The 1,056,684-nt window shown below is 39.7% G+C and overlaps 12 protein-coding genes, 2 long non-coding RNA genes and 1 pseudogene across 42 annotated transcripts; 6 read left to right on the top strand and 9 right to left on the bottom strand.

The window, feature by feature from the left end:
- Nucleotides 1-61,847: 61,847 nt before the first annotated feature.
- Nucleotides 61,848-62,018, top strand: LOC100446146 (COP9 signalosome complex subunit 9-like). The gene has a single exon (XM_054530672.1). It carries the CDS (start codon nucleotides 61,848-61,850, stop codon nucleotides 62,016-62,018), a length of 171 nt encoding a protein of 56 aa, XP_054386647.1.
- Nucleotides 62,019-69,194: 7,176 nt separating this feature from the next.
- On the top strand, nucleotides 69,195-85,609 carry GNPNAT1 (glucosamine-phosphate N-acetyltransferase 1). Of its 6 annotated transcripts, none has more exons than XM_063715151.1 (8): nucleotides 69,265-69,395; nucleotides 76,131-76,298; nucleotides 77,312-77,374; nucleotides 78,886-79,013; nucleotides 80,058-80,119; nucleotides 81,792-81,868; nucleotides 81,951-82,042; nucleotides 82,342-85,609. In XM_063715151.1, exons 2-8 carry the CDS (start codon nucleotides 76,145-76,147, stop codon nucleotides 82,399-82,401), a joined length of 636 nt encoding a protein of 211 aa, XP_063571221.1. In that variant the 5' UTR covers nucleotides 69,265-69,395; nucleotides 76,131-76,144; the 3' UTR covers nucleotides 82,402-85,609.
- Nucleotides 85,610-85,814: 205 nt separating this feature from the next.
- Nucleotides 85,815-129,602, bottom strand: STYX (serine/threonine/tyrosine interacting protein). Its single transcript, NM_001159848.1, is given in 11 exon segments — nucleotides 85,815-89,743; nucleotides 91,845-91,938; nucleotides 101,045-101,117; nucleotides 102,894-102,944; nucleotides 103,036-103,075; nucleotides 103,467-103,503; nucleotides 104,200-104,260; nucleotides 110,022-110,119; nucleotides 114,408-114,461; nucleotides 116,020-116,052; nucleotides 129,285-129,602. Coding segments are annotated over 11 exon segments (672 nt in total). The 5' UTR covers nucleotides 129,342-129,602; the 3' UTR covers nucleotides 85,815-89,669.
- Nucleotides 129,603-131,866: 2,264 nt separating this feature from the next.
- Nucleotides 131,867-152,797, bottom strand: PSMC6 (proteasome 26S subunit, ATPase 6). Its single transcript, XM_002824748.6, has 14 exons — nucleotides 152,571-152,797; nucleotides 151,491-151,570; nucleotides 151,357-151,396; nucleotides 151,067-151,119; nucleotides 148,711-148,778; nucleotides 148,357-148,471; nucleotides 145,902-145,989; nucleotides 141,747-141,808; nucleotides 141,541-141,664; nucleotides 140,854-140,915; nucleotides 138,928-139,048; nucleotides 138,719-138,799; nucleotides 135,861-135,932; nucleotides 131,867-132,360 (listed from the first exon to the last, which is right to left on the bottom strand). Exons 1-14 carry the CDS (start codon nucleotides 152,695-152,697, stop codon nucleotides 132,242-132,244), a joined length of 1,212 nt encoding a protein of 403 aa, XP_002824794.1. The 5' UTR covers nucleotides 152,698-152,797; the 3' UTR covers nucleotides 131,867-132,241.
- A 10,108-nt stretch (nucleotides 152,798-162,905) lies between these two features.
- On the top strand, nucleotides 162,906-221,662 carry ERO1A (endoplasmic reticulum oxidoreductase 1 alpha). Of its 3 annotated transcripts, XM_024231854.3 has the most exons (16): nucleotides 162,906-163,273; nucleotides 174,777-174,896; nucleotides 176,285-176,368; nucleotides 180,202-180,240; nucleotides 190,055-190,131; nucleotides 190,224-190,297; nucleotides 195,453-195,573; nucleotides 197,895-197,941; nucleotides 200,455-200,466; nucleotides 203,609-203,635; nucleotides 203,751-203,843; nucleotides 208,478-208,724; nucleotides 209,478-209,547; nucleotides 215,280-215,366; nucleotides 215,451-215,584; nucleotides 218,102-221,662. In XM_024231854.3, exons 1-16 carry the CDS (start codon nucleotides 163,160-163,162, stop codon nucleotides 218,160-218,162), a joined length of 1,407 nt encoding a protein of 468 aa, XP_024087622.1. In that variant the 5' UTR covers nucleotides 162,906-163,159; the 3' UTR covers nucleotides 218,163-221,662. The 3 variants fall into 3 exon arrangements, with proteins under 3 accessions (XP_024087622.1, XP_024087623.1, XP_054386646.1); XM_024231855.3 differs by lacking the exon at nucleotides 174,777-174,896; XM_054530671.2 differs by lacking the exon at nucleotides 200,455-200,466.
- Nucleotides 221,663-222,275: 613 nt separating this feature from the next.
- Nucleotides 222,276-306,609, bottom strand: GPR137C (G protein-coupled receptor 137C). 3 transcript variants are annotated; one of them, XM_063715848.1, is made up of 8 exons: nucleotides 305,854-306,195; nucleotides 271,093-271,190; nucleotides 261,056-261,099; nucleotides 259,031-259,259; nucleotides 227,662-227,811; nucleotides 226,316-226,441; nucleotides 226,022-226,140; nucleotides 222,276-225,048 (listed from the first exon to the last, which is right to left on the bottom strand). In XM_063715848.1, the coding sequence occupies exons 2-8, from the start codon at nucleotides 271,174-271,176 to the stop codon at nucleotides 224,871-224,873; spliced, it is 930 nt and encodes a 309-aa protein (XP_063571918.1). In that variant the 5' UTR covers nucleotides 271,177-271,190; nucleotides 305,854-306,195; the 3' UTR covers nucleotides 222,276-224,870. The 3 variants fall into 3 exon arrangements, with proteins under 3 accessions (XP_063571918.1, XP_024087490.1, XP_063571917.1); XM_024231722.3 differs by lacking the exon at nucleotides 271,093-271,190 and having other exon boundaries at nucleotides 305,854-306,609; XM_063715847.1 differs by lacking the exons at nucleotides 259,031-259,259; nucleotides 261,056-261,099; nucleotides 271,093-271,190 and having other exon boundaries at nucleotides 305,854-306,386.
- A 231-nt stretch (nucleotides 306,610-306,840) lies between these two features.
- TXNDC16 (thioredoxin domain containing 16) lies at nucleotides 306,841-766,852 on the top strand. Of its 6 annotated transcripts, XR_010137039.1 has the most exons (24): nucleotides 306,841-307,130; nucleotides 315,046-315,155; nucleotides 315,789-316,024; nucleotides 316,963-317,045; nucleotides 321,728-321,801; nucleotides 322,609-322,683; nucleotides 341,868-341,989; nucleotides 346,170-346,260; nucleotides 349,760-349,910; nucleotides 368,327-368,493; nucleotides 368,880-368,940; nucleotides 370,852-370,975; nucleotides 376,411-376,554; nucleotides 377,089-377,148; nucleotides 388,667-388,835; nucleotides 389,174-389,310; nucleotides 402,204-402,288; nucleotides 403,905-404,043; nucleotides 422,955-423,115; nucleotides 424,544-424,734; nucleotides 695,964-696,141; nucleotides 701,251-701,333; nucleotides 759,912-760,048; nucleotides 765,525-766,852. XR_010137039.1 is itself a non-coding variant. In XM_063715845.1 (21 exons), exons 3-21 carry the CDS (start codon nucleotides 315,865-315,867, stop codon nucleotides 431,614-431,616), a joined length of 2,460 nt encoding a protein of 819 aa, XP_063571915.1. In that variant the 5' UTR covers nucleotides 306,841-307,130; nucleotides 315,046-315,155; nucleotides 315,789-315,864; the 3' UTR covers nucleotides 431,617-433,356. The 6 variants fall into 6 exon arrangements, 5 of the variants coding, with proteins under 5 accessions (XP_063571915.1, XP_054386642.2, XP_054386643.2 ...); XM_063715845.1 differs by lacking the exons at nucleotides 695,964-696,141; nucleotides 701,251-701,333; nucleotides 759,912-760,048; nucleotides 765,525-766,852 and adding an exon at nucleotides 431,351-433,356; XM_054530667.2 differs by lacking the exons at nucleotides 695,964-696,141; nucleotides 701,251-701,333; nucleotides 759,912-760,048; nucleotides 765,525-766,852 and adding an exon at nucleotides 431,351-433,356 and having other exon boundaries at nucleotides 315,720-316,024.
- Nucleotides 437,042-471,775, top strand: LOC134760145 (uncharacterized). Its single transcript, XR_010137040.1, has 4 exons — nucleotides 437,042-437,668; nucleotides 447,203-447,372; nucleotides 453,396-453,438; nucleotides 471,468-471,775. It is a non-coding gene; the product is annotated as an uncharacterized LOC134760145 (long non-coding RNA).
- Nucleotides 558,504-573,572, bottom strand: PTGER2 (prostaglandin E receptor 2). The gene is made up of 2 exons (XM_002824743.6): nucleotides 571,750-573,572; nucleotides 558,504-559,889 (listed from the first exon to the last, which is right to left on the bottom strand). The coding sequence occupies exons 1-2, from the start codon at nucleotides 572,590-572,592 to the stop codon at nucleotides 559,656-559,658; spliced, it is 1,077 nt and encodes a 358-aa protein (XP_002824789.1). The 5' UTR covers nucleotides 572,593-573,572; the 3' UTR covers nucleotides 558,504-559,655.
- Nucleotides 597,472-600,014, bottom strand: LOC100443192 (pumilio homolog 3-like; annotated as a pseudogene).
- On the bottom strand, nucleotides 609,702-618,916 carry PTGDR (prostaglandin D2 receptor). The gene is made up of 2 exons (XM_002824742.3): nucleotides 618,023-618,916; nucleotides 609,702-611,941 (listed from the first exon to the last, which is right to left on the bottom strand). Exons 1-2 carry the CDS (start codon nucleotides 618,866-618,868, stop codon nucleotides 611,708-611,710), a joined length of 1,080 nt encoding a protein of 359 aa, XP_002824788.3. The 5' UTR covers nucleotides 618,869-618,916; the 3' UTR covers nucleotides 609,702-611,707.
- Nucleotides 689,348-695,507, bottom strand: LOC134759973 (uncharacterized). Its single transcript, XR_010136876.1, has 3 exons — nucleotides 695,439-695,507; nucleotides 693,546-693,717; nucleotides 689,348-689,833 (listed from the first exon to the last, which is right to left on the bottom strand). It is a non-coding gene; the product is annotated as an uncharacterized LOC134759973 (long non-coding RNA).
- A 52,593-nt stretch (nucleotides 766,853-819,445) lies between the features above and the next one.
- On the top strand, nucleotides 819,446-889,866 carry NID2 (nidogen 2). Of its 2 annotated transcripts, XM_002824740.6 has the most exons (22): nucleotides 819,446-820,473; nucleotides 821,170-821,475; nucleotides 828,367-828,599; nucleotides 834,377-834,678; nucleotides 834,760-835,119; nucleotides 845,784-845,933; nucleotides 846,351-846,596; nucleotides 847,838-848,038; nucleotides 855,898-856,128; nucleotides 864,964-865,107; nucleotides 865,801-865,929; nucleotides 867,307-867,450; nucleotides 874,484-874,603; nucleotides 875,361-875,594; nucleotides 879,353-879,574; nucleotides 880,191-880,360; nucleotides 882,938-883,067; nucleotides 883,573-883,744; nucleotides 886,643-886,800; nucleotides 887,959-888,082; nucleotides 888,770-888,882; nucleotides 889,154-889,866. In XM_002824740.6, exons 1-22 carry the CDS (start codon nucleotides 820,246-820,248, stop codon nucleotides 889,165-889,167), a joined length of 4,131 nt encoding a protein of 1,376 aa, XP_002824786.4. In that variant the 5' UTR covers nucleotides 819,446-820,245; the 3' UTR covers nucleotides 889,168-889,866. The 2 variants fall into 2 exon arrangements, with proteins under 2 accessions (XP_002824786.4, XP_063571914.1); XM_063715844.1 differs by having other exon boundaries at nucleotides 834,377-835,119.
- A 108-nt stretch (nucleotides 889,867-889,974) lies between these two features.
- Nucleotides 889,975-904,978, bottom strand: RTRAF (RNA transcription, translation and transport factor). The gene is given in 8 exon segments (NM_001132646.2): nucleotides 889,975-890,299; nucleotides 890,421-890,469; nucleotides 892,742-892,810; nucleotides 894,803-894,891; nucleotides 895,979-896,065; nucleotides 900,743-900,842; nucleotides 903,136-903,260; nucleotides 904,870-904,978. Coding segments are annotated over 8 exon segments (735 nt in total). The 5' UTR covers nucleotides 904,931-904,978; the 3' UTR covers nucleotides 889,975-890,144.
- A 19,829-nt stretch (nucleotides 904,979-924,807) lies between these two features.
- On the bottom strand, nucleotides 924,808-1,053,244 carry GNG2 (G protein subunit gamma 2). 14 transcript variants are annotated; one of them, XM_063715158.1, is made up of 6 exons: nucleotides 1,052,970-1,053,197; nucleotides 1,026,239-1,026,476; nucleotides 1,022,627-1,022,667; nucleotides 1,020,468-1,020,545; nucleotides 943,706-943,821; nucleotides 924,808-928,037 (listed from the first exon to the last, which is right to left on the bottom strand). In XM_063715158.1, exons 5-6 carry the CDS (start codon nucleotides 943,790-943,792, stop codon nucleotides 927,909-927,911), a joined length of 216 nt encoding a protein of 71 aa, XP_063571228.1. In that variant the 5' UTR covers nucleotides 943,793-943,821; nucleotides 1,020,468-1,020,545; nucleotides 1,022,627-1,022,667; nucleotides 1,026,239-1,026,476; nucleotides 1,052,970-1,053,197; the 3' UTR covers nucleotides 924,808-927,908.
- Between the last annotated feature and the right edge of the window lie 3,440 nt (nucleotides 1,053,245-1,056,684).

The raw sequence follows: 1,056,684 nt of genomic DNA, 5'->3' as shown, positions 1-1,056,684 counted from the left end.
ATAACAAAATTATTCTTGGTTTACAAAAAAAAAAATACATTTATGAATTTACTCCCAGTCATTACTGCTGTCATCATTCAAGACTCAGATGTCTAGTCCTTTACCCTTTGCATGTAATCAATTCCTGTTGATTTTCCCCTCACACAGCCTTGCATCTTTTCTCTTGTCATTGTGGTCACCATCATCCAAATTCAGTTCTTTGTCCTGTGCCTGCTGTAGTGTGGCACCATCTTAAGATAAGGCTGTGATGACATTCTCCATGGCTTTTCTTTGTACTATAAAGCCGTAACAGGCCTTGCTCCAAAATCTAAGAGCTCCTTTCCACTAAACGTTTTAAAATATACTCCCTTTCCTCATCTTTAGTAAGTGACTGCAAGTCACCAACTTACATAGTCAGCAACTCAAATGTCACTTACTAAAAGCCCCAAAACATGTTTGATTGAAACCACACCTATTCAAGTGCTTTCTAGTCCCATGGCCTCCACACAAGTGAGAGTAGCCTCCGTGCTGATTGCCACACCTCTGGTTTGCCCCACTGCCTTCCCAGTGATTTTGAGATTAATCCAGCCCCAACATAGTGCTGGCTGCATTTCAGCGCTAACGACTCCTTATTGTCTACAGGATAAAAACCAAAGTAAAGTGCTCAGAGGTTTTGTATGGTCTCCGAGCCCACATTTTCATCCTTATCTCCCAACAATCTGCATTCCAGTCCAGCTGGGCAGCTCACATTCTCCACTTTGCACTCATCCATCTATCATTCCCGAAGTCTGGAATGTCTTTAGTCCTGGACCTTCATCCAGTTTGTATCTGTCTACACCTCATCTGCCTAGCATTTTAGAAAAAGGTCAAGTGAGCCTGGGGCGGTGGCTCACACCTGTAATCCCAGCACTTTGGGAGGCCGAGGCGGGCGGATCCCGAGGTCAGGAGTTCAAGACCAGCCTGGCCAAGATGATGAAACACCATCTCTACTAGAAATACAAAAATTAGCTGGGCATGGTAGCACATGCTTGTAATCCCAGCCACTCGGGAGTCTGAGGCAGGAGAACTGCTTGAACCCGGGAGGTGGAGATTGCAGTGAGTTGAGATTGTGCCACTGCACTCCAGCCTGGGCAACAGAGCAACACTCCATCTCAAAAAAAAAAAAAAAAAAAAAGGCCAGGCGTGGTGGCTCACACCTGTAATCCCAACACTTTGGGAGGCCAAGGCAGGCAGATCATGAGGTCAAGAGATCAAGACCATCCTGGTCAATGTGATGAAACCCTGTCTCTACTAAAAATAGTAAAATTAGCCAGGCATGGTAGTGCACACCTGTAATCCCAGCTACTCAGGAGGCTGAGGCAGGAGCATCACTTGAAGATCTCGCCACTGCACTCCAGCCTGGGCGACAAAGTAAGACTCCATCTCAAAAAAAAAAAAAAAAAAAAAAAGACTCAAGTGCCCTTTCTTCCATAAACACTTTCAAGTTTCCTTGCAGCCAAAAACTCTCTTCCTCCTGAACTGCCATTAAATTTGGTCCTTCTGTGGAACTAAAGAGTAATCATCCTTATTATGGTTGAGTATATCATGTTGCCCCTAAGAAAGAATTATTACATCCTTGAGGACTGGATCTCAGTGCTATGGTTTCTACTTAGGATCAGTTACATATGGGTTTATTGAATATAATGATGGTTATTTTGGAAATAACCAAATTATTAACCAAACCAAATAACCAAAGGAATTATTATTAGAACTCCAAATTTTTGTAGCCTCAGTATAGTTTAATACAGAGCAAACTAACTTTTGGACACCAACTATGCAATAGGAAACATGCTAAGTACTCATATTCTCAAGGATTCATACAATTCAGCCTCTTCATTTTATAGATGAGGCTCGGGGAGGCCAATTGACCTGTTTAAAGTCACACATCTATGATTACTGCCAAGGCCAATCATATCCCTATCTAGTAGTAGTAAAAACAAACCTTTCATGAATTCTGAGAACACTATTAGTAGTGACCTCTCTAGAGAGAACATAGGTCTGTGAGAATACCAGCTGGGACTTCCAGAGACCTAGGTTCAGCTTTCTGCTCCATGTGACTCAAGCTCATGTGGACATGAAAGGACTGATGACAGGACCCCAACCTAGCTCCCATCCAATTCTTTCCCTTAAATCATCAGGTTAGAAACCTGCTGGAAGCCCCTGGCAGGGCGCAGTGGCTCAAGCCTGTAATCCCAGGACTTTGGGAGGCCGAGGCGGGCGGATCATGAGGTCAAGAGATCAAGACCATCCTGGCCAACATGGTGAAACCCCGTCTCTACTAAAAATACAAAAATTAGCCCCAACTACTCAGGAGGCTGAGGCAGGAGAATCGCTTGAATCCGGGAGGCGGAGGTTGCAGTGAACCGAGATTGTGCTGCCACTGCACTCCAGCCTGGGCGACAGAGTGAGACTCTGTCTCAAAAAAAAAGAAACCTGCTGGAAGCCCCTGATGCTGATGTAGTTAATCAGTAAGCTCAACTCAGTACAAATTATCTTTTACATACTTTGAACTTTCAAAGTCAGGGAGCTAGAGACATGAACTTTATCAAGGAAAAGCCACATGCCATGCTTGACCCTCTACTCTTACAGAGGCCAAAAAGCAAGTATGTCACAGACTATACTGTTATTCTGTATATTGTATTTTTACTTTTTTAAAAAAATGTTGAATCTTATTAAGATGCTTTTAAAGATCAGTTAGTGATGCAGTGAGATCATAATTTCTATTCCTTAAAACTAAGTTTTTTTGTTTTGGGCTTGTTTTTGAAAGTGTCACTCTCGCCCAGGCTGGAGTGCAGTGGTACAATCTCAGCTCACTGCAATCTCCGCCTCCTGGGTTCAAGCAATTGTCCTGCCTCAGCCTCCTGAGTACCCGAGATTACAGGCACCCACCACCACGCCTGGCTAATTTTTGTATTTTTAGTAGAGACAGGGTTTCGTCTTGTTGTCCAGGCTGATCTCGAACTCCTGACCTCAGGTGATCCTCCCTCTTCGGCCTCCCAAAGCACTGGGATTACAGGCATGAGCCACTGTGCACAGCCACCCTTATAACTAAGTTTGATAAAGGATACAGCTGTTTTATACTCATCACTTAAGACATGGTAATGTCTTCACTCATCACGTCAGTAATTCAGAAAGTCTGAGCACAGGGCTTTCTGAAATCCATCCCTTTGTGACATACTACATCACTGATACTGAATGGATAACCCTGCACAACTGCCATCTTCTCTCTCCTTAAGTCTAAAAACATAGACACTGAGTTAAAAATCCATCACTCACAAAATGTTTTTGTAGCTATTGCATCATCACCTCTTTTTGTCCTATAAATGGCAGAACAAAGGCAAGGATGAGTTAACTTGCTACATCGTTGCAGACCTAATGAACATGGTACAGTAAGTTGATCCAACTTTTACTCTGCTATTTCCAGTCATCTCTACAAAGTAAGATCAGGAAGAAGTTGTTTACTGGAGAGCTCTGTTCTCTTCAACAAATTAACTGTGTCTTTATCTGTTTGAACTGTTTCGGTCTGGCAGCTCAAGAATGAGGGAGGTGGCAGAGATAAGTGACAGGAAATGGGAAATTTGCGATCTGGGTAAAGGGAGTAAAATTCTCAGAGTGAATTGCAGAGCTACCCAGAACAGGAAGCAGTAGCCAAAAAGCCTTATCTGGTGACCTTATTTCCCACTGTGTTGATCCTCTCTTGTTTTCTCTGCTTTATTTAATAAACAGTACAAAGTTTCCCAGGCTGATTGTGTACATTAAAATTCCCTAAATAAACAGTCATCAGCATACACACACACTCTCAGTTGGGTTTCCCTTTTGATATTTGTTCATGGGCCTGCATATTACTAAAAATTACAAGCACTTAAAATAATTTGAGACCATTATTTCATGAGATCTAATTATAGTCTCGTGTGGCTTCACTGGCCAGGCATTATCTGTTTTACTGCTCAGGGAAGTGATCCAAGTTCAATGTTAATTAAATTTGTGATTAAAAACAGCACAGCCAACCAAACAAGTTTAAAATTGTATCTGTATTAATACGGTTTGCAGATACTGCATGATAAAGAGGAGGTATAAGCATAAAATTCTCATCTCAGATCTAAATTTTGTGACCTTTATGACAAGTAAGATTCAAGTGAACACGTTTACTGAGAAGCATATTTAAACAACCTTGTTTATGTCGTGCTGGCCTAATTATAAATCCAATTAGCCTTAGAAGGAACATTTGGAAAACAGAAGAGCGAGGGGCCAGGATAGCCAAAACGTTCCTTAACAATAGGTGAGGGGACTCGCCTTACCAGATAACTAGTATAAAGTATGTTGAAATGTAGCGTTGGCACAGAGATCAATAAAACAACCAGAGAATCCAAACAGAAACTCCAGAATACATATGCACACATACAGACACTTGGTTTCTGAGAGGTGGCCGTGCAGACTGGGACAAAACAAAAGGGCTTCCCAATGAATGGTGGTGGTGCTTATCTTTTTTTTTTTTTTTTTTTTTTTTTGAGACAGAGTCTCGCTCTGTCACCCAGGCTGGAGTCCAGTGGCGCGATCTCGGCTCACTGCAACCTCCGCCTCCTAGGTTCAAGCAATTCTCCTGCCTTAGCCTCCTGAGTAGCTGGGACTACAGGCACCCGCCACCACGCCCGGCTAATTTTTGTATTTTTAGTAGAGACGGGGTTTCACCGTGTTAGCCAGGATGGTCTCGATCTCCTGACCTCGTGATCTGCCCACCTCGGCCTCCCAAAGTGCTGGGATTACAGGGGTGAGCCACCGCGCCTTGCCCTGGTGCTTACCTTTATGAAACAAGAATTTGGACCACAACCTCATACCTGTATGTATAAGTCCAAATCAATTCCAAATGGGTCAAAGCCTTGGATGTGAACGGCAAAACCACACAACTTTTAAAAGATGACAGACCATTTATATGACATTGGGGAAAGATATTTTGTGTAGAGGCACAAATAGTACAAACTGATTACATTAATGAGAACTATGAAGCTGCTGTAGAGAGTAAAAGGCAAGTCCGATTGAGAGGATGTTTGCAACACATAATTGACAAAGGATTGGTATCCAGAAAATGAACCCGCACACAGATCAATCAAAGGAGAAATGGACAAAACATTTGGTATTTCACAAAAGAGGAAACCTGAAATGGCCAATAAATCTGTGAAAAACTGTTCAACTTCACTAGTATTCTGGAAAATTTGGGAGAAATAAATTTTAAAGACAATTACAGTTTCAGGTCTACCCATATTAGTAAAATATTTTAAATCTGACTATCAAGTATGGGATCATTGAAATACGTATTGGTGGTGGGAGTATAAATTGGAACAGAGCACTTCAGAAACACTTCAACATCATCTGGTAAAATTACAGATTTATCCTACCCCCATGAAATTCCACCGTGAGGTATACAAACACCCTGGGGAAACTCCTGCCCATACACACCAGGAGACAAGCACAAGAATATGCAAAGCGCACAACTTAGGAAGAAACTAGGAACAATCAAATGTCTCAACAGTAGACTAAACTATAACCCAGTCCTAAGATGGAATCAAAACAGCAGTGAATAAAATGCCAATACACAAAACAACATGGATGAATCTCAATCTGATGCTGAACCAAAACATCTAGATGCAGAAGATACATAATATAATTAAACTTTTTTATAGTCCAAGATTTTAAAATTTTTTCTATTGTGTAGAAAACTACTGTATTTTTAAAAGACTCTTGGAGGTTCTGAAACCTACTGCAAAACAGTGACACTAAAAGTTACTGCAGCCTAACGGACGTGAGTCTTGCTCTTGACAGCTGCCACTCTGCTTTTTTTTTTTTTTCTGAGACGGAGTCTCGCTCTGTCACCCATGCTGGAGTGCAGTGGCGCGATCTCCACTCACTGCAAGCTCCGCCTCCCGGGTTTACATCATTCTCCTGCCTCAGCCTCTGGAGTAGCTGGGACTACAGGCACCCGCCACCACGCCCAGCTAATCTTTTTGTATTTTTAGTAGAGACGGGGTTTCACTGTGTTAGCCAGGATGGTCTCGATCTCCTGACCTCGTGATCCACCCACCTTGGCCTCCCAAAGTGCCGGGATTACAGGCGTCAGCCACCACACCTGGCCCACTCTGCCCTTTTGATGTGCTTTCCTGAGCCTGGATGAGATCAGCACATGGCTCTGGCCTCTGCTGCCAAGTGAACCTCTAATTGGCTGACTGTTTAGCTGCCGTGGTTTAAGAATGGAGCTAATGAGCCCTGGATCAGGGGTTCAGTCCCCTTGTGGTCCAGTTGGCTTTGTTCTCTGTTTCATACTCACAGGCTGTACCACTATCCTGTAAATCCCATAAGAGAGAATAGACAAGAACAGGCCTATCAGCTCTATTAGAAAATCAACTCTGAGCTCAAAGATCTGGTCAGTATACAAATCACAGCATTGTGACTCATTGTATGAAAAGATCAACAGAAATGTTACTAAATGGCCCAAGTCATGGCTGAGAAGTCAAGGAGCTTACCAGACACCTTCTCTTGCAGCCTGGATTTTCCTGTACTCTAGACCCAGGCCTTCCATAAATGCTAACTTTATCAAATAGGAATTCTAAAAATGATGTTGACTCTCAAGAAATTATCCTACACTTTCATGATTTGAAAGTGCTTTATTGCCAGGCACGGGGGCTCACGCCTGTAATCCCAGCACTTTGGGAGGCCGAGGCGGGCGGATCATGAGGTCAGGAGTGCAAGACTAGCCTGACAAACACCATGAAACCCCATCTCTACTAAAAAAAAAAAACAAAAAAATTAGCCGGGCGTGGTGACGCATGCCTGTAATCCCAGCTACTGGGAGGCTGAGGCAGAAGAATCTCTTGAACCCAGGAGGCAGAGGTTGCAGTGAGCTGAGAACGCGCCACTGTACTCCAGCCTGGCAACAGAGCGAGACTCCGTCTCAAAAAAAAAAAAAGGAAAGAAAGTGCTTTATAGATGTATGAACATGAAGACAACAGTATAGGAAAGTTAGATAAAGACTATTGCTGTATAGCAAAGCAATCTTGAAAACACCTAGAATCTATTTTGTTTTGCTTTTAAAATGTCCCTGGTTTGGCCGGGTGTGGTGGCTCATGCCTGTAATCCCAGCACGCTGTGGGGGCAAGGCAGGTGGATCATGAGGTCAGGAGTTCAAGACCCATCTGGCCAACATAGCGAAACCCCTTCTCTACTAAAAACACACACACACAAAAATTAGCCGGGCGTGGTGGCAGGCGCCTGTAATCCTAGCTATTTGGGAGACTAAGGCAAGAGAATTGCTTGAACCTGGGAGGCAGACGTTGTGTTAAGCCAAGATTGCGCCACTGCACACCAGTGGAACTATGAGAACTATGAAGCTGCTATAGAGAGTAAAAGGCAAGTCTGTGTCTCAAAAAAAGACTCCGTCTCAAAAAAAAAAAAGTTCCTGGTTCATATAGAGTACCAGCAGAAGCAGTAATTACAGGTACGTAAAACCATTAGAAGGCTTAAAGATATACATATATATTCGGTAAAACTAGCTCAGGGCAGCTTCAGTGAAAATGGAAAAGGCAGAGTATCACAGACTAAAGGAGACACACCTGAGCTTTGTCTACAAGGGTTTATTTTGAATGAAAAGCCATAATTTTTACCAGCAGTGGCAATACCAGTTGATCTGTACCAAAGATGGGGAAAGGAAGCCCTAACTCTTCAAAAACAGCCTCAACAGGGAAGAAACTTACTTGCCAAGAGCAAATAGGTAGCTAATAGGAGGCTACTGTTGAGATCCTCCTTGTCACTTAGATTTGACTTTTGTTTCTAAACCTCATACACAAGGAGCAACTTTTTATAATCAGCCTAAATGTCTTCGTGGAAGGTTTATAATGCTTTAGTTTCAGGTATTCTCAAAAGAGCCTGTCTTGTCCTATGTGTCACGTTTCTTTCTGATTGGGCTTTAGTCTCTAGCTTCCATGCTCCAAGTACTCGCCATCTGGCAGTACTTTAGAAATTTCCTTTTACTTTCTCATAGATCCTGTTGAAAGCAACCACATAATGAAAAGTAAATGTCTTCTGCTTATTCTTAGCAGGAAGCCAGAACTAAGTTCCTTGCAAGGCCCCATTCCAGACCTTGCGGTACTATAGATGGCGCCTACACTGTGACCTTGACCTCTTTCACATGCCCAGAATTCCTCCTATGAAGATCTTTAAAGAGGGAACTGGACAGATGTTTTCTTTAATCTTCACTGGTTAAGACAAATCCATGCAATGTAGAACTTCTAGAGGGTTTTGTTGTTGTTGTTCTTTAGGCAAACAACATGAATGAACAATGTCTCCTCTACTTCCAAGAGCTGCTTGAGAGCAAATTATGTTGATCCTTAAAAACGATTTCTAAACCTGTAAGATTTGATTGTAAAACTTGCTCTTGAGGCCGGGAGCGGTGGCTACCGCCTGTAATCCCAGCACTTTGGGAGGCTGAGGTGGGTGGATCATGAGGTCAGGAGATCGAGACCAGCCTGACCAACACGGTGAAACCCCATCTCTTCTAAAAATACAAAAATTAGCCAGGCGTGGTAGCGTGCACCTGTAATCCCAGCTACTCAGGAGGCCGAGGCAAGAGAATCTCTTGAACCGGGGAGGTGGAGGTTGCAGCAAGCCAAGGTCATGCCACTGCACTCCAGTCTGGGCAACAGAGCAAGACTCCGTCTCAAAAAAAAAAAAAAAAAGAAAAGAAAAGAAAAGAGAAGAAAAGCTTGCTCTTAATTTATATCCTGAGAAATTAAGCTAAGAAGCTGTCTATATTCCATAAAAGCCTAGGGCATAGTCTTTTGCAATCTGTTAAGGCAACTATTTTTTAAAAGGTGGGGCAGAGGTTTTAATAGCTGTTTATTACGTAATTGAGTGATGTCTCTATATAAGAGGTCACAAATCACGGAGGCCAGTCAATTCATTTTGTTCCAAGAGATCTACAAATTCGGAGCCGTTCCTCAGCCTGTACTGACTCTGAGGAAGCAAGTAAAGCTGTTTGGTCAACATATTCTTTTGAGAAAGGGAAGAAACTTCCCTTGGAGAGCTGAAGACCACAGCAGGTTACTAAAGTTGAGTGGGGAGAGGTAGAAAGCAAGGGGCCATTATCCTTTTAACAAATTGGGTACTTTTAGTGTCCAGAAGGAAGAGAATACTATATTCAGTGAGGGAGGGCCCAGGGGTGAAAAGACTCTTGGAAGACAGCACACAAGAAGTTTGATACATGTCACAGGGCCAGCTGATTACGATAAGCTGCTGAGCGCATGATGGCAGGGATAAGTGTTCAGCAGGCAAAGAGAGGCCATGGGCCGCAGCGACCCGGCCCAGGAGAGAGGGAAGGAAGGCACAGGCACGAGGCAGGGAAGCAAAGTTCCAGGTCAGTGAGGAGCTCCACACCCTGACATGAACAAATGGTAGATGCTCAATAAATATTTGTGAAAACCTCCAAGAGGAATTTTTTAAAAAAAGAAATTGGAGAAAATCCACAAACGAAAAATAATGTAGCACATGTTTGAGTTATTCAAATGAAGCTAAACTTAGCCAACTATTTCCCAAGTGCAGATAGGAAAACCAGAACATGAGGGAGACCCTATCATTTAAAATCATCCTGAAGAAACACAGGAAAAATAATATGTGCCTGTGGCCAGGTGTGGTGGCTCGCACCTGTAATCGCAGAACTTTGGCAGGCTGAGGTGAGACGATTGCTTGAGCCCCGGAGTTTCAGACCAACTCTAGAAAGAAAGGAAAGAAAGGAAAGAAAGGAAAGAAAGGAAAGAAAGGAAGGAAGAAAGGAAGAAAGGAAGGAAGGAAGGAAGGAAGGAAGGAAGGAAGGAAGGAAGGAAGAAAGGAAGAAAGGAAGGAAGGAAGGAAGGAAGAAAGGAAGAAAGGAAGAAAGGAAGAAAGGAAGAAAGAAAGAAAGAATGAATTAGCCGGGTATGCCGGGTGCGGTGGCTCACGCCTGTAATCCCAGCACTTTGGGAGGCCAAGGCGGGCAGATTATGAGGTCAGGAGTTCGAGACCAGCCTGGCCAATATGGTGAAACCCTGTCACCCTGTCTCTACTAAAAATACAAAAATTAGCCGGGCGTGGTGGTGCTTGCCTGTAGTCCCAGCTACTTGGGAGGCTGAGGCAGAAGAATCGCTTAAACCCAGGAGGCAGAGGTTGCAGTGAGCTAAGATCGTGCCTCTGCACTCTAGCCTGGGCGACAGAGTGAGACTCCATCTCAAAAAAAAAAAAAAAAAAAAGAATTAGCCGGGTATGGTCGTGCACACCTGTAGTTCTAGCTACTTGGAAGGCTGGGGCAGGAGGATCACTTGAGTCCAGGACCTCAAGGCCACAGTGAGCCATGATTGCACCACTGCACTCCAGCCTGGGCGACAGAGGGAGACCCTATCTCTAAAATAAATATCAACATTTTAAAAATACATGCATGTGAAGCATCAATTGTAACCAAAATTAATTTAAATGCTCGTATTGTTTGTTCATTGGTTTTGAGATGGAGTCTCACTCTGTTGCCCAGGCTGGAGTGCAGTGGTATGATCTCAGCTCACTGCACCTCTGCCTCCCAGGTTCAAGTGATTCTCCTGCTTCAGCCTCCCAAGTGGCTGGGATTACAGGCATGTGCCACCAAGCCCAGCTAATTTTCATATTTTTAGTAGAGAGAGGGTTTCACCATATTGGTCAGGCTGGTCTCAAACTCCTGACCTCGGGTAATCCACCCGCCTCCACCTCCCAAAGTGCTGGGATTACAGGCATGAGCCACCACGTCCAGCTAAATGCTTGTATTTTTAAAAAGCAGTGGAGGAACAAAAATGAGAAAGCAACAAAAAAAGTTTTACAGAAGTCTAAGATAAAGTGGTATAACACACTGGAACTTCCCAAACAGGATGTCATGGAGAAGACCCGTGGGAAGCCCAATGTCCATTAAAGACACTACTTATATTTAGGATGAGGAGAGAGAGATGGGCCAGAAACAGACACCAGCATGTGAGCACATCCTCAGGGGAGGACAAAAGGGAAGGAACGAGATCACAGATAACCAGGAAGAGAGCTGAAGCGTGGGAATCTTTTTGTGACATGGCTAGGAGTGCACAGAGACCTTAGACCCGGAGCAGATGTGCTTAAATCTGCTTTTCTAAAACAAAATATGTTGTGGTGCTCAGAGCAACTTCTGTGAAGGGATTTGGAAAGACTGTGACCCTAAATAAATCGTCAAAGACAGCTCTTTCTGGTAAATTCCATCTAGGTCCTCTAGAGAAAAAAATGACACCAATAACCAACACTATGCAAAGCAAGAAAGAGACCAGCAGAGCCCTTCTCATCCCACAGGTCTGCACTCAAGACATCTTGAGGGGCCTTCCCTGACAACCCTCTCTAAAGAGTCCCCACAAGCGTCTTATTATGTCCTCAGTGTCTGTCTCCCAGCCTGAGAACTAGGAGGCCGCCCTCATCCACACATCCCCAGTGCCTAACAGGGCCTGGCATACAGAAGGTGCTTAAACCAGTTCCTTGACTGAAAGAAGAAAAGAACTCCAGCCAAAGGAATAGATCAGCCCATAACAATGTGAGAACACGGAAGTGAAAGTTGCTAATAAAAGAAACTCAGAACGGTATTCCAGGCCAGGGCTTGATGTGGTTATATGTTTAGTTTTTTTATTAGCTGGATATATTTATTTTTCCTTTTTCTACTATTTTTAGGTCTAAAATCTTAGCCTTCTCTATTACTAGCTGTTTTAAAGACAGGAAATAGAGCCAATTTAAATATTGACCCAATCGAAACAATTCAGAGATAGGTGCTCTCAAATTCAAAAGGCAAACAAGAAAAAAAAGTCAGGGTCATCTGCATTATCCCTTTACGTGCTATTTGTCAGGAATATGGAGGCAGTGTCATGGAGACAAAGTTCAGGAGTTAATTCTCAAGTTAAGTGTGAAAGTGAAGAGTCTACTGCAAGGGCAGGGCCCCTTTCTCATTTATGCTTACCCGAATCTCCTGCAGTATGACCCTATCATGCCAGTTCCCAAATATCAGTCACATTCAAAATAAACAGAAAAGGATTTTTCCAAAACCAAATAACAATAGTTTTTTGTGTTTTTTGTTTGTTTGTTTTTGTTTGTTTGTTTGTTTGAGACAGAGTGTTGCTCTATCACCCAGGCTGGAATGCAGTGGTATGATCTCAGCTCACTGCAACCTCCGCCTCCTGGGTTCAATCGATTCTCCTGCCTCAGCCTCCTGAGTAGCTGAGATTACAGGTGCCTGCCACCACACCTGGCTAATTTTTGTATTTTTATTAGAGACAGGAGTTCACCACGTTGGCCAGGCTGGTCTCGAACTCCTGACCTCAAGTGATCTGGCAGGCTCGCCCTTCCAAAGTGCTGAAATTACAAGCATGAGCCACCGCACCTGGCCAAAAATACATTTTTCTAAAGGTAATCTCTGCCCCACTTTCCTCCATGAGCAGTAATGAACACTTATTAAACAAGCAGTGGTGCATCAGGGGCTTGACAACGCACTTGACACCAGAGGCGTGTGATCTCACATGAACGCAACAAGCCTGAAGAGGGAACCAGACTACGGAGAAGTCAAGAAATTTTCTCAAAGCCACATAGCTGCAAAATGGCTCCAAAGCTTGTAATAGTACAATGTGTTCTGTCCCCTTTACATGGATAATTGAACATTGCCCAGGAAAGGTATAGGGATGGCAGCAAACCACGATCTATCCAATCAGTTGGTTTTTATATTTCATGAATGCTTTTAAAAACTTTTTATTATGAAAACATTCAAATATATGCAAAGTAAATGAACCAAGCCTGGCCTGTATAGATTTTTAAATCATCTTTTCAGCTCCTATTAGTGTATTAAAGACTGCTGGGATTATGCTTGAGATTGTACCGAATCTCTATTTTACTTTGGGGAGAAGTGACATTTTAATATTGAATGTTTCAATCCATGGGTATGGTATTTCTTTCCATTTATTGGAATCTTTAAAAGAAAAACTCTTATTAGAAATATCTTACTCCTAGGCCAGTTGCAGTGGCTCACACCTGTAATCCCAGCACTTTGGGAGGCCAAGGCAGGCAGATCATTTGAGGTCAGGAGTTCGAGATCAGCCTGGCCAACATGGTGAAACCCCGTCTCTCTACTAATAATACGAAAATTAGCTGGGCGTGGTGGCGCACGTCTGTAATTCCAGCTACTTGGGAGGCTGAGTCAGGAGAATTTTTTGAATCCGGGAGGCAGAGGTTGCAGTGAGCCGAGATCATGCCACTACACTCCAGCCTGGGCAACAGAGCCAGCTCCATCTTAACAAAAAAAAAAAGTAGATGCTGAATGAAAGGTAATGGAAAGTAGAAACTCCAGCTTCCTAGTGATAACACAGGGCAGCCTCTCTCATTCACTTCTTAAAGAGAGTTGTGTGATTTGTCAAAGAGAAAATCATTGGCTAGAGTGATTTATGATATCTCTTTTTTTTTTTTTTTTGAGACAGAGTCTCCCTCTGTCACCCAGGCTGGAGTGCAATGTCATGATTTCAGCTCACTGCAAACACCGCTTCCCAGGTTCAAGCAATTCTCCTGCCTCAGCCTCCCGGGTAGCTGGGATTACAGGTGCCCACTACCATGCCCGGCTAATTTTTGTATTTTTTAGTAGAGATGGGGTTTCACCATGTTGGTCAGGTTGGTCCTGAACTCCTGACCTCAGGTAATCCACCCGCCTCAGCCTCCCAAAGTGCTGGGATTACAGGCGTGAGCCACCGCACCCAGCCTGTGATATCTTGTATAGTTTCACACGTCAACTCTTGCAACTCTACAAAGACTAAGGAGAGAGAGATAATTAGTTCTGAAATAGAAAAGGGAAAATCCTTATCAGAAAACAAAAAGAGAATGGTTTTGGTACTTTTTATGAGATTAACATTCAGTAATGGTTAAGTTCTCCATGGCCAAATTAATTAGAATAAGGAGGCATTAATGAGACACATTTTGAATGTGATCCAGATACATCTTTCCCTTTGTGAATAAAAGGTGCTTTAGGGATAACTAAACCAAATTCTAAAACTACTTTTCTCTACTGTGTAGTAGAGATGATTTGGGCTAGAAGTTTACAGGATAAAAAGTCAGCCTTTAGTAATTTAAAAAACACCCTAATTCTTGAAATGTATGAATGGAACTATTAACATACCCAGTACTCTAGCCAGGTATGGTGGCTCACACATGTAATCCCAGCACTTTGGGAGGCTGAAAAGGAAGAATGGCTTGAGCCCAGGATTTTCAGACCAGCCTGGGCAACATGGCAAGACCTCATCTCAACAAAAAATATAAAAATATTAAATACATATTTTAATATTTAATATTTAAATAAATATTTAATATTTAAAATATATAAAATATAAAATATAAAAAATTGGCCAGGTGCGATGGCTCACACCTGTAATCCCAGAAGTTTGGGAGGCCAAGGTGGGTGGATCACTTGAGGTCAGGAGTTCAAGAACATCCTGGCCAACATGGTGAAACCCTGTCTCTACTAAAAATACAAAAATTAGCTGGGTGTGGTGGCTTGTGCCTGTAGTCCCAGCTACTCAAGAGGCTGAGGCAGGAGAATCACTTGAGCTTCCCAAAGTGCTGGGATTACAGGAGGCAGAGGCTGTAGTGAGCCAAGATCACACCACTGCACTCCAGCCTGGGCAACAGAGTGAGACTGTCTCAATCAATGAATAAAAATAAATTAGCTGGGCATGGTGGCATGTGCCTATAGTTCCAGCTATTTGGAAGGCTGAGGTGGGAGGATCTATTGAGCCTGGGAGGTCAAGGCTGCAGCGAGCTGTGACTGCCACTGCACTCCAGTGTCACCCACTGCACTCTGGGTGGCAGAGCAATACCTTGTCTCAAAACAAACAACAAGCTATCCAGTACTCACCAGAGGTATCCCAGCATCAATAATACACTCTACATTTTAAATATCTGGTATTTAAACAAGTGCAAGCAACTCAAATTAGAATCATTATAAAATGATGACAAACCCCACAAGGAGATCATTGTGTGTGTGAATGTGTTGGAGGTGGAGGTGAGGGTCACAGGAAGAAAATTCTCTAGTTAGAGGTTTTTCAGCACTACCATCTTTTCATTTTTCCTTCAAAGATGGACTGGCCAGACAATATCTGAAAGAAATGTTGCCAGGCCTGGGGAAGTGTCTGCTGCTCCAGGACAGCATTAGAATAAACAAAAGAGGGCCGGACCCCGTGCATGCACATCTCTGGATTACTTATGCTCACTACCAGGGCCTCTCCCTGGCACAGCTGTGAAGTAGGCAAAATTTATCTTTAGACTCTCCTACTTCCCCTTCTGGGTCTTGATCCTCTCTCCTCGTTCCATCTGAGGATACTCAATGCCTCGTGCTGTCCAGGGTAGCACCACACCCAGGGCACCCACATTCCTCCTTGGAAGGTGACCTTGTCCCCAAAGCAAAGTTTCTTCCTCTCCTTCTCCGCAACTCTCCACTAAAGTTAAAGTTAAAATTTCCCCCCTCAGCTAATTGCCTGGGAGGAAAGTAATGTAAATGAATTCATACCGGCATGTGAGTCACTAATATTCTTTATTCCTCCCATGTGTACTGGCATTTTAAAAGTTTGTTAAGACAGGGCCAGGCACGGTGGGTCACACTTGTAATCCCAGCACTTTAGGGGGCCAAGGCAGGTGGATCATGAGGTCAAGAGATTGAGACCATCCTGGCCAACATAGTGAAACCCCGTCTCTACTAAAAATACAAAAATTAGCTGGGTGTGGTGGTGGGCACCTGTAGTCCCAGCTACTCAGGAGGCTGAGGCAGGAGAATCGCTTGAACCTGAGAGGCAGAGGTTGCAGGGAGCCAAGATCATGCCACTGCACTCCAGCCTGAAGACAGACGAAGACTCTGTCTCAAAAACAAACAAAAAGTTTGTTAAGCTAAAGGAATGTTTCCTTTAGAAGGAAAACTCAATCTGTAGGATACCCAGCAAAGAAGATCTGGGGAGGCCTGAGTTTCCTCAAACCATCCAAAGGCCATGGAGCCAACAGAGTCATTCCCTAGACCAAGTCTCCTCACCCCTACTGCAGGCAAGTTCATGACCCACATTGACTCTTGGGCAAAGGGCTGCTGAAAAAACTGTGGCAAATGCACGGATTTTGAAAATGTATTAAAAAGTGAAATATAAATCTAAAAGGTTAGATTTAATTCTAACACTTTTCTTTTCTCAATGTCAAATAAAACAGAATGATTAACAAGGATATCAAGACCATTCAATGGAGAAAAGGACAATCTTTTTCAACAAATGGTGGTGGGAAAACTGGATATTCACATGCAAAAGAATGCAACTGGAGCCATACCTTACACCACATACAGAAATTAACTCAAAATGGATCAAAGACTCAAATGTAAGAGTGAAAACTATAAAACTCTTGGAAGAAAACATAGGAGTAGGCCGGGCACAGTGGCTCACACCTATAATCCCAGCACTTTTAGAGGCTGAGGCAGGAGGATTTCTTGAGGCCAGGAATTCAAGACCAGTGTGGGCAACATAGGAAGATACCATCGCTACAAAAGATAAAAAGTTAGCCAGGCACCGTGGCGGCAGGCACCTGTAGTCCTAGCTACTAGGGAGGCTGAGGGAGGAGAATGGCGTGAACCCGGGAGGCGGAGCTTGCAGTGAGCCAAGATTGCGCCACTGCACTCCAGCCTGGGTGACAGAGCGAGACTCCGCCTCAAAAAAAAAAAAAAAAAAAAAAGTTAGCCAGGCACAGTGATGCATACCTGTAGTCCCAGCTACTCAAGAGGCTGAGGCAGGAGAATTGCTGGAGCCCGGGAGATTGAGGCTGCAATGACCCCTGATCACACCACTGCCCTCCAGCCTGAGTGACAGAGCAAGACCCTATCTTGAAAAAAAAAAAAAAAAGACAAGAAAGAAAGAAAACACAGGAGTAAAACTTCATGCTATTATTGGATTTGGCAATAATTTCTTCGATATGGCACCAATAGCATGGGCAACAAAAGAGAAAAATAGCTAAATTGAACTTCATCAAAATGTAAACCTTTTAGGCCGGGCAAGGTGGCTCACGCCTGTAATCCCAGCACTTTGGGAGGCCGAGGCAGGTGGGTCACGAGGTCAGGAGATCGAGACAATCCTGGCTAACACGGTGAAACCCCGTCACTATTAAAAATACAATAAATTAGCCGGGCGAGGTGGCGGGCGCCTGTAGTCCCATCTACTCGGTAGGCTGAGGCAGGAGAATGACGTGAACCCCGGGGGCGGAGCCTGCAGTGAGCCAAGATCGCGCCACTGCACTCCAGCCTGGGCGACAGCGAGACTCCATCTCAAAAAAAAAAAAAAAAAAAAAAAAAATTAATCTTTTAAAGGAAACTATCAACACAGTAAAAAGGCAACCCACAGAATGAGAAAAAATATTTACAAATTGGCTGGGCATGGTGGCTGACACCTGTAATCCCAGCACTTTGGGAGGCCAAGGTAGGAGGATCACCGAGCCCAGGTGTTCAAGACCATCCTGGGTAACATAGTGAGACTTCATCTCTGTTAAAAAAAAAAAAAAAAAAAAAAAGTAAAAAAAGAAAATATTTGCAAATCATATATGATAAAGGATTAATAACCAGAATACATAAAGAACCCCTAGGATGGATATGGTGGCTTACACCTGTAATCTCAGCACTTTGGAGGCTAAGGTGGGGGGATCGCTTGAACTCAGGAGTTTGAGACCAGCCTGGGCAATATGGTGAAACCCCGCCTCTATATAAAATACAAAAATTAGCCAGGCATAGTGGCACTCGCCTGCAGTCCCAGCTACTCAGGAGGCGGAGGTAGGAGGATTGTTTGAGCCCAGGAGGTGGAGGTTGCAGTGAGCCAAGATTGCATCACTGCACTCCAGCCTGGGTGACAGAATGAGATGCTGTCTCAAAAATAAAACAAACTAAAATAAAATAAATTCTAACATATGCTACAATGTGGATGAATCCTGAACACATTATGCTAAATGAAATAAGCTAGTCACAAAAGGACAATTTATTATTATTATTATTATACTTTAAGTTCTAGGGTACATGTGCTCAACATGCAGGTTTGTTACATATGCATACACGTGCCATGTTGGTGTGCTGTACCCATTAACTCATCATTTACATTAGGTATTTCTCCTAATGCTATCCCTGCCCCCTCCCCCCACCCCACCCCACAACAGGCCCCTGTGTGTGATGTTCCCCGCCCTGTGTCCAAGTGTTGTCATTGTTCAATGCCCACCTATGAGTGAGAACATTCGGTGTTTGGTATTTTGTCCTTGTGATAGTTTGCTGAGAATGATGGTTTCCAGCTTCATCCATGTCCCTACAAAGGACATGAACTCATCAAAAGGACAAATACTATATGATTCCACTTATATGAGGTGCCTAGAGTAATCAAATTCTTAGAGTCAGAACCTAGAATGGTGGATACCAGGAACTGGTGAGGAGAGAATGAGGGGTTACTGTTTAAGGGGTAGAGAGTTTCAGTTTGGGGGGAAGGGAAAGTTCTAGAGATAGTGGTGAATGTGACTGTACTTAATGGCATTGAATTGTACACTCAGAAAGGGAGAAAATTGTAAATTTTATGTTTTGTATATTTTAACACACACATACACACACAAAACCTACATGAGCTTTTAAGATAATTATCTCACCCAAGATCAGGTTTATAATCTAAAATTCATTTTCAACTTTTTAATAGCTAAAACTAATACAAGTGATTTGATTAGTCCATTTTGACCCTAGAATATAAATCAAGACTTCCAAGTCTCTCTGGATCCAGTTTAACAGTAAATTGTTTGGCTGGGCTGGTAGAAGGCCTGGAAGCTCTGGCTGGCACCTGAAATAACTGGCCCAATGTCTGACCCTGCTGGCCCCAGCAGCACTGGTATCTACCCTTCAGAAGAGACATCATGGCCCTCACATAGAAGCTCTGTGTTTATTACCTCCCAAGCACAAGTATGAGAAAGGCTTTTCCCCCTCTCAGATTAACTGCACCAGGGCCTTCATTCTCCATTTCTGCAGTGGGCAATCATATTTAGTACATATGACAATAGCCTTCTCCTTCTCCAAGCTTTGGTCAGCCTCCGAGTCCTCTTCTCAACCAGGCCTGGACCTTGGCCCCTGTTGTTACCAGTTGAGGGTGTCCAGGCTCTTGCCATTTTGAAAAAAGAATTGGACAAAACGCACAAACAACACAAGGAAAGAATGAAGCAACAAAAGCACACGTTTAATGAAACAAAAGCACACTCCACAGGATGGGGGCTACCTGAGCAAGGGGCTCAAGGGCGGGTTACAGAATTCTGTGGGGTTTAAATACCCCCTAGAGGTTTCCCACTGGTTACTTGGTGTATGCCCTATGTAAATGAAGAGGCTGAAGTGAAGTTACAAAGTTATTTACTTCTCGTACCCCCATGCAAATGAAGAAGATGAAGTGAGGTTACAAAGTTATTTAGTTGGTGTACCTCCTATGCAAATGAAGAGGATGTTTCCTGTCCTAGCTGAAGTAGAGTTACAAAGATATTTACTTGGTCTTAGAAAGCTGGGGTTTTTCTGTTGGATTTAGCTCTAAGAAATCCTTAGGTTCCCTGCCCCAGACCCTATTCTCCTGCCTCACTGTCCTTGCCGGGTCTCCATAAACCCAGTTTTAGGAAGAATCCTGGAGAATCCCCACCCCTCAATATCTGATCAAATTCCTCATCCCCCATCTTTGACATGTAAGTCCTCGACCTGTCTTCAGCAAGAATCCTGTGTTATTACTTTAGCAAGAATCCCCTTATCCTTGAAATCTCTTAGTAATTTCCATTCACTGACCCCCTCACTCTGCTTGCTGGCCATAAAACCTCAGCTGTCTTGATTATATTCAGATTTGAGCTCAATCTCTCTGTTTCAAAGCTCTTACTACAATTCTCCTGAACAAAGTCTGCCTTTTTCTTTGAGACGGAGTCTTGCTGTGTCGCCCAGGCTGGAGTGCAGTGGCGTGATCTCCGCTCACTGCAAGCTCCGCCTCCTGGGTTCACGCCATTCTCCTGCTTCAGCCTCCCAAGTAGCTGGGACTACAGGTGCCCACCATCATGCCCAGCTAATTTTTTTGTATTTTTAGTAGAGACGGGGTTTCACTGTGTTAGCCAGGATGGTCTTGATCTCGTGACCTCGTGATCCGCCCACCTCGGCCTCCCAAAGTGCTGGGATTACAGGCATGAGCCACCGTGCCCAGCCTGCCTTACTATTTTAACAAGTGTGTCAGATTAGTTTTTTCTTTAATACACAGCAGGAACCTTGGAAGGCTTAAAAATATTGGCATTTCAAAAGCAATAGTCCTATGGGAATCATAGTTACTGGCAAAGTAACCAATAATTTATCTGATCATCTAATTGCATTCTGGTAAATAAAATCCAACAGTATTTGTCCATAGAGCCCACAGGTTCATCACCTTCTAAAAGCTAGAAAATTTAGTGATTATATCCAAGCCCCCTTGGGAGAATAGAAAAAAAATTATTCAGGCTGGGCACGATGACTCACACCTGTAATCCTAGCACTTTGGAAGCTGAGGCAGGCGGATCACCTGAGGTCAGGAGTTCGAGAGCAGCCTACCCAACATGGTGAAATCCCGTTTCTACTAAAAATACAAAAATTAGCTGGGCGTAGTGGCAGGCACCTGTAATCCCAGCTACTTGGGAGCCTGAAGCAAGAGAATCACTTGAACTGAAGAGGTGGAGGTTGCAGTGATCCGAAATTGCACCATTGCACTCCAGCCTGGGTGACACAGAGATATTCCGTCTCAATAAATAAAATCATTAATTAATTAAATCAGGGATTTAAAAAACAATGCCTAAGGATTGAAATCCTGTTGCAGGCAATCTAAACCCTACACCCATTTACTATCACCACCTGCCTACCCCACCCCAGACCCAGCACCCTTTCAACCCTCGCCCCGACGTACAGGCATACATGCTGCTCTTGTTAGACAGGTGAAGCGCAACAGTCCTCAGTTACCTGCATTTCCCTCCCACTCTGTAGGCTCCTTAGACATGTTCCTTGGTTTCTCAGGGCCGTGGCACCTGGCAGAGTCTGCAACCCACTCCGAGAAATTGGAGGGGGCTGCCATCACTGTCAGTGACGTGAGAGGCCATTGAGACACCGCCCTGTCTGTGCTTAAAAGAGAACACGCCCTGGTGGCTGGAGGGTGTCTGTCTGCATGACTCACTGGAGAAGCTGTCTCCTTGGGAGGAAGTGTGGAGCAGCCTCTCTAAATTTCATTTAGGTAAATTAAGGGGTGGAAAACCACTTGAAGTAGGAAGGCAAAGGCCAGAATTTATCCCTGGACATGCAACTGCTTTCTACATTTGGCCAGTGCAGATTCAGTCAGATGGAAACAATTTATTTCCTTCAAACCTTGAGAAAGAAGCACGCCTTTGTCCTCTGTCAAGGTGTCCGGGGAATCACGGGTGGCTCTCATTAATGAAAATAACTGCTTTGCATTCACATCACACCTAATCTCCTGTATGGTAAATAATGGAAAGTACTTTAGAAAAGTGCTTGGAAACCTCTTCTCTGCAGGTAGTATTAGCAGATCTCCCTTTGGCCCAAGGCCATTTGGGTTTCCAGGGAAGAGGCATTGATGGGATTAGGTAACCGGGCCATTTGTCTTCATTAACTTTATTGCTAACTTTCTGACTCTGGTTATAGGCCCCACAATTAGTTTGTTTCTAAGGGAGAATCGTATTTAGGTTTTTCAATGGCAATTGTTTTATTCATTAAGTTTTCTAAGTAACACAAAAAAGCTTTCTTTTTCACAAAAATAACATCTGCTACCTGGGGATTTCTGCCTGGTAATTAGCTAACTGGCAATCACCTAAATATGTATCCCCCTCATCAAATTCTAATATTTTTCCTGTTGTTTTTTTCTTTTTTTAAAAAAAACAACACTAAGCTGTTTTCATTGGCCAAAAGAAAATGCCTTTAGTTTTTTTTTAATGCCTAATAATTCGGAATTATCCTTAATCACGTTCTGTTCTGTTATCCAAAGACATATTTTCTAAAGTATGATGTGAACCATCTCTACATTCATCTGTAGCAAAAACATGCCAACACAATGAGTCAGCCAAAATGAAGATGTAATGTGATACACGATATGACTTCCATTTTTGGACCAAAGAGTTCCATGACAGCAATTTCAACTGGACTATAAAATATATTTCAACAAGCACATAAAAATGTATTTCAGATGCAAGACCCCTTTCCTTAGTTATCTGTATTACATCATGTGATCCTTTGTTTCCAATTAACTATTCAATGTTATCTGTCTTTATGCATCTAATGGATTTTCCCCCATCAAATGTTTTCAGATGAATAGTAATTTAATCAAATGTTTCCCTCTGTTAAAAAAAAAAAAAAAAAAAAAAAAAAAAAGCCAGAGCTTGTTATGGGCTAAATGTAGCTTAATTATATTTAGTTTTTTATAAAATACATTAGATAAGGCTTAAGAGAACATATTTTGGAAAAGCCTGTTGCCAGTGACTTCAATGTCTTCTCATTAATTTTTTAAAAACTGAAGCCCTTAGTTTTGTCTTATGGACTAATTAGCTGAAGAACAGATCTGGTTCTAATTCCCAAGTCCAGCTCTAATTCAGAATGAGCTCTTTAGTCACTAAACTTCAGACGAAAAGTCTGTCGTACCCACTGACTGTGCCCAAGGCAAAGAGGAAAACCTAGATGAGGAAAGCATAGTAGAGAACCATGGGGCCACGAGATTCATTTAGTCAGGCATCAGTAGGGTATATGTTTCATATCAAGGATCCTGTGCAATCCTAATGAAGTTCTAGTGGGGAAATTACATCTGATATTGATTTATCTTTGAGTCTGAGTTTTGTGAAAACTGCCTTTAACTGAACGATTTCCCTAGAAATTTTGCATCAAAATTGATGGCACCTGGAGCCGGGTGCGGGCGGCGGAGGTGCTCATGCCTGTAATCCCAGCACTTTGGGAGGCCGAGGTGGGTGGATCACCTGAGGTCAGGAGTTTGGGATCAGCCTGGCCAACACACAGAAACCCCGTCTCTACTAAAAACACAAAAATTAGCCGGCCGTGGTGGCGCGTGCCTGTAATCCCAGCTACTCGGGACGCTGAGGCAGGAGAATCACTTGAACCCGGGAGGCGGAGGTTGCGGTGAGCTGAGATTGTGCCATTGGACTCCAGCCTGGGCAAGAGCAAAACTCGGTCTCAAAAAAAAAAAAAAAAAAAAAATTGATGCCACCTATGTTACACAAGACAAGCGAAGGTTGTGGAAATGTTCCAGATTAGAAAGACATGGTAACTTGATCTTATACCAAATAAAGGGGGAAAAATGCTTTAAAGGGTAATATTAGACTAATAGATACTATTGGAATACAGATGATGTCAATGTTAAAATTACTTTAGTTGTTAACTGTATTGGATTAGCAAGAGACTATCCCTATTCTTAAGAAACACACACTGAAGCATTTAGAGGAAAAGAGTTGTAGTATACGCAACTGACTTTCAAATAATTCAGAAAAAGAAATATTATAAGTTGCATACATGAGTATGTGCACAATGATCAAGTTAATGGGTAAACTAGGTGAAGCTGGGTAGAATATACAGGTTTTCTTTGTATTATTCTTGCAACTTTTATGTAAAATTATTTCCAAATAAAAAGTAAAAAAATAAATTAATGACACTTAAGTATAGTCTGATTAGGAGACTTTAAGTACAGTGGTTGACTGGCTAAGTTATTTCTCCTTTAAGATCTGTCACTTTTTCAAATTGATAACTAGATAGTAGTTTCCTCAGAGGTTACTATAAAAATGATATAGCCCAGTGAAATATCTTACAGTCTTGTTATCCTTTATTGTAGATTTCTTTTTTTTTTTTTTTTTTTTTTGAGACAGAGTCTTGCTCTGTTGCCCAGGCTGGAGTGCAGTGGCGTGATCTCGGCTCACTGCAAGCTCTGCCTCCTGGCTTCACGCCATTCTCCTGCCTCAGCCTCCTGAGTAGCTGGGACTGCAGGCGCCCGCCTCCAAGCCCAGCTAATTTTTTTGTATTTTTTTAGTAGAGACAGGGTTTCACCGTGTTAGCCAGGATGGTCTCAATCTCCTGACCTCGTGATCCGCCCACCTCAGCCTCCCACAGTCCTGGGATTACAGGCGTGAGCCACCACGCCCGGCTACTGTAGATTTCTCATACCTCTTAGCCAGGTTTCTGGAGAGAAACAGAACCAATAGGGGAGATACACACACACACACACACACACACACACACAACCAATAGGGGAGATACACACACACACGTACACAGACTGACTTTAAGGAATTGACTCACGTGGTTGTGGGGGCTGGCAAGTCTGAAATCTGAAGAGCAGACCAGCAGGCTGGAAATGCAGACAAGAGAGGCTGTTGCAGTACAGAGAATTCATTCCACAGGGCAGCAGGCTGGAAGCTTGGGCAGGGTTTCCATGTTGCAGTCTTGAGAATTCCTTATACTTTAGGGAGTCTCAGTCTTTGCTCTCAAGGTTTTCAACTAATTGAATGAGGCCCACCCATATTGCAGAGGGTCATCTGCTGTACTCCCTGCCTATTGATTTAAATGTTAATCATCTAAAACATACTGTCACAGCAGCATCTTGACTGTGTTTCACCAAACAACTGGGCACTATAACTTAGCTGACACACAAAATTAACTATCAGACTATTGGAAACAGGGTATTCAGGATCAGAGTGATTTAAGCCCTTGTAGGAAAATGGCAATAAAACCTAGCATGCTCCCTGCCTTCAAGAAAAGGAAACCCTAGGGACAAGCCTGTACCAAGTACACACGAAATAACTATATGACAATTTTAAATGACAGAACGAAACCCTCAATGCCAAGGTGTGGAGCACAGGGATTCACAACAGGTGAGAAGGGTCGGGAAAGGGAGGGGGCTCAGACACAAACGAGTAGGCAAGATTTAAGGATAAGAAGGCTTCCTTTGGGGGATGGGGCCACGGGTTCTTCCAGATGAACTCAATCAGCCCTTTACTCTATTCTTTTTACTTACTTAAAGTATTAAACAAGCAAAGAAACATAACCCTCAGTAAGTAGCATTATGTTATAGGGTTTTATGCCCTACTAAATCAGCATCCTCAGTTCATAAATCCAGCAGATTTATAATGGAGCTTTCATACTATAAAGGACTACAGAATTGAGAGCCTGATTCATAATTTTCCGATTGTCTTAATTACTTAAATATGTAAAATTTTAGAAGCCTTTTGTTTGCCTTTAATAGGAATGTCATATAATTCAATTTTCTAATTCAGTATTTTTTACTTAATAAACGTTTTCAGACCTTTAAAACTTGTTATTTTATTACTTTGTTGTGGTTTTCTTAATTGAAAACTCAAGCATAATTTTAAGAGTCTAATCACTATATCTAATTACAAAAAAAGCTAAGTAGTGACATTATTTAACTTAAATACAACTTTTTAAAATAATGACTCACAGATGGACAGGAAGCTGCCGTTAGAACAGCTGGAGTTGAAAGATGCTCCTGCCATTACAGAAGCCCTCTTTAAAATCTCAGCTTAATCTGTGTTAACTTTCCAATTGTATTTGTCAATTCAATTTTAAAATACCAGGAAAATTTTGGAATCTAGGCCTTTGACTGCTTTTTTTCTTTTTCTTTTCCTTTTTTTTTAAATTTATTTATTTATTTTTGGTCAACAATAGCTCTTCCACAAGAAAAATTAAAAAAATATGTGACTCTACAGAAGACAAACACCCTTTAAAATCTGGAGCAACTTCACACAAGTCAATGGGAGTATTGAGAAGTCTTCTTAAATTACTTTTGCATCTACAAATAGAGAAAAACCTTGCACTACCCTGTGCCTTGCCCATATTAAGTATTTACTCATTCAACAATCATTTATTATATGCCTGTCTGGATTACTTTCATCACCTGACGCCGTTCTTCCTCATTTCTGTTACAGCCCCTTAAAATCAGGACTCTAGGGCCGGGCGCAATGGCTCACACCTGTAATCCCAGCATTTTGGGAATCCAAGGCAGGAGCATCACTTGAGCCCAGGAGTTCGAGACCAGCCTGGCCAACACACTGGTAACTTCCCCCTGCCAGCCCCATACCTCATCTCTACTAAGAAAAATAAAAATAAAAAAATTGGCTGGGCACGGTTGCTCACACCTGTAATCCCAGCACTTTGGGAGGCCAAGGCGGGCAGATCACCTGAGGTCAGGAGTTCAAGACCAGCCTGGCCAACATGGTGAAACCCCGTCTCTACTAAAATTACAAAAATTAGCTGGGCATGGTTACAGAAGCCTGTAATCCCAGCTACTCCAGAGGCTGAGGCAGGAGAATAGCTTGAACTCGGGAGGCAGAGGTTGCAGTGAGTAGAGATCATGCCATTGTACTCCAGCCAGGTAGACAAGAGTGAAACTCTCTCTCAAAAAAAAAAAAAAAAAAAATTAGCAGGTTATGGTGGTGTCCAACTGTGGTCTCAGTTACTTGGAAGCCTGAAGCAAAAGGCTCACTTGAGCCCAGGAGGTCAAAACTTGCAGGGAGCCATGATCATGCCAGTGCACTGCATCCTGGGTGACAGAGTGAGACACTGTCTCAAAAAATAATAATAATAAAATACAATTGCTTTCCGTGGTTCCCTATCACTGGCAAATTAAGTCTTTATATGTATATACATAAAAGATAATGTGTGTTGTGTGTCCATGTGATGTAAGCACTGGATTTCCAGAGAAGGCCCCTGAGGCCTTTTCAAGGCAGGATAGTATAGCATTTAGGTGCACAGACTATGGTGTTTGAATGCCTGAGTTCAAATCTCAAATTTATATCCCACCACACCCTCCCGCACCAGCTCCCCTGACAAATTCCGCCTCCCAGGCTTTCTGAACTGCTTATCTTTCTCTGAGTAAGCTATGTGAACACGTTGGTGCCCTTACCCTCGGCTCTGCATGCCTCTTACTCGATATTTTTCCTCTAACTCTTAGTGGTCCTTCTTTGAGCACCTCCCTAGAACCTCTTAGGCTGTGGAGAGCACCAGGACTCCCTCAAGCCAAGCACTTGCCGAACAGCTGCTTTTCTTCCCAAGACCACGAGGACAGGTGGCACTCCCTCCGGTAAGTGTTCCCTCCTTGGGCAGGTCTTCCCTGACATTTCCAGACAGAACCAGGGGCTCTTTCCCAGGTGATCTCTTGGAACCTCAAGCATATTTCTGTGTGTGTAGCAAGACTCTGTAATTATCTCTGTCTCCCAGTGACACTGAGAGGAACTTTGTCTTACTCCACTTAGTAGCTTCAAGCACAAACACAATTCTCAGAACACAGAGGGTGTCTGTGTTCAAATAGATAATTTGTCGAACAAATGGATACATATCTACAACATCTAAGAATGCTTTTAAAACACAGGAGAAGAGGAATCACAGAAAAATCAACCAAAAACGTCAAGTACATTGTAGATTTCCCTAGGCAAGCTCTGGCCAAAGAAGTTACACTATAATATTTATCTGAGATGTCTAGAATTCTGTTTTCTCATAATCTGCTTTTGTCTTCATCTCTAATTAAGCTAAATTTAAAATGATAAACTGGTAAGTTTATAATTTCACTATGTTTATAAACCATGAGTAGCTCTAAGAACTTTGAGAGAAAATAAAGCCTATTCACTGTTCACAATTTACAAGGCTAAGGCATAGAAAATTTCCCCTTTATTTAACACACTTTACAATATCTTGTTTAAAGGTGAATTATTTCACTATTAATGCCTTTAAATATAGTTACAAAACAAAGCACCCAGAGATAAACATAAGAAGTTTGCCTATAAACACACTGATGGCCAAAAATGGAATACAACTCAGTCCAAAGAAATCATTTTAAAAACAGCCACAAAGGAAATCTTAACCTGAAATCTATTCTTCAACAGCTACTCAAACGTAACAGACAAACTAAGTGACGACTTAGTGATTTACCATCAAAGCATGGTATGTTGATAATACTGGAATGAACAGAGACATAAAGATAGATGCTCATGGTATTAAAAGTAAATGCCCTTGGCTGCTGTCTGAGGCACTGTCACAGTCTACTAGTTCTTAAATCTGATTTTTGTTTTTTTGTTTTTTGTTTTTGAGACAGTGTCTCGCTCTGTCACCCAGCCTGGAGTGCAGTGGTGCAATCTCGGCTCACTGCAACCTCCGCCTCCCAGATTCAAGCAATTCTCCTGCCTCAGCCTCCTGAGTAGCTGGGACTGCAGGTGCGCACCACCACGCCTGGTTAATTTTTTGTATTTTTAGTAGAGATGAGTTTCAACATGTTAGCCAGGATGGTCTCGATCCCCTGACCTTGTGATCTGCCCGCCTCAGCCTCCCAAAGTGCTGGGATTACAGGCGTGAGCCAACCCGCCCGGCCTTAAATCTGTTTTTTTAAAGTCTCATGGTAGCCTCACCAACGTTTTTGTTTGAACTTTATCCTCTCTGCACTATGAATATTCCTGTTCTCCTTGGGTTGGATTTTCTCCACTTTTTGAAGAATGTCTTTATAATCTGCAGAAGCCTTCAAGAGCCAAAGTTAAGTATAGTAATGTTGGACTAGCTAGCAATGTGGTAGGTATATCTTTCTAGATGAAGAACCCTGTCTTGTGTCCCCTTGAATCACATCACGTAGGTAGCCATCTGTGTACTCTATCTACATTAAGGTAGGCCCCGGACAGGGAGGCATAGGGAGACAATGCAGGAATTTAGACACTATAGTTCTGCTAACAATTCCCTATACATGACTGCTGCACCCTTCCAGAGGTGTTTATGACTGAGACAAGACAGTATTTTAGGGGTTCAGTAGCAGTTTCTATGCCCCTAGATCTAACACTTAAGCAGTGTTTTCTCTGAGTAACTGTGTTAGTCTTTCAGCTGCTACCACAAAACACCATCAACTGGGTGGCTAATAAACAACAAACATTGATTTCTGTCAGTTCTGAAGGCTGGGAAGTCTAAGATCAAGGTGCTGGCAGATTCAGTATCTGCTGAAGGCCTGCTTTCTGGTTCATAGATGGCATTTTCTAGTTGTGGCCTCATATGGTGGAAGGAGTAAAATGAGTTCTCTGTGTCTCTTTTATTAGGGCACTAATCCCATTATAAGGGCAGCACTTTCATGACCTAATCACCTCCCAAAGGTCCCACCTCCTAATGCTATCACCTTGGGGATTAAGTTTTCAACATGTGAATTTGGGAGGGTGGGGCACAAACATTCAGACCCTATCACTAAGAAAACAGAAGCAAACAGTGGCTTCTAAACTGATGGGATCTGGGTGCAAGCTTGTAAGACAAGGGCCCAGGAAGTTCCTGTTGTAGACATCGTCATGAAGGGACACAGCAGAAAAGCATTTCAGAATCAGAAGGGATTTTTTTTTTTTTGACAGGGTCTCACTCTCTCACCCAGGCTGGAGTGCAGTGGCATGATGATGGCTCACTGCAGCCTCAATCTCCAGGGCTCAAGCGATCCTCCCACCTCAGCCTCCTGAGTAGCTGTGGCTACAGAGGCAATGCTACCACACCCAGCTAATTTTTAAATGTTTTGTAGTGATGGGGTTTCACTATGTTGCCTAGGTTGGTTTCGAATTCCTGGCCTTAAGTAATCCTTCCACTTTAGCCTCCCAAAGTGCTGGGATTACAGGCGTGAGCCACCATGCCTGGCCAGAAGGGATCTTAAACATATGGAAGTCATGTGACCCAGATTTTCCACTGCAAGCACAATTCCAAATATTCTTCCCCTCCATCAGACTATGAGCCATAGGTCACCTGGGCTACCATCTTAATTTAATTTTATTATTATTTTTTGAGATTTAGCCTCACTCTGTCACCCAGGCTGGAGTGCAGAGTGCAATGGCGTGATCTCAGCTCACTGCAACCTCTGCCTCCCAGGTTCAAGTGATTCTCCTGCCTCAGCCTCCTCCCGAGTAGCTGGGATTACAGGCGCACACCACCATGTCCAGCTAATTTTTGGGGTTTTTTGTTTGTTTTTGAGACAGAGTCTCAGTCTGTCGCCCAGGCTGGAGTGCAGTGGTGCGATCTCAGCTCAGTGCAAACTCTGTCACTTGGGTTCAAGCAATTCTCCTGCCTCAGCCTCCCGAGTAGCTGGGATTACAGGTGCCTGCCACCACACCTGGCTAATTTTTTTTTTTTTTTTTAAAGTAGAGACAGAGTTTCATCATCTTGGCCAGGCTGGTCTTGAACTCCTGACCTCGTGATCCACACGCTTCGGCCTCCCAAAGTGCTGGATTACAGACGTGAGCCACTGTGCCTGGCCAATTTTTGTATTTTTAGTGGAGACAGGGGTTCACCATGTTGGCCAGGCTGGTCTTGAACTTCTGACCTCAAGTGATCCACCCGCCTCAGCCTCCCAAAGTGCTGAGATTACAGGCGTAAGCCACTGCGCCCAGCCCCATCTTAATTTTATAGGCAAAGAAACTGAGCATAAATAATTTGCCATTGTGGAAATGTAGATGGTGAAAGAAAAATAAAACAAAAATTTTTTTTTAAATTGTCAAATATCACACAAGTAGTTAGTGCTAGATGGAAATGCTAAACTGTTACTTCCTAACTGTCCTTCTAACCAATCTCTAGGACACATGTGAAGGTCTCTTGCAGTGTAATTCTAGACTTTTTCACTATTTACACTGAATATGCATTTTATGATTTTCATCATTAAGAAGACAATCTGAATTTTAAAAGGAAGTTTCAGATGAACCAATATTTTCTCCTCCAAAAATGAATGAATGTTTTAAGTTTAGTATTGAGAGCTAGCAAGAGTCTAGTTTAAGTTGAGAGTCTTTTTAGTAACCGGTTTTAGGATAAACTAAGGAGAAGCTAACAAGACATCTGAATGTGTGAGCTTCACATTAGAACACTTGATGAGTTATAATGCATACAATTAAGTTGTAATAATTGAGTCAATAAAAAATCATAAAATAAGGCCAGGCACAGCGACTCATGCACTTAGGGAGGCCAGGGCGGGTGGGTTGCTTGAGTCCAGGAGTTTGAGACCAGCATGGGCAACATGGCAAAACCCCGCCTCTACAAAAATACAAAAATTAGCTGGGCGTGGCAGCACTCGCCTGTATTCCCAGCTCCTGGGGAGGCTGAAGTGAGAGGATCGCTTGAGCTGGGGAGACTGAGGATGCAGTGAGCTAAGATCGCACCACTGCACTCCAGCCTGGGGGACAGAGTAAGACCCTGGCTAAAAAAAAAAAAAAAAAAAAAAAAAATTCATAGAATAAAATGAATGAGGGAGAGGGAAAACCCTGAAGAAGAAAAGTGGATAATATATATATTCAGGGAGATTTTGTTTAGACATGATTATTCACTGCTGTCTAAAATAAACTTTAGATTTCAGGGTTTCGAAGTTTTCTAAATCATAATCAAAGAGTGAAAAGGGAAAGCCAGTGAGACATAATGATTCTGACTCTAGGAAATGAAGCTGTATGTAGCATTTCCTCCTCATTCTCACTGCCAGTCTAAAGGAGGAGAATGGGAAAGCTGAAAAACTCTCAGCCGCAGATGATCCAATGACAAGTTTCAGAATGACGGGTTTCAAAATCACTTCAAATGCTACTTATTTCATTTTAAAAATAACAGTTTTTCTGTCTATAAAGTACTATTTATACTTCATAGAAAACTTGAAAAATAAAAGAAAGTTGAAAGAAGTAATAACTCATACTCTTCATATTCAGATAACCTTTGTTAAAATTTGAATGTTTTTCATTCTTTTTCTCCAAATACTGTAATATTTTTATACAGCTGATACCATGTTAATAGATTTTAGTCTCCTCTCTAATTTACGATAGTATTATGAATATTTTCCTATGTCATTAAAATTATTTGCAAAAAGTTTGTAAATGGCTGTGAGATATCATAACCATACCCTAATTTATGTAATGATTTTCTTATTTACAAGTACCATATGTAATGATGTAGTCAATATCTTTGCACATAAGTTGTCCATATTTCTGTTTATTTCCTACAGAGAGCAGACTAGAAGTTGAACTACTACATCAGAGTTTGAAGAATTTAAGGTTCTTGATAACATCTGTCAGATTAACTTTCAGAATATTGTACTAATTTATGCTCCTACTGCCTGTGGGTGAAATGCCTGTCTTACCACTGACTCAGCATCTCTGAAAGATGATCACTTTATGGATGTTTTTGCTCATCTGAAAGGGACAAGGGGAGACCATGTTTCTATTTTAGTTTTTGATTCTTAGTGATTTTGAATAGATTTTCATGTAATTATTACCAATTTATATTTCCTTTTCAGCAAGTTATCTGTGTTCTTTAACCATTGGGAGTTCTTTGATAAAGTAATTTAGATGTACACATAATGATAGTCTATTATCTGTCATTACTATCTATTTTCATCTTAATCTGGAGAATTCTCTTTTAGAACTTTCTTTTTTTCTTTTTTCTTTTTTTTTTTTTTGAGACGGAGTCTCCCTCTGTTGCCCAGGCTGGAGTGCAGTGGCACGATCTCGGCTCACTGCAAGCTCTGCCTTCCGGGTTCATGCCATTCTCCTGCCTCAGCCTCCCGAGTGGCTGGGACTACAGGTTCCTGCCCCACACCCAGCTAATTTTTTTTGTATTTTTAGTAGATGGGGTTTCACCGTGTTAGCCAGGATGGCCTCGAGCTCCTGACCTGGTGATCCGCCCACCTTGGCCTCCCAAAGTGCTGGGATTACAGGCGTGAGCCACCGCAGCCGGCGTCTTTTAGAACTTTCTAAGAAAATTTCATAAATCAATAAAATAAAATTTTAAACTTGTCACAACTGTATAATACTGCTTGCAATAACTTTGGAATGACAGTACTTTTTGTAAAATGATTCGTACATTAAACACTTTACCGAAAAAAGGCTTTAGTCCTGGCTCTGCCTCAAACCAGAATTTTTATCTTAAAACAAAATTTCAATGAATCTTAGTTTATCTGTAAAATAAGATGGTTAATCTTTGAGTCCATCTAATTTAAAAACTAGGCAACTTGTGCTTAGAAAAAACAATATACAGCACCATCTAGAGGTAAAAAGGAATACTTTTGTACATTTTTCACTTATTAAAAATGATTTTTTAGCTTTAACAACACAATATTAAGTCAATATATTTTATACTTGCAGAAAGTGCCTGGGTAAATGTATGAGAATTGTAATAGGTCTATCACATTGGATAAAACTTCTAGAATGAATGTCATAGTTGTCAGGCCTCTGAGCCCAAGCTAAGCCATCATATCCACTGTGACCTGCACTTATATATCCAGATGGCCTGAAGCAACTGAAGATCCACAAAAGAAGTGAAAATAGCTTTAACTGATGACATTCCACCATTGTGATTTGTTTTTGCCCCACCCTAACTGATCAATGTACTTTGTAATCTCCCCCACCCTTAAGAAGGTTCTTTGTAATTCTCCCCACCCTTGAGAATGTACTTTGTGAGATCCACCCCTGGCCAGCAAAACATTGCTCCTAACTCCACTGCCTATCCCAAAACCTATAAGAACTAATGATAATCCCACCACCCTTTGCTGACTCTCTTTTCAGACCCAGCCCAACTGCACCCAGGTGAAATAAACAGCCTTGTTGCTCACACAAAGCCTGTTTGGTGGTCTCTTCACACGGATGCGCGTGACAATAGTAGCTGTAAGAATTCTTAGCTCCTATATGAATCTAGGTCATTTTTTTTCCCCTATCATGACTTTGTCTTTTTTTTTGAGACAGAGTTTCATTCTTGTTGCCCGGGCGGGAGTGCAATGGCGCGGTCTCGGCTCACTGCAACCTCTGCCTCCCAGATACAAGCGATTCTCCTACAGGCGCCTGTCACCATGCCCGACTAATTTTTGTATTTTTAGTAGAGACGGGGTTTCACTATGTTGGCCAGGCTGGTCTTGAACTCCTGACCTCAGGTGATCCACCCGCCTTGGCCTCCCAAAGTGCTGGGATTACAGGTGTGAGCCACCATGCCCAGCCTATCATGACTTTTTAGGGGATCAACTATTCTTTTTCGCATTCCTTAAGAAAATCAGTAACACTCTCTTTTAAGTCTGATACTAAGGATCAAAGATGTCTACCTAATATTGTGATATATTGTATATACAATATATATTGGGTACACTGGATGCATTCTTTACCCTGGGGGCTTTGTGGACTTGCTGAAACTATGGTCACAAAAACAGTTCCTCCATGGTTAGATACACAATGCCATTCTAGGCTTCACCTTCAGGGAAGGAATCCCTAAATTGGAAATGTGGCTAGCAACAGAAAATTCCAATGGTGGCACCCTGAATCTACTGGGACTTGAAGAAAAATGTAATCTCTGCAGAAGTGTGACATCTATAGCAAACTTCTGGTCATTGTTAACATCTGGATTATCACCACAGCTTTTTTTCCACACCAATGTTAGCGACGGCTTCCTCCTTATTACCACTTTTGGAACTGTGCTATTTTATTTTATATTTATTTATTTAGAAACGGAGTCACACTTTGTCACCCAGGCTAGAGTGCAATGGCTGATCTCAGCTTACTGCAACCTCCACCTCCCAGGGAACTGTGCTATTTTAACTTGTAGTTTCCAAATTGTTCTGAGCGTGTTCTTCAGCTTCATCATGTTTTGGCTTCCAATTAAATTGTAAACTCACCAAGTGAAACTGCATCTTCTAACTGTCCTGGCTCCACTGCCCACCACGCCCCCAGGTGTGCCATAATATGAACACTTACCTGGACTAGGTGGCATTGCCTTGCTAGGAATTATGAAATACAACTCTTCGCCAACACGAAGGTGAATGTGCAAGGTTAAATGGAGTTCAGGCAAATAAACATTCAATATTTGTTGTGACAAAGTTCATGAACAGTGTTGCCTCAGATCTAAGTTTACCCTTGAGTGGTGTAACTTAGATTTAAAAGAAAAACAACAAAATCCTTTCTGAATCTTCTTCCAATTTGTATGATCTCCAATTTCTAATTCATATTTTGGGAATAGATTCTCTCTGGGAAATTGCATAACTTTTTTTTTTTAAACAGGGAAGAGTAAAAACTATATTGTTTTATCCAAGTTTTTATTTTGAAAAATTTCAAACATCCTTAAAAGTTGGGAGAATAGAATAATGGGCACTCATAAACCCACCACCTTCATCTGGCTATTAGTAACAGTCTTCTTTATCTATTTTCATTTCTGAACCCATTGAAAGTAAGTCACAGATATCATGACACTTTTTTCCTAATATTCCCTGAAGCATCATTTAAGAACAAGGATATTCTCCTTCATAACCCCAATGTCATTATCAAACCTAAGAAAATCAACAGTAATGCCCTATCTCATATCCGGCTTAAATCGAAATGTCTGTAATTGTCCCAGTGATGTTCTTTATAGCTTTATTTATTTATTTTATGAGAGTGTCACTCTGTCACCCAGTTTTGAGTGCAGTGGCATGATCACAACTCACTGCAGTCTTGCCTCCTGGGCTCAATTGATCCTCCCGCCTCAGCCTCCTGAGCAGCTGGGACCACAGGTGTGTTCCACCATGCCTGGCTAATTTTTGTATTTTTTGTAGAGATGGGGTTTCACCACGTTGCCCAGGCTGGTCTCAAACTCCTACACTCAAGTGATCCTCCTGCCTTGGCCTCTCAAAGTGCTGGGATTACATATATGCGTGAGTCTTATTTTTTAAAATCAATGTTTAATCTAGATTTACACATCTCATATGGCTAGGCCATCTTTGAAACTCTCATTCATTGGGCACCTACCATGTCCCAAGCTACACAGGCCATCCTATTTATTTTCACAAAAAAAATTGAGATAGTTTTTGTTTTTACTTAAGATGGCAATAAAGTATCTACTTCTGAGTACTTTGATGTATTTTAGTTTTTTGTTGTTTGTCTTGTTTTGTTTTTGAGATGGAGTCTCGCTCTGTCACCCAGGCTGCAGTGCAGTGGCGTGATCTCAGCTCACTGCAACCTCCACCTCCTGGGTTTAAGCAATGCTCCTGCCTCAGCCTCCCAAGTAGCTAGGACTATAGGTGTGCACCACCACGACTGGCTATTTTTGAATTTTTAGTAGAGATGGGGTTTCACCATGTTGGCCAGGCTGGCCTTGAACTCCTGACCTCAGGTGATCCGCCAGCCTCAGGTGATCCACCAGCCTCAGCCTCCCAAAGTGCTGGGATTACAGGCATGAGCCAATGCGCCCAACAGTATTTTAGTTATTTACCATTACATTCACCGAGCTTATTAGCACAGAGCCTTGCACGTACATAGGCACTAATACATAGCTGTGGAATCAATGAAACTTCATGTGCTTTTCCATTCTGGTAGGAAAACTACAACAACAACAAAAAATGATGGTATATTACCTAATTTGTTGTAATGACACACCGAGGTAGCCTCTCATCCACACTCTCCTGCTTCTCTAGGAACTTAAGGGAAAAGTTTCAGAAACCTAACATTAGCTGCCTAAAGCAAACTGCTGCAGGATAACAATTAAAATTCATGCCAATTTTGCATCTGTTCAATATGTTTTGCTTTAATATTTAAAATGATTTTCAATTTAACATCAAGGAGGAAGAGTTTCCCATTTGTCTTGTTTGGTCAGAGGGTGTATCAGATTCAGACACTGAAATACATGGAGCCAATACCAAATATCAGATTTAGCATCCAGGCAATTTCTTTTTTCTTTTTCAGGTCACAAGATTTTGAGAACCCAGATTCAAATAAAGAAATAGGTATGGCCAGGTGCGGTGGCTCACGCCTGTAATCCCAGCACTTTGGGAGGCCGAGGTGGGCAGATCACAAGGTTAGTAGATCAAGACCATCCTGGCTAACACGGTGAAACCCCATCTCTATTAAAAATACAAAAAAAAAAAAAAAAAAAAAATTAGCCAGGCGTGGTGGTGGGTGCCTGTAGTCCCAGCTACTTGGGAGGCTGAGGCAGGAGAATGGTGTGAACCCAGGAGGCGGAGCTTGCAGTGAGCCGAGATCGTGCCACTGCACTCTAGCCTGGGCAACAGAGCGAGACTTCGTCTAAAAAAAAAAAAAAAAAAAAAAAGAAATATATACAAACAGCAATAACATTTTAATCTTTGTAAGTTATGATAGGCTAATCCCTAACACGATATACACAGATTTATTGCAGTAAAGGTGATAGAGTAAAGCAATTTCAGCCTAATTTTGGTATATTTCTTGACAAGTATTATCCGGTGGGAAGGTAAGTCATTTATGTCATTTGCTGGGCTAAAGTTTCTCTGATTTTTTGTCAGTCTCTTTTAGAATCTAGGAGACATATTTGTCAAAGAACTGTTAGGAAAGAAAGATGTCTAATAATTATTTTTACCATGACTACTATAATTTCGATGACATATAAGTGAAGAGTCTCAAATAACTCCTAGTTTCTATGATAAATATTAATTACAGCAATCTTGTACAGAAATGTATAGTATAGCCTTTCAGGTGTTAGCTGGATCTGCTAAATAAGCCAGCTTTGTAAGTCACCACCTGCATTTAAGGTAAGTAGTGAAGTCATTCACCTTATTCAGGTTTTTATATTTTTTTGTGATACATTTTCCATTCTCTATGAGGGAAAATAATCTAAACCTGAATTCAAAGGAACCGTCATTTCCTTCTGCTAAGCCAGCATACATCTATCCAAATGAACAATTTTCATTTTTTTGTGTGTCACTAGTTTGTATTAAATGGTTAGTATTGATCAGACTGAACATTTTTACCTTTTTCTTTTAAACCATCCCACTTCACATACTGAGAAAGTAAAAAGGCAAACTCTCTGGGGTGAAGTATTTTCGGGAAGGATGCAGGTTGACAAGTGCATTCAGAGTGTGCTGAAGCTTGGCCATTCCTGCAGTTTTGCCTAGCAGAAATTTGACCTTGGCCGGGCGCGGTGGCTCATGCCTGTAATCCCAGCACTTTGGGAAGCCGAGGCGGGCAGATCACGAGGTCAGGAGATCGAGACCATCCTGGCTAACACAGTGAAACCCCGTCTCTACTAAAAATACAAAAAATTAGCCGGGCGTGGTGGCGGGTGCCTGTAGTCCCAGCTACTCGGGAGGCTGAGGTAGGAGAATGGTGTGAACCTGGGAGGCGGAGTTTACAGTGAGCCAAGATCGCGCCACTGCACTCCAGCCTGGGCGACAGAGCAAGACTCTGCCTCAAAAAAAAAAAAAAAAAAAAAAGAAAAAGAAAGAAATTTGACCTCAGTTATGCAGATATACATACCTTTTTGCCAGTCAATGCTGTGCTCACTAAAATGATCTTTGTTAAGATTTTATCACCAGCAATAAAGTATTTTTCAAATTAACATGTCTTCAGAAATATTTTAACTGTAGAGAACAAAGACCAATAAAAGAATGAATTTCAGGCAAGGCGTGTTGGGTCATGCCTATAATCCCAGCACCTTGGGAGGCTGAGGCAGGCGGATCACCTGAGGTCAGGAGTTCAAGACCAGCCTGGCCAGCATGGTGAAACCCCACCTCTACTAAAAATACAAAAATTAGCCCGGTGTGCTGATGGGTGCCTGTAATCCCAGCTACTTGGGAGGCTAAGGCAGAATTGCTTGAACCCAGGAGGCGGAGGTTGCAGTGAGCAACCTCACGCCACTGCATTCCAGCCTGGGCAACAGAGAGAGACTCCATCTCAAAAAAAAAAAAAACAAATTTCATTAATAATCATACATTGTACTCAACACACAAAAAAACTACAGTATTTTGCTTTTAATAGACTAGAATTTAAATGTCATAAGAACAAGGACTTTGTCTATTTGCATCACTGCAAAATCCACAGTGCTAGCATGTAGTGGGGATTCAATAAATATTCACTGAATGGATATGTTAAATGTTTCAACTCTTGAGATAGCTATTAGGTGCTGAGAAGACAACGACCACGAGCAGACCACTTGATCTAGCAGTGCCACGAAGTGGGTGCTTTCTGATCCACAGAGCGATCACCTGAACCCCCAGCAATCAGGCAGAAAAAACACATGTGAAACTGAACCCAAGGGCGTGTGAAGGCATAGGCCAAAAAAGCAGGGGACTTCCACCCTTAGCCTGCATACTCTGCCACACTACCTCTCCCCTTTCAGGCTTCACCTACAGGCCTGTGGGGAGCTCCAGATGATATGGGCTGAGGCTAGAAAAAAATCCATACCTACTAGGGGGAGGGATCTGTCTTATCAGATATTAAGAATACCACGTTCTCACTTCTAAGTGGGAACTAAATGACGAGAACACATGGACACATAGAGGGGAACAACACACACCAGGCCTTCCCTGAGAGTGGTGGATAGGAAGAGGGAGAGGGTCAGAAAAAAATAACTAATTGGGTACTAGGTTTAGTACCTGGATGATGAAATAATCTGTATACCAACTCCCTGTGACACGAGTTTACCTATATAATAAACTGCACATGTACCGCTGAACCTAAAATAATAGTGAGAAAAATATAATAATGTTTTCAAAGTATTGTTTACATGTTGAAATAATATTGAATTACTTTCAAGCCGTGATAACTAAGACTACTTTCTGGTATAAGGATAGACAATAGGGCCGGACACGGTGGCTCACGCCTGTAATCCCAGCACTTTGAGAGGCCGAGGCGGGCAGATCACAAGGTCAGGAGATCGAGACCATCCTGGCTAACACGGAGAAACCCCATCTCTACTAAAAATACAAAAAAAAAAAAAAAATTAGCCAGGCCTGGTGGCAGGCGCCTGTAGTCCCAGCTACTCAAGAGGCTGAGGCAGGAGAATGGCATGGACCCAGCAGGCAGAGCTTGCAGTGAGCTGAGATCGTGCCACTGCACTCCAGCCTGGGCGACGGAGCTAGACTCCGTCTCAAAAAAAAAAAAATAAATAAAATAATAGATATTTAAAAAAATAGATAATAGACCAACAGAGCCAAGCAGATAGAGAATCAGGCTTATATTTACATAGCTATCTGATGTATGACAGATGGCATTACAGATCAGTGTGGAAAAGATGGATTAATCAATACATTCTATTGGGACAATGGCATATCCATATTGGGATACATTTAGATCTGCACCTCACACTTAAATACAAATTAATCCCAGGGAACCTAAGGCTATAACTATGAAAATAAACACTTTCAAACTCTTAGGAAGACACATTCCACAGTGAAAGTTGAAGACATTATGCTAAAAGAAAGAAGTCAGTCACAAAAGGAGAAATACTGTATGATTCCACTCATACGTGGTACCGGTAGTCAAACTCATAGAGACAGCAAGTAGAATGGTGCCAGGGGCCTGGGTTTTGGAGAAAATGGGGAGCTACTGCTTACTGGGTATAGAGTTGCAGTTGGGGGAAATGATGAAAACTCTACAGGTGAATGGTGATGATGGTTGCACAACATAGTGAATGTACTTAAGGCTACTGAAGTGCACGCTTTAACACGGTTAAAATGATAAATTCTATGTTTTGTATATTTTACCACAATTTTTAAAAAAACTCTTAGAAGACAATGTTACACTCAGCAACGGTACATTGTTATACAGACAGCATCTCCCACTGATAACTAAAAATACTTAATAGACATTAAAAATATTCTTTAAAACATAAAATAACTCACCGGAGGGTAAAATCACAGGCCAAAATCTAAGCGAAAGTGGGAACTCAGAGCAGATTGCAAGAGAAGATGTTCTGGTGCTTAGAGGCTTAGGGAGAATAAGAACACGTTTCTAAGAAATTGTAACTAAAACCTGAGCCTCACCTGGATGTTCTGCCCAAATTCACATCAGCTGATGATTCTTAAAGCCTGCAGCTACAGCGTTAAAGTGGTCTTGGGTTAGTAGACCTCTAAGCACCTGGTAGAAGTAAATATAAATACTCTTTGAAGGGATCCACCTTCATCTGAGGCCTCGCAAAATCCCCCATAAATAATTTTCTAGAGATAATGAACAGCTTACAGTTAAAAACAAAATAAAACAAAAACCAACCACACAAAAAACAAAGTGCATGAGGAAGAATCAGCAGAAACAAGACAGCAGAAAAGGACTCACAGAGATTATTAACAGAAGGAACAGTCTAGATAGTCCGAGATGCAGAAAGGAGGTAGCAAATAGGTGAATGTTGACTATATAAAATAAAAACAATGATTTATGGTGTAAAATTTGAAAAGACAGAATTAAAATACACTGCAACAATAATATAGATCAGGAGGAAGGTAAACGGAGTTAAAGTGTTCTAAGGTTCTTAGACCAAAGGTAAAAGTATTGCTTAGCTACAGAATTTGATAAGTTAACATGCATGTTGAAACTTCTAGTAACCACTAAAGAACAAAAACAGTGTGCTTATAAAATCCGAAGGGGAAAACATGTAATGATTATTCCAGAAACCTCAATCAATTCAAAAGAATTCAATAAAGAAGGGAAAAAGAAATTGAACAAATAGAAATCCTGGATGGCTTACTAAGCAAATTTTATCAAATATTCAAGAAATAAATAATTCCTAATTGTTTCAAGGGATAGCATAGCATGTTAGAGCAAAACTTACAAGAAAAGGAGAAAAGATAATTATCCACCAATCTCATCCGCAAACATAGATGTAAAAATCGTAAGCAAAATAATAGCAAATCAAATCAAGCAATGTATAAAAAAAGGAAAATATGATGTAACCAAGTTGGGTTTATTTTAGAAGCACAGATTGGCTTCACATTTTTAAAAACAACAATGTAATTTTTTTTACATTGTTTATGTAAATTTTTTACATTGTTAATGTAATTCACTACATTAACATATTGAAGTGAAAAATCATACAAGTATCTCAATACAGAAAAAAGCATTTAATAAAATTCAATATATATTTATGACTTCAAAAAATCTTAGGTAAAAAGAAATCGAATTTTTTTTTCTTTTGAGACAGGGTCTTTCTCTGTCACCCAGGTTGGAATATAGGGGCACGCTCTTGGTTCACTGCAGCCTCAATCTCCCAGGCTCAAGGAATCTTCCCACCTCAATCTCCCGAGTAGGGGGCACTACGGGAGCAGGCCACCACACCTGGCTAATTTTTTTTTTTTTTTTTTTTTTGTAGAGACAGGTTTGCCATGTGGCCTAGGCTGGTCTTGAACTCCTGAGCTCAAGCAATCCACCCACCTCCACTTCCCAAAATGCTGGGATTACAGGCCTAAGCCATTGTGCCTGGCCTGAAATAAATAGACTCTTACCCAATGAAATAGGGCAAGGAGGCCGGGCGCAGTGGCTCATGCCTGTAATCCCAGCACTTTGGGAGGCCGAGGCGGGTGGATCACGAGGTCAGGAGATTGAAACCATCCTGGCTAACACAGTGAAACCCCGTCTCTACTAAAAATACAAAAAAAAATTAGCCGGGTGTGGTGGCGGGTGCCTGTAGTCCCAGCAACTCAGGAGGCTGAGGCAGGAGAATGGCGTGAACCCAGGAGGCAGAGCTTGCAGTGAGAGGAGATCGCGCCACTGCACTTCAGCCTGGACAACAGAGCGAGACTCTGTCTCAAAAAAGAAAAAATAAAATTAATTAATTAATTAATTAAAAAAAAGAAATATGGCAAGAAAAAAATATGTAAGGATTGGAAATAAAGAAACAAAGCTATCATTATTCTAAAATGATATTTATAATCCAAAATAATACACTATCAACAAGGTTACTGGATAGAAAAATCAATATACAAAATTAAATTTTTCTTTATACTGGCAATTAGTAGGCAGAAAATAAAATTTTAGAATGATACAATTTCTAATGGCATAAAAGCATGAAGATGTGGAAATAAATCTAACACTAGCTGCGTAAGACATACATGGAGAGATCAAATAGGACCTAAATAAATATACAGGGGCTGGAAGCTTCCTATTGTAAAGATGCTGAGCTCCACTACTGACCATGAAGTAACTGGTACAGAACATCCTCTGCTACGGTAAACAACAAGAAAACTGGACCAAATATATGAAACAACTGTTTTCTCATACTGTGACAACAGGCAGGGAAAGACTGAACTTTAAGAGAGGGAAAACAAGATGAACCTTTCAATTGCCCCAGCTTCTTATCTAGGGACAACTTTGAGCTTAGAGGACAGGGAAGGAAAACCTAAACAAAGCGCAATGGTGTCATTAAATTAAGGAGATAGAGACTGGATCTTTGGGAGGTGAGGGAGCTGGAATCTGTAGGGTAAAGTACCAGAGAGGAGGAAGCTATACAGAGAAAGAGCTCCCAGAATTGACACAGGGGTCTTCTTAGGTCTCTGGCTGAATAACCAGTCTGCATATTCATAGAGTGAAACTCCACACACTGGGCAAGGAACAATTGCCAGAGGCTAGAAACTGAACAACTCTCAGAGCACAGAGGACTAAGAGGTGCTCAAATCCTACTGAGCCAGAGAGACCTCACTGAGCCTTAGGGCAATCAATAAAAACCCCAGAAGGATCAGGGCTTAAAATAAAAGCTAAACTAGCCCTACAGTAAAGGCTATTCTAGACACACTCTAACGAAGCTTAGAGGCAAATAAAAAAAAGATCTGATTTCATCTAAAGTCACTTCCACAGCTTGATCTTTTTAAAGTTCTTATACTTTTTTATTTATTTATTTTTTAAGACAGAGTTTTGCTCTTGTTGCCCAGGCTGGAGTGCAATGGCACGATCTCAGCTCACTGCAACCTCTGCCTCTCAGATTCAAGCAATTCTCCTGCCTCAGCCTCCCGAGCAGCTAGGGTTACAGGCACGCACCAACACGCCTGGCTAATTTTGTATTTTTAGTAGAGATGGGGTTTCTCCATGTTGGTTAGGCTGGTTTCGAACTCCCAACCTCAGGTGATCAGCCCGCTTCGGCCTTCCAAAGTGCTGGGATTACAGGCATGAGCCACTGCGCCTGGCCGTTCTTATACTTTTTATTTTCTTTATTGGATTCTATAATAATATACTCAATTACTTTCTATTGTCTTCCCTATGTTGTACCAACCTCCAAAACTAAATATAAAACAAGAGAACTATTTTGAAGGAAGAAGCATGTTTTATCATAAGCCATTATTGCTAATGTTTATGGGGGACAACTGTTTTACAGTAACAAAACAAGGTTTAACTGAATTATTTCAGTCTTCTTAAAAGATATAGCTCAAAACAATAATATAGAAAAGTTGAAAACAGTAAGGAAGAGAATAGCAGGCAAATACTCAACAAAAAAAGGTAGCATAGATCTATTAATATCAGAAAAAAGCAATATTTTAAGGCAAAAGCATTACTAGAGATAAAAAGGGTCACTAGATATGATAAAATAATCCAAATCCAAGAATGAGAGGAATTAGAGACAAATCTCACAATCACAATGAGAGATGTTAACATCTATTTCTTAGTGATAGGTCAAGCAGACAGAAAGATAAAATCAGCCGGGCAGGTGGCTCACGCCTGTAATCCTAGTGTTTTGGGAGGCCAAGGTGGGAGGATCAGTTGAACCCAGGAGTTTGAGGCTGCAGTGAGCTATGATCACGCCACTGTACTCCAGCCTGGGCGACAGAGTGAGACTCTGTCTTAAATACATATATACTTACATAATACATAAAATCAACAAGGATATAGAAAAACAATATTTTTTAAAGCCAATTCTTTCCAAATTGATCTGTAGATTCAGTGTAATTTTAATCAATCTCCAAAATTTCTGTTTTATTTTTGTGTAATTTGACAAGCTGTATCTCATAATATATCAATATATTACTATAATCTAAGACTAGAGGAACGATTATAGCAACATTGAAAAATTTTTTTTTTTTTTAATGCACTTCTTTTTTTTTTTTTAGTATTCATTCTTGGGAGTTTCTCGGAGAGGGGGATGTGGCAGGGTCATAGGATGATAGTGGAGAGAAGGTCAGGAGATAAACACATGAACAAAGGTCTCTGGTTTTCCTAGGCAGAGGTCCCTGTGGCCTTCTGCAGTGTTTGTGTCCCTGGGAACTTGAGATTAGGGAGTGGTGATGACTCTTAAAGAGCATGCTGCCTTCAAGCATCTGTTTAACAAAGCACATCTTGCACCGCCCTTAATCCATTTAACCCTGCGTTGACACAGCACATGTTTCAGAGAGCACGGGGCTGGGGGCAAGGCCGTAGATCAACAGCATCCCAAGGCAGAAGAATTTCTCCTAGTACAGAACAAAATGGAGTCTCCTATGCCCACCTCTTTCTACACAGACACAGCAACAATCTGATCTCTCCTTCCTTTCCCCACACTTCCTCACTTCTTTTCAACAAAACCGCCATCGTCCTCATGGATGGTCGCTGTCTCTTCGGAGCTGTTGGGTACACCTCCCAGACAGGGCGGCCGGGCAGAGGCGCTCCTCACTTCCCAGATGGGGCCGCTGGGCAGAGGCGCTCCTCACCTCCCAGGCGGTGCGGCCGGGCAGAGGCGCTCCTCACTTCCCAGATGGGGCGGCCGGGCAGAGGCGCTCCTCACTTCCCAGATGGGGCGGCCGGGCAGAGGCGCTCCTCACTTCCTCCCAGATGGGGTGGAGGCCAGGCAGAGGCGCTCCTCACCTCCCAGACGGGGCGGCCGGGCAGAGGTGCTCCTCATCTCCCAGACGGGGCAGCCGGGCAGAGGTGCTCCTCACTTCCTCCCAGACGGGGCGGCCGGGCAGAGGCGCTCCTCACCTCCCAGACGGGGCAGCCGGGCAGAGGCGCTCCTCACATCCCAGACGATGGGCGGCCGGGCAGAGGCGCTCCTCACTTCCTCCCAGACGGGGTGGCGGCCGGGCAGAGGCACTCCTCACCTCCAAGACGGGGCGGCCGGGCAGAGGCGCTCCTCACCTCCCAGATGGGGCGGCCGGGCAGAGGCGCTCCTCACTTCCCAGACGATGGGTGGCCGGGCATAGACTTTCCTCACTTCCTATACGGGATGGCGGACGGGCAGAGGCGCTCCTCACTTCCCAGATGGGGCGGCTGGGCAGAGGGGCTCCTCACATCCCAGACGATGGGCGGCCAGGCAGAGACGCTCCTCACTTCCTAGACATTGAAAATCTTAATATTGAAAATCCTCAGTAAGTTCAGTTAGAAAATGGAAGCTGACAGCATATAAAAAAAGATATACCCATTACCAGGATGGGTGTATCTCACAAATCCAAGATTAATATTAGAAACAAAACATGTGTCGGCCGGGCGCGATGGCTCATGCCTGTAATCCCAGCACTTTGGGAGGCCAAGGCAGGTGGATCACGAGGTCAGGAGGTCGAGACCATTCTGGCTAACACAGTGAAACCCCATCTCTACTAAAAATACAAAAAATTAGCTGGGCGCAGTGGTGGGCGCCTGTAGTCCCAGCTACTTGGGAGGTTGAGGCAGGAGAATGGCATGAACCCGGGAGGTGGAGCTTGCAGTGAGCCGAGATAGCGCCACTGTACTCCAGCCTGGGCAAAAGAGCAAGACTCCACCTCAAAAAAAAAAAAAAAAAGAAACAAAACGTGTCTCAGTCAATTTTCTGTTGCTATAGCTGAATACTACAGGTCGGGTAATTTATAAAGAATAAAGGTTTATTTAGCTTACAGTTCTAAAGACTGAGAAGTCCAAGAACATGGCATTGGCATCTGGTGAGGGCCTTCCTGACATGGCAGAAGGCAACACATGGTGAGACAGAGAATGCTTCTAGCTCAAGTCTCTCTTCTACTCCTTATAAGCCACTAATTCCATCATGGAGGCCCCACTCTGATGACTTCATCTAATCCTAATTACCTTCCAAAGGCCTCACCTCCAAATACAATCAACATATTAATTTGGGGTGTTTCCAACACATGAACTTTTGGGGGACACATGCAAACCTTAGCAACATGTTTGATAAAATCTAACACATTAGGATTAAAACAAGAAAAAAAACCTCCACAAATAAGGAATAGAAAAGACCTTTCTAACCAGATAAAGGTTATATACCAAAATACTTACCAGAGCTAACATCCTTATTGTTATTATTATTATTATCATTTTTATTATTATTTTGAGGCAAGATCTCACTCTGTGTCCCAGGCTAGAGTGCAGTGGCACAATCATGGCTTACTGCAGCCTTGAGTTCCCAGGCTCAAGCAATCTTCCTACCCCAGCACCCCCTAGTAGTCGGGGATACAATACAAGCATGCACCACCACATCCAACTAATTTTTAAATTTTTTGTAGAGACAGGGCCTCACTATGTTATCCAGGCTGGTCTCGAACTCCTGGGCTCAAGTGACCTTCCTACCTCAGCTTCCCAAAGTGCTGGAGTTACAGGCATGAGCCACCATGCCCAGCCTATATGTGTGTGTATATATATATGTATATATACATATACTTTTTTTTTGAGACAGTTTTACTCTTTCCCCTAGGCTGAAGTACAATAGTGAGATCTCAACTCACTGCAACATGCGCCCCCAGGGTTCAAGCGATTCTCTTGCCTCAGCCTCCTGAGTAGCTGGGATTATAGGCACCCGCCACCACACCTGGCTAATTTTTGTATTTTTAGTAGACAGGGTTTCGCCATGTTGGCCAGGCTCGTCTCGAACTTCTGACCTCAGGTGATCCATCTGCCTGGGCCTCCCAAGTGCTAGGATTACAGGCGTGAGCCACCATGCCCAGCCAATATATTTTTTAAAGCCAATTCTTCTCAAATTGATCTACAGATTCAATGTAATTTCAATCAAAATCCAAAGTTTTTGTTTCGTTTTTGTGAAAGTTGTCAAACTCTAACATTTGTATATAAGATCCAGAAACACACTTCTAAAGATGAACAAGATAGGGAGATTTACCTTACCAGATTACCTTATTAAAAAGCTATAGTGGCTGAGGCAGGCAGATCATGTGGTCAGGAGTTTGAGACTAGCCTGACCAATATGGTGAAACCCCATCTCTACTAAAAATACAAAAATTAGCCAGGCATGGTGGTGCACGCCTGTAGTCCCAGCTACTCAAGAGGCTGAGGCAGAAGAATTGCTTGAACCTGGGAGGCAGAGGTTGCAGTGAGCCGAAATTGCGCCACTCTGTCACATTCCAGCCTGGGTGATAGAGTGAGATTCCATCCCCCCCCACCCAAAAAAAAAAAAAAAAAAAAAAGCTATAGTAATTAAGGCAGTGTGGTATTGGTTCAGGGAAAGAAAAAATGGCCAAAGAGAATCACAAACCCAAACAGATCCTTACCTACTGGAAACTTGTTTTGTAACAGGCTTACTTTGTATATTAGTGGAAGAAAGAATGGACTTTAAAAAAAAGTGTTAATACAATTTAAAAGCATGACATTAGACCCCGACCTTCCACTGTGCACTAAAATAAATTCCAAATAGATGAAAGGCCTGAATGTGACAGTCAAACTAAAAAACTTTTAGAGAACCATATTGAAAAATATTTGATGGATTTGGAGTGAGAAAAGATTTATTTAAAAAAATCCAAAAAACATAAATTTTTAAAAAATGATAGCCCAAACAATCTTGAAAAAGAAGACCGAAGTTGGAGGACCTACACATTCCAATTTCACACCTGTAAAACAAGAAATGTATATGTTTTGGCCTTTGTCTCCAGTTTATGCTAATAAGATGACTTAGAGTGGAATCCCTAGATAACCTCAGGATGAGGCTGGCCACCAGAAACACCATGTGATTAGATTATTAGAAGGATGGAATTCAGCTCTAAACACCAACCTCAAGGAAATGGGAGAGTATTAGAGAGGGTACTGGAGATCAGGCCTTATAAAAACCCTCGGACAATGAGATTTGATTTTTGGGTTGGTGAAGGCATCCACAGTGCTGATAGAGTGGCCCACCTCATCTCCACTGGGATAGAAGCCCCTGTGCTCTGCCAGACACGGTGGCTCACGCCTGTAATCCCAGCACTTTGGGAGGCTGAGGAGGGCGAGGATCACCTGAGGTCAGGAGTTTGAGCGAGCCTGCCAACATGGCGAAACCCTGTCTCTACTAAAAATATAAAAATTAGCTGGGCGTGGTGGCGGGCGCCTGTAATCCCAGCTTCTCAGAAGGCTGAGGCAGGAGAATCGCTTGAACCCAGGAGCCAGAGGCTGCAGTGAGCCAAGATCATGCCACTGTACTCCAGCCTGGGTAACAAGAGCGAAACTCTGTCTCAAAGAAAAAAGAAACCTTTGTACTGGAGACACTTCCAGATCTTGCCCCATGTAACTCTTCATCTGGCTGTTCATCTGTGTCCTTTGTAATATTATTTTATTTTATTTTATTATCTTATTTCATTCTATTTTTGAGATCAAGTCTGGTGCGACCTTGGCTCACTGCAACCTTTGCTTCCCAGATTCAAGCAATTCTGCCTCACCCTCCCAAGCAACTGGGGCCACAGGTGTGAGCCACCACTCCCTGCTAACTTTTGTATTTTTAGTAGATAGTGTTTCACCATGTTGGCCAGGCTGGTCTCCAACCCCGGGCCTCAAGTGATCTGCCCATCTCGGCCTCCCAAAGTGCTGGGATTACAGGTATGAGCCACTGCTCCCAGCCTATAATATTCTTTATAATAAACCAAAAAACGCAAGTGAAGTGTTTCCCTAAGTTCTGTGAGCCATCCAAGCAAATTATTGAGCACAAGGAGGGGGCATTGTGGGAACCCTGATTTGTAGCCGGTAGGTCAGAAATGCAGGTCACAGCCTGGGACTTTCGAGTAGTGTCTGAAGTGGGGAGGTGGGGGGCAGTCCTGTGGCACTGAGCCCTTAACCTGTGGGATCTGACACTCTCTCCAAGTAGATAGCATGAGAATTAAATTAAATTCTAGGACACCCAGTTGGTGTCTGCTGAAGAATTCCTTGGTGTGGGGAAGAGCCCACACACGTCTGGTCACAGAAGTATGCTGCGAGCGTGTTGAGTAGAGAGGAAAAGTGGTCTCTTTTTCCTTTTACAAAACTATGGTAATAAAGACAGTGGTACTGGCACATAGATAAACATACAAATCAATGGAATAAAATGGAGAGTCCAGAAGTAAACCCTTGTATTTATGGTCAATTGATTTTCCAGAAGATTGCCAAAATAATTGAATGAGGAAAAAATTGTCTTTTCAACTATTGCTGGGACAACTGGGTATCCACATGCAAAAGATTGAAATTGAACACCTACCTCAACCATACATAAATAATTACTAGGAGTCCATTATATACCTAAATGTAAATACAACAACAAAAAAAACCCTAAAACTACTAGAAGGGAAACATAGAAGTAAATCTCACCAAAAGCACATGTGATGAAAATAGATTTGCTAAATTGGACTTCATTAAAATTAAAATCTTTTGTGCCACAAACTACACCATCAAGAAAATGAAAAGACAGTCCACAGAATGGGAGAAAGTATTATTCGAGGATGGCAAAGAAAGCCCTCTCATAAAGCAAAAGATGAGAATTTTGGGGAAAGCAAACCCCCATAACTTTTTTTTTTTTTTTTTTTTTTGAGACAGGGTCTCTCTCTGTCACCCATGCTGGGCACCATCTCAGCTCACTGCAACTTCCAACTTCCAGACTGAAGCAATTCTCCCACCTCAGCCTCCTGAGTAGCTAAAGGCATGTGCCACCATGCCTGGCTAATTTTTATATTTTTTTCGGTAGAGACGGGATTTCGCTATGTTGCCCAGGCTGGTCTCAAACTCCTGGGCTCAAGTGATTCTCCCGCCTCAGCCTCCCAAAGTGCTTAAAGGGATTACAGGTATGAGCCACCACTCCTGGCCAGCAAGCCCTCTTAATATTAAGGCCTAAAAGCACATGGGAAGGACACCAGTAGCATCTGCTATGCAGTCCCTGACTGTCTTCAGTGGGATTAGACAGATCCTAGTTTTAGCTTGTGTTTCTCCAGAAAGCAAAGTCTGAGGCAAAAGGCTTATATGCTATTACTTTACTAGGGAAAGCAGTTCCAAGAAACAGGGATAGGGAAAGGGTAGTGAAGCGAGGAAGAAAGGAGAACCAATATGAGATTGCATTATGGAGCTGGCCATCATTAAATGTCACTGATTGCTTGATCTCTTGGGATAGTTCTTAAGAAGCCTCAAAAAGCCCTGGGACTTACCTAAAGACTCAAAAAAATACCTGAATAAAAAAATTTTTGTAATGTTGCTTTTCCGCTGCATGTGTTAGTTGATATTTGTAAATTAAGACTCTCTGAGACCTCATTCATAACTCGAGGTCCCTTTAATCACCATCCAGCTCCTAATTGGTAGTAATGGATAGCAGGGATAATTGAAATCCACAGAATAATAGCTACCATTTAGTAAGCGCAAGGCAGTTTTATAAATGTCAAATCCTCACAAAGTAGCTTTTGTTATGCCATTTTATTAATGCCCAAAATGAGACTCAGCTAACTTAAGGAATGTGGCCAAGGTCACGGAAATAGTAAATAGCAGACCAGGTTTCAAACCCAGGTACTTTTTTTACCCCCAAAACAATGCTCTTTCTATTACACCATGATGCGTCTTAGGTGAAAGGATTGAGATTCCTAGATCTCCTCTTAGCCCATACTTTTTAATGTTGGATTTATTTTTAAAAATAGGTCATACAAACCAGTGGTTCAAAATTCAAGAAATATAAGAGTTTTCACTGAAAACTCCCTTTTTGCCCTGCCATTTGGTCAGTCACCCAGTGACTGCCACTAATACTGCCAGTTTCTTGGGTATCTTCCCAAAAATGTTTATGTTAAATATATTATTTTCCCCCTTTAACAGAAATATATATATAATATATTATATATATAGTATATCATATATAGCATATAATATATATACCATATTATACATAGTATATAATATATAGTATATTATATACCATATTGTACATAGTATACAATATATAGTACATTATATACCATATTGTACATAGTATATAATATATAGTACATTATATACCATATTGTACATAGTATATAATATATAGTACATTATATACCATATTGTACATAGTATATAATATATAGTATATTACATACCATATTATACATAGTATATAATATATAGTATATTACATACCATATTATACAGTATATAATATATAGTATATTATATACTATATTATACATAGTATATAATATATACACTATGTTTTATATATAGTATATAATATATACACTATATTTCATATTTAGTATATAATATATAGTATATACTATATATTATATACTATATTTAGTATATAATATATAGTATATAATATATACTATATATACCATATATAATGTAGTATGTAATATATACTATATATAATATAGTATATATTATATCTATATATATTACATATATATTATATATTATATATACTATATTATATATAATATTATTATATGTAGATATATTATATATATTATATATAATATTATTATATATAGATATATTATATATATTATATATAATATTATTATATATAGATATATTATATATATTATATATAATATTATTATATATAGATATATTATATATATTATATATAATATTATTATATTACTCGAATAATATATAATATATATTATATATATTATATATATTATATATATAATATATAATATATAATATATAAGAATATATATTATATATTATATATTATATATTATATATTATAGATTATATATTATATTATAGATTATATATTATAGATTATATATTATAGATTATATATTATATTATATATTTTATATTATATTATATATTATATACTATATATTATATATCATATTATCTATATATACTATATATAATATAGTCTATATATACTATATATACTATTTATATCTAATAGTATATATGTATTATATGTATACCATTCTTACCTTGTTTTTTGTTTTTCACTCCACAGTATATCCTACATAAAGCTTAGTCAATACTTTGAAATGTTCTCATCACTAAACCTTTTATTGTTAAGGAGTACAAAATAAATTGCATCAAAATTTATCCTTGTCCTACTTATTCACTGCTGAAAAAATAAACCAAAAGCAAAATGGCTGAGGATCAGGCAACAGGAAAGGGATGGAGAAGCACAAAATAACCACAGGCCGATCAGTGGCTCTACATCAAAAGGCTTTTCTTGTTTTTGTTCTTGGCCTATTTTGGCCCTACTTCATTCATAATTTTCAGGTGTGTTTCACAAAGCAATTGCTGTTACTCTTCCCTTCTACATTTTCTGTTCACATGCATGAGTGGAATGTGAGTGTCTATTTGTCCTTTTGGCAGCTTGGGCCATCTGACCCCAAAAATTCCAAGATGAGAAGACAGTGTTGTCAAAGTGAGTGGGAAACCTAGATCTTGTTCTTCTCCAGATTTCATAGTCCTGAAGTCTGTATCACACCATATAGCACTTGATTGCATTTAGTCCAATACTTTTCACTGGTTGTTTCTTTTTTTTTTTTTTCTTTTTCCGAGACCAAGTCTCGCTCTGTCGCCCAGGCTGGAGTGCAGTGGTCCGATCTTGGCTCACTGCAAGCTCCACCTTCCGGGTTCACGCCGTTCTCCTGCCTCAGTCTCCCGAGTAGCTGGGACTACAGGCACCCCCCACCACGCCCGGCTAATTTTTTCGTATTTTTAGTAGAGGCAGGGTTTCACTGTGTTAGCCAGAATGGTCTCGATCTCCTAACCTCATGATCTGCCCACCTCGGCCTCCCAAAGTGCTGGGATTACAGGCGTGAGCTATCGTGCCCGGCCTGGTTGTTTCTTTTGTGTAGTAAATTACAGTATAAAATTCTTGGCCGGGAGCAGAGGCTCATGCCTGTAATCCCAGCACTTTGGGAGGCCGAGTCAGGTGGATCACAAGGTCAGGAGTTCAAGACCAGCCTGGCCAATATGGTGAATCCTCATCTCTACTAAAGATACAAAAATTTAGCTGGGCATGGTGGCACCTGTAATCCCAGCTACTCGGGAGGCTGAGGCAGGAGAATCGCTTGAAGCCAGGAGGCGGAGGTTGCAGTGAGCCGAGATCGCGCCATTGCACTCCAGCCTGGGCGACAGGGCGAGACTCAGTCTTAAAATAATAGTAATAATAATAATAATAATGATAATAATTCTCGAGGACAGAGCCCACATCTCACAGCATGGCACTAAGTTGTAGTAGGTGCATATTAGTAAGTACTAGGGGATAGAAGATAAATTCAGTGATCCTGACAGTTCCTCCTGCATTGACAAAAGGCCAAGACAACTGGTGGGGTGTAGGGAGAGGTGAGGATAACAGTAGGCTGGAATCACAGGAAGTTTTCTTAGCATATATGTACTAGTCCGCCCACACTGCTCTGTCAACATCTCAGTTAGCGAAGGTGTGGGAGATATATATTCTGATAAAGCTCCCTAGGTGATTCTCATATTCTACCATCCTCACACTCCTGATTTATAATTACGGTTAGAAGAATGGAGAGATGCAAAGACAAGAGCAAATATCAAATATCCACTTCAGCTGGAAATTATTAAACAATTTTTCTAAAAAGAAGATAGGTCTTCCTTTTTCTTTTCTGCTTTCCTTTGTGCTTCTTGCCGTAGTAGTGGCAATAATACAAAGAAGGATATGCGTATCTCCATGTCTCAGATGGTAAAAAAGAAAGACAGAAGGAAAGAAAGAAAAGAAAGGGCACATTGTAATACTGAAAGCTGCCGATGACCATCCTCAAAGAGGCTCAGATGGCCTATTTTTGCAGATCCAGGTGTTCTTCTTGTTTGGTTGCAGTCGTTCTATATTCTTTTTCATATCTTCCTGAAAAATTCCCTCAGAAAGATCCCGGGTCCATAATGTTAATGTCCACTAGTACACTAATATTTTCTAATTTGGCAGTTCTTAAATTTGAACAAGCTTTTGAATAACCTGAAGGGCTTGTTAAAACACAAACTCCTAGAATCTACTCCTATGGTTTCTGATTCAGTAAGTGTGGGGTGGCTGGGTGCAGTGGCTCATGCCTGTAATCCCAGCACTTTGGGAAGCCGACGCAGGCAGATCACGAGGTCAGGAGATAGAGACCATCCTGGCTAACATGGTGAAACCCCATCTCAACCAAAAATACAAAAAATTTTAAGTGTGGGATGGAATCCAATAATTTATATTTCTAATAAATTCCCAGATGATGTGGATGCTGCCAGTCTCAGGACCACATTTGAGAACCACTGTTCTGCTTATTAGTAACTTCATACTTCCCATTGTAGATGGGAGGGAATATCCCAGGAACTAGGAAGGGTGATTGGGAATGCCAATCCCAATAGATGTTAATAGCAGAAGACTTTATATTTGTGTGGGGAGAATAAACGCTCTTTTAGAATGATCATGTTCAGAAGTTTCACCAGCATTTGGATGAGACTGCTATGTAGTACTAGTGAGATTCTTAAACTAAAATTTGTCTTCCCTGTTTGAGATTTCTCATTAAAAAAAAAAAGTGGAGAGAAATTTACAGCCCATGAAGATGTCCCTTTTCCCCAATCTAGCATGAAATATATTTTGGAGCCACCTACCTTGCTGTATCTTTATTTCTGTAACACTCTGAACCAATATCATCTCTCTCGGGGCATTAACATTGAAGTTAGCCAAGGTGAAAAACACTGGAACAAAAATGTAAATGTGTGTATTTATATATGACATATACTATCTATATACAGTGTTTATATATTTGAACATTGTGTATTATAATGTTAATATTAAACTGTGTCTACATAGATATAATTTTCTGGTTCACAATTTGCTCCTTTTTTTCTTTTTTTTTGAGATGAAGTCTCTCTCTGTCACCAGGCTAAAGTACAGTGGCATGATCTCGGCTCACTGCAACCTCTGCCTCGGGGGTTCAAGCGATTCTTCTGCCTCAGCCTCCCAAGTAGCTGGGACTACAGGCACGTGCCACCACGCCCCGCTGATTTTTGTATTTTTAGTAGAGACAAGGTTTCACCATATTGGCCAGGCTGGTCTCGAACTCCTGACCTTGTGATCTGCCCACCTTGGCCTCCCAAAGTGCTGGGATTACAGGCATCATGAGCCACTGCGCCTGGCCTGCTGCTTTTTTTTTTTTTTTTTTTTTTTTTTTGAGACAGAGTCTTGCACTGTCGCCTGTGCTGGAGTGCAGTGGTGCGATCTCAGCTCACTGCAACCTCCACCTCCCAGGTTCAAGTGATTCTCCTGCCTCAGCATCCCAAGTAGCTGGAATTACAGGCGCCCACCACCACACCCAGCTAATTTTTTTGTATTTTTAGTAGAGACGGGTTTTCACTATGTTGGCCAGGCTGGCCTCAAACTCCTAACCTTGTGATCCGCCGGCCTCGGCCTCCCAAAGTGCTGGGATTACTGGCATGAGCCACCGCACCCAGGCCCTGCTACTTTTTTTCTGTGTCTGATAATTTCTTATTGGATATCAGACATTAAATGTTACGTTGTTAAGTATTTAAATTTTGTTGTCTTTTTTCAGAGTTTTGAAGTTTATATTGGCCCACAGGTTAGTAGTACAGTCAGATTAGTTGCCAATCAACTTGATTGTTAGAAGGATTTTTTTTTTTTTTTTTTTTTTTTTTTTTTTTTTTTTTTTTTAGACAGGGTATCGCTCTGTTACCCAGACTGGAGTGCAGCGGAAGGATCATAGCTCACTGTAACTTTGAACTTCTGGGCTCAAGTGATCTCCCACCTCAACCTCCCTAGTAACTGGGACTACAGGCACATGCCATCACCCCTGGCTGACTTTTACTTTTTATTTTTTGTAGAGGGAGGATCTGGCTGTGTTGCCAGGTTGGTCTTGAACTCCTGGACTCACAGGATCCTCCTACCTCAGCCTCCCAAAACGCTAGGATTACAGGCGTGAGCCAGCTGCCTGGCTGATTTTATCTTTTTGTCTGCTTGACCTATCACTATAGAAACAGATGTTAACATCTCTCATTATGATTGTGGGATTTGTCTCTAATTCCTCTCATTCTTGGATATGGATTATTTTATCATATCTAGTGACCCTTTTTATCTTTAGTAATGCTTTTGCCTTAAAATATTGCTTTTTGGCCGGGCGCGGTGGCTCACGTCTGTAATCCCAGCACTTTGGGAGGCCAAGGCGGGCGGATCATGAGGTCAGGAGATCGAGACTATCCTGGCTAACATGGTGAAACCCCGTCTCTACTAAAAATACAAAAAATTAGCCGGGCGCGGTGGCGGGTGCCTGTAGTCCCAGCTACTCGGGAGGCTGAGGCAGGAGAATGGGTGAACCCGGGAGGCAGAGCTTGCAGCGAGCCGAAACTGCGCCACTGCAGTCTGGCCTGGGTGAAAGAGCGAGACTCCATCTCAAAAAAAAAAAAAAAAAAATTGCTTTTTTCTGATATTAATAGATCTATGCTATCTTTTTTTTGTTGAGTATTTGCCTGCTATTCTCTTCCTTACTGTTTTCAACTTTTCTGTATTATTGTTTTGAGCTGTACATTTTAAGAAGACTGAAAGAATTCAGTTAAACCTTGTTTTGTTACTGTAAAACAGGTGTCCCCCATAAACATTAGCAATATTAGCTTGTGATAAAATATGCTTTTTCCTTCAAAATAGTTTTCTTGTTTTATATTTAGTTTTGGAGGTTGGTACAACATAGGGAAGATAATAGAAAGTAGTTGAGTATATTATTAGAGAATCCAATAAAGAAAATAAAAAGTATAAGAACTTTAACAAGATCAAGCTGTGGAAGCGATCTTTAGATGAAATCAGATCCTAAGTGCGAGGCCAAAGGATAAGAGAAAAAAACAAGAAGTTTTGAAATCTATAGAAAAGAAAAGGCTCCAAAATGTGCAGTTTGAAGCTCCAACCACTACAACACCCAAGACCTGGTCTGAAAAGATCAGAAATGCCCATGAATAGGATTGGAAGAGACTATTGAAAGGAAAGAATCATCCAGAACTTATAAAGCAAGATTTAGTGAGCAAGCCATAAGTATGATTTTTATGAGAACCTGTGTTTGCACACATATATATGTGATTTGCACCCTGAGACTTTAGTACTCTCACTGGCTTATTGTGTATTCTATGTGATGATCAACTATGAATTACGATTCTCCTTCCCAAGCCTTCCCCTCCTTGAGTATTCCCTGTTTAAGTAAATGGCCTCCACCCATTAGCTTAAGCCAAAAATCTGAAAGTCATCCTTGATTCATTCATCCTTACCTCACAATCTACTGATCCTATTTCTTAAATATCTCATGAATCAGTCCATATTTTCCCCCTTCTCTGTCAATCCCCAATCCATTTCCTCCAGCTGCCTCCTAACTGGTTTACCCACATATATATTACAGTGTTTGTGCACCATCATCTCCTCCATTCTGTACATAGTGCCCAGAATGATCTTTTTAAAATGCAAGTGATCACGTCACTTCCCTGCTTAAATATATAAACCAAAAAGCAAAGAAACAAACAAAAAACTTAAATGGCTTTCCACTACCTTCAGTAGAAAGGCCAAATCCTTTATAAAGCCTCCAAGATCTGGATCCTGTCTCTCTACAATGTAGCCATGTTGGCTTTCCTTTCCACACTACTTCAAAATCAATTCAATGCTGGATCCTCTGCCTAAACTACTTTCCCCTCTTAGCCAACTATGAAGATTCTTAGACAACTCTTCTTCATTTTTCATGTTTTAGCTTTGATATCTCAGGCTGAAGTGGAGGATAGCCTGAGCCTGGGAGGTTGAGGCTGCAGTGAGCTGTACTCCAGGATGGGTGACAGAGCGAGACCCTGTCTCAAAACAAAGACAAACAAAAAACCCAAGAACAACACAACACAACACAAACAAAACAAAACAACACAAAACACAAAAAAGGTATTTTGTGTTTCCATTTTTCAGATGAGAAAATTGAGGTTCAGAGATGAAAACTACTGTTTATGGTCTCAAAGCAACTTGGGTGACCGTTAAATTATGATTATGCCATATGTTTTCTGTGTTTGACACTGAGGTATGGCCACTATTCTAAAACTGTTTTTATGATTAGATAAAGGCTATGCTTACATAGTCTGATACTAAAAAATAAATCATTCCAAATCCTAAAAATGTTGCCAACTGCATGTCAGCATAATGCTGTAACCCTTCCTTTCTAAGGTAACAACATTGTTCTCAAAATAGAGATTTTGCCTCATATCAAATAGATTACAATTAGGGTGAACTAAATTATGAAAGCCAAACTGAAAACAAAACACAGAGCTTTTTTTTATGTACCAGTCTTCCAAGTTATTCGTGTCATGAAAATGCAATTCTCCTTATGTCTGTAATTCTCTTTGCTTTGGCCGCAGTTCTTCCGACATAGCTTTCCAGCAATGTCATACATTTTCGTTTAAACATTATGTTCTAGTTGTGTGACTAACACTGACAAATTTGTCTGTGACAAGAGTTCTTCCTTACTACTTGAGCAGCTTGTCACCACTTCCCTTCAATGCAGGGTGGTTCTAAGTGAGTGGTCTTTTAGAGAAATTCCCAGTGGTGTCTGGAAGTGACCTCACAATCAAGTTAAATAAGGTTTAGGGAGTTGAGCAAACTGTTTGGACTGAATGAGGCTGATTTCATTTTTTGCTTCAATGACAATCATCTAATTGTTGAGACTCTTGGGCATCTTAAGCAAAAAATGTAGAATTTACTCAAAATGTTTATGCAGTGTAGCCTGTTTCTATGGCAACAGTAAGTAAATAAACTGAAAAAATAATTTATTTATTTTTTTGAGACTGAGTCTCACTCTGTCACCTAGGCTGGAGTGCAGTGGCACGATCCTGGCTCACTGCCACCTCTGCCTCCTGGGTTTAAGCAATTCTCATGCCTCAGCCTCCCAAGTAGCGGGAATTACAGGCGCACGCCACCACACCCAGCTAATTTTTGTATTTTTAGTAGAGATGCAGTTTCTCCATGTTGGCCAGGCTGGTCTCAAACTCCTGACTTCATGCGATCTGCCTGCCTTGACCTCTCAAAGTGCTGAGATTACAGGTTTGAGCCACTGTGCCTGGCCTGAAAGAATAAATTTAAGTGAAAGAATCATAAGTATGTGACTAAGAAAGGTTTATTTTCCAATTGTACCTTGCATCTGTCCAATTGCTTGAAAAAATATCCAAAGTATTTTTGAACCAACTTTTTTTTTTTGAGATAGGGTTTGCTCTGTTGCTCAGGCTGGAGTGCAGTAGTGTGATCAATCCCACCTCAGCCTCCTGAGTAGCTGGCACTACAGGCTTGTAGCACCATGCCTGGCTAATTTTGTTTTTTATTTTTTGTAGAGATGGAGCCTCACTGTATTATTGCCCAGACTGGTCTCAAACTCTTGAGACCTCAGCCTCTCAAAGTGCTGGGATTACAGGTGTAAGCCACACTGTTTGGCAGTACCAGCTCTTTAATGCTAAAAACTTTTTTTTTTTTAGACAGTCTCCCTCCGTCGCCCAGGTTGTAGTGCAGTGGTGCAATCTCAGCTCACTGCAACCTCTGCCTCCTGGGTTCAAGTGATTCTCCTGCCTCAGCCTCTTGAGTAGCTGGGACTACAGGCGCACGCCACAACTCCTGGCTAATTTTTGTATTTTTTTTTTTTTTTTTTTAAGTAGAGATGGGTTTCACCATGTTGGCCAGGATGGTCTCGATCTCCTGATCTCACGACCCGCCTGCCTTGGCCTCCCAAAGTGCTGGGATCACGCGTTAGCCACTGCTCCTGGCCCTAATGCTAAAAACTTTTAAATTGCTTGTGGATATATTTTCTGCAACCTGCTTTTTTACATCCTCAACATAGTAAAATGCAATAAGAATTAGAGACTGACATATTTAGTAAAGCCATCACTGTTTTACTTCTCAATTTACTATTTTTTAATAGATAATTTATTATATGTCCAATCACTTTGAAGGAAAGATACAAAGGGGGGAATAAAAAAGGATAAGACATGATTAAGAATTTAGCAAATAATTGGAAAGATGAAATTAGCATATGAGAAACAATGATACAGTAAAAACCAGCAATGTCTGGAGCCAGAGTTAAGGAAGGGGTGGAGAAACAAACAAGTTAAAACAGTATTTCTGAGGAGGTACACTGGTAAGATTTTTTTTTTCTTTTTCTTTTTTTTTTGTTTTTTTTTTTGAGATGGAGTCTCACTCTGTCCATCCAGGCTGGAGTTCAGTGGCGCAATCTCAGTTCACTGCAACCTCCGCCTCCTGGGTTCAAGTGATTCTCCTGCCTCAGCCTCCCAAGTAGCTGGGATTACAGGCGCCTGCCACCATGCCCGGCTAATTTTTTTTGTATTTTTAGTAGAGACGAGGTTTCAGCGTGTTGGCCAGGCTGGTCTCCAACTCCTGACCTCAAGTGATCCGCCCACTTCGACCTCCCTTTTACCAGGGCTACTTTTTGTTTTTAACTTTTTTCATGGAAAATTTCAGACATGTACAAAAATAGTAAAATGCATTTTCAGGCATCACCAGGCCACTCTGACAGTTTTATTTTCTTGGAATGCTCTTCCTCTAGACATAGTCACAAGGCTCACTTCCTCACACCTTTCAGAATTTAACTCAAATGACATTTCAGAGAGGTCTTCTCTGACTACTCTATTTAACACTGCACCTCAACACTCCTTCTGCCTCTTCCCTTTCCTATTTTTCACCATAACTTTGATTACCTAACATTTTATAATTTTTTACATTTTTTTTTCTGATCTGTTCACAATCTAATAAACTACATGAAGGCAAGGATTAACAAATGTTTTCTTCACTGATATGTCCTAGTACCTAGAACAATTCTTTATACATAGAAGGGCTTAACAGTCAATGAGTGAATGAATATTAATACAGGGAGTTGTTAAAAAGTAGAAAAATGGGAAGCGGCCCCGTGGCCGTAAGTGGGCCTAGAGCGCCGCAGCCCAAGATGAAGCTGGCGGTGGATAAGATGTTTCCCGAGGGCGCCGGGCCCTACATGGACCTGGATGAGGCGGGAGGCAGCACCAGGTTCTTGATGGACTTGGCAACTAATGAAAAGGCTGTTCATGTAGACTTTTTAAATGGTTTTGAAGATCTCTTTGACGATGATGACGTCTAGTGACATGCCGTCTCGCTGCAGGCGGGTCCAAGCCCTTGGTACAGAGCCGTGGTGTGAGCCTGCGCAGGGTAGTTTCAGGTGATTTTAAAGAACATGTGGAAATACCTTGAAATTAGGACCTGGTTAACCAAGAAAGACAAAATTGTACTTGACCACCTGGATGACGCTGTTAGTCTCTGAACGTCGCCAGGTTTTGTCTTCACTTAAATTAAAAGAAAGCAATGTCACATGCCAAAAAAAAAAAAAAAAATTACAACACAGTTTGGACAGTATTATACAATGCTAGGGAAAAAACATGTGGATTGTGACAGAGATTAAGCAGTCACCAAATATTCTCTACTCTGAATTTCCCTGCTAACTTGGTAGCTAGGCAGGGTTACAATTACTAACACGGCAAATAAATTGTGAGCGGAAGGGAAGGATGTCAGTTATGGGATGAGGCAGTAAAAGTTCCATATATGATTTTCCAGTCTCTTTTCACTATTCTGGTCGCTAAAGATGTCATGTATTTCAGATTTTGACCAGAATAGGGTAGAACTGCCATTAGCCTCCATCCCTGAGTGATCACGTGGAGAAAGTGCCCTAACAATTGGTGTAAGACAAGAAAAAAACTTGTTGTGTTAAGCCACAGAGATTTGGGAGGTTGTTTGTTATTGCAGACTTATTCTGACTATATGCAAATATATGTACACAAACTAGCATTTATTAAGCACGTACTATATGTCAGGCACAATGCTGAACACTTTACATATATTATTTTATTAAACCTTCATCAAACTCTGCAAGCCTGTACTATTATACTGACATGAGAAAACTGGGACAATGTGAGGACAAATCGTTTGTCCAAGGCTGTCAGCTAAATGGAAGGGCTGAAAATGAAACCCAGGCAGTCTGAAGAAACATCTATCAAGCTGTTAACAGTGGTTGCTATGGTTTGGCTCTGTGTCCCCACTCAAATCTCATCTCAAACTGCAACCCCCATGTGTTGAGGGAGGGACCTGGTGGGAGGTGATTGGATCATGAGGGCGGTTTCCCCCATGCTGTTCTTGTGATAGTGAGGGAGTTCTCACGAGAGCTGATGGTTTTGAAAGTGTTTGGCAGTTTCCCGTTTGTTCTGTCTCCCTCCTGCTGCCTTGTGAAGGTGTGCCTTGCTTCCTCTCACCTTCCACCATGACTGTAAGTTTCCTGAGGCCTCTCCAGCCATGTGGAACTGAATCAATTAAACCCTCTTTTGTTTATAAATTACCCAGTCTCAGGTAGTATCTTTATGGCAGTGTGAAAACGGACTAACACGGTGGTTATCTTTGAAGGCAGAAATATGGAGACTGATCACTCCTTGTTCTATATTTCTGTAATATTTCAAGGTTGTTATTTTTTTTTTCCAACCTCCACCTCCCAGGTTCAAGTGATTCTCCTGCCTCAGCGTCTTGAGTAGCTGGGACCACAGGTGTGTACCACCACACCTGGCTAATTTTTGTATTTTTTAGTAGAGACAGAGTTTCACCATGTTGGCCAGGCTGGACTCAAACTCCTGGCCTCAAGTGATCTGCCCACCTCGGCCTCTCAAAGTGCTGGGATTACAGGTGTGAGCCGTGCCAAGCTTTATTAAGTTCTTAAGTTCAAATGTCTATAAAGAAAAAAAGTGACATGGTTTGGCTCTGTGTCCTCACCCAAATCTCACCTTGAATTGTAATAATCCCCCCGTGTCATGGGAGGGACCCAGTGAGAGGTAACTGAATCATGGGGGTGGGTTTTCCTGTGCTGTTCTCGTGATAGTGAATAAGTCTCATGAGATCTGATAGGTTTTTTTTTTTTTTTGAGATGGTGTCTCACTGTGTCGCCCATGCTGGAGTAGAGTGGCATGATCTTGGCTCACTGCAACCTTCACCTCCTGGGTTCAAGTGATTATCCTGCCTCAGCCTCCTGAGTAGCTGGGATTACAGGCGTCCACCACCACACCTGGCTAATTTTTGTATTTTTAGTAGAGACAGGGTTTCTCCATGTTGGCCAGGCTGGTCTCAAACTCCTGAACTCAAGTGATTCACCCACCTCAGCCTCCCAAAGTGCTGGGATTACAGGCATGAGCCACCATCCCTGGCCAGTCTGATGGTTTCATACAGGGGAGTTTCCCTGCACATGCCCTCTTGCCTGCTGCCATGTAAGACATGACTTTGCTCCTTCTTTGCCTTCTGCCATGATTGTGAGGCCTGCCCAGCCATGGGGAACTAGGAGTCCATTAAACCTCTTTCTTTCTCTCTCTTTCTTTCTTTTTTTTGAGACAGAGTCTTGCTCTGTTGCCCAGGCTGGAGTGCAGTGGTGTGATCTCCTCTCACTGCAAGCTCTGCCTCCTGGGTCCACGCCATTCTCCTGCCTCAGCTCCCGAGTAGTTGGGACTACAGGCACCCGCCACCACGCCTGGCTAATTTTTTGTATTTTTAGTAGAGACAGGGTTTCACCGTGTAGCCAGGATGGTCTCGATCTCCTGATCTCATGATCAGCCCGCCTCGGCCTCCCAAAGTGCTGGGATTACAGGCATGAGCCACCTTGCCTAGCCCCTCTTTCTTTTTTTTGATGGAATTTCACTCTTGTTGCCCAGGCTGGAGTGCAATGGCATGATCCCAGCTCACTTTTTTTTTTTTTTTTGACGGAATTTCAGTCTTGTCGCCCAGACTGGAGTGCAATGGCATGATCCTGGCTCACTGCAACCTACATGTCCCAGGTTCAAGCAATTCTCCTGTCTCAGCCTCCCGAGTAGCTGAGATTACAGGCACCCACCACCACGCCCAGCGAATTTTTGTATTTTTTTAGTAGAGATGGGGTTTCACCATGTTGGCCAGGCTGGTCCTGAACTCCTGACCTCAGGTAATCCACCTGCCTCGGCCTCCCAAAGTGCTGGGATTACAGGCGTGAGCACCTCTTTTTCTTTATAAATCACCCAGTCTCAGGTATGTCTTTATTAGCAGAACAGACACACAGCCTCACTCATAAAAAAAAGAAAAATTATAGCTGGGTACAGTGGCTCATGCCTATCATCCCAGCAATTTGGGAGGCTGAGGTGGGCACATGATGGCTTGAACTCATGGCTGGTCATGAGTTCAAGACTAGCCTGAGCAATGTGGTGAAACCTCATCTTTAATAAAGATACAAAAAAATTAGCTGGGTGTGGTGCTGCACGCCTGTAGTCCCAGTTACTCGGGAGGCTGAGGTGGGAGGATTGCTTGAGCCCAGAAGGCAGAGGTTGCAGTGAGCTGAGATTGTGTAGCCATATTCCAGCCTGGGCAACAGAGTGAGAACTTGTTTCAAAAAGAAAAGGAAAATTGCTTGAGTTTCACTTGCATTATGGAAATAATAGTGCCCACCTTATGTCACAGGATTCATATGAGGATCAAATGAAATAATTTATAAACATGTTTAGAGAATGTCTTAGCCTATTTTCTGCTACGGTAATAGAATGCCCAAGACTGGGTAATTCATAATAAAAAGAAGCATATTTGGCTCACAGTTCTGGAGGCTGGGAAGTGCAAGAGCATGGTACCAGTATCTGTTGAGGGTCACCCCATGGCTGAAGGCATCACATGGAAGGAGTGGTGTAAGAGAAAGAAAGACAGGGAGGAGCTACAACTCATCCATTTTATCAGGAACCGACTCCCATGGTAACAGCATTAATCCATATTATATGAGGGAAGAGTTCTCATGACCTAATCACCCCTTAAGGGCCTCACCCTCTTAATACTGTACCATGGCAATTAAATCTCAATGTGAGTTTTGGAGGGGACATTAAAACCATAACAGAGAATTATAACTTTAAGACCATATTAAGTATGTACCATATTACCTCTTTTTTTTTTTTTTTGAGACAGAGTCTTGCTCTGTTGCCAGGCTGAAGTGCAGTGGCGCGATCTCGGCTCACTTAAACCTTCATCTCCTGGGTTCCAGTAATTCTCCTGCCTCAGCTTCCTGAGTAGCTGGGACTACAGGCGTGTGCTACTATGCCCAGCTAATTTTTGTATTTTTAGTAGAGACGGGATTTTACCATGTTGGCCAGGATGGTCTCGATCCCTTGACCTCATGATCCACTTACCTCAGCCTCCCAAAGTGCTGGAATGGTACAGGCGTGAGCCATCGTGCCCGGCCTGGCCTGTACCATATTTCATCCAATCTTAGACACATCCATTGTATGACACACTATTAATTTATATACCACTAAGAAAGAAACAATGTGGCTAATTTAAAATTATAATATCTTATCACTTGGAACTTGTAATACCTACTGAATACCTATAGTATAGTTGTTTCTATACTTAATTAGACATGGATTGTTATATCTAATTCCTGTGCAAACAATAAGAGGAAAATATAAATGAAATAAATTAGCTAAGGTATTCTTTTTGTGGGGGGCGGATGGAGTCTCGCTGTTGCCCAGGCTGGAGTGCAATGGCATGATCTCGGCTCACTGCAATCTCTGCCTCCCGGGTTTCAAGTGATTCTCCTGTCTCAGCCTCCCAAGTAGCTGGGACTACAAGCATGTGCCACCACACCAGCTAATTTTTGTATTTTTTCTGAGAGACAGGGTTTCACTATGTTGGCCAGGCCGGTCTTGAACTCCTGACCTCGTGATCTGCCTGCCTCTGCCTCCCAAAGTGCTGGGATTACAGGTGTTAGCCGCTGTGCCCGGCCAAGTTATTCTTAAACTTCTCATTCAGGCCAACGTTCCTGAATCACTTCTCAACTCAATCACTGACATCTATGTTTATCCACATAATAGCCTTATTTGTGCCAATGAGAATATTGTTGTTGGTCGGACGTGGTGGCTCATACCTGTAATCTCAGCACTTTGGGAGGCCGAGGTGGGTGGATCACAAGGTCAGGAGTTCAAGACCAGCCTGGCCAACATGGTGAAACCCCATCTCTATTAAAAATACAAAAATTAGCTGGGTGTGGTAGTGCGCACCTGCAATTCCAGCATTCAAGAGGCTGAGGCAGGAGAATTGCTTAATTGGAACCCAGGAGGTGGAGGCTGCAGTGAGCTGAGATCACGCCACTGCACTCCAGCCTGGGCTACAGAGTAAGACTCCCTCTCAAAAAAAAAAAGAATATTGGTGAATGCAGCATTTCTTCTAAGAATCTAGAAAAATAAATAAAAATCACCAAAGGACATACCAATGGTTCCATTAAACCAGAAGTTGAGACTGTCTCCTGGTTATCTTGGGCTGCTCATTGCCAAGAGAACCTACAGGCAAAGAAAGGGGTTAACTGTACTGGCTAGAGTGATTGACCTTATCTATTAAGGAGAAATTGGGTTCTTATGGCCCAATGCGGGTAAGGAGGAGTATATGTGGAATGTATGAGATCTCTGGGGGTACCTCTCACGAGTCTTGTGTTCTGTGATTTTAGAATTGCTTACGTTTCACTTTTTGCTAATTTATAAAACATAGAGCAGTTTGTTGTACAGGATAAATTCACTGAAAACATTTGACCAGAAGTCTGATAAGAAAAACGGGAAGGGCCATATGCTTAAGATTAGTGGTGTGTACGTAAGCATTTTTTAAAATTTTTGTTTGTTTTGAGACAGGGTCTTGTTCTGTGGCCCAGACTGGAGTGCAGTGATGCTATCATGGCTTACAGCAGCCTCTGCCTCCCGGGCTCAGGTTATCCTCCTACCTCAGCCTCCTGAGTAGATGGGACTACAGGCACATGCCACCATGCCTGCCTAATTTTCAGTATTTTTTTTTTTTTGTAGAGATAGGTTTCACCATGTTGCACAGACTGGTCTCAAACTCCTGGGCTCAAGAGATCCACTTGCCTAGGCCTCCCAAAATGTTGGAATTACAGGTGTGAGCCACTACGCCCAGCCATGAGTGTTTATTTTATTTGTGCCTTACATTTTTTTTTTTTTTTTAGAGACAGGGTCTTGCTCTATTGTCCAGGCTGGATTCAACCTCGTGGGCTCGAGTAATCCTCCTGCCTCAGCCTCTGGAGTAGCTGGGACTACGGATGCATACCACCACATCCTGCTCATGCCCTATATATTCTTTTGTATGTATGGGTGTAAAAACAGAGATGTGGATGCCATCAGCTCACTGATGTTTGAAGTTCTGAGAAAGCATAAATCAGTAAAGGAGTTAACTGAAATTTAAATCTCACAAATGAGCAAAAAATATGATTTCTGGTATATGATCTATGGGGTTCTTTGAATACTATTGCTTAAGAATAAAATACTTTGCGATTTCAATAAATTGAAAATTATGGTACAAGGCAAGGAAGGGAAGCTACTAGCTATGAGACTTTTGTAAATTATGTAACATCTCTGAACCTCTGTTTCCTCGTCTGTTAAAATAGGGACAAAGTGCTACTTAGGTAAGACACTTCAGAAATGGGGCTCTGAAAAAAGTTACTTTTCTTCTCCTAACGAAAGCTTTCTAAACCTTAGCACTCCAGACATTTCAGGCCAGGTAATTCTTTGTTGTGCGGCGCTGTCCTGCGCATTGTAAGGCGTGAAGCAGTATTCGCGGCCTCTACTCGCCTGTGCCCTCCACCATCTGTAGATTCCAATGGCATCTCACCCCAGTTGAGAGGCTGAAAATGATTCGTACATTGCCAAATGTCTCCTGGGAGGCAAAACTGCTGCAGTGGAGAACCAGTGTCCTAACTCCATGTTCATCCAATAAAGGGTTTGAGGGACTGAGAAATGAAACAATAGTCCCGAAGGAGTAGAATGCAGTGGCCCCAACTCCTAGTTTCATGAAGGCAGGAACTGTGACTCAGAGGCCTGGGGATGCGGAGCTCTGAACTGCCAGCTGGTAGGAAAAGTCCTAATTAATGGATTGAATCATGAAGGGAGGGCAACAAGGAACAAATGGACAGGGCCAGTGGCCGAGCCTTCGGTCTCAGGATCAAAGAGGCCCACACTGGTCACCACTTACGCTGCAGGGCTGAATGCTAGGTAGACGTATCTGCAGATAAACCGAGACGATGACGCGGTGGGAAAGGCCTTGGGGAGCGAGGAGGAGGAGCCGGGAGAGGCCAGCTTTGGTCCGGCGGCCACCGCCCCGGGCGCCGACGCGAGCCTCAGGCCCCGCCCCTCGCCCTCCTGGTCCCGCCCCCGCTCTCCGGGCCCCGCCCCTCGCTCTCCGGGCCTGGGCGGGTGGTGCCTTGGCCTCCGCCTCCGCCCGCCTGCGCGCGCCCTGCGTGAGGGGCAGAGGCGGGGTGGAGGCGTTGGCGCTGCCACGTCTGGGCCGCGGTTCGCAACTGTGGCGCGGGCGGTGGAGGAGGAGGTGGGGCTGGCGCTGAAGCCGGATCCGGATCCGGTGCTGTGCACACTGGTGGGGAAGAGTCCGACGCGCCTGGCTAGGAGCGCCGAACGCAGGGCCTCTACGGGTGAGGAGGGACCGGGGCCGGGGCGCAAGAGTGGAACCGTGTGTCCTGCGGGCTGGGGCGGGCCTGCCCTCAGGTTTATCTAACAGGTGTGTCTGGTGCCCCGGCCAGGCCCGCGGGGGTGTTGTGTGGAGGAGTCGGGCGTTAATCCTCGCCAGCTGGGTGCACATGGTGTGGAGCGCGGTTCCCAGGAAGTTGAACGCACGCGCGCCTGGAGCAGAGGTTAAGGATGATGGCCAGCGGTCCGGCCATACGCGGGTCTTGGCCTGGCAGGGCTGGAACTGGGACTGGGGTCGGAACTTCGCTCCCCAGACTTTGGCGTGGGAAATGAGACAGTTGGTCGCGCTCTCTGCAGCCATCGGTTTTGAATGGGCACGAACGTCCCAGGCCCCTTTCTCTTCTCCCATTCCCGGGCGCATCCCACGGTGGTCGGAGCCACTGAGGCAGCTGCTCCGAAGACCACCTCCGCACCGACTAGGTCGGCGCTTTCCCCAGGGTACAGAGGGTCATCTTTGTCTCTTTTTCCTAGGCTCCTACCCCTAGAAATACCGAGTAGTGTACTGTGATTTCTGTTGTAGGAGCTGATGTTTATGTAAGCCAAACTAATTTAAAATTTTCATACAAAATTGAACGGGCGATTATAGGATTCGTTTTGTTAGGATAATCCCTCATGAACGAATCCTAGAATGGATCTCAAGAAATTAATTTAGGCAGGATTTGCTAAATAGGGGAGAGAGCGCTAGCTGTATGGTATGATGATGTAAAGATTGGGGTCTGTTGAAGATGGTAATCGAGCTCAAGATGCGAAAACAAGAGGATTCTAGCCCCAGGTCACTTACTTGCTGTGTTACCTAAGGGGCAAGTCTTGGGAGTTCAGGTGCTGCAGCTTCCTCATCGGTAGACTGGGAATAACGCCTAGATTGTAAAGGTTAAACTAACAGAAAATACTTTTGAACATTCATGCAGTTACACAATTTAAAATATGGCCAGGTGTGTTAAACATCATTAACGAAATAGATTCAGAATGGATTCTTGTTATCGAAATTGTTACAAAATGAATATAAAGGAATCCGAAGTCCGCCCCTCCCCCATTCACCTTTACTTAGAAGGTGCCCCAGGAGCTCTTGAGAAATACATAGGCTGGTTTAGATTTGGCCTTAGATTGTGTTTTTAAAATTTGTAGATCGACTTTTAAAATCTTCATCTCCAGTGTCTATTACTTGTTGCTCTCCGTTGGTTGCTTCTAGCAGCAGCCTCTCTCCCCATTCCTATTCCAATCTGATACAGAGGCTCAGACGCCAAATAGTTGAAGTTTTGTTTAAAAAATATTCAATTGAGTGAAAAAATATTCAATTGATGTGATGACTAGTAAAAATGAATTTGGTGTATGCTTTCCGCGATATTGTGGCAGTTTGGGAATTTTTTTTTTTTTTTTTGTCCTTCTGGATTTTCTGAAATGTGACCTACAGGTAAGTCTTATTCGTTATTCATTCACTAGGCATTATTGGGCTAGGGTTAGGCTTAAACGGGTCTTCTAAACGCCTGCTAATTTAGCAATTAATCAGAAAAGGTTCTGAGGAATACTTAAGGGGGGTTAGTGTTTAAAGTTCATCTAAAAACTTTAAAGAACCTAATGATGAGATTCCGCTTCACACAACTGTGCAATTTTATTTGCAGAAATTTCCTAGTTTTGCAGTATCTGGGCACCTGAAGATGCTAAAAGATTATTTATATAAAATTACTTATTTAATTATGTTCTAAACCCCCTTGGAACCGGGTTTCAAGTCATATCTTGCTTCACCTTGCCCAGCACCTTAGTTGGGCACCAGCAGAATTTTACCGTTTGAGGATAGAGGGAGCTAAAGTGGGCCTTCAGTATGGCTCTGTTTTGTAGAATAGCTCATAAAAAAATTTTTGATGTTAATTTCTGATTGCCTGGTTAATAGATTCTTATTTCAATCTGGAATGCTTTGTTTAATGTATTTTGACTAGTCTGATTCCCATTTTCCAAATGTAGGTTCTAAGTGCTGCTTATGACTTAATTTTTAACCCTTGTACAACAGTAAGATAGGGAATTTATCTACTCTAGTGCATCTTCAGTGTAATGGTTAAGAGCAGAGTCTGAAAGTCATACTACCTAGCAGGACTGGCTACGTAATCTGTGGTAATCCAAATTAAAATGCAGCGTTCCTTGTTAAAAAATTAAGAACTTCAAAACAGTGGCAGCAGGGTATTAAACTAAGTGCAGGGCCCTGTGTAGCGGCACAGGTCAGCGGCTTCTGAAGCTGGCCCTGTTGCCTCATTTTCAATGCTCACTCTGTTCCTTATTGGCACTCTAACCTTGAGCAAGTTACTGTGCCTGCTTCCTTATCTGTAAAATTGGGATAATAATGATACATCGTTCATTGTATTTTTAACAGTTAACATATAGAAAGTTTTCAATAAGTGTTAGCCAATATTATTTAATTTTATGATCATTTGTGGAAAAGGACTGTCTCATTAAAGAAAAGTACAAGAAAATATTAGTATTTCCTGGTTAAAATTCATTATTTAAGGGCTTCATAATCCTAGTTGTTTTCCTGTATACTTCTTCCCTCTCATGAAAATTATTAACCCTATTTTTCATGTTTTCTAGACCACATTTTTATTGTAAACACAGACAACTTTATAGGAAAAAGGAATCTAGTTAAATGTGGTTAAGGTTGATTTAAATTCTCTTTTGAGTTTTCTTTGAACTTTGTATTTACAACTATATGTTTAATAGCATGACCAAAATGTTTAAATAGTGTGCTGCCTCAAGGAATTTACATTTTTAATACTGTACACATTTCACTTTATTAATACTTAGCCTGTTTATCTACATACCTGAAAAACAATGTTGCTACCTACCATTCAGATGAGATTACACACAAAAACCTGAAGGGTCCAATTTAGACAAAACACTAAAACATGTGGACTCAATTTCATCTATTAAAAACTTGTTTCGGCTGAGCATGCTGGTTCACGCTTGTAATTCCAGAACTTTGGGAGGCTGAGACTGGAGGATCACTTGAGGTCAGGAGTTCAAGACCAGCCTTTCCAACATGGCAAAGCCCCATCTCTACTAAAAATACAAAAATTAGCCAGGTGTGGTGGTATGAGCCTGTAGTCCCAACTACTCTGGAGGCTGATGTGGGAAGCTGAGGTAGGAGGATCACTTGAGCCCAGGAGTTCGAGGCTGCAGTGAGCTATGATTGTACCACTGCACTCCAGCCTGGGCAACAGAGTGAAACCCTGTCTCAAAACAGAATAAAACAAAACAAAAAACCTATTTTGAATGGCTATTAAACTTGTTAAATTTGAAATGACTGCTTGATCATCACAATTTATATATTTTCCTTAATATTGTTAGAACTAGGTATAGTGTGTGCAGCATAATTTGAATCATTTTGTGTGTGTGTGGCCAGGGGGACCTCTCAGCAGTCTACATTATAAACTACGTTATTCTTTTCTACCCAAGAATGCTAACTTTTGGTATAACATAAACATAAGAGCCTGTCATTCTTTTTGTAGTTCCTGTAACCAGCACAGTGCCTGATTCATGAATTAAAGATGAAAAAAATGAACAAGAATTTATAAACTTGAATTTTAAATTTATTGCTAACTAGCATATATCTTATTAAGTACTTGCAGTATTCCGGGCACTGCTAAGTGCATGATTGCATACAGTAATGCATTTAATTCTCCCAGTAATTTCATCTCCATTTTACAAATGAGGAAACTAGATTCTAAAAGCTTAATTACCTTAGTACGTATCACACAGTTGACATTTGAACACCAGGTATGAATCCAAAGCTCATGCTCTTTCTATGCCTAGGTTTAAATCCTGGCTCCACTAATTTTGTGACCTTGGGCAAGTTACTTAACATTTTCTCATCTGTTAAAATGTAGGTAATAACCACTCCTAACCTGTGGGATGGTTGAAATAAATGAATTAGTAAAGCTCTTTCAACAGTCTGGCACATAAGAAGTGCTGAGCAAGTGTTAACTTCTGTTGTTACATCACATCACACTACCTTCCCATAACTAGTATATTGCAGCATCGCTTATATAGTTACATAGGATTATACAGGCAGAAACTTATTATCCATCTTTAAGGAAAAGTTAAGAATATTTGCCCTAAAGCATACTGTGACTTATGAAATAAGGAACAACTGGGGGTTAGGTTATTGGGCAAATTGTTCTCTCATTAAAATATGGTTTCTTTAACTGGATATAGAAATAAGTTGGGGACTGCTTTTTTTGGATCTCTAATCCAAAAATCCAAAACACTCCAAAATTTGAAACTTTATTGAGGGCCAACATGATGCCACAAGTGGAAAATTCCACATCTCGTATCATGTACAAAAATTTTTCCATGCACAAAATTATTTAAAATATTGTGTAAAATATTTGTGCTATCTGTATAATGTGTATATGAAACACAAGTGAATTTTGACTTGGGTCCCATCCCCAAGATATCTCATTATGTATATGCAAATATCTCCAAATCTGGGAAAAAAAAAAAAATCCAAAACCTGAAACAATTCTGGTCCCAAGCATTTTGGATAAGGAATATGCAACTTTTAATTGTTGGGAAGCATCTGTTTCTTTTAGCAATTCTGTGCTGCACAGAAGCCCCCTGGCCCCAGTTTTATGCTTTGTATGATTTATTTTTCATCCTTTCTATCGTTACTTCTGTTACTTAGTCTCAGTTTTAAAACACTGCAACTAGTGAGAACCTGCTCATTTCTAAATGTTCAAGAAAGAGGGGGAAATATCATGATCACTTTTCAATAGCATGAAAAACACCAGCTATTTTTAAGCTGCTTAGATGCAACTGAGAAACTTACACTATACATTTTAATTTTAATTCAATTTAATTTTTTTGAGATGGAGTTTCACTCTTGTTGCCCAGGCTGGAACGCAATGGTGTGATCTCGGCTCACTGCAACCTCCACCTCCCGGGTTCAAGCGATTCTCCTGCCTCAGCCTCCCAAGTAGCTGGGATTACAGGTGGCCACCATCACACCCGGCTAATTTTGTATTTGTAGTAGAGACAGGGTTTCGCCATGTTGGTCAGGCTGGTCTCGACCTCCTGACCTCTGATGATCTACCTGCCTCTGCCTCTCAAAGTGCTGGGATTAAAGGCATGAGCCACCATGCCTGGCCCACACTACAGATTTTTAGAAAATCTGCTGTGAAAACAAAATCCTGCAGTGTATATCTAGCATAGCCAAGGTAAAGTATTTCTGAGAATGCCAAAAAAAAATTGAGCCTGTTCATCAATTTTCTTCTATTCATGGTTCATTGAAAAAAAAAAAAAGCTACATGTGGCCAGGCATGGTGGCTCACACCTGTAATCCCAGCACTTTGGGAGGCTGAGGCAGGTGAATCACCTGAGGTCAGGAATTTGAGACCAGACTGGCTGACATGGCGAAACCCCGTCTCTACTAAAAATACAAAAAAAATTAGCTGGGTGTGGTGGCAGGTGCCTGTAATCCCAGCTACTCAGAAGGCTGAGGCAGGAGAATCGCTTAAACCCGGGAGGCGGAGGTTGTGGTGAGCCAAGATCACATCATTGCACTCCAGCCTGGGCAATAAGAGCGAAACTCCATCTCAAAAAAAAAAAAAAAAAAAGGCTACATGGCCAGTAAGTTTTTTCTTTGAGAGGGAATTTCACTCTTATATTGCCCAGGCTGGAGTGCAATGGCGTAATCTCGACTCACCACAACCTCTGCCTCCCAGGTTCAAGCGATTCTCCTGCCTCAGCCTCCCGAGTAGCTGGGATTACAGGCATGCGCCACCACGCCCGACTAATTTTGTATTTTTAGTAGAGACGGGGTTTCTCCATGTTGGTTAGGCTGGTCTCGAACTCCCGACCTCAGGTGATCCGCCTGCCTCAGCCTCCCAAAGTGCTGGGATTACAGGCATGAGCCACCGCGCACGGCTGAAAGTTTTCTTTATTGGCAAGTAAGACTAAGAGATTACTTTTTTTTTTTAATTTCTTTTCCCCTTGCAATTTCCTGTTGAAACTGATGCCTTCTTGGCTCAATAATAAAATCCAAGAACATAATGTAAAAAATTTATGAGCCCATGAAAAGTCAGCTATTCATTTAGTAGCACCAACCCAGAGGAAAAACATGTTTTAAAAGACGTGATAATAGCCGGGCGCGGTGGCTCACGCCCGTAATCCCAGCACTTTGGGAGGCCGAGGCGGGCGGATCACCTGAGGTCGGGAGTTCGAGACCAGCCTGGCTAACATGGCGAAATCCCGTCTCTATTAAAAATACAAAAAAATTAGCCGGGCGTGGTGTCACATGCCTATAATCCCAGATACTCAGGAGGCTGAAAGAAGAGAATCACTTGAACCCAGCCAGGCACAGGTTACAGTGAGCCGGGATCATGCCACTGCACTCCAGCTTGGGCAACAGAGTGAGACTGTCTGAAAAAAAAAAGACCTGATAATAAATGGGATTTTATAGTTTAAAACTTACTAATTTAGTCACTTAGCCATTTTTTTATCTGATAGTAGGCATGATTTTTCTATTTATATGTAGTTGTGGAATTTAATGTTAGATTCAGGATAGGTTGCAGTAAAATATCTCGCATATCTGCTAAAGAATGCTTCTAATTGCATTAATTTATATTAACTTTCTCAACAATCATAATTTTTCTTCTATTAAATAAAGTGACTTAATATTCAAATTTTTATTTTAGACCTTACTAGAAAAATGAAACCTGATGAAACTCCTATGTTTGACCCAAGTCTACTCAAAGAAGTAGACTGGAGTCAGAATACAGCTACATTTTCTCCAGCCATTTCCCCAACACATCCTGGAGAAGGCTTGGTTTTGAGGCCTCTTTGTACTGCTGACTTAAATAGAGGTAATGTACAAAATCCTGTGTAAAATTAGAGTTAGCCTTCCATTTTTCTCTATAAACATTATGATGCAGATAATTTTTTTTTAATATTTGACTTTTGGACTATTTTTTGTATAATACTTAGTTTTTAGTGATGGACACTCAATACCAATGAGTGTGTGTCATGGCTACCAAATATTACTGTGAAATATTTAAAATGACTTAAATACAACATCACTCCTTCCTAATTAAGCCAAAAAGATTTCTCATAAACAAAAATTAAATTATCATGTATAATGACACATAAGGAGGGATCTTAAGAAGCTGGTTGGGGAATGAAGGCGGAAATAATTTTCCTTGGATAAGTTGAAAGGGTTTTTGTACAATTCTTTCTTTTTTAACATCTAAATTCTCCAAGTTAACTTCCTTAAACTTTGGTAATTAAAAGTCAACTTTGTCCTTTTCACAATTATCTCTTTGCTAGACAGCCTGAAGGGCCTAATTTTGGCCTAATTATTGAGTGTAGAAAAGTTAAAGATTTTCAAAATTCCAGGTGTACTGTTCACATCAATTTCAGGTAACACTAATGAAATTCACTAGAAATTACAATTTTAAAGAGTGTAATCTCAACAGTGTTACTTATACTTTAATTTACAAATATTGTATTTGGTCATATTGCACCTTTAAGTAAAACCAAATCACATATTTGGGAAAATTTGGCACCCTTTGCATTAAACTTAATGTAAAATATAATACATTGAAGAATGTATGTTCTGGGTCTATAAATACTGGATATTAAGGTCAGCACTATTTAAAACATCTTATGCAGGCAGAAGCACTGGTAAAACCTGTTATTTTTGTTATATGTAGTGATTATAGAAGAATAGGGTTCACTTTATTCTAATAATTAAAAGATGATTATAGAAAGTTCTGAAAAAATAATTGCCCGTAAAGCCCACCTGCTTAATATATTGCTTATTTTCATACTGTCTTCCTTTTGCTAGTCTCATAATTTGAAATCTGTTTTTCAAAACTAGGTTTTTTTAAGGTATTGGGTCAGCTAACAGAGACTGGAGTTGTCAGCCCTGAACAATTTATGAGTAAGTACTATAACCTCTTTTTCCTGAAATAAAGGGAAACATGATTTCATTTTTGTTTAGAGCTGTTCAGTGCCCACTTCTGTTTTTGTTCAAATAGCTGGAAATTATTCAAAGAACAAATTAGCCGTTTTCTTATTTAAATGTTTAATGTGGCTGAGTTGTTCTAGAATCCAAATGTACCAGTAACTTTGTTTTGCAAACTATCTGACTATTAGATAATTATTGTACCATAGGACCTAGGTGTTAGCTCTAGAGGTTTTTCGTTTTTTTATTTTGTAGTATTTCCCTTACTGTGGTTATTTACAGAAATTCATTACTGAATCAAAAAAGCAGGACCATATGCTTTAAATTTATTTTGGGGTTTATTTGTATTGAAGTTTAAGGTTAGCAGGCATCTTAAGAGTTAGTCCACTCGTACCCTGCCCCTCTTCTTTTAGACATAGGAGAAAATAGGAATTTAGAGAGATCCAGAGACTTGCCCAAGATCACACGTAGTTATTGCTACGGTGAGGAATAAAACCTTAATTCTGTCCAGTGCTCTACCACTGCTTTTTCCTGTTATAAAGGAAATGAAGTATTATTATCATTACTAAATATTTAGTAATATTTAATAGCTGAGGAATTACAATTCATTTCCTTATAATAGGGAATTTTGTATTGAATTCTATTTGACCCTCCTGAGAATGAGGACCATCATTCTGATTCTCATTGTTTATTTTCATTCACTGAATTTATTTCTTTTTCCCATTTTAGATCTCTATCTGGAATGAGACCATAGAAATTAACAATATGAGAGACTATTAGCCTCAATTTTTATTCCTGAATTTTTCTTTGCATGCACATGAATTAGATGAGAAACCATGTTATTTCAGCAATAGTACTGAAAATCCATTTGAGGGGAAGTATCTTTGCACCTATTTGCTATGTGACTTGGAAAAGTTACTTGGAAACAGATATGTTTTCACCTCCTTGCAAGGTGCTCTCAAAGCAAACAAGCAAGTCGTGTTATCACAAAACACTTTCCATCACAAAGGGAAAATTAAAATATATTTTGTAAAAATATTTTGAAAGCAAAAGACTAAAAATTCTAGAATTGAGCCATGTAAACATGCTCTTGTTAAAATGTGCAAAGGTTATATTTGAATATCTGTTGAGTATAAAAGTTAAAGAGATCTATTTAAAGTAAATGAAGAAATTGAAGTTTTCATTAGTCATGGAAGTGGCAACGTCAGCCATTTACTTGTATTTTTTTAAGTGTTGTTCATCTAAAATAGCTATATTAGTCTTTATTTTGCTAGCAGATATTTTGAATGTGTAGGTTATATTCCAATTGATACTAATTGCTGATATTTCAACTACTTGGTAATATTTTCTTTAGAAATGGAAGGTAAATTACTATGGTAAAACAGCTTTAAACATTTAGTAATTAAGTCAGCTAATCCTAGTATTTTTCTGGTTCCCCATAAAATTGAATGTCTACTATGTAACACTTTGTTATCCAATTTCCACAGAATCTTTTGAGCATATGAAGAAATCTGGGGATTATTATGTTACAGTTGTAGAAGATGTGACTCTAGGACAGATTGTTGCTACGGCAACTCTGATTATAGAACATAAATTCATCCATTCCTGTGCTAAGGTATGTGCTGCTTATAAGTAAAATGGATAGCTGTTTTCTAGCACAACTGACTTTGAGTTTCCATTAGACAAATCTGTTTTCTCATTGATTTTCAGTGCTTCTTAGAAATCCCTTTTCCCAGTGTGTTCTGAGAGCTTTAAGAAAGAAAATGTATAACAGTATGAATTGTATGCTAAAATTGTTCTGTAAGGTGGATCAATTTGGTATAGGCATAGAGAAACCAAACAATTTAGCAGTAATGCACAAAATCCCTAATGTTACTCTTTTAAAAAAACAACTTTGAATATACTACATTAGCATAAATTTCTGTTTCCACATGGTAATGGGTTCAGATTATTCTGTTCTAATTATGATACATCTAATGCATGTAGTGCCCTTTCATCCCTCAATAACTCACACAAAATAGTAAATAAAAAAAGAGGGAGAGAAAACCTTAATTCAGTGAGAATAAGGTAGGAACACTTGGGATGTGTTCTGTCACACTTAGGAATTTCGGTGGGGTTTCTATACTAGACATTAATTTTATTTGGATATCTAAAATAACTTGCTAGTAAGCAAGGAATAGAATGATGGATATATTTATGAAAAGGTTACATTTTGGTGATGTTGATCCTGATATTTGTTTAAAGACAATGGGGTGAGAAGGTTGGGGACATAGCCAAAACAAGTTTAGGTCACAAGTTGACTCATACTATTTCCTCTAATAAGTAAAAACATCTTTAAATTATTAACTTTTAATAGTAGTACTCTCATACTAGTAGGAAACAAACTTTTGGGCTAATCAGATTTGCCCCAGCTTCTCTGTCATATTTAAAAACAAAGGAAATGTTCAACTATTATAGAATATTCTATGATCTGTCCTTCTCATAAGTTGTAGAAATACATACTGAAACAGCCTTCGCTGTATAATATTTTTTGCATTTGGTTTCTGTTAAGTTCAAGTTTACAAAATATACTACTTATTATCAGTAAATTCTTACCAACTCGTTTTAGCTAAAAACAAAAGTAAATGCTTACTCCTTTAAACATTGTAAATATTTTCAGAGAGGAAGAGTAGAAGATGTTGTTGTTAGTGATGAATGCAGAGGAAAGCAGCTTGGCAAATTGTAAGTAGGCAGAAACAAGGTAACTCTGGATAAATTTTGTTCCAGTTTAGTTTCTTAACAAGATACTTGTTTGAAGTTCTTTTTGGCTTCATTAATTTTGAACTCATTCTCATTCCAATAGTTTAGGCTGAATTTCATGAAGAAATAAAGTATTACTATACATATTTTGCCTTAAAGTTTGAAAATTGGAAGCATACTTCTTTACAGACAGTAACATCTTTAAACTACTAACTTTTTATAGTAATACTCTCGTACTAGGAGATAAACTTTTGGGCTAATCAGATTTGCCCCAGCTTCTCTGTCATATTTAAAAATAAAGGAAATGTTCAGTTATTACAGAATATTCTATGATCTCTCATTCTCCTAAGTTGTGGAAACACATACTGAAACAGCCTTCACTGTATATACTTATCTAAATCATTTAAAATAAATATAAATAAGTGGTATTGATTTATTGCCATTTTGTAAGAACTTGTAGTTCTTATTTATTATAATTTTTAGTTTTTGAGACAAGGTCTGTTTTTGACAGCTCTGTCACCCAGGCTGAGGTGCAGTGGCTCAATCTCAGCTCACTGTAGCCTCAGCCTCCTGGGCTCAAACAATCCTCTTCAGCCTCCCAATTAGCTGGGACTACAGGTACATGCCACACCTGGCTAATTTTTAAAAATTTGTAGAGATGGGGCCTCATCATGTTGCTCAGGCTGGTCTCAAACAGTGTTCCTGCCTTGGCCTCCCAAAGTGCTGGGATTACAGGTGGGAGCCACTGTGCCTGGCCCAAGAACTTGCTTTTTAACATTAACTCTTCTGAGTTTTAAGGAATTAACAAATATTAAATACCTGCTTATGTACCAGATGCTATTTTAGGTATTTGGAATACCTCAGTGAACAAAACAGACCGATTTCTTGTGTTCTAGTCTATTTAATTTAATTTATGCTTTTTTTTTTTTTTTTTTTTTTTTAAAGAGATGGGGTCTCTTTCTGTTGCCCAGGCTGGAGTACAGTGGTACGATCACAGCTCACTGCAGCCTTGAATTCCTGGGGCTCAAGTGAGCCTCTCGCCTCAGCCTCCCAAGTAGCTGGGACTACAGGTGCACGCCACTGCACCCAGCTAATTTTTTGTAGAGATAGGGTTTTGCTATGTTGCCTTGGCTAGTCTCGAACTTCTGGACTCAAGTGATCCTTGGCCTCCTAAAGTGCTGGAATTACAGGCATGAGCCACTGCAACCAGCCAGTCATACTTCAGTCAAGGTCTTTTGTTTTTTAAAAATAGGATTTTTTAGTCTGTTCAAACATGGGCAGACCCTTCAACTTTGTATATCTTTTATAGTTTTTATCCTCTAAGGCACTTCGATCCACACTTTAATACTGGGTTTGGATTCATTAAGAAACTTTGTATAAATGTAGACTTGCTTTGTTTCCACTTCATATTAATTAGATCAATCTTGAGTTAATCTGATACACACCTTCACAAATATTAAAGTAGCTTTAAAAATGATTAAAGAGCAAAGCTATTATGTACTCATTTTATGTGGGAATGTTGACTGCTCCGAAGTTGTTTAAATATATTTAAATAAAGAATTTTTACAAAATAATTTTGGTCATTTTTTTTTTTAAAGGTTGAGTTTTTAGTGTTAACATGCATCTTAAAATTTGCTTTTCTTTTTTGAGACAGAGACTCACTCTGTTGCCCAGGCTGGAGTGCAGTGGCGCAATCACTACTCACCACAGTCTTGACCTCTCTGGGCTCAGGTGATCTTCCCCCCTCAGTCTCTGGAGTAGCTGCGACTTTAGGCATGTGCCATCATGCCCTACTAATTTTTATATTTTGTAGAGTTGGGGTTTTGCCATGTTGTCCAGACTGGTGTCAAACCCCTGGGTTCTAGCGATCACCTGCCTTGGCTTCCCAGAGTGCTAGGATTACAGGTATGAGTCCCTGCACCTGGCCTTAAATTTCATTTTTAAAGAGGGCTTAGGGTGAGTTTTGTATTTGTCCTGTTTATTAGTGAGCTGCAGATTACTAGATAAAAGTATATTTGACTCTAAGTAAAAATGCTTTGGTGATTTAAATGCTTATCAACTTACATGAATGCAATGGGAAAAGCCATAATCTAAACCTGTTTCTAAGGAAACTTAAGTTTTATAACATTAATTCATATTGTTACTAGAATCAATTTTTATTAATAAATGCTATCTCCTCACCCTACCCCCTTTTTAAATTTCAGGTTATTATCAACCCTTACTTTGCTAAGCAAGAAACTGAACTGTTACAAGATTACCCTTGAATGTCTACCACAAAATGTTGGTTTCTATAAAAAGTTTGGATATACTGTATCTGAAGAAAACTACATGTGTCGGAGGTTTCTAAAGTAAAAATCTTGTAAGAAAATTGTCAAAGGGGCTAATGCTACAAGGCTACACTCTTCCTAGAGTTGAAATATTTTGTTGCTGCAGCCAAGTGACCTCCATAAATACTGGACTGAAAAAACATTGTAATACTACAAGTATAATGACATTTAGAAGATTACTTTGGGCTGGTGGGACATGCTGTGAATTTAGATTACAAATGAATATTATAAAGGGGATGATTTTTAACCAAAGGAATATATTTTTAACTTGAATCTTTTCTTGCATTGTATTTTTCTAAAAGTTTGGCTTCCTTTCTTGGTAGTCAAGAGTATGGGTAATAAGGAGTTATATATCTGCTATCTGTGTTGCTCATTTAAAAAAAGCATACATTGAATAAGGCTGTTTATCACATGCATAAAATTAAATATTTTTGTTTCAAAGAAACATCTCAATACACTTAGGGGTGTATTGTTTCCCACATATTAAGTCAGGGTGGATAAATTAGTTATTACAACTAAACATAGTATAGTCCAACATTCGTTGATCCCAATACAGGCAAACAACCTGGTCAACCTTTTAAAGTAGAAGAAATGAAAATTACTTGACGAGATTAAAAGTAAAACAATTTAAATGTTTTACTAAAAGTTTATATAGTATAGTCTATGTAGATAAAAAGTACCACTTGTCTTTTCTGTGAATTATAACTATTCATTTGTTAAAAACACCGAAGAGCAATTATAGTGGGACATCTAAGGTCCTTTTTACACAGTGAATTAGCAAACCTCAGCCTATGTGTTTCTACCCTGATTTTTTTCATGGGTATCTGAAGCCTCTCTTCTAAGTTTTTTCAAAAATGGAGTATCACAAAATTGAGTGAAACACAATACTTAAAAATGTATTGTACTAGATTGCCAAATTCATAAAATGTTGATGGAAGCTTTACTTTTTGATGTGATTATAATGGCACTATTCTGGTCATTATCCTATTTTGATTTTATTTAATTTTTTAAAGTTGAAGAATTAAATACTTTAATGGTTCTAATCTTTCGCATTCCATGTTGCATTAAACCTGTTCATATGAGTAGTCTTCTGTTAGAATCACATCTGTGCTTTTCTTGAGTCTGCTGTTGAACTATTAGATTAAGTCATAATTCATAAAATTTTAGTTTAATGTGCTCTTTGTAAAATGAAATTGTAAAGAAAATACCAGTGTTTCTCATCTCATTGACTCACGCCACGTCATCTGGATTTTGGATTTCCCTTCATGCAGCCAGCTATAGATGGCTTTCCAAAACAACAGAAATCCTTCACCAATAGAGTGCACTACTTACCTGCTTATAGCCTATACAGACGAACTGATCTGTCCTTCGTGAAATGCAACAAAGCTAGTTCTGTCTTTTCAGAAGTCTTACAACCTTGGCAAAGCGTAGTTTTATCAGGTAAATTCTGGTAATTAAAAATGCATGTTTAAAAAATTAGCCTAGTAAGGCCGGGCACAGTGGCTCACGCCTGTAATCCCAGCACTTTAGGAGGCTAAGGTGGGCGGATCACAAGGTCAGGAGTTTGAGACCAGCCTGACCAAAATGGTGAAACCCTGTTTCTACTAAAAAAAAGAAAAATTAGCCAGGCGTGGTGGCACGCGCCTGTAATCCCAGCTACTCAAGAGGCTGAGGCGAGAGAATTGCTTGAACCCGGGAGGCAAAGGCTGCAGTGAGCTGAGATCACACCACTGCACTCCAGCCTGGCGACAGAGCAAGACTCTGTCTCAAAACAAAACAAAAAAAATTAGCCTATTTAAAGGCCAAACTAAATGCTTTATTACCTTTCTTACCACTGAACAATTTGAGGTAAAATCATTCACAAGGTTGGCACTTCAGTAAATCCCTTTAAATAGTGTTCCTAAGATATCTCTTAAATCCTCCCATAGGAAATAGAATTACAGGTAAGGTACGCCATACAAAAATTGTGTCATTGAGGACAATGGTGATCTGTAGTTTTAGTTGAGTATGTTTATAATTTTTGAAGCCATATGGTGAGTAAATGTAAATATGAAAAAAATGCTACATAAAACACTCTTAAACCTTTTTTTTAAAACTGCTCCTTGTGGAGCAGGACTACCCCATAGGCAGTGTACCCACAATAGATAGCCTTTTGTTGTTGTTGTTGTTGAGACAAGGTCTCGCTGTTGCCCAGGCTAGAGTGCAGGGGCACAATCACCACGCACTGCCGCCTCAATCTCCTGGGCTCAAATGATCCTTCCACCTCAGCCTCCCATGTGGCTGGGACTACAGGTGCATCCCACCACACCCAGCTAATTTAAAAAAAAATTTTTGTGGAGTCTGTGTTGCCCAGGCTGGTCTCTTAACTCCTAGGCTCAAGTGATCCTCCCGCCTCAGCCTCCCAAAGTGCTTGGATGACAGGTGCAAGCCACAGCACCTGGCCCACATTTTTTAAAGAGACAGTGTCCCACTCCATCACCCAGGCTGGAGTCCAGTGGTGTGATCATAGCTCACTGCATCCTCCAGTTCCTGGGTTCAAGCCATCCCTCCTGCCTCAGCCTCCCCAGTAGCTGGAACTACAGGTGTGTGCCATCACACCTGGCTTTAAATTTTTCTGTGGAGTCTCACTATATTGCCCAAGCTGGTCTCAAACTCCTGGGCTCAAGTGATCCTCTGCCTCAGTCTCCAGAGTATCTGGGATTACATATGTGGGCTACTGTGTCTGGCTGTTCACATTTTTGGGCACTATTTGCTTGTGAAAAGGTATAATGAAGTGGCAGTTACCATTTTTACTGTGTCTCATGTTTTGTATATTTTTGTTTCATCAACTAAGATGTACTGTAACATCTCTGAAATCTGGATATATTATGAATGGTTTGTCATAGTTTTGTTAGCAATACATTGCCTTTTAGTGGTGCCTAAAATAATGGTATAGTTGTGAGGTGATCTTAGATTTGATGAAGCACAGTATGCAGGTAGGCCTAATGGGGGAAGATGGTACTATAAAAGCAAGTTTTTTTTTTTTTTGTAATGACTGAAAGCTGTTCTATGGATGACCTACCCTTTCCTTTAAACACGATTCTCTCACTTCCAACTCCAAACTTGCTCAACTAATCCTTAAAAATAAACTTGAGCTGGAATTTAAGGCTTGCCTGGACTACAGACCATAATTTTGTGTGTGTGTGTGTAACCACAGTGTTTTAGAGTATACTCTTAAGTGCTTCTCAACATTCAATGTTCATCCACTCTTCTTAACTCCGAGTAAATTTGGGTTACTTTTACCCAGCAGATAACAATCTAAGTAAAGAAGTTTTGAGGTATAAGCAGCAGTATGAATGAGCTTTTCAATATTTTGGAGGTATAATGGCACAGCAGTTTTAATACAACCACCAATCTTCACAAAATAATTTTAATACTTTGTGCCTGGGCTAGCAGCATCTTGCACTGTGACATTCCTATACAGACATAAGCATTTTATCCAAGTACAAATGTTAAAAGCAGAGTAACTTAAGCAATTGTGTATACAAAGGTATACAGACACTGTAGGTTATTTTTCTTCTTGAATCATTTTTGCTGCATAGTAAATTGCAATTACATGTCAGTAGAATGTTACTGATCTATAGAATACACTTTAAACTGTGAGGTATGGCAGCTCCCTATGAGAGAGAGCTAACATGTAAACCTGAATATTTTGAGTGATTTTTGTTTTAGCTGCCACAGATGGGAAAGACAAAAAAAAAAAAAAAAAAATTCCAGCATTCAGAGACCCTAGAGACTTACTTTTCTAATCAATTAAAAAAAAAGTTTTTCAGTACTTCTCATCTATTTTCTAGCATTCCCTTATCGGAGCACTGTTGAACGAAGAAAGAAAATACTGAGGTGAAGCTATGTTTGTTATGGGATTATGGATTAAATCAGTTATTTAAAAAAAAAAAATCCGCCAGGTAACTGCTCATTTACTTTACATCAAGTTGAGATCTTGATACATATATCTATATATATATATATATATCTCAACTTTATAATTCAAGATTGCAGTTAAATATTTCTAATTCACTTGAATTACCATATTAATAAGACAATTAGAAACCTTATATTTTCTTAATACAGACATGCTTAACATTTTCTGACATTACTTCTAAACTCAGATGAAGCATAAAATCTCCCCAAAACTGCTCTAAAAGTTAAGTGGTTGAGTTGGTAGCAAAAGCTAAAGGTCACTGCTGTTTAAACATCTAATAGGTAAGAAATTAACATGAACCAATTAACTGAAATTAGAATAGTGCCATTCCATGTTTGAATATTTTCAATACTCAAGTTTCATATTTTCAAAATGGATAGTAATACAGTTTCCCTATGTTTTGATACAATTTCACTATAAATTATGGGCCCAGATTACACTTTTAATGTTGGAATTGGGTGGTCACTCATCTATTATTTAAATACTCTAGAAGATAAATCATGATTAGTTAAATTTATCATAGTTAACTATCACAAAACATCAGTGGTAATAAAGGAATCACAGAAATGGAATCAAATAGAATAAAGAATAGGAAGAGCTACCATAACTACTTAAACATTAGGTGGACAGACATGCAAGAAAAAACAAACTTGTAACGTTCTTATATGAAATAATAAACCTCATGGTTCGTCTACATTAATATTGTACTCAGCCAGGTGCAGTGGCTCATGCCTGTAATCCCAGCACTTTGGGAGGCCAAGGTGGGTGGATCACTTGAGGTCAGGAGTTTGAGACCAGCCTGGCCAACATGGTGAAACCCCATCTCTACTAAAACTACAAAAATTAGCCAGGCATGGTGGCATGTGCCTGTAACCCCAGCTAATTGGGAGGCTGAGACAGAAGAATCACTTGAACCCAGGAGGTGGAGGCTGCAGTGAGCCAAGATTGTGCCACTGCACTCCAGCCTGGGCGACATTAGAGACTCCGTCTCAAAAAAAAAAAAAAAAAAATTCTCTCTCTCTATATATATCTAGAGTACTCAAGATGATGACAGTCCCTTTTCCCAGTTTGTGAGAGACTATAATATACAGTACTGGGCAGGCACTTTAGTGACAACATAAAAATTACAGTGGATAGAAAATGTGGAAAATTACCAGCTACAAATTATCAGTAACAAAATCTGTTCTTTTGGCCAGACTACTAGAGAGGATATATGTATATTTATGAAACAAGTTTTTAAAACCTAAACTTACTATTATGAAGATTCTTTTAAGCAGAGTTTCTGCTAAATGAAGCATCATAGATTGTTATTACACTGTAAGAGATCTTTGCTGACCTGCCCAATAGTGATCTATATACAGGAAAGCTGTGTTATCTGGAACTTTTATCAACTGGAATTTTAGAAAACCCAATGCAAATCTTGACTCCACTAGACCACTGTACATCAAAGGACCTAATCACAAAGCAGAATACTGGACGACAATGAGATTAACAATATGCTGTTTTCACGGTGGTAAGATAAGAGAAGGGAAGGGGAGGGAAATCAGAAGAGGAATATCACCTGGGTCAATAGGAATTAACTCTTAATTAACAATTTTAATTAATCTCCACTCTCCCACTATGCTAGGTAAGAAAGCTTTTACTGTATTATCACATCATAGAGAGGAAAGCAAAGCAAGTAACTTGGTGTAATAGGTTACTTTGCATAGTACCTCTTGGTACCAAGGGAACATATAGAAATCATTCCCATTAGTAAAGCACCTCAAGAGAGGACTGAGAAAAGTTAGATACAAAGGAGTTTTGTTTGTGCTACCCTAAAGTCATCAACTATAAAAAGTTAAAAACACTCCTCTCTTCTCTTACATACTTAAAATAGCAAAAATGTTTTCTTAGAACTTTTATACACACAAACTAAAACAGAGAGAGCCAAAAATCCATAAAGTGACTTTACTAAAGCGAATTATGGGGCAGATCTGGACTAACTGAATGTCAAGAATGGATTAAAATGCTAATTTAAAATACACTAGAGTCTCCCACAAATCACCTTCCCCAAAGAAAAGTTTCTGTTTGAGCCGGAACAATCTCACAGAATCATTAAGACAACATAAAAGGAAAGAGTAAACATTCCATATTCCAAATAATTTACTAATGTTTTTTCCAGCCTCGTACTTTCAGTTTAAACTAATTTATGGTTTAAAAAGAAAAGAAATTTACACAAAAATGTTAAGAACTTTTCAGTGTTCTACATACTAATTTAGAGGTCATGAGGATTTAATTATTTTTTTAAAATGATGCAAGGCACTTTTATGGGGCTTCATTTAGAAAAAAATAATGCTACATTGGTTTATTAGATTCTATTTAGAATCATTTTGGACAAAGGAAAAAAGGGCTGGACAACTCTGAAAAGAACAAATACAACATTTGGCTTTTACCGCCAAAAAATGCAAAAAGGAAAGTCACTTGAAAATCTAACACTATTTTTGTGTTTAAGCACTTGGTACTATAAATCAAAACATTTTCCTTTTATCATTGAAACTGTAGTTTTTAAAATACAGAATAAACAAATTAGGAAAGTAATAAGAAAGGAAGCAATAATTAGATCATGTTAAAGTAAGGACAGCTAATTAGGATCATGATTTAAAGATTAATAATGGAACAAGAAGTATAAAAAATAAAATGGTAATTAAGCTATTAAGTTATACTAAAAAAGAAATGTGGCAGATTCCTGCATTTTGTTAATGTTTCTGTAAGAGGCTCCATCATAAAATTGAACTGTAAAATTATGTTAAAAATGTAATATATAGAACAGAAAAATGAATTTTTAGCAAACCTTAGCAAATTCTTTTGTTATAAATTACTCAAACTTTATAAACAATCCCCCCATACTTGCATTTTGTTTAAAGTAATAACTTTATATCATACAAATAAATTTCAAGTATGAAAAGTGCATTATTGCAATAATACCTCTTTGCAAGTCCAAAATTCTTGGTTTATAATAAAACTTGTAAAGTGTGTGTGTGTGCACGTGTGTGTTTTTAAAAAAAGGAGAAAAACCATCAGTGCCATCTATTGCAGAAGTCCAACATCTTAAAATGTTGCTCAACAAGTTGCAGAGAAGTATGTCTGGAAGCAACATGTAATTGAAAAAAAAACTACTTATGTTTTTACCATTTTACATTATAATTTTCTCTTGTATTTTCTCCTTCCCAAATAGAAATTCACACTCTATGATGTTGCTCTTCAGTCAGCCATTCTGTGCAGTCGCCACTTGCATGGTTCCAAAATCATCCTCTTCTTCATGTGTTCTCTTCAAACTGCCTAAAAGTTATTGCATGAAGATTAAAAGGGCACTAAAATAAATTCATGTTAAAATGTTACAATGAGTAAAATTTTGTTATTAAGTGATCATGTATACACTATGAAAATTCCACAACTGATATAGCAAAATTTAGTAAATTCCTTTGTGATAAATTACCTAAATATTGTAACTTTTTAATCTTCATGACAGGATATATTTTCCTTCTCAAGTATTATGTCTTAGGTATTGCATATAAAATAAATAATAATTTTTGAACTAGAGTGAAAACAGACCTTTTAAAGAGATAATACATAAATGTTTAGTTATCAAGTTAATTGTTTTTTAGGCACCATAAACATGTGACTTAGGGCATAAAATTTAGGAAATTAATCTTGTATTTGTATAATTTTTTGTAGATAATCTTTTTGCTTTCACAGAGGCTGTTATGAAGAGCAGCTGAAAATATTTTTCTACTGAAGCTATGGAAGTCTAGGCTGGGAGAAAGGAAGGCATGTAGCATATAAAGGGATTTTCTTTTATCTGTTCTTCACATCAGCATCTGCTAGTACAGAAATCTCCCACATAGAATCAAAGCTATCTCTGTATCCCCAAAAGTTATAGAAATTAGACTCTCAATGGAGGAAAACTTTAGGGAACAGTTAAACCAGCAGAGGGTCTGCTGTGTTTTCTGCCTAACAATGGCATGACCTTAAACTTATGCCCTACAAGACTGTTATATCAAGGTAATAATAATGTTAATTCAGAGGGCATATTCTAATATGAAGAATGTTTCACTATAAAATTCATAAAGATAAAAATATAGTATCAATACAACTGAATGAGATAAAATATCCTAGCCCTTAGGCTAAACCCAGATACTGTGATTAAGTTTCAGATGAAGTGCTGTGCTTCTATGAGAACTCCAAATAACTAGGGGTTAGAGGAAGAGTGCATTAATAATCATGTCTTCCTGAGGAGATGACATATGAACCAAGAATAGGGAGACTAAATGTGATGCATTTTAGGTAGGGAAAAGAAGACACACACAGGAAACCATCAGCAGTTGTTTCCTGAAATGCAGACATAAAGAGGAACAATGAGAGAAAGAAACCAAAAAATCAGAAGGGCATATGGCATTCTATAAATTTTGTAGGAATGAAGCCAAAGGAGGCTTTGGCAAAGGAAAAATATCAATATTAGAAATATCTTTCATGGGAATAAGTCTGGCCACAATGTACAGAACAGACCAAATAACAAGAGTTTGGAAAGGAGGCCAATCCGGACCTGAACTAGATTAAGGTCACTATTAAAAAAAGGAAGGCATGTTAACAATACGGACAAAACGGACCCTATAGGATGTGGAAAGCAATTATTAGATAGATGTGGCAAAGGAAAGGAAAAAGTCAGTGACAATTAGGAAGCTGAGCCTTGGGGATGAATATACAGTCATATTACTCACTATGGGCAGTGCAGTAGAGTGCAAAGAGTTCTATATTTGTGGATCAGATCACCTGTCCTCAATTTCCAGGTCAGTGCTAACTAAGTATATAAGCTGTTCTTACTACCTTATGTAACTGTTGGTTCAAAGGTTGAAGTGAACTGCGGGGTAGAAAAACTGGAAATAAATTAAAAATGCCTTGTGTGTTTTGTTGGGAGAGAAACAAAGGTGATAAACACAGGTAGCAAGGTCTTGGGAAAGGAAGATTTTGAGAGCACGCTTGGATTAACTTTGAAAATAAGGGGCTTAGGGTACTTCTGAAATAGCAACAGAGGGAGGAAAGGATGGAAATATTGATGGCAAGAGAAAAACAGCTCACATGAGCCATGCTACATGCTGTATTAACCACTCTCTACTTTTAATAAGATCACCTAAGCGTGTTTAGGGCCCCTTCTCCAGATTCTTATTATTTTAATCTTTACAACACGGATGTACTACTACTTAAAAGACTTAAGCTTATTATAGTACACGTTTATTCATTATAAAATGAATCCTTTTGGAATTAGCTCAATAGTTTAACAAGTTTTCTAAACAATTTAAAGTGTTCAGTGTAACTTGTAGCAAGTTCTCCACCTTTCATTATCTTTCTTCTCAAATTTCTCCAAAAAGAAAAAAATACTTACCTGTGGTACCAGAATGAACAGATAATGACCTTTCTATCTGGAGTGGTGACATCATCTGTATTGTTAATTTTGCTAGGTAGATGGCTTCATATTCCTAAAAAAAAAAAAAAAAAGTTAATTAACTTAATTATATATTTACATTCTTGGATACCCAAAATAGTGATAAACGTATACACTGTTGGTATTCTTCGTCTGTACTGAAAAATCTAGTGCCATATTATTTGAAGAGAAATGGAAGTTTAAAATTCCTGTCTCATAAATTCAGAACTACTGATAACTATAAATCAAGCCCGGCTAATAGCCTGTGCTAGGGTACTGCATGCTGAACTGCCAGTCAGTATGGCATTAACAATAATGATTTCTGACTTCATCTGTTTAAAAAAACCCCCCAAAACACCAAAAACCTAAATTGGCAATCTCAATAGTCCTCTGCTTCCAGTTATAGATAGAAGAATAAAGCCATTTTTGTTTCTCTTTTCTGAAAACAAGGAAAACATTTGATGAAACTAGGAAACATCCATTACCCTGAAAATGAGAAGAATGAGGGGAAAAGGAATTGATTACCAGCTAGGTCAGGATAGTGGTTACTTTACGGAGGGAGAAACAGATTTGTGCTTGAGAAGCGGCATGAAAAAGGCTTTTGGTGTCCTGGTAAACATTCTGTTTCTGTACTTCGGCAATAGTTACATGGATGTTTATTTACATTTTATGCATTTTCTATATTATAATTTCACAATAAAATTTTCAAAAAAAAATAGAACCATCCTAAGCTAGGCATAACAGATAACTCCTCTGTGGGCCAGAGTAGGTATAGTTCATAGCTCGCTAAAAAAGGTGACCTAAAATAAAACCAACAAGCCCTGGCATGGTATGACAAAGTCAGGAAATATGAATGGCCTATGGGAGAAGGTGGGACATATTAAGGAAAATGTGAACACCTACACCTGCCATTTTTTGCAAGCAGCAGGCTGTAAGTATGGTAAGGTGGAAGAGAAATTTGGTTCCATGTAGCCAAGCATCAGTTGATCTTGGATAGCTAAAAGTAAAGGCTAAATCAGCAATTCTAGCCTGGATATACATGAGAATCACCTGAGGCACTTTAAAACCTATATACCTAGGCCCCACTCTCACAGATTTTCATTTCATCGGCATGGGTAAGGATTCCCCAGGTGATTCTAACATGAATCAGTGTTTATCAATTTAAACAAAATAAACCTGTGATATAAGGCGCTCTGCTTCTTACTCACTGATTCGTGCCACCAAAGGAACCTGGGAAAATTCAAGCTGTCTGCCTTCCCCAACCACTCCTCTGGCCCCTTTCCCACAATTTTATTCTTGGGTAAATAGCTGATCTAAGACGAATACCTCCAGTTCAAAGATGACCAATAATCAAAAAGGAACCAGTTAGGTCTTACTCAAAGATTTTGCAAGAAAAAACAAAACAAAACAAAACAAAAACAGAAAAGCAAGAGTATAACCAAATGTCATAAAGAAAATGCCATAAAACTTATACCATGAAGCAGATGAAAACTATGAATAAATTAATCAAAGAAAATATGGCAGTTATGGGATTGAATGTTTGCATTCCCCTCAAAATTCATATGTTGAAGTCCAAACACTTAATGTGGGGACTTTGGCAGGTGATTAAGTTGGGATGAGGTCATGAGAGGACTGGCCCTATGATGAAATGAGTATCTTTTAAGAACTATGCTCTCACCTCAAACCACTTACACTTATTCCTCTACCTCGAATGCTTCTCCCCAAATACGTGCATCTCTTCAGGTCTTTGTTCAAATATCACTTTTTAGTAAGCCCATTTCTGACCACCCTTCTAAAAATACAATTCTTGTCCCACCCTCCTTACATGGCCTTATTTTTCTTGGATTCTTTACTTCTGGCCTACTACATTTTGTTTGTTGTCTGATTCTCCCACTAAATAAGTTTCATGAGGTCAAGGATTATTGTCTGTTTTGTTCTCTGCTTTACTGTCAGTGCCTAACTAAAACAATGCCAAATAAATATTTAGTGAAACAATGCAGCATGGGACATGGAAAACAAACATGAGAAAAATCAAGTGGAAAAAAAAAAGAACAAAGCTGAAAATAATTACAGAGAAAATAGCAAATAACAGAAAAAAGAGAACATAAACCATACCGGGGTAAGGAGTATACTAAAAAGAAAGAGAAACAGAACAACCAAAAGGGCAAAGACACAATAGAAGACAACTTTTCTGAAATAAGGGAAGGCTTGAATTTGCAAGTGGTAAGGGCACACTATGACTCAGAAAAAAACTGATGTAGAGCAATCAACAAGATACATCTTGGTAGGATATAGTGGCTCATGCCTGTAATCCCAGCACCTTGTGAGGCCAAGGTGGGAGGATCGCTTGAGCCCAGGAGTTTGAGACCAGCCTGGAAAATATGGCAAAACCCCATCTCTACCAAAAATTTTAAAAAACTAAGCCAGGTGTGCGGTCTCACGCCTGTAATCCCAGCACTTTGGGAGGCCGAGGCAGGCAGATCACCTGAGGTCAGGAGTTCCAGACCAGCCTGGCTTACATGGTGAAACCCAGTCTCTCTACAAAAAATACAAAAATTAGCTGAGTTTGTTGGCACATGCCTGTAATCCCAGCAACTTGGGAGACTGAGGCAGAAGAATTGCTTTAACCCAGAAGGCGGAGGTTGCAGTGAGCCAAGATCGTGCCATTGCATTCCAGCTTGGGCAACAGAGTGAGACTTTGTCTCAAACAACAACAACAAACAAAAAACTTAGCCAGGTGTGGTAGTGTGCACCCGTGGTCCCAGCTACTCAGGAAGCTAGGGTGGGAAGATCACTTGAGCCCAGGAGGTCAAGGCTACAGTGAACCATGACCGCGCCACTGCACTGTAGCCTGGGTGACAGTGCAAGACCCTTCTCAAAAAACAAAAACACAAAAAACCAGGATACACCTTGATAAAGCATCTTATGGTCATGTAGATGAGGGGTCCCCACTCCTGGACTGCAGACCCCAGAATCGGTCCATCGTCTGTCAGGAACCAGGCCACACAGCAGGAGGTGAGTGGCACTCCAGGGAGCATTACCACCTGAGCACCGCCTCCTGTCAGATCAACAGCAGCATTAGAGTCTCACAGGAGCGCAAACCCTATGGTAAACCTATCCCTCCCTATGGTATGCAAGGGATCTAGGTTGCACACTCCTTAACTAATGCCTGATGATCTGATATAGAACAGTTTTGTCCTGAAACCATCTCACCCGCCGCCCCATCCGTGGAAAAATTGTCTTCCATGAAACTGGTCCTTGGTGCGAAAAAGGTTGGAGACTGCTGATCTAGACAACCTTCTCCTGACACAACTCAATTCACCTAAGTGGGGAGTCTTAAAATTGGTCTGCCTTCAAACTTCTCTAAAACAATATTTAGGCCAGGCACGGTGGCTCACACCTGTAATCCCAACACTTTGGGAGGCCGAGGAGGGCAGATCACCAGAGGTCGGGAGTTTGAGACCAGCCTAGCTAACATAGTGAAATCCCATCTCTACTAAAAATATAAAATTAGCTGGGTGTGGTGGCATGTGCCTGTAATCCCAGCTACTCAGGAGGCTGAAGCGGAGAATCACTTGAACTTGGGAGGTGGAGGTTGTAGTGAGCTGAGATTGTACCACTGCACTCCAGCCTGGGCGACAGAGTGAGACTCCATCTCCAAAAAACAAAAAACAAACAAAAAATATTTAATATCAGGTCTGTGTACAAAATCATTAGGGAAAAAGTATTAAATACATATTTTATATCTAGCCACTGTCATTCAAATATAAGGGCAACAGAAAAATATTTTCCAACATGCAAAGGGATAGTTTCCATGGGAATATCGTTTCCATGAACTATTTTTAAAAATAATAAAGTCCAAGAGTTTAATAAAGACACTGGAACAGGTAAAAGGATTGGCTGAATCCTATTTAAATGTAGGATTAAGGGCTGGGTGCCATGGCTCACGCCTGTAATCCCAGCACTTCGGGAGGCCAAGGCGGGTGGATCACATGATCTCAGGAATTCGAGACCATCCTGGCCAACATGGCAAAACCCTGTCTCTACAAAAAATACAAAAATTAGCTGGATGTGGTGACATATGCCTGTAATCCCAGCTACTCGGGAGGCTGAGGTGTGTGAATTGCTTGAACCCAGGAGGCAAAGGTTGCAATGAACTGAGATCACACCACTGTACTCCAGCCTGGGCAAGAGAGCAAGGCTCTATCTCAAAAAAAAAAAAAAAAAGGAAAAGTAAATAAATAAAACCTTAAAAATTATGTAACAAACATAAACACACCAAAAAATTTTAAACTATAGCAGAAGGTTAAAAAAAGGATTCATTTAAAACAGAAAGCATAATATGAAACAATGATAGATAAGATTGTATCTGTCATTTTCAGTAAATGAAAGTGGGTTAAATTCACCTATTAGGAAACAGATAATGATACCAAATCTGATAGCAAAACTCAATCCTAGACTATATTGAGGAAAAGCATCTAAAATCAAGTGATTTAGAAAGCTTGAAGGAAAAGGAATGGGAAAACTCAAAAGGTAGCAAGCAAACAGAAAGAGTAGGATTCACAATATTAAACCAGGTTAATTGCAAGGTAAAATAACCGAAATTCATCCAGGCACAGTGGCTCACACCTGTAATCCCAGCACTTTGGGAGGCCGAGGTGGGAGGATCATGAGGTCAGGAGTTCGAGACCAGCCTGGCCAACATGGTGAAACCCCGTCTCTACTAAAAATACAAAAATTAGCCGGGCTTGGTGACGCATGCCTGTAATCCCAGCTACTTGGGAGGCTGAGGGAGGAGAATCGCTTGAACCCAGGAGGCAGAGGTTGCAGTGAGCCGAGACTGCACCACTGCACTCCAGCCTGGGCCACAGAGCAAGACTCTGTCTCAAAAAAAAAAAAAAAAAAAACAAAACACCCTGAAATTTAAACAGGGTACAACTAAAATAAAAACATAACTTGAATTTTTATGTACCAAATAGTAAGTACAGAAAAAAAACTTGCAGAACCAAAAAAGAGGAAATAAAGAAAAAATAAACACAATATAGTAAATAGATTTCAATTCACTGATTTCAGCCCAAGACAGATCAAGTGGACAAATACATTTAACTTTATCCCCTGAAAACAGAATGCACCTTCTTTTCAAATGCCCATAAAATTCATGAAAACAACTACATATTAAACCACAAAGAAAACATCAAAAAATACAAGTACTACAAAACATTCTCTGATTACACTAATAAAACTAAATATGAACAAAAATAAAAAATTTAAAACCCAGTCACCTATACAATAAAAAAACTCAACACATACTAGATAAAAAATAAAACCAAAACTGAAATCACAGAATATCAAGCTATAACATAAAAATAATGCAGATGAGAATCTGCAGCATGCGACTAACACAATGCAAAGAGGATAATTAATAGCGTTGAATTTTTGAAAGAATAAAAAGAAACCAAGTTTTCAACTCAGGAAATTCACAACAGCAGCAGCAAACAACGCTAAAGCAAAGTACCAAGCAAGCAGAAATTAGAATACAGAAAAACAACATGGACTAACCAGATGAAGAAAAAAAAAAATAGAACCAAAAGATATTAAAGTACAAGATATTATTTTCCTTAATTCTATGTAGAACTCTTATGAAATCAATGATTACACAGAAGATCATAAATACATCCAAAGTGACCTGAGGAGTATCAGAAAATCAAACCAGGCCAGGAGCAGTGGCTCACACCTGTAACCCCAGCACTTTGGGGGCCAAGGCGGGCGGATCACCTGAGGTTAGGAGTTTGAGACCAGCCTGGTCAATGTGGTGAAACTTCGTCTCTACTAAAAATACAAAAATTAGCCAGGCGTGGTGGCGGGCACCTGTAATCCCAGCTATTCTGGAGGCTGAGGCAGCAGAATCACTTGAACCCAGGCGGCAGAGGTTGCAGTGAGCTGAGATTGCACCACTGCAGTCCAGCCTGGGCAACAGAGCAGAAGCTCTGTTTTTTTGAGACAGAGACTCTGTCTCAAAAAAAAAGAAAGAAAGAAAGAAAAGAAAAGAAAAGAAAATCAAACCGATAGACCAAATGAAGAATGTTGTCTGAGTATTGGTCTACTGTCAAAATATATGAATGAATGAAATAATGAATAACTGAATTAGATAAAACATTATGGTCAGATATTTCACAGGTGCCATATACTAATGCATTAAGAGACAAGTAACTCCAATCTAATTTAAATTGATCCATGGCACAAAGAGAAATGGAAAGCTTCCACTAAAAAATGAGAACACTGTGATAGAGATAGTAAAACCAGAAAAGGATAGTACAGAAAAAAAAAAAAAAAAAAAAGACAAACCAATTTACTATTTAACTGATTCCAAAATCCTGAACAAAAAGATTAGCAAATACAATCCAGCAATACATTAACAGAACAGTCTATCATAACCAAGTGGGATCCATTGCTGGAACAAGAGGATGATTCAATATTAGGAAATCTAATCTAATGTGATCCAGTAACTCAAGTCACCATATTAACGGTTCAAAAACTAGAACTAGCCATTCTATAAGCACCTTAAAAAAGAAAACTTCAAATCTCTAAAGGATATATCAGAATTTGGTACAAAATAAAAATGATATTTCAAATCGGTAGGCTATAAATAGATTTCCATAATATAAAAAGAGCTCTTACAAACCGGTGAGAGGAACACCAACAAATGATCACAAAAATCTGATAAAACATTTTTGGGCCAGGAGTGGTGGCTCACGCCTGTAATTCCAGCACTTTGAGAGGCCAAGGTGAGTGGATCACCTGCAGTCAGGAGTTCAAGACCATCCTGGGCAACATGGCAAAACCCTATCTCTATATCTTTTTTTTCTTTTGTGACGAAGTCTTGCTCTTGTTCTGCAGGCTGGAGTGCAATGGTGCCATCTCGGCTCACTGCAACCTCCCCTCCCCGAGTTCAAGCGATTCTCCTGCCTCAGCCTCCCAAGTAGCTGGGATTACAGGCACCTGCCACCACGCCTGGCTAATTTTTGTAATTTTAGTAGAGACAGGTTTCACGATGTTGGCCAGGCTGGTCTCGAACTCCTGATATCAGGTGATCCACCCACCTCGGCCTCCCAAAGTGTTGGGATTACAGGCGTGAGCCACCACCCCTGGCCATCCCATCTCTATTAAAAATACAAAAATTAGCTGGGCGTGGTGGCACATGCCTGTAATCTCAGCTACTTGGGAGGCTGAGGCGGAGAATTGTTTGAACCTGGGAGGTGGAGGTTGCAGTGAACCGAGATGGTGCCATTGCACTCCAGCCTGGGTGACAGAGCAAGATTCCATCTCAAAAAAAAAAAAAAAAAAAAATCATTTTTGGCTACTGGTATTAATTAGGGTAGGAGGAAATAGGCAGTTGGAGGAAATAGGCACTCCTTGTTTCCTGGTGGTATAAGTTTATATTATTTCATCTTTTTTGGAGGCAATCTGGAAACATCTATCAAATTTCAAATGCACTGGAATCCACCAATTCCACTTCAGTTACCTTACAGGTATATTCACACAGATGTACCTATCAGGACATTTCCAATATTCTTTTTTTTGACATGGAGTTTCGTTCTTGTTGCCCAGGCTGGAGTGCAATGGCATGATCTCGGCTCACCACAACCTCCGCCTCCCAGGTTCAAGCGATTCTCCTGCCTCAGCCTCCTGAGTAGCTGGGATTACAGGCATGCATCACCACACCCAGCTAATTTTGTAGTTTTAGTAGAGAGGGGTTTTCCCCATGTTGGCCAGGCTGGTCTCAAACTCCTGACCTCAGGTGATCCACTCACCTTGGCCTCCCTAAGTGCTGGGATTACAGGCGTGAGCCACTGAGCCAGGCCAATCTTCTTAGACATATGCATACACTACTCTTTCAAATACAAAAATTAATTTTAAAAAAGAATGTTTTTACACATTTAAAAACAACTAAGAGCATAATTGGATTGTTTGTAACACAAAGGATAAATGTTTCAGGGGATGGATACTCTATTTTTCCAGGATGTGATTATTACACATTGCATGCCTGTATCAAAACATCTAACCTACTGTGTATCCACAAAAAAAAGAAAAGCTTAAAAAATAATTTAAAAAAATGAAAAAAACAATGTTTTCTACAACATGGTAAAAGGCAAAGAAACTTATAAAGTTAGAAGACAAACATTTTACATGAACAGGCTGAACACAGACGACACTGTTTCTCTTTTGAATGTAGTAAAAATTAAAAGTAAATTAAATATTAAAATAAAATTTAAAGCTTGGTAACTACAACAATATATTTTGTAATAAATATTCTTGATGTTGAAACATGAGCTTTATTCCTACATAATTGGATGTAATTAGCCAGAGCACATTCTGCAGCCTATGATTTTGCCTCTTGGAATAAACTGAATAACCTGGTCTAATCAGGTTAATTCACAGACTTATCATCTTTTTCAGTGCATCTGCCAGGCATCAACAAAATACGAAACAACATGGAAAAGATAAACATAGAATAGAAAAAGCTGTTATAGTTAGTATACTTAGAATCAAAACTGTCTTATGCTCTGTGTGATAAAAATGAACAAAAAAAAAAATCAAAGACATTTCTAACAGCAATTATTTTACCTTAGATTTGATAACGTGTCTTTAACCCTTTTTTCTTGGTAATGCCAGCCTTTAAGAAAAAAATTTTTTTTAAATTTTTTAGGGATGGGGTCTCACTCTGTGGGCCAGGCTGGAGTGCAAAGGCACAATCACTGTTCACTATAGCCTCAAACTCCTGGGCTTAAGCAATCCTCCCATCTCAGCCTCCTGAGTAGCTGGGACTACAGCCATGCACCACCATGACTGGCTAATTATTTTTTATTTTTTATTTTTTAGAGATTGGGTCTCACTTTGTTGCTCAGGCTGATCTCATACTTCTGGCCTCAAGCGATCCAAATGCCTTGTTCTCCCAAAGTGCTGGGATTATAGGTATGAGCCACCACACCCAGCCAAGAAAATACTTCTAAATAGAGATATAAACTTGAATAAAGGATCAAAGTAGTCAGATTATGGCAATTTTAAGTATTCACAAAGTAAACTGTACACCTAAATTACATGTACAAAAGATTTTATATCTTACTTCCGACTGCCTTAAAGAGGAAGAAAAGAGAAGTTACCTGAAGTTGATGGACAAATCCAGCATTAGGATTAATACAAAATCTTCTTTCTTGAACATAAGCAAAAGCATCTCTGAAAACAGAAAAAGAATATTAATGTGATAGCATTATTTAATGAATCAATCATAATCATACAACTTAGCAATAGAGAGGGGTAATGAGTTGTAATGGAAAAAGCATGATGAGATTAAATATCACAATTCCTTTGCTCACCAGCTATATGCTTACGGCAGGTTGCTCAACTTCTCTAAGCTCTATTTTGTCCATTGGTAAAATGAAGAGTATAATAACACCTACCTTGGGGAACGACTATGAATAGGAGGTAAGTGTAAAGTGGCCAGGTGCAGTGGCTCGTGCCTGTAACCCCAATCCTTTGAGAGGCCAACACAGGAGGACTGCTTGAAGCCAGGACTTTGAGACCAGCCTGGGGCAATGTAGTCACACCCCATCTCTACAAAAAACTTAAAAATTAGCCAGGCACAGTGATGTGGTATAGTCCTAGCTTCTTGAGAGACTGAGGTGGGAGGATTACTTGAGCCCTCAAGTCTGAGACTACAGTGAGCTATGATTGTGCCACTACACTCCAGCCTGAGAAACAGAGGAAGACCCTGTCTCTAAAATAAATATATAAAATGTAAGCATTTTGTGCATATAGTAGAAGTTCAAGCTCAAAATACTATCACTGGTTAAAGAGGTTTATTTACTTTTGTTGTTATGAGGCTTAAAGTGCCTATAATAGTACTGAGCTCATAGCAGACACCCAACAAATACAAGTTATTTCCAACATTAATGTTCTGACAAAATTCCAAATAATAAAAACAATATACAAAACATAAAGTCCATCAATACATGTTTAATCTTTTTTCAATTAAATATTTGTATTCTGGCCAGGTGCAGTGGCTCACCCCTGTAATACCAGCACCTTGGGAGGCTGAGGCAGGTGGATCACAAGGTCAAGAGATCGAGACCATCCTGGCCAACATGGTGAAACCCCATCTCTAATAAAAATACAAAAATTAGCCGGGCGTGGTGGTGGGCACCTGTAGTCTCAGCTACTAGGGAGGCTGAGGCAGGAGAATTGCTTGAATCTGGGAGGCGGAGGTTGCAGTGAGCCAAGATCGCGCCACTGCACTCCAGCCTGCCAATAGAGCGAGACTCCGTCTCAAAAAAAAAAAATAAATAAATAAATAAATAAATAAATATTTGTATTCAAATAATATTCCTTTAAGAATAGATATTTTTAAGCAAAGTTTTCCATTCTAATTTAAATATAAAAGGGGACTGAAATAGAAAGAGGTGTCAATGATTACTATAAGATTTCTAATTTGTAGAACAAGAAAAACTGAGAAAGGTAATACTGTACACTGGCCAGGCTTTTGCTTTGTCTTGGGGCAAGAAGCTCATTACCACCCCCTATCTTTTAAAAAATCTATATAGAATGCTTGGAAAAGATTATTTTTGATAAGACTACTCTGAATTGTAAATAGATGCTGCAAACAATTCCTAGGTAATTTTTCATCCAACTATTGTTAAAGGAGAACATGATAAATTAGCCTTTTAAATAAGGCAAGCACTAACATTTGTGGTCAAGAGTTTTTATACTCATACCAACCAGTTCCCTTGTGGTAGGTAAGTAGTTTTCCATAGGATTTCCATATTAGCCTATGCATATCTATACAAGTAGATAAATTAGGTTAAGACTAACCATGGAATAACGGCCTGCCTAATCAAACATGACTACATGAAAAATAATCAGGGGAATAAGAACTTCAAACTTCCAAAGCATTCCCATTAAGCTTCATTTTAATGAGAATTTAAACTGTGGCTAGGTTTTAGGGTATTTTCTTACCTGTACTTCATTCCAAATGTTTCCATAATGTATGCAATAACAAAGGCTGCACTGAAGAGGGGAAAATAATTTTAAAAACAACCAGAAAATACAACCCATTAATTAAATGTTATAGAAAGAAAGATTATTTCTAACTTCATACCTTCTGGAGATCCCTGCATTTCCATGCACAAGAACTTTTCCTGAAAAACATGAATTCGTTATTCTAATAGAAAAACACCTGAGTCAGCAGCTGAAATATACTGAAACCACAGTAAAGTAACTCCTTATATATTATAATCACTTGGATATTTATTTTCAAATCTTTACAATTTGTTATTATTAACTGTGTAGAGAACATAGCAGACTCTTATTAAAGAAACTGAAAGCTCACAGAGAATTTGAAAACAGTCTACAGGGATACTCCAGAAAGCCTATCCAAATGAAACAAGTAATTGGGAAAATACAAATTTGGGAGTAAGCTACTACATATAATTGTAACTTCCATATCCTGCATTTAAGACAAATAACAACTAAAAAATTAACAAATAATCAAAATATAAACATTAGTTAAGGAAAGGAAATATTATTTACCTCCCATTTGTAAGCTCCCATCAATAAATTCCTTAGTCTGGAGGCAAAAGATATGTGGATTAATGTAAGCATAAAATAAATGCATATAATGAAACAAAATGAAACCTATTGAAAACAATTTCCTAATTTATATGTATAAAAATTATTTCAATTCACAAATTTCCAAAATGCTACAAATACAACTATTACAAGTCCAAAAAAATTAAAGAAGCCAAAATTTAATTTGAATCTAATACATTCACAATATGATTCCTCAAATTCCTGAAGATCATAAAAAAATTTTCTACAAATTTATTTCTTTTAAAAACACAATCACATAATTTTCAGTCATAGCAAAGTAAAAGTAGTAAGCTTTACAAGCACAAATTAAAGGGGCTGGGCATGGTGGCTCACGCCTATAATCCCAGCACTTTGGGAGGCTGAGGCGGGCAGATCACCTGAGGTCGGGAATTTGAGACCAGCCTGATCAACATGGAGAAACCCCGTCTCTACTAAAAATACAAAATTAGCTGGGCATGGCGGCTTATGCCTGTAATCCCAGCCACTTGGGAGGCTGAGGCAGAAAAATCACTTGAACCCGGGAGGCAGAGGTTGTGGTGAGCCAAGATTGCGCCATTGCACTCCAGCCTGGGCAACAAGAGTGAAACTGTCTCAAAAAAAAAAAAAGAAGCACAACTAAGAAGTCAAATCATAAATAAATTTTAAATGATATTTAAAAAATACTGGTACCTACCATAGGGAAAAAACGTATTATATTTTCAACTGGATTATCTGCAATATCCAGGACTAAATATCTGAAAATAGAGTATTTTGTGATAAGCACACTTTAAGTAAAATACTTAATATATTTTTAAAAAATAACTCATTATTTCTTGGTAACCATGGCAAGAATGCAAAACAACTTTCAAAGTATCATATTCCCAAGAACTGTGTGGTAGATTTTACATTGCTTGAAGGCATTAAAACCTGAAACACTATGTTAACATCTCTGATATTTAAGTATTTAAAAAATCCATCAGGCTGGGCACAATGGCTCATGCCTGTAATCCCAGCATTTTGGGAGGCCAAGGTGGGAGGATCACTTGAGCCCAGGGATTCGAGACCAGCCTGAGCAACAGAGGGAGACTCCATCTCTACAGAATATTAAAAAATTAGCTGGGTGTGGTGGTGTGCACCTATAGTCCCAGCTACTAAGGGGGCTGAAGTAGAATTGTGCGAGCCTGGAAGTCAAGGACATAGTAAGCTGTGATTGGACCACTGCACTCCAGCCTGGGCAACAGAGCAAGATTCTTCTCTCGAAAATAAATACATATTTTATTGGCATATAATGAACCATCTGGTTAAAACAGAAAAATCACAAGCAGGAAGATACATTCCTCTAGATTAGAGTGGACCTAGAAATAAAGACAAAAGTACCTGTAATCGTTATGTTATTCTTTTATTTCTACCAATTTCTCTAAGACCAGAAGATTGTTCTCTAAGTGGTCCTGTGACCCCTGCTCATAAACCTACAGAGGACATTTCAGAGGAAGTCCAAAGTCTAAGAGAAGGAACAAATAAAAACGGAAGGTATGATCTATGGAACCATGAGTCAAACATTCACTGTTTGAACTAATCTTTAGTAAAGGAAAAAAAAAAAAACAAAAACAACTAGCTGAGAGAGCACCTATACTGAATTTTACACTTTACAAAATACTAAAAGTAAGGCATTTTAAATGTTAGCTTATTTTATTTTGTAAAAAACTTCCATTTCTAAGCATTTCTAAGACCACTGTTTATTAACACAACTATAGGTAATTAGCTAAGTTATTAAATTAGTTTTAAGAACAATTTTGCATTAAAAATTACAGTTCTTCAATGATCATTTAGGTGGTAACAACTTCAAAGAATTCAGGACTTTAATACAGAGAAGCTGAGGCTGAGCATGGTGGCTCACGCTTGTAATCCCAGCACTTTGGGAGGCCGAGGCAGGTGGATTACCTGAGGTCAGGAGTTCAAGACCAGCCTGGCCAACATGGTGAAACCCCATCTCTACTAAAAATATAAAAATTAGCCAGGCGTGGTGGCGCACACCTGTAATCCCAGCTACTCAGGAGGCTGAGGCAGGAGAATCACTTAAACCAGGGAGGCAGAGGTTGCAGTGGGCCGAAATTGTGCCACTGCACTCCAGCCTGGGTGAAAGAGCAAGACTCTGTCTCAAAAAAAAAAAAAAAAAAAGAAAACAAAAAACAAAAAACAAAAAAAAAACACAGCTGAACCTCAGGATCTGAGGAAAATCCAATATTTAACCTACAAGAATTTCGACAATGACTGTATCCTGAAATGATTGGGTATTCCAGTTACATAAAATAATGCTTCAGGGGAAAAATGTTAACTCAGAATGAAATTAAATATTTTAATGCATAACATTTTCAGTGTCAAGAACTGCTAGTAGAACTATCAATCTCTAAGAAGCTAGTATTGTAAAAGTTTAAGGAGAAATGGTTCTTCCATTAGGATAAAGAACCTGCACCAAACAACACTATAATTTAAAACAAAAAGTCTGCACACATTAGAAATGAATAGTATGATTTTTTGGCTTTTTGGTTTTTTCTTAAGATTAGTTTCACCTTATACAGTTTGATATTTTAAAATACAACATTCTCATTTTCTTTAATAATTCTACACGTATATACATAAATACACATACGCAACAGAGAACGATTTAAAAGGAAATATTCCAAATGTTAACAAGTGTTTTCTCTGAATTGTGGAATTGTAGATGATTTAAATATTTTTCTTGGTGTCATTCCATACCTTCCAAAGTACTTATAAAGAGTAAGTGTTTCATGGCCAGGTGTGGTGGCTCACGCCTGTAACCCCAGCACTTTGGGAGGCTGAGGTGGGTAGATCGCTTAAGCTCAGGAGTTCAAGAACAGCCTGGGCAACACAGCAAAACCCCATCTCTACAAAAAATAAAAAAAATTAGCCCGGTCCAGTGGTGTGCACCTGTGGTCCCAGCTACTTGGAAGGCTGAGGCAGGAAGATTGCTTGAGCCTGGGAGGTCAAGGCTACAATGAACAGAGATCACGCCAATGCAACCCAGGCTGGGCAGCAGAGAAAGATCCTGTCTTAAAAAAAAAAAAAAAAAAAAAAAGTATTTCTTTCATAATTATAAAAAATTCAGGCCAGGCGCAGTGGCTCACGCCTGTAATTCCAGCACTTTGGGAGGCCAAGGCAGGCGGATCATGAGGTCAGGAGATTGAGATCATTCTGGCTAACACAGTGAAACCCCGTCTCTACTAAAAATACAAAAATTAGCCAGGCATGGTGGCACACGCCTGTAATCTCTGCTACTCGGGAGGCTGAGGCAGGAGAATTGCCTGAATCTGGGAGGCAGAAGTTGCAGTGAGCCCTGCATTATAGCCTGGATGACAGAGCAAGACTCTGTCTCAAAAAAAAAAAAAAAAAAAATTCAGTGTTTTGGGATATTCCTTTTTAATAACTAGTTTTAATAAACTAAATACGGTGTAAAAAAAAGAAAAACACTACAAAAGTAAAGAGTCAGCCAGCCCTCCATATCCAAGAATTTCATACCTATGGATTCAACCGACGACAATCAAAAACATTAACAAAAAATAAGGTAAAATACAACACTAAAAATAATAAAAATAAAATCCAACACTATTCACACAGCATTTACACTGTACTAAGTATTAGAAGTAATCTAGAGATGATTTAATGTACATGAGAGAATGTGCACAGGTTATATGCAAATATTACACCAGTTTACATAAGGGACTTGAGCATCTGAGAATTTTGTTATCCATGGGGGTTCCTGGAGCCAATCCCCCACGGATACCAAGGGTACCATGAAAAATATGTCCCTCAGCTGAGCGTAGTGGCTCACGCCTGTAAATCCCAGTGCTTTGGGAGGCCGAGGCAGGCAGATCACGAGGTCAGGAGTTTGAGACCAGCCTGGCCAATATGGTGAAACCCCATCTGTACTAAAAATACAAAAATTAGGCCAGGTGCGGTGGCTCACGCCTGTAATCCTAGTGCTTTGGGAGGCTGAGGCGGGTGGATCAAGAGGTCAGGAGTTCAAGATCAGCCTGGCCAAGATGGTGAAACCCCATCTCTACTAAAAATACAAAAAAAATTATCCGGGAGTGGTGGTGGGCCCCTGTAATCTCAGCTACTTAGGAGGCTGACGCAGAGAACTGCTTAAACCTGGGAGGCGGAAGATGCAGTGAGCCGAGATCACGCCACTGCACTCCAGCCTGGGCAACAGAGTGAAACTCGTCCAAAAAAAAAAAAATTTGCTGGGTGTGGTGGCGCATGCCTGTAATCCCAGCTACTCAGGAGGCTGAGGCAGGAGAATCGCTTGAACCCAGGAGGCAGAGGTTGCAGTGAGCCAAGATCACACCACTGCACTCCAGCCTGGGTGACAGAGTGAGACTCCATCTCAAAAATAAAAATAAAAATAAAAATAAAAATAAAAACGAAAGAAAAATACGTCCCTCTACCATCACAGGCCCTGAATTTTCCTTCTTAGAAGCAATCGCTATGAAGTTTCTAGCCTGTTGGTCCAGAAATTTTCTATGCATATATTAAGAATAAATATATTGAATGTAATATATATATATTTACTCAACACATTGCGAATATATACATTGGTCCACACCCTGCTTTGTTCATATAATGCATTATCTTGGAGATCATATCAAATCCAAACACATACATATATTTCATTCTTTTTCATGGTTACACAGTATTCTATTATATGTTCACACAATGTATTTTAGAGTATGTATCTTGTATTTACAGATATTTATAGATTGGTTTCATTTTAAAAATAAAGCAGAGCATTAAATTTTTTTTTTTTTTTTTTTTTTTTGAGACAGAGTCTTGCTCTGTTGCCAGGCTGGAGTGCAGTGGGGCAATCTTGGCTCACTGAAACCTCTGCCTCCCAGGTTCAAGTGATTCCCCTGCCTTAGCCTCCTGAGTAGCTGGGACTACAAGCACGTGCCACCACGCCCAGATAATTTTTGTATTTTTAGTAGAGATGGGGTCTCACCGTGTTGGCCAGGACAGTCTCAATCTCTTGACCTCGTGATCCACCCTCCTCGGCCTCCCAAAGTACTGGGATTATAGGTGTAAGCCACCGCGCTATTTTTTTTTTTTTTTTTTTTTTGAGACAGTGTCTTGCTCTGTCGCCCAGGCTGGAGTGCAGTGGTGTGATCTCGGCTCACTGTAACCTCTGCCTCCCGGGTTCAAGCAATTCTCCTGCCTCAGTCTCCTGAGTTGCTGGGATTACAGGCATGTGCCACCACGCTCAGGTAATTTTTGTTTTAGTAGAGATGGGGTTTTGCCATGTTGGCCAGGCTGGTCTTGAACTCCTGACCTCAGGTTATCTGCCCACCTCGGCCTCCCAAAATGCTGGGATTACAGGCACGAGCCACCGCACTGGCCTAAAATATTTTTAACATATATACTTTTACATAGATATTGAAGGAAGAAGCTGCCTCCCAGGATAGGAGCAAGGTGGCTTGGGTTAAGAGGAGAAAAAGTAGAGTTACTTTCATTATATATGTTTACATAACCTTTCACTTTTGTACCAAGTGTAATATACTCTATTTTAAAAATGAAGTTAAAGAACATTAAAAACCATTACATGCTCAACTGAACTTACAAGATAAATAAGAACATCAAATGAGATACCATTTTTACTCCATTAGACTTTGAGAAATTAAAAATGTTTCATAATTCCATCTTGGAGAGATACCAAGGGAAGAGTCACTCTCACATACTTGATAGTGGGAATGTAAGCTGATACAACGCACTGGAAAACAATCTGCAACATCTATCAAAATTTAAAATGTTCATACTCTTATATCCAGTAATTCTACAAATTTGCCCTATCAATATGCTCACATATAAATTGAGTAATATGTACAATGATAGTCACTATCTGCTATACATATTAGTACAAGGCCAGAAACAATCTAAATGTCTAACAGACTAATTGAATAAATTTTAGTATAGCCATACAATGGATTACAATGCAACTTAAAAAGAATAAGCAGTTTGATATACATACCGATATAAACCAATCTCCAAAAAATATAAAGTAAAAAAGAAAGCCAATGTAAAAAAACAAAAGTTTATCTGTAAGACTATGCTCATAAATTTAACCTAACACTCGAAAACTACCCAATAAAGAGGTAACAGTAGATGCTGTTTCCCTATACCTATCCCCTAGATACTCAATTCCTTTATCCCTCAAGAGATAAAATAATGTACACTAAAACCTATTTTTCAGTATACATTATTTTTAAATTCTTTTTTTATTTTTACTTTCCCAGAAACTTCTTGACAATATACACTCTTTTGAACCTTTAGAATTCTGCATTATGGGCATAAATTATTTAAGTATTTTAAGTAAAATTTATTTTAAAAAACTAGGTACTATATGACCCATCTATACAAACTAGATATGTACAGAAACAACTGATGGTACAAAACCTGAAATGAAACTTCATTAAGTGTTTTACAAATCATAGCAATAATTCTTACCTAAATAACTGCTGAAAGTTTGGTTTAATAAAGTTTGCTTCAATATTTTGTCGTATGCATATTATATGGGTTATTCCATGTTTCTGTAGTATAGGTAGCTGTAAAAAAAAAAAAGCAGGGGGAGGACAGGGAAGATAAATATTTTAAAATATCAAACATCATCGTACTATATAACACAGACGTTTGAAAATACACAGAACCCACATCTCTGCTTAAGTCCAGGGGATTAAAGCTAATTTTATAATATACCTGAAGTGGGCAGCAAGATCTTTCAGTGATTCAAGATTAATACACTAATGTCCTCAAAAGGTTAACAGGGATATTTCATACCTATAATTTTAGAGCTTGATGGAACCTTTATGTAAGATGTTTGGCATAGCACCTGGGACACACAGCAAGTGTTTAATAAATGGTAGTTAATATATATTGACTGCAATCTTTATTCTTTAGAGAGGACTACTAAGACATAAAACAGTTACATTACCAAATACTTGGACATCACTGACCTAGTTAACAGCAGTACTGGAGCCCAAATCTCTAGACAACTACTTGCCTCTCCCGGTATACTTTAAGAGTCAGAATTAATTTACATACTTCACAGAATCTAATTAACCTTTCACCATTTAAAAATTTTCCTGAAGTTAAAAATGGCAACTTCAATGACAACTTATTATATTCAATACAGCTTGAGTATCCCTTATCTAAAATGCTGGTCCCAAGATAGGACCAGAAGTGTTTCAGATTTCAGATTTTGAAATATTTGCATATACATAATGAGTTGTCTTGGGGATGGTATCCAAGTTTAAACACAAAATTCATTTATGTTTCACACACACCATATATACTCTGAACGTAATTTCATACAGTCATTTGGTGCATGAAACAAAATTTTGACAGTGACCCATTACATGGGGTCAGGTGTGGAATTCACTTGTGCTGTCATGCTGACACTTAAAAAATTTCACTTTGGAGCATTTCAGATTTTTCAGATTAGGGATACTCAATCTGTAGTGCTTTTGGCTCCATACTTAAAGCAATTGAACATGACAATTCTAGAAATTACCAAATAATAAGTTTTCATTTGCTAGTGATAAGTTTAAGTGAGTTTACAGATGTTATTTTATTACCTAGAGCATTAAGTTCCATGACAGAAAAGATTTTTATTTGTTCACTGATATACAGTATGTGTAAAATGTATAATACAATTCACTTAAGTATCAAGTATGTATAACTAGTTAAGTTGTTCAATAATTACCTGTTCAATAAATGAACTAACAAGTCATGATGGCATGAGAATCAGATAACCTTGAATTTCTTGACACATTCAGTTTTAAATCCTATATATTTAATTCCCATTTTCTGCATTTCAAGTAGTACAAAACAGTAGCACTAATAATTCATGAGCAAAGTAAAAAAAAAATTTATATGTGTTATGAACTAAATGTTTGCATCACCTCAAATTCATATGTTGAAATCCTTACCCCCAAGATGTGATGGTGGAGTCTCTGGGAGATAATCAGTTTTAGATTGAGGTCATGAGGGTAGAAACCTCCATGACAGGATTGTGCTCTGTAAGAAGAGGCAAGAACTCGTTCTCTTGGCCGTGTGAGGATACAGCAAGAAGGGAGGGATCTGCAAGCCAGCAAGAGGGTCCTCACCAGAGCCGGACCATGACTGTGGACTTTCCAGCCTCCAGAACTCAGAGAAATAATCGTCTGTTGTTTAAGCCACCCTGTCTACGGTATTTTGTTTGAGCAGCCTGGGCTAAGACAATATAATTTGCAAGTTTTAAGTGTTAATTTCTGCAGCAAGTTTTATGTCAGCATAGATTAGAATTCAATTATCTTTGTATTTCTTGAGTATAACCTGAGTTAGGGAAAGTGAGATAGGCATTTGGTAAGATTAATAATTAACCAATGTTCTATACTGAGATTTGTGCCAATTTCCACAACAAATTCAACATTAAGTCCTTCGTGTTACACTTGATGCCTATGGAGTTTTCTTATCTACTTTATGAATGTGAGAAAGTACAAGATGATGCACATAATTATGTATAAATATGCTTAAACAAGTTTTGAAGGCCCATTAGACTACTACTAAGTAAAAATAAACTATCAAAATAGAGCCCTAACGTAACAGCGAATAGATTTTGTACTTTTCAAAGGCAGATCTGCAATTACTTTTGCACCAACCTAATATAAAGCAAATTATGACCTTACCTCACATTTAAAAACAGTAGAAAAACTTTAAAAAAACAAATAGTTTACTAGTTACAAAGGCCCTAAATTTGTCCCTTTTATTTAAACTGTATTTGAATTTAATAAAAAGATATACTTAAGTAAATGTGGCCAGGCATGGGGGTCATGCCTTTGGGAGGCCAAGGTAGGAGGATCACTTCAAGCCAGGAATTTGAGACTAGCCTGGGCAACATAGCCAGACTCCATCTCTACAAAAACTTTGAGAATTAAGTCAGGCATGGTGGTGTGTGCCTGTAGTCCTGGCTACTTGGGAGGCTAAGGCGGGAAGACAGCTTGAGCCCAGGAGTTTGAGGTTACAGTGAGCTATGAGAGCGCGCCACTGTACTCCAGCCTGGGTAACAGAGCGAGACCCCACTCCTCTCCCACAAAATAATAACAATAAATGAGTGTTTAAAAAGGAGTTTATCCATTTAGGTTTATCTCCATTATTATTTTTTGTTGTTGTTTTTAGATAATGGTATGAAAAGAAATATGGGCTATATTATGGTTACCTAGGGTGGGAAACAAACTGCCATAGAGGCTTTTCCTGTCTAATAAGACCATGGTGACATTTCAAGAAAAGAAGTTTTGAAGAACTAGACCTTTTTTTGTGTGTGTTTTTGTTTCATTTTGAGACAAAGTCTCACTCCATCAACCAGGCTGGAGTACAGTGGTGCCATGTTGGCTCACTGCAACTTCTACCTCCCAGGTTCAAGCAATTCTCGTGCCTCAGCCTCGCGAGTAGCTGGGATTACAGATGTGTACCACCATAACCAGCTAATTTTTGTATTTTTAGTAGAGACGGGGTTTTGCCATGTTGGCCAGGCTGGTCTCGAACTCCTGGCCTCATGTAATCCACCTGCCTCAGCCTCCCATTGAGGAGATAGACCTTTAAACAAATACTTTAATTTAATGTGATAAATACTGTGTGTATATTTATAAAGTACAGTAGGAATTTCAAAAATGTAAATTATCTAAAACCATCTGGAAGACTAGTACTTGGTGAATAGCAAATTATATGGACAATAACCTTGTTTACATCTGTCTTTTACAAAATAAATTACAGCTATGTCTATAGTTACCTGCCCTATCCTTTCCCTAGTACTTATTTTTACTAACTCCCTATCTTTCCAACTAAGCAAAAATCATCAAGATGACCAGGTTTACTCTTAGTCATGTATCAACCGTCAAAAAAACCTTCCAGTTTCAAAATCAATGACCTTTTAAAACCGGTTAAATTCCTAAGAGCATCAAATTAAATTATGGAGATATCAAACACAATTTAAGCATACTGACTTCTGAACAGGGAAAGTATTGGGGAAAGACATCTGTGATATGTTCCACGTTGTAACTCACAGAGAATTAGTAACACGGAATCTTTTAGAAGTGGCAAGAACATTGCTATATTTATTAAAATGAGATCTACCTATTTTAACTGCAACTGAGTAAGTCCATTAAAATTTGACTATGTAGAATATCTATACAGATTGAATATCCCTTATCTAAAATGCCGGGGACCAGAAATATTTCAGAGTTTGGATTTGTTTGTTTGTTTTGCCTATTTGCATTATACTTATAATTGAGCATCCCTAATCCAAAAATCCGAAATCCGAAATAGTCCAATGAGGATTTCCTTCGAGTGACATACTGGTGCTCAGAAAGTTTCAAATTTCAGATCAGGGATACCAACCAGCTCTCTAAAGTCTGGCTGGCAAAACAGAACTAAGGTGAATCACTTTCAGTTAACACACACAGTCTTACCCTTGATAAGGAAGGTTTAACTAAACATCGAAATTCCTTATTTTGGGCTTTAACTATATCTCATATTGTTCTGAAGCTATGATTAGCAATTACAGATGTCTAGTATTTTAGAGAGTAAATAAGTTATTAAAGGTCAGTTATTTGGTAAATCTTCCAAATATACAAATTTCATGAGGAAAAAACAAAACTCTGTGATTTGTGGTGAAACACTTGAGAACTACTGGTCTAGTAAAATAGGGAAAGAGGAAGGCACTCCAGAGTGACAATTACTGTTAACAGACAGTATTTGTGGATGCTCCCTAAAATAAAACTCTTTATTACTAAAAAACTTACCCAAGAAAAGTTGGTTAATAAAAGTCTCTCTTGATGAATCTAACAAAGTTCATACCTTGCTTTTCACAGCAGATGAATATGGGCCTAAGAACAATCCAGGTAAAATTTCCTAGAAAAAAAAAATTTGAGGTATTTACCATCAGCAATTTAAATCTATAAGACTATATAAATAAGACAAACCTTATTTGGCCAAATCAAAAGCAGCACAAGATACAACAAGATTGGAACTATTATCTATTTTTTTTAAATCTTTTTTTTTTTTCTTTAAAAAATAGAGACGAAGTCTCACTATGTTGCCCAGGCTGATAAGGAACTCCTGGGCTCAAGCGATCCTTCTGCCTCAGCCTCCCAAACGGCTGGAATTACAGATATGAACTCCTGTGCGCGACCTAAAACTATTATCTATAGTTAATAGAAGCAAATTATTACTGTAACATAAAAATTCCAGATTCAAATATTTGCCAGTTGACAAAATTTCAACAATTTAAATATGTACCTTCCAGATGCTGAATTCAAATTTATTCTATGTAAATTCAATATAGAAAGCTTTCAGTCTGGATATATTACACCCTAGATACTAACAGTAACTTTATAGTTCAGTTCTATAAGTCATAATTATTTGTAAATAAAACTGATTTCTCCCACCAGGCTTTTGTGGGCAGAAATTACATTTAGTCATCTTTGCATTCCTCATAGCACCAAGTAAAATGCCTCATAGGTACTCACATATTTTTTCAAAGTGAATTTTCATTAAGAGAGAAAAGTAACAGATTTTTAGAAGTCATGGGATTCCCAGGAACAAGATACTGCTTAATCCTGGGGCAAACAGACTTGACGGTAAATGGTATGAAATGCAAAAGAAAATGAACTGCTATGAGGGTTAGCTATCATTTAATTCACTCCAAACTGAAGGTATTCAATTTGATCTTCTAAAAGACTTAATTATGGAAGTTGATTAAAAATCTGACACAGAATGAACAATGCTTATTTGTTGTACAGTCAACTCTCCCTAACTTTTCTAGACAGAGAAAGCAAACTGCTTTCAAAAGGAATACAAAGAAAGTATCCAATTTTTCACGTGAGGAAAAAGAAAGTGACTCATTGGTCAGGCGTGGTGGCTCATGTCTGTAATCCCAACACTTTGGGAGACCGAAGTGGGTGTATCACCTGAGGTCGGTGGATCACCTGAGGTCAGGAGTGTGAGAGCAGCCTGACCAACATGGAGAAACCCCGTCTCTACTAAAAATACAAAATTAGCCAGGCGTGGTGGTGCATGCCTGTAATCCCAGCTACTCGGGAGGCTGAGGCAAGAGAATCGCTTGAACCCGGGAGGTGGAGGTTGCGGTGAGCCGAGATCTGTGCCATTGCACTCCAGCCTGGGCAACAAGAGTGAAACTCTGTTTCAAAAAAAAAAACAAACAAAAAAACAAACCAAGAGAAAGTGACTCATTAAGCACATACACCTACTACTACGTTCCTCTTTCTAATCTAATTTCTCATCTTTTTAAGATCCAAGATTAACCTTAAATATTTAAAATAAGTAATTATTTAAAATACATAATGATGAACCTACAGATCATGAATCAGCAGGTCTCAAATCCTATAAACTAAGGTTCTTATTATGATAATAACATGGGTTGGTTTGAACAAAGAAAAGGTTGCCATACCTGCATCTCTCGTCTCATAGGGTAGGTCCACTCCTGGGAAGGAAAACAGAAGAATAAAAGCAGATAACATTTAAAAAGTCACCCAATTAAAGGCTAAAGATGTGACATACAAGTATGTAGATTTTTTAAAGTTACATTATACTTTAAGAACATTTTATTACAATAGCAGACTTGGTTTCACAAACATCTGAAAATTGAAGTGACAAGAAACAAAGCTTAAAGCATTCTTTAAATAACTAGGCTTCCAGAATTATTATGTTACTTCATATAATGGATGAAATTACTCATTAAACTTAAGAATAGAATAGATATTCCAGAAGATTCTCCCAAAACTGATCTTCTAAGTCAGAGATGCCAATAGATTTTTTTTGTTTCTCATGTCAACTCTAATCAACTGACAGTAGATACCTAAAACATTGTGTGGGCCAAGACAGGAAGAAGAGTGTCTGATCCACAAATAATATCTGAAATGGATAAAAGAAGAATGCTATGTCATACGTACTTGCCATCTCTGATCTAAAATGCCAAATGCTTATCAAAGAGCCTTTCCTTCATCTCACTTGGGCCTAACATTCTTGTCTAGTTCAATTATTTTAACATATATCACAAAACATAAGAGACTTCATTTTGTCTTTGGAATGCAGACCAATATAAAGAAGCTGTAAAACAACACAAAATGTCAATGGTAAAAGATAAAAAATATTTTAAAAGTTAGAAAAAGAGAAAAGTAATTATAGTGAATTGAAATGAAGAATCGAAATAGACTAAAAGGCCAGGCTCTGTGGCTCATGCCTGTAATCCCAGCACTTTAGGATGCCAAGGCAGGAAGATTGCTTGAGCTCAGGAGTTTGAGACCAGCCTGGGAAACAGGGTGAAACCCCTTCTCTACTAAAAATACAAAAAAATTAGTTGGGCATGGTGGAGCCTGCCTGTAATCCCATCTACACAGGAGGCTGAGGTGGGAAGATCGCTTGAGCCTGGGAGGCAGAGGTTGCAATGAGCCGAGATCACCCCACCACTCCAACTTGAGTGACAGACTGAGACCCCGTCTAAAAAAAAAAATTATAGTACAGATAGTCCTCATTTGTCAGTGGGTTGATTGCATTCCAAAAGTTTCTAAGTTGGTTGCTTAAAACTCAGAATTATTACTAGTAATTAGGTTTCTGAAGTAGTTTGGAAAATACTTTTTTAACCTTTTATTTTGAAATAATTTTAGGATTATAGAAAAGTTGCAAAAATAGTACAAGGAATTCCATTTACCCTTCACCCAGATTCTCCAAGTCAGAAAAGTAATTTTTTTTTTTTTGAGACTGAGTCTTGCACTGTCGTCCAGGCTGGAGTGCAGTGGCACGATCTCGGCTCAATGCAAGCTCCGTCTCCCGGGTTCACGCCATTCTCCTGCCTTGGCCTCCCAAGTAACTGGGACTACAGGCGTCCACCACCACGCCAGAATTTTTTTGTGTGCTTTTAGTGGAGACGGGGTTTCACCGTGTTAGCCAAGATGGTCTCGATCTCCTGACCTCGTGATCTGCCTGCCTCGGCCTCCCAAAGTGCTGGGATTTCAGGAGTGAGCCACTGCCCCCGGCCCAGAAAAGTATTAACACAGAAGGTAGAAATGGTATACATCTATAATGAAAAGAGAGAATAATAATCCTACAATGAGAGACAGGTTTTTTTTTTTAACTAAGAGAAACAGAAAACATTTTTGTTTTTAATCTTGAAAACTGTTCTCAGCAATATAGTAGTAGACTATAAACCCCAAGTAACGACAGTTTAAAAAAATCAAAAAGCCGGGCGCGGTGGCTCACACCTGTAATCCCAGCACTTTGGGAGGCTGAGGCGGGTGGATCACCTGAGGTCAGGAGTTTGAGACCAGCCTGGCCAACATGGTGAAACTCTGTTTCTACTGAAAATACAAAAATTAGCCGGGCATGGTGGCGGGAGTCTGTAATCCCAGCTACTTGGGAGGCTGAGGCAGGAGAATCGCTTGAACCTGGAAGCGGAGGTTGCAGTGAGCTGAGATCGTGGCATTGCACTCTAGCCTGGTCAACAACAGTGAAACTCCATCTCAAAAAAAAAAAAACAAAAACAAAAACAAAAACAAAAACAAAAAAAACCCCAAAGATTCATAGCAATCAATCAGAAGGAGGCCAGTTATCACGAGCCAGCATAAGGAAGCCCCCTGTGTTTTAACACTATAAAGAAACTAACTTTGAAATGACCAGTCCACTTTGTTTCATTTCTGCTTTATTTAGCTAGATTTTGCCTATAAATTCAACTTCCTCTGCTCAGCACACTGAAATGCCTTTTCTAAATCTTTTGATGACACACTGCCTGATTTATGAACCACTAATAAAAGCCAGTTAGATTTTTAAGCTAAATTTGTTGTAATTTTGTCTTTTGACACAGGGTAGGCCTATGTTTGGCTTCACTAGATACTGCCAAAAGTTTTCCAAAACCACTGTACACTCCCACCAGCAATGTATGGGACTTCTAGTTGTTCTACATCTTCACTATGGCCTTATTTTAAGTGGAAATGTACTTGTAAACATAAGACAAAGTCTGTGATCTGCTCAAAGTCGAACTCAGATCAAGACCAAAAAGCTACAACTGCCAAAGGCAACATCCTCAGTGAAAGATAAACTAGGGAAGGAAATAAAAACAAAAACTCAATTCAGCCCACAGAAGTGAGTACTCTTGTCTTTCCTAGCTTTGGCTCTGAGTAGGTATTGGTAGTGGTAGAGCAGGGTCTTCCTAACCACAATATGGCATCCACTTAAGTTTGGGGTTAGAATTCAATTACTTTTGTGAGGCCAAGTGAGAATTTAATGTAAGTGGTCCTGGGTAGATTGCATCCCTGGATTCCTGGAAGAAGCAAATGCATATTCTCTAGAAAAACACACCTTAAACCTAGATCAGAAATAATTCACACAGATAAAGTCCCAACAAGCTCACAATCAAAAACTAATTTAAAAACAGGAAATAAGCCACCACAGGAAGCAGAAACAGCTGAGTTACACTTATAAAACTGCAGATATTATAAGCAATAACGAAAAATATAAAAAATTTAAAGAAATTAGAGCATCAAAATATGACCAAAGACTAAGAAATTGATTTTTAAAAACACAGAATATGTAGAAATAAGAAGTATAATTGAAATTAAAAATCAGTGAATAGGCCAAGTGCGGTGGCTTACGCCTGTAAATTACCAAGCACTTTGGGAGACTGAGGTAGGCGGATCACTTGAGCCCAGAAGTTAGAGACCAGCTTGGGCAACATAGTGAAACCCTGTCTCTACTAAAAATATAAAAATTAGCCAGGCATGGAGGTGGCACGCCTGTAGTCCCAGCTATCCGGGAGGCTGAGGCAGGAGTTGCTTGAATCTGGGAGGTAGAAGTTGCAGTGAGCCGAGATTGCACCACTGCACTCCAGCCTGGGTGACAGAGTGAGACTCCATCTCTCTCTCACACACACACACACGAAACTCAAAAGTAAAATCAAAAGATATCATTACATACCACTAGAATGGTTAAAGTTAAAAAAACTGACAACACCAAATGCTGGTGATGATGTGGAGCAACTGGGACTCTCATACATTGCTGGTGGGAATGTAAAATGAAATGGTAAACATACACCTACCCAATTATAATATCTAGCCATTCCACTCCTAGGCTTTACCAAAAAAAAATACATACATATATATATATAAAAACATATATCCACACAAAGACTTGTACATGAATATTTACAGCAGCTTTATTTATTGTAGTCTCAAAGAACTCAAATGTCTATGGTCTCTTCATACATAGGAATAGTACTCAGGGATAAAAGTCTATGAAGTACTCATAAACACAACAACATGGATGAATTTCATTGACATTATGCTCAGTGAAGAAAGCCACACACAAAAGAGTCCATTTGCATGATTCCATTTGTATCAAGTTCAAGAGCAAGGAAAACTAATCTATGTTGATAGAAATCTGGTTTCCTATTGTGGAATGGGAGAGGAAATGCCTGGAAATAGATGTAACCTCCTATGCTAATAGAATATTCTTGCATCTTGATGGGGTGGATTACATTAGTGTATGTTTATCAAAACTCGGTCGGGCGCGGTGGCTCACGCCTGTAATCCCAGCACTTTGGGAGGCCGAGGCGGGCAGATCACAAGGTCAGGAGATCGAGACCATCCTGGCTAACACGGTGAAACTCCGTCTCTACTAAAAAATACAAAAAAATTAGCTGGGCGTCGTGGCGGGCGCCTGTAGTCCCAGCTACTCGGGAGGCTGAGGCAGGAGAATGGCGTGAGCCCGGGAGGCGGAGCTTGCAGTGAGCCGAGATGGCGCCACTGCACTCCAGCCTGGGCGACAGAGCGAGACTCTGCCTCAAAAAAAAAAAAAAAAAACTCAATGAATTGTACACTTACTATTTGTACGTTACACTATATAAAGTTTCCCTTTATTAAAAAAGATCAACTAGACAAAAGACAGATTACATACAAAGGAAGGACAATCAGATGGACACTGACTTCTCAATTGCATGAACAGAAGCCAGAGGACACGAATAATTCATTCATAGTGGCAGAACAAAAATAACTGTTAATTAAGAATATATGCTCAGAAAAATATCTTTAAAGAAAAAAAGTTAAGATGTTCTTTGAAGAAGGGATACTATCATTGTCTATTTTAGTCATAGAGAACCTAAGTAACTTGATTTTGGATCCAGATAGTCTGAATCCAGAGTTCATTCTCTTAATCAATATACTATACAGTCTTTCAACATAAGAATGAACTTTACGGCAAACATATAGTTACAATTAAACAAATATTGGCTGCATAAAATAATGATTAATTTATGGATATTAACAGAATAGAAATAAAGCATGTAATTTCTAAGCCAGCAATGAGGGAAACGTAATTGTTTACTAGATACTTTCCTTTTTTTTTTTTTTTGAGACGGAGTCTCGCTCTGTCGCCCAGGCTGGAGTGCAATGCAGTGGCACGATCTCGGCTCACTGCAACCTCTGCTTCCCGGGTTCAAGCAATTATCTGCCTCAGCCTCCCGAGTAGCTGGGATCACAAGCACCCACCACCAAACCCGGCTAATTTTTGTATTTTTAGTAGTGGCCAGGCTGGTCTTGAACTCCTGACCTCATGATCCACCTGCCTCGGCCTCTCAAAGTGCTGGGATTACAGGCATAAGCCACCACGCCCGGCCTAGATTCTTTAACTTACCAATGTGTTATGGTAATCTTTTTATATACGATTTTTTTTAGCCAGGTATGGTAGCTCTCACCTGTAATCCCAGCCCTTTGGAAGGCTGGGGCAGGAGGATGGCTTGAGCCCGAGTTCAAGACCAGCCTGGGCAACATAGGGAGACCTCATCTCTATAAAAATTAAAAAATTAGCCAGGTGCGGTGGTGGTGCATGACTGAGGTCCTAGCTACTTGGGAGGCTGAGGCAGGAAGATCACTTGGGCTTGGGAGGTCGAGGCTGCAGTGAGTCATGATAGTGCCATTGCACTCCAGCTTGGGCAACAGAGACAGATCCTATCTCAAGGAAAAAAAAAAAAAAAAAAAGAAAGAAAGGAAAAAGAAAACAGTTTTTAAAGACTTTAGGCCAAAGACTCTTTTTAGTCATAGTACTCCTAATGATAAGCACAGTGCCTGACACAGAGTAAGCACAAAATAGATGCATTTCAGAGATCTACTGCACTAAATGCTATTGACTTTTTTCTTTTTAAAAGATTCTCAAGTAGTCTAACAGCCAGCCTTATCTTCCTGAAGCAACTTGTCAGAGCTGTGAGAAAGAAGAACATCAATTAAAGAAATGTGTACTTTTGAATTTATCTAAAGTGAAATCACTAAATTTTGTGTAATTAAAGAAAAAAAAAATAGGGCAACACATATCAAGGAATGGTGTACATATATTCTGGGAAATACTTGTATAAGGGAAGGAAGACTTTCCCTCTACCGTCAGGATTCGATAACAGTCTATGAAATAAATGGAGAAAAGGTATACAAATTTATTATGTGTAAGGGAGTATCACAGGAAAGAAAAGTGTATACCAAAAAAAAAAAAAACCAGTGATATTTTTAAAAAGTGTATACCAAAAACAAACAAACAAAATCCGTGATACTTAAAACCAGTCTATGAAATAAACTAAAAGGAGAAAAGGTATACAAATTTATTATGTGCATGGGGGTATCACAGGAAAGAAAAGTGTACACACACAAAAAAAACAGTGATATTTAGGAGTTTATATACCGTTTATATAGGATGGGGGTAGGGGTATACAGGCAATTCAGAAGAATAATTCTGGAGAAAGATAAATGGGCCCTTAGAATAATAATAGATGATACTTTGTTTCAGTTTGTCTGGGTGTAGTGCTGACTTTTACTTTCCTCTCCAGTGATAAGAGATAATCTTCCCTGGTTGATCAAACTCCCTAGGAGCAAATTGAGCTTCTTTTGGAGGATCTGTCCTTAGGTAGGTAACAGGAGTTCAGAGAAAGTCTTTCTTTGCATTTGCTACTTTGCAAGTACTTCCAACTTAAAGTAATCAATATACTAAGGTGTCATATTTTGGAGTGGCATTTCCTCAACACCTTCGTTTGGCAATATGCCAAAAGACACTCAAAACCACTGAAGTATCAATTTTATCAAAAAAATTATTTAGGGAGAAACAGTATTTTCACTGGTTACTAATTTAAACAATTTTTATATTAAAACAAACAGGCACATATGGGATAGAATGCAAAATTTACCTGAATCTTTTAGCAAAACAAGGGGCTTCAAAGAAATTTTGAGCTTTCCATAAGGTTATATGTAATACAACATGAAAGACTCTCTTGAGATATATATATGGAAGATATTATAAGGGGGGAAAAGCAAGCTGTATAGTAGGAGAGAATGAAAAATTATTCCTAGTCACAGGACAGATAAGAAGCCTTCTTCAGAGAACATCAGTAATTACTGCAATAGGTATGGATCCTTTGAAACCTAGAAAGCTTTCTCTCACAGAAAAGTTCATTTGGAACTATTCCTGGTGTTATCATCAGATGCTGATCTCAGAATCCACCTTCTTTGCTGCCCTAACCCAGATTACCACCTACAGAACAAACCTTAAACCTGCCTGCCGGCTGGGCGCAGTGGCTCACACCTGTAATCCCAGCACTTTGGGAGGCCGAGGCGGGCAGATCACAGGGTCAGGAGATCAAGACCATCCTGGCTAACACGGTGACACCCCGTCTCTACTAAAAATACAGAAAATTAGCCAGGCATGGTGGCGGGCGCCTGTAGTCCCAGCTACTCGGGAGGCTGAGGCAGGAGAACGGCGTGAACCCGGGAGGCGGAGCTTGCAGTGGGCCGAGATCCTGCCACGGCACTCCAACCTGTTAAAAAAAAAACAAAAAAACAAAACAAAAAAAAACCCTGCCTGTCTATGGATTCTACTAATGAAGATTTTAAGTCTGAATGCTCATAGTCTTCTTCTACCACATATCCATCTGTCTGAACACGTGTCTAATAAACAAGTCTTGCCGCTATCACACTTAATCTCAGCCTGTTCACACTACTCCTGAAATCTATCATTTTAGAGACCGTGGTATTAATGGAGGCATCTCCATATCACCACCAATGATCTATTTTAAGCTACTATTGTAATTAATTAGTAGAAATCAATTTCCCAAACCTTATGAGTAGCCAAGCAGTTCAACCACATTAACCAAACCAAGGTAAGCCAGATAAACCAAAATAACCCTCTATTGTGAAACACACCATGATTCTGAGAAAAATTAATTCACAATTGAAAATCTTTCAATCAACATGAGCTAGAAGGTACCACATGTTAAAACACCCTTCAGAATTATCTCCTTCCTTCCCATAAAAATGATCTATAAAACTGCATTGTGGATAGAAAACAAAGTTACAAAAATGTTCAAAGACCCTCAAATAAACACATCAATGAAGGATACAGACTGTAACCACTAGATAAAATAATTCTTATATGGATTGAAATATGACATACGAACTTTTACAAATACAGTAGTCCCCCCTTATCCACAGGGGATATGTTCATACGTTTGAGGATAGTGCCGAATCCTATATACACAATACTAAAATAGAATAGAAATTGTACATAGGCTGGAGGTGGGGGGCAACAGTTTGGGGAAGAAAAAAAACATGAGAATACCAGACTTGCACTGGGACATTCCACAAAACAGAAAAGTTAGTATTGCAGTTTCTCTCCTACAAAAAGTAGGTAAATCCCTCCAAAGTCCTTTTCCTTTAATTCCCACACCAAGCTTGATCTTTGCTTAAATCAAAGGAGAAAAGAAAATGTTTCACTCAAATAAAAAGAGAGGGTGGGCAGGGACTGGAGGTGCAGAAGAGTACTCAAGTAAGATATTTTCTAAACCAGCAATTTTTAAACCTGACTGCACATTAGAATCATCTAGCTTCATTCAGATAAATTAAACTACAATAGGTGCTGGTAGGGTCCAGGCATCAGTATTTTTAAAAAATTCCTTACTCTACAGTAAGGGTTAAAAAGCACCATTCTAAATAAAGGAGCTAGAAAAGGAATCCTCAGCCAGGTATGTTAAGTAATTCCTATCTTTGATCCTGTACTACAGGATTCACAAGAAAAATGGAAAGGGAAACATGGAAAGTTGCTCAACTGCAATGGAAATAAATATTTCATTTTCTATCACAAGAGAAGATAAAACATTAACTTTTAAATTATAAAACCAATAGCCCCAGCTATAACCAATTTGTTTAAAAATTGGTACTATCAGCTGCTCCTTCTTCCTAATATCTAAGCTCTCTTATGAAAGGTTCAGTCTAAATGGAAAATAGACAATGACCAAAAATTGTAAGTGTTACAAAGGTAAGTGTTAAAGTACCAAGTGCTATATAGTACCTGGGGAACTGAACCAGTCTAGAGGACGAGGAAAGGAGTTAGAGAAACTGGCAAACAGGAAAAGCTTCTCTGAAGAAATGTTGCCTAAAGTGGGATCTAACCCAAGGGTAAGCAGTTAATTAGGTGAGGGTAAGGAAGGTGCTGGCAGCCAAGGCAGGGGAAAATAGCAAACATAAAGACCCTGAGGGCGGGGGGTGGAAATTAAAGCATTCCAGGAACTGAGAGAAGATAAATATGGCTAGGGCTTACAGAGAAAGGAGGAAGAAGAGTAGCTCATAATGAGGTTAGAGAGGTATGCAGATGCCAGACCATACAGGACCCTGGAAATAATGTCAAGGGTTTAAACTTCATCTTCAAAGCAATGGAAATCCATGAAAAAGTTTTAAACAAAAAAAGTAACAATCTTTTCGCAAACTGACTGATCTATACTAAATTTTTGTTAGCACTGTCCTATACAAAGAATACCAATATTTCAAGAAACGTGAAAGTAATATTCTTGTAGAGGTGACAGAATCATCAAACTATCATAGCTTGATCACATTAACATTAAAAGCATTCACTGAACTCTCTGCTTGAATTCCGTTTTTATTAAATTTGGTCTGTAATTTGGCTTTCCAGGTAGTGCTCCCTAAGTCAAAGAAACAATGCTGGGTGATCACTCTAACTACTTAAGACCATTTGACACTTTACATTATCTCACTGGAGATCAGAAAATTAACAGTGCTTTATTAGTCAGTTTATTATGAATAACTATATGCTCCTATTTAATAGTTTATTTATATGGCCCCTATGTATAGTTTTATCAGCCCAGAAAGTACTCTCTACCTGTGGAAATGTTCCTATGGTTTTGATGGGAGGGCTACCAACAATAAACTTCACTCCTCTAGCCAAGGAATTAGGGATATGACCTAGATGGGGCCCCTCATTGTATCTGCCCGTTCCTGGCTACAGTGACTGATCCAAAGTGTGGGAACGTGACCTAAATTGGGCGATTCCTCTAGATTTCAAACACAGAAGCTGGAAGTGTTCAGTTTTATTCCTCAATAACCAAGCTCATAAAGGTGTGACCCCAGATGGCCAAGCTTCACATCTTGGAGAAGCCAGAGAGAAAGCAGAGACTCTGAGAGAAAGTAGAGATAAGAACTCACGAGAGACAAAGGCAGTTCTGATGCTTTATAATACCTGGGTTTGGTCAAATCCTTGAAACTAGCTGCACCACTACCCTTCTGGATTTAATTACTTTTTTTTTTTTTTTTTTTTTTTGAGATGGAGTCTCGCTCTGTCTCCCAGGCTGGAGTGCAGTGGCTAGATCTCGGCTCACTGCAAGCTCCGCCTCCCGGGTTCAAGCCATTCTCCTGCCTCAGCCTCCCAAGTAGCTGGGACTACAGGCGCCCGCCACCACACCTGGCTAATTTTTTTTTTGTATTTTTTTAGTAGAGACAGGGTTTTACCGTGTTAGCCAGGATGGTCTTGATCTCCTGACCTCGTGATCCGTCCGCCTCGGCCTCCCAAAGTGCTGGGATTACAGGCGTGAGCCACCGCGCCCGGCCAGATTTAATTACTTCTTCTTTTTCTTAAGTTCGTTTTTGTTGCTTGCAACCAAAAGATACCAAACATGCAATATTATGAAATATGGAATGAATTGGCTTTCAACAGACAATACTTGCATCATTATCCACTAGCTTTAAGCATTACCTCCGTCCTTGATACAATATGAAATACACGGTCTTTCTCTCCAGTTCCTGTCACTGTCCGCCTAAAACTCTTGGAATTTTCTAATAGGAGTGTCTTTGGTTATTTATGAGCCACTATTTTTAATCAAACCTGATTATGCTAATGAAGTGATTTAGGGTGGGGCCAGTCACCAGAAAGACCATGTGACAAGAGGGTTGAACTCTCAGCCTCACACACACACACACCTCAATGGGAGGGGATGGAGATGAAGTTCTATAAAAACCGTTGAATAAGATTTGTTGACCTTTCACTTGAGGTCTGGCGTTCCAGACCAGCATGGCCAACATGGTGAAACCCCGTCTCTACTAAAAGTACAAAAATTAGCCGGGCGTGGTGGCGTGCGCCTGTAATCCCAGCTACTCAGGGGGCTGAGGCAGGAGAATCTTTTGAACCTGGGAGGCGGAGGTTGCAGTGAGCGGAGATCGCACCACTGCATTCCAGCTGGGGCAACAAGAGTGAAAATCCGTCTCAAAAAATAAATAAATAAATAAATAAAAGCATACTCTTCATTCACATTATTGTATGTTAAGCATAAATTCATTTTTATAACTAGCCTAAATATGACCTCCTGTTTTCTAATTGTATATTGGCCGGGCGCGGTAGCTCACGCCTGTAATCCCTGCACTTTGGGAGGCCAAGCCAGGCGGATCACAAGGTCAGGAGTTTTAGACCATCCTGGCCAACACGGTGAAACCCCGTCTCTACTAAAAATACAAAAAAATTAGCCCGGTGTGGTAGCGGGTGTCTGCAGTCCCAGCTACTCGGGAGGCTGACGCGGGAGAATGGCGTGAACCCGGGAGGCAGAGCTTGCAGTGAGCCCAGATAGCGCCACTGCACTCCAGCCTGGGCGACAGAGCCAGACTCCCTCTCAAAAAAACAAAACAAAACAAAACAAAAACCTGGGCATGGTGGTGCGCGCCTGTAATCCCAGCTACTCAGGAGGCTTAGGCAGGAGAACTGCTTGAACTGGGACCCGAGGCAGAGGCTGCGGTGGGCCGAGATAGCGCCACTGCACTCCAGCCTGGGGCAACAAGAGTGAAACTCTGTCTCAAAAAAACAAAAAAAAACCAAGAGTATATTCTTGGGCCAGGTGCAGTGGCTCACACCTGTAATCCTAACACTTTTGGAGGACAAGGCGGGAGGATCTTGAGGCCAAGGGTTCGAGACCAGCCTGAGGAAAAACCCCATCGCTACAAAAAGAAAAAGAAAATAAAAATTAGCCCGGCATGGTCCCAGCTACTCCAGAGGCTGAGGTGAAGGGATGGCTTGAGCGTGGGAGTTCGAGACTGCAGTGAACAGAGATCGCACCACTGCACTCCATTTTGCAACAGTGATAGTCACAAAGTCTCTACTCTTAAAACAAATGTAATTGTCCAGCATCAATACCACAAGAGAGCCCTCCAAACAAAAATGTGAACCTAGGCCGGGCGCGGTGGCTCACACCTGCAATTCCAGCACTTTGGGAGGCCGAGGCGGGCGGATCACAAGGTCAGGAGATCGAGACCACCCTGGCCAAAATGGTGAAACCCGTCTCCCCTAAAAACACAAAAATTAGCTGGGCGTGGTGGTGCGCGCCTGTAGTTCCAGCTACTCAGGAGGCTGAGGCAGGAGAATCGCTTGAACCCGGAAGGCGGAGGTTGCAGTGAGTCGAGATCGCGCCACATTGCACTCCAGCCTGGCGACAGAGCAAGACTCCGTCTCAAAAAAAAAAAAAAAAAAAAAAAAAAAAAAGCGAACCTCAAATGAAGATATTCAATAGAATAAATATTCGGAATAAATTGAATGGTCTCCTAAAAATAGGGCTTTATTTTTCCCAACTACTTTAAAGGTATTTTTAACTAGCGATGTTAGATTTTCTTTCTTAATCCTACTGAAGTATAGCTGAGTATCTTCGTCTTGTTAATTTAGCCTCCAGAAAATTCTAATTTAGTAGTCTGCAATGCCGTAAAATGTTAAACTAGCAACAGATGAAAAAAAAATCCGAGTAGAAACAGCAGGCAGGGATCTAAGCCACAAATTAGAAACCAGGAGAAAAGGTATATAGAATTTTACTTTCAATATTAATTTTCCTCCAAAGGTCAAGATTTCTAATTAAGAGTTCTCAGATTCAGATGAGCTAACTTTGAGACACTTTATTGTGCGGGTCATAGCTTTGTCTAAAAACAAACAAAAAACTTGGGGAAACTTTTCGAAGGCGCGCTTCCAAACTTCAGGCGCCGAGTCTATTCCACATGTGGGGCCATGTGTCCCACAAGTGAATCGTTTACACCACAGATATTCCTCAAAAGGAGACTAAACCAACTTCGCTCTCTTGTTACTTTGACAATAAAAGAGGAACCTTACTCCAGGTCAGTCCTGGATGCCAAGCCTAGGGACTAAGGGATTGCTTTTCCTCTTCTCAAATGTAAGTACACCAGACCCTCCGCGGGGTCTGGAGAGGACGAGGAACTCAGTGGGGACTGGAGCCGACTGCTCGGCCTCAGAGGTCCCGGGACGCCCTCAGGAGGCAGGGCGCCCGCGCAGGTGGGGGCTAAGACGGTTGGGGACTGGGGTCGCCCCTCGGCCGGAGCCACAGGGAGAGGCCTGTGCGTGGCAGCCACGGGAGCGACTCACCTCGGCGTCTTCCTTGCACTGTGGAAGGGAAGGGAACTCCAGCTTCACGTCCTCCATGGTGCTGGCCCGCGGGCTGGTGGGTGGGGTGGGAGAGTGTTACACAGCCGGCCGACCCTAGGGCTGGCTGCGGCGGTGGAAGGAAGGAGGGCCGGCGGAGCGGAAGGCTGACAGGAAGGCAGCGGGCTTACAACTAACACACGCAGACTAGAGGGTCCCAGTGACTCCAGCGGCGGCGGCGGCGAAGACAGGGAAGAGGAGGGTCGGGCGTCTTACACCCGGCCGCCATGCCGCTGCCGTCTCCCTCCCCCAGAGTCTCCGCACCCCTCAGGCCGCCCAGGATCCAGCACAGGCACCAACCCAACAACCGTCTCCCCGCCTCCCTCCCGCCCCCTCCACCCGCGTCGCCTCAGCCAATCCCAGCCCACGCTCGCCTTCTGCCCGCCCTCCGCCGCCGCCAGGTGTCAGCGTGCCACCGCCCTGCTCCGCCCCTTCGCTAGAGCGCAGACGCTGGGGGGTGGGGGGGGCGGAGCCTCGGATGCTGCTAGGCCACAGCTCACCCGGCGTGGAGGAGGCGGGGCTGCGGTGGGACAGGACGAGTGAAGGTCCTGGGAAAGGCAGTGGGGCGGTCCGAGCCAGCTCCGCCCTTTCCAGATAGGACGTAGAGCCCTTCTTTAACATAAGAACAAACAGGCAAAACATGCTACCCACCAGACAGTGGCATCCGAAAGGAAAGCTATAGTTTCTCCTCTCTCAAAATTCTGCGCAATCTATGCTGAGTTTATAACCAAATGACTAATAAATGAAGAGTTCAATTTAAAATCACGTGGTGCCATACAGAAAATGAAACACCCATCACCTTTAAGCAAAGAATTAAACGGCTCAATTTAAAATTTTTTAAAGTATTTTAAGAGTACTTGAAAATACAACTCAGTTTAGATTACCTAGAAAATATCAAGAATGGCAACTAGAAAAAATCAGAAAAAGGAACTGATAGCTGACTCAGTAAATTGTATATAATACTGTAAAATTTCATCCATTAATTATTATATTTTGAAATAAAAATAATAAACCAGATGGCTTTCAATATCTTTTAAAAGGAGTTTGCCAGCCTGGGCAAAATAGTAAGACCCTCCTCTCTAAAAAACAATTTTTTTAAAATTCTCTGGGTGTGGTGGCGTATGCCTGTAAACCCACGGTGAAAAGATTTGGGCCGGGCGCGGCGGCTCACGCCTGTAATCCCAGCACTTTGGGAAGCTGAGGCGGGTGGATCACCTGAGGTCGGGAGTTCGAGACCAGCCTGACCAACATGGAGAAACCCCGTCTCTACTAAAAATACAAAAATTAGCTGGGTATGGTGGCGCATGCCAGTAATTGCAGCTACTTGGAAGGCTGAGGCAGGAGAACCGCTTAAACCCGGGAGGCGGAGGTTGCAGTGAGCCGAGATAGTGCCATTGGGGAGGTTGCAGTGAGCCGAGATAGTGCCATTGCACTACAGCCTGGGCAACAAGAGCGAAACTCCATCTCAAAAAAAAATCGAAAATAAAAAAAGAAAGAAAGAAAGGATTTGTACACCAAATTGATTCTTTAAAAAACAACCACTAGCACAAAGGTAAAAGGCAAGATAGTCACTCCTTAACTAAATGCAAATTATAAGTGAAAAGATCACATAGATATTTGACTTAAACCTCCCCCTACATTCTGTCACATAAAATGCACTGCCAACACATAGAAATAGAACTGTACAATAATTTATGAGATGGCTAACTTGAGCACTCCATTTTCTCTATCACTATTTTAACTGTTCATCTTCTAAAATTATAAAAAGGCACATAATATCCTGCTAGGAAGTTTTTAATTTGAAGAATTATTGTATAATTAGCGAGGTCACGTTTTTTGGTTCTTTAGTGTTTATGAAACTGAAGTTGTCTTTTTTCTTTTCACCAGCATCTTTAATAATTATTGATGCCCAATGATGATTCCTTTGTGTACTTTGTTATAGCTTTTATTGCCAGATGATATAAGAATCATGTATAGGTAATAGAAATCTTGTTTTGAACATTTCTGACACTCCTACATCCCCTACATCATACACTCTTAGCCAGGTATCCATAGATACCTAAAGAGTCCTTGGATGAGCTTGGGAAACAATAAATTTCCTGAAATTATAGTATATGCAAAATTGTATGTTAGAATTTTTCCTGGAAGAGGGTCCAGACCTTCACATCCTCAACAGGGACCTATCATCTTACATAAACCAAGAAAACCAAGTCACATATTAGCAAATATTATGTTGAATCATACTCTTTAAAAAGTTATGGATGTGCATGTATATTTTCAATTAACCAACAATGAGCTTAATCACAGTAGATGAAGAATATGTAAATACTTTCTGGAAGGAGGAGTACAGACATACCCACACATCCATGTTTTATTTAAGAAGATGATCTTATAAACACTAAGTATGTGTACTATTTTAAAATAATATTCAAAAATCCACAATCCATCTGGGTTACCAAATAGTTTACTTGCTAAAGAACCTAAAGGACCATAGTAAATATACTCTTAGAAAAGACAAGAATATATATGTAGAAGAACTGAATCAAACAGATTTTATTCAACTTTTTAGATGAGGAAAACAAATGATACAAAATAAGTCATAAGAAATGCTTTCTTATACCACTATCTCAAACCACTTTCAATATTTTACAAAATGCTCACACAGCAAATATGAAAAGCTTCAACACTCTCCCTTTGTAACTTGCTGCAATAAATGCAACTTTAACAAACATACAAATTTCTTCTGTATCTTAAAAGTTGAATTACTAATTTTTATGATGTTACTCATATTTTTATTCATATACTTTTAATGACATCATTGCCAATACATACATTATTTTAACTTTATTTTTACATTAAGCCAACATCTGTCATGCAGCCATCAAAAATCTTACAGTAAATTACACAGGTTTGTAGTCCAATTTAGACTCCAGCTTCTTAGAATCAGCCACTTTTCTGACTGCTTTCATGAAGTCTTCCTGTACTACAAAATCATGATCAGCACGAATTGCGAACATACCTGTGGAGAATAAAACAACATGACTGCTATATATCACATATGAATTATATGTTCATTATAAGAAAAACAATATAATTCTATGGAATAAATGTGAAGCTTAGATTTATTACTTCTGAGCCAGTAGTTCTAATTTGCTAAAAACCACTATCTTTTTTCAATTAAAATCCACAGGCCGGGTGCGGTGGCTCACGCCTGTAATCTCAACACTTTGGGAGGCCAAGGTGGGCAGATTGCGATGTCAAGAGATTAAGACCATACTGGCCAACATGGTGAAATCCCATCTCTACTAAAAATACACACACACACACACACACACAAAATTAGCTGGGCATGGTGGCGCGCGTCTGTAGTCCCAGCTACTCAGGAGGCTAAGGCAGGAGAATGGCCTGAACTCAGGAGGCGGAGGTTGCAGTGAGCTGAGATAGTGGCACTGCACTCCAGCCTGGCGACAGAGCGAGACTCCATCTCAAAAAAAAATCCATAGCGGTGTTGTGATTATTTTCTAAAACAAAAACAGGTAAGACAATTATATGAATATTTAACATCCGGTTCAAGGCCGGGCACAGTGGCTCACACCTGTAATCCCAACACTTTGAGAGGCCAAGGTAGACAGATCACCTGGGGTCAGGAGTTCGAGACCAGCCTGGCCAACATGGTAAAACCCCGTTTCTACTAAAAACAGAAAAATTAGCTGGGCGTAGTGGTGGGCGTCTGTAACCCCAGCTACTTGGGAGGCTGAGGCAGGAGAATCGCTTGAACCCGGGAGGCGGAGGTTGCAGTGAGCCAAGATCACACCACTGTACTCCAGTCTGGGTGACAAGAGTGAGGCTCCGTCTCAAAAAAATGAATAACATAAAATCAGGCTTAAATGGTCCCTGTATCTAATTGTAGCTCTTAATAAAAACAAGCATAAAAAACCGAAGCAAATCAAAATTACCAACACACACACATTTTAAGTGTAATTTAACTTGACAGGAAGCAATTTGCTGGAAGGCACACATTTATGGGGAAAAAAAAATCTTAAGTAAGTTTGATAGCCATTCTTTGTTAATAATCAAAAACGCTGAGAATAGGGAATCATATAGAAAGCCAACAGCGGGTTTTAGCAAAACTCAGGGTCATTATTCATGTGTTAAAATTTACCTAATTTATGTACAAATCGGTATTTTTATTTGATTCATATTTGAGTATCACAACTCAGTTTTTTCCTTCAACTTTTTGACAAGTACCTTCTCAAATAGTATTTGACAAAGGGGTAAAAGTTTCCTTGAATGCAGTTTTTTAAACATTAGTTGTGTCATGGATATGGGTCCCAGATTTTGAGATAATCCTAACTCATGATAAACTAAAGCAGATAAGGTTATTGCTATCTACTAATTAAATGAATTCTAATATTTCCATTGAGGATCTGCCTGTATTGAATTTTCACTTACATAAAATAAGCGAGTTAAAATAGAAGATTTCAAGGATTATTTCCTATCTTCTTTTCTAGATTTCTACATAAGGAAACAATCTATGTTGTCCTAGATTTCTACATAAGGAAACAATCTATGTTGTCCTAGAAACTGGGTGAAATGACTGATTTTTAAAAAATAACAAAGTTTCAAAACTTGCTTAGAAAGCTACAGTGAAACTAGGTAGGTTATTTTTGTAAACCTTGCACACATGGCTATTTTCCAAATCACTTTAGTGAATAAGTAAATCTGCACAAGAGATGCCTGGCCAGGCCTGGTAGCTTGTGCCTGTAATCCCAGCACTTTGAGAGGCCCAGGTGGGTGGATTACTCGGGCCCAGGAATTTGAGACCAGCCTGGACAACATGGTGAAACCCGTCTCTACAAAAAATACAAAAATTAGCTGGGTGTGGTGGCGCCCACCTATAGTCCCAGCTACTGGGAGATAAAGGAGAAATGATCAGGTTTGGGCTACAGGGAGCAGTGATCATGCCACTACACTCCAGCCTGGGCCAGAGTGAGACTCTGTCTCAAAAGAAAAAATAAAACAGAGATGTATTATAATCCAAAAGAGATAATGTCAGGACCTGAACAGGAAGGGCAACTATAGTTGAATCAAGTGTATTTTAACTTACAGAAAAATGTTAACAAAAAAGCCTTCAAGTCTAAAAAGAAGATAAGAATTTCAGTATGTTTCCAGATGTGAATGTCCCACCTAGTTAAAAAAAAAACTAAAATTTTAATCCACACAGAAGTTATAGCTCATTTGCAATAACTAAAGGTAAATTTGTAAGAATATGTAATGAAAAAAAGTGTATACTTTGATAGCAACAGCCTTTAAGTTCACTGCACAGCTTGCATTTGGATTACAATCTAACCAAAGCAATCTTCTGATAATAATTTGGTCTGGTTTACATTTTGGAAAGAGAATGTCATAAATTACTCTAACTTGTTCAAGCTATATGACAGTTTACCTCTAAATAGTTTAGTTTATTGATAAGGCTCTATGAGCATGATTTACCCTGATTTGTATTGACAGCATTTCTAGACATGAATGGAAGTATCTGACCTGCATATCTGATGCAGATACTGACTCACAGCATACCCAATACCCATGAAGATACCTGTACTGAGAAGCCCTCCCTGAGCACCTGCTTTAAACACTGTGTTGAATTTACTAAGGCTAAACATGATATGAAAAGCAAGAGGAAATCACATATTCTAATACTTAAGAAAATCTATAACCTATAAAGTCAGTAACTATACTGTAGAAGTTTATTTTTTCTATTTAAAGATTCTGTATGGAAGACAAAAACTAAATGATTCTAGGTAGGGTATTAAAGCTACTTGGTACTGGAAATAAAAATAGCATCACACAATTTTTACATACCATGTAGAAGTGAAAAAAATAGTATCACACAATCCACAGAAAATTATATTTAAATACTACATTTTACACAAATGGCATGATCACATAATTCATAAATCAATCTTTCAAAACACTGCTCATAGACTAGTATTAGACAACATACACGATTCATTTTGCAGCAGATACTTCTGGTGCTGGCCCATTCTAATTCCAGTCACAAGTGTGGTAGGCAATTCTGTAGCACCTCAGACTTACTTCAGGGGGCCAGTGTTCTATTACATGCCTCTCCTTCCACATTCTGCCCTAAGGCATGTAGAAGTGCAAAGGAGTTAACACTACCAAGGGCAAATCTCATCCAATGGGGGATGAGTACTGGTAAATAAATGTTCTAGTCTCCCAACTTTCAGCTGGGTGATCCTGGAAGGCATTCTGTATGTTTCTCTGAGATCTAACCTCCTCTTCCTATAGCACCTACCTCAATGGTGCACGCTCATATTAGCTTTCCCTCTTTCCATCTCACTTGCCCTGCTTCTCCTATTTCCTGGAATCAATTCCTAAAAGAACGGCATGAACCCAAATCCTTGCAAAGTCTATGCTCTGCTTTCGGACAAACTCAAAACAGTTTCACCAAATTTTAAAAATCAAAATCAATAGTAAAACTGTACTTTAAACCCTTACCTGCTTCAGTACAAACATTTCTCAGGTCTGCTCCATTAAAGCCATCTGAAAGCTTCACAATTGCTTCATAATCTGTTTAGAAAAAATACTGGAAATTAGTTTTAAAAATTAGACCTTTACTTGATTTATGCCCACATCGAAAATTTAAACTGAAGAGCTTACTTTGAGTTTGATCAGCTAGACATCAGCTCTGTTAACTTTCCACAATATTAATATCCAAAAACTAAGACTTCTGTTAAATAAACCAGCACCAAGCAGAATTAGACACACCCCTGAAACTTTAAAAACAGGAAATATCACCAAAATCTCAAAATATCTTAACCTATTTTTATACAGTGAAATAGCTATGCACATGTGAACTCCAGATACCTGTTAAGCTATGACTCTTATCAAAACTGTAATCAAATCTTTAATTTGAATAAACCCATAACACTCAAAACCAATTATAACAATGGAATTTACTGTTTACTTTAATCATATAAGCCAAATATAAAGTATAGCAAAACTGAAATGTAATCATACATAATTGTATCACATGGAATTTTTAAATGCTACAGCAGGCATTAGCTAGCTTCTCTGGTTTCTGTGCAAGATTCAAGTGGTGAAGTATCAGATCTATGGTAGCAGTAATACAGTGAGTTCTCCACTCACCCACATAACAGACATGAATCAAAGAGCTATAGGATTGGGGTAGCAGCAATGGATCTGATACAGAATAGGAAGAGAAATAAGACAGCACAGGCTACTACAGTTTGAATAACTTTGATGATGCACCGTTTGGTCAGGCAATATAGGGCATGTCATTCTCTATTTGAAATCATACAGATATTCATGAATTGTCTTTAATCAGGTTTAAGTTCATTGTAAGCTTCCTGAGAGCAAGAATTCCCAAGACTAGCACAGTATCTGGCATCTAGCAAGAGCTCAGTATTTGTGGAAGAAACCTATACATTGACATCCTTTGTTCAGTTTGGTCTTTCCAACTCAAAACTCTCTAACAGGGGCAATGAAGATAGTGAAAGTCAACAATCAGCTATTTGTCATTATTCTGGACCATTAACTTCTAAAGAGTTTTTAAGGCTGCCTGGAAATTATACTACATTTCCCTAGTCTGGAGGTCAGCAAACTTTTCTATGTAAAGGGCCAGAGAGTAAATACTGTGTGCTTTGCAAGCCATATGGTTTCTGTTGTAACTATTCAACTTAGCTATTCCAGTAGGAAAGCAGCCATAGACAACAGATAAATGGGCATGCTTGGGTTACAACAAAACTTTGTTTCCAAAAACACAGGGCAAGCCGAATTTGGCTCACAAGCCATGTTTTACTGGCCTGCACCCTAGTCCAATCCCTCACTTCCATAGATAATGACTTTATACCTTCTCCTCTGTCCTCAAATCTCTAAGAATACTTCCCTATCTTCATTCTGAATGTGCATTCTACTTCACTGAGAAAACAGAAGCATTCAGAGAAAAACACTTCTACAAGTTCCTGCACTATCTAAGAACCTGTCATCATAAGCCTCTTTGTACTCTGCCTTCCCCCCAGTCTCATAAAAGTACACATATATATAGGGCTAATCCCTCTTCAAGGGAAGAACATTGCCAATTTCTCTTTCTCCTAGGTCACTCCCAGTAGCATTATTAAAAAAAAAAAAAGAGGGGGGCTTGTAAACTCTTCCATCTTAAAGAAAACTCTGCCAAATCCTCATCGGCATTCCCCTTCTACTTCTTCTGTCCCCTCTGTAGAACTCTTAAAAGAAATGTCTAAACTCAATGCCTCTCCTCCCAATCTCTCTGAAACTCATCTGAAATAGGCTTTCACCTCCACCACTCCCAAGAAGCTACTTTTGACAAGATTACCAATGACCTCCACATAGTTAAATCCAAAGGTCTACTTTGAGAACTCTTTATCTGACCTATTGTCAGCATTTAACAGGAATCAATTTAAAACAAAACAAAACAAAACAAAACAAAACAAAAAAAACCAGGCTGGGTGCAGTGGCACAAGCCTGTTATCCCAGAACTTTGGGTGGCCGAGGTGGGCAGATTGCTTGAGCCCAGTAGTTCAAGATCAGCCTGGGCAACATGGTGAAACCCCATCCCTACAAAAAAACAAGACAGGGTTGGTGGTGTGTGCCTGTAGTCCCAGCTAATCAGGAGGCTGAGGTGTGAGGATCATCTGAGCTTGGGAGGCAGAAGTTGCAGTGAGCTGGGATCACACCACTGCACTCCAGCCTGGGCAAGAGTGAGACCCTGTCTCTAAAAAATAAATTACTTTGTTGGTAAGGCCTTCCCTGTGCTAATCCTCCCTGTCGTTTAAAAACATATCCTCATGCCTACTCCTGGCACTTCCCTAATTTCCTATCCCCCTTTTCTTTTTTTTTTTTCCCCCCTGAAACAGGGTCTTGCCAAACTGGAGTGCAGTCACATGATCATAGCTCCCTGCAACCTCAAACTCCTGGCCTCAAGCGGTCCTTCTGCCTCGGCCTCCCAAACCATTAGGATTACAGGAGTGAGCCACCATGCCTGCCCCCCACTTTCTTGCTTTATTTTTCTCCATAGCACTTATTATCATCTATTATACTTTGTTTTACTAACTATCTGTTTTTTTTCCTAACAAGAATGTAAGTTCTCTAATGGCAGAAATTTGTCTGTTTTGTTCCTTGCTATATTATCAGCCCTTACAAAACATTTACAATGGTTCCTAGCATATAGTAGATGCTCAATAACTATTTGCTGAATTTAAAACCACCACATTTGCTGAATTTAAAACCAGATTTAGGAAACTATCAGTAATTTCTAACAGTATTTTTCTTCATTTACCAAATGTAAATACAAATAAAATAGATGACTTCCTTACCTATTTCACCATGCTTTGTAATGGGACCTGCATGGATTTTCAGTATGTCTAATCTTGCTTGTTCATTTGGCAAATCAATATCTGAAAATAAAAAATTATTTTATAGTCCAGTTTTATCTTTTTTAAAATACAGTGGAAGGTGAAGTGAAGTATGGAAAAAGAAATGGGCACAAAGGGAAATGGACAGTAGGTAAAGAATCTTAACTCACGTATTTTTCTATCTAATCTTCCTGGACGCAGCAAAGCAGGATCCAGTGTATCTGGTCTGTTTGTAGCCATGATCATTTTAACTCTGTGCAGAGTATCAAATCCATCCATTTGATTCAGTAACTAAGAATATTAAGAATCAGATTTTACAAAACATTCTAACCATTAAAAAAATAGCACACACCTTTTATATGTCTAATGCCATGAAATGTATTGTCTACAGACAGATATATTCTATCTTCAGAATGGTCATTTGATAGAATTCTACTTTTTTCTCTCTCTTATATAAAGGGATATACTTTCTAGCCTCAAAGTTCTAAGCTAGATTATGTACCTTTTAATAGCTATGTATCTTTCTATAGCTACCAGGTAGTTTTAATAAATCTGAAGGCTTCCATCATGTCAAGAATTATGAAATTAAACTATGTGGATCTAATTTCCAATGTCCAAAATTTTATCAATTATTTTTTAAAATAAAAGCTAATAATAAAATCCAATATATAAAGTGCTTATGATATGTCAGACATAACATTTATATTAGGATAACTGGATACAAATATTTTTCTACAAATTTGATAATAAACCGAAATTTTTTTTTTTTTTTTTTTGAGACAGAGTTTCACTCTGTCACCCAGGCTGGAGTACTGTGGCCTGATCATCGCTCACTGCAACCTCCACCTCCTGGGCTCGACCAGTCCTCCCACCTCAACCTCCTGAGTAGCTGGGACTCCTTTTTTTTTTTTTTTTTTGAGACAGACTCTCGCTCTGTCACCCAGGCTGGAGTGCAATGGGGCGATCTCAGCCCACTGCAACCTCGCCTCCTGGGTTCAAGCAATTCTCCTGCCTCAGCCTCCTGAGTAACTGGGATTACAGGCACGCGCCACCACGCCCAGCTAATTTTTGTATCTTTAGTAGAGACGGTGTTTCGCCACGTTGGCCAGGCTGGTCTCAATGCCTAGACCTCATGATCTGCCCACCCGGGCCTCCCAAAGTGCTGGGATTATAGGCAGAAGCCACCACGCCTGGCCTATTTTTTCAAATAATTCTACTGTACACAGAAATACTGAAAGACATAAAAAATATTGTCCTCAATTTCTAAAGTTTTCTTGAATAAATGAAAAACCTTACTGCATTTAACAAACTCTCTAAAATATAGCTAGTCTGACAATGTGTTAGTTGATGATATATTAGTTACTTGAATAAAATTAGTATTTGTGTTATTTAAAAAATCTCAATTTAAGGTTTCTAAGAGATTTTATAATTTCCAAATGCTATGTTATCTTCTGAGCAGTTCTGTATAATTTATGAAAAAAGATTTTTCAAATACTTCTAAGGAGAAAGAATTTGACACTGCAATACCCATGCTACCTAGTTTCTATTTGAAGTGGAAAATGTATTTGGACTCTTGATATCACTTTCACAGAATTTGGAGTGGGGAAAGGTAAAACTGGGGGAAGGCTTTATGTGCATTCTTTCATTCTGTCATCTATCCTCTTCAATTATCAAAACTATTTTAGTTGCCTCAGTCTCAGCAATAAAGTGAGAGAAAAAAATAATTTTTAGAGCAGCTTCATATATAATTATAGCTCATTTATTGCCAACAGTCTTAATATGACCATTACAAAAAATGTCTTCATAAAACTACCGCAAGATCACATTCCTAAGAATTTAAATATATGAATGACTGATCTACTCAAAAAAACACAGAATAGTACAGGTATATACCAAATGGAATTTGGCAGATAGCCTTATTTACTAGTAGTCATTTTCTTAGAGTTTGTAATAGAGAAACATGTTTGTTCCTGACAATATTTTCAAATTTCATATTTCATTTAAAATGTTCTATATATTTTGACTATCAAATACGCAATGTTCAGTTCATTTAATAAACATTGGTTTCTTTATAAACCCCCTTTACCAAATATTACCTCCATTAATGTTCTCTGAATCTCTCTGTCAGCTGAAGTACCCTCAGAAAACCGACGACCACCTAAGATAGTAGATTTGGAAATTTATATGCATTACTCTTTTCCTCTACAACCATCATTTAAGAAAACAGAACATAACAGTCTGTGGCTTAAAACATTAAGATGAAAATTAAAGAGCAAGAATTATGCTGACAAAGTTAGACTTGATTTTGGTGTAACATTTCTCATTTTGTTAAAGTGAAAGGTTATTTATTGAGATGGAGTCTCGCTCTGTCACCAGGCTGGAGTGCAGTGGTGTGATCTCGGCTCACTGCAACCTACGCCTCCTGGGTTCAAGTGATTCTCATGCCTCAGCCTCCTCAGTAGCTGGGATTACAGGCACGTGCCACCACATCCAGCTAATTTTTGTATTTTTAGTAGAGACAGGGTTTCACCATGTTGGCCAGGATGGTCTCGATCTCCTGACCTTGTGATCTGCCCACCTTGGCCTCTCAAAGTGCTGGGATTACAGGCGTGAGCCACCGCGCCCGGCCATGAATGGTTATTTATTAAAATTGGTTAAAGTAACATCTGATTCATTGTGGTATCTACTTCATACAAGTCACAATTACAGATTAAGAGAGGGAAAAAGGTTCTTTTACATTTAAAAAAAAGTCCTAAAACTTTCAACAGGGGTGTTATTCTTACCAATAGCATCTATTTCATCCATAAAAATGATGCATGGTTGATGATCTCTAGCATAATTAAACATTTCTCTGATCAAACGAGCACTTTCACCAATGTACTTGTCTACAATAGAACTAGATACAACCTGATTAAAGGAAAAACAGTAAGGTAAATATAAGATAATTCAAGTAAAATTAAATTTAAGTACAAAATAATCTTCCCTTTACCTTTAAGAAATTGCAGTCCAGCTGGCTAGCAACGGCTCGTGCCAAGAGTGTTTTTCCCGTACCTAAGAATGACAAAAGAAGTCTTAATTAGATGGTAAGGTAGAAAAAAATTTGTTTTGAGACAGGCAATCACTCTGTCACCTAGGCTGGAGTGTGGCGAGATCACAGCTCACTGCAACCTTGACCTCCCAGACCCAAGCGATTTTCCCACCTCAGCCTCCCAAGTAGCTGGGATCACAGGCATGTGCCATCACGCACAGCTAAGTTTTTTGTTTGTCTGTTTTTCAGAGATGTGTTGCCCAGGCTGGTCTTGAACTCTTGGGCTCAAGTGATCCTGCCACTTCAGCCTCCCAAAGTGCTGGGATTACAGGCAGGAGCCACCGCACCCGGCCTATGTGAAACAAATTTTTAAAATCCTTTTAAGAACATAATCGTTTGGAAAGTAAATTTTTCAAAATGAAAGCTAAATCCTAAATAGAATTTTCATTTAAAATTCTAAAGTACTTGGCTGGGCGTGGTGGCTCACACCTGTAATCCCAGCATTTTGGGAGGCCGAGGCGGGCAGATCACGGGGTCAGGAAATCGAAACACAGTGAAACCCCGCCTCTACTAAAAATACAAAAAATTAGCCGAGTGTGGTGGCACGTGCCTGTAGTCCCAACTACTGGGGAGGCTGAGGCAGGAGAATCGCTTGAATCCGGGAGGTGGAGGTTGCAGTGAGCTTATAATCTCGCCACTGCACTCCAGCCTGGGTGACAGAGCAAGACTCTGTCTCAAAAAAAAAAAAAAAAAATTCCAAAGTACTTCTGCTGTCAACATTAAAATTTTAATCAAAATGTTATAATTTTTTAAATCTATTTTAAATTGACAAATAAATTGTATATTTATGGGTTAAATTATGATACATGTATATATTGAAGAATGATTAAATCAGGCAAATCAACATATCCATCACCTCACATGCTTAGCATTACTTTGTGGTTAGAACATTTAAAATCTACTTTTAGCAATTTTGAAATAGCTAATACATTATTAATTATAGTCACCATGCTATGCAATAAATCACCTAGAACTTATTCCTCCTGTCTAAGTGAACTTTATATCCTTTGACCAACATCTCCCCTATCCCCATACACCACCACAACTTCTGGTAACCACCATTCTACTCTTGGTTTCTACGAGTTCAATTTTTTAAGATTCCACATGAAAATGAGATTATGTGGTAACTGTCTTTCTGTGTCTGGCTTATTTCACTTAGTATAACATCCTCTATATTCATCCATATTGTCACAAATGACAAGGTTTCCTTTTTTAAGGCTGAATAGTATTCCAATGTGTGTATTTACCACATTTCTTTTTCTTTTTTTTTTGAGATGGAGTTTCACTTTTGTTGCCCAGGCTGGAGTGCAATGGCACGATCTCAGCTCACTGCAACCTCCGCTTCCCAGGTTCAAGTGATTCTCCTGCCTCCGCCTCCCGAGTAGCTGGGATTACAGGCATGAAATACTACACCCAGCTAATTTTGTATTTTCAGCAGAGACGGGGTTTCTCCATGTTGGTCAGGCTGGTCTCGAACTCCCGACCTCAGGTGATCCGCCCGCCTCGGCCTCCCAAAGTGCTGGCACTACAGGCGTGAGCCACTGCACCCGGCTACCACATTTTCTTTATCCATTCATCCATTGATGGGCAATTTTTAGGCTGTTTCTGTATCTTGTGAAATAATCATGGGAGTGCAGCTATCTCTGACACACTGATTTCAATTCCTTTAGATATAAACCCAGAAGTGGGATTGCTGAATCATATGGTAATTCTATTTTTAGTTTTTTGAGGAACCTCCATGTTTTCAAAAATGGCTGTGCTAATTTACATTCCCACCAACAGTGTACAAGGGTTCTTTCTCTTTTCTCTACATCTTGCAAACACTTTTGTCTTTTTTATAACAGCTAACTACTTACAACATGGACTATGACAGAAACTTCTGTTACATTAAAATACAGTCAGTCCTGCGCACTGACTGGATCTTTTACTTATGAATATTTTAATATCAAGCATTGATTATTTGGAAACTACTGGTTGAGTTATGCAAATCTTCCAAATGTTGACATTTTTCATTACACATTATAAAAAATTTTTGTTATTCTCACCACTTATCTCATCAGAAAAGTCTTTAAGTATTAATACATTAGAAAGCTGCCGTGGCTGGACATTGTGGCTCATGCCTGTAATCCCAGCACTTTGGGAGGCTGAGGTGGGTGGGCTGCCTGAGCCCAGGAATTCAAGACCAGCCTGGGCAACATGGCAAAACCCTGCCTCTACTAAAAACACAAAAATTAGCCTGGCATGGTGGCACACACCTGTAGCACCAGCTACTCAGGAGGCTGAGGTGGAAGAATCACCTGAGCCCAAGAGGCAGAAGTTGCAGCGAGCCAAGATGATCACGCCACTGCACTCCAGCCTGGGTAACAGAGTAAGACCTTATCAAAAAAAAAAAAAAAAAAAAAGAAAGAAAAGAAAAGAAAAAAAGAAAAAGCTGTCAACCACATAGTGCCAGATATATGTTTCTAAAAATTCTAATTTTCACTTGACAGTTCAAATTTTATCAATGTCAACAGATGGTGTCGGTTGTTTATCATGACAGGCTTAATTTGTTCGCTTTGGAAAAAATGTGCGCCAAATAACCAAAAACCAGTCTTGAGTAATCAATAACTAATAACCAATAACCAGTCTGATAACCACAGCATATCTGTAAATGGTCCATTCAAGCAAAAATAGTATTCCATAAAAAGCAATGAATTCAGCTGGCAACTTAAATAACTGCACAAGTGCTTTTCCTAAAGACAACTATCTTATTCAATATGCAGCAGCAGTACTTTATATTTATTTTCCATTTTATCACAAAGAACACAAAATATTACCCAAAGATGAATATTTAACAAAATTAATAATTTTTACTGTTTCACCAAGGACTTTAAAGTGAAACTGAGTTTTTTTTTTTTACACTGCAAGTATGTGGCAGTCAAGAACACAATGGCTACTAACTAGCACTGTTTCATGCCACTAATGCTGATTCACACTACAGTGCAAGTAATTTAATTTTACCCATGGTGCTCTTGCACCATCAGCACAAATGTCAACACAGTGAAAGAGCCAAACAACATTTTAGTTTTTTGTTTTGTGTCACTGTGGGGCTACATATGTCAAGCAGTATGCTACAGGTACATTTGCCTTATATAAAAAATTTTTTTTTTTTTTTTTTTTTTTTTGAGGAGTCTCACTCTGTCAGCCAGGCTGGAGTGCAGTAGGGCAATCTCGGCCCACTGCAACCTCTGCCTCCCAGGTTCAAGCAATTCTCCTGCCTCAGCTTCCCGAGTAGCTGGGATTACAGGTGCACGCCACCACGCCTGGCTCATTTTTGTATTTTTAGTAGAGACAGGGTTTCATCATGTTGGTTGACCAGGCTGCTCTCGAACTCCTGACCTCCGATGATCTGCCCGCCTCGGCCTCCCCAAGTGCTGGGATTACAGGTGCGAGCCACTGAGCCTGGCTTAACATTTTAGTATTATAAAGTAGTTTTGACCTTACAGATTCGATGAAAGCATCTCTGGGTCTGTGAACCACAATTTGAGGACTGCTGCACTAGAATCACATGGCCTGGTAAGATAAATGTACTGTGAGGCACAAATGCACTAAGCATGCCTCAAAGAACAGTAGACATAAATATCCTATCTCATTCTCACTCTGAATAGAGTAGAAGTTAGAACTGCCCACATCAAATTTCCATCTTATGGCCAGGCGTGGTGGTTTATGCCTGTAACCCCAACACTTTGGGAGGCCAAGGTGGGCAGATCGCTTGAGTCCAGGAGTTTGAGATAGCCTGAGCAACATGGCAAAATTGCTTCTCTACAAAACATACAAAAATTAACCAGACATGGTGATGCATGCCTGCAGTCCCAGCTACGTGGGAGACTGAGGTGGGAGAATCACTTGAGCCCGGAAGGCGGAGGTTGCAGTTAGCCCAGATCGTGCCATTGCACTACAGCCTGGGCAACAGAGTGAGACCGTGTCTCAAAAAAATAAAAATAAAAAAATTGTCTTTTTTTTAAATTCCTTAATTCATTTATCTTATTGGTGGAGTAGAAATAATTCAATACCAACCTGGTGGTCCATATAACAAACAGCCTTTTGGAGGTATTATTCCTACACGCTGAAATAACTCTGGGTTTGTAAGAGGTAATTCTATTACCTAGAAAAGAAGTTAAATCTTTCTTAAAAAGTTAGTCAAGATTTTTAATGTACTTTCAAATACTTTAAGTCAAATATCACCTTAGTTAGGTGTACACATCATAATTCTTAATAGACCTAGACTTCCATGCTAGGTAAAACCATTTATATTAAGAGGCTTTGCTTCAGGTAGATTTAAGATCTCTTAAATCTAAAAAAATTTTAAATAATGTTTTTTAAATAAACCACACACTTGATTGGGGTGATGGTTACACAGATATATAACTTGTCCAAACATATTTGAAATGTACACTTAAGAATCTACATTTTTTTAATGTAATTATACCTCAATGAAAAATTATACTACAAAAAAATCAGTTAAGTCAAAAGAACATATAAACAAAAAACACAACTCAAAAGATCTATACTAGTTTGCATTTGAAAATACAACACAAAATAATTCTAAAATGGTGGATGGATTTGACAACATACCAAAAGAAAAGGTATATACAATTTTTATCTGTTGGCATTTTGCCACGGCAGCTTTTAAAGAACAGTATGTTCTGCTCTTAAGAGTGATTCAAGGAAGAAAAGTGGAGACTAGAGAAATTGAAGATCTGAAAGTCCAATTTAAATTACTTATAGTACCAGTAACTTGAGAGAGAAATTTCTTTTTTTTTTTTTTTTTGAGACAGAGTCTGTTGCCCAGGCTGGAGTGCAATGGCGTGATCTTGGCTCATTGCAACCTCTGCCTCCCGGGTACAAGAGATTCTCCTGTCTCAGCCTCCTGAGTAGCTGGGACTACAGGTGCCACCACCACACCTGGCTAATTTTTGTATTTTTAGAAGAGAGGGGGTTTCACCGTATTGGCAGGCTGGTCTTGAACTCCTGACCTCAGATGATCCACCCACCTCAGCCTCCCAAAGTGCTGGGATTATAGGCGTGAGCCACCATGCCTTACCGAGAGAAATTTCTATTGAATAGTTGTGTTGGGCTAGGTGCGGTGGCTCACGCCTGTAAATCCCAACACTTTGGGAGGCCAAGGCTGGAGGATGGCTTGAGTTCAGGAGTTCGAAAACAGCCTGGACAACATGGTGAAACCCCATCTCTACAAAAATAAAAAAATTAGTCACATGTGGTGGCGCATGCCTTCAGCTACTTGGGAGGGTGAGGTGAGAGGATGACTTCAGCCTGGGAGGTAGAGGTTGCAGTGAGCTGAGACTGCACCACTGCATTCCAGCCTGGGCAAAAGAACCAGACCCTGTCTCAAAAGAAAAAAAAAAAAAGTTGTGTCCATATGTGCATAAAGCGTGACTGGGAAAAGCCAGAAGTGAGAGAAATCAATACTCTAAAGTGTAAAGTATCTGCAGACAGTAAAGGATACTGCATGTATACATGGGATTCTTTCTGCTCCTATGGCTAATGCAGCAAATCACTGTTGAAAGCAAGTTTTCACCGTTTTATGAAGCACTAGTTCTTCCTCTGTTGCCCTTTCATTAATACAGGTGAGAACTGCCTTTTTTTTTTCTACACTTAGACCAGTGATTCTTCAAGTATTGTCAAAGAAAAATTTGGTTTCATAATCACTTGGAATGCTTGCTTAAATGCTAATTCCTGTGCCTACCCCCAATCTAGTCCATCAAAACCACTCAGAACGCCTAGTAATGTGTATTTTTAATAAGAGTTCCAAAAAAATTAATGTACTGAAGTATGAGAACTGGCTTAAAGCTTAAATCAGATTGTGTAAGACATTCCGATTATTCCCATTAATTCCTAAATATTCACAGCCTAATTTAGGATAAAATCCATAGGACAATGTAATTTGCTTTACAGATAACAGTTAAGAAGCTGTCTGTGCTATGAAGTAAGGCAATCCTGATTTGATTCTTCACCTAAAAGCTTACAAGATTTAAGACAATCCTAAAGCCAGTGGTTTTCTTGAATGGCAGCAAACAGCTTTAACAAAATAAAATATTTAAGGAACCGGTACCCTACTCTTCTGTAAGAGTGGGAAGCTAGTATTAATGAGGTTATGGAAAAAACTCATCACACACATTATCCAAATATGCTCTGACCCAAGTAACTTATTATGATAATCGAAACCACAGGATATCAGATTACATCAATTACTCTTAGCTTTTTCTCCATTCCTTTGCCACAAAAAGAGCAGGATTTTTCTAACACCAAATTATCTCCAAATAAAAAAACAACAGTAATTTTTACAGCTAGAAATTCAGTGCTATTCTTCTTAGCAAGAATAGTAAATACATAATATTCTTAACTAACATTTGGACAAAAAGTACTTTTTCATCCTGTTTCTCCTGTTAAGAATCCTAAAACTAGTAGTATTTATTAGCTAAGTTCAGAGAATAAGGCACACAGTACCAACCTCTCTTAATTCCCGGATCTGTTCTGATAGCCCTCCAATCTCAGAATAAGAAACATTCCCAGGGTCCTCATGAGACATGTTATAAACCAGTGGATCCACCTCTCTTGGCAAATATCTAGAATAAAAAGGTATGTATTTTTCTTTTGAAAGATATATTTTCTCTTAGCCTACAGATAGCATATAAATAACTTGCTCATGCAAGCACCTGTAGCTGATCTCATAGATGTGCTTAATTAGAAACTAGTAAAAGGGAAAAAGTGCCAAAATATTCAGTGATCTCAAGAAGCATATATCTCAGATAAAAACCACCCTTTGTGAAAATAAAAGGTTAACTAAATAGAATAAGAAACCCACCTCATGATAGTTAGTGTAGTCATATCCAAAGCAACTCTCGTTCCTGGCTTCAGCTTACTTTTGTCAAGCTAGTTTTGTAAAACAAAAGATATTACATAAAGACTTAAAAAGGGAATAACACTCTAACGAGAGTTTAATATTTAGAAGCCAAACACTCATTTTTACCCTCCAGAGAGAACACAAATATGAGATTATAAACTCTATGCTAACAAAATGGCTTATAAAATAAGTAATTCAAAGTGATTTCCACCTGCTCCTTAAAAGCATGCCCCTTTGTGTAATCTCAGTGTAAAATGTGAAATGACTAACACGCAAAGCTTGAGGCGGCAATGGTACAGTGACTTTGGGAATTGCTACCAAAGCATTTATAGAAAAATCCCTTAGTGAACATTTTAGGGAAAGGAAAGGGAAGCATTTTAAAGGTGTGCTCATCAGATTTATTTTGAAATGTACAGCTTCTGAGAAGAATGTGTGTTAAATGCTCATGAGAGTAGAGAAAAATGCATGGTTTCCCCTTAGAGATTTTTATTAAAATGCTTTAAAGCCCCAAAACCCAGCAACCATCATTCATGCCTTTGCTACATGACAGGCACATGCTGAGCACATTACACATTAGGTTGAATCATACTAAATAATTTCTTGGCTTATCTGGCTAAAATTAGATAGAATCTACTAGATCTGCCTCACACTCAGGATGTTGTTATTTTTCAAAGATAAAGTTACTTTTTTTTTGAGATGGAGTGTGGAGTCTCACTCTGTCGCCCAGGCTGGAGTGCAGTGGCGCCATCTTGGCTCACGGCAACCTCTGCCTCCCCGGTTTAGGCAATTCTCCTACCTCAGCCTCGAGTAGCTGGCATTACAGGTGTGCGCCACCATGCCCGGCTAATTTTTTTTTGTATTTTTTAGTAAAGATGGGGTTTCACCATGTTGGTCAGGCTGGTCTCGAACTCCTGACCTCGTGATCTGCCCACCTCAGCCTCCCAAAGTGCTGAGATTACAGGCATGAGCCACCCCGCCAGACCCAAGTTACTTTTTAATAGTTTAAAAAACTGCGTGCCAATACAATTTCGGAATCATATAAATTACTGACCACTTGTCACAGGATTTTACAAAGAGCTTCAAATTTAGGAAGATAGGCAAAACACTAGGATTAATATAACAATTAAGGAAAAAACAGCTAAGAAGTGAGGTTACTTGAAAAAATAAGACGATAAATCAATATGAAGCTATTTCAATGTTTACATCTATAGGGAATACAGGCTGAGTATTCTTAATCTGAAAATCCAAAATGCTCCACAATGTGAAATTTTTTGAATGCTGACATGATGCTCAAAGAAAATGCTCATCGGAGCATTTCAAATTTTTGATTTTTTTAATTAGGGATGCTCAACCAGTACAACGCAAATATTCTAAAACCTGAAAAAAAAAAAGCCAAAATCTAAAACACATTTCTGGCTCAAGTATTTTGGATAAGGGATACTCAACTTATATATACTTTGGCTTTTCTAATGTTTTTTAGTTTTCAAATACAGTCTTGTCCCCATGCAACCTGAAATATCTTAGAAATGCCAACTTTCGGCATCCACAGAGCCCTGAAAGGGACATGAAAACCCCTTGTCAGTTTAGGTATCTAACATTTTGACTTATGTCAAATGTTTGAAAATGTCAACTGCTTATATACTAGGCAAAATCCTAATAGGGGATTTAGTTCCTGGATTAAATTCTCCCTTACAGCCATATTCTGTGAATGTTTTAAAACCTGAACCTGAAATGACAAACAGAGAAAACTCTTCCAATGAATTTAAAAGAATTCTCTAAGGACACTTCCTAAAGAATAATACATAAATTGATTTCAGACACTACTGAATGACTTGAGGTCATTTGTTGGCATCTTTGATAACTGTAAAATAAAATTTAGAATTATTTCAACTTGCCCTACCCTAATCTAAATGACCTCATACAAAATTAACTTAGGCCATGGTACAGTCCATAAGTAACAGTTCTGAATGTCTAAATATAAACACAGGTAACTGATGGTATCTAACACTTTTAAGTCCTCTTTAAAAATGACATTAAAATAAAATGTCTATTTTCCAGTTCTAAAATACTTTTATTTCTAAGTGGCTATTAATAGATCTGACTGAGACAATGTAATACAGTAGAAAGTACGGAATGCCAGGAGTCAAAGCCCATGATTTGAATTCAGGCTTTGTTAATAACTAGCTATGTCTGAACAAATCATCCTTGTGAGTTATGGGTATAAATGCCCCACCTGCTTGCCTCAAGAATTAGAGACAATAACTTACATGAAACTGCTTTGTCAATCATCAGGCACTATACAAATATAAAGTATTACCTGTCGACGACAACCCACAACATATCTTGGTCCATTGGTAGCTTTAACAATGACTAGAAGAAAAAACATAAAAGAACTAATTGAAAAATAGAAAGTAAAAAAATACATACCCACGTTGACAGAGGGTTTAGTTGTATTTCTGTCCTCCAAGAAGACATTAGTTGAAGGAAAACTTAAGTCTATGCAAAAATACTCTCTCTCTGCATTATTGTCATTAAAATAATAAGCATTTCAAAAGTGAGAGAGGTGGGCTGTTTCTTTACTAATTAATAAGCTAATTCATCACTCACATTTTTCTTCAGTTAACTGTTTAAGCACTTCACCCACAATCTAAGGAAGAAAATAAAAAGCATTACTTTTTGGCAACGGCTAAATAAAAAAGCAAATTACCATCACCCCCTATTCCCCAAACTCCATCACCTACCTGCCCAACACTTTGTAGGGCCTTCAGATCATTTTCAGACTTTTCATACTGCTTGGTAAGTTCTTTTAATTGTTCCCTTACTGAAATAATACAATTTGAACATTTTTAATTGAACAGTAATCTTAGTGTGTTTAAGTCGCTACGTCTCACTTTACTGTTTACGTAAGTCTATTTCACTTTACCTAAGTTTCACAGCCACTATTTCAAACCATAAAAGAAATAATGCTGTTTGTAATGAGTAGGTGGCATGTATAACAACAAAATGTTACAGAGAAAGCACCATATTTTTACTTTCTTGACCGGCAATACTTGTTTAAGCACATCTTAAGTTACAGTCTTAGAAGATATTGACACCCTGACACAGGATTTGCGACTACAAATCCGAATGATAATCAGTTAGACCCTTCCTCACCTCTTCACCTACCCACTTGGATTGTTCTCTGACATTCTACCCTAAATAAAGTCAACAAATGCAGTTCTCCACAGAATCATTTAATTATGGTTCTCCATTTAATTAAACTACTCATGCTTTTCAATGAAAATGCACTGAAAAAAAAGTTAAGCACTCAGGAGGTAAGGGAAATTTGTATGCCTGATACAGTACAACACGAAACACGACAAGACGATATGGGTTATTATGACAACTGGAACACTTCTCTCTTAAGCTCCGGGGCCGTCTTTCGACTCCAAGAACAAGCCGACTCCCTGGGTCTCATCTCTTGAGCTTACTTGACTCAAGCGCCTTCCCCTCTCCGAGTCCCGGGACTCCACCAACACTGCCCTTCCTGCACCCTAATCTGGGAAACATCCTCGGCCCACTTCTCCATTCCTCCTTTACTTCTTTTTCATTTCCACCTCAAGGCCGCCGATGTTCTGTCACCTGGGCTGGACTGGGCCATTTCTACACCCGAAGGAGTGCTGTTCCACAAGCTCAGGGCCGGATGACAAAGCGCCTTGTCCCTGGCCCTAGGCCTGGTCATCTCTAAGGCTCGGTTGCCGGGCTCGGCGAAAGGCTTCTACTTTGTCAGAGGCAGAAGCGAGTCGAGGCACTTGATTACATGGAAAGAAAGGTGCACTCACACTCCTTAAGACGGCCGTCGATCTCCTTGTGCTCAAGCAGCTTCTTGCGGTAGTCCTGAAGCGCCTTATCTCTAGGGTCCGCCATGATGAGAAGCCGTCTCTCATAGGGGATGCCGGGAATGGCCATGGCCGTCCGGGCGGGGGAAGGGGCGGGGCGAGGGACGAAACCCTGCCTGGAGGGGTGGGTTCGCCCATGAACCCGCCCCTTCCGGTGGGCCCCGCCTTTCTACTCCACTTCCACCTCTATGTCTCGGTTCACCTAGAGCGCCGGCATACACTGAAGGAGGCCTCCACCCATACCGTTTCTTGCAAGCCGAGATAGGTAAAGCAGGACTCAGATATCCCGGTCTTCCCCTGACAGGCCTCAGTATTAAGTCACTGCTGTCCCGGAAGTATAAAAGGCTCTGTAATAAACTGAGATGGAAGTGAAGTAGGAAATGTGTAATACCTCAAAAGAGTTCCGATGGCCTGTCGACACAACACAGATGGCCTTTGTTATAACACAGTACTGTCCAAGATCTCCACGTGCTGGAGAAGTAGACAGTTTTATTCATCCATTCAGTCAGTGAATGAGGTATTAAAGGTAGATCTGCTTATCATTTGGTGGGAAATAATAAAAACTTCAGTTTAACAAATACTATGAAGGAATTAAAACATGGTGAGAAGTATGGTGGGAAGAATTAATCTAGAACAGATATCTGAGATGAGGAGCCAGCCTTGCAACAACTGAAGAAAACCTAAACAAACAGTGCAAGTCCTGGAGTGGAATGGGGTGGGGGAGTGTGGGTAGAAAGCTTGGCTCACTTCCAGGAACAGAAAGGAGGCCAACGAGACCAGTAGGGGGTGGGTTGTAGAGATGTGGGGTACAAGATAAAGATGCTGAAGTAGGCTGAGGCAGGAACTTTGAAGTCTGATAGAACCTTCAGATTTATGTATGTATTTATTTATTTTTGAGATGGAGTCTCGCTCCTGCCGCACAGGCTGGAGCGGTGACGCGATCTCGGCTCACTGCGACCTCCACCTCCCAGGTTCAAGCAATTCTCCTTCCTCAGCCTCCGGAGTAGCTGGCATTACAGGTGTGCGCCACCACGCCAGGCCAGTTTTTGTATTTTTAGTAGAGACGGGGTTTCACCATGTTGGCAAGGCTGGTCTCGAACTCCTGACTTCAGGTGATCCACCCTCCTCAGCCTCCCAAAGTGCTAGGATTGCAGGTGTGAGCCACTGCACTTGGCCAGATTTTTTTTTTTGAGTCTGTGTCTCACTCTGTCACCCAGGCTGGAGTGTAGTGGTGCGATCTTGGCTCACTGCAACCTCTGCCTCCCCGGTTCAAGCGATTGTCATGCCTCACCCTCCTGAGAAGCTGGGATTACAGGCGCCCGCCACCACGCCGGGCTCATTTTTGTATTTTCAGTAGGGATGGGGTTTCACCATGTTGGCCAGGCTGGTCTCGAACTACTGACCTCAAGTGATCCACCTGCCTCAGCCTCCCAAAGTGTTGGGATTACAGGCGTTAGCCACAACGCCTGGCCAACTTTCAGATTTTTGTGATTTGGGGAAAATTACATACTCCCTCAATATCTCTGTAAAATGATCATAATAATTGCACTTATCTAATAGGTTTGTCATGAGTATTAAATAGGATAATGTGTCTAAACACAACATCTGCCACATAGCATGTACTCAATAATGTTCTTTTGAATAGATATTTATTTTAAGGGTAGTAATGACTCCAATTTTTGCAGTATAGGTCCTCATTGCTACACCTCTTGCTATCATTGTTCCTGGGGACAATTAATTGTTGTCCAAAAAAAATGAGTAAAATTCTCCAAATAGATTCCATTTGGTCTCACCTTATCCAATGGCCATGAATGTTTGAGTTTAAATATATATATCCTAAATATACAAATAAAGTACAAATTTTTGTAAATTAATGACCTAAAGTCACATAAAGGATGCCTTCAAATTTATTAGGAACAATTCTGATGGGTATTGTGTGAATATTCCATTCTATTTTTCTTTTTTCTTTTCTCTTTTTTTTTTTTTTTTGAGATGGAGTCTTGCTCTGTTGCCAGGCTGGAGTGCAGTGGCGCGATCTTGGCTCACTGCAACCTCCACCTCCCGAGTTCAAGTGATTCTCCTGCCTCAGCCTCCTGAGCAGCTGGGATTACAGGCGCGCACCACCATGCCCAGCTAATTTTTGTATTTTTAGTAGAGACAGGGTTTCACCATGTTGGTCAGGCTGGTCTCGATCTCCTGACCTCGTGATCCGCCCGCCTCGGCCTCCCAAAGTGCTGGGATTACAGGCATGAGCCACCGTGTTTGGCCAATTTTTCTAAATGTGACTGGGTTCTTGCAGTACACAATGAACAAGGAGGCTGTATTGGGCAGGGATAGTCCCTTCTGCCACTCAGTTGCAACTACTCTGGTCAAACTAGTCCACCCATACCAAAATATGTCACCTCTGACATCAAGAAGTAAAGAAGAGAGGACAAGGCAGAGAAAGAAAGCTCAGTTTGGCTCAATTTAAAATATTTATGAGCACATACTGATAGGTTATTTTAACATTAATCACATCAATATTTTAAACTCCCTTAACCCTTGTTCTTTTTCTTTTACCCATCTGGCAGCATTTCAACTTCAGATGAATCTTCTATTTTCCCCATGCCTACACTAGCCCTGTTACTTTTTTTTGTTTGTTTTTTGTTTTGAGCAGGAGTCTCGCTCTGTCGCCCAGGCTGGAGTGCAGTGGCGCGATCTTGGCTCGCTGCGATCTCTGCCTCCCGGGATCAAGGGATTCTTCTGCTTCAGCCTCCAGAGTAGCTGGGACTACAGGTATGCGCCACCACACTCAACTAATTTTTGTATTTTTGGTAGAGATGGGGTTTCACCATGTTGGTCAGGCTGGTCTTAAATTCCTGAGCTCAGGTGATCCACCTGCCTTAGCCTCCCAAAGTGCTGGGATTACAGGTGTGAGCCACCGCGCCTGGCTGTTACGTTTTTATACATGCCTACAAGACTGTATTCCTCTCCATCTGAAAACGTTGCTCAACTTGTAATTATATATTCTTAAATATGACTAAATGTTTAGAGTCTTTTCCCTGCAGTGGACTGTAACCCCTTGGAAAACAAGGACTGTGACTATTTATTTCCCCTGATTGGATCCCCAGTGTCTAGCACAGTGTCTGAAATAAAAGAGATACATGTATATTGAATGAATGAATATGTCAGGCACTAAGATAGGTAAGCAGAGTTATAAAGAGACTAAGAAATGTGACCAGTACTCAAGGAACTTAAAATATCATAAAGTGAAAACAGAAAAATACAAATGTGACCAAAAAATGAAAATTAGAACATATAGGGTGGAAGAGATTTAAGAAGGTAGGGCATATCTTAGTTTATTTTGGAGTCATTAAAAGTGATGTCATAACAAACGGTAATGAGATTGATGTAGACCTTCAAAAATCATGTAAGGATAGTTTCTCAATCTATTTTCCTATAACTTGGCACAGATGAGTGTGGTCATTTTAAAATATGTACACAAATTATTTGACACTTTCCACTTCAAGAGGTGGAGCATAATTCCCCTTCCTTGGACCTAGTGACTTGCTCTTGATAAAGTGGAAGTGACAGTGCGCAACGACGGAGACTAGATCACAAAAAGTGTTGAGCCTTCCTTTTGACTCTCCCTTGGATAACTCCCTGTGGGAGAGCCAGTTGTCATGGCATGAGGACACATCAACAGATCTATGGAGGGACCTACATAGCAAGGAACAGCCATCCAGGACCTTAAGGCCTCCTGCCAACAGCCATATGAGTGAGCAGTTCCTGGCAGAGATCCTCCGGCTCTAGGCAAGCCTTTAGATTACTGCAGCCCTAGTACTGATTGCAACACCATGAGAGACTGAGTCACACAACTCAGTTCAGCTGCTCCTGAATTGCTGGTCCTTAAAAGCCATGAGATGATAAATGTTTGTTGTTTGAAGCCATTTAGTTTTGGGGTAATTTGTTACACAGTGATCAATAACAAATACAACAGGAACAGATTTATTTTTAAGAGAAAAATTGGGAAACAGTATTAAATAGGCAAGTAGCAACTACTTTTGCTCCCACATTGGCCACAACACTCAAGTTTTTAGAAATTTTTCATCCTAAATGTCTACTTCCAAATACCTACGAAAATGCACTTAAATTAGGCCAGGCGCAGTGGCTGACACCTATAATCCCAGCACTTTGGGAGGCTGAGGCGGGTGGATCACAAGGTCAGGAGATCGAGACCATCCTGGCTAACACGGTGAAACCCCGTCTCTACTAAAAATACAAAAAATGAGCCGGGTGTAGTGGCTGGCGCCTGTAGTCCCAGCTACTCGGGAGGCTGAGGCAGGAGAATGGCGTGAACCCAGGAGGCGGAGCTTGCAGTGAGCCGAGATAGCGCCACTGCACTCCAGCCTGGGCGACAGAGCGAGACTCTGTCTCAAAAAAAAAAAATTTTTTTTTTGAGACGGATTCTCGCTGTTGTTGTCCAGGCTGGAGTGCAGGAAATCGAATTGAAGGAGGGAGGAATCAGCATTGTCAGAATGCAGCAGAGATTTCATGAAAACTGGTCATTGGGTTGGGCAATAGGAAGGCCATGTAAAGAGGAGTTTCAGGGGAGTAGAGCTGGAAACCACACTGCATCATGGGTTAAAATGTGAGTGGGAAGTTGAGGAGTGAATGAGAAGTGAAGTCAGTGACTGCATACAGCTTGCTTTCAGGAATTTGAGGTAAAGAAGGTGAAGATGTTACGTGTCATGTCTTCCCACTTCAGATGATTCTAAGCACCTTGAGACAAATGTCTAGTAATGTACCATGTGTGCAATCATATTCAGTAAATATTAATGACAGGAATGATTCTAATAAAAATATCAGCACTAAACCCATTAGGTTTTTACTTAGCCTTTCTTTGTACTAATTTATTTCCTTTAATTTTTTTTCTTCCAGTCTATTCAGTGACAGAAATTGTTTAGGTACTGAGAAGCTTCCCACAGAAATCCCCACATACCATTTTGAGACACTGGGCTCAAGCCATTTCCTGCTTTGGTCATTAAAAAAAAATAGTAGCTGTTATTTACACAGTAATCAGAATTCCATCAGGAAATGCTGTGTGCATTAAATCTAAGTCATGTTATTGTTATAATCACTAGTATTAGAAAAACAAGTTTGTGACCTTGTTCATCTCTAAAAAATTTAATGTTGTTTAGCAAAGTTGTAATGAATGGGAAGTTGGGCTTTCGGAAATCAAAGGTTGATCTATGAACCCTGTGGGTGCTCTTTAAATAGTTAATGAATGACTAATCAGTGATTTCATGGGCCCTAACACAGGTGAGATGATTGCCTGGGCAGGTATATTTGAAGAAGCAAACTCATGCAAAGGGAGTTTCCTTCTGGCCTGAAAGATTGTCACGGACACTTCAGTGATATTCACATCACACACATAAAACTGTATTTACTTATTCTAAAATCGCTTACAAATCTGAAAGAAAACATTATAATTATCTAGACAATAAAGTAAAAAAATGTGGATACTTTTTCTAAGTTTGCTAGAAATTTATTCTGGGAAAGAGTTTGAGTTCCATGGAAAATAATTTCTATCATGAGAACACTGACATTTTTAAGCTCCCCCAGGTTACAGGTCATTGCATTAGGGTAAAATGTTAAGCTGATTCATATTCAGATTGCTTCCTTCTATAATCATAGGCGTTATTCATTTCCCCTTTTCTTATTGTGTTTCTCATTTTTGATGGCCTAATCTTCATTTATTAGTACTGTGGCCAATGAAAGATTTTCATTTATTCCACGAACATGTACAAAGACAAGATCCTTGTTAAGGATCTCTGGGAGTCTCAGGGACATTTGAAACACAATCCCTGCTCAAGAAGTTTAAAGATGTTAAATTCAGTGAAGAAATATGAAGTAGAAAATATCATAAAAGATTATATACTAATGCTGAAATGAACATGGGAGTGCAGATATTTCTTTGACATACAAATTTTATTTTTATTTATTTATTTATTTTTTATTTTTATTTTTAAGACAGAGTCTTGCTCTGTCACCCAGGCTGGAGTACAATGGCATGATCTTGGCTCACTGCAACCTCTGCCTCCTAGGTTCTAGAAATTCTCTCACCTTAGCCTCCCGAGTAGCTGAGACTACAGGCACACACCACCATGCCTGGCTAATTTTTTGTATTTTTAGTGTAGATGGGGTTTCACCATGTTGGTCAGTCTGGTCTTGAACTCCTGACCTCAAATGATCTGCCTGCCTCAGCTTCCCAAAGTGCTGGGTCAGGCGTGAGCCACCATGCCCGGCCTGACATGCCAATTTTAATACCTTTGTATATACACCCAGAAGTGGGATTGCTGGATCATATGGTAATTCTATTTTTAGTTGTGTGTTTGTTTTTTTTTTGTTTGTTTTGTTTTGTGAGATGGAGTTTCACTCTGTTGCCCAGGCTGGAGTGCAGTGGCGCGATCTTGGTTCACTGTAACCTCTGTCTTCCAGGTGCAAGCAATTCTCCTGCCTTAGCCTCCAGAGTAGCTGGGACTACAGGCACGTGCCGCCATGCCCAACTAATTTTTGTATTTTTAGTAGAGATGGGGTTTCACCGTGTTAGCCAGGATGGTCTCCATCTCCTGACCTTGTGATCTGCCTGCCTCGGCCTCCCAAAGTGCTGGGATTACAGGTGTGAGCCACCGTGCCCGACCTATTTTTAGTTTTTTGAGGAACCTCCATACTATTTTTCAAAATGGCTGTACTAATTTACACTCCCACCAACAATGTACAAGTGTTTCCATTTTTCCACATCCTTTCCAGCACCTGTTATCATTCATCATTTTGGCAATAGCCATTCTAACAGGTGTAAGGTGACATCTCATTGTGTCTTTAATTTGCATTTCCCTGACGATTAGAGATATTAAGCATTTTTTTCATATACCTGTTGGCTATTTGTATGTCTTTTTTTGAAAACTAGCTGTTCAGATCCTTTGCTGCTTTTTAAAAATCAGACTATTTATTTTCATAATATTGATTTGTTCTTATACTCCTATGTTCATTTCTGCATTATTTACAATAGCCAAGATATAGGAACAACCTAAGTGTTCATCGACTGATGAATGGATAAAGAGAATCTGGTGTGTGTGTGTATATATATATATATATATATATACACACACATATATATGTGTGTGTGTGTATATATGTGTGTATATATGTGTATATATGTGTGTATATATATGTGTGTGTATATAGACACACACACACACACAATGGAATACTATACAGCGATAAAGATGGAAATTCTGTAATTTGTGACAATATGGATTAACCTAGAGGCCATGATACCAAGTGAAATAAGCCAGGCACAAGAAGACAATTACCACATAATCTCCCTTACATGTGGAATCTAAAAAAGTTTATCTCATAGAAACAGAGTAGAAAGGTAGTCACCAGAGGCTGGTGGGCAGGGAGGATGGGAAAAGGGAAGATGTTGGTCAAAGGGTGCAAAGTTTCAGTTAGACTGCAGGAATAAGTTTTAGCGATCTAATGCACTGCATGGTGACCACAGTTAATAAGAATTGCAAAATTGCTAAAAGAATAATTTTTAATGTTCTCATCAATGAAAAATGAAAAGTTGGTGAGGCAATGTATCTGTTAATAAGCTTTATTTAATCTTTCTACAATGTATGCATAGATCAAAACATCCCATTGTATCCTATAAATATACACAATTATTATTTGTCAATTAAATATTTTTTAAAAAGATTACATACTAAGTTCCATGGATGTCTCTCCAAGTGTAGGAACTGGACCTTATACATCTTTGTATCCCAAATGTCAAGCTCAGCTTGTCACAGAGTAAGTTTACTGAATTGAAATCATTGAGAGACTGGAACTGGGTTAGGAGGAAACCAGGAAGACGACTTAAGACAGGGAGAACATGACCTGGGTCTGGCCCTAAAAAGGGTAACTGGGGCCTGTATATAGGAATATGAAAAAGAGCTTTTGGCCAGGTGCGATGGCTCACGCCTGTAATCTCAGCACTTTGGGAGGCCAAGGCAGGCGAATCACGAGGTCAGGAGATTGAGACCATCCTGGCTAACATGGTGAAACCCCGTCTCTACTAAAAATACAAACAAATTAGCTGGGCGTGGTGGCACGCGCCTGTAGTCCCAGCTACTCAGGAGGCTGAGGCAGGAGAATCACTTGAACCCAGGAGCTGGATTTGCAGTGAGCCAAGATCGCGCCACTGCACTCCAGCCTGGTGACACAGTGAGAATCTATCTCAAAAAAAAAAAAAAAAGCTTTCAGGTTAGGTGGGAGATTGTATTAATATGTACATGTGACATGTTGTAGATACTAGAATTAGAGCTTCTCAGGTCCATCAGGATCTCAGATGGGTTGCCGACTTTTACTACATGTCTACTTGGTAGTGATAGGCAGAGCTCTAGGGTTTGCAGTAAAATACATGAGTTTAAGTCATTTGAACTGTTTCAACTTTTAATGTGCATGCAAGATGTCGGAACGCTGCCAGTTTCACCTAGAAACTATCTTCTTAGGCTTGGTGAAGTGGCTCACACCTGTAATCTCAGCACTTTGGGAGGCAGAGGCAGGCAGATCACTTAAGGTCAGGAGTTCGAGACCAGCCTGGCCAACATGGTGAAACCACGTCTACTAAAAATACAAAAGTTAGCTGGGTATGGTGGCGCAGGCTTGTAATCCCAGCTACTCTGGTGGCTGAGGTGTAAGAATCACTTGAACCCGGGAAGCAGAAGTTGCAGTGACCCGAGATTGTGCCACTGCACTCCACCCTGGGCGAGGAAGTGAGACTGTCTCAAAAAAAAAAGTATTCTTAAAAAAACAAACAAACAAAAAAACAAAAAGTAAGGCCAGGTGCGGTGGCTCATGCCTGCAATCCTAGCACTTTGGGAGGCTGAGATGGGTGGGTCACCTGAGCTTAGGAGTTAGAGACCAGCCTGGCCAACATGGCAAAACCCCTTCTCTACTGAAAATACAAAAATTAGCCGAGTGTGTGGTGGCTTACGCCTGTAATCCCAGCTACTGGGGAAGCTCAGGCAGGAGAATCGCTTGAACCTGGGAGGCAGAGATTGCAGTGAGCCGAGATCACGCCACTGCACTCCAGCCTGGGCGACAGAGCGAGACTCCGCCTCAAAAAAAAAAAAAAAAAAAAGTAATCTCAGCACTTTGGGAGGCTGAGGTGGGAGAATCGCTCTTGAGGAGTTTGAGACCAGCCTGGGCAACATGGTGAAACCTCGTTTCTACTAAAAATAAAATTAGCCAGGCGTGGTGGCGCACGCCTGTAGTTCATGCTACTCAGGAGGCTTAGGTGGGAGGATCGCTTGAGCCCTGGAGTTCGAGGCTGCAGTGAGCCGCGATCGCATCATTGCAGGCCAGCCTGGGTGACCCAGGGAGACCCTGTCTGGAAAAAAAAAAAAAGCGGATAGACTAGTCCCAACTCTGAATGTTAAAAGACCAGGACTGAGGATCAGAGGACCTCCAATCCTTGCTCACCTTACCTCACTTCTCTGGGCCTGTTTCTTCCTATGATATGAGCGGTGGCTTCCACCCTCGCTGTCGAACACAGTGGGCACTAGCCAGCCACATTTGACTATGAAACGGGTCTAGTTCGCATCAAATACACACTGGATTTCAAAGACAAAAAAAGTCAAATATCTTATGAATAAATTGAATATTGGTTATATTTTGAAATAATATTTTGCACATTCGCGGTTAAATAAAAATATTTTAAAAATAAAATGTACCTGCTATTTTTACTCTTTTGCTGTGGCTACTAAAAATATAAATGACATATGCCGCCCTGGTCTAGATGCTCTCTAATATCCCTTTCAGCTTTAAGACTCCGCCGGGAACACGGTGGACATGTAATTCGTATGATTTGATTGTCTCGCATTGAGATACAGAAGGATTGGCCGGGAGTGAGCGGGATGGAGCGGGATGGGGCGGGATGGGGCGGGATGGGGCGGGATGGGGCGGGATGGGGCGGGATGGGGCGGGGCGGGGCACCCCGGGCACACCCCGCCCCCACCCCGCAGGAAAACACAGGCCCTTCCGGCTTTTCCCTTTCGCTCTCGCTCTGGGAACGGGAAGGACCCCCACTCCCGCGCAGGGTCTGGGGTGTGCGCGCCGGGTTGCGTCTCCAGGCCTGGGGCGTCAGGGAGCCGGGGGCGGGGGCGGGCGCGGGGGCGGGCGCGGGGGCGGGCGCGGGCGCGGGCGCGGGCGCGGCGGACTGGGTGGGGCCGAGCCGGGAAGCTAGTCGGTGCGTCAGCCTCACGCGGCGGGAAGGAACCGGTCAGAGGCCCCGGGCTGCCGGCGCGGGCGCCGCGGCACGTCCACAGGCTGGGTCGCGAGGTGGCGATCGCTGAGAGGCGGGAGGGCCAAGGCGGGCCTGGGAGGCGGCCCGGAGGTGGGGCGCCGCTGGGGCCGGCCCGCACGGGCTTCATCTGAGGGCGCACGGCCCGCGACCGAGCGTGCGGACTGGACTCCCAAGCGTGGGGCGACAAGCTGCCGGAGCGGCAATGGGCCGCGGCTGGGGATTCTTGATTGGCCTCCTGGGCGCCGTGTGGCTGCTCCGCTCGGGCCACGGAGAGGAGCAGCCCCCGGAGACAGCGGCACAGAGGTGCTTCTGCCAGGTGAGCGATGTGCGCGCTGGTGGTGCGGGTCCCGGCGCCCTCCGCGGCGTGTTCTGTCCCGCAAGCCCTGGCGGGTGAGCGGCTGCGGGTGCGTCCTTGCATCTCTTCCCACCGGGAATGAGACTCCGGTGCTGCTGCCCGGTGGCCGGGACTGAGTCTGGCTTTGCGTGGACCGGGCCTCCATGGCAGCCTGGACGTCGCCGCGCCCTCCGGTGCTTCGGACCAGGAGAGGGGTTGGGTGCACGCGGTTGAGTGGGTTTATGTATCTTTGTTGGTCTTATCTGCCCGGGGAGAGTGTGCACAGTGCACAATGCACTGCCAGTATTTGCTATTTTCACAGAACCTGGATCTTTCTCACTTCTCTCTTGACCAGGAACTTGTGTACCCGGTGCCTGTGCTGCGTGCATTTCGCCAGCCTTTCTGGCTAAGACGTTTGTGGGCTGATCTCAGATCTCGATGTTAGGCGGAAGAATGGCTGCGTGCGGTTTTTCTGTGTGTAAGCCCAACTACCTGATGTCTTTGGGACTGCAGTTGCCCTCTGGTTTCTGGTCCTGTGTGCTCTTTTTCTCGAATGTAATGAGATTCTCTTATCGTGACACCCGTTAAGCTAGTATGAATTGGGAGGATGGTCCTTATTCTTCAGTGCACAAGTTTGATTACAAGCGGATTATGATCATTTCCTTCTGTAAGAGATGTGGTTCCTTGAGCAAAAAATTGAGAGAAACTTAACAGGTTTCCATTATCCTCAGTATCTAGTATTTCAGTGTGATTACTCTTGTCAAAGCCAGTTTTTGGTTGACTCTGTTGATGAAAATTACGTTTTATACAAAATTAAGGGTTAGTCATCCATGTTATTCCTAAGTGGATTTTGCTATTAATTTATCAGAAATACCATTTTATGTGTTTAGGGGCATGATACCATGTCAAAGGAAAGATGCGTTTAAATATTATGAAAGGTTTCTCTTTCACTGCTTTACATTCTTAGATTTTGTTGTTTTGCTGAGTGATTTGGGAGTTGAGGTGAGTGTTATCTAGGAAACTAAGGGAAGTTGAAAGAAAATTGCTACTTTACAACTGAGACATTGAAAAGTCCTTTACCTTCAATGTTTACAAACGACACACAATCAAGTACTTAAAAGGAAAAACGGTCATTTTTCTTCTGATTAGAAATATAACACAACACCGAGATTAAACATTTAAAAAATAAGATAGAAATAAGTGACTTTAAAATAAAATATTCTTTACGGAAAGATGTCCAATGTAACATTTTCAGCTACATTCTGGAGATTTGGATACTGGAATAAAAGTACATGTTGAACTCTACAACTTTTACTTTTTTTTTCCTTAATAACCTTTTTGGAGTTCTGCTTAAAATTGGAGAACTTTAAATTCTTTACATTTATTTTCTTTTTCTTCTAACTAGTGATTAAACTTTTCCTCTTTCACAATACCCTCAGATTCAAATACTTCCCTAACAGAAAATTCTGTTAAGCCCCTTTCTTTTTCTTTTAGAACGAGAGTGGCTATCTGTGTTTCTTTTCAGACTCAACGTTGAAAAATAGTAAATTGGGCTGGGTGTGGTGGCTCCAGCCTGTAATCCCAGCACTTTGGGAGGCTGAGGTGGGAGGATCTCTTGAGTCCAGGAGTTCAAGACCAGCATGGGCAACACAGTGAAACCCCGTCTCTACAAAAAAAATTAAAAAAAGAAAAAAGCTGGGTGTGATGGTGTGCGCCTGTGGTCTCGGCTACTTGGGGTACTGAGGTGGGAGGATGGCGTGAGCCCAGGAGTTCGAGACCAGCTTGGAGACCCGGTCTGTATTAGTCCGGGTTCTCTAGAGGGATAGAACCAATGGAATATATATATAAAGGGGAGTTTGTTAAGTATGAATTCACACGATCACAAGGTCCCGCAATAGGCTGTCCGCAGGCCGAGGAGCAAGGAGAGGCAGTCTGAGTTCCAAAACTGAAGAACTTGGAGTTTGGTATTTGAGGGCAGGAGGCATCCAGCATGGGAGAAAGATGTAGTCTAGAAGGCTAGGCCAGTCTCTCACGTTTTTCTGCCTGCTTATATTCTAGCCATGCTGGCAGGTGATTAGATGGTGCCTACCCAGATTAAGGGTGGGTCTGCCTTTCCCAGCCCACTGCTTCAGTGATTGAGGCTGCAGCGAGCCATGATTGCACCAGTGCACTCTAGCCTGTGTGACAAATTGAGAGACTGCCTCAAAATAATAATAATAATAAAAAAGTAAATTGAGGATCATATAGTTAAAAAAACAGTTTTAACAGAAATTTAGAATGGTCTACTTATTTCATGATTTGAGAGAGCCTAAGCAAAAAAAAAAAAAAAAAAAAATTGTCTACTTAACTAAGAACAGAGACTATCAATTCCAATTCTATAAATGAAACAATAGGGCCAGTAGTGGAAGGGATGAGGATGGGGGGAGAAGGGAGGAGAGGTGGCACTGATGAATACACATGCAGAGAAAAATAGAGGCAAGCGTATAGACAGACATACACAGAGAAACAGCATGAGAGGGAAAAGAAAAAAAATGGAGAAAGAACAGGGGAGATAAATGGTGCAAATCATTCATTCAACAAATGTAACCACTCTGCACGTTGACCAGAGTGTTTGGGACACAGAAATAACTATGGCATTATCCCTGCCCTGAAGAGCTATAGTTTAGTGAATAATGTTCATTGGGGATTCGTGGGAGGCACGGATCCTAAGCACTTAAGAAACAAGTTAGGAAATATTGCTAGAAACTAAGTTAAAAACTAAATTTTCACTAATGTTTGGAAATACAAGTTAAAATCTTCTCTGGTTCTGTTTACAATATCCAGTGAGCTGCACAGTCCCGTTGATTGTTTTGGTAATAGTTTTATCTTTTCTTCCTGTTGCCTGTCCCTCTTACCACATCTGCCTTGGGTTACCACATCCCCATCCATCATCACACTGTTGCATGGTGTCTGGCTTATAGTAGGGTTCAGTTCACAGAATGTCAGCTCTGATTTGAGCTAGAGCAGTGACCTTAGAAAGTCATTGAATTAAAATGTGTAGAGCTCTACAAGTAATCAGATTAAATTCATCAAGCATATGTTGAAACCTACTGTGAACAATTTTTGGGAGATCAAAAAATGAATTAAAAAAAAGGTGTGACACTTCCAAGAAAAGAGCCTGGTAAATAATTGGTGCTCAACAAGTCCTAGGGAAATTATAAGATGCAAGCACTATGCCAGCAGGAGTATATTTTAAAAATTATTCTGCTTAGCAAGCCATTTGCATGTTTTCTGGAACTGATCTTTCAGATTGGTTGATAGCTCCAACTGAGTCTTTGAATTTGGTCAGTTGCTACATATGCCTGTTAGTTGATATCAAATCCTGCTAAAACTATTTTCACTGTATGTTGTAAGTTCCTTTGATAATAGTGCTTAAGTGTTAGTTGCTCAAAATGAGTGATTAATTGCCTTAGACTTGTAAATCTGTATATGTAACCTCATATAAGAATTGTATGTACAACCTAGGCCAGGCATGGTGGCTCATGATGTTTGTAAACTCTTACTTGCTCATGATGTTTTATCAGTCTTAATATGGCTAGTGCTAGTAACACTCAGGATAGCTTATTTGAGCACGGTAGATCTCTTTCAGACTAATGAAAGGGGAGAGTAGCTCAGGGTCCAATAGAAATACTCCAAAAATGGATCTTTTTTAGCTTGGAACACATTTAGTAGATTTAACCTGTCAAGTATCTTGTTAGGTCAATGGAAACAATGGTTTTAGTTGTTAGCCGGGTGGCTGGGCTATGGGAGAGACACTTGCTGATATGTTGAGTGGTGGATGGAAATAAGCCCAGGATTAAAACTTAGTCAGAGGGATCTTTGAAACAGGTTACACTGGAGAGGTGTCCACTGACTCTATGTGTGTGCTGCATTCCAGGCCTTTCTGAATAAACTGTGGAAGAAATATTTTCCTGATGGTTGCCAGTCATTTGACAACAATTTAAAGTTTCGGCAAGACTGTGTCTTTAAAGCCAAAATGACCTGTAGCGTTCTAGGTCCTTAGAATGGTGCCTACTACCTGGTGTGGAATCTTTGGTATTTCCCTGCTTCCATTGACAGACTTGTCCCAGTGTACTTCTGTCAACAGATGAGTACTTTACATGTTTTTTTTATGGTCATAAAACACAGTAAAATTAAATACACCTGAAGTTCTTTGCCAAATAAAGCACACTTTGAACACATCGATTTATTTATGTATTTCTCTCCACTTTTATTGAGGTATGATTGACACATAAAAATTGCATATATTGGCTGGGTGTGGTGGCTCACGCCTGTAATTCCAGCACTTTGGGAGGCTGAGGCACGTTGATCACCTGAGGTTGGGGGTTCGAGACCAGCCTGACCAACATGAAGAAACCCCATCTCTACTAAAAATACAAAATTAGCTGGGCATGGTGGCACATGCCTGTAATTCCAGCTACTCAGGAGGCTGAGGCAGGAGAATTGCTTGAATCTGGGAGACAGAGGTTGCGGTGAGGTGAGATCACACCATCACACTCCAGTCTGGACGACAAGATCAAAACTGCGTGTCAAAAGAAAAAAAGATTCCATATATTTAAGGTGTACCACATAATGTTTTGATATATAAAAGGTCCTTATCCTTTTTTTTTTTTTGAGACAGAGTCTCGCTTTGTCACCCAGGCTGGAGTGCAGTGGCATGATCTTGGCTCACTGCAACCTCTGCCTCCTGGGTTCAGGTGATTCTCCTGCCTCAGCCTCCCAAGTAGCTGGGACTACAGGCACCCGCCACCTTGCCCTGTTGGCCAGGCTGATTTTGAACTCCTGACCTCAGGTGATCTGCCCTCCTCAGCCTCCCAAAGTGCTGGGATTATAGACATGAGCCACCGTGCCTGGCCCTTGCCCATTTTTTAATTGGGTTATTTGTTTTTTTGTTGTTGAGTTGTATGAGTTCCTTTTATATTTTGGATAATAACATGTTGTCAGACAGATGGTCTGCAAATATTTTCTCCCATTCTGTAGGTTGCCTTTTCATTTTGTTGCTTGTTTCTTTGTTACATAGAAACATTTTAGTTGCATGTAGTCCCACTTACTTATTTTTGCTTTTGTTGCTGGTCTTTTTGGTGTCACATAAAAAATCATTGCCAAGACTAATGTCATGGAGCTTTTCTCCTATGTTTTTTTCTAGGAGTCTTGGTGTTTCAGATCTAACGTTTAATTATTTAATCAGCTTTGAGTTGATTTTTGTGTGTGTTGTAAGATAAAGATCCAATTTCATTTTTTTGCACATGGATATCCAGTTTTCCCACCACCATTTATTGACGAGACTGTCCTTTCCCATTGTATGGTCTTGGTCAAAGATTAGTTGGCCAGATATGTGTGGGTTTATTTCTGGGCTTTCTATTGTTTTCCGTTGGTCTATGTATGTGTTTCTATGCTGATACAACACTGTTGTGATGACTGCAGCTTTGTAATATAATTTGAAATTACTAAGTATGCTGCTTCCAGGTTTGTTCTTGCAAAATTGCTGTAGCTACTTGGGGTCTTTTGCTGTTCTGTCCAAATTTTACAATTTTTTTTTCTATTTTTGTGAAAAATGCCATTGGAGTTTTGATAGAAATTGCATTGAATCTGTAGAACACTTTGGGTGGTATGGGCATTTTAACAATATTCTCTCAATTTATGAACATGGGATATCTTTGCATTTATTTGTGTAATCTTCAGTTTTTTTAATCACTGCTTTATAGTTTTCAGCATACTGATCGTTCCTCTCCTTGTTAAATTTATTCCTAAGTAGTTTATTCTTTTTCATTCTATTCTAAATAGAATTGTTTTCTTAATTTTTTTGGATAGTTCGTTGTTAGTGTATAGAAACACAATTGATTTTTGTATGTTGATTTTGTATCTTGCAATTTTACTGAATTTATTAGTTCTAATGGTTTTCTGGTGGAGTCTTTAGGATTTTCTATATATAAGATCATGTCATCTGCAAAAAGAGACAATTTTACTTATTTTTTATTTGGATACCTTTTATTTCACTTTCCTAATTCACACTTTGAGCATGTTTAAAAGGTATTTCATAAAAAATATATATGAGGGCCGGGCGCAGTGGCTCATGCCTGTAATCCCAGCACTTTGGGAGGCTGAGGCGGGTGGATCACCTGAGGTCAGGAGTTTGAGACCAGCCTGACCAACATGGTGAAACCCTGTGTCTGCTAAAATACAAAATTAGCCGGGCGTGGTGGCGGGCACCTGTAATCCCAGCTACTTGGGAGGCTGAGGCAGGAGAGTCTCTTGCACCTGGGAGGCAGAGGTTGCAGTGAGCTGAGATTGCACCATTGCACTCCAGCCTGGGCAATAAGAGTAAAACTCCATCTCAAAAAAAAGTATATGAAGAATATATTCTTATAATGCTTTGAGGGAAAAAATAAAATGGTAATGTATAATAAGACTAGAATATATTGGTATACAAGAAAACTTTAGAAAGTGTTGTTTTGTCTTTCATTGCAAATTAAAGGATGCCTCTAACACGAGAGTAGTGAACAAGTGGTACGTGGTAATTTTCTTTTATCCTGGCTTTTGCATTTGGTCAAATCAAACAGAGTCAACAGAGAAAGTAATTGAGGCTCCCTCCACAGCTAACTGTTGGTTATCTAGTTCTTTGTTCCATTGGGGCTACAGATGTCAAATTTTTGGGAAATTTTACTGCAAATTTGGCTGTATTTTTCTTATTCATTATGAAAATGCCATGTGCTGCTTTGGGAAGTAATACATGCTTCCCTTTCATTGGAAGCATTTAAGCAGAAGTACGGTAATAATAATAATTAACATGTACTGACAATTTACTTTGTACTATTTATCTTGGTATCAACTCTATGAGATGAAAACTATTACTATTTTCTATTAAGATGAGAAACCAAGGCCTGGAGAGGTTAAATAACTGGGATAAAGTGAAAAACTAATGACTGGCAGAGATGGGATTCAAACCTAAGGGGGTCTGATGTTAGAACATACACGCTAACTATTGTTACACGCTACCTGTTCCTTGAGGGATGTGAATGGAGGGATTTGCTGTTTTGCTTGGGAGATTGTAATAGAAAGCCTTCCAAGGCTCTCTAACTCTTAAAAGACTAGGACTTTTTTTTTTTTTTTTTGAGGCAAGGTCTTGCTCTGTCATTCAGGCTGTAGTACATTGGCATGATTATGGCTCACTGCAGCCTCAACCTCCCTGGCTCAAGCGATTCTCCCACCTTAGCCTCCTAAGTGGCTGGGACTACAGACGTGCACCCAATGCCTGGTTAGTTATTTTATTTTTTTGTAGAGATAGGGCCTCACTGTGTTGCCCAGGCTGGTCTCAGATTCCTGGGCTCAAGCAACCCTCCTGTCTTCACCTCTCAAAGTGCTGGAATTACAGGTGTGAGCCACCATGCTTGACCAAACGGCTAGAATTTTGAAGTGGTCCATGTTACTTGTCAGGCCTACCTTGGTCCTCCTATTTACCATTCCTCAACTGGGGCCTTCTTACCTCTGCTTATTAGATTGGCCCTCTACCAAAAGCTATCATTACTTGAAGCCTAGAGCAGTGAGCCTCAAACATTAGGATACTAACCTTTACAACACATTAGCATTTAAAAAAATTTAGATTCCTATGGTAGGTCAGAGTTCTGTTTTACTTTGGGATATAGCGTAGTAGTTGTTATTCTCCCCCTTACCTGCATTGTTCCATGTAGTAGTTATTTAGGCAGCCTTAGCACATCCTGAAACAACATCCAGTCCTCCCTGTTCCAGGTTGGCACCTGTCTTTGGTCTTAGTTGAGGTAATAGGATTTTGCTTTGTTTCCAGGATCCTGTTCTGTGTCTATTAACTGTGTTTTACCTTAGCCCTTTCCTGAGGCTCTATTCTTGTTTGTTTTTTGAGACAGGGTCTCACTCCCATTGCCCAGGCTGGAGTGCAGTGGTGCAATCTCAGCTCAGCACAGCTTCGACTTCCCAGGCTCAAGCCATCCTCCCACCTCAACCTCCTAAGCAGCTGGGACTGCAGGCGTATGCCACCATGCCTGGCTAATTTTTTTTTTGTAGTTTTAGTTGAGACAGGGTTTTACTGTGTTGCCCAGGCTGATCTGGGACTCCCGGGCTCAAGAGACCTACCAACCTTGGCCTCCCAAAGTGCCGATTACAGGTGTGAGCCACTGCCTAGCTGAGATTCTATTCTAGTAACATGCTTTGTTCTCTGGTTTCTAGAACTGGTCCTGCCACCATCTTTGCCAGACTCTCTCCTAGGGATCAGGTTGGCAGGCTTATCTGAGTTGTCAGATGGCATGGATTTCCGAGAATCTTCCTGTCTTTCCTTTACTGAGCTGTCTTCATCCATTGAAAGTCTTGCCACCCTTATTATACTCCCTTAGCAGCCCTGTTACCTGTGGTTGTAGTTAAGAATATCTCCTACTCCATATTTCAGGAAGGGGCAGAACATGTTTTTTTTTTTTTTTTTTTTTTGAGATGGAGTCTCACTCTGTCGCCCAGGCTGGAGTGCAGTGGTGTGATCTTGGCTCACTGCAATCTCTGCCTCCCCAGTTCAAGTGATTCTCCGGCCTCAGCCTCCTGAGTAGCTGGGACTACAGGCATGCGCCACCATGCCCAGCTAATTTTTGTATTTTTAGTGGAGACAGGGTTTCACCATGTTGGCCAGGATGGTCTCGATCTCTTGACCTTGTGATCCGCCCGCCTTGGCCACCCAAAGTGCTGGGATTACAGGCGTGAGCCACTGTGCCCGGCCAAGAACATTTTAAAATCTACCATTTATCCTGCCTTCTTTCCCTTTGAGGTCTCTTGGCTATATGCCACCTCTGCTCTGGAGGATTTTTGCATTTCTTTCTGGTTTGGGGCTTCTTAGAGCTTCCTTTGTAATTAGGATAGAGATAGGAAGAATGATAGACACAAAAGGTGTTTACCTTTGCTGCTTGCTTTACTTGCTATGTGTGTTTCTGCCTTCTGTGCTTGTGTACTCTGGGGCACTGAGCACACCATAGGTGACATGGTGTTAGATATGTTTAATGAGACAGTATGGTGCTGGTCTCCAGTGATGAGTGACAATGGACAACATTCATTCATTCACCCACCTCTTCCACAAATAATATTAATAATAATTTATTTGTGACAAGATCTCACTTTGTGGCCGAGGCTGGAGTGCAGTGCAGTGGTGCGATCTTGGTTCCCTTCACCCTCTGCGTTTTGGGTTCAAGCGATTCTCCTGCCTCAGGCACCCAAGTAGCTGGGACGACAGGCATGGGCCACCATGCCCAGCTAATTTTTATGTTTCTGGTAGAGATGGGGCTTCACCATGTTGGTCAGGCTGGTCTTCAACTCCTGACCTCAAGTGATCCTCCTGCCTCGGCCTCCCAGGGTGCTGGGATTACAGGCCACAAATAATTATTGAGCATCTACTGTGTGCTTTCTGGAAGTATATGATTTTTCACTCAAGGATTTTATACTCTAGTGGGCAGGAGTAAAATAGATAAATTCACTGCTGTGAGGTACAGTAATAGATAATAGTGTGTGGAGTGACTTGGGAGCAGCTGGGAGAGGGATTTAACCCAGCGGGTGGTAAGGAGTACTGGAAGGACAGCTTCCTGAAAAAGGTGATACTGAGCTGAGGCTTGAAGATATATTTTAACCTTAAAAATGAATTCCTCAGGGGGAAGAATGGATGCCTTGAAACTTGCTCTCAAGTTTTTCGTGTATTTCTTTTTGTAACTTAATGTCTCTACTTTGCATATGTCCCTTTGGCCTTTGCAGTCTCTATGTCTGTCATTCTTTGCATAATAATTCATATCAAAGGGGAGAAACAGCTATTTTTTGTCTCTAGAAGTTCTGCTCTTAAGGTTGAAAAGAAAGTTTGAAAAATCATATCATTTAGGTTAGAAGTACTTTGTGTTGTTGGTATCCAAAATTAGGACTCTGAGATTCTTGTGTATTCAGAGAATTTTTAGTAGGAAACAAGGACAAATTTGCATATGAAATGAAAATAGTTATTACATGACAAAATATGTAGATCTGATTTCTAGAAACTGAATTAGTCCAAAACAAGTAAAAGTAGGAAAAGCAGTAAAAAGTTCTTCTTGAATATTGCTGTTGTCATCCAAAGTATTCTTATTTCTTTTAGGTGAAAAATTTCCATTACTTTTTTGTGATATTCTCAAAAGAAAGTTTAGGATTCTACAGTATTCTAAAACACTGAATCTTAATTCAGTATTTCAATAGAGTATTATTGATTTGCTTCCTTATCAGTAGATTTTTAAATTATTTATTTCTAGGCTATAGATCTTCCTAAAATATAATCCAAAGTAGTTTAAAATGCAGATATCTAGACCAAAGTATAAAGATCTCTTTTCTGGAGCATGCTATATTTAACTTTTTTTTTTCTAGGTTTGTTTGTTTTTGTTTTTGGAATCATGATATATTTGTTTCTTAAAGCAATCTTTAATTCTATTAGATGTTTTTCTAGCTCAAATAAGCATCTAAGAATTTTAGTTTAATTTGGCGAGTAACACTGGTGAAAAAAAGAAAAAAAAGAATTCTAGTTTCATAATTGATAATATTTATTATCATTACCATTGTATCCTAGGATATGTGCATTTAGTAGCTTGATTTAGTACATACCATTAAGACATTAGCTTTAAACATTTGAAGAGCAGGATTGACTTTGAGGTCAGTTTGCTGTTTCATTGTTACTAATGATAAGTGGTTTCTAAGCACCATTCCAAACCTTTAAGAAATTGTTATAGCCCAATATTTGAGGATTGTTAGATCCTTATTGAAAGCTAAGGATGGGAATGCAGCTGTACCTCAGGAACGACAGTGGAAGTGGGAGCTGGAAGCCCCTCAGATATCCAAGTAGCATATACTCTATCTCCTACCTCTGTTTCTTTGTGTATCTTTTTTTTTCCCCCCAAGAATTCCGAGGACAATGAAGCTTTGTGTATCTTTTAAAACTTTTCCTCTCTCTGCCAACTGGCTCATGTGCTCCTCAGTTCACATGATGGAGTATTTGTTTACTGGTCTAGCCACAGGGAGACATCTTTCCCTGTTATTCTCAATTCTAGGATCCTGGAGAGGGGACCATGACCTGGTTTGAGTTAGATGCCTGCCCTTGGTCAGATCAACTATGGCCTGGAGGGCAGAGTTACAAAATAAATGGTTGCCAGAGGACCAACTCTGTGTGTGTGTGTGTGTGTGTGTGTGTGTGTGTGTGTGTGTGTGAGAGATGAGCTCTGCACACCTTACAGAAGTATCCACTCCATTCCTCGGTATATAGCGAGAGCAGCAGTATTACTAGATTATTGTCATACCCCATCTCAAGAAACTATGTGGGAGGAGGGAGGATAAGGACTAGTTGAGTAGGGGGCTGTTTCCTAACAACCATGTGAGGAAAAAGAACCCTGTTGCATTTAGGACATTTCAATTTAATATTTCATTTTCTTTGTAACAGGTTAGTGGTTACTTGGATGATTGTACCTGTGATGTTGAAACCATTGATAGATTTAATAACTACAGGCTTTTCCCAAGACTACAAAAACTTCTTGAAAGTGACTACTTTAGGTATTACAAGGTATTTTTAATTTTAATTTTTTATATACGAATACTTTAAATGGATAATTAGATTTTCTTAAGAATTACTGAGCTTCAAAATTGTAGTTGTTATTTAAAATTGATATAGGCTTTATTAAGAAAATTCAGTTCATAAGAGTGAACCATGTGATTCTGAAACCATCCATTGGATAATTTTAATAACTGAATTTTATACTCTAGAGTTAGAACCTAGTTGGTTAAATTGAAGTTAGGACAGAAATTATTATATATTGTTATCAAAATGGTGAGATAATTTTCTAAAACATCAGATTGGCTTCAATTAATTAAAATAATTAAATATTTTTTGTAGAATCATGACTTTATCCTGACCTATATTATTTTAAAAAATCACTTGTGCTGTTTTATCTTGAGATATCTATTAGAAGAGTTTAGAAAACCTGATCAATGGAGTATATAGTTGTAGTCAGAATTTACAGTTGTCTATCCTCTACCTGTTAATGCTTTCTTGTTTGAAAAGAATGTGAGTCGAGCTACTTTGGCTCCTAGTTGCCATTTGTTCAGGGTCTATTTAGTGGCAGTCTGTGTCTTTTTTTTTGAGACAGAATCTCCCTTTGTCACCCAGGCTGGAGTGCAGTGGTGTGATCTCTGCTCACTGCCAACTTCCGCCTCCTGGGTTCAGGCAATTCTCCTGCCTCAGCCTCCTGAGTAACTGGGATTACAGGCACCTGCCACCACACCTGGCTAATTTTTGTATTTTTAGTGGAGATGGGATTTTGCCATGCTGGCCAGGCTGGTCTTGAACTCCTGACCTCAGGTAATCCACCTGCCTTGGCCTCCCAAAGTGCTGGGATTACAGGCGTCAGCCACCATGCCCAGCCCAATCTGTGTCTTTTTTTCTTTTTCTTTTTTTTTTTTTTTGAGACAAAGTCTCGCACATATCATCTAGGCTGGAGTGTGGTGGCGCGACCTTGGCTCACTGCACCCTTCGACTCCTGGGTTCAAGCGATTCTCCTGCCTCAGCCTCCCGAGTAGCTGGGATTACAGGCACCTGCCACCATGCCTGGCTAATTTTTGTATTTTTAGTAGAGACAGGGTTTCGCCACGTTGGCCAGGCTGGTCTCAAACTCCTGACCTCAGGTAATCCGCGCCTCGGCCTCCCAAAGTGCTGGGATTACAGGCATGAGCCACCGTGCCCGGCCCAGTCTGTGTCTTTCTAACCAAGTCTACCAATTTACTTATACCAGCCTCACATTTATGCAGTTGTTATAAACTGGCAACAGATAGGTGGAAGAAATAATATATTTGCAACCAATAACATGACCAAGTTATAGCACCATAATTTGCAACTGTCAATTATAATCTTGGGATTCTGATTTTTATAATTTTTTTTCCATTATTATTTTACAGGTAAACCTGAAGAGGCCGTGTCCTTTCTGGAATGACATCAGCCTGTGTGGAAGAAGGGACTGTGCTGTCAAACCATGTCAATCTGTAAGAACCATGTATACATTTAAAAACTGTTACATGTTTTTTCTTCATTACAACTTTTTGTTTTGTTTTATTTAAGAATTTTTTTTGGAAAAAATGGAGATGAGGTTTCACTATGTTGCCCAGGTTGGTCTTGAATTTCTGGGCTCAAACAATCCATCTGCGTTAGCCTCCCAGAGTGGTGGGATTACAGATGTGAGCCACTGCACCTGGCCCATTACAACTTTTTAAAGGGGGCCAGTGTAACTAAAATAATCGTGCAGTCCTTAGTTTAAATATAACATTCAATATTTATATGTTAAAAACCCAAACTTATAAAACCTATTTTGAATTACACTGCCTTCATAATAATAGAATTAACATTTTGTGGTTAATATAATCCTTTGACTTATTAGGGAGATTGATAATAGTTCTTTTGGCTTGATATTTGTTTTTCCTCTTACATCTTTTCTGAACCAAGTTATATATATAGCATAATAAAATGAAATTAATCGAAGTATAAACAAAATTCCCCCCCTCTTTTTTCGGGTGTGTTTTTGCCTTGGATTTCCTGGGGTGTGAGTGGACAAAACACCTGGTTTTACTTAGGAATTTTTGGAGCATTAAAATTTGAAGTTTCCTACTGTGAAAATAGAATTTTAAAAATATTTTTGAATGACAATTTATTCCTTTAAGTACATATTTTTATTTTACTTTTAAAATAAAGTTGACCTTTTTTTTTTGACACGATGTCTCACCCTGTTGCCCAGGCTGGAGTGCAGTGGCACGATCTCAGGTGACTGCAACCTCCGCCTCCTGGGTTCAAGTGATTCTCCTGCCCCAGCCTCCCAAGTAGCTGGGATTACAGGTGTGTGCCATCACGCCCAGCTAATTTTGTATTTTTAGTAGAGATGGGGTTTCTCCATGTTGGTCCATGTTGGTCAGGCTGGTCTTGAACTGGTAACCTCGGTGATCTGCCCACCTCAGCCTCCCAAAATGCAGGGATTACAGGTGTGAGCCTCCGTGCCCAGTTTCGATTCCTTTTTAATGCTGAATAACATTCCACTGTATGCCTATACTATGTTTTGTTTATATAGTCACCTGTTGATGGACTTTTGGGTTATTTCTACTTTTTTGCTATTGTGAATAATGCTGCTATGCACAAATATTTATTTGAGTCCCTACTTTAGTTTTTTGGGGTATATACTTAGAAGTGGAATTGCTGGATCATGTGTTAGTTCCATTTGTTTTTTTCTGAGGATCTGCCATACTGTCTTCAACAGTGGCTGTACCGTTTTACATTCCTACCAGCAATGTACAAGAGTTCCAGTTTCTTCACATTCTTGACAATACTTTTACTTTCTATTCTTTTGGATAAAGTTATCCTAATAGGTGTGAAATGGTATTGTGGTTTTGGGTGGTTTAATTTTACATGTGTAAATATTGTTACACAGACTTATCTAGCATGTGGAATTAAGGCCAATGTCAAATACTATTTATGGGCATTTTACCATGAGAATGAGAAGCTTGTTTTTTGTTACATTAATCCTCATACAGATATGACTTATTGAAAATTAAAGGATTAATTTATGAAACACTTTGTTACTATTAAAGCATGAGCATATCATTAAAGTGATATTAACAGTGTAAACATTTTGTATTCTAAGTTTTGCGTTTGTAATTTAGTAGTAGAAAAAATTAGTTGGGGACATTTACCAATATCCTAATTATATGAATTAGTAAAAATGCTGAAATATGGTAAATGCTTAATAAAGGCGTTTAATTATACTTGTTCATTAAATGAGCTTTTTATTAATATTAGAAAATACAAATATTTTAGTTATTGCAAAGTCAAATCTCATCTTGAGATACCAATTATTTCTGATTATTATTGATGAAGTGTGGAACCAGGGGATGCCATTTGGAAAAGAAGATTGGAGGGAGCAGAAACCCTGAAAATACCGTAGCATAAAATAATAGCTTATTGATTCCATCAGTTGACAGACTGACGAATGAGATGTATTTCATTGTAAATCCAAGAGAAAACAACCAATTTTAGCATTTGAGAAAGTTAAATATGTATTTATTATTTGATTTGAATGTATTGAAGTGCTATAAAAGAATCAGGTGAAACTTATCAATTTGCACTGAAAAATTGAGTCAGGATCCAGTAATTTTAAGCTTCTGCAGAGCTGGGAAGAACTGAAAGGCAGAATGCCTTTCATGCCAATACTTTGTTTTTTTTGGTTGTTTGTTTGTGTTTTTTGCTTGTTTTTGAGACAGGGTCTCACTCTGTTGCCCAGCCTGGAGTGCAGTGGCATGATCTCGGCTCACTGCAACCTCTGCCTCCTGGGCCTAAGCAATCCTCTCACCTCAGCCTCGCGAATACCTGGGACTACAGGCGGACTACAGGCACACATCATGTCCAGCTAATTTTTTGTACTTTTGGTAGAGACAAGGTTTCACCGTGTTGTCCACTGGGGTCTTTAACTCCTGAGCTCAGATGATCCACCCGCCTTGACATCCCAAAGTGCTGGGATTATGGGCATAAGCTGCTGTACCTGGTAGCAATACTTGTTTTTTTCTTGAACTGATGTTATGATGGAGAAAAGCTTTTTTCTTTAAAAGATCATTGGAAGGTCAGGCGTGGTGGCTTATGCCTATAATCCCATCACTTTGGGAGGCCAAGGCAGGCAGATCACTTGAGGTCAGGAGTTTGAGGTCAGCTTGGCCAACATGGTGAAACCCTGTCTCTACTAAAAATACAAAAATGAGCTGGACATAGCAGGGTGCTACTCGGGAGGCTGAGGTACAAGAATCGTTTGAACCCAGGAGGCGGAGGTTGCAGTGAGCTGAGATCTGCCACTGCACTCCAGCCTGGGCAACAGAGTGAGACCCTATCTCAAAAAAAAAAAAATCACTGGAAGGTATTTATCCATCTAAAAATATTCTTAGTTTATAAATACAGATAATGTTAGCTTAGCAGAGAAATGCCACGATTAGATCAGAGTTAGAATGCTAACTGGCAGTATTGTGGGGAGTGTGGAATAGAAGATGAGGAGATGGGGAAGAGACTGGTAAAGTAACATAAATGTGTTAGTCCATTTTGCATTGCTATGAGGGAACACCTGAGACTGGGTAATTTATAAAGAAAAGAGGTTTATTTGGCTCACAGTTCTGCAGGGGGAAGAAGCATGGTGCCAGTGTCTGCTTGGCTTCTGGTGAGGCATAAAGCTTACAATCATGGCAGAAGGCAAAAAGGGAGCTGTCATATCACATGGCAAGAGAGAGCAAGAGAGCAGGGAGGTGTCAGGTATGGAGTGAACTAATAGATTAGTTCTAGATAATAGAACTTATTACTTCTAGATAATAGAACCAATAGATTAATTCATTACCTCAGAGATGGCACCAAGCCGTTCATGAGGGATCTCTCTCCATGACCCAAACCCCTAGGTTCCAAGAACCTAGAATATGTGGCCATCACAGAAAACAAAAACAATTCTACTAAGGACCACTGGAGTAATAGCAAAAGGACACAGGTGTCAGTATCAAGTCAGCACTCAGTGGATCTCCTAGTGGCCAAATATGGGACAATTTGAACGTCAAAAGGGATAATGGCTAAATGATTATTTTTACATTTCCTTCCTGTAATATACGTAATGTATGCTCAGCAATCCATAGAATAATTTGTTCTTGAATTTTTATTTACTTGTAAGCAATCATATATACCTATTCTGTTAAAAAATCCAACTTCAATAATTTGTTTTATGAATTTTTCTCATAAATCATAGAAATTTAAGATATGTTTTAAGGAGATAGAATAAATGCCATCTAAAAACATATTTTTTCTTTTTCAGGATGAAATTCCTGATGGAATTAAATCTGCGAGCTACAAGGTATGTACGTATACCTATTGATGTGTCCAGTATCTTAATGAAAAACTTGAAAAACCTGTTTCCCTTGTACCTACTATCCCATTTATCTGCTTCGAATGGTGAAACCCCTTGAGAGGTATTTATGCTGAATGGCTCTCTTTCTTTTTGTTTGTTTTTGTTTAACATTTTATTTTTTATGTATTTTATTTTATTTATTTTTTTGAGATGGAGTCTCGCTCTGTCGCCTGGGCTGGAGTGCAGTGGCGTGATCTCGGCTCACTGCAACCTCCGCCTCCCAGGTTCAAGCTATTTCCGTCTCAGCCTCCAGAGTAGCTGGGATTACAGGCACTCACCACCATGCCTGGCTAATTTTTGTATTTTTAGTAGAGACGGGTTTTCACCATGTTGGCCAGGCTGGTCTCGGACTCCTGACCTCAGGTAATCTGCCTGCTTTGGCCTCCCAAAGTGCTGGGATTACAGGCGTGAGCCACCGCGTCCAGCCTGTTTTAACGTTTTATTATAGAAAGTATCAAAGATAAATAAAAATAGAGGAAAAAAAATGTATCTGAAAGTCCATACTTTTTTCAGATTTCTTTTTTTTTTTTTCTTTTGAGACGGAGTTTTGCTCTTGTTGCCCAGGCTGGAGTGCAAAGGCGCGATCTCGGCTCACTGCAACCTCCGTCTCCCGGGTTCAAGTGATTCTCCTGCCTCAGCCTTCGTAGTAGCTGGGATTATAGGCATGCACCACCACGCCCAACTAATTTTTCTATTTTTAGTAGAGACGGGGTTTCTCCATGTTGGTCAGGCTGGTCTCGAATTGCCGACCTCAGGTGATCCGCCCGCCTTGGCCTCCCAAAGTGCTGGGATTATAGGTGTGAGCCACCGCATCTGGCCTGTTTAACATTTTATTATAGAAAATATCAAAGATAAATAAAAATAGAGGAAAAAATGTATCTGAAAGTCCATATGTTATTCAGATTTCTTTAATTTTTTTTTTTTTTTAAGATACAAGGTCTGGCTCTGTTCAGACTGGAGTGCAGTGGCATGATCATGGCTCACTGTAACCTTGAACTCCTGGGCTAAAGTGATTCTCTCCCTTCAGCTTTCTGAGTAGCTGAGAATGTAGGCACATGCCTCCATGCATAGATAATTTTAAGAAAAAAATTCTGTAGAGATAGGGTCTTGCCATGTTGCCCAGGGTAGAAACTCCTGACCAAGTGATCCTCCTGCCTCAGCCTCCCAAAGTGCTGGGATTACAGGCATGAGCCTCCACACCAGGCCAGATTTCTTTAATTTTTACCTAATATCCTTTATCTGTTCTAGGATCCCACCCAAGACACCATATTATATTTAGTAGTCATGTCTTCTTAGGCTTCTCTTAGCCGTAACAGTTTCCCAGTCTTTCTTTGTTTCTGATAAGGTGTTTTTGAGTAGTACTAGTCAGGTGCATTTTGTAGACTGTCCGTCAGGGGGGATTTATCAGATTTAGATTCATTTTTTTGATATATATATATTATATATAGGAGTTACTGTGTACTCACTATTGTGTTATATCAACATATAATGTCTGCTTTTCTCTTTTTTCTTGATGTTAAGATTGATCACTAGGTTCATTATACATTCATCTTAAAGCTCCCTAATAGCTTTTCACTGAAAAGTTTTAGCAGCCTTGATGATTATTACCTGGTTGTATTAGCCAAAGTGATTTTTTTTAAAACATGAGATTATCTGTCTTCTCTGTTTAAAATCCTCCTTTGTGCCCATTTCTCCTGAGAAAAGGCCAAAGCCCCTATAAAGCAACAAGAAGTAAATAGAGTGACCATATGCCAGGGTTTGCCTGGAACAGAACTGGTTTATACCTGTTGTCTTGACATCCTTTCTGATTTATCATTTTTTCTGAGTTTCTTGGTTTTAAATAAAATATTATTAGCAGTTGCATTAGAATAGGTTGGGATGGATTTGGTAGACAAATACTTTTTTTTTTTTTTTTTTTTGTAGATAGGGGGTTCTACCATGTTGCCCAGGCTGGTCTCGAACTCCTGGGCTCAAGCTGTTCACCCACCTCGGCCTCTCAAAGGGCTGGGATTACAGGCGTGAGCCACGACACTCAGCCAAATACTTTGTATTTCCATCTTCCTCTGTTGTGTTCTTATTTGGTATGTGTGTATGCTAAATAGAGTTCTGACTTTAATACAAAGATGACCAACAAGAACGTATCCTTCTTCTGATTTTCTAGATGCAAAGAAACTAAATCTTTGTCTCAAGCACAGTATACTAGGTGCTTGCTGATAAGATAATTATACTCAGACAAAAATGACTAGGGACAGCTGCCTCCTTACAGCCTTGGGAAGTATGGGGAAAGTGTTGGACACTGCTGCCGCTGTCAGTCTCTTGGACTTAGTAGCCATTTGTGCTGTGGCCTGCATCATACCCGTAATATTCCTAAGCTGCCAGTCTGCCTTTTGACTAGTTAATGGGAAACCTGTGAAATTGCATGGGAAATAAATAGAAGCTGAGCAATCCTACGTAGAGAGAATAGTCTTGCTGTAGTAGTTTTATCCTTTATTGATAAATTGATAACTGTGTAGTTATTTTATAGTTTGGTAATGCTCTTTTTATTTTGCAATGAATCCTTTTGGCTGAAAGGAAAAAGGAAGTGCATGTTTTATGAAAAGTAAAATATTGAATTTCCATTTCTCCTAATAGTTCATCATGATATGTAACTTGCACAAAAGATCATCATTCACTATTCCTAAAGGCCATAAAAATAACACTGGCCATATGAAAATCAAAACACAGAAATCTGCTGATAAAGCCTGAGTGTCTACTTTGCAACAAATTTGTAAAAAATGTCAGCTTTTAAAGGTTTAGCAAGGATGGACATGGTAGTTCATGCTTACAATCCCAGCACTTTGGGAGGCTGAGGCGGGAGGATCACTTGAGCCCAGGAGTTCGAGACCAGCCTGGGCAACATGGTGAAACCCTGTGTCTACAAAAAATACAGTTGTGGTGGCACATGCCTGTTCTCAAAATAGCAAAACCCCATCTCTACAAAAATTAGCCAGCCATGATGATGTGTGCCTGTAGTCCCAGCTGCCCAAGTGGCTGAGGTGGGAGGATCCCTTGAGTCTGGGAGGTCGAGGCTACAGAGAACTGTGATCTCACCACTGTACTCAGCCTGGGAGACAGAGTGAGAAAAAAAGGGGGTTTAGCAAATTGCGATTATTACTACTTATTTTAAGAAGACTGTGTCTAAAGATAACAGTTTAACATGTGCAGCTGCAGAGAGTACATTTACATATCATTCTGTGATATATGACTTTTCATTTAGACTAAATAACTGTTTTAAATTAATTTTTCCCATTATTTTATTATGAAAATTTAAAAATATAGCAGAGTTAAAGGAATTTTCCCATGAACATTCTTATACCCATAACCTAGATTCCACCACCGTTTTTTTTTTTTGAGACGGAGTTTTGCTCTTGTTGTCCACAGTCTGGAGTGCAATGGCGCGATCTTGGCTCACTGCAACCTCTGCCTCCTGGGTTCAAGCAATTCTCCTGCCTCAGCCTCCCGAGTAGCTGGGATTACAGGCATGCGCCACCACGCCCAGCTAATTTTGTATTTTTAGTAGAGACGGGGTTTCACCATGTTGGCCAGGCTGGTCTCGAACTCCTGACCTCAGGTGATCCGCCCACCTCGGCCTCCCAGAATGCTGGGATTACAGGTGTGAGCCACTGTGCCCGGCCTAGATTCCACCATTTTAATAAACTCTACCACACATCTGTTCATCTGTCCATCCTTGTAGCCATCCATTAGAACATCTTATTTTTTGGATGCATTTCAAAGTAAATTGCTGGCATCAGTATACCTCCTCCTAAATAAGTCATTAGTTAGATGGATCTACATAAGTAGAAGTATATCATTAACTAGAGTCCAGTATTTGTTTATATGTACTTTTAATAAAAGTATTACCATACAATGAAATGTGCAAATCTTAAGTGTGCATTTGCTGAATGTTGACAAATGCATATATACCTGTGTAACCTAGGCTTCTATTAAGAGATAGAATGTTAGCATTACCTTACAAAGTTTACTCACACCCATTCCATTCAAACCACACTCCTTCAGAGGCAACCACCATTTTGAACATTTTCCATCATAGATCCTAAACTAATTTTGCTCATTTTTAATTCCATGTTTTCTTGTACACACACAGAGTCAAAGAATGAATTATAGCTTTTCACTTGGTTCCAGTGGCAGAAGAACTTTGCGCATAGTTAAATGGTGTCATTATCAACTATTTCAAATAGAAAATAATTTCATTTAACAAATTGCTTGAAGCTGGGCACAGAGTGGCTCGTGCCTGTGTAATCCCAGTGCTTTTGGAGGCCGCCATGTGAGGATTGCTTGAGGCCTGGAGTTCAAGACCAGTCTGGGCAACATAGCGAGACCCCATCTCTACAAATAAAAACTAAAAAAAATTAGCCAAGTGTGGTGGTGCCTGCCCATAGTCCTAGCTACTCAGGAGGCTGAGACAGGAGGAGGCTGAGCCCAAATGTCCAGGTTACAGTGACCTATGATTACGTCACTGCACTCCAGCTTGGGAGACAGAGAAAAAAAAATTGTTCGATTTATTTCATTTAATCGATGGACTGAAAGTAAAACTTTTGGAAGTTCATTCTTTTGAAGGAAAACATTTATCACTATTGTGAATGCTAGTATAAATTCAGTTAAAGCTCAAAATTGAAGATAAAATATTTGTTTGTGGTAGTAGACATATAAATTTTTATAGAAGCAATGTTCTGGGTAAAAACCAGTGTCTTTAATAAATCAAGAAATCTATGAAACAGAAATGCATTTGTAATAAAAATATACAAATAATTCATAATTGTGTCCACACAAGCTGTGATATTTTACCAGTTAAGATAGAAGCGGTAATAAGCTGAGTGTGTGGCATGCACCTGTAGTCCTAGCTACTCAGGAGGCTGAGGTGGGAGGGTTGCTTGAGTCCTGGAGGTAGAGATTGCAGTGAGCCAAGACTGTGCCACTGCACTTAAGCCTGGGTGATAGAACCAGATCCTGTCTCAAAAAAAAAAAAAAAAAAAAAAAAAAAAGGAGTAATTGTTAAAATTAGTATGTGATTTATATCATACTAAGTTATGATTGTGAAATTTTTGAGATGAAGCTGATGGTGAAAAAATTTACTTTGGTATGGTTTTAGTATGATAGTACTTACTTTGCTGTCTATTATCAATCAGATTTTATAAATGTTTTAAGGCTTCGAAGAACTAGTTTGTAAAACAACCCAAGAGCTTCTCAGTAGTATTGATCAGTTTTTAATAAATGAACCCTCTAAGTTTTTATTGCAGTTTGTTCTAAATCAGTGAAAAATAAGTATCAATGAATGGAATTCATGAAGAAGAAACAAAGTTTAGCTGTTAAGGTTTAGCAAATTGCAATTATGACAAAGTGACTGGATGTGGTGGCTCTTGCCTGTAATCCCAGCACTTTTGGAGGCCAAGGCAGACAGACTGCTTGAGACCAGGAGTTCAACACCAGCCTGGGCAACATGGTGAAACCCTGTATCTACAAAAAATTTTAAAAATTAGCCATACATGGTAGTGTGCACCTGTAGTCCTAGCTACTGAGGAGACTGAGAGGGGAAGATTGCTTGAGCCTGGGAGGTTGAGGCTAGAGTGAGCTGTGGTCATGCCATTGCACTCCAGCCTGGGCGACAGAGCAAGACCCTTTCTCAAAGAAAAAAAAAATCATTATGACAAAGCTTGTAAACAAAGGCCTTTAAATTTATACCTACAAAAACTAGAGAGAAATCAAACACATTAAATGAGGAAAGTCCAAATGGTGTTTAATATGATTCAGAAATTGTATTCTGAAATGTTATAAATGTGTTTGGGAGTATCTCCATTTGTGGCAAGAATATCCTCTTGATAGAACTCTGCTTTGAATTGGATACATTTATATTCTGATCTGAGATGTAATGAAATTGAGGATTACAGTTTCGTAGTATCTAAGTTTGACCAAACTTTTTTTTTTTTTTTGGTCGGAGACAGGGTCTGTCTCTTGCCCAGGCTGGAATGCAGTGGTAAGATTATAGTTCACTGTAACCTCGAACTCCTGGGCTCAAGCAATCCTGCCACCTCAACCTCCTGAGTAGCTAGTATTATAGGCACGTGCCACCATGCCCAGCTGATTAAAATTTTTTTTTGTAGAGATGGGGTCTTGCTGTGTTACCTAGGCTGGTCTTTAACTCCTGGCCTCAAGCAAACTTTCCACTTTGGCCTTCCGAAGTGCTGGGATTTCAGGCATGAGCCGCCACACCTGGGCTTTAAATTTGTCAAAACATTTAAAATAATCAAAAAATAGAGACAACTTATTTGATGTTTTGTCTTAAAATATTTATTGTAGAAATGTACTTTAGGGTCAAAAGAATATAACGTGAAAATATTTGGGCTAAAATATTTCCACATATTTACCTAAAGAGAGAATGTTTTTTCTTTTTTTTTTTTTTTTGAGACGGAGTCTCACTCTGTCGCCCAGGCTGGAGTGCAGTGGCGCTATCTTGGCTCACAGCAAGCTCCGCCTCCTGGGTTCACGCCATTCTCCTGCCTCAGCCTCCGGAGTAGCTGGGACTACAGGCGCCCGCCACCACGCCTGGCTAATTTTTTGTATTTTTAGTAGAGACGGGGTTTCATCATGTTGGCCAGCCTGGTCTCAAACTCCTGACTTCAGGTGATCCACCTACCTCGGCCTCCCGCAGTGTCGGGATTATAGGCGTGAGCCACCATGCCCGGCCTGATTATGGGCAATTTTATGAAAAAAGTAATAAGAACGTATTGGAAAAAAGTACGTTCTTCAGAAAAATGCTAATGACATAGTATTGAGACAGATGTGACTAAGAAGCTGATTAAATTATTATTATTATTATTATTTTGAGACGGAGTCTTGCTCTGTTGCCCTGGCTGGAGTGCAGTGTCGGCTCACTGCAACCTCCGCCTCCCGGGTTCTAAGCGATTCTCCTTCCTCCGCCTCCAGAGTAGCTAGGACTACAGGCGACCACCACCACGCCCTGCTAATTTTGTGTATTTTTAGTGGAGATGGTGTTTCATCGTGTTAGCCAGGCTGGTCTCGATCTCCTGACCTCGTGATCTGGCCGACTCGGCCTCCCAAAATGCTGGGATTATAGGCGTGAGCCACCGGGCCTGGCCACTTATTTTCTTACATTGACCTCTGTGTCTGGTTCAACTCTTCATTAATGTGGCTTTATGATAGTTTAACATCAGATCAGATAGGTTATTTCTGCTTTTTCTTTTTCTTTTTTTGAGAAGGAGTCTTGCTCTGTGCCTAGCCTGGAGTACAGTTGCGCAATCTCGGCTCACTGCAAGCTCCGCCTCCTGGGTTCAAGCGATTCTCCTGCCTCCGCCTCCAGAGTAGCTGGGACTACAGGCGTCTGCCACCACGCCCGGCTAATTTTTTTTGTATTTTTAGTAGAGACGGGGTTTCACCGTGTTAGCTAGGATGGTTTCGATCTCCTGATCGCGTGATCCGCCCACCTCGGCCTCCCACAGTGCTGGGATTACAGGCGTGAGCCACCGTGCCTGGCTGAAGCTGATTAAATTATTAAGTAGCAACTAAGAATGGTTATTTTGTTCAGTTTATTTTTAAATATTCAGGTAATTGCAATAGTAAGATTTAAAAATTTTTGTTTTAATATACTTAGGTATATGTTATTTTTTAAACAATTTTGGTTCATTTTTGGTAGGTATTTTTACCTTTTTTTTTTTTTTTTTGATGGAGTCTTGCTCTATCGCCCAGGCTGGAATGCAGTGGCATGGGCTTACTCCAGCCTCCACCTCCCGGGTTCAAGTGATTCTCCTGCCTCAGACTTCCGAGAAGCTGGGACTGCAGGCGCATCCCACCATGCCCAGCTAATTTTTTTTTTGTATTTTTAGTAGAGACAGGGTTTCACCGTGTTAGCCAGGATGGTCTCGATCTCCTGACCTTGTGATCCACCCGCCTCGGCCTCCCAAGGTGCTGGGATTACAGGTGTGAACCACTGCGCCCAGCCAGTATTTTTAACTTTTTATTTTGATATAATTTCCAACTCACAGAAAAGTTGCAGTATTAATATAAAGACATTTTGTACACTCTGCATTCACTAAATTTTTATATTTTGCCTCATTTATTTTTTGTTTTATGTTTGTATGTGTATATATATATATATATCTACCCATACACATATATATATACCCATACACTTATATATATATATATATATGGAACATATATCCTTTTGTCCTTTAATACTTAATTATATATGAAATAATTTTATTTTTAAAAATAGTTTTTGAAGCAAGCTGTCTTATATGTTGTCTTACATGTTTATACCAATATAATGAAACTAAATTGTCACTCAATAAATAAATATTTCAGAAAACTATATCATTTTAGTTATTTTAGGTTTCATTTATTTTAGTGTCCTTGTCTGGAAAGTGGTTTGAATAGTTGTCCTAACAATAAGGCCAAAATAGGCACTCAGTAAATATTTGTTGAGTGATTGAATTCGTGGCCTCCCAGTGTTGTCCTTCACCTGTATGATGAACTGGTGTGTTATGAAATCCCATAAACCAACTTGCTTACCTTATGCCATGTACATGCCTAGTAGAATATATGTGTAAAGTGACTTGGACATTGAGAGGAAATATGATTGTTAAAGAATATATTTTAGAAACCTAAAAATGTTGGATTTTTTTTTTTCATTTTTGAGGTCGAGTTTCACTCTGTTGCCCAGGCTGGAGGGCAGTGGCACAGTCCTGGCTCACTGCGACCTCTGCCTCTCTGATTCAAGTGATTCTCCTGCCTTAGCCTCCTGAGTAGCTGGGATTACAGGCACGTGCCACCCCACCCCACTAATTTTTTTTTGTATTTTTAGTAGAGACGGGGTTTCACCATGTTGGTCAGGCTAGTCTTGAACTCCTGACCTGTGATCCGCCCACCTCGGCCTCCCAAAGTGCTGGGATTACAGAATATTTTTTCTATGACTGGGTAGGTTCCAGGGCATTCTTAGCATCATGGCATAGGATGGACTTTAGACACACATGATTTGGTCCAACTGCTTATTTTATGGAAGAGAAAACTGATGCCCACACTTAAGTCATTAGAAAAGTAGGGCAGTGCGTGTTGACCACTTGCTGCATGACTTCCTTATAACCTTGAAGATTGTATTAGTGTGCAGTGTAGTAATGAGTTATTAGAACTATATTCTTTATTTTGTGCACGATAGTAAATTGTGTTCCCCCCCCATAAAAAACAAGAGGCGAAGCGTTTTATTTTTTAGTTTCAGGAGGAATGTAAGAACTTAATTTTTTTCTTTTTAAGTTTTGAAGCCAAGATGAAGGTGCCAGCTATAAAAAGAGCCTCAGAGGCTGAGCGCAGTGGCTCATGCCTGTAATCCCAGCACTTTGTGAGGCCGAGGTGTGTGGATTGCCTGAGGTCAGGAGTTCGAGATCAGCCTGGCCAACATGGCAAAACCTGTCTCTACTAAAAATACAAAAATTAGCTGGGCGTGGTGACCCATGCCTGTAATCCCAGCTACTCAGGAGGCTGAGGCAGGAGAATTGCTTGAACCCAGGGGGTGGAGGTTGCAGAGTGCTGAAATCGCACTACTGCGCTCCAGCCTGGGCGACAGAGCGAGACTCCATCTCAAAAAAAAAATAAGATTAAAAAAAAAAAGAGCTTCAGATAACTTCTAAATTTTAAACAAGTTTTAAAAATGCAATAAGTTATAATCTATTTGTTCCCTTTTTCATTTTAGTATTCTGAAGAAGCCAATAATCTCATTGAAGAATGTGAACAAGCTGAACGACTTGGAGCAGTGGATGAATCTCTGAGGTTTGATTTTATTTTTCAGCAGTATTTCATGTTTCTTTATGTTACATACTAACTTAAAAAATAATGATGTTATTTTTTTTCTTTGTTTGAAGTGAGGAAACACAGAAGGCTGTTCTTCAGTGGACCAAGCATGATGATTCTTCAGATAACTTCTGTGAAGCTGATGGTATAATATTTTTGATAGTATGCATTATGTTTAAAATTATACCTAAGAAAAAAATTTTTTAAAATTATTTTAATCTGGGCATGGTAGTGTGCCTGTAGTCCCAGCTTTTCTGGAGTCTGAGGCAGGAGAATCACTGGAGCCCAGGTATTTGAATCCAGACTGGGCAACGTAGTAAGACCCGTCTCAGAAAAAAGTTATTAAAGAAAAACACTCAGACTAACAGTTTGGCGGTTCTTCAAAAACCTAAATGTAGAATTACCATATGACATAACAGTTCCTTTTCTAGGTATATACTCAAAAAAATTAAAGACAGGGACTCAAACGGATGGCAAAGCAATGTTCATTGTAGCCAAAAGGTGGTAACAACCCAATTGTCCAGCACTGTTTGAATGGATAAACAAAATGTGTTATATAAAACACACAATGGAATACTATTCAGCCAGAAAAAGGAATGAAGTTCTGATACATACTACAACATGGATGGACCTTGACAACATGCTAAGTGAAATAGGTCAGGCATCAAAGGACAAGTATAAATGATTTCACTTATATGAAGAGTAAACAATAGGCAAATTCATAGAGACAGAAAGTAGATTAAAGATTATCAGAGGTTGGGGTGGGTAGGCGTTATTGCTAAATGGTTACAGAGTTTCTGGAGGTGCTGGAAAAGTTCTGGCAACAGATAGTGGTGATGGTTTCACAACATTGTGAATATAATGAATCCCACTGAATTGTATACTTAAATGTGGTTAAACTGTAAATTTTATTATATCTATTTTATTACAGTTAAAAAAACTCAGTTTCTAGAAAAAATGTACCTCTTAAGTTTTGCAGTTCTATGTAGCTAGTAGTTTATATCATTTTGTATATACATTTTGTATAAATAGCTAAAATTTAGGGATTACAAAAACCTGCTTCAGTTATATTGCTGTTGGATTGTTATGTATTTTCCTTAATGATGGTCCGTGTTGCTTTTGGAGAAGTGAATATTGAACCGTTAGTTGAGTCTGTGATGTCTGAAGTTAAGCCAGAGTGCTGCTGCTGTTAAAAGCTAGGAGCCCCAGATTCATTAAAACTCTGATCATGGCATAGTGGTTCATGCCTGTAATCCCAGCTACTCAGGAGGCTGAGGCAGGAGAATCACTTGAACCCAGGAGGCAGAGGTTGCAGTGAGCTGAGATTGTGCCATTGCACTCCAACCTGGCGACAGAGCGAGACTCCGTCTCAAAAAAACAAAAAACAAACCAAAAAAACACCTCTGATCAAGATGTATAGATTTTCCAATTCTTCCTTTTTCTAGTATTTCCTTTTTCTAAGTTGAATTGTTAGCCTCTTAATTCGCTAAAAAAAATAAATCAAATTGAGCTTTGGTATTCTTCTGCGGCTCTTTTCTAGTGGACTAACGCTCTTTCAAAAATTAGTGAAAACGGGCCTGGCTTGTTGGCTTATGCCTGTAATCCCAGCACTTTGGGAGGCCAAGGCGGGAAGATTGCTGAGCCTAGCCTGGGCAACATGGCAAAACTCTGTCTCTACAAACAATACAAAAATTAGCCAGGCCTGGTGGTGTGTGCCAGTAGTCCCAGCTACTCGGGGGGTGGGAGGATTGCTTGATCCAAGGGGTTTGAGGCTGGAGTGAGCTCTGATTGCACCACTGTACTCCAAGCCTAGGACAGAGTGAGACCCTTTCTCAAAACAACACAACAAAAAATTAGTGAAAACAGTGATATAAATTCTTTTAATTATAAGCCAAAGATGCAACCTACAATCTCCATAAAAGAAGGTATTTTTAATTTTGTGGTTTCTTTTTGGGGAAAATTGCTTTCCTTAATGGAAACCATAGCCATGTTTTGGTATATACTTAGTTATAATTCCTTATTTCCAATTCTAAAATCTGAAAACTCTGAAAACTGAGCATTTCTCCGCCTGCATTTAGCACAGGCTCATTTAGTGTGAGTATTCATATGTTTCACTGTAGAAATATTTACATGTTTGAATAAAGATTGCTGCCCCAGGTCCAGCTGGAGTAATATGCAATATATGTTGCATGTACTGTATTACCTTTGTAAAATCTGGAAAGTTCATTCCAGCCAAGACACGCATCGTCCCAGGCATGTTGGATAAGGGGTATAGACCTATATCAAGTTTTGGACTAGTAAAGGAAGGGGACAAGATGTTCTCCTAACTCCCTTATTTTGCCATCTTTTCCACAAGGATTTTTTTTTTTTTTACCTTAAATATTGTTGTGAGATAAAACTAAATTTATAGTATGCAGCTATAATTTTTTTTAGTCCTCCAGTGTTAGAAAAAGGATGGTAATATTTTAACCTTCATTAACATCCTTTTGTGACTACAATGTGCAGCACCAAATGAGAATCAATGATTCGTTTCTTATATGGTAGAGTTTGGTGAATCACTTGCCCATTTGTATTAGTGTCTTCTGTTAAAAAAAGCTGAATATTTTAAAGTAAGCTTTAGCAGGAATAAATAATGGATGTAAATGGTATGTGAAATATAGAAAGTATTTTTAAAATCCTAATTGGAAATTTGAGCTTTTGTCAAAAACAGATTCTATTCAGTGATAGAAAACAGCACATCATATAGGTTTTGCAGAACGCATGTTTTCTGCTTCTAGGGCTGGATATTGGCATCTTCCTATAAGGGCCAAATGGGCTCTTAAATGTCTTTTCTTAGATTTTACAAAACATGTTTGACTAGTTTTCTATGAAAAAATTCAGATTCTATTCAGTGATAGGAACCAGCGCATCATAAAAATTCTTGGCACAAATATAATTATAGTATTATTTAATATGATTATAGTATTACTTTAAATATAATTGTATAATTATAATTATAATATTTATAGTATAATTATAAGATTTGTAATATTATATTAATATAGTAATATTTATTTTTTATAAGCTTGAAGAAGAATGAAGTATTTATAATAAGTAAAATTATGAGGCAACAAATGTTTATCTCTAGATAGAATATTTAAACATTTAATCATTTCTTGGTGGTTAGTTTTCTCAAAGTCCTGGATACTGACCATTGTTTATGTATTGTATTTTATTTCATTTTTATTTTTATTTTTTTTCCAAGTCAGAGTTTCACTCTTGTTGCCCAGGCTGGAGTGCAATGGTGCGATCTCAGCTCACTGTAACCTCTGTCTCCCGGGTTCAAGCGATTCTCCTGCTTCTGCCTCCCGAGTAGCTGGGATTACAGGCATGCACCACCATGCCTGGCTAATTTTGTATTTTTAGTAGAGATGGGGTTTCTCCATGTTGGTCAGGCTGGTCTCGAACTCCTGACTTCACGTGATCCACCCGCCTCAGCCTCCGAAAGTTCTGGGATTACAGGCGTCAGCCACCACACCTGGCCTGCTGTTTATATATTTTAAACATTAGGGTTTAAAAAATGAATTTATTATAATTTATATGTGGCAGTTGCCTTTAGTATTAATTGAAATGAACAGTTATCCATTCCTGAACTAGATGATTCCATGCTAATTTGTTTTTTAAGTCCTTATATTTTGTTTTTCTAGTTATTTTAATTGCCACTTCTGCATTGAACTCTGCTATTTTAAGATGCCATCATTGTACTGCTTCTAGAAGCAACTTTCCCCCTAATTTATGCTTCTAATATACTGTGAATTGGAGTAAAAAATAACCAAGCTTACGGTTTTTTTTTTGTTTTTGTATTTGTTTTTTAATAATAAAAATAGGTATAGTTGAGAGCTTGATGGACTCTCCTCTAAGCACTTTTGTGCTCATATTTTTGTCATTGACTTTGGTTGCATTGAGACCATTTTTGTCCACTTTTTCATTCTTTGTTGGCTCATACTGTTAAGCTTTATATATGAATAAAGTATTATTATAATACCAAATAATTTCCCAAAGCCACTGGAGGACTATGGCCCATCTTTTTTTAAGACACAGTCTCACTCTGTTGCCCAGGCTGGGGTGCCGTGGTGCAATCACGGCTCTCTGCAGCCTGGACCTCCTGGGCTCAAGTGACTCTCCCCCCTCAGCCTCCTGAGTAGCTGGGACCACAGGCACGTGCCATGATGCCTGGCTAATTTTTGTATTTTTTATTGATGCCTGGTGTTTCACCAGGTTGCCTGTGAATTTTAGAATGACTCCTGGGCTCAAGCAGTTTGCCCCCAGGCCTCCCAAAATGCTGGGATTACAGGCATGAACCATCGTGCCCACCCTGGGACCATCTTTTTTGTTTTGAAGTTATAACACATTATAAATGATAAATAAGTAACAGGGTCTGGATTCTAGCCTGGTTGTTCTGGCTCCAGAGCCCATGCTCTGACTGTTCTGTGATGTTGGATGTTTAGGTTGCTTCCAATTTTCCCTTTTATAAATAATGTTGACACAGAATCATGCTGCGTTGTAACTTTTGCTTTTGGCCAGATTGGTAGCTGATCCTGCTGGTGGTCATCTAAGAAGAAAGTATTTGGTAACAAGCAGTGTACGATACTAACACTCCTTCATTTACTGTAGTTATTGATGAACTGCTGTGGTTAATGTGGAGGGAAATGTATGTTATATTCTTTGTCTGAATAGCTTATGAGAATTGAATTACCATGTTTCTTTGATTCTAAAATTCACATATTCCTATTTTTATAATTGCTAAATCATAATGTTTTTATAGCCAGTGTGTACAATTAATGTGGCTGTGTGTGTTTCTCTCTCTTTTCCTTCCTTTCTTTTTTGAGATGGAGTCTCGCTCTGTCACCCAAGCTGGAGCACAGTGGCGCAATCTCGGCTCACTGCAACATCCGCCTCCCGGGTTCAAGTGATTCTCCTGTCGCAGCCTCTCGTGTAGCTGGGACTACAGGTGTGCACCACCACGCCCGGCTAATTTTTGTATTTTTACTGGAGACAGGGTTTCACCATGTTGGCCAGGCTGGCTTTGAACTCCTGACCTCAAGTGATCCGCCCACCTTGGCCTCCCAAAGTGCTGGGATTACAGGTGTGAGGCACCACACCTGGCCTCCTTCCTTTCTTTCTCCTGAAAAGTTGTTTTAAAATTCCTGACACGTTGTTATATTTGTGGTGCGTTAGAATCAATGGAATACAGTCTTGTGTAGTAGCTTTTTAAGGTAACTGAGGATAAGAAAGATTTAATAAGACATTTTATTTTACAGACATTCAGTCCCCTGAAGCTGAATATGTAGATTTGCTTCTTAATCCTGAGCGCTACACTGGTTACAAGGGACCAGATGCTTGGAAAATATGGAATGTCATCTATGAAGAAAACTGTTTTAAGTATGTGTCATTTTCATTTAGAAAAATTCCTGTAAGATGTGGTGATTTCTCTTTATAAACAAAATCATAATGATTTAATTCACTTTGTTAAAAGATGTATTTGTACAAAGAAACATGACTATTCATTAATCCAGCTTCCTTCTGGGGAAATATATAGACGTGAGTTTCCACAAATTTTTCCTTTTTTTTTTTAAGAGTTAGAGGAGTATTAGACCTTTATGGGAGTATTGTAGGCCCTTGACAAATGTTCCTTGGGTAGATTATAGGATCTCATTTTATAGATGAGGTAACCTAGAGCTGGAGAGGTTTACTTCATTTCCCAAGATCACACAGTGGCAGTGTAGAGAAAAGAATATACAACTCTTAATTCTCTTTTTGGTGCTCTGTACACCCCTTTCTGTGGCTTTAATTATTTTACAGTTAAATTGATTTCAGAGAACAATTATAATAGGTATCATTTTTGAGCACTCACTGTATTGTAGGCATTGTGGTAAGCATGTTATATACATTTTCTCCTTTAGTCGTTGCAATAACCCTGTGTTGCAGTCATCACTGTATTATAGACAGAGAAACTGAGACTTAGAGAGGTTAAATGATTTGTTTAGTGTCAAAGATCTAGTAAGTGAAAGAGCCCGCTTTGTACGGGGTAACCATTAGTCTGGAGGCAGTTGCTGATCACTGGGTGTCTGAGAAATGCTTCAGGTTACTCACATCTAAGCCTTGAGGCACTAAACTTTGTACTTACTGGTTTTTGGGAACAATGTATATGCGAGCACATTATGCTGTCTTAGAGATGGAGAGAGTTCTGGGAAAGTCTTTGGAGTTCCCAAATATGGGGATAATATTATATATTTCGCTTTTTATAAGTCAAATATAAGTATGAGATCAGTAATTGTGCTTACACCAATAAAATGTCAGACTGTGGTGTTTTTTTTTGACTTGAAGAATTTCTCCAGTTTGGAAAGTAGAGAGTTTTTATTAATTACTTTTTTCTGCCATGTATTTTATTTAAATTATCTTGACTATTATTAGAAATGTTTGATCTACTAACTTAAATATTTACTTTAAAGGTTTTTTTTTTGTTGTTGTTGTTTTTGTATTTTTTTTGAGACGGAGTCTCACTCTGTTGCCCAGGCTGGAGTGATGTCATCTCTGCTTACCACAACCTCTGCCTCCCAGGTTCAAGCGATTCTCCTGCCTCAGCCTCCTGAGTAGCTGGGACTACAGGCACGCGCCACTATACCTGGCTAATTTTTGTATTTTTAGTGGAGACGGGGTTTGGAGGTGGGGTTTCACCACGTTGGCCAGGCTGTTCTTGAACTCCTGACCTCAGGTGATCCACCCACCTTGGCCTCCCAAAGTGCTGGGATTACAGGGGTGAGCCACCATGCCCAAAGTGCTGGAATTACAGGCATGAGCCACCACGCCCAGCCCTGTTGTTGTTATTTTTAATGTGAATTAAGAATGACTCCGTCTCAAAAAAAAAAAAAAAAAAAAAAAAGAATCCATGAAGCATTTGTTAGATTTGTATTACTTTTGTAGTTATTTTCTTACTAATTTGTATCCTGATTCCCATAATTTCTAACAATATAAACAATGTATAAAGGGCTAAGTTAATTATATTGTGTATTTTAAAATATAGCTTACATATTCTGTTCTCAAATGACTCCAGTTTTGCAAATTTTTAAAATAGATGTTAAAACAATCCCTATAGTTTACTCTTAATACTAACGCATATTTATTTTGGGATTTAAAAGCACTTTAGTGACATAGTAACTCTCCAGAAAATTTCTATTTTTTCCTGCTGAACAAACAACTTTTATTTAAATTGTAACGAACTTAGCTACAGGGCAAATTGATGTGTCTAAAGATTACCTAAGTGGAAAATAATCTACACTATTTTTTTTCCATTTTTAAATTTTAATGCTTATATTGAATATTTTTTGCTTATTTGTCTTTCATTTAGGGGTACACTTTGTGCCATACACACACATATATACATAGATATGTATATATAATATATATAAAAACATAGTAGTGACTCCAAGAGAAGAGCTTGGCTGATGTTTTCTCTTCTTTTGTTTGAAGAAGTGATTAGGAAATGGCCTGCTGGCTGCTACAATGGGAAAAGATCAGGAACTATTATCGCTACAACAAATAGCCACCCTCCCTTAAAGCAATTAGAGGAAACTAAGTATTTTATAATCTCAATAAAACAATTTGATTTTGGATATTAAGCAGCTTTCTGAGATAATATCACTTAAATATAACATGATTGGTAACATATTTGTGTTTATATTTTTAATTCTTTTTACTTCTAGGCCACAGACAATTAAAAGACCTTTAAATCCTTTGGCTTCTGGTCAAGGTAAGTTACTTATTTGCATTGTTATATTATTTCTCAGCCAGGGAACTTTAATTCAAAGGAAGGGGAAGGCAAGATAAATGGCAGTAACAGTTGAGGTCATATAATCCACAGTCCCGTTTCCATAGAGTTATGCCTCACACTTGCAGAGATTGGTTGTTACATTATTTGTACTTAAGTAAAAAGTATGTTTTTTTTTTTTTTTTTGAGATGGAGTCTCACTCTATTGCCCAGGCTGGAGTGCAGTGGTGTGACTTCAGCTCACTGCAAACTCCGCCTCCCAGGTTCACACCATTCTCCTGCCTCAGCCTCCTGAGTAGCTGGGACTACAGGCACCCACCACCATGCCCGGCTAATTTTTTTGTATTTTTAGTAGAGATGGGGTTTCACTGTGTTAGCCAGGATGGTCTCGATCTCCTGACCTCGTGATCTACCTGCCTCAGCCTCTGAAAGAGCTGGGATCTCAGGCATGAGCCACTGCGCCCGGCCTACTAGTAAAAAGTATTTTTATAATGAAGTTCCTGGTATTAGATTATCAAAAAATAAAGATTAGGATATATATTTATTCTATATATTTTTGCAGACATAGTAAAGTGTCAGTTTTTTAAAAGTTTTACTCATCCCACAGATAAATAAATATCCCAAACTCTCAAATTTTTTGTAAAACTTGAAATTCTTGCAAATATTGGGCATTTGATTTCAACTTTACATGTCTTTATATCTTAATAACATTTTTAATATTCTATTTTCACTCAAGGTCTGGCTCAAATGCTGCTTTTTCCATAAAACTTTACCTGGTCCTTATAACCAGAAGTATTTCTCCCTCCTGATGAAGTAATCTGATGCACGCGTTTGTTTTTAATTCTTTGTTTTCCTCTTACGGCCTTTCCCACTGTGTAGCATTATTTTATTATTATTTATATATCTATTGATCTACCCTAGTACTCTGAACATATGGGTAACATTTCTCTGTTTTATCTCTCTATATAAATAATAGATGGAGTAGTTTGTTAGATACATGATCAGTGAAAATTGCTCTCTTCATTTAATGGTCTTGTCTACAATAGTGAAAGCCAGTTGTTCTTTCAGCAAATGATTATCCACCATTTACTACGTGCTCGGCACTGTCTAGATGCCAGAGGGGATATAAAATTAAAACTTACAAAAACCCTGCCCCATCTGTAATATGAAGAACGGTTTGTTGATTAAGCTATTTCAGTGTATGAGTTCAGACTTTTTCTTTAGAAATTATGTATCCTTATTCTCTTCAAATATGTGCTTACTGATAAAATCTTTAATGTGCTTTTAGCAAAAGTGTAAGGTTTTCATTTTTAAAATTTATTTGAAAGATGCTGATCTCAAATAGTTAATAAATATAAATTTCCTCCTAGAAGGGAATGAGATTGCATCATTCCCTAAATTCTGGCAGATTTCTCTTTCTTAGATTAGGAATGAAAAATCTTTAAATAAGGCTTTTGGGTTTATACAGAGTCACATGTGACTCAGTGGAAGCCATTGATTTAATATCAGATGAAATGCAAATTAATAGAAAAGAGGTGATCATTATGATCTCACATTATGATTTGATAAAGTAATTAAACACGTCACTTACCATAAAGATACATAGGAACAATTTAAATGTTTATCATTAGGGAGCTGGTTAAATGACTTATGGTATAGTCACATAGTAGAAAATAGCCATTATAAATGTTGCTGTAAATTTTTATTCATTTAAATCAAAAGGGACCAGTAACACAGTGAGGAAAAGCAGGTATCAAAACAATATGTATAATATATTTATAATTAATATATCTATAACAAAAAAGACATTCACTAAAATGTAAATAGTATTTATCTTTGAGCTGGGGAATTATTAATAATTTTTTATTTTGTCTGCTTCTTTAAAAACATATTTGCAATGATTATATATTTCTTTAATAAACCGATGGCATAAAAAAAGTGGGCAAAATTTTTGAAGACAAATTTTCAGTAGTAAATAAGCAGCTGCACACAAATTACTGTATTATGTATAATTTGAATCTTATAAATAGTCTGTGAAAATATTCCCGACTAAGGTTAAATATTATAAGGCCAGGCTGGAGATTTCAAAACAATAATAATAATATTTAACAGAAACTATATTATAGCTTTAGGATAAATAAATGTGGAAATGTCTCTGTCAGCCAAGTAAACTTAGGTCCTTAAGATATTGAAGAGTACTCTCAGGTGATGGATTAGTTTTTTCTCTCCTGTCAGGGTATATTAAATCTCACATGAGCTGAACCTCTTTATGTACAGTCATGGAGATAACACCATTTAGTCAAATCAGGCATAATTAATATCACCACCACATGGAGTTGCAGTCACGAGTGTCTCACTTTCAGATTTTACTTGTGTGAATGAACTGTTGGACTAAAACTAACCATTATTAAAGTCTTATTTTTATGAAAGTGTAGCATTATAAAAGGGGCACTGGAAGGAATTTATTTTAATAAACATTTTGTTTTGCTTTTCAGGGAAAAGTGAAGGTAAGTATAATTTCTTTATTATATATTACATATATGAATTTGTTTATACATTCAGATGTTTATTATAGCAAAGTTTATTTTTTTCTTCTCACCTCTAAACATCAGAAGAACTTGAGTTTTACTTATTTATCTGAAAGTCTGGAGGTACTAGCACAGATTAAGGGAAAGTGACTTTGTGTCTGGGTTCAGGCATTAGAAACAGCGTGCCTCAGCCTCTGATCATTCATTTGCACATTTTACCCCCCTGAATGTGGAAGCATGTCCACTCCCCGTCTTCCCCATTGCCTCAGGCCAGGGAAATGTCCTCTGTCTTTTACTGGTTGAACTCTAGGATCTGCTGGGTTTCATGTAGGAAGGTTCTGGGCATGATGAGTATTGATTTCAGAGCTGGCTTCTAAGGTTGATGCTGACTCATTGGATATAGGTGTCATTGCCAAGTCTAACTAATGCTAACAGTTTCAACATACATTAGGTTTACTTTGTGTTTTTGCTTTAAGGGTGAAATTGAAATGACATTTGTTATTCTTAAGACCATATGCTTAACAATATGAAAAGACTTAATGGTGCTTAGCTTTAGTCTATCTAGGTGAAATTACTGAAATGTGAAGTATCACTTTTCTTTCCCTCAAAATCTTCTATTTTCTGAACATAATTCTTAGGAATTGCTTTTGCATTATGTCTAAATAACAGAATACTAAAGTCTGATAACAATGCTATTTTATTATTGTGCTTTATATTATATTAACTGTAGTACCTAAATAAAATGCGGACTCAGAACTGTTTGGAAGAGGAATTGTTTAGCAGTGAGATGATTTTTCCAAAGATGCCTCGTATTTGCTACTGGTACATGTGATTCTATAATTTTCAGTTTTGAGTAACCTTATTTTACCTTGAGTATCAACCTAGTTCTATGCTATATTCTTAGCCACATTAGAGGAGGCTACTATGATTTTTCAGTTCTATTTGAAGACCTCTTATTATCAGAAAAAAGATCATTAACCTGTGGGAGCCATCCTTAGAGAAACTGTCTTATTACAAGTATTGATTTTGGCCAAATATCAAAGGGTTATTCCTGAGAGCTATCATATTAAGTGATTGTTTAGACCATAGTCAGGTCAACTTGAGAATAGGTACTTCAGGATTATAATATTGAACTCATTTCTTGGCTGGGCGTGGTGGCTCACTCCTGTAATCCCAGAACTTTGGAAGGCCAGGGCTGGCTGATCACTTGAGGCCAGGAGTTTGAGACCAGCCTGGCTAACCTGGTGAAACCCTGTCTCTACTGAAAATAGAAAAATTAGCTGGGTGTGATGGTGCACACCTGTGATCCCAGCTATGTGGGAGGCTGAGACGGGAGGATCACTTGAGCTCGGGAGGCGGAAGTTGCAGTGAGCTGAGGTGGAGCCACTGCCCTCCAGCCTGGGTAACAGAGCAAGACTCTGTCTTTTTTCTTTTTTTTTTTTTAAAAGGACACACACACACACACACACAAACACTGAACTGAAAATTTCACTGGAAGCCTAGGTCCTAAGCATTGTTATCCCCTAACTCCCTAATTCATGATCAAAAACTTGAAAAAAAGAACCCTGAAAATTTTTATAAGGAAATAAATTGCTTATAATCCCACCATCCCCAAATAATTAATAATAATAACTCTGTGCCAGGCACTTTTCTAAGCAATTTACAAATATGATTTTATTTAATTCTTTCACCAATCCTAGGGGTATTATTCCTGTTTCCATTTTATAGATGAAGAGAGGGTCAGCAACTTGACTAAAATAATATGATTTGTAAGTGGCAGAGTTAAGATTTACATCAGGTAGTTTGACTCCAGGAACCATACCCTTAGTTACTATCAGATACGCTTCTCTGCTAACATTTTGATATTTATGTTTTCTATATATAAGTAGTTTTGTCCAACACTTGTCAGCATTAAAGATGATCATATTTTTATCTTATTTGATAGGTAAAGTCATATATCTTTTGTTTTCATTTGCATTTTTTATTGCCCGTAAGACCAAACAATTTTGTCTGTTATTACCATATGTATTTTTTCCTTTGTGAATTTTTAAATTCATATTATTTACTTCTTTTTAAGGGGGGGCACTTTGGCATTTTTATTTAGTTTATGAGCTTTTTATATATTTAGGATCTAATCCCTGTGTCGTATTTGCAACATACATTTTACCGAGTTTGTTGTTTGCATTTTGCTTTTGTTTATGAAGTGTTCTGACAAATAGATGTTTTGAGTTTTTATATATTCCAATTTATTGCTTATTCTGTTTGCCATTCCTTCCATTATTTTTATGCTTGTTTGGTTCATTTTTAACATTACTGTAAGCAAGTTTAGTAGAAAACACTGTACAGTGTTTATCATCTCTGTAGCAAATGCATACATGAATCTTTACAGAGTTGTAATGATTATTTCTTATGCCTTTTGTATAATATTTCAAGTAAACATTTTTATGTATTGCCATGTTCTACATTCTTGCTATTTTCATAGTTGTATGTTATTTTACCATGTTAACTAGTTAGATAGTGTTTTATCAAGTTAATTTAGGCATTATCGTATTTGTAGAATTACTAGGCATTAAATATATTGACAATGATCTTATTAGGTCATAAGAATATAAGTGATATTTGGTGTTTATAACATTTTCCTGAATTACTCTTTTGAAATAGTGAATGGCATGTAATATTATCAGCTAAATACAAAATCGTACCCCTCCAATACTGTCTTATCATTTTAATTTTTTTCTAATTTAAAAAGCATGTAATGAATCCTTAATTTTCATGGCATGAATTATTATCAAGGCTAGGTATTTTCCCATTCTTGATTGATTTACTATTTAAATTCTGTGTTTTGACCTCATGTAAAACACTTTAACCAGAACGTTATGAGACTGGGTCAACCTAAGGCAATGCTAAAGCCTTTTAAAGACCAAGCAGCAGGCTGGTACTTAACTGAATCCATAACCTTTCTTCTTCCTTTCGAGAAATTGCAATTAAGACTTGGACTGTTAGGTTAAACAATCTTTACATTGCTGTTTGGTACAAATTTGCTATAATGCTTTAAAACTTTTGAAAACCTTATATTTTGGCATTTTTCCAATCTTATGACTTATTTTTCTTTTGATTTCAGAGAACACTTTTTACAGTTGGCTAGAAGGTAATTAGAAACTTTGAAATAAATTTCAGTGATGATTTTTTTTCTCATGAGATTAATTTTATGTCTACAAGTTTCACATATGAAATTTTATTTCTAAGTCACTGCTTTTTCTTAGGTCTCTGTGTAGAAAAAAGAGCATTCTACAGACTTATATCTGGCCTACATGCAAGCATTAATGTGCATTTGAGTGCAAGATATCTTTTACAAGGTATGTGACATTTACTTTTATTCAGTTTACTACTCTTAATTTTAGATATTCTTAAAATTTTCCTGGCATTTACCTGAATGGGAAAAGATTGACCTGATTGAATATTAGGCAGTAAAAATTCACTCTTAAATGATAGTAATCAGAAAGGTGGGAACTGTAGATACAACTGAACAGCTTAACATACTCTTAGCTCTCTTCACCTTCTTTTAAGAAGCTGCTCAAAATTGTCCATATCACTTTGGAAATATTCTTGTTTTCTTGTGGGAATTTAAATAGCTCCTAACAGCACAGTTTGCTATTTGATAGATATTATTGTATCAGAACCTTTTTATTTGTGTGCCTGTATCAGGCCTGGAGTTTAAATGGGTAAAAGCCTTTCCTGCTGCTGTTTATGCCTTAATACTGTTGAAAATGAGAGTGTGGTTGATTTTCATCAGTACCATATTTCTTCTGGAATTAAAGTATCACAACTCTGAGAAACAAAATATAGAAACTTCCATTTTATTCATTGATTGATTGCTTGATTGATTGAGACAGGGTCTCACTCTATTGCCCACTCTAGTGTGCGATGGCCAAAACTGGGGCTTAGCCTGGGAGGGCTCTTGGCTCTGCCCAGGAAAAAGTTTGAAGGCCAGCTGGTGGTGGCAGGGTACAGCAGCAGCAGAGGTACTGTTCCTCATGAAGGAGAGCTGCCCCATAGGCAGTGTGCCCAGAGAAGCAGCTTGGGGGCACTTCTGCAGCCATATTTATAGTCCACTTTTTATTATATGCAAATTATGAGGCAGATTATGCAGAAATTTCTAGGAAAAGGGTAGTAACTTCTGGGTCATTGCTATGGAAAGGGGTGGTAACTTCTGCATGTTGCCATGGGAATGAGAAACTGACATGGCAACCTGGTGGGTGTGCCTCATGGAAAGCTGCTTCAGCCCCTTCCCTGTTTTAGCTAGTTTTCAATTTGGTCCAGTGTCCTGAGTTCCACCTCCTGAGCCAAGTCCTACCTTCTACCTCATGACTACAGGAGCATGCCACCATGCCCAGCTAATTTTTTACAATATTTTTTGTAGAGACAAGGTTTGGCCATGTTGCCCAGGCTGGTCTTGAACTCCTGAGCTCAAGTGATTTGCCCATTTTGGCCTTCCAGAGTACTGGGATTATAGCCGTGAGCTACTATGCCTGGCTGTAAAGGGCGGTTTAAACTCATTAGTAATTTTACTGTTTTTTTTTTTTTTGAGACAGAGTCTTGTTCTGTCACCCAGGCTGGAGTGCAGTGGCATGATCTTGGCTCACTGCGACCTCTGCCTCCTGGGTTCAAGTGATTCTCCTGCCTCAGCCTCCCGAGTAGCTGGGACCACAGGCTCAGGCCACCACGCATGGCTAATTTTTTGTATTTTTAGTAGAGACAGGTTTTCACCATGTTGGCCAGGCTGGTCTCAAATTCCTGACCTCAGGTGATCCACCCGCCTTGGCCTCTCAAAGTGCTGGGATTACAGGCTTGAGCCACTGCGCCTGGCCTAAACTCATTAGTAATTTTAGATCATCATTTTCAAATTGTGTGTTTAGGTTTTATGAATATGTTTGTATTCAGAAGTTTGACTATTATTATTTTTTCATCTTTAAAAAAGGAAATTTTAGTATTTTCCATCACATGAATGAACTTGGAGGACATTATATTTGTCGAAATGAGCCAGACACAAAGATTATTATTTCATGATTTCACTTACAAAGGGATTCTAAAAAACTTAATCTTATTGAAGTAGAGAGTAAAGTGGTGGCCACCAGACACCAAGGTATTTAGGAGACAGGAGGGTTTGAAAAGATGTTGATCAAAAAATACATAATTATAGTTAATAGAATAAGTTCAAGAGATATTTTTGTACAGCGTAGTGACTATAGATCAAAATAATGTATTTGTAGTTTTGAAAAATGCTGACAATGTCACTTGCTCTTGCCACAGAAATGTTAACTATGTGGCCTAATTACCTAGAATTAAGCATTTGACAATGTATATATACTTCCAAATATTATGTTTTACAAAATAAATATACATTTATTGATTACAGATGGTAATGGTATGAAAGCCACTGAAAGGGCAGGCGTTGCTTATGGTCTTATGACTGGCCAGTTTGTGAACACAATAAACAAGTTTGCATTAAAAAAACCCAGAAAATTGTTTAATCTAAAAGTTGCCATGATCTTCAAAATTTTTCCAGAGAAAATGACCAAGAAGTTGACTACAGTTAGGTGACTAAGAATATAAACTGTAGACACCTTCACCCACTAAAAAAAAATCACATAAAATAAGAGTGAGAAATTCCTCTGAGTTGTAATATCAATATGGAAAAGAAATATTATTTCAGATTTCATATCCACAGAGATCATTTTATTATTTTGCAGACTTTAACATTCACAATTAAAAATAAAAGATTCTACACGGAAACGTTGTGCTGTAAGTGTATCATAGAACATGAAATTTAAAATTCTTCAGTTACCATTAACTCTCCTAATACTTTAATTTCTATGATATATTTTTTAGCAAATTTGATGTGTGTCACACTTTGTGTAAGAATTTTTTTTTTTTTTTTTTTTGAGACAGAGTCTTGCTCTGTCGCCCAGGCTGGAGTGCAGTGGCGCAATCTTGGCTCACTGCAACATCCGCCTCCTGGATTCAAGCAATTCTCCTGCCTCAGCCTCCTGAGTAGCTGGGATTACAGGCATGTGCCACCACGCCCAGCTGATTTTTGTATTTTTAGTAGAGACGGGGTTTCACCATGTTGGTAAGGCTGGTCTCAAACTCCTGACCTCGTGATCCACCTGCCTCGGCCTCCCAAAGTGCTGGGATTACAGGTGTGAGCCACCACTCCTGGCCTGTGTAAGAATTTAATAAGATTTTCCTTTTACAAACAGAGAAAAACAATGCTATGTTATTTAATCGTCTCACCTGTGGACAGGCTTGCCTTTTATCTTAATTAACTGATCTGAAAGTTATATTGATAAGCAAACTCTCTAGTTAAAACCAATTTTTGAGTGCATTAAATAAATACCAACTTTCTCATCAAAACCTACAAAGTACCATGTAAAATGACATGGCATGAAGACAACAGTGAGAAAACTGTAGCCATCACACAGAAAAAGGAGAAGGGCTGTGATGAATACACAGTTAGAAGACACATAATAGGACAAACAAAACTAAAGATAACTAGGAAATAAACAGAATTTCTCTTAAAATTCAGCAAGATTTAGCTTTGCAGCGTGGAAAAATGTTATCTCCACATGAAGAATCAATCTTATTTCTTCACTATTGATATTTTCCTTCTCTGACTTGAACTTACAAACTAATTGTAGCAGGAATATTTATGGCTTATCATGGAGCATCTGTTACACAGCAAGTACTGTGTGTTTGTTTGCTACATTTATATATAAAAAACATCCTCATGACTTCTGAAGCATCCCTAGTTCTTACCTGAACAAATTGGCTCAATAAATATATAAATTTACTTATGTCAATTATAATGAGAATAAAATAAGTAAAAAAAAATCCGGCTTATGTAGAATTCTTCAATTAAAAGAACAAATGGAATGTCCTAATTAAATAAAATATATACACAATTTTGGAAATACATCTAAAAATTGTTTTGTGTGCACTACTAAATTTTATAAAAATCATTCTTGTTAGTCATGACCAGCTCACATAATGAATATCTCATAAACTATAAAAGAAAAAATTATAAGAGACAAGAAAATTATAAGTCTAGCATGAGAACCAGGCAAAGAAAAACAGAAAATGTTCATGGGGAAATTCTGAATCATAAGTCAGAAGATTTTACAGTAATGAATTTAATAAAAAGCAGAGTATAGATTTGCTTTCAGCATTTTTGAGGTTTTCAGTTTTCTAGTAAATTTGTCACCTTATTAAGATACTTGTTTTGTTCCAATATTGCTCTATTCTTCTGAAAACAGATACAAACTCATGCTCACCCAAACACACTTACTCTATAATTTTCTTGCACCTAAGGTCTATTTTTAGAGTAATATATGTGCATAGCTAACTATGTAAATCAGAGCTAAAATTCTGTATGTTTGCAGGCAGAGAGACCACATGTTCAAAAAAAAAATGTAACAAATTTTTTTAAATGTTTAAGCAGAACTCAGAATTTTAAGACTCAGGATTTTATTTATATTTATAAATAATTTTTATTATACCCATAAAAATGACCCTATAATCAATAGCAACTTAATTATACATTTTAAAGTAACTAAAAGTGTAGAGTTGATAGAAACTTCATTTGCCCTGATGTGATTAATACATAAATTATATGCCTGTATCAAAAGATGCCATATATGGTATCAATATAAACAGATACTATGCACCTGCAAAAATTAAGAATGATTTTTATTATTAATAAGACTTGCTTTCTCAGTAAAACATTGAATTCATTTTAAGGATGGGTTCTAGAAAATAAAATATTAATATAAAACTATTAAAGGCTAAATTGTGAAAAACCATTTTCTTGGTTGTTATTATATAATTTAAAATGCAAAATGAATTTAACTTCTATAGGCATGAATAACCTAATATAATTAAAGTAAAAATTGTCAAATTCAGTTTTTAATATTTAATTCTTCTTCCTTCTTAGAGACCTGGTTAGAAAAGAAATGGGGACACAACATTACAGAATTTCAACAGCGATTTGATGGAATTTTGACTGAAGGAGAAGGTCCAAGAAGGCTTAAGAACTTGTATTTTCTCTACTTAATAGAACTAAGGGCTTTATCCAAAGTGTTACCATTCTTCGAGCGCCCAGATTTTCAACTCTTTACTGGAAATAAAATTCAGGATGAGGAAAACAAAATGTTACTTCTGGAAATACTTCATGAAATCAAGTAAATTATATATTAAAATTTATACATTAATAGAAGAGTGACAATGTACAAGATAAATTTTTTTTTTTTTTGAGACGGGGTCTCCCTCTGTTGCCCAGGCTGGAGTGCAGTGGCACGGTCATGGCTCACTGCAGCCTTGATCTCCTGGGCTCAAGCAGTCCTCCCATCTCATCCCAAGTAGCTGGGACTATATGTGCAAACCACCACACCAGGCTAATTTTTGTATTTTTTGTAGAGATGGGGTTTCGCCATGTTGTCCAGGCTGGTCTCGAACTCCTGGGCTCAAGTGATCCACCCAACTTGGCCTCCCAAAGTGCTGGGATTACAGGTGCAAGCCACCGTGTTCTGCCTGAAATTTTTAATATTCATTTAGAGAAAGGAAAACTATTTAGAACATAATTAAAAGTTAATTTTGCTTGTAGGTCTTTTCAGATTGAATTTTGCTTTTGTTTTTATTTTGATTTGGGTACTGAGAGGCACACATTTTTAGTTTTAAGAGCCATTCTTTTAGTATTTGATAATGTATTATTTTCATGTTTATTTGAACAAATTGGATTTGGGGTCAAATTTCTGTATTATGCAGTTAGAATTGAGATTTGAGGTTTGAGGATAAGAATTTGTTTTGGGGCATTGGAGTGTTGGTTTTACTATGTTTTCTCCTCTTTATTTATCACGACCAGTAAAATGTTGTATTAGCAGGACTTTTAATGTTTATAACACGTGAAAATGAATATTCTCTGTTTTAAAATGCAGGTCATTTCCTTTGCATTTTGATGAGAATTCATTTTTTGCTGGGGATAAAAAAGAAGCACACAAACTAAAGGTAATTATTTTATACTTAATTGTTAGATACAAACTGATTAACACTTATGCAGATATGAATATAAACCCATATATAGTATTCATAGAAGTAGAGAGTAGGCCAGATGCAGTGGCTCAGGCCTGTAATCCCAGCACTTTGGGAGGCTGAGGTGGGAGGATTGCTTGAGCCCTGGAGTTCAAGACCAGCTTGGGCAACATCGTGTGAAACCCTGTCTTTAATTAAAAAAAAAAAAAAAAAAAAGTAGAGAGTGGAATGATGGTTACCACAGGCTGAGGGTGGGGCGTGGATGGGGAAAAAGGAGATGTTGATCCGTGGGTACAAAGTTTCAGTTAGGGAGAATAAGATTTAGTGATCTACTGCGCAGAATGGTAACTATGGTAATAATGCATTGTATATTGCAAAATTGCCGAAAGTATAGATTTTAAGGTTTCCACTATACAAAAAATGATTAAGTATGTGAGGTGATGGATTTGTTAATTAGCCTGATTTAATCACTTCATATTGTAAATATACATTAAAACATCACATTGTATCCATAAACATATACAGTTTTTGTCAATTAAAAAAATAAACACATGTATATATACTTAACAGTATATCTTGATATACATCTTGAAATTAAGAAAAAATCAGAGTCATAATCTTTCTTTTCCTCAAAAAAATCAAGACCAAAGGCAGGTGCCACTTAAAGTCTATTTTGCATTATATTCAAAGTAACACTGATATCTGTATATTGCTGTACACTTTCTAGATGCCTTTCACATTGATGATCTCATATAATAAATAGAGGTAATAAAGGAAATGGATCCAATGCATGAGTAGCAAAAGTAGTCTGTCTTTTGCTGAAGAGAATTCTGAAGATGATATTGTTTAATTAAAAGATCTTCATTAGTGGGAGAAGGCACCGTGTGATGTTTTGTCATTCATCTTTTTTTATTGTTATTGAGAAGGGATCTCACTCTATCACCCAGGCTGGAGTGCAGTGATACAATCATGGCTCATTGCTACCTTGAAATTCTGTGCTCAAGCGATCCTCCTGCCTCAGCTTTCTGAGTAGCTTGAGTAGCTGGGACCACAGGCACGTACCACCATGCCTGTCTAATTTTTTTTTTTTTTTTTTTTAGTAGAGACAGGGTTTTGCTATGTTGCCCAGGCTGGTTTCAAACTCCTGGGCTCAAGTGGTCCTCCCACCTCAGCCTTCCAAAGTGCTGGGATTACAGGCGTGAGCCATTGCACCCCCTGCTGTTCATCTTATTCACTGGGAATTAAAGACAGTTATGAATACCAGTGTGCAGTTGGGGAAAGAACAGATTCTATACCCCACAGAATGGGGTCTGGTTATTGCCTTGCCTCTTAATAGGGTCTGACCTCAGGCAAGACCATCTCTGAGTACGTATTTGCCTCATAATACTATAAATATCAAACATTACCAGGAAGATTTATTACACACTCATTATGTGCACAGCACGATTTTTTGTCATTAAAAGGAAAGAGAGCTTCCACCCTCAAGGGATTTCCAGAGGGAGTCAGGTAAAATTATATTTCTCTTCTCTCTTACAAAGTTCCACTGGTAAGTAAAGGCAGGTGGACCTCCGTACTACTGGGTTTGATCTGATTTTATATATACATATATACATATATATATATATATACACACACACATGAAATTATATATATGTACATATGAATCATATATGTATATATCAGAGAATCTTTGTAGAGTAATATTATTGAGTAGTTTTTTTTTTTTTTTAAGTAAGTTTAAAATTAGTACCTCTTGCTTGGATGTCATCTGGTCATAGAAAAATAGTGAAAATAAAGTTAGTACCTCTTACTGAACAGGTATTGAAACACAAGATAGAGAATATTGTTAAGATATGGTAACAATTAACAATACTTTGGGCTTTGTCTTAATAAAGATACTAGATATAGATAGATACTAGATATGGTAGATACGTATAGGTAGATTTCTATACAAATATGTCTGATTTCATACATATTGTATATATATTTTTGTTTTTTTAAGAGATGAGGTCTTATTTTGTCACCAGAGTTGAAGTGCAGAGGCATAATCGTAGCTCACTGCAGCCTGGAACTCCTGGATTCAAGCCATCTTCCCACCTCAGCCTCCTGAGTAGCTAGGACTACAGGCTGGCACCACTATGCCCTGCTAACTTTTAAAATTTTTTTGTTGAGTTGGGGTCTCACTATGTTGCCCAGGCTGGTCTTGAACTCTTGGCCTCAAGCAATCTGCCTGTCTTGGGCTCTGAAAGTGCTGGGAGTACAGGTGTGAGCCACTACCATACACAGCCTGATTTCATCAAAATATTTACAAAAATTTTCCTTTGCTTTTCATTCTTTCTGTAATGAAAGAACCTGATTTTATGCACTCAGTTTTTTTGCTGTTAGATAATACTTATTCTTGACTTCCCATCTACCTCCTACTTGAAGCATTCTTGCTACAAATACATACCTCAGTGCTTATATAATCTGCCTAAACAGCTTCCAGGAACTAGAAAGTGAGGGGGAAGATGCTGTAATAAGACTTCTTTTTTTCCTACTATTTTCAATATGTTCCTTTTTTTTTTTTTATTGGAAAGTGTTCTGGCATCAGCTCTTTTTAAATCGTGCAGATTAGAAAGATTTCTCACATTGTTTTAATTTGATCAGAACTCGGAAACACCTTTAATGTCCTATGAAGTTTAGGTAGAGTCTTGATGTAACAGAATTTTTCTGAATCTTTTACAGGAAAGATGTAAAAAACAAAACATGCTACTATCAAAGATTTACTTTTTTAAAAAGTAGTTTCTGGTAAACATGGATTTGAACAGTCATATTTATAAATTAATTTAAAAAATCTCATCTTGTTTCCTTAGTACCCTATCAATGTATGGTTAGAAATAGAGGACTTGTATGAAGGAGAATTATTTAGCATTCAATTCAAATAGAATACAATCTCATTTGAAGACTTGTAAAGTATTTGAGAATTTGGGCAGGAATTGGTCAGTTGGTTTCACTGAATATAAATCACAGCATGCTTGATCATTCTATTGACTGGTTGTAATTTAAAGTGATGACCTAAAACTGTATGTTTAAACAAGGAAAATCTGTAAGTGATTTAGGTACTGGTTATTTTAAGGACCATACATTTTTCTAACCTGAGATAATTAGGGGATATACTCAGGTTATTGTACATAATTGTTATTTGTTAAGTCACAAGGATTTTCTCCTGTGAAATCCTTACTAATTTTTACTAATTTGATCTAGTAAATTTCTAGCCTATTAATTTGGTCCTAGCATATTAAGTTCACTTAAGCAGAAGATGCATGCTATTTGATGTGCTTGGTTTTAATTTTACAGTGTTTATTTGGCTATTGTAAGCAGCCATGCCTGCTCTCTGTACATGTCATACAAAGACTTACTCAAGACCTGTCACATTCAAGTATTTGAATTAACGTAGAATGAAACATTGAAATTAGCGTCTACAAAAGCAAGCACAGTCTTTTAGAACAGAGGCTTCCAACTCTCACAAGTATGAGTCTCTTATACTCAGGAACTTTCAAGGCCTCTTCTCTGTCTCTACAAGAGACAGAGTATTTTTAGTATCTGTTAATTTTGAAAATATGATTGCCAAAAAGCCACCATGCATTTAGTAACACTTTGAAAGTAAAAGTTGTGTTTTATTGATCATAACATTTCTATCTATTTGGAAATTTATAGTGCATACATGTGAGCTATTTATTCTGTGGTATACGGTCTTGTCTCTATGTGGATTCTGTAGATCCTCATAATAACCATTAAGTCTTCTAGAAGTCAACAGCTCATAGGATGGGAACATGTTCTTTAGGGTAACTTTCTTACTCTGTTATTATTGTTAAAAGTGTGATTTTTCTTTAAGTTTTGGTCAGTGCTCTAGTTTAACCTAAAATCAGATCACAGAATCTTTGTAGAGTAATATTACTGGTTAGTTTTTTTTAAGTAGGTTTAAAATTAGTACCTGTTGCTTGCATGTCATGTGGTCATAAAAATAAAAAAATAGTACCTCTTACTGGACAGGTACTGAAACTAAGATAGAGAATACTATTAAGATACGGTAAAAATGAACAATTTGGGCTTTGTCTTAATTAATAAAGATATTACATCTTAGATCCTATTAAAACTTTTTTTCATGTTACAGCTGTTTGAAAGTCACAAACTGAATAAAGCATGTTGGGAAAGTCTGTCTCCAGAGCAAATTGAGGTTTCCTTTGAATAGTGGATTCCAATAATTGATTTATTCCTATTTTAGATTTGTGGTCCTGCCTTCATCTGGTTGAGCCTAGTGTGTGGTTTATCACATTAGAAAAAGAGAAATACTGTGTGCTGCCTAAATTATAGGCCAATTTGTATAATGGATGTTCTATCTGAGATGTATGTCAAATTTCCTGCTAAGAATACTGTAAGCTTGAGATTCCCCTCTTAGTCCGGTACAGGAGTCTCTTGGAGGATCAATTGGTAATTTCCATTGAAGGAAAAGAAGGATGTGTTCTTGGCTTCCCTTCTTTTTTCCCTATTCCTTAAGGACATATACTATGTTTAGATTAGCTGGATGCATGTCTCCCTATTATAAATGATATAATATTCTAGGGTTCATGGATGTATACATATGTATTAAAAGCATAAAAACAAAAAGGGAACAATGCCAAATTCAATATAGTAGTAGAGGGTGGGATATGGGACTTGAGAGATAACATGAGGGGCTTCGATTGTACTTGTGACAAATTTTTCTAAAACTTGGTAGTGGGTAGATGGCGTTCACTATATTTTATATATTTTTGCATGTTAATAGTAATAGTAATGTTAATACTAACAAAGGAAGACCTGATTGTTTTACCTTATTCATACCAGAAAGAAGGGCTGTGGTTGAACTATTATGAAACCAAAGGGCCGGGCACGGTGGCTGACGCCTGTAATCCCAGCACTTTGGGAGGCCAAGGCGGGCGGATCACGAGGTCAGGAGATCGAGACCATCCTGGCTAACATGGTGAAACCCTGGCTCTACTAAAAAAAAAAAAATTAGCCGGGCGTGGTGGCAGGTGCCTGTAGTCCCAGCTACTCAGGAGGCTGAGGCAGGAGAATGGTGTGAACCCAAGAGGCAGAGCTTGCAGTGAGCGAGATCCCCCCACTGCACTCCAGCTTGGGTGACAGGGCGATACTCCCTCTCAAAAAAAAAAAAAAAGAAACCAAAGGATTTTTTTTTCCTTTCCATTCTTGCCTTCTTCTCTCATTCCCTCCCTCCATTCCTTCTGGTAAATGATGCTCTCTAACCCTGTCTCACCCTCCTTTCTCCACCTATTGACATATAGTTAATCACCTACAATGGACACCTTGACAAAGTTATTTTGTATATTTTTGCAGATAGTTTAGCTTTGGAGTCAGACAGGCCTGGTTTCTAAGTTTTTTGTTTACTAGATGTGGGAGTTTAGGCAAGTTACCTAAACACTCTGAATCTTGTTTTTTACATTCATTAGGTCTAGATTATAACAATATCTACCTTTGGATTTGTGGTGAAGATTAAATGAGATTGTATATGTAAGGATCTGGTATGTAGAATCAATGAATATTAGTGCTGTTCTCATGTTTGGTATCCCATAGTACCTTGCACAGTGTTAGGCACATAGAACGTGCTTAGAAAATACTTACTAATTGACTGTATGTTACATCTTAATAAAATTTTGTTAAATTGTTTTCAGGAGGACTTTCGACTGCATTTTAGAAATATTTCAAGAATTATGGATTGTGTTGGTTGTTTTAAATGTCGTCTGTGGGGAAAGCTTCAGGTAAGCAAATCTAGTCATTCCTATTTCTCATTTACCCTTTGCATGAATAATTTTCTAATTTTTCTTTTTTTATTTCTGTTATAGACTCAGGGTTTGGGCACTGCTCTGAAGATCTTGTTTTCTGAGAAATTGATAGCAAATATGCCAGAAAGTGGACCTAGTTATGAATTCCATCTAACCAGACAAGAAATAGTATCATTATTCAACGCATTTGGAAGGTTAGTTTGAATGTACTGAAATGCTTCTGGTAGCCAAGTAAGTCTAAAGCAACATATATGCTTTCAGAAAAAACTGGGTAAGGAATATCCTTTTTATTTAATTTGTTTATTTATTTTTGAGACGGAGTTGTGGTCTGTAGCCCAGGCTGGAGTGCAGTGGTGTGATCTCGGCTCACTGCGACCTCCGCCTTCTGGGTTCAAGCGATTCTCCCAACTTAGCCTCCCAAGTAGCTGGGATTACAGGTGTGTGACACCACGCCTGGCTAATTTATGTGTGTGTGTGTGTGTGTGTATGTGTGTGTGTGTGTGTGTGTGTATTTTTAGTAGAAACATGGTTTCACCATGTTGGCCAGGCTGGTCTTGAACTTCTGACCTCAGGTGATCTGCCTGGCTCCACCTCCCGAAGTGCTGGATTACAGGCGTGAGCCACTGTGCCCAGCCAAGAATATTTTTTTTGAAGAAATCATTTCATTACAGAATTATGGGATATTATGAAATACCTCAAGTATGTAGACATATACAATTAGTACATGATGGTCTTTATTTTCATCTGTTGACTTTTATAATCATAATTAGGGCCGGGCACGGTGGCTCATGCCTGTAATCCTAGCACTTTGGGAAGCCGAGGTGGGTGGATCACTTGAGGCCAGGGGTTCGAGACCAGCCTGGCCAACTCTACTAAAATTACAAAAAATTAGCCAGGCATGGTGGAGCATGCCTGTGGTCCCAGCTACTCGGGAGGCTGAGGCAGAAGGATCGCTTGAACCCGGGAGGCAGAGGTTGCAGTGAGCCGAGATCATACCACTGCACTCCAGCCAGGGCGACAGAGCAAGATAACATCTCAAAAAAAAAAAAAAAGTGTGTATATGTATATATAAAATCATAATTATAATTACTCACTGAATTTTAATATTCATCTTATTGAATTTGTACATTAAAAATTGCTTAAAAGCAGTTTTTTTTCCTATCCAATTATTTTTGTGATAGTGGTAGAAAAATCATGCTGTTTAACATAGGTGTACATGTAAATGTCTTTGTGAACTCACCATTATATAAAAAGGTTAATAATTCTTTTTAAAATAATTATTTCCTATCAAAATGATTAAAGAAAAGCATGAAATAAGGAACTTACATTAAAATATTTAAGTATGGATGCCTTTCGTTCTGGCCTATCATGCAAGAAATGCTGAGATTTATAAAAATTAACACTTTTTAAAAGACTATATTTCCTCATTTAAAAAATATTACAATTTTGGGCTTGAAATAATTGACCTTCAAAATTGTGTCTCTAGCATCCAGGGGCTAGATAGTTAATATTTCATTGATTATTCTGTTTTTTTCATGATTGAGAGCAGAGCTAAGTGCACTTAAAATAAGGAACAAAGTTTACTTTACAAAAATTAGTGAAAACAGCGTAGTCATACATTTAATACTCTTACTCTTTATAGGCCAATAGCATTGATTCTTTCTACATTTACTAAATATGGTATATTTTAAGTATTCATATACTTAACGCATTTAAAAAGTTATATTTCTGTGTTTATATACTTTATACTTTCGTACTTTAATATTAAGCATACGAATACTTTTATGAATACTTGTACCTATATTGTATTATTTGTATACTTACGTTTTATACCAAATACTATACACTTTAATATTAAGTAAGGGAGTATACTTATGAATGCTTAAAATATAGAAGTATTTTAATATTTATGTATCTCATACTTATGTATTTGATTGACCAACGTGATCTCAGCTTACGGAAACCTCTGCCTCCCAGGCTCAATAGATTCTCCCATCTTAAGTCTCCTGAGTAGCTGTGATACAGGCACACGCCACCATGCCTGGTTAATTTTCTTATTTTTTGTAGAGAGAAGGTTTTGCCACATTGCGCTTGCTGGTCTCAAACTCCTGGACTCAAGTGGTCTGCTCGCCTTGGCCTCCCAAAGTGCTGGGATTACAGACATGAGCTACTGCACCTGGCTATTTTAGTTATTTAAAAGAATTTGGTTTTTTAGAGAGAGGATCTGGCTATGTTGCCCAGGCTAGAGGGCAGTGGCATGATCATAGCTCACTGTAACCTTGAACTCCTGGGCTCAAGCAGTTCTACCTCGGGTTTCCAAGTAGCTACGACTACATGGCACACACAGCCATGTCTGGCAATTTTTAATTTTTTTTTGTAGAGACCAGGTCTCCGTGTGTTCTCAAATTCCTGGCCTCAAGCAGTTCTCCCGTCTTGGCCTCCAAAAATACTGGGATTACAGGAGTGAATCACTGCACCTGGCATATGTATTTAAATACTTTTAAAATAACTAATTTCTAGACATTAATATCTTAGTTTTACCATGTCGAATTAAGAACTAAAATATATTAAAATCCATTAAATGGTTTATGCACCTTAAATTTATTGAAATAAATTACTTTAAAAATGTTGTTTTAAAATGCAAGGTGAATAACTTTTACAGATAAAATTTATCTAAGATGGTTTCTGAGTGAAATATTTTTTGGTTACAGAATTTCTACAAGTGTGAAAGAATTAGAAAACTTCAGGAACTTGTTACAGAATATTCATTAAAGAAAACAAGCTGATATGTGCCTGTTCTGGACAATGGAGGCCAAAGAGTGGAATTTCATTCAAAGGCATAATAGCAATGACAGTCTTAAGCCAAACATTTTATATAAAATTGCTTTTGTAAAGGAGAATTATATTGTTTTAAGTAAACACATTTTTAAAAAATTGTGTTAAGTCTATGTATAATACTACTGTGAGTAAAAGTAATACTTTAATAATGTGGTACAAATTTTAAAGTTAAATATTGAATAAAAGGAGGATTATCAAATTCATATATGATAAAAGTGAATGTTCTAAGTCTCTCAAACTAGCATTTTGTGTAATAATATGTAATATAAATAAAACTATGGTAAATGTGACAAGCATTTAATAGGAAAATGCTAAGGAGGCCTCATGAATGACCCATAATTACCAACGTAGAATTTTTCAATACATTTAGGGTTGCTGAATTTAGCAAATAAAAATAAAGATTGCCCAGTTAGATTTGAATTTCAGATAAAACAATTAGTTTTTTAATATGTTACATGGAATATTTGGAAAATACTTATACTAAAAAATTATTTGTTTGAAATTCAAATTTAACTGGGAGTCTTGTATTTTATCTGGCAATCCTAAAATACATTGGTATGAAACAAATCACTTTTAGAAGTATATTGCTATTTTGATTGGGTTGTTTTTGTGTGTAGAAACATACAATAACAACTCAAAGGCACAGGAGATTTCTAAACATTGTGAAAAGTTGAATAGATTATATATTTATTCTCATAATACTTTCACTAATACTAAATAAAATTTGGGGAACACTTTTTATTTTTATATAATTTCCAATTTACAGAAAAGTTTCAAAAATAGTACCAAGAGCTCTCTTACCCAGATTCACTAATTGTTCATATGTGCTTTATCTTTCATGCTTTCTCTGTACACACACACACACACAAATTTTTCCTCAATCATTTGAAAGTCAGTTACAGGCATCATGCCCCTTTAACCCTAAATACTTCAGTGTGTAATACTGAATAATTGCTAAAAATGATTTTCTCAGAAAAAAAAACTCCCACAATTCTGGAACTATAATATTGTAAGCCTTAGAATAAATAATAATTTCAAGTTCCAATCTAAAGTTCTTTTTGAGGTTTGTTGCCCGTTTTATGCTTGATGTGTATAGTACTAGGGTAGGCTATTTATTTTATTAAAATTTTTTTTAGAGACAAGGTTTTGCTGTGTTGCCCAAGCTGGAACTTGAACGACTGGGCTGAAGTGATCTTCCCACCTCAGCCTCCCAAGTAGCTGGGAATACAGGTGTCTGCCACCATACCCAGTTTCCTTTTTGTTTTTTATACACAAAGTTCATTTCCTTTGTCTCCCTAAAACTGAACTGTAATTTTGGGAGGCTTTCACTAGTGGAAGCTCTTCATTTATAAAGCTATTTGAAGGGGTTTAGGAATTTATATCACATGGTAATTGTAGAGAAAAAGAAGCTATATACCTCAAAATCATGTGCCCTCTTTACATATGTCTTATCAGGTATAACATGTTGAAATGTCACATTATTAGTAAAGTGGGGTTTATTTATATAGTGGTTAAGAAATGTCAGTTTACACTGCTGTATACTTTTTCTTCTGTGTCCCTAAGGCCTCATACAGTGCCAAGCACATACTTGGTATCCAATAAATATTTGTTGGATGAATGTATGCATATGTATTCAGTATATTTTAAATGAATAATCACAGAACTAAGTTCAATACTTTGTCCTATTTTCCTCTGTCACTTCATTTTTCTCTAAGGCAGGAAAGGAAAGACATTAACCCATTAATTAAGTCAATCCTCTTGGAGACTCAAAAGACTATGAAGTGATCACTGTATATAAAATATAAAATACAGTGTGGGTTCAAATGGCCATTTTGTGTGTGTCCCTCTCTCTCATCTTATGCTTCCCTTCCTTTTTTTTTTTGGAGACGGAGTCTTGCTCTGTCGCCCAGGCTGGAGTGCAGTGGCACGATCTCGGCTCACTGCAAGCTCTGCCTCCCAGGTTCACGCCATTCTCCTGCCTCAGCCCCGAGTAGCTGGGACTACAGGCGCCCGCCACCACGCCCGGCTAAATTTTTTTTGTGTGTGTGTTATTAGAGGCAGTGTTTCACCGTGTTAGCCAGGATGGTCTCGATCTCCTGACCTCGTGATCCGCCCACCTTGGCCTCCCAAAGTGCTGGGATTACAGGCGTGAGCCACTGAGCCTGGCCTCTTTTTTTTTAACCGCCAATCTTTTTGAAGGAATATTCTTACCTCTACTTTGTCACCTTCCACTGGCTCCTTAACTAAAATCTGCCATTTGGCTCTGTAGTTAACAGTCCCTTCCTGTGAAGTCTAAAATCTTAATTCTAAATCCACAGTTTAATTCACAAGCTATTACTTGACTTTTTTTCTGTAATTGAGATTTTTGACAACCCCTACTTTAAAGATTTATTCCCTTGATTTCTTACATTTTGCTCACTCCTGAACCACCCCCCCGCCCCCTTTTTTTGCCTTTTCATTTATTCCTTTAATGTTATTCCTCAGACCTCCATTTTTTTTTTCTCTTAATCATAACACCACTTCTCACGCTTGGGTAATTTCAATTCAGCAGTTCCTAAATCCTTATCTTTAGCCAAACTCTTCAATCCATCTGCCTGTTGCACTTTACTTGGTTGTCCCAGAGACACCTGTGTGTGTCTTAAAACATTCACTCTGCAAAACCTACTCTAATGCCTGCGTCCCTTACTTTGGTTAATTTTAGAACCATTATATTCTAAGTTTTCTAGGCTCATTCCTCTCCTCCACCTTCCCCTATCATTTAGTGTTTAAGTTTTACTGATTTTATCTCCACCTCTCTGATATATCACTCTTTCATCTTCATTGCTATTATTAATACCTACAGTACTAACCTGCCTCCTATACCTAGCTGGTCTCCTCTCTGTTGCTCAATGTTACCACAGCAGGCTTTCTAGAAGCACTATGACAGTGTTACTCCCTAATACCCTTCAGTGACTTCAGGAACTTTCAGGAGAAAGCCAAACTTCTCTGTTTGGTGTACAAGGTCTTCTGATGTGTGATGTGTTTCCTCCACTGAATGTTCTGGTGAAACAGACTTATAGTTCTTCAGAAGCCACATTTGGCCAGGCCTCCCGCCTTGGTAAATGCTGTACTCTTAGCATCAAGTGTGCTAGTCATCCTTCCCCACTTGGAAAATTCCTATGCATCTTGCAGGCCTGACATAAGCATTTCCTCTGTGAAACCTCCTTTGCTTCACTCAAGGAGAGTCATCTAACTTCCACTTTCGTGTCACCACTGTAATTACAACCTACCTCTATTGTATGTCACTTAAATTGTACTGTATTATTTTTCAAAGGTCTTCTTTACTAGAATGTGAGCTCTTTAAGGGCAGGAAAAGGAACCTTTTTATTTTTTGCATCTCCATAGCATAGTTTTTGGCATATGAATGTTTAATAAATGTTTGTTGAATAAATTGATTTTAAAGTGACATCTTTATTATATTAGAGGTCCTACATATATTCCAAATACTTTCACTCCCTTCACTTTACAGCAAGGGTCAGTAGAGTCCCAAGGATTTGTACACTTTAGGGGGTCAATAAAGCTGAAATTGTATTCAAGATTTGGTGTGGTTTTTGGTGGGTCATGAAAGGGGTCTATTCTGGGAAAAAAAGGAACTTCTTTCATGGGAAAAGGCAGCATCATTGAGGAATTTCTTGAATAATCAAATAATACCTTCCTAGGATTATAAGGTAGATAAATGGATTCTTGTTTAAGATTCTAAAGGGAAGGGGAGAACTGTTATAAATTATTTCATACAACAATTTTTCTTAGCTTAATGTTTGAATAAATAAAAATGTACTATCTAATAACGTATTGGCATTTTAAACTGCATGGCACTTCATGTCAAACTGGTGTATATTAAGCGATATGACATCCAGATGTAAGTAATTATGAGATCACTAAAGGCAAACTATCATTTGTAACTCCTGTTTTTTTTTTTTTTTTTGTGGTAGCACTATGTTCTTATCCTTATATGATAGAAACTCATTATAGTCCATTATAAGAGATGAAGAAAACCAGAACTCTAAATAAAAGCACAAACACTTTTATTTTTAATAGTAGTGTTTTGTTACAATTTAGTGAAACAACAAATAAATACATTCATTGGCCACAGCTATACTTTTACAACCAGTTTGAAACTGATTATATAGCTGAGAAACACTGTTAAACAATAAAAAAGGCAGCTATGCATAAAAAAGCCACTTTAGCTATAAATTACATTTTCCATAAAACTACAACCAACTACAATGAGTGGTAAAAGTTTCAAAATTAATGGCCACCCAAGTGAAATGATGAAAACAAATACTGCTAATCACTATAGAATTACACACTTAAGTAATGAAATTCACTTTTTAATGAACAAAAATGAAGGTTTGATATTGTCATCATGTGCTTCAGTGCAGGATGAAGAGGGAATCGGTAGCCCTTTGATTTTATAAACAACTCCTTTCAAGACCAAACTTAAAGTGCTCCTAGTGCTTTGGAATTTTTAAGCAAAGATTGGGCCAGAGTGTATCTTTATTTGTCTTTGGTGATGTGTTAGATGTGTATAAGGAGACAAATGCAAGAATTTGGGTACCCTAGTCAATGATAAGAATAAACTTACAAACCTTAAATTTGGAACAGTCAACTAATGCAGCAGAAAGAACCAAGTTATTTTATCTGAAAAATTTTTAAAAAGTAATCTTCGTTAGTTTGGTCAAATAGGAACATTATCAAGGGGAGCCTTACTAGAAAAACTTTATCACCTTGAACCCCAAGGATTAACAAAGACAACATATCTTTTCAGACAGCTCTAGATGATTAGATACCTAACATTATTAGCAAAATAAACAGTTGGCATTCTGAGAAGAAATCTAACAACTGAAGTTGTAATAAAAGTACGCTTTTGTCACTTAATACCACAGGTAACTTTTTATACTATACATTTTTAAATATTTGGTTACAATGAGAGAACTTATAAACAAACCCAAAATAACATAAGTAAGTATACGCTTCTGATTGAATACAAAGTAATTTTGTATCATAAAAAGAAGAAATTTATTTGTCTGTGTACTGGCCTCCCAAAAGATCTAAAGCATTAACAATTTCAATTTTTCCTTAGGGTTTCAACCTAGTGTTATACTTTTGTGAAGTTATTGTATCAGTTGTTAAAAAGTTGAAGTACATTTTAAGTAAGAGAGGAAATAACATTCTAATCAAAGTATAAAACAGAAAAAGATAGTCGTATTAGTTCCAGTTCTGAAGAAATAGATAGCAGACAATTGTAGTTTGTCTTTGAGCATGTTGTGACAACTTCCTAATGTTGCTTGTTCCCTTGGCTTCTTGAGGTATTCAGCATCTACTTCTTTCCATATAGACACTGGTACAAAGTGCATTTTAAAATTCTGTATTAGCCTACCATTTTCTTTTTTTTTTTTAGATTTGGGATAGGACATTTAAGACAGCTTTAATGTAATTCTAAAAGTACTCCAATATTGTTAACCTGTGGTTTTATACTTACCTAGTTTGAACATTTACTTAAGTTTGCTCATTTAGTCTAATGCTGGAATTAATTTGAATTCAATTTAATTTGGCTTTTCCCATATACAAGATATAAAAATGTGAAAATCATAGGAGGAATTATATGTCTCACAAAGTATTGCACTTGAGTTCACTGCAATAATGTATCATGATTTCATTTACCTGAGGACAATCCTGATTCACTAGGTAAGACCAGCTATATCATGCTTCAGAGAAATCAAATGCTTTTGAAAATATATTTATGTTTTAATTTAGAATTATACATTTTGTGAATAATTCTTAAATGCATCTCTAAACTTGTTTAGTCCCAAGAAGTTTCTACCAAAATCTCCCTATGCAAAAGTCACTATTGCTTTCTTCAAGAATCATGCTTAAACTACTACATATATCTCAATTACACAAAATAATCAACTGACCAATTCTACTCAAAATAGCCACACAATTTTCACTGGTATATTTTCCTCTTGAAATTATTGTGGCTCTCCAAAGAACACTGCGGGCCATAACTAATGGATTACTACTATTATTTGTTTAAAATGAATTTCAGTCGCTATTTTAAAATCATGCTTAAAAGAACTGTCTTCAATGATTACACATTTTCAGTAGATTTTTATAAAGAATGATACATTTTTATGTCTTAACTGTGCACTGTTCACACTATAAAATTTTTATTAAGATTTCTGTATAGAGCATACCAATGAATATACAGGCTTTGATTTTCATAGGAAAATTGCCTTCCAGTTTGGTGTACAATACAGTATTCCAGTGTGAACATTGGCATATGACTTTGGGGACTGCAGTGACTCAGAACAAAGATAAAAGTGCACATATGCATTTGATGTTCCGAAGTCAGGATTTTTGGAGCATCAAGTGCCTTATGATCTAATCTCTCTTTTCTCCTACTCCAAACTTTCCATTTTACTTCATTTTACTATGAAGAGGTCAAAAATAATAGCTGTGTTGTTTACCAAACACACTCACACTTCCAGATTTTGTTTTCAGTTGCAACAGATAATGGAATGTTTATGTAGATGGAATTTAAACACATTGAATATACACATTTATGAAAAACAACTCAAGAATCATGACTTGGTGATGCTGTCAGTTTTGTGGTGTCACATATAAGCTATGATGATTGTTCAAATCTAAATTACTACAAGTAAAGAGCAAAGGAGCAGTATCTGTCACAGGTCCATTCAGGTGGGGAGTGACTGTGTAACTGCTGCTGCCACACCCAGTCATGGTGCCATACCAGCCCAAACTTTGCGAATTTGGTAAACTGCAACAAAAAAAGGCAAGCCATAGGACTATGATCAGGATATAAGAAGTCACATTTGAATTTTTAGCATTTTCAATGAATTTTGTAATAAAGTTAGCACTCAAATACATTGAAATATGTTCTTTGTCAAATAACATAATGCCTTTCTACAAATTTAATGATTTTTATCTAATATCCTGGATTCTATATCGCAGTATGTTACAAAAGAATGAATAAATGCCACTCAGAACTGGTAGAACTTCATCGTCAGATGATAACAATGTAGTCCTTATGTACTCGGCTCTATTCTAAGACATGTATGTATGTATGTATGTATGTATGTATGCAGACACACATATACATTCATTTAATCCTCACAACAAACCTCTGAAATAGGTTCTATTATCCCTATCTTACAGATGAAAAACAGGTTCAAAAAACTGAGGTTATGTAACTTGTCCAGATGAAGTTAGGATTATAGAAAATGTCATATCAAGCTGAAGCCATTAAGCTTTTCTCTTTGCCCGAATCACAGTCAATAGTGTGCTAGTTATGGACTTGAAATGGTTTTGTAACAAGGAGGGCATGGGAAGACTTCCTACGGCAATTAAGCTTCCCAAGAGTTTTATCTAGGGTTTCTCTGGATTTTGGCCAGCACTAAAGATATGGAAACAGACACATAATCATTATAATAGTATTTCTTCCTTGTGCATCACCCCCACACAAACAGCTCTGAACCAACAAGTTATTCTGAAATGAAATGGTACCATTTTAGCCCAAAGGCACACAGGCTTTGAGTCAAATGGTAGTTCCTGATAATGCAGGTTCCACCCTGGGTTTAACATCTACTGCTTTAAACTCCAGTATTGCCGATCTTATTTATTGACATATTACCACCAAATCACCTTTTTTTCATATTTTGGTTAAAGCTTAGATTTGTTTTTTTCAATCAATTTCAATAGTAATTCAGGCTAAGTGGCTTTGTTACATCTACCTTCCTTCTCTTGAACTTCCCAGTCTTGGCAGGTCATCATCACTATCATAGCGTCTTGGATTGTCGAAAAAGTAAGCTCTGGAACTATAACTGTGACTATTTATCATGCCAGCAGGTGCCTGTGAACAAAGTATTAGATAGCATATGAAGATTTTACTTTTCCACTAAGAAAGGAGGCAAGAATCTATTATAATTTTTAGTCTTAACCTTTGCAAGAAATAGAAAGTCAATATAAATATTCCATAATTTTTAAAAATAGGAGAACAAGCATTGGGGAATATTATGATATCATACCAAATTCTGGTTTAATCTCTGTGCCCGGAAAAACAGTACCACCGACCATGCTGGCACATGTTCCCACAGAAAGAGGACCATTCCAAATACTATATACTCTTCTCCACTTATATCTTCTACATGAGCCTGTAAACAGAGTATGGCAGAGAATTTTTACATCTGTTTATTGTATAAGCAATCACCTCCACAGTTAACTTGTTTCAAGTCAGGTAAGATAAAATATATCAACTACAAGCACATAAACTGTAAAACTTTCTATAGTTTGTGGTTTCTCATGAAATGACACTTATCCTTTAAATGACATAAAATGCTCTGAAGTTACAAAGAATAAAAAGCAGTTAATTTTTTCAGTGTATCAGTTTATGACAATTTTAATATATGGATAATAAAGAGTGATCTCCTATTTAGGCCCCATAATCTAAAGAGAGTGACTTTTAAAGACATTACTGTTCCAGCTGCTCCATAGGCAAAATAACAGCACTTACCCTAATTACACCTGTAGAAAAACGTAACATATTAAGTCACTCAGCCCAGCTCTACTTAAAATATGCTTTTGGACCTAAACTACATATTAAATTTGTTTCTGTTCTATCAGATGTTGGAAGAGGGAAATGGAAAAAGGAGTGAAGAGAATCTGCTACAAGGAACCACATGTGAAAATTCCTTCCCTTTAGAAAGGTAAATGAAAAATAGTATTCCCGGAGCCCTTAAATTCAGTACAAAGCTAAATTACTATAAAGATATGACACAAAGCTATGTCAAAATGTACGTTTAGGAAGCATATGGAAATGCTAGGAAGTTAAATATGCATAGTTAGAGTACTGGGAATTATGATAGCAAATACCTGGACACCCAAGGAACTACGAATGCTCTCCCATTATCAAGACTGACAAAGCCAGATTTTTATGAAAGCCATTATTTAAACATCTAAACCTGAACCAAATATTAAGAGTATATGTAGTTCTTGGGTAGGGGAGAGTTACTTTCCTCCTAACAAAGACCATATTCACTGGCTAATAATAGGGAATTCATTTATCTAGAAATATTTAAACACCATCATTAACAAAAATAAGTAAAATTAGCATATGACCGAGAGGCTTGTGGCACTATTATTATTTACCAAAAAAGAGAGAGAAAATACTCCTTTGAGAGAAGTTCTCTGTGAAGAATGATTTCAAATGTCACAGGTATATAAAGATTTTTAAACACAAAGCTTTAAGTATGATTACTGACAGTAGACAGAGATTCCATACATGTGTTTGTAAGTCAAACACCACAGTGTTCTCCTAGATGAGGGTAAGTTAATTATCACATTGTTAGACTGGCAATACTTGGTAGGTATTTACCTTATCTGAAAGATTATCCCAGCCATAATTAAATGGACTTTCTAATGTATCCTGAGATATGGTGACCACCACCAAATTATAACAAGCTCTGGAAGAGTAGAGAAGAATGACTACAGAGCCCACGACGACAGTCTGGCACAGAGACATACCCTAAAATAAATAAAAATCATCATCTTTAGTATTCTACACGTTTGTCACGACAAGCTATTCATGTACATACAATATGGTCACCTCTTGCAATGCACTCCTACAAAGCACTGAGTACCTGTTGAAATAAACTCTCGATTATCTTGCTTTTCAATTCCTATTCCTAGAACTGCTTGTGTTTAATATGTGTAATTTTTTTTTTTTTTTGCCAACTTGCCAAATAGCAGCTGGAGAAAGATTTTGTTCTGCCAAGGTTGCCTTGTAATATATGAATAAACAAGTTGGCAAAAGATCAGAACTTTAACTGATGTTAATCAAAGAGGTAGTTTAGACATAATGAGAAAAGAATGGAAAATAGAAGCATTAGTCCGTTTGATACACTTAATTTCTGATACAAAATTAGAATAGAAATAGAGTTCCTATGCTACTTGCTTTCATTCTTTTAGATTCTATTAGAGAGTGCTTGTTAGTCCCCTATTGATGCCACAGTGTTGATGGCAAATGTTCTGGGCACCCATATGTACTTTCAAATCCTTAAAATTTTAAGACTATGGCTTTCACCATTTCCCTCAACATAAAAAGCCCTTCCAACTTAGTGGTTCTCAACTGGAGCGTGTATATTGGAGAAGGGTGTGGTAGTCACCTTTTGCAGAGATTCTTAACCTGGGGTCTATATTTCCATACAACCCATTTTCTTTGCAATCCTATGTATTTTATTTTATGCATTAAAAAAATTACTCTGTGACATCCTTGCCAAAGGGTTCCATTGCACAGAAACACCCAGTATAGTGTTTTGGAAGTTTGTGTTTGGTTGTCACAATGATTAAGGGGCAATTATGGCATTTAGTGCACAAGGTCCAGGGATGCTAGATGACTTGCAAGTCACAGGAGAATCCTCCACCTAAGCTAACTGTCCTCTGGCCTTGATAACTTTCTAATGTCCTCCTGGACAGTCATGAAGATGAAACACCTGTTTATAATTATCTGAGTCAGAACCTAATTCCGTTTTGAATATAAACGAAGTATATGTTTGCATAGTTTAAATAGAGGCCCAAATTTCCACAAACACATAGAATGTGTAAATTGAAGGAAATTTGTACTTTGTTTTCTTCAGAATTTTATCAGTTGTTCAAATATTTCAGAAAATCATGACATTGACAGCAATACTGCTTGTGGTATACAAGTGACCAATGCAACACACCTGTAATAGTCTGCATTTACAGCTGCTGCATTCATGGTTTCTGTGTCTAAACACAAATATCTATTACATCATGCTCTAAAAGTAACATGTTGAAATATTTATTAATTGCTCTCCTTTTATTTCCTCTTTATGTTACAATTAAGGCAATTACACTGAATTTTATGTGTGGTAGGTAGGTTAAAAATCCATTAATTTCAGGATAGAAACAGGTAATTAAAAATGTTTGTTATTAGAACTGCACTGGATCTTGTGGGGCTCTTGCGGGGTTGAGAACCATTATTATAACTGACTTCCTCAGAACAACTCATTTTAGAGGTATATGAAAAGAAAGAACTAAAAGATAAAAGATACCCTGAAAGATGTTGGGATAGTAACAGAGCACCTTTTTTGAGCTAACACACTACCATCACAAAAAGTATGTGTGAAAATAAAACTGACAAAACTTAAAAATTAAGGCTAAAATTTTCTACAATAGGCTATTTTATTTTGGTGAATCCAAAAAAAGTTGTTAATAAAAAAGTTAATCTAAACCAATCCAGATCCAATTTTAGAAGTAATGTATTATTAAAGAAAAGTAAGGAAACAAGAACAAGAAAACAGAATGCTGTAAGAATTACCATCCTCAAAAATAAGTGCAAAAGTTTATATGCACTGCTTTGGGAAATGAGACAACTGTCAGAAACATGCTATAATACAGAGAAACTCTGTTTAAATTTGTAAATACTATAGAAGCTTTTAAAAAAAGATTGTGAGAAAAGAGCAAAGAATCAATAATGCCGAATTAATACAACAAACAAAACAACCTCTAGTCAAATTACATACATAAAACAATGAAAGACACCCATTGATTTGGAAAACAAAAGATTCACCCCACAAAATACAGGATTACAAAATGAAAAATAAGTATCCAGCGACATGGAAAGTGTTATCAAAAGTTGAAGAAAACCTTCCTAAAATAGAGTCAGAACAAGCAATTCAACTCAGGAGAAATTCTCAAGGAATGATTTTCCTTTCCCTGTCTCTGACACCTACATACCACTTTTAAAGAAATCCCACACTTGATAAGTGAAAAAGAGTTACACCTCATTCCTAAACACCTCAGTATCCATAACACTGGAGTTCAATAGTGTTTACAGATACTTTTAGAATGCAGATATGCAGACACCTTACTAGTCATTGAGTTCTGACAAATGTATACACACATGTAACCCAAATCTCCACCAAAATATAGAACATCATCATTCCAGAAACTTCCCTCACACCTCTTCCCCATCAACCAAACCCAAAACACAAATGCTCCCCTGCTTTGGTTTTTACAACTTAGTTCTACCTGCTCTAGAAGTTCATGTAAGTGGCACCATAGAATATGAACTCTTGTATGTTTCATTCACTCTGCAGAATGTTTTTGAGATTCATCCTTGTTTTTGGATGTAGCTATCAGGAGTTAGTTGTTTTTATTGCTGAGAGGATAATTACAGTGACCAACTCTTCCTGATTTGCTTAGGGGTTTTCTGGTTTTAGCACCTGAAGTCCCACATCCTGGAAAACTGAGACCCAGGAAAATTGAGAAAGTAAATCACACTAATTCCACTTTCTGATTATATGAGTTTGTTTATATGACAGTTAGATAGAGTCTTTGAATATTTTTGTACAAATAGTTTTGTGGGTATGTTTTCACCTCTTTTGGGTAACTACCTAAGAGCGGAATTGCTGGGTTATATGGTGGTCGTAAGTTCAGCTGTGTAAGAAATTGACAAATCTTTTCCCAAAATGGATGTACTATTTTATACTTCCAACAAAGTGTCAGTTTCAGTTTTTCCACCAAACTGTCCAATTCTAGGCCTCATTTGGGACTGTCAATCTTTTTAGCCATGCTGGAAGATGTGTAGTGGTGTCTCATTTTGGTTTTAATTTGCATTTCCCAGATGACTAATAATATTGTGTTATTGGCCATTTGTATATCTTCTTTGTGAAGAATCTATTCAAATCTTTTGACCACTTCCAAATTGGGTTGTCTTATTAAATCAATGAGTTGTAGGAGATCTTTATATATGCTGACAATCAACTCTTGTCAGATATACGTATTGCAAACATTTTCTTTAAGTCTGTGGCCTGCCTTTGCATTTTCTCAGTCTTGCCTTTGATAAGAATTTTAACTTCTTTTTTATTTTTGAGACAGTCTCCCTCTGTCATCCAGGCTGGAGTGCAGTGGTGCAATCTTGGCCCACTGCAGCCTCTGCCTACTGGGTTCAAGTGATTCTCCTGCCTCAGCCTCCCAAGTAGCTGGGATTACAGGTGCCTGCCTACACACCTGGCAAATTTTTGTATTTTTAGTAGAGACGGAGTTTTACCATGTTGGCCAGGCCGGTCTTGAACTCCTGACCTCAAGCGATCTGACCACCTTGGCCTCCCAAAGTGCTGGGATTACACGCATGAGCCACCATGCCCAGCCTGATGAGAAATTTTAAATTTTAATTAATTCTAATTTATCAACTTATTTTTTTCATGGTTATTTTTTATTGCCCCTCTAAGAAATCTGCTGCAACTACCCTGTTTTCTTTTGGAAGCTTTTCACTTGTTTCATTTACATTTAGGTCTATGTTCCATTTTGAATTAATTTTTGTGTATGGTATGAAATGGAGTTGGAGGTTCATTTTATTCCATATGGATAGCGAGTTGCTTCAGCACCACTAGTTTAAAAAATTCCTTGTGGTATTGGATTGCTTTACCATCTTTGTCAAAAATCAATAAACCACATTAAGTGTAGATTGATTTCTAAGCTCTTATTCTGTTCTACTAATCTGTCTTTCTCATGTCAGTAGCACACTGTCTTAATTATTGTAGCTTTATACTAAGTTTCAACATAATGTAGTATGAATCCCTTTCATTTTCAGGGTTACTTTCTGCACTGTTCAACACAATAGCCACTAGCCACATGAGAGTATTTACATTTAAATTAAACTAAAAGTTCCTAACAGTTCTTGTTGCTCTAGACACTTTTTAAGTCACATTTGGCTAGCTATCATACTGAACGGTACAGCTACAGAATATTTTCATTAACACAGAAAATTCTATAGGAAAGCACTACTTTATTTTTTATTTTTAATACACATATATTTTTTGAGACGGAGTCTTGCTCTGTCGCCAGGCTGGAGTACAGTGGTGTGATCTTGGCTCATTGCAACCTCCACCTTCCAGGTTCAAGCGATTATCTTGCCTCAGGATCCTGAGTAGCTGGGATTACAGGCACGTGCCACCACGACCAGCTAATTTTTGTATTTTTAGTAGAGATGGGGTTTCATCATGTTGGCCAGGATGGTCTCGATCTCCTGACCTTGTGATCCACCCACCTCAGCCTCCCAAAGTGCTGGAATTACAGACGTGAGCCACCGCACTGCCCAGCCAGCACTACTTGAAATATTTAGATCATCTACGTTGTTGTACAAATTTTGGAATCAACTTGTCTTCTTTTTAAACCACTTTATTGAGGTATGATTGACATGTGAAAAGCTGTATAACCACTTGGTGAGTTTGCCAACCTGTCAATTTCAATTTTTAAATTTTTACTTATCTTTGAGACAGGATTTCACTCTGTCACCGAGACTGAAGTGCTTTGGTGTGATCACAGCTCACTGCAGCCTTGACTTCCTGGGCTCAAGGGATCCTCCTACCTCAGCTCCCCAGTTAGCTAGGACTACAGGTGCACACCACATCTGGCTAATTCTAAAATTTTTTGTAGAAATAGCATCTCACTACATTGTCAAGGCTGGTCTTGAACTCCTAGGCCAAAGTGATCCTCCCAACAAGGCCTCCCAAAGTGCTGGGATTACAGGTGTAAGCCATCACGTCCAGCTCAATTTCCTTTTTTTAAAAAAAGCATGGTAAAATTATTATTTGGTTTGCATTGAATTTACAGATTCATTAGGGCAGAATTGCCATCTTAATGATACTGCATCTTCCAATCCACGAACATGGTATATCTCTTCACTAATTTTAGGTCTTCTTTGGTTTTTCTTAGCAGTATTTTGTAGTTTTCAGTATACAGATATTGCTTGCTTTTTGGAAAATTTATTCCTAAATATCTTTTTTTTGAGCTACTATTGTAAATGGTGTTGTTCATTTAAATTTTATTTTCCAATTGATTATTCTTGTTATATATAAAAATACAATGTGTTTGTATTTTGACCTATTCTGAGAACTTGCTAAATTCATTTATTCTAGTTGTTTAGTAGATGCCTTAAGATGTTCTCCTTAAACAATTGTTATCTGCAATTAGAGACAGTTTTACTTCTTAATTCCCATTGTTTATCTTTTGTATCTTTTTCTTGTCTTATTGGAATATTGAATAAAAATGGTGAGAGCTGACATCCTTGCTTTGTTGCCAATCTTAGGGGGAGAACATTCAATATTTAAGTATGACATTAATTTTAGGTTTCTAATAGATGTCTTTTATGATATTGAAGTACTTTCCTTTTCTTCTACTATTAGCTAAGAGTTTTTTTTTTTTTTTAAATCATGAAGGGTACCAAATTTAGTCAAATGCCTTTTCATTGTTTATTGAAATGATTATGTGGTTTTTCTCTTTTGTTTTAATGTAGTGAATGACAGTGATTCTCGCTGCATTCCTAGGATAAACATCTCTTGGACACAATAAATTATGCTTTTTATATGTTGATTAGATTTTATCTCTAAGTATTAGGGACACTAGTCTGTAAGTGTTAACGTACAGCCATCTGTCAGTACCCATGGATTGGTCCCAAGACCCCCTGTGGATACCAAAGTCCACAGATATTCAAGTCCCTTACATAAAATGGTATAGTTTTACATATAATGTGCACATCCTACTGTATACATTAAATCATCTCTAGATTATTTATAATACCGAATACTGTGAAAAATGATATGTAAATAGTTGTTATTCTGTATTGTTTTTTAAGTTGTATTATTTTTATTGTTGTATTGTTACTTTGTATTTATTTAATATTTTCAATTCAAGGTTGGTTGAATCCATGGATGTAGGACCTGTGAATACAGAGGGCTGCCACTCTATCTTTGTCAAGCTTTGGCATCAGGTAATGCTGGTCTCATAAAACCTGGTCTAAGAAGTGTTCTTCTGGCTGGGAGCAGTGGCTCACGCCTGTAATCCCAGCACTTTGGGAGGCCGAGGCAGGTGGATCACAAGGTCAGGAGATCAAGACCATCCTGGATAACACGGTGAAAACCTGTCTCTACTAAAAATACAAAAAATTAGCCGGGCGTGGTGGCAGGCACCTGTAGTCCCAGCTGCTTGGGAGGCTGAGGCAGGAGAATGATGTGAACCCGGGAGGCGGAGCCTGCAGTGAGCCGAGATCACACCACTGCACTCCAACCTGGTGACAGAGCAAGACTCCGTCACAAAAAAAGAAAAAAAAAAAAGACGTGTTCTTCCCTCCTCTATTTTCTTTTCTTTTTCTTTTTTTTTTTTGGGATGGAGTCTCACTCTGTCACCCAGGCTGGAGTGCAGTGGTGCAATCTTGGCTCACTGCAACCTCCACCTCCTGGGTTCAAGCGATTCTCCTGCCTCAGTCTCCCAAGTAGATGCGACTACAGGTGTGCGCCACCACGCCCAGCTAATTTTTGCATTTTTAGTAGAGATGGGGTTTCACCATATTGGTCAGGCTGGTCTTGAACTCCTGACCTTGTGATCCGCCCGCCTTGGCTTCCCAAAGCCCTGGGATTACAGGTGTGAGCCACCGTGTCCAGCCCCCTCCTCTATTTTCTAAGAGTTTGTATACTATTGGTGTTGTTTCTTCTTTAAATATTTGATGAATTAACCAGTGAAATCATCTGGATCTGCAGTTTTGAGAAATTTCTGATAATAACTTTAATTTCTTTAATAAATATGGGTCTACTTAGATTACAAAATCTAAAATACAATTTCATCTATCAATTTATAGTTGTATATTTAAAAGAATTTGTCCATTTCATCTCAGTTCTCAAATTTACCAGCAAAGTGTTGTTCATATATTCTCTTGTCTTTTAATATCTATAAGATGTTTAGTGATAGTCCCTTTTTCATTCATAACACTGGCCATTTGTATTTTCACTGTTTTCTTTTCCTGTAGATCAAATTGATGTATTCAAGAATCAACTTTTGGCTTTAATTTCTCCATTTTTTGTTTCCTATTTCATTGATTGCTATTTTTATCTTTATTATTTGTTTGTTTGTTTGTTTTTTTTTTTGAGACAGCATATGGCTCTGTTGCGTTGGATGGAGTGCAGTGGCATGATCTCGGCTCACTGCAACCTCTGCCTCCCAGGCTCCAGCTATCCTCCCACTTCAGCCTCCTGAGCAGCTGGGACTACAGGTGCATACCACCACACCCGGCTAATTTTTGTATTTTTTGTAGAGATGAGGTTTCATCATATTGCTCAGGCTGGTCTCAAACTCCTGAGTTCAAACTGTCTGTCTGCCTTGGCCTCCCAAAGCCACCATGCCTGGCCTATTTCAGTTCTATTACTTACTTTGGGCTTACTTTTTCCTACTCCACACACTCCCACTACCATTTCTAAGGCAGAAACTTGAGTCACTCATTTTATATCCTTATTTTCTAATATAGTATTTAAATCTGTGCTTTTCCCTTCAAATACAATTTTTACTGCATTCCACAAATTTTGATATATTTTATTTCATTATCCTTCAGTTTGAAATCTTTTCTAATTTCCCTTCTTTCTTTTTTTTTTTTTACCCATGGGTTATTTAGAATTGTGCTCACACCTACATGGAAACACAAGCATATGTATACCATGAAGATTTATTTTACAATATTTAAGAATTTTCTTCAAAAACTTTAAAAAATTTAATTAGAAATAAAAGTGATTTTAGAATATTTTACTTTAAAATAAAAAATTATATATATTTTCATATTTAAGAATGGATATTAGCTTAGAAATGGGGGAATTATTGCTTAGTGGATACAGAATTTCAGTATGGGATGAGAAAAACATTCTGAAAATGAACAGTAGTGACAGCTGCACAACAATATGAATGTACTTAATGATAATGAACTATACTTGACACTGACTACATTTAATAATGGTTAAAATGCTAAATTTTGTGTTATATATTTTAGCACAATAATCTTTCCCAACATCCAACTTCCCTGTTTACCTCTAAGATGCTGAGAAAGATGAAAGTGATAGACAGTTCTCTGACTCAATGAAGAGAGGAATCTATGTCAAATGAACTGGGTGAAACTATAAATAAGGAAAAAATATTACGAAAATATCATGAAAAAATATTATGAAGCCTCTTTCAGTAAGCTTTATAAATGTTAATAATTTACCTTATTGTGTCTTCTGTAACAGAACATTTTTGAATAGTTTCATGGTCCAAGTTAAGCTGCAGCATCACTTTGAGACCAATCATTCAGAGTTTAAAGCAAAAGGAATTGAAATTTTAGATGTAGGTATCATGAATGCTTTAAACACCAAATATTGTTTTTATAACTTTCCAGACTAGAAAGGAAATGGCCACTCACTGAAGCATTTTAAAGGCTAAGTTATTATATTGCATTGGCCAATAAAGTACACAATAGCTTAGAAACTAGTATAGCCTTATATAATTGACATTGCTGAATGCCTGCTGGATGGCAAGTTTATAAAAGAACCATGGAATTGCCATTTCCAATTATACAGAAATTCACTGATTTAAGGATTTAACTGAAAATGTAAAGATTAATTTAATGTTTTGTCTACAAACACATTTTTGTCTTACAAATGAATGAATGTACAGATGTGGCAGGGCTTATTTTGTTGTATTTATATGGTGTCAGCACCAACTAATCATCCAAGAAAATACTCTTTTATGTCAACGCCTGATAGGAAACACAAGTGGTACCAAAATAATCAAAGTGTTGAATAACCTTTCTGATTGTTTATCCTGGGCCAACTGTGTTGATATATTCACTATCTGTGCTAAACCAATTGTGTGTAAAATTATTGGGCCTTAGCACAAATCAAGACAGTGGAAATGAACTGTACTGGCAGTGACTGTATTCTTCACCACTATGCACTTGTACTTAAAAAAAGAAAGTCAGTTTCACTGAAGAATATCTTTGGTGAAGCAGTGAAAATATAATTTATATTAAATATAAACCCTAGAATACATGTGTATTTAACATTCTATGTGATGAGATGTGCCCTTAAAGTAATTCTGCTCCATACTCAAGTACAGCAGCTGTATTGAGGAAAAGCACTTACGTGATTGACTTGTTAGTGGATCTAACCACTTTTTTTCATAGAACACCATTTTTTACCTGACAGACAACTCTGGCAGACAAACAATGGTTATTTGGACTTGGCTACTGGGCATATTTTTTTTCAAAAATAAATAAAATGAGTGTATCACTTCAATGAAAACATCTGGCAGCATTTATTTCCAATGATAAAATGTAAGCTTTTAAGTGAAAATTGTAATTTTTAGAAACTTGTACACACTTGTACTGTAAGATTAACAGCTTCTTAAAACTAAAAGACTTTTCTAATGAGATGGTCTGATAATTAACACATGCTTTTGAATATTGTCTAATGAAATGTATCAACATTTTGAAGATCTAGGACCATTCTTTTCCAAATGATTAATGCATGATGTTACAAAATGATTCAAATGCAAGACTGACCAATGGAGAGTACAAAAAGTTCACCAATATGGTTTTATATTCCACATGGCAACTAACCTTTAAGAAACCTCCACTTCTGAGTTTTGGTGTAGTATTAAAGAAGATATCCACAATTATCTGACAAGTCTATTAAAATTCTCCTCCATTTCCAACTATATATATGTGTGAGGATGGATTTTCTTCATATGCTTCAACCTAAACAACATATCACAATAGATTGAATGCAGAAGCAGACATAAAAATCTAGCTGTCTTCTATTAAGTCAGATATTAAAGAGATTTGCAAAATGTAAAACAATGCCAATCTTCTCACTATTCTTTTGTTTTATAAAAAAATTTTTTATAAAACATGTTATTTGTTAGAATGTAATGGATTTATTTTAAATAAATTAATAAATGGATATTTTTATAATCTCTTAATTTTTTATTTATAGTATGGTTTGTATTAATAGATACAATATACACAAACAAAAGCTCTCTGGCATCCTCAATAATTTTTAGGAGTGTGACTGGGTCTTGAGGCCAAAAAATTTGAGAACCATTGCTCTAGGGATTATAATATATATCCTTAACTTCTCACAGTCTAGATAGTAGTTAATATCATATCATTTGATATAAATGTTAGAACTTTGCAACTGTATAGATACATTTACACCCTCTCCTTTATGCTATGGTTGTTATATATAATACATAGAGAATTATATATTACATCTACATATGTAAACCTCACAATATTACGTGATTTTTGTTTTGCATAATCATATTTTAAAGAAGTTAAAAATCATATTTACCCACATATTTACTATTTCTCATGTTCTTCATTCCTTCTTGAAGAGCTGAAATTCAAGCTGGTTTTATTTCTTTTCAGTCTGTAGAATTTTCTCGGCATTTCTTACAGTGTTAGGTATGCTGGTAACTAATCCCCTTAGTTTTCTTTTTTCTGGAAATGTTTTTATTTCTCCACTGTTCTTTAATAATATCTTCACTGGATTTGTATTTCAGAGTTGACAGCTTTTTTCTTTTGGCATTTAAAAAATACCATTTCCGTGTCTTCTGGCCTTCATTATTTCTGATGAGAAGTGAGTGATCATTTACACTGATGTCCCTTTATGTAATTCTGTAATTTATTTTTCTCTGTTTTCAAGATTTTCTTATTCTTTTTAGTTTGGAGCACTTTAACTGTAATGACCCTAGACAAAATTTTCTTCATATTTATCCTGATTGGGTCTGCTAAGCTTGAAAGACATAAATTTATAATTTATGTCTTTCACCAAAATTGGAAAGTTTAGGTCATTATTTTTTCAAATATTTTTTCCAACTTCATTTTCTTCCTCTTTCCCTTTGGGGATTATAATTACACATAATTAGACTCCTGAGCTTCTGTCTGTTTTATTATAGTCGTTCTCCACTTTCCTCTGTTCTTTAGATTGCATACTTTTTATTGATTTATCTTTAAGTGAACTGACTCTTCCTTCATCTCCAATATGCTGCTGTTAAGCACAACTAGTGACATTTATTTTAAATACTATATTTTTAAATTCTAGAATTTCCATTTGGTTCTTTTTTTAATAGTTTTTATTTCTCTTGAGATTTCCTATTTATTTATCCAAGTGTATTTTCCTTCAAGCCCTTGAGCATATTATACATGCTTTGTCTGATAAATCCAAAATCTAGGTTATCTTGGTGATGGTGGGGTTGTCTTCATTGCCTTTTGAGTTTTGGTTTTTGCTCTTGAGTATATATTTCCTGTTTCTTCATATATGTGTAACTTTGACCTGGACATTGTGAGTGACATATTTTAGAGTCTGGATTCTGCTATTTTCTTCTGAAAGATGTTGATTTTTAATTATTTTAGCAAACAATTAACTTGGCTGAACTGAAATCCCAAACTCTGTCTCCCATACATTGGTCAGCTGAAATCTCAGTTAAATTTCTTTATCCTTAACTGTGCTGTTTGGAGCCTGTCTTTCACATGTGTAGTTCAGGTACCAGATAAAATTTTGACAGACTTTATAATAAGAGTATGGGGCTTCTTCTATCTGGTATCTTCTTCCTGAGATTTCCTACTCACTTTACATCTGCAGTAGTGACTACAATTTTATCTTCTGATTTTTCAAGCCAGTAAAACAGTGGATTTCTCTTCCAGTTTTGGCTGCCCCATGGATGGGACCTTCTCTCAGGCTAGAAGCTGTAAAAAACAGGAAACTCACTCAGTGTCATTTTCTTCTTCTAAGTGGTTGTTCTCCATTGCCTTCAGTGCTTTTTTACACTTTGTCCAGAATTTATGATTGCTATCTGTGGAAAGCTGGTCCATTAGGAGCAATCTTAGCCATTACCAGACATAGAACCGTGCATGTATTTTTTTTCAAATAATCTTACAAATACTATTTCCATTTTGAAATTAAAATGCCAACCTCAGCATTAAAAACAAGAAAACAAAGTAGAATTAATAAATTTAAAAACATGTCTTGATAATTATAAAGCCTACACAGTTTCACAAACAGTTTCATGCTGCTAAGTCACAATGAAACTCAATCTCTGGCTCCTATGACCCTGACATTATGGAGTGGATGGCTTTTACTGGGTGGGCTATCTGGCCATGGAAAAATTAAAAAATTCTGAAAATGCTAGCTCATAGAGTAAAAGAGTCTAGAAGCAGGGTAAAAACTACTTAGGCTTAGGAGAAGATAGGAGATATAAACCTAAGTGTAAGCAAGGATCTTTCAAATGAGACAAGGTATGGTGGGTCAGCTCAGCAACAGAATAGGAAATAAGACTTGGAGTACAACAACTGCAGTAGCTAGGGCAGCAAACTAAAGAAGCTCTATAGCTTAAGAGGGATAAAGTAAATCCCAGTAACTCAAGGGAGAAATTATAATATTAGGATATTAAATATTAAAATATTAGGAAGGTGGCAATCATATCTATTACAGGGGATAATGCAGTCTGTATTTTTCTACCATCACTCTCTCCAAATTCTAGTTAAGTGGTATTTCAAGGTGCTGGAAGAGAGATATTAATAATATTTTAGCCTGTTTCTTTAATTATGGCCTAAGTTACCATAAACCATTGCATTAGCTGTATAGAATTAGTTGCCTTGTATGAAAGATAAGAAATATTTGATTGAATGTTACTGTGTCTCTGAAAAAGGCTGATGCTGTCTCCCATCCCAATATGTTAAATAGTAAGGATCAAGGATTGAGTGAACACAGAAAGGTTTATACAGTAATTAAAACTGTTAGAAATACAGGAGGAAGTGAGAAAATGTATTATTTGCAAATGGCTTATTGGGCTGGCAGACAAGCTGATGTTGAGTACCAATGATTCCTTTTACACCCTTATCCAGATATAAAATTGTACATGTCCCTGGCCAGATATATAAGCCTAAAAGCTTACTTTTATTCCTACCCATTCTTTGATTGGCCTTTCATACAAAGAATCCCAACTTGCTATCTCAGGGACTAAGCATCTACCTGGTTTGAACCTTTTTATGCTGATGAGTTATTCTGTCCTTTACAAGTAATACGTCTTCTATATTCTTATAACTGTTCTTATTTTTTCTGAAATGGAAAATAATGTTAGAATAAAAATAATTCTATTAGCATGCGTTTTAATGTTAAGTTATAATTCTGATAAAAAGTAAGCATATTTACTTCATTGATTTATAATTCTGATAAAAAGTTATAATTCTGATAAAAAGTAAATGTGCCCTAGAAATTCTACAAATGAAGGCAAAGCAAACAGCAACAAAAAAACTTAATGAGAGAGAAAAAGACAAATACTGACAATCATGGTAATAAATGGAAACTATCTGAGTTACCCTATAAAAAGGGGTGCTCATTCATAATTAAACTCCATAAAACTTTGCCTAAGTTAGTGAGGCACACTTAAAATGTCAGCAATAGACAAAAAGTTAAAAGACAGTATCCAGTCTATCATGTCAATGCAAACAAAAGAAAACTGAGATTGGAGTAAAAGATGAGATTTCAGAACAAAAATCCCCACCAAAAAGGCTATTTCATATTTGTTCCAAAAATTTCTAAGAAAAACTACTTAAGTAGTAGATAAAATGTAATCTATCAGACAGGTCAACTCTTATCAAAAAGTAGAGTAGGATATAAATCATGTAGAGTCAAGCAAATTTAAAATATTCAAAAGGGGAATCCTGTTCTTCAGTAATTCTTATTCTTTTTTTTTCAGTGACTGTTCCTTTTGAGATTTGATCATTATATAAGACCCCTCTCCAGTCAAATTTTGCCAACATTTTCAGGTGTTCAGGAACTCTGTGAAGTTACATTACCATCCCCTAATTACATTAATACCATAATAAATAACATTTATAAGCAATTTTTTAGTGGTAGGCAATATACCAAGCATTTTATGTATTTTTAAATCTAATCCTTACAACAACCTTATAAGGTATGGACAGCTCTTATCCTCATAGCAACCCATGAGAGCACTATCATTATCTCCATTTTGCAGATCAGGAAAGTGAAGCTTAAGGATGCTGCAATTTGACTAAGGTCACACAGCCAATAAACAGTAGAGCTGGGATTTACATCCTTATCTCTCTGATCCTAAATTTCCATCTTTTTGTTTGTTTGTTTGTTTGAGACGGAGTCTCGCTCTGTTGCCCAGGCTGGAGTGCGGTGGTGCAATCTTGGCTCACTGCAAACTCCACCTCCTGGGTTCAAGCAATTCTCCTGCCTCAGCCTCCCAAGTAGCTGGTATTACAGGTGTGTGCCACCACGCCCAGCTGACTTTTGTATTTTTAGTAGAGACAGGGTTTCACCATGTTGGCTAGGCTGGTCTTGAACTCCTGACCTCAAGTGATCCACCTGCCTTGGCCTCCTAAGGTGCTGGGATTACAGGCATGAGCCCCCGTGCCCGGCCAGTTTCCATCTTTTAATCACTTAATACACTCTCTCTAAGGCCTTTCCATATTAATTTCAAATTGATATACCTGACAAAAGAAATATAAAGTATATTTGATTCTATTTTTTATTTATACCACTCTCACTGCACAAGAGAATTTGAAGCAATTACAGAGATATACAGAAAATAAAAATAAATATGGAAATGTATGTGTGTGTGTGTGTGAGGGAATGGTGGGTAAGAAAGTGAGATGAAACTAGAGGTAGAGCCAGTACCAAAAATAGATATCATAAGATCATCATGATTGACAGAGGTGAGCCACATATTTGCCTCTGAACATAGCAGCCAGAGGAAAGAAGGATTTAACCAATACCAGTTTTTAGGTACTGAATCTGAGCAAAATATCTTTTCTGGAGACACTGTATAGACAATATCCTCAACAACATTATACAATTATGGCTTTAAAATAAACTTTCCTTACAAGAAATTTTACAAATATGTTGATGTAGGCCAAAGTATGGTGTCAAAGTGGGGGTCAGAAAAGACGACTCTACCCAGGATACAATGCAGTCTTGGTACAAAACTTCAATGATCTGGATTGGGCTAAGCATAAAATGGAATAGGTGGGTAAATGGACTGCACATCCTTCAGGTCATCTTTCTGGCAACTAAACTTCTGAATTTAACAGTTGAGAGTTTATTTTCTCTAACAAGAACCTGGAATACAGAAATTCTATATTATTTAGTAGGTCAGATTCCATGCATGGACAATCAAGCAAAGAGTAAAATTTATAATTTCATGTGGAAGACAAGGAACCTAACATGGCTGTGTGCAGTGCCTCACGCCTGTAATCACAGTACTTTGGGAGGCTGAGGCAGGCGGATCACATGAGGCCAGGAATTTGAGACAAGCCTGGCCAACATGGTGAAACCCATCTGTACTAAAAATACAAAAATTAGCCTGGGCGTGGTGGCTCATGCCTGTAATTCCAGCTACTCGGGGGGATAACACATGAGAATCCCTCGAACCCAGGAGGCAGAGGTTGCAGTGAGCTGAGATTGGGCCACCGAACTCCAGCCTAGGTGACAGGGCAAGACCCTGTCTCAAAACAAACAAATAAACAAACAAAAAAGAGAACATATGTGTGAATTTTAGGCTTTTTTTTCCAAGGTGAGCTGAAGGAAGACCTATAACTGGAGATAATTTCCAACTCATACTGATGTGTAAATATGCAATGTTTGAGACAGGGCTGAAATCCAAACAGAAATTTTCTTTATTTTTGTTAAATAATGGCTGTTGCTACAATATTACAAGATTATGGAAAGGTGCCAAGGCAGTACTTGAGAAAACATATTGCTCTAAATACCTGTATTAGTTTACAAAAAATGAATTAAATGTCTATACAAGGACATTGACATGGAAGAAAGTAGCAACCTTAAATATGTGAGAAAATAAGAAAATGAGAGTAGAAATAAACTATTCAAATTTACAATAACTAGTATTTAAAAAGCAAGTGAGAGTGCTATATTGAAAAAGAATCAAATCACAGCACTGTTTCAGTTGCTTAATAAATACAAATTAAAAAATAGCAGGATACAAAAATCAACATTTACAAATCAGTAGCATTTCTACATGCCAACAGTGAACAATGTGAAAAAGAAATCAAACCAGTAATCTCATTTATAATAGCCACAAATAAAATTAAATATCTAGACATTAAGTCAACCAAAGAAGTGAAAGATCTCTACAATGAAAACTATAAAACACTGATTAAAGGAACTGAAGAGGACACCAAATAAATGGAAAGATACTTCATGTTCATGGATTGGAAGAATCAATATTGTTAAAATGTCCATACTACCCAAAGCAATCTACAGATTCAATGCAATGCCTATTAAAATGCCAATGAGATTCTTCACAGAAATGACAAAAAAAAAAAACGCCTAAAATTTATATGGAACCACAAAAGACCCAGAATAGCCAAAGACATCCTAAGCAAAAAGAACAAAACTCGAGCAAGCATATTACTTGACTTCAAATTATACTACAGAGCTTTAGTAACCTAAACAGCATGGTACTGACATAAAAACAGACACATAAACCAGTAGAACAGAATAGAGAACCCAGAAACCAATCCACACACCTATAGTGAACTCATTTTTGACAAAGGTGCCAAGAACATACACTGGGGAAAAGGTAGTTTCTTCAATAAATGGTGCTCGGAAAACTGGATACACATATGCAGAAGAATTAAACTGTACCTTTATCTCTTGCCACATGCAAAAATTAAATCAAAATGAATTAAACACTTAAATCTAAGACCTCAAATTATGAAACTACTACAAGAAAGTATTGGGGAAACTCTCCAAGACATTGGTCTGGGCAAAAGTTTCTTGAGTAGCACTCCACAAGCACAAGCAACCAAAGCAAAAATGGATGGATTGGATCATATCAAGTTAAAAAGCTTCTGTGCAGCAAAGGAAACAGTTAAGAAAGTGAAGAGACAACCCACAGAATGGAAGAAAATATTTGCAAACTACTCATCTGACAAGGGATTAATAACCAGAATATGTGAGGAACTCAAACTCTATAGGAAAAAAGATTTAATAATCTGATTTAAAAATGGGCAGCTGGGCATGGTGGTTCATGCCTGTAATCTCAATGCTTTGGGAGGTTGAGTCAGAAGGATAGCTTAAGACCAAGAGTTCGAGGCCAGCCTGGATAACATAGCGAGACCCTGTCTCTACAAAATATAAAAAATTAGTCGGGCATGGTGGCACATGCCTGTAGTCCCAGCCACTCAGGAAGCTGAGGCAGGAGGATCACCTGGGCCCAGGAGGTTGAGGCTGCAGTGAGCTGTGATTGCACCACTGCACTCTAGCCTAGTCAACAGAGTGTCCCTGTTTCAAAAAAAGGAAAATAAAATAAAAATGGTCAAAAGCTTTGAAAAGATATTTCTCAAAAGAAGACTTATGAATGGCGAACAAGAATATGAAAAAGTGCTCATGGCTCACACCTGTAATCCCAGCAATTTGGAAGGCCGAGCTGGGCAGATTGCTTGAGCTCAGGAGTTTGAGACCAGCCTGGGCGACATGGCGAAACCCTATCTCTACAAAAAGGACAAAAATTAGCCAGGTGTGGTGGTGCATGCCTGTGGTACCAGCTAATTGGGAGGCTGAAGTGGGAGGACTGATTGAGCCCAGGAGGTTGAGGCTGCGGGAAGCTGAGATCATGCCACTGTACTCCAGCCTGCGGTGACGGAGTGGGACTCTGTCTCAAAAAAAAAAAAAAAAGAAAAAAAGAAAAAGTGCTCAACATCATTTATCATCAGAGAAATACAAATCAAAACTATAATGAGGTATCATCTCATCCCAGTGAAATGGGCTTTCATTCAAAAACAGGCAATAACAAACACTGGCAAGGTTGTGAGGAAAAGGGAACCCTTGGACACTGTTGGTGGGAATGTAAATTAGTACAACCACTACGGAGAATGATTTGGAGGCTCCTCAAAAAACTAAAAACAGAGCTACCGTACAATCCAGCAATCCCACTGCTGGGTATATACCCAAAAGAAAGGAAATCAGTATATCAAAGAGATATCTGCACTCCCATGTCTGTTGCAGCCAGCACTGTCCAAACAGCCAAGATTTGCAAGCAACCTAAGTGTCCATCAACACATGAATGGATAAAGAAATGTGGTACTTATACACAATGGAGTACTATTCAGCCATAAGAAAGAATGAGATCCTGTAATCTGCAACAACATGGAACTGGAGATCATCATGTTAAATAAAATATGCCAGGCACAGAAACACAAACATTGCATGTTCTCACTTATTTGTTGGAGCTAAAAATCAGAACAATTGAACTCATGGAGATAGAGAGTAGAAGGATGGTTACCAGAGGCTGGGAAGGATAGTGGAGGGGTTGGGGAGAAGTGGGGATGGTTAATGGGTACAAAAAGTAGTTAGCAAGAATGAATAAGACCTAGTTGATAGCACAACAGGGTGACTATGGATAATAATTTGTGTATTCTAAAATAACTAAAGGGTATAATTGAATTGTTTGTAACACAAAGGATAAATGCTTGAGGGGATGGATATTGCATTTTCCATAATGTAATTATTATGCTTCTCATGCCTGTATCAGAAATATCTTTTTTTTTTTTTTTTGAGGCGGAGTCTCACTCTGTTCCCCAGGCTGGAGGTGCAGTGGCGTGATCTCAGCTCACTGCAAGCTCCGCCTCCTGGGTTCACACCGTTCTCCTGCCTCAGCCTCCCCATTAGCGGGACTACAGGCACCCGCCACCATACCAGGCTAATTTTTCGTATTTTTAGTAGAGACAGGGTTTCACCGTGTTAGCCAGGATGGTCTTGATCTCTGGACCTCGTGATCCGCCCACCTTGGCCTCCCAAGGTGCTGGGATTACAGGCGTGAGCCACTGAGCCTGGCTCAAAAATATCTTATATAACCCATACATATATACCTTATAATCACCCACAAAAATTAAAAATAAAAAAATTTCCAAGAATTAAAAAAAAAAAAAAATAATGGGCTGAGTACCATGGCTCATGCTTGTAATCCCAGTACTTTGGAAGGCCAAGAGGAGAGGATCATCTGAGGCCAGGAGTTTGAGAGCAGCCTGGGCAACATAGCAAGACCTGTTCTCTCCAAAAAAAAAAAAAAAAAAAAGCTGAGTGTGGTGGTGAATGCTTGCAGTTCTAGCTACTTGGGAGGCTGAGGTAGGAGAATTACATAAGCCCAGGAGTTTGAGGTTACAGTAAGCTATAATTGCGCCACTACACTGCAGCCTGGGTGACACAGTGAGAATGTGTCCCTATTAAGAAAAAAAAGTAATGAAAATCATAACATAAAAGATACATGAGTGCTCTGTAAACTGAGGCTGGGGTAGACAGTTCTAGATGTAATTACTAAAACCTCTAACTCTTACTAAAAATAAAAAGCAAAACAAAACTGATTTTGAAGAAAATTAACATTATGGAGGCTCACATTCTGTTTTGAAAACCACTTAAAGGCCTATCAGTAGGATAAGAATTAATTTTGGTATATGATAAAATGTTATGCAGCCTTAAAAAGAATTTTTAATAGCATGAGAAAATCCTTTACTAGTACAAGGGGAAAAGCAGGGTATAAAATTATATTTACATTTACACTGAGTTCCAAATACAGTTAAGTGTCAGTGGTGACACTACTGCTGTTTAGAACATTAAAGAAATCATATTCTTTCATATTGCCAAGTTTTAATAATCAGAAAAAATACATTTTTAGTAAGGATAATATGGCTAACTGCCCATAAAACTATAAAACAGCCAAGTCTGGTAGAAATAAAACCAGTTAACAGAAAAATAACAGTGAAAAACAAAAGAAAACCAAAAAAGTTTACCAAAGAACAACATTCTGAAAATGGGTAATGATTTCAGGATTTTTCCAGGTTTTGTAAGAACAAGCCTATTCTATAAACTATGTCAAAATATGATGATGAAGATGATAGCAAGTCAACATTGATATTTTTAGTGCCAAGTAATATACTATGACTTCCTTGCAACACCACTATAGACATGATTACTATACTTTATCTTCAATTTAAAGGTGGACAGAGAGGTTAAAGTCATAGAGCTGATAAATGGCAGATCTCTGATTTAAATCCAGCAATATAACTCTAGACCTTGAGTTATTACTACTTTGTACTATGTAGTGTACAATTTATTTGAAATAAATACATTTATATCCTGAAACCTGAAAAGATACTAAAAAGTCAGAAAAAGTTGGTTAATTTTACTTCAAGTGTAGGTTTAATAACATTTTAAATAATATAATAATGAAAATACAAAAATTAAAAAAATAACAAAAAATAACAAAAGGAGGTTGTATCCTTAAAATTCAAGGAATATAACAAAAATCTAGTCAAACAATTTACTATATTTGTATAATAAATAGAAAAGGAAAACTGTAGCAATATAAAGTAATTAACAAGAATTTAATAAGATTAAATATCTATTCATAACTAGGTACACATAAGACTTACGAAGGCTATCATTCTTAAAAAAGATAACATTTTAATATAAACAGAAATCACACATGCCAAAGATATAAAGAATAAATTCCCAGATTCCACTCTACAAATCATTGAGAAATAGTTGATACATATAGAAATGTGAATAATTATCTACATGAATTATAAATGCATATCAATTAGATAAATCTAAATTAAAACTTTTAAGGCATATCAATGAAAAAACCAAAATAAATAAAATTTAGACCCAAATACTGATGGAGCAGAGGAAAGAAGGTATACTTTTATATTAATGATAGCATTATAAAATGATTTATTCTTTTGGAGAGTATTATGGCAAAATCCAATAAGAATTTATGTGAAATAATGTTATTAATAAGCAAACAAACATATCCATGTAAATTAAAACCTATATAAAAATACATACCTAAAAGATTATAAGTAAACACAGGGTGATGTAAATGGAGTCAATGCATGGTGGTTACTAGCAGACACCTATGGTCAGACTTGAGTTTGAATCCTGGTTCAACTATGTGAACTTGGGCATGTTTATTGGTTCAATTTGCTCTTGATACAACCCAGTTGTGAAGGCTTATTTGGTTACTAGAGTAAAGCTGCTCTGGCTAAGACTATATGCAAGCATAGAATATATTTATTCAACAAATATTTACTGAACATCTACTACAGTCGTCCCCTCCTTACCCATAGGGTATTTGTTCCAAAACCCTAAGGGGATACCTGAAACTATGGATAGTACCAAACCCCATATGTACTATTTTTTTTCTTATCCATACATACCTATAATAAAATTTAATTTATAAATCAGGCATAGTAAGAAATTAACAAAATAATAATAAAATGGAATAATTATAACAATGCTGTAATAAAAGGTATGTGAATGTGGTCATCTCTCTCTCAATATATTTTATTGTACTGTACTCACCTATTTTCAGACTGAGGTTGACTGCAGTAATTGAAATCGTGGAAAGGAAATCGCAGATAAGGGGAGACTACCCTTGTCTTCACTAAAATATGCCAGGCATTATTTTAGAAAAGGACTGAAAAACGAGTAAGACACATAAGAGAGCTCCTTTCCTGGTTTATACTTTAGCAGGGAGAAGCAGAAAATAACTATGCAAATAAATGAATAAATAATTTTGGCTACTGATAAATGCTGTGAAGATAACAAAAGAGGGTGACAGATGTAGTAATCAGAATGGGGGATAGTCTTATTTGGGTAGTGAAGAAGAGCAACTTTGAAAAAGCGACTGAGGCCTGAATGCAAAGAAGCCATCACATAGGTACCTGTAGAAAATGCAATTTAGGCAGAGGGAACAATATATACAATACAAAGGCTATATGGCTGGAATAAACTTAGTATATGTTTTGTGGTGAGAAGTTGGGCACAAAAAGCCAATGTGGCTAGAAAAGGAAGAGGAGAGTGATAGTGGTAGGGGAATCACAAAAATAGGCAAAGGCCAGGTCTTACATGCCATTGAAGTCATACTGCCTTTGCCTCTTAAGCTCCACCTACTCCTGTGTAAATACCTGCTGGGAGGCACACCCATCTGGGCCACTGGGACAGTTTTCTGGACTCGGGTCCCTGGCCAGCATTCCTACCCAGCCCCAGTACCTTCCTTGTGTCTTCCCCAGATCCATCTGGGCCAGAAATTGGCATCAACTTCTGAGCCCTCACAAGACATGGAGCAAGCCTAGGCTTAGAGCGTCCTCCAGTGCTGAGACAACTGCAGTGGACACAGGCTCAGGAAACACAAGACAGTCTGTTTAGGATCCCTGGAAGGCCCTTTGAAGAAGGCCAGGCATAAACAAAGCCAGACTGTGAAAACTAAAATAAAAATGTAACCCCTTGGTGTGTAGACACTGTCATACTTCCACAAGCATCAAGAACATTCAGAGAAATATGACCTCATCAAATGGATAAAATAAGGTGCCACTTACCCCAAAGTGATGGAGATGTGAGATCTCTCAAAGAATTTTAAATAGCTGTTTTAAGGAAGGTCAATGAACTTCAGGAAATCACAGAGACTCAATTGAGGAATATATCAAAGAAATTTAATGTAAAGATTGAAATAATAAAAACAATCAAACAAACTCGGGAGCTGAAAATACACTGAATGAAATGAAAGATGCAATAGGGAGCAACAGCAGCAGAATTGGTTAAACAGAACAATCAGTGAGCTTGAAAACAGACTAGCTGAAAATACACAGAGGAGAAAAAAGAAAAAAAAAGAAATGAAGAAAGCTTATGAATCTGTGGTTCAACATAAAAAAGCAAATATTTGGGGTGTTGGAGTTAGGTAGGGAACTGAGAAAGACAGGGGTAGAAAACTTATTTGAAGAAATAATAACAAAAAACTTTCCAAACCTGGAGAAAGATAGAAATATCCAGGTACAGGAAAGTCAAAGGTCACCAATCAGAGTCAGTCCAAGTAAAGATACTCTAAGACATATAATCAAACTCCCAAAGGTGAAAGACAAAGAGAAGATCCTGAAAGCAGCAAGAGCAAATATGCAAATAACATTTAGGAAAGATCCAATACACCTGGCAGCAGACTTCTCAGCAGAAACATTATGGGCCAGGAGTGGATGAGATGATATATTCAGAGTGCTGATGGAAAAAAAAAATGCCTTCTAAGAATACTCTATCTAGCAAAGCTATTATTTAGAAGTGAAAGAGAGATAGACTTTCACAAACAAAAACTGGGAATTTATCACCAGAGCTGTCCTACAATAAATGCTAAAGGGAATTTTTTTAAACCACAGGAAAAAGACTGTTAACATGATTGTTACACTAATATTATAACCATGATGCATAAACCACTTATATATTTACTAAGAAGACTAAAAGACAGAAGTATTAAAAATAACGACTACAATTTACCAAGAGACAGGCAATATAAAAATGCAAATTGTGACATCAAACGTTCAAAATGTGGGGAAGAGAATGGAGCTAATGTGTACAGTGTTCTTTGTTTCTTTTCTCTTCTTTTGCAATCAAAGTAAAGTTGTTATCAATCTTAAGCAACTTGTTGTAACTACAGAATATTTTTTGTAAGCCTCATGGTAACCACAAAGCAAAAATCTACAACAGATACACTAAAAATAAAAAGCAATAGATTAAAACATACTGCCAGAGAAAACTTAACCACAAAAGAAGACAGTAAAAAAGGAAGAAAGGAAGAGAGGAGTTAGAAAAGAAGCAAAAATGGCAGTAAATACTGACATATCAATAGTAACATTGAGTGTAAATGGATTAAACTGTCTAATTAAAAGATACAGAGTGGCTAAATGGATTAAAAAACATGATCTAACTATATGTTGCCTACAGGAAAATCACTTCACCTGTAAAGACACACATACACTGAAAGTGAGGGGACGGAAAAAGATATTCCATGCAAATGGAAACCAAAAAGGAGTAGGAAGAGCTATATTCATATCAGATAAAATAGACCGTTTCTTTTTCTTTTCCTTTTTTTTTTTTTTTTGAGACAGAGTCTCGCTCTGCTGCCCAGGCTAGAGTGCAGTAGTGTGATCTCAGCTCACTGCAACCTCCACCTCCTGTGCTCAGCGATTCTTGTGCCTCAGCCTCCCAAGCAGCTGGCATTACAGGCATGCGCCACCATGCCCAGTTAATTTTTGTATTTTTAGTACAGACGGGGTTTTGCCATGTTGGCCAGGCTGGTCTTGAACTCCTGAGCCAAGCCATCTGCCCACCTTGGCTTCCCAAAGTGCTGGGATTACAGGCATGAACCACTGCACTTGGCGAGATAAAATAGACTTTAAGTCAAAAATTGTAAAAAGACACAAACGTCATTATACAAAGGGGTCAGTCAACTGAGCAAGAAGACATGACAACAACAAATATATGCACATCCAACACCAAGAACACCCAAATATATGAAGCAAATATTAATATTAGCAAAGCTAAAGGGAGAGATAAACTGCATTACAGTAGCAGTAGGGGACTTCAACACCTCACTTTTAGCAATGGACAGATCATCCAGGTGGAAAATCAACAAACATTGGAGATAAATTATACTCTAAGCCAACTAGCCCTAACAGACATCCATAAAACATTTCATCCAACTGCTGCAGAATGCACATTTTTCTCATCAGTACCTAAAACATTCTCCAGAATAGACCATATGTTAGGCCAGAAAACAAGTCTCAACAAATTAATTAAGCAAAGTCAAATCATATCAATATCTTTTCTGGCTGCAACAGAGCAAGACTAGAAACAGTCTTGTTTCTTTTCTCTTCTTTTGCGATCAAAGTAAAGTTGTTATCAATCTTAAGCAACTCCTCAGTAACAGGAGGAACTTCTGAAACTGTAAAAATACATGGAAATTAAATAACATGTTCATGTAAAATAAAAAAGAAAAAGAAAAAGGAAACATTATAACAGATACCACAGAAATACAAGAAATCATTAGAGACTATTACGAACTACATGCCAACAAATTAGAAAAGCTGGAAGAAATGGGTAAGTTCTTGAACACATATAACCTACCATGATTGAATAATGAAGAAAACCTGAATACACCAATAATGAGTAACAATATTAAAACAATAATAAAGTCCCCCAACAAAGAAAAAGCACAGGACCTTATGGCCTCACAGCTAAATTCTACTGAAAGTTTAAAGAAGAACTAATACCAATTTTGCTCAAACAATTTCAAAAAATTGAAGAAGAGGGAATATTTCCAAACTCATTCTATGAGGCTAGCATTACACTGATACCAAAAACAGAAAAAGAGACAAACAACAAAAAACTCTACAGGCCAACATCTCTGATGAAAATAGATGCAAACATCCCTGACAAAATACTGGCAAACAGAATTCAACAACACATTGAAAAGATCATTTGCCATGATCAAGTTGATTCATCCCAGGGATGCAAGGAAGGTTCAATGTACACAAATCAACAAATGTGATATATCACAGCAACAGAATGAAGAATAAAAACCATATGTTCATTTCAATAGATGCTTAAAAAGCATTCAATAAAATTCAACATCCTTTCATGATAAAAGCCCTAAAAAAATAGGGTACAGAACATACCTCAGCAAGATAAAGTCTACATATGACAAATACACAACTAATACTATATTGAATGGGGAAAAATTGAGAGCCTTTCCACTAAAATCTGGAAGAACATAAGGATGCCCACTTTCACCACTTTTACACAACATAGTACTGGAAGTCTAAGCCAGAGCAATTAGGCAAGAGAAAGAAATAAAGGGCATCCAGACTAGAAAGGAAGAAGTCAAATTAATCCTCGTTACAGATTACATGATCTCATATTTTGAAAAACTTAAAGATTCCACAAAAAACTATTAGAACTGATAAATGATCAGTAAAATTGAAGGATACAAAATCAACATACAAAAATCAGTAGTGTTTCTATATGCTAACAGTGATCAATCTGAAAAAGAAATCAAGAAATCAATCTTATTTACAACAGCTACTAAAAAACACCTAGGAATAAATTAAACCTAAGAAGTAAAAGATCTTTATAATGAAAACCATGAAATAGTGAAGAAAGAAATTGAAGAGGACACAAAAAATGGAAAGAGATCCCATGCTTATTAATTGAAAGAATCAATATTGTGCAAATTTCTATACTACCCAAAGTGATCTACAGATTCAATGAAATATCTGTCAAAATAGCAATTACATTCTTAAAAGAAATAGAAGAAAAATCCTAAAATTATATGGAACCACAAAAGACCCTGAATAGCTAAAGCAATCCTGAATAAAAAGAATGAAGTTGGAAGCATCACAATATTTGATTTTAAGTTATACTGCAAAGCTATAGTATCCAAAACAGCATGGTACTGGCATAAAAACAGACACACAGACCGGTGGAATAGAACACAGAATTCAGAAATAAATCCACACACTTACAGCCAACTTATTTTTGACAAAGATGCCCAGAACATACACTGGGGGAAGTCACAATCTCAATAAATGGTGCTGGGAAAACTGGTTATCCATATGCAGAAGAATTAAACAGCCCCATTTCGGCTGCATGCGGTGGCTCATGCCTGTAATCCTGGCACTTTGGGAGGCCAAGGCAGGTGGATCACCTGAGATCAGGAGTTTAGGAGCAGCCTGGCCAACATGGCAAAACTCCATCTCTATTAAAAATACAAAAAAATTAGCCAGGCGTGGTGGTGAGCACCTGTAATTCCAGCTACCTGGGAGGCTGAGGCTGGAGAATCGCTTGAACCTGGGAAGTGGAGGTTGTAGTGAGCCAAGATCACAACACTGCACTACAATCTGGGTGACAGACAGAGCTAGACGCCGTCTCAGAAAAAAAAAAAAAAAGCCCCATCTCTCACCATCTACAAAAATGGATTTAAAACATAAATGTAAGACCTGAAACTATGAAAGTACTAGAAGAAAACATTGGGGAAATGCTCCAGGACCTTCATCTGGGCAAATATTTTTTGGGTAAGACCTCAAAAGCATAGGCAACCAAAGTAATAATAGACAAATGGGATTACATCAGGCTAAAAAGCTCCTGCACAGCAAAGGAAACAATTAACAAAGTGAAGTGACAACCTACAGAATGGGAGTAAATATTTACAAGTTATCCATTCAACAAGGGATTAATAACCAGAATATATAAGAAACTCAAACAGTCAATAGCAAAAAGATAGATAATCAAATTAAAAATGGGCAACATACCTGAATAGACATCTCTACAAAAGCAGACATACAAATGGCAAACAGTTAAATGAAAAAATTCAACATCAATCATCAGGGAAATGCAAATCAAAACCACAATGCATTATCATCTCACTATAGTTAGAATGGTTATTATCAAAAAGACAAAAAATCAAGTGCTGGCAGAGATGCAGAGAAAGGGGAATGCCTGTACACTGTTGATGGGAATGTAAAGTAGGACAACCGTTATGAAAAACAGTATGAGGCTGGGCGCAGTGGCTCCCATCTGTAATCCCAGCACTTTGCGAGGCCGAGGAGGGTGGATTGAGGTCAGGAGGTCGAGACCAGCCTGGCCAACATGGTGAAACCCCGTCTCTACTAATAACACAAAAAACATTTAGCCAGGCGTGGTGTCAGGCACCTGTAATCCCAGCTACTCGGGAGGCTGAGGCAGGAGAATTACTTGAACCTGGGAGGCAGAGGTTGCAGTGAGCCAAGAGTGCGCCACTGCACTCCAGCCTCAGCGAAAGAGCAAGACTCCATCTCAGAAACAAACAAACAACCCCAAAAAGCAGTATGGAGGTTCCTTGAGAAACTAAAAATAGAACTACCATATGATGCAGAAATGTCACTGCTGGGTAGATATCGAAGAGAAACGAAATTACTATGTCAAAGAGACAGGTGCACTCCCATATTTATGGTAGCACTATTCATAATAGTCAAGATATGGACTCAACCTAAGTGTCCATCAACAGATGAATGAATAAAAAAATGTGGTATATGTATATAATGGACTATTACATGGGCATAAAAAGAATGAAATCCTGTCATTTGAAACAACATTGATGGACCTGGAGTTCATTATGTTAAGTGAAATAAGCCAGGCACAGAAAGACAAATATACTGCATGTTCTCACTCACATGTGGGAGCTACAAAAGTGGATCTCATGGAGGTAGAGTAGAATAATGGTTACTAGAGGCTGGAAAAGGAAGAGTGGTAGGGGAGGATGAAGAGAAGTTGGTTGATGAGTACAAAAATACAGTTAGATAGAAGGAGTAAGTATTCGTTAGTACATTATGGAAATTATAGTTAACAACAATTTATTGTATGTTTCAAAATAACTGGAAAGAACTGTAATGTTCCAATACAAAAATATAAATGTTTGAGGTGATGATATCCCAATTACCCTGATTTGATTATTACATATTGTATACATGTAGCAAAATATCACATGTACCCCAAAAATATGTACAACTAAATATGACGTCAATTAAAAAATACAAAAAAATTAGATTGCACATACAAATGCCACTTTGTATAAACTGATAAGTGTCCCAAGAGAAATAAATAAAATTTTAAGATAATTCAGATAGTGAGTTATTTCTAAATTTTATTTTAGAGCTGGGGGAGAAGGGATCAAATTGAGTTCATAAGAAGGGGAAAGATTAAGTGAGGTCTTTAAAGTTAGATAAGACATGAACAATCAGATAGAGATGTGTGAGAGGAAAGCCATTCCTGGATAATAAAACAGCCTAAGAACATAGAGATAGAGGGCATACTGTGTTTTATTTGGAAATAAGGAAGGTAAGATTGGTTGAGACAAATTACAGAGGATCTTATTGTCACAGAACATGTAAAGGAAGGAAGAAAGAATGAAAAGAGGAAGACAGAAGACCAAAGTCTGAACTTTAAGGAAATGCTCTTAAAGACAACAAGAAACAGGGTCAGTTTGATAGTGAAAGAGTACCAAAGGTATTGAGAGAGAGAGAGAGACAGAGAGAGAGAAACAACCAAAAAAAAACCCCAGAAAGTGAAAGAGGTAGATGCTCAATAAACACTTGTTGACTGAATAAAAGGAATGACTATTATTGTACACTGTTATAGAAGTCAAAAGTCAAAAATGAGTCTAGTGATTATACAAGAACATGAAAGCAAGATGACATGCTCTTTGAATACAAAAAAGTTTATAATCTAGTTAGGAAGACTGGGAACTACTTAACATTACAATATTACACAAATCATCTAGTATGTCATCTACCTTTATAGGTGAACATGTCTGAACATGTATATCTGTAGTATTCCTAGATAATTCTGAATCCATGCAGCTTTTAAATGTAAAACTTTAAATAATAATAAATAAGTGAATACCTTTCATATGATAGTAAGGGAATGGTGTTCTAATAATTCTGGAGGATTTAGTAAATGAAATTTTCTTCTCAGATTGGTGACTTTTATTCAGAGTATTATCTATTTCAAAGCGAGTAAAAAACCAAACTTAGAAACACACTAGGTATCCAGAGAAGAAGCACTTGAAATTCAACATCTATTTATGCTTTATCCCTAGACAAGCAACAGGTATGAATTCTATAGTGATGTTATTATACTAAATAAAGATGCCATTGCTCCTACCTAAAGATTATGGACTGTAACAGTGACAGTATTATTCTTAACAGTCAAACCAAAGCCTGAATTAGCTAAAATATTTAAATGTTAGGAGCAAACTAGACTAGAAATTTAATAAAATAATTTTCCAGGTAAGATTAATAAGTTTGAAAGTCTGATTTTCTTTGTCTCTTCTCTCTCTCTCTCTCTCTCTCTATATATATATATATACACACACACACAAACATATCTCCCCCCCAGCATTCCACTGAAACATATTTAAAAAGTAAAATTAAAATCTCTGCCTACATTTAAAGGACAAGTTGATTACCATATATTTAATTATAGTACCTTACTTTACTAGGACTATATTAAGGATAATGACAATATAGAAGCCTAAAAATATTTCAGAGGACTGTTTTAACTGTCTAAGATACTATCTCAACTTATTATTAGTGAATAGGCAATGATGTCAAATTAAAGCAAGAAGGCAAGCTCTCCTATGGAAGTGATTGTAAAAATGTATTTATGTACATACCCATACCCCAATATCCACATATCTACCCCCTCACACCCAATGCCACACATAAACTGTGATGATCAATTTTCTACTCAATCACATGGTCAATCAACAATGGTAGAAACTTCCATGTTTCTTTGTTAATGGGCTACTATTTGGCTTCTGTTTGTTGATCCAAAGTATAAGGCAAGGGAGAAGCAAGGCATTTATAAATTTTGCTACACAATTAGTTGTTTCAAATATCATACAACCCTCATATTATTGGGTGAAGTAACATTTTCTAACCTTTATACAAATAAAAACCACTTTTACCTATATGACATCTTAACATTGCTAACCCTGCCACCCTTACTGGGCAAAATCTTAAGATGCTAGCATGGTTTTATATTATAGACTATTTTTAATCCATTCATATATATTCTGATTTATTTCATGTGATTAGCCTCCAATGCAGAATCACAGAAAATACAATATGCTTAGTATATTCTTTCTTCTTTTCTTTAAACCACTGTTTAGTAAGGACCAAATATTGAATAACTTTTAATTTCTAGTGATTATTCTTTCATGCTCAAAGTGTAACTGTCATTCAGGATATTTTTTAAAAAAGCAATATGCCTGTAGTCCCAGCTACTTGGGAGGTTGAGGCAGAGGATCACTTGATCCCAAAAGCTCAAGGCTGTACTGCACAATGATTGCATCTGTGAATAGCCACTGCACTCTAGCCTGACTAATATGGCGAGACCCTGTCTCAAATAAAATAAAATAAAATAGCAATATAAACTTTCCATTAAAATATGATTAGTAGGGTAAGAATTTGAAATTAGATTTTCAAGTGCCAATTTAAGAAATATTCTTACCTTTGATTCGAGGTAGACATTAGCTGATGACATTTTTGTAATTTTGCATATGTAACAAACTAAAGAGATGGCACAAAGAATAAACAGGCTATCATTAATTAATGCTCGAACAAACACAGTCCATTTCAACTGATTTTCTGGGACATCTCCATGAACTAGCATTGCACAAGTCAAGTTCACCACTAAAAAGAGCAGGCTTGCCATTATAAAGCCCAAATGCAGTAGAATTCTGAAAGAAAAAAAGTATATTAGATGGTTATGTAACTAATAAGAAATTAAATTTAATTCTGAATTAGTGTGTTATGTTAGGTACAAGAATTCCTTCAATTTGAAATGTTTATGAATGGCATAGATTTTTAAGCATTTATTCAGAAATAGTCTCAGGTTGACTTGAACTCAGTTTCTCCACCAGGAATAAGATAGGACTATTTTAACACTATTTCAAGTAATCCCAAATTTTTCATTTTTATAACTATTAAGCATATTTTCATTAACCTTTCCAATCCAAGAATTATCATGTTTTTACAATGTGCCTGAAAATTAATATACTGTATCTAAATTTATACTGATTAAATTTTAATTGATTAAAATATCAATTTTAAGAGTTAGGCCAGGCATGGTGGCTCATGCCTTAATCTCAGAACTTTGGGAGGCCGAGGCAGGCAGATCACTTGAGGCCAGGAGTTCGAGATCAGCCTGGCCAACATGGAGAAACCACATCTCTACTAAAAATACAAAAATTAGGTGGGTATGGCAGCACACGCCTGTAGTCCCAGCTATTCAGGAGGCTGAGGCACGAGAATCACTTGAATCCAGGAGGTGGAGGTTGCAGTGAGCCAAGACAGCGCCACTGCACTCCGGCATGGGTGAGAGTGCGAGACTGTATCAAAAAAAAAAAAAAAAAGGAAAAAAAATTTTAAGAGTTAAACAAAGTATGTTTTAAACAATATTCCTTATGAACTTCTGTTTATAGCAAAAAATGCTTTCAAACTTGACTAAAGAAGAACATAGGGACAGTACATGTAGAGTTTCAAGCACCCGTTAATACCTCATGTTCTTAAAAAGTTGCATATTTACTATGCATGAAGAGCAACTCTGCACATAAAATCCTTAATCTCTTCTCCCTAAGAAAATTTAGGCTACCTCATAAGAACTCTTCAGTTAAGGCTGCTATGTGTATCAAGTAGCAGTAACAACTATCTGCACGAACATAATACCAGTTCAAACACATTTATACTTCCAAATTAAATACATATGATGCTGAAATTTATCTGGCTTCCTGATATATTGGGTCATTTCAATAGTGGAAATCATAAAGTAGCTGCCTTTGGAAATGGTTTAAACGAGGTAAATTGAAGGTAACGTGCAATCTGTAACAAGCAAACAAAACTGCTTAGTGTACATGCAAAGCAAAAAGATTTTAGTTTTAAAAGGTTGTATTTTGAAGTTCTCTCAGATTAAATAATAAAAACAGTAATTACATAGTTTGAAACCCAAAAAGGATCTTGAAATTACCTACATATCCAGATAATTAGTTTTGAAACTAGTAGAGGGCACATGAGTTGCACAGTCAGCAAGTTAGTGGGAAAATTGGGTTGGAAACCCCAATCTCCTGACTCCACAGCTTAGCACTCCCGCTTTTGAGATTGATCAGTACTGAAATATTACCTATTTCATGGAACATTCTCACTCCAAACAGCATAATCTAACTTTGGCAAAAGTGGACCCTATGAAGTTAGATCTAACATTTGAAGCAGTGCAGGGACAGAGCAGCAAAAAAACAAAAAATTAGTCAGCTGTATGGCTGAAGGGAGAGAAATGTGGGCTACTCAATTTGATTCCTTTGAACCAATCTAACAACTTGGTTTTCTATAAAACCGTGAAGGTGCCCTCAACAACCACTCCCTTCTACCATGAGAAGTCTACTATGAAAAAAAATTAGATCTTTTAGATACTAAGCCTTAATATTAATGAATTAATGCTTTAGATCTTTTAGATAGAAATTTAGATACTCATAAAACTTACTTGTGTCTGTCAAGTTCAGTGGCACATCTGACTTTACATATAACCTATAAAGAGAATATAAAAAGAAAATTTTGAAAACGTGTAATATAGAATTCTTAAATATGTTCTGATTTTGTGTTTTAAAGTGCTACCACTATAAATAACATATAGTAAGCAAAGTACAAATGTTAACAGTTGAACTACCATAAACTAAGAGACAGGTTTCCAAAGGCTTAAAACAATAAATCAATAACTTTCTTTGTTATCAACATAAACCTACATTTCTATCTTTAAAGACTGAAACAGAATTAATTCAGTTTAAACATTTACTGTACTTTTATTATGAGGCAGACATTGTGCTGAATGGCTTGCCACCTATCCTAAACTTCATTATATTAGTCATGTTTTATTCTAAAATGGAACTTCTTGCTTAAATATGAATATGGCTGAGTATTCTCCAAAGACTATTTTCTTCAGTAATGAAATGAATTAGTAAAACGAAATGAGGTACCAAAAGTGAACACAAAGATAATGAGCATATATCATATTTAGTAAACTTTCTTCTTTTACAAAGCCTTACAAAAGGCAGGTGCTCAGATACTTGTTGAATAAAGTTAGGTGAGTAGGTAAACAAAATTTGAAATAAACATGGTATATTCTGCGAACATAGTATTACGGGTCTCAAGTCCTTACTGGTGAACTTTAAATTATTCTTTAGATAATGGGAAGATATTGAAAGTTTTTATACAGCTATTCCAAAATATGGAATTTCACTAATCTGACATTAGTGTACAGGCTACTACAGAGGAACTACAAAATAAAAGTAGAAAGACCAGTTACAGGACTATTGAAGTCCTAGAGTATGAAGTTTGGGGACCTGGAAAGAAAGAAGAAAGTACAATATGAAGAAAAATAGTGAAGGTACATGGTAACTCACTGATTTCATTTAAACATTTATCAAGTGCCTATTATATATCACACTCTATGAAAGGTGCCATGGATTCATAAACATGACCACGGTTTCTGCTCTCTATGAGCTCAGAGTATGAAAGAACAGAAAAACCATCTATTTTGATACATTGTGATATAAATGCAAAATATGCTATCACAAAATCTAGAAAGAGAAAAAGACTAATTCACTCCAAGAAAGGGTATGAGGTAAGGGGAAAAACTGTCTGGAGCGTCAGGGAGGACTTCTCTAATATTTGAGCGAACTTATGAAGAGTAAATTGGTGTTAGGCAGGTGAATCATCAGGCAAAGATAGATGCCTGAGCATCTACTCATACCTACTGTACAGCCATGTGTCACTTAATGACAGAGATATTTTCTGAGAAATGCATTGTTACAAATGCACCATTTGGAGATATAAAACGGGTCCCTTCCAAGATGGCCAAATAGGAAGAGCTCCAGTCTGCAGCACCTAGCAAGGTTGACGCAGAAGACAGGTGATTTCTGCATTTCCAACTGAGGTACCTGGTTCATCTCATTGGGACTGGTTGGACAGTGGGTGCAGCCCATGGAGGGTGAGCTGAAGCAGGGCAGGATGTCGCCTCACCTGGGAAGCACAAGGGGTTGGGGAATTTCCCTTTCCTAAGCAAGGGAAGCTGTGACAGACTGTACCTGGAGGAATGGTATACTCTTGTCCAAACACTGCACTTTTCCCACGGTCTTAGCAAGTGGCAGACCAGGAGATTCCCTCCTGTGCCTGGCTCAGTGGGTCCCACGCCCACAGGGCCTTGCTCAGTGCTAGCGCAGCAGTCTGAGATCGACCTGCAACATTGCAGCCTGGCAGGGGGAGAGGCATCCGCCATTGCTGAGGCTTGAATAGGTAAACAAACCAGCTGGGAAGCTCGAACTGGGCGGAGCCCACCGCAGCTCAGCAAGGCCTACTGCCTCTCTAGACGCCACCTCTGTGGGCAGGGCATAGCTGAACAAAAGGCAGCAGACAACTTCTGCATACTTAAACGTCCCTGTCTAACAGCTCGGAAGAGAGCAGTGATTCTCCCAGCACGGAGTTCGAGCTCTGAGAATGGACAGACTGCCTCCTCAAGTGGGTCCCTGACCCCTGTGTAGCCTGACTGGGAGACACCTCCCAGTAGGGGCCGACAGACACCTTATACAGGCGGGTGCCCCTCTGGGATGAAGCATCCAGAGGAAGGACCAGGCAGCAATATTTGTTATTCTGCAATATTTGCTGTTCTGCAGCTTCCCCTGGTGATACCCAGGCAAATAGGTTCTGAAGTGGACCTCCAGCAAACTCCAACAGACCTACAGCTGAGAGGCCTGACTGTTAGAAGGAAAACTAACAAACAGAAAGGAATAGCATCAACATCAACAAAAAGGACATCCACACCAAAACCCCATCTGTAGATCACCAACATCAAAGAGCAAAGGTAAATAAAACCACAAAAATGGGGCGAAACCAGAACACAAAAGCTGAAAATTCCAAAAACCAGAGTGCCTCTTCTCCTCCAAAGGACAGCAGATCCTCGCCAGCAATGGAACAAAACTGGATGGAGAATGAGTTTGACGAGTTGACAGAAGTAGGCTTCAGAAGGTCAGTAATCAAACTTCTCCAAGCTAAAGGAGCATGTTCTAACCCAATGCAAGAAAGCAAAAAACCCTGAAAAAAGGTCAGACGAATGGCTAACTAGAATAAACAGTGTAAAGAAGACCTTAAATGACCTGATGGAGCTGAAAACCACAGCATGAGAACTTCGTGATGCATGCACAAGCTTCAATAGCTGATTCAATCAAGTGGAAGAAAGGATATCAGTGATTCAAGATAAATTAATAAAACAGAGCGAGGAGACAAGATTAGAGAAAAAAGAGTAAAAAGAAATGAAAAAAGCCTCCAAGAAACATGGGACCATGTGAAAAGACCAAATCTACATTTGATTGGTGTACCTGAAAGTGATGGGGAGAATGGAACCAAGTTACAAAACACTCTTCAGGATACTATCCAGGAGAACTTCCCTAACCTAGCAAGGCAGGCCAACATTCAAATTCAGGAAATTCAGAGACCACCACAAAGATACTCTTCGAGAAGAGGAACCCCAAGACACATAATTGTCAGATTCACCAAGGTTGAAATGAAGGAAAAAATGTTAAGGGCAGCCAGAGAGAAAGGTCGGGTTACCCACAAAGGGAAGCCCATCAGACTAACAGCTGATCTCTCGGCAGAAACCCCACAAACCAGAAGAGAGTGGGGTTCAATATTCAACATTCTTAAAGAAAAGAATTTTCAACCCAGAATTTCATATCCAGACAAACTAAGCTTCATAAGCGAAGGAGAAATAAAATCCTTTGCAGACAAGCAAATGCTGAGAGATTTTGTCACCACTAGGCCTGCCTTACAAGAGCTCCTGAAGGAAGCACTAAACATGGAAAGAAACACCGGTACCAGCCACTGCAAAAACATGCCAAATTATAAAGATCATCGATGCTATGAAGTAACTGCATCAATTAATGGGCAAAATAACCAGCTAACATCACAATGACAGGATCAAATTCACACATAACAATATTAACCTTAAATGTAAATGGGCTAAATGCCCCCAGTTAAAAGACACAGACTGGCAAATTGGATAAAGAGTCAAGACCCATTAGTGTGCTGCATTCAGGAGACCCATCTCATGTGCAGAGACACACATAGGCTCAAAAAAAAGGGATGGAGGAAGATCTACCAAGCAAATGGAAAGCAAAAAAAAGCAGGGGTTGCAATCCTAGTCTGATAAAACAGACTTTAAACCAACAAAGATCAAAAGAGACAAAGAAGGCCATTACATAATGGTTAAGGGATCAATTCAACAAGAAGAGCTAACTATCCTAAATATATATGCACCCAATACAGAAGCAACCAGACTCATAAAGCAAGTCCTTAGAGATCGACAAAGAGACTTAGACTCCCAATAATGGGAGACTTTAACACCCCACTGTCAATATTAGCCAGATCAAAGAGACAGAAGGTTAACAAGGATATCCAGGACTTGAATTCAGCTCTGCACCAAGCAGACCTAATAGACATCTACAGAACTCTCCACCCCAAATCAACAGAATATACCTTTTTCTCAGCACCACATCACACTTATTCTAAAACTGACCACATAATTGGAAGTGAAACACTCCTGAACAAATGTAAAAGAACACAAATGACAACAAACTGTGTCTCAGACCACAGTGCAATCAATCTCAGGATTAAGAAACTCACTCAGAACTGCACAACTACATGGAAACTGAACAACCTGCTCCTGAATGACTACTGGGTAAACAATGAAATGAAGGCAGAAATAAAGATGTTCTTTGAAACCAATGAGAGCAAAGACACATCATACCAGAATCTCTGGGACACATTTAAAGCAGTGTGTAGAGGGAAATTTATAGCACTAAATTCCACAAGAGAAAGCAGGAAAGATCTAAAATTGACACCCTAACATCAAAATTAAAAGAACTAGAGAAGCAAGAGCAAACACATTCAAAAGCTAGCAGAAGGCAAGAAACAACTAAGATCAGAGCAGAACTGAGGGAGATAGATACATGAAAAACTCTTCAAAAAATCAATGAATCCAGGAGCTGGTTTTTTGAAAGATCAACAAAACAGAGAGACCGCTAGCAAGACTAATAAAGAAGAAAAGAGAGAAGAATCAAATAGATGCAACAAAAAATGATAAAGGGGATATCATCGCTGATCCCACAGAATTACAAACTACCATCAGAGAATACTATAAACACCTCTATGCAAATAAACTAGAAAATCCAGAAGAAATGGATAAATTCCTAGACACACACACCCTCCCAAGACTAAACCAGGAAGAAGTTGAATCTCTGAATAGATCAATAACAGGTTCTGAAATTGAGGCAATAATTAATAGCCTACTAACCAAAAAACGTCCAGGACCAGATGGATTCACAGCCGAATTCTACCAGAGGTACAAAGAGGAGCTGCTACCATTCCTTCTGAACTATTACAATCAATAGAAAAAGAGGGACTCCTCCCTAACTCATTTTATGGGGCCAGCATCATCCTGACACAAAGGCCTGGCAGAGACACAACAAAAAAGGAAAATTTTAGATCAATATCCCTAATAAACATCAATGTGAATCTTCTCAATAAAATACTGGCAAACTGAATCCAGCAGCACATCAAAAAGCTTATCCACCACAATCAACTTGGCTTCATCCCTGGGATGCAAGGCTGGTTTAACATATGGAAATCAATAAACATAATCCATTACATAAACAGAACCAATGACAAAAACCACATGATTATCTCAATAGATGCAGAAAAGGCTTTCGATTAAATTCAACAGCTCTTCATGCTAAAAACTCTCAATAAACTAGAAATTGATGCAACATATCTCAAAATAATAAGAGCTATTTATTACAAACCCACAGCCAGTATCATACTGAATGGGCAAAAACTAGAAGCACTCCCTTTGAAAATCGGTACAAGACAAGGATGCTCTCTCTCACCACTCCTATTCAACATAGTGTTGGAAATTCTGGCCAGGGCAATCAGGCAAGAGAAAGAAATAAAGGGTATTCAATCAGGAAAAGAGGAAGTCAAATTGTCCCTGTTTGCAGATGACATGATTGTATATTTAGAAAACCCCATCGTCTCAGCCCAAAATCTCCTTAAGCTGATAAGCAACTTCAGCAAAGTCTCAGGATACAAAATCAATGTGCAAAAATCACAAGCATTCCTATACACCAATAACAGACAAACAGGCAAATCATGAGTGAACTCCCATTCACAATTGTTACAAAGAGAATAAAATACCTAGGAATCCAACTTACAAGGGATGTGAAGGACCTCTTCAAGGAGAACTACAAACCACTGCTCAACGAAATCAAAGAGGACACAAACAAATGGAAGAACATTCCATGCTCATGCATAGGAAGAATCAGTATCGTGAAAATGGCCATACTGCCCAAGGTAATTTATAGATTCATTGCTATCCCCATCAAGCTACCAATGACTTTCTTCACCGAATTGGAAAAACTACTTTAAAGTTCATATGGAACCAAAAAAGAGCCCGCATAGCCAAGACAATCCTAGCAAAACAGCAAAAAGAACGAAGCTGGAGACATCACACTACCTGACTTCAAACAATACTATAAGGCTACAGTAACCAAACAGGATGGTACTGGTACCAAAACAGATATATAGACCAATGGAACAGAACAGAGGCCTCAGAAATAACACCCCACATCTACAACCATCTGACCTTTGACAAACCTGACAAAAACAAGCAATGGGAAAAGGATTCCCTATGTAATAAATGGTGCTGGGAAAACTGGCTAGCCAAATGTAGAAAGCTGAAACTGGATCCTTTCCTTACACCTTATACAAAAATTAATTCAAGACGCATTAAAGAATTAAATGTAAGACCTAAAGCCATAAAAACCCTAGAAGAAAACCTAGGCAATACCATTCAGGACATAGGCATGGGCAAAGACTTCATGACTAAAACACCAAAAGCAATGGCAACAAAAGCCAAAATAAACAAATGGGATCTAATTAAACTAAAGAGCTTCTGCATAGCAAAAGAAACTGTCATCAGAGTGAACAGGCAACCTACAAAATGGGAGAAAATTTTTATAATCTACCCATCTGACAAAGGGCTAATATCCAGAATCTACAAAGAACTTAAACAAATTTACAAGAAAAAACCAAAAAACACCATCAAAAAGTGGGCAAAGGATATGAACAGACACTTCTCAAAAGAAGACATTTATGCAGCCAACAGACACATGAAAAAATACTCATCATCACTGCTCATTAGAGAAATGCAAATCAAAACCACAATGAGATACCATCTCACACCAGTTAGAATGGTGATCATTAAAAAGTCAGGAAACAACAGATGCTGGAGAGGATGTGGAGAAATAGGAACGCTTTTACACTGTTGGTGGGAATATAAATTAGTTCAACCATTGTGGAAGACAGTGTGGCGATTCCTCAAGGATCTGGAACTAGAAATACACTTGGCCTAGCGATCCCATTACTGGGTGTATACCCAAAGGATTATAAACCATGCTACTATAAAGACAATGCACACGTATGTTTACTGCAGCACTATTCACAATAGTAAAGACTTGGAAGCAACCCAAATGTCCATCAATGATAGACTGGATTAAGAAAATGTGGCACATATACAACATGGAATACTATACAGCCATAAAAAAGAATGAGTTCCTGTCCTTTGCAGGGACATGGGTGAAGCTGGAAAATATCATTCTCAGCAGACTGTCACAAGGACCAAAAACCAAATACCGCATGTTCTCATGTATAGGTGGGAGTTGAACAATGAGAACACATGGACACAGGGCGGGGAACATCACACACTGGGGCCTATAAGGGGGTGGTGGCTGGGGAAGGGATAGCATTAGGAGAAATACCTAATGTAAATGTCGAGTTGATGGGTGCAGCAAACCAACATGGCACATGTATACCTATGTAACAAACCTGCACATTGTACACATGTATCCTAGAACTTTAAGTATAATAAAAAACAAAACAAACAACAAAAAAAGCACAATGTGTCAGTGTGTGAACATTACAGAGTATATTTACACAAACCTAGATGGTATAGCCTACTACATACCTAGGCCATATGGTATATAGCCTATGCTCCTAGGCTACAAACCTGTGCGGCATGTTACTGCTGTACCAAATGCTATGTGCAAGTATAACACGATGGTAAGTATTTGTGTATCTAAACATAGAAAACATACAGTAAAAACGTGGTATAAAAGATAAAAAATGGTGCACTTGTATAGGGCACTTAATATGAATGCAGCTTACAGGGCTGGAAGTTGCTCTGGGTGAGTCAGTGAGTGAGTGGTAAGTGAATGTGTAGGCCTAGGACATTACTGTACACTACTGTAGACTTTATAAACATTGTACATTTACGCTACACTAAATTTATTTTTAAAAATGAACAATAAATTAACTTCAGCTTACTATAACTTTTTAAATTTATACACTTTTTAAGTTTTTGACTCTTGTACTAACCCTTGGCTTAAAACACAAATACATCATACAGCTGTACAAAAATATTTTCTTTCTTCATATCCGTGTTCAATAAGCTTTTTTTCTATTGTAAAATGTTTTCATTTTTATTTTTTACTTTTTGAACTTTTTTCTTAAAAGCTAAGACATAAATACACCCATTAGCTTAGGCCTACACAGGGTCAGGACCATCTGTATCACTGTCTTCTAACTCCACATCTTGTGCCACTGGAAGGTGTTTAGATGCAATAACATGTATGGAGCTGTCATCTCCTATGATAACAATGCCTTCTTCTGGAATACTTCCTGAAGGACCTACATGAGGCTGTATTACAGTTAACTTTTTTTTAATAAGTAGAAAGGCATTCTAAAATAATAGTAAATACATAAACCAGTAACATAATCATTTATTATCCAGTGTTATATACTGTACATAATTGTATGTGCTACACTTTTATACCCCTGGCAGCACAGCTTTGTTTACACTAGCATCACCATAAACATGTGAGTAATGCATTGTGCTATGACGTTACAATGGCTATGATGTTAAAATGGCTGCAACATCACTAGGTTATAGGAATATTTCAGCTTCATTATAATCTTATGGGACCACTGTTGTATGTGGGGTGAGTTATTGACTGAAACGTTGTTATGTGGTGCCTGACTGTGTTTTGGTAACAGTACTACCATCTACCAGAGGCTGAATGTAATGAAGGAGTCTAAAATAGTATACTATTAGTCTCTAAACTGTATTACTTATATTAAGTCATAGATGCATCCACTTTTGCCATCTCCACTATCACAGTGGATTACAGCAACCTTTTAATTGATTACCTTCATTCTTAATTCCATCTACCTCTTCAGATAACTGTTCATCTGATCACTTTTTAAAATTCCCCCTCCATAAATGATTCATTTAATTTTTAAAAATTGTGGTAACATAGATAGAACATAAAAGTTAATCATTTTTTAGTGTATGGTTCAGTGGCATTAAGTACATACACAATGTTGTGCAACCATCACCTTAATCCATCTCCTGAATCTTTTCATCTTCCCAAACTGAAACTCTACACCCATTCATCAAACAACAACTCCCCATTCCCTCCTCCTCCAGGCTCTGGCAGCCATCTCTCTACTTTCTGTCCTTATGAATTTGACTACTATATGTACCTCATACAAGTAGATTCACACAATATTTGTCCTTTTGTGACTTTCATTTAGCATAATGTCTTCGAGGTTTATTTACACTGTAGCATGTGTCAGAATGTCCTTTCTTTCTAAGGCTGCATAATATTCCATTGCATGTGTATACCACTTTTTGCTTATCCATTCATCCATCAATGGACACTTAGGTAGCCTCTACCTTTTGGCTATTGTGAATGCTGCTGCTATGAACATCAACGTTCTATATATGATTTTCAAAAAATCATTTGAGAGAAAGTTGTTTGACACTCCTTTGCCCTAAGTACTTCAATGTATACTTCTCTAAAGATGAAAATTCTCCTATGTAACCACAGTATAATTACAAAAATCATAAAACTGAATATGTATACTATCATGTAATTTTCAGACCTTATTCATATTTTTCCAATCATTCCAATAAAGTCTTTTATGAAAAAAATCCAGGATTATGCATTATGTACATATTTCATGTGTATTTAGTCTCTTTTAATCTTCACTTCTTTCCTTTGTCTTTCATGATACTCACAGTTTTGAAGAATATAGAGACCAGTGATCTTATAGTGTTTCTTTATGATTAGATTTTGGATATGCATTTTGGTAGGATTACCACAGAAGTGATGATGTTGCATTCTCTTCAATGTATTATATCAGGAGGTTCATGATGTTGATTTGTCCAATTACTGTGATGTTAACTTTAATCACTCGGGCCAGGAGCGGTGGCTCACACCTGTAATCTAAGCACTTTGGGAGGCTGAGGCAGGTGGATCACCTGAGGTTAGGAGTTCGAGACCAGCCTGGCCAACACGGTGAAACCCCGTCTCTATTAAATAAAAAAAAGCAGCCGGGAGTGGTGGCACGCACCTGTAGTCCCAGATACTCGGGAGGCTGAGGACGGAGAATTGCTTGAACTCGGGTGGCAGAGGGTGCAGTGAGCCAAGATTGCATCACTGCTCTCCAGCCTGGGCAACAAGAGCAAAATTCTGTCTCAGAAACAAAACACAATAAAAAACTTTAATCAACTGGTTAAAGTGGTATTTATAGTGCTTTTCCACCATTTAGTTACTGTTTTCCCATTGTATTTAAAGAGTAATAGAGCAATATTTAGAGATGATGTAAATATCTTTTATTCTTCAAATCTCCTTGACTAGTTTGTAATATCTACCAATGATTCTTACCTGAATAAATTATTATGATGGAGGAACTTCTTTTAAAAAAGTACATCTGATCACACTATTCCAGAAAAATGTCCACACTCCTTTAATACATAAACGGTTTTTTATTGCCTAGGTCCACCTTCCCATCCTTGTATCCTTTTAGGCCTACCTTCAAACTTACAGTTTAGTCATTCTGAATTATTATTTCGTTTTACTTTTTACTGAAGGAGTCTCACTCTGTTACCCAGGCTGGAGTGCACTGCCACGATCTTGGCTCACTGCAACATCCACCTCCATGGTTCAAGCAATTCTCCTGCCTCAGCCTCTCGAGTAGCTGGAACTACAGGCATGTGCCACCATGCCCAGTTAATTTTTGTATTTTTAGTAGAAACAGGGTTTCACCAGGCTGGCCAGGCTGGTCTCGAGCTCCTGACCTCAGATGATCCGCCCGCCTCAGCCTCCCAAAGTACTGGGATTATAGGCATGAGCCACTGCACCTGGCCTGGTCATTCTGAATTATTTACAACTCTTCAAATAGGTGGTTCAATTTTATATCTCTGTGCCTTTGTACATATTTTTACTTTGCTTAGACTATGTTTTATGGCCATATAACAAATTCCAACTCATCCTTCCAGACATTACTAGAATGTCATTCTTTATATTGTTAGGTTAAGTGTCTCAGGGAGAGAGAAAACTCTTTTTATCCTTGCATTATTAATCATAATCTATATCATTTATTTACATATTTATTTCTCTCTTAAGAAAGACCATAACTTACTCAGATATAGCGCCCTAGTACCTACCATAATGCCTAGTTCACAGTAGGCTTTCAGACAGTGTTTGAATAAATGAGCAGTGAATTAAGGTCAAATAAAGTGCTTTCGTGTGGTGGTGGTGTGTGGGATAGTGTGGGAAACAGCAGAAGTTGAAGCTGGAGGCAAGCAGTCATCAAATCATGGAGGCTTTGTATAAAATGCTGAAGAATTGGGCTGGCTATAAACTCTGTAATATGATTCTATGTTTGAATGATTCCTTAAGTGACAGTGTAGAAAATGCATTACGGTGGGGCAAAGAATTCCAGTTAAAAGACTGTTGAACTTGAGCTGACTAAACTATATTCTCAGGTTTTGAATCTAAACAATTGATAGAATGAGGGCACCACTGACAAAAAACTTATAAGCCAGGTCACGAAATGTACTGTTATATTTAAAATGTATTACATCTAGCCAGAAATAAAGATAATAGGTGAGTTTTGGAATGTAAGAAGGAAATTACAGTCACCTATAGAGGTGACAGCTGAAACTCAGTAGAATACACTTAAGGGAAAAAGTGTAGAATGAGAGTCAACCTGTGATATGTTCACATTTAATAGTCAGAATTAGAAAGCACAAGAGTAAAGAAAAGGGAGATGGGCAGAGGAGAGAAACATAAGAATCAGACTAGTCATAGAAAACAGAAGAGTAGTTTAGAGTTAAAAGGAAGAAAGTAGAGCCATTGTTAAATTCTGCAAAACATCAGAAATGATTAAGAAAAGACCATTTAATTGAGTGACTGGTATGTCACTGGTACCTTGCAGAGAATAGTTTTCAGACTGACAGAGCAGAAGTGCAAGGAGTTGATAGGAAGTAAGACAACAGAAGCAGTGAGTATAGACTGAGAGATATCTGAAGCTAAGAGAAACCTGGGAAAATCTGTGTTGGAAGAGAATTCTCTATGAACGTCTCATGTTTTTGCATGGTCTGGATCTTCTGAGCAAAGGGGTTTGCATGACAAACATCCTTGAATGCAAGAGATGGTGTTTACTTTAAGGTCAGAAGGAATATTCCTGACTGGTATAATAAAGGTAGAGAACACTGCCCTCCCTGAGGACATTCCAGGATAGTAAAGTCTCCCTCTCTCTCCCTGGTGAAGATTTGCTTACACTCTAGAATAAATGTCTATCTCTGTCTCTCTTTTTATTTCAGGGTTTTCTCTCCTGTAGCATTCCCCACTGCATGCGCAGGTAACATCCTCTCCCAGCGTTGCCCTATGAATTTGGGGGCTTTGAGACTCACAGCAAAAAGACATTGCTTTTGTTGCTGCTTTAGCCATAAGTGATAAACGGTCTTTCACTCTGACTTGTGGGTCTTTTGTTTTCTTTTCTTTTCTTTTTTCTGAGACTGAGTCTCCCTCTGTTGCCCAGGTTGGAATGCAGTGGTGCGATCTCAGCTCACTGCAACCTCTGCCTCCCAGGTTCAAGCGATTCTCGTGCCTCAGCCTCCCAAGTAGCTGGGACTGCAGGCGCTTGCCACTATGCCTGGCTAATTTTTGTGTTTTTTAGTAGAGACAGGATTTCACCATGTTGACCAGGTTGGTCTCGAACTCCTGACCTCAAGTTATCCACCCGCCTTGGCCTCCCAAAGTGCTGGGATTACAGGCGTGAGCCACCGTACCTGGCCTCAGTCTTGCGTACATAAAACAATAGCAGGCTAATCTGTTAAATTTAAAGTAGGGTAAAAGATTCTTCATGGTTGAAGATTCAGCAATCTGTTGGTCAGAAATTGACTAAATAGAGGGCAAAGTAGAAGATGGAGAGTGGAGAGACAGAGAGAGAGAGAGAGCGAGCGAGTGAGAGCGAGAGTAAGAGAGAGTGAGTTAGTTTAATTGTTAGGAAGGCTCTAGACAGAAGAGGCATGTTAGTCCTGAAAAGGAAGACACTTTTGAGTCAAGAGGGAAGAAAAGAAAATTAAAGGAAAAGTTGGAGGTCTGCACAAAAAATTTAAAATAATTTGCAAAGCAGCCCTTTGTTATAATAAAAAATGTGGATATAGTATGGATTCTGATATTTTGATATAGAAAAGGATAAGAGAATTTGGCAGATGGATTCTATTTTTTTCTACGAAAGTAGGAGGCAAGGTCACTTCTTGTGAAAGATGTTAGATTTAAGCACTGGAATATGAAAAACATTTGGAACACATGAATAGAAAGGTTATAAAAGAATATATTGAGAAACAGCAAGGTCCAGTTAAAGTTGAGTAGTTGATAGTGGATATAATTAGCAAGGTTTTCTGATTTTAATATGGAAACAATCTAATAGAAAAAAAAAAAATGGGCCGGATCCAGTGGCTCATGCCTGAAATCCCAGCACTTTGGGAGGCTGAGGTAAGAGGATTTCTTGGGGCCAGTAGTTTGAGACCAACCTGGTCAGCATAGCAAGGCTCTGTCTCTGCAATCAATCAATCAGGACTATAACCACACCTATAGTCCTAGCTACTTGGGAGGCTGAGGCAGAGGATGGCTTCAGCCCAGGAGTTTGAAGCTGCAGTGAGTTATGATTGCGCTACTGCACTCCAGCCTGGGCAACAGAGTGAGATCCTGTGAAAGTTGTCAGAATCAAAGTGGAGTCACTTATGCCAAATCTTAACAAAAGGGAGTCAGGAGGCAAAAAAGGAGCAGTCTTATACACATTTCTATAATAAAAATGATTACAAGGATTCTCTGAAGACCACAACCATGCACAAAAGCCACCGTAACCTTACACGAAGAATACTTCCGTGAGGACATCTATCCAGCAACTGCCTGTTCAGCCTTGGAATGACACCACCCTTGTTATTAATCCTTGTGACGAGGGGTAACCATTTCAAAACAACTGTGTAACCTTTAGAATTTTGCCTTTAAAAGTTTCCCCTTGCCTCGACCTCCCCAAATATGCCCATGATCCAGCTTAGCACATATAACCTGGATTATAATCATTCTCATTCCTGAATAAACTTATTGTCTTTGGACAATCTCTGTTATTTTAGGTTGACACATTATAAAAAGTTCAAATAACTAGGATGCATTTTTTCATGTAGTAATTTAGAACTGGAAAATGTGGGCACTATTGTAGAGGAAGAACTCACTCTGGTGAATGAACAGGTTTGGCATGGCAAAAAGTCAAGGGATGAGGAATACTAGAATGGAGTGGGGGAGAACAGAAGAGATAAAGTGACTAAAAGTCAGGATGAGGGTAAAAAACAGATAAAAGAATAAACTCAATATATATAAGGGAAAAGAGAAGACATTGGTCAGAGAGAACAGCTCAGTTTTTAAGAGCTGATCCAAGGTGTGGTCATGCTACTGGGTGGCTCAAATAGAAATGAAGGGTTTTAGAGCTCTGAGAAACCACTGAATTGAGACATTAGATGGGTTATCAATAAGGGTTTTGAGAAAGATCATATATCACAGGAAACCAGGCAAGAAGGAAGAAAGTGCTGATTCATCCAGGAAGGTGGAAGTTATTATTACAGCCAATGATGATCTAATCAGATGGCACAGATTTCAGAGATGATGATGGTATAACATTAATAAGTAGTATTGGGAAGTATAAAATAGGCTGATCATTTTTCCCACAAAAGACATGAGATATCATCTGAGAAGAGCTAGATTTCAGTGAAGGCATTTAAAAGGATCATGTGAAGAAAAGAATCGGGACAGGGTGAGAGGGATAATCCATAAAATTACAGGTCATGGGATAATGGGTGTGACAGGGAGTTGAGCTGGATGAGAAAAAAAAATAAAGGTCAGCTACCATCCCAGATTTGCAGAACATGTTCCAATGCATTATATAAGTATAACCAGGTGCTTAAATCACATTTGGATTATAGTACGCTTAAACACAATTATCTGCTATTAATAGATTCCAAGTATATTATAGAATATAGCTAACAGGACATGATCATGAGTTAAAAAATTAGTAATATGAAAAAATATCAAGCAATTATATATCATTTGTTAAAATACTGAAATAATTTATGAAACAATAAACACATGTTTTATGTAGATTTTTTTGAAGTTCAGAATGGTAAATAATGTATCTAAATGACTTACTGATGTCAATTTATGTCAGATGGGCTGTATCTTTCCAGATCTTTCTTAATACCAGAAAAAACTGGATAAATGGGCCATTTATAAAAGAATATTATTCTTTCTATGAAAGTATAAAGAATTTTAAGGGTTAATGGCTATCAAATATTTTATATCATATAATCTACTTTTATCCCATAGACAGACTAGCAGATCCTTATTTAGAAAATATTAATTTAGGATATTTGAATTACTGAAGATTTAAAATAATGTTATTACTAGCACACTCAATTTTATTTTGTAATATTCAAGCCATATACAAGTGATTTGAAATGATTTTCTCATTTTATTATTTTTAATTATTTATTTATTTTTGGAGACAGACTTTCACTCTGTTGCCCAGGCTGGAGCGCACTGCCATGATCTCAGCTCACTGCAACACCCACTTCCCAGGTTCAAGCCATTCTCCTGCCTCAGCCTCCCAAGTAGCTGGGATAGATGCGCACCACCACACCCGGCTAATTTTTGTATTTTTATTAGAGACTGGGTTTCCCCATGTTGGCCAGGCTGGTCTCGAACTCCTTACCTCAGGTGATCTGCCCGCCTTGGCCTCCCAAAGTGCTGGGATTACAGGCATAAGCCACCATGCCCAGCCAGATACTTCCATTTTAAAATGCAGACTTATATGTCTCCTTTAGTGCTTCAAATAAAGGAAAGATGAGAGTATTGCAAATATATTGTTTGTGACTGTCACCTAATGTAATATTAATACAAGTATCCCAAGACTTGAGGAATACGCAATGATATGAAATGTTTATGTCCCCTGCAAATTCATGCTGAAATACTAACCCCCAATGTGATTAGTATTAGGAGGTGGGGGACTTTGGGACCTGTTAGGTCATGAGGATGCAGCCCTCATTAATGAGATTAGTATCCTTACAAGAGAGATTCCATAGATTCCTCACCTCTTACAACATGTGAGGACATAGTGGGAAGGCACTGTCTATGAACCAGAAAGTGGATCCTTATCAGACACTGAATCTACTGGCACCTTGGTCTGAAACTTCCCAGCCTCCAGAATGGTGAGAAATAAATTTCTGTTTTTTTATAAACTACCCAGTTTATGATATTTTATTACAGCAGCCTGAAGACTAAGCAGACTAAGACAAGAGGGTTACACTGGAGCTGTGTATTGTTTATTTTCACCTATGACATGTAGACCATGTTGCTTTGAAGATAGTAGGTACTGAAATACTTATAGAACAAATGCTTTTCTATGGAATTTATTTTTGTCAATTTAATTTTCCCTCTTTTGTTGATCTAAAATAGAAACTTTACTGGAGAGCATATCTAATATAAAATTTGAAATTGATGCAAAAATGAACTGTGGTAAACATAATCTCTTTCCATGGTGAAGAGTTAGGCATACATATCCAATTAAGTAGATGATTTTCACAGAAGCAGTTATCCAATTTCCACATCAATTGCTTAAGTTCCTATAGAGAGTAGTGCACCATTCCCAAGCTTACCATTGTTATTGCCTGCATATAAAATATGAAGCATTTAGCTATTTTAGCCATAAATTGAATAAATGCACTTTTCCTCAATGTTCACTTTTTCTTTTTTTTTGAGACGGAGTCTCTCTGTTGCCCAGGCTGGAGTGCAGTGGCGCGATCTCAGCTCACTGCAACCTCTGCCTACTGGGTTCAAACAATTCTCCTGCCTCAGACTCCTGAGTAGCTGGAATTACAGGCGTGCATCACCACGCCCAGCTATTTTTTTTTTTAGTAGAGAAGGCATCTCACCATGGTGGCCCGCCTGGTGTTGAACTCCTGACCTCAGGTGATCTGCCTGCCTTGGCCTCCCAAAGTGCTGGGATTACAAGCATGAGCCACTGCACCTGGCCAGATGTTCACTTTCAATGCCTATCAAATGGTTAAGAACTTTTTTTTTTTTTTTTTTTTGAGAAGAAGTCTCACTCTGTCACCCAGGCTGGAGTGCAGTGGCGCAATCTCGGCTCACTGCAACCTCTGCCTCCCGGGTTCAAGCAATTCTCCTGCCTCAGCCTCCTGAGTAGCTGAGATTACAGGAACCTGCCACCATGCCCGGCTAACTCTTTTGTACTTTTTAGTGGGGTTTCGCCATGTTGGCCAGGCTGGTCTCAAACTCCTGACTTCAGGTGATCCACCTGTCTCAGCCTCCCAAAGTGCTGGGATTACAGGTGTGAGCCACCACGCCTGGCCAATAACTTTTATCTACTAAATATATATATGTATATATTTTATCTACTGAGAAATATGTATTTATATATTTAATATATAAATATAAATATTATCTATTAAATATAAATAATATATAAATATAAATAAATATATTTAGTAGATATATATACTAAAAAACATATATATTTACAGCAGCCTATTCTTGTTTCTAGGATTCAATATCTTCTTGCATCTCTCTTAGGGTCTTAATACCCTAATGCTTAAAAAAATTTTTCATTGGCTAGGAGCGTTGGCTCATGCCTGTAATCCCAGCACTTTGGGAGGCCGAGGTGGGTGGATCGCCTGAGCTCAGGAGTTCGAGACCACCCAGGGCAACATGGTGAAACCCTATCTCTACTAAAAATACAAAAAAATTAACTGGGTGTGGTGGCGCACACCTCCAGTCCCAGCTACTTGGGAGGCTGAGGCAGGAGAATTGCTTGGCCCAGGGGCAAAGATTGCAGTGAGCCGAGATCATGCCACCGAACTCCAGCTTGGGCTACAGGGCGAGACTCTGTCTCAAAAAAAAAAAAAATTTTTTTTCTTTTAGTCTCTTCTCTCTGCTTAGTCTGATTTCTTCTAAGCTGCTTAAAAATGATATTATACAAATTGGGATGGTTTAATTTACAATCAAATGAATTTTGATAATTCAAATAAATAGCGAATATCCATATCTAATTTTGTTCCAACTTGAAATTCTACTAAAACAACAGTAAAGGAATTTTCATGAAAGGCATAAACCCATAAATCTGAGTAGAATAGGAAAGACTGCAATAACGAATGTTGGAAGCTAGAAAGCAGATGGGTGTATGTGCAGAAAAAGGCTAACATGGTAGGCTCAAGACTGCTATCCTTAGAAAGACTGCTTATAAAGTTGGCCTGTGGCTGGCATTTGGAAATCTGGCTTTCAGGAGGATTCCCACCATTCCTTAAATGATGAGTTGTGCTTCACTTTACCTAAAGCATTTGTGCAAATAATATAGTTTATACTGAATACCTGTTTTCTTTCTTGGAATCTTGACATTTGGTATTTGTTAGGTAGAGGGTACCTACACGGCCAGCTCGCAATAAAAAAAAAACTTGGGCACTGAGTTTCTAATGATCTTCTGTGGTAGACACCATTTCACATGTGTTGTTATACCTCATTGCTGAATGAGTTAAGCACATCCTGTGTAACTCCACTGGGAGAGGACTCTTGGAAGTGTGTGTCTGGTTTATTCTAGGCTTTACTCTACGTATCTTTTCCCTCTGATTTGACTCCACGTCCTTTCACTGTAATAAACTGTAACCATGAGTTTAACAATTGTGAGTCCTAGCAAATCAAGGCTGAAGGTGGCCTTAGGGACACCCAACACAATGTATGATTACCCAAGAAAGATGAATCCCAAGCTAGTAGTGAGAAGGGTTGAGAACAACGTGATTTCAGAATCTTCAAAAGGTACCAGGAGAATCAGGTACCAATCAGAGAGAACTGAGAAGTGGGGGTGGCTAAAACGGGTAGATAAAAGCTGTTTAAGAGCAGTTAAATCTCTCTTTCCCTAGTCCATACCCTGGGCAAATGCCTCTTCTTCATCCTGGCAGATATCTGGGTATTTATTCTCTGGAGAGGCCACCAAAAAGCCTTTGGTCTAAAGTATGAAAGTTAAATGCCAGGCACAGTTGATAGTTTAGCACCACACTGAAAATGGAGATGACTGGTATACACCAAGCATAGAGATTCTCCCCCACCCCAACCCTCTTCCCTGACTAGGTTCTCAAAAATGCTGGAATAGACCTTTACTCTTTGAAAGATTAGAATATTTTTTTCCTCTGAGGAATCTTAGCAGCCCAAGAAGAAAGATCTAAACATACTAGCAACGGGGGTTCTGTAACAAATAGTTCAGCCAGATCATCCTACAGCGAAGCTCAGAGCGTACATATCTCACCCATAAGCTCAGAGTTTCCATTCTTTTTTTTTTTTTTTTTTTTTTTGAGACGGAGTCTCGCTCTTGTTGCCCAGGCTAGAGTGCAGTGGCACGATCTCAGCTTACTGCAAACTCGGCCTCCTGGGTTCAAGCGATTCTCCAGCCTCAGCCTCCTGAGTAGCTGGGACTAAAGGCACGCGCCACCACGCCTGGCTAATTTTTCTATTTTTAGTAGAGACAGGGTTTTGCCACGCTGGCCAGACTGGTCTCGAACTCCTGATCTCAGGTGCTCAGGTGATCCGCCCACCTCAGCCTCTCAAAGTGCTGGGATTACAGGCGTGAGCCACCGCACCTGGCCTCCACTCTTAATTATGAGCAGAGAGCCAAGGATAACCAGATAGCTCAAAAGTCTTTAATAAAAGAGATCAAAGCAAATAAAAAAATACAGATTTAAAAACTAAAACAGGAAAACTATCCTTAATAAACTTAGAGTACATATTGAGCTATGAAACAAAAACATGATGTTAATAAAAAATTCAGAGAATAAAAAGGAGCTTATGGAAGGGAATTACAAACTCTAGTAGAAATTTTAAAAAGTCAAAAGACAGGCTGGAAATTGGGAAACTCCCCCAAAAAGCAGAGAAAGAAGACAGATGCAAAATAGGAGAGAAAAGAAAAGGATTCATTTAAAAGGTCTAACATCCAAACGTTAAGAGCTCCAGAAAGAGAAACAAATAAAGAAGGGGAGAAAATGAAGTTAAAAATACAAGAATGTCTCCCTAAACTAAAAAATACATGTTAGTAAGTTGAAGGGGCTTGTTCAATATCCAGCAAAATGGATAGAAAACAGATCCATTTGAAGATATATCAGTATGAAATTTCAGAACACTGGAATCAAAGAATAACCTATTATTTACAGAAAGGAAAAAACGAGTCACATATACATAATAAAAAATCAGAATTGTATAGAGATGCTCATAGTAGTCTCTGATAATCTTTGTATTTCTGTGCGTATCAGTTGTAATATTAGCTTTATTGCTTTTTTTTGAGACAGGGTCTCATTCTGTTATCCAGGTTGGAATGCGGTGGCACGATCTCAGTTCACTGCAGCCTCTGCCTCCCAGGTTCAAGCGATCCTCCCACCTCAGCCTCAGTAGCTGGGACTTACAGGTGCATGCCACCACGCCCAGCTAATTTTTTTTTTTTTTTTGGTAGAGATGGTGTTTTGCTATGTTGCCCAGGCTGGTCTCAAACTCCTGGGTTCAAGTGATCCGCCTGCCTCAGCCTCCCAAAGTGCTGGGATTACATGCTTGAGCCACCGCACCCTTAAATTTAAATTTACCTGATTTTAAAGATAAAATCAGATCTTTATAGTTTCTGATTGTTCTTATTTGAATCCTCTCTCCTTTTGTTTGCCTACCAATTTTGTTTATCTTTGCCAAGAATCAACTTTTCATTTCATTGATCCTGTGTGTGTGTGTGTGTGTGTGTGTGTGTGTGTGTGTGTGTGTGTGTGTGTGTGTGTGTGTGTGTGTGTGTTTGTATGTGTGCATGTTTGGTCTCAATTTCATTTAGTTCTGATCTCTTCTGCTAGCTTTGGGTTTTGTTTGTTCTTGTTTTTCTAGATCCTTGAGGTGTGACATTAGGTTGTTAATCTGAAATGTCTTTTTTATGTAGACATTTAACACTATAAACTTCCCCTTCAGCACTGCTTTTGCTGTATCCCAGAGGTTTTGGTATCTATTTTCACTCGTTTCAACAAATATTTTGATTCTGCTTTGATTTCACTGTTTACCCAAAGATCACTCAGGAGCAGATGTTTAATTTCCAGGTATCATTTTTTTTTTTTTTTTTGAGGAGTCTCACTCTGTCGCCCAGGCTGGAGTGCAGTGGCACGAATTTGGCTTATTGCAACCTCCGCCTCCTGGGTTCAAGTGATTCTTCTGCTTCAGCCTCCCGAGTAGAGTAGCTGGGACTACAGATGTGCACCACCACGCCTGGCTAGTTTTTGTATTTTTAGCAGATATGGGGTTTCCCCATACTGGCCAGGCTGGTCTCGAACTCCTGACTTCAAGTGATCCACCCGCCTCGGCCTCCCAAAGTGCTGGGATTACAGATGTGAGCCACTGAGCCCAGCCTATTTACATAGTATTGAGAGTTCCTGTTGTTACTGGTTTATATTTTTATTTCACTGTGGTCTGAGAAGATGCTTAATATGATTTCCATTTTTAAAAACTTATTGAGACTCGCCTTGTGGCCCAGCATATGGTCAATTTTTGAGAATGTTCCATGTGCAGGTAAGAAGAATGTGTATTCTGTGGTTGTAGGGTACAATGTTCTGTAAACGTCTATTAGGTTAATTTGGTCTGAAGTCCAATTTAAGTCCAGAGTTTCTTTGTTGACTTGCTGCCTCGATGATGTATATAGTGATGTAAGTGGAGTGAAGTCCTCCAGTATTATTACGTTGATCTCTATCTCTTTCAGTACAACTTTATGGAAAAACAATAAGATTTCTCAAATAACTAAAAATGGAACTATAATTCCATTCAGCAATTCCACTACTGGGTACATACCCAAAGGGAAAGAAATTCTTATATCAAAAAGACATCTTCACTCCTATATTTATCACAGCACTATTCATAATAGCAAAGATACAGAATCAACCTAAGTGTCTATCAATGGATGATTAGATTAAAATGTGGTATATATGGACCATGGAATGCTACTCAGCTATAACGAGTATGAAATTCTGTCAATTGCAACAACATTGATGGAATTTGAGGCCATTATCCTAAGTAAAATAACTCAGAAACAGAAAGTCAAATACTGATGTTCTCACTTATAAGTGGGAGTTAAACAAAGGGTACACATGTAGAATAGTCTGCCTGATAAGAGTGTCCTTATCTGGGGCCTTGGGCCATTTCAAATAGTTTATGCTAACAATGTGAGTTATGGTGCAGCCTTGGGCCACATAGTATCAGTTTGACTTCTGGAGAGGCTGGGGACTGAGTAAAGTCAGCCATGTGGATGCTGCATGCCTATATGACCAACCCCCAATAAAAACCCCGAACAACACAGCTCACGTGAACTTCTTAGTGAGAGACTAAGCTCTATCTGTAAGGCTCCACTAGAAGAAGATAACTGGGAGGTTGTCCCTGAAGTCTCCTGGACTAAGAGAAACCTTAGAAATTTAGTTCAGTAACTTAATTTTATGGATAACAAAGTTGAGCTTTAGAGATTAAAGCAGACTGTCCTGGAACACACACGGGAAATTGAATAGGATCAACCCAGATGTCCTGACTCCTAATTCAAGGCTCACAGGGATCCTGGTTTTGTTTGATATATTTGTACATTTGGATCTTTAGATGGTATAGCTTAATTCTCCCAATTCATAAATCTTCTAAGGTGACAAATACTGCTTTATTAATGTTCCACCTGTATGTCACAGCAACTAGTTATTAGTTGTTCAAGATCTGCAGAATTAACATGCCCAAGAAAATGTATTAAGAAATCAAATGATCTGTTCAGTAAAATGTAATAACTGAGCAGTTTAACATCTCCACTTTGTGTTGTTTTGTAGGTAACTTAAATGCCCGACTTAACTAAAAGTATTTTTTAAATTTCATTTTCATTTTTATTGAAACAGGGTCTTGTTCTGTCACTCAAGCTGGAATGTAGTGGCATGATCACAGCTCACTGAAGCCTCGGCCTCCTGGGCTCAAGCGATCCTCCAACCTCAGCCCCCTGAGTAGCTGGGACTACAGGTCCATGCTACCATGTAGAAGTATTTTTAAAAAGTATAAATAATTAAAATTTCCAGGAGTGAAATATTAAATTTATGGGTGAGAAGAAAAGTTTGTGAGCTTTTGTTACTAAAAATCTCTGTAAAATATAACTAATTACTATGAACTGTTCATTAGTTTACTATAAACATTTCATTGAAGATAATTTAATGTTTTTTAAGTTTAAGGAATATATTGAATTTATTCCTGAACAAAGTCTCATACAATATAGATTTAGACTCCCTAGAAAACTGATTTAAACTGCATTTGTGCTGAAACTATGCTGTCCTTTAAAAAGTTTTCCAACACTACTTCCCCCATTGTATATTACTGATTTTTCATAAAACCCTTCATGCTTTTTGAGCTAGGAAGACAGCAGAATTGCTTTTTGGAAAGACAGAGGCAGCACCAGATTCACCAGAGGAAATAGATCTAATAATGGTGGGGGAAAAAGGAGCAGAATGTATCAGAAGGAGCAACAGAATATCCCAGGGAAGAAAGAAGAAATGTTGCTTGCTTTAATCTGGATTTTTTTTTTAAATTATACTTTCAGTTCTGGGATACACGTGCAGAACGTGCAAGTTTGTTACATAAGTATACATGTGCCATGCTGGTTTGCTGCACCCATCAAGCTGTCATCTACATTAGGTATTTCTCCTAATGCTACCTCTCCGCTAGCTCCCCACCCACCGACAGGCCCCGGTATGTGATGGTCCCCACCCTGTATCCATGTGTTCTCATTGTTCAACTCCCACCTATGAGAATGTGCAGTATTTGGTTTTCATTCCTGTGTTAGTTTGCTGAGAATGATGGTTTCCAGCTTCATCCATGTGCCAGCAAAGGACATGAACTCATCCTTTTTTATGGCTGCGTAGTATTTCATGGTGTATATGTGCCACATTTTCTTTATCCAGTCTATCATTGATGGGCATTTGGGTTGGTTCCAAGTCTTTGCTAATGTGAACAGTGCCACAATAAACATATGTGTGCATGTGTCTTTATAGTAGAATGACTAATAATCCTTTGGGTATATATCTAGTAATGGGATTGCTAGGTCAAATGGTATTCCTGGTTCTAGATCCTTGAGGAATCACCACACTGTCTACCACAATGGTTGAACTAACTTACACTCCCACCAACAGCGTAAAAGTGTTCCTATTTCTCCACATGCTCTCCAGCATCTATTGTTTCCTAACTTTTTAATGACTGCCATTCTAACTGGCATGAGATGGTATCTCATTGTGGTTTTGATTTGCATTTCTCTAATGACCAGTGATGATGGACTTTTTTTCATATGTTTGTGGCCACATAAATGTCTTCTTTTGAGAAGTGTCTGTTCATATCCTTTGCCCACGTTTTGATGGGGTTGCCTTTTTCTTATAAATTTGTTTAAGTTCCTTGTAAATTCTGGATATTAGCCCTTTGTCAGATGGATAGATTGCAACAATTTCCTCTGATTCTGTAGGTTGCCTGTTTGCTCTGATGATAGTTCCTTTTGCTGTGCAGAAGTTCTTTAGTTTAATCAGATCCCATTTGTCAATTTTGGCTTTTGTTGCCATTGCTTTTGGTGTTTTGGTCATAAAGTCTTTGCCCATGCCTATGTCCTGAATGGTATTGCCTAGGTTTTCTTCTTGGGTTTTTATGGTTTTAGGTCTTACATTTTAGTCTTCAATCCATCGTGAGTTAATTTTTGTATAAGGTGAAAGGAAGGGGTCCAGTTTCAGTGTTCTGCATATGGCTAGCCAGTTTTCCCAACACCATTTATTAAATAGGGAATCCTTTCCCCATTGCTTGCTTTTGTCAGGTTTGTCAAAGATCAGATGGTTGTAAACGTGTGTTGTTATTTCTGAGGTCTCTGTTCCATTCCATTGGTCTATATATCTGTTTTGGTACAAGTACCATGCTGCTTTGGTTACTGTAGCCTTGTAGTACAGTTTGAAGTCAGGTAGCATGATGCCTTCAGCTGTGTTCTTTTTGCTTAGGATTGTCTTGGCTATACGGGTTCTTTTTTGGTTCCATATGAAATTTAAAATAGTTTGTTCTAATTCTGTGAAGAAAGTCAATGGTAGCTTGATGGGGATAGCACTGAATCTATATATTGCTTTGGGCATTATGGCCATTTTCATGATATTGATTCTTCTATCCATGAGCATGCAATGTTTTTCCATTTGTTTGTGTCCTCTCTTATTTCCTTGAGCAGTGGTTTGTAGTTCTCCTTGAAGAGGTCCTTCACATCCCTTGTAAGTTGTATTCCTAGGTATTTTATTCTCTTTGTAGCAATTATACGTGGGAGTTCTCTATTATTGGTGTATAGGAACGCTTGTGATTTTTGCACATTGATTTTGTATCCTGAGACTTTGCTGAAGTTGCTTGTCAGCTTAAGGAGATTTTGGGCTGACACAATGGGGTTTTGTAAGTATACAATCATGTCATCTGCAAACATATACAATTTGGCTTCCTCTCTTCCTATTTGAATGTCCTTTATTTTTCTCTCTTGGCTGATCGTCCTGGCCAGAACTTCCAATACTATGTTGACTAGGAGTGGAGAGAAAGGACATCCTTGTCTTGTGCCAGTTTTCAAAGGAAGTGCTTCCAGCTTTTGCCCAATCAGTATGCTATTGGCTGTTGGTTTGTCATAAATAGCTCTTACTGTTTTGAGAAGCATTCCAACAATACCTAGTTTATTGAGAATTTTTAGCTTGAAGGGGTGTTGAATTTTATCGAAGACCTTTTCTGCATCTATTGAGATAATTATGTGGTTTTGGTCATTGGTTCTGTTTATGTGATGAATTATGTTTATTGATTTGTGTATGTTGAACCAGCCTTGCATTCCAGGGATGAAGCCGAGTTGATTGTGGTGGATAAGCTTTTTGATGTGCTGCTGGATTTGGTTTGCCAGTATTTTATTGAGGATTTTCACATCGATGTTCATCAGGGATATTGGTCTGAAATTTTCCTTTTTTGTTGTGTCTCTGCCAGGTTTTGGTATCAGGATGATGCTGGCCTCATAAAATGAGTTAGGGAGCAGTCCTTCTTTTTCTATTGATTGAAATAGTTTTAGAAGGAATGGTACCAGCTCCTCTTTGTATGTCTGGTGAAGTTTGGCTGTGAAACCGTCTTGTCCTGGGCTTTTTTTGGTTGGTAGGCTATTAATTATTGCCTCAATTTCAGAAGTTGTTATTGGTCTACTCGGGGATTTGACTTCTTCCTGGTTTAGTCTTGGAAGGGTGTATGTGTCAAGGAATTTATCCATTTCTTCTGGATATTCTAGTTTATTTGTGTAGAGGTGTTTACAGTATTCTCTGATGGCAGTCAGTATTTCTATGGGATCGGTGATGATATCCCCTTTATTATTTCTTACTGTGTCTATTTGATTCCTCTTTCTTTTCTTCTTTATTAGTCTGGCTAGTGGTCTATCTATTTTGTTAATCTTTTCAGAAAACCAGCCCCCGGATTCATTGATTTTTTGAAGGTTTTTTCGTGTCTCTATCTCCTTCAATTCTGCTCTGATCTTAGTTTTTTCTTGTCTTCTGCTAGCTTTTGAATTTGTTTGCTCTTGCTTCTCTGGATCTTTTGTTATTAATATTTTTGAGATGGAGTCTCACACGACCCCCTGGAGTGCAATGGTGCAATCTCAGCTCACTGCAACCTCCACTTCCTGGGTTCAAGCAATTCTCCTGCCTCAGCCTCCCGAGTAGCCAGGATTACAGGTGCCTGCCACTGCACTCAGCTAATTGTTTATATTTTTAGTAGAGACAGGGTTTCACTATGTTGGCCAGGCTGGTCTCAAACTCCTGACCTCATGATCCACCTCCTTGGCCTCTCTCTAGTTCTTTTTAATTGTGACATTAGGGGGTCAATTTTAGATCTTTCCTGCTTTCTCCTGTGGGCATTTAGTGCTATAAATTTCCCTCTAAACACTGCTTTAGCTATGTCCCAGAGATTCTGGTATGATGTGTCTTTGTTCTCATTGGTTTCAAAGAACTTATTCATTTCTGCCTTTATTTTGTTATTTACCCAGTTGTCATTCAGGAGCAGTTTGTTCGGTTATCATGTAATTGTGCAGTTTTGAGTGAGTTTCTTAATCCTGAGTTCTAATTTGATTGCACTGTGGTCTGAGAGACTGTTTATGATTTCCGTTCTTTTGCATTTGCTGAGGAGTGTTTTAATTCCAATTATGTGGTCAATTTTAGAATAAGTGTGATGTGGTGCTGAGAAGAATGTATATTCCATTGATTTGGGGTGGGGAATTCTGTAGATGTCTATTAGGTCTGCTTGGTTCAGAACTGAGTTCAAGTCCTGAATATCCTTGTTAATTTTCTGTTCCGTTAATCTGTCTAATACGGACACTGGGGTGTTAAAGTCTCCCACTATTATTGTGTGGGAGTCTAAGTCTCTTTGTAGGTCTCTAAGAACTTGCTTTATGAATCTGGGTGTTCCTGTATTGGGTGCATATATATTTAGGTTAGCTCTTCTTGTTTAATTGATCCCTTTAGCGTTATGTAATGCCCTTGTCCTTTTTGATCTTTGTTGGTTTAAAGTCTGCTTTATCAGAGACTAGGATTGCAACCACTGCTTTTTTTTTTGCTTTCCATTTGCTTGGTAAATATTCCTCCATCCCTTTATTTTTAGCCTATATGTGTCTTTGCAGGTGAGATGGGTCTCCTGAATACAGGACATCAATGGGTCTTGACTCTATACCTAATTTGCCAGTCTGTGTCTTTTAATTGGGTAATTTAGCCCGTTTACATTTAAGGTTAATATTGCTATGTGTGAATGTGATCCTGTCATTATGTTAGCTGGTTATTTTGCCTGTTAGTCAATGCAGTTTCTTCATAGGGTCGATGGTCTTTACAATCTGGTGTTTTTGCAGTGGCTGGTACCTGTTGTTCCTTTCCATATTTAGTGCTTCCTTCAGAAGCTCTTGTAAGGCAGGCCTGGTGGTGATGAAATCTCTCAGCATTTGGTTGTCTGTAAAGGATTTTATTTCTCCTTCGCTTACAAAGCTTAGTTTGGCTGGATATGAAATTCTGGGTTGAAAATTCTTTTCTTCAAGAATGTTGGAATATTGGCCCCCACTCTCTTCTGGCTTATAGGGTTTCTGCAGAGAGATATGCTGTTAGTCTGATGGGCTTCCCTTTGTGGGTAACCCGACCTTTCTCTCTAGCTGCCCTTAACATTTTTTCCTTCGTTTCAACCTTGGTGAATCTGACGATTATGTGTCTTGCATTGCTCTTCTTGTGGAGTATCTTTGTGGTGTTCTCTGTATTTCCTGAATTTGAATATTGGCTGTCTTGCTAGATTAGGGACATTCTCCTGGATAATATCCTGAAGAGTGTTTTCCCACTTCAGGATAATATCCTAAAGAGTGTTTTCCCACTTCAGGATAATATCCTGAAGAATGTTTTCATTCTCCCCATCACTTTCAGGTACACCAATCAAACGTAAGTTTGGTCTTTTCACATAGTCCCATATTTCTTGGAGGCTTTGTTCATTCCTTTTCATTCTTTTTTCTCTAATCTTGTCTTCATGCTTTATTTCATTAAGTTGATCTTCAATCTCTGCTATCCTTTCTTCCGCTTGATAGATTTGACTATCGATACTTGTGTATGCTTCACGAAGTTCTCGTGCTGTTTTTCAGCTCCATCAGGTCATTTATGTTCTTCTCTAAACTGGTTATTCTGGCTACCAATTCCTCTAACCTTTTTTCGAGGTTCTTAGCTTCCTTGCATAGGGTTAGAACATGCTCCTTTAGCTTGGAGGAGTTTATTATCCATCTTCTGAAGCCTACTTCTGTCAATTTGTCAAACTCATTCTCCATCCAGTTTTGTTCCCTTGCTGGCGAGGAGTTGTGATCCTTTGGAGGAGAAGACGCATTGTGTTTTTTGGAATTTTCAGCCTTTCTGCACTGGTTTTTCCTCATCTTCATGGATTTACCTATCTTTGGTCTTTGACGCTGGTGCTCTTCAGATGGGGTTTTTGCATGGATGTCCTTTTTTGTTGATGTTGATGCTATTCCTTTCTGTTTGTTAGTTTTCCTTCTAACAGTCAGGCCCCTCTGGTGCAGGTCTGCTGGAGGTCCTCTCCAGACCCTGTTTGCCTGGGTATCACCAGCGGAGGCTGCCAAACAGCAAAGATTGCTGTCTGTACCTTCCTCTGGAAGCTTTGTCCCAGATGGGCACCCATCAGATGCCAGCCGGAGCTCTCCTGTTGGATAAGGTGTCTGTCGATCCTTGCTGGGAGGTATCTCCCAGTCAGGACGCAAAGTGGTCAGGGAACCAATTAAGGAGGCAGTCTGTCCCTTAGCAGAGCTCAAGCGCTGTGCTGGGAGATCTGCTGCTCTCTTAAGAGCCGGCAGGCAGGAATGTTTAAGTCTGCTGAAGCTGTGCCCACAGCCGCCCCTTCCCCCAGGTGCCCTGTCCCAGGGATATGGGAGTTTTCTCTATAAGCCCCTGACTGGGGCTGCTGCCTTTCTTTCAGAGATGCCCTGCCCAGAGAGGAGGAATCTAGAGAGGCAGTCTGGCTACAGTGGCTTTGCTGAGCTGCGGTTGGCTCCGCCCAGTTCTAACTTCCAGGTGGCTTTCTTTACACCCTGAGGGGAAAATCGCCTACTCTACTCAGTAATTGCAGACGCCCCCTCCCCCCACCAAGCTCCAGTGTCTCAGGTCTTGCTGTGCTGGTAGCAAGAATTTCAAGTTAGTGGATCTTAGCTTGCTGGGCTCCATGGGAGTGGGATCCGCTGAGCTAGACCACCTGGCTCCCTGGCTTCAGCCCCCTTTCCAGGGGAGTGAACGGTTCTGTTTCACTGGTGTTCCAGGTGCCACTGGGGTATGAAAAAAAACCCCTGCAGTTTGCTCAGCGTCCGCCCAAACAGCCAACTAGTTTTGTGCTTGAAACCCAGGGCCCTGGTGGTGTTGGCACCCAAGGGAATCTCCTGGTTTGCAGGTTGGGAAGACTGTGGAATAAGCATAGTATCTAAGCTGGAATGCACCATTTTTCAAGGCACAGTCCCTCATGGCTTTCCTTGGCTAGGGGAGGGAGTTCCCTGACCCCTTGTGCTTCCCGGGTGAGGTGACGCCCCACCCTGCTTCTGCTCACCCTCCGTGGGCTGCACCCACTGTCTAACCAGTCCTAATGAGATGAGCCAGGTACCTCAGTTGGAAATGCAGAAATCACCCACCTTCTGCGCTGATCTCCCTGGGATCTCCCTGGGAGCTGCAGACTGGAGCTGTTCCTATTTGGCCATCTTGCCAGCCACCTGGTAATTAATCTGGATTTCTTAAGAACAATCTCAGCCAGGCACAGTGGCTCACGCCTGTAATCCCAGCACTTTGGGACGCCCAGGCAGGCAGATCACGAGGTCAGAAGTTCAAGACCAGCCTGACCAACATGGTGAAACCCCGTCTCTACTAAAAATGCAAAAATTAGCTGGGCGTGGAGGCACGCACCTGTAATCCTAGCTACTTGGGAGGCTGGGGCAGATGAATTGCTTGAACCTGGGAAGCGGAGGTTGCACTGAACGGAGATCACGCCACTGCATAAGAGACTGGGTAACAGGGTGATTCTCCGTCTCAAAAAAAAAAAAAAAAAAAAAAAAAAAAAAAAAGAACAATCTGAATGTAAGCAGTGATGAACGCTGACCATAGCTTAAAACTGCTCATTCTAGAGTATGACAGAAAAAGCAGTGTAGTCAGAAGACCTGCCTTCCAATCCTTCTAATTTCTAATGTGGTTTAGGACAAATCCATGACCTAAAAGGTGAGAATACCTACAAACCTATCTTAATCATACAGTAAAGAAATAAAGGTATCGCAAATATTACCATAAATTAGAAAAAGTGTTTATCATATTGTCTAAAGTTTATATGTAAGAAAGCTGGCAGAGGAAAATTTTAATTTTAGAGATGCTCTTTTTTTTTCTAAAATAATAATAGCTACCATTTGAGTCTTATTATGTTCTACTACTCTTGGTATATTTAAAGTATTATTCTATTTAACTTCACAACCCCATGAGGTAGGTACAGATGGAGAAACTATGATACAGAGAAGTTACCCACTTAAGGTCACTTAGTAAGGGTCCAAGGAATGGGACTCCAGTGCCCAAGTTCTTAACTACCTAATACCTCCATATCCAGAGTTCTTTTCTGTCTTATTTTTTTTTTTCCAGACGGTATCTCAATTTGTCACCCAGGCTGGAGTGCAGTGGTGTGATCTTGGCTCACTGCAACCTCCACCTCCCGGGTTCCAGCGAGTCTCCTGCCACAGCCTCCCAAGTAGTTGAGATTACAGGCACACGCCACCATGCTCAGCTAATTTTTTGTATTTTTAGTAGAGTCAGGGTTTCACCATGTTGGCCAGGCTGGTCTCAAACTCCTGACCTCAGATGATCCACCTGCCTCAGGCTCCCAATGTGCTGGGATTACAGGCGTGAGCCACTGCACCTGGCCTGTATCCAGTGTTCTAATGGTATCCCTATAACATCCAGTTTACAAAATCTGGAAAATCTACCATCCATTTAAAAATGTAGGTGCCTTTAACAATGACTGATTCTAGCCTGTTAATTCATCTCTAAAAACATACTTACGTATAATGCTCCTAGCAGGTAATCATATCACTTTTTCTACTTTGGGCAAAAGGACTTCCTTCCTGCTACTGCCAAGTATATATGCTCTATTCTGACTTAAGTTACTGCTGCCAGTCCTGCTGTTTAATGTCCCATTCTTTTCAGGATAGATTTTTTTTAAAAAATGCCAGTTGGGCACTTAACAGCCTCAGCCCTCACATTGAACTTTCTCTTCCACAAAAGCTCTTGGAGAGAGAAAAAATACAAGGGGCTCCTGACCAATGAAACAACCTAAAATAGGGCTATAAAGGGATAAAAGTTTATATTCTCCTTAGAGTATATACTACACCACCTCAAACCAGCTCAAATGACTGGATCCTACATAGTAGCTGAGGAGAGTACAAATTTTTAAGAAAATATTTCTTAAGCTTTTTTATACTCTGAGAAGACTGAAGCTGGAAAAACAAATTGTAGAGTGTGATTAATATGCTAATGAAAATGGTAGCTGTAATTGAGTTTTTGTAAGACGAGAGAAGGTACAAATTTGAAATATTCTAGAAGGATGATGATCCCTGGGTCCTAAATAAATTTTGATCAGTTTTAACATGTTATGTACAACTCTGTTTAACTGGCATCTATATCTCAGAGACAGAATTCAGATACTGTATTAGATCACAGAACTAGGTACTAAGGAGTTTAAGCAAAAATTCTCAAATTCTGCATTGCTTTATTAGTATCAGCATAGTAGAATTCAAGGTATCTTAGATATCACTGAGACTAACCACTTTACAAATTATACAACTGGCCCAGAAAAATAATGATTTGCAAATATCCATTATTCAAATAAAGCAGAATTTGGACTAGAATTCTGGTTCCTAGATTTCTTGTTCAGGGCTATTCATGATGTACTATCTTAAGCATACCCCTTTACCAAAGTTAAAATAATAAGATTACAAGTACACTTAATTTTTAAAAGTTTGTCTTTATTTAAAACAAATTAGATGAAACGTTCCATGAAGTTAAGTTAGATTTTGATTTTGTTTGTGAAGGTGGAAAGAAGAAAATGCTTCTTTTAAATTCCCTTACTTTACCACTAATTTACTCCAAGTCATTAAGCACTGACCACATATATAACAGTGCTAGGTGTTGAAGGGTATGCAAAATTTCTTTTGAAATAAATGTAAAATAGTGGCTGATCTAAAGCAATACGTAGTATAGTGGGGCAAAGCAGACATAGATGGCATATCCAAAGATATATGGTACTTTCTATATATTTGGTCAGACTTAGAACACCGTAATTTTTCCATAAGGTATAAATTACTCAGAGTTCATTTTAACTAACTTTGATGCGTATTAAATATAATTAAAGCTTGGTATATGGAAATTATAAAGACAGGATTATATTTAGTTGTTTTATTCCTATGAGAAGGAGGAGGAAGAGGAGGAGAAGAAAATAGCCCATGGTTTCGGTTTAATCCACAAAAGTTTTGCTTAGCTTATTTGGTATTAGCCTACAGTATTTTTAACATACTTGAAAATCCTGTCATTATTTAAAAAGTAGATTTCTCATTTTAAGAAATCCAAATTTGTGATTTCTCTTGAAAAATCAGATGATTTGACAATGTAATCTCATAGCTGGAACTGAATTAGTGTGATTGTCCTCTTTAAACACGTGCTTTCCGATTCACCACAAACACCAACACTCCCTATTCTCTCTCTGAGGTTGTAGCATTCAGGTCCCTCTAGGCATCTGATTTTGGGACTTTTGTTTTAAAGCAAGCATTTTTTTTTTTGAAGGGAGGAGGTAGATAAGTGGGAAAAGAGAAGAAAGAAAAGGGTAGAGCAAATTCTGCTGTGAAATTATATATTCAGGGATTCCTCCCCACTATGCTATTTGGGATATGGTGAACAAGAACTTCATTCAATATTTACTGAACACTTAATACACATCAGATGTTAAAATAGGTACCAATACCTAATACAGCAAGAACAGACTTGGTCCTTATTCCTATAGTGCTTACCAATCTAGTAAGCTCACACAAAAAAGTCACACAAATATAAAATTCCAACTGTGCAAATGATATGAAGAAAGCAGCATAATGCTCTACTAGTCTATAATTTTGGAATCTAACTTGAGTAGTTGGATGAAGGCTTCCTTGAAGAAGCACTGTGCCCTGGAGTTGAGGGTTAACTAAGCAAAGGAGGAGGAAAGAACATTCTAAGTAGCAGGAAAATAATATGGAATGGCTCTGTGGCAGAACGAATATGGCAAGTACAGAGGACTAAAATAATGTTTAATGTGGCTGGAATCGTGAGGAATGAGGAGCATAGTTTAAGATTAGGCTGGAACCATGAAGTGACTTGCAGTATGCATAGAACTCTCTCTATTCTAATGAGCAACTAGATCCAATGGAGAAATCTAGGAGTGGGGCTTTTTTTTTTTTTTTTTTTTTTTTTGAGACGAAGTCTGTTGCCCAGGGTGGAGTGCAGTGATGCGATCTTGGCTCACTGCAACCTCTGCCTCCCAGGTTCAAGCAATTCTCCTGCCTCAGCCTCCCTAGTAGCTGGGACTAGAGGTGTGTGCCACCACACCCAGCTAATTTTTATATTTTTTAGTACAGATGGGGTTTCACCATATTGGCCAGGTTGGTCTCAAACTGCTGACCTCATGATCTGCCCACCTTGGCCTCCCAAAGTGCTGGGATTACAGGTGTGAGCCACCGTGCCTGGCCGGGTGGGGCTTTTATAATAGATTTTTGTTTGAAAAAACTCTGGCAACACTGTGGAGAATGGGCCTGTGGGGGCCAGGGTATATAGACACACCAATTAGAAGGCTAACTGCCATGGACTAGTCAATAGATGCTAGTAGCCTGGACCAGTCATTCTGAAGGGAAGAAGTGAATGGACTTAAGAGATGTTAGGAGGTAACAGGATTTGGTGATGCAGTGAATGTGTGGAATGAGGGAGAAAGCAATATTGAGAAGGACTCATATGTTTCTGAATTATATAAATAATTGGATAGCAATACTAGTCATGGAAATGGGGAACAAAAGAGGAGAACCAAGGTGTGTGTGTGTGTGTGTGTTTTTCAGTTGGGATCTTGCTCTGTAATCCAGGCTGGAGTACAGTGGTGCAAACATTGCTTACTGCAGCCTCAAACTCCTGGGCTCAAGTGATGCTGCCACCTCAGCCTCCCAAGTTGCTGGGATTACAGGCAGAACAACTGTGCCTGGTTCAAGAACCAGGTTTTGATGAATACAGATGTAGGGTGGGAAAGAAGGAAGAAAGATCATGTTGAATCTGAGTGCATCAGACACCATGAAGATGTCAAATCAGTGCAGAATCTACAGAGCCAGCTCAGAGTAGTATGGGTGAGTAAGGATCGGAGATAAGTGTGAGTCATCTGTTTTTAAGTGGCATGATGTCACGAAAGTGGATGTGATCACTTGGAAAGAAGAGGGGATTTAGGCTTAAGTGTTTAGAAATCTCAACCTCTCTGATGGCAAGACAGGCACATGAGCTTACAAAGAAGCTATCAAGGTAACAAAAAAATTAGGAGAATGTTATTCAATGTGCTAGCCAGTGATAAGGGGAAAGATATGGGGGGTCAATTGCTGCTGAGAAGTTAATTTGAACGAGGACTGAAAAATGTCTAATGAACTTGTTGACATGAAGGTCACTGTGAGCCATAGGCAACAACTATTTTGTAGACTGATGGGGGAAAGGCAGATTAGAGAAGCTGGAGAAGTGAGAAAATGGTGATATATTCATGGTCACCTCTGAAAGTCTGATTATGAAGAAAGGTATTAGGTAGCTTTTGGCTTTATCAAACCTCTTTGTTTTTTTCTATTTTATTACTCTTAAGATTCATCTCCTTTGGATTTATCCTGTTCTTTTTCTAACATAAATTAGATGATTAGCTTATTAAATTTGTTTTCTTCTAATGTAAATATTCAAGGTTCTAAATTTAGTTCTGCATGCTAACCTAGCTGCATAATTCAAGTTCTGATATATAGTATTTTTATTATCATATAGTATTTTTAAATGCCACTGGAATTTCTTCCTTTACCCATGTTGTTCATAACTGTTTTAAAAATCTCTAAATGAACCTTTATTAGTTGTTTTTTGTTTGTTGTTTTTTAAGAGACAGGGTCTCGATACATTGCCTAGGCCTGGACTCAATCTCCTGGGCTCAAGTGATCCTCCTGCCTCAGCCTCCTGAGTAGCTGAGACTATAGACATGTGCCACCATGCTCAGCTTCATAAGTTATTTTTGTTACTGAATTCTGGCTTGTTGTTTTAGGAGTGTGAGAATGTAGACTATGAAATCCCAGTTGTTCAAAATTTAATAATAGCTAACAATCAATAGTACTACCATGTCCCAAACATTTTATATGAAGTATATAATTTTCACAGTAATTCTATGAGGCAGATATTATTATTCTAATTTTTATAAGAAGGAAAATAGGCATAGAAAAGGTAAGTAATTTACTCAATTAACTTAACCAAGTTACACAGAGCTGATAAATGATGGAGCTGCATGTTGTACATTTCTTCCCTGCTTTGTTTTTTTCTATTTTATTACTCTTAAGATTCATCTCCTTTGGATTTATCCTGTTCTTTTTCTAACATAAATTAGATGATTAGCTTTCTAACAAATTAGATGATGGAGCTGCATGTTGTACATTTCTTCCCTGCTTCAGCTTTTATTCTCGGAGTAAATTGCAAAGCCCTGAAATTTTTAAAATCAACTTCATTGAAATATAATTTATGTACAATACACTGCATGCATTTAATGTGTACAATTCTGAGTTTTGAGAAAGCTGTACAACCTTTAAAACTATCACAATCAAATACAGAGTATCTCCCCACCCACTAAATTTCACCCTGCCCCCTTTTTGTAAGTCCTCCCTTCTGCTCCAGACCCTAGGAAACTAGTGATCTGCTTTTTGTGACCATAGGTTTGCACTTTCTAAAATTTAATATAAATGAAATGATACAGCGTGAGCTCATTTTTCCCTGGCTTCCTTCATTCAACATACTGATTTTGAGATTAATCCACATTGTTGTCAGTAGTTTGTTCCTTTGCTTTTACTACTGAGTAGTATTCCTTTGTATCGGTATATTTTGTTCATTCATTCATTTCTGATGAACATCTGGGTTAATTCTGGTGTTGAGTTTTTGTGAATAAAGCTATTATGTACATCCATGTTCAAGTTTTTATGGAACATATGCTTTCATTTCTCTTGGGTAAATATCTATAATGGCTAGATTTTTCTCCATAAGCTTTGTTTTGAGACAGGGTCTTGCTATGCTGCCCAGGCTGGTCTTGAGCTGCTAGGCTCAAGTGATCCTCCTGCCTCAGTTTCCTGAGTAGCTGGGAGTATAGGCCTGTGCCACCACGCCTGGCTTCTGTAACGGCTAGATTTTATGACAGGCTTATGTTTTTTTAACAACTGCTAAACTGTTTTCCAAAGTGGTTGTAAAACTTTACATTCCTATCATCAGTGTAGGAGTTCAAATTAATCCACATTTTGGCCAATAGTTGGTATGGTCAGTCTTTTAAATTTTAGTCCTGCTAATCAATGTGTAGTGGTAGTTCAATGTGAGTGTAATTTTTGTTTTCCTAATAACTAATAACCTTGGGCATCTCTTCATGTGTTTCTTGGCTATGCATATATCTTTTTTTGTGAAGTATCTGTTCAAATCCTTTGTTCATTTTTACTGGATTTTCTTATTATGAGTTCTTTATATGTTTTAGATAAACGTACTTTGCCAGATACATGTGCTGCAAATATTTCCTCCCAGTCTGTGGCTTGCCTCTTATTTATCTGTCTTGCAGAAAAAACAAAAGTTTTAAATTTTGATAAAGTTTCATTTGTCAATTTTGGTTCATGCCTTTTTGTTTACTACAAAACCTGTGCCTCCTCCAAGAAAACATCTTCTCCTGTCTTCTACAAATTTTAGCTTTTACAGTTAGGTCTATGATCTATGTCAAGTACATTCTATAGTGTGAGGTAAGAATCAATGTTCATTTTTCCCATATGAATATTCAATTATTTTGGAATTATTAGTTGACAAAATTTTCCCCCACTAAATTACCTTGGCACTTTTGGGGAAAAAAATCAGTTGACTATATATATGTGAGTCTAATTCTGGATTCTCTATCCTGCCCCATTGATCTATATGTCCATCTTTTCCCAGCATTACACTCTCTTGATTACTGTAGCTTTACAGTTACTCTTCAAGTAGTGTGATCCTTCAACTTTGTCCTTCTTTTACAAAATTGTTTCAGCTACACTAAGTCCCTCGTATGTCCACGCATATTTTAAAACCATCTTGGCAACAGCTACCAAAATATCCCGCAAAAATTTTAATAGGAATTGTATTGAATTTATAGGTCAAATTAAGGGAGAAATAACACCTTAAAAACAATGAGCTTTTCAGGGTATATTTTTCCACTCACTGAGGCCTCTTTAATTTCTCTCAATAATGTTTTGTAGTTTTCCTTGTAGAGGTCTTGCACATCCTTTATTTATTCCTAAGTATTTTAATTTTTTGACACTATTGCATGTAGAATTGTTGTTTTTGAAACAGGGTCTTGTTCTGTCACCCAAGTTGGAGTGCAGTGGTGCAACCTTGGCTCACTGCAGCCTCTATCTCCTGGACTCAAGTGATCCTCCCACCTCAGCCTCCCAAGTAGCTGGAATTACAGGCACATGCCACTGCACCTGGCTAATTTTTTATTTTTTTGTAGAGATGAGGTCTATGTTGCCCAGGCTGGTCACGAACTGCTGAGCTAAAGCGATCCTCCCAACTCGGCCTCCCAAAGTGCTGAGATTAAAGGCATGAGCTACCATGCCCTGCCAAGTGGAATTTTCATATTTCATTTTTCTAATTGTTTTCTGCTAGTATATAAAGTTATATCCTATAAGCTTAGTTATTACTTCCTGTAGCTATCTGTAGATTAGGATTTTTGACCTAAGAAATTGTGTCACCTACAAACAGAGACAATTTTACTTCTGTTTTTCTAATTTTCAAACCTTTTTCTTTCCCTTGCCTATTGCAATGGCTAAGACCTCCAGCACAACGTTGTGAAGTACTTTGTTCTTCTCCTAGGTAATATGCTGCCAATATTTAAGTATAATATCAGCTATAGGCTTTTTGAAGATGCTTTTTATTAGACTGAAAAAATTCCCTTTTCCCTCATTTACTAAAAGTTAATTTTAAAAAATCATCTATGATTGAATTTTGTCAAATTCTTCTTTCTGCATCTATTGAGATGATCATATGATTTTCTCCTTTACACTACACATATGGCTTTTATCACATTGATTTTTAAAGGTTTTGTTTTTGAGATGGAGTCTTGCTCTGTCGCCAGGCTAGAGTGCAGTGGTGTGATCTCGGCTAACGGCAACTTCCATCTCCCAGGTTCAAATGATTCTCCTGCCTTCTCTCTTCCCAGGTAGGTGGAACTACAAGCACGTGCCACCATGCTGGGCTAATTTTTTTATTTTTAGTAGAGACAGGGTTTCACCACGTTAGCCAGGAGGGTCTTGATCTCCGGACCTTGTATCTGCCTGCCTTGGCCTCCCAAAGTGCTGGGATTACAGGCGTGAGCCACTGCACCAGGTCAGTGTTTTGAAGTTTACTTTAAATATGTTTTCACAAAGCCCACCTTAGATATGTTGGGCTTTCTGGATCTGAAACTTGGATGTCTTTCATAAATTTGCGTAAACTCTTATTTTTCCTTTGAATAATTTCTCTATAATTCCAATTACACATATGTGGGACCTGCTCATTATATCCTCATTCTCTCTTCACCCATTGGTTGTATCTTCCATCTTTTATTTCTCTGGGCTATATCCTGAGTGATTTTTTTTCCTGAGATCTTCTAGTTCACTTATTTCTTTTTAACTGTGTTTAACCATCCATTTAATTTTTTCATTAAAAAATGATTTCCAATGTGCCAATTTTAAGTTTTACATTTCAACAGTGTTTAATTCATAAATAATTATTGTGTACTATGTATTTGATAATTCTGATATCTGCAATTCCCCAGTGTGATTTTTGATTCTGAACCCATGTTTTTTGGAATTTTATCTGTTAGAAGTCTGGGTTTAAAGTACATTCCTCCACAGATGCTTTGCATCTGCTTCTTACAGCTCCTTGAGGTTAATATCAAGCAAGGATAACTTTGTTTTCAAGTTAGATCTCCTGAAACCCCCCGGTCCGCTCCTCTCAATCACAGAACTGATGTGAATTTAGGCTTCAAACCTGTGCAAGAATGAGCTTATTTTGCATTCCCAGGGAAGACTTTTATTTACCAATTTGTACCCCCTATCTAGCTCTGAGGACCTGCTTATTTTCCTAGCTGATCCACTGAAGGTGTACACTTAAAGGATTCTGGCATTATGCTGGAGGGGATGAAGTCTTTTATAAGACCTCACTGCAAGGCACAGCCTGCAACGACACTTCCCTACACCCTCAACACACAAAATTAAAATCTGGGCAGTAGGCTAGCAGGAAGCAGCTGAAAACCACTCCTGCCCTACCCGCAAGACACACATTTGTGTGATATTTTATCATTCTGCCTTTGCTTTTTTTTTGGGGGGGGTAGTTTCTGGCCTTTTCTTGCCAGCCCAATCATGCATTGAAAAACACTGACAACTCTCTGCAGCATTTCTCTGAATCTCTGGTAGGCCAGATGACCCGGCTTCTACTTCTTTAAACCAGGAGTCATATGCAGTGGATGAAAGGTGAAGAAAGAGTTTACCAGACAGTGGAAAAGGTTTGAAACCATGTGAAAAACAGGAAAGCAAGTTAGAGAAGCACTAATAAAGAAGTGATGTATCCAGGAAAGTTCATGGTATAGAAAGAAATTACTTGATAAGACTTCATGGCACCTGAGCTATACAATAGTATCACAACTGATACATATTAGCCATTTAATTTTGGACAAATCACATCCCTTTCTACCTATTTCATGGGGGTTGTGAAGACAAATGTTACAAAGTGCTTTGAAAATACCAATTTCATAAAATATAAGGCATTATAATCATGTCTTTTGTTACAGGTATGTATCTGAAACTCTGGCTTCACAGATGATTTCAGGAGAAATAAGATCAAGATGGTGAAAAAATTTAGTAGATTCAGACAAACAGTTTATAGTCAGTTATGGATAAAAGTCAAACATTGAACTAAACCACTATTTCTGGTAAACAGTAACTGACTCAGGATATGAGACTCATCTTACAGACTTTTCTATTTTGTAGAATTTGTTGCAACTAAATTAGCAAAACCTTAATTAGTATGGGCCATTTGCCATGATATAAAAATAGTTTCATTAAACAAAACTCTATATTGTATGAAATCTTTTAGGCAGAAAATAGATTCCAGACAATACATAATTTACCTCAAATGTTCATCAAAATCAAGTTAACTCCCATATTTTAGATGACTAAATATTTTCTTAATTTTGACCTTTTTATAAACTGTCATTCAATAATATAATCACCATTGTTCTAGTTGTTAGAGATAAAAATATGTAAAATATTCCTTCTTATCCTCAAGGAATTTCTATTTTAGGTGGTAGAAGTGTGATTTCAACTTCTGTGGGAAATCAAAGAACAGAACAAAATCAACGAACCTGTAAGCTGACTTGCATGTTATTTGAAGTATTACCAGTATAAGAATATATCTACTGGTAGGGACAATAATAGCATCCATAAATGTAAGAATTAAGATTTTGAATTTAATTTTCCTGTCTGTTTTGGCACTGTGATTAAGTCACTGTACTTTATCCTGATTAAGCAATTGGCACTCCTAAGACCAAATTGAAAGAACTTCAATACGTTGAAGATGAACTCATTGATTTTGGCATGCATCACAACACTCCAAGATGGTATACCATCAACTCTCATTAAAAAAAAAAAAAAAGAAAAATTAGATTCAGGAGGTTCATGTGCAGGTTTCTTACATGGATATATTGTGTGATGCTGTCAACTCTCCTTTTAAGTCCTTCAATATGTTCTAATGGTAGATAGAATCAGTTTTATCAGACAGTCTGTTTTAAATATTGAAGTCTTCTCCGGTAAAAGTCCAGGAGTGTAAACCCTTCTCTGGAAAAGCTCTTGTCCTACTGATCCTGCCAGAAGTTCAATCTGTGTTTTTAGATTAGTGTACAAGGTGCTTTTTCTTTTTTTTTTCCCCCTCTCAACTATAGGCTTCCAGGAGGTTAAGTATGAGACACTGAGAAGCTTAACTGTTTAAGAAAGGGCTACTTTCCCTCATCTCAATTCGATTCAAGTGTAGACACCAAGAAAAAAAGAAAAAAGGGGTTGAGGCAATTCTTAACTTTTCAAAAACATGAGTTTTGGAATATCCACCAAAATGTATTCAAAGTAGTAGAGTTTGTTTTACTTTTTGTACTGATCCACGGTTCTTTATAACTAAGTCCTTAAAGCTACTCTTAGTGAGAATCAGAAAAAAACAAATGCTTTAAACAAGTGAAAAGTAATATGGAACTGGTATTTAATACGGCATACAGCAAAGACAGAGTGAGTTGGTAATCAAGACACACGACTATTCAAAACAGATATAGGGGCTTTTGGTTAAAAAATTAAACATCAGTTAAGTCTTATATTTATCACCACATAGGGTTTCTCTACCACTTTGCTATAATATGAAGAACTCAGTAGGAAAAACTTCATTAATTCAGAATGATCAATGGGAAGTATACTTGCAGTTATCTGGAACTGACATAAAAATTTGAACTCAAATACTCTCTTACATACAGGTTCCTGGAGATTTTCTCTAATGAAAAGAGAAATGATTTCTGGTTAAGATAACTCCTTTCAAACAGGCTTTCAATAAAATTGACAATTTGTTCTCTTAAGTACAACTGTGTCCTAAAATTGTTAATTTCATTATAAAAAGAAAGGATAGACAAACAACTCACACTCTTTTTAGCAGGCATTACAAAGGAAAAAAGCTTTATCCCACCTTCTTTCCAAATTATATTTTTTAGGTTAATAGAGTTTTATCGTTTTTAAAAAAGCACATTACACAAACATTTAAAAGGAAGACTTTTAGATTTTAAATTCTTCCTCCCTAGCTTGGAATATTAGCTCAAAGTCTGAAGACCCAATCTAGACACTCCATGCATTCTATGCTATATAAGCATACCTTCAGAATTTTGAGCTTAAATATATCTCCTTTTTTGTGATAGTGTTTAGCCACTTTGTGCTTACCTGGGGGAGCTACTGACTGGGAGAGGGTAAAAAGGGAAACTTCTGGGACATGGAAAATGCTTTATATCTGAATCTGGGTGGTGGTAACATGGGTGTATACAGATGTAAATTTCATTAGGTGTGCATTTAAGATTGTGGACTTTATGGTATATGTTATGCCTCAAGAAGTAAAAAGAGTGTTTACCCACTTTACGAAATGCCTACCAACTATTTTACAGTGAATCATTCATATTATTTTGTAAATCAAAATGCATAGGGAAAAAACAAGTCATCTGATGCTCCTGGCATAAAAATCGCTAGTCACTTTCAGGTAAACATCTGAAGCTGGAGTAAAAGCTTCAGCGTTGAGAAGTCACTAACGCACTATCTGAAATGGTGGCAGGAAGATTACAATGTATCAGTTTAAGTATAAAGGGTAGAAGTATTATAACAGCTTAAACGACAACTAGATTAGAACACCCTCAAATAAGTGACACGACTATGGCATCATTTGATTTGTGATAACCTATGCTTCTTATTTCCGCTTACTGGTTTGGATTTTTGTCATTGTATTGTTTGGACTTTCAAAGGATGGAGAAGGAAAATAATAAAAGTTAAATTAGTTTTGTTGTTTTCAACTCTTGTTTTTAGTGTGCTAAATAGCTTGACGTTATGACTGATTTTAAAATTACGCATTCTACTTCCTATTTATTAAAGGAGAAAAGAGTTGGTTTATGCAGGAAATATAAACACTTAATATATGTCTTTTTTTTTTTTTTACTTTTGCTTGGAACTACATTAATTCCATCACCTCCAAAAAAGCCTTTGAGAGGATTAGCTGCATAGGCCAATATTATTCTATACTAGTCTGTATTAAGCATATGATGTCACCTTGCTTCCTCCCCTCCTCAAGCTTTTCTTTTGGTGGGAAGGAGGACTTTTTTGGGGGAAATTCTTAAAATATTATGGCTTAAATACCACAAGCTGACACACGTGATTGACAACCTTACACTCCCAAACCTGTTTGAAATGGGTCAAATACCTAAGCGCTGCAGAACAATGCAATCCAACCAGCAATTCCCCATAAAAGAGAAAGGGGGTGTGATTAGGTTCCAGATATTAAGCAAGTTATTGCAAAAACAGTTTGGTGGTTTTGTTTCTGCAATAGGCACAGGTTGAGCTAGTATATTTTTTCTCTTAATTAGCTCCAAAAAAGACTATGCTAATAGGAGGTAGGATAAACCGCTAAAGCATGAAGCAACTGGGGCAAACATTAAGGGCTTTATGGAGGTCCTTATCCTGATCCTCAGCATTGGTTATTGATCATCAACCCTGCTGGGGAACTATCGAACGAAATTTGTGTGAGGCTTATCGAGCCACAGGAAAGGAGATGCAGGAGGGAATATAAGCTTCTAATAAAAGAAACGCAGCAACAATAGCAGAGGAACAGCTCTGCCTGGTGACGTAATGGCTGGCAGCAGTCCAGCTTCAGCAGAGCTGCTGCTACCTCAGCATCCAACCTCCCTCAACATAGTCCGGCTTCGGCAGAGCCACCGGGGCTGCTACTTCTTGCGATGCCACTTTGTTGGTGCCACCAACGCCTTACCTCGGAGGACCAGAACACCGAACAAAGGGTTCGTTCCGTTGCTGTTTTAAGTTGTCAGACACACACACTCTCACTCACTCACCCCCTAGCCCAGGACCCCTCAGTAATCAAGCCAATCAGCCACTTAAGTTTAAGGCGAAAACACTGGCTCACACTCCAGGTGTGCCTCAGTTTCCCCAGGCTGGTTTCCAGTCCGCCTCTCGCTGCCCACCCCCCGCCCCCGCTAGTCCTCAGCGGGAGTTGATCCTGGTGGCCCCGCGCACCCGCCCGGGCCCCGCATGCCGGCCCTCCCGCCTTACCTCCGCCAGGTAGAGGTTGAGGAGACAGAGCGTGGAGAACTGGAGACAGGAGGGGAAGCAGTAGAGCAGCCAGTGGGGGAAGAAGTGCAGGTGAGCGGGCGGCCGGAGCAAGGGCAGGGAGCCGCTGAGCGAGAAGGCGGCAGAGAAAAGGGTGGTCCTGAGCGCTGCCCACAGGAGACAGAGGAAGAGGCAGAGGCTCTGGTAACTCAGCCGCCGCTCGCGGTACAGGAGCAGCCGCCACAGCTGCAGGTAGGCAAAGGCGAACAGCGCGGCGTAGAGCAGGGCGTGCAAGACGCTCAGCGCCAACTGCACGGAGCCCGGCACCGCGGCGCCTGAGGCGGCAGCGACGGCGCCTCCGCCTCCGCCGCCCCCGCCGGGCGTGGAAGGCTCGCGGCCGGCTGCGGGGGCGGCAGCGGCCGCCGGACCCGGCACGGACACCCTCATGAGGGGGCTGGGGGCCGGGCGAGCGAGCGCGGGAAGGAAGGGGCTGGACTCGGAGCCGCCGTCGAAGGGGAGAAGGACTGCCCCCTTACCCCCCACCCACCCCAGCCTCTAACCCCAGGAAGCGCCGTGACGGGACCCGGAGTCCAGCGCAGAGCAGCCGCGGCTCCCCTCGACCCCGCCTCCTCTTTCCCCCCACCCCCCGGGGGTCTCGGCTCCTCCTGCTGCGGCTCGGCTCTGTAGCTGCAAAAAACAACTCTCGGCTGGAGACAATCAGCTGAGAAACCCCAGCATTTGAGGCGCTCGCTCCGCACTGTGGGCTCGCGCCGATTGGCCTAGGCAGGCACGCCCCCTGAGCGCCGCACTCGGAAGGCCACGGGCCGCAGGACCCGTCGCTCGAGGGCCCCGAGATCTGATTGGGTGCGTAATTTCCCTACTGTCTCCCTCCCCTTTACTTCCCACCCACGCTGCTGATTGGCCCTGCTACTGCACCGCCCGTTCGCGCCGGCGGGAGGACTCTGTAATCGTCTGTCACTCTCGCTCCGCCCACCGCGTTTCCCATTGGTTAGAGAGTGCCTCGCGTAGGGAGCACGAGGAGAAGGAGGAGCTTCGCAGGTTGTTTTTTGCCCAGGAGGCCGACTCCGCCGAGTCGGTGGCGGCCGGAGGCTGGGAGGGAGCAGTGTTACGCCTTCGCAGGTTGGCGAAGTGGTTTCAGGCTACCCGGCTAGTCTGGCACGGCCCCGCCTTCTGCCTCCTCCTCCGTCGCGTAGCGGCGGGAACTGTTGGCCGCGCGGCCTCGGGAACGGCCCAGGTCCCCGCCCGCAGGTCCCGGGCAGGTAGGTGACAGCGCCGGCCCTTCAGGCTGTGGGCTCTGCCTGCAGACCCGGGGATTCAGACGAAGCGGCTTTCTGTAGCCAGGGCTGCACTGCACAGCTCCGGAGTCTGACTTAGGACACCCGCCTCTGGGGCACCGAAGGGCCTCACCTGGAGCCTCCTGAGGGTATTTTGCCTTCTCTTTTCGCTGCATGAACGGCGGGAAACACCGGAGCCCTTTGTGGGTCGAGGGGGTGGAAAGGGGCGACGGGGAGAATCGGAGCTCTTAAGTGAAAGACCCCTCCCAAGGCCAAGGGAAATGTCTCTTAAGGAAGAGTAGTAGTAGTATCAGATGGATGTTGAAGCGATCTGTGAGCAGGGGGAAGCTGGTTCTTTCAAACGTAGAATTTGGGAAGATGCTCTGGGCTTAAGTTTTGGGAAAAAGGCAGAAACAGACTTGTAAGTATGATGATTGCCTGGAGAGGAAGTAGAATATTCTGTGCTGTTTAAATTCCACATGTATTGAAGCCTGGGACCTGTGTATGGTAGATGGTGGCGCTATTCCTGGGGCTGAGAGAGAAAATACATGCTATGTTACTGCTGTAAAGAAGCGAGGAATAATCAGATCGACTAACGTATATTGCTGGCGCATAGTTGTTGACTTTTTTTTTTTTTTCCTATTTGGGAATAAAATTAGCAAGTAGTGCAAAATTAAAAGGAAATAATTTGTTTTCTTTAGAATATACAGCATATTACGAATTCAGTATCCTTGTGAAAGACATTGCTACGTTTATTGGAGCAACAAAGACCCAGCTTTTCTTACCTCACCATCCTTTGTCCTATGCCTTTTTTTTTTTCCTTTTTTCATGCAGGGTCTCGCTCTGTCGCCCAGGCTGTAGTGACAGTTCACTGCAAACCTCCACCTCCTGGGCACAAGCAGTCCTCCCACCTCAGCCTCCCAAGTAGCTGGGACTACGGGCACTGGAGCTACCATGCCCGGCTGATTTTTTTTTTTTTTTTTTTGGTAGAGACGGGGTTTCACTGTATTGTCCAGGCTGGCCTTTGTCATATGCTTTGCCCAAGAAGAGTGTTGCTGTCTTTTTTCCTAGCTAAGTATTCCACAGGGAACTTTAAAGCCTGTTTTGTAGATTCTGGGACAGTCGTTTGTCCAGGTACCAGATGCTAGCGTGGTTTGATTCCTTATAGGTATGCTGACAAACTGTGGTAGATGTACAGGCCTGGCACTGTTATCTAGACGTCCCTCAGATGAAACGTTCAGCTGAGCAGGTAGAGAGTGCAGTGTATGAGAGGGTATGGCTTGCTCTAAGAAGTTAACAGGCCTAATCCAACATCTATGCTTTGGAGAAGGATTTATGTTTATTGGAACCTAAGAAGTTCGTCTCATGTATTTTTAGAGAATGTGGTCAGGGCGGTACACAATTATCTTCAAATAGGAGACAGGATGCTCATGACAGCAGTGATATAATTGATTTCAGTAATGTGCTTAAGTATTTAAATTAAGCATAAAATCAGAGTTGTGTGATTTTAGGCACTTGTCAAAATCAAGGGCGCCACATATTCTCTGCCATGGCCTATTTGCATCTTCCATAATCATTGAAGTGCACATTTCAAGTCATCAATAGACTTTAAAAGGGTTTTTCTTTTTCTCCTCTATTCTCTGCTCAAAGTGATGGTAAACATCTGGATAGTACCCATACTAATTTTAGGTCTTGGCCTGTGAGGCTTACCTGCCACCTGTGTCAGTAAGAGCAAGTCTGGATAGCCGCCTCCTTTCTCTTTTTTTGGAGATGGGAGTGTGTGTGTAGAGGTGGGGGGGTGAGGGTGCAGGTAGAGGATTTTCCTCCCAACTGCTTTGAAAAGGCTCTAAAGGAGAGAGATGTTGACTCCTTTTATTGCCTCCTTGGGTCTGAAATGTTAAACTGTGTTGAGATCTCATCAACATTTTATTTGAGGCTGGGTCAGTGAGCAGGTTCTGTTCTCCAGTAGCAGCATTAAACTGTAAGTAAGCTGACTTTAGACAGAATGTTCTTGTGGGAACTTTGTAAGCATTATATTCTCCATTTGTTGCAAAATATGAAGTGTGTCTTTTTCCTGAGTATGATGGCCGCAGATGTTGATACAATTTATTTAATAGTTACAGTTGTTAATTTCCTTCTTTTCTGAGAAGGAAAGCCATTAATTTTATGGTTAATCATAAGGGAATATTAGGCCTATAAAGGGGGAACTAACCAAGGGTTTCCTAGAAAAGCTTGGTGTCAGCTATTCTAAAATTTAAATGTGTCCAAATGCATAAAGATTTAATATTGGTGTTCTGAGAGGACAGATGACCCTAGCACAGTAGTCTTTCAAACATTTAAAAGCAGAACTGTTTGGGTCGGGCATGGTGGCTAATGCCTGTAATCCTAGCACTTTGGGAAGCCAAGGTGGGCAGATCACGAGGTCAGGAGATCAAGACCATCCTGGCTAACACAGTGAAACCCCGTCTCTACTAAAAATACAAAAAATTAGCTGGGTGTGGTGGCGGGCGCCTGTAGTCCCAGCTACTTGGGAGGCTGAGACAGGAGAATGGCATGAACCGGGGAGGCGGAGCTTGCAGTGAGTGGAGATCGTACCACTGCATTCCAGCCTGGGTGACAGAGTGAGACTCTGTCTCAAAAAAAAAATCAGAACTGTTTGTCAATTACTATTGCATACAGTACCCTATACCAAAATGGGATTGGTGGAGCTAACGAGGGCTACCAGCTGTTCTACCTGCCTAAGGAACACAAAGGCAAATCCTCATAACTGTCTCCTTACAAGAAGACTAGCGTTTTCTCTTGGAAGTGCTTCCTCCTTGATGTCTTTTGGAGCTTAATATTCAGTTGCTGAACAAAACACACTTTTGTCGCCTTTAGCATTTTATGTGCACGCTTTAGCCCTTTTTCTACTATTGTCTCACGGAGCCATTCTTACAGTGCTGTTACCCTCTTGTATTAGTCTTTAGTTACATGTCACTCATTCTTTCTATTATTTAAATGAGCTGTGCAAACACACTTCTTTAGAGTTTAGGGATGAGACAAAAGTTACATCTTATATGCCAACTCTGATCCATGCCAGCAGGACCATTATACTGAAGAATTGAGGGCCTCTTCCAGCCCAACGGATCAAAGTCTACATGTAGCTGGGAGGTGTATCTGTAGTATTGGGAAACATGCTATGGAAAACATTTACCTATTACTTTTCCCGTCTTTTAGTATTGGCATCTTTTGTGGTAATAGTCAATTGCATTTTAAAGAGTCATCTTCTTATGTTCAAGTCATAATCCCTTTACCCATTACTAAGACCAGGTATACTAATAGTGCTAGACTGGGTTATACTGTGGAAACAACCCCGAAACATTAGAAGTTTAAAATAATAGTTTATTTTATTTTTTTCCGAGACAGAGTTTCACTCTTGTTGCCCAGGCTGGAGTGCAATGGTGTGATCTCGGCTCACTGCGACCTCTGCCTCCTGGGTTTAAGTGATTCTCCTGCCTCAGCCTCCTGAGTAGCTGGGATTACAGGTACCTGCCACTATGCCCAGCTAATTTCTTGTATTTTTGGTAGAGACAGGTTTCATCATGTTGGCCAGGCTGGTCTCGAACTCCTGACCTCAGGTGATCCACCCGTCTTGGCCTCCCAAAGTGCTGGGATTACAGGTGTGAGCCACCGCGCCTGGCCTAATAGTGTTGGAGGCAGAAAGAATGAGGGTGGTGACCAACTCGGTATACCGCTGGAGGCTGTATGAGCAAACAGGAAACTTCTCATGAAGGCAGGTTGTTGGCGAATTGACAAACTGCGTCTGCCTCCCAGAAGGAATGCTAAGGCCAGTCACACCCCAGGCGCAGTGTTTCTTGTGATTATCTACAGGAACATCTGAAGCCTGTTAGCAATCATGTGAACCTGTGATAAATCAAGCAGCTGACCAACCGTTACCTGCTCCTCCCTGCTCTTGCTACCCAATAAATATGAAGGGTTGTGGAAGCTCAAGGCCCTTGCTCACTAGAAGCAAGGAGCCCCCGATGCCTTCTTTAAAACAGATTATTTTGTCTTTGTGTTCATTTCTGCATTCATTCCACCTTCATTCAGTCCCATAGTAACTGTAACATAATAGTTTATTTTACACTGGATCAGCTGGGAGCTTTCCCCTATGGTGTTCTCTTTCTGGGACTTGGGCTGACAGACAAGGCCTAATTTTGAGTGTTATCAGTCATCATGGCAGAAGGAAAGTGTGTTGTGGTTCATTGCACACGTATACTGACTCTTAAAAGCTTCCAGAAGTACATGTCACCTTGCACATTTCATTGGCCAAGTCATGGCCATACCTAACTCAAGGAAGTGAGATGTATAATTTTAACGTGCAGAGAACTAGAAACATTTGAACAGTCTCTCGTCAACAAATGCTTTCCTTTGTATATGTAGTTCTTCCTTGGCTTTTCCTGGTGGAGGTAATTCAAAATTACCATCTTCACTATGTGAAGCCTAAAGTTGAGGATCTCTGAGTAATGCCCAGCAGTGGTCATCTCTTTACTGGTCTAGATAGAAGTTATCTGTCTGCCACCCTCTGTAGAACACATAAGGCAGCGCTGGGAGAGATAACTGTAAGTGTTCCTGTTTAGAGAGAGGAAGAATGGAAAACACACACCAGACTCTAGATTGTGGCAATCTATAGTTGAAATCTCTCTAGGCAGATGTTGCTAGGGCTCTAGTTCTGTTCCCTGAGTTCTCTAGGCCAGTTGAAACAACAACAACGCTCTTATCTAACACAATAGAAATGAATTGCAGGAAAAGTGAAATAAAGAACATCAATTTACAAGCCCAATTTTAAAATTATTATTAGATTCAACAAACATAAAATTACTGTGTGAAATTGCTATAAAATGTTCTAAACATTTACACTCCATTTCTGTATTTATGTCATTATTTTAGACGAGTAACAAATACTTCTTACTCTGCACATGCCCTATAGCATAGTTCTCCGTGGTCCTTGGCTTTGCCCTGTGTGAGGGTCTTCCATTTTTGTTATTCTTGGCCACGTCTGAAATTGGCTTTGGAGCATATGGCCTCTGGCCTCTTTCTGTGGCTGAGCAGTTTTGTCAGTTTGCTTTGTGACCATGCACGGGTGGGGGCCTAAGGATTGTTTTAAGTTTTGAACATCTAGTCTTTTGGATGGCAGTTCCTCTCTGAGTATTTTTCTTTTAATACCTTGTTAAACACCACCAACAGCAACCATCACACAGTACTAATCTATCTTCCAACCTCTTCTTTTAGAGCTATAAGTAAGTTCATTAGCCACGGGAACCTAGGTACACATTCATTATAAGTTAATCAGGTACATGTCACCTCCAAATTACTGTAGTGACAGTTTTATCAAACTTGTTAATGTGGGTCACTTGCTTAGCTCCAGTGTCTGATAAATGTTTCCTTGAGTAGACCCAGAACAGTTTCTATGCTGCTTGGCCCCAGCCAGTGTTTTGGAGTTTTTGTTAAGGTGGCATCTCACTTCTAGTTTATATACAGCTTAAGAGAAAATAGTTTATGCTGCTATAATAACCCCTCCCATCTCAGTGACTTAAAACAACAAGGTTTATTTCTTCCTATGTCACGTGCTTATTACACATTAGCGGGGAGTTCTCTGTTATGCTCATGCTCACAGAATAGACACCATTTGGGCATTTCTCTTGACTGCAACAGAAGACTGTAAAGCCTGGCTTTATTAACACTAGCTGCCGAAACTGTTGCCTGAAAGAGACAGATGCCACTTTTGCTCACATTTTATTGGCCACAGTAAGTCATCTGGTGGTCGTAACTAACTCCCCCAGAGGTGGAGGATGGAGGGAGCTTAAGTGTAATTAGTAACTGCAAGGAGAACTAGAACTATAGTAATGAACTATCACACCAAGGTAACAAGGCCACATTTCTCCGAAGGTACTCATCACTTGGTTCTGATATCTAGATTTTTGTAGTATTACGTTTTTGTTTGTTTGTTTGTTTTGTTTTTAGACAGGGTCTTCCTCTTTCACCCAGGCTGGAGTGCAGTGGCATGATCATGGCTCACTGCAGCCTCAATCACGATCCTCCCGACTTAGCTTCCGTGGTAGCTGAGACTACAGGTGTGTGCCACCATGCATGGCAATTTTTTTTTCTTACTTTTTATAGAGACAGGGTCTCTATGTTGTCTAGGCTGCTCTTGAACTCCTGGGCTCAAGTGATCTTCCTGCCTCTGCCTCCCAAAGGGCTGGGATTATAAGCGTGAGCCACTGTGGCTGGCCAAGTATTGTTTTTCATTCCCTTTTCTAATTACTGGAGGTAAAAAAAAAAAAAGAAAAGTCACCAAGTACCTTTTGTATCTTTGTTTTCACTCTGCTCTTGCTGATATTCCCTTTCCACCCCCACATTCACTTGCCTTAGTTAAGATCTTTTTATGAGGACAGCATGTCTCTGAGCAAATGCATTTTATTTTCCATGCGTGTGAAATGTCCACTGTTCCATGGCCCTACAAGGTACATACATATCCTTCCCCTACTCCCTTTCCCCTCTTTCTTCTTCCTTAGAGCCGATTACTTTCAACTGCTCACTGTTTGTTTTGGCATTGACCGTCCTATTTTCAATAAACTTGGTTTTTGGTTTTGTGAAAGTTGAAAATTTAGTTCTCTTTCATTTATTTTCCCGCCCTAGCTGCATGTTTCCTTATTTTCTATCTTCCCTTTCTCTCAACAGTTGTTATGGTTTTGGTTAAATCATTATTCAGTATTTATTTCATTATGAAGACATAACTTCTCCTTCTATCTGACCCATGCAGTATTCTTTGCTTTAAGTAATTTTTAAAGTAATGAAATCTTACCATAGATGGAACAAACTACAGAGATTATTACTGAGTTCCTAACTCTAAACATGTGAGAACAATCACCAATGTCTCTAACCGATTAAAAGCACAGTACTTTCACATATATAATCTTCTTTGGCCAACGAGATAGGAAATATGGGAAAGTATTTAAGCATTGGTTGTATGGTTAGACCTTTGGTGCTACAAAATACATTCTAGGGGAAAAGAGTAATATGTTAATACTAATGTCCAATTTAGTGTTAAAATGGTTAAATTATAACCTGGAGGCCAGGAAAGGTGATATTCTATACGGAATCTTTCACCTGTGCTTTTCATGTTGTACAGTTTAATTAGGTTATAGTTATTTCATATATAGTAATGAATGTTATATAGTTATTCTCTTAGCCTCAGAAATGCATGCATTTTCTTCAGAATATGAAGAAAATAGTGGATGACCTATTTTAAAACATGCCTATTAATATAAAGTAGCTTTAAAATAGGCTGGTTTAAAATGGTTATAATGTATAATCAATTTTAATGTCAATGATACCCCTTAATTATGTCATTAAAATTGCATTTTTATATACCTCTTATAGTTCTTGCTTCTCATTTTACTTTGAGTTTTTGAACTCTTGACTCATTATTAAAAATCGATGGCAAATTTTTTCACTGTTTGATATATACTGTCTCTGAAGAACAGAATTATTAGGAAATAACCAATGAGTAATTACTTCATTATTTTTTTTCAGGAACACTGGCTTGATAGAGATATTACGTGCTTATTGATAATATTGAATGAGCAGAGTAAATACTCAATTTAATATGATTTTTCATACATTTCAAATTCTTTATTATTTTATTCTTTGCTGAAAAAGTCTACCTTTATCCTTATGAGTATATAGAAATAATCTCTTGCTGTTTTTTCCTATTGCCTATTTTGAGATAGTGAGCTTGCATTTGAAAGAGATGGGTCCTGTTTGAAATTTTAAAAATACTGAAACAAAATTTTCACCTACAGCTATGACTGTTTTTATATTATACTAATTTTTCTAAACTTTCTTCTTTTAAATGTAGATAACATAGATCATCAGTAGAAAACTTCTTGAAGTTGTTCAAGAAAAATTTGAAAGTAGCAAAATAGAAAACAAAGAGAATTAACAGCAGATACAGAGGACAGCATGGAAGTAAGTACGCCAAGAAAGAAGATAAGAGGAGGATATCTAGAACAAATTTGATTTCAGAACATAGAATCAAGTTAAAGTATGAGTTGAAAAAGATATTTAAATTTTTAAGCAGTATAGAGAAATCTAAGGGATAGGCATTACAAATTATTTATATTTAGAAGGAATGTTCTTCCATTGTTTTAATAGATTTCTTCTAGGGGATTTAAAGTAAAAGTAAACATATTAGGCATATTTTGGATGTCTCATTCCCATCTAAATGGTATTAAATAATTATTTGATTATTTCTTATAATCAACTATAGGTAAAGAAAAACAAAATGCCCAATTAAAAAATGGATTGGTTAATGTTTGAGAATTAATTTTAGAACCCTTGAAAATGAAAATTAGCTTAACATACTGTACTAAATTGAGCATTTTCTAGGTAGTTTTGATATCTTTTGCAAGTATCAAAAATCAATAGTATTTTCAAGTCAATGTTGTTATATATTGTCCCCCCTCAAATTTTTATGATATAGTAAAGTACTAGCAAAATCAAATGATGTGACTAATGACTTTCATTTTGTAGGTTTTACTACATTCATTCATTTAACAAATCCATTCAACAAACCCTCGTTGAATACCTTCTCTGTGCCAGGTGTTGTCTTAGGAAACAGTACACAGCAGTGAAAAAACAGACAAAATCTTCCGCTCAGATACAACTGCAGCTGATAATGTTTTCCGGCTTCGATGTCTTTAGAGTTGGGATCTCTTTTGTCATAATGTGCATTTTTTACATGCCAACAGTAAATTCTTTACCAGAACTGAGTCCTCAGAAATATTTTAGTACATTGCAACCAGGAAAAGCCTCTTTAGCTTATTTTTGTCAAGCTGGTAAGTATTTTTAAAATTCTAACATGATTCTTGTGATGTTTTTATTGCTATTTAATCAATAAGTTCAGTGGGAGATTTCTGTTAAGATTAAAAATATGTGCTATACAGCTGTTACTATAATATGTCTGACTGGGTTTGAATCCGGCCCCTGCCACTTAGTCTGTGGTGTGACCTTGGTTAAGTCCCTTAGCTTCTCTGTGTTTTTCTTTCATCATCTGTTCAGAAGAAATAGTACTTTATAAGTTTGTTGTGAGGATTAAATGATTTTACTTATATGCTGAGTTCATAGTAAATACTAGATAAGAGTTAGCTACTAACATAACATCTGAAAGAATACTTTCTCATGTTTTTAGCGTGTAACTATTTTAAGTTTTTTAAAACTTTTAATGTAATGCTTTAGGTTAATACCCTGCTTTAGCTGTATTGTTAATTATACTGAATTAACTAATATAACTATTGAGCATAACTAATAATTTTTTAAATAGTCAAATTCAAGTCTTCATGTCTTAAAAATACTATTCTTGGAATTAATAAGTGAAGTGAGTACACATTTCTTTTGGCTCCCTTATTATAATTGTGATTAGAAAATGGTACTTTAAAATCATTTTGAAAGTTTTTGTATGTGTACATGTGTGTTGTGTATATGGTATTAAACTTGGAGGAAGAATGCCAAATGTTAGGTTTAAACGAAACATTTATTATATTGTTTTAGGAAGTTTTTAAGGTCCATTTACAAAGTTAAAGTACATCATGATAAAAACAGAAATAAGAATAATGAGGCAATAGTAAAATAAAGGTGTGAAAATATGTAACGAGATATGTTTAGTTATTTGTTGTTGCATGCTAGTTGGACAAATGAATCTATTCTGTGTTTGCAGATTTTAAAATTCATTTTAAGGGGCAATTCATAAACATTCATGAAACATTTGTTATTTTAGATTCCCCAAGAACATCTGTATTTCTTGAAGAACTGAATGAGGCTGTTAGACCTCTGCAGGACTATGGAATTTCAGTTGCCAAGGTAGAAACATATTTATGTTACTAAAATATTAGTGACGAACATCTTACAACTTTATGGCTTAAGACTGAATATCTTAAAATACTTCCATTTCATATCTTTTTCCAAACTGGAAATGTATTTTTTTCATAAGAATAAACAGAAGCCCAGAAAGATAGTTTCAGGTTATTGCATAACATACTGCATATAGAGGGGACAAAAAGCTGTTTAAAAATTTTTAGCTTAGAATTTAACTTTATGTTATAAACCATTCTATTGGGCCCATGGTATCATTTTTCAAACCTATAGTTAGGTTTTTGTTCTGTTTTGTTTTGCCTAATGAATATTTCATAATAGGTAGCCACAATTCAGCTGTTTTTAAATTTTTTTAGCATAAACTGAAGTAACAAAATGGAGGTAACCAAATAATTTTTTTCTGTTCTAAGTCTTTATAATTGTTTATGTTTCACTTTTTCGCATTTATTTTTAGAACAAAGTTATAACAACTCAACATTACATATTTAATTTTTTTCACAAAAAATGTTCAAATTTGCCATAGAGTATTATAGAAAATTTCCACATGCATCATGGATTAGATAGATACGTAAGCCTTTCATTTAATTTAAACTTAGATTTTATACATCAGACAACTGAATGAGGGGTAACCCAGTGATACTAAATTCTTTCTGGTTAATGTCTACCTGACTTTCTGTGTACATTTTTTCTTAATTCATTAGCCTTCCTCTTCTAAGAGATGGCTATTGTCGCTCTTGGTCTCTGCAGCTAGAGTTCCTAGAGCAGACAGCATAGAAACATTAACTAACATTGGCTGTACACCTTTAAAAATATCTATTTTTTAAATGTGTCAATTCTGTACGTATAGAGATCTCAATTAACTTTGAACAACTGATCTCACTCTAGAATGATAATGGCAATCATCTCCAAGGATCTCTGAATAAAATTTTAAATTGAAACAGAGTAGTAGGTTGGTAGGAAACTTAAAAGGGATAATCATACTGTTTAGTAACTGGTAGACTGTCACTAATAACTGTGCATATAGTAACTTGAATAGAATGCTAAGGTCCATGCCCAAGCTGTTGCCCTTATGGACGAACATAACTGAAACTCCGGTTTTTTTTTTTTTTGAGACAGAGTTTCGCTCTTGTCGCCCAGGCTGGAGTGCAATGGCACAATCTCGGCTCACTGCAACCTCTGCCTCCCAGGTTCAAGCGATTCTCTTGCCTCAGCCTCCCCAGTAGCTAGGATTACAGGTATGCGCCACCATGCCTGGCTAATTTTTGTATTTTTAGTAGAGATGGGGTTTCACCATATTAGCCAGGCTGGTCTCGAACTCCTGACCTCAGGTGATCCACCCGCCTTGGCCTCCCAAAATTCTGGGATTACAGGCATGAGCCACTGTACCCAGCCTGAAACTCCTGATTTTACAGTGAGAATGCTGAGCTCTATCTAGAAAGGAGATAGTGGCAAATGAGATAAACCTTTGTTGAGTGCCTAGCTCAGTTCCCACCACCCAGTGCTGAGTAAATATTTGTGAGATTGAAATGGGCTTACCATATATAATCTTCTTTTGGATAGAAAGATGACTAAGCCCCTGTCCTTTTCTTTGGAGAGTTTGTATCCTAAATAAGGAGGATAAAACACATTCACAAGTCATTTTAATAACTAGCAGAACCTGATCATTGTAATAGGAGAGATACAAATAAAGTGCCATAGAAGTTTTTTTTCTTCTTTTTTTTGAGACCAAGTCTCGCTCTGTCACCCAGGCTGGAGTGCAGTGGCGCCATCTTGGCTCACTGCAACCTCTGCCTCCTGGGTTCAAGCAATTCACCTGTCGCAGCCTCCCGAGTAGCTGGGACTACAGGTGCACGCCACCATGCCTGGCTAATTTTTGTAGTTTTAGTAGAGATGGGATTTCACCATATTGGTCAGGCTAGTCTCAAACTCCTGACTTCAGGTGTTCCTCCTGCCTCAGCCTCCCAAAGTGCTAGGATTACAGGCATGAGCCACCGCACCTAGCCCATTGAAGTTTAAAGGAAAGAAAGCCCATATTTGATTTTTGAGGTGGAAAGTCACAGATGGTATTGGGAAAGATTTCACAAAAAGCAGCATTTAAGATTGTTTTCAGAAGATAGCAAGAGGCAGGATGAAGAAAATGCTAAAATATAAATGGGCTACGTATTCTAGTCAAGACAATGAATGTCAAGCTGGATACAGTAACCCAAGAAAGCTGTATGCTGTTTAGGGCTACATGTCTTGCCTTAAATATGTCCTTCCTTTTCTACCTGGTTACCACCTACTTGTTCCATAAGATTGAATTCAGAAATAGTGCCTTTCTCTGGGTTATCTCATGCACTTGAATATGTGAGCAATTATAGCATACAAATAAAAAAAAAAACGTAAAGTACAAAATTTGACCTGAAACAAGCTGTAATGTTTAATTCTCCTTCTTGTTTCCCTAACCAATGATATTTAGACATGCATTCAAAATAAAGGTTTCAGAAATCTTCAAAGTAAAGGAAGGAAAAAAAGATATACAAGTGATAACCAGAAGAAATCTAGTGTATCAAAGTAGATTTTAAACAAAAAGCTCTGTTATCCTTGACTTTTCTTTCTCTCATAAGTAATCCATCTACTACTTGGTTCTGCTATGAGAACTTTTCAAATCTGACTACTTCCTATACCTTCATTTTTACTTCTTCCTGCCATCTCTTCTCATTGGGGAAACCACAATAGCCTCCTAATCACTGGCCTTTCTTCCTTCACTTTGTCTCATGACAGACTCTTCTCCATATGTAGCCAGATGTGTCAGGATACATCACTACCATGTTGCGAAAGTCCTTTCATTCCAATTATGATCAAATAGAAACTTTTGAGTGTTGTGGACACTGGCTTTGTCTCTGATCTCATTTTCTGACCCTCCACTTTGTTCAGTTCGTTCTTAATAGATAGTGGTCATCTTTCTGTTATTTGAACCTGCTGGAGGTGCTGTTAACCACAGGGCCTTTGCAGATATTTTCCCCTCTGCTTAGAACTCATCTCTTTTACTTATTTGTATATTTTTATGCATTACTGCCTTTCTTCAGTTCTTTGTGCAAATGTCACCTTTTCAGAGAAGCCTTCCTTGATTACCTCTCTAAAATGCCCTATCACATGCTATTCCCTTACAATTTTTTTATTTATAGGACTTAACACTACATATTAATTAGTTTTTAACTTGTCTCTACCTTACATTGTTCTAAAGCTAAATATTTTTATTTGGAACTTACCTGTACCCAAAATGACTAGAACAGTGACTGACATGATAGATGTTCAAATGTATTTTGAATTGATGAATGAATGGACACATCTATTGTCATAATACCAACCATCCTTATGCTGTAACTTAAAAAAATTTTTTAAATTACATATATTAAAATTTACTTTTTGGTTATGGCTATACTCCGACTTTAATTCTGATTCTCTATTTCTCATTTCTTAGTGTCAGTTCCTGTTTTGTAGCCTTTTAAACAAATGTTGCTTCCCCAGTTCTTCTTCTTCTTCCTCAAATCCTATTAAAATTAAATTGAACAACAGGAAAACCCCCTCTTAAAAGAAACAAAAGCCTTACCAAATGCAAAACAAAATAACTATTCTTCTAGCCTTAGTTTTGGTTAGTTAACGTTGGTAGCTCTCCATTTGCCCCATCTAGAAATCGCTTCATTCTTTTTTTCTCTTTCCTCTCCTCCTCTATCTCAATCTGCATATACATGCTCAGTCTTCTCCCTAGTTTTATGTATTGTATTTGTAAAAAGCCTTTTGAATGTCTTCTGTCCTTTTTGGCTTTACTTCTCATCCAAGTCATCCATGACCTACACTAATGTGATATTCTTTTAAACTCTCCTTATCTTTGTGTTCTTTTGCCTTCTATTTATCTTCATGTTGTTGCCAAGATTGTTATTGTATATTTTTTTTCACTTAGAGTTCAGATTATAAGCTATCCAGGGCTGGTATGGCTGCTCTGACATCATCATTGACTTAGTTCATTGTTTTTGTTGTACCATTCTTAGCAAGTAGCTTCTTTAAAGATGCCTTATGGTCCGTGATTGCTGTTGGTACTCCAGCTGTCTTACCTATTTTTGGTCAAGAAGGAGTGAAAAGAGCAGAAGTATCAGTCAGCCCGCTTTTAAGAGCCTTTTAGGAGTTTCATCCCAGTGACTCCTCCAAACACCATTTAGCCATTGCAGGCTGTTGGGGAGGCTGGGAAAGCCTTTTAATGAAACACTTGCTTTTAGCAAAGTTCTGTTAGTAAACAAAAGGGAAGGATAGATTTTAGGTGGGAAACCAGCAGTATCTGCTATCTCTATGTTCCACCTGCTGAGATGCTTTCATCATCCCAAGTTAGCACTCACTTTTGTGCTTCCTGGCTATTGCTCATACTTTTTGTCTTGCCTTAAATGTGTCCTTCCTTTTCTACCTGGTTACCACATACTTGTTCCATGAGACTGAATTCAGAAATAGTGCCTTTCTCTGGGTTATCTCATGCACTTGAATATGTGAACAATTATAGCATACAAATCAGAAAAAAAAGTAAAGTATAAAATTTGACCTGCAACAAACTGTAATATTTAATTCTCCTTCTTGTTTCCCCAACCAAGAAACTTGACCTTTTGATATATATGCTAAAACTTAAGTATACTCTTTTAAAGGTTAATTGTGTCAAAGAAGAAATATCAAGATACTGTGGAAAAGAAAAGGATTTGATGAAAGCATATTTATTCAAGTAAGCTATTTTCCTGAGTGTGCTGGACAAATACAAAGCTATACTTCTAGAATATTCAAATATGTAAAATATCACTGAGCTAGAATAAAGTCATACGTAGGGGGGATCATGTAAATCTTAACCAAAAGTCCAAGTAATAGATTTGTTACCTAACCTCTCTGTACTTTAACTTCCTTATTTATAAAACAGAGAGTAATACCTACATCACAAGGTTGTTTTGTGAGGCTGTTGTGTAAACTCCTACAACAAATGCCTGGTAAGCAAGTGCTTACCAAATTTAATGTTCTGGGTAGATATGTCAGGTCCACATTTGGGTGTGAAATAAATGTACTTTATTTTTGAGAGATCTGCCAATCTCTCTGCACTTGGGTTTGATCTACCTGAGGTTTCTCAAATCCTTGGGATTTGGCCGAAGAAGTTGGGAGAGGTCCTGTTTCCTCAGGGACCTTCTGAAGACACTTCTTTTTCCTTCCTGCCTTCTTCCCAGCCCAATTTGGGGAATTTATGTGTGTGTGTGTGTGTGTGTGTTATTGTGAGTTGGGGAGACTGGTAGGAATCCTTGTTTGGACTCATATTTTTTTCTAGCCTTTTTGCCAGGTACAGAACCTAGGCTTTTCAAAGTTAATATATTTATTGAGAATGTATTATGTGCCAGGATGCTAGCAGGTATGTGGAGTATGTTGACAAGACACAGGCTGTAACATCAAAGACCATATAAGCTAATGTATTTGATAGACAAGTAAATTGAATTCTAAGGAAATATTTTTTGTGTTTTTAAATATTAATCTGTTTTTAAACTTTTTATAGGGGCAACATATTGCTCAGAGAATTCCCTACTGACACCTTGTTTGATGTGAATGCCATTGTCGCCCATGTTCTCTTGTAAGTACAGGGGCTACCCATTCATTTGTTTACTTGTTAGTTATCTGTTGATATCATTTTAAATAACCACAATTCATTAAAATATTTCAGGGTTTTAACATTATATTTGTAGGCAACAATTTAACACAAATTACTAATCTATCTTCCCACATCGAGGATCTAAAAATTTTTTTAATGGCAAAGGATACAGAAACATGGAGATAGTTTTATAAGAGTAGGAGATGACTCAACAAAACCACATTGAGTGAGGTCTAACTGGAGGAGTGAGGATTTTGCCAGGTATCTTAGTCTGTTCAGGCTGCTATAACAAAATACAGTAGACTGGGTGCTTATAAACAACAGAAATTTATTTTTCACAGTTATGGAATCTGGGAGGTCCAAGATCAAAGCACTGGCAGATTTGGTGTTGGGTGAGGGCCCCTGGTTTATAGCTGGTCATCTTTTCCCTGTGTCCTCACATGATGAAAGGGATAAAGGAGCTCTCTTGGGGTCTCTTTTATTAGAGCACTAATCTCATTCATGAGGGCTTTGCCCTTATAACCTCCTAATATCATCATATTGGCAGTTAGGATTTCAACATATGAATTTTGGGGAGATACAAACATTTAGACCATAGTACCAGGTAGGAAGCTCATCTTTGTTTTTTTTTTTGTTTTTGTTTTTTGTTTTGAGGTGGAGTCTTACTCTGTCTCCCAGGCTGGAGCACAGTGGCATGATATTGGCTTACTGCAACCTCCACCTCCCAGGCTCCTGAGTAGCTGGGACCTACAGGCATGCACCACTCATCTTTGTTATTCTCGCTGGCATTTTTAAAGTACCTGGCTTTCTTCTTATCCCAGCTGGGTTTCTTTCTGGATTCTCTAGCTCTGGGCTTGCTCAGTTAGTACAGAAAGAGTTTGTCCCAACACATACCTCAGTGTTTACTGAGAGAAAGTTTAAGTTTTCTGGCCTGGAATCTCCAGGCCTGGTATTTAGGTCTATCTGGGGTCCATTCTTGGAATCTTCCCCTGAATTAAGTCTGATAGTCTCTTTGGTAACAGAGCTAGAAAATATGACTTGTTAAGGACACAGGTTTACATGGACTTTTCTAATTTAATGTTATAAGCCTGTTGTCCACTAAGACCTTTGCTGACATTGGCTGTCTTTTTCTGCTTGGGTCTCCTCTTCCTCTCTTACCTACAAAAATTGGTAGTTTAACTCCTGGAAATTCAAAACTTACAGGTGAAAAGTTGTGCTTATCACTTTACAAATGTTCCAGTCCCAATAATATGTTAACAAAAGGCCTTTAGAAATTCCTGACAACCATGGGCCCTGATACTTGTAGACTAAGGAGCCAATCATAATGAGCGAAGATGGTCTTTTGAGGAAGGAATTCCTTGGAATCCCTTTCCTGGGACAGAGGGGTAGCTATCTTGATGGTGGGGGTTCTGTGAAGCTTAGCAAAAAGTCCAAGTAATAGATATGACATTTGTTCTCAGGAAGCTTACTAGTTAGCAGCTGTTTTTCCAGTGGACACCTGATGACTATCTTTGACCCAGAAATGGGGGTGAAGAAACAGAAAAAGAAGTCTTTTCATAAAGTATGAATCCAAATTTGACACCAAATCCTGGAGTGGCGTATCCACATTGAACAACTTGATGACAAGGTGGTTTTGAAACAGCTGGCCCTAGACATGGAGAGGACCGAGGACCCTGTTATCTAAACTGGTTACCCCGTGAGGCTCAGCTCATTCAGTCCTGCTTTAGTAGTGTCCTGTTCTTAGTGCTGTATTAATGCTAATTTATAGAACACGAATTCCACAAATAGATTTTTCCCCATGTTCCTGCTGTGTGCCAGACACTTGTTAGACATTGGCTATAAAAAACAGAATAGGATGTGGCTTCTGTTCTGTAGGAATTTAGTGTTGCACAGAGAAACAGAAAATATTATTATGTGATAAGTAAAATAGTAGAAGTATGTATGCATAAGGGCTAATGGATCCACAGAGAAGGGAATAGTTACTCATGTCTAGAATGAGGGTGAATATTTATTAAGTGGGCTTCCTGAAGGAAGTGGCAGTAGGGATGAATGTTAAAGGATAAGTGCTTGGTGAAGAAGGGGAAGGTGAGAAAAGCGAGAGGAACTTTGTGACAAAGACACAGAGCAGCCATGTTCAATACTTTTTTTGGCTTCCCTGGGCCACATCGGAAGAAGAATTGTCTTGGTCCACACATAAAGTACACTAATGATAGCCGACGAGCTTAAAAAAAAATTGCAAAAACATCTCATAATGTTTTAAGAAAGTTTACGAATTTGTGTTGGGCCATATTCAAAGCTGTCCTGGGCTGCATGCAGCCCATGAACCACAGGTTGGACAAGCTTGTCATAGAGGTTAGAAGTAGTTGGGAGAAGGTGGTGGTTTTGCCAGAGTATAAAATGTGAAGCAGGAGATAAGAGTAGAAAAGTAGACATGGGGTCAGAGGAAGGGAATTTTTGTTTTCCCTCTGTATAAGTTTAGGCTTTTGGGTAACCACTGAAAAGTGAAGAGTCCAGCTATAGGCCAAAATCCTTATGTGATCTTTCAGGCCTGATCATATGCAGTATTCCAAGGCTATGCCTGACAAACCTCACAGGGGGAAGCTGCCCTCACCATACCACACTTGGCACATAAGCAGTACATTGCAGTTTTCTAGAGAAAATTGAGGTCAAGGACATAGGCCTATTCCTCTCCTAATCCTTCGGGCCCCTATGCTTATGTGTGCATCTGCATTCCTAGCCCCGCTACCTCCATTTTGAGGCCTCCTTACCAGAGCCCTTGGCTAAGGTGCTTTTCTTATCTTTGAGTCAGGGCCTTTCCACTCTTACCCCAGACCCCTTTTGTTCCCTCAAGTCCATGGGTCCATAAAGAAGTGGGGCCTGTTGTTTGAGACTCCTTGGAATGAGATGATTCCTTGTGTCTGCACTGTATCCACCTGACCCTTGCCTGTGGTCATTCCAAGGGATGAAAAATTTAACATTGTTGAGCCAGCACCTCTCTTTTTTGCATCTTGTTTGCACTTTCCTAGTAAGTAAATGAAACCTTGATTATTACTTTTAGTTTGGCTTGTTGTTCTGATTGACCACATTAACACCTGATTGCCCAGCAAAGAGCTGTAGGCAGGCAAGTGATGTGATCAGATTAGTATTTGAGAGATCTTTCTGGTGGATGTGAGATATGTCTATGGGGTTTGAGCACATGTATAAACCATTCTGTGACCATTGCATAATCTAGGGAGGCAAAGTAGATACAGCAAAGCGGGGATTTTCTTTTTAATGCTTAGGAGGTGAAATTAGCTGGACTTGGTAATCGTTAATTTGGTAACAGTAGAACTACAAAAACTTGTTAATTCTTGATCTCTTCTTTCTTACCTCATGCTACCCAGATCTAGTCTGATCACCATCTGAAATAGGCAAGGAAGAAGAGCAAATTTACAGAATATGAGTCTACTGTAGCAAGTGGAAAGTCCATCATGCCTCAGTCAGGCATCTATAGGAGTTTGAGCCTTAGAGCAGTGTACATCCAGGTGTTGTCAACATATAGGTCAGCCAGGGAGCATCCTAGGGCAATACCACCAATTAAGAGAAGAAACTGAGAGAAAAAAAAAATGTCAAGGAAGTAGAATTCCAAAGAGGCAGTGTCCTCATTTTTGTTTAAAAATGTGAGAAAATGACTTATGTAATACAGTATTTTATAAAATTTCCCAGTAATGATATTTACAATGTTAAAGAACTATGCCAAACAGTATGCTGTCCCTTAGCTGTACCTTGCAAATTGCCATGAGGAACAACCTATCTTCTTACTTTTGGATGCTAAAACCATCAGTTTGAAATACCCAGTTCCTGGCTAGCAGTTTTTTTTTTCTCTGTTGTACTCTTACAGTTGCATACTACTCATAAAAATAGACTTGAACTGGCCGGGTGCGGTGGCTCACGCCTGTAATCTCAGCACTTTGGGAGGCCGAGGTGGGCAGATCACGAGGTCAGGAGATCGAGACCATCCTGGCTAACACAGTGAAACCCCGTCACTACTAAAAATACAAAAAATTAGCCGGGCGTGGTGGCGGGCGCCTGTAGTCCCAGCTACTTGGAAGGCTGAGGCAGGAGAATGGCGTGAACCCGGGAGGTGGAGCTTGCAGTGAGCCGAGATCGCGCCATTGCACTCCAACCTGGGTGACAGAGTGAGACTCCGTCTCAAAAAAAAAAAAAAAAAAAAAAGATTTGAACTGTTGCTTGACAACTTTTGTCCATTTTTAAATTATGTTTTAAACTTGATTTATTTTGAGATGGGGTCTTGCTGTATTCCCCAGGCTTGAGTGCATTGGCAATTCACAGGTGCAATTATATCACACTGTGGCCTCAAACTCCTAACCTGAAGGGATCCTCCCACCTCAGCCTCTGGAATAACTGGGAGTACAGGTGCACACCACCACACTCAGCTTAAACTTTATTTTTATTAGTTTCTAGGAGCTCTCCTTATATAAAGCACAAACTGTAAAACTTTTTTTTTTCAAGTTTTTCATTTGTCTTTTGAATTTCCCTATTGTGTTCTTCAAAAAATTATGTGGTCAAATTTATTTTTTCTTTTTTGACTTCTGGATTTTAAGTTGTACTACCTTTCCCTTATTCCATTGTTATAAATGAATTCACCCATTTTTGGGATTTTTAAGAAACAAAGTCAGACTATGAGCAGTTTTAGATGTACAGAAACTTGAAAAATTTACAGAAATTTGAGCAGATAGTACATAAAATTCGAGTATATCTCCTCCTTTATGTATAGTTTTCCCTATTATTAACATTTTGCATTAGTGTGGTACAGTTGTTACAATTGATGAACCAATATTGACATATTATTAACTAAAGTACATAGTTTACATTAAAGTTTCACTCTTTGTGTTCTACATTCTATAAGTTTTGACAAATGTATGACACATTTCTACCATTAGTGTCATACAGAATAGATTCACTGCCCCCAAAATGCTCTGTGCCTAACTGTTCATCCCTTCCTCTCTCCCCTACAAACCACTGATCTTTTTACTATCTTTGTAGTTTTTGTCTTTTCCAGATGTGATGTAGTTGGAATCATACAGCATGTAGCCTTTTCATCTTGGCTTCTTGCACTTAGTAATATGCATTTAAGGTTTCTGCATGTCTTTTCATGGCTTGATAGTTCATTTTTTTAATCACTGAATAATATTCCACTGAATGGATATACCACAGTTTAACCATTGACCTGCTGAAAGACATCTTGGTTGCCAAGTTTTGGCAATTATAAATGAAGTTGCTATTAACATCCATATATAGGTTTTTGTGTAGTCCTAAGTTTCCAACTCCTTTGGGTAAACATGAAAGGAGTGTGATTGCTGGACTGTGTGGTAAGATTATGTTTAGTTTTATAAAACATTGCTAGCTGCCTTCCAAAGTGGCTGTACCATTTCGCATTCCCACCAGCAATGAATGAAAGTTCCTGTTGTTCCACATCCTTGTCAGCATTTGGTGTTGTCAGTGTTCCATATTTTGGCTAGCATAATAGGTATATAGTGGTATCTCTTTGTTGTTTTAATTTGCATTTCCCTGATGACATATGATGTGGAGGATGTTTTCATATGCTTATTTGCCATCTGTCTATCTATCATGAGGTTAAGGTCTTTGGTTCATTTTTTAATTGGGTTGTTTGTTTTCGTGTTGAGTTTTGTATATTTTGGGTAACAGTGCTTTATCAGATATATTTTTCGCAAGTATTTTCCCCCACACCAGCCAGTTTGTGGCTTGTCTTTTCATTCTTTTGATTCTAGCAGTGTTTTAATGCTTTTTAAAAATATATGCCTGCGTACTTAAATTTATTACTGGAGATTTTATGTCTTTTTTTCTATTGTAAATGAATTTTTTCTTCTGTTATCTTCTAATACACAGAGACACACTGACGTATACAGACATATACTGATATGTTCTTATATAATATATATAAAAAAATATATCTTATCTATTATACAAGAGGTGTAACATATATACACATAATATACCTAGGTATTTTTTGTATATATGTATATACACACACACATATATATACTAGGTATTATATATAATATATTATTATATATAATATATTAATATATATTTAATTAATATATACATTTATATATAATATATAATAATATAATATATATACAATAATATATAATATACTATATATAATTTATATTATATATTATATATTAAATTTATATATAATATATAATATATTATACATATTTATATATAATATATAAAAATTATATATAATATATATAATATAAATATATAATATATAAATATATAACATAAATATATAAATATAAATATATATAAATACATATATAATATAAATATATAATATATAATATAAATATATATAAATATATAACTATCTATAATATAAATATATAATATATAAATATATACAATATAAATATATAATATATAATCTAATATATAAATATATAATATAAATATATAAATATATAATAAATATATAATATATGTAAATATATATAATATAAATATATATTATATATAGAATATATAAATATATAATATAAATATGTATAATATATAAATATATAATATATAATACATATAATATAAATATATATAACTGTATATTATATAAAAATGTATAATATATAACTGTATATTATATAAATATATAATATATAACTGTATATTATATAAATATATATAATATATAACTATATTATATATATAATATATAACCGTATATTATATATATAATATATAACATACGGTTATATATTTAATATATAACCATACGGTTATATATATAATATATAACCGTATATTATATATATAATATATAACCGTATATTATAGATATAATATATACTGTATATTATAGATATAATATATAATGTATATTATATAAATCTATAATCTATAATTTATAATATATATTATATAAATCTATAATCTACAATCTATTATATATTATATAAATATAAAATATATAAATATATATTATATAAATGTATAATATATTATATAATATAATATTTATATATTTGTATATGAATATAATATATCATATATAAATATATATTATATAATATATATTTATATAATATTATATATCATATATAAATAATATATAATATATATAATATATAAAGATATAATATATAATATATACATATAGTATATATAATATATAATATATACATATATAATATATAATATATACATATGTACATATATAATATATAATATATACATATATAATATATAATATATAATATATACATATATTATATATAATATATACATATATTATATATAATATATACATATATAATATATAAATATATAATATATAATATATAAATATATTATATATAATATAAATATATGAATATATATAATATATAATATATAAATATATAATATATAATATATAATATATAAATATATATAATATATAATATATAATATATATTATGTATAATATATAAATATATATTATATAAAAATATATAATATATATTTATAAATATATAATATATAAAAATATATATAATATATAATATAAATATATATTATATATAAAAATATATATAGTATATAATATAAATATATATTATATATAAAAATATATGATATATAATATAAATATGTTATATATAAAAGTATATATTATATATAATTATATTATATAAATATATAATATATAATATAAATATATATAATATATAAATATATAAATATATAATATATAATATAAATATATGAATATATTATATATAATATGAATATATAATATATTATATAAATTTATATTATATATTATATAAATATATATTTATATTATAGATATATATAAGTTTATATATATAAATATATAAATATGTATTATATAAATATATATAATATAAATATATATTTATATAAATGTATTATATATCTAATATATAAATATATAATATAAATATATATCTAATAAATATATATGATATAAATATATATCTAATATATAAATATATATAATATAAGTATATAATATATAAATATATATAAGTATATAATATATAAATATATATAATATAAGTATATAATATATAAATATATATAATATAAGTATATAATATATAAATATATATAATATAAGTATATGATATATAAATATATAATATAAATATATGATATATATAAATATATGTAATATAAATATATAATATATAAATGTAATAAATAAATTATATAAATAATTATAATATATCTAATTTATAAATTACATAAATATTAGATATATAATATATATCTATTATATTAGATATATAATATATTATATATGAGATATATAATATATATCTATTAGATATATAATATATATATGAGATATCTAATATAATATATATTAGATGTATAATATATATTATATTAGATATCTAATATAATATATATTAGATATATAATATATATCTGTTATATTAGATATCTAATATCTAATATATATATTAGATATATAGCTATATTAGATAGCTAATATATAATATATATATTGGATATATAATATATATCTATTATGTTAGATAGCTAATATATATATTAGATATCTAATACATATTAGATAGCTAATATATATATTAGCTATCTAATATATAATATATATTATATATAATATAATTAATATATTATATATAATGCCTATTATATATAATATATAATAGGTATCATATATTATATATAATGGATATTATATTATTATATATTATATATAATAGGTATCATATGTTACATAATAATATATATGTATCATATATTATATAGAATTGGTATTATATATAATAGGTATTATGTATAATATATATAATAGGCATTATATATAATAATATATAATAGGTATTTGTTTTTTCTTTTTATTATTATACTTAAAGTTTTAGGGTACATGTGCACAACGTGCAGGTTTGTTACGTATGTATACATGTGCCATGTTGGTGTGCTGCACCCATTAACTCGTCATTTAACATTAGGTATATCTCCTAATGCTATCCCTCCCCCCTCCTCCCACCCACCAACAGGCCCCAGTGTGTTCCCCTTCCTGTGTCCATGTGTTCTCATTGTTCAATTCCCACCTGGGAGTGAGAACTTGTGGTGTTTGGTTTTTTGTCCTTGCAATAGTTTGCTGAGAATGATGGTTTCCAGCTTCATCCATGTCCCTACAAAGGACATGAACTCATCATTTTTTATGGCTGCATAGTATTCCATGGTGTATATGTGCCACATTTTCTTAATCCAGTCTATCGTTGTTGCACATTTGGGTTGGTTCCAAGTCTTTGCTATATAATAGATATTGTATAGATAATATATATAATAGGTATTATATAGATAATATATATAATAGGTATTATATAGATAATATATATAATAGGTATTATATAGTTAATATATAATAGGTAATATATAGATAAAATATATAATAGGTATTATATAGATTATATAGAATAGGTATTATATAGATAATATATAGAATAGGTATTATAGACTATATATAAGAGGTATTATAGATTAATAGGTATTATAGATAATATATATAATAGGTATTATGTATATACACGCACACACATATATATATACACCTAGGTATCATATATATACCAGTATATGAAAGATTCACTTCTGCATACTAATTTTGTGTCTTTTGACCTTATGGATTTTTATTATAAATTGAAAAATGAACTAGTTACAACTATTATACTTATTAATAATAAACAAAATAGTATTTCACTTATAATAAGGATATTATTACTGTGACTTACTACTAAGCAATTTTTTTGTATTTATATTCTTGTCTTTTTTCTAAGATACTGTTATCTACTATTAGATATGTACATAAGAGCTGTGTATATATATATCATATATAATTCTTCTACATTTACATTTTATTAGTCAATAAACAGGCAAGTCAAAATTTCCTGGGATTGCCTCCATTTACAAAAATTCATTGACATACTTATTAAAATACATTAATTTTAACTAGTCAGTTATTTTTGTCCTAAATCCACTACTTAGCCTAATTCTTAATAAAGAGAAATATTTACAGATGTTTGGATTGTTCTCAAAATACTTGTTTATGAACTAAAATCCTGCATTAGAGAATATGTGTTACTTTATTTGGCTTGCTTTTTAAAAATGTATAACCCATGCTATTACTTTTATCCCAAAGCATTTGTGTTGTTCCTTACTTAGAATGTTTTGCTTGAGACCAGTGACCTACAGTTATACTTGGACTTTGCTACTTCGTCAACAGAAAAGATCATTGTTTTAGATAATTTGTTATTTTCAGAATATTGAATTGCAGAAAAAATTAAGTTAATAAAATCTGAGATAGAATAACAAGTGTAAACTTAGGGTGATCTTTATACTAATTGTTAATATTTGAAAGTATTTTTTGACCATTATTGTCAATTATGTACCTTTTTGGTAGGATATTTACAATATTGCTAAAACATCATTGATTTAAAATATAGCGACTTGTCAGTCTATTAAAATTTTCTCAGATTGATTTTGCAGGATATAGTAAGTGAAATAAATCAAATGGTTAGGGCATAGCATCATACTATTTACATAGGAGAGGGGGTGTTAAGCCCAAAACTCCAAAGAGTCTGAGTTGTTACCCTACTTGTGAGTCTGTGTAATATATCTATGTTATAGTCACATAGAAGACTTCTGAATTAGAGAATTGACCTTACGACAATAACAGCAGCCAGAGTAGCACGGTGGCGCTATCCTCATACCTAGTTCTCTACAGAATGACAAGGCAAGAGTCAGATGCTTATAACTATACATAGCAAGGTTTGAAGAAGGAGAACTTCAACATTATTAATCTCCGAGTTTATATAGGAGCTGGCACACTTACTCTTCCTCTCTGAAGAGAAAGTGCTTATCTTTTACTCTGGAATGTAAGAGCAGAAGAGGAAGGCCCCATCACTAAATATAAGCATTTGACTCTGGGGAAGAGAAGATAGTGTGTAGAAAAAACAAAAATCATTTTTCCTCTGCTCTCACAAAACATAGAATACTTCTGTGACCAGATGTTTGAGGAGTCTTCTCCACACACCAGCTCTGTAGCTGACATCAGCGGGGTGTCCTCTTATTCAATTCTGATGGTACTTACCTGAAGATAGTATCAGATCCTGCATGTGTTGAAGGCCAAGTCCCCATGACTGCCCCCTACCTGAGATGCCAGTCAGATAGGACAGAAGCTCCTATGCTTCTGTCTGAACAGCTATAAATTGGGGTTCTCATGGCTCCAACAAGCCCCTCATCGGGCTTGGCTGTTTCTCTAGAGTGGCTCACAGAACTCAGGGAAACAATTATTTACATTTATTGGTGTATTACAAAGAGTATCGCAAAGGATACAGATGAAAAGATGCATGGGGCAGGGCACATGGGAAGGGGCGTGGAGCTTCCATGCCCTCCCCTGGCATGCTGCCCTCCCCTGGCATGCCACCCTTCAGGAACTTCTGTGCATTTTGCTATCTGGAAGCTCGTCAAGCCCTGTCCCTTTGGGGTTTTATGGAGACTTTGTTATGTAGATATGATTGATTAAACCATTGGCCATTGGTGACCAACTAACCTTCAGCGCCTCACTCCTCCTCAGAGATTGAGGGTTAGAGCTGAAAGTCCTAACCCTCTAATCATGCCTTGGTCTTTTAGTGACCAGGCCTCATCCTGAAGCTATCTGCCAGCCATCAGTCAGCGCATTAGCATACACTAGACATCAGTTTGGTGGAGATTGTAAGGATATCAGGAGTTGCATGCCAGCAAACGGGGTTGGGGACCAAATACATATTTTACAATATCACAGATATGTTTTATTTCTCTTTGAATGGAAGCAGATGGCTCCTGGAGAAAAGGAAACAAGCCTAGAATGGGACTTCTCCATTTTTCTATCTTGCTAGATTTGATCTTCAGGAGACTTGGTCTGTGTAGGAGCACTGGGAGAGCCACACAGGATTTCCTTCTACAGGGGCACATGTAAATGCATATAGTATACATGTATATGGCGTATATATTACAAGGTTTCACAAAAACTGAACATATTGGTTGATAGGAATGATATGGGGAAGCTAGGGGTGGGGGATGAAGTAGACTCTAACTTTTTTGGTACTTTTTGTGTTTTGAACCCTGTAAAAGTATTACCACTTTGTGAAATAAATGACATTTAAATTAAAAATGAGAATTTGGATTTGTAGTCTAAAAATTCTTAACTCTGCCTTCTAAATATACAAAGTGAAAAGTGGTAGAATTGAGTAGTTCATTTACTATGTGAGGAAAATTTTACTTCCCAGCTTCTAGATGGGGTTAAGAATGGTAATACAGTTGGCCCTCCATATTCACAGGTTCTGCATCTGTGGATTCGACCACAAATGGATCAAAAATATTTGAAAAAGGCAATCAAATATAACAATACAACAGTAAAAAAAAATTTAAAATATAATATAACTACATAGCATTTACATTGTATTAGGTATGGTAAGTAAATAATTTAGAGATGATTTAAAGTATACAGGAAGATGTGCGTAGGTTATAGCAGATTCTCTGCCATTTTATATGGGACTTGAGCGTCCATGGGTTTTGGTATCCAAGAATCAATCCTGGATATCAATCCCCTGAGTATACTGAGAGATGATTGTATTTAGAAAAGGAAAGTAACAACAAATTTTTATTTTTATTTATTTATTATTATTATTATTATTATTATTTTGAGATGGAGTCTCACTCTGTCGCCCAGCCTGGAGTGCAGTGGTGCTATCTTGGCTCACTGCAACCTCCGCCTCCTGGGTTCAAGCAGTTCTCCTGCCTCAGCCTCTTGAGTAGCTGGGATTACAGGCATGTGCCACCACACCTGGCTAATTTTTTTTTTTTTTTGTATTTTTTGTAGAGACAGGGTTTTACCATGTTGGTTAGGCTGTTCTCAAACTCCTGACCTTGTGATCCACCCGCCTCGGCCTCCCAAAGTGTTGGGATTACAGGTGTGAGCCACCATGCCTGGCCCAACTAATTTTTATTGATTGAGAATACAAGCAATTTATATTTATTTTCCTTGTTCTTATGTGTTATACTTGCAGCCTCATGAGATTATTGTGATGATCAAAATAACACGTGAAAATAATGTGTTACGGATTTTGCCTAGTGCTCTAAAATGTTATTTATTTTTTATATATATAAATGCAGGAAGTTTTATTTATCGGTTAAGAAGAAAAAACAAATGTGAGTTCATGGTGTGGCAGTTGGTGGGGATATTTGCCATGAGGCAGCGGTTGCAATGAAAGGCCATTCTGTTTTTTTAGTTTCGCTCTTGTTGCCCAGGCTGGAGTGCAATGGCATGATTTCGGCCCTGTGCAACCCCCACCTCCTGGGTTCACACGATTCTCCTGCCTCAGCCTCACAAGTAGCTGGGATTACAGGCGCTTGCCACTATGCCCAGCTAATTTTTTTGTATTTTTAGTAGAGACAGGGTTTTACCATGTTGGCCAGGCTGGTCTCAAACTCCGGACCTCAGGTGATCCACCCGGTTCAGCCTCCCAAAGTGCTGGGATTACAGGAGTGAGCCACCACGCCCAGCCCATTCTTCTTTACCTGTACTCATTGTTGACTCCTAAGAATCCTCAGGCCAGGTGAGGTGGCTCACACTGTAATCCCAGCACTTTGGGAGCCTAAGGAAAGAGGATCACTTGAGGCCAGGAGTTCAAGACCAGCCTGGGCAATATAATGAGACCCCAGTCTCTACAAAAAGTTTTTAGAATTTAGCCAGGCATGGTGATGCGTGCCTGTCATCCTAGTTACTACTGAGGCTGAGACAGGATAATGGCTTGAGCCCAGAAGCTTAAGGCTGCAGTGAGCTATGATTTTGCCATTCAGCCTGTGTGACAGAGCAAGACCCTCAAAAAAATAAAAATAAAAAATCAAATGATGCAAAAGAAAAAAATCATCAAATGATGCAAAAAGAAAAGATAATCCAGTAAGAAACAGTGAAATCTCATTAACTCTTTATTAAGATATGGTACTACTTCTTGTGACAATACTGTATTTTGTCAGAAAATAGAAATTCCTGTCCCTTTATGTTAACATACTACTCATAACATGAACTTCAAGTATTAGAAGGATTATTTTTAACTGTCATAGTTTCTACTAATATTTTATTCTTTAACATATTATTGCAGAGCTTAAGGATTGAGTGTTTAGGCATTGTTACTGTAGAACCTCGGGGGAAAGTTACTTTTACAGCTGTCCTCCTCTAAAACTCCTGAACTGTGCCCATGCTGTTCTCTTCTGAATAGGCATTGAGCGATTGCTCATTCTTTTATCTGTATCAGATTTGTTCCTATACAATATTGTTCCTGTTCGATAATGACATACTTTTTACTGGGAAATTATAAGAAAAAATTGCTTTTCTTGGATATGAGTTCCTCACAGCTCTGTTAATTGGTATTAATGGTTATATCTCCAAACTGCAAATTTTTATAGAAAGTGCTTCTACCAGTACATATGTGGTACATGACATATATTAGGTGCTTAAATTTTGAATTTGTAGATGATGAATTTGGAAGTTTTACTTTTTGGTTGTTAAAAATGGGAAGATCAGAAATACTCTTAAATTTTAAGGTCGTAAAATTATTTCTAGTAGTAAGAATTTTATAAGACGCAAGCTATTAGGAGAATATATAATTAATGACAAAAGACTAAGAATGATATTTGTGAACTTTATTATTGTACTCTTAAGAGGTGGCTTCTACCTGTTTGGTTTGTTTTTAATCTGTGTTAATTTAGAAATACTTATTAAAAGACTTTGGGATATTTCTTTTTATATGTGAATCTGTCCAGTCATAATACACAGTAATTAATTTAGATAAAAGTAATTTATTTCTCTCTGTCTTTTTTTTCCTGGGGGTTTTGGTATGGTAAAACATTTGCATTTTCCTTTTTGTTGTGTTCTGAGAATTTGAATGATGACAGAAATGTAATACAAAAATTGTGTCTCAAAAAAGATTGAGTTGCTTGCTGCTCTAAAAGTAGGGTCAGGTAGACCCTTTGTTGTTTTTCTTTCTGACACCCACTCAATTCTTGGCCAAATATCTTATCTACCTAATAGTTACTGCAGGAAAATCTCAGGAAAAGCATGCCAAAGAAAACGAAGGCCTTTCTGGGACACGAAGAACCTAGTTAGAGCAGCCCCAGGCTGTTTTACCCCATCAATAGAGCAAGAAAATCCCAAGAGAGACTTTTCCTTTAACCCATTTTTGTCAGTATTTCTCCTCTTTGGAACTGGAGTAAGGGAGCACAGGCTGTGGAATGGATCCTCATATTCTGAAAATTAATATATTAAGGAATATATTAAAGTGAGGAAGCCATTGGGAAAAATCATAGGGATCATTACATTATGAATGTCATTAGTTTTGGTTATTATTATGTCATGGATAATGACTACTTAATGAGCTTTGGGACATTAGGCAGGGTAACCTCTTTAAGCCCCATGAACTTATCTTTAAAATGGGGTTAATGATAGTTCTGCTTTCAGATGGTTGCCATGAAAATTAAACAAGACAGAGTGCATTGCTGAGGGTTTTTAGTTATAAGCCCTAGAATCTGGGTCTGACTGGCTTAAGCAGAAAAGGATTTGGAGTGGATATAGGAAATCTCAGCCTTGCTAGAAGGGCTAGAGAACTGGATTCAAAGGTTAGACAGCTCTGGATACAGTGAAAATTATGACACAGAGTGGGTCTGAGGAGGACAGCTGCATTATTGCTGAGCATTGGATACTACAGCTTGCATTACCTGCATTGGGGCTGTGACTAACAATTGTCATTGCTACCTTTGAAGCCAGCTGTTACTGCCACTGCTTCTTGAAATAATTCTTTACTGTTCCTTGTTCTTGGTATCGCCTGCTCCTGCTTCAGAATCTCAGGCAAGTGATTCTTTGTCAGATAGTCATGCCTTGTAGCAACGAGCCTGGGAAAGCAAGGTTGATAATATCAGCTTTCACTTGGGCTCTGCCTACCTTGAAGACTTAGAAAACTGGACAAAGCAAAAGGGAGTGGGCAGCCCCCAAATTGATAAATTGCCACTATTTATAAAGTGCTTAGTACTATGCCTGGCATGTGGTAAGTACCTAATAAATATTTGCCAGTCTTTATTGCAAACAATGGTTGGGGAGGGTTGTATACTCAGACTTAATTTTTGAAGCAAACAGATTGGAGATAATAAAACAATAAAAGTCATGACTAGGTGAATGTAATTTCCAAGCTTAGAATTTACATGGTAGTCCAATTAGGTTAACTAGATTGTACCTCCCAACTGTTTTGAAGTAACTGAAGAGTGATTCTGGACTTGTTAGCCAAAATGTATAGGCAGCCAACAGCTCAGCTTGCCACTGAGACTCCATTGCCATTCTTTAGTTGCCACCTTTCCACATGGTTTCCCATTTTTATAAATGGTTGGTAATATAATTTAGAAAATCCTGGCCTTGGTGTCAGAAGCTCTACCAGCAACTAGAAGTATGATTTGGAGCAGGTTACTTAGTCTCTCAGATTGTTGCCTGTGTGTGAATATGTGTGTAATACTGTTCCAGAAGTATTGTTGAGAGGTTAAATGAAAACCTGAAAATACCTAGCACATAGTGAATACTGCTCAGTAAGTATTTCTTATAAAAACAAAACAAGAGTCCTGGGAATGATAGAAGATCGTTTTACATTTCTTTTAAAAAGTGGAAGAAATCTGTAATGAATGGGTAAATATTTAAGCCAGCATAATTTAGGGCAGCGCTTTCAGGGTGCCCACTGAGTGGAAATGTTTTTATAGTAATACTAAGGCATTATTTGGCTTTTTCACTTTCATTCCCTTATGAATTGGGGTTCTAGAGGCTACATGATGTGTGATGCCACAACAGATTGGATACAGGAGCAGAAATGAAAATCCAGCTGTCTTCTATTTAGTCCGATATTAAAGATATTTGCAAAAATGTAAAACAAGGCCAGGCGCAGTGGCTCACGCCTATAATCCCAGCACTTTGGGAGGCCGAGGCAGGCGGATCATGAGGTCAGGAGTTCGAGACCAGCCTGGCCAATATGGTGAAACTCCATCTCTACTAAAAATACAAAAAAAAAAAAAAAAAAAAAATAGCCAGGCGTGGGTGTGCGTGCCTGTAGTCCCAGCCACTCGGGAGGCTGAGGCAGAAGAATCACTTGAACCCAGGGTGGGGAGGTTGCAGTGAGCCAAAATTGTGCCACTGCGCTCTAGCCCAGGTGACAGAGCAAGACTCCGTCTCAAAAAAAAAGTAAAACACCATTCTTCTCACTAAGTTTTCCTTCGGTTTTGTAAATTTTAGTTATTTTTTTAAATAAAAAGTGTTTATGTTAACATGCAATGGTGTTTATTTTTAAAAGAGTTAATAAATATTTTAAAATTCCTATTTTAATTCCTATTTTGTCAACTATTGATAAACGTAACTTACATAAACAAAAGCTCCTTGAGGACCTCAATAATTTTAAAGGATATAAAAGTTTCCTGAGACCAAAAAGTTTGAGAACTGCTGTATTAGGAAAAACTTTATAGGAGGAAACGATGTTTGACTAATTTATTTGAAGTATTTGAGTGAACCTTTGTTTATTTAAGTATGTGGACCTGCAACATGAAAATTTTGAAAAGTTTTCAAAATTTTTTGAAGTTTAGCCTATCAAAAATACATACTTATGCACATGGGGATTAAGTGGAATGAGTTGTTAGGGGTAGAGAATTTATATAGAATAGACAACTTTATTTATTTTTATTTTTATTTTTATTTTATTTCATTTTTTTGAGACAGAATCTCACTGTGTCGCCCAGGCTGGAGTGCAGTGGCGCGATCTCGGCTCACTACAAACTCCTCCTCCCGGGTTCACGCCATTCTCCTGCCTCAGCCTCCCGAGTAGCTGGGACTACAAGTGCCCGCCACTGCGCCTAGCTAATTTTTTGTATTTTTAGTAGAGACGGGGTTTCACCGTGGTCTTGATCTCCTGACCTCGTGATCCGCCTGCCTCGGCCTCCCAAAGTGCTGGGATTACAGGCGTGAGCCACTGTGCCCGGCCAGAAGTAGACAGCTTTAAAAAAGGGATAATTTTGGGTGAATAAATATGATTAGTCAGTCTGATTTATACACTGAAAGGATGATTCGGAAGAATTAGGGTCAAGTGGAAAGATCACTGGACTAGGACTGAGAACACCTGTTCTGTATTCTGTCCCTGGCTTCCTGATTCAATAAATGCATTTTGAGTAAGCTCTTCAGTGTTTTGAACTTCCAGTTCTTCAAATAAAGAATGGGAGTAAATAATTCCTGCCCTACTTTTTCTTTCATTCATTCAATAAATATTTATTGAATATAGTGTACTAGGCTGTATTATAAGTTTTTACAGATATAGTGATAAAATATGCAAAATCCTTGCCTCAAGGGCATGAGAGTTTAATGAGAAAGGTAGAGATAAGTAAATATATAAATAATTATTAAGTTGTAATAAGTACTATAAAGGAATCAACTAGTGAAATGAGAGGAAAATGTTACAGGCTTACTTACACAGGACCAACAGAGAAGACTTCTCTGAGGCAACGATGTTTAATCTGAGATCATACTTATGAAATGGAGCAAAAGGAATAGCTTCCAGCAAAGAAAACTGTGTGCAGAGGCTCTGAGGTTTGCCTAGAATGTTGTAAACATGAGGAATGGTAGAACAAAATGAGGTTGAAGAGGCAGACAAGGTCTAGGTCTTGTCAGACCTTATAGGCCATGCAAAGAAGCCTGCTGTTTAGGTTTGTGAAGGGCTTAAATGTGTTCAAGGCTGAGAGATCTGTGTGGGATTATTTGACCAGACTAGGGTGTTAGTGAATACAGTTTTAATCTGTTGAGACCATTGTAATACAGAATGAACATCGTCTCACAACTGTCCCTGGTTGATGTTCTCAGAGACAGATTAATGATCTGGAGAGTGATTCTAATTTAGTATTATTAAAATGCTTACATTATTACTACTGAAAATTTATTCAATGGAGATATATTTCTCTTTTGGTTAGGTTCTTTAACAGAAGTGTAGTGTAACGAAATACATATCAGATTTTTCTACTAATTATATCTGTATTTATTTCAGTGCTCTTCTTTTTAATGAAGTGAAATATATTACCAACCTGGAAGACCTTCAGAACATAGAAAATGCTCTGAAAGGAAAAGCAAATATTATATTCTCATATGTAAGAGCCATTGGAATACCAGGTATTCTTTAACTTTTGCTTTAATCTTTGCTGTGCCTGTGTACTTATGTATGTTGAAGTACTTAAAATAGTGTATTTTCTGACTACAGTCGTAATATTTAAAATAAATCTGAAGCATCTTTACTATTACGCTGTTTTTCTTTAAATGGGCAGCATAATACAGTGGTTGAATAAGAACTCTCTAGGTTAGACTTTCTGCCATACTGATTACTTGTAGTGAGCCCTTGGACAAGTTACTTAACTTCAATTTCCTAGTGATTAAGATGGGGAAAATAAATTGTGCCTACCTGTTAGTGTAATTGTGAGAATCAAATGAACTTTAATGAATAATTAAAATAAATTATTTTAATTAAATATTTAAATGAATAATTAAATGGTTCCTGGAGTATAGTAAGTACTCTGAAAGTGTTAGCTATTTCTTTTTTATTTCCTTATAGCCCTCCTCTACCTGGTATAGTAGTTTCCAGTGTTCACTAAATAATGTTGACTAACTTAGATTGGAAGGAGCAAAGATAGAGTAAGGGAGAAAAATAGGAAGTTATTGCAATAAGTCAAGCAAGAGATGATGCTGGGTGGCTTGGACCAGGGTGATGGCAATGGAGGTGGCAATAAATTTGAATTTTAGCAGTGTTTGGGAAGTAAAGCTAACTGAGTTTGCTGATCTATTGGATATAGATTGAGAAATAGTGGAGACAAGGGTGGTTCTGGGGTTTCGGCCTGAGCTACTTGAAAGGTGAATTTGCTAGCAACTGAGGTTCAGAAGACTGGGAATAGATAGTTTGGAGAGGAAGCTCTTGGAATTCACTTTTTGACATCATACTTGTGAAATTCCCAATAGACATTCAAGTAGAGATATGAATATGGTAGTTGGGTATTACTAGACTGCATTTCATGTTGGGAGTATGGACTAGGGATGTAAATTTGAGAAATAAAGTTGTGAGACCAGAAGAGATCACTGAGTGAGTCTAGATGGAAAGGAGAAGACTGAACCTATTAGATACTTCAACATTTATGGATCAGTAAGGTAAGGATGAACCAGTAAAGGAGACAGAATGAATGTGGTAGAAGTGCCCAGTAAGCAAGGTAAAGATAGAGTTTTAAGGAAGAGAGCAGGAACAATTGTGTTAAATGATGCTGAAAGGTTGATTTAAGATCAGAAGTGCCAAGTGGCCATTATGCCTACCTAGCAGTATAGAAGTTACTGGTGACCTTGACAAGCACAGTTTCTGTAGAGTGGTAGGGGTTTAATGCCTGATAGGAGGGATATAAGACAGAATAGGTAGAGAGCAATTGAAGACTGAACACGGAGACTTGTTAGAAAAGTTTTGCTATTGGGAAGGAGAAAAATGGGGCACTGGCTGGAAGAATATATGGGGTTAGGAGAATAATTTTTTGAAAAGCATATTTGTATGTTAACGAGAAAGATCTGGTAGGAAAGGGGAAATGCCTCACACAGGAAAAAGAGGGGAGAGTTGGTGGAGCAAAGTTTTCGAGTAGGCAAGAGAGGATGGAGTCTAGCGAACAAGGGCAGGAGTTGTTCTTGGGTGGGAGCACATAAGGTTCATCTCTGGTAACCAGAGGGATGAGAAAATATGGACATCCATTCAGCCAAGTGGGTGGATAGATATGGTGCTAAGAGTTTATAAACTTTTTTTGTTGTTTTTTAATTGGTTGTTTGTTCTCAGTGAAATAGACACAAAATCATCAGCTAATTTGAGGGAAGAGTTGAGAGAGCTATTTCAGAGGCCTGGAAATAAAGAATGGTTGTTAGGCAGCAATAATAGTTAATATCAGCAATTTAAAGTGACACCATTAGCGTGGTGATGCTAGCTTGTTTTGGCTTCCCTCCCCCTCTCCCCAGCTATGTTTCTTTTTGCAGCTGTAAGTATTGAACAGGCTGAACACTGAGTTAACCTGGATTACATTTTTTAGCCTAAAAAACGGGGAGGGAAATTATTATAAAGATTGACCAGGGAATTTAAGCTTAATTAGAGGGAAAGAGAAGACCAGAGGGGGAGGACCTATGGATTTTAGGTCCCGATGGGTTAGAGTTGTGAGCTATACAGAGTGAGCTGGAGATGTGTGTTTGTGTGGGGGAGGAGGGAAATTATGGAGGGGATTGCATTAATTGGTGATTGCGAGGTGTAGAGTTAGTGGTTAAGATGTGATTGAAGAAGGATGACTGGAATAAAGAAGGCCAAGGCCTGAGAGGCTGGGATTTTGAAAGGATCATCTACCTGGATAATAATAAAATTCCCAAGGATTATGACAGGAGTAGTACTAGAGAGAGTGACAGTGTGACAGAAGCTAAATTCTTCATGGAATGACGGGAAATGATCCTGGCTGGGGTGTTTTGGGTGACTCCAAGGTGGGGTGGTGAGTGGAATGATCTGATGATATGCAGTTCAAGTGCTAGGAGAGTATGTGGGGGATGGGAAGATAATTGTCTGGAAATGACAGTGAGGAGAAAAGGGAAAATAAAACCTGAAAAGGAGGAATCATGAAAGAAATACTTCAAGAAAATTTCCCAGAACTGAAGGATTTGAGCTTCCAGATGGAAAGGACCCATTGAGTCCCAGCATAGTGGATGACCACAGAGCCACACTAAGATGTCCTATTTTGAAATTTTAGAATATTAGATGAAAAGACTACTCTAAAATCTTCCAGAGAGGAAAGAAGAGTTTGTAGTTCAAGGATTGAGAATGAGAATGGCATAGAACTTCTTAAATTGCTGTACTAGAAATGGAAGGAAATGGAGCAGTGTTTTCAGAATTCTCAGGGGAAATGGGAAATGACTAGAACCTAGAATTCTGTACCCAGCCAACTATAGTTAATTTTGAAAATAAAATTAAGACGCTTTCAGATGTGCAGGACTGCAAAAGTTGTCTATTCCATATGTCCTCTCTCAGGAAGGTGTTAGATAATGGGCACAAGGAAGCAATAAAGAAGACGATATTGGATAACAGGCAAAAAGGACCCAACACAAAAGAGGGAGTAAGAGAATCCTCAGGATGGCAGTTGTGCAGCAGGCTAGGTAGCAAGAGTTCATATTGGAGCAAATCAGAAGGCTCTGCAGAAATGTTTACCAGAAGATTGATTTGATAGTATACTTGATATATTTGAAGTATTGAGAGAGTTAGAAAATTGTGGAAGAGTTTAGGAAGAAATTAGAAAAAAAAACAAAATTTTTAAAAAGATAGTTATAACTATAGTGAAGAAGTTGCTCAAAAAGGGAAAGTGGCCATTCTGTACCATATGGCTTATCTGCAAATAGTATTTACTGAGTCAACAAATACTGGATATTGATCTAATAAAAGTTAGAACTATATTGGGAGAGTTGGGATGGGATATGTTTGCATTTGTGGAGCTGAGTTTCAGGAAAGAGATGATTTGTCATCTTCCACAGTAGGAAGTCAACAGATAATACTAAAACTCTTATTATATATATTAAGTTATATATGATACACACACACACACACACACACACACACACGTATGAAATCAAGAGTTGAGATAAAAGAAATAAGAGAAGAAGAAATGAAAGTGCTTGTCCCTTGGGAATTGGAAATGCAATAGAGGGTGGGGGAGTGGCTATTTTTCTTAATATGCCTTGTAAGATTATTGTTTTCTTCCAATGTAAGTTTGATTAAAAAAACTAACCCAGAAATAATATACACAGACAACATACACAAAACCTAACATGAAAGTTGTATGGTGGATTCATATTCTCTTCCCTACTGCTGGAAAGAAACTACCACAAGTTTGCTGTATATTATATGCCTTGTAAAATTATTGTTTTCTTTCAGTATAAGTTTGATTAAAAAAACTAACCCAGAAATAATATACACAGACACATACACAAATAAAACCTAACGTGAAAGTTGTATGGTGGATTCATATTCATACTAGAAAGAAACTACCACAAGTTTGTTGTATATTATATTCTCAAGTAAAAACTCATTTTCTACTCCCTCTGAATTCTTCTCTTACCTTGAATAGAATAGACTTTTTATAACTTCTTTTAACTGCCTGCATTTTCCCAACTAGTATCCCTGTGACGGATTTTTCTTTAAATATAGTAGAACATAAAGGAGTGTAGCATAATATTCAGAATAGAAGTTTACATAGAGTCACACAAACTATTTTTTCCTGTCTTCCAACTCCTTTTATCTCTTCTTCAGAGCACAGAGCCGTCATGGAAGCCGCTTTTGTGTATGGGACTACATACCAATTTGTCTTAACCACAGAAATTGCTCTTTTGGAAAGTATTGGGTATGTATAAAAAGCACATGTCAACAATTTAAAGGTTTTTTTTTTTTCTTCTTCACTTATTTCACATTACTTAGCATTTCCATTATGCTCCCACAGCATGGGCTTAGATAAAGGAACCATAGCAGATGTGAATATATAAATTAAACCTGAAATCCCCTTTATTACTGTAGTCTGCTGTATTACAGTCTTAAAATATACAGAAGCGATGTTAGACTAAGGTAACGAAGGCAGTGTGGATAAGCCACAAGATGTGAGTGGCCAAGCGGGATATCTTAGGAATGGATCTCCTGTGGTGATCAGATAGGGGGTAAAATAACAGCTTTCAAAATGAAGCTTCAGAAATTCTTTGTGAGACTCTTGTAAGTTACTTTGTCATAATAATCTTAAATGTATTTAGGTACAGTTTTTGAACAGAATGTTTGAATGTTTATTTTTCTTGTCTAGTTTATAATTTTAGGTAGAAGCCTACTTTCCACACTTTTTGGCTGGGCAACCTAGGGTTAAAGTTTTCTTTCTTTTTTGTTTGACTTCAAAATGCTCTTCAGGAAAATTAATCCAAAACAGGGCACGATGGTGATTGTATGACCTTTTAATGCCATCCAAGAGTTTTTAATGAGCCCACCTGCTGACCTCTCAGGAAACAGCAGCTATATGATATGCCACACACAAAAGTTTAAAGCCCAGATGTTTTACAGCTCTACATTTAGATGCTAGGGCATAGCAAACTGATAAGGTGAAATGACTTTTGAGGGAAGGAGAGTAGGCAGAGAAGAAAGTTTCTACAAAGAGAAGTTATGTTTTTATTGCTCTGTATGACATTGACCAGCATTCCTTTTTCCATTAGTCTCTCCTTATTGACCTGTCTCATTCTGCTGATTCTGTCTTTAATGAGTTAAATAAAATGGATGCATGCTCACTGTTTGTCTGTACTGCTGATTTCCCATCCTGGAATGGGTGAAGCCTTGTTATTCTCCATACCACAGTGATTGCATGCTAGCCCCACAGTTTCTCTGAGAGTTAGTTGTTTGTATTCTCTCATGTTACCAGCCTCTATATTTTTTAGTTAATGAATAATTGCAAATAATAGTGATATTAAAACATAAAGAGGTGGTTATTTATTGGCAAGGTATAGGTCCTATTATTTGCCTTACACATCCTGTTCAGTAAGTTATACATATATATATAATATATGTGTATATATACTGTATATATATATATATATATATATACACACACACACACAGAATATGTATATATATTCTGACCTAAGACTAAGGCATGGTATTGTTCTGTAAGATTTTTTTGCTTTTCCCATTTTTTAAATGGGAATTTAAAAATGCACAGTTATCTTCTTATCCTGTTTTTCATTTGCTTTTGAATATATGATGTATTGGGGAAGTTTGGAATATCATTTCTTCATGGGTAACAAGATGGTGATGAGTCATCCCTGGACCTGAGGTTACAGGGAAAGACTATGGATTCTGAATACAGTGGTGCTGTGATATCACTTCTGGATAAAGTAGTTGGCTATTTGGGTTATCTCCTAATAGGAGTGAGGTGAATACATTCTTTCTTTCACTTGTTGATTCTTTCATTCAGCAAATATTTATTGAATGCTTTCTATGTGATGTAGACTCTATTCTAGTTTCTGGCATTATAACATCAGTTAAGGCTAGTATATTGCTGCATCATATTGGATCTGAGTGTGTTTGAAATTATTTGTTAAGAAAAGCGTTTATGATAGGTAGTAAAAGAGATAGCATGCCACAGACTCCAGTACTTTCTGCTACTTCCCTATATTCCCTTCCTAAAGGATCTGTGGGCCAAGAAGGGTATTAGCCATGCCCCATACATGTCACAATCCGTTAAATCAGAGGTGGACACCTGACCTAGGGCCCGCCAATCCACTGGCTTACTTGAGCAAATGAGAGAGATGAGAGATCCTCTCTCCCAGGAACTTAGAACTGGACATGGAAAAACTGGATTATACAACATGGTAGCTGTTTTGCTCACAGGAATGTTTTGCCCACTTATAAGTAAAACAGAAAGGTGTCTTCCCAGATTGAATTCAGAGCTGAAAAGTGTTAATATGGCAAACGAAGGTCCCTGAACGCTTGCTGTTCAGGTCTCTACATTTATTCTCTGACTTTTCTCTGATCCAGTTATTTGAATTTTCCTTATATTCTGTGAGATTCTGTTATAAACTTCAAATAAGTTTCACTGTTTTTGTTTTCTGTTATCTGCAAGCAAATGATCCCTGATAAAATAATTTTCCAACATTCTTCTGTTGTTTCAGAGGCTGTGATATGGAGTCCAGCCTTAACTAAGACCTCCTGCACTCAATACTTTCCTTTCAGCAGTATGTGACTATTCAGGAATCTCCTCAACAAGTTATATGCTTTCATTGCATCTTAGCTTTTGTTTGAAATGCTCATTTGTCCTATCTTATTGGAGGGGGAATTCTCTCCCTTTTTGTTTTTTAAGCTCTGCGATAATCTCCGTTTTCTTCCCCTTCCTTCTCCTTCCTAATTTGAAGCAGAAAGAAATATTTCCTTGTTCCTTATAGTATTTTTGCATATTATAGCACTTACAAACTACATTTTAATTGTTTGACTAACTATATCTCTTTCAAGGATGTAATTGTTTTATTTACCTTTATCTGTTGTGTTCAGCACAGGGCTTAACCCATAGTAGGGATTAAGTAAATCTCTGAGTGACTATTTCTTTAACCATTGAATTGATTAGAAATTACTTTGTAATTAAATTTGAAATCAGTGAACCTTGTCAGCTCAGTTTAAATGTGTCTCAAGAATTAAAATAGCATTTAAAAAATAAAATTTTGTAGTATTTTGCCAAACCCTACTAATGCCATATGGATATTTCTAAAATTCTGTTTTAATTTTGGCAAACCTTATCTCCACTATAAGTTTATCTTTGAATTCTCATACTGAAGGGAATGTGAAAGCTCAAATTATAAGCCATATTTGCTGAGTTTTGTAATATTTCAGATACAAACTCACAAACTCCCACAAACTGTCACATGGTTTCTATTTTAGAATGTTTTGGCTGAGGTTTATTCAAAACAGCTTTGGGTTTAAATTAAATTTAGAAAATTTGCATTACAAAGCTTCATTTAGCATAGCTCTAGAAAAGCAACTATATTTGAAGATAATCTCATTGTCCGCAAGGTGACAGCCTTTTATGGAAGAAAGGTTATAGGCTTGCCTATAACCTATTATAATTTAGAAACTACCATATTAAAGAGTTCAGCAAAAAAAAATTGTTTATACAACTCATGTGGTTTGTTCAGATATTAAGGTTAGTTTTCTTTAATATCCTATATCTCCTTTTTTGCCCAAGTTCATTTAACTTTATACTTTTTCAGGCTTTTACCAATCAAAAGCATGAGACTTAAGACAAAATTTATTGTTACATCTTATTGGATGGTAGAAGGATCACATATTGAACTTCATTAAGTTAATTAATTTTTAATTTGTAGCTCTGAGGATGTGGAATATGCACATCTCTACTTTTTTCATTGTAAACTAGTCTTGGACTTGACCCAGCAATGTAGAAGAACACTAATGGAACAGCCATTGACTACACTGAACATTCACCTGTTTATTAAGACAATGAAAGCACCTCTGTTGGTATGTGTCTTATTTTATATTTTTATTTGCTTTCTACTGCCTGTATAATTGCAAAAGGTATGTGTCTTATTTTAACATAAAATTTATTAACTTTTGATTTATAGGTGCATGTTTTACTAGATGAATGACAGTTATAGCTTTTCCCTTTATTTTTATTTTGAGGGATTTAGGAATAATTATTAAAGGTAGAATAGAAGATAGACTGTCCATTAAATGACATTTTAATGCCTTCATATATTATTGCATTGAAATCCAAATAGAGCATTGTGTAAGTGAAAATATTCTGTGGTAGTAATAATGAACTCTGGGTCTTGGTGAGCACTCACAGATCACAAAGACCACATCATGGTTAAGAAAAGACCTCTTTTATGAATGCTTTGATCACTATTTTAAAAGTTGGTAGATATTAGAACCATAGGATTTCTGATGCTCCAGTTTCCTTGCCATTAGCCTGAAAGAATGTTGTAGAGACACTAGGTGATGGTGATCAGCAAACTGTTCTCTCCGAAAAGTTGAAGGGTTGTGCTGAGCATATGTAAAATCTTCAGTAGATATTCTCATTCAGTATGTCTTTTTTAAAATATAAAAATGGTGCATGTGTATTATAAGTAATCCAAACATTGCAGCCAAGTATGAAGGAAAAGTTGTTATTTATTTATTTATTTTTTTTTTATTATTATTATACTGTAAGTTTTAAGGTACATGTGCACAATGTGCAGGTTTATTACATATGTATACATGTGCCATGCTGGTGTGCTACACCCAATAACTCGCCATTTAGCATTAAGTGTATCTCCTAATGCTATCCCTCCCCCCTCCCGCTACCCCACAACAGTCCCCAGAGTGTGATGTTCCCCTTCCTGTGTCCATGTGTTCTCATTGTTCAATTCCCATCTATGAGTGAGAACATGCGGTGTTTGGTTTTTTGTCCTTGTGATAGTTTACTGAGAATGATGATTTCCAGTTTCATCCATGTCCCTACAAAGGACATGAACTCATCATTTTTTATGGCTGCATAGTATTCCATGGTGTATATGTGCCACATTTTCTTAATCCAGTCTATCGTTGTTGGACATTTGGGTTGGTTCCAAGTCTTTGCTATTGTGAATAGTGCCGCAATAAACATACATGTGCACGTGCCTTTATAGCAGCATGATTTATAGTCCTTTGGGTATATACCCAGTAATGGGATGGCTGGGTCAAGTGGTATTTCTAGTTCTAGATCCCTGAGGAATCACCACACAGACTTCCACAATGGTTGAACTAGTTTACAGTCCCACCAAGAATGTAAAAGTGTTCCTATTTCTCCACATCCTCTCCAGCACCTGTTGTTTCCTGACTTTTTAATGATGGCCATTCTAACTGGTGTGAGATGGTATCTCATTGTGGTTTTGATTTGCATTTCTCTGATGGCCAGTGATGATGAGCATTTTTTCATGTGTCTTTTGGCTGCATAAATGTCTTCTTTTGAGAAGTATCTGTTCATATCCTTTGCCCACTTTTTGATGTGGTTGTTTGTTTTTTTCTTGTAAATTTGTTTGAGTTCATTGTAGATTCTGGATATTAGCTCTTTGTCAGATGAGTAGGTTGCGAATATTTTCTCCCATTCTATAGGTTGCCTGTTCACTCTGGTGGTAGTTTCTTTTGCTGTGCAGAAGCTCTTGAGTTTAATTAGATCCCATTTGTCAATTTTGGCTTTTGTTGCCATTGCTTTTGGTGTCTTAGATATGAAGTCCTTGCCCATGCCTATGTCCTGAATGGTATTGCCTAGGTTTTCTTCTAGGGTTTTTATGGTTTCAGGTCTAACATTTAAGTCTTTAATCCATCTTGAATTAATTTTTGTATAAGGTATAAGGAAGGGATCCAGTTTCAGCTTTCTACTTATGGCTAGCCAGTTTTCCCAGCACCATTTATTAAATGGGGAATCCTTTCCCCATTTCTTGTTTTTGTCACGTTTGTCAAAGATCAGATAGTTATAAATATGCGGCATTATTTCTGAGGGTTCTGTTCTGTTCCATTGAACTATATCTCTGTTTTGGTACCAGTACCATACTGTTTTGGTTACTGTAGCCTTGTAGTATAGTTTGAAGTCAGGTAGCGTGATGCCTCCAGCTTTGTTCTTTTGGCTTAGGATTGACTTGGCGATGTGGGCTCTTTTTTCGTTCCATATCAAGTTTAAAGTAGTTTTTTCCAGTTCTGTGAAGAAAGTCATTGGTAGCTTGATGGGGTGGGCATTAAATCTATAAATGACATTGAGCAGTATGGCCATTTTCATGATATTGATTCTTCCCATGAGCATGGAATGTTCTTCCATTTGTTTGTATCCTCTTTTATTTCATTGAGAAGTAGTTTGTAGTTCTCCTTGAAGAGGTCCTTCACATCCCTTGTAAGTTGGATTCCTAAGTATTTTATTCTCTTTGAAGCAATTGTGAATGGGAGTTCACTCATGATTTGGCTCTCTGTTTGTTATTGGTGTATAAGAATGCTTGTGATTTTTGCACATTGATTTTTATCCTGAGACTTTGCTGAAGTTGCCTATCAGTTTAAGGAGATTTTGGGGTGAGATGATGGGGTTTTCTAGATATACAGTCATGTCATCTGCAAACAGGGACAATATGACTTCCTCTTTTCCTAATTGAATACCCTTTATTTCCTTCTCCTGCCTGATTGCCCTGGCCAGAACTTCCAACACTATGTTGAATAGCAGTGGTGAGAGAGGGCATCCCTGTCTTGTGCCAGTTTTCAAAGGGAATGCTTCCAGTTTTTGCCCATTCAGTATGATATTGGCTGTGGGTTTGTCATAGATAGCTCTTATTGTTTTGAGATACATCCTATCAATAGCTAATTTATTGAGAGTTTTTAGCATGAAGGGTTGTTGAATTTTGTCAAAGGCCTTTTCTGCATCTAGTGAGATTCATGTGTTGTTTGTCGTTGGTTCTGTTTATATGCTGGATTACGTTTATTGATTTGCGTATGTTGAACCAGCCTTGTATCCCAGGGATGAAGCCCACTTGATCATGGTGGATAAGCTTTTTGATGTGCTGCTGGATTCTCTTTGGAAGTATTTTATTGAGGATTTTTGCATCGATGTTTGTCAGGGATATTGGTCTAAAATTCTCTTTTTTTGTTGTGTCTCTGCCAGGCTTTGGTATCAGGATGATGCTGGCCTCATAAAATGAGTTAAGGAGGATTCCCTCTTTTTCTATTGATTGGAATAGTTTCAGCAGGAATGGTACCAGCTCCTCCTTGTACCTCTGGTAGAATTCGGCTATGAATCCATCTGGTCCTGGACTTTTTTTGTTTGGTAAGCTATTAATTATTGCCTCAATTTCAGAGCCTGTTATTGATCTATTCAGAGATTCAACTTCTTCCTGGTTTAGTCTTGGGAGAGTGTATGTGTCCAGGTATTTATCCATTTCTTCTAGATTTTCTAGTTTATTTGTGTAGAGGTGTTTATAGTATTCTCTGATGGTAGTTCGTATTTCTGTGTGATCAGTGGTGATATCCCCTTTATCATTTTTTATTGCGTCTATTTGATTCTTCTCTCTTTTCTTCTTTATTAGTCTTGCTGGCAGTCTACAATTTTGTTGATCCTTTCAAAAAACCAGCTCCTGGATTCATTAATTTTTTGAAGGGTTTTTTGTGTATCTATCTCCTTCAGTTCTGCTCTTATCTTAGTTATTTCTTGCCTTCTGCTAGCTTTTGAATGTGTTTGCTGTTGCTTCTCTAGTTCTTTTAATTGTGGTGTTAGGGTGTCAAATTTAGATCTTTGCTGCTTTCTCTTGTGGGCATTTAGTGCTATAAATTTCCCTTTACACAGTGTTCTGAATGTGTCCCAGAGATTCTGGTACGTTGTGTCTTTGTTCTCATTGGTTTCAGAGAACCTCTTTATTTCTGCCTTCATTTTGTTATGTACCCAGTAGTCATTCAGGAGCAGGTTGTTCAGTTTCCACGTAGTTGAACGGTTTTGAGTGAGTTTCTGAATCCTGAGTTCTAGTTTGATTGCACTGTGGTCTGAGAGACAGTTTGTTATAATTTGTGTTCTTTTACATTTGCTGAGAAGAGCTTTACTTCCAACTATGTGGTCAATTTTGGAATAGGTGTGGTGTGGTGCTGAACAGAATGTATATTCTGTTGATTTGGGGTGGAGAGTTCTGTAGATGTCTATTAGGTCTGCTTGGTGCAGAGCTGAGTTCAATTCCTGGATATCCTTGTTAACTTTCTGTCTTGATCTGTCTAATGTTGACAGTGGGGTGTTAAAATCTCCCATTATTATTGTGTGGGAGTGTGAGTCTCTTTGTAGGTCGCTAAGGACTTGCTTTATGAATCTGGGTGCTCCTGTATTGGGTGCATATATATTTAGGATAGTTAGCTCTTCTTTTTGAATGGATCCCTTTACCATTATGTAATGGCCTTCTTTGTCTCTTTTGATCTTTGTTGGTTTAAAGTCTGTTTGATCAGAGACTAGGATTGCAACCCCTGCCTTTTTTTGTTTTCCATTTGCTTGGTAGATCTTCCTCCATCCCTTTGTTTTGAGCCTATGTGTGTCTCTGCATGTGAGATGGGTTTCCTGAATACAGCACACTGATGGGTCTTGACTCTTTATCCAATTTGCCAGTCTGTGTCTTTTAATTGGAGCATTTAGCCCATTTACATTTAAGGTTAATATTGTTATGTGTGAATTTGATCCTGTCATTATGATGTTAGCTGGTTATTTTGCTCGTTAGTTGATGCAGTTTCTTCCTAGCCTCGATTATCTTTACAATTTGGAAAGTTTTTGCAGTGGCTGGTACCGGTTGCTTCTTTCCATGTTTAGTGCTTCCTTCAGGAGCTCTTTTAGGGCAGGCCTGGTGGTGACAAAATCTCTCAGCATTTGCTTGTCTGTAAAGTATTTTATTTCTGCTTCACTTATGAAGCTTAGTTTGGCTGGATATGAAATTCTGGGTTGAAAATTCTTTTCTTTAAGAATGTTGAATATTGGCCCCCACTCTCTTCTGGCTTGTAGAGTTTCTGCCGAGAGATCCACTGTTAGTCTGATGGGCTTCCCTTTGTGGGTAACCCGACCTTTCTCTCTGGCTGCCCTTAACATTTTTTCCTTCATTTCAACTTTGGTGAATCTGACAATTATGTGTCTTGGAGTTGCTCTTCTCGAGGAGTATCTCTGTGGTGTCCTCTGTATTTCCTGAATTTGAATGTTGGCTTGCCTTGCTAGATTGGGGAAGTTCTCCTGGATAATATCCTGCAGAGTGTTTTCCAACTTGGTTCCATTCTCCCCGTCACTTTCAGGTACACCAATCAGACGTAGATTTGGCCTTTTCACATAGTCCCACATTTATTGGAGGCTTTGTTCATTTCTTTTTATTCTTTTTTCTCTAAACTTCCCTTCTCGCTTCATTTCATTCATTTCATCTTCCATCACTGATACCCTTTCTTCCAGTTGGTCGCATTGGCTCCTGAGGCTTCTGCATTCTTCACGTAGTTCTCGAGCCTTGGCTTTCAGCTCCATCAGCTCCTTTAAGCAGTTCTCTGTATTGGTTATTCTCGTTATACATTCATCTAAAGTTTTTTCAAAGTTTTTAACTTCTTTGCCTTTGGTTTGAATTTCCTCCTGTAGCTCAGAGTAGTTTGATCGTCTGAAGCCTTCTTCTCTCAACTCGTCAAAGTCATTCTCCATCGAGCTTTGTTCCATCGCTGGTGAGGAACTGCATTCCTTTGGAGGAGGAGAGGCGCTCTGCTTTTTAGAGTTTCCAGTTTTTCTGCTCTGTTTTTTTCCCCATCTTTGTGGTTTTATCTACTTTTGGTCTTTGATGATGGTGTTGTACAGATGGGTTTTTGTTGTGGATGTCCTTTCTGTTTGTTAGTTTTCCTTCTAAGAGACAGGACCCTCAGCTGCAGGTCTGTTGGAGTTTGCTAGAGGTCCACTCCAGACTCTGTTTGCCTGGGTATCAGCAGGGGTGTCTGCAGAACCGCGGATTTTCATGATTTGCGAATGCTGCTGTCTGATCGTTCCTCTGGAAGTTTTGTCTCAGAGGAGTACCCGGCCGTGTTGAGGTGTCAGTCTGCCCCTACTGAGGGGTGCCTCCCAGTTAGTCTACTCGGGGGTCAGGGACCCACTTGAGAGGCAGTCTGTCCGTTCTCAGATCTCAAGCTGCGTCCTGGGAGAACCACTGCTCTCTTCAAAGCTGTCAGACAGGGACATTTAAGTCTGCAGAGGTTTTTGCTGTCTTTTGTTTGGCTATGTCCTGTCCCCAGAGCTGGAGTCTACAGAGGCAGGCAGGCCTCCTTGAGCTGAGATAGGCTCCACCCAGTTGGAGCTTCCTGGCTGCTTTGTTTACCTACTCAAGCCTTGGCAATGGCAGGTGCCCCTCCTCAAGCCTCCCTGCCACCTTGCAGTTTGATCTCAGACTGCTGTGCTAGCAATGAGTGAGGCTCCGTGGTCATAGGACCCTCCAAGCCCTCAGCTGTGGGATATAATCTCCTGGTGTGCCGTTTTCTAAGACCGTTGGAAAAGCTCAGTATTAGGGTGGGAGTGACCCGATTTTCCAGATTCTGTCTGTCACCCGTTTTCTTGGCTAGGAAAGGGAATTCCCTGACCCCTTGCACTTCCTGGGTGAGGCAATGCCTCGCCCTGCTTCGGGTCACGCTCGGTGTGCTGCACCCACTGTCCTGCACACACTGTCCAACAATCCCCAGTGAGATGAACCTGGTACCTCAGTTGGAGATGCAGAAATCATTCGTCTTCTGTGTCAGTCACACTGGGAGCCGTAGACTGGAGCTGTTCCCATTTGGCCATCTTGGCTCCACCCCCATGTAGTAGTAGTTTTGAAATTACAAAACCAAAACTTTGGAAACTTCATAATGACTTCAGTTAAGTGTGGTTTTACCTGAAAGCATAACATGGCAAAAAATTAAGGGCATCATTTATATTGTATTCTATAGGAACAACAGCCCCTTGAAATACACATTTTATAAAATACAATGTCAATGGTACTTTGTAGAGTTGTGCCGTGCAGGTGACCCTGCTCTAACCACTGTTCACCCAAAAGGAATATTAAATTGTTAATCAAAGTCTGGAGTAGGGTTTGCTTCAACACTTTCACAGAGTAATGCATAAGTGTTTTATTTGTTTGAACTTTTTTTTCCTAGACAACTAGGGAACTTGGATATAGGATTCAGGCAGAGGCTCCAGAAGCCCCAGTAGACACTGAAATAGGTAGGAATGACCAGTAGCATAAAGCCAAGAAAGATCTGAAAGGCTGAATTGAAGATCAGAGCCGAACTGGAAAGCTAAGCTGAGAATTCAAACCTCAATGTCAGCCCAGAAATACTTGGCAGAGAGAGGCCTAGAAGCACAGATTCGTGGACTTTAATAGACCAGAACAGATAAAATGAATGCAGAGTACAGAAAAGGAGACAAAGCCTTGAAAGATTCCTTGAGACTGTTGGAGGTGGCTAAGGTCTTACCCCAGTGGAATTAGGAAGATGTTAGAATCCTCAGCTGGTTTGGTCACTTTTATGTTTTAGTACTTTAAACATTTGACCATATCAGTATTTGAGGTTGTTTTTTGTTCTTAAATAATACATTTGAGGTTAAAAAAACTGAGTAATGCAAATACTTTTATAGGAAACACCTCTTAGACCAAATTTGTTATAACTGGGTTATACCCTTTGATGGTATAGTTAACTGGAATGAGATAGAGAGGTCCCAAAAAGTGGTACCTAAATTTGTTGACTTCTTACAGGTTCTTGTTAGTAGCTGACTTCATAGGACTTTGAATTCATGTTTCTTGCTTTATTCTTATTCTCTCATAGTACCAGTGAAGCTCATTCCCCCTGTTATCTTAGACATTAGTCTATATACAAGCCCTTGGGGTTTAATCATGGTTGGGTTTTGGTGTTTAGTAAGATGCTTTGCAAATTAGCCTGGGTTTCTGGGTTCAGGATCTGAAATAATTTGGTATGTTTACAAAGTCTTTTTATAAACTAATAAAAATGGAAAGTAGGATTCAGGCTTTTTTGTAAACTGCATTGTGTCTGATCATTGCAATTATATGTATTATTAGTTTACTTCTAAGCTATGAAAATAGACGCAGATTGCTTTTGTGCGTGTGTTTATTGCTTTTTTTTTCTTTTAGATAAACAGGGTACTCGACACCTAATTGTAGATATGTAACACAACTATGTCTTATACTCATGATGGGAGGTGTGTCATTTTGATCGTGTCAAACTGAAAATAAATCTTGAGCATAGAATTTTTAAGTGAATTTCAATCTTAAATAGATTAAGTAAGATTCTGCCAGATATGGAGTTGTTTTAGATGTATTATTAAGGTTCCCAACAGTGAACACAGATGGGAATATGGTTCAATTATCGTCCTGTTGGCAAATACCAAGGACATTTTAGAATGCTGATGATTTTCTCCATGATGGATTCAGTTTATATTTGTAGATAGAAGGAAAGCTTTTATCTGAATCCCAAGAAGAATTCTCAAGTGCAAATATCTAATAAAATGTTAAAAGATGGGTAAGTTTATACATTTTTAATAATTTCTGAAATTTTTACATTATTTTTTGTTTGTTCATCTAGCTGTCTGTCTCAGACAGATTCAAGACACTTGAATTAAATTAAACCTACTCTTTTATATAGGAAATTAGAAAGATGCTGTTATGATTTATTCATTTAGCTCCTATTTCTAGAGAACTTATGTGGCAGTGTGCAATATTGTACAGCATAGTGTTTCCTAACATGGTTGTTTTAGAGCCTTTTTTTCCATTGTTGTAAAAACCGCGTTAAGATTACCCTCATTACAATTTTAAAGTGTATAATACAGTATTAGCTGATGTACGTTGTTGCACAGCAAATCTCTGGAACTTTTTCATATTGCATGATTGAAACTCTGTACTCATTGAACACACAACTTCACATCTCCCCTCTACCTGACCGCAGTCCTTGACACCACCAGTCTACTTTCCATTTGTATGAGTTCGATTACTGTTGATACCACCTATACACTGAGTTATGCCATATTTGTTTTTGCAGTTGGCTTATTTCACTTAGAATAATGTCCTCAAGGTTCATCCATGTTGTAGTGTATGTCAGGATTTTATTCTTTTTTAAGGCTGAATAATATTCCATTGGACATGTATACTGCATTTTATTTATCCATTCATCCATTGATAGACGCTTAGGTTGCTTCAACCTCTTGGCTATGGTGAGTAATGCTGCAATGGACATGGGTATTCTCTGAGATCTTTTTTCTCATTCTTTTGAAAATATACCCAGAAGTGGGATTGCTGGATCATATGGTAGTTTCATTTTTAATTTTTGAAGAACCTCCATATACTCAGCCCTCTGTATCTGTGGATTCTGCATCCTTGGATTAAACGAACTGCAGATAAAAAATAATTAAAACCCAATAAAAATAAAAATATAACAATAAAAATGATACAAAATTAAATTATGGTATAACAACTATTTACATAGAATTTACATTGTATTTGATATTATAAATAATCTAGAGATGATTTTAAGGTATACAAGATGGAGTGTGTAGGTTATATGCAAATACTAAGACATTTTATATAAAGAACTTGAACATTTATGGATTTTGGTATTTAAGGGGTGTACAGAAACTGATTCCCTATGGATACTGAGGGATGACTGTACTGTTTTCATAGTGCCTGCACCATTTTACAATCTCACCAACAGTGCACAAGGGTTCAGTTCTTCATATCTTCACCAACATTTGTCATTCTTTTCTTCCTTCTTTTCTATCTGTTTTTTTTTTTTGATAGTGGCCATTTTAAAGGATATGAGATGATACCCCATGGTGGTTTCGAGTTTTATTTTCCTGATGATTAATGATGTTGAGCATAGTCTCATATGCTTGGCCATTTGTGTATCTTCTTTGGAAAAATGTCTATTCAAGTCTTTTGTCCATTTAAAAAATTGAGTTATTTGTTTTGTTATTGAATTATGGGGGTTCTCTATATGTTCTGTATGTTAACTCTATCTCATATATGGTTTGCATTTTCTCTCATTCTTTCAGTTGTCTTTTTACTCTATTAGAAGTTTTAGTTTGTCTATTTTTGCTTTTGTTGTTTGTGCTTTTGTTGTCATATCCAAGAAATTGTTGCCCATTTCAATGTCATGAAACTTTTCCCCCATGTTTTCTTTTAGGAGTTTTACTTTCAGGTCTTATGTTTAGGTATTTAATCCATTATGAGTTAATTTTTGTATATGCTGTAAGATAAGGGTCCATTTTCATTCTTTTGCATGTGGATATCCAGTTTTCCCAGCACCATCTATTGAAGAGACTGTCCTTTCTTTACTGAGTGGTTTTGACATCCTTGTCAAAGATCATTTGAACATATACATGAAGGTTTATTTGTGGGCTCTCTATTTTGTTCCATTGGTCTATGTGTCTGTTTTTATGCCAGTACTAGGCTATTTTGATTACTGTAGCTTTGTAATATATTTTGAAATCAGAAAGTGTGAGGCCTCTAGCTTTGTACTTCTTTCTCAAGATTGTCTGGGCTCTTTGAAATCCCTTGAGATTCCATATGAATTTTAGGATTCTTTTTCTATTTCTGCAAAAAATACCATTGGGATTTTAATAGGGATTGCATTGAATCTGTAGATTGCTTTGGGTAGTATAGACATTTTAATAATATTATTAAGTCTTCTAATCCATGAAAACAGAATGTCTTTCCATTTATTTATGTCTTTTAAATTTTCTTTCAGCAATGTTTTGTAGTTTTCAGTATAAGGGTCTTTTACCTCCTTTGTTAAATTTATTCCAAAGTATTTTATTCTTTTTCAATGCTATTTTAAATGGGATTATTTTCTTAATTTCATTTTTGGATTGTTCATTATTAGTGTATAGAAATGCAACAGATTTTTGTATGCTGATTTTGTATACTGCAAAATGGTTCTCATGGTTTTCTGGTGTATGTGTATGTGTGTGTGTGTGTGTGTGTCATCTTTAGGGTTTTGCACATATAAGATCCTATTACCTGTGAACAGAGATAATTTTACTTCTTGTTTTCCAATTTTGATGCATTTATTTGTTTTCCTTACCTAATTGCTGTGTCTAGGACTTTCAGTTCTATGTTGAATAAAAGTGTCAAGAGTGGGTATCCTTGACTCGTTCATGGTCTTAGAGGGAAAGTTCTCAGTTTTTTAACCATTGAATATAATATTGGCTGGGCTTTTCATTTATGGTCTTTAATATCTTGAGGTAATTTATTTCTATTCCTAGTTTTTTGTGAGTTTTTATCATGAAATTGTGTTGAATATTTTCAAATGCTTTTCCTGCATCAGTCGAAATGACCATGTGATTTTTGTCCTTTGTTCTGTCAATTTGGTATACAGTTTCTGTGTGTCAAAGCATCCTTGCATTGCAAGTATAAATCCCACTTGCTCATGATGAGTGATCCTTTTAATGTGCTGCTGAATTCAGTTTAGTAGGTTGTTTTTTTTTTTTTTTTTTTGAGACAGTCTTTCTCTGTCGCCCAGGCTGGAGTGCAGTGGCGCAATCTCGGCTCACTGCAACCTGTGCCTCCTGGGTTCAAGTGATTTTCCTGCTTCAGCCTTCTGAGTAGCTGGGATTACAGGTGCAAGTTGCCATGCTCTGGCTAATTTTTTGTATTTTAGTAGAGATGGGGTTTCACCATGTTGCCCAGGCTGGTCTCGAACTCCTGAGCTCAGGCAATCCGCCTGCCTCAGCCTCCCAAAGTGCTGGGATTACAGGCGTGAGCCACCGCTCCCAGCCCAGTTTGGCAGTTTTTGTTGAGGATTTTTGCCTTAATATTCATTAGGGATATTGCTCATACTGCTCTGTAGTTTCCTTTTCTTGCAGTATCTTTGACTTTAGTATTGGGATAATGCTGGCCTCATAAAATGAGTTTGGAAATATTCTCATCCTTCAAATTTTTGGAAGAGGTTAAGAAGGATTGGCATTAATTCTTTAAATGTTTAGTTGGATTTTCCAGTGAAGCCATCTGGTCCTGGACTTTTCTTTGTTGGGAGGTTTTTGGTTACTGATTTAATTTTCTTACTAGTTCTAGATCTGTTCAGATTTTCTATTTCTTAATGATTCAGTCTTGGTAGGTTGTATGTCTCTAAGAATTTATTTCTTCTAAGTTATCAAATTTATTGGCATACGATTGCTCATAATAGTCTTTCATAATCCTGTTTATTATATCATTTTTGAAAGTTAATTTTTAAGTAATTTTAGTTATTTAATAGTAATACATGAATTGTAGAAAAATATTGGTAGTTGTACCCCAATGCAAGAATGTTTCTGTCACTTTTGTATGTACTCTTATACTAATTTCTATTTATATTACATGTTTTATTTAGTTATAATTTTTATGATACTACCCTATGACTTTCTCTGCCTATCAAGGACGTTTGTGATTTTGTTTTTTGTCAAATGGAATGGATTATAACTTCATAATTATGGTGCGTGCAGTGGTTCCCGCCTATAATCCCAGCACTTTGGGAGGCTGAGGTGGGTGGATCACTTGAGGTCAGGAGTTTGAGACCAGCCTGAGCAAAATACGAAGACCCCTATCTCTACAAAAACATAAAAAATTAGCTGGGTACGATGGTATGCACCTGTAGTCCCAGCTACTTGGGAGGCTGAGGTGGTGGGAGGATCACCTGAGCCTGGGGAAGTCAAGGCTGTAGTGAGCTGTAATCATGCCACTGTACTCCAGCCAGGCAACAGAGTGAGACTCTGTCTCAAAAAAAAAAAAAAAAATCATAAAATCATAAAATTAAAAAAATCATAATTAGGAAACCCACAAGATTTTAAAATAATTATACCAACTTGTATGGTAAGAGACAGAAATAGCACAAAATGATATATGTACTTTATACCTCCAAATTTTTAGGGGCAGGAAAAGGCTAAGAAATCTACTCAGCTGCAATCACAGGCTTTTTTTTTAAAAAAAAAAAAAAAAAAAAAAAAAAAAAAAGACGAGTTGGAGGGCAGACCTAGGCCCAGACTTTGTAACCAAGAGTTTCAAGTTCAGGGAACAGGACTGAGCCCTAGTCAAGGAACTGGCAACATATGCCTGAATGGACCTCAGACTTGCTATAGACCAGTGACTTTCGTGTGCCTCCATTTTTCCCCGCTTCAACTAGGAGTGTATATAGTGGTTATACTATGCCTGTCCCATCATTGTCTGTTGCGTATGTATTGGGGAAAATGATCTGTCTCTTTTTTTTTTGTTTTGAGATGGAGTCTCGTGCTGTCTACCCAGACTGGAGTGCAGCGGAGCGATCTCGGCTCACTGCAAGCTCCACCTCCCAGGTTCAAGCCATTCTCCTGCCTCAGCCTCCCGAGTAGCTGGGACTACAGGTGCCTGCCACCACACCCAGCTAATTTTTTTGCATTTTTAGTAGAGATGGGGTTTCACCATGTTAGCCAGGATGGTCTCGATTTCCTGACCTCGTGATCCGCCCGCCTCAGCCTCCCAAAGTGCTGGGATTACAGGCGTGAGCCACCACACTGGCCGATCTGTCTCTTTAGTTCACAGGTCTTCAGATTGAGAGGAATAGTTTTCAAGGAGCTGTATGCAAAGGACTTACCTGCACCTGGAACTAAATGTAGATGATGTATTAAACTTTGCACAGGTCTCAATCAGAGCTTGATGGGATAAGGCTGTAAGAGTCTTGGAGAGAGGTGTGTATTTTACACATGGAAGGGATGAGTTGTTTTAGCCAGGGGGCAGACTACGGTTGCAGTAATCCCTCCCACATACAAAAGAGGTTCACTCCTTTCTCCAAGACTCACAAAGTCCAACAGTATGTCCCATCCCATAAGCTCCCCTTGTCATGTCACCCTATCACTGTGCCTGTGGGATGGTGGAGTCTATGACTTCTCTACCTGAACCTGGTTGGGCTTTTGTAACTGCCTTGACCAACAGAATGAGGCTAAGGTGATGATATATGACTTCATATATCATTAATGGCTATATTTCACAAAATGTCATGTGCCTCTGCCTTGCTCTCTTTATTTGCTCATTCTTGAAAACTCCCGCCTTGTTGTTAGACTAAGCAGCCTGAGGAGAAGCCCATAAAAAGGAGAATCAAGGCCCTTAGACCACAGCCCTGGCTGAGCTCCTAATAGTCAGCAACAGCTTATTAGCCATGTGTATGAGCCATCTGTAAAGTAGAATCTTCAGCCTCCGGTTGAAATAGCCTACTAATGCCACATTTAGCAGAGATGAGCTTACACATATTTGAGCAAAAGAAATGATTCTTGTCATTTTAACGTACCAGGTTTTAGGGTACTTTGCTACACAGTGATAGTTGCTCAAAGCACACTGCTCAAGTGATCTCATTTGTTTCTGTGGCATTAACTACACGGATTCTCAAATCTGAATTTTCAGGTCATATGTTTATTTGGATCTCCCACCCATATATCTAACTATTAATTAGATGTATCCCTCCTTAAGCACAACACATGTGACATTAAGGTATTGTCCTTCACCACCACTGGTTCTTTTTCTATTATTTTGGTTATCTTACTGTCCATTCATTGATGGCAGACATCTGGGAAAACATTCTTAATTCCTACATCTTCCTGCATGTAATTTTACATCTGAAATCTCATTTGAAAGCTGACAGAGTGATATTTTAAAAATATATATGTGATCATGAATTCATACAATTCATAAATGGCTTCACTTTACTTCCACAATAAAGCCCCATTTTCTTGGCAGGATATTCATGGCTTTCAATGATCTGGCCCCTTGCCAGATTTCTAGCCTTACTGACTATTCCTCCTTTTTGCTTTATAATACTGAATTACTAATAGTTCTCCTAATACACAAGGAAAAAAACCAGGCATTTTTACTCCTTCAGGGCATTCCACTCATCTAGATTTTTGGCAGAAATTAGTTGCTTGTGGTTTTAAGACCCAGGTTCCTGTTTTCTTGCTGGCTGTTAGACAGGGATTGTTCTCATTTCCTACAGGCTGCTCTCAAGCCCTTGCCACATGGCCCTCTCACAACATTGCAGCTTGCTCCTTCAAAGCCAGTGGGAGAATCTTACTAGAGTGTGTTACAACAGACTCCTATGTAATGTCACGTAACCAAAGGAATGGCTACCCATGGGTCCTACTGACACTCAGGGGAGGGGATTATACAAGATTTGTTCACTAGGAGGTAGGAATCTTGGGGGCTCTATTAAAAGTACTTAATAACTAAAGTTATTGTGTACTATCTATCTATCTATCTATCTATCTATCTATCTATCTATCTATCTATCTATTTCCTAAAAATTGCCAAAGAGAGTCCTATACTTACCTATGGTAGACAGACTTCTAAGATAACTCCCAAGATTCCTATCCCCTGGTGATAAGAATCACTTTGGGAGGCCAAGGTGGGTGGACTGGCTGAGTCCAGGAGTTCGAGACCAGCCTGGGCAACATGGCGAAACCGCATCTCTACAAAATATATAAAAATTAGCCGGGTGTGGTGATCCATGCCTGTAGTCCCAGCTATTTGGTGGAGGTTGAAGTGGGAGGGTTGCTTGAGGCTGGGAGACAGAGGTTACAATGAGCTGAGATCCTGCCACTGCACTCCAGCCTGGGTGAGAGAGCAAGACTCTATCTTGGAAAAAAAAAAAAGTTTAATTATTAGAAAGTTTGGGAGAATGCATCTTCCTTTGTATCTGCTTTTATCCACTCTATTGGTTATTCAGTGGGCTCTTTCAATCTGACAACTCATGTCCTTCAGTTGTGGGAAAATTTTGTGTTTATTTCAGTGATGATTTCTTCTATATTCTCCCTTCTCTTTTTCTGTGACTTGCATTATTTAGATGTTAGACCTCTTGAACTAGTCCTTCAATTTTATTACCTTTTTTCTCTATCTTCCATCTATTTCTGTTGTGCTTTCTGGGAGATTTATTTAACTTTATTTTTCAATTCTTTATGGATCCAGTGTCTTCCCATCTCCTTGAGGTTGTCTATGGTGGTTTCTGAACCTTTCTTCTTCCCATATAGTCTGTATTTTCTCTATGTTATTTATTTTTCTATGTGTTCTAGTCTCTGTCTTTCATGTTAGAGGCTTTCCTCAGGTGTTTGTTAATGCTTGGATATCTATTCACAATTTAGAATTTGAAACTAGAAGCTGATTGGAAATTCTAACATTGGTGGGACTTGGTGACTTTTAAATATGTGTGTGTGTGTATATATGTATATATACACATATATATATAATATAGAACAGTGACATGTGTTCACATTTTATTTCTTCTCTAGTCTTTTTAAAATTTTATTTAATTTTTTCTTTAAAAAGAATAGAGACAGGGTCACGCTTTGTAGCCCAGGCTGTTCTTGAACTCCTGAGCTCAAGTGGTCTTCCGTCTTGGCCTCCCAAAGTGCTGGGATTATAGGCATGAGCCATCGTGCCTGACCTTTTCATTAATCTTCTTAGTTTCTTACTATCACAATGGAATGATGAGAAAACAAAACAAAAACATCAGTCTTTGCAAGTCTCTGACAAAGAGCAGAGACTTCAAGGCAGTTGGGGTTGGGGGAGACTTGAGAGATGTGGCCAAAATAGTACTGACTCTCTTTGGCTGACTGGGCCGAGGAGGGTTGGGAAGGGGGAATGGTGAGAAGGTGGCATCATTGTAAGCTGTCCTAGATATTTCTGCCCCATGACTGGTAAGTGTCTGATCTGCACAGACCATCCCGTGGGATTTCTCAGTGCCTTCTGGCCACCTGGCCACATGACACCCCACCTCCTTACCTAGTTCAAATGTCCTAGGAACGCCAAGCAGTGCTCAGATGGACCCTGAAGCCAACTGTGCTGGGTGGCGGCAAAAGAGGAGCGTGGAGGAGAGGCAGAGGCAGGCAACAGTATTCCAGATTCTCACACATTCTCTGTTGTGAGAATTCAAGGAGTGTGGTTGAGTCTTGTCTGGGAGACATTTATGGTGGAAGGTGGAGAAGGTGCTGGTAGCAGTGGCAGAAGTCTGTGTCTCTTAGGCAGTAAGCAGACTGAAGAGGTTAGCAGGGCCTAGCCTAGAGCTCTATAAAGTAATTGGGCCTGGCCTGCTTTTTGGCGAATCCCAATGTCAGTATCTTTAGGCTTTTGGGGTTACTCAGTCCCCCAAAAAGGATACAAATTCCAATTGAGGACAAAGGCCTGGCTGCTGGCATTCTGGGAACTGAGTGGAAAGGGACCTGGGGTGAAGGGAACGTCTCACCATTTGGTTACTTAATCCCCCTGATTTCGGCTTGGTGTCCACACTTTCAGCTGTTCCTAGATTTCTGCTGGTGTAGGGAAGTGACAGTTGTTTAAACTCATAGAGTTGGGGAGGGGAGTCTAGGGATCTAACTACCTCTCAAAAGCTTTGACACATTCCTCCTTATTTTAGAGCCTTCCTGTCACTTCCCTTCCAACATTTCCTTCCCAGGTCCAGACATGCCTAACACTGACAGTTCCTGAGCAATTTTAGGATTCTGTAGTTAAAACTTAGTTTTCCCTCTAATGGCTTAGGGTTTTGCTTTGTAGGATCTCCTAAGTCAGTTACTATTCTGACTTCTAAAATTGTGCTACCTTTTCTCTTCCCTTCTTCACATACGTGTGTTTATCTCTTTTAAAAATCCCGCTGCTGTAGTTTTCCTGGGAGTTCTGGAGGGAGTGAAATTAGATGTGTGTATTTAATTTGCTACTTTAACTCAGATGTTCCTCATTGTTTTGTAAGTGTCATTATATGTTAAATTCTTAACGAAAAAGTTTATTCCTTAGTTATCTGTTCTATTTCCCTTGAAATATTTATCTGTATCAATTAGTCCCACACTGTTTTATTTATTGTTTTTGTTTATAATATGTTTATTCTTTATGATTGTAATTTTTGGTTTAACTTCTTATAAAATCTGTTAGTTTTATAATGCCTAAACTTATAGGGGGCCAGGCACGATGGCTCATGCCTGTAATCCCATCACTTTGGAAGGCCAAGGTGGGAGGATCACTTGAGCCCAGGAGTTCAAGACCTAGCCTGGGCAACACAGGGAGACCTCGTCTCTACAAAAAATTAAAAAAAAAAAAACCAAAACAAGCTAGGCATGGTGGTGTGCATCTGTGGTCCCAGCTACTTGGGAGGCTGAGGTGGGAGGATTGTTTGAGCCCAGAAGGCTAAGGCTACAATGAGCTGTGATTGTGCCATTCCACTCCAGCCTGACGAGCGAGCAAGATTCTGTCTCAAAAAAACAAACAGAACTATATAGGTGCATTGGGAGCATTAAATTCAGGAAATTAAGAGATCATTTCTGTTAGTGTTGGATTATTTTACAGACTTTTTAAAACTTGTGACTTTATTAATAAGAATTAGGAGAATTTAAATCCAAATGTTGGAATATTATTATCACACTTTTTTTTTTTTCAATGAAGACTGAAGTTGCTGAAGATCCTCAACAAGTTTCAACTGTCCATCTCCAACTGGGCTTACCACTGGTTTTTATTGTTAGCCAACAGGCTACTTATGAAGCTGATAGAAGAACTGCAGAATGGGTTGCTTGGCGTCTTCTGGGAAAAGCAGGAGTTTTACTCTTGTTAAGGTATCTTAAACATCGAATATTTATTATATTTAGCAAAATGCTAATAGTTTCCACATTTTAAAATATGGTAATTTAGTCACTTATAAGTAAACTCAAATCTCTAATAGATTCCAATATAGTTAGAACTAGTTGCTGAGCTAAAATCTGTACATTCATTTAAGGTTGATTAAAACTTAGAATTTTAAACCTTGCTAAATGAAGATGGAGATTAAGATGGAGACTAGAAAATCTGGTCTATGTTTATGTGTAAAATTTTTCAGTCACTAAATTGTAATTTTTTTTGTAATTTTTAGTATAAGAATGTAGTTCTATTTTCTATTGACGTCCTGGGTGACTATTATTCTTTAGATTAGCAACATAAAACATTTATTTCCATTTTGAAAAAGGGACTCTTTGGAAGTGAACATTCCTCAAGATGCTAATGTGGTCTTCAAAAGAGCAGAAAAGGTTAGTTGTTTTATGTATTGTTCTGCAGTACCTGTTTATTTAAAGAAAGCTAATATATGTGGTCTTTAATATATTTTTATTATAGAAAAATCTGTAAATTATAAATTGCTCCTATTCAAAAAAAATTGCTGTTAACGTTTTGATGTTTTTATCATGTGTCAGTCTGGTTTTTATCCTATGTTCACATATTTATATGTATTTTTTTAAATAAAACAAAATCAGGATTATGCTATATATCCTGCTTTTTGTTTAAAATAATATTGGGCAAGGCATGGTGGCTTATACCTGTAATCTAGCAGTTTGGGAGGCTGAGGCAGGTGGATTGCTTGAGTGCAGGAGTGCAAGACCAGCCTAGGCAACATCGGGAGACCCCATCTCTACAAAAAATTGGCTGGATGTGGTGGTGCATGCCTATAGTCCCAGTTACTCAGGAGGCTGAGGTGGGAGAATCACTTGAGCCCCAGAGGTTTGAGCTGCAGTGAGCCACGATTGTGCCACTGCACGTCCACCCTGGGTGACAGAGACAGACCCTGTCTCAAAAAAATAAACAAGATAAAACAGAATTCAAACCATAGCAGTGGTGAAAGACAGAATAGTGATTACTTTTGGGGGATGTTAATGACAGGAAGAGCAAGAAGATGGCCACTGGTTGTGCTGATGATGTTCTGTATCTTAATCTGTATGGTGGTTATACAAGTATGTCCACTTTGTAAAAATCCATCAAACTCTATACTTAAAATTTTTGTTCTTTTCTGTGTTAATGTTATACTTTAATTAAAAGGCTTACTACAAAAATTTCTGTGAATATTTGGAACAAATTAAGTTTGATTTTGATTACTTTTAAAGTTTATTATATTTCTGTAGAAATCAAAATTGCTTGTTTTGAATATAATGTTAAAAAAATGAAGATATGTGATAGCAAAGAACAAACATACTTAGAGCTCATAGCTTTATTCCAATATAGAGTTACAGTCAAGAATACTTTGCTAAAATAATCTAGTGGCCTAAAATTTCATATTTTAAAAGTGTAACAGTTGGGCATAGTGAAATAAATCTTCAGTAATATTTTTTAATATTAATTAAGTAATATTGATCTCAATAGAATTTGGTATTCTTAAAATAACTGGGAGCACATAGTAATTTAATGTTGTTTATAGCTAAACAGGAAATCGAACTTACTAGTGGAATTAATTTAGATGAAGTATTGTTTTGAATATTTCTGTGGAATGTCAGAATAATCAATTTTGACTTACTCTGTCTGCAGTAAAATTAGATATATTTCCATTTTATAAAGAGGTAGAACTTGCTATTATATGTGAAATGTTTTACAGACTTCAGTATAATGTGGTTGTGACAAGAAGCAAGTGAGGCTTTCAGCACCTTTTTTGCCACCTTTTTCAGTGTACCCATTGTCTTTATAGAAGGTATGCTTTGGATGCTTTTCTTTTCACAGTAATTTTGGAGTTAATTTCCTTTTTCATTTTGCTAAATTTTAGAATTGAAGTTCAAAGGCTTAGTTTTATTTTAGTGTCAAATAAGTAAAACTTGTTTTTTGTTTTTTTTTTTCAGAGTCTCACCCTGTCGCCCAGGCTGGAGTGCAGTGGCGCAATCTCGCCTCACTGCAACCTCTGCCTCCTGGGTTCAGACGATTCTCCTGTTTCAGCCTCCCAAGTGGCTGGAATTACAGGTGTGTGCCACCACGCCAGTCTAATTTTTGTATTTTTAGTAGAGATAGGGTTTCACCATGTTGGCCAGGCTGGTCTTGAACTACTGACCTCAGGTGATCCGCCCGCCTCGACCTCCCAAAGTGCTGGGATTACAGATGTGGGCCACCACACCTGGCCCAAGTAAAACATTTTTATATCAAAATACTTTGCTATATTCATTTTTTAAAAATTAATGTATTTCTAGGGAGTTCCAGTGGAATTTTTGGTATTACATGATGTTGATTTAATAATATCTCACGTGGAAAATAATATGCACATTGAGGAAATACAAGAAGATGAAGACAATGACATGGAAGGTCCAGATATAGGTAATGTGTTGTGATTCTCACCCCTTCCCCATCCTGCCCAGCACCCATAAAGTCAGTGAAATTTCCAATGAATTAACTTTCTCGAAGAATGTATTCAGATTCAAGACTCTGTAAAGAAACCTGGAGGAATTTATTTGGAACCACATTTTATCAAGTTGATTTATTGAAAAGATGTAAGGATGCTATATTTTGTTTAATGTATTAGCATTTACTGTTACATATCAGGCTTCAAACTTCCCACATCTGTGCCTTCATCTTCCATATCAGTTCTTTCAGCTGTTCTGGACTAGTCCATGTTTAAAAACTCTACTTAGAAACTACAACATGATAATTCATTATTACTATTTTTATTAGGAAATGGAGTTCTAATAAATATTGGTATATTTGTACTTGTAAATAAATCCAGTTGTTAATGGTATAAGGAGTAAATTTCAATAACATTTTAACACTTCTTTTAAACAGTTATTTCAGTTTTTAAAAAATGTATTGCTTACATTTATGAAGTATTGTATAGTTTTTAACTCTTTTTCCCACATATTATTTACTTTGATTATTATTCTCTGAGTTAGCTGATACCACTTTCATTTTATACATGAAGAGTCTGCATTTCCTGAGTTCAGTGATCTGCCCAAAGTCCCACAAGTGGCAGGTGGTGGGGACTGGGCTAGAACTTAAGCATCCTGAAATAAAATCTTATTTATTAGTGACAGTCAAGAATACTTCGCTAAAATAATCTAGTGGCCTAAAATTTGATATTTTTAAAGTGTAACAGTTGGGCAATAGTGAAATAATTATTCCTGATATATCTTTCATAACATCAATCCTCTTCTGTAATTATTCATTTACTTTTTTCTCTTCTCCACTATCCTATAAATATTTCTAAATCAAGGATTATGTCTTGTTCATTTTTGTATAACATATAGTAGATTCTTGAATGTTTTATATAGTACCATTATGAGCTCCAAGAAGGAAGCAATTTGCATATCATTTTCATGAGGTCCATGCATTGTGATCAAAATCTATATTATAAATTTAATAAGAGCTTTCACTCTTAGCAGTGACCAGTTTCTTGGTTTGAGCGGAGCTCTGGTTCTTTTCCGATATGCAGGGGTTAGAATTGCTTGTGTTCCTCTCTGGAGTTCTCAGTGGGCTTGTCATTACATAAGCAGACCTGTGTTCTGGTCTCTTGTTTCCTGCTTATTCCTGTAATGGTTCCTATATTTGAACCTTCAGAGTTAGAGGACTTGTCCCCAATCTCAGTTTATTTGATTCCTGTCTTCAGTGGGAGTTGCCTGTTTGAAGATTTCTTTGTGGCCACAGCCCCTATATTGTTTCCTGACTCTGTGGCCTTACTTACCCTCTGATGCTGCCTTCTCTTTCTGGTTTTTATTTTTATTTTTTTAATTGACCAATAATAATTATACCTATTTGTGGGGTACATAGTGATGTTTCAATACATATAATGTATAGTGATCAGGTCGGGGTAATTAGTGTATCCATCATTTCAAACATTTATCATTTCTTTGTGTTGGAAATGTTCAATAACCTCCAGCCTGTTTCTAGTATTTCTTTTGCAGCTTTGCCTTTTTTGTTTATTTTTCATCTTAACTTCCTATTATCAGTAATCCATATTGGCCCAGAATGTTGTATGGTGTTGTGCCTGTATCTAATTCTTCCCCCTCCCTTTGTATCACTCCCGTTTACAAAGGAAAACTGGATAAGGGTTAGGAAAGAATTTATTACCATCTGAGAATGTAAATCAGAGACAGGTGCACCCCAGAGAAAATCAGCAAAATGGAATCAGAATGAAAAAGACTAGATTCCACAAAAGGGCAATCTGAAAAAAGAAAAGAAGCATGTGTTCCAGCCTGGGCAACATGACGAAACCCCATCTCTACAAAAAATACAAAAATTAGCCAAGATGGTGGTATGTGCCTATAATCCCAGCTCCTTGGGAGGCTGAGGTGGGAGGATTGCTTGAGCCCAGGAGTTGGAGGTTGCAGTGAGCTGAGATCGTGCCTGTGCACTCCAACCTGGGCAACAGAGTGAGACCCTGTCTCAAAAAAAAAAAGAAAAAAAAGAAAAGAAAAAAAAAGCAGCATGTGTAACTGAAAATAGTGTGTATGTTATTAATGAATAGGTGGAAGGTAGAGCTGAGGAGTGACTAAATTTAGAAGTGATGGTAGCTTATTGGAATATAAGAAAAGAGGGAAAGGAGGAAAAAGAAACAGAAGACTGACAGGAAAATGAAAATATATGAATAATAAGAAAAAAATACAGTAAATAAGAAAATAGGTCTTTACTAATTTTGGTATTGAGAATGTAATTTTTTAGTGTCATGGAATTTGGTGCTTAAAAGTACCTTAAAGTTATATAGTGCAACTCTCATGCTTCACAAGAGTTGAACATTGAGGCCCAGAGAGTTATGTGATTGAGTAGAGTCGTACAGTTAGAAAATGGCTGAGGTTGTATTGAAATCCAGATCTAGAATTTTAATTTATTGTAGGTCATGTGTCTCCTAACAATGAGGATAGTTTCTGAGAAATGCATCATTAGGTGATTTCATTGAGCAAACATCATAAAGTTCACTTACACAAACCTACATGGTGTAGCCTATTACACACCTAGGGTGTATGGTATAGCCTATTGCTCCTAGGCCACAAACCTATACAGCATGTTACTGTACTGAATACTGTAGGTACCTATAACACAATGGTAGATATTTATGTATCTAAACATGTGTAAACATAGAAGAGGTACAATAAAAACATGGTATAAAAGATAAAAAATGGTACACTTGTATGGGGTACACATACCATGTATGGAGCTTGCAGGACTGGAAGTTGCTCTGGGTGAGTCAGTGAGTGAGTGTAAAGGCCTAGAACATTACATTATCGTAGATTTATAAATACTGTACACTTAGGCTGTACTAAATTTATAAATTTTTTTCAATAATTTGTCTTAGCTTTCTGTAACTTTTTTACTTTATACATTTTTACAATTTTTAAAAACATTTTGACTGTTTTGTAATAACATTAAAGCACAAACACATCGTACAGCTGTACAAAAATATTTTCTTTTTTTATATCCTTATTCTGTAAGCTTTTTTTCCATTTAAAACTTTTATGTTTTACGTTTTAAACTTTTCTCTAAAAATGAAAACACACATCAGCCTAGGCTTGTACAGGGTCAAGATCATCCATATTACTCTCTTCCACTTCCACATCTTGTCCCTTTGGAAGGTCTTCAGGGACAGTAACAAGCATGGAGCTGTCATTTCCTATGATAATAATACCTCCTTTTAGAACACCTCCTGAAGACCTACCTGAGGCTGTTTTACAGTGAACTTTTTATTTTATAAGTGAAAGGAGTACACTCTAATGATAAGAGTATAGTAAATATATAAACCAATAATCTAGTCCTTTGTTATCATTATCAAGTATTATTTACTGTACATAATTGTATGTGCTGTACTTTTTTTTTTTTTTTTGAGACAGAGTTTCACTTTTGTCGCCCAGGCTGGAGTGCAGCAGTGCGATCTCGGCTCACTGCAACCTCCACCTCCTGGGTTCAAGTGATTCTTCTGCCTCAGCCTCCCAGGTAGCTGGGATTACAAGCATCGCCACCATGCCCGGCTAATTTTTTGTATTTTTAGTAGAGACAGGGTTTCACCATGTTGGCCAGGCTGGCCTGGAACTCCTGACCTCAAGTGATCCGTCCACCTCGGCCCCCCAAAGTGCTGAGATTACAGGTGTGAGCCACTGTGCCTGGCCTCATGTGCTATATGACTCACAGTAGGTTTGTTTACACCAGCATCACCGCAAACATGTGAGTAATGTGTTGTGCTACAATGTTACAATGGCCACATCACCAGATGATAGGAATTTCTCAGCTCTATTATAATCTTAAGGGACTGCAGTTGTATATGTTGTCCATTGTTGACTGAAATATCATTATGTGGTGCGTGACTGTATTAGAAATTATGTATAAAACAATACTTTAGTTCTATGAATGTATTGTCTTCTCTCTCCCTTCTGTCTTTTTAATGTGTTGTTACAGAGAATTATGAACATACGGAGATAGAATAATAGAACAAATTCTTGTTATCCATTACTTGGCCCCAGCCATTATCAAACCATGGCTCATCCTGCCCCAATTACCCCCCACCTCTTACTGTTTTGTAGTAAATCCGAAACATGTAATTTCATCTATAAGTATTTCCCTGGGTTTCAGAAATATAAGGATTTTCCTTTTTAACATTAACATAATTAATACTATTATTACATCTAAAAAATTAACAATTCTTAATATCATCATATATCCAGTCAGTGTTTGAACTTCTGATTGCACCATGCTCTTACATGCCACTGTGCCTTTGCTCATGCCGTTCTCTTTGCTCTTTATGCCACCACTGCCTTTCTTCTCTGCCTACCTGAGTTTTCTTTTCCTTTTCATGTTCATGTTTTCATGTTCATAAAGAAGCTTTATCCTTTAATCAAGTTATATGCTCCATTTATGTTACCGTACAATCTCTACAAACTTCCAACAGAATATTTATGAATCCCAATGTATTTTTGAAGATACATGGATGGATGGATGGATGGATGGATGGATGGATGGATGGATGGATGGATGGATGGATGGATGAATCTATCATTCTGTTGATTGGTCTGTCTAAAGGAAGGGTTTTCACATATTCAGAATCCACTCATAACTTGATGCTTTTTGGATAAAATCCAGACTTCTTGGCTCATGTGACCTCTTATGATCTAGCCACTGCCTAGCCTAGAGTTTTCTCATGCTGTTTATTCCTTCAGCCCCATCTTGTCTTAGTCAAATTTGCCTTCCCTCAGCCTTGTATGTGCTCAACTCTTTTATGTCTCAGAGCTTTCGTACATGTTATTCTCTTTGTCTAAAACATTCTTTTCTTGATTCTCTACCTGGCAGACTTTGGGCTTCCCAATCTAAATAGCCCTGTTATAATCTCTCAGTGTATCCTTTACCTTTCTTCATAAATTGATCATGATTTATAATTATATATTTATTCGGTGATCAGTTTATCTGACTTTTCCATAGATAGAAGTTCCATGTGGTCAGGACTATGTCTGTTTTGTTTACCAGTTTTCCTAGTACCTGTCATAATGCTTGGCATATAGTAGAGGCAAAATAAACAAAACGGCACTATTAATATTCTTTGTAGAACAAGTTTTAATTTGAAATTGACTAAAACTTTCCAACTTCTAGGTCAGGAAGCATCTCAGAGTCAGTTAAGCAACTGGAAAGCTTTCTAAATATCATGCATCCTAACTATTAAGATAGGATGAATTCAAAAGTTTGTATAAAGTACTGAATTTTTATATGCTTCCTATGAGAAGAGCTTAAATAGTTTTCATTATACATCAATATTTAAATTAATTTCTTTTCCAACATTTTAGATGTTCAGGATGATGAAGTGGCAGAAACTGTTTTCAGAGATAGGAAGAGAAAATTACCTTTGGAACTGACAGTGGAACTAACAGAAGAAACATTTAATGCAACAGTGATGGCTTCTGACAGCATAGTACTCTTCTATGCTGGTTGTGAGTATGAGCCTTTAGAGGAGACTATTACATATTAGGACATTTAAAAACCCAGATTTAATTTTTGGCATTCCATGTATTGCATGTTGTAAAATGAAATTGCTTTCGTGTCTCTCAAGTAGTCTGTGTGCATTGAAGCATTTACTTCTGATTCTGGGATTGTGCAATTGATTTATATCTGATTTACAAATTAAAGGTGAATGATTAAACTAGATGTTCATTAACTTTGAAAAATTGTGACTCACACTAATGATTTTTAACATATTAACAGTTATTATAGATTTATAGTAAGTATATTGCTTTTATCTTCAAATCATAGCCATTTAGCTATATTCCTTGCAGTACAAGTGTGGAAAATCAGTTGCATTTGAAACTCTCTTAAGTGGTTGGACTATGTTGAGAAATGTATAGTAGAATATTTCTGATTAACAATAATTTTGGGAAACCTCATAAATCTGTATATTTGTTACATATCAGTGTGGTTGCTTTGGAGATACACATGTAATATCTGTTGAATTTTTAATTTTCATATAGGGCAAGCAGTATCCATGGCATTTTTGCAATCCTATATTGATGTGGCAGTTAAACTGAAAGGTAGTGTACTGTGCTATGCATGCTTATTATTCTGATTCTAAGCTGTAGCTATTTGTAAAACTATGTCATGCAAAAAATATAGAAAACCACATAAAATTTCAGGTTACTATGTTTGTGTCTCCAGGGTTAAGTTAATGAACCAGGAGTTTCAAGAGTGCTTAGAGCATTCACTTTGATTTGTCTTTATAGAACTGTCTTTAGTAGAAAGTAGAGAGCCTATGTATTAAGTATTTGTGGCTACACAGTTAATCCAACAACCTTTTTGGTTCAAGTCAGTCATTCAGCAAGCATTTATGAGTGCCTACTCTGTGCCAGTTACTCCAGTTAAATATTGGAAATAAAAATTTGGCCGATTCAAGACTCAGTCTCACGGTCTAATGAGAGATCAAAAATCCCTGTGTCCTTGAAACTATATAGTTTACTCCTCATGGATGGAATGCTTTTTAATATCCAGGATCTTTTTATGTTAACCATCCTGTGAAACCTTATTTAATAGTGGGCAAATAAAGATCCAAGGAATGGACTTTAACTGAAAATATCTGTGTTACCATCTCAGCAAAGACATAGGGAAAAATGAGGGAGGCCTGTTAGTAAGAGAGGTAATAATGGATTAGGTATGCTTGATGTAAGTTCCTTATGGTTAGGTAGTATGCCTTATATCAGCTTACTGGGCTTGGCATATTGCCTTACATTGCAGAATATCTGGTTTTTAATAATTGTTGGATAAATGAATAATAGAGTTTCATAAATTTTGTTTCATTTAATGGAAACTATGTACTGATGTACAACTTATTTATACATTGAAGCTTTTGAAAACTCAAGAAATTGATTCTAGACACTCAACCCTAAGTGTACCATTCCTTTTTTTAAATTTTTTTTTATTTCCATAGGTTATTGGGGAACAGGTGGTGTTTGGTTACATGAGTAAGTTCTTTGGTGGTGATTTGTGAGATATTGGTGCACTCATCACCTGAGCAGTATATACTGTGCTGCACCCAATTTGTGGCCTTTTATTCCTTACTCTATTCCCACCCTTTCCCCTTGAGTCTCCACAGTCCATTTTGTCTTTCTTATGCCTTTGCATCCTCATAGCTTAGCTCCCAAATATGAGTGAGAACATGTGATGGTTGGTTTTTCATTCCTGAGTTAAAATAATAGTCTCCAGTCTCATCCCGGTCACTGCAAATGCCGTTAATTCATTCCTTTTTATGGCTGAGTAGTATTCCATTATATGTATGTATATATACCACAGTGTCTTTGTCCACTTGTTGATTGATGAGCATTTGGGTTAGTTCCATGTTTTTTCAATTGCAATTGTGCTGCTATAAATGTGTGCAGTGACTTATTTTCCTCTGGGTAACCAGTAGTGGGATTGCTGGATCAAGTTCCTTTTAGTTCTTTAAGGAATCTCCACACTGTTTTCCGCAGTGGTTGTACTAGTTTACATTCCCACCAGCAGTGTAGAAGAGTTCCCTGTTCACCACATCCACGCCAACATCTATTATTTTTTTATTTTTTTGATTATGGCCATTCTTGCAGGAGTCAGGTGGTATCTCATTGTGTTTTTGAATTATATTTCCCTGATCATTAGTGATGTTGAGCATTTTTTCATGTTTATTGGCCATTTGTATATCTTCTTTTGTAATTGTCTCTATTCATGTCCTTAGCCTGCTTTTTGATGGGATTGTTTGTTTTTTTCTTGCTAATTTGTTTGAGTTCATTGTAGATTCTGGAGATTAGTTTTTTGCCAGACGTATAGATAGTGAAGATTTTCTCCCATTCTGTGAGTTGTCTGTTTACTCTGCTGGACCGTTCCTTTTGCTGTGCAAAAGCTCTTTAGTTTAATTAAGTCTCAGCTATTTATCTTGTTTTTATTGCATTTGCTTTTGGGTCCTTGGTCATGAAATTCTTGCTTAAGGCAATGTCTAGAAGGGTTTTTCCAATGTTGTCTTCTTTTTATTATAGAATTTTTATAGTTTCAGGTCTTGGATTTAAGTCTTTGCTCCATCTTGAGTTGATTTTGTATAAGGTGAGATGAGGATCCAGTTTCATTCTCCTGCATGTGGCTTGCCAATTATCTCAGCAACATTTGTTGAATAGGGTGTCTTTCCCCACTTTATATTTTTGTTTGCTTTGTTGAAGATCAATTGGCTGTAAGTATTAGGGTTTATTTCTGAGTTCTCTATTCTGTTCCATTGGTCTATGTGCCAGTTTTTATGCCAGTACCATGCTGTTTTGGTGACTCTGGCCTTATACTTTGAAATAGGTAATGTGATGCCTCCAGATGTGTTCTTTTTGCTTAGTCTTACTTTGGGTATGTGGGCTCTTTTTTGGTTCCATATGAATTTCAGGATTGTTTTTTCTAGTTCTGTGAAGAATGATGGTGGTATTTTGATGGGAATTGTGTTGAATTTATAGATTGCTTTTGGCAGTATGGTCATTTTCACAATACTGATTCTACCCATCCATGAACATGAGATGTGTTTCCATTTGTTTGTGTCATCCACGATTTCTTTCAGCAGTGTTTTGTAGTTTTCCCTGTAGAGGTCTTTCACCTCCTTGGTTAGGTATATTCCTGAGTATTTTTATTTTATTTTATTTTTTTTGCAGCTATTGTAAAAGGGGTTGAATTCTAGACTTGATTCTCAGCTTGGTCGCTGTTGGTGTATAGAAGAGCTATTGATTTGTGTACATTGATTCTGTATCTGGGTACTTTGCTGAATTATTTTATCACTTCTAGGAACTTTCTGGATGAGTCTTTAGGGTTTTCTAGATAAACAATCATATCATCAGCAAACAGCAACAGTTTGACTTCCTGTTTACCAGTTTAGATGCCTTTATTTCTTTCTCTTGTCTGATTGCTCTGGCTAGGACTTCCAGTATACTGTATTGAAGAGGAGTGGTGAGAGTGGGCATCCTTGTCTTGTTCCAGTTCTCAGAAGGAATACTTTCAACTTTTCCCCATGCAGTATTATGTTGGCTGTGGGTTTGTCATAGATGGCTTTTGTTACATTGAGGTATGTTTCTTGTATGCCAGTTTTGCTGAGAGTTTTAATCATAAAGGAATGCTGGATTTTGTCAAATGCTTTTTCTGCATCTATTGAGATGATTATGTGATTTTTGTTTTTGATTCCATTTATGTGGTGTATCACATTTATTGATTTGTGTATTTTAATCATCCCTGCATCCCTGGTATGAAACCCATGTGATCATGGTGGATTATCTTTTTGATATGTTGTTGGATTCAGTTAGCTAGTGTTTTGTTGAGGATTATAGCATCTATGTTCATCAGGGATATTGGTCTGTAGTTTTCTTTTTTGGTTATGTCTTTTCCTGGTTTTGGTATTAGGGTGATACTGGTGTCATAGAATTATTTAGCGAGGGTTCCCTTTTTCTCTATCTTGTGGAATAGTGTCAATAGGATTGGTACCAATTCTTCTTTGAATGTCTGGTAGGATTCTGCCGTGAATCTGTCTGGTCCTGGACTTTTTTTTTTGTTGGTAATTTTATTACCATTTCAATCTCACTGGTTGTTATTGCACTGTTCAGAGTAGCTAATTCTTCCTGATTTAAGCTGAGAAGGTTGTATCTTTCCAGGAATTTATCCATCTCCTCTAGGTTTTCCAGTTTATGTGCACAAAGGTGTTCTGAATGATCTTTTGTATTTCTGTGGTGTCAGTGTGATATCTCCCATTTCGTTTCTAATAGAGCTTATTTGGATTTCCTCTTTTCTTTTCTTGGTTAATCTTGCTAATGGTCTATCAGTTTTATTTTTCTTTGCAAAGAACCAGCTTTTTGTTTCATTTATCTTTTGTATTTTTTGTTGTTTCAATTTCATTTAGTTCTGCCCTGATCTTGGTTACTTCCTTTCTTCTGCTGGGTTCGGATTTGGTTTGTTCTTGTTTCTCTAGTTCCTTGAGGTGTGACCTTAGATTGTCTGTTTGTGCTCTTTCAGACTTTGATGTAAGCAGTTAGAGCTATGAACTTTCCTCTTAGCACTGCCTTTGTTATATCCCAGAGGTTTTGATAGGTTGTGTCACTATTGTCATTCAGTTTGGAGAATTTTTAAATTTCCATCATGATTTCATTTTTGACCCAACGATCATTCAGGAGCAAGTTATTTAATTTCCATGTATTTGCATGGTTTTGAAGGTTCCTTTTGAAGTTGATTTCCAGTTTTATTCCACTGTGGTCTGAGAAAGTACTTGATATAATTTCAATTTTCTTGAATTTATTGAGGCTTATTTTGTGGCCTCTATCATATGGTCTGTCTTGGAGAAAGTTCCATGTGCTGTTGAATAGAATGTATATTCTGTGGTTGTTGGGTAGAATGTTCTGTAAATACCTGTTAAGTCCATTTGTACCAGGGTATAGTTTAAAGCCGTTGTTTCTTTGTTGACCTTCTGTCTTGATGACCTGTCTAGTGCTGTCAGCGGAGTAGTGAAGTCTCCCACTATTATGATGTTGCTGTCTATCTCATTTCATAGGTCTGTTAGTAATTGTTTTATAAATTCAGGCACTCCAATGTTAGGTGCATATATATTTAGGATTGTGATATTTTCCTGTTGGACAAGGCCTTTTATCATTATATAATGACACCCTTTGTCTTTTTTATAACTGTTGTTGCTTTAAGGTTTGTTTTGTCTGATACAAGAACAGCTACCCCTGCTCACTTTTGGTGTCCATTTGCATGGAATGTCTTTTTCCATCCCTTTACCTTAAGTTTATGTGAGTCTTTATGTGTTAGGTGTGTCTCTTGAAGGTAGCAGATAGTTGGTTGGTGAATTCTTATCCATTTTGCAATTTTGTGTCTTTTAAGTGGAGCATTTAGGCCATTTACATTCAATGTTAGTATTGAGATGTGAGATACCATTCCATTCATCATGCTATTTGTTGCCTGTATACCATTTAAAAAAAAATTGTATTTGTTTTGTAGGTCCTGTGAGATTTATGCTTCAAAGAGGTTCTTTTTTGATGTGTTTCCAGGATTTGTTTCAAGATCTAGAGCTCCTTTTAGCAGTTCTTGTAGTGCTGGCTTGGTAGTGGCGAATTCTCTCAGCATTTGTTTGTCTGAAAAATACTGTATCTTTCATTCACTTAGGAAGCTTAGTTTTGCTGGGTACAAAATTCTTGGCTGATAATTGTTTCGTTTGAAGAGGCTGAAGATAAGGCCCCAATCGCTTCTAGCTTGTAGAGCTTCTGCTGAGAAATCTGCTGTTAGTCTGATAGGTTTTCCTTTATATGTTACCTGGTGTTTTTGCCTCACAGCTCTTAAGATTCTTTCCTTTGTCTTAACTTTAGATAACCTGATGACAATGTGCCTAGGCATTGATCTTTTTGTGATTAATTTCCTAGGTTTCTTTGGGCTTCTTGTACTTGGATGCCTAGTTCTCCAGCAAGGCTGGGGAAATTTTCCTTGGTTATTCCCCCAAATATATTTTCCAGATAGATTTCTCTTCTTAAAAACGCTGATTATTCAGGTTTGGTTGTTTAACATAATCCTAAATTCTTGGAGGCTTTGTTCATATTTTCTTATTTTTTCTTTGTCTTTGTTGCATTGGGTTAATTCGAAAACCTTGTTTTCAAGCTCTGAAATTCTTTCTTCTGCTTGTTTAATTCTATTGCTGAGACTTTCCAGAGCATTTTGCATTTCTATAAGTGCGTCTATTGTTTCCCGAAGGTTTGATTGATTTTTATTTATGCTATCTATTTCATTGAATATTTCTCCCTTTACTTCTTGTATAATTTTTTTTCAGTTTCCTTACATTGGGCTTTGCCTTTCTCTGGCACCTCCCTGATTAGCTTAATAACTAACCTTCTGAATTATTTTTTAGGTAGATCAGAGATTTCTTCTTGGTTGGGATCCATTGCTGGAGAGCTAGTGTGATTTTTTTGGGGGGGTGAGTTAAAGAATCTTGCTTTGTCATATTACCAGAGTTGGTTTTCTGGTTCCTTCTCATTTGGGTAGGCTCTGTCAGAGGGAAGGTCTAGGGCTCAAGGCTGTTGTTCAGTTCCTTTTGTCCCACAGAGTGTTCCCTTGATGTAGTACTCTTTCCCTTTTCCTAGGGATGTGGCTTCCTGAGAGCTGAGCTGTAGTGATTGTTATCCCTCTTCTGGATCTAGCCACCCAGCAAGTCTACCAGGCTCCAGGCTGGTACTTGGGGTTGTCTACACAGAGTCCTGTGATGTCAACCATCTGTGGGTCTCTCAGCCGTGGATACTGGCACCTGTTCCAGTGGAGGTGGTAGAAGGGCAAAATGGACTCTGTGAGGGTCCTTAGCTTTGGTTGATTAATGCACTATTTTTGTGCTGGTTTACCTCCTGGGAGGTGGCACTTTCAAGAGAGCATTGGCTTGAAAGTGCATTGGTATCGGGAGGAACAGGCAGTAGGCAGGATCCTGTAACTCCCAAGAGTATATGCACTTTGTCTTCAGTTACCAGGGTGGGTAGTGAAGGACCATTAGATGGGGGCAGAGCTAGGCGTATCTGAGCTCAGACTCTACTTGGGCAGGTCTTGCTGTGTCTGCTGTGGGGGATGAGGGTGAGGGTCCCAGGTCAATGGAGTTATGTTCCTAAGAGGATTATGGCTGTCTTTGCTGTGTCATGCAGGTTGTCAGGGAAGTGGAGGAAAGCTGGCAGTCACAGGCCTCACCCAGTTCCCACACAACCCAAAGGGCCAGTCTCACTTCCACTGTGCCCCCACTCAACAGGACCAAGTCTGTTTCCAGGCAGTGGGTGAACAGGGCTGAGAACCTGCCCCAGGCTACCTGCCTCCCAGCTGCAAAAATAAGTAGGGCTTTCTTTCTTCCCCCAACCTGTGGAATCTGCACGCTGGATTCATGCCCTCCCCCGAGTTCTGGCCAGGAGACTCTTCGATTGGTTCAAATTGTTACAAATCTCAGGGGGAGGTTTCCTTTTCCCTGTGGCCTTTTCTGAGTGCCTCTGGTAGCCCTCCTCAAGGACCCCTTGTGAGGTGAGGCACAAATGGCTTGGTAGGGGACCCAGCTAGTCCACAGGGATTGTCCTGCTGCTTCCTTTACCCCTGTATTTTGCTTTCGCTCAGCTCTCTAAATTGACTAAGCTCCAGATAAGGTCAGATTCTTCTCCTGTAATCTAGACCTTTAGGTTCCTCAGTGGGGGTATGTGTTCAGGGGTGGACGATCTGCCTTTCCCACTTCCACAGTTTGAGCACTCACAGTATTTGGGGTGTCTCCCAGGTCCTGCAGGTGCAATCACTTCCTTCAGAGGGTCTGTGGGTTCTTTTGGCTTTCCTAATGTATTGCTGCAGTTTTGGAGCAAAAGTTCATGATGTGAGCCGCCACACGCTGTTCTATCTGTCCCCATTCCTTTTATTTCCCAACCACATTTGATCTAACTTTTGACTATTACTGAGTGAAGGGATAATTAAGTCTGTAGACACTATGATCTGCAATTTTTTTTTTTGAGATGGAGTTTCACTCTTGTCGCCCAGGCTAGAGTGCAATGGCATGATCTCAGCTCACTGCAACCTCTGCCTCCTGAGTTCAAGTGATTCTCCTGCCTCAGCCTCCTGAGTAGTTAGGATTACAGGTGTGCACCACCGTGCTTGGCTAATTTTTGTATTTTTAGTAGAGACAGGGTCCAGGCTGGTCTCAAACTGCTGACCTCAGGTAATCCACCTGCCTCAGCCTCCCAAAGTGCTGGGAATATAGGCATAAGCCACTGTGCCCAGCCTCTAATCATTTTTTTAAAAAGCAGATCCTCTTACTTGCTTTCACATTTTCCTTTATGCAAGGTAAGTTGCAATCTATGGACAAATTTAAGTTTTCTTCTTTTAGATTCTCTAGCCTTATTGGCAAATAATTAGAAGAAAAGCAAAGGAGGAGAAAATATAAATCATAATGAAGTAGTGATTGGATAATGTTCCTCAAGAATATGATTAATTATCCCTCTCTCCACCCCATTTAATTAGACACCAGATGAAAATGGAAAAAGATTTCCTTGCATTCTTTTCTATTAATGACCAAATGAAGAGACTACCTGCCCCCTCAATGCAAGGGCTCAGAGTTGTATATGTTTGTAGAATAAAAAAGTAGATAAGCAACCCAGGACTTGTTTTCCTTTTCATTCACTATGTTCTTTATGAATAACAATTTTTTTTGGTAATCAGATATCAGATAAATGGACTATTTTGGAAGTTCAGGGAACTTAATGTAGAAATGCATTGCATAGGTAATTACAATGTTTTGTGTCTATGTTGAAGCCTATACTATAACTTTATAAATTAGGAAAATATTATAATACCTTCGGCATTTAGTCCTATCATCTGTCTTTCTGACAGATCTGACTTTGTGGGAAAAAGCCATTTGTTATCTCTTAGTCCAAGACAATGAAGAATTTTTTTTACTCTGTCACAAGGTGGCAGCAAATGTCAAAATTTTGTACTTACATAATACCTGTATCTAAGATAATCTGTTTTTTCTTTTAAATTAGGAACCTATTTGAAATTACTGCATTGATAAAGTATATGGGATGTAATACTATAGGCACCTTAGAATATTAGACTATTCCAACTGAAACATGAGTAAATCTTGGAACCATTTTACAGGAATGAAAATAAAACTTTTAAATTGATAACTTCAGTATAAGTAGTTATATAACTTTTAGTGATATATATCAGTATTACTTTTCTGGTTTTAAAGATAACATCAAAGTTTTCCATTTCAACTGTAGGGAAAAAGGAATAATCACAGTTTTAGCAGTAGTAGACATGCTGAGGATGCTTATTGAAAGGAAAGAACTGCAGCTGGAAGAGCACTATATTCCATACTTGGGTGGCAAAATAAATATATAACATGGCACTTTGTATAAACAAGCATCACCAGATGTTTATTGATGAAATCAAAGCAGCAGCGTTGTCTGGGGTATATACCTTGGGGTTCGTTGTCGCACACCAGGAAAATTTAGGACAGGGACACACACAAGTTGTTTAGGAGCAGAGGTTTAATAGAGGAGAGAAAGAGAAACAGCTTCCTCTATATAGCAAGGGGTCTCCAAGCGGAAAGGACTGGCTGGCAGCGAATGTGTGGAGTTTTATAGTCCAGTTTGAGAAGGTGGTGTCTGATTTACATAGGGCTCATAGATTGCTTCAGTCAGGTATGATGTTTACATAGTGGCATAGGGAAGTCTGGTCGCCCCACCTTAATCTTCTTATACAAATGGTCTTTCCAGTTGTCTGGGGCCATCTTGTCTGCTCCTTACAGCACACATGGCTGGCAGAAAAGGGAAGACAGAGCGGCCATCTTGGAAACGTCTAGTCCTTAGTTCCTGCCGGTAGGTGCACCCTTCCAGCTTGCAGGCTGCTCTTTGTTAGAAAAAGATTTGGGGCTGCTTTTCACTAAAAAGAAAAACCTTACCGAGGACTCCCATACCCTTGCTATCTGCCTAAGTGATTTCTTCTTAACTCCTATATCAAAATGATTAAAATAAAGGATAAGAGAACTTTGATAGGAAGTCACTTAGCAGGTCTGATTTGGGAAGAAATAAGGGTTTATATTTGTTTATATGCTCATACAAAATTCAAGTATTAATATCCTTTAATGTAAGAATTTAAAATTTGTGAAGAAATATCAGTGTACATTCTACACATTTTTACTGGGTACATACTGTGTAACAGACATTGTGCAAGGCAGTGGGATATAGTGGTGATAAAACAGACTAAGGCCGGGCGCGGTGGCTCACGCCTGTGATCCCAGCACTTTGGAAGGCAGAGGCAGGCAGATCACGAGGTCAGATCAGGACCATCCTAGGGCTAACATGGTGAAACCCCGTCTCTACTAAAGATACAAAAAATTAGCAGGGCATGGTGTCACGTGCCTGTCGTCCCAGCTACTCGGGATGCTGAGGCAGGAGAATCGCCTGAACCTGGGAGACGAAGGTTGCAGTGAGCCGAGATCACGCCACTGCACTCCAGCCTGGGCAACAAGAGCAAGACTCCATCTCAAATATTCAAAAGCAAAAAAAAAGACAGACTAAATCTTGCCTATATTATCAGATTGTTAACACTAAATCTAAAGTGATAAGTTATTACATCTATGAGAAGTAATCAAGAATCTTTGAAAATATACAAATTAATTTCAGTATTAAAAACATTTGGTGATAAAATATTAAAATATCACATTCGCAATTTAATCATATGATGAAGTAACATTTAGGCTATATCCTAAATTGATACACAAAGATTCCTTCTTTGATCTAGTATGATACTAAATTTTATCTTTTATTAGAATTTATTCTTTTGAGTTGTATGGTGCTTATTTTATTTAATGTTTGATCTCTTTCCACACAGTGATTTATAATATTTTAGAGAACTTTATTTTTTATTTTATTATAGAGCAAGTAGGAATTTCTGCTTGAGATTCTACTATGTGTTTTCTTGGGCTGAAAAGAAATTATAATGTTTAGACAGGATAGGTATCTGAAGTCCTGGATGAGTTTCACATATGTCATTTATTCGCATGCATATTTAAGGTACTGCAGGTGCTGGAAAATCAATGATAAATAAACAGACATAGTCCGTGCTCTCAAGGAGTTGTCTTGGTAGAGACAGACGTTAATCAGATAATGAATAGTATATAATTACATAAGGAGATAAGGAAAAGAGCGTGGTTCTATAATAGCATATATCAAGGGAACCTGATGTAGATCAGTGTGTCAGAGAAGGCTAGTCCTTGAAGTTGTACATGGTAAGAAAGATTTAACTCTGCAAAGGTTGGTGGGGGTAAGCTGGTACCAAAACAGATTTGAGTTTTGAAAAGATATCTCTAGCATTAGTGTACAGACACTGAATTCAAAGAGGTGAATTAGAAACCTATTGTAGTTATCCAGGAGAAATGACAACTTGAGTAGTGGCAGTAAAGAGAAATGGACAGTAATTAGAGATATTGAAAATTCAGGTGGTAAAATTGAAAGAACATGCTGATTAATCAATAGGCATGAAGGGCCTTGGGAATGGGGAGGTATGAAAGATGATGCTTTGTTTTTTGAGTTGCACAAGAGCAGCAACATTCACCAACAAACACAGAAAAGAAACCATATATGGTTTTAGACTTATTGAGTTTGAGGAGGTTTCCATTCAAAGGAAGACAGAGAAGGTAGTAAGGATATATGGGTCTGGAACTTCAAGGAGTTTGGGCCAAAGACATAAATTTAGGATTCATTAGATTGTCTATGGTTATTGAGGTTGTGTAGGACAGGAGTGAAGAAAAACAAGAGAAGGCAGCTTTAAGCTGAGCCTTGAGGGACCCTCAACTCTACTGGCTGAAGAGCCTGCAAAAGGGAACAAAAAGGAGAAGCTAGAAAGGAAGGGAAAAGGCCAACAGGGGATGGTGTTGCAAAGATCAAGGGAAGAGAGTGTTTAAGCAGGAGTGTTTCATGCTGAGAGGTTAAAATAAGAATGGGATAGAAAAATACTGAAAATCCTAAGCAAATGCATTTTCTACAATTAATAATTACAAATGTGCATTTTCCTTCTATTTAGGCACATCTGCTATGCTTCTTACTAGAATAAACTGTGCAGATTGGTCTGATGTATGTACTAAGCAAAATGTTACTGAATTTCCTATTGTAAAGATGTACAAGAAAGGCGAGAACCCAGTATCTTATGCTGGGATGTTAGGAACCGAAGATCTCCTAAAATTTATCCAGCTGTAAGTATTCAGCTTCCTTATAAGATCTCTAAATGTTTAGGTCTTTAGAAGTTCTAATTCTCAGACTTTGCTAACACTTAAAATAGGTTAAGGAGGATACTAGAATTGAGATCACAAAATGAATATTCATGAAAGTCTGTGTACATTTTGACACTTTTGGGGAGATAACAATTTTGTTTAATGAGTCTGATTTTCTTTAAGAATAATATTTAATTTTCTACATTTTGTAAGATATTATCCTATGTAATATATTGTTTGCTATGTTTAGTATGCTTTTTTTTTACAAACTGAAAATATCTTAAAAAATTAATTTGTAATATAGTTATATATTTATCCAGCAACAGGATTTCATATCCAGTGAATATAACATCGATCCAAGAAGCAGAAGAATATTTAAGTGGGGAATTATATAAAGACCTCATCTCCTATTCTAGTGTGTCAGTACTGGGACTATTTAGTCCAACCATGAAAACAGGTAAGCAGAGCTGAGCTTTTAAATTATACAGTAGAGTATATCATTGCTTGCTAGTTTTATTTTTTAAGAATATATTTTTAAATTATAGAGAATTTCAAAATTATGGAGAAGTTTGAAGAAAAATAAAATATTGTAAGCTAATTATTCAGAGATAGTGTTAAATTTTGATGTAATTTCTTCCATCTTTTTTCTGTGTACCTACAGATTGCACATTTATGTATGTTTAACATAATTGGGCTAAAACTGGATATCTAGGTTAGAATCTTGGGGTTTTTTTGTTTTGTTTTTTTGAGACAGAGTCTCGCTCTGTCACCAAGCTGGAGTGCAGTGGCGTGATCTCGGCTCACTGCAACCTCTGCCTCCTGGGTTCAAGTGATTCTCCTGCCTCAGCCTCCCGAGTAGCTGGGACTACAGGCGCATGCCACCATGTCCAGCTAATTTTTGTGTGTTTAGTAGAGATGGGGTTTCACCATGTTGGTCAGGATGGTCTCCATCTCTTGACCTCATGATCTGCCTGCCTTGGCCTCCCAAAGTGCTGGGGTGAGCCACCGCATCTAGCCAGAATCTTGTTTTTATTTAACATTACAATGATGTATTGATATTCTTCATGAACATTATGGCTGCATAATGTTTGGTGAATATATATATCAAAATGTATTTAAATTTGTTTTTTTTTTTTTTTTTTTTGAGACAAGATCTTGCTCTGCCACCTAGGCTGGAGTGCAATGGCATGATCTCGGCTCACTGCAACCTCCGCTTCCTGGGCTCAAGCAATCCTCCCACCTCAACCTCCTGAGTAGCTGGGACCACAGACATGTGCCACCATGCCTGGCTAATTTTTTGTGTTTTTGTAGAGACAGGATTTCACCATGTTGCCCAGGCTGGTCTTGAACTTCTGAGCTCAAGTGATCCACCCATCTTGGCCTGCCGAAGTGTTGGGATTACAGATGTGAGCAACCACACCTGGCCTTATTTAACTATTTATGAACAATATTTGTACTGTTTCCTTTTTTTTCCCTTCTGTATGTGAAGAATATTTTTGAGTCTTTGTATGGATTTTAGACCATATAATGAGTTTAGATTCCCAATAGAATAATGTATGTCTTCTGTAAATTGTAGGTTATATACATTACTCATGGTTTTTTTTTTTTTTTTTTTTTTTGAGACAGGGTCTCGCCCTATTGCCCAGATTGGAGTACGGTGACACAATCACAGCTCACTGCACATTCAACCTCCTGGGCTTAAGTGAGCCTCCCACCTCAGCCCCCTGAGTAGCTAGGATTATAGACATGTGCCACCATGCCCACTAATTTTTTAATTTTTCATAGAGACAAGGTCTCCCTATGTTGCCCAGGCTGGTCTCAAACTCCTGGGCTTGAGCAGTCTTCCTGCCCTGGCCTCCCAAAGTGCTGGTAGTATAGGCATGAGCCACCGTGCTTGCCCACTTACTTTTTAAAATGGAGTTTTACTGTTTGTCTAATGAATTGGTGTGAGACCTTTGTATATTAAGGATATTAAGCTTTTGTCATTTTGTTTCAGTTATTTTCCCTCAGTTTGTTCTTTGCTCTTTAGCTTTGTTTAATGATAATTTTGTATATCACAGTTTAAAATTTTTTTAATCTGTTGATTTTAAGATTTCTTCTATTGCTTTTAGCTATAAAAAACCCTATCATTTTTGTCACCTAATATTCACCTGTATTTTTTCTTGCTTTAATTTACAATATTTTCCTATTTTAATTTGTCTTGCTTTGTATATTTTTTCTTTTAAAAAAATTTTGATAACATACACATAACATAAAATTTACCATCTTACCCGTTTTTAAGTGTATGTTTTAGGAGTATTAAGTATATGCACATTGTTGTACAACTAATCTCCAGAACATTTTCATCTTGCAAAACTGAAACTCTATACCCATTAAACAACAGCTTATCATTTCATCCTTCTCCCAGGCCCTGGTAACCACCACTCTACTTTCTGTTTATATGAGTCTGGCTACTCTGTGTACCTCATACAGGTGGAATCATAAAGTATTTGTCTTTTTCTGACTGGCTTATTTCACTTAGCATAATGTCTTCAGGGTTCATCTATATTGTAGTATGTGTCAGAATTTCCTTCCAATTTTAGGCCGAATAGTATTCCATTGTATGTATATATCTTATTTTGTTTATCTGTTTATCCATTAATGAATTTTTGGGTTACTTCTACCTCTTGGCTGTTGTGAATAATGCTGTTGTGAACATGGGTATGGAAATATCTCTCTGGGACTCTGCTTTCAATTATTTTGAGTACATACTGAGAAGTGGAATTGCTGGGTCATATGGTAATTCTGTTTTTCATTTTTGAGGAACCGCAGTACTATTTTCCACCCTGGCTGCATCATTTTACATTCCTACCAACGGTGTACAAGGGTTCCAATGACTTTAACATCCTTGCCAATACTCGTTATTTTATTTTATTTTTTATGATAGCCGTCTTAATGGGCGTGGGGTGATATCTTGTTGTGGCTTTGATTTGCATTTCCCAAACGATTAGTGATGTTGAGCATCTTTTCATTATGCTTCTTGGTCATTTGTATATATTCTTTGGAGAAATGTCTGTAACTCCTTTGCCTATTTTTTAATTGGGTTATTTATATTTTTGTTGCAGAAATTCTTTATATATTCTGGGTATTATCCTTTATCAAAGATTTGATTTGTAAATATTTTGTCTCATTTCATAGGTTGCTTTTTTACTCTGTTGATTGTGATTTTTTTCCCTTTTTAAAAAGTTTTTAACCCTTTAGATATTTTATGGGATGAGTGTAGGTGCCAACTTAATTTTCTTTCTAATAGTTAACGTTTATCCTTTTTGTCTCCTCTGTATGTGCTTTCACCAGCACCATATTAAGTCCTTATCTACATGTGTGTGTGTAATATATATGTCTGTTTAATTGTTTTCTATTTTATTCACTTTACCTATTGATACTTAATCTATTAGTTTTATAATATGTGTTGAATATAGAGTCAAGTCTCTGATTTGTCTTTTTAAATATTTTCTTGTTTCTTTTTCTATTGACTCTTCTAGGTGAACATTAGTAATTTATACTTATTCTCTTAACTGATTTGGATATCTGCTGCTTGTTTTATGCTTCATTGCTGTTTCTTTAGTTTTTCTTTATTTTTTATTATTATTATTTTTTGAGATGGAGTCTTGCTCTGTCACCCAGGCTGGAGTGCAGTGGCGAGATCTCGGCTCACTGCAAGCTCCGCCTCCCGGGTTCACTCCATTCTGCTGCCTCAGCCTCCTGAGTAGCTGGGACTAGACTACAGGCGCCTGCCACCACGCCCGGCTAATTTTTTTGTATTTTTAGTAGAGACGGGGTTTCACCGCATTAGCCAGGATGGTCTCCATCTCCTGACCTCCTGATCCGCCCATCTCGGCCTCCCAAAGTGCTGGGATTACAGGCGTGAGGCAAGGCAGCCGGCCGTTTTTCTTTATTTTTTAAAATATGGTATCTGCTTCTTTTGCTTATATTTTCTCCAGGACTAGAGAAAATGTTCCCCAAAAACATATTTGAACCTATAAAGTTAAAGATCGTTTCAATGATTTGGACTCCCTCTTGTGGAAGATGCTTTTAATTTCTTTTTTTTTTTTTTTTTTTTGAGACAGAGTCTTGTTCTGTCATCCAGGTTGGAGTGCAGTGGTGTGATCTTGGCTCACTGCAACCTCTGCCTCCCAGGTTCATGCAGTTCTCCTGCCTCAGCCTCCCAAGTTGCTGGGACTACAGGCATGTGCCACCATGCCTGGCTAATTTTTGTATTTTTAGTAGAGATGGGGTTCTATGGTTTTTTTTTCTTTGTATGCCATGGTTTTATGTTATGGATTCATATTACTTTTATTGCTGAGCTTTTATTTATTTATTTAATTATTTATTGCATCATACGTAATAAAATGTTGGAAATTTTTGAAAGAAAATCCTTCATTCACTTTTCTAACATTTTATTATGAACTTTTTCAAGCATACAGCAAAGTTGAAAGAATTGTACAGTGAACACCCATATACTCACCACCTAGATTCTACCATTAACATTTAGTATTTGCTTTAGTACATACCTGTATATCTTTCTATTTATTAATTCATCTTATTTTTGATGCAATTCAAATTAATGTTTTTGCATTCAACTTTGATATGCTTATAACAATTGTTTTTATTTTGATAGTTTTACATGGCAGCATAAACTACAGTATTTTTTAAATATCACACCTTCTCTTTACTTAGACCCTTACTCTTTATTTATCTCTTGCTTCACAGGAATGTGTCTTTCAATAAGTTTTTAAGGAAGGGTACACATAGGATGTTTTTTCTGACTGATAGTATTTCTGGGAATGTTATTTGTTGCTTTTGCATCTAGGTGGCCTCTTGAGTCGGTAACAAAACCCTCAGTGTTTTCTTTTTTTTTTTTTTTTGAGATGGAGTCTTGCTCTGTCGCCCAGGCTGGAGTGCGGTGGCGCGATCTCGGCTCACTGAAAGCTCCGCCTCACAGGTTCACGCCATTCTCCTGCCTCAGTCTCCCGAGTAGCTGGGACTACAGGCGCCCGCCAACAAAGCCCGGCTGACTTTTTGTATTTTTAGCAGAGACGGGGTTTCACCATGTTAGCCAGGATGGTCTCGATCTCCTCACCTCGTGATCCACCCGCCTCGGCATCCCAAAGTGCTGGGATTGCAGGCGTGAGCCACCGCGCCTGGCCAATGTTTACTTCATTATACTAACTCTTACCATTTATCTAGGAAACTTCCCTCCTCCTTGTTTTTCCTTTCTTGAGATGGATTTCAAATTCTAAATGAAAGATTTTAAGAATATTTGTCTGAGAGGAGGACCCCACTGGTTTAGCATTATATTTGCACATAGTAGATACTATTAACTACATATTAAATTTTGCTTTCTACAAATTTACATCTAGCAATTTTTTTCTACTTTGTTTTCAGAATTGTAAAAAGTAAAAACCAAAGGAACTTACAAAAAATAAATAATAAGAATATTAATGTGTGCCCTGTGGCTTATCATCTTTGAAGGCAAAATCCTGGAGAGCATATCTTTATATTTTTTGTTTTTTTTTGAGACAGAGTCTTGCTCTGTCACCCAGGCTGGGGTGCAGTGGCACGATGTTGGCTCACTGCAACCTCCACCTCCCACGTTCATGCAGTTTTCATGCCTCAGCCTCCCAAGTACTGAGACCACAGGCATGTGCCATGCAGCAGCATGCCCAGCTAATTTTTTGTCTTTTTAGTAGAGACAGGGTTTCACTATGTTGGCCAGGCTGGTCTCAAACTCCTGGCCTGTAGTGATCTGCCCACCTCAGCCTCCCAAAGTGCTGAGATTATAGGCGTGAGCCACCGCACCTGGCCTTATAGAGAGCATAACCTTCTAATGAAAAAAAACTTTTTTATGAAAAATTGGGAAGTAAGTCTGTGTTTTACTCCTCCACCTTCCTTCCCTTTGAATGTTTTTGCCCCCACGATTGGCATTGTCCTGTCTGTACTTCAGGTGCCTGCTGCCGTAACCTTCTCATTTATTATTCACACTAGGCCTCCTTCCAAGAAGAATTTAAGTCTTCAGATCATAAAAAGCACAAATAGGATAAAATCATTGAAAACAATGTAAAAACTCAGCAATAAAACAGTAGGGGGTAATTATGTAGAAAGTCTGGAAAACACTGTCGTTTGTCATAAAACTTAGCCCTAAGCAATCTGGTAGTGACTAGAAACAAAAAGATGAAATTTTTGCCATCTATCATCATATGTAATAAATCGCAACACACAAGTTAGGATGCTGATTAATCCACAGAGAAAACTTTTTCCTAATTCAAATATTGAAAAGAATTTTTCATATTGTTTTTTACATTGGGAATCAACATAAGAAATGGTGTACTTGATCATATTTTTACACAAATAATGATAAAATGTACATATAGTCATCTCACAATAGAAGTCAAAAAAGAATGTTAAATTATTTAAAGGTAGTTCTGGTGTGCCAAAATGATGTAGCCTGGATATGATACTTCATTATTTGACTGGATTGATTGTTCCCAACATTGTCAGTTAGATATTTGTTCCTTTTTATTTCTTTTAGTTTGTTTTTGTTTTTTTGCAAACACTGATGTGTTAGTATAGCTGGACTATCAACATCTATTGAAGAGAGAATAAATAATGATAAAAATCTTATGAATTTATTAACATTTCTATATAAATTTGTTTTGTTAATAAAAGCTAACTCTTGTTAAATTTAGCCTAAAGCTGCCTCTGTATATATTTTAAGTTCAGACTAAAGGTTTCTCCATAAGTAGTGAACTGTAACCTAACTAGATGTATAAACAGACTATAACCCACTCTTATACCACTCACCAAGTTTTGGTCAATCAAAGGTGGCCAACTGTTCAGATCCTGTTCAAATAAGACAAATGCCAAGCTGTAACCAATCCAGCTATTTCTGCACCTCACTTCCTCTTACTGTCTGTAAATCCTTTCTGACTCCATGGTAGCACTGGGGTTGCCATGAACCTATTCTGGTTTGGGGGGGCTGCCCATCCGGCAAATGGTTCTTTGATCAGTTAAACTCTATTAAATTTAGTTAGTCTGAAGTTTTTCTTCTAACAGATGGTGTCAGAAATAGGACCTATAGTAGAACTTCCAGCGACCCCTGGAAGCATTGAGTGACCAAATGGTGTACCCACTGGGCCCATTGTGTCCATTGCTCTCTCGCAGCCACTGGGGATCGTGGGTAAGTTCTCTTTCAGACTTTGAAGCTCCACGGCTTTGTGTTCTGAGCTATCTGAGATTGTTTGAGCAGAATTTTTTTTTTTTTTTTTTTTTTTTATCTGAACTGGGTTTGGAAGTTGTTACAGAAATTGGACTGGGTCCAGGATCAAATTAGATCTGATAATTAACTGACTTAGATCTAGTTAAAGGCCTCAGATGTCCGAATCAGACAGAAACTGACAGTAAATGGCAATATTGTAGGTAGTATGAACTTCAGCTTTCAGAAATTTGCAGGGACTGTGTGTTCTATACCCTTTGTTTCTTTTTCTTGCACTAATAGATAGGAAAAAAGTCAATGACTAAGTTGTGAGGAAATCTGAGAGCCAAAGCCAAGATTCAACATAAAAATGAGATCCTTAATTTCTGAAGAACTGAGTACTCCACTTTCTGGCTACAACTACCTACAAACACTTACAAAAATGGCAAAATGTTACTAAAGATAATTTAAAGTTACAGTAGAACATTTCAAATGAAAAATGCTACACTTTAGAAGTACATTTAGAAATGAGGACTCTCTAATTAGGCTTATTCAGGGATGCCTGTTGGTGTGCAGAAGCTTCTGAAAAGATTTCAGTATTTTTATTGCCTGTTTTAAAAGACCCTTTATAACAGGTAGCCAGGGCCAGGCACAGTGGCTCATGCCTATAATCCCAGCACTTTGGGAGGCCGAGGCAGGCGGATCACTTGAGGTCTGGAGTTTTTAAGACCAGGCTGGGCAACATGGTGAAACCCTGTCTCTTCTAAAAATACAAAAATTAGCCAGGCATGGTGGCATGTGTCTGTAATTCTAGCTATTTGGGAGGCTGAGGCACAAGAATTGCTTCAACCCAGGAGGCGGAGATTGCAATGAGCCAAGATTGCGCCACTGCACTCCAGTCTGGATGATGGAGTGAGAGTCTGTCTAATCTCAGCTACTCAGGAAGCAGAGGTGGGAGGAATGTTTGAGGCTAAGAGTTCAAGACCAACCTAGGCTACATAGGAAGACTGTGTCTCTAAAAAAAAAATAAACAAAAATATAAAGAACTTGCTGACTATAGGTTTAAAAAAATAAAAGAGAAACCATTTAAAAGCCAGCAAATGAAAATTTTTTATAAAAGCCATAAAATCTGCTTCTGTCTGGATGTCTCTATGTCTATATGTGTTATATATGTGTGATATTTGGTAAATCTAGTTTCAAAGTTGTTAACAAAGTAAAATAAAAATGGCTTCAAGAGTGTAACTTAAATATAATACAGATATTTTTGCCTGGGTCTACTGGTTAGACAAGTTTATGCTGTCTTTACATGTTTTAAGGTCATAAAACTGCTAATTTTCTGTAATATTTTTGGCACTTGCTTGATTTGTCTGTGGGCTAAAGCTGGCTGTTGGGCTTCCCCAGAGCTTTGCACACATCTTACTATAAGCTGGTCTTTGGTTTTGAGCTTCAAGATTCTGGGGTCTGGACAGGTGGCCATGGTGAGGCCTTGGAGGCATGTCGTCAATGCTTAGGCCACCTGCTTCAGGGCCCCTTGTTCCTCTTTGCTTGGCGCAGATTTGCCTCATGGCCATGCTGGGAGTGGTCAGATCCTCCAGACATCCTCTTCACAGCTCTGTCTTCTGTCCTGACATCTGGTATGCAAATTTAGGACCCAAAAGAGCCCTGCCTTTTATAGGCATCAGGTGCCACATGGGTACTCAGGACTAAGGACAACTGAGAAAGACATTAAGGAGGGTACCTGTGTCATAATTTATTTTCCAATAATTAAAAATCTTTAAGTCATGTTAAATAATAATAAAATGTCTGAGTCATTCCTAAATAAGTTAAAATACTAAAATATTAATTATCAAATATATGTTTGTTTATGTACTTTGACATCTTATTTTTACATGATATAAAAAAGCTAACTATATTTAGATTTGTTAATAAAATGAAAATATCTTTCTAAAAATTATAAAATGATTTTCATCTACAAATATTGATATAAAACAGTTCAAAATTAATTTCTAGGTTTTTACTAGAAATTTGGGTTACTAAGAGTCAAAATTATAGTTAACATAATATAATTAAAACTACTAAATATAAGAGAATTCTAAATAAAGAGTCTATTAAAAAAGCAAGATATATTTTTGGTGAGGAAAGTTATAAAGGCATAAAAATGTGAGAAAAAAGAAGTTACTTAAAGATTGTTTCAAATTAAAAGAATAAAAAAGATATAGATAAAACTAAATAAATTGTAGAAAGTTAGAAAAGAAAACTTCAAAATTTTTATGAGATTACAAACAGTTTATTTTAAAATCTTGTGTGATTAAAAGATGACTGAAATGAGATTTGTATATAAGTTTTTATTAAAATCAGCTTCAGAATTGATAATACACTAATAAAAGAATACAAATTTAGTTTTCTCTTTTGCACATAAATTTCATGTAACACTAATAAGACACAATAAAACACTTCCATTCACGTTTTGAATAAACTCTCAAAAAAGGGAGAAAGAAGAGACATATTCTATCTTTATTAGGTCTTTTAATTGTTTTTAAAAACTGAGTCCTTTTTTAATCAACAAATAAAGGTCTTTGCTTTTTAAAACCTTTTAATTATCACTTTGGCTAAATAAATGATTTATTTTACAGTGACCTGTGATCTATTTTGGTAAGTGTTTTAAACTTTTGACATATTTAATAGGCTTCCCAAAATCAAGTTTAAAATTAAGTCCTTTTGACCTCAAAGTAACTTTCAAATGTTACACAGGGCCCCTGCAGCATCCAAAAGAGAGATAATGAACAGGTTAATTTATTATGTAAAATTACATGAAAAACATTGTCAAAAGATAATGTTCAACCTTCTTTGACTTTCATACGATTTTTAAAATAGTTTTTTTTCTAGTTCTATGAAAAATATCATTGGTAGTTTGATAGGAATAGCATTGAATCTGTAGATTGCTTTGGGCAGTATGGCCATTTTAATGATATTGTTTCTTCCCATTCATGAGCTTGGGATGTTTTTCTATTTGTTTGTGTTTTCTCTGATTTCTTTGAACAGTGTTTTATAATTCTCCTTGCAGAGATCTAATTTTTGCATTTTTAGTAGAGATGGGGTTTAGCCATGTTACCCAGGCTGGTCTCAAACTCCTGAGCTCACGTTATCCTGTCACCTCGGCCTCCCAAAGTGCTGAGATTACAGGAGTGAGCCACTGTGCCCATCCTGGATGCTCTTTTTTTCTTTCTCTTGCCTGATTTCTCCAGCTAGGACTTCCAAGACTATGTTGGATAAGAGTGGTGAAAGAGGGCATCCTTGTCTTGTGCCAGTTTTCAAGGGGATTACTTCCAACGTTTGCCCATTCAGTATGATGTTGACTGTGGGTTTGTCACAGATGGCTCTTATTGAGGTGTGTTTCTTCAGTTCCTAGTATATTGAGAGTTTTTAACATGAAGGGGTATTTTATTGAAGGCCTTTTCTACATCTACTGAGATAATCATGTGATTTTTGTCTTTAGTTCTGTTTATGAGATAAATCACATTTATTGTTTTGCATATGTTGAACTAACCTTGCATCCCAGAGATGAAGCCTACTTGATTGTGGTAGATTAGCTTTTTGATGTGCTACTGGATTTAGTTTGCATGTACTTTGTTGAGGATTTTCAATGTTGGTCAGGAATACTGTCCTGAAGTTTTCTTCTTTTGTTGTGTCTCTGCCAGGTTATGGTATCAGGATGATGCTGGCTTCATAGAATGAGCTGGGGAGGAGTCCCTCCTCCTTAATTTTTGGGAATAGTTTCAGTAGGAATGGTATCAGCTCTTCTTTGTACGTCTGGTAGAATTTGGCTGTGAATCCATCAGGTCCTGGGCTTTTTTTGGTTGGTAGGCTATTTATTACTGATTCAATTTCAGAACTTGTTATTGGTCTGTTCAGGGAATCAGTTTCTTCCTGTTTCAGTCTTGGTAGGGTGTATGTGTCCAGGAGTTTATCCATCTCTTTTAGGTTTTCTAGTTTGTATAATATAGGGGTTAGGAGTGCTTTTAGTTACTGGGGTTTTCTTGCTTCTCAGCTATCCCTGCTGACAGAGCTAAAAAACAGATGTATGTATATATGTGTGTCTATAAAAATAATTATTCAATAAGATGTGATAGTAGAAAAAATAATATTGCTAAATAGATGTTTATTTTATGCAATAAAATATATTTATAGTAGCTGAAAAGCTTTTTATGCATATTTTTATTTAGATAATTGAGTACTTTCTTGTATTTGAGGTTGCCATATATTTTGGCATATATACAGTTTTTACCAAGGAGGAGAATATGCCTGGTTTTGAATGTTCAGAGGAAAATATGTATTCTAGTTTAGTGGAAATGGATATGCATCTGAGATCTGCAGTCATATATTTTCCCATCCTGTGAGTCACTTAGGATTTACAAACACGTGGATTTACGAAGAGACTTTTCAAGAGACATATTCATAAGTAGAGAGTCTTTTGTATGAGGAAATTATATGGAAATAATGGTGTACTTTTCTATTGCTACTTACCTAAAATGAAAAGAAGCTGAAACAGATTCTGTTATGTCATTGCTTTAGATATAGTTTATCCATTGACTGGAATTTCACTCTGTTCACTCTTAGAAATGAACGTACAGACACACAGTCCTTTCTAATTTATAATCTTATGTGTCTTTTCTACTTTGATGTAGCATGGGCTAAAAAAATACTTTAATAAGTTTTCTCTCTCTCTCTCTCTCGTCTTTTTATTTTTTTTGAGACAGAGTCTCGCTCTGTGGCCCAGGCTGGCACGATCTCAGCTCGCTGCAACCTCCTTCTCCCAAATTCAAGCGATTCTCATGCCTCAGCCTCCTGAGTAGCTGGGACTACAGGCACATGCCACCATGCCCAGCTAATTTTTGTATTTTAGTAGAGATGGGGTTTCACCATGTTGACCAGGCTAATCTCAAACTCCTGTCCTCAAGTGATCCACCCACCTTGCCTCCCAAAGTGCTGGGATTACAGGCGTGAGCTACCGCACCTGGCCAGTTTTCTCATTAAATCTGTGATTGTAAATGAGCTCCCCATGCTGCCTGCTGAGCTACTCTAATAAGTTTGCTTTCCTACAGACAGTATTGCTCAATCTTAGGGAAAGTATGTACCCTTTTTAAAGAAAATAATCTTGTGGTTACCCAATGTTGACAATGTTGAATGCTTACATAGTGAATGTAGTGCTGACTCTGAGGTACAGATCTTTGGGTTCAGCATGCCTAGCCTAGTAGGTGCTATGGGACTTATTCTTCCATGGGTGTTTTTCTGTTTGACTGCTGTGAATCTTTCATGTATGAATTGAACCATCATTTGGCCTTCACTTGGCAAGAATTTGACCTATAAGTCCACCTCTGTGCTTTTCTCGTTAGTCTACAGTGATTTAATTCAGACTTGCTTCTTGGTTATAGGATAGTCATTATTAACAAGATCCACAGTATGCTATTATTTATGAAAATGTGTTCAGAAATTTGTAGAAATAACTTGTATTTTGAATATGTACATCCTAACAAATGAGAAAAGACAATACAAATTAATCAAAGTTCAAAACTAATGAAAACACATTAGAGAAAATGTAGGAATTGTTTTTTAAAAGACACAGAATCCCTTATACTTGCACAACCCTAACACAGACACTGTTAGAGGGCTAGAATTTTCAGTCTGCTATTTTTTATGCATATAGATACTTTTAGATTTTATGGTTATAATGTGCATATCATTTCACATACCTACTTTTCAGGCTACACATAAGACAGCTGTCTCCATTTACTCTGCCATAGGAGTAAATTAAAAGGCAAAAAGTATTTATTCAGTAATTATGATTAGAGTGCTATAAATCTTATGAATTACATTTAGAGTACATTTGTTTTGGAAGCCATGTTGCATTATATCAATTGACATTTCTTTAGTAATCCCATGTCATAAAGAGAATACAGATTTATTTTGGAACCACTAAATTATATAAGGCATCTGCACTTAAATATTATTTTTGTAATTAATTAATAATGAAATACTACCACCTATAAATCTCTTCATCAGTTGAATTGCATACATAATTATAAAGGTTTCAGATTTTTGTCTTCTCTATGTATTTATAGCAAAAGAAGATTTTAGTGAAGCAGGAAACTACCTAAAAGGATATGTTATCACTGGAATTTATTCTGAAGAAGATGTTTTGCTACTGTAAGTTTATTGCTCTTTTAATTTTAGGGAGGAAGAAATTATGCAAAATAATGTTATCTAATAATTGCTTATATTTACACAGCTGATGGAGGAAAATAAGGTAGCAATCTAAAGAATTTTTTTTATTTCCTTCTAGGAAATAAAGTACCTGGGAAGTACTTTAGATTCTTTTACTTTAGACGAAAGCCCCCATGGGGCAGTCTTGGATTCGTACTTCACCATCCTCCTATAAACATTTTCCTCTTTGGGTTCTATTACCTACAATGTGGTTCTTTGGAGTTATCGTAGTTTGGGATAAATTTTACTTTTTGAGCATCTGAGGTTTTATTTACCCCCTGGGTGGGTGAGTGGGTTTGTGTGTGTATAAAAATCACTGCTTTTTTAGCCTCTTAAATTACCTTATCTGTAGAAGATGGGACTTCTATGGGCTACCAAAATATTTTAGTTGCTATAGAATGAAGGACTGAACTGCAAATTTGGAGATTATTATTAATACATATCACATTCTCTATGGCCCATTTTCAGGTATAGGTGTACTTATTAGGCCCCAGTAGTTTGTCTTTCTTAGCTTCTGACGATAAATTCCTAATTGTGATTTCTAAGCTTAAATCTTTCGTCTTGAACACTGGTGACATATGCTCTTGGTGATCAGGCTTTTGTTCTATATGTGAAATCACTGATTTTCATCAAGTATATATTAAAGAAGGAAATATGAGGACTGTCCATCTGACAATGGCTAATCACCCACGATCTTCTACTCTGCTGTCATTGTGCATCTAGCCGTGGTCCAAAGAGCTAGACCAGTAGTTTTCAGAGTGTGTTTTGTTTATAACCAACTGGTCAACTAAGAGGTTCCTTTAAGTGATCTGAAAACTGGCCTCTCAACTAGTGCTTATGTTGTTGTAATGTCTATACTTTGTTCTGGCATGAATTAAGTTGTTATACATGACTACTTCACTAGTAATTTTACACAAAGCTTTCTTCTATTTAGATAATTTTCTTTTAGGTTTAGTTAGCGAAAGGGATTGTGGGAGGGTGGATTTGGGCTCTTGTTTCAGTGGAGAGAGTACAGACTATGTCAGGAACAGACTGTGTCAGGGACACCTCATTTGAAGTCTGTGTCTGCCATTTATCACTCTCTAAGTCCTATTTCTTCATCTGCAAAATGAGGTCATAATGGCCACTTTTGTTCTGAAAGTTAAATAAAAACATAATTGGAATACCTAGTATAGTGCCTGGCAGATTGTAGGTTTCTCATAAATGCCCATTTTCTTACTCAGCAGTGTGGTGAGCAAGTCCAGAAAGGTCGAGAACCATTCACTGTGTTCCAAATCTGATTTATTTTCTTGTTGAGTAAGTTGTATAGAAAAAAAATCTGGCTAGATTACTGCCTTGTTGCTTTTTAAAAATCTAGTTTGTTATAGATTATTACCTGTTGTTTTCTTTTAATGTAGGTTGTCATAGAAGGTAAGTTTGTCTAGAAATGGAGTTCATTTTTTTCCTTAGCAGTAGGACTTCCCATTTGCTGCCTCGCACTGTGACCTCCTAGCCTAGATTTTCATGTTTTTGACATGCTAGATTTTGATCATGAATTTTAATAATACCTTTCTCCATAGGTCAACCAAATATGTTGCAAGTCTTCCAGCCCTGCTGCTTGCCAGACACACAGAAGGCAAAATAGAGAGCGTCCCACTAGCTAGCACCCATGCACAAGACATAGTTCAAATAATAACAGATGCACTACTGGAAATGTTTGTGAGTATGTTTTATAATAAGGGTGATACTTGAAATAAAATCTAGATCAGTCAAAGATAGTATATGTTAATACACATTTTTCCATTTTTTGCTGGTACAGGGCATGGTGATTTGTGAGCTGAAGATTCACTGGATTGTTCTGTTTTATTGTTCAGTCATTATGCATACAGCATTTTGAGTCCACTGCTAAAAGTTTACATCTTGCTGAGACTAGTGTGGCCAAAGTTCAGTTCACGTGCTTAATCCAGGGTGAAACTTGTTATAAAGCGTGTGTATTCTGGAAGGTCAGCCTGCCCAGCTTCAAATCATTGGTTGATTTCTTACTGACATAGGTTAACTTCTCTGTTCTTCGGTTTCTGCATGCGTAAAATGTAGCTCATAGTAGCATCTGCTGCAGACAGTTATTGTGAGGACTGAATGAGACATGATTTGACAGTGCTTTGTGTATAATATTTAGTCCATGGTAAGCATCCAACAAATGTTAGTTACTATTCTTATTATTTATATGGGTTTTTTTGTTTTGTTTTTGAGATGGGTCTCACTCTGTTGCTGTGATCTCAGCTCTCTGCAACCTCTGCCTCCCGGGTTCAAGCAGTTCTCCTGCCTCAGCCTCCCAAGTAGCTGGGATTACAGGCGCTCACTACTACACCTGGCTTTTTTTTTTTTTTTTTTTTTTTTTGTATTTTTAGTAGACACAAGGTTTCACCATGTTGGCCAGGCTGGTCTCGAACTCCTGACCTCAAGTGATCCTCCTGCCTTGGCCTCCCAAAGTGCTGAGATTACAGGCATGAGCCACCGCACCTGGCCACATGAGGTATTTTGATACAAACATGCAATGCATAGTAGTCACATCAGGGTAAATAGGGTATCCATTACCTCAAGTGTTTACCCTTTGTGTTTCAAACAATCCAATTTACTTATTTAATTATTTTTAAATGAACAATTAAATTATTTTTTACTATATCACCCTGTCACACTGGCAAATACTAGGTCTTATTTATTCTTTCAAACTAGTTTTTGTACCCATTAACCATCCCTACTTCCCCACTCCCCATCATTTCCAGTTAAAAAGGCTTTTATCCAAAAGATAGGCAGTAACAAATGCTGGTGAGGATGTGGAGAAAAGAGACCTCTTATACACTCTTGGTGGGAATGTAAATTAGTACAACCAGAGGCTGTACTGAGTTTTGTATGTGGTGAAAGATAGCAGTCTAGTTTCATTCAGCATATGGATGTCCAGTTTTTTCAATAGTCCTCTTCCACTACCCTTCCCAGCTTCTGGTAACCATCCTTCCCTCTATCTCCATGAGTTCAATTGTTTTAAGTTTTAGCTCCCACACATAAGTGAGAACATGTGCTTTTTGTCTTTCTGTGCCTGGCTTATCTAATTTAACATAATGACCTCCAGTTCCATTCATGTTGTTGCAAATGACAGAATCTCATTCTTTTTTTTATGATGGAATAGTATTTCATTGTGTGTATGTACCATATTTTCTTTATTCATTCATCTGTTGATGGACCCGGAGGTTGCTTCCAAATCTTGGCTGTTGTGAATAGTGCTACAATAAATCTGCGAGTGCAGATATCTCTTTGGTATACTGATATTCTTTCTTTTGGGAATGTACTTAGGAGTGACATTGCTGAATAGTAAGATAGATCTATTTTTAGTTTTTTAAGGAACCTCCAAACTGTTCTCCATAGTGGTTGCACTAATTTACATTCCGACGGAGAGTGTACGAGGGGTCCCTTTTCTCCACATCCTCACCAGCATTTGTTATTGCCTTTTGGATAAAAGCCATTTTAACTGGAATGAAATAATACCTAATTGTAGTTTTGATTTGCATTTCTCTGATGATCAGTGATGTTGAGCACCTTTTCATGTACCTGTTTGCTGTTTGTATGTATTTTTTTGAGAAATGTCTATTCAGGTCTTTTGCTCATTTTTTAAATCAGATTTTTTCCTACAGAGTTGTATCAGTTCTTTATATATTCTGGTTATTAATCCCTTGTCAGATGGGTAGTTTGCAGATATTTTCTCCCATTCTGTGGGCTCTCTCTCCACTTTGTTGATTGTGTCCTTTGCTGTGCAGGACCATTTTGTCTTGATGTGATCCCATTTGTCATTTTTGCTGTGGTTGCCTGTGCCTGTGGGATAATATTGCTCAAGAAGTCTTCACCCAGTCTAGTGTCCTGTAGAGTTTCCCCAGTGTTTTCTTGTAGTAGTTTCATAGTTTAAGGTCTTAGATTTAAGTCTGGAATCCATTTTGAATTGATTTTTGTATATGATGAGAGATAGGGGTCTAGTTTCATTCTGCCTATGGATATCCAATTTTCCCAGCACCATTTATTGAAGAAATTCTTCTTTCCCCAATGTATGTTCTTGGAACCTTTGTCGAAAACGAATTCATTGTAGATGTATGGATTTATTTCTGCATTCTGTATTCTGTTCCATTGGTCTATGTGCCTGTTTTTATGCCAGTACCATGTCGCTTTGGTTACTATAGCTCTATAGTATAATTTGAAGTCAGGTAATGTGATTTCTCCAGTTTTGTTCTTTTTTGCTTAGGATAGCTTTGGCTATTCTGGGTCTTTTGTGAATCCATATAAATGTTAGAATTATTTTTTCTATTTCTGTGAAGAATGTCATTGGTATTTTGATAGGGCTTGCATTAAATCTGTAGTTATTTTGGGTATTAAGAATATTTTAACAACAGTGATTCTTCCAGTCCATCAGCATGTGACATCTTTCTATTTTTGTGTGTTCAGTTCAGTTTCTTACATCAATGTTTTATAGTTTTCATTGTAGAGATCTTTCACTTCTTTAGTTAATTCCTGGGTATTTAATTTTATTTGTGGCTATTGTAAATAGGATTACTTTCTTGATTTCTTTTTCAGATTGTTCACTGTTGGCATATAAAAATGCTGCTGATTTTTGTATTTTGATTTGTCTTGCAACTTTACTGAATTTGTTTTATCAGCTTGAATAGTTTTTCGATGGAGTCTTTAGGTTTTTCCAAATATAAGATTATATCATCTGCAAACAAAGATAAGTTGACTTCTTCCCTTCCAATTTGGATGCCCATTATTTCTTTGTCTTGTTTGATTGCTCTAGCTAGGACTTCCAGTACTATGTTGAATATTAGTCATGACAGTGGGTATCCTTGTCACGTTCCAGATCTTCGAGAAAAGACTTTATCCCCATTCAGAATGACACTAGCTGTGGCTATGGCATATATGGCTTTGTTATGTTGAGGTATATTCCTTCTGTACCCAGTTTTTTGAGGGTTTTTTTTATGAAGGGATGTTGAGTTTTATCAAATGCTATTCAGCATCAGTTGAAATGAGCTTATGGTTTTTGTCCTTTATTGTGTTGATATAATGTATCACATTGATTGATTTGGGTATGTTGAACCATCCTTGCATCCCTGGGGTAAATCATACATGGACATGATGAATGATCTTTTTAATGTATTGTTGAATTTGGTTTGCTGATATTTTGTTGAGGATTTTTGCATCAATTGATATTCATCAATGATATTGGCCTTTTGTTTTCTTGATGTGCCTTTGTCTGGTTTTTATACCAGGGTAATACTGGCTTTGTAGAATGAGTTTGGAATTACTCCTTTCTCCTCTATTTTCCAGGATAGTTTGAGTAGGATTAGTATTCGTGGTTTTTTTTTTTTTTTAATTTCAATAGGTTATTGGGGAACAAGTGGGATTTGGTTACATGGGTGAGTTCTTTAGTGGTGATTTCTGCACCCATCACCTGAGCAGTATGCACTGTACCCAATGTATAGTCTTTTATCCCATCGCCCTCCTTTTACCCTTCCCCTCAAGTCCCCAATGCCGATTATATCATTCTTATGCCTTTGTGTCCTCATAGCTTAGCTTACACTTATAAACATATGATGTTTGATTTCCCATTCTTGAGTTACTTTACTTAGAATAATGGTCTCCAGCTCCACCCAGGTTGCTTCGAATGCCATTATTTCATTCCTTTTATGGCTGAGTAATATTTCACAGTGTGTGTGTGTATGTATACATATATGTATATGTATGTGTGTGTGTGTGTGTGTGTGTGTATATATATATATATATATATAAAACGCATTTTCTTATCCACTTGTTGATTCATGGGCGTTTGGGCTGGTTCTGTATTTTTGCAATTGCAAATTGTGCTGCTATAAATGTGTGTGCACCAGTAGTGAGATTGCTTGATCAAATGGTAGATACACTTTTGGTTCTTTAAGGAATCTCCAACTGTTTTCCATAGTGGTTGTACTAGTTTACATTCCCACCAGCAGTGTAAAAGTGTTCCCTTTTCACCACATCCATGCCAACATCTATTATTTTTTTAAATTATGGCCATTCTTGCAGGAGTAAGGTGGAATTGCATTGCGGTTTTGATTTGTATTTCCCTGATAATTGGTATCAGTTCTTTAAATGTTTGGTAGAATTCAGCAGTGAAGCCATTGGGTCCCAAGCTTTGGCTTTTTTTTTTTTTTTTTTTTTTTTTCTTCCTGGAAGCCTTTGTATTATAGCTTCAATCTCCTTGTTTGTTATTGGTCCATTTAGGTTTTGAATTTCTTCATGGTTCAATCTTGGTTGGTTGTATGTGTCTAAGAATTTGTCCATTTCTTCTAAATTTTCCAATTTATTGGCATATAGTTGCTCATAGTAGCTAATAATGACCTTTTGAATTTCTGCTGTATCAATTGTAATGTCTCCTTTTTCATCTCTGATTTTATTTGGGTCCTCTCGCTTTGTTTCCTAGCTAGTCTGACTAAGGGTTTGTCAGTTTTGTTTAACTTTTCGGAAAACCACCTTCTTTCCCGGATGTTTTGTATTGTTCTCTTCATTTCAATTTCATTTATTTCTGCCCTGATCTTTATTATTTCTTTTCTTCTGCTAATTTTGGGTTTGGTTTGCTCTTGCTTTTCTACTTCTTTACGTGTATCATTGGGTTGTTTCTTTGAAGTTTTTCTACTTTTTGATGTAGGTGCTTAATGCTATAAACTTTCCTTTTAGTACTGCTTTCAGTGTATCCCATGGGTTTGGGTATGGTTTTTTTCCAAGAAATTTTAAAAATTCTTTTTTAATTTCTTCATTGACCCCACTGGTCATTCAGGAGCATATTGTTTAATTTCCATGTGTTTGTATAGTTTCCAAAATTGCTCATTATTGATTTCTAGTTTTATTCCATTGTGGTAAGAGAAAATGCTTGATATTATTTCAGGTTTTTGTTTTAAATGTTTTAAGACTTGTTTTATGACTTAACCTAAAGTCTATCCTTGACAATGATCCATATGCTCAGGAGAAGAATGTGTATCTGCAGCCATTGAATGAGATGTTCTGTAAGTATCTATTAGGCCCATTTTGTCTGTAGTGCAGATTAAGTCTGAGGTTTCTTTGCTGATTTCCTGTCAAGAAGATTTGTCCATTGCTGAAAGTGGGTTGTTGAAATCTTCAGCTGTTATTGTGTTGGAGTTTATCTCTATCTTTGGCCCTAATATTTGCTTTATATACCTGGGTGGTCCAGTGTTGGGTGCATATATATTTACAATTGTTATATCTTCTTGCTATATTGACCCCTTTATCATTATATAGTGACCTTATTTGTCTCTTCTTACAGTTTTTGTCTTGAAATCTATTTTGTCTGATATCAGAATAATGACTCCTGCTCTTTTTGGTTTCATTGGCATGGATTATCTTTTTCCGTCCTTTTATTTTCAGTCTTTGTGTATCATTATAGGTGAAGTGTGTTTCTTTTAGGCAACTGATCATGGGATCTTATTATTTTTTTTTAATCTCTTCAGCCATTCTGTGTCTTTTGATTGGAGAGTTTAGTCTGTTTATATTTAATGTTATTATTGATAAGTAAGGACTTACTCCTGCCATTTTGTTATGTGTTCTTTGGTTGTTTTGTGGTCTTCCTTCCTGTCGTCTTTTTAGTGAAGGTGATTTTCTCTGGTGATATGATTTAATTTTTTTTTAATTTTTTTGTGTGTATTTGTTTTGTTTTTTTGATTTGAAGCTACCATGATACTTGTAAATACTACCTTATAACTTGTTATTTTAAGCCAATAACAACACTGTTTGCATAAACAAGCAAAGGAAAACTAATAAAAACTCTACACTCTATCAAGTTAAACTCTAGTTTAACTTCATCTCCTGCTTTTTAACTTTTTATTGTTTCTATTTATAGCTTATTGTACCATCTGTGTCTTGAAAAATTGTTGTGGTTATTATTTTTGATTGGTCCATTGTTTAGTCTTTCTACTTAAGAGTAGTTTACACAGCACAGTTAAACATTATATTCTGTGTTTTACTGTGTACTTACCATTAGCAATAAGTTTTGTACTTTTAGATGAATTTTTATTGCTCATTAGTGTCCTTTTCTTCCTGATTGAAGCATTCTCTTTAGCATTTCTTGTAGGACAGGTCCAGTGTTGATGAAATTCCTCAGATTTTGTTTGTCTGGGAAAGTTTTTATTTCTCCTTCATATGTGAAGGATATTTTCACCACATATACTATTCTAGGGTAAAAGGTTTTTTTTTTAATTTAGCACTTTAAATATGTCATGTTATTGTCCTGTAAGGTGCCGCTGAAAAGTCAGCTGCTAGGTGTATTGGAGCTACATTATGTGTTATATTTCTTTTCTCTTGCTTTTAGGATCCTTTTTTTAAAATCCTTGACCTTTGGGAGTTTGATTATGCCTTGAGGTAATCTTCTTTGGGTTAAATCTGCATAGTGTTTTATAACCTTGTGCTTGGAAATTGATATCTTTTTCTAAGTTTGGGAAATTCTCTTACTATCTTTTGAATATACTCCATCCCTGTCTCTTTCTCTATCTCTTCTTTAAGGCCAGTAACTCTTAGATTTGTCCTTTTGAGGCTATTTTCTAGATCCTGTAGCCCTGCTTCATTGTTTTTTTTTTCTTTTTTCTTTTGTTTCCTCTGACTGTTTATGAATAGCCTGTCTTCAAGCTCACTAATTCTTTCTTCTGCTTGATCATTTCTGCTCTTAAAGGACTCTGATGTATTCTACAATATGTTAGTTGCATTTTTGAGCTCCAGAATTTCTGCTGGATTCTTATTAATTATTTCTGTTTCTTAAATTTATCTGGTAGAATTCTGAATTCCTTCCCTGTGTTATCTTGAATTTGAGTTTTCTCTAAGCAGCTCTTTTGATTTCTCTGTCTGAAAGGACACATAGCTCTGTTTCTCCAGGATTGGTCTCTGGTGTCTTATTTGGTTCATTTGGTGAGGTCATCTTTTCCAGGACACTGTTGATACTGTTGGATGTTTGTCTGTGTCTGGGCATTAAAGGTGTTCTCTTTTTTTTTTTTTTTTTTTTCTTTTATTATTATTATTATTATTATTCTTATTATACTTTAGGTTTTATGGTACATGTGCACAATGTGCAGGTAAGTTACATATGTATACATGTGCCATGCTGGTGCGCTGCACCCACCAACTCGTCATCTAGCATTAGGTATATCTCCCAATGCTATCCCTCCCCCCTCCCCCCACCCCACAACAGTCCCCAGAGTGTGATGTTCCCCTTCCTGTGTCCATGTGTTCTCATTGTTCAGTTCCCACCTATGAGTGAGAATATGCGGTGTTTGGTTTTTTGTTCTTGCGATAGTTTACTGAGAATGATGATTTCCAATTTCATCCATGTCCCTACAAAGGACGTGAACTCATCATTTTTTATGGCTGCATAGTATTCCATGGTGTATATGTGCCACATTTTCTTAATCCAGTCTATCAATGTTGGACATTTGGGTTGGTTCCAAGTCTTTGCTATTGTGAATAATGCCGCAATAAACATACGTGTGCATGTGTCTTTATAGCAGCATGATTTATAGTCCTTTGGGTATATACCCAGTAATGGGATGGCTGGGTCGAATGGAATTTCTAGTTCTAGATCCCTGAGGAATCGCCACACTGACTTCCACAAGGGTTGAACTAGTTTACAGTCCCACCAACAGTGTAAAAGTGTTCCTATTTCTCCACATCCTCTCCAGCACCTGTTGTTTCCTGACTTTTTAATGATTGCCATTCTAACTGGTGTGAGATGGTATCTCATTGTGGTTTTGATTTGCATTTCTCTGATAGCCAGTGATGGTGAGCATTTTTTCATGTGTTTTTTGGCTGCATCAATGTCTTCTTTTGAGAAGTGTCTGTTCATGTCCTTTGCCCACTTTTTGATGGGGTTGTTTGTTTTTTTCTTGTAAATTTGTTGGAGTTCATTGTAGATTCTGGATATTAGCCCTTTGTCAGATGAGTAGGTTGCGAAAATTTTCTCCCATTTTGTAGGTTGCCTGTTCACTCTGATGGTAGTTTCTTTTGCTGTGCAGAAGCTCTTGAGTTTAATTAGATCCCATTTGTCAATTTTGGCTTTTGTTGCCATTGCTTTTGGTGTTTTAGACATGAAGTCCTTGCCCATGCCTATGTCCTGAATGGTAATGCCTAGGTTTTCTTCTAGGGTTTTTATGGTTTTAGGTCTAACATTTAAGTCTTTAATCCATCTTGAATTGATTTTTGTATAAGGTGTAAGGAAGGGATCCAGTTTCAGCTTTCTACATATGGCTAGCCAGTTTTCCCAGCACCATTTATTAAATAGGGAATCCTTTCCCCATTTCTTGTTTTTGTCAGGTTTGTCAAAGATCAGATACTTGTAGATATGTGGCATTATTTCTGACGGCTCTGTTCTGTTCCATTGATCTATATCTCTGTTTTGGTACCAGTACCATGCTGTTTTGGTTACTGTAGCCTTGTAGTATAGTTTGAAGTCAGGTAGTGTGATGCCTCCAGCTTTGTTCTTTTGGCTTAGGATTGACTTGGCGATGCGGGCTCTTTTTTGGTTCCATATGAACTTTAAAGTAGTTTTTTCCAATTCTGTGAAGAAAGTCATTGGTAGTTTGATGGGGATGGCATTGAATCTGTAAATTACCTTGGGAAGGATGGCCATTTTCATGATATTGATTCTTCCTACCCATGAGCATGGAATGTTCTTCCATTTGTTTGTATCCTCTTTTATTTCCTTGAGCAGTGGTTTGTAGTTCTCCTTGAAGAGGTCTTTCACATCCCTTGTAAGTTGGATTCCTAAGTATTTTATTCTCTTTGAAGCAATTGTGAATGGGAGTTCACTCATGATTTGGCTCTCTGTTTGTCTGTTATTGATGTATAAGAATGCTTGTGATTTTTGCACATTGATTTTGTATCCTGAGACTTTGCTGAAGTTGCTTATCAGCTTAAGGAGATTTTGGGCTGAGACAATGGGGTTTTCTAGATATACTATCATGTCATCTGCAAACAGGGACAATTTGACTTCCTCTTTTCCTAATTGAATACCCTTGATTTCCTTCTCCTGCCTAATTGCCCTGGCCAGAACTTCCAACACTATGTTGAATAGAAGTGGTGAGAGAGGGCATCCCTGTCTTGTGCCAGTTTTCAAAGGGAATGCTTCCAGTTTTTGCCCATTCAGTACGATATTGGCTGTGGGTTTGTCATAAATAGCTCTTATTATTTTGAGATACGTCCCATCAATTCCTAATTTATTGAGAGTTTTTAGCATGAAGGGTTGTTGAATTTTGTCAAAGGCCTTTTCTGCATCTATTGAGATAATCATGTGGTTTTTGTCTTTCGTTCTGTTTATATGCTGGATTACATTTATTGATTTGCGTATATTGAACCAGCCTTGCATCCCAGGGATGAAGCCCACTTGATCATGGTGGATAAGCTTTTTGATGTGCTGCTGGATTCGATTTGCCAGTATTTTATTGAGGATTTTTGCATCAATGTTCATCAAGGATATTGGTCTAAAATTCTCTTTTTTTGTTGTGTCTCTGTCAGGCTTTGGTATCAGGATGATGCTGGCCTCATAAAATGAGTTAGGGAGGATTCCCTCTTTTTCTATTGATTGGAATAGTTTCAGAAGGAATGGTACCAGCTCCTCCTTGTACCTCTGGTAGAATTCGGCTGTGAATCCATCTGGACCTGGACTTTTTTTGGTTGGTAAGCTATTGATTATTGCCACAATTTCAGCTCCTGTTATTGGTCTATTCAGAGATTCAACTTCTTCCTGGTTTAGTCTTGGGAGGGTGTATGTGTTGAGGAATTTATCCATTTCTTCTAGATTTTCTAGTTTATTTGCACAGAGGTGTTTGTAATATTCTCTGATGGTAGTTTGTATTTCTGTGGGATCGGTGGTGATATCCCCTTTATCATTTTTTATTGCATCTATTTGATTCTTCTCTCTTTTTTTCTTTATTAATCTTGCTAGCGGTCTATCAATTTTGTTGATCCTTTCAAAAAACCAGCTCCTGGATTCATTTATTTTTTGAAGGGTTTTTTGTGTCTCTATTTCCTTCAGTTCTGCTCTGATTTTAGTTATTTCTTGCCTTCTGCTAGCTTTTGAATGTGTTTGCTCTTGCTTTTCTAGTTCTTTTAATTGTGATGTTAGGGTGTCAATTTTGGATCTTTCCTGCTTTCTCTTGTGGGCATTTAGTGCTATAAATTTCCCTCTACACACTGCTTTGAATGCATCCCAGAGATTCTGGTATGTTGTGTCTTGGTTCTCGTTGGTTTCAAAGAACATCTTTATTTCTGCCTTCATTTCGTTATGTACCCAGTAGTCATTCAGGAGCAGGTTGTTCAGTTTCCACGTAGTTGAGCGGTTTTGAGTGAGATTCTTAATCCTGAGTTCTAGCTTGATTGCACTGTGATCTGAGAGACAGTTTGTTACAATTTCTGTTCTTTTACATTTATTGAGGAGAGCTTTACTTCCAAGTATATGGTCAATTTTGGAATAGGTGTGGTGTGGTGCTGAAAAAAATGTATATTCTGTTGATTTGGGGTGGAGAGTTCTGTAGATGTCTATTAGGTCTGCTTGGTGCAGAGCTGAGTTCAATTCCTGGGTATCCTTGTTGACTTTCTGTCTCGTTGATCTGTCTAATGTTGATAGTGGGGTGTTAAAGTCTCCCATTATTAATGTGTGGGAGTCTAAGTCTCTTTGTAGGTCACTCAGGACTTGCTTTATGAATCTGGGTGCTCCTGTATTGGGTGCATATATATTTAGGATAGTTAGCTCTTCTTGTTGAATTAATCCCTTTACCATTATGTAATGGCCTTCTTTGTCTCTTTTGATCTTTGTTGGTTTAAAGTCTGTTTTATCAGAGACTAGGATTGCAACCCCTGCCTTTTTTTGTTTTCCATTTGCTTGGTAGATCTTCCTCCATCCTTTTATTTTGAGCCTATGTGTGTCTCTGCACGTGAGATGGGTTTCCTGAATACAGCACACTGATGGGTCTTGAGTCTTTATCCAGTTTGCCAGTCTGTGTCTTTTAATTGGAGCATTTAGTCCATTTACATTTAAAGTTAATATTGTTATGTGTGAATTTGATCCTGTCATTATGATGTTAGCTGGATATTTTTCTCGTTAGTTGATGCAGTCTCTTCCTAGTCTCGATGTTCTTTACATTTCGGTATGATTTTGCAGTGGCTGGTACCGGTTGTGCCTTTCCATGTTTAGCGCTTCCTTCAGGAGCTCTTTTAGGGCAGGCCTGGTGGTGACAAAATCTCTCAGCATTTGCTTGTCTGTAAAGTATTTTATTTCTCCTTCACTTATGAAGCTTAGTTTGGCAGGATATGAAATTCTGGGTTGAAAATCCTTTTCTTTAAGAATGTTGAATATTGGCCCCCACTCTCTTCTGGCTTGTAGGGTTTCTGCCGAGAGATCCGCTGTTAGTCTGATGGGCTTCCCTTTGATGGTAACCCGACCTTTCTCTCTGGCTGCCCTTAACATTTTTTCCTTCATTTCAACTTTGGTGAATCTGACAATTATGTGTCTTGGAGTTGCTCTTCTCGAGGAGTATCTTTGTGGCGTTCTCTGTATTTCCTGAATCTGAATGTTGGCCTGCCTTGCTAGATTGGGGAAGTTCTCCTGGATAATATCCTGCAGAGTGTTTTCCAACTTGGTTCCATTCTCCCCATCACTTTCAGGTACACCAATCAGACGTAGATTTGGTCTTTTCACATAGTCCCACATTTCTTGGAGGCTTTGCTCGTTTCTTTTTATTCTTTTTTCTCTAAACTTCCCTTCTCGCTTCATTTCATTCATTTCATCTTCCAGGGCTGATACCCTTTCTTCCATTTGATCGCATCGGCTCCTGAGGCTTCTGCATTCTTCACGTAGTTCTCGAGCCTTGGTTTTCAGCTCCATCAGCTCCTTTAAGCACTTCTCTGTATTGGTTATTCTAGTTATACATTCTTCTAAATTTTTTTCAAAGTTTTCAACTTCTTTGCCTTTGGTTTGAATATCCTCCCGTAGCTCGGAGTAATTTGATCGTCTGAAGCCTTCTTCTCTCAGCTCGTCAAAGTCATTCTCCGTCCAGCTTTGTTCCGTTGCTGGTGAGGAACTGCGTTCCTTTGGAGGAGGAGAGGTACTCTGGTTTTTAGAGTTTCCAGTTTTTCTGCTCTGTTTTTTCCCCATCTTTGTGGTTTTATCTACTTTTGGTCTTTGATGATGGTGATGTACAGATGGGTTTTTGGTGTGGATGTCCTTTCTGTTAGTTTTCCTTCTAACAGACAGAACCCTCAGCTGCAGGTCTGTTGGAGTACCTGTCCGGCCGTGTGAGGTGTCAGTCTGCCCCTGCTGGAGGGTGCCTCCCAGTTAGGCTGCTCGGGGGTCAGGGGTCAGGGACCCACTTGAGGAGGCAGTCAGCCCGTTCTCAGATCTTCAGCTGCGTGCTGGGAGAACCACTGCTCTCCTCACAGCTGTCAGACAGGGACATTTAAGTCTGCAGAGGTTACTGCTGTCTTTTTGTTTGTCTGTGCCCTGCCCCCAGAGGTGGAGCCTACAGAGGCAGGCAGGCCTCCTTGAGCTGTGGTGGGCTCCACCCAGTTCAAGCTTCCAGGCTGCTTTGTTTACCTAAGCGAGCCTGGGCAATGGCGGGCGCCCCTCCCCCAGCCTCGCTGCCGACTTGCTGTTTGATCTCAGACTGCTGTGCTAGCAATCAGCGAGACTCCGTGGGCGTAGGACCCTCTGAGCCAGGTGCGGGCTATACTCTCCTGGGGCACCGTTTCCTAAGCCCGTCGGAAAAGCACAGTATTCGGGTGGGAGTGGCCCGATTTTCCAGGTGCCGTCTGTCACCCCTGGAAGGGGAACTCCCTGACCCCTTGCACTTCCCGAGTGAGGCAATGCCTCGCCCCTGCTTCGGCTGGCGCACGGTGCGCTCACCCACTGACCTGCGCCCACTGTCTGGCACTCCCTAGTGAGATGAACACGGTACCTCAGATGGAAATGCAGAAATCACCCGTCTTCTGCGTCGCTCGCGCTGGGAGCTGTAGACCGGAGCTGTTCCTATTCGGCCATCTTGGCTCCTCCCCCTGTTCTCTTCTCTTACTTTCTCCCAAACAAATGGAGATGTTCTGAGCCACCTGGGGTTGGGGGTGGAGTGACGCAACCACCCTCAGGGGCCACCACCACTGGCACTGTGCTGTGTCAGACATGAAGCCAGCACAGTACTGGGTCTCTCCCAACACTTGCTGTAACCACTCCGTGGCTACTGCCCATGTTCACTTAAGGCCCTGGGGCTCTAAAATCAGAGGTGGCTAAGCCAGCTGGGCCTGTGTTCTTCCCTTTAGGATGGTGAGTTCCTCCAGGACCAGATAGAGGAGACTCACCCCATGGCCACTGCTACCACAGGCCCACAGGGAGTACTGGCAGGCTACTGCTCATGTTCCCTTAAGGCCCAAGGGCTCTTCCATCAGCTTGTGGTGAATGCTGTCTGGCCTGGGACTCATGCTTCAGGATAGTGGGCTTGCCTCTGGCCCAAGTAAAGTCCCGAAATGCCATCCAAGAGCCAACGCCTAGAATTGTGGCCCCCCAAAACCTGTTTGGTGTTCTACCCTTCTCTGGCAGAGCTGGTACCTATGGTGCAAGACAAAGTCCCCTTTACTTTTCCCTCTACTTTTCTCAAGCAGAAGGAGTCTCACCCCATAGCCACCACAGCTAAGAATGTGCTTAGTCTCACCTGAAGTCAGCAAGTCTCGGAGTCTCACTCAAGTCCTACAGTGTACTACCTAGGCCCAAGGGCTCTTCACTTAGCAGTTGATAAATGCTGCCAGGACTAGGTCTTTCCCATAGTGGCAGCAGTTTCCCTTCTGGCCCAGGGTGTATCTAGAAATGTCATCCGAGAGCTGGGACCTGGAAAGGGAGCTTCACAACTCTGACCAGGGCCCTGTCCTCCTGTGGCTGAGCTGGTATCCAAGATGCAAGACAAAGTCTTTCCTAGTCTTTCCTTTCCTCTCCTTAAGCAGAAGGAAGGGGTCTCTTTTGGAGCTACAAGCTGTGCAGCCTGGGATTAGGGGAGAGGTGGCGTCAGCACTCCCCTAGCTGTCCTGGCTGGTATCTCAGTAGGTCATGTGTGCCTATAGTCTACTGGCTCTGAGCCCAGTTCAGCCCTAGGACTCACCTAGGAGTTGCAGCCTTTGTTGCCTAGACTGCCTTTCAAGTTTATTTGGGCCCCAGCACACTCCAGACTGAGGTGACAAGTCTTGCTGTAATTCAAGTTCTGACTTCTAGGATGGGCAATTCTGCTCCGGCTAGAGATGGTTTAAATACACCCGCTGTGGGTGAGCATGCACTGAGTTCAGTCTGGTTTTGCCTGCTGTTATAACAGGGCAGCACTGAGTTCAATGCAGAGTCTCACAATTGCTGTGCTCTCCCTCTCCCAAACACACAGATTCTCTCTTCATGCAGTGTGGCCACTGCCAGGGGATGGGGGAAGGGTATCATTGATGATTCAAGACTGTTTTTTCTACCTCTTTAGTGCCTCTTTGAGCGATACAAAGTTAAAACCAGGTACTGTGAGTACTCACCTGATTTTTAGTTCTTATGAAGGTGCTTTTTTGTGTAGATAGTTGTTAAATTGCAGTAGTCATTGCAGGGGAAGAGGGGATGACTGGTAGAGTACTCTAGTCTGCCATCTTGCTTCACTGTCCTATTTGTACAGTTTTAGAACAAAATATTGTCTTATGAAAGGCTTTTTCTTATGTTGTACTTGTACAGTCATGCATCACTTAACAACAAGGATATCTTCTGAGAAATGCATCGATAGGTGATTTTATCATACAAAGTTTATATAGCATGTACTTATACAAATCTAGGTGGTATAGCCTACTACTTACCTACGCTGTAAGGTATAGCATATTGCTCCTAGGCTACAAACCTGTACAGCATGTTACTTTACTAAATACTGTAGGCTGTTGTAACAATGGTAAACATTTGTGTATCTAAACATAGAAAAGGTACAGTAAAAACATGGTATAATCTTATGGGACCACCATCTTACGTGTACTCCATTGTTGACTGAAACATCATGTGATGCATGACTGTATAATAGTGGATTCAAGGGCACAACAAATGTAACCTGTGTTACCTGATTTTAGTTGTTTGCTTTCATATTAAACATAGCTAGAATTTGTACTTTTCTACATTTCTGAAGTGACTCAAGGAGCACTTTTATTAGCTATAGATGCTAAATGAATATCCTGTTAGGTTTTTTGTCTTGATGATCTAAAGGACATTACATTTTGGGCTCAACTAAATGACTGCAGTCTTTATTAAGTCTTTTTGTGGTCTTGTTTCTGTCCTTTCCTCCTGTTAAAATTATAGGTTATAAATAATCAAATCATTGAGTTGATATGTTCATGATATATGTTTCTAAATTACTTATTAAAGTAACATTTATGTTATTAATGACATGTTATTAAGTAATTCCTTTAGCATATACATAGTGTAGTATTTTTGGAATTACTATAAGCCTTTATTTGGCTTTTTCAGGTAATACAGAAAGGATAAAGAAGAAAATTATAATCAACCGTAACTTTTCTACCCAAGTTTATGTTAGGAAACACATTTCCCCAAACCTAAATTCCGTATGTATCTATGTGCCTTTTTATATTAATGGTATTTCCATCAGGTACTATAGATACGCATTTTAATTTTTAACATCTGCATAATATTGTTTACTAATGTACCAAAATTTATTTAGCCCATTTCCTCTTGATGGTCATTTAAGCTGTCTTTAGTTTTCGTTTTATTTATAATTCAGGGAACTTCGTTTTAGGTAATCTTTGGGTGTATCTATGATTATGGATTTAGGTTAAATTTCTAGAATTTGAATTGGTTGTCCAAAGAGTAGGCCCACTTTTGAGGCTTCTGATAATTTTTGTATTTCCTGACAGAAGATTTGTATCATTTTACTCTTTTTATCTTGGCATATCTAGTGGATAAAAATTGGTCTCTAATTTTTTTAAAGATTATATTCATTAAACCTTAGAAACGTATGAGAAACTTAGTATCAAAATCTGTTTACAGTAACAACAAATGTAATATGCATTGTGACAGTGTTTGTTTCCAATGTTTTTATTTGTGGTGTTCAACTTAATACTGAACAGCTATAATAAAGATTAAATAGGCTTTAGAGAGACTTTAGTGCCTTCATCTGGATGAGGAAAGAGAGTTGATGACCAGAGGGTGAAGATTTTTTATTATGGTATGAAGTTTTTATTTTAATGAACCTGATGACAAATTGGTTGACACTCAGTATTAACCATTACACCTACCTTGTGTTTTTAGCTTGTTTAATTTCGAACCAATAAGTTTTCTTATTGTCATACATTAAATTTTTTATTTATTATAGCAGTCTGTATACTTACCTGTCTTCTCTTCTAAAGTATGAACTCTTTGAAGGCAAGGAAAGGATCTTATTTCTTTATAGATTCAGCACCCAGCATAACATCTTGAACTTTGTCCTCAATAAATGTTTGAATTGAGCAGTGGTAACTCTGTCTCACCTAATGTTTCTGCTTGTTCAATAAAAGATCTGTCAATATTTAGGAGAGGGATCTAACTCAACTAGAAGATTAAAGGATGAAAGCTAACACAAGAAGACAGCATAGGGGAATTTGGAGAAAAAGTGATCTAAGATTTAAACCATGAAAGCGGAAGGTGTAAGAAGGAGATTTTGAGTGTGAAAGAGAGATAATTAGAAGAAAAATGAGAATGGGCAAATGCAAGCTGCTTTGAGAACTGAATAGGGAAAGTTATATGCCAGAATTTGGCACTTCAGGATGAACTAGGACTATATTTAGAGGTGGTTGACACCATTAAAAACAAGTTCATCTGAATTTGTAGTGTGATCTAAAGGGGAAACTGGTGAGCAGAATGCCTGGATTATAGCATCACTCCTTCCCCCGCTTAGCTGTGGTGACTTAAGCAAGTTAGTCTCTGTGTTGGCTTCCCCATATGTCAGCTGGGGGTTATCTATCTGATACGGGATGATATATCTAGCTTGCAGGTGTGTCCAGAGGATGAAATAATGGACGTGGAACTAAAAATGGAAAATGGTAGAAGGTTTTATTATTCTATGTCATTGCTATTTTTAATCCTAAATATATTAGCATTGTTGTTGCACTTTCCAATTCTTGTTACTGACAGCTTAGACAAATTGTCTTCTACAAATACATTTTAAAATGGTTATTCTCTTTTATTTTTTTTCTTTCAATTCCCTCATTTCACAGATTTAAAAACTGGGGTACAGAGTGCTTTGCTCAAAGTTTTATTACTGTGACAATTCCATGAATCCAGAACCTGGGATTCTGACTTGTAATCAAGTGACTGTTTAAGTCTGCCCCATTACAGAAAGGTGTGAAAGAATAGAAAGAGAGAGAGGATAGACAGTCATTACTGCTAATATTAATATAATAGAATTTTAGGCCCTTCCTTGAGTTGGAGGTGAGTGGAGAAAGGAAGTATTTCTAAGATAAAAAAGAGTGCAGTGGCCAAGAGAAAGCTTCCTCTTTGTCCTCTGAAGGTTCCATGAAAATAACTGAAAAAAGGCAGATTAATAGGAGAAAGGCATACAAAATTTTATTTTAATGTGCATAGCATGGGTGAATTGCAGGGGAATGATTACCCCCTTATCTTGTTTTTGTTTTGTTTTTTTGGCTTTTTTTTGAGAGTCTCACTCTGTTGCCCAGGCTGAAGTGCTGTGGAACAATCTTGGCTCACTGCAACCTCCATCTCCTGGGTTCAAGCGATTGTCCTGCCTCACCCTCCAGAGTAGCTGGAATTACAGGCGGGCACCACCATACCCAGCTAATTTTTGTACTTTTAGTAGAGACAGGGTTTTGCCATGTTGGTGAGGCTGGTCTCGAACTCTTGACCTCAGGCGATCTGCCTGCGTCGGCCTCCCAAAGTGCTGGGATTACAGGCGTGAGCCATCACTCCCAGCCTCCTATCTTTTAATTAGTAATAAAAATGATAAAAGGATTAGATTTCTAATTTCATATTAAATTCTTTCAGTTATTTTAAACTCAAAAGAAATAAGACTGGTGTTTGGATTTGTTTTAGCATATTTTTGGTTATTTTCATTATGATTTTAACCATAATATTGGTGAAAGTAAAATTTTATATTTATTAAGTAATGATAGATGTTAAAGAAAATACTTTTTCAGCTTACAGTTTTCTTCAAAATTGTTATGTTAGAGGAAAAAATATAATAATTGTCATGTGTATATTGGTTAGTCTGGTCCAGACTTTAGCATAATAAATTATTAGAAGTGTTACATCTTGTAAAACAGGGGACTCCTTTAAATTAATTTATTCTCAAATTCTGTGTAGTTTTATTTTGAAAATAACTCATTCAGATGAGGTGGGATTGAATAAGAAGATTGAGATTCATAGTTATTAATATAGTAAAATCTCTACTTAAGTGAAAATGTGTTTGAATTACATTTTACAAACTAAAATTGACTGAGTGATTTGAATGTCTTGTGTTGTATGCGTTATCATCCCCAGTGCATTTTTTATTGTTGTTATTCCTTCTTTTTGACAGCCGGAAATCACTGTGGAAAATCTTCCCAGTTATTTCAGACTTCAGAAACCATTATTGATTTTGTTCAGTGATGGCAGTGTAAATCCTCAATATAAAAAAGCAATATTGACACTGGTAAAGCAGAAATACTTGGATTCATTTACTCCTTGCTGGTTAAATCTGTAAGTATGTTTTTATTTTTTAATATGTAAGAGGTAAAGAAAGTAATAATTATTACATTTTCATTAGGAAACAAAACTCTCTAACTCTTTGGAGTTAATTTTATGGAACCAAATATGTCATCATGATATTTTAGTAACAAAACTCCCCCAAACAAGGTCCAAGATGACCTTATTTTAGATTAAATTTTATTCTACAGTAAATTTTTAAAAGCAATAATTGTTCTGCTTTTTAAAAGGAATTGATGCCCATTGAGAAAAATTTGGCAAATACAGAATAGTAAACATTGTGATTTTTGGCCTTTTCCTTCAGTTCCTTTTTCTGTACTTCTATATTTTTAAAGTTCAGACAGATTTCAGTGCATTCATCAGCAATATTTCCTAGTATGTTTTCTAGATGTATGGATTGTGTTACATTTAATGTCTGTGAACAAAATTCACAAATAATATACTGCCACTTGTTCAGATTCATCAGATGAAAGACATATTTTATTCTTTAAACTCATTTGAAAAATAACAGAAATGGGGCAGTGTACATTTTTGCTGTGAAGAGTTTAACAGTGCATTCTACTGCTTGAGGCAACGTTTTCCCAGGCAATTATCATTATAGGTATCTAAGAATAAAATAGTATTTTTTTTTCTTTTATTATTATTATTATTATTATACTTTAGGTTTTATGGTACATGTGCGCAATGTGCAGGTAAGTTACATATGTATACATGTGCCATGCTGGTGCACTGCACCCACCAACTCGTCATCTAGCATTAGGTATATCTCCCAATGCTATCCCTCCCCCATCCCCCCACCCCACAACAGTCCCCGAAGTGTGATGTTCCCCTTCCTGTGTCCATGTGTTCTCATTGTTCAATTCTCAATAAAATAGTATTTTATAAAATGTAGAAAGTGTTACATTAGGAAAACTAAGTATCTTTAACTTAGAGTTTCCTTGTATGAGCATAATTATTTCTACTTCTTTAATTTGAAATTAATGCCTTTTTTCCTGAGAAAAGGCACAATTTTATGGAAAAGAAGTATTTATAAAAATAAGTATCTTGTTATCTTCTAGTCATGTAATCATTTAATTTTTGAGCTGATATATGATCAGATACTTGGCCAAATGTTGGAAGGAAACTATTGGTTGTGTCAAGCCTAAATTGACAAGCCTTTGGGCTATGCCTGCTTTTCATTAAAATTGTCATTGGCTGCTGCTTTTCTCCTAAGTGAAACAAAGTGCCCCATGTTAAAAAGAAACTTTTAAAGAATCCGGTTACTAATAACATGTCATAGACCTCTTGGTTTTTAGGACATCTTTTCATAAAGTGAACTTACTGGCATGATACTACTTAAAAGTTTAATGTTCTACAAATTACTATTTTCATTATTTTGTTGTAGAAAGAAACATTAATATGTTCAATTATTCTCTTTTGCAGAAAGAATACTCCAGTGGGGAGAGGAATCTTGCGGGCATATTTTGATCCTCTGCCTCCCCTTCCTCTACTTGTTTTGGTGAATCTGCATTCAGGTGGCCAAGTATTTGCATTTCCTTCAGACCAGGCTATAATTGAAGAAAACCTTGTATTGTGGCTGAAGAAATTAGAAGCAGGACTAGAAAATCATATCAGTAAGTTTTCTGTTTTGTTTAATACATGTAGTTCTGCATTTTGTTCCATAAATGTTAAACTCTAAATATAGCTAAAGAATGGTAGGATGAGTTATTAAAATGCTGGTAGCATCATCCATGTGGACAGTCTCTGACTGGGAGGCCAAAGGTGCAAGGCCTCAGTCAGTGATAGGCTCCCCTATGAAGGCCTGTTTCTTGAATTTTAATTCATTGAGTCCATGTTACTTGTATAGATCACCAGTGTATTCAAACATATGATTTTGGTAATTTATGCCATTAAAAAAGTTGTTACAGTGGGAACTTTGGCCTACCAAAGCATAAGTATTTCATCTATTTTTATAAAATTTAAAATTGTAGATTTCAGAAGATATTTCTTGTGCAGCTTTTTCCATGTGCACGCCAGCTTGTTTTCTTTTTATAACTGTAAGCAAATATGTGGTTTTATAGAAAATGAGGATATTTTACAAATAGTGCATTATTGTTATATAAAATTCTGGTTCTAAGTACAGGCATACCTCAGAGATATTGTGGGTTCAGTATGAGACCACCACAATAAAGCAAATATTGAAATAAAGCAAATCATACAAATTTTTTGGTTTCTAAGTATATATAAAAGTTATGTTTACACTATAGTGTAGTCTATTAAATATGCAATAGCATTATGTCTAAAAAATGTTTTTACCTTAATTTTAAAATATTGCTAAAAAATGCCAACAATTATCTGAGCTTTCAAGGAATTGTAACCTTTTGGCTGATGAAGGAGGGTCTTGTCTCTGTGTTGATGGCTGCTAACTGACGGGGTAGTTGCTGAAGTGCTGAAGTTTGGGCTGTGGCAATTTCTTACAATAAGACAACAATGAAGTTTGCAGCATTGATTGACCTTTCTTTTCACAAAAGATTTCTCTGTAGTATATGATGCTGTTTGATAGTATTTTATTCACAGTAGAACTTCTTTCAAAATTGGAATCAATCCTTTGAAACCCTGCTGCTGCTTTATCAACTAAGTTTATGGAATATTCTAAATCCATTGCTGTCATTTCAACAATGTTCATAGCATTTTCACCAGTAGTTTCCAACTCAAGAAACCGCTTTCCTTGCTTGTTCATGAGAAGCATCCGTTCAAGATTCATCATAAGATTGCAGCAATTTAGTTTCACCTTCAGGCACCACTTCTAATTCTAGTTCTCTTGCTATTTATACCCCATCTGCAGCTACTTTCTCCACTGAAGTCTTGAGCCCCACAAAGTGTACAAGGCTTCCTTTTCCTCTGCATCCTTGTCAGCATTTGTTATTGCTTTTGTTTGAGATAAAAGCCATTTTAACTGGGGTGAGGTGATATCTCATTGTAGGTTTGATTTGCTTTTCTCTGATGATCAGAGAAATATCTGTTTTCATAGACCTATTTTCCATTTGAATGTCTTCTTTTCAGTAGTGTCTATTCAGATCTTTTGCCAATTTTTAAATCAGATTATTAGTTTTTTTTTTTCCCATAGTAGTTTGAGCTCCTTATATTCTCTGGCTATTAATCCCTTGTCAGACAGGTAGTTTGCTAATATTTTATTCCATTCTGTGGGTTATCTCTTTACATTGTTGATTGTTTATTGTTTCCTTTGCTGTGAAGGTTTTTTTTTAACTTGATGTGATCCCATTTGTCCATTTTTGCTTTGGTTGCTTGTGCTTGTGGGGTATTTACAAATCTTTGCCCAGTCCAATGTCCTGGAGAGTTTCTATAATGTTTTTGTCTAATAATTTATTTTAGTAATTTAAGTTCTTACATTGAAGTCTTTAATATCTTTTGAGTTAAGAGTGAGATAAGGTCCAGTTTGTTTATTTTGTATCCTGCAACTTTACTAAATTGGTTGATTAGTTCTAACAGGTGTTTTTGTGGAGTCTTTAGGCGTTTTCTGTATATAAGATCATGCTACCTGCAAACAGGAATAATTTAACTTCCTTTCTGATTTGGACAGAGCCAGAATTTTGAACCACAAGAAAAGAGATCTTGGCCCAGAATCTATTATCCTGGCTTATAACATGCCATAATATCTACTTTTCTGAAAACATAGAAAAATTTATATTTGTAGTATGGATGTATATGTTAATTTATATTTGAGTCTTAACCATTTATACATCGTTGTGGCAACAATAGGCCTGTAGCTATAGTTTAAATAAGTAAACATGTAGCAACCTAGATTATTATAGTATATTGAACAAATAGTGTGAAATTTGATGTAACAAAAAATCTCCTAGGTACTATATAAGGATTTTATTAGATACTAGATGATCTATCCTAAAATAATATTTTGATACTGTTCCATGACAGAGTCCTGAAATAAGGTTTGTATGTGTGTGTATATATGTAAATATGTATGTATGTGTGTACGTATGTATATACACATACACTCTGGTATACAAATTCTCATTCAGTGTTATGTCAACCATCAGGTATAGTATGAATCTACCATTATGTATATTTGTATGTATTTCATCAGATACTTTAATTTATTTTAGGGTCAATCATTACACCAAACCCATCCTTCCTAAGTGGTCTGCTTCATTTCTGTCAAGTTAAGCAGTTTTAACAAACATATTATGCTTAAATATGGATGGTATTTTTATTGAAATATAATTAATATACCATAAAATTCACCCTTTTAGAGTATACAATTCAGTACTTTTTCATGAATTCTCAAGATCGTGCAACTACTACCATTGTTGAATTTCAGAACATTTTCATCACCCCAAAAAGAAACCCCATACCCATTAGCAGTCACTCTCAATTTTCTTCTCTATCCACCCTTTGGCACCCACTCATCTATTTTGTGGTTCTATGGATTTGCCTAATCTAGACATTTCATATAAATGGTATCATATAATATGTGGCTTCTTATGTCTGACTTCTTTCACTTATCATAAGGTTTTCAAGGATCAACCATGTTATAGCATGAACCAGTAGTTCATTCCTTTTTATGGATGAATAATATTCCACTGCAAGGATATGTAACATTTTGTTTATTCCTTAGTTGATGGACAGTTGGGTTGCCTTTACTTATGGCGATTATGAATAATGCTGCTATGAGCATACATGTATATGGTTTTGTGCCTGTCTTTATGCTAGTACTGCACTGTCTTGATTATTGTCGCTTTGTAGTAGATTTTAAAATTGGGAAATTTGATTACTCCAACTTCGTTTTTCATTTTCTTTTATTTCGTTATTTTTTTTGAGACAGGGTCTCACTCTGTCACCAAGGCTGGAGTGCAGGGGTGTGATCATCACACACTACAGCCCCGAACTCGTGGGCTCAAGGAACTCTCCTACCTCAGCCTTCCAAGTAGCTAGGACTACATGCATGCACCACCAAGCCTGGCTTCATTTTTTTGTTTTTGTCTTTGTTTTTGTTTTTGTAGAGACAGGGTCTCACTGTGTTGTCCAGGCTGGTCTTGAACTGTTGGCCTCAAGCAACCCTCCCTCCTCAGCCCCCTAAAGTGTTGGCATTAGAGGCATGAGCCACTGCACCTGGCCCTATTCTTTGTTTTCAAGACAATTTTGGCTATTCTGGGTTCCTTTAGATGGTATTTTTGTCTTAATTTTCTGAGGCAATTTATTGGTTTTAATATTTTCCTAGGAAATGGGACAGAATTAATTAAATTCAATATTTTGTTTAAGTGGATCTGGAAGGAGACCTTTCTGTAGTTATCACTCATCTTTGACTACTTCATTCTCACCACATGGTATAGGGATATTTTCAGCTGTAGCTCTTAAACTCCTCAGAAAGTCTGTGTTCACTTAACTGTCTGCGTTGCTATTTTATAGAATCAAATGAGTATTGTCATTTTGTAGCTGCAGTGACACAGAGTTCCCATGGACTGTAACTCAAGATTATGTGTAGCTACGGCTAGAATGTTTCTCAAACAGAATTACTTAAAAAAAAAAAAAAAAAAAAAGCAGACATGTTCAAAACATAGAAACCTGAGCTCCTGACCTAGCTTCCTTGATTACTATGTGGCTGTAGGCAAGTCATTCTTGGTTTCCTCCTCTACAACTATAAAATGAGTTTAATAGTTTCCACTCTGAATACATCACATAGTTATTAAAAAAATGTATGCAGAGGCACTTTGTAAAGTATAAACTCTAATGTATTATCATCACCTGTGTAAAGATCCTTTCCTGCAAGGAACATCCCTGAGGGCTTTGATTCTTCAGCACAAACCATTACCCAGAGGAAAGAATCAACGTTATACTTCTGAGTTTTCTGAGAGACTGGCGTGTCTTCTATTGCAATTTTGTTAATGTCTTTGCCAGCTCATTCTTTGCGGGTTTCCATCATTTCTGTGCATCACTGCTCCTATTCTTAAATTAATCCTGTAGCCTCTGCAGCAGGAAAAAGAAAACTGAACAGTCTCTGTGTATTGGATTCTGCCTTCTATGCTAGCAGGGCCTGCTCTCAGCATCTCTGGTAGATAGATCTTTGCCAACAGTGGTGTTCTGAGATGGGGTTGGGGTCGGATGAGTTGTAGGGACATTCTGGAAATAGCCTAAATCAGTAACATGGTGCCACTGGTGTCTGCCTCACCTTACTTATTGCATATCTTAATTTCTGTGAAACTGTGGCCACTGGCAATTCTTACTTGAGATTTACACTTAACTTTGGCCCAGTTCCCTGATCTTTGTATGCTTTGGTGTTCTCGTCTATAAAATTGTAAAGGTAAAATGAATAATGCATGTGTATAGTAAAGGCTGAATAAATGTTAATTAGTATTATTTATTGTCATTATTGATTTGATAAATAATGTATTTATTACCCATACATTATTACAGTTTTATTTGCAGTTGAAAACATTAAGATCTTTGTAGAGTTCCCTCAGCAAGTAATTAGCAAAATTGGGATGTTTCAGGCATTTTGTCATAGTCTCAGACTGCTAGGCTGCAGTGTTGACCTTAAAAAATAACTATTGTTAAATATAATATTTGCTACATGCTACACTTTAAACTGGACTCTTTGTTGTTGTTGAGACAGTGTCACACTCTCTCATCCAGGTTTGAGTGCAATGGTGTAATCACGGCTCATTGCAGCCTCAACCATCTGGGTTCAAGTGAACCTTCCGCCTCAACCTCCCGAGTAGCTGGAACTACAGGCACGTGCCACCATGCCCAGCTAATTTATTTTTATTTTTTGATTTTTTGTAGAGAAGGGCTACCACTATGTCGCCCAGGCTGGTCTTGAACTTCTGGGGCCAAGCTGTCCTCCCATCTTGGCTTCCCAAAGTGGTGGGATTACACATGTGAGGCACCATTCCCAGCCTAAACTGGACTCTTACAGATACTTTAATATACATTTATCTGCATATTGCAAACTACAAACAGTTATTCTTCTTACCTGTTCATTATGTTCAAGAAAATATGTCATCCGTTTGTCACTTTTGAACCTGCTAACCTGGCAACACCAATTTGAAACATCAGTTTCATGAGTAGCCTAAATTTATTGCCCTGCTGATGTACCAATTACCAGGATTTCATATAGTTGAGTATGAGTGAAGAAATTATATATCAATAAGCAAAGTACAGCTGTACTGCATGTGTACATATACAGATTTTTGTTTGAGCTTTACTCTAGGAAATTGCAATTTATATGTTTTTTCTAAGCTCTTAAAGATACTCAATTTATGAGAGATGCTCAAGTTTGTATCTTTCGAGCATTTATTATTATTTTTTAGCATGTAACAGTGCATAGATTCTTTCATTGGAATTTATTTTTAAAAGGTTTACTTTGTACATTTCCTTATATAGTTTATTTTTTAAAATAGTACCCTAAATGGGCCAACTAAATTCTGAAACTGTTTTGTAAACTGTCTAGTACATGGAAGAAAGTTAGCTAATTTATCTCTATGTTATCAGCCTTAATCAGTTTTCCTCTTTTAATAACCAATATTTTAAAATAATGTTAAGATTCATTGCCATGAAGCTCATCTAAGAGAAATTATTTAATCACTATGTATAGTACAGTTGATTCCACAGCAATTTTTAATTATTTCTTGTCTATAATTATTTTTGTAAAATGAACTTGTTTTCATAAAGTGCGTGGAAAAGATGTTAATCAAAAGCTTCAAGAACAGAAAATGCTTTAAAATGTAAGGAAACACTTGTATAAATAACTATATAATAAATAATTACATATGTTCCAAAATTTTTTTCTTGAATGATTTATAGAAATAGTTACATTTCTTTGGCAGTAGAGAGGGAAGCAGGCAACTTTTTCATTTAACGTTTTACATATGTGTATGTGATCTTGTTACACATATTTCTGTTTTTCAAAACCTCAACAAAGGTTAATTGGCATTGAGATTATGGACCTTTTCTCCCCTATTCATACTTATCTTTTTTAAAGAAAATAATAGCTTGTAAATGTAATCTAAAAATGAAAATGGCTAGTAGTGACAAATGTATCAAATTTCTTGTTGACAATGACAGTAAAAAAATTCCTAGCTTTGCTTAGATAAGTAAAACAAATAAAAGTTTCACTTCTACAAATATATTTTTCAAAATAAAACATTTTCTAGTATGTTGATGTGACGATTTATAGCTGTTAATCTTTAACCTTTGATTGTTTCTTCCTTCCAGCAATTTTACCTGCTCAGGAATGGAAACCTCCTCTTCCAGCTTATGATTTTCTAAGTATGATAGATGCCGCAACATCTCAACATGGCACTAGGAAAGTTCCCAAGTGTATGAAAGAAACAGATGTGCAGGAGAATGATAAGGAACAACATGAAGATAGATTGGCAGTCAGAAAAGAACCGATTGAAACTCTGAGAATAAAGCATTGGAATAGAAGTAATTGGTTTAAAGAAGCAGAAAAATCATTTAGGCATGATAAAGAGTTATGATGCTCAAAAGTGAACTAATTTTATAGGGCTGTGGTTTCCAAAAATTTTTTGGTATGATAGACTTAATTTATTTCCTTAAAGAATAATACTAAATCATTTCAAGTTTGCAGACTAGTGCCATCCAATAGAATTATAATATAAGTCACATGTTTTATTGAAAATTTTCTAGTAACTACAGTAAACAAAGTAAAAGTGAGCAGGGCAAAATAATTTTGATATTACTTTTCACCCAGTAGTATACCCAAAATAGCTAAATATAAAAATTATTAATGAGATATTTTACATCCTTTTTCGTACCAAGTCTTCAAAATGCAGTACATATTATATACTTACTGCATTTCTTACTTCCGAGTAGCCATATTTCAAGTGTTCATTGCTACATGTGGCCTGTGACTACTGTATTGGACAGTTCGGTACTAGACAAAAACTAGCATAATTAACTTAGTTCTAGCCATGATTTATATTTGGATTAAAATTAAAATATAACTCTAATCACAGTTAACTCCACAGTGCATTCATGCAGCTGGCAGTTATATTTGTTTTGTTGTAGTCATGATATTAAAAGCAGCGTTTGTCAACCTCAGGGGATATTTAGCAATTGTTGGGAGACATTTTTGATGTCATGACTAGGGCAGTTATTGACATTTAGTGAGTAGAGGCCAGGGATGCTGCTAAATAACCTGCATTGGACAGCGCCCCACAACAAAGAATTATCCTGCCCAAAATGTTAGTAGTGCCAAGGCTGAGTAACCTTGTGTTAGAAGTAACCTGTGGCAGACTAGGTTTCCAGAATTTCCTGGTTCTGCTCAAGTATCATGTTTGAAAAAATTTTGGCTATTAAAGATATGTATTAGATGGTCTTATCCTGATTATTACCTGGATACAACTTGATCTTTTCTAATATTTTCAGAAAGTGATGGGATAACCCTAGAAGAGGACTCAGAATGATATTTATATTTTAAGTGAGTCTTAAAACCTCCTCTTATTTCTAAAAGTTATATGGCTAAATTTCAGATTGAACAGGAATTCAGCATTCTGCCATCTCCTCATGGAAAGAGAGGCTCCCTCATCTGAAGCGTCTCTGAAATCTACCCTTGCAAGCTTCAGACAAATCAGTTGGTCTCCCTGAGCCACACGGCCTCATCTGTGAGGGAGGGAAAGATTAGCCAAAGAGTTAATTTTCATTCCAAATCACTTAGCTGTTAGACTGATCTGTTTGTAGCAGTTGTTTGTCTCATTTTTGCTCTGTGCATTTTTTGAGACATTTGTTGAGAATATTCTATTTGGTGCTCTACTGTATTTTTCCTTTTAATATCTACTTGATATCTTGTTCTTTAAATTTTCTTCACGTATGGTTTGCCTGATACAACTGATTTTTATAACTGAAATTTAAGGAATCAAACAGCTAAAACTCAATAAGTGCATATATTTCCTTATAACATAGACCCGTTGCTACTCTCAGCACCCTCTCCTCAATTTTTTTTTCTGTAGCATGTGATGCCTGATTAAACTCATTTTCATTTGCTTTTATTTCTAATATGGGAACAATGAGAGTGAACTCTAAATATAAGTTGTAGTAATAAAACATCATTAGCCTAATTATTAGAAAATGCTAAGTAAGTACCAGCACATAGAAACATGAAATTGCTTAGTCATTGTACCTTTGTCAGCAATTTTGACAGTCATTAATGTTTGTCATAATTTTAAATAAAGTATCTGGGTTTCAGAATACCTTCACAAGCCTTCTTTAGTCTCCTCTGTGCCCTCTCTTGGACCACTCTCCCTCTATCAGTTGGGTTTCTTTGGTTACAAGCAACAGAAATTCAAGTTTGGCTCACTTAAGCAAATTGAGAATATTGGATAATTCAGAGAAGAAAAAGTAAACTAGGCTTTGAAAGGATAGGAACTAAGTCTGTTCTGTGTAACAGGAACTAACAGCTCAGTGAAGAATCGGTTCCAACCGATTTACTATCTTTTGTGACTCAGGGAGTCCTGGGAAAGTTGGTTAGGGGACCACTAGGCACTTTAATTGACAGTCCTAACAGTACTTTATTTATTTATTTATTTATTTTTTTGAGATGGAGTCTTGCTGGGTCACCCAGGCTGGAGTGCAGTGGCATGCGATCTCGGCTCACTGCAGGCTCTGCCCTCCGGGTTCACGTCATTCTCCTGCCTCAGCCTCCTGAGTAGCTGGGACTACAGGCGCCCGCCACCTCGCCTGGCTAATTTTTTCTATTTTTAGTAGAGATGGGGTTTCACCGTGGTAGCCAGGATGGTCTCGATCTCCTGACCTTGTGATCCGCCCGCCTCGGCCTCCCAAAGTGCTGGGATTACAGGCGTGAGCCACTGCGCCCGGCCCTAACAGTACTTTCAAATGCAGAAGGGGTGAATCTCACAAAAGAAATCCAAATTCTGTTTACCAGAAAAAGAGAATGAATGCAGAGGAGGAAAAACAATGAAGAAATAGAAAACCCATGAATCCTCAAGACACTGCTTGCTGTTCTTCTACCATCCTCTGTATCCTTTTCAGGTCTTTCTGCTACCTCTTACCCATTTTTGAGAGCTCCAAAAGCCCTCTCTCTACCCTGAGTGGTTATAGCTTTCCTGTTTATTCTCCTGGTCCTCTAGTAGGGTTGGTCGCCAGTGCATATTTACATTTTGTATAACATTTCATCTCTCATGAGTCATATTATTTCACCCTGTCCTGCCTCACCTGTGCTAGAATGTAAATATCCTTGGTCCATTGTTTCCAGCCCTTGTGATGAAATATTTCACGAGCTGTTTTTCAAATTCCTAGAGTTCCTCACTTATGCCTATGCTTCTTTAAAAAGTAGTTAAAAATGTGTAAGGTGAACAATAAGAGTTTGCAAATCAGTGTCTATTTCAGTAATAAAAAGTAATTGGGTAGATACACCTTAGGATTTTCACTTCCACCTAAGATGTAGAAAACTGCAAGAGAATGTTACTCCTATCCTAACAACAAAAATTTATCAGTTTTCTTATATCCTTCAGAGAAAGTAGCCAAAGGAACTGAATTTCAAAGAGTGACAAGTCCCCTTCAAAGAGAAACAAGATATGTGAACTGTTTTGCCTTTATCAGAGAATAGGAGGCTGCCATTAAAGCAAGTGAGAATAAATTATAAAGAATTTAGAAGCACTCCTTGCAAGTTAGTTTGCCTCAGATTCCTGAATTGGAAACAAAGGACTTTATTACACCAGTAGCATTAGTCAGAGTGTCAGCATCCCCACAGTGTTATCAGAAGAGGCCCAGGTGATACCTGCACACAGAGTGGATTGCATAACAGAAGGAACCCTGAGTTTAGGGAGCCCTAATATGTTATAATGGATATTTAGCATGCATGCCCTTTGCTCTGGAGGAATAGATCTTTATTATGCTGGACAGTAATCAAACTTGTCCTTCTAGAGGGAGATACTGTCTAGGGAGATGATATCTCTATCGGTCTTTCCAGGCTGTTCTTTATATAAATATCCTTGAAAAGGTAGTCCAGAAGAAAGGCAGGCAGTACCTTTCCATGCAATCATGCAGAAATGTGAGAGACCTATGGAGAATTGTCTACTGACAGAAATCATTAAATGTTAAGGAATTCTTTAAAGGCCAACTGTGTAATCGATATCAGCTTAAAATAGGTCCCCTGACATGACAGAGGTTTACAATCACTTTCCACAAGCCTCCACTGCATGCTAATGAGAAAGACTGGGGCAAGAGACTGGTGAGAAGAGACCCCTCAGTGACACAGGCATGCATGAAATGATGGGCTGACAGGCGTGAAACACTGCCCACTTCCTCAGACCTTTCTCTTGTACAAAGCAAAGCCACTGGGGGAGAGATGGCAAACGTTCCTGCCCTAATGGCCCAGGCAGAGATCCACTGCTCTTGAAGGACATGTAAAAGCAGAAATCTTTTGCCCTTGAGAAAGGCAGAAAATCTTGTGGGCCCAGGATCCTGTGCCAATACCAAGCAGAGATCCACTCTTACTGGAAGTACAGAAAATCTCTCCTGTTCAAGAATTCCCCAAACTGATAAGTATATAATTCAAATTGCAATAATGCAATGAAGATGTAGAAGGAAGTGATAGAGAATGATTATTATTAGAGGACCACCTACTTAAGTACAGTGGTGAGGTGAGTCCTCCATAATGAGGTGATATTTGAGCTAAGACTTAAAAGGATGAGTTAGCCACCCTAGATGAGAATAAAGAGCATTCTGGATACAGGAATAGCATCTGGAAGACTCCGGAAAGATTTTGGCTTATTTGAAGAATGGAATAGAACCAATATGGCTGGAGTCTAATGGGCAAGGGGGGCAATAAAGAGATAAGGCTGGAGAGCTAGGAAGAGGCAGCATTATGCAGGGTTTTGGAAGACATGGATGGTAAGGAATTTATTTCAAGCACACCAAGAAGCAGGGGAGAAATATGATGGGATGCAAAACCTCAGAAGAATATTCTGGTTGCCACAAGGAGTGGTCATGGAGAGTTGAGGATGGATTTGAGCTGTATTTTGGAGGTTTGACCTATAGACCTTGCTGATGGATTGGATCTAGGTTTTGAGGGAGAAGGAAGAACTACAAATGACTCAAGTTTCTGATATTAGTAACTGAAAGAATGTGGTGCTATTTACTGAAATGAGGAATAGAGAAGCTGGGGTGGTGTTGGGGGTGGACAGAAAATCAAAAGTTTTATTTTGTCTACATTAAGAGTGAAAAACCTATTTGATTTCAAGTTGACAGTTGGATACTTCAGTATGGAGCTCAGTGGAGAGCTTTTCTTCATTGATTCGACAAATATTGTTTATTGTCTGCCAGGCACTGTTTTTGGCAATGAGAATAAAATAGCCCCTTTCTTCATGGAACTTACATTCTAGTGCAGGTGAGATGGAAAATAAGTAAATATACAGTTGATACACAGATGATAATGGCTGTGAAAAAAATAAGACAAAGGAGGGTAGGGAGGGGTATAGGAGATTTTAAAAATAAAGTATGGATAAGGAAAGCCTCACTGATAAGGTAAACTTGAATAAAACCTAAGAAGGAAATAAGGGAGCAAGCTTTCAGGTTATTTGTGATCAACCCTGTTACTTAAAACAATTTAGAATGCTAGATAATTTTTAAAAATTTTTAAAAATCTTTATTCAAAGGATTGAGGGGTTGACTGACAAGAGACCAAAAAACTACTGGGCCAAAATCTAAGTAAAAGCAGGAAACCAGAGAATTAAAGGATGTACTTCAAGTATTTTTTCCTAAAGCAATTGTCCATGTGAGCTGACTTACTCAGCTCTCATCTTTATATTTTAGTAAGTTATTTTGCTGGGGTTTTTTTCTTTCTTTCTTTTTTTTTTTTTTTTTTGAGATGGAGTTCTGCTCTTTCGCCCAGTCTGGAGTGCAGTGGCACAGTCTTGGCTCACTGCAACCTTCGCCTTCTGTTTTCAAGCAATTCTCCTGCCTCAGCCTCCTGAGTAGCTGGGATTACAGGCACCTGCCACCATGCCCAGCTAATTTTTGTATTTTTAGTAGAGATGGGGTTTCACCATGTTGGTCAGGCTGGTCTTGAATTCCTGACCTCGTGATCCGCCCGCCTCAGCCTCCCAAAGTGCTGGGATTACAGGAGTGAGCCACCACGCCTGGCATTTTGCTCTCTTTTACCAAAAACAAACGCAAAGAAAGAACAACAACAGAAAAATTCTTAAATACATTGATAGGCTGGAGAATTTTAATCTTTTTCACTTATCATTTAAATCCAAGTACATTTTATAACTTCTTTATACTAGCTGTCAACATGTAGGGCAATCTGTCTAAGCAGGGATGAATGACTTAAATAATCCTGGAGAATTTTCCCTTGAAGCCAAGCATGGGGTTGTTTAAATAAATTTCTTGTTTAAAATGAAAAACCAAAAATAAATATAAAAATAAAAACACGGTCAACTTTCTTTAGCTGCCAAGTATCTCCGTTGGCCTGAAGATGACAAAGGAGGGATTTTGTTGTGTAGAAAGTTCTGATTCCTCCCAGGAGCCCGTGAACCGCTTGTGCCTCAGGTGAGCAAGAATAGTCTCCCCACGCCCAGCTCTGTAAGGTGCCTGTGGTGAGATTTCCAAGTCCACCCTGGGGCCAGAACCGGTCCAGCCTGGCCCAGGAGGTGCGTGGAGTGTGGATGTGGGTGAGTGTCTGTCCCATACCCTGGCAAATGTCCCTAGCCCCAAACTTCAGCTTTGCCATGGGGACCAAAGTTAAAAGTCCAATCAGCATGGAAAGTTGGAACTCCATAGAGCCTGTGAGGTAAAGGTGAACTTAAAGAAATAGAAAAAACCTTCTCCATCTCTGCATAGTCAAATACTACAAAAGATGTTTTGATAGTGAGAAGCAAAAGGAAAACAAAAAGCCAAACCCTCTCTGAAAACTTGGAACTATATCTAAGTTTTGGATATACGTGGAGCCCTTGAGATTTGCAAACCAAATTGCCATAACCTATGTGGTCCAAAAACCCTCAAGTGATGATTAGTTTAAAATGGTCCCAAACAGGTCCTTGAACTAGAAACTTGGCAAAAACAAACACATTCTCTCTGGGGAAAGCCACCCACCTTCATAGCAGGCCTCCAAGTATTGACCAAGATAACTTTTTCAAGGGCAGTGATTTACACATAGTCAAAATTATGTAAGCACACAAGGAAAAACCAAGCATACTGAGAACTAGCAAGAATTAAAAGCAAAACAAATACTTCAGAAATTAACATTATTAGACATATTAATTGTGCTTACTATGTTTCAAGAAATAAAAGGCAAGCTTAAACATATCTTCAGGAAACAGGCCATCAAAAGACAACAGAACGAATTTAAGAAAGAAAGAAAATTTCTAGAAAAAAAAAAAAACAAAAACCATAACTAGGCCGGGAGCAGTGGCTTATGCCTGTAATCTCAGCACTTTGGGAGACTGAGGGGGAAGAATCACAAGGTCAGGAGTAAGAGACCAGCCTGGACAATATGGTGAAACCCCATCTCTACTAAAAACACAAAAAAATTAGCCAGGTGTGGTGGCGCATGCCTGTAATCCCAGCTACCAGGGAGGCTGAGGCAGGAGAGTTGCTTGAACCTGGGAGGTTGAGGTTGCAGTGAGTCAAGATCGCACCACTGTACTCCAGCCTGGGAGACAGAGCAAGACTCCATCTCAAAAAAAAAAAAAAAAAAAACAACAAAAACCATAACTAAAATATTTAAAGTAGACACAGCTGAAAAGGGAATTGGAAGATCATAAAAAATCACTCAGAATGTAACACAGAGAGACAAAAGATGAAAAATATGAAAAAGAAGCAAAACAAAAGAACAATTAACAGAATTTTCCAGAATGAAGAAAGACACCAATTCACAAATTCAGAAGCTTATAAATTCGATTAAATAAAAACAAATTTACCCTACACACACAGTGAATCTACAGAATACCAAAGGCAAAGAAACCTTAAAATGTGCTAGAAAAAAAAAGACATTGTATTCAAAGTAGTGTCAGACAACAACCGAGTCAGAAGCCAGTAGAATGATATATTCAATAAACAAAGAAAAATAATTGCTAACCTAGAATTTTATATCCAGTGAAAATATTTCTTTAAAAAAGAGTAAGATCAGGACATTTCAGAATAGCAAAAACAGAGTTGCTATCTGCAAAATAAGGAGATTCAGGATATATTTTTCATGTGGAAGGAAAATGACCCCAGATAGAAGGGAAAAGAGGCAAAAGGGAATGAGGAACAAAGTGGTAAGTACATGGGTAAATGTGAATGGGAATTGAGTGCATAAAACAATGTCTTGTGGAGTTTTAAAAAGTGAACAATGAGAGGGTGGAGCCAAGATGGCAGAATAGGAACAGCTCTGGTCTACAGCTCCCAGTGTGAGCAACGCAGAAGACAGGTGATTTCTGCATTTCCATCTGAGGTACTGGGTTCCTCTCACTAGGGAGTGCCAGACAGTGAGTGCAGGACAGTGGGTGCAGCACACCGTGCGCGAGCCGAAGCAGGGCGAGGCATTGCCTCACTCGGGAAGCGCAAGGGGTCAGGGAGTTCCCTTTCCTACTCAAAGAAAGGGGTGACAGATGGCACCTGGAAAATCGGGCCACTCCCACCCAAATACTGTGCTTTTCCAACGGGCTTAAAAAGCAGCAAACCAGGAGATTACATCCCACACCTGGCTCGGAGGGTCCTACACCCACAGAGTCTCGCTGATTGCTAGCACAGTAGTCTGAGATCAAACTGCCAGGTAGCAGTGAGGCTGGGGGAAGGGCGCCTGCCCAGGCTTGATTAGGTAAACAAAGCAGCCAGAAGCTTGAACTGGGTGGAGCCCACCACAGCTCAAGGACACCTGCCTGCCTCTGTAGGCTCCACCTCTGGGGACAGGGCACAGACAAACAAAAAGACAGCAGTAACCTCTGCAGACTTAATTGTCCCTGTCTGACAGCTTTGAAGAGAGTAGTGGTTCTCCCAGCACACAGCTGGAGATCTGAGAACGGGCAGACGGCCTCCTCTAGTGGGTCCCTGACCCCCGAGGAGACTTACTGGGAGGCACCCCCCAGTAGGGGCAGACTGACACCTCACGCGGCCGGGTACTCCTCTGAGACAAAACTTCCAGAGGAACAATCAGACAGCAGCATTTGCAGTTCACCAATATCCGCAGTTGTACAGCCACCGCTGTTCTGCAGCCACCACTGCTGATACCCAGGCAAACAGGGTCTGGAGTGGACCTCTAGCAACCTCCAACAGACCTGCAGCTGAGGGTCCTGTCTGTTAGAAGGAAAACCAACAAACAGAAAGGACATCCACACCAAAAACCCATCTGTACGTCACCATCATCAAAGACCAAAAGTAGATAAAACCACAAAGATGGGGAAAAAACAGAGCAGAAAAACTGAAAACTCTAAAAAGCAGAGCGCCTCTCCTCCTCCAAAGGAATGCAGCTCCTCGCCAGCAATGGAACAAAGCTGGACGGAGAATGACTTTGACAAGTTGAGAGAAGAAGGCTTCAGATAATCAAACTACTCCGAGCTACAGGAGGAAATTCAAACCAATGGCAAAGAAGTTAAAAACTTTGAAAAAAAATTAGACGAATAGATAACTAGAATAACCAATGCAGAGAAGTCCTTAAAGGAGCTGATGGAGCTGAAAGCCAAGGCTTGAGAACTACATGAAGAATGCAGAAGCCTCAGGAGCCGATGTGATCAACTGGAGGAAAGGGTATCAGTGATGGAAGACAAAATGAATGAAATGAAGCGAGAAGGGAGATTTAGAGAAAAAAGAATAAAAAGAAATGAGCAAGGCCTCCAGGAAATATGGGACTATGTGAAAAGACCAAATCTACATCTGATTGGTGTACCTGAAAGTGACGGGGAGAATGGAACCAAGTTGGAAAACACTCTGCAGGATATTATCCAGGAGAACTTCCCAATCTAGCAAGGCAGGCCAACATTCAGATTCAGGACATACAGAGAATGCCACAAAGATACTCCTCGAGAAGAGCAACTCCAAGACACATAACTGTCAGATTCACCAAAGTTGAAATGAAGGAAAAAATGTTAAGAGCAGCCAGAGAGAAGGGTTGGGTTTCCCACAAAGGGAAGCCCATCAGACCAACAGTGGATTTCTCAGCAGAAACTTTACAAGCCAGAAGAGAGTGGGGGCCAATATTCAACATTCTTAAAGAAAAGAATTTTCAACCCAGAATTTCATATCCAGCCAAACTAAGCTACATAAGTGAAGGAGACATAAAATACTTTACAGACAAGGAAATGCTGAGAGAATTTGTCACCACCAGGCCTGCCCTAAAAGAGCTCCTGGAGGAAGCACTAACCATGGAAAGGAACAACTTGTACCAGCCTCTGCAAAAACATGCCAAAATGTGAAGACCGTCAAGGCTAGGAAGAAACTGCATCAACTAACAAGCAAAATAACCAGCTAACATCATAATGACAGGATCAAATTCACACATAACATTATTAACTTTAAATGTAAATGGGCTAAATGCTCCAATTAAAAGACACAGACTGGCAAATTGGATAAAGAGTCAAGACCCATCAGTGTGCTGTATTCAGGAAACCCATCTCATGTGCAGAGACACACATAGGCTCAAAATAAAGGGATGGAGGAAGATCTACCAAGCAAATGGAAAACAAAAAAAGGCAGGGGTTGCAATCCTAGTCTCTGATAAAACAGACTTTAAACCAACACAGATCAAAAGAGACAAAGAAGGCCATTATGTAATGGTAAAGGTATCCATTCAAAAAGAAGAGCTAACTATCCTACATATATATGCACCCAATACAGGAGCACCCAGATTCATAAAGCAAGTCCTTAGCGACCCTACAAAGAGACTTAGACTCCCACACAATAATAATGGGAGACTTTAACACCCCACTGTCAACATTAGACAGATCAATGAGACAGAAAGTTAACAAGGATACCCAGGAATTGAACTCAGCTCTGCACCAAGCAGACCTAATAGACATCTACAGAACTCTTCACCCCAAATCAACAGAGTATACATTTTTTTCAGCACCACACCACACCTATTCCAAAATTGACCACATAGTTAGAAGTAAAGCACTCCTCAGCAAATGTAAAAGAACAGAAATTACAACAAACTGTCTCTCAGACCACAGTGCAATCGAACTAGAACTCAGGATTCAGAAGCTCACTCAAAAGCACTCAACTACATGGAAACTGAACAACCTGCTCCTGAATGACTACTGGGTACATAACGAAATGAAGGCAGAAATAAAGATGTTCTTTGAAACCAATGAGAACAAAAACACAACATACCAGAATCTAGGGGACACATTCAAAGCAGTGTGTGGAGGGAAATTTATAGCACTAAATGCCCACAAGAGAAAGCAGCAAAGATCCAAAATTGACACCCTAACATCACAATTAAAAGAACTAGAAAAGCAAGAGCAAACACATTCAAAAGCTAGCAGAAGGCAAAAATAACCAAAATCAGAGCAGAACTGAAAGAAATAGAGACACAAAAAACCCTTCAAAAAATTAATGAATCCAGGAGCTCTTTTTTTGAAAATATCAACAAAATTGATAGACCACTAGCAAGACTAATAAAGAAGAAAAGAGAGAAGAATAAAATAGATGCAATAAAAAATGACAAAGGGGATATCACCACCGATCCCACAGAAATACAAACTACCATCAGAGAATACTACAAACACCTCTACGCAAATAAACTAGAAAATCTAGAAGAAATGGATAAATTCCTCGACATATACACTCTCCCAAGACTAAACCAGGAAGATGTTGAATCTCTGAATAGACCAATAACAGGCTCTGAAATTGTGGCAATAATCAATAGCTTACCAACCAAAAAAAGTCCAGGAGCAGATGGATTCACAGCCGAATTCTACCAGAGGTACAAGGAGGAGCTGGTACCATTCCTTCTGAAACTATTCCAATCAATAGAAAAAGAGGGAATCCTCCCTAACTCATTTTATGAGGCCAGCATCATCCTGATACCAAAGCCTGGCAGAGACACAACAAAAAAGAGAATTTTACACCAATATCCTTGATGAACATTGATGCAAAAATCCTCGATAAAATACTGGCAAACTGAATCCAGCAGCACATCAAAAAGCTTATCCACCATGATCAAGTGGGCTTCATCCCTGGGATGCAAGGCTGGTTCAACATATGCAAATCAATAAATGTAATCCAGCATATAAACAGAACTAAAGGCAAAAACCACATGATTGTCTCAATAGATGCAGAAAAGGCCTTTGACAGAATTCAACAACCTTCATGCTAAAAACTCTCAATAAATTAGGTATTGATGGGACGTATCTCAAAATAATAAGAGCTATCTATAACAAACCCACAGCCAATATCATACTGAATGGGCAAAAACTGGAAGCATTCCCTTTGAAAACTGGCACAGGACAGGGATGCCCTCTCACACCACTCCTATTCAACATAGTGTTGGAAGTTCTGGCCAGGGCAATCAGGCAGGAGAAGGAAATAAAGGGTATTCAATTAGGAAAAGAGGAAGTCAAATTGTCCCTGTTTGCAGATGACATGATTGTATATCTAGAAAACCCCATCATCTCAGCCCAAAATCTCCTTAAGCTGAGAAGCAACTTCAGCAAAGTCTCAGGATACAAAATCAATGTGCAAAAATCACAAGCATTCTTATATACCAATAACAGACAAACAGAGAGCCAAATCATGAGTGAACTCCCATTCACAGTTGCTTCAAAGAGAATAAAATACCTAGGAATCCAACTAACAAGAGATGTGAAGGACCTCTTCAAGGAGAACTACAAACCACTGCTCAATGAAATAAAAGAGGATACAAACAAATGGAAGAACATTCCATGCTCATGGGTAGGAAGAATCAATATCATGAAAATGGCCATACTGCCCAAGGTAATTTATAGATTCAGTGCCATCCCCATCAAGCTACCAATGACTTTCTTCACAGAATTGGAAAAAACTACTTTAAAGTTCATATGGAACCAAAAAAGAGCCCGCGTCGCCATGTCAATCCTAAGCCAAAAGAACAAAGCTGGAGGCATCACGCTACCTGACTTCAAAGTATACTACAAGGCTACAGTAACCAAAACAGCATGATACTGGTACCAAAACAGACATATAGTTCAATGGAACAGAACAGAGCCCTCAGAAATAATGCCGCATATCTACAACCATCTGATCTTTGACAACCTGACAAAAACAAGCAATGGGGAAAGGATTCCCTATTTAATAAATGGTGTTGGGAAAACTGGCTAGCCATATGTAGAAAGCTGAAACTGGATCCCTTCCTTACACCTTATACAAAAATTAATTCAAGATGGATTAAAGACTTACATGTTAGACCTGAAACCATAAAAACCCTAGAAGAAAACCTAGGCAATACCATTCAGGACGTAGGCATGGGCAAGGACTTCATGTCTAAAACACCAAAAGCAATGTCAACAAAAGCCAAAATTGACAAATGGGATCTAATTAAACTCAAGAGCTTCTGCACAGCAAAAGAAACTACCATCAGAGTGAACAGGCAACGTACAAAATGGGAGAAAATTTTTGCAACCTACTCATCTGACAAACGGTTAATATCCAGAATCTACAATGAACTCAAACAAATTTACAAGAAAAAAACAACCCCAACAAAAAGTGGGCAAAGGATATGAACAGACACTTCTCAAAAGAAGACATTTATGCAGCCAAAAAATACATGAAAAAATGCTCATCATCACTGGCCATCAAAGAAATGCAAATCAAAACCACAATGAGATACCATCTCACACCAGTTAGAATGGTGATCATGAAAAAGTCAGGAAATAACAGGTGCTGGAGAGGATGTGGAGAAATAGGAACAGTTTTACACTATTGGTGGGACTGTAAACTAGTTCAACCATTGTGGAAGACAGTGTGGCGATTCCTCAGGGATCTAGAAGTAGAAATACCATTTGACCCAGCAATCCCATTACTGGGTATATACCCAAAGGAGTATAAATCATGCTGCTATAAAGACACATGCACACATATGTTTATTGCAGCACTATTCACAATAGCAAAGACTTGGAACCAACCTAAATGTCCAACAACGATAGACTGGATTAAGAAAATGTGGCACATATACACCATAGAATACTATGCAGCCATAAAAAATGATGAGTTCATGTCCTTTGTAGGGACATGGATGAAACTGGAAACCGTCATTCTCAGCAAACTATTGCAAGGACAAAAAACCAAACACCACATGTTCTCACTCATAGATGGGAATTGAACAATGAGAACACATGGACACAGGAAGGGGAACATCACACTCCGGGGACTGTTGTGGGGTGGGGGGAGGGGGGGAGGGATAGCATTAGGAGATATACCTAATGCTAAATGGCGAGTTAATGGGTGCAGCACACCAACATGGCACATGTATACATACGTAACAAACCTGCACATTGTGCACATGTACCCTAAAACTTTATAATAATAATAAAATTTAAAAAAAAGTGTACAATGAAAATAACATACCATGACAATATGTAAGCAGGAAAAGGAATCAATAGTTAATGCATTCTACATTACTTGGGAAAAGGATAGTTACTGATTAATTTTGGGTTTCAATAAGTATGCATTTTGTAATTTCTAGGGTATACATTGAGAATTGAAAATTTTCAAACTATGAGAGGAAAAAAAAAACTGTAGTTACAAGAAATGACCAGCCAAAAGAAGGCAGGAAAAGAAAATAAATGAAACATGGAACAGGTGGGATAAATAGCACAAAATAGGACAGCAATTTAATCTGAAATATCAGTAAATACATGCAAACATACTAAATGCTGCAATTAAAAGATTGTCAGGATTTTAAAAATCAACTACATGAAGTTTATAAGAGATATATATTAAACTTAAGTATACAGGAAGTTTAAAAGTAAAAGGATGGAAAAAATACATACCATGCAAACGAGAGAAAGCTGGTCAGATAGCCTTAATGTCAGAGAATATACATATTAAGTCAAAAGCATTATTAAAAAGATAGATTCTTCATAATGATAATTCAATTAATCAGTAAGTTATAACAGTTATAAATTTGTGATCACCTAATAACATGGTATCAAATTATATGAAGCAAAAAGTAATAGAAGTAGACAAATTCACCATCATATTAGATTTTTAAGTATGAAGTAATTAATAGAGCCAGCAGAAAAAAATAAGAGAAGTTGTCAAAGAGTTAAACAATGTCATAAATAAACTTGACCTAACTTCACCCAGTGATTGCGGAATACACATTCTTTCCAAACACACACAAGGCATTTATAAAAAGGAACATATACTGGGCTATAAAGCAAGTATTGATAACTGTTAAAGGATTAAAATCATGCACAACATGTTCTCTGAACACAGTGCAATTAATCTAGGAATCAATAACAGAATGATGCCTAGAGATACAGAGTTAAGGAGTTGGGTATGCAAGCTTGAGCTTGAGATAAAAATCTAGGCATTATATAACTTATGAATGGAAAAAATTGGAATTCAACCTTAGTCTCCTTCACATCCATTTAGTGGGATAATACCATGTAAAGCCTTTCCTGTCCATAACATCCTTCTGCATTGAAATTTAAAAAAAATATATAAAATACATTAAATAATACTAAAATGGCCTATGACTAGATTACTGAATAATCAGACAATTCAATCATCTCTCCCCTTAGAGTTAATATTCTTAACACTTTATGGTTGTAGGCTATAATTTCACATTCTCTTAAAATAAGCCTTTTTCTTTTACTAAGATTTATTAGTGGAAGCCTATCCAAGATTTAGTTTGGATAACCCAGGGTCAAGTCCTTACATAGGCCTCGAGAGCTATAAAAAAACAGATGCAGAATCTGGAGTCTTGTGAAATATTCCAGACCGGCTTCTTGACTTATAGTGGGCAAAATTGCACGTCAGTATTTTAATCAAATAAAGCACTCATTTCCTCTGACATTAAATGCAGTCTGGATTTTCTGTTTCTCAGGTGGATGTTTTATATAGTTATGAAGGCTATTTTTGAAGAATTAATTTTCCTCACATTTAAACTTGTTTTCTTATTAGAGATACAACCTAACCAGCTACCCAGTTCTTTGTGCCATGAAACTCCTTCAGAATGTCTGGTTTTTTGTACTGAGAGTGACTATTGCATCTAAATCACTTCTCCAAAGTTACCAGGAGAGGACTCTAAGGTCACACCGGCCCCAGATGGTCTTGACAAATGTGAACAGTGAGTAAGTCCCTATTTAAACATTGTAAGAAGGTAGGGTTATTCCTGTTTCTAAAGATACTTAAAGTCTGAGGGAAAAAGCTATTGGAGAATAGTTATCGGGGAATCTGCCCCAATATTCACGTAGGTTCTTTTCTATTTTCCTTAAGCATTGGCCAGCTGTAGAAATAAAGGGACAGAGTACAAAAGAGAGAAATTTTAAAGCTGGGTGTCCAGGGGAGACATCACATGTCAGTAGGTTCCATGATGCCCCACAAGCCGCAAAAACCAGCAAGTTTTTATTAGGGATTTTCAAAAGGGGAGGGAGTGTGCAAATAGGTGTGGGTCACAGACATCAAGTACTTTACAAGGTGATAGAATATGACAAGGCAAATGGAGGCAGGGCGAGATCACAGAACCACAGGACTGAGGCAAAATTAAAATTGCTAATGAAGTTTAGTTTCGGGCACCATTGTCATTGATACATCTTATCAGGAGACAGGGTTTTGAGATCAACTGGTCTGACCAAAATTTATTAGGTGGGAATTTCCTCTTCCTAATAAGCCTGGGAGCACTATGGGAGACTGGGGTCTATTTCACCCCTGCAGTCTCAACCATAAGAGACGGCCACACCCAGGGGGGCCAGTTCAGAGACCCACCCCCAGGTGCGCATTATCTTTCTCAGGGATGTTCGTTGCTGAGAAAAAGAATTCAGCGATATTTCTCCCATTTGCTTTTGAAAGAAGAGAAATATGGCTCTGTTCCGCCCGGCTCACTGGTGGTCAGAGTTTAAGGTTATCTCTCTTGTTTCCTAAACATTGCTGTTATCCTGTTCTTTTTTCAAGGTGCCCAGATTTCATATTGCTCAAACACACATGCTGTACAGTTTGTGCAGTTAACGCAATTATCATGTGGTCCTGAGGCAACATACATCCTCCTCAGCTGACAGGATTAAGAGATTAAAGTAAAGACAGGCATAGGAAATCACAAGGGTGTTGATTGGGGAAGTGATAAGTGTCCATGAAATCGTTACAATTTATGTTTAGAGATTGCAGTAAAGACAGGCATAAGAAATTATAAAAGTATTAATTTGGGGAACTAATAAATGTCCATGAAATCTTCGCAATCCACGTTCTTCTGCCATGGCTTCAGCCAGTCCCTCCGTTTGGAGTCCCTGACTTCCTGCAACAAACAGTTTTCTTAAAAACAGTGTAACAAAAGTAGCATTCAAAGAAACTCTCATGTCTGGTAAACAGAATTGAGAATACCTGCATATCCAGAAACATCTGGGAGATATAACCAGTATAGCACATTGGTGAGTGAATGGGCTTTGGATTTGTGCTAAAGAATCTTTGGACCTGACTCTTCCGATTATTAGCTGTGTGATATTGTAAAGTTACTTAAAATCTTACATCTTAGTTTCCTCAGTGGTGAAAATATTGCTTATCACATGGTATTGAGGGTTAAATGGGAGTATGCATAGTAAGCATTGGATATATGTCATCTTAAAGATTGGTTCATTTACTAGAAATTTTGTCCTATTAACAAAATAAAGTAATACATTCTCATAATAAAATTTAAACAATATAGAAATAAACAAACAAACAAAAGCAATACCTGGTCCCACTCCCTCCAACTCCAATTATGGAGATGTGGTAACTACCATTAACAATTTGGCTTCCGTTTGACCTTCTGAATATTTCACTTCTTATTTTTAGGAGTCAAAGATACTTAGGTTAGTCAATTGTCCCTCAACCTTTTCAACTAAGATCAAGTAAAGATACCATTAGAATATATTTTTAAATTTAACTTACTTATTTTCATATCTAGCATTAACAGTTTTTCTTTCACTTTGTGGTATTAAATATTTCATCCATATTCAGTGCTTACGCTGAAATCAAAAGGCGGAGGTTGTAGAAAAATCTGTCCCATTTGATCGTTAATGTAGTCAATAGTTGCTTTTTTGACTGGAGTTTTGTTCTTCAAATCTGAACTTAAAAATTAACATAATTATACCTAGAGTGTTTTTTGTTTGGCTGAACACAACGTCCCCTTGGTGTCCTGGAGTGCAGTGCTCGAGAGCACCATTCTGTACTGAGTAACAATCCACCAGATTTCCTGCCAAGGGATAACCCCTGTCCAATGTGTCTAAATATCACTTGTGGCTACTAGTGTCTGATACATATGACTGCAGGTATGAAAATTGTGTCGGTTCAGAATCCTTTAACAGCATGTAACAGATAATCTAACAGTAACTTAACATATCAGGTTTTATTTGGTTTTATTTTACTTAAGTGAAATATTTTACTTTATTTACATAAGAAGTCACCAGATATATAGCAGCTTCATGGTGGTAGCAATGTCCTAGGTTCTGTCTCTTTGCTTTGCTCTCCATAATGTAATGGCTTGTTTCCTCTCTTCTGCAAGATGCTTGTTGAAGTTCAAGCATCTAACATGTATAAGGCAGGAAGAAAGAGAGAGGTGGGTGCCTGATACCTCCATTTTATAAGAAGAACAAAGGCTTAATCAAAAGTTGCCTGAGAGATTCTGCTTGTGTATCACACTTGGGCCAGAGCTGGGCCATATAGCCACTCCCACCTGCAAAAGAGCTGGGAAGTAAGTCCTATATTTGGTTTGCAACCTCTATACTGGAAAACAGCAATGGAAAATGCTGTAACAAATCCACAGCCTCTGACACAAGAGGGAAAATGGAAAATAAGGGGATGGGCCATGATTATTCTGCCTTGTTCTTGGTGCTGGTTTGAAGATACGCCCCAGTAATAGCAGTAAGGATGATCTAGAAATTCTCCATTGAGAAGCTCAATGCCAAAAGGAGACCTGGGTCCCCAAATGTTACAGCTGTTAGGCACCAGCAACTTTGGTTCACACATAGCCACTTCCCCAGAGTGCAAATGTGCCCTGAATCTGGGTTGAAGCGGTTCCAGCATCTGCCATCTCTTGACTTGGGATTGCTGTTGCTCTTCTCTATCAGCTCAGTGCTGGGTCCATTTAACAATTCTAGTACCTTTCTACACTCAAGGTTTATTTTAGGGAGCCCCTTGTCCTTCCCTGCCCCTGAGCATTGTTCAGGGACACTCTGGCCCACTGAGAAGTTGTCCCAAAGCCCAGGGATCCTTGTCCAAATCACTTCACCCCTTCTTGGAATTGTGAATACCAAAGGGTATTAGAAAAGGGTATATAACCTTTTCTATAAGCAGAAGATCTTGGCTTACATTTGCTTAACGTATAAGAACAATTCAAATGACTCTTCAAAGAACAAGGACGATCACCCAAAGTGACTCCCTGTGTTGCCTACTTGCTTACCAGAGAAGTTGAGTTCAGCTTTTCCCGCTTAAAAGAAAAAAAATCTGGCTACACGAAAAATTAGAAAATATGCAGTTATTGCAGTATTGGCAAGTGGCATAATTGATTCTCTGAGATTTCATGCCACACATCTTTAGATCACATCATTCATTCATTTACATTCATTCCTTCAACCAACCCACATCTGTGATGCCTATTAAGTGCCAGCCCTGAGCTAAGTGCTGTGAACATAAAGTCAGATAAGGAATGGACCATTACCCACAGGACCTTAGCATCTAGTGTGTGGGAGAGACATGGAAATCACTTTTGCCTGTTGTTACAAGTGCTGAGGCAAAGGGTGGCCCAGGATTGTGGAGAATCCTGGAGGAGGAGCAGCTAAATTAGTCTGGGGGCCAGAAAACCTTCCTGGGGAGAGGATGCTTGAGCTGAATTTTGGAGTATGAGTAGAATTTACTAAAGCAATTTCCAGGGAGAGGAAAGAACCTGGGTGATGACATGGGGACCTCAAACAGCCTGGTGCATGCAGAAACAAGAGCACTAGTTCCATTTGGAGTGAAGAGTGTTTGAAGAAAAGACATCCAGGAGGCCAGAGAGGAACAGGAGCCAGATACAGCAAAGTGTTGTTGAACTAGTGAGCTTAAACTCTGAATTGTAGGTTATGAATTAGGGTTACAAGCCTATTCAGTTATTCCTCACCCATTCCCAAGAGTAAAAAAGTAAACTTCAACTGTTTCTATTTTGATGAAAGAGGAGAATTAAACATCTATGATAGATTACCTTAAACGCATGGTCTCCCTAAAATGATAATTATAATCATTTTAGATTAAAAGTCCCTTTCTACCAGCCCCTTTGCTTGCATTAACATAAGTAGATTAAGCCCTCTGGGGGATTAAAAATTGTAGGTGAATGTTTTATCCTGGAAATTACAATGAATCAGATACTCTCTAGGGCCAAAGTCATTTCCTGAAATAATTTTTCCAGACTATTAGAGTACAATTTATTCCCTTGCAATATAAATTGCACAAAATGGGAACTGAGTTAGTAAACCTCCCTTAGCATCTCAATTACTATGGTTCGAAACAACTTAGGTATGGGAAGGAGATAGACCAGTACCAATATTTGCACATCCATTTCTTTTCTTTAGTTTGGCTTCAAAGTCTTCCAGTGTTTCTCTGGTTTCCTAGAATACTGGGACTTTGAGAAGCAGATTCCCACAATAAAGTCTTAATGTAATTCAAGAAGTCAGAAAGAGTGAAATTATTTAGATGTTTGTTATTCTAAAGTCTTGTGAAAACATTTTGTCTTTCAGTTTTAAAACTCTTTTATGTGTTTTTAAAATTGTGTTCTGGTATACTCAGAGAGTTTATACTATGAGCATTTCAGAAGATAGTCAAGTATTGATATGTTTACATCACATCCTGTGTGTGATGGTTGCTGCAGAAATGATTGATAATAAGTTTATTTTACTCTAAACTTTACAAAAATATTGATTCATACTACCTTGTATTATATTCAGTTTCCCATTTATAAAGGCCTTTCCTATACATTGTTTAGTTTTCACAATATCATTATAAAATAGACTCAGTATTTTACAAGCTAGGAACAAAACCAAGAGGTTATGGCACATAGGGCTGGGCATGGTGGCTCACACCTATAATCCCAGCACTTTGGGGGGTCAAGGCAGAAGATTACTTGAGGTCTACTAAAAACACAAAATTTAGCTAGGCATGATGGCACGGGCCTGTAATCCCAGCCACTCAGGAGGCTGAGGCAGGAGAATCACTTGAACCTGGGAGGGGGAGGTTGTAGTGAGCCGAGATCGTGCCACTGCACTCCAGCCTGGGTGACAGAGCAGGATTCCATCTCAAAATAAATAAATAATAAATAAATAAATAAATAAGAAGTTACAGCACATAGGTCACAAACTAGAGTCTTCATTTGCATCATCTAGCAGAGCTTTTCATAAAACAGACCCTTGTATTTTTTTGTGTGCTTCACTCTCCTCCCCTCCGCTACCCCCTCCAAGATTCTGCTTTAACAGTTAAAAAGCTGCCCAGATAATGCTCATAGTGAACCTGCTGGGGAACCCCTGGTTAAAGGGATTTTTCTTTCTTTCTTTCTTTTTTTTGGGACGGAGTCTCACTCTGTCTCCAAGGCTGGAGTGCAATGGTACGATCTTGGCTCAAGGCAACCTCCCCCTCCCAGGTTCAAGCAATTCTCCTGCCTCAGCCTCCTGAGTAGCTGAGATTACAGGTGCCCACCACTATGCCTGGCTAGTTTTTGTATTTTTAGTAGAGACAAGGTTTCACCATGTTGGCCAGGCTGGTCTTGAAGTCCTGACCTCGTGATCCGCCCGCCTCGGCCTCCCAAAGTGCTGGGATTACAGGCGTGAGCCAGCACGCCCAGCCAGTTAAGAAGATTTTTCTGAAGCTCTTAAGGAGTAGAATCAGAACTTGAACCAGGCATGCAGACTGCAAGTCAAGGGTGTTTCCCATAGACCACAAGTAGGTAGGAGCAGTTGATGGGAGGTGAGGAGTAGGGGTAGAGGGATGGATGTTGATGGATGTGAATTAAAATCTTATAGCAATTTTCCTTTAAAAACAAATTTTTTTAAAAGCGAAGATGGAGTGACAGTCAAGATCAGAAATTTTCAGGTTGATAACATTTTATGGGATAATGTTAGTATGGATGTTCATGATGTGAGTGTAATCTTTTTGTTTCTAGGCATGAAAAGCAGGAAATGTAGGAGAACAAGACAGAGGAAATGGTAGGTTCATCTTTTGTATCTTTCAAGGAGACATGGTGAAAAAAAATCCATGATAAGCTGTAAATTTGAAGACAAATCATGAAAAAATAATTGCCATGAAACTGTAGTAAATTCACAGGTTTGTGGGGAAGAGATACTCCATGTTTTAGAAGATGAGTTATACTCAAGTCCCAAGAAGGAAGATCTGAGTGGTAGATGTTTCCATTTTTATATTACTAATGATGAAACTAAGGCTCAGAGAAGTAAAGGAGCTTGCCTAAGATGCTCTGAAAATATGTGGGAAAAACCATCAAACCATTATTATAATAAATGATCATAAATGATAGAATAAAGAAAAACCCAAATAAATCCCAGGACACTGTGAGAGAAGGCCTGGCAAATGCAACCTACAATCCATTTTGTGATATTGATGAACTATAACATTGATTTACCCTGTTTTTGTCACCAAAGGAAGCCACTGAGCCATGGTTATGAGATTTCTTCTTGGACATTTGAAACTGAGACTTTCCAAATTCTTATTTTTCAGAAGCTGATGAATTTCAGCCCTAGGCAGGATTTTTATAACACAAATTTAGGGGAGAATATATTTTAGATAATTTCTTTGTGCTGCCGTTTATCACCTGTTTGTTGAAGATTTGTGTTTTAGGTGATGCTGTTTTAAGTAGTACTGCAAACACTTTCTGCTTTTAAGTGTGTACAGCTCTCAGAATCTGAATTACATGGTATAGTGCTTTTGTAAAGTGTATGTTTTCAATGGTATAAGGGACTTTTAAAGTTTATTTTGATATTTTAAATCATCAGTCACCTGTGCATAGAATTGGTTGTTTTTCGCCTTTTCTGCGTTGTTACAAATATATCCCAGTCACTAGGCCGTAGTTGTCTAGGTTTTCACAAAGGTGTTTCTTTTCTCCATGTCTTTTCCAAAAGACTTTCCAAGCTCTAGGATTCAAGGCAGACCTCTCATACCTCTTAGATCTTACTTAAATCTGATTTGGGCTTCAGGGAAAACACTGAAGACACAACCAGTACCTGAAACTTTTTTTAGTCTTAGTGTTCTGATTTACCCTCAGTCACTTCCCCTAGCTTATGAAGGGAATTTCTGATAGAGTTCTTCATCTCTGATTTTTAAAATTTTGATCAAAATTCATTTTTCCTGAGAAAGCATTTTTGTATTTTAAACCCAAGAATTCACAATGGTATTTTTTCTTATAGGAATGCATGAAATGATTTGCCTTTCTAAAAGTAAATGTAAAACCTATAAACTATGTGACTATAGTTTCCCAAGTTTCTAGGAATCAACCCAAGTGCAATTATTATAAACATATAAGAAATCATGTCTACAATTGAAAATATAAAATTTAAAAATATATATTTGTTCGTAACAGAATCTATAATCAGCAATTTCTTTGTTTTCCTTGTCTTACTGTTCCTTCTCATAATTGTTGACAGACACGCATTGTAAAAAGAATGAAAGTTCAGTATTTGTGGGAAAGAATTTCAGAGTTATTTCTAGTAATTCCCTTGCTCCCTTAATGAGCTGGTATAAGATTTTTTTTTAATGTGTAGAAGACTTTATTTTGTTAACACTTGCTCTAATCCAACTTCATAAAGTGGAAGTTTTCTCTCTCCACTGATGCTATGGGAAATCTGAGAATTCAGGCTCTGTCCATTGCTGTTGGTCCACCCCCCTGAAAATGATCTTTAGCTTTTGGCCTACTAGAGAAAAATAATTATTTTTATGGCTCCGAAGTATCTTTTTAAAATAGAGATTTTTTTGATGATATCTTTCAACTCACCTTTTATGTTTTCTGATAATAATAAAATAATCCTGTGGGTAAATGCCCTTTTATACAGATGTGTGACAAGTAGTTGAACAGACAAAACTTCTAGTTGAAGAAATAATTTTGTACTTTTTTAAAATTAAGAATTACTTTTTTTTTTTTTTTTTTTGAGACAGAGTCTGGCTCTGTGCCCAGGCTGGAGTGCAATGGCACGATCTCGGCTCACTGCAACCTTGATCTCCCAGGTTCAAGCGATTCTCCTGCCTCAGCCTCCTGAGGAGCTGGGACTACAGGTGTGCGCCACCACACCCTGCTAATTTTTTTTTTTTTTGTATTTTTAGTAGAGACGGGGTTTCACCATTTTGGCCAGGATAGTTTCGATCTCTTGACCTCGTGATCCACCTGCCTCAGCCTCCCAAAGTGCATTACAGGCGTGAGCCGCTGCTCCTGGCCCAAGAATTACTTTTTAAATGAAAATCACAGATTCTTGTTTTATATTTTTGGATTTTCAAATCTTGATATCTTTTCAAGAAAGGCATAGTCTTGATAAATAATATCCAAAAATATATTAATATAAATACTATGTATGTTCGTGTAATTTCAGAGCTTCACTATATATACCCATATATGTATATGTGTATATATGTGTGCCTGTGTGTGCGTGTGTTTCTGGTACAAATTGATTTAATAAACTATTTGAAGAAAAAACTATCCCTGATTACCTAACTCATATTTTATCATATGAAATTTAGCACATTGTGTAGTTTGTTCTATTCTGTGTGTTTCTGAATTGTTTTAGTTGTCATTAGTGCTCTTTGATAGTTACCAAAAAAAAATAGTTGTAAATATTTGTAACATCAGGAATCTTGTTTCACCTTTGGTTTAATAGTCTAAAATTCTTTGATCCTGAATACAAAGAGAAGTCCCAGAACATTTAGGAAGGTTCATGGAAGGGTAATTGGAACCCAGGACTACATTCTATCTACACATGCACCTAGTAAGCTAGAGGCTGACTGCTGAAACTGCAGGTAGAGGTGGCTGTGTTAGAGGACCTGTGCTTGCCTATGCAGAGCTCCACTCCACAAATATCCTATATTTAAGGAGGGATTTTTTTACTTGGGGTCTGTAATACACGTAGGTAAAGTGGAGTGTACATGAACATGTATGCATTCTTCTGGGGGTTAGACCCATTTTTCTTTTTCTTTTGGGGGGGCGGATTGGAGGGGGATGGAGTCTAGCTCTGTCACCCAGGCTGGAGTGCAATGGCATGATCTTGGCTCTATGGAACCTCTGCCTCCCAGGTTCAAGTGATTCTCCTGCCTCAGCCTCACCAGCAGCTGGGATTACAGGCGTGCACCACCCAACGCAGCTAATTTTTTGTATTTTTAGTAGAGATGGGGTTTCACCATGTTGGCCAGGCTGGTCTTGAACTCCTGACCTCAAGTGATCTGCCTGCCTTGGCCTCCCAAGCACCCGGCCCTAGACCCATAACTTTCTTTAGGTTGTCAAAGAGTTTCATGACTGCAAAAGAGGCAGAAAAACTATTAAAGCTTACAAGATGACTGTATCCAATGAACTATTTCAGTTTTTCTAAATATCACTTAATAGCCTGAAGCATAAATTTATCATGATTCTCTTCCCTGCCTCTTAAAACCCAGGTGCCAGTCAACAAATTAAAGAAACTTTATTGACATGAATGGTACAGGCATATGACTAAAGCAGAGAAAGTACAATACGGTTTCATTTTATGAGAGTGACGTGTTCCTGAAGACTTGGCAGTATTCAAAACTTGCATATTTCATGTTTAATTGCTCCCATAGAACTGACAAAGATGTTTACTAGCAAAACTGGCCAAGACATACGCCAATAGCATAAACACAGTTGTTAATTCCCTCATCCCTCCTCCAACTTAAAATCATAATTCAAGATAAAAAATTATATTTACATAATTTCTAATTTTGTGCTGAAAGTGAAACTTTATTGATATTTTTAGTTCAGCCTTTTCAAGTGAATTAAAGTTTTCCACAGAACACTGAGTCAAAATGAAAATTAAACACATGCATACACACGCTACTGGGTATATATCCAAAGGAGATGAAATCACTGTGGTGAAGAGATACCTGTACTCCCATATTTATTTTAGCCCTATTCACGATATGCAAGATACAGAATCAATCTAAATGCCCAGCAATGAATAAATGGAGAAAGAAAAGATGGTAAATATACACAATGGAATACTCTTCAGCCATAAAAATAGGACGAAATCCTGACATTTGTGACATGGATGAACCTGGAAGACATTATGTTAAATGAAATAAGCCTGGCTGGGCGCAGCAGCTCACACTTGTAATCTCAGCACTTTGGGAAGCTGAGGCGGGTGGATCGCTTGAGGTCAGGAGTTTGTGACCACCCTGGCCAACACAGTGAAACCCTGCCTCTACTAAAAACATAAAAATTAGCCGGGCGTGGTGGTATGCATCTATAATCCCAGCTACCCAGGAGGCTGAGGCACGAGAATCGTTTGAACCTGGGAGGTGGAGGTTGCAGCAAGCCGAGATCACGCCACTGCACTCCAGACTGGGCGACAGAGTGAGACTCTGTCTCAAAAATAAATAAATAGGTAAAATAAGCCAGGTCCAGAAAGACAAATATTGCTTGGTCTCATTCACATGTGGGAGCTAAACAAGCTGATTTCATAGAAGTAGAGAGTATAATGGTAGTTACCAGAGACTAGGGTGGCTAGAGGGATAGGGTATAGGAAGATGTTGGTCAAAGGATACATAATTACAGTTAGATAGGAGGAGTAAATTTCAAGAGATCTATTGTATAGCAAGGTGACTATAGTTGATGGTATATTGTATTATTGAAAAACGTAAACAGTGGACGTTATGTGCTCTCATTACAAAAATGATAGCTATGTGAGTTAATGTATTTTAAACTAGCTAGAGTTGTTAACCATTCTACAATGTATATATACTTCAAAACATCATGTATACAGTGAAAACATACAATGTTATCTGTCAATTTTTTAAAATGGCCGCCCTGATCCAACAGATGAGGCCAAAATAAGAGTGGTACCAGCATACTAATGTGTGTAGTTCAGCTTGGGAGTGGGTTTAGAGGCGCCTGTTCTGAGACTTGGGCTGTGCAGTGTAAAAGTACACAACTTACATTCCGAAAACTTTCTGAGTGATTAAATAATGCATGAGTGAACTATACTGTATTGGTTATTCAGCCACTCCTTTCTGAATCTTTTTTTTATTTTTATTTTTATTTTTTTTTAGGTTAAAGAGCTAATAGTCTTTGAAAAAGAAGCATGAGCTCAGCTTTCAAAAGGCAAAAATTTTATTTTCATCATTTACATCCCTGGTAACAAGAACCAGCTGCTAGGAAATAGGTCCCAGTTATGTATGAAACTCCAATCTGCTAGAGTTTCATCCTCAATTTATCAACCTCAAATATTAATAGATCTTTAATGAAAATCTCTTCGTTTCTGGCAGAACTTTGGTGATGAATTTCTACTCTAGGATTCAATTTTGAGATAAGCCAAATTCACCAAAATTAGCCCTTTTTTACTCTGCTTGTGGCCCTTGCTCGACCTGTAGTTTTGGACATTAATCATTTCAAAGTAGCATCTTTTGATCACATTGGCACTACAAGATGCTTTTTTCATCTCTGGTCAGCAATTTTTTGAGCCTTTCTTATTTCTACATGAGCCAGGAAACTCAGCCCAAGCTGGGTTCAGCTACTATGTTAGCTAATTCTATGTGCCAACTGCTCTAGGTTATTGTGCCTAGTTGTTTGATCAAACACCAGTCTAGATGTTGCTGTGAAGGTATTTTTTTAGTTGTAACTAACATTTAAATGAGCAGACACTAAGTAAAGCAGATTAGCCACTATACTGTGAGTGGGTCTCATATAGTTAAAGGCCTTAAGAGAAAAGACTGAGTTCTCAAGGAGGAAGTTCTGACTCCAGTCTGGCTTGGGACTCAAGACGGCATCAATTCCTGATGGAATTTCTAACAGATTTCAGACTGCGAGCCCCACGATCACATGAGCCAATTCTTTAAAATATCTTTTTTTTTTTTTTTTTGAGACGGAGTCTCGCACTGTCACCCGGGCTGGAGTGCAACGGCGCGATGTCGGCTCACTGCAACCTCCGCCTCCTGGGTTCACGTGATTCTGCTGCCTCAGCCTCCTGAGTAGCTGGGATTACAGATGCACACCACCACACCTGGCTAATTTTTTTTTTTTTTTTGAGATGGAGTCTTGCTCTGTTGCCAGGCTGGAGTGCAATGGCGTGATCTCGGCTCACTGCAACCTCCATCTCCTGGGTTCAAGCGATTCTCCTGCCTCAGCCTCCCAAGTAGCTGGGACTACAGGCATGTGCCACCACGCCCGGCTAATTTTTTGTATTTTAGTAGAGATGGGGTTTCACCATGTTGGCCAGGATGGTCTTGATCTCCTGACCTCATGATCTGCCCACCACAGCCTCCCAAAGTGCTGGGATTACAGGTGTGAGCCACCGCACCCGGACAAAAAAAATCTTTATTTTATATATATAAATATTATATGTAAGTATATTCATATATAAAGATATTTAAGGGATACATTATATATATTTATTTAAGGAGTGAATACACACACACAAATCATACTGGTTCTGTTTCTCTGAAGAATCTGATACAACTCAGATCAGCCTTATTAGTGGAGTGGGATTATTCATGCCCGCTGGGAGCCAATTAGATCAATGATTCTAAAACAATGGGTGTGTGGAAGTGCATCAGGCACTGCTAATGGTGAGAAGGAAGGTGCTGACAGCTGGTACTCTGTTCCCCCTTCCTGAGCTTCAACCAGAGTGACTTGACTTCTGTTTGTTTCATATATTGGAGGGTGGTATAAATGGTACTTAAAAAAATTCCAGTGCCAAAAATAAAACTTACAGATTTATGGTTAAGATAGACCAATATCTCAAAGTTTAAGTATGTATGGTGTCTGCATGAAATTTTTTACAAAATAATTTTTCATTGATGATGAGGTCATATCTCAAAAAGGTCCAAATATATATTTTGTAGTCAATAAGATATTCCTATGATAAGGATTTTTTTCAGGACATATTCCATCCCAGTAGCTTGATGTTACACAGCTCTATAGTTTTATAAATATGTAGGAAAATATAATTTACTTTGTTTCCCAAATGCAAGTCCATCTTCTCAAGTGGCCTTTAGTTATGGCAGTAATCTCTAAAATCATGAAAGGCAGGGAAATATGTATTTGATGTCATGTTCCTGATTTATTTTTATAAGATTCATGAAAAGACTAAGCCAAGATGTGAACACAGGATCGGGGACTAGATGGATTCTCTTTTGGCTGTTACTACAACAGGAACTAAAACAGGAAGGAACTGTTACAGGAACTGTAGCAGGAAGGAAGAAAAATGTGCCTTGGAATTCATAAAATTCTGAAGTAATGGTGACAGGTGTGAAGTGGAATAAAAGCCTGGGGTGTTGTGGGCTGAGGTATTGACAGCGTTGGGATAGCCAAACTCAGTAGTGGGCCTAAAGGAATTTGATCTATCAGCTAGAACTAGCAGGTTCTGTGTCAGAATCTTCATCACCATTTAGAGGCACTGTTTGGTTAGAATTAATATGAGAGATTGCACGCTGTAATGGAAATGGCCTTCCACAAATGGCTGATAAGCTGGGACCTTACTGTCCAATATTGCCTGGCTCAGGAGACCATGAAGTTTTGAATATTTCTCTGAGCTAAAGGTCACCGGGTTGGCTTTGCTATAGATGGGGATGGGGATTTGGTGGACAAATAGGGACCTGAGCAGAGGCTTAAGATGCAAATCTGACCATGTCACTCTTCAAAGTTTCCCCTCCCACTACAAGATAGTCTAGGCCAGTGTTCCTCAAACCATAGTGTGCATGAAAATCACCTTTGAAAACATCAGTTGTTGGACCCTACCACCAGAGTTTCTGATCAGTACGTCCAGGATAAGGCATAAGAATGTACATGTCCAAGTTCCCAGGTGATGTCGATACTGTTGGTCCATGGACCACGCTTTTAGAACTACCAGTCTAGGCACTTTACCATCACACAAATGGATCTTTTCTGTTCATTTCATGCCGATCTCTTTAGTCTATATTTCCCACCTGCTGTCCTGTATATTATGATTCAGCAATGTGGAACTGCTTATAGTGCACTTGCGGCCACTATGCTGTTTCTTGCCACCCTGCCTATTCCGTTTATTTTACTAATTCTTACGTAACTTTAAAGACTTGGTTTGCATTGTTGCCCAGTACTCTCTCGTTTAATTGTCTCATTTCCCACTCCTCATCTGGGTCAGTTAGCCCTCCTGTAATACCCAGAGACTGCTCCAAACATATTTCTACATTACACTTATGACGATGCACTGGAGTGATCTGTTTATGTGGCTATTTCTTCTATGACACTGTGAATTCCTTGACACCAGGAGCACATCTTACTTTTTGCATGCACAATACATTCACACTGGAGGTGCTTGCAAAATTGGGAGACGGGGGTAGAGGGAGTAGGAGAGAGGAGGAGAGTGAACCTTGTGCCCCTGATTACTGAGGCCATCTCTCTGATACACAGGGAATGTGTGGATCTGGCTTAGAGTAGAGCTTCAGGCAGCCATCTGTCATTAAAAGAATTCTTTTAATTCTATCTGTTCAAGATCTTGTACAATCTACAGAATTTCAGAGCAAATCAAATAACACACTAGGGTTATATAGCAGTCAACCTTCTATTTCTTTCAGCTATGGTCATTTCCTTAGTGTGCAGACCTATAATGAGGGCTGCATATGAGTATTGTCACACTCTCTGGCAAGTTTCACCTTTAGCTTCCCCTCTGTTGAACAATGCATACACTTATTAAAATTTAGGGCAATTTTAGTAATTTATAATTGGATGAAATAGTTATTATTGCCTTAGCATATGCAGTTCACAACGACAATTAATTGCACAGTAAAATTTGCAAAGGAGATACTTTGATTCAGAGACTACTTTAAATCGTCAGTGCTTAGGCTTTTTGGTTTTCTCATTCCTTCTGTCCTCACTTTTTATTTTCCACCCATGGCTCCTTTTAGGATAAAATATTTTAGCCAGGAAAGAGCATAAAGATAATTCAGTCCTGATGCATAGGATAAATGATTTGTCTGGTCACACAGCTAGTCCGTAACGGAGGACTAGACTCCAGGACCCTGTCCTGAGCACTCCACCATGCTACCTTTTACCATCTGTTTAAGAAGCCCCACTTTGTATCATCAATTCTACTGTTCCTGAAGCAGAACAGTTAACAAGGCAAATTCAGTAATTTACGCCCTAAACTAGGAGAGAGTTAAAGTTGAAGGGTAAAATCCACATTGCAAAGAACCATACGGTCTATTAATACTAATAATATAATCATAGGTAACATTTGCTGAGGGTTTGCTATGTTGCAAGAACCACAGTAGGTGCTTTACATGGACTGTCTCAGTTGATCCTCACAACCACTGTATGAACGGGTCTGTTATCCCGTTTACAGATTAGAAACAGGCTTGTAGGCTAATGTGCCCTAAATCCACACTGGTAAAACCAAAATTAAAGCAGACGCGGTCTGTCTCCAGAGCTCATGCTCGTTTAACCACTACACTAATGGGAGAAAAAGCATGCAGACATTCAATCTGGTTGCAAAGTGACTGAAGGAAAACAGTTGCTACAAAACGCAAATAGTGAGACAAGGCATCTGTGGGCACCTTCTGCCTTACCTCACATTTGTAAAAATAAGTATACTGTATGGGACTGGAAGCTGTATGATTTAGCTTCTTGTTTTAATAATTTGTAAATAAATTATGTTAACTTAGGTTTGGAAGGAGCCACATTGTTTATTTAATCTAGCTTTACTAGATGAACTAATCCTTCCCTCTTCAAAATCCCTGATGCAGAGTGATGAAGTTTCTTCTTGAAAACAGCCAGTGAATAGAGGATTTGCCTTTTGAGACAGTCTACTCAGTGGTTTCTGGTTCTTTCATCTGGAATTAGAGCCCACTTTACCTGCCCCTTTTCCCTAGGTCCTGGCCTATCCCCTGAAGGGGAGTGTATTTGTCTGTTCTCTTGCTGCTAATAAAGACATACCAGAGACTGGGTAATTTATAAAGGAAAGAGGTTTAATGGACTCACAGTTCCACATGGCTGGGGAGGCCTCACAATCATGACTGAAGGCGAATGAGGAGCAAAGTCACGTCTTACATGGTGGCTGGCAAGGGAGTTTGTGCAGGGGAACTCCCGTGTATAAAACCACCAGATCTTGTGAGACTTATTCACTACCACGAGAGCGGTATGGGGAAGACCAACCCCATGATTCAATTATCTTTATCTGGCCCCACCCTTGACACATGGGGATTATGACAATTCTAGGTGAGATTTGGGCGGGGACACAGCCAAACCATGTCAGGGAGGGAGTACATCTACTGTCTCTGCCTGAAGGTAGCTGGAAAGGCTGGGAAGATTGTCTCCCAACCCCCCAGAATTTCCTCATCAGGTTACACATCCCCAGAACATCTTTCAACCCTCCGTTTTCCAGATCTCCCACCATGTTTTTATTTACTTTTCTTTTTTTATTTGAAACGATCATAAAACAGCACTACCGCCATTTAGTCACTTCTTCCAGGACATAGTCTAGTTTTTTTCTACAGTCTTCTCCAGAATCTAACATTTTATCTCATCATTGCTGAATGATATTAGACTTATTATTTCCTGTGTTCTGGGTATAATACTCCTATTAATACCAACTAAAGCCAAGATAGGTGAAAAGCAACCATACTTCTCCCCAACTAATTTTGCACTTGTAACTAACTATATACTCAGATCTATTGAACCAGAACTGCTTTGCAGCCCAGAATTTTCTATCCCAAGGCTAAATGTACAACTTTACAGTTAATATTGTTTAAATTATTATTTTTATAATTTATATATAATATTCTAGCTTGTCAGGATCATTTTGAATCTCTGGTGTGTTAATTATACATAATTTGTCTGTACAATATTTCTTCCATATTATTAATAGAAAATACTGCATCTGACAGGGCCTGTTACACTGTTAAGTGAACTTTTTTCAGAATTGGTAATCAATACTCTTTCAATGTATTATTCAACCAGTTGCAATGCCAGCTAAGCAGTAAGAAAAGTTAGCTCTCATCATTTTATCCATAAAAGTACCACAAGAAACTTTGTCAAATGTTTTATAAAAATCAAGACACAGTATATGTAAGATATTCTATTAGTTTATGAATTATTTTAAAATATGGTTACAAATGACTATTTTTAAAAATAATCAAGTTTTCAGTTTTCAGAACTATGGTGAGTGCTTCCTCCATGCTGGTTCCCATTGATTTCTAAATCCTCTCAAGGAGAATGGGCATTATCTCACACTACTAGACTGGTCCTCAAAATAGGTAGGTGAAGGAAGAAGGGCTTGGAAAGATTAAAAATGATAGCCTACAACTCTTAGAGAGATATAACCTGCAGGCCTGTTTTTCAGATGTGGAAACTAAAATTCAAAGAATTGAATTGACTTTGCTAAAGTCACCCAGGAAATGGATAACTGAGGATTCATATCTAGCTCTTCTGTCTCCAAGTTCATTTTTCACATTAACCTGTACATTCTCTTGATCTCAGTCCTCTACATTCAATTCCTGTGATGAGTTCCAGCTCTCTTAGGGTCATGAGCAAATCTCAAAATGGGGTAAATGCAGCCACAGACAGAAAAATGGAGCATCTTTATAAAGCATCACCTTTTATCTGAAGACAGATAGCATTCTTTTTTATTGACATAAAACAAAACACAAAGCTATCTTGGAGAGTAATGTAAAATTCACATTAAAGATGAAACATGAGATTTTAAAACTATCTTATGTATGTTTTGACCCTCTCTGGATTATACTATCAAGTCCTCAAGGCCTGTGGCTGAGCTAGCTATAGTAGTGGTGGCTCTGGTGTTTGAGGCAAGGGCATGCACAGGGTGCCCACAGAGCTGGGGTCTGGAGTGCATTTACACATGAAGCAGCTGCAGCTCCAGGGTCTGGGGCACATGCAGGGTTGGGAGGGTTGCCTTGGAAGGAAATAGGAAGTATAGCAGCAGCTCCTTCTCTTGGGAGGCTTCTGCAGTAGGATGGTGTTGGTTACCTTGGTGGTGAAATATGCCAGTGTCCTCCGGAGAACAGGACTGTGGCGATATCTACCATGTGACTGAGACTGGCAGCCCCCACCCTTCTTCTTTGTTCTTAGGCATCTCCAGATGTCTTGGATAGGCTGATCTCCCCAGTGATCCTTTCTGTGGGGTTATTCTTTTCCGTTTTGCTCTACTGCATTCTGCAGATTCTTAATTGGACCCTTAAGTCCTCTCAAAGCTATTTTCATTTATGGATATCTGCCTATTTGTTAGTTTTTGTGGGGAGATAGAGGTTGGCATCTCGGACTCCATCATCTGGCTGACTTCACTCTCCTGTACCATTTTGAACATAACTAACTTTGTACATTAACATTTATTCAACATTGAACACATTTATTGAGCACCTACTTTGTGTCAGGCATAGTACTAAGCTCTGGGGTTACCGTGGTAATTAAGACGGACACAGTTTTTGCCCTTATTGAACTAACATTCTAGAAAGACAAAAACAAACAAACAAAAACAACCAAAATGACAAAAAAACTGCAGGGTGTAATCAGTGCTATGAAGGCAATAATGGGCCTGAGATAGAGAATAAAGTTTGGGAGAGGTCAGATGGAAGAATGAAAATACTTTAGTTCACATGGTTTGATGTTGACTTTACTGCGGAGACATTTCACATGAAAATCGAAGAATGAATAGATAGGTGAAAGGTATGCGAGTACACTCCCCAAAAGAGAAGTAGCAGATATAGAGACCTTGAGGCAGGAAAGAACTTTGAGGGTTGAGACGATGAGAGAAGCCCAGTGTCATTGAAAAAAGGTGAATGAGTGAGTGGCAATGGCATCAGGCGAGGTGGATGAGGTGGACGGGGCTGGATTACACAGGGCCTTGGGAGTCATGGAAAAGAAGCTTAGATGTTATTCTAAGGACAATGAAAAGCCATTAAAGGATGTTAACCAGGGAAGTGGCAAGATCTGATTTACTGTCAAAGAAGGACACTCTCACCTTGGTGAGGAAAAGAGTTCCATGGAGGAACAAGGATAGAAGCAGAGGCCATTGGGAAATTACTACAGTTTTGCAGGTGAGAAATGATGGGCGTTTAGGCCAGGTTGGTAGTCAAGGCAGACAAAAATGGATGGACTGGGTTAAGTGCTAGTGGGATGAACATGGAGGGTGAGGGAAAGAGAGGATGAAGCTTAACTAAAGTTTTTGACTTGAGTCAAGTGTAATTGAATGTGGGATTGGGAAGTTGTTTGTGGTAGAAATTCTGTTTTGAACATGTTAGGTTTGAAATATTTGTAATCTATTCAAATAAAGATATCAGGTTGCCAGATGCCAAGCTTACTAGTGTAGAGCTCAGAGGAAAGGGTCCCAATTAGAAATATCATTTTGGGAGTCACCAGTATAATACAGAATCATAAGCAATATTTAAAACTCTGGGCATAGATGAGATCATGTAGAAAAGAATTCAAAGAGAAAGAGAAGTGTATCTCTGGAAGAAATCTCTGAGAAACATTGACATTTAGAGATTGGGTTGGGATGAGGAATCTTGCATGGAGCCTGAGAAACAAATGAACCTGAGAGGTGTGAGAAAAACCAGGAAGCTCCCAAGACAGAACAATGTTAAGTACTCAAAATTAGGACAAGTAACGTAATCTTTCTGTGCCTCCATTTCCTCATCTCTAGAAAATAGTTTATTAGTTTTTTATTGCTGCTGTGACAAATTACCACAAACTTAGTGGCTTTAATAAAAAAAAAATGCATGATCTTACATTTCTATAGCTCAGAAGTTGGAATTAGGCCTTTCTTACTGGGCTAAAATCAATGTGTCAGCAAGCCCATCTTCAAAGCTGGCAATGGAGAGTTGAGACATAATATTACTCCATTGTAACATGTTGCTTCCATTGTCACATCTCCTTCTGACTCTGACTCCTCTTTTACTTTTAAGGGTTCCTGTGGTTACACTGAGCTCACCTGGATAACCCAGGCTACTCTCCCTTTCCCAATATTAGCTTATTTGCAACCTTAATTCCACCTGCAGCTTAATTCTCCTTGTGGTGTCATATAACATGGTCACAGGTTTTGGAGATTAGGACATGGGCCTCTTTGGGGGCTATTATTCTGCCTGCCACAGATGGTAATAATATATATCTCATAGGATTGTTATGAGAACAAAATGAGTCAATACACAAAGTAATTATGCGTGTCATGCAGCAAATAGTCAATAAACATTGGCTACTATTATTACTCTGCTTTGTTTCTGCCTCAACCACTAGACAGCGAGTTTCTCAGACAAATGTGTTATCTTCATCTTTGTGGCACAGATTATAGATGTTCATGAAATATTCATTGAATGAATACATGGCACAGAGAATGTGGAAGAATGTTCAGTGAACAAATGAATGCAAATACATATGCCTCAAATAGAGTTACAGAAGCACTGTATTAACCTCATTTGATTTCATCTTTGCCAGAACCTTGTGAGGTAGACTGGCAGTCCTCCAAACCAGTTTCCCTTCTTGACTTCTCTATTTAAGTTCATGACTCCAACATTTACTCATATGTATAACCCCAGAGTTCTTTTATGATACTTATTGAATTACTTATACCCAGCTGACTTCCTGACCCATCTCTGGTTCTTTTTCTCCTTCATTCAATCAACACACATGAGCTTAGATTGTACTATCTGCCAGATAGAGGACTAGGCACCCTAAATACAAAGTTGAATTAGACATTAGTCTTAAAGAGTAGCCAAATTCTCAGCATTCTTCCTCAGTGATTAATGTCTCATAGATTTCTTTCCTACTTTCTCTTCCTCCACCAGCTGGTTCAGACCCTTAATACTTCTCCAGGCTTTTGTGGAGTCTGTTTCCACCCACTCTGCCTGTCTTTTACTAAAGCACAGTAATGATATACCCCAAATGTGCCTGGGATTTGCTTTCATGCTTTTGTTCATATTGTTTTCTCTACCTAGAATGTCTTCACTCTCTCACCCTGTGAAATCCCAAGCACTTATTCTTTTCAGCCCCATTTCCAACACACCTTTTCCCAGAAGCCCTTTGACCCTGGCAACAATGTTTTCTCTCTCTCTTCTTCTCTCCCTTAACATTATTTCCCTTTTGATTTCTTGCAGTAGCACCTTGTGTTATAAAGGTGTTTGTACATGCTGTTTCCCTCCATGAGGCTCTACATTTGTTCAGGGCAGTGACTGCATTTTATTGGAGATGCACAGGCTCTAGATTCTGTGTTTGCATCTAAGCTCTGCCACTTTCAAGCTCTGTGGCTGTGGACAAGCTACTCGATCTACGTTTCAGTACTCTTTTCTGCAAAACAGGATAAATAGTGTTACCTAATCAATCGAGTTATGGTGAGGATTTAGTGAATAAAATGCAAGGGCTAGCACATAGTAAGCACGCAATAGCATTTGTTGAAATTTGCACATCTGGATGATTGACAATTTGCTACTACTGTTTATTGTGGGGAGAACAGAGATCTAAATGTTAAATAACTCTCCCCAAATCAAGGAAGAACTAGGTTTAGAAGTTACATCATTTCAACATCACTTCCCAAATACCTGTCACTTACATGTTGGAAGAAATTTGTTTTATTTAAGAGTGTTTGGGCCAGGAGTGGTGGCTCATGCCTGTAATCCCAGCACTTTGGGAGGCCAAGGCAGGTGGATCACGAGGTCAGGAGTTCAAGACCAGCCTGGCCAACATGGTGCAACCCCGTTTAAAAATACAAAAATTAGCTGGGCATGGTTGTGGGCGCCTGTAATCCCAGTTACTTGGGAGGCTGAGGCAGGAGAATTGCTTGAACCTGGGAGGTGGAGTTTGCAGTGAGCTGAGATTGCACCACGGCACTCCAGCCTGGGCGACAGAGCAAGACTCCATCTAAGAAAGAAAGAAAGAAAAGAAAGAAAGAGTGTTTGGTCTTTTCCTTAAGTAGAAGCTCAGGGTCATGCTACCTAATTTTACATCCTCTGGTTTTAACATGTGAGAGTTAATTTGAGCAAAATTCACTGCTTGTATAAGTTTTCACATTCTTTATCACACCTGCCCCAACTCTCAGTTGTAAACTCCTTGACCCTAAACCTATGAGCTACTTGATAGCAAGGTAGCCATTTCTCTCAAGTAAAGAAGAAATTTCCATAGTACCTGGAGACCCTAAGCTATTCCAGGATGATCCATGACATTTTTCTCAGTTACCTTGCTCTCTTGCTTTGATTTGGGTCTTGCTAGGGGACTGGAATGTAAATCACCTAAGTGACTCAGATTGATACAAATATCTGTTATAAGATTTAAGGGAAAAATAAAATTATCCCAAGGATGTAGCTGACTGGGAGTTGTCAGAGGTACATCGGGACTTCAAGGTTTTGTTCAACTGTCATCTTCTTGGGGCAGAAACGAAAATGTCAGTAGTTTGAGAGTCCCTTTTTGCTTTAGGATAACCACAAATTGCAATCTTGTGGTGACATCAATTGTAGAAGTAGGACAGAGAAATGCTGGTAGCTTAAGAAGAGGTGAGATACCTGCAAACCCTGTTTGAATTCTGCACTCATCTGTTTTAAAGCAGGAAAATGATCACATCATTCTCTGGCTCAAAAATTTCAAATGGCTCTCCATTGTCAATAGGATCAAGCTAGAGTTTTTAGCCTAGTCTCTAAGGTCTGCCACAAATCAGCCTCAATTTACTTTTCTGGCTTTATGACTGCCCCAGCCTTGCCAGCAGCCACACTGCACTTTTCATCATTCTCTAAACAAATATATGTATCCTGTAGTCTTGCTAAGGCAATGCTAAGATGTAATTTTAAGGTGGGGGGGCAATAATAATATTAACTTCTAATCTCATGGGGTAGATAATAATAATAGTCACTATATACCAAACATTGTGCAAAAAATATCTTACACACATCAACTAATTTTAACCTAATCATAATCACTTTGACTAATTTTACTGTTAAAGAAATTTGGGTGTTGAGAAAACTGCCCAAGGTCATAGAGTTAGAAAATGGTGTAGCCAGTATTACAACACAAGACAGTCTGGCTTCTTGAGCACTGTGACATTGTGGAAAGACCTGTACTCTAGAGACGGATTGTTCTGCTAACATCTGGGCCTCCAGAAACGTTTACTGCCTCTGCTGGCTTCTGCCAGCTTTACAAGACTTTGCTGGTTAAACTTGAGCCTTGCAAAAGAGAAGATGGAGAAAATCTCCCTGAGAGCCGGTGTGCTCTTTATAGCCACAGTGTGCATTGTAATTTGATCATTTTCTGTTTTTGTCTAAAAACGACCAAACAAAGCTGAGAGTTGCTCTGTATCATCTCTCTTGCCGAGAACTCTTACTGAGTTAATAAGAGAAATGTTTATGCGAGTTGTATAATTCAAGCTTTCCATGAGAATGCACTGAATTAATGGGTAACAGCTGTGGGTAGTAGTAAAAACAACTTGGCCATACCTGAAGTGCCTTCATAGTTGGAGAGACTGGCCTGCAGTGGTTCTCTATCTTGGCTGCACAAATGACAAGTAGAGCTTTTGAGCAAGACCCCATGACTGGGCCCCGCCCCAGACCAGTTAAATTGTATTCTGGTGTGTATGTAAGTGGGGGTGGGTGGGCAGGCATTGGTAGTTTTTGAAAGCACCCTAGGTGATACTAATATGCAGTTAGGGTTAGAACTGCTAGGCTAGAGAAGAAAGGGCTGTGCTTATGTATTTGTTTATGGTGATCTGCAATCCTTAATAGTAATCTCAATCCCAAATTAACTTGAAACCTGAACAATACAGGTCTTTTTTTTAACTATCCAAAATATATCCTTAACATGTGAAGAATGGCAGGACTCTGAATGCATACATGAGCTACTGAAACACAAGACAGGTTAGATACGGGGCTGTCCCTTGGAATCTTGTTTTTCAAAGTTTGGTCCAAGGATTTGCATTATCAGCTTCAGCTGGGAGCTGGTTACAATGCAGAATGTCAGGCCCTCCCCCTCCGTCTACTGAAACAGAGTTTATATTTTAAGGAGATCTATACTTTCAAGTGTGAGAAGCACTGCCTTGGAGATCATCTCTTTCAGCGCCCTCATTTTATAAACGGGAGAAGAGGAAACAAGATACGAGTGAGATTATGGAACTCCCACCCAGAGACTGCACTAGAACACTGGGATCCTAGAGACCATGTCTGCTGATGCCAGGGCCTGCGACCTTTCCACTCCATTGCGCTGATAGGTCATAAAAATAAATTATGGTGAGTTTCTTTCCCTGAGTGAATTAAGATTATCTCCCTTTCGCATCAAGATTTTTCCAGGCTATGGGATGAAAAATGGAGCTTTAAATGATCAACTCATGTTTGATAAAGGGGAAAAAAACTCCTTGTATACTTTTAAAGTAGAATTGATACATAAAATTTAAATTCACCTTGTCATGAAAGAGAAAAATATAGAACTACTGTAAAAACATTTTTTTTTTTTTTTTGAGACAGAGCCTTGCTCTGTTGCCAGGCTGGAGTGCACGATCTCGGCTCACTGCAACCTCCCGGGTTCAAGCGATTCTCCTGCCTCAGCCTCCCAAGTAGTTGGCACTACAGGTGCCCACCACCATGGCCGGCTAATTTTTTGTATTTTGTATTTAGTAGAGATGGGGTTTCACCATGTTGGCCAGGATGGTGTTGATCCCTTGACCTCATGATCCACCCCCCTTGGCTTCCCAAAGTGCTGAGATTATGGGCATGAGCCACTGCACCCAGTCATAAAAACATTTTTAAGAAAGAAAAATGTGCTTTAAATATGAAGCTATACAATAGAATGATTTTCTTTGAACTATAGGGAATAAAAACAAATTTTACATAACAAAGATTGGGTTTCATTCCAATTAAAGTTTCCATTTCATTCCAATTAAAGTTTCCATTTCCATTCCATTCATCCAGTTATTTGTTGGGTAGAAATTTTTACCAGGGTACAAATTTTTGATGTGAAAAGATGTCATTGTTTATATCTCTCCATAACTGAAATTATTTTACTCTCAAGCACTAAATTCTGCCAGTGGTGTTGGAAGACTTACTATTACCTAATTATGATCACTTGATGAGCAATCTCTTTTGGACTAAATGCTAAGGCAAACACCAGGGTTCACCTCCTTGTTGAGGGGTGAAGGTGGGGAGGATAGTGAGGGTGCTTCCATAGCGTTTGGCACTGGGACAAGGCACAGCTGCCACATAATGTCCCGTGTACTAGCTGAGTGGCATTTGTCTGGTCCCTGACACTACAATATAACTGGTGTCTGTTGTCCATGTCTGCAGCTTAGCCTGCTGCTCTGAAGTCCATGTAACCTGCATCCACTTTGTCTCAACTGTCTTTTTGGCTCTGGAATCTCCCAAACTTACTCGGGGGCTCTTCCATTCTTTCCATGGCTTCATGCCTGGCCTAGAGGAGGGGAGTGCAAAGCACAGGCTTTTCTTAGAGACCCATTGCAGCTGACCTCTGGTCTCAGCATTTAGGAATCTCTCTTGCCTTCCTGTTGGTGGAATGCCTGTCCTTTTGGTAGGAATTGTTCTTACATAATCACACATTTCTTCTGTTCCACGATTCATGGTATAATCTGGTATCATGTTGTGGCTCCTGATATTTAAAAGGAATTTATATTTGGAAAATTTTAAAGACTTTTTTTTCCCTCCCAATGCCTGAATCTTACAACTGAATGAGGTCTCCCCAAGGGCTCAAAAGCCAGGAGCTGAAGGTGCTTCTTCCTTTCAGGCTGGATCACCCATGCCTCGAGAGCTGTGTACAAAGCCCCCAATACTACTTGGGTGGTAGATGGAAGAGTAAGGGCAAACACCTGGAAAATACATTTAAAAAACCCAAACACTACCCTGCCCAAATCCTGCCAATGAAGCCATATTTTAGGTCTAGTATGCTGTTTCTGAATTTCTACATATGAGAGGCAGGGAATTCAATTCTATAAACTTTTTTTGAGTACTCTGTGTAAGATACTTCATAAGGTCCCTGCCCACAGGTGGCACATTAGTTTCCAATAGGATGTAATAAATTACCACAAACTTGGTGGCTTAAAACAATGCAGATGTATTATCATAACAGTTCCAGAGATCAGAAGTACAAAATCAGTCTCACTGAGCTAAGATCAGAGTGTTGGCAAGCCTGTGATTCTTCTGGAGGCTCTATAGGAAGAATCTGTTTCCTTGACTTTTCCAGATTCTAGAAGCTGCCTGCATTCCTTGGCTCATGGCCTCATCCTCCATGTTCAAAGCCAGCAGTGTAGCATCTCCCCTCTCTGGCCTCTGCTTCCACCTTTATAGCTCCTCTCTCTTATAAAAACCATTGTTAAAGGACTAATATCCAGAATCTATAAGGAACTTAAATCAATAAGAAAAAAACCAACTTTATTAAAAACTGAGCAAAGGACATGAACAGACACTCCTCAAAGACATACATGTGGCCAACAAGCATATGGCAAAAAAGCTGAACATCACTAATGATCGGAGAAATGCAAATCAGAACCACAATGAGATACTATCTCACACCAGTCAGAATGGCTAACATGCAAAAATCAAAAAATAACATGTTGGCAAGGCTGTGGATAAAAGGGAACACTTATATACTGTTCGTAGGAATGTAAATTAGTTCAGTCCCTGTGGAAAGCAGTTTGGAGATTTTTCAAAGAACTAAAAATAGAACTACCATTCAATCCAGCAATCCCATTACTGGGTATACACCCAAATGGAAAACAAATGGTTCTACCCGAAAGACACCTGAACTTACATGTTTATCACAGCACTATTCACAATAGCAAAGACATGGAATCAACCTAGGTGCCCATCAACAGTGGACTGGATAAAGAAAATGTAGACGTTTACACCATGGAATACTACATAAAAAATACTACATAGCCATAAAAAAGATTAAAATCATGTTCTTTGCAGCAACATGGATGCAGCTGAAAGCCATCATCCTAAGTGAATTAATGCACAGACAACCAAATATTGCATGTTCTCACTTAGAATTGGGAGCTAAACTCTGGATACATGTAGACATAAAGATTGGAACAACAGAGACTGGGGACTCCAAATGGAAGGAGACAGGCAGGGAGGAAAGGGCTGAAAAACTTCCTATTGGGTACTATGGTTCACTATCTGGGTGACAGAATTAATAGAAGCCCAAACTACAGCATTACACAATATATCCTTGTAACAAGCTGCACATGTACCCTGTGAATCTAAAGAACAAATTAAAACTTAAAAGCAGAACCTTTGTGGTTATACTGAGCCTTCCTGGCTAATCCAGAATCATATCCCCACATCAAGATTCTCAATTTAATTACATCTGCAAAATCCCTTTTACCATGTAAGGTGGCATATTCACAGGTTGTGGGGATTAGCATGCAGACACCTTCGGTGGGGCAGGGAGGGAGTATTATTCACCACAAGGGTGCCAGGGGAGAGGACAAGGATGACAGATACATGGCTGGGAAATTTTCTGAGATATGAATTTATGTTTTTCTTCCTGTATTTTATTATTTATCTTCTCGCATTTAAGCAGGGAGCCAGGCTCTGACCTTGCCTCAGAGGGGGCAAAAGGCAGAAGTTCCTGACAAGACACTTCCCTTTCTGACTTTTGGTTTTTAAAGGCTAAAGTGCATGGAGGAAGTGGGCTGGGTGTCCTGGAGGGAGAGGGGAGAGGGAAGCATGGAGATGGGGTGGGGGTGGTGTTTCCCATCCTTGGGGGTGGGTGGGCGAACCTGGGAATTGTGTGGGAGCTCTTGCTCCCTGGAAGTGCCCTGGGGAGTGATGGGACCTCAAATCTTGACTTTTCCAAGATTTCAGTGTCCCCACACATAGCCCAGAATCGGCATAGCTGCTAAAACCCACACCCCATGGGGGTGTCCTGGTGACTGAGGCAGGTCCCTGGGGTCCTGGCCCTGCAGGGAAGGCTAAGGATGACTGAGAACAAAGTACACCCCAGGATGGTGGGATAGGGATTTGGAATAAAAATAAAATGGTTTGAGGAAAACAGGAAATTCAGTATTTCTTGCTAATATGGTTTGGCTGTGTCCCCACCCAAATCTCATCTTGAATTGTAACTCTCACAATTCCCGAGCCTCATGGGAGGAAGCCGGTAGGAGGTGATTGAATTACGGGGGTGGGTCTTTCCTGCGCTGTTCTCATGATAGTGAATAAGTCTCACGAGATCTGATGGTTTTAAAAACGGGGATTTCCCTGCACAAGCTGTCTTTTTGCCAGCCCCCCTTTGCTTAAGATGTGACTTGCTCCTCCTTGCCTTCTGCCATGATCGTGAGGCCTCCTCAGCTATGTGGAACTGTGAGTCCAGTTAAATCTCTTTCTTTTGTAAATTGCCCAGTCTCAGGTATGTCTTTATCAGCAGCGTGAAAACGGACTAATACACTTGCCCAACTGCCTAAACCGTAAATATAAAATTAAATAAGGGAATTGCTGTAAAAGCCGTATAACTAAGACAGTCGAGTATCTCACTACTCCCAGCTCTCACTCTAGTGTGATTTGCAGGGAAATGACAGGGGGCTACACTGCAGCATGCTAAGTCTAAGGGGCGGGTGCAGGTGGGGGAGGGGAGCACAGGACGCTGAGGGTACCGCATTCTAACTCCGAGGGTCAGGGAAGACTTGCTGGAAGAACTGACTTCGAAGCTGACTGGTAGATGTTCAACCCGGGTGACTGAGAAAATAGTGACAGAAAGAGGGTACATGTGCACAACGTGCAGGTTTGTTACATATGTATACATGTGCCATGTTGGTGTGCTGCACCCATTAACTCATCATTTACATTAGGTATATCTCCTAATGCTATCCCTCCCCCCTCCCCACACACCACAACAGTCCCCGGTGTGTGATGTTCCCCTTCCTGTGTCCATGTGTTCTCATTGTTCAATTCCCACCTATGAGTGAGAACATGCGGTGTTTGGTTTTTTGTCCTTGCGATAGTTTGCTGAGAATGATGGTTTCCAGCTTCATCCATATTAAACCACATAAAATGACATAGGTTTAATATGCTACATTAATCATCACAGTAGAAGAGTTCACCTAAAATCTGTTATTGAAAAGTTCGTGATAAGTAGACATTAACTCCCTAGTGTTCATTTAAGTATGAATTGACCACTCACAAATTGTATTTTAGATATAATATTTTTCATAACATATATTTTATTTGAAACAAAATATAAGGCACAGGATGTAGGTGTACAATGTAGGATTTCATAAGAAGGGAAGGGAACAATTTCAGAAAGCTTTAAACCCTACTTTTCCTTACAATTTCAGATGTGCTTTTGGTGCCTTCATTAAAGACTTTTGTAAACAAAAAAAAAAAAAAGAAAGAGGGAAGAGGGGAGGAGGAGCTTCCATATAAGAATGACAGCCCAGAGGTGAAATTGAGCATGTGCTCTGGTAGCCCAGCTGAGCTCCTTGACCTGGGAGCCTCTGACCTGGGAAGCTGTGCTCCTAGTCCCCCGAAGGAAGGGGCAGGCACATTTCATATTTCATTTTTCATATCTCCCCACTGCCCCCAGGGGAGTGCCTTTTAAATATTTTCATAGGTCTCTCTGCACTGGCCGTGGGTAGATATGAGGGGAAGATGTGGAGCTCAGTGGGTACCTTATTGAGTTGGGAAACTTTGGGGATAGCCTGGCCTGGGGCACATCTCTGAGATGAAATGTGTGCCTGGTGCTCAGAGGATAAGTTGCACTTGAATTCTAGGTTTTGACTCATTTTTTAGAGGTGCAAACTGAAGCTGTGAGAATCAATGGGCTCAATCAGGGAAAGTCGTAGTGGAATTAAGGAAGGGGATGGAGTTAGATTGGGTTAGATTGTAGACTAGTGGAGCTCAAAATGCAGCCCACACCCCAGATTTTTTTTTTTAAATCAAGAGGTGGTATAGTTTTCCAGGCCAGTGTTCACAACATCATTGAATATGGCCAAAGGAATAATACTCTAAGCACTAGAAAAACAAATCGTTCCTTATTACTTTGTTTCTGTTTGTTCCAGATTCTAACTTGGGATTACAGGAATTTATTTTCTCACAACCCCAGAAATAAAAGTACCCCCTTCCTGCCTCTCACTCCCAACCCCTCACTTACACTGGCCTGACTTTCACATGTTCCCCGGGTTGGGAAGGATGGGGCACGGGACTTCCTGGCATGGGCTGGGCGGGAAGGGGGTGCACAGGGGCTTCAGGAAGCATCTGTGGGGTTGGTGGGAAGGAAGAGCTAGCAGGAGTGTGAGGCAAAGGCTCCTGTATGCCCAGGTCAGTGCAGGGGAAGACAGCAGAATAGTTTCCCGGGGGTCTCATAGGACTGTGATTCTTAAGGAAAGGCTGGTGAGGGGAGGAAGAGGAGAGAAGAGAATAAAAAAGAGAGGTGGGGAGTGGGACTGAGCCAGTTATCTGATGTACACAGCATGGAATGGAATCCCACTGGCTACCAGTACCCTGGGGAGATGGAAGAACCTGGGGTCCATGAAAGATCTGGATGGTAGGGATAAGGAGATGTCCTAGCTCCTTTATGTGATTAGTCTTACAGATTATTGCCTGTGTTGCTGAGTGTTAGGGACTTAGCTATTCAACATGGGGTAGAAGTACTAGCCTATTGGTAAACTGTACCATTTATCAGCTTGTCTTGCATTGGTTCAAGGAGAAAAGCCATCTGAGATGGGAATCAGCCTGGGAAAAAAGTTGAAGAGTAGCTCAAAAAATTTTTAAAATACTTGAAAAATCAAACATAGTAGAAAGTTGGCACCTTCTAGGTTTCTGTATTAACCATGCTTTTTAGTCTAGGCAACCCTCTGATTAAGTAAAGGATAAATATTTATAAGTTAAATTTATAAATAAAAGATGGTAACATCCTCTGAATGCAGAATACCAAAAAAATCCACCATCTCTGATGGAAAAAGCCACTTCAACTTTTGTTGACTTAATCATGAGTCAATTCAATTATTAAGTTATTGGTTTCAAAGCATAAGTGAAACAAACAAATGTAAAAAATGTCTTATTCACTTCTAATTTGCAATCTAATTGGAAGATGGAATTTAAATGCAAGGAAGTTTAATAAATTTAAAATATTATAATATGCTAATTTATCATCATTAAGAAACCAGCTGGGCATGGTGGCTCACGCCTGGAGGCTGGGTGGATCATATGAACTCAGGAGTTCAAGACCAGCCTGAGCAACATGGCGGAACCCTGTCTCTACATACATACATACATACATACATACATACATATTAGCCAGGCATGGTGGTGTGTCCCTGTAGTCCCAGCTACATGAGAGGCTGAGGTGGGAGGATGACTTGAGCCTAGGAGGCAGAGGAGGTTGCAGTGAGCCAAAATCATGTTGCTGCACTCCAGCCTGGGTGACAAAGCCAAACCGTTTCTCAAAAAAAGAAAAAGAAAAGAAAAGAAAAGAAAAGAAACCTCCATGATGGGTGTTTCAAAGACCTTGGGAAGATGGGGCAGTCATTGGTATCACGGAATTCTGGGTGTTGTGTGCTGTGCATTCTTGAATAATACTGACCTGAAAATCTTTGTTCTTCCTTGAGAGAAACGGTATTTGTTTGCTATTGCTCACATTGCAAACTCAAATGGTAAGACAGAAGGTAGGCCATATTATTACCCAATTACAACAGAAAATTGTTTGATTTTCTTGGGCTTGTGCATATGGTGAACATTTGGGAATTACAGCCTTGCTGCTAGCAGAACATTTTAACTAAAGGCAGTAAAATGAGCACAGACTTTGGACTTTTAGCTAGATCATTCTATATACAGGCCATTTCTGCTTCATATTGAGAGATTTAGCTAGCAATCTTAGGAAATTATTATGAGAGTAAAGTTGACTCCAAAAGAAACTTAGAGAATGTGAATCTGTGTTCAAAGTTCAGCCAAAACAAAGAACTAGTTCCATGTCAGCATGAGTTGCCAATAACAATGTTATAAAAAATGTTTTCCGGCAGCTAACAGTCATTTTTTTTTTTTTTTTTTGCCTGCACTAAATAACTCAAACCATACTTAGTAAACAGAAATTCTGGAAGCAATTTCAAATAATGGGTCTCCATAGCATGCCACATAAAAATAGAAAGTTAAAGATTGAGAACTTACTCATGCAAAGGTCACTTAGAAGGTTTTCCACAATAATGGGATTTGAGTCAACAAGTATTCATTGAATGCCTATTATGTGGTCAGCTTTATGAGGGATGGTGGTGGATGGGAAGTGGGACTAATGAAGAATCATACCTAAGATGTGGTCCCTGACTTGGGGGAGCCTTCACTAATTTTGAGGAACAAGTCAGAAGCACATGAAAGGGCTAAATAACAATCTAAAGCAATGCAATGTTGACGTTATGTATTTCAATAAGAAGTGAAATACCTGCAAATGTGGTGGGTGGTCATGAATGAATGCAGTGAAGATTGGAGCAAGTTTTCCTGGGCTAGAGAAGGTGTGGAGTGAGAAATTAGAGAGAAAGGGCATTCCAGGAGGGTTTAGCAGGAAGCAAGAAGGACGGCAGGTTAGGGAGGTAGGATGGCACCGGAGTCATTTGCTGGCATTTGGAAGTCTTGTTTCCCTGCCTCACACTAACTTTACATATCTGTCTCTCTGCTTTGCACCCAACTCCATTTCTTTTTCTTTTTCTTTTCTTTTCTTTCTTTTCTTTTCTTTTTTTTTTTTTTTTTTTTTGAGACGTAGTCTTGCTCTGTTGCCCAGGCTGGAGTGCAATGGTGCGATCTTGGCTCACTGCAACCTCCACCTCCCGGGTTCAAGTGATTCTTCTGCCTCAGCCTACTGAGTAGCTGGGATTATAGGCCTACGCCACCACACCTGGCTAATTTTTGTATTTTTGGTAGAAACGGGGTTTCACCATGTTGGTCAGGCTGGTCGCGAACCCATCTCCATTTCTTAATACTGCCCGAACCATTTGCCTCTTACCACTGTGTTGCTCTTTTCTCCATCCAGACTTGTTTTTGTACTATATCAGGAGTTAGACAGCTTGGGTCTAACTCCTTGTGGGGAAGGGAGTGGCTGTTATTTGACAAATTGTGACTCTATGTTGTGATCCAGGCTTGTCTTAAAAATCAGACTACAAGAGTGAGTGCAACAATGATGTGAACATATGTCATGCCACCAAACTGTAAAATAAAAATGCATGTAATGGTAAATTTTGTGTGATGTCTCTTTTACCACAATTTAAAATAAAACCAAACACCATCTCCTTGACCTGAGTAAGGGAGTTTCCAGCTTTGTTGGAGAGGGTTATAGGCAGTATTAAAAAATATCAGTTCAGCAATTTGGAATATTTTCTTCCTCTCAAGGAGTCAACCATTATAAATAACTGTAGGTTCCATAATGAAAAATAAAAGGCAGAGAGAATTTTAGCCTTTAAAACATACTTTACCCACCTTTTACCACAGCACTTGCACTGTGAATTATATGTAATTTCTTTAGTCAGCTGACTTCTTGAATCACCCGTATTCCTTTAGATTGTTGTTGTGGTGGTGGTTCTTCTTTCTTCCTTCTTCCTTCCTTCTTTTCTTCTCTTCTTCTTCGTCTTCATCTTCTTCTTCTTCTTCTTCTTCTTCTTCTTCTTCTTCTTCTTCTTCTTCTTCTTCTTTTCTCCTTCGTCTTCACTACAGAACATGGCAGAGCAATCAAGGCTATTGCTATCTTTATTGTAGTTGCCTAGGTAGGCTATGCATGATCCCCAGGATGTACAGAATTGTACTAGGAGGGGAAAAATATATCACTGCTGGGGCACAATCCTGGCTCCTACACTTACCAGTTGGGTAAGTTATTTAACCTCTATGTGCCTTAGTTTTCTCATCTTTTTTTTGTTTTAAAGATTTTATTTTTATTTATTTATTATTTTTAAATTATTATACTTTAAGTTCTGGGATACATGTGCAGAACATGCAGGTTTGTTACTTAGTTATACACGTGCCATGATGATTTGCTGCACCCATCAACCCATCATCTACCTTAGGTATTTCTCCTAATGCTATCCCTCCTCTAGTCCCCCCACACCCCTACAGGCCCCAGTGTGTGATGTTCCCCTTCCTGTGTCCATGTGTTCTCATTGTTCAATTCCCACCTATGAGTGACAACATGCGGTGTTTGGTTTTCTGTCCTTGCGATAGTTTACTGAGAATCATGGTTTCCAGCTTCATCCATGTCCCTACAAAGGACATGAACTCATCATTTTTTTATGGCTGCACAGTATTCCATGGTGTATACGTGCCACATTTTCTTAATTCAGTCTATCATTGTTGGACATTTGGGTTGATTCCAAGTCTTTGCTATTGTGAATAGTGCTGCAATAAACATACGTGTGCATGTGTCTTTATAGCAGCATGATTTATAATCCTTTGCGTATATACCCAGTAATGGGATGGCTGGGTCAAATGGTATTTCTAGTTCTAGATCCCTGAGGAATGGCCACACTGTATTCCACAATGGTTGAACTAGTTGACAGTCCCACCAACAGTGTAAAAGTGTTCCTATTTCTCCACATCCTCTCCAGCACCTGTTGTTTCCTGACTTTTTAATGATCACCATTCTAACTGGTGTGAGATATCTCATTGTGGTTTTGATTTGCATTTCTCTGATGGCCAGTGATGATGAGCATTTTTTCATGTGTCTGTTGGCTGCATAAATGTCTTCTTTTGAGAAGTGTCTGTTCATATTCTTTGCCCACTTTTTGATGTGGTCGTTTGTTTTTTTCTTGTAAATTTGTTGGAGTTCATTGTAGATTCTGGATATTAGCCCTTTGTCAGATGAGTAGGTTGCAAAAATTTTCCCCCATTTTGTACGTTGCCTGTTCACTCTGATGGTAGTTTCTTTTGCTGTGCGGAAGCTCTTTAGTTTAATTAGATCCCATTTGTCAATTTTGGCTTTTGTTGCCATTGCTTTTGGTGTTTTAGACATGAAGTCCTTGCCCATGCCTATGTCCTGAATGGTATTGCCTAGATTTCTTCTAGGGTTTTTATGGTTTCAGGTCTAACATTTAAGTCTTTAATCCATCTTGAATTAATTTTTGTATAAGGTGTAAGGAAGGGATCCAGTTTCAGCTTTCTACATATGGCTAGCCAGTTTTCCCAACACCATTTATTAAATAGGGAATCCTTTCCCCATTGCTTGTTTTTGTCAGGTTTGTCAAAGATCAGATGGTTGTAGATATGCGGCATTATTTCTGAGGGTTCTGTTCTGTTCCATTGAACTATATCTCTGTTTTGGTACCAGTACCATGCTGTTTTGGTTACTGTAGCCTTGTAGTATAGTTTGAAGTCAGGTAGCGTGATGCCTCCAGCTTTGTTCTTTTGGCTTAGGATTGACATGGCGATGCGGGCTCTTTTTTGGTCCCATATGAACTTTAAAGTAGTTTTTTCCAATTTGGTAGAGAAAGTCATTGGTAGCTTGATGGCGATGGCATTCAATCTGTAAATTACCTTGGGCAGTATGGCCATTTTCATGATATTGATTCTTCCTACCCATGGGCATGGAATGTTCTTCCATTTGTTTGTATCCTCTTTTATTTCCTTGAGCAGTGGTTTGTAGCTCTCCTTGAAGAGGTCCTTCACATCCCTTGTAAGTTGGATTCCTAGGTATTTTATTCTCTTTGAAGCAATTGTGAATGGGAGTTCACTCATGATTTGGCTCTCTGTTTGTCTGTTATTGGTGTATAAGAATGCTTGTGATTTTTGCACATTGATTTTGTATCCTGAGACTTTGCTGAAGTTGCTTCTCAGCTTAAGGAGATTTTGGGCTGAGATGATGGGGTTTTCTAGATATACAGTCATGTCATCTGCAAACAGGGACAATTTGACTTCCTCTTTTCCTAATTGAATGCCCTTTATTTCCTTCTCCTGCCTGATTGCCCTGGCCAGAACTTCCAACACTATGTTGGATAGGAGTGGTGAGAGAGGGCACCCCTGTCTTGTGCCAGTTTTCAAAGGGAATGCTTCCAGTTTTTGCCCATTCAGTATGATATTGGCTGTGGTTTTGTCATAGATAGCTCTTATTATTTTGAGATACATCCCATCAATACCTAATTTATTGAGAGTTTTTAGCATGAAGGGTTGTTGAATTTTGTCAAAGGCCTTTTCTGCATCTATTGAGATAATCATGTGGTTTTTGTCTTTGGTTCTGTTTATATGCTGGATTACGTTTATTGATTTTCATATGCTGAATCAGCCTTGCATCCAAGGGATGAAGCCCACTTGATCATGGCGGATAAGCTTTTTGATGTGCTGCTGGATTCAGTTTGCCAGTATTTTATCGAGGATTTTTGCATCAATGTTCATCAAGGATATTGGTGTAAAATTCTCTTTTTTTGTTGTGTCTCTGCCCGGCTTTAGTATCAGGATGATGCTGGCCTCATAAAATGAGTTAGGGAGGATTCCCTCTTTTTCTATTGATTGGAATAGTTTCAGAAGGAATGGTACCAGCTCCTCCTTGTACCTCTGCTAGAATTCAGCTGTGAATCCATCTGGTCCTGGACTTTTTTTGGTTGGTAAGCTATTAATTATTGCCTCAATTTCACAGCCTGTTATTGGTCTATTCAGAGATTCAACTTCTTCCTGGTTTAGTCTAGGGAGAGTGTATGTGTCGAGGAATTTATCCATTTCTTGTAGATTTTCTAGTTTATTTGTGGAGAGGTGTTTGTAGTATTCTCTGATGGTAGTTTGTATTTCTGTGGGATCGGTGGTGATATCCCCTTTGTCATTTTTTATTGCATCTATTTGATTCTTCTCTCTCTTTTCTTCTTTATTAGTCTTGCTAGTGGTCTATCAATTTTGTTGATCTTTTCAAAAAACCAGCTCCTGGATTCATTAATTTTTTGAAGAGTTTTTTGTGTCTCTATTTCCTTCAGTTCTGCTCTGATTTTAGTTATTTCTTGCCTTCTGCTAGCTTTTGAATTTGTTTGCTCTTTCTTCTCTAGTTCTTTTAATTGTGATGTTAGGGTGTCAATTTTAGATCTTTCTTGCTTTCTCTTGTGGGCATTTAGTGCTATAAATTTCCCTCTATACACTTCTTTGAATGTGTCCCAGAGATTCTGGTATGTTGTGTCTTTGTTCTCATTGGTTTCAAAGAACATCTTTATTTCTGCCTTCATTTCGTTATGTACCCAGTAGTCATTCAGGAGCAGGTTGTTCAGTTTCCATGTAGTTGAGCAGTTTTGAGTGAGTTTCTGAATCCTGAGTTCTAGTTCGATTGCACTGTGGTCTGAGAGACAGTTTGTTGTAATTTCTGTTCTTTTACATTTGCTGAGGAGTGCTTTACTTCCAACTATGTGGTCAGTTTTGGAATCGGTGTGGTGTGGTGCTGAACAGAATGTATATTCTGTTGATTTGGGGTGGAGAGTTCTGTAGATGTCTATTAGGTCTGCTTGGTGCAGAGCTGAGTTCAATTCCTGGATATCCTTGTTAACTTTCTGTCTCGTTGATCTGTCTAATGTTGACAGTGTGGTGTTAAAGTCTCCCATTATTATTGTGTGGGAGTCTAAGTCTCTTTGTAGGTCATTAAGGACTTGCTTTATGAATCTGGGTGCTCCTGTATTGGGTGCAAATACATTTAAGATAGTTAGCTCTTCTTGTTGAATTGATCCCTTTACCATTATGTAATGGCCTTCTTTGTCTCTTTTGATCTGTGTTGGTTTAAAGTCTGTTTTATCAGAGACTAGGATTGCAACCCCTGCCTTTTTTTGTTTTCCATTTGCTTGGTGGATCTTCCTCCATCCCTTTATTTTGAGCCTATGTGTGTCTCTGCACGTGAGATGGGTTTCCTGAATACAGCACACTGATGGGTCTTGACTCTATCCAATTTGCCAGTCTGTGTCTTTTAATTGGAGCATTTAGCCCATTTACATTTAAGGTTAATATTGTTATGTTTGAATTTGATCCTGTCGTTATGATGTTAGCTGGTTATTTTGCTTGTTAGTTGATGCTGTTTCTTCCTAGCCTTGATGGTCTTTACAATTTGGAATGTTTTTGCAGTGGCTGGTACAAGTTGTTCCTTTCCATGTTTAGTGCTTCCTTCAGGAGTTCTTTTAGGGCAGGCCTGGTGGTGACAAAATCTCTCAGCACTTGCTTGTCTGTAAAGTATTTTATTTCTCTTTCACTTATAAAGCTTAGTTTGTCTGGATATGAAATTCTGGGTTGAAAATTCTTTTCTTTAAGAATGTTGAATATTGGTCCCCACTCTCTTCTGGCTTGTAGGTTTCTGCCAAGAGATCAGCTGTTAGTCTGATGGGCTTCCCTTTGTGGGTAACCCGACCTTTCTCTCTGGCTGCCCTTAACATTTTTTCCTTCATTTCAACTTTGGTGAATCTGACAATTATGTGTCTTGGAGTTGCTCTTCTCGAGGAGTATCTTTGTGGCGTTCTCTGTATTTCCTGGATTTGAATGTTGGCCTGCCTTGCTAGACTGGGGAAGTTCTCCTGGATAATATCCTGCAGAGTGTTTTCCAGCTTGGTTCCATTCTCCCCGTGACTTTCAGGTACACCAATCAGATGTAGATTTGGTCTTTTCACATAGTCCCCTATTTCTTGGAGGCTTTGTTCATTTCTTTTTATTCTTTTTTCTCTAAACTTCCCTTCTCGCTTCATTTCATTCATTTTGTCTTCCATCGCTGACACCCTTTCTTCCAGTTGATCGCATCGGCTTCTGAGGCTTGTGCATTCATCATGTAGTTCTGGTGCCATGGTTTTCAGCTCCATCAGGTCCTTTAAGGACTTCTCTGCATTGGTTATTCTAGTTAGCCATTCATCTAATTTTTTTTCAAGGTTTTTAACTTCTTTGCCATTGGTTTGGACTTCCTCCTTTAGCTCGGAGTAGTTTGATCGTCTGAAGCCTTCTTCTCTCAACTCGTCAAAGTCATTCTCCATCCAGCTTTGTTCCGTTGCTGGTGAGGAGCTGCGTTCCTTTGGAGGAGGAGAGGCGCTGTGATTTTTAGATTTTCCAGTTTTTCTGCTCTGTTTTTTCCCCATCTTTGTGGTTTTATCTACCTTTGGTCTTTGATGATGGTGACGTACAGATGGGTTTTTGGTGTGGGTGTCCTTTCTGTTTGTTAGTTTTCCTTCTAACAGTCAGGACCCTCAGCTGCAGGTCTGTTGGAGTTTGCTGGAGGTCCACTCCAGACCCTGTTTGCCTGGGTATCAGCAGTAGTGGCTGCAGAACAGTGGGTATTGGTGAACCACAAATGCTGCTGCCTGATTGTTCCTCTGGAAGTTTTGTCTCAGAGGAGTACCTGGCCATGTGAGGTGTCAGTCCGCCCCTATTGGGGGGTGCCTCCCAGTTAGGCTACTCAGGGGTCAGGGACCGTCTTGAGAAGGCAGTCTGCCCGTTCTCAGATCTCAAGCTGCGTGCTGGGAGAACCATTGCTCTCTTCAAAGCTGTCAGACAGGGACATTTAAGTCTGCAGAGGTTAATGCTGCCTTTTGTTTTTCTGTGCCCTGCCCCCAGAGGTGGAGTCTACAGAGGCAGGCAGGCCTCCTTGAGCTGTGTTGGGCTCCACCCAGTTGGAGCTTCCCGGCCACTTTGTTTACCTACTCAAGCCTAGGCAATGGCAGGCGCCCCTCCCCAAGCCTCACTGCCGCCTTGCAGTTTGATCTCAGACTGCTATGCTAGCAATGAGCGAGGCTCCGTGGGCGTAGGACCCTTGGAGCCAGGTGTTCATTATAATCTCCCGGTGTGCTGTTTGTTAAGCACATTGGAAAAGCTCAGTATTAGGGTGGGAGTGACCCGATTTTCCAGGTGCCATCTGTCACCCCTTTCTTTGACTAGGAAAGGGAATTCCCTGACCCCTTGTGCTTCCCGGGTGAGGCGATGCCTCACCCTGCTTTGGCTCACACACGGTGCGCTGCACCCACTGTCCTGCACCCACTGTCCAGCACTCCCCAGTGAGATGAACCCGGTACCTCAATTGGAAATGGAGAAATCACCCGTCTTCTGCGTCGCTCACGCTGGGAGCTGTAGACTGGAGCTGTTCCTATTTGTCCATCTTGGCTCCCGAATTTGATCTTGTCATTATGTTCCTAGCTGGTTATTTTGCCTACTAGTTGATGCAGTTTCTTCATAGTGTCAATGGTCTTTACAATTTGGTATGTTTTTGCAGTGGCTGGTACCAGTTTTTCCTTTCCACATTTAGTGCTTTCTTCAGGAGTTCTTGTAAGCAGGCCTGGTGGTGACAAAATCTCTCAGAATTTGCTTGTCTGTAAAGGATTTTATTTCTCCTTTGCTTGTGAAGCTTAGTTTGGCTGGATATGAAATTCTGGGTTGAAAATTCTTTTCTTTAAGAATGTTGAATATTGGCCCCCACTCTCTTCTGGCTTGTAGGGTTTCTGCAGAGAGATCTGCTGTTAGTCTGATGGGCTTCCCTTTGTGGGTAACCTGACCTTTCTCTCTGGCTGCTCTTAACATTTTTTCCCTTCATTTCTACCTTGGTGAATCTGACAATTATGTGTAGTCTCATATTTCTTAGAGGCTTTGTTCATTCCTTTTTAGTTTTTTTTTCTCTAATCTTGTCTTCATGCTTTATTTCATTAAGTTGATCTTCAATCTCTGATATCCTTTGTTCTGCTTGATCGATTCGACTATTGATACTTGTGTATGCTTCACGAAGTTCTTGTGCTGTGTTTTTCAGCTCCATCAGGTCATTTATCTTCTTCTCTAAACTGGCTATTCTAGTTAGCAATTCCGCTAACCTTTTATCAAGGTTCTTAGCTTCCTTGCATTGGGTTAGAACATGCCCCTTTAGCTCAGAGGGGTTTGTTATTACCCACCTTCTGAAGCCTACTGTCAATTCATCAAAGTCATTCTCCATCCATTTTGTTCCCTTGCTAGCGAGGGGTTATGATCCTTTGGAGGAGAAGAGGCATTCTGGTTTTTGGAGTTTTCAGCCTTTTTGTGCTGGTTTTTCCTCATCTTTGTGGATTAATCTACCTTCGGTCTTTGATGTTGGTGACCTTCAGATGGAGTTTCTGTGTGGATATCCTTTTAGTTGTATTGATGCTACTCTTTCTGTTTGTTAGTTTTCCTTCTAACAGTCAGGCCTCTCTGCTGCAGGTCTGCTGGAGTTTGCTGGAGGTCCACTCCAGACCCTGTTTGCTTGGGTATCACTAGCGGAGGCTGTAGAACAGCAAAGATTGCTGCCTGTTCCTTTCTCTGGAAGCTTCATCCCAGAGGGGCACCCACTGGATGCCAGCCGAAGCTCTCCTGTATGAGGTGTCTGTCAACCCCTGCTGGGAGGTGTCTCCCAGCCAGGAGGCATGTGGGTCAGGGACCCACTTGAGGAAGCAGTCTGTCCCTTAGCAGAGCTTAAGCACTGTGCTGAGAGATCCACTGCTCTCTTCAGAGCCAGCAGGCAGAACATTTAAGTCAGCTGAAGCTGTGCCCACAGCCACCCTTTCCCCTAGGTGCTCTTTCCCAGGGATATGGGAGTTTTCTCTATAAGCCCCTGACTGGGGCTGCTGCCTTTCTTTCAGAGATGCCCTGCCCAGAGAGGAGGATCTAGAGAGGCAATCTGGCTACAGTGTCTTTGTGGCACTGTGGTGGGCTCCGCCCAGTTCGAACTTCCCAGAGGCTTTGTTTATATTGTGAGGGGAAAACCACCTACTCAAGCTTCAGTAATGGCGGATGCCCCTCCCCCCACCAAGCTCGAGTGTCCCAGGTTGACTTCAGACTGCTGTTCTGGGAGCGAGAATTTCAAGTTAGTGGATCTTAGCTTGCTGGACTCCATGGCGGTGGGATCCACTGAACTAGACCACTTGACTTCCTGGCTTCAGTCCCCTTTCCAGGGGAATGAATGGTTCTGTCTCGCTGTCATTCCAGGTGTCACTGGGGTATGAAAAAAAAAAACAAAGAAAAAACCTCCTCCAGCTAGGTCGGTGTCTGCCCAAATGGCCACTCAGTTTTGTGCTTGAAACCCAGGGCCCTGGTGGTGTAGGCAGCCAAGGGAATCTCTTGGTCTGTGGGTTGCAAAGACTGTGGGAAAAGCATAGTATCTGGGCTGGAGTGCACTGTTCCTCATGGCACAGTCCTTCACAGCTTCCCTTGGGTAGGGGAGGGAGTTCCCCGACTCCTTGCATTTCCTGGTGAGGTGATGCCCCATCCTGCTTCTGCTCACCCTCCATGGGCTGCACCCACTGTCTAACCAATCCCAGTGAGATGAGCCAGATACCCTAGTTGGAAATGCAGAAGTCACCCACCTTCTGCATTGATCTCTTTGGAAGCTGCAGACCGGAGCTGTTCCTATTCGGCCGTCTTGCCAGCCACCCTTCTCATCTTTAAAGAGTTAATAATGATTAAATCAGTGAATTAATATAAAGTACTTAGAACAATGATTAGCACATAGTAAGCAATCAGTGTGTGTTAACTATAATGTTAGTGATCCCTTTATCAGTGTTGAGGATCTATCTCAAAATTTAAACCAGTGATATATGGTGGACTGTCTTAGTCCATTTATGTTACTATAAAGGAATACCTGAGGCTGGGTAATTTATAAAGAAAAGAGATTTATGTGTTTCATGGTTCTGCAGGCTGTACAAGAAGCTGGTGCCAGAATCTGCTTCTGGTGAGGGCTTCAGGCAGCTTCCACTCATGGCAGAAGGTGAAGTGGAGCTGGCATATGCAGAGATCACATGGTGAGAGTGCAAGCAAGAGATAGAGAAGGAAGTGCCAGGCTCCTTTTAACAGTCAGTTTTCACAGAAACTAATAAAGCAGAAACTCATTCATTCCCCCTCCCCCCATACCCAGGGTGGGGATTAATCTGTTCATGAGAGATCTACCCTCATGGCCCAAACACCTCCCATTAGGCCCTACCTCCAACATTAGGAATCAAATTTAAACACGGGGTTTGAGGGAACAAACAAGCAAACTGTAGCAGTGAACCATCTTTAGAGGCACTAATAATAATCCAGTGTCTGAACAGAAGAGGCTGAGAGTGAACATGGTAGCTTAACTGAATGTTATCTCTACCTAGTCTCTGCCAGTGCCAGCAACACCTCTACACACTGGCACTGCTCTGAGCCCCCACTACCTCTGAAAACACTTCTACAGGTGGTGATACCTGGGAGTGGAGGGCTAGGGAGGTTGGTTTTGTTTATGGCGAAAGAAGAAATACGAATGGAAATGGGATAACATGAAAACATCTTCCAAAATAGTTTAAGAAACTGATTTTATATATAAAAGACTTGGAATTAGGGAGCCATGTCCATAAACATGGAATTTAAGGTATGAGAGGAGAATGAAGAATCAAAGAAGAAGCAATCAAAGAGAAAGGAGACAAACCAGAGAAGGTGCCCTTATGGAAGCCATAAGAAAAACTGTAAGCAGAAGAAGAGATCCAGCTGAATACTTGATCCCTAACATCAGAACTTGGGATCTTCCACCTATAGTTTATCAAACATTTCTCACAAACCCTAAGAGTCTGTGACTCAGCCAACTCTTTCAGAAGGTTCTTGTGGTCTTACTCATCATTAGTAAACTCTCCTGCCCACTCACCCCCCTTCAGAACTAGAAAGTTGACCATTAACTTCAGATAGCCCCAGTTCATGCAATACCCAGCACTAGCCTTCTTCCTGCAACTAGTCTGTTTTCTTCTGCCTTCCCAAAGCAGAAGGAGGTCTCTAGCACAGTGGTTAGGAGCTGGGCCCTGGAGCCACACCAAAGCAGAAAGGCCAATTTAGTATATAGTCATAATGATTTCAAAATTACAGCCATGTATTTTGAACTCTTTGCATTTTGAAATGATGTCATCCTTGTTGCTTACTTGGTAGAATTTCAGTTTTCTCTCCTTTCTCAGCTCTGCTTTTCCAGTTGCATTTAATATGTGGTGAACTGATGTTTAGTTGCTGATTCATGATGGTCCCCTGACCAAGTCACTTGACCCTCTGTCCTAAGCTTTTTACCCAGGAAATTGCCAATTAATTTTTAATAAAATATCTCAGAATGATCCTGTAAAACAAACATATCCCAAGGACTTCTAAATCTATTTAAGACTCTCCTCCTTCCTCTCTGAGGCTGCCATATTTTTCCTTTCCCTAACTCGCCTTCTTACATCTTCTTAAATGTGGCCACATCCCAGGGCTCAAGTTGTGGCTCTCGGCTCATCTCTCTCATTATGGACTGAATGTTTGTTTCCTCCCTCTCCTCTCCTCCCCCAGAATTCATATGTTGAAGTCCTAATCTCCATTGTAATAGTATATGGGGGTGGGGTCTTTGGGCGTTAATTAGGTTTAGGTGAGGTCGTGAGGGTGGATCCCCCATGATGGGATTATTCCTCCTATAAGAAGAGGAGGAGATGTCAGAGCTCTCTCTCCCTCCACATGAGCACACACAAAAAAGAGGTCATATGAGCACACAGTGAAATTGTAGGACAGGAAGGAGGCTCTTACCAAGAACAGAATCTGGTGTAATTTGATCTTGGACTTCCCAGCCTCCAAAACTGTGAAAAATGAATTTGTTATTTTATTTGTTATTTAAGCCACCCAATCTATGGTATCTTGTTATAGCACCCTGTGCTAGGACATGTGTCATGGTATTCATTTACTTTGAGGCCTTTATCTATCTCCTCTATGCTGTTTTCTTCCAAATCTATATCTCTCCTCTTCTCACCTGAATTTTGTTCTAGATTTTTCATTGCCTCCATTTAAGTGTTGTGCTTTCAGTGCAAGCTGAACACATTCAGACACAACATGGTTCTGTCTACAAATCACTGAGACTCTTGTCTGACTTTTCCCTTTTCCTCACCGTTAGATATATTTAATTGACAAGCCCTAAAGATTTTGTTCACCCTTTTGGGAAGTATCATATTCTGCCTCTAAAATGGTCCTTATTAGATTATAATTCCCTTTTGGTTGTCAGCTTTTGAGGATAAGGACTACTATATCTTACCTTTAAATCCCTATTTAGCAGGCATGCAATAAATATTTGCATTTACTAGTTGCGTTACAAAGAGTATTTCATGCTTAAATACATTTGTAAAGCCCTAAGTCAAAGGTAATTGGAGTTCCTTATTCCTTATTAGACCATTAGTGGTTATCATTAATTCCTAAAAGAGCCTCACAGTATGCAAATCTATTCAAAATTACTTGATCTTAGGATCCATTTTTCATAGCACCAATCTGCATCTCCCTGAACAAAAAGTTCTTGAAACAAAGTTTGTGAAATGTTATGTTAGGATAATTGATTAATTATTCACATACAAAAATACAAAATACAAAAGTAAAATCCACACGGATTAAAATGTTACATATAAAATATAAATACAGAGATAAGGCAAGATGGCAGATAGGAGGCAGGATTAGCTTGCGCTCCTGCTTAGACAGAGCAGTGTGTGAAGACTCACATTGTGAACTTTTGCTCCAAGAACCACCACAGGAACATACCAGAAAAGCCGAGAGAATCCAAAGACCCTTTGAAGGAACTGGGTCACTGCTGCAGGTTCCCCGAAATGCTGAAAAGCTGAGTTTGCTTGCTTTCTTAGTGGAGAGGCTTCATGGTGTGGGGCAAGTTCTCAGCCCTGGTCACCAGCTGCCTGGAAATAGACTTGGTGCTGTTGAGGGGGAGCACGGTAGGAGTGAGATCAGACTTTTGGACTGTGGGCTGTGTGTGAGTGGGGTGAGGCCTGTGACTGCTGGCTTTCCCCCACTTCCCTGGCGACTTGTATGACTCAGCAGAGACAGCCATATTCCCCCTGGGAATATAACTCCCATTGGACTGGGCCACACCCCCATCCCCCACAGCAGCCACAGCAAGCCCTGCCCAAGGAAGGGCTGAGCTAAGACACACCTATCTCTGGAACTACCTGGTGGTCTTTCTCTGCCCACCCTGGTAGCTGAAGACAAAGGACATAATCTCTTGGGAGCTCTATTGCCCTACCCACTGCCCAAGAAATCTGAATACTTAACCAGGTGTCCCTAGGGCAAGTTTGCATCCTCCCTATAGGCCCATAGCTGATGTGCTCTTGAAAGTGTCACCTCCTGGCTGGAGGCCAACCAACACAAAACCAGTGCATGAAACAAAAACACAACCAAGGACCCTCACAGAGTCCACTTCACACCCCTGCTACCTCCACCAGAGCAAGTGCTGGTATCCACAGCTGCAAGACCTAAAGACAGATCACATCACAGGACTCTTTGCAGACATTCCCCAGTACCAGCTCATAGCTCTGCTGGGTGGCTAGACCCAGAACATCAAAAATGATCACTACGGTTTGGTTTATACCATTCCTAGGAGAAGGGGGAGAACACTACATCATGGGAGCACCCTATGGGACAAAAGAATCTGAACAGCAGCCCTTGAATCCCATATCTTCCCTCTAACATAATCTACCCAAATGAGAAGGAACCAGAAAAACAATTCTGGTAGTATGACAAAACAAGGTTCTTTAATACCCCCCAAAGTTCATACCAGCTCACCAGCAATGAATCCAAAGCAAGACGAAATATCTGAATTGCCAGAAAAAGAATTCAGAAGATTGATATTAAGCTAATCAAGGAGGCACCAGAGAAAGGTGAAGCCCAACTTAAAGAAATTTAAAAAAAGATGATATAGTTCATGAAAGGAAAATTATTCAGTGAAATAGATAGCATAAATAAAAAACAATCACAACTTCTGGAAATCAAGGAGACACTTAGATAAGTGCAAAATACACTGGAAAGTCTCAGGAGTAGCATTGAGCAAGCAGAAGAAAGAACTTCAGAGGTCAAAGACAAGGCTTTTGAGTTAATCCAATCCATTAAAGACAAAGAAAAAAGAATAATAAAAAAAGCCTCCAAGAAGTTTGGGACTATGTTAAACACCCAAACCTAAGAATAATTGGTATTCCTGAGGAAGAAGAAAAATTTTAAAGTTTGGAAAACATTTTTGAGGGAATAATTGAGGAAAAACTTCCTTGGCCTTGCTAGAGACCTAGACATCCAAATACAAGAAACTCAAAGAACACCTGGGAAATTCATCACAAAAACGTCATCACCTAGGCACACAGTCATCAGGTTATCTAAAGTCGAGACGAAGGAAAGAATCTTGAGAGCTGTGAGGCAAAAGCATCAGGTAATGTATAAAGGAAAACCTATCATATTAACAGCAGATTTCTCAGCAGAAACCTTACAAGCTAGAAGGGATCGGGGTCCTATTCTTTAGCCTCCCTAAACGAAACAATTATTAGCCAAGAATTTTGTATCCAGCAAAACTAAGCTTCATAAATGAAGGAAAGATACAGTCTTTTCCAGGCAACAAATGCTGAAAGAATTTGCCACTACCAAGTCAGCACTACAAGAACTGCTAAAGGGAGCTCTAGATCTTGAAACAAATCCTTGAAATACACCAAAGTAGAACCTCCTTAAAGCATAAATCTCACAGGACCTATATAACAATAACAAAATGAAAGAAAAAAACAAGGTATTCAGGCAACAAATAGCATGATGAATAGAACAGTACTTCATATCTCAATACCAACATTGAATGTAAATGCCCTAAATGCCCCACTTAAAAGATACAGAATTGCAGAATGGATAAGAATTCACCAACAAGTTTCTGCTGTCTTCAGGAAACTCACCTAACGCATAAGGACTCACATAAACTTAAGATAAAGGGGTGGAAAAAGACATTCCATGTAAATGGACACCAAAAGGAAGCAGGAGTCGCTACTCTTATATCAGACAAAACAAACTTTAAAGCAACAGCAGTTTAAAAAAGACAAAGAGAGACATTATATAATGATAAAAGGACTAGTCCAAAACGAAACTATCGCAATTCTAAATATATATGCACTTAACACTAGAGCTCTGAAATTTGTAAAACAATTACTACTAGACCTAAGAAATGAGATAGATTGCAACACAATAAAAGTAGGGGACTTTATTACTCCACTGACAGCACTAGACAGGTCACCAAGACAGAAAATCAACAAAGAAACAATGAACTTAAACTATACCTAGAGCAAATTGACCTAACAGATATTTACAGAACATTCTACCCAACAACTGCAGAACATTCTTCTCATCAGCATATGGAACATTCTCGAAGATAGACCATATCACGGGCCACAAAACAAGTCTCAGTAAATTTAAAAAAATCAAAATTATATCAAACACTCTCTCAGATCACAATGGAATAAAATTGGAAATCAATTCCAAAAGGAACCATCAAAACTATACAAAGATATTGAAATTAAATAACCTGCTCCTGAGTGATTGTTGGGTCAACAATGAAATCAAGATGGAAATTTAAAAATTCTTTGAACTGAATGATAATATTGATACAACCTATCAAAACCTCTGGGACACAGCAAGAGCAGTGCTAAGAGGAAGGTTCACAGCATTAAATGCCTACATCAAAAAGTCTGAAAGAGCACAAACAATCTAAAGTCACGCCTTATAGAACTGAAGAAACAAGAACAATCCAAACCCAAACCTAGCAGAAGAAAAGAAATTATGAAGATCAGAGCAGAACTAAATGAAATAGAAACAAACAAACAAACAAACCAAAAGATACATGAAACAAAAAGCTGGCTCTTTGCAAAGATAAATAAAATTGATAGACCATTAGTGAGATTAACCAAGAAAAGAAGTGAGAAGATCCAACTAAACTCAATTAGAAATGAAATGGGAGATATTACAACTGATACTACAGAAATACAAAAGATTATTCAAGACCACTATGAACACCTTTACATGCATAAACTAGAAAACATAAAGGACACAGATAAATTCCTGGAAATATACTAACCCTCCTGGATTCAGCCAGGAAGATGTAGAAACTCTGAACAGAACAATAACAAGCAGTGAGATTGAAATGGTAATTTAAAAATTGCCAACAAAAAAAAGTCCAGGACCAGACAGATTCACAGCTGAATTCTGTCAGACATTCAATGAAGAATTGGTACCAATCCTATTGACACTATTTCAAAATATGGAGAAAGAGGGAATCCTCTTAAATAATTCTATGAGCCAGTATCACCCTGATACCAAAACCAGGGAAGGACATAACAAAAAAAGAAAACTACAGGCCAATATCCCTGGTGAACATAGATGCAAAAATCCTCAACAAAATACTAGTGAACTGAAACTAACAGCACATCAAAAAGATAATCCTCCATGATCAAGTGCATTTCATACCAGCGATGCAGGGGTGGTTTAACATATGCAAGTCAATAAATGTGATACACCACATAAACAGAATTAAAAACAAGAATCACATCATCATCTCAATAGACATAGAAAAAGCATCCCTTTATGATTAAAACCCTCAGCAAAATCAGCATAGAAGGGACATACCTCAAGGTAATAAAAGCCATCTATGACAAACCCACAGCCAACATTATACTGAACAGGGAAAAGTTGAAAGCATTCCCCCTGAGTACTGGAACAAGATAAAGAGGCCCATTTTCACCACTTCTATTCAGCATAGTACTGGAAGTCCTAGTCAGAGCAATCAGACAAGAGAAAAAAAGGGGCATACAAATCAGTAAAGAGAAAGTCAAACTGTTCCTGTTTGCTGATGATAAGATCATATACCTAGAAAACCCTAAAGACTCACCCAAAAAGCTCCTAGAACTGGTAAATGAATTCAGCAAAGTGTCAGGATACAAAATTAATGTACGTAAATCAGTAGCTCTGCTATACACCAGCAGTGACCAAGCTGAGAATCAAATCAGAAACTCAACCCCTTTCACAGTAGCTGCCAAAAAATAAAGATACCTATGATATACCTAATCAAGGAGGTAAATGACCTCTACAAGGAAAACTACAAAACACTGCTGAAAGAAATCATGGATGACACAAACAAATGGAAACACCATCCCATGTTCATGAATGGGTAGAATCAATATTGTGAAAATGACCATACTGCCAAAGCAATCTACAAATGCAGTGCAATTCCCATCAAAATACCACCATCATTCTTCACAGAACTAGAAAAAAACAATCCTAAAATTCATATGGAACCAAAAAAAGAGCTCACATAGCTAAAGCAAGACTAAGCAAAAAGAACAGACCTGGATTCATCACGTTACCTGACTTCAAACTATACTATAAGGCCATAGTCACCAAAACAGCATGGTACTGGTATAAAAATAGGCACATAGACCAATGGAACAGAATAGAGAACTCAGAAATAAAACCAAATACTTACAGCCAACTGATCTTCAACAAAGCAAACAAAAACGTAAAGTGGGGAGAGGACACCCTATTCAACAAATGGTGCTGGGATAATTAGCAAGCCACATGTAGAAGACTAAAACTGGATCCTCATCTGTCTCCTTATGTAAAAACTGATGGATCAAAGACTTAAATCTAAGACCTGAAACCATAAATATTATAGAAGATAACATCGGAAAAACCCTTCTAGACATTGGCTTAGACAAACACTTCATGACCAAGAACCCAAAAGCAAATGCAACAAAAACAAAGATAAAGAGATGGGACTTAATTAAAAAGCTTCTACACGGCAAAATAAATAATCAGCAGAGTAAACAGACAACCTACAGAGAGGGAGAAAATCTTCACAATCTATACATCCAACAAAGGACTAATATCAAGAACCTACAAGGTACTCAAACAAATCATCAAGAAAAAAACAAACAATCCCATCAAAAAGTGGGCTAAGGACAAAAACAATTCTCAAAAGAAGATATATAAATGGCCAACAAACATATGAAAAAATGCTCAACATCGCTAATGATCAGGGAAATGCAAATCAAAACCACAATGTGATACCACTCCTGCAAGAATGGCCACAATAAAAAAATTAAAAAATAGTAGATGTTGGCATGAATGTGGCGAAAAGGGAACACTTTTACACTGTTGGTGGGCATGTAACTAGTACAACCACTATGGAAAACAGTATGGAGATTCCTTAAAGAACTAAAAGTAGGCTGGGCGCGATGGCACATGCCTGTAATCCCAGCACTTTGGGAGGCCGAGGCAGGCGGATCATTTGAGGTCAGGAGTTCAAGACAAATCTGGCCAATGTGGTGAAACTCCATCTCTACTAACAATACAAAAATTAGCCAGGCATGGTGACATGTGCCTGTAATTCCAGCAACTCAGGAGGCTGAGGCAGGAGAATTGCTTGAACTTGGGAGGCAGAGATTGCAGTGAGCTGAGATGGTGCCACTTCACTCCAGCCTAGGTGACAGAATGAGACTCCATCTCAAAAAAAAAAAAAAAAATGTGGATCTACCATTTGATCCAGCAATCCCACTACTGGGTATCTACCCAGAGGAAAAGAAGTCATTATATGAAAAAGACACTTGCACACGATGCCTGTTTATAGCAGCACAATTTACAACTGCAAAAAAACATGGAACCATCCCAAATGCCCATCAATCAACGAGTGGATAAAGAAAATGTGGTATATATATACAATGGAATACTACTCAGCCATAAAAAGGAACGAAATAATGGCATTCACAGCAACCTGGATGGAATTGGAGACTATTATTCTAAGTGAAATAACTGAAGAATGAAAAACTAAACATCACATGTTCTCATTAGTATGTGGGACATAAGCTATGAGGATGCAAAGGCTTAAGAATGATACAATGGACTTTGAAGACTCAGGGGAAAGGGTGGTGGGTGGCAAGGGATAAAAGACTACACACTGGGTATAGTGTACACTGCTTGGGCAATGGGTGCACAAAAATCTCATAAATCACCACTAAGGAACTTATTCATGTAAACAAACACTACCTGTTCCCCAAAAACCTATTGAAAAAAAAATTTTTTAAATACATACATACATATATGTGACTGCCAAAAAACTATAGGAAAATATAAGTGATTATTTCTCAATTTTGTTGTGGGAAAGTTTTTCTAAGCATAACGTGCATAGCAGACACCGTAAAAGATTAACATATTTGACTATATTCAGTGAAAAAATTTAATGTTTCTGTACATTATAAAAACTATAAAATTAAGTCAAACACCAGAAGGTAGAAAATTGTGATTAAGACATTTGAAATGTATATGCAAATAAAGAAATTATATCGTTATCCATGCAAGTAACTTAAAATATATGAAAAAAGATGAATATTCCAAAAAAAATGGGCAAAAGATAGAACAAGCAATTCACAAGAGAAGAAATAGCAGAGGTTAACATTTGGGAAAAAATTCTACCAGCTATGCACGTAGTGAAATACAAAGTAATATAAAAGATTTGATGAGAAGTAGGGGAAATAGACACTGTTGCATTGCTGCTGGAGTACCAAATTTGTATAATCATTTGTGAGTAATTTGGCAGTATTTATTGAAAGTTTTAAAAAGTGTGCTTCTCCTCTCACCCCACAATTCCATTTAAAGGAATTCATAGTAAGATAATATTCAGAAAAGTATTAAAAAATGAATGCACAAGGATGTTCATTATAATATTGCTTAAAGTAGTAAAAGATTAGAAACAGCCTAACTGTCCAATTCCAAGGTAGAATTTTTCAGGCTAAGTTTATTTCTGGATTAGGAATTAGTGGTAACCTGATTTTTTTCTTTGCACTATTTTTTGTGTTTTCATACTTTGAAATTCCAGCATGCATTATTTTTTAAATTAGAAGTAAGTGACTTTCAGTTCTTTTTAAAAGCAGGCAATTCACATATAATGTAACGTGCAAGTTTCTGGATGAGGGAATGGCATTTACTAGCTTGAATATCTGAAAACATCACTGTTTTCATATCTTAGTTCCCCTTTTAATTTTCATTTCCAATTCTTTCCCTTTTCCTAGTAAAACACAGAGGGAAGAGTCTTCTAGATGTGATTTTATAATTTCCCTACCACAAAATCATCCTTTTCCTTAAATAACCCACCCCTCCAATCTACCTCTATGTGAACCTCCTTTTTTGAATCTAGGGCTTTCTTGGTTCCCTTACCTCGAAGTCCCAGTCCACCAGGTAGAGAAGGACTCCTGAAAAGGGTCCAGAAGGAAGCCCCAAAGCCGTCCAGACCCTGCCAATTATAGTATTCTGTCTGTTACCTGTCTTGCTCTTGCTCTCCATTCATCCTCTAAGAATAAATGTCCTCTAAAACTCTGCATTTGGCTTTGTTCTTTTTGGTCCACGTTCCTGAAGGTAAATTTCATTAAAGCAGGGCACCTGTCACCATTGCATTCTTCATGCCTACAGAATAAAGAACAGAGTTCTTTACTGTTGACTACAGAGTAAGTCAACAACTGCCCCCTTTGTGAGAAAGGAATATATTTACTCTAACTCATTTGGCAAATGCACTTCCAAACCAAAGTGCCAAATATTGCTTAACTGGTAGCATAGCACATCTCTACTCAGCCTAAGGATCTCCTCCTGTGAGTTGTGGAAGGATAAAGATGTGTTTTCCGTTTGCCACAAGGTAACTGTTTTTCTGACAACCGGTTCATCCACATGAAAGATTTGCTGGATCATGCCTTAGCTTTTGTCATGATCACATTTTCTCTCCTTTATTCTCTGATCTTTCCTCAGATTATGGCTTTGACTCCTCCCTGTCCTGATTTCCTAAGGTTCTGACCTCAACCCTCCCCTCCACACTTTCTGCCCAGGAATCTCTTCTGCTGCCACACCTTCAAAGCTCACCTGCCAGCTAATACTGCCCAAAGCTATGTCTCCAGTCCACATGGCTTTTCAGGTTCCAATTCCATATGCCCAACCCACTGCTGAAAATCTACTCCGATCTGTCCCTCTGACACCTCAGATTCACTAAGCTATATCCAAAACCAACTAGCCATACCTTCCCCAACCACCAGAGCTTCCTGTTTCTCTAGCCAAACTGCCTTTCACTCGGCTTCAAACCTCAGTCACTTTTTCCCTCTTCTCCAAAAGTCCTCTTTACCTTCCACCCTCGGTCCAGCCAAACATTCCTCCCTCCATACCTTTTTTTTCCATCCATGCTTTCTTCTCTAGCGCTGCCATCTTCTCTCTTCTCCATGCTCATGCACAGAGCAGGTGTGGTGACCTCTTGACCTCTCCTCATCTCCCCACCTCTAATGCTTCCAACCCCTATAGCCTATTACTTGTAATGCAAATTTAGAATACGGCTCAACTGATGTTTTGGCCATTCTACAATCCCATCTTGAACTTCCTGTCTCTATGCTTTGGCAAATCCTCTTCTCTTGTATCTTTCTCTCTATGTAAGTACCACCTCCTCCTTAAGATATCACAGTCAGGTTCCTAATGAGGACTTTGTTTCAGATGACACTTAACCCACTCTCTTTTGTATTACTGTTTGTATTCATGTCTAATCTCTCCCACAGGATTAAAGGATTTGTCTTATACATCTGTATATACCCCACATCTCCTAGCACATATTAAGTACCTAAGATATACTTGCTTAACGAGGAAATGAATGAACACTTAGATCAAACAGCCAATTTATTATTCAGTCTTTCTGGACTCTGAGCAGAAATAACTTAGGAGTGGCCAATTGGCTGCATCATCAAAGTGAGCCTGTTTTGGCAAAAAGATGTCCACATACCACTACAGTTTCTCACTGTAATTTTTGTCTCTAATAAAGCAAAATACAGATTGTTCTAAGGTTTTAGTGGAGAGCACACCAGAAAAAAAGTTGCCACATGGCAATTCCCACAGGCAAACTTCCCTGCCTGTTGTGGTTATTTTTCATTGTCTCTGTGGTATGTCTTTTACATTCTTTCTGAAAATGAACCCTGCATTCCTTCCCTGGGCCCCACTGCCCACCAGCCACTAGAATGGGAAGGTAACAGGTAAGATCCAGTCTTGGGAGTCCACTGGCATGGTGAATACCCCAGGGCTGGGCACTGGGCCCAAGCCAAGCCAATCGAATCTTTCAGAGAGACTTTCTGTTGGAGCTGTCAGGGAGGTGGCTAAAAGGATATGATTCCGGAACTACCATGAGCCACACCTCTGCCTGGAAACCAGTGGCCTCCTTATTGCCAAAAAACCATTATTTTTATTTAGCAATCCAAATAATATTCACTTAGGCATCTTAAACTTTACATGTATAAGATGGACCTCTTTATCCCTCCAATGTTTTTCTCCCTCAGTCTTTCACATCCACATGAATGGCATCCCCTCCTACCTGACTCAAGCAAAGAATCTCAGTGTTACCTTTGGTTCCCCTTTTCCTTCATCTCCCATAGATAATCTATCAAGAAATTCTATCAGTTCTACTTCTACTTCACATCTGGCCCTTTCCTTATGTCTTCTGTCACCAACCAAGGCCCAGACATAGCCTCTGTCTGCTAAACCACTGGCGGTAGCGTTTTCCAGTCTCATTTCATACCAGTCTTCTACCTGCTCAGTAGGCTACAGCCACACTGGCCTTCCTTCTGTTGCTCTAATAACCTTTCGTGACTTCTGTACTTTTGCACTTGTTCTTTCTTCCTGGAACACTCTTTCATTGCTCTGCAAGAGTTCACCATCCTCAGGTCTCAGTTCAATATATCTTCCTTAAGAGGGCTCACCTGGCAGTCCTAGAGAAAGAGGCCTTCCCCAGTCCTTAGCTTCTCATTGCTTCATTTTGTTTATTTACTTTTTATGTTATGACAATGTATAATTATGGTGTTTAATTTGCTTACCTTGGCTTCCTCCTGTTGGAATGTAAGCTTCCCAATAATGAACTCTTTTCCTGGTCTTCTGCTGCATCTCCACATTCAGCAGGTTCAAGGCATAAATGTTTATGGAATAATTATAACAAACTAATTCCCTCTGCAATATTTTTACCCTTTTTTATTGAAACATCTTCCCTTTGGCATTTAAGACATAGTATTCTGTTACCTGTCTTGCTCTTCCTCTCCATTCCTCCTCTAAGAATAAATGTCCTCTAAAATTCTGCATTTGGCTTTGTTCTTTTTGGTCCATGTTCCTGAAGGTAAATTTCATGAAAGCAGGGCTCCTGTCACCATTGCATCCTTCATGTCTACAGAGTAAGAGTTCATTCAAGTTCATTGATCAATGAATGATTTCTTTCCTTTGGTACTCTATGGCTTCAACTTTTCATGCGTGTGATACACCTATTTCTTTATTCAGTCATGACTGATCTCCTGATTGTCTATCCTACACTTCCAATTCCTGTCAGATGCTTGCCCTTGGACTTCTTGAGGACACTTCCAAGTTGGTATATTCAAAGTATCTTGAACTCATCACCTTTCCTTTAAACATTCTTCCTCCTCAGTTCCTTTCTGAGTTCCAGGATCATTACCGATGATCATACGATCATCTTTCTAATCACCCATGGGATCCCACTTACTTCTTTTCCCACTTATTCCCCACAGTTGTTTGTTTGCCAACCCTACTTGCTCTCACCTCTCACCCATCCTCTTTCCTCTGGTCTTGCTGCTCCTGCCCTCATCAGCTCTCTACCTCTTGGCTTGATTCTCAGCCTTTATAGTTTCCAGCCTCCTTAATGTCCTCCCTCACTCAAGCTGATCCACTTCCAACCCTCAGAGCAGACCACTTTCAGACTTCTTCTATAGCATCCTCCTGCTGGAAAACATGACCTGTTCTCCAGAGCGAATATAACTAAATCAAGGTTGGAAATTTAGAATCCTTCATCTGCCCCCAAACTACCATTCTAACAGTACTTCCTCCTGCCTCCTTTTAACCTTTCTCATCTCTGGCAGTTCTGGATCATTCAGTGTTTCTTATGTCCATCTTGTGCTTTTCTTCTTTATTACATGTACTTACACAAGTCACTCTGACTTCTGTCTTCAACTGCTATAGATGTTTCAATTTCTTACGGCACTCGATTCTCCTTTGTACTACACAAGTTTGACTAGACTCTAATTATCTTATTGAATCATGAACTACTCTTTGAGCACAGGAACTATGTCTAATTCCTATTTTTAATTTCCATAGCTCCAAAATGGTGCTTTTTCCAGAGTAGATAGCCAGCACATATCTATTGAATGTTGAGATGCACTGTCAGAGAGTGTTTAGGGGCATGGGAAACTTAGATCCAAATTCCAGCTAACTTGAGAAAGTAATAAACTTCTCTAAGCCTTGGTTTCCTGCAAAATCGGAAGAATGATGCTTACCTCATATAACTACTGTGAGAATTAAGTGTGATCATGCTTATCATGCACTTAGTGCCTAATAACTCCTAATAAGCATTATTGTAAAATGAATCATCAGACCACTTTGTCCCTTTCCTGATCACATGAAAATATAAAATTTAAAGTACCCACTAAGCATAAACAGCTGCCTTCCTCTCCCCTATATCCCATCTAATCCACAGAACAAGTAAGAATTACAGTTGCTCTTCTCTTATTACACTTGGTTTCTATCTCATCTTCAAGTCACAGGGATGTAGAAGTAGAAAGTGTTCTGATAATACCCACCCACTGCCTTGTGTTCATGAAGACTGAGTAGATGGACTAGGCCAACATAGCAGGCCCTTGCAGCCGCCTTGCACCACCACCCTTTAGTCTCCCTGTTACTTTGCTTGGCAGGACTAAGCATGAGGAGGGTACCTGGTGTTGTTCAGAGTTTCCTGATTTCCTGACTTTGCTCCACTGTGGCCCTCCTGCTGTCCCTGCTATCATGTTTGACCCATTGATATTGTTGGTGAATGCCCGGGCCAGTTCCTCTCTGTTACTCCATTTGCTAGCCAAAAGCCTAGACTTTTCCATGCCTGTAGTGCAGGCAGCTCTCGACCAAAGACTTCAGGAAATTGAACTCCAAGCCAGACACCTGGGATCAGGAAACCACCTGATAGTCAATGCGGTGGCTGAGGGCTCAGGGGCTAGAAAATGTGATGGAAGAAGTCCAGCCCACATCTTCAGAAAAGGCTGTTTTCCTTAAAAGAGCTATCAGTAGTCAAGCCCCTTGAGACATGTACAGAAGGCTAAGAAAAAAGCAGAAGATTGAATTCCATGGTGTCCCAAGTTCCAGACAGGTCAAGATTAATGAGGACCAAGAGGAGGCTGTTTGGCTGGAATATTAGGAGGTTAGTGGATTCTGGGTGAGAAGTTTCAGTGGCGTAGTGAAGGCATAATTGTGCCTCTTCTTATGTCAGCTAGTCAACAAGTATTTATTGAGCACCAGTGATGGGCCAGCTACGGTACTATGCCTGGAGGCTTAGTAGAGAACAGAACAGACTTAGTACAAGACACTCAACAAAGAGGTATGGGAAAAGGCAGTACCAGCCCTGCCCTTGAGGAGTCTACCATTCCTCTGAGGAGTTAAGGCAAACACACATGAAAAGTTCAGTACAAATTATGTAATTCTACATCATGGGATATTTCAAATTTTATAACAGGCTATGATATATTCATAGAAATTCAGAGTTTAAAAGAAGTTTAATAATTTTCTTCTTCAATCCTCTTTTTATATGAGGAAACTGAAGCCATGGAAATACAGAAACCCAGTCAAGGCCACATAGCTATCCTCCCTTCCATTGTACAGTTTTTACTTGATATAATAACAGCTTTAGGGCATTATTGTCACAATCTAATGAGAAGTTTTCATGTATTGATAATTCCACCTTAACAAACACAAAATGTCATTAATGATCATCATGAGCACCATAGCAGCTATAAAAGTCAGTCCTAATTTCCACCTTCCCTAGCAAAAAAAGAATGATGTCCTAAGACAACAGCACTAGCCTATGAACAGTTCTGTTCCAGTAAGATGCATGTCCTAATCAGTTTGCACTTTTAAAAAGCTCTGAGATCCTTGGTTGGATGGAACAGTAGATGATATATTTGTAGGGTGGCTACTGCCTGGTTTGGTGATCTTTGATAGACTGAGAATGAGATGCTGTGCTTGGTCGCAGAGGAATTTAACCATTAGTTGCGTGACTTAACCAAAGAGCAATTCATTTTTGGCTTGCTTTGTAATTTCCAGGTTTCTCATACCCTAAGAAACACTGAGTAGCATACTGTGGGAATGAACTTAATTCAGTTTAGCTCCCCCTCTTTTGAAGAAAAAGCCATAAGGACAGCATGTGTCTGTTCTATTATTACCCAGTTGCCCGTGTCCATAATAGATGTTCGTGATTCATTGCTTATTGAGGAACCACTTATATGGAAGGTTGCCAAAGATCTGAAAATCCAAACAAAATGTCTTGCTCCCTGGTTTGGGGATCAGAACTGAATGGCTCATTTTCAAGTTGCTTAGGGCCACACACCAAGCTGTTGGATAGAAAAGTCCAGTGGGACTTAGGAGGCTGAGTCTAGGCCTGGGATTATGGAATGCCAGTCTTAGAGCCCTCACCCTGCCAAATTTTTCAGAGGAGAAGGCCCTCCTGGTGCCAGGCCCAGGAAGCAGGGATACAGGCGCTGTAACAGGTTTTGTGGAATGTTTTTAAGACATGGCAGACCAGAGAGCATCTATACCTTTCCACACCTGTCTTGAGATGCCACTGATCAACTTCATTCTGGAGCACTAGTCCCAGACAGTATTCCATGATATGTTAAGGGGTGCAAGTTTGGGAAATGCTAGCTTAAACAACATTAAACACGTTTCTTTACTGCAGGACTTCTATAAGCCTTTAATAGAGTCACATTAATTGTGATTCATTATGTATCTTCAATAGAATGTTGCTTTTTTCAAATTGACTTGACCAGGAGATCTCCCCTAACCTCAGCAGTAGTGAAACTATTAACATTTGAAGAATAATTAGTGAATTTTATGAAATTATAGCCTGGAAAAAAACCCAGGAAGCCTGATCTGGCTCCAAACCAGCTTTGATTTTAAGAGTCTCCAAAGGCCAGACTTTTTGATGGCCACTTCAGAGTGAATGGCAGGTCCTGCTCTTGGTTTTATTTGTCTTTTCCTCTGGATTTTGAGTCTGGCAGTGGGGTCTCAAATCCTAGAATAATTCTCTAAGGGATCCAGTCACTGAGGACTTTAGACCTCAGCCAACTTGTAGCTGACTGGCCCTCTTGGAGCTTTGCAAAATATGTGCTGTGGTCTAGCAAGCTTGTCCAACCCGCCTTATTTTGTTGCTATTCTGTTTTGTTTTGTTTTGCTTTAGGCTTTTAGCAGCCTGAAGCCATGGTTTTTAGTTCCTGTCTCTAGTCATAAGCAGTAAAATGGGATGAGGAAGGAGATTTATTGGCCTGACCAGAAACAGAAGCCAAGAACCCATGACTGTGTTCTTTCCATTGGACACTCCTACCCACGTGCTTCAGAGCACAAGCTCTGGAGCTCTGTAACTTGGACAAGTTACTTAATCTCTCTGTGTCTCAACTTCCTCATTTGTAAAATGAGGATATAATAGCATCTACCTCGGCTGGGTGCAGTGGCTTACGCCTGTAATCCCAGCACTTTGGGAGGCCAAGGAGGGTGGATCATTTAAGGTCAGGAGTTCGAGACCAGCCTGACCAACATGGTGAAACCCTGTCTTTACTAAAAACACAAAAATTAGTCTGGCATGGTGGTGCATACCTGTAATCCCGGCTACTGGGGAGGCTGGGGCAAGAGAATTGCTTGAACCCAGGAAAAGGAGGTTGCAGTGAGCTGAGATTGTGGCACTGCACTTCAGCCTGGGTGACAGAGTAAGACTCTGTCTCAAAAAACAAACAAACAAACAAACAAAAAAAACATAGCATCTACCTCATGAGGTTATGGAGGATTAGATAATAAATACAAGTAAAAGGACATAGAACAGTGTCTGGCACACAGTAAGTGCTAAAAACCATTAGCTATTATTGGATCTGGACTTAGATCTCTGAGGCTGCCCTGTAAATGGAGATGGTGGATGAGTACAACAGCATTTGCCCAAGCCAGTGGCTCTTAACTGGTGAGATTCAATTGAAGTGCAAATTGGCAATACAATATTCTCCCACCTACAGTCTTGCCCCTCAAAAGCTACCACATATACGTGTCATCTTTAGGGAGTGCCCCAAAATGTACACTATCTTCTCAGAAAAAGTAAATGTTTGTTTCCATCTGGTGAGATTAACAATATGAACATCTGGTTTACATGATTGTTTTTGGAGCTGTGCCTTTGCATTTTTGAAATGTTCAAGATGCACATATCTGCACAGGAATGAAAAGTTGCTATAAAGCTAAACAAGTTTATTTTATTTTATCACTACAGCCTCCAGAACTCATTTCTTCAATTTAATAGCTATTGGTCCTGAAGTGCAAACTGTGGGTTGCTTCCTTCTGATGCAGCTTAAACAGTACAATTCAGACTCAGAGAGAATCCAGGGTTTCTGGCCCATTCTGGAATGATACCAGGTCAGCTGAAGTTTACAGGATACCTATGAGTTCAGGGATGAAAAACAGACTCTATTGATTCCTACTGTGTTTGGCTAAAGTTTAGCTCTTTATTTATTTATTTGCCAGATAATACCATCTAATGGTGGTCTCAGTCAGGATAACCTGATTTGTTGTAACTAACTGAATTAAATCAACTCAATAAATTTGACATTTTAATGAGTTGACTAAAGCTGCATACCAGCTTTCACATCTCCCCTAAGCAAATGTGAATGAAAGTCATTGCATATCTCCTTTGTGGATGGGAAATAAGACACTGACAGAAAGGAAAAAAGGAAATCTAGCCATGAACAGTCATTAGAGAACTTCATCAATTCATAATTTGCACAAATCTTGGATTTACTTTGCTCCTTTTCTTTTCTCTCATGTCTTTCTAGAGGATGTATGATTTACAAGTAGAAATATTTTAAAATATTTGAATATGTTAATAAAGTCATATTTATTGGTTCAGAAGTTTAGATTTTACAGGTGAGCTGGGTGCTAGACTAGTGGTGCCATTTAAGTAGATATCCTTGAAGAGATCATAGGATAGCTAAAATATTAAGATTTTTGGTTTATAGCTAAAATTAGATAAACAGTGTAGTAACACTGGTTATTTTCTAAAGATCCAAAACTTGGATTGAGCAGTTCTTGTTATTATAAGATGAGAAAACTAATTAATGTATATACAGTTTGATAGAAAAATAGTCCTCGCATTATAAAAGATGGGAGGAAGGTATGATTCTAGGATTTCTCCAGAAGATCTAAGACTCGCTTTACTAGATAGTCTAAGATAAGGAGAGTATATACTAGCAAAAAAGAAACTTATAATGCAAGTTATTTGTGCTAGTAAATTATAATACCGAATATGGTCATTAACTGATTAACAAAATTATAATAAATCAATAAAGTAATGTAATTATATAAAGCAAAATACCCTACAGATAAATGTGTATTAGTTATTCCATAAGACGATATTGTCCATCAACAATCCTGCTGAATTTCTCCATCATCTCCAACTTCAAAGCAGTTTAAAGATATATTCTGCACCACAGGAGACCAGAGTCATATTTAGATAAAAAGGCAGGAACACAGGAATTCCCTTCCTGGTATAAATGTTAGAGAAACACTTGCACATGTTCACCTACAGTAGCATACAAGGATGTTTACTGCAGCAGTATGACCTCTAACATTTCAAAGTTTACAATTTTAAAATGCCTGCCAGTAGGAAAAATGGATTAATAGATTGTAGTATATTCTCATAATGGAGTATAACAAATAATTAAAGTGAAATAAACTCGATCTACATTTATGAATCTTGAAAAAACAGTATTTAGTGGCAAAACAATCTGTAAATTGATACTTTATAGTAAGATAAGACTTGGGTAATTTATTGTAAAACTTGTTTAAAGATGCACAAAAACCATACTATATATGTAGTTTCAGTTCTGAGTGGTAGGCAAGGTATGTTTGCATATTACTCTCTGTACTTCTCAATGTACTTAAAATATTTCATATTTTTTAAAAAAAATTAGCAATAGGTATAGTCTCTTTTAGACACACCACATTTGTTCCATCTGTAAAGGGTAAGGAAATAGAAAGTCATGTTTAACCTTGACTATTTCAGGAACAATACCAAGCCAAACTCTAGAGACAATTTCATATCTCCTTGGACAGAAGAGACAAAATGTGTTATTATTCCTCTGAGAGAAGTTTGCAATCTGGAGAGACTTCGAGTTAATACTCCTCCAGAGTATTACTTTGGGGAATTCAAGTAATGTACTGTTGTTTGTAAACAAACTGGAGTCTGACCTATCATCCAAGTTTCTGTGTGCTTGGGCGAGCCCTGCCTGATTTCCCTGGCTTAGCCCTTCCACAGCTTTCCCCAGCTGGACTTCAGCTCTTTCCCTCTACAAATGGAGTTCAGCTGATTCCAGGCAGGAAGTCCCTAACCTGCTTCTCTCCCTGCCCCACCTCTTGTGTCTGGTCGGGCTTCGTAAGGAGCCAGTGTTCCCGCTAGATTAACACATGGCAGGTCCTCTGTGTAGGTCCCTACAGATTCTGTGCCCTATTCTCACCTGACTGGCCCCTGGGGCCATCTGGAAGCTGCTCCAGCCCCTAACCTTTAAGTCCTCTCTTGCTACCAATAATTCAGCCACTTCCTGTTCATGAGATCCTAAGATTTTATTGCATTTGGGAGAACAATATATTTGTCTTGCATTTGGCTTGACCATCACTTCCCTGGCCAGGCCAGATCTCCTCTTATTAGATGCTCTCTTTACAGCCTGGACTTCTCCTTTAAGGTCTCATCACAACTGCAATTAAACAATTAATTTCATAACTAGTTTAATGTTTGCTTCCTCTGCTCTGATGTGGGCTCATGAGGGCCTGGACTATGTCTGCTTCTGTCATGAGAAGCAGCACCAGTCATAGCATGTATGTATTGATTAATGAATGAGTGAGTGAACGTAAAACTTTATGCACAGAAAAATCTCATATATCTATTTAAGAATAAAAGTGGAATATATTAAAATATAGTTTTTAGAAGGTATTTTTTTTTTTTTAAAGTTTTCAACATACATTCACTGGATGGACTATCGTAATGGGCTCTCTATGACAGTAACTATCCCCTAAACTTAATAGTGATTATTATTTGCCATATTTCATCTATTTTTCTCTGAAGCATTTAAAGCAATTCCTAGATGTCATGACATTTCATCCCCAAATACTTCAGTATCCAGCTCCAAGAAGAAAAAAAGCTCATTTTTCTAACTGTGTCTTAAAAAATTGACAATAATTTCCCCACCTAATATCGAATCCATTTTCAGTTTCCTTTTCCATGATCAGTTGCCTTTTTACAACTGTGGAAAGTACCCTTTTATAGTCGCTTAGATTTGGGATTAACTTTTTGGCAAGAATACTTTGTAGGTGATCCCATGTTCTTCAGATTGTATCACCTGAGGAGGCACACAATATCTAATTGTCCCATTGTTAGCGTGATCAGGATTATCAGTGTGTTCAGGGGTGACAGCCTGGTCTCTTCAATACAAAGTTTTCCTTTTCCCCTTAAAAACAACAAGTAATCAGTGCTTGGCATCCTGAAAATATCTAGTTCCCCTATTAACTTTTTTTCTAGGATTTTAGCATCTGTTGATGACTGTGGCCTGAATCAATTATTTCATCAGAGATCGTAAAATAGATGTTTCTGAATTTTATCATTTCTTCAGTACTTATCATCTGAAAGTAATGAGGCACTCTCTGACATCAATTAGGGCTAGCTGTGTGGATGCTTTGAAATATAATTTAGACAGACAAGTCACAATAAATGCCTAATTCTTTCCCTTTAATTATCATTATAGAAATAGAGAGCTTTTGCACAAGCTATTTCCAATGGACACAGAATTTTTTGGAGGGCTTTCTCTTTTTTGAGTATCATCATAAACTCTTGGATTTTTAAATATTTAATATGATTTCACTTACAGTCTGAATTCCTTCCCATTCTTGAGTTGATTGTGGAGAGCTCATTCAAGCCAGCTCCTTTGTCCTTTATATGTACAACTCTGCTTTAAAGCATTCATTACTCTCTGGCACAAAAAGATTTCTCAAGCTCATATTGTACATTTTCTTTTATTCTTTGCAAACCTAGAACTAGTCATTCCTCCAAGGAATCCTCTTTAGTGTCTTTTTTCCCTTCAGGTATCTAGAGACTAAGTTCTGTGTGTTGCAGGTGCTCATTGTTATTGAACTATTTAGTAGTCAGATGAAAAAATAATTTTTTTTGAGATGGAATCTTGCTGTGTCACCAGGCTGGAGTGCAGTGGCGCGATCTTGGCTCACCGCAACCTTCACCTCCCGGGTTCAAGTGAATCTCTTGCTTCAGCCTCCTGAGTAGCTGGGACTACAGGCACGTGCCACTACACCCAGCCAATTTTTGTATTTTTAGTAGAGACGGGGTTTCACCACGTTGGCCAGGATGGTCTTTATCTCTTGACCTCGTGATCTGCCCACCTCGACCTCCCAAAGTGTTGGGATTACAGGCATGAGCCACCGCATCCGGCTGCATAACCATTTTAATTAGTTTTTTATTTAACCTTCCAGTGTTTATATTTTGAAAATATAAGTATATATACATTCCGATAAATGCATTGTTAGGAGATGTCATCATAGTTTGAACATCATAGAGTGTATTCACACAAACCGAGATGATATAGCCTACTACACACTTCAGCAATATGGTATAGCCTATTGCTCCGAGGCTATAAACCTATACTACATGTTACTGTACTCAATACTGTAGGCAATTGTAACACAATGACAAGTATTTGTGTATCTAAACATATCTAAATGGCAAAGGTACAGTAAAAATATGACAGCTGTTCAGGGCAGCCCCATTATAACTTTATGAGGCCACCATTGTATATGGGTTCATTGTTGACCACAATGTTGTCATGAGGAACATGTATTTGTATTCCTCTTTCTTACCTAAAAAACAAGCATACTATTCATATTATTCAACACTTTGCCTTAAAAGTAATTTAATAATATATCCTGAGGATCATTCTATATCAATATATAGAGTACTATCTTAATATTTTTTATAGCTGCATAGATTCTACTATGTGGATGCATAAGAGTTTTTTTTAACCAGTATGCTATTGATGGATAGGCTATAAATGGGTCGATTCCAATCTTTTGCTGTAATAAATATTGTCACAATAAATAGTTTTGTGTGTGTGTGTGGGTATATATATATATAGATGTACATATTCCTTTGGGCTAGATTTCTAAAAGTGGGATGACTAGGTCAAGGGGTAATATATATATATATAAATTTATGTATATATATAAATTTATGTTTATATAAATAATTTATATACATTTATATATAAATATAATTTATGTATATATTTATATATAAATAAATAATTTATGTATCTCTATATACATATAATTTATGTATCTATGTATATATACATATAATTTATGTGTATATATAAATATATATAATTTATGTATATCTGTAAATAATTTATGTATATATTTATATATAAAATATGTAATTTATGTATATACTTATATAACGTACATTTTTCATGGAATTGATAAATTCCCCTCCATTGGGGTTTTACAATTATGCATTCCCACCAACAATGCATGAGTACTTGTTTCTCCACAGCCTGGGAACAGACGTAGATTTTGGATTTTTTTGTCATCTGTTGGTAGAGAAATAATAGCTCCTTAAATTTTGATTTTCATTTTTCTTAGTATGAATGAGGTTGAAGTTTTTTATATGTTAAAGACCATTTGCTTTTACTTTTCTATAAAGTATTCAGACATTTTTAAAGCTTTCTGTCAGGTTGTTGGTCTTTTTCTTCACAACTGTAGGAGCTCTTTATGTACCAGAGAGATTAACTCTATGATAAACACTGCAAATATTTTTCCAATTTGTCTTTTGTCTTTGCTTATGAGACTTTTTGCCATGTGAAAGCTTTTTAACTTTATTGAGTCTGGGTATCAAGTTCTAGGCAGGGGGTTTCTCCACTCTCAGGTTTTAAATAAATTAATCCGTGATTTATTTTAATACTAAAATGGTCTCATTTTGTACATTCAGATACCTGATTCACTTGGAATGTGTGATTCTGCTTGTATCTTTATTTAAATGTCTATTCATTTCAAATGTTTTTAATTAAAAATTTTGTTAATGAAAAAGAATGTGTTAAAACCCATCTTTTACCCACTGATTTAAAATGCCGCCTATCTCTTATTATATTTCCATATTTGGCTCTATCTTTATAATTTCTATTGTTCCATTGGTCTGCCTCTCATTCATGCCATAGTCTATTCAACCAGTACCACACAGCTGAACTACAGAGACTTCTATTACATATTTAAATAACAGATAGAGGCTAGCCTCTCCTCTTTACCCCTAACTCCCACCCCCAGCAATTGTTCATTCTTTTCAGGTCTCTCCTGGCTTTTCTTGCGTGTTTATTTATTTATTTTTAGCATGAAGTTTAGAATTAATTTGTCTAGCTCCAGAAAAGAAACTTGATGTTATTTTTTAATTACTAAGATTGCATTGCATTTATGAAATAACTTGAAACTGACATCTTTATCATGTTGAGTCTTCCTGTCTAAAACACAGTATGTCTTTCTATATGTTCCGGTTTACTTTATATACAATTTTTTAAAATAAAAAAGACTACCTTTTGTAATTTACTTTTTCATTTTTAAAATATATCTTGGAGATATTCTACCTCAATACATATAGATTTATCTCATTTTTAAATGCTATGAATTATTCCATTATATGAATGAACCACAATTTATTCAGTCTCCTTTTGGTGGACATTGTTTTGTTATTTTAAATATGCTATGATGAAAATTCCTAGACATACATGTGCAAGTATTTTTACAGAATAAATTCCTAAAAGAGGAGTTTGGGGGCCAAAGTCTATACACACATTCAAAGTTTTGATAGATAGTGCCTTCAAAGTATTGTAACATTTCCCACTTCAATGAAGGTTGAGTGAGAATGCCTGTTTTCTCACACACTCGCCAATGCTGTGCAGAATCAATGTTTACATAATCTTCATAACTTGATGCTTTGGTTACACTGGTACCAGTCCACCTTTACCCATCCCACTGAGCCTTCATGATGCCAGATGTGAGATGACTGAACAGAAGAAGCACACTTGTTCTGCCCTACCTAGGGACTTGTTTCATGATACTACATGGATTTGCCATGCCATTCATGTTTGGCTCAGTGGGACAAGGGTCAGCCAAGACCCTGTCTTAATTTGGGTCCCCCCAGAAACAAACTCTAAAGATTTGGGTACGAGTAATTTGGGGAGGGAAATGATCCCAGGAAATACCAATGGGGAACTGGAGAAGTAAGATGGGAGGGGAAGGCAGCCTCTAAAGGGTGTGTTATCGGGTTACTACTGTGTGCAGGCAGAGCTCAATCCCCCTGGGGAACCCTGGCATCCAGTGTAGAGCCGGCCTCAAAGTTATACCAACCGAGGAGTGAGGAAGTTAGGGTATTTATCTACCAACTACTCATCTTACATTGGACTGAGGATTACTCAGGGTCATGAACTCTGACACTTATGGCTTGACTTGTAGTGTGGCTAACTCCCTGACTAGGAAGAAAGCCGTAAAGTGGAGAGCCACAAGGGCTGGGAGTTTCTGATTAGGTGAATGCTGAGGGCATACGGATGGGACACCAACAAAAAAGAGAAAAGAGAACCCATCTGAAAAAATGACCATTCACAAATCTTTGGCTTCTGCTGTCTTCCTCACAGTATTACTCCCAAACTGTAGTTTTTCTACAAAAAGCACAAATCTAGAAATTATTCTAATTACTGGGAGTCCGTTGCTATTTTTTTGTTGTTGGATTTTTTTCTTGCTAGTTTATGTTTCAGACGTGAATAAACGTCCATGAAAAAAATCTGGTAGCATTCCATGTTGAGTCATAAACATGTAGTCAAATTCCAGTTTGTCCTGGGCTGTTAATCTGAGTTTCATTTCTCAATGACTTCCTCCCACAACTCCTTTGCTGTTCAGATAGTCAGCCCTATGGCTCTTTTCTCATCGAGTGTTTATGTCTTCTGTTCCTGCAGTCTTGAGGGGTTTTGTCTTCCTTTTATTCAGCTGTTGGGGGTGGTTTTTGGATAAGACCTGAGCAGGCTGAGTCCCCCTGAGTTCCATGGCCTCCAAAGCCAGTAGTGTGGAGTAAGACATAACATTGTGTGTATGCAATGGCTGTTGTCCAGTTTAGGGATATCACACAGTTGGCTGTATACTTAGTGACTTGCCACTGAATCACAGCCTCCTCCGAAGGTGGACTGAACTTGTAACTTTTGGGCTAGAAAGAGGTGGATAATTCATTATTCTAATCACCATGTCCCCATTAATCAGTTGTGTTTCTCAGATAGGAAACTGGGCTTAAGTGGAGGCTTACAGGTGAAGGAAATTTAAAGAAAGGAAATAAAAGGAAAGGGTCAAATTTTGTGTCTAAGAACTATTTTCTAAGATTGGTTCTTATTAGTATAGATTCCAAGACTTCTCAGCTAACTTGGGAAATGCAGGGAACTGGAAAAGATGGAAGCTGGGTAAGGTGACTGCAAAGAATTACTGGTCCTTTAGGGTTAGAGGGAGATTATTTTAGGATCAGAAATATGTACTTTGGAAATGTGCCTGTTTTTAGAGTTTTGATTTTCCATGATTATTTCTTATGTTGTCTCTTATTTAGTTAAGTTTTAAAAAATATCAAGCATAAACCACTACAAAATGAAAAGCAACACAAGTATATGCATTTATAAGTCTAAAAGAAAATATTAAATGGGTCAAAGGGAACTAGGGAATGAGGCAGGGAGGGGATAGGGAAGAGTGTTCATTCTTGAGTCAGAGCTTCAGTGGGAATCAACATGAGGAAAACCTTAGCAGACTCCCATTCTGGAATGACTTCCTGGGGACTTTTCTTTTTTGCTAAAATCTTGGAAGATCTGTGTTTTACTCATAAGGGAGGCTTTTTTGTGTTATGATTTACTTTGCTTTACTTAGCACATGTAATCCTAAAATTACATTTATAAACTGCTTAGTAAAACTAGAAAAGTTAGATACTTAAATTTCACTACACACACACACACACACACACACACACACACACACAGAGTGAGAGAGAGAGAAAGAGAGAGAAAGATGGGGTCTCTCCCTGTCACCCAAGCTGGAGTGCAGTGGCACAATCATGGCTCACTGCAGCCTTTACCTCCCAGCTTAAGCAATCCTCCCATCTCAGCCTCCGAGTAGCTAGGACTGTAGGCACATGGCACTATGCCTAGCTAATTTTTGTATTTTTTTATAGAGACAGAGTGTCACCACATTGCCTAGTCTGGTCTCGAACTCCTGGGCTGAAGCGATCCTTCTGCCTTGGCTTCCCAAATGCTGGCATTACAGGCATGAGCCACCGTGCGTGGCCTCACTTCATATATTATCAAGGCACTTCATAAGTTATTGTTTGTGTAAATCCAAGTTTTGATTTACTAAGTTTGCTAAAGAAGGTGGAAGATGATTACTCTTAAGTGTCTTTATTATCTAAAAATCTTAGTGATAGATTTTGACTTGTTTGCATCTTACTTTTTTTTCCTGGAATAAATTTGACTTTCTTGGTTTATTAAAAGAAATTCTGGCTTGTATAACTAGTTGTCAGGCCATGAAATGTGCAAAACCATGCATCTTATACCTTTTTATTTTTTTGTGTGACAGTTGCACTTTTGTTGTCCAGGCTGAAGTGTAATGGCGCGATCTTGGCTTACTGCAACCTCCGCCTCCTGGGTTCAAGTGATTCTCCTGCCTTAGCCTCCCAAGTAGCTGGGATTACAGCCATGCGCCACCACGCCCGGCTAATTTTTATATTTTTAGTACAGACAGGGTTTCTCCATGTTGGTCAGGCTGGTCTCGAACTCCTGACCTCAGGTGATCCACCCATCTCGGCCTCCCAAAGTGCTGGGATTACAGGCGAGAGCCACTGCACCTGACCTTTATACTCTTTTATTTGTGGGTTTGTGGGAAAAGACCTTGACAATAATATTATTAATGTATTAAAAACATTTCCCCAGGATGTTTGATTTTTAAAAATAATTTATAATCTAAAATCTGTAGTGTCTAGCTTTTATATAAAATGTGAGCTACAATGTTAACAATATTGCCAAATGGCTTACTTAATCATTCTCTGAAGAGACTTCCTTCTTTGCTCTTTCTACTCTACCTCTCTGCTCAAAAAATCCCAAATAGTAACCTCATTATATGTTATTATGATGATTTATAGGAATGATTTATAATGTGGATTACTCTTTTTCAAAAGGATCTGGAGGGACGGCTTTTTTTGTAGAAGTTTTTGAAAAGAGCCACTTAATAAATAATAAGCAATGTTTATGTTTTTTGCAAGTGTAGCAGTGGGGTGCAAGGAGAAAAAGAAGAGGACCATTAGAAGATGGGGATGGCTGTTTGTGTAAAGTTCTCATCTCTTGTGTTTTCAAGTCCTGAATGACAGGGATTATATCTGATGCATGTTTGGTTTCCTTGTGCAATGCTTTGAAGTGTCTCCCTTCCAGGAACACACAATTCAAGAGAAAAGTAAGATAAGTACACAAACAACTATAGTTATAAACAAATGAGCAATTGAGTTATTTGAAACGTTTTAGAGTCTATTTTAAAAAGAAACGCAGCTGTAGTATTGTCAAGTACACAGAGTAAATTGAATTCACTGCCAAGTATTATTAAATTTTAGTTACTGATGATGGCACAAGTTTTTGTTGAAATGTTAGACTTGTTTTGACCTTCAAATTGTGTTAAAAAGTTTTAACCAGTTTAAATTTGGGTGTATCAACATTTTAGTTTTCTGATAATTAGTTGGTTTGGGGCACACCTCACAGGAAAAGGAAGAACAGAGAGGTTTTACTCAGAATCAGACCACTGTGGTTGTTTTTCTCCCAGGGTGATACGTCTTTAGGGGTATAAAAGGGTTAAGGGAAAAATCGTAAAAGCACCACAGCACTTGCAGTCCCTGAGTTGCTTCACTGAATATAAAACTAAGAAATCTCCTGTTAGCCAATCAGTAATCTAAGTGTTGACAGCCCATTCAGTTTACTGACATTTATATAAAGCCCAGAGAGCTGAAGAAAATCAAATAAGATTTTAAAGCACTGGAAAGAATGACATAGTTAAAATATAAATGTCTTTCTTAAAAGTTGATCATTACTGGAGGGGAAAATATCACATCCCTGAGAGATGAAATGTTTCAGGTCAGTAATTGTGCTCTGTGGGTTGTACCTATCTGTAGCTGCATAGAAATGTACTGATGTGGCCCTGAGCATCTCATGGGCCCTCCAGGGTGGATGATGATGTCTTCCTGGGCCAGACGGCATCAGGGGAGAAAATCCACCCTGGGGGAAGATAAATGTTTTGTAATAAGTGTGAGCAATTGGCTGAAGGGAACAATTACTTTTATCTTTGCTACTGAGCCTCTGGATTCTGCCAAGTATATTTATGCTCCTTGGCAAAGACTGGATTTTAATTTCTTGGCAAAACACACACACAGACTTCTCTTTTACAATATCTAGTAAAAGATCCTACTTTGTAAACACTCATTCTACAGGGTTTAGAAGCTACAGTGTGGGGGATTAGATCACATGTGCCTCCTTAAATCTTCAGAGAGGAAAGAATTCTTTAGGAAGGGAAAACTTCAAGGCAGTTAAACAGAGGAGGTCTGCCTGGTGAGTTATTTAGTCTGGCTCCTCTCCTTTTAAGTGCTCTCACTGATTCTGAGAGACAGGTTGAGTTCTTGAGCCATACCCTCCAGCTCACCCTTCAGCTCCTCATGAATTCTGTGCCATCTTGGGCTTATCTTTGTTTCTAGCTGGTGTGAATGTGACGATGTAATTTCAGCACTATGAAGTCACTGAGAACACTGGAGCTAGCGGTTACTGAGGTTATTAAGTGCCACTCAGGGCAGAATTCCCTATTAAATTGAGCCAAGGATACAGGCATAAGTGAACTCCTGGCACAGGGCACTAAACAAAACTGACAGAAAGAAAACTTTGGGTTGCTGAAACCAATGGCCTTCTCTTGTGAGAAAATGCTCTGACATGGAAAAATGCTTTGCCTAGTGAGACAGATTGCCTCCTGCCTGTGGGCATGCTACTTAGGAGGAGCCGTATGATGCGATCCTAAGGTCCATGATCAGTGATTCTGAACAGCAACTGTTTTGTTCAAAGGTTTGTGATCTGGGACCCCGAACAGCAACTGTTTTGTTCAAAGGGAGAGGTGTTACGTAGCAAAATCATCAAGTTGATTTTTTTTCTAAGTGCTATGCATCTAGTGCATGGTAAAATGTGGCCTACCTACTCTCAGCTCCTGAGATTACAGACAGTCTCCTAAGGCAAATAGCCCTTAATTAAGGTTCTGGTACCACTAACAAGGATTTAAGTGTTCATAGTTTAAGCCCCCTTTTTATAATGAACAAAATGATTCTTTACACCCAGCCATACTAATTCTACAACTTCTAATCCTGAGCAAGGATGGCAAATTTGTGACACATATGAGATAGCTCTCCTTGTTTGGTGCCCTGGCAGACATTCATTCACTCATCATGACATTCCAATAAGTCTTCAGAATTCATGTCAACAGAGCACTCAGGCAGCTGTTGCCCAAAAGGCTGCTTACAGGAGTATAAGAGTGTGTCATGGCATCCAAGAGCAGAAATGCAGGAATGGCTTGCTACTGGAACTTTTCATTTTATTGGAACCTGTCATCACTGTTCCTCCTTGAGCTTTTATGGTAGGCAAATAATGACCCCCCGTCCCCAGCACACATAAGGTGTCCTAATTCCTGGAACTTGTAAAATGCTACTTTACATAGCAAAAGGGACCTTGCAATTAAATTAAATATCTTGAGATGGATAATTTATTTTGGATTATCCAGGTGAGCTCAGTGTAATCACAAGAGTCCTTAGAAGCAGGTAAGAAGGTCAGAGTCAGAGAAGATGTGACCAATGGAAGCAGAGTGGAGTGATGTAGCCATAAGCCAAGGAATTCAGGCAGCCTCAGATGGAAAAAGCAAGGAAATAGAATTTCTCCTATTGCCTCTGAAAGAATGCAAACGGCCGGCCAATTTTAGACTTCTGACTTACAGCACTGTAAGATCATACATCTGTATGTTTTAAGCCATTAAGTTTGTGGTAATTTGTTGCAGCAGCAACAGGAGATTATACAGCATTCATCTCCTTTGTTTCTCTTTACTGAATGGCTTTTTCTGCCCTTTAGTTCACAGAGCAAAACATGGCCTCCCCAGAATGCCCAAGCTTACACATGGCAGGGACTGTCACACACATAGATTCTGACTCAGCTTTCTCGTCTCCATTTCCAAATACCAGAAAGAGAATGTGCCCAGGACAGCTTGGGTCAGGGGTTTTCCCCTTGGTTGGCCAGCCAAACCCAAGGTGCAAGGCCATACCGCATCATGTTTCTTGTTTTTTGTGTGTGCGTGTGTGTGTGTACCCATAAATACTAATATCTTGGTTCTTGTCCTTCAGTATAAAGAATTGCTTTCTAGAGATTTATAGGTAATTGTTCATGTGCTGTTTACGTTACTGTTCTTATTGTGAGATTATATATTTTTCCAAAATCACAATGACCACACTTATTTTTTCATGTGCACAAACACAGTTTTCTTGATTGGGGAGTTATTAGAATCCTAATATTTTACTTCCATTTTTTTTTGTTTTATTTTTCTCATACCATCTTTTAAGAGCAAAAGATAGGGCATGCATCTTGATTCTTGGTTAGATAATGCAGTCCATAATCCATGTAATTATCTGGTGTTTGCACTATTCACAACAGATGCTAACTAGATACGACCTGTATGCTAAATAAATAGGATAAAGTCCCTGCGCACAAGGTTATATTCTAACAAAGGAGGCTGTGTTCTAGAAAATTTTGAATAATGAGATTTGGGAAAGGATTATACATTTTATTGTGTACTCTGCTTAAAAAATAAGTATGCTCTTCTTATGTCAGAACATGCTGTGAAAATAACAGTCACTAATCTTACCAAACAGAAATTCTATCTTAATGCCGTATTTACTGACATACAATATTTACAAATTTGCAGTGATTCTTAGGAAAAGAATTCCCTGCTTTATCTCCGGTGATACGGTTCAAAAAACCCAAGAATACTAAGTTAGGCTTCTGCAAGTTAGCCCTGCATTAGAAAGAAGTGTTTATTAGTTAAAAAAGTACCATGTAAATTAAGCATTCCTGTGTGCTGAGCAAGCAGGCAATGTGGACTCATACTTAGAGATCTGAACTGTGGAACCATGGAACTTCTTAGCCAACTTTGTCAGTAAGTTGTCATTTCCGTGTGGCTGTTTAAATGTTTAACACAGAATCTGCAGCCCAGAAAATCAACAGCAGATCATTTGTTAAATGAGTGAATGGTGGTAACATTTTCCTTTTGGTATTCTTCAGAAAACATGAACTGGTGTCAGGCAAGAGCCTCAAAAGCAAATGGGCTGGGGATCACTTTTTTCTCAGTTGTGATTAGAATAGCAAACGTAGTCTAAAAAACGATGATCCAACCTATAATATTATGGCTTATATCAGATTTAAGCCAATAAGCACATAACATGAACCCATGGACTATAAAAAATATTGGAGGGAGGAGCCAAGATGGCCGAATAGGAACAGCTCCGGTCTACAGCTCCCAGCGCGAGCGACGCAGAAGACGGGTGATTTCTGCATTTCCATCTGAGGTACCGTGTTCATCTCACTAGGGAGTGCCAGACAGTGGGCGCAGGTCAGTCGGTGAGCGCACCGTGCGCCAGCCGAAGCAGGGGCAAGGCATTGCCTCACTCGGGAAGCGCAAGGGGTCAGGGAGTTCCCTTTCCAGGGGTGACAAACGGCACCTGGAAAATCGGGCCACTCCCACCCGAATACTGTGCTTTTCCGACGGGCTTAGGAAACGGTGCCCCAGGAGAGTATAGCCCGCACCTGGCTCAGAGGGTCCTACGCCCACGGAGTCTCGCTGATTGCTAGCACAGCAGTCTGAGATCAAACAGCAAGTCGGCAGCGAGGCTGGGGGAGGGGCGCCCGCCATTGCCCAGGCTCGCTTAGGTAAACAAAGCAGCCTGGAAGCTTGAACTGGGTGGAGCCCACCACAGCTCAAGGAGGCCTGCCTGCCTCTGTAGGCTCCACCTCTGGGGGCAGGGCACAGACAAACAAAAAGACAGCAGTAACCTCTGCAGACTTAAATGTCCCTGTCTGACAGCTTTGAGGAGAGCAGTGGTTCTCCCAGCACGCAGCTGGAGATCTGAGAACGGGCTGACTGCCTCCTCAAGTGGGTCCCTGACCCCTGACCCCCGAGCAGCCTAACTGGGAGGCACCCCCCAGCAGGGGCAGACTGACACCTCACACGGCCGGCCAGGTACTCCAACAGACCTGCAGCTGAGGGTCCTGTCTGTTAGAAGGAAAACTAGCAGAAAGGACATCCACACCAAAAACCCATCTGTACATCACCATCATCAAAGACCAAAAGTAGATAAAACCACAAAGATGGGGAAAAAACAGAGCAGAAAAACTGGAAACTCTAAAATGCAGAGCACCTCTCCTCCTCCAAAGGAACGCAGTTCCTCACCAGCAACGGAACAAAGCTGGACGGAGAATGACTTTGACGAGCTGAGAGAAGAAGGCTTCAGACGATCAAATTACTCCGAGCTACGGGAGGATATTCAAACCAAAGGCAAAGAAGTTGAAAACTTTGAAAAAAATTTAGAAGAATGTATAACTAGAATAACCAATACAGAGAAGTGCTTAAAGGAGCTGATGGAGCTGAAAACCAAGGCTCGAGAACTACGTGAAGAATGCAGAAGCCTCAGGAGCCGATGCGATCAAATGGAAGAAAGGGTATCAGCCCTGGAAGATGAAATGAATGAAATGAAGCGGGAAGGGAAGTTTAAAGAAAAAAGAATAAAAAGAAATGAGCAGCCCTCTCCCTCTCCCTCTCCCTCTCCCTCTCCCTCTCCCTCTCCCTCTCCCTCTCCCTCTCCCTCTCCCTCTCCCTCTCCCTCTCCCCTTTCTTCAGTCTCCCTCTCCTTCTTTTTTCGGTCTCCCGCTGTTATCGAAGCTGGACTGTACTGCCATGATCTCGGCTCGCTGCAACCTCCCTGCCTCGGGCTCCTGTGAACTCTCCTGCCTCGGCCTGCCGCGTGCCTGGGATTGCAGGCGCACGCCGCCACGCCTGGATGGTTTTTGTATTTTTGGTGGAGACGGGGTTTCGCCGTGTTGACCGGGCCGGTCTCCAGCTCCTGGCCTCGAGTGATCTGCCTGCCTCGGCCTCCCGAGGTGCTGGGATTGCAGACGGAGTCTCGCTAACTCAACGCTCAATGGTGCTCAGGCTGGAGTGCAGTGGTGTGATCTCGGCTCGCTGCAACCTCCACCTACCAGCCTCCTGCCTTGGCCTCTTAAAGTGCTGGGATTACAGCCTCTGCCCCGCCGCCACCCCGTCTAGGAAGTGAGGAGCATCTCTGCCTGGCCGCCCATCGTCTGGGATGTGAGGAGCCCCTCTGCCTGGCCGCCCTATCTGGGAAGTGAGGAGCGCCTCTGCCCGGCCGCCCATCCTCTGGGATGTGAGGAGCGCCTCTGCCCGGCTGCCACGCCGTCTGGGAGGAAGTGAGGAGCGCCTCTGCCTGGCTGCCCCGTCTGGGAGATGAGGAGCACCTCTGCCCGGCCGCCCCGTCTGGGAGGTGAGGAGCGCCTCTGCCTGGCCGCCACCCCGTCTGGGAGGAAGTGAGGAGCACCTCTGCCCGGTTGTCCCATCTGGGAAGTGAGGAGCGCCTCTGCCTGGCCGCCACCCCATCTGGGAAGTGAGGAGCGCCTCTGCCTGGCTGCCAGCCCATATGGCAAGTGAGGAGCGCCTCTGCCCAGCCACCCCTTCTGGGAGGTGAGGAGCGCCTCTGCCCAGCCGCCCCGTCTGGGAGGTGAGGAGCGCCTCTGCCTGGCCACCACCCCGTCTGGGAGGAAGTGAGGAGCACCTCTGCCCAGCTGCCCCATCTGGGAAGTGAGGAGCGCCTCTGCCTGGCTGCCACCCCCTATGGGAAGTGAGGAGCGCCTCTGCCCGGCCGCCCACTCTGGGAAGTGAGGAGCGCCTCTGCCCGGCCGCCCACTCTGGGAGGTGAGGAGCGCCTCTGCCCGGCCGCCCCGTCTGGGAGGTGAGGAGCGCCTCTGCCTGGCCGCCACCCCGTCTGGGAGGAAGTGAGGAGCACCTCTGCCCAGCTGCCCCATCTGGGAAGTGAGGAGCGCCTCTGCCCGGCTGCCACCCCCTATGGGAAGTGAGGAGCGCCTCTGCCCGGCCGCCCACTCTGGGAAGTGAGGAGCGCCTCTGCCCGGCCGCCCACTCTGGGAGGTGAGGAGCGCCTCTGCCTGGCCACTCCATCTGGGAAGGGAGGAGTGCCTCTGCCCGGCCGCCCCGTCTGGGAGGTGAGGAGCACCTCTGCCCAGCCGCCACCCCGTCTGGGAGGAAGTGAGGAGCACCTCTGCCCGGCCGCCCCGTCTGGGAGGTGAGGAGCGCCTCTGCGCGGCCGCCCCCTCTGGGAGGTGAGGAGCACCTCTGCCCGGCCGCCACCCCGTCTGGGAGGAAGTGAGGAGCACCTCTGCCCGGCCGCCCCGTCTGGGAAGTGAGGAGCGCCTCTGCCTGGCCGCCACCCCGTCTGGGAGGAAGTGAGGAGCGCCTCTGCCCGGCTGCCCCATCTGGGAAGTGAGGAGCGCCTCTGCCCGGCTGCCACCCCGTATGGGAAGTGAGGAGCGCCTCTGCCCGGCCGCCCCGTCTGGGAGGTGAGGAGTGCCTCTGCCTGGCCACCCCGTCTGGGAAGTGAGGAGCGCCTCTGCCCGGCCACCCCGTCTGGGAAGTGAGGAGCGCCTCTGCCTGGCTGCCACCCCGTCTGGGAGGAAGTGAGGAGCGCCTCTGCCCGGCTGCCCCATCTGGGAAGTGAGGAGCGCCTCTGCCCGGCCGCCACCACATATGGGAAGTGAGGAGCACCTCTGCCTGACCACTCCGTCTGGGAGGTGAGGAGCGCCTCTGCCCGGCCGCCCCGTCTGGGAGGTGAGGAGTGCCTCGGCCCGGCCGTCACCCCGTCTGGGAGGAAGTGTGGAGCACCTCTGCCCGGCTGCCCCGTCTGGGAGATGAGGAGCACCTCTGCCCGGCCGCCCCGTCTGGGAGATGAGGAGCACCTCTGCCCGGCCGCCCCGTCTGGGAGATGAGGAGCACCTCTGCCCGGCTGCCCCATCTGGGAGATGAGGAGCACCTCTGCCCGGCCGCCCCGTCTGGGAGGTGAGGAGTGCCTCTGCCCGGCTGCCACCCCGTCTGGGAGGAAGTGAGGAGCACCTCTGCCCGGCCGCCCCCTCTGGGAAGTGAGGAGCGCCTCTGCCTGGCCGCCACCCCGTCTGGGAGGAAGTGAGGAGCGCCTCTGCCTGGCTGCCCCATCTGGGAAGGGAGGAGCGCCTCTGCCCAGCTGCCACACCATCTGGGAAGTGAGGAGCGCCTCTGCCCGGCCGCCCCCTCTGGGAAGTGAGGAGCGCCTCTGTTCGGCCGCCCGGTCTGGGAAGTGAGGAGCGCCTCTGCCCGGCCGCCCCATCTGGGAGGTGAGGAGCGCCTCTGCCCGGCTGCCACCCGGTCTGGGAGGAAGTGAGGAGCGCCTTTGCCCGGGTGGCCCCGTCTGGGAAGCGAGGAGCGCCTCTGCCCCGGCGGCCCCGTCTGGGAAGCCAGGAGCGCCTCTGCCCGGGCGGCCCCTTCTGGGAAGCGAGGAGCGCCTCTGCCCGGGCGGCCCCGTTGGGGAAGTGAGGAGCGCCTCTGCCCAGCCGCCCCGTCTGGGAGGAGAGGAGCGCCTCTGCCCGGGCGGCCCCGTCTGGGAAGCGAGGAGCGCCTCTGCCCGGCCGCCCTGTCTGGGACGTGAGGAGCGCCTCTGCCCGGCCGCCCTGTCTGGGAGGTGTACCCAACAGCTCCAAAGAGACAGCGACCATCGGGAGCGGGCCATGAGGACGATGGCGGTTTTGTTGCAGAGAAGGGGAGGAAGTGTGGGGAAAGGAAAGAGAGATCAGATTGTTGCTGTGTCTGTGTAGAAAGGGGTGGGCATAGGAGACTCCATTTTGTTCTGACTAGGAGAAATTCTTCTGCCTTGGGATGCTGTTGATCTATGGCCTTTCCCCCAGCCCCATGCTCTCTGAAACATATGCTGTGTCAACTCAGGGTTAAATGGATTAAGGGCGGTGCAAGATGTGCTTTGTTAAACAGATGCTTGAAGGCAGCATGCTCTTTAAGAGTCATCACCACTCCCTAATCTGAAGTACCCAGGGGCACAAACACTGCAGAAGGCCGCAGGGACCTCTGCCTAGGAAAACCAGAGACCTTTGTTCATGTGTTTATCTCCTGACCTTCTCTCCACTATTATCCTATGACCCTCCCATATCCCCCTCTCCGAGAAACACCCAAGAACGATCAATAAATACTTCATAAATTAAAAAAAAAAAAAAAAAAAACCTCAAACTATGAAGCTACTGCAAGAAAACATTGGGGAAACTCCCTAGGACTTTGGTCTGGGCAAAGATTTCTTGAGTAATACCCCAAAAGCACAGGCTTATGGGATCACATAAAGTTAAAAATCATCTACACAGCAAAGGAAAAAATCAAAGTGAAGAGACAATCCACAGAATAGAAGAAAATATTTGCAAACTACCCATCTGACAAGGAATTAATAATCAGAATATATAAGGAACTCAAACAACTCAATAGGGAAAAAATCTAATACTCCAATTTAAAAATGGGCAAAACATCTGAATAGACATCTCTCAAAAGACAACATACGAATAGCAAACAAGTATATAAAAAGATGTTCAACATTATTGATCATTAGAGAAATGCAAATGAACACTCAAATGCAATTGAGACATCTCAACCCAGTTATTTTATTCAAAAGACAGACAATAAGGGATGCTGGCAAAGATGTAGAGAAAAGGGAATACTTGTATACTGTTGATGGGAATGTAAATTAGCATAGCAGAACAGTATGGAGGTTCCTCAAAGAACTAAAAATAGAACTACCATATGATCCAGTAATCCCACTGCTAGGGATATACCCGAAAGAAAGGAAATCAGTATATCAAAGAGATGTCTGCATTCCCATGTTTATTGCAGCACTATTCACAATAGCCATGATTTGGGAGAAACCTACGTGTCCATCAACAGATGAATGAATAAAGAAAATGTGGTATGGATACACAACGGAGTATTATCAAGCCATAAAAAAGAATGAGATACTGTCATTTCCATCAACATGGATGGAACTGGAGGTCATTATGTTAAGTGAAATAATCCAGGCACAAAGACAAACTTTGCATGTTCTCATTCATTTGTGGAAGCTAAAAAGTAAAACAATTAAACTCATGAAGATACAGAGTAGAATGTGGTTACCAGAGGCTGGGAAGGGTAGTGAGGGTGAGGAGTGGAGATGGTTAATGTGTACAAAAATATAGTTAGGTATACAAAAATATAGTTAGATACAATGAATAAGAGCTTGTGTTTCTCAACACAACAGGGTGATTATGGTAAACAATAATTTATTGTACATTATTAAATAACTAAAAGGGTGTAATTGGAGTGTTTGTAACAAAAAGAAATGATAAATGCTTGAGGTCATGGATACCCCATTTACTCTAATGTGATTATTATGAATTATATGCCTGTATCAAAATATCTCATGTATCCCATAAATATATATACCTACTATGTGCCCATAAAAATTAAAAATAAAACAAAACAAAAATTCTAAAAAAAAAAAAAAAAAAAAAAAAAAAAAAAGAAATGAGCAAAGCCTCCAAGAAATGTGGGACTATGTGAAAAGACCAAATCTACGTCTGATTGGTGTACCTGAAAGTGACGGGGAGAATGGAAACAAGTTGGAAAACATTCTGCAGGATATTATCCAGGAGAACTTCCCCAATCTAGCAAGGCAGGCCAACATTCAGATTCAGGAAATACAGAGAACGCCACAGAGATACTCCTCGAGAAGAGCAACTCCAAGACACATAATTGTCAGATTCACCAAAGTTGAAATGAAGGAAAAAATGTTAAGGGCAGCCAGAGAGAAAGGTCGGGTTACCATCAAAGGGAAGCCCATCAGACTAACAGCGGATCTCTCGGCAGAAACCCTACAAGCCAGAAGAGAGTGGGGGCCAATATTCAACATTCTTAAAGAAAAGAATTTTCAACCCAGAATTTCATATCCTGCCAAACTAAGCTTCATAAGTGAAGGAGAAATAAAATACTTTACAGACAAGCAAATGCTAAGAGATTTTGTCACCACCAGGCCTGCCCTAAAAGAGCTCCTGAAGGAAGCGCTAAACATGGAAAGGCACAACCGGTACCAGCCACTGCAAAATCATACCGAATTGTAAAGACCATCGAGACTAGGAAGGGACTGCATCAACTAACGAGCAAAATAACCAGCTAACGTCATAATGACAGGATCAGATTCACACATAACAATATTAACTTTAAATGTAAATGGACTAAATGCTCCAATTAAAAGACACAGACTGGCAAATTGGATAAAGACTCAAGACCCATCAGTGTGCTGTATTCAGGAAACCCATCTCACGTGCAGAGACACACATAGGCTCAAAATAAAAGGATGGAGGAAGATCTACCAAGCAAATGGAAAACAAAAAAAGGCAGGGGTTGCAATCCTAGTCTCTGATAAAACAGACTTTAAACCAACAAAGATCAAAAGAGACAAAGAAGGCCATTACATAATGGTAAAGGGATTAATTCAACAAGAAGAGCTAACTATCCTAAATATATATGCACCCAATACAGGAGCACCCAGATTCATAAAGCAAGTCCTGAGTGACCTACAAAGAGACTTAGACTCCCAAACATTAATAATGGGAGACTTTAACACCCCACTGTCAACATTAGACAGATCAACGAGACAGAAAATCAACAAGGATACCCAGGAATTGAACTCAGCTCTGCACCAAGCAGACCTAATAGACATCTACAGAACTCTCCACCCCAAATCAACAGAATATACATTTTTTTCAGCACCACACCACACCTATTCCAAAATTGACCATATACTTGGAAGTAAAGCTCTCCTCAATAAATGTAAAAGAACAGAAATTATAACAAACTATCTCTCAGATCACAGTGCAATCAAGCTAGAACTCAGGATTAAGAATCTCACTCAAAACCGCTCAACTACATGGAAACTGAACAACCTGCTCCTGAATGACTACTGGGTACATAATGAAATGAAGGCAGAAATAAAGATGTTCTTTGAAACCAACGAGAACCAAGACACAACATACCAGAATCTCTGGGATGCATTCAAAGCAGTGTGTAGAGGGAAATTTATAGCACTAAATGCCCACAAGAGAAAGCAGGAAAGATCCAAAATTGACACCCTAACATCACAATTAAAAGAACTAGAAAAGCAAGAGCAAACACATTCAAAAGCTAGCAGAAGGCAAGAAATAACTAAAATCAGAGCAGAACTGAAGGAAATAGAGACACAAAAAACCCTTCAAAAAATAAATGAATCCAGGAGCTGGTTTTTTGAGAGGATCAACAAAATTGATAGACCACTAGCAAGATTAATAAAGAAAAAAAGAGAGAAGAATCAAATAGATGCAATAAAAAATGATAAAGGGGATATCACCACTGATCCCACAGAAATACAAACTACCATCAGAGAATATTACAAACACCTCTACGCAAATAAACTAGAAAATCTAGAAGAAATGGATAAATTCCTCAACACATACACCCTCCCAAGACTAAACCAGGAAGAAGTTGAATCTCTGAATAGACCAATAACAGGATCTGAAATTGTGGCAATAATCAATAGCTTACCAACCAAAAAAAGTCCAGGACCAGATGGGTTCACAGCCGAATTCTACCAGAGGTACAAGGAGGAGCTGGTACCATTCCTTCTGAAACTATTCCAATCAATAGAAAAAGAGGGAATCCTCCCTAACTCATTTTATGAGGCCAGCATCATCCTGATACCAAAGCCTGGCAGAGACACAACAAAAAAAGAGAATTTTAGACCAATATCCTTGATGAACATTGATGCAAAAATCCTCAATAAAATACTGGCAAACAGAATCCAGCAGCACATCAAAAAGCTTATCCACCATGATCAAGTGGGCTTCATCCCTGGGATGCAAGGCTGGTTCAATATACGCAAATCAATAAATGTAATCCAGCATATAAACAGAACCAAAGTCAAAAACCACATGATTATCTCAATAGATGCAGAAAAGGCCTTTGACAAAATTCAACAACCCTTCATGCTAAAAACTCTCAATAAATTAGGTATTGATGGGACGTATCTCAAAATAATAAGAGCTATTTATGACAAACCCACAGCCAATATCATACTGAATGGGCAAAAACTGGAAGCATTCCCTTTGAAAACTGGCACAAGACAGGGATGCCCTCTCTCACCACTTCTATTCAACATAGTGTTGGAAGTTCTGGCCAGGGCAATTAGGCAAGAGAAGGAAATCAAGGGTATTCAATTAGGAAAAGAGGAAGTCAAATTGTCCCTGTTTGCAGATGACATGATAGTATATCTAGAAAACCCCATTGTCTCAGCCCAAAATCTCCTTAAGCTGATAAGCAACTTCAGCAAAGTCTCAGGATACAAAATCAATGTACAAAAATCACAAGCATTCTTATACATCAATAACAGACAAACAGAGAGCCAAATCATGAGTGAACTCCCATTCACAATTGCTTCAAAGAGAATAAAATACCTAGGAATCCAACTTACAAGGGATGTGAAGGACCTCTTCAAGGAGAACTACAAACCACTGCTCAAGGAAATAAAAGAGGATACAAACAAATGGAAGAACATTCCATGCTCATGGGTAGGAAGAATCAATATCATGAAAATGGCCATCCTTCCCAAGGTAATTTACAGATTCAATGCCATCCCCATCAAGTTACCAATGACTTTCTTCACAGAATTGGAAAAAACTACTTAAAAGTTCATATGGAACCAAAAAAGAGCCCGCATCGCCAAGTCAATCCTAAGCCAAAAGAACAAAGCTGGAGGCATCACGCTACCTGACTTCAAACTATACTACAAGGCTACAGTAACCAAAACAGCATGGTACTGGTACCAAAACAGAGATATAGATCAATGGAACAGAACAGAGCCCTCAGAAATAACGCCACATATCTACAACTATCTGATCTTTGACAAACCTGAGAAAAACAAGCAATGGGGAAAGGATTCCCTATTTAATAAATGGTGCTGGGAAAACTGGCTAGCAATATGTAGAAAGCTGAAACTGGATCCCTTCCTTACACCTTATACAAAAATTAATTCAAGATGGATTAAAGACTTAAATGTTAGACCTAAAACCATAAAAACCCTAGAAGAAAACCTAGGCAATACCATTCAGGACATAGGCATGGGCAAGGACTTCATGTCTAAAACTCCAAAAGCAATGGCAACAAAAGCCAAAATTGACAAATGGGATCTAATTAAACTAAAGAGCTTCTGCACAGCAAAGGAAACTACCATCAGAGTGAACAGGCAACCTACAAAATGGGAGAAAATTTTTGCAACCTACTCATCTGACAAAGGGCTAGTATCCAGAATCTACAATGAACTCCAACAAATTTACAAGAAAAAAACAAACAACCCCATCAAAAAGTGGGCAAAGGACATGAACAGACACTTCTCAAAAGAAGACATTTATGCAGCCAAAAAACACATGAAAAAATGCTCACCATCACTGGCCATCAGAGAAATGCAAATCAAAACCACAATGAGATACCATCTCACACCAGTTAGAATGGCAATCATTAAAAAGTCAGGAAAGAACAGGTGCTGGAGAGGATGTGGAGAAATAGGAACACTTTGACACTGTTGGTGGGACTGTAAACTAGTTCAACCCTTGTGGAAGTCAGTGTGGCGATTCCTCAGGGATCTAGAACTAGAAATTCCATTTGACCCAGCCATCCCATTACTGGGTATATACCCAAAGGACTATAAATCATGCTGCTATAAAGACACATGCACACGTATGTTTATTGCGGCATTATTCACAATAGCAAAGACTTGGAAGCAACCCAAATGTCCAACAATGATAGACTGGATTAAGAAAATGTGGCACATATACACCATGGAATACTATGCAGCCATAAAAAATGATGAGTTCACGTCCTTTGTAGGGACATGGATGAAATTGGAAATCATCATTCTCAGTAAACTATCGCAAGAACAAAAAACCAAACACCGCATATTCTCACTCATAGGTGGGAATTGAACAATGAGAACACATGGACACAGGAAGGGGAACATCACACTTCGGGGACTGTTGTGGGGTGGGGGGAGGGGGGAGGGATAGCATTGGGAGATATACCTAATGCTAGATGACGAGTTGGTGGGTGCAGCGCACCAGCATGGCACATGTATACATATGTAACTTACCTGCACGTTGTGCACATGTACCATAGAGCCTAAAGTATAATAATAATAATAATAATAATAATAATAAAAAAAAAAAAAAGATATTGGATGAGCCAGAAGTGGGTAACAGTTTTTGTTCTGAATTTTGTTGCTTGGCTGGCTTCTACAGAGAAGCAACAGAAAGCGGCCTTAGTCGATTGTAGCGCACACTGTCCTGAGCAAATGTCCAAGTCTCTGGGCACTGCCCTATCCAGAGATCCCTGACTAGGGAGTGTCACCAAAGTTGTCATTATGAGGTCTCTTCAAATAAACCCAACTTGGCAACTTTCGGTGCATGAAATATCTTCCATTCTCTCTCTTTTTCTCTCTCTCACACATAAACGTTTAGTTAATTTTCTCACTGTAGCAAAATTTACACATTTATATACTTCATCTTTGCAGACTTGTGTCTTATTTCTCCACATTAATAGACTATTAGTTTTTTAATTCTAAAAAATTTCAGATTCACAGAAAGCATGGAAAGTATACAATAAAGGCATAGGTGCCCACTATTCAGAATTAACAAATATCAATAATGTGTTTTATTTGCTTCAGTTTTTTTTTTTTTTCTTAAAATAGATGGGGTCTTGCTCGGTCACCCAGGCTGGAGTGCAGTGACATGATCACAGCTCACTGCAGCCTCAACCTCCTGGGCTCAAGTGATCCTCCCACCCTGGCCTCCCAAAGTGCTGGGATTCCAGATGTTTGTTTGTTTGTTTGTTTGTTTTACTTTGTTTTTAAGAAATGAAAATAAGGGACAGCTCCTCTTCTGTGCCACCCTTACTCTATTCCTGTCCCTCCATCCCCAGAGACAGCTGTCATCAGGAAGTTACTGGGTATCTGTCCTTCTGAGTTTTTGTACCTTTACTACAGATGTCTGTATTCATAAAAATATTTGCTTCAGTTTATGTGTTTTTAAACTTTACACAAATATCTGTTTATTCTACAAGTGAGCTGAAACTTAACTTTTTAAACTCAACATTGTTTTTGAGTGTAAATGTAATATATGTGTAGCACATTTTATTTATGCATTCATCAGTTAATGAACATTTGGGTTGTTTCCACCTTTCTTATCCATAAGAAAGTATTTAGATCTAGTTTACCCATTCATTTTTAACTGATGTGTGATTCTTGTCTAATAGGATGCAAAATATGTTTTCATTTGCATTTTCTTAATTACTAATGAGGTTGAACATATTCTCATATTTGTTTTTCTTGGACATTTAGGTTCTTTCTTGTATAAATTGTCTGATCTTATCCTTGGCTCGTTTTTTCATTGTGTTGTTTGTATTTTCTTAAAGAGCTATAGACGTTCACTTTATACTCTTGTATGCTTTTGTGGCTACATGGGTGGCAGTGGTCTTTAAGAATTTGTGGTTTATCTTTTTTACATCATTTATGGTGTCTTTTAATGTGTAGGAGTATTACATTTTGATGTATGCAGTTTATCACCTGTGCTTTTTTATTGTGTTAAAATATGTATAGCATAAAATTTACCATTGGTGATATTTAGCGGTGCAACCATCATCACTCAAACTTCTCATCACTCAAAAAGGGAACCCATATCCATTAAGCAGTTACTCCGCATTTTCCTCCCACCTCTGATCTTGGAAACCACTAAGCTGTTAGCGCTATAAATTTGCTGACTCATGATATTTCATATAAATGGTTCCATACACTATATGGTCATTTTTGCCTGGCTTCTTTCGTTCAGTATAATGTTTTCAAGGTTCATCCATATTGTAGTGTGTATCAGTACTTCATTCCTTTTTATGGCTGAATAATATTGGGGTGTATGTGTATGTATATAATATGCATAATATGTGTATATAGAAAATATTTACACATAATATATTATGTGTATATGTAATATATATGTAGCACATTTTATTTATCCATTCATCAGTTAATGAACATTTGGGTTGTTTCCACCTTTCATAGTAGTCTGATAAAAGTTGGTTAAAAGTATCTGTTTGAGTCCCTGTTCAATTTTGGGGGGTATGGAATTGCTGGGTCATGTGGTAATTCTGTGTTTAGTTTTTAGAGAAACACCCAAAATGTCTTCTACAGCAGCTACACTATTTTGCATTTCCATCAGCAATTTATGAAAGTTCCAATATCTCCACAACTTTGCCAACACTAATTTTCCATTTAAAAAAGTGTTATCACAATTGCAGTGAATGTGAAGTGGTATCTCATTATGGTTTTGATTTACACTTCCCTAATGGCTTATGATATTGATCATCTTCTCATGTACCTGTTAGCCATTTGTATATCTTCTTTAGGGAAATGTCTGTTCAAGTCCTTGCTATTTTTAAATGAGTTGTTCATTTTTCCATTGATGAGTTATAAGTGCCCTTTATATATTCTGGATACTAGACCCTTACCAAATATATAATTTGCAAATATTTCTTCCATTCTATAGGTTGTCATTTTACTTTCTTGATAGTGTCCTCTCATGCACAAAAGTTTTTAATTTCTATGAAGTCCAACTTATCTGTTTTTTCTTTTGGTGCTTGTACTTTTGATGTTGTATCTAAGAAACCACTGGCAAATCCAAGGTCATGAAGATTTACTCTTATGTTATTCCTAAGATTTTTTTATGGTTTTAGCTCTTAGATTTAGGACTCTGACCTATTTTAATTTTTATCTAACTGGACTTTCTTATAGATTTATAGACATTCTTTCTGTATTTTCAATATTAATCATTTGGTTTTGGCTACATGGATGGCAAACATCTTTTAGAGTTTCTGGCTTGTCTTTTTATTTTATGCATGGTGTCTTTTATTGTGGAATAGTATTACATTTTTATGTATACAATTTATCATTTGTGCTTTGGGGGTCTTTATAGGAAATTTTTCTCTATTTAAGGTCGTAAAGTTATTTGCCAGTATTTTAATATTTTCCTCACCTTTATGTCTACACAATTTATCTGGAACTGATTTATATATACGATGAGTTAGGGAGCTAATTCTTTTTTCCTACGTGGACAACTAATGGTCTCAACAGTGTTTATTGGCTTTCCCTCCTAATTTGTAAAACTACCTGTGTTATATACCAAGTGCCCATATATGATAGCCCTTTTCTGGGTTCTGTTTACTTATGCCTCTTCCAAAACAACCTGATTTTAATTACAGGAGATTTATCACAAGTCTTACTATCTAGTGTGGCAAGGACCCTCTCCTGGTTCTTCTTCAAAATTATCTCCATGTGGCAGACAGAGTAATGACCTTCTTTCAAAGAGGTCCCATCCTAATCCCTAGAACCTTTCTGTTTTGCATGGCAAAAAGGACTTTTCAGATATAATTAAGTTAAAGATCTTGAGATGGAGAAATAATCCTGGATTATCCAGGCAGACCCAATGTAATCAGAAGGGTCTTTATGAGAAAAAGGGAGAAGTGTCAGAATCAGAGAAGAAGATATTATGATGGAATCAGAGGTCTGAGTGATGTGGCCATGAGCCAAGGAATGTAAGCAGCCTCTAAAAGCTGGAAAAGACTCCAGTTTTGTTCTTTTTGCATAGGATTGCTTTGGCTATTTGGCCTCTTTTTTGGTTCCATATGAATGTTAGGAGGTTTTTTTCTAATTCTATAAAAAATGATATTGGTATTTTGATAGGAATTGGCAGTATGGTTATTTTCACAATATTGATTCTTCCAGTCCATGAGCATGGGATATATTTCCATTTATTTGTGTCATCTGTGGTTTCTTTCAACAGTGTTTTGTAGTTCTCCTTGTAGAGATCTTTCACCTCCTTGGTTAAGTGTATTCCCAGGTATTTTACTTTTTTTGCAGCTTTTGTAAAAGGGATTGAGTTCTTGATTTGATTCTCAGCTTGGTCATTGTTGTGTATAGCACTGCTACTGATTTGTGTACATTGATTTTGTAACCTGTGATTTCACTGAATTCATTTATCAAATCTAGGAGTTTTTTTGGAGGAGTCTTTAGGATTTTCTATGTATATTATCATATAATTGGGAAACAGTGATAGTTTGATTTCCTCTTTTCCAATTTGCATGCCCTTTATTTCTTTCTCTTGCCTGATTGCTCTGGCTAGGACTTCCAGTACTATGCTGAATGGAAGTAGTGAAAGTGAGCATCCTTGTCTTGTTCCACTTCTCAGAGGGAATGCTTTTAACCCTTCTCCATTCAGCGTGACATTGGCTGTGGGTCTGTCATAGATGGCTTTCCTTCTATGCCTAGTTTCTTGAGGGTTTTTGTCATAAAGGGATGCTGCATACTATTGAATGCTTTTTCTACATCTATTGAGATAATCGTATGATGTTAGTTTTTAATTCTGTTCTGGAAAAGGTAAAGGGAAAGTCTCACCTTAAGCCTCTGGAAAGAACACAGTTTGGGCCAACACCTTGATGTTAGCCCTGTGGGTCTCATTGTGACCTCCTGCCCTTCGAAACACTGAGATGATAAACATTAAGTCACTAAATTTGTGGAAATTTGTTGCAGCAGCAATAGGAAACTAATATAGTTGGTCATTTTACTTGTCTGCATGGATTTAGAATAACTTTAAGTTACACACACACAAACACACACACACACAAATCCACAAAAAATCTTGATTGGAATTGCATGGATGTTGTAGATAAATTTGGTGGGAATTGATATCTGTACATTATTGGGTCTTCCATTCATGAAAGTAATATAACTGTACATTTGGTCAGTCTTCTATGCCTTTCAATAAAGTAGTGTAACTTTCTCCATAAAGATCTTTCATATCTTTTGATATATTTATTCCACTCTACTTTGTATTTTTTGCTGCTCATGGTATAAATTTTTAAAAATTATATTTTCTCATTTGTCATTGTGTGTAGGAACACTATAGGTTTTTCCAAGTTGATCTTTCTAGCAAACTTACTGAACTTAAAAAAAAATTATTCCAATCATTTGCTTAACAGTGGATTTTCCATGCAGACAATCATTATTTACAAACAATGTGTCTTCCTTTCTAACTCTCGTATGTGTTTCTGTTTCTTGTTTCACTTCATTGGTTAGGTTTCCAGGCCAATAGAATAAGGCATTTTCTAGGGTATTTCCTTCTTGTTCTGGTCAACTGGCTTTGTAGGTATATATGTGTGGGGTTTTTTTTTCTATTGTGAATAAAGAAACAATGCGTACTGTTCCAGGGATAGCCTGTCCAAATTATGAAACCTAGCCACTTCTTTTACTCTGTCAATTATATAAAGATCTTTCTAGAATGATCCCCCACCTTTTTACCATTTGTTTTCCTTGGCCTAAAAGACAGCCTTCTTGGGAAAGTGGGTAGACTCACCCTTACATGCCCTGTTTATGGCATGAAGCTAAAAATATCTTTGAAGGAAGCCAGAAGCCAAATAAATCTCAATGATAGGGTGATCTTTTTCTAGGATCTCTTTTATCAGCCTTGGATATCTAGGATAGTTATTTAGGATATCTTTTACTGGGCTCCCACCACTCCCTTGATAATGTGAGTGACCTTCAGAAGACTTGGTGCACTCACTTGGAACAGCACATGAACCTGGCGCAGGATTCAAAAAAGCTGAAGAAAGCAATCTAGCTCCTGTTGGAGATGCAGTGGGCCAGGCTGCTGTTCCATGGAGATCTGGGAGGAGATGGGGAGCTGGGGGCCAGCCATTGCCTTCCCATGCCAACAAGATGAGTCAGCAAATGTAACAATGTGCATGAGCCACAGTGTTACCTGACTTAACATCGCCCTTCAGAGCTTAAACATGGCTGAGGCTTTACTTCTGCCTTCTAATTCTGGCAAAAATTTTTCTTGTGGCCAACCTGAACCCAAAACCATGAAAAGAAGGGAGCTCTGGAAAACAGTTGTAGCTTAACTACATTGACACAATAAAAAGCCACCATGATTGTTGTCTTGCTAGATAGTCAGAAAGTATCTTATTATATATATCATATTGTCTTGTCTGTGTATACGGAATACCTGAACTCGGCCAAGTTTAAAAATTTTAATAAAGGTCTATTAATTAAGGCTACATTTGAAGAGTATTTCTTTTGTTCCAATATTGGACATTGTCCATTACATTTTCTAGAATGCCTCATAGTTAGCAGTTGAGTTTTTTTTCTCTTCTTATTGGGATTAGATAACAAATGTCTGTCATATCATCAACACAAAAGACAGGGAATGTGGTATTAAGGAAAGAGTAGTTTATTTTCATTTAGTTCATATATATAACTAGAAATACATAATTGTACATGATTATTGTGTTGCATAGGTGACTTACCATTGAAACTTTCCTGAAATCCTTTCCAGAAGTACATAGGATACAAAAAATACAACTGGGCCAGGCGCAGTGGCTCACGCCTGTAATCCCAGCACTTTGGGAGGCTGAGGCAGGCAGATCACTTGAGGCCAGGAGTTCAAGACCAGCCTGGCCAACATGGAGAAACCCCATCTCTACTAAAAATACAAAAAATAGCTGGGTGTGGTGGTGCATGCCTGTAATCCCAGCTACTCCAGAGGCTGAGGCACAAGAATCACTTGAATCTGGGAGGCAGAGGTTGCAGTGAGCCGAGGTCATGCCACTGCACTCCAGCCTGGGCAACAGGGTGAGGCTCCATCTCAGAAAAAAAGAAAAAAAATTGTATTTACACATGTGTACTTGATTTTCAAAGGACTTTCCAAAGATAAGTCTGAAGAAGAAGCCTTTCAATCAACACTTTCATTTCTGGAGAAGAATCCTCTCAGTGAACACTGTTATTTACTGATGTTTGGAAACGCAATATACAGTCATAATGACCACTTCACAATCAAAGCACAAGTTCTCTTCTGTGTGTATTTGCTGATTTTTCTTTTTTTAAAAATTATTATTATACTTTAGGTTTTAGGGTACATGTGCGCAATGTGCAGGTTAGTTACATATGTATACATGTGCCATACTGATGCACTGCACCCACTAACTCGTCATCTAGCATTAGGTATATCTCCCAGTGCTATCCCTCCCCCCTCCCCCCACCCCACAACAGTCCCCAGAGTGTGATGATCCCCTTCCTGTGTCCATGTGTTCTCATTGTTCAGTTCCCATCTATGAGTGAGAATATGCGGTGTTTGGTTTTTTGTTCTTGCGATAGTTTACTGAGAATGATGATTTCCAATTTCATCCATGTCCCTACAAAGGACATGAACTCATCATTTTTTATGGCTGCATAGTATTCCATGGTGTATATGTGCCACATTTTCTTAATCCAGTCTATCATTGTTGGACATTTGGGTTGCTTCCAAGTCTTTGCTATTGTGAATAATGCCGCAATAAACATACGTGTGCATGTGTCTTTATAGCAGCATGATTTATAGTCCTTTGGGTATATACCCAGTAGTGGGATGGCTGGGTCAAATGGAATTTCTAGTTCTAGATCCCTGAGGAATCGCCACACTGTATACCACAATGGTTGAACTAGTTTACAGTCCCACCAACAGTGTAAAAGTGTTCCTATTTCTCCACATCCTCTCCAGCACCTGTTGTTTCCTGACTTTTTAATGATTGCCATTCTAACTGGTGTGAGATGGTATCTCATTGTGGTTTTGATTTGCATTTCTCTGATGGCCAGTGATGGTGAGCATTTTTTCATGTGTGTTTTGGCTGCATAAATGTCTTCTTTTGAGAAGTGTCTGTTCATGTCCTTCGCCCACCTTTTGATGGGGTTGTTTTTTTTTTCTTGTAAATTTGTTTGAGTTCATTGTAGATTCTGGATATTAGCCCTTTGTCAGATGAGTAGGTTGTGAAAATTTTCTCCCATTTTGTAGGTTGCCTCTTCACTCTGATGGTAGTTTCTTTTGCTGTGCAGAAGCTCTTGAGTTTAATTAGATCCCATTTGTCAATTTTGGCTTTTGTTGCCATTGCTTTTGGTGTTTTAGACATGAAGTCCTTGCCCATGCCTATGTCCTGAATGGTAATGCCTAGGTTTTCTTCTAGGGTTTTTATGGTTTTAGGTCTAACGTTTAAGTCTTTAATCCATCTTGAATTGATTTTTGTATAAGGAGTAAGGAAGGGATCCAGTTTTAGCTTTCTACATATGGCTAGCCAGTTTTCCCAGCACCATTTATTAAATAGGGAATCCTTTCCCCATTGCTTGTTTTTCTCAGGTTTGTCAAAGATCAGATAGTTGTAGATATGCGGCATTATTTCTGAGGGCTCTGTTCTGTTCCATTGATCTCTATCTCTGTTTTGGTACTAGTACCATGCTGTTTTGGTTACTGTAGCCTTGTAGTATAGTTTGAAGTCAGGTAGCGTGATGCCTCCAGCTTTGTTCTTTTGGCTTAGGATTGACTTGGCGATGCGGGCTCTTTTTTGGTTCCATATGAACTTTTAAGTAGTTTTTTCCAATTCTGTGAAGAAAGTCATTGGTAGCTTGATGGGGATGGCATTGAATCTGTAAATTACCTTGGCAGTATGGCCATTTTCACGATATTGATTCTTCCTACCCATGAGCATGGAATGTTCTTCCATTTGTTTGTATCCTCTTTTATTTCCTTGAGCAGTGGTTTGTAGTTCTCCTTGAAGAGGTCCTTCACATCCCTTGTAAGTTGGATTCCTAGGTATTTTATTCTCTTTGAAGCAATTGTGAATGGGAGTTCACTCATGATTTGGCTCTCTGTTTGTCTGTTGTTGGTGTATAAGAATGCTTGTGATTTTTGTACATTGATTTTGTATCCTGAGACTTTGCTGAAGTTGCTTATCAGCTTAAGGAGATTTTGGGCTGAGACGATGGGGTTTTCTAGATATACAATCATGTCGTCTGCAAACAAGGACAATTTGACTTCCTCTTTTCCTAATTGAATACCCTTTATTTCCTTCTCCTGCCTAATTGCCCTGGCCAGAACTTCCAACACTATGTTGAATAGGAGTGGTGAGAGAGGGCATCCCTGTCTTGTGCCAGTTTTCAAAGGGAATGCTTCCAGTTTTTGCCCATTCAGTATGATATTGGCTGTGGGTTTGTCATAGATAGCGCTGATTTTTCTTTTGTTTAATTTTCAGCCAAAGCTAGATGCCCACATTGGTCATTATTCTTAGTTCAAAATTCTTTACTCGAAAGAAATATCTGAATGTAAAATAAGACTTTGGGATCAACATTTAAAGTGGAAGCCTACTAAAAAGTTTTTTAATCTAACATATCTGGCCGAGTTTATTATTTATGTCACTATTTGAGGTTTTATCTTGAATTCTTAGGAAACTCAAACTATAGCTTCTAGTTTTAGCCCCTGGGGTATTGTTTTTTGGCATACGAAATGCAAATGCTTATCAGATATCCTTTTATTTTGTTTTGCCTTGAGAAAATTTCATGTAAAATGATGTATTTAGATATAACACCATTATTTCTGAGATATCACTTATACTCTGAAAATCTTCATGAAATACTATATAATTTTGTGACTGACCAAACTGGGCTTCCTTGTTTAGAGTTCTTGCTGAGTTAAAAGTTGATAGAATGAGTTGACAGAGATATGCCTGACTAAATCAGTGTTGAGTTTTGTTTTGCTTTGTTTTTTTGCCATTTCTTAAAAGCTGGGTGCTGTTTGTAAGATTATCTGCAGAGGGAGAAATAATTAGTCTAAGGCTTATTTTTCTACCTGTATTTAATTTCTTTTACAGGCTTGGATCATGGTATACTTCCACAGGTATTGGGAGAGATGCATATTATATTATCATAATTAGAATCTCAGGATCTACAGTGGATATGGAATAGGGTAAATTTTTTTCAGAATATTATGAAGAAAACATTTTAAAGATATGTCTTCAGAGAATACACAGCTTCAGAGAAAATGCAGGGCCATTATATTAGTTTTACTTGCTCTGAACAGTTTTAGCAAAGGGTTGCAAACGTATTATTGATCACAATGTTGAATTCGTTTGATTTTCATTAAGGTCATGGTAGGAAGTGTAAGTCAGGAATACCTTCCTCAGAGACTTAAGAATGGTTAAGTGCATAGCAGCATAGGGAAATGGAGGTGCTGGAGGTGCTGCAGTCTGAGGGCAGCAGGAACCCAGGCATGGAGAGGGGAAACTGGAAGTACCTCAGCACTGAGGGGAGGCAGCATGTGTTGCCTGAAATGAGATGGGGAAGTGAGTGGACCCAGCCCACCCTTGTTTGACCACCAAGGGGCTTGGATCTTAACTCTGGGGATGATGGAAATCCAATGATGTGGGGAAACTGATGACTTTGGAATGAATTTGTTCCTAGACAACAGTCACAGGTTGGACTGCGAAGTCCTATAGTTGCAGTGTTACAGAGTGGGGTTCTGTTCCTAAAAACCTATTTCATGAGAAAAAACTCAGTCATGAAAATAAACAGGAAAGAAATAACACAGAAATGTATGGTTTTATAAGTGTGTGTTAAGAGCTTTGTAGTGAAGGCTGCTTTGGGGATTTTTTTTTTCTTTTTTGCGTGAACTGTATTGAAGTTGTCTTCTTTTCTATGTAAATTTCCCTGTAGCAAACATGGGAATATTTCATTTTTCCAAGGACCTTTGGCCTCAACTAAAAGTTAGGGTTATTTGCCCCTAAAGTGCTGGCTGACAGTTTGATTGATTGGTTGATTGATTCATGTATTTGTTTACTCAAACATATTTACCGAACACCTACTATATGAGGTATTGTTCTAATAGTAAAAAAAAAAAAAAAAAAAAGACAAAGGCCTTGGCATGATAAGAGACTTTTTTCTATGTGTAAAGAAAGACAATACACACACACACACACACAATGATGACACAGATACTATATTGCCGGCTAGTGAGTAGGGTGATAGAAAGAAAAATAAACAGACTGAGGGGAAGGGGAAGGAGAGTAATGAAAATATTTTATTGAGTGATTTATATTTTTTATATTTATATACCAGGGAAGACTTATCTGTGGAGGTGACATTGAGCAGAGACCTGAACAAAATGAGAGAGCCAGCAGTGAGACTTCCTGGGGGAAAATACACACATGAATGCCTCCAAATGTCTTTGGATGGATGGAGACAGGTGGGGCAGTCACTCCAGTCACTACTTCTTTGGGGATTTCTTGCTGTGAACACATCATAGGTTCAATCAGCTGCAATACCTCTGGCTTCAGTGGGCTCCTCAGGCTCTCCAGTCAACTTCAGACTTGTTGGTAACGTCTGTCAGTCATCAGGCAAACATAAATATGGTGATGATGTTGGGAGGGGTGGTGGGTGGGTGAGGGTGTTGGTATTGTTGTTGGTATTTGTAGTGCTGTTGTTGGTGGTGGTAGTTTTGTTGGTGGTGTTGGTGTTGGTATTGGTGTTGGTGTTAGTGCTGTTGATATTGGTAGTTTTTTGTTGTTAGTATTGGTAGTGCTTTGGTGGTACTCTTAGTATTAGTAGTGTTGGGGAGTATTGTTAGTATTGGTAGTGTTGTTGTTGTTAGTATTGGTGGTGTTGCTGTTGTGGTTAGTATTGGTGGTGTTGCTGTTGTGGTTAGTATTGGTAGTGTTATATTGGTAGCATTGATGGTGCTCTTGTTTGTATTGGTAGTGTTGGTGATGGTGTTAGTGTTAGTATTGTTGTTGTTAGTATTGGTTAGGTTGCTATTGTTAGTATTGGTAGTGTTGTTATATTGGTAGTAAGTCTAGTGTTGTCGTTGGTGCTGTTGTTAGTATTGGTAGTGTTGTTATATTGGTTGTGTTGTTGGTGCTGTTAGTATTTGTAGTGTTGTTATATTGGTTGTGTTGTTGGCGCTGTTGTTAGTATTGGTAGTGTTGCTATATTGGTTGTGTTGTTGGTGCTGTTGTTAGTATTTGTAGTGTTGTTATATTGGTTGTGTTGTTGGTGCTGTTGTTAGTATTGGTAGTGTTGTTATATTGGTTGTGTTGTTGGTGCTGTTGTTAGTATTGGTAATGTTATATTGGTTGTGTTGTTGGTGGTGCTGTTGTTAGTATTGGTAATGTTGTTATATTGGTTGTGTTGTTGGTGCTGTTGTTAGTATTGGTAGTGTTGTTATATTGGTTGTGTTGTTGGTGCTGTTGTTAGTATTGGTAATGTTATATTGGTTGTGTTGTTGATGCTGTTGTTAGTATTGGTAATGTTGTTGTATTGGTTGTGTTGTTGTTGGTGCTGTTGTTAGTATTGGTAATGTTGTTATATTGGTTGTGTTGTTGGTGCTGTTGTTAGTATTGGTAATGTTGTTATATTGGTTGTGTTGTTGGTGGTGCTGTTGTTAGTATTGGTAATGTTGTTATATTGGTTGTGTTGTTGTTGGTGCTGTTGTTAGTATTGGTAGTGTTGTTGTTGGTGGTGGTATGTGTGTGTGTAGGTCCCACATGATGAGAAAGGTTTGAGTAGCAGAGGATTGGAAATCAGTACACTATAAGTATGGGATCCTAAAAACATGATCAGATTCTCATTTTAAAATATCAATAATGATAATAATAACTGGCATTTTTAAAGCTCATACCATGTACCAGACATTGTTTTAAGCATTTCATATGCCTCCTGTGATTTTTTTGGTATGATTTTATCATCATTTGACTTTTTGCCGAAATCCTATGAGGTGGGCAGCTACTACCCTCATGATGAAAACACAGGCTTAGAAAGTCTAAGTAACTTATTCAAGGTTACACAACAGTGGCAGAGTTAGGATTTGAAATGAGGTCTGTCCAACTTCAAAGTTCAAATTTTATACCAACCACTGTGCTATTCTGCTTCCAAGGACAATGCCCCTCCACCAGGGTGGAGGATGGGCTGGGGAGGAGATTAGCACTAAGTAGATGAGGCAGTACTTCTGACTAATTTCCTGACAATCTGTTCCCTCCCCTGGGTATCCTGGTGCACAGTCTGCAGAGTAAACACAATCTTTCCATGCTTTTGAGCATAGATTTATGATTGACAGGAGAAGTGAGCAAACAGATTTCCTTATTGCTCTTATGGAAATGCATGGAAAGTTAAATGGAAATTTCATTATGGGAAAGGAGTTATGGAAATTCATCTTTAAGAATAATAAATCTCCATTTGTGAGATTCAAAACCTTGTTGCATCTGTGCAGGTTGAAGTGAGTAACAAGAAGGTTGAAGTGCAGCTATTCTGTAGTTAAGAATGAACTCATTATTCTGAGGAAGCTGCAAAAGCCCACAAATTCAAATAATCACAATGTGGGCTAGACCTCTGGTGGGTAGACTACTGTTTTCTTTTGCACAGAATCATTTTTTCATATGATAGCTAAAATTATCATTAACTTAATGCTGAAATAACTGCATTATTTTTCCAAAATAAGTCGTGTAAATTTAAATAACAGTTCACTGTTGTCAGTGTGTTTGGTTTATTTCCCTCTAATGGGAACAGAGTGATAAGTATATAAATTCCTTTCATGTCATATAAATGCTTAGCCTGACTTGTTGGTAAACAAGTTGGTAAGACAACCTCTCTTATAAAGAGCAGCTTTGGCTGGGCACAGTGGCTCATGTAATCCCAGCACTTTGGGAGGCTGAGGTGGGCAGATCAAGAGGTCAAGAGATCAAGACCATCCTGGCCAACATTGTGAAACCCCATCTCTCCTAAAAATACAAAAATTAGCTGGGCATGGTGGTGCGCACCTGTAGTCCCAGCTACTCGGGAAGCTGAGGCAAGAGAATTACTTCAACCCAGGAGGCGGAGATTGCACCAGGAGCTGGGATTGCACCACTGCACTCCAGCCTGGGCAACAGAGTGAGACTTTGTCTCTAAATAGATAGATAGATAGATAGATAGATAGATAGATAGATAGATAGATAGCAGTTTTGTGGACCACCTAATTCTCCAACCAGTAAGACAGCTATCATTGGCATTTAGTTTTGATATTCATTTCATATATGCATCTTCATTCACAACTCAAAAACAAAATATATGAGGAAAAATTAGAGTGATAGAAATTAGATTGATTTTAGTTTACATTGTTAATGTATCTCTATGTACGAACAGCATGGACCTTTTTTGGTTTGCTTTCTTTTGAAGGGAGTATGCCTACTGTTTTATTTTTTAATTGTTTGGAGTATCAAAACAATCATAAACTAACAGAAACATTAGGAGCACAGTACACATAACTTTTTTCCCCTGAATTATTTGAGATTAGGTTGTGGACATGGTGCATCATCATTCCTCAGTACCTCATTGTGTGTTTCCAAGGACATTTTCCTATATAACCACAATTTAATAACCACAATCGGGTAGTTTACACTGATGCATTACTACCGTCTATTCCTCAAGACCTATTAAGTGTTGCCAGTTGTCCCAATAATGCTCTTTATAGCAACAGAATCTAGTTCTGATTCCCCTGTTGCAGTTGATTGTCCTGTCCCATTAGTTTTCTTCAGTCTGGAATAGTTCATCACTCTTGTCTTGGCTTTCATGACTTTGACTCTTCTGAAGATTACAAACCAGTCATTTTGCAGAAATCCTTCAATTAGGGTTTGTCTGGTATTTCTCCATGATTAGGGTTAGGCTACTTCTTTCAGGTACTTCTTTGATAAGAAGAAATATCTCAGAAGTGACACTGCATTCTTAGTGCAGTTTGTCTTCTGGCTTACAATTTAATTGGTTCTGTCACTGATGATAGTTTACTTTGGTCTCCTGATTACATTAGGGTCTGTCAGGATTTCTTACTGTAAAGTGATTCTTTCCCTTTGGTTATTTTATGGTCAGGTGCTTTGAAACTTTATAAGTCGCCTGTTTCTCATTAAACTTTCATTTTTAAATTTGTTTTTATATGTGTGGAATCACTGTTTCCTATTTTTTTCAAGGGATCATAATCTATTATTATCATTATATATGTTGATGCTCAAATTGTCCCCAGTTTGGTCAGTGGGAATCCCCTTTCAAACTGGCTTCTGTGTTCTTGTGAGGTGGCTCTCTCATTCCTCGAGCACTTCCTTATAATTAAGATGTTCCAGGCTTGCTTTATACTTTCCCTGCCCCAGTTTTGAAGTCAGCCATTTCTCAGAGGATCCCTGGTTCCTTTCCGGGGAAAATGGTATTTAGAAATCAAGACCTATGAGCTAGGTGTGCTCATTGCTATTGGATGGGGAAGAGGTTGCTAATCCCAGCTATTCTCAGTGGAGAGAGCTAGAGGATAGACACACACACACACACACATACACACACACACACACTCACACACATTTACATATGAATTTATTTCCATATTTATCTCTATATATTGAAAAATATGAGCTAACACAATATCCCAATTCCAATCCAACACCACAGCATTCATTCTAGTTTTTTCCCTTTCATTTTTCTCTAACAGTGACTAAACTGTTTTTTGTTATTTTTAATGTATTTGTTTATTTGATAAATCCTTCTGTATGTAGCCAATCTCCCATCCCCAATATCTTCCTCTCCCCACACCTCCCTCTTCCTGCTCAAACTGTCAGTCCCCAGTCTGTGTCCCCAGCTCACCCCACGTGGAGGCCTTGCTCACCCTGCTTGGGTCCTGACAGCTCATGCTAGGCCATCCTACAAGTGCATGCCCGTCTCACCCTGCTCAGGTTCCTAAACCCCATCACTGGGCCATCCCCTTGCAAGGATGCCCCATCCTCTCAGTCAGGCTCTACCTCCCTAGAGCAGTTCACCCCACGTGGACAGCCTCCCCAGGCCCCTGGGCTCTGATTGTCCATGCAAGGCTGCTCCTGTGAATGGACACCCTCTCTGCTTCAATCTGTTCAGGCCCCACAACCCAATACCAGGGCATCCACTCCCTCTCTGTTTGGGTTCCAGTGCCCCACACCATGTCATACCCCCTGTGTGAATAACCTTCTTATCTGCTTTGGACTCTGATGCCCACTGTAGGCTGCCTTTCTGTGTGAACACTCTCCCCAGTCCACTAGGGCTCCACACTCTGCACAGCAGCACCCCCATCCCCACCCCACCTGAGCTTCAACAATCTGCTCCAGGCCCCTGTGTGGGCTCTCACACCCCCAGCTGCAGAAGCCTGCCTTAGTCTGCCCCACCCAAAGCGCTTCACATTGAGTTGTTCAGAGAGGAGGGGAGGAAAACAGGAGGAAGAGGAAGTCTTTCAGAGATTGACAGAGATTGTATCCTTGACATTAGCCATTCGTTCATTCAACAAATATTTATGAACACCTACTACATATCAGACATGATCCTAGATACTGCAAATATGGTGGTGATAGGCCAGGGCCATGCCAATGGGGTTTTCTTTCTGGGGGAATAGAGTCGGAAATAGAGGGCCATTATAGATCTCCATTATGTAGGGTCAGTAGAATGATCCCTGGCTTGAAATCAGAAAATAGTTTAATTGCACCAAAAGCAATGGCAACAAAAGCCAAAATTGACAAATGGGATCTAATTAAACTAAAGAGCTTCTGCACAGCAAAGGAAACTACCATCAGAGTGAACAGGCAACCTACAAAATGGGAGAAAATTTTCGCAACCTACTCATCTTACAAAGGGCTAATATCCAGAATCTACAATGAACTCCAACAAATTTACAAGAAAAAAACAAACAACCCCATCAAAAAGTGGGCGAAGGACATGAACAGACACTTCTCAAAAGAAGACATTTATGCAGCCAAAAAACACATGAAAAAATGCTCACCATCACTGGCCATCAGAGAAATGCAAATCAAAACCACAATGAGATACCATCTCACACCAGTTAGAATGGCAATCATTAAAAAGTCAGGAAACAACAGGTGCTGGAGAGGATGTGGAGAAATAGGAACACTTTTACACTGTTGGTGGGACTGTAAACTAGTTCAACCCTTGTGGAAGTCAGTGTGGCGATTCCTCAGGGATCTAGAACTAGAAATTCCATTTGACCCAGCCATCCCACTACTGGGTATATACCCAAAGGACTATAAATCATGCTGCTATAAAGACACATGCACACGTATGTTTATTGCGGCATTATTCACAATAGCAAAGACTTGGAACCAACCCAAATGTCCAACAATGATAGACTGGATTAAGAAAATGTGGCACATATAAACCATGGAATACTATGCAGCCATAAAAAATGATGAGTTCACGTCCTTTGTAGGGACATGGATGAAATTGGAAATCATCATTCTCAGTAAACTATCGCAAGAACAAAAAACCAAACACCGCATATTCTCACTCATAGGTGGGAATTGAACAATGAGAACACATGGACACAGGAAGGGGAACATCACACTTCGGGGACTGTTGTGGGGTGGGGGGAGGGGGGAGGGATAGCATTGGGAGATATACCTAATGCTAGATGACGAGTTGGTGGGTGCAGCACACCAGCATGGCACATGTATACATATGTAACTTACCTGCACGTTGCGCACATGTACCATAGAGCCTAAAGTATAATAATAATAATAATAATAATAATAATAATAATAAAAGAAAAAAAAATAGGATTACCACATGATCCTGCAATTCCACTTCTGGGTATTACCCATAAGAATTGAAAATAGGGTCTCAAAGAGATAGTTGTGTATCCATTTCATAACAGCATTATTCAAAATAGCTAAAAAAGAAAAGCAACCTATGTCCATGGATGGATGAATGAATAAGCAAAATGTGGCATATACATACAATGGAATATTCTTCAGCTTTAAAAACGAAGGAAATAGTGATACATGCTGCATGGGTGAAGGCTGAGGACATTATGCTAAATGAAATAAGCCGGTCGCAAAAAGACCAACGTTATATGATTCCACTTATATGAGGTACTTACAGAGTAGTCTAAATCATAGACACAGAAGTACAATGGTGGTTGCCAGGGAATGTGGGGAGAGGAGAATGGGGAGCTGTTTTTTAGTGGGTATAGATTTAGTTTTACAAGATGAAAAGAGTTACGAATGGTGATGATGGTTGCACAATGTTATGAATGTATTTAATATTACCAATTGTATACTTAAAAATAGTTAAGACGGTAAATTTTATGTTATGTGTATTTTACCACAATAAAAAAATTAGAAAAAAAGGCCAAGCCAGGTAGTGAAATCTCAGGACAAGACAGAGAGGAGGGGAATCTGGCATAAGCCTAGAGGTAGAGAAATCAGGGAGAACAGGCCAAGTCATGGATCCAAACCCAAGGGCAAGAGGCAGAGCCTGAAGAAATGCCTGAGATTTTCTCATGGTTCCTATGGTCAAAGGCAAGAGTATAGCCCGAGGACTTGTGGGTAATGCCCAGCTCAGGTGTAACATACATGTACAGTTGATGCTTGAACAACAGAAGTTTAAACTGTGTGGGTCCACTTATATGCAGATTTTCTCCTGCCTCTGCCACTCAGAGACAGTAGGATTAATCCCTCATCTTCCCCCTCCTCAGCCTACTCATCATGAAGAAGTTTATGATGATCCACTTCCACTTAATAAATATTAATATATTTTCTCTTCATTATGATTTTCTTAATAATATTTTATTTCTATAGCTTTATTGTAAGAATACAGTATATAATAAATATAACATACAAAAAAAAAAGAAAATAGTTTAATTGTTCTTTTTTGTTGTTTTTTGTTTGTTTGTTTTTTTGAGATGGAGTCTCGCTCTGTTGCCCAGGCTGGAGTACAGTGGCACAATCTCAGCTCACTGCAACCTCCACCTCCCGGGTTCAAGTGATTCTACTGCCTCAGCCTCATGAGTAGCTGGGATCACAGGTGTGTGCCACCAGGCCCAGCTAATTTTTTGTATTTTTAGTTGAGACAGGATTTCACCATGTTAGCCAGGATGGTCTCGATCTCCTGATCTCGTGATCCGCCCACCTCAGCCTCCCAAAGTGCTGGGATTACAGGCATGAGCCACTGTGCCTGGCCAGAAAATAGTTTAATTTTTTAACTTTCCCTTAAAAGCTGTGTGATCTTGAGCTATTTGCTTAATTTTGAATATGTTTTGTCATCTGTAGAATGGGGACAGTGCCTACCTTACACTGTTGTTTTGAAGACTAAATGAGATTTCCCACATTCAAAACATGGTATGGGATCATTTTCAAAATATCTTTAGAAGAATATACTTGTTAGAGTAGGTAGCTAGGCAGACATGCGCTGGACAGGAGAGTCCCCAACCCCAGGAATGTCAGGCAGCCATTAGGTGATAGTCAGCTGGTTGTTAAACTGTCTCTTTAAAATAATAATTGGTTGCAGCTGGTGCCAGGGAAAGGCTATGTCTCAATAGATAGAAAACACCTGAAAGTGGTGATCAGCACCTTCCCAATAAGATCTTGGGAGCTGGGTGAGCAGGCTTAAGCATGTGCACTAAGAGGCAAAATGGCAGAGTTTAACTGGTATATGACCCTCCTTTTGGAACACATGACTGATAAGGGAAAAGTGCCTCAAATGAGCATGCGCACAACTTTAGTAACCGCCTTGCGTGTGGCCCCTCCCAAGTGCTGGCCGGCCACTGTGCAAGCGGACAGCCCGCCCCAAGGGAAAAATCAAGGGACGAGAAACAGAAACCCTGGAACTATGTCAGTGTATAAAACCCCAAGTCAAGGGCCGAACAGCATGCTTGGATCTCTCAAGTCACCTGTTTGGCCCTCTTCCAAGTGTGCTTGACTTCCTTTTGTTCCTGCTTTATAACTTTTTAATAAACTTTCACTCCTGCTATAAAACTGCCTCAGTCTCTCCCTCTGCCTTATGCCCCTCAGCCGAATTCTTTCCTCCTAGGAAGCAAAAATTGAGTTGTTGCAGACCCATATGCCCTCACTACTGTTAACACACTGAGTAAATAAAAAATAGAAAAAGGCCTTGAAATGTATAAGATACAATTCTACGTGTATAGGACACTTGGCAAGTGTGAGATACCGTAACATTAGACATCAAAACAGGCAGCAATCTCTGTCCTTGGGACTCACATTCTACTCGGGGGTGACAGACCATGAGTATTATATATAAGTCAATCTTGAGGTATGTTTAAGGTCACTCATAGATAGAGGAGGTCAAAGGGAATGGGGAGGGCAGGGGCATATAGTTTAAGGAAGAGGGTTCAGTAATGGCCTTACTGAGGAGGCATCTCTGGGGCAAAATGTTGAAGAAGGTGAGGAAGTGGGTCAGGGCTGCCTGGATGAAGAGCATTTGTTGCAGGCAGAGATAACAGCCAGGGCAATGACCCTGAAATGGGAGCTTGCTGGGTGTGCTCCTGGCCCAGCACGGTGGCCGGTGTGGTTGGAGTCAATGAGCAGGGGGAGAGACAAGAGGCCTGGGTAATGGAAAGTTCACCTAGATGGAAGATTTCCCTGATTAGACGTCTGCATTCCAATCCCAGTGTCACGATTCTCATTTAACCTTTCAGTGGTTAGTTTAAAAATAAAGTTATCAGGCTTTTTTCCCCCATGTGACTTGTCTCTTAATTTGAAATTCGTGCTATGAAGGATTCCAGTTAGTAGCATTTTAATGTGCTCAAATAGAGAAATAAAGGAAAGTCCTTATTATTCAAAAAAGCCTTTAAAGTTGATAACATGATGATTTTGTTTCCCCACTTAATATTTCTTTGCAGCCATTGTAGTTCACTATAACTTCATTGAAAACACAGAAGAGGCCGGGCACAGTGGCTCACGCCTGTAATCCCAGCACTTTGGGAGGCCGAGGCAGGTGGATCGCGATGTCAGGAGATTGAGACCATCCTGGCTAACACGGTGAAACCCCGTCTCTACTAAAAACCAAAAAATTAGCTGGGCGTGGTGGCGGGCACCTGTAGTCCCAGCTACTTGGGAGGCTGAGGCAGGAGAATGGCGTGAACCCGGGAGGCGGAGCTTGCAGTGAGCCGAGATGGCACCACTGCACTCCAGCCTGGGTGACAGAGCGAGACTCTGTCTCAACAAAACAAAACAAAACAAACGAACGAAAAAAAAACACAGAAGAAATTTGTAGAAGACAGGAATCTGACTCTTCACCTTCCTTAGTTTTCCAGACTGGCATGTCATGGAAAGATGTGAACATCTGAAAGTGTTTCCTCTCAGAGTTGGTGTCCAGCTCCCCCATCACCATAATAGGTAGTCAAGAGAAGAAAGTCTCTAGTTTACAATTAGGCTTGCTCTTCTTTTATCGGAACGCCTACTCACACCAGAAAAATTTATTTTTACAGGTCAGAGAGTAGTACACCACAACATGCAGCCCACAGTGTTTTGGTTATCATACCTTTCATCCTGTGGGGAACATGAGGACATTTATTTTTAAAAACATAAAAAGTTAACATTGGGTTTTCAAAAGTCTAAGGCTTTTTGGCTTGTTCTCTGAACACTTCACAATGTGGACACACTGAGAAGCTCTGTAAGAGCTGAAAAAGCCTCCACTATGTCTTCAAAGATTTGCTTGTGCTGCTGTTGAATTGTTAAACATTTTATTTATCATGATCTATCAGGCACACTCTTAGGACTGAGATGAGTATTGCCAATTAACTCTAGTAAAAATGGGGTTTGATAACTAAAAACAGTGAGTTCCACTTCAACAGAACTGTTCTCTGGGGTAGGGCACTGGCATCTAGTTGCACATAATCTCAGGGCCAAAATTATTAACTCAAAAGACCAGGTTCAACTGACAAGCCCAAAGCTCCCTATCCCTAGTGTACACAGCCAATCCAAAAGCAAGAGATAAGAGACAAGAGAGAAACGATGGCTGTGTGGTTTCAGGGTGGCAAGATCAGCACCATAATCATAAGGGTATCTTATGAGGATGTCCCTAGTGACCAACTCACTTCACCCCTGCACACCCAGTTTTCCTCTATGTAAACTGGAATGCTGTTGCTTCTTCCATCTGTTGGAGGTTTTAAAGACACGACCTGGTTTCTAGATAGCTTTGTAATCCCGGGTTGCATTAATAGAAACATAATATCCAGATTAAGCCAGGAACTGACATATCAGCATTCAGTATTGGTAAGACTGGTTTAGAATTACTGGTGTTTGGTTCTGGCCCACTGTTTTTAGATGGGCACTGGTAACTTGGATAAGATCTGGAATAGGGCACCAAAATGGTGAGGTGTCATATGCCCCGTTGTCTTTCTGTCTCTCTTGTTCCTCTCTCTTTTTTTTTTTTTTTTTTTTTTTTCTGAGACAGAGTGTCGCTCTGTCGCCCAGGCTGGAGTGCAGTGGTGCGATCTCGACTCACTGCAAGCTCCGCCTCCCAGGTTCACGCCATTCTCCTGCCTCAGCCTCCCAAGTAGCTGGGACTACAGGCGCCCACCACCACACCCAGCTAATTTTTTGTATTTTTAGTAGAGACGGGGTTTCATCGTGTTAGCCAGGATGGTCTTGATTTCCTGGCCTCGTGATCCACCCGCCTCAGCCTCCCAAAGTGCTGGGATTAGAGGCGTGAGCCACCGCACCCGGCCTCCTCTCTCTTTTATACTTACTCATTCCTCTACATTCTCCCATGTGTACCAATCTTCATTGCATTCTATGAAATGCAAATTTGTCCCATTTGTGTATTATCATTTTTCATGACAGTTACTCAGAGTTAATAAATACATAACATCACCCCTAGCATCCACCACCACCACTGAGAATCAGAAATAAGAGTCAGGTGTGTGTAAAGAGGTCAGAGGGGCCACTAAGTGGGTATCTCAGATGATGCTAATCCCTATAACCTTATTAGGATTTATCATGTGCCGTGAAATACATGGATCACAGAATTAAACCACTAAAATTGACCTTAAATAGTACATACATTTCATAAGAAATAAAAATATATCATTCAAGAAAATATACTTAATTTTTTTTTGTATAGTAACACAAAAGCTGCCAGGAAAAAAAAAAAGTAATTTTCTGAAATAAGTAATGCCCAATACATGGCCTTGGCCCATGTATAAATTAAAATGTAGCTTTTGTGAATTGCTAAAATAATACTTCTTTCCATAGTGTGTATTTTAGGTCATCAAAATGACTTGTAAATTTAAAAATCAATTATAGTGCTGTTAGGTGATTGAGAGGAAAGCCACTGGAGTGAGTGTTTGATGAAGGCAGAAGAGAGGCATCAAATATTCAGGTTGTAACAGAGCAAGTAAGAGCAGGCATTGCAAGTCGACATGAAGGAATACTCATTTATAGAGAGGAATGCATCTCTCTCTATAACTGGCTTAAGTAGTGGCTCTTCCCAAGTTCCAAAAACCATTAGATTTGGCTTAAGCTAAGTGAAATAAACAAAACTCTGCCTAAGTGAGAGCTAATTGTCTTCCCTTGCCTTTCAAAGTCATCAAATTCTAAACTGGAATGTGTTGTTATTTCTTGGTTCAGATCAGAGCTGACCTGCCATCAGCATTAGGACAATCCCTCTCTCAAAGTGCACTGATGCTGAGGAGACAGAGATGCCAAAGTGTAACTGAATTACATGAGTGTGTAGTGATGTGAATCAGTTTTGCCCTCCCTCCTCAGGGTTCGAGGCCTCTGCAAGCGTCATGATTTGGAGTTGGAGTGGTTTCTAGAGTTTCGGTCTGGCTCTGGGTTGTCATGGGTCCAACTCACTTTGTGATGCAGGTCTTCTAGAGTCATCTTATACCTTCTAAGCAAACTCAGATCCCATTCAGATTTTTGGAGATTCAAGGCCACAATTTAGCACCAGAATTTTTCAGTTCTTTCTTGGAAAAGATGACCAGGGCCACACTGAACCATTTAGGAACAATTCAGCTCAGAGCAGAGAGCTTGGTCCATCCCATATCCAAACACCTAAACTTTGGGCTGGCATGCTGCAGGGAATCCCGACTATGGTTTCTTTCTCCCTTTTTATTCTGAATACTAGGGGCAAAGAATAAAGTCTAGATCTTCTTTTATCACAATTCAGTTCTTTAATATATCAGGCTAAGTAAATTCTGTTCTTTGATTTAACTTGATGATGAATCAGTAACTTAAACAGGTATGTCTGATGTGATAGGATTTTTAGAAAGGGAATATTTACATGTCTAATTTTAGTAATTTTTTTCTAAGCTACCTTTAAATTGCCATTAATAGGAGGTAATGACTATTACAGAGGATTTTTACTTTCAACTCCTTCTACATATATATTGGTGTAAATGAAATACCAGGATTTAGCTGTTCAGCACAGTACATGGAACAGGAGTACATGAGGAAACAAAGTTCTAGAAATATACCAGTGCTTAAATAAGTGGCTTAAATTCTTATACTTTGGGCTCCAGAGCGAATCATTTTGTTCCTGCTAGTGATATTATGTCCAATTTTGTGTTTTTGTTTTCAGTTCTCAGGCATTATTCTGGGATTTTAGGGGAGAGGTAAGGTGGGGTGAAAAATTGTAGTTGACATTTTCATCTGGAGAAAAACAAGTCATCTGATAAAAGGAATTAATCTTCTAGTTCAAAGCAACTTCAAAATTTTATGTTTAGGAATTACCCATGGGCCTAATTAGTCCCATTTAGAATAATTTCTTAACTTTAGAATGCCTGGTGGACAGGGAAGATTTATTTACATGTCTAGATTTTAGTTAAGTTAAATTTTGCCTGGCTTGTTTAAATTTGTAGAAAAGCAAACAACTTATTTATTCTTCTTAAGAGCTGATTTGACGTAGATTGTATCAAAATACACTGATGCCTAGATTGGTTTGAAATCATTCTGAGTGATCAGCTAGTTTGATAACTGCTTAAAGGAAATAGTTTTGGAAAAACAACTCAATAAGACTTTGGAGAAAAAAAGCATCTCTCTCTTTTTTTTTAAGGAGTGGCTATTCAATAATAACACTATGCAAAAAATAAGATGGTTCTACTATTTTAAAGATCATACTGGAAGGGTAAAAACTGGAGGAAAAAAATATCTTCTAATACCAAGTATTATAATGAATATTTTAAACTCTAATTTGCAACCGCACTTTAAAACCTGGCAACCACACTTTACGAATCTGCCAAATTAAATATAATTTTTCCACTTTGATCTCATTTAAAAGATACTATGTTTATATTAATAGCAAAATGTTATTTGAGGGAGTTCATAAAATACTATTCCATTTTCAAATTTTTGTTTTATAGTTTATTTTTGTAACATTTCAGATGAGTTTACACAGTAACTATGATGAAACAGTGCAAATTCACTGAAATATTTTGATGCTGAGTTTACATTTACATGCCAAACATTTAGAAATATATTAAGATATGACTCACTGCTACATGGTTTCCCATATAAGATGAGTCAAACCATGTTCCCTAAATAAAATATAGACAGATGAATTTTGGTACAACACAGTCATCTTATAAAGTGTATCTTACTCATGGCCCCAATATCAACATTAAAAGGGTTCCAGTATATCTGAAGAATGAACCAGATTTTTCAGTTTTTAAGCCTAATATTTGGCTTCATACATGGCCACGTATATCCTCCCCCAGAAATAGGATAAATAAAGAGTATTAATGAGAATTAACTGCCTTGAGACATTTCTATTATTTCTTGTTGGGAGAACCATTCCTAAAGTCTTCTTGATCACTATTAGCATATGGACATTATAAAATAAATAACCTGACAACTTGACCTGCAGTTCCTGGAGGATGAGTAAACAAAACTGATGTTAACTGACTGAGTCCACTCTTGTAAGAGTAATACTGTAGTGATGAGAGTACTCCCACATACACAAACGTCACAGTAAAAGGTGCCTATGATTTTCAACTTCATTGTTCAAATAAAGGGCTCGCTAAGTGATCACAAGACAGCAGGCTTGGTTGCTTCCACATATTGACTTCCTAGAGATTACATATGAAGTTTAATCTGGTCTGGCTGTACACTATATGTTTATAATGGTAGTAGCAAGATTAAAACAGAAAATACAGTCACTGTTTGGGGTTTCAAACAAATTGCAAAACCACATACTTTGTCATTCAACAGGAAAGCTTAAATCAAAAGGCAACTGGATCTTCAATGCAGCCGATTGTTCCTCCAAAGGCCAAGTACCATGCTCATTGAGGGTAGGTTTTGTAGCTCCTTCTGACACTTTACACGAAGTGCCTTGTCAGCACATCTGTAGCCTTGACCACAGCTTAAATGTTTGTATACTCCTTTTTATTAGGGCAGCTTCATTTTGTTTACACACAGTTTTCATTTCTCCAAGGAACAATTTCAAAATGATCTTCCAGATGCTATATAACTAAGAACTTTTAAACTACTGACCTCAAAGGTCAGCCTGTTTACTGGCATCTGACTGTGTAGAACAGGAAGTTTGTGCTGCATCTTGTGTTCTTAATGAAATCCGACAACAGAGGACTGAACGCATTAGTCTCAGAACAGGAGGCCTAAGGATGGCAAAGACCCAAGGGTCAATTATTGAATTAATTGATAAAAACCTAAGAGCTTGGAGGTCCCACTTTTCCTTTCGGGAAGAGGTTTCATTCATATATGCAAAAATCTGTAAGAAGCAAAGGGGAAAAATGATGTTAGTTTTACATCGTAGCAGTAGACAGGCTTAGATCCTATGTTATGTCTTGAGATTTAAAAGCAAAACCATGTTTTGTCTGTGGTAGTGGTGGGGAACGAAAGGTGGGAGGTGGGAATCTTACCTTTCTTCCTTATGTAAACTGTAACATAATGAATGTATTTTTTCCCCTTGAACTCAATGAAAGCATGTTTTCTGTGGAATGCAATTAACATTAACACCATGCACAATGTCCTGGTGTCATTGGGAGTGGAGAGAAATAAACTTTCTTATTAGAATCTTTTAATAATATAAATAATAATGATAATATTAGTAGCTCCAGTGTATCAATAACCTAACATATGTGTCATGAATTGTTCTGGGTACTAACCCCGCTTTATCTCTACTCCTTATAGAAACTCTGAAACTTAGAGATTGTCTCTTTTTAACAGATAGGGAAGTGAACTTCAGGAAAACGAATAACATGTTACATTTACTTCCAAATACTAAATCTAATGATCACAATTCAGTGAGACAGGGTCTGCAATGGAACACCCTGAGTGGGAGTATGAGTTCTGGCCATTGGACTGGGTTTGAATCCTAGCTCTGTATATAGTTTGGGACCAATGGCAAGATATTAATAATGAACCTTTGTGCCTCAGTTTCGACATCTTTAAAATGGGTGATAATAATAACATACCCACTTCATAGAGTTGCTGAAAGAATGATAGGAAGTGATATGTGTAAGCTACTTAGATCAGTGCTCACAACCTAAGTGCTCCACAGTGTTCATTGTTATTGTCTCCATTTTACAAATGCAGACACTGGGGTATTGAAAATTAGATAATTTGCTCAAGTACCCAGAGTTGGTTAGTGGCCAAATTAGGATGCAAATTCCAACTCTCCTGATGGCAGTGCAGTGCTCACTGTGTGCTACATGCAGGCCTGTATTAGAGCGAAGGCCTCAGAACAATGTCCTGAACACTGGAAAGCTGACACATCTTTACATGTGGACCAAACTGCTCTACCAGCTCTCAAACGATTTCTTAGATATTTAGGGAGCAACACAAATGTTTGGGCAGGTTGGAAGGAATGGAATAGTGCATCTTGATAAAGATCACACTTCTACAAAATTTACAGAAAAGAGGAAAACAAAGGGAGATCACACCTAGTCATTTAAAACCAGTGCTTTATAAGGCTCCAGGGTCTTTCTTACCAATGGCTTTAGACACCTAGCCCCTCTTTTCTTCACTCCCCTTCTGCAGAAGAAGGAGCAGCTTGTTTCCTTTCTCCGAGTACTTACTCTGCAGGCATCTGGCAACTGCATATACGAAGCAAATTGCAGAGAGCGCAAAGGGTAGTCATCTTCAGTTTGCTTATGTTAGGACAAGAGCAGGAAGGTTTGGCAGCCATAGGTGTTTATGCCGGAGAATCTTGGCATAGGGAATGGAGAAAAGATTTGGCAGATGAGTAAGGAAAAAGAACAATTGATGGTGGGTTTCCCAGATTATAGAGAGAAGAGGAAAGCTAGGTGAGGAGGTGCAATGGAGCAATAGTTTTCTTGTCAGTTAAACTATTTTGGATGAAAACTATACAGGCTGGTGTGTTAAAAGAGTGATTTGGAGGTAAGAAATTCAGGATAATGATGCACATAGGTCTACAGATTAAAACACATTAGTGACTACATATGCACACACATGTGTGCACGTGATGCATAACTGAGCACTCCTGTAGAAAGGGCCTGCAGCTGAGTTGATGAGCTAGTTTAGCCAGAGAACATATTCACACTGAATTGGCCAGCCGAGAAGTGCAGAAAAGGCATAGCCTCTGGTGTTGCAGCTTCACACATTAAGATGAGTCAGGTTTTCAGGGGAGAATAACCCACATCAGAGTTCCTGAATGTCTTTAGAGCGTGACAGAATAATGAGAAGTGAAAATTGATTGTAGAGGATGAAGCAATTCTGTACTGTTTCCTTTCCTTTTCATCTACTATGCTGGGTAATTTTGAGAATTGCTTAAAATTTGCACTTTGGAGGTGACCAATATTTTGTAGAAGACAGCTTTTTTTTTTTTTTTTGAGATGGAGTCTCACTCTGTTGCCCAGGATAGAGTGCAGTGGCGTGATCTCCGCTCACTGCAACCTCTGCCTCCTGGGTTCAAGTGATTCTCCTGCTGCAGCCTCCTGAGTAGCTGGGATTACAGGCACCCGCCATCACGCCTGGCTAATTTTTGTATTTTTAGTAGAGATGGGGTTTCACCATGTTGGACAGGCTGGTCTTGAACTCCTGACCTCAAGTGATCTGCCTGCCTTGGCCTCTCGAAGTGCTGGGATTACAGGTGTGAGCCACTGCGCCCAGCCAGTTCCTTCTTTTATACTTGGAGAAGAGACATACTTCAGTGACCCTCGAAATTCTTGATGTAAGGTTTGTCTTCTACATCCCCATTTTTTTCTTTTGGTTCTTGTCTTTTGCCTAGATTACTATATTTTTGATCTTATGGATACTGGGATTTAAAAAAATTGTGGTAAAATAAATATAACATAAAATTTACCATTTTGCCATTTTCAGCTATACATTAAATACATTTACATTGTGGTGCAATGATATTGTTTATATTTTCACTTTTCTGCATATTATGTTTTGACATCTTAAATTCTTCTTGGCTGGGAGAGAATGCCCCTCCAGGGCTAGCTAATTTGTAGAGATAGCAAAGAGTTAGGCTGGGAGCATGTCTTTGATATACAGACTAACCTATCCAGGGCCAGAACTCTTCTATTGAGGAAATATTTATTCCTCTGCTTTTATCATTCCAATGCCAGGTACCAGGCAACTAGGGACCACCCCTATAGCTTAGAGCCTGCTAAAATTATTCAACCTAACCAATCCTAGACTGTTTACCCTGCTCTGCCTTTCTTGTGGGAACTCCAATAAAGGCTTGGCCCAGGTCCTCCCCACTCTCCTTCCCCTCTGCCTCCTGACTGAAACTGATGCTTTTTCATGTGGCCCTGAGTGGTCCACCATGTCTGTGTTTTCCTGAACGTCTCCTGTGTCTCTTCTTCTGGATGCACTTGACTGCATCCACATAAAAGAACAAAGAACAGCAACCATCACTACCATCTCCAGAATTATTTTCATCATCCCAAATTGAAACTCTGTACCCATTAAACAATAACTGCCCATTCTCCTCTCCCTCCGGCCAGTCCTGAGTTTTTAGTTAAAGGATGTCACAAAGGATATAAGATAATTAATCAATAATATGTCAGTGATATTCGGCAATTCAGTTTCAGAGGTTGGGTAGAAGTTATCCATCTTTTTGTGTGCACTACCAATATATTTGCTATGAGAAAAATACCAAGTGCTAATCCCAACAAGTCAAGTGAATTTTAATTCCTCAGGTCAGGCTCTCTCTACAGGACTTTGTTAAGAAGGTAGAGCCTTGTTGTGACATTTACAAAGTGGCACAGATGAGAATTAGTGCTATTTTAGCATTGTCATGTATAGAAGCAGCCTTCCATAGAAAACTTCATTTTGGCACTGACCAGGTACTATTCTTTTGAGCTACTTTTCTATCTTTAATGCAATTACAAAGTGGGTTCAGAATTTTAGAGCAAATGAGGGCTTTATTTGGCTGATCATTGAAATCACCCGAGGAGCTTTAAAAATGGGTTGGGTGCAGTGGCTCACGCCTGTAATCCTAGCACTTTGGGAGGCCGAGGCAGGCAGGTCACCTGAGGTGAGAAGTTTGAGACCAGCCTGGCCAACATGGTGAAACTACATCTCTACTAAAAAATACAAAAATTACCCAGGCGTGTTGGTGGGCACCTGTAATCCCAGCTACTTGGGAGGCTGAGGGGAAGGACTGCTTGAACCTAGGAGGCGGAGGTTGTAGTGAGCCAAGATCACACCACTGCACTTCAGCCTGGGTAACAGAGTGAGACTCTGTCTCAAAATAAATAAATAAATAAATAAATACATACATACATACATGCATAAAAATATTCTGAGGCATTTCTCCCTTCCCCAGATGTTGCAGGAAGTCAGGGACCCTGAACAGAGGGACCGGCTGGAGCCGCGGCAGAGGAACATAAATTGTGAAGATTTCATGGACATTTATCAGTTCCCAAATAATAATCTTATAATTTCTTACGCCTGTCTTACTTTAATCTCTTAATCCTGTTATCTTCGTAAGCTGAGGATGTACATCACCTCAGGACCACTATGATATTCGTGTTAACTGTACAAATTGATTGTAAAACATATGTGTTTGAACAATATGAAATCAGTGCACCTTGAAAAAGAACAGAATAACAGCAATTTTCAGGGAACAAGGGAAGAAAACCATAAGGTCTGACTGGCTGCGGGGTCGGGCAAAATAGAGCCATATTTTTCTTTTTGCAGAGAGCCTATAAACTGACGTGCATGTAGGGAAGATATTGTTAAATTCTTTTCCTAGCAAGGAATATTAATAATTAATACTCTGGAGAAGGAATGCATTCCTGGGGGGAGGTCTATAAATCGCCGCTCTGGGAGTGTTTGTCTTATGTGGTTGAGATAAGGACTGAAATACGCCCTGGTCTCCTGCAGTACCCTCAGGCTTATTAGGGTGGGGAAAAAAACCCACCCTGGTAAATTTGAGGTCAGACTGGTTCTCTGCTCTCGAACCCTGTTTTCTGTTGTTTAAGATGTTTATCAAGACAATACGTGCACCACTGAACATAGACCCTTATCAGTAATTCTGCTTTTGCCCTTTGCCTTGTGATCTTTGCTTTTGCCCTTTGCCTTGTGATCTTTGTTGGACCCTTATCAAGAGTTTCTGATTTTGCCCTTGTCCTGTTTCCTCAGAAGCATGTGATCTTTGTTCTCCTTTTTCCTCTTTGAAGCATGTGATCTTTGTGACCTACTCCCTGCTTACACCCTCTCCCCTTTTGAAATCCTTACTAAAAACTTGCTGATTTTGCAGCTCAGGTGGGCATCACGGCCCTACAGATATGTGATGTCACCCACAGCAGCCCAGCGTTATAATTCCTCTCTTCGTACTCTTTCTCTTTATTTCTCAGCCAGACAACACTTATGGAAAATAGAAAGAACCTAAGTTGAAATATTGGGGGTGGGTTCCCCCAATACCCAGAGACTCCAACTTAATTAGTCTAGGCTGAGCCAAGGGTATCAAGGTTTGCAAAGTCCTCCAAGTAATTTTAATGTGCAGCCAGGGTGTGAGACATCCCTTTAGAACCTTATCTAAAACCTGGAATAGTTTAAAATTATTCATTTATCATACTTAAAAAAAAAAGGCTCACTTAGGTCAATCAAACAAATAACTTTGAGCTTTCAGAATTCATTTCCTGATCATTAATATATAATCTGATTTTCCTTTGGAAATGGAATCCCCTAGAGATAGCAGCTAACATTTATTAAACACCTACTGTGTGTTAGGCATGGTGCCAAGCAATTTATAAGGCATATTTTGTTTAATATTTACATAAACCTACAAAGTATTATTATTCCCATGTTAGAAGGAAATGAAGGTTTAGAAGATCAGTTACTTTGCATAGAATTACAGTCTGGGTAAGTAGAGAAAATGTGGAGTCAAACTGAATCCGTGGGACACCAAACTTGGCTTTTAGCCACTACACACTCTGCTGCCATCTATATAAAAAGCCTGTAATGTAAAGCTTAGCATGAAATTCACAAATGTCTGACCACATTATGGGTTTGGAGGAGATTTCTCTTCAAAGATGTCACAAAAGTTTATGGATATCATGGTTCCTGTTTATGGACTGAAAAACCATGGCTATTTCTAAGTAGCTACTTAGCTTTCTCTGGGACTTGTTTTTCCTCCACACTTTTCCACAGCTAAATTGCAAGCATAGATTGTTATATGTTTACCTGCCTTCTAAAAGACACTAAGGTGTCCTGACTATAGACTTTGCCTAATTCATTCTTTTAAAAAAAACGTTTTGGGGGGAGATTATTTTTCAGGTATATGATGCTTTAAAGAAATCCCTTTGCCCGAATCACAGGTGCTTTGTGGTAGAGGGAAACAGAAGGCTATTTTCCTTCAGTAGGAAAAACTGGATCCATGTGGCTCCAGGACTAGTGTCCTTTGTCTTGTGCTTCTCAGAACTGGAAACAAAAAAAGCAAATGCTAAGGTTCAGACCTCTGGGCCTATTTATTCCAAGATGGTGGCTCTTAACTCTTTGACAAACTGATGGACACTATGAACCATCTACCCACAACTCATACAAACATATAAACATAAACTCATATAAACGTTTTTGCAAATGATTTCAGGCAGAAAATCCATGCACTTTCCATGCAGCACAGGTTATGGACCCTGCTCTAGAGGAACTTTCAGCCTTTTCTAAATGTACTTATCCGATCCCTGGCCCTTTCCATCACATATATGTCCCAGCTGCAAGGTTCTTAGATTTAGTTTTCTGTTAGGGGCAGTTTTAGGCAGCAAAATAGTCTCAGAAAAATGGAGCTTGGTACACCTTGATAATATGAACTGAGGTACAACGGACTTGAGCTCAACATAAGGACAGGGAGTAGAGGGTCAGAAACTTCAAAACAGGACGGGAGAAGCCAACTGAGCAGATCGAGTTGCAGATGAACTGGGTCTTAAGCCTCTAGCTGGAAAGAGACCTATTGATTGCCTTCCTGAAACACAGTCTCACCATTTCTATTCTTTTTTTAAACTTAATACTGTGATTGGTTTTTGATATGCCAAAGAAGAAATATACCATCTCCAGAAGGTGTTTCTCTTTAAGCTGAGGACCTGGTCTAAACCATCTGAGATAGCAGTAAGGACCCACTTAACCAAAGGTGTGGACATAATGCACAGATTCTCTTTTGGGAAAAGAACTAAGGTTCTTTCTGTTTACATTTTTAAAACCAGTGTAATTATGTCTTTATTCAAATCAGCATTCATAATATCAAATGGCAAAGGAGAAAAGACGTCAAGTGAAAACACTCATATAGAGGAACTTTCTCTTAAAAGATCATGTGTATTAAAACTGTCTCATCGATCCCCAAACACATGGTTAATGATGCTTAAATGATAAAGGGCCTTCCAGTTGTTTATGGACATTAACTTAAACTATCACCAGGCAAAGTTCATTGTGGTTATATGTAGAGATGTCTGGAGTTCTTTTTCATTCCTACCAGAATTGTTATATTTTGCATGTATATAATCTACCAATGTCATATCATAACATACCCATTCATGTTATATTTTACATAATGAGTATCAGGAATGAACAGGAAACTCTAGTGCTGTTTACTGGAGTTTGTTTTGTATTGCCAAGATTAGATTTCCACTAATCAGATTTACCTAGAAGTTCCAACCCTAAAGAATTTCTAAAGATGGAGAACTTTTTAGTATGAGTCAATGGTTTACTCTTGAAATTTTAGAACTGAATAAAAATGCATAAGCACTTTATCCTCATGGCATGTGGAAAACAGTTTAAAATGGCCAGAAGCTGTCCACAATTAGAAAAGTGGCAAGAAAGGGGCTTGATATGAGTTGGATATGAAGACACAAACAGTATCTGAGGCAAGAATAGAGGTCTCATATATTTCCTGTGTTCTGTTCCATTTCAGGAAGAAAGTTTCTATTTATCTCTGTAAAATGATGGCAAAGCTGATTAACATAAGGAGGAATTTATTAATTTATACAATATCCCTTTAGTGAATAAACAGTTTGGAATATGTTGTTGATTCCATGCAGAATTTCATATTGGGCAGCCAAAATAATGTCATTTCCCAAACACCACATGGTTTTTGATCACTTAAGAGACGTTTTATTTGTTCTGATGAAAGATTTTATGTGAGGGATAATCTGATTATTTCTTAATTTAGACCAGCATTTACATTAGCCAATCTCCTAGAATCTGGGTCTCAGCCTTTTATTTCATAGGTCTGTGGAGAAAAGAAAGGGAACCACATAGTTGGCCCTGGCTCAGCTCCCTTGAGCTGACATGAAGACAAAGGTCTTTGCCATTTTATTTTTAAAGCTAACTAGTTGGAATTAAGAGGCAAAGTGGTCCAGATATTTTTAACATTCTCACAGCTCTTTTATGAAATCTTAGATTAATCTTTTCATCTGTTACCCCTGAAATGAGTACTTTCTCTTGGATAGTGTTGTGGTTAGGTTAATTGGCTCAGTGCTTAAACTGCCTAGCTTTGAGTCCCAGTTCCACCACCCATTAGCCGTGGGACACAGGACGAGTCATTTGCCTTGTCTGTATGATAGAAATCATCATACTATTTCCTACGGTGTTGTGAAGATAATGGGTTAATGCAAAAGTTAGCATTCAAAAGTCTTATTTTGTGGTCGATAATAATGACATATGAGGTTGAATTGGACTTCACTTGAAGGGACTGGGCCTTTAAAAAAAATTACAGTTTTACTTCCAAAATTTTGGAAACCCTAGACTGGCATCTTTGGAGGAAGCAGTAATTGCAACCTGCCCAAACCTTGGGACAATGCCTGACATTAGTAGTTCTAGGTTTCTGAATTCCCCCATTTCCCTCCTCTGTCCACTACTGGAGTACTGTGGAATAGACTGGTGTCCCACTGGGTACAGCGGTCCTCCTTGTTGCCACTGGTTTGGTCCACTTTTGAGGGACATAGAAAGCAGCTTGTTATCCTGAGGAAGGAGTGGGAAGAGATAGAGTAGATTGCTACTATTTTCTGGGATACAAGGAAGAAACTTACTTGGAATAGCTTATTAATAATTATTTTACATAACTAATATTTTGAATTGATAATATTTTAGATATATTGGGTTAAATAAAATATGTAATTCAATTAATTTTCTCTGTTTCTTTTTACTTTTTGTTGTATGACTACTAGAACATTTAAAATTCCGTTTGTGGCTTGCATTTGTGGTTCACACTGTATTTCTATCAGATCATGTGCACTCCGTTAGAGAAACAGAAACATTTCTGAAGGCAACCATAAACCTTTGCTTCTAGAGCCCCCTGTTAGGACATGTGGAAATGATTCCTGCTTCAGGTGGGAGACTGGTATAGGCCACTTCTGACCACAATTTTAGTGTGGGCCAAGTAGAATAAAAGGACTTGGAAGAAAAAGCAACCTCCCCTGGAGGCACATGCCAAGGATTCTGAACAGCAGAACGTATGAACCAAACAGTAGCCATGAGCTTGAATTTTCAGACAAGCCCTTCAAGAAATAACTTAAATCAAGACAGTACAGCATTTCATAAAGCTTAAAGTGCTATGTAAGTGAAAGATACTAGCAAATATTCCCAATAATCTATTGACAAAATAAAATCCATCAGTGGTCAATATAAATTTTCTTATTAAGAGGTGACGATGCTTCAAATTTCCATTTTGTGTATAGTTCATCTGAATATGGTGTCATGGTAGTTCCAAGAATGGAAGTCAGGGAGGCTGGCTTTCTGATTATGTTCACACTAGGATTTTCTCCGGCTCTTTGGGAACCTTTGCCATGAATATATGCAGAAGCAAAAGTAATTTGCTGATAGTGTCAATGCTTAGAGGTGGCTTGGGGGAGCTAAAGCCCCTTCATAGTCTCCATCTGGCCCCCCTAAGCCATAAAAAGGAAATTGAAATAAAAACACAGCTTCAAAGCAAAGCTCCTACTCCCTCAACACCTTTTAGCCAGATTTCTGTCGCTAAGCCCCTTCTATCTGGCAACTCTGGAGCAGCCCTTGGCCTAATATTAACTGAGGGACGGAAAACAATTTCTATATCTATATCTATATCCACACACATATATTTGAATTTACAAAAACATATGGCAACGATGGAGTTCTCATGGTAAAAGGCCAATTTACATAAAAACAGGGCAACCTGTTGGAAACCGCTACCTTTATTTAAAAAAAATACAGTTTATGCAATGGGTCAGTCATGGTCAAAGAGGAGAACTTTTTCCTCTTGCTTGTGTAGGAAAGAGACTAAAAATCATTTCACAAGTGTGTTATCACCCCAAACCCATTCCCAGGCTATTTAAGTAGCTGATAGTGGGAGATATTTTTATAAATATACTCACAAATGACAGATAAAACCCTAAGAACTGATTATCTTAATTCCCAACACCCTAAGACAGTCTTTCAGGAATAGTTTCTGATCCCCAAGCTGAATGCAAAGCTATTTAGTGGAACTTGAAATGCTTTCTTTCATAGATATATGTTCTGCATCCTAGTGCTGACCTTCAAAAGCTGATTTAGCTCCTAACATAATCAAAAGCTCCTACTAGTAAAATAAATCAAAAGCATATAAGCCATGTGGGTTTCTACATCACAGCGTTTCTGTTGCATAAACTCCCCTGCTCAGAGTGGTATGGGAGATGCAGCCTCCCACAGTCCGACTTCATTTTATAAGAGGGCGTCTTTGAATATTCCATCTCATTCCCTCAAAGTGTAACCAATTCAGAACAGTTTCTGCCCTGACAGAGGATGGGGTAGAAGGGTGAGGACAGTGGGGACCAGGGAGAAGAGAACATAGCTAAGAAAGGGAGTTAACTGGGCTGGGGAGGAGAGAATCATATTCAGACCTTTGGGACCCTGTGTCCCTTCCCATCCCTGAGGATGAGCACATGAAGATATAAGAAGCAGTAATGGAGGCAGGAGATAGGATAAAGTTACTTCTCCTCCAGCTTTTACAGGTCAGACCTGTTAATAGTAGGCACTGCCCATCTCTTTTCTTTTCTCCAAGATTGTGGCAGGTGGAAGTCACTATTAACTGCTTTGATGCTGTAGCATCAGTCTTGCTTTTCTGAAGATTGGGAAGTGGAGTTGCCACAACTCTCAATTCCTAGCCCCCGTAAGAGGCCAGCACATTCTTGGACATATTCCAGGCTCAGCTAAAAGGTTACACTTTAGGAGACTTGAACTCACAGCCTCATATCATTTAGCAGTTAGTTAGCATCGAATAACTGCTAAAGTTGCCCCAAATCAAGGCAGCACGATGCCGGGACTTGGTCTCTTGTCCTTCAGTTCCCCAGGTAGCCCCACTCTTCCCTTCCTGAGATGGACCAGCCATTCCTGCATGTGGCTTTGTGCTCATCAGGTGCATAACTGTAAGCTGAAGGACACCTGTGTGTATTTCTGACAGTGACATTAAGAGGGTGTTTTGCAAGATATTACAAATGCTTAGCAAGATGTTCCTCCAAGTATTTCCTCTAGTTGTCATTATGGTTTTATAAACTTTCATGGCCACAAAGAGTTCCATTCAAATATATAAATTGGGATACCTATAAACTAGATGTTTGTTGGACTTTTAGGACAAATAATAAATGCTCTAAACTTCTGCATCAGGGACCCTTCTCATCTGGGACCATTTTCAATGGCAGCTGGAATGCTATGGGTTGGGTACTACATTTTGCCCTGGCAGGAACAGAAGGCAAGCATGGAGAACTAGCACCAGTGGATGAGAGGTACAGGGCAGCAAACTGCAGCTCCAGGTCGTCAGGCTGGAACAGTGACAGCCATCCTAAGGTGGAAGCGGCTGCCTCTTTCTCAATTACTAAGCCAAGATAGGCAACAGTGAGAAAGGGACACTGCACAGGGCTAGGATGAGGAGATTGGCTGGCTTAGCTGAGGCCCAGGACTCCCTTTCGGACGGTCTGTATTATTGTATAAGAAACTCCAGCCTAGCAACACCCATAAGCCAGGATTGAGGGAGGAAGGAAGTGGGCTAAAGAGGAGGGGAAACTAGTGGGGAAGGCTACGGATCTTTACAAATTAGGACATATTTTTACAAGTTGCAAAAAAGTTTGTAGGGCGGTGGAAAGGGTGGAGGCGTCAGGGGAGAGCATGAGAAGGCTGAGCAGAGCCGGGCTGTGGAAATGTAGGGAGTGACTTACCGTGAAAGGCAAGGAGCAGACGGCGAAGGTGATGGTCATGATAGCCAGGAGAATCAGGTGGTCCGTCTCCTCCGCCATGGACACCCTTTCCCCTCTCCTGCGGGCCCCCGGGCCGCCCCGGCCACTGCCCAGGGAAGGTCCGCAGCGGCTTCTCCGGCTTCGGCGGTGCATGCGGATGAGGTTGAGAATGACACTGAAGTTGCAGGCGAGCACCGCGACGATGAGAAGCAGCAGCAGGGTGGCGTACAGCTGCAGGTAAGCGGTCCCCCCGTGCCGGATGAAGCACCAGGTCCCGGGGCAGTACTGGACGTACTGCCCGTAGTCCAGCAGCGGCAGCGAGCAGAAAAGCAGGGAGACTGCATAGATGACAGGCAGCACGGCCAGGCCGCCGGAGCGCGAGACGCGGCGCTGGTAGAAGTAGGGGTGCCCGATCGAGAGGTAGCGCTCCAGGGCCATGGCGAAGAGCATGAGCATCGTGGCCAGGCTGAAGAAGGTCATGGCGAAAGCGAAGTAGGTGCACGCGCGGCTCTCGGGCGCCAGTGCCACCAGGGTCTGGTTCCGCGCGTACGAAGCCAGTACCACTGGGCTGATGAGGCAGGTCCCGAGCAGGTCGGTGAACACCAGCTCGGTCACCAGCACGTGGAACAAGGAGAGGGAGCTCCTGCGGCCGGCGCTGCACCCCGCGTCCCCCCGCCAGCGGCGCGCCAGCAGCGCCAGTGCTATGAGGTTCCCCAGCACCCCGGCCGAGAACATGACGGAGCTGATGGCTGGGCTTTCGCCTGGGGGAAGCCACTGTCGCGTCTCGCAGTCCTCAGACCGGGAGTCATTGGAGGCACTGCCCATGGTGGGGTGCCTGGAAAAGAGATGCGCCCTCCTCTCCCGGTCTTTACCTGGGAGGAAGAGGGTCTGAGAGCCGGAGCGTTCCGAGACTCAGAGGAAAAAGGGGAGGGACCGAAATCCAGAGCCCCCTTCCCGCACCCAGCGCGCCGACGGCGGCTTGCCCTGGGTCTCCCTCCGCGCGCCGAGTGGCGGCTCGGCTGCTGCATCCGAGCGGCGCTCCAGGCTCCCGCGCCTACCCGCGCCGGCCAAGGCCGGGAGCCAGAGCCTAGGGGAGCCGTCGTCTCCGCCCCCGCACCGTCGGGGGGCGGGCCCAAGAGGGCTGGCCAGGCCTTGCAAGTGCGAGTGTCCCCGAGCTGCCGGGGAGGCAGGACGCGTCACACTCGCGGGGGGCGTTCCGAGTCCCTGGGGCGCGCCGGCGGGGATGGAGAGAAGGAGTCTGAGCACCCGCTGGGCGCGGCACTGGGCAGAGGCGCGCGTGTTGCCGGTGTACTGGAGCTGCCCGCGACCGGCGGGAGCGGCGTTTCTCGCTTCCTCGGGGTCCGGTACTCGAAGCGCACGGCAGTCTGACCTCGGCTGGGAAGGGTTAACCCCAGCAGAAGGCTGGGAGGGAGTGCAGGAGCACTTGCGGGGTCGGCGCAGAATGCACAGAAGATCGGGGCAACGAGCAAAGCAAAGCAACTCACCAAACAATGAAGTTAGGAGAACCCAATCCCGTGAAATGAGCGGAACAAGGGAATAACAGTGCAAAGGCAGCTTGAAGTAAGACCAGAATGTTTTGCTTTGTTTTTACTATTCCCAGGAAGATACACTAAGAGGTTGGGACAAAAATTGGGATGAAGTGTAAAGCAAGTGTGTCCATCCAAGGAACCAAACCACGCAATGCGCACCACCGAGCGGCCTGTTGCACTGCCGCTTTGATTCGGTTACTAGCATTTCACCTTTTCCTATGTCAACAGCATAACGGATAACCACTTGTTTAAGCAACCATTAAAAAAAAAAAAGAATGTTTCTTGTACAGAACTGTGTTTGTGGATACAACATGAAAACCATTGCACATCACTGTTCTGTCCTTAAGCTCAGCCTGGTAAGAAAATGTTGATATTTTGTTTAGCCGTTTTTCTTTACATGTTCTGTTAACCGCGTAGTATCCATCCAGAAAGACTTGTTCCTGGCAAAGTGTATTGGTAAGTGGCCAGTTTCAGACTGGAGCTGACAGTAATGGTTTCCTACCACATATTGTCATAATTGCAGAGTCGTGAAAATGGGCTGATATTTAACACAAAACAAAACAAAATCCAATTTGGCAGACAACATAGGTAATTGTGTTCTGCAAGAAGTCACATTCACTTGGGGAAGGGAGGCCAGCTGGGAAGTGAAGGGTCTGATCTGCCTAGGGAACCGGCAAAAAAGACAGTCATAACGTGGGAGGAAGCAAAGATTGCCTGCTGAAGAGCCTATCTTGCTACAGCCTGCTTACTCTCCATGAATATTTTTTGCCAAGTTTGATGATTCTGGCCTGGGGATTGGAATGTGGAGTGTGGGGGCGGGGGTGGTCCCACTAGGACAAGCATAATTTACTGGATCGCTTGCAAAGTTTACAGGCCTGTTTTCACATGTCAGCAGCCACTACTTCAATCCCTAAACTTGTCATGGCATGGATTCCTAGGAAAGAGGATCTTAACTCCTACAGTTTTTCTTTCAAGCTGTAAACTCCGCAGGTCAGTAACAACTTATCATCAACCTTTGCCATCCATCTCTGACTATTCCCCTACTCCAACTTTCCCGCATCTCACCCCAAGCAATGAGGAAACATCAAACTTAAATCAGAAGTATTTCTTAATAGGAAAACACTACGAGTGATTTATAGCATAATTCTGCACTGCAGTTTTACTATTAAATAAAGGATTTTAGATTCACTGAATTTGCACAGTGCTTATTTTCCAAATATTTTTATACCTTTTTAATTTTCATAAGGCCCCTCACAACAAAAACCTACTATTGAACCTTTCCTATGTATTTGTCTCTAGCTTTTCTTTGGATGGGTACCTGGTGGCAGGCCGGCCCCTGGTGTTTATGAATACCAGAGCAAGAGTGCAGTTGAAGATCCTCCCCCAGGCCCCTGCCCCCTTGTCTTCCTAACCCCTGACTCAGTCTTGCACCACAAGGAGTCTTGCACAGAAATATGTGGACAGTATAGTTCAATATGTGGACAGTATAGTTGTTGATAACCAAGCTCTCTCCCCAAAGCCACCTTGGTCCTGGGAATATGCATCTCAAACATGCAAATGACCCTTGATTGGATGGACCTAGGGAAGATGCCTGATCAAGCCCTGGAAGCGAGTTATGGGACCAACATTTGAGCAGGAAATTTCATGATCTCAGGTACCTGGAAGGTGGTCTAGAATGGAGGGGGAATGGGGTCTGGGTGAGTAGTGCCCTGAGGGTGTCTCACCTGTGGTAAGTAAGGTATGTGACAAGAGGAAGACTAGAGTGGGCCCTATAAATCTTGGGAGGCCAGTATCCTATTAATTACTGTGCTGCTCAGCATTGCTTGTTCAAATTACTCCTTTTAATTGCTTCCAGCATTTGGACAGAATACATACGTGTGTGTGTGTGTGTGTGTGTGTGTGTGTTTGTTTCAGCAGTTCTGCTGTGTTCCATGTTGCTAGATTGCTGAGTAGGAGAGTTGATAAGTTTGCTGTCACTACGTAGCAACTGGACCATGACGTTTGTTCCTTTAAGTGCAAGTCTAATCTTGCTTGTCAGTTACCCCCAGTTAATTTTGTGGTTTAAAAGCTACTTCTTCCCATTTCTAATTTTAGTGTCAGCATCTTGATACAGTTTCAGTTTACATAGAGCCTAGAGTTTCTTAACAGAAAACAGATTAACACCCTCAATTCTAGAATTGAGCCATAGAGCTTTGCTAATTGTTTAGTTCCTGTTTGTGGGGCCATTGTATGTGGGGAACACTATGTGATGGTTAATTTTATGTGTCGACTTGACTAGGCCATGGGATGCCCAGGTAGCCGGTTAAACATGATGGCGGGGTATGTCTGTGAAAGTGTTTCTGGAAGACATTAGTGTTTGAGTTGATGGACTGAGTAAAGTACATGCCCTCCTCAGTGTTGGTGAGCTTCATGCAATCCATTAGGGCTTGAATAGACTAAAAAAGTGGGGGAAAGTGAAATTCACTGTCTGCCTCACTGCATGAGTGGGGACATTGATCTCCTGCCACTGGCACTTATGGTTTTCAGGCCTTCAGACCAGGACTGGAATCTACACCACTGGCTCTTCAACTCAGACCTTCAAACTTTGTCACCAGCTTTACTGGGTCTCCAGCTTGTACATGACAGATTGTGGGACTTCTCAGCCTTCACAATTGCATGAGTTGATACTTTATAATAAATATCTTTATATATATCCATCCTACTGGCTGTTTCTCTGGCAAACCCTGACTAATACGCACTTCTTAAAGTCTAAAGTTCATAGTGTTCATTTATGTATCCATGAATTCAAAGGACTGTGGAAGGTGGGTTACTTCCTCTAGGTCATTCTTCAAGAGAAAGCAAAGATAAACATGAAGGAAAGGAGAATTGCTCGGGCAGAAAGCTAACATTAATTCTTGTTCATAGTTCTATTGATGTTACTTTCCTCGTTCAAAAGACGAGTTTAAATTTATATTTTATGATTCCTATGCATGCATAAATACATTTTTTTTTCAAATTGAGTCCTAAGAACACCATCTGTGTCCTGTGGTATTTGAGACAAGGTCTACACTTCACGGCAGGAAGCAGAAGCCACCAAGAAGAGACAGGATTTATTGGAAGTACACAGTGATAGTTCACTGCCCACTGGGGGTCTGTTTTTTTTCTCACTAAGAAGTTCAAAGGTTGTAGGGCTGGTTGAACTTCTAGGAGCCAGGCTGCTTCTTCCTCTAGCCCTGTGATTCCTAGTAATGCTGGCTTTGTGTCTCCATGCTCTCCCCATGTAGCTAGCAGCTGCTGCCTGTATCAGTCAGGATTCAACCAGAGAAACAGAGCCACTACGTGTGATTAAAAAAACATGGAATTTATTATTAGGCAGTAGACCTGCCTTGACCAGTATTGTAGCCATTAGCCACATCTGGCTATTTAAATTTAAATTTAAATTAATTAACATTAAATAAGAGTAACAACTTAGCTCCTCTACGGCACTGGGTACATTTCAAATGCTCAATAGCCACGTGTGACTTGTGGGTATCATATTGGGCAGCTCAGGTATAAAACATTTCCATCATCACAGAAAGTTCTACTGGACAGTGCTGCCCTAGACCTTGCAGGATGTGAGACCTGGTGGAGGAGTCCTGGCATGGCTGTTTGTTGTCTTCGGTTCTAGTGTTGAGTCTGAAGTCACTATAGGTCAGTCAGGATTTCAGTCAGGGTAGAAAGTTGGATATGGATGATAGCAAGAACAGACTGGAATCTGTGGAACAAACTGGAACTCATGAATGACTGAAGTCCTTTAGGACAGACCGGATCTGCGTGTGTCTCTCACTACCTCCGGCTTCAATAATACAGGTGTCCTGCAAAACATGCTGGCGCCCTTTACCGAGCTACAGATGCACTTGGCTTAGGACTTGAAGAAGCCATAGGAGGAGATCTGGTGGGAGCAGGAGGAACTGTGAGTCTTGCTGCCCCATGCCAGCAAGGTGAGGCAGCAGGTCAGCGACAATGTGTGAGAACTGCCAATGTTCCTCACGCCTTGTGTTGTCCTTCACAGCATAAAAACCATGGCTGCTGCTTGGCTGCTGCCTCCCAGATCTCATGCAATATTTCCCTTGTGGCCAATGCTAACCTGGAACTATGGGAGGATTCTGCATAACAGATGCTGCTTAGCTGGACCAACACAATACGAAGCCAGCATACTGTCCCACGGGTCTAGGCATCAAGTCTACATGGAAGCCAGGGGCAAAGGACAGACAGTGCCGGTGAGCTTGCTCTCTCTTGTGCCTGTTTCTTCCATCAGGAAAGCAAAAGGCTTTCTAGAACATCCAGATAAACTTCCCTCTGTCTTTTTAGCCGGAATTTGGTCAAATTGTCATCCCTTAACTCCAAAAAAGGCCTACAGAGGGGATGTTGGGTTTTTCCAGCCTCTTCTAGAATAGAATCAGGGAAGGGAGAGGGGCTGGGAATGGCTATTGAGTTAGTCACCCAAAGGGGCCTACTGCAGATCTGCCTGGTGCATTCCCCATCACTCCCCTACTGATAGCTAGAGAAGAAGCTCAAGAACGCCTATTCCAAATCCTTCATTTGCATGTGAAGAAATGGAGGCATTGAAAGGTTAAGTGGCTTACTCAAGGACACACAGAGTTAGTGCAATATATCTGGGAGTATGGTAGCCAAACCATCTTATTTGTGCTCCAGGTCAGTATATATTGCACATACTGCCCATTAAAAGCCAGAAAGAAGTACATGGCAAGATACTCATCCTCAGCACTAGAACTAAATCACTCAACAAAATTTAAGTCTTACTTTTTGTCTGATGGTAAAGATTGGTAAAGTTTGGAAAGATTACGCACACCCAGTATAATCAGACATAGAGAAATGGGTCCGTTGTTGGTGACAATATGAGTGCAATATTTATATGCATAAGGATTTGCATAGAACAGCATCTATAAGGATGTTCAACAAAATATTAATAGTAACTAAGTAGTACTTTCTTCTTTATACCTGTCTGTTTGGGTTGATTTTTCTGTAAGTATGTATTACCTTTATATTAGAATGCAAGGAAGCTGATTTTTGATTAGAAAAAAATTATCATCATTGGAGGACGTAGGCTTCCTACTTAGTAGAAGGCGGGGACTTAGATGTTAATGATTTAAATTCTCTTCCAGTTCTACTCTTTAATGAGTGGGCAGGTCATGCCAGCTGTTTGAAGCCAATCAAGAGGATTGGAGATACTATTCTTATGCTTTTCACAAGGGTTTTACAACTGTCATGCTTACTTGAAGACTGGAAATCATTACACATGATGCATCGTTTCTATCAAAATAATACCCTCCTTCACCTCAAACAACTACTTCGACATTAGATTATTGTCATCCCTGAATGTCATTGCTTAATCCAGTTCTGACACTAGCATTGCCAGGAAGTTCCTTTTTCCTAAAGGTGGTAACTAGTCCACCAAAATGTCAAAAAAAGAAAAGTAGTCAATAGAAACCGACTTCCAGATAGCCCAGATTTTGAATTTAATAAATATGTTCAAAGAATTAGAGAAATTGTCAATGGACAAGTAGGGAATCTCAGTAGAGAAATGGAAACTCTAAAAAGAACCCAATGGAAATTCCAGAATTAAAATTTACAGCAGGTTGGAGTTGGCAGAAGAGTGAACTTGATGACTAGTAATTTCTTTCCATGTCCTCATTACTTCTGCGTTCATGGGAGATATTCTCACTCTTTTCACACCGTGTAAGGCTTAGAGAACTATTGTTTTCTCCTGCTCACCCTGTTTATACCCAAGTGAGGCATAGGTTTTCTGTGATGTCAGATCCCTGAAACTTCTCTGAGATTTGGGAGTACAGGACCACTTTTTCAAGAAATCTCTGTGTTAACATCTAAGCTCTTCTTGTTCTCTTGAGCTTCACCCTCTGTCCTTCACAGGCTGAGGAACTAGATGGGGGAGAAGTGGTGAAACTTTGCTATTCTTCATTTTCTGTCATCTGGGCCTCCTCTAAGCCTAGGCTTTTGAAAGCCAAGAATTGATACCTGTGTTCTTCAAGGTCTGTTATATTGTTCTTTCTCTGAGGGAGTAAGCAGAGAACACCCTAGCTGCTGCTAAAACTGGGGAAAGCTCTGGAGTATCAGGAAGTACTGGGCAAAAAGTACAGAGGTTGATATGTCAAATTATTATTTGGCTACGTTTGCTTTCATGTAGGTGTGTATGTGTATCCAAGTTTCAGTGGAACTCACTACAACCTCACAGGATTGTTTGAGAAACAATTTGATAAAGTCTTTGCAAAACCCTGAGTCAATAAAAAGCGCTTTGCAAATGGATGCAAGAGCACAACAGTTCTCTTGTCCTCAGTCAGGAAATATCAGACAGGTAAATCTACAATACTCCTTATTAGCGCCAGGAGTTAGATCAAACAAGTTACCACACTCGTTTTAGGAAGGCAGATTACCTGTGACCCTAATTTCCTTTCTAAGATTGATAGAGGATAAAGAATGACATCTAATCATGAAAATTCTTTTCCTTAGGTTTGCTTTCAAGAACAGAACCAACTGTAAGGTAGAACAACACATATAACACCAAAAGCAAGGCTATGGTTATTTAATTTGTTCTTATAAAGTAACAACTCATTATAGAAAATTTAAAAACAATAGAAGGAAAAAAGTCACCCATGAATTGGCCTTCAGAAATGGTAACTCTTAACATTTTGATGAGTTTCCTTCCATTTTTCTTCTACGCATTGTTTTTCATAGTTATAACATTGCATATAAAATTTTATTTACTGCTTTTCAAAAACTTAACGTTATAATAACTTATATTACATGTATGTTTTAAAAGCTTTAAAAATATGTATGTCCTGAGACCCAGAAATTGCATTTCTAGAAATCTATCATATTGATTTCTACATTTACTGGGGATATATTTACTGAGGCAGCATGGATAGTTTTAAGAGCATGGGCTTTGGAGTCAGATTGCTGTGAAATGAAACTTTAGCTCTGTTCTTAAGCAAGTTACCTCACTTCTATGTGCCTCAATTTCCTCATCTGTAATATGGGGATAATAGCAGTACCTGTAATACTTCATAAGTTGCAGTTGAACCCAGGGCCTGGCCCATAGAAAGCATTCAGCGGGTGTCAGCTACTTTAATATTGAGCACTTATGATGTGCCTGGCCCTGAGGGACCATGCTGACATGGTCTGTGCCCTAATGAAGTTTATAATAATAGTGATGACAAAACCAGTTTATTAAGGGCTTGTTATATTCCTAAAACCGCTAAGGGCTTCATACGCATTATTTCATTCATCTTATTTATTTCTTTTTTTAGAGATAAAGTCTCTTTTGTCACCCAGGCTAGAGTGAAGTGGCACAATCATAGCTCACTGTAGCCTTGAACTTCTGGGCTCAAGCCATCCTCCCGCCTCAACCACCTGAGTAGCTGGGACTACAGATGTGCACCATCATGCCTCGCTAATTTTTTAGTTTTGTAGAGACAGGGTCTCACTATGTTGCCCAGGCTAGTCTCAAACTCCTGGCCTCAAGCAGTCCTCCTGCTTCAGCCTCCCAAAGTGTCATTAATCTTTATAACAATTCTATAGGAGGGGTCAGATATATCTCCATTTTACAGATGAGAAAACTGAGGCTGAAACAGTAACTATTTAAAGTTGTAAGTATAAAGAAGTTCCTTTCAGTATTATCTATAGTACATTAATCTTGGGAACTAGCCCAGCTGTCAGTCAAAAGGGAGTTGTACAAATATGTGTATCTGTTCAATGGAATATTATGCAACTACTTAAAAATATACCTCTGCATGTATTGACATGGGTAGTTGTCTACAATGTCGAATGGATGAAGTGAGTCATGAAACACTATGTATAATGTGGTTAATTTTTATAAAAATAAACACTTATACCAAGATATAGGGCTAGTGGACTTTTTTTTTTTCTTTTTTCTTTTGAGACGGAGTCTCGCTCTGTTGCCTAGGCTGGAGTGCAGTGGTGCGATCTCTGCTCACTGCAAGCTCCGCCTCCCGGGTTCACGCCATTCTCCTGCCTCAGCCTCCCGAGTAGCTGGGACTACAGGGGCCTGCCACCACGCCCGGCTAATTTTTTGTATTTTTTAGTAGAGATGGGGTTTCACCACGTTAGCCAGGATGGTCTCGATCCCCTGACCTCATGAGCCGCCTGCCTCGGCCTCCCAAAGTGCTGGGATTACAGGCATGAGCCACCGGGCCCGGACTTTTTATTGAAAAAAAGGTTCCAGTATATACTCCTCACTGTTATCTCTTTTCATAAACATTAAATTTACTTATTCAAATTCTACTTATTAAAGGATCAATGCTCAATGTTAAAACAATTATCATTTTAATAAATAATAAATATTTAATACCTAGTATATTAGTTACCTATTTCTGTATAACAGGCCACTTCAAAATGAATTGGTTTGAAGCCAAGTTATTTTACTGTTTTATGTTTAGTGGGTCAATTATGCTGGTCTGGACTCAGCTAGGAGGTTCTTGTGCTGGTCTTGTATGGACTCATTCTTGTGACTGCAGTCTTCTGGTGGCTTGACTGCGGATTGGTTTGTCTGGGAGTCCTCAGCTGGCAGGGCTTGTCTCATTTCCCAGCAGGTTAGCTTGGGCTGGCTCCTATGGTGGCATAATGTTCCAAAACGGCGAAAGTGGATGCTGTAAGGCCCAGATGCGGAAGTTTCACATCATCACTTCCACCACATTCTGCTAATCAACATAAGTCCCGGCCCGACTGGATAAAAGGAGGGGGAAACAGACTGTACCTCTTGATGGGAGCAGTGTGCATACAGCGATGAAGGAATGATTGCAGTCATTTTTGCAAACAATCTGCCATTCCTAGTATAAAATCAATACTTACCATAATTATTATATTTACACAATAGCTTTATTTTCTTTCACATGAAAACAAAAAGTATTAACCCACAGAGAATTTCACTCCTGGACCATTTATCATACTTTGAGTTTCTGACTCACTCTCTACTGTGAGAAAGTAGCTATCACTTGACATAATTGGAAAAAGGGCAAAAAAGGAGTCAGCTTATACCCTGGACGTTTGCCACTTCCATTTCTGTTACTTGCCCCCAGGATCCAATACATAGTATCACAATGGGAAATACCAAATCCCCACTCTCCCTTCTCGAGTTTCAACTGTTCCTTCTGTGTTTTCTCCAGTGTCCTCACATCAAATCCAGGAGAATTAGGAGGGCGGAGAGCACTGACTTCAGAAAGATAGCAGATGAAAATGTGATTCATTTTTATTATGTGAGGATGTAGAGACGTATTCTGTAATTTGACTTGATATCAAATATTGTCACAGAGGGTGTGTTTCGTTAATTATGTGCTAAAAGGGAAACTCTTCAAGGCTATTGCTGAGTTCTATGTTTTCTCCTTCCCATAGTCCTTATTGCCTTCTAACATACCATGTAATCTAGTTATTTATTGTTTTTTGTTTGTTAACTGTTTCCCCCTGCTGGGATATAAGTCTCCAGAGGGCAGGAATCTTTGTCATTGTAATTGATTGTTGTACCACAAGGATTAAAACAGTGCCTGGCATAGAGTAAGTGCTCAATACAGATGTGTTGAATGAATGAAGGAGGGAGTGGGAGACTTGGCCAGTGCTGCTGGAAGGTCTAATAAGATGAGTGCAGATAACTGGCCTTGACTTTTGTAGAATGTACCTACACTGGGACCCTGCTGAGAGAGCTCTTTTTTGTGGAATGGTGGGAATAAAAACCTGAATATAGAGGAGCTAAGGAAGAGAATGGGGGAGAAATAAAAGGTGAGAAAGTAAAGCTAGGAATGAAGACAACAATATGAGTGAGCTTGAAGAGCTTTGAGGGTGTTGAAAAATTTAGTGGTAGCTGGAGGGGCCATGAGGTCAAGAGAAGTTTGCTTTTTAAAATGGATAATAGCATATAGATGGAAATCATCCTAAAGGGAGGGAGAAAAAGATGATACAGAAGAGAAGAAGTGTACTTGCCAGTGCAGACACCTTGAGAACATGAGAGGGATTTTGGGCACAAGTAGAGGAGTGCCATGGAGAGCAGCAGGTGCCTTTCTTCCACTGAAGCAGGATGGAAGCCAGTGTATGTGGTCACAGGTGCGGTAGTGTGCTGGAGCTGGTAGTGCAGGATGAGGAGGTTGTGGGAGAAAAAAAGAGGGAATGTTGGTGATTTCAAGTAGAAAAGATGTGTATTACTTCCTGGAATAGAAAAGTGCATTCACTGGGAAAATGTGGTCATTAATATCTCAAAGAGGATAAAACGTAGTGGAACTTGGCATTTATAAAGGCAGCATGCCACACTTCCTTGTGAAGCTGGTTTCACATCCATTGTTTTAGATCTCAGTGGATGGCATCATTGCCCATGCAGTTGCCCAAGCTAGAAACCTGGAGTCATCCTTGACTCTTTCCTCTTCCTTGGCCTCTACATCTAAATAATCACCAAATCCCGTTGGTGATTATTTCTTATTTGTTTGTTTATTTATTCAGGGCCTCTCTCTATCACTCAGGCTGGAGTAGAGCGGCACGTTCACAGCTTACTGCAGCCTCGACCTCCTGGGCTTGAGCAATCCTCCTGCCTTGGCCTCCGATAGTGCTGGGATTATGGGCATGAGCCATGGCATCTTGCCCTTGTGACTACTTCTAAACACATTGAGAGCTGTTCACTTCTCTGTATACCCACTGCTACTTTCTTAGGTCTGGTTACTTAAATCACTGCAGGTTAGGTCCCTCACTGGATTTCCAGCCTGTAGTCCTATTCACGTCTGTGAAATACTCCATATTGTAGCCTGATCACCTGATCATTCCAAAAAGGAGATCTCATCATGATACTCCTCTGCAATGCCTATTCAATGTCTCTTGATCGCCTTCAGGTGAAAGTCTAAACTCTCCAACTTGGCATATAAGACTCTTCATGCCCTGGCTCCTGCCTACCTCTCCACGAGGCCATGTTGTTGTTGGAGAAGAGACAACAACAATAAAATTTTGAAAACTGATAAGAAAATGGACAACAAATCACTGAGTTGGCAAATAAGGATAGTTTTTATGCACGTGAATTGTAAACCTGAAAATTAAAAAGTGGAACTTTTTTATAGTAGACAAAACATACACAGATATATGGTATAAGAGTATTTCTAAATCAATGACAGAGAAGAACATTAACAAAAAATATTAAGCATAAATTGGGGACTGAGATAATGCCCAGAGGAAGGAATATTATCTGTAAAATCTAAGTTAAAAAAGTATGTCCAATGCAAAGGCCTATGATACAATGGACTTTGGGGACTGGGGGAAAGGGTGGGAGTGGGGTGAGGGACAAAAGACTACAACTGGATACAGTGTACACTGCTTGGGTGATGGGTGCACCAAAATCTCAGAAATCACCACTGAAGAACTTATTCATGTACAAAAATAAATAAGTAGACAAATACAAAAGAAATGTTACAAGTATTTTTAATGGAAAATAAAAATAAAAAGTATGTCCAAATTGGAAGCCCACCCTTACCCAAATTTGCAACAATTTGAATATCAAAAAGAATATTGATTTAATGAATTGAATCACACTAAATTTTAAAAATCCATGTTTCTATAGGGACACTAAAAAAAGAGAAAGCCAAAAAGAGAACTCGTAAGCCATCATTTGAGATGGCTTGACAATTGACTTCTTACTTTGACAATTGGTAATGAAAGAATTAAGCATTTATCTAACCTTTATGTAAGAAATGTATCTTAGAGTAACCAAATAGCTCCAACTGAAAGAGAAAGTTCTATTTTCAGAAGAATGCTTGCCAAGAATGTAGAAGAATGACAGAATTAGAAAATCAGCATTCTGTCACTCAATAAAAGGCTTAGACTATTACCCTAACCTAGGGATGAATCTTAGCAAGCAATTAATATTTATGTTCTCTAATATGATGAAGATGCAATGTGAAGTATACCACCATCTATGATAGATTTAAAAATTAACTTGAATTCATCGTATTTAGTTTTAACTTCAGATGTAAACTTCAGCAGTTGAGGAACAAGTTGAATGGCATGGTAAATGGCAAGCAGACAAAGTCAGGAATTAGGAAAACTGGCCTGGTTGGCTCTTCAACAAGTCAGAGTCATTAAAAAGAAGAAAGATAGGGCCGGGTGCAGTGGCTTATGCCTGTAAGCCCAGTACTTTGGGAGGCTGAGGTGGGTGGATTGCTTGAGCCCAGGAGTTTGAGACCACCCTGGGCAACATGGCAAAACCCTATCTCTATTTAAAAATACAAAAAATAGCTGGGCATTGTGGTGCCCACCTGTAGTACCAGCTACTTGGGAAGCTGAAGCAGGAGGATCGATTGAGTCCAGGAGGTTGAGGTTGCAGTGAGCTGTGATTACACCACAACACTCCAGCCTGGGTGATAGAGCAAGACTCTGTCACAAAACAAAAAAAAGGAGGAAGAAGAAGAGAAATCAGGCTTGATCAAGAGACTCAAAGGACATTTCAACCAGAAGCAATGCATGGTCCTGGATTGGGCTGTTGGTTGAACAAATTAACTATACGGGACACTTTGGGAATAAATTGTGGAAACTTGAATATGGACTAGATATTAGATAAGATGAAAATGTATTGACATGGAAAGCTGGAGAACCTTAAGTTAAATTAGCAGGGGTTTTGGGTTTTTGGAAGGTAACTTTCTACAATGCTCACATTCTTTTAAATAATAAAAAGTAATTACAATACTAAGTAGTAGTAGTAGTTTGAAAGTGCAAAGAAGATGGATGAAGATGTCCCGACAGGCAGGGAGTGAAGCTCACCACCTCCGTTTTGGGCAAGGACTCCACAGCGGGGATGGTCCTGCAGGATCCTGGCCTTTTATCTCATCTGTTAGACTACACCCAATAGAGGAAATGAGATTCCTGAGCAAGCCTTCCCCAAATAGAAAAGTTTTATGGGGCATTTCTACCTCTAGATTCCATGAGAAATAATTCATCTGCTGTTCTCTTACGACTTGTTATGTTATTTGAAAAGATGTTCATTGTTCAGGTCAGAAGAAAAAAGAGTTCTCAGGTTCCTATCATCCCCGTCTTTTATTGCCTTTTTTGTTGTCTGGGTGTATAAAGATGGAAGGAGAAATAAGTACTTGTGAAGAAGCTATGGTTGTTCATGTTGCTCTTGATTCCAAGTAGCTTTGTGGCAAAACTGGGTTACAGAAGGAAATTATGCACCTTAATTAGGGTTTTTGAAATTCAAATCGAACAAACTTGAGAACATTTAGAGTGGACTCAGAGCTAGAAAGTGGCTGACCCTGAGGACCGTCCAAAGCGAAACCCCATCTCCTTTTGCAACTGGCATAGCAAGAGACACACTGGATCGTTGATCAGATTTGCCCTGCCTGGGTAGGCACCTAGTCAAATTAACTAATACATCAAAGATACAAATTCTTTCCTTTCCTTTTCTTGGTGCTCTGTGGAACTCAACATTAATAGGATACCAACAACAAACAACAACAACCAAAAAAAAAAAAAAAATTAAATGGACTGATAGCACTTTTCTTTGGAAGTTTAAGGAAAAGTTATTAAACCATAATTCCATGTCAGTAATATTAGGACTTTGACATTAGCTTGCATCCTTGATTTTCTTTTCCTTTTCATCATTTTCCTCTCTACTGGGAACTTCAACTCAAAAAGATGATATACTCAATGCAAGAAAATTGATGTCACTTAAAAGCAGCTCTAATAATAGAAAATAAATTATTTATAGCTAGAGGGCGTCTTCTGTATCTAAGACTAGATTATCTACACCAGACTACACTACTGATAAACTGCAGTAGATTACTGTGTTTTCTTGCCCTTCTAAAATTCTTGACTATTGTGAAACAGATCGTTATGGTTATGAAGTATTTTAAGCACTTGTGCTCCCTCTAGAGGAGCAATATAAAAAAACTCAGGGCTGTCAGTGTTTGCCAAGATTTTGAGGTTAAATTTTGGTGTCATTTAAAGAAGAAAGAATTCATGTGGAAATAATTATCAAAATCTAATTTTGATTAACTATAATTTATAAATTATAAAAGTAGTAATTCTCCATAATCATACATTTTAATATTACTGTTTCTAAATTGAAATATGTCTTTCCACTTTTGTCTGCTATACAATACACATACAATGCTGCTTCCTGTTTTATTTTCTCATATTGTATTTTCTTTTTAATTTTTTAACTGTTTTTCGAGACAGGGTCTCATTCTGTCGCCCAGGATGGAGTACAGTGGTTCAATCTCCGCTCACTGCAACCTCTGCCTCCTGGGCTCAACCGATCCTCCCACCTCAGCCTCCTGAGTAGCTGAGACCACAGGTGCTTGCCACCATGCCTGGTTAATTTTTTGTATTTTTGATAGTGATGGGGTTTTTGCTATTGTTACCCAGGCTGGTCTTGACTCCTGGCCTCAAACAGTCTGCCCACCTCGGCCTCCCAAAGTGCTGGGATTATAGGCATGAGCCACCGCGCCTGGACTACTTCTTGTTTGTTTGTTTGTTTTTGAGACGGAGTCTCGCTCTGTCGCCCAGGCTGGAGTGCAGTGGCGCGATCTCGGCTCACTGCAACCTCTGCCTCCCGGGTTCAAGCTATTCTCCCACCTCAGCCTCCCAAGTAGCTGGGATCACAGGCGCCCACACGTAAAAATTTTAGTAGAGACGGGGTTTCACCATTTTGCCCAGCCTGGTCTCGAACTCCTGAGCTCAAGCAATCTGCCCACCTCGGCCTACCAAAGTGCTAGGATTGTAGGTGTGAACCACCGCACCCGGCCTTACTTCTTATATTTTCTGAGTAACATTCTAATTATCATATCTACTGAGTAAATTGTAGTAATTTCTCCTACTGCTGGACAGCTAGATTGTTTTTAATTATTCAAGAACAACTACATTGAACATTCATTTGCATGTAGCATTTTCATGTTTGGGGTCTGTTCCAAGGAGTGAATCTCAGCCTTGAAATTACTAAATCAGAGAATATGATCTTTTGGGGAAATGACAGTACATATTTCCACATTACTTCCTAACACAGTTGTGCTAATTTATAAATCATCAGCAATGTATGAAAATATTGATTTCAACACAGCATCCCAGCACTGGGTACTACTTTTTAAAAAATGTTTGGATAATTTAGTGGGCGAAAAAATGCCATTTCATGGCTTTAATTTGAACTTTTCTGACTTTTGGTGAGGTCAAACATTTTTCCAAGTTCATGAGTTTCATTTTCTCCTTTGAGAATTCTCTGTTCATGTTTTTTATGCATTTATCTTTGGGGACAATGCTTTCTTAGTTATGTGAGCTTTTACTATCATTACAAGTATAACTACCACTACCACCACTACTAATTAGCTATCATTTGTTGGTCAACCATAATGAGTAGAATATTATGCCAAAAGCTTTATGTATATTTATGCCTTGCCACAACCTGCAAGAAGGAAGGAAATTGAGGTTTAGAGAAGCTAAATGACTTATCCAAGGCCACATGGCCATAGACAAAATACTTTCTACTATCACCTCTGCTTCATATAAAGATATAATACAGCCATGTCCTGCATAAAGCCATTTCCGTCAACAACAGACTGCATATATGGTGGTGGTCATACAGTAAGCCAAAGTTAATTTATTATCAAAGAAAAAGCCCTATTTTTAAATAAAAATAAATTTAATGTAAGTGTACAGTGTTTATAAAGTCTACAGTGGTGTATAGTAATGTCCTAGGCCTTCACCTTCACTCACCACCCACTCACTGTCTCATCCAGAGCAACTTCCAGTCCTACAAGCTCCATTCATGGTAAGTGCCCCACACAGGTGAACCATTTTTTCCTTTAATACTATATTTTTACTGTACCTTTTCTATGTTTAGATATGTTAGATACACAAATACTTACCACTGTGTTACAATTGCCTACAGTTTTCAATATAGTAACATGCTGTACTGGTTTGTAGCCTAGGAGTAATAGGCCATACCATATAGCCTAGGTGTGCAAACCTGTACCATCTAGGTTTGTGTAAATACAGGGTATGATGTTCTCACTACAAACTGCCTAATCACACATTTCTCAGAATGTACCTCTTCATTAAGCAATATGTGACTGTATATTTTTATTAATATATAAAATATATTAACTCTTTGCAATATTTTTCCCAGGCCTGTCTGCCCTTTTATTTTATCTACTTTTTTTGACATAAAGAAGTAGCAAATACTAATGTAACTGTAACCTTTTCAAAGCCAAACACATCTTGGTTTTCATTATATTTCATAATGGCTATTTGCAGTAATAAAAAGATCAGACATGATTGGCTTTCTTTAAAAAAAAAATTAGGGTTTAGATGAATGTGCTCCAAATTGTCAAACAGTTATTCCTAAATCATATATTGACTAACTTTTGTCTTCCTCATTGATTTGTGAGGCATTCTTTGTTATTCATATACTAAGACCATATTTGGACTTAACCAGTTCATTGATCTAGGCTATTCTTTGTACACTTACCACCTTGTTTTAATTATCATATCATTGTAAGATGATTAAAACAGAATAAGACTCACCCTCTAACAACTATTTTTTGTCTGAATTTTCTTCCCTTTTTATTCTCTGAGTGAACTTTGAGATCATTTTGTCAAAGTAGGCAAAAACCCCCCAAAAACTGTTTTTCTTTTAAAGAAAGAACTCAAAGCAGCAGAGATTTTGATTGTGGTTACATTAGACCTACAAATTAATTTTGAACATTATTTTTATATCCAGTCTTCCTAATCAGGAAGAATCATCTGGTTACTTTTTCAAGTTTTATTTTATATTTCTTAATATAATTTGTATTTTTACTTCATGTTGTCACTACATGTCTTGTTAAGATTATTTCCAGGCATTACATATGTTTTAGTTGCTATTGCATATAGGACCTTTTGTTCGTTGGTTTGTATATGTTTCTGCTAGTATATAAACATATTAATTCCGTATTGTCATATTTATAAACTCTTATTTATTTTAATAGTTTATCAGATAATTCCTTTATATTTTATAGACATACAATATCAGTTTTAAATGATATATTTCTTCTTGTGTGTGTAGTAAAGAGTCACCACAGCAGACCTGAGACTGCTATTTTTAGAAAGGCCTGCTTGCAAGGTTGTGCATGGTTGGCATCTGGTAACCTGGATTTTGGGAGGGTTCCCACCATTTCTTACATGATAAGCGTGGTTTATTTTGTTGGGATTGCTTTCTGCACACAATATAGTTTATGCTGAACACCTGCTATTTGTCTAGGAATTTGAAATTTTGGTATGTGCCAGGCATAGGCTGCCTATACCACTAACTACCCCCAAAACCTTGGGCACTGAGTCTCTAGTGAGTATCCCTGGTGGGTAACACTTCATTCGTATTGTTACCTTGTTGCTGGAGAAGGAAGCACATCCGTGTGCCTCCAATGGGAGAAGCCTCTAGGAAGTCTGCATCTGGCTTCCTCCTGACTTCATTCCATGTGATTCTTCCCTTTGTTTTTTTTGCTTTGTATCCTTTCCCTGTAATCAACCGTAGCCATGAGTGCAACTGTATGCTGAGTCCTGCGAGTCCATCTAGAGAAGCCTCGAAACCAGGGGTGGTCTTGGGACCCTTGACGCAATTTGTAATGCTTATCTGTTCTGTGTGGTATTTTTGGTCAAGTCTAGGTATCAATATAGATGGAGCTGCTCTGGGTGACCAGATGGCGAAAAGTTGGACCCCTCCCGATGTGATGCTCTGCCATCTCCTCTCATGTGCCCTACTCTTGCGAGGCTCTGGGAAGTTGACTTTGAAAATTACTTCTCCCAGCCAGGCACAGTGGTTCATGCCTGTAATCCCAGCACTTTGGGAGTGCTAGGCTGATGGACTGCTTGAGCCCAGGAGTTTGAGACCAGCCTGGGCAACATGGTAAAACCCTGTCTTTATAAGAAATGTAAAAAATTAGCTGGGCATGGTGGCATGTGCCTGTAGTCCCAGCTACTCAGGAGACTGAGGTAGGAGGATCGTGTGAGGCCAGAAGTTTGAGGCTGTAGTGAGCTATGATCATGCCACTGCACTCCAGCCTGGGTGACAGAGAGAGACCCTGTTTCCAAAGAAGCAAGCAAAAACAAGAAGAAGAAAAGTATTTATTGCTATGATTTACCTCTAAATTATAGGATTGACTATATCTTGTACAGTTTTATGTGAACTGATCGATCTTGTTTCAACTTTTTACTAAATAATTTTAGTCATTTCATTTAAGAGATTCCCTGCCTATTTCCATAATTATTGACAGTCTGCAAACTTAAAGGAGTTATATTTTGGGTAATGTAGTCAGTAAACTATTCAGACTAATCCACCAGTTGAAAACAACTGAAAAATGCTGCAAAAATTGGAAAAGTCTGAAAAGCATGAGAAAGGTGATAAGATAGGATTTATCATGACAACATCTAAATGGCAATGAGAATCTAGAGGGAAAAGCAGGATGCAGAAGTTGCAGCTGGGTGGTGGTTCATGCCTATAATCCCAGCACTTTGGGAGGCTGAGGCAGGCAGATCACTTGGGCTCAGGAGTTCGAGACCAGCCTGGGCAACATGGTGAAACCCCATATCTACAAAAAATTAACTGGGTGTGGTGGCACGCACCTGTAGTCCTAGCTACTCAGGAGTCTGAGGTAGGAGGATAGCTTGAGCCCAGGAGGCGGAGGTCACAGTAGGCCAAGATCCTGCCACTGCATTCCAGCTTGGCAGACAGAGCCAGACCCTGTCTCAGAACACAGAAGTTGCTTTTGCCTCTGAGGACATATGCCAATGAAGGAAAGCTGGATTTTATTGTTTTTATTCTTTCAGGGTCTGCAAGTTCAGAAATTAAAGTTTATGTTCTGGCAAAGGTGGGGAGTCTAATAGGAAACCTTCCTCCATAAGGTTAGGACCCAAAAGCACTACTTCCTTAGGTCAGGAATTATCTAGAAGTAAACCTAAACCCACTTTTACCCTCTAACCCTCCAACACTCCCCCAGGAGATCTTAAGGGAAAAAAAAATTCTTTTGCGTTGAACAGTGCAGAGGAGGGAAAGTAAAGAAAAACCTGATCTCTGCAAAGTGACAAGCACGTGCTGGCAGTCTCTGTGAGTTTGTAACTCCAATTCACCTCATCCGGATGGTCCAAAAAACCCTGTGCCCCGAACTGGTTTAAAGAAGTCCTGGACTGACCCTAGGTGCCTGGAAAGTGCAAATCCCCTCTGGAGGAAGGCACCATCATTTTAGGCGTCAGAGAATCTCCAGAATACATGTTCTCATAATACCCAAGCTCACCAGAAAATAAGGTAACATCAGTCAGAATCAGCAGGAATAGACCTACAGTGACTTCAGGTATCCTTCATTATCTACATTTTCATTTTGAACTCCAGGAACCAAATAGATTTGGATGCATTAGGATTTCCACACTAGGCAAAATTTTGCCATGTAGTGTCACAAAGTCAAGAACCTAATAGATTCAGATAATGAAACTCTTGAAATTCAATAAGCAAAAGACAGACAACTGAATAGAAAAGTGGAGAAAAGACCTGGACAGATCCTTCACGGACAGGGATATGCAAAGGACAATAAACATAGGAAAAGGTGTGGATCAGGGATATGCACATTAAGGTCACAATGTGATGCCACTCGATACCCCCAGAATGGCTAAACCGAACTAGAAAGACAATAGGAAGTATTGACGAGCATGAGGATCAACTCGGCCTTTATACATTGCTGTGGAAGTATGAACTGACACAATCCACTTTGAATCCACTTTGGAAGACCCCTTGGCCATATTTACTAAGGGCAAAACTTATGACCTAGCAATTACATTCAGTTATATCCTTAATAGAAATGCATATGTATGTTCCCAAAAGATGTGTGAAAGTATGCTTATTACTTTATTTTTTTTTTTTGAGACAGAGTTTCGCTCTTGTTGCCCAGGCTGGAGTTCAGTAGTGCGATCTCAGCTCACTGCAACCTCTGCTTCCTGGGTTCAAGCTATTCTCCTGCCTCAGCCTCCTGAGTAGCTGGGATTACAGGCGCCTGCCACCACACCCAGCTAACTTTATTTTTTTGTGTATTTTTAGTAGAGATGGGGTTTCACCATGTTGGCCAGGCTGTTCTCAAACTCCTGACCTCAGATGATCCACCTGCCTTGGCCTCCCAAAGTGCTGGGATTACAGGCATGGGCCACCGCGCCCGGCTGCTTATTACTATTTGTAATAGGTTCAATTAGAAATAACTCAAATGTCCATCTGCAATAGATAGATTAATATATTGTGGTAAATTCATACAGTGGAATTCATACAGTAGAACACTACAGCAAAGAGAATAAACAAAATATCACTCTGAACAACACAGATGGATTTCACAAGCATACTGCTGAGTGAAAGAAAACAAGTACATACTGAATGATTCCATTTATATAAAGTTCAAAAGTGGACAAAATTCATGTATTAGAACTCAAGGTGGTTCCCTCTTGTGGGTGAAGTTAGTAGCTAAAAAAGGGATTTTGGAGGGGTTTGGGATTCTGTGGTTTTTTTTTTTTTTGGTAATCTGGGTATTGGTAACTTAGGTGTATTGCTTTGTGAAAATTCATTTCACTGTCTACTTATAATTTGTATATTTCTCTGTATGCATGTTATACTTCAGTAAAATTTTGAAACTTTTATAAAGAGACATTGAAAAGGACATAAATAAATGGAAAAGTATACAAAATTAATCAATAGATTTGGTGCAATTCCAGTGAAAATCCCAACAGGTTTTGGTGGAACTAAAGCACTAAGATTAAAAGGGCCCCCTTCAAAGAGAGCTAGGTGGAAGCATTAATGTACCTAAGACAACAGGCCAATGGAATAGAAACATACAAATATGGAAACTTCATATGTGACAGAGATGATATTTAAGATCAATGGGGAAAAGATAAACTTTTTGATAAATGATACTCGAAGAAGTGGTTATTTATATGGTGAAAATACAAAATTGGATATTTATATCACACCATACACCAAATAAATCATAGGTGGGTTAAAATTCAAGAGTGAAAGGCAAAACTATAAAGCTTTTATAAAGTAATATAGAAAAATATTTCATGATTTTAGGTTTAGAAGACATTTCTCAAATAAAACCTGAAAAGCTTAGCCATAAAAGAAAAGTTTAAGAAATTAGATTCTAATAAAAACAAATTTCTATTAATTAAAAGTCATCAAAAAGAGAGTGAAAAGACAGGTTACAGAATGGGAAAAGATTTTTCCAACACATAAAACTGACAAAGTAACAGTAATTAGGACATCTATAAATCAATATGAAAAACAAACATTATATTTTTTAAAAAGGCAAAAGACTTGAAAAGAAGCTTTATAAACTAGAACTTCCAAACAGCCAATAAATGTATGAGAAGGTGTGCAATATCATCATTATTAATATGAAAAATACATTAAAACCTCAATGAAATACCATTACAAACTTACCAAAATGGCTAAAACTAGAAATCTAACAATACAAGTGTTAGCAAAGATGTAGAGCAATGAAAACAATGCTGGTGTTAGTGTAAATTGGAAAACAATTTTTATAATATAATAAAAGGTGCACATATCCTATAACCCTGCAATTCCACTCCTAGATGTATACTTTAGAGATAGATACTCGTACACATGTCCAACACAAGACATAAGAACAGTTAAAACAGCATTGTTTATTTTTCTTTTCTTTTTTTGCCCCTTGAATCATAAAACAGCATTATTTCTAGTAGGCGAATCTAGAAATACCCCAAATGTCCATTGACAGCATGTGATATATTCATACCATGGAATACTATTTGGCCATGAAAATACAGGAACTCAACTACACATACAAAAAGTATGAATCTCACAAATGTATTATATGGTGAATATCATCAGATCTCCTTTTCCAAGCCATTGCCCCCAGCCCCTGTGAGTTATGGTTGCTAATGGCTCAGAGCTGGCCCCTTTTCTGGAAAATTGCCCTTGGCTCAAAGGTTACGCCCGGGAACACATGGGCCAAAATCTTAGTAACAGGCTATCACAAGTGTCTTGGTGGGACCAACAGTGTGGTGCTATTCAAGCTCCAGAGCCCCCCCTTGAGATCAGGCAGAGCTGAGGCCTCATCCTTGCCTTGATTCTGTCCCTGCCCTGTCCTGCTGCTTTCACCGCTTTTCTCCTGAAAGCAGGAGCTCCACAGGTCACATGCACCTGACTCTTTGTCCTAGACTGCATATGAGGAATCCAAGCTAAGACACATTACTAAGCTTGAGAAAAAGACACTAAATACATATATTATGATGCACACATGGGGGTAAGATAAAAAGCAAAGACATGATTTCTCAAAAGTTGGGACAGGGTTTACCTCGGTGAGAGGGAGGGACTGTGATCAGGGAAGGCACACAGGAGGCTTCTGGTACTGGCAATATTCCGTTTCTTTACCTGCACAATGTCTACATGGATATTTAATTTATAATTACTATTTAACTGCATATGCATGCTGTATACACAATTTAGTATGTATAATGCATACAAAAAGAACAAAAATTTCCATGTAATCAGAGAGACTTTTTGGTTTTAACTTAAATAAAAATGTATTTCCTAATCGAAGAAAATAAACTGTTAATTTCTGCTTTCTTATATTTATTGAGATTTTTCTTGTAGCCTAGTATATAATCAGAGCTTATAAATATTTCATGTATCATATTTGTCAACAAAATATGCTATGGATTCATATATAATGGGATGCCCATTAATTTAATTATAATTCAGTGAATTATATTAGTTATCTATGACTGCTGAAAAAATCACCCCAAAATGTAGCAGCATGAAACAACATTTTCTCACCTCACAATTTCTGTGGGTGAGGAATCTGGGTGCAGCTTAGCTGGGTCCCCTAGCTCAGGTCTCTCATAAGGCTGCAGTCAAGACATTGGCTGGGGTTGCAGTCGGCTCAAAGCTGTACTTGGAAGGAAGGATCCACTTCCGAGAACATTCATGTGGTTGTTGGAGGATTTGGTTCCTCCTGGGTTGTTGGACTAAGAGCTTCTATTCCTTGCTGGCTGTTGGCCAGTGGCCTCCCTCCATTTGCTGCCATATGAGCCTCTCCACAATACAGCTCACAGCATAGCAGCTGGTTTCCATTGGAGTGAGCAAGCAACCAAGGCTTATTTGTAACCTGATCTCAGGTGTAACTTTCCAGATGTTTTTCTGCTGTATTCCACACCTTAGAAGCAAGTCTGTAGGTGCAGATCATGCTTGCAGGGAAACAATTACCCAAGGGCATGGATACCTGGAGACCTGGAGACGGGGATCATTGGTAGCTCTTTTAGAAGCTGCCTATTACAGTGATACAACTCACCATCTGGCTTCTCTTGTGTTGTTTTGGAGAATCGTTCATCTTTATCAAAGAAATAGAATCCTGATGGTACTCATCCTGAATGGCAGTATACAGAGGCTTGCATGCATAAAGCAGTGTGATCACAAATCTACATTTCACAGTCAGAGATTCTGTCCTTATGATTTCCAATCTGGGGCTTGGGTTTGAAACACTGTTCATTTTCTCTGCCCACAGTACCGTTTTACATATGGCAGGTATCTTCCACTCAAGCCTCTTGTTGAACCTGTTTGAGCTGCTTTGAAGGATCATTCCTTGTCTTTCTTGAGTTGCCTTTAGCGCCACCAAAGAATTGTAGGTCTGTATGACAGCCTATGCTGAAACACAGTCCAGCATAAACATATTCTGCTTATTTTATAAAAATCCATCTGAGTTTTGCGTGATATAGAAACAAAAATATGAATATATTTAAACCAATGTCTTTTTGTCTATTTGATCTACCTTGATTGATGGTGGGGCATGAAAATCATCCATGACAATAGTGACATTTCGATTTCTCATGTTTCTAATGCTTTTTCTTTTGTACTTTCATTGCCATGTTATTTGGTCAAAGTAACTCCATGCTGTAAATTCACTATTGATTGTATCTTATAGCCATATATTGACTTTCATTTTAAAAACAATTTCATAAGTAGATTCTTATACAAAGAAGAAACATATATACAGAGCACCCAAATTACCAGTAAGGTGGACCCTAGCCTTTCTTTTCTGCATTGGGAAATAGAATGGGGAACAGGAAAAATGATTCCATCTTGCTCTTAATTCTTTTCCACCCATGAGCCCAATTTTTCAAGTAGAGTTTCTATTCCTTTGTTGGTGCCTTTGTTTTTTTCCCAATGTAGCAATCAAGCTTTTCAGTCCATCTTTGAGTTTGTTTGCAACTTCTTGATCACAACCTGGAGGAGGCTAGAAAGAATAATGGCACCTCGATTTACACTAGCCCAGGACTTCAGGTTCCTCATACCAACATGCTGTACAAATGATTTTGCAAAACAACCTTCTCTCCCATTTTAGTTCATCTTTTTATCTTGCTCTATTAACCACTTCAGAACTAGATGTCCTGGAGGATGTTCTGCAATGTGAAGCTCTCGTTCCTTGCCACTAGGTTGCAGTTCCGCTGCTGCCAAGCTGGCAATGGCATTCATGGCAGGCTGAACGTCTCCAGTGGCAGATCCCAGAATGTCAGATACCAACACACGTGGACTTATCTAGCACCACCTCTTGGGCATTTGCAGGAAGCTTAACAAAGCTGGAGAAATGGATTCTAGGAGCTCATATCTGCAGATTTGTGTACCTTTATTACTGTGTGCATTTCCATCTCCTTTTTGCAGAACTTCAATGATTTCTCATAGTAGATATACAGGATCTCTGGGGCTTAGTGAATACAACAGGACCTTCCTTTCATGTTTGTCATTTCCTGTGCTAGGCAATGAACTGATAATTCCTGATATGATTATTATCTGCTTCACAAGCTTAGTATCATCAATATAATCAAATGCTGCCAGGAAAGCCAAATCAGAGTACTGGCCATCAGTCACTTTTTCAACCTAAGTCTTCATTATTTGCACAGCCACCTTCCTGTCCTTGGGCATGCCATGCCACAGGCTCATGGCCACCCATGCCCTCGTGTGTGTGTGCCAGGTATACCACTGCTTTGTGGATGACTTCAATCATTTCTGATCTGAGTTTGGGGGGTGCATAGGTAAAAAAAAAAAGAAAAAAAAAGTCCAAGAATATGCACCAATGAATGCTTAATCACAGCTTCCTTTTAGGCCACTGGAGTTAGAATCCGTTTCATTTCATCCATAATAAGCTCTTAATTTTTCTGGCTGTACCTCTAATACTTTGTCTGGAGTTGGTGATCGACTGACTTGTAAAGGTGAAATGTGTTCCCATAGAACTCTTTCGTCAGCATGTTCCTCTGCTCCAAAGTGGCTTTGTCATTATATGTGTCCTACATGATGGCTGATGTTTCTGCCTGCCACGGCATCTTCCTCACGGGGCCTTTTAAACTTCTCATTATCTCTGCAATCTGTGGTTGACTTCCATACATGAGACATTTCTTTTTTTTTTTTTTTGGCTTAACATTTTATTCATTCAGCAAATGAATATATTTAGAAACAAATATTTATTGAATAAATGAGTTATATTTTCATGTTGCCTCATAACCTTTACATCTATCATCTTTAGCAGCTGCATAATGCTTCATTAAGAGGATGACATCATTTACTCAAGCAAGTGCCTTCTCAGTTTAGTAGTAGTAGTTGAAAGCTCAGGCATGAAGCCACAACTGAATTCAGATCCCAACTATGTAACTTACCAGCTATGTGACCTTGTGCAAGATACTTTCTTTTTTTTTTTTTTTTTAAATTATACTTTAAGTTCTAGGGTACATGTTCACAAAGTGAGACATTTCTTTAAAATATTTCTGGAGTATTTGGCTTTACTTAATTCAACCAAATTATCTCCCAATTCTTCAAAAGCCTGTTTTGACTGTTCTTCATTACCACACTGAATGTGACACTGGATCACATGAGTTGAATCATGTGCAAATGCAATTGTTTGTTTGTTTGTTTGTTTGAGACAGAGTCTTGCTCTGTCCCCTAGGCTGGAATGCAGTGGCACCATCTCAGCTCACTGCAGCCTCTGCCTCCCAGGCTCAAGGAGTCTCATGCCTCAGCCTCCTGAGTAGCTGGGATTACAGGAATGTGCCAACATGTCCAGCTAATAAATGCAATAGTTTTAATTTTCCCTTGAATCAACTTCTGCAAGTCATTCATTAACTTTACACTTTTTTCTTTGTCAGTCTTTTCTTCTTAAAGTCTTCCAAATCTGCTTTGCCCACACAACAGTGTCATAGTTACTTTTATCACTGAGTTGCCTGCTTTGCTTCAGTTCTTTCTTTTTCTTTTTGAAGTCATCCCATTTGGGTTTCTTGGCTGCTGATTCACAACTTTTGCCATCTGGCTGGAGTTTTCTCTTCTTGTTGAATTTATTTGCTGGCTGGAATTTGTTCCTTGGTGCTTTGTCCCATTGTTGCTTATTCTTCAACTGCTTCGCACCCTTTCCCCCGGTTTTGTGACACTTTTCTCAAAGTTCTTAGATGTGGTTTTAGATTCACCTTCCTTAGCAACTTTTCTTGGAAATGTCTTTGAAGAACCAGAATCACTGTGTTTATGAAATCAGTTTTATTTTTTTGTGATGCCTTTGTACTCTTTCTTGTGAATTGTTGTTTCCCCTTTGACTTCCACTGTAGCAACTTGCACACATGGGGCCGACCACATATTGACTTTTTAACCATAAAACTTACTGCCTTAAGTTCTGCTTAGCCTAATATTACTTTGTGTTCACATTTGAAGTATAAATCTTTGTTCCATTTTTATCTTTAGCTCTTTTAGCAGGGGGCTGTCATTTTTCTTTTGGATGTGCCAATTGTCAATCAAGGAAAATGACCAGGGCAAGTCCCATCCATTTTTGGAGGTTTATTTGCGAAAGTTAAGGACACACAACTGGGAAACAGGTCTATGCCTTTCTCTGAAGATGATTTTGAGGGCTTCAGTATTTAGAGGGGAAAGGGCAGGACATGGAGAAATACCCAATGTTCTTGTGAGAGGGGTAGGAGAAAATAGCCATTCCTGCCTTGGTCTGGCTCAGTGAATCTGCATTTTTACATAAGATTAATGTAGACAATAGGGCAGAGGAAACAATCAGATATGCATTTGTCCCAGGTGTGCAGAGGGATGACTTTGAGTTCTGTCCTATGTTCCCCGCACCTGGGAAGAAAAGCCATCAATTCACATTGGCATGATGCACTTTAACAGAAATGCTTTAGGGTGAAGATCTTGGGGCCCACAAGGAATTTCCTTGTGAGGGAGGTATGTAGCTTTTCATCTTTTAGCCATCTTATTTAGGAACCAAAATGGGAGGCAGGCTTACATGACCCAGTTCCCAGCTTGACTTTTCCTTTTGGCTTAGTGAGTTTGGGGTCCCAAGATTTATTTTCACATTCCCCCCATTTTTTCTTTAAAATCATTTGGAGAAAGCATTTTAGAAGGAAAATGTGTCTCTGGTCTCAGCTTGCTTTTTTCTTTTTCTTTTTTTTTTTTTTTGAGCTGGTCCTTCATTGCTGGGATGGTTTATTCCCAGAAATTCAGGTCCCACCTTGCTAAGAAGGCTCATTCTTAGCAGGTTGTGTCCCATGAAGATTAAAATAGGGGGAGGAAAGAAGGAAAAAGAAAATTTAAAATATAGGGACCTGGACCAGATATATAGCAACAAAAGGGAAAGCAAACCTGGAAGCTGGGTCAGGCTATGTTACTGCCTCCTCAATTAGAGCAACTCTTTGGGCAATCATTATTCTAGCCCTTTCAGTTGATGACTAATCTGGACATACCATAATAACATTGTAAGCAAAAACAGGACACAACACAAATTATTATTATTATTATTCCTATTAGAAGCAATAGCTTCTGCCACCAATTTCTCCAGGTCACAACACAATTTCTCTAGGTATCCACCCCATATCTCTTGTAGTGTTTGGCCATTGGTCCTTGGGGTGGTTTCTTCATTCCAAGCATAAAGGAGCATTTTGGCTGAGTTGGCCAAATGAAGGGATGAACCAGATAAACCCATACCAAATTTGCATTATCCCATTTTGAAAATGGGCTGTTGTTTGGGGCATGGTTGCCACCTTCTCTTTTAGTTGGGGGGATGCTAAAGTGAGAGTTGGTGAGGTGGTCCTTTCCCTTGAAAATCTTTTCCCATGTCCTTGCTCATAAGAGTGTTTTTAATGGGGAAATTATATATGTTTAGTCTTTTGTTATGCCAGCACTAAGGATACCAAACCATTTCTGTGATGTAATAAATTTTGGTATTCTAGCTAGTCTTGACCTTGGAAGGGAAATACCCACCATGGCAGGCTGGAGCCACTGGAAAGAGGCATGAGTCTGCATATCCAGCAGGCAACCTTTTATAATCTGTCTGCATAATCCTGAGCCCATTGTAGAAACAGGTTTGTCTTATGGGTAACAATGGTTGACAGTGGCAAGAAGGAGCAGAGACATAGGGTAAATAGAGCAAGGTTGTGAAATTCATTTTAACTACTAAAAGGACATTAAATCAGACAAGGCAAGTGTCCTGTTCTGCACAAGATAGCAGTTGCCGGTATCTCTAGGACAATAATTGTAATAGCTATCATACAATACACATAGGTGTTCTTTTGTATACAGGCCTGGTCCTGTGTCTTGGGTTTAAGCAGTCCACAACAGCTATGGTCTGCTCCTAGTCCTGGATTGCAGCTCGATGTTAATGAGCTGCAGGCGAACATCCTTGGTAGGAGTTACAGTCTACTCAGGAGGCTGTGCCTTTTTAAGATGAGAGGTGTAAATCCATGAGTTTATACCGTCTAATTTTTGCAGCACATGGATTAGTTAATAGTATTTGGTATGGCTCCTTCCATTGGGGTTGAAGGGAGTCCTTTATTAAATGTCTTTTCCAATAGACAAAGTCTTCAGGCTGCAGATCATAACCAGGAACTTGTCTTCAGGGAGTGGACTATGAAAGGAATTCTTTACCAAATCTTGGCTTTTGTAAAGATGACGAATGAGTCCCTTATAATATTGCAATATATCTCCCTTGAGAAAAGTTAGGTTGGTTATTTGGGTTCCCATACATGTGGGCCTTCCTGTTATAATTTCATAAGGGGATAGTTGATCTTTTCCAAGGTGGACCAGAGGGTAAGGAGCACCAGGGGAATGCTTTAGGCCAACGGAGGTGAAATCCATTTATGAACTTAGCCAATTGTGTTTTAATTATTCCATTGGTCCTTTCCACCAGCTCTGAGGACTGGGGATGGTAGGCACAATGGAAATGTTGAAATATGGGCCAAATTTCACAAATATTTTGAATAACTTGACCAGGAAAATGAGTTCTTCTATCACTGTAAAGTTCACAGTGGACTCCCCATAGTGGAATAATTTTTTCTAATAAAGTTTTCCAACTGCCATCACTGTTGCTTGCCTGCAGGGAAAAGCTTCAACCCAATGGGAAAACATGCAGACCATTACTAAGACATGTAACCTTGAGAGGATGGCAGCTGGATAAAATCAAGCTGCCATACCTCAAAAGGTCCAGCTGGAAGGGGAAAATGACCCTGGGCCTCATGGAGGAGCTTCCCTGGATGATACTTAGGACAAATAACACACTGAGAATAAACCTTTTGTGCCACTGTGGAAGATGGTTTCCAGTAACATTGTTTACACTAGGGTATACTTTTATCTGGATTCCATTGTGTCAGATTATTAACATATTCCTTAAGGGGCACCTGACATCCCATTGCAATAATGGTTTATTATTAAGTCCATACAATATTTTAGTTTCAGGAGACAGGTATTCCCCTGTCTGTTTCCAAGTGGATTTCTCTTTTGTTGGGGCTATACTCTAGGTTTCCTTCAACATGTTTTTAAGTGTTTCAGGCTTTATGATCATTTTTTTGGATTGGGGCTGGTGGCTTGAATGCTGCTTTTTTAGCTGTAGCAATAGCAAATTTGTTATCTCCACTTTTAGTGGTGTCCAATGTAGAGTGACCTGGGATTTTTACAATTGTCAAAAGTTTTGGTTGAGAATAGTTTCTAACAGCTCTGATAGTTGGTTGTCCATTTTTTATGGGTTGCCCTGAGGAGGTTAAATATCCTGTCTCCTTTCACATTCCAAAGTCATGAGCAACTCCAAATGCTTAGCAGGTGTCAGTGTATGTTCACAGCCTTGTCTTTTGCTAATTGACAAACTTGAGTCAGGGCAATCAATTTGGCCCCTTAAGCTGATTTGGCTTGAGGAAGAGGACCAGCTTCAATTACCTCTAGTAAAGCGACCACAGCATATCCTGCTCTAAAATTTCCATCCCCCCCTCTTAAATAAGACCCATCTGTATACCATTCTATCTCAGCATTATCCAGTGGCATCTCTTGTAAGTCTGTCCCGGGAGTGAGAAGTTGGTCAGTCATCAGAACAGTCATGAGGGGTTTTGTCAGAAGGACCAGGCAAGAGAGTGTAAGTTAATTATTTGGAGCATATTATCTCAGTCAAAATGTATAAAATAATCTAAAATTGATTCATTTGGGTTCTGGTGGCATTGCTGGATTTTATCCCAATCCACAACCCTTTGGAATATTGAAGAAATGATATTTAACAGAGCAGTTGCTCATTCCCACGCATCTTTGTGTCTGTGTTCTCGACTTCTGGGGGCTGGTTATTGTAGCTCTATTGTGCCTTCAAGGGTTAAGTCTGCTACAGGATCTGACCACTGTACTTTCTCCAGCCATTCCTTAGCTTTAGCTTCCGAGACCAACATGTGTGCCAGCTGTTAGAGGTCTGAATGGCCTGGGTCATAGGTTCTGATAATGAATTCAAATTCTTGGGCAAACCCAACTGGATCTTATGGGGCCCCAGAAATTCTTTATGCCCTGCAACTCAGCCTTTGACCAGCATTGGTAGACAATCACCGGGTTCCCCTACGTGTTACCGGTTGTTCCCAAAACAGGGTGATCATGAGAGATGGCCCTGCAGAGTCCCCCTTTTCCACATCTTCCAGATGAGAGGCTGCCACTGGCACTGTCCAGGGATTGTCAGGAGGTAGGGTCTTGGAAGTTAGACTCCCTACTGCCTTCTGTGGAGTGAGTGGCATACAAGGAGGGGAAGATGTTAAATTAGAACATGCAGGAGAAGGAAGGAACAGATCTGGTCTGGGAAGTTCAGAGAAGTCAGGGGTAAAGTGGGGGTGTAAGTGGAGGTGGGGAGGTGCCACAGGGAAGTAAGGGATTCTGGGGATTTCTTTAAGAGAGATAGAACTTTAGAGAGTCCTTGGTTAGCATTTCTAAGTTGTTTGTTGGCTTATTGTAAGGACATGAGGCGATCTTCCCCCCATTTGCTACTCTCTAGGTACCGTTGAAAGTAGCTCTCCCATTCTGGTTGTTTAGTTTTTGTGCCTGCGTTTTGCATCCTAGTTCACAGGTACACTAATTTGGGCATCTCAGAAGATCCCCATCTAGGCCTCTGTAGGTTAGAATCTGCCTTGGTTATAGTGGTCCACTTGATTAAATATTTGCATGACAATTCACCATAAGTGTTTTTGCATATACCTGGCCAGAGTTTCTAAGGGTGGAACTTTGTGTTCCACAGCTGTGGGGGTTTCAGCCAACTTAAAGGGCTCCTTCCACATAATTTAGAGTTTTCCTTCAGATTTGACCAAGTCAGAGGGTTTGTTGGATCCAAAGTGTGCTGTTTGGGGACCTAGCTTTTCAGGGCCGTTACTCCCTGAACCGGTATCGTGGCTACCTGGCACAGTGTGTCAGGGGCTCAAGGCGTGGGAGATCAGCTCCTTATTTGCACCTGCTAGCTGAGATTAGACCCTAAGTACGTTCTTCTGGGGGGAAATCCTACTCAGCCGTTGCACATCTTAGGGAGTGTTTCTTCCAGACGCCCTCATGTAATTCTCAGTTGCCTGAGAAAGGCTGAGAGGGGCGAGCTCTTATTTCTTTGGAGAGGAAAATTCCATACTTATAAGCTAGAGGGTTTAGAGTTGGCCAAATCCAATAAGAGAAGGACTGAATCATACAAAAAACACCTAACAAGACAGAAACAAATAAATAAGACATCTAAGCAAAACAAACAGCAATCACACAAATTATACAATTTCTGAGTGCTCTAAATGTAAGGAGAAATTAAGACCAGCTGGTTGTTAACAGTAACTTTAGTCATTAAAGAGAATTTGCAAGACAGATTCCCAACTCAGCTCCTTACCTAGTGATGAGGCTCTAGCTGAAGACTGTTCTCCACTGATGAAGAAGCAGACAAGCTTGCCTTCCTTGATGGAAGCAAGCAAAAACTCCCAGAAAAAAAAAAAAAAGAGGTGTTTTTTTTTTTAAACACCAAATTAAACCTCAGGGCCCCAACTTCCTGCAGGGAGGAGGTCCCAGACCTCAACAAATTGTCTTATTGGTTTGGGCTATAAAGAGCCCAAGCTGGTACCAATAGGAGAGTTGCTGCAGGCCAGGGCCACCTTCACTCAGGATCCCTCCGTGGTCAATCAAGGAAAACGACCCAGGAAAATCTCAATCATTTTTTGAGGTTTATTTGCCAAAGTTAAGGATACACGCCTGGGAGATAGGTCTATTCCTTTCCCCATAGATGATTTTGAGGGTTTCAATATCTAAAGGGCAAAGGGAAGGATATTGAGAAATACATAATTTTCATGTGAGAAGAGGGTAGGGGAAAACAGTCATTCATACCTTTGTCTGGCTCAGTGTATCTGCATTTTTACATATGTAGATAATGTAGACGATAGAGCAGAGGAAACAATCAGATACGCATTTGTCTCAGGTGGAAGGGATGACTGAGTTCTCTCCTGTGTCCCCACACCTGTGGAGAAAAGCTATCCATTCATGTTGCCATGATGCATTTTAACAGAAACACTTTAGGATAAAGGTCTTGGGGCCCCCAAAGAATTTCCTTGCGGACAAAATGTGAGGGAGGTATGTAGCTTTTCGTATTTTAGCCATCTTATTTAGGAACCAAAATGAGATGCAGGTTGGCGTGACCCAGTTCCCAGCTTGACGTTTCCGTTTGGTTTAGTGAGTTTGGGGTCCCAAGATTTATTTTACTTTCACACAATCATAATCAGTAAATCATTGTACTTTATCTTTTTCATCTAATTGGGAACTCTGGGTGTTTTTTAATTTGGGGGGAATAAAAAGTATTTTCTAAATTCGTTATGAATTGTGTGTCATGACAGTTATTGTTTCCATATTCTATTTTGTAGTGATAAGAAATTGATGCTGGCAAGCTACCAACTTTGTTTGCCCAGGTGTTTATACAATGCACCGCTAGACTAATCTTAAACATCAATTATCGCTGATTTGGGGCTTTATTGTTTTAAAATCTATAACTCATACTTTAGTACTTTGTAACATTTGCATTACACTGTATGATTTTTACCTTCTAGTTTGTCTTGTGTTTCCAATTAGACTCCAAGTGCTTACTCAGTTTAAGATCATCATAGGACCCTATACTTTTCCTAAAATATACTTTCATTTGAGCTTTGACTTGACTGTATTTTTATTGCTTTCCCCGGTTGAGGCACTTTAGTAGGAAAAAAAAAAGCTTATATCTTCTCCCTGTATTTTTAACCAGAGCATGATCGGTTCTAAACACATTCATTGCAAATATTTTTTTCTTTTTTTTATTTTATTATTATTATACTTTAAGTTTTAGGGTACATGTGCACAACATGCAGGTTTGTTATGATTGGACTTACTCCTGAGTTCGTGCAGTTTGTATAAAAATATCTGGAAGACTAGAATGTTCACCTCACTGTTATCAGGTGAGATCTGCTGATTCATTCCGCTGAATTTGGCTATTGTGAAACGGTAGGGAGAGGAAGCCTAATTATAGTACCACCCATCCTATGTGCTTAGCTTTCCTCCACCTAGAGTCTGGGAAAACCCAGACCAGCAATCCTAGCCTCACTGAAGAAAATAATTAAAGAGCAGGCCAGTCAACACTGTTCTAATAAGACAAAGTTGTTTTTACAATGTTAACATTGCCTAATTAACAAACTTTTTATGTTGTTAATTTCATCATGTATGAGTTGCTATTTCCTGGATAAAAATGGAAACATACATGTTAACTTACATAATGTCGATAACAGTGGGAAATAATATAGAGCAAAAATATTTTCTCCTACATGTACTATTTTCACCTTTGGTTGGCCTAAGAGAAAAATCCTTATACGGTGATATGAGAACATTCTTCATCAGATACAGAGGAATCTTTAACCAAGCCATACAGCAGCCTCTTATTGAATAGATGTACATTTTAGGACTATCATGAGAGAGAACATGTTTTATTCAATATATTTATAGTATATTTATAGCTCTTCTACAGTATATGTGTGAATTACTAGGAGAAATGAGAAAAAAATAGGTGACTATCTAGTCCTCAAGGATTTTAATGCCTGGAAAGAAAGATTAAATGTATAATATTTTCCTGAAAATATACAAAAAAGTCAAATTATGAAAGTTTAAAAATAGCTTTACGTATTTCAATGGAAATTTCTATCCTATAGAGAGTTAGAAAATATTCAATCCCTAATGAAAGCTCACTTTAAATATAATCTTTGACAATATTTTCATAAACAAAGGCTCTTTAGTTTATCTTCTTTCACAACAGCATCAGGCTTAGTGCCCAATTAAATGTCTGCAGGAGTCCAAAGAAATATCATTGCTGAGGGTAGTATCTTTACCTCCAAGTGAGCAAGACAGGTCTCATCACTGCTGTCAGTGATGAACTTGGGAATCAGTAATGGCTGCCAGTATTGAAAGATATATATTTTTTTCTTTTTTTTAAAATTTTATTATTATTATACTTTAAGTTTTAGGGTACATGTGCACAACGTGCAGGTTTGTTACATATGTATACATGTGCCATGTTGGTGTGCTGCACCCATTAACTCATCATTTAGCATTAGGTGTATCTCCTAATGCTATCCCTCCCCCCTCCGCCCACCCCACAACAGTCCCCGGTGTGTGATGTTCCCCTTCCTGTGTCCATGTATTCTCATTGTTCAATTCCCACCTATGAGTGAGAACATGCGGTGTTTGGTTTTTTGTCTTTGCGATAGTTTGCTGAGAATGATGGTTTCCAGTTTCATCCATGTCCCTACAAAGGACATGAACTCATCATTTTTTATGGCTGCATAGTATTCCATGGTGTATATGTGCCACATTTTCTTAATCCAGTCTATCATTGTTGGACATTTGGGTTGGTTCCAAGTCTTTGCTATTGTGAATAGTACCACTATAAACATACGTGTGCATGTGTCTTTATAGCAGCATGATTTATAGTCCTTTGGGTATATACCCAGTAATGGGATGGCTGGGTCAAATGGTATTTCTAGTTCTAGATCCCTGAGGAATCGCCACACTGACTTCCACAATGGTTGAACTAGTTTACAAAGCTGTAACTTTGCTGAGAACATTACAGATAAAAACACTGTGGAAGTTCAGGTGTGAGGGATTATCTGCAACTGAAAGGATCTGAGAATCAGAGGTCAGAGAAACATAGTCTATCACATATTTCCTTGTCTTTTTTTGGTATTTTTCTTTTCTTTTTGTTTTGTTTTGTGTAGAGCAGTGGTTCTCAAATATTAGCATGCATGCGAATCACCTGGAGGGCATGTTAAAGCCCAGATTGCTGGCCCCACCCAAGAGATTCTGATTCAACAGGTCTGACGTGGAGCTGGAGAATTTGCATTCGTAGTAAGTTTCAGGTGTTGCTGCTGCTGCTTGTCCATGACTACTGATTATTCTCTGCAAGAGAGTGCTAGAGTGGAATTACTGGAACAACAGAAAAGAACGCTTTAGGTTCTTGATACACTGTTGGGTTGCTATCAAGAAAGGATATACACATTTACGAACTCGTCAGGGGAACATGAATGTTCTTCTCTGAATAACCTCTGTTATTGAGAGTCATAGGTTTTTTGTTGTTGTTGTTTGTTGTTGATATACAATTTGATTTTATTTTTGCATTTCCTTGATTAGGCTGAATATTTTTCTACATTTATTAACCATATGTATTTTCTCTTATGTAAACTTTCTCTTTGTGTTCTTTTCAGTTTTCAATCAGAGTCAAAATTCCTACTCGTTTTCAATACTTGACTTTCAATGCATCTTCTTCCTGTGAAGTTCTCCTGACAACTCTACATGTGGTCCCTAGTTTGGGCCTCCTCTTCTAATAGTAAATGCGTACTCGCAATACTATGGAGAATTTCTATGCTGTATCCTAACTGTTTACACTCCTCTCTCCCCCAGTGGACAATAAGCAACTCATGAACCATTTTTATTCTTTTCTTCAGCGCCTAATCAACTGCTGGGCACAAGGTCTCTGTCAATTATTTAATGAATTAATGAATAAATCTATAAAGATTACTGAAGAGTTGGTTTTAACTCAACATGGACTTCATCCAGATGGTATATCTACATTTTGTATAAAACAAAAAGGAGCACTAAGTCCTTAGGTAAGTCTATGAAAGCTTGTTTAGAGTAATGTAAGTGTTAATTGGACAGTATATAAAAATTCACCCTATGAAACTGCTAGACAGTGAAATATTGCTGGCAACTGTCTGCTAAAAAGAAAACCAAGCCCTTTTCTTTCATTTAAAGAAAAGTAATTTCCTCTGCAAAATATTATAAAATTATATTTATTGATTCATCTGGGGCCTTTTCAAATTAACTGGACAATTATCATAACACACCTCTCCAAAAAAGAATACAAAAAACATGTTCTTCCTCTGACAATAAAACACACATGTACTTACACATTGAAGATACAAACAAAAGTTAAATTTCAAAAACAACTGTATTTTTTTCATCATGTTATACTGTCAAATCATACCTCTTGTATTCCTAATTTGGCTTTTTCACAGTTTTGCTATACCAAAAAATTACATAAAAAATTACCCAGCTTTATATTATCTCAGATACTGGAAAAAACATAAGTGAAACAAATGAGGTTGCTGCTAAGTTGGAAATAAATAAACATGAGTACTCTTATATTTGGAAGGGACTTCTGGCTGGAGGTCTTGAGACCATGCAAATGTAGCAGGCTTTGCACCTTGGAGTCCTGAGATTGTCGGATAAAAAGGAACTCCAGAGATGCTGAAACCCCTCTAACCTCCCCAGCTGTTCTTTTACCAAAGGTGAAAGCTCTTACCTGCAAGCTGGGTTTAGAGTCTCCACTTCAGTTGCAGCTGCGTTTCCTCCACTTTTCCCTTTCAGTCATCATATTGCTGACCCTTGAAAACTTTTAAATTACTATTAAAGTGCTCAGCTGTGCTCCTTTTCAGCTATATCCTGCTCCAGTTTTGAAGGTGTAATTTGAAGTAAAATCTTGGAACCTAAGATCTTACTGTCTCCACAGACAGCAGAATACGGCTGTAATAGCTAGCAGTTAAGGTAGATGTTAAGGCCATTGTTACTATCGTCAACTGAGGCTAAGTCCTGGGTGGGCTTTTTGCTGTGCCAAATGCCCCACTGTGCCACACAGTCAAACAGTAAACATGGCTCTACAGTAAGTCGCACACTGGTTTTCAAAGAAGCATAAATCCTTCCACCAAAGAATCCATTGATAGGATAACTCTTTTATAAAATGGAGGTTCTAAAAACTGAAAGAACATTTTGCAACCCACCCCCAACTTTTGATTCCTACTGACACCCTTGACTCAATACAAAAGAAACTGGACTTCAAAAGATAAAAATGAATTTTTGCTTCTTTGGGTTGTGGGCTATAGTCATATCTTGCTCTGTGTCTAGTTACAGCTTCAGGTCACCACATGAGGCAGCAAGTACTCCCCAATGGTGGCTGGGGAGGCCCCTCCAACCGCCTGACCTGGTCATATTTCCCACCTCACTTCTCTGAGGAACATCATAATTCAGGCTATGCTTAGATCAATTGGCAAAGAAATGAACTAAACATTGGCAATGATGATATAAAATCAATGAATCAGGTTTCACCAAAAAATGAATAGGGTAAGAAATTATGCTTTTTATGAATGCCCATCACATAATCGTAAACAGTGGTGTTTCTACTATATTGTAAAAGACCTATATGTCTCAAGGCCTCTCTAAAAAAAAATAGGGCCACCAAGCACAAATGTAGGGACAATTAATACCATTGCTTTTTAAGACTTTTAACATTGGTTACAATATGTAAAATTTTAGTTGCTGTTAATAAAAAAATGAAAATGCACTGAAGGGGTTCATGACTATAGAATGGTAACACATTGTTAAGATATCAAATACTTTTGAAAATACATATACATGCTTTTGTTATGGGAGGTAACTTTTAAGGATTTAAATTGTAAGTTGTTTTTTTTTTTTAATCATGGTTCTTTGACTGAAAATGTGACATATTCCTCAGCTTACCACAGAGTGAAAAACACTGTCACAGACTGGATTCCACGTTAGTGGAATTGCTGCACCAGTTCCTGTACGTAAGAGGTCTAATGAAAATCTTGTGAAAAAATATCCGAAATACTGGAGCTCTGAAAATGATAAAAATCCAAGGGTCCACAATTGAAATCACAGATAGAAATCGCAAGGCTTGGAGGTCTTCTGCTTCTTCAGAGGTCCTGTTTTTCTCCTTGACATCCTTAAATGCTCCATAGTAAGCGCGATACTGTTTTGAAGAAAAACATTCCATTATGATGTGGAAAGGTTAATGACAGCAATGGATTCACTTACTTCACCTAAGTTACTGTAAGAACATGACATCTTAGCTTGGAACACCCATTTTTGGTACATTTACAAGTAGCTAAGGCCACAGCAGCTGATGGGTACAAGTGGGGAGCTGGGAAGGTGGGGTGTGGCCAGACCTGGGAGGTGGGGCGGAAGCTGAGTACTTGTCTGAGACCCAGTCTGATTAAGTTCCTGAAGGCTATTCTACCTGCTGGGCTCAAGTTTCTAGGTCCCTGCCAGGCCACGAAGATCTGCTGAATCTTTTAGAAACAGGGTCAGCATGCTTTCATAAATACAGAATCTCTTTCTAGCTAGTGTCCTTGCACTTACTTTCTTCAGTTCTCCTTTCTTTCTTCTCCCTGCTTCCTAGCCTCTCCTATTCATTCTCTCAGAAATAAGTCACACCTGTGAAATGTCACATGATGGAGACACCAATAGAATGGAAGCTTTTAATCAATGTGAAGAGACAGGAAATATGATAATGAAAAGACCTGGGATGACTTGGAAAAAAATACTGTTCAACTCATGTAAATTGCTGTACTTATTTTTAGCACAAATTGTTACGTTTTCATGGTTGACATCGTTTTTTTTTTTTTTTCAATCTAGAAGGCAAAAACATGCACAAAAATATAAGGCTGCCTTACCCAGGTCCAACCAACTCCTCTTGTCTTCATCTTCCCTGAGGTCTCTGTAGCCTCCTTGGAGCCCTGTAAAATGCCTCAAACAACAGCTTTTCCTCCCATTCAGCCAACACTGATCTCTAGACCAGCACAACCATTGCTTTCCACTCTGCCTAAGGCTGGCCACTTTTTTCTTTTTTCCATTACATTCTCTATGCCTACAATTCTAAACACATATTAGGATAAATGGACTCTAATGGAACAGGAAGCGTGCAAACTCAACATTAGTAAGAAGGGATATGGATAAGAGACTGTACCCATTCGAGGCAATCAGAGAGCATCTCCTGGAGAAGATGCATTTTTCCCATAATAATTTCCTTACTGTTCTACTTTCTTCTCTATAGAGCATTTCAGCAGGCTCAGCCACTCCAACCTAGTGCACTTAGGAAGACACCTTACATTGGACTCAGATGTTTAATCTGGATGCCCTTGCCCATCTGAAGTCGGGCGGGGGCGGAGGGAATCTTAACAACTTCTCCATAACATAAATATTGTATTCGATTAATCTTGATGAAAAATTTGTTGGAGTATGATTTTTAAAATTCACTTTAATGCTGAACACTTAACTAGACTGAATTTTCAAATTTCCAGTTTGATACAATAGGAAGAAAGTGTAAGTGTACAGAATATGGCATGAGCTTCAGAGGCATTCTCTAAGGCATATAACATATTTTCAGGCTGGGCACGGTGGCTCACGCCTGTAATCCCAGCACTCTGGGAGGCCGAGGTGGGTGGATCATTTGAGGTCAGGAGTTCGAGACCAGCCTGGCCAACATGGTGAAACACCGTCTCTACTAAAAATACAAAAATCAGCTGGGCGTGGTGGTGGGTGCCTGTAATCCCAGCTACTCGGGAGGCTGAGGCAGGAGAATTGCTTGAACCCGGGAGGCTGAGATTGTAGTGAGCCTAGATTGTGACATTGCACTCCAGCCTGGGTGACAAGAGTGAAACACTGTCTCAAAAAACAAACAAAAAAAATATTTTCACCCAAATTATTTTTATCTTAGAAAACCGCAATGTCCTGGAGGTTGGTGGGGGAGCAGGGATGGATGAGAGAGGGTGTGCATGTATATATTAGGTGTTATGAGAGAGAGGTCTGTAAGCCAGGTAAAGATAAGTACAAGCTATTTAATCACTTGTCAGAATCCATGAAGTCAGAGATGAGAGAGCTCTCCTGTGTATGCCATTTTGGGGAGCAGAAAGAATAGGTGCAATGCTCCTTTCAAAGGAGGCTGTTGGAGGCCTGTAAGGGACAACAGGCAAGGGATGGGCCCAGGGAAAGGGTCTGAGGTAGATTTGAAGGGATAGAGCAGAGGGCAAGGTCTGTTGTGTTATACTGTGTGGACTGGATAGAAGAGGGCATCAGAAGCCAGAGAGGGCTGCCTGGCAGGGATGTCCAGGAGCTGGCAACAACATTATTTCAACGCCTCCCAAGTCCATCAGAGGGCGTTCTTCTCACACCAATTCTTTCTGGATATTGAGCACTTTTAAAAAATGCCCGTGTATTTTTTTTTTTTTTTTTAAGACAGAGTTTCACTTTGTCACCCAGGCTGGAGTGCAGTGGCACAATCAAGGCTCAATGCAGCCTTGACCTTCTGGGCCCAAGCAATTCTCCCACCTCAGCCAAGTAGCTGGGACTACAGGCACGTGTCACCACGCCTGGCTAATTATTTTAATTTTTTTTGTAGAGGCAGGGTCTCACTGTGTTGCCCAGGCTGGTCTCAAACTCCTGGGCTCAAACAATCCTCCTGATTTGGCCTCCCAAAATGCTAGGATTACAAGTGTGAGCCACCAGCCCCAATGAACAATACATTTCTAATACAAATCCAGTGACTTGAATGTCAAAATAACCTAATGGATTTGACATGGATAAACGCTGCATAGAAAATAAAATAATTTGTTTTAATTATGCTAGTATCATTCAGTTGTCTAGATCCCAACTAATCAAGCATTCTCAAATAGTTGGAACTATATTTTGCCACACTCCACTTTGAGGAGAAAGGGGCAAATAGAAAAAACACTCATGTAAAATGTTTTCTTTTTAAGTCAACTTAACCATATAGCTTATTTAAGTCACCCATGTCTCCCCCTTCAGATAAAGATACAATTGCTAGGTCCATTACTTAGAAGAGTGTAAAATCTCCAATACCTATTCAATGTGTCCAGTAGGTCAAAGCTACTGTCATTACAAACATGTGATTTGCCTTTTTCCCCTTCATTCTCTCACAAGTGTACAGTGAATTTTACGGAGGCTAGATAACAAATGATGACATCACTTTCACAAATAATAGAATATGTGGTTGTGTATCCTTGTGTTTTCTAGACCTTTTAAGGTAGTAGGTTGAGGGTACACACGTGAATTTTCAGACTGTTTTCAGTACTTTTGTGCTCTTAACAGGATTTTTCCACTTTACTTGCTATAATCTCTGTAACCTTACTGTCATCAAATCATTGTGAAATCCCCACGTTTTCCTTGTACATATGGAAAACACAAGAGGTATATTTTATCTTGTTTTGCAATCATATTTTTAGAATTTCTTAGTTTTATTTTCTAATACGAGAAATACTGATGATTTAATCCACATAAACAAAAGCTGTCTGGGTCATTAATAATTTTAAGAGTATAAAGTGGTCCTTAGACCAAAAAAAGTTTCAGAGCCACTGCCTTAGCATATAGCACTATCTCCTGAGAAGATAATAGTTCTTGATTTTTTTTCATGTCCAGCAGGCAACAATAATACATGGAAATTATATAGAGTAATAATAATGATGCTAATTATTGAGGCAAGACACTGGGCTAGGTGATGAATGTATATATTATGTATGTAATTTCAAATCTTCATAACTATCTTACAAAACAAGTATGGTTATAATCATTTTACAGGTGAGGAAACTGAGGTCAGAAAGGGTAAATTAGCTGCTACCATAGCTAGTAAGTGATGAAGCCTGATTCAAACCCGTGTCTGATGCTAAAGCCCTTATCCTCTCTAGAAAATGGTGGTTCTTGTGAAGAATGCTGTCAACATTAAATAGACTTGGAACTTTGCTAGTTTTTCAGAAAATCTTTTTCAACTCCATTATTTCCTTCAGTCCTCAGAATACCTGAGTTATCCAAGTCTCCTTAGAGACATGTCCAAAATACAATGTTCTTTCCACTGTGTGATGCTGCTTTCTGCACTGGTCTGACTAAAACATTCCAACTCAGGTCAAAATTTCCATGCATTTGGCTACTGTCTGCTTTGTCACAGCATAGATAAGTGAGGCCCCAACTTTACAATAGGAGCTCCTAAAAGATTTTATAAAGGACCAGATGGTAACTATTTTAGGTTTTATGGCCAAGAGACAAAATCATAAATATTTGATAGGTACTAATATAACATGGGAGAAAACACATTTCCACAATTTTTTGATGGAATTCAAAATGTATCAATAATTGAGTACAATTTTTTTTTTTTTAGATGGAGTCTTGCTCTGTTGCCCAGGCTGGAGTGCAGTGACACAGTCTTGGCTCACTGCAACCTCTGCCTCCCAGGTTCAAGCGATTCTCCTGCCTCAGCCTCCTGAGAAGCTGGGACTACAAGTGCATGCCACCACGCCCAGCTAATTTTTGTATTTTTAGAGACGGGGTTTCACCATTTTGGCCAGGATGGTCTCGATCTCTTGACCTCATGATCTGCCCGCCTTGGCCTCCCAAAGTGCTGCGATTACAGGCGTGAGCCACCGCGCCCGGCTGAGTACAATTTTTTTGTAATATGTATCTACTAAGGAGAAGAATAAAATGTTTTCTTGGAACAGTATTTTTCTTGAAATCGTATTTGGCTCAATTGAAGCTCAAAACTCTTGGGCCTCATCAAATTGATTGCAGAGATTCATTTGTAAGGATTATTCTTAACTCCAGGGAGATATAAAACAGTGGCCAGGAAAGATTTCGCCTGTGAGCCGTGGTTTGCCAACTCCTGTTTTAGAGTGCAATTCTACAAATGTGAACCCTGAATCTGAGCTTGCATATCACCTGGGAACTTGTTAAGAATGAAAATTCTTTAAAAATGTGTGAATTAGAAACTCTGGGGAATGGGGTCCAGCCATCTTGTTTTCTAGAAGCCTTGCTGGTGTTTCTGAGCTGGTGCTTCTGAAAACCACTGCTATATGTCATCTGTGCCTATATCTACATTTAGATAGATATAGATTTATGTATTTGTTTATTTATTTGGGGGGCATACTGTTCCCATCCCTGCATGCTGATGCCCCAGACTTCTTTTTCCGCAAGCAGTAAGGCCTTCATTTAAAGGAAAATCGCTTTGTATTTCCCTTTCATTCACCATTGAAAGTAATATCCAAAATTGCTACACTCTGAGGAGAAATTTAACAACTTTCCTATTCACAGAAGTCTCAGGATTTCGAGAACATGGGATTGGCAATGGAATTTCTGTAAGTATTGTTTTTGTTGAACAGGTACCTTGGGGGTGGGAGAAAGGAGAGGAGCAGCACTGAAAATGTTTCCTCAAGCCTCACCTACTCCCAGGTGTCTTGGCGGGGACTCCAGGAACAAATGCCTTCAAAACGAGGAGATAATTTCATTTCCATCGCCATCCTCATTATTAAATTGAAACCGGAGATAATGGCTTTCATGTCACCTCACTTGCCAAGGTACACTCAAAACCCGTCAAGCCAGGTTGTCAAAACGACACCAGCAGCTAAAACATACAAAGAGCCTCGGCCTCCATCGCCACAATCCCTGGAGGATGCAGCACCAGAAACAGCAGCCGTGGCGTCTCAAAGTTTACGCACGCGTTTTTCAAAATTAAAACTATGCATCTGCAAATCACTCTGGCTGGATTAAACCTCTTTTTCCCTTTCTATGCCAACACGGGGAGAAGATCGTCCTAGACGCCATTCGCCCATTTCTGATACCACTGAAGTCATGAGCAGGTCTAACAAAATAAAACATCACCCAGCCGTCGGGAAGTAGAGGACTCCTGTTGCCAAGGAGGAACTAAGTTCTGCTCCTCCTAAGGCGCAAAAATGACCTCGAGATCTCCCCAGAAGGAAGCAGAGAGGAGGGAGTTCTGCCACATGGAGAGGGTTTTGCTGGGCTAGGGAGACACCGCCGGGCTCAGTCTTTCCCTTCCTTTCTCGATCTTTCCCTCATTTTGCTCCGCAAACTGAGTTATATCTCGGGGCTGTGGAAGGAATCCAATTTGGGGAACTCAGCAGCAAACCTTCCTGGCCCAGGGCGCAGCTCGCCGGGCGCCGCGTCCATCCCGCTCCGCTCCACCCTTCCCGCTCCGCATCCGCGGCCGGACAGTCCCAGTGCCCTGCTGCCCCGGGGCCCCGGGACTCACAATTACGGGCAGAGAACACATAGTGAAGAGCACGGTCATCAGCGCCAGCAGCAGGAGGTGATCCAGCTCCTCCAGGGGCTGAGGGGACGCTTCCCTCCCGTCCGCGCGCGGCTCGGCAAGGTCCCTGGTGCAGGAGCGCGGGTGCCGCTGCAGCCGCCGGTGCATCGCATAGAGGTTGCGCATGGCGCCGAGGTTGCACAGCACGGTGGCGAGGACCAGCAGCGCCATGAGGCTGGAATAGAGCACAGAGTACCCCAGCACCGACAGCGAGCCCTCCTCGTGGACCATCTGGATAAAGCACCAGGTGCCGGGGCAGTACTGCACGAACTTCCCGAAGCCCATGAAAGGTAGCGCGCAGAAAGCCAGGGAGAAGGCGCTCACCACCGGGGCCACCAGTGCGCCCAGGCGCAGGGTGATGTGCCGCTGGTAGAAGAAGGGGTGCCCTAGGGAGAGCCAGCACTCCAGTGCCATGGCCAGGAGTTGCAGTGTCGAGGAGAGCCCAAAGAAAGACATGAAGAAGGCGAAGGCTTGGCACAAGGAGTTGTCCAATGCGGGCGCAAGCACCCGCAGACTCCGGTTCTGAGCGTAGGCAGCCAGCACCACTGGGCTTAGGAGGCACTTGCCCAGCAAGTCGGTGACCGTCAGGCCACACACCAGCACGTAGAAGACCGAGGGCAGCGGGCGCAGTGGACGCCGCGAGCACCACCCCAGCCCCGAGCGCGCCAGCAGCCCCAGGGCCAGCAGGTTGCCCAGGAGGCCGGTGGTGAAGAGCACCCAGCCCATCACGGCCGAGTTGCCTTTTTCCACAGAGGTGGTGTTCTGGCAGCGGTAGAAGGGCGACTTCATAGCGTGCGGGAGCAGAGGGCTGGAGTGAAGGCTGTGGAAGGGCGAGGGCCCCGGCGCCCGGGTGCTAAGGAGCCCCCGGCAGCTCCGCGCGCGGCTGGGGCGGAGAAGCTGCGCCACAGAAAAAGCTCCGAGGGCGGCGGGGTGTTCCCCACGGCAGGAACCTCCTATCTAAACTCGCGGGTCACACCCCTCTTTAAGAGGCGGGACGCTCTGCAGGGTGAACGCCTGGCGCTGGCATTGAGGAGCGCGGAGTAGGCCAGTGAAGAGCTCGGCCCTGACGCGCTGCGTTCTCAGTAGAGACAGACTCTGGTGCCGAGGAAGGGCAGGAGGAAAATAGCAAGAATTCCAAGCACCCAACACCAGTCCTTCTAGCGAGGCAAGAGAAATACTAACTAAAATGGAGGGGAAATTAAGCAGCAGCCACCTGGGAGGAGGGCAGTGGTGCTGGTGGTTGAACTGGGGTGGCCAAGAACTCGAAAGATGAGCGAAGAGGGGAGGCTGAGGAAGGGCTTCTACCTAGTTGTCTTGAATTAGCTAGTTAAGGAAGGGTAAAGATAACTCACGTTTGGAAAGCCGCTAAGCCTTAGCTCCTCTTCTCTACTAGATCAGCGCAATTTGGGGCATTCACGGTCATCTCCGTTGCATAGGCGAGGAAACTGAGGCCTTGGAAAGTTCAGTGATCTGCCCGTGGTGACAGAGCTACAGAAGTAGCAGAGCCGGACCTCTCACCCGATCTTCTATTTTGGAGTTCATCTGTCCTGTTCCCATGGCTCCTCCTCCAAAGAGGCTGTCCAGATTTCAGGGAAGTGGTTTGTGGGAAAGCCAAGAGCCAGTGTTGAGCCTGGGTACCATGAATCACATTGACTGTAGAGAGCTGGTGGGAAGGGCATGGTTAGCAGCACTGTTGCTGTCATCAGATAGGCCTGGGTTTGAGTCCAGGTTCTGTTCCTCACTGTGTGTGTGACCCTATGGGACTTGCTTAGCCTCTCAAGCAGTAACATCTATCTGGCCTGCTTGGCTCTTCTGAGGCATAGAAATAACACGTAAAGAGCAAGCACATAGAAAGTGCTCAATGCATGCAATCACCATGATTCTTATTTGATAGAAGGGTGTTTTGGTAGCTGATGTTTAACTGCAGTTTTTAGCATGGATTTTGAAATCACAAAATGGTAGATTTGGCATAGAGCTTTCTCACTCCTCTGATTTGTGGCTACTAGAAAAAATTTATTCCTGTTTGGGCTTTGACTTGGCTGCATCATAAAGGCAAGGGAGTTAATTGTGATAAGCGTGATTTTATATCTTTAACTAGCATTCGATGCCCTGTGAGAGAAATTGGCTTTGAGTGTGGAATCTCAGTGGGATGACTAAGGTTTTGTTATGTAAGTGGGTAGATTATGCCTTGGCTTGAAGGGGCTCATTTTTAGGCCTCATGCCTGTTCTGATGGACAGACTCAGGGAAAGAGCAAGACCCTTGGGATTTAGATGTGAAAGCCTGAAGGGCAGACAGAGAGGCTGCCTCCAGACTGAAAGTCTGGCCAGTAATTTGGGCCACAGGGTGGAAAAGAAGAATCTAAGCTTGGAATTAGATAGTTCTGAATTCCACCACTGGCTGTGTGACCGTGGGTTAGTTGTTCAACCTAATGGAATATGGGACTTATGCTGAACTTGTGGGGTTGTTGTGAGGTTGAGAAAACATGAAGTGCTTTGGCATAGTGTGATAATAATAATAAGAGCTAATATTTATTGGTCCTGATGCAGGTTGGACACTCTCTAAGCCTTTCACTTATATTGACTCAATAGAAGGCCTTGTATAGAGTTAGTTCCCTCGTCTTCTACCTACTCTCTCTCATTCCCATCTCTAGCCCCTAGCACATAAGAATGGGTTTAGAAGAGCCCCACTTGACTTAATGAAGTGAAAGGAAGAGCAGGCCCCATAACCAAAAGACATGAGAATTTGAGGAAAGCTGTGGTCTCCTCCATAGACAGACAGACAGACACATACACACAGGCACACACACACAGACACACACATACACACTTTACATCAATCTCAGGCTGTTCACCATTTCCTGAAGTCTCTCTATGGTACCCAGAGGAGACCCAATGGACACTAGCTTAAGAATCCTTCCTCTAAGAATATTGCATGGGTTGTTCTTCTGAAGCATACCTACTTCAATTCTTTGCAGCTTTATTTTCATGCTACGGTGGCTTACAACTCCGTATTTATCCTAGGAACCCTAATATTACAAATAACTTTTAAAGAAAACAACCCCAAAGTGTGACTGTTGGGCCAGCTATGGGTCCTTGATAAGGTTTACATATGTCATGCTTTAAGGTTGAAGGTTTTGAACAAGTGCAATTCAGGAAACCACACGTTTCCTCTCAGGCACTGTAGCTGGCCATTACGATGGGGTTTCCGGTTGCCTTTCCTGCTTGGTTTGCTGGTGTCCACCCTACCCTGTTCTCAGGCCTAACTTTGGAGTCTTCTTTCCCAGTTCCTGAGAAATCCTGTTTTGTAATTTCACCGTACAACCAAGAAAAGTATCATTTGTTCATGCGTCAAATATTTTTTGAGCTCCTACTCTGCCAAGCATGGGGGTGAGGGGAATGAAGCATGTGGGCACTGAGGGGCATACAGCAGATAAGGAAAGGCAAACATCATGTTGTGTGACCTCTGCAGGCTTATACATTTTTATATCAGCTTTCAGAGTAACCAGGCTAAGTACATTTTTTCCTTAAAAGGGAAACCTTTAATGAAAATATCTTAGGCTAAGTTAATGGTAAGATTACCTCCATTATCTACAGAGCTGTACCAGGCTGCTTAATTGGGTTATAGGACAAATCTTCTGAAAATACATGACATCATGTGGATGACTATTTTAAATATATAATTATATTATGGCAATATAAACATAAAAATCATAGATACTCATGGACAAGGCTCAGAAGCTGACATAGGCAAATGAAAACATTCACTTACACTTGAGAAGGGATGGCAGAAAAATATCTCTTTGGTTTCTGATATATTCAATATTGTATCTGTAATAATTATTTTAAAAGACTTTAAATGTAAAATAAGTGATATGGTTTGGTTCTGTCCCCACGCAAATCTCATCTTGAATTGTAGCTCTGATAATTCCCATGTGGTCATGGGAGGGAACCGATGAAATGCAATTGAATCATGGGGGCAGGTCTTTCCTGTGCTGTTCTGTGATAGTGAATAAGTCTCACAACATCTGATGGTTTTATAAAGGAGAGTTCCCCTACACAAGTTCTCTCTTGCCTGCTGCCATGTAAGACGTGACTGCTCCTCATCCGCCTTCTGCCATTATGGTGAGGCCTCCCCAGCCATGTGGAACTGTGAGTCAATTAGACCTCTTTCCTTTATAAATTACCCAGTCTCAGGTATGTCTTTATTAGCAGCATGAGAACAGACTAATACAACAAATGTATGTTTATGGTGGGGATTTAGGAAGGGGAAAAGAAGGAAAAAGGAACGTTTTTTTTTTTTCTGGATCCATTCTAACTATGCTTCTAAATCTTATCCATTGCTCACTTCTACTGAACTCCAAGTGATAGTTTGGGCTGGGGATTGTGAAGAGCAAGGAATGGAGAAGAGGGATGCTAACAAATGATAAACAAACTTAGCTCTCAAATTTGGAGCATGTTCTGCATGCTAGAGACCATGCTATATGTTTGTTCACATTCAGGACCTGGAGTGGTAGCATAGCAGTGTGGCCATGATGTGTTAGGTCCTGGGAGTCATACTGTGTGAACTTCAATCTCAGCTTTGCCCCTTGCTAGCTGTGTACCCTTGCATAATCTTCTAACCTTTCTAAACCTCAATCCCCTTGTCTGTAGAAAGGAGGGAAGGAGGGTGAAGGGGGATAATTGTACTGAACTCTTAGGGTAGTATCTGGGTTAAATAAAATAATCTGCATAGAACAATAGTTATCAATCTTGGCTGCACTTTGGAATCACCTGGAGAGCTTTAAACCTTTCTGATGCTTCAGCACCCCAAACTGATGATATCAGACTCTTTGGGGGTGCCCTCCAGGCTTCAGTATTTTTTTGAAGCTCCCCAGTTAATTCCTGTGTGCAGCTCAGGTGAGAATGTTAAGCACTGTGCTGTGGCATGCTCTGCGTGGCTCCGTAAGTGATGTTCATTAATGTTTTTATTCCTGCCAACTGCACTGCAGAAGTTTTCTTCATCTCTCTTTTCTTGGATAAGGAAAACGAGACTCAGAGAGGTTAATAACTTGCTTAAGTTCACACAACTAGTATGTGATGAGTCTAGAATGGCATCCAGGTCTTTTGGATTCCCCAAGCCTCTGCCTTGGAGAAAGAGAATTGCAGAGAAGACCAGAGAGTGAGAGAGAAAGGAGAGACCCTGCAACTTCCTCTATCTGCTCAGAAGTCAAGAGGCAGAACTACCACCAGGGACAGACAATGTGTCAGTGCCCTGTGTTTTTGAGGTCACACAATGTCTTGTGGTGGTCTGCCCAAATATTTTGGCATCTGTTTGCTATTTGCAGGTAGTTTAATAAAATCTTCATTTTTGTTTGATTCTTATTCCTGCTTTTCAGGCTTCCCCAACCTTTTGCCTAGCAAGAATTTCCATTTTGATCTTTGGCTTCTGTCCATGTGGAAATCAGGATCAGGATCTCTGTATGTGTAGGAATTTGAGAAAATACGCTTTCAAAAGATCAGCATGAATTTTTTGAAAACGTCTTTGGGTGATGACCTGAGAGTAAATAAATGGTGGTATAATCCATTTGTAACCTGATGACAGGTTGTGAGGGTTCACTGATTACTGAGCTTTTCTAGCAGCTTGCATAAGCTTCCAAGGGAAATCGTTGGCAGGTATGGCTGGTTTGGTTGCCTGAGAAAGGCAGACTCTGAGATGGAGATGAGGATAGGATATGTAGCATACTTATTAGGAAGTGCTTTTGAGATTAACACCTGTGAAAAAGAAGGAACAGAAACAGGATTGAGTAGAGAAATTGGGTTGTGACAGTTCCAGTGAAAGACCTTAACCAACCTGACTGGAAACTCAGAAGCTGACAAGGCCCCTCAAAGTTGTCTCACTTGAAGGTAAGGATACTAGGCTTTTGTATCCCTGAATGGGCCAGTGACTGGGGGCAGGTTGCCCTGGGGAAGGGCATAGAGCCTTGGGTGCTGCAGCTCTCTCAGCCAAGGCAATACATGGATGGGGCTGACGGCTGAGGACTGTGCCACAGCACGGGGAATAAGCCTTTCAGTGCTGAATGGGATCTGGGTGGCGCATTACGGTGTCCAGTACTGATGGCAGTGCTGCTGGGCATCTCAGCTGAGACTCAGAGGCTATGGGCCCTTAAGGCCTACTGTACCTGCCTCAGGTTTAAAGGACCCTCCCTGAACAGCTTTTTGGTGAGCCAGGGAAGTGAAGCCACTGCCCAGGCCGCAGCATTCCAATACTAATTTGTGTTTTACTCATACTGTTTGTGTTAGGTTGTTCTTATGTTGCTATAAAGAAATAACTTTCACAGTGACAGACAACATTAAACAATTTTTAAAAAGAAAAAAAACACCTGAGTCTGAGTAATTTATAAATAACTGAGGTTTTTTTTTAATTATTATACTTTAAGTTTTAGGGTACATGTGCACAATGTGCAGGTTTGTTACATATGTATACATGTGCCATGTTGGTGTGCTGCACCCATTAACTCGTCATTTAACATTAGGTATATCTCCTAATGCTACCCCTCCCCACTTCCCTCACCCCACAACAGTCCCCAGAGTGTGATGTTCCCCTTCCTGTGTCCATGTGTTCTTATTGTTCAATTCCCACCTATGAGTGAGAACATGTGGTGTCTGGTTTTTTGTCCTTGTGATAGTTTCCTGAGAATGATGGTTTCCAGCTTCATCCATGTCCCTACAAAGGACATGAGCTCATCATTTTTTATGGCTACATAGTATTCCATGGTGTATATGTGCCACAATTTCTTAATCCAGTCTATCATTGTTGGACATTTGGGTTGGTTCCAAGTCTTTGCTATTGTGAATAGTGCTGCAATAAACATACATGTGCATGTGTCTTTATAGCAGCATGATTTATAATCCTTTGGGTATATACCCAGTAATGGGATGGCTGGGTCAAATGGTATTTCTAGTTCTAGATCCCTGAGGAATCGCCACACTGACTTCCACAAGGGTTGAACTAGTTTACCATCCCACCAACAGTGTAAAAGTGTTCCTATTTCTCCACATCCTCTCCAGCACCTGTTGTTTCCTGACTTTTTAATGATCACCACTCTAACTGGTGTGAGATGGTATCTCATTGTGGTTTTGATTTGCATTTCTCTGATGGCCAGTGATGATGAGCATTTTTTCAATTGGCTCATAGTTCTGCAGGCTATACAGGAAGCATGGTGCTGACATCTGCTTGGCTTCTGGCGAGGCCTCAAGGAGCTTTTACTCATGGAGGAAGGTGAAGGGTGAGCAGGCATGTCACAGGGTAAGAGTGGGAGCAAGAGAGAGAGGCGGGGAGGGTGTCACACATGTTTAAACAACCAGACCTCATGAGAAGTTATTCGCTATCTTGAGGACAACACCAAGCAGATGGTGCTAAACCATTCATGAGGGATCTGCCCCCATGATCCATTCACCTCCCACCAGGCCCCACCTCCAACATCCGGGATTACATTCCAACATGAGGTTTGGTGCACACAAATATACAAACAATATCACTGTTTTTGATTTACCTTTTTCCCAGCATAGTCTTGAATTTTTATTTCATCTCTCTGATCACTCAGCAATCTTCAGATTCTTCCCAGAAATTCCTCACCCTCATTCCAAACCTACATTACCGAGTCCCTTGGATTCCCTCATATGCCCCAGGCATTGGCGGTATGACATTGTGTGTTTGTTTGCATGTTGGGTGTGAGTCTCTCAAGGGCAGGGGCGATGCCTTATTCAACTTTGTGCCCCTATGTCCCAGCACACACTGCTAGACACACAAAAGATTCTCAATAAATGTTTACTGAATGAATGAATAACGATAATACCTTCTACTATTTGTCCATGTCCTGAAAGACTATTTTTGAGTCTTAAACAATTTGGTATCTTATCTAAGAAGGAAAGGTATTCTTCTGTTCAACCACCAAGCAGAGAGCCCAGGTTAAATAAACACAAATTGTATGCAAATACAAGTCTAGGACTCAAAATTATTTTATATACCTGAATGTGGCTGTGGAGGAAGACATAAAGTAAACAATTGAAATTGACTTTTGAAATTGATTGTTTTTCTCTATGACATCAACTGGTGCAAATTTTTATGAAAGATAAATTATTTTAAAAACACGCTTTTTTAAAAAAGCAAGAAAGCTTTGAGAATAAACAATTGGAAGAGTTGGACACTTCCAACTTTGAGAATGATTATCGTTACTGTTAATAAAACTGGAGAGACAGGAGGAGAAAATTTCCTGGTACAAATGTTTCTATGATCAGCTTGAATTTAGATACAGATAAACTGTCTTCCTACTAGACAGAAATCTGAGCTGGATGAAGGATAATCTACAGGTATGACACTTTTAACCAATGGATCAAGAGTAGACAACAAACTTCATCTAAGGCTGTAAACATGGTAAGCAAATGCTGGGGAGAACTTTGATTTAGATTCTACAGAGTGATTTAAACTAACATGAGAGTTGTTGATCTGGGCAGTGAGACAACTGTGATCTCTGTATTTTATCAACATCATCTGTACTTTTTTGTACTTGGCAAAAAACATTATTGTGGACAATAACCAACATCAGTCAAATTTTGTAATTTTGCTTCTCTTTGGAAATTTTAAATTACAAATTTATGGACAACTTATTAATTTATTCCTTTATCTTGGTATTTACTTCTCAAACTTCACTTTTCATAGCTGTAAAAGCTCATGAGTGATTGTGATTGGGAACAGTTCTTATTAAGGAAAAGTGAAAATTAACTCGTGGAGTAACACAGCAATAAGAAGAAGAGAAGATGTTAAGAATAATACACTTGTTATGGTGGAGAGTGAAGAGGACACACTGATCTTTGGCTTTAGGGACTGATCGAGTGAGGGTTTCTGCCCTAGGATACACCCAGTCAGGAAGCAGTGACTGTGGTCTGTTCCAATCACGCCTGCAGATCTGGCCGGGCTAGAATCCGTTAGTTGAACGACTTAGCCATCTAGCAGAGACCAGCTGGTTTCTCACAAAATCCATTTCCTGTTCTTGAGCAGTCCCATAAGCTATATTTTTCTGCCTCCCTTGCAGTAATGTATCACATATAGCTGAGTTCTTTTCTCCCACATGCTGCTGTTCATCCCCTTTTCCCATCTGCCAGCTGGATGTGGAGGACTCTGAGGTCTTAGAAAATGATGAAGAAATATACGAAAGGACCCTGGACCCCAGAATGACCATGTGGAATGTTTACTGGTGACCAGGAATATACATTTTGAACATAGGTGAGCAAAAATATACTATTGTGTTATGCTGATGAGAATTTAGAATTTGTTACAGCAGTGGGCATTAAACCTAATGAATATAGGCATGTCAGCTTACATTTCATAAGACCATCTCTACTGCAAGAGAGGCTGGGGAATGTTGTCCTTCAGTTGGACAGATTACCATCTTGAATAAAATTGGAATTGTGTTGATAAGGAAGAAAGGGGGAATGGGTTATTTGGTGGTCAACCAGCAGTCTCTGCTACAGTATACAATAGTTCAGATTTTGCAGAGTGATCAAGGAAAATGAGAACTGAGAAAAGATCATTGAATCTGGCAACAAGGAGTCACTGATGACCTTTATGAGCACAGAGTAGGGTAATTATCAGATCACAGAAGATGGAGTGCATGGGTTATGTGTCACTGGAGGGAGCAATGTAATTTTGGTGTAAAAGAAATTAAAAGCTTGAGAAGCAGAGGGATAAAATCAATCTTTTAAAAATTGGTCAAAAGCTTCATATTTTGAGGGCTGACAAAGAAAAAAACAGTAGCGCTCCCATGGGACATCCAACATTGGAACTCTTGGTTCTTGGACCTTTGAATTCCAGAACTTTCTCCAGTTGCTCCCCACCCCCGCCCACCCATTATCCCTGGTTCTCAGGCCTTGGAACTTGGATCGAAATACACCAGTGGCTTTCCTCATTCTCCAGTGTGTCAGTATATTGGACTTCTCAGACTCCATGATTACAAAGGCAGAAACTCTCCACATGTCTTCCAGTAATGTTGACGTTTTTATCAGAATGTTGCAAGGAAACACCAATGGGTCACCTGGGATGACCTTCAATGACCTGAAGACATTTACTGAAGGAGCTGTGTTAAGTTTTTATAACATCTTCTATTGAGTAAAAGTGAAGAGCAGCTTTTTACTTGGTTGAAACCAGTTGAGAAAGAAATTCTATCAAATATCAAGTATGTGCACGAACTTTTAAAAAGACAACTTTATTGACCTATATTGAACTTCATAAGTTTTGCCTATTAACAATAAAGCTACTGTGAGCATTTTTGTGCAAGTCTTTACAGAAATATAAAGACATGTGCTTTCATTTCTTTTGGCTAAGCTAGGAGTGAAATGGTTGTGTCACATGTTAGGTGTATGTTTAACTCTCAGAAGAACTGCCAAACTGTTTTTAAAAGAAGTGGCTGTACCATGTGCATCAACTTTTGTTTGAGAAACTAAACAATTAATGTGTCATTTAGTTTTTCTTGGGTGAGTCTTGTGATTTGGTAGAGAGACTTGGCTGTATATAAATTACTGCTTTTTGATTATGGGGATATAGTTGTAATCTCTGAGCTTCAGTTTTCTAATCTGTGAAATGAAAGACCTACTGATGTGCTTTCTGAGCCAGACACTTTTTTAGATACTTGTGCACTTTATGTCCTTTGTGTTCTAGAAGCAAAAAGGCTGAACTGACAGTATATTGTGAAAGTACTTTGCTTTTCAAATAGACTTGTTTTAGATGAAAAAAAAAAAAAAAAAAGAAAGAAAAGGAAAACCAGTGGAAAAGGAGAGCATAAAGAGAAAGAGGAGATGATTGAGGGAGGAAGGCTCAAAGATGTTAGGATAGGACATGATATTAAAGAGATAAGGCTGGGCGCAGCGGCTCACTCCTATAATTCCAGCACTTTGGGAGGCCGAGGCGGGCAGATCACCTGAGGTCAGGAGTTCGAGACCAGCCTGGGCAACATGGTGAAACCCTGTCTCTACTAAAAATACAAAAAATTAGCTGGGTGTAGTGGCAGGCGCCTGTAATCCCGGCTACTCAGGAGGCTGAGACAGGAGAATTGCTTGAACCTGGGAGGCGGAGGTTGCAGTGAGCTGAGATTGCACCATTGCACTCCAGCCTGAGTGACAAGAGTGAAACTCCATCTCAACAAAAAAAAAAAAAAAAAAAAAAAGATAAGCCATAGAAAGAAAGTAAAGATCGTTTCCATATCTCCATGACAGGAGTTATGAATGTGAAAATGGTATATATAGAGACAGATGTTTTGAGGTGAAAAGTGACGTACAAAAGTGAGGTACATCATGTACCTTACTTTTTGGCTGATCCCAAATAGCCTCATTTGTTAATCCACCAGATATTACTGGAGATAGAGCTGTGAACATGGAAACATATGGTCCCTACCTTCATAAAAAGAGGAGAGTTGGTCACTGAACAGAAATGGCAAAGAAGAAGAGATGAGTTTGTCTTAAAAGTAAGGAATGTCAGGGATATGAAGAATTAGGAGAAGAATGGGGCAGCCAATGTGAGGAAGGCCCTTAGGCATCGTTAGGCGGTGTCAGAGTGGTGGTGATGGTGGTGGTGATGGCAGTTGGCCAAGAACAGCTGACAGTACAACTGCAGTGAGTATGAGTGTCCCTTAGCACAGTTCCTTTAACTTCTCGTGACCTCAAGGCAGGAATAGAAAAATAACCCTTGGGACAGACCAGGGGTTATGCTGCTCCTAATGCTACATGTAGTAGATTTTGGAATAGTGATCCACACTAGTGAAAATTCTACAGTCTATCATGGAATATTTAAAAGCCATTAGTTTTATTATTTTTATGAATGTTTAGGAGAATAAAAGCACCACTAACAGGAATAAATTACACTTTAGTGTTTATGTTAATTTTTATCATATCTGAGTTATTTCGAGCACAAATTAAGTGTACATTAAATAATTCTTCTTGAGCTGGATTTGGAAAAAGTCAATGATTTTAAATTGAATTCTTATTAATTACTATGGTAGAGACTAACTCCTTGCCAGACTAGTTTCTTCCTTTTCCTGGGCACGTAGCTTGATGACATTCCCTGGCCTCTCTGAAAGTTGAGTGTGGCCATGGACTGAGTCCTGGCCCGTGCATGTGGGTGAGACTGATGTGCACCGCTTAGACGCTCAGCCTGTGAAAAGCAGCCTTGCATAAGCCTCCAATTACTCTCTTCTTTTTCCTGCTGGCTAAATGCAGAGGAGGCCTCAGAGGTACAGGGATTAAAGAAGGCAGCATTCCTGATTTCCACATGGAAGGCTGCCGGCTGGAAACCCAGATGAACTCTCTAAGAGTACAAAGTAAAATTCTACTGGGCTAGGCTTCTGAGATAAATGGTTTGTTTGTTTTAGCAGCTAGCTAGCATTTCTTCCCCTGACTAATCAAGTTAGTAATCAGATGGAAAGTCAGATTACTTAATACTCATGCAGTTATCTAGTCTGAAATATAGCAAGCCCTTCTTCAACCTTGAATTTCTTTTCACAAAAATTAAGTACATACCCATTTACTTCTCAAAACCTTTCCAACAATTAGAAACTGTTGAATAATGTATATGTGGGTTGCAAGTCACCAGTACTGAAGATTAATGGGAAAGTAGTGAAGAGAAAAGGGAGGTGAAGTATATGAAAGCCTGGGAAAAGCCTTTGGGATGCAGCCAGGGGAAAGTAAGAGAACCTGAAGCAAAGTCTTCCTGGGTCTTGCACCTGTATTTCTGACACCATAGCGGGGAAATAGACAGCAGAGCTGCCTGAGCAGTAGTGTGTTGATGTCTGCTGGAAAGAAATTTGCCAGCGAATGCAAGTTTTTGAAATCCTAGGAGTGAGGACAGGGGTTTGAGAAATACCCCCGGGTGCCAACCTGGAGTTCTTTTTTTTTTTTTTTTTGAGGCAGAGTTTCGATCTTTCTGCCCAGGCTGGAGTGCAATGGTGCAATCTCGGTTCACTGCAACCTCTGCCTCCCGGATTCAAGCAATTCTCCTGCCTCAGTCTCCTGAGTAGCTGGGATTACAAGCATGTGCCACCATGCCAGGCTAATTTTTGTATTTTTAGTGGAGACGGGGTTTCACCATGTTGGCTGGGCTGGCCTCGAACTCCTGACCTCAGGTGATCCACCTGCCTTGGCCTCCCAAAGTGGTGGGATTACAGGCGTGAGCCACCGCGCCCAGCCTGGAGTTCTATACCTAGTGAAAATGTTCTTCCAGTAAAAGAAAACACAAGAACATTTTCCAGCAAATAAAAGCTAAAATAATTCTGTACCAGAAGATTCACACTGAGAGGAATACTAGCAGGAATTCCTCAGGCATAATGAAAATGATCCCAGACAGAAAAACAGAGATGCAGGAAAGAAAGAGTAAAAGTGAATAAATCCAAATGAATGTACACTCTACACAATGATAGTAATCATGTCTCGTGTAGTTTAAAAATATGTTAAACTAAAATGCATAACAACAGTAACACAAAAGGCTCTGGGTGGGGATAGGTAGTGAATGGAGTTAAGATGTTTTAAGGTTTTAGCATTGTCTAGGAGGTGATTAAAATATTAATATATGCAATGTAGTAATAAAGAATGCATGTTGTAATCTGTGGAGTAACTGCTAAGTAATAGTAAAAGAATACATAGTAATAAAGTAGAAAATGCAGTAACATATTTAGTAAATTCAAAAGAAGGAAAAACACAAAACAAGTGGGATCAATAAAAATAGTAAGATGGTAGATATATATACAAAGATATCATGAATACCATTAAATGTAAATGAACTAAAGTTATTACAGATTTGAAAAAAATTAAGCTGCTTCTCACTGGATAGAAGTACATACAAACCATGTAGTAGGTACAGTGAAACTAAGAAAAATTAGGAATCTATTTATGTGCATTTACAATGAGATTAAAAGCAAAGTATTCTTTGCAAACCACAAGTAAGTGAAGGCTCCCTCCTGCTCTTTTGTCTTTCCAAATGAGGTTTCCCAAGGTTTGAAACATCAGTCAGCAGTGAGGAGATGGGGGAATGGGAGGAAAAAAAAACAAAAAAAGGAAAAGAATTACAACTCTTTAAAAAATTGAATTCTAGAGCCTTTGTGAAAGACTTGTACTTAAAAATTTGCGTAGGAGATAGGTAGTTAATATTTGCAAGATAATGAGAAAAGAAAGTTATGAGTTAGCATATCAATTCAATTTTTTTTCTCCAGGAAAAATGCTGATAAAAAAAATCCCATAAAGTCAACTGCAAACATCTAAAAACAGAACTGGATCTGGTAGCATTTCACATGGGTATATAAAAAATATTTGTTTCTTCTAAAGAATGCAAACTACTCTAAAACTAGGAAGGCTTTTGAGTGTAGGCTCTGAGACTCATGGCTAGAGACCATTTAGGGGCAATCTTTACTGCAAGTTTCTCAAACTTGGACCCCCATATCCCCAAAGATGAACAAGTTCCATAAGAAGTTTTAATGTTATTCATTTAAATAATTTTAAACATATACATAAATCTCTTCTGGCTCATGTAGTCGATGTGACCTACTACTGTTCCCATGGGCTTCTCTTCACAATCACATTGGTGCCAAGGTCCTATGATGTCATGGCACAGTATAAGAATAAATGTTTGACCCTTGTTCCAACAAAAAAAAGCAGTGGGAGAATTGTTTTACCACATGGCACATTGTAGTGATGTAGACCCACAGAATCCAATAGAACCATTAAGGCAATAGTTAATCCCATACTCATATTATGAGTAGATGTATTTTGCAGATCTTATGTTTGTGTGTACCAACTTCACCACATCTCTCAGTGGTAAATGTAATAATGAAAGCTCAGTGAAGAATTCTTGTTAAATGTGTACTTTGGGGTCCACAATGAAAAAGATTGGGCCATGAAATAATGGATCTGTGGTTTAAAATGAGTTCATTGTAAAATGGAAACAACAACAACAATAATGACAATGATAGTTCATCATTTTCAAAACCAAGTTGTAACTGGGCTCCCTTCTCTATGGTCCAAATGAGAGCTTGAAGACAACAGTAGGAGAACCTTGAGTAAGGAACCATGAGTGTTTATGGCTGGGATTGTTTGGCTTAAGCAATCCTTGACCCTTGAGGGAAGAGCAACATCAGCTGTGGGAAACATCACCAGACTCTTTGGGTCCTTAGGAAATGAAGAAGCATGAGACCTTGCTAACATGGGAGAGCAAGAGAAAACCAGGGAGCAGAGAATAAGTTCCTCCTGAAAGCGCCTGCTATAAAACCTCACAGATTGCTAGGCAATATATGTAAACCGAGTCTCTATGAGCAGCACCAAGAGAAATAACAAACCCAAAGAGCCAAGCATCAGTGGAGAGGAAGAACTACTAAAACAGGCTCTAACACACCAGAGCCACGGAATGGGACTGCTTGTAATTTGAACTAACAAAAATAAATAATAAAAGCACTTAAGGCAATTCAAGTGTAGCTCAAAAAGATTTTCTGAAATTAAAAACATGAGTTTCAAACAAACACAACTTAGTAAATGAGTTGAAGGAGAAGCTGATTGCTTTGAGACTGACATGCTTTCTTTGCCTGTGTCTGGTTGTTTATTCAAAGGATCAGTTCCCTTTGAGTGTTATGGTTGGAATTGTTCATAGTTTCTTCCTGAACCTCATTATAACCTGAGGAATTTTGTTTTGGACCCTTTAGAGTCTGAGCTGACTAGAGGCTGGCTTGTAATCTCTACGAAGCTATCATGGTCTGAGGGAGTGAGTGGGGGCTGAAATCATGCCAATAACTCTGCTCCCTAAGCCATGATCCCCATGGTGAGCTGCATCTTCCCATAGAAAAGGGTGTGCTTTCACCTCACACAAGGTTGTGTGTATGGACTAGCAGATGCCTGGTTTTCACCTCTTCCCATTACTGCTGTTTTCAGGGAAAATGGAAATGGAAATGGGTAGATCTCTTATGGTAACCTCAAGCATTGCTTATGGCTTCCCAAAACTTATAGTTTTGAAATTCCAAGAAGCTTATAAGGCAAAGTAATTGAAAAGAGCAGCATCAGTCCATCAAAAAGACATGGGAGAGGTGTCATGATGAATAAAGTCTACTTTAATAATTTTGTTAAAAAAAAATCACTGTCCCAAGATGTTTAGATGTCTAAATAATTCAGAACAGGACTGAATGGCAAGTGTCAAGACAAAGAAGCCAGGATAGGGAGTAGGGGCTATCCAAAGAGTGACTTAGGCAAGTTTTCTCCAAAATTCCACATATATGTTCAGTAAACATTTATAAAGTTTCTTGGTTTCAAGATGATGAAAACAAAGAGAGTAGAAGATTTAGCAAATCATTAGAACCTCTGCTAAAGCTAAAAATAAGACTAAGACTAAGTCATCTAATGTGGTCCTGTAAGCTGGACCCCACAATAGACATAAACCTGTTTAAAATACTTTTTAACTTATTTAAATCACATTTTTAGTAGGTACTTAGGCCCCAAATTAACAGCAAAAAAATTAAAAATAAGTCTTGCAGTAAGTTTTGACTAAAAGAGGCACAACTTGATTTAACCCCAAACAACTTTGCAATTACATAATATTTTCCATGAATTAGCACATTAGGTTAAATGATATGATACAAAAAGAGAAAGGTGCTGATGCCTATATTGCATTTTTCAACAGTTTATTTTCAGGAGACATTTATAGGTAGCTTCCAGCATGTGTACTTGCACATTTGTTAAAGTTCCTATCCTTTTAGAGTAATTAGGAGTTTTCAATTAGACATACTTAAATATCACATATACTTTAAATATTCAATACGAATACTTAATTATGCTTTTTCTTTTTTTTAGACTGAGTCTCACTCTTACTCAGGCTGGAGTGCAGTGGCGTGATCTCAGCTCTCTGCAACCTCCATTTCCCAGGTCCAAGCTATTCTCGTGCCTCAGCCTCCTGAGTAGGTGGGACTACAGGTGTGCGGCACCATGCCCTGCTAATTTTTTTGTATTTTTAGTAGAGACGTGGTTTCACCATATTGTCTGGGCTGGTCTCAAACTCCTGATCTCAAGTGATCCACCTGCCTTGGCCTCCCAAAGTGCTGGGATTACAGGCATGAACCACCATGCCTGCGTCTTAATTATGCATTTTTAATTAGACATACTGAAATATGAAATATAGATTTTCATATAAATGAGAAAGGACATCTAACTGTGAAAACTGTCTCTCTCATAGTGTTTTGTTCTTCCTTAATGGATGTGCTGTATCTTGTTGCGATTTCTTGTTCTCTGCCCTGCTCCATCTCACCTGGATGTTCATTTCCCTTGTCTGTGGTGCAGGTGGCTGGTTCTGGAAAGCAGCACACACAAGGTGAGTGTGTTGCTTGGTGTGCTCTCCAGGGACTGGCATCACAGCTGAATAAAGAGAGGTGTGTGCCTGCTCCATTGGTTATACCAGGCCAGACCCAACACAACTTTTGTTGACTTTCTACAGGTTTTTGTGAATGATTACTACAATCCTTAAATCTCCACCTCCAGTTGAACCCACTACTTTCAGCACTGGCAATGGCTTCCTTCTTTATGGGAGATTTTGGTCATCAAAAGTAGACTTCTTCAGCCTGTGCCTCACGACCTCACAATACATCTTCACAGGCCCTCCCTTCCCTTCCCCTTGTCTTCCTTCCTCTCTGTGGTGCTCTGAGCCTTTCTCACGTCTTTGATAACTTTACCTCCCACCTCAAAAAGGACTTTGTCACTTCAGCTATCTTTTTTCTCTAACAATTTCCACTAACTTATCCTCTACATATAAATGAGCCCAAGTATCACTAGCCTGAAAAAAGAATTATAAGTTTATCCCTCTTTTCTCGCTACTGTCCTCTCTCTTCTTGATAAGGTGGTTTTCTGGTCACCACACCCCATTCTCCCACCCTCTCCCTGTTTAACCCTCTGGGGTTGGGCTTCTTTACCATTCCTTTGCTGAAAGTGCTCTCCAGAAGGTCTCCAGTAGCCAACTACTCATCCCTCAAAGGTTTTTCTATGTCCTGGGCCGTGGATTCTTGGAGAGATTTATGACTATAAACAACCTCTGCCTTCTTGAAACTATTTCCTCTCTTCATATCCGTGACTACTCAGTGCTTCCCTGGATCTGGGCCCCATGTTCACTCAATGCCCTGCCTTCTCTGGCCACACTGCACAGTGTATAACAGCTCTGAAATCACTTACTGTGTCCCAATCCTGGCTCAGCCACTTCCTATCTGGGCCATGTTAGACAAGTCACTTTATCCTGCTGTACCTTGGTTTCCTCACCTGTTAAATGGAAATGGAATGATATCTGCCCTTTGGGTTTTGTGAGGGTTCAATGGCATGATGAATGAACCCAAAGCACTTTGTGGGTTGCCAGGCTTGTAATAAGAGCTCAGAGTTGGCTACAAGTATTTTCTCCCTCTTCTTGTCTCTGATATATTGTCTTCCACCACACCTACACGTAGCTTCCTGGACTTTCTCTATGCTTTCCTGCCTTGCTGCTCTTGCTCACACCATTGCCCCTCCATCACTGTTCTATCCTTCCATCTTCACCTACACCTCACCTATCGTAATCCCTCTACATCTTCTTCTTCTTCTTCTTTTTTTGTTGTTGTTGTTGTTGAGGCAGGGTCTTGCTCTGTTACCCTGGCTGGAGTACAGTGGTGTGAGCACAGCTCACTGTGGCCTTGAAATACTGGACTCAAGCAATCCTCCCACCTCAGTCTCCCAAGTAGCTGGGACCACAGGCACGTGCCACTATGTCCAGCTAATTTTTAAAATTCCTTTTGTAGAGATGGGGTCTCACTAATGATGCCTAGGCTGGTGTCAAACTCCTGGGCTCAAACAATCCTCCTACCTTGGCCTCCAAAAGTGCTGGAATTGCTGGCCTGAGCCACTGCACTCGGCCTCTCCACTTAAGACCACACTTAAATGCCACCTTTTCCATGAAGCCCTCTCAGGTCACTCAAGCCAAAGGTGATTTTTTTCTCCAGTGAAGTCTCATAGTCTTTTTGCTCATTCTTCTGGCATATTCTGCATTGTGTTATAATTGTTTAATTTGATGATTTATCTTTCTTACAAGATTTAAGTTCCTTGATGGAAAAAAGAACAACTAGTAGGTGTTTAATAGTAGGTGGCCATTAATGCAGGAATATCGTGAAGGAAATTTAGGACCATGTGTGCTAATCCAGGGAGGAAAGCATTAGATTGGATTCAGTGGAAATGTCTTTACAAAGTATATAGTTGATCCCAAGAGAGTACCGAATAGAGTTGACTTAGAGAATTGTGAAACAAGATTATATGAGAAAAGCAAAAGAATGAGCACATGGATTTTTAAATGTTTTTAATGATTACAAAACACTGAGGGTAATATATAGGAAACTGAAGGTTATAATCTCAGAAAAACTATTTGACTTTAACATACACAGTAATGGAATGGGAAGCCCAGGGGATTTAGGAATTAACCAAGTACAAAAGATAAGTTTATGTGTCGAGTCCATGCTTGTTTCTGGAAGCTCAGGAAACAACCAAGAGAGAGTTTGGATTTGTCTCAATAGGAGAAGAGAAGGGAAGAGAGACGCTGGGACAGGTCCTGCACACAGTCAGTCTTCACTGAATATGAATGTATTAGTCCATTTGTGTTGCTATAAAGGAATACCTGGGGCTGGGTAATTTGTAAACAAAAGTTTATTTGGCTCATGGTTCTGCCAGCTGTGTAAGAAGCATGGCGCCAGCATCTGCTTCTTGTGAGGGTCTCAGACTGCTTCTATTCATGGTGGAAGACAAAAGGGAGTCCCTGTATCACAAAGGGAGAGAGGGAGCAAGAGAGAAGGCAAGGAGGTGCCAAGCTCTTTTCAACAATCAGCTCTCATGAAAGCTAGTAGAGAACTCACTAATTACATCAAACCATTCATGAGAACTCTGACTCTATGACCCAAACACCTCCCATTAGGCCCCACCTGCAATATTGGGGATCACATTTCAACACAAGATTTGGAGGAGACAAATGTCCATACTATATCAATGAGTGTACAAACAAGAAATGGATTTGTCAGGGTAAAATCTTCTGACTTGAAGTTACCGTATGCAACGAGAATAGATTGATCTTGATTATTTGCCTATATGGCTTTAACAGGGAGGAACTTTACTTTGCTAATATTTGTCACTGTTGCCTTTTTTTTTTTTTTTTTTGAGATGGAGTCTCACTCTGTCACCCAGGCTGGAGTGCAGTGGCGCAATCTCCGTTCACTGCAAGCTCTGCCTCTGGGTTCACGTCATTCTCCTGCCTCAATCTCCCGAGTAGCTGGGACCACAGGCGCCCGCCACCACGCCCGGCTAATTTTTTGTATTTTTAGCAGAGACAGGGTTTCACTGTGTTAGCCAGGATGGTCTCGATCTCCTGACTTCGTGATCCACCCACCTCAGCCTCCCAAAGTGCTGGGATCACAGGCGTGAGCCACCGCGCCTAGCCGCAAGTTTTCTTCTTAATGTTCTCTCATCTCCTGGATTCTGTCAAGATACCACCATAGCTTTTTTCCTACTTCTCTGGCCACCCTTTCTCAGCTTCTCTTCTTCAGTATTCCATTCTAGCAACTTGTCTTTTCTCATTTTGCTATCGGTATCCTTCCTATGCGACCCATCTCTACCCATGGTTTCAACCCTCCTCCAGATACTGATAACTCTGAAACATGCTTATGTGTTCCAGACACAGACACATTCAACCTTCTACCTGAAACTTTCAAGTTTCACTTGACATATGCTGACCAGATCTCAGTGTCAAGGTCATGAAAGACAAGTAAATACTAAAGAACTGTCACACATTGGAGAAGAGTAAGAAAAACTAACAAGTAAATGCAATATGAGACCTGGATAAAGTTCTGGAACAGAAAAAGAAAATGAATGGAACAATGGGTGAGATGTCAATAAGGTCTGCAGTTTAGCCAATAGTATTGTGAAGCTCACTGGTAAACTTGACAATAGACAGAAATTGGAGGTGCTAAGTATAGGCAACTTTTCGAGAAGTTTCTTTGCAAAGAACAGCTGACTAATGGGGTGTTAGCTGGCAGGGGAACTGAGATCAAAGAAAGGATTCTTGAGATGGGAAAGATAACAGCTTATTAGCGTGCTGTCAGGAATGATCCAGGAGGAGAAACAAATTGATGATGTAAGCATGAGACAGAAGCATCTCTGGAGTGACATCCTGAAGGAGCTGAGATACTGAAGGGGATACTGAAGGGGTCACTCTTCAGTCTTTACTTTAACTCCCTGCTCCTCCGAGGCCCAAGCTTCATTGAGTGTCAGTTAAGTTTAAGTTCTTGAAGGAGGACAAAACTTCCTACTCTTATTCAGAGAGTGTCGCATCTGCTCAGGCACTTACCATTCTGATTTTCAGTTCCCTCTATGTTTGGCATCTCAGGATTTCATTTTTTTTTCTGTGGTATCAATTATGGTCTTGAACTAATTTTTAAAACTTTTACCCATTTCATGTTTTTTTATGTGAAACCTTTTCTGGCTCTCTCAGTGTATGGTCTTACTGGAAATGGAATCTCCTAGAGTGATTTTCTTCAAATGCAAATCTGATTTGGTCATTTTCCTACTTAAATTTCTGTGGTGGTTTACGTTTACTGTAAGAATAACATCCAAGCTTCTTAAGATGACATATAAAATCTTTCTTTCCTGTCTGGGCTCTTAGCTGTCCACCTCTCCAGCCTTGGTGAACCCAGTAGCTCCTAGGACTCCCCATGCCCTCCAGGGGCTCCCCTTTGCACATGGTGCTGCCTGTGGAGAATCTTTCTGACACTCCTTATCACCGAGCCTGGATTAAATGCCTGTCTCATGTGCCCCCACAGCCCGTGCTTAGCTCTGGTCTAGATGTTCACACGGTGTTGTCACTGTCTGTTGAATTCCTGGTTTCCTCTGTAGAGTCAATTCCTGGTTGACACTTGATATGGTTAGGCTTTGTGTCCCCACTCAAATCTTATCTTGAATTATAACCCCCCGTAATCCCCAAGTGTCAAGGAAGAGCCCAGGTGGAGGTAGTTGGATCATGAGGGCAATTTTCCCCATGCTGTTTTTGTGATAGTGAGTGAGTTCTCACAAAATTTGATGGTTTTATTTTCTTTTTCTTTTTTCTTTTTTTTTTTTTTTGAAATGGAGTTTCGCTCTTGTTGCCCAGGCTGGACTGCGATGGCGTGATCTCAGGTCACCGCAACCTCTGCCTCCTGGGCTCAAGCAATTCCCAGCCTCAGCCTCCCGAGTAGCTGGGATCACAGGCATGTGCCACCATGCCTGGCTAATTTTGTATTTTTAGTAGAGTCTGGGTTTCTCTACATTGGTCAGGCTGGTCTCGAACTCCTGACCTCAGGTGATCTGCCTGCCTCGGCCTCCAAGAGTGCTGGGATTACAGGCGTGAGCCACCACCCCTGACCCCAAATTTGATGGTTTTCTAAGTGTTTGGTAGTTCCTCCTGCATTCATTCTGTCTCCAGACACCCTGTGAAGAAGGTGCCTGCCTTCTCTTCACCTTCCACCACGATCGTAAGTTTCCTGCGGTCTCCCCAGCAATACAGAACTGTGAGTCAATGAAACCTCTGTCCTTTATAAATTACCCAGTCTCAGGAAGTTCTTATAGCAGTGTGAGAACAGGCTAAAACAACTCTAAAACCCCAGGTGCTTCCATATGCTTGCCTTGGTACATATTTGTGTTGAGTGCAATAAGGTTTATGATATAGATCATATAAATTCTCAAAATAGATTTAAATCACTGGAGAGGAAAACGTATCTTATTTCTACAGAAACATATTTTATTGATTGCTACATCCTTTAATACATCATTGACACAACTCAGAGAAATATAGATCCTTAGAAGTTTAGATCTTGAAAGAATCTTAGAGATTACTTAATCTACCTCCTTTATTTCCTGGATAAGGAAATGTATCTTTCTTTGTAACAATTTATGCATCTACCAGCAGTGTACAAAAATGCCTATTTCTGCACACACTTTCTCACTAGCTCTGGGTATTTTCTGTGTTTTATAACACTAATAAGTGAAAGTGGACATATTTTTATATATTTCTTGGCAATTTATTTTCATTCTTTGTGAAATGTCTATTCATATATTTTCCCCAGTTTTGATTGAAATGTTGATATTTTTCATATTTATTTGTGAGTGCATTTTCTGAGAATATTAACCCTTTGTTTTTCACATACATTGCGAATGTTTCTCTAGGTTTGTATAACTTTCTTTATAGTGTCTTCCTTCATCTAAGTTGTCAAACAGGCCAGTTTTCCTCTATGGTGCCTGACCTTGATATCATTCTAAGAATGGCCTTATTTACTTTAAGATTATAAAACTGTTCTATATTTAATATAGTACTTTTTTTTTAATATTTCAGATTTTATTCCCCCTAAAAAAGGTTTAATGATACAAGAGAGTAATCTAACTTTACTTTTCCTCACATTTTTAGCTGACTGTTCCAATATGCCTTCTGTAATTGTTTTAAATAGTGCTGATACAAAATGAAGGCTCTAGCATATTTTCATAAAGAGTGTAGATTTGGGGGTCTGAGAGGTCTGGGTTTGAGTAACTCTGCCTCTGCATGCCTTGGTGAGGGTTCATGGAGACAGTTTAAGTACGGCATTGGCACCCAGGGGCATTGACTAGTTTCATGGTGTTGGGCACCATTATGATTTATTAGTAGTAATAGTATAAATGGATGTTTTTGGACTCTATTCTATTCTGTTGATCTATTCATCTATACCTGTGTCAGGACTATACTGCTTTAACTTCTTGCAGTTTGAGAGAATATTTTAATATGTAACGAAAGTTAAACAAGGAAGTTAAACAAACAGAGAAAAACACTTGCAATATATATGAAAAACAAAAGGTTAATATCTTTAGTTGGAAAATATACTTACAAATGCAAAATCCTCTCTGTGGACTTTAACATTTTGTAAATAATTTTTAATTTTGTATGCTGTAATGGTTTTCCTTACTCTTCTTTCCCAAGTCATTAGTTATACAAACATTTACATATGTTTTGGTATTTTATGATTTAGATAGGATTCAGAATGTAACCTTAATTCAGAAATTTGCAAAAGGGTTACAGAAAATGGATTCAATAAAGAAAAGATGAATGGTTTAATTGTAATTTGGATTAGCTTGAATTTCCTCATGAAGAAGAAATTAACTTATTATTTTCTGTTGCTACTGAGAACCAAATTAGGACATATGTTTAAATTGCAAAATGAGTTCCAGTCAGACAAAAACAAAGTTTTTTTGTTTTGTTTTATTCGATCTGAGTCTGACTAGGGAATGAAGAATGCTTCCAAAGAAAAGCATTGAACCCTGTTTTGAGATTGTGTCTTTTAATATCTGGCTTTCCCCACCTTCACCCCATGCTTGACTCTTGTCCTGTTGAGGGGAAGGGAACAAAACCCAGCTGATCATTTGCGGGATTTTTATCATTGCATGAACGTTAACCTTTAATGCAGTTTAACCTACATTTTGGGGACTTTCCACATGTCGGAACCAATGTACTGCCATCCTCATCAGACAGCCTTGCTTAAGCACAGTTTTGTACAATAATGTCCACCAATGAAAACCTTCGTTTCCTCTGTTTTAATCGGTTCCTCTTGCATTATGTTTGAATCATACTACTGAGTCATTATTTTTTCACATTCTATCTTAAAATATGGCTTTTTCCCCTTGTTTATTTTGCACATATATCATGGGATGGGGAGCAGCAGGAAATGATCCTTCACTGACCATTATCATTTAGTGCTCTGTGGTTTCTTTTGCTCCATGGTTGTTGTTTTTTTAAATTCACATTCTCACTAATTTTATTAACGTTCTTCCCACAGTAATACGCATTACTGATGCTGCTTTATGCTTGAGACAATGGCAAAATGTCACTCGGTGAGCTGAAAAGGGAAATAACGGAGACTTACAGCACTGCAGTTTCCAGAAAAGTTTTAATTTCCAGAAACATTGCTTTCAGTAAATATCAATCAATCAAATGTTTTCTCGTGGTATACTGGATGTTTTGTGAGATACAGAAGAAGTACTTATTTAGTTATTCATCCATCAAGTATTTATTGGGAGCCAACTGTGAGCCATATGACAGACGCTGAGGGTATACTGGACAAGAAACTAGACGAAGCTTTCTCTCTGGCAGAGAAGGTAGGCATCATTGTTATAAGTGCTATGAAGACAGGTATCAAATGAACTTATTTAATACACATTTCTTGACCACCTCCTGCTTTGTGAAAGCACTGAAGTTACATAAACTGGGAAGTAGATCAGCAGGGTTTCTGTGAGGAGTGACCAACTATAGGGGCTTTTTGTAAATTGGACCGCTCTCTCTTCTCCAAAAGCAAAAATAAATATTTTTCCATGTGAGGATGTTATGTTTTTTCTCTTTATTTGGTAATGAGCTCTCAAGACAGGATGTGGGTAAGGATAGCAAGCACCTGAGAAAGAAAGTTTGAGCTGCAATATATTTTATTTTCCTCTACCCCAATCAAATAACAATAGTCAAACACAATTTAAAATTTCCTTCTCCCTGAGACTGTCATCCTCACCTCCGGAATTCCTCTGGAAAATTTTTGCCTGGTTAATAATAATCTCTCTCTCTCTTTCTCTTTCTCTCTCTCTGTCACACACACACACACACACACACACACGAACGTTATTAATAATAATCTCTATCACACACACACACAGACACACACACACACAACACACACACAAACACAGCCTAGCTCTCTCACTTTGGCCTCATTCTTTTGCCTTCATGGGAACTTAAGCCAAGTTTAATAAGAGACTTATAGTGAGTTGGTGATGTCCCAGATTCTCATGCTTTCAGGAGAATGGCAGCCAGTAAGTGATATGACCTGATATTCCCAGGAAACCTGGGAATGTTTCCTTGTGATATGTTCCTGGGTTGGCCAAGCCACAGAGATTGGGTAGGAAAATGGCTGGCTGGCATGCAGGTACATAGGCGCACTCCTGACTACGTGGAATAGAGTAGGACTGTCTAACTTTAAAGTGCTTGTGAACCACATGGGGATCTTGTTAAAATACAGATTCTAATTCAGTAGGTTCCTGGAGTAGGCTCCAAGATTCTGCATTTCTTTTCTTTTTCTTTTCTTCTTCTTCTTTTTTTTTTTTTTTTGAGATCAGGTCTCACTCTGTTGCCCAGGCTGGAGTGCTGTGGTGCGATCTTGGCTCATTGCAACCTCCACCTCCCGGGTTCAAGTGATTCTCCTGCCTCAACCTCCCAAGTAGCTGGGATTACAGGTGTGTGCCACCATACCCAGCTAATTTTTGTATTTTTAGTAGAGACCATGGTGACCAGGCTGGTCTCTAACTCCTGACCTCAGGTGATCCACCTGCCTTGGCCTCCCAAATTGCTGGGGTTACAGGTGTGAGCTACCGCACTTGGCCAAGATGCAGTAGCTCATGCCTGCATCCCAGCACTTTGCACCCTGCATTTCTAACATAGGTGTGCATAGGTGCTCAATGCAGAGAAGAATGGCCTCTCCCTGACCCTCTCTTCCTACTTCTTCCCCATCACGGAATTTCAGAACTGTTGGTGGGGGAGTGGAATTGAACTTCTCTAGTTGCTCCTAAAACACTGGTCTACAGAATGACTACCTGGTGATCTCACCAGGGAGATCTTTAAAAAATCTAGATTCCCAGAGATTCTGATTCAGGAGTTCTGGGGGAAGTCCCAGTCATCTGTATTCATTCAAAGATCCCAGGCCAATTGGAGGAGCAAAAAACACTTTGAACCATTAATATCTTTCTTATTTTATAAATAAGGAAACAGGGTGGTTGCATGACCTGCCCAACCTGATCTAGTTGTGGTCATCAATACTAACACTTGGGGACCCTTTTCCAGCCCAATACCCTGCTATTTCCAATTTGACTACCCAGGGCAATTGCTTCCACTAAGAAAGGAAAGCAATTTCCTACCCCTGAATAAGTGATTCTTAAGTATAAAATAAATGTCAGGTTCAGTGCTGTTTAGTGGACCCAGAACATTTTCCTCTTGTTGGAAGCAAACATGAATAGATCTAAAGTGCAATTTGTTTCCATCCTACTCTAAAAGGAAGTTGGATGAAGTGTGCTATGGGAATGGAAATATTTCACATTTTATTCCTCTGGGAGATAATTTCATAATTTAAAAGGTCTTTGTTCTTGGGTGTTTTTCTGATAACCAATGAAAATATCAATGCTTTCAGATGGTTTCCATATAATCAACAATCCTTGAATTGACATATTGTATTCCTTTCTTCTTGGTACTTGAAGCGTTCCTATTTATTTTCATTTCACTTGCCATGGCTCATTTATTGGGCTGCCTGGTCTCTTAGACACTGAAACTTTGCACAAGTCTATATCTTCGTCTTCCCTCCTGAGCTGTGCCAATTCATGGAATGGAACTATGATTTGGATTTTTCCCATGGTCTGGGTAATTCCTGTTTCACTGTTTTTAGTTCCAAAAAGAATTTTGGAAAGAAGAAAATCTCCATTAATGTTAAATAAAAGTATATGCTGGTCTAGTCCCACATAAGCAAGCCTATAGAAAGGCTGAGAAAGGTATTATGGCTTTGGGAGGGGCTTCCTGCAGAATCTGCATCTTTAACCCTGAACTTCTCTCCATTTACAGGGAAGATATCTCAGCCCAGAAGCCTCTCCGCCCCCATCCTGCAGCCACACTGGGCTGCTCTGGCAATGAGACACTCTAGCCTATGGACACTGTTCTCATAAAGAGTTTCCTGGTAGATAGGAAACCTTACGACCGTCCAGGTCCATTCTGCCTGCATGCAGTAAATCAATCCCTGTGACACAGGTTTTGCAAAGAGAAAAGATTTGTTCACAAGGGCACCAAGCAAGGAGGCAGGAGAACAGCTCTCAAATTCACCTCCCCAAAGATAAAGCTTAAGGATACTGATGGGTTAGGGAAGTGGGATGATCTAAGCCTTGGGGAAATGTGATTGGTAGTAGGAAAAATTGAAGTAATGGATTCATTCTGCACAAGTGTGGTTGGGGTTTATGGCATTTCATAAGACACATGTACAGACAATGGTGGTGTTAGCATGATCTGAGGTTGGAGTTTTTGGACCTCTGACATCAAAGGCACCTCTTGGGCATACCCAGTTGAAAGGTCGGTGGTCTCAACTGGTTTCAACTGGACAGGAGCTGGCTCAGGTTTCTGAACAACAACTGAAGCGACCGCTATAGGTCGCTTGGTGACCTGTAAATGTGTTATCTGTAAAGTAGCCAGTGAAGGTTAAGTTTCAGTGTTCAGGCTGGGCGTGGTGGCTCGCACCTGCAACCCCAGCATTTTGGGAGGCCATGGTGGGAGGATTGCTTGAGACCAGCCTGGGCAACATAGTGGGACCTCATCTCTACAAAAAATAATTTTTGAAAATTAGCTGGGCATGATGGTGTGCACCTGTGGTCCCAGCTAGTCACGAGGCTGAGGTGGGAGGATTGCTTGAGCCCAGGAGTTCATGGGATCAAGCTATGATCATCATTGCACTCCAGCCCCGGTGACAGAGTTAAAAAAAAAAAGTTTTGGCATTTAGCAGTGAGGCTTTCAGCTACTGTGGCCTTCAGCTTCATGGAAAAGGGGGGAAAAATCCTAAAAAGCAATTAACCAATAGCAAGCAGGGCAGACCAACCTTATCAAATTAACCCCTTGGTTTCATGTTTGATTTGTTCGCATCCTATAAATGCTACCTCTACTGACAGAACAAACAAAGGAGGAGCCTTCTTGAAGTGTATTTTCTTTCTGGAGCAGTCTATTAAGCAAGTGGCCTGACACTAATTTTCTTTTTCTTTTTTCTTTTTTTTTTTTGAGATGGAGTTTCACTCTTGTTGCCCAGGCTGGAGTGCAATGGTGCAAGCTCAGCTCACTGCAACCTCTGCCTCATGGGTTCAAGTGATTCTCCTGCCTCAGCCTCCCAAGTAGCTGGGATTACAGGTGTGTGCCACCACGCCCGGCTAATTTTTGTATATTTAGTAGAGACAGGGTTTCACCATGTTGGCCAGGCTGCTCTCAAACTCCTGACCTCAGGTGATCCACCTGCCTCGGCCTCCTAAAGTGCTGGGATTACAGACGTGAGGCAGTGTGCCTGGCCAAGATTAATTTTCATTTAAAGACATGACAAACATGTTGGGAGCACTGGCTGTCAGCAGGTGTTTCTCTTATACAGTGGACTGAGCTCTGGACTAGGGTGAAAGAGCCAAGTGCTTGGTTCTACTCCCCTCTGCATGGTCAGATGCCCTAGGGAGCTTCAGGATTCCCAGCATTATAATGAAGGGAATGCCACCCTGACCATTTCAAACGAGAAGAGATATGTGAAAGCCCAGGATAAGCTGTAAACCTTGAAACAAATATATGATAGGATTATTAGCACCAAGATGATGTTCTGCATGTTATGGCTAATAATCAATCTTCTTCCTATTAGACTTTTGTAAGTGGTATAAAGGATGGTGTGGCAACTGTGTGGTTTCTTTGGAAATTCTCCTCTCAGATCTTCTACCATGGGAGCATTGTTAACTGAGGGTCTCAGTGCTGCCGTCTGAAATTCCTCACAGCATTAACCCCAGGCCATGCTTTCTAGGGCCTTAGTCCAGCCAATTGTAACTGTGGCAAGGATACTAAGACATGAGAAACATAGGATTCCTCTAAAGAGTGATTTTTGGCTCAAAGACTCATCAGTCATGCTGAAATTTTCCTAGAGCTGCACAACAGTGGAAGGCCTCCCTCCCTCCCTTCCTTCCCCCTCTCCTTCAGGGGCCTCAGAACTCACTGTGGTCTGATTGTTCTTCCCACCTCCTTAGGCTCCAGCTCCCTCCCCATTTTTTCTCATTGGTGTTGTGCTAACAAATCTCTTGCTTATCTTAATCTCCTTATAGCATCTGCTTCTTAGAGACCCAGATTCATGCAGACCATGAATCCACCTTCCTGTGAATGTGTCCAGCACCTGGAATTGTTAGCAGTGCGCATTCCCCTGAACCTGGAAGCTTCTTTGGCACGGGCTTCTTGGACTAGGTCAGTTCTCTGATTCTACTGAGTTCTTCGGCACATGAATAATTCCCTTGCAAGCATCCTGCTTTTTGACTCAGCATTCTCTGGCCACTGACTGCCAAAGAGAGTCACCTGCAGGGACAGAGGAAGTCACCTGCAGTCACTTGCAGAGACAGAGCCCAGCTGCCCATTCCAGGACCCTTGGACCCACTCTCGAATGTGCTCCCCAGCCTCTCCCTTGTTGCCACCACTTCTCTCTTTACTCCCTCATGCACAAAAACCTTCATTCCACTTCCTCCTCCAAATACACAGTAGCCCTTAATGTACCCTTAATAGCCCTCTATTAGAATGAATTAGGTTATGATAGAGGTTTTTTTTTTTTTTTTTTTAATGTCAGCGATTTAAAGTAACAAAGGTTTATGTCCTGCTCATTCCATTTCTAACATGGATTGGCAGGAGGGCTCTGCTCATCACAGGGACTTAGGATCACAGACTGGGGGAGGCTTTTCTCAGTACATGCTGTCCCGATGACCAAGAAAGGGAAGAGCAGGCTGGAGTTTTGAGTACCTGCAATTACATGCTTCCTTCCAGAAGTGACACATCAATTCTGCTCACATTTCATCAGCCAAAGCAAGTCACTTGGCCATGCCTAACTGCAAGGGGGTAGGGAAATAAAGGGAAGCAAATGGAACACATATGCAACCATCCCCTCAGAAAAGATGGCTCCAAAGGAGTCCCAGTTTTTAGCACATAAATGCTTCACCATCCCTAAAAGCCTGAGAGAGTTAAGTTCCCTGAGGACTGAGAAAAATATTTAAATCCACACAAGGGTTAAGCAAAACATAGCAAAGGGAGAAAGGTTAAGTTTTTCACATCCTGCTGCAGAGTTAACACTACAAATACTGGGCTTGGTTATGAGAACACAACCAGCAAAGCCATGGGGTTTGTGTAAGCTCTGTTGATGTCAGTAAAACATCACATCCCAGACTTGTATGTGGCAATAGGTCAGCTCCTCGCTCCCTGCCTTGACTGCACCTCTGCACCTGTTCAGGAATCCTGGAGGAGAAACAGGGACTCAGGCAGACAAGTGGTGATTCCAGCCACTGTGTCAGGGTATTTTTTCTTGCAAAAGTGGGCCCCGACTAAGCAGGACAATATACCTGTATATTGTGAAACTGACCCTTGAAATGCAATGAAGTCCTATTGTCAAAACAGCCTTAGAAGGATGGAAACATCATCTTGCTCAGTCCCTTTGTGACCTTCACTCTCAGAGAGGGGTGGAAAAGGACTCTCTTCTCTGGCCTTGGCTAAATGGCTCTCTTTCTAGAGCTTTTCTGTTTGGTCCACACTTTTCCTAGGATATGGGAGGTTTTTAAATGCTTTGGATTTAAAATACCAAATACAGTGTGGATTGAATTTCAGTTCTGTTCGGTACCTCAAACAGGCCAATTCAATAGAAAAATTAAGTCAAAAGAGTTTGTTATGTTTTGTAAGGCAAATGACCAACAAATGAACTACAATGTTCATTTTTCCAGTGGCTGTACAAAATTAATTTGCAGAAAATGAAAACATGTAAAATAGATGAATAAAGTTAAATAAAAGTCTTTCTGTTTAGGAGATAGGACAGTATAGACTAATTTTTAAACAAAGTAGTTTGAAATAGTAAAGTAAAATTCTATTTGCCTTAAAATAAGACTTGTGGTCTTAGACTTCACCTTTTCTGGGTGACCGCTGCAGTATAGCACCCTGGTTTCTCTAAGCTTAAAATAATTATTCAAAAAATATTATGTGCAGTCCTGAGCCAGGCTGTATTCTAGGCACCAGACAGCCAGCCACAGGAGCTACCTAGTATTTTGGCATGACTGACAGATGTAGGGTTCTAAAATGTGCTGATATGCCTTTTCTTGGTCACTGCTCATGAGGCAATAACCAAGTGTTCTTTGCTGCTCTGCAAAATGAGAACCCAGTTAGGCTTCTGTGCATGGCATGGAACAGTATATCCTCTGGGTGCTGTTTTACAGGCATACTTGCCAAGTTTTATTATGGAATGATAGTTTCTCCTTAATAGTTTTTATCCACCCTGGAATTACAAGGACAAGGCCCATGTTTGCCTAAGGAAGGACAAACAGGATTGATTTCAGTCTGTCAAAGTCTGTTGGTATAAAATATTGAGAGAACCTTTCTCAAAAGGCATTTGTAGAAGAGCATTAAATCATCACTAACACAGCATTTTACGGAGTTCAGAGCCCTCTCGTTCTGTCTTAGTCTAGGGAGAGTTTGGTTAAAGGATGTAAACAGGTGTTGACCCTGGTCTGTCTAAGGATCAGAATTAGAGGGAGATGCTTTGCTTCAACGTTATGGAAAATGCCCTTCTTTACATTCATATTAAGCAAAATTTCTATTATTAATTTATAGCATGGGTCCTAATTGGAATAGAATGAAGTTTTCCCAGACCTTACTCACAGATTGACTTTTTCAATATTGGGTGAAATTATTAATCTTCCCAGAGAGGATCAGCATATATAGAACTTGTTTTATCAAACTAGTTTGTCTCCAGGTGGGACTTTAGTGACACTATTACTAATCATGACCTTTAATCTGCCAAAATAAAATTCTAGCTGATTATCGAGTCGGGCAGATCACTTGAGGTCAGGAGATCGAGACCAGCCTTGCCAACATGGTGAAAACCCCTCTCTATTCAAAATACAAAAATTAGCCAGGCGTGATGGTACCTGTAATCTCAGCTACTCAGGAGGCCGAGGCAGGAGAATTGCTTGAACCCAGGACATGCAGGTTGCAGTGAGCCAAGACCATGCCACTGCATTCCAGCCTGGGTGACAGAGGGAGACTTCATCTTAAAAAAAAATCCAGCTGATTATCAAACACAAAAGTATAGATGATGGCTACAATTTACTTAACATCTACTTATATAGTTATATTCTTAGTACTTTACAGGCCTTATCTTGTTTAATTTACCAATCAACAGATGGTGTAATTGAGACCGGACTGGCATTTCTCAGCCTCCTTCACAGCTATATCTAGTCATTTGAATAAATTCTTGTCAATGAAAAGTAAACAGAAGCAATATATAGAACTTTTGAGATATCTCCAAAAAATGGAATGGTCAAGAATCATTTCTTACTCCCACAAATAATCTAGTGAAGATGCTGTTTCCAAAGAAATCTATCAACAATTCCAATCAAACATACTATATGGAACACAGATTTATATCTGCTCTCTCCCAAAACTCCACTATAATGATACTGAATAAATTAAACAAGCAAGTGGGAGTGAGGTACCATATGAGATCAGGCAGATGAAGTGAAAGACTGTATATTGAATTGGGAGATTCCTTCCTAGTCTCCTCTTCTTGGCTACAAAAAAAGTTGGCTGCCAGATTTATCACCTCAAGCCCCCACTTTCCCGTAATCCCACCAGCCAGGAGAAAATGACTGGCCTGTAAAAATATATTAACTTGAAAATAATTTAGCCTAGAATAAAATGAAAGGAAATGAGTAGATCACAAAGCATACATGTATGTAAAAAGAAACATAGATGGCCGGGCGCAGTGGCTCACACCTATAATCCCAGCACTTTGGGAGGCTGAGGCGGGCGGATTGCCTGAGCTCAGGAGTTCAAGACCAGCCTGGGAAACATGGTAAAACCCCGTCTCTACTAAAATACAAAAAATTAACCAGGCGTAGTGGTGTACGCCAGTAGTCCCAGCTACTTGGGAGGCTGAGGCAGGAGTATTGCTTGAACTCGGGAGGTGGAGGTTGCAGTGAGCTGACATCACGCCACTGCACTCCAGCCTGGGTGACAGAGTGAGACTCCATCTCTAAAAAAAAAAAAAAAAAAAAAAAAACAGAGAAATAAGAACTTGGTTGAAACAAGTACTTTAGAATCAGATATGAGTTATATGCCTCTTGTTAATGAGACATGGATAATTAAAGGATTCTTACATTTTATTATATCAAGGACACGATGGTTAAAACTTCTAAGCCAAACAGGTGAAGTTCTCTTTAAGTTTGGCTTTTTGTTTACACGTGCTCTGACCCTTGAAAATATAATTATACTTACTCTTAAATATTTGCTTACTAAGGGCAGAGAATCTCCAGACAAGTAACATCTAAATATAACAATTGTAATTTATAATCTTGAGACTTTGTATACTGCAGAAAATTCTATTTGGTAGAGATAGCTGTGTGTTCACTTGTGTTATAAACTTTATTCATCATGGGAAATTGAATTTTCTGTCTTGTTTTGTTATAATTAAGCCACTAATTATCACCATACTTGTTAAAAAGTTTTCAATGTTTACCATGTAAATTTCCTAGATATTTCCTCCTTGTAGTTGTGTAGGTGAAATATGAGATGGAGTTTATAAAATATTCACGTCTAAAATGCAACACAAAACTCATCTTGCATAGGTGCAAGAGAAAAGACTTATAAACACTGACACATGGTGATCCTCTGAAATAAAAGCAGCGTTCCCCCATGTCACCCTCCGGGGAAGCAGCCCCTCTCCTTTAGACAATCTCTGCCCAAGCACATAGAGATTCCAATCTCTCTTTTTTTCAATGCCTCACTCTTAAATATAATCAGTCATCCATGGGACATCCAGATATTTGAGAAAATCTTTCAACGTTTAAGATAGAGAATAAAATAATCAAGAAGAAACCTCCCGGAGAAAGCAGAGACAGTGAAACAGAAGAATACTTTAGATTAGAAGAGCAATGCTATCTATAATAAAATAATGGAGATGTTATATAAAGAGGGGTGTTCAGAAATAGCAAGAAAGAGGATACCATCAACTTTAAATGGGAAGTGGAGCAAGAAGACTTGATGGACAATAGGAGAGAAAAGAACAAATTAAAGATCAATCCAGCAGGCCTAATATTAGTCTAATAGGCACAAAAGTAATAGAGAACAGAAAAAATAGAGGGGAAAAAACTGTCAGGGAAAGAATGCAAGACAATTCTGCAGAACTTTAGGTTAGAAGTTTTCAAATCAAGAGCCCACTGAGTACTCAGCAACACGGCTAAAAAAACACCACACCAGAGCATATCATTATGAAATTTTAGATCACTAAGTATAAGGGTTAACTTTATTATATCAGATTTTGACTTCTTGACTTCAACACTGAAAATTAGGTGCAAATGAAGAAATGACTTCAGCATTCAGGGAAATACTGCCCAAACTATTGATCAAGAAGGTGTGCACAATAAAATGTCTTAGACACCCAATTTTTCAAAAACTTTACCTGCCATGCACCCTTTACAAGAAGATAGTAGAGGATGTGTCTCAAAAACACAAGGGGTTGAAAAGCAAAAAGAAGGCATAGGATACAAGAAAGAGGTGATCTGGCACAAGAAAACAGTAATGGAATTCCCAGAATGATGGGGGAAGAACACCCAGAAATCCTCTAGGGCAACTATGCCTGAAAGGAGCAAGATGACAAAAGTTGCAGGGAAAAATGTCTCAAGAGGCAAAGAAAGGATTCACAGTTGAGTCCTGCTGAAGGGTTTAATGATCATTGAATTAATGGGTACATATAAAAAAAAGAAAATGAAAAAAACAGGCAATTAACTCCAAGAAAAGTAAAGTGCTGTACAACAAAGGAAATTTAACCATAATAACTATAAATAGCACAATGAAAAGATTTTTTACTTGGTCATAAAATGCCCTATTTGATATAATCCAAACCTAAGCCAATTTGCTTTCATTATAAAGGGGGGTACCTGAGGGAGACTGTTATACAAAATAAGGCAATGTTCCTGTAATCCTGCTGGAAATAAAACTGTTTCTACTTGGGATCAAGTATGTTAGAACAGGTTGCTATATACTTCCTGAAGATTCTGTGAAGACACAGAAATGCACCTGAGGATGCTCAAGTAAAAAAGGTGTTTAAGGGATATGCACAGAATGCAAAGCAGGAAGCACCCCAGGCCTCATGGGAATGGAAAGTCCCCAGAGCACAACCTTCTCCTTCCTTCTCCTTCCCTTTCTGGTGTCTCCTATCTATGCATATCTCCTTTCTCCTCTCAATGCAAACTACTTCCTTGAGTCTTAGTTTCTGTTTAGACCCTGGCTTGATTGAGATTCTGACTTTCCTGATGCTGTCAGGGAGAAAATAAAGAAAATCAAGAGAAGCTCTAGATACTTTCTGAATAACAAGTAAAGACAAGCATAAGTTTAAGTTCCAGAATAATTCAGAGAAGCTGTACAGTGTAAGTTAGAAATCACAGTGCTAGTTTGTGTATTCCATTTTTAAGGGAGTGGCAGAGACTAATAATTATTCACCATTATCTACTGTCTCTTCTTTTGATAATCAAAACTCCACATTTTAGCAAGGCACATGACTGCCTAGCTAGAGACATTCACAGGCCTCAGCTGGAGCTGGACAGATGTGGCCATGTGACCTGGTTTTGGTCAATAGAATGTTAGCAGAAATTATGTGTCTACTTGCAAGTAATATCTTGCTTTCCATTGCCTCTATTGCTTCCCACATACCAGAATCCCTAGCTACTGTAACTTAGACTTGCTAATTTTTGAAGTTTATTTCTTTTAAACTCATAATCCACAGATTTCCCCTCTGTCCCTTTCTTTTCCTGACAATTTATCTGTTGAGGAACCCAGGCCCTTTGACATGTAGTTTCTCACAGTCTGGCTTTTGCAACTGCATGCTCACAGTGAAGCTTAGCCTGTTCCTCTGTCCTCTGGTATTTCCCATCCCTGGCAGCTGGATTTAGAGGATTGATCCAACTCAGATTCAAACCCCTTGATAGGCCAGAGGTGGTACTTTGTTTTCTCATCAGTAATCCTTCTAGTTGAGAATGCAAATTTGTTATTCAAAATTCACAAAATTAAATAAGTATAACAAATTTAAATACTTAAGCTTTTAAAGCAGAGGTCCCCAACACCCAGGCTGTGGACCCATCTCCTGTCAGATCAGTGGCAGCATTAGATTCTCATGGGAGCGCGACCCCTATTGTGAACTGTGCATGTGAGGGATCTAGGCTGGGTGCTCCTTATGAGAATCTAATGCCTGATTATCTGAGTCTGAGGTGAAATAGTTTCATCCTGAAACCATCCGTCTATGCTCCCCGTCCGTGGAAAAATTGTCTTCCATGAAACTGGTCCCTGGTGCCAAAAAGGTTGGGGACTGCTGTTTTAAAGGATGTGTTTTATAAATTCCTAATATTTGTTTTCCTGAAATTTTAGAACTTAATATTGCCCTAAAACTTTTGGGACACTATATTTATAAAGTGATGATACAATACCTCCTGGATTCATATTGGTACTTTGGATTCAAATTCAGCACTCTAGGGCTTTTACTCTCCTCATTTTGGTACTTCTGTATCTCCTTTGGTTTACATTCAAATTTCAGATTCCCAAGGAAAAAAGAGAATTACAATATCAATGTTTAGGTATTCTTAACCATAACATTAAATATGCATAATGAAAAGGACAGCAGATACACAATTTTGTGTAATCCACTCTTTGATTTAGAGATACAATTAATGAAATTAATATTGTATGGGTAAACTGTTTTAAGACTGTATATATGGAAATAAATTATTGTATGCCCCAATATCTTTGATTCAGCCTTGATTAAAATTATACTTAACATAGAGTGCAAATTGTTTTTAAACAGGAACTTGTAGGAAACCTCCAGGAAGCTGTTGATACAAGTGTCTTTGAGAGTCGAAAGCATTGAAAGTGCTGGATTAACAATTAGCCTTTATTTAGATAGATAAGGCAGATGGTGAGTAAATACTTCCAATATGATTTGCCGTAAAATGTAACTTAACTATATAATTACTCTGTTTTTTACTGTACGTTTGCGGCTTCAGCTTGTAACCAAACACAGGTGCAGTTGCTCACCACTTACAGAGTGCAATTAACAAGAGGGAGCTCTGGTAGAAAGACAGTGACTATTAGTGGAAACCAGGAAAGGGGAAGTTACCGGATTCTTGTTCAAAGCTTTGATTTTAGGGTGGGGGGAGGCAGGGGTTTAAAAAGGGAAAACTTGATAAGGAAGGCATGCAAGAATTGGGCTGAGTACAATGTGTGTCTAGTTCAGGTGGCTATCTTGGGTCCCAGTCCACCTGGATCGTGGGCCGGAGACACCTGGAGACACCTCAGCAACGGCCAAGTTATTGATTAGCCAGCTTGAAGTAGTCTCTGGAATTGTGTCACTGAGTCTCCAGGCTTGGCCTGTGTGTCTGAAGATTAGCCCCTGGAACTTTTAAGAAGGCACATAATTAGATACCAGTACACAGTTAAATAAATGTGAAGGGAGTGTCTGTGGGTGGGAAGGGGAGGGACGTGGAGTCTATTTTTTTTTTTTTTTGGTCTTGGGCTTCTTTTTTATTTTATTTTATTATTATTATACTTTAAGTTTTAGGGTACATGTGCACAATGTGCAGGTTAGTTACATATGTATACATGTGCCATGCTGGTGTGCTGCACCCATTAACTCGTCATTTAGCATGAGGTATACCTCCTAATGCTATCCCTCTCCCCTCCCCCCACCCCACAACAGTCCCCAGAGTGTGATGTTCCCCTTCCTGTGTCCACGTGTTCTCATTGTTCAATTCCCACCTATGAGTGGGAACATGCGGTGTTTGGTTTTTTGTCCTTGCAATAGTTTACTGAGAATGATGATTTCCAATTTCATCCATGTCCCTACAAAGGACATGAGCTCATCATTTTTTATGGCTGCATAGTATTCCATGGTGTATATGTGCCACATTTTCTTAATCCAGTCTATCATTGCTGGACATTTGGGTTGGTTCCAAGTCTTTGCTATTGTGAATAGTGCCGCAATAAACATACGTGTGCATGTGTCTTTATAGCAGCATGATTTATAGTCCTTGGGTATATACCCAGTAATGGGATGGCTGGGTCAAATGGTATTTCTAGTTCTAGATCCCTGAGGAATCACCACACTGACTTTCACAATGGTTGAACTAGTTTACCATCCCACCAACAGTGTAAAAGTGTTCCTATTTCTCCACATCCTCTCCAGCACCTGTTGTTTCCTGACTTTTTAATGATTGCCATTCTAACTGGTGTGAGATGGTATCTCATTGTGGTTTTGATTTGCATTTCTCTGATGGCCAGTGATGATGAGCATTTTTTCATGTGTTTTTTGGCTGCATAAATGTCTTCTTTTGAGAAGTGTCTGTTCATGTCCTTCGCCCACTTTTTGATGGGGTTGTTTGTTTTTTTCTTGTAAATTTGTTTGCGTTCATTGTAGATTCTGGATATTAGCCCTTTGTCAGATGAGTAGGTTGCGAAAATTTTCTCCTATTTTGTAGGTTGCCTGTTCACTCTGATGGTAGTTTCTTTTGCTGTGCAGAAGCTCTTTAGTTTAATTAGATCCCATTTGTCAATTTTGGCTTTTGTTGCCATTGCTTTTGGTGTTTTAGACATGAAGTCCTTGCCCATGTATATGTCCTGAATGGTAATGCCCAGGTTTTCTTCTAGGGTTTTTATGGTTTTAGGTCTAATGTTTAAGTCTTTAGTCCATCTTGAATTGATTTTTGTATAAGGTGTAAGTAAGGAAGGGATCCAGTTTTAGCTTTCTACATATGGCTAGCCAGTTTTCCCAGCACCATTTATTAAATAGGGAATCCTTTCCCCATTGCTTATTTTTCTCAGGTTTGTCAAAGATCAGATAGTTGTAGATATGCGGCGTTATTTCTGAGGGCTCTGTTCTGTTCCATTGATCTATATCTCTGTTTTGGTACCAGTACCAGTATCTATATCTCTTTTTTGGTTACTGTAGCCTTGTAGTATAGTTTGAAGTCAGGTAGCATGATGCCTCCAGCTTTGTTCTTTTGGCTTAGGATTGACTTGGCAATGCGGGCTCTTTTTTGGTTCCATATGAACTTTAAAGTAGTTTTTTCCAATTCTGTGAAGAAAGTCATTGGTCTATTTTAAGGCTAGGGTAAAAGGTTTCTGCAGTTTGCTTCAAGGTTCTATCTTGAAACCCAAGAGAGAAGCAAAAAAGATTTTTAATAAAGGTTTGAAGCTCAGCTGTCGAGTTTCAATTCCCTGTTCTCAAATTCCATTCCATTTCTATGAAAAGCAGCTACTTCCTGCTGAGAAGGGTGTAGTTGGGGAGTATTGGAATGGAATCTGTTGACTGGGAGCTGGAAATATTCTTGAGTCCCTGGATTCATAGTAGGGATTTATTGGAGCATTATGGTGTGAGGACATAGGATTTTTAGGGAAAGCGTGTCCTGCATTCCCATATAAAGTGTACAGCAGCAATAAAATCCATAGCAACCAAAGAGAGCAATGAGCAGAAGGCCAATTATACTGTGTAGGAGAGTCTTCCATGTGTTAGGAAGTTGACTAAACCATGCTGTCACAGGGTCTTGAGAGATAGCATCTATAGCATATATAATATCCAATAGAAATATGGGTATTTAAGGCCTGAATAGCTCAGGTTATATTGTGAGAAGAATCTGGTATCTATCTATATCTATATCTATATCTATATCTATATCTATATCTATATCTATCTATATTACACAGCCTTAATTAACGCACAAGTGTTGCCCTGGGCCATAGTTAGGATATCTAAAGCCATATGATTTAAAGACATTGTGGGATTAGACATAGGACTAGTTTGCCTATGTGTCTTGTAGGGCTGAGGATATGCTTTTGGAGTTATCCAGGAAATATGTACAGCATTTAGTCTTCATTATAGTTCATGGTCCCCACTATGAATTGAACCCAGATTTCTTGTGCGCATATGACATCAGGTTGGCTAAATATACATACTTAACAGGTTGTAGGAGGAACTATGAATATTTACAAAGATGGTCCTGACATATGTGTATTGAACAAATATGCGTGTATGACCCATGTTTATTTCGAGGTGGAGAATTTACATTTAAATATATTTATTACATTTAGGCCTTACGTATCAAAAGGTCTTTATAGGACATAAAACCATGTAAGTGTGCGCTTTCTGTAAACTAGCCCATGGTTTGTAGTCTTTCATTAGGGGAAAATTACTGAAATTAGTCTCTTGTCTAATTAAAGCTGTAGTTATGACTGGTGGCATAGAGGCCAGGAGTCAGTCAGTTGGCTTATCTTGAAGCCAGGTATTGTTTGGCTGCTAGAGAAAAACAAAAATCTTGAGGCATTTGAGACATAGTTTACTCTTTAAGTGTAGGAGTGAGTGACTTAACCCTTGCCTGGCATTGCTCTAGGTCCTGTTTATAATTTGGTATTTTATCCTTACAGGTTCTGTTTGATCAGTCTTATGAACTGTTTTAATGTTAATGCCGATCAGTTGTGCCTAAAATCCAAAAAGTTGGGGAAGTTATAGTGAGGCGTGTCCAACTCTCCCCTCTTCCCACGCCCTGCTTCCCATCATGGCCTTAAGTAGTTTTCCAGTTATTTGTGGGGATTGCTGGCTCCAAGTTATTTTTGTGACAAAATTGGAATCTGTTCCCATGGCTAAACTTTGTTTGCCCTGATAGGTAATCCAAGGAAAGCTGTGTACCAAAATTTGGGGTAAAGCGGTCTCTATGGCAGTTTTTTTCCTTCAGTTTCTAATGAGTTTTCAATGTTTATATTCTAGTTACACCATAAATAACGAGTTTTATCTCAGCACCAGCAGCTTAGTAACAGCAGATTTAAAGCAGGCAGAAAAGAAGAGAATATAGAGACCTTTCGAAGACTCTACTTAACTCTGTAGTGCAGGTTAACCATTTGAGCTCTACATTTCTCTTGTTGTAATTTGCCCATCGGTTTAAAATGTGCACATAAATGGGCCATAATATGTAAGCAGCTGGAATCCCAAAGAGGATGACAAAATCAGGGGCCAGAATGTTGGAAACTGCTTTTCCCCTGCCATGCTGGATCCCTGGATTGAGTAGGAAAAGAGAAAAAGAAAAGACAGGAATGGAGAGAAGAAAGGTCAAATTTTATAGGCGGGAAGGGGAAAGAGAAAGGAAGGAGGGGAGGCTTGTGAGCCTCCCAACCACCACACGGTACGGGGTCATGGAGAGCCTCAGCACCTCAGACCTACGCGGTGGTACCTATCTATATCTATATCTATATCTATATCTATATCTATATCTATATCTATATCTATATCTACATCTACATCTATATCTACATCTATATCTATATCTATATCTATATCTACATCTATATCTATCTATATTACACAGCCTTAATTAATGCACAAGTGTTGCCCTGGGTCAAAATTAACCAAACGGTGGGGAACAAATCCCTCCCACCTCCGCAAGTCACCAGTCAAGGTGAAGTGTTTCCAACCAGAGGGAGCTAAAGGTGCTTTTGGCCGAGAGGAATAAGGCTGTAGTTGGCTTCTGAGATAATCAGGAGGATGACGTTTGAACAAGGGGAAAGAGAGAGTGAGAGAGAAAGGGATCATTCAGGGCCCACATACAAAGGCCACACATTCATGCACCTTCAAGCAAATCACCAGTTAAGAGGCTGAGTACAGTCTCAAATCCCTTGCTTCAGTTTCAAGCCGGCCTCCCAGGCGAATAAGTCTGAACTGAGCAAAGCCCTAAGGGTGCCAAAAATACAAATAAACATAAATGCATAAAGTGCTCAAATGGTGTCATCAGCGGCCAAGTCTAAATAGAGCAGAGCCTCAGCGACACCCCAAAGGAGGCAGAGGGTGGTCGGGTGCACTCCAACAGACTCACCCAGTTCCAAGTGTCCAAAATTCCAAAATGTGTCGAGTTCTCTAAAGGTTACTCTCTTTGCACCAGCAAAGCATTGAAGGCAGCAGGCACCACAGCAGGAAGAGAAAGAGGATCCTCGAGACAAAAGCGTCTCGGCAGCTGCAGGGCAACTCCCTAACTCCCTAACGTTCCAGCCAAAGGGACACAGTAGCCACAGTAGCTGTAGTTCACAGGCGGCCCTGTGCCCTGCTGGACAGAAACTAGACTGGCAGGCCCAGGCTCTGGGAGCTCACAGTGCTTCCTGGAAGGGCCACCAAATTGTAACTGAATGCAGGTATGGATGCTCACCGCTTGCAGAGTCCAATTAACAAGAGCGAGGTCTAGCAGAAAGTGACTTTATTAATATTAACTGAAACTAGTAAATGGGAAGTGGCCAAATTCCCATCCAAAGCAACCATTTCAATTTTGTGGGGGAAGGTGGGGGTTTAAAAAGGGAAAACTTGATAAGGAAGGCATACAAGAATTAGGCTGAGTACAGTGTCAGAGTGTCATGTTCAGGTGACTATCTTGGGTCCCGCCCACCTGGATCATGGACTGCCATCTCAACAATGGCCAAGTTGTTAATTAGCCGCCTTGAAGTGGTCTCTGGAATTTTGTAGGTGGGTCTCCAGGCTTGGCCTGTGTGTCTCAAGATTAGCCCCTGGTACTTCTAAGAAGGCACGTAATTAGATACTGGTATACAGTTAGATAAATGTGAAGGGAGTATGGTGAGAAAGGGAGGGATGTGTAGTCTACTTTAAGGCTAAGAGAAAATGCTTCTGCAGTTTGCTTCAAGGTTATGTCTTGAAACCCCAAGAGAAAGGCAAAAAAAGTTGTAAAATGCATTTTGAAGCTAAATTGTCCGGTTACAATCTAAGTCTATTTACTCAGGAGGGCCAAGAGCTTCCCTTCAATATTGAAAGTTCGTATTAATAGTTCTAAAGACTGATGAGAAATAAATGTTTGTTAGCACTTGTGTTGGGATGTGTGCTGTAGAAAACAGGGTTTATTCACTGAGTTTATTCACTATGTTTGCCATATTAGATTGTTCTCAGTCACCGAACTATTATGACTAACCAGCTGATGGACTTCACTGATCTGTTAAATAAAAGTAAAAGACTGCAATGTACAAATTTTCAATTAAAACAAACTCTGCTTTCTGATATATACATCACATATCATCATTATGTGATATATAATATATATCATTATATATTAACTTTCAGATAACAGATGCTTCTGCTGTACATTAAATTTTATGTTGGATATTTAAGGGGTATAAAAAGATAAGTCACTCTATTTTATTTGCTAGTTTGCTATACAGATCTATCTTGAGTTGCCTGGCTTAGCTTCCATTTTAAATATTTTTACACTATTTTCTTTTTAAAAGTATAGAATTGGTGGATCAAAGAAATTGTCTTACAGATCTATTATAGTATTTACTACTCTCTGAAAATATGTGTAACTCTAATAATAATAAAATACAAAGAGAACATAGTGGAAAAGCTTAAAAAGGAAATAAGTTGGTGACCAATGAAACAATAGACTGAGCAAAACAGATAAAATGAGAAAGTTTCAATGGCAAAAATGTGACAAAAATGAAAGTGAAAGCTGTCACAGGTATGAAATTCACTATTTCAGTTTACCTGTGCACAAAGGTCAAGGGCTCATTATAGCGTTATAACTGGACTCCATTTAGGCCTTGCTAATGGCAGGAAACTTAGACTTGCTAATTTGATATAATGCAGTCCCTTTAGGTTTAAAAATGCTTTTATCTAATTGCTCTATTCATTTGGCAACTCTCCTATTTCCTCTTTTCCTTTCCTTCTCCTTGGGGGAGGCCTGAGGTTCCTGGGAAGTGTTCTGACACTGGGGCAGGAATGCCTGTGCAGGGGCTGGCCTCTGCCCCTGCGCCTCTCTCTTGAGCTTGGCCATGCACTGTGTCAACCTGCTGCCTTGCTGACATCTTCAGCTCCACATGGCTTATAGTCAGCTGGTCCACCGATGTTGCTTCCCCTTTGTCCCAATCATAGACTCTTTTCATCTGCAGGCTTCCCTGTGTCCTTTGTCAGAGCAAAGGACAATTCCAGAGGCTGTCCTGTGCCACCTGGCCGGTGTGGGCCTCTGTGGGCCTGCTGTCTGGTCCACTTGCCTGGACAGCACACTCAGCAGTGCTGGAGTATTGCTGAATCAGACTGGGCTTGGAGCTTCTGTGGGGCCTTTTCTTCATTTCCTCAAGGCCACAGCTGGGAAGGGAGGCACAGAGTTTCTCTGCTCTGCAGGCCCCCCAAACTCATCAGAAAGCTCCATCAACCCCACAACTTTGGGGTTCAACCTAAAGAGGAGAGTCCAGGTGCTGGACTCTTCTCATAAACTGTGCCTCTCAGCTCACATCCTTTTTGCATCCATCCCCTTTTCCAGCCATTGGTTGAATTCTTATCTTTGTTGTGGGGAGGGGGGGAAACAGCTTTGATATTACCACGCATCTCTCGCTGGAGTGACATAAATGACATTCTCTGGGGCCTCTGGGCTCTCAAAATTAAAACATAAACAAGGCACTTCCAGTTCTTGACAAGTAGACTAGCATGGGCTGCTGGCCTCCTTCTCCAGACCTATCCCTGGAGGGCCCAGAAAAAGGCAGAAGCGTATGGACCTATAAATAAGTAAAGAAATAAAGGGCACTTTGGGAGGCCGAGGCAGATGGGTCACTTGAGGTCAGGAGTTCGAGACCAGCCTAACTAACAAGGTGAAACCCTGTCTCTACTAAAAATACAAAAATTAGCCGGGTGTGGTAGTGCATGCCTATAATCCTAGTTACTCAAAAGGCTGGGGCAGGAGAATCTTGAACCCAGGAGACAGAGGATGCAGTGAGCCAAGATCTCATCACTGCATTGCATGCACTCCAGCCTGGGCCACAGAGTGAGACTCCATCTCAAAAAAAAGAAAAAAAAAAAAAAAAGAAAAGAAACAATGGAAAGGGGAAATTTGGGCAAGACCCTGTAGCTGAAAGAGGAATGTAGAGCCTGATATGCTGGGGGGCCAGGACTGACAGCCTGATAAGAAACAGGGAGATACCCATGGAATATAAAAAGCTCAATTTTTGCCAAACTAATAAATAACATTAATACCATAAACCTTGAATTAATAAATGTTGATACAATAAAAAACATTTTCTGTGGAATTTAATAATCTGACTCAAACTCACATGAAAGATCAAAGGGCCAAAAAGAGCCAGGAGTAATGTTAAAGATGAAAAAGCAAGGAGACAGGCCATATTAGATAACAGAATTGAAAATAAAGTTAAGTAATTCAACAGTGTGGTGTAAGTGCAGGGCTAGACAAACAGAACAATGGGACAGAGTAGAGAGTCCAGGAACAGGCTCATGCACATAAGAAAACATGCTCCAGAAATGGAAGAAGGCCAGGTACGGTGCCTCACGCCTGTAATCTCAACACTTTGGGAGGCTGAAGGGAGAAGATTGCTTAAGCCCAGGAGGTTGGGACCAGCCTGGGCAACAAGGCAAAACGCTGTCTCCACAAAAAATACCACAATTAGCCAGGCATGGCATCATGCCATGGCATATGCCTGTGATACCAGTTACTCAAGAGGCTGAGGTAGAAAGATCGCTTGAGCCTGGAAGATCAAGGCTGCAGTGAACCATGATAATGCCACTGCACTCCAGCCTGGGTGATAGAGTGAGACCCTGTCTTGGTTAAAGAAAAAAGAAAGAAAAAAGAAATAAATGAGATAGCAATACAGATCAGTGAGGGGAGGGTGGAATATTGATAAATAGGAAAATGGTGAACTACAAGGAGAAAAAGTGAAACTAGAGTTCCACATCCTACCATGCACAAAAATTGACCTACATGAATTGGAAATTGATGCCCAAAGCAAAATCTTTTTCCTTTTTTTTTTTTCTTGTTTTTTTTTTTTGAGATGGAGTCTCCCTCTACCACCTGGCTAGAGTGCAGTGGCATGGTCTCCGCTCACTGCAACCTCCACCTCCTGGGTTCAAGCAATTCTCTTGACTCAGCCTCCTGAGTAGCTGGGACTACAAGTGCACACCACCACACCCGGCTAATTTTTGTATTTTTTAATAGAGATGTGGCTTCACCATGTTGACCAGGCTGGTCTGGAACTCCTGACCTCAGGTGATCTGCCTGCCTTGGCCTCCCAAAGTGCTGAGATTACAGGCATGAGCCACCACACTTGGTCTTCTTCTTTCTTTTTCTTTTTCTTTTCTTTTTTTAAGAGAGAGGGTCTTAGGCCGGGCATGGTGGCTCACGCCTGTAATCCCAGCACTTTGGGAGGCTCAGGCGGGCAGATCACCTGAGGTCAGGAGTTCGTGACCAGCCTGGCCAACATGGTGAAAGCTCGTCTCTACTAAAAATACAAAAATTAGCCAGGCGTGGTGGTGGGTGCCTGTAATCCTAGCTACTTGGGAGGCTGAGGCAGGAATCACTTGAACCCAGGAGGTGGAGGTTGCAGTGAGCCGAGACTGTGCCACTACACTCCGGCCTGGGAAACAAGAGTGAAACTCTGTCTCAAAAAAAAAAAAAAAAAAAAAAAAAAAAAGAAAAAAAAAAAAAAAAAGAAAAGAAAAAGTAAGAGAGAGCATCTTGAGCTATTGCCCTTGCTGAAATGAAGTGGTACAATCATAGCTCACTGCAGCCTTGAACTCCTGGCTCCAGGGATCCTCCTGCCTCTGCCTTCTGCCTTCCAAGTAGCTGGGACTACAGGTAGGTACCACCACATCTGGCTAGTTTTTTATTTTTATTTTTGTAGAGACAGGGGTCTCACTATATTGGCCAGGCTTGGTCTTGAACTTCCCAAAGTGCAGGGATTGTAGGCATGAGCCACTGTGCCCTGCCCTTCAATTGATAGAAGGGACATTTAAAAGAATTTATGTTAGAGCATGAAAATAAGTTTTTTAAAAAGACAAAATAAGCCCGAACCATAAAGAAAATATTGGTAAATTTGACTACGTTAAAAAAAAAATTCTGTATTATAAAAGATAGGATGGGGGACATAATAAACCACAGACTGGAAGAAGGTGTTTACAGCGTAGGTGATGGACAAAGGATTAGTATTTAATATGTGCAGGATTCCTAAAAAGAAACAGAACCAAGTTGCAAAGGATATGGATAGGCAATTCATGGAGGAATAAGAGCTTAAACTCAAGAATAATTGCTATGGTTTGAATGTGTCCCCTCCAAAATTCAGGCATTGAAACTTACAATGTGATGGTATTAAGAAGTGGGGCCTTTGAGAGGTGATTAGGTGATTAGTGTGCCTCTCTTTATGAATGGAATTAGGGACCCTTACACAAGGCCTTGATGGACTTGCCCTTCTGTCTTCCACCATGTGAGGACACAGTGTTCCTCTGCTCCGGAGGATGTAGCAACAAGGTGCCACTCTGGGAGCACGGAATGTTCCTCAGCAGTCAGTCACACCTGCTGGCACCTTGATCTTGCGCTTTCCAGCCTCTAGAACTACAAGAAAATAAATTTTGGTTCTTTATAAATTACTCATTCTTAAATATTAGCAGCACAAACAAAGGCAGAAATAAAAAAATGCAAAAAAAAAAAACTTACAGTGAGGTAAAACTTTATGTCTATCATATTGGTTAAAGTTTAAGTCTGAAAACCCCAGTGGTGGGTCCTTATGAATCAACACTGTTGGGGCAGGAGTGGGTGTGGGGGGGTGCAAATTAGAATAATCACTTAGAACAATTTGGAAAAATTTGGTCAAGTTGAGAATGTGGATTTCCTCTGATGCTGCAATTTCACTTCAAGGTGTACACTCCCAGAAATTCTTGCACAGGTGCACAGGGAGCCATATACAGGATGCTCACTGCAGCATTCAACATTTGTAATGCTGAATACCTGGAAATCACATTGATGTCCATAAGGATGCATAAATTAATTGTGAAGTCTTTGTACTAATTTATTGATCATGTGATCTTGAGCTTAAACCCCAAATTTTTCTTCACTTGATGATGAGGATCACAATAATACCTAACTGATAAAAATATTTTTTGAGGATAACATGATTAAATACTAGAACAGTGTACAATACTGTAAAATGCCTAGAACAGTGTCAAGCACAAAATAAAATCCATTAACAGTGGTAACAACAGCAACAGCAGCAGTAGTAGAAGTAGTATACAACAGTACAATGAATATATCAACATGGCTGAATTGTACAAAATGTGAAAGAGAAGAAGAAAGTTGCAGGAGAATATATACAGTATAATACTATTTGTGTGAAGTTTAAAACCATCAATGCAGTACCATATAATGTCTATGGAAACATATGTATATTATAGAATTGTAGAAATATGCATGGGAATGATGAACACCAATTTCTGGATAATCTAAATCCATCTAAAATGGATTTTGAAGATGGAGACGGGGAAATAGGATCTAAGAGGGTAACGGAGGCTTCAGTAGTATCTATCATATTTTATTTTTAAGCTTGATTTTGTATGATATTTGCCATCTATATTGTTGTATGCCTGAAAACAATAAATTTTAAAGATATTACTTTGGCTGGGAACATATTTTATGTTTTTCATCTACTCCTTATCTATGCCTTCATTACACATTGGCTACTCCAAAAAATGATTAAATCTAGGAGGCCTTCATTTAAAATGTTCAAAGCAAACAAACAATCTCATTTCAAAAATTCATACAAAAATACTTCCATTTTGGTTTTTTTAGCACAGAAATAAGTTTCTTGAGAAAGTGGGGCTGTGCTGTGTGTTTTGTTTATTGTCTAGCATAGGACGGAAATTAAAAATACATTCACAAATTAGTTGGTGATTCACTTCTTTGGAATTTAAAAATAAATTTCCCACAAGATAATAATAATTACTATCTTTTGAGATAGGATCTTACTCTGTTGCCCAGGCTGGAGAGCAGTGGCACTAACATGGCTCACTGCAGCTTCAAATTCCTGGGCTCAAGAGATCCTCCCACCTCAGCCTCCTAAGTAACTGGGATCACAGGCGTATGCCACCACACTTGGCTAATTTTAAATTTTTTTGTAGAGATGGAGTCTCTCTGTGTTACCCAGGCTGGTCTCGAACTCCTGGGCTCAAGTGATTCTCCTATCTTGTCCTCCCAAAGTGCTAGGACTACAGATGTGAGCCACCATGTCCAGTCCATGAATAATTTAAAGAGAGTGACTAATTTCTCACCCTAACTCATAAAATCCTATCTAATCCATGTTGTTCTTCAAGTTGCAGGCAATTGTAACAAATGCAGAAAAACTTTTTTTTTTTTTTTTTTTTGGCTTGGTACTATTGTGATAACATAAGTCTCAATATAGGCATACTTTCATTGAAAAAGGAAAATTCTAAATTAGCTGGTGTTTTAAATTTCCCTGTCTTTCATAGTATTTAATAACCTCCTCTGTTTACAAATACACAATTCATCTTAATTCCAAATATGCCATAATTACATTTTTCTAAAATGGATTTTTTTCAGTGTTGGAAATTCTTAATTGAAAGCCTGCACCCCTAACTGATTTGTGAGAGCTCTAAAGAGAAGTATCAGGAAAGCTCCACCCCAGCTCAGTCCTACTTTCTTGGTTACTACCTGGTTCCCACTCACTTTCAGGGCCAGAAGCTGTCTGGTGAGAGAAAGGTGGACACCCCTACCTGGGTAAATAAAAGGTAGGGGTGGAGTGGGGACTGGGCAGAAGTGACAGAGATGGCACAAGTAAGGAGAAAAACAGGATTTCATCAAGAAGATCCAGGTGGAAACCAGGAAATGACAGGCTCTCAGGAAAAAGTAGCATGGAACAAAGTCAAGAGTGAACAGGAAAGCAATGAAGATCCAAAAGCAGGAAGAATTTAAGTTGTTCAAAACCAAGGCTATTGATTTGGGCTGGAGTTTCTGCTTAGGTGGGACCTGTGTGGCTGAGCTGGGGGCAAGAGCTTAAAGGAGTTACAGACAGGACACCTGGGAGGAATTTCCTTTGAACAAACCAAATCCCTTGTCTATCTGAAAACTGAAATCCATTTCTTCTCCCTCTTTTCTTCCTTTTCCATATTCTCCCTCCTTCTTTCTTTCCTCCTCCTTCTTTAATTTGGAAAAAAATTTTATGTATGTTCCACCATCCAGAATGAACAAATGTTATTCCATTACATTTGTTTCAAATATTTTTAATAAAAAATAAAGTATTAAAAACAGATTTGTACCCCTTCTCAGTCCCATACATCTCCTTCCCTTCCAAGCACATTCACTATCATGAATGTCATGTGTGTTCTTCTAGTTCGTGCTTTTTCTTTCCTTTGGTAATTTGACTATACATCTATCTGCCTATTGTTAAAGAAAAAAATATTAAATGATACTTGTTAAAGCATGGTAAGGAAGACTTTATTCAGGACCGTCATTATATGCATTGGTACCACAGCAATGGGATTTTGCAGTGGGGAAGAGAGATTGGGCTCAACTTTGAATTCAGCATGGGCAAGTGGGAATTTATAGCCAAGGAGCAGGGTGGGGATCAGTGGATGGAAAACTACTAAGAGAAAACATCAGGGGTAAGGGGGATTCTGTCTAAAGTGACCTAATAGGGTTCTTGCTGAAGATGGGCCAGAGTGATCAGACGTCACCTGGGAGATAGTGGAGGATGAACTCGGTCAGATATTGAGCATGGTTAGATATCAAGGGTGGGCATTCTTGCTAAACTGGCTTAGCAAGGTTCTTTGCTAAAACTGAATTTTGTAAAGAAGTGCACAGACGGGCTTATGAGAAGGTTCAGGAGACTGACTAAAGGTTGGCCAAACAAAGAATCTTTTTTACCGTAAACACTATAATATACTGTTTTGCGTGTCTTAAAGATAGATGTAAATATGTTACACCTTGCATATTGTTGAACAATTTGCCTTTGTCATGGAGCATACTTTTTAGCTCTAGCCATGTTGACTTATGCTGATAAAATTTGTTCCTCGTAAGTAGTGTAGTATTCCATCATACAACGTGCCACGTTTTTTCTTTTTTTTTTTTAATTATACTTTAAGTTCTAGGGTACGTGTGCACAACGTGCAGGTTTGTTACATATGTATACATGTGCCATGTTGGTGTCCTGCACCCATTAATTCGTCATTTACATTAGGTATATCTCCTAATGCTATCCCTCCCCTCTCCCCTCACCGCACAACAGGCCCCAGTGTGTGATGTTCCCCTTCCTGTGTCCATGTGTTCTCATTGTTCAATTCCCACCTATGAGTGAGAACATGCGGTGTTTGGTTTTTTGTCCTCGCAATAGTTTGCTGAGAATGATGTTGTCCAGCTTCATCCATGTCCCTACAAAGGACATGAACTCATCATTCTTTATGGCTGCATAGTATTCCATGGTGTATATGTGCCACATTTTCTTAATCCAGTCTATCATTGTTGGACATTTGGGTTGGTTCCAAGTCTTTGTTATTGTGAATAGTGCCGCAATAAACATACGTGTGCATGTGTCTTTATAGTAGCATGATTTATAATCCTTTGGGTATATACCCAGTAATGGGATGGCTGGGTCAAATGGTATTTCTAGTTCTAGATCCCTGAGGAATCACCACACCGACTTCCACAATGGTTGAACTAGTTTACAATCCCACCAACAGTGTAAAAGTGTTCCTATTTCTCCACATCCTCTCCAGCACCTGTTGTTTCCTGACTTTTTAATGATTGCCATTCTAACTGGTGTGAGATGGTATCTCATTGTGGTTTTGATTTGCATTTCTCTGATGGCCAGTGATGATGAGCATTTTTTCATGTGTCTATTGGCTACATAAATGTCTTCTTCTTTTGAGAAGTGTCTATTCATATCCTTCGCCCACTTGTAGATGGGGTTGTTTGTTTTTTTCTTGTAAATTTGTCTGAGTTCTTTGTAGATTCTGGATATTAGCCCTTTATCAGATGAGTAGATTGCACAAATTTTCTCCCATTCTGTAGGTTGCCTGTTCACTCTGATGGTAGTTTCTTTTGCTGTGCAGAAGCTCTTGAGTTTAATTAGATCCCATTTGTCAATTTTGGCTTTTGTTGCCATTGCTTTTGGTGTTTTAGACATGAAGTCCTTGCCCATGCCTATGTCCTGAATGGTATTGCCTAGGTTTTCTTCTAGGGTTTTTATGGTTTTAGGTCTAACATTTAAGTCTTTAATCCATCTTGAATTGATTTTTGTATAAGGTGTAAGGAAGGGATCCAGTTTCAGCTTTCTACATATGGCTAGCCAGTTTTCCCAGCACCATTTGTTAAATAGGGAATCCTTTCTCCATTTCTTGTTTTTGTCATGTTTGCGAAGGATCAGATGGTTGTAGATGTGTGGCATTATTTCTGAGGGCTCTGTTCTGTTCCATTGGTCTATATGTCTGTTTTGGTACCAGTACCATGCTGTTTTGGTTACTGTAGCCTTGTAGTATAGTTTGAAGTCAGGTAGTGTGATGCCTCCAGCTTTGTTCTTTTGGCTTAGGATTGACTTGGCGATGCGGGCTCTTTTTTGGTTCCATATGAACTTTAAAGTAGTTTTTTCCAATTCTGTAGAGAAAGTCATTGGTAGCTTGATGGGGATGGCATTGCATCTATAAATGCAGTATGGGCCATTTTACCCATGAGCATGGACTGTTCTTCCATTTCTTTGTATCTTCTTTGATTTCGTTGAGCAGTGGTTTGTAGTTCTCCTTGAAGAGGTCCTTCACATCCCTTGTAAGTTGGATTCCTAGGTATTTTATTCTCTTTGAAGCAGTTGTGAATGGGAGTTCACTCATGATTTGGCTCTCTGTTTGTTTGTTATTGGTGTATGAGAATGCTTGTGATTTTTGCACACTGATTTTGTATCCTGAGACTTTGCTGAAGTTGCTTATCAGCTTAAGGAGATTTTGGGCTGAGATGATGGGGTTTTCTAGTAATACAATCATGTCATCTGCAAACAGGGACAATTTGACTTCCTCTTTTCCTAATTGAATACCCTTTATTTCTTTCTCCTGCCTGATTGCCCTGGCTAGAACTTCCAACACTGTGTTGAATAGGAGAGGGTATTCCCTGTTCTATTGAGAGAGGGTATCCCTGTCTTGTGCCAGTTTTCAAAGGGAATGCTTCCAGTTTTTGCCCATTCAGTATGATATTGGCTGTGGGTTTGCCATAGATAGCGCTTATTATTTTCAGATACGTCCCATCAATACTGAATTTATTGAGAGTTTTTAGCATGAAGGGGTGTTGAATTTTGTCAAAGGCCTTTTCTGCATCTATTGAGATGATCATGTGGTTTTTGTCATTGGTTCTGTTTATATGCTAGATTACGTTTATTGATTTGCATATGTCGAACCAGCCTTGCATCCCAGGGATGAAGCCCACTTGATCATGGTGGATAAGCTTTTTGATGTGCTGCTGGATTCGGTTTGCCAGTATTTTATTGAGAATTTTTGCATCGATGATCATCAGGGATATTGGTTTAAAATTCTCTTTTTTTTTTTGGTTGTGTCTCTGCCAGGCTTTGGTATCAGGATGATGTTGGCCTCATAAAATGAGTTAGGGAGGATTCCCTCTTTTTCTATTGGTTGGAATACTTTCAGAAGGAATGGTACCAGCTCCTCCTTGTACCTCTGGTAGAATTGGGCTGTGAATCTGTCTGGTCCTGGACTTTTTTTGGTTGGTAAGCTATTAATTATTGCCTCAATTTCAGAGCCTGTTATTGGTCTATTCAGAGATTCAACTTCTTCCTCGTTTTGTCTTGGGAGGGTGTATGTGTCCAGGAATGTATCCATTTCTTCTAGATTTTCTAGTTTATTTGTGTAGAGGTGTTTATAGTATTCTCTGATGGTAGTTTGTATTTCTGTGTGATCAGTGGTGATATCCCCTTTATCATTTTTTATTGCAGCTATTTGATTCTTCTCTCTTTTATTCTTTATTAGTCTTCCTAGCAGTCTATCAATTTTGTTGATCTTTTCAAAAAACCAGCTCCTGGATTCATTGATTTTTTGAAGGGTTTTTTGTGTCTCTATCTCCTTCAGTTCTGCTCTGATCTTAGTTATTTCTTGCCTTCTGCTAGCTTTTGAATTTGTTTGCTCTTGCTTCTCTAGTTCTTTTAATTGTGATGTTAGGGTGTCAATTTTGGATCTTTCCTGCTTTCTCTTGTGGGCATTTAGTGCTATAAATTTCCCTCTACACACTGCTTTGAATGTGTCCCAGAGATTCTGGTATGTTGTGTCTTTGTTCTCGTTGGTTTCAAAGAACATCTTTATTTCTGCCTTCATTTCGTTATGTACTCAGTAGTCATTCAGGAGCAGGTTGTTCAGTTTCCATGTAGTTGAGTGGTTGTGAGTGAGTTTCTGAATCCTGAGTTCTAGTTTGATTGCACTGTGGTCTGAGAGACAGTTTGTTATAATTCCTGTTCTTTTACATTTGCTGAGGAGAGCTTTATTTCCAACTATGTGGTCAATTTTGGAATAAGTGTGGTGTGGTGCTGAGAAGAATGTATATTCTGTTGATTTGGGGTGGAGAGTTCTGTAGATGTCTATGAGGTCTGCTTGGTGCAGAGCTGAGTTCAATTCCTGGATATCCTTGTTAACTTTCTGTCTCGTTGATCTGTCTAATGTTGACAGTGGGGTGTTAAAGTCTCCCATTATTATTGTGTGGGAGTCTAAGTCTCTTTTTAGGTCTCTAAGGACTTGCTTTATGAATCTGGGTGCTCCTGTATTGAGTGCATATATATTTAGGATAGTTAGCTCTTCTTTTTGAATTGATGACTTTACCATTGTGTAATGGCCTTCTTTGTCTCTTTTGATCTTCGTTGGTTTAAAGTCTGTTTTATCAGAGACTAGGATTGCAACCCCTGCCTTTTTTTGTTTTCCATTTGCTTGCTAGATCTTCCTCCATCCCTTTATTTTGAGCCTATGTGTGTCTCTGCACGTGAGATGGGTTTCCTGAATACAGCACACTGATGGGTCTTGACTCTTTATCCAATTTACCATTCTGTGTCTCTTAATTGGCTCATTTAGCCCATTTACATTTAAGGTTAATATTGTTATGTGTGAGTTTGATCCTGTCATTATGATGTTAGTTGGTTATTTTGCTCATTAGTTGATGCAGTTTCTTCTTAGCATTGTTGGTCTTTACAATTTGGCATGTTTTTGCAGTGGCTGGTACCGGTTGTTCCTTTCCATGTTTATTACTTCCTTCAGGAGCTCTCGTAGGGCAGGCCTGGTGGTGGCAGAATCTCTCAGCATTTGCTTGTCTGTAAAGTATTTTATTTCTCCTTCACTTATGAAGCTTAGTTTGTCTGGATATGAAATTCTGGGTTGAAAATTCTTTTCTTTAAGAATGTTGAATATTGGTCCCCACTCTCTTCTGGCTTGTAGAGTTTCTGCCGAAAGACCAGGTGTTGGTCTGATGGGCTTCCCTTTGTGAGTAACCCGACCTTTCTCTCTGGCTGCCCTTAACATTTTTTCCTTCATTTCAACTTTGGTGAATCTGACAGTTATGTGTCTTGGAGTTGCTCTTCTCGAGGAGTATCTTTGTGGTGTTCTCTGTATTTCCTGAATTTGAATGTTGGCCTGCCTTGCTAGGTTGGGAAAGTTCTCCTGGATAATATCCTGCAGAGTGTTTTCCAACTTGATTCCATTTTCCCCGTCACTTTCAGGTACACCAATCAGACGTAGATTTGATCTTTTCACATAGTCCCCTATTTCTTGGAGGCTTTGTTCATTTCTTTTTATTCTTTTTTCTCTAAACTTCTCTTCTCACTTCATTTCATTCATTTGATCTTCCTTCACTGAAACCCTTTCTTCCAGTTGATTGAATCGGTTACTGAAGCTTGTGCATTCGTCACGTAGTTCTCATGCCGTGTTTTTCAGCTCCGTCAGGTCATTTAAGGACTTCTCTACATTGGTTATTCTAGTTAGCCATTCATCTAATCTTTTTTCAAGGTTTTTAACTTCTTTACCATGGGTTCGAACTTCCTCCTTTAGTTTGGAGAAGTTTGATCGTCTGAAGCCTTCTTCTCTCAACTCGTCAAAGTCATTCTCCATCCAGCTTTGTTCCATTGCTGGTGAGGAGCTGCGTTCCTTTGGAGGAGGAGAGGTGCTCTGATTTTTAGAATTTTCAGTTTTTCTGCTCTGTTATTTCCCCATCTTTGTGGTTTTATCTACCTTTGGTCTTTGACGATGGTGACATACAGATGGGGTTTTGGTGTGGATGTCCTTTCTGTTTGTTAGTTTTCCTTCTAACAGTCGGGACCCTCAGCTGCAGGTCTGTTGGAGTTTGCTTGAGGTCCACTCCTGACGCTGTTTGGCTGGGTATCAGCAGCGGAGGCTGTAGAACAGTGAATATTGGTGTACAGCAAATGTTGCTGCCTGATCGTTCTCTGGAAGTTTCGTCTCAGAAGTGTACCCGGCTGTGTGAGGTGTCAGTCTACCCCTACTCGGGGGGTGCCTCCCACTTAGGCTACTCAGGGGTCAGGGGACCCACTTGAGGAGGCAGTCTGTCCATTCTCAGATCTCAAGCTGATCCTGCTGGGAGAACTGCTACTGTCTTCCAAGCTGTCAGAGGTTTCTGCTGCCTTTTGTTCGGCTATGCCCTGCCCCCAGAGGTGGAGTCTACAGAGGCAGGCAGGCCTCTTTGAGCTGCTGTGGGCTCCACCCAGTTTGAACTTCCCGGCCACTTTGTTTACCTACTCAAGCCTCAGCAATGGCAGGCGTCCCTTCCCCAGCCTCGGTGCCACCTTGCAGTTTGAACTCAGACTGCAGTGCTAGCAATGAGCAAGGCTCTGTGGGCATAGGACCCTCTGAGCCAGGCACGGGATATAATCTCCTGGTGTGCTGTTTGCTAAGACTGTCAGAAATGTGCAGTATTAGGGTGGGAGTGACCCAATTTTCTAGGTGCTGTCTGTCACCCCTTTCCTTGGCTAGGAAAGGGAATTCCCTGACCCCCTGCACTTCCTGGGTGAGGCGATGCCTCACCCTGCTTTGGCTCACGCTCAGTGTGCTGCACCCACTGTCCTGCACCCACTGTCCGACAAACCCCAGTGAGACGAACCAGGTACCTCAGTTGGAAATGCAGGAATCATCCATCTTCTGCATCGCTCACGCTGGGAGCTGTAGACTGCAGCTGTTCCTATTCAGCCATCTTGGAACTCAGGAGCAACACACCACATTTTATGTATCCATTCCCTTCATGATGTGTATTGTGTTTTCAATTTTTTTTTTTGCCATTATAAGCAATGCTACATTTTGGAATTAATTTCTCCTTTAACAATGAAACAGATATTTCCAGAGCTAGAAAAATAATAAACTATAATTCTGATTTTTTGTGCAATCTATGATAAAGGACTAAAATGCCTCTAAATTTAAATTTAAATTGTGTATGAGTTAAATGTGTCTAGGTCTCACAAGTTTGTTAATTTTAGGTTAAGTTTGCTTATCTTGGTAGAATTCTCTACTACGTAAAAGTGTAGCTTTGAGAGCCAAACTGCTTGGGTTCAAATTTTGTCTCAGTCTCTGATTAACCGAGGCTCATTGGCCAGTTGGAAAATTCTTTCCCTTTCTAGTATGTAGCTAATGCATGAACTCAGGGCAGTCTTCATTGGCTATCAGCACCTTTGGACATTCTTCCAGTGTTTGGGCAAGAGAGTACCTATCTGAGTCCCTACTTCCTGCTAAGTAGCTGGGGAACAGATATGGACCCTGGGATCAGTCAATCATTTGCCAGAGCTGGAATTCTAAAGAAATGGAATCCATTCTGTCAAGGTTGGGGGAGGCTGTATCCTGCTTTCAGAGGCAGTGAAGCTGTAGGTCCCTAAGGTGGCATCCAGGCCCATTGTCCCTTATCAGTAGTCTTGGTGATGCAAGCAGCAGTGTCTATGGTGGTAGCATCAGTGGTGAGCTCTGCAGTGTGATTTTGGGCATGGTTCCCAGTGAGGTTGCCTCCAGATCCTGTTTCTCCAGCCTTTAGAGAATCTTTTTTTTTTTTTTTTGAGATGGAGTCTCACTGTCATCCAGGCTGGAGTGCAGTGGCGTGATCTCTGCTTGCTGCAGGCTCCGCCCCCTGGGTTCACACCATTCTCCTGCCTCAGCCTCCCAAGCAGCTGGGACTACAGGTGCCCGCCACATTGCCTGGCTAATTTCTTGCATTTTTAGTAGAGACGGGGTTTCACTGTGTTAGCCAGGATGGTCTTGATCTCCTGAACTCATGATGCACCTGCCTCGGCCTCCCAAAGTGTCCTTTAGAGAATCTTAAACTCCATTCATGAACTATTTTTCTATTTAAACCAATCACTTCTTTTCAGTTGTTTGCAACTAAGACCTCTTTCTAAAAGAGGTAAGATGTCACAGAACACTAGCTGGGTCCTCCCCTTCTGCCTCGTTCAGGCTTTTCCTTCTCATGATGCATTGGCTCTCTGGTGAGTGTGAGCTGGAAGAGTTCAAGTCTGAATTCACATGTCCCTACGAACCCCACTTTTTCTGATATTCATTTCCTGTGATGATGTCCACTGTGTTAGACTTTCCTTACTTCTTATTTCTTTAAGGAGCACCTATTTTTCCCTTCTGGCTTCTGTGACCCCTCCCAACCCCAGCCACTACACTAGACATGTCATGTATTATTTGAATCTCAATAGTCTAATTGTGGAGAGAGATGATTAGATTATTTTTCAGTAGGGTTTCTAGGCTCCAGAGAAATCAGAAGCAGTTAGATTCTTGTTTAACTCTATTTGAGCAACCCATGGTCTTTAAGGAGGCTTTTATTAGAGGCCACTGTGACCATGGAATCTAGAGTTTACTCATAGCCAGCCCTTTCCCTATGATCTCTAAGGGAGGTCAATGTACAGGAATAATAGTGAGAAAAGGAAAGTCTCATTCTAATTTTTGTTGTGGCTCAGACTCTCATCCCTATTTTAAGAGAGCCTGGTAAGGTGGGTTCTGCTTTATGGAGCCCTCCTTTTTCTGTAAGCCACTTAGACCATATGGCTTCAGACCAAGGAAGCTGTAAGCTCAGATTTCTTTCTCTCACTCATCAATTCCTCCTCCCCCATCCCCCTAACATGTCACCCAGGACACACCCTGATCTTAGAGCTCTAATTAGAGACTGACCTAACAGACACCTGTCAGGACCTGGCTGGAAGACACACAGAGGGACATGAGATGAATGTGCTTACCCTCAGTGTGGAGCTGACTGGGGCCACAACTGGGGTCTAGTCCTGGCCCAGCCAGGTGGAAGGAGGGACGAGAGGAAATAATATATTCCCTTGTATGTTGTAACAGATTCTGGCTTAGAACTCCGGCAAAGAAGAAAAAGGAGTTGAAAGAAAGAAAGCCCTATCTTTTTTTTTCTTAATTTAACTTTTATTTTAAGTTCAGGGGTACATGTGCAGGTTTGTTATATAGGTAAACTTATGTGATGTGGGTTTGTTGTACAGATTATTTCATCACCCAGGTATTAAGCCTTTTACCCATTAGTTATTTTTCCTGATCCTCTCCCTCCTCTCACCCTCCACCCTCCCATAGGCCCCAGTGTGTGTTATTCCCCTCTATGTGTCCATGTGTTCTCATCATTTAGCTCCCACTTATACGTGAGAACATGCTGTTTTCTGTTCCTGCATTAGTTTGCTAAGGATAATGGCCTCTAGCTCCATTCATGTTCTTGCAAAGGCCATGATCCCATTCTTTTTTATGGCTGCATAGTATTCCATGGTATATGTGTACCACATTTTCTTTATCCCGTCTACCATTGATGGAATTTAGGTTGATTCCATGTCTTTGCTATTGTGAATAGTGCTTCCATGAACATATGCGTGCGTGTGTCTTTATGATAGTATGATTTATATTCCTTTGGGTATATACCCAGTAATGAGATTGTTGCGTCAAATGTTATTTGTGATTTTAGGTCTTTGAGAAATCACCACACTTTTCCACAATGGTTGAACTAATTTACACTCCCACCCACATATTATTTGTTTCCATATTATAGTTTTCGCCATCTGGTAGATGTATAAGCATTCCTTTTCCTCCACAACCTCACCAGCATGTGTTATTTTTTTGCCTTTTTAGTAACAGCCATTCTGACTGGTGTGAGATGGTATCTCATTGTAGTTTTGATTCACATTTCTCTAATGATCAGTGATGCTGAGCATTTCTTCATATGCTTGTTGACTGCATATATGTCTTCTTTTGAAAAGTGTCTATTCATGTCCTGTGCCCACTTTTTAATGGGATTTTTTAAATTGTAAATTCTTTGAAGTTTCTTATAGATTCTGGATATTAAACCTTTGTCTGATGCATAGTTTGCAAAAATTTTCTCCCATTCTGTAAGTTGTCTGTTTACTCTGTTGACAGTTTCTTTTGCTGTGCAAAAGCTGTTAAATAAGATCCCATTTGTCAACTTTTTGCTTTTGTTGCAATGGCCTTTGGCATCTTTTCAGTGAAATCTTTGCTCATTCCTAGGCCCAGAATGAGAGGAAGTCAAATTATCTCTGTTTGCAGTTGACATGCTCCTACATCTAGACCCTTTTGGACCCATAGTCTTGGCCCAAAAGCTCCTTCAGCTTATAAACAACTTTAGCAAAGTCTGAGGATACAAAATCAATGTACAAAAATCGCTAGCATTTTTATACACCAGCAACAGTCAGCTGAGAGCCAAATCAGTAATGAATCCCATTCACAATTGCCACCAAAGAATAAAATACGTAAAACTTCGGTATTTCTAGGTGAAATATCTCTACAAGAAGAATTACAAAACACTGCTCAAAGAAATTAGAGATGACACAAACAAATGGAAAAACATTCCATGCTCATGGATAGCGGAGGCTTATCTTTAGAGCTTTTAAACCCTGTGGCTCTACCCACTAGAAAACTTGGTGCAAAATAAAAGAGAGAATCTCTGGGAGAAGAGAAGAGCTTTGTGAGCTTCCCCGTCCCCAGGCCAAATACACATGGAAGTTTTACCAACCTCGAGATGCTGATGGGACTGAGTCCCTGTTTCATCTCAAGCCTAGACACCTGCTACTATGGTGTCTAAATGTTAGCATTTAGATAGGAGCATGGAAGAACTGGTTATTAGCTATATCATGTTAAACATGTTAATATTTATGTTTATAAATTGCTCATCATAAAATCACAACAAACGAGGTAAAATCAGTCTAAAATATATGTTTTAAAAATCGCCACTTTATTTCATCCCAGAATCATGTTTTAAAGACTTGGAATATTTCCACTAGCTAGATTTCTCAGGTCTCTAAAATGTAAAGCATGAGACTCAAAATCCTAGCTTACGATCTGCTAGTAATTTATAGTTCTCTGGCTAGAGTAATTAAGTTGTCATGTAGTTATCAAAAATGATGTAAATTCTTGGCTATTACAGAAATCTTAAAATGATTTAAAAATAACCCTGGAGAAAAGCTTTTTTTAAAGCTTTACTAGTAGCGATGCTCCTTGCTTTTTGGAATGTCAGGACTCGCCTTGTGTTTTTCTGTTGTTTTCCAAGACTGAATCTATCTACAGTTTACTCTAAAGTTTTCGCCATCTGGTAGAACCATCTTCATCTTGATCTTGTCGATGACCATTGATAATTTTAATATTACTTTCCTATATTAACTGGAGTCTTCTTGTACTGAATGAACGTCTTTTAACTCAGCCAACTATGATGCAGTTGACTATTGTGAGGAGGCAGTTGGGGAGAGTCAGGAGCCCCAGACTAGGTTTCCCAAAAGGCAGGGAATGGGGCAAACAATGAATACAGTAACGTTTAAACCATTGTCTCCCTTCTAATAAAATGTGTTTTGAGGAATACTAGTGTCATGTGATTCTTCAGTTAAAAAAGTCTTATGGTCAGTTCAGTTTGTGTAAAACTTTGCATGATTTACCTGTCTTGGAGATGAATAATGCACATTAGCACATCTGAGAAATCCCCTAGTAAAATAACCTGGCTTAATGTTCTTTAACCCATAATTATTCAAATTTATTTGGCCCTAGGGGCACTTTTTCTTAGGTAATCCTATTCCACTAATGCTTTATGGAGATTGGGCTCCATGAAAATCATTTGGAGAAGAGTACTGACAGGCATTTGCCATCAAGGATCCAAGATGAAGTAACGTACAACAAAACAAAGACAAGCATAAGGCTAGAAAAGGTCAAAGCTCGTAGGAAGCTTTAAAAAAATGAAAAAGAATGGGAGGAGCCTAAGCTGATAGGTGAAGCATGAGCCTCTTGCAGGGGCAAGGAGCCTAGAGAGATGAAGAGACTGGGGTCACAGGAAACGGTTGCTCCGTGGAGTCTAGTAAGGACTCATATTTCCAGCAGCCAAGTGAGATAGCTGCTATTACTGCACCCATCTTACAAATAAGCAAATGGAGGCTTGAAGAGGTTAAGTTGCCCACTGTCACTTAGCTGGTTGGAGGCAGAGCTGGGGTTCAAGGTCAGGGGTGATTCCATAGCCAGTGCTCTTGCCACTGTGCCACACTGTCTTCTGGTGATTTTGTTTTCTAAATATATGTCCAAAATTTATTCTCCTTTCCATCCATCTCACAGTAGGAGTAGACGATGAGTCAAGTTTTCAGAGATGTTGAATTTTGAGGTTCACATGGGACCAGCTTCATTTCTTCTTTCCATGTAATTGTATGTATTTCCTTCTCTGCCCTGAATACTCTCAGGTCTCTGTTTCCCAACCCCCTTCTTTGCCTCTATCCCTTCCCTACATAGTGAACTCATTATAATCATCACATGTATACACATACACACATGCACACACACATACATTATATATGTACAAAATACATATATATCTTATACACATATATACATACATACAAATTTTACTGTGTGTATAGGGTATAAATGTCATATTTCCTTTGAACATACATAGATATATAAACATACATGTGCTATTCATCTGTGATGAAATTATTTGCAAAGCTCTCCCCCACCCATTTCATATCCCCTACCTGAAAGTCATAATTCTTGTGAATTTATGGTCAGATGCAAGGGAAATAATGTAGTGGCTGTAAATGGATGATAATGACTTTGGGTGGGGCTTCTGAACTCTTAACTGGAATTTTTGTTTTGTTGTCTTGCTGCTACCTTGGATTCCATTCTTTACAGTGTGAAGCTTTAGTAAAGTTCTATTAGCCTTCTGGAAGGGGTTAATTAGAAATGTAGACAAAGGAGAACTAGTCAATATAATTTATTTAGGGTTTTCAAAAGGCTCTTAATAAATTTCCAAAACCAATACTGTATTAAAAATATAATTATACATTGATGGAAATATTTTGTTACTAATAGAATCTTGGATTAAAAATAAACTCCAGCAGTTCATGGACATTTTTAACAGAGATAAGAACAAAAATTATACAAAATATATACAGGTATGTATAGGGTCTTGCTCTGTCAGCCAGGATGGAGTGCAGTGGTGTGATCACAGCTTATTGTAGCCTCCACCTTCTGAGCTAAAGCTATCCAAGTGGCTGAGACTATAGTCGTGTACCACCATACCCAGCTAATTTTTTTTTTTTTTTTTGAGACAGGGTCTCAATTTTTTACCCAGGGTGGAGTGCAGTGGCAAGATGTTGGCTCACTGCAGTCTCAACCTCCTGGATCAAGTGATCCTTCCACCTCAGCCTCCCAAGTAGCTGGGACTACAGTTGTGTACCACCACACCTGGCTAATTTTTATATTTTTTGTAGAGATGGGGTTTCACCATGTTGCCCAGCCTGGTCTCAAACTCCTGAGCTCAAGCAAACTGCCTGCCTTGACCTCCCAAAGTGTTAGGATTATGGGCATGTCAGCTAATTTTAAAATTTTTTTACAGACAGGCTTTCACTGTGTTGCACAGGCTGGTTTTGAACTCCTGAGCTCAAGGGATCCTACCACCTTGGCCTCCCAAAGTGCTGGGATTATAGGCATGAGCCACTGCACCTGGCCTGATCTTTTCATGTATAACGTACTTGTGCATACATAAAAGGGGAAAATATAAACTATCTAAATTGGTTAAATCATTAAGGTTTTCCCGAACCTTGACATTTAGAGTCCAACTCTTTGGGACCACTTTTCACTCACCAGTTGTTGATATGTCATATTTTACCACACAACATTATCCAGGATCAAGAGAACTGGTAATGCACTGCATCTTAAAAGAATGCTTACTGCTTTCCCCAGAATTTCTTTCAAGACACTTACACCCTTACACTTAGGCAAGTTTTGAAGTGCGTAAGTGGGTAATTATAGCTATATGATGATAGCCACAATCAGGAATTTTAAAATATCATGCTATTTTCAGAGATTGAGTCTTAGGATTGATGAAAAATATATCTGTTAGGAGAAAAATAATGTTGCTAAATTCATTTGTAAATTAAATGACTGGTTCCAGATTTAATTTAATTTTAAGTGACCACACTTTCTATTGTTCAATTTTAAGTCAAAACACACACACACATGCACACACATATATATTTATCAAACATGTACTATTTATCCTGTGCCACGGAGGTTTAGTGGAGAGGTTCAGGTATAGGTAAATAAAGAAGGTAAGGTTTGAATTGGACCCTACAGAATGAATGAGATTACACATTTTAGAGGTGGGATGTGACAGGTAGAAAAGGAAGCAGAGAGGAACAGTTGAGAAAATAAACTTCTGTGATGTTAATGACTACACAGTTGCAAATGAGATAAGAACCAGCCTTAGGTCAGAAACAGAAAAATTACACAAGAATAAATGCAACAAAAAACTTATGAACACAGAGTGATTCATTGAAGCCACCTATCCTCTAGCCAAAATGTCCAAACTGAAAAAAAGCTCTTAATCACAGGCAATAGAATGATTTTTTTTAAAAAAGGAATAGATGTTCCCCTTCCTGTGTCCAAGTGTTCTCATTGTTCAATTCCCACCTATGAGTGAGAACATGCGGTGTTTGGTTTTTTGTCCTTGTGATAGTTTGCTGAGAATGATGGTTTCCAGCTTCATCCATGTCCCTACAAAGGACATGAACTCATCATTTTTTATGGCTGCATAGTATTCCATAGTGTATGTGTGCCAAATTTTCTTAATCCAGTCTATCATTGTTGGACATTTGGCTTGGTTTCAAGTCTTTGCTATTGTGAATAGTGCCGCAATAAACATACATGTGCATGTGTCTTTATAGCAGCATGATTTATAATCCTTTGGGTATATACCCAGTAATGGGATAGCTGGGTCAAATGGTATTTCTAGTTCTAGATCCCTGAGGAATTGCCACACCAGCTTCCACAATGGTTGAACTAGTTTACAATCCCACCAACAGTGTAAAAGTGTTCCTATTTCTCCACATCCTCTCCAGCACCTGTTGTTTCCTGACTTTTTTTAATGATTGCCATTCTAGCTGGTGTGAGATGGTATCTCATTGTGGTTTTGATTTGCATTTCTCTGATGGCCCGTGATGATGAGCATTTTTTCATGCATCTTTTGGCTGCATAAATGTCTTCTTTTGAGAAGTGTCTGTTCATATCCTTCGCCCACTTGTAGATGGGGTTGTTTGTTTTTTTCTTGTAAATTTGTTGGAGTTCATTGTAGATTCTGGATATTAGCCCTTTGTCAGATGAGTAGATTGCAAACATTTTCTCCCATTTTGTAGGTTGCCTGTTCACTCTGATGGTAGTTTCTTTTGCTGTGCAGAAGCTCTTTAGTTTAATTAGATCCCATTTGTCAATTTTGGCTTTTGCTGCCATTGCTTACCGGGGCCTCTTGTGGGGTGGGGGGAGGGGGGAGGGATAGCATTAGGAGATATAGCTAATGTTAAATGACAAGTTAATGGGTGCAGCACACCAACATGGCACATGTATACATATGTAACTAACCTGCATGTTGTGCACATGTACCCTAAAACTTAAAGTATAACAAAAAAAATAAAAAAATAAAAAAAGGAATAGAAGCTATTGAGTGGAATATTGTGCAGAGATATAAAAATAAAAACTACAGTATAGTATTAGATTTAAAAGTGGGATATAAAATTACATAAACAGTATTATCACAACAATGAAATATTTGCAGAAACTCAGAAATATTTTCTTTCCAGATTTTCCTTAATACTATTCTTAAATTCTATTTTTAATAATTGGCTTGAAAGTACAGATGAGAAAGAGTGAAATCAGCAGGTTGGCTAGGAAAGGAAGAATGCTATCATAGGTAAATCAAAAGACTAAGATTATAAAAAGAGAAGAAATTACTATAAAAATATTATTTAGGTGTGAACATAAGTTTATATTTCTGCTCATTTAAGCATAATTTTCTAATAAGTTAGCCAAAGACAGCAGAAAAAGAGAAGCATAGTATAATAAAGATTTTATGAGTTAAATGTCATATATTAATATTCATAACCAGTTTTTTCTATATACAATCTAGTGAATGCCATAATTTTTTAAAGAAAAACATAAAATTAGAAAGCTAATAATGGTGACTATTGACTTATTGACTGCCTAAAACATCTGCATTTGGACTTTTTGAAGATATATTATGATTTTAGTATTGAAAATAGACTTCCCATATTATATATTACCGTGTCCAGTACTCTTTATTTCTTTCTGTAAATCCCAGTTTCTATCTGGTATCATTTTCTCTCATCTTGAACTTCCTTCAACCTTTCCTGCAGTGCAGATCTGCTGATAAGAAAATGTCTCTATTTCACCTTAATTTTTGGAGTGCATATTCATTGGATATGCAATTACAGGTTGATGAAGATTAGAAGGTCCTTCCCATCCCCTAGTGATTTAAAGATGTCATTTCATTGTCTTATATTCCCCCATATGTAACATATCTTTCTCTCTGGTTGTTTTTTTTTTTATTATTATACTTTAAGTTTTAGGGTACATGTGCACAACGTGCAGGTTAGTTACATATGTATACATCAATAGTTTTTAGCAGTGTAATTACAATGTGCCTTGATGTAGTTTTCTTTGTGATTATCCTTCTTGGTATTTGTTAAACTTCCTGGACCTGTGTGTTGATATTTTTCATTAAAAAAAAAAGGTTGGCATTATCTTTCCAAGTATTTTTTTGGCCCACCCTGTCCTGGAATCTCAATACACATATGCTATGCTACTTGATATTGTCCCAAAGAACAATGAGTTCTTGTTTTTTTAAAAAATAATGTTAATCAACTTTATGTTTTGGAGCAGTTTTAGGTTTCTGGAAAAATCAAATAGAAAGAACAGAGCATTCCCACATATCCCCACTTCCCATGCAAACAGTTTCCACTACTGTTAACATCTTGCATTACTGTGATACATTTGTTACAATTGCTGGCACAATGTTGACACATTATTTTTAACTAAACCTGGTAGTTTATATTAGGATTCACTCTGTGTTGTACATTCTATAGGTTTTGACAAATATATGATGACATGTATTCACAATTACAATATAATTCAGCATAGTTTTACCACTCTGTGAATCCCCTGTGCTCTGCCTATTCATCCCTCCCCACTACCCCCCTCTTAATACCTGGCAATCAATGGTCCTTTTACTGTTTTGCCTTTTCCAGAATGTCATATAGTTGGACTCATACAGTATGTAGCCTTTTCAGATCGACTTCTTTCATTTAGCAACATGAATTTAAGCTTCCTACTTGTCTTTTTTGTGGCTTGATAGCCCATTTCTCTTTATCATTAAATAATATTCCATTGTTTGGAGGTAACACAGTTTATCTTTTCACCTATTGAAGGGCATCTTTTTTGTTTCCAAGTTTTGGCAATTGTGAATAAAGATGCAATAAACATTAATGTGTAGGTTTTTCTGTGTACAAATGTTTTCAACTCCTTTGGGTAAATACCAAGGAGCACAATTACTGGCTAATAGTATAGGAGTATATTAGTCTGTTCTCATGCTGCTATAAAGAACTGCCTGAGACTGGGTAATTTATAAACGAAAGAGGTTTAATTGACTCATAGTTCTGCATGGCTGGGGAGGCCTCAGAAAACTTAGAATCATGTCAGAAGGGGAAGCAAATACATCCTTCTTCACATGGTGGCAGGAAGGAGAAGTGCTGAGCAAAGGGGAAAAGCCCCGTATAAAACCATGGCTCTCATGAGAACTCACTGTCATGAGAACAGCATGGGGGTAGTCACCCCCATGATTCAGTTACCTCCTATTGGGTCCCTCCCATGACATGTAGGGGTTATGGGAAGTAAAATTCATGATGAGTTTTGGATGGGGACACAGACAAACCATATCATTCTACTCTGACCCCTCCCAAATCTCATGTCCTCACATTTCAAAACACAATCATGCTTTTCCAAAATCCCCCAAAGTCTTAGTTCATTCCAGCATTAACCCAAAAGTCCAAGTCCAAAGTCTCATCTGAGACAAGGCAAGTCTCTTTCACCTAGGAGGAGCCTGTAAAATCGAAAGCAAGTTAGTTACTTCCTAGACAAAATGGGAGTACAGGAATTGGGTCAATATGCCCATTCCAAATGGGAGAAATTAGTCAAAGCAAAGGAGCTACAGGCCCCTGCAAGTCCAAAACCCAATAGGGCAGTCATTAAACCTTCAAGTTCCAAAATGATCTCCTTTGACTCCATGTCTCACATCCAGGTCACACTGAAGCAAGAGGTGGGCTCCCATGGCCTTGGATACCTCCACCCCTGTGGCTTTGCAGGGTACAGCCCTCCTCCTGGCTGCTTTCATGGCTGGTGTTGAGTGTCTGTGGCTTTTCCAGGTATACAGTGCAAGCTGTCAGTGGATCTACCATTCTGGGGTCTGAAGGACAGTGGCCCTCTTCTCACAGCTCCACTATGCAGTGCCCCCATGGGGACTCTGTGTGGGGGCGCCAAACCCATATTTCCCTTTGCCCTAGCAGAGGTTCTCCGTGAGGGCTCCTCCCCTGCAGAAAACTTCTGCCTGGACATCCAGGTGTTTCCATACATTCTCTGAAATCTAGGCAGAGGTTCCCCAACCTCAGTTCTTGCTTCTGTGCACTCAGAGGCCCAGCACCACATGCAAGCAGCCAAGGCTTGAGCTTGCACCCTCTGAAGCAATGGCTTGAGCTGTACCTTGGCCCCTTTTAGCCACGGCTGGAACTAAAGCAGCTGGGATGCAGGGCACCATGTCCTGAGGCTGCACAGAGCATGGGGGCCCATGAAACCATTTTTCCTTCCTAGGGATCCAGATCTGTGATGGGAGGGGCTGGAGTGAAGTTCTCTGACACCCCCCAGAGACATTTGCCCCATTGTCTTGATGATTAACATTTGGCTCCTTTTTACTTTTGCAAATTTCTACAGTGGGCTTGAATTTCTCCCCAGAAAATGGGCTTTTCTTTTTCATCACATCATCAGGCTGCAAATTTTCAAACTTATATGTTCTGCTTCCTCTTGAATGCTTTGCTGCTTAGAAGTTTTTCTGCTGTATACCCTAAATCATCTCTCTCAAGTTCAAAATTTCACAGATCTCTAGGACAGGGGCAAAATGCCGCCAGTCTCTTTCTTAAAGCAAAGCAAGTGTAATCTTTGCTCTAGTTCCCAAGAAGTTCCTCAACTCCATCTGCAACCACCTCAGGCTGGACTTAATTGTCAATATCACTGTCAGCATTTTGGTCAAAACCATTCAACAAGTCTCTAGGAAGGTCCAAATTTTCCCACATGTTCCTGTCTTCTGAGATCTCTAAGTCTCTAGGAAGTTCCAAACTTTCTCACATTTTCTTGTTGTCTTCTGAACCCTCCAAATTGTTTCAGCCTCTGCCTGTGACCCCATTCCAAAGTCACTTCCACATTTTAAGGTATCCTTATAGCAGTGCCTCACTCCCTCGGTACCAATTACTGTATTAGTCCATTCTCTTGCTGCTATAAAGAACTGCCTAAGACTAGTAAGTTATAAAGGAAAGAGGTTCAATTGACTCACAGTTCCACAGGGCTAGGAAGCCTCAGGAGACTTAGAATCATGGTGAAAGGAGAGGCAAAATGTTCTTCTTCACATGGTGGCAGGAAGGAGAAGTGTTGTGCAAAGGGGAAAAGCTGCTTATAAAACCATCAGATCTCATGAGAACTTGCTCACTATCGTAAGAACAACATGGGGGTAACCACCACCATGATTCAATTACCTCTCACTGGGTCCCTCTCACAACATGTGGGGATTATGGAAACTACAATTCAAGATGAGATTTGGGTAGGGACACAGCCAAACCATATCAAAGAGTATGTTTAGTTTGGTAAGAAACTTCCAAACATTCTTCCAAAGTTGCTGTGCAATTTGGCATTCCCATTAGTAATGAGTAAAAATTCCTGCTTTTGAGCCAGGTGCAGTGGCTCATACCTGTCTTCAGCACACTCAGGATATGTACAGTATATTTGTTACAAAATATATTTTTTATAAAAGCTTAAGAGAAATGAGGAGAATTCATCATTTATTTCTTGTGCTCTGTTTGTTTGGTGGTCTTCCAATTAGATAACCACCTTTTAGGAATCTGGAAGAGGAAGTTCTTGATTCAATGGGAGTCCTAATTAAATAACTCTCCATTGTCTTCTGATTCAAAGATGCTATAATGATTTAGCCTTGATGAATAATTGTACTAGTTAATCCTACTTCCATCCATCCTATTGCACAACATCTTCATCTGTAAACACTTGTCTTGTATATTAATACTCTTACCACTGCCAGGTTTGCTTTGAACCAAATTCAGCTGCTGTATCTTCCTTGCATCAACTCTCCCGAGGTCATGAAGCAGAGCAGCCTTCATGGGACCCTCAAGACTCCCAGCACAGTGGGATCAATCTCAGGGCAACCTCGTAAAACCTCCGTTTCCAGTAACTTGAGCTTCATTAGTCTGTCAGTCAGGCTCAATTATGCTTTACTCTGGGGCAATGACAATTAGTTCAGCCTTTACTAAATACAAAATTGAAGCAAAAACATACTGATGTCAGTGATGAGAAAGAAGATTTACTAACAGTTCCCAAATGAGCAAGGCAAATTATGAAATCTGCCATAGTCCCAAATTTCAGAGGTCTTCCAGTTCCTTTGTAGTTGGTGGCCCTGTGGAGAGATAGCCAATGCTGTTCATTTACCACTGGAGTCAAAGAAAAATAAAGCCATTATTCTCAGGAAAAGGCCTCACCATATCTAAACTAATTTTAGAAGGAATGCATAATATTTTTTCCTTCAAAGACATTTATGGCATTTACTATATATAAGTGTCAATATAGATAGCAATCTAGGTTTGAAATATAGCCACACATTGCTTGATGATGTTTCTGTTAGCAAGGAACTGTATGTATGGTGGTCATCCTGTAAGAAAATAATACCATATTTTTATTGTACCTTCTTTATGTTTATATATACAAATACTTACCATTGTGTTACCATTGGCTACAGTATTCAGTATGGCCACATGCTGTACAGGTTTGTAGCCTAATAATAACAATCAGCTTGAGAGAGAAAAGAAATTTTTATCTGAGGAATGTGAGCCCCTTTTAAATTATCAGGCCCAGAGAGACATTAAAATGTGACAGCAGTCTCATCTCACTCACGCTTTGAGCTAAATAATTACCTCTTGAAGCCACTTGCTATGTGGATGCTAGACTATCTGATGCTATCTAGACATAAAATGCCACATGTTGGAAGCTGAAACTCATACTCTGTAGTTCAACAATGTGTAGCAAGTTACTAATCAATGTTATTTCTGTAAACCAGTGAGAATTCCTGTCAAACAGTTTTCTATCAGCTCACTCCTTGTCCCCTTTTGCCTTTTAAAAACCAGCTTGTAAGGAGGGCTGAAATGAGTAATTCCCAGAGTTTCTGGCACTGCAGTCCTCAACCTTGGCCCAAATAAACTGTCAATATTAATTTTGCCTCAGTTTCCTTTTTTGTCATCAGGCTATACTGTATAACCTAGGGTGTATCAAGATGTACCATCCAGATTTGTGTAAGTATACTCTATGATGTTTGCACAATGAAGAAAATTGCTAATGATGCATTTCTCAGAATGTATCCATGTTGTTAAGTTATGCATGACTGTAGTTGTATCTTTTTTCCCTTAATTTGGAAAAAAATACCTTCTAAATTTTGAAACCCTTACCTAAAATCCCTTTATAGGCTCAAAATTCCCTTAATATTTACAATGAAGTGAATTATTTTCCCCTTTCTTTTGGAAAACAAATGAGATTAGCAAATTTTAACCATTAATTTTTTTAAAATTTGCTAACCACATGCAGATCTATGTGCACCTTTCCCAGAAAACAAATTATACAGATTGTAACAAGAAGGGAAAACCAAATGCTTGTGAAGTCCTTATGAGATAGGTTGCTTTTTCCTGATGTAGTTTTAGAGAATGCCTGCCCATTGAAGCCAGCCTCAAATGAGTTAGCTGATGGAGAGCAAATGTTATCTCTCTGACAAAACTTTCTCCAACCCACGTAAGCCATTCCCCAATCATAACTATTTGCTTGGTCTGTGTCCTGGTGCTTCATTTTTTATCTCTATTTTTAATCACAGTATTTAATGATATTTTTCCTTCACCAAAAATAAATGTGAGTTATGTAATATGTTGGGGTGCCCAGCACCTGGTCCACACTGGTGCAAACCCTAGTGTTTTTCAAAAGAACAAATGAATGGAGTGATATTTTGTCACCTTTGAAACTTTTTCTTATGGAAATGTTCAAACTTACACAAAAAATAGAGAAAGCAGTATAACAACCCCCATATTATGCAACAACTGACTTTATACTTCTCACACCCCACTAGATTATTTTAAGTAAAACCCAGATATATCATTTCTTTCATTAAGACACCAGTATATGTCTCAATGGAGAAAAGGGATCTCTTCTGTTTAATATAACCACAATGCTATTTTCCTAAAACTAAATATATGAAAACATATTCTTAATTTCCTCAATATCTATTAGACTTAATATCATCATTATTTACAAATTGTCTTATTAGTGTCTTTTTGTAATTGGTTGGTTTGAATCAGGATCCAAACAAGGTTCACACAGTGCATTTTGTTGTTAGAGTTCCTAAAATTTCTTTTAATCTGTAACAGTGCCCCCTGCAGGTCGTTTGTCCTGTAAACTCATCCTAATTCTGGATTTGTGATTTAGGTTCATAGATGGTGCCATGTAGTGCCTGTTGCATGGCAGTAGGAAAAACATAATGCATTGTCTTTGTCTTTGAGATGTTAAGATTGATCCGTAGATCTGAGAGTTATTAGGCTAATTTATTCATCATAGTGTTCCAAACCAACCTTTCACCTACTAAGTGGTAATGTTCATTATTTCATTAGGTATTATAAAAGGGTAATGTTTTAATTAGGAGTTATTAATGGGTAATATTTTAATCATTTTTAATTAATTCTTTCTGCATGTATTACTGGAATTTAGTCATAAAGGAAAGATAGAATAAATGCTTCTTCTATCCTTTTATTTATCACTTCGTATTAATGAGTTATTGCTCTAACAATTTCCAAAGGTGACCATCAAATTTTTTTGAGATGGAGTTTCGCTCTGTCACCCAGGCTGGAGTGCAGTGGTGTGATCTCAGCTCACTGCAACCTCTGCCTCCCGGGTTCAAGCGATTCTCTTGCCTCAGCCTCCCAAGTAGCTGGGATTACAGGCGTGCGCCACCATGCCCAGCTACCATCAATTTTAATATAAGTATGTGTGTATATATATATGTGTGTGTGTGTGCGTGTATGTGTGTATATATATATATACACACAAACATATACATACATAGAGATAGATAGGTCATCATAGACTTATGGATTCCAACATGATGCTTTTCAAATCTACCTCAAATTATTTTTTTGATGCTCAAATTGGGCCATTTTTAATCAGTAGGACACTTTTCAATTTGTCTTTACTATCCTTTGATTGTTTTCTTTCTTTCCAATGTGATAAGATGTTCCAGCTTCTTGCGCCTTTCTACCTCAGACTCAGAATCTGACATTTATCCAAAGAGTTCTGACTCCTTTTAGTGAGGAGTGATATTGACAGTGCTAATTGTTCTCATTTCAATGGGTTGATTGTTGCCTGTAGGCCTTTTCAGTGGACAGAGATGGGATAAAAATTATGACTTCATTTTCCTTTTGTTTTTTTTTTTTGAGATGGAGTCCTGCTCTGCCACCCAGGCTGGAGTGCAGCGGCACGATCTCGGCTCACTGCAACCTCCGCCTCCTGGGTTCAAGCAATTCTCTTGCCTCAGCCTCCCAAGTAGCTGGGACTATAGGCATGTGCCACCACGCCCGGCTAATTTTTTGTATTTTTAGTAGAGATGGGTTTTCACCATGTTAGCTAGGATAGTCTCAATCTCCTGACCTCGTGATCTGCCCCCCTCGGCCTCCCGAAGTGCTGGGATTACAGGTGTGAGCCACTGCTCCCAGCCCATTTTGCATTTTTAAATGGAAAAAAGGACCATGATTTGTCCAATGCCTTGGTCTTAGATGCTGCTGGGTGAAATTAATGGTTAAGATAAAGTGTTTGCTTTATACTTGATTATGCTAAACAAAAAAGATAAAGTGATCACTAAAGTACAAGAATATCTGAGATATTATGGGTTCAGTTCTAGACCACCACAATAAAGCAAATATTGCAATAAAATGAGTCACATGAAATTTCTGCTTTCTTAGTGCGTGTAAAAGTTATGTTGACACTATACTGTAGTCTATTAAGTGTGCAATAGTATTATATCTTAAACCAATGGACATACCTTAATTTAAAATATTTTATCACTAAAAAACACTAACAATCACCTGAGCCTTCGGTGAGTCATAATCTTCTTGCTGGTGGAGGGTTTTGCCTCCATGTTGATGGCTGCTGACTAATCAGGGTGCAACTCTCCCTTTCACGTGAATACTTAGAGGCCATTGTTGGGTTATTAATTGGCCTAACTGCAATATTCTTGTGTCTCAGAGACTAGGGAGGCTGGAGGAGAGAGAGAGAGAGATAGAATGGTTAGTCAGTGGGGAAGTCAGATCACACACATTTATCAATTAAGTTCAGGTGCAGTTTATGAGCCCCAACACATCTACAATAGTAAATCAAAGATAACTGATCACAGATCACCATAACAGAGATAATAAAAATGAAAAAGTTTGAAATTTTGTGAGAATTACCAATATGTGACACAGACTTACAAAGTGAGCACATGCTGTTGGAAAAAATGGCCCTGATAGACTTGCCCTGATAGTTCGTGCATAATTGCCACGAACCTTCCATTTGTAAAAAATCCAGTATCTGTGAAACACAATAAAACAAAGTATGCCTGTATACATTCAGTCATTTGGAAAGAAATCAGAGACCAGCAAATATCACAGAATAAGTGGAGTGAGATCTTATAAAATATAGATTAATTAGTGGTACTAAATAAGCCATTGCTAAAGTAAGAAGTAGGAAATTAGAAAATCTAAACAGACAGCAGTGTCCAGCATATGATATTAACTCACTAAATGATTAGAGTTTATGTTTTTTAGAAACTCATGTTAATTAACAATGAGACATATTCTCCAATAAATATTATCTTTGTAAGCTACTTGCATTTCTTCCCTTTTTCCTGGATAACAAGATCTAGGTTGGAACTCTTTAATATCTTGACCCTGGTAGAGTTTTCAAGTGGAAAGTGAAGCCTTATTTTGCACAAATGTTTGGTATGTGAGCATGCACAGTGTGAGGTGCAAAGCCTTCTTGATACTCAGATAAATAACAACTTTAGGTAGTTGCAACCAAAATACTAAACACATGTAATAAAAATACGCATGTACACATCTTATCTTCGACAGTCTGCATTATATCTCATGTTTTCCCTTAATGTGTGTGAGTACTTTTCATTTTAAAATATCTTTTTTACTTCCAAACGAGTAAAAGTATAATATCAAAGTCAAAGTTTCCTGCTTATTGACTCAACATTCGATTTGCTATTTCATCAGTCTAGAGATTACTCATGACATTAAAGATTTATTTTACTCTGACATTTGATACAGGAACTGAAACTGGATATTAAATCAATGTTAACAACTTTGAAAACACAAGTTCTCTGTAAAAAATTATTATTCTTATTTAGAAGTTGCCTCAACTTCCTGATAAATAACATTTTTAACGTGGTTAAAATCCAGATTTGAATTAATTCAACTACTGAAGGGGAATTCATGGAACTAACAAAAACTTAAAGCACTCAGAGCATTATAAAGTGAGTTTTCAAAAATAAATTAATAAACAAAACCACTTCCCAGACTCCTGAGTAGCTGATATGGGCTCCTCAGCAGAGTTGATGCTTCAGAGATAACTCTAAACAGTCCTTTTGCAATGCATAAGTGACTTTTATCTTAAAATGTTTAATTTATGGCCACGTGTGGTAGCTTACTCCTGTAATCCCGGCACCTTGGGAGGCTGAGAGGGGGAGGATTGCTTGGATCCAGGAGTTCAAGATCAGCCTGAGCAACATAGCAAGACCCTGTCCCTACAAAAAATTAAAAAATTAACTAAGTTTGGTCCAAGCTACTCAGGAGGCTGAGGCAGGAGTATTGCCCTAGCCTAGGTGTTGGAGGCTGCAGTAAGCTATGATTTCATCACTGCACTCTAGCCTAGGCAACAGAGAGAGACCTGATCTCAAAAATGTTTAAAAATTAACTAGGCATGGTGACACACACCTGTAGTCCCAGCTACTGAGGAGGTTGAGGAGAGAGGATTGTTCTAGCCCAGGTGCTGGAGGCTGCAGTGAGCTATTATTGCACCACTGCATTCCAGCCTAGGCAACAGAGCAAGACTCTGTCTCTACAAAAAAATTAAAAAATTAGTGGGCATAGTGGCACAAACCTGTGGTCTCAGCTACCCAGGAAGCTGAGTCAAGAGGATCACTCTAGCCCAGAAGTTGGAGGCTACAGTGATCTATGATTGCATCACTGCACTTCAGCCTAGGCAACAGAGTGAGATCCTGTCTTGAAAAAAAAGAAAGTTCATTTATCAAGGAATTGTGGGACGTACCAAGGTCAAATGTAAATCACAGAAAATGTCCAAAGTTAATCATTTTAATTCTTCTCTTAAGGCAGAAAGTTGTGCTATTTTTTTAAATAAAAATGCCAAGTACTTCTTATAATAAATGAACATCATGAAATGTGAAAAAATTAAAAGCTTAATAAAATGGTAAAAGGATTTTTCTCTCTGCTACTTTGCAGGCCAGGGACCCCCGGCCGGTGACACCATGCCTGGGCCTCGCTTGGCCATGCTACCTGCTGCAGGAGACGGCCCACTCATTTGGCCCACCCCAGTTGAGTCTGGCTTGCCCACTGCTTCCTGAGTTCTCTTCTAGCATCCAAGAAGAATGAGGATGCTGACAATCGAAGAGTATACAAGGTGAGAAGTTTTGTTGAGTGATGAAACAGCTTTCAGCAGGAAGGGGATGTGGGAGTGGTCCCCCTACCCAAAGGCAGGAAAAGTTCCCTAACATGGCTGAGCCTGGGGCTCTTATGGGCTCAGAATAGGGAGTGCATGCTGATTGGTTTGTGAGTACACAAAAACGATTAAAGGGAAGACACCACTCAAAGGTGGGCATGATAGTGTAGAAAACCAATTAGGAAAGTGTAGGTATATGTAAAATAGGTGAAGGGTGGGGATTGATCAGAGGAAAGTGCACCAAATGAGAAGACAGGTCCTCAATGTGGTCCAAGGATTTACCCAGGACTGTCTTCGGCTTGAAGGTGGGGTTTCCCTGGGGACATGCCCTTATCTGCCTAGACATTTGGCTGCCTCCTGCCTCTATCAAAAGGACAGTACTGTATCAAATATATGTTTGACAAAGGAAACTATTTTCTATAGTTGTGCTCTGTCTGGCTAGAAAACATAAATTCAGAAATAGACCAGTGAGCATCTTTAACATCCTTTACAGATGTCCCATGGTTATGAGCCACTTAGGCTCAAGTGAACTATCCAAGCAGCAAATGAACCTGGTAGCACAAAAGGCAGGCAGAAGATGTGGAGGATAGCTGAGCACAAGCCATGTTACATGTGTTTGCTGATAACTTCTCAGGTTTTTTTTTTTAACGTGTGCAACTGTATATTCTTAATCTGGTCCATTATGTAATGATACTGCTGTCTTGCCCTATAGTTAGATTTATACTGGTATTTTGATTTGTTTGTGGAAACTAAGAGCTAAAACACTTAGAAATTTAATTTGGCTCTCAGAATCTTTTGTACTCTCATACAAGCACAGCAGTGAAATGCAAAGCACAATTTAAGCATCACGGACATGACCGTTTGAATTACACCTCTGCTCAGGACTCACTAAGTTTAAGCAAGCACCTTGACCTGTCTAGGTATCTATGAAAGCAAAATAAAAACCCAATTCACTGTGCAAGAGGAAAAAGATTAAACTGAAAGCTGAGCCATGCAAGAAGCTGCCTTTCCTTTTGTTCTTAAGCAGATAGCTACAGATAAAAGGTTAAATATTTCCACAGGTAGCTACTCTATGCTCATAATCTTATGCAAAGTTCTGATTTACTGAGTGTGAGATGAATACATAGTTGACTGTTCTCCTACCTGCTCCTTTTATCTTGCAACATGTAGATGACCATACCTTCCATCTTTCCCCTTCAGCCTGCTTTCCCCCTTTAAATACTGAAGCCCTCAAAACCATCTTTGGAGAAAGGTGCAGACCACAGGTTGTTTCTGTGAATCAATGTTCTTTTCTTCTGGGCATGTCCTTAACCTTGGCAAAATAAACTTCTAAATTGACTGAGACCAGTCTCAGATACTTTTTGGTTTACTGATCTATAAAACTTGACATTAATTGTCTATCTTTACGTATCATCAACCTAGAAGAGATAACATGTGACAGTTATTTTAGCTTTTCAGAAAAAATGTGCTGGTTCAATATAAAGTTGAGCTAATATTAAATATTGCCCTCTTTACAGCCATGTCTGTAATTATGCAATATGTACTTTTCATCCAGATGCCTAAAAAATATCTAATTAAGTGAATTTATTAGTTTTTATCTCATAATAGTAAATTTACTGTGGCAAAGGAATACTTTTTAAAATTAGCTTTTCAGTATTTCATTAGTATTTTAAAACTTCTTTGACTTTTAAAAAATTAAATAATCCAAATATTATTAAAAGCAAAATGCAGGGGTTTTCCTGCTGCCCCTCTGAGTTTAGGAGCAGCTGTCCTGCTCCATGGTTGCCCCCTTGATGGAACTGGAAGTTGCCTGCCTGTCTTTTCTTTTTTCTTGCATTTCTTCTTCAGACTCTTCCTCTACTTAGCACATTCTGACTCCCTTCCACATCAGGGATAAATGCATACGGGGAAGGGAAAGTGGAGAAGGAGGGACCATGCAACTGATACAACTCCTCTCCCCATTCGTGGACAAGATCTTCACCATCCCCTCTCCACTCATAGAGACTCCCTGGTCTTTCCATTGTCTTCAGTCTCTCAAATCCCACCGTATTTGTGTTGTTTCCACTTTTTCTTGACAATTACAAATAAAGCTTCTATAAACATTTATGTACAGGTTATTGTGTGAACTAAGTCTTCATTTCTCTGGGATAAATGGCCAGGAGTGTAACTGTTGGGTTGTGTGATTGTTGCATGTTTGAATTTTAAAGGAAGGCTAGTCACGGTGGCTCATGCCTGTGATCCCAGCACTTTGCGAGGCTGAGATGGGAGGATTGCCTGAGATCAGGCATTTGAGACCATCCTGGTCAACATGATAAAACCTTGTCTCTACTAAAAATACAAAAATTAGCTGGGTGTGGTGGTGGTTGCCTGTGGTCCCGGCTACTTGGGAGGCTGAGGCAGGAGAGTCGCTTGAACCTGGGAGGCAGAGGTTGCAGTGAGGTGAGATTGCACCACTGCACTCCAGCCTGGGCAACAGTGCAAGACTCTGTCTCAAAAACAAATAAATAAGTAAAAATAAAATAAAATAAAATAAAATAAAATAAATTTAAAGGAAACTGCCAGATTGTTTTTTCCCAGAATGGCTGTAACATTTTGCATTTGTACAAGCAATTTCTCCACATCCTTTCCAGCATTTGGTGTTGTGACTAATTTTTGTTTTAGCCATTTTGAAAGACATGTAATGGTATCTCATTGTGGTTTTAATTTGCATCTCCCTCATGAGTAATGATCTGGAACATCTTTTCAGGTACTTACTTGCCATAAGCATATTTTCTTTAGTGAAATGTCTATTGCCTTAATACGGTTTGGATCTGTGTCCCACCAAATTTCGTGTCAGATTGTAATCCCCAGTGTTGGAGGTGGGGCCCTGTGTGAGGTGATTGAACCATGGGGGCGGTTTCTCATGATTTAATGCTATACCCCTTGGTGCTGTCATCATGATAGTGAGTGCTCATAAGATCTGGTTGTTTAAAAGTGTGTGGAACGTGCCCTCCTCCCTTTGTCCTGCTCCAGCCATGTGAAGTACCTCACTCCCCCTTTGCCTTCTGCCATAATTGGAAGCTTCCTGAAGCCTCCCTAGAAGCAGAAGCCACTAGGCTTCGTGTACAGCCTGCAGAACTGTGAGCCAATTAAACCTCTTTTCTTTATAAATTACCCAGTCTCAGGTATTTCTTTATAGCAGTCCCAGAATGGACTAACATGGCATGTAGATTGTTTGCTCTTTTAATGTTGAGTTTTGAGGATTCTTTATACACCCTAGATACTAGTCTTTGTCAGATGTGTGGTTTGTAAATATTTTTCCCAGTATGTGGCTTGTCTTTTCTTCATCTTACCAGGACTTTATGAAGCAAAAGCATTTAATTTTGATGAAGTTCAAATTTACCAATGTTTGTTTTTGTAGATTTTGTTTTCAGTGACAAGTCTAAGAGATCTTTGCCTAGCCCTAGTTCTCAAACATTTTCTCCTATAGTTTTGGAAAAGTTTAATAGTTTCATGTTAGCATTTAACTAACATGACCCATTTTGAGTTCACTTTTGCATGAGGTGTGAGGTTTAGGGCATTGTTTATTGTGTACCCATAGATGTACAATTGCTTCAGCATCATTTGTTTGCAAAGCCGTCTTTTCTCCATTGAGTTGATTTTTTTTATCTTTGTCAAAAATCAATTTGGGCATATTTGTATGGGTCTATTTCTGGGTTCCCTAACCTGTTCTACAGATCCGTGTGTCTAACCCTCCACTAATACCACACAGTCTTAATTCCTGTAGCTTTATAGTAAGTCTCAAAATCAGGTAGACTGATTTCTCCCATTTTATTCTTCCTTTTCAAAATCGTTTTAGCTATTCTAGTGTTTTGTTGTTTCCTATAAACCCAAAAATAATCTTACCTCTATCCATAAAATACTTGAGATTTTGATTGAAATTGCACTAAACTGGAATATCAATTTGGGAGAACTGAAATCTTTACTAGAGTGAGTCTTCTATTACATAAGCACAGAATGTCTCTTCATTTATTTAGATCTTCCTTGCTTTCTTCATCAGTATTATGTAGTTTTCAGTACACAAGTCCCATACATGTTTTGTTAGACTGACAACTAAGTTTTCCTCTTTTTTTGAATGATTATAAATGTTGGTGTATATGTTTGTTGATAATATATAGGAATATAATTTATTTTTGTGTATTTATCTTGTATACTACAACTTTACTGAATTCACTTATTAGCTTTAGGAGCTTTTTGGTAGCTTCCTTGAGATTTTCTGCCTATGTCATCTGCAAACATGGACAGTTTTATTTATTCCTCTCTGATCTGTACATTTTTGTTTCATTTTACTTTTTTGTCTTAATGCACTAAATAGGAAGCTCCAGCATAGTGTGGAATAAAAGTGGTGATAGTAGGCATCCTTGCCCAGTTCTTAGGGAAGAACTTAGGTGAAAAGCACTCAGCCTTTCACTACTAAGTATAATGATGTTAAGTTGTGGGTTTTTTGTAGACGTTCTTTATCAAGTTAAGGAAGCTCTCCTTTACTCCTATTTTTCTGAGAGACCTTTTCCCCTAAAGATCATGTATTTGTCAAATAATTTTTCTGCATCAATTGATACCTTGGTCCATTTTATGTTGCTATAAAAGAATACCTGAGGCTGGGTAATTTATTAAAAAAAGAGATTTATTTCACTCAATTCTGCAGGCTGGGAAGTTCAAGAGCATTGCACCACATCTGGCTGCCTTCTGGTGGGGGCTGTTTGCTGGGACAAAACATGGTAGAGAGGTGGAAAATCAAGCAGGCATGTGCCAAGTCATCACATGGTGAAGAGCAAGCAAGAGAGAGTCTAGGAAGCCAAACTCCCTTTGACAACAACCCACTCTCTGGAGAGTGAGAATTCATTCACTCCCATAGGAAAGCATTAATCTATTCATCAATCACCCACCTCAATGACCCAAACACCTTCCACTAGGCCCCACCTTCCAACACCACCACACTGGGGATCAAATTTCACAATGAGTTTTAGCAGAAACAAACCATATCCAAACTATAGCAACTGATATGAACGTGTGATGTTTTTTATTCCTTAGCCTGTTAATATGATGGATTTCACTGACTGAATTTCATACATTGAACCAGATTGCATCACTGGAAGAAACTCCACTTGGTTATGGTGATTATCTTTTCTATATATTATGTATTATGATCAGCTTGTTATATACTGCTAAATTTTGTTTGCTCATATTTTAAAAGAATTTTGCATTTATAATTGTATTAATCTGTTATCATGCTGCTAATAAAGACATACCAGAGACTAGGTAATTTATAGAAGAAAGAGGTTTAATGGACTCAGAGTTCCATATGGCTAGGGAGGCCTCACAATCATGGTGGAAGGTGAATGAGGAGCAAAGTTACATCTTACATAGCGGCACACAAGTGGACATGTGCAGTGGAACTCGCCTTTATAAAACCATCAGTTCTCATGAAACTTATTCACTATCACAAGAACAGCAAGGGAAAGACTCATCCCCATGATTTAATTACCTCCCATTAAGTCCCTCCTATGACACATGGGGATTATTAAAAATCAAGGTGAGATTTGGGTTGGGGCATGGAGCCAAACCATATCAATAATCATGAAGAATAATGGTCTCCAGCTGTACCTCTGGAGGCAACTTTCTTCCCGATAACTTCTTCTGGGTCTTCTCTATTATTTATTGCCAAGTCAAAAGATAAAACAATGAATAGAATTTATTTCACGAGACAGCCAATTCAAACTTCAAAATCCTGAGGTATGCATTGAGACTGATAGCATACTCAAATTCATATCTAAAGTAAAAATACAGTTATCATTTTGTATTATTGAAATTTATTTTGATAATCTTATGATGGCTTCTAAAACACATCAAATGGCTAATAAAAATTTACATAAATTCTCATTTTTGTGTTATGCTTGATTAATAAAGACACCAACAAATCTACCTAATATGGTTTGACTCTGTGTCCCCACCCAAATCTCACCTTGAATTGTAACTCCCTAGAGTTGAACTGGAACTTCCCAGAGACCTGTTGAATTGCTTTGACCAAAATGCTGATCGTGATATGGACAATAAGGTCCAGGCTGAGGTGGTCTCAGATAAAGATGAGAAACTTGTTAGGAACTGGAGTAAAGGTCACTCTTGTTATGCAAAGAGATCAGTGGCATTTTGCCCCTGCCCTAGAGATGTGTGGAACTTTGAATTTGAGAGAGATTGTTTAGGGTATCTGGTGGAAGAAATTTCTAAGTAGCAAAGTGTTCAAGATAAAGCAGAGCATAAAAGTTTGGAAAATTTGCAGCCTGACAATGTGATAGTAAAGAAAAAAACATTTTCTGGGAAGAAATTCAAGCCTGCTGCAGAAATTTGCATAAATAGCAAGGAGCTGAATGTTAATCACCAAGGCAGTGGAGAAATATCTCCAGGGTGTGTCAGAGACCTTTGCAGCAGCCCTTCCCATCACAGGCCTGGAGGCCTAGGTGGAAAGAATGGTTTTGTGGGCTGGGCCCAGGAACCCCTGCTGTGTGCAGCCTAGGGACTTGGTGGCCTGAGTCCCAGCCACTCCAGCTGTGGCTAAAAGGGGCCAAGGTACAGCTGGGGCCATGGCTTCAGTGGGTGCAAGGCCCAAGGCTTGGCAGCTTCCACATGGTGTTGAACCTGTGGGTGCATGGAAGTCAAAAACTGAGGTTTAGTAACCTCTGCCTAGATTTCAGAGGATGTATGGAAATGCCTGGATGTCCAGGCAGAAGTTTGCTGTGGGGACAGAGCCCTCATGGAGAACCTCTGCTAGGGCAGTGCAGAAGGGAAATGTGGGGTTGGAGCCCCCACACAGAGTCCCCACTGGGGCACTGCCTAGTGGAGCTGTGAGAAGAGGGCCACCATACTTTAGAGCCCAGAATAGTAGATCCACTGATAACTTGCACCATGGAAGTTATCCTGTACCTGGAAAAGCTGCAGACACTTAACGTGGGAAAGCAGCCAGGAAGGGGGGTGTACCCTGCAAAGCCACAGGGGTGGAGCTGCCAAAGGCCATGGGAGCCCACTTCTTGCATCAGCATGACCTGGATTTGAGACATGGAGTCAAAAGAGATCATTTTGAAGCTTTAAGATTTGAGTGCCCCGCTGGATTTCAGACTTGCATGAGGCCCTTCATTTTGCCAATTTCTCCCATTTGGAATGGCTGTATTTACCCAATGCTTGTACCACCTCATTGTGTCTAGGAAGTAACTAACATGCTTTTGATTTTACAGGCTTATAGGTGGAAGAGACTTGTCTTGTCTCAGATGAGACTTTGGACTATGGACTTTTCAGTTAATGCTGAAATGAGTTAAGACTTTGGGGAACTGTTGGGAAAGCATGATTGGTTTTGAAATGTGAGGACATGAGATTTGGAGGGGCCAGGGGCAGATTAATATGGTTTAGCTCTGTGTCCCCACCCAAATCTCACCTTGAATTGTAATAATCCCCATGTGTCATAGGAGGGACTTGGTGGGAGGTAATTGAATCATGGGGATGGGTTTTTTCTATGCTGTTCTCATGATAGCGAATGCATCTCATGAGATTTGATGATTTTATAAAGGGAAGTTCTTCTGCACATACCTGTTTGCCTGCTGCCATGTAAGACGTAACTTTGCTCTTCATTCACTGTAGTAGTCTGTTTTCATGCTGCTAATAAAGACATATCTGAGACAGGGAAGAAAAAGAGGTTTAATTGGACTTACAGTTCCACATGGCTGGGAAGGCCTCAGAATCATGGTGGGAGATGAAAGACACTTCTTACATGGCAGCAGCAAGATAAAATGGGGAAGAAGCAAAAGTGGAAAACCCTGATAAACCCATCAGATCTCGTGAGACTTGTTCACTATCACTAGAATGACACAGGAAAGACTGGCCCCCATGATTCAATTACCTGTTCTGGGGCCCTCCCACAACACGTGGGAATTCTTGGAGATACAATTCAAGTTGAGATTTGGGTGGGTACATAGCCAAACCATATCATTCACCTTCCAGCATGATTGTGGGGCCTCCCCAGCCATGTGGAACTGTTCCCAGACCAAACTGAGGGTCAAGCTGCTTATTCTCATGGCCCAATAATGAGATGCTGATGAAATGGGAAAGGGCAGAGTTTTTATTTCTGTAACAGGTTACAGAGAGAAGGCCCAGAAAATATCACCAGACCAACTCAAAATTAGTTTTCCAGAGATTATATACCTTCTAAGCTTTATGTCTACATGTAAGTGTGCATTCATCTGAAGACATAGTGATTAACTTCTTTTAATCTATAACTAAGATCTGAGTCCTGAAGACCTTCCTCTGGAGCCTCAGTAAATTCACTTAATCTAAATGGGTCCAGGTGCTGGGGTGATTACCCTTATCTTGTCTCCTGCTAAATCATGGAGGTTTGGGGAGTTCCTTCAGACCCGCAATAAACTTGTTTGCAGAGGCCTGGGAAGTGTCTTCAGACCCCCAATAAAACTTGTTTAATCCTAAACAGGTCCTGTTAAGAATTCTTTTGTTATCTTGTCATGCTTTAAGGCAGAGGAAAGGCCTAGGCAAAACTCTTGGTGGGCCTTTTTGTTACATTCCAGCCTTTGTATAAGGACACTGGCTCTTTTAGCTTTTAATATTTAATTTAACAACTCAGTCAGTACTGAAACAGTTGTTATGGTGGCTGCATTAATGAGACCTGGCTTGCCACAGAACTGTGAGCCCATTAAATCTCTTACCTTTACAAATTACACAGTCTTGGATATGTCTTTATTAGCAGTGTGAGAATAGACCAATACACTACCAATCCAATCTAACTCCAAACATGAGCGAAGAAAGCTAAGCAGATTTGGGATGTAGGGACATAGTTCCTTGTCAGGGCCAGTATTGGTAGGGCCAATACTGGTAGCTCAATGTCTCACCCCTACCCTTGCCACAACTGAGTTTCCAAAGCTTTTTTAAAGTTCAAGAATAACACAGAATAGAAAAGAATTATCACAGACCACACTTTCCACATAACCACCACCCAGGTCAAGAAATAGAACTTTAACAACAGCACCCTAGAAGCCTCCTCCCAGCTCCCTCCCATGCCCAGTTCCCATCCCTATTCCTATCTCTCCTCAATGGCAGAATAGCTCTTCCTGTCATTCTTTTCTGAGTAGAAAGTCTTGTATCTGATTGGAGCAGCCTGGGAAGGTGAGTTTCTGGCATTTACGCCATAGAGATGAAGATTTAAAATAATTCCTCAAGGATAGGAAGGGTTTTCACAGGTTTTGAACAGCTTTACAGTATCACAAACTGTTACCATGTTCTCCAATGGGCAAATAAGCATCTCAATCTTGTTAGGTTGAGCCAGGTGAAATTTTAATTTTTGTAGGTTAAAAGTGGCTGAGTATCAGCAGTTTCCTGTGGTTTAACCTAATAGAAAAGAGTGTCAGTTAAAGCACAGGAAATGGAAAAGCATCTGACAGAGATGAATAAGGAAGTGCTCAGGAAAGGTGTGAATGCTTGAAGCCAGCATCAGTTAGTAATGTGAGGCTTTGAACCTGTAAGTTACCTAGTTTATTACCTCCAGCCTCTCTCGTTGCTATATGAGAAGTTTGTGGAACTAAGACAAGTGGTCTCTGTGTGCATGTGTTTGTTGCTTAGTAAGCACTGCAAGGGAAGGAACACTGGGGGAATTTAAAGGAACTGGCTGTGAAACCTCAAGACAGGAAGGAAGCTTCGCAGCTTGGTAGGTGCCGGTAGAGAATTGTCCAAGCAAGACAGAGCTACAGCCTTGTTTGCATCCTGTTCTGAAGGCAGCAGGGTGGGTTGTACTACATTTTATAACACTTCTAAGTGGCTGTGGTTAAAATACACATCCTTAATGCAAGAAAATCACCAGGTGGCACAAAGACAGGCTATAATTACATTCAGGTCAACATTGCTTAATAGAGGAAAAATAGAAATGACCTAGATGTCCAATTATGAGAGACTTTTAATATAAATTATTTATGCATGTAATAGAGTGCTAAATAGTACCTAAAATAGTATTGTAGAAAAATATTTAATGACAAATAAAGCTGTTCAGGAAGCAGTAGTCTAATGATTAAAAGTATAGACTGCAGAGCCAAAATGCTATATTTGAGTCCTGGCTCTACTTACTAGCTGAGCTAAGGTGGGCAAGTTCCTCACTTGAGGTGTTAGAAGAGTTACTATAGGTAAAGCATGCAAAAGAGTTTCTGGAACATAAGAGGCACTGTGTATGTGTCAACTATTATGATGATTATTGTTGTTGACTGAATGTTTGTGTTCCCCCAAATTCATATATTGAAATCCTCCATCTGATGGTAGTAAGAGGTAACTAGGTCATAGGTAATTACCTCTGGGAGGTAATTAGGTCATAAGGATGGAGCCCTCATGAATAGGATTTGTGCCCCTAGAAGATGAGACAGAAGAGCTTGTTTTTCTCTGCCTTGTGAGGATACAACCAGAAGATGACCATCTGCAAATCAGGAAGCAGGCTTTCTCCAGACACCACATCTGCCAGTACCTTGAGCTTGGACTTCCAAGCCTCCAGAACTGTGAGAAATGAATGTTTATGGTTTAAGCCACTCAGTCTATGGTATATTTGTTATAGCAAGCCAAACTGACTAAAACAAGCATATTCTTAAGGAAATCAACAAGGTTTAAAAACATAGTATATACTAATTAATCACGTGTATTTACTTTTGCTCCCTTACAAAATCTCACTAAAAAGGCTGGGCATGGTGGCTCATACCTGTAATCTCAGCACTTTGGGAGTCCAAGGTGGGTGGATCACCTGAGGTCAGGAGTTCAAGACCAGTCTGGCCAACATGGTGAAACCCCCTCTCTACTAAAAATACAAAAATTAGCCAGGCATGGTGGTGCACACCTGTAATCCCAGCTACTCAGGAGGCTGAGGCAGGAGAATTGCTTAAACCCAGGAGGCGGAGGTTGCAGTTAGCTGAGATCATGCCACCGCACTCCAGCCTGGGTGACAGAGCAAGACTCCATCTCAAAAACAAACAAACACAAAACTCACTAAAAGAACAGTAAAGGAATTGAGCAATCAAAGTCCATGAAGACAGAAGGAAAATGGAGATGCAGCACATACATGTTTTGGCCAAATGCTAAATGGGTGAATGTTAAAATCAATGTTTGTCCAAAACCAAGGCTAACACCAAATAGCACCATCGTTTGATTAAATTTCTGAGATATGAGAATAAGTATAAAGTTTCAATTAATATTTCAATTTTATTATGAAAAATTTTAGTAGTCAAATATTAGAAATTTGACATTGTTGAGCAGTAACCCAATTTTCTCAGCACCGTCAGCTGTGGAATGCTCCGAGGGTCACTATATTGCACACTGGCAATACTAAAGGCATTGCTGGTTTTAACTGAGGTGAGTAGAGTGAAAGATTGTGTTTTTTTTTTTTTTTTTTTTTTTTTTGAGAGAGTCTCGCTCTGCCGCTAGGCTGGAGGGCACTGGTGCGATCTCGGCTCACTGCAAGCTCCGCCTCCTGGGTTCACGCCATTCTCCTGCCTCAGCCTCCCAAGTAGCTGGGACTACAGGCACCCACCATCATACCTGGCTAATTTTTTGTTTTTTAGTAGAGACGGAGTTTCACCGTGTTAGCCAGGATGGTCTCGATCTCCTGACCTCGTGATCTGCCCACCTCGGCCTCCCAAAGTCCTGGGATTACAGGTGTGAGCCACCGCGCCTGGCCAAGTGGAAGATTTTAGTAGTACTAGTAGTAGTAGTAGCAGCAGCAGCATTTTGGCCAGCTCTGCCAGTGTGGGATAATTATTGATTGTAATGTTAACATTAAGTTGCCAAGTCTTTTTCCCTCTCTAATAGTAACTGCCTAAAGCAGAGAGTTAACTCCTCTTTGGTTTCTGCAATTAAAACTTACATGATGGTGATAATGCAATTTCATTGAGGCAAACCACTTCCTTTAAAAGATGCTTAAATATATTTAGAAAGAGACTTAATATCACTGCCCTTCTTTCTTTTTCTTTTTTTGGGGGATAGGTGGGCAGATAGGCATTGGATCGTTTATCAAAACTTTATCAAAAGTTTTGTCCTGATATCCTGATCTAGAAATATGGCAATGGATAGAAGCAATTGGTTTGAAAGTTAGAAAAATTCTCTTTAAATTTCCATTTGTATCTCAATTTTTATTGTAAGCACTCTAATTCCAGCATCTATCCTGGAATAGAAGGATAGATGGAGCTTTACAACAGGTAACATATAAAAGATACTTGGCCTCTCAAGGCACATCAGTTTGGTATACTCTGCAGCATACTCCAGGATACAAACTGCTTTTTCTGCAAGCAACTATTGGGTTTTTGATCTGCTAGACTGACAGAAAAAAAAGTTCCTGAATTATAATTTTCTCCATGTTGTTTACAAAGTGCTAATTCTGTATTTTGTATTTGACACTTGGACATGCCATGTGTGACCACTTGGTGAATTAATTTGATTATTGTTGACCTCTGCTTCTATTTCGCTTGGCTGCCAAGAGCTTTCTGGGTCTCACACAGTTAAAATCACATTAAACCTAACTGAGGAGATATTAACATAATGGAAAGTCAGTGAAGAAAAGTGTTAGGCAATTGTCAATGACAATATGACAGCCATGATGGAGGCTATTGATTATCTGGGAGCCACAAGCATCTGATGTGTTGGTCATAGGCTCAGTTGTGTGTTCAGACAGTAATGATAGAACAGAGTAAGGTAACAGGAGTATTAGAAGTGGACAGTGAGAGAGTGGGCCCCTTGCCTCAATCTTCATCTCAATCTACCTGAATAGAAGGGATATGGAACTGCCTTGTCTACTCATTCAATTTGTTGATTTAAGATGGAATGAAAGCTGTGCAATGTTAAAGAAGCTGTTTGAATGAAAACAAGTCTTAATACTGCTTTTGTATGTAACATTGCCAGCCTAGCAGGACAAAAATTCACTAACTGATATGCCTAGTTTTTCTGCAAGGAATTTTGTACCTAGAATTCATAGCTTCAGCAAATTGCCAAAAAATATTTTCTGTTCAATTATTGCAAATATTTGGCAGTACATGGTAATTATTTTGGCAAGTTTCCATTTAAATTGTTGGCCTCTATGAGACTCAAAATTATAAAGTGTTTTAATTAAGGAGATTTGGAAGTTTTGCTATTTTGAAGTTTTATTACTAGAAAAAATTGTTAATTAGTAGAAACATTTCTCCATTTGCTGAGACCAGCTCAGTCATGGAGACCCTAACCCAGTGGCACTAGAGAAGCTAAAGACACACACACAGAAATATCACATGTGGAGTGGGAAATCAGGGATCTCACAGCTGTCAGAGCTGAGAGTCTTGAACAGAGATTTACCCACATATTTATTGACAGCAAGCCAGTGATAAACATTGTTTCTATAGATTATAAATTAACTAAAAGTATTCCTTATGGGAAATAAAGGGATGGGTCTGGCTAGTTATCTGCAGCAGGAACATGTCCTTAAGGCACAGATTGCTCATGCTATTGTTTGTGGTTTAGGAACACCTTTAAGTGATTTTCTGGCCTGGGTGGGCCAGGTGTTCCTTGCCCTAATTCCGGTAAACCCACAACCTTCAATGTGGGAGTCATGGACATCATGAATATGTCACAGTGCTGCAGAGATTTTGTTTATGGCCAGTTTTGGGAGACTACTCCCAACATGTCTCCCTTCTTTGTTTTGCAAAGCGATAGAAGCAAAGGCAGCTTTTTCACAGGAGAGTGGATCTGCATCTGCAGACTATACAAAGACAAACAACACAGATTAAAAGCACAATCATCACTGAAATCACAGAGCTTCCAAGTGTTTTTATTCATTTCAATGGGTTACTAGCAGCTAATCCGTCTGCAGCTCCTTCAAGCACTCCAGTTCCTGGCATTAAGGTCAGGTGTGCCTGGGATGCTTTAAATATTTGTTCTTTTAATTTTGCAATATCCAAAGACAAGTTTGTAGAATGTCCTTATAGATGCTTTTTTATTCTTTCCCAAATTTTGATCTTGTTAAGAGCTATTAAGAGTTTCCACAAATCCTCATGTTTAGCTCCTACAATGGGCCATATCATTTGAGGTTGAGGTGCCACTGTACTGCGATGTTTCCAGATAATAGGAACTCTTGCCATACTTCTTACCATTTCTACCATCTGACCATTTTGTTCAGACCAGCTGAACATAGTGTGGCTGTGGCATGCAGACTGAGAGGTGCAATTCAAGCTAAACATCCCCTTAGGGGACTAATCAATAATGATTCCATAGGAATTGTTGCACAGCACCTCTGCCTGTTCTGCAAAGCAATCTTCCTAAACAAGTACATTCATTTTTTATGGCCAGGTCCAATCCTGTTTACAAATAGGTTTTTGAGGGCAGTATGCCTTAATTGTAGGAGCAGATTCATTATGGTAAATACTGAGATCAGAAAGCATGTGTAACTGTGTCATAAAGTGATTACATCCAGGCATTATTGCCATTCAAGATTGACAAATATGCCCAATAAGTATAATTGTTCTCTGTGTCAGCCCTTGTTGAAGGAATACTCATGGCAATGGTGATCACCTCTATCATAGCTACCATTAAATTACTCATTGTGACTGGTTGTCCTGCTTTCCCCAGGTTTTCTTCCACCATCCGTGACAGCTTCTTGATCTGTCCCCAAGTAGGTGGCTGTGTTCGACAGGTGTTGCTTGTGACAGTTGGGATCCTCCTCAGCATCAGTCTCGACTGCAACCGGGGGGTCCTTGGGATCCTCCCAGAATCTTTTCCTTGGCATCTGACTCCTGATAAGGTTTCAGGTGTCTTGATGGTATCCAAATCGGCTGGTGATTCAGTCCTGGAGAAACACAAGCATAACCTCTACCCCAGGTTATTATTTTACATATTTCCCAACTTTTTGTTATTGGATCTCCCCATCAAACCAGTTGTTCTGCTTCTGTCTTTGCAACTGGTTTCTGTAGATGCTGTTCAGCTGCTGATAACATCTGGCCTTTAGGCAGGCTCAAAAAATTTAAAGTTAATAATGCTAGACTCAATTGCATATGGGGTGTCCCATAGTCCCTGTTTTCCCCCTTCTGCTTTTGCAACTGCTGTTTCAGGGAGATTCATTCTTTCCACTATGGCTTGTCCTTGAGAATTATATGGGATACCAGTAATGTGTTTAATATTCCATATAGAGAAAAATGTAGCTAGAGCTTGGCTAGTATAGCCTGGGGCATTATCTGTTTTAATAGAAGCTGGAATGCCCATCACTGCAAAACACTGCAAAAGGTAACATTTAATACAGCCATAAGACTCTCCTGATTGGCATGTAGCCCAGACAAAGTGATAAAAGGTGTCCACACATACATGTACGTAAGCTAGTCTCCCAAATGAGGGAACATGTGTGACATCCATTTGCCAAAGAGAATTAGGTTCCTGTCCTTGAGGATTAACTCCTCCAGTAAAAGATGAGGAATGCACCATTTGGCAAGTTGGGCATTGCTGGATAATAGCTTTAGCTTCTTTCCAGGTAATGCTGTATCTGCTTTTGAGACCAGAGGCATTAACATGGGTTAAATTGTGAAAGTGTCTAGCATTAGATATCGCATTAACAACTAGGTGATCAGCCATCTGATTCCCTTCAGTTAAAGGTCCTGGAAGAGGTGTATGAGCCCTAATGTGAGTGATGTAAAAAACAGTGCATTCTACTGCTAACTGCTGTTTGCAATTGGGTAAAGACATCAGTTGTTCATCTGTATGAAATTGTAACTGAGCATTTTCAATTAATTGTGTGGAATGAACCATGTATGAAGAATCAGAAATCACATTAATAGGCATATTAAAAGCAGTCAATACCTCAATTACAGCTACAAGCTCCACTTTTTGAGCTGAAGTATAGGGTGTCTGGAAAACTTTACCTTTTCATCCAGAATAAGAAGCTTTACCATTACTAGACCCAAGTGTAAAAACATTCTCAGCACCTTCAATTGGTTTCAATTTAATTATTTTAGGGAGAATCCAATTAGTTAATTTCAAAAATTGAAACAGTTTCATTTTAGGAAAATGATTATTGAGAATACCCACAAAGTCAGCTAAACTTGTTTGCCAAGTAAGACTATTTACAAAAGCTTGCTGTATTTGTGCCTTCATGAGAGGGACAATAATTTTTCCAGGATCATATTCATGTAATTTAACTATCTGAGTTCTCCTATTTCCTATCATAGTAGCGATTTGATCCAAACAAGGAGTTAGAGTCTGTGAATTAGTATGTGGAAGAAAAAGCCACTCTACTAAGTCCTGCTCTTGGCCATTAGGAGGTGAATGCTGAGTTGGAAAAATTAGCAAATCTACAGTCGTCTCTGGATCTATTCTATTTTTTGAGCTTTATGGACTTGCTTTTCGATCAGCTGCAGCTCTGCCTCAGCTTCTTTTGTTAATTGTCGAGGGCTAGTGAGACTAGGATCTCCTTTAAGGATAGAAAATAGATTACTCATGGCAGAGGTAGGAATGCCTAGAGCAGGTCGTATCCAATTAATGTCCCCTAGTAATTTTTGAAAGTCATTTAATGCTTTCAATTGATCCCTACATATGGCTACTTTCTGTGGCACAATGGTAATGTCATTTACTAAGGTCCCCAAGTAGAAGTAAGGAGTAGTGGTCTGAATTTTGTCAGGAGCTATAATTAAACCAGCATGAGAAATCAAATTTTGCAAGTGATCATTACATTGTAGTAATATTTCTCAAGTGGGGGCAGCACGAAGTATATTGTCCATATAATGAATAATGTAACACTGTGAAAATTTTTTATGAGTAGGTTCAATTGCTTGCCCTACATAAGTCTGGCAAATTATTGGACTGTTTAACATGCCTTGTGGCAACACTTTCCAGTGAAAATTCTTAGCAGGCTGCAGGTTGTTTACTGTAGGAATTGTAAATGTAAACCGTTCACAGTCTTGCTCAGCTAAAGGGATAGTAAAGAAACAGTCTTTTAAATCTATGACTATTAAAGGCCAATTTTTTGGAATCATAGCAGGAGAAGGCAATCCTGGCTGTAATGCTCCCATAGGTGGTATAACTGAATTAATGTCTCTTAAATCAGTTAACATTCTCCATTTACCGAATTTTTTCTTAATTATGAAAACTGGAGAATTCCAAAGGGAAAATGTTGGAGCTACGTGTCCTTTTTCTAATTGTTCATTAACGAAGTCCTCTAAAGCCGCCAGTTTCTCTTAGCAGCCATTGTTCTATCCAAATTGGCTTATCTGTTAACCATTTTAAACATATAGCTTCTGGAGGCTTAACAATGGCTGCCATCAAGAATGATATTGTGTCTGGAATTGGTGGGTTCTTGGTCTCACTGACTTCAAGAATGAAGCTGTGGACCCTTGCGGTGAGTGTTACAGTTCTTAAAGGTGGTGTGTCCAGGGTTTGTTCCTTCTGATGTTTGGATGTGTTCAGAGTTACTTCCTTCTGGTAGGTTCATGGTCTTGCTGGCTTCAGGAGTGAAGCTGCAGACCTTCGCGGTAAGTGTTACAGCTCTTAAGGTGGTGCATGTGGAGTTGTTCGTTCCTCCCATCCAGAGTTGTTCATTCCTCCCGGTGGGTTTGTGGTCTTGCTGGCCTCAGGAGTGAAGCTGCAGACCTTTGGGTGAGTGTTACAGCTCATAAAGGCAGTGCGGACTCAAAGAGTGAGCAGCAGCAAGATTTATTGCAAAGAGTGAAAGAACAAAGCTTCCACAGTGTGGAAGGGAACCCGAGTGAGTTGCCGCTGCTGGCTTGGGCAACCTGCTTTTATTCCCTTATCTGACCCACCCACATCTTGCTGATTGGCCCATTTTACAGAGAGCTGATTGGCCCATTTTACAGAGAGCTGATTGGTCCATTTTACAGAGAGCTGATTGGTCCATTTGACAGGGTGCTGATTGGTGCGTTTACAATCCCTGAGCTAGACACAGAGTGCTGATTGGTGTATTTACTATCCTCTAGCTAGACGTAAAAGTTCTTCAAGTCCCCACTAGATTAGCTAGACAAAGAGCACTGATTGGTGCATTTACAAACCTTGAGCTAGACACAGAGTACTGACTGGTGCATTTACAATCCTCCAGCTAGACAAAAATTCTCCAAGTCCCCACCTGATTAGTTAGATACAGAGTGCTGATTGGTGCATCCACAAACCCCAAGCTGGACACAGAGTGCTGATTGGTGCATTTACAATCCTCCAGCTAGACATAGAAGTTCTCCAGGTCCCCACCAGGTTAGCTAGACACAGAGCACTGATTGGTGCATTCACAAACATTTAGCTGTACACAGAGTGCTGATTGGTGCATTTACAATCCCTGAGCTAGACACAGAGTGCTGATTGTTGCATTTACAATCCTCTAGCTAGACATAAACATTCTCCAGGTCCCCACCAGATTAGCTAGACATAGAGCACTGATTGGTGTGTTTACAAACCCCAAGCTAGACACAGAGTGCTGATTGGTGCATTTACAACCCTCCAGCTAGACATAAAAGTTCTCCAAGTCCCCACATGACTCAGGAGCCCAGCTGGCTTTGCCTAGTGGATCCCATGCCGGGGCTGTGGGTGGAGCTGCCCACCAGTCCCGCACCACATGCCTGCACTCCTCAGCCCTTGGGCAGTTGATGGGACCGGGTGCCACAGAGCAGGGGGTGGCGCTCATTGGGGAGGCTCTGGTCTCACAGGAGCCCACCATGGGGGGGCTCAGGCATGGCAGGCTGCAGGTCCCAAGCCCTGCCCCACAGGGAGGTGGCTGAGGCCTGGCAAGAATTTGAGCACAGTGCGGGTGGGACGGCAGTGCTGTGGGACCTGGTGCACCCTCTGGCAGCTGCTGGCCTGGGTGCTAAGCCCCTCACTGCCCGGGGCTGACAGTGCCAGCTGGCCACTCCGAGTGCAGGGCCCACCGAGCCCACACCCACCCGGAACTAGTGCTGGCCCATGAGTGCCACATGCAGCCCTGGTTCCCATGCGCGCCTCTCCCTCCACACCTCCCTGCAAGCAGAGGGAGCCAGCTCCAGCCTCTGCCAGCCCAGAGAGGGGCTCACACAGTGCAGCAGTGGGCTGAAGGGCTCCTCAAGCATGGCAAGAATGGATGCCGAGGCTGAGGAGGCACTGAGAGTGAGTGAGGGCCATCAGCACATTGTCATCTCTCAGTCCCCCCTCTAAACAGGACACCCCAACTGCTGCTGGGAATTTGGCTAACTGCTCTAGCTACTTCCTGCTGGATAGGGGTGATGAAGGTGTCCTGCAGTTGTGGTGTCCTGCAGTTGTAGTGTCCTCCAGAGGGGAGCTCTCTAGGCCAGCGAAAGTACCAGCAGGTTAGTCCAGGGTTCCTCGGTAGAAGTTGTTAGTTGAACTCATTTGGGGCTCCATTTGTAAGACCATCTGTAGCTTGATGGCCTCAATTCTAGAGGAAACAAATTTGACAAGAAGGTTAAAAATACAGGGCCCAAAGGCTAGTAACAACAAGATGGCTGCCACAGGACCTAGAAACGGGAGAAGCCATGTTGCCCAACTCCAGAGGTTGGTATAAGAGTTTGAAAGGCATTGTCTGATTTCAGAAGCCTTTTCCTGTAAACACTGGGTGGCATCTTGTACTATCCCTGACTGGTTAGTGTAAAAACAACACGCTTTTCCTAAGAAGGTACAGAGTCCTCCTTTCTCAGCAGTGAGGAGATCTAGGCCTCAGTGGTTTTGGAGAGTCGCTGCTGCCAAAGAGTCTATTTGGGATTGTAAAGTAAGGATAGATTTCATTATTTCTTGCAAACTGTCTGAGAAATCCTTTGAGAGTGTGTGGCAGTAGGATAATGAAGTAGATACACCAGCTATTCCAGTCCCTGTAGCAGTAGCCATTCCTAACCCTATAGGTAGGGGTATTACTTGTATGGCTCTGCCCTGATGGACTTGAGCTTTGAGGGATACTGATAGGGTCTGATTTCCTGGGGCAATGTTAATGTTGGGACTTGGAAAGACTAAGATGCAGGTGCCAGTCCAGTTAGTGGGAAGGCAGATACAGGTCGGCGTTCCACATGAGAATATGCCTTGGCTGGGTAGACAGAAATTTACCCTGGCTTTTAAAGGAATAGGGTACACTGTTTTTTTCTTTACTACTTCCATCTCTCTCTCTTTGACTTTCTCTCTGTTTCTCTCTCTGTCTCCTTTTCTTTGACTCTCTTTTTCCTCTCTCTCTCTTTCTGACTTCCTGTATCTTTCTCTCTTTCCTTTCTGCTGGTCTTCCCCTGCCTCTGCCAGCTGCTTATGCTGCTGTTCTCCCCTCTCCTTCCCCTTTTTGATGGCTTTGGCAGTGTAAGACTGCCACCTTCTTCAGTTTTTGCACTGTGTGCAGTAACTCCATGATTTCCTTGTGGTATTTAATGGGGGTTCCCAGAGGTTAGGAACTCCCTTTCTTTCCATATTGCGGCATGGGCATGGAGGATTAGATAAGCATACTTGCTATCTGTATACACATTTATTCTTTTTCCCTTTCCCAGTTCTAAGGCTCGGGTAAGTTCCACTAGTTCTGCTAACTGGGCACTGGTCCCTGGGGGAAGAGGCTTACTTTCAAATATGGTTACATCACTAACTGTGGCATAACCTGCCCTTTGTATTCCATTCTCCACAAATGAACTTCCTTCGGTATATAGGTTAAGGTCAGGATTAGCTAAGGGGACCTCTAAGAGATCATCTCAGACAGCATAAGTCTGAACTATAATTTGTTGGCAGTCATGCTCGATTGGTTCCCCATCTTCTGGGAGAAAAGTGGCACAGTTGAGGGCCACACACATGTGTATTTGAAGCACTGGTCCCTCAAGGAGTAGTGCCTGGTTTCTAAGTAGGCAGTTGTCTGACAGCCATAAACTTCCTTTGGCACCTACTATGCCATTTACATCATGAGTAGTCCAGACAGTGAGATCCTTTCCTTGTATTATCTTGATAGCCTCTGACACTACGATGACCACCGCCACAACTACCCTTAAACAATGAGGCCAGCCTTTTGCCACTACAACAATTTCCTTACTTAGGTATGCCACTGGTTGTGGGGTTGTCCCACGAGTCTGAGTAAGTACTCCAAGAGCTATCCCTGCTCTCTCTGTGACATATAAAGAGAAGTTTTCTCCTGTTGGAAGGCTTAAAGCTGGAGCTTGTAATAGGGCCTGCTTTAAAGTTTTGAAGGCTGTTTCTGCCTCTGGTTCCCATTCTACTAGATGAGTATTTTGCCCTCTGGGTTTCCTTAATTAGAGTATAGAGGGGTCTGGCTATCTTGCTGTATCCAGGGATCCATAGTTGGCAAAAGCCAGTAATTCCAAGGAACCCCTGCAACTGTTTTAATGTCTTAGGGCAAGGATAAGCCAGTATAGGCTGTATTCATTGCTTGCTGAGGGCCCTGGTCCCTCTGGCTAAGATTAGGCCTAGATATTTGACCTGCTGTAGGCAAAGCTTGGCCTTCGACCTAGACACCTTGTACCCTTGATTAGCTAGAAAGTTCAAGAGATCTACAGTAGCCTGCTGGCACGAGGCTTCCAAAGTGGTAGCCAAAAGTAAATCATCCACATACTGAAGGATCAGAGTGCCTGGATTTGAGAAGTGGCCTAGATCTTGGGCCAGTGCCTGATCAAAGAGATGAGGGCTATCCCTAAACCCTTGGGGCAAGACCATCCACGTAAGTTGGGACATGTGGTCTGTGGGATCCTCAAAGGCAAAGAGAAACTGGGAGTCAGAGTGCAGGGGAATATAGAAGAAGAAATCCTTGAGGTCCAGAACTATGAACCATTCTGCTTCCTCTGATATTTGAGAGAGCAGGGTATAGAGGTTGAGTACAACTGGATATAGACAAATTACTGCCTCATTGATGAGTCTAAGATCTTGCACTAATCTCCACTGACTGTTCGGTTTTTGTACTCCTAGAATTGGGGTGTTGCAGGGACTGCTGCATTTCCTTACTAAGACTTGAACTTTTAAATGTTTAACAATATCCTGTAATCCTTTATGAGCTTCAGGCCTTAAGGGATATTGCCTTTGATAAGGAAAAGTGGTGGGATCTTTTAACCTGATTTGGACTGGGCAGGCATTTTTTTGCCCTTCCAAATTGTCCTTCCAATGCCCAGACTTCAGGGTTGATTCCCTCCTCAAGTAGGGGACAACAAATGGGTAACTTGTTCCCCATAGTCATGTAGATAATAGCTCCAGCCTTGGCTAATATATCCCTCCCTAATAAGGGTGTGAGACTTTCAGGCCTAACAAGAAATGCATGTGAAAAGAGCAAAGTCTCCCAATTACAACTGAGGAGGTGGGAGAAATACCTGGTTACAGGCTGTCCCAGGATTCCACAAATGGTAACGGACCTTGAGGACAGTCATCCAGGACAGGAAATTAATACTGAAAAGGCTGTGCCAGTGTCCAGGAGGAAGTCAATTTCCTGGCCCTCAATGGTTAAACATACCCGGGACTCAGTGAGGGTGATGACATGAACTGGCACTTGTCCCGGGCATCTGCAGTCCTTTTGTTGGATCATCTTGTTGGGGGCTTCTGACCCAGAGAACCTTTGTCCTCTGGGACAGTGCACTTTCCAGTGATTGCCTAGGCATAGTGAACATGGATGAGGGGGCAGCTTGTTTCTCGTTGGATAATCTTTTTTAAAGTGTCCTTGTAAACCACACTGATAACAAGCCCTACTGGGTGATAGGCATGTCCCATTTTCTGTCCTCTCTGAACCACCAAAGTTTGTTTGTCTGAGGGCCATGACTCAGGCTGTGGCCCTTCTCTGATCTTGCTTTTCCTTTTGGGCCTGTTCCTCTTGGTCCCCATTATAGAACGCTGAGGTTGCCAGATTTAATAATGCCTCCAAATTTTTTTCAGGCCCCAGGGCTTGCTTTTGGAGCTTTCTCCTGATATCTGCAGCTGATTGGGTAATAAATTTATCTTTTAGAATCAATTGACTCTCGAATGATTTGGGTGACAGGGGAGTATGTTTTCTTAAGGTCTCCTGCAGCCACTCAAGGAAGGCAGAAAGATTTTCTTCCTTTCCCTGAGTTATGGTGGACATCATTGAATAATTCATGGGCTTTTTTTCTAATTCTCCTTAGTCCTTCTAGAACACAGGTCAACAGATGTTTATGACTCCAGTCCCCATGATCTGAGTTGAGGTCCCAGTGGGGATTCATACTGGGGATACCTTGCTGACTGGTAGGGAATTTGTCCATTTCTTCAGCTGTCATTCTATCATTTACTTGACTAAGATACCAGGTATCTCCAAACTCTTGGGCTGCAGCTAAAGCCACATTATTTTCATTAAAGGCCAGGGTTTGATCTAACAGTAACATGACATCTCTCCAAACGAGGTCAAAGGTTTGCCCTAGACCCTGTAGGACATCTATGTACCTATCAGGATCATTGGAAAACTTCCCCAGATCTGCCTTGATCTGCTTTAAGTCAGAGAGGAGAAGGGGACATGTACCCAGGTTGGGCCAAATTCCCCTCCCCCTACAGCTTGAAGGGGACAAAACTGATAGCCCGGGGGTGGGGGTTTGTGGTCCTTTGGAGATTTCTTTGCTTATTTCCCTCTGTGCAGGGGAGATTAGAGGAGGGTTATCATTAATAGGAAGGGGAGCTATAGGGAGGCTAGGTTATGGGGGTAAGTGGAGAGGTCCTCCTGTGGGATGTAAATTGTAAGCTTTGCATAGTTGTGTATTCTCCCTCAGTGAAAAGAAAGCTTGGACATAAGGTATTTCACTCAATTTGCCTTCCCTCTTACAGAAAAGGTCAAGCTGCAGGATAGTTTTTAATTTGTACTTCCCTCAGATGGCCATTTTTCCCCATCAGAGAGAGAATATTGGGGCCAAGCCATAGTGCAGAAAAAAATGAGCTGCCTCTTTTTCAGGGTTTGTGGGTCAAATTGGTCCCAATGGCTTAGGATGCATTACAAGGGTGAGCCTGTTGATGCCTGAGTGTTTCCCATCTGAAAGACAAAACCACTTGCAGATTTGGTTTGTTTTATTTCTCCCCCTCCCCAAGAACCTGCAATGGTCCCTGGACCCTGCTGATTGGAAGAGTTGTGCTCACCAACGCAGCAGCAGAAACACTAGTTTTCCTCCCAGGCCACATGGAGGACTGAGGAAGGTCAGATTTAGTGGCCCTTACTGATGCATTCTCGAAAACCTGCACCCTTGCCTGTCCTCCTAGACCACAAGGAGGACCAAGAAAAATTGGATTTAGTGGCCCTTACTGACACATTCTTAAAAACCTGTTAAGAGTCCTAAGCATTCTCCTGTTAGTATTGGGACTTTACCCCTGTCTTGTAAAGATGTTATGCCCCAAAAATGAAGTGGAGGGCCATACCCTGAGGGAGGGAAAGCATCTCCAGGGTTGGAATAGTGACACCTTTTGTCCTCACTTATATGAATAGGAAGGATACAATTTCTGAGGCTCCCCATACCCTAGCTTCAGGAATAGCTTTTGTTAGGCCTGTTAGTCTGAGGAGGGATCCTAAAATTCCAGGTAGTCCCCCCTGTGATGGGGCTTTGGGCAAAAATTATGTCTTTCTGATTCGTGAGCCAGGGTGCCTAAAGAAGGTAACAGGGTCTTGGAGTTTATACTATAAGTCATTCTTATAGGAGAAACTAGAAAATCACCAGAGACAGGGAGTGGTTTTTAGAAGCGGCACTAGCCTTGGAGAAGAGAGGCGAGAGGAAGTTTGTCTGGCAGGCATTAAGACCCAGGGGGCAAGGGTCAGGATAGATAGGATAAATGGGCAAGTCTCCCTTGGGCGACATGCCTTTGAGAGTTCTGCTCATGGCCGCAGGGTCAACCAACTTGTTGTCGGGACCCTGGAACTGCATGGCTTTCCTCTCTGTCGACCCTTGGCTCAGCCCAGAAGCACAGGAAGAGCAGAAGCTGGTTCCAGGCAAACCAACGCTCCCAACTCCAAAGAGTTGGGGGTTGTTAGAGAGCCCTTTCCCAAAAAGCGTGACACCCATGTCTTTAGTCCAGCAGCCATGCTAGTTGATTTTAACTGGGCAACAGGTGCCCGGTATTTAGCCCCCAAATTCTAAGGAAACCTAGGACAGAATAGCAAGTGAAAGGGGTCCGATGGTACTCACAGCTTGGTGATAGGCAACAGTCTCACCACTCAGTGATAGGTGATGGTCTCACCACTTGGTGATAGTCTCACTGCTTGGCGATAGGTGATAGTCCCTTCATGGTCGCCAAAATGTGTCCAGAATTGGTGGGTTATTGGTCTCACTGACTTCAAGAATGAAGCTGCAGACCCTCACGGTGAGTGTTACAGTTCTTAAAGCTGGTCTGCCTGGAGTTTGTTCCTTCTGATGTTCGGTCGTGTTGAGTTTCTTTCTTCTGGTGGGTTTGTGATCTCGCTGGTTTCAGGAGTGAAGCTGCAGATCTTCGTGGTGAGTGTTACAGCTTTTAAGGCGGCGTGTCTGGAGTTGTTCATTCCTCCTGTCTGGAGTTGTTTATTCTTCCTGGTGGGTTCGTGGTCTTGCTGGCCTCAGGAGTGAAGCTGCAGACCTTCACGGTGAGTGTTACAGCTCATAAAGGCAGTGTGGACTGAAAGAGTGAGCAGCAGCAAGATTTATTGCAAAGAGTGAAAGAACAAAGCTTCCACGGTGTGGAAGGGGACCCGAGTGGGTTGCCGCTGCTGGCTCAGGCAGCCTGCTTTTATTCCCTTATCTGACCCCACCCACATCCTGCTGATTGGCCCATTTTTCAGAGAGCTGATTGGCCCATTTTACAGAGAGCTGATTGGTCCATTTTACAGAGAGCTGATTGGTCCATTTTGACAGGGTGCTGATTGGTGTGTTTACAATCCCTGAGCTAGACACAGAGTGCTAATTGGTGTATTTACAATCCTCTAGCTAGATGTAAAAGTTCTTCAAGTCTCCACTAGATTAGCTAGACACAGAGCACCAATTGGTGCATTTACAAACCTTGAGCTAGACACAGGGTGCTGATTGGTGCGTTTACAAACCTTGAGCTAGACACAGAGTGCTGATTGGTGCATTTACAAACCTTGAGCTAGATAGAGTGCTGATTGGTGCATTTACAATCCTCCAGCTAGACATAAAAGTTCTCCAAGTCCCCACCTGATTAGTTAGATACAGAGTGCTGATTGGTGCATCCACAAACCCCAAGCTAGACACAGAGTGCTGATTGTTGCATTTACAATCCTCCAGCTAGACATAAAAGTTCTCCAAGTCCCCACCAGATTAGCTAAACACAGAGCACTGATTGGTGCATTTACAAACCTTTAGCTATACACAGAGTGCTGATTGGTGCATTTACAATCCCTGAGCTAAACACAGAGTGCTAATTGGTGCATTTACAATCCTCTAGCTAGACATAAAAGTTCTCTAAGTCCCCACCGGATTAGCAAGACACAGAGCACTGATTGGTGCATTTACAAACCCCAAGCTAGACACAGAGTGCTGATTGGTGCATCTACAAACCTCCAGCTAGACATAAAAGTTCTCCAAGTCCCCACCTGACTCAGGAGCCCAGCTGGCTTCTCCTAGTGGATCCCAAGCTGGGGCCTTGGGTGGAGCTGCCCACCAGTCCTGCGCCACACGCCTGCACTCCTCAGCCCTTGGGCGGTCGATGGGACTGGGCGCCACGGAGCAGGGAGTGGCACCTGTCGGGGAGGCTCAGGCTGCGTGGGAGCCACTGTGGCAGGGCTCGGGCATGGCAGGCTGTAGGTCCTGAGCCCTGCCCCACACGGAGGTGGCTGAGGCCTGGCAAGAATTTGAGTGCAGTGCAGGTGGGCTGGCAGTGCTGGGGGACCTGGCGCACCCTCCGCAGCTGCTGGCCCAGGTGTTAAGCCCTTCACTGCCCGGGGCTGGTGGTGCTAGTCGGCTGCTCTGAATGTGGGGCCCACCAAGCCCATGCCCACCTGGAACTCATGCTACCTTGTGAGCACTGTGTGCAGCCCCTGTTCCCACCCGTGCCACTCCTTCCACAACTCCCTGCAAGCAGAGGAGCCAGCTCCAGCCTCTTCCAGCCCGGAGAGGGGCTCCCACAGTGCAGTGGCGGGCTGAAGGGCTCCTCAAGTGTGGCCAGAATGGATGTCAAGGCCAAGGAGGCACAGAGAGTGAGCGAGGGCTGCCAGCCCGTTGTTCACCTGTCAATATCCTAAACCTTGGTGGGATCTTTGTCTTTCTGCTTGAAGTGATTCCTTCAACCCTTGCAAATTTTTTCCTAGTCCCATACCAGGGACATACCCCATTTCATGCATCATATGTTGACTTTGAGTGGTATATAATTGTTCTGGAATTAGAACTTGTGCTCCCCATTGTTGTAATAAATCTCTTCCCCATAAATTTATAGGTACCAAAGTTATAATTGGTTGAGTAGTCCCAGGTTATCCATTGGGCCCTTCACAATGTGAAATATAACTACTTTGATATACTTCAGGGGCGTTACCAACTCCAAGTATGTTAAATTGAGTGGGTTGAATTGGCCACATGGACAGTCAGTGCTGTAGAGAAATTACTGAAATGTCCACTCCTGTATCTACCAAACCTTTAAATTTCTTTCCCTGAATGGTTATTTCACAGGTAGGACGTTTATCAGTAATTTGAGTCATCCAATAAGCCACTTTGCCTTGTTTATTTGTGCTTCAAAATCCTCCTGTTTGTTTAATTTCACTTTTCCCCATTTCCACATATGGCACAATCAGGAGCTGTGCTATACACTCTCTTGCTCTGCTTTCCAGGGAACAGACATAGATATAACAATTTGAATTTCCCCATTGTAATCTCAGTCAATGACTCCCATATGTATTTGTACTCCTGTTGCCTTTAAACTAGACCTTCCTAGAAGTAATCCTATCATCCCCACTGGCAAGGGTCCACAGACTCCTGTTGGGACCTTTTGCAGGGGTTCCCCAGGCAGAAGGCTCACAGCTTTTGTGCAGCATAAATCTACTGCAGCACTAACGGCTGTGGCGGGGGACAGAAATTGTACAGGGGTGAGGGAATGGCCTGAGCCAGAAATGCCCCAGTTTGGAATGGGGCCTGGGACAGGCCCCTCATGGCATTTCCCAAATTTAAAAGGAAAAGGCTCAAATGTTGATCTAGGAGGTGTATTCTAACAGGGAACTGCCAAGCGTCTGTATCACCCTCTCATCTAGCTTGCTGAATCCTGCCTGAATAGAACTGAGAGTGGTCACTCAAGGAGATGCTTGAACAGTAACTGGGGCAATTACTTTTCTCCCAGTGTCCTCCAGAAAAGAAAGATCTGGAGGGTCAGGCCACTCTTTTTCTTCAAAATAAGGAGGGGGTGCAGAAGGGTAGGGATGAACCTCTTCCTCCTTTGCTGCTTTAACTTTAGTTGGCAAACAAACCTGATCTGTTACTTCGTTATACTTTCCTTCCTCCTCATCATTAGTGTGAAAAGGTTCCAAGGTGGAACGAACCAGAGCCCACACTTGTCTCATTGTTACCCTGATGCTTCTGAGCTACCCTTTTTACTCACCACACAGATTGCTTAAGAGTACTCGGGTGTCCTCCAGTTTAGTTCCATGTTTTCCAACCGTCACTCTGGCAACCCTTCAACCTGGGTTTGAGCCTCCATGTTGGGTGCCACTTGCCAAGACCAGCTTGGTCTTGGAGACCTTAACCCAGTGGCACTAGAGGAATTAAAGACACACACACACACAGAAATATCACGCGTGGAGTGGGAAATCAGGGGTCTCACAGCTTTCAGAGCTGAGAGCCTTGAACAGAGATTTACCCACATATTTAATGACAGCAAACCAGTGATAAACATTGTTTCTATAGATTATAGATTAACTAAAAGTATTCCTTATGGGAAATAAAGGGATGGGCCAAAATAAAGGGATGGGTCTGGCTAGTTATCTGCAGCAGGAGCATGTCCTTAAGGCACAGATCGCTCATGCTATTGTTTGTGGTTTAGGAACGCCTTTAAGTGGTTTTCCAGCCTGGGTGGGTCAGGTGTTCCTTGCCCTCATTCTGGTAAACGCAACCTTCAGTGTGGGTGTCATGGCCAACAGAAACATATCACAGTGCTGCAGAGACTCTGTTTATGGCCAGTTTGGGGGCCAGTTTATGGCCAGATTTGGGGGCCTGTTACCAACATCTTTTCTTCACGTTTTTTACTTTTTATTATGATTGGACAAAAGATATTTTATAATGCATGCTGTAGTCCAGGATTCATTGTTTTTATTTTCTTGTAAACATTTTAGGTGACAAAGTTGACGTTCTACTTCCTCCTCATTTTCACAAGATGTGAGCAATTTGAAAATAAAACATTTTCTTAAAAGACTCAGCCTAAATGGAGTGAAATAACTAAAAATTAAATATAATTCCTACAAGTTATTTTGCCTAATGTTACCAATGTCTGTGTACCAAACAATTCTACAAAGATGATAATTATAAGTAAATTTCTATTATTCTACCTTGCATTATTATTTAAGGTCTCATAAATATTTATTTTAGAAGGAGATATTTTATTTCATAAAACTCTCCTGTGAACGTATCTTCTCTTAATATTTTAATTACCATTAATCTGTTTTCCTGTTTATTTAACTTTTCACAATCATGAATTGTTGCAGCATTTTCTTTTTGAGAAATTGAGAGAACTGAGAGAATTCCAATACATAACTGAGAGAATTTCAATATACAAAGTACATAAGGAAATCTTCTACTTCAAGTTACATCTACATGTTTTAAAGTGAATATTCAGATATTATCAGTAAGTCTTAATAACTAATTTTGTTAATATTACTAAGATTGGTGACCTCATTTGATATGATGATAACTTAGCCACATGATCATTGATCCTGCATAGGTCTAGAGGTGACAAAAAATTTTTTTCTTTCTTTCTTTCTTTTTTTTTTTATTATACTTTAAGTTCAAGGGTACTTGTGCACAACATGCAGGCTTGTTACCTATACATGTGCCATGTTGATTTGCTGCACTCATCAACTCGTCATTTACATTAGCTTTTTCTCCTAATGTTATCCCTTAGCCCCCCATCCCCAGACAGGCCCCAGTATGTGACGTTTCCCACCCTGTGTCCAAGTGTTCTTATTTTTCAATTCCCACCAATAAGTGAGAACATGCAGTGTTTGGTTTTCTGTCTTTGTGATAGTTTGCTGAGAATGATGGTTTCCAGCTTCATCCATGTCCCTGCAAAGGACATGAACTCATCCTTTTTTATGGCTGCATAGTATTCCATAGTGTATATGTGCCATATTTTCTTAATCCAGTCTATCATTGTTGGACATTTGGGTTGGTTCCAAGTCTTTGCTATTGTGAAAAGTGCTGCAGTAAACATACTTGTGCATGTGTCTTTATAGTGGCATGATTTATAATCCTTTGGTTATATACCCAGTAATTGGATCACTGGATCAAATGGTATTTCTAGTTCTAGATCCTTGAGGAATCCCTATACTGTCTTCCACATTGACTGAACTAATTTACACTCCCACCAACAGTGTAAAAGCATTCCTATTTCTCCACATCCTCTCCAGCATCTGTTGTTTCCTGACTTTTTAATGATCGCCATTCTAACTGGTGTGTGATGATATCTCATTGTGGTTTTGATTTGCATTTCTCTGATGGCCAGTGATGATGAACATTTTTTCATGTGTCTGTTGGCTGCATAAATGTCTTCTTTTAAGAAGGGTCTCTCCATATCATTTGCCCACTTTTTGATGGAGTTCTTTGTTTTTTTCTTGTAAATTTGTTTGAGTTCTTTGTAGATTCTGGATATTAGCTCTTTGTTAGATGGGTAGATTGCAAAAATTTTCTGCCATTTCTGTAGGTTGCCTGTTCACTCTTATGGTAGTTTCTTTTGTTGTGCAGAAGCTCTTTAGTTTAATTAGATCCCATTTGTCAATTTTGACTTTTGTTGCCATTTCTTTTGGTGTTTTAGTCATGAAGTCCTTGCCCATGCCTATGTCCTGAATAGTATTGCCTAGGTTTTCTTCTAGGGTTTTTATGGTTTTGGGGCCAACATTTAAGTCTTTAATCCATCCTGAATTAATTTTTGTATAAGCTGTAAGGATGTGATCCAGTTTCAACTTTCCACATATGGCTAGCCAGTTTTCCCAGCACCATTTATTAAATAGGGAATCCTTTCCCCATTTCTTGTTTTTGTCAGATTTGTCAAAGATCAGATGGTTGTAGATGTGTGATGTTATTTCTGAGGCCTCTGTTCTGTTCCATTGGTCTATATATCTGTTTTGGTACCAGTACCATGCTGTTTTGGTTACTGTAGCCTTGTAGTATAGTTTGAAGCCAGGTAGCGTGATGCCTCTAGCTTTGTTCTCTTTGCTTAGGATTGTCTTGGCAATGCAGGCTCTTTTTTGGTTCCATATGAACTTTAAAGTAGTTTTTTCCAATTCTGTGAAGAAAGTCATTGGTAGCTTGATGGGGATGGCATTGAGTCTATAAATGACCTTGGGCAGTATGGCCATTTTCATAATACTGATTCTTCCTATCCATGAGCATGGAATGTTCTTCCATTTGTTTGTGTCCTCTTTTATTTCATTGAGCAGTGGTTTGTAGTTCTCCTTGAAGAGGTTCTTCACATCCCTTGTACGTTTGATTCCTAGGTATTTTATTCTCTTTGAAGCAATTGTGAATGGGAGTTCACTTGTGATTTGGCTCTCTGTTTGTCTGTTGTTGGTGTATAAGAATGCTTGTGATTTTTGCACATTGATTTTGTATCCTGAGACTTTGCTGAAGTTGCTTATCAGCTTAAGGAGATTTTGGGCTGAGACAATGGGGTTTTCTAGATATACAATCATGTCGTCTGCAAACAGGGACAGTTTGACTTCCTCTTTTCCTAATTGAATACCCTTTATTTCTTTCTCTTGCCTGAATGCCATGGCCAGAATTTCCAACACTATGTTGAGGAGGAGTGGTGAGAGAGGGCATCCTTGTCTTGTGCTGGTTTTCAAAGGGAATGCTTCCAGATTTTGCCCATTCAGTATGATATTGGCTGTGGGTTTGTCATAAATAGTTCTCATTATTTTGAGATACCTTCCATCAATACCCATTTTATTGAGAGTTTTTAGCATGAAGGGCTATTGAATTTTATCAAAGGCCTTTTCTGCATCTATTGAGATAATCATGGATTTTGTCATTAGTTCTGTTTATGTGATGGATTATTGCCAGTATTTTGTGAGGATTTTTGCATCGATGTTCATCAAGGAAATTGGTCTAAAATTCTCTTTTTTTGTCATGTCTCTGCCAGGCTTTGGTATCAGGATAATGCTGGCCTTGTAAAATGACTTAGGGATGATTCTCTCTATTTCTATTGATTGGAATAGTTTCAGAAGGAATGGTACCAGCTTCTCCTTGTACCTCTGGTAGAATTCAGCTGTGAATCTGTATGGTCCTGGACTTTTTTTGGTTGGTAGGCTATTAATTATTGCCTCAATTTCAGAGCCTGATATTGGTCTATTCAGAGATTCAACTTCTTCCTGGTTTAGTCTTGGGAGGGTGTGTGTGTCCAGGAATTTATCCATTTCTTCTGGATTTTCTAGTTTATTTGCATAGAGGTGTTTATAGTATTCTCTGATGGTAGTTTGTATTTCTGTGGGATCAGTGGTGATATCCCCTTTATCATTTTTTATTGCATCTATTTGATTCTTCTCTCTTTTCTTCTTTATTAGTCTTGCTAGTGGTCTATCTGTTTTATTGATCTTTTCAAAAAACCAGCTCCTGGATTCATTGATTTTTTGAAGGGTTTTTTGTGTCTCTATCTCCTTCAGTTCTGCTCTGATTTTAGTTATTTCTTGCCTTCTGCTAGCTTTTGAATTTGTTTGCTCTTGCTTCTCCAGTTCTTTTAATTGTGATGTTAGGGTGTCAATTTTGGATCTTTCCTGCTTTCTCTTGTGGGCATTTAGTGCTATAAATTTCCCTCTACACATTGCTTTGAATGTGTCCCAGAGATTCTGGTATGTTGTGTCTTTGTTCTCATTGGTTTCAAAGAACATCTTTTTTTCTGCCTTCATTTTGTTATGTACCCAGTAGTCATTCAGGAGCAGGTTGTTCAGTTTCCATGTAGTTGAGTGGTTTTGAGTGAGTTTCTGAATCCTGAGTTCTAGTTCGATTGCACTGTGGTCTGAGAGGCAGTTTGTTGTAATTTCTGTTCTTTTACATTTTCTGAGGAGAGCTTTACTTCCAAGTATGTGGTCAATTTTGGAATAGGTGTGGTGTGGTGCTGAACAGAATGTATATTCTGTTGATTTGGGGTGGAGGGTTCTGTAGATGTCTATTAGGTCTGCTTGGTGCAGAGCTGAGTTCAATTCCTGGATATCCTTGTTAACTTTCTGTCTCATTGATCTGTCTATTGTTGACAGTGTGGTGTTAAAGTCTCCCATTATTATTGTGTGGGAGTCTAAGTCTCTTTGTAGGTCACTCAGGACTTGCTTTATGAATATGCGTGCTCCTGTATTGGGTGCAAATATATTTAGGATAGTTAGCTCTTCTTGTTGAATTGATCCCTTTACCATTATGTAATGGCCTTCTTTGTCTCTTTTGATCTTTGTCGGTTTAAAGTCTGTTTTATCAGAGACTAGGATTGCAACCCCTGCCTTTTTTTTGTTTTCCATTTGCTTGGTGGATCTTCCTCCATCCCTTTATTTTGAGCCTATGTGTGTCTCTGCATGTGAGATGGGTTTCCTGAATACAGCACACTGATGGGTCTTGACTCTTTATCCAATTTGCCAGTCTGTGTCTTTTAATGGGAGCATTTAGCCTATTTACATTTAAGGTTAATATTGTTATGTGTGAATTTGATCCTGTCATTATGATGTTAGCTGGTTATTTTGCCTGTTAATTGATGCAGTTTCTTCATAGCATCAATGGTCTTTACAATTTGGAATGTTTTTGCAGTGGCTGGTACAAGTTGTTCCTTTCCATGTTTAGTGCTTCCTTCAGGAGCTCTTTTAGGGCAGGCCTGGTGGTGACAAAATCTCTCAGCATTTGCTTGTCTGTAAAGGATTTTATTTCTCCTTCACTTACAAAACTTAGTTTGCCTGGATATTAAATTCTGGGTTGAAAATTCTTTTCTTTAAGAATGTTGAATAGTGGCGCCCACTCTCTTCTGGCTTGTAGGGTTTCTGCCAAGAGATCTGCTCTTAGTCTGATGGGCTTCCCTTTGTGGGTAACCCGACCTTTCTCTCTGGCTGCCCTTAACATTTTTTTCTTCATTTCAATCTTGGTGAATCTGACAATTAAGTGTCTTAGGGTTGCTTTTCTTGAGGAATATCTTTGTGGTGTTCTCTGTATTTCCTGAATTTGAATGTTGGCCTGCTTTTCTAGGTTGGGGAAGTTCTCCTGGATAATATGCTGAAGAGTATTTTCCAACTTGGTTCCATTCTCCCCATCACTTTCAGGTACACCAATCAAATGTAGATTTGGTGTTTTCACATAGTCCCATATTTCTTGGAGGCTTTGTTCATTTCTTTTTATTCTTTTTTCTCTAAACTTGTCTTCTAACTTTATTTCATTAATCTCATCTTGAATCACTGATACCCTTTCTTCCACTTGATCAAATTGGCTATTGAAGCTTGTGCATACATCATGAAGTTCTCGTGCCATAGTTTTCAGCTCCATCAAGTCATTTAAAGTCTTCTCTACACTGTTTATTCTAGTTAGCCATTCTTGTAACCTTTTTTCAAGGTTTTTAGCTTCCTTGTGATGGGTTAGAACATGCTCCTTTAGCTTGGAAAAGTTTGTTATTATTGACCTTCTGAAGCCTACTTCTGTCAACTTGTCAGTCATTCTCCATCCAGCTTTGTTCTGTTGGTGGCAAGGAGCTGCAATCCTTTGGAGAAGAGGTGATCTAGTTTTTAGAATTTTCAGCTTTTCTGCTCTGGTTTCTCCCCATCTTTGTGGTTTTATCTACCTTTGGTCTTTGATGTTGATGACCTACAGATCGGGTTTTGGTGTGGATGTCCTTTTTGTTGATGTTGATGCTATTCCTTTCTGTTTGTTAGTTTTCCTTCTAACAGGTCCCTCAGCTGCAGGTCTGTTGGAGTGTGCTGGAGGTCCACTCCAGACTCTGTTTGCCTGGGTATCACCAGCAGAACAGCAAATATTGCAGAACACAAAATATTGCTGCCTGATCCTTCCTCTGGAAGCTTTGTCCCAGAGGGGCACCCGCCTGTATGCAGTGTCTGTTGGCTGCTACTGGGAGGTGTCTCCCAGTTAGGCTACATGGGGGTCAGGGACCCTCTTGCAGAGGCAGTCTCTCTGTTCTGAGCTCAAATGCCATGCTGGGAGAACCACCGCTCTCTTCAGAGCTGTCAGACTTGGAAGTTTAAGTCTGCAGAAGTTTCTGCTGCCTTTTGTTCAGCTATGCCCTGCCCACAAATGTGGAGTCTATAGAGGCAGTAGGACTTGCTGAGCTGCAGTGGGCTCTGCCCAGTTTGAGCTTTCTGGCCACTTTGTTTACCTACTCAAACCTCAGCAATGGTGGAGGCCTCTCCCCCAGCCCAGCTACAGCCTTGCAGGTTGACTTCAGACTGCTGTGCTAGCAGTGAGCAAGGCTCCGTGGACATGGGACCTGCCAAGCCAGGCACAGGAGGGAATCTCTTGGTCTGCTTGTTGCCAAGACCATGGGCAAAGTGCAGTATTTGGGCTGGAGTGTCCCGTTTTTCCAGCTACAGTCTGTTACAGCTTCGCTTGGCTAGGAAAGGGAAATCCCCTGACCCCTTGTACTTCCCTGGTAAGGCAACACCTCACCCTGCTTCAGCTTGCCCTCCATGGGCTGCACCCACTGTCCAACCAGTCCGAATGAGATGAACGAGGTACCTCAGCTGGAAATGCAGAAATCACCCATCTTCTCTGTCAATCACGCTGGGAGCTGCAGACCAGAGCTGTTCCTATTCAGCCATCTTGGAACCCAGTAGTAGTGACAAAAATTATGTTGAAGTAGGTGTCTGGCTTTTTGACTGTTCAAAAGCCAGGGCTAAAGCCAACATCAAACAGTAGATTTTGATAAATAGCGAAGCTGAAGGAAAACTTCAGCATGTCACTAAAGAGGTTTGCTGAATAGAAAATGCTGGATAGGAAATAAAAATGAGGCTGGATGCGGTGGCTCATGCCTGTAATCCCAGCACTTTGGGAGGCAGAGCCGGGCAGAGGTGGGTGGATCACGAGGTCAGGAGTTTGAAACCAGCCTGGCCAATATGGTGAAACCCCGTCTCTACTAAAAAATACAAAAATTAGCAGGGCATGGTGGCATGCACCTATAGTCCTAGTTACTCAGGAGGCTGAGGCAGGAGAATTGCTTGAACCTGGGAGGCAGAGGTTGCAGTGAGCCGAGATCACACCACTTCACCCCAGCCTGGGTGACAGAGTGAGACTCCATCTCAAAAAAAAAAAAAAAAAAAGAAATAGAACTGTGTTATGGAGAGGGGACTGCCATAGCAATGTAGAGGAATTTACTACCTAAGTGCCTGTAGAGGACACAACAGGAGAAACAAGTCAAGTAGCCCCACAGAGTCCTGGAGAGAATCAGAACTTGGAGACACTTGCAGAACTGCAGAGATGGTGATGAGATGGGAGGCTGACAGCAGGGAGAGACGGCAAGGTGTGTTTATGTGTTATGGGCAAAGTCCCCTGTAGTGAGACATATTCCTCATGCCCACATCTTACTCTACCTACCCTCTTGAGGAAATTAGGCCTTTATTTCCTTTTTGTAGAAGCTGAAAAAGAAAGACTACAGAATAGAGAATTCCAGATATAGAAAAGTGAAGGAGAGAAAAAGCATTTTTAAAAAAGAGAATGAAGTCAAATCCTACATATTGATCAATAAGACCCCTCCCCCAAACCCAACCTGCCACTGCTCTACCTGGAGTGACTGACCCCATCCCTATTTCCAGGCCTTTCCATAGGGCACCCTATCTGGGCATACTCTTTTTCAAACTTTTCTACTATTATTTACTTCTCCCCTTAATTAAAATGTGCCTGTCTTGTGTCCTACTCTTCCAGTGATTTTTATTTGCTGTGCCTCACCTGATGTCAATGAGATAAAAAAACAAAGCTGCCTAGGACATGCTGTAGTCACTCACTCCATGTGGCCATGATTGGGCACTTGAAATATGGCTGGTCTGAATTGAGATGTACTGTTAAGTGTAAAATGCACACCAAATTGTTAAGACTTATTTTGGAAAAAATGTAAAATATCTCATTAGTAATTTCATGTTGATTAATGTTGAAAGGATAATTTTTGGATATATTGATTTAAAGAAAGTACAATATTAAAATTAGTTTCATCTCTTTCCTTTTACTTTATTAAATGTAGCTACTAGAAGATTGAAATCTTCATATATGAAATTATATATGTTGCTCATATTACATTTCTACTGGGCAGCAATGGTCTGGACTAATGGGTTGCGGACTAGACCTACTACTTGCAGTAGCTACCAGAAGATTGAAATTATATATGTTGCTCGTATTACATTTCTACCGGACAGCAATGGTCTGGACTAATGTGCTGGTCCGGGTGTTCATCATGTTGATGCTCAGGAGCGGTTTCCAGACGTCTCTGCTGTACTGGAGCCTACCTGGCTTCTGCTGCTGCTCCGACATGAAGGCTGCCCGTATCCGCAAGTTGCTCTCGCACTTATTGTCAGGCCTGCACTCCTTCTGTAACTGGACCTCAGTGTGGTTCTCCAGAGCCTGTGCCTGGTGGGCATCCAGGGACCGCAGCCCCGGCTGCAGGCGATCGGGCATCCGTATAGGTAAAGAGTAGTTCATGGAGATGATGATGGGATGGAGTTTGTCATGGAGGTTGTCCATCTGGAGCAACTCCAGTTAGGGCAGCCTATCTCGGGCATGGAGAAGAAGCCGTGGAAGACAGCGGACTCGCTGCCGGCAAAGCCGAGGCGGGGTGGGCGGCGGTCCTTGTCGGCCTCCAGAGTGTAGGCCAGGGTTTACATACATAATTACATACATAATTTCAATCTTCTAGTAGCCACATTTAGTAAAGCAAAAAGAAATAGGTGAAATTAATTTTAATACTATATTTAAACCAGTGTATCCAAAATATTAACATTCCAACATTAATCAACATAAAAATTAGTAATAAGATATTTTACATTTTTTCCACACCAAGTCTTAACAATTTGGTGTGTATTTTACACTTAACAGTACATCTCAATTCAGCCACATTTCAAGTGCTCAGTCATAGCCACAGATAGCGAGTGACTACCATTTTAGACAGTATGTCCCAGGCTGCTTTGTTTTTTATCTGGTTGACCTCATGTGAGGCACAGCAAATAATGAGCAGTGTTTCCAAAATTCCAGGTGAAAAATTAGGTATAACTATCTATCCATGAGTCGAAAGTAAGAGTAAAATCAAGATTTTTTTGAATATGCAAAAACTCGAAAATGTCAACTCTCATGAACCCTTTGTCAGGAGGCTGCTGGAGGAAGTGGCCAGAGTGAGAGGAGGTGAGGTTACAAGATCTAGAAGATCCTCCATATCAGTTTCCGTAGAAGGGGCTGTGGTCTGGTAGCTACTGTAAGTAGCTGTCTCATGTGAGACATAGCAAATCCGGAATTCCCTCTTCTGTAGTCTATCTTTTTCAGCTTCTACAAAAAAGAAAGAAAGGCCCAGTTTCCTTGAGAGGGTAGATGAAATAAGATGTTAGGGCCTATTGCTGAGATGAGAGATTACAGGAAGAGAGGGTCCTTCCCCCTGGTCAAAGTGAATACCTCCTTTGATGCTATGGGTTCTAATCCTGACATCTCTTCAGGGACCTTCTGAAAGCACGAACTTTTCCTCTTCTTCTATCTTCAACCTCACCTTTTTTTTGCCTCCCGAGTCTCTGCTGCTCCTTGTTCATTACCATCCCTCCTCCAGCTGCTGCCTTTTCCTGCAGCCTCACTCTACTCCACCCTGGACATCATCCTTCTTTCTTCATTTCTCCAAAGTTCCACTGACAACAGATTGGGGCGTGCTACAGACATTTTCAGAAAGATTGGAGTATTATATGTTAATTGCTGCTCAAGGAAGGAAGCAACAATTGAACCTCGACATTATTATTGCAAGATTTAAAAAAAAAGAATATTCTATCCCCTGCCCCAGAACATTTCTCTTGGGTCCTACCTACTCTCTTCCACTGTGTCCTTTGAGCTGCTCCCTCCTTCTTCTTACCCAGTCATCTGAGGACCACTTCCAAATTCACATGAAGTATTATAGCTCCCTCCCTCCCTTTGAAATAAGGCTTTGATCCTTTGCACATATAAAAATTCATTTTTGGCTCAGCTAAACAAGGAATTATTTGGTCTATGACTTTATTGTGAAAAAAAAAGACAAAAAACTGGCAGAAGCTTTGAAACAGCAGTTGTTCTTTAATATAATCCAGGATCAAATTCTTAGGCACAGACTCTACCTACAGAGACCCCAGGGGTATGGGCTGTTTCCTTTTTATAAATGATTATCTTACAAACGTTAGAAGTTATTGTATTATGTTTGCTCAGCTGTTTCCACTGCTTGCACCAGTGCACCACTGCTGGCAAAGCTGTGCAAAAAAAAGGTAACGTTTTCTGAGGCCCCATAGCTTTTTTGGTTAACCTTAGACTTTCTTCATTTTTAAGAAGAGCTTACAGAGCTTTTTTTAAAAAGAAATTGTGATTAAAGAAACATAAAACATTAGATTTACCCTCTTAACACATTTTAAGTGTACATACAGTACAATATTACTAACTATAAATGCCATTTTATAGAGCAGATCTCTAAAACTTTTCCATCTCCTGTTACTAAAACTGTATATCCATTGAGCAGTAATTTTCCCATCTCCCAATCCCTGCCAGCCCTGGCAAATGCCATTCTACTTTCTGCTTCTATAAGTTTGACTACTTTATCAATAACTCATAAAAGTGGAATTGCCAGGTGATGATGATTCCTGTCTGTAATCCCAGCTACTTGGGAGGCTGAGGTGGGAGGATCACTTGAGCCCAGCAGTTGGACACAAGCCTGGGCAACATAACAAGACCCTGTCTCTTAAAAAATAAAATAAAATAAAAGTGAAATCATGCAGTATTTGTCCTTCTGTGATGGGCTTATTTCACTTAATGTCCTCAATGACGCATCCATGTTGTAGCATATGACAGGAATTCTTTCTTTTTTTATGACTGAATAATATTCCTTTACATGCATATAACACATCCCCTTTATCCATTCATCACTCAGTAGACATTGAGGTTGTTTCCACCTCTTGTTGATTATGAATAATGCTGCTATGAACATGGGAGTGCAAATATGTCTTTGAGATCCTAATTTCAATTACTTCAGCTATATTCCCAGAGGTAGGATTGCTGGATCATATGGTAGCTCTATCTTTAATTTTTGAGGAAGCATCATAGTGTTTTCCATAATGGCTGTACCATTTTACTTTCCCACCAACAATGCACAGGAGTTCTGATTTCTCCATGTTGTTGTCAAACTTGTTATTTTCTATTTTCTATTTTCTATTTTATATATATACACCATCCTCACAGGTTTGAGGTCATATCTCATTATGGTTTTGATTTGCATTTTCCTGATGATTAGTGGTGTTGAACATTTTTTCATATACCTGTTGGCCATCTATATGTCTTCTCTGGAGAAATGTCTATCAAGTTCTTTGTCCATTTTTTGTCAGGTTATTATTTTTTATTTTTTTGCTATTGAGTTGTAGGAGTTCCTTATATATTTTAGGTATTAACTCCTTATCAGATACATGATTTCCAAATATTTTCTCCAATCCATGGGTTGCCTTTTCAGTTTGTTGAATTTTTTTTGTTTTTTTTGGTATTGTGAAAGCTTTTTAGTGTAATGTAGTTCTGTCTGTCCATTTTTGCTTTTGTTCCCTGTACCTTTGGTGTTAGATGCAAGAAATCACTGCCAAGACCAATGTTGTGAAGATTTTTCCCTTCGTTTTCTTCTGAGAGTTTTATAGTTTTGGGTCTTATGTTTAAATTTTAAATTCATTTTGAGTTGATTTTTGTGTATGGTATAAGATGAGAGCCCAATTTTATTTTCTTTAAAAACATGGACGTCCATTTTTTCCAACATCTTTTGTTGAAGAGACTATCTTCCTCCACTGTGTAGTATTGGCACCCTCATCAAAGATCATTTGACTATATATGCATGAGCTCATTTCGGTTCTCTATTTTGTTCCATTGATCTTTATGCCACTTCCACACAATTTTCATGATTGTAGCTTTGTAGTATATTTTGAGAACAGATGGTGTGAGGCTTCTAGTTCTGTTCTTTCTCAAGAATAGAAAGAACAGTTGGGTTTATGGAGGTTTTATGCCCGCAGATGGAAGTGCTTTTCTAGTTTTATAGTCTCCTCCATTGAGGATATTCACCTCAAAATTCTATCATCTTTCGGCCAAAGATTGCTAGAGGTCTGCTCTGATATCTCACACTTCCCAAGGTGGATAAACTAATGACACCCCCCATACCGTGAGTTTAAGAGGCCTTAGAAATCACATATTCTCACCTTTTATTTAACTGATGTGAAACTGAAGCCTATGGAAGTAGTTAGTTGGTGGTAGACCCAGAGCTAGAACCCAGGATTCCTGGCCCTAATTCTATTATTCTTTCTACTCCATAAAATAAATGTACAGGAGGAGAGTTAGGGAGGCAGAAGACATAGCTGAAGGTTGCAAAACAGTATAGTTCTGAGTGAGAAAGGGGGCACATCCAAGAGGACCCTTCACTGATTTAAGGGTTGCTGAGCAGAATCCTGCTGTAGAGACAATAGAGGCACCACCAGGAGCCTGATAAAGTGTCCACAGACTATCCCTTGGGCCAGAGCCTTTTCTGACCAATTCAGGCCACTGTCAGTTTCCTAAAGCCAGGCATAACTTCTGGGCAAGGGGGATTATTCTGAAGAAGAAGCCACCTCTTTAGGGTCTATGAGCTTAGATTTAGGGCTTCCTTCTAATCACTATTGTTCTTGCCAAGCCCTCACAACCAGAAGTGATGGCCTCAGAGACAGAGATCATCAAAAGAGAAACAAAGGAGACAGGACCAAAATGCAACATTTTCTCCATCAGGCAACAGAGGGAGGAGGAGCCTGCAAAGGAGGTGAAGCGACAGTTAGAGAGGTAGGATTTAAACCAGTAGGGCTGAGTGGGAGAGTCCAACATGACAAATGTGGCAGAACTCAGAGGCAAGGGCTGCAGAAAACTGGAAACGGTTGCTCCTTCAGGGAAGCAATTTTTTGTGTGTGATGGTTACAGAGCCAGATTTTGAGGAAGTAAGTGAGGAAATGGTGAGAGGCAGCAAGTATGGACTACTTCTTTCAAAATCTGGTGTTGAAAGGAAGTAGAGGGACAGCTGAGAAGGGTGAAGAGATAATCTTGGTGTTTACTGATAACAGTTCAATATATGATGTTTGAAATTTATATGACGCAAGAGCTACAACAGCTTAGCCCTTCAAGGAAGGAGCTTGGAGGGAAAACTTTTAATATTAACAAAAAAGTCTCTGAGGAAGGAGCAAAGTTGGTGGACTAGAAGCTGCTCATGTGTATTGCTTGCTTGGAAAGGAAAAAAAGAGCTAGTGAACACTGAAGGGCTAGTGAACGCTGACCTTGCAGGCTGATCATCTGCGAAACCACCTCAGGATCCAACAAGGCAGCAGGGGGACACAGAAAGCAGAGAAAAGCAAAGCTGGGGACCAGCCTGTCTGGGCTCAGTGCAGAGCCAGGAAAACCTCTCCAACATGGGAAATGGTGAGTGAGTGAAAGCCCCCTGGGGGATTCACCCTCTCCACAGGGACCATTGTAAGACTGGAAAGGGAAGAATCCTCCTGGCTCCCCCAACACCTTTCCATTGCACTTCTATACAGAGGCAGAAAGCCACGTGGACATTTTGCAGGGGCAACTCTTGAGTCCAAGGGGACCTCTACCTGCCTTAGGCCCTTGAGCAGACCAGCACTGGTGCCACAGCTCCAATAGAGGCCACAGTCATGGTACCTATGAGCAGCAAGATTTTTCCACTTCCTCTCGCCAGATGGGGCTCATTGCCAGCTTCCAGCATAGTGGTCCTGCTTCTGCCTGAAATTGGCCAGCAGCCACAGCCACTTGTCCCAGAAAGCACTTGGATGGCAGGACAGGCAACCCCCACTCACCCCTGCCACTGGTAGCCGGATGGGCAATGCGTGCTAGAGCTTCTGGCCCAGTGGCTCTGCTTCTGTCTGAACTCAGACAGCAGATGAGGCCTCCCATTGACCTAGGAAACACCCAGATGACAGAGTGGGCAATTCTACCCACCCTGACCTCTCATAGCCAGATGGACCACACCTGCTAGTGCTTCCAGCCCAGTGTTCCCACTTCCGCCTGTACTCTACCAGGTGCAATCCAGTATTACCTCAGGAAGCACTTGGACAGCAGATTAGGGCCAACCAGCAATCATATGGCCTGTCTGACAACTGCGGCCCCTGCCTGAGGGAGCCCCATGGAACAGAATACCCAACAACAACAATAACAAAAAGTAGGCATGGAGACAATAATCAGAGGAGGCTCTGGGCTCCTCCAAGACCCATGAGCACACTAGAATTGAAGCCAGTAGACTGAACCCAACTTATTCCACAATCAAACCCCCAAAGGCATCAAAGAAGATAAAAGCAGTTTTAAAAAACCCATCCAAAGGAAGAAATTTCAAAGACTGAAGGAACATCAAACCACATGGAAGAGAAAAACCAGTGCAAGAAATCTGGCAACTCAAAAATTCAGAGTATCTTCTTATCTCCAAATGACTGCACTAGTTCCCCGAAATGTTTCTTAACCAGGCTAAAATGGCTGCAATGTCAGAAATAGATCTCCGAATATGGATAGGAATGAAGATCATTGACATTCAGAAGACAGTTGAAACCTAATCCAAGAAATCTAAGGAATACAATTACATGAAAAACAAGCTACTCCTGAATGACTTTTGAGTAAACAATGAAATTAAGACAGAAGTCAAGAAATTATTTGAAACTAATGAAAAAAAGATACAACGTACCAGAATCTCTGAGACACAGCTACAGCAATGTCAAGAGGGAAGTTTTTAGTACTAAGCATCCACACCAAAAGATTAGAAAGATTTCAAGTTAACAACCTAAAGTCACAGCTAGAGCAACTGCAGAAACAAGAGCAAACCAACCTCAAAGCTAGCTGAAGATAAGACATAACCAAAATCAGAACTGAATTGAAGGAAATTGAGATGTGAAAAGCCATACAAAAGACCAATGAATACAGGGGTTGGTACTTTAAAAGAATAACTAAGATTGACAGACTGCTAGCTAGACTAATAAAGAAAGAGATAAGATCCAAATAAACACAATCAGAAATAATGACAAAGAGGACATTACTATTGGTCCCACAGAAATACAAAAATCCCTCAGGGACTACTATGAACACCTCTAGGCACATAAGCTAGAAAACCTAAAAGAAATGGATAAATTCCTGGAAGCATACAACCTCCCAAGATTGAACCAGGAAGGAACTGAATCCCTGAGCAGAGCAATAACAAGTTCTGAAATTGAATCAAAAATAAAAAGCCTACCAACCAGAAAAAGCACAGGACCAAACAGAATCATAGCCAAATTCTACCAGATGTATAAAGAAGAGCTGGTACCATTACTATGGAAACTATTCCCAAATGTTGAGGAGGAGGGACTCCTCCCTAACTCATTCCATGAGGCCAGCATCATCCTGATACCAAAACCTGACAAACACAACAACAAAAAGAAAACTTTAGGCCAGTATCCTTGATAAGCATACATGCAAAAATTCTCAAAAAAATACTAGCAAACTGAATCAAGCAACACATCAAAATACGAATCCACCATAATCAAGTATGCTTTATCCCTGGGATACAAGGTCGATTCAACCTAAACAAATCAATAAATGTTATTTATTGACCATATAAACAGAACTACAAAGAAAAACCACAGGATCATCTCAATAGATGCAGAAAGGGCTTTTGATAAAATTCAACAACCCAGGAAGCAGACTTTGCAGTGAGCTGAGATCACGTCACTGCACTCCAGTCTGGGTGACAGAGCAAGACTCTGTCTTGAAAAAAAAACCTTCAGTTCTGAAACCCTCAACAAAGTAGGCACTGAAGGAGCATACCTCAAAATAAGAAGAGCCATTAGAACAAATGCACAGCCAACATCATACCGAATGGGCAAAACCTGGAAGGATTCCCCTTGAGAACTGTAACAAGACAAGTATGCCCATTCTCACCATTCCTATTCAACATAGTCCTGGAAGTCCTGGCCAGAGATGGTTTAGTCCTGACGTAAACTATCTCTGTTTGCAGACAACAATATAATTTTATACCTAGAAAACCCCACAGTCTGTGACCAAACACTCCTTGGTCTGATAAACAACTTCAGTGAAGTTTCAGGGTACAAAAATCAGTGTACAAATTCAATAGCATTCCTTTTTTTAACTTTTGTTTTAAGTTCAGGGGTACATGTGCAGGATGTGCAGGTTTGTTACATAAGTAAATGTGTGACATGGTGGTTTGCTGCACAGATCATCCCATCACCTAGATATGAAGCCCAATGTCCATTAGGTATTCTTCCTGATGCTGTCCTTCCCCCAACACCCCCTTACAGGCTCCAGTGTGTGTTGTTTCCCCTGATGTGTTCATGTGTTCTCATCATTCAGCTCCCACTTATAAGTGAGAACATTATGTTGTGTGGTTTTCTGTTCCTGTGTTACTTTGCTGAGCATAATGGCTTCCATCTCCATCCATGCCCCCACAAAGGACATGATCTCATTCCTTTTTATGGCTGTATAGTATTCCATGGTGTGTATATACCACATTTTCTTTATTCAGTCTATCATTGATGGGCATTTGAGTTGATTCCATGTCTTTGCTATTATGTCTAGTGCCGCATTGAACATAATGCATGCATGAATCTTTATAATATAATGATTTATATTCCTTTGAGTATATACCCAGTAATGGGATTGTTGGGTCAAATGGTACTTCTGCCTCTAGGCCTTTGAGGAATCACCACACTGTCTTCCACAATGGTTGAACTAATTTACACTCTCATCAACAGTGTAAAACTGTTCCTTTTTCTCCACAACCTTGCCAGCATCTGTGGTTTCTTGACTTTTAAATAATCGCCATTCTGACTGGCATGAGATGCTATCTCATTGTGGTTTTGATTTGCATTTCTCTAATAATCAGTGATTTTGAGCTTTTTATCATATGTTTGTTGGCCGCATGTATGTCTTCTTTTGAGAGGTGTCTGTTCATGTCCTGGAAGAGACACTACAAATAAAGAAAACTTCAGGTCAATATCCCTGATGAATATCAATGCCAAAATCCTCAGTAAAATACTGGCAACCCAAATCCAGCAGTACATTAAAAAGTTTATCCATCACAATCGAGTTGGCTTCACCCCCAGGATGCAAGGTTGGTTCAATGTACACAAATCAATAAGTGTGATTCATCACATAAACAGAGCTAAAGACAAAAACCACATGATTATCTCAATAGATGCAGAAAAGGCCTCTGACAAAATTCAACATCCCTTCCTGTTAAAAATGCTCAATAAACTAGGTATTGAAGGAATATACCTCAAAATAATAACAGTTATTTATGACAAAGCCACAGCCAATATCATACTGAATGGGCAAAAGCTAGAAGCATTCCCCTTGAAAACTGGCACAAGAAAAGGATGCCCTCTCTCACCACTCCTATTCAACATAGTATTGGGAGTTCTGGCCAGGGTAATCAGGCAGGAGAAAAAATAAAGTGTATTCAAATTGGAAGAGAGGAAGTCAAACTATCCCTGTTTGCAGATAACATGATCCTATATCCAGAAAATCCCCATCATCTCAGCCCAAAAGCTTCTTAAGCTGATAAGCAACTTCAGCAAAGCCTCAGGATACAAAATCAATGTGCAAAAGTTGCTAGCATTTCTATATGCCATCAACAGGCAAGCAGAGAGCCAAATAGTGAATGAACTCCCATTCACAATTGCAAAAAAAAAAGAAAAAGAAAAAGAAAAAAAAGGATAAGGTGCCTAGGAATACAGCTAACAAGGGAAGTGAAGGACCTCTTCAAGGAGAACTATAAATTACTGCTCAAAGAAATCAAGGAGGACACAAATCAGAAAGAACTGGCTAGTCATATGCAGGAAATTGAAAGTGGACCCCTTCCTTACACCTTATACAAATGGAAAAACATTCCATGCTCATGGATAGGAAGAAATAATATTGTTAAAGTGGCCATACCAGACAAAGTAATTTATAGATTCAAGCTATTCTCATTAAACTACCATTGACATTCTTCACAGAATTACAAAAAACTATTTTAAAACTCATATGAAACCAAAAAAGAGCTCAAATAGCCAAGACAATCCTAAGCAAAAATAACACAGCTGGAGGCATAATGCTACCTGACTTCAAACTATACTATAAGGCTACAGTAACCAAACAGCATGGTACTGGTATAAATGCACACACATAGACCAATGGAACTGAATAGAGAACTCAGAAATAAGACTACCCACCTACAACTGTCTGATCTTTGACAAACCTGACAAAAATAAGTAATGAGGGAAGGATTCCCTATTTAATAAATGGTGCTGGGAGAACTGGCTAGCCACGTGCAGAAAATTGAAATTGAACCCCTTCATTATACCTTACACAAAAATTAACTCAAGATGGACTCAAGTCTCAAATATAAAACCCCAAACTATAAAAATCCTAGAAGAAAATCCAGGCAGTCCCATTCAGGACATAGGCATGGCCAAAGATTTCATGATGAAAATGCCAAAAGCAATCACAACAAAAGCAAAAATTGACAAATGGGATCTAATTAAACTAAAGAGCTTCTACACAGCAAAAGAAACTATCATCAGCGTGAACAGACAGCCTACAGAATGGGAGAAAATCTTTGCAATCTATCCATCTGACAAATGTCTAATATCCGGAGTCTACAAGGAACTTAAACAAATTTACAAGAAAAGCATTTCTATACACTAACAACATCCAAGCTGACAGCCAAATCAGGAACACAGTCCCATTCACAATAACCACAAAAAGAATAAAATACCTAGGAATACAGCTAACCAGGGAGGTGAAAGATCTCTACAACAAGAATTACAAAATACTGTTCAAAGAAATCAGAGAGTCCAGAAATAAAGCTACACACCTACAACCAACTGATCTTCAACAAAGTCAACAAAAAGAAGCAATAGGAAATAGACCCTCTATTCAATAAATGGTGCTGGGATAACTGGCTAGCTATATGCAGAATTGAAACTGGACCCCTTCCTTACCCCATATACAAAAATCAACTATAGGTGGATTAAAGAGTTAAATGTAAAACCTACAACTATAAAAGCTTTGGAAGATAACCTAGAAAATACCACTTTGGATATATGAATGGGCAAAGATTTCATGATGAAGATGCCAAAAGCAAAATTTGACAAAATGAACCTGATGAAATAGCTTCTTCACATCAAAGGAAACTATCAACAGAGTAAACAGACAACCTCCAGAATGGGGAAATATTTGCAAACTATGCATATGACAAAGGTCTAATATCCAGCACCTAAAAGGAACTTAAACAAATTTACAAGAAAATAAAACAACCGCATTAAAAAGTGGGCAAAGGGCATGAACAAACACTTTTCAAAAGAAGACCTACATGTGGCCAACAAGAATATGAAAAAATGCTCAACATCACTAATTATTAGAGAAATGCAAATCAAAACCACAATGAGATACCATCTCCCACCAGTCAGAATGGCGATTATTAAAAAGTCAAAAAATAACAGATGCTGGCAAGGTTGCAGAGAAAAGGTAATGTTTATACGTTGCTAGTGGGAATGTAAATTATTTTAGCCATTGTGGAAAGCAGTGTGGCAATTTCTCAAAGAACCTAAAATAGAAGTACCATTAGACTCAGCAATCCCATTTTTGAGTATATCCCCAGAGGAATATAAATTATTCTGCCATAAAGACACATGCATGTGTATGTTCATCGCAGCACTATTTGCAATAGCACAGACATGGAATCAACCTAAATGTCCATCAGTGGTAGACTGGATAAAGAAAATGTGGTACATATACACCAGGGAATACTATGCAGCCATAAAAAAGAATGAAATCATGTCCTTTGCAGCAACATGAATGGAGCTGGGGGCTGTAATTCAAGGCAAACTAATGCAGGAACAGAAAACCAAATACCACATGTTGTCTCTTATAAATGGGAGCTAAACATTGAGTACACATGGACACAAAGAAGGGAACAATGGACACTGGAGCCTACTTGAGGCTGTTAGGGGAGGAGGGAAAGGATAGAAAAACTATCTATTGGATATTAATTACCTTATTACTGGGGTGATGAAATAATCTGTACGTCACACCCCTGTGACATGCAATTTACCTATATAACAAATATGCACATGTATCCCTGAACCTAAAATAAAAGTTAAAAATATATAAGAATTGAACAACAACAAAACAACAACAAGTCTATGCTGGCATAATTACAAAAGGTGGGGCAGGAGATGCATTCTTTTAAGTGGAGATCCACTAGCAATAGCCACGTCTTAGGCTTGGCCAAAGGATCAATATATCGAGGACAACATCATCATTCATCCTGGATGCTGGGAACTCTGCTCAGTTCTCTTTTCTTTCCTCAGGCCATTGATAGATCCTTACTTTTATAACCCAGAGGTTTAGAAGGCATATTTCCTATACTAGCTCCTCTCCTCACAAGCTGCAGAGGACCTGGGAGAGAGTGGAGAATCTTTGGGTAATCCTGTTATTAATTTCAGCTCATCTACCCTTTAGCAGAAAATTGGCACCTGCTTATTTTTATTTCCACAAGGAAATAAATAAATTAAAATTTAGAATGACATTTCTGAAAGATTATCATCAACTCCTGATATAAGTCATACAAGGGATGGTCAGCAGCTGAATTCCCAAGATATGGAGTGGAAGAGATGAGAGGAGTGTTGAGCGTTGGTCTCTCAGCTCTTGTAAGGTCTTAGAAATGAAATGAGACTGGAGTTGGCTGATGGGACCTGTTGAACTTCCCACTGGTGGTGGCCTCTGTGTTACTTGCCTTGGAAATTTCAGGAGGAATATGCTTCAGTTTCTGTTGCAGTCTACTAATTGTGTCTTACAGTGTGCCCAGCAAAGCAATAGAAATGCTCTCTAAGAAAAACCACTCTACTGAGATTCGAGCTTTGAAATCAAAGAGACGGGATCAGCAGATAGAATTTAGAAGGCTCTGCTAAACAGAGATATTTGTAGATGTGTGACATGTGCTGTATTTCCTGATGGGGCCAGCAATGGGAACAAACACATCTGTAGTATTTGGCTTAGTGACTTATGCCTGTTTTTTCATCAGGCAAAGCAAATGGGGCTAGGATCAGCGGCACCACTTGCCTGATAGTCAAAAGACAACTGTTTGACCTTTTGAGTGGTGGTGGTAGAAGACAGGGCCAGGTTAGCTACACACTAGGCTGTAAAGCTGTGTCAGTCTTTAGTCTTCCTTTATCCACCCCTCTAGTGGTACAGCACTAGGCTTAGGGTCCAGAGTTCTACATTCAAAGCCTGGTTCTGATATTAGCTGTATCTTGCACAATTTTTCAACACCCCACAACTCTGGTTTCCTTTGTAGTATCCTTCCTGGCCCTGCTTCCACTTCCAGTTGGAAGGAAAGTGTAGTGGTTAAAATCCCAGGCTCTGGGGTCAGACTGACCTGAGTTCAGATGCTAGCAGAGCCATTAACTAGCTACTGGACCTTGAGAGGAATTCCAGACATGATCACCAGATCAGCTGAATTAGAATGTTTGGAAGAATGGCCTTCCTCCTTAACAAACTTTCCAGGTTTCATAGGCATTCTAAAATGTGAGAACCACTGTCTGAGAGTTCTTTCTCCATCCCTTTCCATGGATGTGCCAAACAGACCATGTTCCATTTTCTTAATATTAGATCTTGTCATAAAATCTTAATTTGAGGTTTTAAAACAAGGGATTGTTATTCTTTATTTTTGTTATTAATTTTGTTTTATGTAGGTAGCTGGACTCTTTGGAGAGAAGAATTCAAAAGGTCCTTGAATTTGGAAAGAAAAAAATTACTTCTTTTCATTAACCTCGAACTGAAATTAAACATTCCAGTATGAGCACAGATAACACACTCCAGGAGTTATAGCAATCCCTGAGATGCTGTCACCACAGGAAATACCGATATTCTTATAGTACAGATATTCTCTATAGTCACTGCAGACACCTTGAAAGATCATAAACCCTCGTTGCTACTTTAAAATGATGGTAGCTATAAAGAAGCACCTATATTGTATCATAATTTAAAAATTATTTTGCACTTTGGGAGGCCGAGACGGGCGGATCACGAGGTCAGGAGTTCGAGACCATCCTGGCTAACATGGTGAAACCCCGTCTCTACTAAAAATATAAAAAATTAGCCAGGCGTGTTGGCGGGCGCCTGTAGTCCCAGCTACTCAGGAGGCTGAGGCAGGAGAATGGCGTGAACCTGGGAGGTGGAGCTTGCAGTGAGCAGAGATCGCACCACTGCACTCCAGCGTGGGGGATAGAGTGAGACTCCGTCTCCAAAAACAAAACAAAACAAAACAAAACAAAACAAAACACAAAAATTATTTTGATAACAATTTCAATATCATCTATTTCCATTGTAGTATGTGTTTTTTTTAAATGCATTTAAAAATATGATGCAGAGAAGGGATCCGTAGGCTTTACCAGTTTGTCAGCAGGGCCCAGGGCACAAAAAGCTTGAGAATCTTTGTACACAGGGAGTGTTTGACTCAACACACACTCCAACATGCAGCTAACTCCTGCTTCCCTGGTAGTTCTCCTTGCTAACCCAAATAAGCCTCTAGAGGGTAGCATTTCAAGTGGGGTGAGGAAGATATTAGACATAGGAGTGGTCCTGGTGATGGGCATTTTCCCTTAAATCTTACCTTCAGCTTACTGCATTGACCAGCTCTGGGAAGGTGTAAGGAAAAACAATGTGTCTCATCTGTTTCCTCAAGCAGGTCCTGACTTCCTACTCCTTAGGTTTGGCATGCCAGGAACCCCCATCCAGCACTCCTGGAGGTCTCTGAACTGTGATTTAATTGTTCTTTTTTTGCTTAACCTATTTGAGTTCAGTTTCCATCTTTGTAATTGAAAGAGTCCTCCTGATATAGTTGTAAATGTTATTTGACTCTACCCCTAGCTTCTGGGTAGACCTCATTTTCATATTTTATTACTCATGGGATATTTTTGTCTGCTTATTATTTACAAAAAAGTATTCCTCCTATCCCTAATCTCTCTGCCAGCTTGATAACAATCATTACGTTAAATCATTTGTTCAAGGTAAAGGAACAGAAGTGTGATTCAAACTCAAGTTTGTCTAATTATAAAATGATGAGTTTTTTACTATATCAAGCTTTCTCTCCAACTTGAGGCAAAAATGTTTTCCATGTGAATTTGTCTTTGATATTATGGTGAAAGTTAGTGAAATAAATAGATAAATTTAGCAAAATTCACTTTAAATGTCTTTTGTGGGTCAAATTTTTTCTGAGAATTACCACTAGAAGTGATGTTTTAGCAGGCGCAAATGCTTGTGCCTGTACTCCCAGTGACTCAGGAGGCTGAGGCGGGAGGATAGCTAATTCCCATGAGTGTGAGTTTCAGTAAGCCATGACTGCACAAGTGCACTCCAGCCTGCGCAACAGAGTGAGAACCTGACTCTATTTTATTTATTTATTTATTTATTTATTTATTTATTTATTTATTTTTCATCGATTTGCATTTATTTCATAATCTCATTTTGTTTTATTTATTTTTTATTATTATACTTTAAGTTCTAGGGTACATGTGCACAACGTGCAGGTTTGTTACACATGTATACATGTGCCATGTTGGTGTGCTGCACCCATTAGCTCGTCACTTACATTAGGTATATCTCCAAATGCTATGCCTCCCCCTTCCCCCCACCCCACAACAGGCCCTGGTGTGTGATGTTCCCCTTGCTGTGTCCAAATGTTCTCATTGTTCAATTCCCACCTATGAGTGAGAACATGCGGTGTTTGGTTTTTTGTCCTTGTGATAGTTTGCTGAGAATGGTGGTTTCCAGCTTCATCCATGTCCCTACAAAGGATATGAACTCATCCTTTTTTATGGCTGCACAGTATTCCATGGTGTACATGTGCCACATTTTCTTAATCCAGTCTTATCATTGATGGACATTTGGGTTGGTTCCAGGTCTTTGCTATTGTGAATAGTGCTGCAGTAAACATATGTGTTCATGTGTCTTTATAGCAGCATGACTTATAATCCTTTGGGTATATACCCAGTCATGAGATGGCTGGGTCAAATGGTATTTCTAGTTCTAGATCCCTGAGGAATCGCCACACTGACTTCCACAATGGTTGAACTAGTTTACCGTCCCACCAACAGTGTAAAAGTGTTCCTATTTCTCCACATCCTCTCCAGCACCTGTTGTTTCCTGACTTTTTAATGATTGCCAATCTAACTGGTGTGAGATGGTATCTCATTGTGGTTTTGATTTGCATTTCTCTGATGGCCAGTGATGATGAGCATTTTTTCATGTGTCTGTTGGCTGCATAAATATCTTCTTTTGAGAAGTATCCTTCACCCACTTTTTGATGGGGTTGTTTGTTTTTTTCTTGTAAATTTGTTTGAGTTCTTTGTAGATTCTGGATATTAGCCCTTTGTCATATGAGTAGATTGCAAACATTTTCTCCCATTCTGTAGGTTGCCTGTTCACTCTGATGGTAGTTTCTTTTGCTGTGCAGAAGCTCTTTAGTTTAATTAGATCCCATTTGTCAATTTTGGCTTTTGTTGCCATTGCTTTTGGTGTTTTAGACATGAAGTCCTTGCCCATGCCTATGTCCTGAATAGTATTGCCTAGGTTTTCTTCTAGGGTTTTTATGGTTTTAGGTCTAACATTTAAGTCTTTAATCCATCTTGAATTACTTTTTGTATAAGGTGTAAGGAAGGGATCTAGTTTCAGCTTTCTACATATGGCTAGCCAGTTTTCCCAGCACCATTTGTTAAATAGGGAATCCTTTCCCCATTTCTTGTTTTTCTCAGATTTGTCAAAGATCAGATGGTTGTAGATGTGTGGCATTATTTCTGAGGGCTCTGTTCTTTTCCATTGGTCTGTATCTCTGTTTTGGTACCAGTACCATGCTGTTTTGGTTACTGTAGCCTTACAGTATAGTTTGAAGTCAGGTAGCATGATGCCTCCAGCCTTGTTCTTTTGGCTTAGGATTGACTTGGCAATGCAGGCTCTTTTTTGGTTCCATATGAGCTTTAAAGTAGTTTTTTTCCAATTCTGTGAAGAAAGTCATTGGTAGCTTGCTGGGGATGGCATTGAATCTATAAATTACCTTGGGCAGTATGGCCATTTTCACCATATTGATTCTTCCTACCCATGAGCATGGAATGTTCTTCCATTTGTTTGTACTCTCTTTTATTTCATTGAGCAGTGGTTTGTAGTTCTCCTTGAAGAGATCCTTCACATCCCTTGTAAGTTGGATTCCTAGGTATTTTATTCTCTTTGTAGCAATTGTGAATGGGAGTTCACTCATGATTTGGCTCTCTGTTTGTCTGTTATTGGTGTATAAGAATGGTTGTGATTTTTGCACATTGATTTTGTATCCTGAGATTGCTGAAGCTGCTTATCAGCTTAAGGAGATTTTGGGCTGAGACAATGGGGTTTTCTAGATATACAATCATGTCATCTGCAAACAGGGACAATTTGACTTCCTCTTTTCCTAACTGAATACCCTTTGTTTCTTTTTTTTTTTTTTTACAGGCTTTTAAAATAACCTTTATTTTTTAAAAGTTAATATGTGCATTATAGGAAATGGAAAAACACAAGAAGCAAAGAACAAAGCCATTCACAATCACAAGCAGTTTATAGTTTGACATGTTCTTCTAATTCCTGTGTGTAGGCACAGCGTCCAATTTTATGGGACTGAGATTGTACATTATGTATCACGATTTTTCACACATCATGAATATTTACCAATTCAAAATCCCAAAGCTATATGAGTATTTTGATAACCAAGAATACACTACACCAACTCAAACTGCTAAAAAAAAAAAAAAGTAATCCTGCTTTCTTGAGACAAAAATTTCATAGAAGACAAAAATGGCAACACGCCTCTAGATAAAAGCATTGGCAGAGTTCCGATTTGAATGCTGCATTCCCTTAATGCTCAATTTAAAATGAAACACACGGCAACAGAATACACTAAGTATAATGTTTTTAAGAGAATTAATTAGCAGATCTATACCATTAAAATATTAGCAAAGTATATTTCCATTGAATTACTTAATGTATTCTTATAGTACAGCCAAAAGAGATGCATACATCAATGGCTATCAAAATGTAAATATGGACATATATGGACACATCTGCATATATCTCTCCCTGTATACTTCCTTCTGCCCCTCTGCTGCCAACCTAATGAACAAGTCCTGACATACACTGCTCAGAGGTGGCTTAACAATTCCGTGTCCAAGATGCATCTTTTCTATCAATTATAACAAACGTATTTACAAATAGGCTAATTCACTAGCTCTGGTTTTTATCATAAGTTGTCATCCCATTCATAAAGCTCAGATGTTGCAAAATAATAACTTTGTCCACAATGAACACAGGCACTTTACTAAAAACGCTCATATAGACTTGTGGTTATCATCTAAAACCACCGTCTAGATATGGAGATACTAGCAAAGAGCCCTTCCCTTCACCCTTCCTCTTCTCCCTCTTCCACCATCCCAGTGACTAAGTATAGGACATCTAGCTCCAAGAGGTGGACTAATAAAGGTCACTCCCAGAAGACAGGCCTTCCTAAAAACTAACAAAAGGACATTCACAAAGGGACTGATTTACTACATCTATTTTTAACATACTTTGAGCATTAAGACTTATCCTTTAATACACAATATTAACTAAAATGCACATATAGAACAATGGTTAGACCATCTGAACTAATCTCAGGAGCACAGAACCTTTCTCCCTGCATACTTCCTCAGCCCCCGCCCCTGCCCCAACCACTCAATGAATAGTCTGCATTCGCTCCTAAGCATCAAGTTTTAACAATTCCATTCCCAAATGCAACCACTCCTAGGAAGTATTGAAAACAAATGCTTAGAGGGTTGTTACTTAAGCCCTCTACTTTTAACCCATGTTGTGCAAAATCTCTCAGCATTTGCTTGTCTGTAAAGGATTTTATTTCTCCTTCACTTATGAAGCTTAGTTTGGCTGGGTATGAAATTCTAGGTTGAAAATTCTTTTCTTTAAGAATGTTGAATATTGGCCCCCACTCTCTTCTGGCTTGTAGAGTTTCTGCCAAGAGATCAGCTGTTAGTCTGATGGACTTCCCTTTGTGGGTAACAGCGAATATTGGTGAACAGCAAATGTTGCTGCCTGATCGTTCCTCTGGAAGTTTTGTCTCAGAGGGGTACCTGGCCGTGTGAGGTGTCAGTCTGCCCCTTACTGGGAGTTGCCTCCCAGTTAGGCTACTCAGGGGTCAGGGACCCACTTGAGGAGGCAGTCTGTCCATTCTCAGATCTCAAACTCTGTGCTGGGAGAACCACTACTCTTTTCAAAGCTGTCAGACAGTGACATTTAAGTCTGCAGAAGTTTCTGCTGCCTTTTGTTCAGCTATGCCCTGCCCCCAGAGGTGGAGTCTACAGAGGCAGGCAGGCCTCCTTGAGCTGCCATGGCTCCACCCAGTTCGAGCTTCCTGGGCCACTTTGTTTACCTACTCAAGCCTCAGCAATGGTGGGCGCCCCTCCCCCAGCCTCACTGCCGCCTTGCAGTTTGATGTCAGACTGCTGTGCTAGCAATGAGCGAGGCTCCGTGGGCGTGGGACCCTCCGAGCCAGGCATGGGATATAATCTCCTGGGGTGCTGTTTGCTAAGACCATTGGAAAAGCACAGTATTAGGGTGGGAGTGACCCGATTTTCCAGGTGCCATCTGTCACAGCTTTGCTTGGCTATGAAAGGGAATTCCCTGACCCTTTGCACTTCCCAGGTGAGGCGATGCCTCGCCCTGCTTCGGCTCATGCTCAGTGTGCTGCACTCAGTGTCCTGCACCCACTGTCCCGCACCCACTGTCTGACAAGCCCCAGTGAGATGAACTGGTACCTCAGTTGGAAATGCAGAAGTCACCCATCTTCTGCATTGCTCATGCTGGGAGCTGTAGACTGGAGCTGTTCCTATTCAGCCATCTTGGAACCACCCCCCCTCATTTTGTATCTTTTTAAAAATTTAACTTTTATTTTAAGTTTGTGGTACATGTGCCAATTTGTTATATAGGTAAACTTGTGTCATGGGGGTTTGTTGCACAGATTATTTCATCACCCAGGTATTAAGCCTCACCCATTAGTTATTTTTCCTGATCCTCTCTGTCCTCCCACCCTTCACCCTCTGATAAGCTCCAGTGTGTGTTGTTTCCCTCTATGTGTCCATGTGTTCTCATCATTTAGCTCCCATTTATAAAGTAAGAACATGTGTTCTGTTCCTGAGTTAGTCTGCTAAAAATAGTGGCCTCCAGCTCCATCCATGTTACTGTAAATGATATTATCTCATTCTTTTTTAGGGCTGTATAGTATTGCATGGTGCATATATACCACATTTTCTTTATCCAGTCTATTGCATTTGGGTTGACTCTATGTCTTTACTTTTGTGAATAATGGTGCAATAAGCATATATATGCATGTGTCTTTATAATAGAACAATTTCTATTTCTTTGAGTATAAACCCAGTAATGGGATTGCTGGGTCGAATAGTATTTCTGTTTTTAGGTCCTTGAGGAATTGCCACACTGTCTTCCACAATGATTGAACTAGTTTACACTCCCACCAGCAGTGTATAAGCATTCCTTTTTCTCTGCAACCTCTCCAGCCTCTGTTATTTTTTGACTTTTCATTAATAGATATTCTGACTGGTATAAGATGGTTTTGACTTGCATTTCTCTAATGATCAGTGATGTTGAGCTTTTTAAAATATACTTTTTGGCAGCATGTATGTCTTCTTTTGAAAAGTATCTGTTCATGTCCTTTGCCCATTTTTAATGGGGTTGTTTGGTTTTTGTGTGTGTGTGTAAATTCATTTAAGCTCCTTATAGATGATGGATATTAGACCTTTGTCATATGCATAGTTTGCAAAAATTTTCTCCCATTTTGTAGGTTGTCTGTTTACTGTGTTGATGGCTTCCTTTGCTGTGCAGAAGCTTTTTAGTTTAATTAGATTCCATTTGTCAATTTTTGCTCTTGTTGCAATTGTTTTTGGTGTCTTCATCACGAAATCTTTGCCTGTTCCTGTGTCCAGAATGGTATTGCCTAGGTTTCTTCCAGGGTTTTTATAGTTTTTGGTTTTACATTTAAGTCTTGAATCCATCTTGAGTTAATTTTTGTATATGGGGTAAGGAAGGGGTCCAGTTTCAATTTTCTGCATATGGCTAGGCAGTTATCCCGGCATCATTTATTAAATAGGAAATCTTTTCCCCGTTGGTTGTTTTTGTCAGGTTTGTGGAAGATCAGATAGTTGTAGATGTGCAAGCTTATTTCTGGGTTCCCTATTCTGTTCCATGGTGTATTTGTCTGTTTTTGTACCAGTACCATGCTGTTTTGGTTATTGTAGCCTTGTAATATAGTTTGAGGTCAGGTAACATGATGCCTCCAGCTTTATTCTTTTTGCTTTGGAATACCTTGGCTATTCAGACTCTTTTTTGGTTCCATATGAACTTTTAAATAGTTTTTTCTAATTCTGTGCAGAATGTCAATGGTAGTTTAATAGGAATAGCATTAAATCTATAAATTGCATAGGCGGTATGGCCATTTTAATGATATTGATTCTTCCTATCCATAAGCATGAAATGTTTTTCCATTTTTTTGTGTCACGTCTGATTTCTTTGAGCAGTGTTTTGTAGATCTTGTAGAAATCTTTCACCTCCCTGGCTAGCTGTATACCTTGGTATTTTATAGGTTTTGTGGCAGTTGTGAATGGGATTGCATTCCTGATTTCACTCTTGTTGGTGTATAGGAATATTAGTGATTTTTGAGCACTGATTTTGTGTCCTGAGACTTTGCTGAAGTTGTTTATCAGCTTAAGGAGCTTTGGGCTAAGACTGGGATTTCCTAGATATAGGATCATGTCATCTACAAACAGGGATAGTTTTGACTTCCTTTCTTCCTATTTGAATGCCCTTTATTTCTTTCTCTTGCCTGATTGCCCTGACCAGTACTTCCAACACTATATTGAATAAGAGTGGTGAGAGAGGGCATCCTTGTCTTGTGCTGGTTTTCAAGGTGAGAAGTGATGCCTTATATTATATCACACATGTCTAACCTGCCTACCCCAAATCCCTGTAAAATAAATGCATATTTTATGGTGACTTCAATGCAACGTAAACAAAGAAAGATTAGGCCTGAAAGTGGCATTTGCCTTCAAATTGCTTTAACTCCAGTGCCGAAGATGCACATACAATGGAGCAAATATTTTGCAAGCCAGAGTTAGATATATGATACCATCAGTTCAAAAGATGGGCTATGGCCACAGAGGAAGGACCAAGTATTAGTGGGGATGGGTAGACCAGAGAAGAAAGGCTTCAAGGAGGGGGAAGCATTGAGCTATGACTTGAAACATAAGAAGAATTTCTCAGAGAAGAATGTATATACAAGTGATCTAAGAGTTCACAGTCAATGCTGGATCCTAGAACACTGTAAGGTTTCTGTGTTGATCTGGATGTGCAAACGCTGGGCTAGGTGCTCAGAATACAAGGGGGAAGCCACAAAGTTCCTGCCCTCACAGCACTTACAGTTTGGGGGATACAGACCGACAAGAATTTGCAATGTAGAGGGATGAGGGTAAAGTATGGGGTGCGGTGGCCCTGTCTCAGGCAGCCAGAGACACTGAAGATGGGAGCTGATGGTTGGATGGGAATGGGCTAGGAAGAACGGGGGCACATGTCGTTAGAGGTCTTGATGTCAGTGGATGACCATTTTGGGGACTAGCGATGATGTGACTCATTTAGAAAGCTGCAGGTTGTTTGCTAGAACATTTCAAGGTGGGCTGGAGCCAGATGGTGAAGTGGGAGAATACATAGGGACAGGATGGATATGGGCCTTGAAGAGCACAATGAGGAGTTGGTTGCCCCAAACCTTGTTCTTGTCTTTGACATTAGTGTAAATGTGAAGAATTCCCATTTGGTAAGAGAGATTAGAGGCTTGTGACAAAGGACCCCAGTTGCCACTCTCTTCCATTTCTTGGTCATCATCGAACCCCTCCTCCCTCAGCTCAGCCTCACAAAGCATTCTGAATTTCTGTCCCTTCTACGTTATTGGTTACACGCAGTCCCCAACATACATTCGTCTTTGCACCATATTTCTTTTTTAAAATGGTTATTTTATTTTAGTTTTTTTTTAAGTTCTGGGGTACATGTGCATCATGTGCAGGTTTGTTACATAGGTAAACGTTGCACCATGTTTCTTATGCACGAATAACCTTGCAGGAATGGCCTCCTGGAGATGACCAGTCAAGTGACTTCCTTCCCCCTTCCCCCAATCCCAGCTCCCATGGCACTCCTTCCCTTTTCTCTCTCCTAATCTTCTCTGAGCTGATGTGAAGACTACTCACCTCTGCCCCATGGGCATGGTTTTTATCTCACCGTGGGGTAGCTTGGCAAGAGGGGAAGGAGAGGGAACTGGAGAGAGTAAACATCAAGGGCTGTTCTCTGCCTCTGCCTCCCTGGCCTTCCGCGCCAGGCCCTGTCTTCCTGCCCCCTCAGGCCTCCACTTCCTCACCGTGGGTGATAGATGGACCCCTCTGGTAACCTTGGCTTTCAGCTTTCTCTCAAATATCCAGGTCTGCCACTTCAGAATAAAAGAGGGAAGCCACAAAGTTCCTGCCCTCACAGCACTTACAGTTTGGGGGATACAGACTGACAAAGGTTTGCAATGTAGAGGGATGAGGGATGAAGTGTGAAAGGGGCCATTGCTAGAACATCTGTGTGTGGATTTCATCTTTCTCTATGATATTTCAATGAAAACAGAGCGAGGTGCAGAGGAGAGCCTTGTAATCCCAGGTCGGCCTCCCTTTATTATCGTAGATGAATTAGAACCCTTTTAAAAGAAAGCTTGCTTTGAGGATAGAAAAGTAACAGGAAAGCTCTGTGATTATCATTTGTTCCTTGATGGAAAGGTAGCAAAAGTTTTCACAGCTACAGACAGCCAAGCCCTGGGGCCACTGAGACACAAGGGTAGCAGGGGTACACCCCAGAGTTAAGCAGAGACCCTGTTCTCAGCCTTTCTCGTGATGACAATTTATTCTCCCGGGTTTTAGTTGCTAAAGGATCAAATACACTTTAGATCTAGAAGTGAATGAAGAAGTGTGTCTGTAAAAGAACACTACTGCCACCTCAAAACAAAAAAACCATTTTCCTCCCAGCCTAACATAGGTAGGTCCTGCCGTGGTCTTGATGGTCGACCACTGGGGGGCAGAAGAGGATAAAAGTTTTCCCTAGAAGGTGCCTTGGCGACGGGAGTCATTGGGCTCCCTGGCGCTTTTCCAGTTCTCTCTCTGATCTCATTCAGTCTCTCTCAGAGGAGGTTTTAGAGGAAATTACAGTTTGATCTTCCGGGCAGGAAGGTTATGTAGGGCACTGGTCCTCAAAATGTCCTCAGATTCCTGGGGATCACTGAGACCCTTTCAGGAGGTCCTGGAAGTCAAACTATTTTCAGAATAATAATAAGATATTGTCTTTTTTCCCTGGTTTGATACCTGCACCAATGGTGCAAAAGTAATGGTTAAATCTGCTGGCAGCTTAGCACAAATCAAGGTACTGGCACAAAACTCTTCTAACAGTCATTGTATTCTTCACTATCACACACTCGCAGTTAAGAAAAAAAGCCAGTTTCACCTAGGAATGGCCTTGATCAAGTGGTAAAAGTTACTGATTTTATCAAATCTTGACCCTTGCTTGGATTTATTTCCTTTTACTATTCAATGTGACAGAATGGGAGCAATGTGACAGAATGGGAGTACACACAGAACAGTTTTGCTGCATACTGAAGTAGGATAGTTATTCTGAGGAAAAACACTTCTGCAATATATACAAGATTCCCCCCTTTTTGGGGAACATCATTTTTACTTTAAAAAAAAAAGAAAACTAAAAAAGTGACTGACAGAGAAATTATGGTTTTTCAGACTTCAGTATTTGGCTGATGTTTTCTCAAAAATAAAGTGAGTTTATCCCTTTAAGGAAAACAAGTAACTACAGTATGTGTGTCAATGACAAAATTTGAGCTTTCAAGCAAAACTTGGAAATCTAGAAAACTTGTGTCTACCACAGTGAGCTTCACAAGTTCTCCATATCTGAAGACTTTTTTGATCAATCTGATGGTGATATTAATAAATTTGATATTTTTTGTATTGTATAATGAAATGTGTCAAAATGGTGATGATTTGCGTAACTCACTGAATGACTATTTTACCCTACACATAGTAAATTAAAAGATCTATTCAAAGTGTAAGACAATAAATGGATTTTAATATAACAGAGTACAAAAAGTTCATTGATAAGGTTTCAGATTCCATATTACCACTAATCTTTCAAAAACTAACATTTTGGTAGTTTTTTTTTTTTTAATTGGCCACAAAAATATCTGAAAAGCTGTTGAAATACCCCTTCTTTTTCCAACTACTTATCTGTGCAAGGCTGGATTTTGTTATGTCAAACGAAACACTGTAGGGCCTGGCGCGGTGACTCACGCCTGTAATCCCCGCACTTTGGGAGGCTGAAGCGGGTGGATTATGAGGTCAGGAGTTCAAGACCAGCCTGGCCAACATGGTGAAACCCCGTCTCTACTAAAAAATACAAAAATTAGCTGGGCACGGTGGCAGGCGTCTGTAATCCCAGCTACTTGGGAGGGTGAGGCAGGAGAATTGCTTGAACCCAGGTGGCAGAGGTTGCAGTGACCCGAGAGCGAGCCACTGCTCTCCAGCCTGGGTGATAGAGTGAGACTCTGTCTCCAAAAAAAAAAAAAAAGAAAAAAAAAAGAAACACTGTATTACAGCCAACTGAGAACGGGAGCAGATATGAGGCTCTGCTAGCCACTAACCACTAATTCTACCATGTTTTGAATAAACATTCAGGAAAGTAGGTGTCTTGATTTGTTCCCCTGTCATTTAATTACTACAGATAAACATGACTTCCTCCTTTGTCTACAAACGCTCTTCTTTTGAAAACCAAAGATCTTGACCAGGATAGTTTTAATAGGCAACCTGTGCTTTGCTAACAGCAATATGATCTATCACTTATATTGCAAATGTTTTTAGTTTACAAATACTACGCATACATTCCACTCAAATACTCTGAAGTCAAGATGGGATTTGCCCAAGGTTGTGTAGTAAACAGCAGCAGAGTCACTAAAACTCTGTTTTAATGACTTAAGGTCATTTGCTGCCCCATGACACTGCTTGATCTGGAAAGTGGCTTCGCCTAGGCAGTTTGCCAGAAGAGGGAGGAGAGAAATTAAAGAGGCCAGATAACTTTGCATTTGGTAAAGAACAAATCTGTCTCTCTTAGGCAGGAGTGAAGAGGATGAGATTCTTGTGTGTGGTAGGTTATGGGTCTGAACTACAATTCAGATTCTTTTTTATTTTTTATTTTTAGATACGGTCTCTGTTATACAGGCTGGAGTGCAGTGGCACGATCTGGATTCACTGCAGCCTCGACCTCCCAAGCTCAAGCGATCCTCTCACCTCAGCATCTGAGTAGCTGGGACAACAGGTGCCGCACCACCATGCCCGGTAAATTTTTGCAATTTTTGTAGAGATGGGGTTTCACCATGCTGCCCAGGTTGGTCTCGAACTCCTGGACCTAAGCAATCCGCCTGGCTTGGTCTCCTGAAGTGTTAGGATTACAGGCATCAGCAATTGCACCCGGCCAAACAATTCAGGTTCTTTTTTGTTTTGAGACCTACTCTTAAACTGATCGGCCAGGCTGGAGTGCAGTGGCACGGTCTCAGCTCACTGCAACCTCTGCCTCCCAGGTTGAAGGGATTCTCTTGCCTCAGACTCTTGAGTAGCTGGAGTAAGGCTAATTAATTACTTTTTTTTTTTTTTTTTTGGTATTTTTAGTAGAGATGGGGTTCCACAATGTTGGCCAGGCTGGTCTCAAATTCCTGGCCTCAGGTGATCCGCCCACCTCTGCTTCCCAGAGTGCTGGGATTACAGGTGTGAGCCACCGAACCTGGCACATTTGTTACATTTGTAGACAAGTGGGACAAAATGAAGGAAGGGAAGCTGTGTATAGAATAAAAAAGGCGATTCTTCAGGAGTTAAGAGTAGTTTATAGACTCTGTCACCAGTGTCTTCTCCTTGTATTCTGTTTTCCCGTTTCACACATCTCTTTCCTAAAGTGTTGGCAACTTTAACAATATTTACATTTGCATGGCCCTTCTCAATTTTCAAAGTATTTTTGCAATCATTGTTCACATTTCCTCTGTGAGGAAAGCTCACAGAGCAGGTGCTATGGGCTCCTCGTGCCTTGGCAAGCAGAAGTATTTCAGGAGATAGGCAAGCTGACTCTAGCCTAGTCTGGAGGATGAGCTGGTAGGATGGGGAGAGCCTACCCCAACTCAGCTGCCCACAGCATCAGCACCACCCTCCACTTGGAAAAGAGGAAGCACCAGAACCCAACGTTCCCCCAGACAAAAAGCCCCAGAGTTTCTGATTCAGTTGGTTAAGGGTGGGGCCTGGGAATGTGCATTTCTATCACGTTCCCAACAGATGCTACTGGTCTGGGAACTACACTTTGAGAATCACTGCTTTAATTCATACCATATGTTTGCAGAATTGGTCCACAAACTTGTATGTTAGGTGACACCTGATAAAAGAAAAACTTCATCTGAATTAAATTTAAAGAAGTTTAATTGAGCAATGAACAATTTGTGAATGGGGCAGCACCCAGAGTCACAGCAGATTTACAGAGACTCCAGCACAACCACGTGGTGGAAGAAGATTTATAGACTAAAAAGGAAATGACGTACAGAAACCGGAAGTGACATACAGAACAACTGGATTGGTTACAGGTTGACATTTGCCTTATTTGAACGCAGTCTGAACACTCAGTAGTGTGTGAGTAGTTGAAGTATGGCTGCTGGGATTGGCCAAGACTCAGCTATTGTTACAGATGCATACTCCTAAGTTAGGTTTTCAATCTTGTTTATTAAGCTAGGTTACAGTTCATCCACAAGGACTCAAATATAGAAGAATGGAGTCCTTCTCAGGCTATATTTATTTTGCTTTAACACACCTATGTCCTTGAAGGAACCCATGAAGAGCCCTTTCATGAAGAGTCTGTTTTGCTGATGAGGAAGATGAATAGAAATAAGCAACTTGTCCAAGGTCATGCTGATAGAAATTTGGTAGAGTCCGTCCGAAGTAGATCCATGATCTTCTGATTCCTAACTAAGGGTAGTTCCTAAGGCTGTTAGTCTTTCACAACTTTCTTTAATAGCAGGCAGGGGTGATTAGCAGTTGTTATTTGTGAAATGCCTAAGAGTTGATGCCTGGGTTGGCCCTTGAGTTCATAACTGTGAAAGTAAACCCATTACAACTATTTTTGTTTGTTTGTTTGAGATGGAGTCTCACTTTGTTGCCTGGGCTGTAGTTCAATGACCTGATCTCGGCTCACTGCAACCTCCATCTCCTGAGTTCAAGCAATTCTCCCCCCTCAGCCTCCCAAGTAGCTGGGACTACAGGCACACGCCACTACACCTGGCTAATTTTTTTTATTTTTAGTAGAGATGGGGTTTCACCATGTTGGCCAGGCTGGTCTCGATCTCCTGACCTCGTGACCTGCCCGCCTTGGCCTCCCAAAGTGCTGGGATTACAGGCATGAGCCATCGCACCTGGCCCCCCATCACATCTATTTTATGGTTGGGTCCCAGATTTTATTCACCTCTCTACCCCCGCAGCAACCTACACAGTGTTTCCTGCATTCTAGGTGTATTAAATAAATACATGTTGGCTGAGCACAGTGGCTCACACCTGTAATCCCAGCACTTTGGGAGACTGAGGCAGGAGGATTGCTTGAGCCCAGGAGTTTGAGACTAGCCTGAGCAACATAGTGAGACCCCATCTCTAAAAAATAAGTTGAACCTTTTGCTGAGCATGACCTAATAGCAATGAAAAAAGAATCCTCCCTATTTTTATCCACGACACATTATAGGAGATAAAAATGTCCTTCAGCATACCCGAGATTATCAAGGATAGAAGTACATCAAATGTTAAATTTCAGCTCTTCAGAATTATATGCCTAAATGCTGTTGGGTTTCCAAAGATAATGGATTTCAACCCAATTTAATTTGTAAAAATGATGTTTACTCTAAACAAATAACTGTGCTGGGGTTGTAAGTAAGATCTAGTTTCTGACTTACAGGAATTTATTGTCAAATGGGAAGATGCAGAATGTTCGTAATTAACTACAGTATTACATGAAATAGAATGTAATACCTGCCAAAATAGAGATCTACAGTGCAAAGAGACAAAAAGGTGAGAATTGGCTTTCACTTAGGAGAGTGAATGAAGCATTTGTGGAGGAAATGGTATCTGAACCGAGCCTCTAAAGGGTAGTTAAAGAGAAAGAATCTTCTGGGCAGAGAAAATCACATGGGAAAAGACATAGGCACAAAGCTCTCTTGGGAGCAGCTACTTTTCCATATGGACTGGGCGGGGCACGCGAGTGAAGTATGAAGTTCAACTGGAATGTCATTGGGAACAGCCAAGGCCGAGAACTATGGAATAGTTTTGAGCCAGGGGAGATATGATCAGGGCTGTGCTGCAAAGAAAGTGGCTGCAGCAGGGAGCAATGTGGAAGGCAGGGGGAAGTGATAAGAAGACAGAGGTGAAGAGTTGGAAACCAGTAAGGACACTTCAGAACATGACATGAGTGAGACAGTGGGTTTGGGCTCCTCTGTGGTAAACCTCATTTTGAAACTGGTTTCACTCGCTACCCCTGCAATTCAGGCTTTAAAATAAGACTGTGTTTGGACTTTAGTTTTCTCACCTGTGAAAGGAGAGGGTCAATGCTGGCTCAAGTCGGCCATCTCTGATGGTCTGTGATTCTAAGCATCTTATTTGTCATCTGCTACAAATCCAATTCTGGATGACCCAGGTCACTTCTCATCCTTAAAATTTGCAAACATGAATTTGGTGCTGTTTGGTGCTGTTTGCAATTGGATATCCCACTGATATGGCCATGATTTGGGGCAGGATTGGGAAGATGAAATCATTGAGTTGGAGTTTATTCCAACTTGCCTTGTTTAAAACTAATTTCAGTTATACCAACTTTTCAAGCATGGCTGAAAAGAGAAAATTTATCTTGCTGGGTTTACAAACTCAGGGGACAGGAAGTAGGTTTCCAACTCTGAACATGTGGTAGGTTACTTAGGTTACTTCTTATAAACACAAGGGTTTTACATCAGGGGCAGAGGCCAGATTTCATGACTGTAACTGGAAATCTTAGGGAACAGATGAATCATATAACCCATCACTCCAACCGGAAAGCAAATGTATCCTACTATTAGAGTTTATCTCGAAATGCTTTGGGAAATCTCAGGGGGCTGGAGGAACCCTTAGCTGAAGCCATGTGTGGAATGTGATGGTCCGGCATAGACTCCAGCCAAAAGACCAAATATTGCCTTTTGTTCTTTCCTGGAGGGTGGGAAGGATATGGACAACAATGATCTGGCCATGGGGAAGATTCAAGGGAATAAAAATGAATCATCACCGGCCACCAGGAACACCAGGAGCTCTCTAAATGGAATGGAGGCCTCCCATACCTTGGGTGGGTGAGGTAAAACAATAGCTGGTCGGGGAGACAGAGGCGGAGATAGGGACACTCAGCTTTACTGAGGCTGGCAACCATGGTGAAGGGACTAACTAAAAGAAATATGAGCTTGCTGCTGCCCCGAATTTCAAAAGAAATCACTCTGGGGCTGGTTTCCTGTAGTGTCCCTTAGGGAGGTTATTTTTTTTTCTGAGCAACCCCTGGTGATTTTCTCATTAGCTGCCCCAGCTCTAGTATCCACCATGAGCAATGTCATCTGCATAAAAATGTGGAGAATGTAACCAACTATTCAATCCATGTCCAAAAGGGCTCTGTGAACTATGAGGCTGCACGTGCAGCCTGCTGCACAAAGAGCCTCCAGCCAGAAGACTGGAGTGCTAATTGCTACCCTAGGAAGGAGGGTGGAGGGTGGAGGGACATCTGCAGTCCAGCTCAGGTCCTCAGCTGCGGCTTTGGGGGAATTTTAGGCAAACCCTGCTAGTTGCTGGACCCTGGGACATAGGATTTGAGCTGGATTCTTTCTTGCCTTCTTGTGCTTTTTAAATAATTTAATTAATTAATTACCTTTTTAAAGCATCCTTATATCTCTCCATTTATTTTTGTCTTCTTTAGTGTTTCTAAATAAAGTCGTTTTTTAACCTTTAAAAATTAAGGATATTTTCAAACATACAAAAATTAGAGGATAGTATGATGAACCCACACCACCTAACTTCGATATCTGACCGAGTTTGTTTCACTTATGTCCCTTCCAGTTTTTTTCTAGATATGTAAAAACACATCCCAAATATCATGTCATCTGTAAAATCTTCAAAATATATTGCTAGCAGATAAGGAGTTTTAACAAATAACAGTACTACTATTATATGTAACAAAACTAGTAAATTTTTCATCTCACATAACACCCAGTGATCCACTTTCTTTTGTTGTCTAAAATGTCTTTACTGAAGTTGGCTTGAGTTGGAAACCAAGTAAGATCTATACAAAATACACATTAGTTCCTCTCTTCTTTTCATGCTATTCATTTGTAGAAGAAATCAGATAATAGGTTCTGTAGAATTTCGAGCTTTGGCTTATTGCATTCTTGTGGTGTTTTCCCAAAGAGCCCTTGTGTCTGGATGGTGGTCTTTCAATAACATTTCCCAGTTTTTTATGATTACAGAGTTTTTACTTATTTGATTTTATATTTGTATCTTGTTGTTCCTATGCTGAAGAGCTCAGTCTCTAACATAATTACTTATCAACTTTAGCTTACAACACATATATAGCTTAAAAATAATAGGCAATAAGACTACTGAACATAGGTTAAGAGTTCTCTGCAATAATTCCATGGAGGTAATATCTTCTTTTACATCCCTAAAGATATTTACTATAGTTCCTTTTTGCATTGATGTTTTCCTTTATTTCCTTTATTGTTTCTGTTTCACTTTTCAGGCATTGATAAACCTTGGCTGTTGCTTCAAATATAAATGATTCTAGAACATCAGAATAACTAGTAACAGTAAGATTACTCAAATAAGCACATAAAATCAAAGAAGGTAAGTAAAAATTTTATTCTAACATTTGAATTAGACATATCACTATAAACTCATTTTGTCTTTTAAAATAAATTTTAAAATGCATATTTCATTGCTCTGTCCCTTGAAAAAGTCTAAAAGGAATGACAACTCAGCAGTAATTAACACAATAAGCATCCAGATTGTGGTTTCTAAATCCTATTCCCCACTAACAGGAACTAGAACTCTTTGGAAAAATGCTTGATTCCAATTCTAGGGCAAAAATTAAAAGGTGAGTCTGGGACATTGTTTTGTGTCAAAGAAGAAACAAAAAAGCCTTTCAAAACAAATGGGGCTGTAGTTATCCAATGGCTTCTTCCTGCCCGCTGCAGAGACAAAACCCATTCACTGAGACCACAGTATTGCAGTAAAAGAGTTTAATTAATACGAGGCCAGCCATGTAGAAGAACTGGAATTATTCAAGTCAGTCTCCTGAAGGCTTGGAGGTTAGAGTTTTTCAAGGAGAGTTTGGTGGGCAGGAGGCTAGGGAATGGGAAATGTTGATTAGTTGGAGATGCAGTCATAGGAGCCTGGAAAATGGTCCTTATGTGCTGAGTCAGCCTCTGGATGGGGGCCACAGGACCATTTCAGTCACGAGTCACGGTCTGGGTAGAGTCAGTCAGTTGCCATAAATGTAAAAGTCTAAAAACATCTCAAAAGGCTAATCTTAGGTTCTACAATAGTGATGTTATCTACAGGAATAATTGGAGAAGTTACAAATCTTGCGACCTCTGGAACAATGGCTGGTTATTGTTTAACTATGCCTGTATCTTACCAGAATTCAGGCCCTTCTCATAATCCTAATCTTGTGGTCTTCCCTTATTTTTACAAAGGTGGTTTAGTTTTGGGAGTGGCTGTTATCATCCTTGCTTTAAGATTAAACTATAAACTAAAATCCTCCCAAAGTTAGCTTGACCTGTGCCCAGAAATGACAGCTTGGAGGTTAGAAGCAAGATGGAGTCAGCTATGCCAGCTTTCTCTTACTGTCATAACTTTGTAAAGGCAGTTTTAGGGTCATATCAAAAAGACATAAGAACTGCCATTAAGGGGCCCCCACTGGCAAAAAATGGGATAATTTGTGTGTGAGAAAGAATTAAAACATATCAGATATCTAAAAATTCATGAGTATTTAATGACTTTTAAAATTCCTCCTTGGTCATCTTTGGAGGCTGCTAAAATTACTCAAAAATGTATTGAAAAGGGAAATATAAAGGATTTATTCTGCCTTTCTTGTATGTACTATATTTCAGGGTAACCACATTGTTGATGAGGGGAAGCTCTTTATAGGATAATTCCAATGAATAAATGCAGAAGAAATGATAGAATTAGAAAATCATTGTTTTGCAATCGCTATAAAATGAATCCAGGCAACAATTATGAGTTGCTTTTAACCCGTTTGCTAATACAGGTTAAAAGTTGACAAAGAACTTCATAATGGAAATATTAGGCTTCTCTCTTCAAAACCCACTCACCAATCTTGGTATCATTAAAAGTACAACTGGACCATATGATGATGTTGTGCAGTAGAAAAAACATACCACCACTTAGAAGTTTTTTTGCCTAAAAATCTTATCAAGTCAGTAGGTTTAACTACCAGTTTAAAGAAAACAAAAGAAATAGAATAATTTAAACAAGACTATGAAGATGCAATAAACCAAATCCTGAATGAGATATCCTACAAACCAAACAATCCAGTTTCTCCAAAAAATAATTGCATAAAAAAAGAGGGATAAATTTTTAGAGAATAAAAGATACTTAAGAGATGGAATAACTGATATCTAGACCTTGTTTGGATCCTGATTTAAAGAAACATACTATAAAATACATCTTTGAGATAATCAGAGAAATTTGCACATAGACTTAGTATTCAATTATATAAAGAAGTTATTTTAAGTTGTATTACTGTCATAATGGCATGATTGCCAGTTTTTAAAAAGTTCTTATTGGTAAAAGATGAATACATATTGATGTATTTACTGGTGAGTTGATATAATGTCCAGGATTTGCTTTAAAATACTCCAGGAAAAAAAAATAGGAAGAGGAGGGGTAAAAAAGGAAGAATAGCTTTTTTTTTTTAAGTGGCAGACTGCTGATTAATTGTTGAAATGGGGTAATAGGTGCATGTGAGTTCATTGTACTATTCTTTCTAAGTTTGAAAATGTCTATGTTTTTCAAAATAAACATAAAGGTTTCCAAAAATAGAGAAAATAGTAAATTCCTGATGAATAATTAAAAATCTAAATTATTTCTAAATAATAATAATTTAAAAACAGTGGAAAAAATAAATCTTAGTAATCATAGGGTATGGCAAGAAAGGAAACTGAATATTCAAAACAAATGAAAAGAGAAAAATTATCTCATGAAGTAACCATCTTTTCTATAGGATGATTTATCTTTATATTGTCACTACCAATTATCTAGAACCCAGGAACCCTCTCTTTCATGTGACTCTGGTAGTACATAGACAAGTTCCAATTTTTTTGGACTTTTTTAAAGATGTTCCTTCTGTTTATATTTGTAATGTCATCACCACTTAATCCATGCCATTATGAAATTGCCCCGTGATTAACATGATTTGTGGATTTCAGTTTGTTTAATATGGCTACATATCAGATTTCTTTTTCTTGATGTCACTAAAGGAGGCACCCAAATTGTGTTTGCATCACAGTGTTGGTTGGGGTACAAATCATTCCTTCCAAGCTGGGCTGTTTCCTCTCCATTGGTGGATCCTGGTTTTGTCACTCCATCCCTGACACCAAATTAGGGACCCATTTTTCGCTCAAGCCTATTACTTATTAGAGTGACCCATCATCTACTTACTACAGTGACTATCAGCAGAAATGAATTTTTTGGTTTCTGAAAATGAGCCCATTTCACAACATAGCTAACAACTAGCCTGATTCAAGAATTCCAACTCTCCCAGTACAGACTTCTCCTTCTCTTCAGAGGCAAACGCTGGGGGTTGGGGCAGGGCGGGAACAACTGAGCCTTGTGCTCTGCCCTCAAGGTCAACAGATTGAATGTGGCCTTGTGTGTGTTGTGAATGTACAGTACATGACATCATGCATATTCAGTGGGCTTTTCCAACTGCCAGTCTCACTAATGATCAAAATTTCTTTTCAGAAAGGCACCCTTCTTCAGCTTTTGAGATTATTTGACTATCTTGGTACTCTTACCTCCTTTTCTGTCTTAGCCATGATTCTTCTTCATCCTGATTTGCTCCTTTTTCTCTCTCCTCTCCTTTCTCTTCCTCTCCTCCTCTCTCCTCTGTTTGCCTTTTCTCTCTTTTCCTTTCCCCTCCCCACACCTGTCCTCCTCTGCCTTTTCCTTCCTCTCCTCAATCTTCCTTCCTCCCTTTTTCCCTTTCCATTTTCCATACATTAAACCAATAGAGATACCTGACCTCAACTATCAATTTTAAGTGGATAAATTTAAACCTATACCACTTTACTCCAGTGCCAATTCTATACCTTCCATGGACTGTGAAATATTTATACTCATCCCATTATTAAATCCAAAGTATTAGGTTGGTGCAAAAGCAATTGTGGTTTCTGCCATTGAAAGAAATGGCAATTTCTTTAATTAATTTGCATCAACCTAATAAAACTTATCTCCAAAAAAGATTCCTCTCCCTTTTCTTTGACCTTGTAGATGACTTCCATTCTCCAGACTTGGAGCCATGTAGTCATCTCTTATTCTTTCCTTAACCACTCTTTTGAGCTAGGCAATGAATTCTGTCCCTTCAACATTTAAACCACATCCTAGCCCATTCCTCCCTCCATTTTTGCCAGTACGACAGTAGTCTGGGCCCTTGTCATGTGAATTATAATAATGGGCCCCTTCACGCTTCTGCCCTCTATACATTTTTCTTCTTGGGTCTCCTGGGCCCATGTTCAGCCTGGATGATTCTCACTTGAACACTGCTTAACTTGCCTTGATACACTTAAAACCTGTGAATATCTAACTAAACCTCCTCTGCAGGAACCTATATCCTTAGGCTGGCATTTGAAACTTTTCTTTGTTTTTTTTTTTTGTTTGTTTGGAAGCCCATCCATGGGGTTTACACTTTGTCAAGGCCCAGTTCCTCCGGAGTGGAGATTCCCAGTTCATTTAAAGTTGGTCTGAGTTCCTGGATGACATAGGGGCAGATTTCCCTATGAGGTCCTGCTTGTCCTTAACAGCCTCTAGGATGCCAACTGCACTAGCAAAATCATTTAACTGTCTGAATGCCCATAAAGCAGCGTCAGTGATTTGGGCTCTGGAACCAGATCATAGCCAACAAGTGTGTTCACCCCTTTACACAATTCCCAGGCATCTATATCTGGCTTGTTGAAGTATGTTACCCGGAGAGCATCAAATTCCTCATCTGTCTCATGTGACCCATGGGAATAGCAGCAAACTACTGGATAGCCATGGCCGGGCGGGGGTCACGGCCGGGTGCAGAAGGCCTGGAGGGCCAGAGAGCTGTGCCTAGTAAGATTGCAGGCTGAGGCTGGAGAGAGGCCTGGCGTGAGCTCACAGGCTGCTCCAGAGCTGGCGTGTTGAAACTTTTCTTAATCACTTCCAACTGATCTGTCCAACTTTCTCTCCATTCAGGAGGGTTTCTTCCTGACTCTGTATACATAATTTTCTTTTCCTGTCCAAACTTCTTGTGCTTTCATTCCCTGTTAGGATGCCACTCTGCCTTCTTCCCATCCTATCTATGACCTTTCCATTCTCCAAGTCCATATGAAAGCCCTCTTCCTCCAGAAGGGATTTATAGATGAAATGACTTAGATGTCTGGTTTTGCTTTAAAGTAATCTGGTGGGCAATGAAAAAGAGTGTGAGAGCTATAAATGAGACAACCTCAGCGATGTGTTGATGTGTTAGATATATGGGGGCTCATTATCCTATTATCTCTACTTTGGTATTTGCTTGAACTCTTCCATAATAAAAAGGTTTTTTAATGAAAGAAAAGAAGCTATGAGTGTGGTTATGAAACCTGATGCTCTATACCAGCAGGACTCATCAGCAGCTGGGGAGGATCCCAGCAGAATGGCTAGTTGGTCTTAGGATGGGTGGGAAAGAGGAGGCTGCTGGCCAAGTAATTTCCTATAAAATGAGCTCCACAAGGGTGAGGATTTGCCTCCATTCTGTTTATTGCTGCACCCAGCATATGGAATATTCCTGGCCCTCCGTAGTATTTATTGAGTGAATAGATGAATCTACAAATCAAGGTAGGTCTGAGAATAGCCTGCAAATCCATCCTGTGGGAGAAGAGGGAAATGACCATGTTTCTACTGGGCTCTAAATTTGCTCAGTGTGCCACAAAAGTATCGATAAAGGCATCAGACAGTTCATCAATTCCAAAGGGCATCATGGTGTGCATCCCTTGCTTTACGGGTGGATAAGGCAGAGAACAAAGAAGTCTCTGCCTTCTGGGGCTTATACACTGGTGGAGATACAGACAAGAAAACCCATTGTTAAATCCTATTGTCTGAGAGATAAATGCAGGGTGAGATACTTAGTGCCATGGGAGTACAGAAGAGCCTTCCCCATCTCTGGAAGCACAGCTGAAACCTGTTGGCTTCGTGAAAAGTGGGAGGAGATCCATTCAAAGCAGAGAAAACAGCTTGGAGAGGAACAAATGGAAGAGTTTGCTATGGGTGGGTTATTGAACAAAGGGGATGGGGTGGGGTGGTTGTGGAAGCATCAAGAGATAAGACTAGACAAAAAGGCAGGAGCCAGATGCTACAGGGTCTTGTAGGTCATTTTAAGGAATGTGACTCTATTCACAGAGCTGCAGGAGGATGTTTAAAGTTTTGGAGCAGCTGGAGTGATCTTTGCATTTTAGTAAGATCTCTCTGGCTAACGGGTGAAGAATAGATGGGTGGGGGAGAGGAGCGGAGCCTGGAGACAGCAAGAAGAGTTAGAAAGCAGTTGCAGTGGTTCTAGAGAGATGAGGGGAAATTGACCTGTGAATAGAATGGGATACAGAAATTTTAGGATGGATAATAAGGTCCTTTTTCAAATCAGGAAATGAAGAAATGAAATAGATATCTATTTGTATGGGTCTTACTCTAATTTAAGTTCTTTTTCCCAAATAGATTTTATTTGGGAAAATAAAGACATGTCTTTAAAGTCCTTCTACTATATAAGGAGTGCCCGACTTAGGGAAGGATGCAGTGTGGAGAAGGGAAAAGAATGGTGGCCTGAGAATGAGGAAACCAGGATTCAGCCTTGAAGTGCTGTTCTGATTGCTCCACTAACTTTGTATTATTATCCATGAGTTCTTCCATGGCTTTAGTTCATTGTCTCCATTCATGGAGATTGATTTTCTCTAATACTTCATGTTTCTTGATTATGGGCTCATCTTTGTGGTTGAGATTTCCTGTTAAACTCTTCTCATCTGTTTGCATGGTCTTTTTGGGAGAGACAAGAATTGCCCTTGTGATTTGCATTCTGACTTGCTTTCAGGAAGAGGAAGGACGGGATGTGTCACCTGGCAAGGCCATTTAGTGGTTGCTCTGTTGGGTGTTGGTACTCCCCACTCCTTCCTAAGGTCACTGGCCACCTGTTACCTTGTCTCTGATCTAGTGTGGCCTGGAGGCAGACTCCCCATCATTGCTGCCTGGTGGCTGCTGCTTTCACATCTACACCCTGTCTGTTGCCTCAGACCCCTTTCTGCTCCAAGTGTATACAGCTTCCAGGCATAGCCTACCTTTCTTGTTAATCTTCTATAAGTTTGGACTATAGATTTCCTTTCCAGGCCAACCTTCTTGGGTGCAGTGGCTCATGCCTGTAATCCCAACACTTTGGGAGGCTAAGGCAGGCTGTCACTTGAGCCAGGAGTTTGAGACCAGCCTGGGCAACATGGTAAAACTTCATCTCTACAAAAAATTACCTGGGCATTGGTAGCACTCACCTGTGGTCCCAGCTACTTGGGAGGCTGAGGTGGGAGGATCATCTGAGCCCAGGGAAGTCGAGGCTGCAGTGAGCTATGACAGCACTACTGCACTCCAGCCTGGGTGACAGAGCAAGACTGTGCCCAAAAAAAAAGAAAGAAAAAGAGAGAGAGAGAAAGGAAAGAAAGAAAGAAAGAAAGAAAGAAAGAAAGAAAGAAAGAAAGAAAGAAAGAAAGAAAGAAAGAAAGAAAGAAAGAAAGAAAGAAAGAAAGAAAGAAAGAAAGAAAGGAAGAAAGAAAGAAAGAAAGAAAGAAAGAAAGAAAGAAAGAAAGAGAAAGAAAGAAAGAAAGAAAGAAAGAAAGAAAGAAAGAAAGAAAGAAAGAAAGAAAGAAAGAAAGAAAGAGAAAGAAAAAAAAAAAAAAACAGGCTGGGTGCTGTGGCTTAAACCTGTAATCCAGGCAGATCAATTGAGGTCAGGAGTCCAAGACCAGCCTGGCCAACATGGTGAAACCCCATCTCTACTGAAAATACAAAAATTAGCTGGGCGTGGTGACACATGCCTGTGTAGTCCCAGCTACCTGGGAGGCTGAGGCAGGAGAATCACTTGAACCTGGGAGGTGGAGGTTGCAGTGAACTGAGATCATACCACTGCACTCCAGCCTGGGCGACAGAGTGAGACTCCGTCTCAAAAAACAACAACAACAAAAAAAAACAAACAAAACAACTTCTTTAACTTTTATTCCTTAAATTATTGGTAGCCAAATTCTTAATCTAGTTTTTAAGCACAACTATTTCTAGAAATTTGGAGGAAACTACAGCTTGTACATGGTCTACCATTTTGAAACAAAAGTCTCAGTTCTGGCTAGACCAGCCACATATCTCAGAAACCAACCCTCTGATGGCCATTGGGATTAGTGTTTATTCACCATCTTTGCTGTAAGCAACATAAAAAGAGGGTGTGCAAAGTTTGGAAGGAAGGACAATTTATTTTCTTAAAGCTGATTTCTTGTTAATGCCTGAGTGGGAAGTAAGAAGTTTACATCCAAATGAATATAGTTTTGGTCATTGGGAAATGGGTCAATAAAACACACTCAATGTCAAAAAAGCATCTCTAGTTGCATTTTGGAGTTTGGAATTATATAATCCCACAAATGACTACATTTCAGGCTCCTGGGTTTGGCAGGGCTGCTCCTCTAGGCTGCGAAGCAGTTTGGTTCCAGGCAGCTAGAGGATTGAAGGGCACCTGAGCTCAATCCAAGTGAGGAGGAGAAAAGCTTGAGAAGGAGGTAGCCAGGAACATGGCACAATTAAGGCCACAGCTGGGCAGAGGGCAGTCCTCCAGGGCAAGCCCCAGCCTGAGGGGCTGTCATCAGTGCAGAGAGAATTTGGAGGGCTCTGGGATTCTCCTTAGGCCTTGGTGGTGAAATGGAATGTGGGCTTTGATCCTTTGGGGAGGGGCAGGCTCTGTTGAGAGAGATTCCAATGAGAGAATCTCTAGAGAGGGGAAAAAAAGGTTAGTCCTGAACAATTAAAAACTCTTTTTTTCCCCCTCTCTTTTCTTTTCTTGTTTTCTTTCCTTATTTCTCTTCTTCTCTTTTTTCTTTCTTTCTTTCTTTCTTTCTTTCTTTCTCTTTCCTTTCTTTCTCCTTCCTTCCTTCCTTTCTCTCTCTCTCTTTTTCTTTCTTCCTTCCTTTCTTTCTTCTTTTTTTTTTTTTTTTTTGACGGAGTTTCACTCTTGTTGCCCAGGCTGGAGTCCAATGGCACGATCTTGGCTCACCACAACCTCTGCCCACTCCAGGTTCAAGCAATTCTCCTGCCTCAGCCTCCTGAGTAGCTGGGACTATAGGCGTGTGCCACCATGCCTGGCTAATTTTGTATTTTTAGTAGAGACACGGTTTCTCCATGTTGGTCAGGCTGGTGTCCAACTCCTGACCTCAGGTGATCCGCCTGCCTCAGCCTCCCAAAGTACTGGGATTACAGGCGTGAGCCACCATGCCCAGCTCTTTCTTTCTTTCCTTACTTCTTTCTTTTCTTTTCTTTTCTTTCTTTTTCTTTTGGATAAATTTGTCAATCTACTCAGGTTCATTGTAAATAGGGATTAATGATTTAAGAAATCATTGCTTTGTTTCCCTTCAAGAAGCTGTATAAAAAGATTCAGGACCACTTAGTCATTTTTAAATGTGTATGGTCTACACAAGGGTGGGTAATTGGGCATGAAGAGATTAATTATGGTGCTTAAACAATGTATTCACCTTGTCATATGTTTTTGTAAAATTTGTAAAAGTAAAACCAGGATCCCTTTGTATACTGACTTCCCCTCCATCAGCATCCATCCATATCATGTGGCATTTAGGGGCCCAGGGAATTTTGGGATGTGGCTAAAGGGATTTTAAATTAAGGATATATTCAGTTTGGGTTTAGTATATTTATGATATTATAAAAAATACAGTCATGAATTGATTAATGAGGATATGATGTTCTGAGAAATGCATCAGTAGGCAATTTCTTCATTGTATGAACATTATACAGTGGTGTACTTTACAAACCTAGATGGTATAGTCTATTGCTCCTAGGCTACAAACCTGTACAGCATGTTACCGTATTGAATACTCCAGGTGACTGTAACATAATGGTAAGTATTTGTGTATGTAAACATATCCAAACAGAAAAGGTACAGTAAAAAATGTGGTATAACAGATAAAAAATGATATATCTTGATAGGGCACTTACCATGAATGGGGCTTACAGGACTAGAAGTTGCTCTGGGTGAGTCAGTGACTGAGTGGTGGAGTGAGTGTGAAGGCCTAGGGCATTACTGTACACCACTGTAGACTTTCTAAACACTGTACACATAGGCTACACTAAATTTATAAAATAATACTTTTCTTTCTTCAATAATAAACTAACCTTCGCTTACTGTAACTTTTCTACATTATAATTATTTTAATTTTTAAAACTTTTTGAGCCTTTGTAATAACACTTAGCCTAAAAGACACGTTGTATAGTTGTATGAAAATATTTTCTTTCTTTATATCCTTATTCTATATGCTTTTTTGTACTTTTTTTTAACTTTTTAAACTTTTTTGTTAAAAATTAAGACACAAACACGTTAGCCTAGGCCTACGCATGGTCAGGAGCATCAAAACCACTGTTTTTTGCCTCCACATCTTGTCCAACTGGAAAATCTTTAGGGTCAATACATGCTTGAAGTTGTCATTTCCTCTGGTAATAATACTTTCTCTGGAATACCTCAGAAGGACCTGCCTGTTTTACAGTTAACTCGTTTTTAAACAAATAGAAGGAGTACACTATAAAATTATGATAAAGAGTACAGTACAGCAAGTACAGAAAATAGTAATATAGTCATTTATTATCAAGTATTACGTACTATACGTGATTGCATGTGCTATACTTTCGCATGACTGGCAATGCAGTAGGTTAGTTTACACCAGGATCACCACGCCCATGTGAGTAATGCATTGCTCTATGACATTATGATGGCTATGACGTCAATAGGAATTTTCCAGCTTCATTACAATCTTTTTTTTTTTTTTTCTGAGAGTCTTGCTCTGCTGCCCAGGCTGGGGTGCAGTGGTATGATCTGGGCTCACTGCAAATTCCACCTCCCGAGTTCAAGCAATTCTCCTGCCTCAGCCTCCCAAGTAGCTGGAATTGTAGGCATGTGCCACCAAGCCCAACTAATTTTTGTATTTTCAGTAGAGACGGGGTTTCACCACGTTGGCCATGGTTGGTCAGGCTGGTCTCAAATTCCTGACCTCAAGTGATCTGCCTGCCTCAGCCTCCCAAAGTGCTGGGATTACAGGCGTGAGACACTGCACCCAGCCAGCTTCATTATAATCTTATGGAACCACTGTTGCGAATGCAGTCCTTCCTAGACTGATATGTTGTTATGCAGCACATGACTGTATATATTTGCGTTCAGCTCCTGGTTCCTGGCACACAGCTCCTAACACCATTGGAATCTCTGGAGTGAAAAGATTGTCTTTTGTAAGTGAATGAGATGACTGAAGGTTGGGGGCCTGTAGATAGCCCCTTTTCCGATACCTCGACCTATACATCTCTTCCATTTTTCTTTCATTTGTATGCTTTGTAACATTCTTTATAATAAACAAGTAAGTGTAAGTGCTTCCTGAGTTCTGTGAGCTGTTCTAGCAAATTAGTTGAACCTGAAGAAGGGGTCTTGGGAACCCCTGATTTACAGCTGGTCGGTCAGAAGCACAGGTAAAACAACTGGGGGCTTGCAACTGGCATCTGAGGTGAGGGGAAGCCTTGTGGAACTTAGCGCTTGGCATGTGGGATCTGATACTCTCTCCAGGTAGATAGCATCAGAGTGGAACTGAGAGAGGACACCCCGCTGATGTCTGCTGGAGAACTGGTTGGTGTGTGGAATCTGGTTTTAGAAGTAGTGTGTTGAGTGGTATGTGAAAGTAGGAAACACACTTCATTTATTTTCCATCTTTATAATATTTACATAGTTTTCAGGCACTTCTGGGTATAGCTATTTCTAGCTATTTGAATGTAGGAAATGCTTCCAAGAATGCCTCTTGCTTTTTAAAAAAATTGAGAGATAACTCACATACCATAAAATTGACTTTTAAAGTATACAATCCAGTGGTTTTAGTATATTCACAAGGTTGTGCAACTATCACAGCTAATTCTAGAACATTGTCATTACCCCCTACAAAGAATTCCATTAGTAGTCACTTCCTATTCTTCCTTCCCCCACTGCCAGCTTCTATCTTTTAATCTACTCCTATTTTTTGTCTCTATGGATGTGCCTATCCTGGACTTTTCATATAAATAGAACCAGCCAGGTGTAGTGGCTCATGCCTGTAATCCCAGCACTTTGGGAGGCTAAGACAGGCAGATCACACAAGGCCAGGAGTTCGAGACCAGCTTGGGCAACATGGCGAAACCCTGTCTCCACTAAAAATGCAAAAATTAGCCAGGTGTGGGTGGTACACGTCTGTAATCCCAGCTACTCGGGAGGCTGAGGTATGAGAATTGCTTGAACCCAGGAGGTGGAGGTTGTAGTGAACCCAGATTTTACCATTGCACTCCAGCCTACGTGACAGAGCAAGACCTTCTGTGTCTGGCTTCTTTCTGTTAGTGTATTTTCAAGGTTCATTTATGTTATACTGTGAGTCAATACTTTATTCCTTTTTATGGTTGAATAATATTCCATTTCTTTTCTCCATTCATCAGTTGTTGGACATTTGGGTTGTTTCCAGAAATATTCTCTCTGACCAACGTGTTAACTAACCCAGTGAGAAGGTCTAGGGCCAGAGGGAGTATCATACTATGAACAAGGTCCAGGATGCCTGATGTCAGAAGTATGAGGGTTGTGGAGAAAGAACAAGTTTGAAATACCCGGAGTCGGAAGCTGCCATGATGGAGGAATGACTAAATCTATCTTTTCTCTCTATAGAAAATGAAATTGCAAAATTGTTGTTAAGTGAAGAGATTATCAAAATATTTACAGTTCCCAAATGTAGAAAAACATAGAGGTGTCAGATAGTTAAGATAGCTTGTTTTTCTGAGTATCGATATATTTTTGGTAATTATCAGTTTTTTCAAAATGTGTAACTTATGGTTTATCTTCCTTTATTTTTTATTATTATTATTATTATTATTTGGAGATGGAGTCTCGCTCTGTTGCCCAAGCTGGAGTGCAGTGGCGTGATCTCTGCTCACTGCAAGCTCTGCCTCCCAGGTTCACGCCATTCTCCTGCCTCAGCCTCCCGAGTAGCTGGGACTACAGGCACCCACCACTACGCCCAGCTAATTTTTTTGTATTTTTAGTAGAGACAGGGTTTCACCATGTTAGCCACGATGGTCTCGATCTCCTGACCTTGTGATCCACTCACCTTGGCCTCCCAAAGTGCTGGGATTACAGGCGTGAGCCACCGCACCCGGCCCTATCTTCCTAATCTTAATCTAACTTATATTTGTAATTTTGCATTACTTTTCTTTAAGAATGCACCCCAAATCATGTACATAAAAGCCCCTCAAAACCAGGATCCACCTTGCTTTCAGGTAACAGTTTGAACCCACTTTCCTTGTGGTCAGAGGCACTTAGATACTGTGTGAGGGACTTCCTCTTTGGGAATTACATGGCAAGCTGGTCATTTCATTGCTTTCCATCCTTTTATTGTAAACCATTTTCTTTCTCAGCTTGAAGCACTTTCAGGAGAAACTAGCTCATGCAACACCTTCATTAAATGTGCAATATCTATCTTGCAGCATTGCTATGGTTGGTTGAATATTGTTCAGCAAAAACTCCCTCTCTCTACTCCCCTTTCCTTCATAGTAGAGACTACTTCCTCATCCTTCTGACATTGGGCTTGCCCATGTGTCTCACTTTGGCCAGTGGAAACTAGACAGAGAAGACATGTTGACAGTTTTGAGAGCTCTTCAGGGTCTTCCCTTGTCTACCCTATTGGGAACTCATGCTCTGGTAGCTGGTGGTCCTTTATTGTGAGTCCTGGAAGAAGATACACAGGAGAGACCTAGATCTTGAATCCAATAGTCAGCATAAAGAGGAGACACTGCTGCTGGCCTGCAGACCTTGAGTAAGAAATAACTATTTGTTATTCTGAGCCACCAAGACCTGGGGGTTGTCTTAAACCCAGTAGAATTGTAGCAGGAGCTGACTACTACAGTTTTACATTCCTAACCTGAACAGCAGAGCTAATATCACTTACCTCCCAGGAGGCACCTAAGCTTGGACCCAAAGCTTAAACTTCCAAGATCTCTGACAGCAGCTCCCAATACAGCACTTTTCCAGGTTCCCACTTGAGCATGCTTCCACCTTACAAGGAAAACTGTGTCTGGGAAAAAGTGCTGTCTCTTTTCCCTCCCTCCTTCAGCCATAATTATAAATGCAAGGTTGTTCATGGTTTCCACTCTCTATAATCGCATTTTCGTCACTGCAGTTAATCTCCTTCCAGGTACAGACCACTACACTTTGCCAAATAAATGCTCTACTCTTTAGCTTCAGTTTGGCAACCCAATCAAAACTCTAAAAATATCTGGAGGATTCTTTAACCAAGCAGTTACACTTTCAGAAATTTAGCCTGAAACCCCGTCTCTACTAAAAATACAAAAAAAAATTAGCCGGGCGTAGTGGTGGGCGCCTGTAGTCCCAGCTACTCGGGAGGCTGAGGCAGCAGAATGGTGTGAACCCGGGAGGCGGAGCTTGCAGTGAGCCAAGATCACGCCACTGCACTCTAGCCTGGGCTACAGAGCGAGACTCCGTCTCAAAAAAAAAAAAAAAAAAGAAATTTATTCTGAAGGAATATTCACACAAATGTATAACAGTACATGTATAAGGATACAAAATATAGTAAACAATCTAAATGTCCAACTATAGGCGATTTATTAAATAAATTAAGGTGTAATGGTATACTCACACTGCATCACTAAGAGTGATACAGTAAAAATGTGTTTTTCCTTGACATAGAAAGGAGAGGGTTATCAAGAGGAATGCGCAGTACAAATTCATTTTGTGATATATTATATAAATATATATAGTTAGAAGGATATATGTTGATTATGTACAGTTGTTATATCTGGTTGTTAGAATTATGGGTAATTTTTATTTATTTCGTTTTGCTTATGTTTTTTTCTTCTTTTAAAATCATATTTTCTAAAATGCCACACATGTTCAACTTTTGTAATAAAAAGTAAACAGTAAAATGTATTGTTATTTTTGCCCCTCACAACTGTTTTAGATGAATAAAGAGGGCTTCTTATTATGAAGCTGTCTACTTTTTTAGAGAAGAAATCATTTCAAATCCAGTGTTCCCCATCTGAAATAAACAACAGGAAAGAAATAAAATCAGGCCAGGCTCTGCGCCTCTCACCTGTAATCCCAGCACTTGGGGAGGCTAAGGTGGGAGGATTGATCACCTGAGCTCAGGAGTTTGAGACCAGCCTGGGCAACATGGTGAAACCTCATCTCTACAAAAAATAGAAAAACTTAGCTGGGCATGGTAGCATGTGCCAGTGGTCCCAGCTACTCTGGAGGGCTGAGGTGGGAGGATTGCTTGAGCCCAGAAGGCAGAGGTTGCAGTGAGCTGTGACTGCACCACTGTATTCCAGCCTGGGTGACAGAGCAAGACTCTGTCGCAAAAAAAAAAAAAAAAAGGAAAGAAAAGACAAGAAAAGAAAGAAAACCAATAAAACGCAAAGCTAAAATATAGGGAAATAACTATAACAGTGTAAATAACTTGAGATAAAATGGTTAAACAATCCAAGTTTTAAAAGATCACAGAGTAAGACTGTGCTGTTTGTGTAAACAAAGGTGGTTAAAGCCGCAGTAGAGAAGAGAGCTGGACTTTTTCATAGTGGGAACTTCCAAACAGGGCTGAGTAACTCTGGAAAGCAACAGACCCTTGAGTAGGCTTGACCATTGCGGATCAGAACACAGAAACGAGTGGAGTGCTGGAAAGGCTCTGGATCTCTTCCTGGCTCTGTACTCAGTGAGATAAGGCTAGTAGCTTAAAATCAGCTACCATGGGAGTACTGACACCATAAAAATCAGCAGATGCTACAAATCAGGGCTCTCTTTTCCTGGAGAATTGGTTGTTAAACATTTACTTGAGACAAACCATATAATCTTCCAGGGAAAAATCCAGAAACCATCAGAATCCTGGCAGAAATTCAAAGTTTATACAAACACCTTCCCCAACGGTTTCTCACTAACCCCTGCACACCACAGTGCCCCAGGACTCCCACCAAGCCCACCTCCCCAAACCCTGCTCTTTGTGCCCCAGCTGAAGCTCCTCAGGGACTCTGAGTCAGGCCTGAAAATAGGGTATGTTCTCAAGGAGAAGCAAATGAATGAATAAAAAATGACTCCCGCCATGCACGGGCCATGCCACCTCTCAGCACAAAATGAAACTTGAACTCTACATCCCTTTGAGCTTCTAAGGAAAACATAAAGAGAAATTAAAATGCCCCTAATGGCACTTGAACTTGTAGAAGAGTACATCTAACTTCCTTTATATTTTTTTCTCGAATATTCGTAGGTCTATCTTGAGTAGAATTGCAGATGTTTTCTTGTTACTTTTTTTTTATTTTGAATGTCTGGAAAAACAGCTCAGCTTTCAAAGTAGAATTATTAAAATAATTCCAGTTAGGATGTAAAATCTTTCACTTTTTCCAAGACATCAGCTCTTCCTGTGTTACCATAAATTCTATAACTCGACCTACTTCTCTCCCTGTCTTGACTGCACTCTTGTTATAAAGTAGGTTCAAATGGTTCCTTCTTTTGATTGGGTTTTGGTAGGAAGAGGGAAAGGGGCTGGGGGCAGAGAGAGTGAGTAGGCAGCTACAATAAAATAACACCCTCTTCATGCCACCACTCTCCAGCCTGGTGACAGAGACTCTGTCTCAAAATAAATAAATAAATAACACCCTGCTTTACTGTCCACTTGACATGGTTCTCATATTTTATGCTGGTGTCTGAGAGTCTTGTATCTCTATGACTCTGTCAATGATATCTGTTTAACATCGACTTTTAAGAACAATTGAAGGGAGGAAAACGGGAAGGGTTGAAAAACTAACTTTTGGGTACTATGCTCAATACCTGGGTGAGGGGATTAATCATACCCTGAACCTCAGCATCACACAATATACCCAGGTAACAAACCTGAACATGTACCTCCTGAATCTCAAATAAAAGTTGAAATTATGTATAAAAGAACAATTAAATATTTAATTTAATGGCAACCATATGTAGGGAGAAACAAGAAAAAGAAGCACCAGGTTTTGGGCAAGATATTTTTTAAAAAAGAAATTGTACTTTGGTGAAAAGCAATGCTTTAAAGTTTCCATTATAAAAGTATCCATGCATATTAAAGAAAACTTAGAATATACTGAAGCATTAAAAAATAATAGAAAACACCAGAATCCCATTATCCAGCCATAATGGCTATCTCCATTTTGATCTGATTCTGTCTTATAACTATTTCTGCAGGCATGTCTTTATTCAAATATAGAGCAGAAGGTATAAACAAACAGCCTTTGGGAGAAAAAAAAGTCTGATGTGTTTTATTTGGCCTAGGCAATATATTTTTAATTTAAATTAGATCTTAACATGTAAAAATTAAGAGATGTCACATTAAATTTAGATACAGGGTTTTTCTTGAAAAATGGAACCTGCATTCCTAAATGGCTGAAGTTGAAGAAAGGTGGCTACTCTCAGAGGGGAACCTGCTTGCCAATTTTCCAATGTCTCATTGTTTGGCTCCTGTAGGTATTTATGTTGGATGCCCCTGTAGAATTTTTTTTTTTTAATCCTTGCACTCATTTTATATATGCAACTTTATATTCAGATGCTTTCTCTGAGCAATATATTATTAATGTTGCCATATGTTGCCCCCTGATTATACCAGTGTACCTAGTAGTACATATCAAGTGCTTAAAAGTATAAACAGGAAAGTAACTATTATTTGGAATATGTTCTTCCAATTGTTTCTATGCAAATATCTTTTTAAATGGTGGAAATCATACAGCACACAATCTTCTATCCAGCTTTTTTCACTTTTTGTTGTATTATAAACATGCTACTCATCATATATATACAATGTAGCTAAGTCTTTTTCCCATGGTTGGATACACTGCAACCTCCGCCTTCTGGGTTCAAACCATTCTCCTGCTTTGGCCTCCCAGGTAGCTGGGATTACAGGCACACACCCACTCCTGGCTAATTTTTATTTTTTTATTATTTTTAGTAGAGATGGGGTTTCGCCATGTTGGCCATGCTGGTCTCGAACTCCTGACCTCCAGTGATCTGCCTGCCTCAGCCTCCCAAAGTGCTAGGATTACAGGTGTGAGTCACTGCGCCCGGCCTAGATTATCCTTTTTCTATCATAATTATGCTATGATGAATATTTCTGTGCTGCAGGATTTCTTTCTGTATTAAAGATTCTTGTCCTAGGATATATTTCAAAAAATGGGCTATGCAATTGAAGAATACAAACAATTTTAAGGCTTTTGATGTATGTTGTCAAGTTGTATCCTAAAACGTTATCCAGTGTTCTGATTTGAATGCCTGCCTGCATTGTGTGAGAGTATGTTTCAGGACACATTGACAGAATTAAATATATATATATATATATATATATACACACACACACATATATATATACACATATATATATACACACACATATATATATACATACACACACACACACACAAACACATATATAGTTGTAATTGTATATAATGAAAACCTATATGTATATGTGTGTTACTGATTTGATACAGAATATGGTACCTTCTGGGTTTAACTTGCAGTCTTTTCCTCTCCAAAAGTCCAACTTTGCCCTTTGAAAGGACCAGAACAGCCAGGATGGAAACTCACTAATTCAAAAGGATGGCCTCAGCAATGCAGGTAGAGGCAAGTGTTGGGGCAGAAACCCAGAATTCCTCACATTAGGCAGAACTGGAGGAAGAGGCTAGGAGCAGAGACACCTGAGGACAGGATGAGGCAAAGAATTCGGGGCCACAGAAGTCAGTCCTGTGAAAACCAGGAAGGTTCACACAGTCTAGGATCCAGACCTCACAGCTAAACCCAAAATAGCTAAATCCACAGGATCCAGATTTTTCATCTTCTAATGTACAGTGTTTTCAGGTCTTAAGTCCTAATGAGGCCCACATTCTGGGAGGCCACTTTAAAATTTCTGCCACAGGCAATTTATTTCGCTATCAGCTCTTTCTCCTCAGTTCATTCCATCAGCTAGAAATTCCTCTTGAAAAATGATTTGTCCAGAACAGAATGTCTTGAATGAAAATCATTTATTCAACTCACAGAAGCACGTAACCAACCTAGAAACCGAGTACCACAGACCTGGACTGCCACCCTGTGTTAAAGCCACCCAAGACAGGAAGGAGAAACCCAGGTGGCCCATTAGACTGGCACCAAGGGCAACATAAAGAGTGGCCAGCGCTCACTGCCTGGAGCTATTTATTATCAACACCGAGTGAAAAATATCTTCATATTTTTTTGTGAACACTTCATGAAGTGACAAAAGAAGTATGAGTATCTGAAACCTCATATGAATAAATGAGTATACGTAGCTACAGCAATCTGTAATCAAACTTGAAGAGAACTGTTGTTTCTAGATAGAATATGAAATCTTTTTCATTAGAGGCATTTTTATTCCTTTCCATCTCTGGGTTTTTGGATTTGATACTAGTGTTTCTATTGCCTGGTAAACTGGGAGGGAAGGATGAAAGTGATAGCTGTCTCTTGCTCGCAATGTGTTAATGTAGGTATTGAGCTCTACATCAGGGTTAGCAAATCTAGCCAAGTACTAGCCTGTGTTTGTACAGTCTGTGAACTAAGAATAGTTGTTAGACGTTTGGAAGGTTGAAAAAAATCAAAAGGAAATAATTTTTTTTACATGTAAAATGATATGAAGTTCAAATTTTAGTGCCCCTAAGTCAAGCTGTATTGGAACACAGCCATGACTTTTTGCTTATGGATTCTGTGTGGCTGCTTCTGTGCTGCAATGGTAGAGTTGAATAGTTGCAAAAGAGACCATACAGCCTAGAAAACCAAAAATATTTATTCTCTAGCACTTTATGGAAAAAATTTGCTGACGCCTGCTCTGATACATTTAGAGTCATAGCCTTATATAATTTAACACCCTAACCACGGGTTCTATCACAGCGGGAAGATACAAGAGAAAGACATCCATATGACTTGAAATCAAGTATTGAGCTTGTGTTTGTTAAATTTGTAGATGCTGTTAAATCAAGCAGGATGAAGAGGGAGTTGTTAATGGAGTGTCAGAGAAGGAATTAAAAGTGAAGATGATTAATGGTAAAGTTTAAGTGGGCATTTAAGATCTAAAATGAAATGCTATAGATATAAAATGAGGAAAGCCTGAAAGAAGTATGGCATTAATATTCTGATGAATGTTGTCAAATTGTGTTAAATAGCAATGTCACATCCTCAAGAGAAGGAAACATGGGCAAGCTGTGGGACAAGCTCAACATCAGGGCTGCACTTCTTGGTTTGTGTTGACTTATTGTTGATCTCAACGTTGGTGTCTGGATTTTGAAGCTCCATGCTCTAAAGAAACATGAAGCTGAGGGTCCTACAAAGATGTAAGTGGGGAGAAACAGATGTATGAAAAATGGCGAAATGTGCTGGTGTATTTAAATACCAAAGCTGTTGTGGAACAAGGACTGGATGTGAAAAGAAGACTTGTTTTCTAATGCCTGGCCTTGCCACCTTCCAACCATGCACTTTAACCTCTCTAGGCTTCCTTATCTATGAAACAGATAATATCTCTGTAAAAGATTCTTGAAGGAATTAAATGAGATAATATGAAAAGAGCTTTGTAAACTCTCAAGCACCATGCAAATGTGAGATACTGTTGTTGGAAAGCCATGCTGTAACAGTGAATACCTGGAGTACTGAAGAATTATCCCATACAGTTGTGGAGTTCGTGCACTGCACAAGGGGTTGCAGCCCGGAAGGCCAACGGGGCCTTGCAAAAAAGCTGTGGCTCAGGCTGGATTCCTCAGGAAGGGGAGCACTTTCTTCTCATACTAAGGCATCGTCTGCTTGTAAAATCATGTACCCACCTAGAGGAGGTATCTTTCTTCATTCATTCTTATAAAGGTGCTGGATTGGTTTTACACATTTATATATAAATATACAGCAGTGTTATATATCTCAATGGTAATCAAACATTATACTACTTAAAGTGATAATAGAATGTCCATTTTTGCAGAATCTTTTAAGGCAAAATGGAAAACCCCTTCAGTGTCTGCCAGTTAAATGTCTACCTGATACTCCTGGTTCTCTGATTCTGACGTTTATCCCTAGATTAAAAGACACATAGCCTTCTAAATGGCTTCCCTGCGCTTCACTCACACGGAAATAGAAGTTCCTTTTTCTTAAATTTGTATTTATCCAAATATCAAACTGCTCTGTATTACCGATGGGATGGTGAAGTTAAGTAAGAAGAAAAATAGATAGGGAATATTTAAAACTTTTTGGAGTTTTTATAAATGTTTTGTGTTCTGTACATATATCCTATGTACAAAATTTTCCTAATGTTTATTGATAAATCTATTCAGCTTTTTAGCCTAGTCCGTAAGAAGTGCTTCCTGCATTAGCAAGAGGCTGAGTGATATAATCTGTAGGCATCAGTAGTGATAATGCTGCCTGCTCTGAAGTAGGAGTTGAAATAAAAGCACACAGGTGAGCTATTGGCTTGAGCCAGATGTAACTTTCAACGATCCGGCATGTTAATTTCCCTTCCATTTTCAGAAAGGCTGTGAAAATTGTAGCTGAATATTTTTGGGCTGAAATAATGGCTTCCCTCAGGAATACTTTATGCAGAGGACTGTGCTTTAAACACGTTTTTGCAAAGCAATGACCTTGTTTTCTGTCTGACTTTGCACCATAGAGGACTGTCTGGTTTTTCAGTAAGAGCAAATGGCCTACAAACTACTGCTTAAAATCCATGTGAGGTCTGAAGGGGATATCAAACACTTTTAATATAGAATAGTTTACATTATAAGTACCTTTCTATATTACATAATTTTTATTAACCCTTGTAATAACTCTGAGAGACACAGACAAATATGATCCCTGTTTAACAGATAAAGGGATACAGTTGGAAATAAGTTAAATAATGAATTCAGGATCACACAATAAGTCAGTAACTAAATTAGGTTTGAACCATTACTCTTGGTCAGGTTCTTTTTGAGCTACTTCCTCTGAATAATAGAAAAAGGTGGCTTATTTTTGGCTATTCTGAAAGATAAACAAGCAGATATCACCATCAGATCACATTAGATGTTCAATTATATCAATTCAGTCAACCTCCATGCCGCTGCGTATCACATGGTTTAAAAATTATTTTCAGGGGTCTCATGAGTACAGCATAGGATAAGATAGGAGGATCTTGACCTGCTTTTAATTGTTCTTCATTTTCCTGGATTTAGACCTCTAAAGGTTGTTTTCATTCCATTATCAGCCAAATAACCCCCCACAAATATACTGAGTGTCTGCTATTGAGAAATTTACACTTAAGTCAGGAAGGCTGATTTTACATATTCAAAATGGAAAATACAAATTTAATGCCAGTGTCCAAAACTGGTAAATACAACTGTGGTCTCTTTGATGCACATATCTAAGTCTTGGCTGCAAGATGTCCAATCTCTTCCAAAGCCTCTCTCCTTAATAGATCTTGATCTCCTTAAATAGATCTTGAAATTCCCAGAGATGCATACTTGAGTCCAAGACCCAGTCTTGGTTATTGAAGCAACAGTGAGTGACAAAGCCAGGGTTCTGAGATCCTGGTTCTGTCCACCCTACAGAGGTGTCTGCTTGGACTGTGAGGTACTGCTTGTCCTGCATGGCCACTGCCACAGCCACAGATGTGGCCACCACCAAGAGGCCAGCTGAGCTGTTCTGTCCAATTGCTGAGACTGCTTCTATGTTGTCCTTTTTCTGTGCAAGTGAGGGAAACCTATTTATTCAACAAATTCTTATTGAACATCGATTATCTGCCAGGCACCATTATCATACATCTAGGCAGACTGAAGTTTCAATGGCAAACAAGGCAAAATTTCTCTTCTCAAGAAACTTAGATTTCTAATGGGGGAGAGAGACAAGAAACAAGCACACAAGCCTGTCAAAACAAAATCTTGGCAAGGTGTGGTGGCTCATACCTGTAATCCCAGCCCTTTGGGAGGCCAAGGTGGGAGCATTGCTTAAGCCCAGGAGCTTGAGACCAGCCTGGGCAACCTAGCACAACCCTGTCTCTACAAAATTTTTTTAAAAAATAGCTGGGCATTGTGGCATGTGCCTGTAGTTCCAGTTACTTGGGATACTGAGCTGGGAAGATTGCTTGAGCCCAGGAGGTTGAGTCATGTCATTGCACTCCAGCCTGGGTGACCAAAGGAGACCCTGTCTCAAAAAAGAAAAAAAAATCTTAAAGAAGCAGGATTTACCATGAGGACCTCAGTCTCTTTTTGTGCAGTGTCATCAGTAAAAAGCAGAGAAATACAAACATGTATGACAATAATTACAAATACCAAAAGAACATTGGAATCAATTTTTTTCTCTATGGTTCTTTTATTTATCTATTTTTAATTTTTCTGGATACATAATAATAGACGTATTGGAATAATAGATATACTGATTAGGCCTAGGCTAACTGAAAATTAAAGCAAATTAATTTTACTTGGCCTAGCCCTAATCAGAAGAATATGCTCAAAGATTGGTTTGATCAGTTTTAATTGAGCAAATGACTTTTACCCCTTTATTGATTGATTGTTTTTGATGTATTTACTTAGAAGCAATAGAATGCATTAAATATTAATGATTTCATTTTCACTGGCCAGTAAATAGTTTTGGGAAATTTTATTATTTAGGACAATTTTAGCCACCAAATTTATACTGGCCTCTTGAACTCAAGGTGGAGTTTTTAATTTTTTTAATGTAAGTTGCTTTTTTGATTTCTCTATTGTCAGAGATAAATTGTGGATTCCACATTATACATTCAAGAATCCTAATGTAAAACAATGAAATACACTATATTGAACTACTTTTGATAGGGTACCATGTCAAGCTCTCAATAAAATGTAAACACATGAAAAAAAAAGACTTTGAATACTTGGGAAAACTAGATTACCATGTCCAAGGAATAGATCACATTTTGGCCTGGTAAGGACAATAACTCTGTTATTATTCAAGAGGAATAGACTTAGGTAATATCCACTGAGGTACTGTTTAGTGAGATAGGTACTAATAACAATCTGATCTTAATAGGTCTAAATTTGGATGACAAAATCCCTGGGAGAGTTTTAAGAATCATGCAGTGATTCCTGTATAGCTTTATGGGAAAATAATTGGACCACAGTTCACATAATTAGTCTTACATCCCCTTATTTTCTGATGTCCTTGGATGCCTTTGGGGCTCTGAGAAATGTCAGTAACAGCAGTTAATTGATGGGGACCTATGATCCCATTAAAGTATATGGATGTGTCAAAGTTAAAATATATATTTTAGTGAGTTTTGAGAATGTATATCAAATTTAATACTTAGCAAGATTGTTAGTCACTGAAATTCCTTGAGAAAGGCAAATTTAGTTCAGAGAATTTTATAGGAAAAGAAGCAGTTAAAATGAGAGCAAAAGGATTAACATGAAAGGAGAGGTAAAGAACAAAGAGACAATACAATCTAAGTCCAATTACAAGTCCTTTGACACAAACATAGATGTTGATCTAAAGATATTGAAAGGAAACTGTCTACACCTAATGTCATCTTTTTCATCTCTAGAGGATTGGGAAGGAAGCTGAGGATTTCCAGAAGTTGTCCGCTTCTAGAGGGTTTTCAGTGAACCTTTGGGTCAGATGTACGATGGTGCAGATTGTCAGATATGAACGGAGGATCCTAAGCATGTTTACTGGGAAGCATGTGTCTACAGTGTGTGTTCTGGAACTGCAGAGTAGTATTTGTGGTTAAGAGTACCTGAAATGGCCCTTTTCAGTGTAGTTTTAAGGCTGATTTTTATTGGGATCATTGCATTTCATGACTGGGGTCTGTTTGAATATATTTGGTCTTCTAAATTTATATCATGTAGTGAATCCAGCAAGGTACCTTTTGGAGGTGCAGCTCACATCTGTTGGATTTATGACTACATATCCTCCTCATCATATCTGACAAGACCAGAATGTTCCAAATGATATCTGATATCTGTCAGAGGGAGAGTCAAGTGTATCTCACGGGGCTTTATGTAACAATTTTATACAGTGAGAATTTATAGAGATTTTGACAGATCTCATTAAAATGGAAAACGGGGACAGTTTTGATTGTAAAATACCATTAGCTCATTTTATATTTTTAGAGCTTCGGGATTAATATGTCAATGACATTTCTTGAAATATTTTAACTGTAAAGTGAGTTTTTAAAAAAAAAACATACAATTTTTTTCTGTTTTATGATTATTAGAGATAAGGCAAGATTTGATCGCCTATTGAATCTCTCAGCTAATTTTTTTTCCACCCATAGTTTTATAAAGTCTGAACCAATTTCACCCTGATTTTGTCACTTTTTTTGGCATGTAGGTATAAAACATAAGCCCTTGAGACAGGGTTTGGAAAGACATCAAATAGTTTGAGAAAATTTTGCAATTGTCATTATATTTATATAATGTAAATATATAAATAGTTATATATGAGTAAGTCTATTTATTATGAAATCACATTGAACAGCTATATTTTAACGGCAGTAACACCATTAACAACTGTACATTTTGTGTAATACAGTTGACCCTTGAACAACAGTAGGGTTGCGGGGGGCTGACCCTCCATGCAGTTGAAAGTCTGCATATAAGCTTGGGGTCCCCCAAAACCTAACTACTAATAGTCTATTGTTGACCAGAAGACTCACCGATAATATAAACATAATTTGTATGTTACATGTATTATATACCACATTCTTAACAATGAGTTAAAGAAAATATTAAGAAAATCAAAAGAAAAACCATATTTACTATTTATTAAGTAGATCATCACAAAAGTCTTTATCCTCATCATTTTCATGTTGAGCAGGCAGATGAAGAAAAGGAAGAAGAAGGGTTGGTTTTGATGTCTCAGGGGTGGCAGATGCAGAAGAAACTATGTATAAGTGGACCCATGCAGTTCTAACCATGTCATTCAAGGGTCAATTGTAGTTGGCTGGTGTATTTTCTTTTAGAATAAGCTTTAGTCTTAAGTATTGAGATTTTCTTTAGATGGTAGATTGCTTCCAATAAGTAAACAATTTCCTTTAAAAATTTTTGATTGAGGTGCCCGCAGAAGTTAGAAAAATCCTTTGTTTTTTTTTTTAACTAATATGTCAAAATCATAAACATTAACTTAGATGTGTCTTAATTGTAGCATGCGCATGTCAGAGATATGTGAAAAGAAAAAGCTATTGGTAATAGAATATTTAGAATATATTGTTTAAACAGCACAGTGTATACATTGATTATTCTTAAGGTATTAGCGACCACCAAATAGTATCATATTAGGGTTGTCATTAGGGTTGAAGTGGTCAGTCATAACAGAACAGGGCATGATTAGAGCAGATGTTGGACATTGTGAGAGTCATCTAAACTAGGAAGAGAAGTTAGGGTCTCTGGATTTAGATCAGAGCGGCATTTAATCAGCGTGTAGGAAGCAGACAACACAAAAATTTTATAGGTGGCAATCAACTGGCTTATATGCACTTGTCATTGCTAGGATTCCTGCATCAGATAAACATGGTCGATAAACCTTAGATGAGGGCTCAAGAGGAACAGTAAGGTAGGCAATGGGTTCATGATAAGTTCCTAGTTTTTAATAAGTACCCTTAAAATTAACATTGTCTTTAATGTACAAGTTGTGAAAAGGGTTTAGCATAGTTAGAAATAGCCAAAGTAAGGGGTTGGCCTAGTTTTCACTTAAGAAAGAAAAATGCTGACTTGGCTTCTGGATCCCCAAATCAGGCGTTGACATACTTATTTCAGTCATTCGCAGAGTTGATAAAGCTAACTGAAGTATGAATTTCACGAAACATACCTTATTATTTTCGTATCTCTCCTTTCATAAGGTTAGGAGATAAATCTGGGACCATCTGGAAAGCCTCAAAGATAGTTTAGATGTAAAAGAATCTTAACGTTTAAAAAAATACTTACATTTTGGGCTTAAATTTAGGAAAGACAAAAATAGGGAGTTTATATGCATTGGTGGTGCTTTAGGAATAATGATACAGCATCTATATGATGATTTGTAATGGGGCAAGTCTACAGCCAAGGACGTTAGTTAGGAAAATATTGCAATGGTCTAGGCATGAGGTGATGAGGGCCTCAACAAGAATCTGGCATTGAGAATAGACAGGAAGGAGCAAATTGGCAGCAGCAAATGAAGCGAGAACTGGCCAGATTTAGTGACTTCCTGAGAGAGAAGGCAAAGGAGAAACCAAAGATGACTTCTGGCTTTTTCAATCCTGGGTCATTGGGAGGAAGAGGGGAACCCTGAGCAGAAATAGGGATATAGTGTGGTAGAGCTAAAGTAGGAAAATTAAGGAGACAAGTCAGATATAATCTTATAAAGGAGGAAATAGAAGGAAAGATATGTGTGTTTCTACTCATTCATTCATTCACCATACCACCTCATTTCATAATAAATCTGAAACCATTTATAAAATTACATAGAATATAAATAGATGAGGGAATTGGTAGATGAGAAAGATAAACATAGGAAATATCAAATCCAGATGTGATATTAGCACATAGTTTTGCACACTGTAGATTCTATATGCATGTTACTGGAGTTATGGTGTAAATTTGGCTTTAGACTTCTTAATGACCTGTGCAGACACAGAAGCACGACCCATGGAGGATTGCCAGTATCTGTAAAAATGAATCTGCTGTTCAGCAGGACATAGCTCTTCATGATCCTGAAGCCTATATATTTTCCTCTGCTCACAGAAAGAGGACACAATGATGTAACAGATGACGTGCTCTCTTGTCTAACAAATCCTACAGGGATTTGTGATGGAGTAAATTTATAATATTTAATGTATGAATGTCACCAGCCTTTCCCACCCCTCTACTCCTCAAGAGTATTTTGGCTTTGCTCACTCAGTTTCTTCTCCTCCTCCACCATTTGAAGAAAGTTATGCCTTTGTGGGCTTTTTTTTTTCTGGATTTTATTGATGACTAATTGGGAAGAAAGGGAAAGGGATTGAACTAAGGCTGGGAGAGGGGCCCCTTAAAGAGTTTTTGGAGAAGAAGTTGGCTTGGAAGAGTCAGGAGGCATGAAAAAAGTACAAGGAGAATAAAATGACTTTAAGAAACAATTATAATATTGGCTATATGTCTGTCTCACAGTGTTTGAAAATACTAGTCAGGGATTGCATTTTTTTGAAACCTTAGCTGGTTGCTAGAGTTTTTTCTTGGATATAGGCACCACTCTAAGACAGGAGGATGTGGGTCCTAAACTCATGATGAATATATGAGGGGGCTGAATAGCCAGGTTGAATAGTAGACCTATGGTGCCATACTCTAACTGTGTGTTAGACTTAAACCATCACTGCAGATATGACCAGACAGCATCACTTTATTCTAATGGTTAGGCCAAGAGCACAGTTGGTCTTACAACTTTGGAACAAGGGCCAGTCAAACTTAATACTTTACCCATTTGGAGTTGCAAGCTAAGGGATAATGCACTGGCGCATGTTCACTAAACAGAGGTTGTTTCATTAGAAAGAAAAGAAAACAAAACAAGAATTCTCAAGAAATGGCTAACTTGAAATTGGTTTCCATGTTAATATATATGAATGCCTACTCTCTCAAGAAAACCTCAAGAGGCACAGGCCAATCCCCACTCTGCTTGGCTGGTATTGTCCCAGCAGCACATTCAATGATGAGATATTTTTTCAAGTGTAGGGCATTTCTTTGTGAGGGCTGCAAAACGTAAGTGCTCTTAGTTTCTCCTTCTCCTGCCTTCACTCCTCCTCAAAGAAGATTCTGGCTTTGGCTGTTTAGTTTTTCCTCTTCCCTTGTCTTCTAAGCAGGATCCTATGGTTAGCAGACTAGTTCTTCTGGGTTTTATGATGAAGAATTGGTAGGAAAGGAGGTGGGGTGGTGTGATGGTTAATTTTACATGTCAGCGTGACTAGCTAAGGGATGCCCACATAACTGATAAAGAGTAGTTTCTTCATGTGTCTGTGGGGGTGTTTCTGGAAGAGATTGGCATTGAAATCAGCAGACTGGATGAAGAAGATCCCCTTACCAATGTAGGTAGCCATCATCCAATCCACTGAGGGACTGACGAGAAGAAAAAGTCAGAGGAAGGGTGAATTTGCTCTCTCTGTCTAAACTGGGACATCCATCTTCTGCTCCCATTGGACATCAGCACTCCTGTTTCTCAGGCCTTCAGACTTGGACTGAATTACACCACTGGATTTTCTGGTTCTCTGGCTTATAGAAAATAGATGGGGGACTTCTCAGCCTCCATAATTGCTTGAGTCAATTCTCATAATAAATCTCTCTCTCTCTCTAGCTCTCTCTCTCTTTGGTCTCTATAGAAACAGAACCAATAGATTATCTATATCTATATCTACCTAAAAATATGGAAATTCTATTAGTTCTGTTTCTCTGGAGAGCCCTGGCTCATACAGGTGGTGAAAGAAAATGGGTGAGCAGGTTAGGACAAGTCAGGAATTATCCCAGAGATTTGGGTGTTGAGAGACTCTGAAGGAAGTGTGGTATATGATGGTTGAACACATGTGGCATTTTTTCCTGTTAGTTTCATTTATTACTTTTTACAATGTTATTGAGGTATAATTGATATACAGTAAATCACACATATTTAAAGTGTATTATTTGATAAGTTTCTATAGTAGGGATTCATGAAACTATCACCACAATCAAGAAAATGAATTACAGATGAGATTTTTTTCTTTTTCAACTTTTATTTTAGATTTAGAGGGCAAAAGTGCAGGTTTGTTACTTGGGTATATTGCATGATGCTGAGGTTTGGGGGTACAAATGATCCCTTCACCAAGGGATTATCATACCCGCCAGTAAGATTTTCAACCTGGCCCCTCTCACCCTTTCCTCTCTAGTTGTCTCCAATGTTTATTGTTGCCAACAGATAAGATTTTAAGAACTATTACTGTGTGGCTGGGCATGGTGACTCATGCCTCTAATCCCAGCACTTTGGGAAGCCAAGGTAGGAGGATGGCATAAACCCACGAGTTCAAGACCAGCCTGGGCAATATAGTGAGACCCTCATCTCTACAACATTTTTAAAAAAATTAGCTGGGTGTGGTGATGCTTGCCTGCAGTCCCAGCTACTAGGGTCCTGAGGTGGAAAAACTGCTTGAGCTCAGGAGGTTAAGGTTGCAGCGAACCATGATTATGCCTGGGTGACAGAGTGAGACCCTGTCAAAAAAAGAAAAGAAGAGAAACAGAAATATTGCTATGAAGTGTGTATTTCCTTCACTGTGCTTAACAAACACAAGTTATATGTCTGCATTATTTTGAAATTACTTTTTAGTTGCTGAACTATGTTTCTTTTACTAGGATGCCACTCAGATTCTGGAACAGTGCTTCAGTAGGGTTACCTTCTAATACAGAATTTATATGGCTGTTTCTTTAACATTCTTCCATTGAAAATATAACCTCAAAATGTAATTTTGTGGTTGACAGATGGCTTGGGAGGGAGAAGGAGGCATAGCTTTACAGCCATGGTTGCTAGACAGCTTGCTTGAGCCAAGGACAAAGTTGCTAATCTTCAATAGAATGAAGGATTATATGCCATTTGTCAAGCTCCATTCTTGCAGCTGAGCTTTGGATAAGTCTTGGACTACAGAGAGTTGAAAGCTGTAATATCTAGCAAAAACTTGGAGTTGCTAATAAAAGCCAGATCCAAATGCATTAGCAATCAATAGAGTCAAGGGTAAGATTATGATTCTCTGACTGAAATTAAGGAGCCTGACCAGAATAGTTGCCTGGATGAATGACTACCCTATCTCTGCATGGCAGAACAAAAATAATCCTCAGGAAACATTTCTGGGTCTACTCTAATGCATAGGTATGTGAGCGATCAAGACTCTAGGATTCCAAAGTTCTATGACACAGAAGAGATTATTTAAATTGAAAATTTTTAAAAGAAGATAATATTAACTTCCCCCCAATGTTTTTGCAGAATTATAGATTGAATATTGAAAACATGTGCTAAAGATGATGAATTTCATTAAGACTCATTCTTAAGTCATTCCTTCTGGCAAAAATTTATTAGCAGGACTAATAATCTATAATCTATAATAATATATAAAGACTACTCCTAGTATACTGCAGTAAAACCATATCCTTTGCATAGAGAATATATTTCCATTCTTGATGGCAGGCTCATTTAATTCAATCATTAAAATTTAGGTTTAAAAGAAGGAAATCTGAAACATCTCTCTTTTGCAGTGCTTCAAATGGTTGGTTATCTGATCAATTAGAAGATCAGTACTATTATCCCTGACCTTCAAGGATCTACTGAGATGTAAGTTTTGTATGAATATGATTACCTGCATGGGGTGAGGAAAGGGTTAGTATTGAGCTCATCCAAATAAGCTCTCTCTGACTCATGACCGTAGAATCACACATGAAAGAAAGGCCAATAACAGCTGTAAACAACTTTTGTCATTCCTGTCTTCAGAAGGAAATGGAGGGCAGGGGAGGTGGCAGTCATAGGTGTTATCAGACACCTTCAGCTGGTCTCACCAGGTCTTATTCAAGTCCCACTGTGGGCACCAGCACTGGCGTGGACTCAGACAGATTTTGCACAAGCACACCCTGACAGGGCCTCATCCTCTCTACATGGTGTACCCTCTTGACCCCAGACCCACAGCTTCCTGACTTACTCAGAGGCATGGACAAACCCCTACTCTGTCCTCAGATAATATGCAGCCTGGAAGTGCAGAAGGCAGTAATGCCCCATGGGGTATACTTGGCCAATGGAAGATGGCAACTGATAGACAAATTATTCACCCTCTGTCCTCATCTTAGACACAGTTTATATAATGGCTTTTTTAAAGGTCTGATGGCACAAGATTAAGGCATCAGTTGAAATCAGTGTCAGAAAACTCTATAGAGAACCCAACCATTGACTTTCCTTCCTTCCCTGAATCCCTCACTCCTGAGATTACACTTCCCAACAGAGTAGTAAGATAGAATGCAGCTTCAGTCTCTGCTTTCTCTGCTGAGACAGTAGGGTGGCTAGACCTAAAATCTACTGGATCCTTGTAGAAAATAGATGTTTAAGAAGCTGAGGTTCATCACGTATAACAAGAAAATTTACACAGTTTAGAATAGACATATAAGCCCAGGCAAGGCAAATTAGACCTGGAGCCAGACTCTGGGGTCCAGCCTGTGCATGGGGATAAGTGAGTCCAGATTGGGTTGATGTTGGTGGAAAATAGAAGAGGAGCAGTGTGGCCGTGTGGGAATTTGGTTCAAGTTAGCCCAAAGAAGTAGAATTGCAAAGTCAGTTCGGAGATGGAGACTCCAAGTTTAAGATCTTGGTAGTGAAGAGTTCCAGTCACTGTGTGGACTGGGAAAAATTGCATTTGAGGGGAAGTAAAAAAAACATCTGAGCTGCAGACACAGGCTATGCAACCTCAGAAAAAGGATTTCACCTCTTGGGTTCTATCAGTGGAACAAATCACAATTCTAACATCCTGTCTGTCTTTCTGCTTCCACAGTAATGGGGCAGTGGTGGTGCAGCTCATGGTATGGTACCCAGGGAAATTGTATGTATGAATGAAGGGGCAGCTGCCCACAGAGAATCTTGTATTTTACCCTGCTCTGGGGTACATCAAACACATTATGTGCTCTTGGCAGTCCTTCCAGCAAAAGGAGGAGACAGATGGTAGGGATAAAGAGGAAGTGGTAGAATTTCCCCAACACTGGAGGACCTTCCAGGGGCCATCCCTCCCACATCTTTCCTTCATCAGCTATGGGGTGTGGCTTCCAGACTCCACCATGTCTGGTCTCTTTTTTCCTGCTGCGTATTTTGCATGGCCTGGCAACAGACTGAGAAATAAATGGCTGACCCTTCCCCTAACTGCCTAATTGGATTGACTTGAGCTACTGCAAGGGGCCAAGGGCATCAACAAGAGATGACCAGCTACTCCCTCAATGACAAGGGAACTAAAGGGGCAACTTGGAAGTGGACAAAGAATTCAGCCCTGTGGTTGTCTGGGCTATTCCTGCCATACAGTGAGGGAGACCTCAGGCCTAGGTCCTTCATTCACAAATTTTTATATTTGAGCATTATTTATTTCTCTGTGTTCTGTGCCCTTGGATATTTTGAAGGTATTTTGAAATGTAGTTTTAGCTACATTTAAAAAAAAAAGGATGAAGGTTTTAAGATATTCAGAGGAGGAAGATTCTCTTGTTGGCATTGTATCAGATTCTTTTCCCTAAGGGGAAGACTGCTGTTGAGACAGGGTGGGGTGGGTTCAAAAAGTTTGTAGCATGTTCTGGCTTTGGGCCCAACATTGTTGAAAAATTCTCAGAGGAGATTCCCAGAGCACTTGAATTTTGGCTTTAAAACTGTCTTTGTTTAGATGTTCAAATTTGTTTAAATATTTTCCCAAACAGAAACAATAAAAGAACCCGAATAGAATTTTTTTCCCCACAAAACAAATTCTTTCCCAACCCAGGCAGTCAAGTTCACTGTGCAATCATATTCAGGTCTTCATCAGTACCATGCAAAAGAAGGGAAATATATAGAATGCACCTAAGACTTAAACTACTCCAGACTGTCTAACAACAATAATAGTAACCACTGTCATCCACTATTTGACATTACTATTTGCTAGGTCCTGGTCTAAGTGTTTCAAATACCTTACACCACTTAATCTTTCCAACAGGACTTTAAACTAAGCACCATGAGCCCCATCTTACAGTTGAGGAACCAGAGACTCAGAAGACTGGAGGAGCTTCTCTAGGGGGTACTATAAGTGTCAGAGCTTAGATGCAAACCTTGATTTGTTTGACTTTAGACCTGATCTCTATCAGTGGTGTTCTGGGGAATGTTTAATAATCAGCTCTGTGGGTAGGGAAGTGGAGGCCTGCTTTATAGTGTTTGCTGGTTTCCCATGGTGTAAATATTCCCACCACGGTTGATTCAAGCTACCAACTTGACTTCACTGAACACTGAATTGGAAAGAAATGCACAAAACTGACTCTGGCTGGTATCAGATGCTTCTAGCAAGCCACACTGTACCTTCCATATTGTCATCAAATACACTTTGGAGCCTGGAACAACTGGTGTCACCTACTGTTTGGTGGAAAGCCCACAGTCTCTCTGCTATTTGTGTCTTCATACACTCGTTTTTGCAGGGTGTTTTTTGGAACACTGCTGCTGAGCACTTAATCCAGTCAGGCAAACCCTCAAAGGCTTCCCAGGTGTTTCCTCACTTGATTTTCCCTACAGTCATTTTGAGGAGACAGCTCATATTTTTCTGATTTCAAAAAATGAGGAAACGCAGGCTCAGAGAGGATAAGTGATTTGATGAAGGTCACACAGCACACAAGTGAGGAAGGTCTGGCTAGACTAAGGCTAGACCTGAGTCTATGAACCCTGTAGATGATGAAATTTTCCGGAGGGACTGAGAAATGCATAGGAGTTGGAGAGAAGTAATGTTAGTCAAGTAAGATTGGAAAGATTGGACAGAAATGAAATTTTATCTACATAATGCCAAAAAATAATAACGTCAGTTGCCTGTATCTGGGTGGTAGCAAATGTCAGATGATTAGCTGTGTTTTTACTTTTTAATCTGGATATTCTGGGTAAAGCAATCATAGTACAGTAGAAAGAATATGGAGGGATCCAAAGGTCTGGATTTGAGCCCATCCTCAGTCGCTGCATATGCATCCTCAGACACTTGGATGTGTCACTTGACCCCTCCTGGCTTTGACTATCTCATCTCTAAAATGGTTGAACAGGCTGGGCACGGTGGCTCACACATGTAATCCCAACACTTTGGGAGTCTGAGGCAGGAGGATTGCCTGAGCTCAGAGTTTGAGACCAGCCTAGTCAACATAGTGAGTCCCATCTCTACTAAAATAAAAAATTAGCTGGGCCTGGTGATGCACACTTGTAGTCCTAGCTACTTGGAAGGCCAAAGGGGGAAGATTACTTGAGTCCAGGAGTTCGAGGTTGCAGTGAGCCGTGATCACACCACTGCATTCTAGCCTGGGTAATAGAGTGAGACTCTGTTTCTAAAAAAAAAAAATGGTTGAACAAGTGCCAACTGAGACAATGAGTTTATGATCCACGTGGTTATAATATTAGGTTTTGGGGTTGAACAGACACAGCTGAATAAAAGGAACTTCTTTTCTTCACAGCCATTGAGCTTTAGAAAAAATGTTAAGAGTTCAGAATTAGCTCAATTTACTGTGTACTATGGGGGTTTATGATTTTAAAAATTATATCTGATTTTTGAAATTTTCAAGGGCTTTTCAAATGTGTCCCAAATAATTGTTTTTCGTGGAACTGAGAAATTGTGAACTTTTGGATAAGTATCTGGAGTCAGTCTTCTCCAGGAGAACTTGCTCCAGCGGTTTTATTGTTTTTTAGATTTTTTTGGTTCTTGCTGATCTTAAGGTTAAGATGGACAACTACCTGAATAATCCAGATGAACTAAAGTATTTCCCCAAGTCCCTTCTTAGCACTGTCATCTAAAATTTACTCTGCATGGAAATGGTAAGCGCACCTCGCTGCAGACTTATGAAAGTTTTCTTGTATGTTGACACATGCAAATCACAGGCGCTATTGGGTTAAGACTTGACATTTATGGAATTAAATCCTCTACATTCTCCTTTGACCAGAAGGAATGTTGAGAAAGAAAAATATGGTTCTGTTTCTGCATAGATGTGATAAAGTCTGAGACTCGCAAAAGAGCTTAAGTAGTACAACTTGTGTGAGAAGAATTCTTTGGGTGCAGTTAGTATAAACAAAGGGTCCTTGACACGAACAGAGAACTAAGCAGCTGCAAAAGATTTGCTTAGAAACCCAAAAGATTAAATACTCTTAAGAGAAAAGAGAGAGAGGAAATACCCACTAAGGTCTCTGATATTTCCTTTTTCTTTTCTAACTCTGTACAGCCTTCTAGGATTAAATATGCTTATCTATGGCTAAAAAGACCAAAAGAATCTTCTACTTAAGAATGAACATTGTTAGTATTTTCCCTTTATCTCTAAATTTAAATAAGCATAGGGACCTAAGGTTAAGTCACTAGAAAGACATAAAATAAATAAAAAAGAGGACACTGATAGTACTTTGACCCCCGTGAGAATATTATGAGAGTCAATAGGAGTGATTGATGCAGAAAGAAATTGCCTTGAAATGAAATATACCAGAATCAATTTGTTTAATATGGAAAACCCGGCAGAACAATAATACATTTATGACAATAAATTTTGGGTATTCTTGCTATTTCTTATGATAAAGCAGCTACTCATGTTCCAAGTTTCTTAAGATATTAACATAAAATTAACTGGAACTTACTTCCAGTAAATTCCACATAATTCCACAGAATTCAACTGATCACACTTTTCTAAAATAGTCCTTATTGCTGCAACACAATTTTCAGCTCAAACCTGGGATATGTACAATGCATAATTTCATCATCAAGTTTGTACACTTCACGTGGTACTGGAATATATTTGAAATACAACTGCTATTACACTGAAACATATGGAATTGTCAAAATGTGACGTTTGACTTAAAAAACAGCAAATTTATGTTCTACTGGAAAATACAATAGACAATGGAATAAAGCACACAACTGAATACAGGCATACCTCATTCTATTACACTTCACTTTATTGAGCTCTGCAGATATTATGTTTTTTACAAATTGAAGGTTTGTTGCAACCCTGCATCGGGCAAGTCTATTTGTGCCATTTTTTCCAACAGCGTATGTTCATTTTGCATCTCTGTGTCACATTTTGGTAACAACCAATATTTCAAACCTTTTCATTTTTGTTATATCTGTTATAGTGGTCTATGATCAGTGAGCTTTGATGTTACTACTGTAATTGTTTTGGGGTTCCACAAATTGCATACATATAAGACAGCGAAATTAATTGATAAATGTGTGTATGTTCTGACTGCTCCACCAACAGGCCATTTCTGTTTCTCTCCCTCTCCTCAGGACTCCCTATTCCCTGGGGCACAGGTATATTGTAATTAGGCCAATTAATAACCCTACAATGGCCTCTAATTGTTCAGGTGAAAGGAAGTGTCTCTCCCTTTAAATCAAAAGATAGAAATGGTGTAGTGAGGAAGGCATGTCAAAAGCCAAGATAGGCTGAAAGCTATATGTTTTGTGCCAAACAGCCACGTTGTGAATGCAAAGAATTGTTCTTGAAAGAAATTGAAAAGGCTACCCCAGTGGACACATGAATGATAAGGATGCAAAACAACTTTATTGTCCATATGGAGAAAGTTATAGTGATCTGAATATAAGGTCAAACCAGCTACAACATTCCCCTATGCCAAAACCTAATCCAGAGAAAGATCCTAACTCTCTTCAATTCTGTGAAGTCTGAGAGAGGTGAGGAAGCTGCAAAAGAAAAGGTGGAAGCTGGCAGAGATTAGTTTATGAGGTTTAAAGAAAGAAACTGTTCCTATAACATAAAAGTGCAAGGTGAAGCAGCAAATGCTGATGTGGAAGCTGCAGCAAGTTATCCAAAAGATTTAGCTAAGATCATTGATGATGGTGGCTACACTAAACAATAGATTTTAAGTGTAGACAAAAGAACCTTCTATTGGAAGAAGATGTCATCTAGGACTTTCCTAGCTAGTGAGGAGAAGTCAATGCCTGACTTCAAAGCTTCAAAGGCAGGCTGATTCTCTCGTTAGGGGCCAGTGCAGCTGGTGACTTTATGTTGAAGCCAATGCTCCTTTAGCATTCTCCAAATCCTAGAGCTCTTAAGAGCTATGCTAAATTTACTCTGCCTGTGCGCTATAAGTGGAACAACAAATCCTAGGTGACAGCACATCTGTTTACAACATGGTTTACTGAATATTTTAAGCCTACTGTTGAGACCTACTGCTCAGAAAAAAGATTTGTTTCAAAATATTACTGCTCATTGACAAGGAACCTAGTCACCCAAGAGCTCTGATGAAGATGTACAAGGAAATGAATGTTGTTTTCATGCCTGCTAACACAGTAGCCATTCTACAGCCCATAGATCAAGGAGAAATTTTGACTTTCAAGTCTTATTATTTAAGAAATACATTTCCTAAGGCTATAGCTGCTATATATAGTGATTCCTCTGATGGATCTGGGAAAGTAAACTTAAAATCTTCTGGAAAGTATTCACCATTTTAGATGCCATTAAGAATGTTCGTGATTCATGGAAGAAGGTCAAAATATCAACATTAACAGGAGTTTGGAAGAAGTTGATTCCAGCCCTCATGGATGACTTTAAAGAGCTCAAGACTTCAGTGGAGGAAGGAGCTGCAGATGTGGTAGAAATAGTAAGAGAACTAGAATTAGAAAGGGAGCCCAAAGATGTGACTGAATTGCTGCAACCTCATGATAAAACTTCAGTGAATGAGAAGTTACTTCTTATGGATGAGCAAAGAAAGTAGTTTCTTGAGATGGAATCTGATCCTGGTGAAGGTGCTGTGAATATCATTGAAAAAGGAGTTAAAATAGTCCACTAACTTAGTTGATAAATCAGCAGCAGGGTTTGAGAGGACAGATTGCAATTTTGAAAGACATTCTAATGTGGGTAAAATGCTATCAAACAGCATCGCAAGCTTCCTTTTGTGAAAGGAAAAGTCAATCAATGTGGCAAACTTCATTGTTGTCATATTTTAAGAAATTGCCACACCTACTCTAACCTTCAGGAGCCATCACCTTGATTAGTCAGCAGCCCATGGAGGTAAGACCCTCCCCCCAGCAAAAAGATACAACTCACTGAAGTCTCTGATGGCTATTAGTATTTTTCAGCAATAAAGTATTTTTAAGTTACGTACATTGTTTTTCAGACATAATGCTATTGCACACTTAATACACTGCATTATAGTGTAAACATAACTTTTATATGTACTAGGAAACCAAAAAAATTGTGTAACTTGCTTTATTGCAGTATTCATTTTATTGCCGTGGTCTGGAACCAAACGCACAATATCTCCAAGATAGCTTATACTATAAAGTCATCAGAAAAAATGGGTGTTAATCTAAATATACAGATATGGAAAGCTATACAAGATTATTGTTAAGTGATAAAAGTATGTTCCCATGCAGTACATATAAAATACCACCATTTTTGCAAAAACAAATACTTTTATAAATAATAAATATTAGCATATACATGGAAAAATATGGAGGAATATACATGAAGTAGTTGTTAACGGTGGCTATATCTAGAAACTAATATAGGAAACTTTTGTGTTCTATATAACATTTCTGTAGTATTTCAATTTTTAATAAGCATATATCATGTTTGAAATAAAGACTACTTAAAAACTTTGAATCCACAGCAAATAATCATATGAAAAGATGCTCAAAATCATTAATAATTAGAGAAATGCAAATTAAAACCACAATGAGATACCACTACACATGGATCATTATGTCTAAAAGTAAAACATAGTGACAACCAAATGCTGGAGAGGATGTGGAGAAACCAGACCATTTACGCATTGCTGATGGGAATGTAAAATTGCACAGCCACTCTGGAAAACAGCTTGGCAGTTTCTTTAAAAGTTAAACATACACTTAGCATATGACCCAGCAATCCCAATCCTAGAAAAAGTGAAAGAAAAACTTATCTTCACACGAAATTCTGTACATGAATGTTTGTAGCTGATTTATTCATAAGCACTAACATCTGGAAAACAGTTCAATGTCCTTCAACCAGTGAATGGATAAACAAACTGTGGTACACCCATAAAATGGAATACTGCTCAACACTAAAAAGGACCAAGTGTCCAGGCACCGTGGCTCACTCCTGTGATCCCAACACTTGGGGAGGCTGAGGTGGGAGAATAGCTTGACCCAGGAGTTTGAGACCAACCTGGGCAACATGGGGAGGCCCTGTCTCTACAAAAAATATAAAAATTAGCTCGGTGTGGTGGCACAGGCCTGTGGTCCCAGTTATATGGGAGGCTGAGGCAGGAGGATCGCTTGAGCTCATGATCACTCCACTGCATTCCAGCGTGGGTGTCAGAGTGAAGAACAAAAAAAAGGAATTCAAAAAGCTATTTGATTCTATGTATTTGACATTCTGAAAAATGCACCACTATAGGGTTGGAGACCACATAGATTAGTGGCAGCCAGGGATTAGGGTGGAGTGAGGAAAGCAGAAGTACTGGTGAATGTTTTAGGTTCACAGAGCCATTCTGTATCTTGATTGTGGGGTTCATTATGCATCTCTAAGTATTTGTAAAGACTCATAGAATTGTACACCAAAAAAATGAATTTTAATATATATAAATCTAAAAACAAAATTAAAAAACATGCCATTGGAAGAAAAATTTAATTAATGTTTTATTTTTAAAAAATGTCTCCACAAGTCTTGATTCATCCTGTAAATTTTCTGGATAGAGTTGGGAGAAACTGCTTTTAAATTGACAAGGGTGGTTGCCAAGTGTAAATTAACTCTGATATTCTTGCTATTTGAGGAAAGATTGGGAGTTCGGAACCATAGCTTGGAAGCTCTCTATATAAATGCAAACTGTGTGTAGTGGAAGTCACGCTCAGTTACTCACCATGCATGACAGAGGGTGGTGGATGGTGTCCATCAAGGCTTGAACACCAGACACTCCTCCTTCACAGGTGAGGGCTACATTTCCATACCCGAAGGATGGATTCATCATGTTTCCCTTAAATTCCTCAAGCTCCTCTTCCTTCTATCAAAACTATGAATTAAAAAGGCACTTGAAGGGCAGAACCAGGGTCTCTCTCCTCTTCCAGTTTGGGGACCCTAATGCTTAGGCTCCACAAGGTAAACTGCAACGCTCATGGACAGCATGAGAATCAGCTCTTTAGCAGTTAGCATCGGATTTGGCAAAATAGCCACCCTGTTCCCAATTATATTTTACCTTGCAGCAGTAAAAACAAAACAAAACCAAAGAGGAAAAGAAAGAGGAGGAGAAAGAAAACACACACACACAAAAATAACAACACAACAGAATCTTCTGAGCCCGGGGCTGGAAAGCTGAGCTTCGCTTTGTCAAGTCCATTTTCCAGCTGAACCTAAAAAAGAGACTGACTCTATTTATGTGGCTTATTAATGATTCAGGTCTGACAAATTTGGGTTTGTAAATAGGAGAGGCTGAATCAGACTGTCCTGTGTAAATAAGTCTTTAAAATCGCACTGTAAGTAACGGCTGTGGTACACCAGATGTTTTTAATGAAGTGACCACTTCACAGAACAGCACCCTGAGAGTCTAAGCTGATGGAAGGGCCCTCCCCCAAGTGCCTTTTTATTGTTTTATTCCCCTTCTTGTAATAGACCAACTTTTCCCTCCTGCCAGAAAAGAACAGTGAGAAGCTGGCTTTCTGCTTTTATGAATCTATCTGTTATTCTGTTTACTGTGGCCACCAGATGCTTCAAATAGGAGCTAAAAGAAGGTCTTTTCAATTCCAGCTCTTAAGTTAATGCTCCCACATCTAAGTCAACTGAACAAGGGTCTATTAAGCCCTTCCTATATACTTTATGTTTGAAGAGATAATAGCCAGAGAGCTCAGAAAGAATGCATCACAAGTGCTTTGCACTGATCTGACAGTAGGTGTTCTTCTCTCCTCTCCTCTGTTCATTCCTGGCTTAAAGTGCAACAGAAAGGGCTGGAACTCTGGCTCACTGACCACTAGCCTGTGACACCAGATATCTGGTTTTCTTCCTACTGGTGCTGTGACGCTTGAACGAGTGACTGAATCTTACTGAGTCAGAGTTTTGTCACACAAAAATGTGGAGATTAGACTACAGTATTTCTCAGGCTCCTTCCAGTACTAAAAAGCTATGAGTCTGTGAAATAAGGGAGAAAATGTAAGAAACACATTTAGGCCAAATCCATAATGATGCCCAAGGATACCTAATGCTCAGGATTCTTTCTGAGTCAACTGATAAATGTACCTGTTTATTCAATATACAGAATAAAAATTAAAGAAATGGCAAGAGGAGACAAATAACACTTGTATTTTTTTCTTTTCTTGAGACAAGGTCTCACTCTGTGGCCCAGGCTGGAATGCAGTGGTGCAATCAAAGCTCACTGTAGCCTAAAACTCCTGGGCTCAAGCGATCTTCCCTTCTCCACCTCCCAAGTAGCTGGGACTACAGGCATGTACCACCATGCTCAGCTAATTTTTTGCAAATGAAACCTTTAAATGACAATTTAGAAAGGTGGAGATGTTCCTAAGGTTCTAGAGCATATGGCATAATGATGTTAAGTACTCAGGTTTTGAGTCAGCCTACTCAGGTTCAAATCTCAGTCTCACTACTTAGCAGCTGTGTGATCCAGCCCAGTTTCTTTCTCTGAGCTCATACATATAAAGTGGGATAATACTATTCTCCCCAGAGAGTTGCTAGCAGGATTAAATGAAATAATGGATGCATGCCTGGGCCATGAAACATTTGATAAATGTTATATGTTACCACCACAACTACTACTACTGTTACTACTAATACTACTACTGATAGTGCACAGTGAATGATTACTCCAGAAGTACTTACAGCAATGGATGGTGCTGAAGAGAAGAGACAGCTGTGGTGGAGAGACCAAGGCACCTAACTTCAAGGTTTTAGGTAAAGTCCAAGGTTTTAGGTAAAGATAACACAGAAGTAAAGAATATGTTCACAATCAAAATTCCACCGTGAAAATTATATAAGGTATTGCCCCACAAAGATATTAATGCCTATCTCTTAAGGGTGTTGGAATGAGTTACATGACATGATGCCTGTAAGTCCTGCATTGTAAACCACGAACTCCTCTACAAATGTAAAGATTGTTCTAATCTAGGGAGATTATGAACCTAAACCTATGAGACAGCTGTTTATCTGACAGGCTGAAATACTTCGCATTTTTTTTGAATGACTGGGGGTTATCTTCATGGACATCGATTACTAACAAATAGAACATCCCTATTCATTGCTCTCTGCTGTTTTAACTTGCTTTCATATACATGACCTCCTTTCATTCCCATGACCTGAAAGGTACAGAGGGGATTTGTCCCCATCCTGACCCTCTCCCAGTTCTTCCTTCATAGCTGCCATGATCTGGCCTTTGCTCCCATTTTTCTTTCCAAGTAGTGATTATTGGAAACAGACATGAGAATAATATCAAACACTTATCTTGAATTCTAGGTCAAAGGGTGCCTTTGAGCAAGGAAAGGGCATATTCAGGAATTTTAGAAGGCGTAATGAGCAGCAGCTGACCTCGGAGAGTCTGGAGTGTGTGGACTGAAGCAGGGATGGGTTGGAATGCAGTGGACCAATGAGTGTCATATCATGAGAGCAAAGGTGGTGAGACCTGCCTGTATTTTGGCAGTGAGAGTGAGAAGCAGGCAAGACACTCTGCAGGAAGTAAATCTATGAACTTCATTTCTTCCGCAAATGTTTATTGAACATTTACCGGGAGTCAGGTATTGTGCTAGGGGCTGGAAATATATTGGGGGATAAAATAGACAAAATCTTGATCTCTGTGAATTTATGATTTGTGGATGTCAAGTAACTGGATGTCAATGAGATGGAAAGTGGGGAGTCAAATGGCTAATTCCAGCTTGGCTGTCAGGGGAAATAGTGGTACATTGGGCTGCACTGGAAGGCGGGAGGAAGACTGGGTTTGTGGGAAGACTGATGCATTTGGTGTTCAGCACAATAAAATTGAAGAACTAATATCAAAATACTTTTCTAAAATGAAATCCATGCTGGATTAAACTCAGGTTTTGTGGCTGGCACCAAGTGACCTATATGGCGTTATACAGTGACTCAAAGTCTAATTAAAGCAGCACCCAGTCTGACTGCAAATCCACTTAGTCCTGGTCCCATATTTTAGGAGGCATTTTTCTTGCAAACCTTATATGAGAAAATTTATTGAAATAGTAGACAATGTCTTTGAGTATAGCTTTACAAGAATGGACTGAAATGTATGTCAAGTTGATTTTTCTCATAAAGACCTTCTATAAAAGTTGAAAGCACTACTCAGGAGGCTGAGGTAGGAGATTTACTTGAGCCCAGGAGTTCAGAACAGCCTGGACAACATAGCGAGACCCCATCTCCTAAAAGAAAAAGTTGAAACTATAAAATTAAATCCTGACTCAGTCAAGGTATTTTTGGGAGTGGTAAAATAACACAATCCAAGTAAATTATTTTCTCATGATTTCACTTAATACAGAGAAGGAATATAGAGAAATGGTATGTCCCTTAGGCTGTGTCTCAACTATCAGGTGTGTCCAGGAAACCATTGTTAAGGGCTGGGTTGTGGTTAATTCCTGGCCAAATTCTCTGCTTGGTGCCTGATATAGCAATATTTAGTGTGGTTCACAGGAAGCACCGTAGGCCACAGATGTACAATAGCAGAGTCGACACATTATTGGGAAAACTTAGGAGCCTTGCTTTTTCCTTCTACTTCCCTAGAAGTAGGGCCAAGCCAGGGATCATTCTACTTCCTCACAGATGTGGACCACAGAGTTGGTGAGATCATATTTTTCCCCCGACAAAAGTACTGAATCATTCTGACTCTTAAGGAACTTGTTTAAATGTCACTGCTTTGCCACATAAAGACCATTTTATCTTGAAAAAATATTGAAAGTAGGTTCAACCAATCAGTACCAAAGAAAAACCCATTTATAAGGTGTCTAGAGAACAGTTGATCCCAACCTTGGCTACACTTTGAATCACCTGGGGAACTTTAAAATCTACTGATGCCTGAGTCACACCCCTGGAATTCTTAATTAATTGGTCTGGGGTATTGTCTGGGCTTTGAGAGTTTAAAAACTTCCCCAGGTGATTCTGATCTGCAGCTATGGTTGAGAACCACAGCTGTTTCTGATGTTTGCTTAGGCTTCTTGGTAGTAAAACCATGGCATCAGCACAGAGGAGGGGGCTCTTTTTCCACCTTACTTTGGCAGTGGAAATGCACCCTTGCAACTCCTGGAGTATCTTTATCTATTAATCTTTGTGTCTGATATGAACATTCTATTTTTTGGAGGTCTACCTATGTCAATGGAATCAAAGACTGGGGTGATTTTGTAGTCTTCACATTTCTCTTCATTTATTTGTTATTGTTGTAATTTCTGATGTTCATACTTGGAGGATTTCTGATTCATTTTGGATATCACAATCATTCTGAATGGCTAATTAACCGGGTTTCTGTATCAGATTAATGAAGCATAACTATGTTTATGTGTGAGTGACCCCTTGGGGCCATTCATATCCTACTTCAGCTAGTACTAGTTGTTATAGCCGGAGCAAGTCACTTAAATTCTCAGAATCTCATTTTCCTTATCTTGTAGGTTGTTGTAAGGATTGCAAATAATATATTATAGGGTCTACTGCATAATAAATACTCAATAAATTATAGCTATTATTATCTCCAAATCTAGATTGCAAGCTCCTTAAGGGTATGAGGTCATGCTTCCTATAAAAATTTTAGATATTTATAATTTTCTGGCATTTATGAGATGGTATTCAATACAGACAATACAATTCCAGCTTTATAAATGATAGAGAATACTAGACAGAACTCTTTCATCAGATTGGCAGATTTAGATGTATAGTCTAGGACCATGTTACTAAGTAAGGTAACTGGTCGATCAGAACCTCAGCTCTATAGTTTTAAGTGGTTAAGAGCTTGGGTTCTAGAATCAAACCTTGTGGCTTTGCTTTTTTGTGTGTGGTATAGAGACGGGTTCTCACTGTGTTGTCCAAGCTGGCCTTGAACTCCTAGGCTCAAGCAATCCTCCTGCGTTGGCCTCCCCCAGTGCTGGGTTTATAGGAGTGAGCCACCACGCTCGGCTGACCTCCTGGGTTTGAATTCTGCCTTCCATTTTCACTGGCTTGGTCCTTGATCAAGTTACTTAATCCCCCTCAGCTTAGTTTCCTTATCTGCAAACTGGGCATGTTCCTTGGGTGAATTAAATGTTGCACATATTGCATGCACAGTGCTTAACCAGAGCACACTACATTATAAAAGTTCTGACAAAAACAAGAAATGGGGAAAGGATTCCCTATTTAATAAATGGTTCTGGGAAAACTGGCTAGCCATATGTAGAAAGCTGAAACTGGATCCCTTCCTTACACCTTATACAAAAATCAATTCAAGATGGATTAAAGACTTAAATGTTAGACCTAAAACCATAAAAACCCTAGAAGAAAACCTAGGCATTACCATTCAGGACATAGGCATGGGCAAGGACTTCATGTCTAAAACACCAAAAGCAATGGCAACAAAAGCCAAAATTGACAAATGGGATCTAATTAAACTCAAGAGCTTCTGCACAGCAAAAGAAACTACCATCAGAGTGAACAGGCAACCTACAAAATGGGAGAAAATTTTCGCAACCTACTCATCTGACAAAGGGCTAATATCCAGAATCTACAATGAACTCCAACAAATTTACAAGAAAAAAACAAACAACCCCATCAAAAAGTGGGCAAAGGACATGAACAGACACTTCTCAAAAGAAGACATTTATGCAGCCAAAAAACACATGAAAAAATGCTCACCATCACTGGCCATCAGAGAAATGCAAATCAAAACCACAATGAGATACCATCTCACACCAGTTAGAATGGCAATCATGAAAAAGTCAGGAAACAACAGGTGCTGGAGAGGATGTGGAGAAATAGGAACACTTTTACACTGTTGGTGGGACTGTAAACTAGTTCAACCCTTGTGGAAGTCAGTGTGGCGATTCCTCAGGGATCTAGAACTAGAAATTCCATTCGACCCAGCCATCCCATTACTGGGTATATACCCAAAGGACTATAAATCATGCTGCTATAAAGACACATGCACACGTATGTTTATTGCGGCATTATTCACAATAGCAAAGACTTGGAACCAACCCAAATGTCCAACAATGATAGACTGGATCAAGAAAATGTGGCACATATACACCATGGAATACTATGCAGCCATAAAAAATGATGAGTTCACATCCTTTGTAGGGACATGGATGAAATTGGAAATCATTATTCTCAGTAAACTATCGCAAGAACAAAAAACCAAACACCGCATATTCTCACTCATAGGTGGGAATTGAACAATGAGAACACATGGACACAGGAAGGGGAACATCACACTCTGGGGACTGTTGTGGGGTGGGGGGAGGGGGGAGGGATAGCATTGGGAGATATACCTAATGCTAGATGACGAGTTGGTGGGTGCAGCGCACCAGCATGGCACATGTATACATATGTAACTTACCTGCACATTGCGCACATGTACCATAAAACCTAAAGTATAATAATAATAATAATAAAAGAAAAAAAAAAAAGTTCAATTAAGGCTTGCTATTATTATTATTGGCTTCATTCACATTGTTCTGACTCATGCATCAACTTCCAGAGGAGGTGACAGTGGCCAGCAGGTCACATGCAACAGAAATGAGGTGACACCATTTCGTAAGAAGCAAAGCATGTCTAGGAAAGAAGCACAGAAGAAGCCAAGGACAACAGCCTCTGGAAACTCAGCGGTGGCCACTACCCAATGGAGACAGCACATAACTGGCGTCACTCTTGGGCAGTCACCCAACTCATTAGAAGTTGACCAGCCCTTATTTATTCAACATTGTATAAAGTAGCTATTGGAGTCTTAAAGGAAGTGAAAAGTAGTACCTTTGAGGAACTACAGTCTGGGTGGGAAGAGAAGTCTTCGTGAAGAAGATGGATATCCATGTTATATTATGAAGTGCTAAATTATATTATTCAGCCTGTTCTTTCAGTAGGAGTTACAAGAGGGGAGACAGCAATACTGGCCTTTCTGCACTATTCTTTCTGGAGGAAAATAATGCCATTAGCAATAACATTTTCAAACATAATTAGCAGGGAAGGTATCTCTCTGCTAACAAAAAAGCTGAACGATCTAATCCCCCTTTTTCTGCAACAATCCAAAATGTAACAAATATGTGAAGAATCAGGGAGTGGGTTATTCAGGAAATAAGTATAGGAGTTACGAAAGATTTCTTTAGAGGACTTTTTCCCTAATTCGAATCACCAAAGGTTTACTGAACAGCCCTTCTGTAACAGATAGGCACTGTGCTAAACCCATGAGATGGAGAATGGGGAAGATACAGTCCTATCCTCAAGGGGTGGCTCACATTCCAGTGACTGTGTGGGACTATCAAGTCTCAGGGCATTTCTAAGGCCCTTCTCTTTTCCTGTGCTCATGGTAAAAACAGTCTGAAATAGAGAAACTGAGTAGATAAGAGGGCATAAGGAAAAAAGAAGTAAATAATGTATCATTCCATGAAAACTACCCTTGAAGACAGTGGAGGGGACAGACATAAACAGACCATTTCAGCCACATAAATGAGGAGCTCGGACAGGGGTGTGCCCGGGTGTTGTGCATGCGCTGGGGGAGACGTTCTCTGTGGAAGCTGGAACTGCCAATGTGATGTGATGTCTGAACTGAGTACTGAAGGGAATGAGAGATCATCAGAAGATGGGACGTGTGTTCCAGGCAAGGAACAGCCTTTGCAGAGGCCCACCAGGGTCCAGCCACTTGTGTGGGTGGTGACCTAGAAGTAGCTCATCATTGCTAAGGTATAATGTGGGAAAGGGCAGAAGGTGACAGACAGAAGCCAAGCTACAAAGGGCTTTCCCTGCTGGACAGCTTTAGCTTTCCCCAGAGGTGAGGGAGATCCATGAAAGGAACGTGTGGTGGTCAGATGTATTTTTAGACATATGTAGAGAAAGAATTGGGGGAAAGGCTCAATCATGAGGAGTGGGTGCTGCTGCATGCAACAGTGGACTCAGCATATAGGGATCTGTTTGCTCACATGCCAAGGAATCTGGTGATGGCAGGTACTGACTGGCTTAGATACTCAGCTCCCCTCTGTTTTTGCTTGGCCATGCTTTTGTCCTCATTGTTGTACCTCACAGAGAGAAGATGGCTGGCCAAGCTCAAAACATCACCTCCGTGTTTAAGGTAGCAAGAATGGGAAAAGATACAACTATTCCCTTTAATCACCAACACAAAACCTTTCCAGAAACCCCCAGACTTTGATGAGATGTCTGGAAGTTAGATCAGGACTATACCAAATGGCCACCGTTGGCGGCAAGAGAGACTGAGAAAGTAATAATCTTACTTCTATAGTGATGGGGGCCAGGGAGAAGGAGGTTGGAAGTAAGGGTTCAAGAAGTGAACCTATCATTTCTGCCACAAAAGCTAGCAGGTGAGAGTTGGTGAGGACCTGAGACAGGCCAACGGTAATCGAGAAAGGGCAAATATTGTTGCCATGGACTAAAATGGAAAACTCAGAAATACTGAGTATTGAATCTAGTTATGCTAGATGAAGGCTTAGGTATTGTCTCGGGGAGATGTTCAGCAGGGAGCTGGATGTTAGCTCTAAACTTAAGTGAAGGCTCAGGCCTGGGGATATATTTGAGAGTCATTAGAATATAGGTGGGAAGCTGGGCCATCAGAGGAGTCAAGTTACTCCAGGACAGCATGACATGAGAAGAGCAGTAGGCCATGGTCCTGCCATATATTTAGACATTGAAAGCAGAGCATGAGAAATTCACAGGAGATACTACAACAAAATGGCTGGAAAAGTCAAGGGAGTAGAGAATTTCTAGAAATGAGTGGTCAGTAGGATCAGAAACAAAAAGGCCCAGTAAGATAAAAACTAACAGCTACCTCTAGGATTTGGTAATATGATTTTGCTGTTGGTCTTTCCCTGAGCAGTTCAGTGATGGGGTTGGGAAGATTATTTCTGCAATGGAAAGAAGGAGGCAGGAAGTATAAGTTCCTTTCCAGTAGAGTTTTTGAAAGTAAGAGAAATAAAACTAAGGCAACAAATAAGCAGGGAAATTTGTTTTTTATTTTTATGGGTAAGACTGGGCAGAGGGGATTTAGAGGCAGAGGGGAAAAGGCCAACAGGGAGGGAAGGGTTGAAGTTACAGGAGACTGTATCACTATAAGGGTGAAAGGCTTAGTCATGATTGGCTTCCACCAATCTTAGGGCATCTGCCAGGGCTGAGGAAGCAACCCATCATTCCCGGGCTTATTGCACCCTTTACCTGAACAATATGGGGTTTCTAAAACCAAAAAAAAAAAAAAAAAAAAAAAGAGGGGACAGCTGTTGGGAGAGGTTCCAACAGAATCTGCCACACCAACCCTCTCTCTGCTTAAAAATGTCACAGCAGAATTGCATCTGCAGTGATTCATATCAAAAGCTTGAACAGTCTTTTCATATTGCACATTTTAATTTAATACTTTCTCACTTCATGGTTCTCCTTAGGCCTAACCTACTTTCAATTAAGCCTGAGTCTGTGAAGACATACTAACTTGTTCAAGTCTATTTTCTCTACGTGCTAGCACACACACCCTGGAATTTAATGGATAGTAAAATTATGCAAAGAATCACTGTGTGCAACAAGAACTGGGACATTTTCTGCCAAGCCCACCTCCAATACAAACATGTACACACACCCATTGGTGCTATATATAGAACTTGCTCTTAAATACCAACATCCATTTGCCACACTGTGGAGCAAATGTGTTTCCATTCTCATGATTAAAATAACAGGAAGTATCATCATTCTTGAAGTCTTGGTATTTATAACAAAAATATAACCACAAAAAATATGTAACTGTGGAGACTCTTGCTAAGGTCTATTGGAAAGGCATCTGGTAGCATCCTTGGCTTGATGAAAAGCCCTGTATCTAAATAATCTTACTTCTCAAGCAATGCTCTGATGTACCTGAGGATCCAATCCAAGAAGGGTAAAAACTGCTACAGACGTCCTCTACAGCCTCCTGCCTGAAAGGGGCCTCTGCCTCTTCTGCCAGTCCGGCAGGTCATGGAAATTCTACTCTTGCAAAGAGAGCTGTGGATACAAGCAAAGTATTTCTTCAGTATTTACTTTGACTGGTGAAAGCCACGGCAGATTTTTTTCTTTTTCCCCAAGACACAAAATGACATTTTAAAGGAGAAACCACTCTTGGTGCCATAGAGTCTTTTAAAAATAATATCAGAATAAAAGCTCAAAGGCATGTCCTCTTAAGCACAGCTGTCCAAAGCCTCCTATTTCAGGGAGAATTCAGCCACTTTATGCAGACAGGAAAACAAGACTGTTCGTTTTAGCGTCTTCTCTATTGGAACTATTTCTTTGTACTCAGATTGCATCAGATTCAAAACTAGTGACATCCTCTTATGCTCTGTTTCCCCAACCAGATCATGAGCTCTTTAAGGTCAGGGGCCACATTTTGTACTCCTTTATTTCTTGCAGAGTTGTGTTTGTCATGGTATACTTTCAGGAAATTGTTGTTGAATGGATGAATGAATGAAAGAATGACAAAAATGGGAGAGCAGTGGTAGGTGAGTTGCTAGGCAGCCTGGTAAAGAGGATTACAAGAGTCAGGTCAGATTAGCAGGAAAGGTGGTGTAGGGGAAAGAATGTTGCGTTCTGAGCCAGCAGACATGGGTCCTAGTCCCAGGCTGGCTTGCTTGTCTTCACTCATTCAACAAACATTTCTTACACTTTGAATGAGCCAGGCAGGCATTGTGGCAGACAGTGAAGAAGGCAAATCCCTGCCCTCCAGGTGTGGTGGTGGTGGTGGTGATGGTGGTAAGGGAAGCTTGTGGAGATCAGGATTATGGGAGAGATGTGTGATAGGAGATATGATCACGGCAAGCACAGGGCACATGGAAGCAAGGAGAAAGGGCTTCTAAATCAGACTGTGGATTCCAGGAAAGCTTCGTCCACCTGAAAGGAAAAGACAGAGGCGCAAAATATAACAAAACGTTTACTCGAGCCAAAGTAAGGACAGTTGCCCGGAAGACTTAGACCCAAGTAACCCTGGATATGAGCTTCATGCTGCCTTTATTACAAGCAGGTTTTTTACAGGCAGAAAAGGGGGACAGGGAGTAGGCCGATATGAAATTGTTTGTAAGGAATTCACATTGGTTTACAGAAATAACATTGCTCACCGATTGGCTATGCACTGTTAAGCTATAGGCTATGAGTGATAGTGTCCAGTGTGACATTATTAGGTTAATGTATAGCTACTTGTGGCAATAGCAAGCAGTTTCAAGGATGAATACATAGCTCAAAAGGGGGCAGTAGTGTTACTGGAAAGGGTTCCTGATCCAGACCCTAAGAGAGGGCTCCTGGATCTGGTGCAAGAAAGAATTTGGAGTGAGTCTACAAAGTAAAGTGAAAGTGACTTTATTAGATAAGTAAAGAAACAGAAGAATAGGCAGAGTAGTGGCATGGGCTGCTTGACTGATTATAGTTATGGTTATTTATTGATTGTAAGCTAAATGGGATGGATTATTAATGAGATTTTTGCAAAAGATGTGGGGAATTCTTTTCTTTTCCCAGATTCCTGAAGGAGGAGGGTTTTGATTCAAGCCTTAAAGATGAGAAGGTGTTGGCTTGAAATTGACCAAGAAATCTCACTGTAGGTAAAAGGACTTACCTGTGAGGATGTTGTATTTGAGAATTAAAGTCTCAGCTTCAGGTGAGACTTCAGGGTGGCTGTGACGGGAGATAAATTTAGAGACATAGACTAGAGCTACTTTCCAAAGAGCCTTGCTGCAATATAATTTAGTGGTTAGGAGTGGAGGTTTAGAGATCAGACAGAATTGGGTTCAAATCTCAGCTCTGGTACTTATCAGCCATGTGATAATAACTGATTTTTTAAAAATCCCATCTAAGCTTTAGTTTCCTTAACACAACGACTACCTGTTACCAGATGTCTATTGCTGCATAACAAATTATCCCAAAACGTAATAGCTTAAAGCAACACACAGCTCTTCAGCTTCTGAAGCTGAAGCTATAATTCTCAGTTTTGGTTGGTCTGGAATCCCACCAAAACTATAATTATAATCTAACCAAAACTATAATTCTCAGTTTTGGTGGGTCTGGAATCTGCACCTGGCTTAGCTGGGTCCTCTGCTTCAGGGTCTCTTGCAAAGCTGCAATCAAATGTCAGCCAGTGCTGAGATACCATCTCAAGACCCAACTGGGGAAGGATCCATTTCCAAGCTCACTGACATGGTTGTTGGCAGAATTCAGTTCCTTGCTGACTGTTGGCCAGAGGCTGCCGTCCTCAGTTCCTTGCTATGTGGGCCTCCCTGACATAACAGCTTGCTTCATCAAAATCAATGAGAGAGAAAGTCAGCTAACAAGGGAGAAGCCACAATCTTATTTAGCCTTCTTCTCATCACTCTTGCCACACTATGTTTGTTAGAAGTCACAAGGCCAGTCCACACTCCCGGGGCAGGGATTATACAGGGGAATGAACACCAGGAAATGGGGATCATTGGAGACCATCTCAGTGTCTGCTTGTCCCAAAGCTTGTAGCTTAGTACCACTAAATAAATGTTAGTTATTATTATTATGCTGAATCGAGAGATAAAGTAAAACTACAGAGGGCCAGTAGTTTTATATCAGGGAGTAACCTCAGATGATGTTGGGCAAGTCATCTGTCTTTGAACCTTCATTTCATCCTCAGTAAAATAAAAATACCTGACCCCAGAAAGAATGAGAAAATATATGTGCAAGCATAAATATATTTTTGGAACATCAAATATACAACTCTCCACTCTGAGGAAGCAAACTGCTTTGGGCCAGTTGTCCATTTTGTGTCTGCTCTATGAGTCTCACAGTCTGATGTCTTCACGTTTCTTAGCCTTTGGTCCAGTGGGCCCATAGGAATAAACACCTACAAAGAGCAGTGTGTCTTTGGAGAGTCCTTTAAGGCATTTCCAAGGATTTGCTTTTTGGTTTTTTTCTTTCTTTCGTTCTTTTTAAATATCTTTGCTTTTAAGGACCCCATGGGGGGCCTGGGAGAGAAAACAGACTATCTGGGAAATTTTAAGCTCTTGATAATAAAAATGGTAATAAAATCTCCTCCGGCTCCTGAGGCTTCGCAGAGGGGATGTTTATGGTGGATGGGGTTCCCCTTCTCCTGCGCAGCTGGTTTCGAGGTTGTGCGGTTTCCAGTACTGCGGAGCAGCTCAGGTTACCGCCTCCGTGGCCGCGGGGGAGGGCATCTCCGAAGGCGGCCGCAGCAATGGGCAAGAGATCAGGGTCTTCCCATCCCCGCGACTCGCCCCTTTCTGCCTGGTAACCAAACGGCATGCCTCATCCTTCTCCCCAAATGGAACGGATCACACACAGTCGTGTTTCATGGTCTTTTCTGCTGCGGTTTTCCCGGGGGAAGGTATTTCCAGAGGGTGGCCAAGTCTTTCCCAGCGGCCGGCCTTCGGGAGGGGGACAGAACTTAGGAGTCAGCCCTCTGCCTTCGTACAAAGGCTCGCTTCTCCTCAGGGCGTCTCTGGGTGGAGCGAAGCGGCCGAGGGGACCACGACAATGTCCTTTTGCTTCTCGGACCGATGGCCGGGCCTCCAGAGCCAGGAGCGCCCGGGACCCCAGGGCAGGGAGCAAAGCTCATATCGCAACCCCGCCACCCGCCCGCGCCCTGCCAGCCTGTTGGGGCCACAGCGCGCAGGCCAGCAGCCGCACTCGCCGCCGCGGGGTCCCCTTTGCGCTGAGCTCATCTCCTGCAACGCCGTTGCCCCAGACCTTGCGGGCCATTTGGTCCCGGGGGTGGGGCTCGTCGGGGCCGCTGGGCAGCCCGGATGAGAGGATGACCCGGGAGCTCCCTGGGGGCGGAGTGGAAGGAGCAGCTCCAGGCAGCCCTGGCCATGAGCTTTTACCCCGCCAGCCCCGCTGCTCCCGCGGCCGCTGCCTTAGAAAACTTAACGAGAACCAGATGTGGTGGCCACTGCCGAACTTTCTCAGAGCCGGTGATTGGTCCCTAGCCGAGGACCTCAGCCAATTAGCTTGCTGGGTGGGCCTAGAGTCCCGCCCCGCCCAGGCGCCCGTGGAGATCCAGGTTCGAGGCTGGCGCGGCGCGGAGAGTGGGCTGGAGGCCGGGGCGGGACGCGCTGTGTAGCGGGGAAGCGCACGGCCGAGCGAGCATGGAGGAGGACCGGGTGGCCGGGCGGCCGGCGCTGTCGTCGTTACCAGTGCTACTGCTGCTGCCGTTGCTAATGTCGCGGTCCGCGGCGCTGCACCCAGACGAGCTCTTCCCACACGGGGAGTCGTGGGGGGACCAGCTCCTGCAGGAAGGCGACGACGAAAGCTCAGCCGTGGTGAAGCTGGCGAATCCCCTGCACTTCTACGAAGCCCGATTCAGCAACCTCTACGTAAGTTCAGCCCCCTCCTGGCACTTTTCCCGCAGCTTCTTCCCTGGGGTCAGTCTCACGGAAACCCTGCCTCCAGAGGGGAGGAAACAGACCCCACGCCCGGAGCCCCCCAGCACTCTTGCGGTGGGACCCGGCCAGAGAGCGATGCAGCTGCCTGCCCCGCTGCTGTAGGGGAGCAAGAATGACCTGGAGGAGAGAGCAAGAATTGTTCGCAGCCACGTACGCGTCCCAGGCAGAAAAGGTGGCGTTGCTAGGGCGGCCAGCGGGCTTTGCAGTTAGGACCGCGAGACGGCTGTGCCCGTCTGCGGAGCTGGGGTGTTCCCTCCTCAGATCTGGAGGCTTCCTCTCCGGGCACATGGGGCTCCGGGGTTGTGAGAGGAGCGAGAAGGCTGTGCCCGTCTGCGGAGCTGGGGTGTTCCCTCCTCAGATCTGGAGGCTTCCTCTCCGGGCACATGGGGCTCCGGGGTTGTGAGAGGAGCGAGAAGATACGTGAACGAGTTTTAGGGCCCCTGGACCTACTGCACCGCGGAGCTGGGACAGTCGCAAAAGTTGCGCTTGTTTCCCTGAATCCAGACTCCCTAGCCGGTGCGGAAGGAGAGGCTTTTTGCCTAAGTCAGTTCCCTTCCCTCCCTGCGCGAAAGGGTAGCGTCCTTGGGCTTGAGCGACCGTCACCTTTTTGTCCCTCTCCTCTCCCAGGTGGGCACCAACGGCATCATCTCCACTCAGGACTTCCCCAGGGAAACACAGTATGTGGACTATGATTTCCCCACCGACTTCCCGGCCATCGCCCCTTTTCTGGCCGACATCGACACGAGCCACGGCAGAGGCCGAGTCCTGTACCGAGAGGACACTTCCCCCGCAGTGCTGGGCCTGGCCGCCCGCTATGTGCGCGCTGGCTTCCCGCGCTCTGCGCGCTTTACCCCCACCCACGCCTTCCTGGCCACCTGGAAGCAGGTGGGCGCTTACGAGGAGGTCAAGCGCGGGGCGCTGCCCTCGGGAGAGGTAAGTGACCAGGGATATTTGACTGCTGAGGAAATTGAAGGATGGGCTTGAATTCTGGGGCAGCAACCCAGGGACTGGCTCGGAGTTGTTTCTGAGCCAACTCTTGCGCTGAACCTGACGTTGGAGGCAGCAGGGCTGGAGTGGCTTGGAAGTGAGGAAAGATATTGTCTCTAGGCATCTTCTGAGGCCCTGGCAGGTGGTCACTCCATTGAGGAAAAAAATGCCTACCAGATATGAGAGCGGGAGTGCAGATGTGGGAGCCCCTTTGAACATAAGGCAATTTACTGTTTGGTTGCTTATTTTTAGAACCATCTCTAAGTATACAAGTATTTCTAATTATATGTTCATTGAAGGGGAAAAATCAGAAAATACAGATAATTTTAAAACAGAAAACAACCACTTATTTTCCCACCACTGATAAACATTTTTCTGCGTACATTTTCAGAGTTTTTTCTTCTGCATATCTTTATTGCTGTCTATTAACAATGATGAGTTTACACTGCACATACTGTTTTATAACTTGCTTTTTTCACAGAATAGTGTATTGTAAATATGTTTCAATGTCAATAAATGTATTTCTACATCATTTAGAATGATGCATACTACTGTATCCTGCTATTATCCTGTATAATACAGTGGGTTTACCACAGTATACTCAACCAGTATTGGGCCATTAAGGCTTTTTCTGGTTTTTCATTATTATAAATAATAGCGTGAATCACTTTTTAAAAAGCTAAATCTTTGCACATGTTCTTAGTTGACATTCCAGGAAGTGCAACTGGTAGGTCAGAGAGGATGCACTTTTGGTAAAGTTCTTGATAACTTCTGCCTAATTTCCTTCCAGGTACCAGTTCACATGTTTCTTAGTTTATAGGAGTCTGCTGTCAATGTGCTTTACAGTCTCTACCTGCAGAAAGTAAAAAAACCCAGGCTCCTGGTCTTTAGTCTTGTCATCAACATTTGAAGTCCTCCAAATGGATATGAGTGGGGCCAGGGTGGCTTGGTAAACGGTGAACTGCCTCATTCCTGAAGAAAGTAAGGGCTTCCTTCTATGGAATTAGATCTGAATCTAAAATGCCATACTCTAAGGGCTGAAACCATATGATTCATCTCAATTTTAACTTACAGAAATGCTTCTTCACTATAGAAGGAGGGTACATGCCCCCTGTAAGAGGTGAGGTTGCTTGCCCATGTCACTGATCTTTATCTTGTAAGGATGCTGTGACATATATCTTTTGTATGAGGACTCTTTATTTTTTAATTTTTGAGGGTACATAGTAGGTGTATATATTTTTGGGGTACATGGGATGCTTTGATACAGGCATGCAATATGTAATAATCACATCTTGGAGAATGGAGTATCCATCCCCCTAAGCATTTATCCTTTGTACTACACACAATCTAATTACACTCTTAGTTATTTAAAAATGTACAATTAAGTTATTATTGACTATAATAACCTGTTATCACAGGTTATAGTTACCCTGTTTTGCTATCAAATGGTAGGTCTTATTCATTCCTTCTATTTTTTTTTTTTTTTGGTACCCGTTAACTGTCTCCAACTTCCCCTGACCCCTACTGCCCTTCCCAGCCTCTGGTAACCATCCTGTTACTCTCTATGTTGCATAAGGACTCTTTAAATGCAAGGTTTTTGGAATTAAAACTTTTGTCTGGTCCTTTTCTGGGGTGGGGGAGGTTTAGGGTAGAAGAGATGTGTAAATTCCATCTCTCTTTTACTTTTCTAATTAAAAGCCACCTGCAGACATTACCGTGTGCTAGTTGGCTTCAGAATGTTTCATTAAGAAAGGAGGATTCTGTTTGGATAGGGGATGTTCTTTCCATTACCCACATTGAAGGTTCTTCCAATATTTTAAAGAGCTCTGGGACTTGAGTTCTTGTTTTAATAGTTCTTTGGAGATAGACTTTGGCAAACAGTAATCTAATTTGCTTGAAGGACTGAGTTCTATATGGTGTTCTTAAATTTTGACTTACTAACTTGATATTGCAAAGTTACTGGAAACTGGAAGATTCAAAGCAATGGCGTCTTTGCCATTAAAAACAATTGCAGTTGGTGCCCTTTTTCTCCATGGATATTCCTGTCGGGTGTGACCAGATGTTGCACCTGATATTGCAGGAATGTCAAGGTGTAATTGTATCTGAAAAAAAATGTGAACAAATAGTGTTTGTCAATTCAGTTAATCTGAGATTTCTTGAACCCTCATAGGTAGTTCACAGAGCAAAAAAGTTATGGTGTAGACCTTTGAAATACTTATCAATGGGAGACGTAGAGGACTAATGTTTAGCTGTGCTTTTTGTGGGGAAAGAGGAGTGTTTTGTTTTTGTCATTTTAGGGATGGGGTTAGAGACAGCCGAGTTATATAGATCTCTGTAGTGTGGGGAATGTTTTGTTTATCTGGAATTTAAGTCAGGTTGAAAGGGCTAAAAAGAATGGATATTGAGAATGAGGTAGCAAGAGAGATTGTTCTGGGCTAGAACATGACCCGGGAGAAGGTTGAGAGAGCAACCTATTAGCAAAGGGGCCAGAGAAATGGATGAAGGAGTCACAGGCAGTAACATAAGACAGATGAGTGGAAGGTTGCCCGCTATGGTTGAATATTTGTCCCCTCTGAAAATCATGTTGAAACTTAATCCTCAATGTGACAATATTGAGACGTGGGGCCTTTGAAAGGTGACTGGGTCATGAGGGCTCTGCCCTCATGAATGGATTAATTTATTCATTCATGGATTACTGGATTATCATGGAGTGGGACTGGTTGCTTTATAAGAAGAGGAATTGAGACCTGAGCTAGCACATTAGCACACTCAGCTTTGTTGCCATGTGATACTGTAAGTAACCTGGCACTCTGCAGTCACCACTAGCCAGAAGGCCCTCACCAGATGTGACCTCTCAACTTTGGACTTCTCAGCCTCCATAATTGTAAGAAATAAATTCATTTTCTTTGTAAATTACCCAATTTCAAATATTTTTGTTGCCCAATGGAGGCCTCCATGTGGGTGGGGACTGAGACATGTTGACTTGGTTCAAAGGTTGATAGTCATTGATGAAGGTGGTTGGATTTCACAGAGAAAATGAGAGGTAAAAGTAGGACTTGATTGTAGCTTTTTGACTTCTGGAGACAAGGTTTAGAAGAGGGGTGGTCTACAGCCTATCCAAGAGGGTTCAGCCTGAGTCTGAGATATCACTATGAAGATGAAGAGAATAGAGACATATATGGAAATTGGTTAATGCTGAACCATATATGGAAATTAGAAATGCTGACGTTTTGCTGAAGAGTATCAGGAAGGATATAGTATTAGGGATGTGATAGCACTCAGCATTTGTCTTTGAATTTTTGGCAGGATCTGTAGGATTTAGTGCAGTAAAATAAATGGGGGACAGTCCTGCATGTGACAGTGTCCTACAGGCAGTGGGAGATGAAGAACTACACTAAGGAATGGAGGTTAGTGTTCACAGCAAACACTGGAGGCCAGACCCAATGATCCTACAGCTCTAGAGGACATGTGGTCCTGAGGAAGATGACAAAGAGAACTTTGTGACCCCATAAGAGTCACCCTAATTCTTCATTTTCATTTTCATTTTGATAAGCCTCTATAGGCAAGCCCCTTGAAGAAAAGGATGTCACTATTCTGATTTTTGGCCAGATAGCTGCAGTTAATTAAATGAATTGCAAAAATTAGAAACTCTTAGAGGGGTGTATGTTGCATGCATCAGCCTGGCTCTGATGAGTGTCACTTCAACATTGATTGGGATGTCCTATACCTGGGAGGGAGAGTCAGGCTCTGGTTTCTGCAGAGGGCTCTGGCTTTTCTCTCTTTCTGATAACAGGGCCTGCAGCCACTCACCCTGATCCTCTCTGTGCTGCTCCTCTCCCCGTGGAGGCCCCTCTCTCCTCTCTGGGATCCTGGGGGAGCTGGGAACCAGTGACTCGTTTGTCGGATTTGGCAGCCCATCTGAGGGCTTCTCTTTGGAGACAGAGCCTGTGCGGCTCTTGCAAAGGCTTGTATCTAGGAATGTGAGGACCTTTCCTGTTTGGAAGCCAGTCAAGGAGTTTTTTGAGAGGGGGAGCTCTTCAAGACTTCATGAAGTGGGCTCTTTAGCAATTAGATGTAGAATTTTGTAGAACTGACTGAGAACTTTACAAGTGATCATTTAGTGTGTGGGTGGCTTTTAAACAGCCAAACTCTTTTGGCGTGTACTTTGGGATCATAAATTCTACTTAAAAGGAAGTTGTTTCCTTCCTCTGATATTTGCCTATTTTGGTGGAGACAAAGAAATTAAATACTTGCCTACCCATAATGAGTGCTCATCTCAAGGACAGTATATAGAAGATGTTGAATAAATTTTAATTGAAATGAATTTGTTGGCTGGTTGGCTGAATGCATGAATAAAATAAAGTGCTAAATGCCCAGAGTTCACAGCAAAAAGTCAGACTCTCCTCTTCACAGCTCTGTTTACTACTCTCTTCGCCCCTTCCCCATCCCCTTCAATTCTTCACAGTCTCTACAACCTCCTTATCTTATGGAATTTCTCTAAATTTAGAACCAGGATTCTCTCCTATCTCACATTTATTATGGCAGATCCATGCCAGGAGCTTTGAAAGCTTAGCTTTTTGAAATGGGGTTTTTTCTCCTTCCTCTAGTACTTTCCTTTCTCTAGTTGATTTTTCTTTATTCTGACTAATGTACAACTCTGAAGTTATTGAGTCCACATTAGTTGATTATGTAGACTATCTTATGGATAGACATGAGGCAGAACAGCCTTTGTTTATATTTGGCAGTAGTTGTGGCTTCCTAGCATTGAGAAGCTCTAAAAATGTTTCTTGCTTTTTGTTTTTGGAAAAGTCAAGCTTTGCTGATGAACAATCAACAACTGGAACAATAACAAATAAACTAGGCACCTGTTACTTTGTGAATTGAATGAATGAAAGAAGCAAAGCAAGATGTTGTTTTTTCTGGGTTAGAGAACTAAAAGAACTGCTGATTGTATTTTATTTTCCCTTGAAAAGTGTGTTACATCTACGTTTCTTTAAGGATAAAGGTTTTAGCAAACCTTTGAGGTTTGCTAAATTTGAGGTTTTAGCAAAACCTCAAAACCCTACTTTGAAATTAAACATTGAAAGGAAAAATTAACATTAGAAAAGAGCTAGAACAACTGTGGGAGTAGACTTAGAACAAAGGGAAGAGCCCATTCCTTCCTTGCTGTTTCCTTCAGTGAAATGTGATGTTCTTCTCTGTGCCGGAGTTTGTCTGTCGAGCAGAATGGAGAGGTAATGATACTTACCAGTAAATAATATTTCTAAGAGTCACATTATTTGTGAAGTAAATTGTGTTTTAAAAATACCTTCCGAGTTCCTTACTAAATTGTAAAAGTAGTGTGATTTAGTGAGAGAGAGACAGTTTCAGAGGCCTAAACATAACAGCTTGTTGAGAATCAAGCACTGTTAACAGATCTTTAGGAGGAGCGGTCGCTGAGTGAAGGTAAAGGCAAAAATCTCATCTTGTTGAAAATATGAGGGTAAACAAAATGTTAAGGAGTGATCCTATAAGGACCTGGGTGTTGAATTGGCAGCTGATTCAGGCTCTTGGTCCCTCTCTGGTCTGTGTTGGCTCCTGCAGTGTTTATAACATTCACTGGCTGCCTCTGTGACACCTCCCAACCTCCACCCTGAGGTCCTGGACACACACCCCAGCTCTGTGGCCTCTACCACCTTCTCCAGTGACTGTCCTACCATTCCAGCCATGGCTGTTTCCCAGTCCTACACTGTGAGACTCTCCTGGGCAAAGTCTGTCTTTTGCTCCTTCACATCCTCAGCATCAAGCATAACGTCTGGTGCTTAAGTAGACACTTGGCTGTTTGAATTAGTGTATGAATGAATAAATGAATGGTGTTTACAAACATATAAACAACTAACCAAGCATAATGAGGTGAATGCTCACTAGAGATGCCCATAAAGGTGTTACAGAGGTTCAGAGAACAGAAATTATTCTATAGGGAATCACAAACACCTCTGAGTGGCAGCATTTGAAGGTTAGGAGGCTTTCTAGGCACAGGGAACCATGAACAAAGTGTAGAAGCATCCAAGGACATGGTACAAATGGGGACTATTAAATAGTCTGACAAAGATGCAGTGGAACTGAGCCTGGGAGGGACGTATGCAGCCAGGTTACAACTCACCTTGAATGGCATGTTGAGGAGGGGTTAGGATGTCCTAGGGTGTGGGCTCTAGAGCTGGCTGGCCCACCACCACATACTTGCCACCTGACCTGAGGAAGACCTGTTAGCCCCTGTGTCTTTTTCTCATCTGTGAAATGAGGATAACCCTGATGCTCGTATGAAAGGGTAGATGGAAGAGGAAAGAGAGTGAGGCTGTGAGACAGTAAGGAGGCCTTTTGACCAACTAGTGCCTAACACAGTGCCTGCCCATAGTGGTCATTTAATAAATGGATGAATGAATGAATGAATGATGCAAATGAGAGATGCTGAGTGCCTAGGGTTATAAAGTAGGGCAGTGACTGCAGGATGGACAAGTTAATTTTGCTGATTGTTCTTAGCTCTGAAAGAGTTTAGATGAGAGAAGTTTGAAACCTTACAAAGTATATATTTTTTAACCTGTGTTTTACCAATGCGTATTTCAACTATTAACCTAATTGACAAATGGTATTTGCAATAATAAATAATATTGCTTATGAAATTATATTGTTAACTTGAAGAGGAAATTTTAAACAATGTTATGTTTAAAAACAATTTGGAGGAATCCTGAAAAAGGGGAAAATTCTTTGCACTTTATGATGCTTTGCTTGCATTCTGTTTCTTTCTTCTTTTGTTTTTTACAGGATGTTTCTCTCTCTCTCTCTTTTTTTTCCTCACAGCTGAACACTTTCCAGGCAGTTTTGGCATCTGACGGGTCTGATAGCTACGCCCTCTTTCTTTATCCTGCCAACGGCCTGCAGTTCCTTGGAACCCGCCCCAAAGAGTCTTACAATGTCCAGCTTCAGCTTCCAGCTCGGGTGGGCTTCTGCCGAGGGGAGGCTGATGATCTGAAGTCAGAAGGACCATATTTCAGCTTGACTAGCACTGAACAGTCTGTGAAAAATCTCTATCAGTAAGTAACATTGAGCTGAAGCCCTTTCCTATTTGAATATAAGGACTTTTAGGAAGTACCTGAACACAAGTGACCATAGGACCATTAAATAATATATTGGTGGCTTCTAAGTAAGGCATCAAGTCAAAACCAAGTAACTAGATTAAACCCTGGAAGGATCAAGTTCACCAAAACATAAAAGGTCCTTTATTTTGCCTGCTCTATTGGGTATAGATACTGGAAACAGAACAGTATGTGTGTATGTTTGTAGAGCCACTGAGGCTTGCTATGAAAAACATTGCTCTTGGAACCACATAAAAATATCCAGTCATAAACTGTCCAATTTGAGGTTTTCCAGATTAATCATTTCACAGGAGGAAACATTGTGATTTAGTCTTTTGGACAGATACTGTTAAACATTAAATTGAGTAATGTAATTTGCAGGAAAAATAACTAAGATTTATAGATTTCCAGAAGTCTGAGGATGTCTCTCTGGCTTCATTACCTAAAGTGAATTGAACCCATTCCTTAGACTCATCAGTATCTGCTCATAATGGGCATTTAATAAATAGATGGATGAATGAATGAATGATTCAGAGGGCTTACTTAGCTAGTGCAAGAATAAGCTCTTCTGCATTTTGCCAGTACAGATAGTGCCAGTAGGATATTTATTGACTTCAGGGTTTTATGGGGGACGTGTGAGGGGGGGTAGGGGTGCCCTTGCTTTTGTTCATTTCCTGAATACAGAAGCCAGACAGAATACATTGGTCACTTCCTGGCCGCCTTTAACTGCTTCTTGGCTTCATTAAATCAATCCTGGGTAGGTGTAGAAACACTTTACACTTTTAGCATGCCATCTACTCTGCTCGGCTACCAGAAAGAGACCACTATAGCCAGGTTTGCTTACTCAGAGCTGACATTTATTGAAAACTTACTATTTGCCAAGCATCATGCTAAACACTTTCCAGATGTTATCTTAATTAAAACTCACAAGAATTGTAGGTTAGTACTACTATTTTCCCAATTTTACAGAGGAGCTTAGGGAAGTTAAATAAATTGCCTATGATCTCAAAGTTAAGTGGCAAAGCCAAAATCCAAAATCCAGTCTCGAGCACTGAACTACTTATTTTATCTTATGCTGAGTCCTTGTTTCCTTTCCCATCCTTATGATCCACATTGGGCATCTTTAGGGCTCCATCTAGGCTGCCGCTTAGTCTGGACTCTGGAGCAAACTCAGTTTCTTACTCTACCTCCTCTGGTTCCACCCTCCTCTTCTACTTGGGAGCTCATAGATTTATTATTCCATAGATTTAGTATTACAGAGAGGTCACAATGGCCAAGCACATGGAATACAAAGATTTCTAAGACACTGGTCCTGCACATCACAGCTTGTACCCTATTAGGGTTGATAGACAAATAGATCAACAATTACAGAGCCCTGAGTAAGTGCTGGCATCTACACAGGAGACAGGAGACAGTGGGGCCAAAAGACCTGTGGGAAAAAGCAGTTGTGTTCCCTGAGCAGAGCCATAAAGGTCTCTTAGAACTAACACCCACAGTCACGTGTGACACACAAACACACAGACAGCATTTCCACTTACCCCCTTTCATGCCTTCCCTCATTTTTATCTTTGATACTTCCCAGAAATCTCTGAATTGCTTGGCGAAAGCAGAGTAAGATATGGGGCCAAATGACTCACATATTTTTCTTTAGTGTAATCCATGCTTAATACAAATAATAAAGTACAAGCAATGTAGAATAATGTGAAATAAAAGTAAAAGTTACCCATGATCACTACTTCAAGTGATAACAAGTGTTAATGGTCCCTCTGGAATTTAGGTATATACAAAACTTTTAAAACCAAAATGGTTCTTTTGGTATATAAGTGGTGTTTTCACATTAATCACTTCGTATAGGGGTCTTTTAGTCAGACGTCTGTCTATATCACCATTTTAAGGCTACAAAACGTTATGTCATATGTGTATAAAGACAGCTTATTAATGAACATTTCATGTATTTCTGATTTTTCTTGTTATAAATATCATTGCAGTAAACAGCATAATAAACATTGCTCGCATTCTCATTTCTCCCTAAAATAAATTCTTAAAAGTGGAATTGCTGAGAAAGGGTATATGATTTAGAAGTTGTACATTTCAGATTGTCAAAGTTACTGGTCTTTTCCTTTCTGAGTTTGGATCTTGGTGTTATTCTTAGGAAGAACTTCTGTACATCAAATTTATAGAAATGTCCTTCAATATAATCTTCTATTTTACTTTTCATTATTTAAATTTTCAAAAATATACAGAAAAGTGGAGAGAATAACTAAATGAACACCCAAATGCCCATCACCTAGATTTATACATTGCAAACATTTTGCCATATTCATTTTTTTGTTTGTTTACATTTTTTTTCTTTTTTTTTTTTGAGATGGAGTTTCGCTCTTGTCACCCAGGCTGGAGTGTAGTGGTGTGATCTTGTGCTCATTGCAACCTCCGCCTCCTGGGTTCAAGCAATTCTCCTGCCTCAGCCTCCCAGTAGCTGGGATTACAGGTGCCCACCACCACACCCGGCTAATTTTTGTATTTTTAGTAGAGACTGGGTTTCATCATGTTGGCCAGGCTGGTCTAAAACTCCTGACCTCAGGTGATCCACCTGCCTCAGCCTCCCAAAGTGCAGGGATTACGGGTGTAAGCCACCACACCCAGCCTGTTTAAATGTTTTAAAGTAAGTCACAAACATCATGCCAGTTCATTGCTAAATGCCTTAGTATGCATCTCTCAAGGGTAAAGTTAGGCTGGGCAAGGTGGTTCTAATCCCAGCGCTTTGGGAGGCCAAGGTGGGAGGATTGCTTGAGCTCAGGCATTCAAGGCCAGCCTGGGCAATAGAGCGAGACCTAATCTCTACTAAAAATTTAAAAAATTAGCTGGGCATGGTGGTGTGCACCCGTAGACCCAGCTACTTGGGAGGCTGAAGTGGGAGGATCACTTGAGCCCAGGGGGTTGAGGCTACAGTGAGCCATGATCACACCACTATGCTCCAGCCTGGGTGACAGAGGGAGACCCTACCTCTAAATAAATAAGTAATTAAGAGTAAAGTTATTTTCCTAGTCAATTGTTTTCTTCCTCAAATTTGTCTCACAACTGTGAGCTCAAAGGTCATAAATTATATAGTTCATAATGTTTGTCATACTCTTCCTCTGCAAATTTAAATATGAATTCACACGTGTATATTTTGAAATCATACTTTTCTATCTTCTGGAAGACAAGACAGTAGTTAATAAGTATTTATGATGTTTAGGGCCAGTGATAGGCATTTTATTTATTTTTTTGAGATGGAGTCTCGTTCTGTCATCCAGGCTGGAGTGCAGTGGCATGACCTTGGTTCACTGCAACCTCTGCCTCCTTGGTTCAAGCTTTTCTTCTGCCTTAGCCTCCCGAGTAGCTGGGATTACAGGCACACACCATCACACCTGGCTATGTTTTTTGTATTTCTAGTAGAGATGGGGTTTCACCATGTTGGCCAGGCTGGTCTTGAACTCCTAACCTCAGGTGATCCGCCCACTTTGATTTCCCAAAGTGCTGGGATTTCAGGCATGAACCACCGTACCTGGTCAGTGCGAGGCATTTTAATGTGATTTTCTCACTTAATTCTCCTAACAACCCAGGGAGGAAGGCATTGTCATCCCATTTTGTAACCCAATTTTCCTTTCTAGAAGTAAATTAAGTTCTTTCTATTACTAAGCTTTCCAAATGACCTTGGATTTTAAAATAAACTCAAATTGGTTACTTTTCCATCATGCATAATGACAAAACCCAGGATAGTGATTTATATATCATTAGAAGGTTATTTTATTTAGCTTTTATTGGCCATAATCTGTATTTTTCCACTGTTTGAAGATTTTATAGTTTCTGTTTCTAACTTCAAGAAGAAATTTCATAGTTGCACCACCTCTAATGTGATAATAAACTCAATATCCTCAGAACTTCAGGATTTTCTCTTATTTGCTTGCCAATAAACACCAACATTAATTCTTATGAACTTAACAAGTATGTATAGCATATTGCACACAAAATCAGTTTTTCTTTCTATGCTTCTTTCCCTAAATTTACCACAACAGTAACCACAGCATATACATATACGTACACGCATACACACACACAAACACACACACAAGAGAAAGACATTTTCAAATTGTACTGAAAAATATTGTTACTATAGAAATCCACATGAACATGATGAGTACCCACCCACATGAAGGAAGATCTTTTGTTCTTATACAATTCAGTGAAGTTTTTATTATCTTATTAGGCATTGACTCTTATTCCTCATTGACTGACTTTTGAGGAAATTCCATTGCTTGGGAGAATGTGAGCATAGTGTTTTGTACAAATATCTGAGGAGCATACAAACTGGCATATTCAACCTAGCCAGACTCTTGTTCACTCAAGTTTTCCCATATTTTTAGAAATCATACATAGTTGTTCTCTTTAGGGTATATCATCGACTCTAAAATAATGGGTTATTGGGATATTTGGAAACTCAATGGAGTTCATGTTCTTTTCTCATGGAGAAAACGAGAGAGCTGTTTCCAGAAGTCTTTAAAAGACCTCTAAGCTACTTTGTTATTTGCTCCTTAACTTTTTCAGTGCAAAAACAAATTTTTTGGGTTTTGGCATTTGTATTTATTTGAATTTTTTTACATTGACTCACCATTCTTTGTGGATTAGGGAATTGATCAGTTCAAGTGAATAAACAATGAAATGTCTTTAATATTCTGTAGAGTAATGATAATTCAGATGCTTATTGACTGCAGTGTGTGGTATGGTTTTCTGTCATAATATAACATAGATGTGTAGAGCATGGGTGTGTAGAGCATGGGCTTTGGTGTTAACTGAATTCGGATCCAATTGTTTGTTATGTGACCTTCAGAAGATTAGTTAGCCTTTTAAAGCCTATTTTCTCCTCTATAAAATTGAATATGATCACCTCTAACTTGCAGATTGTATTGAAGAATGTGAAAAACTTGGCACAGGAAAGGGGCATCACCAACTCCTGAAAGTATGTAGTAGTCATTTGGATGTCAGTATTTGGTAGAGTTTTAAGCATACATTTTTTAAATGTGTTATGTTTCCAGACAAGTAGAGGAAGGATGAAACATTCCTACATTCCTTGTTTATTTTCAAATAGCCAGATTTTAGATAAACCATTTGGATTGTGGAGCAGATTGATAATTTGATGATCTGGTTCTGTGGCATACAGCTTTGAAACATAATGTTAAATAAAAGGTAGTTCACATCAAAAGTCCAGTATGATCCCTTTAGTTACCATGTAAGTCTGCTTTTATTTGGTTTTACATACCAGTGAAAACTGAACGTGATTTTAATAGCCTTTCAGGTTTTTTGTTTTTTTGAGACAGGGTCTCACTCTTCCACACAGGCTGGGGTGCAGTGGTTGCAACCAAAGCCCACTGTAACCTGGAACTGCTGGGCTCAAGTGACCCTCCTGCCTCAGCCTACTGAGTAGCTGGAAGCACAGGTGTGTGGCACCATGCCTGGCTAATTTTTTTTAGAAAAGTGTTTTGTAGAGGCAGGGTCTTACTATGTTGCCTAGACTGGTCTCAATCTCCTGGGCTTAAGTCATCCTCCTACTTTGGCCTTGCAAAGTGCTGGGATTATAAGTGTGAGCCACCATGCCCAGCTGTCTTTGTGTTTTAAAATAAGTTGTTCGCCTTCTAGGAAGGTGGGTGAATGGACACTTTTGTTACATTTGTTACAATGACTGTTTCCTTTTTATTTAGACTAAGCAACCTGGGGATCCCTGGAGTGTGGGCTTTCCATATCGGCAGCACTTCCCTGTTGGACAATGTCAGGCCAGCTGCAGTTGGAGACCTTTCCGCTGCCCACTCTTCTGTTCCCCTGGGACGTTCCTTCAGCCATGCTACAGCCCTGGAAAGTGACTATAATGAGGACAATTTGGATTACTACGATGTGAATGAGGAGGAAGCTGAATACCTTCCGGGTGAACTAGAGGAGGCATTGAATGGCCACAGCAGCATTGATGTTTCCTTCCAGTCCAAAGTGGATACAAAGCCTTTAGAGGGTAGGATCTCCCCTCCAGATTCTGATCTGTCCTCCCCCTTGCATCCAACACCTACTTATTGGCCATTCTATCCTGAAACAGAATCTTCCACCTTGGATCCTCACACCAAAGAAGGAACATCTTTGGGAGAGGTAGAAGGCCCAAATTTAAAAGGCCAAGTTGAGCCCTGGGACGAGAGAGGCACCAGAAGCCCAGCTCCACCAGAGGTAGACAGAGATTCACTGGCTCCTTCCTGGGAAACCCCACCACCTTATCCCGAAAACGGAAGCATCCAGCCCTACCCAGATGGAGGACCAGTGCCTTCGGAAATGGATGTTCCCCCAGCTCATCCTGAAGAAGAAATTGTTCTTCGAAATTACCCTGCTTCAGGTCACACTACACCCCTAAGTCGAGGGACGTATGAGGTGGGACTGGAAGACAACATAGGTTCCAACACCGAGGGTGAGTGCATTAGAAAACTGGGTGCTGAGGTTTCATCTTAACCATGCTGGTTTTGCATAGAGTTGTGATTTTTCTCTTAAGTGGGTAGGTGAAAAGTTTAGCAAAAAGAAGATTGGATCTAATTTTTAATCCATGTGTTTCAAGAGATAGAGTAAATTTCCTTTGCCAAATAAATCTTGGCAGGCAGATTCTGTTTGGAATCTCTTGATCATTAATAATGTTTTTTTAAAAATATGGGCCTCATGAAGTGAGTGGCGGAAAACTGGGTTTGTTATGCCAGCTACGCTCTCAAGTGTAATGAACTATTTCAGTTTGAAAGTTCAGCAAAGGTAAAACATTTTGCGGCTTCATACACATTCCAGTGATGGACGGGTTTGTGCTTTTTAAAATGGTGAGTTGTGCTGGCTCAGGTGAACATGCCAGATTCATACTCTGTTGTGGGACAAGCCTAGCGCTTCCCTTGGTTGGGGAGATATGCTTGTGATGTGTGGGAGAGGAGAAGACACAGGGAAAGAAAATGACTAAACACCTGTGTCTGTTGTCATTTCTGGTTCATGGCTATGCAGCTGTGGCATGAACCTCCCTGGAGCCTTGTCCTCATTTCAGGACTCACTGATCGGACCGAGAGGCGAGGAGGGAGATGCCGAAAGCAGGCGGTGGTTAATTATCACAGACACGGGGCCTATGTCAGTCTTCTAGTCCTCGTTGAGACTTGTCATGCCAGCTGTTTCTTCCCCATCAGGCATGGAAAGATGTGAATGGGAAACTGACTCCAGATTGTTTGTTCCAGGGACTGCTCATCGGAACTCTGATAGGAAGAAAGAGGTCAGAGGTGACTGCTTTGTTCTGAATCTCCATGTTTTTCCACCTTTTCTGTTTCCTGTCACTGTTGTGGCAGAAACATGGCTGACCTAGCAGAGAGGGCCTTCTGGGTTCTGCTCTGGTATTATCTGCAGGATATTGCATGGAGAGGTACTAATTTCAGGAGGGAAGAAAATATTTTCTGACTAATATGGCATTGTGTAAGGATTCGAGGGAGTACATTGGTGTCGGCTTCGAGTTTGAATCCTGGCTGCCAAGCTTGCTGGGTGACCTGAAGTAACTTATGTAACCCATAAGCCTCTGATTTCTCAGGAATTACTTGGGAGGATTCAATGAGACAGCGTATGTGAAGTTCTTGGCTTCGTGTCTGCACTCACTGGTTCTTAATAAATAGTGGCTGCTGTTACTAATTTTAGAAGATTTAAAACAGTGGGAATGGGGTGGAGGATGGGTAGAGAATGAAGAATGTGCTTATTAAAGAGTTTCGCATTAATTTGTGCCTAAGGGACCACGTTTCCATGAAGTTGAAGATATAAATTTTATTGGAAGTCTTTAGAACCTTCAGATCCTTCTGAGAATCTCCAGAATTTGCAGTATGAGTTTCCTCTAAATACATTTTAAGGCCAAGTATCAAAGATTTTCACAAAGGGATTTGAGGTAAAGATGCATTCCTGAATGGCCTTCTCATTTGTGGGTCGTGATTTCCTTCCCTGGGAAGAGCGTGGGAATATTAAAAAGCAGATCTATGGAGTCATGTATTAAAGGGTTAAGAAGGGACTGCACACCCTGCTTGGGACTCTGAGAGCTCGAGATCACTGGAGTAAAGTGCAGGAGGCTTCAGGAACCAGCCATAGAGTAGAACAGAGGCACAGCTATAACCCTTGTGGGGCGTGAACTATGATATTTATCAGCTGCTGGATGCAGTCTACTATAGACATCTTGGTAATGGCAAAAAACACCTGTGAAAAAGCTGGTTAATACACATTTTGGGGGAAGAAATCTAGAAGTTTTTGAAACTTAGACAAAAAAAATCCAGTTTTTGTTTTAAAAGAATTTAGGGGGATGTGTGAAGTATAGGAGCACGCAATTGTTAAATACTTTTGAGGTGGTGCGGTGACCGTTTCTTTCACATAAAACATTGGAGGCTCAGAGGTCTATCTGGTAAGTGTGGGCCTCCTCTGGGAAGCTGTAGGGTGGGAGTGGCAGAGACATAGAACATTGCCTGGTACTAAGTACCCAGACATGTGGCATCTGTCTGGCTTTTTCTGCTGATGGAATAGAAAGCACATGGTTTTGGTGCTGGGTGGACTTGACCTTGACTCCCAGCTCTGCCATGTGGTTTGGGGCAAGACGTATAGTCTGTTTGACCCTTGGCTCTCCTCAGCTGTAAAACAGAATTAATGAAGACCTCATCATGTACTTGCGAGAACTGAAATTGAGCTTGGGAAGCACCCTGCCCAATACATTTCAGTTTCCCTTTGAAGCTTCAGGGTAGTCATCTTGCTAAACCGAGAAATCAAGATTTAGTTAAAGGCCCAGAAAATATCACTCCTTTTTACATTTTTTCCCCTTAGGGACTCATTTTACAGACCTTTCTTTTTGTTCAGAAATTTAGATTTTCAGATCATATCTACACCAGGCAGGAATGTCCCAGCCACACTGGAGCTCTGTCTTCCTAGGCCACAGAACACTAGTAGATGGATGTGCAAGCAGGCTTTCTTTGAGGAGTCTTGTTTCCAGGGAGCTCTGGTAGTTTTGTTGCCAAGCCAAAAAGTTACCCAAGCACCTGCCATGTACCTGTCTCTGACTCGGTGCTAGTGGAAGTTTTGGCTGGCATTTGCTAAGTGCAGCCTGCTGCTCTAAAGTGAGAACTTGGCATTAGATTGCATTATCACGGTTAGTCCTCAGAATTGCCCTGTGGGGAGTTCGAGACCAGCCTGGGCAACATAGGGAGACCTTGTCTCTATAAACAATTTTAAAAATTAGCCAGGTGTGGTGGTGCTCACCTGTGGTCCTAGCTACTCAGGAGGCTGAGGTGGGAGGATCACTTGAGCCCAAGAGTTCCAGGCTACAGTGAGCCATGATTGTACCACTGCATAGCCTGAGCAACAGAGAGAAATATTGTCTGAAAAAAAAAGTTGTCCTATAGGGTTGGTACTATCATCCTTCCCATTTGAGATGGAAACTGAGCTTGGAAATACTTAGCGACTTGTCTAGCAAGGGCAAAGACTGCAACAAAGTCATGAAGAAATTAGAGAAAGCTGTAGGGTGACACAGAGTCAAAGGCACTGTCCAGGAGTGTCACTGCTGTTGGGGAAGTCTTTGTGAGGAAGAAGGGGCTTGAGCCAGGCCTGGGGTCAGAGTCTGAGAGGGAGAATGTGTGAAAACATTATGAACAGAGAAGTGACAAGAGCGGAGGTGCAGAGGTGGGAATGAGGAGGGAGGAAGGGAGGGAGAGAGACAGAGACAAAGGTTGATTAAGGCAGTGGGGTGAGAGAGTTGCCAGTGAGGGCTTCAGCTGCCTGGGACCATGGGACTGCCTGTGTTGTGAGTAGAAAGGAATGAAGTTTACCGATAGGGGTCTTAGTTATTCTTAAGCCTGCTGAGGCAGTGCTATACGCAGCTTAATTTAATCTCAATCTGCATGATAAGTTAGGAGGAAGGACACCTGGCTTTCAGAAACCTCATGTAGTCCCACTCCACTTTTGGCCTTGTGAAAGGCTGCAGGAGTGTGTTGCAAGCTCGACTTCCACCCTGAGAAGAATTCAAGCAGGTTCTGCTGCCAGTGCAACCCTCCAGGTGCCAAAGACCATCCCCTGGGTGCACCTCCAGGTTGCAGAGGGTCTGTGACCAGGAGCCCCCACCCCCCCATACCTGTGAAGACACCTATATGAGGAGATTCCCCGGTAGGGCCCCTCTCCCTTCACCAGAAGTGGAGAGAGCCTGTTAGTGTCATGCCAGCCATTGTAAAAGGCCATCCCCAGGGTCCTGATCACTGCCACCAGCATCATTACATGCCACACACATACATCAAAATTAAACAAACATGAAAAACTGGATGAAAAAGCATTCCACTGTATTATAAAGTTGGATATGGTTTTTCTAACTAGTCTGTCATTCTGAGAGATGGAAAAACTTAGAAGAATTTGTCCTGCAGTGAAAATGCCCACTTTTTTTTTTTTTTTTTTTGAGGTAGCAGTAAAAATTGTTAATAGTTGCTCCAGCTGTCCTGAGGCAGCCCTGTACACGAAGCTTCCTGTGTCCCTCTGTGTTGGCCCAGTGAACCCGGTCCACACCATGGAACCTCCTCTGTGGCTGGGCCAGGGCCCTCTGTGAAGAAGGGCAGGCCGGCCAAGGGCTGCAGACAAGTGCTTAAGTGTTTCCGGGAAAATGAAGATTGAAAGATGGCTCAGAACAAGTGCAGAGGAGAATTTTCCATTTTTGTTACGAACTCCTAGTTAGGACAAGCTCAAGTCCTTTGGCAGGGCATTTCTTTCTTTCCTCTGATGTATCCCCACCCCATTTTTCTTTCTATTAAGGACATGAGAAAAGTTAAATACAAACAAACAAAAAAATTAAACGGAAACAAAAGTGAGATTTAAAAAGACTTCATGTTAAGAATCCTTTAGCAACTATCAAACCTCAGTTAACAAATCCATGACAAAATGAGCTGATTCAAACGTGGCCAGCCTCCACCCTCGTGCTGTGCCCTGAGGTGCCAGCAGACCTCTTTGTGGTCTGACTCTCCATGGCAGGAGCTTCCCGGCAGAGTGTGGGTCCCAGAGGAGGCCATGGACTAGAAACTATTTCTCAAGTGTGGGCGCTCATCCACCTTCCTCTCACTCAGCTGGGAACCTGGTTAAAAACACTGATTTCCAAGCCCCTCCTCTACCTTCTGAACCAGAAACTGCATTTTTAAGCCAGCTCACTCCTTCAACTCCTCCAGACCTCTGCCCAAATGTCTCCTTCTCCCGAGGTCTTCCCTGACTATACTGTTTAAAAGAGCCAAGTGCGCCTGCCCTCTCTCACCCTCTTGTCTGACCCTGCCATATTCCTCTGCACTTCAGTGATTCTGATGCCCCCTCAATTTGATGGGATTTAGAGCCAGAAGATTGTTTAATCTCTGTATGCCTCAATTTTCTCATTTATAAAATGGAGATAACATCTTCTTACTAGAATAGGAAGAAGTGCACGAAAATACACTCAAAGCTGTGATAGGAAGGGACATGCAAATGACCACCGAAAAGAAAAAGTGCCACTTTTCCTCGAATGTGTTCATTACACATCTCATCTAGCTGGGATCCAGATCTTAATTCCCAGCCTTTAAGAAGTTCAGCCTCTTTGAGTTTCACTGCAATTCCCATAGAAATTTGAGCAGTCACGTTGGCCAGAGGTCTGGCTTTTCTCTCCCTGGATAAATAGCTGCACGTGGGCTCAGCACCGTTCTATATCCAGGTCTCCCCCTTCTTCAGGGAAGGGCTATCTGGCTGCTGTGCGTCTGTATTACCTTCACTAAAGAATCTTCACATTGTATTCTTGTGGATGATGCCCAAGTGGGCCGTAAGCACTGAGCTCGGCTTCTCAGATGGCCAGGAATGAGCACGAGAGTATTTCCTAACATTCTACCCACCCAGGAGCTGCTAATTGGTCAGATTAAATTTGTTAACGACATTGATGAGCAACACCTAGCTCAGAAATCCAAGGCTTGTGAGTATCCCAAGCCTTCTATCAACACCAATTGGTGTGAGAATCACTTGCGGGGTGGCTAAAGTGTAGATTGCTAGGATGCACCCAGAGCGTGGAATTGGTAGGTCTAAGGTGGACCCTCAGAATTTGCATTTTTAACAGAAACCTCAGGTGATCCTGATGCAGTGGTCTTTGGAATCCACCGGGAGAAATGCAGCTCTCCGTGTGAAGGACTGCATGGTGCTGTGCTGAGGGTGTAAGTTGTTATTCACCCCTTGGTAAATTTCCTTGACACCTCATGCTGTTGTCAGAACTGAACCCCACAAACCTGCTCCTCCTCAGTCTCCCTATCTCAGTAACTGGCAGCTCCACCCTTTTGGTTTCCCACATCAGGACTGAACATCATCCCACATCCAATCCACCAGCAAACCCTCTCGGTTCCACCTTCGGAATATCCCAGACCTGGGCCCTTCTTATCCCCTGTACCAGCACTTCTTACCACCAAGGGACCAGCTCCTGTCTGATTTACTGTAGTCGGAGCATGTTACTCTTCTGCTCAAAACCCTCTAGTGCTTCCCATCTCACTCAGATGAAAGCTCAAATCCTTCCTGTGATCTCTGAGACCCTGCATGAATGACCCAGGCCACCTCTTCTCTCACCATCCCTCCCACATGCCCACACACCCCTCCTGCCTGACACAGCACCGTGCCTGCCCTCATCTGTGGGGTTCACTCCCTCACCTCCTCCTGGCCTCTGCTCAGTCACCTTCTCCTGAGGTCTTCCCTGACCACGCTGTTAAAAAGAGCCATGTACGCCTGCCCCCTCCCACCCTCTTGTCTTTCTCTGCTGTATTTCTTTGCACAGTTCTTACACATCCACCCCACTAAGTAATTTACTTGTTTATTGACTGCTGCTGGGGAGAATGTAAGCTTCAGGATGTGAATGTTTGTCGTTTGCTCCCTGCCATGTCCCCAGTTTCTAGACTAGGGCCAGGTCTATAGTGAATGCTCAGTAAATATTTGTTGAATTAGTGAATGAATGAACAAAAATTGTAAGAAGCATTTACCTTTCACCTAACAAGCTGCCATTGTAAATGGTAAGTGTGCAAACCTGTGTGTGCACTTGGGTATGAAGGCAGGCGTGGAAGAGGGATTATAATGGAGACTTGCCTTCCCCCGGATTAGGGGCTGATCCATCTTCTTTCCGTCATGTGGCTGGTTATGAAGCTGGAAGAGGGTGTATGTTCTTGGCTCAGTAAGTACCATCCTAAAAATACAATATTCCACAAAACTGTTTAAAAAGACTCCCAGGTTAGCTTAACAGTAACTAATTAACCCATTGTAATTATAGTTTAAATCTCATAATAGCCTTTCATGGGAGCCTGCTGATTGTTATAATTTCTTTTTTTATAATAGAAAAATGTAGTACAGCTTCCAATCTATTTATAAACCTTTGCACAGTTGCACTTGTAAGTTGCTGGCTGCATCGCCCTGCCTCTTTTTACTTAGATAAAAGCTATGACTCCACCTAGTTTAACTCTCCATATCTATACTGTGTCTCCTCCATCTTCTCTCTCCTTGTTTCATAATTCAACCTTAGAATAAGAACTGGGTTGCAGAATAAGGCTTCACAAAATAACTGAAATAAGATACAATCTGAGCCTGTTATTTCCTTAATTTGTGGGCAGAACAGCGTGTAGAGTTTGGATTGATTTTTATCTGAATATTCTGAAAATGGTTGCTTTTTTTTTTTTTTTTTTTTTGAGATGGAGTCTCTCTCTGTCACCCAGGCTGGAGTGCAGTGACGTGATCTTGGCTCACTGCAAGCTCCGCCTGCCAGATTCATGCCATTCTCCTGCCTCAGCCTCCTAAGTAGCTGGGACTACAGGCGACCACCACCACGCCTGGCTAATTTTTTGTATTTTTAGTAGAGATGGGGTTTCACCGTGTTAGCCAGGATGGTCTCAATCTCCTGACCTCGTGATCCACCTGCCTCGGCCTCCCAAAGTGCTGGGATTACAGGTGTGAGCCACTGTGCCCAGCCAAATGGCTGTTCTTTGGACCTGTAGCAGATTGCCTTTTTACTTGGTGTTCAGAAGTACATTAAGAAGAAATGTGACTTCTGGCAATGCAGGGTGAGGAAGAGGTGTTCTACTTATTTTAGAGATGAGGAAGCTGAAAGAGACAGTTTGCACAGTTTCCACAAAGCCCCTGAGGGAGGGCTGAGGTTGAGTCCTAGAGCTTGGCGCTTTCTGCAGCCCCTCATTCCTTGAGCTCTGGGAGAAAGTCCTGATGGCCCTTAAGCCATGAGCACACTCGTGAGTGTGTGAGTCCCTCCAGTAGCTGCTTCCTTACACTTAGTTGTGAATTTCTGAGCTGGAGAAACCTGAGATTTTGACACATCCAAGTTACATTCATTTCTTTTTACTCCAAATGTTTTTTTCCCTTTCTTAAACTAATAGACAGTGATACAGTTTTCTTCACAGCCATCCATTTTATCATAATCCATCCTGGGTTGTTTTTTTTTTTTTTTTTCCTTGCCTTGAGTTTTATATCACTTTTCTGTTTAAGTTAAGCTTGTCACTTTCTTGTTTAAATAAAGTTGAGTCATGCCTAATTTTCTATTTTTATCAAACTAGAATTTCTTAGCCAAGTCATCAAGGCCTTATACTAAATCTTGAGTCATAACTTCATTCCTACTATGTTCTAATCAGATTTTCCACTTGAACCTACACTGTCTGTCCTGCCAACCCTCAGCTTGCTGCTTTCCCAAGGATCTGCAGGCAGCGCTCCAGTACTGTCCAAAAGTTAATGCCGCTGCTGCTCTCATTTCTTACCTGTGCTGTTTTTCAACATGCTGTAATATTCATCTAGATAATCTTCCCTGCTTGCTTCTACCATTAAACCCAGTTTATAAAGTATGACTCGAATTATACTTGAAGTCTGTGCTGATGAACCCCGGACACGTGATCATCCCTAATCTAGTGCTCATGATCTCCGTACTTGGGTCCCACTGAAGGGGTCGTGGAGAGTAGCAGTTAAGATTCTCGAGCTAGATGTCCTCGGTTCAGATCCTACCTTTGCCACTCACTGCCTGTGCGACTTCAGGTGCTTTAGTCTACTGTGCCTCAGCTTTATCTGCAAACAGAGGTTAAAAAATTGTCCCTGGCCAGAACGGTGGCTCATACCTTTAATCCCAGCATTTTGGGAGGCCTAGGTGGGAAGATCACTTGAGCCCAGGAGTTCAAGACCCAGACCAGCCTGGGCAATGCAGGGAGACCCCCTCCCCCCCAACCCACCCTACCAAAAAATAAAGCAGGCAGGTGTGATGCATGCTTGTGGCTGCGGCTGCGGCTACTCAAAAGGCTGAAATAGGAGGAAGTCACTTGAGCCTGAGAAGTTGAGCTTGCAGTGAGCCGAGATTGCCCCACTGCTCTCCAGCTTGAGTGACAGAGCAAAACTCTGTCTCAACAACAGCAACAAAAAAAGTCCCTGCTACCTAGGGTTGTTGTGCAAATTAAGAGTCGTTGGCCGGGTGGGGTGGCTCATGCCTGTAATCCCAGCACTTTGGGAGGCTGAGGCGGGTGGATCATGAGGTCAGGAGATCAAGACCATCCTGGCTAACATGGTGAAACCCCGTCTCTACTAAAAAAACACAGAAAATTAGCCGGGCGTGGTGGTGGGCACCTGTAGTCCCAGCTACTCGGGAGGCTGAGGCAGGAGAATGGCGTGAACTCGGGAGGCAGAGCTTGCAGTGAGCTGAGATCGTGCCACTGCACTCCAGCCTGGGCGACAGAGCGAGACTCCGTCTCAAAAACAAAAAGTTGTTAAACGTAAAGCTTGTATATGTTAAGCGCTATTTAAGTGTTAACTTTGTTATATTTTTATTTGCTGATGGAGGTCTTTATCCTGGTGACATTGTTACCTATAATGCTATGTCTCATTGGTTCCTTTGCTTTCTGTTCTCCCTGGGAATACTGGGTAAAGATTGATCTTTGGATTTCTTCCTCCTCTCCCATCTACTCCTTTCCAGATAGACCTGGAACACAACTACCACTTGGTTTTTCCTAAGAGTAGGGTGGGTGTCCTCCTTCATGCCAGCATCAGTGTCTCACGCTAGAATTCCATGCCATCCTTGCTCAACAGCATGCTCCTAGAGTCTCCAGCCAACTCCACCTCCTGGGGATGTGGAGGCAGAGGTGTGTGCAGCCACTTGGCCTCCTGGTGGCCATGCTTGGGATTGGCATATTCCCTAGTGCCCTGGAGAAAGCACCCTCCTGTCCATCAACAACCCCCGCCACACCCTACCCCCTTGGCTATTTCCTTTATGAACTATGGCATTTGCTCCAGTTTCCCCATTTCTTTGCAGCACAGATGGCCCTCTTCTTTTAATGGGCAGAATAAGTAGGAAATGGAAGAAGCAGCTGCCAGAGCACTGAGGTTATCCTAGTCCTCCTTAATTCTTGGAAGATCTGCGAGTGGGGCCCAAGCTGTCTGCTATTGCGTGGAAATCATGCTTGTACCATACCCGTCATAGTTAAACCCTGCCAAGGGCATAGGGCATTTTAATAGCTTGAATCCCTGTTGCTTTGCCCTCCTCTGTCCCCTTCTCCCCATGCCCTTTCTTTCAGGTAGGTGCGTGTGTTCTTTAAGACCCTTCCCTCAAAACAATCTTGGTAGTGAGACCAGCTATTATCTTTTTTAAGTTCAGTGTTACCTAAAAGAAGGATGGTTAGACATAAGACATTTGTTAGCTTCTCTATTATGTCTTCCTCTCAGGATGTGTTTAGGTTAAACCATATAAAAGCGCTGATATTTAGCCCTTTTTGACCCACAAAAATAGTGGTTTCATGAAGTTCAACCTAACATGTACTTACTGATTTGCTTTCATTTTACTGCACTCAAACCCACGGGTGCAGCCTGGTCTTAGTTCACTAACTCTTCAATGAGACCCAGCCGGGAGCAGTAAGCAATTCTTCTTGCCAGCAGACAAAGCAGGTTAATTCCCTTGGGTTGAATGTTATGCCAGTCTCTTAAACATCAAAAACTGTTTGTTATGATCTAAACTGCTTCTATGGAGCAGATGCTGTGTCCCTGATGCAGCAATGACATTGGAATCATCTAGTCTTTTTAAGGCAAGTTTGTTTTATTTTTCAGTCATCACGTATAATGCTGCCAACAAGGAAACCTGTGAACACAACCACAGGCAATGCTCCTGGCATGCCTTCTGCACGGACTATGCCACTGGCTTCTGCTGCCACTGCCAATCCAAGTTTTATGGAAATGGGAAGCACTGTCTGCCTGAAGGTAATTGACTGGGGCTGGGAACTCCTGTGTGTCTATTCCTGCTGCTTACCTGTTTCCAGCTACTGCTTTATGGACCAAACATCTCCACTATTTAAATCAGAGTGCTATCAACTTGCAGGTGCTCAATAAATGTGTGAGGAATGAACTGGTTTGGGCTGATTCCCAATTTGAGGATTATCCAGAAATGCTTCCTTCTGCCAGCTCATTAGAGCCAAGTGTAGTGGAGAGAAGGAGGAGGGGAGAAAACAGACTGGAGGCAGGACTGTTTCATAGATGGATAATTGGTTTGTTAAGAAATCATTAAAGCGACTTGCTAAAGAGTGAGTTTTGAAAGTTGTCAATGGAATAATTATACCTGTGTACACCCATCTCTAGCCAGGATGACATCCAAGCCTAACTGGATTTGCTGTCTTTTAGGGGCACCTCACCGAGTGAATGGGAAAGTGAGTGGCCACCTACACGTGGGCCATACACCTGTGCACTTCACTGATGTGGACTTGCATGCGTATATCGTGGGCAATGATGGCAGAGCCTACACGGCCATCAGCCACATCCCACAGCCAGCAGCCCAGGCCCTCCTCCCCCTCACACCAATTGGAGGCCTGTTTGGCTGGCTCTTTGCTTTAGAAAAACCTGGCTCTGAGAACGGCTTCAGCCTCGCAGGTGAGTAGGGCCTCTGAGAAGGCCGTTAGTCAGCGTTGCTTTGGCAGTGGTGCTCCTTGGGGCAGTGTCTTTAGGCCTTTACACAGTGACAGAGGAATCACTTGTTTAATGTACTAGAGCCACATGTGTGTAGTTTTCTGGCCAGAGGTTGTTGGGAATGGTTTGACCTCACATCACTGATTTTTGAAAGGCAGTAATTTCGTCTAAATGTTCTCCCAGCTGTTCTGAGAAACAGGGTGATTCCATTCAGAACATTCGTGTCCTCTTACCCCAATTTGTTGAAGCATATTTGTCAGGCTTTTTAAATTATGCACAGATCTGTCAAATGCAAAAATGGTACTTGGGGCACCTGGGGATGATTTTACTTCATGGGGAAGGGATGCCCTTCTCCCAGCTCCATAACCTACAATAGTATAGGCCAGTGCACCCCAGACTTGAACCTGCACACACATCACTTGGAGATCTTGTCAAAATGTAAATTCTGGTTCAGCAGGCCTGGGGTGGGGTCTGTGATTTTGCTTTTCTACCAAGCTAGGAGGTGAGGTACCAGTGTTGCTGGAAAGGCCACCCGTCGACAACAAGGATTTAGAAGATACTTTTTGGATTCTCACCTTCCCACCTGAAAACTTGTTTCCTAGAGGTTTTATCTTTATTGCATGAAAAATAGTTTTGTGAGAAGTTCTTTCTCCATCTTTAACTGCAGAGCTCAGTAGCTGTTAATAGGTTCTTGCCTTTAATCAAAATTTGAATAAAGCCCTTGGGTCAAAAGTAGATAAAATATGGCACACCTGGATAAATTTGTATTTCAGATAAACAATTTTCTAGTATAAGTATTACCCACATATTGCAAGAAACATACTTATCTGAAATTCAGACAAAACCCTGAATGTCTTAGGTGGTAGTTTTTTTGTTTGTTTTTTGTTAGGTTTATTTATTTGTTTTTTGCTAAATCTAGCAACCTTAGAGAAAAGTCAAGGACGTTCCCAAAAGTATTTCTCACAGAATACAAGCTTGTTCAAAGAGAAGCTGGGTGAGGTAAGGCAGGATGAAACCATATTCTTCAATGGAAAAGTTTGGGAACTTATGGAATCAACAGCTGATAGTGCTTACTCTCAGATATCAGATAATCTCCTTAGGCACGATCTCCAACAGCAGTAGAAATTGGGAGGGGGAAGTGTGTACTGGTAACTGTTTAAGCAAGACCTCTTTTCATCCCTGTGCTGAATGTTTTTCATCTCCAGGTGCTGCCTTTACCCATGACATGGAAGTTACATTCTACCCGGGAGAGGAGAGGGTTCGTATCACTCAAACTGCTGAGGGACTTGACCCAGAGAACTATCTGAGCATTAAGACCAACATTCAAGGCCAGGTGCCTTACTTCCCAGCAAATTTCACAGCCCACATCTCTCCCTACAAGGAGCTGTACCACTACTCGGACTCCGGTATGTATAACCAGTCTTCACATCTGTAAAATGGGGATTATGCCCATCTCACAAGATAGATACAAGGCTTAAATGACTTACATGGCATGTCCTTAGAACAGTGCTTGGAACATAAAATGAGCTCTATTATGTTATTACTCTTATTGTTACCATGAAATATATCGTGTAAGTGAGCAGAATGGCTGCTATACACAAGAATATCTATATCCCTACCTAGTATTTTCAAATAATAAAATAAATAGCAACATTGTCCATGGGGTGGGTAGGTATGGTATAATTATATATAGTTTTTAACCATCCTACTTTCTGCAACATGGAAAAATGGTGATTATTGGAATTTATATTTATCTCAACCTTGTTTCAGCTGATGAGTTCAGGCTGCTTTAAAAAAAAAAAAATCACAGAAAGAGGCCAGGTACAATGGCTTATGCCTGTAATCCCACCACTTTGGGAGGCTGAGGTGGGTGGATCACCTGAGGTCAGGAGTTTGAGACCAGCCTGGCCAACATGGTGAAAACCTGTTTCTACTAAAAATACAAAAATTAGCAGGGCGTGGTGGCACCCTCCTGTGATCCCAGCTACTTGGGAGGCTGGGGCAGGAGAATCATCTGAACCTGGGAAGTGGAGGTTGCAGTGAGCCGAGAGTGTGCCATTGTACTCCAGCCTGGGCAACAGAGCAAGACTCCATCTGAAAAACAAAACCAAAAAACACAGAGATACTATAATTTATTATAAGACTAATGCTAGATTTGGAGTCAAACAATAAGAATTTATATCCTGGATTTGCCATTTAATGTCTATAGGGAAAGGCCTCTTAATATCTGAGAATGTATTTTCTCATCTTTAGCATGGAACTAAAAATACTTTTTCCTTTTTTTTTATTATTATTATACTTTAAGTTTTAGGGTACATGTGCACAATGTGCAGGTTAGTTACATATGCATACATGTGCCATGCTGGTGTGCTGCACCCATTAACTCTTCATTTAGCATTAGGTATATATCCTAATGCTATCCCTCGCCCCTCCCCGCACCCCACAACAGTCCTCAGAGTGTGATGTTCCCCTTCCTGTGTCCATGTGTTCTCATTGTTCATTTCCCACCTATAAGTGAGAACATGAGGTGTTTGGTTTTTTGTCCTTGTGATAGTTTACTGAGAATGATGATTTCCAATTTCATCCATGTCCCTACAAAGTACATGAACTCATCATTTTTTATGGCTGCATAGTATTCCATGGTGTATATGTGCCACATTTTCTTAATCCAGTCTATCATTGTTGGACATTTGGGTTGGTTCCAAGTCTTTGCTATTGTGAATAGTGCTGCAATAAACATACATGTGCATGTGTCTTTATAGCAGCATGATTTATAATCCTTTGGGTATATACCCAGTAATGGGATGGCTGGGTCAAATGGTATTTCTAGTTCTAGATCCCTGAGGAATCGCCACACTGACTTCCACAATGGCTGAACTAGTTTACAGTCCCACCAACAGTGTAAAAGTGTTCTTTTTTCTCCACATCCTCTCCAGCACCTGTTGTTTCCTGACTTTTCAATGATGGCCATTCTAACTGGTGTGAGATGGTATCTCATTGTGGTTTTGATTTGCATTTCTCTGATGGCCAGTGATGGTGAGCATTTTTTCATGTGTTTTTTGGCTGCATAAATATCTTCTTTTGAGAAGTGTCTGTTCATGTCCTCCCACTTTTTGATGGGGTTGTTTTTTTCTTGTAAATTTGTTTGAGTTCATTGTAGATTCTGGATATTAGCCCTTTGTCAGATGAGTAGGTTGCGAATATTTTCTCCCATTTTGTAGGTTGCCTGTTCACTCTGATGGTAGTTTCTTTTGCTGTGCAGAAGCTCTTTAGTTTAATTAGATCCCATTTGTCAATTTTGTCTTTTGTTGCCATTGCTTTTGGTGTTTTAGACGTGAAGTCCTTGCCCATGCCTATGTCCCGAATGGTAATGTCTAGGTTTTCTTCTAGGGTTTTTATGGTTTTAGGTCTAACATTTAAGTCTTTAATCCATCTTGAATTAATTTTTGTATAAGGTGTAAGGAAGGGATCCAGTTTCAGCTTTCTACATGTGGCTAGCCAGTTTTCCCAGCACCATTTATTAAATAGGGAATCCTTTCCCCATTGCTTGTTTTTCTCAGGTTTGTCAAAGATCAGATAGTTGTAGATATGCGGTGTTATTTCTGAGGGCTCTGTTCTGTTCCATTGATCTCTATCTCTGTTTTGGTACCAGTACCATGCTGTTTTGGTTACTGTAGCCTTGTAGTATACTTTGAAGTCAGGTAGCGTGATGCCTCCAGCTTTGTTCTTTTGGCTTAGGATTGACTTGGCGATGCGGGCTCTTTTTTGGTTCCATATGAACTTTAAAGTAGTTTTTTCCAATTCTGTGAAGAAAGTCATTGGTAGCTTGATGGGGATGGCATTGAATCTATAAATTACCTTGGGCAGTATGGCCATTTTCACGATATTGATTCTTCCTACCCATGAGCATGGAATGTTCTTCCATTTGTTTGTATCCTCTTTTATTTCATTGAGCAGTGGTTTGTAGTTCCCCTTGAAGAGGTCCTTCACGTCCCTTTTAAGTTGGATTCCTAGGTATTTTATTCTCTTTGAAGCAACTGTGAATGGGAGTTCACTCATGATTTGGCTCTGTTTGTCTGTTACTGGTGTATAAGAATGCTTATGATTTTTGTACATTGATTTTGTATCCTGAGACTTTGCTGAAGTTGCTTATCAGCTTAAGGAGATGTTGGGCTGAGACAATGGGGTTTTCTAGATATACAATCATGTCATCTGCAAACAGGGACAATTTGACTTCCTCTTTTCCTAATTGAATACCCTTTATTTCCTTCTCCTGCCTAATTGCCCTGGCCAGAACTTCCAACACTATGTTGAATAGGAGTGGTGAGAGAGGGCATCCCTGTCTTGTGCCAGTTTTCAAAGGGAATGCTTCTAGTTTTTGCCCATTCAGTATGATATTGGCTGTGGGTTTGTCATAGATAGCTCTTATTATTTTGAGATACGTCCCATCAATACCTAATTTATTGAGAGTTTTTAGCATGAAGCGTTGTTGAATTTGTCAAAGACCTTTCCTGCATCTATTGAGATAATCATGTGGTTTTTGTCTTTGCTTCTGTTTATATGCTGGATTACATTTATTGATTTGCGTATATTGAACCAGCCTTGCATCCCAGAGATGAAGCCCACTTGATCATGGTGGATAAGCTTTTTGATGTGCTGCTGGATTCGGCTTGCCAGTATTTTATTGAGGATTTTTGCATCAATGTTCATCAGGGATATTGGTCTAAAATTCTCTTTTTTGGTTGTGTCTCTGCCTGGCTTTGGTATCAGGATGATGCTGGCCTCATAAAATGAGTTAGGGAGGATTCCCTCTTTTTCTATTGATTGGAATAGTTTCAGAAGGAATGGTACCAGTTCCTCCTTGTGACTCTGGTAGAATTCGGCTGTGAATCCCTCTGGTCCTGGACTCTTTTTGGTTGGTAAGCTATTGATTATTGCCACAATTTCAGAGCCTGTTATTGGTCTATTCAGAGATTCAACTTCTTCCTGGTTTAGTCTTGGGAGGGTGTATGTGTCCAGGAATTTATCCATTTCTTCTAGATTTTCTAGTTTATTTGCGTAGAGGTGTTTGTAGTATTCTCTGATGGTAGTTTGTATTTCTGTGGGATCGGTGGTGATATCCCCTTTATCATTTTTTATTGCATCTATTTGATTCTTCTCTCTTTTCTTCTTTATTAGTCTTGCTAGTGGTCTATCAATTTTGTTGATCCTTTCAAAAAACCAGCTCCTGGATTCATTAATTTTTTGAAGGGTTTTTTGTGTCTCTATTTCTTTCAGTTCTGCTCTGATTTTAGTTATTTCTTGCCTTCTGCTAGCTTTTCAAAGTGTTTGCTCTTGCTTTTCTAGTTCTTTTAATTGTGATGTTAGGGTGTCAATTTTGGATCTTTCCTGCTTTCTCTTGTGGGCATTTAGTGCTATAAATTTCCTTCTACACACTGCTTTGAATGTGTCCCAGAGATTCTGGTATGTTGTGTCTTTGTTCTCATTGGTTTCAAAGAACATCTTTATTTCTGCCTTCATTTCGTTATGTACCCGGTAGTCATTCAGGAGCAGATTGTTCAGTTTCCATGTAGTTGAGCAGTTTTGAGTGAGTTTCTTAATCCTGAGTTCTAGTTTGATTGCACTGTGACAATCAAACTAGAGTTTATAAAAGAGACAGTTTATTACAATTTCTGTTCTTTTACATTTGCTGAGGAGAGCTTTACTTCCAACTATGTGGTCAATTTTGGAATAGGTATGGTGTGGTGCTGAACAGAATGTATATTCTGTTGATTTGGGGTGGAGAGTTCTGTAGATGTCTATTAGGTCCGCTTGGTGCAGAGCTGAGTTCAATTCCTGGATATCCTTGTTAACTTTCTGTCTCGTTGATCTGTCTAATGTTGACAGTGGGGTGTTAAAGTCTCCCATTATTATTGTGTGGGAGTCTAAGTCTCTTTGTAGGTCACTCAGGACTTGCTTTATGAATCTGGGTGCTCCTGTATTGGGTGCATGTATATTTAGGATAGTTAGCTCTTCTTGTTGAATTGATCCCTTTACCATATGTAATGGCCTTCTTTGTCTCTTTTGATCTTTGTTGGTTTAAAGTTTGTTTGATCAGAGACTAGGATTGCAACCCCTGCCTTTTTTTGTTTTCCATTTGCTTGGTAGATCTTCCTCCATCCCTTTATTTTGAGCCTATGTGTGTCTCTGCACGTGAGATGGGTTTCCTGAATACAGCACACTGATGGGTCTTGACTCTTTATCCAATTTGCCAGTCTGTGTCTTTTAATTGGAGCATTTAGCCCATTTACATTTAAAGTTAATATTGTTTTGTGTGAATTTGATCCTGTCATTATGATGTTAGCTGGTTATTTTGCTTGTTAGTTGATGCAGTTTTTTCCTAGCCTCGATGGTCTTTACATTTTGGCATGATTTTGCAGTGGCTGGTACAAGTTGTTCCTTTCCATGTTTAGTGCTTCCTTCAGGAGCTCTTTTAGGGCAGGCCTGGTAGTGACAAAATCTCTCAGCATTTGCTTGTCTGTAAAGTATTTTATTTCTCCTTCACTTATGAAGCTTAGTTTGTCTGGATATGAAATTCTGGGTTGAAAATTCTTTTCTTTAAGAATGTTGAATATTGGCCCCCACTCTCTTCTGGCTTGTAGGGTTTCTGCCGAGAGATCAGCTGTTAGTCTGATGGGCTTCCCTTTGAGGGTAACCTGACCTTTCTCTCTGGGTGCCCTTAGCATTTTTTCCTTCATTTCAACTTTGGTGAATCTGACAATTATATGTCTTGGAGTTTCTCTTCTCGAGGAGTATCTTTGTGGCATTCTCTGTATTTCCTGAATCTGAATGTTGGCCTGCCTTCTAGATTGGGGGAGTTCTCCTGGATAATATCCTGCAGAGTGTTTTCCAACTTGGTTCCATTCTCCCCATCAGTTTCAGGTACACCAATCAGATGTAGATTTGGTCTTTTCACATAGTCCCATATTTCTTGGAGGCTTTGCTCATTTCTTTTTATTCTTTTTTCTCTAAACTTCCCTTCTCGCTTCATTTCATTCATTTCATCTTCCATCGCTGATACCCTTTCTTCCCGTTGATCGCATCAGCTCCTGAGGCTTCTGCATTCTTCACGTAGTTCTCGAGCCTTGGTTTTCAGCTCCATCAGCTCCTTTAAGCACTTCTCTGTATTGGTTATTCTAGTTATACATTCTTCTAAATTTTTTTCAAAGTTTTCAACTTCTTTGCCTTTGGTTTGAATATCCTCCCGTAGCTCGGAGTAATTTGATCATCTGAAGCCTTCTTCTCTCAGCTCGTCAAAGTCATTCTCTGTCCAGCTTTGTTCCATTGCTGGTGAGGAACTGCGTTCCTTTGGAGGAGGAGAGGTGCTCTGCTTTTTAGAGTTTCCAGTTTTTCTGCTCTGTTTTTTCCCCATCTTTGTGGTTTTATCTACTTTTGGTCTTTGATGATGGTGATGTACAGATGGGTTTTTGGTGTGGATGTCCTTTCTGTTTGTTAGTTTTCCTTCTAACAGACAGGACCCTCAGCTGCAGGTCTGTTGGAGTTTGCTAGAAGTCCACTCCAGACCCTGTTTGCCTGGGTATCAGCAGCGGTGGCTGTAGAACAGCGGATTTTCGTGAACCACGAATGCTGCTGTCTGATCGTTCCTCTTGAAGTTTTGTCTCAGAGGAGTACCAGGCCATGTGAGGTTTCAGTCTGCCCCTACTGGGGGGTGCCTCCCAGTTAGGCTGCTCGGGAGTCAGGGGTCAGGAACCCAGTAGAGGAGGCAGTCTGCCCGTTCTCAGATCTCTAGCTGTGTGCTGGGAGAGCCACTGCTCTCTTCAAAGGTGTCAGACAGGGACATTTAAGTCTGCAGATGTTACTGCTGTCTTTTTGTTTGTCTGTGCCCTGCCCCCAGAGGTGGAGCCTACAGAGGCAGGCAGGCCTCCTTGAGCTGTGGTGGGCTCCACCCAGTTGGAGCTTCCCGGCTGCTTTGTTTACCTACTCAAGCCTCAGCAATGGCAGGCGCCCCTCCCCCAGCCTCGCTGCCGCCTTGCAGTTTGATCTCAGACTGCTGTGCTAGCAATCAGCGAGACTCCGTGGGCGTAGGACCCTCTGAGCCAGGTGCGGGATATAATCACCTGGTGTGCCGTTTTTTAACCCCGTCGGAAAAGCGCAGTATTCAGGTGGCAGTGACCCGATTTTCCAGGTGCCATCTGTCACCCCTTTCTTTGACTAGGAAAGGGAACTCCCTGACCCCTTGAGCTTCTCGAGTGAGGCAATGCCTCGCCCTGCTTCAGCTCGCACACGGTGCGATGCGCCCACTGTCCTGCGCCCACTGTCTGGCACTCCCTAGTGAGATGAACCCGGTGCCTCAGATGGAAATGCAGAAATCACCCATCTTCTGCGTCACTCACGCTGGGAGCTGTAGACTGGAGCTGTTCCTATTCAGCCATCTTGGCTGCCAGATCCTAAAAATGCTTTTTCTATATTATGTGGTCAATGTGTACAAAGCGTGATGTGTTCTGTGAAAATAGTACCTGCATGCAGGATGCTGCTTCCATCACAGTTGCTGTTGTGCAGCACAGCAATCCGGATTGAGTTGTGCCTTTTCTGTGACCCCTGCTGCTCCTATGCTGAGAGCTGGCAGCCTGGCAGGAGATGTAGGGAAGACAAGGGGAAGCAGAGACCTGGGCTGTGAACAAAATGGTCAGGGTCCGGATCACTGACCTGAGCTTGACTCCTAGACTCAGATGGTGAGAGACAACCCTTTCCTTTCTCTGGAATCCTTCAGATTTACTGAAGTGCGAGGTGTTGGAAGTTGTCACTTCTGTGAAATGTAGAGGATGGATTGATTTAAAATTTAGGGTGTAGAGTCAAACCAATGTGAGTTTCAGTTCCAGCTCTACCATGTAGCAGCATTGACTCTTAGGCTACTTAACATTTGTGAGCCTCTGATCACATGATTTAGTGCCCACCTCACCAGGCTGTTGTGAAGAATAAATGAGGCAGTATGTATAGAGCACTGTTGGCATGGCTGGCACTTAGTAACACTTATTCTTTGTGTATAATAACATGGACAATTGTAGTGCCTTCTCCCTCTCAGCACTGTGGCTTTGCATCCACTCAGGTTTTTGGGATTTCCTTGCAAATTTTTTCATGTAAACTCAGGAAGTTCCCAAGGGAACACGCTCCAAGAATTAGATGAAAAACTCTGCAGAAAAATCCACCTCACATGAAAATCTCTGTATTTAATGTTTTTAAAAAATTACCAATGTGTTTATTGCAGCTGTGACCTCTACAAGTTCCAGAGACTACTCTCTGACTTTTGGTGCAATCAACCAAACATGGTCCTACCGCATTCACCAGAACATCACTTACCAGGTGTGCAGGCACGCCCCCAGACACCCATCCTTCCCCACTACCCAGCAGCTGAACGTGGACCGGGTCTTTGCCTTGTATAATGATGAAGAAAGAGTGCTTAGATTTGCTGTGACCAATCAAATTGGCCCAGTCAAAGGTAAGGTTTCCTTTTTTGTTGTTGGGTAAAAATGTCATCCTTTTAAGTAGAGTTAGAATGATTCACAGAAGTTACTAAGGGTTACCTAGTGCCATGCTGTGTTACGTGCTATGTATAAGGATGAATAGAGCAGATCCTTGCCCTTGAGTTGGAAACAGAGGCAGAAAAGAGTTTTAGGGAAGGGAACAGTGTCCCTGCCAAAGTCAGTAAATAGAGCATAGTATGTGAAGCTGGTTTATAGCAATACCCAACTGTGTGTGCCAATCAGGAATATACCTGTGAACAAGGCAGACTGGAATTAGGAGGGAGAGCAATGCTGACAAGTATTTGTTACAGTGTGATAAGAGCAGGGCACTGTGAGTCTAGTTTGAAGATTCAGAAAAGATGTCCCCAAGAAAGTGACATTTTAGCTAAAACAGATGAGAAGAATTTCATCCAAAACTAAGGTGGAACAAAGAGCTAGTATCTGGAAAAACCAAACATCATAGAACTTGATGTATAACCTCCCCCTCCATGATCCCCAGAACATTGTACTTAATGGTGAAAGACTGGATGCTTTTCCCTGAAGCTTAGGAACAAGACAAGGATGTCTGCTCTTGCCACTTTTATTCAATTCAGTACTAGAAGTTCTAGCCAGTGTGATTAGGCAAGAACACGAAATAAAAGCCATCTAAATTGGAAAACGACAAAGTAAAATTAGTCTCAGATGACATTTTATGTAGAAAATCTCAGGAATTCACTAAAAACCTATTAGAACTAAAGAACAAGTTCGCAATGTTATAGGATATGCAAGATCAGTACACCAAATTGTATTTCTCTATAGTAGCAATGAGCAAACTGAAGATTAAGAAATTGTTTCAAAAAGAGATAAATTTTTAAAAAGAAGTGCAGGACTTGTACATTGCATCCCACAAAACATTTTTGGAAAAAAATTTAAGACCCAGTTAAATGGGAAGATGTTCCACATTCATGGATTGGAAGACTTAATACTGTTAAGATGTGAATACTTCCCAAATTGATCTATTAATTCAACATAATCCCTATCACAATCTCAGCTGGCTCTTTGCAGAAATTGGCAAGCTGATTCTAGAATTTATATGGAAATTCAAAGAACACAGAATAGCCAAAACAATCTTGGAAAAGAAGCATAAAGTCAGACTCATATTTCTCAAACTCGAAATCTAGAGTAATCAAGACAGTGTGGTCCTGGTGTAAGGATACACGTAAAGATCAAAGGAATAGAAGTGGGAACCCAGAAATACTCACATTAAAAGTCAATTGCTTTTTCAACAACAGTGCCGGGAGTGGGGAGGCATAGCATTAGGAGATATACCTAATGCTAAATGACGAGTTAATGGGTGCAGCTCACCAACATGGCACGTGTATACATATGTAACAAACCTGCACGTTGTACACATGTACCCTAAAACTTAAAGTATAATAATAATAAAATTCTGATGGTTAAGAGACAAAACAAACAAACAAAAGAAAAACAGTGCCAAAACAATTCAATGGAGAAAGAATAGTCTTTTAAACTATTGTTAACTATGGTGCTGGGACCACTGAGTGACCACATACAAAAGAATGAAGTTGAACCTTTTACCTCACAGCATATCCAACTCAAAATGGGCCAACAGACCTAAGTGTAAGAGTTAAAACTTTTAGAAGAAAACATACGGGTAAATTTTTGTGACTTTGAATTTGGTAATGGTTTCTTAGGTACAACACTAAAAGCACAAGCAACAGCAAAATAAACTGGGTTTCATCAAAATTTTAAAAGTTTGTGCTTCAGAGGACATTATTAACAAAGTGAAAACACAACCCATAGAATGGGAGACAGTATTTCAAATCATGTGATATTTGTTCTAGAGTATACGAAGTACTCTTACAACTCAAAAAAACAAGCTAACTAAAAGATGGGCAAAGGATCTGCAATGACGTCTCTCCAAAAAGATATACAGATACCCAATGGGCATGTGTAAAGATGCTCAGCATCATTAGTCATCAGGGAAATGCAAAGCAAAACCACAATGAGATACTACTTTACATCATGTGGTTGAGTATAATTAAAAAACGGGTAATAACAAGTGTTGGTGAGAATGTGGAAAATTCGGAACCCTCATACATTGCTGGTGTGATTATAAAATGATGTGGCTACTGTGAAAAACAAAATAGTGGTTTCTCAAAGTGAAACACAAAGTTACCATTTAATGGAGCAATTCTACTCCTCCCTATATACCCAAAATAAATGAAAACATAGATCCCCACAAAAACTTATTCGTGTATATTCATAGTGGCATTATTCATAATAGCCAAAAGGTGGAAGCAACATACATGTGCATCAGTTGATGGACACCAAAAAATATATACTGGAATATTATTCAACCATAAAAAGGAAGGAAGTACGGATAAATGCTACAACATGGATGAACTCTGAAAACCTTAAGTGAAGGTAGCCAGTGAAAAAGGACAGCATACTGAATGGTTACAATTATGTGAAATATCCAAAATAGGCAAATCCACATACATAGAAAGTATATTCATGGTTGCCCAGGGCTAAGAGATAATGAGGGCATAGGGAGTTAATAGCTAAAGGGTACAGGGTTAATTTTGGGGGTGATGAAAATGTTCTGAAATTGATTGTGGTGATGGTTGTATAACACTGAATATACTAAATTGTTTAATTATATACTTTAAATGGATGAATTGTAGGGTATGTGAATTACTTCTCAACTGAAGGCCAGGCATGCTGGCTTATGCCTGTAATCCCAGCACTTTGGGAGGCTGAGGTGGGTGGATCACCTGAGGTCAGGAGTTCAAGACCAGCCTGGCCAACATGGCGAAACCCTGTCTCTACAAAATAAAACAAATATATATATATATACAAAAAAATTTAGCCAGGTGTGGTGGCGTGTGTCTGTAGTCCCAGCTACTCAGGAGGCTGAAACAGGAGAACTGATTGAACCCAGGAGGCGGAGGTTGCAGTGAGCCAAGATTGTGCCATTGCATTCCAGCCTGTGCAACAGAGTGAGACTTTGTCTCTAAAAATAAAAATAAATTGAAGCAAACAGTAGTAGAAACAAAACTTTAAAACCATTCTCATCGGGCACAGTGGCTTACACCTGTAATCCCAGCTACTCTGGAGGCTGAGGTGGAAGGATCACCTGAGCCCAGCAGTTTGAGACCAGCATTGGCCACATAACAAGACCCCATCTCAAAGTAAGCAGTGGTTCTCAAATTTCAATGACCATTAGCCTCACCTGTGAAGACTGATTTTAAAATGTTCTAGGCATATCATGTCACAGAAAGACATGCAGGAAACTTAAAAGCATGTTGCTCTGTGAAAGCAGCTAGTCTGAAAAGGCTACATACAGAATCATTCTAACTGTGACATTCTGGAAAAGGTTACACTATAGAAACAGTGAAAAGGATGCATAGGTGGAACATGGGATTTTTAGGGCAGTGAAACTATTCTGTATGATACTGTAATGTTGGATATAGGCCATTATGCGTTTGTTAGTCTATAGAACTGTCCAACACCAAGAGTGAGCCCTACTGCAGACTATGGGCATTAGTTAATAATGTGTCAGTATTGATTGGGGATAACAAATGCACCACACTAATGCACAATGTTAATAATAGAGGAAACTGCACATTTTGGGTGGGGGGATATGGGAGCTCTGTACTTTCTGCTCCATTTTTCTCTAAATGTAAAACCATCCTAAAAAGCAAGGTCTTAATTATTAAAAAATGTTTCAAGCAAGCCAGAGGATGAGCTTGTGAAGTCAGGGAACTCTACAGATGGGAAGTAGCTTTGTCAGATCAAGGGGACATTTTAATTCTGAAAACCAGGTCATGTTTTCCCCTAGAATGTGAGAGCCACACCAGGAGAGAAAAACCATCTTCCTCATTCAGCCACTGTATTGAAACTGTTGAGCCCAGAGTTAGCTCCTCAGTGAGGTGAATCTGTAAGTGATACGCGGTTCTGTGCTTTGTTATTGGAGCTGAGGGCTCCTTAAGCCTCAGCAGGCTCAATAAAGAAGTGTTGCTTCAGCAATATGACAAGATTAAGGTACAAGGACTAGACTCTTTTCTAGGATGTGAAAGTGACTTGTAATGAGAATCCCCAGGTGCTTTGGTTTTAAGAAACTTGGTTGGGAATGTAGGCATTGGGTGCCCAGAGATTGGATTGTAAGGTAGCAAATGAACACATGAAAATGTGAGTTGCTTTTAGAGGAACATGTAAATTAGAAAGAGAAAGATTGCTGTAGTAGATTTCTCAAAGACAGATTTAAACCTACTGGGGAGAATGGTCTTTACCTTTAAATGTCCAGGTCAGCCCTGTGTTGGGTGTAGGCATCTGATCTGTAAAAGCAACTGTTCATGAAATAATTTCCCAGGCTATGGAGTCCCATTCAGATTCTGAAACCATTTAGGAAAAAGATGTGTCTCTGGGTATATTTTTCCTACAGACCAAATGAGAGTAAGAAAGGATCAGAGAAAGGAAACTGGCAGGTACCAAGTAGCTTGTTTTCTTTAGAATTTTATAATTTTCCCTCCCACCCCAGTCAAATAATAATATTAAAGGATGGTTTACTTGGTGCTTAAAGGATGGTTTACTTGGTGCCAAGTACTGTTCTAAGCACCTTACATGAATTAACTCATTTAATCCCCACAATGACCTCTATCCAATGGTGGGGTGGGGGTGGGGTTATTTGTTATCCCATTTTACAGATGATGAGACTGAGGTATAGAAATGAAGTAATTTGCCTGGTCGTAGTAAGTGGTGAGCTGGTACTCAAACTTGGGCACTGGCTCCGGTACGCACACCCTTACCTCTCATGGCTCTGCTGTTCCACACTGGCCTCATGACTGCCTCATAATTTAGACCAAACTTTGAAAGAGGCAATGTGTGTCTTTTAAACCCTTTGTGTTTGAACCCTACGTGTTTGAACCCTACTTCATCCACCCACGCAGTACTGTTCATTCTACCTGAATAGGAGGGAAAAAAAGAAAAACAACAAAAAAGAAACACCCAAAAGTTTTTTCTTTCTCCTCTTGGTACACAGCAGTATCTTCCTAAGAACTGCTCACTTTTTCCAGAGGGAACTATCATCTGGTTGGAATTCATGTGAAAGAGCGCAGCTGTCCACACCTGATGTGGGTGTGGTGCGACTTCCCAGGGCGAGGATGCAGAACTGGGGTGTCTTTCCCAATGAGTAATCGGAACGTCTGTCCCTCGTTGACTTCTCAACCAGCAGTGCCACCCCCCACCAATTGTTTGAGCTTTAAGTGTGAGTTAGCTGTTTTTTGTTGTTGTTGGTTGGTTGGTTGTTTTGTGGGGTCATAAAACACGATCCAAAAATGCTTCCTGTCCTTCCACTTCACGGGTCCTTTTGGCAAGTTGAGGAGGCTCTGGGCAGAGGGCTGTGCAGTGAAGCTGAAGGGACTGTTCCTTTAAGGAAAACCGCTCTTCTCCTTGATTAAATGAGTAAATTAGTTCCAGATCCTCTGTTGGAGAGTCAAGCAGTTTAAGAGGGTGAGGGTGAAATAGAAAATGTCTTAAGAAGGATACTGTGTTCTTTACTTACTATAATAGGAGAAAAGCTTACAAGTCATAGAGAATGAGTCGTGAAATGGTTTTAGAAATGTATTTTAAAAATGTTTTGGGAAGCCAGGTTCAGTGAATGGGGCCCCATGCTCAGAAGAGCTCCATGCTTGGTTTAACGCTTTGCTTTGAACCATGGGCTCCACATTTTCATTTTGCACTGGGGATTGCAAATTATGGAACTAATCCTGTCAGTGACATACATTTTAAATCAGTATTGAGTAATTAGGGATACTTTCTTCTCAATTTTAGGTAGGATAATACATCCTGTCCAAGTTTGCAAGTCAACTTTTGAGCTGAGTTTTTTTTTTTTTTTCATTTAATGCCTAGCAGGGTGGTAAGCTCTTGATGTCCATGTGAACACACTAATCTTTGCTGGAATGTGCCATGGTGAAATTTTGATGCTGGAAAGTACCGAATAAGAAGGCTAAGCATTAGTATTTATAAATCAAAACATGTTGACAATTACTTCCTGCTTTGGTGGGGTATGCCAGGCATTTTGTACAGAATCTTCCTAAAATGGAGAAATAATGATGGGGGATGATCACGTTCTTGTCTTACATTGGGTCCTAATGGATGAGGGCATGACCTTGTCCTTAGTTATAACCTATTGAGGACTGACTCAGGAACCTGGTCTAGGCTCAAGTGAACTCGGCAACCACAACCCCAGTGTGGTGCCTCCTTTCTGTCAGCCAAGAGATCCAGAGGGACAGACTTCCAAGGATGTCTGCATGCTTCAGGGAGCTAGGCTTATGCTGACATAGTTCATCAGGTTTAAAAAGTGCTGGAATTATTTATTGGTCCTTTGTTTTGGCAAAGATTCTGTTACTCCAGCCAACAACATTGTGGTGAACTGAGGATAAACCCATAGCCCTCCTTATTTTCAGCCAATAATACGGGAATATTCCACTACAAGAACGTACTGTGGTGTTTCTTATAAAGTGGGATGGAAAGAGTTTACCAGAAAACAAGGCTGTCTCAGCCAAGGCATCCCAGCTCACAGCAGGCTACGAGAGGGCACTGGAAGAGCCATAACATGGGCAGTAGGGCGGGCACTGGGTAGAATGCCAGACACCCTGAAGGACTTGGGAGTGAGTCCAGTCTATGAGGTCAGCTGCAGCAGTCAGCACTTGGGATCTAGATTAGGAGTCACTTTGGGCAAATCTCCCCCCATAGCAGTGGTGTTGTGGTTGCCAAGTTAACTTGAGAGTATAGACCAGGTTCCTGAGTCAGCATCTGTTACAATGGAGAACAACAGGGTCATGTCCTCATTGAAGGCTCAGTATAAGACAAGAACCTGATTCTCTCCTGTTGTTATTTCTCCATTTTAATAGAAGATTCTGTACAAAGTGGGGTGGGAGACATGGGTCAGAAAGAGTGAAATGATAGAGAATCCAGGAGGAGGTGGTAAAATGGGTGGTACTGCCAGTGTCTGCCTACAGATGCCATGATGCTGGTGTCTGTGGGTAGTGAGAACTGGCGAGCAGGATGGGACTCAGAGGATGCTAAGCTGGCTATCAAGACAGGGCCTCAGGCACAGAAGTATGAGGCAGAAGCCTGAGTTATTACAACTTAGATGGAGCCTCCTTCGTAGCAGAGATGGCTCAATGTAGAACCTGGCAGGCTTAGCTGGGGCTCTGGAAATCTTTTGAGTCTAAGATTAGAGTTAATTCTAGGGACTGAGATTGAGCTAGAACCTCAAATAATGATGAACAGTGGCCCCACTGAGAAGGAAGAAGGAGTGCAGTCAGTAGAGACTGGGTAGACCTGCCAATGGGGAATTGCCTTTCAAATATGTTCTGTTGGGTTTTCTTAATTTTCTTTAGCAGGATTGGCAGATGTACATATTCCTATTTCCATTTTACATGGCAACCTCGGAAGTACACGGAAGTGCCAGGGTTGATAGATTCATTCTACCTGAGCATCTGACACTCCTTCCAATACCTCTGTGCCATTGGCTTAGACTAGATAACTTCATGAAGTTCCTTCAGTGAGGGTTGCAGCAAAGCGGTGGAAAGCATGGGCTATGGAACCAGACTGCTAGACTTTTATTCCAGCTCCATCCACCTCTTCTGACTGTGTAGCCCTGGGCAGGTTATTTGGCCTCTCTGTGATGCAGCAGAAGTGGAGATAGTATTTTCCTCAGCATGTAGTTAGAAGGATGTAATCAGGCATCCTCCTGTTTAGAACAGTGCCTCACACATAAATGCTCAATGAGCATTGACTATTATGTAGAAATAAATATATATTTTTTAAGACATGGTCCTGTTCTGTCACCTAGGCTGGAGTGCAGTGGCACAATCATGGCTCACTGCAAGCTTAAGCTCCTGGGCTCAAGTCATCCTCCCACGTCACCCTCTGGAGTAGCTGGGACTACAAGCATGGGCCACCATGCTCAGCTAATTTTCTTTCTTTTCTCCCTTCCTTCCTTCCTTCCTTCCTTGATAAGGTCTTGGCATATTGCCCAGGCTAGTCTTGAACTCCTGGCCTCAAACTATCCTCCTACCTCAGCCTCCCAAACTGCTGGGATTACAGGCATGAGCCACCATGCTCAGCCAAAATAGATTTCTCTAGGGAAGGTTTCAGTTGTTAAGTAATCCGCTACCTAGTGAGTAGATGGCTCCTTGGTAAGGCTACTCCTGAAGAGTAAATAGTGGGAAAGTCATTCCTGTTTAGTCTTAGGAATCTTTAAAAAGCAAGATTTTTAAAATTAATTGGATTTACCCATAAAAATTGGGAATTTTAGTAAGAGATCAACAGATTTAGAACCAGGAAGTTGGAGTCTGAGTCTTTGCTGTGCCACTTCCTGACTGTGTGAGCTTGGGCAATTTTTCCCATGTCTCACTCGATTTCCTTATCTGTGAATGTTACACATAATGGGGACAACAACTCACCACATAGAATTATCCCAAGAATCACACGAAATAATAGAGCAAAAGCACTTTTAAACAGATGTGTTGGGCATTTTTATTCCCTGGATGCAAACCTACTGAAAGCAAGTAAAGGTACTAGTTGTCTGTAGGGTAGGCAATAGGAAGCCATGCTGGAGTTTGAAACTGAAGTGCAGAAAATCCACGCTAGCTTCAGATATGGGTAAATTATTAAGGTCTCCAGGTGTGTCACAAAACACAGACATGCAGTCAGTTCCGAGGACTCCTCTATCTCCATCTGTGACATTCTCTTACCAATAGCCAGATTGTGCTTTTATTTCCCCTCTACTCATACAGAGGATTCAGACCCCACTCCGGTGAATCCTTGCTATGATGGGAGCCACATGTGTGACACAACAGCACGGTGCCATCCAGGGACAGGTGTAGATTACACCTGTGAGTGCGCATCTGGGTACCAGGGAGATGGACGGAACTGTGTGGGTAAGAGCCATGTTCTCGTGTCTCCTTCTTGTAGCCCTTGTTTTTCCTCTGCCCTCCCCAGCATTATGTCTGTAGAAGACAAGTATCTGTCACCTTTACAACCTCCATTGTCAATGATTTTAGCAGCTGTTAATCTGAATATAGTTATTTAAAAATTAAAGCATAGCTGTTTAGGTTTGAAAAGATGGTTTGGAGTGGAGTGGATTTTGCACTGGGGCCGTGAAAAGAAAACATCTGTTGCAATTCCTGGATGTTTTGAGTTAAGTTTTGTAATTTTGAGTTTGTAGTAAGTAGTTCTTAGACTTACTAAAAAGCACATTTTCTGATTTTCTTTAAATTTTAGACAGACATTGTGTGTCTTATATCCCCAAAAGGCAACGGTAGAAATTTCTTGATATTAAAAAAAAAATTGGTTTTCTTCCAAGTATCCATTCTTTTTAAAACAGTTAAAGAATTCTTAGAATATTCACTTAAAAATTTATCTTCCTGTGGTGTTTACTTGAATGGCATGAAATTTTTACTATTTCTGATTATCTGCAACATGGATTCATATCTGATTTTTAAAAATTCTACATCTGCCAACCATTTGTCCCATTGAAGCATCATACTTGTGAGAAAACATTGAGTTTTTAGACCCTCCACTTCTGGGACCCTTTAATTAAGCAGAATTTTTCTCTTCTCATTTCTTCTTAGATGAAAATGAATGTGCAACCGGCTTTCATCGCTGTGGCCCCAACTCTGTATGTATCAACTTGCCTGGAAGCTACAGGTGTGAGTGCCGGAGTGGTTATGAGTTTGCAGATGACCGGCATACTTGCATCTGTGAGTTCCAAAATCATTTTCCTATGTGGCCAAAATGGTGCTCTTTAATCTTGCTCTTTAATCTATCAATGTTTTGACTTGTGCTATTCAGAGGCTCTGCTATATGGTTTTCTTAAGAAGACAGTTTACATCAAAATAACCCAAAGCTGGCTGGACGTGGTGGCTCACGCCTGTAATCCCAGTGCTTTGGAAGGCTGAGGCAGGTGGATCGCTTGAGTTCAGAAGTTCGAGACCAGCCTGGGCAACATAGCAAAACCCCGTCTCTACAAACAATACAAAACATTAGCCAGGTGTGGTGGCACACGCCTGTAGTCCCAGCTACTCAGGAGGCTGAGACAGGAGGATTGCTTGAGTGCAGGAGGCAGAGGTTGCAGTGAACTGACAGCATGCTAGTGCATTCCAGCCTAGGTAATAGAGTGAGACTCTGTCTCAAAAAAAACAAAATGAAAAAAAAAATCTCTCAAAGCTATGGCTCAGTTTCAGCCCTGTTTATTTTCACTGTTTTTCCCTAAATAGATATTTTTGGTGTTGAGTTATTGAAGGATGTCCACCTCAGTTGGGACTTCTGGCCCAATCATGTAACAAGATGATGAACCTCACTAGTAAACACCTCCAGCTCTTTAGATAGAGCCTAAAGTATTTTTCAAATTAGAAGAGATGGATTTATAATTCACTGATGCATGTCCTACTTGACTGGCTAAAGAGCTCCTTCTGTAACAAATTACCCCTCGTATGTTTCCAAAAAATACTACAGACCTAAAAATGGATCAAAAGAACTATCCCAATTCATCCCATTGATAAAGATGGATGAGAATAAAGAAAATTCACTCTTTAGCCAGGCATAGTGGCTCACGCCTGTAATCCCAGCTACTCAGGAGGCTGAGGCAGGAGAATCACTTGAACCAGGGAGTTGGAGGTTGCAGTGAGCCGAGATCGCGCCACTGTACTCCAGCCTGGCGACACAGCGAGACTCCATCTCAAAAAAAAAAAAGAAGAAGAAAATGCACTCTTTAATTCAGTGGGATGAGGGTAGAAGTGATAGGAGAAACTGCGTGTGTGTGTGTGTGTGTGTGTACGTGTGTACGTGTAGCAATTGCTCTGGAGTGTTATAAACTTTAATTGAGGACTGCTTAGGTGATAGGTTTTTGTGCTTAGTATTTTAACCACAAATTCATACCAGTACTTGAACTTTAATAGCATACAAACCATCTAGGAATCTTGTTAAAATCCAGATTCTGAATCACTGGACCTTGGGTAGGGTCTGAGAACCTTCATTTCCTGGTCTGTTGCTGTTGGTCTGTGGATCATGCCATGAGGAGCAAGGCTCACTCTTTGTAGGCCTAAACTCTGGATGCCCTTGTCTTCTTCTCTTTTCAGTGATCACCCGACCTGCCAACCCCTGTGAGGATGGCAGTCATACCTGTGCTCCTGCTGGGCAGGCCCAGTGTATTCACCATGGAGGCAGTATGTTCAGCTGTGCCTGCCTGCCTGGTTATGCTGGCGACGGGCACCAGTGCACTGGTGAGTAACTGCAGGTCAGCCTCAATGACTGGAAAGTTGCTTTGGATGCACATCCCCACATAGATGGAGCTCTCCCAGAAAAGACAAAGGACTTCCTTTGACTCTAACAGCCTTGTGGCTGCCAAAATAGTGGGAAAAAAAAGCATCCTTTGAGTTAGAAAGGGGAGCCAAGGGTGATTTCCTCTGGACTAGATGGGCGAGCATATATGGCTTCCTTGGCGGAGACGTTCCTGTAGCACTCGGGAGCTTCTAACCTTGGTTCCCTGGAGCCAGCGCAGGCTGGAGGAATTTAGGGAAAGTTGCATACCTTCCTGTTAGGCGGTCTCCACCTTAATTCAACACTTATGGTTGTGCTCTTCTCCTGCTTCAAGTGATATTTTAAGCAATCTCTAAACACATATATAATTTCTAATTTTTCTCCTCTTTCAAAAGAAAGAACTCCACATATATAAAAAGACACACATATCAAAACTCTTCTCCCAGAAATCTATCTTTAAGACTTAATGCAGTATTTTATAAAAGCACCAAACCATTTGTAAGGCTAGCCATTGGAATTTAACTTAGAATGTGTGAGGTTGTTATTTAAAGGCTAGACATAACTCTCTGAGTATAAATGTCCATGAAACTAGGATTAGGAGTACTTTAAAACAGAAATCATTCAATAAATCTTAAATCACAAAAGGTTTTCCAAACATACCCTGTGGTATGTGATCAGATTGAAATTCAGTTTCACGTGAGTCACACACACACACAGTTAGGGTAGAACAACACACTGGGGATGAGAGAATGGTGGGAAAAGTGTTTGGAATGGGAAAGGGCCTGCTGGGGAACATGAACCTTAAAAGGCAGACTTTCCCCTGCTCCTGGTGTTGCTGTGTGCATCTGCCTCCATCCGCCCAGGCCCACTGAGCTGATGTGCTAAGAACAGCTTTGCAATTCCTGGGAGCTTTATACCAGATCCAAATAGCACGGGCCTCCCTCCTCCTCACCAGATGTTTGATTCTTATCCTTCTCCCATTCCTTTTTCCCTTTGGTTTCAGCAGGATGGGCTGAGTGGACAGCAGGCTGAGGCCATGTGTCACTGACAGAACAAAGGTCACTGTGACAGCAGCTCAGCCTTCCACTTCTCTCTGGATGGGGCAGGCGCACATGGTGGTTTCTGAGCCTCATTCTTACTCTTTCCACTTGTGCTGTACAGAAGCTCTGCTGCATGGTTTTCTTCAACAATTTATGCTGAACTAACCCAAAGCCGTGGCTCAGTTCAGCCCTTTTTTTTAATTTTTTCCCTAAATAGATATTTTTGGTGGTGGTATTGAAAGTTGAGGCTATGGCTTGAATATTTGTCTTCTTCAAAACTCATGTTGAAACTTACATTCCACTGTGGCAGTATTGAGAGGTAGGGCCTTTAAAAGGTGATTGGATCATGAGAGCTCTGCCCCTATCAGTGGATTAATGGGTTATCTTGGGAAGGGAACTAGAGGCTTGATAAGAAGAGAGACCTGCCTAAAATAACATGTTAGCACGCTCAGCCCCCTCACCATGTGATGTCCTGCACCACCTCAGGCCTCTACTGAGAGTCCCCACCAGCAGGAAGACTGTCACCAGATTTCGCCCCTTGACCTTAGACTTCTCAACCTTTAGAACTATAAGAAATAAATTCCTTTCCTTTAGAAATTACTCAATTTCAGATATTCTATTATAAACAACAGGAAATTGACTAATACAGATGGTAACCCTCAGTTGGGATTCCTGTGTGTCTTGGTATTAGGCCCAGTAATGTAAGAAGACTATGGACCTCTTGAATAAACACCCATAGCTCTAGATAAAGAGTATTTCCCAATTAGAATGAGGTAGATTTGTAATTCACAGATGTTTGTCCCACTTAACCAGCCAGGAGCTCCATCTGTCATAGATATACTGGTGAGAAAACATCGAGTATATCTATAATAGATATACTCTTTACAGATACCCTCTATAGGTATGGAGTTCAGGGTGAGGTGCCAAAGCCTGACAGTGGGAATGATGCTTTTCCTTCTTGTGGAACACATCGTTTGTTTGGTTTAACCCTAATACCAGCTCTAAGAAATGTGAATCCACTGAGAAAAATCTTGTCTGTAGAATTTATTTAAACATCTGGCTGCTCAGATCAGCAGAGATGGTGCTTTTAAAAGTTCCTTAGCTCTCTGGTTTAAAGCAAAGAAGTTGAAATTAATTTCAGCCTAGATGAGATGAGTGTTAATCAGAATATTAATTTAGATTAGATGCTGCATGCTTTGATCACTTCTAGAATGATTCTCTCCCTTCTTTTTTCTTCTACTTGTCCGGCAAGACTTTGATTACCTTCTGGGGTCATGTTAGGGCTCCGAATTTGACTACTTTTCCATATTGGGAATTTAAGTATTGTCATTTTTTAATTTGCCCTATTTTTGTCATTTTCAATTGTCCCTATTTTATTTCTGGTTCTCTGCTTTTAGGATTCTTTCCAAAGCCTACAAACTAAAAATATGCCAAACCCATTAGGTCCTTCCCCCAGTGTATTGGTTATCTATTGCTGTACAATAAATTACCCTAAAATGTAGCAGCTTCAAGCAATAGACATTTAATATCAGTGGTCCAGGGACCTGGGAATGGCTCAGCTGGGTCCTGTGCTTTAGGATCTCTCACAAGGCCACAGTCAAAGTTTCTGGTGGGTCTGTGGTCTCAACTGAAGGCTTAACTGGGGAAAGATCCACTCGTGGTTATGGGCAGGATTCGGTCCTTTGAGGACCGTTGGATTGAAAGCCTTGGTTCCTTGCTGGTTGTTGGCTGCCTTCAGTTTCTTGCCACTTGGGCCTCTCTAACACTACAGCTTACTTTATTAATGCCAGAGAAAGTCTGCTAGCAAGATGGAAGTCATAATCACAAAAATGACATCCCTTCAATGTTGCTTTATTAATTAAAAGCAAGTTACTGAAAGGGCGGGGATTACACAGGACCATGAATAGGTAGGGACTGTTGGGGGCCATCTTAGAGGTTGCCTACCACAGCCACTTACCATGTAGTTGTCTTCTAAACTTTCAGATTGTGGAGTAGTAGAGAATGAATGGTCATTTTCCTAAAGACCCATGCATAAATCAGGCTAGGCTAATCATGAAAGTAACTTGAAGAATAAATATAGAAATATATGTGTATGTGTGCATATTTAAAGGCATTCCATAGTGTACATGTGTCTCAGTGACCAAAGAATAGAGGCTCTATTTTGTGGGAGCTATGCATTGTTAAAGCACATGCTCTTTTACTCCATCAAACTAACAATAAGGGGGTGTGGGAGTTTTTCTCCAGCCATAGTTTGTTAAAAAAAAAACCGGCTCCCTGGAGAGGCTGCACTTGGATTTGGGTTCTCAGTCTGGTCTGAGTCACTAGCCAGGAGGCTTTTATCCAAGTAGAGTTAAATCCTCTGCAGCTTCCCTCAATCTGGAGTGATTTCAAACTTGTGTTGGTGTGAGCTGGATATTTCTCAGACATGTTTGTTCTTTTGGACTGTTGTGACTTGGCCAGGTGCAAAAACAGATTGTCTTGAGTTGGGACCTTCCCAGGAGGAGCAAGTGTGACTGGAGGAAGCTGGGTTACAGATGGCCCACTACCCAGAGCCATCATTACTCAGAGGCCTGAGGGTAGATACTGACATTATTCTTTCTTGGGTTTCCTGGTGTTTTTTCTTTTCTTTTCTTATTTTTTTTTTAATTTTTATTTATTTATTTATTTATTTAGGCAGAGTCTTACTTTATCACCCAGGCTGGAGGGCAATGGTGTGATTATAGCTCACTGCAGCCTCAACCTTCTAGGCTCAAGTGATCCTCCCATCTCAGCCCCTCAAGTAGCATGCCCAGCTAATTTTGGTATCTGTTGTAGAGATGGGGTTTCGTCATGTTGCCCAGGCTGGTCTCAAACTCCTGAGCTCAATCGGTCTACCCCCCTCAGCCTCCCAAAGTGCTGGGATTACAGGCGTCAGCCACCACACCTGGCCTAGCTTCTCTCTTCTTTGATAACGAAAGCATAATCTCCATTATGTACCTGGCCAGGTTTCCTGTTCCAAGAATGTAGGTAGATGTTGGGTATGGTATGGTAAAATCAGCGTGGTTATAGGAGGCGGCAAGGATGAAGCTTGAAAGGAAGTCGTTTATTACACTTACAGGTCTGGAGTGGGTTCACCACATGCCACACGGGGTGCAATTATTAGGGTGCCTAATTGAACAGATTGTGGAGTAGAGAGAGAGTGGGACCTGTAGGCTGAATCCTTTATTGGGATCTGGGATGGGTTTGAGGTTAATTGATGCCAGGAAATTTCACTGGGCTCAAAGGCAAGTGGGTGGTGGTGAAGGGGCGGGAGCCTGGGGGAACTCGAGGCCAGGGGTTAGGTTTATCATCCAGCAGTTCCTGCTGGTTTTGCTCAGTACTGGGGCAGTGAGAAAGATGTTAAAGCACGAAAGCATGAACTCGAAGGATTTTTAACACATTTTCCAAACAGGTTCTTTACCAGCTTAATAGACTGGAGGATTGCACTGAGATTAAGCTACCTCTCATTACCCGAGTGATAAAGGGGCTCTACGACTTCTTGAACGTTTTTGTCTTTATAGCAGACCCTACAGACCCCTGCTAGTAATGACTAAGCATAAGCAGTGGCTTCCTTCTCCAGTGGTACAGTAAAGTTCCTCCCTTGCCAGGGGGCTGAAAGTCTTTCCATGTTTTCTCTCTTGACATCTGACGTCCTGTGCATGCCCAGGCCCCGGAGGGACTGGCAGGACTCTAGTCTCTATCATGGTGTGAGAGGCCCTCCAAGGAGGAGTCAGGACTGCGAATTCAGGGAGTCTCAATCTTTGGGGCAGGAATTTCTCACTTGTGATATCTTCAGTCTCTTTGGGGACTTTCTCCTCCTTGTTGGTCATTTCTAATAGTTTCTGTCTATCCAAAACTTTAGTATCTTTGATGATGCCAACAGTATCTGTGGGGAGGAAGGCTGGTCTTTCAGATTTAGTCAGAATTCTTAGGCTGAAGGTTCTGAGCACATCAGTGATTTATTTGGTAGCTCTGGGGAATCCCCTATCTCTTTAGTTCAAAAGTAACAATAAGAAACTTCTCCATGGGCTCCAGAAATAGGCCCTGTGTCTCAGGAATTCCTGCTTCCTGTCATTGCTTGGGATTCCTGTTACCATTAGAAGTACTTTTAGCATGTGTATTGTGAATAGCTTTAATTTCCTGCATTTGGCTGGATGTTAATTTTTACAGCTTTAGTTTTACAGCCAGTTTTACAGCCTCTTCCAGGTCCAAGGTATTGGATGGTCACCAGTTTTGCCCAGCTGGGCATTTGAGTTGTCCTGTTGAAGAGGCAGAGCCAAGCTCAGGGATAATTGTGACATTGGTTGATTTCAGGGTAACTGAGGAGCCAATCTGGTTTGTTTCTACCCTTGCAGATGAATTGATATCTGCTTTCTTGCCTTTGTAGGTGAAATGATGGTATCCAGGGAGGCCAACCACTCACCTGGGTGGAGACTCTGTGGGTTGCATTGAGTATTCAGAATTTTGGGGGGAGGACTCCAAGGAACTGATATATGCTGACTAAACTCCCCAGAGACAGAAGATAAGCAGAATACTTACTTTCTAATTATAACATAAGAGATTCCTCTCCAGTGAACAGAACACCTACACTTAATGCCCAGTGTGTGTACTTAATGGTACTCGAGAAAGCACATTAGTTATTAGAGGATGACCCAGTGACAGTGTGGTCTGGACAAAGGGTGGTGCAGTAACTCTAGAAGAGGTTCCATGTGGGTCATGGGAGCCTGGGTGAGGAGCTAGCCCTGTTCCCAACCCATTCACATCAAATTTAGGGCTTCAAATGTCTATCTTCCCATGCTGATGTGTCTCTAACCATGGGCTGCACCATATTGATGCAACACACTCTCATTTTCTAGGTTTCACACTGATCACACCATCCCACATTTTGGGTTTTTTTTTTTTCTATTCACACATTTTAAAGAAACTTGGTTATTACTATGGATGGAAATACTGCTTTCTTTTCAGCGAAGCCTTAATCGGACCTACACCCTTTGTTTATCCTCCTGTTACTCTGAAAGACTTCCTGTCTCTTAAGGTAGCTTATCTCATCCCTTGGGCGTTAGTTTTAACCATTCAATTCTCAGAGCTGCTTTTTTTCTGCTGGGGATGGGAGGGGTGGGTGACTTGCTATTGTCGGCAGATGTGGATTTCATTAAATAAAAGGAATGTAAGTTGGCTTTTGTTTGAAGTGTCAGGATTTTGTAGTTTTGAGAAATATGATGGTGAAAATTAATCCTCATGGTGCTATGTGGAGAGTGTAGGGGCCTGAATTGTTTGTACTGATATGCCCAGCAAATTTAGATTTCCATTTTGTAAGTATTATCTCAAAACCCTAGATAACATTTTTTTCTTATTTCTTCTAAAAGTGGAAAGTAAAGAAAATACCTGGTTAATGGGGGTGTGGTTCTAGATAGTAAGATTCTAATTAGGCAAGACAGAATGTGCTTCTTAGCTGAAAAATATTTGGGCCTCATCTGGCTCCTTTGCATCTATAGACCAATGTTACAGGGAGATGGTGCCAACAACGAAAGAAAAAAAAACCATTGTTGGATATATTTGTCTTTATTCCAGCATTGCTGAAAGGAAGTTAATGACTTATAGTCTAAAGGTTAGTTCAAAGGTAATAACTTCCTTGAATTCATTGTCAATGAAACATGCTGTAAGATGTGTTTTTTTTTTTCTGTGAGTGACTACCCATTTGATTTCTACACTGAACATGTTTAGTCTAATGTGTTAACTCACATGTTCCTTGATTTTTTTTCTTCCTATTAAGCTTACCTTTAGGTGTCAGCATGTTTCTGCTCATGCTCAAAGGTCTTCTGAAGCTGACACCTCACTGCATGTTGATCCACATATCCAAAGCCCATGCAGTTGCACAGATTGTGTGAGTGAAGTCATAGTGTTCTTTGCTTCTTTCTTCTGTTTCTGACCTCTGCAGATGTAGATGAATGCTCAGAAAACAGATGTCACCCTGCAGCTACCTGCTACAATACTCCTGGTTCCTTCTCCTGCCGTTGTCAACCCGGATATTATGGGGATGGATTTCAGTGCATACCTGGTAAGTTTCAGAGGGCCAGATTAGGCACATGAATCTCTTAGCTCCTTCAAGGATATTTTTCTATGACAGCCCACTCTTGATTTAGCCTGGTCTGGAGGCTTGGTGGATTTTCCAAGCTGTGGATTTTTTTCCTCGGTTACCTCCTGCTGCCTAGTTTACTGATAGTTCACTGATTCGTAACATTTCTGGAGGCCTGCAGGAGATGACCCACCCATCGTCCTACCTCACAGCAGCCCTGGTTAACTGCCCTAGTGATCTGCTTGACCTAGATGAGTGCAATTTGGATGAAGTGTTGAGATCAAGCTTATGAAACAGAGCCATATGCGCCGGTAGCCAGGGTTAAGCCATGGCGACTGTGTTAGAGGAGCTTGGCCAGCTTGGTGCAGTCTAGTGAGTGCCGTTGGCTTGCAGCTTCTCAGACTTAACCTCTGGGCCTCAGGGGATGAATGAGCTTTGGCTTGTTTTCTCCAGAGTCTCTTGGGATGTTGAGCAGATGCCATGGCTACCCCTCATTTTCCCCAGATGACAATAGGGAGGGGCTGGGCTGCTTTACACTTAGAGCCAGCTAGGGGACCTATAGGATGAACTGGAAGAACTGGAGAGAAATGAGGTAAATAGTGGCAAGGTGTTATAAAATAAGAATCTTGGGCTCCAAAATCCCAGCGCCTTTCCATGCCATGCTGTGGGCTGGTGAAGTGGATGGGTTGCAATGCCTTCTATTTCTCTTTTGTGTCTTCCTCTGCCTTGATCCTGGAAGACTCCACCTCAAGCCTGACACCCTGTGAACAACAGCACCGCCATGCCCAGGCCCAGTATGCCTACCCTGGGGCCCGGTTCCACATCCCCCAATGTGATGAGCAGGGCAACTTCCTGCCCCTACAGTGTCACGGCAGCACTGGCTTCTGCTGGTGCGTGGACCCTGATGGTCATGAAGTTCCTGGTACCCAGACTCCACCTGGCTCCACCCCACCCCACTGTGGACCACCACCAGGTGAGCTTAGTCCTGGGGCTCAAGAAGCAGAATGGCACTGGTGGTGGGTAGATCATAATTCCTGCCCAGACCACGCAGGCACAAAGCCAGTCACCATCCTTCATAGCCTCTTTCCTCCTGAGAAGACTTGAATAATAGTGCGTACATATACGCATGTTTGTGTCATAAGGACATAGAGATATGCAATACATGACACATATGATCTGTTACACAATGGCCTCTTAGACCCTTGTCCAGTACAAACTGGAAGTTGAGATTGTGTATGTAGGTCAGACTGAGACCACTACCCTAGACCTGTTACAGCAGCTTAGAGAGATCTGACAGTTAGAAGATCTGGCCAGACTGGCGTTTTGACCAGAAGGAAAACTGCCTTCCTATGTAACTATCTCGCTTACCTCTGCCTTTTCAATGGCAGGAAACAGTATGAACGCTCTGTTAGTATCATAAGGAAAAATAAGAAAAATAACACCTGCTAGTGGATCCAGTTAGTTTTCTCTAAACTGACAATCCCAGCCCTCTGTAACCCAGCCCAACATCTCAGAGGAGGCACAGGCATCTGGTTTCTGTTAGCCCATACAATCTGAGAACATGCCTGCTACCATCTGAGCATTCCCCAGCTGGGTGGGGCATGGTGATCAAGTGCTCACAGTCGATTCCAACAGTAGGCAGATAAGGCAACTTTCTGTTCCTTGTTGAATTATTCAGGGATGGGTAAAACTTGTTTCCCTAATCGTTACAGAAAAACTTTATTTAATGAAGAGCATAGGATTAGCTTGATACCGTTTTAGCCAAAATGATTCCGACACAGCTTGCTATCCAAAGATCCATTTTTACTATCGAGAAGGGTTCCATAAATACTAGTCTTGGCTTTTAATGTGTGAAAGTAAGAAGAACTGGAGAATTACCAATTTTTTTTTCCCTTTTAATGGTGTTAATTGTTGCCCGGGTACGGTGGCTCATGCCTGTAATCCCAGCACTTTGGGAGGCCGAGGCGGGTGGATCACGAGGTCAAGAGATTGAGACCATCCTGACCAACATGGTGAAACCCCATCTCTACTAAAAATACAAAAATTAGCTGGGCGTGGTGACATGCACCTGTAGTCCCAGCTCCTCAGGAGGCTGAGGCAGGAGAATCACTTGAACCCAGGAGGTTGCAGTAGGCCGAGATCATGCCACTGCCCTCCAGCCTGGCAACAGAGTGAGACTCTGTTTTATTTATTTATTTATTTTTATTTTTAAAAAGCCAGGTCTTGGTGGTTCCCAGATAGGTAAAAATTGATAATGGTTTGATCCATAGTCCCTCTTTGTTTCTATTTTTAGGAAAAGATTTTAAAGGTCCAAAAAAGGTACAGAGAAATTCTATTTCCCTCATGCCTTCTCTTTGAAAATGTCTTGGTTCTAACTCTATCTGGGATTTGAAGAAATCAGATGGTTGGGAGGTGCCTTTGGGGAATGGTTCAGAATTCAATTAAATTTATTAAGACAAACATGTGCTAAGGACAATGATTTTAAAGGGGGAACCAAGAGACTGAGAAGTGAATGACGAAAATAAGGCCGTGTTCTCTGGTGTGGACTTTCTCCTGCCCACACTCTCTCGGTGCTGATTTGGCCCCGACTCCTATCTCTGACTGGTCTCATGTTTGATGGGGTCAGCTTGAAGGAGGGTAAGGACGCTCTGTGCCCACGATTTCAAAATACTTAAACCCCTGCCAACCAGAAGCACAAGAGAAATTAATTCATGGTTGGGTTGAAAAGTAGCAAATAGTAACTAATGAAAGGGATGCCCATGTATGAGTGATTTGGGACACCCATTTCCCAGGAGTTAGGCACGTCTCTTTGTTTGGAATGCAGACACATAGCACACGGTGGTCCCTTAAAGCAAAAATGGATCCTTGGAGTTCTGAATGTGGAGCAGGGGTGGAATTGGGAACTTCTCCAGGGAATCCTGCAGTGTTTGAGGAAGTAGCATTTCCCTCTCTGTGTTCCTTGAGACACATTTGGCTGAAGAAGTCAGAGTCTTACCTTCTCCACGGGGTCTTAAAAACAGCTTTGTCTTCCATGGGTCATGAGCTACAGTGACAACTAAATGGCATTCGCTTCCCCCAACTCTGGTGAGTCGTGCAGTCGAGCTAGAGCTAGTTGGGTTTGAGCTCTGACAACTTCATTCACAGTCTTTTGTGTTCCAAGAGGAATTGTATGTGCTGGAACCTGATCATAATGTTCCCAGCTTTGTTCTTTAGAGTCATTGGAGGGTTTTGAACAGAGTGACATGAAATGCCTTTATGTTTTAAATGGGCCATTCTGGCTGCTGCTAATTGAGTTTACACTGGTTTTGGAGAGAGTGAGGGCATAGAAGGGTGGAAGCAGGAAAACCAGTGGGAAGGGTGTTGCAGAAATCCCAGGGAGAGGATGAGGCTTTTTGACCAGGGTGAGGGGGTGCAGTAGTGAGAAGTAAAGATATTCTAAGTGGATTCTGAAGGTACCGCTAAAAAGAGTTTTTGACATATCAAATGTGGATGGTGAGAGAAAGGAGGGTCAAGGATAATCAGGTCTGAGCAGTGGAAAAATGGAGGTGCCATTTACTCATACGGGAAAGACTAGGAGAGCAGCTGGTTTGATGGCGAAGGCGGGGGCTCAGTTTCTATTAGTTTCTGATTTCTATTATACATCTAAATGGTGGTAGCAAGTAGGGTTATTGGCTATGTGATTCTGCAGACCATATGCTTTAAGTTGCAGGAATTAAAAAGGAAGGAGAAGCACCTCCTCTTGTTTAAGTTCCTTTGGGGTAGTCCTAACATAAATGAACAAGTTATCTCAATAACCTTCTGCAGCAGAGTCTTCTCAGAACAACCTGTATTTTGGACAAAGCCTCAATGGCACTGTGGAAGCAGCCTGGAGGAAACTGCTTTGCAACCGAAGCCAGCAGGACTTCAACCATGGAGTGAGCTGTGAGGGAGGGGACAAGAGGAGAGGATGCTGGAGAAAGAGGGGGAAAGGGCAACATGGCAGGAAGCTAGAGCCTGCAGGAAAAGATTCAGCTTTGAGATAATCCCAGGCGCAGGGTGGCTAAAGCACTTCTGGAAACTGGGCTGCAGAAGAACCATTTTTAAACTGTTTGCCACCCCCTCTGCTATGCTTCACTACTAATTCCACTCAGTTTTACCTTTATTCCATGTAGTTTTCCAGTGGGTAGACAGAGGGCACCGTGGCGCTGGGCTTTCAGTAATACTTTCTAAGACACACACTGGCCAGTCGCAAGATGGCCCTCTCCTCAGCAGCTTCGAGCTTGAAGCTTGAAGCAAGTGCGGAATGAGTACAAATTGGCTTTAAGCATCACCTCGGCCACTGAGTCCCCAGGGATCACCTGCACAAGTGCTCTGTTAGCAGAGGTGCCCAAGGTACAGGCAGGATGGGCCTTGTGGGCCTCTCCCGGCCAGAGAGAGATCATGCCCCTTCCCAGGCTGAGTGAGCTGCACTGCTGATCTTACCTCCTCTTGTTCTTTGTTGATGTGGCTGGGCCTTGATGACAGACCCTCCTGGCAAGAAAGAAGCATCAGATGATCTCTTTCTGATTCCCATGGTGGAGAAGTACTTAGAACACATTTGCTTCCCAAGTTTGGTGTCCACGGGCTTGGCTGAGACCTGGACAGTAGGAGGAAGGCCAGGAGGCCAGGCATGGGGTCTCGAGCTACATTTTGCATTCTGTCCTTGGCTCACAATCAAAGGTTTTTCTTCTTCCCTCTTCCCCATCTGCTCAGAGCCCACCCAGAGGCCCCCGACCATCTGTGAGCGCTGGAGGGAAAACCTGCTGGAGCACTATGGCGGCACCCCCCGGGATGACCAGTACGTGCCCCAGTGCGATGACCTGGGCCACTTCATCCCCCTGCAGTGCCACGGGAAGAGCGACTTCTGCTGGTGTGTGGACAAAGATGGCAGAGAGGTGCAGGGCACCCGCTCCCAGCCAGGCACCACCCCTGCATGTAAGCACCTGGCCGCCCCTACTCCCCTCAGCTGTATCTAAGGCCTTTGCTAGGGATGCTGGCTGCTGTGGTGAAGTGGGGGGGGACATGTGGGGTCACCAGGTCTAATGAAAGAAGTCACTATGTGCTATGTTGATTTATAATCTGGTCCACACAAGATCCCAATTTGCGTTTGGTGTCTGGTTTTTGTCATTAGCAGCTTCCATAATTGGAACATCTGCAACTCGGTTCAGCAGGCAGTTATTCCCCCTCCCCAGCCCAGGGTGACAGGGGACACGTGTCACTCTGGAGTCCTAAAAGGAAGCTGACACAATGCTGGCTCTGTTTTTTTTTTTTTTTTTCTTCTCTTGAAAAACAAAAAAAAAATCTGTTCTGCTTTGTTCTGAGGGAAGTGTTTTGCTGTCTTCTTCCCTAGTGAATGGCAGATTTACATAATTGATCCTTAAAAAAACCCTAGAAATTAGAATTTCTTTTGAAGAACATCTGGAACACATCTGCATAGGGCGAAGAACTTTTGATATTTTTGGAGGCTCTGGTATGTGGTAAAGTAACTTTTCTTCCCATCTCCCTGCCTGCCCTTGTTTCCCTTCCTGCTCTCCCACCCTCTCTCCCACAGGTATACCCACCATCGCTCCACCCACGGCCCGGCCCACGCCCCGGCCAGATGTGACCCCTCCATCTGTGGGCACCTTCCTGCTCTATACCCAGGGCCAACAGATTGGCTACTTACCCCTCAATGGCACCAGGCTTCAGAAGGATGCAGCCAAGACCCTGCTGTCTCTGCATGTAAAGTGGATTTCTCCTGTGTGGGGCGGGGCTGCGTGGCTTTCCCAGTGGGAGCCACCTCACAGGCCCTGTTGCAGTGCAGTGGACTGGTGCAGGGAAGTCCTGGAGGGTTTCTGAGCTGCAGCCCATCGGCATGGGCCCGATGCCACCACCACAGAACCAGGGCTCTCTTGCTGGGAGTCACCTGTCACTGGCCAAGGCTGTGCTCTCTGGTTCGTTCATAGGGTTTCAGATAAATGGAAAGGGAACTTTAGAGTTTTCAGCACATGGAGGCTGTGTGGTGATCCAAGGGAAAATGGACCAACTCTTACCCTAAGTCCCCAGGGTTCTATGTCATAACATCTCCATAGAAATCCTGGAAATCAAAGTGACAGGATGACTAATCACAAGGTGTGATCTCTGCGATTTGTTGGGGACTCCAAGTGGAAATCAGTTAACGACTGTCTCACCGTTGCAGCCCTTCCCTTTCACTTTGGTTCTGTCCCTTTGACCCACTTCTTTCCTAACCTTCCCTGACTCCATAGATAAAAACTTTAGGAGTGTGTGACGCTGAGAGAGGAGTGGATGGAGCCTTCCCCAGGGGATGCTTGATGCTTCCTGAGCCAGCAGCCTCCCTAATGCAAGGCACCCCATTTTGGGGAGAGGGTTTTCTCAAAAATGGAGGAAAAATAAGGGTGGCTGTCTAGAACGGCATCGACACAGTGGAAAATCATCTGATTCCATTGTTGAACTTCACACTCCAGGCACTTGCTCATCCCTAAGAACAGTATGGCATTCATGTTTACATTTACTTCTGTTAATGAACTACACTTATTTGGTTCCAGAAAAGCTTAGAGGCAGCCAGTGTTTAGGAAGAGATGTGTTCTTTTTAAGATTCGAGTTTGTTGGGTCCTGTCCCCTCCCCCAAGAAAACTCTCACATTGTTTTGTAAAACTTTCTCTGGGAGAGGTAGAGACTAAGAAGTTGACATCACTTTAAGCTAACCCTCTTTTATTCAAGTCATAGAGCTTGACTGTCTTTCTGAACATGCCCCTGACCAGGACAGGGTGGTGATGGTAGTGGTAGTGGAACTGAAAGAAATGGGACATGGGTTATTTGCACATTTTAAGGAAATTTACTTAAACTGGGACTTTTTCCTCTAACCTGAGGTTATGACATGGGTTTATGAATCCCATGATTCCCCGGGTTAATGGAAGCTCATTTGAATGTGTACTCTTGCCTGGGACAAACGACCTTTCAATTTTCAAATAAAAGTATAGTTGACCTTAGGCTCCCCCCCATATAAGCTGCCTGTTTTTCCACTGAAGCCAAATCCCGTTTTGTACAATCTTTCTTGGCTGACTACGGTCCCGGAGGGCGTAAGTGAAGCCAAGCCCCAGGAGGCTGTTAGGCAAGGCAGGAACTTGTATGACCTCAGGGACAGCCAGATAACCCCTGAATGTTGGCTTTGCACATCTGCTGGGCTTCTCAGAGCAGGAGCCTGGATTGGAAACTGAATGAAGCAAGTTCTGCATGGAATTGAGGAAAAATATCAGACTCAGCATTATTTTATTTTTTAAAGAACTGTCATTTATTTAGCAATGAGGAGGAGAGACCTCACTAGCCAGAGGTTGGATAACCACTACTCCCTAGTTCCTTAACCCAATAAATTAGATTTTTTCCTCCTTTTGAGACAGGGTGTAGCTCTGTTGCCCAGGCTGGAGTGCAGTGGCACCATCTCGGCTTGGCGCAGCCTTGACCTCCTGGGCTCAAGCGATCATCCCACCTCGGTCTCCTGAGTAACTGGGACTACAGGTGCGTGCCACCATGCCCAGTTAATTTATTTTTTGTTTTTTAGACGGGGTCTCACTATGTTGCTTGGTCTCGAACTCCTGGGCTCAAGCAATCCTCCTGCTTTGGCCTCCCAACGGACAGGTATTACAGGCGTGAGTCACTGTGCCTGACTACACTTTCTTTAGTACAGGACATAACCAACATCTTGCCTCCTAAGAGTCAGGGGCAGGAGTATAGGTGATTGCACTTCAGGTAGAGGAAAGATCTCATTCACAGAGGAGGGGAGAGTAGATTTTGTTGGCATATAGTGGCAAATTTTATTAAGGCTCTTGGAAAAGTGCTGACGACATTGGGAAAGGATTTTTACCCAGTAAAATATTAAAAACTTATTTTGCTTAAGGCCATGTCCTCTAATTACTGAAGGGGCTGATTTTTTTTTTTTAAATCATCAGTCATAATAGCACCTATTGAAGGGCTTCCTGTATACCAATTACTGATTAGGACACTTTACAAGCACTTATAGTATTAATTTTTACAGCAACCATATGAAGCAGGTACACTATTGGCCTCATTTTGCAAATGAGACAAAGGCATAGAGGTTAAATGCCCAAAGCCACATGGCTACTAAGTGGCTGAGCCTAGATTTCACCCCAGAGTGCCCACATGTCCAGCTACTCTGCTCTGTTGCCTGCAGGATCACTGTGCAGTGTTGCTCACTGCAGCTGTGCATGAGCAAGGCAGCTGAGTGTGAACAAAGGGGAAATGTAACCTAATTCTTCTAATTCTATGATTTGATGCACAAAGGGCTCCATAATCGTGGGAATTGATTACGACTGCCGGGAGAGGATGGTGTACTGGACAGATGTTGCTGGACGGACAATCAGCCGTGCCAGTCTGGAACTGGGAGCAGAGCCTGAGACGATCGTGAATTCAGGTCAGCAGCTTCACTCAGCAGCCTGCATTTCATCTGATTCTACAAAGTCACTTGTCTACTTTACGCCGAAGTCTCCCCTCGATTTTTCTCCACTAGGGGAGGTTAAGTTCTAGGCAAGACATTTTATTGAGCTGTATAAGACTAGTCCCTCTGTAAGCAAACACCTTCATATATAAGGAATGAAATAGGTGATTCCTACTGTGCGCACTTCTCTAAAGAATTCATGGTAAGAATTCAGGGCGAGGCCTTCGTTTATTCAGCCTGGCTCTGGCACTGTGGATGCTGGTTGTCATCAAACTGGTAGGTCTGCTGGTCTAGAAACCAGAGGTAGTAGAATATGTAACAAAAGTACTTGTTTCTCTATTAACCTGGTTCTTGGGGACTTAGAGACACTTGGGTTTTGTTTTCCCCTGCTGAACCCCCTGCCCACCCGACCCTTGGAGGGCTTCAGGTTTACCCTCCATATCCTGCAAACACTCCAGTCCTGACTTTGCTTTATTTCCAGGTCTGATAAGCCCTGAAGGACTTGCCATAGACCACATCCGCAGAACAATGTACTGGACAGACAGTGTCCTGGATAAGATAGAGAGTGCCCTGCTGGATGGCTCTGAGCGCAAGGTCCTCTTCTACACTGATCTGGTGAATCCCCGTGCCATCGCTGTGGATCCAATCCGAGGGTCAGCTGGGCTTCCCTAATTCTCCTCTTACCTCCAGATCCTGATGTGAAGCCCTTGGGTTTTAAATACAATGTGGGGAAGGTCAGAACAAGAGAGTGAAAGCTCAAATGCATTCATGTAACAAAGGTTTACTGAGGATCTACGAGGTGTCAGGACCTGTTCTAGGAAAAGACAAGGTCTGTTCTTTCATGGCACTTATATTCTATTAGGAAGAAACAAGACTGTGTATAAACAATATTAGTCTGTGATGTGATATGTAGAAAATTCAGATAGTGTTGTGAGAACTAGGGCTACTCTGAATCAAATGATCAGGCAAGGCCTCAGATGACACTTAAACTGGAAGTGAAGTGGGATTCCTCCAGCAGCACATTTAGAAACCAGGGTTGAAGCTCACAGTAGGGCTGACCTATATCAAGTGACATTAACCAAAGCTCAGACACCTCTGGCTTCAGTGTTGCTACAGCAGAAATAAAAATAAACATTTTCCCTGTCTGTATAATTGCTAAGGTCATCAAATGTGACATACAGGATTTGTTCACTGTCTCAGGGACAGTGTTACAATCAGGGAGAATTTTTATATCTTGAGAAACTCTTGCCATGTTTAAGTGGAGTTTCTATGAAATGAAATTCCCAGATGCCCTTCAAATCAGTAAAGAAAACCTTCAGCTTTAATTTTCAGTTAAGTGCTTTTTGACTATGAAATACTTAGTGCAGAGCCTCAAAGGTGGTTTCAAACTTTGGGTTCTACACACAGGAAAAGTACCTATATCTTTCTCTATTCCAGTTGACTTAACAGGAATTAATAGCCCTCTTAAAAACTCTTTGCATAGGCTTGCCTTTCTGACATTTGGACATTTGGAAGGTCCTTTTTTTTGTTTGTTTTGAGACAAGGTCTTGCTTTGTTGCCGAGGCTGGAGTGCAGTGGCACAGTCTCGGCTGACTACAACCTCCGTCTCCCGGGTTCAAGCAATTCTCCTGCCTCAGCCTCCCAAGTAGCTGGGATTACAGGCATGTGCCACCATGCCCAGCTAATTTTTGTATTTTTAGTCGAGACAGGGTTTCGCCATTTTGGTCTCCAACTCCTGACCCTGGGTGATCCACCTGCCTTGGCCTCCCAAAGTGCTGGGATTATAGGCGTGAGCCACTGTGCCCGGCCCCTTAATCCTTCTAGGTGCTTGACCTGAAAACTGGGGAGAGCTGCCATCTTGTAGGCAATGATACTTTGGCCATGTCTCTGGAGTCCGGGGAAAAAGCATACTTTTAAGCTGAAATCCACAACACAGCCATGAGTTTAAAGATGAAAGTAGAACTTTCTTATCCAGACAGCAAATATAAATGCTAAAGGACTTGAATTTTTAACAAAAAAAAAAAACCCACCTTGAACCAGGTTGCAATATAACACATGTAATTACATCTCCCTCAACTGCGTAACAGAATGGTTGTCAAGCCTTCCTGCATATTTTTCATTTGCTTTCTATAGATTTCACCTTCACAATTTTCTTCCTCTGGAAATCCCCAAATAATTTACACCAAATATCTGTGTGAGCTTGTTTCAGACTTATTTTTGATGATATTAAATCATTTTGGGGAAGAGAAGACTGATCAGAAGCGATGAAGCAATGACATGCATGCTTTACCCTCTGGCCACCTCCACCTTAGCGCAAAGTGGAAACTGCTTTCTGGCTTTTGCTCTCGGCTTCTCTCTGCTTCATCTATTGGGCATAAGGGATGAAATTCACAACAGGGGAAACCTATGGTTTCTTCCTCTCCTCTCACTGAGGTTCTCTGTAGCCCAACTGATTTATTCAAAGCTTCTATAGCTTTTATAAAATAGTATTTTATAAAAAGTGCTTTCAACATTATTTCTGCTCTAACTAACTATAAACCTGTTTCCTTATAACCTATTTCCACTTAATAGGACCATATTATTTCCTAGTTAGTAACTGTTATGAATATATTTCATTTTTAACGTGGCATTTAAAAGGTAAAGTGCTTAACTTAAAATGTTTCCATCCCTGGGTGCCAGGTACCCTTCAAGTACCAAACTGTATTTTTGGCAGAAGACCAGTTTCCCTCTCAAATCCCTGGTCCACATCTCTTCAAGTTCCATAGTTTGTATCGAAGCCATTCCTAACAGCTGTATTTGTTTCTATTCTAAAACCCAAGATCCAATTCAAGATTTCAACAAACGGAGGGTTTTGGGGCAGTTGAGTCAAGGGGTATCTCGGAGGCAGGGATTCTGATAGTAACTTAGTAATGACTTCTTCCATATAGTTACAATAATCAGAAAACCTTGCAATACAGGTAAAAGTGGAATATGGCTGTGTATTAGTTACCTACTGCCATGTAACAAATTGCCCAAACCCTCAGCAGTGTAAGATAACATTTAGTCTCACAGTTTCTGTGAGTCAGGAATCCAAGTGTGTCTTCACTGAGCTCCTCAGGCATGGAGTCTCTCACAAGGCTGCAAGCAGGTAATGGCCAAACTGCAGTGATCACAAGGCTCAGCTCGGGGAAGACACAGCCCAAACATGCTCACAGGGGCTGCAGGCAGGACTAATGTCTCTGGCCAACAGCCCTCAAGGACATCAGTTCCTTGGCACATGTTCCTCTTTACAGGGTAGCTTGCAACGTGGCATCCAGCTTCCCTCAAAGGGAGCAAGAGAGAGCCCCTAAGGCAGAAACCAGTTTTTTGAGACCGAATATTGGCAGTGATAGCCTATCACTTCTGCTATACTCTACGCACTAAAAGAAGCAAGACACTAATGCAGCCCAAACTCAAGGGGATTGCTTAAGGCTATAATACATGAGGAGATGGAGATCACTGGGGGCTGCTTAGATGCTGCCCACCACAGGCTACATAGCTATTCTTTTACAATCTTTATTTTTAACTTACAGCAACTTGTACTGGACAGACTGGAATAGAGAAGCTCCTAAAATTGAAACATCATCTTTAGATGGAGAAAACAGAAGAATTCTGATCAACACAGACATTGGATTGCCCAATGGCTTAACCTTTGACCCTTTCTCTAAACTGCTCTGCTGGGCAGATGCAGGTAATACTACTGATGGAATGCAAATAGATAACCTCTCATTACAGTGAGTGTGAGCACTAACAGATTTTTACTACAAAATGAAATCCCATCACTTAGCTCTCCTTTCTTTGGTCTGTAAACTTCTAAGTACTATTAAATGAGTCTTAAAATGAACTTTCTGGGGTTTGGGTGAAGGGAAGGCTATATCAAGCAGTAAGTTTGTACTGCTTGCCTGACCATGAGTGCTTGGCATATTTTTAACAGTTAAAAGAATTAGCCACTGTTGAATTGACAAACTTCACTTAAGTTATTCTTGTGTGGGGAGACGGTCACTATAACTTACCTATAAACATGTTATAATGCTAAAGGACATTCTTTGAAAAGCATTGTAGCAGGGTAGCCTCCTTCAGTAATAACATGGGTATTAGCAACCCAAATCTGTTTGCTTTTATCAGCACAACTGAAAAAATGCTGTGCGTCTAGTTCTATACTAAATAATATGAAAAAGACTGTTCTTGAATTTGTAATCTAATAAAAGGGCCTAATGTACATAGGTCACTTTTATAACCCAGTTGTTTAAAACAAATTACATTTCTTAAAAGGATGTGAAATTTAAATCAGGGCTCCATGAGAAATGTGAAGCCTGGAAATTCTTGAATGGTTTAGCTATTGTGAAAATTTTTAAGACTGATTCCTTTACATTGAAATATGAGTTATGTTACCATTTTAGTCACTTTTTTCCTCCTACCTAGACAATATTTTAAAAATACTAAGGATTTTGGTTAAAAGGTTGCCTCAGTAATTATACACATAGCTTACAAAGGGTAAGTGTTTACCCAGATGTTATAATTTATAAGCTAAGGCTTGAAATCACACAAATTATAAAAATAATGACGTTTAATGCCCTACTTTGGCAGAAACTTACCAGATTTCAGTAAATGCAATCCTGTCTTCCAAAAAAGGATTGAAAGTTTGAATCTTTACTAAAAACTGGAATGCTATCCAAAAACTGGAGACTAGTAATAGGACAGGTAATTTTACAGTTGCTAATCTATGACTGCAATGGAAGTAAAATATCCTATTTCCCCATTCTATCAATCACTGTGTCACTATCACTATGTCACTATCATTTTTGGCAAAGCAGCTAAAGGACCTCATTTTCCCCCTTTGTTTTAAAAGGAACCAAAAAACTGGAGTGTACACTACCCGATGGAACTGGACGGCATGTCATTCAAAACAACCTCAAGTACCCCTTTAGCATCGTAAGCTATGCAGATCACTTCTACCACACAGACTGGAGGAGGTGAGCCCCACACATTCTGGACCAGCCTGAAAAGGCCAACTGTTCCAGAGGACACACCACTTGTTTTACCAAAAGTCAGTACGTGACTTGACTCATTAAGCCCTCTGAGGCTTTTGTTTCATCACCTCCTCATTGGCAGATAAGATCCTTCAAGGATGTTTTTCATCCTTTCATGTTTTTGAAATCATCCTTTTACTTCACCCAGAAATCGAATGGTATTGCTCACATATAGCTTAAAAAGTAGCAAAGCTATTTGATAACTGTCTCAAAAGGGACCATATTAATCTAAATATGTTCTTTAGAGAATAAGACTACCCTTGATACCATGAGCTATATTACAGGGCTTAAGTTGGCTTTTGACACTGTGGACATATTGTCTGAGGGACCAAAAAATACTATTTAGACTAGTTCTCAAATGAGGAACTGCGGAACATTAAAAAGTCTAGGCCCTTTACCCCATGCCCTACAAATCTGATTTGATAGCTCATCATGTGATTCTAACATGCAGCTAGAGATGAGCAATGGATTTAGAGCAGTGGTCTTCAAACTTCAGCATGGCTTTAGCATCAGCCCTTGGACAGAGAAGGCTGCCAGAAATTTTCCTCTATTGCAACTGATTTTTTTGTAGCTAACTTCTTTATCTAGTAAATGACTCTCCCTGAATTCACTCTTCCTTTCCGTTACCAGGGATGGTGTTGTATCAGTAAATAAACATAGTGGCCAGTTTACTGATGAGTATCTCCCAGAACAACGATCTCACCTCTACGGGATAACTGCAGTCTACCCCTACTGCCCAACAGGTAAAAATTATGCTTTAGGATGCTCCTTTAAGTAAAAATTATGCTTTAGGATGTTCTTTTAAATTAGCAGGGCAGAGAAGGGATATATATGGTATTTGATTACCCCTGCTGCCTGTGACACTGCCACCATTGCCTTCTTCCTGCCCTGAGGGCCTGTCTTTACTACCTTAAATCTACCTAGTTTATACACAAAATGCAAAGACTTGCTGTTGCAACTTGGTTACAATATACTCACCCACCACCCTGTCCCACCCTCGCTCTTCTCTCACAGGAAGAAAGATGTAAAGGAAGACTTGGAGTTTACAATCAGAACCTGGACCCTAAAGAACAGTGACTGCAAAGGCAAAGAAAGTAAAAAAGGAATTGGCCATTAGGCGTTCCTGAACATACAAGATGAACATTTTTTAGTGCAAAAAGACTTTTGTGAAAAGCTGATACCTCAATCTTTACTACTGTATTTTTAAAAATGAAGGTTGTTATTGCAAGTTTAAAAAGGTAACAGAATTTTAAAAGGTAACAGAATTTTAACTGTTGCTTATTAAAGCAACTTCTTGTAAACATTTATCATTAATATTTAAAAGATCAAATTCATTCAACTAAGAATTAGAGTTTAAGACTCTAAACCTGATTTTTGCTATGGATTCTTTCTGGCCAAGAAATTAAAGCACATGTGATCAATATATAAATAATCCTAAACCTTGACAGTTGGAGAAGCCAAGACAGTTGGAGAAGCCAATGCAGAACTGATGGGAAAGGACCAATTATTTATAGTTTCCCAACAAAAGTTCTAAGATTTTTTACCTCTGCATCAGTGCATTTCTATTTATATCAAAAGGTGCTAAAATGATTCAATTTGCATTTTCTGATCCTGTAGTGCCTCTATAGAAGTACCCACGGAAAGTATCACATTTATAAATACCAAAGATGTAACAATTTTAAAATTTTCTAGATTACTCCAATAAAGTGTTTTAAGTTTTCCTATGACTTAAGGATCTATATTGTCTCTAGGACAAAGTTGGGGGTTGGCATATATGCCTTAACCACAAAGGAGAAAGGTGATTTATGCAAACATACAGTACATAATAAAAATTCTACTTTCCTAAACTTTATTAAAGAAAAAAGCAATGGTGGTAAATCTCTAGAACATACCCAATTTTCTGGGCTTCCTCCCCCGAGAATGTGACATTTTGATTTCCAAACATGCCAGAAGTGTATGGTTCCCAACTGTACTAAGTAGGTGAGAAGCTGAAGTCCTCAAGTGTTCATCTTCCAACTTTTCCCAGTCTGTGGTCTGTCTTTGGATCAGCAATAATTGCCTGAACAGCTACTATGGCTTCGTTGATTTTTGTCTGTAGCTCTCTGAGCTCCTCTATGTGCAGCAATCGCAGAATTTGAGCAGCTTCATTAAGAACTGCATCTGTTTTATGAGAAAAGAACACTGCTTCAATACATAATTTTTACATTTAAGGCCATTTATTTATTTCCTCCCAAGTATTTAGTCTGTAAAAAATAGTCTGAATTTAAACAAAATCACTTACCTCCTGTGTCAAAACCAAGAATATGTTTGTCTAAAGCAACAGGTAAGCCCTTTAAAAAAAAGACAAAATGAGAGTATTTATGGTTAAGAATAGCATCCTTTTCTCAACTGAAACTGAAAAGCACCTAGCTATTCTGGTGTCTTTAGCTGCATGGGCAAGGGAACTAGGAATTTTGTTTATATTTGTCTTGTGATTAGCGAGTTTTCCCTATTTCAACCAGTTAGGGGGAAAAGTCAACCTTTAAATGTACCAGGAAGCTGTATAGCTCATCCAATCCTTTAGCCCAGGCATACAAAACAATATATCCTTATTGCAGCAGTGCCTTGTCATTACTGCTATGGAAGGCAAGTTGAGCCAGGCTGCTACTGTCTTATTTTGGTGACAGTAAGCAACAGTATAAACGGCAAAAATAGTACCTTATATTCCATTTCTGAGCACATTAATTTGTCTTTACAAATTGTACAAACCTTTCAGCTAGCATGGTGTTTGCCAAGATTATGTATAATTTAACTTTCAAGACCTGACTTGGAAGTTACTTTGAAACAGTCTAGGAAAATGAAAAACTAAACCACTCAGCACCTATGGACATACTAAAGATGGTGACTATGGTGATGCCAAACTTCACAGAAACAAATTCTAAAATGAGGACAGTCTGCACTTCCTGCTGATTATATAAAATCACTGCCAAGAAAAACACACTACCCGTACTTTCAATGTTACAACCTGTTACTATTCAAATGCTTTAGTCACTGCTCAATTCTTGCCTTATCTAGTAATGTAAATCTACCTAGGCTCTGTCTGCTTTAAAACAGCTAACACATGTAAGTGTGAAGAAACCAATGGGTACGAAAGCACAAGTGAGCAAAATTAAAGAGCAGAATTGTACTGAGTGGCTTTATATGTTCATCTAGTACCAGAGGCTCCACTTTTTTTTCCTTTGCCAACAGGCCACCAAGCTACCGCTGAAAACTACCATATGCCTCAAATAGTAGTTATAAATGCTTATAAGTACACTAAACTGTAAGAACTCCACTAAATTGTTATAGGCTGGTATCTTTTGAGATGACACCAAAATTAAAATTTGGAGCATTAAAAATAAAACTAAATTTTACTTTACAAACAAGAGCAAAGAGATTTGGCTAAGCCTTTACTTACACTGTCTTCCAAAGCATAGTTTTGCTGAATGAATGAATGAATGACTTTATTACACCAGAACAATTTACTGTCTGTTCTACAGTGTGGGTGAAATAAGCTGATCTTTAATCCAACTTCAAGTGGCTCGATTCATATATAACGAGCCAGTAAGAACCTTCAAAAGAAAACAGTGTCTTTCAGAGATACTGCCCTGGCATTAGTAACCTTTTAACACTGCTGGGCCTGCCTAAAGGGGCTGGAGGACAAAAGGCATTGGGACATGGGGGAAGGGGCGCAGGGAGGACAAACAACATAGTTGTGCCCAAGGCATTCACTACAACATCATTGCTGCAAGAGGCAGGTGTTATCAGACACTGCTGCTGCTGACCTGAGGACAGTCTCTCCACCGCTGCACAGCCAATGAAACTTTAGGCATATTTGGATTTCTGATATAATCTAAAAATATTCCATATTTTCTCTTTAAGGGGAAGGTAGTCATGGGATATAGCTTTTCTCAGCCTACAAGGTAGGACGGAAAGATACCATTTCAGTCACCTGTACCTTGAACCTTACATTCCAACAGAACCCCCTGTCCCTTCACTTGGGCAGACTGACAAGCTCATGCAGACATCCATGCATGGACCCTTCTCCCCACCTACCGTAAGAGCACAGGCTCTCAAATCAGACTGCCTGAGCTCAATCACTTACCAACTAGGTGACCTTAGCCAAATTACTTTATGTTTTATGCCAGGAAATTGAATAAAACAAGAATTTACTCTGAAGAAATAAGAGCAAGGATAGAATTTAGATAGAAAAAGAAAACTAATTTGTGGTGAGGTGTGTTCCTTCTCCAGCATGAGTCAAAATAATCCAGTAAGTTTCATAAGGGTAAATCATTTTAAATAAACTTCAACGGGCCACAAGCATGATTTGTGGACTGCGCATGAGCTATTTGTGGCTTTTTTGAGGTACAAAGTGAGAGGAACACGAAGTTTTTCACTCAAAAATGACCCCCTAGCCACTGAATACATTCAATTTGCTTTAGGAAGCACTGAAGTAAGCTATCCTTTCTCTAAGTTGTAGAACGTAGAATGGATATCTTAAACAGATACATGCAAAGTTTAAAATCATGGCCATACCAGAAGAAATGTTCATTAACAACTTATTTAGGATTTATAGAAACATACCTCTTTTGTTTGATTTGCCTTAGCAACTGCATCCTGTGTCAGGCGCTCCTGAACCAAAATTCGAATTGCCTAAGAAACCCAAAAATATTTTTACTTTTTATAGGCTGTGTACCTGTCATCCTTTCTTCTATGAGCCCAGAGAATAAGGATGCTCATTTTGATGAAGTCAGAATTACCTAAGTTCATTAATAAACTCCCCAATAAATTAAAAATAAAAACACTAATATAATGTAACCTTTCACACTTCTAGTATTTTAATAATGTTGAATGGTGCTTGCAACAATTAAAACCATTTTTTGAATAGGTAATGCACGTGACTGGTAAAAAACAACTTTAAATACAGCAAGATACATGGTAAAAAGTAGGTCTCCTTCCTACCCAAGCCTTGCGATCCCCTACAGATTCCTTACCCTCACTAAAACTGCGAAATGACAAGCATGCTTAGCACGAATACACATTTTTGACACAAAGGGTAGCAGATCACACATACTGTCTTACACTTTGCTTTTATCACTTCACTCTAGTAAAATATTTCCAAACCTTTCAAAGGACACCGTTGGTGGTTTTAATCACCAAGGCATTTCATTATGGTAGGCATGCATGCAAGTATCCATACACACTTAAAAATCAAATTTTAAAAAAATGGAATTGTAATTAGGAAGATGACAATTACAACTCAAAAATAAGTGTGAAAACTTAAACTATAATTTTTAAATAAAAAACCAAATGCTATCTTTGAAAAAGAGAATTCAAACAATGTTTAACAGTGATTGCAGATGTTATTAAATAGTCTGGTTGCCAAACAGTTAATATACTGATGCTTGTACTTGGCAAACGTACTAAGATGTTTTCCATATTATGTTATTGTTTGAATGCCTCTTAAAATAACTCAAAAGGGACAAATGTGCAGCTAGGACTAGAATTTTATAGCATTTTGTTGTAGTTGATTTATACTTTATCCCCTTGGGTTTTGAAGTCTAACAAAAGCATCCCAAATACGCTATGCATTGTCTGACTCTCCTCTCACTTACTTTATGATGAAAGCTGACATGATCACTATAGTACAGTTCCAAGGCAATTTACATAATTGTCAGAATAAAGAACAAGCCTTTGAAATAGCTAAATTTCACTAAAAACATTTTTGTCTTTTGGCATGCAATCTGGATTGAGAAAATCCAAGTTAACATTCAGATTCAGTATAGAAAATTTTAATAACAGGAATACAACAGTCATGTTAAAACTGACATTTAATAATAAAAATCTAAAAAGCATGGTAAGTTATGGCTTTACCTCTTCTGGGTAGAGTGAAATTTATCACAAAGTAGTTTACATGCACAAGGTCTAGTTAAAAGCTTTTAATCGCTTGTAAAATTTCCAAGTCTGGTATCTTAAGTACCACTCCCCTGATCCACACCACTGTACTTTCACGATTACTAGGAATAAATCTTCTGAAGTTTATGATTTCTCTCACAAACAAGAGACCTCTTTCAGATTACTGGGATCCCTGAAGTACAGTTATGAACTGAGTGGCCTATCTATAGCATCAGGGACAGAAAGATTCATTTCTCAAAGAGATTTTGGGGTTATATATTTTTGACCAAATTCACCATTACTCATTTGGCATTTTCGACCATCTTAACAAATGCAGACCATGAATCACTAAAAAGACTAACTAAACAGAAGTAGGGTAATGTGGGAAAAACAATGGACCACAGGGTTACAGTGCTTAAAATCCTGGCTCTGTCATTTTCTGTGTCATCTTAGACATTATCCTCATTGAGTCTCAGTTTCTTCATATGATATATATTTTTAAAAAGATATTAGCAGCTGTCTCTAGGATTGTTGACAGGATTGAATGAGAACATCTTTGCAAAGGATTTAGCATAGTGCAGGCAGAAAACAGAGAATCCAAATCAGATAAAACCATGAAATCTACTTTATGTCTCATATTCTTCTGTGTATTTTAGTCATTCAACCATAATTTTAACATCAATATTTAGAAAATAAAGACATTTTTCTATGTGCACAGTTTCTGTCAAGAATCAATAACATGAAGCTGACCTTAAGCATTACCAGGTAATCATCATGACGCTGAATCTGAAGCAGGTTAGCCAAAGCCATCACACCAGCCTTAAAATCAGGATTATTTACTATAAAAGATTAAAAACAAACAAAAACTTACAACACTGCAAACATATAATTACAAACATATTTGTGAACATACAAAAACATTTTTAACTTTTCGGTAGCAACAAATCTCTTAGTTTTTAAAACTGCTACTCACAAGAGAAAAAACAAAGCCCTGTAGACTATCAACAATTAAATAAATTGTTAAGATAAAATGGTTTTCCTATTACTGTATGAGACGGTCCCCAACTTAGGATGGTTAGACTTGGATGTAACCCTAGTGCAAGATGAGGAAAATCTGAACTTACAGTGGTTCCAACTACAATTTTTCAGCTTTACAATGGGTCTTCCGGGGTACTAAATGCATTTTTGACTTATGATATTTTCGACTTTGGGACATGATCTCATCCTAAGTCAAGGAGTATCTGTATTTCATCAGCCAAACTGAATAATCCAATAAATGACTAATTTAACTCACATTATATTTGTCCTGTAACTTTTTCTGCAAGGCTAAATTATACAGCACTTTTAATTAACATTTCTTCCCAAGGCCATTAATTTTAGTACATAGATCCCCTCAATGGATAGTTTTCCCAAAACCTTCTCTCTAAGCAGTGGCTCTGGAGTGTCCAAGAGGCTCACTCATTCAAAAGGGTTAACTCCTAAATTATAGTTCACAATGAATTAGCCAGCAAACAAATATTTTACATATCATAATTTAGGTAATTAGATTCTTCATATTTTTAAAAAGGGAAATTACTAAAAGACATCCGGAACTTAATGGAAAATTTTACCACTTGTCTTTATAGAGTCATTGGATTAAAAGAAATTTATACATTCAAAAAGGCAAACAATGACCCCCATGATTAAATACAAATCAAAACTCCAAATTACTAGAAGCAAATCAAATCAACATTCAGATATTCAAATGCAAGGGGAAGGAGAAAGGACATTATAAAAACATTATAGAGAATAAAATGTTAAATGCTGTCTGCATGGATCCTTCTAAATTTACTAAAACCAAGTAAACCTGGACTTCATTCTTCAAAGTAAAAAACATTTAAGAAACCAAAAATGTTGATGTTCAGTGTTATGCATTTATATACTCACCATCCAAATTGATCAATGGTTCTGCATTTTTAGTTGCATTGTCAGCAGTTTTTGAATTATCAGGTACTAAATCCTTGTATTTTTCAGCTATAAAAACAGGCAAAAATATAATTTGTAGAACTGCCACTCAAGGTAAAATGACTACTGCTATTTACCAAATTTAACTGAGCCAAAATGATTACAGGTTGAGTATCCCTTACTGGAAATGCCAATAATTTCCAATTTTAAATTTTTTCAGACTTTGGATTATCTGCATATATGAAATGGGATATTTTGGGGATGGGACCGAAGTCTAAACACAAAATTCATTTTTATGTTCAATGTACAACTTATACACACAGCCTGAAGGTAATTTCATATAATATTTTTAATAATTTTGTGCATGAAATAAAGTTTGTGTTAAGTGCTTATGTGTGGAAATTTCTACTTGTGTCCTCATGTCGGTGCTCAAAAAGTTTTGGATTTTGGAGCATTTAGGATTTCAGATTCTCGGATTAGGGATGCTTAACCTGTATAAGCATAAAACAATTCATTCAATCAAGCTTAATTTTTGCCATAGAAAATGTAAAAAGACAATGTAACTATCTTTTTGATTAAGCTAAAGCAATTACTAGACTATGTGACACAAATCTCTTTTCATTAACATTTCTAAAGGCAATCATTTCAAACATGTAAATTTTAGGAAGGTAAAAATCTGCTTTTACAGCTTCCTCTGAAATCTGGGGTAGAAGAATGGGAGGAGGGTTAAGTATAGGTTACGTAAGATTAAATACAAACTCATTAAAAAGTACGCTTTACCCCCATCTTCTTTTGAATGCTGTATATAAAATCCAAAAACCTTGCTTTCCCCAAAAAAATCAATACATCAAATACATCATCATATACAAACCTCAAACTTATTTCATGGAAACTTGATATTCAGAATTCCAAAGGTAGATTTTATTATTTTCATTTGAAAAATGATACTTAAAAGGAATTCAAAAATAAAAACACTTATTAATAATTCACTAAACTTGATGTTCAAAATGGCATCTTAGGCTATAGAGTTGCTTATGTGATCTGTTAATGAAACGAGGAAAAAATAAAAGCATAAAATTTAAGTCAGAGTTAAAAAGGCTTCCACTGGCCAAATCTGGAACAGTATAAACAGCAAAATACGTGATGACAGAACGGATTATAATCCATTGAGTAAAATAAAAATCCATGTATCTATACTGATTTAAACAAGTAAATTAGAGATGGGAAAACTTACAAGAGAAAGCCAACAAATAAATGTAGAAAACAATGATGAAATTAGAGAACACCTTTTGTCGATCAACATAATAAATGATTGAGGCAAGAATCATCATATGGTTGCTAAAACTAGTGGGGGAAATTTGAGGTGCAAAAACATAATTGATACGGTCTCAAAGTACCGCCCCACAAGATATATTTATTACAAAGAGGAAAAACCGTGGAGAAAAACAGTGGAGAAACTGTAACCTAGTGATCAAAGTAACATAACTAGTAATGGGACATATCGCTATCACGTATCTCCTAATATGATGCACTAAAAAGAACACATCACTTCTGTGTTACTCCTAACAGAAGTATAAACCCCAAATCTAATCATGAGGAAACATCATATAAATCCAAACTGAGGGACACTCTACAAAATAAATGTCAGGGTCATGAAGCACAAATAAAGACAGGAACTGTTCCAGATTCTAAGATACTAAGAGAGATGTAACAACTAATGCAGTGCATAATCCAGGATTGCTCTGGGTTATTTTTTTCTGTTGAGAGAAGTGGGGGTTTGGTAAAATGTGAATAAATAATAGTATATCAAAGATAACTTCCTGATTTTGATCACTGTACTGTGGTTATATAAGACAAAGTTGTTTTTAGGAAATGCACTTTAAAGTGTTTAAGAGTAAAAAGAAATCATCTATAATTTACTATCAAATGGTTTGGAAAAAAATGATGTGTGTGTCTCTGTGTAGAGAGAAGGATGAAGCAAACTGAGGTAAAATGTTACATTTGTAGACTTGAGGTATATGAAAATCTTTGTACTATTTTGTAATTTTTCCATACATCTGAAATTATATATTTAAAAAATTTCAGTTATTAATCATGTTGACAAGCTACCAAAAGGCTTCAAAAAATAGTAGAGCACAAATAATAAAAACTCATAATGGTTTCAGCAAATTTTAAAATAAGTAACTTAAAAGTCAAGGAGGCAACATATCAACCTAAAACCACAAAAGAACATCAGCGCCTCCTACCGATTAGAGACAGTATTATTTGACCAATTTTCAAGTCTGTTTTTGCAATTCTGAATTTTAATAAACAAAACTTGTTTTCGAGCTTAGACTTTTAATATACTGTTGATACCATTCATCTTCAAGTATATGTTGACTTCCTTTCTCAATATTGAAAAATTTACATTTCACACACAAGCTTCTTTTATTCACTAAAAGAACATGCTATTACTGAGAAATACATGTACTTAACAGTCAACTGTAGGTATACATGACCATATGCATCTACCATTGAAGGTTAACGGGTTATAAAAATGGAACAAATAGAATAAAACAAATAAATTGAGATGTAAGAATTTGGGAATAACTGAGAAACACTTTTGATAAGCTACAAATTGGCTCATATACAGTTCCTACCAATCCAGAGCAGGGTAGATAAAAAGACCTTGTTAAAGGCCCTAAAATCAATACTACACTAAAGCCACAAGGCTTATGAATACATGTATTTTCTAAAGAAAGAAAAGTTGTTTTTTTTTAAAACTAAATGGAAAAGTAAATGAAGTCTCAAATTGAGCTTTCCTTTAGATTTTTGCCATAAGGCTTCTGAAATTTAAGTCTGAGGCATCAGCAAAAAATTGGCTGATGCTCCAAATCAGTGTATGTAAACACTCACATATACTGCATTCGCCACACAATTACTGAAATTGATAAGCACCTGTTGTGTGCAAGAAACTATGTCAGGTACTGTGACAGACACAATATTGACCTCTACCCCCCAAGATGTCCATGTCCCGATCCCTGGAACCTGTGTATGTGTTACCTTACATGGCAAGATTTGCAAATATGATAAAACTAAGGATCTTGAGATAGGGGATTATCCTGGATTATCCAGGTGGGCTCAGAAGGATCAGAGCCAGAGACAAAGTTATGACAATGGAAGCAGAATCAGATACAGACTGGAAAATGCTATGCTGCTAGACTTGAAGAAGGAAGAAGGGGCCAGAGTCAAGGAATTCAGGCAGCCTCTAGAAGTTAAAAAAGCAAAGAAACAGATTCCCCCCAAGAGCCTCCAAAAGGAACCTGCCTTGCTGACAACTTGACATGAACCCAGTGAAACTAATGTTGGCCTTCTCATTCTAAAATAATAAATTGTGTTTTCAGTCACTGAGTTTGTAGTAATTTGTTACAGCATCAATTGGAAGCTAAGAGAGGTACCATGTAGGAATCAAAGCTGAATATCAGCTTACACTTTACTGGGACGAATAAGACATAGAAGCAAAATGGAAAGTGGTTAATGACTTAAAAGGTATAGAGTTAAAAGCTATGGAAGTTCAGAGGGAAATTATACTGCTGCTAAGACATAAGACAGCATATGAGATGGATCTTAAAAATATGGGTAGGATTTAGATGTGTAGATAGAATGAAATGGTATATTAGCCAAGGGAAAAGTGTGAACAAAGAAACAGGGGGAAATGGGATATAAACAGGAAACAGTATTATTCTAATTCAGCTGGGATGTCAAGATGTGAATACAGGTTGGATATCAGTCGTCATTAACTACCATGCTAAGGAGCTTAAAATTCTTTTTATAGAAAATGGGAAATTAGTGTTTATGAATACGTAAGTTTATTAATATGAATATGTAACTGGAACTGTTCTTTGGAAACAAGGAGTAAGTGGTATCCTAAAATAGATTTACGTTTCAGAAAGTTAGCTTGGTTGGCCATGCAGTTAAGAACAGAAGGTGACACTAATGGGAGATATTACAATACTCCTGGCAGAAAGTGACAAGAGCCTGAATTAGGATTATGCCAACGGGAATGAAGATACAACAAACACGAGAAAAAGTCAGTGTAGGTGGGATGAAGGGAAAGGGATAAGCCAAGATATAAAAAGGCTTCCAAAGTAAATAATTAAGAGGACTGTAACTAACTGAAAAACACAAAATGCAGGGGATGCAGATAAGATACTCAAATCTTGCATTTAGATGTTGGCAGGCCTTTCAAAATGAAATGGTCTAATAAGAGAAAACACAAGTTTAAAGAAAAATTGTTTTTACTATAGGTACTAATATTCAGAAGCTTCCAACCATAGAAGTATCTGTGCTAAGACAGTAAACATAAGTAACATATTCTGGCCTATAGAGTATTAATGTATATTGGCATTAGACATGTTTCAGTCTTTTGAGAAATTACCTGCTGCAACAACACTTCAAAGTCCCATCAATTCTGGGACACTAACAACAATTTAATTTGAAAGGCTAAGGTGCAGACCATATTATCAAAGTAGTGTTACTCTGTGAGAAGACAGTCAATTAGCCTTCTCCAGAGGGCACCATTTCGAAATTCTAAAAGAAATATATAAACACCAATGAAAGACAATAAAAGTGCTTGTAACTTGTGATAAGAATGAACCAAAGGTAAAATAGTATTAGACAAAACAAACTGCAAAGCTCCCTACATTTTCACACTCGCTTTCCCATCTTTCCTCTCTCTTTAAAATACACATTCCCCACAAAACGTACCATTATCTCCATATTCCAGTCTAACAGCTAAACCAAGAAGCCAGTCAATAGCTTCTTGTCGATCTTGAATCTTGAAAGGACAGTTAACATCTCTGAGATACTGTGAGGGGGAAGAAAAAAAACCCACCAGTTTCATTATTACCATAAAGTCACAGAAAAAAGAATGGGAGAGTTGAAAGAGACCTTAGTTTGGATCTCTAACAATTTTTTAATAACATTACTACACTTTTGATGCAATTATATAACCCAACAGAAGGGAACATTTAAGTGTATCATCTTAAGAAAAAAAATAGAATACGACAAACTTCCTCATTTTATAGATAAGAAAGCTGAGGCCTAGAGATTGACACTTGCCAAGGGTTACACAACTTACACCTGGGACTAGAATCTAAGCTTTCTGATTCCTAGTCTCAATATACATAGGGCAATTAACTAAAAAGGATAACTTTTAAAAGGATATACAATAAATCATTATCTAAACCTTAACTTTCATATTATGGAAATGCCACTGAAAAGAGTAGCCATGTAACATACATGTAGGGTGTAACCAAGTAATTTAAATAAATGTCAGAACCTGTATATTCAAATAAATGTTGCATATAATACTATTATATGCATATAATAGTATTATATGCAACATTAATTATATGTAATATAACATTATAATAAAATCAACTTGAAGGATAATAACTGTTTAGGTTCTGATATGTTGAAATTATTCTGTCATTCCAGGTGTTTCACATCAGAAATATGTGTGTGTATATGTATGTATATATATACACACACATACATACATTTTTTTTTTTTTTTTGAGACAGAGTCTTGTTCTGTTGCCCAGGCTGCAGTGCAATAGCACAATCTTGGCTCACTGCAACCTCCGCCTCCCGGGTTCAAATGATTCTCCTGGCTCAGCCCCCTGGGCAGCTGAGATTACACACATGCGCCAACACACCTGGCTAATTTTGTGTTTTTAGTAGAGACGGAGTTTCACCACGTTGGCCTGGCTGGTCTCGAACACCTGACCTCAGGTGATCCACCCATCTTGGCTTCCCAAAGTGCTAGGATTATAGGCATGAGCCACCGTGCCCAGGCTAGAAAATTTTTTATATTCTCCAAATACCTTTCTACATGTAGAATTCTGTATTGTCTTGTACACATGAGTAGGCCATAAAATGTAATATAAACAAACATAAAATCCTAAAAATATATTTCAAAGTTTTAGGAAGCCCACTGAAAATTTTAAAAATATTTTCTAAGAGCAAAGGAAAAGAATACAGTAGTATTAATAGTAGTAGTATAGAGGCATTGGCAGTAATAAGCTTATCACACTTGCTACGCGCCAGGGACTTCTGTGAACAGTTACTCATTAAAAACAAAGCCACACTTATGAGATAGGTACCATTGTTACCCTCACTTATTGATGAGAAAATTGAGACACGGAAAGGTTAATAACACTGATGTAATTTATACAATCCCTAATTTATAAAATCACTGATTCTACGGAGAAAGTACCTAATCACACTGCTCTAGCAAATGGAAAACTTAGCCTTTTTCAAGAAAAATATCTCACTCATCAAATATAACTGATGAAAATGTTTAATGTAAGAAATGACACTAAAAGGATTTTTATTCTAATCTGAGAATTCTTTTTTATGCAAAAGTGTTACTAAAACTAAATCAATGGGAAAATGATTCAAGGCACAAAAATATGATATACCAGAGATCATTTAAGGACTATTTCTGTAGCATACAACAAGGGATATCCGTTTACATTAAATATAAGCATAAACACAACAGTCTTATAAGCATCTCAATAATGTCTTTTTTTGAGACAAGGTGTCACTCTGTCACTCAGGCTGCAGAACCTCAGCCTCCCAATTAGCTGACACCACAGACACATGCCAGCACACCCAGATAACTTTCTATTTTCTTGTAGAGACAGGGTTTCATCATGTTGCTCAGGCTGGTGTCAGAACTCCTTGGCTCAAATGATCTGCCACCTCAGCCTCCCAAAGTGCTCGCATTATAGGTGTTAGCCATCACACCTGGCCAATGTCTTCTTTTAATATAAGAAATAGCACTGTGTTTAACAAAAATTCTGATTTGGGCCATAAAGGGAAAGCGAAATATTTACATCATTATTCATTTAAGAAACTTCATGTTTCTAGAGAAAACTATTTCTACCTAATACTGAAAGCTTGGTAGGAACACATAAAATAATTTGCTCTAAAAGCAAAAAACGCATCTAAGAAAAAAGCAAAATCCCTGAAATCCAGCTTTCCTAACACTGATCATTATCCTTTTTTTCTTAAAAGAAAGTAATTTTAAGCTCATCTTCATATGATTTTTCAGACAAACTCTCTGTATTTTTACTTTACTTCCTAATTCATTACCTTTTCAAAGAACTTGGGCCAGTCACTGCTGTGGATGTTTCTTAAATTCCCTCTGTCTTCAATCTTGTAGTGTCTGATTTTCTGGTCTTCAAGCCAAACGATGAAGTTTCTAAATTCTGTTTCATCTGCAATAAAAAATATCACATAAATAACTAGAAGCACTACATAAAATACCTCCTTCTCAGGTATATGTTCAGATGTATGTTCTTGTGGAATTTTCTTAGCCTCAAAATACTAAATTAATTGAACCAAAAGAGGGAGTTGAAAGTACAGATTCTGGAGTTGAAAGTACAGATTAACAATGATCTGTTCAAATCCTGGGTCCAGATACTTACTGGTTGTGTGAACTTGGGATAATCACCCACATTTTCTGTGCCTCAGATTCTTCAGCTACAAAATGAGGGTGCTAACAGAACTTACCTCATAGAGTTATGAAAGATTAAAAGAAGTTGTTTTATTTAAGAAGTTTCTTAAATAAAATAAATACGGATAAAAACAGTGCCTGGCACATAGTTTTGCTATTTAAGTGTTACATATTAATATTCCAGTTCCTTTGCGGACAGAAAGGGGAAGGAGAGCAAGGTTAAATTTACAGCAAAGTAATAAAGTAAAATATATAACAAAATAATAAGTAAAAGAAATTAAATGACAAAAAAGACACTGTGACAACTGTTGTCATGTAATGTTAACTGCACATTAAGTGCCTGTTTTGTTTAATCCTCCCCATACCTCTTTTGAGGTAGGTAATATCCCATTGTACAGATAAGAACATTGAGAATCAAAGATTCCAATCCAGAACAAGGCTCTATTGTCCCTGATACTTTTTTGTTAAAGTAGAAAAACAATAGATTATAATTTGATATGCTTCTACAGGCGATCAACAAAACACTGTCAAACTGCTTAGAAATTATTTTCAATTTGTGAGTCAAATTCAAGCTTCCATTATAAGGTCTTGAGAATTACACAATGGTCTGAGTATCACAAGTTATACTTGATCACTTTCAAACTTACCAGTCTATCACAGGCCAGAACTACACAAAGGAAACGAGTAGTGGTGGGTAGTAGTTTAGTTTCAGTGAGTAGCAACGTTATTACTTTTTAAAATTCTAATGCTGTAAAATCCCAAATATCTTTGTATTCACAATTCAACCTTCCCACTCATCTGCTATTAACTTTTTTGCAAGACCACACAACACAACTAGCCCGTTACTACACGCGCTTACCCTCCCACTGTGATCGGTCCTGATTTCACTGTGTACTGTCTCAAACTGCTCAGTGGGTTCTGATTGCTTCCACCCCTCGACTCTTTAGCTCCTGGCAGGCAGCGAACTAGTCTTCAAGTTACTCAGCACCTTCCTCAGAATCCAGCACCGCGCTGGCCCATAATTAGCAGGTGCTCAAGGTATCGCCTAATTACCCAGGGAACCATGGAGTTGAATAGTGAGAAAGACGAATGCTCTCCCTTTTATGTACAGAGAAGGTAGTTACGTGGTGCTTGGAGTTAAGCAAGTGCAGAAAGTAACATGCCGAGACGGGAGTAGGTGAGAGGGCTTTGAAGGCGGGAAGGGGCGGCGAAGAGCCGAGGTACGTGGCGACCCAGAGGAGAGGGGCCCGGAGGCTGCCGGCGGAAACCAGGCCGCCGAGGGTCCCGACGGGGAGGTGGGGTGCGGGCACTGAGGCTGGGACCTCCGCCCAGGTCAGGGACATGCGGCCGGCCCAAGGCCGCCGCCTCACCTTTGCAGTTGAAGCCGGCGGGGTTGTGGTAGTCGAGAGCCGTCAACTTGCGTCGGAACATGGTCCCCGCTTCTCGCTCTGGTCTCCCGGGCCTCGGCCGGGAGAGAAGCGAGGTGGAGCGGGAGGCGCAGGCACCGGCGACGCGGCGAGAGGGCGGGCTAGCGCTGGGACGCTCCGAAATGACGGCGGCCTTCGCCAATCGTGGCTTAAAAGCGGTGGCCGCCGGCAAATGCCCACCAATCGCGGCTCCGGCTGGGGAGGCGGGGCCACGTCGGCGCACGTCGACGCTCAAATAAACTTTATTGTCAGCTTCCTGGTTGTACAATAGGCAAAAAACCACTGGGAAGCCACTTTCCTTTCTTTCCTGCTATAGCATGCAGAGAATAGTGTATGTAGGCTTTTGGTATTCGCTGTACCTCCCGTTGGATTACAGAATTACTGTTTAGTGTTTTGAGTGCATTCATTCATTTTATTACTCCTCCTACATAACAGGTGCTCTTCTAACACTAGTAATACAAAGACTACAAAGCAAGGTCCCTATAGTAAGATGCTTTCAGACTAGTAGGGAGTGATCCACAGGTAAACATACAATTGTTAATACGATGCGATCGTTCCAGATATCCTCAGCCAGAGTGAAATCTGAAGCCGAGATCGTCCCTCACTCCCCCTAACCCTCGGTCACAGCATCCAGTATACTGGTCACCAATTTCTGCCATTCTGTCCTCCTAACTCTCAAATCCCTCACCTCCTTTCGGACCCCACTGATACAGCCACAGATCAGACCCTCATCACTTTTGCTTACTCTAATTATCTGATTGATTTCTTAGGGCCAGTCCTGCCTTCTCCAAACCATTCCTCCACACAGTGATGACAGAGATTTTTCTAAAGCAAAAACCTGTCCATAACTTTCTCTGCTTATGTTTTAGTGGTTCCTGGTTACCCCCCTAGAAATAATCAAAACTCTTTATTGTATTTAAGATCTTTCCTGACCCAGTCTCTACTTGCTTTTCAGACAGTGGAGAGAGAGCAGTGAACAAGACAGACCAGGCCCCTACTTTCATGGAGTTTAAAAGGCTAATGAGGGAAACAATAAACAGATAAGTATAAACTAAGGCTTGAAGATGGTGAGGCATTCACCTTGCAGTCAAAAGGGTAACCTAGTTTGAGGGAAGAGGATATATAAAGGCAAGAAATGAGCAACAGCATGGCCCAGAGGGACTAGAGCTTATAGGGGCTGGAGGGTGAGAGGGAATGACAGCTGATAAGACTATAGACAAAGGCAGGGGTCTGATTAGGAAAAGCCTCTCATGGCAAGCTAAGGGAAGCTATTGAAATTCTTGGGGGTAAGCCAACTATGTATGTTTCATTTCATTTCATTAATTAAGATTTTAATTAAACACTTAGGATCTGAGGAGCATACAAATGAGTAAACTACAGTCTCTATTTTCAGGAAGCTTAAGTATAACGACAAATATAGATGTGTAAATAAATACTTATAATCTGGAGTTAGAAAGAGTAAGTGAATTACAAGAAGTATAAAATGTACTACAAAGAAGTACAGGCCAGGTGCAGAGGCTCATGCCTGTAGTCCCAGCACTTTGGGAGGCTGAGGTGGGAGGATAGTTCAAGCCCAGGAGTTTGAGACCAGCCTAGGCAACATAGTGAGACTTTGTCTCTACTAAAACTAAAAAAAAAAAAAAAGAAAAGAAAAGAAAAGAAAAATTAGCCTGGCATGCTGGTGCGTGCCTGTGGACCCAGCTACTCAGGAGGCTGAGGTGGGAGGATCACTTGAGCCTGCAAGGTTGAGGCTGCAGTGAGCCATGATCGCACCAACCTGGGCAACATGTAGGACCCCATCTCAAAAATGGTAGTAACAAAAAGAAGTACAGAGGCTAGAATACAGCTTTAGTTTTAAGGGGGCACTGTAAGATAATCTGTATTGTTCAATTAAGGTGCTTATAGAGTGAATCAAGAAAACCAGTTCAAGAGTGTCTCATTTCCAACAAAATTTGATCAAAGATGTGGCTATAATCTCATATTGTAGTGCATGCTAGTTGTATAATTAATGAAATACTAACCAAAAAATGAAAAAATGAACCAATCATGGAAGGGAAAATAATAAGTACTTACATACAAATAATAAATTAAAAAGGGGGAAAATACAATTGCAGACCATGAATTTCTTTAAAAAAAATAAGGAAAAACATCTCTTACCATTTGTTTTCTGAAATTGACCTTTCAAGGCAAAAAATGAAGTTGTTTGCTTCTGGCCTAGTCTTTCCACTTCAGGGTCCCCATTGTCAGCAACTTAAGACTGTCCCTGGTCATTAGCCCTGGCCACCACCAGGAGTGGGGAGGTTGGATGAAGAGTCAGATGATGCAGAATGCTAAAGGGACTCATCAGGGGATACCTGAGCAGGGGATAAAGCAAACTTTGGAAAAGAAGTATAAAATAAATATTAATCCATTTTTCATATTAAAACCCAGTTATCTTTTTTTTCTCTGAATTTGAAGGAGTTCTTTGACCTATTCTGAATGGAGTGTCCAACAGTAAGTGAATCTTACATAATTCCATTTCTGAAGACCAAGCCCTCTGTATACTTCAAGAAAAGGAAACCAACTTTTTTGTGTGTGTGTTTTCATAAGTACCCAGTGTTTAGCTCCCACTTATAAGTGAGAACCTGTGGTATTTGGTTGTCTGTTCCTGTGTTAATTTGCTTAGGATAATGGCCTCCAGCTGCATCCATATTGCTGCAAATTTGGACATAATATTTGTTCTTTTTATGGCTACATAGTATTCCATGGGGTATATGTACCATATTTTCTTTATCCAGTCAGCCTCTGATGGGCATCTAGGTTGATTCCGTGTCTTTGCTATTGTGAACAGTGCTGCGATGAACATGAGAATGCATGTGTCTTTTTGGTAGAAGGATCTGGAAATCAGCTTTTATTATCAAATGACCTGAACGCCAATCTAATGGTTGATCATAGATTTGACAGGCTATTATTTCATCTGTTAAATTGTTCAGTAAAGTGTTTAGAGTGTCAATTACATGCCAGGCAATCTTGTAGGCATTTTGGAGGCATCTGAGAACTTAAACACAACAATCCCTGACCTCAGGGAGCTTATCATTGGGCAAGGGAAGACAAACAGTACAATAATAAATAAATACATTATTTACTATTCAGAAGGTTCTAAGTACTATAGGAAAATTATAACAAGGTAAGGGGGGTAAGAAATAAGGGTGGGGATAAAATGGGTGTTGCAGTTTTAGACAAGATGGTCAGGTTGGACCTCATTGAGACAGTGAAGTGTAAGGAAAGCCTAGAAGGAGGTAAGGAAGTTAGCCACACAAATATCTGGGGAAAGAGATTTCTAGATGGAGTACTCAAAAAAAAAAAGCAAGATAAGAATGGTTTTTATATTTTTGAATGGTTGAAAAATCAAAAGAAGAATAATATTTTATGACATGTGAAAGCTATATAAAATTCAAATTTCAGTGTACATAAATAAAGTTGTATTGGAACACAGCCATGCCCATTTGCTAACTGGCTGCTTTGGTGCTACAAGGGCAGAGTTGAATAAATGCAACATAGACCACATGACTCACAAAACCTAAAATATTTGCAAGGGCATATATGGTTGCAGAAATGTAGAGGTGGCCATTTCATTGGTATTGCCAGGGCAACACATTATCAAGAAAGGCAACCAGTCAGAGGTACAAGTTGCTCTTTGAAGGACAGTTTCACAACTTGTAACAACTTTTAAAGTCTTAGGAGTTTTACTAGAAGCCTTTGTTCAAATTAGTCTTCCGAAAACAGTGAACAGAACAAGTTGGTAATAACTAGGAATATCCACAAAAGTCTCTACAGTGCACAGAAAAACAAGTTTTATATTCTAATGAATGTTATCAATTGAACACCCCATGAAATCAGAATTTTTGGAACAAGTTGTATAATGCAGAAAGGTCTCTCTCTCTGGGGGAGCCTCCCGATGAGAGAACATCTCCTTTATCTGTTTCTGAGACTCTTTATGTTAAATATGAAAACTTGCTTCTTTTTAAGGTCAGGCTCTGGAATTTCATGATTTAGCATTAAAAGCAAAATGGCAGGGCAGCAGAACTCAATTTTACTGGTAGAAAAGGAATAGAAATGAATGGGAACTTATGTAGTCATACAAACAGCATAAAGCATTCACCTTCCACATCTAATACTGCAGAGGAAACACTTGCTGAACAATGAAAACAACACAGAGGACAATACAGCCAAGAAGCACAGACAGGCCATTCCCAAAAATGTCTGGTAGGGAGCTAGATGCAACTTTTCTGAGATGTGATCCAATAAATTCTATTTTATACTTGAGCCAGATTTGGTTGGGGTTTTATAACTTACAACTGAATAGTTCTAACATGAGGACAGATCCCAGAGAGAAAGGAAAGAAAGATCCACGGACTTGGTGGGACTTAACATAGGATGGGAAGGAGGTGGATGGCTTACAGGAGGTTTCTAGAAGGTCACCTATCAGAGATGTGATAAGCAGTGAATTCTTGCACAGAAACAGGAGCACCAGTAGAAGGGAACCAGTCTGGGGAAGCTGAAGAATTAAGTTCTGCACCTGTTGAATTCGAAGTCCTGTAGATGTAGCCCATAATCACTGCTGAAATATCAGGAATGAATGTGAGTGAGTGGATGAGATGTCCACTGAGGAGCCATCAGCATAAAGCTGTAGTTGGAAACTGTTACAGTAAGCTCCCTGAGGAGACGGGGAAAGAAAAGAGGACTGAAGACTTCATCCTAGGAAAACCCAGTATTCATATTTAAGGAGTAGGAGGAAGAGTCATGGAATATGGGAAAAGTGGTTGGAAGGACTAAGAGAACAAGGAATATACAGCGTCCTAAAACGTGGAGAGGAAAGGGTTTAAGGAGGCAGGGTTGGGGGCAGAGTAACAGGGATCAACATTTGGGTGATAGGATTATGTGGATTCTTCCCCCAAAAGTTACAGAAAACCCACCTCTGAATGCTTGAAAGCAGGTAATGAATAAGGCAGAGGTTATGGTGTCATATGATATTGACAGGCATACAGTCAAATTTAGATCACCTACTTTACAGATCTCCCATGCATATTCCTGTTCTCTCTTCCCTTTCCCTAGTACCTCAGTGACCCCTGCCAGGCAGAGTTGCTAACTGAGATGCCTGCAAAGGCCTGATGTTTCCCTTTGTTTCAAATTCTTGAGAACTAGTCTTTCTCCAAGATGCTAGGAATTAGGGGCTGCTACTGCAGGGACCTTAGAGGGCTGGGAAGTCTCGTTCCTCAGAAATTCTTTGACCAACTTGTAGAAGGTATTGTCTTGACAGCTGAGTGCCAAACAGCAGGCTTTACTTTAGGTTCAGACTTGCCAGGGTTCCAAAACCACAGCACTGAGTTCAGCCTGCCAGCTGAAGAGGGGGCGGGGGATGGTGAACTCCTACAGATTTGCCCTGATCCTGCCATGGCTCTCAGACCTGTGAACATTTTAAGTAAAAGTCTCTTTTGATGGAGAATACAAGATATTCTATCTTCTACTTCAAAGTCTGACACAATTATTGTGTGTTCATGACGTACGTATTAGGCCACTCGCACATTGCTATAAAAATAGTTGAGATTGGGTAATTTATAAAAAAAGAAGATTTAATTAGCTCACGGTTCTGCATGTACAGGAAGCATGGTGCTGGCATCTGCTAGGCTTCTGGAGAGGCCTCAGGAAACTTACAATAATGGCAGAAGGGGAAGTGAGAGCAGGCGTGTCACATGGCCAGAACAGGAGCAAGAAAGAGAGAGAGTGGGGAGGTGCCACACACTTTTAAATGACCTGATCTCGTAAGAACTCACTCCACTATCATGAGGACGGTACCAGGGGGATGGTGCTAAAGCATCCAGGAGAAATTTGCCCTCATGATTCAGTGGCTTCCTATCAGACCCCACTTCCAACATTGAGGATTACACTTCAATGTGAAACTTGGGTGGGGACAACATCCAAACTATATCAACATCTAAAGGCCTAGGTAGCTCACAGTGAGTCAGTTAAGGAGGATGTCAGACCTGGGTAAAGAGCGAGGGTGGAGAACATTCATTCATTCATTCAGCATGTGCTATGTACCATGGTGGACACTCAGGATATAATGATGAAGACAGACATGATCCTCCCCTTCATGGAGGTTACAGCCCAACAGGGAGGCAGGAAACAGCAAGGCAAAGGAGATGGAGGTCAACAGAAAGGGACCTACGTTAGATAGGGTGGTCAGAGGAGGCCTCATGGAGGAGGTGACATCTAAGCCAGTTATCAAATATGAGCTATTACTGGATTTCCCAATGGGGGAAAGGGCACAGCATGAACAAAAGCATGAGCAAAAAGGCCCCTTGTCAGCAAGGGTTTGCTTCTGTGAAACTGAAGGAAGATCAGAGCGGTAGGAGGGTGGTGAGCCAGGGGTTGGGTGTACTGGTGTTAAGTGAGGAGGAAGGCTATGATGTGGAGTATGGACTTTATTCCATGTGCCTCAGAAAGCCACTGAAGGTTTTAAACAGGAGTGACAAGCTGTGGCTTGGGTTGTAAGATCCTTCTGGCTACTGTGTGGAGAATACAATGGAGCTGGTGGAGAGTGAGAAGCTGGGAGACCAGTTTAGGAAGCCATTGCAGTGGTGAGGTGAGTGGGAACGGTGAATGTCAGAAGCTGTTGCATTGTCTGGTGTAGCATAATGGATGGGGGGGATTATCCTTTTCAAATTACACTTTACTCTCTTTTCAGCCATTATTTGTGGGTGACTGAGACTCATCCACATGAACTATTCACCTTCGTATCTCCTGTTTACAACTCAGCATTGCTGGAAGAGCTGAACAGCCACTTGGATCATTTTTCAATTATAGAAAAATAAATTCTAAGCCTGAGAGAAAGAGTGCATGAGAAAGAAAGGGAGGAATATAGCTGCTAGCAGACAAGACGTATACTTCCCAGCTCCACCACTGTGACTCTTTTAATTCAAAGAGATTTTTCGATTTTCCAGTGAGATTCTGGCCTCAATTCTTGTCCTAGGCTCAGAAAAAGCACAATAGTTTCTTTATACATCTTTTCTTTTAAAAAGCTCCCTGGAAAATATTGTAAATATGCTACTATATTGAGGTTTGATAATAAAGGGAAAAATTTTGCTCTTTATACCCATTTCTAGTTGTACACCTTGTTTCTCTTTATTTCTCATGTTTGCTGGGTCATTCCTACTTTAGCGTTGGCGAGTAAGAGCAGCAGCCTCCTGGGAATTTAGTGCTCGGTATCTAATATTCAGTGCTGGGTGTGGGTGTTAGCAAATGCTAGGGAAAAGAAATCTCTGTCATCCTTCCCTTTCCAGCTGTAATCATGTAGAGTTTCCCTAGTGGCATTGGTGGAACCTGAGACCTGACCTCATTGGTCCCACTAATGACTAGGTAGGAATAAATAATTTAGATTGTTAATGAGGGTTTGAGCTATTTCCCCAATGAGCCCAACTTTCTGGCAGCCTCAGACTTTAGAGCTCAGTGGAGTATGTTTCTAAAGTTGCTGCCATTTTCACACCCTTTCCTCACAGTTGGGAAATAGTTGGAATTTGGTTTTTAAAAAAAGTATGGATCTCCTGGAGATGGGCAGTCTTTGATAGCACCCTGGGAAGTAAAGTCTGTCCTAGACTGTTCATTCATTCCAGGCATTGCTAAAGGAAGCGATACAAAACAGACCACACTTGTGAACCTAATTTCTGATTTGAACTTCTTTTCCACACAATTTATAAGTTAAATCACTGTCAATCTGTGATGAATCCATTACGATCTCCTTTTTCAGGAGTTGCGCCTAATTAGGGGGTACTTCTGACATGCCAAGGAATGAGTGGTAGTTAGCAGATCACTTCCATGTCCTTGTAGACCCACACTGGCGTCCCCTGGGCCATTCTCATCTCTATCCACTTTTTGGTTCTTGGTGCACAGGTTTATAGGTTCTCTGTGTCAGGGCTGTACTGCTCTTAGTCATACAGGAAAGTCCCACTGCTCCCACACCATCCAAGTGACAAGAGCTCCATGGCCTCAGGAGCCCGGGGGACACTGATCCTCTGCCACAGTGTGGCCTGTGAAGCTGGGCAGCTCAGCCTCATCTGCTTACATAAAGGATGGCAAACATGGACCTACCTGTCTGCACTGCAGCATTGGAGACCATGTTTTCAACACATGAACTTCTGGAGGATGTTCAAACCATAGCAACTCCTTTTGGGGATCTCATAGACCAATGGTTCTCAATGCTGGTCCCTGGATTGGCAGCAACAGCATCACCTGAAACTTGTTAGAACTGCACATTCTCCAGCCCCAGCCCAGGCTTACTGAATCTGAAGGCCTAGGGTTGGGCCAGCAATCTGTGTTTTAACAAGCCCTACAGGTGACTCTGATGTGCTCAAGATTGAGAACAGCTGTCTCAGAGAACGTTGTGTGTTTCCTTGTGCTGACTTCTTCTACACATGAATTCCTAACTTGAGCCCATTCCTGGGCCACTGCTCTGCCCTTCCTCCCTTCAGGACCATTCATTTGTTTCTGCTCAACCCCTGAGACCTTAGCAACAACCCAGGCACACCCCTGCTTCTCCTGCAGCCTGCACAGCAGGATCCCCCGAGAGGCAGCCTTCATTTGGAACAATTTTTTCCCACTCCTGTTTCCCAACCTTTCGGGCATTGAGTTGACTAAATTCGGAGTAAGAAATAGGCCAAATCCTCTGTTCCACAAAAACTAATTACCTTCGCTGTCCTCCTCGGTCCTACCCTGTGAAGTGGGGGAGTTCTTTTCCTTCCTTTCCCAAGCACATTCCTCTGTGTTGTCCATGGCCCTCTCCACTGGGCAGGTGGCCCCGAGATGTTGGGACAGGCTCACGTCCCAAGTTAGGTTTCTGGCTCCTCTGACAATCTCTGGCCCTGGAGAGAGAAGCATAGGAACATTGAAGCTGGCCGGCTTTCATCAACCACTAATGCTGCAGCATAAGCATCACAGTTTTCCCTAGGGGGTGTGTATCTCTACTCTTGATTTATGCTCTTTTCTTTGGTGATTTTAGCTTTTCCAGGGATTTTCCATGCCTTCTCTTTCTCCCTGCCTAAACATAAGCGTAAACCCACTTGTTCAATCCCCACCTCTCAGAGAAGCTCCAATTTTGCATTTCTTGGGTAGCCCCATTCTCTGTACCCCATAGCCAACATGGCCAAAACTCAGCATTTCACACTCCACAATAAACCCCCTTGTTCTCTTGCATTTCCCTTGATCCTTTCCCAGCCTAGTGAGTTCCCATCACCCTTTGAATCTCAGTTTTGACATCAACCACGTGCAGGTTTCCCTGACTTTTCCCCACATACAACCAAGCCTGGGCACTGTCCACTGTGCACCTTCAGTAGCTTTTTAATGTGGGCCTCTGCAGAGCTCCTCCCCAGCTGGGGCAGGATCCCAAGGGTCTGTCTCTCATTCACCTTTGCACCTTCCAGCCTAACACAGATGCTCATGTCAAACCAGTATCGTAGCAGCCTAGAAAGATCATCCCTTTTCCTAGTGGGCTACCTTATAGCTGCAGAGCTGCCATGTCCAAACACACTGAAAGAGGTATAAACACACTTCCAGTCACCCCTAAGAAGGCTGGAAGCCCAGAGCAGGCCCAACATTTTGTACTAAGTCACCAGGGCAATGGCTACGCTCACATCCTATTCACAATTGGCTTCCTAGATGACATTCACCATCTCATGAGGCTGAGAACCCTAACCAGCTATTTACTATTTCATCACATTGAGGACCGTAACTTTACTAGTCCAGAGACTCTTGCCCTGGAAGAGCCAAGTTGCAAATCTTTATGCTTCATGGGAGAACTTTCTGGAAAGTCTCAAAGCCATCAACAGACAGTTTACATTCCTAGATTCACATTCCCTTGCTGTGTCCACCAATCCTAAACTATTATGTCACAATCCTTACCCAATTCTAATCAAGCCTCCCTCTCCTACATTAAAAGATCTCCCTTAAACCAGACGTCAGAGTCTTCATAACTAAGACCTTGTTCTTCTCCTACTGAAACTTCCTTATGGTGGAAACTATGCACTCAGCTTTGCCTTATTATCAAGTAATTTGGGGAGCCAGCATGCAACAGGGCATTGCTTACCTAGGCCTTTTCTGCTTACCTAGGGGATTGTTACTTTGCATTCAAAGGTTTGCATTCAAAGGGAGTTTTGTTCTCTCAGCGTCTTCTACAGTGAGTAAGTTCTACATCTTGATGTAGTAATGCCTATGTACTCGAAAATTCGAACAGCCATGGAGACAATAGCCAAAATGCTTTCGTCTCTTGATCAAAATAACCTTCGGCTTCCGGCTGCAAAGAGCATCTGCAGACGAAAGACGCGATGATGTGGAGCCTTCTGAGAACCGACCAGCAGAGGGCGCTCTTGAGAAAGAAGAACGATGTGCAAGATTGTTCCTGTCAGGGATGGCAAATTCCACACAGGAGTCACCACTTAGCTGTAATTATTGTAATGAATGGTAAAGGCAAGTGGACTTCCACAGGACATGAACCAGAACAGCCATGGAGTGATAGCGGTGCCAACTGCGGGAACCCAGCGGAGAACCTTCCCAAAGTGGTATTCAGGCTAGGATTTCAAGCCTCTAGTGGGGTTTGGCCTTTTTACCAAATCTCCTGAAATAACAGAATTTCCCCCAGTAATTCTGAGCCCTGTGGCCTTTAGGACATGCCATCTTGAAGTCCTTCTGAACTACTCACTCTGGGGTTTCTGAGAAATTATTCTGAAACAGAAGGTCACTCTAAGCCAGAATTGGCAAACTTTTTCTGTAGAAGGCCAGATAATAGATATTTTCACTTTTGTAGGCCATACAGTATCTATGACAATCTTGCAAATAGAAGAACTATTTGGCTGAGTAGCTGGAACTACAGACATGTGCCATTGCACTTGGCTCGGAGTTATCTCATTCTGATTCTGTGGGAGCTCAGTGCCTTTCCTTGCGTTGGAGCTATTTTGTAACTGTAAATTGTAGATAACTGATAGCAATGCAACAGAATCCTTGTTTTAGACACGCAACTGAATCCTGTCTAGTGGAAGCTCAACTGACTTGTCTGCCCTTCAGTAAAGAAGCCAGTTTTGCATCCATTTGGAAATTCATTTCAGTATTCCTGATCTTTAAATGTCTCTTTTTAAACTTTTGCTTTGACCAATTGTAACATCACCCTGGTTTCCAAATCTGTTTTAGAAAGCTATCTTGGGGCAGGAACCTTGTAGCTTAAAAGCAGGCACAGAAAACATGAAACTAATGGGTGTGACTGTATTCTAATGAAAATTTATGGACACTGAAATTTGAATTTCATATAATTTTCATGTCACAAAATATTTTTAAACAATTTTCCATGATTAAAACAGTAAAACCATTATAGGCCATCTAAAAACCAGCCAAATTTGGCCCATAGGCTGTGGTTTGCCAGTTCCTGCTCTGAGCCAACCCTCAGCCCAACTTCTCAACTCCATCTGTAATGCCCATGTCTCTCTGAGAGAATACCTTTATAAATTCTTCTTCCTAGACCGTGTAGAAATAGTTATCCACCAAGAAAGATGAAGGAACCAAAACATCTCTTTCAGGTCCTACCATGTCTATTACTAAGCAAAGTGCTGTTAAAAATTCTGACTGAGTTAAGGGATTTAATAAAAACACATGATTCTCAAGGGCCAAAATGACTGCTCTTTCTGGTGTGAATACTAACTGCATCATGCATTTCTTGCCAAGGAGGAGTCCCTTTGCTGACTTGGCACCAGATTAAGGGAGAATGTGAAGGTGGAGCTGGATCTACTGAGGTTTGGGCCCTCAAAAGAACCTTACCGGTTGAGATTCTGGACACGTGACTTAACTCTCTAGCTTCTGTTTCCTCTTCTGTAATGTGAGGGGATATTATTATCTGATAGGGCTTTTGGGAGGGGGTTAAGAGCCAAAACACAGTAGGCACTAAATTGATGTTAGCTTTTATTACCCAACAGACAGAGATAAACCCTAAGAAATGCCATGTCTTTCTGTGAGAAAAGAGGTGCTCTTCAGTGTTAGTAATGGGATGTAATAGGAATGGATTGTAAGATCTTGGAGAACAGGATACAAACTAAGTTCTTCTTTTTTCTGAATTTACTTAGCTTAACTCAGTGCCTGGCACCTGAAGTGGTCTCAATTGTAAGGAAAAACCTGTACTTCAATAGAAAACAATGCATTGTTTACAGTATTACTCTTCCAAGTTATCTAATTCTTTTTTTCTTTCTCCCTTTTTTTCTTAGAAACAGGGTCCTGCTATGTTTCCCAGGCTGGACTGGGCTCAAACAATCCTCCTGCCTCAGCCCGATCTTCCTTCCTCAGCCTCCTGAGTAGCTGGGACTATAGGCATGAGCCTCAGCACTTGGCTCGGAATTATCTAATTCTGATTCTGTGGGAGCTCAGTGCCTTTCCTTGCCTTTGAGCTATTTCGTAACTGTAAATTGTAGATAACCGATAGCAATGCAAAAGAATCCTTGTTTTAGACACGCAACTGAATCATGTCTAGTGGAGGCCTAACTGACTTATCTCCTCCTTTGTGAAAGAGGCCAATTTTGCACCCATTTGCAAATTCATTTCAGTATTCCTGATCTTCAAATCTCTTTTATTTATTTTTGCTTTGGCCAGTGGTAATATCTGCCTTGTTTCCTTATTAATAATGAGTTAGATAAAATCTTTGACATGTGTTCATTTAATACCTATGTGAGAGTCATGATTTCACTTTTGTTTTTGTGGAAAATTGTCTTTCAATATGCTGTTTAATTATGAAATTGAATTCAGGAACATTTTCCTAGAAAACATTCGAACATGGTCCTAGGGAATGACCTAAAATACTTCCTTGTTGCCCTTTTGAATCATCTCCTCTTTCCATTTATGTTCTACTCGTGAATCTGCCACTACATTTCTATGTAATTTTGAATGGCACTTCAACTTTCCCATCTGCAAAATAGGGAGTGGAACTAAAAGGCAATCTATAAGACAGCAGTTCTCAAACTCCATGGTCTAGGGATTTCTGCACTTCTGAAAATTATTGAGGACCTCCTAAAATTATCAGGGCTTTGGCTTATGTGGGTTGTAGCTCTTGTTATTTGCCATATTAGAAATTAAAACTGAGAAAATTTTTAAAAATGTATTTATGAGGCTGGGCATGGTGGCTCACGCCTATAATCCCAGCACTTTGGGAGGCTGGGGTGGGTGGATCACAAGGTCAGGAGTTCGAGACCAGGCTGGCCAACATGGTGAAACCCTGTCTCTACTAAAAAAATGCAAAATAAGCTGGGCATGGTGGCCTGTGCCTGTAATCCCAGTTACTCAGGAGGCTGAGGCAGAGTTGCTTGAACCCGGGAGGCAGAGGTTGCATTGAGCTGAGATCGTGCCACTGCACTCCAGCCTGGGTAACAGAGCAAGACTCCATCTCAAAAAAAATGTATTAATTCATTGAAAATAATAATAACAAGCCCATTACATGGTAACATAAATAACATATTCTTATGACAAATAACTATATTTTTCGAAACAAGAAAATATACAGTGGGAACAGTGGCATTGTTTTACATTTCTGCAAATTTCTTTATTGTCTGGCTTAAGAGAAGACAGATTCTCGTATGTGCATTTGCATTCAATTTGTTGTGATGTCAATATGTAGCCTCTAAAATACCCAATTATGTTCATGAAAGAAGGCAAGTAAAAAAGGCAAATAACATCATAATAATATTATGAAAATAGTTTTGACCTTGTAGATTCCCTGAAAGGGGCTCAAGGCCCCTCAAGAGTTACTGGAACGCTCTTTGAGAACTGCTGTTATAAAGTAAACCAAGATGACCTAGAGGTGGGAGTAGTGATTTTTTGATGATGGGCATGCCAGTACATCATGCTGGTCCCTTCTTAGAGTGACAATTGGCTTTCCCAAGCATTCTGGAACAGCCTTTCCTTGTGCGTGCACATACGCAAGTGTGTGCATGTGTAGCAGCAACTGTTGATCTGTGCTGGGATTCTGTGTTACAAGCTTGAGTGGGACATCACATATCCCTGGAGTAGGGACAGGAAATGGATTGACGGTGGGGGAAGGAGATAAGCTCCATTCTTTTTTCCCAAAGAAGCTCTGAGTGAGTCCTCGAAACTGCATTTGCAAGGGCCTTTGTCCTAAAATTCTTTCTTGATCCTTTTCTCAAATCATGGCTTGGAGAGTGAAGCCTCTGGAAGCTTCTGCTCTTACTCAGATGACCCTGCTTCTGACCCTTGGAGGGTCACTGGGCTCTGAGATGACAGAGAAGCAGGTATTGGAAGAGTAGTCAGTAAAGGAAGAGAGTTTTCCTTCCTGAAAGTCCTGAAGAAAAAAAAAAACACTCTGTGCCTTCCCTGTTAGAATCACACTTCTTGTTCTTCCTTGCACAGGCTCCTTGATACCAGGAAATATTTTCAGTGCAAGATGAACCTGGAAGCTACTGCTGATACTTTCTAGGTACCAAATGACCACTGTGAAGAAAAGGTAAATATTGACATGAGCTCACTGATTTCTTCCTTTTAGAGAAGTAACTCAGAGGTTTGAAGTTTATAAATAATCCACTTATTCTATAAATAAGAACAGACTCAGAGCTTTTATTATCACCTCCCTCTTATGTACTTACATTCCAATTTATACTATAAGATAATAGTTAAGAGTTAAATCTTTGGAATCAGGACAAACCTAGGTTTATATCTTTGATCTGCCACTTCATGGCAATGGGAATTTAGAGAAATGTCAACTGTTCTAAACCCTAAATTCCTCATCTATAAAGTAGGGGTGAGTTACTTTGAGATCCCCACAAAGCAGAGCCTGAGTCAAGGACCTGGATGCAAGTAGTTTATTAAAGGTAGTGTTGAGGGTGATCCCAGAAAGAAGCAATGTAGGAAGAAAGAAAATGAGGCAGATTTAAGTGAGAAAAACAATAAGACATATTATTGGTCTGGTTACTGTTGTGGCTGATTGAGGAGTGAGTATCCTCTTAGGGATGCTCAGAGAAATCATATAAAATGCACCCAGAGATATCCCTCTGAAAGGGTAGGAGCCGGAGACATTTCTCCAGACTCGTCCCTCATTGGCTGAGGATTGCCCCAGGGGCACCAATTTTCACTGGGAAGAATGAGCTTGCAGAGAACTCTCCACTGCAGCTGTGGCTGAAATCAGCAGTGGATCATGGATATGTCATGAGGCACAAAGCTATCTGCTACAGGAGATAAATAATGCACGTGTCCTAGAGTTATTGTGAAAATTAGATGAAGTGCTGTCTATAAAATGTCTAGCATTGTGCCTTGCTCAAAGGTAAGTACTAAGTAAGCGTTCACTTTATTGTTGTGGCTGCTGTTGTGATCATTATGATTATTATCATTGTATGTTCAGGAATGAGAGAGATGAGTGAACCCTTAGAGGGTTCCAAGAATGACATATAATCTGCAGTCTATCTCTTCTATGCCACAGCCTGTATGATGATTTACCATGACCAATGGCCAATTGTTGTGATTATTAGGGGTCATTACACTACTTTTACACTCTCATCCTCTTTTTGATGTTTTGTCAAAATTTGGACTCAAGGAGAAGGCATATTCTGTCAGTTGTTTGTGATGGAAAAAAGGTTGCTATTGTGCTAGAGCAGCGCTGTCTAATAGAACTTTCCACGGTGATGGAACTCTTCTATATCTGTGCTGTCCAAAGACAATAGCCACTAGCTGCATGTGGCTTTGGGCACTTAAAACATAGCTAGTTCAGCTGAGGAACTGAATTTTTAATTTTATTGAAAGTTGTAGTTAATTTATATCTAAATGTAAATAGCCAAATGCACACACAGGGAAGGGCAATTAGAGATAGTGTTCCCAGCAGATAGTGGAAGGGCCTCTTCCCCAGGGGCTAAAATTAAGGTGATGCAGCCAGCAATGTATTTCCTCCAGCCCCTGGGCCTGAAGCCCATGAGATCTGACTTCCAGGTTGGTGCATGGTGGTATCACCCAGGCCAAAGGGCTGCTGGCTGAAGAGAATGTCCCCATGATGTTGTGAAGACATGGAGCCAGTAGAGGTTTGAGGGGGAGAGGTGACAACCTCCACTCAGCTTTGGCCCATTGTTTTGTGTGCAGAGCCAATTGCCGACCCCTTTGCAGGGGAGAGCTTCATTCTCAGCTGCCCTACAATGAGGGAAAGATGAAAGAGAGGCCCATCCGCCCAGTATTGTCTACTTCCTAAAGGTTACACTACCCTAGAGACAAGATTCTTGGACGGACGCAGTGGCTCATGACAGTAATCCCAGCACTTTGGGAGGCAGAGGTGGGCAGATCACCTGAGGTCAGGAGTTCAAGACCAGCCTGGCCAACATGGCAAAACCCCATCTCTACTAAAAATACAAAAATTAGCCAGGCGTGGTGGTGGGCACCTGTAATCCCAGCTACTCAGGAGGCTTAGCCAGGAGAATCCCTTGAACCCGGGAGGCAGAGGTTGCAGTGAACTGAGATTGTGCCACTGCACTCCAGCCTGGGCAACAAAAGTGAAACTCTGCTCAAAAAAAAAAAAAAAAAAAAAAATTCTCATTTAAGTATGATTGACTCCAGCATCACCTCCTCTGGCTGTTCATCACTTCTGCCCTCCCTTTGGCTTCTGTGTCCTAGAATTGACCACTTTGGTAACTGACTATTCACTTGTCTACTTTCTCCATTAAACCACGAGCTCCATGAAGGCAGGTGCCATGCCGTCTACCCTAGCACAACGCTTCAAACACAGTCAAATACTCAACAATACTTACAGCAAGGGCAACAGGAGTGGAGAGAGGAAAAAGGTTCATATTTCCTGAAGTCATTCACAGACCTCATGGAATTCAAGCTGGACCTTGACAGAAAAGCAAGTTTAGTTACTCAAGGAGTTGTGTAATGACATTCCAGAGGGGGTAACATCAGAAGCAAAGGAGGAGACTAGCCAGGCATGGTGGTGGGTGCGTGTAATCCCAGCTACTTGAGAGGCTGATGCAGGAGAATCACTTGAATCCGAGAAATGGAGGTTGCAGTGAGCTGAGATCACGCCACTGCTCTCCAACCTGGGCAACAGAGCGAGACTCTGTCTAAAAAATATGTAAAAAGCAGCAAAGACAGGGAAGTGGGATGAACTCACAGCACAGTGAAGGAGACAGGATGAACTGGAAAAGAGGGTTTGGAAGGCAAGGCGGGATTAGCCAAGTGGGGCCTCTCAAGGGCCTTGAGAGCCAAGTAGTTGAGATTGGACGTGATGTGGTTGACAAGAGCACCATGAACCAGAGAACCTTGGGTTTCTGAACATGGTGAAAGATGAGGTAACATCAATAAATCTGTTAAGATGTGGTTGGCATCAGTTATTTTTTGCCTTTAACTTTCAATCCTGCCTCCTCTAGCAAAAGGACTTCAATTTCCTTAGAACCACTGTTCTGCCCACATGGCCCAGTGACTCTTCCTCTATCCCTAGGTCTAGGGGTGGGCGAGCACAGGAACCAGATCTAGCCAATAGTGTCTTAGGAAGGGTTCCAGGGATATAGCCAGAGGCTTCTGCTAGAGCTGTTGTTATCTTTCTTCTTTGATCACTAAACTGTTGAGATATAAACCTGGGCCTGCTGACACCATCTTGATACTGCGGGGCAAGAGTCTGAGAATTAAACCAGCACAGAGAAGAGCCTAGCCAAGGGATGACAAGGACATCCCATGACATCCTCTAAGCATCTGGATCCAGCTGGACTTGAAGTGGGACCTATTTTGGGGCATTAGGTTTCTGTCACTTGCAATCAAAGAAGTCCTGACTGATGAATACTCAGGGTCAATTGGGTGAAAGTGGGAGGAGATGAGCATCAGAATGGCCATACCAGCTGGTGTGACGGGAATTCAGACATGAGACACTGAGGGTCTCAACCAGGACGTTTGGCGGCTAGAGAGAAAGGAGGTGAGTTAAGAGGTGAGCAGGAGCTATCTAGAGGTTTCCTTTCTTCGAAGGTTGCTGTCAAGTAGAGTCTAATGGTTCTTTACCACCTCTGCCTTCATGATGCCCCTTTACCTCTTTCATTTTTCTTTTCTTTTTTTTTCTTTTTTTTTTTTTTGAGATGGAATCACGCTCTGTCACCCAGGCTGGAGTGCAGTGGCGTGATCTTGGCTCACTACAACCCCTGCTTCCCTGATTCAAGCAATTCTCATGCCTCAGCCTCCCAAGTAGCTGGGACTACAGGTGCCCACCACCACCCTTGGCTAATTTTTGTATTTTTAGTAGAGACAGGGTTTCACCATGTTGGCCAGGCTGAACTTCTCACCTCCAGTGATCCACCTGCCTCAGCCTTCCAAAGCGCTGGGATTATAGGCATGAGCACTGTGTCCATCCTCTTTCATTTGTTTTTAACCATTTTGTGAGATAAATGAATCGGGCATTCTTGTGCTCACTTTATAGCAGGAGAGGTCAAAGGACTTGCCCAAGGTCGCATGGGAGCACTGGGGCCTAGTTCTGGTTCTCTAGTGCATGCTAATGCTTGAGCACAGTGTGGACTGAGCTCCACAGGCCCCGTCTTTCTCTTGCTTCATTGTGGAGATGCAATACCCTGCTCCCGGCTTTTCTTATGACTTCCAGGGAGAAACAGCAGTAGTTCTTGCTGAGGAAAGGCCCAGGAGCCCATGGCCTTCTTCATTAAAATAAATTCTGCCTAAGTCTCCTGGTTCTAAATAGAAGAAAATGTAGATTTGGGGCAGAACCGAAGGGAAAGGGATTTCCCTTGGCAAATTATTTGCAATTTGTGGATTGGAGCTGACCCAGCTCCAATTCCCTCTGTCATTCTAAGTGCCATCTACAATGTGACCAGCTTATTAAAGAATGAGAACTGGAGGCAGTCCTCCCCCAGGGGCACAACAAAACAGGAGCAGAGTCACTGCCCAGCAGCGTCTTCCTCAGTGTGGCATGTCTAGTTGCTGGCTAGATTCTCACCCTTCAGTACATGTTCATGCCTAGGCAGCCATTTCTGGGGGGCTGTGGGAAGAAGAGCGAGAATATTTATGAGTTGTTTGTGCCTTTCCTTTGGCTGTATGGAAAGCTAGCTGTCATAAATACTGTAGTGGTCCTCAGACTATAGCATGTAACAGAATGCATGTTCTTGAGTCACTGCCAGAGATTCTGAGTTTGTGGGTAGCTCAGGATCTGCTTTGTAAAGAGGCATTCCAGGTATTAATACTCCTGAAGCAAGTGGTCCATGGACCACAGTCTGAGAAACACTGATGTCAGTGGAGCACTAGTGTGCAAATTCCAAGTGGCCCCCTTCATCCGTGGTTTAAAGATGCTGCTGTTGCTGGCACAAGTCCTGGGAGATCCAGTGTTTCCTTCTTTACTAACAGGGTCTGTTACTGGCATAATCTGAGGGACATTCAGAAGTCTTTCTTGACTAAGAAGATCTCCAAGGAGCAGCTGCATCTAGAGTTCCAAGGACTTAGCTTCTCCTGTACTCCTTTAAAATCACAGATAGCTACAGAGAACAGCACTTCTGTTGTTCAGTTTTTATTTTTCATAAGGGAAAAAGCCCACTGTGGCATACCTGCAGCAAGTGAAAGTGTAAATACAGCTCCTCTGTCTGCATAGCCCACCCTATCAGAACCCTGGGCTCTCCTCACAGACCCCACCTTTCTCTGTCCCCAAAGGCTGTACCCAAGATGTACAGACCTAGTAAGAAATGCTTTTAGAGTGTCAAGTGAGTTTTTTCTTCTTTAGGACATCTCTGTTAACAAAATCCTAAAGAAAATCAATGGATTCCTATTTCCTCATCCATTCATACCATCAGATCCTTCTCAAATTGACCACAGGATCAGCGGCCTTCACAATGAAACTGACTGCATATGAAATGAATCTGAAAATTCCATTTATTAAAACACATACATTGTCCATGTGGGATGAAAATGTGCACATCACATTCAGGTTTTCCTGCTTTAACATTTCTGTAGTTCTCTCTTTGAAACACACACTCCACGGATCTTATATAGAAAAAATGTGAACAACTTTTGGGCTGCAAAACATTAATGCATACGTAACAATTCATCATTGCCAAGAGCAGCTAGAAGCAAATATTTAGGAAGAAAGACAAAGAAGTATAAAAATTCCTAAAGACAGCATGCTCTATTTTCTCAAAATTCCATATGTGACTATGAGTGTATGGAGAAATCATTTTTTTTTATTGTTTTTGTCCTTGGTAGGCAATCTCCTTCAAATATTATTAGCAAAATCAGACATAGATCAAAGTATTTATTTGCATCTTCTGATTGAAATTAAACAGTACTTGGTTTCAAATGTTTTAAAAATAACACTTTTTAAACTGGAGTTGATATTGAGGATCATGTAAAATTGTTCTTTATAGACTTTGCATTCTAAATATGAAGTTTATTGTTACTTATTAGTTAATTCCATGGCAGATTTTCATTACTATCGAATATATTATATGTAGAAACTAGGGCCTTAAATAATTAAGCTGACTTTTCCTATTAGTTATTCCTTAAGATAAAATTATGCTGGTGAAAATGACTGTTGAATTTCTCAAGAAATTAAGCTCTTTAGAGGCATAAGTAATCGAAAGACTTTTTCCCCTGAATAAGTACAAATACCAATAAGCCAAAACTCATATAAAGATTTTCGTATTATAATTCCATAGTGTAAGACATAAAATTATGAAAAAGCCAAAACATTTTCCTTAAAATGCTCCCTAGAAATTGTAATTCCATCTTAATTGCGCCAAAGATCTAGATTTACATGGAAATATAAAGAGTCCTTCTGAGAAAAGGAAATGCTGTGAATAGTGGAAATCATCTGGGCCTTCTAATGACACCGCAGTCACCACCAAAGAGTGTTTTATTCATTCATGCTTGTTTTATGTGACCACATACTCAATTCACGTTTTGGCCCATTTAAAAACTGTGATATGTTTTAGCTTATTCCACGGTGTTACTAAGCTAATTGTACAATGCTGTAGTTTAATAAATACTCTGCTGTTTTTTTCACCCCTAAATCTTCATGGGCATCCTGACTGTAACAAAAACCCCACAATTTGAACAGAAGAACAGAAGCATCTGGTTACAGAAGTGCATTCATACATTTCACAAATGTTTCAGTATCCCCTTCTCCCCCACCCCAGCATGAGCTTTAATTGGATGTATTTATTCTTTCACCAGCATGCCCATGAAGGAGCTGAGGAAGACATTTACCAAGTCTGTTTCAAAATCTGTCCTTGGCATATCAAACTTTTTCTCTTCCTTTTTCATGCTTTTTTTTAAAAAACAGGAGAAAGCGAATAGAGAGGAAAGAGAATAAAATTAATTGGGAGATGGAGATGGGAGATGGAGATGGTATTTGGGGATCTGAAAGCAAACAAGATGTAAGAGAGGCCCTCTTTGACTGAAAATGACACAGAAAAAGGTGATCAAGGCTTCCAGGGCCTGCTGTTACTGGTGGAGACTACAGCTACAATGAAAAATTACTCTCACTACCATATCTTGGGGAAGGAGCGCTCTAGTTGCAAGGAATTTGTAAATAAAGGCCGAGAGACTCTAACAAACAAGATGGAGAACAAAAACAAAGACTCCATTAAAAAATTTGTTAAGTGAAAAACCAAGACCATCTCAGTGGACAAAAAAGCCAGAACTCTTCCTGGTAGAGCTGGCTGTGGGGACCGCACCTGCCGCCCAAAGAGTGGCGATTTGAGGTCCTTCTCCCTGGAGAGTGAATAGCTGGAGTTCTGAGAATGGTCACCTTCTCTGGAACTGTGGGTTTATTTCTTCTGATGCTTGAACAAAGGAGGGCCATGGTTTTCTTGTTAAGAGCACAAAAAAATGTTCTTTTAATCTAGAATGTCCATGATTCAGGGAAAGAGGGAACTTGCTCATACTTATGGCAAAAGCACTTCCCAGCTCATGGTGAATCCTTAACTCTCCTGCTTGGTGACAGCTGTGCTGCCCTGGGTCCTGGATAAACCAAAATGCTTTGGATTCTGGAAAACGTATTGAAGAGGCATTTATACCACTATTAACTAGGAGGTATTTTAGGTGTGGCTAAGGCTCTGAAGTAATCTCAATTTTCAAAATACTGAGATTTTCTTTCCTCTCCAGGGTCTTTTCCCTCTCATTTCCTTTCCCAGCTTTAGAGTAAAACAACAAAACTTCTGAATGGATGTAACATAGGGACATTTTCATGCAATATTACTCAAAAATTGTCACAAATATATGAAAGCACCAGTCACAACACAGGATTTACTTTTACTTGCAGAATCAAAGCTATCATGTACACGTTAGGAATAGTGAAAAGAGAACACAGACAACCGGCATTTTTTGTCGTTGTTACCATGAGGATACACCACGGGGAACATCTCCCTAAACATTTTGTGTGATCATTCTTGGAGTTCAATCTGATAGACCAGTCCAGCCTTATCTCCACACTACTCTAATGGGGAGGGGTGGAAGGAGGGGTAGAGGAGAAGGAAAAAAGAAAAAGAAAGGCACAGTGACTATACATCAATGCCACTAAACCGAATTGCGGCTACATGGGACAGCCCAGCTTATCAAAGGGTATTCGAAAGACAATATTCATTCCAAGAAGGTCACACATATCTTACCTCAGTACAGCTGTCTGTTTTAATTGTTATTTTTTAAAATATGAAGCAGAAACATGAGGATTTTGAGGGGGGACTGGGGGATAGCAGAAAAGAAGTGACACCAATTTTATTTTTATATGTTCCCCTCCTCCAGGCAGTTCGGCAGAATCAGATCTCTTAACTCAGGATGTGGATCAGCTTGCATTCTCATAAAGGGGACCAGATCTTTAAACATGCATAGCCTGGAGTTTCCAGGATGGTTCTCCTCGCTCTCTTCAAATGCCGTGGACTAGAAAGGTGCCCACTTTGCTAAAAACTCTACATCAATGTCCCAGGAGCCCAGAGGCTCTTCAGGCCCCTCTCGAAGACTTAAAGGATGGCACAGAAAAACTTCTTCTCCCTAAACGGGTTTTCTGAAGCCGGAACAGGGGTCAGGAGGGGATCTTCCTTGGCATGCGCTTCACAGTAGGCCATCAAATCTGCAGCTGCCTTGGACACCTGGAAAGGGAGACAAAAATAACCAACACTGGAGTCTGGTACAGTCAGTCAAGGCTCAAGGCTTTAGAGTCCCACGTCCTGGTGTCAAATCCTTGCTCCATGAAGCAAGATACTCAGCCTCTAAAAGCCTCTGCTTCCTCATCCGCGAAGAAGAAAGTTGATGACACTGACCTCACAGGACTGTTGCCAGCAAGTCTGGGACTAGGTTAAGGTGGGTAAGGCACTCAGGGTGCAGAACCGAAGGAGGCACTCGCTGGCAGGGGCATGCAGGTGTCAACCCTGCACTTACACAGCCCCGCAGGTGGCTGTCTCCTTCAATTTTTTTTTTTTTTTTTTTTTTTTTTTTTTTTTTTTTGAGATGCGGTCTTGCTCTGTTGCCCATGCTGGAGTGCAGTGGCTTGATCTTGGCTCACTGCAACCTCTGCCTCCTGGGTTCAAGCAATTATCTTGCCTCAGCCACCCTAGTAGCTGGGACTACAGGTGTGTGCCATGGTGCCTGGCTAATTTTTTGCACTTTTGGTAGAGACAGAGTTTCACCATGTTGGGCAGGCTGGTCTTGAACTCCTGGCCTCAAGTGATCCACCTGTCTCGGCTTCCGAAAGTGCTGGGATTACAGATGTGAGCCACTGTGCCCGGCCCTCCTTCACTTTTGTGCTCTGATATCTCATTGCCCTACCCTAGTCCCAGCCCTGGTAACAAGGGTTAAATGAAATAATCCATGTAAATCATTTAGTGTCTGGCACATAGCAAGCTTTCCACACAGGCTAGCCATTATTATCATTTTGTAGTTGTGCCTCTCTGCTTCAGGAATTGTGCTAGGGATGCCTAAAGCCATGTCAATTTCCCTTTTTAAGCAGATGCATCAGGAGGTATATCTATGTATACACACACTATATAGTACATATTTTTATACATCATATATATTAAAATGTTATATCTGTGACTTTAACCAAGCATTGTGCCCTTTAGTGATGTTTCACTGGGAGGCTGTCACTGATTCTAGCAATGCTGTCATTTCTTACAACATATTTGTAGCTGCTTGTTAGGAGTTCCCTGTAGTACCTTCCTTCGACCATCTTCACCAGAGGAAATTTTTACTACATGACAGGGTGGATTTAGTTTCAGGAAATAAACTAAAAGTCATCTATAGCTACATCTGGGGACTAGGTAAATGATCAACCTGGGGAATGCCATTTGGGGTCAAATTTATTATATAAAATAACACATTTCCACATGAAAGCAACACCACTGTACTACTATGAAAGCCTTTCAAGTAACTACTGAAAGGATATCAAAGCAACTACTGAAAGGAGAATCTAATTTAAGATTTGGGTGAATTATATGATTACTAAAGATAGTCACTGCCCCTCCCTACAAGTGGGACATACATGCCCACACGATGACATCAGACTTGCCCAGTGACATAAGCTTGGCTTGCTCTGGCCAGAGAGATGTGAGCAGAATTTATGTGGATCACTTATGGGCAGAAACTTTAGGAGCCAATGCACAGTTTGCCATGTCCCTTCCTCTATACCACTTTGTCCAACTGAAATAATTTATGAGGAACCCTCTTAATTGATGCAGAGGTTTTAACAAATGGCATAGTGGCAATACCCTTGATTTTTGTCCCAGGGCTGAGTTGATTAAACCTTTGTCATTCCTGCCTCAGCCTCCCGAGTAGCTGGGACTACAGGTGCATGCCACCATACCTAGCTGGTTTTTCAAAAATTTTCTTGCTATGTTGCCCAGGCTGGTCTTGAACGCCTGACCTCAAGCCATCCTCCAGCCTCACCTTCCGGAGTTCTGTGATTACAGGTGTAAGCCACTGCACCCAGCCTTTGTTACTTAAGGCTACTTCAACTTTATGATTTATTGGTTGGGTAGGGAAATCAGTTTCCTCTTCTCATCCCATAAACCCTTGAATTTTTGGACTCTCTGTTCCCTTTGCCCCACAACAGATAGAGGCAACATTCCGGACAGAGGCTGCTTCATCTGCCAGCATCCCTGATGAAGGTGACATGGTGTGGAGTGGCAGCTGATTTATGATTGACATGTGGTAGGAATGAGAAGTGTGCCTGTGCTGTTGCAAACCCCTAAGAATGAAGGGTAGAGCACCTTCTGTTACTACCACAACATCTAGCCAACCCTAACTGACACAAAGAGATACAGGTATTGGTTTGTGTATTTGTTTCCTCTGGCTGTCTTGAACAAGTCATCACAAACTGGTAACTTAAAACAACAGAAATTTATTCTGTTAGAGACTAGAAGTTTGAAATCAAGGCATCAGCATGGTTGGTCCCTTCTGGAGGCTCTGAGCAAGAATCTGTTCCATGCTTCTAGTGTCTCGTGGTTGCTGGCAATCTTTGGTATCCCTTGGCTTATAGACATATCACTCCAATCTCTGTCTCTGTTTTCACATGGAATTCTCTCCTGATTGTCTGTGTCTTTATGTGGCATTCTCCTCTCTGTGTGTCCAAATTTCCCATCTCACCAGTTAGAGTTACCCTAATCCAGTATGATTCCTCTTAATTTGATTACATCTATAAATACCCCTATTTCCAAGTAAGGTCACATTCTAAGATTCCAGGTGGGCATAAATTTTAGGGGACACTAGTCAACCCAATACATGATATGTATGTAAAAATCAGTCTCGCTTTTTAATAGACATTACAATACTTATAAAAATATTTTTATGGTATACTCATTTTGTTCCAGACATTGAGTTAAATTTCCTCTTTGGATCTTCACAGTAATCCTGAGGTAAGAATTATTATCCTCTTTTTATAGATGAAAAATTGAGGCTCAGCAGATTATATAAGTTGTTCAATATCATACAGCAAAGCACACAGCAGAAAAAGAACTTGAACTCGAATGTGTTGCCATTAAGCCACAGCCATCTGCGTATAAACTACTCAAATGTAGGCTTTGTTCCAAAGGTTGAAACTGAAATTCTTTATGAAATGCTTCTATGACAAAATGAAAGGAAACAGCCTGTTTATGTCTTAGCTCCTCTACATGAAAACAAAGGACAGACTTTCAGACTGAATTGAGATCACTTTTTTTCTTCGTGCTTTCTTCTTCTTTGAGTGATAGTCATTGTTACACCAAACAGGAGCTTAGCTGTTAGGCAGCAGAGACTGTAAATCAGTGATATCTAAAACTCATTTGTTATGAAGAGAAGCAGCACCGTTCATCCCTACTCATTTGCAACACTCACATACAACTCTGTAGCATGAATATTCAAAGTATTTTATGATACAGGAAGTACTATACTAGGAAAATTTAATAACTTAGAGTTGCTCATATCTTTACATTTGAACATTTGATTCTGAATGGTTTCCTTCTTAAAATATATTATGTGTTTTATCTTGTTTCCTCAACAAGACTGCAATCTCCTGTGGGCAATGCTCCAACAGTGTCAGAATCCCAGCAGTAATTAGAATAATTGCTAGTATTTATCAGCCCTTGCTATGTGTCAGAACTGTGCTAACCACTTTACATACGGTATCTTATTTAATCCTTACAACAACATTATGGGTCACAAGCTATTATCATTCTCATCTTAAATATGTGAAGTGGAGGCTTCATTAAGTGTTTGCCCCAGGTCCCACAGCTCCTGAGCTACTGAGTTGTGAGTCTCAATGTCCCTGACTTAATCTTCATGAACATTCCTCCTTTCTAACCTGTGGCTGTCTTCCTTGTCCTTTGCCTTATAATGAGTCACAGCAATAGTGTGCCTAGCAGATCTTTCTGCTTTCTGACAATCCCTGCTAACATTTTGCACACAGCTTCTTTTACATTCCTATGCCTATTTCTTCCATGAAGATTTCCCCAATAACTCCAGAAAATTTCTCCCTTTTCTGTCCTGTTGATCCTTCCTCCAAAGATATCTCAAATTTGGCTCCCTTCCTGTTATATCTATGGCAGCTACCCCAGTTCATACTGCAGTCTTCTCTCTTTGTGATTACTAAAATAACTTTGTAAATAAAAGGCAATTAATTCGTATTACCCCAGGGTTCCACGGATCGAATTTGGGGGGTGGTATGTGAATTTCAAATAATACAAAAAAATTTACATCTTTATTTTTTCACTAACCTCAAATGGAAATTTAGTATTTCCTCTCATTATAAATATAGACAACACACTGCAGTAGCCCTAGCAGTACATGTGACTTGGCCACTGATAGATACCAGATACTTTCAATCACATTATATTCATTGCAGACACCTCAACATTGCATTTATGTTCATCCACCTTATGATTGTAGACCTATTAGAGCTTACATAATCAGTTAACAAAGGAGTACCTATGTATAACTACATCACATATATTTTAAAAAATTGATATTTTAAATATTTTAAAGAATATTATTTAAAATGTTGTATAAAAATATTCTAATGACCCTCATGTCAATATAATTAGTTCCTTTTGTAATTTAAAAACATGATTCTAAGAAGGAGACCATAGGCTTGAGCAGACAGACAAATGAGTCAAGAGCACAAAAATGTTTAATTATCTGTTTTAAATGACTTCCTATGTTCATAACTATGCAGGAGTAGTATTCTCCATACTGTAGCTAGAAAGATATTTTAAAAATACAAGTGGATTCCTATCATTCCCCTATTTAAAACCTTCAATAACTTCTCATTGTAATTTGTAGAAAACCAAAACTTTGTAAAACAGCCTGTGGGTATTGCATGTTTTGGGCCTCCCCCTCTCTCCAATTTCACGTTGTAGCATTCTTCCCTCTCAAATATCCCCTTTACTTTTTGAAAGCTCCAAGTTCTTTTTTGCCTCAGAGTGTCACATATTCAGTATCCTAGAACTCTGTTCTCTTCATCTCCTCAATGGGTTGGCTTGTCATCTTCCTTCAGAAGTCAGCAGAAATACCACCTCCTTGCAGAACCTTCACTGATCGCCTCATCCACAGTGACTTTCCTGATTATTTTCTCTCAGAGTACTTTCTCACATTCTTCTCTTTCACAGAAATTATAAATTGCTATCACAATTTATAATTATGGACATCGTTTGTTTATCTGCCATTTAATATTTGCCTTTCCCTTTAGGCTCTGGGCTCCATGAAGGCAGGAACCACACGTGTGTTATTTACCACCGTATAATCAGTGCCTGATGCATATTCAACACTCATAGTAATTGCTGAAGGAGTTCTCACACATAATCTTCTTTGACAGATATTTCATGCAACGAATATTTACTAAGCATCTAATATGCCAGGTGTAGTCTGGATACTTGCAATAATCAGGGAACAAAATATACAAAGATGCTTGTCCCTGTAGCGTTTATACAACATTCTATACTTTCAATTTTGGCTATGACGGAGTAATAAGGGCCAACTAAACTCTCCTGCCTCAAATTAAAAACTGGGCAGAATATATGAAGAAATAATTTTTGACTGTTAGACAATAGGCAGCACAGAGGAGTGATCCCTGAGAGAATGGAGATAAGATAAATTCTACAGTTGCTCCAGCTTACTGCCTGCCACTGCACAGGGAGGGAGTACCCAGACAGAGTTCAGCAATCTCCCTGAGTTGAGGAGAGAATAGCAGAGAAGAAAGAATTACACTGGGGGAGAGAAAGCTCTTAAGGCCTCTGGAGGATTCATCTTGAGTCTTTAGCTGAATACTTATTGGCACATGCATAGGAGAAAACTACTTGAGGCTATGCAAAGAATATCAGGAAGGAGCAAGTAAAACAATCCTGGAGATCACATAGGGCCAGAGTGGAAAGGCTTCCCAGCACACAAGACATTGAGTAGAGTCCTAACAAGGTTATTACTTCATTAGTGGTGCCATATAGCCCCAGGTTAAATCTTGTGGACCCACCTATCAAAGTTGAAAATTTGAAAAGTAAGTCTTGAATAGATCAAAATGATTCCAAGTAACTTAGCTGTTATTTTAACAATTGTTAAATACTTTAACAAAAGTAACAATTGTTATTTTTAAACAATTGTTATTTTAACAATTGTTATTTTTAAACAATTGTTATTTTAACAATTGTTAATATTGTCCACATGATCAAGAAGGTAGAATAAATCAACACATGATAAAAAGACATATGGAAGATATAAAAAGGCACAAATCAAATATGTAGAGATGAGGTGAAAAATAGAATGAATAGAATTAGCAGTAGATTAGCCACTGTAGAAAAAGATTAGTGAGCTTGAAGATAGCAATAGAAACTATCCAAAATGAAGTGCAGAGAGAAAATAGACTGAAAAAAAAAAAAGAACAAAACACATTGAGATAGGAGACAACTTCAAATGGCTTAATACACATATAACTGGAGTCCCCGAAGAAGCAGAGAGATATGGGGAGTGAAAGATAAAGAAAAAATATTTGAAGATATAATGGCTGAAAAATTTCCAAATTTAATGAAAACTACAAATCCACAGGTTCAAGTAACTCAAGAAACCCCAAATGAAGAAACACAAATCAAACTACACCAATGAACAGCATAATCAAATTGCTTATATAGTATTTGAGTGGGAGAATGGTGAGAATAGGCAATGAAACACAGTGGTTATATAGAGAATTTTGGAAGGTAGTAAGTTCATAAGAAAAAAGTAGATCAGGGTAAAGGGGATTGAGAGAGTGTGTTGGTGGTGGTAGGGAGGTGTCTGGGGAACAGGTTGCAATAGTTAAGCTTAATTAAGAAAATAATCTTCTGGTAGAAACTTACAAAATGAAAGTTACAGTAAAATCAATGGTGACCCATTGACTTACATTCTAAAGAAGCACTCAGAACGCTGTGTTGCGAACAGTACTCTATGGGAGTCAAGGGTAGAAGCAGAGACCACCCTGGAGGCTACTGCTTTATCAAAGTGAAAGGCAACAGGGATTCAGAATAGAGTAGTAGCAGCAGAGGTGGTACAAAGTAGTCTAATTCTGGATAAATAGCATTTGAATGTAGAATCGCCAGGATTTTCTAATGGATTAGATGCACAGTATGAATAAAAAAGGAAAATTAAGAATAACTCTAAGTTTTTGGACCAAGCAAATGAAAAATGAACTTGCTGTCAGTTGAGCTGGGTAGGGCTATGACAAGAGACTTTTGGGGGTGAAGATCAAGAATGCAGTTTTAGACAGATTGAAATTGAAATGTCTATTAGTGAGATGTATGATGCTGGAGTTTGAGATAAATAATTGGGCTAGAGCTATAAATTTGGTAATCGAGGTCCTAGAGATGGTACACTAAACCTTGGGAACTAACAAGATCACCAAGAAAGTAGAGCTGAGTAACGAATGAACCCTAGGACCCTTGAATGTAATAAGTTGGAGAGCCTAAGACAAACCAGAGGAGAATTATAAGGAGTAGCCTGTGAAAGTAGGCATTACTAAGAGGCAAATAAAGAGTTTCAAGGCACAATGAGTCATCAATCATGTCAAATGCTGCCACAACATCAAATAAGATGAAAACTAGTAACTATTAAATTTAGCAGTCTGGAGTCATTGGTGATCTTGATGAGAGAAGCTTCAGTGGAATGGTGGGTGTGAAAGCCTCATTGGAATGGGTTTAAGAGTAAATGGGCCTTCTGCTCCTTCTTCTTCCTAGACAATTCAATCTTAAAACGATTAGGTAGGACCAAGCAAGTTAGGCTTCTACATTAGCTCAGGGACTCATGATGGGATATCAGAGCTGAAGGAGGATAAGGAGAACATCTATGCAGGGTCCAGCCTGGTAAGGAGTATAGGAACCTGAATGAATGTGCAAGGCATCCATGTGGGGAGAGGAGGCCATGGAGTGGAAGCTTGGTTCCCTACAAGACAGTGACCAAACAAGGATAAGGGGAGCCAGGTGTCTCACTGCAGGTGAAGGGAGTTACAAATACAGAAAGTAGAAAACTGGAATGAACCCTGCAGTGTAGGGTAGGAATTGGTGGTGTCGGTGAGAACTTATGGTTACATATACACATACATACAGATATAGAAAGAAATATAAATGGAGGGGGGACAGGAGAGAGAGAGAGAGACTGATTGTATGACTGTATTTTCTAGCTCTATCCATTGAGAGGTCCTGGGGGTAGCAACACTTCAGCAGTGAGCACATTTGGCATCTAGATCTTGGTTTCTAAGTACCATTCTCAAAGGAACCAGGAACCAGTGCTCTTTGGAAAAAAGGATGATTCCAGGACTGGGGCAGGGAAAACAAGGGGAGCATAGAACATCTTTCTGTGCCAAAAACTGAGAAAGTGCTCAAAGAATGAGGGTGGCATGCCAAAAGGACACAATAACCACTTTCAGTCTGTGCCAACGGAAACATCAAAATACGTGATGATAGTAGCAGACTGTAAACCACTGAATAAAAGAGGAAATTCCTCCCCAAATTCCAAATACTTTTTAACTTCAAAAAGAAAACAAATAGGTTTGTGTGGAGAAATCTGGAAAACACATTAGTCAGGTAGTGAAACTTAACATTACCAGTCAGTAACAATTTGAGATAATGTCCCACCAATAGAATACAATGAAATGAATACTCCATTAGTTCTATGATATTAATGCCAAAGTTTTGTTACCTTAATTTAATTATAATTATCTGACAAACCCAAACTGAGTGACATTCTAAAAAACAAATGGCCTATAATCTCCAAAAGTGTCAAGGTCATGAAGGTCATGGAAGTCTAAAGAACTGTGCCAGACAGGACAACTAAATGCAACAAATGATTCTGAACTTGGTCCTCTTGCTAAAAGGAACATTACTGGGATGATTTGCATACTTAAATGGGATCTTGGGATTAGAAGGTATTAATGGGTCAGTGTTAATTTCCCGATTCTGATGATTGTATTACGAGTATATAGAAGAATGTCCTTACTTGTAGAAAATACACATTACAGTATTCAGAGGTGACAGGACATCTTTTGACAACTTATTCTCAACTGGTTCAGGAGAAAACAAAATTCTTGGCACCATACATGCAACTCTTCTGTAACTTTGAGATTATTTCCAGAATAAAAATGACTTTGTAAAAGAAAAGGAAAAGAGAAATTAGAGATGGTGATATAGATATTTTTTCCAAAGTCATACTGCAAAAAATGTAAACAATTGAGGCAGTTGCTAGAAGGGGAAGTGGAGGGATCAAGAAAAAAATCAAATTTTGTTTAAGATGGAGAAATAACACCATGTTTGTATGATAATGGAAATGATGTAGAGAATCAAAAACTGATGATGCAGGATAGGCAGAAGGTGGAAGAATAAACTGCTGGAGGAGGTTTCTTGGTTAGAGAGATGGGATCTACTGCACAAGTGAAGGACCTCACTTTTGATCACAGCAAGGATCTCCCCAGATTAGCAATTGCTGAAATCCTGCTATCCAGGATCCTCACCAAACCAGACTGGGACTGAGAACCAGGAAGTAAGGAGTTGTGGGGGTGGCGGGGCGGGGCAGGTGGTACTCTAGACAGCTTCAATGAAGGCTACCAGACTGTGATTCTAGGCTCCAAAAAAACAGGAGAATTACTCTAGGAAGACTGCTTGACAATGCCAAGACAAAGCAGTTGTCAGTAAGGATAAAAACCAGATCCCCAAATTTAAACAGAAGGTAGAGATATAATGCATCTTCATTACATCTGAAATTGAGACACATCTTAAAATTGATGTTGCAAAATGCTTGCAAGCCATCAGGCAAAAAAATAAGCACAGACAGGCTGTCATTGCCTATACACATGGGAAATTGCCTGTGCATTAAGGGTATCAGTCATAAAATCATGGCTTTAGTTGGGTTGCCTGCATTAATGGAGCCATCTAAGGTTGACTTAACTTTAATTTGTTTTTTAAAACGATTTCAAAGATTATACTGGATGGAGGCTTGAGATGGGAAGTGTATATAGAAAAACAATCCAACTGTTTCCTCCTAATCTATGCTCACACCACTCTACATACTTCTTTTCTGATACCAGATGTGTAGGTTTTCCCACACCAAGCAATTCTCTGGCCCACCTGCATGTCCTACAATTTAATTCAATTCTGATACTATCTATGTGGAGATAGATCCCACAGGTTAAGAGCTTAGTCTTACAAGACTGCCCCTGCCCCATTTCAAATGCCAATAGCAAGTAGTAGGCCCCCAGGTTACTCACAACTTCTGTCCAACTTGGCTACAAATCAGAGGTTCCCATGACTACCTCTTCAGGTTGGATAATTTGCTAGAGTAGCTCACAGAACCCAAGAAAACAATTTACTTGCTATTTCCAACTTATTGCAAAGGATATTTTAAAGGATATAAATGAAGAGGTGGAGAAAGAGATATATAGCGTGAGGTTGGAATTGGCCTAGAAGGAGGATTGTATTCCATTTTTCCTAATAAAATTGAACACAAGCATTTTAGGGAAGGGATACTCTCAGCTCAAATGCTGGAAAAATACTTAAAATGTCCTAAACCTAGAATATATGTCCTCTCTCTAGTTCCAAGCATGGTGTCTAACTGGACCGTTTCTCACTACAGGGTTCCATGAAGTTCAATTTCAATCTATTATCATAATCATCATAAAGATGACTTAATCATTAGAAATGTCCATATTTGGCTCACTAATTTATACATATTTGTCCTCGTGAAAGTCAGTCTGTTCTTTTTATACGTTAAAGTGTTTTAAACAGAAGGCACACTATAAATGCTAGATACTTATGATCATACAATGATATGAAACAATTTATCTTTCTTTAAAATGACTAATTCCATCCTTTTAAAAAATATTTAATTTGAATTCCCCATTACCACAGTTTTATTTGTCCAGTTACATTCATGCTTGGAATCTCCAAGTCCATAAATGTAACTGGGAATGTCATGGGGAATATAGTAATGTTTTGTTATATGACACTCTTAATATACAAATTTAAAGCTGTCTACTAAAAAAAGCTTTTACAAAATGCTTGTGTACCCCAGTACCATGAAAGATGCAAACAAGTAGACAACATGGTTTTTGAAAAGGACTATGTAGTCTAGGTGGAAAAATTTATTTGATGAAGATGAAACTAATTAGTAAATTGATTAGTAAATATGGTCAGAATAGAAAAAGAGATTCATGAACAAGTAGGAACTTGAGCTGACCCCTAAAGGAGGAATAAGATTAGGAGAGGCAAAGAAATAAGTGGGAAAGGTATTCTCAGTGAGAAACCCAGAATAACCACAGAGGTGACACTTTGCATAGCACACTTTTAGAACGATAAGGGGAATCACTTGGAAAGGTCTGTTGGGAGTATTTGGGAGAAATGAGACATTTTTCTGTGGGGTCAATTTATGGAGCAGCCAATTAGTTAAGAAGCAATCATTTTACCCATGCTCCTGGCCTTGCATCTTATATCTTTTGCTCTTAAATTTACATTATTTTTCATAGTATTAATAGCATCTCCTGCCAAAGAGCATCTTTCCAGCTTACAATGATTCCCATTCCCATTCCTCTACATGGGCAGGTTAATTCCTAGGGGCTATGTCTGTATAATAGAGTTCAATTTGAATGTCAGTTGATTGAAGCTGGAGACAGCTCATTCTTGCTGGAACAGAGATGGCACTCTAGGACTATGTGCTATGGAGACTGAAAAGGATTGAATCAAGCCATCTCTTTTTTCACGGAGCTGGAACTATGAGTTGTGATCCTGGGAACCGTGGGCAGCCATCTTGTGCCTGCTATATGGACCTGGCAGCTAAAAATCTCTTCTTCTCAGGAAAAGGAAGAGGCAGACACAGAAAGAGAAGCAGAGACAGGTGACAGAGCACTGGCAGTTCTCAATGGCCTTCCAGTTCTCACTTCCACTGCCTATCTAGCCACATTTCTGCTCTTGGATTGAGACATCCTATATCTTTTATAATCAGTACCTCTTTCTGCTTAAGCTAGCTTGGTTTAGATTCCTATTATTAGAAACTCAGAGTCCTAATACAATGATGAATAAAGAGATTTACCGAAGCCCTGCTGTCCTTTACTTTTGTGCATGTTCCCTCCTCTTGTGCTCTAAGGACAAGGTTTCTTTAATTTTGTCTTTGGTCAGTGTTAGTGTGAGTCTATTGCTGTTTCATTCATCCAGGTGTCACAGTCCACAGCCCCTCTCTCCCCCTTCCCCTAACTCTCTTCCCAATTTCCTTTTATTTCTCTTTACCCTCTGTCCTTGAATGAAATCCTAACAAAGAAATACAAAGAGGCTGGGAGTATAATTTATATATGCCTGAGGCTTATGAACAGATAATGGGTTCACTTAGCCCAAATCTCCCAGGGTCTGTGATGTAAAGGGATAGAAAACAAGAAGGCTTAAAAAACAAACATGCTACTCATGTAACTATGTTATTCACAGAGTAGGGCTACTCTGTGCAGCATAATTTATTCCGGGGGTCACATGAGGGATAAGGCCACCGCCTGCTTAAGGGACCCTCAACAACTTCAGTTCCAGCTGTGTCCCCAATCCTCCTCCTAAGAGTCCTATTCTTTGCCACCTCAGTTGCAGTAGGTTCTGCCAGACGTATATAAAGCCATTTCTATCCTTTATAGCTTGAAGAGGTCACTACTCTCACTGGAAAATCACAAGCCTGGGCTCTTCAGAGAGAAGCCCCTTCCTGCTGACAGGATCATGTATGGAAAGTAGGTGGAGAAGCCTGAATGCTCAAAAGCCTTGAAAAGACTTCTAAAGGCAGATAACCAAGCCCTAAACCAGCTAGCTGACAATCGTGTCAACACAGTCAACATTTTATCCAACTGCTCAACTAAAAATAATCTGTCACTTCACCACAGCAAGCCTGCCTGGCTCTGAGGTACAGAACAAATGCTGAAATACAGGATGCTGCTGTATTTCTAACAATGTAAGATCCAATGACATCAAGTGGGATTCAGAGATTTGAATGTGAAGATCACCTAGGAAGGCAACTACTCACACCCAGTTTATCAGGTTCATGCTTTGCTTCTTTTTTAGTATTGATTTATTTGTGTCTCTTCAAAGGGCAATCAGAGTGTGGTGTTGGCTTCTTTCTGATGACATTTGGTAACTATGCTTCTTGGATATCTTGTTCGCATCAATAATAGGCCTTGTTCAATTTTTTTGTAGTCTCCAACTAGGTCAGGGATCTTTGAGAGCAAGAATCATGTTTTTGTCTATCTCCATCTTTTTAGAACCTAACAAGCCCTTGCAATTTAGAAAGCTCTCAGTAAAGTATTTATTATATAAGTAAATGGATGAACAACTGAACAAACAGCAAAAATCCAACCTTATGATGAGGGTCTAAGAAAACTTTTTAAAGGACCTAATAATTTGATCTGAATTTTTAATGAGTCAATGCAGTTAAGTGTTAAGTAAAGTAAGGTAACTAAAGCAGCAAGGTAGAGGGGCAAAGGAGATTGGATGTTCTAGGCATTTGAAATTCCCATCAAAAGAATTAAAAGTGGTTCTGTGTGGCATGCAGAAAAGAGAGCAGGAATGAAGCTGAAGAGATGACAGGGGTCACAGGAACTTTGTATACACTGCTAAAGGGCCTGAATTTTATTTTACTGGTGATGGGGAATCATGAGCTGATTTTCAATAAAGAGGAATGTAATTAGATTTTCTTTTAGAACATTATATTTGGAAGGAATATGGAAGGTAATTGATGGCGGGATGGAGATGTGTTGAGATGGAATTGCAGACAGCAAATAGGAGCCCCTTGCAGTCAGTAATTCAGGTGAGGGATGATAAAGTCTAAACTATTTCTGAAAAGCTCTATTTCTATTATCTTTCTTCTGCTGTCAGTTTTCATCACCCATGAGCACATCACATCCTCCTTCAGGAACAGTAACTGGGGATGCTGAATATTAACAGAAAACATCAACCACAGTAAAGCTTCACAAACTTTTATCATAGTTGGACCACCTCAAAAGTCAAAGTGGTATTTTCCAGAAGGCCCATGGGCAGAACCTCCTCTCCCTCAAAAAGAACTCAAAAAAGGGTCATCAAAAATGACCCTTTCTGATTTGACAGTCCGTGGGCCACCTTACTTCTCTCAGCAGGTATTGTGCCCACCTGTCGCCTTGTGCTTTTTCAGCAAGAGAGTGAAAAAGAAGAAGCAAGAAAGAGGAGAAGAGGAAGATGGCAAAGGAGCAAGGTAAGGTCACTTTAGTGATCTCAGTCATGAATAAAGAAGAAGAATTAAGGCTGTTGAAAGAAGAGCAGGAGCTGATTAAATCCTGTGGTCCATTACTAGGCATCAAATTTTACAAAGGAGATTTAGGATAATGGGAAAATGTCCATGGGTATTTGCTCATCTTACTTGTAGACAAAGAAGAGCTCTCTCTTCACTCTCTAGCACATACCTGATGAGACTTAGCAGAAGTAAACTCCTTCCCATAGGACAGTGGTTCTCAACCTTGGCTATACATCGGAATGAACTAATGAACTGAAAAATTCTTTTTAAAAAATACTGATGCCTGAATCATACCCCAGGAGATTCTAATTTAATTGGTTTGGGTGTGGATCGGTAATTGGTCCTTTTATAGAGCTCTCTGGGTGTTGGGAATGCACAGATGAGCTGAGAACCATCGCTGTAGACCAGGGGTCAGTGAACTTTCTGTGAAGCACCAGAGAGTAAATATTTTAGCTTTGTGGGCCATATGGTCTCTGTTACAACCATCCTACTCTGCTGTTTTAGAGTGAAAGCAGCCATAGACAATATGTAAATGAGTGTTCCAATAAAACTTTATTTATAAACATAGGCAGTGGGCTGGATTTGGCCCATGAGCTACAGTTTATTGACCCTGTCAGACTCCAAAGGACAGCTGGATCTCCCAGGTGCTGAATTAGGTATGGAGAAAATAGGAAAAATATTCTAGTTTTAAAAGGGCATTTGGAAGAAGGTTGCAGTTTTAGCTTAGTACAATGAGATATGTTTCTGAGCTGCATTTCATAGAATTCTTGGGTAAGGCATTTTACTTCTGGGGCAGTACAGTTTTGATGGTTAACAGAAATTTACTTTGCCACCATGCCATAGCTATCGATTAATAATGACAGCATATCGGCCAAGGTTTTCACCTGAAAACTACCAACAAAGGGTCTGAATTTAAAGTCTTTGTTCCAGATGAATTAGCCCCAACTTAAGGCAAAGTTGTCAGATTAGGTCTGGGGAGGGAGAGGAAAAAAAGAAACACACAGACTATGAACTTTCATTAAATCTCTTTGTTGTTTGACTTCTTAGGGAGGCAAGGTGTGACTTTTGTGTTTTGCAGGAAAAAAAATTCAATAAAGTATAAAGAAGAAAAAACTTATAACGTGCAAGGATAACTAGAAGGGTTAGACACAAAGTATGGACATTTAGCCTTAGAACCTGAACCAGGACAGAAAAAATTAAAAAACAAATAAGAAAAAGGTTTCCATGAGGACAGGGAGGGGAACTAGTGCACTGATATATTTTATGTGTTCTCTAATTTCTCTCACTGGAATTTAACCATGAGCCTGTTTTGCTTTTTTGTTGTGTTGTGTTGTTAGTTTTTAATTCTATATGGGAAAGAGGATCTAATTTATTCTATTATTTTATGCTGGAGAAGCGAAAGACACATTAGAAATGAACTTCTGCCTAATCTTTAAGATGCTCTCCTGTCATTACTGGTTTTATCCCCCTCTAGGAAAGAGTGGTCACATGACAGATGACTGCAAATCATACGCCTTAGACTCAGGCTAGATGAAGTGTGGGGTTAGGCCATCCTCACCTTTATCCTGTCGATGTTGGCTTCCATCTTAAGCTGCTCTACCAGCTTCCTGGCTTGTGCTATGCTGGCGGTGTTGTTGCTGGCCATCGGAGTGCTGGATAGATCTTTCAGAAACACTAGAAAACAAAAAGAAGATTGTATCAGAGAATTCATGAGCCAGCAAATGTGAAAGTTCATTGCAACTAGGGGATCTCAAAGCAGTGGCTATAGCCAGGCCTGGCTTCTCCAGCCCTCTCCATCCTCGGTTGGTATTACCTCTGATTGGCAGGCAGACCAGAGGATGAGATTTGATTTTCCAATTCTCCCTACTTCCCCATCCCTTCTTCAGAGAAAAAAACACAACACACACACACACAAAGAATATTACCAAATGTTCTCCCAATGGGCTCAAACCCTAACCTTCTGGTTAACTGTGACCACCTCGGCATATTATACTACAGAGAGACTATAGTGGGAGGCTTGGCTTTTCAGTGTCACTTAATCCAGCATTGTTGTAAATAGCCATTCCTCCCCACTCTATTTGAAATTAAAGTTTGAGTCACAACTATCTACTTTACTCATAATTCCTCAGGGACACATCTGTCATGCCAAGTGGGAGGGATTGCCATGCCTAATTGTTAAATATGTCAATTAGTTCACCAGTGTTATTCTAAATGAAGTACAACAAACTTATTAACTGATTTCTTTTATAAATCTGGAACATAAACATTTTGAGAGTAGAGTTCTTGGCTGGGCATGGTGGCCCACACCTGTAATCCCAGCACTCTGAAAGGTCAAGGTGGGAGGATCCCTTCAGGCCAGAGTTTGAGAGTACAGTTCTGTTCCTAGGCAGATTGCGAGATGGTTTCTTTGTCTCTGCCATACCTCTTTCTCCATGTGTGCTCCCCAACCCCTTCAAATCCTAGCCCACATTCATTTCTCTTCTTATCCTTTCTTGACACACCATCTCACTTTATTATTGTTGTTCATCTTGGAAAATATCTTATTTTATTCTCGATGCTGATGCCCATTTCCCCCACATTCTGAACAAATCTTACTTTGTGTCAAGGTGTCTTATGCAATTTTAGGACCATCTGTGTAAATATGCTCCTTGAGATCACTGATATCCTATTGGATAAAGCAAAACCTAAGTGCTTTGATTTGACTAGAGTGCATGACCCATGAAACAGAAACATTAAACACTGCCTCATCAACACTAATGGAATCTTGTTCTGAAGATATTATATAAAAAATAATGACTTCTGCTAGCTTTGGACAATCTTTTCACCAAAGGATGAAGTAAGATCAGGTTACTTATCTTAAAAAGAAAAAGAACACACAGAAAAGCTGGAAAATGAAGAATAACCCATAACAAATTCTGTACGTAGATTTTTTTTAAGCTACCTACTAAAATCAACAAATAATTCTTGTCTTAATGACCAAAAAGCAAAAGTCTATAAATTATCTCTTTTGATACTTATTTCTTGATATCCAGTTCTTCAAGACAAAAGAAGAAATTATGTATAACTCTCTGTAACATACAAATCCCTTCATGGAGAATATTATGTTAAAGAATACTATAAAATAAGCCACCCATCATCATTTACAGAATAAATTGGAGGATAATTAATTGTTCCCTCAATTTCTTTTCTTTCCTTTTTTTTTTTTTTTTTTGAGACAGAGTCTCCCTCTGTCACCCAAGCTGGAGTGCAGTGGCACGATCTCGGCTCACTGCAAGCTCCACCTCCCAGGTTCATGCCATTCTCCTGCCTCAGCCTCCTGAGTAGCTGGGACTACAGGCGCCTGCCACCACACCCGGCTAATTTTTTGTGTTTTTAGTAGAGACGGGGTTTCACCATGTTAGCCAGGATGGTCTTGATCTCCTGACCTCGTGATCCGCCCACCTCGGCCTCCCAAAGTGCTGGGATTACAGGCATCAGCCACCGTGCCCGGCCATCCCTCAATTTATTTTCAAAGAGTTTGGAGACAATAAAATGGGAGGGAAGATTGAAGGAATTTTTGAAGTCACAGAGATCTCTGAACTCTACTTTTACACATTTGGAGATCAAATGAAGGAGAAATGCATGGAAAAACAAAATAATAAAAGGAGACTTTAACAAGTATTATTTCATCAGCATGGTTAGAGACCCAATCATTGCAGCCTCACGGGGAAATTACATGTTCCACAATTAAACAAACATCTAACAGCCTAGGAAGGCTTCACAGGGCCAAGATAGAGCATTGACTTATTCAGAAGGGTAGCTTAACTCTTCTATTCATCCAACATTGGATGCAGCCACAATCTACAAGCCCCTGGATGAAGTTCTGTGAAGCTAAGTTTCTGCCAAACTGGAATTCATTCATCACGCTGAAATGCAGACTATCACAGAATTACCAAATTCTTATTGGGAGATTTGAGATTCTGGCCAGTGACTCTTCTGCCCTGAATCTATACCAGATTACAGGGTAACTTGTGGCAGAGATCACAACTCGCCTTCTAATCCCTCTTCCTTTCTTCTTCATTAGTAATGACACTTTTTTTCTTAGTGGAGACCACAAGAACCCTGAATTTTAGCTAGGTGTATTTAGCTGAAAGATACATTCCAAGCCTCCCTTGCAGCTAGGTATAGTTACATGACTAAGTTTTGGCCAATGAGATATAAGCAGAAATGTTCTTGAAGTGAACAGGTATATGCCTTGTCTCTCCTTCCTCCTGCTACTGGCCTGGAAGGCATCTGCATTGATCACAGAAGTCCATCTTGAACCTCTAGCATGACTGCTACACTAGGGTGAAGAGGAAGATCTGGGTCCTTACTGACTTTGTGGAGCCACCATGCCAACTGTGAGATGATTACCTTTGATGTGACAGAGAAATAAGTGCCTATCTTATTGATGCCACCATTATTGAGGGGTTCTCTGTCATTAGCCAACAGACCTGCTATTAACTGAGTAAATGACCCATTATTGTCGTTCAAGCATCAAGGAAAGTCTGTGTCTCAATGCCTTTTCATGCTCCCTGGGAAAAGCTGTGAGTGGCTTGAGGAGGCTGAGATAGAGAATATATTTGTTCTATTGCTGCTGTAACATATTACTACAAGTTTAGGGGCTTAAACAATAGAAATTTATTATGATTCTGGAGAGCATTATTCTCAAATGGGTCTCACTGGGCTAAAGTCAAGGTATAAGTAGGGCTGTGTTCCTTTTTGAGGCTCTGAGAGTTCACTTTCTTTTATTTTCTAGCTTCTGGAGGCTGTCAACTTTTCTTGGCTCTTGGCCCTTTCCTCCATCTTTAAAGCTGGCAAAGGTAAGTGGAACCCTTCTCATGTCACATCACTCTGACCTCCTCTGAAGTCATATCTTCCTCTGACTGACTTCTGCCCACCTCTTCCACTTTTAAGGACCCTTGTAACTACATTATGCCCATGCAGATAATCCAGGATAATCTATTTTTAAGTCAGCTGATTAACAACCTTAATTCCATCTGCAACTTTAATTCTTCTTTGCCATGTAACATAATGTATTTCTAGGTTCTGGGAATTGGGACATGAACATCTTTGGGGGGTTGTTATTCTGTCTATCATGGAAGAAGTCCTCTGTATAGGCAGGGAAGGGAAGTAGGGAGGTGGGAAGTTGAGATGGGGAAAGAAGAGGCATGGGGCAGTAGTCTAGAAATGCAGGAGGGGAAACACATTTGAAACCTCAATGGACTTAAGAGAAAAAGTAAACCTAGGCTTTGGTTTGTGCTCCTAGTTTTAGGCAGCTACATCCTGAATGTTCTTGTTTTACTGTATGAACCAGGCAGAGTCGAGCACCACTTTTAAAATCAATTAGTGCATTTTTCCCTTTTTTTCACATCCAGCTGATTTCCCGTAAAAGCAATGAAAAAATCCCCTCCTGAAGACTGAAAGAATTGTAAAGTACTAGGCCAGTGTTCCAAAGAAGTGTTTATTTTCCTAAGAGGTGACAGTGGCATTTGGGCGAAGGGTGAGATTCATGTAAAATGGATACTGGATCCATTTTGGGTTTAGAGTCATGTAGTGGGGGATCTCCACAGGCCAGAAGCTAAAATGGGAGCAAAAGAAGGACACCAGAGAGTAGAATCAACTGGTGAGGGAGTAGGGCTGGAGGAGACACAATGGCATCCAGTGTTGGTAAGGAGAAGAGAGGAAGATGACCGCAACTGGAAACACTGGGGTGGAGCTGGAGCAGCGTGAGGAGACTGTGAATTAAGCCATATACACCCGTCTCTGAAACTGTACACATTTTGATGCTTCATTCCTTTCCACCCAATAGTTTTTTATTCTTTGTGATCAGTCTCTTCCTTTTTCTCTTTTAAACTGAACGCAATGTAGAATGTACATCTATATATTGATTAGAATTTGCTGAATTACCTCCTATGTTCTTAAGATATTCTCTTTCTTCCACTTTCTCCATACATCAGACAACATCTGAATATTAGCTGTTAGTTGCTTTTGATTTGCCCACATCTATTTTTCCATCCATGACCGTGGTCCACAATAGACAATCTTCCCCACCTCTACTGTGAATCACGAAATTCCAATTTTGAATACTATGTTGCTGGATCATAATTTTCTGAAGCTCATTTCCTTGTAGACTTTTTGCTCATGTTGTGACTTCTGCAGAATTTGAGGGTCAAGCAAACGAAACATTACACCCCAAAACGTTAAATGCATGCTGTTCTAGAAGCAAGTATTGGCTTTGTATATGTTAAAAAAGACAATACACATGCATCCATGCTTTCTAGCTATTTCCTGAAATGCCAAGTGATGTACCTCTATTCCTGGTTTATTTGAATTTGTTCAAACTTTATAAAGCCAACTATTGCAAACAAAACAAAGAATCTTAAAAAAAACAAACAACAAACAAAAATGCAATGTGAGAGGAAGAGGAGAAAACCCATTCCGATGTTTAAGTGTGTAAATAAGAAAAAGTTTGTCTTCTAAGCTTGAGTTATTTGGACCCTGCATCACACACACACACACACACACACACACATACACACATACACATACATACACACACCCCTCCATTTATGTTAAAGAAGACCTCTACACTGATTCGTTTTTCTTTGTTAAAAAATTATGATAAAATGCACAATATAAAATTACTATCTTAACCATTTTTAAGCATATGGTTCAGTGGTATTAAATACATGTATACTGTTGTGCAATCATCACCACCATCCATCTCCAGAACTCTTTTTACCTTGCAAAACTGAAACTCCATACCCATCAAACAATAACTTCCAATTCTCCCCTCAACCCCTGGAAGCCACCATTCTACTTTCTGTCTCTATAAATTTGACTACTTTAGGTATCTCATAGAAGTGGAATCTTATAGTATTCATCTTTTTGTGACTGGCTTATTTCACTTAGCATAATGTCTCTAAGATTCGTCCACACTTGAGCCTATCAGAATGTCCTTCCTTTTTAAGGCTGAATAATATTCCATTGTATGTATATACCACATTTTCTTTACCCATTCACCTCTTGATGAACACTTTGGTTGGTTCCATGTTTTAGCTACTATGACTACTGTGAATAAGGGGGTCCAAACATCTTTTCAAGACCCTACTTCCAAATTTGGGGGGTTATACCCAGAAGTGAAATTGCTGGATCATATGTTAACACTTGTTATTTTCTGGGTTTTTTTTTTTTCATAGTACCCATCCTAATGGGTGTGAGATAGTATCTCACTTTGGTTTTTATTTGCATTTCCCTAATGATTAGTGAATTGAGCATCTTTTCATGTGTTTATTGGCCATTCATATTTCTTTGCGGAGATACCTATTCAAGTCTGTTGCCCATTTTTGCATTGGTTTTTGTTGTTGTTGAGTTTTAAGTGTCTCATATTTAGGATATTAATTCTGTATCATATAAGTGGTTTACAAATATTTACTCTTATTCTGTGGACTGTCTTTTCACTCTGTTGAACTGTCCTTTGAAGCACAAAAGTTTTACATTTTATGGAGTCCAATTTGTCTATTTTTGCTTTTGTTACCCATGTCTCTGGTGTTATATACAAATCCAATGTCATGAAGCTTTTGCCCTATGTTTTCTTTTAAGAGTTTTATAGTTTTTAGCTCTTATGTTTAGGCGTTTGATCCGTTTTAAGTTCATTTTTGTTCACAGTGTTACAGCCAACTTCATTCTTTTGCCTGTGGATATCCAGTTTTTCCATCGTGATTTGTTGAAAAGGTTGGCCTTTCTCCATTGAATTATGGCCTGGATGTTTGTGTCCTTTCCCACATTCACATATGAAAGCTTAATCCACAATATAATGGTATTTGGAGGTGGAGCCCTTGGGAAGTAATTAGGTCATGAAGATGGAGTCTGCATAAATTAGATTAGTACTCATAAAAAGAGAAATGATTTCTCCTCCTTCTCTCTCAGCCATGTGAGTAAACAGCAAAAAAAATAGCCATTTCCAAATTAGGAAGAGAACCCTCACCAGGACCTTATCATGCTGACATCTTGATCTTGCACATTTAGCAGTTAGAACTGTGAGAGATAAATGCTTATTCTTTAAGCCACCTTGTCAATCGCATTTTTTCTTTTTGATAGCAGCCCAAATTGAGTCAGACAAATGGTCTTGGCACCCTTCTCAAAAATCATTTGACCATATATGTAAGGGTTTATTTCTGTGCTCTTTATGCTATTCCATTGGTCTATATATATGGATTGTCTGTCTTTATGCCAGTGCTACACAGTTTTGACTACCATGGCTTTGTAGTAAATTGTGAAATCAGAAAGTGTTGAGTCTTTCAACTTGTTCTGTTTCAAGAATGCTTTGACTATTTGAGGTTCTTTGAGAATCTATATGAATTTTAAGACAGATTTTTCTATTCTTACAAAAATATTATTGGGATTTTGAAATGGATTGCAGTGAATTTGTCCATTGCTTTGGCTAGTATTGACATTTTAACAGTATTGTCTTCTAATCCATGAACATGAGATGTCTTTTTCCATTTATTTATGTGTTCTTTCAGTAATTTTTAAAAATTTTTGTTGAATAAGCCTTTTACCTTCCTGGTTAGTTCTTAAGTATTTTATTCTTTTTGATGCTACTGTTAACGGAATTTTTTCTTAATTTCCTTTTCAGATTATTCATTGTTAGTGAATAAAGATACTACATTCACTGATTCTTACTGGAGAAGAATGCTTTTGTCTTCTACCTTCACATGAGTTTTAAAGTAACTGCATACAATAAGAAGTCTTCTTGAGGAAAGGGTATTACACCTTGTGAACATAATGAGGTCAATAAAAAGGGTTGACAGAGTCCCATTAGATGCTTAGGCAGTTTCAGCAGGGAAGCACAGACACACATCATATATTCTTTGCTAGTGTCCCTTTTTCATTTTACATGTAACCCAAATTGTGCACAAGTTTTTTTTAAGAGAGAATAAAGGTTTGAATCCATTAACCACTGAAATGGCTTTAAAACAAATATGCTGAGAAGACCATGTAGAAAAAGCTTCAAAACATACATACCTCTTAAAGACAAATGACAAAAAAAAAACCTTTTGGTTAAAAAGAGGGTGATTCATTTCTACACACTACTCCCCCTCACCCCATCGGCCTAGTCTTTGGTGATGCACTGTGACTTGTGATGCCCTGGAATTTACCTTTGTAGGGCCCACACTGGCTTTGGGGCCACCAGAGGACCACCCCAGAGGCATGCCCAGCAGTAGACTTCACTTTTTCTAGGAGTTGATGGGGCAGAGGTAAATGGAGTCAGGGTAGGTTCTCCTGGGGAAAATCGATTCCTGAAATCACTTCTGGGATCTCAGAACATTTCTGGAAATCAGCTGGGGTGATGATCAAAGGTTGGATAGTGCTAGAGTGACATTCTTTGGTCCAACAAGCTGTTGTGAGCCCAGTAGTTGCCAGCACCTGCCAAGTACTGGGTCATATGGCAACCATGGTATAGCATGGAATACATGTGGTTACACTTCTTTAAATTCGAATGAGAAAATTTTCACACCAAAGGTTGATTCTTTAAGAATTCTATAGCCAAAATGTCTTTTAAAACTTCTAATAATCTAACCGGGTCTGGTGGCACATGCCTGTATCCCAGCTACTTGGTGGCGCTGAGAAGGGAGGATTGCTTGAGTCCAGGAGTTTGAATCCTGCCTGGGCAACTCAGTGAGTCCCTGTCTCTAAAAAAAAAAAAAAAAAAAAAAGAAAAGAAAACATAAATAAAATTCTAATAATCAGAAATTCTAATGGGACTCAGTCTTTTCTCAAGGTCCCATACTAGACTCACTGGCAGTGGTAACCAACCAGGAAGGTACTGCCTCTTATGAGGCATTTGGAAATGTGTGGGGTTGGTTAGGGCTATGACAATAACTGGGGGTGCTACTGGCAGTTAGTGTGCAGAAGTGGAGACTCTAACGCCTTGTAGTAGGCCAGTCAACAACGAATTGTGCTGCTCAAAGGCCCATAGTACCCCCAATGAGAAATATGAAAGGATACCTAAAAAAAATAGCCATAAAGCCATGCATGAAAAATCTGCTCAAAGAAAGCACTCCATGTGCAAACTTCCAACTAACTGGGTTTTTATATTCTTATGTCTTATAATCCCTATTATTTTCTCAGTGATGATGAATAAGTATTAAGCATTCATAAGTCTCAGTAATATTATGCTTTACTGATATCTGGTCCTGGCTTATCTAAAACAGAGCAGAGTCTCTTTTATGCACTCTACTGACAGAATGAGATTATTCCGGGTTATATTTGCCAGTAAGCAAAAAAGATACAAATAGCAAAAATCCCTGGAACAATCATAGGAATTGTGTATAAGAGATTGATAGAATTCTGAAAGAATGCCCTAATTATCCCACCTGAATTCCAGACTGAAGAATAATACAAAAGGAATTTTATTCTTTTCATCTGATGAGAGGAGTATAGGCCCCGTCCCACCCAACCAACAAGAAACATGAAAAATAGGCCTATTATGGAATAATAACCATTAGAGGGGATTTCATTTTCTAAAAACACATTCAGCACTTTAATTTCTTTCAGAAGGAACTTTTCTGTTAAGAAACCATACATTTTCTTGTCATTTAGGCTTACTAATAAACACACAACCCCTTATTTCTGTGGCACAAAGATAAATAAATGTTTTGTTAATGGGTGGAGAATGTGTAGGTTAATTGTGGAGGATTCCATCCTTTTCATACTTCAATGGTGTTTTTCAAGGGTGGCATCCAGACAGACTTCCCTAAGGCCTTTAATTTCAATTACAACTGTATGTTTCTCAGGACTGTGTTTTGGTATTTGCAGTAGGTGCTGAGAGATTTTGTTTACTGTATTTACAAGCTAGTATTACATTGGCAAAAAAACAATTTTAATGTCTAGAATACAAATTGGAGGTTTATAGTCTCTCAGTCACTTGATAATATTTTTATTATTCTTGTTTGTCAGTCAGCCACATCTTTGGTGATTGTTTATAAGTTGCTTTTGAATTAGCAGACGAATTTCAAGATGTTCCAATTTAGAATTTGTCAGAGCTTTTGCAATTAGTCATCTGGATAAATGTCTTTGTTAACTGCTCATACCATAACCCATGTTTAGTTTGGTCATTTTTGCCACTCACTTTTTTTGATCCTTACTCTAATTCTGCAGCAAGTAAACCATCATCAAATTGATATTATATATACTAACATATGCTATATTATATACTACTAAATGAGGTATATATACACACAACATAAAATTGATCATATTTATATACATTAATTAGACTGGTATATATACTAATATTAGATAATATATGCTAGAATACTGTTAATATCCATTCCTCTAAAGGGCTTTCACAAACAGAACTCTAGTGAACTTATCAATAGTGGCTGCAAAGTGAATTGTGAATGAAGTAATAATTGCAAAATATCAGCCTGCCAGGTTTCAGGGTCGTTGTTTGTCAGGCACCTTTTTCTATTGCCAGTTCATCACTTTGACCTGAAAATACTAAAATAGCACATTTCAATCTCTACTAATCAGCAAACACTGATTTCTTTTGGCTTCTCAGTCACCAAGCAGATTTTAAATCAATAAAGATTTATTGGGACACTTACTGCTTTTCTCTCAACTCTTACAAGCCCCGGAGGATCTGGGTTGGAATCCACCTTGCACACTCAGTCACTCTTTCCCAATCATGTCTTTCAACAATTGGGAAGTCACAAAGATCTTTTAGGTGTCATGATGTCCTGGTTTCCTCATTCACCTTTGTTCATTTTTGAGCAGCAGTGTGGAGGTTTGAGATGAAGAACAAAAAAGGAGATGAGAATAGAGAGTGTGGGGGCAGGTGTGTGTAGGGTAGATGTCTATACCAACAGGCATGGACTAGCTTGGAGATAAAGGGTATGGAATAATCTTGAGCCCCCCAAGTTTGCATTTGAAGAGGGGAGGGCAAGGAAGGAACAGGAAGATATCCAACTGTGGATAGCCTCAGGGGGTTCACAGCAGGGCCAGACGCAGAGAGCTGGACTCACTCCATGGCGCTAAGATGAAGAATGAATTTGTAAACAAAACAAAACAGAACAGGAGCCTTCCAAGTGCCTCCCCACTCCCTCTGTCCCCACTCCTCTTCTTTTTAGTGCTTCTCATTTCCAGAGATTTGATTTTACAGGTCAAAAGCTTTGTTCTTTCATGGAGGACCAGGAACACACACTAATATGAAGATTTGCTTATGGACCAAGAGCTCGCCACATGCCAGGAACTGGGCCAAGGGCTTTAATGCATTATCTTGTTTCATTCTCACAACTCAAGGGAAGTGAACGATACATCCCTTGTTGAAGGAAATTAAGGCTTACTTAGATTAGGTCAGCACATTCGTCAGAAGGGTGTTTCGGCAGCAGTCTCCACAGGGAAAGATTTTCTTTCAGTTCTTCTCAATTCACGTTTTCAGAGGCACCAGACTGATCCTAATCTGGGGTCTATGGTATATTTGGCCATTTTCACATACATAACAGCAATTTTACGGCCTGTATGGCCACAGGGAGAGCAAATGCAAATGAGGACCAGTGTGGAAACCCCAACAACCAAACTTGCTGTGGAGGTCGAGAAGGAAGAAAATGACCCAAGGGAGCAACATATCGACAGAGCAACCTAAAATCCACTCTGGACTATTTCCATGCGGTTTCACTGGGAAGTTGCCACTTACCAAGTGGGAAAGAGACAAAACAACGTATTTCTTCCCTCAAATCAGCATGGGAGCCGTCTATGCTGTGTGGGTGGAGAGTAAGACACAACATGGCTTCCCTGTCTCACGCAGGTGCCAGAAGCCATCATTTGAAATGACAGCTCTCTGCTTTCCAGTAAACTGCTGGTTTTGAAAACATTAACTTTACAAGATGCAGCCTTCCCCTCTTGGAAAGAGGGTCATTGGTTAGCTGTTTCTAACAACCCTGACGAAAAGCAGAGTCCTCGAAAAATGACTTCAAAGTCATGGATTTCACAAATTTTGTAAAATGAAACAAATAGGCCATGTTGCAACTTTAAAATGACATGTAAGCTTTTAGTTTTTATCTGAGACTTGGATAAGGAAACGGCTTGTATCTATAAATGGGAGCTGGCATTCTTAGATGCTAGGTGGGCTTTGTTCACTCCAAGGAAAAAAGATTACTACTTTGAACTGTGTATGTTGGATTTTTTTTTTTAATACAGAAGCCCAGACCATGAACCAGTAGGGTTCCAACAAAAGAGAAATAATGAACTAGTTTCCATAAAAATAGCTCTGTTAACCTATGGATGCCTAATACTTTGCAACAGCAGGCAAGGGGGATCTGACAGGCAGCAGCCTTCTGCCTCCTTGCAGGAAATTATCTATTGGTTAATTAATTTCTTTATTTAAAAAAACCACTCATGCTGCTTCCATCCTAAATCCTCAGTGTCTCCTGAACCTCAGGCAACCCCTGTAGTTCAGGGAGACTACCCTGGTGGAGCTTCCTTGCCCTTGCTCAGATGGTCTCTTAGGCTTCCAAAATCATAACATGAGAAATCCTTTGGTGAACAAAGGATGCTGAGCTCCCCAAATAGGAACTGGACCTCTTCCACTCCCTTGTGTGAAATTCACTTTGTTTGCCATCACTGTGTTATCTGGGGATATTTCTAGTGGTACAACTGACACTAGGTATAACAGTGAGAAAACATGTGCCAGGAGACAGAAGAGCTGGATTCTAGTCTGCTCTGAAACTCCCAGCTGTTTTACAGTGAGAAAATGATTTAATCTTTTTGGGCCTCAGTTGCTCAGCCATAGAGTGGGGATAACAACTACTGGATTGTACACGCATGCCTAATGTTTGTGACAGCACGTTGTAAATTATGGAGTGCTATACAAGGAGTGGGAATGAACAGAAAACAATGACCACCACTGTTTATTGAGCAACTACTAAACATTGTGACCTAAAACATTACATGCATAATCTCCATTCCTCATAACAAAGAACACAAAGAATCATGAAATAAGAATGGCAAAGGGAAAAATCTCTGAATACAACCAACTGTGACTCTATTAAGCAAGAACTTAATGAGCAATCCTAAGCGGGGGAAATTTTTTGAGGGAGGGTTGGTAAATCCTTTTTTGAAATTTCTAATTTTCATGAACAACCTATTAAAGAGATGGTGACTATTTTAAATTGTGGTTTAAAATTCATTAACAAGGATTTACTGCGTGCTTAACGTGTGTGACCCAGAAGCGTATGCACACGTTACACTAAGTTTCTAAAGAAACCAGCCACTGAACGAATGTGAGAGCCTGTGGGTTACCTCACTAATTCTGGAAGACACTTTCATTGTTTGTTAAGGCTTCCTGTGGCCACAGAATAAACTTGCAAGCCTAGCACCTGAGGCTTCCATAATTGGCTGCTCCCTTCTCCCCTTCAGGCCTGTATCTTATATAGAAAGGCTCAGCAGAGCACCTGTCTCCTTTTATCAGCTTAGTACAAGGAGGGCTGGATAACACACTTGTTTCCCAATTCACTTTTAAAAAATATTATTTCTGAATTCACTTTTTAAAATTATGTATTTCTTTTGTAAAGAAATACATAGCCATTTTCGGAAAACTGAAAAGCATAGAGATTCAGAAAACAGAAATCTTCTACAACCCTAGCACGTATAGACAACCAAGTTAATCTTTGCAGCAATTTTTCAAGTGCTTTTTCCCACCTTGGAGTGCTTACATTTTTGTGTCTAATATCATGCAGGGAAGGAAATATTAACTAATATACATAATCATTTGTGGGGCCCTGCATAAATGCTGACCTTTTGGGAAGATTTCTCATGATCTATACTGCAAGATTTACCACCCTGCTCCATCTCCTTTAGAGAATGAAGTTATTTTAATTTTTCCTCATTACTCGTGTCAAACTTTATTTTCCATCTTTTAAGGCTATTATACATCTCTGATAATGTATAGTACAGAGCCACTTTTTAGTCTTTCAATCAATACTGTTTTTAAAATGACTTCTCTAGGTACTTAAAATAAATTGCTATGCCAATATGCCTTTGATAATAAGGAGTAGAGGGAAAATGTAAGACATTAAAGATAAAGGGACAAGCAACCTTTCCTTTTACTTGCTCAGCAAGGGCGTAGACAGCTATTGCCCATGCTGATAGAGAAATACCCTGGGTTGTGGGGAGGAGAACCAAGAAAAGAGCCCTTTTTACAGAATGGCTGTTTATTTGGGTGAAAGGAGCTTGTTTGAAAAGTTGACTTGATGACCAGGAGTTTATCTTACAGATATTATTTTTTAAAGTCAGTTTTATCAAGATATAATTTACACACATTAAAATTCACAGCTAGGTGTGGTGACTCAAGCCTATAATCCCAGCACTTTGAGAGGCTGAGGTGAGAGGATCCCTCGTAGCCAGGTGTTCAAGACCAGCCTGGGCAAAAAGACCAACCTGTCTCTACAAAAAAAATTAGCCAGGCATGGTGGCATGCACCCTATAGTCCCAGCTACTCCAGAGGCTGAGACAGAAGGATCGCTGGAACCAGAAGTCTGAGGCTGCAATGAGCTGTGATCATGCCACTGTGCTCCAGCCTGGGCCACAGAGTGAGACACTATCTCTAAAAAAATAAGAACTAAAAAAAAAAAAAAAAAATCAATGGAGTAAAAGTAAAAAAAAAAAAAAAAAAAAAGTTAGTGTGCCAATGGAAGAGGTTGACAACTGTGTATATATAGTTCCTAAGCTACTATGATTACAGAAGCTATTTTAAGAAGCTATTTAGCCACCTCTGCTGCTCACCTTCTTCCTTTTCTAGCCTACCCTCATAGAATGAACATTTTTGAGACCAGTCCCCAGGTACCAAGAGCACTTCCAAGAAAGCAAAGGCTGTGAACTTGACTGACCTTACTTAATATATACCATGGAGTACACAGAGTTCTTAAATCTAAGTGTTTAGCAGGACCCAGAAGTATCTTGCAGAACCATCTATCCAAAACAGAAATCCCTTTTATAACCACTGATTTAATACACTTTAATCACTTGTGATACAGGTTTAGAAAATTCCTCCCAAAGCATGGAGCCCAGAGTGGCACTGTGTTTTATTTAACAAGTTTGGTCCAGTTCTGGCAGCCCCTGGAGACTCATGAGAGGAAGGACTCTCCAGGATGGGGCTTGACGATTTTTCTAGGAATTAGCAAGTTAGAAAAATGGCTCCTCTGCAAATTTATGCCACTGAGCCTTAAAGAGAGATTAAATATGAGGCATTTAAAAACCCACTGAACCATGACTCTGATTTTGCAAATAAAAAACTTAAGGGACAGAGTGATTATATGAATTGCCTCAGAAAACATAGCTCTCTCTCTGGCCATGTGACTTGCCTGCTCCCACTTCACCTTCTGCCATTAGTAAAAGCTCCCTGTGACCTCACCAGAAGCCGAGCAGATGCTAGTGCCAGGCTTCCTACACGGCCTTCAGAACTGTGAGCCAATTAAACTTCAAAGAAAAGAAAAGAAACAAAAAGAAAAGAAAAGAGAAAGAAAACATAGCCATAACACAGTGTCAGAACAAAGGACTTAAACCCAGGTTTAAGGCACCTGGTTAGATGCACTTTTCATTGTCTTGAATGTTTCTAACATTTTGCCATCCCCTCAAATTGGGAGCATTATTAAGGTTTAGGTTTCTCACTAAGTTGCTTTTCTTCCCTTCCAAATGTAGGGTCACTACTAGAGAAACTCTGTTAGGAGAATGGATGGTTGGGAGTGTGTGAAATAAAAATAATATCCTACCGTCCCTGTTGACCCCTCCCCTCCCTATGGTGATCACTACTGATGAGGCATTCTGATGTAGTAAGCTTAAAGAAACTGGGCTGGAATTGCCACCTTAGTTATTATTTTTGTGCACTGTTTTACAAAGAGTAAAAAGCCTGCAAATTTGACTACAGAGGCTCCCTGATTAGTATGTGAATAGTGTTTGCTAAGAAGGTCTCTGCACTTTAATAAAATAGGCTTAATGTTGTACAAAGGGAGAAACAGATAATTGTGTGGATCTCCAGGGAGTTTTTTAGAGGACAGCTCTTTTTTATAAATGTGGTATCTTGTGATGAGAATGTGAAGGGAAAGACAGAGGGGCATGAAAGTAGCACAGACATGAAGATGCTTAATGAACTGACAGTCCTGGCACCCCGAGGTCTGAACCGATGTTCACATAGAGAACGTGGGAGTTAGTGTGGGGTAACATGGAGGGTACTGAATGCTGAGGCTCAAGGTCTGGCTTTGACTTTCAACTTTGCTGAGTGATCATGGATGAGTCATTTCCCCCCTGGGCCTCAGTTTCCCCCTCTGTAAAGTTAGAGTGCTGAGATAAATGACTGCTTGATTACTTTCTAGTTCTTTGTGCCAGTTCAAGAGGTCGATTGTAGTTTTATTCCTATCACTGCATCAGTGAGTCCCACAGCTCTGGGACTCTCTCAGTAGAGTGAAGTTTCAGCCCATATTCCAAAATGAAATGTACAAGGAAAGTGGATGAATATGCAGAAAAGCCCGAAGACCCATAGGATCCCAGTTGGTTGGAAAGGGGATTTTAAGCTTTTCATTCTTGGGTGTCCATTTCCTGGCTTTCAGGATCACTCTCACTGTGACCTTACACTAGTGATTCTTTGATTCTAGCAGGACTTCCATCTACTGAGCTTACTGCCTTTTCTCTGGCCCTCAAAACCCTCATGCCCTCACGTGCTGCTTTACCAGGCCTCGAGTCCATGGCCTATCATGGAACCACTCCCTTTAAACTCAGCAATCCTGCGTCTTTCTTTCTCCATCATACTGGCTGATAAAATCCCCAATCCTGGTTGGATCCAACTCTAAACCTATTCCGGAGCAACTAGAGTGCAAAATAAACACACATCATGAAAGCTGGTCTCATTTAAAATTCACAGATATTAACTTCAAGTGGATCCTCAGTGCTATCCAGCTTTCCTTCCACATTTCCTGAGTCACCTTCTCATGATTTTCACACCTTCCCTTCTCTCCTCAGACCTGTGATACCTCCTGTCTCCTCATCCTCATTCTCAGCTGGTGAGCTCGCTGCTTCTTTCACTATGAAAATGGCAGCAAGAAGAAGATAATGCCCACATTCTCCAATGACCAACTTACCTACATCTGCATGTCTGTCTGCATAAGCTCTGCCTTCTCTTCTCTTGTGGTAAATGAACACTTTTGCCCCTGTCTTAGGGCAGCCCCTTCACTCGAGCAGTGGCTCTCATTTTCTTTCTCTCACCAAAGGACTCGATTCTTGTAGTTTCTTCCTGGTCCTTTCTGGCATCATTAATTTTGTCTCTACCTTACTGAAGCAATGCCATTGGCATATAAACATCTACAATATCTCCCATCTTAAAAAAATAAAAAGCAACAACAAAAAAAATAAAACCTGTCCCTTGATTCTGCTTCCCTGTCCTGGCCAGTATCCTATTTTTCTGCTTTCCTTTACAGACAACTTGAAAGAGTTGCCTATCCTTGCTGTGTCCACTTCCTCTTCTTCAATTTTTCTTATATCCACTATAAATAGTTTCCCCCAGTGCCTTTCCTGAAACGACATTTGTCCTAGTCACCAGCAAACCCAACTTCCAGTTGGCCAAATCCAATGATCACTTCTCAGTCCTAATCTTATTTGACCCCTGTCTTGGTTTGCTGTGGCAGCTGTAACAAATTCCCACAAGCTGATGGCTTCAAACAATGTAAGTTTACTCTATAACAGTTCTAGAAGCTAGAGTTCGAAATCAGCTTCACTGAGCCAAAATCAGGGTGCCAGCAGAGCCATGCTCCTGCCAGAGGCTCTAGGGAAGAGTCCATTTCTTGCCTCTTTCAGCTTCTGATGGCCACGGGCATTCTTTGACTTGTGGCCAATTCACTCCAATCTCTGCTTCTGTGGTCATGTGGCCTTTTCCTTGCCTTTTGTCATCTCCCTCTGTCCTCTCTTATGAGGATACTTAGGACTGGATTTAGGCGCCCCCACCCCACCCCCCAGGATAATCTAGAATAACTGTTCCATATCCAGAGCTTTAACTTAATCACATCTGCAAACATCCTTTTTCCTTATACTTAACATTTATGGATTCTAAGGATTAGGACCCGATACTTTAGAGATTTATTCAGGCCACTACAACCTCCCAGCAGTATTTAACACAATGGATGGCTTCCTTTTTCTTAAACAATTTCTTCACTTGACTTCGGTGATCTGCTCTTTCTTGATTATTTTACCAACCACAATTATTTTTATTTTATTAATTTATTTTAGAGACAGAGTCTCCCTCTGTCCCCCAGGCTGGAGTGCAGTGGTACAATTATGGCTAACTGCAGCCTTGACCTACTAGGCTCAAGTGATCCTCCCACTTCCCAAGTAGCTGGGACCACAGGTGAAAGCCACTACACCCAGCCCAGCCACAATTCTATTTCCTGTTTCTATGAGTTGTTTGACTATTTTTAGATAACTCATAAAAGTGGAATCATACAGTATTTATCTTTTTCTGACTGGCTTATTTCACTTAGCATAATGTCTTCAAGGTTCACCCATGCTGTAGCACGTGAGAGGATTTCCTTCTTTTTAGGGCTAATAACCCACTGTGCATATATACCACATTTTCTTTTCTCCTTTTTTTTTTTTTTTTTTTTTGTTTGAGATGGAGTCTCGCTCTGTTGCCCAGGTTGGAGTGCAGTGGTGTGATCCTGACTCACTGCAAGCTCCACCTCCCCAGTTCACGCCATTCTCCTGCCTCAGCCTCCCGAGTAGCTGGGACTATAGGCCCCCGCTACCATGCCCAGCTAATTTTTTCTATTTTTTAGTAGAGACGGGGTTTCACCATGTTAGCCAGGATGGTCTCGATCTCCTGACCTCGTGATCCACCCACCTCGGCTTCCCAAAGTGCTGGGATTACAGGCGTGAGCCACCGCGCCCGGCCCACATTTTATTTATTCATCCACTGATGGACATTTGGGTTGCTTCCACCTCCTGGCTATTGTGAATAGTGGTGCCGTGAACATGGCTATACAACTATCTCTTTGAGATCCTGCTTTCAATTCTTTTGATATATAACCAGAAGAGGCATTGCTGAATCATACGTTAGTTCTATTTTTAACTTTTTTGAGGAACCTCCGTACTGTTTTCCAAAGCAGTTGAACCATTTTACGTTCTCACCAGCAGATAAATTGTACGTTCCAATTTATCTACATCCTCATCAACACTTGGTATTTTTTTCTGTTTTTCGATTCTTGTCTTGCTTTCCTGTCATTTCTTTCTCAGTCTCCCTTCTTGGATTGATTCATCTCCCTGATCCCCAGGTCTCAGAGTGTTTGCACTTTATTCTTGTATGTTGACACTCACCCCACTCAGTGATCTCATTCACTCTCATGGCTATAAACACTCTTTCTTTGCTTACATCTCCCGATTTTGTATCTTAGTTACAAATCTTGGCTCTCACCTCTAGGCCCATATATCCACTGCCTACTCACCCTCTGTATGTGAATGAGCACCTCTCACTTGACATGTCCCAAACCAAACTCTTCTTTTCCAAATCTGCTCTTCTTATAGTCTTTCCCATATAGCAGTCAACAGCAGCTCAATTTCTTCTGGTTGCTCAGATTAAAAACTTTGAGAGTCTTATTACTGCTTCCTTTTGCTTCACATCTCACCTCCAACCTACCAGCAAACCCCTGGACTCTTCCTTCAAAATATAATCAGAATCCAACCCCTTATCTTCGTTCCACTGCTATCACACTAGCCTGGCCACCTATATTTCTGTATTTCTTTTCTCTTTCTTTCCTGTTTTTTGTTGGTTTTGTTTTGTTTTTGAGACAGACTCTTGCTCTATCACCCAGGTTGGAGTGCAATGGCATGATCCCGGCTCACTGCAGCCTCCTGGGATCCCGGGCTCAAGCAATCCTCCCACCTCAGCCTCTCTAGCAGGTGGAACTATAGGCGCATGCCACCACCATGGGTTGGTGCCATCCTCGCAGTAATGAGTAAGTTCTCACTCTGAGTTCAGGTGAGATCTGGTTGTTTAAAAGAGTGTGGGACCTCCTCTCTCTCTTCTCCTCTCTTCTCTCTTCTCCTCTCTCTTTCTCTCTCTTCCTCTGATGTGCCTGCTCTCCCTTCACCTTCCACCATGATTGGAAGCTTCCTTAGCCCCTCACAAGAAGCAGATACTGGCACCATGCTTCCTTACAGCCTGCAGAACCATAAGCCAATTAAACCTCTTTTCTGTATAAATTACCCCCACTCATGTACTTCTTTACAGCAATGCAAGAATGGAACAACACAAGTGATACATTTAATAGTGAAAGGTCGCATTCAAGGACTCATATTGTGTCTTTCTGTTTTGGGGAGACACTTCTGAGGCAAGCCAGAAACAGATTTTGCAGATGAAGAGACAATAGAGAGATCAGGTGACATGACCAAGGTCAAAGATGATGACCAGAAGCCGAGTTTTGTGTATCTGAGAACAAGAGCTTGCACTAAGAAACCCTAGGAAACAAAGTCCTTTTTCACGCTAGTTATTTCCTGTGAAAATGACTAGTTTCCTCTGTAAAGTAGGGCCAAGGATAGAGCTCTCATCTGAAATCATTTTGTTTTGATAGTGGGTATGGATTAGTCAGGCTGCTGGTTACTGTGTCCCTCCTCACCAAGAAACGTGGATGGGCCGGACAAGGCTTTTTTTCGCTGGAATAAAGCAAAGCTGACGCTACTAAGAGAAATGAGCATGTTCCGACTATATTTGCACAGTGCATTAACCAAATATGCCAAAAGCAGCACACACAAAGGAATTGGAAGACCAGCTCATGCCTGCTTAGGGCATCGTTTGCTTGGCTGAGAGTTATTCAGTGTCACATGGCTTGAGGCTAACATGAATGGGCCACCTTACAGAGAAGAAGTGGTGATTGGTACTCTGCATAGAAACATTATGGAATTTATAGAGATAGAAGTTTTTATTACCAGTGAACTTAAAATTAAGGTGATATATTTTCTTCTGGCTGACAAAAACAGATAATATCATCCCAGCAAATAGTTTTCTAGAGGCACTGATTCTCCTATAAACATTTTCATTTATCTGTCTAACTGGCGTCAGAGCAGCCTGTGCCACAACTGTTGCCAGCCTCTTCTCTCGACGCCAGCCTCATATTGTCCTTGTGTGTTCCACCCTACCAAGGGTAAAAGGATCAAGGAAGCTCCTGTGGCAAACGGATTCAGTTTTATCTCATCCTAAAAAAAATACTGTAATGTCATGAAAAATCAAGCCAAAACTGAGGAGGAAGGAGAGATAGATGTGACTTTTAGTTTTAACACCTGTCTATTCATTAACCCCACCCACCTCCACTCACTTTTGGCTCCGGGTACATACGGCTTATATTTATGACTAATGCCTGGTATTCTTTCTTTACCTTGGGCCTTGCTTGGAGGAGCAAATCCTGCTGGAGCTGCTAGAGGGTTCTGTGATTTATGGATACCCATTTCAGAAACCCTGTGTGTCCTGAAAGGCTGCTTAGTGCCTCTTGATTCTCAGCATCCTCGCATTCTTTTCACTTCTGCAGCAAATGTTAGATGAGTCATGCAGATATGAACTGCATCCACCATTGGGGGTAGATAGGAATGGGATGAACAGAAACAGTCCGTGGCCCCATTTCAGCAGCTATTTAAAATAGCTGGAAAGGAAACAACAAGCAGCCCTGTATCTAAGCCAGGTTACTTGCTGGCTGGCCCTTTAACTGAGGTGACTCCTGATTAAGCAATAAGTCTGATTCATTTTACAGAGGTCTAATTAATATTTTACCATTACAGAGTCACTTCAAATTCCCAGGATTTGGTCCTACAAACCCTAAGGTCAGTAACCTCGGTTGCTTGGGAAATATTTCTTATTCCTGAGCTTCACATATAGATAAACGACAGAACAGAATCTTTAATAAAACTCTTTAAAAATGCCTAAAGTTATAGTTCGGTGAGAACAATGAAAGCACATCATTTATTATAGACTACGGCTTAGTTCTCACTAGTTATTGTGATGGTATGGAGGCTAGAAAATGGCAAACACCTGGCTGGGCGCGGTGACTCACGCCTGTAAATCACAGAACCCTCTAGCAGCTCCAGCAGGATTTGCTCCTCCAAGGAAGGCCCAAGGTAAAGAAAGAATACCAGGCATTAGTCATAAATATAAGCCGTATGTACCCGGAGCCAAAAGTGATTGGAGGTGGGTGGGGTTAATGAATAGACAAGTGTTAAAACTAAAAGTCACGTCTATCTCTCCTTCCTCCTCAGTTTTGGCTTGATTTTTCATGACATTACAGTATTTTTTTAGGATGAGATAAAACTGAATCCGTTTGCCACAGGAGCTTCCTTGATCCTTCTACCCTTGGTAGGGTGGAACACACAAGGATGATATGAGGTTGGTGTTGAGAGAAGAGGTTGGCAACAGTTGTGGCGCAGGCTGCTCTGATGCCAGTTAGATAAATGAAAATGTTTATAGGAGAATCAGTGCCTCTAGAAAACTATTTGCTGGGATGATATTATCTGTTCTTGTCAGCCAGAAGAAAATATATCACCTTAATTTTAAGTTCACCGGTAATAAAAACATGAAATTACAGGCATGAGACACCGCACCTGTAATTTCCAGCACTTTGGGAGGCCAGGTGGGTGGATCACAAGGTCAGGAGTTCGAGACCAGCCTGGCCAGCACGGTGAAACCCCGTCTACTAAAAATACAAAAAAATTAGCCAGGCGTGGTGGTGCGCGCCTGTAATCCCAGCTATTGAGAGGCTGAGGCAGGAGAATTGCTTGATCCCAGGAGGCAGAGGTTGCAGTGAGCCACGATCTTGCCACTGCAGCAGTCGAGCCTGGACGATGGAGTGAGACTCGGTCTCCAAAAAATAAAAAAATAAAATAAAGCAAGAGAGAAAGCCAAATACCTAATTGATACTTCAGAGGAGACTTGGAATTTCTAGGAAGTGTTTTGGGGTCATGACAAAAACCTCAGGATTCTAATTACACAAGGGGATCAGCTCATGTTTTCTTCTCATTTGCAAAAAAAAAAAAAAAAAAACAACAACAACAACAACAAACCACCAGAAGACTTTATTTTAAAAACTTTCAGCCTTCCTTTACATAACAGATCACTGTTTCTAAACATCCAGGTGGCCTTATTTAATCTAACTGGGCAATTGAACAGAAATCCTGCCAGCCCTCTGGGCCTACTTTCTTTTCAAATCTCAGTGTCATCAAGTGATTTCAGGCTTGCCTATTTAATGTACCAGGCAGTGCTTGGAGCTACGGATAAAACAGGGAACCAGGCACAGCCCCTATTTTTAGGAAGCTTACACTCTAAAGGTGAAAACAGACCCATAAATAGGGAATTTCAACATGGTGTGATTTGTACTAAGATAGGAGAAAGCCCAGGGTATGGTGGAAATACCTAGAAGAGGCATTTTTGTTTTTCAGAGAGAAAGAAAATTTTAGTTTACAGTACTAATGTGAAATATAGCAATCTGTTATATTGAATAAGAATTTTTCTCCAGCTAATAAATACAAAGCTCAGTGCACTCCCTCAGTTAGCAAGGAAGTGATATAAATTGATTTTCAGTCCTTGGCAATCTGATGAAGATAAACTGGACTCAGAATTTGAAGCAATGACATCAAGAATGAGACCTGCCTGACTTTTGAGGTCTCCTGTTATTTACTGTTATTCACCCAATGAGTCTTAATTGAAGTAGATCCACTGGCCAAATAACAGTAAATAACAGGAGACCTCAAAAGACCTGACTTTTGAGTAAATAACAGTAAATAACATGAGACCTTGACTTACAAAAGAAAACGTGAATTGGAAGAATTTTAATACTACTAAATGAGAGAATGGTATCAGAGTAAAGAAGTGTGATGACTGTAATTCAAAATGACATCAGCTTCGGATAAGTAATAGAAATTTGATCCCAGACAAAACTATTTATCATGTTGCTGGACTGACTGTCCACCTAAGTGTAATTATCTGACCAAATGGAACTGCTAATGGCGAGGAAAGACAAAACATTGTTGTAGGGCTTTCTCCATAGTTCAGCTAAAAACGGGGTCCTTGTCACACAACCATGAAAAATTAGGCTTGCAGACACTTTGAAGGGTGAGGACAGGGTGTGTTGGGTGGAAAGAAAAAAAAAAGGAAACAGGGACCCTTAGCAAAGCCATAGACCTGCTAAGAGGCTTCCATTCTCACAGACTGAATCCCAGGTTCCACACCGGAAAAGGGAGAGGTCAGGCTCCTCCCTCCGCAAAATGGCGCCAACTTCCTGAGGCTCCATCCCAGCATGCACTCTGCCCAGTGTGCAGGCCCCTAGGGAGTCTCTTTATGCTTGGCTGTCTCAACATGAGAAAGCAAGTGTGTGTGTCAGTGGTCATTTTGGATTTCTCACTGCGTGCTGAGCACCAAAAAGGTGGCCTACGTTCCTGGCCATCCTACTCTGACTCCTGAAAAAAATTAGTCCAAAACTCATTCTACAGTCAGATATAAACTCTTTTTTTTTTTCTTACACAAGAGTCTACTTTTGTCCATAGTCTCTATGACTTGTTTAGAAGGGAAGAGATGGAATATTTGTGAAAGTTAAGATCTAAAATCTGCTTTTTGCTTTGTTCTTCATGACTTTTTTTCCTAAATAAGCTTAAATGTGCCTTGGTGAAGCTTGGTGTTAGAAGCAAACATAAAGTCAAACTGCTAATTTCAGGAGACTTCGGAAGACAGAAAAATGACATCATCAGATTGAGAACTCATTAAATACTGTTTCTTTAAAAATTAAAGTGGACAATTTTTTAAAAAATTGCACACTTTACCTTCTCAATGTCCCTAGACCTCTGTTTTCTCAGTCATTTACTCAGCTTAAAAAAAAAGAAAAAAAAACAAATTAAACACAAAAACAACTGATCACTTCCTTGGAGCCTTTTTCTCTTTGGCCTTACTTCATCCTCACCTCTCCAAGTATATTTAAGACTTCAGGCCAGGCGTGGTGGCTCACACCTGTAATCCTAGCACTTAGGGAGGCAGAGGTTGGTGAATCACTTGAGGCCAGGAGTTTGGGACCAGCCTGGCCAACATGGTGAAACCTCATTTCTACTATAAAAAAAAAATTACAAAAATTAGCCAGGCATAGTGATGCATGCCTATAATCCCAGCTGCTCAGGAGGCTGAGGCAAGAGAGTCGCTTGAACCTGGGAGGCGGAGGTTGCAGTAAGCTGAGATGATGCTACTGCACTCCAGCCTGGGTGATGGAGTGAGACCCTGTCTCAAAAAATAATATAAAATAAAAGACTTCAATGTCAAGTCTTGCATAAGAGAATTGGAGCAGTAGGCCCCCAAGAAGGCAGTATCCTCTGATTTTCAGAGGAGCAGATTCTGAGCGCTTCCTAATTTGTGCACATTTTAATTACCTTTACCTACAATGGCTATACCATGGGTTGGGAAGAGGTTGGCCTCAAAGAGGCCCAGAATCTATTCAGGTCTACTGTCACCTGGATCCTCTGCCATATACTAACTGGTCAAGTTACTTAAACATGCAGTCTCAGTTTTTCAACTGTAAAATGGGAACATTTTTGAAAAATTTTAACTGACATATATGTTATATTGTATATGTTAATTGTATTATGTGTTATTAATTACATAATTGGATATAATAATTCATGGGGTACACAGTGATATTTTCATACATGTATACAACATGCAATGATCAAATCAGGGTAATTAGCATATCCATCACCTCAAACGTTTATCATTTCTTTGCATTGTGAACATTCTGAAATCCTCTCTTGTAGCTATTTGAAAATACAAAATCAATCACTGTGAACTTTAGTTACCCTACAGTGCTATGGAACACTGGACCTTATCCCTCCTATCTAGCTGTGATTTTGAATCCTTTATAAAATGAGAGTTAAAGAATATACTTCTTAGGGTTACTGTGGGGATAAAAGAAGATGGTTCATGTCCAGTGCTTAGAATAGTGCCCTGTACACAGTGCAAGCTTAACAACTGCTGTGTGTTATTAGGATGATGAACACAAGAGCAGAGATGACAGGCAGCATTGTCAGATGTGCACGAGGACAGGATGTTTTCTAGATGCTAAGTGAGGCCAGTGTTTACCTCCAATTATTTACACTTTCAGTAGATCCTGGCTTTGGAAAATACCATGCTGAGAACTGTAATATAGTAGTACTGTGTTTCAGTCTCTGCATTGCGGCTTGCCTAACAAGTTAAGATGAATCTCATCATGGACTTTTTCTCCTTAGAGCAACTTAGCTTGTCAAGGGCTGTTTCTTCCTCAAGGTTCCTCTGCTGAATCTCAGAGCAGAAGTTTGTTGTGGCATTGACTGTCTTCCTCTTCCTTCTTGCCTCTGACCTGCAGTATTATACCTTCAAATAGCAAAGACTTTCACTGAGGTAACACATACAGGCCCAATCTTCCTAAATGTTTTATATTTCAAAACTACCTCTCCCATCCCATTCTTCTCTATTAACTAATCTCAACTCAAATGAATAAGCCTGATGATGTACTACTAATTTCAGGTAAAATGATTGGTAGTGATGACTGATATATAAATAGTACTTCATAATTTAATAGGGGTCTTCTACATATAGTATGCCATTTTGACTTCGTAGCTATTCTGTGATATTTAGGTGGGTGTTATCATTCCTATTTTCAGATTAAGAAACCGGGCTCAAGTGAATTAGCTGGCTTGCTCTAGTCTACAAAACTGTTAAGGGACCTCAGTTAGGAACCCAAAGCTTCTTCTGTGGTCTGTGAAGCCAATCTCAATATGATGTTAGTTGCTTAATTTGTAAGATATGAATGACCAGTAGCTTAAGCCTATCAATAAATATGCACATTTAAAAAGAGACCTGAAAAGGATCATAATTTTATAACTACAGAATGAAGACTGGGGTAGGAAGTATGAATTCCAACATCTCTGAGCAGAGAATCTTTCTGAGTTTTGTTGCCCATTCCTGCTGACCCGCATGATCAGCCCTAGGCAGAGGTGTCCCAGAGTCTGTTGAAGCAAAAGCTGAGTCCACCCCTACCCCAGGGAATCTGGGATCCTTTCCTGTCACAAGCAAGGGTTGTATTCGATTTTTATCTTAAATTCATATACATTTTACATTCTATTCCATGTCTATATACATATTTTTAAATAAAATAAAGTGAAACTTTTACCATATTAATCTTGGCACATGGTTGCAATTTCTCCATTTAAGAAAGTGCTAAGATAGCACGAAATCCATTTAAGGTCAGCCAAACAAATATTTATTCATTAAATCAAATGAAGAACATATGTCTGTGTGTGTGTGTGTATTGTGTGTGTGTATATATATGTGTATATATATGCACACATATATATACACATACATACACACATACATATATTTGCCAATACAGAATATAAAATGTAAACACGTATATATATGTGTGTATGTATTGGGAAAAGTGAACACTAACCATCCAATTTCACAGTTTCAAAAAATGTGAATCTCTACACCAACCTTCTCTTAACCTCTACAGTTCAAATCCAAATCTCAAACTTTCTGATTTGAATTTGCTTACCCCTATGTAATTCTAACTTAAGACCTAAGACCAAAAGGGAATCCTCTTTGAAATGCTCCCTCTCACTCTGGGCACCATCTTGAAGGTTCCAACAGAAAGGGCAACACATCAGCTTACCATGGCAGCAATTCGCTAGTCCACAACAGAAAAAAGCCTTAGACAGGCTCCAAGCATTTCCTGCTTAATGCCTATTTTCTCTGCTCAGTTGTCATTTTAAATAAGGGTATTTTGTGAAAAACAAAACCACCCTGTACGTGGGAAACCATAAAGAAAGTTATTTGCTAGAAAGAACTGCCTTGCTAACAAAACGTATGTTGGCATGTTTAAAGACAGAGCTCCTGGGGCTGCCTTGAGTAAGTCTTGCTGAAAGTGTCTGCATGGCATTATACACAAGGCTTTCCCTTCTCCTCTGCCCCCACCCTGCAGCCTTGGAAATTTGCAGTTGCAATCTTTGACTGGACTCTATTGAGACTTTCCACCCCCGGCTGCTCAGGAAACACATACCAGCAAACAGAATGAAAGGGCCTTTTATAAGCAGGAGTCCGTTATGTCTTAAACAGACTCCCACAGAAAGACTTTTTTGTTTCTTACTCTTCAGGAAAAACTGAGCTCCTTCTGAAAAGTCTTTGGAGAGGGAGAAGAAACCGAAGACAGGGAGAAGGCTCAAGGGAGGAAGATAGGCTAGGGACAAAGGAGGGGCAGTGGAAATTGTCAGAGAGGTTGAACTCTACTTTTCTAAGGTAAAAGCGACAATGTTGGATGGCCGCTGATAGGGGTAGGGGTCAGGGTGTGGTTGTCAGGGCTAAGAGGGGAGCTGGCTGCTACTACCCCTTGGAGTCTTCCCCCTCGCCAACTACCACCATCCCCAAAAGAAGGAGTCATCCATAGCAAAAAACACTGAGAGACTCTAAGTGCTCTGGTCTCCAGAAAAGTTTCAGGAAACTAGATTTTTGCTAAGTAAACTTAATTTCTTGTCTTTTTCTTCTCCTTTTCCTTTTATCTAAAAAGCTACATTTTCTGTTTTACAAGATCCACAAGCAATTTCTTTCCCATGATAGCATCCTAGTTTCTCACAGAAAAAGTAGTTTCTCTCTCTTTTATAAGAAAGCATAATCTCCATTATTTCAGACATCCCCAAATCACAGTAGTCTGAATTGTCAGAGTTTTAGCTGTCAGAAGATTACACAAACACGCATATACACACAGAAAGTGGAAGAAATGTAAAAGTCTTGTTAGTTCATTCTTTATTAAACATTTAATAACCACTTATAATATAACGGAGTCCAGGCGGTATCATTTATGAAGAAAATGCTAAAGAAAATAGTGCAAAGGAACAAAATGATAGTTTCAGAGATTTGGGTGTATTAAGAAATGAAGAGAAAATGATGCTGTTTATTGCAAGTCTGTATGGGTTTAATTAAAACAGAATCTCTGTGATACACTAAGTCAGCTGAAGTTAATACTTATACATTTTTAATGAATTTTTTCATAATTTGAAAAATCCTTTTCAAGTTTAATTTATGAGGACTCATGTTGCTTAAGTAGAGCAAAAACCCATTGGCATAAGAGCATCCACCTCTCAGCCTCTGAAGTAATGGCATTGATTTCTCCTGCTTTGTTGTCCTGGCCACAGGTGTGAAAGCATTATGAAGTAAGCACTAGTTCAATATCCTGTGTGCACCCCATCCTCAGGGGCTTAATTACCTGCCTGTGTCCTAAGGAAGAAGAGAGTCCCTGTGGGTATGAAATAAAGCATTCTATGGTTTGGGCCTTCTTCCAACAATAAAAAGTTGTGCTTTAAAACATGCTTAACACAAAGCGAGTTTGGTAAGAATTGTGGAAATGTCAATTATTGGTTCCCAAACACTATTTTGTTTACATGTTCACTCCGGGGTCCCGAGTATTCTGCCTCTACTAGAGTCCAGGCCTTAGAAGAGGTGACCTTCTCTCAGGGAATAGTAATAGCAGTTAACGCTTCTTACATACCATAAGGCAGGCACTAAGTACGTTACTAGATTAATTCACCGAATTCTCGCAACACTATGCGGTGCATACTATTTTATCTCCCATCTTACAGTTTTGGAACGGGAGGCACAGAGAAGTTAAGAAATGCACTTAGTCACATAGCTGGTAGGTGACAGAGCTGGGATTTCAACCTCACGATCTGGTTCTCAAGTCTGTACCTTTTTTCACTATACAATACAGCCTTTTAGGACACTGAATATGAAAGGACCTCAGAGATGACCTCATCTTAATTCTCTAATTTTATAGGAGAAAGAATGAGATTCAATGAAATTAAGTGACTTATCCAGAGGAATATGGTGAGTTCTTGGCAATGTTTGCAGCAGAAACAAAATCACTCTAATCCTAATGAAATGTGTAAATACCACACCCTTCACCCCACCCAAAGAACTCAGGTTCTCCTAAGCAGCCCAGCTCCCATGTTTCCATGGCCCCAACAGTTGCAATTTATCGGGGCTATGGAAATTCATGATGTCTTGGTTGAGAAAGATCAACATCTATACTGGCAGTAACACAGGTAAAATTCATGGTGAAGGCATCTTCCACTGCCTACATAGAATGAAATGGAAAGAGGGAATAAGAACCATTCAAGGAACATTATTCTAAGAGCTCAAAATTTCCGATGCTCACCTAGACCTTTCCATTTATAAATTCTCTCCAAAGTCAGTCTTTCCAATTGTATCTCATAGTTTCATGGCATTCTGTTCCTATTGTTCAGAGTACTTCTGTATCATAATTTCTACGTATATTCTGCCTTCTGTATCTGTAAAGTCAACCAACTATAGATTGAAAATATTTGGAAAAAATGGATGGTTACCTCTGTGCTGAATATGTACAGACTTTTTTTCTTGTAATTATTTTCTAAAAATATAGTATAACAACTATTTACTTACATTGTATTAGGTAGTATAATTATTATATTGTATTAGGTATTATAAGTAATCTAGAGATGATTTAACATATAGGGGAGGGTTTGTATAAGTTACATGCAAATACAGTTGTCCCTTGATATCTTCAGGGGATTGGTTTCAGGACCCCTGTGGATACCAAAATCTGAGGATGCTCAAGTCTTGCAGTCAGTCCTGCGTTCGTTCCAAATATGGTCCTCAGTATCCGCAGGTTCTATATCCCACAAATACCATATTTTTGATCCAACATTGGTTGAATTATCAGATGCAGAACCCTCAGATACAAAGGGCCAACTCTACAATATCATTTTATACAGGGACTTGAGTATCCACGGATTTTGGTCTTCAAGGGGGTTCCTAGAATCAATCCCCAACAGATACAGAGGGACAACGGTTTATATCTAATTGTGTATGTGTTTAGTTCTGCTCCCCAGCTAGACAGTACACTCCATGACAGGGGCCATATCTATTTTTATTTGCCTATAAATACCTAGAATCTGGTACATAAACAGGTGTTTGGTTAAAATTTGTTAAATAAACTTATACCAAAGCCTCAGCAACAGAGTGTTAAAAGATGATCTCTGTTTTGCCTGATAAACATCTGTTGTTCAGTGCTCATTATCTTTATTCAGTTACTGGACCATATCCATTACTAGGGCAGAACATGTTCAAACAAACAAGTCTCAATCAGCCAAAGCTCTGCTGCCTTACAAATCTACCTTTCATTCAGTGTCCAGGAATCCACTAGCTGGGACTGGTTATGTTGTCAAACCATAATCATCAAACTACGGAAAAAGACCAGTCTAAAACACCAAAATTGGGGACACATGTATTACTTTTAAATTCTGAGGGTAACTCATAGTATGTGAGCTGGATTTGCTACAAAACACTTCTTCTGGGGACCTGCTTGAAAGGCTAGATAAAACAATTTTTGTTTGGCATGTGCAAAATTTATATGTAAAGAGCTATCTTTAAAGACTTTAAAGATATTCTAAAACAAATTATTCTTTTAACATTTTAAGCATTATTCTTACAATCTTGTTTTCACATTATTGCATTAAACACTTCCATTATCATCCACAAAGAAAAGATTTTTTGAGTAATATTAAACACCACTCCAGTCACTTCTGAAATAAAGCACAGTGTGAATTAATAGAGTTTAAATTAATGAAGACTTTCTCTAAGTTATAAAATTTAGAGTAAAATTATAAAATTTAGAGTAAAATCGTTCAAAGTTTTCTAGGCTGGGCGCGGTGGCTCACGCCTGTAATGCCAGCACTTTGGGAGGCTGAGGCGGGCAGATCATCTGATGTCAGGAGTTCAAGACCAGCCTGACCAACATGGAGAAACCCCGTCTCTACTAAAAATACAAAATTAGCCTGGCGTGGTGGCGCATGCCTGTAATCCCAGCTACTCAGGAAGGCTGAGGCAGGAGAATTGCTTGAACCTGGGAGACGGAGGTTGCGGTGAGCCGAGATCGCGCCACTGTACTCGCATGGGCGACAAGAGCAAAACTCAGTCTCAAAACAAAACAAAATTTTCTAAATTCTATTTCCTTGATGATGATACACAAGAATTTCTCCAAAAATAGTAACACCTTGTTTATTTTAACCCTTTTACAATGAAGGCAATAAGAAAACAGATGCAAGTTCGTAGTTTATTTTGTGCCTAAGTAACAAATCTGCTTTAGTTTCTATTCTGTAGCTGATCTCCAAGTATAAATTGTCTTATTTTTGTGTTATATAAGTTAGTGTATTTATTTTTTTACTTATTTTCACAGCATTAATTATTGGAAAGACAGCCTACAAACACAAGGCAAGTATTCTCTCCTGAGGTCACACCATAGATGAACAACTGTTCTTTTATTTTTAGAAAATATCTTTGTGTAAGTTGGGATAATTTTAAAATGTGGATTCAACCCTTTGCCTTATTTTATCAAGACTGCTCTTTTTTTTTTAAAATGAAGGAGGTAAAATTTGACTTTATTTTTTGGAAAAATGCTCTCAGCTGGGACTCATGTCTACATGAGGACAACTAAGAAGCAAAATTGGCCAGAAGCAGCTCTTTGCAGAGTGGAGACAGTGCAGCTCTTTACCACGGGCATGAAGACAGCTTGGCGACATGGTCAAAGCTTGTTAGGTCACCACCTCAGCAGGTCTCTTTGACACTGTCTAATAAAAATGCTTTTGGGATGGCTTTCAGCCCACTGTTTTGCCCCTAACGCTTCTGGTTTATTATCCTGTAGCTTTTGTCCTCACTTTTGAGGGATGTAGTGAGGCTTCTTTATCAGTTTTTTTTTGTTTGTTTTTTGAGACGGAGTCTCTCTCTCTGTTGCCCAGACTAGAGTGCAGTGACACGATCTCGGCGCACTGCAACCTCCACCTCCCAAGTTCAAGCAATTCTCCTGCCTCAGCCTCCCGAGTAGCTGGGACTACAGGCGCCCGCCGCCATGCCTGGCTAATTTTTGTGTTTTTAGTAGAGACAGGGTTTCAACGTGTTGGCTAGGCTGGTCTCAAACCCCTCAGGTGATCCGCCCACCTTGGCCTTCCAACGTTCTGGGATTACAGGCGTGAGCCACCACACCCGGCCATTTATCAATTTTTAATACAGTGTTTCTGATGCTTAATAAGAAAATGATCCAAAGTTCAGATTTTCCTTTGTGATTAAAATAATCATGACCTAATATCTCAAAGGAATGACTAAAAAAAAAAGTCTGATTTTTACTTTCAGGGAACAACACATCTCCCTTGATTAATCCTAAATACCTTTAATCAGAGGTAATTCAGTGTGTGCAAGATTTATACTATTTACTGGAAGTTAAGTGATTTAAAAAAAGACATGGTTTTAATAAACTCTGCACTAGGCTAAGGTTCCAACTCACTCCCTGGAGGATGCTACATCTCACAGGAAGATTACAGAGGCGATTGCAGTATGAAGGCAACCAGCCATGTCGTTGCTGTCTGACAAATGGGATGCAATTTTCTTGTGCTTTACACCTGGGGCTTAGTAAGTACAGCTATGGAAAAATTGTTTCTTCCCTATCCTTCCTCACGGCAGCGGCTAGGATTCACTGGGAAGTGTGCTGACTGGTGGATATTTTCACTCCAGAACACTTGGGAACTTTTCACTATGATAGAAGAAATTTCAGAAATGAGATATCATTTTGAAAGAGTAAGGATTAGCTTAGGATGTACTTACATGCCTAAGGGCTACCAAAGGTTTAGGGAAAGTCCGTTAAATCATGTTTTTCCTAACTCCTACATCCTCCCCTCTAGCTACAGTCTTGCTTTCACCAGGCTCTGCCCACCAGTGCACAAGCCAGCCCTGAACATGCCTGGCAGTGTAGATAAAATCAGATCTCCACCAATGGGTGAGGTCTGAAATAGATTTTGCTTCTTTAAGTCTCATAGCCAGGGACCTAGGAAACACCTGATCACCCAGATAATGCTCCCTTCATCCCACTGTTTTGGCTGGGTCTTCTGCCAGGCCTCAATCTCCAGTGGCCAGATCTTCTTCTCTGAATTTTAATAAATGCTATTAGATGGGAGGCCGCTTCAAAGCTGGCAGATGGCCCTGGAACCCTCACACTATCCACTACCTGACATACCCTGTCCATCACACTGCACCCCTGGGTACCTACACCAACCTGGGTATGGTCCACAGAAGCCTGGCACTGCTCCACCACACCGCAGGCAGGTAGGCCTCCCAGCACCTGGCTCTTCTACTCCTGGCTTCCTCCCCCTCGATGGCCACTGTTGAAGCTGCACCAGCTGCAAATCCGCTCTCCCAGGAGAGAAGTTTAATTGGATTAATTTCCATTTCTTTTTTTTTTTTTCAGGATTATTTTAGTGGAAAATTTTTAGCACTTTGAGATGTTATAACACTGGCATCCTAGAGACCGAAATATGAAATAACTTAGTACAAAATAGGTCCTCGTGGGAAGCCAATGTGCACATTTTCCCACCATATTCTGCCAATGGTGCACTATTCTCAACTACTCCATTTATCTCTAGGGGGCAAATAATGGATGTGTTCCAGCACCCACTCAATTTCTGTGTTTTCGTCTAGCTGAAATAATAATAGATGTAAAATATGGCTCTCTGTCTAAAATTAGCCTCTGGTTAGACACTAACAGCTACCACTCAACACAAGGAAATTTTACACAGAAGTAAAATGATTACATAGGTAGAATGATGCATGAGTTCATTTACTCAATCAATAATTCTTTATTCTTTTGGTGCCTGCTATATGTAGTATGTTGTACAGTAAGGGATAAAGAAACAAACAGGAATAGGCTTCTGTTCTCAAGGAGTTTATCTTTGAGGTTGACTTTTTTATTCTTTATAGTTTTACTGTATAACTGTAATGCCTCCCGCCCTGAAAATGACAGTTATTACAGGTTTAACTCACAGAAAATATTGTTAGGTATAATCTACCACCACAGTCTCAGGAGAACCCAAAAACCTGGATGTAGCATTCTGCAGTGTGTCTTTGTCTGGGAACAGAGTACAGCAGCTGTTTCCTAAGTTCTAAACATGGGACCCATAATTCACATATGCAGGCAAAAGTGATTCAGGCTAAGTATGTGTTCCTTTCAAAGCACTAATTTAAAGAAATACCACTTTTTTTTTTTCCAAATAGCATTTAGTCACAAAACATTTTAGAAAAATATCAATTTTCTGTTGCAGGGAAATCATTTAAGGGCTGGGCTAAAATTCAGAAGAAGACTTTTGTTTCTTTTTTTAAATAAAAAGTCACTTTATAATAGAGAACGGATGGCTTCTAACATATCATATTTACCCATTTCCCCTCCCTAATTTTCCATTTACCCCAAATGCAGTTTGTTTTCTTGCTGCCTCTTTAAGTCCCTCCCATATCCTCAGAGCAGCTTAGGTGTCTTTTGTGAATTCATTTATGCTCTTTGTTCCATGCATCGTATTTAGGGCAGTAACAGTTTACAAGAAGCAAAACATATTATAAGTTAGTGATAATTATTACACTCAAATGCATCCTCTCCCTCATAATGGAGCAGAGGTGTAATATGACAAAATAGAAGTTTCTCAATCCAAAGCTGCCATCTTTATCTATGAACCAATGAACTGCCCTTCACAGAAGGCATTGGTTCTTTACCTTTAAGGATGATGCCCTTATTCTAAGAAAAGAACAAAGAAGGTTAGTGGGAGTACAGGGAAGAGACAACTGAATTGATTCATACACTTAAGCTCTAAACATGGCCAACATCTCTTAGTAGCTGAAGTGAAATGGTAAATACTTTGGGTTATATAGTTTTCTGATAAAGTAAAGGCAAAGCAAACTCCTAAGTAGAAAGAAATGACCCTGAACTTTTAAACCCAAGCAAGCAGTCATGGAGTGACAGGCTGTTTGGCCTTGCCTGATGACAGTGTACATGACAGAAAGGCATGATGGCGGGGCATGTATCATCTTTGTCCATTTCCCCCAATTGAGACCCCAATCATACCATCTTCAGGTTTCTTCCAAAGTTACGCGTAAGTGAGTGACTCTGGTCAGTATCAAAGACCAGTATTTTGTCTGTATTACATTTGAAAACACACAAAAAACATAAAGAACTCTTCAAATGAAATCTGATAAAGCTAATAGCCCATGAGGATCAGTTCAACAAGTTGCATCAGCAAAGACCTCTCTTTGTTACTGGATCTACCAGATCCAGGCTGCAAAGGAGCTCCCTTAGACTGCTTTAATTAGGTATTTCACTTACAAATGAATTAATTAATTAGAGATAAGCACCTGAAAGCACATGACTCATGTGGTCTAGTTAAAGCTTTAAATAGATAAAAAACTGCTGACACCTCATTACCATTAGGTAATTTTACACGGGACTTAACACCCAAGATGATTTACCAAACCTCTTGCCAAAACAGCATTTATTCTAATCCCTCCCACACCTTGGGAACCTTAGCACAAGGATCCTTCAAGAAGATTCAGGGAGAAAGGATTAGAGCAGGAGCTATGGTTACTGTGGCCTGTGTTTCTTCATCAGTTTTCCTTTCGGACATAATGAAATGGCCTGAGACGGCAGTCCTTTCGCATTCTGCCTTGGTCTGGCTTGTCCGTTCTATGTTGCCTAATAACTCCATTCAATGGCACAGTCATTTCTGGCAGCCTCCAGCTAGAATCAGAGTGGTGGCAGACATACTCAAGAGCCAATATGGAATGACTCCATTCCCCCAAAAACAAGATGATTGCAATTTCAATATCTTCTGCAAAAGTAGATAAAAAGGCAAGCAAGCAAACAAAAAACCTTGAACTTTATATTGGATACAGTGACTCCCAGTTTTAAGCACACATGGAAATTCTTACCTACAGATAAAATGTTAGTGATATTCTTCCCATTGTTTTTCATATATATGAAATGAAACATATGTATGAAAAAGGTATTTGGATATACGTAACATTTATGCATATATTGTATATGCAACATATGCATAAATTATATACATGCAACATTTTCATTGTTGGTGGTCAGTTTTAAGGGAGAATATAGAGTACTTTAATCCTAATAATAGAACTTATAAATGTAACTTAAAGGAAGTCACCTCCACTCCCACAGTAACTTCTAGTTTTACAGCAGTACTAAGAGGTCTGTGCTTATTCCTTTATCTAGAGCACAGCTTTTTGATCTGTTGCTCCTCCATACAACCTCTAGACCTCCTCTCTACATCTCTGCTTCTTCCCTGATCCCAAAGGTGATGACAATGGGGGAAAGGACCATTCATCCTGTACTGCCCTCTCATCCTATGATCCCGTGGCACCTGTTCTTTCCGTTCTCCCCCATAAACTTATTTGTTTATTTTTAGAGACAGGGTCTCACTCTGTCACCCAGACTGGAGTGCAGTGATGCGATCTTAACTCACTGTAACCTCTAACTCCTGGGCTCAAGCAATCTTCCTGCCTCATCCTCCCAAGTAGTTGGGACTACAGGCACAAGCCACCACACTGGCTAATTTTCTTTTTAAAAAATTTTTGAGAAACGAAGTCTGGCCATGTTGCCCATGCTGGTCTCGAACTCCTGGCCTCAAGCGATCTTAATGCCTCAGTTTCCCAAAGTGTTGGTATTACACGCATGAACCACCACACCCGGCCTACTTTTTAATGCTTCTATCATCCTCCAACTTATTAACTTTTAAAAAATATAAACATATATTACAGGTGAAAGAATAAAACAAGGAACACCCACATACTAAACACCTAGAGTTAACAATGGTCACTTTTGCTTCCCCATCCCTCTGTCTCTCCTGCCATTTGAAACTAGGTAGCAGGTATCACGAGACTTCATTCCTAAACACTTCACAGTATCATCCCTTTGAAAGTAGAAACATAAGCTTACAGGTTCAATTAATTAATTTCTAGCCGATTTGGTGAGCTTCAGCAGTTTTACGTAAACATTTGTTTTCATTTCTCTTGGGCTGTCTTCCACCTCAAAGAAACAAAACACACACATACACACACACACACCCCCCCACCCTCAAAACCAAGCCAGTAGCTGAAATACACGTTGCAGCATAATGTCTGATGTAAGGTTTTTATAAGGACTGCCCACACAATGTTGTTCACCTGTGTGGTGCCTTTGGCCTCATATTAGAATCACTGACATCTTAGAAGAAAGCATCCAGGCTGGTAACCTTGTAGGGAATAGCTCTCTCGAGAATGTCAGACTTGGTCAATTATGCAATTGTTTCGGCAATTTTACCCCTGGGCACTTCTGGTTTGTCTGAAGAAGCCCAGCAGTAATGAAAGTGGACAGGACTCCACCCACAGAGGAGTTTTGTCCTGGAGATGGTGTCCAGGCATCTCTGGAAAGACCTCTGCTCAACCTTCACCAATGAGGGCAGCCGTAGCAACAGCAGGAAGTGACAGTCTCTCCCTCACCTAACTGGAATCAGTGAGGGTGTAACATTATCAGGACACATTCAGTATTTAGGCTGAGCCACTGGAATTAAGGGATTTTGGGGGTTGGGGTGTGAGGGTGGAAGATGGGAGCAGCTCACAGTCCTGCCTAAGGTACAAGGGAGTCTTAGTGCTCTCTTCCTTTTCTGGCCATTCTTACTATATTTCCCCCATTCTTTCTTCGCCATCTCCCAAGAATAATGAAAGCTAACATTTATATATGGCTGAGAGGCAGTGCAGCAAAGTGGTCAAGAGCTTGGACTCTGGGCCACACTGCCCAAGTTTGAGTCTCAGTTCTGCCATTTACTCAATATTTGATATGTTGGGCAAGTTACTTAACCTGTGTGCCTCCATTTCCTCATCTGGAAAGTGGGGATGATAACACCACCACATATTTCCTGGGAGCTTGTGAAGAGTAAATAAGTTAATATATGTAAACCACCTAGAACAGTGCTTGACACTATTAGCTATACTTTTTTTCATTTACTAAGCAATTATGTTATATAAAGCCCTTTTAATGATTCAACTGCTTTAATCTAACAATAACAACAACAAAAAAAAACATAAGAAAAGGCTATCAGGACGGGCATGGTGGCTCACACCTGTAATCCCAGTGCTTTGGGAGGCCAAAGTAGGCAGATCACTTGAGGCCAGGAGTTTGGAGACCAGTCTGGGAAACATAGTGAGACCCTGTCTCTATAAATGTTTTTTTAAAAAATTAGCCAGGCTTGGTGGCATATACCTGTAGTCTTAGCTACCCAGAACGCTGAGGTGGGAGGAGTACACGAGCCCAGGAGTTAGAGGTTACAGTGAGCTATGATAGCACCACTGTACCCTAGCCTGGGCAATAGAGCAAGACTCTGTCTCTTAAAGAAAGAAAAAAAAAAAAAAGCTATCATTACTCTCATTCCACAGATGAGGAAAATTAAGTTCAGATTAAGGTCACTAAATTTCCAAGATTTCCCAGTCAGTAAGTGGAGGGGCTGCGATTTGAACTCAGGCAATGGGTCTCCAAAGTTACATCTTTGGCCATTCAGCTTTGTGGATTCCCAAGTCAGGACACAAGAACACCAAGTTACTGGTTAGGGACTACTTCATTCTCATAAGCCTTGATAACCATTACCTTCCCTACCCCATAACAGAATTTATTCATATTTTCCCACTCCAAGCACACACATACATACACATGTACGTAGACTTTTTATAAGGCTTATTCCATTAAAGCATGACACCAAGCCACGTTACACTTTGTTTTGCATTGCTGCACATGCCAAAGCTGACCAATGGTACTGACTAGCCCCTGCCCCAGCTTCCAGGGCCCTGACCACATTCCCCTCTCACCCCCCAATTGCACCACTAGACAAATTCTGAGCTAGGAGCACAGTTCCCAACTGTACACCTCTTTGTTAAATAATGGCTCAAAACTGACATGAGTAGCAGTGATGCATTTCAGAAGTTCAAAAACTAAAGACAAAAGGGAGGAAAGTAGGTTGTTCTGGAAGCTCTGCCAGCTAATTCCATGTAGACAGGTGACCCATATTATGTCAATTAAGTGCTGTTCTAGAGGCATGCTGCCATGGGCTTTTTACAACATTGAACATTTTAGGATAATGGGGAGACAGATTAAGGTTTGCTGAATGCACCAGGGCCTTTCCTTCGTAATTCAATTAATAGAACAAGGCATGGACTTTTGTTGAAATCCTCCCAGGTGGATGAAAGGCAAAGTGGGGCACAGACTTTTAAGTCCATGAGGGTAAAAGTAGGCTCAGGCAAGGCTGTTCAGCTTCTGGAGTGTGTGCCATGTGCAAAGATGGGGCACAGCAGTGTTTGCCCATGAAGCCCAGGTAGACAATGAGGGGTAAAAGGTACATGGCTAATAGAGTCTTGAGACCTCCTGCCCCAGCTGAGATCTCTCGCTTCCTGCCCAGTGGCTGTCACTTTCCCCCTTCCTTCCATGCCTGGGCTTTTGAACACGTCCGTATCCTGAATTCCTTTTCTCAAAATGCTTCCAGGAAAATGTATCGGTCCTTTATGATTTGGCTTCCAGCTCCTTCTTCAGCCTCATTTCTTGCTGTGACTCCCTCTGACCACATTGGCCTTTTTCAGTTCCTTAGTAGCCCCCCTGTTTCCTGCCTCAGGGCCTTTGCACACATGCCATTTGTTCATTTGTTTTCTGCCTGTCATGACTCTACCAGCAACTCTCTTAGTGACCTCAAATTCATCCTGCAGATCTCCGTTTTCCTGGCTTCCTGGAATACTGCTGATTTCTAGACATAAATACAGTTTCCAAATATATATTTGTGGTTATATTATTGTACATCTTCCCTACTAGACAGCAACCTCCATGTTGGTGCCTGTCTTGGTTCACAATTACATACATAGGGCTTATCATAGCTTCCACCCCATGCTGGGTACTAAATATTTATTCATTGTTGAATGAATCCATGAATGAATGGATCAATTCCATTCTTTCAGAGTCCTGGTCTCTCAATGTGTTTCTTTTCTCAATTTGTATGCTGCTTAAAGGATCTTGAGTCTGAGGCATCAACCAAAGCAACAGTGGGATTTTCAGGGAGGAATGGTTGTAGGCTGTTGGGAAGAACTGCAAGAGGCCAGCTTTCCACAATCCATTTCTCTTCATTTCTGGCTATTAGTGCCTTCATCAATGCACAGACAGATGCCTGAAGATGTCAGAGTTTAGCTTATTAACAAATGAGCTACACAAACTTCCTCAGTATTCATACTCAAGGGGGAGAAGTCAAATTTGGGCCCTGGAGCTACATGGAGCTCTGAAGGGTGTGCCTCTGCCTACAAATCAGTCACTCACGGGGTCCTTTATGCAATCCCTGATGGTTGCTATGATCTTACAGCAGGCCCTTTATTTTCCTTTTTAGTCTTAAACTCCTCTGCCAAGTACAACAGCATGCCTTCCTCAAAATCACAGTAAGGTATATCCAAGTCAAATGAGGCTGATTTTAGAAGGAAGATGTTATTGGCACTTTTGTCACTATTGGAAAGAGTGTAATTGGGTACAACAGTTTTAGCAGATAATTCAGCAATGTCTGTTGAATTTTTAATGTCTATACCCTTCCACTTGAAAATTCACCTTCTGAAGATTTGCCCTGAAGAATTCTCACACAGCACAAAAAGATCAAAAAGATTTATGTACAAACACGATTCATATTTTATTAAAAGCTGAAGGAAAAAGCTCAATTGTCCAACAGTACAGACTGGCTAGATAATTCTGGTAAAGTTATTCTGTTAGTCACTCAATGGAATATTATGTAGCCAGAAAACAGAATGAATTTTATATACTGACATTGAAAGATATCCATAATATACTGTTAAGTGAAAACAATAAGATTCAGAATAGTGCAGTTCTTTATTTTATAGTGATATGTAAATATCTGTTAATAACTATGGTTATATAAGAAGTTTACATGAAAATTTTGATTTCTATATTGTACCCGAGTATTATTTACACTTTAGAAGTGTATTTTACTTAAATATAACAATCAAATTTACATTATAAAAGCAAAGGTATAAAAATTGTCTTTAGGCTGGGTGCCGTGGCTCATGCCTGTAATCCCAGCACTCTGGGAAGCTGAGATGGGTGGATCACTGGGTCAGGAGTTCATGGCCAGCCTGGCCAACATGGTGAAACCCCATCTCTACTAAAAATACAAAAAAAATTAGCCAGGTGTGGTGGCACACGCCTGTAATCCTAGCCACTAAGGAAGCTGAGGCAGGAGAATTGCTTGAACCCAGGAGGTGAAGGCTACAGTGAGCTGAGATAGCGCCACTGCACTCCAGCCTGGGTGACAGAGCGAGACACTCTCTTCTCTCTCTCTCTCTATATATATATCTTTAAAATATGACAGATCATTTTTATTAACTTGACCAAGAGTCTGTCCTTAGACATAGCACCAGACTTCAAAGAATGCAGCTCTCCATGGTTTCTAGAAAAACTAGGCATTTGGGCCTTTGGTAGCCGGCCTCCAAGATGACCTGCAATAAACCCTGCCCTGGTATTCACATCCTGTGTGACCAACAGAATAGTATAGAAATGATGAATGTTACTTCTAAAATGACATTACAAAAGACTGTGGCTTCCGTCTTGGGCCCTCTTTCTTGGATCGCTTGCTCTGGGAAAAGCCAGGTCATAAGCAGTCTATGGAGAGGCCCCGGCCAAGAGAAACTGAGGCCTCCTGCCTACAGCCATATGAATGAGCTTAGAACCAGATCCTCCAGACCCACTTAAGCCTCAGATGACAGCCGCCCTGGCTAATACCTTAACTGCATCTTTGTGAGGGTGCCTGAGCCAGAACCACCCTGGATTCCAGCCCCACAAAACTATTAGAAGATAGATGTTTGTTGTTTTAAGACATTAAGTTTGGGTTAATGTGTTATGTAGTTGTGGGTAACTAATACAGGACCCAGTCAACTCCATAATTTTTAGTGCCTATTTCCCAACTTGCACATATTAACTTTATACTCTAAGCCTAGTCTCACATTGGTTCTGTCTTTATACCAACCTAAATCAGTAAAGACCAGCAACTAAAGTTAGTGTAGGGTATTCTGTTCTCTCCTCAGGAGGATACCACTAATGATGAGGGGAGGGGGACTGAATCCAAGGGACATCACTGGGATCACAGGAACCAGGAATCAATTTGGTTATCAAACCTTCAAATGAAAATCCTTTGGTTTAAAAAAGATTTCTACCTTTTCTATCTGACCCAATCAAATTGTTACATTATTGAGACAGGCAGTGGTTCAAATTAAATGTCACAGAAGAACACCCTGACGATGAGAAAAGGAGAGAACACTAGGAAAAGCTGTCCATTGTTTCCTTGCTAAATGCAATCTCTGATGAAAGAGGAATAGACTCCTTTCCAATACAAGTTGAGTTTTGCTGAACACCAAATGCAGAGAGGGAAATGGTTTCTCACTGCGGAAATTCTTCTGCTATTATTGTTGTTATATTTCTACTTAAGACCCTTAATTTCAATGCTTTTGAATCCAGCCATAAATATGTGTTCAAATAGTTGTAGGATGATTTATTTTCTGTTTAAAATGGTTTGTACATGTATTTTTATGTAACTAAAAAATGTCTGAATGAATCAGCACTTCACAAATCAATGACAGGTCAGAGGAGCATGGCCAGCATGTCTGGAAGGAACCAATTTCTCCCATAGCACCATCAATTTATTGCTAGCTTGGTCCAAGGAGATTTGGCAGTGGCTGTCAGCCTGAATAAAATCCAGGAGCCGTCATGCCTGTGCCTCCAGCGTGGCTTAGTGATAAAGTCACGGAGTCCCTGTAAAAGATTCTCCAGCGGCCGGGTGCGGTGGCTCATGCCTGTAATCCCAGCACTTTGGGAGGCCGAGGCGGGTGGATCACGAGGTCGGGAGATCGAGACCATCCTGGCTAACACGGTGAAACCCCGTCTCTACTAAAAATACAAAAAATTAGCCAGGTGCGGTGGCGGGCGCCTGTAGTCCCAGCTACACGGGAGGCTGAGGCTGGAGAATGGCGTGAACTCGGGAGGCGGAGCTTGCAGTGAGCCGAGATTGCGCCACTGCACTCCGGCCTGGGCGAAAGAGCAAGACTCCGTCTCAAAAAAAAAAAAAAAAAAAGATTCTCCAGCAGGCTGCATGCAAAATATATTCTACACACATATGTTCTATTTTCATGATTATAGGGAGATGGCAGTGTGATAGATCAAATGCAAATTCATTTAAAAATACTGTACAATTAATAGCTTTCTCAACCAATGGATATTAAAAGTACATCTCTTATCCTATAATGTATTGAGATTTATAAAATGTTTTTAAAAAGAAATCTTTTCCAATTCAAAGTGTTGGGAATTATTGTTCTAGAGATGCCACTGCAAGGTTAAAAAATTCTTGTTCTTCACTAAGATATAATGGCATTCTAATCCAGTTTTACCACTCTGTAAAAGTAAAAACTCAGTAAATTGATTAAACCAAATCATGCTTCAGGCATAAATTTACATTTACAGAATACTAATTTTAAACAAAAAAAGAGAATAGGCTCATTATGTATCAGTAAGTATGGTACATAAAATGTATCACAATGTCTTCATTCCTAGTAGGTTTTTTAAGAAAACAAAGCTTAATATGAAATAGTTAAATAAAGAAGGAGGCAGGAGGAAAGGGGCAGGGCCCTTGAGGGTCGGGTGATAGGAAAGGCAGAGAGTAAAAATCCTTGCCTCATGTGGAAAACCCAGATTCTAGCAACTTCTGTGAAATAAAGTGATAGCAATAGTTTCCTGAGTTTATTAGCTGAGAAGAGTGAAGAAGGAAAATGCTATCTGTTTCAGTTCTCTGTTGTACCGAATGGTACCCTGTGTATTAGTCTGTTCTCGTGCTGCTAATAAAGACATACCCAAGACTGAGTAATTTATAAAGGAAATGACTCACAGTTCTGCACGGCTGGGGAGGCCTCGGGAAACTTACAATCACGGCATAAGGGGAAGCAAACACATCCTTCTTCACATGGCAGCAGCAAGGAAAAGTGCCGAGTAAAATTGGGGAAAGCCCCTTATAAAACCATCAGATCTTGTGAGAACTCACTAGCTATCATGACAACAGGATGGGGGAAACTTCTCCGATGATTCAATTATTTCCACCTGCTCCCTCCCACAACACGTGGGGATTATGGGAACTATAATTCAAGATGAGATTTGGGTGGGGACACAGCCAAACCATATCGCCCTGCCAAAGAATATCCCCTGTGTTGCCATGGTTGACTTCTATGGCAAATTCAGCTTCCACTCTTTTGGAACTTGTCATTCAGCCTGAAAGACTAAAGGTAACTAAGGTGGACCTAATGTGCCTAAATTTATTTTTATTTTTTCTCTGTTAATCTAAAGGTATGGTCAGAAAAGTTCAGCCAAACCATGTGGTGAGGTAATTAGGATGAAAATTTTATTGCAATTTTAACACAGATGATCATTTTTACTTTCAAGATACTTATCTCCTGTAGTTTTCATTTATATGGTAAACAAAATATAAACCCCCTCAAAGATTGAAAACCACAGCTATCTCACAATAAAAAGGTAAAACAAATATACTTCTGCAAATAATTCTTTCAAATATTATTGAATCTTAAGTGTCTAGGAAGCAAGAATAGACTTTTCTCAAGATTGGAGCCACAGTGAAAGGTAAATAGTTATTTGGGACAAACTATTTCCAATCCCTGAATGATGGGGTGATTCAGGAGCATGGATGCAGTGAGCCAACCAAGTCAGAAGTTGCAGAGAATATAAACTCCTCCACTTCCCACAACTTCTCACACTCACATAACAAGAAACTGACACTAAAAAATATTCAATACAATGGCAAAAGAAAAAATATTTTTAAGTGTAGATATGTTTCCATTTACATTTATGTGTCAAGATCTGTCAAAACCTACATATCCAAACCGTAATGTTCTCTGTGTCCCTGGCTGACTAGGCAATCAGGCAGACGTAGCAACTGTTTGAAGATGTCTCATATATCAATGGGCACAAAGTGCTTTCCGAAGAATAATTTTTTAAAGAAATGAAGCTGATCAACAACTTGCTAAGACACAAATATGACACCGAAATCTCAACTTGAATCTCACAATGGGCGTGGACACAAACACCTTTAGAGTCTTGATGTTGCGCTTGTTTTTGGAGCATGAGTGAGTCAAAAAGCTTGAAGCTTGGTATTAAAACATTTTTAATCATTGTATCTAGTTTCTCTCTTTCTCAACACTAGAGTGAAAGGGGTATATATACAGAGCAGTTACATCAGTCTGTGAAGCCCAGGCCCCTGCACAGATCATGCTGCAGCTGCCTTAGCTGGGAGTGGGTGGGCCAGGGCAGTTCATCCCAACAACATCTCCCTATGGTGCTCTGAGTAACCCCAAGTGAATCCCTCTCTGTAAGGAATTCTAACACATCCTGTGCAAGATGGTAAGGCACTTTTACTATTCTTTTCCTCTCCTTTCTCTCTCTTCCTAGGTTTTGAGGCAGAGGCTAAAATTCATTTCCCAGGCTCCCTTGCAGCTACGGTACAGGTACACACTCAGGCTCCTGCCAGACCCTGAACTGGAAGCTGGTAATGTGGAGAATCAGTGATGGTACATGTGGGTGTGATGGCAGCTACTTTGGGTTTTCAGAGACAGCTGTGGCAGCAATTCCAGTGGCAGTTTTTGAGCACCCAGGGTCAGGTGTTGGCTGTGTGAGCTGTGGTGTTTGCATCCAATAGAGGCAGGTGGGGTACCTTCTTAGGATCGGCTCTGTGGTGTGATTTGAGTGTTATTCTGTCTACCCACCCTGCATGTCTGAAGATTCTCTAGCTCTCCTGAGATTCTCTGAGCATTGCATGCCTTTTGAGAAATTCCTTCTATGGTGAAGCTCACCAAAGCTGCTGACTACTGCTTTTAACTAAGAATGCCCATGGTGGATACAGCTTGGGAACAGAACAAAATTCTCTGAGGTTGGAATCCTTGTTATTTGCAGCAAATGTTATTTGATTAGGATTTGGGTCACAGCTACCCTGTCACTATCTGAGTTCTTCCCAAACCATAGAGTTGGTGGTGGTTTTCATTTTCTGACCTTGCAGGGACACAAGGGAAAATATTGAGTACATCTGTGAAAGTCCCTGCCATCTTCTAAGGATTTATTGTGTGGGTTTATGCTACTCAAATAATGATATTCTTCTTGATCTTAGAGGAAAAAAAGAAAGAGGATTGAAAAACTCCAGAAAAGACTGGAAATCGTAGAGGTCTGGAACTGTGTGTGTTCACTGCCATAAGGAAAGTATTTTTTTAAAATAATACAATAACCCAAAAACAGATTTTGAATATCACCAATAATATTTGAGCAGCTGTGAGCACATAAGTCCACGCCCTTGCTCAAACCACATATTAAATATAATCAATTCTTGTTATTCATGGTAGTTATGTTCTATAAATTGCCAAAAACACAGAGCATTGCATCTAGCAAAAATATGGGGTTAGGTTGCTGGGAGCCTCTGTTATACATTTTGGTTAACCAATCAACATATAACCTTGTTGTCTGTGTGCTTCTGTTTAAAAGACATCTTATTTAATATCTATTGTTGATTCATTAACATTAAACTGGAGGTAAATATAATCACTTGAAATGATTATATATGAAACATATCATTTCAAATATAAAGCATTATATTTCACTGAACTATTGGGTATGTAAATTGTTTGTAGTTTTTGCTATTATAAATAGCTCTACTGCAAATAATTTTAAAGAAAGTTTTCATTTTCTTTACCATCATTTCCTGAGGATAAATAACCCAAACAGGTTGAAGAAAGTGAGTATCCCTGATTGCTTATAATAAACTAAGTAGGTCCTTTCAGAAAGTGATGACAAGCTTTCCTGTTTCCACAATGGTTCTCCTGCATTGAATTTTTCTCCTGCATTGGATTTTAATTTTTTTTTCTTTCTTTTTGAGATGAGGTCTCCCTCTGTTACCCAGGTTGGAGTACAGTGGTGCAATCACGGCTCACTGCAGCCTCGACCTGCCAGACTCAAATGATCCTCCGACCTCAGCCTGCAGAGTAGCTGAGACTACAGGTGTGCACTGCCCGGCTAATTTTTTAAATTTTTTGTACAGACAGTGTCTCTCTATGTTGTCCAGGCTGGTCTCGAACTCTTGGATTCAAGCAATCTCCCACCTTGGCCTCCCAAAGTGCCAGGATTATAGGCATGAGCCACCATGCCTAGCCCATTTCTTTTTAATAAATTAATAGATATGACATTATATCTCATTTTTGTTTTCGTTTGCATTTACTTAATTACTGGCGAGGTTGAAGAGTTGTTCATACATTGACTCAGTTAGTCATTTAATTAATTAACATTTATCAAGCTCCTACTAGGCAGACCAGGAAACCAGGCCTGTGTCAGACACTGTCCCTGCCTTTGGGGAACCTCTCCTCCACCTGTCTTTACTTTTATACAAACTGCCTATTAAAATTCAACTGTCTGCTTATAGGAGGCTTGTGCCATCTTTTTAGCTTGAATAAGCACTTTATGTAATTACAGAAAACAAATATGTACCTATTATATTGCCAATATCTTCCCAATTTACTCTTCTCTTAGTTTTGATGGTTTGGTTAAATAACTATAATTTTTATATAGCCAGAAATAACAGTCATACTCAAAATGAAAATATTTAATAATTAGAAAGATAAAATATCAATATGTGATATAAAAATAAAAAATATTTAATCAAAATCTATTTAAAATTTCTTTTGTTTGCTGAATTAACTATATCCTAAAATATACATGCTATATTGTAGAGAAAATAATTTCCAAAATATTCTAGAAATTTCCAAATCATTGGTTTTTTTTTTTTTTTTTTTTTTTACAGATTGTTATTGTGATCTTAGTTGATGTAGCTGTCACCTAGCTAAGTGATGCTCCTGTTCAAACCATGTAATAACCACATCAATAACTTCACTGTTATACTGACAGTCTGCTCCTGGGCACACTGCAGGCTCTGCACTACTGGGTTATTATACACCTGGATGCTAATGCCTCCCAGAGGGCCTATGGGCCAACTGATTCTGCCCCTGCACCCCCATTCTCCCCAACCCCCACTTCCAAAACACTGCCACCAATGCCACCTGCTCCACTGCCTGCTTTGTCATCCCTGACAACTCTAGGGCAGAGGGAGGGCACTGTGCACACCTCCACTATCACCTCCCAGACCACTCAGTGGCTACTGGGGCTGTCAGTACCTATGCTGGCCGTCCTCCCATGTCCACTACCCTGCCATGGTCACTGATGGGTGGCATGATTAGATGCCTTATAATCTCAATAAAGAGATACTTTCTCAGCTGGGCGTGGTGGCTCACGTCTGTAATCTCAGCACTTTGGGAGGCCTAGGCAGGCCAATTGCTTGAGTCCAGGAGTTTTGAGATCAGTCTGGGCAACAAAGTGAGACTGCTTCACTATAAAAAATAGAAAAAAAATTAGCTGGGCATGGTGGCGCACATCTGTGGTCCCAGCTACTTTGGGAGGCCAAGCTGGGAGGATTGCTTGAGCCTGGGAGGTTGAGGCTCCAGTAAACCATGATCACACTGCACTCCAGCCTGGGCAACTTTTTTGTCTCCAAAAACAAGAAAAGAAAAAAAAAGAGATACTTTCTCTTTACCAACTGGTATGAAAACATTTCAGTATGTTAACACCCAATATAGCTCTAATGATGCATGCCAACTCTGGATATCCCAAAACAAATGCTTTATATAAAGTGATATTTCAGAAACATAATTCTGGCAGATTTAACACTTATTTAGATAGCAAATCCTAAGCATTCTCAAATATTTTAGATGGTCAATATGGCAGGATGTGGGAACACACTGGTATCATCCTCAAATTCTCCACATTTGAGCTTTGCATGCACAGACTGAATATCTAACCTAAATAAACAAAACCCAAAGTCAGCTGATGAAAGCATATAAAGGATGGATACATTTACACCATCACTTTTATTCAATCATGACTGTTGAGCTACTCTTTCTGGCAATTAGACTACCAATAGATCCAAAATCTCACTAAGGTCAGTTGGAAAGAACTTTAGGAAAGCAAAGTTTCTCTCTGCTTTGCCCCAGGCCCATTTCTACCTTCTTGCAGAGAACATGGAAAGAAGACACAGAATTGGTTTCTGGGAGTAAAAGTATTGAGTCTGTTAAGAAAAATGTTCCAAAGCTCAGAAAGAAGGCAGAAAGATCACTGTGTGCCCTTCAATGTCATACTAAATCCTAGGTTCATCTGACACTGTAGAAGGACACTTATTTGAATGAAAAAGTAACCCCAAAGCTTATGGTTTTATTGCCCTGTGGGACATTAACCAGTTTTGAATATAACTTGGCAATCTCATTTCAGCATTTCTTCTTTCATTGATTATATATAATTCAGTCTCGTGTATTCTTGAAACCAGGTTTTTTCACTCAGTGTTTCCTTCAATGAGTTAATGAAATCTTTTACATGTGCTTGTTACATATTTGTATGAGATTTCATGTTCTTAATTTTTTCAATAAGTATATAAAAATGCTCAGTCACTAATCATTAGGGAAATGCAAATAAAAATGGCAATGAGATATCACCTCATACCTTTCAGAATTAGAATTTAAAAAACAGAAAATAACAAGTACTGGTGAGGATATGGAGAAATTGGAGCCCTTGGGTACTGTTGGGGGGAATGTAAAATGGTTCAGCTGCCATGGAAAACAGTATGATGCTTCCTTAAAAAATTAAAAATAGAACGATCATATGATCCAACAATTTCATTTCTGAGTATATACCTGAAAGAATTAAAATCATGTTCTTGAAGACATATTTGTACACTCATGTTCACAGCACCATTATTTACAGTAGGTAAAATGTGGAAGCAACCCAAGTGTCCATTGATAGGTGAATGGGGAAACAAAACATGACAACTACTTCCAATGGAATATTATTCCACTGTGAAAAGAATGGAAATTCTGACACATGCTGCCATGTAGATGAACTTTAAAGATGTTATGCTAAGTGAAATAAGCCAGTCATAAAAATACAAATACTGTGTGATTCCACTTATATGTATGTAGTCAAATTCATAGAGACAGAAAGCAGAATGCTGACTGTCAGGGAATGGGGGGAGGGAAGAATAGGGAGCTATTGTTTACTTAAAATAGAGTTTCAGGTTTTAAATTTTTAAAAAATTTTTTATAGAGATAGGGGTTTCACTATGCTGGATTTTCAGTGTTGCCAGATGAAGAGCTCTGTAGATGGATGGTGATCATGGTTGAACAACAATGTGAATGCATTTAATGCCACTGAACTGTACTCTTAAAAATGGTTATGATGGTAAGTTTTATGCTACGGGTATTTTGCCATACTTTAAAAAGTTTATTCTCCTTTCTCTATCCTCAATTTTGAACGTAAGTCCTAATTCTGTTTAATGTCAGAACCATTCTTACTTCAGTTCCATCCCAGCTAGGGATGGCCTAACCCTCAAGGGAGTAGGGCTGGCTCAGAGACTGTGGCATCAGTTAGAGAGTGGCTGGAACCTGGTGGAGGCAAAGCCCATCAAAAGCTGATGGAGGTAGGGGTGGGGGCTGAAATAGGCAGGGAGAGAGGAAAGGATCAAGCTCCCCAAACAAGCCTTAGAGCAAACTATTTGTCAGAAAGGGGTCAGGACATGAGATATGCTGTAGAGACAGGGTGGTGTTAAAAGGGAGAGAATTATACACCAGGACATAGGTCCTTGAAGATCAGGTCAATTCCAGAGTAGAGATGGGGGTCCCAGAAAGCTCAACAAGGCACCATCAGATACAGAGATCTTCTCACAGCTGCTCTTTCTTTCCACTTTTACCATCTTTCCTCACTGCTGCTGAAGGGAAATACACCAGAATCTTATGGTCTTTATTAATGAGTGGTCTGGATCACTTCACCATTTGATTTCCACCAAATCCTCATGGTATTGCAGTAGGAGCACTGAAGGGAGAATTGACAATACCCAAGTGCTGTAGCTAGCTGTCAAAGAAAGGGGACAGTGCCTTGGTTCCAGGAGCAGTTGGCCGGGAAGCTCTTCCCTATGGGTGGCAGAGACATTCCTCATCTCAGAGGTTGGAAAGTTACAGAGTTTGAGGGCTCTGCAATGAGTTGCACATTTGCGTTCAGTGCACATTGTACCATTTTTAGTTATTTTTAATTCAGACAAAGAGATTTCCCTGGTCCTTTGTGGCTGTTTGTTTGTTCCATTGGGCTTTTGCTGGAGCTGTTATTTAACAGTTTCCTCTTTCTTTCTTTAATAAGTGATCTTTTTTAGCTTTGTTTCGTGTTACTTGCTTGTATCTTTCACTTTTTATTAAACAGGGATGAGGAAGCAAGGGAAGAGCTCTGAGAACCATCCCATCATTTCTCCTGGCCAGGTCTGTGGTGTGCCTTCCTACATCCATCCCAATGCTCATCAGATCCATATGTCAGACCCAGCAAAATCTAAATGCAGGGGCTACTTCTACCCTTAAAATTGTTCTTGCAAGTCATTCAAAAGAACCACTAAGAAAGGAAAAAAAATAATTCTCTGTCATTTCCTGTATAATTTAAATATTTCATAATCATTTTTAAGCAATAATATTAGCCTCAAAGGCAGCTTGGGGACATGGTTGGAATAATGCCACTCCAAAATTTTTAGAAAATGAGATCTGTAAACTAGTATTCATGTTCTCTAACATATGTAACCACAAGACACAGGCAATTCACTTGAGAAGCCCAGGCCATAGACGGAAAGTAAAATAAATGGGAAACAATACCCAGAGAGCATGAACCCTCTAGAGAACAGTTAGGGAGCGTTAAATACATAGCCAGAGGGTTTCTCTGCTGATAGAGCCCCTTTCATACTAGCAGGCCTCCCAATCATCTCATTTTAAGGCAGAACTTGAAAAGAATGTTAGTACTATGCAGATATTTCCCACTAACTTGCTGGAAAACATTATTCCTTCAAAACATTGTGGGGCACACAGCTGTTACGCCCCTATGGGACCCTGGCTCCAACATGGCAGAGCCAATGACAGTCTGTCTACTTGGCCATCACATAAGTTCACATAGCCTCCCATCACATAAGTTCCTTGCCCTCCCAGAACCAGGTGAGAAGGGACCCTACACTATTTGGTAATCTACTAGGAAATGAAGGCAACATTAAACATGGGCTTATGTCCCTGGAAAGCAAATTTGATCATGGATTCACCCATTTAATAACTTTTTCATCAAACTCCTCAACTTATCTCTCCTTTTTTGAAGTTACTGCTAGAATACTAGTTCAACTGGAAATTTGGTTCCATCTGTGGGGCCTACCAAGTGACACCTCTTAATTTTAACATTATCCTTTTTACATCACAGGTTTACTCCCATGATGCCCCCACTCCGGAGTTGTACAAGATGACAACCTGCCTCCTTAGTTATGGGGGCCATCACTTCTACAGCTGCCTGACATTACAAAGTCTCATTCTTCACCTAGATGATCAAACTAAGGAAACTCATACATTTCCCAACTGTAAGTGAATGACTTGACTCTACTGTATTCAGCCTAAATTGACCTGGACTGTCCAACTCTAGTTAGTGCTAACAAAGCAGGCAGTATACAACATATATTCCTAAATTCCCAAAGGCCAAAGTTCTTCTTTAGCCCTGAGGGCTCTTGGAATATACCCCATGGTAAGTCAACATTCACTCCTGGATTGTGGCAAAAAGGACGCCACCCAAAGAGACTGGCATCTACTCTAATATGATTCTACTGCATAGTAGCATTATTTGCTTGTTACTTTTGTTTCAACACTATTCCTCCTTTACTCGCTTTATTATTTGTGATGGCTGTCATCATTATATAATTCATATATTCATCTTTTTTGGCTTTACGTTGTGTTTAATAATGACACATTATTCTATTTCCTTATGATTTTAGTTCATGTATTATAATTCTGCCTTGTATTCTAGTGTATGACTTTTTGTTTAAAGTGTGTATCTTTTATATGGCATTTTAAAGTTTACAGCTATAATGATCGTTATATTTTGTCCATCTATCTTTCTTATTTTCGCTATTCCTTATTTTCACTTTATAAATACCATAGTTATTAATTAAGCACCTTAAATATACTCCCTTCTTTCAAGTAAAATTATTTCTATGTAAATCAAATCTGCACAAAAACACATACACAAACAAGTCACTAAAATTATCAAATTCATTTTTTGGTGATTTCTAGTTACAGTAATAATAAAACCCAAATCTCTTAGGCTTCTTTCTATGGGTAAAAAAGAACATTTAGGCTATTGGTTTTAGTTCTTCCTCATCTTATCTCATTCTCAATTTTTGGACTGTTATTTGGAAACTTATACTTTTCTTGGGAGTCAGAAAGACACATATTCAAATTCTGACTCTACAACTTAACAAAGCAAGTCACTTAACCTCTTTGAGACTATTTTCTCATCTGAAACAAGAGGACAATACCACCAGGGTTTTTGAAGACTGAATGAAATAATGTGTTATAAAAAAACTTGATAATTATAGATGTTCTGTAAATATTAGTTCCCTTCCTCTCTTCCTTTACGTTTTAGATCACGATTTTATTCTGCAACGGGTCTATGGTCTATGCATTGATCCTCCTAGTTAATGTTTTTAGTATCCCATCTTGACAGCAGGACTTCATAAGGTGGCCACAGTGTGAAGAAATTCCTGTTCTGAATCCAAAGTGTAAGGTCAGTGACTATTTAGGGTTAGTGGGTATATTAGTCTGTTTTCACGCCGCTGATCAAGACATACCTGAGACTGGGCAATTTACAAGAGAAAGAGGTTTAATTGGACTTACAGTTCCACATAGCTGGGGAAGCCTCACAATCATGGTGGAAGACAAGGACAAGTAAGTCACATCTTACGTGGATGGCAGCAGGCAAAGAGAGCATGTGCAGGGCAACTCCCATTTTTAAGACCATCAGATCTCGTGGGACCCATTCACTATCACAAGAACAGCACAGGAAAGACCCGCCCCATAATTCAGTCATCTCCCACTGGGTCCCTCCCACAACATGTGGGAATTATGGGAGCTACAAGATGAGATTTGGGTGGGGACACACAGCCAAACCATATCAGTGGGATATGTGAAAATCTTTCTTTAGCTTTTCCAAATGAATGACATATTGCCTGGATAATTTTTTCCATAAAAAGAGCTGCAGATGTTGTTTCATTTCCTTGGGGAGTTCACGGTCTTAATTTCAGCTACATCTGAAATCAGTACTTGGAATATTATCTGGCCTTTTTTCCAGATGTTTAAGATTTCTTCCTCACTGAAGTTTGAAAATGTTATAAGTAAACATCTCGGCACCTTTCTCTGGATGTTAATTTCCAGATTAACTTCCTAATATGTAGGCCACTTCTTTAATGAATTCTGGAAATATTGTCTACCTTAAATTGTTGATTCGTTAACATTTATTTATTCTATTAGCTCAAGTACTTTCACTTATTATTTTTAAGTTAAAACACTGTGTTCCCATTCTAGAAGTGGATCATTTTGGCCTGGCATTATTTATACATGTTTATTTAAGCTATCTAATTTTTTATTTGATTCTGTAGTTAATAAATATGCTTCCCTAATTAGCTATTTAGTAGTTCTTCATGTAAACTCTTCTCTTTACTAGTTCTGGAAATATTCTTAATTGTATGTAATGCTGTAATTTTCACTAAATGGCTTTTTATTTCCTGGCTTTAGTTATGTCAGGCAATTTTAAAGTTCATTTTTTTCCCTATTCTTTTATAGTTTTGTTATTTGGAATTACAACTTTTAAAAATTAGCTGAATTATTTTAAAAGTTCTTCTTTGTTTTTTGGATACTGAGGCTATGTTATTGAAGATTTTTGTCTGAGACAATGTCATTGGCATTTGAATGGGTTTACTATGAAGAAGGCTATCTATACTGCTACTTAGGCCATTAAGTTCCCAGAAGCAACAGTATTTTTACTTTAAATTCTAGTTTTTAGAAATAAGTACAGAAGTACTGTAGGTTTTGTTAAACTAATGATAAAATTCTTCCAATAAGTGAGACTCCTCTATGTACTTTTATGTACCAATAAGCTTATATCTTGAGGTTTTATCTTCAAATGAGCCTCTGTCCAACAGATAAAATTATACTTGGATTCATTTATTTTTTGAAGGGTTTTTTGTGTCTCTATTTCCTTCAGTTCTGCTCTGATTTTAGTTATTTCTTGCCTTCTGCTAGCTTTTGAATGTGTTTGCTCTTGCTTTTCTAGTTCTTTTAATTGTGATGTTAGGGTGTCAATTTTGGATCTTTCCTGCTTTCTTTTGTGGGCATTTAGTGCTATAAATTTCCCTCTACACACTGCTTTGAATGCATCCCAGAGATTCTGGTATGTTGTGTCTTGGTTCTCATTGGTTTCAAAGAACATCTTTATTTCTGCCTTCATTTCGTTATGTACCCAGTAGTCATTCAGGAGCAGGTTGTTCAGTTTCCACGTAGTTGAGCGGTTTTGAGTGAGATTCTTAATCCTGAGTTCTAGCTTGATTGCACTGTGATCTGAGAGACAATTTGTTACAATTTCTGTTCTTTTACATTTATTGAGGAGAGCTTTACTTCCAAGTATATGGTCAATTTTGGAATAGGTGTGGTGTGGTGCTGAAAAAAATGTATATTCTGTTGATTTGGGGTGGAGAGTTCTGTAGATGTCTATTAGGTCCGCTTGGTGCAGAGCTGAGTTCAATTCCTGGGTATCCTTGTTGACTTTCTGTCTCGTTGATCTGTCTAATGTTGATAGTGGGGTGTTAAAGTCTCCCATTATTAATGTGTGGGAGTCTAAGTCTCTTTGTAGGTCACTCAGGACTTGCTTTATGAATCTGGGTGCTCCTGTATTGGGTGCATATATATTTAGGATAGTTAGCTCTTCTTGTTGAATTAATCCCTTTACCATTATGTAATGGCCTTCTTTGTCTCTTTTGATCTTTGTTGGTTTAAAGTCTGTTTTATCAGAGACTAGGATTGCAACCCCTGCCTTTTTTTGTTTTCCATTTGCTTGGTAGATCTTCCTCCATCCTTTTATTTTGAGCCTATGTGTGTCTCTGCACGTGAGATGGGTTTCCTGAATACAGCACACTGATGGGTCTTGAGTCTTTATCCAGTTTGCCAGTCTGTGTCTTTTAATTGGAGCATTTAGTCCATTTACATTTAAAGTTAATATTGTTATGTGTGAATTTGATCCTGTCATTATGATGTTAGCTGGATATTTTGCTCGTTAGTTGATGCAGTCTCTTCCTAGTCTCGATGGTCTTTACATTTCGGTATGATTTTGCAGTGGCTGGTACCGGTTGTGCCTTTCCATGTTTAGCGCTTCCTTCAGAAGCTCTTTTAGGGCAGGCCTGGTGGTGACAAAATCTCTCAGCATTTGCTTGTCTGTAAAGTATTTTATTTCTCCTTCACTTATGAAGCTTAGTTTGGCAGGATATGAAATTCTGGGTTGAAAATTCTTTTCTTTAAGAATGTTGAATATTGGCCCCCACTCTCTTCTGGCTTGTAGGGTTTCTGCCGAGAGATCCGCTGTTAGTCTGATGGGCTTCCCTTTGATGGTAACCCGACCTTTCTCTCTGGCTGCCCTTAACATTTTTTCCTTCATTTCAACTTTGGTGAATCTGACAATTATGTGTCTTGGAGTTGCTCTTCTCGAGGAGTATCTTTGTGGCGTTCTCTGTATTTCCTGAATCTGAATGTTGGCCTGCCTTGCTAGATTGGGGAAGTTCTCCTGGATAATATCCTGCAGAGTGTTTTCCAACTTGGTTCCATTCTCCCCGTCACTTTCAGGTACACCAATCAGACGTAGATTTGGTCTTTTCACATAGTCCCACATTTCTTGGAGGCTTTGCTCGTTTCTTTTTATTCTTTTTTCTCTAAACTTCCCTTCTCGCTTCATTTCATTCATTTCATCTTCCAGGGCTGATACCCTTTCTTCCATTTGATCGCATCGGCTCCTGAGGCTTCTGCATTCTTCACGTAGTTCTCGAGCCTTGGTTTTCAGCTCCATCAGCTCCTTTAAGCACTTCTCTGTATTGGTTATTCTAGTTATACATTCTTCTAAATTTTTTTCAAAGTTTTCAACTTCTTTGCCTTTGGTTTGAATATCCTCCCGTAGCTCGGAGTAATTTGATCGTCTGAAGCCTTCTTCTCTCAGCTCGTCAAAGTCATTCTCCGTCCAGCTTTGTTCCGTTGCTGGTGAGGAACTGCGTTCCTTTGGAGGAGGAGAGGTACTCTGGTTTTTAGAGTTTCCAGTTTTTCTGCTCTGTTTTTTCCCCATCTTTGTGGTTTTATCTACTTTTGGTCTTTGATGATGGTGATGTACAGATGGGTTTTTGGTGTGGATGTCCTTTCTGTTAGTTTTCCTTCTAACAGACAGAACCCTCAGCTGCAGGTCTGTTGGAGTACCCGGCCGGCCCTGTGAGGTGTCAGTCTGCCCCTGCTGGGGGGTGCCTCCCAGTTAGGCTGCTCGGGGGTCAGGGGTCAGGGACCCACTTGAGGAGGCAGTCAGACCGTTCTCAGATCTCTAGCTGCCTGCTGTGAGAACCACTGCTCTCCTCACAGCTGTCAGACAGGGACATTTAAGTCTGCAGAGGTTACTGCTGTCTTTTTGTTTGTCTGTGTCCTGCCCCCAGAGGTGGAGCCTACAGAGGCAGGCAGGCCTCCTTGAGCTGTGGTGGGCTCCACCCAGTTCAAGCTTCCAGGCTGCTTTGTTTACCTAAGCGAGCCTGGGCAATGGCGGGCGCCCCTCCCCCAGCCTCGCTGCCGACTTGCTGCTTGATCTCAGACTGCTGTGCTAGCAATCAGCGAGACTCCGTGGGCGTAGGACCCTCTGAGCCAGGTGCGGGCTATACTCTCCTGGGGCACCGTTTCCTAAGCCCGTCGGAAAAGCACAGTATTCGGGTGGGAGTGGCCCGATTTTCCAGGTGCCGTTTGTCACCCCTGGAAGGGGAACTCCCTGACCCCTTGCGCTTCCCGAGTGAGGCAATGCCTCGCCCCTGCTTCGGCTGGCGCACGGTGCGCTCACCCACTGACCTGCGCCCACTGTCTGGCACTCCCTAGTGAGATGAACACGGTACCTCAGATGGAAATGCAGAAATCACCCGTCTTCTGCGTCGCTGGCGCTGGGAGCTGTAGACCGGAGCTGTTCCTATTCGGCCATCTTGGCTCCTCCCTCCTCTAAAATTATACTTTTAAAAAAAACTGAAATGTAAATAATTAGTTTCCTCTGTTGGGATTTTACTCTTAACATCATGGCTGATCTAGAACTAAAAGAAGAAACATCCTGCCTAGCCACACAGAGCTCAAAGTACTGTTTTCCTCCATAATAATAATCCACAATAATACGATCCATTGTAGCAAAGTTGGAATTAAATCAAGTGGTGCAAAGCTCTGCTTTAACACTTCTTAAGTCAAGCTTATGACATCTGTCCCTGGAGATCTGAATTAGGAACTCCTCAGTATGTTAGTCTGAGAACAAGTTTTAGCATTAAGAAAAGAAAAGCTATTTATTTTTATATTTATCATACACCCAGCCATTTTACCAAATTTCCAACTCCAAAAGAAGCAAAAATCTTTATATATTGAGAAATGCACTTTAAAATAAAACGACGATATATTTGAATTGAGAGGCATGTTTTCCAGATGGAAACTGCAAAATATAAAAAAGTCCTTTCCAATCATACATGATTTTAATGCAGTTGTAATTGGAATTTCAATGGTTGTTTTCCCCTTTTTGCAATATAACAAAATGAGTTTAAATTTTATGTGGAAAAAATGTCAAACAATAGCAATAAATGTTTAAAAAGAAAAATAAAATGGGACCCAGTTACTTTTCTAGATATTAAAACCTGAAATCAAGCTATTATAATGAAGATGGTATCATTGACATTGGAATAGAAAATAAATCCAGGAAATATAATAAAAAGTACATAAATTGATCCAAATTGATCCAAGTATATGTGGAAACAATATATGACTAAAGTAGTGTTCCAATTCAGTATATAAAAGAGGGTTTTTAAAGTAAATGATATCATGGAGTTGGCTGTTTGGAGGAACATATTTATAGCTCACATCATACACAAAATATATTCTAGATGGATTTAATTCATAACATGGAGAAATGTTTTTTAAAATATTAGAAGAAGAATAAGGAGGATATTTATATTACCTTGGATAGAGGAAATATGCCTAAGCAATACAAGAAGCCAAAAAACCATAAAGGAAAACAAAGACATATGTGAATAAATACTTTTTAAAAAAAGAAAGAAAAAGAAAAAGTATGGCAAAGGATACTATAAGCAAAACAGACAAATGATGGGCTGGGAAAGAAATAACTGCAGCATGTAAAGTGGACAAAGTATTACTATCACTAATAAACCAAGGGTGCTGTATAAATTGAGGGAAGAGTCAAATAACCTTATAAGAACATGGGCAAAGGATTCGAAACGACATTCGCAGAAGAGAAAATGCAAAAGATCAATGACAACATATGAAAATATGCTCAACTTCACCAGAATTCAAGGGAATGCAAATTAAAATAGAATACCATTCCTCACCCATTAGAGTGGTAATTTCCAGTGATGACTAGGAGGTAGAAAACAGGCAGGCTTATATTTACTAATGGGCATCCAAATTGCTACAACCTTTTAAGAAAGAAATCTAGCAATATATTTTAAAATTTAAGAGACCTAAGCGCTTTGACTCAACAATCCCCGTTTGGGATTCCACCACAGTGAAGCACGGATGTATGACAGGTTAGTTAGAAGAAACACAACCACAACCAAGGAAGACAAAACTAACATCGCTCCACAGGTGACAGTGGAGTGAAGATGATGTAATCATTAACATGAATCTGTTAGATCCACAACTACAAGCTAGGTGAATTCTGTGACATTTGTCACATAAAAGATAGTTGCACATTAACTCTTACATTTGAAAAATTTCCAGACAACTACCTAATATGCATGCACGTGATTGAACTGTATGCAATTGCTGATTTCAACTACTTTGGCTTAATAAAATAACAATCTCATAAACTGCAACCCAACATATGTTTATTACACATTTATGAGCATGAAGAAAAATGTGGAAAGATACACCCCAAAGCATTAACATTGGTTACATGGGGAAGGAGGGAGGCAAGGGAAAAGGGGGAAATGAGCTTCTTCCTATAGCTTTTTACTTGTAAAAACAAGAGTGTGTTACATCTGTAAATTAAAAATACCTGACAAAGAAAATAAAGAAGGCCAGGCCCCGTGGCTCACGCCTGTAATGCCAGCACTTTGGGAGTAGGCTGAGGTTGGAGGATCACTTGAAGTGAGGAGTTCGAGACCAGCCTGGCCAACATGGAAAACCATCTCTATAAAAATTACAAAAATTAGCCAGTCATGGTGGCACATGCCTGTAGTCCCAGCAGAGGCAGGAGAATCGCTTGAACCCAGGAGGCGAAGGTTGTAGTGCGCCAAGATCGCGCCACAGCACTCTACCCTGAGGGACAGAGTGAGACTCCATCTCAAAAAAAAAAAAAAAAAAAACAAAGAAAGAAAAAAGACTCTCAGGCTCGATATTGCTTGAAAACATATATATACACTTGTCTACGGTAATGGCCCACTTTATCAAACATAATGAAAAACAATTTATGTCCTTGTCTCTTTCACCAAGGTGGTTAAAAATGAGTTGTTTAAAAAAATAGAATTCCAGAATATATTTGCAATGAAACTAGCAAAAATTAAAATTCAGAGAACTGAATGACTGTTCTGTCCAACACTTAACTGTTGACAAGTGGAGCAAGAGGAACTCTTATACTGCTAATGAAGAATAAATTGGTATAACCACTAATGGTCAACCTAATAAGGTGAACATTTGCAATGTTCTGTGCCTTAGCAACTGAACTCCAAAGTATATGTCCTAGAAAAACTCCTGGATGTGAACCAGGAGACATGAACAGAATGCACACAGCAGCATCGTACACCAGAGCAAAATGCTGGACACAATCCAAATGCCCAACATGTGTAGAACGAATAAAGTGTGTGATATTTCACACAGTGGAAGAATGATACGCTAATTATTGCTAGATAGCAGTAAAAATAGGTAAACTACAGCTATGTACATCCACCTGGATGAATCTCAAAACATAATGTTGGTTAAAAATCCAAGCCAAAGAAGAAGCATGATGTCATTTATTTAAAGTTCTAAAACAGGTGAAACTAAACCATATATGAAGGGAAGTGATAAATAAAATGTCCAGATTATGGCTTTCTGGGAAGGAAGTAAAAGGAGGATGGAATTGGAGAGAAGCATACAGGAGTTTTTAAAGGTGGTACTTAAAAGATGGGGAATGTATGTGGGTTTGTTCTACTAACAGTCTTTAATATATGTATGTATGCACATTTATGCATTATTTTGATGTGTGATATTTTACATATACACACATACATACACATATAGACACAGAAAGAATGCCTTTAGGTCTATGTCTAGCTTTCACAGCTTTATGCCTATGAAGCTACGAAAGACCAGAATATGCAATCACCAAATGGGAAGGAATTTCTGATCTGAAGCCTACCAAGAAGCAGATGCAAGAAAATTCTTTACCTCCCTCTATTTGCCTTAAAGTAGGACACAGATTTATTAAAGACAAAAAGGTATCCCGCCCCGCACTCCCCTCCTTCTCTACCGGGGAGAAGAAAGGCTAATCATTGAGGACAACTTAAGACCCTTATTGGCCTGGAGATGGTATGAGAGGAATCTACATGAACAAGGATTACTAACTTGCCTTTATCTGCCATTTATTTGCCTTCCCCACAGTTGACCCACTTAGAGATTCAAAGTTATTTTCCATTGTCTTGTCACTTCTCTAAAGAATGTACTGTTCTTTGCTGAAGATGCTCTGTAACTTGGAATTCAAAGCCATCTCTTTAGGAACTACTCAATCCTTGGGTGTCTCCCATGTGTACCATGTGTATATGAAATAAACATGTTAATAAACTTGTTTGTTTTTTGCTTTTTAATCTGTCTTTTGTTATAAGGGGCCATTCCAACTAAGAACCTATAAATATTGAAGAAAAACTTATTTTTATTCCCCTACAAAGACCATCCTCTTATTGAAGAAGCCACTTAACCATCTTCCAGGTATATTTTGTGTTGTAGATTCTTAATACATAACTGAATAAATATATTTCTAGAGTAATACTCAAAGGAATATTGCTGAGAGCCATATTCTTCCAGTGCCAGAGTAAAATGGAAAGTTATCTTATGGAATTTTTTGTTGTATGCCAGAACTGGAGAGAATATAACAGAAAACCCAAGCTAAACACACACTGTGACATAAATGTTTCCAAGTCACCTTGGGAAAATAATTTGCCAAGTTATAGCAAAAAGCAAAGGTAACATTTCTGAGTAGAGTTACATTGGTTTTACTTTTACCCTGGGTTAAGAAGACCTTTCTTTCACTTTAAGATTTAAACTAAATGACACCAAAACTCCAACCTTGGCTAGTAAGATTTTTGAGGGCAGGGGAAAAAAATCCCTTTTCTCAACCACAAATCTCGTATACCCAGGAAACACTGATTTGTTGGGAATAGACCAGGTGGAGCTCTATTTCCAGATATTACAATGTTGGTCCTGATTCACAGCAGTTGAGCGGCTAAAAGCATTCTAAATAAGGCAGTGTTTCACCAGGTGAAGGAAGACAATCAGAAAGGAAGGAAGTCTGTCCTTATTCCCATCCTCCACAGCTGCCTGAAACCACAGTTGTACCCATGACTGAATCACTACTCATTTTGATCTCCCGGCTTCTTTTCCTTTCCAAGGATTATTTTGAGTACTTGGACTTCTATTTTACTCACTCAGTTGTATCTACTGTGGTTAGGAGTTTGATAAATAATCTGATTTAGCTAAGATGCTTTACCGACAGGATATCCTGTATCTAGTTAACTAAGTAAGGCTAGAGGAAAGAGTGATTAGACAATCTGAATGCATGTTATTTTTGAAAAGTAAAGGAAAAGACAAAAAAGCCAAAGTAGCTACAGGGCCTTTATTATCCCCAATAAACCAAAACAGTACGGCACTGAACTACCTTGTATCTGCGAACACAATTTATCTGTAGATGTCACATTTTTATTTTCTAATGCTAGAAAGTTCTACATTGTGCTCAACACCTGGAAATATAGGTGCAGTACAACCAATGAGTTAAAAAGCTTTAAGTTTTCCCTTTAGCAAACAAAAAAGGGAAATGAAATTAATGGCTGCTCTTGAATATTTATTTTTCCCAAAGTTTTTCAGATTGCTTTTATAAAATAACAGTTTTATTGAGATATAATGAAATACCATAAAATTCACTTTGAAGGTATACAATTCAGTGTTTTTAGTATAGTCACAGATTAGACTGTGAATTCTGTACCCATCACCACTATCAAATATCAGAATATTTTCATCACCCCAAAAAAGCAAACCCAAGGACCGGGCATGGTGGCTCACTTTGTGAGGCCGAGGCAGGCGGATCGCTTGAGGTCAGGAGTTTGTGACCATCCTGGCCAACATGGTGAAACCTCGTCTCTACTAAAAATACAAAAATTAGCCAGCCGTGGTGGCTCACACCTGTAGTCCCAGCTACTTGGGAGGCTGAGTCAGGAGAATTGCTTGAACTCGGGAGGCGGAGGTTGCAGTGAGCAGAGATCGCTCCAATGTACTCCAGCCTAGGCGACGGAGCGAGACTCCGTCTCAAAAAAAAAAAAAAAAAAAAAAAAAAGCACAAACCCATACCCATTAGCAGTCACTTCTCCTTCCGCTCTTCCCTCTCCCCCAGCCTGAAACCACTAATCTACCTCCTGTCTCTATGGATTTGTCTATTCTGGACATTTCAGTGCCTGGGATCATATAATATGTAGCCTGTTGTGTCTGGTTGCTTTCACCTAGCATAGTGTTTTCAGGGTTCATCCACGTTGTAGCACGTGTCAGTACCTTGTTCCTTTTTATGGCTGAATAATCCATTGTATAGATACACATTTGTGTTGTTTCCTCCAGGTTGCTTGTTTATGATAAGAAACAAAAAGCAAGCCTAGGAAGCAGAAAGAACCAGATTCCAGCTGCGTACTCAACCGAAACCAGGGATTAACAAACACAATTACTATTATACCTGCATTTATACCCAATTCTTGTAAACTGTACTACTCCTGGAGGATGTTAATGGAGATGTCAGCTGTGGTAACATGGAATTCTAAAAATTTATCTTACACTATTAATGAGGAAAGAAGAAAGAAAATGGAATTTTAAAAAATTGAGGCTGAGGTAGGAAGATTACTTGAGCCCAGGTATTCAAGACCAGCCCAGGTAACATAATGAGATCCTATCTCTTCAAAAACATTTAAAAATTAGCCAGGCATGGTGGTGTGCACCTGTGGTCCTAGCTACTGGGGAGGCTGAGGTGGGAGGATCGCTCAAGCCCAGGAGGTCGAGGCTGCAGTGAGCTATGATCATGCCACTGTACTCCAGCCTGGATGAAAAAGGAAGTCCTTGCCTCAAAACAATAACAACAACAACAAACAAACAAAACCATAATTGAGTAATTGCTACTAATAGGTAAGCAGATAAACATATTGTGGTATACCAATACAATAGAATACTACCCAAGAATAAAAAGAATAAATAGTTGATGCATACAGCATGGATGTATCTCAATGTAATTATACTGAGATGGAGATAGAAGGGAGAGATGATCATGGAGCATGAGGAAACTTTTGAATGAATATGTTCCTTATCTTGTTTGTGGTGATGGTTTCATGGGTGTATGCAGTCAAAATTCATCAAATCATACACTTTGAATATGTGTTATTTATTGTATATCAACTATACCTAAATAAAGCTGTTAAGAAATAATTTTTAAAGGAGCATAGGCATACTCATCAAATTACATACATCAAATATGTGCGGCTTTTTAAAATCTCAATTATACGTCCATATGGTTGTTTTCAACAAGTGTATACATCCTAAAAAGGTATTTGAATGACTACTGTGTGGAAAACACTGCCTTCATTTTGCATATATAATTTCAACTAATTTTATAGCAAGTCAAGTTATTCTCATTTTTCATACTAGGAGACTTAAGGCTGAGAAAGTTCAGTAATTTGCCAAGGTGGTCAGTCAGTATTACGCTAACTTCAGTTCGTTTTAACCCCACAGTCCCAGCTCTTTTCTCTACACTACACTGCCTCTCACTGCTCCTATTAGAGACCCAACCCTTCCCAGAACTTCCCAAGTCAGGGAATTTTCCCATCCACAGAAGAGGTTTATGCTTTAGGATGGCATTCCACATTTGTTTTGTCCATCATTTTGTGCTGCCACAAATACCTCCCCAACCAATTTATCTGATCCAGTGGATTTATTCATTTTCAGTGGATCAGAGTGGTTAACCTAGATTAGATCAAGGCAAGTAATCCTGGTCCCTGGGTCAAAGAAATGAAAATAATTCACTTGAGATTCAAAGTAAGCTGCAAAACACCAAAAATTAGCCACTCAACCCACTAGCCAGGTATTACATTTCTTTGGGATAACAGTCATTTCCTGTGATGTTGGGACGCCCAAGAAGGTGGCTATCTAAAGGTGCTCTGATGTGTCCAGCTACTTTTTTGTAGCAAACTTGAACTGTAAGTTGAGGTTGCCATCCTGTCTCTGAATAGGGAAAGCATAGGGTGGTTTTCTCTCTCTGTGTAACTCCTCCAGATCATCTTTCACCACACAAACAACTGAACTCTGTCCAAATGCTACCATTGTATCTGCGTCCATTTGAACATGGGCTATAACCTTGACTAAGTAAAATTAATAAAAATGTGAAAGCTGGTTTAAACCAGTTTTATAAGTTATCTACACTTCTTGGAAATGCTGCCATTTCCTTCATGCAAGACTTCCGTGATGAAGGTTACCTGTGCTGTATATCTTCCATTTGCCTCTCCAAATCCATTCTCCATCCTATTCCACCTGGCTTATGCCCCAGGAAACTAAACTGCATGAACTCAGTAGCAGACTTCCTTGCTCTTTGCCTCCCAGTTGGTTTTAGCCAATGAGGAGCATGAGCAGGCGATCAGAATAAGTGGAAGAATCAGTTCAGGCTATTTGTTTCCTAGGGTCTCTGCCTCCAGGATCATTATAATCTGGCTATATCCCTTTCCTGGAGGCCACAGCTCCACTAAGGAGGTCCTCTCCGCACTGTCCTCATACCTCAGGCCAAAGGATAATATAGGAGCCCTGGAAAACTGCATTCTCCCTTGCAGTCTTCCTATACTCTGCCCTCATCCTTGGAAATATTCTTTTTACTAAGTGCTCTGGAAATTAACCAGTTTGAGGATGCCAGTTGTTTCCAGTACAGCTGGCATTTTTTGAGGGCTGAGTATGCCCTATTCAGAATATGAACTTATTCAAAGTTCTCAGTTTATATGAAAACACTGACATTCATGGGATTAATAACACGCCCAGGCAAAAATTAACAATGGCTAGATGAGGAGTAGAGTGGTCAGACAGCATCCATTCAGCCTCACACCAGTGCTCACTGGCAATTGTGTAAGGTGAAGGCATAGTCACATAACTTATGAGAACAGTGAATGTGGTAGATACATTTCACAGATTTTAAAATGTGAGGAATGCAAAACATTTTCAGGTTGATATGTCATGCTTCTTCATGCTTATAAATTATATTTCCATGGTGACATCAACCTTTTTTGCATATGGTATTCCACTTCGATTGGAGCTTTAAGCCATTTTTTGGTTGTAATTATCAAATATAAAGAAAGAGATGCTTGCTACAATAAAAACTGCCTAAATGGCAAATCTAAGCTTTCAGAGAGGTACCATCTGTTTTTCCTCATTGAGAGGTATTATCATATATAGTGAAAAATGCTATAAAAGTGAAGTGATGCTTTTTCTGTCATGAATAAGTTATAATCTCAAGTAGATTTTGATTACTTAGAGCTTATAGCAAAGACATAAGTCCATTAAGGAAAAGATGGATCTTGATCCTATCTGAGCCCAAAACAAATAACTTCCTATCTCCAGAATCACCTCAACTATATCATTCCCATGAAGTATATCTAAAACAGCTGCTTTAAGATTTATTTTCCTTGATGATTTTTCTTTAATGAAGCCAAAATATTATTAATATTTAACATGAATCTGTAAAGGTCTTTTAAGTAAAAAGGCTAAAATGTTGAAATATTAATAATGATATTTTGGTTGGTAAGCTATTGATTATTGCCACAATTTCAGACAAACAGAGAGCCAAATCATGAGTGAACTCCCATTCACAATTGCTTCAAAGAGAATAAAATACCTAGGAATCCAACTTACAAGGGATGTGAAGGACCTCTTCAAGGAGAACTACAAACCACTGCTCAAGGAAATAAAAGAGGATACAAACAAATGGAAGAACATTCCATGCTCATGGGTAGGAAGAATCAATATTGTGAAAATGGCCATACTGCCCAAGGTAATTTACAGATTCAATGCCATCCCCAGCAAGCTACGAATGACTTTCTTCACAGAATTGGAAAAAACTACTTTAAAGTTCATATGGAGCCAAAAAAGAGCCCGCATCGCTAAGTCAATCCTAAGCCAAAAGAACAAAGCTGGAGGCATCACACTACCTGACTTCAAACTATACTACAAGGCTACAGTAACCAAAACAGCATGGTACTGGTACCAAAACAGAGATAGAGATCAATGGAACAGAACAGAGCCCTCAGAAATAACACCGCATATCTACAACTATCTGATCTTTGACAAACCTGAGAAAAACAAGAAATGGGGAAAGGATTCCCTATTTAATAAATGGTGCTGGGAAAACTGGCTAGCCACATGTAGGAAGCTGAAACTGGATCCCTTCCTTACACCTTATACAAAAATCAATTCAAGATGGATTAAAGACTTAAACGTTAGACCTAAAACCATAAAAACCCTAGAAGAAAACCTAGGCATTACCATTCAGGACATAGGCATGGGCAAGGACTTCATGTCTGAAACACCAAAAGCAATGGCAACAAAAGCCAAAGTTGACAAATGGGATCTAATTAAATTCAAGAGCTTCTGCACAGCAAAGGAAACTATCATCAGAGTGAACAGGCAACCTACAAAATGGGAGAAAATTTTCTCAACCTACTCATCTGACAAAGGGCTAATATCCAGAATCTACAATGAACGCAAACAAATTTACAAGAAAAAAACAAACAACCCCATCAAAAAGTGGGCGAAGGACATGAACAGACACTTCTCAAAAGAAGACATTTATGCAGCCAAAAAACACATGAAAAAATGCTCACCATCACTGGCCATCAGAGAAATGCAAATCAAAACCACAATGAGATACCATCTCACACCAGTTAGAATGGCCATCATTAAAAAGTCAGGAAACAACAGGTGCTGGAGAGGATGTGGAGAAATAGGAACACTTTTACACTGTTGGTGGGACTGTAAACTAGTTCAACCCTTGTGGAAGTCAGTGTGGCGATTCCTCAGGGATCTAGAACTAGAAATACCATTTGACCCAGCCATCCCATTACTGGGTATATACCCAAAGGACTATAAATCATGCTGCTATAAAGACACATGCACACATATGTTTATTACGGCATTATTCACAATAGCAAAGACTTGGAACCAACCCAAATGTCCAACAATGATAGACTGGATTAAGAAAATGTGGCACATATAAACCATGGAATACTATGCAGCCATAAAAAATGATGAGTTCACGTCCTTTGTAGGGACATGGATGAAATTGGAAATCATCATTCTCAGTAAACTATCGCAAGAACAAAAAACCAAACACCGCATATTCTCACTCATAGGTGGGAAGTGAACAATGAGAACACATGGACACAGGAAGGGGAACATCACACTTCGGGGACTGTTGTGGGGTGGGGGGAGGGGGGAGGGATAGCATTGGGAGATATACCTAATGCTGGATGACGAGTTGGTGGGTGCTGCGCACCAGCATGGCACATGTATACGTATGTAACTAACCTGCACATTGCGCACATGTACCATAAAACCTAAAGTATAATAATAATAAAAATAAAAAATAAAAAAAAATGACATTTTGTTTATTTTTTGTTTGGGGTGTGTGTGTGTGTGTGTGTGTGTGTGTGCGTATGTGTGTGTGTGTTATAGAATACGGCAGGGGATAGAAAAGAGAAACCCATTGAATAAATCTAGGCCAGCAAGGTAAAAGCTCTATCCTTGTATTCATTATATTCACTATAGAACTTAAAAGAGTATTTGAAAGAAGGTCTCAAAAGAAAATCTGGAGGACCCTGGCAGCTTTCATTTAATTCTGTATAACATCAGATGGCTCTTAGAAAGCACTCACTTATTTTCCAAGTAAGTGGTAATTTCACTCTTTCAACTTTTCCTAACTCAGTGTGACATATCAGTGAATAATACCATCTTACATTTGTGTCATATTTTACAATTTATATAGTATATTCCTATTCATTATCTCAATTGATATCTACATAGTTCAGATATAGTCAGGGTGAATATTATAACCTCCATTTTACAGATGGGGAAACTAAGTCCTGGAGGCATAAGTCAAAACTCTTTTAGTCACAACTTGAATTAACTTGGGCAAAACATGGGAATGTATTGGCTCACATGGACTGGATTCATGGACTCCAATTATGACTGGGCTCTCCTTCTTTCCCTTCTCTCTCTCTCTGACTCTCTCTGCCTCCGCTCTGTGCATTGGACCTGATTCTGTCCACAGACTGAAACACAGCTTTCCATGATTCTTACTGCCTTGGGACCAAAAAGGATGAGACCTCTCCTCTCAACTCGAGTTGGAAAATTCCAGAAGAAGAACCTACTGGCCCCTGCTGATGGCAGGCCCACCCTCTGAACCAACTACCGTGGTCTGGTGATGAAATACTGAGGCTTCCTCAGCATGGGTCAAGTCTCCTCCCCTGTGGTCAGTATTACCTAAACAACCTGAGAAAATCGGAACAGAATAGCCACTGAGGAGACTAAGAGGAGAGAGGCAGCCACCTTAACTTGTTTCTACTGCCTTAAATAACTTGTCCAAGGGGCAGAATCAAAACAACTGCCCAGATCTTCAGTCTGCACCCGTCTCCTTCACTTCATAGCCTTTACTGCAGGAGCCACAGAGGTGTAACTGTGCCTCTCTCTTCCTCACAGTTACCATGTGGGCTGGCTCAAGACTAGTTGGAAAAGACTCGATTCTGTCTCGATTCTGTCACTTTTCAGCTGTGTGACCCTAAGCACATTACTTAACCTCTGGGAACCACAGCTTCCTCCTTTGTAAAATAAACAGTTCCTGCATTGCAGGGTCATCTAAAGGATAAAGGGAGATAATATACCCCAGATGACTTTGAAAATCATAAAAGAACTACATTAAGGTTTATTACTTAAGTTCCGCATATAAATGTTAACAGAGGCTAAAACTACACATTAACATCCTTCAGCTGTAGTTCTCACTACCACCAGCCCTCTCTGTTAGCATCACTTTGGTTCTGACATTTTTTTTCTTTCAGTTTTAAAAGGCACATTTTAAAAAGAAGCATAATAGTGTCTCAAAATGTAAAACTTAGCTCAGAAGAAAAGCTTATGAACAGATGGTTCAATGGCACTTATACTCACCTTTTTGATACAGATTAACCAGGAGATGAAAAATCTCTGGAAGAGACACAAGAAACTCTCCACAGTGGTTACCTCTAGGGACTGAGGCTAAAAGTTGGTGGGAAAGAAATGCTTTTATTTTTCATTTATGCCTGTCCCTACTACTTGAATTTTTAAAATGTTTCACATATATTGTTTTTTTCCTGCATGAATTTCTTTCATAATTAAAAAACCTAACTAAAATCATAATTGTCACAAAAAAGGATCATATACCAGTTATAGTACACAGTATATAGTGTATGCTAGTTATAGTATACAGTATATAGCAGCTATAGTATATAACTGATATAGTGTCTGGTACATAAAAAGCTTTCAATAAGTTCGTGCTTATTGATCAAACTAGATATCCCTAGTTACCACCTAATCAGCTAAAATAAAATCTAGTTTTCATCTCTATGAATGTATATTTTTCCACGAATCATATTGTAAGAAATGCTCATTACCATCTGCCAAGGATGTGATTTTAAACTCATAAATTCACACACCAAACATGAAACCTCCTTTTTAAATTCTGAATTATAAACACAGTACATGTGGCTACCTCTCAACGCTGTTACTGCTCTTCTTATAAGCTGACTTCCTTATTAACATTGGAGGATGCTGGGCTTCTAGGAAGCATACCATTTTACAGCTGCGAGTTTGCATGATATTTTCTAAGAAATTAAAGGTTACATGGCAGCATATGCCAAAGTTAACAGAGAGATTTAAATAGTATTTTTTTTTAATGATGTAAATGGCTAGGAAGTTTGAATGCTATGCACTGGTTAAGTGCTATACTGGTTGCCTAGTTACATCTCTGCAGAAAGGTTAAAATGGTTGTCTCTAAATCCAGAAGAAATTTAAAGTCCTAAAGTTTCGTAATTAAGCCAAGGATTACCTGCGAACCCCTAATGCAGTCATGCCTTGAAACAAATCCCTGTCAGGTAATGGTGCTTGGGGATGTCTTAAGGAGATTGTTAATAAAAAGTATTTATATATATGAAATTTGTTACCTTGCTCTCATTTCATTAAAGTTATTACATCTGGACTGTCCTTTTTTTTCTTTTTTTTTTTCTTTTTTTTGAGATGGAGTCTCGCTCTGTCACCCAGGCTGGAGTGCAGTGGCACGATCTCGGCTCACTGCAAGCTCCGCCTCCTGGGTTCACGCTATTCTCCTGCCTCAGTCTCCCAAGTAGCTGGGACTACAGGCACGGGCCACCATGTCCAGCTAATTTTTTTGTATTTTTAGTAAAGACTGGGTTTCACCGTGTTAGCCAGGATGGTCCCGATCTCCTGACCTCGTGATCTGTCTGCCTCGGCCTCCCAAATGGACTCTCCATTTTATCACTACCAGTTGCAGTCTGCTACTATAGGCTATTAAAAAACTTTCCAACCTAGCTGATGCAAATTCTGTCCCCCGATAGGTGGAAGAAAGTCCAGTATTTTACATTTTTAAACTTAAAAACAAATTTTTACTGTGACCAGCTCTGCAAAGTATAGGCCAGTCTACAACATAGTAACAAAAACTACACATCTTAAGAATAAACAACTAGTATCTTAACGCTCAGAGATGTTCCTCTTTTACCCTTCAAGGGTTTCCTAATTAATTCTACCTCGCAGACACTATTACATCCAAATATCTGTTCCCAGTAATGGAACAGAATAGAACAATTTTAGAACAATTTTGGTGTAGAAATTTAACATGAGTGTATTAAAACGGATTCACACTTATTCCAGAATTTGAAGGTAGGAGGAAACAGTCCTTTTTTTTTTTCCTCTTGAAGTTCAGTCGGCATTTTGTTTTGAATTGAGGTAAAATTCACATATAAAATTAACCATTAGCCACTGTAAAGTGTACAATTCAATGGTATTTTAGTACATTCACAGTGTTGTGCAGCTATCACTGCTAACTAGTTCCAAGATAGTCCATCACCCTGGAAGGAAACCCTGTACCCAGATAAGTAGTTATTTTGATCCTGATTTACATTTACTCTCTAATTTCTCTTTGAAAAAGAATAAAAGAACCTAAGTTTAAATTACTGCATAAGAACTTGATGTGTTTTCATTTCTTCTGAAACTTGTTGATTCACAAAAATTGGTAAAGATTTGAAGCTGAAATGAGGCTAGTCTTAGCAAAATGAAACCAGGATTGAAAGTCCTGGAAGGAAGAAACCCAAAAAGAGATTGAGGAAAAAATCAAAATAATTCACAATTCTGTCCAGGCCCCATCCTTGTCAGAAAGCCAGATTCTACTTCAATGACTGATAGTGCTGAATCTTTTTTGGAAAGAAAAAAAAAAAAAGAATTAAAATAGAATGCTTTGGATCTACCAAGTAGGAAATTTTGGAAGACAGGAAACAATTAAATACATTAAAAAAAAAAAAAAAAAAAAAAAGTCTTCCAGCTCCTAAAAGTCAAATGCCTATTCTAGGGAAGCTAATTTATTGTTCTTTCAAGTACAATTACAGCTCTCTTTGCTTAGTCCTAATGATTTAGAGAATAAAATTCTCCAAATAAAAGCCACAGAAATGTAAGGGATGAGGCCCCAGGACCTTCAGCTTCCCTGGTTTCTCAGTGTGGCTTTGCTATGGATGATGCGGGCAGAGTACTGCAGAAGCAGTGGGGAAAGGCCCAGCAAGCGTCTTTACCCAGATGTAGCAACTTTACATGGGGCTAAGTGGCTCATGCTCCACCGCTGGGAGTCAGGAAGCGCCATGTTCTTAGAACCAAATAAGACTCCAAGACATGATCGACTCCAAGACATGATCCACTCCAGTCCCCTCCCACTGGGTATTCAAGATAGTCTTCCTAATATTTACCTCTTCTTCAACAGTCTATGCTATCTCTTAGGGGGGAAAAGTTCAATTTTGCTCTATGAAAGGCAAGATTAAAGCTGAGAGAGCTCTGTGCTGCATTGGGAAACTTGGGTGTTATAACTTCCATGCAGGCTGACATGCTGAAAAAGATTCAGCGAGGTCCTGTGGTCACCTCAGTAACAAAGTTATTAAAGCTTCCATCATCAGAGGCAAAGTGCAGGAGCCTGCTGGTAACACAGGAGAACTGAAAGGGTAGCTAGGGCTTGTGACTATAAACGTGGCTGCTGCTTCTCAGTTCTGAATCTTAGGGTTTTTTTTTTTTTTTTTTTTTTTTTGTCTTTTTAAGCTGGTCTGAACAAACATGCATATACGGCTACAGATTTTCCAAAAGAGTTGGATTAACCCCCATTTTCAACCCAAATATTATGGGATATGGTCATTATTTGGCTCACTCAAAATTTATATTTTAACAATGCATCAATGTGACAGCTACTTTCTATTAGAGTCATTTTGTTAGACATCTGGAGTGACCAAATGTCCTGATTTGCCCCGGATTCTCTCAGTTCTAGCACCAATAGTCCTGTGTCCCAGGAAAGCCCTGTCTTGGCAAATAAGGGCAGTTTGTTGCCCTGCTGCTAGCTCTAGGTTTGGACTTCAGGTCTGTATTGCTGAAGTGTCTAAAAGTGGATTTTAAGAGGACTTGATACAAAAAAAAAAAAAAAAAAGCTGAAAATTTTTAAATCTTCACCATAAATTTCCAGCCATATTCTACTCAAAAGATGATTTTTAAAAAATAACCCAGTGATCTATTTCATACATCAGGCAAGAAATGGTTTCTTACTTTGTGGGGATAACTTAATGTATGGAGGAAATTATACCATACCTAGAAATTGGCTATAATAAATACCACTCTAGTGAGGTTCTGTATTATTATTTATTTTTTCCTCCAATTTCCACATTTTAAAGCCTAATAAATAATACATAAAATAACAGCCAGACATAACAGCATAAAATAAAAACCTCACATTTATTTGGTTCTATTCAAGACCTTGTAACCTATACACTGTAGGCAGACCCTGCAGAGTTGGAGAAATGACGAAAGCAGCATACTCTCTAGGGGCCACGCCTATAGTACCCAAAAGTCTGGCCAAGAAAGGAGCCATTGGACTTCAACCTGTCCCCTTGATCCAATGCCAGACACTTCAAGAAAACCAAAAGGCTTCAGTACCTGGACCTACAAAATGAGAACTGTAGAGTCAAGATGAGAATTGGCTTCATCAATGTTGGAAACCTTAACGTTTTAATCCTATATTATTAGACATTAGATGGTCTGCTACCCGAAGCATTTCTACATTTCTGAAGAATTAGTCTCTTTGACTTTGTAGTAGGCAGAATAACAGGCCCCAAATATGTTCAGTCCTAATCCCAGGAACCTGTAAATACATAACCTTACAGATAAAGAGACTTCAAAGATGTGATTAAATGGAGGCCCTGGTGATAAGGAGATTAGCCTGGCTTATCCAGGTATGTTCAATCTTATCACACAGATATTTAAAAAATCAGAGAACCTTTCCTGGCTAAAAATTAAGAAGATGTGACTATGGTAGAAAGACGCATGGAGAGGCAATGCTACCGGCTTTGAAGATGGAGGAAGCTCTAGAAGCTGTAAAAGGCAAGGAAATAAATCCAACCCAGAAAGCCTTCAGAAAGGAACACAGTCTTGTTGATACTTTGCTTTTAGCCCAGTGAAATCCCTATAGAACCTAACCTATAGAACGGTAAGATAATACATTTGTGTTGTTCTAAGCCACTAGGTTTGTAATAATTCGTTACAGCAGCCATAGAAAACTAATACACCTTTTATCACAATTGCTGTTCAATAATGCCTTGGTAGTATTTTGTTTCTAACCTCAATATTTGACCATTACCTCATGTTTAATTTGCTTCCATGTATATACTTTGAAAACTAAATTTAGCACTAGACCAAATATACTCAAAATCCCCCTGATGGTACAGAACAATACTTCTTTTACTTGTCTACTTTGTTTAGCTTCTTGCGTTTGTTAGCACAGAGACTACTTACATAAGCAACTACTGAGCATAACTGAAACCACTGATTTTGTATGAAGGAAAAATGCTTTTAGGTGAGTAGAATATGCCAAATAACCTCCTTAAAGTTGTGTGCAAAGACACAGTAGTTCACAATGTTCACAACGTCTCCCTAGAGTGCTCTGGATGTCACAATGACTGGAAGATGCCACAGCCTTCTGTGAACCAAGGACAGGGATACCAAAGATGATAATGAAGAATTGTCCCATTGGACGTGCCAGCAAACCCCATTGACAAACTCCGCTTGGATTGATTTGAAAAATTTAAGCATACTATTATTAGCATGACAGAAATCAACTCAAAGAACATCAGATACTTATAAAAGAGTCATTATTAGTAACATTTGATAGAATATGGGACGTCTCAGCCCTCACCTGAAAGACATTAGGTACTTACTTATAGCTTTTGCTGCTATGCATGGTCTTAAAAGCATACATGCACAAAGAGCTTCTTCCAATCAGCTCTAGACCAGAGATTCTCAACCCTGGCTGCATGTTAAAGTCAACTGTGAAGCTTTCAATATCACCTATAGATGTTCAGGCCCCACCCATGGAGATTCTGATTCAGCTGGTCTGGGTAGGGCCTGGAATCAGGGTTTCTAGATGCTCCCCTGGAGGCCCTGACATGCGGCCAGGACTGAGAACCACTGCTCTGTCCGTAGGGAGTAGCCTACTGTACATACTCACATGAATATGGCCGCTCCACAGATTTGAATCAGTCCTTCCCTTCCTGTTTTGTAGTACAGTTGTCACCAACCATTCATTCTTCCAAAAAAGAAATCTGGGAGTTATTCTAGATGTCTTCCTCTCCTTTACTTCTCACCTTTAATCAGCAATTCCCTCAGTTCTCCCAAATCTAGCCCAACATTTCCAGACCCAAGACTTCCACTGGTCTCCCTTCCATTAGTCTCTCCCCACTTCTCTGCTGCCTAAGGAATTGTCCTTTTAAAAAAATTCTGATTGTGTGCCCTTTTCTGCCTCCCCACTCTGCAGAGAAAATTCAAACTCTGGAGTCTGCCCCTTAGGGGTCCCTCCAAGTCTTCACCAGCCTTCTTCTCTAGCCTCATCTCCTCAGTCAGCTACTTTCTGGCCACACCCTGGCCACCCTAAATTTCTAAAGCTTGCTGGAATAAGCCATGCCCTCTGTGGCCTCAGTGTATACTTACACTTGACTTCTTATTCTTGGAATGCCCTTCCCTACTTCTCTGAAGGCACCTCATGGATAGCTCAAAGACCCCTTTCCCATCAAGCTTCTTCCCAAACTCCCCAACTTGGTTCTCTCCTCCAGCAGCATCCACCACACCCTGCTCCCACTTCACTAAGCTGGACACAAGCACCTCCTTCTTTACACAGTTTTCTCCTCTGTGAGACTGAACAACTCTGGGCCAAGGCCTGTGTATTTTTCATGTTCATATTCCCAGTATCTGGCATGCATTCTTTTGTTCATTCATTCAACAGTTTTATTAAATATATAACAAGTGCCAGACACCTTGCTAGATGCTGGAGGCAAATGATTAGTAAATTATATACTATTCCGGCTCTCGCAGAGCTTATATTCTTGAAAGGGAGGCAGATGGCTGGATGAGTGTTTGTGGTAAAACAGGAAGGTCTATCAGAGGATTGGGAGCTTTGTTTTGTTTTATGCTTGCATGTTTCCAGTATATTCAAAAGTGAAGAAATGTCAAAAACAGGTTTCAAAAATCATGGCATATTCTGAATGTTTACATTTGACAGAGTTGTATGATGAATGCCATTGTTTCATGGTCAGTACATCTCTGACAGATCACCTCATTTGGAGATATCCAAAGTCCAAATTCGCCAACCTTATAAACATGAGTTGAGGAAAATTGATCCTCTTATCCTAAGGAAGGACTGATACCTAGTAAACATGAAATAAATACCTGCTGAATGCATAAATGGATGGATGACTAGCTCCAGTAAAGCAAGTCAGGTTATGAGTAGGTTTTATTTTTTTTAGCATTTGCTGTATCCCCTAAACAGTTATGTAAATAAACAATTAAAAGCCCAACAATTCAGCAAGCACCCATAATCCAATGGGGAAAGAAGAGAAGTAGGTAGAGGTAGAAATGAAACAATCCCAACCATGAGTTGACAATTGTTGAAATTGGGTGATGGGGATGTAGGAGTTCATTATATTATTCTCTCTACTTTGGTATATACTTGGCATTTTTCATAATGAAGTTACATTTTAAAATGGGGTGGGGGGAATCTAAGTCATTGACTAGAGGAAACTGTGTATCTTGGAGTGGGCAAACACATTATCACCTGTCTAGGATTATGGTTACCTTTCAAGTCTACAACAAGATTCAAATGCTATAGCTAGTTCCAAAAGCTAAGTAAGCTTCTTCAAGATGAAACCCCAACAGCATTAGATTGACCTGTTGTTGTTGTTGTTGCTGCTGCTGCTGCAAAAGCCCTTACAATGTTTACAACAATCTGTTAAGAACAGGGTTTACCTTTCTCTGACCTAATCTGCCTCATCTGAGGTTTTATCTTGCACAGGGTATGCCCTCAATGTCTGCCACCTATTAATCATGTTTGTGCCATGAGGATACATTCTGTTAAGACAGCAGCCTCAAAGCCTCTCCAACTCAGGTTTTTAGAAGAAAATGAAAAAATTCTGGATGAAGATCAATTTTAATTATCATTAAAGAGAGCCATTTTTTCTTTAAATCCTGAAGTCATGTCAATATTGATAAGGACTCTATGACTGTTTCTTTCAATAAAACATCACATGCTTTCATCTACAGACCACTTAACATTTTTTTCCTCTTTCAGTTCTGGTTAAATTCAAGATTCTAGAAGAAAATATTTGGAATTCTTACCTCTTCGGTTCCTAAAGCCTGAGGCTCACTGGCAGATCTGGCTGTTGAGAAAGCAGAGAGAAAAACGAATTTTTTAAAAGGAAAAATAACATGATACACAAGAGCTGAATGAGTAGAATGAATGAAGTTTCTGAAACGGGGGTGGGTGGTAATGGCAATATAGTTATAAGGGCAGGAGGTCTCACAAGTTTACATTTCAGAGCCTAGAAATGAACCTTTTATTAACTCTTTTGCTCTTAAGAAATAGATTTGTGAAATTGGAATCCCTTTCTTTGTGAAATCCCCTAGCATGCATGAAAACATGAAAACACAAAGGCCACTTAGGAATCTAGAGGAAGCAGAGCCCTTGATGGGAGAGGCTGTATACCAATGGAATGAATAAGAACAATCTTTCCTCCTGACCTAACCTAATTTGCTCCGAGCAGGACCAAAGCAGCAGAGACCAACACACTCTTGCTCCAGGTATTAGGGACAGAGTTTGAGTGCATACAGTTTGTATGCATCTGGCCCCTTAGGAGGGTGGAGAGGACACATTGGTGGTTATGAGTATCTTTGGCAATCACAGCTTCTGTAGGCTGTTTAGAAGTAGAAGACACCTATGCCCTTAACCACTAATGACCTCTGTGGCTATCAGGCAGAGTGGCCTACGTTTGTCCAGTGCCGAGTGCGGTTCCTATGGAAGAAAGTTCCTGTGTAGATGAGCTTCTTTATTCCTGAAAAGCTTTAGAGCGCTCGCTCAAAGGGAATTGCTAAAGCCTCAAGGAACACTTTCCCATTCCTATTTTGCTATGTCTGAGAACAAAGAGACATCTCACATCTAGAATATTATGAATGAGGGTGGAATTCAAATTCACAAGGGGTTCTAGGACCAAATGAATATCAGTGTCTCCAGAGGCCTCACGTTACTTGAGACTGGCATGTGTGCTACAATCTCAACCCAACCCGTTATATTCCCGGACTACCATAGGGGCCATATGTTTTTAAATGGGCTAAAGTTATTAGAAAACCATTATCTCATGATTAATGACAGCAAAAAGAAAAAAAAGCCAAGGGCTAAAAACAACTTATTTTCAGAGAATGAACCCTAGGGTAACAAAGACTAGGTGGGACGTGCAAAATAAACCTGTTCAAGGGTGTTGTGGGCCTGGCACTCATTTGTTATTGGTGGTAGTGGAAGCTGGCAGAACTTCTCTGGAAAGCCATCTGGGCCTGTTTATCAAGAGACCCAAATATGTTCTCAGTCATTGTTTTAGTGATGCCACTCCATGACTTTAACCAAAACAAACCCAAAATGTGGACAAAGAAGAATTATCAAGGTGTTAGAAATAGCCTAAATATCAATAATTCAACCTATTAAGTAAAACAGAAACTCCACATGATAAAATTTTAAAACAATGAACACAAGAAATTTAAATGGGCCAGGTGCAGTGGCTCACGCCTGTAATCCCAACACTTTGGGAAGCCAAGGAGGGAGGAACACTTGTGTCCAGGAGTTTGACACCAGCCTGGACAACATAGCAAGACACGGTCTCTACAAGAAAAAGTCAAAAGTTAGCCAGGCATGGTGATGCACACCTGTGGTCCCAGCTACTTGGAAGGCTGAGGTGGGAGGATAGCTTGAGCCCAGGAGAGTGAGGCTGTAATGAGCCATAATCAAGCTACTGTACCCTAGCCTGGGTGACAGAGTAAGACTCTGTCTCAAAAAAAAAAAAAAAAAGACAAAAGTGTTTAAATGATGAAAAAAATGCATTTTATATTCTCTTTTTACTTTACTTTAAAATTAATAAATACTGTTACTTTAAAAAGTAACTTAAAATAAGATTACTTTATTATAAAGTAAAAAGAATATAAAATGCATTTTTTGTCATTTAAATTTTAAAGTAAAAAATATAAAATATTATATATAGTGTGAACTCAACAATTTTCTAATATACATATTCACACATATTTATATTTTTTCTAATATATATTTTCTATGTCAATATATTTTTCTAATATATATGCACTAACATATATATTATATACATACATAATATATGTTATATTATATAACACATTTTCTAGTATAATTATACATAATATCTTTCTGATACATAAAGACTGGAAGAAAACATCAAAATCTAAACAATATATTTCCTCTGTTCAATAGAATAACAAAAGTGGCAGAAATTGCTAGATATACCCCAACATCTGCTCTCGTCTTCTTCCATGGTTTTAATAGAATTCTAAGCTAAGCACCTACATACCAATAATAGCTACTTTCCCCAACCTCCCTTGCTGCTAGGTATGCAGTCATGTGACAAAATTCAATGGTACAGCATCAAAAGCGGTATGTGTAACTTCTGGGTCAGGGCCTCCCCTTCCAACTTCTTCCATCCTGCTGGTTATAGCAGAGCCTTTGTGGCAAGCCACCTTAGACAATGAAAGCAAGAGTAACCTCATAGGAATGATAGAACAACAGGATAGAAAGAGCCTGGGTCCCTGCATGATCTTGTGGAGCACAGCTACCTTATCAGTCCTGGGCCATCCACGTCTGGATTGTTACATTAAAAAGAAGTAACTTCTAACTTATGTTAGCCACTGTGAAATCAGGCCTCTGTTACATGTAGTTCAACTAACAATTTAATTAATAGATGGAGCCATTTTTATTTTTTCTTTCCAATTTTCAATAATTTCCATATTTTTCAATAATCAGTATGAATTACTTTGATGATCAGAAAATAACTAAGTTAAGTTTTGTTTACTAATGTTAAGAAAATTAAATATAGAAGAAAGTTTGGGCAACATGTACCTTCTTTCCATATATGAGAGGAAAAACTAAATCTATAGTTTAAAATGTTCTGCTTTAAAATCTGATTGAGGCATACTCTAAGCAGTAAAACTTTAGTCAATGCATTATAATTATTCATTTCAGAGGATACCCAGACTTTTTTTTTTTTTTTTTTTTTTTTTTTTGAGACAGGGTCTTGCTCTGTCACCCAGGCTGGAATGCAGTGGTGTGAACGTGGCTCACTGCAGCCTCAACTTCCTGGGCTCAAGCAATCCTCCTGCATCAGCCTTCCAAGTAGTAGCTGAGACCACAGGTGTGCACCACAACACCCAGCTAATTTTTTTTATTTTCTGTAGAGACAGGGTGTCTCTAAGTTGCCCAAGCTGGTCTCAAACTCAGGGGTCAAGCAATCTCCTGCCTCAACCTCCCAAAGTGCTGAGATTACAGGCGTGAGCCAAATACACTCGGCCAGACTTTCTTCTTTTCTTTTCTTTTTTTGAGACGGAGTCACGCTCTGTCACCCAGGCTGGAGTGCTGTGGCGCAATCTTGGCTAACTGCAACCTCCTCCACACGAGTTCACGCCATTCTCCTGCCTCAGCCTCCCAAGTAGCTGGGACTACAGGTGCCCACCACCACGCCCGGCTAATTTTTTGTATTTTTAGTAGAGACGGGGTTTCACCGTGTTAGCCAGGATGGTCTCGATCTCCTGATCTCGTGATCTGCCCCACCTCGGCCTCCCAAAGTGCTGGGATTACAGGTGTGAGCCACTGTGCCTGGCCCCAGACTTCTTAAAGTGAATTTAGAAACAGTCTTAAAAACAGATTTGTGTGTACACTCATACCTTTAATTTAAGGGTGCTATTGGTTCTTCACATGGAATCATACTGGATTTCTCCGACAGTAATTCCACTGGCCCAAGAATTTTGTTGACTGTCCATCAACCGAGTGTACACTTTGATTTTATTTTCCCTTGGAGTAGTAATAGATTTGGCAGAGCTCACATAACCTCCCTGGTCTCCTTTGTGTCCCACAGGCCTGCATTATAAGATGACTGTCCAAGATAAAGGAGTCGTACCTAGACTATAAAAGAGAGAAAAGATATCTTGCCTGCTTGGGAATCAGATCTGAAACAATGGCCTCATTAAAACTAGCCTCTAACCATATTAGAATAATATGCTGAGATCATTTAAACCTGCAATAATGTTTATCAGCAGCATATGGTGCCTTTTGGAGGATCATTAACACCCTGTGCGTAGGCACACAAGACACTCCACAAGGTTGACCTTAGAGACTTACATGAAGTCGTATATCAGAGAAAGAAACTATTTTTCCCCTTTTTCCCAAAAGAATGCAAATGATCCTTTTCTCCCTTGTGAACCACAATATCCAACACTAATATGGCTAACCTATATTCAATAACAAAGGCAGGATGCCAGGGTTTCTTCACTTCCCTCTCAGAATGACTGTGCCAGTGCATTCTCGAGAAACCCCTTCACTCTCTCCTGCAGTAAGCAAATTGAAGCTAATAGTCAAAGCTCTGAATTCTCAGTTTCTCTCCCCCTCTTGCCTTTGCAGGAACATAAGCAAGCCAACTCAACAGGCCTAATTACCATGGTAACAACATGCACCGTGATTATGAGTGTGTTTGTTTTTTAAAATGACTCACAGATTGTTCCCCCAGAAGCCCCAGACACACAGGTTTCTGGCTGGTTTATAAAATCCATCTGAAGTTTTCTTGCAAATATCTTGTGCCTATTATCATAACTGGTGTGATGAAGAGAGATTCATCAAATCAAATATGCCTTTCTCCTTAAGGATGAAAAAAACCCATTTTGTTCCTTAAACACTCCAAGATTAATCAATTTAAACCTCAGGTTTATAATGAAATTAATTTGAGTTTGTACACTGGAGATAATTAATCTGTTCCTAATTTAAATAATTAAGGTATTTCATAATGTGATTTTAGAGACCCAAATGAAATAATCAGGTGAAATAAACTGTAGTGAAAAATATAAAATAAAACAGCCTAAATCTGTGGGTCCATGACCACATGTAAAGTGTTATAAAAGAGTAGATGTCAGTCTTAATACCAAGATGTTTTAAAACAAATCTACAGAACAACAGCATCTATTTTTAAAATGCAAACATGAAAGAATCCAGACATTTGGAGAACTGTGCACTACTTCCACTCATCTATTCAATAAATATCATTTTAGACCTTCTATGTACTAAGCACCATTGTTTATGACTGGAACATCACAACAGGGCTTAGCAAAGACTATTTTCTCACAGGAGGCAAAGGCCATGGGCATGGCTCAGTGCGTTATCTTCTCTTAGGAAGCTCCTTTGCTTCACAAGGCACCATTCTGGGTAAGGCTATCAGTGAGAGGGAACATTACCTAATGATTATACCAGGCCTGGAGTTCAGAGTCCTAACATCGGCATCACAGTGGACTCCCTCAAAAAAAAAAAAAAACATAAAACATATATATGCTAGTAATTTTGATATATTGATTTCTTCTGTGTGAAGTGGAAATAAACTCTATTTTAAAAGAAATGTAAGTGGAATTTATATAAATCTATTTCACTTAAATCCCTCAATGCTAACATATAACACATTTTACACACACAAAATAGTCATTTAAAATTACTGTATCCAAATAGCTACTGTACTGTAACCAATAATATATTTTTTTCTCTAGTTTGAAGGGAAAACCAGAGTGTTTCAATCCGTATAGGCTAGGTTATATTGTGGCAACAACTCAAAAACTCTCTGGCTTATTTGAGCAAAGCTTATCTCTCACTTTCTCTCCATGTCCACTGCGGTTTAGCAGAGATGATCTTTGTGTTGTCTTGACAGTATGACCCAGGCTTAAGAGTGCAGGGACCACTTCTATCCTTCAACCACTGCACTCACCTGCTGGTTCTTATGGCTTCTTCCAGGAAGTGATGCACCTCACTTCTGTTCACTTCACCGGCCAAGGCAAGGCATGTGGCCACACCTAACCAAAGCAGACTGGGAAGTGGAAGCCTATCCTGAGTTGGAAAGGAAAACTGGAGATATTGATGGCTAAGCACATGGATTCCTGAACAAACAGCACAAGCCCAGACTAATACTTCATGAAGTCAGAACGACATCTGATGATAATAGGCTTCCTTAGGGGATGCCTTATTCCAAGGTCTGAGCACCTATGATTAATGTTGGGCCATAACAATCACTTCTGCAGAATTTGGTGCAAATCCCTTGGATAGAATAAAAGATACTCTGCTGCAGATTTGTGGTAACAATAAGTTATACTAATGATATATTCATTTTGAATAATTATACTACAATTCAGGCACCTTGCTAAATAAACATTTCACATTTATTATGTAATTTTCTCCTGTCAGTTTTGTGAAGTAGATATTATCTTATTTCCCATTTTATAGATGAAGAAACTGAGGCATAGAAAGCTTAAGCAATTTGCCCAAGTAATTCTGACTCTAAAACAATGTCCTTTAACTACTACACTCTCCTACATGTTATCTTTGAATGTTACTTTTCCACACTTCAGTATTTTATGATTATTTTAAGATGAATAAGAAAAGACTAGTTGGACCATTTTTTTTTTTTTTTTGCCTAGGAATTTTCACCTCTACTTAAATTTTTCTTATTTTAATTTTAAAAGTCATCAAACTATTCAATATCAACTTTTTTCCAAAGAAAAAATAAAAATGTCAGTGAAATGCCTTAATGCCCATACACAGCAATGTTCCCTAAACACAACCATCATTCATGAGGTTTAAAAAAACGGCAAAGGATCAATTTAATTCTCCCAAATAAAGCCTCTAAAATGAAAGTGAGGGTTTTTTTCGGTTTAAATTTTCTCACAATTTTTCTTATATGGTTCTAACATAGATCAGATAAATACTCTCCTTAAACAGAGCTCTGTTGGCAAAGTCTAGAATTAACTTACTTTCCTGTTTAAAAATGCAAATCTAAGAGTAGGAAGCACTCCATCATTTATTTAAAAAAGTACTCCTACCATTAATGCTTAGTCTGTTATGATGAACATGCACAGAAATACACCTTAGAGACAAGTAGTCAAAACACTGTAATAACAGCAATTCCACTGAAATTTCCCTTTTTCACTATTGCTGCCTCACATGCATAGCCTCTGAAATATAATGCTAAAGTAGGAAGTAGCAACCATAAAGAGAATGCAACAGTAATGGAACTGTATATGCTGCCTCCAGAGCTGGAAAGTGGAAACTATTTTCTAAATAACTCATAATCAGAAATTCCAGAGATGATCCATTCTTCTTTACAGGTACTGTAATCAACAAAATACCTACCTCTCTAGAGAAAACAAGGTTTTCATTTAAGTCTGACAGATACTATACACAGAACGCTTGGCGTCTCTAGCTCATTACTTGGCCCAGGGTAGATTTTTATATAGACCAAATTGATTTAAATGACCAGTCAGGAAAATCCAATTTAATTATATATATATTTTACAATGCAGAAATGCAGGGCTGGTTGTCTAAATTAAATGCCATTCTTATTGCTTTATAGGACCTGATGTATTTCCTTCTGGAATATTTTGTTTAGAAGGTTATTCTTTACTTTGCCTAGCTTCCTCCAGTCTGTTTTTCGCCAGGATTCTTCCTCTGGCCTACCTAGATCATTGCTAACAACAAAAACAAGTTTTATTTTTTTTCTTAATATTTTATTTTAGATTCGGGGTACACGTGCAGGTTTGTTACATAGCCAAAAACAAGGCTTTTGTTCATGTTTTTCTCAAAGGGAAATGCATGGAAACTCTGTTCAATTCAATGTTGTATGATATTGCTCAGCTATTTAACCTTTTTAGTCTGGATATCTTCACTTATAAAATGGGAATAATAATAGTGGCCAACTCTATTGACTGCCTACCTACTAACCCCCCCTCTTCCTTGCTAATAGAACCAGACCCTTTTGCTGGGGTCTGATGACTTTGTTCTTCAGAGAGGCTGGGCTGCTCCATGGCCTCAGGAGGAAACTCTTAAATTAGCCAATCACAGTGCTTCTGTCTGCCTACTTACTCATACATACAGCATGTGAGTTGTGAGTGGAAATTCCACTGGACACAGATTTTCTATGACTTTAAAAAGAGCCACGGCAGGGCAAGGTAGCTCAGGCCTGTAATCCCAGCATTTTGGGAGGCCAAGGTGGGGTGGATCTATTGTGCTCAGGAATTCAAGACCAGTCTGGGTAACATGGTGAAACCCCATCTCTACTCAAATACAAAAATTAGCTGGGCATGGTGGCACGCACCTGTGGTCCCAGCTACTCAGGAGGCTGAGGTGAAAGGATCAGCCTCCCACCTGCAGGCTGAGGCTGCAATGAGTCATGATCACGCCACAGCACCCCAGCCTGGGTGACAGAGTGAGACCCTGTCTCAACAAACCAGAAAGAGCCACATAAGAAATCTGCCTCCCCTTGATATGCCTCTACGTATTGAAATATGCCTATAATTCCAAAATTGTAGACGCCATGTCCATACAGTGAGGGGAAATCAACCTGCTGAAGGTGTCGCAGTGGGAAGAAGGTAAGAATCCGGGTTGCTAAGGACATTATCCAGCTACCACATAAGTAACTCTGAAGCTACCCTCCTATCAGAGGTCTTGCGATCAATTTCCTATTGTTTACACCATTTTAGTAGGACATTCCTTTATCAGCAGCCAGAAATATCCTGATAGAAAAATACTGTCCTTATTTCATAGGGTTATTTTTAAAACTAGCTAAAGTATCTAGCACAAACTGAATGCCTAACAAATGTTCATTCTCAACTTAATTCTTGCTATATGTTAATCTTGACTTATTCAAACTAGTTAGTGCTTTCTTTACTCTGTGTGGTCTGAATGACTCCTCTAGGAGGTTTTCCCTGGTTCTGCAAAACAGGAATAAGGGCAGAAGTCATTGCTTTCTCCTCTTTATACAGATAAAGATAATATCAAGTATCTACGGTTATTTTAAACAATAAGAATGGTATTTAATTCAGACAAGTAGTGTAGTGCTAATTGCAGTGTAGAGAAAAAAATGTAATCAAACAGAGTAGTCTTCCTGACTGTGTAAATCAATTTGAACTAAATAAAATCCAACCCAGATCAAGTAATCAACACAGCAGCCAAGTGTTCTGCATATGGAGTCCACAAAGTTTATTGAAAAGCTGCTTTCTGTAGGGAAAAGACATATTTTGTAGATTACAGAACATGTATGTGAAGAAGGACACATTTCCTCTGAAATTTCACCTCATCCTTATTTCAGAAAGGCACCTGCACCTTCTGCTGAAAACCTTCTCCACAAGCCCCCTTCGTTCCAATATCTTTACATGGCTGACTCCTCAGCATCATTTTGGTCTCAACTCAAATGTCACCTCTTCAGAGAGGCCTTCAGGGATTACTCAACAAAGTAATCTCCCAATTACCCCTGCCAGCATAGGCACAGTCCCCACCATTCACTCTGTTTCTACTTCAATCCATCAAAGCACTCACTACTACTTGATATTTTCTTTTATTGTAAGTCATTTCTGTCAATGGGTTCCAATCCTGGTTGATTCTGATTTAATTACTCTGAGGTGAGGTTGGGACATGATATTTTTTTCAAACTACCCTCTCAGTGATTTCTAATGTGCAGTTAGACCTAAAAACCACTGGTTTATGTGTTTATTGAGTCTCTCTCAATACCTGAATGTAAGTTTCAAGAAAACAACTGGCCAACTTTGTTCATCCTAGTCTCCCTGGCATCTTGACGAGCACGTGGCACATTGCAGATGTTAAGACTTTGAACACATCGATTAATTGTATTGTAATTATATTTCTGTATTTGTCTGTTTTCCCCACAAGTTTGTGAGCTCTTAGAGGACAAGTAGTATGTCTAGCCCACTCTGCACCAAAAAATGAGTCACTCAAGAATGTTCATTAAATAAATGAATGATAAACTGCATTGTGTGGTATAAGGAAGACAAAGATGAAACCAGATGTGACCGCTGTCCTCAAAGAGCTTGGAGTGTGGTCAAAAAAAAAAATTATGCAGATTGCTGTTATACACACTAGAATGAGCTAGATGGTGTGATGAAAGAACAAAAGATTTCAGAGGAGGCATTGTTTTTTATTGGGGAAAAAAGGGAAGAAACCCAGGGAGGCTTCATGAAAGAGGCAGCATTTGAACTGAGCTTTACAGGACAGATGGAATTTGGTTATTCAGAGAAGTAAGACTGTGGGGACAAAGTATGGAAGGGGAAGCAGGAACTAACTTATCCCAGGCAGACAGAAAAGAACTCAAAAAACAAGTCAGCCCAGCTGGAGGTTAGGAGGGCCTGAACTAAGACACCGGCTATAAACATGGAAAAGAGTCAGTATCAAGATATTTTCCCAATCACAATTGCAAAGGGCTATGCAACTTCTGCAACTAGGGGTGCTTGGTGAGGAAAATAGTGAAGTTGAATTGTCATAACTGAGGTAATGATCAATGGGGTGTCATTAACAGTTATGAAATCAGGTGAGGAGCTGGTTTTGAGGAGTGAGAAAGGTGATGGTGAGCACAGTTTTGGACATGTGAGTTTCATTTTCTGTGGGTTGGATGTTCTGGTGAATTTGCAGGCAGCTTGCTGTACAAGCTGAGAGAGGAGGTGAATGATTAGGATGCTTAATCAGATTTGGGACTGACCCACACAGCAACAGTGACTAAAATCACAGGACAGAATTTGATTAAGGGAAAGGGAGAAATTAAATGGCCAAAGACTCGTATCTTGAGAACACTCATATTTTGGAAGCAGGAACTGAAGTTAGTGAAGTTGGAGCCCTCAGAGAGGTAGGAGGAGATTTGTTTCATCTACTTCTTAATTACTTTGTGTGCATATGGAAAAACTAAGCATGTTTACAGGGAAAGAGGAAAGGACCAAGAAAGAGAAGAAACTAAATCTGTAGGAAAGACAGAATTATTGTCACAACATAATCCCTTAGAAAGTAAAAGGGAATGGGATAGAGTGTCCAAGTAGAGGGTTTATTCTTGGCTTGAAGGAAAGATGATGTTAATTTGACTTAGGAAGAAGAGGAGAATGAATGATGTGAATGATGCAGATGTTTCTGTCCCCCTACATACCCATATGTTGGAACCTGATCCCCAATGCAATGGTATTAAGACATGAGGCCACCTTTGGAGGTGGTTAGGTCATGAGTATGGAGTCCCATTAATGGGATTAGTGCCCTTATAAGAGAGACTGGAGAGAGCCAGCTGGCCCCTTCTGTCATGTGGGGACACACAGAAAGTGCTGTCCACAGCCTTTGCCAGACATCAAATCTGCCAGTACGTTGATCTTGGACTTTCCAGCTCATAGAAGTGTTAAAAAAAAAAAAAAAAAGATTTCTGTTGTTTCTGGGTTACCTCATCTTTGGTAATTTGTGACAGCAATTCAAATGATCTAAAATAAAGGAAGACATGGGGAAATTCTAAGGTGGTAAGAATGAGGTTGAGGAAGTCTGTAATATGTGCCTTCTCAGAAAGACAGAAGGTGAGGTCACTTCTAACGAATAAAGGCAGTAGGGACTTGGTTGAATGCTTTCCATTGAAAATGCACAGAACAGAGTGAAAAGTGAAATAAAAAAGGAAGAAGGAAGGAATTTTGAAAGAACAGCAATGGCCCTGAGGAGATGCAGTGAATCTAGAGTAGAAACAGTCAGCCCAGTTTTCAGCCCCTCTCCTCTACCTCTGAGTGCTGGGTTCCTGGGAAGAGGATCAGGGGAATGCCTGACCCCACACCCGGGCTGGCCAGAGAGCAAGGGAAGGCCAGGGAACAGGGAAGAAGTGGTCAAGAGACTGGTTTTTCAAAGCCTTTTCATTAACAGCTTGACTGTTTACACATATCTGCCAAGAGATAAAGGGGTCGATCCTGTCTTATCTCAAGCGTTTGTATACAGTGGTACCACTTCTAAGAAACATGTTATCACTAAAGTTTGAGAATTGAGCTCCCTTTTTTTTTTTCAGTGTTTAATGAAGTCCTCTAGAGATTGTCTGAACACTGACTCCCACTAAATACAACTTGTTGTCTTTAACATAAGAATTTTCAAGAACCATATATTTATAGGTATCTCTAATACTCTTACCTGAAAATTTAAATCTCTATTCCACAGTGGCATCTTTTACACCTGAACAAGTTTGTACACAGAAACTCCATATTTACATAGAGTACTAAATGTAAACAGTCTACTCTTTTTTTTTAAACAAAATATTTTAGTCTTACAAACAATTTTAAATGCGACAACATATAAAGACTTTGCCCTAATATGAGGTAAGTGAAATGGAGTTGTAACTGGGAGGTAAGGAATTAATGAATTGTGTAACTCTAAATTCCAGGCCTATTTTATTATCCCTTATGAAGAGGTCGATATAGCCTAGGTCACCCCCCAAGATCATTTTTAGCTCTACCATTCTAGCATGTCCTAGGCCAGGGACTAAGTCCTTTATAAATTTTTTATTGTATTTTTAATTGAAAAAGAAAAATTGTGTATATTTATGGGGCACAATGTGATGTTTTGATACATGTATACATTGTGATGATCAAATCAGGCTAATTAACATAGTCATCATCTTGGGGGTGAGGGTGGGAGGGTGGAGACTAAATCTTAACACAGCTCTGCAACTCTCCTCTCCCACCCAGATCTAGTAAAGACAGGCACCAGGGTTCTCCCAGTAATTGTAGAGTGAATAGATGTGCACATTAAATAAAATTAGGGGTCATTATTTGCAAACTTCCCTCCACCCCTGGCCCCCAGCACATGGACAAAGTGCATTACAGAAAGTTAACATTAATTATTCAGGAGCTCTTCAAACCATTTAAGGTCAACGTCTGCCCCCACACCGTAAAGCTCAGACACTGTTGCTATTCAATAGGGTCTCTGCTAATTGTTCTGCCCAACTCTCCTCAGCCTCACCATACCCTGCCTCACCAGTTTAAGGATTAGGAGTAAAATCTGTCATGGAAAAGGAAACAGAGGATTCATTATTTTTAAAAGTGAAATTTTGGTTAGAATCACACTTCATTAGTAGAAACTTGTCTCAGAAACTTGTTGTATTGTTTAACTACTGTAGCCCCTCCCCACAAGTTACTGCTCCCCATTATAAAGGATTTGAGAGCAATTTAGTACTTTAGTTTCTCCCCTCCCTTTCTGACCATGATACCTATTGAGCATTTTTCTCTAATGAGAGGGGACCAGAAAAGCACTGAAGAAACAGCTCTCCAGTGCCTCTGTAGTGGTAGCCTGGTCTGAGATTTGACCAGCAGAATCACTGGTGTGACTGTCTACAATAAAGGTTTGAATTTCACTATCAGGTTCTAGACATCACCAACTAGCAGAAGCTATGCACATTTTCTTACTCTCTGCTTTTGATTTCAAATGTTGCTTTTGAGAGGAGTATTTTATTTGGGCAGGGATAATACTGTTGTATAAAGGAGGTTAAATACAAAGATTATGATTATGATCTAATGACACATTATGTTAAAAGATCCCGCCATTTGCAAATGTCTCCTCGAAAATCTGATTAAAAATTGGCAAAGATTCTCAACACAGTATTTCTGGGGAAAAATATCAGCAAGGAATATGAATAGACATTTTTCTAAGAAGATATACAAATGGCCAATGAGCACAAGAAAAGACGCTCAACATCACTAATGATTAGGAAAATGCTAATCAAAACCATAAAGAGATACCACTTCATACCTCTTAAAATGGCTATTATCAAAAACATAAATAAAAAACAAAAAAATATTGATGAGAATGTGGAGAAGTTGGAATCCTTGTTCATTGCTGGTGAGAATGTAAAATAGTGCAGCTACTATGGAAAACAGTACGGCAATTCTTCAAAAACTAAATATATAATTACTATGTTCCATCATTTTCACTTCTGGGTTCCCCAAAGAAGTAAAAGCAGGAACTCTAACAGATATTTGTACACCCATGTTCATAGCAGTATTATTTACAATAGCCAAAACATGGCCCAAGTGTCCATCAAAAGAGAATAAACAAAGTATAGTCTATACATTCAATGGAATATTATTCAGCTTAAAGAGGAAGAAAATTCTAGCACATGCTACAACATTGATGAATCTTAAAGACATTATGCTAAGTGTATTAAGCCAGTCACAAAAGGACAAATATTGTATGACTCCACTTATATGGGATACTTGGTCACATTCATAGAGACAGAAGTCAAATGGGGGTTTCCAGGAGCTGACAGAAGGAGGGAAAGAGGAGGTATTGATTAATGGGTATAGAATTTCAGTTTTGCAAGATAAAGACCATTCTATGGATGGACGGTGGTGATGACAGCACATCAATATACTCGCTACCACAGAACTGCATACTTAAAAAAAATAGTTAAAATGGGAAATGTTATGTTATGTATATTTTATCACTATAAAAAAAGTCTCCCTAAACCTGTGAGGCAGTGGTAAAGGCCAAGAATATGCTAACTTTTCCTTATGCCACCAAGGAAGAAAAAAATAACATTTGAGTACCTTCTATGTAGAAATCACTCACTTATCCGCACACAAAAGCAAAAACAAAGCAAAACAAAAACTTTGATTATGTATTACTAGCCCTTCTTTACAATGAGGAAACTGAGGTTCCTAAGTTAATGCACCAACTTAAGTAGTAAGAACCAGTGACAGGTTTCAAAAGGAGATCTGCCTGGCTCCAAAGCCTGTGTTCTTTTCACTCCACAGTGTTTTCTCCTACCCACAGAAGTCTCTTATGAACAGGCTTTCTACTTTGACTATACAGCTTTTAGACTTAAAAGTTGGGCCTGCTTTCTGAAGCAGGCTAAACAAAGTCAGTCAACCAAACACATTCACTACATGCCCACCATATGAGGCCCAAGGCTGGCAACGAAATAATGGAGTCATGTTTCCATTTAGCCATTGGCGGTATGGCAGAAAAAAAAAAAAAAAAAAAAGCACAATTAAAATTTCTGTGTTGGTCTACTCCTCAAAAGCCAGTGAATACCCCAGGAAAAATCATTACATCTTTCAATATTCCATATGGCCAGAATAAGTGGAAATAGTTTCATTTTACAATGTAAAAGCATTTTCATCTTTTTCCTAAACATTCTACCATGATAGTTACTGATCTGCTGTTACTCACTAATGTTCTGCTTCAAGCTGGAATTTAACAATTAAGAAATGTTTTGTGCTGTGCAGAAAATAGGCACCTCTTAGTTGTTTCAGAAAGACAGCAAGGCCCTCTTGACTCTACTATGCCCGTCAGGCAAGGTTTCATTTTCTTACTCATGTGTGAAATACACACAGAGGAGTAATGCAGATTGTCTGTGCCTCCCCAAACAAAGCAGGGTGTTGGCATTATCTAGTGAATACAGCCTGCAGAGGAGCAAGTACCAAAGGGTAAGCCTGTCCTCATCCATGCAGCTCAGGTTGCCAACTTTTTACTTCATTTCATGATGCACAGCTTGATTCTAGAACTCCACTGGGTCATTCTGGATCGAAGATCTATCCTAGGTCTCTTCTCTGAGAAGATGATCTTTACATATTTCCCTTCAGGATGCAAATAGGAAGCGGAACTGCAAAATCCATGTCACGACTTGTTTTGCCCACAAGTTTGATTAAATTCAGTGAATCCTTCAAGGAGTTCCATGGTTTCAATACTAGCAGTACTTTGTCTCTTAGGCACGGTGCAGGTTTACTTTAATGAGCAAAAAACCTCCAAGAAACAGACATTTTTTTTCTTTAGTAGCTATAAAAGCTTCCCATCTCTCAAAATGTGCTGCTACTCCACAGATTTTGAGAAGCCATATCGATTTCATAAAGATAGCATTAAAAACAGCCCTATAGCTCTTCACAAGTGAGAATGATGATAAAGGAGGAGGCATATATATACATACACTCTCAACTAGCATATTTGGTATTTAAGAACCTATGTTTCAAGAATTTGTGAGTGTCAAAATATTGACTTTTTAAATTTTTACTCCACTATCAGCAGTTTTTTCTCTTTCTTTTGAAAAATTATCTCCTTTCATTATAGAAATTCTAGAAAAAAAAACTCTTTTATCAATGACTACTTACTGCTTAACTGTACTTTCTGTTGAAGATTTAAAAAGCTTAATTCTTTAAATCGTGCTACACGAGGGTATTAAACTCTCTAATATATCCTGTCAGAGGACTCTCACAATCTCAGTTCTCATCTGCTAGATCTATTTAGTGTACTTTTACATATCATTCATAAATATGAACAAGTCATAGACCCAGGCTTTCATTAAGAACATCCTTTGCTCAAGAAAATCAAAGAATAAAAATCATGTTCTGGTTTTACTCCTTCAGTCTATCTACCATATATTCGCATAAGGAAACAACCCAGCTGCACTTTTTTATTTTGTCCCTCACCGAGGCTAACATGCATCTTGACCTAGAGGTGAATAAAATGCATATAAACATAAAATCCATGCATATGCTAGTATCTGATTCTGGACAAGTTACTGGCCTTAAACCCGCCACGCTCCTTTGAACAAGGATGCAACTTTAGGATAGGACCTACTGGCAAATGATAGCTGTGTCTGAGGTTATCCTGAAAGCAGCTGCACAAGCTGAGGGAGGAAGACACTGTTTTTTAATGGTAAATACTGCCCCTCACATACGCAATTCAAGCCTTTGTTGGCAAAATCTAAGTACAAAAGAATTTAACTCCTCAAAAAGCCAAATCACAGCCATTATTTTTGCAAATCAGAAGACATCCCAGTGCAATGTGTAAGAAAGAGAATGCAATTAATATTTTACACCACTCACTCCCCTAAAACAAGGGGACTGCCAGGCTCCGATGACCAGACCACAGCTTCACAGCCCCAGATGGATTTCGACTCAGCCCTGGTTTTCCTCCGAGAAACTACACGAACAGCTTCTTGTATTTAGCATGTTGCCCTGTCTAGTCATCAAATCTAAGCGCTGATGATGAGGTGTTTTTTAATCAAATGTGTCATAAATGTGGTCATTCTCAAAGACCCTTCCAAAAGAATCTAATCATTTCCCCTAGTCCTGAAGCGATGTCTCTATCATCCCTTAGAAATCGGACCTTAAAATCACAGGCGACGGTCGTTTTTCTCAATTAAAAACGAGCAACATGGAAAACGTTTCCTTTACCTTAGCTCCCGAAGCTTGGTCAGAGGAGCGTGGTTTTCCCCTCTCTCCGGAGATGATCTGTGCAGGCGAGCTCCGACGCAGCCCAGCCCAGCCCAGCCCAGCCCAGCCCAGCAGTAGTAGGAGTTGCCCACGGAGCGCGGCGGCAGCGTTGTGAGTATGTGTAGCGGCGGCTGCAGCCCAGGGACTAGTCCCCACCCAGCTTTGTCTTCAATCAACGTTCTTTCTACAGGAAGCAGCGCATCTCCCACTTCCTCCTCTTCTTGGTAGCTGTTAGCGGCTTGCTTCTTTTCCCTCTCACTTCCATCTCAGGGCTTACTCTGGTGGTTTTGTCTGCTCCTGGGCTGCTGACAGTGATTTGACTTTAATCCCCCTTCTCCCTTTGTTCAAGTCCCTCTGGTGCTGTCTGTTCCTTCCTTCCCCTTTTCTCATCCCCCCACGGTCACCTCCACGACAGCTTCCACACACTGCTCAGTCGGCCCCCTTCCTGGCACATTGCCTGCTTTTTAAGCCTGAACTTGGCTTGTTGCTATTGTTGTTCTTGCTGCTGTTGTTTCTACTGCTGCTGCTGTTTTTTTGGGGGGGTTCAACATCCCCTGGCCAGGTTCTGGCCCCCGAGATCCCACACCAGCCTCCACTGTTCCTCCTGATTTACTGTGGTCCCCATCAAGCCAGCTAGCTGGGAGCTTGCAGCTTGCAGCTTCTCACTGCAGCATTTTTCTCTGTGGCCAACATTTCAGATGCTTCATTTCTCCAAGGTCCCACTACCACTGAGATCTTACTTAACCCACATGCTCAGAAAAGAATGGCCCTGATAAGTATTCTTATGGGGCACGGGAACTAAACCAAGTTTGGCGGTGCTACCTATAGGCCTAATAGTGAGGACTATTCCCAAAAGATTCTCATAGATGGGAAGGAATGAGGTGGTGCTGAATGCTGCACATTCCCAACAGAGAAACTGAATACCCCTCTCCCCATTCCACACACTAGTAGGGCTGAAGGACTCTCATGATCCTCCAGTCCCTTCCTTTCATTTTAGGAGGTAATATCGTAGAACCCACCAGGGTAGAGCCTGCAAGCTGTCTCTGTCTGCCAGAATTTCAATCCAAATTGGCATTAATGACTGTATGAACTTGGGCAAATTATTTAACATCTATGTGCCTCAGTTTCCTCATCTGCAAAACGTAGTTGATGATAGTCTTTCTTTACAGTGGAAATATGAGGATTAAATGAGATGGTATACAAAGTGCTAATAATAGTTCTGGGGACTTAGGAAGTATTCAGCACATATTAACTCATTATTTTTAGAGGACGTTGGGCCTCACATTCAGCAAGTGATTTTGGCAGTCAGCAGCCAAACCTTCACCAGTACTTGGTTTTCCGATTCCTCACTATTAGTATGTTCACAGTTGAGCCCGGATGCTTTAATAACAATTTATTCAACGTGTGAGTCATTCTCCCCCCAGTACTAACACAAGGTACTTTGGGGAAGCTACAGATTAAACATGAGATGGGGGAAGGGGAATCCTGTTCTAGTGTCCAGGCAACACTATGGAGTTAAAAACAAAAACAACAACAAGAAAAACACCTCTTCTCAGGAATCAGTGCCTGGAAAGTTAATCTTGCCAGGCAACAGTTAATTCCCCAACTCTTCCTTTTTAATCCAGTTTTGCCTTAATCCTCCAGCAAGTAAACTAACAGGAAATGTTAGAAATCTATGACTGACGGAGAATAAGTCACCAGGTGAGCCTTCCAAACACACCGTGGGGACCACAGCACATTAACCTAGAAGATACAGAATTTAATTTCTATGAAATGTTCTGAGACAGTCCCAAAACACCCTTTGTTTTGATTTGAAAAGAGTTTGCTTATTTTTTCAAGGAAATCTTTCACCAAAAAGAACCCTGATGTCAACTCACTCACACCTGAAAATTACAAAATGGATTGATTTAAGATTGAAAATGAGCGACTAACTTCGATTCCCCACAAATAGAAATGCAGTAGTGAGAGAGAATTGGGCATGAATCCACCAACATGTGAGTTATCTCCAAACCAGGAACCCTGGTGCCAAAGGTTAACAGTAGCTTTTAAATGTAAATTTAAATATGCATGATGCCAAGTCTAAGAAAAATGAGAAGCATGTTATTAATGGTTGGAAACAAGACTATGGTTAATTTTAGACCAGTAGGTTCTGGCATAAACTCTAGATTCAAGTACAGTAATTTTTTGTGTCTTTTTGTTTCTGACTCTCTCTCTCAACCGTCGGAGAGTGGTTGGTATTTATATTTAAGCCTATATAGGAAAACCTCTTTCAAACAATAAAATCTCTAGGAATTTTGCCTGCTGCCTTCTAATCAGTTCTTCCATCTCTGGCCCTTATAAAACTCACAGTAGGTTAATTGCCAGTGCTAGGAGGTGCCAACAAAACTCTATACAAAGCTAAAAACTAGATTTTAAGATCTCTCTCTCATTAATACCTCATTGCTTTTCAACTGGTCCTAATAGCCTCTTTTTCAGGGGAGAAAAGTAAAGTGTGGGGGTGTAGCTTGGCCAGGATAGATTAATCCAGTTTAGAGCTCTTAACACAACTTTGCATACCAAGTTTGCAAAGTGTTAATTTCTTAGGAAAATGACATCTCACCATTAATAGTTTATGCATCAATTACTAACCATGAGCCTATCCCAGTACATTTTATCGCTGGGTAAAACAAAGTCTGTAAAATACTCTAACATTCATACATGGCCGTATTTGCAGGCAGGAACACCTTGTATTTCTTACATCTACTGGTAGCGGAGGTTGGGTAATGAAGAGGACATAATTTTGGCCTGATGTCTCTGTTATTGAGCTTTCTAACTGGATGTTCCTTGGAGTTACGTTTAATAATCCCCAAATTATATACTATACCTTCATCCAAAGCCTGTTCCTCTTTCTATAGTCTCCATTTCATTTAATGAGGAATACAAACCAGTTGCCCACATCAGGAATATAAGAATAATCCCAAAACCTTTTATCTTTGTTATCCCAATCTGATTTAAAGTCCCTCATCCTTTCATTCTCACCACGAAACTATCTCCTTGCCCAAACCCTTCCTCTCTCTTCCTCTTGCCACTGTCTTATTTTACAAATGCTTTGGTTTTTTCTGTGCAATTACAATACTTTCTACTTTGTCCTCCTACCTCCAGTCTCTCTGCGAAGCCATCCCCACCAGAAGTACATTGCTGAGATGGAGAGTTGATCAAGTCACTTTCCTACTATAATTCTTCAGTATCTCCCCCTCTGGGTTGCTTATAGGATATATGCCTTAATTCCTCTGCATGGCATACAAAGCCTTCTATGATGTCACCTGTCCACATTCTTACCTTAGGGCCTGTCGCAGCCTTATATTCTACAACCTTCACAGCAGGTTCCTGATGGGGCTGTGCTGTTTTCTCCCTGCATCTTGGCACACGCTATTTCTGTTGCCAGAAATGCCCTATCGCTTCCTCTATTTTGCCTGCTAGTAAACCCCTACTTATCGTTTAGGACTCAGCTTTTCTCAGAAGCCTTCCCTGACCGTGGAAAGTAGGCAGGTGCTTCCTTTTCTGTGAGCATGACTGGTGCCTTGCCTCTACTTCCATTTCAGCACTAAGGCCATTATTTTCTGGTTTTGTTAGATGTCCATCTCACCCATTAGCATTTGGGTCCATTAAGGTTAGGTCCACGTTTGCTTGTCACACAGCAGGTAGTCAACAGATGTTTGTATAATGAAAAGGCATTATTGGCAGAAATTCCTTTCCTTTGAGTGAGGGGAGGAAAAGGAAGTCTCAAAAATGAGAAGGTGGTCATGGGGTAAGAAACAATAATCCCTCCCTCTCTATATATATTTTGTGCAAATTTTCTATAGAAATCCATGGCACATGCACACCAAATTCTGAATATTTGTTATATGGGCAAGCCTAAAAAATTCTGGGACAACTCCTAGTTCTATTTCTGCATTGAACTTCTTATAAAGAAGCATAGTCTGGCAACAAAAAAGTAATTAGAAAATAAATATTAAGGCTGGGATCAGTGGCTTACGCCTGTAATCCCAGCAATTTGGGAGGCCGAGTCAGGCAGATCACTAGGTCAGGAGTTCAAGACCAGCCTGGCCAACACAGTGAAACGCCATCTCTACTAAAAATACAAAAATAAGCCGGGTGTAGTGGTGCACGCCTGTAGCCCCAGCTACTCAGGAGGCTGAGGCAGGAGAATCACTTGAACCCAGGAGGCAGAGGTTGCAGTGAGCCAAGATTTTGCCGTTGCACCCTACCTGGGCAACAGAGCAAGACTCCGTCTCAAACAACAACAACAAAAAAGAAAAGAAATATTAAAAAGAAAGCTATTCTTTATTTGTATCTCTGTAGGAACTTTAAAAAGACTGATGAATAAGCTAGAAATACTTCTCACATCCCCTTCTGCACTCTCAAATCTTTGCCACATCCCAACTGTCCCAGAGCATCTCATATGCCAAATCCCCAAACTCTCTAATCTCTCCGCAATACTATACACCTCCTTCTCTCTCCTCCCCCGCCATGCCCAGCTAGTTCTTTAATTTTTCATTTTTTAATTTTTTTTTGAGACTGCCTTGCTCTGTTACCCAGGGAGTAGTACAGTGGCACAATCTCAGCTCACTGCAACCTCCACCTCCCAGGTTCAAGCAATTCTCCTGCCTCAGCTTCCTGAGTAGCTGGGATTACAGGTGTGCACCAACCTACCATGCCCAGCTAATTTTTGTATTTTTTGTACAGATGGCGTTTTGCTATGTTGCCCAGGCTGGTCTTGAACTTCTGACCTCAAGTGATCCACCTGCCTCAGCCTCCCAAAATACTCGGATTACAGGCATGAGCCACCGCACCCAGCCTAGTTCTTTATTTTTTGATTGACTTGCCTTCTCTGGCTGAGCCCTCCCCTACTTTTTCTTCCCTGTCTCAGCTTTGGTAGGTAGGTCTGTTGGTCAGTCAGTCTCTCTCTCTCTCTCTCTCTCTCTCTCTGTTTCCTATCAGAAAGGAGCCATCAGCTGTGCCAGCAAAGCCAGCCCTTGAGTGCATGTGTGGGCTGCAGAGAAGAAGGAAGAGTAAAATGGGAACAAGAAGGTAAATCCATGTAGTCATAAATCTTGTCCACTCTTATACACTGATGGTACATTTTATGGCTTGCTTAATTGTTCAGCTGAATAGTAATCAAGAATAAATAAATTACTGAGCTGTTATTTTATCACAGAAAAGCTAGAATTCCAGGCATTTCTTGGATCAGCTAAAGGGAATAGAAGCCGCTTTAAAGAGTTCTTCAAAAAGATATAATCATGATCTGATCTGTGTGTCACAGGATCATTCTCTCCCCCCAGACATCTGAGCCTAAGCCCAGCTGTTAGGAGCCAAGAAGACTGAATCATATTTGGCTTGAAGAGAGTCAGGGGGTGGGTGGGCAGAACTAATCTTTCTGGAGAGAGAGTGGCTGGCCTTCACTAATGAAAAATGCCAGTCTCTGTCTCACGGCCCAGCACGAAAGCTAGTGGGACAAGGGACATGAAGAATGATAGCCAACTCTTTCATCAGAGAGAAATGTGTTGGAACCATGAGTTCTCTCCTTTTGCTCTGGGCACAGCCAGTAGTGCGAAGCCCCCCAGATCCTTCTCTGATATTGCCTGAAATGTCACACGTGTATGTATACATGTGTGTGTTGCATATATACATACACTCCTGGGGAGGCTATCGGTGATGAATGAGTTAAAGATGCTTGCTTTCCTAACCCCTCACGAGAAAACAAACACAAATGTTGATGAGGAGAGGAAGGGGATGGGTAAGGGGGCCAAGAGTAGATGGAAATTGAAGAAGGGGGCTGGAGGAGGGCTAACCATGAAGCCTGAGGTCTTACTGAAGAGGACAGTAGCACAGAGGGACACAGGCAGGGAGAAGGCAAAAGACGGGAGAGAAGCAGAACCAGAGCTGGAAGTAGGTAAGAAAGAGCCACGGCCGGCTGGGCGCGGTGGCTCACGCCTGTAATCCCAGCACCTTGGGAGGCCAAGGTAGGAGGATCACTTGAAGTCAGGGGTTTGAGAGCAGCCTGGCCAACATGGCAAAACCCCATCTCTACTAAAAATACAAAAATTAGCCAGGCGTGGTGGCGGGTACCTGTAATCCCAGCTACTCGGGGGGCTGAGGCAGGAAAATTGCTTGCAACCCTGGAGGAGGAGGTTGCAGTGAGCCAAGATAGCACCACTGCACTCCAGCCTGGGCAACAAAGCAAGACTCCACCTAAAAAATAAAAATAAAAATAAAAATAAATAAAAAATTTAAAAAAGAGCCATGGAGGCCTTGCTATGGATACAAACAGTTGTGCCCAGAGAGAGTTTGACCAGGCTGCTAGAAACAAGGGCTCCACACTCCCCAAACCAGGGCTGCCTTGTATGTTTCTGAAGTTCTGGTCTTCCCGTAAGCAGACACTGTTCCAAAGCCTTCCTCTACCAGCAGAAGTTGAAGCTGGGCTATTGACCGGGGTCAGGTGAAAGAATTTAAACCAAATGTGTTACTACCATAAAAACAGAAACAGTGATTCTGCGAAGTAAAACTTGTTGCTTCCAAAAAGTCCCTGAAGATCAATATAGACACTCAGGGACAGGCCGGGCATGGTGGCTCACGTCTGTAATCCCAGCACTTTGGGAGGCCAAGGCAGGCAGATCACCTGAGGTCAGGAGTTTGAGACCAGCCTGGCCAACACGGTGAAACCACATCTCTACTAAAAATACAAAAATTAGCCTGGTGGTACACGCCTACTTGGGAGGCTGGGGCAGGAGAATCACTTGAACCTGGGAGGCAGAGGATGCAGTGAGCCAAGATAGTGCCACTGCACTCCAGCCTGGGCAACAGAGCGAGACTGTGTCCCCCAAAAAAAAAAAAAAAAAGAAATTCAGGGACAACAGGAAACGGGCAACAAGATCAAGAAGAGGGAGTCAGCAGCGAAGTGTGACAGAGGTTAGAGAACACTGTGCACCCACAAAGCCTTGGAAAAACAGTCCTTTAAAAGGAATGTCAGAATTAAAGGATACAAATCTGCAAGATTAATATCACACATGTAAATCATTTTGAAGTATCTTGAAAGAAAAGCTATACAATAATAACTCCAATAATTTATAGGCAAGGCAGAAAGGCAAGACTTAGTTTTTCTGTGCCAACAATGTAGACCAGAGAGCGTGATCTATTTTGTCAGTAAACAGGTTGGCAAAAGAGGATAGGAAAGTAAAGGAGCTGTTTGAAGGCATTTTTCTTTATGTCTTTGTTGATTTCCCTACTGGAAGGGGTTTTCATAAATTTACTTGTGACCTTCCTTGGCTCCTCTGGCTCTATTCTGTACCTAAGTTTTCAGGTTCTCATTTTGAATTTTCTATGACAGAATTTCACAAACACAACCATAGCAGTGGAGGGAACTATGGCTTGTGAATGTGTCCCTTCCATCAGAGTCCACTAGAGTGTGATAACCAGACCTGCCACTCCCTGAGGTCAAGGGCTAGGTCTCACATCTCTGCATCTTCAGCACCCACCTGGCACAGCACTTGGCACATTGCGTGCACTCAGTATTTGTTTGTTAACTTTAACTGAATATAAACAATTGGGTCCTATGGAAGAAAGTTATGACCACTACTGACCATTTTGAAAATACCAGAACATTTTATAAAATCAGCTAAAAATCGAAGAGAATGAGTGAACAACTACTAAGGCTGCTTAAAATATTACCAAAAATGTCCCCAGAAATCAAAAAATGAGAAGAGGATGTAGCAAGGGGGGAAACGTGATAGTGATTTTGGAAAAGGAAAGACCCTGAAGTTACCAAGTAATAACATTAAACCAGCAGGAAAAAGAAATCTATTATTTACTTAGATGATAATGAAGTCCCACTATATGTAGAAAGCTCTTATGAAGGAAAGTGTTGTCAATTGATTGCTCTTCTGGCAAATCTGTGAACTCTGAAGGTGCATTTGCAGTAATGCAAAACACTTCTCATGAAATGTTGCTAAAATGATTTCCGTTACTTTAGTAAGAAGCTGTTCAACATTCTTTAAGTATTACTTGTACGATTACACAGGGAAATTTCAACAGAGAAGAATTATGTAGTATAGAGTAAAACTGGAAGTCTCAAATTATCGACTTGGCAAAAATAATCTGTAATTAAGATTCCTTAGCAAATTACTATTTTTGTGCAGTTTTATAAAGGAAAGTGACTAAGCTAGGGACCCCTCCCCTGCCCCGACAAATTACCACTTCTTTATCCTGGTTATAGCTCTTATCACATTGTATTATCATTGCATGTTTACCTCTATCTTCAACCACATGTGAAATCCTAGAATTCACAGGTAATGTCTTACTCAATCTTGTATCTCTAGTGCCTTGCACAGTGCTCAGTGCATAGGACACAGTAGGTGTGCAATAAATCTTATTTGCGTATATGAATAAAGGCAAAAGCATGACAAGTAAGGTCCAGAGATTCATTTTAGGAGGAGGAAGATAAGTCAAGTTTCTGTAGGGCTCTTTTTAATTTTTAAAATATTAACAAAGTCCTATAGTATCTGTTAGTATGGCAAGTTTATTTATTACACATTATTGTTTATGATTTTATTTTCCAATGAAAAGAGTGAGTTACATGCTCAAGATCAGTTATGGTCATTGATTCCTTCCTAGTTCAGAATACTGAAATTTACCCAGACCACAGCCAAGTCATTTATTTACTATTAAAATATTTACGTACATCCCTCACTGCTAAATTTTTACATCTAGAAAGTAGATTTTCATAAACTGAAAATTAACAGCATAATATGACTTAAGTAAATCCTGCCAAAATTCTAGCAACACACTTGGTGCAGAGCTGATGTAAAAGTGGAAAAATGACATTACCTGCACCCTTATTTAAGGATTACATATATAAATGGTTTTATATCTGAAGCACATAACAGTAATAACCACAAATACTATCGGCAAGAGAGAAAAAAGTTGTTCATGCCCCACAGCTGAGAAGGTACCACTAGAGAAAAGATTTTAAGGAAGAAATTAAAGTGTTCAGAATGGACATATTTGCTTAATCTATTTATTAGTGAGACAGACTCCCATTTCATTATGGAGTAACAGTCTAAGGAAACTCTTCAAAGACTCACCATCTATGACAATCATCAGATGGGAAAATAAAAACATCTTTCTACCCTTAAGTCTGTAGGAAAAGAACAATTGTGTTCTTGATCAGGCAGGGTCTTGATGGTGCCTGATACACAGTAAGCACTCATTAAATCTTTGTCAAATGAGTAAATGAACTCCACAAGAACAATGGAAACTCACTGTTCCCATTTATGATATAAGTAAATAATGAGGTTAGTATGTACTGTTAGTATAAGAGTCAAAACTGCTGCTCCAGTACCATTGGGTCAAAAGCTGATGGTGATACGAAGTGCATCTTATGATCAAAGCATTTACAATGAAGACTTCTGTGTAGATTTTGTGTAGAATGATAAGTATGCATATGAGCCAAGTTATATCGTTTGACACCAGATTATCTCCCTGCTCCAAGGGAACCTGTTTTATAACCTAAGGGGCTGGTTTCTCCCACTTGGTATCTGGAAATGTGTTAATTTATCATCAGTTTCTAGGGCTGATGGAGGACAAAAATCATCCTTCCACCCTCTCTAGATTTGGGTGCAAATGTTCCTGAGGCTGCCTTCTTTTTCTTATAATCAATTAACTGGGATAACGTTGTGTATATAAGCTCCACGGTGGGTTGGCATTGCATATGCAGGTGATATGCTTTGGATATTTGTCCCCACCCAAATCTCATGTCGAACCATAATTCCCAGTGTTGGAGGTGGGGCCTGGTGGGAGGTGTTTGGATCATGGGGGTGGATCCCTCATGAATGGCTTGGGACATTCCCTTGGTGATAAGTGAGCTCTTACTCTGAGTTCACAGGAGATCTGATCACTTAAAAGTGGGTGGCACCCCTCTCCCACTCTCTCTTTCTTGCTCCTGCTTTTGCCATGTGATGTGCCTGAACCCTCTTCACCTTCTACCATGATTGTAAGCTTCCTCAGGCCTCCCTAGAAGCTGAGCAGATGTCAGCACCATGCTTCCTGTTCAGCCTGCAGAATGGAGAGCCAATTAAACCTCTTTTCTTTATAAATTATCCAGTCTCAGATATTTCTTTATAGCAATGCAAGAACAGCCTAATACAATGGACTCTACATGTTCCCCAGTGACCAGAAGAAATGTTTTTCTGCTTGTAATCTGTTCTTTTCCTCCGACCATCAGTAACCGTAGGTCAGCAATCTTTTTAGCCTCATATGTGCCACAGAAGACAAGAAATTTTCACTGGTACACTTGGTAGATTTCAGGAATAAACAGAAGAAAGAGAATAAGGAAGAAGATTAGGAGGGAGGGGTTTTTTTTTTTTTTACGAGAGCTGTTTTTTAAATAAGATTGCCGCAAAGAGAACTCAAATGGGAGCCACATAAACAGGCAATTTTAACAGCCACATAAGAGGCAACTTACTTTAAGAGGAAGAAATATGAAAACTTGCTTCTAAAATTAAGGGGGGAGTGCAAAAAACAAAAATAAAATCTCCAAGGAACAGCTAAATGAAAACAACAGAAGCTGAAGAAAGAGAAAGGACCAAGAGGCAACTATGCTGCTTCCAAAACTCCCAGAAACAAAGTTTTAATTCCGTGATTAGTATTAGTCTTTTTAGGGATGGAGTTGGGTTGGGAGGAACAATTTTTTGGTTTAAAAAGGATGGGGATATTACTGGAATTGGCCATTTAAAAGCATTTACTTTTTATTAGCCAGGCATGGTGGTACCCGCCTATAGTCCCAACTACTTGGGAGGCTAAAGTGGGAGGATCACCTGAGCCCAAAAGATAGAGGCTGCAATGAGCTGCAACAATCATGGCACTGCACTCCATCATGGGTAACAGAGTGAAACCCTGTCTTTAAAAAAAAAAAAAGCATTTGCTTTGTATCTAAAATTAGGTATAATTTATACATTTGAATATACAAATATTTATTGGAAGTTTACTAGGTGCCAGAAGGAAACAAAACAGTGTTTCTGATCTCATGGATTTTATATGATAGTAAGGGAATGCAAAAATAAAATCATTAACAAATAAATGTCAGGTAGCATTAAATTTTGAGAAGAAAAATAAAGCAGTAAAGGGGAACAGAGCAGCAGGAATGCACACAGTATTTTAAATTGAATGATCAAGGAAGGGTGCTGGTTATTCTCTGATCACCATCTCCTCCCTCACCCTTTTCAATTCATTCTCCACTTTGCTTTGCTTTGCTCTTCAAGATGGCCCTCAATTATTTCTTGGCTTCTACGGTTATACTCTGGTATAGTCTCTTCCCACACTGACTCAGAACTGATCTGTGTGACTAATAGAATGTGGCTGAAGTGACAATGTGTAATTTTTCAAGGCTAGGTCATAACAGGCCCTGTAGCTTCCACCTTGGCCTCCTTGAGCATTTGCTCTGGGGGAAACCAGGTGCCATGCTGTGAGGTCACTCAAGTTGCCCTGTGGAGAGGTCGACGTGGGGAGGATCTTAGGTCTCCTGTCAACAACCAGCACCAACTTGCCAGCCATGTAAGCGAGCCACCTTGGAAATGGATCCTCCACCCCAGACAAGCCTTCAAACAACTGACATTTTGACTGTAACCTCAAGTGAGACTGAGGGCCAGAAATGTTAAGATAAGCTGCTCCCAAATTCCTGACCCACAGAAACTATAAGAGAAAAAAAGTATATATTGTATGAAACCGCTGTTCTGGGGATCATTTGTTATACACCAGTAGATAACTTGTATAGTACCCAGTACTTCATTACTCCAACTCCCTCGATCTCTGATTTCCATCTGTGTTAGACCAGTGGGTAGAAAGTAAGGTCAGTGTGTCTATTCATCAGCGTTCTTCTCTGGTCCTGGTTTCCTTCCTCAAGAACCACAGCTTCTTCTGGGCAGCCCCACAGGTGTCCAGGACTGCAAATCTCTGCATTCCTCCAACACTAACCCCTTCAAGCCTAGGTGTGGCATCAGATCTCGCTGTTGGTTTCCTGATCCCTACACATACCTCTGTAAATACTCCCTTCATTCTCCTAAAAATGGTGTGCCTTCTATTTCCTAACATACCCAGGCTGATACAAACATCCTCCTGCAGGAGAAGACATTTAGACAGAGACCTGAAGGAAGTGAGAGGAGGCCTCCTAACATCTAGGGAAGAGTATTTCAACAAGTGCACAATACTCTCCCCTGAGACTGCGGAAGTTGGGTGTGTTCAGAAGCATCAAGGAGGGGTCAGCGTGGATAGAGCAGAATGCACACATAGGGTATAAGGATGGGGCAGTAGTCAGGGGCTATACTTCATAGAGTTTTGTTGGTCACGGTTGTTTTCTGAGTGTGATGTACAGCCATGGGGTGGGAAATGGTCTGAACAAGGGCATGACATGATCTGACTTGCACTGTGAGACCAGAATGACGCTAGCCAAAATAGAAACTAGAACAATGAGGAGGGCCTTTTGGAATTTAGAAAGATGATGTTGGCTTGGCTTAGGATGACAAACAATAAAGGCGATGGGGAGAGATTGGATTCAGGCTCTATTTTGAAACTAGGGCTATTAAGAATTTGCTGCTGACTTGGATGTGAGGGAAGGAGAGTAAGGGTGAGGAAGACTCCAAAGCAAATGGTGACTGGTGGAGCTATTTACTAGGATGGACTCAAGAGGGTGGAGGGGGCAGTGTGGAGTGAAGAGGGAAGGAAATCAAGAATTTGTTCATCTCAACTTCAAAAGAGGAAAAAGAGGAAAAGCGTAATCTTCCACTGTTAAAAAGGAAGATGAGAGGTAATTTTTCATTTTACCAAAAAAAAAAAAAGGACCTGTATTCATAGAATAACATCCCTATGTCCTATGTCCTGGCCTATTAGAATATCGCCATTAGAAGACTTTTTAAAATCAAGGAGCACATTCTCAATTTTAGTTGGAAGTGCGATCACCTCTTGGTAATTTGACTCTCCAAAGGTCAGACTAAATAAATCCAGGAGCTAAGGCCTTCTGAGGGTCCAGGGCCCCTCTCGTCTGTGATAAAACTCAACCCGCCTATAGGTGGAAGATTCTACACCATTGAGGATTCTAATTATCCTGCCTGTAAAAGATAATCTCACTGGCTAACTTCACATGACTTTCTTTTTTTAAATTTGAAATGTGACTACCTTCAGCTCCAGGATGTGACAGGAAACAAGACTTAACAGATACTTCCGCTTTTCTTGGGACAGCACCCCTCAGCCCACTTCCGCAGTCAGGGCTACTCTTACCATAAAAGTAGAGCTGTGCCCCCACCCAAACCAAGAGGCTCACTTCTTACACAACGTCGGTTACCTGCTTTTCCTCTGCAGACTTGAAGTGTCAGAGAATCTGCCAATTGGGGTTGGCACTCCTGCTTACAGACTTCCCTCTACAGACGCTGCAGAGACCAAATGGCATTCGTCACCTCTCCTCTGTGCTGAGGGGAGAAGGCGACGCCCCGTGCCTATGGTGGGGTCGGCTGCATGCTCACTCCCACCCTCCCAGTCTGCAGCCTGCCTGGAGATGCCAGTTCACAGGCCTGTCTTGATGCCAACGGGTGTTTGTTGTTGTTGTTGATTTCATAATGATCTCTGTCTAAAAATTCTGTAGGCTTCCAGGAAGGGACACAGCATACCGTGATAAAATGGATTTCTCCACCCCTCCCCCCTCTGGTTACCATGGAAACTCTGAATGACTGATTTCCTGGTTGCCATGTAGATGCAGTGGGATCCCAGCCGCTGCACCACACAAAGACGACCGTAAGAATAGCGAGAAAACAAAACAAAACCAAAAGAATCATGTTTGAAAAGACAAAGGATTGCATCTCAAGCTTTCTTCTCTCACACAAAAGTGGAGGGAAGGAAGCAATTGTAATCAGGAATGGTGCCCTTCCTGGAGTAGAGGTGCATGCACCTGTCCCACATGGGAGGGAAGACTGGAAAAAGGGGAAATCCCTTTTTTGTAGCCAGGGGTGTTGGCATGGTGACGGGAAGGCAGACGCCATTCTCAGGTGGCTAGAGCCCTTCAGCACTCAGCCTGCGTTCCACCAAGGAAACCTGGAATATTCAACTAGGTGGCAAAATTAGGTAGAAAACAAAGCAAAAAACAGGTCTCACAGACATTTTTTTAGAATGTTCTTCTTTTTACGGTTCTAAATTTTAGAATTAAGATTCCAAATGCTCGAATTTAATATGGGGTTGAAGTTGAATTTTTACTTCTATCCAACAACTTCAGAGAATTAACAACAAATTTAGCTGCTTTCCTGTCTTTTTAAAATTGATTTGTAACAGCCTGATAAAACCACATAACAAAAATTGATTAATCCAGGTTTCTATGGTTTTCATAGCCTGGGTATTATCTGTCTTAAGTAATATGTATGAAGAGCACTTGTGTGTGGAAAAAATTGTATGTAAAAAATATTCTATATTACTCCAAATATATACAAAAACTAAAATGGCTGATAACTCACCTCCTTGATTTTTCATGATTATATCTGAGTCAAGTAGTTTAAAATTAATCTGTTTTTCCTTTTCCAATATCCACCTTTCTGCCTTTTGACAAATGGTTTATACATTTTAAAAACTGAATCGAGTAGGATTCACAGAGTTACTGGTGCTTTATTGTTAATTTTTGGCAGCTGAATCACAAAGTCATTTTGTAAGACCTATCTTGTCAAAGGTGGGGAAGCTGCAATGAACTAGAGTGTCCCATGTTTTATAGATGCTGGAGCAGTGATGTCGAGACAAAGCTCTGTGCCCAGGGGACTACAGAGCACAAAGAGGATGGATCCAGCCCTATAACTACCATTTCTTAATATTATTTCCAGCATGTACCACTGCCTCATCACTCAGGCCAGCACGTCCCAAACTGGATCAATAGGCGGCACACAGGGTAAAAAGTGCGGATGGGGAATTCAGAGCTCAAATCATTTTGCGAAATCTTAGGTTCAAGAACATTGACCAGGTTTATTTACCATGGGATTTCTCGGGGCTTTTGATATTCTGACATCTGGGATGACTCTCTGAGAGGGAGTTCCACAGAATAAAAATGTGGCGTTTCCCAAACGTATTTGGCCACTGAGTACTGCCTTCACAGAATCTCTCGTAGTTCTTCAGAGCATACTTTGAGAAATGCTGGGCAAGATTGTCTCTAAGATCTAATTATAGTTTAAAGATCCATGGATATTTATTTATTTATTGAGACAGGTCTCACTGTCACCCAGGTTGGAGTGCAGTGGCACGATCTCAGCTCACTGCAGCCTTGACCTCCTGGGTTCAGTCAATCCTCCCACCTCAGCCTCCTGAGTAGCTGGGACCACACAGATGTGCACCACCATGCCTGACTAATTTTGGTATTTTTTTGTAGATATAGGGCTTCGCCATGTTGCTCAGGTTGGTCTCAAACTCCTGGGCTCAAGCAATCCACATGCCTTGGTCTCCCAAAGTGCTAGCATGAGCCACTGCACCAGCCTTTATTTATGATTGAAAATTACCTATTTTTAAAAAGTGATTTGGCCCATATGATACACTACTTTAGCCTATAGAAAAACAGATTTTTAAGAGAGCCAAGAGAAAAAAAACAATTCACAATAAATTCGGTGTCTTTTATCTATTTCAAATCAAAGCAAGAGCACCAAGTTGTCTCAATAAAAATTGTAGCAGGAGGGCCGGGCATGGTGGCTCACGCCTGTAATCCCAGCACTTTGGGAGGCCGAGGCGGAAGGATCACGAGGTCAAGAGTTTGAGACCAGCCTGCCCAACATGGTGAAACCCCATCCCTATGAAAAATACAAAAAATTAACCGGGCCTGGTGGCATGCACCTGTAATCCCAGCTACTCAGGAGGCTGAGGCAGGAGAATCACTTGAACCTGGGAGGCGGAGGTTGCAGTGAGCCAAGATCATGCCATTGCACTACAGCCTGGGTGACAATGCGAGACTCTGCCTCAAAAAAAATTGTGGCAGGAGGTAAAAAGGAACAGATACCGAGGGCCATGGTGTGGTGCCTCCAGCCAGGAGTCAGCCGGAAACTATGGTAGGTTCTCCTGGGAAGGAACCACCAATGCTCAGGGGACCTTCTTGGAACAGAGTCCTCTTCTGTGGAGGTTTTGGGGCTTCCATCTGACCATACTAACTCTTTATACAGCACTCCTCTTCACCCACACACACACACACAGGGCTGTCAACAACAGCAGAGTCACCAGCAACTTCAGCACCACTGAAGCCAATGAAGAAAACAATGACTTAGAGAAACTCCTCCTCCTCTTCCTCTCCACTGTGACATCATGAGTAAGAAGGGGACAGTCTCAGACGTAAGATCTGCCCCCTACCCAGCCTAGTCCAGCCTACCCTGGGGAGAGAGAGTTTGAACCATATATGAGATGGGAAACCAGATCAGATTGTTTTAATAAACACAAGTGACGACTTATGAGCTATAACATAGAATCAAATATTGTTAAGGGGACTGGGTCCCTAGAGGGAAAGGAGAGCCAGTGACAGGAACACACAGCTGGTAGCAGCCATTTGCAAGATAAAACTGCTCCATGTTTCTGCTTCAACAAATTGAATGTCTTCAGTCAAACTGGTTGAGTATCTGGGACAGCCACGTGACCAAAGTAGGAAGGAGCAGAGCGAACTGAGAAGAGAACACACAGCCGGGAGGTGCACAGGAAGGAGATACATTGCCTTTGCCTGAGTCACCAGGAGAGTCTTTAGAGCCACGGTGGAAACCAAGGTGGTGACCAAGGGGTGGGGAGGAGAAAGGGGGCATTGCAGGCTGAGGCCACTGGCTGCTTGGAAGCATGAGTTGGGGCAGAGCGTGGCTTATCCTGTGAGCCATGAATAGCTTGGCATAGTGGGACCAAAAGGCCAGGGTGTGTGGGTGGGGTGGACTGAAGAGGTGGGCTGGGGTTAATTGAGGAAACACATTCCATGGCAATTCAATCAAAATGGAAACATGAGGAACCATTAAAACTGTTAGTCAAGAGGACTGATGTGACTGGGTTTGCATGTTGGAAAGACTGCCCCATGA

Source organism: Pongo abelii, chromosome 15, assembly GCF_028885655.2.
Source record: "Pongo abelii isolate AG06213 chromosome 15, NHGRI_mPonAbe1-v2.0_pri, whole genome shotgun sequence".
Lineage (NCBI taxonomy): Eukaryota > Metazoa > Chordata > Mammalia > Primates > Hominidae > Pongo > Pongo abelii.
Note: the sequence above shows the minus strand (reverse complement) of the source record. Positions and strands in the feature narration are given on the sequence as shown.

Coding starts and splice junctions, on each gene's coding strand:
- LOC100446146 (XM_054530672.1), top strand. CDS start 61,848: ATGAAGCTGGCGGTGGATAAGATGTTTCCCGAGGGCGCCGGGCCCTAC.
- GNPNAT1 (XM_063715151.1), top strand. CDS start 76,145: ATGAAACCTGATGAAACTCCTATGTTTGACCCAAGTCTACTCAAAGAA. Junction 79,014..80,057: donor TCATCCATTCCTGTGCTAAG/GTATGTGCTGCT, acceptor AAATATTTTCAG/AGAGGAAGAGTAGAAGATGT. Junction 81,869..81,950: donor CTTGACCTCTCTGGGCTCAG/GTGATCTTCCCC, acceptor TATATTTTGTAG/AGTTGGGGTTTTGCCATGTT.
- PSMC6 (XM_002824748.6), bottom strand. CDS start 152,697: ATGGCCATTCCCGGCATCCCCTATGAGAGACGGCTTCTCATCATGGCG. Junction 148,472..148,710: donor ACTACACTAACTATCATGAG/GTGGGTTTCTTA, acceptor TTTTTATTCTAG/ATATTTGCCAAGAGAGGTGG. Junction 145,990..148,356: donor AGATCCGGGAATTAAGAGAG/GTTGGTACTGTG, acceptor CTTCTTTTCTAG/GTAATAGAATTACCTCTTAC.
- ERO1A (XM_024231854.3), top strand. CDS start 163,160: ATGGGCCGCGGCTGGGGATTCTTGATTGGCCTCCTGGGCGCCGTGTGG. Junction 180,241..190,054: donor TTAAATCTGCGAGCTACAAG/GTATGTACGTAT, acceptor TTTTCATTTTAG/TATTCTGAAGAAGCCAATAA. Junction 209,548..215,279: donor AAGAAGCACACAAACTAAAG/GTAATTATTTTA, acceptor AATTGTTTTCAG/GAGGACTTTCGACTGCATTT.
- GPR137C (XM_024231722.3), bottom strand. CDS start 306,297: ATGAGGGTGTCCGTGCCGGGTCCGGCGGCCGCTGCCGCCCCCGCAGCC. Junction 227,812..259,030: donor ATGTCTACCTCGAATCAAAG/GTAAGAATATTT, acceptor TATTTATTTTAG/GGTATGTCTCTGTGCCAGAC. Junction 226,141..226,315: donor AGAGATTAAACCAGAATTTG/GTATGATATCAT, acceptor CTTTGTTCACAG/GCACCTGCTGGCATGATAAA.
- TXNDC16 (XM_063715845.1), top strand. CDS start 315,865: ATGTTTTCCGGCTTCGATGTCTTTAGAGTTGGGATCTCTTTTGTCATA. Junction 346,261..349,759: donor GCTCTTTTGGAAAGTATTGG/GTATGTATAAAA, acceptor TTTAATTTGTAG/CTCTGAGGATGTGGAATATG. Junction 424,735..431,350: donor AGGACTAGAAAATCATATCA/GTAAGTTTTCTG, acceptor TCTTCCTTCCAG/CAATTTTACCTGCTCAGGAA.
- PTGER2 (XM_002824743.6), bottom strand. CDS start 572,592: ATGGGCAGTGCCTCCAATGACTCCCGGTCTGAGGACTGCGAGACGCGA. Junction 559,890..571,749: donor TCTGCTCCTTGCCTTTCACG/GTAAGTCACTCC, acceptor TGCTTCTTACAG/ATTTTTGCATATATGAATGA.
- PTGDR (XM_002824742.3), bottom strand. CDS start 618,868: ATGAAGTCGCCCTTCTACCGCTGCCAGAACACCACCTCTGTGGAAAAA. Junction 611,942..618,022: donor TGTGTTCTCTGCCCGTAATT/GTGAGTCCCGGG, acceptor TCTTCAAAACAG/TATCGCGCTTACTATGGAGC.
- NID2 (XM_063715844.1), top strand. CDS start 820,246: ATGGAGGAGGACCGGGTGGCCGGGCGGCCGGCGCTGTCGTCGTTACCA. Junction 820,474..821,169: donor CCCGATTCAGCAACCTCTAC/GTAAGTTCAGCC, acceptor CTCCTCTCCCAG/GTGGGCACCAACGGCATCAT. Junction 835,120..845,783: donor CATAGGTTCCAACACCGAGG/GTGAGTGCATTA, acceptor TTTATTTTTCAG/TCATCACGTATAATGCTGCC.
- GNG2 (XM_063715154.1), bottom strand. CDS start 1,042,775: ATGTACTTCTGGTGGGGATGGCTTCGCAGAGAGACTGGAG. Junction 1,022,668..1,042,735: donor GCTTCGCAGAGAGACTGGAG/GTAGGAGGACAA, acceptor CTTTCTCAACAG/CCAGATCTGCCAGTGAGCCT. Junction 1,014,926..1,020,467: donor TGTGGAGCGGCCATATTCAT/GTGAGTATGTAC, acceptor ACCAACTTTTAG/CCTCAGTCCCTAGAGGTAAC.